A 1,026,177-nucleotide genomic window follows, 5' to 3' on the forward strand; every position below is an offset into this window, starting at 1 on the left:
GAATGTGAGCATGAATTGCTTGTTTATGTCACCCGCGTTAAGGTGGGGACCAGTCCAGGGTGTATAGCCCGCTGCAGGATGAGTGGTAAAAAAAATGGATGTCTACATGCATGTCCATCCAGAACACGTGAATGAATCAACCCTTGACTCCTAGACATGTTTTTTCTTTGTGGGGAGGGGGGATGTACTTAGAGGACACGCAAACTCCATACTGGAGGGCCGTCGCACATATTCGAACCTTGAAACTGTGAGGCAGAAGAACAAACCACTAGTGGAACGTACTGCCATTTTTGATCCAGTTGTATCATCTGATTGATTTCCTCACTGCGGCTAGAGGAGGATTTCGAAATCACAATTCGGCACACCCGTCACCTTGCACGTCAAGATACAGGAAGGACATGAATTAAATCGGCCGAATATGACAGTAAATAATCATTCAGATCTATGTGACAGTGCCAAGGCGACCTGTGTCCATATATTTGACTGACTTGACTTAGACGTAAAGCCATAGGGGGACACAAGAGGCCGGTGGGCACACACGGACAGTCACGACTTTTATTTAAAACAAAACTAAATGACCACACACACGCGGGGCTAACGTTGACGCATTGTGAATGTTAATTTATTACGGTTCTTTCTAAAAATGTATATATATACACCGTATTTTTAAATCCTTGGAACAGCGAATCAGCTTAGCCGCGTTAGCTTTAGCCCGATAGCCCTAATCGCTGATTCGCTAGCTTGCCGTCGTAATGTGGATGGCTGCGTCAAACCGGCATTTACCTAAACAAACAACCAGGCTGCTCGCGCAGTGGACATTCGGGAAAAAAAAACACTTAAGGTAGTCCCGACGACGCCAGTTCCATCGGCGTCAATGTAAAGAATAAATATATCAATAATCACAACAGGTGAAGCAAAAGAAGGCTTTTCTTGGTCGCCTTACCGAATCTCACCACCGGGTTGCGACTCCGCTGTCACAACAAAAAAATCCTTCCCGCTGCGTTGTTACAATGGTACATTCCAACGCGAGGCTAGGCCAGCTCCTAGCTTGGCGAGACTTAGCGAAAGGCAACAACTGTATGAACACATACAAAAATGACGCCGAAATACGAATACAGCTTGATATACATCAAATAAACGCATATTTTAATATACTAAACACAGGAAAGTAAGAATGTACTCGTCCAACTTGTTTTTATAATTGACAGTTTATCCTAGCCAACAGCAGCGGATTTAGGACGGCAGACTGTCCAATTGGATTTAGAGGTAGGCGGGAGTTAGCTGGTTTCACCACACAACTTGACAAATGAGAAACCACTGAATTGTAAGGCATACAAAAATATGGTATCACACTTAATAAACATAGGCATATTGTTCTTGTCCGACTCGTTTTTTTAAAAACAATTCAAGTCAAGAGTCAAGAGTATCCAATGGAAGAGGACTTTTGGAGGCAATGCCGTCCAATCGGATTTAGAGGTAGGCGGGGCTTTAATTGTTTCACAACACGACCGCCTCTACCAGTGATAAGGCATTTGACCGGTTTCTTACCTTGTTCAGATCGGAGACGAAGAAGATCATAAATTCGTCTTGAACGGGTAAGAAGCCTTTGTACATCCTGCAAGACGTGTTAAAATTGTATTTTTTCCCTAATTGTTTGTGTCCATTCTCGAGATGGACGTGGGCCTCTTTGCTTATGCACGCAACCTTCTGCGTGCCAGGGAAGTTTGTCGCTATATGTTCAAGAAGTCATAACAACATTAGACTAATGTCATCGATTTTGGATTGGGGAACCGAGACTTTCTGGTTTTTGGATGGCAAATAGTGTTGTTAAAATAGCAAGCGATGGACAATGTTCATTTTAAAACGTGCTGTATGTAACCTTGTCAGGAGCCTGATTTTAAAGCACTGATAAATCCAGTATCAAACACTTTGTTGTATGACAAGAAATGAGCCAAGTACAAGGTGCTGAAAAGTCCCAAAGACACGGTGCACATTTTTTAATTACAAAAGCAGGTTGATCGAAGCATTTGACCCGAGGTATGTGCTTCCGAGGCAAAAATATTTTGTCGATGTCACTTTGTTTCACCTGCATAACTTGACATGAAAAAAAAATGTTTTATGGAGCTGGAAGCGGTGCAGTGTTAACAGTTTGCAGTTTTGAGGGATTTTATGTTAAATTGTTGAACTTGATTTTTCAATTACATTTGTTTCATTGCATACAATAAATGCAATAATCTCAATTAAAAAAAAAAAGTACAACGAAAGTACTGTCCTTACCTGCGTTTTTTGACAACAGTGTGTTTCTTTCCTGTAGGACCCGCTAAAGTCGGCTCAGGATGAAGGGTCTTTACCTGGTGGAGCCTGTGGTGGCGCTGTACGCCTTCTCCACGTACCTGACGTACCCGCTGGTGTCGCAGTACGTGTACCGCCGCCTGTGGCAGCAGCTGACCAACAGCACCTACCCCGTCTTTGACAACACCTCCACGTGCGGCGCCGCCAACGCCAGCGACCACGGCAACCAGACCTTCTACTTCCAGGCCAGTCGTCAGCCATCAGATAAACTTGCGGCAAAAGCACAAGCAAAGTGCTCGCAACTGTGAACCTACAAACAAACAAAAAAAGGCAATTAGTTGCTGTGTATGTGAAAGAAAAAACACAGCTCTTACTTCTGCTACCTTAACGCTAACACAGAATGCAAAACGAAATGGGCAGTTGGGGTGTTATAACCCTTAAAGCAATGGAAATTTGAACTCAAATATAATCTCAAAATACTATGCAGACATATATTCTTTATCCTCAACAAAGAACAATCAATATTACTGCAGCTTTCTCAGGAGTGAGCAGTTTTATGTATATTCTTATCAGGGCTGTCAAATTAGTGCATTAATTGCGATCAATTAATTACAGTCAGAGTTAAAGCATGCATTTTTTAAATCGCATGCACATGCTGCACATTTTTCCGCCGGCTTGACTTGGGACATGCAAATGAGGTCGCCTGACAACTAACTGCAACTTGAGTTCCCACAATGCTAAAGTTAGTCACTTGGCCAGGTGCGTGGAGGTTTATTTCCACTTTGCTCGTTTGTACTTCTGCTTTGTTCATGTCATCTGACACGCAGAGAAACACTGTCAACTTGGACCAAGTAAACCCAAAACGTCAGTTGCTCAAAACAGACAGACACAGAGACAAAGGAGACGGTCACAAACCCTCAGCAAGATGCAGTCATAGTCATTCTTCACAGAGGATAAATAATATATCCCCGAGCGTATATTATCAAAATCTGCACCTGCTGTTCAAATATTCCTTGCTTAAAGAGTTATAACACTGGCTATTCATTAGCCCATCTATGGTACTTCTCATTATGTGTTTGCCTCAAGCTAGCAGACTTAAAGGGGAAGTCAACCCAAACATATTCAAGAACATGATCTATGCAAGCCCACTAGTTGAAAGAAGGCATTCTGATAAATAATAATAATTATAATAATAATAATAATAATAATAATAAATATATAATCCACTCATATTTAGCCATTTCAGGGGGCGGCCATTTTGTCACGGCTCAGCTTCAGCCGTGATTGGTCATTACCTGAGCCCTGAGTAGTTGTGATGTCATTTTCAGTCGACAGAAGTGACAAAATGGCCGCCCCCTGAGCTACAATCCAATTTATTGATATAGCGTATTTCAAAACAGCTAGAGCTGTAACAAAGCACTTTACAAGCAATAGAAAATAAATAATAAACAATACAAAGGCCATGATACGCCTGATGTTAATTTCTGTGTTTCACGTCCCCAGGAGGTGCAGGAGCAGGCTTCCCTGTTCTCGCTGTACTCTCAGATCCTTTCGGCCGCGCCGTCCTTGCTGCTCACGCTCCTGCTGGTGGCGTACAGCGACCGCGCCGGGCGCAAGGTGGCCATCGTCCTGCCGCTGGTGGGCACGCTGCTCTACACGCTGTCGCTGCTGCTCGTGTCCTACTTCCAGCTCAACGTCTACCTGCTGGTCGGCGCCTCGCTCCTCTCCGCCCTCTTCGGGGGCCTGGGCACCTTCCTGGGCGGCTGCTTCGCCTACGTGGCCGACCTGAGCGGCGGCGGCGGCGGCCGGCGGATGACGCTGCGCATCGCCGGGCTGGACATGATGATCGGGCTGCTGTCGGGCGTGGCCGCCTTGTCCACGGGCTACTTCCTGAGGGCGGCGGGCTTCAACGGGCCCTTCCTGACTTCGGCCGCGTGCCAGTGCCTGGTCCTGCTCTACGCCGTCTTCGTCCTGGAGGAGACGGTGGCGCGCTGTGACGCCGACGGCGCCGGCGGGCGGGCGGCCGTGCGGCAGATGTTCTCCGCCATCCTGCGGATGTTTGCGAGGGCCGGCTCCAGGCGGCGCACGCTGCTGGTCCTCCTGGTGTCCATCTTCACCAGCTTCTCCTTCGCCTCGGTGGGCAGCTTCTCCTTAATGGTGCTCTACGAGCTCAACGAGCCGCTGTGCTGGAGCGAGATTCTCATTGGCTACGGCGCGGCGCTGTCCACCACCATTTTCCTGTTCAGCTTCGCCGGCGTGGCCGCGTTGACGTACTGCGGCACCCCGCAGCTGCTCGTGGTGCTGGTGGGCATCCTCTCTTTGGCCACGGGCATGACCATGATGGCCTTCTCCAAGACCACGTTGATGATATTTCTCGGTGAGATGCTAGCGCATGCTTTGACTTCTTCCCACGTTCCTGTAACATGTTAGCATATGACTCTAACATGAAATCTGAAATGAAGAGTTGAAAGGACTCTTTGTCATTTTTTTTGTCGTTGTTTGAAGATAATCTCCGAAAACGCAAAGACTCGGACCAAATAAGTATTTTGGGGGCGCGGCTAAAACGGAGCCTCGAGACACACTTCCGCTTGGGCATAGGTTGCTCCTGCCAACCACTTTTAGCACTTTTCTTTGCATCAGCGGTTATTCGTCGCCATTGACACGTGTAGTGAGCTAGCTAGCTAAACCCACACCCACAAAATTCCTTTCGGAGATTCCGCTGCAGTGGCCGCTTTAGAGCGCCTCGTCGTTGGCTGTGAGCGTGCGCGCGGCCCAGAGAGAAAGGCAGAAGAGCGAGGTGTCACCAGATGAATACTTGGTCATGCCGTCTTGTATTTTTGCTGTGTCCTCAGCGAGGGTTCCCATGTTCCTGTCCATCATGCCCTTTTCGGTGCTGCGATCCATGATGTCGAAAATCATCTCCAAGTCCGAGCAGGGTGAGTGCCCGCGAGTCTCCGCCGCTTGTTCGCCTCGAAACCTTTCAAGCGTTTTTTTTTTCCCCCTTATGTTTTGTTTGTTTTTCCTACGCAGGCGCCTTGTTCGCCTTGCTCTCCTTCGCGGAGGTCCTGACATCCAACGTGTCGGCGGCGGTTTTCAACACCTTGTACGCTGCCACGGTGGCTTGGTACCCGGGTTTTGTCTTCTTGCTCGGCGCCGGACTCTGTGCGATCCCGACCATGCTTCTGGGGTGAGTGAGCGAGACCTCCAAACTACGGACGCTTTCACGCAGAGTTCCCGCGTCAGGGAGGTAACGCCGGAGCTGCTATTGTCACACAGAATCTAGCCGAGGCGGCAGGTTGTATAGTCATCACGGGGTTCAGTGCTCAAACTTCCACAACAAACTCGTAAGCAGCCGAGAACTAGTCAAAAAGAAGTCAAGAACCAAAACAAACCAAGTTGGAAAATCAAAGACTAATGTCAAGAGTAGTTGAGAAGCAGCCAAGAACCCGTCAAAGACCAGTCGCCAACCGACCCAAAACCAGTCAAGAGCCATGTGAAGAGCCACACCAGAAGCAGCCGAAACCAGCCGAGAACAAACAGTCAAGAAGCAGCCAAGAACCAGTTCAAAGAAAAAGCAGTCAAAACCAGTCAAGAGCTAGCCAGGGACCAGCCCAAAACTATCCAGGCACCAGTCAGGAGCCCCGTCAAAAGCTTGCGCTTCTCTAGCTCACTTCAATGAGTGCGCTTTAAGCCCGGTCAAAACAAACCGGTTCTAGGAGCTGTATTACTGGGAACCGCTTCTCCATTTCCATCCCCGCACGACGACGGCTGTGATGGGCGGTCGGAGAGGGGCGGCCATTACAATGGTTAGCCTACTGGAAACGTCACGGCTGCACTTGAACTTTCCATTGTGTATGAGGAACCGTTGACCAAAAAAAAAAAAAAAAAACTGAAAAAGTGCTGAGCAAACTCTTGAAGTGTCAATGTGCACATTTGTTACTGCACTCAACCTTAGAAAAAGCACGCGAGTGCTCCTGTGTGCATTTTTTTTGGCGCAGAGTGCACACAAAAGTAGTACTTAAGTAGTACACAAGTAGTACTTGTAATAGTAGTACTCCATTAGTAAACAATGAGCACAATGAGGAGAGAAGACACTCGACAACAGTTTGTGTGCGTGTGCGTGTGAGCCATTAGCATACATATGTGGAAGTAAAGCACATCAAGCAAGTTGGGCGTAGATTTGGAAAAAGCTAAAGCTAAACCCACAAGTTAATAACGCTAACAGGCCTTGTCCACAAGAATCCAACACATAATAATAAAATACATTATTATTCTTACAGTTTGGCACCTTAATTTGAAAGTCTAACTTGAAACCTTCACCCAGGCTTGAAACTGTGATTTTGGAACCCCACTTTGAAACCCTCACCTGGGTTCGAAACCCTAATTAGACACCTTAATCCTGGTCATTTGCTCTAGTCAGCGGTCTCGTGGGAAAAGAAGACTTGACCCATGAAAGGTTTCATCTTTCCAGCGTGGTGTGCGCGCTGGGCGTGGACGTGGCCGACGAGGATGAGACGGCGCCGGCGGACGAGGACGAGCGTCCTCAAGCGGACAAGGACACGCCCCAAGACCACAGCGACCGTGACCAGCTGCTAAGCTGAAAAGCAAATCAACAAATGTCCTCGCCGTCGCCATTGCTTCGAAGCTCTCGTGTGGAATTGTTGCTTAAGCTTCCTCAAAACTTCCTCAGGGATCCACACTGGACAAAAAGCTCAAGCAGATTGTCTTCCGCTGGTTATTTTCTGACATTGAAACACCACAAACGTGTGGCATTTAGCGTTAGCATTTAGCATGCTACGTGAAAGGCAAAAAGGACTTTCATTCCCTCAGGGAAACTAACACTGCAAATCGTTTTCAGTGAAAATGTTAATTTAAAAAAAATGTAAAGATCAGTTGTGTGTGTGTGTGTGTTTGACGTGTAATTGTTTCTTAATACAAATCACCAGAGGTTTTTTTTTTTTGTTTTTTTTTACCATCACCAGAGGTTGGTCTCCTGTACAGTTTATCTGCCAGTTCTCTTAGCGACCACTAGAGGTCTCTCTTGTCACATAGTACCGGTAATACAAGAATGGACAATACCCTCCTTAGTTTGAAACTTGATGCAATTGTAAGCTTAATTTGAAACCCAAACACAGGGTTCAGACCCGACTATGAAGTCAGAACAATTTGAAATTCAAATTGTAAACCCTAACCCTGGGTAAAAACCCTCATTCAAAGCTCTACCTCTGGCTTGAAGCCCTAACCCTGGTTTTAAACCCCACTTTGATAACCTAACCCTGCCATGCAATCGTTCTAATTTCACACCCTAAACCTGAATTGGTACCATACTTTGAAACCCAAAACCCTAGCCAGAAACCATAATTTGAAACATAGCTTGAAACCCTACTTGAAAACATTGCCCAGTCCTTGAAACCCCAACCTGAAATTCTCATTGAAATTATTTTGAGACCTGAAACCTGGTCTTGAAAAAGATTACTTGAAACCCTAACCCTGCCTTGGCTGTAATTTGAAACCCTACCTTGAAACCCCAATTTGAATTGTAACCCTAGCTTGAAAGTCTTAAATTGAAACCCTGACCCTGTCTTGAAACCTTCTACAGTCCTTTGAAACCCTTACCTGGGCTTGAAGCCGCAATTTTCAACTATAACTTAAAACCTTCATTTGAAACCATACTTTGAAACTTTCACTTGAGTTTATTTGAAGCCCCAACCCCTTCTTGAAACTAACCCTAAACCAGGCCCGAAACCTTAATCCAGGCATGTCCCACCTGTGCAGAGCTACACCACATGGCCAAAACTATTGGGACAACCACAGGAAGCTTCAGACTTGATGAAGCAGCATGTGGCTCGCTGGCCAAGCTTACTCTCGTACGCTGCATGCATTGCAAAAGGAAACCGACTTCTCCTGCATTCGTTTAAGTAGCGCGTTTGCCCTCGTCAATGTCTCCCCTCGCAAAAGGCCGTCGCCACTGGAGCCTCTTGATCATTTCTGCAGACACTTTCCACTCTGCTGCCGAGTTGAAAATCTCTGTGCGTGTTCATAAAATGAAGTCAAGGCTGGGCAAATCTTTGTGTTCAAGGGTCACCTTTTAAAAAAAAACAGCCAAGAACCATGTCGAGAACCAGTCACGAACCAAGTGCAGAACTACGTACAGAATCAAGTTAAGGACAACTTTAAAAAAAAACAACAACTGTTGAAACTGATTCAATAACCAATCAAGAAGTGAGAAAATAGGCAGGAACCAGAACGAGCCACAAACCAGCGAAAAAAAAACAAGCATGTATAGGATCGGTCACAAACCAGTAAAGAACCAGCCCAAAAGCAGTTTATAGAAATCATGTCAAGAACTATAGTCAAAAAATAGTTTATGAACCAATGGAGAGCCATGTCAAAAAACAGTCAAGAACCAGTCACCAATGTGTCAAAAAGCGAACCCAGAAGCAGCCAGAAAACAGTCAAAAAGAAGTCGCACCAAGCTGAAAACCAGGAAAGAATCATGTCAACAGCCAATGAAGAACCATGTCAAGAGCAAGCCAAGAACCTGTCAAAAAAAACAGTCAAGCACCAGCCCAGAAGCAGCTACAAAAAAAAAGTGCCAAAGTGCCACTCCAAAAACTTTCAAGATCCATCCCAATAGCCAGCCAAGAAGCAGCCAAAATCAAGAGCCCAAAAAATCAAAACAAAAACAAGTTAAGAACCACATCAAGGGCCAGTCAAGAACTGTACGGAGCCAGTCAAGCACCACTCGACAAGCAGTCAAAAACCAGCCAAGAACCAAGACAAACCAAGTCCAAAAACAATCAAGAACCATGTTTAGAACCAAGTTTGAACCAGTCAGGGACCCGAGAGAGCAACGCGACTCCGTCTGTCCCGCAGACCTGGAATCAGTCTTCGGGTCTTACTCTTGGCTCGTGTTCGCCGAGTCCGGTCTTCAGTGTTTGAAAAGCGTCCGCGCACACGTCCAGATGGAAAAGCAGCAGCCCAGTTCCTTTGGCACCGTGGACTTCCCTGCACCTGGAAAAGTCAGCCCGGTGCCAGGATGTTTCCTCAAGTTGGGCTGCAACACGCGCGCGCACGCACACACACACAGGAACACCCAAATCATAAAAATGATCAATCCTTGACGTGCAACCTTTTTTTTGGTGCGCATTTTTCCTCCCATTGAGTGTCGCTAGTGGGAGGTAACCAAGTACAAATACTTTGTCGCTGTATTCAAGCCCAGTTTTTGGGTAAAACTCCACTTTTGAACAGTCTTGGTCCACTATACCAAATTGATTGGGGGTTGGAATTTTGGAGTTTTTTGTCGCGCTGTTTGCTTTAAATCAATGGTCATTGTGCTGCTCCTTGTAGAAGTGCACGCCTCGGCCACCTGCGGGCAGTATAATGCAGACGTGATTGTGCAATGCATCAAGCTGGTCAGTCCTCCATAAACTGGTAAAGTTAGTCGGTCTTCGCAGGGGATAAAGAGAGGGCTAAAAACGAGTGCATTTTGGTGCTTAACTTATATTCAAAAAACGCAAAATGAATCAGAATGCCGTGTTTCAACTAATGGGCCTGCTGGGAACATATTCTTGACAAAAATGCTTGGGTTTAAATTTCCTTTAAATGTGTTTCTAACGACATGGTGTTTTACAATGAATGTTGAATTGACATTATACACAATAATCTACACCAAAAAAAAATATTTTTTTCACCCAGATTGTTTTTTTTTTTCCACCATGTATCTGATTTTTCCCAATGCATTTAAGGTGATATATATATATGTGGTCCCGATCTCCACTGTGTGTACATTCAGTGTAATGAGGCCTCACGATTTGATGTGTGTAAATATTCATGCGCAAAGAGACAAATACTGCGCAACTGTGCGTGTTTGGTGACGGCCGCGCCGTTCCGATGTCACTCGTGAAGTGTTTCGCTTGATCTCGCTTCTATGAGAAGAAAGACGAGAACTAATTGAAATCAGGCGCGGCCGCAACCATTGTTTGTTTGTTCCTAAAATTTGACGCACGCTTGTGAGCTCATCCGGGACGTCCGCTGAGTGCGCGCGCCCGCGCGCCTCCGTAGCGTCACGCTCGTCAGCAGCTTTTGGTCGCGTTTCACCGTCTTGCTCTCTTGGCCTCGTTGGTCACCCTACTCAGAGGTGGTGAAAGAACTCGCGCACGACTACAGATACTTGTGGCAAAGAAAAAGACCAGATAGAGTCAAAGTACTCATTCAAATGCTGTACTTAAAAGTACCATCTCTGGGGGCGGCCATTTTGTCTTCTGTCGACTGAAAATGACAGCACAACATATTCTTGAAAAAAAAAATGTTTGTGTTGACTTTCCCTTTAAACATAAAACACACATCTAAGTCCTCCTTTTAAACGTGTAAATATTACAATGTTCATAATTTTGGGGGGGGAAATATCTTTTTGGGGTGTATTGCTACGCTTGGCATTGCCTCTTTTTAGGGGGACTTTCGGTTGCCTTTGCAAAGGAGAGGGAAAAGCCACCAAAATAAACAAACTTACCGCAAGTTGCTGTTGTCGTTTTGCTTTCTACTTTTGGACTGTGTCTTTTTCTGCTGCGCAACTCGTCGAGTTAAAAGAAAACGTGCACGGATGTAGACGCACACACACGCACACACACAGTAAGAAAGTCGCATTGTGACCTCTGTGAGTAAGTGCACATGGTTGCGGACGCTTTGATGAGGTCTGTCGTCTGTATTTTAAGAAAAGGCATGTGGCTCAGCATAACCACAAGGTTATTGTAGTCAACCAAGACCAACAAAATAATAACATTTAAGCAAAAAAACTAAACAAAAAAATCCATTCACAAAATAACTCAACTCAGAGAGTGCGCAAAAAAAAAAAAAACAAGAGCTAAAACGACATTTTATGTTCGTAAAAGTAACAGGTATTTGAATTTGGCTTTGCAAAGTGTGCAAATTACTTTGGATTTCTCCAATGAGCCATCGACCAACTTTTTAAAGTAAAACTACAAAAGAAGTCTGTCTTTGTCACAGTGATTGTCCTTGAAACAAAGTTCAAGCTATCATGAAAAATCTTCTTCCAACCCCAAACTTGCAGCATATACAGACAAAACAATGGACTGGTCGCCATGTTTGTCATCAGCTGCATTTGCCATCATTCCCTGCACACAGGCAAATGGAAAAACAAGGTGGCGCGCGTGCGCGCGTGCGTGCGCGCGTGTGCGTGAAAACGCGCCAGGCCGCCTGGACTGTCGTTGGTTCGTCCGTCCACATCAGAGCGGCCGAGCTGTGTAATCAGCGACCGCTGGCCACTATTTCTGTGCAAGGCCCCCGCGCTCGGAAGGCAAAAGCCGCGACGAAAAAGTGGACCAGCAAGTTTGTCATCGGGAAAGTCAACACCGAGGCCGCGTGACGCCACAAGGCGGGCGAGAGCGGTCGTGTCCACAAAAGGTTGACATGCACTCGGGCCTCGCAGGTCGCAACTTCTGGGTTCCAATCGGCTCTGTGACTTTTCGAAATTGGTTTAGTTTGAATGACTTTTTAGGGCAAGTGTGTTCATTTTGATCCGTTCTTATTGTTTTTTTTTTTTGTTTTTTTTTTAAATGCTTCGGTTTACTTTTATTTTAAATACTTGGAGGGCACGATATAAACTAAAATAAATACATTTAAAATCCAAAACTCATGTATGCCATTAATCGACAACAAACAACTCGTTGCGCTTAGGCGGCATGAAGTCACCACCACGAAAGAGCACGTTTGTAATGCGCATCACTGCCCCCTACAGGACTATAATTGAACAGCATCAACAGCAACGAGCAACACCTCAATTCCGTGTGTTTTTTTAATGCTTGAATTCCTTCTTAAAAATCACAACACCGCATTAAATAAGAAAAACAGTCTCGGGAATTGTGTCGATTGCCGCAAATGCAACACGACTGGGCAAATATTGCGTCCAAAAACAAACGCTGACAAGTGGCACACCTGCAGAAGAAAGTTGCCTTCACCCCTTCCTGGCTGGCCAGCTAACACACACGCACGCACACACACGTCTGCTTCCAATCTCGCTGTGGAAGCGGCACACTCGGCGGAAAAATGTTCACACAGCTCATTGTGGCTCACTGAAGCGTAATTGGAGAAATATGTCTCGCACACACACACACACACACGCGTGCGCGAGTGGGGGTTCAGAGTTGAAACGAAGACACGCGCATGAGGGTACCTAGCCAAACATGTGGTCGAGTCCAAGTGGCCAATTGTGCGACACAAGACTATTACTTGTCCTACAACTTCAACTACATCCAATCTGAGATGAAGAAATCATGTATGTCTACGCATGTAAATGAGTAGTGGATGATGTCATCACAAATGACTGTCAACAGCCAGTGGAAGATTAACACAAGCCAATGGAAAGCAACTTCAAACATTGATTTGAAACCCTAACACAGGCTTGACACCCTAAACCGATCTTGAAACCTTTGAAGCCTATTCAGAAATTCTACGCATTGTTTGGAACCCTAATTTATGCTCGAAGCCCTCATTAGAAATACCTAACCTAGGATTAAAACCCCAATTTGACGGCAAATGCGTGGCGGCTCCGGCGCGTCTCGTCCCATCGCGGACTTAACCTGATTTAACGCGTTTACTACGCCCGCCGCACGCGCTCAGCATCACATGTATCGGGGGCGTGCGGCGCGTAGGTCACGTGCGCGGCTACTCTGACGTTTGTGACCTCGGCCAGGGAAGGCAAGTCAGGCTCTTACAAATGCGAGGCTTCACATCGATCAAAAATCATTAAGTTGACAACCACTTTATAATGCACATTGCTGCCCCCTGAAGAACTGGAGTTCAACTACATCAACGTGCGACAGAAAATTATTCGAATTTTTAATGGTCTAATAGTCTTTTTGCTTTTATTAGAAAGTACGAAAGACAAAGTTGAGAACTACTTTGAAATACACATGACCGCCCTCTGCAGGACTGGAGCTCAACCACAGCAGCAAATGGATGAAATTATTTTACATTTTTATGCTCTGCACTGAATATAGAATATATAATGGGAAAGTTGAGAAATGGTTATAATGCACATTATTGCCACCTGGAAGACAACTACAGTAACGTGCAACTCAAAATTACGAGAAATATCATTCATAGTTTTAACTGACTTCTTACTCTGCATTAAGCAAAACAGATGCTGGGAAGAAAGAGTGTCCATTCTCTTCACTCAGTTGAGAAATACTGTGGAATGCTCATTAGCGCCCCCCACAGGACTGGAGCATGACTTTCGCCAAGCGTCAGAACGGCTAAACCGATGGTGCTTCGGTGTTATGGCGCCACCTGGTGCTCCGGCACGCAGCCGCCAACACACGCGCGTGCAGGGAAAACCTCGAAAAAACATTCTTGTGATCAAATTGAACGCGAAAATGTGGACTGGAGCTCAACCACAGCAGCAAATGGATGAAATTATTTTACATTTTTATGCTCTGCACTGAATATAGAATATATAATGGGAAAGTTGAGAAATGGTTATAATGCACATTATTGCCACCTGGAAGACAACTACAGTAACGTGCAACTCAAAATTACGAGAAATATCATTCATAGTTTTAACTGACTTCTTACTCTGCATTAAGCAAAACAGATGCTGGGAAGAAAGAGTGTCCATTCTCTTCACTCAGTTGAGAAATACTGTGGAATGCTCATTAGCGCCCCCCACAGGACTGGAGCATGACTTTCGCCAAGCGTCAGAACGGCTAAACCGATGGTGCTTCGGTGTTATGGCGCCACCTGGTGCTCCGGCACGCAGCCGCCAACACACGCGCGTGCAGGGAAAACCTCGAAAAAACATTCTTGTGATCAAATTGAACGCGAAAATGTGGAGTGCTTTGGTTCCCCTCCAAGAAAAACAAAAGCGGGAGCTCGGCGGGAGCCCGGCGGGCGGACAATCCCGCTCCGGCTGCGACTGCAAACATTCCGCAGCTTCTGCCTTGGCCGCCGCCTCAGACAGCTGCGACCTTCACAAGGCCCGCTCGGCGCTCGGCGCTCGGCCGTGCTGCAGCTGGGTGGCGAACAGCGGCCGGGAAAAACAAAACAAAAAAAAGTGACACAAATAAGTATCATCGAGGGATCCCTCGACGTGATTTATCCTCACTTTGCGCCAAGCCGATCTTCAAAGAGCGTAAACAATTAAAGGGCCGCGGACGGGCATTCCGCGCAAAATAAATCATCTCATTCGGTTCGCTTCGGTCTTTCTTGTCGCGACGTAATTGTCGCATGTGACGCAGACGCAGGAATGCGATTGGTTCCCAACGACAGTCAAGGCCGTTTTCTGGTGCGCGACACAAAAATATCTTCACGGGGCCGTTACGCTAAACAGGAAGCAGCTGATGCCGGCAACGTGACCGACCGCTTATCTCACCTCCCACCTTGTACTGGACTTGAACTTCCCACCCTCGTCTTCCCGCCTCAAGACCGGGACAGCCGCAACACTTGCGCGTGTCGACGAGTGAAGTTGGTGTGTGTGTAAATTGCAAAAGTAAACACCTGATTCCGGAAGTGGATATTAGAAATCCAAACCAAGTGTTGCCGAGTCCCACCCAAGAAACTGGGAGGCGCCAAAAGTTCAAAACCAAGAAACAGGAAAGCAAGGCAACCTCTATTTGATTTCACTTCTATTGGCAACTTATTCCCTTTTTTTTTTTTTTGTGTGTGCAGCATAACAGCTAAATGCCGCCGCGCCGCGTTTGCTTCGAAACCTGGGCTCCACTATGTTGACCCGAGTCCGCAATCCTCAGAGCCCGACCGGCTGGGTTTACTGCAAATTCAGTTAGCATTTCCTTAATGTACTCAGGACCCCAAGCCTTCAGTGATTTATGGGCCAGGCGCAGCCGCCTTTTAAAATCGATTCTCCAGCTGACTGGGAGCCGGTGTCAAAGCCCGCGCGACTGGAGCCAGAGGTTCTGATCTCTTTTGGTCTGGTCGGCGGCTGTTTGACGCGCTTCTGAGGGACTCCAGTCAGAAGACAATTGCCATCACCGTCAAGTCCAACGGAGAGAAAAGCGTGGCCACGTTTCTCCCGCTCTGCTCGGAGCACGCAAGCCTTCCGCCCGGAGATGTTTGGAGATGCAGGAAGTAGCAAGCTCGCACGCGCACGCACGCACACGCAGGCCCGTCATTAATCTGTCATTGGTTCTAAATCTGGACTGGCAGTAACGTGCGTGCGTGCGTGCGTGCGTGTCATTAATGTCCCAAAGTCACATCTGGCTTGTAAATGCGAGGGCGTGAGCGGAGGTGCCACTTTCCCACGATGCCTTGCTAAGGGGCAGGAAGCAGGTGGGAGGGAAGCACTGGACTCACGCGCGCGCACAGAGAGGAAGCTCCCGTGGCACAAGGTGGCCGTCGGATGGGCCTATACAGGAAGTTCTCCACTGGGTCCACTTCCTGTTTGCTTGAACTCGCTCTCGTCACAGTTTGAATTGTATTTCCAGGCTTTTTAAAAAAATTTTTTTTTTTTTTAATCAATGACATCATCGCCCAATCCACTTGCGCTCCACTTTGATCACCAGGCAGTCGTCAACAAAAACAATATCGTACCGGTCGAAATTTTCAAAGGGGCCCCCCCCCGACAAGTGGCAGTTATGTGATTGCAAGCATCCTTTTGTCGTTGTTGTTTTTTTTTCTTTTCCCAAATGACAGGAAGCGCGCCGCGACGATCTTGCCGACTTTGACGTGAGAACCCGGAATGGATTTTTGACCCGGAAAGCCGCTCGGAGCCATTTCTCAGTCTCCTGCTCGCGCGGACAATCTTTGCATCTTCCTGTTTTCTTGCCAATTCCTGCGTGATAAGACGGCGGACGCTTCATTAGGTACACCATCCACCAGCGGCGGCTGAAGAAAAGCTAGCAACCGACGTCAGCAAACTTACTTCAAAATTGTTTCGGCCGGAAAAAGTCATTCCGGCCAACGACGAGCGAACTTTGACCTTTTTTTTCATGGAGAAGGAGCCAAAAGGCCAGCACGGGGGCGGGCGGGGGGGGGCGGTGGTAGTTGGTCGATGGAAGCCCGTTTAAAATGATAGACGGACCAACCGATAGGCAATTGCTGTTTAAGATACGATCGTATTTAGTGCCCTAGATGGTAAATTTTGGGATGATTTTTTTTGGGGGGGGGGGTGATCCGACTCCTGTTTTTTGTGGAAAATGCCTATTGGTAGCAGGGGCGGAGCCAGAACGTGGCTAATGGGTGGGCCTGGAAAAATCAGGGTGGGCCTGAATAATTCCCTCACTGAGCACAAGCCTCCTGTCCCGTATATTCAAATAAAATGACAAACTGAATAATATGAAGTTCAGATCTTCCTTTGACAACCGCAATTATGCCATTCTTAATATCCAATACAAAAAAAAAACCACACACAACGAAACACAAATTCACAAATAACTTCATAATGGTTTACAAAAATTTTAAAGTATACTTTTTTTCTTGAAACTCACTGGGTGGTCAGTCTGGCAATCTGGGTGGGCCTGTGCACACCCAGGCCCACCCATAGCTCCGCCCCTGATTGCTATCTTTTCCCCACTTATTTAACAGAATTTTTAACAACAACAACAACAAAAAAACGGTTTTAAACACAGTTGTAATTAGCTGTCAATTATTTGTGAATTTCTTTTTTCCCCGTTTGTGGGCGGGCTCAAAAAGCTCAGGCTCAACCAGCTCTTGGCGATGACATCACTGCGGGTCCGAATGAGAAACGGAGCCATGGTGCCACAATGGCGCCTTTTCCCACTCGGGCGCCCTCCCACAAATTCCAGCGCGGCGTGAAAAGCGGACAGGAAACCAGCGACAGGAAGCGCCACGCTGCCGGCGCCCTGACAAAAGTCAGCGACAAAAACGCCACCGCCTCAACCCGAGCGTTCGCTTATTCCTCGCTGGCTTTTTTTTTGGGGGGGGGGGGGGGGGGGGGGGGGGACAACATCTGCAGAAGTGCACTGGCAGCTTTGCGGCTAAAAGCCACACACACTCAAAGTTGGACAAAAGAAAAGCTGCAAACAAGGCCAGGAGATCCCCACAATGGATCGGTCGCCAGCCAATCGCACGTTGGCAACCGATGGCGCGCCGGCCATGCAGTCGCCAGTCTTTTGCTCCTTGACTGAAGGGAGTAGCGCCGTGCCGTTTTTCTCCCTGGCAACGGAGGCTTTGATTGAGCGACCATTCCTTCCTGTCTTGGCGGCGTCCCGTCCCGCCGCGCAGGAATGGTGTGTCGCTGCGCCAGCGTGTCATCGGGAGGAGGCGGGGGAGGGCGGACGGCGGGAACGCTCCGGCCGCTCGCAGCTGCCAGGATGCGAGAAAACGTTTGTGGCTCGCAGGCTGGTGTTCTGGCTTCCAATCTGACCTTGTACCTCCCTCAGGAGAAAATTGTCGGAAAAGTCAACACAAACATATTTTTATCAGGAATACGCTCTACGCAAGCCCACGAGTTGAAGCAAAGCATTCGGATCACTATTGCGTTTGTGGAATAAGAGTCAATCCAGCTGTTCTAGGCCATCTCCGGGGGCGGCCATTTTGTCACTTCTGTCGACCGAAAATGACATCTCAACTGCTCGGGGAACGACCGATCACGGCTCGCCCGTTTTCTAAAGCTGAGCCGTGATTGGTCGTTACCTGAGCCCTCAGTAGTTGTGATGTCATTTTCAGTCGACAGAAATGACAAAACCTTTAACCGGGATTGGTAGACGCAGTGGTTGTTTCTACGTGCCCGGAGAGTGAAAATGCTCTGGAAGTCTTCCATTTTTGCTTTCAATTGAGTATTTTAGGCTCGTTTCCCAGGGGACCTTCATAATATTTAGGGAAAATTCAGCCCCTGACGCTAGTTTCACTTAGCAAGATGAAATTTGGTAGATGACCCACAAAAAAAGTCGAAGGAAGCGATGCCCCAAAATACACAGGAAGTCGGCCGTTTTGGTGTGAAGCAACCATTAAGAAGAAACTCCAAGTTTTGGGGGGATTGTTCCCAAATATATTGGACAGATACGCTAAACACTAAATTGGAATCATTTGAGTTTGATGACTCGCAGATAAAAACAAAAGTCTGAAAACTCCTCAAGATCAGACGGTGATCTCGCCTCTGTTTACGCCTTGCGTCCCTTTTGAAAAGTTTCGTCGGTCGTCACATTCTCAGGAGTGTCTTTTATTACTGTCTGCCGGTCTTTGAAAAAATGCAGCAGTCAGCGTCGCGCGTGTGACCAGATCATCAAGGACGCGGCCAAGATTCTTCACACTAGTGGTGGATCTTCACAAACATTCCAGCTGCGCTTTTAGGTTTTTTTTTTCTTTTCTGTCTTTCACAGCTCGCAAATTCCAGCTTGAATCAGTTTTCCCCTGACGGACGCAGCCGCCGTTTGGAAAAGACGCATTCGGGAACCCGCAGGAGCACCAAAGGACCGCACGCCCTCGCAGGCCAAACGTCGGCGCGTGTGTCCGTCTCTACGTGGGGATATTTGACGACGGGACATATTTGTGTGCGTCGCCGTGGGGGAGCCGCCGCCGCCGCCGCCAAACGTGTCGGGCCTTCGCCATCTGCTGCTGCTTAGCGTCGTGTAGAATAATTGCGCGGCCGTGGCAAGTGTCCACGCGCGCACATGCGGCACATTTGTACACGCACGCACGCACCAAGGACACGCGATGCACGGGAGGAAACGTTGATTTCTTTGCTTGTTTGTTTATCGTCCATTCTCCCAGCTGCAGAATGTTGCTAAGAAATTGCGGGTGCAACTGGTCAAAATGAGCGTGTCTTGTTCTTATTTATTCTGAACCTTGATCGCATTAGAACACCAATAATAAAAAACAGCAATTAAAAAAAATAAAATAAACAAATAAAAAAAAAGGCTAACTGGAATTAGCAGAGATGTTTTGCGAACTCAAAACCTTCAAAGATTTGCTGCTTGTACACATGCGGAGCAGCAACACATCCAAACAGAGCATACAAACAATAGCTTACAGTATATTCTCTCTGCTCTGCGGGAACCACAACTATTACCGGAGCTTAGTTGGGGACCTTCTCTGCCTCTTCTTGCTTTTTAAGTGATTCGCTGCCAGGGGCATTTTTATTTGCCTTGAAGGAGTCTTCATAGCCTTTGCACTCTCTCACATGTTGTGACCTTACAATAAGAAACCGGCAATGAGTTGAGATTTGACTCAAGGTGGCACTTCATTGATTGAAAATGACAAACCGTTTTCAAAATTTGATGCCGGTGCAAATCGGAAAAGCGGGATGTGGATTTGTATTCGGCTTGTACTCTGAAAGAAAGTCCGGTGCGATCATTTGCCTCCTGGTTCCACCTGGCAGCCGTTTGCGATCACGAACAAATCGGTGAAATGGGGGGGGGGGGGCACCACTGTATGTAAAAATGATGGACATAGCTCATAGAAGGCACTTGATCTTCTTAGCACCATTGAATCATGGAAAACGGGAAGTATTTACTATCTGGAGTTTCCTTTTTTTTTTTTTGTCTCCTGCCACTGTGCAACACATTTGTGTCACGTGGCTCGTCTATTTACAGCTGCTGCAGCTGTGCGCGATGCTCCCACTCAGCAAAACGTGTGGCGGCGCAGTCCCGTGAGGAAGTGTGCAGTGTGCCGAGGCCAAGCCGAGCCAAGCCGAGCCAAGCCAAGCCAACAACTTGGATTGAAACGCAGAGTTCAACAACGCAAAGGGAAGACTTCTGAGCGCTTGCCTTTTTTTTATGCTTTTGTGCTCCTTTTTTTGTGCATGGCTTCCGAGACTTTTTGGGTGGGTTTACTTATGATAAACCTGCACGTCATGCTGTTTGGTGCAACTGATGCAAGGGGCTGAATTTCCGAAAACTATTTAGAACTCTACTCCTGTGGGAAATGATCCTAAAATTTCATTTCAAGCCAAAATGGCAAACTTTCTGGGAATTTTTGGTTTTAGCTTCTTGAGACTTTTTGGTGGGTCCACTTATAAAAAAAAAACCTTGCCTCCCACATGTCATGCTGTTAGGTACAACTTTCAAAAAGAAGACACACAACGATTGGGGAAAAAAAGGCCAAAAATCGGGTGGGGTAAATGGTTGAAAATGGTTGAAAATGACCCACACACAAACAGGAAAAGATGCCCAAACTGTCTGGAAACTACCAGGTCGGTAGCTGCCAACGGCGGCCGTGCACTTTGGGAGCAATTTTCAATTTTCAACATGTTGACGTTTGCTGATTGCGGCACTGGCGGGTTGCTCCTCAGCAGTCTTTTGTCTGGCGCACATTTGCTTCCGCCGCGCGGAGCTGGGGGGCACCAAAGTCCCTCCGTCCGCCCTTGCCTCCTTCCCTCCTTCTCCTTCGGTGCCGGCAACCCACATGCAAAAGTGGAGGGGGGTGTTGAGGGGCGTGGGCCTGCTGCTGGAGGGGGAGGAGGAGGAGGAGGAGGACGACGACGACTAGTGGGAGTGGGCTCCACCAGTCCGCCAGTCGGTCGGCGAATCAGTGTGGATGCTGGACCAGCAAGAAGACGGATTAAACAAAAAAACAAAAGATTTGGCGAGAAAACGCCAACGTGCGCGCTCTCACCTGACTCGGACACGCGCACGCAGGCACGGACGCCTCTTCTGGAATTGGCCTATTTATCCCCTCCCCTCCCCTCGTCTGCCTTGTGTGAATGTCTTCTTTTTCTGCATCGCAATCAGCTTTACATCGGGACACCCAGCCAGAGGCGCGCGCGTGCACGTCCCTCCAATGAATGTAAGTAACCCACACACACACACACACACGATGCATGCACACGCACGCATACAAGCGTACACACGTGCTGTGATGAGCGCGGTTTGCACGCGCCGGTAGCAGTCAGCGTGCTGACTTGATTTGATTGATTGATTGATTGATTTGAGGGGTACGCTACCTCTTCAACAATGGGGCGGTGGTACCAATAAAAGGTTCCGTGTTGGTGCCCTTGGCAGGACCTGGAAATGGTCCATTCGGTTAGCGAGTGCGATGTATATAAATCGATACTCCCCCGTGAGGTATCTTAGTGGTTAATACTGGACCAGCTGACTTCCTCCTCCAGTTTACATTTATTCTTTGTAGCCAAACAAAGGCAAATGTACGCTGGACCCACACAAACATTTCTGGATGCAGGATAAAAAGCATCAAAGTATCAGGACACCTTTGTGGAAAAAAATGTACAGATTCATGGAAGGGAGTTGTGTCAATCCTATCAGGATTATCTACTGGGTGACAAAAAGTACATGGGCAAAAGTATCGAGCCGCCCACAGGAACAAGTACGTGGAGTCAAATATTGGGAAAACGCGCAGGAAGTGGGGGGAAAAAAAAAAACATGCTCAAAAGTATTGGGACACCTCATGAACATAAAAAGGTATGTGGACTCACACAAAGGGGATGACCAAAAAGAGTGAGCGGGAGTTTCAAAAGGATCTGGATGAAATGATGGAGAGCAAGCATCATTTCAAAGGCGTTGACCTTTGACACTTGCACTCCGCACTCATCTGAGCGCGCCTTTTACGGACCTTCCTTTGTACACGAGCCACACAGAAAGGAAGGTCAAAATGCTTTTCCCCACGAGGTTGGACTGGACACATGCAGGTGTGCACAATGTCTTCTGTGTCCTCGTACTTTTTGCCCCTACAGCGGGACTTTGACTTGCCTTCGGTCCTTTATTCCGTGCACGTGCGCCTTGAAGGGGCGTATCCCAGCGAGTGCCGCAGTCTGATGGACTGCCCAGTGGACGTGTGAGCGTCAGGACGTGAGCCGAGCGCCACGGCAGGAAGCTCCTTGCCAGTCTCGCCGTTCGGTTGGCGGGCCTCTCGGAAGCCGTCGGGGAAATTTGTGCGTGCGACCCGACATTGGCCCCGGGCTGGATTTGTGCGGCGCCGCCTACTGCGCAGCGCTCTCACTGGCGGAATGAGCCGCTTTTAATAGTGTCCTCAGTTGATTTAAGGAGACGTTGAGGCGTTGTTGATGTGGAGCTTATCAGCCAAAAGTCAACACCGGGCTGTTTGCGCACAGCCTCGTACACTCGCGTGTGTGCGTACAAAAAAACAACAGAGGGTGTCAGGCTGAAGATGGAAGCCCTCTATTGGTTTTATTTCTGGTGTGATGAGTTTGTTTGTTTTTGCTGGTAGCTGAGACCAGTCATGTTTTTTTTTTTTTGGAATATACATTTCACATATCGTGGCTGTCCTGTGAAAAAGGCGTATGTCCAATTTTGTCATCTAAAATAAAAAAAATTCATGTGATGCCCGTAGGGTGGAAACTAGAGATAGACCCATTTGCTTTTTTTCACGGCCGATACCGATTATCAGTAGTCAAGGAGGTTGATTACTGATATTTGGAGCCGATATTCATTTTCATTTTCAGTAAAAAGGAAAATATTGGCATCTCGAGTGAACATTTGTATCGTTCTGAAAAACAACTGTCTCTCAAAACGAATGTACGTTTTCAGCAATAATCTCCAAACATATTTCAGGTTTTTAGAAAACACTTCTTTGAATTCACTTTCCAGGATGTTGAAGTCTCAACACTCGTCACCATCACCTTTCGCACTCGCATTGTTACGTCGTCTCTCTGATTGTGTCACGCTTTTTTTTTTTTTTCCTGGTTTATTTCTTTCTTTCTTGGGCCTGGGAAGTCCAAGAAGGACAAACGTCGGAAAAGTGACTCAGCGCGCGAGCGCGCACGCCGACGAGCCCATCTATGCAAACAATGGCGGCCCATTTCCTATTTGCCATGTGAGCTGAGCGCCGGACGGTAGGGAAGGGTGGATCCATACCAAAATATCGATATCCCGATCCACAGTGCTTTATTTTAAGTATCGACCCTCAAGCTAAAGTATCGATATTTGCAATTTATTCATGTATAATTTAGAAGGTTGTATTGTCATCCAATCGGAATTTTTGGCCTTGGCGGAAACAGGCTGCCGCCCCGCAGAACTTTGCACGCGCATTTGATTGGATGAAGAAGGATCTGGGTGAAGGCCCACGTCTCGTCGCCACTTCATGGAGTGCGCGCCACTGTTGACAATATGACATGGAAGTGGTAACAAAGTAGCTTGATTCAACTGATGATGTGTGCGCTCCCACTGGCGGCAGCGCACACGTGGTTTTGTTTGCAGCTTTGTGTAAAAAAAAAAAAAAATCCCTTCCGATATCGATATCAGATCGGTATCACGATATTTGGGTAACTTGGTATCGGATCCAATCCAAATCACTGGTGTGGCCCATCCCTATCGGAGGGCCTATCGATGCGAATTCCCCACGGGCGGCGCATTTCATTAGCGGCGCCGTTGCCATGGCAACTACCGCTCGTCGCCATGGTCGCCAACGGAATCAACGCAAGGCGCCCTTTGTCACGCCGGCTGGAGAAAAGCAGCAAAGTGTCCCTGGCGGACATTTGACGCAATTTTGAAACATGAAAAGAAGTCCTCCAAATAGATTGAAAACACAGAGAAATCATTTGACGGCATACCTGTCGACGCTGAATGAGAATACATTCAAATGCGTCTTTATATATATATATATACGGTTACAAAATTGTAACATGACTGCGGCGTGGAGTGACGGGGGAAAAAAAAAAAACCCGGATGTCGGCTCGTATGTCTCTTCATGCTTTTTTCATGAAGGCTCAACTTGCGATGGCCGTCCCTCCAATAAAAAGCGAGCGGGCATCTGTCTGTTTTCACGCTTCTTAAGGGTCGGGCGGCTTTGTCGCGGACGCGGTCGCGATGCAGCGACAGGGACCCGTTTGTTGCTGCCGGGACGCCGTCTGCGCTCAATCGGAGGATCGGTCGCAAGGGATGGGCCAGTACTGATACCAGGTATCGGTATTGGGGCATATATCGTTGTTATTTCTATGTATCGAGTAGTCACGGAGACTGCCGATACCAGTCAGCGGTTCCGATGTCTCCCTTTTGTGGACGTTCTACTATTAGGAAGTGAATGGCATGCAAGTACTTTTTTCAGGTTTAGATGAATGCTTAGAGTGAATTACTGGGGTGTTGTTCATCTTTTTTTGTGACAGACACGTGTGCGTGTCTGTGAGTCTTTGCAGGGTCAGAGGTCGGCCAATCGCTTCTCGCTGCATTTGGTCAAGCTAAGAGGCCTCACGGGCAGGCACCAACCCAACTAGTATTTTGCAACTCAACTAGTACTTTGCAACTCAACTAGTACTTTGCAATTCAACTAGCACTTAGCGACTCAACTAGTACTTTGCACCTCAACTAGAATTTTGTGACTCAACTAGTACTTTGCAACTGAACTACTACTTTTTGGCTCCTTATACTCTTACCCTTGAACTCGTTCAACTGTTACTTTTGAATACTTCTGAGCTGGTTTATTTGAACTCCTTCAACAAATACATGTCAACTCCTTAAGTATTCTCATGGAATAGATTTTGACTGCATTAACCTTTGAACCTGCTCAGTATCCATGAAATTCCTCTAACTATTGTACACATTGAGTACTTTGAAGTCCTTCAACTGTTAACTTGTGAACTAACTTACTTACAACGAGCGCTTTTTAACTCCTTTAGCGAATACGTTTTAACCCATTTATGGCCTCTAAACGCCGTCAACTTGCACTTTTAAGCTCAGCTGAGATGTGCTTTGTAACACCATGCAGATTTGCGTCTTATTTTTTTAGACTGTTACTTATCGTCCCCTTAAAATAGCACTTTTCAACTGCTGAAGGAAGGAAGGAAGGAGAAAATGGCGTGTCATCTAAAGGCAGAGTGCGTGTGATGACCTCATCTTCGCGCGACGACGGGGTGGACCTCCACGCGGTCTCCGCCGCGTCATTCGAGGCTCGGTGGCCCGCGTAATCCTTTTCGATATGTCACGCGAGTACAGCGACTGGTTAGTTTCCGTTCTGCGCGTTAGGAAAAGCTTTTCTCTCCCAGCACGCTGCCAAATCCAGACGGGCTTTTCTGTGGTCGTCCAGTCGGCCTAATGCTTTCTGCAGAAGCGGCCACGCTCCCTTCGGCCAAACCAAACAAATGGAAAAAAGAAAAAGAAAAAAAAAAAAAAAACAACATCAAGCTGCTTCTGGGCTCGGCTGTCAGCGTACAAAGACGTTAGCGAGCGAGGACAAAAACAAAAAAAAAAAATCGCCAGGGACAGAAGTAGAAAAAGGGCAAAACAGTCCAAATCTTTGGGCTTGGTGAAGCAGCGTGTGGCTCATTACGAGCTTGTTCCTGTGAAAAATCGTTTGCGGTCACGAGTTGGCTGCATATTTAGCACTTCTCCGGTAGAGGGTGTCAACAACTACACTTCCCACTGAAAAGATTCCCATCCCGTTGCTATTGCGCAACGCTAGGCGATGTGTTGCGCAAGTTATTTGCCGCCGACACTAGGGGGAGCTCCCCCTCCCCGAGGATGTCATCGGCAACTGCGATTAGCGCCGTCTTCGCGCGTCCTGCCCGCGCTCGCCTGCTCGTCAAAAGTGAGGTCGCGTCGGCGGCCTCCACATGTGGAGGGCAGCCAGCGGAACGGAGGCGCCGCCGTCCACGCGTCCCCGGGGGAGCCATAGACGGCCTATTAATGGAGCCTCCTCGGGGGGCTGCTAAAACGAGCACATGTGGTCACGGTCGGAGGGAAGTCCGGCGCTGGCGTTGCCTCGTAAATCACACTTTCTATTTGCTCGCTATATATCTCAGGGAGCAGGTCAAAAAAAAAAAAAAAGTGTTGTCCTGTTAATGGATATGCTTTTTTTGTTCTGTCCCGATGCATGCCAAAATGACTACTTTTCAGGAAAAACAAAAACAAAAAAGGCTTTGTTCCAGTTGGTCACATTTTAGTCTCAACATCAAGAGAAGTCAAAGAGAGGGATGCTGCAAATAAAACCCAAGAAATTCATCTTTTTCTTGAGGCAAACAACAGCTAAAACCAAACAAGTAACGTGCAGCACATGGTTCCATTGTTGAGTTGTTTTGGTGATCTTGAATTTTTAAACATGGACTATAAAAAGTTGACGATACTGCAAATAACACCAAGAAGTTTTTTTTTTTTTTTTAAACACTTTTCAGCATTGTTCCTTAAAGTGTCTTTGTAACATTGAATTCTTAACCATTGACTGAAAAGTCTTTTAAATTTTCCGTTTATCAGGATGCTAACCCTAAGATAGCCGTTAGCCTCGGCTGGATGCGCGGCAGATGTGCAGGACATTCCTGGCGCTCAGCGTCCAGATTTTATTTTCGCCACGGGAGCCGTCAAGCGGATGAGCGACGGGCGACCGACACCTTTGTTCGACGGACGGCTAACGCTAGCTTGGTGCGTTGCAGTCATGATGGGAGGTTTTGATTGGAAGGATTTGCCGCCGGCTGGCGCCGACCCGTGACGACGTGTAGCGTGACGGCATGTGTCCGTCAAGCGTTTGGATTTATGTAGCGCTGTAGTGTGAGGATGGAGGCTACGCGTGCCCCGCCGTCTTTGTTGCAACTCCCCCTGGACGCTTGCTGACGTCGTCCCGCTTTGATCACCCGACAAATATTCCAGCTCCTTAAAGCGGAAGTCAACCCAAACGTATTTTTTTTACAGAATATGTTGCTAGCAGGCCCAGTAGTTGAAACACAACATTCTGATTCATTTTGTGTTTGTGGAATATAAATTAAGCAGCAAAATGCACTCGTTTTTATCCATCTCTGGGGGCGGCCATTTTGTCACTTCTGTCGACTGAAAATAACATCACAACTGCTCACAATGACCAATCACGGCTGACCTGTTTTCTGAACCTGAGCCGTGATTGGTCGTTGTGAGCAGTTGTGATGTCATTTTCCATCGACAGAGGACAAAATGGCCGCCCCGGGAGATGGCTAAAAACGAGGGGATTAACACTTATTCCACAAACGCGATATTTATCAGAATGCCCTGTTTCAACTAGTTATGTTGAAAAATATGTCAACATAAATATAGTTGCGTTGACTTCCCCTTTAAATAGTCAACTTGAAAGACAAATAGAACTTCTGATCCCGCGTTTCGTTTTTGAGTCCAGTTCCAAGTGTTGTCAGCCAATCACAGAGATCCTATAAACAAACTATGGACAGTTCTCCAGCCAGTTGAGTCTTTGCCCATTTTGAGACGTTGCCAACCAATCTACAGACCGACAATAGACTGGTCGCCACTCAGGGCACATTCAGATAAACGATGGACTGGGCACCAGTCAGTTGAGTCTTGGTCCAGTTTGAGCTACTTCCTGTACCACTGTGGTCCATCACACTTTGTGTGGAAACAAACAATGCTAGCCAATTGCAGGGCACCTGTAGACAACCAATGGACTGGTCGCCAGTCAGTCGTGGGGCACGTAGAGACAAACAACGGATTGGGTTCTTGTTTAACATATTGAATGACCTCATATCAGGTTTTGTACATGGGTCCTGAAAATGTCTGCTTTGTCTTTGATTCCAGGTGTAGCTGAGCCATGCCTTTGAGAAGCGAAGGGTCGCGACGACCGCAACGCGGATCGTCTTTCCGCTCTCTTCTTTGGCGACCGCTCATCTGCTTACCCATCATTCTTGTCCTGCTCCGGTCCCCTGTCGCCGTCTCGGGGGCGCTGGAGCTGCAGCTGGACGAGGAGCAGCCGGCGGGCACCATCGTCGGGGACATCAGCGCCGGGTTGCCGCCCGGCGAGTCCGCCAGCCTCTACTTCATCTCGGACCACGAAGGGACGGGCGTGGGCAGCGACCTAAACATTGAGACCACCGGGATCATCACCACGGCGCGGCGCCTGGACCGCGAGCAGAGAGACCATTACAGCTTCATCGCCGTCACCTTGACGGGCGTCACCATCCAGGTGGCCATCACCGTCAACGACATCAACGACCATGCGCCGGAGTTCCCCAAAAGCAAAGCTCATCTCAAGATTCCCGAGCACACGGCCATGGGTACCCGGTTTTCCCTGGATCCGGCCGGTGACGCCGACAAGGACCAGTTCACTACGCAGGGGTACTCCATCCGGGAGGGAAACTTGGGTCAGGTGTTCCGTTTGGAGACCAAGAGGGCCGCCAATAAGGCGCTGTATCTGGACCTGGTCATCAACGGACTCCTGGACCGGGAGAAACGCTCGGCTTACACTCTGGTCCTGGAGGCCTTTGACGGAGGCTCGCCCAGGAGGGTGGGTTCCATGACTCTGGAGGTGGCTGTGACGGACATCAATGACCACGCGCCGGTCTTCAACCAGAGCCGATACCACGCCATCATTTCAGAGAGTCTCCCCCAAGGAAGCAGCATCCTACAGGTCAGTTGACTTGTGTACCAAGTCTGAAAAAATGTGTCTGAATCAAGTCACCTCTGGCTCAGGTGTTTGATTCATGCGAGGTTGACTAGGTAACACCGTTTTGGTTTTTTTTGTAGGTCTTCGCCACAGACCAGGACGAGGGGGACAACGGCCTGGTCCTCTATGAGATCAATCGGCGGCAAAGCGATCCCGAGCGCTACTTTGTCATGGACCTCAAGTCCGGAGCCATCACGCTGAACAGACCGCTGGACTATGAGCTCAAGAGAGTGCACGAGCTGGTGGTCCAGGCCAGGGACAACGCCAGCCACCCGGAGGTAAAACACTCGTAATGGTCTACGAACAGGTTGCAAGGCACCTACAGACCTACAGTCAATTGTAGGACACACATAGACAGACATTGGACTGGCTCGCGGTCACATTTTTTTTTTTTTGGACTGCAAGCCAAACTCCAGGAGGAGGTTTTTTCCCGAACATATGCTGATAAATGATGTTTATCTTCCTTGCCCAGGTGACCAATGCTTTTGTGACCATTCATGTGCGCGACTACAACGACAACCAGCCCACCATGACCATCATTTTCCTGAGCGAGGACGGCTCCCCGAAGATCTCGGAGGGCGCCCAGCCGGGCCAGTACGTGGCCCGCATCTCTGTCACCGACCCGGACTACGGCGAGTACGCCAACGTCAACGTATCCTTGGAGGGCGGAGACGGAAAGTTTGCCCTCACCACCAAGGACAGTATCATCTACCTGATCTACGTGGACCAGGTTCTGGACCGAGAGGAGCGCGACTCCTACGACCTCCGGGTGATGGCCACCGACTCGGGTACGCCGCCCCTCAGGGCCGAGTCCTCGTTCACCATCCGGGTGACGGACGTCAACGACAACCCGCCTCTGTTTGACCAGCGGGCCTACAGACAGAGCATTCCTGAGGTGGTCTACCCGGGATCTTTTGTCCTTCAAGTCACCGCCCGGGACAAGGACCAGGGTCCCAACGGAGAAATCCGCTACAGCCTCCTGAAGGGCAAGAACTCGCACTCGGACTGGTTCTCGGTGGACGCGGTGACGGGGATCGTCACCACGGCCACCGTCCTGGATTTCGAGTCGGAGCCGTCGCCCAGCCTGACGGTGGTGGCGACGGACGGCGGGCGGCCGCCACTGTCATCCACCGCTCGGGTGGAAGTGGTGCTGCAGGACGCCAACGACAACGCGCCCGTCTTCTCCAGGAGTTTCTACAACGCCACCATCCAGGAGAACGCTCCGGCCGGGACCTGCTTCCTCCAGGTACTGTCAGACTTTAGCCTACCTGCCACTCTTGCACCAACCTCTCCAGTCAGGGTCAAAGGTCGTGCTCATGACTGATGTGTTTATTTCAGGGCCGATAGCGATACCGATTATTAGTAGTCAAGAAGGCCGATAGCCGATATTCAGTTTCAGCAAAAGAGAAAATATTGGCATCAAAATTTTTGTAAAAAGTGCCTTTCCTAAAACAAAATTGCGCAAATGAATGCTGCTCATTTTTCGACAAAACATTTGTTCCCAAATCATCTTCTTTTCTAAAGTTTTTCTAAAGACTTTTTCTTGACAAAACACAACTTTTGTCCTCTGAAACTGACATTTTCCCTCCAAAATGGATTATTTATTGATTTATTTTTTTCAAACGTGTGCGACTTCTTGTGAGTGCGCTTGGGCTGGGACTGGCCGCAGGTGCGCTGGCAAGATCTCAGTCAGCCTTCCGTGCACGTTTCTTCTATCGGCAGCCAGCGAATCGAGTTGTGTGCCCCCCCCCCCCAACACCACACACACACACACATGATGATAGCGTGTGAGGAAGAGCGCCTTATTAGCTGTAAAGTCATTGAAAAGTGCTGCAGTGTTGATGCTGTCGGCAGGACACAAAGAAAGGCGTTATTTATTTCTTGCACCCGCGGCCCCCCCCCCGCCCATCCACTTCTGGGCTTCCTTCAAATGTTTCCCAGGCAGTGCCGGACAAGCGATGTGTGTGCAAGCATCTGACATCCTGAGAAGGTGGAGGTCGTGAGAATGGAAATGAAAGAGCAATGTTGCAGCTTAGAAGCTTTTCGCGGTTGCAACCCAAACGTAACGCAGCCGGCGAGCGGTCGCGGCCGAGCGTCTCCTGCCTGCGGCGCGATTTCGGCTTTGCGAGGATCCGCCCGAATCCGCTCCTTCATCTTCCGTGATGGAGTTGAAAACGTGTCTTTGGTGACTGGGACGACTCAGTAAAACACACAAAAAAGTCACTAAGTCAGACGAAGGCTAATGCTAATATGCTAATAGCTTCACGTGATTTTGAAATCCAATCTGGCGTTGACGATTTCAAGCGCAGCTGTTTGCTGCTCCCGCCCAGGACACGCCCACCGGGCGGGGGCGGGATTGCTCGGCGCCGTGTTAGGAAAACTCACAAAGTCGAGCGCTCCGTGTCATGTGGCAGCTGCAAGAGATTTGGGAACACGTTTTTAAGACCATCAAACTACAAAGGGAAATTCTTGAGAAAATCACAATTTTCACAAAAAAAAAAGATTTTTCTCCTAAAATCCAACTTTAAAGTGGGAATCAACCCAAACATATTTTTTTCATGAATATGTTCTATGCCAGTCCACTAGTTGAAACAAGTCATTCTGATAAATATTGCATTTGTGGAAAAAAACTTAATCCGGCCGGTTTTTAGCCATCCCTGAGGCGGCCATTTTGTCACTTCTGTCGATTGAAAATGACATCACAGTTGCTCAGGGCTCAGGTAACGACCAATCACAGCTGACCTGTTTTCTGCTGAGCCGTGATTGGTCGTTGTGAGCAGTTGTGATGATGTCATTTTCAGTCGACAGAAGACAAAATGGCCGCCCCCAGGGATGGCTATAAACCAGTGGATGAACACTGATTCCACAAACGCAATATTTATCAGAATGCCCTGTTTCAACTTGTGGGCTTGCATAGAACATATTCTTGAAATAAAAAAAATAAAAAGTCGGCGTCGTGCAGGTGGTGCGGGCGGGGGCCCGTTTCCCAGCCTATCGTGTTCCGTCATCGCGTGGACGCCACATCGGCCACGTTTGTGTTGCGCGCGCGCGCGTTTCTTATTTGTGCGTCGGGGGTCAGCGACAGTGCAGCCAGGCGTTATTTGTTTTCCCAAATGATTGGCCTGTTGAGTCATGTGACCTCTTCCTTCCCGCCGCCCTCATATGGTCATCGGCTTTATTGTCCCGTCCGGGGCGCCAAAGCACACAAAAACGGTCGCGACTGTGAGATCACAGATATGGCAGCGACCCGAAAAGTCCTTTTGAAACCTTTGAGAGGCTCTCGCGCTCTCGCTTTCACTCGCACCGCCGCTCGTCTCGTAAAGTTGCGGCGACGTCAGCCAAAAAGTCGAAACTCGGCGGAATATTTGGAACGGGAGGACGCTGGCTGACCTCCGTTTTCCGACCGTTGCCGCAAAAGAGGAGAAAAATGACAGGACACTTTATTAGGTACGGCCGCCACTCTGACATGTTGGATTGACCCCCAAAACAACTTTTCATTTGACAACCAGCTTTTTAGTGCAGCTGATTGTCGAAAAATTGTATTTAGATATGAGCACATTCCTATTTTGTTTTGGATACAAAATCTGCACGGTGAAACCAAGGAATAAAGTCAAATAAAACGTCAATTCTGAGGAACAAAAGAAATCCTTCTTTGAAACCTTAACCCTCTTCTTGAAACCTTAATCCTAAGCATGCCTTGAAACCTTACCTTGACCTAGACTGGAACCCCAAACGTGGTTTGCAACGCTAATTTGGACATGAAACCCAAACTCTCGTGTCAAAGCTTAACCGATGTCTTAAATCCCAAATTTGCAACCTTCACTCGAAACCCTAATTATCTGCACCGCTCTAGTATTGGATCGCATCGGAGGGGTGTCCCTAATCAAGGGTCCATTGGTGTCTGTTTAAACGTTTGAATGTTTCGCTAACAGTCGTCGAAAACATTATCCAGGAAAAAAAAAAAAAGATGTCGGTGTGAATTATTGATGGGTGTCTCTCGCACACGCACGCACACACAGAGGAATTTTCTCAATCCCGATTCCCTAAAGAAACAGAGACATGTCGGCGTACGCAAACGGATGACGGTCGCCATGGCGATGATGGATGAGGGAAGAGGGGCGACGGAGGGGGGCGGGGGGGGGCGGTTCTCTTCATCACCACCTCCCACTCCCACGTGTGTGTGCGTGCGTGCGTGTTGAGCAAGGGTTGGGGTGCAATGTCTTTCAATGGGTCGGAGTCATCCTTCAGCCGTAACCATGGCAACAGGCCTCTGAGGATTCCAGGGAGGGAAAAAGGGAGAGTCTGTCCTGGTGGGGGCGATCGGGCGGCCGTTGGGGGATTTTGGCCTCATGTGTATTTTATGATAAGACACGATGGACAGCATCATCGCATCTTCCCCCCCCCCCCGAATAATTTGAAATGAGCTCACCCGCCAGCCACTCGTCGCGGCTTGCCGCTATTTTGCAGATTTCTTTTGAAACCGTCTCCCACCTCTGTTTTGTTCCGACTCCTGTCCATTTTGGGTGCAAATCCAGTCCACCGCGAGATGGCGGCACGCTGTTTTTGTAAATTGCAAAGAAGAAGAATGAAAACTGGACGAATTTGAAGCTGGGCCTAATTTTTGCTGTGGTTTATTGAACGTCAAAACCTCTTCAATCCTGCTTTTTTGAACATAAACCAGCGGCCGTGTGTTCATTTTCCGATGCACATCCTTACTGCCCCCTTCAGGACTGGAGTGAAACACTCGCATCCATAACCTACAACTCTTTGAGTCAGACTTCCTTTCACAGCCTTGCAGGAGGTTTTACACTCCACTCACTAATTCAGCCTAACTGGGCGATTGCTCTCGTTTTTTTTTATTTTTTTTATGTATTTTATATACATCTTTTACACAACATTAAATGACTTGAATGCTAGCACCTGGCGCTACTTGCAATGCATGACAGCGGTGGCTTTGAATGGAGCCTTTTGTTTCCTAAATTATCCAATTAAAAACTGCTTGAATAAGGCACGCACACGCACGCACGCACACACACCAGCTGCTATATCAAGAACCGAAAAGGGGGAGGGCTGGGGGTGTGTTAGGCACGAGTCCTTTTCCACCCCCTCTTAAACATCCTTGGAAAAATGTCTCTCTCACACACACGCACGCGCGCCCACGCGCACACACACACACACACACACACAAAATGAGGTAAAAGTCGGTGCAATCTTTTGTCTGTCTGAGCGTAAAAAGGTGGACGGATGGGCGACCAAGCATCCCCCTCCCCCATATCATCTGCTAACAATCACTGGTGTGTGCGTGCGTGTGTGTGTGTGTGTGTGTAGAATAGACACGTGTTCTTTCTACCTCTTGTTACTTTTTGGCGCAAGGTATTCCCCATCCGTATTCTTATTTTCTTATTTGATTGTGATTTCCAGTCGTTAGCATGAACTAACGTAGCATTTTTTGGTTGTCATCTGACAGCATTAGCATCGCTATGTTTTGACAGAATGAAAGTCAAGCTAGTCGGATTCCACATTCCACAAACGCGATATTTATCCGAATGCCCCGTTTCAACTAGTGGGCTTGCATAGAACATATTCTTGAAAAAAAAATGCTTGCGTTGACGCCCCCTTTAAGTACTTTTGCCGGGTAGCAGATGTGAATGTATGTGCAAGTGTGCCCCCCCCCCCACCCCCTCCCACATCACCACCACCACGCTTACATAGTTATTCTTTGTTTGTCACGCCGCTGCCCGCCCGCCCGCCCGCCCCGCCTCTCGTCAGACCCATCTCGTTCTAAGGTCAAGGAGTCATTTAGCTTCATTAGCATAACAAAATCCGCTTATTGCCACCGATTGCTTTCAAGAGGAGTCATTCCGTCCAATGGGTGACTGCGCCGCAGGTGCGTGCTCGGTCTCCGTGGCAACTTGAAAAGAAATTAAATGTTAAACACCGCGTATTAAACGTGCGGGGTTTTTAAATGCGCCGCATTAGGCCATGTGTTGCTGTTGGCGGGCGCGACAGGAAGCGGGCAGCGGCGAATAATCGGCACTGATCTAAGGAGCGTGACCGAGAAAATCTCCATCTGGCGTACGCGTTGAGTTGAGTTGAGTTCAGGGAGCGCCTGGACGCTGACTCATTAGCCACTTTATTAGGAGGGAGGAGCGAAGGATTAGAGAAAGGCGCAAATAGTCTGCCTGGTTTCGGCATGTAGTTGGACAGGATGTGCGCCATTGTGTGAGTTGACACGGGCGGCCATATCAGAAGGCCCGGGAATAGATTTGGGATAGACCGATTATCGGCGCCGATATTCTGCGCTTTGACGAGTATCGGCATCGGCCTTTTTAAAACATCTGAGGGCCGATAATAAATCAATTTAAAGCTGTGCTGGAATCAAAACAAAGATATGTTTCTGTCATTTTCAAATTTTGGAGAACTTCATTTATTGTCAAAAACTATATGAAGCTATTTTTTTTAAAAAAAGTGTTTTCATTTCACTTTTTAAGACTCACTTTGCTGACGACCCTGGGTGCTCCCTGAACTTTTTGAATTTGGAAACTAAGATTTGTATTGTCAAAGATTTATAGTAATAATAAAAAAAAAATAAAAAAAACGCAAATCTGAAAAATTGTTAACTAAACATATGCTTAAAGGCGTTTTGACAAAGTTAAGAATTAAAAAAACATTTTTTTTTTAGATTTTGCTGCCAATGTTTTCTTTTTTACGAAAAATTCATATCGGCTCCAAATATCAGTTATCGGTCGCCTCGACTACTAATAATCGGTACCGGTATCGGCCCTGAAAAAAACATATCGGTCTGCAAGATGACGTTTGAAAGTAAACCAACGACTGTAGTTTTCTAATCGTCCCTATGTAGTAGCGATCAATGTTGTCGTGTGGAACATGGCCTTGGGTCTTGGCGCCACGGTTGGAAAAGATCAGAACCAAAATAGAGGTCTTGCGTGTGACCTCGCCACTCGTTTGCGACGCGTTCAGCGGAATCAAGGGTCAAGGCGAGCGAAACACTCCCTCGGGAACAAATTGCTGGGAACCCCAAAGAACCGGTTTTCAATTTCCACCCCTACATCTGGACACGTCTAGTCACGTCTGGTCATATCTCGTTAGATCAGGTTGCGTCTGGTTCTCCCTGCTCGCGTCCGCTCGAGATCCTTTTTCAGACACGGACAAATCCTCCATGCCGAAAAAAAACAAAAACGGATGTAATGCGCCTGATGCGTGCTTCGATGGAATTCGCCTCGGTGGTGTTGACTTCATAGTCGGTTTTGTTTATGAGCCTATAAAAATCGGCGTGTGTAGCATGTAAAACACAAGCTGCCGTTAGCTTGACACAGATGGCGGCGTGCGTCTGTGGAAAGCGGCTGTAAATGTGTCGCTAAGCGCTAACGCTAGCAGCTTCTTTATCTGCCCTCGGGCTGTTTGTTTTAACTTTGCGCCGTGATTGGGGCCTCAGACGTCCACTTCCCTCCGCCGTGTATCGTCTCCGGGCAGAACGTCCGCTTTCTCCGTCTTGACAATAGCGGCGAGGCTGACGGCTTCCTGCGCTGCGCTACGCTTCCCGTCTTGGCTTCTAATAACGTCTGACAGCACAATGTCAGAGCCATCGGACTGGAAGTCCAGCGAACAGTTCAGGATGGAGTCCAGCTTGCAGGGCTGGGAAAATTCTCACCCTCGACATCAGATATAAAAAAAAAAATAATAATAATAATAAAAAATACAGAACCTTCTGGAAGCAACTATTGAGTGAGGCGTATTGCTGATTTCTGGCCAGACTCTTCATGTGGACCGACCTCTACACTAGGAACCCCCACTTCAGACCCCAACATCCTCTCACGCGATCACACCAAAGAGTCCCGATACGATGATGTCATGACTCACTTAATGTGTTACATATGACGATCACTGATGTCACCCTCGGTCCATTCACTGCTCAGTGCCGCAGTGAGACTGTGATATTGTCAAGCTGTGATAGTCACACAATGCTGTGATGCGACAGCACAACGATGTAGTGACGTGCTGGAGTAATACACTTTTCTTCTTTTTTTTTTCTTTTTTTTTTTTTTTTTACAAAAATAACAAAGAAAGAACAAAGCTAGCAGAAGTTGAACATTTCAAAAGTATCTTGACAATGGGTCAATTACTAGAGATAGACCGATATGTTTTTTTCAGGGCCGATACCGATACCGATTATTAGTAGTCAAGGAGGCCGATATCCGATGTTTGGAGCCGATACTCGTTTTCAGTAAAAAGGAAAATATTGGCGTCCAAAAAATAAAACAAAGTCAAACTCTTAACTTAGTTGGAATGCCTTTACGCATGTTTGTTGAACATTTTTTCAGATTTGCATAATGCTGATGTTTTTTATTATTTTATACATTTTTGACAATATGCATCTTTGTTGTAAAATTCTAACAAAGCTGAGGGAGCTCCCAGGGTCATCAGCATGTCTTCAAAAGACACATGAAAACTTGAACAATTTCTCCATATAGCTTTCGACAGTAAATAAAGTTCTCCAAAATTTCCAAATGACAAAAATATTAAAATTTCACTTATCTTTGTTTTGATTTCAAAACAAGCAGAATCTCTAATAAACTTAACAGAATATTTAAAGAAATAGTTCCCTGAAGTTAACACAGTTTTAAATTGATATATTATCGGCCATCAGATTTAAAAAAAAAAAAAAAAAAAAAAAAAAGGCCAATACCGATATTGATCAAAATACAGAATATCGGCTATCAACTACTAGAATCTAGAATCATACATCGAGAAGAACAGGGCAGGGCCAACTGCAGAATTTTTGGGATTTGACCTGCCGCCAAACATAAAACAGAGTCAGTCAATATTTAGTACAAGTACTAGAGTCACTCATCAAGAGAAGAACATTTTCGTTGGCATTTTCTAACACAACAACAAAAGTGAGGTTGCGTCAATCTTTGTGGCAGGACAAAAAGTACATTTAAAATCTTTTGTTTTGTTTTGTTTTTTATGAGCGCAAAGGAACAGTGGAGGAGGCACATTCTTAATCCTCTTCAAAATATTCCTGTGTTCTCACCCCGAACCGCCCGTCAAAATGAAAACGGCACCCGCGAAACGAGGTGGAAAACATGCCAAGAAATGGATCCGCGTGACGGTTGGCAGGATTGAAGGACCCGAAATAGGCCGGAGGAGGAAATGCGGATGTCCAAAGGACATATCTAAAGAAAGTGCGGGTTCAAAGGGGGGAATACCCAAAAAGTTGAGCGGCACAAGGCGGCCATTGTGGGTCTACGGCGCTCAGGCAGGCGGGCGGGCGAGCGGGCGGGCGGCCATATTTTCACGAGGCCTTTGGGGAGCCGTGCGCTTGACACATTTACGGCAACCTGTCCAACCCGCTGCTGCTGTCTTTCTATTCACACACGCACACACATGCAGCTGAGTTAGCCTTAGCCACATGCTAGCACATGCTACCTTGACTTAAAATTGCCTCAACTTACCAGTTTTTTAGTTACAAGCTGTAGCAAAGGTCAAGTCAAGTCCAACTTTGACAGCCAGCATACGGAACGGGACTTGGGGCTGGCGTGGCCTCCGTAGAGTGCCTCGTGGTTGGCCATGAGTGCACGCAGACGCGGCCACAGCATTCAAGGGTAGAGACAATGGCTTGATTTTTCAAAGCAATTTTGGGGATATTTTTGTCTTTTGGCAGGGTTGTTTACAACAATCTTGTCTGCGGTGTGTCAAATTGACAAGACGTTTCTTTTCACTTAACAGGGATTTTGAAATACTTTTGGCATGGCATAGTCTTCATCGTGCGCCGTCCACCTCAGTGCACTCAAAGGTAGCTTTGATCAGGCTCATAATCCTCTGTCCGACTCCCAGGCAGCTTTGGGCTGTTCCCAAGCCCACAGTCCCGCACACTTGCCCACCACGTGGTACGGGCGACCGTCACGTCTCGCAACCAAGTCAGCAGCAAACGACGCCGGAGGTCCGCTTGGACCCGTGACTCCCCCCCCCCCTCCCCCCTCCCCGCCCCGGTCCAGTCTGAACCTGGCAACCTCCACTTTTGATCCTTACACTAGAAAAAAATGCAAATACTTTGTTACTGTGCTCAGGTCAAATTCTTCAGAAGTTTATTTTTCCAACAACTTTTTTGAATTTTACTCCCTACATTTGAAAGCAATATTGGCAATTTATCGGCTATTTCTAGCCCCCGATATCAGTATCAGCATCAGTCCCAGAACCCCAAATCCTTCGGTCGGACTCGAAAAGTGCAGGAGGTCAACTGTTCAGTGGATACTTCCTCCACAGCATAGGTTTTCCTCTCCATTGTGCTTGCGGATGAGCTGAAAGGCTCTGCACAAACGATAAGGAAACCAGCGGCGTGTAAAATGGATGGCGGAAAAAGGCAAGCAGATTAATCGCAGCCTCATTAGTTTGCCTCCTCCAACCTAGAGACGATTCTGCGTTAAAAGAATCCGCGTCGGATCGTCTTTCCATTCCAGTGAAGATACCGAAGAAGCTTTTGCGTGCGTTAAAGCTGGATTCAAGTCGAAGGAACTTTAAGTCCTTGCTTCTGTTCGTTCTTGGAACCACAGCGCCTTGTGCTTTTGTGAACCAGGGTTCAACGTAGGGTTCAACGTATGGTCAAAGCCAGGCTTGCAAACAAGGGGCAGGCTTTTCAAATAAAGTGTTATGGTTAGGCTTACAAATTCGGGTCCGAAGCCCGGGTTGGGGTTTCGAACAATGGCAAGGCCTTCGAAAGTAGGCTTTCAAGTAAGGGTGAGGATTGCAAAGGTTTAAGGCAGGGGTGGGCAACCGGCGGCTCCGGAGCCCTTTCATCCTTATGTTGCGGCTCTGCGTGGCTTGGGAAAATACATTACAAGTGTCCGATCCAAGTGTATGGTAACGTCTTCCAGAGAAACGACGTCAGATGTCGTCCTCCTTTTCATGATTCCAAAACGACTAATGTGGGCCGTAGTCGACGCCAACTACAGTGCAACACACGGATCTCTTTGTCCTTCTCGCCGTCCGCTCATTCCTCACTCTCACCCCCCCCCCTCCAATCCAGCGAGTCGCGTGATGCATTCAAGAAGCTCGGAAACAACACAACCTAGCAAAACACAAGTGCCACTGTGAGACAGAGAACCCAATTGGTTACGGTACGTTATTTGTCTCAAAAACGTGGATCCTGCCTTCTTATTAAGTCAAAGTTTTTAACTTCTTTCTTCAGACCAGATCAGCATTCGGCTTCCTCAGAGACGTTTGATTGCACAGGAAACAGACGGCATGCGTGGCTGCCTTCTGACGCGCCTGCTGCCAGGGACACCAAAACTGCGCAATATCTTAAACTGTTTTATTTGTGTGTCTTTGTTTGTTTAATTTTAAATTGTACGATTATTGGGACCTTATTGGATCATTGTTTTCTTTCCTGCATGGCTTTAAATCTGAAAGAAGATGAAGATGTATTGTATTGCCCTTCGGGTCTAAAATGTCCAGCTTGCTGTGTCTTTTTAAGCGCGGCTTCATGCGACATTTTTTTGTGGGTCTACACGTGTCCCAAATTTCATGTAGCTAAGTGAAACTGGCTTCGGGGGCTGAATTTTTCTTTAAAAATCAGTTAAGTGCAAATGAGCCATTAGAGCCTAATGGGTCCGTTTTGAACCAAAATGGCAGACTTTGTGTGTCTCTTTAAGCACAACTTCATGCAACTTTTTTTTGCTGTGTTTACTACATTTCATGTTGCTAAGGAAAACTAGCTACAGAGGTTGATTTTTTTTCTTTGTAACCGATGCGAAATAGTCGCGATAGCCATACGCACTGTACCAAAATTTCGTGTTGCAAAGTACAACTGGCTTTGAGGGCTGAGTTTAATTTCATTTCTTTTGAAACGGGTTTGATGGCGACTCGTTCATTTTTGCTGCCAATGTGTGGCCAGATGCCATGACGAACAGTCCAATGTTTTGCAACTTGGTGTTGCCACTCTGTTTGGTATATTTATATTTATAAATTTAGTAGCAACTGGACCAAATCTTTAGGATGTGTTTGTTTTTGAAGGACTCATTGGAAATGGCTAAAATGAGCCTAAAATGTCCGCTTTGAACCAAGATGACCGACTTCATGCGCCTTAAATAGGCCAAGCTGATCATTTGCAAAAGAACAATGCAACTGGCTACTATCAAGAACGCGGCCGCAGTGGCTTTTGTCTATGAACGCGTGTCTTTTGTTTATTTTAATGCGATCAGGCAACACTCAGGTAGGAGAAGAAAAGCGGTCGAAAATGGGGTCACGGGCTGGGAGGAAGGAGCACAATAAGCCATGACATCACCGCCGTGGACTCTGTGGCACGATAAGCCGCCGCCGCCGCCGCCGATCCTATCTGTCCATCAAAAGGCCTCCTCTGCGTGCGTGCGTGCGTGTGCGTGCGTGGGTTCGAAGCCCCTCTTAGGCGGGGATGCTGCCGGCCGTGACGGACAGCTGACCTTGAATATTTATAACCGTCCATTTAAAATCCGTCTGGTGCCACAAAAAGATCGTGTGAGAGATGAGCACTGAACTTAACCTCGCTAAATGCTAACAAGAATGCTAACGAAGAGCTTTGGGGGGGTCAGGTATCAAAGTGGAAGGGTGCAGAGGAGTGCAAGTGGACAATTTATTCACAGTTGTGGCTACGACATATGCTCTTTCCATGGAAAATTCTTGGGTCAAAATTAGTCAACCAAGATCAACCGGTAAATCGTGTTTTGCTCCATTATGTCATCATAGTGGACACTGAAAAAACAGCGAGTGGTCTGGAAAGCCTTCATCCAGAACTTTGATTTGAGGTCCGACTCAATGTGCGTAATTGGCTTCTAATGGATTTATGATCGTGTTAGTCAAAGTCAAACATGCCTACCAAGTTCGAAAACGATCGGATAAAAATGAAAAAGGGAAAGTAAAGCTTTTTATTGTTTCTAATTTGCCATTGCTGCCACATTGACTTTTAACTGTGAAACTTGCAACTTTAACATGTGAAAGGCTGCACACCAAACAAGCCACTTGGAGAATTAATTAAAAAAAAACAAAAAAAAAAAAAACATAAAAGTACAACTGTTGTACAACTGTTGTACTTTTGTATCGGGTACCTTTATGTTGATTTTCAAGCAAAGGGAGAGGGAAAAGCAAGTGTTGTGCCTTCATTTGCACTTTGGCAGCAAAATCAACAACTGAGCTTTTCCTTCACGTTTTCTCTTCCTGTGCCTGTGCGAATACTTTTGTCTGTGTCGTGTCTTCCATTCTGCCCAGTGCGTGTAGTGTATGTTCAGTTTTAGCATCGCGGCATCTTATCCAATAAAAACATGGCCAGGAGGCTTTGGAGAGAGCAAGGAATCTGTTCTTTTTTTTTTTCTTCTTTTTTTTTTGTGCCTTCACTGGCCTGGAATGCCACAGGATTTTATTCCCTGGCGTGTTGGAACGTCAGGCTGCCGTTTAAGCCCAAAATGAAGCCTTTGCTCGGAATTACGGAGTGTTTGCTTTGTGTTATTGTTGGGAATTTCAAGAGGGCCAACACTCAAAGAGGAAGGATTATTCTAACATTACTTTTATAATAATGCTATCGTACTGCGAGCTGTCACTAATATTTTGACCCATGTAGCAAAATGATCCAACCAAACTATTAAGGGACATTCTTTAATAATTTCCAGCAAAGATTCAGTTCAAAGTAAAAGTTTGTTTGCACATAAGTCACATTTTCAAGGGGAGGGGATTTACGGATTATAAATGTAGCGTTTCGTTCTTACTTAAAACAACTTTGTTGTTGTTTTTCTTGTTTTAATTGCCTGGTTTTAAAAAAATGGCCTATTTCAGGGAAGGCATCTAACCACATTTAGCTTGCTAGCATCGAGTTGTGGCTTCTTCTTTCTCATAACAACTTTGCTTAGCATTGTGTTGTTTACCTGTTAACTGGTGATTGTTTTAGTTCAAGCAAAAGAAGTTAGAATCATTTTTAACCCTTTCTTAAAACTCAAACCTTCAGGGCAGGGAGTTTAGCTGCAATAATAGCTAGCATATCTTGCATTCTGATCAAGAAAAATGTTACTCAAAAGTCACATTTTGGAAGGAAACAGTTTAGTCAGCAATACGCTAACTTAGCATCTCGCATTGTGTATCGTAGCGTCTTATTTTGTTATAACATTGTGTTGTTTACTTTGGGTGGTCTCACAGCTCATGCTTAAGAAGTTAGCATAATTTTTATCCTCGCGATAAAAAGAAAACACGAAAATTATGTTTTATGTGTTTTATTTGGGACATTTGAAGACGTTTGGCTGGCTGCGGTTCGCCCAACATCAAAGTCCCTGGGTTGCGTTTGGCTTATGTGGCTTCACGTTTACATTTTTCTTAAGTGAAAGGAAAAAAAATATATATACTTTGCCCTCCTAGAACAAGCAACCACAAACAAAAATACAGATGAAAACCGGTCGCCATTGCTCACGTCTTACATCACCACCCGCTGCGGTCCGTGCGCATCACGAGAGCGCTTGAGTCAAAATGTTAGCGTTTGGAAAAAGGACGCAATTCGATTCAAACTCGACCGCAAAGTGTATAAATTCAATGTCACTGAACATGAAATTGAACTCTATAATCTTCCAGTGGAGCTCAACTCTTATTTTTCCACGTCTAAACATTTATATTTAATGCGTAAAGCGATACGCGGCCATGTGGGAGGTTTGCTAATAACACATAGGCTACGTTGTTTGTATCATATAAAGAAGTGAGGTCAGCTTTTTGGCCGAAATGCACCACAATTTGCGTCTTTCATTTAATTTGAGTTGGCAGCTGACTGCACGTTCCTCATGCGATAAAATGATGACGCAGCACAGAAGCAGATGACGTGTTTAGTTGTTTGATTGGCTACAGGTGGTCCACACTATAGTTTTTCTTTTTTAAATCTACATACAAGTAAAAAAACAAACGATACATGCAGCGTTATCCTCACTTTAGATGTCAAAAGGGTTTTGTGTCTGCCAGTGTTTCCTTCTCTCTTAGAGACAGTCCAAATGACTCTTGAGTATTCAAAGGTGCCGACCCCTGAACTCCAAAGTACATTTTTAACACTATTAGCTAATCAGCAGCTGTGTAATCACAATGGAGACGGTGTGCGTTATAGTTCGACGCGCAAGCATTAGTGTTAGGCTAACCGATACACATCATAAGGTTTCCAATTCATCCAACAGGCCCCTCATTCAATTTTCCCTCGCTTTTCTTTTCCGCTAACTAGCGTGCGACAAACGGCCGCTTCTCCGTCGACCCGCGTTTGACACGAGGGTTGGAAGTTCAGGCCCGGGTCAGCGGCGGGGTTAAAGGGACGCCGTGTAATCCAGTTAGGCTTCTACCCCGCTAATGGCACAATCCACTTTAGCTCTTTTGTCAGGACCAGGGAGCAAATTAGCCGGCATGTATTAGCATCGCAGCTCGCCGGGCACGTGAGTGACCAGTTCATCATCATCATCATCGGATTAATTTTGATGGAGGTGGAAGGAACATTTTGTTTTATTATCACGCAGCGCTGTTGCTTTTTGTTTCTGCCGTGCAACCAACCATATTTAGTCACAAAATGGAGAAGATCATTTCATCGCAAGAAAAAAAGGGTGACTCATTCAAGTAAAATCGTTATTTACACATGATTTATTTCATTTTAAGATTAGGGGATTAGTAGTGGCATGTTATAGCTCTTTTTGTATGAATTCTCTCAATATGGGCTTGCACCACCTGTGTTTGTGATGACATGGCAAACTTGATCCATATCATTTTGCACTTTTGTCTTGGTCTCTTGGGCCCAAAAAAAGCTAATTTGGCGGCCAGCACCTAATGCTAACTGTCACGTGTTCCTCTGGCCATGTTATGTGGTTACATCATTAGTGGGACAATAATTTCATATAATAAGAGGCGCTTGTGTAAAAATAAAAAATGTAATGACAGTGCTGGAAAATTGCACGTCCGTTGGAGTTTTGTTTTGAAAGCGGGGCGCGCGCACAGCCACACTTTGACCTTGTGGTTGGGAGTCAATGGAGAAAATGCACATCTCGCTCAGGACGGGCAAGCCAGAACTTTTCTCAGTATGTTTGGATTTTGAAATGTTTCTTGAAGAAGATCACAGGCAAGATTATGAGCTCATTTAAGAAGAACAGTTTATCTCACCAGTGTCGTAGTTCAGCGCATTATAATGCAAGCTAAGGACAAAACGTAGTCTACATCTTGGTGGGATGGGGGAGCTGTTATTTTTCTTGATTGGAAGATGTTTCGATTCTGAATGGTGAGCTCAGGCGAAAACTCTGATTCAAAAGCAACCATAGGCCAACACATGCATCTTAGCCTCGACCACCGGTGTGCTATTACTTTTCTCAGGCCAAACATGTTTGGAAATATTGGACATTTCTTCAAGAATTTCACAAGCAAGACCATAAGATTGTCTCAAATGTTGTTGTTTTTTTTCCAGCAGCAAAATCTTGTTCATTATGTGCAAGCTCAAATTAAATGCACAAGATAGCATCTCCGTCGCGTAACGCTAATATTAAATGCACCAGCTAGCAAATGACTAAAACAAACAGACGTATAGGGCACCACTCGGGGATTACGGGGAGCTCTGCTCTGAAAAGTTAAGAGTTGACAATGCTACTTACAATTGCACAATTTTACCATGGCCACTGTGTGATCGAGCAGCAAGATTATTTGCAATTTTTTTGAGGGTCTCATCGTCGTCGTCGTTGTTCCATTTTTCCCTCATTATGTTCATTAATGACGCAAGCGGGCTGATTTCACAACCACCAACCCCTCCCCTGCCCCCAAATATAGAAGTAAATCTGTTTGCTTGGTCCCATTTCCATCCCCCCGTTTCACCTCTCATCCCTCTTGAAATTCCAATAATAATTTCCAGCTGTGAACGCCACATGAAAGCGGTGGCTGTAATGGGGTGCTGAAAGCAGATGCTCCGCAGGAAAAATAAAAAGGAGGAGGCTTGGGGCTTCACTTCCAAGGTCTCATGTTATCATCGGCCCTGCCTTTTGTCTCTTTGCCAAAATCAAACCCCCCCGCCCTCGCCTCGCCTCGCTCTGTAGATCTTAATTGTGCTTAACTCGTCAGCGCCGGGGGGACCAAATTGATTGGGAGACTTAAGAATGTTGAATGTGCGGAATGTGTTGAGTGGGGGGGGAGGGAAAGAATGAAAAGCGGTTAAAAACAGTACAACAATGTTTTTGCAATCAATCCTTACGAGTCCACCGTGTCTTTCTTTTTAGGGCCTACTCACCCACCTTGTACAGCAGGAATGAACACTACCACTCCAAATAATGCACATAGTCCCCCCCCCAAAAACAGTCCATATATTGTATTTATAATACAAATACAAATGAACAAAACAGCTCCAAAAAATCTACAAAGTCAACAAATACAATAAACAGAACCAATTCCAATCAAAAGAGTTAAAGACATGTAAAAGCAAAGTAAAGAAATATAAAGTAAACTTATTTAAATCACCAAAAGAACATACTGTACACTGCAATCGAAATCAACACAATCACTTCAAATAATCCAGAGTCAAAAAAGTCCAGGGTAAGCATGGGCAAATGCCAGCGTAAAATACTACCACTACTATTGCTGCAACTGTTATTGTTGTTCTCATTCACATTCCACCTGTTGTTATGCTCGTCTTGTATTTATTGCGTTGAGCAGTTTGTGGACATAAAATTCGGCGCGCAAATAAATCTTTGCTTACTTAAAAGGTTAAGCCCAGAGCATGCCGGCTAAAATTTATGTTAGCGCCTTCACGTGGCGCGCAGATGTTTTGTCCGCACGCTTCACGGCGAGAATTTAAATGGGGTTTTTTTTTCCGCCGATAAAGGTATCGGAAAGTTAGCGTGCAGCAGCAAAGACCTGCTGGACTGTCGGGACCTCGCTGCAAACACCCTGTCAGGAGATTGCCACCATATAAGGACAAATTTACGTAGCGCACAAAGAGATGCTCGCGTTAGCCTCGCATGCGCCTGACTGGTCATTGGGGAGACTCAGACTGGACAATGACTTGAAATAATCCACAAAGACATTCAGGGCGGATTTGAGCGTTACCTATTGCGTTACCGCAGCACACCCGAACCGACTGTACATATTTTATTTTATTTATTTATTTTAACTATTGCAATTGTTTCTCTCATTCTAAGTGACACCTCGCACAATGGAAAGCAACAGAATGATAGAAATCATCTACAAAGTCAAACAAATCCAGTGCACACTCAAGCATGATTTGTTGTGATTGCTCCAGGATATAATAGAAATTGAAAACAAAAAATAATCCACAGTCAAAACGGACCATGCTTCCAAAATAAATGCTTTGGTGCCTCTCATCAGTTATCGATACTAACCACCATCATAGAAAATAAAAATCAACAGAAGAACTAAAATAATCCAGTCAACTATATTCATGGAACATTCGACCACGTGCGCACAACGGAGTGCTTATAATTAATGCATTCGCTCCTCTTGCCACTTACTCGTGCTAACCTCGCGTCAGAGAAATAAACATATAACCGAATAGAAGTAGAAGAAGTCCAACCAAATTTATAGTATGCTAGGACACATGTACATGTGTTCATCATCGTGTAATCCAGGATAACCACCACCTTGGACAATTGACATAAACACAACCAGTGGAAATAATTCATAATAATAAAAATATTAAAAAAAAAAAAAAAGATGAATCATATCCTAAGTGAAACTAAGACACTTGTGACAAAGGATGTGGTTTTCTGGTCTGGTTTTCCTTCAGGTGTCCGCCATAGACGGCGACCGCGGTTCCTTCGGCGCGGTGTCCTACGCGCTGGCTCTGGGCTCGGACGGTGCGGCATCCGCTTACTTCAACGTCGACAAGGAGAGCGGGCAGCTGTGCACCATCGCGGAGGTGGACCGCGACGTCGGGCCTGACGCCTTTGAGCTGACAGTCACCGCGACAGACGGGGTAAGAAGAAATATTCCTGACAGCTAGCCACTTCAAAGTGATCTTACAATTGAACACACCTGCTAGTGAAATAAATACCGTTAAAGAGAGGTGGGCATTCCATCCGACCAACGGGTCGGTATGTTTGTCCATCACTGACAGACGCCCGTTTTGCTGAAAAATAGACGGATCGACGAATGACAGACGGGTGCACAGGCTGCTGACAGAAGATGAATGACGGAGCGGCAAACTTTAGTGAAATGCCCACCTCTGCCGTAAACCATAACTGAAGTACTAAACTGACCGGCTGACTCGCTAACCAAGAGTCAGACAAACGAACTAAATGTCTGACTCACCGACTGACTAGCTAGCTACAACTGACTGAAGTAAATAGCTAACTAACTTTGTCAAGTTCTGTAAGTCAGGTCGGCCCTGCGCAAAACAATGCAGGTTGAAGAGGGCCTGAATGATAATGACTGAATGAAGTTGAGGGTCATTTAGAAATTCTACTAATCCTTTAATACAAGTGGAATCAAAGATAAGTCATTGGCGGTGATCTGTCTCAACTATGTTTGCACTTGAGTATGCAGCCGAGTGTTCTCGAGATTTGTTCCCTGCTCGGAGCAAATCCCCAGATAACAAAACGTTGGTCTTGAAAACGTGCGTCAGAAGTAGGATTTGAGAAGACATTTGTTCAGAAGTGTGGTTGAACCAAGCCCAAGACTCCCAACTTTATTGCTGGTATAAAAGTGTAAAAGGAAAGCAAACCGGTCTCGCTTGTCCTTTCGCAGTCTCTTTGTCTTTCCTGCAGTCACTTCGCTCTGATTCGTGACCATGAAGCGAAGGCAAAAAAACTCGACTGCTGTGCAGGAAGGTGGAGGATGTTCATCCTTCTTGTAGCGAGATAAGATTTTTAACATCAACGCGGTCCCGCCGGCTCATCTCAAGACCATTGTCGCGTTTCCCTTTTAAGGGCGGCCTGAGCACGGCGGTCCGCGTGAGGGTCTCGGTGGCTGACGTCAACGACAACAGGCCCGCCTTCTATCCGGTGCTGTACACGGTCAGCCTGAGTGCACACAGTGCCCCCGGAACCTCTGTGGTCAGGGTGACTGCTCACGACCCGGACGCCGGGGAGAACGGGCGGGTGACGTACAGGGCGGCATCCGGCGGAGCTTCCGCCTTCTTCACCCTCAACAAGGACACAGGTACGATCATAAACCAAAGCAGTTTTGGTGCATTTAGGCGATTAAAAGTTTTGCGGTGAACCAGTTTCCTGTTGCAAGGGTAGGGTACCTCAAGACTCAAATTGGGGTAGGCTGCAGAAAGTGTTTGCAACACTGCTGCAAACCCAGCGGTAGAAACACAAGTCAGGCTTTACCATGCCCAACTGTACCTTAACACACCCAATTTCACATAATTTGTCTAAAAATTATATATTTAGTACAAATCGTTCGGTTGGCAAAGGGGTGCAACATTTCTGGTGAATTGTGGGGAAGCTTCAGGTAAATTTATGGTGTGGAATTATGGAAATGTTCTAAATTGGAAACCTTCCATGGTACAATTACACAATTATTTTAAGCAAAGTCTTCTCTGCCCCACTTCAGGTGTGATATCCCTTTCACGCTCGCTCCATGGCAAAGCCAACTCGGTCATCTCCATGGCGATAACGGCCCAGGATGGCGGCGGCCTGACTGCTCTGGTGGACGCCAGAGTGAACGTGAGTGTGGTGGGGGGCTCGGTGTCATCGCCCGTCTTCGAACAGCCGCAGTACTACTTCACCGTGTCCGAGGATGTTCTCCGGGGCACGGCGGTGGGAGTGGTCCGCGCCACAACCAAAACAGGTCAGGAAACGGGAGCTTATCAACAGGTTTTTCCACAGATATTTTTAATACCCCTTGTGTCTTTGGTTCAGTTCTTGCCAAAGACATCTCCTACTCCATCTCTTCTGGAGATCCCGATGGTTACTTCACCGTGGACAGCGCGACCGGAACCATCCGTACCGCCCTCCCCCTAGACCATGAAACCTGCCCAAGGCTGGACCTGGAAATCCAGGCGCGTTTCGGCTCCCCTCCTGCTTTTGGGACTAGTCGAGTGCGCATTTCCGTCTCCGACGTGAACGACAACGCACCCACATTCCTACCCTCCTCGTCAGAGTCCCTCCTCCTGCCCGAGGTCACCAAGATGGGGACGGTCATTTACCGCGTTCAGGCCTCAGACAAGGACTCTGGTCATAACGGTCAGCTAAGCTTCGACTTGGTATCAGCCGGGGTTGCGGGCAGCAGTGGGCAGAGGACCTTCGGCGTGGATCGAGGCAGCGGGGAGGTGCGTCTGATTGGGAGTCTGTCCTATGAGAGCATCCCCCGTTATGATCTTCAGGTGGTGGCCAAAGACGGTGGCGCACCTCAGCTGAGCTCCACCTTCACCCTGGTAGTTCACATCCAGGCGCAGGATGCGCAGGGCCCCCACTTTGACACTCTGACCTACCGCGTGGAGCTTCGAGAAAACGCACCTCTCAACGCACGCTTCCTCCAGGTTCGCGCGCTCAACAGAGAGGCCTCTGGGAATGGCGGAAGCACATCCTTGTCTTCTGGCATTTCCTACCGCCTCCGGCCCGACGGCGATGCAGCCGGCTTTGGCATCGTGCCCGATAGCGGTTGGTTGTTTGTGCGAAGCTCTCTGGACCGTGAAGTCAAGGACATGTACCTGTTAACAGTCGTGGCTACCTCGACCCAGGGCGGGACAGGAAGGACAGGAAGCGCCACGGTCAGGGTGATGGTGACGGATGAAAATGACAACTCGCCCAAGCTCAGCCAGGACAGGGTGTTCCTGGCAGTGCGGGAGAACCTTCTGGCGGGGACGGGCTTCGGTAGGGTGTCCGCGACGGACCGGGATGCAGGACTGAATGCCCGACTTACCTACAGGCTGCTGCACGCTGACAGACACTTTCAGATCAACTCACAGACAGGTGAAGACAGACACCAAAGTGTTGCCATTGTTAGCTACTCATCTCTGAGTTTTGGGTTGTTCATTCTTCCCTTCCAGGGGAGATTAGCACTCGCCAGGCCCTGGACCGGGAGCAGCAGTCCAGCTTCCAATTGGTGGTGGTCGTGCAGGATGGCGGCACGCCTCCCCGCAGCGCCACTGGCACCGCTCATGTCAGCGTGCTGGACGATAACGACCACGCTCCCAGTTTCACCCATGCCCGACCTGACAGAGAGCTAATCGTTCAGGTTCCGATTGCCCTTAACCAGCAAAGAGATTTTCAATATGATCCCTGGAAGAAATACAACACAGATGTTTAATAAAGTTTTTGCGTTGTAGGTGAACGAGGGACTTCCCTCTGGCACTGTCCTAGGCATGATGTCCGCCAAAGACCCAGATGAGGGCGAAAACGGCACCATCTACTACTCTTTAGCAGGCAAGACTTACCGTACATTTGAGTTTCCAGCCTGCATTTGTTGCAGAGGTGGGGAACTCGAGACGCGTCATTGGACTGAAGTCCGACTTAAGTCGCCAATTTTATGACTTAAGACTTGCCTGGCTAAAACTTGAAACATGAAATAACTCAGACTTGGACTACAGACTTGACAAGTCTTGTCAAGAGAATCCACAAGTGTTATTTTTTGGTGTCGTGTGTGAAAACCTGGCAACCGACCAGTTACAGTGTGATGCGGAGTCCAGAGGCCACCTGTTGAAGGAAGTATAGTAGAGGCAGATCTGCAGATTATTACATTTGATGAAAATCAGGAAAGAGAAAACAGCAACGTGCTCTAAAACCCACAAGGATTATTATTAGTAGCTTGAAAAAAAAAAAGCTCATCAATACCCAGTCAAAAGCTTTGTGGCGATTATGCCTTTATTTGAGAACATAATAAAATAATAGACGATACATTGAATGGTTTGCTACCATTTAAAAACGTTGTCATCGCACATTTGTTAGTACTTATACAGTATATGTTGTGACTGAGTAAAATTGTATGATTTGACTTATGACTTGCTGAACCCAAGTCGTGACTTGACTTGAGTTGCTTGACATTTAGTGGGGACCGATCTGACGTGCTTGGTTTTTGCTGGATTATTTTCTCATACTATGATTTTCCCCCAAGGCTCCAGAGTCGAGCGCTTCTCCCTGAACGCCGCCACCGGGGAGCTCCGAACCGCCGCCCCGCTGAAGTGGGCGGAACGTGCCGAGTACACCCTGACCGTAACCGCCGCCGACCACGGAACACCGAGTCTCAGCTCCGCCTGCCAGCTGCGGATACAAGTAATCACGCATCCTCAGCAAATCTGGATCTGGCCAGAGCTAAAAAAAAAAAAAAAAAAAAAAAGTGTCACACCACAGTCTTTTTATAGTCGTTTCCTCAGTGCGGCCTGTCAAAAGGATTGGGAAAAGGGGCTGAATATGAGCCCGAGAACCTGTGCCTTTGAAAACAAAAGCATCTCATGAAAGGTGCCATAACCACCTTGCACAATAGAAATAAACACACCGACTAGAAATATTCCACAGACTAAAAATAACAGCCCACACCGCTAGGGCCGCACAATTCGTTGAAATTCAATTACGATTATTACCCTACACAATTACAAAATTGGCGTAATCGAAAAAAATTATTATTAAGAAGTATTTATATCCAATGCACTGTTTACACAAGGAAATCATACTTGAATTTATACTATTTATATATTTATATTTACACCTTTTTTTAAATGTTATAACTAATTCTATACATTTTGTTTAGTCGAAAAGCAACGTACTCACATTTATTTGTCTTTATATTTTTTAAACATTTTCTTGTTTTGTACCAAAAAATAAATGATCGTTTGAATAATCGTGATTTCAATTGTTACCAAAACAATCTGGATTCAAATTTTTTTCATCATCAAGCAACCCTACATACCACGCTCGGTCGCACGTGTCATAAATGTCATAAATATGTGATCTCTCCTTTGGTGAGTTACTTACGATAGCCATAACACTGAGTAAAAAATAAAAATACAACTACTACCTAACTACATGTATTTTGTACTTTCTTTGTTATCAAGCAGGAATTTAATGTAGAGCAGGAATTACATGTGACGTCTTTATATCAAGGGGGGTAATTATCTTCATTACAGAAAGAAACAGACATTTGCTCAAGGTTGCCTCCATGGAGGTTCTGGCTCGAGTTTTTCTCGCTGCATGGCCTTCACAATCCCTCAAGACCTTTTGTAATGGACCAGATGCAGACTCTTTAGCTTCATCATCAAATCAAATCAGATCTAATCAAGTGATTGGAGCAGGCAGGTCTTGCGTGAGAAACGCTGACCTAGCTTTTCCCTCTCCTGATCTGCAGGTTCTGAGCTCCGCCAAGTCGTCGCCGAAGCCCAACGTGCTGTCCATGTTGCTCAACGTGGTAGAAGGAGCTCCTCCAGGCTCAGTAGTGGGCTCGGTGCACCAGCCTGAAGCCGCCGTTCCGGATGGCCAGGTCACCTACCTGGTGGTGGGTGGGACGGACCGGGACGGGACCTTCATGGTGGACCGCTTGAAGGGCGACGTCTACCTGGTGCAGGAACTAGACTACGAGAAGGGTTCCGAGTACACGCTGCACGTGGAGGTGTCCGACTTCTCCCGGGCCTTTCCCAGCAGCCATTTGGTGAAACTGCACATCCAGGTGCAGGACAGCAATGACCATTCTCCGCAGTTCACAGAAGATCCCATGACCATCGTCGTCCCAGAGAACCTCCAGCCGGGAGCCTCAATTCACACCTTCCAGGCCGTGGACAAGGTATCAAAACTCAGATTCTTCCCTGAAAGTTATTTGATGTGTTCGTGTAACAGATGCCAGCTTGGGCTGTGCGTTAGCGAACCTTCGCTCCCCTGTCTTCTAAATTGTTGTTGACTCATAGCCAACAATGAGGCGCTCTAAAAAGCAGGCACACCAGCAGACTATCTATAGGGAAGAAGTACTTCTTTTCCTAACCAAGCTCTTCTCTGCCTTTCTCACCATGACATTCATGACCCACAACGAGGCACTCAATAGCTGCCACGACAACCCCAAGTCCCGGTCGGTGTACAAGCTGGCTGTCAAGGCAGACTTAAAAAAATAAATAAGGAGGGGGGTCCTTGCTCTTTCATCCTCCTCTGCCACACATGCATGCACTCGGCTGACAACGGGGCACTCTAAAGTAGCCACAGCAGAGGACTAGCCAAAGGAAAGATGTCATTTCAGGATGTTGGCCTAGTTAGCTAGATGGCTGCGCGTCGCAATTGTTCTGGACAGCTGATGATACCAACAAAGGTGCTCAAGTTCTTAGATAGTGGTCAAAGGGCAACTCATGCCACTTCCTAATCTTGCTCATGTTTTCAGCAATGATCTCCAATCTTCCATTAGAAACTCTATTTCGAAGCACACACAGGACACGATCGTGAAACTCACATTTAGCCATTTGAACACACAGCGATTCATAACAACCTCCACCTTGCACAATAGAAAAAAAAAACCCACAATGACTAGAAATAATCCACCAAGTCACTGCAACTTTGTTCAGTGAATGTAAGTCCAGCGGCTGTGTCTACACACAGGATGGCAGCAGTCCCAACAGCCAGCTACGTTACTCCATGGAGCGGCAGTGGCCGGACAAGGCCGACCTTCTTAAACTGGACCCCGTTAGCGGTGTCCTCACGCTGGGGCAGACGCTGGACCGCGAGACCACTCCATCTCTTCACCTGGTGGTCCGGGCCACCGACCAAGCGGCGGACCCCGCGCAGAGGCGATGGGGTTCGGTCACGGCGCAAGTGTTTATCACCGACCAGAACGACAACGCTCCAGTCTTCAGCTCGCCGGCGGCCGTCAGTGTGATGGAGGATCAGCCCGTCGGGTATGGTAGCTCGTAGCCTAGCGTCTCTTGAAAAAGTAACTGGAATTTAACTGCGTTTTCTCTTTAACCCTGGGCAGCTTTGTGATTTTGCACGTGATGGCTCGGGATGCGGACGAAGGGGAGAACGGCCGAGTGTCGTACAGAATCCAGACGGGAAACAGTGCCGGTCGCTTCAGTCTGAACCCAAACACCGGTAAGTAAACCTCCTTTCACCTAGTGCCGGCTCTCGAGAACTCCACCATATGAAAACAGTGTCCCATGAGGCAGACCTCTATGAACTTTTGCACTTGATGATTTTTCTCGGAATAATATTTCACCTTGGTTGAGGTCAGGCAGTTACTTGATGGAAATTCCAGGTCGAGCAAAAGTCTACTGGGTGCGAGTTGTTTTCGCCTGTGGTTTGTTTTCTCAGACGGTATTCATCTTTTACAGTAGATAAGTGAGTACATTAAAAAAAATGTAGACATGGTGACAACGGTCACCATGCACGATAGAAATCAAAGTGACAGCAAGAAATAATGCGCAGAGTATAAAAAACAGTCCACACACAGGCGTAGGCACGTGACAAGAAATAATCGACGTGATCACTCCTCTCGACAGTTATTCCTAAGTGCCTCTGCCGTCACTCCTCTCGACAGTTATTCCTAAGTGCCTCTGCCGATAAAAATAAATAGAAGGAGTAGAAATAATCGACTAAACTCCTCGCAGGCTCTCTATCCATCATGAAAGCTCTGGACCGGGAGGACCAGGAGGTCTTCAATTTGACGGTGGTGGCAGAGGATGGGGGGACGCCTTTGCTCTCCACCTCCCAGGATCTCTGCGTGCAGGTGATGGACGTCAACGACGAGGCTCCGGTATTCCAGAAGGCCGAGTTTGAGGCCCAGGTTCTGGAGAACCAAGGGCCCGGCACCACGGTGCTGACGGTGGTGGCCACCGACAGAGATCAAGGTTTGGTTCTTGGGACGCTGCGACAAAGGTTGTGTGAAAGGTTTTTCATTCACGTGTGTTTTTACGCAGGGTCCAATGGGCATGTGACATTCGGCGGGGTGACGGAGGAAGGTTTCGTCATCAACCCGTCAACTGGCGTTATCACCACCACCAAGGAGCTGGACAAGGAGCTTCGGGATCACTACATTCTCACCGGTACTCAACACGAACTGTGTTTTCTTGAACAGCAAATGTCATTTTCAGTCTGGCGTTTTGGAGAGGATGAAAAGCACTCATTTTGGAACATATTGACAATTTTGTCTCAGTTACTCTCATTCAAGACAGTTTAGAGTTCAGTGACATGTTTTACGCTTGCGTGCCTTCATAAATATCTAAGACAAAGTTGTTTTTGGAAAATGTCAAAGTCACATTTTCATAAACATTTTTTACTTTTAATTATGTCTTTTGACCCTAACTCATGTTTTTGTCAACATAAACGATAATCTTCGTCTTTGACGAATCACACACCAATTACCATGAACGATTGGCTCTCGCCAACTAGGGACGGACTGGGACCATGTGGGTCGGCCGGAAATATAAACAGGAATTTAGTGACGGATAGACGATGCCCAGCTCTGGTGTAGGCATTGTTTATGTACGCCTCAAAGGCATTGTAGGGTTTTCAATGGCTTCTATATGTGGGATGATGTGATCATCAAAGACCGTTGTGGATCTTTGATCACTTAACATCAACGACAGTTGTCAGTTTTTCAAGCTTGTCCCTGGCCAAACAACATCCATCTTTCTATCCAGTGTACGCTCGGGACGGAGGTCTGCCCCCAAACTTTGCCAAGGCAACGGTGCGAGTGGAGGTTGAAGATGTGAACGACAACGCTCCGGTCTTTGCCCAGCCGTGGTATGGACTGGAAGTGCCCGAGAACCAGGACCCTGTGGAGCTGTGCTTCCTCAAGGCCAGCGACCCGGACTCGGGTGCCGGCGGGGAGCTGGAGTACAGGATTACCGGTGAGAGCCATTCCGCCAGTCCTCCTTGCCAAATATTTCATTAGTTCTCTGGCACTAGCTTCTTTGCTTTTGGCCGGGCCCCGTCCGCATATAAAAACAAATCTATGGGTCTGACACAAGTCTGGCTTTTGACGTCGGACTTTAAATATAGTACTTTGCCTCTCTGGCACTGAGATCTTTCCTCATTTTTACACCAACTGCTCCCTCCAGGCGGAGACCAGGATGGGGATTTCCACCTCCACGCCAGCAGGGGATCCCTGTCCACCCGGCGGGGCCTGGACAGGGAGACCAAGGCCGGGTACACCCTGGAGGTGACGGCCAAGGATAGAGGCAATCCGCCTCTCAGCACCGTGGTCACGGTGGAAGTCAGAGTGCTGGACGTCAATGACAACAGCCCCATTTTTGGCAGGAGCGCCTACAGTGCCGATGTTTCGGAGGACGTCGCTGAGGGATCGCTAGTCCTGATGGTAGGCTGACATTATATATTATTATACTTTTTTTATAGTAAAATAAAATGCTTTTGTCTAAAAACTAACATTTTCTTTTGATGAAAAAAAACAACAGTTACTTGTTCAACCTTGTTTCAAGAAACAAAAAGATAATCATTGGTCAATATTCAAATATGACATTCTTTAAAATGTGTATTGAAAATTACCACTAAAGAACTAAAAAATTTAGTTCTTGAAAAAATGTAAGATTCTGGATTTTTTGCAGGATATGACCTTTTTCTTTTTCTGGATAAATGACTGTCTTGACATTTTACTTATTTGTCAAACATAATGAAAAAAAATAGTACAAATGTTCGCCTACAAATATGACTGTTTTTTTCTTGGAAAAAATCTGACTTGTTTCACAATTTTTTTTTTCCTTGGTGCTAGAAAGCATTTTCTAAAACTTAATTTTAAGGGGCATTAGCCGGGTTTACATGGAGCAAAGTCTTACGATTAGCATGAAACCAAATGACTAAACGGAATGAAAACGCTCCCATCTAAATACCTCAGCATAACAGAAAGGCTGGTCCGGTCGGCGCATGCTCTGTCTTGACGCAAATACATAGTGACGTGGTCGTTTTCACACTTAAAAATCGTGGTGTTCCACCAGAGCTTGTCTGCGATGGGAGAACTTGTTTTGAATAACTTGTAACTTGTTTTTATCACGCTTTTGCTTCATAAAAGTTTTAAACAATCACAATTACTATGCTAAATAGACAAATGAACTCACAGATGAAAAAGTCTATTCGGAATAATGCAGTGGTAGATCACGTCACATGTTAACAGGTGAACAGAAATATTCTGTCAGAATGATTTCCATCCGGCCGGGAATGTTAAAATAAAAAAATACAAGCATGAAGTTCTGTCTCTGAGTCCTATAGTCTTTTGTGTAATTTTTTTTCCCCCAAAACTATGCTCACAATTAAAAAAATAAATAAATAAATCTAAAACACCTATTTTCAAGAAAATTATCATTTGTCAGAAAATCCAATGAGGGTCATATTTTCTGGGGTAAAATTCAATTTCAAGAAAAAAAACTCCTATCAATCTATGGGGGGAAAATCTTGAATTTGAGACAAACAATTTCAGTTATATTTTTTCAACAAGTCTGATTTTGTTTTAGAAAAAAACTCAGATTGTTTGTAAAGTATTAATGAAAAAAATAAAACCCACTTTCTTATGCACAAAAAATGATGGAATCTTGTTAGAAAAAAACAATCGGCTCAGTCCTGAATGTCGTGGATGCATTTCCAGGTGGCTGCGACGGATGCCGACGACGACGTGAACGGGAAAGTTCTGTACTTCCTGAGCCACGAGGCTGACGGCGCGTTTGCGGTGGAAGAGCACACGGGTCACATCACCACGTCGGCCCCTCTGGACCGTGAAAAGAAAGCGTCGTACAGCTTCCGGGTGTTTGCCACCGACCTTTCCCCAGCGTCGCCCAGAAACTCCTCCGCTCAGGTAAAATTTAAGATGATGTTGGCTGAAGACAAAGTTCGTCACACCACGTCTTGCAGCACCTCTCGAGCTGCAGAAAAAAAACACCCACCTATAAAGACCCATCGTTCCTATTAATCCGCCATGTTTGTTTACTCCGAAGCCTCGTTTCTTCTCGAGGGGTTTTGCGAGATTTTCCTTCTCACATGAGAATATCCGTGAACGAATCGATTCGTGTCTGATGTGTTGATCTTGCCGTGTGGCTGCACACCACACACAGTACGTTGAAAACTGTTATACGTGTGTTTTTTTCACGTCACGTGTGGGGTCTCTAAGAGTTTGGAAGTCAGCTGACAATTTTAAAATCTTGCCATGAGAACCAGGCTTTACTTTTGGTTTTGTCATGGTGGTGTTTCTGAGTCTAGTTGCTTGAAAGCCTCTCAGAATCTTCATCATGGGCAGAATAAGCGGGCAAAATGGAGAAAATTGAAAAATCCAGATGTAACTATTTGTATAAAGCTAATAAAAGTCACTTTGTAAACAACCTTGTCAACCTTCACAACCAGGTGACCATCACTATCACGGACATCAACGACAACACGCCCATCTTCATCCAGGACCCGCTGGTCATCGAGTTATCAAGCAGGAGGACCCAGCGTGTTCTTGCCACCATGAAGGCCGAGGACAAGGACTTCGGGGCCAATGGCTCCGTGTTTTATCGCTTCGCTGCGCCCGTGAAGGGCTTCAGCATCAACTCTCTGACCGGACAGATCCAGGCCACAGAGCCTCTGGACTCTCTGTCCCAGGCCCAGAGGACCCTCATCGTAGAGGCCATGGACCAGGGCACCCCGGCCCAGTCTGCACAGGGGGTGGTGGTGATCTACGTAAAGGAGGTGGAGTACAACGGCATTCGCTTCTCAAGGAACGCCAGAGATGTCAGCATACAGGAGAACGCAGCTAAAGGTCGGACATATGCAGCATTAACGAAGACAAGGATGATAACCTGATTTTATTTTCAAGGAATTATCTGTATTCTGCTCCCATAAATTAGGAACGTCTGTGGCTCAGGCTCAGGCCCAGTATCCAGATGGAAATCGCAAGGGGATCAGCTACAGCATCTTCAGTGGAAACAGACAGCAGGCCTTCAGGATCAGCTCGTCCACAGGTGAACACCATCAGTCACACTCTCCAAATGTAAGAGGAGAGGCAGGAGTGAAGGGGGTACTGTAGTGGGAGGGGCAGAAGTGATGGCGGAGGGAAGCCAGACGAAGGGAAGATAAATGTCTAAAACATGCTAATTCATCCACGTGTTTTCTAGGTGAAATCTGGGTGCAAAGCTCCAAGGGTCTGGACTTTGAGGACACACCCAGGCTACGTCTGGTGGTGAAAGCTGAGACTGTGTCGTCCACCTCCTTCACCGGCATCAATTTGATGCTGCAGGACGTCAATGACAACCTGCCTCGCTTCCAGCTGCAAAACTATGTAGCTTACATGAGGGAGGCTCGGGGATATGAAACACCAATCATTCAGGTAACGCGCAACGCAGATACTCCCTACCGAGTCTTCCAGAGTTTTTAGCCCATTTTATACTTTCTCAGGTCATGGCCGAGGACGTGGACCAGGGCCAGAACGGTCAGGTGACTTACTCCATTCAGTCGTCAAGCATGAGCGGATTGTTTAAGATTGATCCGATGACGGGGAGCATCACCACGACTGCTATCATGGACCGTGAGATCTTTACCCAGACCAAGTAAGAACACAAAGATAATATGATGGCATTTGAACACAGTACTATCTGATATATAACATCTTTGCCCAGGCTGGTGATAACAGCAACTGATCGAGGAAGTCCAAGACTGGCAGGTTCAGCGACTCTGACCGTGATCATCGTGGACCAGAATGACAACAGTCCCACTATTCCCTTACCACAAGAAATCCGCATCTCTGAGAGTACTTATCAATAATACTACTCAGTATTATGTATACAGTTGTACCTTGACTTATGAGTTTTTGAATTGCGAGCCATCGCTTGATCAATGTTGCGAGGCAATACCTGAGTTCCGAGTGTATTTCAGATATACAATGCCACCCTTTTGAAGGGAAAAAAACTAAACTTGTCAAGGTACCACTGTACAGTTCTGTATGTGCAAGGCTGAAAGCAACTGACATGGGTATGCGCCTATCAGACACACTAATAGGTACCGAGATCACCCTGGTGACGGGTAACGACGTAGACTCCGGACCCGCGCTGGCCTACTCGTTGCACTTGGACCCAAGCTCCACGGGCAAGTTTGGGATCCATCGCTACACCGGAGGCGTTTCACTCACCGGCCTGCTAGACTTTGAGGAGAAGACGTGGTACACTGTAACCGTCAGAGCCACCGACAGCCAGCACCACACAGAGGCCAACATCACCATCCTGGTAGAGGACGTCAACGATAACGTACCAGCTTTCACCCAGGACCTCTATCAGGTAGGATGGCCCAGCTTTAGCACAGAATTTGCACAACTGATCACTAGAAAAACTCTTGGTCTAAGTGCAGGATACAAAAATATAAATAAGTAACAGTAAAGTCCAAGAAAGAGGGTACAAAGTGAAAAATAAGCCAGGGAAGTGACATGGGAAATGTGACGCAGAACAGTGGTCTGAGATGGAGTCAATCAAAGCAGGCAACTAAATTCAAACAGACTGATATGGAGGGGGCTGATTGGTTGACAGAATTAACACGCAGAGGAGGAAGACCGAGGAAGACAAACCAAAACCAAGTCACAACATTGAAAAATGAAATGACCTGTACCAATATCATTTTCAATCACAAGATAACAACGCTCAAATTGTGACAAAAATCAAGCAGTCAGGGTACAAGCCATCAGGATACTGATGTACGTCCAGACGTTCATTGACTGGGACAACACTCACAAAGCAAAGAATCAACCAAGCAATGGCTCACTCTGTAACTCGTAAAAACGTGTAAGTTGAAGCACTTGTAGGTCAAAATGCCTCTGCATTCAAACAACTGTTGTTACTGATATTTCCACTCCAGGTGACCCTAGCTGAGCACACGCCAGCTGGCAGTGTGGTCATCACGGTAACAGCGACTGACAGGGACTCTGGGGAGAATGGAAAGATCACCTACAGTGTGATGTCATCCACTCAGGAGGGCTTCTACATTGATCCCAACAACGGTAGACAAGCACTTCCTCCTGTTGGGAAGTAAAAATATCTGTTTGGTTCTCTGACCCTTTCTTGGCTTCCAGGAACTTTGTTCATCAGCCACCGAGCAGAGTTTGACCCCGAACGCCCTTCCGTCAATGTGGTCATTGAAGCTCGCGACGGGGGCTCGCCCCCACATTCTGCCCTCGCCACTGTCCAGGTTCAAATCGCTGACGTCAACGATAATGCCCCCGTGTTCCACCAATCAGAGTACAGGTCAGTTTGAGTTGAAGCATTTCTGTATCTGTTCTGACAAATTCAAAAAGAGGAGAGACTGGGCGAGCAAATTCCAACTGTGGAAGTAAACCCCCAGAGTATGGAAAAAAACTGAGCACCTATAAAGATATTAAAATAATTTTGCCTGGTGAAGGCAGCACTGCACACATGGATTACAAAGATTTCCACACCATAGCAACCTGGGCCAGAACTAGGGTGTTGTTACTAGGCAAGTGACTTTTACTTGCAGAAACAGAGCCTAGAGTGTGAGGGGGAAAGAATTGTGACTGTAATGAATGGTGCTCTGCTTTGACATGGTATTGTAGCTTGAAAGTGGCTCTGGATCTTGAGACAAGTCATGCGTGGAGAAAGTCTGTGTATGGGCCGGCATAATTGAGAAGGGCTCATTCACAATCACATTTTCAAAAATAGATAATTAAAGATTTCCTTTTAGATTTGTTCCTCACCCGATGGTCGGGGAAAGTCCAGCAAAGACCCAAATAGCAATTAAAAAGTGATTTTTCCATAATTTGTCCCTTTACTTTAACTTCCAGGGCGATGGTTTCAGAGGACACTATCCCTGGAGTGACAGTTTTGACATTCGAAGCCTTTGACAGTGACCTTTCCCGGGAAAACTGCGGCTTTGACTTTGCTATCGCCAGTGGCAATGAGGGCAACGCCTTTCAGATCGAGAGCAGCGTGCGCTACCTGGAGGGACGTGGCTTCCAAACCGTGGGAACGCTGCTCTTGGCTGAGGGTCTGGATTTCGAAGCCAAACCGCTGTACAACCTCACCGTGGTGGTTTCAGACCGCGGCGTGCCCCAGAGAAGCTCCAGCGTCGCCGCTGTGATTACGATCGGCGACGTGAACGACAACCCGCCAGTTTTCAGCGGGGCAGAATACGTGGTAGCGTTGAGCGAAGGGGCTGTTGCTGGGACAGAGATCATAAGACTGACTGCGACAGGTAGATAAAACCTTTCCTGGTTGAACTTCTTGGTCTCATAATTTCTGAGTTAATCAAAACCATTGTCGCCTCTTTTCCCCAGATCCAGACTCAACGCCCAATGCAGAGGTCCAGTATGCTATAAGCTCCGGGGACGAGGTTAATCTTTTCACCGTGGATCAGTGGACTGGAGCCCTGCGACTTGAGCAGGCATTAGATCGCGAGCACCAGTCCACGCACACTGTCATCGTCCAGGCCACGGATGGTCAAGGGCATTTCGCTCTCGTTCCTGTGATTGTCGAGGTAAAAGATGTGAACGATAATCATCCTTTCTTCCCAGTGGAAGTCCTGACAGCAAGCATTAGAGAGAACCAACCGGCAAATTCGGCCGTGACAGTTCTCCATGCTATCGACCACGACACAGGAGTCTTTGGCCAGCTGAGGTACTTCATGATGGAGCGCTCACCTGCAGGAAAGGACTTTTCCGTGGATTCTGCCACTGGAGAGATCAGGAGCAGGAGTCCTTTTGACTTTGAGAAAATCAATTCATTCAATTTTGTTGCACTGGCAGTTGATGCAGGAAACCACTCCGCCACTGTGACAGTTCAGGTGTTTGTCACAAGCGAGGATGAGTACGACCCGCTTTTCACATCCTCCGATTTCTCCTTTGAGGTCCCAGAGGATGCCAGGAAAGGTCAGAGCATAGGCCAAGTCCAAGCCCATGATGAGGACGGAGGCGTAGATGGGATCGTCCTCTATTCCTTCCCCACGAGCTCTCCGTACTTTGAGGTCAACAAAACCACTGGAGTTATTTTCCTCAAGCTGGACAGCTCGGGGAGCATTCACAGCAGCAACAGTGGATCGGGCCGAGCCAAAAGAGAAACTAGGCTGATGGCTCTGGACATAAGAGCTCACAGTCCTCTGGATGCATCTCGCCATTCCACGGCGCACATCTCCATCGACGTCACCAACACAGGTTTTGGACTGGCCCCCGACGTTAATGTCTTGTTAATTATCATCATCGCCGTGTCACTCGGCGTGATTGTTCTGCTTGTGATCATGGCAGTGGTGGTGTTTCTGGTCAAGTCGCGCAGGAGGAAGAAAGCCCAGAATGCTACAAACCGAAACATGGCCTCAGGAACCGCTATGAAGAATTTGGACAATTGCAGCTCAGGACAAGGAGGGGAAAGAATCTACCACCAGGCCTTGCCAGGCTATGTTGGAGACCAGGTGGGTGGTGGCGGAGGTCCGTATACAAGAGGAGGGTCTCTAGATCCGTCTCACTCCAGTGGGAGAGGATCCGCAGAGGCAGCAGAGGATGACGAAATTAGGATGATAAACGAGTACCCTCGCGTGGCCTCCATCAGCTCATCCATGCAGGAGCACATCTCCGCCAGGGGACCAGACTCTGGGATTCAGCAGGATGCCGACCAGCTCTCAGACGTCTCGTGTGAGCCAGCGGCTTTGGAAGGGAGCACTTGGTTCAAAGGCAAAAAACTGGGCGGCAGCCTTAGCGGAACTTTGCTCTCTGGGCAGCTCCCGGTCTATAGGGACGAGGGAGGCAGCTACCTAGGAGTCGGCCGGGGACTCAATATTTCTCTCCCCAAGGATTACGCCTTCCCTGAGGATGGTAAACCATCCGTGGATGGTTCTCTCACAGCTATAGTGGCCAGTGATGAGGAGCTCCGCGGAAGCTACAACTGGGACTACCTGCTCAACTGGTGCCCTCAGTTCCAGCCACTGGCCAATGTCTTCACAGAAATCGCAAGACTGAAAGATGAGACAGCCCAGCAGAACCCCAACGCGCGCCAACCTTTCCAACCCAAGCCCAAAATGGATCCCAAACCCAGAATCGACCCACCGCCGCTCATTACCTCGGTCGCCCACCCGGGGGCCATGTCAGTGCCACCCAAAGTCCCTGTGATCGGACGGACGTTCCCCCACATAGTGTCCCTACGGCGGTCCCCCATCAGCCACGAGGGTTCCATTTCGTCGGCCGCCATGTCGCCCAGCTTTTCGCCGTCACTTTCACCATTGGCGGCACGCTCTCCTGCCGTCTCCCCTTTCGGCGTCAACCAGGGACCCTCTGCATCCATGATCAGCGCCCGGGAGCCCTCGTTAGACCTGAGTCCTGATCATGAGATGAGAGTATGATGGCCATGAAAAAGGGCTATTTCTAAAACTATCAAATACTTTTGCGCTCATGGTCCGGCACTGAGCCTGGTGACATGGCCACCTCCTGTGGTGTTTACAGCAGAGGTTCTTTGACTTTTTAGGTCTCAAGACCACTTACACATGAGAGATCTTTCCAAGCACACCCTCATAATGCTAACGGCAATTAAACATAAATACCATTTGCACCCATAAATGTTATTGGAGTTGGTCTTATTGGTGCACCGGTCCACAAATCTAGATATGCACTTTTTTAAACATACTAATTTATTGTCCCTGGACACCAGTTTGAAAACCACTGGTCTACAGGACCACCCGCTGTGGTTTTGATGGTGACTTGTGGCGTTGTGGTTGGTTTCCACGTTCCCTCGCTGGCTGGCCAGAGAGCACCTTGTTTCTGTCTTTTTGCATTTCTGTGTTAAAAATCATCAAAAAAAAACCTAGCGCCAATGGACTGTTTTGATGTGCCAGTGCGGGACAGACATGGAGCTCATTGCCTGTTTGATTTTTTATATATATATATATTATTATTATTATTATTTTTTTTTTACATCAAATATTGATTTGAGATTGTGTTTGTGCATTTTTGTATATGTATATTAGGATGTATGAAGACTATAGGCAATGTGCATATGTGATTGTTAGCCGGGTAGCTCCTCTAGTTGGAACTGATTTGCAAGTGTTTGTTAGCGTTATTTATATGAAGAAAGAAGGGGTTTTTCTACTTTGTTGTTTATTTTTGTCAAATTGCAGATCAAACCAGTTCCAGTGGGATCACCTCTGTGTCTTTACAATGAGTGCTTCCTGCATTGATGATGATGACGTTCATCTCAGCACAAAGGGAAATATGCAAATTTCACCGCACATCGCCCATCACTACAATATGGGTTAGGATTGGGTTGGGGTTTAGGGCAGATGGTTATTAATTAGGTGTTAGTGTAGGATTAGAACATGCACAGAATCATCAACCAGTGCATCTACTACGATCATGCGTTTGCCGTTTTCTCAAGCCTCAAAAAACAAAGAGCTCTACTGTACTGTACTCGTATTTAAAGCAAATAAAGCAACAAAAGAAATCCCCCACTGATCCATTTTGACACAAAGTGGAGTCTGCTCTTTTTCCTCTTTGAAGAGTTGACGAACCGTGATAACATGTTCTGGGAATCATGGAGAGTTGAGTTGAAGTCCAGGATTTCATAGATTTTGGGGGTCGGGACGTTTCACATGAGCTCATAGTGAGTGTATATGTGTACCTCAAAAATGCCACACGCATGAAAAGAAATTCATTCGGTGTAGGTGTACCTAATCAAGTGTCCAGTAACATTTTCATTACTCCCTTCAAAAAACACTTCCACAGCCTTAAGGCAGGTCTGGACCACCAATCATCTTTTAATATTATATTTTAATGATCTTTTCTTAGAAGTGCTTCACGGGAGATGTTCCCTACTGTCTGCATTTTTATTTATTTATTTTTTTACCAAAACACAATCAAAACACCAGTTAAAATTTGGTCACACAGGTGTTCTTGTCAATCAAAAGAATCACCTTAAGTAGCACACGCTGTGTAGTTGCTATGACAACTGCAGCTCACCTACTACATATATTCGTAAACTGGGCTGAACAACTCTCGTTAGCACTTAGCATCATTTGTACCAGTGGTAAGAGTTCTGTGCACCAAACAACATTTGAAGACATGAGACAATTTCTGTTTAAAAGAATCATTAGCTTAGCATTTCAATGATGGAATTAAAATAAAAAGAAATGGAAAACCCGACAGAAATAGAGCGACATGTTACCGCTTAGCCTTCCTTGGGGCCAGTGCTAGGAGTTCTGTGGACGAAACAAATGTTTGTTTTAAGAAACAGTCTTGTTAGATGGGACAGATTCTGTTTTCAGTCTAGAATCATTAGCTTAGTATCTTTAGCACTTTTGTGAGGGAATTAACTAACTGTAACTACACAGCCGTTCCAATGTCAAGTTCCAATTAGAAAGAGACGTAGCGGAGGAGACAGTCACTCCTGTTTTATTAGCGTATAGCATCGCTAGCACCAACATTGCATTTTGTGCACCAAATGTTTATTTTAAGACATGATCTTCTAATGTGAGTAAAGGTCTGTTGTCTGGAATTTCTAGTTTAGCAACTCTAGGATTTCTTGGACAGAATTACAAGTACTTTTTGTAACATACTGGTTTCCGTTTTGTCTAAATTTGAGCTTAGCATCTATAACATAAGTAGTTATTGTCCTTCCCATCCTTTAAAGCACTTAAGGAGGAGGTTAGGGTACAGCCATATAAAGTTTTTTCAAGTCTCCCCAAAAATATGTCAGCCATCTAGTTTTAACACCACGTTATTTTTTGTAGCAAATCCTACTAAACTGTCAGGACAAGCTCAGCATCCATTTGTCTGTCTGCACACTGCAAGCCTTTAAGTGCTCGAACACGGAAAAGAAGCAAACTTCCAGGGCGGATCAGCATGAGTGACACGCGTTGGAATGAAGTGATGCATTTGACTAAACTCAGTCATCTACTTTGATAAATCTGAAAAAATGCGAGCCAGGAGGATTTTATTTTTTTTTATTTGCAGCTGCACTCTCTGCCTGGGAACGCTCATCCAGATGCTTCTCATTCTCGCTTTAATCATTCGGGTTTCCTAAATGTGTGCTTGCAGGATGAGGGAGAGTAAACTGTGAAACGGGAATTGGGCACAGGTGTAGAAATGCAATGAAAGTGCAGATAATTGCAAATGTAGCAAGAATCCAATATAGTGATTTTGAGCACCATATACTGCATCTGAATATATAGTTAGGTATTTGTGGATATTTTGGTACAGAGTACTTGTCTGTCTGTCATTTTAAAAGTAATGCTTTTTGATTTTCTTTTATAAATGTATTCAAGTACAATATAGGTATGGCTGCCGCGGACATTTCAAGAGCATGTTTGTAGCTATCATAGTTGATAGACTGACTTCAATTAAAGGATCAAATCGATTCCTCGCCCAGCCCCAATGAAGTTCACCTTGCCACATACTATCAAAAAGCTCTACGCTGCACAAGTTGTCGATAGTTGCCATGGCAACCATGGCGACACGGAAAACTTAGATGGTTCAGTCAATAAAAATTTTATGTGGGCACTATTATTATTATTATTTCCTACGAGAGAAAATAAACTGTTCCTGTCAATCAAAAGTCAACATTATTACCCTCGCAAAGGCAGATTTGGTGACTAATGAGTTTTCCTTGACGGGCTATTTCTCTGATGTTTTGTTTTCCAAAAACATGATTTAGGAGTTGACATTTATAAAATGCTTCACTCTCTCTCTCTCTCTCTCTCTCTCTCTCTCTCTCTCTCTCTCTCTCTCTCTCTCTCTCTCTCTATCTTGACATGGAAATTTATTAGCCGGCCTTCTTCTGTCAGCCCGGACGCGGAGAATGTGCAGGAGTCGGAGGCTTTTTCTTTTTTACGACTTGGATCACAGCACAAGTATTCCGTTAAGGCAACGCTGAAATGTTATCGTCTTTTTACACCGAAATTACAGTCAGTTGAAGAGGGGTTTTTTTTAAAGTGGGTTAAAGCCTGGAAGAGGATGAGAACTTGGCTAGGCCTGCAGCAGTCGGCTGCATGGAGCGCATACGTCGCAGCAAACGTACTGAATAGGGGAAGCTTTGACCGCCTCCAAGCAAAGCGGCTTGTAGAAATTGTCAAAACGCGGGCCCAAAAGTGTGGCTTAAAACTAACGTGGCAGACCTCTTGTATTTTCAGGCCTGGATTTTTCAGACTTGATTTGTAGTTGTACTCGTGATAGACATGCCGACCAAAATTCACGCCGCTGAGGTCAACACGATTTGGGGGCTGGCTTTACAAGATGTGGAAATGCCCAAAAAGATTTGTTTAAAATGGTGCCTTCAACCCAAAATAATGAACTTTCTGTCTTTTCACTCATGGCTTTTTGAGACTTTTTTTTGCGGGTCTACTCATGATGAACATGTCTACCAAATTTTGTTGCTAAGTGTAAATGGCTTCAGGGACTGAATTTTCAAGAAGTGGAAATGGCTAAAAGATTGTTCTAAAGAGGAATATTTGATATATTTTTGTCTTTTTTTTGTGGGTCGACTGTTGACGGACATGCCTACTAAATTTGACGATGCTGATGTAAATATGAATCGGGCTAAATTTTTGGGATGTGAAAATGGGTACGAGATTAGCCTAAAATGATGGCTTCAAACCAAACGTGGACTTCTTGTCTCTTTTTCGGAACTGGTTTCTTGAGACATTTTGTTGGTCTGCTCATGATAGACATTTTTACCAAATTTCATGTTAAGTGTAAAAGGCTTCAGGGGCTGAATTTTCAGGACGTCGCTGAAAACGATGATCCTAAATAGATGGTTTCAAACAAAAATGGCAAACCTACGGTGTCTTTTGGGCATGGCTTCTTGAGACATTTGAGGGTCTACCCGTGAGAGGCACGTCTACTAAATTTCATAACGCTGAGGTCAACAAAATATCCAAGGTTCCGAAATGGCCAAAAGATAAACCCAGACTTGTTGTGTCTTTTGGTTTCTTGAGACTTTCTTCCCGGGTCAAGCAAGATTCATGTTAAGTGAAAGCGGCTTCGGCAGCTGAATTTTCAAAACCTTTTTTCTGAAAGACTTGCAATGTCTGCGCCCCGCTGAGATGTTCCTTGAACATCAAACCAGGCTATGAACTTTGCAACACGTTTATTTATGACGATTGGCATCCAGTGGGTTGGACACTCAGTGGAAGGAGCAGATGTTTCCTGACGGACGCTGCGCTGTCTAAATGACTGCTGTGATTAATGGACACTTGTCTTAGAAAAGCTTTCCATTCACACACAATAGCTGAGAATGAAGAACATCACTTGAAGTTATGACCATCTAGTACGACAGTTGCCGTGATTTCCCCTGACTATCGGAGAACTTCTCTCAAGACCTCATTGGTTGATGGCGTTCCATTTTCTGAGCTAATAAGCTTTAAATTTAGCGTTATCCACCGCATTCTCCGGCAAATCCTCACCCGCTAAAGTAAGCCAACGTTCGCGGCAGCATCCCCGACGGAATTGCGTGCGAGCGCAGCTTAAAAAGTGACGACGTCTCAAAGCCAAAGCTGCTCATCTTCAACTTCTCTTACTCCTTTTGTCATTTGCTGCCCCTTTCCGAGATAGCTTAGCAGCCAAAGTCGTTTTTTTTTATTCCTCTCTACTTGTCCAAAGTCGAAGTGAACGTGGCGGCCCGCTCGGTGAACTTTCCTTCAGCAAACGTTGTCTTCTTCTCCGGGGAAAAGGATCAGGTGGCGGGAAGCTGATTTACTGCGTGTGACCAACAGTTTGGAAAACTTCTAACGCTCGTCGGGCTCGCCGACCGAGAGAGGAGGGGGGGAAAAAAGCAGCTGACAAATTAAGAGGATGAACGTTTTTGCTCCTTCGGCCGTGACGTCGTCTGTTTTTGTATGTCGGATCTTCCTTCCTGCCGCTGGAGTTGTCTTGCGGGCCGTCGTCACGGGAACAAAAAGATTTGCAATGCACTCAATTTGTTTTTTGTTTTTCTGCGGCCAACACGACGGGCACTATGTCATCAATAAGTCACACTCGCCGGAGAGACTGGAATGTACACTGGGTTCGACACAACATCAGGGACACCTGCGAGGCAAATTGAGATCCAATACAAGATTGGTATCCAAAAATGAAACGCTACAAAGATAACAGCGCTGAATTTCATCGACACCACGACTGTGGCCAGCTATGCAGTGGACCACTTCTCTTTTTTTTTTCCCCCTTGAAGACACTTTTCCCGTTAGACTTCACAGCCATGCTCCGCCCATAAGCAAAAACATGTTTTATAGTTTAATGCCATATTCATCTGTCTTGAATATCGTCAGCCTCTTAAAATAATGGACTAAGTCATATTTTGACAAGACAAATATTTTTTTTTGCTTGAAGCATCTCCTCAGGATGTTGGCCACTTAAAATCGGCTACAACCTAAGCAGATCATTCATTTCTACCCCTGTAATTATTCAAAATGTAATAGAATTTGGTTCAGTTTTTCATGTTTTGTGACTCCCCAGAGTGACCAGACTGAGCCTGACACGGCGACTTCAAACCAAAATGGCGGACGTCCTGTGTCTTTTCACGCATGACTACTTGAGACTTTTTTGCGAGTCTACTCATGATAGACAATTAAACTAAATTTCATGTTGTAAAGTGTAAACTGGCTTCAGGGGTGAAATTTTCAAGATGTGTAAATGGCTAAAGGATGCGGCCAAAATGGTGGCTTTAAAGCAAAATGGCAGACTTCCTGAGGGTTTTCGGACATGGCTTTCAGAGACTTTTTTTGTGAGTCAACTAATGATAGACATGTCTATTAAATTGTGTGTACGTACCACAAAACATCGGAGGCTGAATCTTCAAAAGTTTTTGGATGTTATGGAACGTCATCAAAATTTATTGCCGTGCTCCACCCGCACACGATGACGAAAACTCAAACCTGTCTAGGACGTTCTTCAAATATGCTATCGATTTGACTTAATTTGGGGGTAAAGAACATCTTTCTAGGACCCCAAAAATGACCAAAATGTTTTCATGGTTTCATATTGTGAAGTGAACCTGTGTTTTGGGGCTGACTTTTTGAAAAAGTTACCTTACATTTAATTTGAGTGAACACTGTACCGAATGTGTTGTATTGATTCCCGGGTTGGTAGGTTGCGACTCTCTCGTGGGTCTGAATCCGGTCGACCTCATGCGACCGTGCATCTGCTTCACGTTTGACAAAAACCGCGCTGATGCTTCTCACTGTTCCGTCAGAGCCAATAGCCATCGATGAGGACCTCCAAATCCTAACCGTTTTCCTCTGTTTTCGTTTAGGAGCGCGCAATAAATATTTTCCCCCCTTCGGGTTTTTGAGGGGACGACAAAGTGTGTGAGGTTTGTCGCGTGGAAAAAAAAAAAAAAAAAAAAAAAAGAACGTTCCGTTACGATATGTCTCCTTTTTGTTTACAAAGTCAGCACTTTTCCACATCTCTGATCTGGCATTGGTAAACCATTTTCGATTCTTTTAAATCTCTCAGCCCTCTACTAACCCATACATTCTGTTCATTTTCCATGCACACAAAATACATACATTCGGGGTCAGTTTGACCCAGACCAAGAAGACTATCCTCATAATTGTTTGTACGAAATTGTGAACTACAAATCTTTTCAAATTGTATGTATAGCCTGTCTGAAGTTAATAAATGGATGATTAATTCTTCAATGTTTCAAAGAAAGGAGAAAGTGTATGTTTTTTACCATACACAGCTCGTTTTTATGGTAAACCACCAACTGTCGACTGTCTGCCATTACCTCAGTCTCTGAAATGTCTCCACGAGTCCTCTTTTTTTTTTATATTTCATCTACGAACTAAAATGCTACTGTATTTCTATTTTGCTACATTGTAGGTTCTTGCTTTTCACTGTGCAGAACTCACACTTTTGTCAGGGCAGCCTTTGGCCTGTGTATGACGACGAGAGTATGCGTGATCGTTCTTTTTTTCCTGTTTCACTGTTTGGAGGTTCCCCGATGACCCTTCAACGAGCAACAAGTGCATGTTTCTTCGGGAACCTGTGCAAATGTGGTGGGAGCGGCGACAGTTGGCAGGATTGTTTAAAGCTCCCGCTTAAACACTCGTCCCATTAAAAAAAAAAAAAAAAACAACAACAACACACATTTATGTAATGTCGAATTTCGCAGTTCCAAGACACCCACTACAACCACCATTTTCCTTGATTGAACTCACACTGAGAAATTGATTGGCTATTTTTTTATTACTGTAAATGTAAAGTATCTTTAGACCCTCAGGGTGAAACCCAACTCAGTCTTGAAAGCCTCATTTAAACATAATTGGAGATCTGCCACATTGTCTCTCAACAAACAATTAAATCAATGGTGGAACACATTGTCCTCACTGTGGTGGGAAAATGTTGGCGCTGTTAGCTTTGCAACAGCAGAGAAGGTTCACCTTTAAGATGAGCAAGAGGGGAGAAACTAGCGCAGCATTAAGAAATGTCACCTCGGCATCTCATGACTTATTTATGGCCCTGCAGTAGCGACTGAGGGTCTCGCGGGACATCATGTGACCGCACTAGATGCTTGACCACCACCTTTGACTGCCGGTAAATGACTTGGCATTAATGTACAGTAAAATTCTCTCTTTATGGGTCGCAAGGTGGAATGACAGCACTTATATCAAATCAGAAAATGTTTTGTAGATGATCTAAAGGACACCAATGAGTCAGGAAGACTCCTTTTGGTGGCCTAAACAGCGATTGGCACGGTTTTCCACCTCACGCGTGCTTCTTGTGGTACAGTTTAAGATTATATCCAATCAGATTTCAATTGCCAACTAAATGAAAATGATCTGCCCCTTTCCTGTCCTGTGATTGGACAGTCGGAAAGCTTCCTGTCCTGAGCTAGCTTGCTGCTTTGTTGATTAGCTAATACACGTTTAAGTGATTTATTTGCCATTTTTGTTCATTTTTTTACAATTTACAAAAGTTTTCATTTAATATGTTGTCCTTCTTCCAGTAAAGTCTGCCTGCGTTTGAATTTCAGCTCTATTCTTGCTAGGTAAGAAACCAAATCTGCGCTTTTTTGTCCTCTGATTGGATTGTCTGCTTGCTTTCTGTTCTTTTTGTTGATTAGCAGCTCAGGCTAAAGCATGTTAATGTAGTTAGTGTTTTTGTTTACCTTAGTTGTCTAAAGGGTTGGTTAAAGGTTGGGTTAGGCTACACTGTTTGTATTAGCGTTGATGGTGGATTTTGTGTAAAAATAATTCTGATTTTGGTCAACAGCTTCAAGTGTTTTGAATGGTGACTCCTTTCATAATGTTGCTTAGTCGTTGAATCTATTTTAGGTCAGGTTACACATTAGCATTAGACCACACGGTGACGCAACAAGAAGTAGGCCCGACTGTGAGACAAACTATGTGAGTGTTTTTATGTATTTACTTTTGTTTTTTGTAGGATAATTAGTCTATGCTGTGTCCTTAACCTTCATTCTTTCCTATTGTTGCTTGGTTGCCATAGCCCATATAAAGAGATGGCTAATTAAATGGCTAACTCCCAAAATGTGTCACATCTCAGGCAAGCATTTAGCGGACAGGAACCAAAGAGAGGCCAGTAACTTTTGAGCTCCTATCTGTAGCGTATCGTGACCGGGAAGAAGCGGGAGCAACATTACCAGATGGATGTAATTCCCTTCGGCAAAAGCGCTGACGCATGGATTCAGCACAGCTCCTGGGTGGACTCCAGAGGCTGAGCGTTTAATGGGAGCCCGGGATTGCGGTGTCGTTTCGCCCGGTTTCCGTGTGGTAAGCGTTGGTTATTGTTGGGCCCCGCGGTAATGGGATTGCTCAACTGTGAGGACATAAAGATGACTTTGATCGTTGTCGCCTTCACCGCAGCAACCCGACGCTGATCGTGAAATGCCATCAATCAAGCCGGCGGCGACATCCTTCGCAAAACGGGATGGCTTTGTCCAAGAATGTTTTAGAGTCAGACGAAAGAAATCTACTCAAAAGGTCAGCGGCGGTTGTTTTGGCATCATCGCATGTCGAGTTTCACAACGTACAAGCAGAGATCCAGTGATTGTCAATCCCAAACAAAGAACCCAGCTGGCCAGGGAAAAAAGCCGTCGTTGATTTCCAAGATATTACTCTAGAAGCTGCTGGGAGAATACGGGAGAAATCATCACCAAGCATAACAATGGAGGACGACATTTTTGACAAGAGGCCAGGGTTTGAGTGCAAACTTTAAATTTATGGGAGCTGGTTTTTTTTCTTTTTTTTTTCGGTGCAATCAGAAATTGTTGACATGAGCGGGTGGGGACGTGAGTACAGGTTGGTCTGACGTTCTGTAAATGTGCACTGGTACAAATGGGCTGTAGGGTTGGTGACATTCTACTGGAACTACACTGAAAGCACAATGCTAAATTCGGACCCCCACACCCGAAAAAAGGATTGAAATGCTAAAAAAAAATCATTTACAATGTAGTGCACCCGAAAGATAGAGCGGGGGTCCACTGTATATGAATTAGTTCTTAAAGTAACCCAAACCACGTTTTGACCAACAAAGCTGAAGTTTAGAGGCCATCTTAGGGGAACTTAGGTAGTAGTAGCATCATTTTCTAATGGCACAGGACAGCTTTATGCCCCAAAAGAGAGCCTGGAGGGGGAGAGAAAGCAGCCGGCTAACATTTGAGTAAACTCTCCCAAGTGCACGGCGAGAGACAATAAAAAGAAGCCGAGCCCCGCTAGTGTGGCGATGCGGCTAAAAGAGCAAGTCAAGAGCAAAGAAGGATGGCTATAAAGAAAGAGACAATCAAATGGTTCACGGAGGGCTCTTTATTTAGTTTCGGACTCCAGCATCTCAAGTGAAAGCAGATGGCTCTTTTGACTGGGATGGTTTCCACTTGAAGTCTTTGACTTGCTGTTTTTCTGGACTGCGTCCAGCTCACTGCATCCTGCAAGAACAGGTCTTTGCCGTGGCACCAAACCAAATGAATTACGAGCGTCACAATTTAGCATACGGGTAGCAAGGTGGAATGCTTCTGTTATGGTTTAGGGTTAGCGGTTAGGTTTAGTTTTAGGGGTTAGAGTTATGGTTAATCTTAAATTTTAGCGCTTTGGGTTTCAAGTTTACGATTTTGGTCTGACCATTGCCGATGTCAGGCATTCAGATACTTTTTGAAAAAAATCAGGCAGACAAACACATAACATACGACCACATAATGTTGCTTGGGTCTCTTCCTAATCCTCAAAATGAACAATCGCAGCTTCGTTTAGCCATCTTGTGAATCACAAACAAAGCAACAGTGCTACAAATGAACGCATTCATGTCATTGCTATTGATGGTTGTTTTACCAGATCAAAACATTATGATAATGTAGCTCAGTCAAACTGCCAGCTACCGATTTGACTTTCTTTTTTTTTTTTTAACTTTTTACACAGTGGACATAACTCGTGACCTAGTAAGTCAATATGTAGCTTGTCAGGTATAATTGTTGGCATTCAGCACGCTAGCGAACGACACCGGCATCCATTCGGAGTCGCGTTACCGACCACTTAAGCGGCGAGAATTTAATATTCGCTCCACTGCCGTCCACTCAGACCCCCGAGGGAAGTATTGGGTTTCTCATCCGCAGCTGCTAAATACTCGGCTGGATTGTCACGCGCCGGGTTTGTTGTTCTTGCGGCTTTTGGCGGAGAAATTCCGCCTGGAAGGGAGATTAGCCAAAATGACGTGACGAAAGACACGGTGAGGCGACTAGTAACTGTCTCGTGTGTGTAAATGTACTGAAAGGCAGCCCATGAATGTACGTTGTTTACACCGTTAACTTCATTTGGCTCTTTCTGCTATGTTGGCATCAAATGAGTTAAGGTTTGGCTTAGGTGAAGTGGTTATAGTTTGGGTTGGGTTCAATGTGTTGCGTTGAAGTTGGGGTTAGGGTTTGAGTTGGAGTGGGGAGTTAGGATCAGTTTGTATGACTTGTGTAAGGTTAGGGGATAGGGGTTAGGTCTTGTTTCGTGTTTAGAGTTTGGGTTAGGTTTTACAGTTAGGTTTAGTCTTGAATTTAGATTGAGGGTTTATGGATTAGTGTTAGAATTGGTGAAAGTGTCAAAGGTATGATTTAGGGTTAAGGTTACAGTTAGAGGGTTAGAAATTGGTGGTTACTTTTGGGATTAGTATTGGGGAAAGAGGGGGTTAGGGCTAAGGGTCTTCAATCCTGTGCTGGAGGGCCGGTGTCCTGCGTGTCCGTCCCTGCTGCAACACACCTGATTCAAATGATCAGATGTGTTTTGCATTAGTTTTTCAGTTGGAGTAAAGGGTTAATATCGGGTTTCAGGAGTGGTGTAAAGTTAGGGGATAAAGGTTAGGTTTAAGTGTCAGGTTCGGTTTCGTTGTTAGTTTGGGTTATGGTTCGCTCCTACAAGTTAGGGGATAGGTTTGAGATTAGGTTAAAAGCCTATATTGACAACATTCTTGCGTCTCGTCAAAAACCTCTACTCAATGGATTTCCAGTTTTTTTGGAGGCAGGAATATAATTTTCTGGCATGTACGATGATTTGTGTGTGTGTGTATGTGTCAGAATCAAGTCGAAAAAGAAAGCTGAAATTTCACTTTTGTCCCAGGGTATCAAACGCTCTCCTCATCCAACCAACGCCAACGTACACTGCAGCGCTGACTGGAATTTGGGTTATCCGAGCTATGCACGACCACGACCCATATCCTTTACCAGTCATCACGCCGCGGGGGCCCATTCAGGCAGATTGGGGTCCACCTTCCAAAAGGCAGGAAGACCTCTAATATGATCCATGGTCCTGTAGCCCCACTGGTTATGTGCGGGTCAGAGCTCAGCAGTACAGCGAACCCCTGTTGATCACAGAGGATATGTTCCAGAAAAACTGTCACATCGTCCGTCCATATTTCTAAAAATGATAGGTTTAAATGTAATGCATTTAAATGTATTAAAACACTTTTTTCAAGTATTCCCCAGCCCGTTCAACCCTAACCAGCTCGCACAGTTCTCCAAGAGCCCAAGCGTGCTTGCTTCAAGCTGTTTGTCACTTCCAGATGAAGGCATTTAGAACAAAAGACAGTTTATTTGTTTAGAACCCTACCTCATGCTGGAAATCTAGAATTAAAACCCTAACCCTAGTTTGAAACCTTAATTTGAGAGCCTATTTGATACTACTGGAACATGTTGCTGTGCTGTAATTAATATTTCTTCTAAAATAACACCATTTGTGTGCATTTTGTCTGCGGGTCATTCATTTTTTTGCTTTGAATCTATTTGTAGGACTTTTAATTGCTGTAAAATGAGAGTGTCGGTTTTCTGTGCGAGTGTGCGTGCATGTGTGAGCGCGTGTCATCCAATGAAGTCGCGAACCGAACGTCATCTTGTTGTTTGCTGTGGTTGCCATGGAACTGTACAGTATTTACGTCGCACCCCCCGCCCCCACCGCCACCTCTCCTCATTTCCTGTGGAATTATGATGGAGCTTTTTATGTTTTTTAATATGCAGCCAGGAATTTTTATGAAAGAAAAAGAGGAAATTGGAAATTGATGGCCATGCATGACGTAATTCGGCGTCGAGTGGATTTGATTCGGTTTGACAAACGGCAAGGATGATCATCGCTAAGACTCAAAAAAAAAAAAGGGAAAACATAAACACAAAACAGAAATAATGGCCAAGACAACGACTCAAGTTGTGCCAGGGTGTCCAGGGTTTGATATTTGGCGCCACCATGAGGGCAAGAAAGGTACTCTGTACAACGAGCCTTTCAGTTTGAGTCTATTTTCTTCTTGAAATTATATCTTCAAGACTAAAGTTTCAAGCCACAGTGACGTTTTCAGGTCAGCATTAGGTTTCAAAGCAAGGTTTGGAGGTGCGCTCAATGTGTCAGGGTTTTATGGCACAGATTACTTCAATATTCGCCTTTCAAACCGAGGCAGCTGCATGACGTCATCGTCGTAAAGTGGGGATTTACCTATGTGTTCAGCATCATCATCATCATCATGTTGCTAACATCTTTTGCGTCCCATAGCACAAGCACAAAATAAGAGCAAAGCAAACAACCTAAAAGACAACAAGCACTCAATATGAAACAAAAGAAGAATTCTAATCAAATATGTAAATGGTTTCAGTCTCGGAATTGTGCGTGTTGAAGGGAAGTTGTACGGCTGGAGTCTACCACGCTTCTACAAACATGCTGGGCTGCCCTTATGGGGATTTATTTATGGGTGCACAGATTTCGGTGCTGCGCTCCTGCTGTCACTGGCATTGCTTGTGCGTGGTCGAGATCGACCACCGAGTGATTCCTAATGCCTAAAGTAAAGGATCTTCGATACACGTCACTTCCGCCGCTGGTTTAGTCTTCTTGTTGCCAGCTCCGGGTCAGCAGCAGCAGCAGCAGCATCCTGTTTACTTCGCCTCACCAACATTACCAAAACAACAATCATTCTTTTCTGTTGTTATGTCGTCCAAATTTCCCACCACCTGCTTGTGCTTGTTGTAACCAAAGACACGTTCGCCGGAGATGTTTCGTTTAGGCCGCTAGCACTCCGTTAGCCTAACTGCTAGCATTCGGAGGAGCAGCACAACCGGCCAAACTCCGAGAAGGTAATTCTGTTCACTTGCCTTTTCCTCGATTTGACTTATTATCTTTTTTTCTTTTCTTTTTTTTTTATAGAGCACAAATCAACACGTTTTGAGTTCGCCGACTACTCTCGGGTCTGTTAATCTTACAGCTACAACTTCTTCAAATCGGGCCTTTTTCGGACTAAGTTAAACAAACGAATAATCATTTTGAGTCAAGTCGTCGTTACAAGTGTGTATTTAAATGTGAATATTGCTCTGGAATAATGTCAATGACACAAATGAGGGTTTCCTTGGTCACACCTGAGCGGCTGCACCTGCCATATGGCAGTTGAACACCGACGAGTTATTCTAAATTTGCCGGATTAATGTACGCTTGTAACAACATTTCTGCACTTTGTTAATTTGTGTGTTTCAAAGCTACACTTGTAGTAAATGTTTGTTGTTGAATTTAAAAACAACAACAAATTTCACTGGATTTAACAGTTTTTGCCCCATCGTGCCCCCCAGCCTTTGAAACGTCACACCAGCAAACACACCTGCCCTATACAATACATCTACATTTTGGCTATACAACGCCTTGACAAAACGCCTTCTTTCAGGTTTAAAGCCATGAGTAATAAAACAATGCAGTAATAAAACAATGAGCCAACTAACCGCGTGTAAAGCGCATATTAACATGAAATGCAGGCTTCCCTCACGACATGCGTGGGAGGGACTTTTTGCAACAAAGCATCTCATCTGATACACCGGAGTGCGATAAATAAAACTCCATTCACTAAGCTCAACTTTAAGGACCTCAAATGTTCCAAAACTATGTTATTGAACATGCAAAACATAAGTTTTTGAAAGTATTGCGATACTTCATCAACGGATCGATACTTGTATCGGCATAACATTCGTATTGAAAGAAATACTGCAATACTTCGCGATAGGATATTTTTCCCCTCAGCCCTATGAGATTCTTTGTTCAGATATTGTGCAGTTTTGGTGTCCCTGGGCTTTCTGAGCACGCCGGCTGCCTGCGGACACGTCGTCAAGGGCTGTCAAACGTCTGAAGAAAGCGAAATCACCCAAATGTCACGCGAAAGAAAGAAGTTAAAAACTTTGACTTACTAAGAAGTTAAAATACCCGACCACATGGGGACAGACCAATAGTTTGGATTTGTGAAAACATATGGACGGACCTACGGGTTTTCCGGCCAACAGTGACGTCGTGGCATATTGTGTGGTTTTTTTTCTGTCCCCCCCCCACAGCGCCTTGGCGGACGGCATGATAAGCAAAGCGGCCACCATGGAGATCCCCATCAACGGCAACGGCAACACGGGCACGCTAGCGGAGGACGACGGCCTGGAGCAGGTACCATCTTACCAGGCGTCCGTCGTTAGGAGATTGGAGCCCTGCGCTCCGGAGCCGCCTTTGTCTACTGTGCTTTGTTGCGCCATGGCGGCCCTTTTGTTCTTCTCAGGCTGCGCTGCGACGATGCAAAGTCTAAGTTGGGACTGGCGTGCGTGCGACAAGCCCCAGTGAGATGATTTCAGAAGCTGCTTGAAGAGTCACTCGGGAGCGTTTTGTTTGCGGGGAATGAGCGTGTTGCGCTCACTTGAGATGGTCAAAGGTGGTTTTGTGGAGCATTTAAGGTACTTTCGGCTTTCGGACATTCAGGTCTTTTCGTGTGCTTTTTAGGTCAACTTGACACAGATTTGATCGGCTGGATTGAATCGGCAGATATTTGGCATTTGATGCAAAATTTGTGATTGGTTATCATGTCATCATTTGCAGATGGATCGATGGTGTCATTGACCAGAACCACAAAATAACACATTACAGCAAACACAATCTCATTGTGTCCAGGGACGTTCTGTGTTGCTTTTGTGAATAAGACAAGCTTTCTCACTTTCCCCACAATATTTTAATTTTTTTTTCTCCGTGAATTGAATGTTTATCTGTGTTTTGGGGAGAATGTTTAGGGTTTGATTATTTTTTCGAATGCTTTTCAATGGGTGTCAATTATAAACGAATTTTTCCGAAACGTGGGCCGAGCAGGTCCAATCCACGGCGAATTGTGGGGGTTGACTGTACAATAAATAACCAAGTTGTTCAACGGTAAATGAATTGGTCCATCGGAGTGGTAATTGGTTGTCTTTTTTTTTTTTTTTTAACTTGCTGCTTGGTGATGGGGAGCAAAATCCTGACCGTATAAACCTAGTTTGAGGTGATTGTGCCGATGGTTCAGGTGTTGAGAGAGCCAAATTGAGATTTCAAAGACGACCTAAAGGCGGTTCAGGTGAGTTGAAGGCGTTAGACGTGGTACACTCCCTGGACAAACACACATGCAAGTTCCCGGACAACATGCTGACAGTTGGTTGTTTGCTCAACTCAACTCTGTTTGTGTATAGGCGCGTGTGCGCACGCACGTGTGTGTTGAAGCTGCAGTCTTTATTGGGAGATAGCAACGGTCGCCATAGCAACAGCAATTTGGAGCAACGTGGCTTTGTGCGCACATATCAGATTGTCTGCACTGAAGCCACTCGCCAACGTGGAGCGGGTGTGCGCGTGCGTGTGTGCGTGCGTGCGTGTAAAGATCAAGTGAATCATGTGTTCCGTCATCGCAATCACTCCCAATGCCGACAGTAAGTCGTCCCTGCCGCTCGTCACACGTTACGTTGATTTTCTTTGACGTCCTGCTGATTTCAGCCATGTTTTCCTTTTTGTCCACGTTGTCTTTTCTTGTTTGTCGTTTGTTTGTGGTGGTCCGTGTGCAGGCGACAAAGCGGCAGTGGCGTTTAGATGAGAAGGTAGGAAGCTGCCGAGGCACCAGGGTGAGCGGACGTGTGCGTGCGTGCGTGCGTGCGTGCATCATAAGTCATAATCCATTTGTGGTGAGCAAAGCACGCACGTGTGCAACTGCGCTGCCACTAACAAGTCTTGTACCTTCTACTAGCTGCTGTCACCCGAGTGACTTTTGAATGTGCTACTAATGCCGTCGCAGAGATTGTGTCACAAAGGGACGGACGCTTTCCGTGGTCAATTGTGAAAATGCAAAGGTGTCATATTCAAGAGATCCTGTCTGTCCAAATTTGTCAAATCTGTTTGTGTTGGTCAGGATTATGATTGAAGATATTTTCCTTTCCAACTAAATTGAAGTTCATAAGAATCGAGTGATGCCTCGTCCAACGATAAGAAAAAGAATCTCTGAGGCGAGACAAAAAAAAAAACAGCAGTGTTGAGTGGAGGAAATCATTTCTGTGGATTGTAGTTCGCTTAGTGATCCTTTTTCCGGAATTATGTATTGTTAGTTGGCCTTAAAGCGTCATTGCCCAAGTCATTTAAAAAAAAATTTTTTTTTTTCACAAGAGCAATCAAATCTTTTCGATTTTAATTTTTAACATTCATGTAACATAATAACGGCACTTAATAAAAAGTCATACAAGGGAGCTAATAAACATTTTTTTTAAAAAGATATAAAAGGAATAATAAAACACTTTTTGGCTGATCCCAGTCAAATGTTTGCGACGTCAAATTCATCTTATATCCATAGAAATGCTGAAATCAGATGAAATCATCATTTCATTTGATGTTTTCCTGTGTTGTTGTTTTTCCCTTCAACATGTCGCCAGTGAACACGCTATCGCTTCTTTCTTTCCCCCCCAAGGAATCTCCTCCACCCCCCCCCCCCTTTTAGCTTTCCGATACACTTTGCTCATCAAGAAGGCCTCAAAGCTTGTTGGAGCAACTTGTTTCTCCCACGGCTTTTACTTAACCTTGCTAACTTCACCCTGTAGCGATTAACCGTCTCTCTGGAGAAATCCTAATGTAATCCTTCCATTCCATCCTGACCCCAACCCCCCACCCCCGCCCCCGCCTGTGGCATATGCAGGACCTGCAGCAGGTGATGGTGTCGGGTCCGAACCTCAACGAGACCAGCATCGTGTCGGGCGGCTACGGCGGCACGGCGGAGGGCATCATCCCCACCGGATCCATCAAAGGTAGCCACCGCGCAGGCCTTGCTCGACGCGCAGATGGGCCTGATGGTTCTGAAAAGGGCCCATCGTGCAGAATTTGACCGATAGAACAATCCTGGTTTTGTATGCATTTGGTCGCTACTAGCAAGCAGCTGTTTTGCTGCCTAAACAGGCAGCCCTATTTTTTAAAATCATGAACATGTTTAGTTTGACACCCTTGAAAACTAACAAACAAACAAAAATAATTCCTAGTTAAAACAAACAAACAAAGTCCTCGGTGTACACAACACAGAGGCCCAATTCGTTTTTCTGCCTTAACGGGCTGCCCCAGATTTCAAATCATGCACTAAACGGGCACATTTGAGTGTGGGCACGCAAGAAAGTGGCTCCTCAAAAATATTTCTGGAGCATATGCAACACAGAGGCGCAACTCATTTGCTGCCTCAACGGGCTGCTGCCCCATTGTTCCATTTATGAGTTGCACGGGAAAAGTTGCGTGCAGGTCCTTTGAAAATGAAAAACAAAGTACAAGAAGTTTATTGTAAGTAAACAAATAAAGCCCCTGGTGTGCAAATGTCAGTTTGCCGCCTCGGCGGGCTGCCGGCGAATATGAAACATGAATTAAACTGCCGGCCAAAAGTACGCCAAATTAGTCGTGAACCTCAGCGCGAGGAACATCGCCGTGCAGCTAATTCACGTTCAAAGAGCGAACGACTGATCGGCTAGCGAGCCACATCGCTGTGTCTGCGCTAACGTTTGTGCATCTCAACTGTCTCTCTCAGGCCCGGCTGTGCGCTACAACCCCGACTTTAACAAACGGATTCCGGTCACAGGATTAGGTTTTATACCTTTGTTTTTTTTTTTGGGTGGTCTTTCTTCTCTAAAATGTAAGCAGCCTAAAAGCTTTAATGATGCTTCCTGTCACTGTTGAAAAACATGGTGTGATCCTTCTTGGCGGGCTTGCTCTGTCCTGACAAAGTTTGTTTTCCTCTCGCTTGGGCTTGACTTTTTGTCTCTCGGCGCCACCCGCAGGTCCCAGCATGCACCGCAGTGGCAGCAGCTCGTCCGTGGCGGTGGAAGAGGCCGCCCGAGGCGTGGCGGTGGAGAAGCTGGAGACCGTCAAGAAGTGGGGGCTCAACACTTACAAGGTACTTCAAACCTTTTCTAGTTTGGCTTTCCAAAGCGGTAGCTGCCCAGACGGGCTGCTCCAACGTTTCAAAGCATGAAGTAGATTTGTGCGCAGGCATCTTCAAACCAACCAACCAACCAAGTAACTTAGTTCTTTGTAAATATTTACAGTGCACATATGGCTTTGGTATAGATTTCCAATTAATTCATTCCAATTAACAACACACGCGCGCACACAAGGTGTGGTCAAAAAAAAAATAATGTGAAGCAACAAACAGGTGCTGGAAGCTAGAAGAATTGTGAGCAATTCTACAAATCACTTTCGATGCTGTCGTCTCCGACACGTTTTTCAAATCACAGTAACTCGTGAACCGTTGAAGACAGCGACTTCATTTATTTATTTATTTTTTTTATTTTTCATCTTTTTTTAATGTAGTGCACCAAGCAGATGATCTCGGAGCGTTTCGGGCGCGGCTCGCGGACCGTGGACCTGGAGCTGGAGGCCCAGATCGAGCTGCTGCGGGACACCAAGCGCAAATACGAGAGTGTGCTGCGACTGGCCCGAGCGCTGACCAATCATTTCTACAACATGGTGCAGACGCAGCACGCGCTGGGCGACACCTTCGCAGACCTCAGCCAGAAGTCTCCGGAGCTTCGGGTGACCGCTGCAAAAATAAACAACATCATTTGCTCAATGTGGATATATGCACTGCAGAGGCCACGTAGTTTGCTGCTTAAACGGGATGCCCAAGTCGTGAAGCAAGAAAGCCAGGGTTGCGAAAAAAATCATTAAAAATAAAGACAAAATATTGTCCTATATAGAGTTTGTCCAGAGCAAAGACAAATACTTTTCTGCCTAATCGGGCTGCTTTTGTAATTTGAGTGTGAGGTCACTGAAAGTGAAGTAAAGAAAATTCCTTTCGGGTATGTCACGCAGCACAGAAGCCAAATGCCGGACCATTCAAATCTGATCAGAGTCCCTTAGAAACCCGGCTTCATCCTGTTGCTTGTCGTCATGGTTCCCTAACATCATACCCGTCTCTGCAGGACGAGTTCGGCTACAACGCCGAGACCCAAAAGCTGCTGTGCAGGAATGGCGAGACTCTGCTGGGCGCCATCAACTTCTTTGTGTCCAGCATCAACACGCTGGTCAACAAGACCATGGAGGACACACTGATGACTATCAAGATGTACGAAAACGCCAGGTAAAAAAAAAAAAAAAAGGGGGGGGGGGGAACTCTGTCACCTGTCACCACCATTGCCAAAGTTGCATCTTTTGGGGGAAAAACTTGAGAAAACGTCCGCTCAGGTTGGAATTTGACGCGTACCGGTCGGACCTGGAGGAGCTGAGCTTGGGGCCTCGGGACGCAGCGGCCGTGGCCCGCATAGATGCGGCGCAGCAGCACTACCAAATCCAGAAGGACAAGTACGAAAGACTGCGCTCCGACGTCACCATCAAACTCAAGTTCCTGGAGGAGAACAAGGTCGGTACATCATCGAGAAGGAAATTTGATATGTGACGCAGTGGTCGAAAGACAACACACCCAATTAATTTGCCGTCCAAACGGGCGACTCGTTCCAACGGTCTTAGTAGTAAAGGGCAAAGTTGAGCGCGGGACACTCAAGAATGAACCACCTTCCTTAGATCCTGTATGTCCAGACCACATGCATTTCAGACCCAACCAGTTGGCTGCCTAGACGGGCTTCCCGATCAGACGAATGTTCAAAAGCATTCAAAACAAAACAGAACAACAACGGCCCAGAGAGTATTTCAAGACAACATACTGGAGCGGTATAACTACTTTGCCGCCTAAACGGGTTGCCCTATTTTTCCAATAGGATAATTACACCTAAAAGGCAAAGTTGAGTGCAATACCATCAAAAACAAACAAAGGTCCTTAAATACAAGCCAGACTGCTGGCTCAATGGGTCGCCCTCGTGTTGGATGCATGAAGTCGATGGGACAAGTTCAACATGCGACCCGTGAAACTGAACAAAAAAAAGCAGCAAAAGATCCCTGTAAAAATGTGCTGAGAATCTATGGCTGCAACAAAAAGGGGAAACTACTTTGCTGCCTAAATGGGCTGCCCCATAGTTACAATTATAAAGTAAAGATATAACTTGATTGCAGGTCCACCAAAAATGAACAAACTAACAACGATTCTTATTCAAACACAGATTTCACCCAACTATTTTTCTACCTAAACAGGCTGCCAAATATCGCTAATCATAAAGTAAAGCGGCAGACTTGAGTGTGGGACCATTAAAAAGAAAAAAAAAATTACAGAAGTTCCATGTAAAATGGCACCAAGTGTGTGCAACACAAAGGTCAACTCGTTTTCTGCCTAAACGGGTTGCCCTAAATTTCAGATCTTGACGTAAACGGAGAAAGTTGAATGTGGGACCTTTAAAAAAAAAACACTAACAAAGGTCATCAGGAATACGTCGAGAGCACAACACAGAGACCACCTGACTAGTTTGCTGCCTAAACAGGCTGCCTTACCTACTGAATCATGACGTAAACAGGCAATGCGGGGACCTTGCCACATGTCCAACAAAACAGACTTGCTTGGAAATAGGCTCACGCTGCATGTAAGACCTTGTTCCGTTTTCCCGCCTGAACGGGTTGCCCCGCCCGTGTCTGGCGCTTGTGGTCCCTCCACAGGTGAAGGTGATGCACAAGCAGCTTTTGCTCTTTCACAACGCCATCTCGGCGTACTTCGCCGGCAACCAGCAGCAGCTGGAGCAAACGCTCAAGCACTTCAACGTCAAGCTGAAGCCGCCCGGAGCCGACAAGCCGTCCTGGCTGGAGGAGCCCTGAGGGGGAGCCTACCCGACCGTACCCCGTCGACCGTAGAGGACCCGCGCCTAAACCAACCCAAAACCCGGAAAAGCGAGTGGGCCAGTTTCCCCGCAAGCTTCGAATCGTCCGTTTTGACTCGTCTGCTTTTGACGTTGAGCCAGTGGGCTGAATGCCATCAAAGCGCCAACCAATCGCAATGCAGGCCACGTATGTCTCCAATCAATGTACATGGCAACGTTTGACTTGAAAAATGTTGTCTGTTTTTCCGGTTTTATTATGGACATGACTTGGCCAAACACATGCAAAGTTGTGGACTAAACCACTTTGTCTGCTGATGTACTTTGATTGAGGTGATTTGTCTTTCTTTGTTTGAAGGCTTCACAGCCAAGAGGAGCAATGTGACTAGCTGACAGTTTGCCAACCTCCGTTAAGCCCACCGTGCTGATTTCACGCTAGAAATGGCTCGCACTGACCACCAAAAAAAAAAAAAAAAAGTGAATAGTGAACCCCCGATTATTGCAGGGTTGTACCTAGCTCTTTATTTCTTGAGGTTGACTCCCAAACAAAAGACATTTGAACATGTTTTCAAACAGCGAATGGTTTCATTCAACCTGATTTCTTCTAATGCGTCTGATAGTTGAATATATGTTGTGACATGCCATCAACATGCTAATGGGAATTAGCATGGATAGCATTAGAAATGATTAGTATTCGATAATTGACGCGTCTGTGCCAAATGGTAACAGTGGCGTGCATCCTCGTTACCTGATCGTTACCTGTGTTGGGAATAGTGGACACATTCTAATAATTGAAGCCTCGCTTTATAAATGCATCAAGAAAGAAACATTCCAAAAATAAACGGGGGGGATCGGGTAGACAAAAATAAAATAGTATTTGAAATAAATTGGGCAACGGGTAAAAAAAAAAAAAAATGTAGAAAGTGAGGGTTCCAATTGGTGAATAATTCTTGAATGCCGAACAACCAATACCGAGAGGTGTTGGGGGAGGTCCACCGTATGCTGTTCTGTAGATGCCACAAGATGGCGCCAAAGCAACACTGATCACTTCGGGGTTATCGAGTCAATTGCAGAAAATAACCGGAGAGATTCCCCAAAAATTGTAATATATGTATTTGAAATCGTCAAACAGCGATTATGCCGTGATCACCTCTTCACACGCAGAGCAGCGAGGCATACAATAAGCATTTCTGTTCTGCTTGGCACTACAGTACACGTCACCGGATTAGACAGATGGTATTTTTCAAATACTGAACATTAAAAACGGCAGCAATATCATTAAAATGAGATGAGGGTGTGTAATTTATGGATGCGCCCAGAGAGTTATCTGATTTATAATGTAAAAAAAAAAAAAAAAAATCTTTGACTGAAGGCTGATGTGATGCATTGTTGTCAAGGGTGAGCTGAATAATGAAGGCGCCCTCCAGCCGCAAAACTCCTCGGAAATAAAAAATTGAAAAAAAAAATACATATAGTCATTTCAAATCTTCGAGTTGTGCGTATTTTGTATTTGTACGTGTGTGTGTGCGTTTGTGACAATACAAATAAACATCAAGTGCAAAAAAAAAAAAACATGACAAAATCAAATTAAAAAAAAAAAAAGCTTTCCATGCATTCTTGCATCGAAAAACGTTAGTATTCAAGGGCTAGTTTTGATTTTTAAAATCAACATGCGTCAGTTAACAAAAAGTGAAATTGTTCATTTGAATAATTGAAGCTCATTTTTGAAATTGCCTAAATACCTAAGCAATTGTTACATATGAAAAAGTAGAAGTAGTTTGCTTATGTAATTTGTGTTTTTATGTGAACGAGTTCGTTTAATTGAATTAATTATAATTTATGAAGAAAAAAAAACGACCAAGTATAGAAAGGCGTTTTTGCCCAAAAAAACAACCATGTACAGTAGGGCGTTTTTTAGGAAAAAAACACCAAAAAAACGATGCACTGTATATATACTAAACCGTTTTTGCGAGAAAAAAAAAAATAAATAAATAAATAATAAGGCGTTTTTGGGCAAAAAACGACCATGGATAGTACTGCGTTTTTAGGGGAAAAAATGACAATGTATAGTAAGGTGTTTTTTTGTGAAAAAAAAACGACCATGTATTGTAAAGTGTTTCGGGGGGAAATGGCCCGTGTATAGAAGGGCGTTTTTTGGGGAAAAACGACCATGTACGCATGGGGATTTGAACACGGGTTCAAGGTTGTACTGTACCAGTCTGCATCTTTGACCACTAGACCGCGGAAGATACGACAGCTTTCCCCTGTTTTTTGCAACACATTAGAAAGAGAAAAATGACATTCAAGCAAACATTTGAATGAGCCAACGTGTAAAAAAAAAAAAAAGGCCATTTCTGTGCAGATTTTTTAATTCGTACACTAACACATGACAACATAAGTCAAAGATCACGGCATTCAAACTTTAAAAAAAAACTTACTTATTTTTGAAACTGAGGACAAACAACACCAAGGTAACGGCGCCAGCAACAGGGCATCACGTCGGCATCCCTGCAGTGTCCACCAGCTGCCAGCGGGTGTCGCTAAGAACCCGGTAGTCCAGCTTGCGGTAGTCGTCGGGCTGAAGCCGGCGCTGCTGCCACACCTCCTCGTAGAGGCTGCGCACGACTGGAGGCGGCGGCGAGAAGCCGGCGTCGGCGGCCAGCGCGGCGAGGTACTCCCACTGGTCTCCGCCCATCACCAGCAAGTGGCGCCGCTCCGCGCCACCGTCCGCCTTCTTTTGCAGCGCGCGCCACGCCTCCGCCGCCATCTGAGCTCGGGACGGCAGAGCCAGCGAGCCGGACAGCGCGCCCAGCGCAAACTGGATCTGGCAGGAGGACAGAAGTTTTTTTTCACACCGACTATCATACACGATGACCATAGAGAACTCTTCCGCCCCGCCCCCTCACCCACCTGACAATGGAAGTTGGTGAAGGGGCAGATGTGCTTGCAGAGCCCGACGAAGACGAGCGAGGGGAAGGCGGGCGGCATCATGAAGCGGTAGAGCGGCGCCACCAGCTGCTCGTCCAGCTCCAAGCCCAGCCGTCCGCCGTCCAGGAAAGGAAAGCTGAAGTTGTAACCCGTGCAGAACAGCAGCACGTCGGCGGCGCGCACCGAGCCGTCCTGGAACAACACATGCTGCGTTGCGTGGTTTTTCAACGGTGGACCTAGATAGCGCCCCAACGATTCGAGGGGAGGGAGTGTCTCGCCACCCGTGTAATCAATGCCATCGGCCCCATGTGGTTTGATTGAGGACGACGAACCAAAAGGCAAAAACGGGTAAAGTGCCCATCACCGGAATCTAGCATGGACACCATTGTGACGCCATGTTACATACGGGTAAACTATGGCCCACTTTAAATATCAAAATTTGGACTTCGATACTCTACCTGCAAAAAATACCTCGATCAGAAAAAGCGGCAAAATGAGAACTGACAAAAGAACTTCAAATTTTGCAAAAATGTGTTCATTCGAAAATATTCGGATATGCTTGGTCGTGGGTTCGACTTTCGACCTTCGGTCCATCCCCATTTGAAACAAGTTTTTTTTTTTGTCATGTTGGTCGGCTTGCCATGGCTGTCGGCCCAAAAAGTTCCGCTTGGCGCGTCATGATTGGTGCAGCCAGCGCTTCAGCGCTATGAGGCCAATTTCACACGCAGGATGCGCGCCACTTAAAGGCGGTTCGCAAACACGTCGGTAGACGGGCGGCTGTGCGCTTATTACGCTTTAAAATGAGCGTGATTTACTTTATCGTTCAAAAAATTCATTTGACATGTTTTAAATACACAACCTTCTTTGCCTCAACTCCAAGTGATCGGACGTGTGTGTCTGAACAATCAAACATGCCCTTGAGCAAAAAAAATCTGTGCCCCTCCCCCGCGCTAGATGCGAGATGTTGATGCTTTACGGTCGTCTCTTTTTAACAAAAAATTCAAAATAATTTTTGCCTACCTGGAAGCAAATTCTGCCGTCGTCCTGCACAGCCACCAGAGGACTCGACTGGCGGATCTCAGCCGGAAGAGAAGCCACCAAAGGGGGACCGCGGTGACTCAGCGTCACCTGCAGAGGGGGACAAAGGCCAATGAGAAAAGAAAGCTTTGCTCTAGCGCTACCTGGACTTACAAATAAACTTCGTCGCATGACCACATTTGGAGAAGAACCTTCCGAAATCGTGACGTTTTTACCTGGGCGCCCACTTTGGCCAACTCCAAAGAAATGTCTACGCCGGACGCTTTGGCTCCCAACACCACCACCGAGCGAGCCGAGAAGGGTTCTGCGCTCCTGTATGCGTGACTGTGGAGGACATGTCCTACACGAAGCCAGTCGAGGAAGTGTTTTGAACTTGAGCAAGATAGCGGCGTCGACTATTGGACGACGTGGACGTTAGCCACTTACCTTTGAAGTTCTCGATGCCCGGCACGATGGGGATGTTGGGCTCCGAGTAATGCCTGCCACGCAAACGTCAACGTGAGCGACACCGACAGGCGGCCGGCAGCTAGCCTCTCTTGTTAGCGTCCCTCATTAGCGTTATTTGTCAGCATCTTTCGTTAGCGCCCGTTCTCACCCCGAACACACAAAAACCGCCTCGTAGGTGTCGGTGGTCCGGCATCCCGAGGCGTCGCGCGCCGTCACCTCCCAGGCGGTTTGGATCCCCTTCCCGTCGTCTTCCGTTGTCACGACGACGGGCTTCACCTCCTCCACCGTGCTGCGGAACTGACACACAATCAATGTATACAAGGTGTTAAACTGCCGGGACGAGAGCAGCGTCAGATCGAGGCAAGTACCAGATCTGCTATCAGAACTAGCGACAGATCTATACCCGGGTTCCCAAAGTCCTGTCCTCGAGAGCCCCTATCCCGCGTTGTTTGAGATCTTTCCCTCCTCCGACACACCCGATTCAAATGATCAGCTCATCGGCAAGCTCTGTCGAAGCCTCGCAACAATCCTGATCATGTGAACTGGAGGAGGGAAACATCTCAAACAACGCGAGGACAGGACTTTGGGAACCACGAACCTCCAGCCGGAACTGGATCTAGATTTAACAATCACCGACAGTCTTGAGTCTTGTCTCACTGCTGGCGAACGTACCCTGATGTTGGGGCGGATGTTATAGTGGCGACAGTAGTCCTCTAGGTAGCGCTGCACATCCCGATGCGACACGAAGCTGCTGAGCTTCTGGTCGAACGGAAAGTCCGGGAACATCATCACCTCTTTGGGAAGGTTGGTCCTGTGCCCCAAAGAACAGCATCGCAGTCACGGGATCAACCTTCTCATCCTCATCTGACACTGTTAAACTGTCCCCTGTGTTCTCCTGCAGTCCGAACATACTTAGACTGTCCTCATAACCTCGATCAGCAACCAAACCAGTCCCAGGACCAGTGGCGAATATACCTAAGCAACTAATATACCATAACTACAACAGACCAAATCTAGCACAATACCAAGACCGCAACCGGAGTTAGCCGTGCATCAAAAGTAGTCCGGTTGCAGTGCTGGAGCGATCCAGGACTAGATCTAGGACCAGAATGCGGCAGACTAGCATTTGAAGCCAATCGAGGAGCAGCAGCAGATATACTGTAGACTAGAAATAGTTCCAAATGTGTTTTATATGTTTAACATGAGGAAAATGGTCAAAATGTGCAAATTTGTCCAAAAAAAAAAAAAAAAAAACGATGTAAAAAAAGAATCATGATAAAATCATGATTGTGATTTTATTTGGAAAAAAAATTGTGATATGATATTTTTGCCAGATCGCCCACCACTACATACAGCTTCAACTAGCACAGGACCTCAACTACGATCTGAACTCGATCTAGTACCAGGGCCAAAAGAAGTTCTACACTCAGACCTAAGTCAAGGACCAGTTCTACGGACAGACCTGGACTCGAGACTGATTTAGCCACAGTAACTTTGGTTCTCACCTGAGGTTTTTATACATGCTGCATCGTACGTCTGGTCCGACTCGCTCCTGGTAGAACCAAGTTCCGCCCACGTTGTCAGCGAGTTCAAAGACGACAGGAGGGGCGAACCGGTCCGGTCTGGACAGCACGTGTCGGGCAGCGCAGAGTCCCGCCGCCCCCGCGCCGATCACCGCCACACGCAGCAATGACGTCGCCATGGCAGGAACACCTGTAATCGCTCGTAAAACAACATTGATTGGTAAACAAACGCCTCCCGCAGAGGCAAGATTCGGGAAAGGGAAAGCCACCCCAGCAATATTTGACCCCAAAATATCTGGAGTGCGAGTTAACTGTGATTCCACCGTAATTGCTCTTATTGATCACTTTAGTTGAGCCGGTTGCAGATCGAGCCCGACTTCACTTATCGCTCCATAAGAACAAAGAACAAATATATACAACAGTCAATTGCCTAAAATGAGAACTACAACCACAAACAGGTCTAGAACCAGAATTATAACGGTATCGGATCGAAAACAATAACTACAGCTAGACTTACAACAGCACCAGAACAAGTGCCGCAACCTGAACAGTGCCAGGTCAAGAAGCAAAACGAGAAGCAAAACTAGTACCAGAAACAGCCGCGACTAAGACAAGAAGTAGGCAGACTAGAATCTGATCCAGGAACAGCAGGCGACAAACTGTAAGAACAGTGCCAGTTGCGGATCTTGAACCATGAGAACAGATTCGCAACTAGCAACATTACCGGGAATCTAGAACCAGATCTCGAACCCTAACTACAATTTCACCAGATCTACTATACCAGACTCAGATCAACAAGCAGCACTAAAGCGAACTGAAACCAGACCGAGACCAGAAGCCGAAGACTGGTTACGTCACTCGGATCAAGTCATCCACGTCGCACACAAACAAATCATAATAAATAAACATCGGCAAATATTGACATTAAAAACTTCGGTGGTGTTTGCTCGCCCCCTTGCATTCATATCATTCTTATCAACCAAACTATTAATGTGAAATTAATAGTTTGGTTTGTTGAATTAATGTTGAGCTTGTGTTTTTTTTTGTTCGGAAGCCGACAGTTGCTTCAGCTTGATGCTCTCGGTTACAATATAAACAACGCAGCTCCGTGACTTTATTGCAGCTGTACGAATGAGCAAAAAGAAACAAATTAGCAAAAAACAGACGGTCCAAAATCCAACTTTACTTCGTTCCCGTCGACACTAATAATGCAATCATTCATATTTACGTTGACAAGCGATGTCACGTACCTGCGTCGTCCCGCAATAAAAGCCAAATAAAACACCAACTTCGCAGTTTTTCGCTCGTCTACATTTGCGACTTTTAACCAGGAAGTCAAGCTACGAGTATGAACACACCAGCACCAGACTTCTGGTCGCCTGGCTTCAAAATAAAAGTATCCCGTTTTTGATCATTACAAGCTGAACAACGTGAGCATTGAATTAAGCATAGCGATGGGCTAAAAAGCAAGTTTCCTAAATAACTTGACTTATTCACATTATGATCAGAAGCTCATGCTGGCAACTATTAAATCCATGCCAATGCAATGCTGCAGCTCTGCTTACATTTTGGCCTTTCCGCTGCGACAAGGGGGTTCCTCTGGATGGATTTTTTTTATTTTTATTAAGAGGCAACTACAGGTTCATTTGGTTATTCCCCACTTGACAGGTGAAACAATTATTTGGATTCAAATAGCATTGAACCCAAGTCCAAAAAAAGTCATTATGTACAATGTTGCTGATGTCCCATGAACTCCATTTACATGAAATCAATTTTCAATCAAGAAAAAGGAAACAGTATTATATAAAAACATCAAAAACAGAAAATGTTAGTATTTGTGTAGTGGCTGATTGCCTTTAAGGGGCGTGACCAAGGGAGTAACATCAGGAACTGGTTGGCTGTTTAGTAGGTTTGTGAGTGTTTGGGCATGAGCTGTGGGTAACCCAAACTGAATTTTGCCCTGCAATACAGAGACAAAAAAAAAAGTGACCGAGTTATAACTTGAACGGAATTCAATGCATTGGACAAAAAAAAGAAAATCCGGATTTGTTCTACAAAACTGTCATGATTATTTATTTTTTGTCAGCATTTTTTTTTTTTTTTTAATGGCAGAAACAACAAGTCACTTGGCAGCAGCGTTGGCGTGCTGCGGAGGGGGCGGCGGCTGCTGCTGCTGCGGCGGCGGCTGCTCGGCGAGCGCCTGCTGCAGCCGCGTTCGCTTCCTGGAGTAGTGCTGCCAGTGCAGCAGCTGCTGCTCGTCGATGAACTTGGCGCACTGCGCGTTCACCAACTCCTTGCGGAAGTGCTCGTACTGCAGCAGCTCCAGCATGTGCAGGCAGTGCGGGTACCTGGAAGTTCATAAATCGATAATCGATCAATATGACGAGCCATTCTCAGCACTTTGGTGGTCTTACTTGAGAAACTTGGCGTAGTCGGGCTCCTTCCAGTACAACAAATACTTTAGGTAGTTGATGAAGGGTCTCTCCCTCAGGAAGCCCCTCTGAGCTAGGACTACACACACGCACACGCACACATTTAGTGTGTAGTCAAGTGTGTGTTGTTGTGAGGTCTTGTGTAGCAATATAAAGAGGCACACTTACAGTTGAGATAGTTTGGGTTGGCCAAACATTGGATGAACTCCAATTCTGACTGGAAGCGGGTCCGAGCCTGCTCCTCTGCACGCGCGCGCGCGCGCGCGCACACACACACACACACACACACCCACACACACGCACACACACACAGAGTAAGTAAACAACCTGTCATGTGCTACTGCAACAATACATTCAAATGTTGACTCCCTCTAGTGGCAGGCGACTGAATCAACACATTAAGATCAACACTTTTGCCATTGTCAATTTTTATTTACCTTTTACGTGCAATATATTTGAATTGAATCATGACTTGGGTACAGTTTTATTTTCTGAAAATTCTATTTTACTCCTGTAAAGTGATGTTTTTGTTTCTAATATTTTGCCTACATTGATAAATTACAAATGTTTTTGTGTAATGCAGTGACTTATTTGGGGTTTAATTTTGATTATTTTTCTCGTCATAACTTTCTGAACGTTTTTTGTAGTACTCCATATTTAGTCTCAATCACTTTTTCCATCTGATATTTCGACTTTATTTCCATTCGCGTAGTATTACGAGTACGATTGTCACGCCCCTGTCCCCCTCGTAATAGTATGACTTCACTTCAGTGTAATTTATAGTTTTCACGTAAAATTTGGACTTTATTCTTGAAGAATAATGGTTTTTTTTCTTACAACTTTAGGAATGAAATCATCTCATTTTCGCTAGCACCACTACGCATCACGGATAACTAAACAGTCGAATCAAACAAAGTTGATTTGTAACAACGTATGAAATATTCCGATATGATTAATAACAAATAAAACAAAGAAAATACGTACGAAAGGAAAATAAATGAAAGGAAGTTTATTTTATGTATTTGGCGTGTAAACGTCCCGGTCGACTAGCTTTAGCTTGTTTGCGCGATGGAAGCTGGAAGAAACATTTAAGATGACTAACCTGTTTCCATGACTGCTCCAAGTAGTAAAGTGAAGTGAACAAAATCGCCCCTTACGTCCGCCGAGCAAAGAAAACAAGAAAAAGAGGAAACGCGCCGAAAGGCGTCCGTTTGCTGCTTTGTGTTGCCGTTCAGCCGCAAGAAGACGCAGCCATATTTGATGGAAATGAACGAGAGTGACGTACATTTTGCGACAGTTACGTCAATTTACGGTGTTGCGATCGCGTCTAACCGCTGGAGGGAGACATTTTACAACCAAAACAGTGGATCATACTGGGGATTCCTTTTTTTCATTATGTGACATTTTATTATTATTTAATTATGTTTTTTCAGATATCATGACATTTTAATATTTCATTTTGCTTTCTTTTTTCTTCTTATGTTATCATGGTTTTACATTTTTAAATTGCTTGTATTTCTTCATATGATATAGTGCTGTATACGATATTATTTTGTTCATCTTATATTTAGCAAGTTACATTATTTTTTCCTTTCCACAAAGGACTTTTTGCTCTTTATTTTCATCGTATAATACATTTTACTTGATATTGTTGAACTTGTTTAACTTAAGAGAGAGAGAGAGAGAGAGAGAGAGAGAGAGAGAGAGAGAGAGAGAGAGAGAGAGAGAGAGAGAGAGAGAGAGAGAGAGAGAGAGAGAGAGAGAGAGAGAGAGAATGTAATATCTTAATAGCAGACGTCAAAGGATGGTTGATTGAAAGCGGCCACCATTTTGTGAGAAAGGTTTACTTAAAGGTCATAAAAGTGTTAGGAAGTTACATATGTACAATATTGTGACAAAAAGTCACATACTTTCACATACAGAAAAACAACATTAACAAAAATGATAACCTCAAAAGTTGAGTCTTAAAGGAAAATAATATTAACATACCGGTAAATGTTAAATATAACTTTTATAATACTGTATTTCATGAAGTATGGTCTTCATATTTTCCCCTGAAGTTGAGTTAAGACTTTGCTGACATATTCAGCAGCGTTATGAGTCAACAATCAGTCAAAGTATAACAAGAAGCAAAATAAAATAATTCCATAAAAAAAACACCACATGACAACCGTAAGCAGCTAAAGAGGGCGGGGCTAATAGGGCGTGGTGCCGTTGGCCCACTCGGGGAAGGAGTCCAGAGAGAACAAGACGCGGCCCCAGGTGTTGATGGCAATGCTGATGCACGCAATGCCGATGATGTTCATCACCACGCCAGTTTTTGCCTGCAGTGGGCGCACAGAAGCAGCACTGGTTACTAACATATGGGGCTAACAATTAGCATGTGGCTAATGAGATTTGTTTACACTTTAATAGCCATTGTGGCTAAAATTTTGCATGTAACTAATGTTAAAGCGCAAGTCAACCCAAACATATATTTTTTTAAGAATATGTTCCCAGCAGGCCCACTAGTTGAAACATGGCATTCTGATTCATTTTGCATTTGTGGAATAGAGGTTAAGCAGCAAAATGCACTGGTTTTTAGCCATCTCCGGGGGCGGCCATTTTGTCCTCTGTCGACTGAAAATGACATCACAACCACTCACAACGACCAATCACGGTTGACCTGTTTTCTGAATCTGAGCCGTGATTGGTCGTTGTGCGCAGTTGTGATGTCATTTTCAGTTGACAGAAGACAAAATAGCCGCCCCCAGAGATAGCTAAAAAATCATATTCCACAAACTCAAAATTAATCAGAATGGCGTGTTTCAACTGGTGGGCCTGCTTGGAACAGATTTGTGAAAAAACAATATGTTTGGGTTGACTTCCGCTTTAAGTTTGCTTGCTTGTGGCTAAAGATCCGTCGCTAACAAGTATCATGTGGCCAATGTTATATAGGTTTACTAACCCGTACCGTGTTTTTTAAATTGATATGATTACAGCCTAATATGTGATTAAGCATGTGCCAGGCCTGCATGTTTATCTTAGGATGGTGTAGCGTTAGCTCCGCAGACTCGCCATGTCGGCTACTTTGAGGTAGCCCGAAGAGAAGACGATGGCGTTGGGGGGCGTGGCCACGGGCAGCATGAAGGCAAACGAGGCGCTCAGGGTGCACGGGATCATCACGTACAAAGGATTCACGCTGATGGACTGAGACTGCGCACATATATCACACAACAACAACAACAGAAGAACAAGAAGAAAACGATTAGTGGTTAGCATAAATTTATACGATTAGCCTAACCCTATCCCAGTAACGTCTCGCACATACGTATACATATATTATCTTTTCGAAAACTGACAACATATGTCACTTTTCATGTGATGATCACAAATACTTAAAAACCCAAGTCGAGTCCCAACAGAACTTTCTAGCCTCAAGAAAATGCTGAGAGAAGGTGCCAGTCCCAAGTCAAGAGAAGGTCCAAGTGTTTCTAGTCCCAAGAAAAGGTTCTCGTCCCAAAGGCAGGTTGTAGTCCCGAGAGCTGGTTCTAGTCCCCAGAAGTGATTTTAGTCTCCAGTGCAGGTTCTAGTGATTACCATGGAGGCCAGGATCGGCAGGAGGAGCGTTGCCGTGGCGACGTTGCTGGCGCACTCCGTGAAGGTAGCGGTGAGGAGGCACAGGACCACGGTGATGGCCCACGGCGGGATGGAGTGAAGCGGCGTCATCTGGGACCCCAACCAGCGCGACAGGCCCGACTCCTGAACAACGCACCCAAATCCAATCAATACCGACTTCCGAATCACATCATACCGATTTTCTATACACTGAAAATGTATTTGGTCGACTTTGGACTTGGGACTATGTGAAGAGTAAGTGCATTCAGAACCAGTCACTCCTTCCTCTAATTATTAATCACTACAGAGGGATGACCGAACCCCGGACCCAATTTCTGTCGGAGCCGCTTGCCGCTCACCTCGCTGCCTTTGGCCAGCGCGAAGCCTCCGCCCAGCAGCAGCACGATGTTCCATGGAATCTTGGCCTGTGCCACCTTCCACGTCAACAGCGGAGGGGCGGGGCCTCGGGACACCTGCGCGTCTGATTGGACGGGCCAAAACAAAACCTTTCACCACAGAGATTGTATATTTACGAGAATAGTCACACAGTAGGATTTTTGGGAGGAATAAAAATCGCAAGCTTTCAGAATAGTGGTATTTTTATGAAAAATGTCTTGTTTTTGGGATGAATTATAATCATATAATTAGAAAAGTGCATTTGATTGAGAAAAAAGTAGTACATTTTGAGAAAAAAATATTTTTATATAACTCATAATCTTATCATAAAGTGTTGTTTTGGAAAATTGTTGTGTTTTTTGTAAATATGTGGTATATATATATATATTTTTAATTCCCTTTTGACATTTTTCCTTGTCGAATTTCAACTTCATCCATGGCTTTTTCCGTGTACGTGTGAGCACATGCGTGCGTGTCACTAACCCGGGTCCGAGTTGTACCTCCAGCAGCAGAGATATTTGGGCGGCTGGGACGGCAGGACGAACAATAAGAGCGCCACCATGAGGGAGACGGTGGCGTCCGTGACGAACCTGCAGTGATGTCATGCCTTTCAAAATGTATTTTTTCATCCAAAAAATTCTAAAATATTGTACCGTATAAAAGCAGACGGTAATGATGTAATGAAATAGAATGAAAAGAAATGAAACAGCTTTTGCCACATTTTTTTACTTCTACTTAACATTGTGTTGCTCCTTTTGGTGTGTCTATTGCTATGTTGTCTGTCTACATGTGTTGCTACCACCTATGTTCAAATGTTGGTTGCTTTTAGACTGCCACAACTCTCGATGCTATTCATTAGCCCATCCATGACTTTTCGCACTGTTTGATAGCATTAAGCTAAAAAAAGCTGGTACTGCGCATATTATCAAATGTTGTTTTTGCGTGTTTTTTCCCCATTGCGCGCCACGCATACAAAGTGGAATTTGAATGTGTTCGAAAATAAAAACTGTTCTCGTCCGCGATGTTCTCATGACGCGGGCACTGTTGTTATTTTTGGCCATGTGACAGAGAGGTCATGTTCACTTCCTGCCGCAGCACAGCGCAAATATTGAAAGGACGCACACACACGCAAGCCGCGTGGCCGCTCTTTGGCGTTTATGCAGAGTGCAGCCGAAAGGTCATCTGACGGCGTGATTATGTAACCTGGCAGCGACTTCATGAATGAACATGAATGCCGTCCACGTTAGTCCCATTTAAGGTTGAAAGACTTTGATTGACAGATGGGACCGCCCCTAAATGAGTCTTAGCCATTCAGAAACCTTGATGGACGTACAGTTTAGGAATTTGCAAGACACAAGTCGTTGTTAGGCCGATTTTTTTTTTTTTTTTTTGCTTTGAATTGTGAGCAAAAAATTTGAGATCGAGTTAATAAACAATTCATCGAAAATGAGGCATATTGTGGATTTAGAACAACCACATAGCTTTGCCGTCAAAAAGTCCGCTTAGCTTAATGCTAATACACAATGCAAAACGCCATTGATAGGCTAACGAATAGCATTGATGTGGCAGTGTTATAACGCTTCAATGTACGATTATTTGAACTCAAACTGTGGGGCAACACATAGACTGCAATGAATTAATCATGATGCTCAAAGTTTTTTTACATTTTACAAACGAGTCACCGTAGCACCGCCGAACTATGAAGAAGAATAAGCGTGGGCCGACTCACTCTGCGTCGGCGTTGAAGGCCCGCGAGGCCCAGCCGTCCATGAAGCGCGGCTCCCGCGTGAACCACAGCGCCACCATCAGGAGGAAGAGCGCCATCACGCTGGCCTCGCCGTAGGTCATGTGACCCAGGCGCCGGTGCTCCTCTCCGATGGCGTCGCGCGCCGCTCTCTCCTTTGCCGCCTGCCCCGCCCCGCACAACCACGCCCCCCGCAGGCTGACAATCAAACGACACAAAAGCGCAGATGGCGTACACGTAAATTACCAGGTAGTTTTGATGCCGTACAGATTGACAGGAAGTACGTAGTATAAATGTTGTACTTACAGGTGTCAGGGAGTGTTGATGTAGTCGAGATAGATAGGAAGTAGTATGGATGTAATAAAGACAGATAGGAGGTAGTCGAGATGTATTACAGAAAGTATAGATGTAGTACACGGAGATAGGAGGTAGTATAGCTGTAGTACACATAGACAACAGGTGTTATTGATGTGGAAGAGATACATTGGAGGTATTCCAGATTGATAAGAAGCAGTATACTGTAGATATAGGCTAGCACAGAATGGATGTATAGATGTAGTACAGATTGATAGGAAGAAGCACAACGATCATTTAGATGCAGTACTTACAGATCTGAGGTAGTATTGACGGACACTGTAAAATCCAATAGCTGCCCTGACTCGCAAACATGAGTTCACTTTACTAGGTGATCAAAAATATTCCTTTATAACTCATATTTATGAAGTAACGATCACCTGCATGCTAAAAAATGATAAATAAATAAATAAAAAACAATTTATATTTGAACTTTCAACTGTGTTATTATCTTGATTTATTATGTTTAATTGTAATTCAGATTGTTGTAGTAAATTGGAATCTGCTTTTCATTCCTTTATATTTGTAACCACTTAGATTGTTGAAGACCAGTTTGCATGCACTTAACAATTGAGCTTATTTGTCAAGTAAACATAGTATTAGTCAAGTGAAGTAATGCAGGTTAGTAAAACTTAGATTAGAAGTATGTGATAGGAGGGGGTTTCCCAACCCAGAGGTTGCGGGTTCACATAGTTACGTACAAAGTTGTAACACATAGTTACAACACAGTATATTGGACCCGCCCCGAACATGCTAGCTTTCCAGCATTCCTATGGATGCGCTACACGTAGATTGGATGTAGTAAAGATGTGGTAAACATAGAATGGTAAAGGTGCAATAGATGTAACAGACATAGATAGGAGGCCAGACAGAGAAAGGTTGGAGTGCATTTGGGGCTGACCTGCGCCCTATGAAGACTTGCTGTAGCAGAATCCAGGCCATCATGAGCATCATCATCATGGTGGGGAAGGCGAAGGCGAACCAGGACGCCGAGTTGATGACGCCGCCGCTCTGTGGGAACAGCCTGCGGGATGTGGCACATTCGCCGTAAGAGCGGCGCCTGCGCACATTAGCACGTTAGCCGGCCGCGCACGCACTGGCTCATCTGGCCCAGCAGAACCAGGTTGGGTCCGGTCCCGGTGAGCGTGGCGATGCCGCCGATGCTGGCCGCGTAGCACACGCTCAGCAGCAGGCCTTTGCTCAAACGCTTCCTCTCCTCCTCGGCACCGTCGGCCTCCTCCACCTCCAAGGCGCAAACCACGCTTGACGCGCTCGCTGAGGGCACAGGTCGCAAACGTAATTCACACCCTGTAGAGGGAGTACTAGTGGCTAGTAGCTAGTAGCAACTGGCGGGTCCATTCAGTACTCCACAGCTCCGCTCCATGCGCCACACATAGATCCACCCAACAGTCAAAGTGAACTATTTATTATGCTTGCGAGCATGCGAGCTAGTTGAACTAATGAGCTAATGGGCTAACGGCTGGATTGCCTCCCTCGGTGTTGTCGCCACATACCAGAGCCACTTTAGGAAAACTTAATGTTTTATTCACGCTGGCAATGCTGCGCGCTCATGAGCTAGCTAGCTAATGGGCTAGCGAGCTAGCTAAAATGCAGCGGGGGTGTCCAATACGTCAGCGCCTCTCTCTGTGTTGTTGTGTGTGGGACTAGAGAGACTTAAAGTAAAGTGAACAGTTAGCTAACAAGCTCTGTCGTGCTTTTTTTGTCACTATACAGGGTCTTAAAGACAAAACTAAAGCCCGTAGCGCACTGTGCGTCGAAGGCTTGTGAGTGTTTGCGAAGGCAGCGAGCATCAAATCTTGAACACGTTTAAGATGTCTTTGCGACAAGAAGAACAGTTAACAACCGTGAAAACGGTTTGCACAAATTCACAAATCAAATCACCCAGACTGAATTTGCCCTCTGACCTTTCGGCGCAGAAGGAGGCGTGTCCAGCGGTGGCGGTTTTAGCGATGACATCGTCACGTCCTTGCGAGTTGTTGTGGGAACTCCGCCCTCTCCCGTTATTTCTCCACACTCACCTGCAGGAGAGCGTTTCCGTCAAAGAACAACTCCCTGTTTTATAGTTCCTGCTTTTAGCCGGCACCGCCGATGGCACGCCCGCCCGTCCTCACCCGTTTTTCCTGTAGCGCCCGCGTCGGGCACCCGGATGACAAAGGCGCTTTGCTTCCCGGAGGCGGGGTCTGCGGAGCCTGCGGCGTCTTCGTGCGTCTTCAGGCGTCCTTCCTCCGCATCGTCAGGACGATGCAGCTGGTCCAGCACCGCGTGCACGATGGGGACCATCATGGCCGCCGTGGCTGTGTTGCTGATCCACATGGACAGGAAGGCCGTCACGCTCATGAAGCCCAGCATCAGCCTGTCACGGGACACGTCCGTCGATTTGGATCTACAGTATCGCTTCGTGCAAACCTCATATGGCCAAGTATGGTCAGTTTCAGATTTTTTTCACAACTGCATATTATTATCATTTGTATTGCATTAATAACCAATTGAAAATGCTGAAAATAGCCGGAGATTATAGTATTTGTTTCTCAAAGGCCTGAATCGTCTGAGAAGTGTCGTAAAACTCTTCACGCCTCGTGCCTCACTCTGCGGGAGCCGAGCTGCATTGCGTCGCTTCAAGATTGAGAGCCCGGAAAAAAGTTTTACCGCCACTCCCAGTTCAGGTTTAGTGTCAAACTAAGCATAGAACAAAGAGAATAACACTTTGTGTCTTTAAAAAAAAAAAAAAAAATCCATTCAAATTTCCCATTGTAATTCCTGCTAGCTTCGAGCTAACACACATGCTAACGGATAGCATCCAGCAACAGCAACGTCCATTCCAACACAACACAAATTGTGTAGCAACACATGCCGACGGACATGTATGTACTCACAGCGCGGGCCTGACGCCAACCACGAGTAGGACTTTGAGTGCGATGCGTTTGTGGAGGTTCCAGTGCTCCACGGCCACCGCCACCATCAAGCCGCCCACAAACAACATGTTGCTGTCTCGCAGGTACTGCATGCACACCTGCATGGACAGACGCTTCAGCATTTTCTTCCGCATGCTACCACGGCACTGACAACTGCGTGCTTCTATTATAGTGGCAATTTAAATACTACTAGATAAGGCAACACTGTCATGTCGGTTTTTGTTGATTATGGCAGCGCCATGTGGACAAAAGCGGTAGTGTTTTGACAAAAGTCAACCGTAGTAAATCTATAGCGTGTGTGTATACGTGTGGTTTTGTCTGTGTCTACACGTGTATGCAGCTGTGTGTGTGTGTGTGTGCGTGTGTGTGCGTGTGTGTGTGTGTGTGCTGTGCACGAGTGCGTGCCGGCGTGTTGTACGCGCGTATGTGCGTGAACCTCTGTGCATTCGTGCATACTTTTGTTGCGCATGAGAGTGTGCGTGTGTTGCGCACGTGGATGCCTGTGCGCATGTGCAGGCGCGTGCGCGCGTTTACATCTTTGGACTGCATGATGCCGAGCAGAGGAAACAAGATGGTCGGCAGCAGCGCCGTGACGGCCAGCGGCAGAACCTCCGTACACCAGTACAGCGCCATCAGCAGGATCACGTACGCGCACGCCGCCTCCTGCCCGCGCACACCCACACACACACACACACACACACACACGCACACACAGATGTAGACGACAAGCATATAAGCACGCATCGGGCATGTAGTTAGTCGCTGATGTGACGTCACTGGTCTACAGAGATGGTAGGTATAGCCCAGATGAAATGCGCATTAAGAGGGCATCAGGTGGGGGCTGTGTCAACATGAACAAGGAAGGGGGCTTGGGGGTTGGATGGAAAATGTGACACTTGTTGATTCAAACGCCGACTGAGAGGATTCTGCCTCTTTTTCTTTCTTTTTTTTTTTTTGAAGGGGGGGGTTCTTTTGTTTTCTTCTACGATCACATTGACAAAATGAAAATCAAGTGAGACGCCCAGCAAAGAGTACACGCGGCAAAGTCAATTAAGGAGGCAAGCAGCGGAAAATCTGTCCAATGGTGTGCATGGCAGTATTTCAACACATTTGGTCAGCAGTTTCCCCCATCAAATCATTTGCTGGCCACCATTTCCCATGCATGACGTCGGATTTCAAAATTCCATTTTCTTGTTGGAATATACACGATTGCTGAAAAAGTTTACTTAGAAAGTATTGTTTTTTTTCCTGTTCTTTTTTCTTCTTTTTTTTTTACCGATTAAATTGATCAGAAATCGAATCAAGACCATGAGCAATTCTTAAAGTATGGAAAGGGAAGGATCAAGGAGCCTACTTTATGCAACTTTGTGCTGCCTTGAGATACGGGTTGAATTTGTTCCAACAAAAACCATTCTCCAATGTGATTTTTAATGAGGAAAAAAGGACTCTGTAATATTGTAATTCATACAATTATGACATAATTAGATAAAATGTTTTTTTAAGGCCACGATAAATACTTATATATGATCATATTGTCGGTCTATACGTGTTGCCGCACCGCTTGTGTTCCAGTATCCTCAGTCTATCCCAAGTTTGCGACATATGTGAAGAAGATGGAGATGAGGATGAAGGCGAGGATGAGGAAGAGCGTGAGAAAGCAGCAAAGGCTGCCGGGAGGCCGCCACCACCCGCTGAGCGCAAACACTCCACTTTGGTTTCATTTACCGGCACCTGCGCGCGCACACAAACACGTGCCCACACACACACACGTGCACACGGCGGGGCTGCCGTGTTGTCGTGCATGCTTTGGGGGTCAATATTGATGAATGGGAAGGTCGATGAACTCGGACCCGATGTGCCGCACTGGTCAATCAGTGACAGCCGCGCGGCGGGGCCAGAAAAGTTCACGAATGTGTGTTCCAAAAAGAAACACTTGAAAAACACGTTTGGAAAGCAACGATGCCATGATCTGGAAAAGATAATTATGCGGAAATTAGTCGAAGTTGAGTGTTTAGAAATGACTAAAGCAGTAAATATATACCGCATGGCGAGTTTTCAGACAACTCAAGACAAATTCCTAGAAAAGATTCGGGAAATCAAATTGACATTTTATGAAGCACATTTACACATGAAACGGGTGACGATAAGACGTTTGAAAATGAAAATGTTAAATTAATAGAACACATCAAGCAAAATGTATATACAAAACACATTTGAAAATGAACATTGAAACCGAAATGAACATTTGGAATGAGCGGAACATATTTATAAATTAACCTTGAAATGTGTGAAACGTGTTTGGAAACGACAGATTTCAATGATTAAAAGACATTAACAACAAACAATAACAATAAATGCTATATAGCACTTGTAAATGAATGGAATTTTCAAACGAATCTGAAAAATACAATTAAAACGTTGACTGAATGAAAAGATATTAAAACATTCTTAAAAATATAACCCAGAAATCATGAATAGATATAAATCCATTTAAATGTAAAATTATTTAAATGGTCGAAGTTTAAAGAAAAAAAAAGTAATCAAGCAATTAATAGCACATTTTCAACACGGTTTAGAGCTAAAAGAAATAATAAAGCATGCTTGGAAATGAACACTAAAACGATTCAAAACACGTTTGAAGATGAACAATTAAAAAGTACACTCTAAAAACAGTTGGGTTAAAAACAACACAACTTTGGGTAAAAATGGACCGAACCACATTGGTCAATTTGACCCATGCACCTTCTTGGGTTGTTTTGTCCAAAACTACCTATTTTTTATTTATATTATATTTATATTATTTATATTATATTTTTTTTTACTTGGGTCGATTTGACCCAACTTTCTGGGTTGTTTTTGCATAAAACAAGGTCCATCTTCGACCCAAAATGGTGTTATTTTTAACCCAACTGTTTTTAGAGTGTTTAAACCGTTTAAAAACTCCAAAATAAAAACTCATAAATCACTATGAGTTGAATGAATATGCGTTGAAAAATTTAAATGAACGAAACACGCAAAATAAAACGAAATACAACATTTATAGAAACAAACAAAAAAAAAGGGGGGGGGGAATAGCACGCTTTGGTGCAACTCAAAGAAGCCTTAATTCGCCATGCATGCATGCAGGCGGGTCGACGTGCTCCATTTGACTCTCTCACCTTGGTGCCGAGGGCGAGCGGCAGCAGCACCAGCGGACCGAAGGCCACGACGAAGACGCTCTTCATACGCCACGCGGCGCGAAAGAGTCGCACCCGCAAGGGAAGGACCGCCATCGAGCGTGCACGACCACCGGGACCACCGGGACGAGGAGCTCCACTAAGACGCGGACGACAGTAGCCGGCTTCAAACTTCTTTCTGGCCGCCAACGCGCTCGCCAGTCGCTCTAAATAGGAACCGGACACGTGCGCGCGCGCGCACACGCGCGCAAGCAAGCACACACCTGCAGCACAAAGACAGAAAAAGAAAGAAGGAACGTTGGACTGGTGGTCGTCCTCACTGATGAAAGGGTTCATAAACACGCAGTGAATGAATGGGTGAGCGGATGAATGATGAATAAATGATCACTAAGTGAATGGTACAATTAAGGAACGATGAAAGAACGATGGACAAATGAAGGAATGAATGCTCACTGAGTGAATGATAAATTAAGGAATGATGAAAGGTGAGTGAGTGAGTGAATGAATGTTCACTGCGTGAGTGAATGATACGCAAAGGAATGATGAAGGATGAACGAATGAATGAGAATGGTGACTGAATAAATGAAGTGGAATGAATGATCAGTGAATGAATGATGGGATGACGAGAGAATGAACATGAACACAAAAAAAATCGTTGAATGAATGGTAATTGAAGAATGGCGGATGAACGAGAGTGACGACTGGATAAATGGCGGAGAATGATCAGGGAATGAATGACAAACGAATGAATTATACGAATCGATGATCACTGAATGAATATATGAATGGATGATCAATAAACGAATAAGCGATTGACTGTTGACTGAACGAATGACTGAGCTCACGTTCAGTGTTGAAGTGAAGTCGTGATGTGAGTGTGCTGGCACCTAGCGGCCACTCTTGGTACAGTCCCAGTCAGGGCTGCACACTCCAGTCCAGTGAAGTTCAGTCCAGCGGTGCCTTGAGATTGGAATTCGTAACCCGTTACATGTAGCGTTCACGTGACACGTACTGCGCATACAAATGTTTACATGACGCGCATATTGTGAACACAACGCTCGTTTGCTTGTCGCGTGCACGCACACGTCCACATTTCCACGTGCGGATGTTGTTGAATGTTGTTGAAACATTTGCTCCCAAGATGTCCAAAAGTGGATGGACAGACACAACTTAGCCGGGACAAAGTGCAACTGTTGAACAAAAGAGCCCGAGCAGAGGCAAAGCGACAAAAGTTTGCGGCGGATTGCGGATCAATCTCGGCTGCGCGTCCCCGCTCGGGAGCGAGCCGGCGACGTGCGCGCGCCTGGCTGTCACGCGCGGCGACGTGGAGCGAGAGAGCAACACTGCTGCGAGGTGAGTGCGCGTCAATCACTTTTGCATTTCATCGCAAGTCTTCTCGCTTTTTTTTTGTGCTTTTTTCAATTTTTGACGTGACCAACTCGGGCGTGCTTCACAACCGTAAGTGCCTAACACTGGAACCAAGTCCAACTACGGTCACTTTTTGATCTTTTGTCGCGCTGGCATACTCGGGGGGCTCATTTTTCGGGGTGGTAGCGTGACATCACTGGCAGATGGACCACGTGACCGTCGCGCAGAGCTGCCAATAGGACTCACACCCTGTACTTGGGCACAAAAAGACTCTGGAAAAAAAAGTAAAAGTACTGATGTAACTGCCATTACTTGATTTAAAAACAACAACTCGTGACTGAGAAAAGTACTTAAGGTGTTGCAACTTTTACTTTGTCCCGTCAGAGGTTGACTGGCTGGGAATTGAGCTCGCGCCCTTCTGCACAAGGCAGCAACGCGCACCACGACGCGACCAGTATCGGAAATATACTTAAGTACAAATGTCGATTACAAGTAGGGAAAAGTAAGTACAGATCTATTTTCAAATGTAAGGAGTAAAAGTAAAAAAAATCGTCTGAAAAATAAATACTCAAGTAAATTCCCGAATCAGCACCGGAGAAATCAGCTGTATGTATAGTAACAGAGTATTTGTACTTAGTTACTTCTCACTGCTAGTTTGTGTACGAGCGACTTTGACCCTTTTGGCAGCGTTCTGGTGATCAAGTCACATGACCCGAGGGGGCACACAAACATGTTTTTAATTCAGGCATTACTTTGAAATCTCCCACTTTTCTTCCCTGCCGTTTCGGTGTGTGCGTCAAGGGGTGTTATCGATAACAAAACCAGAACTGGGGGGGAAAAAAAAGACTTTTGTTCAATGGAATAACAATTGAAAGCATTTTAATCTAAAAAAAACCCCCAAAAAACTCACAAATGCAAAACTAGCAAACCTGCTCTAGAATTGGACTCAAAGTAAAAACTAAAACTCATGGAAAGCCCAATACTGTCAAGGGTTTAACGTGGAGGAGGACCCAAACGCAGGGAAGTGAGGGAGGAGTGCAGATAAGGGATAGGTGGACCCAGTAACCTGACGGGACAGACGTAGACAAAGGAACGCAAGGAAAACATGAAGCTAAATTCCATACCTGTCTCGTTGTACACTTTCGGCGCAATTTGTACAGGTGGAAAAGACCTTTTCAAGGATTTACGCCGTACATCGCTGATTTCCATTCACGTGACAGCAGCCATTCAAAAATAACGTGTAAGATTATATACAGATACGTAAGGGCAAATGACGGTATAACGTTCGTAAGAGGTCCGCTGATAGTGTAGTGGTACACACGCCTGAGTTGTGTGCGGGCAGCGTGGGATCGATTCCCGCTCAGTGACAGTGTCTATGTGTGCCCTGCGACTGGCTGGCGACCAGTTCAGGGTGTAGTCTGCCTTCGCCCATTGACGGCTGGGATAGGCTCCAGCAACTCCCTGCGACCCTGTATAGGATAAGCGGTTTGGAAAATGACATGACATGACGTTCGTAAGATTCCGTACACCCCGGGGTTGACATGTATGAAATTCTAAACCAAAATCAACCAAGGCAGATCATGACACAATACTATTCAAATCCTGGCGCGTGTGTTTGTGTGTTTCAGGATGAAGCGGACAACCCCCCTCCTGCTCTTGGGCCTGGTGGTCTTGGTTGTGGTTCAGGTATCGGCTACATGGTGAATTGATGTGGTGATGAAATCACTTCTTGATATATTACAGAGCCCCAAAAATGCAGAGTTGCCTTGCGAATCATTTGCGGAATTACAACATACCAGATCAACATCAGACGGCGTCGTCTTCGGGCGTCTCCAGAGCATACCTGTCAAGTTGTACACTTATGGCGTCATTTGTACAGGCGGAAACACCGTTTCAAACACGTACGCCGTGCATCGCGGATTTCCGATCACGTGACAGCAGCCATTTTGCATAGGATGTCTATAGGTTAGGTCTCGCTGTGTCTCCGGGGCACTTTTTAAGGTAGTTCTTAGGGTGTCTCTGGTGTGTTTGCAGGGTGGTTTTGATGGTATCTTTAGGGTGGGTCTTTGGGTTTCTCCGGGGTGGGTCTGGGGTTGGATCCAGCGTATGTGTAGGGTCGTGAATAGGGTGACTATTTGGGTGTCTCCAGGTTTGTATGTAGGGTGGGTCTTACGGTTTTTTTCAACTTGGGTCTGAGGGTGGTTCTCAGGGCGCTCCCGAGGTGTCAGTAGGGTGGTTCTTAGGGTGTCTCCACAATCTCTTTGGGATGGGCCTTTTTTGGTGTCTCCAGAGCACCTCTAGGGTGTGACAATTGTTGACTGCTTTTCAAGATGAATTGTGGGATACTAAGAGGGCACTCAATAGGGGTTAACCTTTACTCGAAACACATCAAACAACGCTACAAAATCGACTCACTGACTAACTCACTGTGGAGGGTGCTCTACCGGGAATAAGGGGGATTCCCTTGCTTGTATTATGTAAATGGACACCCATTCTCCCTCGGGTGGCAGAGTGCATGTGGGTGTGTGTTGACGTAGGTGTTTCCGTTTATGATGCAGGCACAGACAGAGGTCGACCCGGCGGGCGGCGAGGATGAACAAGCGGAACATGTGGAGCTCTTCACCACGCCCACCACCAAGATGGCCGCCGCCACCTCAGACTTTGGCTACAACCTTTTCCGCGCACTGGCATCACGCCAGGACAACGCCAATGTCTTTCTCGCGCCCATCAGCGTCTCTGCCGTCCTCACCCAGCTGGCCCTGGGTGAGCACATGGGACTTGAAATATCAAACTGACCCGGTGTCTCTAGACTACCTTTAGGATATTAGGGTCTCTCCACGATGGCTCTTAGGGTGTCTTTAGGGTGGGTCTTGGGGTGTCTCCAGGGTATGTTTGGGATGGGTCTTGGGGTGTCTCCAGGTTGGGTCTTAGGGTGTCTCTAAAGTGTCTTTAGGTTGGTTCTTAGGATGTCTCGAAAGTGTATTTAGGTTTTGTCGTAGGCCTTTCCAGGATGTCTTTATGGCAGGCATGTCCAATTCCGGTCCTCAAGGACCACTGTTCTGCCTGTTTTCCATCTCTCCCTGCATGGTCTTCGGGGTATCTTAAGTGTGTGTTCCGGCTGCATTTAGAGTGGTTGGGTCTTGGGTTTAGACATCTTCAGGGTGTCTCTTGGCTGTATTTATGTGTCTCCAGAATTTCTTTAGGGTATCTTCAGTGTGTCTCTAAGCTCCATTTTGGGTGAGCACCCGGCAAACTGGGCTAATGCGGTTGGTTCCACAGGCGCTTCTGAGCATGCCCAGAGGAAGCTGTTCCGGGCCTTGAGGTACCACACCCTGCAAGACCCTCAGCTCCACAACACCCTGAGGGACCTCCTGACCTCTGTTAAGACAGGCAACAAAGGACTGAGCATCGCGGCCCGCATCTACCTGGCCAGACGTCAGTCCTCACAACCTGAACCACCTCAAATCTGCTAGTATCTGACACCGCACGTCCCATGACGCAACATGACTTTTTCCTCCCAGGTTTGCGTCTCAAGCAGGAATTCTTCACAACGGTGGAGCAGCAATATGGCATTCGACCAAAAGCCCTGCAGGGCGTAAGCCGGGACACCAATGACATCAATGACTGGGTCGCCACGGAGACCGGCAACAAGGTGCAGCGCCTCCTGGCCAAGCCTCTGACCAGAAGCCCCGGAGTCAACACTGTGGCCGGTGCCTACTTTAACGGTAAGAATAATGATTACAATCAACGGCGATATCATCGATGACAATAACACCAAAGATGACTACGGCGCTAGAAATGAGTATGACAACATTAACAGTAACAATGGAAACAGTGATGACAAAGACTGTAACAACATCAGAACTGACAATGAGAGCGGCATTGTCAATAACGACAACAACAATGACAATATCAACGACAAGAGCAACGGAGAGAACAACAGGAAATGTGGTCACCAAACAGGGAAGTGGGTGACGGCCTTCCAACCTCAGTCGCAGCAGAACTTCCAGCAGGAGGGCAAAGCGCCCGTCCGGGTTCCCATGATGCAACAGGAGAACTACCCCATCAAGATGGGCGTGGACTCCGACCTGGGCTGCACGGTAAGCGAGGAAGCAGGCGGCCGTCCACTTGAGTGATGTTGCGGCGGCCATGTCCACCAACCTCCGTCTGTTGTTTTCATGTCCTAGATCGCGCAGATCCTCCTGCAGAACCAGGTGAGCATGTTCGTGTTCTTGCCTCAGGAAGTCACGTCCAACCTGACCGCCCTGGAGGAGACGCTGACCGCGGAGTTTGTGCAAGACCTGAGCAGCACGCTTCACGCAACACACGTCACCCTCAGCATGCCCGTCCTCAAGTTCAGCTACGCCACAGATCTCATGACGCTGCTCCCTGACCTGGGTGAGTCCTCGTGCCTTTTCGAAGGGCGGGCCTTCGCATGTCTTTAGGCTGCATTTAGGATGGATCTTAAAATGTCTTCAGGCTTTATTTCGGCTCATTCCCAAGGGTGCCCTTAGGGTGTGTCTCAAGTTGTCTCTAGGCTGGATGTAGGTTGAGCCTTAGGGTGTCTTCAGGCAGTATTTACAGCTGATCTTAATGTGTCTTTAGGGTGTATCTAGACTACATTTTGAAAGGGTGTGAGGATGTCTTGATGGTGGATTTTGGGGTTTCTACAGAGTATTAGTAGGCTGCATTTAGAATGGTTCTTAGGTTGGGCATTAGGGTGTCTTTCAGGTTACATTAGGGTTGGTCTTAGGGTGCCTCCAAATTGCATTTGGTATGGGTCTTGGGGTGTCCCTTTTCTGAATTTTAAATTGGTCTTAGGGTGTCTTTAACGTGGATTTGGGATTGTTCCCCACTTTGTCTTTAGGGTGGGCCTTTGGGTGTCTCCTGGCTCCATTCAGGGTCGGTTTGAGTGTGCCTCAATTGTGCCTTTAGGGTGGTTCTGATTGTGTCGACAGCGTGTATTTTGTCTCTCTCTCAGGGATGGCATTTAGTTTTTTTTGTGTCTCCAGGCTGCATTTAGACTGTGTCTCAGGGAGGTCTTAGATTGGATTTGATGGTGTCATCAGGATTTATTTAGGGTGTGTCTCAAGGTTTTGTCTTTAGGTTGGATCTGACTCAGGGTGCCATAGGCTGAATTTAAAGTGGGTCTTAGGAAATGCCGGCTGCAGGCGATAAACGGGCCGGGAAATTTTGGTCAAATGCCCGTTTCTGTTATTAACCGTTTAAATCCAGCTGGCACGCGCCCATTTCTATCCCAAGACGGAAAACTTGCACAAAGAAAACATGGTTGGCTCCTCGAATTAGGTAGTTTGCGGAACCTCGTCGCTGCTTGATTCTTGCTCCGCGATACTCACTAATCTGAAGTCGTCTATTGAGTCTTGGTTCCTCCCTCTCCTCCCCACAGGGCTCAGTGATTGGCTAGCTGACCAGGATTTGGAGAAGATTGCGGCGCAGCCCGCCAAGCTGGTCACCATCAATCACAAGGTTGTCATGGAAATGGCGGCCGAGGGCGACCAGTCGGCGCCCGCCACCTCCACCACCAGTCACCTGACCTACCGCGTGGACCGCCCCTTCCTCTTCCTCATTCGTGATGAAGCCTCGGGGGCCCTGCTCCTCATCGGTAGAGTGATCAATCCCAAGGCCCTGACCATCTAACATACGCACGCACGCACGCACGCACACGCGCACACACACGCACGCACGCACGCACGCACGCACACACGCACGCACGCACGCACGCACACACACACTCTTAGCAGGTCCTAGGAGGGCAAAAAGGATGAAAGGTGATTTTTACACCCAAATTTGTTTTTAATTGCTAACATTGTCACTTGAGGTACCTTGGTGTGACATTGCAAAATAAACATGACAATGACAAAAAAAAGTGTACTTGTTTGCTTCCTCTCAGAGGACTTTTTTTACTCGTCAAGTTTGACAGCAAAGCCACCCTCGGGGGAAAAAATACAAAACATTTGAATGCGGCAACAAGAAAGCAACGTGAAAACAACACACTTATACACACTCACACACACAATGATGAACTCTCCACGTGGATCATTACACACACACGCGCACACACTTCCCGTTTGTCTCCTACCGTCAATGAGTGTGTGTGCACGCACGCACGCCTGCCATGTGGTTTTCATTTTATCGTCACATTCCTGAGGTTAGTCCAGTGTTGGAAGGAAAAAAGAAAGGAAAAATGCTTCCTCTCTTGCATCTGATTCAACAAATCAGGAAAAAACCCAATTCACACAGAAAGAACGATTTGCCTTCACACAAACAACTGCACACAAACTCAAGCCACATCAAGGAAAATGATTACAAAAACAATAACACCAGACACACAAACACAAACAACGACACACGTTTATACACACCCCTGATAAACACTCACAAATGCGCAGCCACGCACACGCACACGCACACACCTGCCAGACACGTAAGCACAAGCCCGACGCTTGCAGGAGGGACACCCCGGACACAAGATGGCGGCATGGCGGCTGCGTTAGCGTGTAGCTTGCGGCGCGACAGGAAGTAGCCCAAGGAACTGCGGCAAAACCCATCTGGGCATCCTGTCCTATGTCCTAATCCTGTCCTATGTCCTAAGCGCTGGTCACGTGCGCCCTTTGTCCTCACCGGTATTCCAATTCAATGTACGAGTAGGCCGCCACTGCCTTACAAGCGCTACTGGTACACAAGCGCCATAAACAGGATATGAAGAATATTGATTAAATGCTGCCAGGCTTTCCGTTGTGTCTTTTGGAGCCTCCTCAGGTGCGTCCCGGTTTGACTTCCTCTTCCTTGTTGCGCTCGTTCACCAGCTCATAGGTGCTCTGGCTGGCCGCCTCAGGCCCCGCCCTCCTCCTGTGCAGGACCAGCGACGTCAAGAGGAAGCACAGAAGACCCCCGCACATGAACACGCCCTGGACGCCCAAAAACCTGCGCAGGCACACAAAGTCTGAGCGCCGAGCACACGCAAACAAACAAACAAACACAAAAATACATTGAAAATGACAGATCTTTAACTCATTCACTGCCAAAATTGTTTTTATACGTCTTTTCGCAGTCCAGCCATTCAATCCCAGGAATTTATTTTTATTTTTTTCAAACTTTTAGGGTAAAAGTGGGTCTGAAAATGTCTGGCAGTTAATGAGTTAAAATGATTTTTCAACACATTGACCATTTTTCTTTGTGCAAGAAATGAACTAACCAATTCCTGAACAAAAGAATCTTTTCATAGAGGTGCCTTGAGATACGAGTTGGCAACGTCGCTGAAAAAAAGTTGAATTTACTCAACTATTTTACCGTCAAGTGGTTGCACCGAATATAATCATCTGTATTAAGATACTTTTTTTTAAGTGGACTACTAAATAAAAGTATCTGGATCCAGATGATTTTTCTTCGAGCGACCACTTGACAAAATAAAATCCAGCAAAGTCAACACACCATTTTTTTCAGTGTATGTACCGTATCACTCACAAATGAAGTAAAATTGAGTTTTGGTGAACGTTTGTTCAACAACAAGGAGCCGAATGGCAAAATTCACAACACGTGCTACATGCTACGTCTTTTTAAAAGAGAGACTGGCCTGTGTCTGAAGCGGTCCAAGTCGTAGTAGAGACAGGAAGTCTTCTTGCCGCACTTCCGGTCCCACAGGACGCATGTGGAGTCGATCACCGAGCCGTAGACGACCGGGCAGGGCATGAAGGCTGCGCACGCCACAGCGACAGCCGCGCATCACAACACGCCTCACGACCTGCCTGCTCATGTGACCGCCGCGACATCATGCTACTCACCCAGCACCCTGAAGAGCATGTACTGGATGCCCACTGCCAAAGACTTGTCCCGCGCTGACACCGTCCTGTACACACTCACGCAAACACAAATGCACACATACATGCGCAAACAGACACAAACGCATGCACAGAGAAACACGCCAACAAACACAGGCGCGCGCACGCACACGGTACAGTCAGCAGGCAGACTGACGGAAGTTTCGTCGGCCGTTCGGGAATCTTCTTGCCTGAGGATGATGACGAAGGACGGCGTCTGGGACAAGGACGCCGTGAGACAGGTGGCGGCCATCAGGACCACAAAAGGCAAAAGGAGGTGGCCGCAACCGCCGCCGCACGTTCCGGGCGCGGCCGAGCCGCCGGCCACGCCCACGCAGCGGCACTCCGTGAAGTTCTGCGCAGAAAGACGTTTGAACATTTTTTTTCCTGCACGGGCGATCGCGAGGGGTCAGGGTCACGCGCACGGCGACGGCCACGCCCCCCACCCCGGCGAGGGCTGCGAGAGTGCAATGTTGCTTACGGTGACTTTGTTGGCGGCGTCCGTTTCCAGGGCAACGCAGCCGGCACGACACGGAGACGTGAACTCGACACCGTCGGACCCGCACACCGGATGAAACAATTCCTGGGCGCACTGGCAGGTGGAGCTGCACCACGTCGCCGCACGCCTGACAAACACACCCGCTTTGACTTTCCAGCTGCTACGGGTTTTGTTCTTTTGTGGTGGTTGTGTTGTTGGGTTTGTTTGATGCTAGCTGTGTTACTTCATGTATTCCGGCGTTGGGCTTTGTTTTGGTTGTGCTGTCGGTTAGGGTTTCGGTTCTAGATTTGGTGTTGGTTCTGTTGTCGGTTGTTGTTTTGGTTGAGCTGTTGGTTCAAGCTTTCATTGTGTTGTTGGCAGTACTTTTGGTTTCGCTGTCGTTAGCCGTTTTGCGTTTGGTTCCGTTGTTGGTTGCATTACCGATTAAGCTGTCGGTTTATGTTTGGCTTGAGGTGTTAGCATAGATGTCAACCTCAGCCAATTCCCCTTATTAAGCGATAATAAACCTTACAAACACAACGCGGCACCTATTTACTCACAGCAAGACAGACTACGTAGAATAAGACTAACAAGTAAACAAGTTTATTTTATTCACCAAATAACGTTGTCGTCTGCTACCGGTGACCGAGATGATCCGGATTAGGGCCGAAATGGGCAAGACGAGATCGGTCTAACAAAAAAACTATTTAAAAAAAAATAATTTCCCGTACAAAAATTGTTATATGGCGTACGCAATTTGAAATGATCCAAAAACGTATAAAACATGGGGAAAACGTATAAATTGACAGGTATGTGTTAGTTACCCGGGCGGGAAGACCCCATCGACCGTTTGCGTGGGGCAGCCCATGAGGATCAGAGGGAAAGCGCAGCAAAGGCTGAGCAAGATGGCGGCGGCGCAGAGCTTGCTGGCGCCACCGACGCCCAGAGTCCAGCGCCGCATTAGGACTCCGCCCACCACGGTTCCCAACACGGCCAGAGGGATGCTCACGCCACCTTGGTGGAAGACGACACGGAAAGGAAGTGACAGCCAGCGTGTGCATATATGGTAACAGGGCACATACGGATGCATGCATGCACACACACCTGAACGTACACTCGAAAAACAGTTGGGTTAAAAATAACACCATTTTGGGTCCATCCACTACTTGCGTCAATTTGACCCAAATTTCTGCCAAAAAATGGCGACTTTTGTACAAAACAACAAGAAGGTGGGTCAAATTGACCCAATTTGTGGATTGGTCCATTTTTGACCCAAAATGACTAAACCAACTGTTCTTTGAGTGTAGGCACACACACACACACGCATCCACAGGCATTCACAAGCGCACACACACAAATGCGCGCACACAAACAGACACGCCGCTGGCACCGATCATCATGTTGGAGACGTCTGCCGTCTGGCTGAACTGCTTCTCGATGAACTTGGCCATGAAGGTGGCGAGGCCGGCCACCATGGCGGCCATGTTGACCTGCGCCAGGACCACCAGCAGGTAGACGGGACTACGCAGGGTCCGACACAACATGCTGGGAAAGCCTAAAGGAGACACACACGACAGGACCAGGTCCGGACCAGACAAGACCGGGACTGACGGGGAAGTAGGACAGGAAGCAGACGCTGACTTTTAAGGAAGTGAAGCAGGCTGACTTCCTGGAAAATATCCGGCTGGCGCTTTTGGTCTGCTTCCGACTCGTCCTGCGCAAACATGACATCGCGAAGGTCACATGAGCACAGCAAACACGACACGATAAAGGTGCCCCGCCGGCAGTGTCCACCTGACCTCCGGCGGCATGTTCCTGGGGAAGAAGAAGTATGGCAACGCGGCCAGCAAGAGAAGACAAGACGCCATCAAGAAGCCCAGCCACCAGGCACCCACCCAGCGCAGGTCGCCGCGATGCAGCTCCACCTCATCTGATACATACGCACACACATCCTGAATCGTATCACATCGCATCGTATCGTGTAGTATGGTGTTGTATTGTATGGTAAAGTATACAAAAGTAGATGGATGTACAGGAATGTCGAGAGAGCTAGCTAGATAGCTATCTACCTATCTATCTTGCTAGCTGGATAGCTAACTATCTATCTTGCTAGCTAGATAGCTATCTACCTATCTATCTTGCTAGCTGGATAGCTAATAGATGGATAGATGGATAGATGGATAGATAGATAGATAGATAGATATTCAAATGTATCCGTAGATGTACAGTATTTAGATACAAATAAACTTATTGATGTGTAGCTAGATGCATAGATGTATACTTTGGTATGTATGCATATAGCTAGCCCTATAGATGCATGTATACATGTATGAATTTAAAGATAAAGCATACTGAGATGTATAGGAAGATGTACAGATGCATACTGTCTATAAATGTATGGCAAGGCGTGTAGGTGCAACTAAAAAAGTGCAGACCTGCGGACATCTTGTCAAAGTCGACGTAGAATCGCAGCAGGAAGGCGCCGCTGAGGAAGCCGAAGGCAGGGCCGATGGCGGTGACGGCCAATAGGATGCCTGACACAAACGTGGCATCGTGAATGTCATGTGACCGCGCCAACACGGCCCGATGGCGGTGGCAAACCGAGGTAGAGCGGCGAGTTCTTCTTGCTGGCGTGGTCGTCGATGTAGGAGATGCCAAAAGGCTGCATGGGCACGGAGGCCACGCCCAGCAGCAGCTGAGCAAATAGCAGCAGAGGGTAGATGCCCTCGTGGGCGGGGATTTCCTGCTCACCGCAGCTCCGATTGGACAACGGCGCGGTGGAGTTGGCGGAGAGAACGCTCTCTGCGCGGCACAGGCCGGAGCTGTTCCAGGTGGCTGCCGGTAAACAGAAGAATCTGTACTCGAGTACTTCTGCCACCTGTGCCCGGTACGCGAACGGCGGTGAGCGGGTTTGGACTCACAGCCGGCGCGGTCGCCATTCTGGTAGCGCCGGTCGCCGTAGCGGTATGGCCCGCTCAGGAAGTGCGGCAGCGCCATGAGCAGCGAGGCCAAACACGCCAACAGAGCGCCGAAGCCGATGACGCGAGGCCGGTGAACGCGACTCCCCAGGAAGCTGACGAACACGATCAGCAGCGTGTTGCCCACCTGGAAGTCACACATGCCCTCTCTGGACTTCAACCTTCTCTCAGGACCAGAACCTTAACTCAGGACTAGAACTGGACTGGGGTCTTCTTCTCTCAGGTCTACAAGCGTCACTTGAGACTAGAACATTCTATCTAGACTAGAACCTTCTCTAAGGACTACAACCTCCACCTTAAACTACAAAGTCCCTTGAGACTGAAACCTTCTTTCGGCACTAGCACCTTAACTCAGGACTAGCACTTTCTCTCTGGAGTCTTCTCTCAGGACCAGAACCTTAACTCAGGACTAGAACTGGAATGGAGTTTTCTCTCAGGTCTACAAGCGTCACTTGAGACTAGAACATTCTATCTAGACTAGAACCTTCTCTAAGGACTACAACCTCCACCTTAAACTACAAAGTCCCTTGGGACAGAAGCCATCTCCCGGCACTAGTACCTTCACTCAAGACTAGAACTTTCTCTCTGGAGTCTTCTCTCAGATCTACAACCTTCACGTGAGACTATAACATTCTCTAACTGCAACCTTCACAGGTTAAACTATAAAGTCTCTTGGGGCTAGAACCTTGTTTTAGGATTTAAAAGGGATTAGTACCTTAACTCGGGATTAGATCCTTCTCTCGGTATACAGTATGAATGTATATTTTGCCATATCTCCGTAAATGTATCTCTGAGGAGAACAACAACGTGGTTGTGCTGACCTCGTTGAAGGCGACCAGCAGTCCCGACTTCTGACTGGATAGCCCGTAGCGCCGCTCGATGGTCGAGATGGAGCTCTTCATGTAGCCCGACACCAGCAGCTGCGACAGCTGCAGCACGCTGTGACATGCCACGAAAACCTGCGCACCAAGAAGCACCGCCACATCAAAGGTGTGAGGGCCCGAGCACCTGGTGGTGCGCGAACCCTCGAAGGATCACAGTGCTGAGCATTATTCTTCAGCCCACCGACCGATCTACACCAAATTGGCTGACCATCTCTATGATGACAAAACACTCCAAAACATCGCAAGGTCCCACGTGGAAGAGAAAGACAGCCATTTTCGTTCCAGGGCTTGAAAGTTGGAAACAATTGACCGCTTGTCATTATGAAAGGATGCATGAAAAAGTCTCAAGTCTTGTGAGCAAATTTGAATAGGGTTGAAGCAACCTTTATGGCCACATGGCAAGGTTTGCAAGTCAGGAAAAAAATATGAGCCCCAAAAATCTGTTCCACCATGAAATTGAATATCAAAGCAAGACACATGAAAAAGACTCAAGGACCAATGAGCAAGATTGAACAGGATGTCGGCCATTTTGTTTTGAAGTGGCCCGTTTTGGCGAATTCCAGGGCAACGTTGAAAAAATAAAAATAAAACTGCAGATTGGGTGTGCATGTCTATCGTATGAGGATTTACAAAAATGTCTGAAGGACCCATTCAGGAAATGCCACTGGAAGTCAGCCATTTTGGTTTGAAGCAACCTTTTCGGGGAAATTCACGGGGCACCGGTCTCACCGATAGACATGAAATTGTGGGGACATCTAAATATGACGATCCAAAAGTTTCACCCTACCCATGAGCGAAACTGAACAGGAGGTCTGCCATTTTGGTCAGTAAAGCATTTTTGGAAAGTTGCCCCAAAAATGATCAGCCACTTTCACAAAATCGGACGAGCATGTCCCTCCTTATTTCATTCATAGTGTCGTTGTTGTCATCGTTACCTTGACGCTGCTGAAGACGTTCCTGCTCCTCACTTGCGCCTCCATGACGGATGGGACAAGACGGCGAGGCTGAGGCGCACAAAGGAGGTCTGACGTCAAACCATGTCCACACGTCACGTGACCTACACGTCACATGTTCTTCGTACTTGACCTGGAGGCTTACTGGCGCACCAGGAAGACGTAGCGCATGTTAGGCAGGCGGCAAGGCAGCAGCTGATTGTCACTGCTGGAACGTGAACATGCACTTTGTCGCGCCGCCTTGCATGCAAGCAAGAGTAAGTGATTGCTGTTGTGTGCGCTGCAGTTCAACGAGCGTTGGGCTGCTTGACAGCGATGTGACGCACGCAACAGTGAAAGCAGCACAAAAAGTTTGCAGCCCCTTCATCATTATCACAGTCACGTGACTGCCTGGAGGAGGTTGCGCAAAGCTCCAGAAAAGGCGAGAAAAATTCCAAAGACTCACCGTGGCGGTGGTGCGGATGACGGGGGATGATGGTGATGATGGTGACGATGAAGAGGAGCTGTTTGTTCACGTACAGACGGAGAGGAAGACGAGTAGGTCAGAGTTGGGGGGTGGGGGGGAGGGGCCTAATGGAATTTGAACCTTCAAGCCAAGAGAGCGCGAGGGGGAGACAGGAAGTGGAGGAGTGTGAAATGTTCCAAAGTCAAGTCAACAACAAGCAGAAGCTCGTCCGCTGGAATGTTCCCCTGGAGGGCAACCAGCAGGCTCATGGCCATTCCTCACCAGCAGGGGGCGCTGGCGCTCCTTTTTGTTCGATGGCGGCCCATTCAAGCAACAAGGTCACCTGACCACACAAACGGGGCAACGCGTGGGTAACATAATCATGTCACATGTTTTTTTTTTTTTTTTTTTTTTCACTAGAAGTCCATCGGGGCGCCGATGAGTTATTGGTAGACCAATTTCGCTAGCTTGTAATCTTGCTGGAGCAGCCAGGACTCTTCGGTTGTTGCGTTAGCATTAGCATTGGTGCTAACACAGCAGTTTCGTCGTGTGATTTGAATTTTAGGAATGTGTTTTTGGCAATGTGAGAACAAACACAACGCAAAAAGTCCAAACGTAAACGTTTGCTGCAGCAAGTCAAGCGGCAACCATGGAGGCGCACTGACTTGGGAACACAAAACGTTGGAGAACGAGTGCATGACATGCCACACACAATCAGCCAATCAGTCTTGGATTAACAGGTAAGAGACGAGTAAGAAACAATCAGGAGGGGACATGTTTAATGTGTCACGTGACTTGTCGATACATTTGACAGCCATCGACTTGGTGTCAAAACAAGCCACAGGCGGCGCGCATCAGACGGCCTTCCCCAGGATGAGGACGCTCATGACGAAGACCATGATGAAGAAGAGCCACATGAAGAAGCGATCCATCACCTTGGCCAGCTTCCTCCATTCTCCCACGCGCAGCTGCGCGGCGCGTTGGTCCTGGTAGGCGTTGGCGATGTACTCCACGTTCCTCCGCAGTCCTTGCTGATGGTGGCAAACGCACGCCTCCTTCCCGTTCTCCGCCGCGCCTCCTCCCGGCTGCTCGCCGTCCGCGGTGTCTCCGCCCTCCTCCAGGGCAACGAAGGCGTCGTCCTTCCGCGCGCTCCCCCGCGCCTCCCCGTTGCACTTGTTCCCCTCGGATTCCGGCCGCTTGCGGGAGGCCGGCCCGCCGAGGCGCTCGTCCGCCGCCTCGTACACGAAGCACACGCGGGCCAAATATTTGAGGATGAAGCGTTCCGCCCAAGCCGGCACGGGGCGTCCCTCGGGGCCGCAGTGGTGGATGTTCATGATGAAAATGGTGAGCGCCGTCGACGCCGTCACCATCGTCATGGTGGCGATGTAGTACTTTCCTACTCGGCGACACGCAACAAACAACTTGATTATTATTTTTGTTCACAGCCAGCCCGAGGCCACTGTGGGCTCCCCGGAAAACATTTCGGGCATATTAACTCATTCACTGCCATGCACAAATGGACGCGTCGTCTTTTCGCAGTCCAGCCATTCAATCCCAGGAACTTACTTATATTTTTTTCAAATGTTTTCAAACTTTAGGGCAAAAGAGAGTCTGAAACTGCAAAACTGGCAGTGAATGAGTTCAACACGGTGAAAGGAAGAACTATGTTGAGGTGAGGGGAGGAGCTTCGTTTAGTCAAGCCATTGCCTTGTCTAAGACAAACACAGTGCAGTCATAATCGCGTGGCATCTTTTGTAAAGCTTTCCGGGCGGGCAGTCAGCAGGCGGACCCGCCGGTTAACGCGGACTCACCGATGAGCGGGACGCTCTCGGACGGCGGCATGCTCTCGGCCACCAGCAGCTGGAAGACGGTGAGGGCCAGCAGGACGGTGACCCCCAGCGAGACCTTCTCCCCGGAGTCGGCCGGCAGGTAGAAGCCCAGCGGGGCCAGGAAGGAGATCATCATGCAGGGAAGGAGCAGGTTGAAGATGTAGAAGGAGGACCTCCGCTTCAGGTGCAGGGTAAAGGTGATGTCGGGGTACGGATCCGAGCAGCACCCGTAAAGGATCACATTTTTCTTGGCAGGCATGCCCAGGATCTGCCAGAAGAACGGGCAAGTGGAGCTTCTCAGTCATCCAGGTTCTGGTAATCGTCAAAAGTTGCATAGACTCCATAATCCAAAGTCCCTACATTTCCAAGAGGTTCCGCAGAACTGAGGAAAACCTTTGGATTTTCTTGTGTTTTGATGACGTTTTACCCTCAATTTAAAAGGCATCTTCAGTTCTGACTCCCTCAGACAGATCTTTTGGATCTTCTTGGATGTTGAAAACAACTTGTCTTAAATCTAAACGGCTTCTGAATTTCTGAGTTTCACAGAGCTGAGTTGCTCAGCAATTCTTCAGTTCTAAGGAACCTCATATCCGAGTTGTTCGGAAATTCTCCATTTCTGAGCAACTCCAAAACTGAAGCAGAATGTTGTGCCTCTGTGTTTTACCTTTAAGGCCTCTTCAATTCTGAAGTTACTCAGACCTGAAAAAAAGACTTTTTGATACTCTCGGCTTTTTTCACTTCTTATCCAAAAGGGGGGGCGGGGGGGATGTCAGAACTGAAGACGCCTTTGGATCTCCTTGGCTGTTGGAAACGTTTTATGTTTAATCCCAGGAGCGTCCATTTCAACTTTGGCATAAGAAATATTGAAAACAAAGAGGGTAGACTTAGGCTCAGCAAGATCCTCAATCAGCATCCTCAACTGAGGCTCACCTCCCACTCCACGTTGGGGATGAAGTCGGCCAGGTCGGCGCTGTCCAAGGCGTTGAACAAGTCCATCTGGTTGCCGTTGTGAGTCCAGGAGCCGAAAGTGAGGTGACACTGCTGCACGTCGAAGGGGAAGAAGGCCACGTCCACCGAGCAGGAGCTCTTGGTGATGGCCGGCTGGTCCCACATCACCTGACCGTCGTGTCTCAGGACCACATTGGTCTCCATGGAGCTGGAGAACTCGTCATCGGCGCTGCGGCGGAGGAGGAGGAGGGCTTCAAGGGTCGGATTAACTTGGAGCCAACAAAAGAGCAGATGCTAAACTGCACGTGGGCGTTTTGTGCGCGATCCAAAAAGGATTGCAGCGGAATTGGATCCGGCCATAAAAGTGATCCGGGTCGACCTGTGGAAACGGATGCTATTCTTCACTCTAAAATGAATTTCTCTGCAATCTGGCAGACGCGGTGCTGTGTGTTAGTGGATCATCGTCTTCATTCTTCATTTTTCTTTGGTAAGACACCACCCTACCCTTTGCTCTCTGCTCACCGTGCATACCACCACCTGCACCCTCCCATTCCAGCACTTTCGTTATTCTCTTTGCTCCCCAAATCTGTTCTACCGTTTCCGGTCCCCAAATGACCGCAAGGCGCCGCACCACATAATACAACTGACCTGTTGTACAGGACGATGTCGGGCCGCCACACGTAGCTGCTGGGAATGCGGATGGTGTCCAGCCCGTCGTAGTCGTCCTTCTTCCAGGCCAGGAAGGCGTCCATCCACACCTGCCGTACCCACAGGTAGGTAGTCAGGATCTGGTTCCTCTCGTCCTGGACAAGCACGCATGGACGCGCACGGACGTTAGCCTGATTCGACCCGCCCACCGGGGGGGGGAGTCCAGTGTGCGCGTTGCGCTCACCATGTCGATGATCTGCGACAGCGTGACCTGCAGCGTCACATTGATGACGTGGTCCGTGTCCGCCACTGGCCGCAGGGCGTTCGTGTAGTTGGCCAACAAGTCGCTCAGCAGCTTGTGAGCGTAGCGGCCGTGCGCTGACTGACAGGCTGCGCGCACACACAGGGAGTGATGTCACAACCGTTAAAAGCCGGAAAACATTCCCGAGATGGTGGCCCATAGTAGAGGCGGGCGGTCAGGGCAGCAAAAGCTTGGGACGAGAACCTTCCCTTGGGCCAAAACCTTCTCTCAGGTGTAAAACCTTCTGAGACTAGCGCCACTTCGAGACTAGACTAGAGTCTTCCCTTCTGCGAACCGCCATGCGCGCGTCTGCGTGTTTTGTACTTACCTGACCGAAACAGTGAGTACACATGCTAGTTGTCCTTTCTCAATTACACTAATATATGATATACTGTATATACACATGAATGAGAGGCATTTTTTTTAAGGGCACATCCAAAATGCCAGACACGCTGACATATCACAACATCCAGTGAGGCCAACCCATCAGATGAGGCATGAATGCCTATATGACAATTTAAATACTGTAGGTCTTCGTCTTGCACCACCAAGTGATTTTCTCATCAATCGTTTAGATCGGCTGTGTGTGTGCGCGCGTGTGTGCGTGTGATGTTATCACGCAGAGATATTGATGGCGCTGGCGTTGTTGCACATACAAGGCAGCGTGCTCATTTCAAGGACCCTCAGATAAAATATGACGAGTGACTCCTGGTCGTTAGCGCCTCATGTACAAACATGGACATGAGGTGGACCAGGCGCACCACCCAAAAAATCTACAAGGCGTCGATTTTTCCCTTTGACTGATATCTTCAGATTGTAGTCCAACACTTCCGTGGTCCACAAAATAACACGTACATTGGCTTGATCACATTTCAGTTTTTCATTTCCTCTTGTCTATTTTTTACAGGATAAGCAGTACGCAAGTACAAGAAGACGGACTTGTGTTGACAAACAAATTGTTAGCATCTGCTGTCTCTTGCCAGGTAGACACACAAACACAAACAACTAGAAAAGAGGTTAAGAGTGCAATATCTAGAGATATTCGGGGAAGGTCATTTAAAACATACTGAACAAAATGTCCCCTAAAATTGATCCTTGAGGGACCCCTACCGCGCAACTGGCAAATGACGTACATTTACTGGCCACCCTTGTACAGCGTTGCCTATTATTTAGGTAGAATTCCATCCAGGTCATTGGCAGATAAATTCAAATTTACAAAGTTCTAAAAAGGAGAGCACAAGTATTTACTGTCTCAAAAAAAAGCCTTCTCAAAATCTACAGAACATTTCTGTGGCTGACAAGAAGACACAAAATAACCTGCGAGACATAGAGGAACATCTCTGTGGGGCCCATCGTGACCAGAAGGGTTGAGGGTTCGAGTGGGGTGGCGGCGGGGGTGCGGGGGTCATGAAGAAGGAAAAGGAAGCTGTTCACAATACGAGGAAAGTTTGTCTTACCGGGAAGAAAAAGGAGAAGAAACACAACGCAGCAGCCGCGTGCCATCTTCAACGTCATCCTTATTTTCTTCTCCTCCTGGCTGACAGGACGAGTGCTGCTGTGAGAGAGAATGAGTCGCTGATGTATGAGGAGGTCGCACGCATTCTCCTCCTCCTCCTCCCGCCGAAGGCGAGAAGGTCCAGCGTGAACTTAGGAAAAGACTGAGCCCATAATTCAACCAGCATTCTTTTGTGACAAGAAGCATCAGGAGGTGTTTGAACGCCACACGCCAGGTCCTCTTGACGCCGCACTTGACACTTGACCTCCGCAGTACAACACAACAGAACATCAGAGCGGACGACGCGACGCAATAAACAGTGAAACGCATTGCAACACAACAGAACGCAAGAGGAGGTTACAGAACACGACTGGACACGGCAAGACCTAGAGAGAGAGAGAGAGAACACAAAAAGACAGACAAAATCAACCCCAACAAAACCGATCAAATCAACACGACAGAACGCCAGACAAAACAACGGCACGTCATAGAAGACAACAGAACACCAAAGAAAATGACACGAGAAACCTAACCAGAGCATGACGAGCCACTGGAGAACATAGCAGACGTCAACGCCACACCAAAGTACAAACCATACGTGGAAAGAACAGCATCAAACAGTAGAACATAACACAAGCAAAAGATAAGTGAGCAAAATAGAACATGAGGTACAAGGTGCATAAAACTCAAAAGTACACGTGTACAATGTAGTTTCTAAATGATCAAGGCGTGCAGTGGAGCGGCGCGCGGTCTTCGGCGGGGCTCGAACGCGCAACCCCGGCGGTACCCGGCGCAAGGCGACCTTTATCGAGGGGTCATCCTCCGTCAAATTAATCCGAAATAGTAAACTTTGAAAAATGGAGATTAAGGGATTAGCGTTAAATGGATTGCCACGCTAGGGACAAAAATAAAAAAGCCATTTACTTTTCAACTGCTTACTCCCCCCCCCCCCCCCCCAGTTTTAATCATTAGCAATTCTCAAAGTGTGGTACCGAGGCCGGCAAAACATTTTAATTGCCTAAATACTTAAAGCAGAAGTCAATCCAAACATATTGTTTTCAAGAATATGTTCCTAGCTAGTTGAAATACAGCATTCTGATTCATTTTGCGTTTGTGGAATATATAAATTAAGCAGAAAAATGCACTCATTTTTAGTCATCTCTGGGGGCGGCCATTTTGCCTTCTGTCAAATGAAACACGGCTGACCTGTCTTCTGAATCTGAGCCGCGATTGGTCCTTGTGAGCAGTTGTGATGTCATTTCAGTCGACAGAAGACAAAATGGCCGCCCCCAGAGATGGCTAAGAATGAGTGGATTAACACTTATTCCACAAATGCAACATTTATCAGAATGCCATGTTTCAACTAGCGGGCTTGTATAGAACATATTCTTGAAAAAAAACATATTTGCGTTGACTTTCTTTTTAAGCACTGATTTTATTTTACTGTTTTTAAGCACAGTGGTAATGTTCAAACTGTGCACGATGTAACAGTGGCTTACAATGAAATGGAGTACCACAATGCAACTGTACTTTAATGTCCTGTTAGTGGTGCTTATTTTTTGGGTGATACTTGGTGCAAAAAGTTTGAGAACCACTGACCAAGAACATTCCTCAAGATTTCATCACGTGCTTTAAGTTCTTTGATCTCCTCAATAAAACTCCAACATTATGTTGGTCTTCATTTACAGTGCTTCCTTATCTACTGGACGCATCTGCCTGGATAATGGCGCAAAATGACAACGCATTTTGGCGAGCTCTGGTGGCCATGCGTTGAAACTGCATGGCAAAAGAAAGCCTCAATATACACTTGATTTCGCACAAATAGAAACATAAATTCAAAAAAGAAAATCCTTCATTTGAAGCGTACCACTTGAAACTATGAAAATACAGCATAACCGTGATTATGTCACTGCAGTAAGTACAATATAGTTCTTTTTTAATGAGTGTTCCAGAGTACAGGCAGATCTGAATTTTGAGTTGTTCTGCTTTGGTGTAGTACCACGTTGCGTCACAACATGCCAGGCAGCACTGAGCTCTACTTAAAGATGTGCAGTGTCATTAACGGCAAGAAGAACAAGCTAAGAAGGTGCACGACCAGTCGTTCCCACAGAGTTGAGTAGAGCGAAGTCAAGCAGAGTAGACTAGAGTAAGAGAGAGCTTTGGTTGAATATATTAGAGTTTCAATATAAATTTAATTGGCTTTTGTTTTAGCAGAGAAAATTTGAACCGGCTTTCACATTTTGTAGAGCCCCACAAAAAGAAAAAAGAAAAAAAATCAAACCTAGGATTTGTATGAGAGACAAGGAGGCGTCTGGAGCTAGTGCAGATCTGATGCGTCGCTCATCCTCGTCCTCCAGGACAACCTTAGAGGTGAGTCAAGGTTAATTGAGCGGGGAGATGCTCAGGTGGGCGGGGCCTAAGAGAAACTCTGGATGCGAAGTCGCAAAAAAGCAGCAAGCCATCGAGGTCACAATAATTATGGATGCTTTTAAAGGGACCACCCACCCCAAAAAATAAAAGACAATTTGTGTTTGTACAAGACTTTAATCCATGAAAAAATAGACATACAAAAGACATTTTCAACCGAGAAAAATACAGACGATTCCAGAAATCCCCCACAAGTCACCTTCTGTATCTCTCCTGCTCTCCTCGTCGTCTCTCGCCGTCTGCTTGCCGTCTCTCGTCGTCTCCTCGTCGTCTCTTGTCGTCTCCTCGTCGTCTCTCGTCGTCTCCTTGCCGTCTCTCGTCGTCTCCTTGCCGTCTCTCGTCGTCTCTTCGTCTTCTCTCGTCGTCTCCTCGTCTTCTCTCAGCGTCTCCTCTTCTTTTTTCATCATGTCCTTTTCTTCTCTCGTCACCTTCCCTTCTTCTCTCCTCATCTTCCCTTCTTCTCTCCTTGTCTCCTCGCCTCCCCTCATCTCCGCTCCCTCTATCCTGCTTGACTGGCGCCCTCCTCTGGTCGTACTTGTCATAGGCGCCGTCCTCCTTCTCCTCTTTCACTCGAATGGCAGCAGCAGGAGGAGGAGAAGCAGAAGACGACGATGACGACGCTCGGCTGGCTTTCTTCTTCTTCTCTTTCTTTTTCTCCTTCTTCTCTTTCTTCTTCTTATCTTTCTTATCTGCAGGAGGAGGAAGTAGCAGCGATGACAGTGATGTGACACACACACACACACACAGAAGCGCGTACATACAGAGGATGTGAGCTCACCTTTTTTGCTCTTCTTCAAGGGGATGACTTCTTCCTCGAGCGACGAGGAGGACGGGGAGGCGGGAAGCGCATGGTTGATGGAGGGAGCGCATCCTTCCTCCCTCAGGCGCCGCGTCACGTCGTCAATGTCTTCATGGTCTTTGGGGGGGCGGTAATCACGGACGTGGTCCACGCGGATGGTGCGACCTTTGATCTGATATGGGACAACAAAGCGGGCTTGGTCACTCGATTTGATGCAATCAGTTTACAGTGGTACCTTTGACTTACATTTTTAATTTGTTCCATGGCCCAGCTTGTACATTGATGGCTGAGTATTATTTAAAAAAAAAAAAAAAAAAAGGTTCCAAAAATTGTTTTCTATATTGTCATTCATCTAGGTTATCGTGTCCCGCAAAGGTTGAATCAAGCAAACTAGACTAGTCTTGTTCATTGAAAGTGTTGTTTTTTCCAAAAATGTTCAACAATGACTTGGGTAATTATGCTATTAGGCAAATGATTTGTTTTTTACATCACTAAACTTGTACTTTTGTGAAAATATGGCCCTGCCCTAATGTTAACGCTGGTGTTGTGTCACCTTGATGCCGTTGAAGTTGTCCACCGCTAAGATGGTGCTCCTCTGGTCCTCGTAGCACAGGAAGCAGAAGCCTTTGGACTTGCCCGTCTTCTTGTCTCGCACCAGATTGATGTTGACGATCTCGCCGTACCTGACGGGACGAAAACAGTCAAAGTATGTGGCGGCGTGGCATCTAAAAACAAAATGACAAGATTGGATGGAACGTACTGCGAGAAGACGCAGATGATGTCGCCTTCGCTCAACTCGTATGGGAAACCTCCTGCAGGGAAAAAAAAGGCAGTGAGCCCAAGGTGCTGCTGACCTTCTTGTTACTTCATCATCTTGCTTTTCTTACCTATAAATACCCAGGCGCTGTCCTTGTACTCGCTGTGCCATGAAGCCTTCTCGTTGATCCCCAAATGAGCTTCCCGCTCGTTGAGCTCGTTGATCAGCTTCACTTTGGTCAGCGGACTGAGACCAAAAAAACAAACAACGTTAGCTGTTAGCACCGGCTAGCCGGTTAAAAAGGAATATTGGCGAACAATAAAACGCGACAAAAAGTCAATAGATTCAAACCATGCACACATAGCAATTTGCATATGATAAATGTGAATTGTAGCTTAAATATTATATAAACGGTTAAAACTCACTTCATTGTAAAAGTGGCTGGAGTTCTCTACGATGCAAAAAAAAAACAAGCCGATGATTTCCGGGTGAAAGTTGGGGCCTCTACTGCCACCTGCTGATTGGAGGTCTGTACTGTTACTACAGTTCACGTTTTTCAATTCTATGCACTTAGAGATGTCCAAATAAAATGTAATTACAACATACAAGTAAAAATGTATAATTATATTCACAATGAGGTCATATTCGAACTAATTTGGCAAAACAACGATAATAAAAAATAAAATAAAACCAGTGAAAGGTACTCCTGCTCGCTAGGTGGTGCTGTGCAATGTGCCGACTTCCGCTAAGCGGTATGTCAACAACAACAACCTCGAAGCTACGTTTAGCATTCCAAATCTGCTACATTGCACGCTTATGAAAGTGCACACTTGCGTTCGTATTTGGGCGCTTTGTTTTTAACGCATATTTCTCGAGGGTTTAAATGTTTGTAATGTGAAATTAATAGTATAATGTGAAAATTGTTGACGGCTCGTTCAAATGCATAAAATGATTGCATTGATTTACATTTGATTTTTGGACAAGCCTGCAGTCGGTAAGTGAACAGGCATGGGCACACTGATGGACAGTGCTATAATGTTTTGGGGTTTTTTTCCGAGTGTGTTTCAGCAGCAGGATGATCTCGCAGGTCTTCATCTTGTCCTCCAAAGGTGACCGCCTCGTCTACAAAGACTGTATCCTTCAAGACAGGGGCCCTGTTATATGAGCGAGAGCTCATTTTAGTCATTTTGTTGGAGATTGGAGAACGATTGAGAGTTTCGTGGCAGCAATAAAATATAGGGGATTTATATGTTACTTCTTCTGGACACTTGATTTTAGACTAGGATCAAATCGCTTTGTACTTTTATCCACCACTGTCATCAACTTCATCACCTTGGATCTCGGGCGGTGTCATCTAGGTTGGATTGAAAGAAAACAAACAAACTGGGATTAGAAAAACGTTTAGTGCCACAGAGGTATACATCCAAATGTGTTTATACTTGCATAAAGATTCTGTGGTACCCGAGCCAAAGCACAATTTCTATCATTGTCTGAACCAAGAAAAGTGTAAGTTCATATCCGACCACAGAGTGATCTTTTCATTTTTGATGTTAACTTCAAAATGGAGTTAGCCCACTGTAGTTCTTAGTGGCTGATGATATGAAAAATAGACTAAGGAGTTTAATCTGCTCTCTGACCAAGCTCGTAGCTCAATATACTTGGATATCATGTCATAATAATAGTTCTCCATGCACATTTGTCGACTTGACTCCGCCCCAATCTCGCAGTCCGAGGAGACATCAGCAGTGACGCTGTCAGCCTTTTTTATGACAAACTGACGGCGCTGACTGGAGACCAGCCTCCTGTTGTAATGGTAACCTGCAGTGTGTGTGCGCCTATCTGCGTGTGAGCGACATACTGTAGGTGTGGAACTCGAGTTCCACTTGTCTTGAAGTCTTGCCTCTTTAACGTCCATGTGGGCGCGTGCGTGTCCACAGACGCATAGAAATGTCCACTTTGTGCACGTGTGGCAAGGAGGACTGTACCTGGTCGCCACTACCACCTCAGCAGACTCCTCTCCCTTCGCCATCATCGACCTCCTCAACAGGTGCGGTGCATCACCATTGCAACCGCCGGCATATGAGCGCAGGTAGTGAAGGTGTGCGTCCGTGCGTCGGCAGGTTGGCCGCGCTCATCAAAGATTACTGCGGCGCTCTGTCGGAGAAGACGGTGCAGATGAACTTTGCACTCATCTACGAACTTCTGGATGAGATGCTGGTGAGATGTGTGTGTATACAAATATTTAGTGTAAAAAAAACAAAAAACAGACACGTTTGTAAAGCAATCTGTCGTGCGGGCAGGATTACGGCTACGTGCAGTCCACATCATGTGACGTCCTGAAGAACTTCATCCAGACGGAGGCGCTGTCGTCGCGACCCTTCAGCCTGTTGGACCTCGCCAACGTGGGGCTGGTGCGTGGCCGCCGCCGCCGCGACCACGTACGTCAACGTCGCCACCCGTTTGACTCGCTTGACCGCCCCCATGTCCTCGGTGTTCTTGTCCCGCCGCAGTTTGGAGCCGACACGCAACAGAGCAAAGTGGCACCCAGTACCGCCGCCACCAGGCCTCTGCAGGTACTGCGTCACGCGACCTCCAAAACGATGTTTGGAAATGGCAAGACTTGATTTTAAGGCCGTATGTCCCAGCCCTACTTCCGTGTGTGGTCTAGGGAGGGAAAAGTGAGATCTTTGTGGACGTCATAGAGAGAATGTCCGTAGTCATGAGCACCAGCGTGAGTACGATTCACAACGCGGTGGAGGCGGGGCCTGAACGTGTGCGCTAAGTGCGTGCGCTGCGTGCAGGGCATGCTGATGAAGGCGGAGGTGGAGGGTGAGGTCAAGGTCAAGTGCTTCCTGCCCAGCTGCTCGGGTGAGTGAAGCGGCGGATTGAAAGGGAATGTCAAAAACATTATTGGTGATCGCAAAGCGCAACCATGACAAAAACGTGTTTGTTGGGGTTTTGCCGGCACATAGAAAAAAAACATCGACATTTATCCCTTCAAGGCATTTTCTCTCAGTTACTACTTCTGATGGTATGCTAGCCTTTCGTCATACACTTAAAGTTGAATGCTGAAATGAAATAAGTCATATTTTTTGAAAAAAAAAAGTTGTATATTTCTGGAAAAAAAGTCATATTTTATCAAAAAGGAGTTTATTTTCTAAAGTTGTACATTCATGAAAAAAATGTTTATTTTGGGATGGAGGAATTATATTTCCCAAGTTATATATTGCAGAAAACAACTACATTTACTTACGTCAAGTACATTTTCAGGATTTTTAAAAGTTTTTTTAGTTTTTTTGAAAAAGTTATATGATTTAAGATAAAATAAAAAAAAATTGAACATTGCAAAAAATTATCAAAAAATGTAGTTTTACTGTTCTGAAAAAAGTTGAAAGAAGTCATTTTAAAGCTTGCAGATTAAAAACAACTTGTATATTCCCCCCACATATATTAGGAAAAAAATATATTTTCAAGAAAAAAAAGTTACATCTCTAAAATGTTTGACATCAGAATCCACCTGTAGGTCAGTTTGCGTTTGGCGATATGCAAATCGGCGAAGGCCGATTTGACTCGAGTTGGTGGGCGGGGGACGGGGGTCTCTATCACGTTGTCGTAATGTCCAGCGGGGCTCCCCTAACGCCACGTTGCTCTGTGGCAGAGATTCGCATCGGCCTCAACGAGGATTTCAGCGTCGGCGGCTCACATCTCACAGGTCAGCTCGCCTGCCGCCCTTCACAATAAAAGCTTTTGAGCCAATCAAAGAGCAAGTGCGCCGACGGCATTTCCTGGGCCAGGTTACGGCGCGGCGGTCCGCGTGGACGAATGCAGTTTCCACCCGGCGGTCCGACTGGACGACTTTGAGGCTCACCGCATCCTGCGACTCAGCCCCAGCCAGGGGGAGGTAAGGCCCGCCCACGCTCGCGTGTGATTGGCCGCTCTTGCGTGACCAGGGCGGCGCCTCAACATGTTGACCTTTGACCCCCTCTGAAGCAAAGCATCATGCAGTACAGACTGGCCGACCATCTGCCCTTAGCCCCGCCCTTTCGACTCTTTCCCGCCATTGAGAAGGACAGCGCAGGAAGGTAACCAACTTACTCTTAAAGTAACTCCAAGTAATTCAGTTAACTTGAACTACGTGACTTTAATTCACTCTAAATAACTCGAGTTTCAAGTAACCTATGTCACTTTAACTCTCAACCCTGAGTAACTCTTATTTAAAATAGTAAATGTTTAATGACTTTGGCACTCTAAGTAATGATTCCGTAACTCTTAAGTGCCTGCGTGTCAGGCTAAGTCATTCTTATAAATGTTAAGAAAACCGAGTAACTAAGTCCCTGTAGGTAACTTTTAGTTACTGAGTCACTCTCAGGAACCCTTAGTCGTGTCTGAATGACTAAATAACGTGTCACGTGTTACTATTTAGTAGCTCTTATGTGACTAATTAAATAGTTCTTACAGGGGAAGTCAACCCAAGGAAATTCTTTGTAACCTCGGTCCTTACCTGAGCCCCGAACAACTGTGGTGACATTTTCAGTCGACAGAGGTGACAAAATGGCCGCCCCTTGAGATAGCTAAAAATGGATGCATTTTGCCGTTTTAAAAAAAATATGTTTGGGTCGACTTCCTCTTTAAGTAACTGTTATTTATTAGATCACTATAAATCATTCTTAAGTAACTAATTAACTGTTATTTACGAGATTACTATAAATAAATTCTTTAAGGGAAAGTCAACCCAAACATATTTTTTTCCATAATGTGTTCTACGCAGGCCCACTAGTCTAAACACGGCATTCTGGTTAATATTGCGTTTGTGGAATATGAGAAATCCCCCCGTTTTTAGCTAGCTCGGGTGGCGGCCATTTTGTCACTTCTGTCGACTGAAGATGACGCCAAAGGTGCTCAGATAACGACCAATCATGGCTCACCTTCAGAAAACAGGTGAGCCGTGATTGGTCGTTATCTGAGCTCAGGGCTCAGATTACGACCTTTAAGTAACTCTAAATGGCTTGGGAACTATTAAGTAAGTCCAAGTAGCAGAGTAACTCTTAAGTAGCAGTGCATTAAATATGTGACTCTGAAGTAATTTAAATGAATGACATTTTTACGAAGTAACTAACTAACACTGAGAGAAAGACCAGTCAACAAAAAAGCAAAGCTCCTTGTTGGAGGTAACATGGGTGCACATGTAGGACGTCGCGCTCTGGTGTCAGAAGACAGTCAGGAAGTAGAAGAGGTTCGGCGCCGACGCCCACTTCCTCTCACTCATGTGCCGCGTTTGTCCCGCAGGCTGATGATGTTCTTCAAGCTACGCTGCGACCTGCCACCTAAAAGGTCACTTCCTGTCACATCACATAAACACGCAGGCGCGCAAAAACGACGCAAATACAAGTACACACAAACACAGGCGCACCCTCACACAAACTGTCTCAAATGTGAGACAGAGAGACATTCAGACAAGCACACACACACACACACACACACACAACTCCGTTGCGCACACACGCGGTCCCAGGTGCTCCTTGTGATGACATCATCGCGTTGTGTGCGTGCAGCGCGGCGGTCAACGTGAGTGCCAGTGTCCGCGTGCCCAAAGGTTGCATCAGGTAAGCAAATTTGTTCCCATTTGAATGAGTCCAAACATTTGAATGAGCATCGGATTGACAGCCGCTTTGTTTGCCAACGAGTAGAAAGAGCGTCACGTGCACGCCGGGCCGCTTGTTCGCCATAACACGCATTTGTTTCCATGGAAACCGTCGTGCTAAACTAGGGCTGTGCGAAAAGGCCGTCAAACAATCACTTTTTGTTTTTTCCTCCCAAAAATCTCAATTCCCATTTCAATTGATTTTTCCAGTCAGGTTCGTTTCTTTTTGCGGGAATTAACATCGCTCGTTGCTTTATTGAGGGGGAAAAAAAGTGTCGAAAAAAGTTGCAAATATAACGAACAAATAGCGAAGGCGGCAACACCGACTGAGTGTTTGTTGTGCCTTATTCGCACCCATGTTGAACGGCACTTTGAACTACAGAAGCCGCATAAAAATAAAAATCGATTAAATCCTGACTGAGACTGTAACAAACGATTGTTTTGAAATTTGATTAAATTATTTCAAGAGTTCCTATGATCCAAAAGCCGGAGAAGATTTTCTGCTTCAACTTGGACATTTTTTCCCCCAATTCCTGCCTGCTCATTCCACTCCCTGTCAGTTTGTCGCAGGAACTGAGCAGTCCCGATCAGAGCGCCGAGCTGCAGCCGCACAACCGAGCCGTCGTCTGGAGCGTTCCGCGCTTCCCCGGGGGAACGCAGCTCTCCGCCGTCTTCAAGGTACACAAAAGCGAGCTTCAGATGGGGACTGTGATTATGCCCTCGCATGTGGGCAAGGAGAGGCGCTGATGCGCTACTTTTGTTTGCTTCTTTTTTTTTTTTATGGGACATTTTTACGGGGCAAAAAAAAAAAACCCAAAAGCAATTTTTTAAATGTTTTCTGTGTATATTGCCACGTTCAATCTTGTTGCATTGTGCTGACTGCAGCATTGTTTTCCTTCAGCTGGACATTCCCGCCCTAAGCTCCGCCTCCATGATGGAGGTGGGTCCGGTGGGTCTGACCTTCGAGCTGCCCAAGGTCACGGCCAGCGGCCTCCACGTGCGCTTCCTGCGCCTGGCGCCGACGCAGCATCGCGGCCCCGCCCAGCGCTGGGTGCGCTACGTCACGCACTCGGACTCGTACGCCATCCGCATCTGAGTTGGAGGCAGCGCCCCCGCAGACGGCAGACGGAACTGCTTTCTCTTGATGTGGATGATTTGTCATCAAAGACGACGACGACGACGACAACATGAACAAACATCATCATCGTGTGGTGATGAGATGATGTCATCACAATAAATAATGATTTTTAATCTCATTTTTAATTTAAATTCATTAGATTCTATTGGACTTGTATGTTTACTTTATAAAAGCTAATTTTTGCTGCACAGTGTACTAATAATTCATGAACATGACATTACAAAACGCTTAATTACATACTTTACTACACATTACAAGCAATACAGAACAATGCGTTGCACACAAATACACACTAGTGTTCACAACTACACAACACCAAACACTATGAAACACACTAGATTACACTTCACAACAAAATACAATACAAAACTGCTAAACCGAACACTACATTGCACACTACACTAAACTACACTCGACAGTATTTATTACACACAGCTATGCACAATAACTGCTTTATTTCACAACACATTTTTTCTTTGTCTCGAGAGACGAGTAAAAAAAAAAAAGGACGGAATGAGTTAAACCTGTGTTGTTCATGTGGAAATTTGTTTTGTTGGGGGGCTGTAACGGATTAATTGCATTTCCATTCATTTCAATGGCGAAAGATGATTTAAGTCTTTTGGGCTAGGAGCGCGGTCAGAAAGAAATTCGGGTCGTATCTCAGGGCACCACTCGATTTTGCGCCACTACTTTGCATACAATACGTTGCCGCACGCCGGCTCGTCATAGTGACGTCGTGTGCGCGAGAGCGTCGCGTTTGACGCAACGTGACCATCTGCACCCGCTGCACGCAGGCGAGTGCGCGCACGCACACACAGCGGCGAGCGAGCGAGGCAAACTTTTTTGTTGTTGTTGTTGTCTTTATGAAACAATGTCAATCTCAATTCACTCACAACATAGAACCACAAAATGATCACAACACACACATACACTTGAACTGTGTAGTATAACAAAAATAAATAAATAAAATAATATTATTAAATCTACTCAGAAAATAAACCCATCATATTATTATGTATTATAAAAGCCTTCTGCGAGCGAGGCAAACAGCGCAGCAGCCTTTGCGGAAGTGGCAGCAAGCTGAGGCGGCGCTACAAGAAATTAGCATATCCGCTTAGCGGTTCGCCGAGACGGATGGAAGGTTGAACGCCGCCCGCTGGCATACTCAAAAATAAATAAATAAGATAAATTACGAAACAAAAAAAACCCCAAACCATCGAGCCAAACGACTCAAGCGACCGAGTCCGGGCTTGGCTCTTCCGGTCCTTCTTGACGTCCGCCAGCCGCGGAGATGGGCGACAAGGCGGGTACGAGGTGAGCGAGCTGGCTAGCCTCCACGGGCTAGTTAGCATCACGCCGTTGGCCCGAGTAGGTGTTCGTCCAGCCGTGGCGGCGATCTGCGTCGTTTAGTCATGCCTCTTTTCGATTAAAATAGCGAGCGTTGGCGGTGGGTTTTTGTGTGTTTCGCACGACTTGTCTGTCGGCACGGCGAGCGCAGCAGGGTGGGGTTAGCTAGCGGGCTAGCTGCTAGCCCCAGCTGTGTCTTCGCGACCCTCGGTTCACACATCTTGATTTTTCGTCGCTTTGGTTGCATCTTTGATTAAATCTGTTCATTTTTGAAAGAATGACGCAGGTGCTGTTAAATAGAAATACTACGGTGCGTTTTCCGAGCGTCGTTGTTGTCGTCCACGGCGCATTATTTGAGGCAAATATCCAAGGTGGATGTTGAACTACATATGTCATTTTGAGCGAAGTGGAACGGAAAGAGATTAATCTTGCCTATGTGTGCATTCTCACGCCGACAAATGAACCACCAGGAAAGTGTGCTTCAAAATGTTCGTTTTTGGTGTAGAAGTTCCGAGCGACTCTATTTTCTCAAGACGCTTGAAACGTTGGAGAAACACCCGGCGGCATGTTTGCTCTTTTAACATTTGTTTTTACGTCTCATTGGAATAACTTCACCTGCTCCACCCGCTGTGTCTGCATACGGCGCGCGTGCACGGGCGTGCGACAGGTGAATCGTCGCACGTCGTGCCATATAAATCATTTTATTACATTGAAAGTATCGGTTATAAATATTTCTTTATGTGGATGTAAAGAAAAATGGGCTAAATCGTGTGTGGTGACACTACTTCTTGTGACGCTACTTCTTGTTTGGTGTGAGAAAGGAAGTGAACATTGACGCTCCACCCCCTAACAAGTCCCCAAAAGTCGAAAAGTGACTTCCCGTTTAAAGAAAAAATCTTTCCTGTTAGCTAACAGGAAGAAGTCAGCAGAGTGACATCTCCTCACCTGATGTTGCTACTTCCTGTTCCAGTCTGGCACTTCCTGTCAAATGACCATACACTGATTCTTCTTCTTCCTCTTCTTTTAGAGTCTTCAAGAAATCCAGTCCAAACTGTAAGGTGAGTCCAAGCTTAGAAGCCCGCTTAGAAGTCTAGAAGCTCACTGGTAGGTCTTGATAAGGCTGTAGAAGGCGATGAGAAGGTTCTAGAAAGCCCCAATCCAGCCCGTAGGCGACTGGACAGTGTTTCGGAGATGACTTGACGGTTATATAGTGTTGTGACGCAATTGCGGTCTGGTGCCTCCAGGTGACGGTCTACCTGGGCAAGCGGGACTTTGTGGACCACCTGGACCACGTGGATCCAGTAGGTGAGTCACATGATCCATCGCATGACCTGCCTCGCGCTCGGGTCTATCGCCCGTCACCACTGTTGTCTCCATTTTGTCTCCCTGCGGACAGACGGCGTCATCCTGGTGGATCCTGAGTACCTGAAGGACAGGACCGGTAGGACGCCGTTGGCTAATTCTTCTTCACAGCTGTTTGCTCACGCTTGATGCTCTTGGTCTTCTTTTGCGGGCGTAGTCTTCGTCACGCTGACGTGCGCGTTCCGTTACGGCCGCGAGGACTTGGACGTGTTGGGTCTGTCCTTCCGCAAGGACCTGTACATCTCCACCTTCCAGGTAGCCGCCGCCACCGCGTCACGCTTGCCGGCCCCCGAGGCCCGCCGCGCTCACGTGATGTCACTTCCTGTTTCAGGCCTTCCCGCCCGTCCCTGAAGAGCACAAAGCCAACAGCCGACTGCTGGAGCGGCTCCTCAAGAAGTTGGGGCAGCATGCGCACCCTTTCTACTTCACTGTGAGTGCGCATGCGCGCACACACTCGACTTCACTGGCTGGCTCACGCCAGCCGTTGGCTTGGTGACGTGATGGCGTCAGTGACAAGCTGTGACATGTTGTGTGTGTGTGTGTGTGTGCGTGAAGGATTCACCGTGTGTGAAGAAGTGAGTGAGTGAAGGAGTCACAAAGGTACATGTGTGTGAGTGGGTTTGTGTGCGTGTGTGAAGCTGTCACTGAAGTGTAAGTGAGAGTTTGTGAGTGTGTGAGAAGGCATCACTAAAGTGTGTGTGTGTGTGTTGTAGATCCCTCAGAACCTTCCGTGTTCCGTCACGCTTCAGCCCGGACCTGAAGACACCGGCAAGGTAAACGTGACGAGGTCGAAGTTCACTTGATTAGGGCAAAAGGCAAACTTAATGACATCACAAGTGGGCGGGGCATTGGACGCTTTACCTGTGCGGCTAGCAAAGGAAATTTGACCTCAATAAATTCATCGTTAAATTCATCAAATATGATTTCTGTTTATTACTGTGGTCGCAGTTGCACCGACAGCGCTCAAGCCGGCGCAGCCGTTGCTGCGCTTTTATGACCCGATTTATCAATCACTAAATCAATTCCTGCCAAATGATCGGTGAACTCAAGTCGGTGTGGCTTGTGCGTGCACGCAGGCGTGCGGCGTGGACTTTGAGATCCGAGCATTCTGTGCCAAGAACATGGAGGAGAAGATCCACAAGAGGTGAGCGCTCACTCACTCGCTCACTCGCTCGCTCGCTCGCTCACCTCTGGCTTACTCACTCTCTCACTTGCACCTTCACCCGCTCACTCACTCATTTCTTTTTTTACTCACTCTCTCATACTTCTCAAACTCCTTCACGCACTACCTCGCTTGCTCTTCCCTTTTCACTGTCACTCCTTCACTCACTCAATCACGCTAAGTCACCCTCTCACTCACTTGCCCTAACTCACTCAGGTTATATTGTGAATTTTTTTACTCTTTTATTCACTCCAAGTCACTTCTTTTTCACTTTCACGCTCACTCACTCACTCACTCACTCTTATTTACACTCGTACTAACTCAGGCACTACCTCACTCACTCACTGTTCACCGACCGGCCCTCCTCCGGCTCGCTCCTTCCTCACCCTCTCACTCGGCGCGCCTGCGCAGGAACTCGGTGCGTCTGGTGATCCGCAAGGTGCAATACGCTCCGGAGAAGGCAGGGCCTCAGCCCATGGTGGAGACCACTCGCAGCTTCCTGATGTCGGACAGGTCGCTACACTTGGAGGCATCGCTGGACAAGGAGGTACGCACGCACGCACGCACGCACCCGTGAGGTGAGGTAGCGCATGTCAAGTGACGTGCGTGTTTGTGCATGCGTGCGTCTCAGCTGTACTACCACGGCGAGCCCATCAGCGTCAACGTGCACGTGACCAACAACTCCACCAAGACCGTCAAGAGGGTCAAGATCTCAGGTCAGCCCGCACGCTGCGCTTTTTGAAAATCTTTTTGTGACGCGACCAGAGCCGGAGAGGCTGCAACATTACTTTAGCATGCGCACTATCACCTCCGCCCATCTATCACTTCAACGCACATTCTTGTCCGGCTGCGAACGACAATTATTTTAATAATCGATTATTTTTGTTCAATAAATTCATTAAAAAAAACCAGTTTGATTTCCAGCCTTTTATTCAAAAACTGGACATGATGTGGAAAACGCACAAGCATGTATTGATTTATGATTCACCAAATTGGTCCAGAACATGTCAGAAAATCTGCTGAAGCGTTTTCTAAAGTAAACCCTGAGAGAGTCAGTCTGCTTTCATGGTGGACTACAGAAATCGGAGAATATTTACTGTTGAGAGGCTGAAAGTGCCACATTTGGACGAAGGTCCCTCAACTAATCCATTATCACGATAGTTGCCAAATAATTGTTGCGCCTCCACTTTCTTGACGCCAATTCCTGTTTTGCATCGTACATTGTAAGACGAGCTATTTGTGAGGTATAGCCGTGTTTCTGTTGGTTCTCTGGAAATTGATGAACGTGGATGCTGGGGGGCGGGGGGGGGAACTTGCTGGAAAAGTAGAGGGACATTTTTTCAAATGAAAGCAATACAGCCAATCTCAAACGTGAATACAAACAAAAGGCAAGACTTGTTTTGAATATTAGCGTGTGCTTTTTCTAAAAGCAAAGTGAGCGGGGGGGGGGGGGGGGGGGGGGGAGTGGATGGCAAATGGAAAATGTGCGGCCGTATCACCCGGCTCTGCCTTGACCCCGTGTGTGTGTGTGTGTCCTTGTCCCCGCAGTGCGTCAGTACGCCGACATCTGTTTGTTCAGCACGGCGCAGTACAAATGTCCCGTGGCGCAGCTGGAGGCCGAGTAAGTAAACGGGTGCGAAAAATGTCACGTTAAATTTGAGAGCCTTACAGTACTTAGTAGGGATGTTTGCGGTACCCAAATGTCACGATACGGTTATATCACAATATTGTGGGAAGGTTGGTGAAATATGATGATACTGTTTAAATGTTGACGATATTGGAAAAAATAAATAAAAATGGCAATATTTTGTTATAGTACGTAATAACAGCATTCACAAAGAAATAGGCTTGGCCAGTCATGCGCTCCTATTGGCTCAGCAGTGCAAAGGCACGTACCGTATTTTCCGGACTATAAGCCGCATCCACTTTATAATGCCCTCGCATGTGGGCAAGGCGAGTCACAGTCGTTGTTGTATTGAATAGGAAAAACAGTCAAAATGCCAACACAGTGGCGCCTTGGGACACGAGTGAGTAAAATGAGTAGATATTGTTCAAAGATGAAGGTTACCGGCAAAATAAGAGAATGACAGCGAACATTCACTTCCTGAATGCTAACTAAACATGTAAAAAAAAAAAAATGGTGGCTGGAATGGATTAATGGCATTTCTATTCATTTCAATGGGGAAATATCGTTTCCCTGGCTAATTGGCCAGTCGCTTTGCGGGTGTTGGGGTCGCTTGCTAGGCTAACCCTCACATGCAAACAATCCCACAGTACGTCTTATACGAAACGGTGCTGTTTTTCTCGATCGTTACGTTGATTGACTGGCGTTTTGTGCACGCGTGTGTGTCAGCGACCAGGTGTCGTCGAGCTCCACCTTCTGCAAAGTGTACACCCTGACGCCCACCCTGGACAAGAACCGCGAGAAGCGAGGCCTGGCGCTGGACGGGAAGCTCAAACATGAAGACACCAACCTGGCCTCCTCCACCATGTAATTTGCACGCACGCCCGTGTGCGCGTCACTTGATGCTGATGTGTGCGTTTTGTTTTAGCGTCAAGGATGTGACCAACAAGGAGGTGCTGGGCATCCTGGTGTCCTACAGGGTCAAAGTCAAGCTGGTGGTCTCACGCGGAGGGTAGCGTATCACCTTGTGTGTGTGGGTGTGTGGGTGTGTGTAGTCTAGAGATAGACCAATATGCTTTTTTTCAGGACAGATACGATTAGGAGGCCGATCACTGATACTTGGAGCCGATATTCATTTTCAGTAAAAGGGAAAATATTGGCATCAAAATTTAAAAAAAATTTTACTCTTAACTTTGCTGAAACGTCTTTAAGCATGTTTATTGAACAATTTTTTAGATTTGCATAATGTTGATTTCTTAAATTATAAGAATTTTTTGGCAATATAAAGTACATTTTTGTTATCAAATTCTAACAAAAAGTTCAGGGAACTAGCTCAATGTAGTTCTCTACAGTAAATGAAGTTCTCCAAAATTTCTAAATGACAAATATTAAACTTTCACGTCTTCGTTTTGATTTCAACTTAAAAATATAAAATTAAGTTTTGGTAATAATTGAAATCACGATGATTCAACCAATCATTTCTTTTTGGGTACAAAACAAGAAAATGTTTAAATGTAAAAAAAAAAATATATAAAGACACATTTTTTTGAAACACTAATCATACAAGTTCCTTTTGGACCAGACAGAATTTATAAAATTAGTTATAGATTTTAAAAAGTATGATTTTCTTGTGTAAACAAACAGTGTGTAGGATAGAAATGCATATTAATACTCATTTTTTACGATTATGCCCATTTTGTAATCATCGGGTGTAATAATCGTAATTGAATTCCGATTAATTGCACAGCCCTAACTCCTTGGTTGTGCGTCACAGCGACGTGTCCGTGGAGCTGCCGTTCATCCTCATGCACCCGAAACCGGCCGAGCCCCCGGCGTCGCGCCCGCAGTCAGGTGAGTGCGCGTGCGTGACCTCTCCTCGCCAAGCGGACATACAACGCGCTAACCTGCGTGCGTGCGTGCGTTTGCGCATGTCAGCTGTGCCAGAGTCGGACCCGCCCATCGACACCAACCTGATCGAGTTTGACACCAAGTGAGTATCTCGCAAGATGCCGCCCGCGGGAGCGCCTGTAGCGTAGCCATAAAGTTGACTCTTCTCAGCAGCGTATCCCAGGACGACGACTTCGTCTTCGAGGACTTCGCCCGCCTGCGCCTCAAAGGCGTGGTGGACGACAAAGACGAGGACTGCTAGGAGCGAGCCGCCCGCCTCGATGCACGCACGCACGCACACACGCACACACACACACAGACACACATATGCACACGCACGTTACATTCCCCGGCGGAAGGACGGATGGCGCCAAATTTGGCCGTCGCCTCGGTAATCTGCCGCGTCATCTTCTCTGTGTTTTGTTTTGATTGAAGGATCTTCATACTGGCTTCTCACCAATAGGATTGCCAAGATTCTTTGCATACGACAGCAAGGAGAGATTTTCGGCAAACTCGGCTAGGTGACCGCAAAGAGCCTTTTCATTTACCTCGCAATCAATTCAGGTCAATCGAAAGCTCTCTTTGCTGTGAATGGCAGTTTTTGGCCGAAAAAAAGGTAACGTCAATTAAAAACCTGCATTTGCTGTCAAATCTAGCTGTTGGACAAAACTGCTTTCAACTGACCTCCAACTGAAAACTAAGGTCAATTCAAACCGCACCTGAAATGTGAGCTGAATCACAACCCTTATTTGCTGTCAAGTACCATTGTTTGCCAAAACAGGTTTCTATTAACCTACCTTCGCCCCACCCCCCACCCCTCCAACAATAGTTGACGGGAAAAAAAATGTTTTAATGGACTTTTCATTTCTTGCCAATTCAAACCTTTTGCTGTGCTATTCAAAGAAGCTTAACACTATCGGTTGAAGGATTGTAAACAAAAAAAAGGAAGCTCCATTGCTTTTATTTTGAAATCCTTTTGAATGTTTGCCGTTTTTTCCTGTGGCGATGATGATGGAGTCTTGTACAGAATTGTCCATTTTCAAAAGGTGTTGATACCCGCAGGGGGGGATGTCGCCCGTCGCCCGCGTCACTTGCAACATTCCCGCGCCGCCTTTTTTTTTCCCCAATTTGAGCGGCCGGCGGCATTCTACGCCTCACTTCCTGTCTCAGCCTTCTTGTCCATTTCAAAAGTCCCAAAAATATATTTCTTGAGTGCCATGATCCCATTCAGCCAGTAAGAAGTGTTTCCTGTGGCATCAAGTGCATGCATCATGGGGGAAAAAAAAAAAACACTTCCGCTTTTTTTCTTTTTCTTTTTTGCATCGTTTGCTTTCGATCTTTTGGCTCCGCGCAGTGGTTGGCCATGCCCCCAAAGGGAAAGAGGCGGAGCATGTTCTTTGCAGTGCCGTGATTGGTCGTCGTGGTCGTTTTAGTCGTGCATGTGTGCTAACTTTTTTGCGACGCGCGTGATGTGTCAAAACGTGTGCGCTAACTTTTTGCGACAAACAGGAAGTGACTTAAATGCTTGGTCATAATCATTCACATGGTTTCTTTTTTTATTTGAAATTGTTTTTAGGATTAAAGGTGAAAAACAAAAAACAAAGTCATTGTGTCATTAATGTGGCAGAATTTGGAAGTCCTTTTTGTGTGTGTGTGTGTGTGTCCTGGCATAAGCGTGAGAATACATGTTTTGTCCTGTTGTGTGTTGTCACATGGCATCGTAGTCGTCGTCATCCTGGTGTTTCCTCTTGAGCGACTCGCTACCGCCAGCGCTCTGAGCCGCCATGTTGGTGGTGATGAGGATGTTTTTGGAGCCAATCAGGGACGAGTTGATGAGCACGCTGGAGGCGGCGGGCGTGCTGAGCGGGGCTGCAAGGAAAGGACAGTGGATTGGTCGCCCGGAACACCGAGCAGTCGGCTGCCGCCCAATCAAGACGTTTGCCGCCTTACCGCTTTTAGTGGCGCCGCTCTGCGAGGGAGGCGGAATCTGCACGGCGAACCTCTGACCCGCCAGCGACACCGGCGCTCCCAACTTGGCGCCGCCCACCGACTGAACCGACGCATTTCCTGCGAAGACAAGCGGCGGCGTGTCTGGTCAGTGAGTGCTAGCCCCGCCCTTCCAAACAAATGCCCAGCCGCGAATATGCAAAATCACTCTTGATGAGCCTCACGTGAAGGTGATTTGTTCTGTTGAGTAATTTGACTACCCAATATAATTCATCCATGCAGCATGGATTCATGATTGCGTACATGCTAGGTGCAATGTAATCCTCATGCCCGCCATGCGCTACATTGTGACTGCGTAGGCGGGGACTGACCAAGTGTGGGCGTGGCCGGTCTGCTGGAGACGGCGCTGAGGCGGGGTGCCGATATCCTGCCGGCTGATGCTACCTTCTTGGGGAGAAACTTGAGGCGGTAGTTGGGGGCAGTCAAGCAGTAGCGGTCTGGGGGCAGGCGGGGGCCCGTGTACGGTTTGATGAGGGGCAGCGGCGTCTGGTTCTTCTGTCTGGCCACCTCCAACAGGAACTGATGGGACACGCAAGACACCCTCAGTCACCTCACCCAAGGCTCCAAACACATGCCGATACATATACCCATGCCCACAAACAAACACCTACACACGCATGCACACCAACGCTTAAATACATAACATATGTACCCACACAGGTACCAAAATGCATTTGTGCATATACATTTACACTTAAACATACTCTCCTACGCATATACTAACGCCAACACACGTCTATAAACATGCGCACACTCAATCATGGCTACATATCTAAATATACAAACGCGCACAAAATGTTTTCTTACATCTCTGGGTGGCGGCGACGTGAACGACTGGTCCATGCGGCACTGAATGGCCAGTTTGATGTCATCGCCGTCCACGTTGGACTTCTTGGCGTGCGTGGCGTAGATCTTGGCGTCCTCAATGATGCTCGTCACGTATCCTGAGAAGAGCAGGAGGCGTGATGAAAGGGGGACTTGACAGAAACATGACGGAGGCAAGATGGAAGCGTGACTGAGCCACGATAGGGCACTCATGTCGGGTTTTTGCCGTGGCGACAACTTACTGTAAGTGAACTCCAACATCTGGTTGATGACGCGGGGCTCGTACTCTGTGACCCCCATGTCCTTCAGGATCTGGATCATCACCTGGCGGGAAAACAAATCACATTTTGTTATTAAAAAAACAACAAAAAAAACACAACTTAAGAACCCCCAAAAAACAAATATTTTATACACTGGGTGTTTACACAGTCACCAGAAAAATATTTTGTGTACTAATGACAATTTAATAACTTGTTTTTAATACACTTGGTTACCTTCAAAAATATTTTGTGCACTTTAGAACCGTTAATCATTTTGTACTTCACCTTTTTTTTCCATACTCATAATCATTTTAGACACTGTCACCGTAAATAATTTATTTTTGCTCATTTGGTCATTGGTAGTCTTTTTTGGGTATAGAATGGTTTTAATTCTACTTAGTCACCTTTAAAAATAATTTCAGACATTATATCACGTTAAAAATACATTGATACAATATTTCACGTTTGCCAATGCATGCAGACTATTGTTTATTATACATATATATTGGGTACACGTACTGCGTATTAGTTTCATACACTTTTGCACGGTAAATATGTGGACAGGGACGATGGTTTGATTTAACATCGCCCAAGCAAACGCCGGCGCTAACTCTGAATTAATTTGACGTTTACGTCGCGCGAACTAAACATTACTTAGCCTTCAAACATTCAACCAAGTAATAACAACACTGTGTTTACTTTAGCCGTTTGCTTAGCAGCGGCTAAGCTAGCCAGACGCTATCCATTGTTAACAACGGACATTCCAACTAGCTGATAGCGGCCGAACCATCCAGCGAGCAACGCCGCATAATAGTTAAACAACTGGGCAACTTTAGTGGATTGAACGCGGACGGTCGCATTAAAAACCTACAAGTTACCTGAGCATCTTTGGGGATGCTTTTGGGAGCAGACATTTTTGGACTTTTTTCTTAGCAGCTGCTTCCGCGTCTTCTTCTACGCTGCGTTTCCTTCTCCGTTTTTTAAGTGATTATTTCGCCGGCGCTTCCTGGCGGACCAGAAGTCCATTTGGAACAAGAGAGTTTGGTTCAGACTGAAAGTCGGCGATTATTTGACCGTGTTCGAAGTCATTCGCTCTTTATGCACTTTATAGTGCACAATTTTGCCATTTTGTTGTGCTGTTTGAAAGTGTAGTGAGCATGAAATGTCCCTTGTGGACGTTTCAAACTCCTCCCTACCCGTCAAGACGTCCTACCAACGCCCAGTGCGCTTGCGCACGCATGAGAACAACCCGAGAAGTGTTTTCGTGGAATTTTGTAAATTTTTATCCAATCCGTCTTACGTTCGGTTGAAAGTGGTGAGTACTTACTATTTTCATTTTTTATTGAGTCTTATTTGACCTTTTTATTGCCTCAAATCTAATTTTGGCGTGTGTTTTCCGTCCTAGCTTTTAAAGCAACACTGTGTCATATGTCAGTTTTTGTTGATTATGGCGGCGCTATGTGGACCAAGGAGGTAGTGTTTTGACAAAAGTTAACCACATTCACCGTGGAATCCTGAGCTCTCGCTGGCCTGCAAGTTAGACTGAATTACATTTCTATTTCCAGTGGCTGTGTGAAAGATGAATAGCGATGAGGTAATGAATCTAAATTTGTTTAGACAATACTTTTGGATTGGGGCTTCTGCCATGACACCAGTAATAGCGCGTAGACGTTCAAATCTTCGACTACTTCTAAGTCAATGTTTCATCAAAAGAGTTGTAAAAATGTTTTATTAAGGTCGAATTCTTGCCCAGTGCTGCTTTAAGCATTGTGTGTTTTCTTGTCGCAGTGTATGTATACCACACTCAATTATTAATTATCAGTTATCAATTATTAATCATTTATTATTAATTTTAAACTTTTATATTCCCCCCCAAATTTTGAAACTCATATTTAATATTGCATCAATTCATATTATTTTAAAACCCTACTTTGAAACCCTAACACCAGTTTTAAACCCTACTTTGAAACCCTAATATAACACTAGTTTAAAACCCTAAATCTCCTTTGAAACCCTACTCGAAAAGCCCAACCCTCTTTTAAAACCCAACTTTCAAACACCAACTCAGTTTTGCAACAACTGTTAAAAATTGGGACCCTACTTTTAATTCTGTACGCTCTTTTTTTATTTATTTACTAAGCAGCATTTGAATTTATTTAAAGCCTTTTTTTCCCTTACATTTTCGTTTTTTACTATTTTGCATTAGTTCATAGATTTTTTTATGAGTAGTTAGTCATTTTGAAAATGTTATATTTTAATTATGTAATGAATTTTTAGTTTTTTTTAAATGATCTTTATTTTATTTTATTTTATGATATTTGTTTTGTTAAGTTTGTACACCTCTTTGTTGCTATCGCTCCTCCAGTCTGCTCATGTCATCCACCATTGGTCCAGCCCATCCCCGCCCATTCCCCCTCCGGCCAATCAGCTGGTAGGCTTCCCCTCTACGAACTCGTTGAAGAGACACACGCTGACTGGCAACGCACACTGCCTGCCTCACGCCTGTTCTCCTTTTGGCGCCTTGGGAATGTGGTGGTGGTGTCGGACGGGCCACCGTGGCCCCCAGCGGAGGAGAAGGAGGAGAGAGCGTTGCTGAGACGTGTGTCCGGAAGTCCTCCGTCTACCCGTAAGTCTCGCGTCCGCGCCTTCGTGCGTGCCCGAGTGATGCTGCGAGGAATCTGCCCTGACATCACCTCCCCCGATGAGGACTCGCGTTTCTTGTGTTTTGATGACGACGTAAAATGGTTGTCATGCTGGGTGGAGTGTCCCAAAAAGAAACCTCAGGCTCCGGCTGTCGTTTGTTGTTGGCAGCATGCAAGTGGAGAGCGGAATGTCCAGCTGGCATGGCAGGAATGTGGAGCGGGGCGGGGGTGGGGGTGGTGGGCGATTGGGGGTGCTTGGGGGGGACATGCATGGTGAAGTCACATCAAGCCTAAATGGGACTTATTTGGAGGTGTTGTTTTGTGACAATTGCAGACGTGTTGCAGTTGTGGTTGCTGTTCAAAGTGCTTGCTGAAAAACCTTGAGATGAGCTTTTGAGAGCGCTAACTAAGCAGCAGGTTTTGCTCGTTTACGTCGGAGGTGAGATTGTGCCAAAACCAAAGCAAAGATTAAAGGATATTAATGAGGCCTTTCACTCTTGACATTTTTCAGGGCGATATATTTTTCTCAGGCTCTCTCGGGATAAACGATAGTATCGGAGATGTTGTTTAATGCCACTGATGTAAAACTTGAATGAAAACTTAGCTCCGAGTCCGCTGATTCTTTCTGCTTCGACACCTTGGCTTATTTAAAGTACCCCCGTCAAACGTCATCAGATCCATCAACTCACTTAGACGTACACATACTAAATGGTAACAACACAGCCAGATTAATCCGGATCTGATCCAGTTTCTACATTTGAGAGCAATGGAAACACAACCGGTAAAAATCACACGTTCAGATGTTTGTCAACCCTATCTTATCTTGTCATGTCTGTTCACAATAAACACGCATTTCTGTATATCCACTTTGAATTTAGAGTCTGAACCCCCTCCGGATCGAAAGGGCAACGCCATGTAAACGCCGCGCCGCCATCATCATTTCAGAGGTGACACGTCTGCCATGCCTTCACCGACTTGCATTGCCCCCCGCACGAGGCGATGAATACATCCACTCTCTCGGAAATAAACACGCACTCGACCCGACGATTACGCAATGCGCACGTGATTCCCGTGCCTTCCTCGTAATCTTCGCACTGCCAGCGAAGAGAGGCTTGTGTGCGGGGGGATGGGGGAGGGGGTCGGGTGGCACGGTGGGATGCCGCAGGGTCGAGCTGCCCACCCTGAAATAATTTGTTCCTTTAAATATCCCAGCGGTGCGGCAGCTAACCGGAAGGTGACGTCATCAAGACGAAGCTCTCCGTCGCTAACGTGTAGCCGCCCGTCGTGTTACGCAACGCTGCACAGCTGACGCTCGGTTGCAAGGAAGCGGAGAAGCTGCCAAGTCGCAAACGCCACGTTATTAAGCTTCTCTGGCCACTCATCAAAACCTCACTGCCATGGCCTGCGCAAAGGCAAAAAGTCCAAATCTGCGTACCAGTAAGGCCGATAGTGAGTTGGCGTAGGGTTAGGACGTTAGGCACGGGCGGGACATTTTGGCAGAGCAACGGTCAAGTCCGACCCCAACGTTTGATTGGGAAACTTGCGCGCCTAATAAAGTGAATGGGAGTGTGAGTGAATAGTGACGACGTAGCAGAGTGGGAGCAAAGTTGTTGTTTGTTTTCGATGGCTGATAAGAAGATTACAGTTGCAGTGGTAACATCATTTCGGGGCAGGTCATGTGAAAGCGACATGCCGTCTCTTCAATTCTTCATCCTCTTAGCCGCCGCCGCCGCCGCCCAGTCACGGGATGAGGAGGAGGAGGAGGAGGATGCTGCCGATGATGCTGCCGATGATGATGACGACGATGATGACGATGATGATGACAGGATTTGGGGAAAAGGATGCTGGCAGATTCAGATCAATCCGCACAGATTAAAAGGGAAAGATCCCCCTTTTTTTTTGTTCTTCTTCTTCTTTTTTTTTTTTTTTTTTTTTTACACTGGCTTGCTTTTTGGAGCTGAGCTTAATATATATATATATATATATATATATATATATATATATATATATATATATATATATATATATATATACACACCCCCACCCCACTCCTCAGTCCCCTTCCTCGCTTCCCGGCCAATCAGAGCGCTTGACAAGAGGAGGGGCTTCCCTTGCGTGTAGTGTGTGTGTTGCTGGGGGTAAGAGAGTGGTCTGCAGGGTAGGAAGTTGTGGGCGTGCCAGCGAGCGAACAGGCCCGGGATGCGTGCTCAGATTTTGTGACACTGATTCAACTAGACACGTCGACCAATGACGCACTTCACGCTGCTCACTGTAGGTACCCGAGTGTACTCTGTGCGTGCGTGTGTGTGCGTGCATTCGTGTGGTTCGGTTCATGTCAGATGACGTGTTTACTTTCCTCACAATTACGAAGTCATCTGTTTTTCGGCCTCCGGGCACCAAAACAGGAAGTAGGAAGCAGGAAGTAGTAGCATACCATTTCCTGCTGTCAGTTTTGTGTGTGTGTGTGTGTGTGTGTGTTGTATGTAGGCTGCGGGGCGTATGGCAAATTTTTCACAAATGGCTTAAATCTCAAATGGTGCATTTGTGAAAACTGGGATTTGTGATCTGTCGTTCTCGAAAAAGCGCCTTGCTGTGCCAAGTTGAGGCAAAACTGATGTAGCCCAACTTTGTGCAACTCTAGCAGCTCCCTCCCACCAAAAGGATTTCGATTTTTTGTCTTCACTGGAACGCTTTGGGGTTGAAGCAACCAAAGGGTTTTTTTTGGTTGTTTTTTTTCCGAAATTTCCCAGTGGTGTTGAATGCACCGTAACCCAATTCCACAACCTCCGTTTGTGTGGGGTCCAAAGTATTGCAGGTACATTTTGGACATCTGACAACTTGACACACTTAGCACATATTTTAGCATACTTGACATAACATAATCTAGCATAGCATAGCATAGCATAGCATCGTGTTTTGTGTGTTTGCAGCCGGAGCAACCAGTTGAGTTGTTTTGCGAGTTCTCCCTCCAAGCCAACCTCTTTTAGCGAGCGTCCTGTTCGGGACGCAACTCAATTTAGAGCAATGTCGACTCGTTGCACTGCGACGATGACTCGGATTGTGACTGTTGTTGACATGGCATGTTATCTGACTACTTCCTGACTTGTTTTTGGACCTTTTTGACTTCCTTAACTTGGTTATTGGCAGTTTTTTTGGCTTGATTTTTAGTTCATAGCTGGGCTCTATATTTGATCTTGACTTGTTTTTTTGGACTGGTTAAATGTGATGATTGAATTAGTTTTGGACTGGTTTTGACCGTTTTTAATGATTATTCTTAACTTGTCTCTTTGCTGGTTCTTGACGTATATTTTTTTGGAGCGGTTAAATGAGCATAGTGCAAGCCTGCGTCAGTCCCATTCAGCGTGCTTGTGTGTCAAGTCACAGCAGGCGGCCGCGAAATCCAGCAGTGACAGATGTGCACACATTTTGGGTTCGATGCTGTCGCCCAAAAAGTCTCTCAGGATGTCCTCAGAGCAGGAATGTCAATTGACTGGTTCTTGACTTGGTTTTGGGTAGCTTTGGATCCTGACTTGTTTTTTGAATTGGGGCTAAACTTAAATTTTGACTTGGTTTTTAACTTGGTTCTTGATTTGGTTGTCCACTGGTTCCTGACCTGATCTTTTTTTTTTGTTTTTAATTTTTAATTGTTTCTTTTTTTTGTTCTCGGACCTTTTTGACTTTTTTTTGTTTTTCTTTTCTTTTTTTCGGGGCTTATTCTTGACTTCATTTTTTAACTGATTATTCACCCTGGTCTTTACTAGTTATTGACTTATTCTTGTACTTGTTTTTTAACTGCTTATTTTCCTTGTTATTCACTTGTGCTTGTACTATTATTTTTACCTGTTCTTTACCTGGTTCTTTGCTGTTTTATTTTTATTTACGTTTTTTGGACAATTCAGCTTTTGACCTGATTTGACTTGATATTTGATTTTCTTTGACCGTGACAAAGTGTTCCACTTTGTTTGGCTTTTTTTTGGCCTGCCTGCTGATCTCATGCATATTAGCCCGCCAGTAACAATGAAGACTTTTTCTCCCTAATCGAGGAATTAGTCCATTTTTCTTCCCAGCGTTCCCGGCGCGGCTTGACCTTTCCTCTCTTTTGTTTCAGGTTTTGAGGGGTCCCGGCCGTGAGCGCCCGTGAGCGCGTCGGCCATGGCGAAGCGGGAGTCCGGCGGGGCCGCCAGTCCGGTGGTGCGGCAGATCGACAAGCAGTTTTTGGTGTGCAGCATCTGTCTGGACCGCTACCGAAACCCCAAAGTGTTGCCCTGTCTGCACACCTTCTGCGAAAGGTAACGCCTACTGACTTTGCATATTCATAATATGCACATTCCTAAAATGGTCGCAATATGTTTCAATCGTTTGACCTGTTTTTTTGACTGCTCTCAGTCTGTAGTTGCTTGGTTTTGGACATGCTTTTAAAGTGGTTTTCTAACGTGGTTCCATTGAGGTTCTTGACTGGTTCTTGAATTGTTTATGAACATTTTTTGACCATTTTTTGACATGGTCCTTGACTTTCTTTTTTAACCCTTTTTTTTTTCTTGTTTTTTTTTTTGTACTTTATCAAACCTTGTTGCCATGCTTTGCCCACAGGTAAAAACGAAAAATTGGCCCGTAGACATCTTGAATACAGCTCATGTCCTAATATGGTCATGTTTCCTGCAGTGCATATTTTTTGGTTTGTGGTGTGTCTGTGTGTGTCAAGTGAGTGGGCGGCGTTAATCCTCCCTCGGAGCGAGCGTGTGCCATGTGGTGCGAGCGTGCATCTTGCTGAGGTGAACACATTTTTGGATGTCGGCTGTTAGCATGGTGCTATGCTAGCCGTGCGGTCTGGTAGTAATTGCTTGACTTGCTTCAACTTGGTTTTGACAGTTTTTTTATTAGTTTGTTTTCACTCGGGTTTCGACTTATTATTAGTCGTAGTATTATTATTATTAGTTATTGTCGGTTTTTGACTTGGTTGTGACTGGGTTTACCTTAGTTTGGACCTTTTGGTGTGTTTTAAAATTTTTTTTTTTTTTTAAGTGTTTCCTGTCTGTTTTTTGACTTGGTTCTAGATTTTTTTTTTAAACCAGATTTTACTTTATTAGTTTTTACCTTGGTTCTTGACTATTTTTTGCTTTGTTTGACTTGTTTTTGTTTTTCCTTTATGTATTTGTGACTTCATTCTTGATTTTTTTTTTCTTTCTTTTTTTTACCGGCTCTTAAATTGTTGTTTTTTAGCGCTTCATTGCTGTTGATTGCCATGATTGCAATCGTACAGGATAAAGTTGCCAAATATGAACTAATGATGGCAACATAGCGTTATTAAATGATGATTATGCAGGACCAGTGCCGGTTCTGACAGAGAAGCCACAACTCGGCTCAAAAGAGGCGCAGTGTCGGACCCCGTCGACCCACTTTTGTGGTCGATGTTTCTCCCCGGCCCAACTGAGGTTCCAGTGCATTTCTGTCAGGTTACTTTCAGGAACACATTTTTGTCCCCCCTTCCTCCCACTGAAACACGAGCGACCATGGCCAGCACTACTCAGCAAGCTCCCCATCTGTCCGCCTGTCCGTCTAGCTGCCTGCACAACTACATTCCGGCCGAGTCTCTGACGCTGTCGTGCCCGGTGTGTCGGCAGACGTCCATCCTGCCGGAGAAAGGCGTGTGCGCTCTGCAGAATAACTTCTTCATCACCAACCTGATGGAGGTTTGTCACTCAACGACGGCCTTTTTTTTTGGGGGGGGGGGCTGTTGTCAGTTTGGGGGCGCCTGTCACTTTGTCTCCTGGAATAGCTGGTGGACATGCGAGGGTCTCGGGCAGTGACACCCGACCCCGCAGTTGACTCCAAGAGAGCCAAGGCGTCAACTGGTGACGTTTCAACCTGCAGCGGCAGGCAGGGTGAAATAGCGCCCCCTTGTGGGGCACTTGTACTACTCACGCAGCAAGTGTAGGACATTGAGTCAACCAAATGTTTGTTATTGGAGCAGTGAGACCTGTTGACGCTCTCATGAGGAATTTCATGTTGCGTTTAATTTGATGCAATTTCCATCTAAATGTGCTGTGACAGCGCTTGAAAAAGTACCTGGATGTTTTATTACCACGCAACTGTTTTAATCTACTGAAGTTCATGAAAATGTCATCTATAGAAGAACTGTAATTTTACCCTATTATTTGTTCTTTTTCTGCACAGCGGCAAAATTTCTCATGCAATTCTTGTAATGGTTGTTAAATTGTAAAATCATTAATTAATTACCTTGTTAATGCACATTTTTTCCAATGAATTTAGTTTTTGTTACTCAGGCAGTTCTTGTACTGTTGTTTGCATAATTCAATTTTGAAATCCTTGCAATTATTCAGTTATAAAAGTTGTTACACATTTTTTATGAACTTGATTTTTATTCCTCTGCAGCTCTTTGAGCGTATCTTCAAGTATTTTCTTTTCATTTTATTAAAATGTTTCATTTTTCCATTCTATTTTTCCACTCGGTTTTACAAATTGTTGTAGTATATTTTTAAATGAAATGTTTATTCCTAATATTTTATTGTACTTTATTTACTTAATTTTATGTTTGTTACAATTCTTTTATATATTGTATGCCTTTTTTTTAATTATTGAGTTATTTAAATGCATTAAAAAAAAAATTCTACTGTGCTTATTTTACTTATACGGTACTTGCTAATCACTTTGACAATTCGTTTGGATCAAACTATAAGATTTGCTAATGAGGCAACATAAATTGCAATGTTCTCTTGATTCCCTAAAAAGTCAAATTAAAGCAAAATGCTTCGTTTGCGTTAAGGTCCTCCAACGAGAACCCGAGTGTTCGAGACCCGAGGCCTGCAGCGTCCTGGAGTCGGTCAATGCGGTGGCGGCGGGGAAACCGCTCAGCTGCCCCAACCACGAGGGGAAGGTGGGTGGAGGGTTTGAGGGTGGGGGAATTGAGTAGGAGGCGGGGTGAGCGGGTCGCGCACTCTGATCAGCCAATCAGAGGACAGCTCGCTGGATGATTTTGAAATCAAATTGGTTGAAGAAACAGTCCTTGAATGTACATGTTCCATTGCGAAGGGCCTGGGCAAATGACATTGACATAGCAACACTAACAGGCTGAAACCTGATTGGACAAAAAAAAAAAACAACAACCAAAAAAAAAACATGCACGTACTGGAGCCGATCAGCCAAGAGAAACGCAACCAAATGAAGACAATAAACTGAGCCGTGGTGTATTCTCAGTTTGGCATTTGCAAATTGGCCTTTTGGTGGCTTTCAAAATTGCTCTTGCAACGTCTGGTGGCAATCGGAAGTAATGTCTTCGTCAACCTTGAAGTTTAAGTTATGCCACAAACGAAAAAATATTATTAATGAGCCTCTTTTGAAGGTGGGTTGTTCGTGATGAATAATTGAAATCCAGTTATGTAACATGGGTTCATGATTGTGTACATGCTAGAAGGGCGGTGTTGATGCTTTACGCATCCTTTCAATTTGATGTAATTTGCCGCTATGTTGTGGCGTCCATAAGCACTTAACCATGCAGGGTCCCGATGACGTTTTTGCCCACCACCTTGCAGGTGATGGAGTTCTACTGCGAGTCGTGCGAGACGGCCATGTGTCTGGAGTGCACGGAAGGCGAGCACCGCGAACACGTCACCGTGCCGTTGCGCGACGTCGTGGAGCAGCACAAGGCGGCACTCAAGACCCAGCTGGACGCCATCCACAGCAGGTGACTCAATTCAGCTTTTCCAAATCCTACTTCAAGCTCTTCATTTGACATTTGCCGTGGAAGTTCGCTGTTGAACTGACCCGTAAACAAAATAGCTTAATGCTAACATATAATGTGAAAACCTATAGATGTGCTAACGGAGATTAGCATATGGGCCATGCCACTGAATCGGTGCCAATTGCTTGTTGTGACTCTCTCAAAAATAAACCCTTTTCTGTCTTTTTTCAATTTTAAATCACAGGTAATTCGCATATTGAACTACTTAAAATGTGTAGTGGCCCGTCTCAAGTAACACATTTTTTTTTTTTTTTTTTAATGCTTGTTATTTTGTATTGAAATTCCTCATTTGAGCAACAGCACAAAAAGTTTTTTTTTTTTTTTTTACCATAGAATTAGCAAATACATGAAGTATAGCCACATGGCATTTCCGCTCATATCTAAATGTAGGATTTCATCAACTGTGTCCTGTGACGCCCCCCTCCCCGCAGGTTGCCGCAGCTCACGGCGGCCATCGAGCTGGTGAGCGAGATCTCGCGCCAGCTGAGCGAGCGCAAGAGCCAGGCGGTGGCGGAGATAAGCGGCACCTTCCACGAGCTGGAGCGAGCCTTGGAGCAACGCAAGACGGCGCTGGTGGCCGACCTGGAGAACATCTGCGGCGCCAAGCAGAAGGTTCTCCAGGCCCAGCTGGCGGCCCTCCTCCAAAGCAGGGATCACATCCAGAGCAGCTGCAGCTTCACCGAGCAAGCGCTGGACCACGGCAGCGCCACCGAGGTGAGCCCCGGCGAGTGCGCATGGATGCCACAAGATAGCAGCAAAGCACTTTAAACACGATGAGCGTGATGTGCTCGAGGAATTTTTGGTGGTTTGAATCCCATTTGGACGTACGTGTTTTTCACAGGACAGCGATGATGTACACAATCAAGAACCCATGTTACTTAAAGAACCGTTCCGTCAGTGTTTCTGAAAGCAGTTACCCTCGTTGCTAGTTTTAGCGGACCTTTTTCTAAGAGCGGAGGATCGATTCCCTAAATAGATGTTGGCTGGTCTTCAGGTTCTGCTAGTCCAGAAGCAAATGAGCGAGCGCATGACGGCGCTGGCAAGACAGGACTTCCCGGAGAGACCGCATCAGAACGCGCACCTGGACTGCCAGGTAGGCGCCCAGGCACACGAGCCGAAGTACGCTCTTGGCGATTTTAGGAATGAAGCCTCTAACCGACTTGACCTGTTTTGACCTTCAGGTGGAAACTGAAGGCCTGCGCCGGTCCATCCAGAATCTCGGCGTTCTGGTGACCACGTCCGCCGCGGCGCACACCTCGGTGGCCACGGGCGAGGGTCTACGCCATGCCGCCACCGGCCAGCATCACACCATCACCGTCACCACCAAAGACAAAGTAAGATCATTACGAACCTTACTACAAACTCGTTGAACCAGTCAAACACTACAAGAGAGCATCTGGGCAAAGGGAGGGGGGATGTTTGATCACCCAAGTTTTAAACCCTACTTCCAAACCCCAACCCTCGTTTAAAAACCCTACTTTTACCAACCTTAATCCTAGTTTGAAACCCTACCTTGAAACCCTAACCCTAATTTGAAACCCTGAATTGAAACCCTAACCCTAGTTTGAAACCCTACCTTGAAACCCTAACCCTAGTTTGAAACCCTAGTTCGAAACCCTAACCCTAGTTTGAAACCCTACCTTGAAACCCTAACCCTAGTTTGAAACCCTACCTTGAAACCCTAACCCTAGTTTGAAACCCTACCTTGAAACCCTAACCCTAGTTTGAAACCCTACCTTGAAACCCTAACCCTAGTTTGAAACCCTACCTTGAAACCCTAACCCTAGTTTGAAACCCTACCTTGAAACCCTAACCCTAATTTGAAACCCTAAATTGAAACCCTAACCCTAGTTTGAAACCCTACCTTGAAACCCTAACCCTAATTTGAAACCCTGAATTGAAACCCTAACCCTAGTTTGAAACCCTACCTTGAAACCCTAACCCTAGTTTGAAACCCTAGTTCGAAACCCTAACCCTAGTTTGAAACCCTACCCTGAAACCCTAACCCTAGTTTGAAACCCTACCTTGAAACCCTAACCCTAGTTTTAAACCCTAAATTGAAACCCTAACCCTAGTTTGAAACCCTACCTTGAAACCCTAACCCTAATTTTAAAACCTAAATTGAAACCCTAACCCTAGTTTGAAACCCTACCTTGAAACCCTAACCCTAATTTTAAACCCTAAATTGAAACCCTAACCCTAGTTTGAAACCCTACCTTGAAACCCTAACCCTAGTTTTAAACCCTAAATTGAAACCCTAACCCTAGTTTGAAACCCTACCTTGAAACCCTAACCCTAATTTTAAAACCTAAATTGAAACCCTAACCCTAGTTTGAAACCCTACCTTGAAACCCTAACCCTAATTTTAAACCCTAAATTGAAACCCTAACCCTAGTTTGAAACCCTACCTTGAAACCCTAACCCTAGTTTTAAACCCTAAATTGAAACCCTAACCCTAGTTTGAAACCCTACCTTGAAACCCTAACCCTAATTTTAAAACCTAAATTGAAACCCTAACCCTAGTTTGAAACCCTACCTTGAAACCCTAACCCTAATTTTAAACCCTAAATTGAAACCCTAACCCTAGTTTGAAACCCTACCTTGAAACCCTAACCCTAATTTGAAACCCTACCTTGAAACCCTAACCCTAGTTTGAAACCCTACCTTGAAACCCTAACCCTAATTTTAAACCCTACATTGAAACCCTAACCCTAGCTTGAAACCCTACCTTGAAACCCTAACCCTAGTTTGAAACCCTACCTTGAAACCCTAACCCTAGTTTGAAACCCTACCTTGAAACCCTAACCCTAGTTTGAAACCCTACCTTGAAACCCTAACCCTAGTTTTAAACCCTAAATTGAAACCCTAACCCTAGTTTGAAACCCTACCTTGAAACCCTAACCCTAGTTTGAAACCCTACCTTGAAACCCTAACCCTAGTTTGAAACCCTACCTTGAAACCCTAACCCTAGTTTGAAACCCTACCTTGAAACCCTAACCCTAGTTTGAAACCCTACCTTGAAACCCTAACCCTAGTTTGAAACCCTACCTTGAAACCCTAACCCTAGTTTGAAACCCTACATTGAAACCCTAACCCTAATTTGAAACCCTAAATTGAAACCCTAACCCTCGTTTGAAACCCTACCTTGAAACCCTAACCCTAGTTTCAAACCCTAAATTGAAACCCTAACCCTCGTTTGAAACCCTAGTTCGAAACCCTAACCCTAGTTTGAAACCCTACCTTGAAACCCTAACCCTAGTTTGAAACCCTACCTTGAAACCCTAACCCTAGTTTGAAACCCTACCTTGAAACCCTAACCCTAGTTTGAAACCCTACCTTGAAACCCTAACCCTAGTTTGAAACCCTACCTTGAAACCCTAACCCTAGTTTGAAACCCTACCTTGAAACCCTAACCCTAATTTGAAACCCTAAATTGAAACCCTAACCCTAGTTTGAAACCCTACCTTGAAACCCTAACCCTAATTTGAAACCCTGAATTGAAACCCTAACCCTAGTTTGAAACCCTACCTTGAAACCCTAACCCTAGTTTGAAACCCTAGTTCGAAACCCTAACCCTAGTTTGAAACCCTACCCTGAAACCCTAACCCTAGTTTGAAACCCTACCTTGAAACCCTAACCCTAGTTTGAAACCCTACCTTGAAACCCTAACCCTAGTTTGAAACCCTACCTTGAAACCCTAACCCTTGTTTGAAACCCTACATTGAAACCCTAACCCTAATTTTAAACCCTAAATTGAAACCCTAACCCTCGTTTGAAACCCTACCTTGAAACCCTAACCCTAGTTTCAAACCCTAAATTGAAACCCTAACCCTCGTTTGAAACCCTAGTTCGAAACCCTAACCCTAGTTTGAAACCCTACCTTGAAACCCTAACCCTAGTTTGAAACCCTACCTTGAAACCCTAACCCTAGTTTGAAACCCTACCTTGAAACCCTAACCCTAGTTTGAAACCCTACCTTGAAACCCTAACCCTAGTTTGAAACCCTACCTTGAAACCCTAACCCTAGTTTGAAACCCTACCTTGAAACCCTAACCCTAATTTGAAACCCTAAATTGAAACCCTAACCCTAGTTTGAAACCCTACCTTGAAACCCTAACCCTAATTTGAAACCCTGAATTGAAACCCTAACCCTAGTTTGAAACCCTACCTTGAAACCCTAACCCTAGTTTGAAACCCTAGTTCGAAACCCTAACCCTAGTTTGAAACCCTACCCTGAAACCCTAACCCTAGTTTGAAACCCTACCTTGAAACCCTAACCCTAGTTTTAAACCCTAAATTGAAACCCTAACCCTAGTTTGAAACCCTACCTTGAAACCCTAACCCTAATTTTAAAACCTAAATTGAAACCCTAACCCTAGTTTGAAACCCTACCTTGAAACCCTAACCCTAATTTTAAACCCTAAATTGAAACCCTAACCCTAGTTTGAAACCCTACCTTGAAACCCTAACCCTAGTTTTAAACCCTAAATTGAAACCCTAACCCTAGTTTGAAACCCTACCTTGAAACCCTAACCCTAATTTTAAGACCTAAATTGAAACCCTAACCCTAGTTTGAAACCCTACCTTGAAACCCTAACCCTAATTTTAAACCCTAAATTGAAACCCTAACCCTAGTTTGAAACCCTACCTTGAAACCCTAACCCTAGTTTTAAACCCTAAATTGAAACCCTAACCCTAGTTTGAAACCCTACCTTGAAACCCTAACCATAATTTTAAAACCTAAATTGAAACCCTAACCCTAGTTTGAAACCCTACCTTGAAACCCTAACCCTAATTTTAAACCCTAAATTGAAACCCTAACCCTAGTTTGAAACCCTACCTTGAAACCCTAACCCTAATTTGAAACCCTACCTTGAAACCCTAACCCTAGTTTGAAACCCTACCTTGAAACCCTAACCCTAGTTTGAAACCCTACCTTGAAACCCTAACCCTAGTTTGAAACCCTACCTTGAAACCCTAACCCTAGTTTTAAACCCTAAATTGAAACCCTAACCCTAGTTTGAAACCCTGCCTTGAAACCCTAACCCTAGTTTGAAACCCTACCTTGAAACCCTAACCCTCGTTTGAAACCCTACCTTGAAACCCTAACCCTAGTTTGAAACCCTACCTTGAAACCCTAACCCTAGTTTGAAACCCTACCTTGAAACCCTAACCCTAGTTTGAAACCCTACCTTGAAACCCTAACCCTAGTTTGAAACCCTACATTGAAACCCTAACCCTAATTTGAAACCCTAAATTGAAACCCTAACCCTCGTTTGAAACCCTACCTTGAAACCCTAACCCTAGTTTCAAACCCTAAATTGAAACCCTAACCCTAGTTTGAAACCCTACATTGAAACCCTAACCCTAATTTGAAACCCTAAATTGAAACCCTAACCCTCGTTTGAAACCCTACCTTGAAACCCTAACCCTAGTTTCAAACCCTAAATTGAAACCCTAACCCTCGTTTGAAACCCTACCTTGAAACCCTAACCCTAGTTTCAAACCCTACCTTGAAACCCTAACCCTAGTTTGAAACCCTACCTTGAAACCCTAACCCTAGTTTGAAACCCTACCTTGAAACCCTAACCCTAGTTTGAAACCCTACCTTGAAACCCTAACCCTAGTTTTAAACCCTAAATTGAAACCCTAACCCTAGTTTGAAACCCTACCTTGAAACCCTAACCCTAATTTTAAAACCTAAATTGAAACCCTAACCCTAGTTTGAAACCCTACCTTGAAACCCTAACCCTAATTTTAAACCCTAAATTGAAACCCTAACCCTAGTTTGAAACCCTACCTTGAAACCCTAACCCTAGTTTTAAACCCTAAATTGAAACCCTAACCCTAGTTTGAAACCCTACCTTGAAACCCTAACCCTAATTTTAAAACCTAAATTGAAACCCTAACCCTAGTTTGAAACCCTACCTTGAAACCCTAACCCTAATTTTAAACCCTAAATTGAAACCCTAACCCTAGTTTGAAACCCTACCTTGAAACCCTAACCCTAATTTGAAACCCTAAATTGAAAACCTAACCCTAGTTTGAAACCCTACCTTGAAACCCTAACCCTAATTTGAAACCCTAAATTGAAAACCTAACCCTAGTTTGAAACCCTACCTTGAAACCCTAACCCTAGTTTGAAACCCTACCTTGAAACCCTAACCCTAGTTTGAAACCCTACCTTGAAACCCTAACCCTAGTTTGAAACCCTACCTTGAAACCCTAACCCTAGTTTGAAACCCTACCTTGAAACCCTAACCCTAATTTGAAACCCTGAATTGAAACCCTAACCCTAGTTTGAAACCCTACCTTGAAACCCTAACCCTAATTTTAAACCCTAAATTGAAACCCTAACCCTAGTTTGAAACCCTACCTTGAAACCCTAACCCTAGTTTGAAACCCTACCTTGAAACCCTAACCCTAATTTGAAACCCTAACTTGAAACCCTAACCCTCGTTTGAAACCCTACCTTGAAACCCTAACCCTAGTTTGAAACCCTACCTTGAAACCCTAACCCTAGTTTGAAACCCTACATTGAAACCCTAACCCTAATTTGAAACCCTAAATTGAAACCCTAACCCTCGTTTGAAACCCTACCTTGAAACCCTAACCCTAGTTTCAAACCCTACCCTGAAACCCTAACCCTCGTTTGAAACCCTACCTTGAAACCCTAACCCTAGTTTTAAACCCTAAATTGAAACCCTAACCCTAGTTTGAAACCCTACCTTGAAACCCTAACCCTAATTTTAAAACCTAAATTGAAACCCTAACCCTAGTTTGAAACCCTACCTTGAAACCCTAACCCTAATTTTAAACCCTAAATTGAAACCCTAACCCTAGTTTGAAACCCTACCTTGAAACCCTAACCCTAATTTGAAACCCTACCTTGAAACCCTAACCCTAGTTTGAAACCCTACCTTGAAACCCTAACCCTAATTTTAAACCCTACATTGAAACCCTAACCCTAGTTTGAAACCCTACCTTGAAACCCTAACCCTAGTTTGAAACCCTACCTTGAAACCCTAACCCTAGTTTGAAACCCTACCTTGAAACCCTAACCCTAGTTTGAAACCCTACCTTGAAACCCTAACCCTAATTTGAAACCCTAAATTGAAACCCTAACCCTAGTTTGAAACCCTACCTTGAAACCCTAACCCTAATTTTAAAACCTAAATTGAAACCCTAACCCTAGTTTGAAACCTTACCTTGAAACCCTAACCCTAGTTTGAAACCCTACCTTGAAACCCTAACCCTAGTTTGAAACCCTACCTTGAAACCCTAACCCTAGTTTGAAACCCTACCTTGAAACCCTAACCCTAGTTTGAAACCCTACCTTGAAACCCTAACCCTAGTTTGAAACCCTACCTTGAAACCCTAACCCTAGTTTGAAACCCTACCTTGAAACCCTAACCCTAATTTGAAACCCTGAATTGAAACCCTAACCCTAGTTTGAAACCCTACCTTGAAACCCTAACCCTAATTTTAAACCCTAAATTGAAACCCTAACCCTAGTTTGAAACCCTACCTTGAAACCCTAACCCTAGTTTGAAACCCTACCTTGAAACCCTAACCCTAGTTTGAAACCCTACCTTGAAACCCTAACCCTAATTTTAAACCCTAAATTGAAACCCTAACCCTAGTTTGAAACCCTACCTTGAAACCCTAACCCTAGTTTTAAACCCTAAATTGAAACCCTAACCCTAGTTTGAAACCCTACCTTGAAACCCTAACCCTAATTTTAAAACCTAAATTGAAACCCTAACCCTAGTTTGAAACCCTACCTTGAAACCCTAACCCTAGTTTGAAACCCTACCTTGAAACCCTAACCCTAATTTGAAACCCTAAATTGAAACCCTAACCCTAGTTTGAAACCCTACCTTGAAACCCTAACCCTAATTTTAAAACCTAAATTGAAACCCTAACCCTAGTTTGAAACCCTACCTTGAAACCCTAACCCTAATTTTAAACCCTAAATTGAAACCCTAACCCTAGTTTGAAACCCTACCTTGAAACCCTAACCCTAATTTGAAACCCTACCTTGAAACCCTAACCCTAGTTTGAAACCCTACCTTGAAACCCTAACCCTAATTTTAAACCCTACATTGAAACCCTAACCCTAGTTTGAAACCCTACCTTGAAACCCTAACCCTAGTTTGAAACCCTACCTTGAAACCCTAACCCTAGTTTGAAACCCTAACTTGAAACCCTAACCCTAATTTGAAACCCTACCTTGAAACCCTAACCCTAATTTGAAACCCTACCTTGAAACCCTAACCCTAATTTTAAACCCTAAATTGAAACCCTAACCCTAGTTTGAAACCCTACCTTGAAACCCTAACCCTAATTTGAAACCCTAAATTGAAACCCTAACCCTAGTTTGAAACCCTACCTTGAAACCCTAACCCTAATTTGAAACCCTAAATTGAAACCCTAACCCTAGTTTGAAACCCTACCTTGAAACCCTAACCCTAATTTTAAAACCTAAATTGAAACCCTAACCCTAGTTTGAAACCCTACCTTGAAACCCTAACCCTAGTTTGAAACCCTACCTTGAAACCCTAACCCTAGTTTGAAACCCTACCTTGAAACCCTAACCCTAGTTTGAAACCCTACCTTGAAACCCTAACCCTAGTTTGAAACCCTACATTGAAACCCTAACCCTAATTTGAAACCCTACCTTGAAACCCTAACCCTAGTTTCAAACCCTACCTTGAAACCCTAACCCTAATTTGAAACCCTAAATTGAAACCCTAACCCTAGTTTGAAACCCTACCTTGAAACCCTAACCCTAGTTTGAAACCCTACCTTGAAACCCTAACCCTAATTTGAAACCCTAAATTGAAACCCTAACCCTCGTTTGAAACCCTACCTTGAAACCCTAACCCTAGTTTGAAACCCTACCTTGAAACCCTAACCCTAGTTTGAAACCCTACATTGAAACCCTAACCCTAATTTGAAACCCTAAATTGAAACCCTAACCCTCGTTTGAAACCCTACCTTGAAACCCTAACCCTAGTTTCAAACCCTAAATTGAAACCCTAACCCTCGTTTGAAACCCTACCTTCAAACCCTAACCCTAGTTTCAAACCCTACCTTGAAACCCTAACCCTAGTTTGAAACCCTACCTTGAAACCCTAACCCTAGTTTGAAACCCTACCTTGAAACCCTAACCCTAATTTTAAACCCTAAATTGAAACCCTAACCCTAGTTTGAAACCCTACCTTGAAACCCTAACCCTAGTTTTAAACCCTAAATTGAAACCCTAACCCTAGTTTGAAACCCTAACCCTAATTTTAAAACCTAAATTGAAACCCTAACCCTAGTTTGAAACCCTACCTTGAAACCCTAACCCTAATTTTAAACCCTAAATTGAAACCCTAACCCTAGTTTGAAACCCTACCTTGAAACCCTAACCCTAATTTGAAACCCTAAATTGAAACCCTAACCCTAGTTTGAAACCCTACCTTGAAACCCTAACCCTAGTTTGAAACCCTACCTTGAAACCCTAACCCTAGTTTGAAACCCTACCTTGAAACCCTAACCCTAGTTTGAAACCCTACCTTGAAACCCTAACCCTAGTTTGAAACCCTACCTTGAAACCCTAACCCTAGTTTGAAACCCTACCTTGAAACCCTAACCCTAATTTGAAACCCTGAATTGAAACCCTGACCCTAGTTTGAAACCCTACCTTGAAACCCTAACCCTAATTTTAAACCCTAAATTGAAACCCTAACCCTAGTTTGAAACCCTACCTTGAAACCCTAACCCTAGTTTGAAACCCTACCTTGAAACCCTAACCCTAGTTTGAAACCCTACCTTGAAACCCTAACCCTAGTTTGAAACCCTACCTTGAAACCCTAACCCTAGTTTGAAACCCTACCTTGAAACCCTAACCCTAATTTGAAACCCTAAATTGAAACCCTAACCCTAGTTTGAAACCCTACCTTGAAACCCTAACCCTAGTTTGAAACCCTACCTTGAAACCCTAACCCTAGTTTGAAACCCTACCTTGAAACCCTAACCCTAGTTTGAAACCCTACCTTGAAACCCTAACCCTAGTTTGAAACCCTACCTTGAAACCCTAACCCTAGTTTGAAACCCTACCTTGAAACCCTAACCCTAGTTTGAAACCCTACCTTGAAACCCTAACCCTAGTTTGAAACCCTACCTTGAAACCCTAACCCTAGTTTGAAACCCTACCTTGAAACCCTAACCCTAGTTTGAAACCCTACCTTGAAACCCTAACCCTAGTTTGAAACCCTACCTTGAAACCCTAACCCTAATTTGAAACCCTGAATTGAAACCCTAACCCTAGTTTGAAACCCTACCTTGAAACCCTAACCCTAATTTTAAACCCTAAATTGAAACCCTAACCCTAGTTTGAAACCCTACCTTGAAACCCAAACCCTAATTTGAAACCCTAAATTGAAACCCTAACCCTAGTTTGAAACCCTACCTTGAAACCCTAACCCTAATTTTAAAACCTAAATTGAAACCCTAACCCTAGTTTGAAACCCTACCTTGAAACCCTAACCCTAGTTTGAAACCCTACCTTGAAACCCTAACCCTAGTTTGAAACCCTACCTTGAAACCCTAACCCTAGTTTGAAACCCTACCTTGAAACCCTAACCCTAGTTTGAAACCCTACATTGAAACCCTAACCCTAATTTGAAACCCTAAATTGAAACCCTAACCCTCGTTTGAAACCCTACCTTGAAACCCTAACCCTAGTTTCAAACCCTACCTTGAAACCCTAACCCTAATTTGAAACCCTAAATTGAAACCCTAACCCTAGTTTGAAACCCTGAATTGAAACCCTAACCCTAGTTTGAAACCCTACCTTGAAACCCTAACCCTAATTTGAAACCCTAAATTGAAACCCTAACCCTCGTTTGAAACCCTACCTTGAAACCCTAACCCTAGTTTGAAACCCTACCTTGAAACCCTAACCCTAGTTTGAAACCCTACCTTGAAACCCTAACCCTAGTTTGAAACCCTACCTTGAAACCCTAACCCTAGTTTGAAACCCTACCTTGAAACCCTAACCCTAGTTTGAAACCCTACCTTGAAACCCTAACCCTAGTTTGAAACCCTACCTTGAAACCCTAACCCTAATTTGAAACCCTAAATTGAAACCCTAACCCTAGTTTGAAACCCTACCTTGAAACCCTAACCCTAATTTTAAACCCTAAATTGAAACCCTAACCCTAGTTTGAAACCCTACCTTGAACCCCTAACCCTAGTTTGAAACCCTACCTTGAAACCCTAACCCTAGTTTGAAACCCTACCTTGAAACCCTAACCCTAATTTGAAACCTTACCTTGAAACCCTAACCCTAGTTTGAAACCCTACCTTGAAACCCTAACCCTAATTTGAAACCTAAATTGAAAACCTAACCCTAGTTTGAAACCCTACCTTGAAACCCTAACCCTAGTTTGAAACCCTACCTTGAAACCCTAACCCTAGTTTGAAACCCTACCTTGAAACCCTAACCCTAGTTTGAAACCCTACCTTGAAACCCTAACCCTAGTTTGAAACCCTACCTTGAAACCCTAACCCTAGTTTGAAACCCTACCTTGAAACCCTAACCCTAGTTTGAAACCCTACATTGAAACCCTAACCCTAATTTGAAACCCTAAATTGAAACCCTAACCCTCGTTTGAAACCCTACCTTGAAACCCTAACCCTAGTTTCAAACCCTACCTTGAAACCCTAACCCTAATTTGAAACCCTAAATTGAAACCCTAACCCTAGTTTGAAACCCTACCTTGAAACCCTAACCCTAGTTTGAAACCCTACCTTGAAACCCTAACCCTAATTTGAAACCCTAAATTGAAACCCTAACCCTCGTTTGAAACCCTACCTTGAAACCCTAACCCTAGTTTGAAACCCTACCTTGAAACCCTAACCCTAGTTTGAAACCCTACCTTGAAACCCTAACCCTAGTTTGAAACCCTACCTTGAAACCCTAACCCTAGTTTGAAACCCTACCTTGAAACCCTAACCCTAGTTTGAAACCCTACCTTGAAACCCTAACCCTAGTTTCAAACCCTACCTTGAAACCCTAACCCTAGTTTGAAACCCTACCTTGAAACCCTAACCCTAATTTGAAACCCTAAATTGAAACCCTAACCCTAGTTTGAAACCCTACCTTGAAACCCTAACCCTAATTTTAAAACCTAAATTGAAACCCTAACCCTAGTTTGAAACCCTACCTTGAAACCCTAACCCTAGTTTGAAACCCTACCTTGAAACCCTAACCCTAATTTTAAAACCTAAATTGAAACCCTAACCCTAGTTTGAAACCCTACCTTGAAACCCTAACCCTAATTTGAAACCCTACCTTGAAACCCTAACCCTAGTTTGAAACCCTACCTTGAAACCCTAACCCTAGTTTGAAACCCTACCTTGAAACCCTAACCCTAATTTTAAACCCTAAATTGAAACCCTAACCCTAGTTTGAAACCCTACCTTGAAACCCTAACCCTAGTTTGAAACCCTACCTTGAAACCCTAACCCTAGTTTGAAACCCTAGTTCGAAACCCTAACCCTAGTTTGAAACCCTACCTTGAAACCCTTACCCTAATTTGAAACCCTAAATTGAAACCCTAACCCTAGTTTGAAACCCTACCTTGAAACCCTAACCCTAATTTGAAACCCTAAATTGAAACCCTAGCCCTAGTTTGAAACCCTACCTTGAAACCCTAACCCTAATTTGAAACCCTAAATTGAAACCCTAACCCTACTTTCAAACCCTACCCTGTAACCCTAACCCTAATGTGAAACCCTAAATTGAAACCCTAACCCTAGTTTGAAACCCTACCTTGAAACCCTAACCCTAATTTGAAACCCTAACCCTAGTTTGAAACCCTAGTTTGAAACCCTACCTTGAAATTCTTTGAATTGAAACCCTATCCTAGTGTAAAACACAACTTTGAAACCCTAAAACCTAGTTTTAAACCCGAATTTACTGTACATCTATAACCGTAGTTTGTAAAACCCTAATAAGTTCCCGATTGCGTATAGGCATGGTGTTAACACTGCATGATTGTCTCCTTTTGAGCCATCTTGCCCAACAAATTGCTTTTTTTTGTTTCCCCCAGGACGGCGAGCTGGTGAAGACAGGCAACGCACTTTTGAAGGCCGAGATCACGTCTGCGGCGGACGGGGGCCGCGCCGCCGACGCGGAGGTGACGGACAACAAGAACGGCACCTACGAGGTGGGCTACACACTGCGGGGCGAGGGCGAGTACGCCTTGGCGCTCAGCCTGTACGGCCAGCCCCTGCGCGGGAGCCCCTTCCGCCTGCGCGCCCTCAAGCCCTGCGACGTGCCGCCCTCGCCCGACGACGTCAAGCGCCGCGTCAAGTCGCCCGCCGCCGCCGCCGCCGCCGCCGCCGGCCACGTCCGCCAGAGGGCGATCAGGCGGCCCTCCAGCATGCACGCCGCCGCCAAGAAGAAGGACAACCCCATCGAGGACGAGCTCATCTACAGAGTCGGTCAGGCGCCCGGCCGCGTGGCGTCGCGTGACATGGCGTGGCATCGCGTTCGCATTCCAGCAGACAAAATATGTTGTTGTCATACCGTGAAAAAAAAAAATCACATTTCTAGACTACGATAAAGTTTCAATTTAAAAGGAATGAAAACGATCGCTCCAAAGTTTTCATTTTACAAGAAGAAAGTTTTACTGACAACGTTTTAATGAGGTGGAACATTACCGGGTGAAAGTTAACAATTTGGCGGATGCAAATGATGAGAAAGGTTGCGATGAAACAACAAGAGTCAAACAAGTTTGTCATTGTGATGTGTCACGATGATGCTCCCAAAACGGAAATATTTACATGACATTTTGCGGCGTCTAACTGCTGTTTTTATGTGGCCCGGTTTCAGGGTCGCGCGGCCGCGAGCGAGGCGAGTTCACCAACCTGCAGGGCATCTCGGCGTCCGCCAACGGCCGAGTGGTGGTGGCTGACAGCAACAACCAATGCATCCAGGTGGCCCTCGCTCACCTTCATCCTCCTCCTCTTCCTCCTCATGCTCAACGTTTTTTCTGCGCAGATTTTCTCCAACGATGGCCAGTTCAAGATGCGCTTCGGCGTCCGCGGCCGCTCGCCGGGACAACTGCAGCGACCGACTGGCGTTGGCGTGGACTCCAACGGCGACATTGTGGTGGCCGATTACGACAATCGCTGGGTCAGCATCTTCTCCTCCGACGGAAAGTTCAAGGTGAGGTCGGCCGTTTCGTGCTGGCTCGCCCAAAATGACGCACAGTACTGAGACATTTTTGGGGGACAAAAAACCACCATGGATAGTAAGGTGTTTTTTGTGAGAAAAAAAACACCATGTATGGTAAGGTGTTTTTTGGGGAAAAAAAGAACCATGTAAAAGTAAGGCTTTTTTGGGAAAAAAAAACAAAAAACGGCCATGTATAGTAAGGCGTTTTTTGTTGGAAAAAAAACGACCATGTATAATAAGGCTTTTTGGGGGGGGCAAAAACAGCCATGTATATATAGTAAGGCGTTTTTCCCAAGTCGGGCAAGTTTAGTTCGACCATGTATCACGTAGGCTGTGTTGACTCCAATAACGGCCATTTTAACGGTGCCCATCTACTGCACTTTATGTGAGAACCCCCCAAACGTGCTTGTTGTCGCGTTGGCGTTGCAGAACAAGATCGGCTCGGGCCGTTTGATGGGTCCGAAGGGCGTGGCCGTGGACAAGAACGGCCACATCATCACCGTGGACAACAAGGCCTGCTGCGTCTTCATCTTCCAGGCCAACGGCAAGCTGGTCACCAAATTCGGAGGACGTGGCGTCGCCGACAGACAATTTGCAGGTCACGCATGCCTACTTGCTGCCGCCGCACCCCCGACAAGTTACGGCAGGATAAGAGCAAACCCGAGCAACACTTGCACCGTCAATGCAACAAACGCAGCAGTGACTCTTTGACAGGATCAAAAGAAGCCAGCCACGAGAAATCAAGTCGCGATATGGCCAAAAGTTAGACTGCAAAAAGTTGGGATCCACCCCCCCCCCATTTAAAAAAATATAACATGATGATAGTCATACTTTTGGCTGTGAGAATGATATTAAGAAATCTCGATATTAATAAAATAAGTTACATTTTTAAAAAATTATTTTGTAAGACCAAATTGAATGAGAAAACAGTTGCAATTTAAGGGGGAAATTGTCTTTGTTATGTGGAAATAAAAAAAATACGTTGAAATGTTGCAGTTTTACAAGAATAAAGTTGCCCTAATATTATGCAACAGTTGTACATTTGAATTTTTAAGGCTAGTCATCGTTTGCCAAAGTTGTAATTGTACAAAAATATTTTTCTCGTTTTTTGTCATAGTTTTACATTACTTTTACTTTTATAGACATAAAGCCATACTATATCTTGACTTTTTTTTTTTTCATTAATAAAGCCAAGATTGTATGGCAAAAAGGTTTTAACTGTACAAGAATGAAATGAAATGTCACATGCAAAACAGGTGGAATATTTTCAGGGGAAAGCTTCGTTACAGCCAAAAGTCGCAAGGTTACAGGAAAAAGTCTTAATCATGCAGAAAAAAAAATCATGAAATTATGTGAAAAAATCTGTTGGAAAGTTTTACTGACTTTACTAAAGTCCTAAAATTCCGTAGACGGAGTTACGTCACACCAAAGTTGCAATGTGAAGTGAATGACGTTGTCTTATGTTTTGTTTTCTTTTGTGTTTGTGTTGTCGCACTTTTGTTTTCCACTCAGCAGACAAACTGCTTCCAAACGTTAGTAAGTCAGGCTCAGGGTTCAGTAAGTACTTTTGTCCTTGTCCAATTTGCACTTCCCTTTTGTCCCCCCAGTCACCCTCAACGTCATCACTTCCTGTTCCGCGTGATGACCAGTGTGTCGTACTCCAAACTAACCACTAGAGGGGCTCGTCAATCCCCATGCTAGTGCATGACCAGTCCAGCAAGTTTCCACCAAGCGCTCGCCAGAAAAGGAAAGAAAAACCCTTTTTTTTGTTGGCTTGTCTTTTTTTTTTAAACCACCCAAAAAGTTGCATAGCCATGTCTGATATAAGAGTAGTGCTTTGGAGCTATCTTGTGGCATCTTTGTGCCACGGGCCTATTTTGAAGTGAGGGGAAGAGCAATTATTAGGCAAGACACACTGCTAGCTAATAGTAAAGTAGTGCTTTGCCGCCTTCTTGTGGCCTTTTATTGAAAATCTTGTCAGAAACAAAATTCTGAATTTTAGAAGAATAAATTTGAAAAGGTCATTTTGCGAGATTTGCTATTGACTAAAATGTTATTACTTATACAAATTGAATCATAGTAGGTGGAATTGAAATGTTACAACCAAGAAGTAATTTAACTTTCTGGGGGAAAAAAATGCCGATAAAGTTATTTTAAAAAAACAAAAACAACGAATGATATGAAAAAAATCAAATTTTCATTTTAGAGGAGAAAAGCTTACATTTTCAGAATAAAAACATTGAAATGTTAGCAGCGATGACTTATAACGCAAGCAGTAAAAAGTAGATTGTATGTTGAAATGTTACAAGAATATGATTTCTCCATTATTTTCTGAGCATCAAGTTGAATTTTGAGGGGAAACAAAGTTGGAATTTTATAGTAATAAAAGTTTCTTGAAAATCGTATTTTTCACACAAATGTAATATGTGGAAAAAAGTTCTAATTGTTAATTTACAGCAAAAACAAGTCATTTACAAGACTAACATTAACATTGTTAATGATTTTAGGAGAAAAAAAGTCACAATTTCACACATAAATAGTTTAAACATTCCCAGAAAAAAAAGTCATGGGCAACACAGACAACAAAAATAAAGTTGTGGTAATACTAGCGATACATATATATATTACTACAAGAACAAAGTTGAAAATGTGCACGTCCAAAGTGATTTTTCGGCCGGCGTGAGCGTGGCGCTTGGTGGAAAGTGGACTCGCGTCTGCTTTAGTCTAAGCCAATCGGAGCAGCCCGTCGAAGCTTTGGCTTGAGCTGCTGCGTGTGCTCCGCCCCCCCCCCGACAGGTCCACACTTTGTGGCCGTCAACAACAAGAACGAAATCGTCGTCACCGACTTCCACAACCACTCGGTCAAGGTGCGACGCCGACCCGTCGACGCCACGGCCAAAGCCGGCCGGCCGGCCGGCACGTTGCCCACCGCCTCTACTTCCTGTGGCCTGCAGGTGTACAGCGCCGACGGCGAGTTCCTTTTCAAGTTCGGCTCTCACGGCGAAGGCAACGGACAATTCAACGCGCCCACCGGCGTCGCCGTGGACGCCAACGGCAACATCATCGTCGCCGACTGGGGGAACAGCAGGATACAGGTCAACAAAAGCTAAAGGCGCCAGAAAATGTGCAGAAAAAGTTTGTCCTTTTACACAAAAAGTCGCACTATGACAAAAGAGTTGAAATTCTACATGAGTAGAGGTAGAATAATATAACCAAACAGTCGTCATTTTATGAAATCTAAAGTCAAAATGATTAAAACGATGTCATTGAACCTTAAAAATGGGCAAAATATAACCCCAGAAAAGTCTGCATTGATGTGGAAAAAGTCGGAGTAAACCGACCAAGAGAACTTGTAATTTCACTAGTCCAAATTGTATGCATAAAAAATTCAGAAAACTAGTTGCAGTTTTATCTGGAAAGTTGAGTATCAAAAAATGTTGCAATCTGACAAATTTTTTACATTTACTTTTTACTCATTTTAATTTGGGGGGGGGGGTCATTTTCCATCATTTTTGCGTGGTTCATGAACAAATTCAATATACGTGAAAATAGTCACATTATGATATAAAACATTTTGAGTGGGCAACAAAAGTCAGTAATGAGGGGAAATTTAAAAGGAACGAAAACTTTTTTTACATGAGTCAAATTTGGGCAAATCGCAATTTTTTTTTTTCCGAAAATCAAAACGTTTTTTTTCCATGTAAAAAGTTGTGAAACAATCATTGGGCAAAATGTCATTTTTGTGTCAGAAAATAAATATTTTTCATTGTACGTGGAAAAAAAAAGGACGCAAAAGTAATACAATTGCAAGCAGGTGAATTTTTCCGGCAAATCGCACACGCCCTGATGCCAACGGTATTGTTTTGTTCCGGTCAGGTTTTCGACAGCACGGGCTCCTTCCTGTCGTACATCAACACGTCGGCCGACCCGCTTTACGGCCCGCAAGGTCTGGCGCTGACGTCGGACGGGCACGTGGCCGTGGCCGACTCGGGGAACCACTGCTTCAAGGTCTACCGATACCTGCAGTAGCAGCCTGCTAATTAGCCCGACGCTTCAGCCAACTAAAGAACTCAGCGGGCGTCGCCCAAAAGGAAATTGCTCCCCTTTGTCCTTGTTTTCAGTTAGCTCGAGCCGTACAAAACGTCATTTTTTTTCTGTTCCTCAAGTCAAATGTAAATACATCCTTTTTCACACTCAACATCACACCAAAAAAAAAACAACATGCGGTCGTAGTCCCGATAGTTTGCGATAAGACGTATTGCCTTTACCAGAACCAAGTGACAATTTTATGGCGGGAGGGGAGTCATTTTACAAGAATTACTTGAAAAGCTTTGGCCGAAAAATTGTAAAATATGTTACAGGTTTAATATTAATATAAGACATCAACATTTTTTGGTTTAATGAAGGAGAATGTTGCAATAAATATTAGAGAAAACGTATTACTTTTACAAGACTGAAGTTACAATGTCCTGGAATTTGTGCAAAAAAGTCATTGCAAGAAAAACGTTGCAATATTACGCACCTAATTTTAGATGGGGAAAAAGTAAACATTCTACCTGACCTGAATAAAGTCGCACTATACATAAAAAAAACCTAAAACATGTCAAGGAAATTTCAAAATTTATTCCAGAAAACAAAAAAAAAACAAGGCTGCAGCATAACTGAATTGTCATAATTGTAATATTCTAAATGTTACAATGACAACAAAACGTCGGTTAGGTGAACACAGTCTTTCAAGGGAAACAGTGTTCAGAAAAGATATATTTTCGTTATCTGGAGAAGCTCACACCAAAAAAATTGCAACTGTACATAACTAGTTTTATTCTGACGTTAAATTAGGTGAAATTTCAGCGCTTGTAGCCACCTCCCTACAGAAACGTTTTAGTTTTTTTTGGACAATTTTGCCAAAACCTCGAAACCAAACTCCTGCTGCTTGATTGATTGATTGCGCCAACACTGCGTGTGTATCATCTCAGAAGAGGAAGATCGACTGGAAATGGACAGTGAGGTTTCGTTTCGTTTGTGTTTCTGCGTGAATCAAACAGCTGCTGACACCAAACATGACAAATAAAAGTTTCATTGTAAATATTCAAAACAAGTCTCATGTTGATACAAATTGAGTCCAACAAGACATGTTTTCTTTCTTTCTTTTTTATCCTGTCCAGTCGGTAACACTAACATACAACAGAGATCATCAATATATACAGAATATGTTGCACATTATATGGCACAGAGGCAACCGGACAAAATATGCTTGAAATTAAGCAAAAGGAGGGAGGAAAAATTAAAGGTTATCGTCAAAGTAAAACAGAATTTTTATAAAACTGTCCTTTTTTTTTTTACCTTGGAATGTGCAGCCGGGCGAGTCATTTTGATGTCAAAGAAAACCATCAGGCAACAATGCTGCTTCGCAAAGAGAATCAAATGCTGGCAATCACGAAACGTAGAGCGGCATTTCGAACGGGAACAAAAAGGTTCATTTTCAAAAGGGGCAGCCCGGCGAATTGCGTCAAAGTTATTCATGATCAGTTGACCTCTCAATGCTGGCTCTTGTTTGGGTGGGAAAATGCCTGATATACTACAAGTGTACTCCCACATTATCGTAAAAAAAAAAAACAATTGCAAACCCGTCAATTCAAACGGAAAATAAGAAAAAGATGCAGCCCATCGAGTCAGATTGTCGAGTGCAGCATTGCAGCTGGTTTGGAGAAAAACAAAAACACACACAAAAAAAAAAAAAGAAAAAGAAAGCTACTTTGGAACGTTTAACAGTCACAAAAGATGATTACTTGCATGACCACTCAATGTTGCTTTGAAGGAAAAAAAACCCCACAGAAACAGTGTAGTTTATATGTTAAAAAAACATGCGACTAGATAACTGGGGCGTTTATTTGAGTAAAAAGAATGTCTTCTTTTTACTTTAATAAAAAAAGGTAAATGGTTAGGTTTTAATAATAATCTGATGAATGTTGCGTTTGTGGAATAGGAGATAAGCAGCAAACTAACCTCTTTTTAGCCATCTGAGGCAGCGGCCATTTTGTCACTTGCCGTTGACTGAAAATGACATCACAGTTGCTCAGGTAACATCCAATCAGGGCTCACCTGTCTTCCGGAGCTGAGCCATGATTGGTTGTTACCTGAGCAACTGTGTTGTCATTTTCAGTCGACAGCAAGTGACAAAATGGCCGCCCCCTCAGATGGCTAAAAACGGGTGAGGTTCTTATATTCCACAAACGCACGATGAATCTGAATGCCGTGTTTCAACTAGTGGGTCCGGCATAGAACATATTCTTGAAGAAAAAAAAAAAAGTTTGGTTTGACTCCCCTGTTAAAACATTTAAAATGTGTGAATATTACATTAAAACACGCAACCCGTCGAGTCGGTTTGAACAAAAATAATCACGTGACATTGCTGGTTGGAGGGGGTTACGTTAAATCCAGGGGGGGAAAAAAAAAAACTCAACGGAAGACGGTCAATTCCGATTTTTACAGCCTGTCGACTCACGTCCGTCAAACGCGATGAGAAAGAAAGTGGCGTTTGCTGTTCTAGCTGTTCTGTTGCTCGGAAAAGCCAGCAAAGACATTTTGGGTCCACGATTGCGCAGGGGACTGACTTTTTGGGCCGGCCAGCCGGCTGGTCGCGCGCGGCGGCTCAGTAGTAGTGGCAGATGCAGAGGCGGCTGCCCGGGTCGTTCTTGCCGGGACTGAAGAAGGGGTAGACGGGCTCCATGAAGCAGGTGTCGAACATGTAGAGGCGCTTCATGGTGACGGCGTCGTAGAAGCTGAGGCGCCCGCGGTCGTAGTCCAGGAAGACGCCCACGCGCGGCGAGTTCCAGTAGTCGGCCACGGGCACGCGGCCGTCCTCGCCGTTGGCGTAGAGCCGGTCCTGCAGGCACAGGCTCCAGTAGCCGGCCGAGGGCGTGAGGCTGACGAAGCCCTTGCGGTTGCTGCCCTCGGTGGTGACGCCCAGGTACCACACGCCCTTGTCGCGCACGTCCACCTCCCAGTAGTGCTGCCCGCCGCAGTACTGCGCCGTGGCCAGCACGCCGCAGAAGCGCGTGAAGCGCACCGGCAGGTCGGGCTCCTGGCTGCGGGCGCGCAGCTCCTCCACCTTGGTGTCGAAGTCCGAGATCAGGAGGTTGGGGTGCGCCGTGTCCGGGTCCAGCGTCAGGTTCTGGGGCACTGGAAGCACGGGACGGGGTTTTTTTTTGTTTGTTTTTTTTTTTGCCCGTTACGCCGCTTTCCATGCAAACGCTTGCGCTGGCAGGGCAACGCGGGCTTCAATCGACTTTTCCACGGATTACCCCGTCGATTCACCGGGTAAAAATGGCTTTTGTGTCATGGAACGACATGAGGCGCAGGTATATTTTTAGCCACTCGGGGTCCCCATCGTCACGTTCTACTGCGGGCCTGGCCTGGTGAGTGACGTGGGTGTCAGCTCAGCTGATGGAGCTGTAGCGTTGGCCGGCCGTCTGCAGGTTGGATGATTTTTACAGTTTTCACTCAACGGCTGATACGATTAACGGCACACCCCCTAATTACTGTGAAATTATTTTTCGATGGTTGACTTTTTTGTTGACTCGGCAGTCAGAGGAAAAATTATTTTGGAGCACCACTCGGACACTTATTAAATGTCTTAGAAAAAGGACGAGTAAGACCTATGTGGAAAATTACATCATTATATTATTATTTATAATTCTTTTAAGAGATGAAGCAAACGATATTTCATGGGATTTTCAATGCGACGCCAGATTCTTAACTGAATTTGGAAGCAGCCTGACGCCGATCTGAACAGATCTATTTCTGCATTTTTTTTTTTTTTTTTTAAATACATTGACGCCGCCTCGCCACATATTCCACTTGTGTTTGATGCGGTGTACAACGCAGCCGACGCAGTCACTCACTGGTGTGGAGCACATGCATCATCTTCTTCCACATGATGAGCTGGAAAGGCCCCGAGAAGTCGGTGAACTCGGTGGGACTGTCGACGGGCTTCACCTCGCCGTACGTCTCGTGCAACGCACTGACACACACGCGCGCGGGCGTTAATTATTACAGCGAATGCAAAATTGTGCACATGGATCAGCGCCACAAAGTGAGCACAATGGTAGTGAAGGTAAATTTAAAAAAAAAAAAAAAAAAAAAAATACTTACTTATTGAAGGTCTCAGCCAGGCTCTGATGAAGACAGACAAAAACATTTCAAGTTTTAAAATACAATGCTGTGCGTGTTGACATTGTTAAATAGAAAGAAGACAGCAAGTGTTTTGTCTTTGTGTTTCAGGGATGGGCAAGCTATCAGCTGTCATATACTGGCCTTATTTCAAAATAAAAAAATGTTGTTTTACAAAAAGCAGGGGCCATACTTTTTTTTTTAAAAAACATTAAATTAAATTGCGGGGGAAAAAAAAACCCTCATAATTTTACAGATAAAAGTTGACATTTTGCCAGAATAAAACCCAAATATTATGAGAATTTTTTTTTTTTAACTTTATATCAAAAACTAAAAATTTTCAAGCATTAACTTAGAACATGGGGACAAAATGTTCATTCTGCAAAAAGTTAATAAAATATTTTGAGAGGGGGGAAAAAAAAGCCGAAATAAAAGTTGCCATTTTGCCTGAATAAAAGCCAAATATCAGGAAAAATAGAGGAGAAAGTGGCAAAAAAAAAAAAAAAAAAAAAAAAAAAAACACTCAAAAGTGTTGAAAAACCTACTTGACAAACAAAGTATCTGCGGTCATTTTTTTGGGGCCAGGACAAAAATCCCGATTCGTCTAATTTGAAAAAGCCCACCCGGCGTTTTCCGTGTGACTTTTGCGCAGAGGGTAAGAAAAGCCACCTGGAAGCTGGCGTCGCCATTGACGTGCTGGTTGATGTCGGCGATGCGTTTGGCCACGTCGGCCGCCTCGGCGCGGACGCTCTCCAGGTTGTCGTCCACCACGGCCACGGCCGCCGCCTCCTCGGCGTCCAGGCTGTCCAGCAGCGCGTCGCGCTCGTCCAGCAGGAACTGCACCAGCGCGCCCACGTCCGCCTCCACCTTCTCCTTCAGACGCTGCTTCTTCATCTGAAAGCGCAACGCACGCACACGCGTTTGTTTTTCCCAAAACATGGCCGAGGGGACGCTCGCCGCACGCGCGCTCGTACCCTGATGTCGTTTTTGGTGCGCTCGTCGGCGGTAATGACTTTGACGCACTGCGACTTGTAATTGTTGAGCAGCCTCAGACGCAGTCTCAGCTCCACCTGACACACACAAAAAAAAAAGAGCAGACATTTAAATCAAGTCATCATTCTGGCCGCTTTAAGAAACGTTTGTATTTTGAGTACTATAGTCCTCCAAAATGACAGCAATGTTAAAAGTGCACTTATCTTTGTTTTGAGTTCAAACAAAAACAAAAAGTGCAGCGTGTTCCCAGGGTCAGTGCAATCTCTTCACAGAATAATTCAAATAAATAGTTCCTTGAAGTTAACGCCGTTTTAAATGGGACGGCCATCAGATTTTTTAAAAAGGTATTCGATATTCGTCAAAAACGCAGAATATGGGAGTCGATAATGGCTCTTATGCCCTAACAAAAACCTGACGCAAAAGTAATCCAGACGGGAAAAATGGCGTTCACTTCCAATCAACAACAAGACAAGCCGTAACAAAATGGCCGCCATTTGAGATGACATCACAGGAAGTTGATTGAATTGATGAGGAAGTATTTTTGCTGCAATGTCATCGGTTGTGTTCTGTCAAGTTGAAAAAAAAAATATATATATATTTTTTTTTAAAAGCCGTTTACCTTCATTTCATGGACAACTTCTGAGACAGGAGCCACCTCGTGATATCTGAAAGACAAAATGGCCGAGCTTTACACAGGACACACGACGATCATCCGCATTCCCACGGCAGCTCAGCATTTCAGTCACGCGGCAGGCAACGTACTCGCTAGCAAGTTTGAGGGGCCACAGCAACACATCACACGCCATCGGGGCGCGTTCGCGGCACCACGTTGACATGGCAACTGACGCGTTGAGTAACATGGTTACATTGCAGGTGCCGCGTTGACGCGTTCAGTGACACGTTACCTGCCACCGCCGTGACATGTCCGGGAACGAGCTAACATGTTATGTGCCCAGGCTACATGTTCAGTTAACATTCACACGCCACAGAAAAATACCACGTGACATTTTTCCAAATACGCCGCCAAGGCACACGAACGTGTCGCTACGACACGTTAGCATGTTCAACGTGTCGCTGAACATGTAACTTGTCACCACGTTCAACAATAAATTAAAAAAAAAAAAAATCATATATTTATTGAACATTTTTTTCCGGATTTGCATAATGGAGGGTTTTTTTGTATTATCATTACTATAATTTTTGGACAATATACATCTTTATCAAATTCTAACAAAAAGTTCAGGGAGCACCCGGGGTCGTCGTCAAGTTCTCTAAAATTGAAAAATGACAGAAATGTAACTTTCGCATATCTTTGTTTTGATTTCAACACTGTTTTAAATTGATTTATTATCTACCATTATGTTTAAAAAAAGGCCGATGCCGATATTCGTCAAAACACAGAATATCGGCGCCGATAATCGGCCCGGCCGATAATCGGTTTCAGGAGTCACGGACGGCGGCGTGTTCAGTAGCAGCTTTGAGCGCCACGGTAAGGCGTTACGCGGCGGCATAGTCGCGCGTCGAGTCAGACGGTAAGCTTTCCTGTGCCGCGGTCGCGTGTTACATGTTGAGTCGACTCGCATGGTGGGGCACCTGTGCGTGCGTGACTCGCGGCACACCACGCAGATGGGCCTCTTGTCCGCCTGGCAGTACAATTTGAGCTCCTCGCCGTGCAGCTCGCACTTGCCGTCCACCTTGAGCGGCTTGGCGGGCGTGGGGCTGGAGCCCAAGCAATCCAGGCTGTCCATCTTGGCCACCAGGTTCTGCACCAGGTAGTTCTTGGTGAACGTCCTCTTGTTGAACACCTGAAGGGAACATTTCACGGGGGTCAAACAAGTACTCGAGTCATTCGAGGACCTCCGTTGCAAAGAAAACGCCCGAGTCGTGCGCAGCATCGCAGCCGAATGCTGATGCACCATGCTCGCTTTGCACTGCCGAAAGTGAGCGTGCACGCTTGGTGGTCTAATCGGGGCCCGACATTGACAGGCGACCAGTCCAATGGTTGTCTCGGATTAATTGACGCGACATGGCCTGCGTACATGTGTGGGCGACCAGTCTGTTCATGCCGTATAGCTGTCCTGCCAATTGGATTGGGCATTTTTCAGTTCCCTGGTCACCAATCAGCTGTTTGCCTACAACTGTCCCCGCTATTGGTTGGCGACCAGTCCTATCGTGGATGCGGGCAGCCACGTTCGTCGCCCAAATGAATGAAAGTCTCTCCTTTAATGAGGGCGCAAATAAAGCTATAAAAGCCGTTACAAAGGGACGGCTTCCTTTGAAGAGGCTAACTTGAGCCAAGGCCAGCTAGCGCATGCTACGCGAGACGGGAACAAATCCAAAGCGGTCAAAATGAGCGCTCGACGGACGCAGCGCCACAACAACAACACGCACGTGGAAACAAAACCAAAACACATTTTACCGTTCGACACTGCGGGCACTGGTAGCCGTAGTCGCCGCCATTTTCGTCCCAGTGCATGCAAATGCAGAAGCGGCAGAAATTGTGTCCGCACTTGAGGATGACCGGGTCCTTGAAGAAGTCCAGGCAGATGGCGCAGGTCAGCTCCTTCCTCACGTCGTCGCTTGACGACGAGGACGCGGCCATCTTGTCGCTTGCTCGTTGTGGTTAAGAGGCGGACGGACAGGCGAATACAAGCAACAACCGAGCAGCAGTACAACAGTACACAATCACAACCGAAAGCCGGAAGCCGGAAACGACTAGGAACATCACTGGGGCGTCAGCTATCCGCTCGGCCAATCACAAGCCGGGTGGGCGCGGCCAAGTACGCAACAGGAAGGAGTAGACTAGATTTTAAAAAAAGTGAAAACAATAATAATGTAAACTTTTACAGTATACGTCTCCACAGACGGACGGAAAGACCGTTTTCTTCGTGTTTTTAATGTAAAATTTTGTGCTTACTTTGATGTATACCGTACGCGAATTGTGCGCCGCCATCTTGGCAAATATCTCTCTCTTGAAAAAAACTCGGTCTCAATGTTTAAATTTTAATTGTTTCAATTCTCTTAAATAATGAATGGGTTTCATTGATGTACACGATAAATACAATCTTGTTAAACAACTGTATGTTATTTTAGATTGCTTTCAATTGTATTTTATTTTTAAATTGTGTGTACATATATATATATATATATATATATATATATATATATATATATATATATATATATATATATATATATATATATATATATATATATATATATATATATATATATATATATATATATGTTTTTTTTTTAAATAAAATAATCACTTTCCAAAACATGCATTGTCCATTGTTGAGGTACATTTATCAAATGATTTTTTTGGGGTGTATCCATTGTTGCTGTACAATCATTAAATACCATAATAATGTACATGTTTTTCCTGTATACTTTGTTTACCTCGGCAGTTATCAAATTAAAAAAATAATCATTTTAAATTGGAGGCTATTCTTTCCCCAAATTATATATGCTACTGAAGGGACTCTTCGATTAAAATGTGACCACAAAAAACCCCCAACAATTAAATGTGACCACAATGACAACACTGTGCCAGCAACGTGTCCATATTTAATCCTATTAAATACAGTACCTTTTTTTAAAAAAAAAATCATATAAAAACACAATGTGAATTTCAAGTTTGTGACAGTCTTGTACACGGGGCGTGTGCATGGCTATGGTGTCATGTACTGTACACTTGGATTTTTAGCTTGGATATTCCTAGGCAAGCGTGAATCATGCAAATGAGTCATGTCTGTAATAAGATAGTTAGTTAGGAAGACTGAGATGTAAATAAACCTTCTGATGATATAAGTTATATGCGTATAATTGTTTCTCACAGTGACCGTACAGCAGCTTCTTCTTTTGTGTGTTTACACTTCACTTCAAGTCTACACAATGATAAGAATGTGATGAAAATTCGTATTTGAACAACAGACAACAGTAATATAGTCAAAGAAAAACTCAAAAATAGAAGCACACAATCCCGTTCAAAGTGAAATATAAAATGTAAACACGAGATTGACTGTAAAGAATTATTTATTCCCTGTTTGTTTTTGATGGCTCATGTTGCAATAAATGCAGTCCATGTGGCATATTGGGACTTTCTCAGACAATCCTGCCCCGTTTAAAATTAAGCACTGTCGAACATGAGCTAATTAGGATAAAGTGATACTTTTCAAGGAATAAGTGTTGATTTTCCAAAAAGTTGGATTTTTGTATACTACCAGTTAAATATAGAAATATGTATTTTTAAATATTCTTGAAAAAAGCTGTAATTTTTGACTATGATATTAGGACTTTCTTTCATGAAAAACGGCAGCGTTTTGACAAGTTTCAACTTTTTCCACATGAATTTTTGACAATTCTGACACTGTTGTAATATTCCACCTTTTTTCATGTAAATATGGATTTAAATCCTGTAACACTCTTTTTACCTTAAAAAACGATTTCAATCTTAACACTATATATTTTGATAGGAATATTTTGATTTTGATTTCTTGCAAAAAGGGACCCTTTCCTGAAAAAATGTGACTTCATTCTCAGAAATGTACGAAAAAGCAACAAAGAAGGTATCAAATCCCTCCCTGGTGTCTTTTGATGCGCGTCAGACCTCGGAGCCGCCGCGGCAGCGGTGCATCCTGACCACCAAGATGGGCTCTGAGCTGAGCGAACCTTTGAGGGTTTCCGGTACGCCGTCCCGCCCGACGTCGCCTTTGCCTCTGGAGCGCACGGCCAGCGTCAGCACGCCGGCCGTCAGTACCAGGAGCAGCACGCCCGCCAGGGCCACCGTCGCGGCGCGCTCCACCCCCTCGCCGCCCGTCGGCTCGCCCGCGTCCGCCCCGTGGGAGGACGATCGGGAGGCGGACCCTGCGACCGCCGGCCGTTTGGAGCGATCCAGGGCGACGTGCATGATGTTGGTGCCGCGGTTGTCGTCGGAGCCGATGTCCGCCGCCGCCTCGGGGTGGGGGGCCGGGGCGGATCTCCGGACGTGATGCCAGGCGCCACCCGTGGAGGTGACGGCGTGCCGGCGGGATTCCAGGCTGCGCTTCCGGATACTTCTCTTGGTGTTTTCCTTGGAGCGCACCGTGTAGATGGTGTGAATGTACCACTCGTGACCCGATGCCGCCTGGACAAAACGCACACATTGGCGCTGTTAAAAAATCAAATATGAAATTCAAAGTAAAAAGGATTTTCAAGAGGGGGGAAATAAAACAGACGAGGCGAGTTTTTCAGCAAATAACGCAGGTTTAGATAGCAAGTAGCGAACTGGCGGGGCAACACTGGACCTGAAACATGGCCCGAGAGTCCAGCTTGAAGCCGTCGGATCCGGGCTGCATCACGAGCGGCGCGGCGGACGGGTCGTCCATTGCTAGCACGGCGTTAAAATCCACGCCTCCGAAAACGCCCGCCTGGGTCTCTGGTCGGTCTTTGTCCTGCGCGACATGAAAATGATCAAAAACACTTGAAGGCTTCCAGATAGTCCAGCAAATTCCCTTACGATGATTTTGAATCTGTAGAGCAGCGCCGGCGAATCGGCCAGGCAGCCAAATTCAAACTCGTTGGGGTTGTACTTGGGGACGTAGCCGTCAGCTCCGGTGCACAGGAAAACTTTCTCGATGCTGCAGAAGAAAGAATCTCCGAGGTTCTGCGCCGGGTCCACCGTAACACGACCGTATACGGTGTCGCCTGTGGGAGGTGGCAGATTACGAGTCAATAATATCGTATCATACTTTGGGGAGAATCATATCAAATGCAGTACACTATATCCATAAAATGAATCGTGTCATGTTGTTGGAGTGAATGTTATCGTATCGGTCTCGGACTGAATCGAATCAAATCGTACCTTAAGGGACACCACGAGTCTGTTTACCTTCCGAAAAGGTGACGTCGCTTTCCTGGCCCGAGCTGACGTAGTCGTCAGAGAGCCACAAACTTCTTTTAGACAGCAGGAACATTTGCGCGTTCGGATTGAACTCCGCAGCCACAGGATCGCGCACCTGAACACACACGCTAACGCTTAGCGTCGTGACGCAAGACTGGCTCTTCCAGTCGGCCTTACTTGCTGGAATCGGATATCCACATCGAAGGAGACCGCTTCCCCGGGGCTGCACACGGGCGGCACCGAGTACTGCGTGTTGCGGGAGGCGGCGCAGGGGACCAGCCGGACGGCGTAGGTCCCCGAGTAGTCTCGGACCTGCGACCGAAGGCGGGTCGTCGGCGCTTTGATCGGTCGGGCGCGCGTCGCGCGTACTTACGGCAAAGTCGGACGCGAAGGTCCACCGCTGAGCGGGCCGGTCGAAGGTGGGCTCGCTCCTCAACAAGCTCAGGTTGAAGGTCAGGCCGGGGTGGTCCGAGCTCGTCACCGCGGACGTCCCTGACAAGACAAACGAGACATTCATTGACGGCCGCCGCAATCTTTGTTTCCTTGTTTGGCTATGTGTGCCCCTGCCATTGTCTCACCAGATGCTTGAAGGCGTCCCGCAGAGTGCGAGTGGACAAAGAGGCCCCTGAAGCGAGCTTTGGTGCCGAAGTTGACCACCAGGCGTCCGCGCCGGTCGACGCGCACGCCGGTGGGATACAGCGAGCCTGCGCGACGAATCCACAAGACAGACATGGTGTCACAATGTGTGAAAACGACAGACGGCCCAACCATTGGCACCTATGTGCTACTCGTATTACTTCTCAAGTAATTAGACAATGTCAAGTGTAGTACGAGACGTATGCATTTGTCAACTAGTGCCCAGTTTTTCCTGGATACGGTTGCCCGGACCGGGACTGCGGCGCACCGTGCAGCCGGGCCTGCGGGGGGCCGTGGACGCCGTCCCGTCCCAGGATGGCTGCGTCGTACACGGAAGTCAGGCGCAGTTCGGAGCGGAGGTCAAAGCGCGTCCAGCCGCCCGGGAACCGCCGGCGAGTGGAAGACGTAAGACACGTAGGCAGCAAATCGATGAAGGGTTGATGAAAAGGGCAGTTGACACACTTCAACTTGACGGGGGTCTCTCACCTTCCGCCGAGACGGGCTTGGATTTACGAGGGCGGACGGAGACGGTGGCAGCTTTGGAGAGGTCGCTGCCGCTGCCGAGCACTTTGGCTTCCACAAAAGCGTCGCTCTCGTCCGAGTCGTAGTCCTCCTCGCCAAAGTAAAACGGCGGAGCTGAGGGCCACGCAAACACAAGCCGTACATGTGCTGTCATCTTTGAGTGTTAAAGGTTGCCGGGCCCTGGTTGCCAAGGATTGACAGGCGACCGCTTCATCAGTTCATGGCTCTTGTCAATGTTTTCGATACTTGTGCATCAGATACACTTGTGTGTGTGTGTTTGCATGTGTCACAGCCGGAGAGGCGCGCACACACACACACACACACACACACACATACACACATAGTGAGCGCCCCCTCCCGACTGCTGAAAGGTCTTTTTTGAAGTGACGGTTTCCTGAGGCGGCGGTTTCATCTTCCCGACGCTTTCAAGTGGGGGGAAAAAAAAAAAGTGACAGGAGGGAAAAGTTGATCCTTTCTCTCTTTCTCTTTCACGCCCGCTCATTCCTTAAAATCCGACACCATCCAAAAATATCTCTGGCTCTCTCTTTTTGCCCTCTTCTCAATTGTCAGCATCAAAACACTCCAGATTGCTTTCTGCTCGACTCTTCTCGTGGTATTTTTACGCCGTAAGTGGGCCACGCGGTGAGGAGATGTTCTCATCTGTAACACTCATCGTATTATCATCATCACACCCAGCACGAGCCCCACAAAAGAGGAGGTGTCCGTCTCAATATTTTTATCTACACCTAAGAGATTGTCATGGATGTTCCTCCTGCCTTTTTTTTTTTTTTTTTTTAATCCAGTTAGATTTAATTTGTTTTTAGAGCAGGTTTATGAGTGTGTTTTTTTAAAACGCTTCGCCTTAGTATTGATTAGCTTTAGTATTTGTTTTATTTATTTTTTTAAATATATGGAGCATTTGTCTCGTGCAAGATAAAACAAAAAAAGGGTGAGAGTATTGCGTAATCAAGTAAAGCAAACTACAATTTTCAAACAACCGTTTGACCTTTCTTCTTCTCTACGGCAGCAAAAGGAAATCCATTCGAAATGAACGCGAAAGCTCGTGTGTGATATTTAATTGACAAAGACGAAAACCGAGGACATTTTCGCTCTCGTTATAGCGAAGTGTCTAAACGTGAGCCGTAGTTTCAGTTAGTTATTGTTCCTTTTAAAATCCCTCTGGTTTGGATTTTATTTCCTTAACAAAAATGTCCCTTCCATTTGAGTTGCGGTTATTGTGTTAGTTGTCATGAACTAGAATAACCTCTGTCATCAGTCTGCCCGACGCCCTCAGGCCTCTTAGCTCCTTCAATTGTCTCCGTGCCTCCCCCCTCAATCGCTCCTTCACCCCTGCCACCTAATTTCCCCTCCTCGGCTCCTCAACTTTTCCACATTTCCCACTTTAGACATGAAAGGAGAGCGTGCAAATGTGCCGCGGCAAGCGGGACGCGGCTGCTTTACCGTCGTCCCGGTCCTCCAGGATGCTGACTCTGGCCGAGGGGTAGCGCAGGCCCAGGCGACCCCCTACGGGCAAGGCCAAGGTGACGTTGAAGCTCCCGGGGGGCTCGTAGAGCGAGTCGTCCACGAGCGGCAGGCGGCACGCCTTCTCCCGCTCGCCCTTGTCGAAGCGAAGCACGCTGACGCGCTCCTCCGGACGGGAGATGTAGTCCGAGTAGGACAGGACGGCGGTGGGCGCTGTGCCCGCGGCCGAGCCTGCGTGCGCCAAACAGACGGACCACAAACAATCGTTGGAAAAATATCTCTTTGCACCTCTAAAACCTTCTGTTCCATCAACGACCTCTTATGGCCGCTGGCGCTAATTGCGCATGGCTGTCTCTTGGTGCTTTCTGGCATCTATGCCCGAAATATGGAAAAAAATGTTGTCACAGCATGGGGGAAAAGCCTCCAAATGACGGCTGGCGTAGCGGTAATCTAATTTGCATACTGATGACCGTGAGACGTGACATGACGATGATGAGCGCAGGAGGGCGCTAACAACAAAATGTCACGCCTGACGAGGAGCGCCGCGCTAACGAGGCGAATCCGCTCATTGTGAACGCCAATGACCTTTCGGTGGCTGTTAACGCAAAAATCACAGCCTCGCTCTTGCCGCTGCGTTCAGATCGGTCGCTGTGCTGCCCGCATTTTAAGCAGACTTCAATCCCACACGCTAAGTGAAATCAATGAAATCAAACCATTCTATTTCTATCGTACATGCAAACAACACTACTCCAATAACATCGCGTAAACAGGGTTGGAAGTGCAAAGTTCAAGTTTTTTGTTTTTTTTTTTGCAACAAAATTTCAAACCAGCATTTTTATGACTGCTACTTTTTATTCCAACCATTTGGACATAATTTCAAACAAAGACAGCTTTTCTTTACAACGTTCTTTTGGCTGACCTGTTTTCTGAAGCTGAGCAGTGATTGGTCGTTATCTGAGCCCTGAGCAGTTGCGATGTCAGTTGACAGAAGTGACAAAATGGCCGCCCCCTGAGGTGGCTAAAAAGGCGTGGCTTTTGCTGCTTAACTCCTATTCCACAAACGCAATATTCATCAACTAGTGGGCCTGCTGGGAACATATTCTTGAAAAAAAAAAAAAAGTTTGGGTAGATTTACTCTTTAAAGCAATGTCAACACGTATCATATAAATTTTTGGGCGTCCACAATTTTAAAAAACTTTTACATTTGAAAAAAACAAAAGAACAAAACTCACTTGTGGTAATTTCTATAATAATTTACCGGCATTATTAAGTAATTAGTTTATAATGATTTAATACTGATGCTGTGTTGATTTCGTGATGACATACACTGTAAGGTAAAAACAGCCGCAGCCTGGTGTTTAGTTGAGCTGCGGCATTTATTTATTCAAGTGGGCAACACACCTGCTGATTACTATTCAAAGCCAGCTTATTTGAGCTTGCGACGCCGCGAGTGTTCGGTGGCCTCATAATAAACGAGGTAAGGCGTTAAGCGTCCGTACCCTGCTGCGTGTAGCAGAGCACCATCAGCTCCTCACTGACGTCGCCGCTGCGATGGACGGGGACGGACAAGTGCCCCGCGTCCTCCTTTACCGACAGCACGGCCTCGGGGAAGAAGACGCTCGACTCTAAAAGGAGAAGAAGCATTTTTTTTTGGCCATTAGCCAAATAGCAATAATAAGAAAAGGGCATTTCCAACATGACTCCTGGGAGGGTCCAGTCAAGAAGGAGGCGGTCGGAGTGAAGGGAGAGGAAAGTGTATGGGGAAGGCAGGAGTGCTGTAGGGGTGACACATTCTGCCCCCCCAGCAGGCTTCGTGCACGTACGCACACGGGCACAGTAGTGCTGCTTTTTAGCCAAGTGGGTCAAGTTCACCTCCGTGAGGAAAACAGCGCTGTCGCATTCAATATTTCATGAGGGTGAACGAGAGGAAACAAAGCGGGCACGTTCGCTTACAACGTTGCCACAGTCTGGAGAGCTTTTGTTCCATTGTTTTAATTTCACAACTTGTTTTTCTTGTATTTCTAATGTGCTAAACGCTAATGAGATCCAAGTGAACACCGGAGAAGTCCAAATGATATAAAACCATGTCAAGTACATCATTTAAATTAAAGCCAATACAGCGGAATGGTGACCTGCTAATTGGGGCACGGGCTAATTGTGCTAATAAAAGCTCATTGAGACCAGAGCCAATTAAGTGACTAACAAGCTCAGATGAAAGCTAATTGTGCCAAAAGATGAATGCCAAGCAAAGTGATGAACAAGCTAACAGTGATGACAGCTAACCGCGCCAGAAGCAAACTGAAACCCAAACAAAGTGACTAACAAGCTAACTGAGGTGAGAGCTAACTGCGCTCAAAGCTAATTGGAACCCAAACAGCGTGACTAACAAGTGAGATGATAGCAAAATGTGCTCAATGCTAATAGAGATCCAAATGAACTGTGGAAGATGCCATGCGAGATAAAACAAAAACGTCGACCGATAAATCAAATAGATTGGAGCCAAATGCTCTCTTACTTTTTGAGACATGAGCTAAGTCTGCTAAAGGCAAAGCTTTGTGAGTGATGTTTTGTTTTTTGTTGGTGTTTGTTGTTTTGGTGTCTTCCCTTTCACATATGACGTCGCTGACATTTACAAGAAAAGTGATTCCCAGTTGGCCCCTCAGGCTTTTGTGTTTGTCAACAGGGAGGTAAAAAACCCAACATGGCACTTGATATTTGATTTCTTTCTCTCATTTTTTTTTGAAACTTCACTTATTCAAACAAGGCAATTGAGAACAGAGTCTCATGCAATTCTGACCAGGCTGTAGACAGCAGACTAAAACGAAGAATCAAAATCAACCTTTTTCTTGACTAGACCAAAAGGAGTATTACAAGAATAAAGACCTCTTTTTTTTTTCCATAGTAGAGGTAGTGTAGAATATGTTGCTATTTTTCCAGAATACATTATTGTCCTATTATTGGGGAGAATATTTGGAGACTTTCCCAGGAACAAAAGCAATATGCACTTTTCTTCCCACGTTGACTTCAATATCAGAATATGACGTCTTTAGATTACCAATTCTCATCCTTACGAAATACATCTTTTCTGTTGCGAAAATGACGACTTCCTATTCTTGAAAAATAAGCAAATAATTAAGACACAACAATACATTTTTTCCCCATACAAATTAGTTATCGTAACATTGTACCTTTTTTTAACAGAAGAATCAAATTCTGAATTCCTATGGTACTCGTGGTAATTTTGTTTAACTGGCGTTAAGATTATGAGCGGGCTTCTGGATAACATTTTTTAACTTTTGACCCCAAAAGTTTGTGACACCCCGCCAAAAAATGGCAACTTGATGCTCTTTCAATTGACCAGCTGTTATTATGTTTCCATCGGCCTTCACATTATCTCTCGTCGTTAACTCTCTCTGTTTTTTTGGGGGTTTTTTTGTCCGCGGTCAGAGCATTTTTGGCACCGAGTTCAAACGTCTTCAACTTAACAGCAAGCCTGCCGCCCTTCATGTTTTTCTTTCTCTCTTGAGTGGAATATTTTGGAGTTTTTTTTTTTTTTTTTTTTTTTTTAGCGCGCCATAAAGCGAGCTGATGTTCCATCCCGTCGACACGCGCTCTCATCATCATCCTTCTGGCGTCCAACTTTGTCTCCCCCGTGACTTCATTACTCGCTGGCCTGTGAAGATTGTCTAATGTGACAGAGACGCACGCGTCACTCGGAGGGAGCCGCGCTTCGGCTTTGGAGGCCAACGTACGTCCGCGGGGCAGCCGCGGCTTCTCCTCGGCCCTAAACGTAACAACTCCCAGCTTCGACGCCGTGTTGTTTTCAATTAATGAGCATCTCCAAGTGTAAAACTATCCTCCGCTTTCTTACTGTCTGATGTACTTTTTATGGTAATATGTAAAACTGCACAGGCAAAGTTTTGGGCTGTGTTGGGAAACACTCCAGATTTTTCGGTGCGATTTAAGTGTGTAGTGTTCCCTCGAGTAGTCGCATACTTTTTAGGGCTAACTTATCCTGCGTTACCCACTGAAAAATAAACTCCCCTATTCTCTATTTCGGTGTTTTTCAAACTGTGTGCCGCGGCACACTGGTGTGCCGTGAGATATTGTCAGGTGGGAAATTATCTCATTTGGGCGCATGTGCGGTCTAGCGTAATCATGTCTTTACTACATTGTCTACATTGTAGTACTCTTCCATACCAGCAGGTGGCAGCAGCAGCAGCAGGTAGCCAATTGTCTTTTTTTAGAGACAAGCGAATTAGTGACGCATGTTAGTTCTTTGACGCCATCTTGCTGCCAAGAAGCTCTGCTGAGATTAAGGAGTGCGCAATGAGTGAGTGATTCCAACTGCAGACATAACTCGGTATTCGCATGTCCTACTTTTTTGGATGATTCAGTTTGCAACTATTTCCCCCCCCCCCGAGTTCAATTCTGTCCTGGTTTTTAAAGCCTACACACACGAAAAAAGTGTGTCCTGGCCACACTTTTTCCAGAATTATGACAATCATTTTGTATGTTGCATTAGCCTCAGTTTAAGAAAAAAATCCTGCTAGTAGCTTCAGATCTATCTGCTATCTTTTGACTTTGGTTAGCTGTCATCTCATTTAGCGTTTAGCTAGCTTCTCCGTTAACATTTTGCGGCAGCTATCTTCCAAAATTGACAGTTTCTTGCTTTCGCTCTCACCGTCATGGGGGTCCAGGATCTCCACGGTGGCGGCGGCGGGGAATTCCAACGCCGCCATGACGGGCGCCGACAGAAGGATCTGGAAAGTCTCGGCCCGCTCGTACTCGCCGTCCGCGAGTATCTGGACCCACCAGGAGGCCCTGGTCTGGCCCGGGTTAAACTGGACCTGCCTCTGGGACTTGCCCCGGAAGTCCAGGTCCTCCTTGGCGCTGCCGTCCTCAGTACCGATCCCTGGAAAGAACACCGGCAGAAAAAGATTGCTTGGCAACCCCCTCCCACGTTAAGTGTCGGATTAATTTGCCCCCGAAGGCATTTAAGAAAATGATTCCAGACGCAACGAGAGAATCTTTTCCTTCTTCTCATGGGGTGAGCCATCAAACGCATGAAATGTGCGAGGTATTTAGGAAGGAGGGAAGGACACTAAGGCAGGGAAGCTAGGGAGGCATTTGGGAAAGAGGGGAAGGATTGAAAGAAGAATGAAGGAAGAAAGCCGGGAAGGAAAGAAGTGAGAAAGCTGAAAGGAAGGATGAAAGGAAGGAATGATGTGAAGGGAGGAAGGTATTTAAGAAGGAATGAAGGAAGGATGTAGCAAGGGACATATTGAGGGGAAGGCTGCAAGGAAGGAGGGGGGGCAAGAAGAAAAGGAAGGAGGCATTTAGGAAGGAAGGAAGGAAGGAAGGAACGGTGAAAGGAAGGAAGGACAGCGATTTCGGAAGCTATGGCGAAATCTAGGAAAGAGGGAAGGGTTGAAAGAATAGAGGAAAGAAGGATGAAAAAGAAGGGAGAAGATTGAGAAAGAAGGGTGCAAGGAAGGAAGGAAGGAAGGAAGGAAGGAGTGGTTTTAAGACTGGTTCTAAGGTTATGGTTTCAAGGCTGTACTTGGGTTCAAGTTTGGTTTTCAAGCTAGGGTTGAGCTTTAAGCTTTAAGGTTTCGAAAGTCAGCTTTCAAGTCAGGGATGGGCTTTGAAACGCCCGGCGAATGGCTTCGAGGTCGGGTTTTCCAGTCACAGATCCAGTAAGGCTTCAAGTTAGGGTTTCAAGCCCGGGGTAGGATTTCAAAGGTTTCACAACAGTACTATGCTAATCGTGGCTAATGCTAAATTGCCAACCCGACTGCCTTGTTGCTCATCAACGTGCAAGTCAAAAGTTGATGAAGGGCTAATGAAAAGGAGGTCACTGATTGGCGGACGGCTCAATTGAAAAACGCGAGCGTCTCGATGGCAAACGGCGACCATGGTGAGCGTCCAACTGAACCTGAATGTCATTTTTGCTGTTGTGCTTGTTGTCGCGGACCTACGAAGGAGGTGTCGCCCAGGTAGCCCCTCCTCCTCAGCAGCACCTCCACCAAGGCGTCGGCGTGGCCCTCGTCCACCGCGTACCAGTCCGTCTCCAGCGAGATCCAGCACCAGTCCACGGCGAAGCGCTGGCCCGGCAGCTTGTTGCCGCCTGACACGCAGCGCGCCGCCGCAAGCACAAAAAGGGACAACAGAGTATGTAGACTTTGCTGCGTGCGTATCCGGGGCGGAGCCAGAACGTGGCTAGTGGGTGGGCCTGAATATTTCTCTCAGCCAGCACAATCCTCCTGTCCTGACACATTGTATATTCAAATAAAATGGCAAACTAAACAATATGACGTTCGGATCTTCCCGAGACAACCGTAATTACGTCATTCTTAATATTCAATCAAATAAAAAGCACAAATTCACAAATAATGGACAAAAAAATGTAAAAGTATATATTTTTCCATGAATCTCACTTGGGTGGGCAGTCTCTCAATCTGGGTGGGGCTGAGCCACCCAGGCCCACCCATGGCCCCGCCCCTGATGCGTATATCTGTGCGTGAATTTTTTTTTTTTTCTGTGTACGTGCGTGCGGCCCAAATTGGCCGCGAGGCTTGAGGCGAACACATAATCTGCGCTGCAATTCTCGCTTGCGCTTTGCGGCGCCTCGCCACTGTTGAACTTTTCACCTCGCGACAACACTTCAAGTCTGCTTTGACTTTTTTTTTTTTTTTTTTTCGTCTCCTGTTAGTCTTTCTCTCCTTACCCACAATGCAACCCTTCAGACAGGTCAAGCGTAAGTCTGTGTTATACATAATGGAAGCATGTAGCTGACACTCACGCACGCACACACGCACGCATGCATAATTGAGCATGTTCCAGTTTAAAAAATGAATGACTTTACTCTTGTCCCCCCCTCACTGTGTATTTCAATAACTATTTTATAGAGTAGGTTTGTCCAACATTCTAGACTTTAAGCATCCATTAGCAAACAGAGACTGCAAATTGTCAATTTCACCCTCTCCCCAAAAAAAATGTGCACTTGCCTTCTTAAAGCGGAAGTCAACCCGAATATATTTTTTTCAAGATTATGCTCCCAGGGCATTTTGAAAAATATTGCGTTTGTGGAATAAGTGTCAATGCACTCGTTTTTGGCCATGTCTGGGGGGGCGTCCATTTTGTCCTCTGTCGACTGAAAATGACATCACAACTGCTCACAATGACCAATCGCGGCTCAGGTTCAGATAAGAGGTCAGTCGTGATTGGTCGCTGTGAGCAGTTGTGATGTCATTATCAGTCGACGGAAGACAAAATGGCCGCCCCCGGAGATGGCTAAAAACGAGTGCATTTTGCTACTTAATTTATATTCCACAAACGCAAAATGAATCAGAATGCCGTGTTTCAACTCCGCTGGGAACAAAAAAATACGTTTGGGTTGACTTCCGCTTTAAGGCTAAATAGTCTTCGAAGTTTCCCAAAACGCTTATGCTGGTTTGTTGAAGAATATACATTTTCTTTGGATGTTTCCTGGGAAACATTTTGTCAAAGCCTTAAAAACGTCTTTGATATTGACCAAAAGACACGTACGTTTATGATAGAAAAACGGAAGAATTGACACTGTCGTAAATGTTTACAAAGACACGTAGTTTAACGTTAATGAAAACGCGCATGCACATTTGGTTGATTGTCTTCTACGTTTGCAAATAAACGTACGGGAAGTACATTTTTCCTCGGTGTGTTTGAAAACCCGTACATTTGCTTCATGGACAACTTTGAAATGGTCTTTATAATTACAAAAAAAACACAAATCTTATGACAAAATGTTAGCTTCACTGAAGACTTTAAATTTTGACTTTGATGTTTACAAAACGACACATTTACGCCATCATGTTGCTACACTGAAGACTTTAAATGGTCTCTGGACGGTTGGAAAATAAGTACGTCTTACCTTGGCGTGTTTGAAAATATAACTAAATTTAAGACGATGATTGCCGTTGACGTTTACAAAAACACGTATCTTGACAAGAACACGTTTTTTACATTAGACTACACTGTCTGTTTTGATGTTTACAGACACAAGTTCGACTTTCCTTTGCTTCACAAAAGACTTGACATTTTTAGCCTAATTGAAGATTCTAAATTGTTGTCATACTTCCCGAGGAGAGCTAGCTTTTTTTTTTCCTTCAAAAAAAGTCACATATGAATTGATGTAGATTGGGTGAATCTTGAAGATTTTAGATTGTTTTATCTTTGAAAATGCCAAAATGAGCTGTCATACTAAACTGTACGCTGCGCGAATATTGAAGATTTCAAATTGTTTCATAATTTTCGAAAACGTGTACATTAGCTGTTGTACTACACTGTCTTCCCAGAATGTATTTTTTTACTTAAAAAAAACATAACGAAACAAAACAAAAAAAAAACAGCCCTGTACAAATTTCGGTGCATTTTGTGAATCTTAACGTCTGGCCTGAAGTCATTAGCGAGAAAAATAAAACCTCAGCGACACGTTTACCGCTACGTAGCTGTTTTTCCGGGGGTTGGTGCCTTGCTGGGGGGCACGTGAGCGCACCCGAGGGGAAACTAAAATAAGCGTGCCCCCCCCCCCGAGCGACTAAGTGATTAAAATGCTCATTTCCTGCAGTCACGAGCAAAGTTGTCGCGAGGCGTTTAATGATGCTCCGTTTTTTGTAGCACCTCGAGCGCGGCTCACGGGAACTGCAAAGTTTCCTCAGGTGTGCGAGTGCGTGTGTGAGTGTGCGTGTGAACGCTAACACCCAAAGGCGTTGAGGCGTTATGTTCGCGGGCTGACATTTCGGCTGCTATCTCCTTAATATGCCTTCAAATTCTCGCTGGATGCCATAAAAGCGGCGCGGCAGATTTACGTTTTTTATTAAGAGGCTGGCAAAAATGTCAAGAGAGCATACGACTCTCGCAGTGCTTTTTTTTTCTCCACGTGGTATGGCGAGGAGAGAAGGAGGGATGCAAGTGAGGTATCACTTTGTCGCGCCTTTGCGATGAAATACAAGTGAAAGATGCACCTCAAATGAAATAGCAAGGCAAATATGAATTATTGCTGCAGACAATCGGAGTGTGACAAGATATAAGTAATACAAGCAGTTTATTATTTTCTCTGGGGATGGGCGAGTATCGATACCGGGTATCGTATCGGGCTGATGCCGGCCTTTTTTCATTTTTTTTTTGTATCGGGTCCTCGTAGAGGCTGCTAGCCATCGATGCTTAAGGCAAAGAAAATCTGATATTGAGTAACTGTGCTAAATTTGTGTTAAGTTGGTCAAAAACTCAAATTTGTCTGTTTCGGTGCTTTCATCAGGTTTGGCAAAGACTTCAAATTGTCTTTGATGGGTATGAAAACACATATGCCACTGAAGGAAGACTTTACATTTTCTATCATGACGTTTGTGAAAAATTATTTACCAAACACACACGTCAGGTCCTCCAAAGACTTAAAATGTATTTGGGAAAACAAAAAATGTTATGTAGGTCAAAAACTCCAAATTCTCTTTGCCGTTTAGAGAAGCTCATTTTGAAAACATCTCATTTGGATGCAAAATGCAAATTTGAACCACTGCATGCCTGTTTTTTCTTTTATTCCTTTTTTTTTGGAACGCTAACATGCTGTTACGAAGCGGAATGTGCCGGCTCCGCGGGGCGGGGCCCGCAGGCACCAAAGATCCGCTCGCTAGTGGCGAGCTCCGCGGCGTTCAGGCTAATGAGAGCGACGAGGAGGAGGAGCCGAGGGCGGGCGGCCCTGCGGCCACGCGCGCTTGTCATTCGCTCACCACCGAGGCGGGAACAGGTCAAAAGCAGTCGGCACTCGCTTCCCACCGTCGTCTTCTTTTTCACACAAAAGGCGACGCGCAAATTTCACGTCTTAGCTGCGGAACGTGAAAAGTAGAAAACCGGGACTGTATGCGTGTTTTTGAAAACAACAGAGGCAATTTGGAGTCAAAGGTATGCATTTTCCGAAACATCAAAGACAATGTACAGTTTGACAAATCGGATGTGTGTCTTTGAAAACAACATAAAACAAAACAAAACAAAAAAATAAGCTTTCGAACACAAGAACAGTTTGGAGTCTTCACAGAGCCTGGCGTTGGTGTTTTTGTAAACGTCGAAAGAACACATCAAGGACAATTTTGAGAGTAAAGTACACGTAAACATCAAAGACGATTTAGAGTCTTTGACAAACCTGACGCGTTTTCCTGAACATGAAAAGCATGTTTGTCAGTTTTGACCAACATGACACGTGATTTTATCAAAACATCTTGTGTTTTTGCAAACATCAAAAGCGCGTGGTTTTGAACACATAAAGGACAATTCTGAGTTGTTTTCGTAAAGATCAAAGACAATTTAGTGTCTTTGAAGGATGTAACATGTTTTCCAAATCATCAGAAAGAATTTAGTCTTCGAAAAACCTGATGTGGTTTCGAGAAACAGCAAAAAGTATGCCATTTAGAAAATGTGTTTTTGTAAACCTCGGACAAAATTGAACCCAAGAGGGAACATTTTAAGTCTTCAGTGGCGAACGTGTTTTCGTAAATGTCAAAAGATAATTTATAGGTCACTAATTCTAATTTTCCCAAAACATCTTCAAAGGAGTACATCTTTTTATAAACGTCCAAAACGCTTTTCGTGTTCTATTGTTTTCTTGTTGAAAAACACCAACCAAAATTTTGGTATAATATTTTTAAAAGGCATAGAATTTCTCTTTTCTTTTTTGGTGATTTATTTCTTTTTTTTATAGTATCGACCGGCTGTGTTTAATACATTGAAGCAGTCGGCAGTGTAGACGTGAGGCTGAAAATTGGTGGCATTTGTTTGATCAGCCTTCGGCTTCAAAAACAAAACAAAGAATTTGTTATTTGGCTGTTGAAACAAGCACATGGATGTACTTTCCTGAGTTGTTTTTGGTTGAAATTGCCTCATTAGTGCCAAAAAGCACGTCGCGAGCAGCGTGGACAATCCATTGGACAATCCTCCTTTTATCTCCCCAACAAACTCGTCATCGAAATTTGGTTTCAGTGCCTCAGCCCAACGCATTAGCGCCACCGTGCAAAAACATGCTCCCAAAATACACTTAAAAAAAAAAAAAAAAAAAAAAAGAAGTGAGGCAAAAACAGTGAGTCATCATCTTAACTTCAAAAAGTGAACTCAATGCCCGTAAAGGAAACAACAACAACAACAAAAAAAACCCACAAGAAAATAAATAATCGCTGTGCAGCCTTCGGAGGAACTCATTCCCAATGCGAGAAGACGCGCTCTTACCGCCATCCTCCACGCTGAAGCCAAAGACGTCGGACGTGGCGTTCTCTCCCTTGCGCAGGACGTAGCACACGCTCAGATCGTCGATATCGGCTACCACCAAAAAGACAACGTCAGGGCAAAGACAAAAGTCAAACTGCGACACGGCGTGGGCAAAAGCGTTGCGAACTTTGGAAGCCTGCCGGAAGTGACGCAGGTGGTCGGTCGGGCGTGATTTGGGGGTCATTGAAGGACGTGAGAGTCCATTGGAATTTCATGCACTACTCAGCCCCCACCACTTGATTGATTACTCGTGTCTTTCTGATGAATGATGCAAGAAGGCTTTTGGGAATCATTTTGTGCTTCCTCATCAAAATCCGTGGGGGTTTATTTGCATCGGGAACCTCTCTCAAGCCCCTGAGAAGCACTCGGGCGGTCGGAGAAGCCGCAAACTCACCCCCGCTTTCACCCATGCACACGCACACACACACATATGCACACGCGTCAATGTTCGATGGCCGAGGGAGAAGCCTCGCACTAACTCAAACACACTCTCACACATAGTGTCACACGGTCTCATATACTCGACTGTAAACCTGCACGCCCTACATCGTACACACACTTAGAGGCGCTCTCTCACAACCACACACGCGCTTTCTCGCGCACACAAACACACATTCATTACATTGACACACACTCTCACACTAGTGTGCCTGTCCAACACACACTCTCACATCCCCACAAACACTCACGCGCAATCTCACGCGTACCGTCTCGACTCAGGAACACAACGCGTAGTGTCACTTGAACCACACACAAAAGGTCACGCGCACTCTCAAGTCACACGCACAGGTGCTATGTCGTATGTGAAGGGACAAGAGCACGTGAGAGGCGACCTGAAGGCACGTTCAAATCAGGATTTTGCCAACATTTCCACAGCGGCGGCAGCAGCTGCGTTTTTCACTTTGGTGAGAATTCTTCTTGCGGGCCCGCCTCGTCTTTCCTCCAAAAAATCATTCAAGCGGAGAAAGAAGCACGCGGGTCAATAATAGATGCAGGCGGCCTCCCCGAAGTACAAGCTAGCAACTGACGCGTTTCCTGAGGCGCGTGGGGACCAATCCATCAATGAATCAAAAGTTATTTGTGGGCAAATCGTTGGGAAAAAGAAAGCACACCTTTGTCCAAATTGTCCATTAGGAGGAGTGTCCCAATACTTTTGCAATCCCGTGGGTTGATGCAAATTCAAATATGAGAACAAAGTTGTTTTTATATCCATAAAATATGTCATCTTGCAATTATATATTTGTCATTTTTTAGATTAAAACATCAGAATGGGATGACAAGTCTTTATTTTTTTTTGTTTTTTTTAGCTGAAAAGTTGTTAAATTAAGAGGATTAAAGCATGTTTTTAGATCAAAGGTATTAGTACAAAAAGGGGGGAAAAAAACAGCTTGAATTTACCATGGCGTCATTAAAAATTATAAGGAAAAAAGTTGGAATTTTTATATAAAATTTGTGTAGTACAAGAACAAAGTTGTATACATCCGACAACATCCGAATAGTTCTAAACTACAATTGTATTGTAAGTCTAAAGTTGTAGCTTTTCATTTCAAATGTGGCAAAATGACAGGAATAAAAATATGGACACAAATGTATAAGAATAAAGCTGATCATTTTTAGACTGGGATGATGACAACGTCCATATTGCGTGTCCCAATACTTTTGTTAGCTTTCGTATTGAGTTGAGCTGCTCGGAAACAGCAAAGATGTCAGAACGGTGAAATATTGAAAAGAAAAGACTCGCGGGTGAATAAACACCAGCACCTTGTCGCTTTCACCTCGGTGACTTTGGTGACGAGACGCTGCCGCAAAAGCATCATAAAAAAATGTAAAAAAAAGAATAATTATATTAAGTTGCAATATTACAAGAAAAGTCACATTTTTAAAAAAGAACAACTCGGAATATCGCTAAGATCAAGTAGGATCTTTTTTTAAAATACGTCATAATGTTTTGAGAGTAAAGTAGTCATTTTTAAAATATATTAAAAAGTCAGAAATTAGAATTTGTCTTTTTTTTTTTCCAGATCAAATACAATTTTTCTCCTTTTAACGCTCCTGTTTGATTCTTTCCGATGACAGAGGCATCCAACGACAAAAAAAAAAAAGGGGGAATAAAAAGCTAACAGCTAAAAACAAAAACAAAAAAATAGAATGCAGGCATTGGCAGTCATGATTTTTTTTTTCAAGATTCAACGAGCAAGAAAAGCTTCCCTTTGGATAATAAGATCGTGCAAGCAGCCTCAATCAGACGTAGGAGAAAAAAAAAAACATACATGAAGTGACTTGAAGTACATAAGAGCGGGGAAAATGGATTAGGGGAAATGTAGCGCCTAGCTTACCTTGACTGAAGCTGTCCACCGAGTTGTTCCCACGACCCAAGTTCACCAGGTACCCGTGCTTGGGCGGCGTGGTGACTCGGAACACCAGCGCCGCCGGTCCGCTGTCGCGGTCTACGGCCCTCAGCTGCTTCGGTCCGATAAGGAAGCCCAGGTGGCCCGTGGCTAGGGTCTTCGGAGTGCGAGCACCCTTGTTCACCGCAATCTGCGGGACGCCGTTATCCACGGGTACCACGGTGATCTTCAGGGTCTGCGGCTGGCGGGTCTCGAAGATGGTGTCGGGGAACACGTAGAAATGCGAGTGGGCGCCGTCGCTCACGGTGAAGGAGAAGGAGTCCTCCGGCGACTCGCCGCCGTCGTGCACGTAGCCGATGAGGTTCTCGTTGAGGTCCTGTTTGGTGAAGACGACGCCCGCTTTGGATTTGTTGTACAGGAGTTTTCCATGGACCGGAAGCTGGGTGATGGTGAACTTGAGCAACTTGTCTGCGGTGTCTCGGTCCTCAGCGGTGAGCTCGAACGGCGTGATGAGTTTACTGTGGCCCTCGGTCACCCGCAGGCCATTGATCGTCACCACGGGTTTTTTGTTGCCTGCGTCCAGGATGGCGACGCGAAAGGTTCTGAAGATTGGATTGTAGCCGTCGGTGACTTCAAACTCGAAGCTGTCCATCTTCAGTTCGTCGTCTGCTTTGTGGATGTAGTAGATCTTGCTTGCGGCCAGTTGGAGCTGCGTGAAAGACACGATAGGTACCCCGGGGGTATCCGTGCACTCCAGGTGGCCCCGCACGGGCGCTCTGGTGATGGCGAAGACCAAGTTTTCATCAGGGATGTTGAGATCGGTGGTGCTGAGGACGTCGGTGGTCAGGGTGACGTGACCGCCTTCCTTGAGGGACACACCCTTGCTGACCACATCAGGGAAAACCGCGTCAATGCTGCCCACGCTGATGTAGAAGTAGCAGTCAATCAGTGGATTGATCCCGTCCGTCACATCAAATTTGATCAAGTCTCGGACACCTCCCTGGCCACTGTGGGAATAAAAAACAAGCCTCCCATCCACTTCCGCTTGCGTGAAGTTTGAGCCCAGTGTGATGTTCTCTGTAGACCCGAGGGGGGTCCGCCTCTGCAGGAGACCCTGACTGGGTCCAAAACGGATCATGTACACGAGCGAGCTGTCGTCTGAATCTACATCGGTTGCTCTGAGGACTTGCCCATCGACGTCTTTGGTCTCACCGACTTCCACCTCCAGGCCATTGTTGATTTGCATACTGGGGGTCTCGTCATCGACCGGGATGATATTCACTGCCGCCGTCTTCCTCACCGAGAACTTCCCGTCGGTCAGGACGAGCTCAAAGCTATCCTCCGTCGTTTCCGAGTCGTCGTGTTCATAAACGATGCTCGAGCCTCCCCGGATCTCCTCCAGAGTGAACTTCCTCAGCAAGATGGATCCAGTGGGCAGCTGGTTCAAAATGACGCCGTGTTTGGGCGGCGTGGAAATGGTGAACGTCAGCTCGTGGGCTGGCATATCGCCGTCACGCCCGTTCACCGCGTGGGCGTCCAACACCGCGTTCGTGCCCTCCATCACGACGATCTCCCTCAAGAGAATTTCTGGCGGCTCATCATTGGTGGCCACAATTATGATGGGAAAGAAGAGCTTCTCTGAGAAGTTGATGCCATCTGAGCACCTGAAGCTGAACCAGTCCTCCACCGGCTCCACGCCTTTGTGGATGCTCTGCACATAAAATATATTACCCGCCCGGATGTCACCGATGGTGAAGGCGCTGATGGCCGTACCAGACCTAGACGTTTCTGAACCGGGTGCAGGCGAGATGTTCTCCACGTAGCCTGTGTTTGGTTGCACGATGATGGTGCACAAGATTTCTTCCACAGGGGTGTCGGTGTCATCGGCATTCAAGTGCTGGGGACCGATGGCATTTTTGGCCCCTTCCAGGACGCTGAAGTGCACCCCGACTCCGACCTCAGGGGCCTGGCTGTCCACGGGGAGCACAGTGACTCGCACGTGGACCCGGTTGACCCGGTTGCCACCCACTGTCCAATCATGTGACATGTCAGTAAGGGTCAGATTGAAACTGTCCTGGCGAGAGGCGAGCCCAATCTCACCACCGGTGTGGGCGTAGACCACCACGCCGTTAATGACGTCTGCCTGCGTGAACCTGCTAGCAGGCAGGCCTTGAACTAAGATCTCCCCAATGGTCGGCGGGTCCTCCAGGATGAAAGTCGGACGGAGATCGTCCGTGTCGCCGTCGCGGCCTTGGATGACGTTGGTAGTGATCTCTGTGGTGCCATTTTCCAAAACGTCCACGCGAGAACCGACTGTCCCGTCGGCGAGGCTGAGAGTCGGGGCCTCGTCATCAATCGGTGTCACGCGGACTTTGACCATCACGCTCACCACGTGGACGCCGTCGCTGACGTCCAGATGGAACTCGTCGCTGGCTGTCTCCTTGCCGCTGTGGCTGTATGAAATCCTGCCTTCCGAGAGGTCCTGCAGACCAAAGGTGGCTTTTTCAGCCAAGTCAGCAAATGCCGCCCGGATGGTTCCGTGTTTGGGCAGCTGACTGAGCCTGAAGGTAATGCTTTGACTCTCACTGTCGGCATCTACAGCGTCGAGCTCAGCAAGGGTGACGATGTGCACGCCGCCCTCAAACACTGTAAAACCTGTGTTGGTGATTTGTGGTGGCTTGTTGTTAACTGGTAGGAGGTAGACTGTGAACACCCCCTCCACACCGTTCCCCGCCATATCCTCGACGCCGTACCTAAACTGCACGACGTGCGATGCGATGCCCAGCTCTGTGTCGGGCGGGCTGTACGCAATCTTGTGGTGGTTCACTTGAGCTTGCGTGAACTCGGTCACTTGGACATCAGGGCTGTCCGTCAGAACCAAAGAACCAAAGATGATTGGGTTGTTTTCGTCGGTGTCCGTCGGGGGTTGCAACACCGTGTACTTAAGGTCGCGGTCTTCAGAGTCCAAATCTGTGTAGCGCAGGACTTCTTTGCTGAACTCAATCAGCTTGTAGTCCTCCACCGTCATCTGCAGGGTGGTGCCGGTGCACAGCTCCGGTGAGACATCGTCGATGGGCAACACCCGGATTACAAATGTAGCCTGGCTCGACTCGTTAGGGGGGTCGTTGTCATCCTGGACAGTGAAGGCAAACTGGTCCATGACGGTATTGATGTTGTGAGGACCCACGTGCTTGTAGAACAGCTTCCCATCCGTGATGTCCTTCTGGAGCCACTCCCGCACCTCCTTCACATAGACCTCGTCCTCCAAGTTGAATCTCCACGAGGAGGGGTCCTCCGGGGCGTCTGACTGCCTCAGCAGCAAGGTGCCAATGGTGGAAAACGGGGCAACCACAGTGAATTTAATGGTGGAGTCCTCGGAGTCGATGTCAGCCGCACTGAGCGCAAGGGGCGACACGGACACCATCTGGTGCTTGAACAGGACCAGGCCAGTGTTGACGTTGACGATGGGTGGCTCATCGTCGGTGGGCACCACAGTGATGGCGAAGAGGAACTCCACGTGGTGTTTGCCGTCCGTCATCTTAAACACGACGTTGTCACTATGTGTGTCGCTGCCATCGTGCTGGTACACCACTGCGCCAGCGGCCAGGTCGGCGGCTGTGAAGCTGTCCCTGTGGGACCCCAGTACTATCAGGACGCCATGGCGCAACCCGTTTACCACCGTGACGCTCACCGCCTCCAGATTGTCCTCGTCACCTATCTCCAGATTATGACCTGTCGCCAGGGGACGGGACTGGCCCTCGTACAGCAGTTGACCGGCGTTCCGGGTCACCACCGGCGCCAGCGAGTTCATGGGCTTCACTACGATCATGAACGCAAAGGGGTCCGAAACAGCCCCCTCCGGGTCCACCACTTCAAATTCTAGTTGGATGATCCTCTCGGCGTCGGCGTCCAGTGAGGGCGGCTTGTAGGCGATCTTGAGGTCCTGCAGGTCCCGCTGGTAAAAGGAGGTGATGGGCAGGTTCTGGTCGTCGGTGCTGACGATGTAGCCTTCCTCGTAAGACGGCGGCAAGGTGACGTTGAAGAACAGCTCCCTTGGGTCCGCCTCCGCGTCATCCGCGGCAAGCATTTCGGGTGTTAGCGCCGTCATGACAAACTGGCTGACCTCCATCATCATCATGACCACGCAACTGGGCCTGGGTGCCGTGTTCTCCTGGCCCCCGTGAATTCGAACCATCAGGTGGAAATGCTCCTGCTTCACCAAGTTGCCTTCTCGGTCCCGGAGTTCCAATACCATGGGGATGTGGTCCCGGTTGGGTGATGCCCCCTGGAACGTGTGCTTGTAGCGTATGCGGGCCCGTGTTAGCTCGTCGCAGTCCATCGTCTGGGACAGTTTTCCGCCGTCCAGCAGTCGCCCATAGCGAGGCAGAGCGCTCTCGCCCGCCAACGACATCACCCCGCACTTGTACCCTTCACGGTTATAAGTGAAGTCCAAGATCTTGCGGTCTATGGCATTGCTGGTGCCCATCAAGTGGGGGACGCTCAGCGGCACGTTCTTGGAGAGCAGCTCCAGCTGAGTAAAGACCACCTCCACCTCTATCATAAAGGGAATGACGACAGTCTCGGTATGCGCGTCGTAGCGCAGCTGCAACCGCACCCGATCCAGCGCCGGGCTCCTGGACCCGAAATGGGTGTACGTGACATCCCTGGGGCCAAATTGGCACGGGAACTTCTTGGGCGAGAGGCGGCCAGGGCGCTGGGCGAGCGGGTCGTTGTCCACAACCATCACGCTGCAGCGGTCGCCCGGCCGCGTCTGCACCACCAGGTCGTTGACCGGGTCCACGAACACGGCCCGGCCCAGCGGCGCGCGGATGCGGTTGTTGGCCACCAGGATGGCGTCCTCCGACAACTCCGAGCGCAGCGCGTAAAGCGGCGGCTGCGCGTAAAGCTCAAGGCATGCTGCTGAGAGGCACAGGATGAGAAATGCGCACAACATGTCAGCAGAGGGCACAAAAACTACACAGTTGGGAGAAAAAAAAAAAGCCTCCAAGTGTGCAGGCAGGCGGCTTGCATCCACGCCGGCTGATGTGCCGGCACTCTCAGTACACGAGCGGCGAACCACACTTTTAACTTGAGGCACTCAGTGTTAAGGAGGGGGGTGGGGGTGGGGGTGGGGGTGGGGGAGGTGAGTAAGAGGGATGGTGCGCCTGCATCCTCCCGCGCAAGCATTGGGAGGAGACAGAAGGATCCCTGGCAGCCGATTGGCCGAGCACGGATGTCTTTCACAAACAGGAGGCGTGGTCTAGCCTTTCGAAACTTTACTATTAAACGCATGAATGTATTGTAGTGTAGTACAGTGGAAATGGATCAAGACTCAATGAGGACATTCGGGAAAATAATGAAAGCCTTGCACATGAATAAATTACTCAAGTGACAAAATTGATGTGAGGGTGGTGAGCCTAAAGCATGATCAAATATATATTAATCAAGATGTATGTAACAACTGATAAATTAAGTACTGTATTTATAAATGAACATGGATCATTTCCAAATGAAATTAAATGTGATCGAGAGCTACAAATGTTTTTATTTAAATTACTGTACGAAAACTAAATCTTGTTTTGAATGGAACAAAAAAAAAAACATCGTCATAAAAACAAATCATGCACGTCAGGTGAAAATGTCATAAAATAGAAATAATGATAAAAGTGAAAGTACTTTTTTTCATTATAGTAATAAAATACGCAAAAATGTCAGTGCCTAGGGGGAAACATTTCTTCATGAATAATAAAATAAAGTCAGGACCTTAAAGTCAAACGTGTCTTAATCATTAATGAAATACAATTCAAACCTTGCACAAAGAGTGGAAACATTACTTTATGACTAATCAAACAAATAAAATCGAGAGCCTGAAGCAGTTTTTTTGCTTTTAACGCATTCAGTGCCAATTTGGGATTGAATGATGAATCAATCAATCAATATTTATTTAACTCATTCACTGACACGGAGATATTTGTCTTTTCTACGGTCATAACCGAAAGAACCAGATCTCGGATACAAGCGTCCGAAATGGGTTTCCTTCGCAGGGTGTCCGGGCTCTCTCTTAAGAGATAGGGTGAGAAGTTGGGCCGTCCGGGAGGGACTCAAGAGTCGAGGAGCCAGTTGAGGTGGCTCGGGCATCTGATAAGGATGCCTCCCTGGTGAGGCTTGCCCGGGAACGCCGTGGGATCCCTCCGGAAAAGCTGGAAGATGTTGCTGGGGCGTGGGAAGTCTGGGCTTCCCTGCTGCTTCCGCGACCCAACCTCGGATCAGCGGAAGATAATGGATGGATGGACGCTCCAGCCATTTAATCCCAGGAACGTATTTCTATATTTTAAAATATTTCTCAAACGTTATGGTAAGAGAGGGTCTGAAAATGTCTTGCACTGAATGAGTTAATAACCGTGAGCGTACACTAAGTAACACAACAAGGCAACGTTAGCGCTCTTTTGTTCCTGGTCGCCTTTGTGACCAGATGAACATGCTGCTGTCGGGACAAAATCTCTGGTTTAGGAGCTTGCATTCGTGGGAAAAGACAACAGCACACAGACAGGAGTTCAACATGCAACTACAACTATTGCAAACACATTTTAGTTGGAATTTTGACGCGCTGTAAAACAAAGTGTTGTTTTCCCCCCCGTGATAGGTCACGCTCAATATTAGCTAATTAACATACGACCAAGGAACATTCAATATACTTTATTTTTAAATGTATTAACACTCAACCAACCCCAAAACCTTTTTTTTTGTCATAATTTAAGCACAGCCCTCAGTGGAGGCAAGTACAAGTGTATCTTTTTTTTTTTTTTTTTTTTTTAAATAAAAAAAATAAAAAATAAAAAAAAAACCACACACAAAAAATAGACCCGCCTTCTGTCTTGTGATTGGGTGGCAAGTTGCGGCAGTCTCTTCAGTGATTGGCTAGTGGCTCTTGATGGGCGGCTTTAGCTTCCAGGCTCCCGTCATGTAGCGCAGGCGGATGAACATCAGGTCTCGGCCCATCTGGAGCCAGCTCCAGAATGGAACCAGCTTGGAGCCTGAGGACGCGCACATGCACTTTACACTTCCACATAATCCCGCTTTTGGGGGTTTTCTTTTCTTTTCTCTTTCACATAGCCGCCATCCCATTTCTTTTTGTTCCCTTCGACACAGCCACGATCGCCACTTTTTATTTTCCCCTTTCACATAGCTTTCGCCGCGCCTCTAATGCTACGACATGGGAAGCTGGCAAATTGCAAGTGACACTTTAGCGCCCCTCAATTCCTTGTTGGTAAGTTGGCCGCAACAGGAGGAAAAAGAAAACAAGAAAGTGGCTGGTTACCTTCTATCTCGGTCCAGTTGACGGCCACCTCTGCGATGGGGATGTTGAAGCACTGCGCGATGTACAAGAGCTCCACATCGAAAGCCCTGCCAACAACACGGTCAGACTTTATATGAATTATTGCTTACACTTTTTGATTTTTCTGCATTTAAACTATATGAAATAACTTTTTGGCACAAAAGCCTTTTTCAGATGAAGGCCCAGGCCTACGACGCTAACGGTGCAACGGTTTGCGAGCGGGGTTTCGCGTTTACGGCGCAGTCCTCACCAGCGTTCCACGTGCAGCGAGGAGAAGGTGCGCAGCGCCGCCTCACGCGTGAAAAGCTTGAAGCCGCACTGCGTGTCGCGCACGCCCCGCACGCACAGGAACCAAACCAGGAAGTGGAAGCCGCACATCAGGAAGTTGCGGAACAGCGAGCGCTGAGGCGAGAACGCAAAAAAAAAAAAAAAAAAAGGAAAAACGTTAAAAGGAGGGCTGCGGCGTTTGGGGGCGGCGAGCGGATCTGTTCGGGTTACCTGAGCGATGGCGTCCTGCTGCAGGTGAGCCCGGGAGCCGCACGAGATGGCCATGTTGTCCTGGAAACCACAAACACGTCATGAAAGGGGAAAGACACAAAGACAGGCCGGCTAAAAGGAGGTGTACACTTCCCTCCTTTCTTTCTTTCTTTCCTTCATTCCTTCCTCTGCTTTCCTCCATTCCAGCCTGGTTTCCTTCTTCCTCCGTTCTCTTCCATCCCCCAACTGACCTTCCTTTTTACCTTCAATACTTTCTTCCGACGTTCCATCCTGCCTTGTATCATTCAACCTTCCTCCTTTGTATTCTTCCTTCTCTCCTTACATACTTGCTTCCTACCTTCCATTTTCCTTTCCTTCGTCTCTTTCCATACTTCTTAAACCCCACCTTCCTCCCTTTCATTTGTCCTAATTTCCTTCCTTCCTTCTTCCATTCATCTTTCCTCCATTCTTTTTTTCCTTCCTTCAATGTTCCTCACACCCTTTACATCCTCCCTCCTGACAATCTTCCATTTTACTTATGTTGACCTTCCATCCTTTTTTCATTCTCCCTTGCCTTTCCTTTCGTACATCCTAGTTTCCTTCCTTTCTACCTTCTTCCCTTTCTCACATATACACTAGCGTCCCCTCCTTAGAAGTTGTGCTTTCTCGTGTTTGGACTAGTGAGGGCACATACAACATATTACTGTCAATAACCTTTTTGGCTTGATTTCTCCTTGAAATCCTTCCTTCAGTCTTTCTTCCCTCAGAAGATTCCATACTTCCTTCCTTCTTTCTTTTCATACTTCCCCCCACCTTAATAATTTACCTATTATATACCTTATTCGTAGAAATATTTTACCAATTTGGGACTGAGGTCTCTAAGGGCGGCTTCCACTTTTTCGACGTCGGCAAATTTGGTGGCTCCGTCGGCGTCTGCCATGAGAATGAGGCGGCCCCTGGAGCTCAGCGTTCCCTTTCCGATGACGCAAACAAACAAATGTTAGCCTGCTTCCGCTAGCGGGATGCTAACGTCTCTCACCAAGCGCACTGCACCGCCTTTTCCCCGGTTCTTCACGAGCGTGAGCACCCGCACTTTCTCTGCACCGTACTTCTTGGTGTATCGCAACGCCACCTGGTGGTTGATCATAAAAGTGAACAATGCGTTATAATTTATAACATCGTGAATGTGTGACTTTTCACCATATTTTTGCAGAGAAAATGCCAGCAGTATCACCCCAAAAAATCTGGGTACTACATCACGTACAGAACACAAAATTCTAAATATAAAAGCCCCAAATTGTACAGTTTTTTTTTTTTCCGGTATTTTTAAATCACATTTCATTGCATCATTAATGTGTTAAATTTCAATAAATGTTGAGTGGAACCTACCAACAACTAACACGACTATTTAGGTTGATAGAAGAAAATAAGTACACAGGAAGTTGGCAAAAGTAGCTTATTAGTCAGTAATACTTGTCTATTTTTTTGTTTTAAACAATCACATTTTATGGCATCATCGTGTAAATTCTCACCAATATTTCAAGCAAACATTTTGACTCAACAAAAAAATAGATTTTCGTGTCATTTTACAGAACACTTTTGTTGACATTATTAAAATGTGTGACTTGCCAGTCAAATCTAAATGGGCCATCGTTGGAGAATACCAAGTGACCATGAAATAATTTCATGCTTCGGTATCAAAAATGGTGCGCATGAAGTTCCAAAAAAGAAAAAGAAATGTATCTGAAATGAATACAACATGGAGAATAATGGAGATTCTCACCTCTGTGGTTTTGTCTTTGCTGCCGTCATCCACCACAATGACCTCGTAGGTGAAAGAAGTTTGTAGTTTCTGAAAGTGAAGAGTATGAAACCAGTTCAACGCTGCCACCTGTTGGCACTTGCATGAACAGCATGCCAGCGTGTCCTATTGTTATTCCTTTATACTGACCCGCCTGTTCTCCAAATATTCCATGGCTTCATCCAGCATCACCGGCACTGAAACAACACACGATTGGATGCAACGAAAAAAAAAAGTGTGTATATATATATATATATATATATATATATATATATATATATATATATATAAAAACCTTGAAGTGGTGTGGAGTTTGGGTTGGCTAGTCTGCGTGTCTGGCCATGAGTTGTGCCCTACAGCAGGTTGATTTTTTTTTTTTTTGTCCAGGTCAATAAACGACTTGCATGTGTTTATTTTAAAAACAAAAAAGGGGGCTCTTGGGGTTGTGACTCACTCCGCAGTTCCTCGTTGTAGGCGGGCACCACCACGGAGAGTTCTATGGAAGGGGCGTCGTGCAGACTGGGGAACAGCTCCTCTGCGCCGGTAGCAGTGACGAAATGTTTCTCCCTGTTGTCCCGCATCAGGTTCACCGCGCTGGCCGTGACATGCGCCACTATCACAAACTGAAGATAACAAATGAGTCGTCAAACAAAGTCTCCGGTATTTGCAGCCATTGTAGTTAATGTTATCATTTTGAATCAGTTGTAGAACAGCCTAAGCACTGGCAGTAAGTATAAAGATATCACAGACTTCAACATACTCAAACAGTATTTCTGTGACTAAACGTTATCATTTTGAATCAGTTGTAGAACAGCCTAAGCACTGGCAGTAAGTATAAAGAAATCAGAGACTTCAACATACTCAAACAGTATTTCTGTGACTAAACTACGTTGTAGTCACTTTCACCCAACATTTTGTTCCATAGACATCCTACAAACAATACATGTTCACTTACCACGATCACAGCTACAATTGCCAAGCCTATTAAAGCTTGAAATACTTCAAAGATGCAGTCCATTTTTCCACGCGTGTGCCGGACTGATTCGCTGTTAGCTCTTACGGCAAGCTAGCCGCGGAGCTAGTCAGCTTTCTTCTGCGAGGGCGACTAGTTGTATTTTTCGGAGTTTCGAGGACATTGACCACCGAAAGGTTTGTCAATTCAACAAAGTCAGACTATTACAGTTACACAAGTGCGAGAGCAGTTCATTCCTCTCTGCCCGCTTCCAATCACAAGTGAACACAGCTGCAAACACGGAAGTGCTCGTTTCCGGATTGACACGTCATTAGTTGTGACAAGAGGAAGACGTGCGCAGTCACGCGTGCACTGACATCTGTAGGCCAGGAGGATTTATGACAAGCGCTGGCTTCATGTAAAAACAGGGAGATATAATACTTTTAAGTAACAAGGATATTATTTAATAGATTTCTGCACGATTCGTCGTGGTTAGTTTAGCGATTTTTTTTGTGAGTACAATAAATAGCAGGGTTAGCGAAATGGTCTTTAGTTTACTCCTACTATTTTCCTATAGTAAAAAACACAAGTGGTAATATCACTATTTCTCTGTTTCCGAAGTACATTCACCCGAAATTAAATCTAAAATACATTTCGACAAGACGGAGTAAGTTGTAATTGTTACCACAGGTTTCAGTTGCACGGAGCAAAAAGGCCTTTAGTTTTGTTCCCTATAGGCTTCCGTAGTTAAACTTCGAAACCACGTGGTTAACCAAAACATCATGGCGGCTGGATTCAAGTAAGAAAGGCAGCTCACAAATTCACAATTTTTTAGCAAATTTACTCGTATTTATGTATCAATTCACCAAGTTCGAAATGAACCTTTTGTACAAGTGTCATATTCGTGAGGTTGGGTGATAATTTGTACTTGTCCATGGCGAGTTGGTTCAAATCAACTCAATTGAATTTCCGTCCAATTGATTTCGCATTTGTCTTGGTTGTGTTCAGGACGGCTGAGCCTTTGGAGTACCATCGGAGCTTTCTGGTGGGTGACGTTCAAGCTTTGTATGTAATAATACACCACATTGACCAAGAACGTCACCTTGCACATTTTCATGTTTCCAGAAAGAAAACTGTCGACCGGATGGACGCGAACTGTCAGAATTCCGAACCACGACGGTCAACATTGGTCAGTTGCACTCTTTTATGGCCCTTCAAACAACTTACTGTATTTCCTTTGAGGCATCCATTTGCTTGTCACAAAGTTGCGCAAAAATGCATTTTTATATTGCAACTGTCCTCAGGGTCCATCAGTACAGCGGACGGCTCGGCGCTGGTGAAGTTGGGCAACACCACCGTCATCTGCGGGGTCAAAGCGGTAAATGAGTTTCGAAAAGGAGAAGAAACACAAGCTCCTGGTGTGGATGAATCCATGCCGCCCGGCGAGTTATGTTGTTGTTGTTGTGACTTCAGTTTTTGGTGTTCTCGTGCAGGAGCTGGCTAACCCGTCAGTGGAGGCGCCGGGGAAAGGTTTCATCGGTGAGTACCGGGTGATGAAGACATTTGTCTTTTTTTTCCTGCAATAGTTTTTGATGACAACACATTTCCAGTGCCCAACGTGGACCTGCCGCCACTGTGCTCTTCACAATTTCGACCCGGACCGCCGGGGGAGCAGGCCCAGGCTGCCAGTCAGTTCATGGCCGACATCATCGAGAGGTGTATAGCGATCGATTAAAAAAAAGTTTTTTTTGTGTCATGTTTCCTTATGCCTGATATTTTTTTTGTTTTTTTGTCACTGCAGTTCAGAAGTGTTACAAATGGAGGATTTGTGCATTGAACGAGGCAAGGTGAGGGACTAAATGGGGGTGAACAGTCACGAATAGTGAAACAAGTACTAATAGAATAAGTTAAAATACAACAAAAAGTATGCTTCATATTTTAGTTTTTGTTCGTTTACAAGTGTGACGAAGTTTACGTTCAAGTTGTTCTTGTTTCTATAGCTGTGCTGGTCGTTGTACTGCGACCTGATGTGTCTGGACTACGACGGCAACGTGTTGGACGCGTGCACGCTGGCTCTTCTGTCTGCCCTGAAGAACAGTACGTACAACCCATCCCGCTCGTTTCAGCTGCCGTCGACTTTTCATCTTGATCTCGGCCCACGCAGCCACACTCCCCGAGGTCTCCGTCAACGGCGAGACGGGCGTGCCGGAGGTGGACTTGGGAAAGCGACGCGGGTTGAGGATTCTCAAGCATCCCCTTGCCGCCTCCTTCTGCGTCTTTGATGAGTGAGTTCAGACTTTTCCTACCATCTAAACGTCATCCTGATTGTCCAAAAGCGTGACATCCATTTTGCGCCTCGAAGCTCCGTCCTCCTGGCGGACCCCACGGCCGAAGAAGAGCGACTGGCCACCGCTCGCTTCACCGTGGTGACAGACGAGAAAGGACGCCTGTGCTCCGTGCACAAACCAGGTCAGTACCGCAGCTTCGGTCTCGTGATGCGTTCAGTGGAACTAGGAAATCTCATCTGGCCGAGGTGGAGGGACCCAGAATTAAGTCCTCAGTCTCAGGACTTGGTATTCTTGTTTCGGTTATTTTTTCGGTGGTTGTGTGTACCTGTTAGTTTCTAACTATTGTCTGAAAATCTGAAAGAAGAGTGCAAACAGGAAGTACTTCAAGATCAGCCTAATTTGTGCTGAAGAGCAAATCCAATCCATTCTGCTTTTTACGCTGACAGAAAGCGATGGCTGTTGGTTTCATTTTAAAATGTACATCTTTGGGCATTATTGATGTCATTTGATGATTCCATGTTACATTAACATTTGTTGCATTTAAGGGGTAAGTCGCTGTTGCTTTCACATGAACTTGACAGTTAGCTTTTTTTTTTCTGGGTTTTTTTTGTTTTTTTTTAAAGGTGGGACACCTCTGTCTGGGGAAAAACTCCAGGAGTTGATCAGCCGAGCGACAGTGCGGCAGAAAGAAATCCACAAACTCATCGACAAAGTCATCAAAAGCATCACATAAAAAAATTGGGCATCCACTTTTTTTATATATATATATCTAAAAGCTGTATTTTCACTGTCAATATATATTCCTCTTCTTTTTTAACAACAATAAAACTGCTGACAAAGACATCTTAAAAAAGTATTTCTTAAGTGTCCAGAAACGTGTCAACACTCACGGCTCCAAATCCAGCGCCGACGTACAAAAGCGGCTCGAGAGGTAGACTGCGGCCCCCCAGGATCAGTTTGTTCTGCGGGAAGATGTGCGGTGAGGAATCCTCTCGTGACCCCCCGCCCCCTCCCAAACCAATGTAGGGGGTCTTAGTGGAAGTATTCAGCTACATGAACCTTCTTCATCTTGTGTGGCTGAAAAAAAAAAAATAGGAGCAGGGTTCCTTCCTCGCGGGTCATTCGCGCCTCGGCGTGGCGGGGGGCAACGTTTCCGCCTGGCGAGGTTTGGGGAGGGGCTGCGGCGTGCTCCTCTTCCTCCTACTTCTTGCTTGATTGGCGGTATGCTGTGGGCCCCCCGCCGCTCCCTGGGGGGCCGCCGCCATAGCCATTTGCTGCTGCTGCTGCATTTGGTGCTGCAAGAATTGCAACTGCATCAGGAAACACAAAGAGCAGCGTCAGCGGGCGGTAAGTCGTCGGCAGCGTCATGACCATGGCGGCGGAATGATGTTACGAGCGTGTGGGAAAACGCACTGAGCATTTATTTGTTATGTACTACTGTATACTTTTTGTCCTTACCACTAAGAGAATTCAGCATACTACGGTCGTAAAAGGACTTCCACCGCTTTCGTTTTTTCCCAATAGTGACACTTTTGGAGCACTAGTACACAGTAAAATACTGTGCTGCACTTTTTTAAGTGTTTTCATTTCACTTTTTAAGACATGCTCACGACCCTGGATGCTCCCTGAACTTTTTGTTACAATTTGGTAACAAAGATGTATATTGTCAATAATGTATAGTAATAATAATACCCCAAAAAATCTACATTATGCAAATCTGAAAAATTGTTGAACAAACTTATGCTTAAAGACGTTTCAACAAAGATTTTTATTTTTTATTTTTGAGATTCTTATGCCCATATTTTCTTTTTCTACGAAAAAAATCATATTTGCTCCAAATATCGGTTATCGGTCGCCTTGACTACTAATAATCGGTATATCTCAGCTAGTAACCCCCCAAATGCCCACTAACTGTTTTCCAGTAGCGAAAGCTGTAACTAGTAGTAACACAACTGTTTTAACAGTGCACTGAATTGTCTGACAAGTGAGGAAAAAGTGCATACTAGTACATGTGTCCATAAATGAATGCTCCAACGGCTTTCCAATGCAAGCGAGCGTGTTAGTGAAGCTCCAGCAAAGCACGAAATGAGGGACACGGGACAAAGGGTGGACCTCGCAGAGGAATCGACCATATTTGGACAACTGTGAGGAAAGAATCCGTGGAACAGAGCGAGGGAAAACAAATAACAGCGATCGGTTCCATCCTCGACGATGTCATTTTGCACACTGTCGATGTCACAGTGGATAAATTGGGGGCAAAGCAAACAATCCTTGCTGTGATAGCTGTGTAACTCAAAAAGCTGTAGAAAACACTTGGCGCGTTAAAACCAAAGTATCCATAATTGTCACAGGATGGCGGCATTGCTGCGCCGCATTAGCTACCCAATTGAAAAACATGTTAACACACATGGGTTAGTACAACAAAGTGATAAGACGCTAAATCGGGGTTCAACAAAACACCGACAACACACATTGCGACAGCCATGTAACTGAAAAAGCTGTACATTCAGTTTGTTTAAGCAAAGTAATCATAATCTTCCTTCCTTCCCTTTGCACGAACTACTAATGAGCATTTTAGCAAGGGCACTGTTGCAAGGTCGATGTGACGGGTACAATTTGGAGAACGGCGGTTTAGTCAAACAAAGCAACGGCTCAATTCTCGGCAAGCTATCCAACTTTTTTTTTAGAAACGCTTGGTTTACTGAAAGTAAAGATCGTCTTCGGCAGACAGCGACAGCATTGATGAGGGTGGCGAACCTTTGACCTTTTGTCAGCGCGGGGTAACACAAGAGAAGACAATCATCCAAGGTAACCGTGACGACCACAGCACTCATGCAGCCAATCGGACGACGCTTTTGCACCATGCTTGGCGTGGCAGCGGCCAATCACAATGCTCGACATACAACACAGATGGAGTGACTGATGTGCTTCTAAAAAGGGAGTCAAACGGCTCGTCGGACGGGCCCATTAAACGAAATCCAATTTGATTTGATTGAATTTGTTCTTTTCTTTTGGTCATTAATTGAATGGCCCTTGTGCACATGTGTGTGTATGTCCATGTCACAGTTACTTGGATCTGAGGCTGGTGCTGCTGCTGAAGCCTTGGAGAAGGCAGCGGGGGCCCAGACCCGTCCAGCCCGCAGCCCAACTGGGACAGCACTAATGGTGGGGAAGGGGGGAGGAGGATGGGTAGGTGGAAAGGGAAGGGGGAGTGGGAGTGGGGGGGTCCCCCAGGAGGGAAAAACATAACAAAAGGGTGAAAGAAGCAATAGAACAAAAAAAAAAAAGAGGGAAATATTGCACGAGGAGATGCAATGGAGGGAGGGAAAGTAAAGTGATGAAGAAGAAGGGGTCGGGGCGGGAGGGTGGGGTCGATAAAACAAAGTAACGCAGCAGAGAAGAAAGGGAAGTTGAGTACAATCGCCATGTATTGGCTACAGAGTCAACTACTACATGTTAGCACACTAGTGGAACTCGCGACACTTACAGGGAGGAGGGAAATGCGTGTGGGTGTGTGTGTGTGTTCAGTGCGGATTTGTGAGGGGCGGACATAGGGGGGGTCGGGGTGGTCGTACCTGCCGCCTGCGGAGACATGAAGCCGCCCACGCCCAAGTTGATGACAGCCGTTTGCTGGTTTCCTAAACTCGCGTCGGCGCCCTGGTCGCCCTGCAAGACCACAAACGTTCATTTGGATTTGAGAGGAGATTGAGGGCCAGCTGCAGCCAAGTGCAGACTGTGGCGTACCATATTGCACGGTCTGGAGCTAAGGCACCGCAAAGGTGCACGCTAACATAAGCGTGCGTGAGGAAGATCACTTTTATTTTATGCTATTTTGACAGGAGACTGAGGGCAGTTGCAGCCACGTTGAGACTATGGATCATAATACATCAGTACCACTGTGGCACCACAAAGGGCTAGGCTAACGTTGGCTTTTATTAAGGCAACAAATGTGAGTATTGCATTTTTAGAGGAGAACAAAGGCAGCTGCAGCCAAGTGGAGACTGCGGAGCAAAGTACAGCAGGATCTGGAGTTAAGGAAGCTAAGGCACAGCAACAAAGTAATCAATCATGTGCATGTGCGGCAAAGACAAATAACATTTGTATTGCATTTTAAGAGGAGAACGTGGACAGCTGCAGCAAAGAGGAGATTGCGGCGCAAAACAATACAGCGTCCACAGTCCAAGCTAGGGGAAAGAAAGACACAGTAACGAGGTTCGCTAACGTTCAGCTGCGCGAGGATGACATGTTCTGATGTTTAGAGGTCGCCGGGGGCCACTGCAGCTAAGCGGAGACTGCGGAGCAGCGCAATGACTCACCGTGTCCCCCTGCTGCTGAGGGCTGGAAGTGTTCGACTGGCTCTGCGGTGAGAACTGCGACAGCTGCTGCTGCTGCACGGGGTTGAAGATGAGCGGACCGCTCGGGATCTTAACATGTCAACAAACAAACGCGTTGACATGATGCCGTGGACGCCGAAAAGAAAAGAAAGGCGACACCGACCTGCAGCAAATTGAGCGGTCGCAGCCCGGTGCTGCTGTTCAGGCCAAAGTGACTCCCTGGAAGAGAAACACACACAAATGATTAGGCTAACCTCCACCAAGGCTCTATTTATAGCTGCAATGTTCCTATTTGGGAGAGGATCCCACACACTGATGATGAATGTTTTAAAAAAAATTCTAAATAATAACAACAACAACAATAATAAATCCAGATCTGATCCAGATTGTGAATCAATGTAAACATGCAAAGTACAGACAATTACACATTTTCATCCTGTCCCCCCCCTCCCACTAAAATTGGTGAGTCAAAATATACTTCATTTTTCTATTTATTTTTTTACATTTTATTGCAGAGAATTAATTTATTGTAAATAATAAAACAAAAAATATGTGAGTAATATAAACAAATGTAGGTAATCACCTTTTTAAAAAAATAATAAGTAGGGATGTGTGAGTTCCGATGCCAAGTATCGGTATCAGGCCGATACCCGGCCTAATTTCAAGGTATCGGTACCTGCGATGTATCTGTCTGGAAAAATGTGGTACAGTATTGAACATCCCTAATAATTAGGGATGCATGATAACTGTTTTTTCCACTGATACTGATTACAGATAACTCTCCAAAGCAAAACACATTTCATTCTCGCTTCCTACGTAAGTAGAGGAGTCGGAAGATGACAGCAATCTCTTTAGGATGACCAAAACTATTTGAAATGCATCTTTTGTCTCTTTTCTGTGTGTGTGTGCTGTCATCCTCGATCCACCATAAAACTCCTTTCAAGCGATTGGCCGTTGGTTTGACGGTTGCTACTGACCGGTCTGCGCGGCAGGCTGCATGGAAGGCATGAGGCTTCCAGACGGCAGGATTCCGCTCAGGTTGAGTCCGGGACCGAGCATGGGGTTGGAGCCGCTCATCAGCGTCTGCGGGTTGCTGCAAAAACGTCACAAAATTGCCATCAAACGACCTCCGATTGTGTTGGCATTTTCATTTTCATTTCAGAGGGGCAGCTGCGCTCGGGCGCAATGGCACAGCGGCCGGAGCTTAGTCGGTCGGGCACTCACCAGACGGAGCTGACCACGTTGATGAAGTTGAGGCCGGCCGGGTTGGCCATGACGGGCGACGAGGTGGTGCCGGTGGTGATGGAGGTGCCCACGGTGGGCAGCGGGATGGTCATGACGGGCAGCGGCTGGCCGAGGGCCAGCTGCTGCTGCTGGGCGAAGGGCGCGAGCAGGCCGGCCTGCGCCGGGGCCTCCGGCGGGGTGGCCGTCCCCGACGGGGGCCCCAGCGCGTCGGCCGGGTGCGGCGTCGAGCACGGCGTGTTGGTGGGGGTGCCCGATCCTACGACAAAAAAGCACTTTTACACACAAGCGCACCATTTTGCCGTGGCCAATCAAAATGCTTAATATTGTTATTTAAGAGGTGCATGAGAGACACCGTTTTTACATCTTTTTCAATGTCTTATGAAACCCAAATTGGCAGTGTTTGTATTTTCTTTGGAGAATTTGCTTATGGAAAATGCAGAACTCTTCAAAAGGCAGGAACATTTGGAATGTTGAACAATTTGATGTTGGAATGATTTCAACGGCTTGGAAGATAGTGAATTTACTCAATTTCTCAAATTCAAATTTGGGAATAGGTGAAAAGTGGAAATTCTGGCAAATGTGGAAAATACACGCAGAGCCCGGGAAGACCTGAATGAGACATACATTTTGAAGCTTGAATGATTTTGTGACTTTGTTCATTTGGATTTTTTGTGTGAAATTTGTCCCAAAAAAAAAAAAGGTGTAACTTGCTCACGACGATGATTTGAAATGATTCGTACGGTTTCACCCCCAGCCAGAAGCGCCGGCAAGAGCAATTGTCACCGTTCCGGGACTCGTACTCACTTTGCGTGGCGCTCATGGGCGAAAGCGAGGCGGGGGACAGCAGGCCCACCTGTCCCAGCTCCATGGAGTGCTTCCTGTTCAGGGGCTGGCCTTTGGCGGGGGGCGGCGGTGTAGGACACTTGAGAAGACCACTTGCGCTTTGGGAGCTGAATGGATTACCTGCGGAGCAGACGGAAGAGGATACTTCCACAAGGTTCGGCAAGCTTTGGTCTGGAGCAATGACCTGATCGGAACCTTTTACGTCCAGCAACTATCAGTGCCAAGAACCGAAAGAGGAAAGCAAGCACCGGCGCCTTAACAGTCACCCCCGGGACATACCTGAGGAGCTGCTGCCCGACCCCGGCGGCAGTTTGATGGGCTGCGGCCGGTGCTTCACCCCTTTGCCCAAAACGGACGTTTGGACCAACGGAGAAAAGCCGTCACCCTGACAGAGATGACGACAGCCATGTGTTAAAATCTCACGACCCACACAGGGAGCATCAACTTACAGTCATGGAAAAAATGATGGGACCGCCTTGTTTTCTACCATTTCTTGTTCATGTGTATGCCACGTACCACTAAAGGTGAATCATGTGACTAACAGGCAGAAAGGAAAACATGGAATGCCTCAAAGCACCGCCGTTGGCACTGCAATGCCACAGCTATCGTGGTAAGAAATGAAGTGATTTGGAATATTATCCAGGGAAATGGAGCTCTTAAATCCGACGACTTTTATGAGTTATTTTTGTTGTATTTGTCCAAATAGATGTACCGGTTGCGTCAGGCCTGTAAATGAACAAGAAAGGGAATAAACAGTCTGGCTGCTCTAATCATTTTTTTCCTTGAGTGGATCATGATGGTGATGATGATGATAAAGGGCACCTCGTCCTTTCCGGGGGAGGGGGGCGCTGGCGCCAGGCTGCCTGAGTTGTGGGACATCTTAACCTGACACTTAACATCTCGCTCGTACACACATTTGTACTGCGCGAGGAACCTGACGCACACAGAGAATCACAGTCAAATCAGACATTTGTGAGGGGCAGCACAATTTTGAATTAGACAAGGTCTCTAAACCATGAATTGATTATCCAAATAGTTGTTAATCAGTCTGATTCGCATCAGTCGTCGATTGCTCGATTAACCGTTGCACCTCCAGTTACCCGGTTGCAGCCAACACTGGTGGCAACGTTGGACGCTAGCGCTGGAGGTAATGATGCTCTTAGCTCGGACGCTAGCGGTAATGTTTGAAACTAATTTCTGAAGCTAACATTGGCACTACGATTGGAAGCTAACTTGAGATACCAGCAATGATGCCAACATTGAACGCTTCAGAGGTTAGGCTGGAAACAAACTTCAGGTAACGGTTTTGAAAGTAAATTAAACAGCTTCGGGATCGGTTTGGCAATTTAAACACAAAAAAAAAATCTTAGCGGGCCGCTCAACTATTCGCAGATTTTTGTTATTCAAATCAATGCTTTGTTGTTCACAATGGTTTGTTGTTGACTCCTGTGAAAAAGGGATCGACTGTACCGCGAGATCTTCATATAACTGCTGAAACCCTCTCAAATGTGCCCACTCACCTCTCGGCATCCATTTTAGAGCCGATGAGGAACCTGGGGGGGGGGAAAAAAAAAGCCAGGCTGTTTATTCAGAGATTTGGTTGAAGTTTCCTGGCGTGGCCAAAGTTGGAAGCCTTACGGCGGATGCGTGAGCTTCAGGTCTGCGCCGTCCTCGTCGGCCTTGCCGTCTTTGGTGCAGTAGATCTTGCCGTACACCAGAGGGTCACCCAGCGACTGGACAATAGACACCTTGGTCCTCTGGGCTTGACCGCCCACCTCGCACTCGAAGGTGTAGTCGTCCACAACCTCCTGTGCGGGGGAGGAAACAGATTTTGAACAAGGCATGTCATGCATGACATCCTATAGCAATCTTTTAGGCGCATGTTTTTAGTACTTCGAAGACCGTGGCAACTCGAAAGCAGAACTTCTCACTGTGAGGCAAAAGTGATAGCCATCCAACCACTGTGCTGCCCCACCCTTTGTTGTCCTAAATTCCTGGAATTTTCGAGCGCTTAATGGTCCAACGCACTTACCTCAGCGGGCCAGATCACAGTGGTGGGCTGAGACTCTTCCAACTGCAGCGATTTCTCCACCACAGCGTACTTTTCCACCTGCGAGCAAACACACACACAACTGCATCATGCTTGTTTCTACGTGCGGAATTCGACCAGCGTCAAGAGCTTGCGCTTACGTCGATTTCTTTGGGAACGCTCAGCTGGCAGCTGTTCTGTCTCCACATGTCCACGCACTGGGTGACAACAAAAAACAAACGGGGAAACAAGTGAGTGCTATTGAAACCAGCTAGCACACCGGTGAAAATTAAAAGTGACATTTGATGCAGATATGAAATGATCTAAATTTTATGCCAGGGTCCTTTACTGGGGGCAAAAGGCAAGGGGTAGTACATTCTAGCTGTCAAAGAAAGCTTGGGGTGGAGTCTGCAGTGCTAAATTGATTCAAAACGTAAAAGTATCAAGAATCAAAAGTTCGAGGAAGGAGGTTATTACTGTTGAGACGTCCACGACCATTTTTTTTGCCTCCAGGAACTGATTGGAACCTTTCAGTCCGAGGCACTGCAAATACTAAGAACCAAAAGTTCCTTGGTAACTTGTCAGGGCCATAAAACAACAACAACTGCTACAGAGGCGCTATATTCGAAAGGTCCTGGCACCTTTCGGGTGGGGCTTGCAGCACTGAACAGATCGGAAGCTTTTAGTTCCGGGAAGTACAAGAAGCAAAAGTTGTAGGGTAATCGGCTAATGTCAAAATACCTTGCTAGAGGCTCGCACTTTCAGACATGAGTATATCTGAATGGAACCTTCTAGTTCCATAAACCACAAGCAATCAAGACCTCAATGTTCCCGTAACGCTAGGAAATGCTAACGGCAGATGCGGTGTGGGCGCTCACATTTCCGATCTTGGAGATCTTCAGGTCGATGACGGGCGCGGCTTTCCTCTCTTTCCTCTTCTGCAGGTAGTCGTAGAGGCGCAGCTGGCGCGGCGTGGGCAGCTGCGACAGCTCCTGCTGGCGGTTCAGCGCCGCCCGAGAGTGCCTCTTGAAGCAGCTTTAGCGTGTAAAGGAATTAACAACAAAATAAAATACAGAAGAACTTGTAGAGAGAATCTCAAACAATTTTGCCACATAGGTGGAGTTCTAGTGTGGCGGTAGGTACCGTTTCATGGCGCGGGTGTTCATTTTTTGCTTGTTGTAGAGCAGCCGATTGGCGGCGCAGGTGACAGAGATGGAGGGGTCCAGGCACAGAGGCTCGGCCGTGGCCAAGATCAGCTGGCTCTCCAGCTGCAACTTGTCGTCCTGAGGATGAGAGGTTGCTATGGAAACCAGGTGCGTGTGTGTGCGCCAAGATGCTAACTGCTAACGAACGTGATGTCATTTGCAGTCGACAGAAATGACAAAATGGCCGCCCCATGAGATGACGAAAAACGGGTGCATTTTGCTGCTTAACTCATATTCCACAGATATAATATTAATCAGGATAGAACATATTCTTGAAAAAGTATGTTTGGGTTGACTTCCTCTTTAAAAAAAAAAAAAAAAAAAAAAGCCAATAGTGTTTGCACTCGTGATCAAGAAATCATTCAAAACGGGCAAGATTCTTGCTGTGACATGTGCGAGCAACATACCTGTGTCCACTTGTGGTGGTCACTGGTCATGGTGTGAACGTCACAAACGAGAGTCTGCATGGTGGGCCTGAGCAGCACGTGCCTGCTCTGGTAGGAGGGCATCTTGGTGTTGGCACACTGCCTGTAGTCTCGCACCTCCACCAGGACGCAGCCGCAGTGGAAGATGTTCACCTGGACAACGGGAAGCAACAATGGAGGAGGACGCCGACACTCCACATCTGTGACGGCTACGGGATGCTTTGTGCTACCAGCACACATGAGACAGATACACACACATACGTACGTACGCACATTCAGCTACATAGACACGCACGCGCGCGCGCACACGCACACGCACACCTGTGACTTCTCCAGCAGGTCAACAAGGACAGGTGGCAGCTCCTCAGCATCCAGGTACTCCAGCAGCTCTCCTTCTTCATACGGCAGTCGGATGGTTTCAGAATCTGTCCAACAGCGGAATTAGAAAAAAAATGATGTCAGGACGTCAGACCTACTCGACCGGGGGCCCGTCTGGGCCAGGTGGTTTCCCCACCTGATCCATTCTTGCCCCTGAGCATGAGCGAGTAGCCGTCGTTGCCGGCATACAAGTTGACCACCAGACACGACACCGACTCCTGAGACAGCAACTTGTCCAGCAGCTTCACGTTCCTCCTGAAATTCTGCCGCACACGCACAGACGAGATGCGCACTCGTAACCGTGACGACTGTGTAGAAGCCCACGGATTGGCTGATGGGACTGACCTTCAGCTCTGGCTCCTTCTCACATTCTTCTATGTAGAGCTCATAGAGCTTCTGATACAAACTCTTCCTGCCGCCAGAGGAAAGCCGTCTCCTGGCGGGGCGCTGGCGAGCACTTTCCACAATGTACTGAGCAACACAGTAGTGGAAAAAGGATTAGAATTATGACAAAATGTAATAGTTTGAAAAGGGTCAGCAAGATAGCATTAGGTGCTCTTAATGACAGATGGTCTGATGCATCTGTTCAGTGACATACTGTATATGAGAATGTACCTGCTTTAAGATTAGGTTCACCTTAAGTTGTTTTATGGTTATTGGGTCTGAATGCGGAATATATGTGAAGCTAAAGACAAACAGTCCGCATTAAAGCACTTGAAATAGCCTTAATGCTAGATGTATCTAATGCAGTGTCCAGTTACTGCAGGGGTGCAACCATACTTCTTGATTAAGATTACAAATGATAATTATTTGCACTTGTATTTTTTTTTCCTTTACTTATCCATCCATGAGCCAAGCCGCTTATCCTCACATATTTATTTGAAATTGAAAGCATCTGAATAAAAGTATGCCCAGCCTCACTATGAGGTTTTCCAAATATTGCGTCCAGTATAGTGGATGTGAATATTTACTCAAAATTGAGTCTGCAATAAAGAACGTGGATTATGACAGTAGGTTTAACATGTAAATTTGCCATATTTGTGAATCAAGTGGAATATAAACTAGGTGCACTCAATGTTTTCTCAATTTCCTTTCTAACAATGACACTAGTTGAAATCAAAAGCGACTGCATTAAAGCACGCCAGGGAAAGGGTCGAGAAAAACATTGCTTACCTCTGCTCGATCTAATGCATATTCCAAAACTTGTTGCTGCGGGGGGAACAGGCATAAATCGGTGAATATATAAAGAAGCAATCCCGGTGGAATTTAAGGGATTACATTTCATATATGAGGTATGGACTACTTTTATTATCATATATTAGGATTATGATGAATATACCATTGTGGTGAGCCGCCAACTACAAGGTGACAGTAGACGATGCTGCCCTCACCGTCGCCCTCCTAAAGCAAGGATTCACGCCCTGTGTGGCAACAACACACATTTCAGAAAAGATAAGTATTAAAGCGAACTGAAGGGCCAGCTGGGCCAGTGCCTCATTACCAACGAAGAAGAAAATCACTCAGCAGGAAAGTTGTCTGTTACGTCTAAACATGATTGCATGATTGCATGAATGCAGTCCTTAATAAGGAAAAAAACAATTAGTCGAAGGTTTCGACCTAGACAATTTGAAGGCATGGGACACGCATGGTCGTGGAGCGCCTCAGTGGATGCCCGACCCGCTGAAGGCTTGCGGAGCTAAAGTTAGCATGCTAGCCCGCCGCTCGAAGGGGCTTTTTTTTAAGTTCTCCGCGGCGGAAAACGACGGCCCCGCGATGACACACTTGGCGGGTAGGGTGTACTCGCCTTGCGGGTTGCATATCGGCCAACAGCGGCTCCAACGCAGGACAACGAAAGAGAAGGGAAACATCGGAGTCTTCATTGAAAAAAAGTAGGAGCGGCCGCCATCTTCTTCCAGTGTGACAACAACAGCTCAAGTTCCGGTTTGGGGCGGAGGTGGGCGGGGTTTGCCGGCTGACGTAGTAGCCTAGCATCAGGTTGAATGGGAAATATATAGTTTGAAAAATTACAAATAAAAAAAGAATATGGTTAGAGGAAATATTTAAGTTTCACTCAATCAAAAAAAACAACAACAACTTTTCTTCCTGTCATTCAAATGTCCACACGCTAGTCCAGTAGATGGCAGTAATAAGGCTCAACGCGGGTGCCAACTGCCGTTTAACTCAAGCAAAAACTAGAGGTAGCCAAACGCCTCATACCTGTTTGATTGACCTTGAATACTGATTAATCATTTGTGTGTTACCCATTTTCCAGGCAGATCGGGGAGGAAAAATCCCCCATAGTACATCCTGGCCTACACCCCACCCCACAGGATAATCGCTTCTGAATCTTCTTCAGAGTGCAAATATGCTCAAATTTGGGCAGATTATCGGCATGTGTAGATGAGGCGAAACGCATTCACCGCTGTGGACGTTTAATTTTGAGTTGGAAACCAAGATTAGGAGGCGATATATCATCTTGTCACTTGGATTATTTGGGAGAGAAATGCTAACATGTTGGAATCAGACATGTTTAGGTGTAAACACAGTAACAATATGTTCTGCGGTAGGTAGTAGAAAGTTTGTGACACGATCATGAGAAAACATGATGCAGTTTATGGAGTGAATGACGAACAGCATGTAAAAAAGACACTCATGTTAATCTGGAGCCATGTGGCAAATCAGTGTGGCTCACGGCAGGTTTCTTAGCTGTACTTATGTCAATGAATTATTGTTCTACCATCAAAAACTCCTTCTCAGTCTTGCTTGTGTCATAATTGGACCGTTTTACAAGCAGATCGGAGAGGGGGAAAAATCACTTTGAACATACCCTACACACCACAAGAAAATCACTCAGAATCTTTCAGACACATCTGCTTATCTGACTTTTGCTGAGGGGCAAAAATACTCAAATTCCGACGGATTATTAAATAGCCTGTGCCCTGTTTACAACTGTGGCCAATGAGTGTCCAATCCTAGTGTTAGTACCACAAGTGTGCAGCAGGGGGCAGGGGAGGCCTGCCGATCTACTACACGGCCTGCCATGCAATCAGTGCAGAAACATGAATGTACGGTAAATGAGGAAAAATTGATTTGGTGTGTTATATGCCCTCATGTACCAATCTAGAGGCGTAGACGCAGGTTTTTGTCCTTTGCCACTCACTTAATGACGCGCGTTGAGTGTCTGCACTTTTAAGAAAACAATCTGGTACTTAGTGGCACACAAAACCAGCACTGTGCTGAATTCAAAATGACTGACCGCACTGCTACCGTGTCAATTATTTCCAAACGAAAGATACAAAAATTGGGTTTTCATCTATACTGTTGCTTTACTTGACCAACGGCTATGAAAAGGCTGTTACAGAATGTGTGGTGCGCTCTTCATTTCAACAATAATGACACGTCAAACTACCGCGAGTGCAATTGTTGCGAGCGTCTCTCAGCGCTCTGTTGAAAGAGTTGTGTCAACATCAGAGCGGGGATAAGAGGTTCCTTTATGAGGGCCCAGGAGTTCTGGGTGCGGTTCAGTTTTAACACACACACACGGGCCCCTTTCTTTCTAAAGCAAAAAGTCCACATACTGTACATGACCAAGCTTGCGGAAGGTCAACCCATGCGTAAGAGTTCAACGATTTTCCGCTTTTTTTAAGTAGCCGGTCTAGTGGCGTCAGTCCTCGTTGGGAGCCATGTTTACGTGACACCAAGCAAATGGAATTACGCCGTAATACAACCCCCATGCACAAAAGACGTGCGAAAAGTATTAATGCTGTAATGTGCATGCCGGGCCAGTAGCTGGCGATCTTTTGTCGATGTCTTTCTGGCTTACGACAGTGCTGTTTTGGAAGTTGTCGTTTTGGGTCATGACATACTTGCACATGCTCAATTTGGACACATGCTCATATTCTCCACTTTCACTGAGGAGCGTTTACAACCTTGACGTGACTTAACGACAATTGTGTCGTTGAAGAAAACAATTCAAAGTCCAGTCCGAGAATTGTTTTCAGCCTTCAAAATACTGCGAAAGATTTAAATTGTAATTGTTGTAACTACTGTATGTTGTGTCTCCGTTTACAGCTTTTCCTGTGATATATAAATGACCAAGAGGAGTGTTTAATACCAATATGTGATGGAATTCTGACTTTCCTACAGGGTTGGCATATCGCTGTCACCATAATCATGCATGACAATTCATTTTAGCTGTTGCCGTGTCCAATTTCCAAAGTGCTTATTCCGATTTCTGGAATACTATCACTGTCGCCTTGGTCTTGGTCTTGCATGCATGAAAATAAATGATGATTGCTTCCGTTTACGATTTCTAATGTCCCGTTTGCGATTCATCATATTCAAAAAGGAACACGTGGTTCCTGATTGCAATTTCAGGCTAAACTTTCGGCGCATGTATCTGTGATTTTTGTCATTGTTGACGTTTGATTATTGCGATAACATTGATAGCCAAGATGGTTTTCTTTGAAATTGAATGAAATGTTTATCTGTAATTATTCTGTAAAACGACGAGCCAAAACAAAAACCTTTTCCTGTGTTCCCTCATCAAAAACGATTGAAGTCATTCGGGAATGACGAGCCACTGGTGAGGTCGCGGTACTGTGATTAAAATCTCGCCATTAAACAAATGATGCAATCGAATTAAGACTCGATCGATCCTCCTGGCTGAGGAAATTTAATTGTAAAGGCGAACCCTTGTTGAGTGACGCTGGCCCCGTGCCTCGGTTCGAAGTATTTTGTGTAAACAGAAAACATCAGCCATTGGAAGCCTCTGAAAAGTTCCGGCTCACGGGGCCCCGTCGCCAAGCCAAATAATAGAGAGGGCGTCCACCGGGCTCGCTTTCAACTCCACTTGATTAAAAATTGAACACTGAATAGCTGCAGTGTTGAACAATCACGCTGAGAAAGAAACATTTTGCCCAGTTCCGATCAGTCAGGAAGAGGATGGAAACGGGAGTCACGGGCAGGAAAAGGAAGTTCACATGATTAAAGATGGAATCCTAAAGTAACACCCGTCACTATTGCTGATGTTTCGTCACGGAAGGGTAAAGGTCCGCCATCGCTTTGTTCGCCGGCCTCCACTCTGGGACACTTGCGGAGCACGGACAAAAAAAAAAAAAATAGAAATCTTTCAGAAGCAGCGGTCTGAAGCCCCTCTTGGGGTCAAAACTGTCATCAGACAATCACACCGGCCATCCTGTAATTTCCCCAGTCTCCCCATTCCCATGGGAATGAAAGAATTCCAAACCGCACATCCTGTCTTCAGCTTTTTTTTCTTCATTCTCATTAAACAAAAGCACCGTCACGACCGTCGCATGCCAAAAAAACTCACCAAGCTCAGCAGGCGTGGTTATCCTGGTTTAAATTGATGTCTTGTAGGAGTGGTGGGCGTGAGCCCCAAAAATGAGCTCAGGAGCAGAAGGCCCGCCACCCTTGCGGGGCTGAGATTTTGCGTCTAGATATTATGGCGAGTCATCAGTCTTTGACTCTGCCATACTCTGCCAACATGCAATGATAGAAAGGCCTATTTTGCACCATTTAGCGCCGGCCGTCTTTCGGGCATACCAGGGTGAACTTTTGTAGTAATTGGAGAACATCCGTAGGAGGAGTTTGTCTTTGATGGGCCCTGGAAATGGCCCAAGTCGCCCTAAAATGGCTACTTCCAACCCCGATGGCCAAGTTCAGGCATGGATTTTTGAGACTTTTCTCTTGGCATGGCCGGCAAATCTCACGCATTTTCAAAATGACCGGTAGGCTAAGACTTTGCATAGCTGAGATGTTAGTTTCGTGTTTTAGCACAAGTCATCTCCCATGAGGTTTCGGCTAAATGTTCTTGAGACATTTTTCTAGGTCTACCGCTGATAGACATGCCCACCAAATTTCACGTTGCTAAGGCCAGCCAGCTTTGGGGACTGAAATTTCGAAACAACTGGAAGGCTTAGACCATGACAAGTTAATTTGTTGGTTGGTGTGTTTGGTGGGGGGGAAGTCATCTTATGTGTTTTTTGCGGAGATATTCTTGACCCATGATAAACGTGCACCAAATGTCATCTTGCTAAGACGAACCGTCTTCAGGGGCTGAATTTTCCAAATTAGCAGGAGGCCAAGACCTTGTTTGTTAGCTGTTTCTCGACAAGTCATTTCACGTATGTTTGAGGGCGTATGTTCTTGAGACTTTTTTTGCCGGGCTGCCCATTGTAGACTTGCATAGCAAATTTGGCATTGCTAAGTCGAACCAGCTTCAGGGGCTGAATTGTTCCAAATTCTAAGAACAACACTGCAACGCTAAAGCCATTTCTAGAAGGATGTGGCTGGCGTCCCTCTCAGTTTGGCGTCCCATGGTGTGACTTCATCATTTTGTGCGCCTCCCTGCTGTATGGCGCATCATAAAAGAAGTCCGACGGATGGTCGCAGGCCAGCAAGCAATGAGTCACTTTCTTAAACGTTACCACAAACGGACCTCATCCGCAAACGCAGCGGCGTGCGGGCGCAGGCGAATCCAGGGCATGTGCCGAAACATCCCGGCTGGAATGAGCTCCGCTGTAATGCCGGTGGCTTGAACCTCTCAGGATGGAGACGCAAAAGATGGCGGCCTTGAAGCGTTTATACTTTAATGAGGTCTTTGGAGTGTGACCGAGCTAATGTTTATTTCAGTATCTTGCAATCAGCAGAAGTACACAAACACTCGGCGGGGGTCCCCACAAGGCAATTGGAAGGCCAACAGAATGCACTCAGCGGACCTCTGCTGAGGCTTAGCTGGTAACACACACAAAAAAAAACAACTCAGTTTTTGCACACACACACACATTGTTCTTGGAACATTACCACCTTTTTCGATTCAATACAAGTCTGATTTCATCCTTGAAAAATGTGTCTTTCTCAAAAAAAAATTAAAAGAAATAAATTATGACTTAAGTTGGTAAAATATAACAGTTAAGACGTTTACTCAAAGAAATACAATTTTATTCTCGAAGAACTTTTTGGTAAATTTGATGTTGTGCTCATAATATTCTTGAGCAAATGTCACCACGCCGCAATAAGTCAGCATACACTAAAATCAGTGGAAACCGGTGTAACTACTAGCATTTGTCTATCCGTATAAAAAAAAAAAAAGGAAGAAAATGAATGTTGATCGAGATGATTCTGGTACTTTGCCTCATGGAAATCAGTTGTGTATTTATTTCCCTGCGTAATCCTGGCAACTAACAAACAAACCACATGCCTTCAAGTGCTTGAAAGCTGTTGAAAAAATCCATGAAGAAGAACGAAACATCTGCCGACATGCCTTAGCCGCGCGACCATTTCGCCGTGCTCATGACTCCACCTGAAAATTATTCCACGTTGAGGGTGCAGATTTGGAATCTTCTGGAACGGGGACTTCAACGTGAGTATTGTGTTCCATGTTTGTTTCAAAGGTCACGGTCGTGTTGTGTGCCGAGGACACGGCAGATGAGGGACGTTTGCTGCTGCTGCTGCTGCTGCTGCTGCTGCTGCTGCGTTTATTTGCGCAGCCATTTCATGATGATGTCATCGAGTCACAGCCCAACATGACATCGCTTTTCTTTACTAGTGTACGGGGAGAAAGTGGAACATTTTGTATTCCAAGCATAAGTGAAGTTGCAAGCAGCAATCAAAGTGCCCTCGTGGCTTCTAAGCCAAATGGCCGACTTCCTGTTCCGTTTTGGGCATGGGTCCCTTGACTCCTTTTTTCGTGCGCTCCGTTGAGATAAACACATCCATCCTGTTTCATGTAAAACAGGCTTCAAGGGCTGAATTTTTAAAAACCTTCCAGGGGGCGCTACCGAGCGAGTTTCGAAGCATTTTGAAACCCCAAAAAGGTCATTCATTGGAATTGACCCTAATAATGATTCGAGACTTGTACGCTAATCTCCAAGGAGAGAATTCATGTATTTATTTATTCATTTCTTTTTTACATGTATGACGTTCACACAATTCCAGCTGCACACGCATGCACAAACACGTCCCGCCGCATAACATGCATGGACAGTGATTTCATGAACGATGAGGTTGTGTAACTTGTACTGACTCCTGTGCGCCGCTCTTCGGTACATCATCAAAGGCACAAGAAGTTGATCAGAGAGTCAAAAGGCCAAGGAATATTGGAAATGAAAATGTCATACATGTATCCTGTGAGATTTGCTGCATGAATTTAGCACGCTTCCTAATATTGGTTACTTACAATTTATTTAGTTGTTTTTTTTTTTAATTGAGCTCAATCAATATTTTGTTTATCTATTGTAAATAATGAAATAAAAATAGTAAAATTATGTATTTCCTTTTTAATTTGAGTGATAGTTGGTTAATAAATAAGTAATCATGTAAATAATATATTAAAATAAAATCAAATGTACTGTATATTAAATATTTTTTTAATTTAATCAAAATTCACTGGTCAAGTACATTAGTGTAATTTTTATTGATTGTTCTCATTTCATAATTTGTTAGATTTCTTGTAAATAATAATTCAAAAGTATTAATAAAAGAAACGCCTTACACATACAGTCCAAGTGCATTCGTTTTTTTAAACTGTATTATATAATTGGTTCATAAATTATTAAATGATTATAAATAATACAAATAAAAAGGTTTAGTTATTATTAAAATCAAAGTTATTAGCTTCATTAATTTAGCATTTTTTTCTTCAAAAACTGCATGGAAAGCATTTTTTTTTAAATCATTTTTATTTATTGAGCTCATTAATAAATTAATTGATTATTTGTAAATAGAAGATGAGAATTGCAAACAGAAATTGAACATTTCTTTAATCTTATCATATCACGAGTTAATAAATACAACAATTAAATTGATTTAAAACAATTGTGGTTTATGTATGTCATTGTCTTTCTAAATAATTTATTCATTAATTTATTGAAGACATGGAAAACAATATTTGGACATTTTAAATGTACGTAGTTTTCATTTGATCAAATATTTGGTTAATTATACATAAAAATAACAACTAAATTCATGAATTAATTATTTTGCCAAAATAAAATATTTTACATACACTTTATTTATTTCCCTCACTTTTTATTTAGTTTTTTTTTTAAATCCAGGTAACGCAAATGAGTACAGATTCTCATTTGCAATGCCGACCTGGCTGCAGGCAGCAGAGGAAAAAGAAGGCTAAATAAAAGAAAATACTATTCAAATTTAATTAGATTTTTTCACCTACGTTACGAGCCGGACCATCTGTCCATTTGAAAAAAAAATGTGTCCCTTGACCACAAAAGTTGACCCACACCCCCTCCCGGTGTAGCCTTTGCAGTCCTAACGTCCATCCACTTCGGTTTTGTCAGCCTTTTGACCCACAAATGAGCTGTCGCCACCCACAAAGAATGTTTCTTTCAGACTTGCCTTCCGCAACAGAAGCTTGACTCGTGTTTGTTATGCTCGCAAGGAGCCGTGCAAAGATAAAGCCCAAAGTGCAAAGCAGCAAAGTGAGAGCAAAAGCAAGCGGCGCTAACGAGGAAAGTCTGTTTGCAAAGTCAACAAAAGGCAACACTTTCATGTGCTCGCATGCGCCGTGACCTCAGTGGACAAAAATGGAGAAAGATGGACGGGCGTGCTTGTCGTTTGCGGCCTTTGATCAGAAACATGTCACGGCTGAAACGGGAACCGCAGTCAATACTTTTGTGGTGATTTAAACCAACTGTGTCACGACAACGCTCACAGACATCTGAGCTTAATATTTATACATTGGCGGGGGGGGGGGAAGGGCCACATTGGGAAAAAAGAAAAAGTAAATTATTCGATTAAGGTTCCAATTTGGTAGCAATGGGACAAGCTTGCCTTCAAAGAACCGTGGAAATGGCTAAAAAGGGCACTTCAAACCAAAATGGCAGATGTCTCAAGTGTTTTCGGACACGTGCTCCTGATCCTTTTTTTTGTGGGTCTACTCATGATAGACGTTCCTACCTAATTTTAGGTTGCTGAGCGATACTGGCTTTGGAGGCTGAATTTAAAAAAAGTCATCAGACTTTGCTTTCATGCTTCAAACCAAAGCGCATGACTTCCTTCAGGTTTTTAGGCGTGCTTTCTTGAGACTTTTTTTGTGGTTCTGCACATGGTAGGTAGCCGTAACAAGTTTCATGTTGCGGAGTAAAATCAGCTTTTTCAAAAAGAAAACGTCTTTTATGGAGAGTCATCAAATTTACTGCCATGTATGGTTCAAACCAAAATGGCGGACTTTGTGGGCATTGCAACTTGAGACTTTCAGGTGGATTTATTCAGGATAGACATGCCTACCAAATTTAATATTGAAAAGATTAACTGGCTCTGGGGGTTCAATGGGCTTTATGAAACGCCATCAAAGTTGAAACCAAAATGGCCGACGGAGCGTGTCTTTTTGGGCGTGGCGTCTTAGACTTTTTTGTGGGTCTGCTCATGATAGACATGCCTACCAAATTTCATGTATCTAAGTGAAACTGGCTTTGGGGGAAGAATCTCAACAACCTGTATGTCAGCGTTTGGGGTTATAGTGTAGTTCAAAACGGACAAACGACTAATTTCATGACTTCACTTACTGCGGCCAGATGTGTATTATTATTATTTTTTTTTGTCACACTTAGATGCCAAGTCAATGAAATGAATCCTGACTTTATCGCTGACAAGGTGATAAGTGCAAAATAGAGAAATCCCCAACCAAAGCGCCGTTTACATCGAATTCGGCGGTATCGTGTTTGTGCAGTGATGTCATTTGGAAGTCATTTCGCTGCAAAGGTTTGGGCCCCCCGCCAAAATGTTGGGAAAGGCTCCATGAACCCCCTCCATGTTACCGGAAAGACGCGATACTATCCCCGACTTGTATTTGTCAGGATCACGTCCAATAAATGTCCAATTTTTCCATGTTCATTCAAACAGTTTGAATTGCGCTCACGTCAGAAACGTGCCAAAAATAGCAAAGGCGTACATGCAGTGTGCGGCTTCTCCAAACAAGTTTGTGGGAATGAAAAATGCATCTGTCGTCGTGTCTTAGCTTAGCAAGCAAGGGATCAGATGTATACCGTAATATCCTCTAGAACGGGGTAGGCAGACGTTTGAGCTCAAAGGTTACGCTGGACTTTTAAAATGGATCAAAAAACTAAATGACACGTGTACATAAAATATTTGAAAAATAAAATCCTTCCCATTCCTGCTCCTTCCTCGTTGACAATTCATCCAATTGGAATCAAGTCGCCAATTATTGGATAACAATGCAAATTGTTCTTGAGGTCAAATTGTTCATTTCAATAATAAATCATGCTATTTTTTTTATTCATGAATGTAATAATAGGAATATTTTCTTGACATTTTTTTAAAAGAATAATTGAATCATAATTGACTATCCAGTAAATTACAAAAAGTACTGTAAATGGAGTTGATTTTGAGAATATATTATAAAAAGAATTACCCCCCCCCCAAAAAATGAACTAACCAATTATTAAATGAGATCATTGGATATAAAAGTATTTAGTAAATTTTCATTAACTATATTTTTTTTGGGGGGGGGGGCAAATTAATCTCCAGACTCTTGCTGATGACAATTGTCATTGGTGCAAATGAAAGCCAAGACTTCAAGAAGCGCCGCAGCGGTACAATTTCCTTTCGAATGTAAATAAAAGCAGTCATCGTGGGTGTGAGCTGCCATCTTCGCTTGTGGAAAATGAAAGCCACACTCTCCCTTCCGTCCGGAAAGGCGGCTCGCTGTCAGTCCAGCAAAGCGCGCGGGAGGACTGCTTTGGAACGGCCGAGCCGAGGCGCTCCGCTGAAGCCTGACAGGTGGAGGCCGCGTTGGAAAGCGCAAGAAAGCCAACATGTTCGTACACGTTACATCTGGAAGATGACATCATGGTTTGAATGCGCCGCCGATGGCAGATGACGATTATATTTGCAGACATTTGGCTGCATGGGCAGACTTACTGACCGCAAGCAATCTGGCTTTATTTTAAATCAGTGGTCGGCAACCACCGCCCCGCGGGCCGGTAACGCGCTGCACATAGACAGACCCCCCCAAAAATTCTATCTATAATGCATATATATATATTTTTTTTTTAAGTAGCTAAACGCACAGCTGATGGGCAGGCAGCCATGACGCTGCATAATCTTCCTTAGATGAAGCTATTTTGACAAGAGAAATTCCTTGTGTGGCGCCATCTCCAGAGCCGCGCGGAGGAAGTCGTTGTGCGAGCTATTGTCGTCGAAAACGAGGCAATGCAACGATCCCGTTCGATCATTTGAACAAATAGCAGCCAAAGCGTGAACTACCCACGTAAACATTAGCAGATTTAGCCGCTAAGAACTATCCGAAAGCGGCAATCGGCAATCAATCGAGTCACCTTTCGATCACGCACGTTTGCAAATAGCAATGATGTTAACCCATGTAAGTGTGAAGCCATTTTTCCCCCCTCACTCTGGGCTCCACTTCTCCAAGTAGAAAGCGCTCAGCTAGTCACAACGTCCTAAACCTGCCCCAAGTTGTCATGGTAAAGCAACCCCGGTGCGAAGTATGAAGCTTTTTTTTCTTCTTCTCTCTTTTCCCTGACCATACACTGCGCTTCATTTCTGCATGTAGAATCCGCTGGCCTAGTCGCAACACCCTAGCTCCACTCCCAGTTGTCGGGTTAATGCACAGAAGTCTCCTTTTGAGGAGGCTAGGCAGTAAAACGCCACCTTAATGAAGTGCTAGTCTTAAGAAGGTGATAAGCGCGCGGCATGTTTTGGCTTCCGTACCGTCGGGAATGTCGTAACGTCGACCCTCGGAGCAAGCGGGAGACAGTTGACTGGCTCGGGTCCACGCTGGGAAACTTGAACGGCGTTTGGCAGGCATCCAGCCGGTGTTGTAATGTCGGTTTTAGGAGGGACCGGGGATGTAGTTAAGACACAGTGCGGCGGTCCTGAGTGGGCAAGAATCAGGCTCGGGTAGCAGGAAGGGAAATGGATCTGTTTTGGCTCAATGTCATCTTATATTTGGCCTTTGTGCGTTTGGGCCTTGTTTAAAAGCTCTGTGAATCCTGTGAGCAATTTGTTACCTCCGCCAAGCAACAATCCCCAGAGTCATGCATTCCTGTTTGTTATTATTCTTCCGACGAATTCAATGGCTTTCGGGGGGGTCTTAACATATGATTATTTTTGTTTTTCCTTTTTCATTTCGGAGGCTCCCTGGAACGTTAGAAAAATGGAGCCCACAACACCGGTTTTTCTGATCAACACAAAATTGCGTGGACAAGCGCAAAAACAATTAAAAAAGGTTTCAAGCGCCATTGCTTTAAACTGAACAGGAAGTTATCAAGTTTGGTTTGAAGCGAACATTTAAAGAGGAAATCAACCCAAACATATTTTTTTCAAGAATTGAAAAAGAGATCGGCGTTACCTTTTGTGGTCAGATTTACCTTTGATCTCATCTCACTTCAGAATTACGGGCAACCGGATATCGGATTAGGGTGACCTTTGATAAATCAAAGTGTTTCAATACTTTACGTTTAAAACCGTGCATTTGACGTCATCCGCCGTGAACCGAAGAAACCCTAGCTGGCAGGTGTGAAGAAAAAAAAAAAAAAAGTCAACGTACTGGCCCGCGTGTCAACCGCTTGGCACACGATTGTTTTCTCATCTCAGCTGTCATATTAACACGCTGACATCATTCACATTTGAAATACATCCATGCAGTTATTTGGCGAGCGTGAACCTGCTCGCCGACAATGGAAACAAGGCGGCTAGGAATGCGCCGGTGCACGATTGATGCGCCTTGCGACCAACTTCACGCTCCCGCTGAGATTTGTCCCAACATCACTCATATTTTCTGGACAAGTTTGGGTGCTGCTTTTAAATGCCAAATGTCAACTTTTCCAGGGTGTCACGCCAAAGGCCCTCCAGAGGATCCCATTGTTGTGGCGTCCTGCGGACGGTTCCATTTATCATCTATTTCCTGCCCAGCAAGTAGCCCGAGCCCTGACCTGAAGCTATTGTGAGCGCTAATGTTACGCCCCAGGTGGAAAAGCAACAACATTTTCCCTGACATGTGAGACTTTTCCGGACAAGCTAATTAGACCTTCTCGTTTCACTGAATCGTTTTCATCCTCCTTCTGTGGAGTATTATGAATTTTAGTTGCTCCTGGACACCGACCCCCAACACTCACCCACTAGCACTCCCTGCAAAGATAGAAAAAAAATCTGCCCCTGACACCGATAGGTTAAACATATCAGATTGGATTCGCACCAAAAAATGTATAAATAATCATGTAGCTATGCCTGAAATTGAACAGGAAGTCGGCCATTTTGGTTGAAAGCAGACATTTCAGGCAAATTCCCTCTCCCCGAAAAAAAGGGAAAAAAACCAGACACCAAATTTCACTGATCAACATGAAATTTGCTGGAAAAGTTGATCATGACAGGATACACAAAAAAGCCTCAAAGACCCATGCCTGAAATTGAACTGGAAGTCGGCCATTTTGGGTGAAAGTTGACATTTTAGAAAGGAGAGAGAGAGAGATAGAAAAAAAATCTTTCATTTTTAGGCACATCTTCTACATAAAGATTGAGGTAATTGAAAAACATATCAGCTTTTTGATCGGTCTCATTTCCTTCCAGTCGTCAGCGTTTCGCGGCTAACTCTCCAGGCCTATTGCTATTCACCAGCAGTGGAGCTGTTTTGGCAACCTTCGCAACTGTAGTGTGAACAAACCGAATGTTACTTGAGTCATCATCCTGTCCGGACCTGGGCTGAAAAAACACTACTTTTATTTGTTCAGGCTAATGGAGCAGACCTGGCTGGACGCATCTGAGAATTCAAGTGGTTTGCGTCAAACGGTGAACTAAACGCACCGCGCTGATGCGGCAGAGTATGTCTGAAGTCCTTGATAAAGAAGCTAACAGGAAGGAGGAAACACCTGTAAAAAAAAAAACAACAAAAAAAAGGGAGCAGTTTCCTAAATCAGTGGTCCCCATCATTATTTACCGAGTAAACGTCTGCTGGCATTTTCATGCTTTCCACTTCATCACGGAGGTGCTACGTGCCCAAATGATTTAACGGGTTTGTTGCATTGCTTTGCTTCTGATGACAAAGCTCGCACGACGACTTCCTCCACGTAGCTCCGGAGATAACGGAGTATATGTATACACACACCCACACACTTTTTTTTTTTATCTGTCTCATCACCAAATGGTCTGCGGACGGGCGGTTGGGGACCACTGTGCAAACGTGGAAAAAATCTTGAAATAATTAAATAGGCTCATAATGATGACAGTCAAATAAGTATATTTGAATAAAAATAATTCTCACATTTAAAGTTATTATTCAAAACGACTTCATTTATGGTTAATAATGCATCGATTATGGAATGAAATATAAAGCTAGGTGTGTATAGCCTATTTATTTTGCAAACATTTTGCATGTACTTTTTGGGGGTGGCTAGAGCAGACTATTGCCATTTACATTCACTTCAAGAGGGAAAGTTCATTTGACATGCGACTGATTGGAGTTCATACATTTTTTGAAGTCAGGGTACCACTTTCGCACTTCCTAGCATTGCTAACTAGACTGGTCTGGCATCAGTCCCCAGGGTACATTCCAGAGTCTTCCTCTGTCACCGGATCCCAAAACAAGGGAGCAGGCGTGGGGAAACCAAAGGCAACCATGATGGGGAAAAAAAGCGACATTTTCAAGCTCGGCGTGAGGTACGTCACATTCATGCTTTCACTTGATGGATTTGTTTTGTTTTGTTCTGTTCGATGTGCAAACACTCTCATATCAGCGGCACTCGAGGGGGTGGTCCATGTTTCATTGTACACTATGCAATGACAAAGAATGTAATTCTACTTGAGGTAACCTACTTGAGCAATAGGACTGAAAGTAATTAGAGGGAGCTTTTTGCATAGAATTAGCAGATAGATGAAAAATAGCCACTTGCCGTTTATGCTAATAGCATGCTGACACTAAGGAGTGAATCAACAAAACAAAATGATTGAAAATTGAGTATCAAATCAATAATCGAGATTAACAGAATTGATATGAGATATAAGCACTGGGGAGGGATTGAAATACATTTAAGTCTAACCCAAACAACAGCAAAAAAAAAAAAAAAAGAAATAATAAAGGTTTACCACTTTACTGGACTTTAATGTTGGTTATGATGGTGGTACTCTAAATGCGTTTTAGATTTCCGGCTTTTGGACTTGCGACATGACCGGCCTGTGAAAGTTACGTGACTGCTGCTGTTATCTTGTCAGGTGACCCAACCTCAGAAGTTCACCTGTGACTCCAGTTTCAAGTCCAACGTTGAGATTACAACACGCTGCCGCCCGTTTTCCACAGCTGCTGTGAATCCACACCATGGGTACGTTCACTTTTTGGCATGAATTTCAGGATGACCCGAAAATGCATTCAAAGCTTTCCCGGTGGACTTCATTTGACCTTGCGTCAACTTTTAGTGTTTCAGTACATTTTGCATGAATTTGTCGGACGGCAGCAAAATCCCCAACAGGTGTTTGATCCGTGGAAATTTCCAGTGAAATCCATTCCTTCGCCTTTCTCATCAAGAAGCCTACCACTTGACCAAAACTGCTGTGTTTCAGTCTCCCCGCCACTGGCACTGTTGCCGCTGGTCCTGTTGGCGCTGTCGGGGGGTCCGCCCGGGTGCGACGGGGGCAACATCCTGGTGTTCCCGGTGGACGGCAGCCACTGGATCAACATGAAGGTTCTTTTGGAGGAGCTCCACCAGCGAGGACACCGGCTGACGGTCATCAGAGCCTCCAACAGCATCTACGTGCCACAAAGCTCGCCGCTCTACACTGCCGTCACCATCGACGTGGCCGGAGGATGGGAGGATTTTTTTCAATTCATACAGGAGCTCATTACGGTAGCGTCCCGGTTGTGGGGTGGTTTATTTATTTTCTCAATGTATTTTGTAATACCTTGTAACAAATAATTGAGAAAAGCCAAGCAATGTTTGCCTTTTTTCCAATCTTGGTCATCGTCAAGTTGGAGTGATGTAAAGATTCAGAAAGGATCCTACCAGTTTTGTCCGGTCGATGTCACAAACAATAGCCGTCCGCTTCAGGTTCTGCAAATGGGTTGACTTGCCACCATGATTGCCTGTTGTGGCCAGAAAGACGCAGAAGTACATCTCAGCGGTGTCCTCAAACGGAAAGAACATAGGGGGGGGGAAAAAAGACCCAGTGTGAGTGGGCCGAGCAAAAATGACTAACCCTTCGAATTACATTCACTTGAACTACTAAAAGTCAGGCTACAGTTTGGAATGCAAAATCCAATGGAACGTGGCAGCACAACTGGATGATGGACTGTGAATTGCTAGTGCACACACACCCTTGAAGGTCATTAGCTCAGCAACTAATAGCATTGATAGTTTAGCATTAAAATAAACAAAATCATCCCCCAAAAATATCCAGGACACACATCGACAGGTAAACCTTCATGATTCACCTAAGTCACTACTCTTGTGTCTGCTCTCAAGTACATGTATTCCACTCTGTAGTTCAAGGATGAGCTTTTTTACATTAAAGCTAGATGTAGCAGAGCCAGGCTAAACAAAACTTACCCCACAAGAGAAAAGAAGTGTAGCAAACGCTTCATGCGGCCTTCGCTTCCTGGAAGATGCTAGGAGGCCGATTTGCACCGCTCAACAACGGGACAGCGCATTGGCTGCAATGAGCTATGTTCTGATTGGCCATTAACAGTCCACAATGAAATCGGCCCAAATTAGCCATCTTACTCTTCACGTAGCGGTATCTTCACAGTCACATTGAATTCAAAATACAGCTTCAGTTCAAAACCGCCAGGTCTGCTGTAATACAAAGGCAGCGGGACAACTGCACCCTCGTTCTGAAAAGTTCCCACTCTAATTTGTATGGTGTGATGAGTCAGTTGACATCAAGTTCAAATTAATTCTGTAGCATACATTTATTTTATACCGAGACATGTACAGATCCACTTTGTAAGCTGCAAATGTGTACATGTGTAAAGGAAAACAAACAAGCCATGCTTGCATTTATCGAAAGTGAAGTACACCACCGGAATGTTTTTCAATGTTAGCATTTATCAAACTTGGCCACGGTCAAATTTGAGTGACATAAACAACTTTATGCATTTGGCGAACAGGAAGTAAACAGCACGAATGTTTAGAAATGTTAGCATTTATCGAAAGTGAAGTAAACAACCGGAATGTTTAGCAATGTTAGCATTTCTCAAGCATTGTGGTTGACCTTTTCCCAGAGCCTGCGACAAGGACGCACCATGCACCGTGAGTTCGCCAACTTCATCTACCAGGCCCACTCAGTGTGGGGTGCCGCCCTCTCCACGTTCCTGGATGACGAGGACAGGGTTCAGAGTTTAAGAGACTCCCGCTTTGACCTGGTTCTGACCGACCCAGCCATCGCTCCCGGCGTGATTCTGGCCAAGTACTTGGACCTTCCTCTGGTGCTCAACGTACGCTGGATCCACGGCAACGAGGGCCACCTCGCCATGGCCCCCTCGCCCCTCTCCTACGTCCCCATGCCGGGCTCGGGCCTGACGGACAAAATGGACTTCTTCCAGAGGGTGAAGAACGTCTTCTTCTACGCTCTGGTCACCCTCCAGCAGAAAATGCTGATCGAGCCCGTCTACAGCGCCCTCTGCAAGAAGCACATCCAGGGCGGTTGCGACATCAACTCGCTCCTCCAACAGGCCGACGTTTGGCTCTTCCGCACGGATTTCGTCTTTGACTTCCCGCGGCCCACCATGCCCAACGTGGTCTACATTGGGGGCTTCCAGTGCCGGGCCGCCCGCCCGCTCTCCACGCACCTGGAGGACTTTGTCCAGAGCGCCGGCGAGCACGGTGTGGTTCTCATGAGTCTCGGCAGTCTTGTCAACGCTATGCCCGAGCGCGACGCGGAGGAAATTGCCGCCATCTTTGCCAGGTTGCCGCAGAAGGTGATGGAATCTTAGCTTAGTAAGAAAATGCTTTGGGTATGCACAAAATCAAATATTTGACATATGAATGGGAAAAGCAGCAAGAATAGACAGTAGCGTTATGTGACATGTAATACATGGAAGTGCTTTTCCTTGTCGTTTACGCAACTCGCCATTTATTTATCTTGCGTGACGTCATGTCTCACAAACAAGGGCGGCCATCTCCCTTGAGGCAGTTGATAGAAAACATTTCGTTTCATACCAGACATACTGTACCACAATGGCCTATTAGTTATGACCTAAATGCGGAAAATGTTAAGGATATGGGTTTTTTTTCTCCAAAATGATCCCACCTTCAGGTCGTCACCTTGCCCCTAAACCCAAAGAAAACCCTGACTGCTTTGTCTTTCACGTTTTAGGTAATTTGGCGCCACAAGGGCCCTCGGCCGTCCACGCTGGGCAACAACACACTGGTGGTGGACTGGATGCCCCAAAAGGATCTCCTGGGCCACCCGCAGACCAAAGTCTTTGTGGCCCACGGGGGTACCAACGGGCTCCAGGAGGCCATTTTCTATGGCATCCCTGTGCTGGGTATTCCGCTCTTCTTCGACCAGTTTGACAATCTGGTGCGCTTGGAGCACAGAGGAGCCGCCAAAATCTTGGAATTGACGGACCTCAGCCAAGGATTCGAGGCCAGCCTCAAGGAGGTTCTGGGCCGGGACAGCTACCGCCGCAACATGCGGAGGCTGTCGGAACTGCACCGGGGTCAGCCTATGAGGCCCATGGATCGGGCCGTCTTTTGGGTGGAGTACGTGATGCGGCACAAGGGGGCGCCGCACATGCGCACCCATGCCTACGAGATGCCCTGGTACGCGTACTATGGCGTTGACGTGGCCCTGCTCCTGGCGGCCGTTGCGGCTGTGCCGGTGTTGTCCGCCGTGGTTCTCGTCAGGCTCCTCTGCTGCAAAAAGATGAGAAAAGACAAAGCAAAACGCCAATAGGAGTCTACAAACGTGTGTCCATATTTATGACAAATACAACCTTTTTGTGGACATTTGCATCTGGCCTCATGATTCAAGTTTCAAATTAGATTTTGAAGCCAAGGTTCTGGTTTCAAATGTGGGTTTTAACCTTAGCTAGGATTAGGGTATCAAATTTGGGTTAGAAGCTGAGGTTGAGGATTCAAGCCTCAGTTCACTTCTCAAATACGGCATATGGTTTCAAATTAAGGTTTGAAGCTAATGTTAGGTTGTCAAATTAGACGTAGGGTTTAAAACAAGGGTTTCAAATTAGGGCTTGAAGCCAGGGGTAGAGTTTGAAACGAGGAATAAAGTGTCAGATCTTGAAGATGAGTTCATCTTCAACAAGCGTGATGTATGTTTTTTTTTTTTGCACGTCAGACTCGATCAAATTTTGAAAACATACCAACATATGATATTTGTCAAATCAAGACAATTTCGATTCTTCACATCAAAGGCTATTTAGACTTCAGTGTCTCCATTTCTTGTGAACACCCAAGAGGATCTGTGCTGGTTTTCAAGTCTTGCTTTTTCCTGTCCACGACAACGTCTGTGGCGGGCCAAATCTTGGGCTGGAAAAAGCTCCTTGTGCTCTGGCGGGGATGATGAGGTCACTGTGGCTGGGAATACCGAGGAGACATTCTGTTGACTTCCCAAAATACATCCCTGCTCACAATCAAACAAGATGGAGTCATCATCGTCATCATCATCATCATCTTAGTGTTTCGCACATGTTTTCATCCATGTAGCTTCCAAGGACATTTTGGTCACTATGACCACGCCCTTTTCGCAGAAATCCACCAGAGTCTTTGACAGTCACATGCCAATAGAGAAGAAAACAAGGCGAGACAAGACAATCGGTTCATTGCAGAAACACTTACAGCAAAAGCTCTGTTGAAAGTATAAATGATCATCATAGTAGTAAATCAAATTGTGCCAAATGACTAATTGGAGTCATTAGCGAACCAAACGTGTGTACCAAGAGCATGATGAGAAAAATTTGCATTTTGGGGAAAAAGATTCCCCAAAAATGTAGTTGTAGTCCTGTAAATAATGATACCGCAAAATTTACAAAACAATCTGTAAAATCTCAATCTGAGACGAGGCTGTGACTAAAAACTTTCAATGTGAGCAGGTGCGAGATCATTTTCCAAGGGTTTTTCCAAATCTTCCCATAGTCTTCTGATATACAGGTAGCGTGAGATCATTTTTGTTGAACATTAACCGATTTTTCTTGTGGTTTGAAGATTGGCAAAATACCGGCAATCAATTTTACTAGCACTAGAGCTGCATTATAAATTAGCTCTAATTTGACTCGTGTCGACCTTTCTTTCCTCCGGTAGAGCAGATTCAAGCACGAGACTTTGAAGATGAATTGCAAGTTTCGGAATTGGACTGGCACATTTCTTACGGTACTGCGTAATGGTTGACTTGACAAGTCCCAGCCCAGACGAAGCAGATGTGGCCTCTGTAGTTTCATCTGCTGCTAATTTAGCCAGCTGGACGCGGACAGACGGGCAGACGGACGGGCGGAGGAGCGTCGAGCAGAGCCGTCTGGCAGCCCAGTCGAGAGGCGTGAAGAGCGGCGAAGCTTTTGGCTCGGGCCCGCACCTGGGGATGAAGTGGGGGGTCCGAGCACAGAGTCTAGAAATGACGCTTCATAAATGGAGACGTTTAGCGGCTTAACGAGGTGCTTCTGAGATGGGTTTCCTGGAAAACATTAGAGGCCTTCTAGAAATGACTCACAGTCGCCACGTTGCACGGGGTGGGGTATCGAACAGCCACGACAATTCACTCTTCAACAAGTCTCATCCAGTCAAAATATTTTCATAAATGTCAAAGCTGATTTTCAAGAGATTCTTCCTGTCAACTTGAACATCTGTCCTGGTCCAAAGTGACTCCATGGTGTCGTTGAGGCCAGGAAGACAAAAGTTTGCGTTCAAGCCTCATCCTGCATTGTGGACACGCCTCCTAAGCCAACATTTGTCTTTTCTTCACTTGACGCCAGGCCAGGTGCGCTTGTGCTAACTTGAGACGGCCCCAGGGGCTCATAAGAACCGCCCATTTTGCATTCACTATGCCATGATTTGTAACACGCACATATATGGATTTTTGTAAACGTTTTTGTAACCATTTTTAAGTGAGCCTTTTCGTGAGATGTCACAATGACTAAAAGTGAAGCTCGTTTAAAGGTTTATGTGAACATTGCGTACGCATTTTTGTCAACGTCAAAGACAATTTAGACACAAACAAAACGAATGTACATGCTTTCAGAAACTTCAAAGATTTATAGTTAGAGTCCGCCTTTTCATCATCGTAAAAGATGATTTAGATGCTGACCAATCACACGCATCAAAGATGATTCAAACATTAACAAATCTATTCTACGAGGTTTTGTAAGCAATTTAGTCTTCACCAAATTTACTTGCATTTTTGGAAAAAAAAACGGCCTAAAAAAAAAGCACGTCTTCTGATCGGCATCAAAGACAATTTACACTCCAACAAACCTACACTAAGCATTTTTGTAAACATCAAAGACTGTTGAGACGATATCTTTCGGAAACCGCAAAGACAATTGAGCCTCTTTCAGAAACGTCAAACGCCTAATGTGTGTTTTCTCAGACACATGAAAGGCAATTTAGGCTTCAACAAACTCAAAGACGATTTAGACAATAACTAACCATGTTTTCATAAACATCACAGACAGTTTAGCCTCCATGTATGTATAAAATGTATTTTATTGACCTTGAGATGATTTACAGAATGAATGTAATTGTTGCAAACATTTCAAAGCATCCATTGTGGTGAATGCGAGCACCATTGAAAGCACTAAAAATATATAATAATTCATACATGTCACCTTTTGATCACAGCAATCGTTCATTGCATGAACGTGGCAGTATTCATGCACAGCAATCTCTTTTTTTCAATCCAAATATAAAAATAGAACCGAGATGAGCTTTATTTTGTCTCGGTTGATCCCCGATTGACTCCGTCGACGCTGGACTGGGTCTTCACTGGCGCGTGGCCTTGCGGTGACGCCGGATCAAGCGTGTCCTCCTCCCCCTCATGCCAGCTGAGGACCAAGACCAGAGGAGGAACTCAACAACAAGTCCAAGTCCACGTGCTGTGGTCATTGAGGGAGTGTTGTTGTTTTTGTTTTCTTACCTGGACTGTTCCTGGCAGCGGCAAACTTCCCGCCATCTGCAACATGGACACAATCGTTATTGATGTTGAAAGTGCACAGACACAAGAGGGGAATCTCAGAGCTCCGACGTTGTCCATCAAATAAAACATCAAAGACAATTTAGACGAAAAACGAAACTAGTGTAACTGTTTTCGGAAAACTGAGAACATTTTGAGTCTTTATGAACATAAAACAACGCAAGCATATTCCAACAAGGTCAATGGCGATGCAGACGACTACATACCTATCATATGTGGATTTCTCAAACATCAAAAGCGAAACTCAAAGGCAATTAGTCTACAATAGACCTACAGTAGGCATTTCCTCAACATCAAAGACAATTTAGACGACAACAACGTGTTTCCATAAACATCAGAGATCTCGAGTCGTCAATGAACCTAAACATCAAAGACAATTCACTCTTGAATAAACCTAATGTCCATGATCTAATATAAATGTGCTGAGATTGTACGAGAATGAGGACTTTTTGGTGACTTTTCCTGAAGAAAGTACAAACAAAGTCCAGATGTTCTGACCTTGGAGGTTCCACAAGAAACAAACCAACCTTGGATGAGTTTGGTGATCCTCTCGGATTCCTGTTCTATCAGGTTGGGGTTGCCATGGATGGTGGTGATCCTGGAGAAGTCCGGCCCTGCGTGGGCCAAACACGGCAAGTTAAAAAAAATTGTCCAAAAAACAACAACATCAAAATCAAAAGCAGTGGTTGATTTTTTTTCTTTCACATCCAGTCAACACACAATGCACAATCAAGACTCCTGTTGCTTTTGGGAAATGTAAGCGGAGCCCCTACCATCGATGATAAGCGGCTCGAACTCCGCGGGGAACATCGCTCCACCTTGGGAGGTTGTCGAGAGTCAATCCATTAATTCACCTCAACAGACAGGCAGAGAGACCCTACCACCTCCACCTCCGCCATTACAGAACAACAACAGACGGACGGATGGACAGATGGACAGATAGACAGACACAAAGAAGCCACCACTTCTGCCATCGCCCCACACACACCCACACCCACGCACACGCACTCGCACTCCCACACACATACAACGCCACCAGACAAACAGATATAGACATTCAAACACAGACGCCTCATTGAACCTTTTCCCCAGACCAGAAACTTAACTTGAGTCTAGATCATTCTTTTGGGACTCAAATCTTCTCTCAGGACTACTACCTTCCCTTGAGACCAGGGCCATTTCTCAGAAATAAAACCCTCTCATGGGACTAGAACCTTCTTCCAAGACTTGAACCTTCTCTCGAAATGTGAACCTACTCTCGGGAAAAAACCTTCATTTTGGCCAAGATCCTTATATCAGGACAAGCGCCTTCATTTGAGACTAGCACCTTCTCTCGGGACTAGTGCTTTCCTTAGAACCTAGCACTTTGTCTCAAAACTGGATCCTTCTCCAGGGAACAACACATTCTCTTGGGACTAGAATCTCGAGTTATCTCAGGAGGAAATCCTTCTCTTGGGACTCGAGTCCTTTCCCAGGGCAGCAAGAATCTTATCTTGGGACAAGACTGGATAGAACCTTTACAGGGAACAACATCCTCTGTTAGTACTAGATTCTTCTCTGAGTTACAACATGTCTTGCTAATATTATCTTCTCTAAGGACTGTGACTTTTTCTCAGGACTACGACCTTTTCCTCAGGCCTAGAACCCTATTTTGGGACTAGTACCCTCAGTTGGAAATAAAACCTTCACTTGAGACTAAAATCCCATCTAAAGACTAGTACCTTCTCTCAGGACAAGAACCCTTTCTCATGACTAGAACCTTCACGATGGACAACAATCTTCCCTCAGTACTAAATGGTAAATAGAATCTGCTCTTGGAACTAGAATCTTCATCCTTGCAAAAGGAGCTTCTCCCTTGGGACTAGAACCTTCTCTTCTTGGTTTGGTGATTATGGTTGGCACTTATTTGATTCCCAAATAGACGAATGAATGCATTGATTTTGTGCACTTCATGAAGTTCAGTCCATTGACTGCCACATCCAATATGGTGGACATGCTAACATATCGCAGTAATGGGCCAACGCGCTCGATGAGGCATCTATGTTTTGACATGTCTGTCAGACATCCAAACGTCACGGTGTTGCATCCAGCTGCTTCCATGTAAGAAAACAACTTTTGCTCGAGCTGTTCTTTCCAGGCGTCCACAAATCTGTCAGCGATGCTATTTATGACTTCAGCTGGAACAACTGATTTATTGTTGTTCATTTATTGCTTGTCTCTCTCACCCAACAGCTTTATGAGCCGTCTGCCTTGAAGAAAGAACCAATAAAACGCTTTGTCATTAAACAACAATTTAAAGTCTAGTCAGTAAACATAACATCCGTGTTTTCGGAAACATCTGAGATGATTTTGGAGTCTCTGACAAGCTTGACGTAAGTGTTGTGTTTATGGTGAATCCAGACATGATTTCGAGTAACATCCAACTAGAATGAACCAAAGATCAACACTTGATGAACATTAGAGATGATTCCGTCTTCAAACCTGCCGTGAGTGTTGTTTCAGAAGCAACGCAGACAATCGATGCTTTCATGACCCGAAGGTTCGCTCTTTGTTAACAGAAGTGTGTTTTTGTTAACAAAAACACACTTCAGTCCTCAACAAACCAAACGGACATTTTTTCTTACACATCAGAGAGAATTTTAAAGTATTCGTTTAACGTCATGGACACAACTGCGTAACCTTCAATGGTGATTTAGTCTTCAACAAACGCGATAAGCATTCTTATGAACATGATAATTAATATCAATTATAAATGATGTCATCAAAGTTTTGTTGGACTGCACTAGCATTTTTTTGTGGTTTCTTTGCAGTTACAGATTATTCAAGATGCTACCGATGCCTGTCGGACTTTTTGGGCAATATCCGGTGCACACCATGAGAATGATGTCTGAGGCACACCAAGGTAAGTTGGAATGATGATGATGATGTCGCTTCTGTTAGACACACAAAGAAACATCCTCAGAGGATGAGAAACTGACCTGTAATCGTCTTCCCTTCTGATACCACTTGTCCACCTAAAATTTCAGAAGTCACCGATTATCTCCCAGCATTTGGAGGCCATTAAGAATTGCAGAAGGTGGACGTCTTACCCTCGATGACCCTGGTCATCTTGGTCATGCCGGGCTCCTTGATCACTCGTGTTACCTTGGTAACGGAGGGCTTCCTCTCGACGACGCCTGTTACCTCGGTGATCACCGGCTCGCCCCGCACCACCACCTTGGTGACCGTAGGCTCCGTATCGATGACCTGCGTTACCTTGGTAATGGAGGACTCGCCGTCCACCACCCGGGTGACCGTTGGCTCCGTATGGATGACCCGGGTTACGGTGGTGATGGAAGGTTCGCCGTCCACCACCACCTGGGTGACCGTGGGTTCAGTTTTGATGACCCGCGTTACCGTGGTGATGGAGGGTTCGCCTTCCACCACCTTGGTGATCGATGGTTGCTCTTCGATGACCCGGATCACTTCGGTTTGTTCGGGGACTGCGAGGAGGAAGCGGTGGCATCAATACCCGGAAGGGAACATTTACACTCGTCACATTAACAGGTCAACAAGACACTTTTATCAGTCACAACTAACTTTACTGATCGTGTACATTTTTTTTGTCCCTTTAGGTAGGGCTCCCAAACCAAAACTAATCTTAGCATTGTGAGACAATGTTAGAGTTAAAAATGAGGGCTTCAGGACAGGGTTAGTGTTTCTAATGAAGGTTTTTAAGTTTGAGTTTTAGATTAGGATTTTGTTACAGAGTTAGTCTTTCAAACACAGCTTGCATCAGCCACATGACTTTATCTGTTTACACACAAGCAACATGTCAATGATAATTCTAAAATGCTACTTGCAGAACATGGGGGAAACATCAGGCAGCACTAGTCCAACTTGTAGTATCTTCTACTTTATCTCGTCTATGTTACCCAACACGCAGAGTTCACTGCAGGGCTGACAGCCTAATGAGCTTGTTACCAAATGCCAGCATTTGATATGCCAGCAGCTCTGGGTGGACTTTAAGAGCGGCCGTTGACAGGAAGCATGAATGTAATCGGGGTCTGGAAGCTTGGGAGGATTCCATCAACGGAGACGTCCAAAAATTCCACTTTGGCTCTTCTCCGATCAAAACATGAATCCCGAAAGAGGCCATTAAGCAAAAGTGCTAACACCTGGATGTCACTTTTGGGCGTCCACATATTAACAAGAGACCAGGAAAGCCAGGAAGGGAAAGAGTTGAACCGCATTATGGAGCTTCCACACTTCTGGGAAGACTCTGGACTGCTTTGGTGAGAATTTGCCCATTCATCCAACTTTTGCTCATGCCAGTGTTTGATGTGGAAGAAAAAAAGGCTGTCAAACCTTTTTCTTGCACATCAAACTCATCCATGCATTCCTTATGCACCTTGACCATAAACAAATGCATCCAAGCACTCCTTCACCTCAAACAGATTCATCCAATAATTTATTCAATACCAAACAGCTCCAGTGAAAGAGCTCAAATCCGTTAGTTTGGGTTTTCATCCCAAACTATGGGATCCGAGCACTGCTTCACCTCAAACTAATCCTTCCAACACTAAACTGACGGAAACAGATCGATGCATGCACTGACTCGGCACACGCAGAGCCATCCAGGCACTGACTCACTTATTACAAACAGATCCATCTAAGCACTCCTTTGCCTCCAGCTGATCCATCCGAGCACCAGTTTGCCTGAAACAAATCCATCTAAGTACTCACTCGGCACATCCAAGCACTTGTTGATCACAAACCGATGCGTCCGAGCAATCCTTTCATGGTAGAGTGATCCATCTAAGCACTATTGACCTGAAACAGATCCATCCAAGCACTCATTCACATGTTAGCATTCTTTCCCTTGAAACAGATGCATCGGCACACTCCGTCTCCATTGAAGAAACCCATCCCAGCAAACAGACCAATCCGAGCACTGATCCAGTTCAGCCCTTCTTCACCACAAATTGATGCATCGCCGCACTTCTTCACCACAAACGGGTTAATTCAAGCACTCATTTCCCACAAACAGATCCATCCAAGCTGCCATGTGCCTCGAACAGATTCTTCACCACAAACTCTTGCGACCAAGCACCAAATCTGACAGAATGAGCAAGAGGCCTTACCTTTCTCGGTGTACTTTGTCGTAGTGATGGTCCTCCCTGTAGACAAACAAATGGCTTTAGCATATTTGGCACGTGAAGCTCAGGCTCAGCAGAGGAAAAAGACTTACTGAGGAAGGTGAGCGGGATCTCGGCGTAAGAGAATCCGGACACAAACTGTGGAGAACAAAAACCAGAAGGGAAGGTCACACGGAGTCCCTGAACCAACGTCAAGAGACAGTTTCACCCTGATGTCACAGGTACTTCCGGGTGGCAGAAGACAGCTTTTGCCAATGGCACACCAGAAAAGCAAACATTTTCTACATAGCTGACAGAAAATGCCCTCCACAAACCAGATGACGGAGGTTTGGTTGTCCCTTTACAAGTGGCACCGGACAGTCTTGCGATCTTCTCTGTCCAACTATTTACGACATCCACTCGATTTGTCCGCTATAATTTTGTGTCTTTAAGTAAAACAAAAAAACGGCGAAACCTTTTGGGGTATATTCGGTGGCACACACCACAAACACAGCAAGTTATTGTAATGGTTTCAGTTTAGGTCAGCGGCAGCTACTCATTTTTCTGCCATTGGTAGTACCCTTTTGCATCTTTTGGTTGCAAAAGACTACAAAATGCTCATGTTTTTTCCTACCTGAATCTTGATGTACTTGATGAGCTTCCTGAGGAGGAACAGCAGGTCCTCGCGACCCACGGGGAGATCTGCAAGGAAAATTCAGACATCAGCAGAGTGGAACAGCTTCTGTTACTTTGTCGAGCGCCAACCTGCTGGATAGAGAAGGTTGTTCACCACGTGGATCACGCCGTTGGTGGCCATCAGGTCACTCTCAGGAACATCCACAGAGTTGACGTGAATGGAGTTGTTCACCTGGATGAAGACAGGAAGACTCTCAGGTACCATACAGTGGCTGTGACAATGACTGGGATTACATCAGAGTAACCATAAACCTACTATAATCAGGCGACCCTTTTCAGGTATCCTAAAACCTAACCCTAACCTTGAACCTGAACCATAACCGCCCTCTAATCCCCAAACCTTAATCCTACCTCCATCCCCCTGACACTGAACTCCTAACCCTAACCCCTCATGATCATTCCGAGTTTGTAGTTTGGGTTTCAAATATTTATTTTGTGACACCAGTCCTAAAATGTGTCTGACACACTTTGAAAGTGTGGATAAGGTGGATACCAGTGCCCAAAAAAACTCCCAGATGTGTTTAACAGCACCACCCCAATAATGAGCATTAACTAAAATCTTTTTGTTAGCGTATTTGGTTAGCGCAAGAAGTGACTTCCTAGTGGTAACTTTGAGATTTGATGGCGAAAGCAGGCCCATCTGCTTAATGACGGAACTTCCTGCAATCAGGAGGCGGCTGAGTCACTCGAGGATCACTTTCCCCTCCTCCACAACATATTTGTGTCCGACGCGTCAAGCGCCCACGTTCGATGTCACCAGATAGCCTGGTGGGTTGTCATGGAGCTCGAGTGTCGCTCCCGAATGGAAATGACGGCGGCCAGCTACTAACGACGCTTGGACCGCAGCCAGAGGTCACATCTCAGCAAGTAACGCCACATTTGATTTCGAAAATGGTTCAAATGTGGAGGTCAAATTTGATACAATACAAAAAATGTTGTCACTATCATGAAACTACACCTGATCATGTCGGAATAATTCATTCTCTTATTCTACTGTATTATTAATGACCAATTAACCAATTCACGTATTTGAAGAAAAACATTTCACTCTCATGCCTTCATTTATTCTTTAGAATATACATATCAATTAATTAGAGCATGATTTCATTGTAAATGTTTCAAATGTGGATGTAAAATTTGTTTTGTTTTACAAAAATGTTTTATTCATCTATTGAAGGCATTCATTTTGTAAAAAAAATCTGTCAAAGACTATCTTCTAGTGAAATTTTTCATTTTCACTTTTCAAAATAAGTCAAGTATAATTATTTTTTTGGGACTTCACAGGTTTCCAGTGAGATGAATGACAATAAGTAAATACAAGAATGAATCAAGACATTTTCATTTCAATAAAAACAAAGAGAGTGACTCACGGACAAAACTTGCAGGTTCCTGCCCTGCAGCGTCTTCAGCAGATTGGTCACGCCCCCTTCCAGGCCGCCATTGATGAAGATGCCGCGGGCCACGTGGTAGAGCAGGATGGTCCTCAGCGCCGTCGCGTCGCCTGTCAGAAGGCAAAGCCGTTTTCGGTTGGGATCTCGCCGGCCTGGCGGAGCCTGTAAAGCGGTCAACCGACGGACTTTTCAGCAGCATCACGTCGTCAATCGTCATGTCCGCGAAGGCGTCGTCGGTCGGTGCGAAGACGGTGAACGAGCCCTCCTGCTCGAGCAGGTCGGTCAGATTGGCCGTCGCCATCAGGGACAGGAAAACTCTGGATTCATTGCAAACACAATGCCACGAAATCATCGAGAAGCGGCAAGTTTTTCGAGCGAATCAGATTTAAAAAAAAAAAAAATCTTGGATTGATGTCACAACTGGAAAAAAAAAACATGGATACACGCATACGCACGACTGAATTTTTGTCTGGTCCAACACATTTCATTTGCGCGTATGAGCGGCAAAAAATATCTGGTCCTCACTTGAAACGTCCGTCGTCCTTGAGGATGTCGTAGGTGGTCTTGTGCGAGGTTCTGATGATGGTCCTGATGAGGTGGAGGACGCCGTTGCTTCCTTGCTTGCTGCCACGCACCATGCAGGCGTTCTCGATGCACACCGCCTAAAACGCGACACGCGCGCAAGGGCATTGCTTCTCAAACTGGGATTCCAAGAAACGCATTTGCGAGAAAATTGCATTTGAGTCGTTTGATCAACCTTGATGTTAGTCTCTCGAAATGACGTCTTTTCGTACGGCTTTTTGTCCTTCGTGAAAGCCGAATTGAGTTGAAACTATACGACTTTTTTCCTCCCGAAGTGTGACATTGTTACCAGACGAGAACATTTTACTTTGATGCAAATGTTTCTCAAAACATGACAACTTTTTCTCACGTAAACCTGACTTTGTGAGCGTAGCATTACTACTAATTCCTTTCTAAGATTGGCAACTTTTTGGGGCGCCACATCTCATTTCCGATGTGCGATACTAGCAAATTCAGTTCCGAGCTCCGAAAACCTGATCTGGCGTTTGGATTGTGAGCCTGCCTGGGCCCGAAAACGTTTGCAAAATCCCGCCCTGCCTTTGAGATCGGGGTGTAAAGTCTGCTGATCGTCATGTTGATTGTAATCAACGGCAAGTCAACGAGGCAAAGCAAACCCAGATGAGATTTTGACGTAAGAGGGAGCAACGCGGATCTTCTGCCAGGCTTTTATTGAATTTGCAAAGACTTTGGCCCTCACTTGAGATTCATTTGTATATTCCCAAACAAGTCTCATCCGGCGGGAGCTCACCGTGCGGTAGATGAAGACTCGCAGCAGCTTTCCGCTCATCGTCTCCAGCAGCTGGCCGTTGTAGAGCTCGTTCAGCGTGATCTTCCGCTTCAAGATGTGGTTTTGCAGGAGGTACCTCAGCACCGTCTGGTCGGTCGCCATCACCTCGTCTGACGAACGCAATCAACAAGACGGACAGGAAGATGGCGACTTGGGATGCGTGAGCTCATGTTTTTCCCCGTCCGTAAGATGCCGGGAGGTACGCCAGACGGAGATGCGAGAAGACAGAGTGTGCGGGAAATTGAAATGTCAAGAGCTGAGTTATTGCCGCCGGGTCAAGCTGTGGCCTTGTGGAGTTGACTTATGAGAATTTTGCCAGCATACTCCGCACAAAGACAAAGACGAACGTTCAATTTCTTTGCATCCTAGCGATGCCCATTTTTCTACTCGAAAAATTTATTTGGCAGCCATTGGACAAAATCTTGAGTGCAAGGACTCCTGGAAATGTCTGCTTTAAAGCCGCCTGGAAGACTTCCTGTGTCTTTTCAGGCATGAGGGCTCGAGACTTTTTTGTAAGGATACTCATGACAGACAAGTTGAGCAAATTTCATGTTGCCAAATGAAACTGGCTTCAGGGGCTGAATTTGGAAAAATGCTTTTCATTTTATGGCGACTCATTTCAAATTGTACAGGCACCCTGGAAATGACCTTGAGATGCCCACTTCGTGAGCCTCAGATGGCTGCTTCAAACCCGAATGGCCGACTTCCGGCATGGTATGGGTGAGAATTTTTTCATGGCTCTACTTGTGAGCGACACGACCACCAAATTTCATGTTACGATGTCAAACCACCTTCGAGGGCTTCCTTTGTGCTGAAGCCCCGACCTGGTGGAGTTGATTTATGAGAGCTTTTTGGGTTTTGGCAGAAATGATCACATTTCAGATTGATTGCAATTCAGCACTGCTCATCTGTCTTGTGTACAAGGTTCCAATTTGATAGCATAGATGGGACAAAAACTCTTGGGAGGAGTTTGTCTTTGACGAATCCTGGCATTGACCAAAAACACCGGCCATTGAAAGGCCACTTGAACAAAAATGGCACACGTTTGGTGTTTTTTGGGGACTTTTTTGGGCGGATCTACTGCAAAGTGAAACTGGCTCCAGGGGCAACACTTTTGACTTTTGTCAAATCCTCCAAAGTTACAATTCCGATGACTCCAAATGTTGACACGTTTTCAAAGTCGATCCCCATAAGTCTGGGGATGGACTCACTGGTGAAAGCCGAGTTGACGGGGGCGAGGAGCGTGTACTCGGTCTTAGGGCCCAACGCAGAGGCTAAGCCCAGTTGGGACATCATGTCGCTGAAGGTGCTCTGGTCTTTGCCCATCAGTTCCATCACATTCTTGGCTGAAACACAACAGTCACTCGTTAGTATCAATTTATGCTACGCATGATGAGCAGAGAGCGAGGAAAGTGGAAGCTGCTTGACTGCTGAGGAATTGTGCCGGAAATAGCGGCGCGCTTGTTCTTACCCGAGTTTGGCACCAGGACCTGGTCAATGAGGTGAATGACGCCGTTGGTGGCCACGATGTCCTTCTTCAGCACCATCTTGATGCCGTTGACCGTCAGACTGTCGCCGTCGCAGCCGATCTCCACGCTGCTGCCCTCCTCCGTCTCGTACACCGAGCCCGCCATGATGGCTTCCGAGCACTGGACGCTCTTCAGCAGGTGGTAGTTCACCAGGGCTGCCACAGAAGGAAGGAAGGAAGGAAGGAAGGAAGGAAGGGAGGAAGGGAGGGAGGAAGGAAGAATGTCAGTAGAGGTCAACCCACTCCAACACTCACATAATTTGGGATCATTTCCAAAAGTCCCTCTTTTCCCAGAACTGAACAAAAACAAACATTGAAGTCAATGAGACATTCAACCAAAAAGTTCCCCAGCTTTCCCATTCCAAATTCAAACTCTTCTGCTCATTCAGCCATTTTCCAAAGAGTCCCACGTGGCCAAACACCCACACCTTTCACAGTAAAAGTTTCACAATAAAATCCCAAACTTGAAATGTTTTTTAACATAACCGCCGGCGTCTGGCCAAAACCTCGTAAGTCACATTTGGGGGAATTTCATATTTATTCAAAAATGGATACTATTGTTCAGTCCACACAAGTTATTTTGACACATTATTGACAAATTTAAAGTGTTGTAAATGGCTTGGAACAAACTTGCCATTTTTGGGCTCTCCTGAAAATGGACTTTTTTCAGAGGTACAAGCTTTTGGCCCGATGCCCGCGATATGTACGTTCTCCTTCCGCATTTTGACTGACTTGAACAACACCAACATCAAGTTTCACGTTTTACCTTTTGACAATTCAGTTTGATTTTACGGAATTTCAGTTTCGTGTCTTCAGCAGTCACAGCCAAGTGCTTCATGGAAGTAAAACGCAGTCATACCCTATCGCACTGATAAAACAAAGAACAACATTGCCCGGCATGGTGTTTTTGTATTTGTGTGTTGAGAAACGGCAAAATGGCAGCAGCAGCAGCAGCAGCAGCAGCAAATGAACAACAAAACCGCCAAGATTGGAAGAGTCAAGCCTTGGGTCCCTGGGCCACCCAGCGGGGCCAACTTGCACTGGTGACACCAGCAAGACCAGCACAAAAACACAACAAAACCATGTCGGCCTTTGCTTTTTTTTCCTTATTTCTTTAAGCACGGCAACAAACTCGGACGGACTTTTGTCCCGCAGGCATAATGACTGCGAAAAGTTTTTGCAACAATGAGGCACATTGTTCTGTGTTTGTCAGCCATCGTACAAGTAAGCAAAGAAAAGAGACCTGCACTAAGCGAGAAGTTCACATCATAAAAACCACGTCCAGGTCCAAGGCTACTTTTTGGCCAAATGTGAGCGAATGGTCCACGGAGGACGTGACTCACGGAGGACGCGAACGCTGGCTCGGGCTTCCTGGCTGGCCGACGACCGCGTGACTAAACGGTTGGTCGGCCGCCACGGCGGAAGTCGTAAATCTGCCTCGTTTGTCCCCCTTTGTGGACGGACGCCTGTGATACGTGCCGAAAGTCTTCCCGCAGCAAGACAACAGTCCAAAAACAAAGCCAAAAGACAACTACGACAGGTTGAGAAAGATAAATTGACATCAAGATTGACATCAAGATGGAGTGAAAATCCGGCCAGTGGTGGTTTTGAGAGTCAGACCTGGACCAAGGATGGTTTTGAATTTCAAAAGTCAAAACAGGAAGGGCACCGGTTGCTTGCCTGTCAGTCGCGGCATGAGGCACCAAATTCCAGTTTGGACATTTGAAAGCCAAACACATCGTCGGTCCACTTTTGACATGCGTATACTCAAAAACTTCACCGGCAGGCTTTCCACACACGTCAGTCACCACATGCCGCCCCGCACCCCCCTCCAAACGAAGATGTGGTATCATACCCGCAATGATGTCTTTGTCCCCCATGAGTCGCTCCAGGTGGCCCGATCCCAACCGGTCGAAGGCGGCGTTGGTGGGGGCAAACAACGTGTAGTGTCCTGGCTGGTCCAGCTTGTCCATCACGCCCGAGGCCAACGCGGCCATCTGGTGGCACAAAGGTGGCCGCGGGTTGTTGGCTTCTTGCGTTCCGTTTGGGCTTCAAACTCACTTGGCTTTGAGCCGCTTTTAGAGCAGATGTTTTGGGTGTGTTTCTTTTTCTCATAAAACATTTGGGGGGGCCATAATGAAATATATCACAATACGTTTGGTGTCATCGAGACTAAACAGGACAGAAATAATTGACTTCAGATCAAAATAAAAAGAAATCCACAGAAATGTATATTCTGCCTGAAATAAAGTACAAGTATAGCTTTTTGTCGTAATTAGTTTTGACAAAAGTGTATGGTTATTTTTTCCTCAACTCTCGGTTGACATGTTATTTTGGTTCATCAAACTTAACCGAGTGCAGATTGTGATTTCTGCCCAGTTTTCTCTCATTTCTGGCAACTAAAAACCTCTGGGACTTTTTCCCGTTAGCAAGTTGGCATGTTTGGGAGGGTGGCGCGTTCTTACGCTGAAGGAGGAGAGCTGGTCGTGCACGTCCAGGACGCCTTTGATGGTGTTGACGACGGCGCTGATGACCTGGTCGATGACGTGCACCACGCCGTTGGTGGCCACCTGGTTGGCGTGGACGATCCTGGCGCAGTTCACCGTCACCACCTTCACATCATCGACCAGAGTTTTACTTTCCTTCCTTCCTTGACGCCGGCTTTTTCCACGCTTGAGCTCAAGGGCCACGTTTTGATTGTTGAAATGGACGATCAGCGGCAAAGTGATTGGAAGAAATTTGGCAGGAAGTTTGATCGCGGAAACGCGGAAACCGCCAACCGTCGCGAATGATGCGACTGGCCGGCGGCGGTGCGGACGGGTGTGGCGGCGGTGGGGGAGGAGGAGGCTCCTCCTCACTCACCCCGTTGGCGTAGTGGTTGATGTGCAGGTCCAAGTCGTTGTACATGGACGCGACCCTCATGCCGTCCTTCATGTCTTTGGTCAGCAGGCGCGAGTTGAGCATGTGGAAGCGCAAGGCGTTGTACAGCTCCTTGTTGACGTTGCCCACCAGCGCCGAGCGCACGCTCTGCAATCACACCGCCGCCAAACGCAACAATCACTTCACTTCTCAAACTGTCCGTCGGTGAGCTTTGTGGGGACCCGGCTGTGATTTGCGGGGGGGGGGGGCTAGGGTGCACTCTGTGAGGGCTTTATGGGGGCACAGGAGGGGGCATTATGGTGCATTTTGTGGGGGGGTGTCCTGACGGCTATGGCGTGAATGGTGGGGGGCATTAAAATGGCACAGGTGCACTCCAAGAGGCCTCTTTGTGGAGGATTTACGGGGGCTCGGGCACTCGGGGGAGGGCCTTGGCTCCCATCGGCTCTCATGTAAGTCCGAGCCCGACTATGGGGGGGGCCGCGCATTCGGGGAATGAGCCCCGGAACGGCCGCCAGCGTACTCACGGCGTCCAGCCGGTCCCAGGCGTCGTTGCTGGGCGCAAACATGGTGAAGGAGCCCCCGCCCTCCAGCTCCTCCCTCAGCTTGGAGATGTCCGCGTACTGCTGCGTCCACACCGCCTTCACCGGGCCCAGGGTGCCGTACACGTGGTCAATGGGAGCCACTTTGACAAAAAGTCAGCGTCCAAAAGAAGACAAATGATGGCATGTGAAAACCTTTGGGGCCAGAGGAGAAGTTGGGGGTCGGGGGGTGGGGGGGGGGGGGGGGGATTCCGATATGTCAATAATATGAGGCACCGACCTGCGGGACATCCTTTCATGCCTTCCAGACGCATGTAGCCGGGACAGCACTCGTACACCACCATGCTGCAAAAGGGGGCGGATAAAGAAGAAGACAAAGAAAAAGAGGGAAAAGATGAAAACGGAAAAGAAGAATCAGAAGAAAGAGCAAGAGGCGAAAGTCGAAGAATTCATACACTAAATGCTTGACGCTTAGAATTTTGACAGTAGACGTCTTGATTCTTGTGTTCATACACTAAGCCGCGCTCAGCATTTAAGCATAAATGTCGGCATGCTCGACTCACTCAGCGCTCAGACAATAACGGTTCTCTCACTATCCATTCATCCAGTCGCTTTTTAAGCACCAACGAACACGATGCTCTCCCGGTCAGCATCCACACAATGAATCAACGCCATGCTCAAGATTGCCTCCAAATGCCCAGCGCAGCGGTGTCTCAGCATCCCCGCGCCGAGCTCTTTTCATGAGAGCTCGTCCAACGGGACGAGAGCGGCCCGGCGCTGCGCTCGCAAAAGCAAGCAAGCGGGTCAGATTGCCGATTGCCTGCTGAGTTAAGAGACAACAGTACTTCTCCATAACAACTTTCTCGCTCTCACACACGCACACACACACACACACACACACACAGGCGTTGTGTAAAATGTGTAAATATTCACACACACAGCTGGACATCAGGAGGCCATGATGTCATCGCCCACTGACAGGCAAACAGATGCGCTCCACATGTGCACAAATTCAACACACGTTTTGGACAAATCCCCCAAAAAACAAAAAAAAAAAATCACCCAGTAGCGCCCCCTGGAAAGTTTGAGAAAAAAAAAAACAAAAATCAGCCCCAGACACCAGTTACACCATTCAACACAAAATCGGGCTGGGGTGTTTAGGCGTCGATCCTAACAAGACACACAAAAAAGGACTCAAGGACCCATGTCCCACATTGAAGCGGAAGTTGACCATTTTGGGATGATGGCCTGCTTTCAAAGTTTCAGGGCAATTTTGAGGATTTGCCCTGAAATTGGCTTTGTTTTAAAAAGTCAGCCCCCACAGGCAGTTTCAAGTGGAAGCGAGAACTTGGGTGTACATGTCTGCGATAAGTTGTCTCAAGGACCCGTGGCTCAAGTTGAACAGGAAGTCCGCCATCAAAGTTTGATGCTCAGTTTGCCATCAAAAATTGACAGAATTCCGCCGCTGAAGCGAAAGACACAAAATTGGCTGCACCGGGGTTAACCGGGAAAAATAAAAAAGAACAATTAGCTCTGAGCAAAACTAAACGGCAATAAACAAACTGTGGCAGGCTTTTGACTTTCTGGACCTGGCTTGGACACCTCTGACCTTTCGTTTTACAGTGTACGCTGTTAAACAAAATAACATTTAAAAAAATGTTGGTTTTGTTTGACAGGGTTGACCGCGGAGCAGGAAATTGGGTGGACGTGCCTGTCACAACAGGACTAAAAAAAACAAAACAAAACAAAAGCCCGAAGTCAGACATTTTGTTTTGAATCTGCAACATCCCACTGACAGCTGTTTCTAATATTTTGAAGGCCGTACAAGTCAACATGTTAGGTGCGCGCACACACTGCAAGAGTCTGGCACTAGTTACCATTTTTTTTTTCCCTGCCAAGTAATCAAAAAGCTCCCCTGTGGCCTCATCAGGCGGCAATTTGTGTTTTCCTTCCTGCGTTTACGCTTGAAGGTCTCGCTCAAGTCGTCGTTTCTTTAGCGCTATTATTGTTTTATTGTTAGTTTGTCGGCAAACCGACGCACGTGCGCGTCTCAAGGCGTTTTGTCTTTGTTGTGAATTGCTTCCATGCCAACTTCCGACGTTTGCTGAAAAGACGACAGAAACCGCAAATCCCCCGGCCGGCCGGCCGGCCGGCTTTGAATGATTAATCTGTTTGCTCGTGGGGATTTTTTTTTTGTCGGGGGAGTAATTGTGTACATTGATTTTATAAACAGCTGCAATTTACCTTCGATAGCGCTTGTGGCCTTAACCGCCCAAAATTGGCCCGGTAGTGGCGACGGGAAAATTCAGCGCCAGAAAACCGTTCAACTGAACGACGTGAAATTTGCTCTGCGGCTCCATCGCGATGAAACCCACAAAAAAGTCTCAAGAAGCCATGCCCAAAAAAACGCAAGGAGTCAGACAGTTTGGTTTGAAGTGGCCATTTTAGGCTGATTTTTGCCATTTCTAGGGCCAAGTGATTTTGTCCCAATGCTAGTCCCAATTTTGAGCAACATGAACTTTAGTAGATATATCATCCGTGAGCAGACCTACAAAAAAGTCTCAAGGAGCAATGGCCACAAAGACAGAGGGAGTCGGACATTTGGCTTTGAAGCAGTCATTCTCCAGTGGAGCTTCAAAAATGGACCCCGAGAGAGTTTTTGACAATTCTGCAACCAAAGCTTTTTCCACTTAGCAACTTGACATTTCGTAGACATTTCTATTGTGAGAACACCCACCAAAAAAAGTCTCAAAGGGGGGGTGATGACACTTACGCTTTCTTGCCACAGATGGCGCCTTTGTACCAGTTCCTGCATGTGCTGAAGTATTTCTTCTTGGTCCCCAGAACCTGCTGCAGGGCACACACGTTGGGCCTGGATGGGGATTGGGGGGGGGCAGATGTGAAGGGAAGAAAGGGGGCAGCAAAGGTGGAAGTTGTTGAGTGATGAGACGGCCACGAGACAGAAAGAATGTGTACAAAGGAAGCACAAACTCCAACGCTTCATTTTGTCTCACTGATGTCATGCAAAGTTTTTTTATTCGGGGAGGGGGGGGGGGGGGGACATCGATTCCCAGGCTGCGTTTTTATTTTTACTGCCCAACTCGCATCGCCTCCTCTGGATTGTATCAATCAGGTTTTGACATTTAAAAAGGCATTCGACGCCTTGTTTTTTTTCCCACTTGAATTAAGAAAAAAAATTCTTCCACGTAAAGAAAAAATCTTTGAGGTCAAATATGGGTTTTGATTATTTTGATTTGATATTACTGAAAATATACCGTATGCATAAAACTTTTTTGAAAAGTCTATATTATATTGAACTTTAAATGGTAATAGGAAAAACTTCAAAGCATTTTTCTAAAATTAAATTGATTTGATAAATCTGAAAAGTTTTTTGCGCGGGTAAAAAATGCACAACATGCACACTTTCAACATTTTGGCATTGAATAAAAAGCCTTTTTCACATGAAATGTACATTTAAAGCTAACGTGTGTAGTTGCCATTATTATTCACTCTGATTATTACATATGTAAATTCACATTATTATTTGGAAACATGGAACTTTGTTCAATTCATACATGTTTCTTTCACTTTTTTCCCTCAAAAAGGTGGACTGTTTAACCACAGAAATGTCACATTTTTTTCCCCGTACTCAATAAATAAAATTGACAGTCAAAACAATCCTTATTTTTTTTCTTGAATACTTTTTTGTCAGGTGACTTTTTTTTCCTCCAAAACATTTTCAAATATGGGACTTATTATTTACTAAAAGATACATTTCTTTTTTGTCTGAAAATCCCGCAACTGATTTTTCTCCCAAAAGTGTGCATTATTTTCAAAAATCTTAACATTTTTCACAGTTCTTTTCAAACTAGGAAACACATTTTTTATGATTTTTTTTTCATATAGGCAATACAGTACTTTGTCCTGGTGACATTCTTTAGTACTACTTTTTCCCCTCTCTGTTTTTTTTTTTTTTTCCTTAAAAACAGAACTTTTTACCCCATAAAAAAAAAAGAAAAAACCATTTCTCCAAAATGTCATGTTATTTTCTGAAGCCTTTTTGACTTGTAGGCTATTTTGTGCTCCTACTGCAAAGACCCCAAGAAAATGTTCCCCAAATGTCTTTTGGTCCTTACCCCTCACTTCTGGCCCGGATGCGGCTGTGGCTGACGATCTTGTCGTAGGCCGACGCGTCCACGCCGGCCAGCGAGCACAGCGCCACCAGCAGCAAGGCGGCCGCCGTCACCCGATGCATCCTGGGAGTCGTCATGATCCGCACACGCTCACTGCAACCCTGAAATGAAAATCACTTGCTGAGATGTGTGAGCACCAGTGGGCCGGCTGCCTCTTTTATACCAACACTCACACACGCACATCCAGGGCCGAGACCTGCCCCCCCCCCCCCGCTTCCCCATCACCTCCCACCCGAGCTCAGCTCAGTCGGTTTGTGGCCCCTCCCTCCCTGGTTGACACCTCCATCCCATCCCGGAGCACCCGGGACGCCCTGGCATGTTCCGCAAAACACACAACAATGTCGACAGACGCGTTTTGCGATGCTGTCATGATGTTACGATTGCACTAGGGGCAAAGGGAGCAGTGCCCCGCGGGGCTAAAAGTCTTTCATTTTGAGTACAGTGCATGCATTTCATTTTTTAAATCAGTTCCGTGTCCAAGTATGGGATTCAAAATCCCGCCTCAAATGAATTCTGCATAGCAACAAGTGAGCCTAGGATGCATGAGGGGCAGGGGGAGAAGTGCCCCACTGGCCTCATAAGATGGATCCGTTCCCGGATGTCAGCAGCGAAATAGTGACACCAAACACAAACATTTTCTCATTAGTCTATCCTCGTAAATCGTCATTAGATGGGTTTAACAACGATCTTATGATCTTACGAAAATGTATCGAAATCTTTATTCATATATACATATACATATACGCACATATACACACACACCAAAATGTAACTCATAACCCTGTCTTGAGGCCTTTTTTTTTTTGCAGCTAATGAATTCTGCCTAGCAGGTGATACATGTCACTTAGCCAGGAAAAGTGTATTTCTGGAAATTCTAAATGTGCCCCGAAAAAGAAAGAAAAAAAAAAGGTTCTAAATGTATTTGGGTCACAATTAGATGCACATAGCAATGCTTGAATGACCGCAGTGTTTTGGGGACAGAGGGAAGAGTGTCCCATCACTTCCAGAAGGAAAAAATCATCATCTCTTAGCGTTTATATTTGATATAGAGCAGGGATTTAATGGTGAAATCAATGTGACGAGTCAGATTAAAAACATTAAAAATACGATTTCTATACAATTTTTTTTTTCTAAAAAACACAGTAAACTGTGTTGTACACGCTCAGATATAGGCTTTGTTTATTTTTTTTCATAAAAAATGAATCGACTGTTGATTCTGACGAGACGCGCGCGCGCACACACACACGCACATCGTGATGTGAAGTAAAAGTGAGTATATGCAGTTGAACAATGTGTGTGGCGCTTGAGTGCATTTTCATGATTTGGTGCCTTCGGGCAGCTGATCATTTGCTCATTACTTGGACTTTACGACTTGTATCTTTCACTTTTATGACTTTTTATGCTTTCTTTTTATGACTTAAAGAAAAAAAATCTGTTAACACTTTTTATGAGCGGGATTCATCACTTGTTTTTAAAAGCAAGCCCAAGCACAGCGATGGAGAATGTACTTTTTTTTTTATGAGGGGGGGGGGGGGCGCAGTCAATCAAAATAAGGATTTCTGTGACGTGCGCCACATGAGGGATGAAAATGAAATGATTTGATGTCGTCAATGAAATGACTGATGCTGAATGCTGCTGTGACGTCTCCCTCTAGAGGTCAAAATGTGTCAGTGCAAGACGCCTGGCACGTCCACAACCGAATTCAAAGTAAAAGTTTTCAAGAGACATTAAAAAGAAAATCACCCAAAATAAAGTTGAAGACAGTATTTTGTTTGCTTCTCAAATGTTTTTTCTAGAATCAGCTTTTTCTGTTAACTGATTTTTTTCTCTCCTTATTTTCTACATTTTTTTTGCTAATATAAAGAAATATAGATTTTTTTTTCTGCAAATATATACCTTTATTCTTTTTTTTCAAATTGCAGAATATGAAACTTTTATTCTAGACGTATATTTTTTTTCCTCAGAAATATTCAACTTTTCCCGGAAAATTTCAAACTTTTTTTTAAAACAAATATCTGAAAATAAAATATGATTTATGGAACATTTCTTTCTGTCAAAACGTACGACTCTTCCTACCTTTGTTCCTTGTTGACCTGTGCTAGTGTAATAAACAACACGTTTGTGTTCAACTGTTTTTTGTTTTGTTTTTACTGCCACGTGAGCGCAGCCACATGTTTTTTTTCCACGTTTATTTTCATGACTTTTCCCCATTGGCAAACGGTCAACAGGTGAGGAGTCCGAGTGAAAAAGGGAAAATGATTGGCTCCGAGTTGATCGGAAGAAGTTCCTCCGCTCCACTTGGGCAAGGGCGCCCCCTGTGGTCAGCGTCCAAAGCGCGGCCCTCGCATCTTTTGGTTGCATAGTAACCAACCAATCACGGACAAGGACGGGAGGAAATCGAGGACTTCCCACTCATCCGAGTAAAGTGCACCAAAACATTAAAGTAAGGCAAAGAGTATAAATGCCGCCATGCTTCGAGGATTCTGTTCCAATAAACACGCGCTCTCAGAAATTGACTCTCTCATTCACATGCGCACACATGGAGCATATTCTCTGCACGTTCTCTCACGCTGTCAACTCTCTCACGTTCAGCTCTATATTTTTACAGTCACATAAAGTATCCCCTCTACACACAAGCACTCATACGCACAGTCACTACCATACAATCTCAGAAACATTCCCTCTCACACAAATACATACACCAATAACCTCCCTCTCATTCGCGTACACACTCTTCTGTTTGTCCTTCTCACACTTCCTGGTCACGCACAGAGAGCCGACTAGGTGGCGCCGGGCTCACTTTTGCAAACATTTCGGCTGACTGCTAACATTTCCAAACACTTGAACACCTCCCTGAGTCTCCAAGCAGACGGTCGCTCTCGTTTCCACCAAGCGCTTTGCTTAGACCAGTCAACTTTGTTGTCGTTTTTTTTTTTTTTTTTTGGCCTTGCCGAGAGGGGCGGACCTAGACGCAAAGCTCTGTGTTGATTGGCTGGCTACAGAACATTTACTTCCTGATTTGGAAGAAGATGAAAAAACAACAAAAGACTACAGGAACGACTGTGCGGACGGACGTCCGCATAATGTTAGCATTTTAGCTTACAAGCTAATCGTAACTACGGCATGCCTATCTAGTTTAGGGATTGGAATGACTTGAACGATCACATAGCTATTTGGATTCGAGCATAAGGTTGGCATTTCAGCTAACAAGCTAACACTTGGGATTCGATTGACTCTGTGGCCGGCCGCGTAGCTTTCTCCATGTCCATTCGTCTGTGCTACTTTTGTGTTTCCGTAAACAGAAAAGCGCGTGCAAGACTGGGCCGCAGTGCTCGGTGGAAACGAAGCACTACGAAGCGCCGCCGCCGCCGCCGCCGCATGCTTCGGGCTCCCGATGAAGCGCTTGGACCGCTCCATCAAAGTTCAGGCGACGCTCTCGTTTTCCCGCTCCGCCACGCTACCGTCGGCGGCGCCGCCCTCTTCGTCCTCCTCCGCCAGCGAGTACATTTTCCCGGAAAGTTCCACCGGCCCGGCCTGGTGGGGGGCGCCGCGCCCTCGGTGGCGGCGACAACCGCGCCGGTGGAAAACGGCAAAGTCACCGGCGTCGCCGCCGCCCAGCGAGGGGGCCGCGCCGTTGGGGAGCCCGTTGAGGGCTTCGGGGGTCCGTGCGGCCGACGCCGCCCGCCGGAGGAGGGAGGCGGCCATCTTGAAGCGGTTGGTTTTGCTCACGGCCGCCGCGCCGGCGGCCATCTTGAGCGAGGCCTTGGGGTAAGCCGGGACGGACTCGGGCGGGCCCACGGCGCCGCCCTGCGGGACCGGCCGCCCCGCCTTCATCATGCCCATCACCTCGTAGCGGAAGCTGGAGATGTCCTGCTTCAGTTCCTGTCGCACAACAGACACTCGATTCAAGCAGTTGCTCTATTTGACTCACAAGCGCTTCTTTTTCAGGCTTTTCTGTGCTCACAGTCATTTAGTCTGTGGCTCTGCTTCAAACTTTTTCTTTTTTTTTTGTTTTGCATAATACTGTCACATATTCCCGCTGTGCTTCTTTTTCAAGTCTACCTCTGATGCCACACTCATCCTGTGCTTCTTTTTTCACGTTTTTGTGGTACATTGTGGCACACACGAACTCTGTGATTCTTTTTCAGGCTTTTGTGTAGCACGTTGCTGTCACATGACTGTGCGCTTCCCCCCCCCCCCCCCCCCCCCCCCCCACACACACTTTTGTGTAGCGCTTTCACTCAGTACGCCCTTTTTCAACTTTTTTTTTCTTTGGTTGCACACTTTGTCGCGCACCCGATCTGTGTGTTTCCTGCGGTATATTTTGCCATGCACCCACGCTGTGCTTCTTTTTTGGTCACCCCAGGTCGTCAGTCGTCATTCCCAACGCCACGGAAAAGGATACGCGCGGGGGGGGGGGGGGGCGCTCACCTTAAAGTTGTCTTCCGTCAGGCCTTCCTCCGTCTTGGCGTCTCGGATCATGGCGGCCACGTAGCGCTTCACCAGGTTCCTCAGCACCTCCTGCGCGCGCCCGTCAAAGAGGCCATCAGCGCCTTTTCGACTCGGCGCCGCTCGTTTCCGTGGAAACGTCACGGCCCGTTAAGCGGGAGAGAAATGTCGAGCGGCAAAGAAGAAGAGAAAGAAGGCAAGGCAAACCCCCCCCCCCACCCCCCGACGGAGGCGCACAAATAGAACTACGCACCCCACCGAGCGGCGCTGTGACTCATCACTAATGTCTTCCAGCAGCAGATGGAAAAGGCACAAATATAGACACGCGCGTACACATGAAAAAGGGGCGGGACTTACCTGGTACTGATGGTTTATTCTCAGGTTCTCCGCAGCTCGCCTCTGCACGGGAGACGAGCACATTTCATTTTTACACGACAGAGATAGGCAAGAGTGACCCCACTTTATCCCGAAAACAGGGCATTGAGTTAATCGTTTTGAGCCATCTGAGGGGGCGGCCATTTTGTCACTTCTGTCGACCGAAAATGACATCGCAGTTGCTCGGGTAATGACCAATCACGGCTCACCTGTTTTGTGGAGCTGAGCCGTGATTGGTCATTGTGATCAGTTGTGATGTCATTTTCGGTCGACAGAAGTGACTGAAAATGGCCGCCCCCTCAGATGGCTCAAAACGATGAACTCAATGCAATGATTGTCAAATTGTCCTACGCCTAATAAGTTATAATCCTAACCAAATTCTAGGGGACGAAAATTCAAAAGTACATATTGTTGGAGATAAGAATGGGGAAATGTTCCCCCACTTTTCCCTTTCTTCCTCCCCACTCCCTTTAAGGGAGAAAAGGAAAAAAAAAATTCCCTTGTACCCCAGAATAAAGGGGAAACCTGATTGGCCCACCATACCAAATTTAGAATCCGAGGGAGGAGCCTGGTTGAGGGGGAGACCCAATCAGAGTTTCCCAGATTGGGGGCAACAGAAGGGAAACCCCTGGGGAGTTTTTAAAATCCTAGCCAAACATTTCGATGTAGCTTCTTCTGATGAAGCCGAGTTGGCGAAAAAAAAAAAAAAAAAAAATTCTAAACCTAAAACCTACCTCGGAACCCCTAACCCTAGTTTGAAAGCCTACTCTGGAACACTGACCCTAATTTGAGCCCTACTTTGAAATGTTTGGACGACTGGCCGCTGGCGTGAAAAGAAAAAAAAAAAAAAAAAAAAAAAAAAAAAACGCCACAAAACATCCACGTTGAACCGCGCCCGGTGCCGGGTGTCGTTCAAGCAATAATTTCTTTCAATAATAATAATAATAATAATAATGAGCTGCCATTCCAAAAATCCCTCCTCACCCCGAGCGCGCCGATGGTGTCGCGCCGGGCGGCGGCGTCGGCGCCCCCCCCGGCACGCTCGCGTCTTGAGCCAGCACAGCAGGTAGCAGACGCTCTTGGGGCTGGGCACGACGTTGAAGGGCGGCGGCAGGGTGGCGCCCTCCTCGAAGTAGCTCATCCACAGCTTGGTGCGGGCGAACTTCCACTCGATGTCGGCGTGGTCCTGAGCCAAAGGGGGAGGCGTCACGGCGGCGTCGCGGCGGCGTCGCGGCGGCGGCGGCGGCGGCGGCGGCGGCGGCGGCGGCGCGGCGCCGGCTCACCGCGATGTGCTGGTAGGAGTTGTTCATCATGGCGATGAGCATGTTGAGCAGCACCACCAGGGAGATGATGTTGTACGTGCCGAACATGGTGGCGCCCACAAACTCGGTGAACTGGTGCTCGGCGTCCACGTTGGTCACGTACAAGCTGATCAGGCCGAAGATGGACCAGAAGAGGGACTGCAGGGTCTCGAACAGCCTGCGGGGGGGGGGGCGGGCAGTGAGTTCTTGAGATCGGGAAAGCAATCCAAGTCTCGAATGGAGTCTGTAAAGGTTACTTTGGGATGCTTTGGTGTATGAGGTCATAATACGGGATTACGAGCGCACGAGGTGATCAGATTATGACTTTGAGGAATGAGCGGCCGCCTTTGAGGTTCGCAGAACACAAAATGCTCTTATGAGAATTTGCGAGTATGAAATCAAGATATGACGAGGTTAGAATGTGGGATTAAGATTAGGAGATGATGACCATGTGGTGATGGTTTTTTTTTTTTTGATGAAGTCCTGATAGGACTTTTAATTTGGGATGATGACATTTTGAGACGATCAATCCCCGAAGCTCCCGTTGCGATACTCTGCGGGTGACGAGATCACGAGGTCCGAGAGTGGGATGGTGACAACGCCAGCTATCGGGTGATCAAGTCTTACGTGATGAGATTGATCATGCGAAGCTACTTTGAGGATACGAGATTCTCATTTGGGATTGCGACATTTGGAGGTTATCCATCCGTAGCGATATCAGGTGATAACATAAATGTCGATATAGTGGGACAGGTGCTTAAAGGGGGGGGGGGGGGGTGTCCGAGGTCACGAGACGATCAGTTTAGCGAGCGGGATTACGCAAGCGGCCGGAGTTTCCGGACTCACGTGGAGAAGGCGTTATTCTGCTCCACGCAGCGGATGCCCTTACACTTGCCCCGCTCGTCCGAGGCTTTGGTTTCGTAGTAGAAGTAGAGCTGGTTGAGGCCGTTGGCGAAGGCCAGCAAAACCTGCGCGGGGACGGGGGAAGACGTTTTCGCTGTCAAAGCGTCTCGCTCGTTCTCCCGGCGGACGGCGCCGCTACCAGGCAGTAGATGAAGAGGAACTTGAGGATGTCCAGCAGCATGCGGCCCAGGGAGATCTGCAGCGGTCCCAGGTGCGAGTTGGCCGTGAACAGCGAGATGAGGCGCAGGGAGCTGAAGATGTTGGCGATGGCGAACACCGCCTCGGCCACCAGCGTCGGGTGCCACATCTCCCACTGGTTCCTCGGCTTACTGCCGCTGTACTGCGGCGACAAGAGCGAAGACGCCGGACAACAGCCGGGATGACGGCGAGCGCGGTGGGCAAAAAGTCGACCGGGCCGGGCCGGGCCGGGCCGGGCCGGGCCGGCGGTTACCTTGGTGTAGGCTACGATTTTCAGCGAGATGGTGGCCAGGTAGAGAGAATTCATGACAAAGTCCATCAGGTTCCACCAGTCGTGGACGTAGTCCTGCAAACCGCCGTCCCACATTTGCTTGATCTCGGCCCAGATGAAGCCTGCAAGCGCCGGCGCAAGGACGCCCGTCAGGTTGGACGGACATCCGGTGACACTTTTTGACGCTTTCAGCTTGCGGGGCGAGGAGCCTCTCGGGCGGGATTCTGACCCCGCGAGGCATCGTAGGATTGCTCCATTAAGCGATTTTGAAACGCAACCGAATAAAACGGTGCGAAAAAAGTTGAAATCGGCACATTCGATTTTTTGATTCTTGGTGTATCGAAGGCACAGTTCAAAGAAAGACAAATGAAGTGTAAATAAAAGTCAATCCAAAGACTTCATTTTTCATCATTTTCGATTTGACAAAGAAATCGTAATGGTAAAATCGTGTTTGAGGGAAAATAATTGGGATTTTTCTTATGAGGCAAAACGGAACAGCCCTACTTGGTGGGCTTGGTGTCCGTTGGCGCCGACTCACCCAGCACCCAGGGCAGGATCATCCACTCCACGGTGGTGGGCGCCGGGCCCTGGCGGTCCTGCTCGGTGGTGACGATGTGCTGCGACGCCAGCAGCAGCAGGAAGAGGAAGGTCAGGTAGGAGGCCGTGTGGCAGATGAACTTGATGAAGGGCTTGCGGATGAACAGCCCGTAGCGGCTCTTGGGGGCCGTGAGGTAGCACACGGCGAACGCCGGGTACAGCAGCCCGATCAAGACGCACGTCAGGAACTTGCCGGCCCAGCGCCGCCGCCTCCAGCCCGGGAACTCGTCGTACCAGCGCGACGCCAGCAGCTGCTGGCAGTTGGGCTGCGCCACAAACTGAAGAAGACAATAAAAACCCGAAAAAAACCCACTAAGAACAGAACAGCGTCCCCCCCCCCCCCCCAAGGCGCCATTTACTGACCCCTACAGGACGGGAGAGTCATTTCCAACTAAAAGAGTCAAGACTAGGGATGTAACGATGAATCGAAAATCGATTTAAATTCGATTCGCTCCGATTAATTGAAAAATGGAGGCGATCAAATTCATCTAGAAAATGATGTCTTGCATAGCACATTCATTATTATTTTGTTCAATTTCTAGATGAATTTAAGCAACTATTTTTCGATTAATCGAATCAATTAATTGGGAGAATCGATTTTCGATTCATCGTTACAGCCCTACTTGAAACGTTTTTTCATTCCAGATGCATAGCACATTTTGAATGTGGAGATGAAATGATACTTTTGCGCCAAACATGCGTTTGTGGATGGCTGCAGAAGACAAGCATGGCAGCCATTTTTTTTTCTTTTTTCTTTTTTTAATCGAATCGAAAATTGGGAACTGAAAATGGAATCTGGGCTTGAGCGAATCGCTACATTCCTAGTCAAGACGGAGCAATACAATCATTTTGGGTGCCGATCTGGGGGGAAACAGATTGGCGTTTACTGCCACCTTCGGGCCCGGAGTGGAACAGGATGGCTCGGCACAAACAAAAGTTTGTCTGTCTTGTATTGGGGTCAAGTAAAATAAAAGCCAGCTGTTTACTGGCCCCTGCGGGGCTGGCACTTTTTTCCAGTCAAAGGAGTCATCGGCCACGTTTCAGGGTCGGCCGGCTTTCGGGGTTCCGCTCCCGAGCGAGCGACGTTCCAGTTTGAGGCGGCACGCGGCAGTGACCGACGCGCGCCAAAAGCGCACGCCTTGTCAAGCCGAGCCGCCGCAAGATCGCAGCCGCAAAGCGTCGACCCGCATTGTCGGGTGCCGACTCTGCAGCCCGGTTACCATGGCAACAGGGGCTCCTCAATGCCGCGCGCGCGCGCGCGAGAGAGAGAGACGAGAGCGGCAGTGTGAGTGACTCACATTTGGAGACGTGAAAATGTCAAAGGGACACAAGAGTGGAGAAGAAAAGTGAAAGGCAAAGCCCAAATGGCTCCCAAGTGCCACTAAAAGGGTCTGAAGCACGCCCACCACCCTTGTCAGACGAGATTTTTGCGGGGGGGGGGGGGGGGGGTGAAAGCGACCCGTCTTCTGCTGCTGCTGCTTACCAAAGCATCTAAACAATTTTTTTTTTGGGGGGGGGTGTTTTTTTTTCCTCCCTTTGCATCTCCAAAGGAGCGTCTCCAATCTTCTGTGCAGTCCAAATGAGTTTTCAACAGGATGTGAATCCAATTTGCTTGACTTACACGCTCAAGTACATCACGACAGCGTCTAGTGTATGTGGAAAAAAAAAAACAAAAAAAAAAAACACGGCTTGCCAGGCTTCCCCCGCCTAAACGGGCTTCGGTCAAACACGTCCCGGGCGGCGAGTGAAGTTTGCCGCGGCACGTCAAAGCGAAACACTCCAGCTCATTGTCATTTTTTCCTTTTTGGCGCTTTGGAAGGGAACGGAGTCGGGTTCCTCTTCTGCCTAAACGGGCCGCGCTAGAAATGAGTCGCAGAGCCTACGAAGAGAAGATAAGCCCAACCCGCTTTCCCACGCGTGACCGAGGCGCTCGCCGGGCACGACGGAAGCGCTGAAGCGTCAAACGTCCGCAGACTCCACTTTAGGGTCTGGTGTCTCAAGAATGACAATCGCCGGCCTCGCTGACATAACCGCATCCGCTCGGGTCACCGAAATGCACTCACATCACGCTTCTTCGTCGTGCCGCAGCCCGTTTAGGCAGCAAATCACACTACATCGTAGATTTATACAATGTACTAAAGACGCGGTTACTCTGATCGTCATTGATTTTAGTACCACATGCGGCAGCAAACTTGACTCGCTTTCTGTTTCGTGCTCTACCACGGCCCGTTTAGGCGGCAAAACTTGGGCATCACACTGCAATTTAAATGTATACCCACTGAATTTGAACTTCATTGATTTAAGTTCCGCATTCGGCACCCAACTTCACTCACGGTCTACTTCCTGTTTCACGTTCTGCCGCAGCCCCTTCAGGCAGCAAAAGCTGAGCCATTTCACATTTATGCCCGCTGAATACAATTCGTAAGAACTTCATCAATGAGACACGCAGCACCCAACTTGGCTCCCTTTTAGGGTTTACTTCCCGTTTCCTGTTCTGCCGCCGCCCATTTAGGCAGCAAAGACTAGGGAGCTTCACTCCATTCATTTGACACCATTTTCAGTACGTACACTGCAGACATTTTTCCGATGAACTGAAGCATCCTGCGGCGAGCGTTGAATTTTGCCTTTCCGCCACGTTTCTCATCGCACAGCAGCCCGTTGGGGCAGCCAAGCCCAACGTCCACGCCGAACGTTATACTGTGAGCAATCAATTATTGGAGCGCTTTGCAGAAGGTCAGAAACGAGGTCCCCGTGACTCACGTTGACATTTCGATGCTAGCGGGGCCCCGAGTGCCGCGCAGGCCGCAAGCATAGACGGGAAGCGGAGAACTGAGAACTTTCTGAAAATGGAAATTCTCATTTGAGCGTGGCGACACTCGCCGCACACGTTTTGTCATATGAGCAAGTGTTTTGCACTCTAAAAAGAGGTGGCTTAAAAATAAACGCCGTTTTGGGCGGGAAAATGGAGCCGTCCACAAATTGGGTCACTTTGAGCCAGCCTCTTGCCAGAGAATTGGGTCAAATTGACCCAAGTAGTGAATGGGTCCATTTTCCAGCCCAAACGCTGTTCTTTTTTTTTTTTTTTTTTTTTTAAGCCAACTGCCTTAAGAGTGTATGAACTTGATGTCATGAGCAGGAGGTTCTGCGTTTGGGAGGTCACAAGGTCATGAGATGAGATGTGATGATGACGATGACGACGACGACGACGACGACGACGACGACGTCACGAGGGCGCTGGCGGTACCTCTTTTTGGTGGTACTTGATGGCCAGCTTGAGTCTGGCCAGGTCCCCGTTGCCGCCGTCCTCCTCCAGGAGGTTGACGTCATCTCTGTAGTTGAGGATCATCTCCAGTTCTCTGGAGCTTCTGGTCTGGTCCAGGAGATCTTTGGCAAACTCTTTACACTGCTGAGAAAGCTCCTCGTATTCCGATTTGAACTCGTTCTCCACCTGCAAGCGGACAGTCCGGTCGCCATTTACACCTTCGATCCGATACCTTGTCCACTTTCAGCGCGGGCGCCGAGACCTGCTGCCCGATCAAACTATAGGCGCCTTTAAGGGGCGGGGCCTCGTGAGCGACGTCAGGAGTTCCGCGGAGTCACTTGTAAACATCAGCGGGGCGGGCGGACGCGGCGAGTCTTCTTATTTTGTATTGCCGTGTTTGACCAAATAAATAGTTCAGCTCAAAGGGATGAAAGTAGTGGTTTGCCGCCATCTTGTGACATCCTAGCGCCAAGGAAGGAACTATGTTGAACATATTGGAGTAGCGTCATCCCGACAAAAGTAGTGCTTTGCCATCATCTTTTGGAATCTTGGCGCCAGGCAACTACGTTGAAGAGTTGACACAAAAGTAGCGCTTTGCTGCCGACTTGTGGAGTCTTTGCTTAAGTGACCTAAGGACCGTCATTTCGACAAAAGTAGTGCTTCGACGCCATTTTTGTGGGCTCTTGCGCGACGGGGATCGATGCTAATGTGACTTATGCACTGTCATTTGGACAAAAGTAGTGCTTTGACGCCATTTTTTAAAAAATTCTTTTGTGACAGGGATCAATGTTAATGTGACTTCTGCACTGTTGTTTTGAAAAAGTAGTGCTTTTATGCCATTTTTGTGGAGTCTCGGGTGACAGGGATCGATGCTAATGTGACTCGAGGACCGTCATTTGGACAAAAGTAGTGCTTTGACGCCATTTTTTTTTTTTTTAGTCTTGCGCGACAGGGATCAATGCTAATGTGACTTCTGCACTGTCATTTGGACAAAAGTAGTGCTTTGACGCCATTTTTTTTTTTTAGTCTTGCGCGACAGGGATCAATGCTAATGTGACTTCTGCACTGTCATTTGGACAAAAGTAGTGCTTTGACGCCATTTTTTTTTTTAAGTCTTGCGTGACAGGGATCAATGCTAATGTGACGTCTGCACTGTCATTTTGAAAAAGTAGTGCTTTGACGCCATTTTTGTGGAGTCTTGGGTGACAGGGACCGATGCTAATGTGACTCGAGGACCGTCGTTTGGACAAAAGTAGTGCTTTAACGCCATTTTTGTAGGGTCTCGCGTGACAGGGATCGATGCTAAAGCGAGTCGAGGACCGTCGTTCGGACAAAGGCAGCGCTCTGACGGCACTGCGACCTTGCTGAGCTCCTGCAGCTCCCAGCTGAGCCTGAAGGCGGTGAGGAAGGGGTCCTCGCTGGACAGCGCGATGAGCGAGGGGCTGGACAGCGCCTTGTAGATGTTGAGGCGCGAGCGCGAGTGCCGCAGGCTGTCCACGTCCGAGCTGGACACGCACTCCGCGCAGTTGCAGCGGACCTGCGCGCGCACACGCACACACACACACACACGATGCTCATCTTTATGGACCTTCTAATAAGCCCCCTGTGGACAATTGTGGAGAATTAGCACTCTGGCTAAAGCGGAGCATATTTTCACCAACCGAACTTTTGCGCCATTCGAAACTATTCGCGCAGTCGGCCTCCTTCGCACCTCACCTCGTGCGGCTGCGGCATGGAAACGCCCTTCTGCACCAGCAGCTTGATGATCTCGTAGTTGTTGGTGTGCGCCGCCAGGATGATGGGCGTGATGTCCGGCGTGAAGTCAGAAAACTGCTTGTCCAATAGGATGGGAGGAACCTGGCACGGGGGGGGGGGACGCCTCATTAGGTACACAGTCTGCCTTGGCTTTGGGAAAACTCCGCCCCCAATGCCAATTTCCCTTGGCAACATGAAACTCGGGCGGTATTACGAGTAGACCCACCAAAAAAAAAAAAAACAGCCGTGCCTGTAAAAACACAGCAAGTCTGCCATTGTTGATTTAAGTCGTGTCCATTTGGCCGTATTGGAGAAGCGCCATTTGGGAAAAATTTAAAAATGAAGCCCTTAGGGCTCATTTCCCCCAACATTTTTGAAGACTTGTCCGTCACGAACAGACCCACATAAAACTCTCAAGATGAGCCCATGCCTGAACAAACGAAGGGAGTCGGCCGCCATTCTGGTGCAAAGTAGCAATCTGGCCTTCGTTTTGGAAAATTGTGGCAAAGTTGAACTCAGGCGCACTTTCCCTCGGCGACAGGAAATGCGGTTGGCATGCCTATGAGTCGCGCTACAAACAGTCGAGGAGGAGAAGAAGTCCCGCCTGGAAAGACACAACAAGTCATCGCTTTCACTATGAAGCGGCCATTTTGTTCATTTCGCCACAAAGCGGGAAACAAAGAAGGCAACTCAACAAGGTGGAATTTCACCAAATGTCTTGTGCGTGTTGATTAAGGATGTAACGATTAATCGAAAAATTAATCGATTGATCAATTAATGGCTTTGATTAATCGTAAAATAGAGTTGATTCAATTCATCTAGAAAATGATGTCTTGAAACTAGGGATGCAATCATTCACTCAAGCCCTGATTTGATTTTCATTTCACAATTTTTCTGATTCGATTATTTTTTATTTATGTTTATTTATTTATTTATTTATTTATTTATTTTCTGCAGCCATCCACCAACACAACGCGCAATGACACTTGGCGCCAGCGCATCATTTGATCCACACATTCAAAATGTGCTATGCATCTGGAATGAAAAAAAAAGTTTCAAGACATCATTTTCTAGATGAATTTATACCAATCTATTTTCCGATTAATCAAATCCATGAATCGATTAATCAGGGAGACCCGATTTTAAAACGATTTTACGATTTGTGGATGGCTGCAGAAGCACGCTAGTGTACAGAGACAAGCATGGTAGCAATTTAAAACAAAAAATCGAATCGAATGGAAAATCAGGAACTGAAAATCGAATCGAAGCTTGAGTGAATCGTTCCATGCCTAGCGTTGATGCTTCCACCCTGAAAAGATTCATTAGCCAGCTCCTGCTTGCAGCAACTCGGAGATTACGATCGCTGCCTGTTTGTCCATGCGAAAACTTTGCCCACAAAAGTTGGATGCGCGGCGTGCTCGCATTTTGCAGCATGGCCAAGAATTTCCATTGCAAAACAGGCCATTTTTCATTATTTTTCCAATGAATAATGCACGAACCATCGCTAATGACAAAATGCAGGCGTACGCAAAGGTTGTGCATCCACAAACGAGTACAACTCGCCTCCGCTCCAAATGACTTAGCGGCCCTAATGAGCACCATCCTAATTATTCTCGTCGTTCCAGCGGCATTTTGGGGGGGGGGGGGGGTATTGGCGCACCTAACAAGGAGAAGCCGGCAGTGCTTCTTATTGGCTTGTTTCGTCTGTTCCAAGCATATTCTACGCAACCAAGAGGAGAAAGTTGAATGGCTTTCGTCGCGGAAAGCAGCGAGTCTCAAAGTTAAAACAATACAAGCGCATTTCAACCCTAAAATGGTTCAGGTCGTGGATGGACTTCTATTAAGAGAGGGCAAGACCAAAATATTGTACCTTTGGGAAAAAAAACCCCATTTTTTTCCAAACTAACAAAAATTCTTGTACATGATAAAGTGAACCTGGAGCCGTTGCTTTCTGTAAGCGTAAAAAGCAGGATGAAAGAGCATTTTTACGTTCAATAGCCTTCGGGCAAAAACTAGGCCGAGCTGGAAATGGTTTCCAGATGGTTTTATGCCATCTGGTGGCCGACAGTGGCGTTACGCCACAAATAAACGCGAGGCACAACAAAACGGTTGGAAAGCGGACAAAAAGTCTGCGCAGTAGCAGGACTGCAAACCCGCGATGGAGGCGCTCCCTCCTTCATTGAGGGGGTTACAATCCAAGAGCACCCCCCCGCAATCGAATACTTAAAGCAACACTGTGTCATATGTCAGTTTTTGTTGATCACGGCGGCGCCATGTGGACAAAAGCGGTAGTGTTGTGACATAATTCAACCACATTTCCCATGCGCGCCAGCGCATAGTGTCGTAGTGAATCTAATTTGGTTTCAACGATAGTTTTAGTTTTTCAGCAATTCAGGATATTTGTATTTTTTTTTTATGTGCCAGGGTTGCTGCCATCCTCCTCAAAGTTGCTTAGTGACAGTAAAAACGATACAGATCCCCGGACCCAGGACCCCCGCCCCCCCCCCCAGGGCATGACAAACGTCCCATTCAACTACTAGAAGGCCAATGTTTCATCGAAAAGAGTTGTAAGAATGTTTTATTAAGGTTGAATTCTTGCCCAGTGCTGCTTTAAATGAGGCGGTCAGTACTTGGTAGAAAAAGTTCAAGGGCCACCAGTCTAAAAAAAATATATTTTTTCTCCCCCTCTCTCTCTCTCTCCCTCCCTCTCTTCCTGACAGAAGCTGTCTTCTTCACACCTGGTCGGCAGGGTCAATAAAGCCGTAATTCCCGCGACATCCAGCAGGAGCGCCGCGGCCGCCGCTACTGCAGAGGCACTTAATACGGCGTGAAGGCTTTTTATCAGATGGGGCGTGAAAAGGGAGAGAGAGAGACGAGACGAGACGAGACGAGAAGAGATAAGCTTAATGCATGCGGCAGATAAGAGCGCGAGTTGACATGGCGACTCGGAGCAAGGACGCAGAAAGAGATGGAGGGCTCGCCACCCCCGCCCCCCAATGGCTATGACTCCATTAAAATAAATAAATAAAGAAAGAAATGAAATAACGATTTTCCTTGTTATATATTAAAACATTACACTGTATGGAAAATGTTCAGATTTCCTCTTTTTATTGAAGTGGAAATGTTAATTTGCCACCTAGGCACAAAGAGGAAAAGGAATGAATAGTAAAATGTTTAAAAACATTTTTAAAAATATACATTTTGAAAGGTTTCATCGGGATGGGATTGATAGAATTCATTTTCTTCCAGAAATTTTGAAGTTCAATTTCATAGGATATATTCATTTTCATTTGAACATTTTACTTACAATTTTTAATTAAAAAAATGACTACATTTGATATCAACCTGTCAAATGAACATTTCTTTCGTCAAATATATCCAAATTGTGGATAAGAATTTTACCGAGTGGAAGCGAATATCGCACAAGAAATCAAACAAGAGTAATGACGACGTCATCTTTTGCATCGCGTCGTCAAATATTGAAATGACATTTTCACCATATTTAGACAAAAAAAAATGGTACATGTTGGACTTGAATATTCAAGAAAAGTACAAATCCATTTCATCAGTATCCTGTCTCTTTTCCAATAAATAAATAAAAATAAATAAATTCCAAATAAATTCTTCCAAAAAATATGTTTTCTGTGAAATCGACAAACAATCCCAATGAAAGTGAAGCGTCACATCATTGAATGAAAAGAGCTCCATCCAGGTTTTTTGGGGTTTTTTTTTTACTCCTGACCTAATTTAGTGCGGAAATGTTCCCCTTCCGATGAAATTTATGACAGCCGGCGGCGCTTTTAAAAATGGAAAAATTGGTCTGCTACCAACCACTCCAAAGCGAGAAAAGCGCAGCGCCATGAAATCGTAAGTCAAATAGACAACCAACAAACGCTGGTGATTCATCACAGAAATTGCTGGGAGTCACTTGTTGCTAGGTAGAATTTGTGGAGGGCATTCGTTGATCGGAGCCACCAAGCGCAAGGATTTAAAAAAAAAAAAAAAAAAGAGATCGTGTCTAAAACCCTCTTTCAGGGGCCTGCAATCTTTTCCGCACATCTGCCGCGGCACGAGAATTCTCACCAGCTCTTCTTTTGCTGTTTTAGGGCAAGACGCCCGTCGCCTTCGAACGGGACGACATGCTCGCAACCACTGGCGGAGCTGGAGGGGGAGCCGCAGGGGCACTGCCCCCCCTCCCAGGTGCCAGACCGGTATGCATCCGGCACGAGGTAGTAAAAGTCCCGCAAAATAGCCAACAGACCTTCCCCCAAGCATCCGCTGCTGTTGTTGTCGTTGTGCCGCTTTACCGATTTTAAGTGTGAAAAAACGACCAGGGCGTTTTGTCAACGCTCTGCCGTTGTGCCATTCATTGTGAAGAACTGTGCTGCTTTGGACTTTTCCAGCTTGCTTGCTATGAAGCCCAATAAACAAATTGGCTTGAAACCTTGCTCGTAAAGCAAAGAGAGCGCAAGTGGCAGATGGCTGCGCCGACACGCGCCGACTCTCGTCAATGGCCGGCCCGCCGAATACGTTGATTGATTCGAATGGCGCGCATTCACGCACGCACGCCGTCCAGAGGAAACGTTGCTGCGGCTGGCAGACGCCGCGGCCTTATGCTCTCTTTTGGGTTCAGCTGTCTCTCTTCTTCTTCTTCTTCTTCATTGTTTTGTTTTTTTCCATTGCGTTTTGGATGGCAGCGCTTCAAAAAAGCTGAAATGTTCAAGAGACAAAAACATTTAGAGCTGAAACGTTCTGCTGGGCTTCTGCGCACGACGGAGGGATTAAGAGAGATTTGTTTTTTTTGCATCGCGTCGGCTGCCAGACGCTTGCAAAGCAGTTGGTCATCGTGTCAGCCGGTCGGGAGCATTTTGACGGATCTTTGGAGACACGCACGCACCATGTTGTCTTGTGCCATAATACGAACTGAGCAAAAAAAAAAAAAAAAAAAAAAAGAGTAAGCGCTCTTCTTTCGCAGGGAAAAGGCAGGAGAAAAAGGTTTCGGTTTCACCAAAAACACCCGTTTCTGACCTCAAAATAGAGGAAACAAGCTTTTGGTGACTTTGACGCCTCAAACTATTTAAAAAAAAAAAGTTTGAAAAAGTTTTTAGTGTTTTTTCATGGCCGATATCGATTCCGATTATTAGTAGTCAAGGAAACCAATGTTCATTTTCAGCAAAAAGGAAAATATTGGCGTCAAAATGAGGAAAAAAAAAGAAAACTCTTGAAAACTTTGTCGAAACGTCTTTAAGCAGATGTCTATTGAACATGTTTTCACATTTGCATAATGTAGATCATTATTCCTATTTACGTGTGCCAATATACATCTTTGTTGTAAAATTCAAACAAAAAAGGGAGCATCGGCAGGTCTTCAAAAGTGAAATGAAAACTTACATAGCTCCATATGGTGTTCTACTTTAAATAAAGTCCCCCAAAAATTCCGATAATCGGGCCGGCCGATAATCGATCCCTGCCTGTTTTTTCAGTACGATTGCTTGAAAAATATGCATCGTGATTTGGCTTTTTGACAGAAGGTGATATCGGAAAAAAAACGATTTGTGTGCAGAACGGCGCGCCGCGTTTGCAAGTTCCCGACGTTGTGAAAGTATGCGATATGTCTGCCGCGCTCCAAGCGCAGCCTTGTCCAGAGCTGACTGTGAAAAAACGATTACGCACATCGGATACGTCGATCCAAGACCCGCTTTGTGTTTGCCCCCAAACGTGGTCTAACGTGGCCATTGTGGCCCCGCTCACCTGCATGCCGCCGCTGGGCTTCTTGTGGTTGAGCAGCAGCTCGACGGCGCCCACCACCTCCTTGCGGATGGCGTGCAGCAGGGCGTCGCCCACGTAGACGCCGAAGCTCAGCAGCAGCTCGATGATCTCCAGGTTCTCGTTCTCGATGGCGATGAGCAGCGCCGTGCGGCCCAGCGGGTCGATGCAGTTGATGTTGATCTTGAAGTAGATCTCCGCCTCCTGCACGGCAAGCCGCGGCTTCCTTGTCATAATGTTAGTCGCTCTTCGCAGAGGATAACCAATATACGCCTTTGATCATTCTTATTATTTGTTATTTGTGTCCGTATTGAATCGTATTCAAGGATAAAAGAAAGCTATTAGAACAGTCCTTGAATTGAAATATACTTTTTTCCACATGAATTCCACATGAATTTTACTCAAGTAAATAACGGTTCAAAGATTTGTAAAAAATGTAGTTGAAAAATGCGATTAATCTTTTGACAGCACTAAAAAAATACATATATAAATAAGTTCCTGGGATCGACTGGCTGGACTGTGAAAAGACGGATGGACACGTCAATGGCAGCGAATGAGTTAAACGGCTTCGAGACCGTTTTGATTCGGGGACGAATCCTTCGCTCTCCGCCAAAGCGCCGCTTGTTGTGAAAGGAGCCGAGTTGAGTTGACCGCGGAAGCGCGGCTCACCTGCAGGGCCTGCTTGACGCTGGCATAGTCGCCCTTCTCCACCGCTCCCAGGTAGGCCTTCTCCAACGCCGACAGCTCCGACTCGGCCCGCACGATCCTCAGAGGGATGCGGTCGCGGTACGACGAGCTGTCCGAGCGCCGGTAGTACAGCTGGGACATGGCCGCGCCCCGCGCTAACACCCGCTAGCGGACGCTAACAGACGCCGCCGGGCCGGAAGGCGTCGTCCTGAAGCCAAAGAAAACAAAAAAAAAAAAAAAAAAGGTTATTTGATTGACAGCGTTAGCGGTCGCCTGGCAACTCTTCAATAATCGGCCCGTTTTCAACGAAAGGAAGTTTCCGTTCTTAAAAACGGTCCCGGAAAAGAATAATAATCCCTGATGAGTCAGCGGGTAGAGTGGGACGCGAACAAAGTTCCAAAATGAAATCTCAAAATGAGAAAACACATGTTGGACTGGGAAAAGTCTTGATTGCTAATTTGCGGGAAGCTGGCAGTCAGAAGCCATCAACATGGAAGCTAAGTGCTGTCTCTTAATCCTTTTTGTTCTGGCTCAACAATTGAAATGCTAAGCTAATTACAATTAGCGACGCTAGTAATGACATTAGCTTTAGCTGCTGGCGGCCGCTGATTGACAGGCGGGGCCAACGTTGTCCAGACGTAAACACCATTAGCTTGCTAATTGATTGACAGCGGCCGTGGTTGCCTGGCGACCGCAGCCAAGACATAAAGACGCTACCAGCACCTTTTTTTTTTTTTTTTTTTTGCCCTCCCCGGTGGCAAAGTGTCCTAACAAGGAAATGTCTCTGAGGGCGATATAGTGAGCAATAAAGTCAAGTAGTCAACAAAGTCAAGAAAACAAGCGAGTGCATTGCAGTCGCCTTAAAAGGTAATAAAATTGACGCAGATTTTTTTTTTTTTTTTTTTAAGTTCCAGTGAAGCCTCCCGTATTTGAAACGGGTTCTGTCTGGATGTAAACAGATGTTCGCCAAAACAAAATAAATCCATTTTCATTACTCCCAGCAGAACGATGTTTATTTACCCCCGATTGGAAAGTTTTAGTTCCAGGAACTAACCGGAAGCTGACAGCTCACCAGACGTTGACTTGTTGCTGGAAAAAAAAAAAGGCAAGAACTAGTTGCTCTCCACCTGTGTATAGTTCTGAGAAACAAAAGGGGAAAAAAAAAAAAATCTGATTTAAAAACAAAAAAAAACGTTCCTGGAACTTCTGGTGGAAATATGACTAGAAATTAGGAACTACAATCGTGAAGCGGTTCCAAGAGTAGTTGTTGTTTTGGAACCTTTTTAATTCCATGAAACAGAAATGCGGCCAAATCAAATCGTCACAATATCTTCCCTCGTCTTGTCTTTCCATACACACATATACGGTATGTATACATACGTGTGCGTCGATGTGTGTACGATGCATAAAATGTGACTTCAAACATGTTCAATCCAGATCGGATCCAGATTTGCACATTAATGGGCAATGTAAACGGTGTAATGTGCAATTGAACACAACTGGTCTTTTCCCCGTAGCATAAGCAAATGAACATACTTATGGGACACGCGCGCACGCGCACACGCACGCTTGCACGCACACACACACGTATCCAGTAGTGTAATGAAGCTGCATCTTACCGCAGTATCTGCATTGTTTCATGCCACCCGCTGGTGTAAAGGGCGAGTTCAACAAATAATAATGACACTTTATTGGGCTCACGGCGGGATTACGCAAACGCACCCTCAAGTGCACGCACACGCTCACACACCGACAGCTGCTGCAGTGGTGGGGAAAAACATACAAGTCAGAAAAATGCCAATTAGCATTTGTCAAAGTTGCACCGCGCGTGTCACTTTGCTGCTGCGGATTTTTTTTTTTCTTCTTCTTCTTCTTCTTCTTTTTAACGGCACGTGGCAGCGTGAGAGTAAATTCACCAGAATGTGACAGCAACAAGAAGGAGAAGGCTGATGAGGAAAAGGAGGAGCAAGAAGAAGGGGGGGGGGGGGGGGAAAGCACCCACCTTATTGACGCCGCACATGGGAACTTCGCGCAGCCACGAATACACTTGCTGCTTTGTTTTGCCTTTTTAATTCTACCCACGGGTAGGACGGACGTCTTTCGACGCGGCGTCCCTCACGCGCACGCGCCTCTCCACCTCCTCCTCCTCTTCATCAACATCATCATCATCATCATCATCATCCTCAAGCTCCCGGCACTTGGAAGCGCGTCGCAAACATCCACGAACGGCACCGGACGGCCGCCGCGCTCGATCACGACTCACTCGCTGATGACTTTGGATTGGGAGCGCGGGAGAGACGCAGAGAGAGACGCAGAGCGAGAGAGAGAGAGAGAGAGAGAGAGAGAGAGAGAGAGAGAGAGGCGCAGTCCCCTCCTCAATCCCCTCAAAGTGAGCCTGTCGTCCGTGTGCACGCAGCCACCTGTTGGCAGGAAGAAGACGACGACGATGATGATGATGATGATGACGACGTCGAAAAAGAAGAAGAATAAGGCTTCAGAAAATACAAATATTGCGAAATTGATTTAAACTGCTTCAAATATGCGTCGAAGGGGAAAAAATGTAATCGATTAATCGAATAACCAAATCGATCCGAGTCAAGACTCACCGAGTGTTGCGTTTATCAACTCGGACATCTCGGCACTCACGAGCCCTAAAACAGCAACGCCCAACAAAAGACACGAGATATCGAGGTCATTAGAATGTACTTATTTAGAGTGCTAAAAAAATGACGTTTTTTTTCCATTCCACATGCGTAGCACATTTTCAATGTGTAGATCAAATTATGCGATTGCGCCAAACATCATTGCGTATTGCCTTTGTGGATGGATGCTGTAACACATGACGAGCATGGTAGCTATTTAAAAAAAAAAAAAAAAATCGGATTAGAAAAAAAATTGTGAAATGAAAATCGAATCAGGGCCTGAGTAAATTGTTACGTCCCTATTACTTTCATTTATTTTTTTATTTTTTGCACTAGCTCTGTACTTTACCCGTGTCGGATTTTGAGCTGGCGCTTTTACCGCAAACGGCTCGGTCACTAAATTCAAATCTTTCGGGCTCAGATGGTCAATAATCGACAACACCGGCGCCTGAATCGCAAACAGCAATCGGTGGCACAACCGCACAACTACGGCGAACGTCGTCGCTTGACTCCATCTACTTTGTAACGCAAATTTGGACTCGCGACACGAGGCAAAAAGTCGACCAAGCGACAGTTTGTAACTTGGAATTGTCAAAAATGGTCCCTCACCCCGAAAAAAAAATCGTCAAAAGTTTCTGATTTGATCTCCCTCAGCCATCGTTGAAAATACATATTGTCCTTTCTCCCACTCAATCCTGTCCTGGTCATCGCGCAACAGCCAAATGTCATCCTCTCGCTCATTGGTCGTTGGCGATTGATTTTGGCGCCGCGTTCAGTGTCTGCCTGGCACGCGGCGGCGACGCTTTCGCTGTCGCCTGCCATGTTTACAATCCGCAGGCCGGGCCGCAGGAAGAGAGTGTTTGTGTGGGAGGTATGTAGGTCAGGATGGAACGTCTCGTCTTGATAAACACTTTTGAGATCAGAGCTCGCGGAGCCCAGCCGGGAGGTTTTGCTGCTTCGTGCCGCCGAGCTCCGCCCACCGTCAGCGGTTAAAAGCAGTCCGAAAGATCGCCTCGATTGTTTTGCTGAGCGACTTTTGGGTTTTTCCTCCAACCTCAACGGGTGCCCGGGTCCGGTAGGATCAAAAGGAGGAGCCGCAAAAGGAGAGGCCACGTCAACGAGAAAAGGCCTCAACTTTTCCAAGACTGGTAAAGAACAACAAAGATACCCGGAAGGAGTGCAATCTCAACCGCTCGAGTTTAGCAAATACGACCAACGGATGAACAGACGTACATTCGCGGGCGTAAAGTGGAAAAAAAGAATGTTGGAAGCCAAACGTAGCAAAGCAACGACAACAACACACGGAAGTGGACAACGGCGATGGCAACCGGGACACAACATTCGGGCGTCCGGCTCCTGCTTGGCCGGTGCTTCGGAACCCGCTCGTTTACTCGGAGAACCGCTGTGCACAGAAAGCTCCGCCCATTCCCAAAACCAGGCCCTGCAAGCAAAAGGACAACGCAGCGCACAGACGGAACGACGGGACGATGACGACATGTACGGCGGCAGAACAGACCGTGGCAGCGTAGACAGCGGCGGCTGAACGCCACGGGACCGAGCATCGATCCCTGCGGGACTCCGGAGGTGACATTACCATTCTCAAAGGTCACATTGCCACGAATTACACGCTATGTGCTATCAGGGAAATCATTTATAACCCAGGAAAGTTTCTGAGCCTTTACATGCGGTGCACTTTCCAAAGTGATCTCCCGGTTTATTCCGATTGACGGAATCAAAAGGGGGAGGTCATGAGGTCAAGTGATGGATAACACAATTGATGAAGCGCCCGCGGAGCCCCACGGCTAGTAAAAGGTCATTCGCCGCTTCGGGGAGGGCGGTCTCACTCGCGTGAGATCCGGCCAATGCCGATCTCCGCGTCCGGCCTAAAATCGATGAAAAAGATTGCCCGAGGCGGCCGTTCGACTAGTCCACAAAAAAGGTGAAAACCAAAACGTGCCATTTCAACACAAACTCCACTTTTGCCGCCCTGCGGACGCCACTCGAAAAGAAACGTCGCGCCTAGCCGCCGCCGTCGTCGTCGTCGGGGCCGCCGTCGTCCCCGCTGCGCATCCCGCCCCCAATCCATCGGCGCCGGCGCGTTTCGACGCCGACAGTCGCTCATGAGGAACGCCAACTCATACACGCCGAGACGGATGAGCGACGCCGTCGCAGCGGGTCAGATGCGCAGAGGAGGGGGAGGAGGGGGGGAATGAATCGCGTGGGGGAAAAAGTCATTTGTGAAGAGTGAGCCCCCCGATGGCTGTTAGCGGTGAATCACGCGCATGATAATCAATAGCCAATTACGGTCAGCCTGCGTATCAATAAACGGAAGGAGTCCACGAGCGGCTTTGCATGAGCTCGCTTTCTCCTGGGAGCCGTTTGCATTCGCAAACACGCACACACCAGTCGCTGCGCGTGTGCGCGTGTGTGTGTGTGTGTGTGCGCGGTAGAAAAAGAAGAAAAAAAAAAAACAACATGATTGATTCTAAAAATAGTCCCGGAGCTAATTCCTCTGCCGTAAAAGGCGATTGATGGCGGCGGACATTTAAACAAGATTCCCCCCCCCCCCCCCCCCTCCACGGTGGACATTTCATCAGCCGCCTGAGCCGCTTTCCAAGACGGAGGCGCCTCCAAAAGTTGACGCAAGCGGCGTGACTTCCGCGGAAAGGCGGCATTTCCCACGGAAGAGCCCTTGGCCCCGTTGCTCAAAACCGTTGCGGCGTTGGACACGGCAAAAAACAACAATGAATTTTGCATGGATCAAGAATGACTCTATCAAAAAAAAAAACAAAAAAAAAAAAAACATTTTGATTTGCGCTAAATCAAAATGGCGCCCAAGTAAACGTTTGAAAGAGTCGAAGGTGATCGAGGACATGAGTCGGACACGGCGCACAGGCCAGCAATCGCCACAAGTTGACAGAAGATTGCCAGCCTCAAAGGAACCTCGTCTTCGTTCCCGTCCCGGCGCCGCAGGTGGAAGACAGTCGCGTCCAAAGAGTTGACATCAAAAGCTTGCGCTCTGACCCAGCCTGGTTCCTCTATCGCCATGGCAACATCTCGCCCCCCCCCCCCCCCCCCCTTTTGGAGTCTCATTAGCCGCAGCACACCCCGCAAAGTTCCACCACGGTGAAGGTCCTGAAGAGGCAACACTGGGAATATATAACAAGATTTTTTTTTTTTTTGAACGTGGGGGGGGGGTGTGGGGGCGTCGCACTTCAGCCCCCCCATTAGTCGGGTATGACCTGGGAGGCTGCAAGGCTAATTAAAATTGATGGCTGGCCGTCCTCGGCCGACCCGTCGGTAAGCAACAATGAGCGCGCGGCCGGCCTTTGATTTTCTTTCGAGGCGCATAAACGAGCCGGGCGAGTGGTCGCCGTGACAACCACCCGAGGAGGACGCGCCGAGGACGTCGCGGCGCTGCGCTTGCGCTTCGAAATCGGCGGCGCCCACTTCGCGGCTCGCCAACTCACTGACCAACGCAGGCTTTATGGATCTCAAAGCCAATTCCGGAAACTAACCAACCAACCAACCCACTAACTAATACTATAGCCAGCTCACTTAATCACAAACTAAACAAATTGTTACCCAACTGACAGACTAGGATAGGTTTGGGTAAATACATTTCTGGAAAGTAACTAGCAAAGATGGCACTCGCCACTTGACTTATTTGCCGACTTAATTAACTGACCAACTTAATACCTACCTAATTGATTAACTGTGTAGGTGAGGGATTGGGGTAGGTAAGTTGATCCCAAATTCTGAGGACTAAGCAACTAACTAACTGGCAGACTAACGAATGAACGCACAGTAGTAATGTATTGCCTAACTATTAACTAGGTTAGGGAAATAATTGCTGACATTCAAATCTATTCTGGAAGCTAACTAAGCCACTAGCTATCGACCTCGATAATCACTAGCTCAGGCGGATCCCTTTTCGATCCTGTTGGAAATTCTGAAAGGTTATTAACTCATTCACTCGCTACATAACTAAATAAGTAATTTAGTTAAGGCTAAGTTAGGTTGATACTTTTATTGATTCGAAGGGAATTTCTGGAAGCTAACACACTCACTAACCGCGTACTCCTCCACCAATGGATGCATGAACATATTACCTACCTAACCAGTTAACGAACGACCTGACTTGTTCGCAGACTTCATCACTAACTTATTGGCTTACTACCCAACAGTCTAGGTTAGCTTGAGGCCCCGAAAAAAGGAACCGAACGAACTAGGAAATAGACGTCACCGATTCCAGAGAAAGATACCGAACTGACTAACCAGGTCAGGTTGTTGATGATCGAAAGAAAGAAAACGCTTGAACAAGAATCAGCACACGAGCCACCAGACTCGATCGACTCACCGTGGCTAACCAGCAGACCAATCGAAAATAAGTGAATGTGCCGCGCGGCAGAATGTTAAACTGTCACGTAGAAACGCAATTGAAAAACCATTAGATATGCATCGGAGTTCAATCTCATAAAATTCCAATTACACGCACACACACACAGACAGACTCTGGTCTGAGGAGGGGTCAGGTAATTAGCCCCACCCACGAGGCTCTTTGCGCCTTATCTGACAGCCGAGCCAATCAGGATGCAAATAAAGGAAAGCTGAGAGGAGAGCACAACGTCTTCCTCTTTCGCTAATTCTTGCTCTCCTCGACGTCCATTTTTTTTTTTTCTTCTTTTTTTATTTTTGCCACTCGGGGCACAAAGCAGAGGCCAAACAATCCAATTGCACTATTAGCTGCAAATGCGTTGATTGCGTCCTTGGCCGTCAAAGCGACATCCCGCCGCGCGCACCCGGACGGAAGGTCGGCGGGCCGGCCGGCGCACTCGCGAAGAAAAGGTGGACAAATGCAATGAATAAGAAATGACGGCATTGCGACCGCCGGCTGCTCGCCTTCCACACGCCGGCCCTTGACTTGCCAAAAAAATGGAAAAGATATTCTTCCGTGGAAATGCGACTGACAATTTGTGTCATCTCAAGGATTTGGCAGGGAAAAAAAAAAAAAAAAAGGTCAACGACCAAACGTCAACATTAGAGGGGAAGTCAACTCAAACATTTATTTTTCATGGATATGTACTATGCAAGGCCACTAGTTGAAACAGAGCATTCTGATAAATATTGCGTTTGCGGAATAAGAGTTAATGCACTGTTTTTTAGCCATCGAGTTCCAAACTTGGTCGCGGACTGAATCGAACTTGTAAGTCAAGGCGCTAGCGTCCCTCAAGCGTCTCGTCCGTGGAACTTGAAGTCGGTGGTGGCTTTCAGTATGCGGCGCATGACGAAAGGCTCCACAGTCCAATTGGATTTGGCTCTAGATTGTGCGGCTCTCATCTCTGGCAAATGTCGACGTGTGGAAAGATTGGCCTCAGTTTCAGTGGCGGGCGGTGAAACCGAGCGTCAAATGGGATTTTTTTGCAAGTGCGCAGCATTTGATTGTGAAAGCAATAACAAACACCCCCCCCCCCCCCGAAATACAAGGCTTGGAGTATTAAAGTGTCACCGCGTCAGGAACGACCTCCCGGGCTCCGCCCACTGCTGCAATCCATGTTTGGAAGTCACCGCTCGCTTTCATGCGCACGCAGTAATGTGCAACGTTAGCGTTTGTCCACGCCGGACTTTTTTTCGCCCTAATGGCGGCTGAAGGGTGTGACTAAGCAATCATGTCAATATGGCCGCTAATCTGCGTGTGTGTTTGTATGTGCACGCACGCTTTCCATCTTCCTGCATTTGTGCTGATTTCAGAGGCGAGGACTAAAGTGACATTTTTAGCCCACCGCAGCAGCTTTTGCTATGCTAATGAGCTCTTTTCATTGAGTGGCGCCGCCGCCATTTTTTAGCATCCTCAGTGGGCTGGGCAGGATATGAAGGCCAAGCCTTTCATCTTTTGCGCTTACTTATTTGTTATTTGTGCGCCAGCCACGGCCCACGTTTTCTTTCTTTGTTCTCGACCGCCTCGGGCGCCGACGTTACGTCGGTCGTTTCAGGGCCAAAGCCTGCAGAAATGTGCTTAAGCGTCCGCATTGCAAGTCCGAGTCATCAATGCCTGTCAGCCGGCCGGCTGGCTTTTCGCTTCCGTGCACGCTGCCGACGGTGCAGCTTTTGCTCCGCTTAGTGCCAAGGAGGCGATTGGATACGGGCAAATGCCAGCATTTGATTTCACTCAATTGTTTTATACGACTTTTTTGGGGGGGATGATTATAAAATGCAACAAATAAGCATCTGTTTTGATCATGGATTAGGCTTATTGGGTTTCAAAGTACAGTTTTAAACTAGGATTAGGTTTCAAATGAGGGCGTTGAACTATAGGATTTCAATTGAGGGTGTCAAACTGGAGTTGGGGTTTCAAAGTAGGGTTTCAAACAACGGTTAGGGTTACAAAGTAGGGTACGTAAATGAAATAAAATGAAATACACGGCGGTGCCGTGTTCAAAAGAAATATTAACAAAGTCAACCCAAGCATATTTTTTTCGAGAATATGTTCTATGCAAGCCCGCTAGCTGAAACGAATATTGCGTTTGTGGAATAAGAGTTAATCCACCCGTTTTTAGGCATCTCAGGGGGCGGCCATTTTCAACAGAAGTGACAAAATGGCCGCCCCGTGAGATGCCTAAAAACGGGTGGATTTTGCTGCTTAACTCATATCCCACAAACGCAATATTCATCAGAATGCCGTGTTTCAACTAGTGGGCCTGCTGGGAACATATTCTTGAAAAAAATATGTTTGGGTTGCCCCCTTTAATATACAAAACAACAACAGCACCCACATCTTGTTCCCTGCTTCCTATTTACAGTTTTTACAGAAAATAGTGAAAAGCCGCAATTGATGGCCCCACTTTTTTATGTAATGGCCTTTGGATACCACAGGAGGGTAGCAAAACCCGTGTTTTATTCGCCAAAGCTATGGCCTGAGTAAATAAAAAACCCTGGCCTCACTTCAACATTGATGTTTGGCACTGAGATGGCGCCAAACAATATTTTTTTTTTTAATCAGACATGGCTTTGAAATGAGCACAAAAACAATTAACAGGTGAGTTTTGCAGCCAATAACAATGGATGGATTCACAAAAAAAAAAAAAGATATTTGAAGGCCTTCCTTGAGTCAAAGGCTCTTGGTGTTACCTTGACTTCCTGCCGCCAGCGCCACCCGGCTGCGGTTTCGGCGGTGAGGCGCTGGCGTTATCTCCTGCTGCCAGACGGCTTCACGCAACCGCGCGTGTGTGTGCGCCAAGTGTAAAAGGTGTGCCGAGGCGCTGGAGCGGCATCCCAATGTGACATTTGGGATGATGTAAAATATTGACAGATGTGTCTTCTTAGCGTCGTTCACACTTGAGCGTCTGTGCAGGGCACCATCGGCCATCATTTGTCTATGACTGTTTTTTTTTTGTTTTGTTTTTTTCTTTCTTTCAAGCGGTGTCGTCCTTCTCCAAGCATGGCTCGGAACGGCGCAATCCTACCTGGGGAACGAGTGGGTGGAGAAGAAGACTGAGGACGAGAGGACGGACGCTGCCCGTCTCCACCAAGGAGAACGCGACTCAGCCTGCCGTCCTATTTTTGGACCGGTTCACCGAGATACACGCTCGTGATGACAAGGCGCATGCTACTCACGTATTTCATCCGGGCCAAAAGAAGAGTGGGGTAGCACTTTCGAGACGTCCAGGAACCTTTGGGTCTGCAGCTCTGGAAATATCCGATTGGAACTTTCTAAAGTTCGAGGTAATACAAGTACCAAGACTAAAAGTTCTTGAAACTTCAATTGGGAATGTATAGAATACGTAATATTACATTTATGCCATTATAAGGTCGTAGGACCCCATGTCCTTTTTCCCAGCCAATCATCAAAACTGCTAATAAAAGAAAAATGTCCAATCAAATTATTTCTTAAAGTATTTTAAGAAATAAAACAATAAATGCATTTCATCACAGACTAATGTGACACGGATTCATATTTTTAGGGTTAGAAGATTTCTTTCAAAAACTAGAAAAGGGGGCAAAATCAAAACGCTGCTGATGCACCATACAAACGAAATGACAGCTGCCTCTAATCATTGGACCCATTTGTGCAGGTGCGCCTAATAAACTGGAAAGACTTTCATTTTGGACCAGCTCCTTGGACAGCTTATAATGGCCAGCTCTCTGCTGCCCCCTCTCGCCTTACACGGGAATTGCTTTTGCTCTAATTCAATCGCCGCCTCCAATTTTGGACCTAATCATCTAGTAAAAGCGTAATACTTTCTTCTACGTGATGATAAAGTGGTAGAAACCACACATCCAACACACATCCTTCGCTAAAATTAGTAATATAGTTGGCTGCCCCCGTGTATGTCTGAAGTCACCTCCGTCAAGTGTGGTCACATAAGAACCGGCTTTTGCTGTACCTGATTGGTCAATTACAGTCACATGACCACGGTCATCACGCGTGAGCTGAAGCTTGCGGAAGCACTCACGCAGTTCCGTGGCAATCCTTTCAAAGGATTGTTAAGCATTTGAGTTGCGTGTGTCTTTTTGAAATAAATATTGTTTACTTTGGATCATCTTTCCTAGGTTAGGTGTCTTACTTAGATGTTTTGAAATTAATTTCATTTTAAAAGTCGGAGTCTTTCACCGAAATATCGATACAGAGAGAGGGGACAACTCAAATTATGCTTTTATTTTGAAGACAGCCCACATGCTTGGTTTAACATGGGGAATACTCCGTAGAATTTCCTCAGGGGTTGTCTCGCTGCTGCCAAATTGCACATTTTCGCTGCACCCAAAGTATGTTGGTGGTCCATTTGCAAGCATCCCTTCAGCGTGTGAGCTAACTAAGGCAACGCGATGTCAACGTGGCGCAGCCTGCGTGCAAATGTGCCGACGCTCCGGGTTCCGCTTACCTCCAGACGGGTCGCACCGCACCACCGGTGGCCGTGCGGACTCGTACCGTCCCGCCGGAGCCTGAGCACCGGGAGGCTGCTGCGGAATGACTTCTTTAAAGGTAGGGCACCGTCTCTTGTTGGCACAAACAGAAGAGGGGAGGGGGGCGTTAAAATTCGAATGGGACAGAGTTTCAAATTACGCCGAATTAAAGGGCACCTCCGTAACATTAAGGAACGCACTCAAGTGAAATGCTCACGGTTTGTAGTTTGACCTCAAACCGAAGTATTGCTAAAATGTCTCAATTTTCCTGGCAGATCTGGAGGCCAAGTTGGCCGCCACGAGGAAGAAGGTGGCAAACGCTCTGCCGGGCAGCGCCTGGAGCCCGCTGGAGATCAGCCCCAACCTGCCGCCGGAGAGGACCGACATCGTGATCGTGGGCGGCGGCGTGGTGGGCTGGTCCGTGGCCTACTGGCTCAAGAAGAAGGAGGGGATCCGCGGGGGCCTCAAAGTCATCGTGGTCGAGAAGGACACGACGGTGAGTGCAAGTCGGATTGCAGGTGAATTGCCAGCTTCTCTCACTGCTACACGACAACATTTAGGAAACTCGATAGATTTGCTTAAGCGTCATTCAAATGCCAATTCGTGATGTAATAGCCCGAAATTATAATACTCTACATTTTTTTTAATTACAGTATTGCAATGTATGAGATTTGATGTCGAACTTTCGGGACATTTTAGCGACTACCTGATTTTTAAAGGCTGTTTGTTGTGAAAATGATATCAAGATAGCCAATAACAAGATAATTACATTTTAAATCAGGGTGAATATGGGTGGCGTGAGTACAAAAGCATTGCTTTGGCGCCATCCTGTCTTGCCTTTGTGCCTAGTAACTATGTTGAAACGAGTCGAGGAGCATTGAGACAAAAGTAGTGCTTTGCACCATCTTTTTGCCAAGAAAACTATGTTGAAGTGGATTGAGGGGCATCATTGACACAACAGTCCGGCTTTGGCGCATCCCGTGTCATCTTTGTGCCAACTTCATGGTGTGTGTTGGAACGGTGTTGCCGAGAGAAAGTTTTGAAGGACTCATGTAAAATATGCTTGACACTTTAAATCCAAAATAAATACGACTTCTAATGATAATCGATCAAAGTCTTTCAGTTGAAACAATGGAAGCATGACTTGTTGTTTCTTGTACTCGGGCGTCAGTACTCGCAGGCGTCGTCGGTGTTGTCGGCCGGGGGCATCCGCCAGCAGTTCTCCATGCCGGAGAACATCCACCTCTCCATGGCGACGGCCAACTTCCTGAGGAACATCAACGTAGGTCGGCCAAGCGAGCCGCTCGGTTGAGTCAAGCAAGCAAGCAAGTAAACGTGAGTCCCTTTCCTCAGGAGCACTTGGGCGTGCTGAACGACGACTCGGTGGACGTGCACTTCAACCAGGCGGGGTACTTGTTCCTGGCCAGCCACAAGGGGGCGCACGTCATGGAGGAGAATTACAAGACGCAGAGGTGGGCGGGTGGGCTCTCCGCTTGCGGTCGATGTCCCGCACATGTCGGGCCGCTTGTCACGCGTTTGCCTTGCGGCAGGGCTGCCGGAGCGCAAGTGTCTCTTCTGTCGCCGACGCAACTCCGAGAGAAATTTCCCTGGGTGAACACGCAAGACGTGGCGCTTGCTTCGTATGGTGAGCGCAGCTATTGCCACAACGTTTTCTCTTGTGGAAATGCTCAACATCTTTTAAAATGTCCGTCACTTGTGTATTTAATCCCATTATTTAGATCTGGAAAATATCCATTCAATATTTATGTGCTAAATTATTTTAATGATTATAAAATTACTATTTGTAATAGCCACTAATCATTCATGTGCCATGAATTATTTTTGTAGTATTTTTCACTGACTGTTTTTTTTGTATTCAGTTATTTTAATAAACGCAAGTTTAAGTGTCCTTTAAGTCTAATTGTTACATTAAATTCCTTTCGTAAATATAACATATATATAGTTTTTGAAACTGTTCATTGACTACCATTCATTGACTTGCTCATATATTATCTACATTAAATGTAAAAAAATAGCCCTTGCGTATTTTTTTACTCAATTATTTAATTGTTATGAATTATTTACTCAACGTAAGGAAAAAGTGACAAAGCGTTTGCGTATGTCTGAAAGGCTTTGACTCGATGTCCGAGTGTGCAAAGTTGGAGCAAACTGACCGGTCCTAACGTGCGTGCGTTCGTTGAGGTGTGGAGAACGAGGGCTGGTTCGACCCGTGGAGTTTGCTCAGCGCCCTGAGGAGGAAGGCCGTCTCCATGGGCGTCATCCAGTGTTGCGGAGAAGTCACCGGTGGAGAAACACTCGCTGCAACACATCGACGACACGTTAGCCACACGTCGGTGTCAACGCGCGATGACGTCGTGTCCCTTTGCCAGGTTTCCGATATTCCCGCAACGAAGCCACGACGGAGGACGGCGAACGTTTGGAGTTGCGCAGGATCAAATCTGTACAAGTGAGCGGCGGAGTCACATATTCAGATTTTTTTGTATTTATTTTTTATTTTTTTACCATCCTCCGTCATTCACGTTTTTGCACTCAGGACAAATAGTAGTTGAATGATGTTTTGCTTTGGTGCCAAGAAACTACCTTGAACTCAGCTTTATTTAGACAAAAGTAGTGTATTGGCGCCATCCGGGGGGTTGAGGAACTCTGTTGAATGTAGTTGAGAAGTATCACTTAGACAAGAATTGTGCTTTTCCGCCCTCTTTGTGGTATCCTTGCGCCGAGGAACAATGTTGGAGTCAGTTGAGGAGCAGCGTTTTGACAAGTAGTGCTTTGGCACCATTTTGTGGCATCTTTGTGCCAATGAACTACATAAAGTGAAGTGAGGAGCTTCATTCCGACCAAATTGGACTACACTGGCAGCGCGCAAGTCGAAATCCGGATTTTCCCGTAAAAAAACGCTTGCTGAAAATCTGCTTTATTAGCTGCTGTTCCTCGTATGTTCCTTACAATTGTTTGGCGGCGGGGTGGGGGGGGGGGGGCTGGTCAGGTGCGGATGCCTCGCAGTTTGGAGTACCAGCCGGTGGAGTGCGCCATTGTGGTGAACGCAGCCGGCGCCTTCTCGGCAAAACTGGCCCACATGCTGGGAATGGGATTCGGACCCAAGGACACCCTGGCGGGAATCCCGGTGCCGGTGGAACCGAGGAAAAGGTACCAAAAAGTTTCACTTGTGTCAATGGCCCGTTTTGGCGAGTTGTGACGCTTTGAATGCCTTTCAGGTTCATCTACGTCTTCCACTGTCCCGAAGGTCCCGGACTGGACACGCCCTTCCTCATCGACCACTCGGGCGTTTACTTCAGGAGGGAGGGGCTCGGAGGGAACTACATCGCCGGCAGGTCGCCCGACCAGGTTTGGACAACTTACTCAAACCGTTTCCTCTTTGGCCAGGAAGTAGTTTGAAAAATGAAAGCCCTGACACCCGTTTCACCGTGGGGCGCAAAAATGGGCGCACGTGTCGATTGTAACAGGACACGCAAAAAGGTCTCAAGGACCCATGACCCACATTGAACAGGAAGTCAGCCATTTTGGTATAAAAGCAGCCATTTTTGGACACATTGCTTCAGTCCGTTCCCCCGTAAAGTTGGAAAAAATGAGCCCCCGGCACTAGTGTCACACAAAATTGGTGGGACTTGTCTATCATGTCAGGATGCACCAAATTAAACAGGAAGTCAGCCATTTGGGTTGGAAGCAAAGAAAATATTCTTTCTCAATCGATTTTACAGATCAAAAAGAAATTGGGAGGACATGTCTATATGATGGCAGGAAACAGGATAAGGTCTCAAGGACCCGTGCCCCAAATCCAAATCCGTGCTCTTATGTTGCGTCAGGGAGAGGAGCCGGATGTCGCTAACCTGGATGTGGACCACCAGTTCTTCCAGGAGAAGATTTGGCCCCAATTGGCGCACCGCGTTCCCGCTTTTGAAAAACTGAAGGTAAGCGTAAACAACGTCACCTCCATGGATCATGCTCCGCTTCGGAGGTTCCGCTCCGTTACTGAAAAGTCGGCTCCAACAAAGGAGTGCCGAAATCCAGCCGAGAAGCCTTTGCGAGCGTTTTGCGCTTTGCTGTGGCTTGCGTGCAGGTGAGGAGCGCGTGGGCGGGCTACTACGATTACAACACGTTGGACCAGAACGGCATCGTGGGCGCGCACCCGCTGGTCTGCAACATGTACTTCGCCACGGGCTTCAGCGGCCACGGCCTGCAGCACTCGCCGGCCGTGGGCCGCGCCGTGGCCGAGCTCATCCTGGACGGCGGCTTCACCACGCTGGACCTCAGCCGGCTCGGCTTCCGCCGCATCGCCGATTGCGAGCCCATATTGGAGAGCAACATTGTCTAGCGGCCAGTTTTCTTTCTTTTTCTTTTCTCAGCGCCTATCCGAATTAAGATTTGGGTCTGGTGCAAAAGGGGTAGGGATGCATATTACCATTTTATAGTAAGCTAACTTATAGTAAGCTACACATTACTATTTTATAAATGAGTCGCACGTGACCTAATCATGCCGGGTCATCAGATCGTGAAAAAAGAAGGCTAAGCAGAATAAAGCATTAGCCAAAGAGCGTGTCGTGTCTCCCTGGCTCTGTATAGGATACGGTCGTCTTTCACGCCGAGGTTCTGCTAATCAGCTCTTTCTGTGCGTTGTGCTCTCAAAAGTGAAGTGACTTCTTATCGCCGCCGTTTTCTGATCGTCTCAACTACCAAAATTGTCAGCTGAGAGCTGTGAAACTGACGAGCGTCCCACCGCCGAGCCGACGTCACTCGCGGCTGTCGCCGATTGACGTGGCGGCGCTGGCAATGTTGCGCCCCACCTTGGTCCTATCTAGTTGTACTGAAGAGGAGCCGCTGCACCTGTCGATCCAGGACCGCTGCGGTCCCCAGACTGCAAGTACGTCTGCAAAGCGTCTGAGCTGAGCAGCTGCGAGTGGGAGCGGGCTACATGCTGGATTTGGAAGTTTCACTGTGCCTTTTTGGAATGTTGGGGGCAGCTGGAGTATGAGATTTTCTTGCCGTTTTGATTTTTTTATTTTTTTTAATGACCTAAAAAATTGCTCCCCAGCCCTAGAAGTGAAGTTAAGGCAAATTTTAAGAGGGTAGAAGGAAAGGAGGAAGCAATTTTTTGGTTGACGTTCTCATGACAGAAGCGCGTGTGGGCCCCGTCGAATGGAGGACGGGTAGAGTTTTCCTTTTTTCAAAAAAAAAATCTTTTCTACCAGATGACACCCAGGAAGAAGCAATATTTTAGGTGGTGATGATGGAGTAGGGAAGGCAAGGGGGGGTGGACGCAAGACCCAAGCCCAGTCTGGAAGTTGTGCATTAAATGCGTCCAGGCTGGCATGTGGCTGGGATTAGAACATTTCAGTGTGGCTTAAAATCTTTGCCCAGTGGCCGCTTGCTGGAAGAAAGCCAGTCGCAGCAGCGCAAGCAGCAGAAGCACAACGCCGGACTCAGGTATGCGCAAATCAACCTTTTCTGTACACGACACTGTGACTTTTCTGCACGTTTCTAATACAGCGGGTTAACTCCATTTTGGTCGTTTTCAGGTTAAATGCAGAAATGGAAAAAAATATGAAAACTGGTTTTAAATCAAGATTTGGTTCCAATCTTGACAAATAGGGGTCAAGTCTGTTAGTGTACATGGCACTTTTTGGTGTTTGTTTGCTTAAAGTTCATATTTTATGAGGTACTGTTACATGTGAGGGGCATTTTGGATTTAGACCACTATTGCGCAATCTTTTTTTGTGTTGGCTAAAGTGAAAACTTGACTTAATGAAAAAAGATGTGCATTTTGTTGCGTGAATGTTAATGATTTTTCAAACCACTTTTATTACATTTTGGTGGAAAAATATTCAAATTCATTGTGTTTTTAAAGACTACCTAACTTGGAAATATCAAATCCCGCATCGTGACGTTCACTGTTGAACTTCATTTTCACGTCAAAAAGTGAGTGGCTGACTTTTTCAAAAACTTGGGCTGGGCCTCATTGCGCATTTTGGGGTATTTTTAGTTCATCCGACCCCCACCCCCCCAAAAAAAGCGTCCCATCGGTGCGTTCAGGAACCCTGGGAGTTCTCCCAACGAATTTCAAATTTGCATGTTACGTCGTGTTAATAAAGGCAAGTGTGACACGTCATTCGGTGACGCAAAAAGACGAAGGCCCCTGACGCCGAGAAGCTTCCCGCAAAGCCGTCGTGACTTTTAAGGAGACGACTTTTGCATAAGAATGAAAGTGTCGACGCCGTCTCGCGGCTCCCTGCTCGTCCTTATTCGTATCAAGGGAGCGCGCATGCCAGGTAAATCTGTTGGCTTTTGACGGGGAAAGCTCCAGCTGAGCAAAAATACCGAAATGATTAGCTCGTGAATAACTGCACAATTGTCAGAGACACACCCTAAAATGTTTTACATCTGTTATTGGCGGAGCCCATGTCCACATTTTACACGTGTCCCAATACTTTTGTTAACGTGCGGCAGAAGTACCACCTAAAATCATCATCATCATCATCATCATCCTGAGCTGAGCCTTTCTGTACCACCAAAACGGGATAGGGCAGAGGGCCCCAAGTGCTCATCGACGACAAGATGTGCATTTCAGATTTTGCAACATTAACTGCGCTTTGAAATAGACGGAAATTGAAAGTTGCACTTTATGATTTCATTGTGCCTATTCTGTTGAAGGGCAGTTTATTCCACCCGCTGGCTGGCAACCAGTTGAAGGTGTGCTCCGCCTCCTGCCCGAAGACAGCAGGGATGGGCTCCAGCACGACGCGACCCTCGTGAAGATCGGTGCGTTAGATAATGGCTGCATTTTTCAACCAAATGTACTTGATTTTTTCCCCCCGATGCACCCTTAGTGGCACTGCGCTTTGATATCCACTGCCAGATCGTGACGGTGTTTTGCGCATCACCTTTCTTTATGCGTCCCGTGGTCGATTAGCGACCAAGCGGGGGGGGGGGGTGTGTGTGCAGTAAAGCCCCGATTATTTGCCTCGCGGCGAATGGCAAAGATTCACAAGTAATTGCCGCCGCCTGTAAATCGGGTTTGCAATTGGCTGTAGATGCCACGGGATGGCGGCAAAGGACTACCTTCGTCCAAACAAAGCTCCTCAACTCACTTGAAATTGTTTCCATGGCACCAAGATGGCACCAGATGGCGTGTCGTTTGGACGGAACGACTTAAACTAACAAGTACCGCTGTCGAGAATTCCCATCATTTATCCAAGGTGAAAATAATCCTAACCCTACTATACCCCACACCCCCCCCCAACCGCAAGGTATTTCCAGGATGTTCCAGCGGTTCCAGGGTCACATCCAGCCAAAGGTGCACCCGGGGCGCAAAAGCCGCCTGGTGACCAAAGACGGGCGCTGCAACATCGAGTTTGGCAAAAGGGAGCCGGGCAACCACTTGGCCTACCTGGTGGACGTGTGGACCACCTTCGTGGAGATCCGCTGGCGCTTCGTGCTGCTTCTGTTCGTGGCGTCTTTCATGGGGAGCTGGTTCATCTTCAGCCTGCTGTGGTACTGGATCGCCCGGAGCAACGGCGACATGTCGACGCAGAACCGCGGCAACCACACCATGTGCATCGCCAACGTCAACAGCCTGACCACGGCCTTTCTCTACTCCCTGGAGACGCAGACCACCATCGGCTACGGCGGCCGGGCCCCGACCGGCCAGTGCGCCGGGACGGTGGCGGTCATCATCCTCCAGTCCATGGCCGGCGTCTTCATCAACAGCTTCATGTGCGGCATCATCCTGGCCAAAATCTCCCTGCCCAAGAGACGAGCCAAGACGGTGAGCTTCAGCGACACGGCCGTTATCTGCCTGAAGAACGGCAAACTCTGCCTCCAGATCCGCGTGGCCAACCTGCGCAAGACGCTCCTGATCGGGAGCCAGATCTACGGAAAGCTCCTGAAGACCACCACCACCACGGACGGCGAGACCCTGATCTTGGACCAGCTCGACATCCACTTCACAGTGGACGCCGGCAAGGACAACCTGTTCTTCATTTGCCCCTTGACACTCTACCACGTGATCAACCGGGCCAGCCCCTTCTACGAGATCTCCGCCGACACGCTGCCCCACCAGGACTTTGAGTTGGTGGTCTTCTTGGACGGCACGGCCGAGTCCACCAGTTCCATCTGCCAGGTGCGGACCTCTTACATCCCCCAGGAGATCCAGTGGGGGCACAACTTCCTGCCCATCATCTCACGAACCAAGACGGGCAAGTACTGTGTGGATTTCTCCAACTTTTCCAAAACGGTGCGGGTGGCGACGCCGCACTGCGCCCAGTGCTTCGAGGGCAAAGTGGACGCCGAGCACCGGATCCACAACCAACACATGAAAGACAATCAGAAGAACCAGCAGAAGACTGGCATCCACAACTTAGCCTTCCAGGTCACTGACATTCACGACGCCATAGACGTCACCAAGATGTGAGCTGCCGCGCTTCACATATGCAAAGACGGAAGCACCAAAACGTCCAGAAAAATCTGTCCGGGCCGGGACCATTTGTTGAGCTTTAGAACCGGCTCCGGGGTCAAACCAGACAGGCAGTTTCAAGTAACATTTTAACGTTCTTAACTGTTACGCAAGTGTTTAGAGAAGTTAAGAATAAAACTAGAGCGAACTTTGACCAAGTCGCGCGAGATCGGCTTTGCAATTTTTGGTCAAATTACGAACGGTTCTGTTCCACGGTGATTAGTTCAGATTTAGATTTAGAACCAAATCCGGGGCTCAAACTGGCAAAAGTTCTAAGGGCCAATTTATGGTTCTTCAAGCTTTTGCAAGTTTTGGGAGAAGTTAGCAATCAAAACCTAATCAAGTCACACGAGAGAGGAGGAAGTCACGCAGGGTTTTCAGAGACAAAATGATCAAAAGTTCTGAACGGTAACTTTGACGTCAAAGGACAGATGAGCATTTCGATTCGTCTCGTCTCCCTTTGACAAGCATTTGTGGTCAAATCTCATGGCGATGTGCCAAAAACGTCTCAAAGTGATAAATCATCAATGGTCATTTTGATAAGTGACAAATTTAGCTAAAGTCACATAAGCTATTTTGTGTGACTGGAAAGGCGTATTTGGTCAAACTGGCAGTCGTCCGACTGAACTCTGAAGGACGTTGAAAGTACGCGGCAGTGAAAGGAGGCATTACGAGTGAATGGCACAGCGGGTGCCTCTTGAGAAGATTAACGTCTGAGTCGGTTTTAATGAAAAACTACATTGTGCGGGGCAGGGAGGAAAAAAATCCCAACACACACGGGCCTTTTCGCACGTTGTCATTATTGCCACTAAAACAGCAACTCATCGTGACAGATTGACTGAGTCGTTTGCCTTCATGAGAAGGACGCAGCTAAATGCTGGTTTGTAACTCGGGCAAGTTACTCAATAAAATCTTTGTTTCCACAATGAAACGACTGTAGTTTCTTTTCTATTCATTAGGTTAATTTGATTTTGACGTGCCACAATGACAGTGGTGCAGTAGACTGATGGCCGGTAGAGGGCAGCAAAACACCATCACAAAATAAACATCAGCAAACGTTTTCATCTGATTTGGTACTCAAATGACATTTATTTATGGACTATTCTATAAGAAAAAGATGCATTTGGTATTTAACTAGTGGGCTAAAACCACTAATTGATACATTTACAGTAAGGAATAAAAGGAATAATTCTACAAACTAAATCTTTAAGTAAGATAAGCAGGGTTGCTGCACGTTAAGCATATTTAAAAAAATACAATAGTATTAAATGCGTATTTGTATACAAAAATTTCGTCATTTTGCAAATAAAACAAATGTAATACTAGATTGAAAACACGTCTCTTTTTCATTAGAATTAAAAAGTGTTTTAAAAATTCATGAGGTATACTTTACAGTATTGATTATGTATCAACAGAGCATACCAAATCTGTTGTAAAACGAATTGAATCATTGTCTCGTTTATAATTACAATTTTCCGATGAAAATTAAAGTCATTAAAATACGTACTTTTTTAACTTGTTAAAATATGTACAAATGTCTTATTTTATTTACGATAAATCAACTAACCAATTATTTGATTAGATAAATGGATAAAACCTTAAAATACATTGTAAGTAACAATTTTTGAAAAATAAATAAAATGCAGGACTCGGTGGTGCATATCGACCCCTAATGGAAAAAGGAAAAAAGACCATAAAAAAAAGTGCAGGTCATGTTGACAGGCGGCCGCTAGAGGGCACCAGAGCGACAATATGACGACACGAGGGGCACACTACCAAACCAAAAAATGTTTTTTCTGCAACTGCTCTCTCAAACTGACAGCCATGTTATGCCGGTTCTTGTAAGGAAATCATTCATATTTCAGAACAGCGCATCAAACGTGTCTCGCGGTGCCTTGTTTTTGGATGACAACTAGGCTTCATCTGCATAACAACGACACCTCAAGTGTGACTGCAAGTTTGGCAGTGACTGTGTGAAATAACGGCGAGATTAAAAATTAACAAACGGGAGAAAATAAGAGAGACGGCTGAGCAAAGGCAGACGGAAAATATACTTGGTGGTTTGAAATGTGCAAAATAATGACGTTTGGCCATTTGCGTAAGCATACGAGGTGATGCTGACAAATGAATCGCGTCTGTAAAGTGCACCTCGGCTGCTTTAATGTGAGGTACGACTCAATGTGGTTGGTTGCAAATCGATTATGGACAACTTTGAACTCCGGTGATCTCATTTTGACCTTGGTCATTCATCCGAAAAACGTTGCGTGCCAAATTTGTAAACAGTCATTTAAATAACTGAGAAAACGTTGAATTTTGGTCATTGACACGCTTGACCTTGTATCTGTGATCCTACTACAAGTCCGCCAAGATTGGAGGCAGTTGGATTAAAATTGTGGGGAAATGATTGTGTGTGTGTGTGTGTGTGTGTTTGACCTTGCTCTGACCTTGAGCATTGTCCTCCCCCTTGAACCATCCACCTGTGAGCAGCTCTGAAGCCAAAGAACAAACATGGTTAATGTCAAGAGTTTCCCTGCTGACTGGAGAGGTTGACATTCAAAACTGTTGGGGACAAAGACACAAGGAAAACGCAGTGATCTGACGCCGTGGTTTTGCACTAACAAGTGTGTAACAAATGTGCTTTATTGACAAGTCCAGATGGAAATGATGTCACCTGTAAACATGTTTTGTGTAAGGTCACTTGAATGTCGGCAGAAGGGAGCCAGAGGAAGTTAGCGCAATGAATTCGGATGTTTTTTTTGTTTTTTTTAACGCATTGTACATAATTGTACATTTTTAGTCAAACATACAGGACAACTTTCCCCAGCAGCCTTCATTGGAAAAAAAATGGGATTTAACACACGGCGATTGTTGTGCATCTTCTTTGGCTTTTTGTCACCGTGGAAACGGTGTCACGATAGCCTTAGAACAGGAAGTGGAAGTCACCCAAAGTGTCTGGCTGCTGGTTTGCATAATTTGAGAGACAACCTAAAACAACAAACTAAACAAAATGAAAAGAAACTACTTTTAAAGCTGAGACACAATTGAGTTTCATATGATTCGGCTTCCACAGATTAAAAAAAATATGTTTTCAATACTTTTTAAAGTAGTCCCATTTGTGCTACATACTGTAATTTTTGTTTTTCATATTTTAGACAGTCACATCAAGACATTGGTTTAAAAAAAAGTTTTCACAAATATCGAATATACATAATACAATATATTTTATAATTACTTTCTAGTTTTTTTTGCTGTATTTGATTATTTTTACATATATTTTTTAAATAAAAATTGTTTTTACTGTTTTTTTTGGGGGGGGTAAAGCCGATCATGGCTAATGACAGCGTGGACTTCACTAGATTCCCATTTGTATTGATTTTTATTTTCCTTATTAGATGTGACATTTTTTTATACATTGTATTACAATAAAAATATGCTGTTCTTTGGCTGTATATTTCACAAATATTTTATCTGAAATTTTTGTGCGGTGCATGTTTCAAATGAAAAGTAGATCAGACGCTAACACTAATAGCTAACAATAGCACGGACTGGACACGTTTTGTCTTTTGAGGGCAAGTAGTTTTACTGTATTGTCATCTTGGTGACCATTGCTGAATTTTCCAACAACTTTTCTCTTGCTGAAAAAAAAAAAGGAATCTATTTCACCTTGTAGTTTCGCCCAAAAACTGCTTCCTCATCTATTAGTCAAGGACAACAATGATGCTGCAATGCTAACTGCACTATTATTAGCCTCATCATAATGATGCGAAGCGACAGCCTGCTGGCTCACGAGACCCATCAATGTCGACTTCACATGCGGCTTTACGCTTGGGTATGCAAACACGCTAACATCCTGGCGTGACCCGAAACTTTTGAAAAGGCTGCTGGGGAAGCGTTTACGGAGCATTTCATCGTTCGAGCATTTCATCCATTCGTTCTAGTACAGTCTGTCTACACTAGCAAGACAATAGAGTGTGCCCTAATAGAAGGACTGCATCTTACTAGTAATGTTTTTCACGACTACAGTAGGATACCTCTGGACACTAGTTGGTGTGGGACAACTTTTTTTTTGTTGACATGTTTGGCCTACAAGTACAAATAAATGCTGAAGCAGCCACAGAAAGCTATTTGAGCATTTATTCCATATCCTTGATATCCAACTTCAGGTCTGTGTACACTTTGTCTGCACTAGTAAGAAAACTGCGCAGCATTTTTACAAATATTAGTTAGTAGTACTAATAACGCAACTACATGCTGACTATGAATTTAAATCACTGATGAGGCGACTGGTATGGTCCAAGAAGCTACTACTGCGTGACACATGCCAGCTAGTTGGGCCTAGTTTTGTTACTAGTGCAGCACGGTAGTTTAAATAAAAAGTCACTAGTACAGGGGGTGAAAAAATAGTAAAAAAAACAGTCATTCTACTACTGCGCTGAATTGTCTTGCTAGTGAGGACAACGAGCGTACTAGTTAGGCTAGCGGAGCCTTTTTCCTTTCCTGAGTGGACACAAAAGTGCGCGTCCAGCCACCAGTGCTCAGGGACAGCGTCACATCAAATAGCCAAGTCCTTTTTCTAAAGCCAAAAAGATCAGGAAATGTCCCATTTCCTCAAATCGTGGACACGCAGCTGCAGATGTTTGTTCAAGGTGAGGCGTTCAATCAATGGCCACTATTTGAGGGAATAGAAGTCAAATTGCAGCTACCAGGACTGGGTTTATCGGGCCCAATGCTTTCATCTTGAGCAGATTTGCGCATCTTTTTGGCAATCTGAAACAATATTTTCTTTGTTAAACGCAGCGAGACGCCGCCGCGTGAGTATCTAGGTCACATTTTTGTGCATTATTTAATTTTGGAGGGCATCGTCAAGAGGCTGTAAAATAATACGTGGAAAAAGTTCTGCAGCGGCGGTGTTCATTACCGTGGGGAATCTCATTCGAAGGCGCAATGAGAGAGCTGATGGATGCGACTGGGCACTGGTCGCCGGAAGGCACCTTCTCAAGTAGGAGTTTGTCAAAGCGGCGTAAACGTTCTCTGATCACTCGCTGGTGGAAGAGCGAGCGGACTCATTAAGAGAGAATGATTCTAATCCCCAACAAGCGAGGACGGCGTCTCCTCCCGTGGCGCGTTGGAGGAGAAATCTTGCAAACGTGCAGCAGCTCATTGAAGGCAGCCATTCAAAAGAGGATTTACACCAATAAATTAAAAAAATGTAAAAAAAAAAAAAAAAAAAATCTAACACTGGAGCTGGATTCCACAAGAACGCCTTGAGAATTTTCCGTCCATTTCCTGGACTGCTTGTCATCATTGGCGTTGCGTGTAACTGGACCCGAACCCCGGCTGAGGTTGGGCGACAGAAGCGGAGTACACCCGAAATTGGTCGTCAGTCCATTCACACTCACATTCGCATCCATGAACAATTTCAGGTCTTTGAGAACATTGGAGAAAGCGGAGATTCAAACCCGAATCTCTTGACTGTGAGGCGGCCGTGTTAACCACTAGTCCACCGCGCTGCCACCCATATCCAGCAGTCAATTGTACACCCTTGAGGGTCGCCAGCAGAGGTGGGAAGTAACACATGATATTTACTCGGCTACATTTAAGGTGTTTTTGGGATACATAGCAAAATACTTTTTACTTACGAGTATTTTTGTTACCAAGTACCGGTACTTTTATTCCATTCCAATGAGCAACACTTGCACTCGCGACTTTGCGTAAGCGGTGGAGTGGTTCGGTTCGCATCTCGGTTTGGTGCTCAAAGTTTTCGGTTTGCAATGCGATAACTCGTACAAAAATGTCTTGTATAGTTACGGTCTAGCTTGATGGTTTATGTTATTTGTTGTGTCCTGCCTAGGACTCGAGTGTGAATCACGATGCAGCACCATCTCGGTTTAGCGCTCATGAGGGCGAATAAACGAAAACATCGAACGGAACACAAGACGGACCGAACGGAAACTAGCGTTGTAACGTTTGTCTTGTCTTCTACTTTGATATAAGTTTGGAGTTTCTTTTTTTCCCAGACATTTTTTTCCCAGTAAAGAGAGAAAAAAAATGTCTGGGGAAAAAAATGAAATTCCCAACGTATACAAACGGAAACAGTTTGTTTTGTTTAGAGAGTATGTATCGTTTCAGTTCAATTGAAATTGTCGATCAATATTTGAATAGAAATTGAATAACTCTAACCCTTTAAATATTGTCATTTCATATTTCATCGAGTTGAGGCTTTAAATAAAACCATACAGTAGAAATAAATCAGAAGTTACTCACACGTCACTCAATATTTGAGTCATTTTTTTTCACTGAATACTCGTAGTAACTATTTGGAGGCCTACTTTAAAGTCCCATTGTTCTCAAGTAAGAGCACTCTTACTCGAGTACAAGTTGTGGCTACTCTACCCACCTCTGTTTGCCAATCAATCGCAGGCATTCACACATTGACATCGGTGGACAATTTCGAGTCTTCAGTCAAGTTTGAAAGTTTGTTTTTGGAATCTGGCAGCAAGTCCAAGAAACCAAAAACAGAGATTCAAACTCGGATCTCTCCACTGTGAGGCTGATGCGTAAAGCACAAGGCCACCGTGCTCTTGAGAGAAATTTGTCCTGTCAAATCAGATATTCCAACGAGTAAACGCATCCCGCCATTTCGGGACGGTCTTTCCAAGGATGCACATTCCCGGGTAAACCCCGCCTTCTTCCCGTTCCCGACCTATCGGAGGGGCGGCTGTGGCTGTTGGGGGTTGGGCCTGTAGAGCTGCTGCAATCGTACCGGCCGCCCATTGGCCGGCCAGCCCCCGGGCAGCTGTCCGATCACCCTGAGCCCCACCGGGTGAAGGGGGGCGCCGGGGCCCGGGACGTGTCCCTGTGGGTGGGGATCAGGCGGGGGAGTCCTGGCCTGCTGTGCCTGTGCCTGTGCTGGGGCCGCGGCGGGGAGGGGGGAAACGGGGTAATGCGGCAGCAGGATGGCCGGCGTCAGGCCGTAGCGTACCTGGAAGACCCGGAGAGGTCCCTGCGGCAGGTAGCCGTTGGGCCGCGGCGGTTCCGGAGCGTCTGCCTTCACCTCCTCGAGGACTTTGCCCACCGCCTCCTGGCCGCCGCCCGCTTTGCCGGGGCGCCTCATGATCAAGTCCTGCATCTTCTCCGCCTGCGCTCGCCGGATGTGGTAAGTCCTCCTGGAGCGCTGGAAGGAATCCAAGAAGTCCTCCAGGCTCATGTTGCCCACCATGAACTTGTCCAGCAGCTCCTGGCAAGACAAAAAAAATAAATCAATCAAACAATGTGAGCAGATGACACTCGCAAAGGGGAGGAACCTTTCTGGTAAATTTACACGGGAAGTGAAAGGTGCAGTTTACAATAGAAAGAAAAAAAAAAAAGACATGACCATAGAGAACATATTACAGGGTCAATGTTGCACAGGCCTCCAGAATAGACAAAAATCCACCAAGTAGCTTTTCATCTACTTTTTAAAGCCAAACACATTCAAAGCCACAGAAAAATGTAGAATGGGATGTTGAACCCAACCCACGTGGACCAAAATATTGTAATACCTGCCTACCTTACATGCATATTTTGTGGTAATCACCAATTGGAGATGGTGGTAAAAGCACTACTTGTGTCCAAATGATATGTCCCAACTCATTTCAACATACTTCCAAAGCAATACTGTAATTGGGATGGCCTGAGCACAAAAACTTCAAACAACAAGGATAGGTTCCCAAAAAATTATCATGATCATGTGCAAAGATGGGAATTTGTGAAAGCTGAACTGAGCTAGAGTGCTTTATCTTTCATTTCAGGTGAGCATAACGTTTTAGCTTGCAACATAAAGGGAAAAAAAGATTTTGAATCAGGTGATGGCTACTAATTTGAGAAACTGAGTCAGGGTCTACTGTACCTAGCATGGCATTTGACTGTTGTTGAATTGGGATTCTGCTCAACCTCTTTAATGTTCGTTATTACGAGCCAACCTTCCTTTTGGCAACTTGCAAGATTCCTGGAACGCTACAAAGACGATCCCCACAAGGGGAGGTCCCGTCCATCAAGCAAAGCCCTCTGAGGAGAAGGAGAATTTAATAAGTGCGGCGGATGTTTACGCGTGAACTTTGGCCCACTTTGTCAGCTGGAATAATTCACCGTACGCAACTGGGCCGCGGCTAACAAAGGCCCTCGAGCGCAGCAACTGTTGCTTTTGGCAACGTATGAAAGCCGAGCGCGCCCCGTCCGGACGGGTTCCCGGGACGGGAGTTTGAGCCCCATCGGGTGTGCATCCGTCGCGGTTTTGCGTCGCTCGCATTTAGCTGCTTGCGTCCTCCGCCGGCGAGCGGTTGATGGTTGTCATGGCGATGAGTTAAGAGCCGCTCTGAACTTGTACGTCAACCCCAACGCTGGCAGATTAAAGATGCGACACCAGCGCACGACTCTTCACATTTCCTTCAGGTCTGACGTGTAAGCGCCCTCGACTGCCTTTAACTGAGAGAGCTTGGCTTCAAAATACTGTATGTATTGTAGTGCCTTTGTGTTAGATGTGCCTTTAAGAGGCGGGGCCTGGTGGGGCGGCATGTGACGTCAGCAAGTGAGAGTCTGGGCGCAAAGTGTGGCCGACAGCAGCTCCTGCACGAGTGTAAAGTTAATTTTGAAAAAAAAGAGAAAGAAATCAATAATGGCGATGAAATGCAGATTTATGTGATATGGCATTTTTCCGCTGACCGTCAATGGCATTCCACATTCGACATTCATTCGACGAAATGATTCAATTTCGGCAATAGCCTTTTGTCACCTGCGTTTGTTGGCGGCACCTCAAAACCCGAACGTGCGAGTCAACCTGAGTGCGTTACTAATAATGTGGTCTACCTTGCCTGTATTCCTGATTTTTGTGCGTAAATGGCAAAAGACACGTCGAATGACTTCATTTATTTGTGAATTCTTTGTTGCCCATGACAACTGAGCGAGCAAATACACTGAGTTGCATTGTTATGTATGAAATGTGGGATATACATCAAATTTGTTTTGAGTGATTGATAATACTACTGATGAGACTCAAGTGAAGGTGATCGGTTTGTGCTGAATAATTTAACTAGTGCCGAGTCATCTCTACAACGTGGGTTCATGATTGCGTACGTGCTACTGTTGCTTTCTGATCCTCACCGTTCTGCTTGAAGCCATCCTTATGTCATTGCAAACCCCATTTTCGGGGTGGGGGCTGGGGGGGTGGATTACTGGCAGATTTTGACTCTTCGCCCCATCCCCCACAAATAATGGTGATTCACGGCATCTATATAAAGCTTCTTGGTCTTTGGAATCATGCTAACTCGCTAGTATGGGTGTGAAATTGAATACAGCAATGAGTGCAGAATGTGGGAAGATTGCTGCAGCGAAACCATCGCGCCACGCAGCTTTAATCGCGGCGCCGGCCGCCTCATTTCACACGGCTGAGATCGGACCAAATAGCCACAGGACGCAAGATTATTACATCCACTGCGTCAGCTCCGCTCAGACAATTTGTAGAAAATGGAAGGAAACGAGCAGAGAGAACAACGTGTTGTTTGTTGCCTGCTGTCAATCAGCGGGCGTGCGAGTGATTCACTATTGATCGGCGCTTTGCGGGGAGGGGGAGGAAGCATATGCCATGTGTAAATCACTCTTTTGTTCGTAAAGAGAAGCCTTCCTTGATCTTTTTTTTTTTTACCTCTGAGTTCTCCTCGGCACGTGCCACCTCTTCTTGCAGGAGGTTCTGGGCGCTGTGCAGGCTGTGCTTCTGGTCTCGGGCTCCTGAAAGGGTAAACAAAGCTCATGTGAAAATGAACGGCAGCCAGGCACCGTGACTCTGCCCCACCCACCCTCACTGAGTCGCAGAGAAAACCCCAAGAGAAGAAATTTGCTTCCACATCACACTGGACTGCAGAGTCATTTTCAAGCCATCTGCTCAGTTTTGGGAGGTACAAGAAGTCATTTGGATGATTTTTTTAAAAGGAGGGGGGTGGGCTTTGAGTTATGAGCAGGGGTGTTGATCTAGGGGGAAAATTAGACTTCCTGGGGGTCTCAAGCATGTTGAGAAGCCCCGCCCCATCCCTGATAGGGCGGGTTTCGGACGGCTAGTTATAAAAAATAAAAAAAAATGTTGTAATCAGATTTTTTTCAGAACATTACTGAGGCGTACCAAGTGTTCCCACATAGAACATCCAATCTTGGCTTAGCGCCAGGAACTGTTACTCACTTCATCAGCTGCTATGTAAACAAACACAGAGCAGCTCAGCCTTTGGCTAGTCGACGTCATAGTTTGCGATACGCTTTTGGCGGTATGCTGACGTAATTTGAAAGTGCGTTGAAAACTGTTGACATCCTGTGCATGCAATTTCAGCGGCTATTTTTAAACAGGAAAAATGCTTTCTTGATCTTAACTGCTTTTAAAGTCGGTCATGACTTTGAAACAATATGAAGCTGCGGGTATGTTGGGGTAAACTTAGCTTACAATATTGGAATCACAAACGACATCCCGGGTTTTAATGATGAGGATTTGCACGCTTGCTGGAGAGAAATCCACCGCGGGGGACGGGCTTTGCGTTATTAGAGTCCATTAGCTGACCTTTATTTGCACTCCATCCCACCAAAAATCCCCCCCGGTCGCCAGTGAACCCAGTCTGACCCGCGGGACTTAAGTGAGGATGTCAGAGGACCCCTTCAAGGGACAGCCGACGCCTTGCTGTCAGTCGGGTCACGCGTGTTCATGACAAACCGGCCGGTAGCGAATTTATCAGGACGATCCGGAGAATCAGAATGGATTAGTCTTCATCAGATCGTCCTCTGGTCCACATTTTCATAAGGGAAAAAAAAAAAAAAAATCAAATTGCGTGCCACACCCATAGAAGCTTGAAAAGCCGCCCTCGTCCCTTTGCGCAGTGATGCGATGAACAAAATGTTTTCCGGGCCAGCATGACTTGCGAGCAGCTGCCTCGCCTCGCTCGTCTCTTTTTGCCGTGGCTCGTTGCGTCTTGATTGTATTGGGGAGGGACATCAATTATTCAACTTGACAGTATCATGGGTGTGGCTGTCGGGCCTTCTCAGACAGCCAATTCTAAATTCACCGGGGTACCTTGACTTATCATTTTTATTCGTCGACTCAAGCTACCCATGGAAATGAATAAAGTTTGAGACGAGCCCTTGGTATCAATCCTGATTTGAGTCTTTCAAGTCAATTTTCTGATTTCTGTAGTCCTCCATGAAAGCAGTATGATTATATTTGTGATTGAAAAAAAAAAAAGACACTTTTGCAAAAATGTGCTTTTTTGGGGGGAAAAAAAAGAATCAACAATATTCCTATTTTCTGACATGTTACGGACCAAACCATTAAAGTGGAAGTCAACACAAACGTATTTTTTTCAAGAATATGTTCTATGCAAGCCCACGAGTTGAAACAAGGCATTCTGATCAATATTGCGTTCGAGGAATGTGAGAAATTCACCCGTTTTTAGCCACATGAAGGGGCGGCCATTTTGTCACTTCTGCCGACTGAAAATGACATCCCAGACCCTCATGGCTCAGATAAGGACCAATGACGGCTGACCAGTTTTCTGAAGCTGAGCCGTGATTGGTCGTTACCTGAGCCCTGAGCAGTGTTGATGTCATTTTCAGTCGACAGAAGTGACAAAATGGCTGCCCCCTCAGATGGCTAAAACCGGGTGGACTTTGCTGCTTAACTCTTATTCCACAAACGCAATATTTATCAGAATGCCTTGTTTCAATTAGCGGGCCTGCTAGGAACATATTCTTGAAAAAAATATGTTGGGGCTGATTTCCCCTTTAACTTAGTCAATACATTCAATTTGAAATGCTTTTGACGACAAGGATGGAAACTATATATGTTTATTTTAATCCTATGCATTGAAAAAAAATAAACAGATGACTCGATTATTAAAAATGGTTCTTTGTACACAAAATATTTATTTTTGTAACCCATTCTTATTTTAAAACTGTATGGCGTCGGCAAATGTTGTGCTTTCTTTGATCCCGCTCACGTCAACATACAATCCACGGCGTCACGTTCTGAGGGAGCCTCACATCCAGCGGAGGTTGCGAAAGCAAGTCGGCGCGCAAGAACGGCAGCGCGCTTGTCGGACAACCGCACGTTGCGGACGTTGCGCTTGGGGAAAGGGATGCAAATGTGAGTTGACAGCCAGGGAAAACAAACACTCCTACGGCAGCTGAAAAGTGACCTACATTCGGCACGGCAAGCCAATTGGACCTGGGGGAGGCCAACGCACGCATCTTGGTGTCACACTTGGCAATTTGTTTGCCATCCTGATGGATTAACTAGTTGTGTCAGGGAGATGATATCAAGTCAATGGAGCGACAGGGGGGGGGGGATGGGCAGTGGCTCGGGCACACCTGATGTGAAATGCGCAGGCGGCGTTCAGTGAGCAGGTAGGCTGAAAACGGACTAACTAGATCTACAGCTTCCAATGTCACAAGACACACAATCAGAAATATTTTGTAGTAAAGTAACAACTATCAATCAATGAGGCTGGCTACATTAAACAACAGCAAACTAAAGAATTTTGTTCACTGTGTGAAATTCAAATCTAAATTAGCTATGTGGTTTACCGGTGTTTTTGCAAATAAAGTGGAGCCCCCACCCAACTCTAACCTAACACCACAAACGGCAAAAAGACATTTTTTGCAAGATTTGAACGGCCACTGTACTGCTTCTTATAGTGTGATTTTACTAATTTGCTGCAGAGGATAAAGAATATATGCCTGTGAGAATCGTAACATTGTCTGTGTACATCATTTGTGTTCAAAAACACCATGACACTGACGCTATTCATTTGCCCGTCTCTGGCGTTTTCCATTGTTTGCTAACATTAAGCTAAAAGGACTGTCGGAAGGCCACGCGACGGGTTGCTTGAAATACACAGTGTGTATTTCACTTTGCTTTATGTTTAGTTTGACAGTAAACTTCACCAGGGAGTGGCAACAAACAGCTTGAAGCCTCTTCCTTTTAAAGACTCATTCACATGAGCTGCACTGAGTTGTGCTGGATGCTCAGATTAGCGTTAGCTTGTGACAACTTGTAGATGGTCGCTCACTTGCCCGAGACGGGTCCGTCTGTAAGGTAAGGACGGTACCACTGCAATAACGGATCCACTATTGCTGGCATCTTCTGGTTTCACACACACTGTCAATAGAACCTCTTGCTTACTTCATAATCGACGGCGTTGCCAGAACGTGCCAGCTGCAAATGGCCTAAGACTGAGACGCCTCCATTTTAATGACTAATACAATTCTTCCATTCCCAGACAAAGGCTGACAACTTCAGCGAAGCATCTGAGGAGCGTTTGAACATTCCGGCAAGTGATCTGCAGCTGATTACACACAGATTGACTGAGGTGGTAAAAACAAGACGATGGGAAGCATTGTGGGGGGATATGTTGCACATCCAGCTTCAGGTCCATGTACTAGTAGGCTCTTGGTCAGAGGCAAAAGTCTGCACTAGTTGACATTTACATACTACTAATGAAGAGATGCTGACTGGTAGAATGTTATTCAGTGAAAGTAGCACACAGTTAAGTAGTGCACAGTTTTGCCTCACTGGTAGCATGTTCTACTAGTATCCCAATGTTGTCTTACTAGTAAGAACAAAAAGTGTCACGACTAAATGGAGCTATAGAGGGGTAACGGAGACATCCCATAAAAGCTCAAAAGTCTTTCCATAAAGCTGTTGGAGCACTTATTCCATTGCAAGGATATCCAGTTTAGGGTCATACTAGTATGCCAAAAAGTGGCAGTAGTAGTACAGTTGCCCATCCTTGGTCGAAACGATTCCAGACAAGTTTGCTCCGCGTCTATTTTTGAATCCACTGTTGGAATGTCAATTCATGCGTTTGGAGTATTTTGACAAAAGCATTCCACAGACGTTATTATTAAGACACCCGGCAACTGTTTGCATTGGTGAATCAAGACGCATATGTCTCACTTAACAAAGGAAAAATGTGCAATGTCAACAAAACTGCAATGTTTCCCTGCTCAACAAATCAAGAAGCTCAAACAAAAGCTCCTTGGAGGAGGTCATGATGGCTTTTTGTCCCTCCATGAAGGTGATCAAAATGTGTAGTGAAGTGAATTAGCTAAAGCTGTGAACAGCAAAAGGGGGGGAGGGGGCTTGATGGGTGAGGGGAATCCGATATGTGACTAATGTGCTTTGGGCAAGGCCACTGCGCACACGGTATCAAATCTCCTCGTTATTCCCCTACCGCTTATTTCCTGTCGCTGTCACCGGCTTCCTGTTGCTGCACAAGGCTGTCAGATCAAGACTTTGGATGGGCGGGTGGGGGTGCTTTGTAATCGGAACGCGTCGACGAAACCAAGCACTGCAGTAAATAGCTCAATGTGGCAAATAATTGACACCCCCCGAATGTTTATCATTGCCCACATTATTAGTTTCAACTGCAAATACGCTACAGTGGAACCTCCATTCCCCGAAATATCATTTTAAACCCACCTTAAAGTCTCCTAAAAATAGTGTAGTAAAAATGCACCATGCACGCACATGACAAAGACTCTCAGTCATTTTTGCTCCTCCCTGGCAAACAGCTTGTCTCTCAGTCGACATCACTTCAACAGACTTCCTTGGCACCGATAACTGTACAATGTTCGTCCTCTATATCTCCGCCCCTTATTTCAACATAGTTGCTTGGCACAAAGATGGCACCAAAGCGATACCATGCTAGCCTATCAGACAGTGTTTTGGCCCGAAGGACAAAATGTAAATAGGTATGTTTTCAGAAATAATGGAGAAACATCCGCAAGTTATAAATATGAGGGGAAACACTGTAAGCGCATAAATCATGTACAGGTTGCACATCTCTGAATCTGAATCTATGACTGGCGGTCCTGACTGTTAAAGTCTATGGAAACTGAAAACAAATGTCGTCAAACGCGTTAAGAATTTAAATACAATTCTCGGAATTCGCTACAGGGTTTCTAAACATCCCGCACACCACAAAAAACTCGCCCAGGATCATCTTTGAGGTACGTCCAAAAATTGTGCCCTTGCCGACTTTGATCTCAGGGGAGGGAAAATATTCAAATTTGGCAATTTGTCAGTATGCGCATGCCCCGCTTCAGCAACCTCCGAACAGCACGTGAAAACACTTCACCGTTCGACATCTTGAATCGTTAACGTTTGCGTCAAAGATTGTAACGCTAAACAATGTGCACTCTGTACTCCCGGCACAGGAATTGTTGATGCTAAGAGAGAGCGACCATTAAAAAAGAAAAAAAACCCAACATGTCTGCCCTTAGTCATTGGAGAATGTGATTATTGTGACAAACAAATCACCACCCCCAGCGCCATAAGTCGCGCCGACGGATGTTTTGATTTTTTTGCCCTAGTAGCTTTGCGCTAACCTGTATTGTTTCTGTCAGAGGAGATAATTTCCTCGCATTGAGCTGTTGGGAGACATTGTCGTAGGGATTAAAGGAGATTAAAAGGAGAACTGGAAACGATGCGCCCTCTTGTCGTCATCGCAAGACAGCAGCCGTCGCGCAGCTGAGAACACTTACAACACATCAAACGTTTTCATAGTCCACGGACAAAAACGCATATCTGTCGAGCTTCCAGATATGAAAAACAAATATGTAAAAAGTCAAGGGAGCCTCGGCTAAAATGGGCTCGGCAAGCTTGTTCAATCATAGAAAAAATGTCAAGGCGAATTTGGCAAAGCGGCGGTGATTGAAGGCTGGCTCTATGAGCAGCAGCTGTGTGTGGAAAAGCAACCAGAGACCGAAAGACATCAGACACCAACGACACATGAGTCACAGGACCAACAGCAAGGAGCTGATCTGACAAGCTCACAGTGTTTCGCTCCGGGCGCAGGCGCACCAAAAAACGACACCCGAGCTTGAAAATGACAATTCATGAAGGTCATGCACGGGTTCTTCACACGTTTTGTTGTGTAAGCTTGTAGTGTTTCCCAAACTTTATTGGGCCAAGACATCCATTTCACACCACAAAACATAAATGTCATCAAAAAGTATGACGTCGCCAGTCTGAAATGATGATATGATGTCACCGTGCTCACAAATTGACAGAGTGAAAACGTGGCACGTTGAATTGAACACAAAACGGATATACTTGCAAACACAACGATGATACACTCGCAGGAGGCCGTGACTGTTAAAAGAAGGTCTGGGAAAGATTATCCCTAAAGATTATCCTGTGGTGTGAGGTGTGTTGCGAGTGACTTTTCTCCCCTCCACATCCTGCTCAGAAAAGCATCCGGGCCAACAATCATTAACTATTCAACTTCTTAAATATGACTTAATCAAGATACACTCATACCGGTACTCTTCTCTCCCTTCCGATCAAAGTCAGCAATTGCCAGTTTATTTGGATGTTTCGGAAAGATTATCCCATTGTCTGCGGTGTGTTAGGAGTGTTTTTTCCTCCCCGATCTGCTTGGAAAACAATCAGGGCCAGTCTGGAAAATCTTTCAGAGACATCTAATATTCACCCCCAATTTGAACTCAATTCACCCCTATCGATCAAAGTCATCAAATGCCTGATTATCGGGATCCCTCAAAGGTTGTCCTGATGGATTATCTCGGGGTGTGAGGTGTATAAAGAGTGATTTTTTTCCAACCTGATCTGCTCAGGAAACAGTTAGTACCAACCAGTAAAATCTTTCAAAGACATCAGGTCTGAAAATCGGTCCGATTCCTCCATTCCGATCAAGATCGGCAAAGGCCGATTATTGGAATCTCTGAAAGATGGTCCTGACTGATTATCTTGTGGTATGGGACGTGTTAAGAGTGATCGTTGCTAATAGCCCAGTCCACCTTGTCCTTCTCCAGTCCGACCCCCCTTTGGCCAAATGAGATTCAGATGTTTTGCAGAGGAAGGAAGCTCCCATCCTGCCATGTGGGATTGAATCTGTGTAATGCACGCACACACACACACACCGGAAGCTGAAGAAATCCGCCAAACTTTTCATCATTGCCTGGAAGCTAAGACTGAAATTATTTTCATGAGAGAAAAAAAAAAAAAAAAAACTTGCTGCTGATTCTTCAAAGCTAACGCGGCGTTCTACATAAGCAGCGCTGGAAATTTCCTCTGGAAATGCAGCGGCACGGATTTAGTTTCTCACCTGCTGTTGGCGTGGCTTCGACACTGACGAGATTGTCTGCAGTGTCCGCAAGGCTTAGAATTTAGGACTGAAGATTTGAAGGGCATCATCTGGCGCAGCGCTGTCAAAAGCCAAAGCAGGCCCCCTTTCACCCCCGTGAATTCCTTGACAACTGTGCCGGGCTTCCTGCTGGTATTTGATATGCCCCATTTGGTTCCCATGACCAAACTCTCCTGAGTCACGCTGAGGCTTTTTGCAGAGCAATTGACGACTTGTCTCAAAGTCAGAGTTTTTCCAAAGGCTGACGAAAGACTTCCACTTTTGCCAAGCGCACAGTCGGGGTGTCACAGTCACCAGTCAGAAGGGATTCCATTCGACTTTGTCATAAGCAGCCACCAGCACACGCAAAGCACATATGGCAGCTCAAAAGCGGCTAGCAGTTTCGCTCGTTGCTTCTTCAAGGAAAACGTCACAGAAGGATGGACTCAAGCGACAGCAGCCACGAGGGTCCAAATTACGTTGGACATTAAACGATGACGTCACGCGTTCTTCTGAGGGGCAAAAAGCTGAAACCTTTTCTGATGTCTTTTTTTGGGGATACCGCACGTTTACTGTACATACAGTGTACTCTCTTCGAATGCGATGGGCCTACATTTGTCTGACTGATAACTGACGTTACAAGCCGAGATTCGCCGCCTAATCTTTATCATCTACTCAAAAACCGTGCTCATCTCACATTCAAAGCGACTCAACGGCGCCATCTGCATGTTTCTGCTAGTAAATACAAACCCCGATTTCAAAGACAAGCTGCGAGAGAGTGTGTTTCATGCCTAACTATTACAAAAAAAAAATCGGCACGACTACAAATACATTAGGGCGGCAACTAACGAATATTTCAATGATCGCTTAATCTGTGTATTATTTTGCCGCATCCTGGTATTTGACCCCGTGATCTTGTCATCACTTCTTCACAGCTCTTAACATTATTCCTCTGGCATTTAATACAGAGCTAGAAAAAAAAAAAAAAAAAAAAGGGAGAAAACTCTCAGCCCCTTCCTCCCAGCCACCCAGCGTCCTCCCCCCTCTGTCTCTGGTCTCCGGGCCCCGGGGTTCAACTCACCAAGCTGACTCTGTTTTTCCCAGCACGTGGAGGCCAGGTTGGACAGCTCCCGGTATTTCTCCGCCAACTGGAGTCTGCCGTTGTTCAGGCGGGGCCGCCGGGCCAGGCTGTCGTCGGCCAGGCTGCGATTGGACGCCATCATCATCTCCCTGTCTATTTGAAGCTCCTGAAACTGGAAGCACCACACAAGGCGTTGATTTGGGAAAATGTACTTCAATATTTCACCGCTAGTTATCGCCGTTTAATTGAGTGCGGCAAAAGGAATGCAATTCAAGTTGAAGTCACTTCATTAAAACTGCTTTACTGCCAACAAACGGTGGATCTCATTTATGGAAAGCTGTTTGAGGATCGCCCCTTGACATCTGGATTTTGGCCTGTTTTACTGCCGCTTCTCCTAAGGGCAATAAAAATCAAATTGCCTTGATATAAACTTAAGATCCATGTACTAGGATCTCACTTTGTCCTGACTAGTCAGACGATTGGGCACACTGGTAGAATGACCAGGGCGCGTTAGTAGAACAACTGAGTCACGTTTTTCCACCACTGTAAGACATTTCTGCACACGGGCCAACGTTGGCATTCTAGGAGGACAACAGCATGTTAACAGAGAGGCAAAAATGCGCACTACTCATCATACCGTGTACAAGTGTGCTCATTGCCTTCACTAGTATGACAATTCAGCACACGGAGGAATGCTGCGTAAATGCTCAAAGGGCCTCCCATAAATGAGGTGCACAGTTTGTCGTGTGCGTGTTGGAGTCACCGGGAGCTGCCTGAACTGATCATTGTTACCAGCCGGACCACCTTGGCTGTGCCCCGGCAGGCCGGGAATGACCACAAGGCCGTGACCATTTTTCCGCTCCGCGGCACAGCGAGGTCAACAATGTCCTGGATGACAGTTTTTCTTTTGTTTTTTTTACATAAATGCACCGCCCTGAAGAGTCTCATGGCGTACTACGTCTTAGACCAGCAACTCATATTATTCTTTTTTTGTGAGGTAGGGTTTTAGTTTGGTAATTCGATGACGCACAAAGCCCTTTATTAACGCCAACAAAATGTGTTTATTGCTGGGACACATTCCAGAGTGAAAGCGACACATTTGCAATATAAAGAATGTTTGACACCTCCCACGCCTACTAATCCAATGTAAACTTATTATTAAAAGACAGTCTTCAACGTATTTTGAAGAAATATTTATTGCATGAAGGAGAGACAGTCGCCTAAGCACTTCTTGGCTGTTTATTGAATTGCGGGACAACAGTAAAACGTGAACACGATAGCGTTCCTGAAAAGATTGCTTCTAGTTTAACACTGGTATTAGTTTTACAAAATGGGACCGAGTGGGCATTCTGGCTATCTTTGCACTTCATGCATGTGCCTTATAGACACGGAAGGGGAGGTCGGTGGTTGTTTTGACCAAGCTTGACGTGTTGACAGGAGCCCTTTGATATCTTCCCAAATGGTCAAGCCAGCTTACCCTTCCTTACCCTTTGCTGCAATTGCTCCAAATGAAAGCGGACGCTTTCTTAGGAAACGAGCGGCATCCTTTTGCTTGGCAGCTTTTAGAACAAAGGAAACAGACGTCAAACGTCACTGATTCCGTCAAAAGCTAAACCACGGTAATTTCCTGCACCCCCGATTGCTTAGCTATTCGACCCATAAACTAGGACAGGACAATTCGCTGTTTCATCTGATACACAAACCCGGCGTGAGTTGTGGCCATCGGTAGCTTGTGTATAAATGTGCTTACTATGTGTTTTCTAACCGTTAACCTGATGAAGTGTACTGGCGTCTGTGTCCATCCTGGAACACTTGCGGCAGGATTACAATGTGTTCTAACTATCGTTGTAGCCCTAGTGTGTACTAGTCCACGGACCTAAATCTGGATATCAAGGATACGGAATAAATGCTCAAACGGCTTAAATGACGGTAGGTCATGAAGGGAAGGACATAAATTATTCAAATGAATCCGCTTTATCTGAGAACAACGCAGTCCCAAACGCAGCTGTAATAAAAGTGCTTAGTGGCTAAGACATTAGTTCAGTCTCACACGGTTTCTTCCCAAAGAGTCACAAAAAGCCCAAAGGCAGTTTCCGGAGAGACGCGGTGCATCTGCCATGTGTTTCTTTACGGGTCACCAAAAGGGTGGATCGAGTAATCGAAAAGCTGTGGAATTCAGAGAACATTTTGCCGTTTCTTCTGCAGTGTAGACAGAGATAACGCACTTGGCTGTCCGTGGTCGTGTCCGTTCATGCTTGGAGCTTATCTGACTAGGACTGCCCGGGGAGTTTTGTTTGGATTGAGCAAACACTGAAAGATGACACTCAGGAGGGATCGTGGGAGCCCAGACAATGACGAGACGCATTGTTGTAGTCCACGGACATTTAAATCGTGCCAGCTTGTCTTTGAAACAGACAGAGTTGATGATTGCTAAAATTTCTCTGTGTGAAAACGGTTACCTGCAGTGCCCGCCTTTTTATCTAGATCTTTGTAAAGTCTACTAGAAATCGATTTGTCATGATTAGGGAGTATGCAACGAGTGAATGATTGGATTGCTTGTTTGTTAAAAAATATATACAAATACATGGGAAGAGGACCTTGGAGAAATCATGGCACATTAAAGCTCAATCCCAATATTGAGTTAAAAAGAAAATGTACTTTTCTAACTCATTCAGCCCTACATCATTTTCACACCACCCACTATAAGAGCAGCGACCGCAATTTGTTTTTACCTTGTCGTGCGGGGTCTCGGACATTTTAAAAATTGGTTCGGAGGTTAAAAATCTGAATGTGTGTAGCAGGATCACACTTGACAAAGCAGCGTCTCTCCTGAGGCTTGTAGCCAATCTATTGACGCTTGGCATAATTAAAGCTTTGGGCAATTATATAACAGCACAGTTGGTTTTCAATACAGTAAAAAAAAAAAAAAAAAAAAAAAAGGGAAGCGGCAATGATTCATCATCGTGAATCATAATGACCGAGTCACTTTGCATAATGCCATTCTTTCCGGATAAATGAAGCGTGCCACTTGCCTAGATCAAGTGGAGATTGTTGTATGAGTAGCAAACTGCCGCACTTTTTTTTTTTTACGGGGTGATTTTGCTCATATGTCAAATGAATGAAGAAATGACTACAACAGTAGCTCAGTCACTGAGGGCTTGGCTCTAAGGATTTGGTCTTGGAGATCAGGAAAAACGCAGGTTTGCGATCAGTTCTTGACTAAACAGTCAAGTCAGATAAATAATAAATGACAAAGCAATGGAAAAAAGTCAAATGTTCGGCCTGTAACTCATATCTGTGTTTAGCAACCAGAAAAATATGTGCCTTTATTCATGTTACCTTTTTTTAATTAATTGGTTCTCAGAATCGTAACCAGCCAAATATCGGAGTCGGCATCGGCCTCAAAATTTCCACATCGGTCGGGCCCTACTAACGACTAGAATAGCTCAGTCGCTCAGCACTCGGCTTTCGGCGCTTGGTCCTGCCGATGGGAAAAGGCGCATACCGAACCAAGCAGAAGACGTAAACGCGGCAGAGTATTTGGCGTTTGAGATAATTGCTAGGAAAGCAGCACCTAGAAGTACCCCGTCAAAGGACAAGTAGCGAGAGCGCTTCAAAAGAATTCAAAGAAGCTCCTCAGAGGAAGCCAAGCGTGGCTCGCAGACCGCACAACATGGGAGAAGGACAGCATTCACGTGTACTTGTTTTCCGGGGCTTGTCCAGCTGGTGCTGCCGTACGCCGACAAAGCCTGCCGGGTCACGCCAAACATCCCCAGGGGGCCGGGGGGCTAAATTTACATCACAGGACTCCCGCCGACTTGTGCGCGTTTGGACAGACCCGTAATGTCTGTGGTCGCTCCACATTCACTGGACTCCTCCTCGCGGCCTGGTGTCAAGTGTCGCATCGTTTCAGTAAGAAAGCCGAAGATTTCACAAACAAGTGACGGCTTTCGCTAAGTAAACGCAGCGTGTTGGTCTTAATTAGAAATGTATCCTCGGGGGTAGGGCTTCAAGGTTGAAAGATCCTGTGAAAGTGAATTTAGAGATTTGTTTCGAAATACTTTGCACATCTTTGAAGATGATAGCTGAAAACGTGAGAAGACTGAGAGCCGTTTTTCACCATTTCAGATGTCCTGATTTTTGGGGCGTGGCTAAAACGGCTCCTCGACATGCACTTTAGAGTTGTCCCTCACCCACTATATAAAAACCTGAGCACGGTTATTCAGCGCAACTGCAATGCGCAGTGAGCTGGCGTGGCCATTTCAGAGCGCCTCGTTGTAGGCCGTGAGTGTTTTCTTGTCACGGAGAGAAGACGGAAGAGCGGGGGGCAATATCAAATTCATGTCTCATTATACACACACATACTGTTCGGGTCAAATTTCCACCACTTTTCCATAGAAACATTCAGCTGTTGGTTTCTGAACAGTAATGGGGGAATCTAGAAAGCAGTAAGAATGATCATGCATACTAAATATTAGAAAACACTCACAGTCAATGTTTTAATCAAAGACAAGTGGTGTAAAACACGCAAAATACAGTTCCCCTTTTCTCTGAAACCTTGATTAAGGGTTAATCATTCATTTATTGATGTCAGACAGGCTATTATGAACTTTTGAAAAGATAGTTCATAATTAGATAGAGACGATTATGATGCGGATCTTGTCCAGGAGGATGGGAAATGAACAGTATGTTATAAACGTGCTGCCATCTGCAAACTGTGTGCATGACAAAGAGGAACCCTGGACGCCAGTAAGGTCACCAGAAACGAGCATGTGTCGCAATGCGCGCGAAGCTCCTCGACAAATTGCCCGATTATTGAACCGTGCTAAACCGCAAAGTTGCGCGTACGCTTTCATTCAAACATGGAGTGCTGTAAAGAATTGCAACACCACATTTTAACTCGGCATAGGTGCAATACATCAAGGCGATAGACAACACGGATTAATAACACCTTTAGTCGGAATTGGACGCTGCTCCTTGAGCCGCTCAGGGAACGTTCGAGGGGCGAACATGCAGCTCTGAAATTTGGAATTTCTGTCGAAATAGAACGTATAAATGATTTGAAATGAAGCAGATTTGTATATTAGAGTACAAAACGCGTGTTTAAGAAATGAGGCCGAACTATTGAACGGTGAATTGGAGAAATAAGTTGTTGATCAAATGAGGGCACATTTTAAACGAGGTTTTGCATTAGGACACAAAGACGAGGGAAAAGGTATCCAGCAGCATACAATGTGGGGGGTACAGGTAAGCGAGCGTGATATATTAACAAAAACACGGTCAATAGAAAAAACATATCCATTTGATTTATCTTGGAAATTAAATCAACACTTAATTTGATTATAACGTAATTTTTAAAAAAAAAGAAAAAAGAAAAAAACGACTGCTCGCCACGCAGACCATCGACGAAGCATGTAAAGCGGATTTGCTGCAACAAAAGGTCCAAAAGCACACCCACTGCCACTTAAAAGCGGTTCAAGAGAAAAACAAAAACACACAAATAACATTGCTGGAGGCACTTTGAGGGGGGAAGCTGATCCTGATACAGTATGTACCCACCTTCTCATTAAGTCCAATGATTTGCTCCATTTTGTCGTCGCTCTGTAAAAGCTCCCTCAGCTCGCCGGTGCTCAGAGTCCTGTAGCCGTCGGGGCAAGCGCTAGGCTCCATTTCGGGGAGTTTTTACGTCCTTCAAAATGGACACAAAACAGTTCGGGGAAGGCAAAAAGTCGTCCGCGCGGCCGGCTCACATCTCGCTGCTGCTGCTGGTGCTGCTGCTGGCGGTTCACGGAATGCGAACGCGGCGTTACAAACATGAAAAGCTAGCGTGTGTGCGCCTCAGTAGGGGACACTTCCTGTTAGCTCCCGCCACACTAAGGTTCCGAACAGGATATGTGACTTGGAAAATAAAAGCTCAATTTAAGAGGTCCCAAAAGCGCACACAAGGTACAGTGGAGCCCCGCATACTCGCGGTTTGGTAACCGCGGTCTGTCATTAAATGTGTTCCAGCGCCGCAAAAAGCCACGAGCAAAAAATTAAGGAAAATAGTTCACAATACTGTATGTGATAAAAACATACAGTAATAAAATAATTAAATAGAATGTAAAAAATTAAGAATTTTATGCATCATGATAATTCAATGGGCATCGTGCTGCTCGTTGTGGTGTGCGCCTTGCCCACCCGGGGGAAGTATAATCCATTCAGACGTACTACACATCGATTTGATGATAAAACACAGAAAACTGTTACAACTAAACTGCAGTAATAATGGTTCAGTTTTCTCAACTGGCAGGTAAATGAGGTCGTCTGAAATAGTCCTGAAACCCAGTTGAGCAGAAGCGCTAAAGCCAAACGGTGTAATGGTTTTTACTTGTTGGACCTGGATTTCCCATCTCTGTCAGAAGGTTAAAAATTACCGTGAAATTGACGCTAAGTTTCATTAAGCGTGTTTTTTTGTTTGTTTGTTTTTGCATTATGTGTGTTAGCATTGACCTAGAAGACTTTCTTAAGACAACATTAATGTGGTTTGTTTGAATACAGAACTCAATTTTTTATATAAAAACCATTAAAAACAGTGTGTATGTCTCTTTCATTTACGTTGTTTTTGAATGATTGTTCACAACATAGATTCTCCACCCGAAATTCCTCTTGTCTGTGTCGCATTTGTATCCCTAAACGTCATTTATGGCTTCAGTACAGCAACGTCTCATAATACCGCAAAGCTGCCACTTGCATCCATTAAAGCTCTTAAGCCCAAGTGAAGAAGTGACTGATATTATGATTAGGTGGTTAGCGCAAGGGCATATGTTTTCTTTTTCAGCTGTGTCGCCACCGCCATGTGAAAAAAAGGCAGCCTGAGGCAAGCAGTTCACGATTGTAAAAACAGTTTCGAGCCCTGTTGTCACTTGTCACAACAGGGGAACTGCTCACGAGTTGAGTTTTTTTTTGTATTATTCATCAGCATCTCATATTTAACCCTTACACAGCAGCTCATACAACTTGCATAATTTTTTTTTTTGCTAACGTAAGTGGACGACCCCACAGCTCGGGGTCTTCACAACGCTACTGATGTTGCATTATCGCAGCCTTGAACAAATAAACGTCTCACCTTAGTTAAGTGCTTCATTTAAACAAATATCAGGTGGCTGTAAAAAGGAAATGTTTTGGAATTTGCAGTGCCACTGTATCGCAGTTTCTTCTTCATAGATTTCATCTCGCATTAGCCCCTGACTAAAATGGAGACTCAATCAATATCATCATAGTCCTTCTCATCCTGGTTTTCATCTTCGATGTCGTCATAGTCCTCTGCCGTGTCTTCCACCAGATCCGGCACTTTCTCGTATGACGGAACCAGAGGGAACGCTTCTTCGTCATGATCGTCGACCTCCACGTAGTCTGGCTGCTCACCGGCGATCTGCTCATAGTTGTGAAGGTCGGTCGGGTCCGGATCTTGGGTGCGGATGTTGGCAGGGTTCTGATCTTGGTTAAAGAGGCTGCCCAGACTCTGATCTTGGTTAATGAGACTGCTCAAGTAGTGATCTTGGATGTGGAAGTGGGTCAGGGTCTGGTCCCGGTGAAAGGAGTTGGTCAGATTCTGATACTGATTCTGGAAGTTGGTCGGGGTCCAATCATGAGTGTGGAGGTTTGCAGTCTTCTGATGTAGTTTATGTTGGTCGGTCAAGTTGTGGTTTTGGTTGTGGACATCGTTAGGGTGCCAATCTTGGTTACGGAGTGTGCCCGGGCTCTGATCTTGGTTATGGAAGTTGGTCAGAATTTGATCTTGGTCATCGAGATTGCCCAGGTTCTGGTCCATGATCTGTCTATGTTCAGGAAGGTCGGTCATGTTCCTCTCATGGTCGCGTAGGTCATTGGACATTGTTTTTTGTCTTTGGTTGGGAATCTCTGCAATGTTCTCATAGCTCTGGGCCTCTAAAAAAACAACAACATAATGATATGCAAAATTCTTAAGAACCATGCAAGATAATTAGGATTTCTCCTGATTAAATGCATGAGTTTAAAAAAAACGACTTTTTGATTGGTTTAGTAAGGTTTTCACATGTGACAACATGGATTCAGTCAACATATTTCCTTAAAGAGGAAGTCAACCCAAATATTTCCTTTATAAGAATATGTTCCACCCGTTTTTGTCCATCTCAGGGGCGGCCATTTTGCCACTTGCTATCGACTGAAAATGACATCACAGTCATCATGGCTCAGTTTCAGAAAACAGATGAGCAGGTATATTAGGTAATTTATTTGTGGAAAATTTTTAAAATGGATTTGACTGAATAAAAACTTCTGGATGAAAGCATTATCTCTAATAAAAAAAATGTGTCCCTTATTTGAGGAAATACGGTACCATGACTTGAGTGCTATCATATGGTCTGCTACGTGATAATAATTAATATGTCTAAATATACATATCAAATGTTCATTTTACCTGCCAACAGGAACTGGGTGCGAGGAGGCAAGGGCGGAGTAGTCTGGTTCCGTTCTTGGAATTTGTTATCTCTGAGTGATGCAACGGAAAGAATGTTAAAGTAAATGTTGCATAATTAAAAAATAAGAAAATAATTTAAATCAATACACGTTCTAGTTTAGGGAGGTATATTTTTGTCTACAAAGTCAGTTCGCTCCATAAGAAGTGAGTATATTAGTACAGTATACTGACCCAGGTAGCACTGCTATCTACACCAACATCTTAGAATTATTTATGACCACTTACTCATGGTGCTAAACAACAAAAAAGTAAAGTTTTCTATCTAATTCTCTATTTTAATGATGCAAAAGCTAGCAGACAGTTAGCAACATTAGCCTAAAGACAAAGCTAGGACTGCTAACACCACAAATACATATCCAAATGATGACAAAACAATTCTGCAAATATGTGTAATTTATGTGATTGTTTTTTTGTTTTTTCTTAGTTTGAGATGTTTTTGCGTAATATTCCTCTACAATGTACGTTTTTACTATTAAAGAAATCACAGCTAACTGGCTTGTAGCAAGAGCAATAAAGACCAAGCTAGCATTTCTATCTACAAAAATTACTTAGATGAAATGTCATGTAAAGTTTGCTATTTTGGTAATATATACAATGTCTGTTGTCAATTCAACAATTTAGGCCAACTTAAACATGACTTAATTGATGGGGTTAAACTGTAAACAATTCATATGTATTTGTTTTACTTGTCTTTGGAGTCTTTGCAGCGCTGTGAGAATCTGTGTTTCTCTGTAAAAACAAACAAACAAACAAACAAACAAACAAACAAACAAACAAATAAGAGCACAATACCTAAAATAATAAACAACCAAAGGAGGAATTCAGAATAAATCAGCATTTGAATGAGTTCATTATTCTCTTCATCCGCTTGGAGTGACCTAGTATAAACTGCACTTTGACAACATCGCATGTCTCAGTTTGCCCAAAGCATACATTAAAGATCTAATAATCTGAGCTAGTCAAATACAGACATTAATAATAGAAATTTATACATTTATAATGTTTTTTGAATGGTTGTAAGTGAAGACTATAGTGTAAAATAACAATTAACATAATGTAGTAGTGTGCAGTACAAACAGAAAAAGACCCACTTGTGTGTTTCCTTCCTGTTTTAGCTTGTGGTCACACAAAAAGTAAATTATTGATGTTGAAAATGAAAGCGCTGTTCTAATTTTATTGGATGCGACTGTGCAACCAATAATTTCCTTTCTTTTAACATACAGCACAATCATACATTCCTCGTTTTTGTTAGAGTGCCAACCCTCCTTGTCCTTTTTTGAATTGGTATTTCTGTATTTGACACCAAGTGATTCTGCCAAGAAATTTGGTTGCGCTTCGTTGCCACAACGGCTGGCCCTTATTGAATTTTATTTTAGTCGTTATAGCTTTATAATGCATCGCATATGATTTGGTCGCAGGTGTGGTTCAGTAAATTAACTTGGGAAGATATATTGGACGCAAAACTATTTCAGACAGTAAGTGGGAGTGGTATAGTTTTTGTAGAAGGTTCCCACCGATTTTCTTCCTTACAAAAACATCGGTGAACATGTGGACATTGAGACCAAATTAGACCCTTGAGTTGAGAAATAAAACTCCACAGCAGATTTTGTTAGGGGAGGAAAAGCGAGCAGAAAAGCGCCGTGTCATGATGTCTGAAAATGGGCATGAAAGTTTAGCTTGGAACGCGAGACCGTGCTTGGATGTTACACCAGAATTCCTGGGAAAAAACTCAACTGAGGTCTGTGGTTTCTTCACCCTAACCGGGTCATGTTATTGGTGGGGTTCACCGCAGTATGTATTACATACGGTAGCCGCCAACAGCACATTTCACCAATAAAAACACAAAAATGATCTTTAGTCATCTTTTTGACTCTGATATGATTTAACGCTGCCTTTAACTCATTCACTGCCATTGACATATTTATTTGTCTTTTCACAGTCCAGCCATTCCATCCCAGGAATCTATTTATATTTTTTCCAAATTTTTTCAAACTTTAGGGTAAAAGAGGGTCTGAAACTATCTGGCAGTGATTAATAAAATTCCGATAAGAATTAAAAGGTCACAATGTATGAGTAAAACACTGACAATGCCTCAATGTCATAGATGATGAAAATTTAAAAAAAAAAAGAATTGACCGAACCAACCGTTCTTGGAGATGCACATGTTGATGAAGGCAAAAATGATGCAGATGAGCAAAAACACAAAAATTATCCCGAGCATCAACCACAACCAAAAGTACTGTTGCAGAAGATCCATTGGTAATCAGACAAAGTTTAGGAGGAATAAAAGCGACTCGTCAGAGATGCTGCTGCTGCTGATTTTGAGTAAGAAGAAGCAAAGTGCATTGGAAAGAAGAGCATCGGCAACTTCCCCTTTTTGAAAGTTTGACTAACGCGGCAAAGCAGACGATCACCCAAATGCGGTGTCACTTGGGACCTGTGACTAAGACAAGTTCCTGCACTGGAAAGCAAGCGGCAACGTTTTCAAGCATGTTTACATGCATTGTTAGACAAACACACACACGGACAAGTCCACATATCTACGACAACACACGAGGTTATGGTTCTTTCTATCTGCATCCTCTCCAGTTTGCAGCTCCCCATCAGCTTCCTTTTGATGATGACACATCAGACACTGTAATAGATTCGTAGGATTGGATGAGAAAACAGCTTGACTAATTTGACAATTATTGTGTCTAAATGAAAAACTCATTTCATTAAAAATACTAAACATCCTTTTTTAAATTAAAAAAATAATTCATTCTTTTCAAAATGCTGAAAACACATTAAAAATGCAGTAAAAAGTAATAAAATGATCAACATTGTATTTGAAAAAATGAAAACATAAAAAGACAAAAGATTGCAAATAATTTTAAATTAAAACACATTAAGTGTTTTCACAAATAAAATTAATCATTATATTTTGAAAAAAATGCTTTATATTCAAGATACTTAAATGCTATATTTTTAAATTTTAAAATACATTGTTTTTTTAAAGACTGAAGATTGTAAATGACAATTCAATTTAAAGCATTGAATTAAAAAACATGAAATAAAAAAACTAACAAGATTTTTCATTTGATTGTAAAAATACATTTTAAAATGGTCTTAAAGTATGGAAAATTGGAAATAATGTTTACATTTAAAAACATTAAATTGAAAACTGAAAAAGGTTTTAAGCATATTTTAAAAACTTTTACCGTATTTCTGAAATACTGAAGACTGTAAATAATGGTTACATAAATAACACATTTAAGGAACAAATAAGATCATTCTTACATTAAAAATAGTTTAAAATGCTGAACCTTGTAAACAATAATGTGACATAAAACAAATACAACTTTTTAAAAAAAATCAAAAAGTCATGTTATTAATGATTATATTTTAAAAAATAAATTGCCATTTTTCAAAAATTAATCCCGAGTCAATGGGTAAATCGATGATTCCGCTTTACAAAGCACACTTATGAACACTTACTTTGAAAGGAAAAGTCGGAACTCCCTCTTAAAGTTCACTCAAACAGACCCATCAAAAAAAAGTGGTTTAGGTGGGGAAAGTAGTTTACGACGCTATTTGATCATATTTAAAGTATTTTATTTACGTTTGACTACCATTTAATTGCACACAATATGGCTAAATTCTAAATCCACCGATCAGATATTTATTTTGAAGCATCCAGCGGATGTGTCGTGTATTCCGTTGGCTGTCTTAACGGTGGCTGTCATGTTGTTAGCCTGGCTTGTGGGACACTCCTAGCTCGAATCCCCTTCCTCATCGTCAGGGCTCCCCTCCCCTCACCGAGCCATGGCCGAGCAGGCCGCGGGAGCCCCTCCGTCGTCCCAGCATGACGGTAACGTGTCTTGTGTGTTTCGCGACGTTTCACGGCGCATTTGTATACAGAAGGTTAGCCTCGCGCTTGGTTAGCGGCCTCGGCATCTTTTGACAACATTAGCTCGTTAGCATCCCCCCCGCCCCCACCCCCAGCCCACCGACCATAACACCCTCCCCCCCTCCCGGGCTACGTGTCACACACAAACACATACACACACGCACACACAGACACACACGTGTGACACTCATGATTAACTCACGTTGTGCATGTTAATTGTTAACAAGTGTCACTTGAGAGCATTCCGTAACGTGTTAATATATGTTTATTTGAGCTAGCCGGTGTGGCTAAACGTAGCATGTTGTGCTAAATTGCTAAGTGTCTTAATTGAGCTTAAAACGGTCTTATTATTGTTAACATGTGATAACACACATGTTATTGTGCACCCGCAAACATCGTGTCATCATTATTACGTCTATAGTCACGTCCCCCAAATTGCCACATTTTCAATTAGTCCACGTTTCCCCATGATAACGTTCTCAAAGCGAAACACACGGTTTACATGTACGTCATGTTTCTCCACTGATTCCAAGCATTCCAACTTCAAAGTATTCAGCTCATTAGGAAGATCTTGGTAACTTATTATCATGTTCTCAATAACATTCCCAAATTAAGAAATTATTGAACTCCTCCTTCCACATTTCTTGACCAATTCAAAGCATTTCAACTTTAAAGCATCCCCCTCATTCGGGACATGTTATGAACTATACTTCCCGAATTGAGCCATTACTCCACAATTCCACATTTTCCATTCATAGAATCTCATTGAAATGAGAATAGATACATGTTCCAAATTTGTAATTGCAATTTTCCAATAATGTTTCCAAACCAATGCAAAACATTCACATTTTTACATCCTACTTCCACATTTCTCCACCAATCCAAACCATCCCAAATGAAGTGTTCCTCTCATTCATGATATATTGGGAACTATTCTTAAAAAAAAAAATAGTGTCAGATCTGTAGAAAAGCTGCCATTTTGTGCTTTCAGATGAGCCCCACCAGCAAATGGAGGCTGTGGAGCGGGAGAGGGCCGAATTCGGCAAAGTCAAGCAGCAGCTGGAGGCCGAGTTCAACCAGAAGAGAGCCAAGTTCAAAGAGCTCTATTTGGCCAAAGAGGGTAAGAGGGCACTCCATTCTTGAGAATTCAGTGTACCCTGGAATTCACAATGTTTTAGTCGCAACATTTCATGGGATTTATGCACACACACTTAAGCAATTTTATCACCACAATTTTTCTCTGAATGGGACCAATCATCACAATTTGATGCTAATTCTGATACTAATAACGAAATAAGATAGATATATAGATAGATACATGGATAGATAGTTTATTCCTGTAATGTTAACTATTAAGAGTTGTACTAAATGGAAACAGTTGAATTGCCTAGTTTTATATTTTCATATCATCCAGAGGATCTGAAGAGGCAGACGTCTGCGCTGGAGTCGGCCCAGGCTGAGCTGAGCGCCGTGCAGGCCCAGCTGGCCCAGGCGTGCTCCGAGATTGAGACCATCAAGGCGGTGGCCACGGTGTCGGAGAACACCAAGCAGGAGGCCATCGACCAGGTCCGCAGCCAGTGGCAGGAGGAGGTGGCCTCGCTGCAGGCCATCATGAAAGGTACGCTGAGCGTTTTCCCCCTCCTGCACGCTTTGAACTGAGACTAGTGGATAACATCACGTCAACATAAGGAAAAGAAGACTGTCACTCATGCAGTTCTCCAAATAAGATGCCAAGTGAGCTTGCTTCAAGCTGTTTGTCACTCCCACTTGGAAGTTTATTGTCAAACTGGCACATACAACAACACAGAATGAAACATGGTCTATTTAAACAGCAAAAACGTGGACACAAACCATATCAATTGGTAAAACAAAATTCCACAAGCTTAATGCTAACATATGACATGAAACATCACAGACGGGCTAATTGAAATTAGAATCGGTGTCACTCATTATAAAACCAAACAACTGATACTTTAACACACAGGGAGCCTCAACACATTCAAACTGAGCAAACAACTCTAAATTCAGACTTGTCTGAATATATACTGCAAAAGTGCAAAATGGTTGCTCAAAAAGCGAATATAATAACCAAAAAGTAGTAGCAGAACTTCAAATTGTAATGTCATGATTTTTTTCTGTTTATAGACTTCTTAAAATATTTGTTATTAAATACACATTATCCCTTTAACATTTTAAAGTAGAAAATATCAAACACAAGTAAATTGAGTTTACAGAACAAATTATGTCAAGGTGGCCCACCAAAAATCATAATGTTACCAGAAAAAATGTGCACCGATAAGAGAAAAATACTTGTTCCCGTAAGTTCAAACATTTTTTTCAGAGTACTTGGTTCTTGGAAAAAAGGGAAACGTATTCACATGATATTATGAAAATGTTTTGTGTAACATTCACTCCGTAATTATCCAAACGCCAAGTTGTAATATTATGGCTTTTTCTGGTAACATCCTAGCTTTGTCACGGAACAAAAGAAACGTACAAGTCAAGGTCCCAGTGTGCTCGATTATGATCCTTGCGTCATCCCGCCTCAGAAACGGTTTGCGAGTACGAGGTCCAGTTCCACCAGCGTCTGGAGCAGGAACGAGCCCAGTGGGGCCAGTACCGCGAGGCCATGGAGAGGGAGGTCGGAGACCTCAGGCGGCGGCTCAACGAGGGTCAGGAGGAGCAAAACTTGGAGGATGACATGAAAAAGGTACACTTTGTGCTCGCCTTGATCAGAGCCACTGTTCATGTAATGCAAAACAAAACAAAAAAAAAGAATATAATCAGATCTCAAGCGTCAACTCGTTGGTGGAGAGCTGGAAAAGAGCGTAGCAGTCTATATCTTCACCCCATAAAAGCTATTGTTTTCATTGTAGTTTACCTTTTGTAAGACGAAAACTGTAACAGACAAGTGATCTGTAAATGAAATGTACTCGCCGCACTTGCTTGGTCCAAACTTGCTTGAAAGGCTCAGGAGGATGCGGAGAAGCTGCGCTCGGTGGTGATGCCCATGGAGCAGGAGATCGGCACGCTCAAAGCCAAGCTGACCACGGCTGAGGACAGGGTGAAGGAACTCGAGGCGTCCAAGGTGAACCTTGTTACAATCCAAAAGTTGCAATATTACAAGAGTAAAGTCGCAATAAGTTGAGTGAAGTTGGAAAAATGTTGACTTTGTTTCTGGCTTTATTGAAAGATTTGTAATTGTACAAGGTTTTTTGTTGTTGTACTTTTACAAGCATTAAGTCACTCACAATGTTGACTTTTTTTTTTTTTTTTTCTCTCGTGAAATTAGGTCGTTGTGCAGTTACCGTAATAACGGTGCATTTTATTTAGAGAACATACTTGTAGTATTTCTAGTCTTCGTTTGATCTTCGGGCTACCCAATATTTACCTATCTTTAGAATATTTTGTTGAATTTGTAAGAAACAAACAAATATGATGTCCTTTGCTAGGTGAAGGAGCTCAATCACGTTCTGGAGGCGGAGAAGTCGTGTCGCACCGACCTGGAGATGTACGTGGCCGTGCTCAACACGCAGAAATCCGTCCTGCAGGAGGACGCCGAGAAACTACGCCGGGAACTTCACGAAGGTAAATTGCCCGTGCAATTTGAAAGCAAGTCCAAATATTTATGTATGTTTCCGATATTGTCAAGATTGTTCATATCACATCAAGTAGCCAGAACCTTTGCCATGACACAATTAGGCCGTTCCAAGTCAGCCATTACCAGTCAAAAGTCGTATTATTACAAGGAGAAAAAAATTAATTTTACAACCCTAAAGTCATCAATTTACTAATAAAATGTCGGAATATTATAAGAATTTTTTTTTTAATATTACAAGAATAAAGCCGCAATAAAGTTGTCGAATAAATAATAGTCGTAATATTACGGGGGAGAAAAATCTTAAATTAACAGGAATAAAGTCAGCGAAAAAGTAGTAGTTTTACAAAAATAAAATCAACCAAAACATTGTCTCTCCCTGCTTTTTATTTTCATTTATTTTTTGTCTGTACTTTGCATCCAGTGTGCCACAAGCTGGAGCTGGAGCGGCAGCAGCACAACCAGCTCAAGCACACGTGGCAGCGAGCCAACGACCAGTTCCTCGAGTCCCAGCGCCTCCTCATGAGGGACATGCAGAGGATCGAGAACGTGCTCTCCTCCGAGCAGCTCCGGCAGGTGGAGGAGACCAAGAAGAAAGACCAGGTCAGTAGTCACTAAGTGGATGAAGTTAAAAGACATTTTTTGGACACCGATCTGAATTCCTGTATCAGCCCGTACTAGTGTCCAGTGTGTTTTGGGCTTGACGCCACATTTCTTGCGGCTTCCAGGAGGACGACGAGAAGGAGAGGCTGAGCCAAGTGAAAGATCTGCACGAGGAAGACGGCGCAGACAACACAGAGCCCTTGGAGGATATCTTCCTGGGGCTGAGCGTCGAGGAGGTACGGCCGTCACGTAATGTCACAATATCGATGAAAAAATACGAACGTGCTTTCTAGAAATGATTTTTCTTGATGTCTGTGTAGACAGACTTCCAGTTTATGGTAATTAGCAAACGTTTTTTTGAAGCAACTGGGTTCCTGTTTGTTGAAATTGTTGTTAATTATAATGATATAACATTGTGACTTTCTCGTGAGTAAACCGGTAATATTACAACTTTATTCTTGCAAAGTCACTTCGTGACCTTGGCGATAATTACCTGTAGTCATGATGCTAGTTACAATATTTCAAGAAAAAAGTTGTATGACTTGCACGTAATATTTCAAAGTAAAGACCTGATATTCTGAAAAAAGTTGCTCCATTACATACCTGATGAAGGTTTGGTTTGCCTTCATATTTGACTTCCTCCCCAGCCGCCTACCAACCACAGCGCCCACGGCTCCATGCACTCGCTGGACGCCGACTTGGTGGCGTCGGACCCCTACAAGGAGAACCTGCGGAGGGTGCAGTCCACGGACAGCCTGGGCTCCTCCCTGTCGGCCACGCAGGGCCTGAACCACAAGGCCAAGTCGGCCGGCCACTTGGACGAGTCGGACTTTGGGCCCCTGGTGGGGGCCGACTGCGGCGTGGCGGACGCCGGCTTGGGAGACGCGTGGTCCGTCAGCTCCATCAAGCTGACGGCCAGCCACTTTCTGCTCACCAAAGACCAGGAGAAGGCCATTAAAGCTATGACGCCCGAGCAGGAGGAGACGGCGTCGCTGCTATCCAGCATCTCGCAAGCCCCCGACACCGCCTACTTACCCCCCGCCGGCTACCGACTAGTCAGCGACAGCGAATGGAACCTGCTGCAACAGGAGGTATGGCAATCGCGCCGTGCCATCAATGACAAAAGCAGTGGATGCCTACCTAAAAAAAAAAAAGTGGCAATTGGCTTACAAATGATTTTAGAAAAAAAAATGCACGTCTACATGCACTTGCGACAAAGTGACTTTCGCTCACAACCGAGGCTAAATTTTAAGCTCCTTCCCATCAGAAGAAAACATGAATAGGTCAATTCAGCGATAGTGAACCTGAACCGTGAATATTTCGGGATTAGTGGGCACTATGTTGTCACTTGTTGCTAGGTAGAATTTGTGGTGCACAATTTCCTCAAAAGGTAACTCGGGCATTTTTTTTACTCAACTGCAGAGACTAATTAGGCCTTTATTAGACACAGGCCTTTATTTGTTCAAAATATTTTGAGTATAACAAAAATCTAATCATGCTATTTAGATATATTTTTAGCTTTATTTGATATATATTTGTTTTTGTAAAAAACAATATAGTCATAAGCGCTTGTATTGGGGTACCTTATGTTGTGTCCCTGGTGGGTTTTGTTTGCCACCTCAGGTGAAGAACGCGGGCAGGAAGCTGGGCCGCCGCTGCGACATGTGCTCAAACTATGAAAAGCAGCTGCAGGCCATCCAGGGCCAGGAAGCCGACACTCGAGATCAGGTCTGCCCTTTCCCGTGGTGGTGTTTGCCGTACCTTTCGGACAGTTTGTTGACGGGGAAGCGTTGCGGCTCGCTCCGCAGGTGAAGAAACTGCAGGTGATGCTGCGGCAGGCCAACGACCACCTGGAGAGGAGCATGGCCGAAAAACAAAGTCTGGAAGACTCTGTCAAGCTGGGGAACGAGGAAACCGCAGTGAAGGTAAATTTGTGTTTTTACACCACGTGTTGGTTGAACTGTGCATTGATTGTGAATCGACTTGTAGGGTGTTCAATCCAGACATTATCACTTGTGGAGGTTCCACTTGTAGCCCAACGATGAAACGTCCAGAAATTCAACAGTTTTGACTGCGGTTGAACACAACATTCCTCAGCATGGTCATAATAATCATTGTGAATTTTTCATTCAAGAGCTTTCCAATACTATAATCGTGTCCCAGTATTTTGCCGTTTCAAAAAGATTGTTGTCGTTTTGTGCGTCAGGTGACCGCTCTCATCCAACGAGTCCAGGAGTCGGAAACGCTGCTGGCCACACTTCAGGAGGCCTTCAGCGAAGCTAAGAGGAACACTCAAGGACAGATGGTGAGCATCGAGCACGGCACGGCACCAAGCGGAGGGCGTGGCCGTCCTCATGTTTCGATGTGGTTTTGAGGCCGCGCTGGTGCAGTCACGCGAGCAAGTGGCCGACGAGCTGAGCCGACTCCAGCGGGACAACGAGAGCCTGCAGGGAAAACATCGTCTCCATTCGGAGCTGCTGCAGCAAGACGGCTTCACCATGCCCGGCACTGTGCAAGTACGTGCTGCCGTCACCTCTGGATAAACGTGGATGGTGAAACACGACCATATCAAGATTTCTGTTGATAGTTTTAGCCCTCCCTCACACTTTGTGCACCTTTGAATTTATGAAACACACTGAAAATATGAAGACACTTTTTAAAATACGGTGGTGGCTTGCGATACAGGTGAGGTTTTTTTTTTAGATACGAGCTTTTTTTGGGGGGTGTTCACATTAGTTCAACATATATTTATTGCCACTCCCAGTTGAAGTTTACTTTCAAACTAAACATAAAACAAAGCAAAATCCTTGTTTGTATAAAACAACCACATAGCCTTGCTTTAGTTAGTTATTTTAGCTTAACGCTCGAATCCTTGAAACAACGATATTTGAACACAAAGGGTGGCGCAACACATGTATACAACACTCCTCGCATATATTTAGCCTCTGCGAAAAACTAATTGCAGCTTACTGAGAGGTTTTGACTGTCTGTATGTATCTCAATAAGTCTGTGTTATACTGCCCCCAGGTGGCCAATGCACGCACACCAGAAGAGAAGCACAATGTCCATTGAATTGAAGCCCAAAAAAATGTGACCAGACCATTTCATTCTTTGTATTCTAATTATATCATTCCTGTATGGTTTTATAAAGTACAATAGTATGGAGTGCCATTTTCCATAGCACAAATGTCTTTTCTAGCTTCATGCTAATGATGTGGAATGTAAAAAAACGTGGGAAAAGCAAAGCTCACACCGAGGCAGCAAATGTGGAGGCGGTCAACAGCGTTTGTGATGTTGCTGTGCAGCTTGTTTAACCTCCAACGAGTTGAAAAGAGCATCCGAGTTGCCTCCTCCTCAGCAACACACGGCCGCAATGCAGGAGAAAAAAAACCAAAACATCATCATCATTGCATTGTATGAATTGTTTGCCATATGTGAAAATACACAATATAGAGACCATATAAATTAGTTTTCTTTTGCTTTAAAGACATGTAAGCTATCCAAACACAATGTTTAAAGAAATTGAAAGTGTATTAAAACACATTTTTTTGTGCTGTTTTTTTTTTTTTTTTTTTTTTTTTTTTTCCCCATCGCCCCACTGTATCATAGACTTTTAAGCTATTGTTTTGCCTGTGTTTTGACAGTATTTGCACAAGTCTGACTTGACAGTTGCAGTTCAGTGTAGTACCACGTTTTGCCACAACATATGGCACTGAGCGCTGTTGGAAGACATGCAGCGTATGCCCGACTAGTATATAAACTCCCGTAATTGGAGCACCTGTCTTAAAGTAACACTTGCTTGAAGGTTTATAATTCCGTAACATTTAATGCTCTAATTTGTGTGAGCCCATCTGTGGCGTGTGTAATTATGTCAACATTAAGATGGCGGACTTTTCTGACATGATTTGATTGAACATTTGCGTATTGAAATATGTGTATAATGGTGGGTTACGTCTCAGATTTTGTTTAAACTTCAATTGGGGGTTGTGGTCGTCTCCCATTTCGTGGAAGTGAGAGTTTTTTATAAGTATCTTTTAACTAATTTAAATGTATTTAAAGCGTGTGAAATGAGAAACTTTTTTTTTTTTTGTCAAATTTTTTTTTCCATATGCTCTCCATCATGGATTTTCACCAATGTGAAAATTGCAAAGATTGCAAAGAAAATCAACGATAAATTTGAGATGTGAGAGATGAACGTCAACTTAGTTTAGGTTCAACAAATGTTTTGATTCCTTGTCCGTTTGGGTGGGCTCAGGAGCTCCAGGCCGCGGTGCTGCGTCTGCGCGAGGACACGGTGGCGCTGCGGACGTCGGCCGAGCACGCGGAGGAGAAGCTGAAGGCCGAGATCCTCTTCCTCAAGGAGCAGATCCAAGCCGAGCAGTGCCTCAAGGAGAACCTGGAGGACACGCTGCAGATGGAGATCGAGGGCTGCAAGGAGGAGATTGGTGAGACTCCTGCACCGCTCCACAAACTGCCGCTGCCGCTTGCCATCCTCACGCTTTTTTTCTTTTCTTTGCACTCACACTGTAGTGTAAGCGACGTGCGGTTAGGGACTTTATTCGCGCTGATGAATCACACCAGCGTGTTGAGGCCAGGATGAGTCATCAGTGTTTTTTTTTTTTTTTTTTTTTTGGGGTGGTGGATCGTGATCATGTCATGTCATGGTGTCTCTTCCCCAACAGCTTCCTTCTCCAGTTTGAAGACGGATCTGGAGCGGATAAAGGCAGAGAAGGAGCAGGTTAGGTTTGTTACACTTCAGTTGCTTGACGTGTGGAAAGCCGCCTGAGCATTTATCCCATCCTCGATATCCATCTTAACGTTCGTCTGCACACTACTAGTACCACTACTGAAGCGCTAGGTGAGAACTAAGAGAATTTGATTCTTACATATTTTTTCTGGTACTAGTAGCATGCAGCTGTCAACTGTCACGATGTCACGATATTCAAATGTCACGATACGATAATATCACGATATGAACCTCGCGGTACGATAATTATCACAATATTGTGGGGGGGGGGGTTGCCGATATATAAAAAGCTCACGATACTGTATAAAATGTCACGATATCGTTTTAAAAAAAAAAGAAAAAGAAAAGAGAGCTCATATAAAAAAAAAGAAGCCCATCACAGTATTCTGTTTTGTACATAATAACCACAAAGGGATAGGCAAATAGGCTTGGCCAGTCATGGGCTCCTCCTGGCGATGAGCGCGGGTCTTAAACATAGGTGGCATCAAATTAAACTGTACTAATAAAGTAACCACCAGAGGGTGCTGGAACTGCATGGAAAACAACTTGGGCTTTGTAACAGATTAGCCGCTATCGTGACATGACGACGACCATATAATGGCAATTTTGATATCACGATATTGTGACATCCCTGGTAACTTGTTGTTGTTCTGCTAGCAGGACAAAAAAACATTACAAGTAAGACATTTGTGCCACTAGTCCACCCAAGTCACTCATTGGCCTTATTAGTGAGGCGTACTTGGGATGCACCTATTGAATATTTTGACAGGCGAATATTCTATTGATTGATCGAGTGATCAGATAAAGTAAAGTTGTTTCAGCATTTATTCAAGATCCAGCTTTCGGTTGTTCTAGGCCAAAATTGGCACTAGTAGTGGAATGAATGTTGCAAGGACGAGACAGTATCGGTGAGGGCAAGGAGCACACTACAACGTGGCCCTTAAGCTGGATGTCAAATAAGAGCTCAAACAGCTTTCCGTGAAGCCGTTTCAGCATTGATGCCATATCCATACTAAGAAAGCTACTAGTGCATCACACATGCCTACTAGTTGGGCCTAGTAGTATTACTAGTACAGCACAACATTTTTACTGGTAAGGTTTAATTGAATTTAGAAAGCCAAAAGTGACACTTGACACATTTTTTTTTACGAGTAAGACATTGTCGTTCTACTAGTGCATGGACCTCAACAAGCTTATGGGGAGAAAAGAATGCTCAAACGGCTTTCCATGTTCAACTCTCTCCATCGTTGACGTTGCGCTGTCCGCCCGTTTGTGCGTGTAGTTGCAGAGCAGTTTAACGCAAAAGACGGAGACGCTGGAAAGCACCCAGGCCTTGCGATTGCGCCTGGAGCAGCAGCTCAAAGAGATCCACGCCGCCAAGGTTCATGCGCTGCTCTCCCTGCAAATCAGACACTCGACTTTAGTGTCGGCCCACGGCCGCATTGCGGCCACTCGTATTTAGTCAGTCTGGATGTCCACCTTAACGGCAGTCTTGCACTCTGTGCGTGTGCGTGTTGTAGGGTGCGCTAGAGAGTCAAGTGTTTGAAGAGAAAGACAAAGCCCAGCGCTTGCAAACGGAGCTGGACGTCAGCGAGCAGGTGCAGAAGGACTTTGTCAAGCTTTCGCAGACGCTTCAGGTAACACTTGGTTACTCGTTAAGCTGCTCGTCATGTCGTTTTGCATCCCCCCCAAAACATTGTTTTTATTTATTAGCCCACCCATTTTTTTTTTACATTTTTTATTTTTTTACATTCTACGTTTCTAAAACCATTCCAACTTGAATAGATTTGCAAAATTCAGGACAAAACATTCACTTACATTTCTGGGCCATTGCAGTGTCCAAATATTCAGCTCATTCACGACATTGGCAAACAGTTGATCACGTTCCACAAAATCCCCAATTTTCTGAATATGTTTTCCAATTTCCCAGCCATTTTACACACCTTTGCAACATTGTACATTCCAACAATCGATTTCCTTGCCGCTTGAGCCGTTCGGCATTGGACAAACTCCGTTCTCGAGTGGGCTGCCGTTGTTGTTGTCGCCAGGTGCAACTGGAGCGAATACGACAGGCGGACTCTTTGGAGCGCATCAGACTCATTCTCAACGACACCAACTTGACGGACATCAACCAGCTTCCGGATACATGATAGCGCGCCAGCTGAGGAAAAGTCCCTCCCTCCTTCCCCCCCTTCCTTCCTTCTTTCTTTCTGCATCCCTCCTAAGCATCACGGAAGAAGCAAAGGCAGGTAGGAAGGAGCGGCGGCGGCCTTTTTGTGTACATTGAGTGGTGCTGAAGAACGAACACGACTCAAAACATTGCAAACGTGTGTGCGCACGGACGGATGAGGGCGGGGAAGTCCCATCTTACCCGTGGATGTCTCGCTCCTACTGTAGATGTGACTCTATTAATTCCATTTAAAAACAGACGTCTGATTAGCTTTAAACAACATCGAGCGAGCGAGAGAGGAAAAAAAAAAGCGTTGTCATGGTGTTGAAGCACTTTTTTTCCCCAGACCAGGTAACGACTTGGATGCTTTTTTTTCCACCAGATTGGTCCATAATTGTTCATCCCACATGTTGGTAGTCTCAGCCCCTCAGTAATGTCTTTTTTTTTTTTTTTTTTTTTTACACCGGGCGTTCTCAAACTAGGGTCCAGACCTCAGAGCTACACAGAATAATTCTAACATAACGATAATTCTTTTGTATCATTTCAAGTCAAACAAATGCAACAAAACGCATGTTATGGTGAAGATGACACTTTATTCTCGTAAACAATACTTTTATTTTTCCCACTTACACAATTTGAATTTGCTATCGTAACATCGCGACTTTTGTGGATTGTCATTTTTCGTGTGCAAAAACTCTCTCCCCTCTAACCCCGAACGTTGAGTCGCCCTCTTTTACATCCTACAACAAAGACACGCCATGAAGGAATGAAATGCAATTGTTGCACAAGAGTCCAGTCCAAAAGGCAACGCTGCTGTGTCTTGCTGCCCCCCCCCCCTTCCTGAAAATACGTACAAAAAGACTGAAGGAGCTCATTCAATGTGAGTTTTATTCTTCAGATTTCACCCTTCCACACCCCATGTGCACAGGTGAGTACAAAAGTATGTGTTTGTGAAACATTGGACCCTCCAAAGTTGAACACCCTCCCAAATTGTTCACATTTCACAACCCGTATGAAGTCGCGTCAAGTGAATTCATTGCTGTGGATGTTTACATTTGTCAGTTGGAACCCAAGCGTTCTGTGCCACCTCCTAATATTTTCGCCAAATGTTTTTTTCAACTGGTAGGTGAAGAAAAGGGTCAGCTTATCTGGGAAGTTCAGAGCTTGTACATGTGATAGCACGCAGATCCCTGCAGATGGCGCCAATGAATTACTTGGGATTCGGGGGTAAATCTCGGCTTGTCACGTTGATTATGAGGGAGGGGATTGCCAACGCGCTTGAAGTCGGACAAGTTTAGGCACCTCAAGAGTAGCCTATGCATGTATCCATATGCTATAAACAGTTTGTGTCGTAGGAGGTTGTCGAACACATGCTTGCGTCACCACCGTGACAAAAGAGGACGCAGGTCATGGGGTGAATGGCAAACGGCATGTAAAAAAGCCACTCAAGTTCAACTCGAGTCATGTCGGCGTTACCCGCTGCGAATATTTTAGGTCTATAGCTCTAAAGGATTATTTTTGCACTGTCTCAATCTCGTTTTTGTTGTTTTATAGTTTAGTGTCACAGAAGCAAAAAAAAAAAAAAGCATCAAAGTCACTTTTCGACTCGACATGTTTCTTTTTACAAAAAGCTTGTTTGCTTTGCTTTTTGGTTAAAAACTGCTGTTTTGTTTTATTGTTTTTTGGAGGGGTGTTAACCAACCCAAGTTTCTACTGTGGATTAATAAAGAACAGAAAACAGGGAACTCTGATTTGAAAATGGCTGCCTGTGAATGAGGGAAAGTGTCCTGAAATTAAGTAAAACCATTTGAAGATGCTTGAGATGTAATAGCAACAAGTCAAGTCAATCACATGTTTTCCTGTGTTGCAAAAAAAAAAAAAAAAAAAAAAAAGCATGACGTTCTTGGATTTAAATGCTCCCGTACATGAGGACGTCGCGTTTGACTTTCGAGGCACATTTTGAGTTGAACTCCAGAATTGTTCGGGTTGTAGGTGCGTTCCACTTTGGAGGCGTTCACAAAGACAGTGTGGGCGGGGCTATGCAACGGGAAGCTTCCAATCAGAAGAAAGAAGACTCAAAAAGGTTTTGTTGATCACCATTACGAGCCAGTATAAATATCATTATGATTCATATATGACCACAGATTGGTGTACACTGAAGCTTCCTGTCATTTAACACTCCTGTGTATATATAATTTTTTTTACATCACTTTTTTTTCATGCCTTCTCTGGTCATTAATTTATACATGGAAAAAAATCATTAGGTCAATAAAATCTCAACTAAGTGTGCAAAAATGTGCATTATTGTTTTAGTGCTGTGGACTCGCTAAGACATTGACACAAATATTGCACATTTAACATTTTAACATTTTCATTTATTTGTAGTTGTAAAAACGGGTTGCTAAATTGACACAAATGATTAAAGTGGAGCATTTAACAGTATTGCTAGTAACATTATTATGCTATACATCACATCATGTCTGAGAGGAGTTAAACTATTTTTGATTAAAAAAAACTTTAACGCTTGAATTGTGTTTTTGTTGTTGTTTTCCAGGGATGTAAATATAGAAACTTAGACAAGTTGATGGACTTCATAACGAAAGTGACGCTTAATCAAATACAGTACATTATACTTGGTTACTGTACTTAAGGTGATTTCTCAGCAGCAGTGTATAACAGTTTTTTATAATTTGTTCAATCTTACCACTTTTTATTTACACTCTCTGCTTTGGAAAACATATGTTTGTGTATTTTTTTTAACTTTTTTTTTTTTTAATCAAACATTTGTTTTTATGTTTTTGTCTAATGTTAAATTTGTCTGAATTTGTCTTATTTTAAATGATTTTGTCTCATTTACTTGTGTCTATTTTTATATGAATGTTTTATTGTAAAGTAGTTTTATTGTAATCTAATTTAGTATTTTGATATATATTTTGTTGGTGTAGTTTTTATTTTTTATTTTGTAGTCTGATTTTCACAACCATGGCGACAGATTCGGAAAAGCAAGATATCCCCTTTCATGGCCTTACTATTTAACAGAACTGTTTGATGTTGTCGGCGACAAGAAGGTTTGGTGGCGAAAACGTCTTGCACCAGCCGAAAAACTCCCATCTTTGTCTAATCTGAAAATACACATACAGGTAAGGTGTATTTATCTCCTTTGGTAATAAAGAGCTAATTTAGCATGAATGCACATTCCTATAAGAGCTGCTATCACCTGCAAGTCACGCTTGACACTCCCTACACCGACTCCCTGACTTGAACCAACATTCCAGCTAAAATGTCCTTTTGCGCTATCTATTATCTATTTTCTGATGTCAATAAATCACAACAATCGCCAATCAACAAGCCTGCCCTTAATTAGTGGGTTGCAGATATTGACCCATTGACATCATCCCTTGTCTTTGTTGGCAAGTTGGGGTGGGCGTTATTTTTAATTCATGTGAGTTGCATTTTGATGTATGAAAAGTGCTGTATAAATAAATTTTGATTGATTGTTTCACTGCAATGTATTTGTGTGGGTGAATCAACAGAATTTGTGCACTTTTTGCATTCTTGAATTGGCCGCTGACTAACATGAGGTTATGGCAGTGTTTCTCAAGTATGCTCTGTTACACCCACCCGGGAAGAAGAAAACAACTCTCCGTTGCGACTATAAATAGTATCTTGTGTCCATAAAATCGTTATACTGCAAGTACAACTCTGCCTGTCTGAGTGCAGCTGCCACCTATTGTCGTGGGTGTGCAATTATACTATTCTTGTCCCTATTTGAGAAGAACTGGGTTAGCAAATCTGCCACATCCAATATGGCGAACGTGATTACTTACCACCAACGGGCCAACGTGGTGGCTGGATAAATGATGCAATACACCGGTTGGCCCACAGGGAGGCGGAATGCACGTCCTTAACTCAGCCGCGAAGAAGACCGATCGATGCTTCTGTGAAGAGGGTGGGGAAAAAGATCACAAACTCCTTGGGGTTTTTTTTTTTGAAAGACACAATGGAGCCTAAACGGCACGATACGATTTCTACACATGGTTTACTAACTGGATTTGTGTTCTTAATTTTCTCAGGTGAGTCCAATTTAGTCATTAGATGTGTGTGTGTTGTCCCCCACCCCCTTTTTCCTCGGGTGGGTTGTGATTTCAAGACACTCGACGACGTTGTCCCGAGGATCACGTCTAGGCGACACCTTCACGCAGTTTTCCTCATTAATGTCGCATATTGAGCTCTCATTAACACGGCCGAACTCGTCCCCGGCTCGGTTCGCTTTAGAAGAAGCATCGTATGAACTCGACGTCTGTAGAGGGAGTGCGCAACTTGGAGGTTTTGAGCAGAGGCGGACCAAAACACAAACAAGCCTCGTTGGCCTCTCTGGGGCCGCACAATTCGCCAAACTGCTCGCATTTCCCGATGAAAACAACCTTTGCTAGGTGCGTTAGTCAAATTGAATATTGTAGAGAAACATATTGCAACATTCAGTGACCGAAAATACGTTCTTAAATGAAACAACACACAAAAAAACACATATCTGACGCAATTGGCAGGCTGTGCATTGGATCCGCGTGTGTGTATTTTTAGAGTTTATTTATTAGTTTCATCAGTTAATAAATATAACTGCCATTTTTGTATTCCATGGTCGTGAATTTCCCTTTTCGAATACATAATCAGAAAGCAACGATTGTTGACGTCAGTGTGTCGTAAGGGAATTGGCATTTCACTGTCAATGAACATGTTATTGTTCATTATTCGTGCTGTCTAAAATGCCCTTGAAACAACAGTGAAGCCGACATTAAATGCAGACGAGTGTTCAAAGTGGCTAACTTTTTAGCTTAGCATCGTCATCCTGAGGTGTACCTACGACCTGGTGGCACGTCCCTATCGCGATACTTGACGTCGAGACTGCGATATTGTTTGAATGGCCGACTTGATCTAAATATTGAGCGACACAAATGGATAATATTGTAAAAACATTGACGATATGTCACAGCAATGCATAGGAATTGCTGACCAAATCACGCTACCATAAAGATGGTTGTTTGCCAGTAAATAATTGATTCTAAAAATGATCAACGAAGCATCGCAACCCAGCGTGGGAATCGCAGAATAAGTCATTGTACGATTTGATGGTGGATGTTTTTCCCTAATAGTAACACAAATCCGTTTGTTGTTTTTTTATTCCCCTTTTTAAATTGAAGTATTTTTAAATAAGCCACAGTGAAGCCCCACCTATGTGTGGTTCACTATTGACGAATCCTCCTATTTTTCCTCTGTGGAACCTATCGCTTATTTGCAGGGTTTGTGCTCTTTCTTCAGAACTCTACGAAGCACCATTACATAAAGTAGCAATTGGTGTCACTGAAGTATGTATGTTTGAATTCAGTTTACCTTTAATAAGCCAGGGCTAATATTGTAAGATGAGTTTGAAATGATAATGGGTTTTTTATGATCGCAGTTTGTGTTATGTTTATGGTTGAAGCTGTTAATAATACATACTGTATATATGTCTATGGTTAAAGCTATTCGTGGCAGGGCTCAATTCTTATCCCTGTGAATTTGGGTTTACTGTATTAATCCGACAGTGCTGGTAATCGACATTCAGTTGTATCATAACACATACAAAAAAAAAAAAAAAAAAAAGCTTCCTTTTTTTCAGTACATGATTACGTGTTAAAAAAAGCAAGCGGATACACTATTTGGATAGCTGACAGCCGTCTGGTGTTGCTGTATCGGTACTTGAAAGTCGATCATGTGGTACGTCGTTATTATTCCGACCGTTTTTAGCTTGGAGGCAAATATGGAGCCAGTCTGCTTTCTCACGCCAAGTGCCACTTCTACTTTTGACTCTTTGACAGGCGCAACGGCTGACTAACGCTCGCTTCCCTGTCTGGTGTTGCGAAATGTGGGCACTCTACACACAGACCTTGCTTGTGCACATCGCTGCTTCTTCAACCTTAATACTGTGCATACATATAGAAACAAAATTAAAAACTGCACCGCTGCTTAGATTATTCAATTTAATTGAATATGATGCACATAAAAGTTAACCAAACAATGCACCTGAAAATGTTTTAAAACAAACACACAGAGCTATGCTAATTTTATTTAGCCTGTCAATGGAGTTTTGCTTTGTTTGCACAAAGCTGCACGTTCATTGGACAAACTGATACGATTGGCGTGAACCCGTTGATGTAGAAATATACCATCTTTATGAACACATGTTTGTTTTATGGATCAGTTTGAGTGTAAACTTCAACTACGAGTGACAAAGAGCTTGCAGCAAGCGCATTGTGCCTCTAACTTGGAGAGAGGGGGAGAAAAAAAAAAAAAAAAGCGTCAAGTTTGTCCGTCTTTCAGCCTGGACGCCGACGCTAGCCATTGACATCTACACGGAGCCCGAGGTGATGGTGGAGAACGGGACGGCGTGCGTGCTCCGCTGCACCTTCAAGTCCAACGAGGTGGTCAGCAGCCACATCACCGTCACCTGGAACTTCCAGTCCAGTCAGCCCGACAACCAGTTCTCCAAGGCGCCGTATGCGGTGAGTCGCCACCCGGAAGACCTTCCCGCGGCTCCCAAACAGGCCTTTTCCGGCCCATTGTCCTTCAAGGCGCTGACGCGGAAGGAACACGAGCAGCTAAGCAAGCTCAATGATGCTCAACGGGCGGCCATCATCAAACGAATCGACAGCTATTTTGATCTCCGCTATCCTTCTGACACTTTTTAACTTGAAAAGGTACAAATCCTCAGAATTTAGCCTCTCTGAGATTTTCCTCCATGGACGCAAATGATGAATGGATTTTGGACCATTTTGAATTAAACAAGCCACCCAAACGATTAATCAATATAATTAGAGATTAATTTGATAAGCAATGAGTTGTCGATTGTCGCAGCTCTAGATGGGATAATCGATCCCAAAAAGATTTCAAAGTGTTGTTGGATGGATAAATCGAGAGACTTCTGTCGCTCTGTTACTTTTGTCGCATGTCTTCCTCGCTGTCACGCTTTGCCCATTTCCTGTCCCCCGGAAAGTCAAAGAAAAAGCCCAGCAGATATGTGCGTGTGACGTTTGTTTTCGTAGGCGAATGAAAAACAGGATGTAAGTGTTTGCACGTTCCGTTCGCCCGCGAGCAAATGCGGTGACGCGAAGAGCTCGTATTTGCGGAGGACGGTCGCGCCCGTGAAAAAACGTGGCTGGCTTGTTTTGTCTTCCAGACGTTTCGACGGCCTCGTTCGGCCGTGACGATGGTGGGTTTTAAGGGCTGCGGCGGATTGGTAGCAGTTCGGGTCATTCCAAGGTGGAGGAGAATTGATTTGATGGGATGAGAAAAATGGCAATAATGCAGTAAGGACAATAGGAAAGTAGCAATTGGGACTTTTATGGGCTGTGATGCGGTTAAATCTGTGCCAGCGCCCAAGGCGAATGAAAATATAATTCATTCCTTCCTTCCTTCCTTCCTTCCTGCCTTCGGTGGCAGATCTTTTACTTTTACAACGGGAAGGCGGCCCCCGCGCCAAAGGAGTTCAAAGACCGAGTGCAGTTCATCGGCGACATCAACAAGCGGGACGTGTCCATCCGACTGAACCCGGCGCAGTTCAGCGACAACGGCACCTACTTCTGCGACGTGAAGAATCCGCCCGACTTCATGGGCACGTCGGCTCGAACCGAGCTGCGCGTGGTCTCCAGAGGTGAGCGCCGCCCGCTACGCAAGTCCCACAAAAATGTGCAATATCAGGTGCAATTTGGACAATTTGCCTCGCGGGCTCCCTCTAATGGTGTGTGAAAGAATAACTGCCCGGGTACAGTTGAGCTGTATTGCACTAAGGCCCAATCCTATCATTACTTCCTCTTTAGCTTTGTCTCCTCCCCCTTCACCTTCTTTGGGCAGATGAAGACAAGGGGGGGGGTAAAATCGTCGAGTCTAGGGAGGTCGGGGTCCGTCTGTGTGCTGCGGGGCCATACGGTCCTTGTCTACCCCGAAAGATTACCCAGAATTGGGACACGTCTCGGTTGTCGTGAACGCGCATTTCTAGGGGGAAGGGACAAGACGAGACGTTAAGGGCCGCTATTGGCATTGAGCCTTAAATTGAAGAGTTTGTTTTGCTCAAACGTGCCCAACTTTGAGAGCGCAGCGCATCTTGCCGCTGTCATGCGGCTCGACATTCTTGCGTGCTTGTTGTCACTTCTTGGAAAGCGTGCGCCTGCATGTGGCGGCTTGCTTACCTCACTGGACAACATTCCCTAGCAACGCATGAGAAACGTGCAAAACCAAAAACACGCACCACAAGTCCCGCCGTCAAGCAGGGTTTGACATGCAGTTCGGCCCAGTTTACTCCGTCTGCTTCAAGTGGCACAATTTGGTTATGCGTTGTGTTGCGGAAGCCAAAAGATAGACAAAAAGGGCTAATATTATCTTAAAGGGAAATCATGTCAAGAATATGTTCCCGGCAGGCCCACTAGCTGAAACAAGGCGATATGATTAATATGAAATATGAGTTAAGCAGCAAAATGCACCCGTTTTGAGACATCTCAGGGACGGCCATTTTTGTTACTTCTGTGGACTGAAGATGACATCACAACTGCTCAGGTAACGACCAATCACGGCTCTGCTTCAGAAAACAGGTCAGACGGGATTGCCGATTACCCGAGCAACTGTGCTGTCATTTTCAGTCGACAGAAGTGACAAAATGGCCGCCCCTGAGATGGCTCAAAGTGAACTCTTAACAAACGCAATATTGATCAGAATGCCGTTTTTCAACTAGTGGGCTTGCTTAGAACATATTCTTGAAAAAAAAAAAAAAGGTTTGGGTTGACTTTCCCTTGAAGGGCTCTGGGTTTGGGGGGGGGTTGTAATTACGTAAGGATGCCACAAGATGGCAGCCAAGCACTTGAAACAGAAGCGCTCATAAAGCAGCAACAGCACACATGTAGCATGTCCACAATCACGAAGCCATGTTACATAAAGGACTGTCGTGGAATGATTCAGCATTCATCAGTCGTCGCGGCGCGCACAAACAACACGCAAACTGACGTGAGGTGACGTGACGTGACATCCGGGCAAACAAATGCGAGCAGCAGCAGTTGATGCAGCCAATGTTTTTTTGGGGGTGCAGAATCTCTTCCTCGGGGCAACACGGCCGTCATCGTGGGAGCGGTGTGCGGCGTTTTGGCCCTGCTGGTGCTGGTCCTGGTGGCCGTCTGCGTCGTCATGAAGGTGCTTCACAACCGCCACGATTACGAAGGGTAGGTGTGCCCCCCGCCCCAAAAGCTTGCTCCAACACCGGAATGGGTGCTCAGTCTTTTTACCCTAGTATTTCTTTGACCTGATTTTGTTTGCATTTGGACAAATGAGCTGCCATTTTACTGCAACTACTTGTACACTAAAAAGTGAGGGAAATTTTGCTTTGTGGTGAAATTTCACAATGAGACTAAATTGCACGAAAGCCTCTACAGGTAAACGTAGTCGGAACCTTTTTTGCAACCTGGATTTTGGCCTGTTTCCCTGCCACGTCACATCTCTCCTCCCCCGTGCCCTTCTCCTCTTTTGGTTTGTGTTGCAACCGGCCGATGACGCTCTGAACTCGGCGGCCACTTCCCCCCCCAAGAACGTCCTGTCCGAAACCTCGCTTAGCGTCTCACGCAGTGGAGACTGGAAGACTCGCAGGAAGGCGTAGAAGTGGATGGCAAACACCACTTGTGACTTTTGCGCTTCCTTGTCAGAGAGCAGCAGGGTGCGCGGACGTGACCGAAACGGTCAACAGTTTCAAGGTCAAAGTTGGCCTGTAAAGGCTCAAGTGCATTTGAAGTCCGTTGTGAAAAGTGCGAGTCGCTGATTTGTGCCGAATGAATCGTAGCGCTGGTCTAACAATTTGTGCGCCTCTTGACACATCGCATGGCTGCTGGGTTCACGTTTTGATCAGTAACGATTTTCCTTGGCAACGGGGCTAACCGATCTGAGCGGAGCCGCTCGGCGGCTTTGGACGCGTCGCCGACTCAAAATGTCAGCCGACACCCAAAAGTGCGTCGCGAGCGTTCCGCCGTGGTTCTTGGCCATCTTTGGGGTTACTGTTTGCGCCGGCGCCGCTTGCTTCCATCCGTCGTCTCGTCTCGCTCTTTGTCCCCCTTTTGACGGGCGCTAACCTGCTGCGCGCTAGCTCGGCCTGATCACTCACTGAAGCATGTTGACATCGCTTTCAACTCGTAAAGGGGCTTCTTCCCTTTACGGTACACGCTCGGCCTCTCATTGTCGGTTGTCTCAAAGATTTTCCTGACCCTTTGCCAAGCGGATCAGGGAGGCAAAAAAAAAAAAAAAAGTCACACTTGACGCACTCCACGGGATAATCATTCTGCGACATCCGACAATCGGGCCTTTGCTTACTTTAATCGGGGGGGGGGGCGGCTGAATAGGGCTCAAATTCATGCAGATCGATCCGTTTTCCTTCACAGATTTTTCTGGACCGATCCCGCCCCTTTTCTGATCAGATCTGGTAGAAAAAAAAACAAAACACTTTTAACACACCCCGCACCAATCGGGATAATCATTCAGGGACCTCCGATAATTTATCAAGCCTTGGCTGACTTTGCTCAGAACCGAGAGGTCATGCTCAAATTGGCACAGATTATCGGAAGTCTTGGAAAGATTTTCCCGACCGAACCCGACCTTTTTCTGTGCAGATCTGGGGGGGGGGGGGGGGGGGGGGAAGTCACACCACAGTATAAATTGCTCTAAAATGGCCCGATGAGTTGTAGCCAACTTGAATGTGAAAACAAAAAAGTTCCATCCACCCATCCATGACTTCATTCTCTACACTGCTCATGATTCTCATTAGGGAACAATTGGAAAAAGAAAGACAGTTAACATACACTACTCGCAAAAAGTTTGAAATGTTTGACTTTTGGCTGAAGCCAAAATGCACCGGCAGCAAGGATGCCCGCTTCTTTGCCTTTCGGAGACTCTTCTTGCCTCTCAGTCGGAATCTTGCAAAAGAAGACCGCAAGTGTCCTCTGAGCAGGTGGGGGTGGGGGTTGGGGGGGGGGGGGGGGTTGGGCGGGTGGCGAAGGGTGGCAGGAGAGAAGAGAAGCGGCAGTAAAACGGGGCAAAAATCCACGTGTCACGGGCTTATGATGTCATCAGCAGAGAGACGGGAAGAGTCACAGAAAGGCCTGGAAGTGGACGTCCTCGCAAAGGATTTCATGCTGACATTTTTGGGAGTAGTGTAGTGTCAAGTCTTTGACTTTAGCTGTAGCGCCTCACTTGCTCATCACTCACTTTCATTTTGCTGTCTGTTTTGTCTCTTCTTTTTTCCTTTTTTCTTCATTCTTATTTTTGTGTGCGTTTTGTCCTCGTCTCGCCATCGTGCAACAACGACACCGTGGCGAAACCGTACCCCAAAACTAGCTGTATAAACTTGGAAAGCGCGCGCGCCCCGCCTCCGCAACCCATCAAGAAGACGGAGCCCAAGCCGGAGGGCCCCACGAGTACCAGCCCGCCGGGCCAAGCGCAGGTAGGGGACCCCAGCACGCCCCGGCCATGTCAACCCAAGAACGGGGGTGGGGCGGGGGGCGGACGATTGGCGACGCGGGGGGGGGGGGGGATTGGCGGCGTTGATGGCGGTGAAATGATGTCACGTGTTGTGTTTGTGGCAGGGCCCGGTGATATACGCCCAGTTGGACCACTCGGGCAGCAAAAACTCCTTCCACAAGATGGAGCCGGTGGTCTACGCCGACATTCGCAAAAACTGAAACGGACTGGATGGGGGGGGGGGGGGAGCCACGCGCAACAAAAAGTCCAAAACACACACACAGACACTCGTATCAGACCTCTTGCATCCGCCGCTGCTTCTTTGTACAGGGACGCCTTTGCTCTCATTTTTTGGGGGGGATTTTGTCCTCAGCCATCACGTCCACACTTGCATCGTCATCATTGGCTTGTTTTGAAATATGCTCACGTCAACCAAATACTGCTGCACCGTTGGGCATACTGACAGAAATTTCCACAAGCTTTCGACATTCCTTCCTCAGACATCCAGATTTTGTTTTATGAGCCGTGGCTACGGACAACAAAGCGTCTGCTTGACTTCTGGACTATTTGAACAGATTGAAATTGTTTCGACGTTCAGTTCACGTTTTCACGCCAGCAAATACAGGGCACAAATCTGCAATTACAACGTTATTCCTTACAACTAGTTCACAAAGCATTTAAAAAAAAAACGCTGACATAATTGCAGGAAAAAGCCATCCAAATGTTCCTTTGCTCGGAGTTTGGGGGGAAAAAAAATGCTGTAATGGTAAGCGAAGTGAAATTGTCGATCCGTGCTGCCAACTGCTGACTTGGCAACTTTCCCGAAACGAAACGTTTGTCATAGAAACGGGACGAGCGACAAAAACGTAGCCGCTTTTTGTGGCGCGAAGACTCCAAATGACGGCACTTGCGCAAAGCCATCCCAAAAGTCCGCTTGGCGTAACGATGTCCCCGATGACGGAGAACAACGACAAAACGCAAATATTGATCGGTCAGGCCCATCCCGAGAAAAAAAAAACAAAAAAAAACGTCGAATTTGTGTCAAATGTTGTCGGCGGCGGACGAACACTTTGTACTGGTGCTACTGTCGGAAATCACAGCCACTGCCGGCTGACGCCAAGCTGGATTGTTTGACGTTTGATTGCTCGCCGGCACTCTTGTTGGCTCTGCAGGCCGTAGAATCATCCTTATTCTAATTCTTCTTCTTCTTCTGATGATGATGATGACCATACGCGCTCACCACTTTGCATGTAGCCTAGCCGCTAGCGGGTGGGCTGGCTAACTAACGTTACGTTACCGTTGAAAGCATGTCGGTGTCGTCCTTCCGTGCCTCACCGGAACATTTGGACAAATCATATCTGTGCAAGTACATTTTTTTTTTAAATTTACTTTTGCATGTTGAAAGGAGAAAGAAAACCGATAAAAATGTCCTCCTAAGGTGTTTGCATGCGATCTACTGGCGTGATGATCCTCTAACAAAAAAAAAAAAAAAAAGATTGTTGACGTATAAGCATTGAAAATTTATTTAAAAAAAACAAAAAATCAAAAGCGGGCCAAACATCTTTGTCATGATCATGGCCATCATCCGTGATTCAGCTTTAAAGTGCATTTGTATTTCTTGAAGCCAAATTGAGTTGATGTGAACGACGTGTCATTCCCCCTGTGCGCTACGTGTCATGTACGCACGGGCTTCGTGCATTCGTGCTGCTGCTGTTTACTCAAAGTGCATTCCAGTCTCATGAGCACGCCCCGCATCCCTTCATTATTTGCGCTCAAAAGCCGTGCCTGCAGGAGTGACCACGTGTAGTGACCGAAAGGAGCCACCAGAGGTCAGCGGTTGCCATACCAATTAACACGCTAGCTCACGAGGTTGATACAATCCTGACTTTTTCTTGTAATATAATATTACAATTCTTTTTACCCCCCGAGAAATCAAACCACAATTCTCGTAAAAAAAAAAAAAAAACTAAACAAACAAACACAACAACATAACTCTTGCTTCTAGATTACGAGAACATGTGTACGAAAATAGAATTTGTCAGAATACAATTTCTTTTCAATTTCTTCCAACAAATAGCCAAAACGCTTTGATGAGTCACTGGATGACAAATTTCATTCCAAAATTTCCCTTAAAAAAAACAAACAAGAAAACAAAATTGGAGTTCTTTTGCAGTTTCTCCACAGTGAGTGAAAAGCACAATCACAGTCTGACTTAGTCATAATATTCTGAGAAGCATCATTTTTATGGGGAATTTTATTTTATTTTTTTTAAAGGGACATTTTTTTTATATTAGCGCCCTTAGCTTGTTAGCACTGTGGGCTTCACTTTTGCAGGCACCGCTAGCTTTTTATTGAACGAGTTCACTAAGTGTCTTCACCCAAAAACACCAACTTGTATGATAGCTCGCCGCTTTTTATTTTATTTTATTTTTTTCCAGTTGTGGTTTTCTGCTGCTGGGGGCTGTGTGTGTGTGTACGTGTGTGCGCGCGCGCGTCCCTGCGTTTGTGTTTGTGCGTGTTGCCGTCGTCCACGTGGTGTTGTAAAGTATAAATTATAAAAAGACGGACGGTCCTAGCTACGCTTTTCAGCTCTCTGTGTGCTAAATAGTTGTTCTATTTGATAGCATTTTTTGTTTGTTGTGAAATAAAATTAAAAAAAAAATGCACTACGTCTTAAATACGGAAGACAAAAACCTGCCCTGTGATTTTTATTTTTGTATGTCTCGGAATGACTTTGGCCTCTCGTTTGAAAAGAAATCCCAAACAAACTGGAATGTTGTACATTTAGTGCCTTTTACATTTCATCAGCTAACTTGAACGTCTGCTTCAGATAGAAAAGATAAGATTCATTTATTTTTTTCCTTTTATTGTATGTATTTTTTTATACGCCTATTAGCCTGTTCTGTATCCACTTGTTCAAATTTTATATAAAAAAAAAAACTATTTCTGGCCAAATGTGGTTTGTCTCTTCATTTTCATTCAGAATCTCCTTCAAGCATTTAGCCGTCGTTGAAATCCAGTTGGCTGGTTCACAATTTACGCCTGACTCATTCAGTGCCAAAAACGTTTTTATGTCTTTTCGCAGTCCAGCCATTCAACCCCAGGAACTTAGATTTTCAAATTTTGTTAAACATTTGGGTAAAAGAGGGTCTGAAAATGTCTGAAAATGTTTTTCTTGTAACATTGCCACTTTTTATTTCTATTGTATTTATGACTCTTTAAAAAATATATCTTTTTATTAGGTATGTGCCTTTTTTTCTTTTAACCCATTTTTTACCCTCAATATCACCATTTAAAACCCCCTGACTTGTTTGAGTTTTTTCTCATAGTAAGATTGTATTGTTGTAGCATATATATATATAAAAACTTCAGAACAGAAAAAAGGGGGTCTTTTTTTATTCAACAGGAGACGATGCACGTTGCGCATACACAGAAAATAAATACAACATAATTAAAAACAACTAAAAGATGATTAATAGCGCATGAGTACATTAGCATCTTTTTGCGTGTTACAACATGATAGAAAAACATTCTCATAAGTTAATTTTACAAATAAGACTTAACAGCAATCCTGTGTTTAATGTTTTTTTTTTTGTTGTTTTACATATTCTCTAGAAAGGGAGGAAAAAAGTTACAAATTCTCATGTGCAGTCTTGGGGCTTGTGAATGTTTTTTTTTTTCCTTATTTTTTTTTTTTTAAAACAATAATAATCATAATAATGTACTCAAAGCCAAAGAAGCGTTTAGCAAGGAGTCCCATCCACAAGGTTTTGTACTTGGTGAGTGTCCAGTGTTCAAATCATGAAAATGCAAATCTTCAAGAGGACTGCAGTGGAATTTGGTCACCTGGCTTTCATTTTTCAGTGGCTTGACAGCAGTGAGCGAAAAGTGGCGCGTTGAGGACCCAAAAAGGGGGCATGAAAAACGGCGAGGGCGTCTTCAGTGAAGCCCGTCTGAAAAGTGTTCAACACCACCAAGTGTTAGTGATGAGTGGGAAAAGGAAAGGTCGAAAATGACGACGAGCGGGCGTGAAACACACCGTTGTCCGAGTCGACCGGCGTCCTGAGCAGCTCCTTGTACTTCAGCTCCACTTCCTGGAAGGACAGCGTAACATTTTCAGCGTGAAATTTGTCACCCAGCGCAAAAGTCTGTCGTGTTCTCGACTGCCAACTACACAAACTAGCGCTGTGTGTAGCTCATGAAGAAATATGCATTAGTAGTTTTCTTGAACACCGCATCCAAAGCAACGTTTGTTATGTCCTTGAACATGACTTCAAAGCCAAAAGACAAGCTAGTTTTGTGTGTAGGTGTTGCGTGGCATTGGAAACTCAAAATTATTTTGGCCCGTTAAGTTAGCAACATCACGTCACAATCAAACCACAGTTGATGTCCTTGAATGTTGCTTCACGTCTGAAATGAAAATTAGTACTTGATGTCGTAACTAATTATTTTCTTGGAGGTTATTTAACCCGCCCCCCCCCCCCAAATAAGTTTGTACCACTGCTCTCAATGTTACTTTAATTAAATGTTACTTTAATTTGCTAGACACATTTGTAGTATTTTTGAGCGTTCCTCCAAGTAACGTCCCGTTGGAAACGAAGGATGAGTTCCTTCAAACGTCACGTCACTTCCCAAACAAGTTTGTGTTCTCGCACCTTACTGGCTGCTGGGTAAACTTCAACAGGGAGTATTCCATGTTCTCCATTTTGTTCTACAACCCGTTTATCCAGGGTGTAATTCCACTTTCGACCACTAGACGGCAACATGGTATGACTTGGTGTCAATTTGAAAGGAGAAGAAGGAAAACAGGAAGTATTTCAGCTCAGCCTTGTTTTTGTACAAGATTCTTGAATGTGAACTCCTTTGGAATCCTGCATTTTACGCCTACAGACGGCTGTAAGTTCATTTCATATTTGTCTTTGCCCTTGATTATTGCTGTATATTGTCATTTTTTTCCAAACTGAAAAAAATGAACTGACATCTGTTTACCGTAAACACTTTAGAAGGATCGGTATTGTGAAGTGTTTTTCCACAATATTTTGGTTTGATCTATTGCGCTTATGCTCCCGCAATATGTCTTTCAATGTGTTTGTATTATTTTAAAAGAGACCTTTAAAAAACAAAGTGCCGCAAAGGCTATAAAAGCATCCCATGGGTGTATTGAAAACAGTGTTTCTACATCACAGATGTTCGCTTGTTGGAACGTAAGCCCCGCCCACGATGGAGGCGGTAGGATTTCTGTACCTTGAGGTACTGCAGGTCGGCCTGCAGGAGGCGCAGGTGCGTCATCACACGTCTGCTGAGGTTCGGTCGACCGCCGTTTTCGGACGACAGAAGCTTGCTCGTGTCCACGGCGTCCACCAACGTGTCACTGCCGTCCCCGTCGTCATTGCTGCAGCCGCCGCCCGGATCCACTGCGCCTACGGTACGAGTGTCACACCGCAAAAACACTTTCAAAGTTGGGGCAACAACTTGACAGCCATCCATTGAAACAAGCACTCGTGTGCTTGAATGTTACTTCACAACAAAACCACCAATTAGTAGTTGTTCCATGTTGCCAAGCATTTTTAGGTTTCCGGAACATAAGTTCACATCAAAAAATGCAAAGTACTTTTACGTCCCATCAAAAGCTCAAGATTGTTGAGTGAGTCGACATTATTTCAAATCAAAGCGCAAATTAGATGTGGAATTTGTATTTCCTCGAATAGGGCTATAAAAAAAAGATTTTGTAGTTGAACTGGAATTTGGAGATTTTGCAACATTAACTAGTAAAAAAAAACCCTATTTTTTAACATTACTTCACAGCGCAACACAAATGCGTTCTTCTCTTAAAGCGTACATCAAATGAAAACCACACTTTGTGGCGTTTCTTCACATCAATAAATACAACTTTGTTGTGTTCTTGAACATTACTTGTAATTGGAATTGGTTCTTTTTTAATTGAACCCCGTCATGAACAGATTTTCTTGACCTTTTGTACTTTTCTTGAACATTCACATCCAAAGGCCAAATGAGTCCTTCAACGCTACTTGCGTTTTTGATGCAAAGTCATTGTCATTTTTTTTTGCCTAAGGTCCGTTTTCTCGATGGATTTTCCCGTGGCGGACAAAACGAGAGGCGCACCGTTCCGTTCAGTCCGGGCGTCGTCTTTGTGGAAACTTGGGCATACGCCGCCGTCGGGAGCCGTGCCGGGCGGGGGGGTGGGCGGGCGCGGGGGCGCCGTCTTCTCCTCGGGCCCAGCCATCATGTGCTGGAAGACGAGCTGCTTCAGCAGCACCACTACAACCGCAAACGCACACACACACACACACACACACACACACATTTAGGCCACACTTTAAAATTGGACGTGACACACAAACACACAAAAAAAACAAAACACACACACACACTTGTAGTTATTGAGAGTGTTACGTCATGCCCCATAACTCCATTTTTGGAGGTTACATTTTCTACTGTTTGCTAGCATGGCATGCTGTCCAAATCTGAAATTTGTCACGTTTGTAGGTGGTTCCTTCCGTCTATCCAAGACACAAATGCGACACTTATTTTTGCCTTACATGTGGTATTCTTGAATGCTACTTTCGATGAAATGCGCAAAGTTGTCCTGATTTCTCGGACTGCATCCTGTCAAAAGCACAGCCGGTTGCTATTTCATGTGGAGAAAAGCTTTGTTTTTTTTACATTTTACATTCAGTGCAAAACATCAATTGGTTTTTGGTCTTCACTGACCTGACTCCAAGTCACGGACAATTTTTGTTGGACCCCTGGACAATACTCGCCCTGCATTTTGGATCTTTTTTGTTTTGGATTTTGTATTATTCACGGGGCATTCCACTCCTTCCACATTTGTCCGTCTTTGGCAGTCACACGCATCGTGTAACACACGTCGGGCGCTCCACTTGAGTGTTCTTGAAAGCGACTTTGCCAAAAACGCACACTTGCGGCGTTGTTCGGACGTTAGCGGCGAGGCGACGCTGGCGGTAAACGCGCTCGACTTACGCGTCCGCAGAGCGTCTTCGGCTTTGGAGGACGGAGAGCCCAAAGACGAGGACGAAGCTTGCGTCCGGTCCTCCTTGTCTTGGTCCTCGTCCTCCGGCTGAGCCTCCAGGAAGGCCTTCAGCTCTTCCTCGTCCACCTCCCCCTCCTCTTCCTCTTTCTCCTCGCCTTCCTGCCTGTCGTCCGCCGACAGCGCTCCCTCCTCGGCCTCCTCCTCCTTGTCGTCGTCGTCGTCCTCCTCGGCCTTCTCTTCCTCCTCCTCGTCGTCCTCCGACTTGACGCCGTCAAAGGGGTTTGTCGTGGGGGGGGCCGCAATGTCAGAGGACTCTGAGAAAATCAATTGGCAGTTGATTAGAAGGCGGCAAAAGAACGGATCGCGATGTAAAAGGCGCCCGGCCACCTGACGTGTCGGCGCCGTCTTTGCTGGGCTTGTCCAGCTCACAGTCGATGATCTCGATGGCGTCCTGCTCGCCTCTGGGAAGGAAAAAGAAAAACGGCTTCCGTTGGAACACGGACAACTTTTATAGTAAAAGGTGCAAAGATGACTACTTTTAATCCTGGCTAAATGTACAAACCATGTGATGACAGCCAACAAATTCAATATTGTACTATTATAGTCTGAAGTCAGAGTTTCACCCGACAGAAAATATATATTTTTCAAAAGGATTATTTTAAAAAAACCGAATACTTTTATTGTGTTATGGAAGACTAAAATCAAATTACTACAAACATCCAATACATTTTTTTTTTTTAAATCATAGAAACAAAATTGAAAATGTCATTACAAAATTGAAACAAGAAAAAAAATCAAGCAAAACCTGCCATTTTCAACACAAAAAAACATCAAAAATTAAAATAAAAAAATAGTGAAAAATTGTTCATTTGAAAAACTAAAATAACATTTTAAAACTACACTTAAGCAAAAAGTGTGGCCTGGCCCCACTCACTGCGTGGGCGTGGTGGGCGTGTCGCCGCACTGAGAATTTGCCTTCATGGAGTCGGCGCACTGCGTGATGAGACACTGCCACCTGCCGGGACAAAAGCGAGCGCCATGACGCGGGGTGAGCTGGTCGTCACGGTAACGCGGCGGGCCCCAACTTACGTCCGCTGGTCCGACACGCTCTGAGCCGTCAGCTCGTAGATCTGCGCCCCGTTCTCCGACATGGACAGCACGAAGAAGGACTTTTTGTCTGAAGACGCAGACAGCGAGACTCGCTCACGACGGCGGCGAAAAAAAAAAAAAAAAAAAAACACTCACGAGAACGACACCCTGCATCGAGCACGTACGCACCCGCAAAGCCATGTCCCATAGACAAACTGAATTCGGTCATGAAATCATTCGATACAAACATGAGACTCGGGGTGGGGGCGGGGCTTGACTGAATAGATGAACGAATAGGGCGGCGGCGGCGGCGGGCGGTTACTGGTGGCGACGGGTCTGACGATTACGGTGCTGAGTTTGACGACGGGGCTGAAGCTGAGCTTGGAGTCGGCGGCGCTCGCCACGTTCTTGCTGTGGAACTTGAGCAGCAGGCGCTCGTCCTGCTTCTGAAGGAGCACCAAGATGTCCTCCAGCAGGAGCGTGTACAGATCTGAGCGCGCACAAAAGGCATCAAATGGAGACAACTCGAACAAAATCAAGCGCGGCGAATACTTTCCGGAAGCACGAAAGCAGAAAGCCTCAGGCCAAAGACAGCCCTTAGCTAAAATAAAAGGAACTATGTTGAAATGAGGGGGAGGAGCCTCATTTCTCTCGGCCAATTGGCAGGTCTAATCGAGCAGGAAAATGCTTTCAGCAAATTCTAGCTAATCAAATTCAAATCTGCTGTATTCAATTTGCATATTAAGAAATCAATTGACAATAAAATAAGCATATTTAGTGAGATTACAACTTGGGGTTGAAACCATTTGAAAAACTGGAAGAACTTGTTTTTTTATTTTTAGAAATTTTGGGGTGTTTTGAATTATTATAAGCTTGTAGTATGTTGATGGTTGTCATTTGTTTTTGTGTTCTTTTTCATCATGAACAGTTTTGTTTTTTTCTTTTCATGATTTTGAATGCCGGTAATACGAATCAAACATTTTGCTTTAGAATGAACAGTCTTTTTTTTTTTTGTTTTTTTTTTTTCTGATTGTTAATGTTGGTAATGTTTTGTGCACTCGTTGAATCTGTCCGTACCGATTCTTTTGTCTTTGTTGACTTTCCAGGAGAGCGGTCCCTCGTGGACCATCTTCCTCTTGGTCAGGTCCAGATTCTGGCGAATGATCGGCATTTGGTCAGCCCCAGAAGCACAAATTTGCACTTTGGCCACACGTTTTGGCTTCCCCTACCCGCAGCTCGGCGATGAGCGGGTTCTCGTTGGCTTTTAGCGACGAGATGTCCAACCGTCTCTGATAGTCCACCAGCCTCTTTTGTCGTCGGAGGAAAGTTCCCGTTTAGGCTTGGGCAACTTCACGTTTGCTTTCCGCAGACGATCGCGTGCGTCATTTCAACCTGTTTGTTCTCAGCCTCTTTGACCGCCTGGTTGACGTGGTTGAGAATCTGCCTGCAGCATTCGCCGGCTTTTTTCACCTTGTCCGCCTCCTCCTCGTCCTCTGCAGGGACAAAAACATCGCCACCCCCGTCGCACAGTTGCTCAAAGTAAGATTACCATTCACACACACCCAGATACCTCACCGGTTGAAAAAGGTTTCGCGTGGTGAAATGAGATCATCATAAAGCGCATGTGAAAATTAGACAATGCCTCGGAAAAGCTCCACTGGCTAAAATAAGAATACAGAAAATCCCCAAATGTTGCACGTGTCAAAGTTAAGACTGCCAAAAATCAGCCAGTGTTATCGATTAAAATAAGATTAGCATAAATCCCAAGACTGCCACAACGCTCCCAAAAGCTGAGGATGTTAAAAAGAAAAGATTAGTGGCAAAAATTAGGCAGTCATAAATCACCCCAAATTGCATGTGTAAAAAAGTTTGATGTTCAAATTAGACGAGCATAAATCACTCAAAAGTTGTTTGGGCTCAATCTCCCTTTATTGTGTGCCTGTTGAAATCAGACTAGAGTAAATCCCCCAAAAGTTAAACGACTACCGTAAAATCCTCAAAAATGTCACAGGTTAAAATGCGACGATGGTATCGTCAAAAGTTCCGTATTTTAAAGTAAGATGACCATACGTCTGCCCCAAAAGTAGAACGGGTGCTGGTGTGCGTTCCACACACAAAAATTGCCCGTGTTAAGCGACTGCTGTAAAACCCTCCAAAGTTGCGCCTGGCGTGCCTACCTGTGTACTTGGCAATCTTGTCCAAGAGAAGCGGGTACTTGGTGGCTCGCTGCATTTCCACCGGAATGATGTCCTTCAGCTGCAGACGGCGGCACAGCCGGTTGCTCTCGGCCGCCTCGACACAAACACAAACGCCGGCGCCGGCGGGCTCAGACCGAGCGGCGCAAACCTGCGGCCGTTTGCTAGCGCGTGCGTCTGCCACCTGCATGAACAAGGTGAACCTCTGGTCCTTCTTCTTCTTGCTCTTGATGAGCTCCAGCGCAGACGGTTGGTTGCTGCAGAACGTGGCCACCGCGCGTCTTATCTTCTCCTCTTCCTCGCCGCTGAACTACAATTAACATTATTAGCACGCACGCGAATTATTAGGGCTCACAAAACAAAACCACTCCAATTGGAACCACCCAAAACCAAAACCTTTTTTTAAAAACAACAAAAAGCAACTGGAAATACATCTTACATTCAGAAAACTAACAAAAACGGTTTAGCAAAAATGGCCTTTGTTTTCATCTTTGCCAATTCAGATCATGTAGGGGATTTGGGGATTCATTTGATTTATTTCCGTATTGCCGTCCATCACCAGCTACAGAAGACAATCGTGGTTTACTTTATCATACAATACTTTTTTTTTTATCTCTCATTCAACAAATACTCCATATTAAAAAAGAACAAAAAAAAAAACAAGTACTAAAACAAAAGACAAAATGACATAAAAACAAACTAGAATGAAAAATCCTAAACTATTCTAACACTGACACACACACACACACAAGAGTATCAAATATCGATATCCAGATGTATCGTCTCATTGTCCGCTACGACATAGCATTGGTACGACAATGTAGCGTGCCATTGTACTTAACGATACATCATCAATACACAAATATCAAATATTGATATCGCAATGTCTCATATTGTTGTCTGACACAATACACCGGAACCAAATATCAATTCCTCAATGTACCGTGTCAATAATACGTTGCAAGATCGTGCATTGAAGCCGGTGTATCGCTGCTGTATCGCATCCTTGTCTGTAACAATACAGTAAATGATACCAGGCATCGAATCGCGATATCGCAATGTTTGGTATCGTAGCGATACTTTGCTCTATGGATCTTTGATGAGGGCTCGTGGCCCATCAAGATTAAACATCTAACATCCAGACTGGGATGTATTTGAACTTCATGATTTAAAAAAAATCAATCAAAAAAAAAAAATCAATGCCAACATCAAATATCAGTATCAGTATGCGTGGCGTCACGAGATCGCATCAAATAGCGCTATCGCCGCATATTGCTCCGATTTGCGTTCCCGATTTGCGGACGGCCCCGATGCTACGTCGGCTCTCCTTTAGCGCTCGTACCCAAGCCAAGAGATCCTCGCCGATCTGACCGATGACGGACGTCTCACTCCTCTTCCTGATGGCCGCCATTTGCTCGGTGAGGGACACTGGGGGAAACCCGAACGTTCAAAGAAGTTACACAAGGTGACGTTCGCGGCAAATGAAATTGAAAATGAGCACGCATCATCTGATTGGATAAACGGCCACTTATTGCGTTCTTTTAAAATGTTCTTCCTCCCCCGAAAATAGATTCTTTACAATGTATTTCTTTCTAATTCTGCTATCTCATGACGCAATTGATTCATTGTAAGCAACACAACACAAAACACATTTGTAAAAGTGTCATTTTCCGTCAATGTGGCAGGCTCCCGACTGTCTCACTGGTGGGCTGGGAAGCGCCACACCAGCTGGGGCTCTTTTCAATCAGAGCACCTGCTGAATGCTGCGCTCGCGCTCACAGCCGGAAAAGCCACTTTCGAGCTCTGCGCCGAGCACAGAGCCGGTCCGTCCTTTCGACTCACGAGCGCGGACGGTAATGTCTTCAAACGCTTTTTCTTTGCTTGCATACGACGTTTATGTCAGAAAAGTCACTAGGAAATAGTTTCAAGTTGGTGGTTCGAATGTAAAGGAAAGCGGATGATCGAAAGACAGCTTTATTTCGAAACGTAGCCTTGATCAAAAACGCGGTTAAAGCGCTTTGCTTAAATGGAACTTTGGAAATGTAGTTCAAACTTAAAATCGAGCTTTCTGTTCAAAATTACTTCGAGAAAAAAAGAAAAGTGGTTCAAAAGAAATGACAATGTGTTCCTCATGCGCTTGTTGATGTCAAATGCACACTTGTTTGAAAAATATTCAATACCAAATGGTATTAATTGGGAAGGATAAAATTAAGAATGAAACAGATGGTTATTTTAGCATTAAAATGCAATACTTTGTTGCATATTCACTTTTCTTTTTACGCACCTCTTGAACAAAGAAAAATGACTTTTTGGACGTTTTAGGTGTCGGCCGAGCGCGCGACTCACCGTGCAGCTGCATGATGTCGTCCAGGTTGGTGAAGATGCTCTTGACGTCGTCCGGCGGTAAGATGGCGTCCCTGCTCAGCCGCTGGTAGAACACGCCGTCCAACACCTTCAGCATGCGCAAGTGGGCCCGCTCCGTGCAGAACAACTCTGCCCAGGTAGGACGACAATTCACACATTCTCATTTATCCGTTCGCGCGGCCGTGTATCGCCATCAAATATTGATAGCCACTCGTATTGTATCGTTGTCTGTCTTGATATGGCATCCATATTGCAATGTAGCGTATTACAATGCAGCAAAATAAAGCATTGGTATCGGCATCGGTACGCCAGTATTAGATAACGATATGGCAATGTACGTTGTCATCCTTGTCTGTCATGATACCTCATCAATAGGCCAGGATCAGATATCAAAATGCTATTGGTATCGGCACAAATTTACCTTGTACCGTTGTCTGTATCAAAATTGCCTCATATCGTATACTTGTCTGTATCAATGCTGCACCGATGACACCGGGCTCAAATATTGATATCGCAAGACCATCGCTGTATCATCTGTCATGATACAGCAGTAAATGTGGGTATCTTGACGTATTAGAAGAACACAGGGTGATATCAATATTTGATGCACTCTGTGAAGATGCAGCATGAATTGGCGATACCGCCACCAGTCGTATGGTTTTCGTGGTTGTTGCCTCACCATTGATGACTTCTTGCCTCTTGATCTCCTGCGGCGTGAGCGCGGCCAGTACATCGCGGCTCACCAGGCTCTGCCAGTTGAGCGGATCGTCCTCGCCCGCCGCCTCGCACGCTTGCTCGTCCTCGCTCGGCACGTCGGCCGTGCTCGCCGCGCACGTCACCTCCATCCTGTGAACACACAAAATCACCATCGTGACTCCGATCGGTCATAAGTAAAATGCGCTGCAATTTCTGAAGGTTTAAGAGTTACTCTCACATCGATGCTAATTTGTTAGCCCACCTATGGTGTTTCCCATTATATGCTAGCATTAAGGTAGTGGACTAGATGAAATGTGCATGGCTGTTAACAGATTTAGAATGACCTAAAATGAATCCAAATTGACCTAAAACAACCTCAAATTGATAATTGTAGTATTATTTTAAGGTTTAAAATGGTCTGAAATGAATAATCAGTTTGAGGGTTGTTGTTAGAGTTTTAAAGTTTAAGATCATTGCTGATGTTAGCCTCGGACCTGAGTTCACTGCCACCGCACAGCGTTCAAACCTTTCATATTTTTGCTCAAAATCGTCCGAACGACTCTTTGTATTTTTCAAAACCTGTGCGTGAGGTCACCGTTGTCTCAAAGCGCCTCATTCCTACCTGAAGGGATCGTGGTCATTCTCCTCCTGTAAATGCTCCAGATTGGAAGGGCTGAAGTCAAAGTGCGTACTGGTAGGGCTGCAGACGGCATCTTGCTGGTAGCCGCACGCCGAAACCTCGCCCAGTCGGGGCTGGAGGCAGAACGGAGAGACGTCTGTGGGATTGCAAAAAAAATCAAAATAATAAATGACCCGAAAGACGAGGAGGGAACGGTCATCACGACCAACCAGCAAGGACGCAAACGCGTTTCCTACTGCTGTCCGAGTCGTGCCCGCTGGCGTCCGGGGCCGCCGCTGTGGGCGAGCTGTGCACGGACGAGGCGCTCAAAACGTCCAAACTGTCGCCGAGGTGATTGCCGCGGATCTTTCCGCAATTTGAGGGGGACGAGTCGGGCGGCTCGGGGACGCCAAACGCCGTCTGGGGGAGGAGCTTCGGCGAACGCTGCTTGTTCACCTCCGCGGCCTTGCCCACTGCGCGCACACGCACGCAAAATACAAACACAAGTATTCACAGTTAAGATGCACATATTTCCGTACGTACAAAATACTTTGGTAAATGTTAAATATTGGTTTTTATGCTCAAAATGTAAGAGAATTCAAAAATATTTCTATTCGGGCATTTTCATGGAATGTTGATCAATACACATTTAAAATGTTGTGTACTATCTAACATAACGCATAATTTGTATGTATATTTTTACAAATCATCCATACATTCTCTGAACTGTTTAGTTTTATAAATTAACATCTTTGATTGTGCATAATATAACTACATTAAAAAGGACATATGATATGTTGCATGTACTGTAAAACTAAAAGAAACATAACAAATAAACAAAATAGGTTCTTTAAAATGTAAAAAGTTTCAGAAAAGTACAAATATTTTGCAAAAATACTCATTTGATTATTGGGGGGGAATTTGTGCACATTTTTTTTTTTCCTCCCGCTCACCTGAAGTGGAGTCCACTCTGCTCAGACGGCGCGGCGGGACCAGGATGTTGGGAAAACGGGGCTTTTTCACTTTTTCCTCGCCTTCCTTGTCGGGCTTGATGGTCTTCTGCGTGAAGAAAAAAGAAAAAAAAAAAAAAAACCTAAACAAGTCTTCATTTTGGGTTGCCACGCGCGCGTGGTGACAGTTTAAGCGCGCACCTTAATCTTGGGCAGGAAGTTGATTCGCGCTCGTTTCTGTTCCAGGCCTCGAGGCTCCTTGACTTTGACGCCGAGGTGCTTCATGTACGTGAGGATGACGTACTGCATCGTTTGACTGGCGCATGAGCACAAAACAAACTTGAGACGCATCCCGCATGCATGCATGCGTGCGCTTCCATGCAAGTGTGGATGAGTCGTACCATTTCTCCTCCTCGGAGGGTTGAGATGTTAATCTGCAACGGGAAACTTGCCATGAGCGTCATTTAAGTGATCAAATATTTGGAAATTGTTTTGATCATTGATCAGCAGATAATTGATTTTAGGGTATTTTCCAATTTTTCCGGGAATTTTGTTCCACATTACCCCCCCCGTTCTGCGTAGAAAAGAATGTTTCTGGATTTTTTTTGGGCCCCTTGATATAAATGTTTAGCTCCGCCTCTGCTGTAAAGCATAGAAATAAAATACATGTTGGCAGGCATGTGTGTGTGCGCTGTGCACGCGTCTCACAGGATGTCCTCAATCTTGGTGAGAATGTGTTCCGCACACGAGCATTCCCTCTCCCAGGCCGGCGGCTCTTTGCCCGCGTCGGCGTCCAGCCTGGACAGCTCGTCCTCGGCCAGGGTCAGCCCCATGCTGCGCTTCTGTCTGCGGACGCGCAACGCACACACGACCACACCCCGCGTCAACACGTTTTTTTTTTGTTTGTTTTTTCCTCGGCGCAGCACGCCACCGACCTGAAGTCGTCCAGGTTCTTGTACAGGTCCGGCATCAGCGAGTCCTGTAAGGTTTGCGTGTACTGCTTGCACACCTCCTCTGGGATTAACTCCAGCCTGCGCTTCTCTGTGCACAACACAAACTCTTGTTGTACGCCATACATGTTAAACACCTGCACAACAGTGGCGGCCGGTCAGTAGAGGGCGCTATAGCTGCCCCACCCGTCCGTGACGGTGGTCGCCACATTACTGACGAAAGTGACACACGCAAATTGTTGATAAAATAAAAACATATCTATTTGCACGATAACTAGTGTACAGTTGATGAAGTTGCTCTGCGTGTGTGTTGTCTGATTAGTGGTGCACGTCCAGTTTGGTGCACATGACTCCTGATGACTTTTTTTTTTTTTTGTCTTCTTACCGAGTTCAGCTGCAACTGCGTCAGGCACCGGGACTTTCAGATTCTACACACAGAGAATTTGACAAATAATTCAAAATAAATATTACTGTTGATAAAAATTCTAAACAATTTAAAATATGTTTAAGAAAACCAAAAATAAATGCAAGTATAATGACACAATTTTTTATTTGAGCTTTATCAAACTAAAAATAAAATTTTAAAACAATAAAATAAAAATGCAAAAATGTTTTTTTAAATGAAACGTATCAAGGTCAAACTTTAAAAAATCCATTTACTGTAAATAAAATAAAAAAGATCAAATGAAATGTACAAGACAAAATGATAATGATCAAATAAATTGACAGACATAAAATGCTCCTACCGCTGTTCGATCCACGAAGATGGAGTGAAATTCCATGAAGAATCGCCGGCTTTCTTTGGAATTGGTTTGTTTGTGGATGTCGGCGTACAAGAAACACAGCTAAGAATAAAGACAACCACAAATAAAGATGGCATCGACTGGGCACGTCCTCGAACGTGTCAAATCTCGGCATGGCTACCAGTGGGGCGGGGTCAAACTGCGAAACGACGTGATGCAGGAAGACGGCGAGGTGGGCGGGCCGACACTTGAGCAAGTCGATGCTCTGGAAGCAGCTGCACTGTCCGTTAATCTGAAACAAACAAACAAACGCACACTTGTATGGCGCGAACCCTAAAAGTCAAGTCAAAGAAAAACACGACTCGTGTGAGTTACCTGCTCCTGCTGCGAATCAAAGTAGTCGTCTTCTGCGCCAATGATCTGCAGGTTGAGGAGGTACGGCGGGCTACCCGCAATGCACTGACTGCCCGTGTCCTGAGTGGTCATGAGTCACAGCTTACACGCGCCCAAAAAACACTAAGCTTCCAAGTTTGTTTTTTTTCAAATGGAGAAACTCATTTTTTTGCAATGGCCTGCGCTAGCATTAGCAAAAAAAAGTTACATGTAAAGCAGAAGTCTGCGCTAGAATTAGCTCATGCTGACATGACTTTTTCTTTTAATTTGAAGTGAGTAGTTAATAATTGGCCCAATTGTTAGTGTGTGAGCAGGTGGAACAGCATCAGGGGCGGCCAACGAGCAGGCATCGGGGGCATCCCGGGGCGCGGTCTCCGCCGTCTCCTGCCCAGCTAATCCAAACTCAGACAGGACGCGGCACAACAATTAAGCTAAATTGATTGTTTAGTCTGCCAGGGGGAATTCCGGGGGACTTTTCAAAGCGGGAGCGTTTGGTGGCTATTTAAAGACGCGCGGTCGCGATGTGAACATTGTTTCTAAAGACCAGTGGGTACAGCCACTTCCTGTTTTCTTCTGATGAGATGCTCGATGTATCTTGGGGGGGGGGGGGGGGGGGTCCACATAATAATTATCAATAAATTATAATGGTGTATAAATTCATGAAGTGCATAATTTAACAAAACAAAGTCTGGGTTTATTTTACAACAAAAGGTGAAATGCAAAAGTGTTACGAGCCGCCGATTTGATCTTTTTTCTCTTTGTGTTGAACTAAATGATATTAGTGAGGCAAAACATGAACTTGTTGATAACTGCATACTAGGGATGTGCGGTCAGGATAGGCAAGTGAGGCCAAAAAAATCCCCCAAAAAGTTTTCACACAAACAAATAAGTCCATGCTAATGAACCCACCAAAGTGCTGTTGCTAGCTAGCCCGTCGCTAATGTTGTCCCCCAGTGACGACACAGTTCTGTCATCCTCTTCGGTTTCGGTGTTCCTGGAGCATGTGGATCCATCCTGGATAGTAATAAAACATTTTTTTTGTTTTTAAATACCGCAAATTAGAAAAAATAGAGCGGCCACCAGAGGGCAGTGTAATATATGCAAATAGTGTAGATTTTGATAAGTTGCAGTAATATTGGTCATTTTTTTTTACATAAAAATGAATAATTACATAAATGAACGTACAGAATAGTATGTAACCTGTGAGTATTGTCATATTCTGTCTAGATAGATGCTCGCTTCCGTAGCCTGTCTATATCATTTAGCATTATGTGTTAGCATTACGCTAAAACTCGTAAATTGGGGCAACTTGAAACCAATTTATTATTGAGCGACTGTCCTGTATGGTCATGTGCTTGCTTACCCCATCAAGCAGAGATGAGTGTGAGTGCGCTTCAGGGCTACAGGTGGAGCTGCCACGTCGCTCTCTGCCCGGTGAATTTTGTACCGATTGGTCACTGTCGCACTCTTCTTCCTCATCCACCGTGTCGTCATCGTCCTCCAGCTGGATCTGCGGAAGACCTGGAGGTCTGCCTAGCACTGTGAGTGCTACGTAGGACCCGGCTAAGTGTGGCAAATGTACAAATATTTAATATTTTAAAACGCTTGTTATTGCAAGAAACAGCACACACGTACTTACATTTGATCAGCTTTACAACCTCCGTGTGGTTTGAATGTGTAACTAAGGTCCCGTTAACCTAAAAAAAAGCATCATATGTAGGGAGAGGACTGTTGAAAAAATGTTGATTTGCTTAACAAAAGGTTAACTGCAGTTGTATAACATGTTCATTTAGGGTTAGTATTTGAATTCATTCAAATAATCTGCACATTGTTGTACTATGGAGTACCACAGGAGTCCATCCTAGGCCCCGTTATTCCTCAATTAAATGTGATTAGGTAAATATTTGTTATAGTTATTTTTTACATTGATCTATTCAATGACACAATTAATACATGTCGATTCATCAAATATGCATAAATAATATCCAGTTAAAGATCATTTCAAAACATTTTTCAATATATATCTATGTATAAATATTACACAAATCCAGTAAAATGACTGACATAAATACATAAATAAAATGTAATCCAAATACTTTTAATATGTAGCTGTACAATCCTACACTAGTAACACATTTTAAGTAAATGTAAATAAAGGTTTATGTAATGTAAAATACAAATTCTAAATGAATCAGATTTTTTTTTTTTTCTCTCCGATTAGTTTACTGTCCACCCGTTGGTTTTTAAGGTGATGTCATACTCTCTGGGCAGACACAGGTGGACCCCATACGGTATTCGAACAACAAAACCTCAGAGCAACTGTGATAAACAAATGATCAACAAAATGATAAACAAAATGATAAATCATTCAATCACCTTTATGATTCTATCGCCAGTTTGGACGCCTGCACGCATTGCGGCTCCATCTATGAAACGGTAAACACGGGACAGTCATGTTTGTGCGCACGTGTGGGTCACTTTGTTGTGTGTGCTAACATGTGATGTGTGTGCGCGTGCGATCCTCACCTTCCTTGACCAGCTGCACAAACACAGGGTTGTCTCCACTCACTGTCAGCCCAAAACCATTTTCATCTCTCTGGATTATCACGCACCGCTGGACAAGGCCTGTCATTGGCGCACACACGCCAGACACACTCAATTGCATGGTACTTAACCTAATCATAATCGTGACAATGAGGCAAGCCGGTAGTGGAGCGCATGTGGCTTTATCCTGAGCAACACGAAGCATTTGGTTTGATAATCGTGCTCAAATTTCACATTTTGCCAGGGAGGTGGGAAAGGTTGTCCACACAGGAAGTGAAGGGCCCGTAGCAGAAATGGGCTTTGAAAAGCACTTTGTTCTTCTACAACAACTCTATTTAATAAAGTTCCTCCCCCAAAAAGTATACAGTAGAACCTCAAATGCACCTAACCTAGAAGAGTTTGGAAAAATATGGCGCGACACATGGTTCTGTATTAAGCCCCCTGGCGTTCTGCATAGTACTTCATTGAACATAACGCACAAATGTAGTCAGGAGGTTGAGTTCATCTGTTTTCAGTCAGTCCCGTGATGTTTAGCAACTCTTTCTGCAGTCTATCAACACTGCTAGCAAAAATAATAAATTTAAAAAAATCAGACAGGATAAGTGCAGGGTTTTTTTTCCCCCCCTTTCTGCCATCGGCAAAGCCCTGCGATTCACACTTGGCCCCCAAAGTGCCGTTTTCTGACTTCAAACGAGCGAGGCGAGTGGCTAATAGTTTGGCCTCCAGACTGCGGGGCGAGCCAGTTGAACCACCTTCACAACTTTTTTTATTATTTTTTATTTTTTTGACTGTAGCCTGAAACTTGGCTTGCCTGACTTGTGGTTACAAGATGAAAAAGCGCTTCAGCCTTCGCCGTAAGGATTGACACGAGGCGGGTTTCTCACCGGTGGGGTCAAACTCGTGTTTGAGTGAGACGGAGCATTTGTCGTTCTTTGGCTTCCTCTCTGGAGGCTCCTTGTTGAGAATGCTTGGGGTCCTGAGGAGACACCAACAAGAGGAAATGTCAAAGTACAGAAAAATTCACTTGGTCATTTCCTTTGAGTATTCAAACAATAAATGGTGCCTAATGTCTATTATCAGTTTCAGATTTGCCTGTGAATGTATATACTCTAGTATTAGAGGCGTTAGAGACATGAAAACCACTGGCACTTTAGAGTGCCTCGTTGGCCATGAGTGTGCGCACATCAAGGAGAGAAGGCGGAAGAGCAAGGTAAAACAATATTTTAAAATGTTTAACGTCTTTGCGCTGCTGCGGACGCTTTAAAGTGCCTCGTTGTTGGCCTCGGGTGCGCGCATGTCACGGTGAGACAAAATAGAAGTGCCAGGAGGGGAGGAAATCATTTTTGAAAAAGTAGCTTAACAGCCGGCGTGTTAGCAGGGGCTTCGGGTTGTCGTGGCTGCTTTAGAGTGCCCCGTTGTCGCATCGCGGAAAAGCCCGTGACGACCCAGTGGGATATGTTCCCGGCCGCCGGATGCTTTTAAGTGGACACATTTTTGCAGCTCAAACATTTAGGGATGTGTAGGCATTAAGTTACTAAAAGAAGTAGGATCTATGTTCATCCTTGGCTGAGAAGATCATGCAATTGTACTCCTCCAACGAAATGATGAATTTTTAAAAAAATAAAAAGGACTTAATGGTTAAAGTTTTGTGTATGAATTGTAAAAGTTGGCCTCTCCAAATTCTGAAGCGGGAGGGGGCCTTTGTTTAGACTGTAGTGACAATGGAGGCCCGGGGCTTTTCAACAATGGCCATCACGTCACAGAGGAGGCGGGGGGGGGGGGGCTTGGAGGGGCACATTCCCGGAAAGCGAGGGGCAGGAGGAAGCTTTTTTGGCTCGGCTCGAGACTCCTGAATGCGGGACAAGGCTGGGAAAGATGTGGACGGGGTGCACAAGTGCCGTTGAGGGAAGCGAGAGCGCAGCGCCATGAGCTCAGCTGGCCGCTCCAGGTAGCGGACGCACTTCTTCAGACAGCAAACTAGCTGAGACTGCTGAAGCTTGCTGGACCGTGGTGACTTTGTAATAACAAAGCGAGTACCCCCCACACAAAAAAAAAAAGCAAACGTCATTTCAAATCCAAATAGAAGGCGAAGTGACGACTCGCAACAACACCAAAAACAGAGCCGATCAGCGTTACTTTGTAGTGATCAACCAGCCTGAAAACCAAACTCAAAATATGACAGCAATGCGAAGCGACGACGTTACGCCGGCGTCAAGATCTGAGCTGACATTATTTTGTATTGATTAACCAAGTGAGGACAACCAAGGGAAATGAATGTTAGTTTTCAAATTTGCCATTTTTCAGCCCCAGCGCAAATAGTTGCGCCAAGGCGTCAGCCAGGAAGGGCCAGCGGCCGGCAGACATTGTTTGAACGTGACGTCAGTCCTTCCCGTCAAGTGGCAGTAGAGGGAGCAAAACGCGCCGGGCCAAAAACCAAAAGAGCACCACCACGATATCGCCGCTGACAATCACGAGTCTCCTTCCCCGAAGCAGATGTCGGTCGTAGCACAAAGACGGCGGATGAGTTGGTGTCATGGAAGTAGTCAAGTTGCACATCTCCACTGAAACTTTGTATGACGGGGAGGAGCTAAGTTTTGCCCGGGTTGTCAATGGAAGTTACGGAGATTGCTAAAAATGACTCCGACCACTCACGGGTCAACCGCTCATGATCGTCTTTTCGACAGCCGATAATCGTACCTTTGCGACTTTGATCGGAATGGAGAGAAAATGTTCAAATTTGTCCCGATTGTCGGTATGTGTGTACCCCGCTTATTGGTTTCACCCAGTCGAGCTTCGTATCTTGACGTGTGGCGCTTCATTTTGCCAAAAGTCCATTATTTTGTTTTAAATCCCTCTTTCATATTTCCACTAACATTACGTATCTCTATCTTTTGCTTGCTATCCATCAGATTAGGACAAGAACGCTGGCTGGACTGAGCACTTAGGTTTATTTTCTTTTCGGTCTATTTTTAGAACGGCTGCCATGTTCTCCAAATCTTGTCAATTACGTGGCGGAGCGCAGTGTTGTTGTTGCAATGATAAGAGGCCAAGGGGGGGGCCTGCAGTCGACTCATACCCTAAAGTGTCTGTCCAGTTTCTACTCACAAATAAACTAACAGATGCAGAGGTGGCAAAAGCATTCAGACTCCGCAAGTATAAGTACATAAACTTGTGTTAAAAAAAAAAAAGTACTGATTCAACTTTTTAAGTAAAATTATCAACTCTGAAGTGTACTTCAGTAGAAAAGTAAAACGACATTTTTACTGTCAATGATGTGGCCGTTTTGACAACTGGGAGCAACAAGAAAACCTTCTCTGTACACAATCCTCTAACTTGCATAGTTCTCGAAACTGAGAAGGTGTTGGCATAGCTTTGCTAACATTGCAAATCGAGTAACAAAATTATCCAATAGGTGGAAAAGACAAAAGTCAGGAGTAGAAAGAAGTGTGAACAGATGTCCAGGTTTAAATGCAGGGATACAAGAAAAAGTATACTACTGACAACTGTCACAGTACTTAATTACATTATTCATAGTATTTGTACTTGGTTACTTCCCACCACCGCACAGATGTTAGCAACAAGCAGCTATCCCCGGAGCGGATTCTTTCCTCTGAGAAACCCTTGGAAAGGAGAGGAAAAAAGAAAAAAAGAAAAGTTGGCAGGGCCGTTGCTGGGCAACTCAACCTTTTCCTGCTCTTCCTGCTTCAGATAATAGAACACAAATGAGGCCAAACTTCAGCAAGATGTGGAAAAAAACGACCATAAGAAATGCACAAAGAGAGCACAGAGGATTGCGGTTAACAAATATACTATTTCATGTACACCCGCTTGTGTCGTTATCCGTTTTTACCAACAAACAAATGCATATTTGGTGTTATGTTTTTTGGGCGATGCCAACACAGGAGGACAAGCATAGAACAGGAAATGGAGCTTTGTGCCAAAAAGGCTGAGTTGAGCCTGTTCTGGCTGCGCAATATAATATGGCCAAGGTGGCAATAATATATATATATATATATATATATATATATATATATATATATATAGGGTAACTCATTTTCACAAAACAAGGCACTAAAAGGCTAGCACGCGTGCTACCCTAATGCTAACATGCCTAAGAGAAGCTTCAAGACAAAGTCAAGCCAAACACATTTTTTTCCAGAATATGTTCTATGCACGCCCACTAGTTGAAATACGGCATTCTGATTAATATTGCATTTGTGGAACATAAGTTAAGCAGCAAAATGCACCCACTTTTAGTCATCACAGGGGCCGGCCATTTTGTCACTTGTGTCGACTGAAGATCTAAGTTGCTCAGGGCTCAAGTAACGACCAATCACAGCTCATCTCTTTTCTGAAGCTGAGCCATGATTGGTTGTTATCTGAGCCCTGAGCAACTTTGAGGTCAGCTTCAGTCGAGAGAAGTGACAAAATGGCAGACCCCTGAGCTAGCTAAAACGGGGGGGATTTCTCAATATTCCACAAACGCAATATTAATCAGAATGCCATCTTTAGACTAGTGGGCCTGCATAGACTATATTCTGGAAAAAAATATGTTTGGTTTGATTTAACCTTTAAGTATCTACAAAACTTTTAACATGGCTAGCAGTCGCTAGCTAAGAAACTACTGAAAGTCGCTGATATGTTCATAACAGATAATAACTAACGCATAACGCATTGGCATTGCTGTGAGACAGAGTCCTCTTTGTGTGTACCCGGCCTAAGAAACTAATCCGAGCTAACATCTTCACAGGTCCAAACGAAGCTTCGGTGCTTTCAAAGTAGGTCACAGAGGGGCTAACAGTCGCTAACAAACGACCAACAAACAGCAATACTTTGACAACAGAGGCTAACTGATAGCTAACACGGTCTGATGCGTTACTGTTAGTTTTTGTTTGCTAATACACGTGCTAACACACTGCTAACCCGCGCCTAGCCTTCAATTCTGAATGCTTATACCGTTGCAAATGAAGCTCGAGGACACAATGGATGATTAATTTAAGACTAGCTTTGTTGATATTAACACTGGAACATATTCATTCACTACATCTGCTCCAGAGAAAGTTTTGTTCTCATTTCCGCTGCATGACATGATGCCATTGCAGAATGCCACTGCATTAACTCATTCACTGCCAAAGACATTTCACTCATTTATTTGTCTTTTCACAGTCCAGCCATTCAATCCAGGAACTTATTTATATATTTTTCCATTTTTTTTCTTTCAAACGTTCGGGTAAAACAGGGTCTGAAAATGTCTGGCAGAGTTAAAGAGCCCTTTTGCCGTTTTTAATGTGAGATTGGAGGAAAAAGTGCCCCATTGTTGCAGATGGTCAGCAAATCAAATGAGCGATTGTTTTGATGCTCGCCCGCCAACGTGTGTGACTTTAATTCGGCCCTTTTTTCCACAGGGGAAACTCCTCTGAGTGTGGTTGGGAGAAAGCCAGAAAATTAGCCTTTCAATTGACTCCTTGAGGCTCTTGACATGCAGTGGCTATGAAAAGTCTACACACCCCTATTCAAAGAGCAGGTTTTTGTGCTATAAACAAATAAGGGTTAAATCTACTGTTTCCACCACCGTGACGTACACCAGTACAACTCAATTGGGAAAAATTGTTTTGCTTTTTTTTGAGGAGGGAAAGTCAACTAACCAACTGAGATCATGCGGTTGCAGCAGTGCGCACACCCTCCGTAAAATGGGGATGTGGCTGTGTTCTGAATAATCACATTCAAACTCTTGCTAAATGGGAGTAAGCAAAGCTCCTCTAATTCACACCCCCAAATTAAGTAGAGATGTTCTAGTAGCCTTTTCGTGACATTTTTGCCCACATAAAGCTATCGCAGCATCAAAAGTATCTCATTGTTCAGTGTCCATCAAAAGAAGGGTATAAAAGAATTTCAAAGGCGTTACATATACCATGGAACACAGCCAAAAGAACATTTCATGCAAAAGCTGCTGCTGAAATCCCGATATTTTGTCAATTATTATGGGACAAATGAATCGACCCGTCTATATTTCAGTGCTATAATAATCATCTAGGAGTAAAATGGATGGCAAAGTATTTCCAAGTAGCTTTACAAAAACAACGCTTTTAAAGTTGCCTACCAATCTAACCAACACCACAGACAACTTGGCAGTTTTTGACACTGCCTAGAGTCAATCACGACCTTCTCGTGAGATCGGCGTGTACGCCATAAACACAGCACACAGACATCATGCCGCAATTTAACTTTTAACACAGCCTCCCACGTAGTTAGCTCTTCATTATGCAGTGACGGCAAATAGCGAGTTTACCTATCGGTGAGCGTTGTCTGTGTCCCACTCATTGGGCTTCCCTTGCTATTGTCCAACCTTTTCAGCCGAATAACATGTTTATAAAGCCGTTTTAGTGTAATAAAAAGAACACTTGTCTTTTCGGGCTTGTTGAAGCATCCAACCAGAGTCCGTTATATTCTTTTTGGGGAGTGTTTCCTGAAAAGAAAAAAAAAATCACAACTGCCGCTCCTCCACAGACTTTCTCTTTGGAGTATGTTCCATTTTCCCCATCCTTTGTTCCGTAAAAAAAAAGACGTAAAACACTCCCGTGGAGTGTACTTTCCTTACTCGTCCGAGTCGGGTGTATCTTTTTTATTTTCCGTGGGAAAGTGTTCCGTCATGACACCGTGGTGTCATGGATGGAGGGGTGAGGGTGGACTTGTGTCAAACTTCGGCCGGGTTAAAAATCGAAAGTTATCCGTCGCGTCCTGTGTCATGAACGTCGTCTCGCTCTCGTTCGGCCGACAGCAATTGTTTTTTTCCCACCCCCAATCAAACTTCACATGGATGCAAAATTGAAGGAAATGCTTTCGCCTCTGCCCTCTTCCCCTCAGTAGGGAAAAAATGCTGCGTTCAAATGCTGCTCGTAATCCTTTCACACACTGATAAAGCCAATAAATACCGGGTGAAAATGTTAGTATTTTATTCTGTGGCGTCGTTCGGCACGGTAAAAGTGATACAAAAATGATCAAAACAACAACTGTAAGTTGCAATCAATTATCTTTCCCAGATGTTTTCTGCCCACGTACACGTGTATTTGAACGATACACGAATTGATTGTTTGATTTTTAAAACTCCAGTTATCTGTGGCCGCTAGATGGCAACACCTGATAAAACCGAGGACGAAAACACCCAGCAAAGCCAACAAATCAAATAAGAAACCCCACGAAGAAGCGAGCTCCATCCATTTGGGCTCATCCCTGCTAGCAGACAACGTAAACATTGGCACAACATTTCATTTTGCAGCGCCTTATCCGGGCGTTTTTGTCGCTCAGATTGACTCGAGGAGAACATCGCTATGCAGCGGCTTGGATAAAATGTAACAGACAACTATGGCTGTTTGCGTTTGTGCATTTTTAACGCTGCCGAGGCCTTGAGTTGAGTTTGTCCTGCTAACGGAAGGTAAGACATCAGCCACTTCAGCAGAGGCTAAGATAATGCCAGTCATTTGAGACCCTGACCTCCAAACATCCTTTTGCGTTTACCAAGTAATGCTGCGTAATTGACACCCTATCGATGCGTTGTCGTTTGCGTGGCCTAAAGTATAGCCGGTGGCCAGAACTGGCCAAAATTTACAGAATGTACACACCCATCGTCCACAGCCATTTCCCGTTTTTCTCAGAGTTTGATGTAGAAAAAACGAGGCACACTATCTGGCATTACCCGTACATATATGTTTGCACCCGGACAGTTCTATTTCAAGTGTTAGCACTGGTGAATAAAATTTGTGGTCATATTAAGGCTGGCTTGAATTCAAACCCGGGGAGGTGGTCACTCTCACACAGCTGCATCCAGATCTATCTAGCTGTGAACTCAACTCGATTCAAAGGAAACAGCTGTTAAGCAGAGAGTGAACAAGTCGTCAAACAAAACAAAAAGTTTCAAGCTGTCTGTCACTCCCAGTTTACTCTCACTCTCAACCAAAAGAAAGTAAAGGATAACACAATGTAGTCTAAAACAGCTAAACTTGGCCTTAAGAATGCCTCCTCTAGCGTAATGCTAGTACGCAAAGCAAAGCACCTTAGACCGGCTAAAAAAAAAAAAAAAAAATACCATCAATGTTGCTGTGTAATTATAGCCCTTTAAGCAATGGATTTTTGAACACAAATGATCCAGCAACACATGTAGACAACATCAATACAGGCATGAATTCTTTATCCTCCCAAAAAAACATTACTGCAGGGTCCTAAGTCATGAGAGAATAGTGGTTGCTCTTCATTCGTATAAATCATGGTTTATTGAATTGGTTTTGTAATATATATAAATCAAATGTAATAGTTATTTTTCTTTTGAAAAACACAGGAGAAAAATTGCAGGGTTTTTTTTTTTTTTGCGTGGGGGTACTGGAACAGATCGTGCACTGCTGAATGTATTTTGGGGAAGCTAACATTTCTATTACTGTCCTGATTAGCTCATGATTCAGCTGGAGAAACCGCTGCTGACTGGGACCATGCCGGTGGTCTGGCCCACCATCCTTGACCTGGGCAGGGATGAGTGCAAAAGGATACTGCGCAAACTGGGTAAGCTTTAAGGTCGCCATCAAAATCTTACCATTATAATAATATCTGAGCGGGAGGTTTAAAACACTTAATGTCAAATGAGGATGAGTAGTAAAACGCATCTCAGTTCGAGTTCCTTTGTTTGAGTTCGAAGGAGCTTTACGACATTGAGGTCCCACAGTATGCACGTGTTACTCTCTTTCTTTAGAGCTGGAGGCGTACGCCGGCGTCATCAGCGCCCTGCGAGCTCAAGGAGACCTTACCAAGGACAAGAAGGATCTGCTGGGAGAGCTCACCAAAATCCTCGGGTAATCCTAGCGTGTGCAAAGTAATGATTATTCAAAACCATTCGAATGTCAAAATGGTCAGCTCTTTTCTGACCGCACTGGAAAGTATTTTTCCACATTCCCCATTTTTGTTTTGTTCATATCTACTTTTCCATGACATAATTCCCACAATTACGTTTGTGTGTAATCTTTCCACATTTCTCCACCGACACAAACCATCCCAAATTTGTAGCGTTAAGCTAATTCAAGACATCGATAGAATCATTTTGAATGAATGCATTTTTTTTTTTCAGTTCTCAGCTCAAGCTTCCACATTTCTCCACTGGTACAAAACCATTCCGACTCCAAAAGGACATTGTGGGACTTATTTTTCACGTCACATTAGTTTCCGGTTGTTCCAAAAATTCAACACAAAAAAATCCCCAACGTAATGGTCATTTTACACATTTCCTTTCCAAACTTGTCAACCACTTTTAAAACTATTGCATCTGGGATTTTTTTCAGCTCCTTCTGGACATTTGCTTCCCATTCTTCATTTACTATTTTGCGATTCGGTTAGCTTACCTACTGTTAGCAGCGTTAGCGTTGTCACAGTTTTCATCAGAAATTGTACATAAGATGCACTGCAAAATCAACGACTCTAATTTCAGCAATTCTCATTACATCGCTACTGGAATTCAGTATTTTCAAAATGCCCTGTAGTCACATTGTACTTTTTCCACATTTGGCTTAATTCCACAAGCGTTTCAGTTTGGCATTCTCCATAAATTGCGTTCTCCAGTTTGACGTAACTCCCTCTCCCCAGCATTTCAACCGAGCGCCACCGCGCCGAAGTGCGGCGGGCCGTCAACGACGAGCGCCTTTGCACCATCGCGTACCAGTGAGTGACCAATCGCCGGCGAGCGATTAGCTTGTAACCGAGCGCGCCTCACTCACTCACCTTCGGCGGCGTCTCCGCAGCATGGCGGGTCAGAACAGCTCGTCCGAGTGGTCCATCGAGGGCCGCCGGCTGGTCCCGCTGATGCCCAGGCTGGTCCCGCAGACGGCGTTCACCGCCACGGCCAACGCGGTCGCCAGCGCCGCCGCCACTCACAACGCCTCCATGCTGTTGCCGGCTGAGACGGGGAACAAGGAAGGTGGGTTGGCGCCGTTTTGTGGACGAGCGGGCGATCGCGTTTGACGCTGGCCCGGGGGCCGCTAGCCGACTGTCGGCCTCACAGACGCTGGCTGGACCGGTCCCGTACTAAAATGAAATCGACACCTTCTTGCTTCAATTCAATATTTTAAGGTCAATTGATCAAGCGTCATGATTTTTTGTCGTTTTTGTTTTACTTATTTAAAAAAAACATTTTTTATTTTACCCCGATTTTTTTTTTTTGCGCATCAGGTTTAATGATTTAAGGAATGGCTTGAACAAGATATAAAGCCCACAAAATTTCAAATGTTAAATATTCAGTTCAAGTTTATACTAGACTTAGATGGGTTTTTTTTTCAGGGTTTTTTTTTTTTTTTTTTAGGCAGCTTCCTTTCCCGATTATTAGTAGTCAAGGAGGCCGATATTGGATGTATTCATTTGAAATAAAACGGAAAATATTGACGTCAAAATAAAAAATACGATGCCGATGCCGATATAAAGCAAAATGCTGAACATCAGTGCTCATAATCGGCTTGGCTGTAATCGATCCATCCCTAATTTATACTGCCAAAAAAAAAAAAAAAAAAACATAACATGCAACTAAAAGTAACTACGTAGCAGTAATGTTTTATTAAAGAATTAAATGTCGCCGATAAAGATGCTGAAATCATCATTTAAATTTAGCGTATTGTATCAGGAACGCACAGGACCGCCTCCCTAAAAGGCTACCGATAATAATAATAATAAGATAGTGAAGTATAGCTTACCAGGCGTCCGGAGCGCCACTCAGCTTTTCCTCCTTTCGTTTTTTTTTTTTGCCGGGGGTGTGGTTTTTTTCCCCCCTTTGTGATTACACGCAAGTCCGAAGAAGTAGCGGCAGAAAGCGCATAGGCGGGCTATGACTATGTGACATCACCTGTCACAAGGCACTTTGATCTTTATTAGCGCTTGTAACATAGCTTTGCTATTGTGTCACAACAAAGACAATTCACCGGGGCTGCGAAGGGCCATGATTTTGTGCGCCGGTCACAAAATGTAGTCCACAGAGTGGCGTTGTCTCAAAATGTTTGCACAGAAATCCGTTTGCACATTTGCCTCACAGTTCTCAGCTTGTTGAATATGTACTTTCTAACCCGTCTTGAGACATTAAAAGTCACTCACTGCCAACCCTCTCCCAAGCTTTGAAGAGTTTCATGTTTAATGGTTTGGCACCATCTTGTGGCAGCTTTGGGCAGTTCCGAAAGCGCAGTTACAATGAAAATGTGGCCAATAGCAAAGCGCAAATATGCAGAAGAATACTGTGCGCAACGACTGTCAAGACCTTCCTCGTCCTTTTCCTCACAGTGGTGGTGTGTTATTCCTACACAAGCACCACGGGCACCTCCAGCAGCTCCGCTGCAACCGGCGGCGCCGTGGGAACGGCCACCAAGTCCCCGCGGCCGCCCAGCCCCTCGTCCAGCGTGGTGGTGCTGCCCAGCGGGAGCACCGTCTACGTCAAAAGTCAGCCCAATTACACCCTGCGCAGCTCTCCCTGTCAAAAGCGGCGTACACGTAAACCCGACGGGTTTTTCTCTTGTGTTTTTTTTCAAATAGGCGTGAGCTGCTCGGACGAGGACGAGAAGCCGCGCAAGCGACGGCGCACCAACTCGTCCAGCTCGTCGCCGGTGCTGCTGAAGGAGGTGGCCAAGGTGTCGCCGCCCGTGGCCAAGCACATGGCGGCGGCGGCGGCGGCGCCGGTGGTGAGCGGCAGCCCCAAGATGAGCAACATCATGCAGAGCATCGCCAACTCGCTGCCGCCGCACCTGTCGCCCGTCAAGATCACCTTCACCAAGCCCACCATCCAGACCACCAGCACGGCCACGCAAAAGGTGCGCGCCGCAACCCGCAACCGTAGCTTTGCGTTCAACTCAGCAGCCTCGCGTTTCAAATTGAGACCAGATCAACTTTTGGTGACTTTTTTTGGGCTCGGCGGTCAGTGAGATTTTTCCGATGTGAAACGTGCCTCGGCTGCTGGTGCAAAGAGTGATGCCGTGGCTTCAAAAAGCTCAGCGTAACCAAAAAATCTTCTGGCGTGTTTGCAGGTGATCATCGTGACGACGTCGCCCAGCTCCAACTTTGTGCCCAACATCCTGTCCAAGTCGCACAACAACGCCGGCGTGTCCAAGCTGGCCTCCAGCGCCATCCTGACCACGCCCACCCAGAAGCAGACGGTGGTCTTCCCGGCGGCCTCGTCCGGCCCCTCGGCCCCGCCCGCCGTCACCGCCGTGGTCTCCTCCACGCCCTCGGCCGTCATGTCCACCGTGTCCACGTGTAAGTGGCGTCATCGAGTTCCTTACTCTGCCAGAGGTCTGTCAAATGCGCATTGGTCAGTGAGCAAACACGCGGCCGTTGTTATGCGCTTCAGGCGCGGCATCGGCGGCGGTGAAAGTGGCCTCGGCCAGGCTGCCCTCCCCGAAGACCCTGGTGGGCTCCCCCACGCAGATCCTGAGCCAGTTCCCCAAGCAGCAGTCGCCCAAGCAGCTGCAGGCGTCGGCCGTGGGGGCTTCCGGCGTGGGCCAGGCCGTCGCTGCCGCCGCCGCCTCCTCGCCGGGCCCCAAGCCCACCATTCAGATCAAGCAAGAGTCTGGTAAGAAACACACAAGCAGCTTTTGGGTCAAGTCGATGCTTTGTTTTGTCAAATTTCCGCTTGTCCCACCAAAAACAAAACCTTTCAAAGCACTGCAGGATTCCACAATTTGACAAGGAAAGAAATGTAACTAGAATGACCAACCTGCGCGATTCTCATTAATTACAAAAAACGCTCAGCATTCCAAACATTCTTCCATATTCAAGAAAGGCACATTTTCCTTGATTGAGGAAAATTCCCAAATTCATGGACTCGTTCAGGAAATCCTCGGCAAATATTGGTCACGCGTCTGAAATTCCCATTCGCATAATTTCTCATTCTTCACAAAGGCGCCAAATAGAACAAAAACTATCTCCATCCGTCAAAAATCACCAGTGACTTCAAAGCATTTTATCTTGAAAATGCTACGCAAGATGTCATTCAGCATTTCGATATTTCATTTCACTGTGAGCTCTCCAGAATTCACGCGCAATTTCTGTCAAACTTTCCATTTCTCTGGGGTGGGTTTTTCTGGCTGCATTGCAGCCGACTGATCTGGTTGGTGGAATTTTGTGCGCGCAGGGGTGAAGATCATCACGCAGCAGGTCCAGCCCAGCAAAATCCTGCCCAAGCCGTCGTCGGCGGCCCTGTCCAGCAGCAGCTCCTCCCCCATCATGGTGGTCAGCAGCAACGGCGCCATCATGACCACCAAGCTGGTCACTCAGCCCACAGGTTGGTGACTCGTTGGCTTTTCTGGGAAAAGAGCCGCGCAATTGGACCGAAAAGTTGAGTCGAATTCATTCCGGGACCGAGCCCGAGTCTTACTGTCGACGCCCCCGCAAAAGGTTACCGATTGCCTAGAAGTGGCGGCAAAGCGCGACATGAAGCTGCTCGACTCACTTGAACGCTTTCTTGGCACCAAGCCGGTACCAAAGCGCTACTTTTGTACCGCATATTGGAGAGTGTACTGAAGGTGCAACGTCTCGCCCTCAGCCACCCAGGCCACCTACACGCGGCCCACCGTCACGCCCAACCTGGGCGCCCGCATCTCCGCCTCGGCCGGCGGCGCCACCTACGTCAAGACCACCAGCGGCAGCATCATCACGGTGGTGCCCAAGTCCTTGGCCACGCTGGGCGGGAAGATCATCAGCAGCAACATCGTGTCCGGTAAGATTTTGGGGCGTGGGGGGGGGGGGGGGGGTAACGGCTCTGCGACTCAACAAACTTTTCAAGTCCAAATCAATGATCGTATTCAATCGGATGGCACGCAACCGTGCCGAGATGACGATGCGGATCGCTTCGGACACGTTTTGTTCGCTCCGACCAACCAATCAGGGGAGAGGAAACTGTTGACATCATCAAGTTTTCTTTACAAACATGAGAAATTGTTTTTTTTTATATCTATCGGTGTTCCGTCCACAGGCACCACCACAAAGATCACCACCATCCCCATGTCGTCCAAACCCAACGTGATCGTGGTCCAGAAAACCAGCGGCAAAGGGGCCACCATCCAAGGGCTGCCCGGCAAGAACGTGGTCACCACGCTGCTCAACGCGGGGGTCAGTCACAATGGTTCTTAAAGCCGAAGTCAAGGCAATATGTTCTAGTTGAAACGCGACATTCTGATAAATATTGCTTTTGTGGAATAAGAGTTAATCCAGCTGTTTTTATCCTTCTCAGCCGGCGGCCATTTTGTCACTACTGTGGACTGAAAATGACATCACAACTGCTCGCGACGACCGATCGCGGCTCAGATTCGGACAACGGGTCAGCCGTGATTGGTCGTTGTGAGCAGTTGTGATGTCATTTTCGGAAGACAAAATGGCCGCCCCGAGCCGTGGCTAAAAACGAGTGGATTTTGCTGCTTAACTTATATTCCGCAAACACAAAATGAGTCAGAATGCCGTGTTTCAACTAGTGGGCCTGCTGGGAACATATTCTTGAAAAAATACGCTTGGGTTGACTTCCGCTTTAACAACAGGCGCCGCCGTGCCTCCGGGTGACAGAACGTCAGGGACGACTTGCCGAGCTGAACTCGAAAACCTCCAGATATTGCGTAGTTTTCAATTTCCTAAAAAAAAAAAAAATCGAATCTAAATTCATCCTGTGGACGAGGAGGAAAAATCGAAACGATTCCTCGCATAACTAGCAATTTGATCACAGAAAAGGTCAGCCTCAAAGTTTTGTCGTGCCACCCGGAAGTACGTGTAAAAGTCGGCGCCGGTTTTAGCACTGAGCAAGTGAGGAATCATTTCAACGAGCGTTGTCCGCCGGCGCCAGGGCGAGAAGAGCCTGCAGGCCGTGCCGGGGACCAAACCGGCCATCATCACCACCGGCAGGCCCATCACCAAGATGATCGTCACGCAGCCCAAAGGCCTGAGCGCCGCCGCCTCGTCCGCCGCCGCCGCCGCCGCCGCCAAGATCATCCCCACCAAGATCGTCTACGGCCAGCAGGGCAAGACGCAGGTCAGGCTTTCCGCACGTTTGCTTTAAAATTTTTGTTGATTCTTTAGTTCATATTTAAAGTAATTAAACCAGTTATTGAATTGTATTTTTTTTATCCATATCTGCATTCATTTGACTTTTTTTTTTTCTATGATAATTCGCTGACAAAATCAATTTACAAAATGTAAGTGTATTTGATGAGACAGTCAATGAATTCAAATTAAACACGTTACATTGTCTTTCAAGTGTAAAAAGAAGTCCTTGTCGCTCTTCCAAAAGAGATGGCTTGAGTCCAGAGGTCGATTGTTTGTTGTTTTTTTTTTCCCCTTTCCGGGCAGGTGCTCATCAAGCCCAAGCCGGTGTTCCAGACGGCCGCGGTGAGCGAGCAGACCCGGCAGCTGGTCAGCGAGACGCTGCAGCAGGTCAGCCGCTCGGCCGACGCCGGCCAGGTCGCCGCTCACGATGGCTCTTCCAAGGACGAGTGCGGCGCCGTCGTGGAAACCGGCGGCTCGGCTGCCGAGACGCCGCACGGTAGGCGGGAAGCGGCGCTGGCGCGCTGCCACGCCCCTTAAAGACACGGTAACAGAGGATTTGTACTCGGCCGTGGTTGAACGCGGCCTCCCCGCTCGTCCCCCTTGGCAGACGCCCAGACGCTGCTGCACGTGCTGTCGTCCCGAGAGCACGAGTGGACGGAGCAGGAGGTGTCGGTGGAGTCGGCCCCGACCGTCATCTACCAGGAGGTGACGGCCGCCGAATCCCAGTCGGCCGCGTCCACCATTAAAGCGCTGCTGGAGCTGCAGCAGACCTCAGGTAACGCCGGTGCGAGAGTCGCCTGGACCTGCTGGCCGTTTGAGTGAACGCTCGACAAAGACATGGAAAATATTTGCACGGTCGCCACTCACATCTTCGGTCCGTTTTTGTGCTCGGAACAAAGCAGGAGGAGTATTGGTGCGAACGCTTGAACGCCAAAAGGCCACCAGAGGGCATTATTGCTCTGGCCTGAGCACAAAAACAGCTCTGGGATCAGTTCTTTAAAACAACAACAAAATAATACTAATAATCTGTGGATGCCGAACCATCAATATGTGAAGATGCGCTGACTGTGAAATCATCATCTCAAATTGTGCGTGTAGTGAAGGAGAAGGGCGAGTCCAAGGCCAGGCAGCACACGCACATCGACCTGAGCCAGATGGCCGTGCCCATCCAACTGGCGCAGGAGAAGAAGAGCAGCCCGGAGTCATCCAGGCCGCCCGGCCCGGCGGCCCAAGCGGGCGCCGACGCCCCGCCGGCGGGTAAGCCAAGCGGGCCCGCCCGCCCCCGCCGCCTTGTGGCCTCGTCACGCTTCTATGGCTAACAGTTTGGCTGACGTTTCCCTCGCAGGTAAAGTGAGCCGGGGCGGCGCGTCGACAGAGGAGGCCGCGGCCGCGCCCTCCCCCGTTCCCTACAAAAGCGTCGGCCAGGCCCCCGTGGCAACCAAGCCGGTCGCCGCGCCGCCCATCACCACGGCGACGCACATCAGCCTCAGGGTGAGGAGAAGGCTCGGGATTGGCACCGCTTTTAAAATGTCTTGTCCAAATAAAGACGGCAAATTGGGTGGACTCAAGGAGCCAGGCCCCAAATTGGGGAGTCGGCCATTTTGAATTTGAAGCCGCCATTTTGGGCAATTTTCTGTAGACAGGGTGCACAAAGAAGTCGGGAGGACCCATGGCCAAAATTGAACAGGAGGTCGGCCGTTTTGGTTTGAAGCAGCCATTTTGGTGCAGAATTCCAGGGAGTCGTACTCTGACAAATTCCTCCTGCTTTAAGGGCCAGCCTGGAGTATTATTTTTTTCCTTTTCATAAAATGTTCTTTTGTGTGGCAGCCTTCCGAAGGGAAAAGCGAGCCTGTGTTGGAGGTGAGCGAGGTGGAAGGCGACACGCTGGACCCTCAGACGGGCTTGTTTTACCGCTCAGGCAACCAGACGGACGCCCCCAAGCAAGCCCCTCACGCCGCTCCTCAGCCCCCAGCCGCCAGCCAATCAGAGGGCACCACTCAACCTCCACCTCCTCCTCCTCCTCCTCCTCCTCCTCCTCCTCCTCAGCTGCAGAGTAAACCTCAGCTCAGCCAGCCTCCTGCCTCCTCCTCCTCCTCCTCTTCGTCCCCGTCCTCCTCGTCGTCCTCCCCGGCCAAGAAGCTCCCCAAACTACGAGAGCAGAGTCCGGCCAAGCCTCAGGGCGCCGCCACCTCGCCCGTCACGCCGCAGCTGCCCAAACTGCAGCAGGCGCCCACGTCGCACCACCGGCCGCTGCACGCGCCCATGTCGCACCCCCCGCCGCTGCAGGCGCACCACCCGGTCGGCGCCGACAAGGTGGCGTCGGGACAGGTAAATCCTTTCAACAAACATATCGCACAAATGGTACAACACTAAATTATTATATAAATGCATCCGCATTTTCGGACTGTAATTTTACATTTTGAAATATTTTTCTTTGTTTTGTTGTTGAAGAAAGCTTTTGTTTGTGTCCAACAAAAAAGGAACAGCCATTCCTCTCAAAAAAATGAAGACATAAATGAAAAAAAAAAAATACAATTTTTAATGGGAAATATTTTGCTTTGGTTTCCAGATTGGGGGAAAAAAAACAGTTTCAACACTGGTCAACAATTTTGACTTAAGTTTTTTTTATTCAGAGATAAAAATAAACTTAGCTCGATGATTATTTTTTGGGTATATTCCAAATCTGCGATTGTCTCTTTTTTCTATGGCACTTCAGTGGCAATAATGATATAGTAACAATAGAGTAATAGGTGATAAAGTAATATAATTAGTAATATTTATGAATGAAGGGTTAGGTTCAGCCGCAGGTGGATTTTTTTTCCTGAAACGTCATACCTTTAAATGACAAGGTATGGTAAAATCTATATTGCGCAAGGTTTTATAGGTCAAACTTTAAAACGAAAAAAATGCAAATATCTCCAAAACCTGATGTGCTAGAAAAAAAGAGAATTTTTTTAAATCAGCTTCAAAAATAGTTTTAGGAACACATCAAAAACAAAGAAAGAAGGAGAGAAAAAAAGCTGCGTGTGATTAAAAATTTGCTGTTGACCAGTGTAATCATTATTATTTTACAGATTTTCTATTTGTCAAAATGTGAAGAAAGCCACAATTTCGGTCAAAACGAGTATCCAGAAAGTCATCATTGTCATAGAAATCACCAAAATGTAAACCCTCTGAATTTCATTGCAAAACTGGACTTAGCCCACCCACAAGTTGTCAGTGGCTCAATTTACAAAAGTGACTTGTGTGACTTCCTTTGGCAAACCAAGTTAACGGGAAGTGTCGTGTCACGTGTTGGAGCGCAGCAGCCAATCATCACGCAGAGCGCCACCGTCACCAAAATCACCTTCGGCGGCGCCGCCGCCCACCACCACCAGCAGCAGAAGCAGCAGCAGCAGCAGCAGCAGCAGCAGCAGCAGCAGCAGCAACAGGCCGCCCACGCGCACGCCTCGCCCGTCCCGAGCGGCGAGGCCGAGCTGGGGGGCGAGTCGGGCTCAGGGTCGGCGGTGGACGAGGAGGCGTCCGTGTCGGACATCCTGAAGATCTCCATGATGGAGGCCCAGATCGACCCCGGCACCGAGCCCGTGCTGGTGGATTCGTCCGCCGACCGCCCCCCCCTGGCGCAGGCCCTGGAGGTCAAGCGAGCGGCGGCGGCCGTGGCGGCCCAACACTTTGCCAAAGAGCGCCTGGAAGTCATCCAGGTACTTGGTGCTCCTTTCCAATACCCTCAATTCCCTGTTTTTACAAAAAAATGTTTTCTTTTTTTTTTTAGAAAATATCTTTCCAATGCTTAACTTTAACACATTATTCTGCAAATATATATTTTTTAATTTTCATTCATTTTTAACCTAAAAATGTTTTTCCCAGGAAACTTTTTAAAATATTTTTTCACCTTTTTTTCCATCCCGCACTTCAATAGAAAAATGTTTTAAAAAGAAATTAATGTATTGTGTTCTGGGCAAATGAGGGAAAAATAATTAAACTATTTTGTTATTTAATGATAAAATTTGAGGTAGATAAATATCTGAATAAAGAAACAAATTAAAATGTATACCTATTTCATGTTCTATTTTAAAGAAGGAAAATATTGAATAGAAACTTGTGCTTTTTTTTCTTTTTTTTTTTTTTTTAATATTGCTCAGGTGATCCCTCAGTACTCGATCGTGCCGGACTCGAGCCAGTCCAACGTGGTGGTGGAGCCCAGCGGCTTCCTGGAGATCACCAACTACACCAGCCAGCAGCTGGACGACGACGACGGCTCCGCCGAGCACGATGTGGACAGCGGCAATGACGCCGGACCCCCCACCCCCTAGACCGGACCCCGCCCCGCCCCGTCCTCTCGACACCCACTTTGTTACAGAGTACGCCGGACTTTTCGAGCCGCTTGCTTTTCAACTCACTCTCACCGACTTTTCAGAGGAGCAACAATGGATCCAAGTAGGTTGCAAAAGAAGGAATTGATGTACTGTTTGGTTTTTTTTGTAAGATACAATACTAAGAAGTCATCTTTTAGCGTTTCAACTTTTCCTTTTGTACCTTTTCAAAGTTGTCCACAGGATTCGTGTAATCTCCAAAATAAATGCTCCAACGAGAAAACGTTGTTTGTGTCACTTATGAAGGGGAAAAAAATCCGTTTTGAACTTTTGATCAACCACCGAGCTCGTCCGTGTTCAATTTATTCCCACTTCAAAACGTTTCTGAAAAATATGGAAGAACACCAAATTTTATTTGCCTAAAAGAAGTTTATACTCTGTGTATATATATATATATATATCCAGGTACATCAAATTTTTTTTAATCCTTAAAATGTCAGTTTTCTGTAAAGTTTTTTTTTTTTTTTATGATGTCCACCACCCCCATCTGAACAATAGTTTTGTTTTTAAGAAAATAGTGTAACGTAGTATAGATCTTCGACAAAAGAAAGGTACTACCAAATCTTGCTGACACCTGCAAATATGCCAATTGCGCTCTCAAGAAAAGCCACACGGTGGCACAGGAGACACGTTTGCTCGGATGGCAGGTCAAGAAAGCAAAGCAGCCTCTTCTGCTGTATTGACGTTAAAGTCTGTTGTTCATTGCAAACATTTATTGTCATCATTCTTCTTATTACACGTTTATGACGCAAACAACACCGCCACCAGCCTTGCTTTTGAAATGCAGTCGCCACCTGCTGCTGCTGGAATTAGAGACACAAGGGAACTGGACGTGTGCTAATATTGCCAACTGCCCCCCGCCCCCCCCCAAAAAAAACCTGGTATCTTCCTCTGCTTTTATAACCATCATTATAACCGTACTCATAAAAAGGGGTGCTTACAGCTGAAACAAAACAATGCATGCATAATGTAACGTAAAGGATACAACATCCATGTACCACGTTGGCGTACATTTCATACATTTGTAATATTGAGCTATTGCGCTACTTTTTTAATATCAAAATATCTTTAAAATAAAAATAAAAAAAAGAATTGGGATTTTTTTTTTTCACAGGGTGAGAAAGGCAAGGAGGGGTGTTGGTCCTTTCCATTTATTAACGTTGTCATAAAAGTAAACAAAAAATATGATTGAATAGAAATGCCATGTATAGAACAAATGGAAGCTTCCGAATGGACGCCGGTGTATGGGAGGAAAAAAAAAAAAGTCATCCACTTTGCGCTATAGAGAGGGACAAACGATTGTGTGTGTGTGTGTGTGTGTTTGTGTGTAAGTGCAGAACCCAAAGAACCAATAAAAGTCTATTGGGATCGAGTTGTTGTTGTCATCTTGGTGGTGGGTGGGCACGTCCGCCGCTGCTCTTTGTGTTTGTTGTAGTTGCGGTGAGGGTGCGGCAGGTGGCGCCGCGTTCAGTCGATGTACTGCGAGAGCCAGCGGAATCCCTCGCCGTAGCCTTGGCGCTTCAGCACGCTGCACATGTACACCTCCAGGGGTCTCGTGTTCAGCTCCTTCAGCGGGATGTTGCCCTGCGGTAAACCACACACGCACTTCAAATAACAGCTTGAGAAAAGACTTTTTTTTTTTTTTTTTTTTAAATAAGGGCAGCACGAGCGCCTCGCAGTCGAGAGGTTCCGGGCGGCCGCTCACCTTGCCTGTCGTCTGGCCGTACAGTCCAAATATTTCCCTCAGCCGCTCCTCGCTGATGGCTTCCGGCCGGTCGATCTTGTTGCCCAGGATGAGGATGGGCACGTTCCCGATGGTCTCGTCCGTCATCAAACCCTGAACACGCGCCAAAGAAACACAAGTTTTCAAATGCGTCACCCCCGCAAGGAAAGGCCGCGTCCTGCATTTGCCTTTCAGGTGCCACCAGGTGTCGTGGAAGCGCCAACATTTACATGGAGACGGTCGCCACAACTCGGTAAGCTGCAAGAATATCAGTAGCTCTTTGCAGAGGATAAAGAATATATGCTTGTATGCTTTATACTGTCGCATAAGCTTTGCAACATCAATGCTAGTTTTGTTAGCTCATCTAGGGAGTTTTGCATGGTTTGTTAGCATTCAGCTAAGATGGACTTTTCTCGGGAAAGCTATGTGGTTGTCTTCAATACACGATGTGTAATTGTTTATGATGACAGCACACTATTTTGAAGAATTGTTCCAACTGCTGCCGTTTTCAGTTCCCGGACCTTCGGGTGGAAAAAAACGCGTCTGGGGTCTCGTTGGAGGTCACTCACGTCAAGTTCCGCTTTGGATTCTGCCAATCTGAGGCCGTCGGCGCAGTCCACCAGGAAGACGATGCCGTTGATGGCGGGGAGGTAGTGTTTCCACACTCGGCGGGCTGGCGTGCACACAAAAACGCGTCATTTGCGGCCACTCTTTGCACATTGAACGCCAATCGACGCGACGTACCTTGCGCGTGGCCCCCAAGGTCAAACGTGGTGAAGGTCATGCCGGCAATGGTCAGCTCTTCCGAGGCTGGATGTCGAGGAGAGGGAAGCAATCAAAAGTGTCAGCGAAGGAGAAGCCAAAGCGGCTACTTTTCGTGCAGCGATGGCTTGCGCTACTGACTGGGATGTAAAGTGGGCACGTGCTGCCCCAATCTGTCGTCTTTGAGCATGTGCAGTAGCGTCGTTTTGCCGGCATTGTCCAGGCCGAGGAACACGAGCTTGCCCGACTTCTTGTACAGTCCTGCAAAGAAACGACGACGACGACGACTGCATTTTTGAAAAATAAACTAATTGCGACTTTGCTCACATTTTGTCATGGGGGGGGGACGTGAAATATCTTACGTGTGTGTGCACTGTGCTTCTTAAAAGGACAATGAGTAGAATTCAGCGCCGTCTAGTGGTCAACTAATAGAATGCAACGACCTAAGATGGAAGCGCCCGCATTATGAAGCGGCACGTCGTCGCAAGCCTACCAAGCGTTTCTTCGGCAGAGGTGCAAGAAAAAAAAAAGTCAGCACAAACGACTTTTGGTAGTCCCTCAAGTTCATTGCGTTTTGTTTGTTTCATGAATCTTAGCAACTGTTTGTCTCCTTGGAGTATCCGTCGCACAAAGATGGCGGCGGAAACACGGCGGCCTCCTGTAGGGGAGGCGCGCGCTATGTATGTACGATTATATCAAAATGATTCCGTTGATGTGATAGAGCGTATTTTTCTGCACGTTGAAAAATCAAAACGTCCCTTTAAGCACTCAACTTCTCTCGAAAGTGTAAATAATCACAAGGCCGAGCAACCAAGCCATTTTTTCTAAATTGCATCCTTTGCGTGCCACTTGAAAATTGCATTCTACTCACTGCAGTGTCATTTTGAATTCAGTTAATTGTCCAAGCCTGTCCCGTTAATCTGAAACAACCAATTTGAGTCAAGAGAAGCCCTGTTCCAGGAAATTAGACATGCATGAATTTGACATTGTAACATTTTCATTCGCGACGCATTTTTGCAAAGTTTTACACCAAAATCTAATGTCACGTTCCACATCGACAGGAAACAAAAACGGCTTTTTCCAGCTCCTAAATGAAGGCGGCATTCGTTTTACTACCATCGTTTATAATCATCCCTCCGAGGCCCTTTTTTTCTTTTTTTGGGGGAACTTGGCGTACTGAAAACATCTTTTGTTTGCCCTCCTGTGAGTCAGCATGTGGCTATCGGCGCCACTCCTGACTCACCGCTACTCGTCGAGCGCTGATGGCGACTGACGAGCGCGACAGGGAAAACAGGACCGACCGACCGACCGCCGCGGCTGCGCGCTCGCTGGGTGGCGCTTTTGTCCTCGGGATGACGCGCTCGAGGAAGCGGACGGCGTTCGAGTGCTGATTAGGGTCGGGGCCTCGCGGGCAAGGTGTTGAGGAGGAGCGCAAAAAAAAAAGAAAAAAAGTCACTGATCCGAGTTGTAGTACTCACCTAAAAACTGTAGTACGCTATTGAACCCGCTATAAATCCAGTCAATTATGAATGACATATCTGGAGCTGTTCAATCCTGTGAAAGGAAGCACAGCCGAGAGTTAGAATGAAGGCAAGATAAATAAAAAAAAAAGGCAAAAAGTTCCAAGTTCGGCTGGCAAACATCAAATGGTGCAATTGGCAAAATTTGGCCGTTTTGTGTTTTTTTTTTTTTTTGCGGGCAATGAAACCTCGCCGAGTCCCAAAATGTTTCAGTGACACGTTAACAATCTTGCAGTGCCTCCTCTGTGTCATGGTTATTCTATTTAATGAAAACTAAACAAAAATTGAGAAAGCGTTTTCAGTAATGAAATTTAAAAAAAAAAAATGAACATGCTTAAAAAAATTAATGATCTTACGTTTATAAAACTATAATTACAGGAAAGATGTCCTTTGTTTTTGTCTTTGTCAATATCATACATGAAGTTGTAGTTTACTTCACCTTCTTACACAATAGTTAGTGACCATTTTATTTAACCTTGTACTCAACAAATACTCCAAATCCCCCCCCCCCAGCCTTTTCGAGTAGCTTAACTAGTAGCGAACTCTCCTCCCCCGACTGATGTAACATCTCCGGGGTTAAAGTATAACGAAGCCAAAGGTCGCCACCACATCAACTCCAGCTGAGCGACACGTCACCCAGCGTTCATGCCGGCCGCCTTGTTATTGGCGTCACGTGCGCCAAGAACGGAAAACGAGCGAGCCCAAAGACAGCTCTATTAGAGCGCACGTGCTTTAAAAAAATAGCAACATATTGTTGCTCTTAACATGATAACGACAAATTTGGACGTTGGTTGGGAAGTTCAAAGTGGGGGAAAAAACGGGGTTCTCAGTTTACTAGTTGTAGAACAAAAACTGCTTTGAACCGGAAAATCATTTTCTTTATTTGAAAAGTGCGAGCGCATCAAACCGAATTGTTCCACTTTGAAACCTACCGAGATACGTATTGAATCGTCTTTTATTGGAGATATATCTTAGAAGGAATTGGCATATTTACAGTACTGACAAATTCATTCAAATGTGTGTAGTAAAATAACAAAAAAGTAATTGCATCGTACACTATCGGACTGAGCCATACTATATCGAATCCAATCGTAATCTCACTGAGTCGAACCGAATCCGTCAACTCTCAAATCGAACCGACCTTAAATCGTTTCGCACCTAACATATCGAAAACCGCATTGAATCGTTTTGTAGGGATGCCCGTCCCTAATGTTTTACGTTAACTGAGGTTACAATGAACTATTGTGAGTCTAGTTCACACGTGCCTACCTGTTTGATGTTTTTTTTTTAATTAAAGTTAATCAAAGGCAGTGAGATGCACAATGAGTGTAATTACATTATTTTGCGGTTGCAGACGCCAAGTGGTGGAATGTTGTAACGCGAGTACTCCCTCCACACAAAAGCAGATTTGGCAGCCAAAACGCGAGTACACCTTTCGTCCGTGACGAGCGGTTCATCAATTTCATCCCTCCACTTTGAATGGCGCTTCTCGCGTTTCAAGTCGGAGGTGAGCTGGAGCCGTCCCTTCTGGCAAACTACACGCTGGACTCGTCACCGACCGGTCAATCTCAGGGCACATAACGCACCAGATGACCATTCGCGCTCAACTTTAAAAGTTTCGACCGAGTGGGAATTGAATAGTCAGGTGAGTGTACCACTATATGATGAATCCTTTTTATACATGAATTTATCGGGCTGATTTAAAAATGTTTTTTCAATCAATTATTTTGAAGTGGTTTCAGTCATTCTGATGTGAACTGCTACTGGAATTATTGAACACAAGGACTCGTGTGTCAAGTGCAGGTACGATATTGGTCTACTTGGGCTCACCATCCTCACGCTCTACTGCAGTATAGTTGGAACAAGGAGAGTTGTTTATTACGATGGTCGATAAATGTTTACTTGTTTTTTCTTTTTGTCAGAGATGCATGTAAACGTTTCTAGATGATGCCAAGTACGGCACTTGAGAACAGATCCTTGTTTGCAATGCTGACCTGGCATTATGATGGACTTATAGGGGACAAAACGAAATGACGAGTTTCCTCCGCGAGGGCCGGAAAAATAAGTGACTTTTGAACACACTGCAAAAAAGAAAAAAATGGGTTCAACTTGGACGTCACTTATCTGCTCTGCTGTCAACGTTGCAGCGGAGTTTAGCGCATCTTTAGGCAGGTAGATGGACAGTCTTGGCTTACCGGTAGAAATTAATAACTTCGTAAAAAAAGTGAAAAGAAAAGAAACAACGAGCTACTGGAAAGGCTTGCGTCAAAACCTTTGACGAAAGATGACTCGAGCTCAACTACCACTGGGCTCATATTTAATCCCCGCCACGTCACGTCACGTCACACAGGACAGTCTGTTTTCAAATGATCCTTATTCGAAGATACGAAAGCGAACAAGGGAGTATCTGACAAAAAAAGATTTAAGCTGGCGGCTCTCGGACGAGCTAGCAGGAAGCTACTAGTTACGTGTCATTTTCTCCAAACGGCGACGTAGCATCGACAAGGCAGAAAACTCGTTAGCATCGAGTTAACACAACACAAGCGACCCACTAACAAGAACCATAAACACCGCAAGTTGTTTTAAGAAAACACTTGGTCCTTCTCGACGAGTAATAGTCGGATCGAAAAGAGCGAAGTTAGCCCAACTTGACGTTAGCTTTGTTAGCCTAGCATGGCTAGCAACCGCGATGGCGAACGTTTCACATTCAGACTGCCGACTAAGTGCGCGTCACCCGCCGGGAAACCTACTCGTTCTTCAGGCGTGGATTCGTTTGCCGAGTGCGGTGGCTCGTCTGCTCATGTGAATGTGGCTCGGGGGAAAATTCAAAGAGATCCCGCTGACAGCCAGCTCGCCCTCTCGCTCTTTCGATCGCTCGCCTGTCTCCCTTTTTTTTTCGTGTTTTGTTAACTGAGCCACGACACCGCAATGGCTTCTTCTGCTTCTACTTCGTCTTCGTATCGAACGGCGGTTTGCAAACTGTCATAGCGCACTACCGCCATCTATTGATTATTCTTCAATCGTGTTGACCAGCGGTTGCGCAAAAAACACACACTTGTCAGACAAACGTGTGGGCCAGTCAAAGTAAAACAAAAATACATATTAATTCATATTCAAATACACTAGTCCAAACATACTATCTTCATTTTTGGGTCGTTCCGTTGTCAGAACATGCGTTACTGAGGCGGAACTACTTGAATGAGCCACCAAGCCCCATGTCATCAATTTCTTTATTTCAGTAACACATTATTTCACATATTACCACGTCAATTATAAACATATTACGCATAACTTGAGTCGAAACGCAATTAATTTTGTCATGTTATTGGTATTTATTGAGTCATTTTGTTGGCGGAAATCGCGTTATTTAGGCGGAACAATTGACTGCGCACCAAATCCCATGTCATCGCACTCCTTCACTACTGTAACACGTTCTTCATCACACCATCACGTTTTGTACAGTTACAAACAAAATATGACATGATTAATTATACTGCGAGATTTTGTTGAGTGTTGACAGTACCTGTAAAATTAATCACGTTGAATTGGCAGTGCTGAGGGGGACCTATTTGATTGGTGCACTGTTTTCACCCCGCCCGCCCGACAACCCAGAAAGCACATTTATTAGTCCATTACAGCCACTTGAAACACGTTGTAAATACATATATTATGTACTGCTAAAAATACGTTGTTATTTTCATAGTATCAGATTTTACTGAATATGCTTAGGTGGAAAATGCGACTGCTGCAACCAGTCCGACGTAAAACGGAACAATTTGATCGTTACACTAGGTCTTGCTTTAAATGTGTCCCTCTCTAGTGCGTAATTGTAAACAGAGATCATGTTCTCGTTTGACTATTTGATACACGGAACCAATCGGAAAGGTTAAGAGGTATGGAAATGTGAATTTAACGAACAAACAAGTTCATTGATATAAGGTGTCCTCTGAAAGGTGCTCGGCCCAGTAACTTCAACCACCTCTGTAAGGTTGACATCACAACACATTGGAACACGAACATTTATATTTCATTGTAATATTTCAGCCAAATGTACAATCGTCAACACAATGTCACCTTTTCAACATGTCACATTTATGCACAGAATGCCATCACCATCTCTTCGGGGCGAAAGTGCAGTGAAGACAACGACGTTGTGCCACTAATGATGACAACGAAGCTGAAGACCCCTTGGAGCGAATGATCTCTCGACCAGGCTGCACCGCTCTGCGACATGCGCTGCAGGCCTGCATGGGCGAGCGTCAGGACTGGGGAGCATGCCAGTCACATGGGCATGTTCAAAAAACGCATGAGTGACTACCACAAAACTCGACAGGCTCATGTGAGCCATGGGTGGTGGATGGGCCCACGCCACGACCACTCTAAGGCCAGGCCACCTGAGACCACCAACAAAGATGTTTTGGCGTGTTGAAGCAGAGAACGTACCTCATTTCAGTGTAATCTGTAACAGATATGGAATAAATTTGATTTGACTCTACACCTCCTGGCCCTGCCAACACAACTAAAAAATCAAATGTGATGATACAATATCAAAACATGTTTACTAAATAAAACTGGATCGGGTCTGAATTCACTAGTTTATTCAATTATGAAAATATTTGTTTGCTGCAAGTTGCAAGCCTCGTTTCAAACTAACATTTGAGGCAATGTTGAAACCAAATGTGGAAGCTAACTGACCTGGAACCACTGCCTACACCAAATAGATTATCGTTTTATGTGGATTTCTCCTCTGGTAATTACTTCAAGCAACCGCTGGCTCTGCTCGAGACCATTTTACTGCTCCTAGAAACAAAGCGAACACATTTATAAAGCAAGAGATGAGCGGACGCCCACCAGCGCCGCTTGTTTCTCATAGACTGCAAAATGGAGAGCACCGGAGGAAATGCCACGTGTACACACTGCGCATGCCCGACAATTTCGACGTTGATCCTTCTTGGGTGATCCCAATTTCCGGTTTGTCCACGATTGCTCTCGACTAGGCCTTGCTAGCGGCTCGGCACTACACCGTAGTGTCACTTGCGACGGGGGCTCTTCGGCCCGCAGCCATGGCCGTGTGATCGAGAAAGACGGACAGACAGTCACATTTTTCAAGACAAACCCAGGCCGCCGAGACGCGGACATTTGCTCCTTAACCCCCCGCCTTGTTTCACAGCTATTTGACTAAAAAAGAAGAAGAAGAAGAGGCTAAAAGCTCGCCCTAAGCTAACCGCCTCGAATCGGAACCCGGTATCCGTTTTCAAGATGTCAACGGCGGGCTTCAACTCTCAGAACGGGACGGGACAGCCGTACGCCAACGGTAAAGTATCAAGGCGAAATGTCACACAAACCAATAGCTATGAAGCTGCGGTTACTTGTTTGACTGTGAACGCTTGCTAACGGTTAGCTCGCTGACTCGCCTTAAAAAAAGAAAAGAAAAAAAAGAAAAGAATGAAAGAACGCCGTGGTAAGTTCGCCAAGACCGTCGATCCAACTTGAACAAAGTTAGCGCTACTTTCTAAATAAACGCTTGCGTCTAACGTCATGTCATCTGGCGTTTAACTTTGATTTGTGGCCGAAGAGGCTCGGGCCAGAGTGTTGAAATGGGTTGAAAACGAGACTTCTTGTCATCTTGAGCGTTCCAGTGCATTTCAGTGGTCGCCCTTGTGCTTAGCAACCGCTTTTTGACTCAATGAACAACCTCGTCATGTGCTCTCAAGCTTCTGGAAGTTGTTTTTTAGTTGTTGTTGTGGCTCGCGTCCTCACATTATTACGATAATTGGGTTATTACGATATCAGTGTGGTAGCTTTCAAACCTGTATCGATGCTTTTTTTGTTTGTTTTAAATTTGCCCTACTTCTCACTGTCAATGTGGCACATTGGACTTGATCCAGATGCACAAACTTTTAACTCTTGTGCACGATTTTCCTGTTACGCATTTGTGTGGTGATTATCTGCAGGGGTGCTCCTCACAACCGTTTTTTAAAAACAAAACATTTCATGTGTGATATTTTTTTCTCCCTTCACATGTTTGTTCTGCAGTTTTCTTTGCTACGTCAACCCGTGTAGGGAATGTATTTCGACCCGATGGACAGCTAAAGGCTGTGTTTACCAACCTTTTATGAGCCTGTGAACATATTTTACATTAGTAAAATTTAATGACAAAAATTATGCAAAAAAAACCATGCTTAAATGATGATCTTCCCTCAATTTACTCAGAAATTGATTTGTTGTAAAATGTACTGCTCTTAAGTAGAGACCCAAGCTTTTATTTTGTTTTATGAATGGCAACAGGTGGCTACACAAATTAATGGTACCGTGGTCTGCCATTGAGTTGAAGAGCATTTACATGTTCTGCCTGGCATTTACTATATGTCGCTGGCATACAGCAATAAACTCAGATGCATGATTTCAGGTAAACAGTCATTTTTTGGACTAAGTGCCAACTGTTTTCAAAGCAGAGTTCCCTGTATTACCAGATGTATCTTTCAGAGCCACAGAATATTGTGTTCCGTGACAATATGCACTGAACCTGCCAAAAGAAAAAGTAGACTCTCTTCCCTTTAAAAAAAAAAATGCTTTTAGCCATTTCATTCCTTAGTAATCATTAGTAGAACATGGGTTGGTTTCACAAAAAAAAAAAAAAACACAGGTTTGTGTCCAAACAGTGGAGGAAACAAGCTTTTTGTGTGTGGAAAAAAAATGATGCCAATATGGATTTTGTTTGCGTTTGTGGCACATCAAACAGTAGAATTAAAAACAAGACTGAGAAAGGGAATTGATGGCAAAAATATTTACTCACAGAGATACAAGAAACACGCTGACGCTGTCTCACCACATGACTCAAGCGGGGCATTGTTATACATTCCGCATTCTTCATCATGAACTGCGTGTTTTTTTTTCTCACGGTCACAACACACACTTTCTTCTGACTACTGCAATACACACTGTATATACTATACACATACATACTGGCATAATGTGTTTGAGTGTGAGGTGCCTAAACATGTCTGACTTCCAACGTGTTGGCATTTCTCACCCTCACAATGGACGTGAAAAGCCGAGCTTCACTGCCTATTCTAGATCTTCTACTCATAAACAGTGTTGCTCTCAAATCCGAAGTGACACAACATTGCCATCTACAGGCAGCTTTTAGTCATTTCAGTGGTTCACAAATATGAATTTCACAGACAAGCTGGCGGCGACCCTCTTCTACACTGACCGACCCGATGAGAGACCTATTTAACCATCATATTAATCGATGGCAGTAAATGGTTGGATTCCACTTGATGACTAGAAAAGTACTCGGAGGAGAATGAATGAACCTGATGAACCACTTCACTAAATGTCTCAAGCAAAGTGATATTGGCCTGGCAGGACAGCTTAATAAATAACCATTCAGTTTGCAAGAATTTAGAGGAAAATTATATTATAATATTATTATTAGCGTTCCCTGTCACACACACACACACAAACACACACACACACACACACACACACACACTTTTAATTCAGCAAGTTTGGTCTTGGTATTTGAAATGACTCGGGCAATTTTAAAGACGATTTCCAGTGGATTAGGAGCCTCGGTCATTCATCCCTAGGCCATTGAGAAGAGAGCTTTTCCTGGTAATCCCTTTTCACGGGCGCAAGTGTCATTGCGCAGTAGAGGGCAACATGCAACGTTAAGGAAATGTTGCACTGGAATTACTATAAACATTCTTGTCATACTTACAAAGTTGGTTTTTTTTCCAGTTATTCAAGAGGGATAAAAAAAATAAGTATATCACAGGCCGTGTGGTGTAAAAAGCTCGACCTTTTTGGGAAGCCTTATCTACAAAAGCAAAGGCTTCTTCCCTTTGTGATATTTTAATCATCACGTGAGTCAGCAAAACGTACAACAGTGACTCTGACAGAGCCACTGAGGGCAGATCAAGATTAAGGTGACCAGATTACAGGTGTGCTGGCACCTCATTGCTCAATTGGTACGGTGGTGCGCATGTCATCGCCAGTGAGGTCTCGTTCACTGTTCAGACCAACCGATGCGTTTGTGCACTTTGTTTGCTCACGCCGCCATTCAAATGCCGGTGGCAAGACGTTTTGCTTCATGTGTCAGTAAACTGTCGAGTCGAAGTGAAAATCAACAAACGGGTCGAAAGTGGCGTCTCACTGCCTCGAGTGTTGGTACGGGTGAACAGAGGCAAGAGTTGATTAGGATACGAGCAGAAGCAGACGGTGAATAACGCTTCAATTCGCTTTTGTTTGTTGCAACTCCCAGTTGAAGTTGGCCCTAAAAGTAAACACAAGAAAAAGAGAATTACATGCTGTGTGTTGCACCAAACCTTTGCCTTCAAGGGGAAGTCAACCCAAACATAATTTTTTCAAGAATATGTTCTATGCAAGCCCACTAGTTGAACCAAGATATTCTGATAAATGTTGCATTTGTGGAATAAGAGTTAATCTGGCCGTTTTTAGCCACCTCAGGGGGCGGCCATTTTGTCACCTCTCCCCCAGTCCACTTCATGTAGTTGATCCCAACTAGCTTTAGCATTAGCCACAGTGTTGCTCACTCGGGCCACGACACGCGCTTGTGTCTATGACTGTTGGCCGTTTTCAATTTTCGATACTGTATCGTTACAGGTTTACACTGTGTATAAGCTTGTTCAATTTCCAACGGTCTGCAGGTCCTTCACAGAATCCGGTTGGTGTCCAGCAGCTCCCAGCCGTCAATTACGGCATGACACACCAGCCCGGCCACAACCCGATGCAGGCCAAGTCTCCCGCGCCGCCCGGCACTGGACTGTATCCCTCCGGGCCGTACCAGCACATCCCCCCGGTCAGCTCCTACCAACCTGGCCCGCCGCCCACATCCTATCCAGCCACGCCCGGCCAGCCTCACCTCACCCGACCCCCCCTGGGCGGCCCCGTGTCCCAGACCTCTCCCCAGTCTGCCAGTCCTGGTCCCCGGTTGCCCCCCGCTCAGGGCACCCCCCCTCCACCCGCCGCGTCTTCTAGCGGCTACTACCCGAACCCCCAACAGCATCAGCAGCAGCCCCTCATGGCCCCAGGGTGGCAGTACAACTCGGCTCCTCCGCCCGCGGGACTCCCCACGGCCATGAACGCGCCACCTCGCGGCCCGGCCGCCAACCATGTGAGCCCACCCGCGCCTTACAGCTCGGCACCTTCACCCTCCATGTCCCATAATGCCGTGCAGCCCCCCACTCCTCTACAAGGATACGGCCAGCCAGGTAAGAACATCCAAATGCCCTCTGCTATCACTACAGGAAGTAACCCAAAAGGGGGGGAAAAAAGTAACATGGAGATACCGATGGGGCACTCCTGCAACAAAAAAATAAATACTAAAAATGACGCAACCTGCACGGTTAAAATGAGATCAGTGAATGTAGTCGTCATGCCCCATTGTAAAGATTGTCCGATTCAATTTGAATTGCTTTGTTCTTGTGTGCATTTGTCGCTTTAAATCAGAGTCACAGGTGTCAGATAAAGTATCTGCAGGTTTGATATGTTGGAGGAGGACTTTGCCCTCCGCTCCTGCTGCGAACAAGTTGACGCGCACACACTCACTCGGATCACGTAGAATCGGTTCAAAGTTCAACGCCACGGAGTGACACAAAAGCCTGCCAGTCGAAATGAGGGCCCATCACATCGTTTTCATCGTTTCACTGATATCCGCTGAAATAAAGTCGTTCCTTTTAAAAGGTCACAAAGCAACAAAAAATACCTGGTATCATAAGATTCCGATAAGACTAAGACACGAGGTAAAATTTGTTTTTTTTTTAGTACTGGGATTTTAAGAACAACAGTAACTGAGCGTCTACAAGCAGCCACAGTGGGCGTCGCCTCCCAAAAAGTGTCGCTCGGCAGAGCATGTGTTCAGAGACAGACGTGGGTGGCGGCAAGCTTGTTAAAAAAAAAAAAAGCCCCAGCATGAGATGTGGAAACGTTTTGAAAGTGGCCCACAGTTCGGGAGAGCTGAAAGATTCTACGAACCTGATGAAAACTACTCTGTACTCTGTGGCCAAACGTCAAGAGTTGACAAAGCGACAGGTTAGAAAGTGTGACCCGTTAAATGGCTTACCTTTCATTGGAAGTCAAATGTCGGATTGTGAGTGTGCGCCCTTCTGTGTCAAACAAATGTGAATCTCGTCACCTCTTTTTAGCCAACGCAAAGTTGTACGCCGCAAAAGCACTCATCTCAATTGTCATTCGCAAACGAGAGTTTTTCTCCGTATTGATCCGGAAGTTACCTTTGTGGACGGGTAAACGCGTGGCCAATAAGATCGCCTCTTCCTCCAGCAGCCGCTGCTCCTCCGCCGATGAATGCGGCAGCTTCACACCAATACCACCCAAGCAGAGCTCCCTATGGGACCCCTCCCGTGGGCCCACCCCCTACCATGAAACCTGCGGCGCCCCCCATGGCCAATGTCACCCCGCCGCCACCAAAGGCAGACGGTAAGCCATTCTCACGCGAGCATTGACATCTTGTTTTTATGGAGCAGGAATTGCCGTACTGTGGCCCCTTATTTATTTATTTTTTTTGTAAATTGTTTTCTGTTGTTTCCCGTCCACCCACATGCCAGCTCAGTGTGGGGCCGGCAGCACTTTGCCCCTCACTGAGCCCGACGGTCAGGACGCGGATGTTGAACGTCCAGGTGTGGTTGAATCTCTCGGTAGCTATTTAGAAATCTTGTATCATTTCTTCCTTTCCTTTTTTTTTTTTCTTTTTTTTTTCTTTAAACGGATCTGCAGTCAGTGACTTTCCAAAAAAATATTATGATTTATTTAGCAATAATTGGAATCACGATTATTCAAACGCTCAGTTATTTTTTTGGTCCAAAACAAGAAAATGTTTAAACGAAAAAAATATCAAGACAAAGTAAGTTCCTTTTGGACCAAACAAAATATATAAAATTAGTTTTAGTTTAGTTGTTTACATTTGTAAAAAGCTGCAAATTTATAAATTCAAGTATTGTCTCCTTGTGTGAGCAAACAGCGCGTTGGATTTAAATGAGTATTAATAATCCTTTTTTACAATTTTGGGTGAAAATTCAGGATAAAACTAATCTTGACAGGTGACCCTAATTTCTACCCTAAAATCTACTTTTGGCAACATGAGAGACACAGCGGCCGGTGTTTTTTTCAATCGCTACATTGAACAAACTGTAACAAAAAAGAAATTAGGGAAGCACCTACATGCTTATTGTTATGGGCACAACTGACACTGTGTTAACTAACTAACGGTTAGCCACAAGGCCAAGTTCTGAACTGACTCACACATCACTCACCAGCTGCACACACTCAAAGTCACAGATGTGTGGACGCCAATCAAAACCTGCACCTCACAAAATCAACAGGATCATCGGTAACTAATCTTAAAAAAAAAAAAAAAAAAAAAAAATCAATAGCTGCAACCTTGTTGTCATATTCTGATGCACTTTTATTGCAAGAAAGCGAAAATGCTCAAATGTGTTCGTGATTGTCAGAGAAATGGTGAAAAAGCCACGTGAAAGCCCAAACTGGCCTTCAAATGCAGCCCTTCGATTAAGACACAAGCCCAACTGTTTTCATCCATCTCATTGGAATGCTTGATACCATCTGCAAAATGTCCACAGGCAGGTATTGTAATGGTGTGTCACTATTTAAAAAAAAAAAAAAAGAAAAGAAAAAAACAGCGACATAGCCATTCAGTAGTGGAAGATCCTCCAAACCAAATTTCGGAAGCAAGAAAACTGTTCATCAAGTGAACTCGTCAAGGCCTGAGGCTGCCGGAGTCAAACTTTTCCCATTGAAATGCGCAAGTCACGTGGATTCAAAAAATGAATCCAGTCCAGCCAGCTGATTGTTGTCAAGAAATACGAGCTTGCCAACACGCCCTTATGAACTACATCAAGTCCATCCGCAGTAGAAATGTCCTTGTGTCCGTTTTGGTGGTGTCTTGTTCCATCTCATGAGTGCCGGGTGACGACGTTCAATGTACACGAGTTCAAATGTCATCTCTGTGCCTTTCCAAACAGGAACGGTGGCGGGTGTCGGCGCCAATCATGTGGACAACAAACTGGGTGCGTCTCTTTGCCGCCTTGCAGGAAACGGCGGACACCGAATGTCTTGAATTCGTTCTCACGCCGCTTCTTCTTTTTCTTCCCCCCCCCCCCCCGCAGCCGGGCCGCCCCAGCATGGCCCGCCGGCTCGCCACTTGGGCCATTACCCCTCCCTGCCGCCGGGGTACCAGCACCCCCCCGCGCCTCCCCACGGCGGCCCCTCGTCCGCCCACCCGGCAATCGAGAGCGCCACGCAGCCTTACATCCAAGCACCTCGGCCGTACCAGCAGGTGAGAGGCCACGCCCACGTGCCTATTTTGACACTCCTTTGTTTCGTCTTTTGTTTTTTTTTTTCTGGTGTGCGTGTGTCAGTGCTTTTGTGTCAGTATGAGTCTGTCTGTCGGAGTGTTGAATGTGTGTCTTTTAATTTGCCTGTGTGCGCGCGCGTCAACTGTGTGTGTTTGTGTTTGTGCAACAGCGCGCACACATGCGTTTGCTTTGCAATTAGCATAAGCAAGAGTCAACGCATTCTCAAGTTGACGATTGTCTCAGTGCGTATTTGCGGAACAACATGCTCTGCCGCTTGACACACACTTGCTTTGCATGAGTAAACCCGTTCCCGAGTGCAAACATTGCGTCCGCGTTGCCAACGGTGCTTTTTCAAGCCAAAACGATGACGCGCAGTAGGTTCCGATCAAGGAGTTAACGGCGGCGTTGTTAACGGCGGCGTTGTTAACGGCGGCGTTGTTCCCGGCAGCCGCCTCCCGGGCCCGGCCCGGCTCAGCTCAGCCCGTCCCTGGCAGCCATGAGTCTGCAGTCCGGCGCCCCCGAGAGCCTGCGGGTGGTCAACCTGCTCCAGGAGCGCAACCTGCTGCCCCCGGGCCCCGTCCCCGCCCCCACGCCCTGCCTGCCCCAAGACCTGCAGAAGATCAACTGCAACCCTGAGTAAGGACACTTTGAACGCGCTTGGGGTACACCCACACAATCTGCTCTTAGCCAATACAAGCACCCTGTCACAAATTGGGCACTTTTACGCCGAGGTGCCGCCAATATGTCGAAGCACGATATTGCGCGGCGACACGGCGTCCCGCAATCCAAAGTTTTAATGGCGTCGGTGTGGTGTGATGATGAGGGTCCGCGACTCTTGTCTCTGTCTCCAGGGTCTTTCGCTGCACGCTGACCAGCATCCCTCAGACGCAGTCTTTGCTCAATAAAGCCAAGATGCCGCTGGGCCTCCTGCTGCACCCCTTCAAAGACCTCTCGGTAAGGCCAAGTCAACTCTTTAGTGTTTTTTTTTTTTTTTTTTTTTTTTTTATAGTGACGGCGTAGTTAATAACCTAAAAAGCATTTGGGGAAATACTCACGCCATCATGTTTTTGATTAAATATCTCAGGCCAAGGCCTTAGATCTTATATTTTTATTTATATTTTATATATTATTTATTTATATCTATATTTATTCATATGTGTATCACAGCCCTTGTTTTTTTATTTTTATTTATTGTATTGTTTGTAAAGTGTTTTGTTACAGCTCTAGCTGTAATATATAAATAATATTGTATTGTATTAACTCATTCACTCCCAGACATTTTCAGACCCTCTTTTATCCAAACGTTTGAAAAAAATTGAAAAATACGTTCCCAGGATTGAATAGCTGGACTGTGAAAAGACAAATAAACTTGTCAGTGGCAGTGAATGAGTTTAAATATAATCATTTTGTAGGTTTATAGAGTATAAATACTTTAGTTGTAAGACATTTGCAGATAATTTCAGTTAAAAAAAAAAACAAGACATTTTTTTTCTTTTTTTCCTTTTCCTCAAGCCCAGTGCAGTTGAATGAGCTAAAGAAGTCATTTTGAGTCGCACCAATATCGATGGACCGCTGCAGTCGAGCAGAATTTGTTGTGCGAGCGATTGGCTTGTTTGATGCAGCTTGTTGGCCTCCTGCAGTCTTTTTGTTTGTCAACAAACACGGCGAGCTCCCGTCTTGTTGCAGAATAGTTCCGCTTCGCCGCTGAGGAAATTCCAGTTCAAATAATTTGCTGCACGCGATTTGACCAAATGTGCCCCGCGGGCCTCTTGTTTGTTTTCTTTTCCTGGCACCCACAGCAACTTCCCGTGGTGACGTCCAGCACCATTGTCAGGTGTCGCTCCTGCCGAACTTACATCAACCCGTTCGTGTCCTTCCTGGACCAGAGGAGGTGGAAGTGCAACCTGTGCTATCGGGTCAACGATGGTAAGAAGTAGAGATAGGTGAACGTTTGCGATGTAGAAAGACCATTCCAAAAAAAAAAAAATAAGTTTGTTATTATCCACCCCACATGCTTTATTTTGGTTTTATTTATTGCCATTTTGGATGTAAAGATTTCAAGTCAGCTCAAATTCGATTGATAGCCTACTCCGGTTTATGACCTTGCTCGCATGCGTGCATGTGTGAAGTTCCAGAGGAGTTCATGTATAATCCAGTCAGTCGATCCTATGGAGAACCATACAAGCGGCCCGAAGTGCAGAACGCCACCATCGAGTTCATCGCTCCTTCGGAATACATGGTAGGCGCCTTTGCTTGGCTCAAGTTGGAATGAAAAAAACAAAACAGAAACCACCCATGGTAATGTTTTTTTTTTTTTTTTTTTCTCTCTCTCTCTCTCTCTCTCTCTCTCTTCCCCCATGCCCCTTGTTAGCTGAGGCCGCCGCAGCCGGCCGTGTACCTCTTTGTGCTGGACGTGTCCCACAACGCGGTGGAGACGGGCTACCTGAAGGTCTTCTGCCAGTCGGTGCTGGACAACATCAACGCGTATGTGAAGGCCGCCGTTTCTCGGGTTCCACCAAACGCCAGCTACTGACAGCCCGTTTATTTGTGTGCGCGCCAAAGGCTCCCCGGAGACTCGCGGACCAAAATTGGCTTCATCACCTTTGACAGCACCATCCACTTCTACAACCTCCAGGAGGGACTCTCGCAGCCTCAGATGCTCATCGTGTCGGACATCGAAGGTGACGCTTCCACAGTCACTAATTGGCCTATTTTGCGGATTCTTTTGGGGGCACCTGTCATCTGTTACTAGCTGAAAAATTAAGATGCCTTGGTTTTTGTGCGTGTGTTCAGGCCAAATCCACGTCTCATAAGAGTGTTACTTTGGCAAAGATGGGTGCCTTGAGACTATATTGAATTACAAGTTACACATTTAAAACAAGCAAATGGTGATGCTTTAGTAAAGGCTGTTTAGCATAATGCTAACGCCATGGGCTAATGACTAGCATTGATGTCGCAATGGTATAGTTCTTTCAGCAAGGGGTATTTGAACACACCTGGTGGGGCAACACATTTAGAGAGGTATAACAATAACCACAGATACATGTATTCTTAATCCTCTGCGCGGTGTGACCATCTCAAGTGACCAAGTCACCATGGTATGTTGAAGTGAGAGGAGGAGCTCCATTTATGAGGCCATAGCCTCATCTAAAAGTGAAAAGTGCGTTGCTGCCACTGTGTGGCATTTTTAGGCAATTACAAAGCTTTGTGTCTGTCTGTGTGTGTGTCAGTTACTGAAGAAATGTTGCTATTTGCAGCAGGGATCGGCGCACGTAGCGACGAACACTCTTTTTTTGTATTTTCTAACCAGATGCATGACAGTTTATGCTTGTGTGCCCCGCAGATATCTTTTTACCCACACCAGACAGCCTTTTAGTCAACCTCAATGAGAGCAAAGAGGTAAGGAATGCGCTATCATCAGGAAACACCTTTTCCAGAGAGCCTTAAAAAGTCTTAGTCGTTTTAAAAATGTGCTTTTGATGCCTCCATTTAGAGGACAGTAGAAGTAATCCTAATAAAGGGATTTGGATGATAAAATAATTCATTTTGATTTTTTACATGGCATTCGCCATTCACTCCATGAACCGCGCCATCTTTTCCCACAATCGCAACACACACTTTCTCCTACCTACTGTGACGCATACGCTGTTTTGGTCACACGCAGCGCGCTGGAATCTCTCCCCCTCATAATTGTCGCGATGGTCCGAAATTCACGCTCGGGTGCATTCGTAGCAGCAAACACCTGTTGCGACTCGCCGTTTAAGCCCCTTCTCGTTTGAAAAGTCCTGCAAGACGGAAGGGATCGGACTCGTACATTGCAAAGCTTCATGGCCCTAATGCCACGTGGACGCGTCTTGCAGCTGGTGCAGGATCTCCTGAAGAGCTTGCCCACGTTGTTCGAGAAGACCATGGAGACTCAGTCGGCACTGGGCTCGGCCCTGCAGGCCGCCTTCAAGCTGCTGTCGCCCACCGGCGGCCGCTTGTCCGTCTTTCAGACGCAGTTGCCCAACCTGGGCGTCGGGGCCCTGCAGTCCAGGGAGGACCCCAACCAAAGAGCGTCCGCCAAGGTGCCGAGTTGACGTTGGCTTGAGATCACAGTCGGCATGGCATGACGGCTGCATCCTCACAGACCTCCTTCTTCTTTCTTTCAGGACATCCAGCACTTGTCCCCGGCGACAGACTTCTACAAGAAGCTGGCGCTGGACTGCTCGGGGCAGCAGGTGGCCGTCGACCTGTTTTTGCTCAGCTCTCAGTACTGTGACTTGGCATCTCTCGGTGAGTCTGCGTTGTTATTGATTTGTTTGACCTTTATTCATCCAGGAAAAACCGTTGAGAACAGGCTTATCAATTACAGTGGGCCAACTTTGGTAGTCGAGGGCCGCATTCGATTTTTATGGTAAATGGGCTGTCTAGTTGTATGGCGCTTTTCTACCTCCGTTACTCAAAGGCCTTCACCCTGTACCTCGTTTACCTACAACTGGGGGTTCGGCATCTTGCTCAAGGATACATGGACATGGCCACTGCGTAATTAATAATAAGGCAAAAAGAAAGCGAGGCGGCTCCAGATGAAGATTTCCTTTTTTGCTCCGTCTTTGGCAGGCTGCATATCGCGCTACTCTGCCGGGAGCATCTACTACTTCCCCTCCTACCACCACCAGCACAACCCCGCCCAGGTGGAGCGCTTCCAGAAGGACCTGAAGCGATACCTGACCAGGAAGATCGGCTTTGAGGCCGTCATGAGGATACGCTGCACCAAAGGCATGCCACACACGCAACACAGTCTTGACAAAAGACAACACTTGGAATCAGTTCTCAGGACACTCTAAACCATTTTTTCGGGCGGGGGGAAGGAAGTGTGATCTCCCTGGTGGTTTACTTTTGGTCGTAATTGTGTGTAGGTCTGTCCATTCACACGTTCCACGGCAATTTCTTTGTGCGCTCCACCGACCTGCTGTCGCTGCCCAACGTCAACCCGGACGCCGGCTTTGCCGTGCAAATGTCCATCGAGGAGAACCTGGACGACATGCAGGTGGTCTCCTTCCAGGCTGCGCTGCTCTACACCTCCAGCAAAGGTAGGCGCGCGCACACACACACGCACAGAGTTAAGGCTGCAAGTGTGCCGAGATTTGTCACGTTGAGTTGATTTTACCACTGGTGAACTATTTCTCCAGTTTTTAGTAGAACAGTATGCTTCTGCAGGGCAATTTATTTGAAGGCTTTTAGCATGTCGTCGCTGTCATGTGAAAAACACTTATCTCCATTTTTTTTTTTTTTCCATTTTCTTATTTTTACATGAATCACGTTTCCACGTTACAGATATCGCATGAAAGTGAAAATGAAAAAAAAAAAATCCACAATTGGAGATAAGTGTTTTTCACAGGACAGCGACGATCTCTTCTCTATAATTACGCTGGTCGCGCAAAGTGAAATTGGATCATTTGTGGCACAGTGGTTGAGAAGTGCAGTTGTAACGTGTTTGTGCTTCTGCGTTTAACAGGAGAGCGGAGGATCCGCGTGCACACCCTGTGCCTCCCGGTGGTCCACTCGCTGTCGGACATCTTTGCCGGCGCCGACGTCCAAGCCATGGCCGGCCTGCTGGCGTGCATGGGTGAGGGTCACGCCTCCGTCAGGGCTTCACTGGCTCTTGGTTCAAAGTCTTAGTCATTTCTTTGTTCTTTTTTGGGTCTGAGATCCATCCATGAGCGATTTCAAGGCACTTGTATGTATGCCTAAGCAACAAGTGTCGCTGTAGTTTGCGTAGCAGCCATTTTAGCCCATTAGAAGCCTGAAGAAATTCACTCGGAGGTCAATCAAGAAAAAAATCCTCAGATTCTCACAGGTGGCAACAAATGTGGTCGCTTAGCAACCGCCAATTACCGAGTGCTCCATTCTGCACTGCCTCAGCACGATTATAATTTTTTTTGGGGGGTGGGGGGGGGCAGCAGTAGTTTACACCAAAGGTATGTGGACACAAGCCTTTGGCACTTGCCAGCTTATTACAATTGGACTCATCTACAGCTACCTGGAAACCTGTTAGTGCAGTCACAATTATATACATAACATATATTGTCTAAAAACATTTTGCCGACTTGTGTAACCAAGGTGTGGTCTCCTTGCAGCCGTGGACCGCTCGGTGACGGCCAGCCTGAGCGACGCCAGGGACGCCATGACCAACGCCGCCATCGACTCCCTGTCGTCGTACCGACAGTCGGTGCTGACCATCCAGCAGCCCGGCCTGCTGGCCCCGGCCTGCCTCCGACTCTTCCCGCTCTACATCCTCGCGCTGCTCAAGCAGGTCTGCCGCCATCACAACACTCACTTCAAAGCGGTGTCAATGCAAATCTTCCAAAGGGCGGAGATGTTTTGTTTTGATTCATTTGCCATTGACAGTATCCGTTCTCTGAATATATCAGTACTATTTACTTCACATTGGACCTGTTGGATTGATCATGGCCACTTAGGGCGAGTTGAAATCCACGAGAAGTCCATTTGAAGTTCTTAATTTACAGGATTTTTGGTCCAAAATGTTTAATTGTACACTCCACCCTTGAGGGTTTTAGTTTGTGTTCAACCAGATTACATCATTGATCAAGTTTTGGACAAAGGAGCAATTTCAAGTAATATTCACACTTCTGAAAAGAGTGCTTACAGACTGCACTTGGTTTTCCCGGCGCAGCGACAAGCGCGGACTGGCGTAAACGTTCCCTTAGTTGGCGATGGTTGCTAAGCAACTAACCAGGAAGAAGCCTGGTGTCTTTTTCCTCCAGTTTAGAAGTAAAGTAGGCGGTAGTTTGGTACTCGGTCTTTGTCACTGTTTCATCGGAGAGAAAGCCCTGGTTTTACTTGCTGTGATGCAAGTGAAGCATGTGTGGCTCTGCTATGTTTTATTTCAAGGTAACATTTTTATCGTTACAAATAAAAACTACACGTTCCTACCGCTTTCGAGCAACCCGGTACATTCAAAGTAGAGGAGATCTCCATCACAGAGTAAAAATAAATGCCCATTTTTGTAGAGAGACATTTATCGAGTGAAAGAAACAAAAGCCACGCACGGCATCTTAAAAGTGACAAACTACGTCTCTGCGTGGCCACGAAACAAGCCGAAAAAGAGTGTTTGCTCACGCCTTCCAGAAAGCATTCAGGACGGGGACCAGCACCAGGCTGGACGACCGCGTGGCCTCCATGTGTCAGCTCAAGTACCAGCCGCTGGCCTACGCCATGCTGATGATCCACCCCGCGCTGTACCGCGTGGACGATCTGAGCGACGAGGTGAGGACGTGCAAGGATGCCATCGATGGCATGCCACTCCTCCTATAATGTGTTGCGTTCCCGACCTTCCCAGGGCGCCTTGAACATCAACGAGCAGACCGTCCCTCAGCCGCGAGTGCTGCAGCTGTCCGTGGAAAAGCTGAGCAGGGAGGGAGCCTTCCTCATGGATGCTGGAACGGTGCGCCTCACTCAGCATCTTCACACACTCGTATTGACAACATGAATCTGAGAATAGCCTACTGAAACTTGCACTGCAGTTACGTCAACATACCTTGTTTCAAACACTGTCAATTTGGTGTCAGTAAATACTATTAAAAAAAGGCCTTGACGCAAGTGTAGTTTTAATTGAACATGCCACCGTGTCCATCCAGATGATGTACCTGTGGATCGGACGCAACTGCAACCCCAACTTCCTCACTCAAGTCGTGGGTGTCCCCAGCTACGCCGCCGTGCCTGAAAACCTGGTGAGAGTCTTGTGTTTGTTGTCGTTCTCATCTGCGACCCTAACGCTAACAAGGCTAATGCTAACAAGGCTGTATCCTGTGCTAGTATTTTCTGCCAGAGCTGGACACTGCCGAGTCGCAGAGGACCCGCGCGTTCGTGGGCTGGCTGAGGGAGCAGAGGCCCTTCTACCCCTCGCTGAACATCATCAGGTGGGCAGCGAGTTCGCAGTTTGGTTTTTGCGCTGTACCCTGTTCTCAATCCCTTTCTTGTGTTCAAACAGAAGTTATTGAAAGGCTTTTAATTCCCCCAACATTTAACGTACCCGAGGTTGGACAGCCATCTGTTACCCAAAAAGTCTCTGCATCATCTTGAGAATTTTACCACCCTGCTTTCTCCAGCATCTGAAATCTTCCGTCCCGCAAGCTCTACCCGTTGTTGTTGTTGTTTTATTTGCAGTTTTGTTTTTTCCCTTTTGCCCCAGGGACGAGAGCCAGCTGAAAGTGGCATTGATGCAGAACATGATCGAGGACCGCACGGAATCGGCGCTATCCTACTACGAGTTCCTGCTCCACCTGCAGCAGCAGATCTCCAAATGATCCGTTCCCGTTCATGTGTGGAAAGAGGGCAGGCACGTGATGGACACTTTCAATTTAGCATCAGAGGTGGTCCAAAAAAAAACAAACAAACAAAAAAAAAAAGAATATATATATATATATATATAAATATATATATACTGTATGTATGTAAAAGATGGAAAGTATCAGTGTTTATTCTCATAGAACAATAATGTCCAAAGTTGAGGTATGGCTCAGATGTGAGCTCGTTGATGGCAAAAGCACAGACCCCTGTCCTCGAATACGTCACATGTATGCAAGTTTGTGTGTGCGCGCGCGTGTGTGATTAAGGCTAACCGAGGTGTCCGACTGTTATCTGAAGTATTTCCAACAGCCATCACTTCTTTTCTTTTTTTTTTTTTTTGTGTTTTTTTTGGACGATTTCCGTCTTTTTAAGTGTCGCGCCGAACAAATGTCAGAAAAGGCAAAGCATCAGGTGCCCACTTGAATGTTGTGTCGCAATCTCATCTTTTTTTTCTCCCCCCACCCCCACTCCTCTGTTTAATTTATGAGCCTCCCAATGTGATTAAAATTCAATGATTGCCTTGAATGGGAACTCTACTTTTATTACCAAGCCTCCTGTTGAGACACAGACTATATAAAATATTTTAATATAATAGGATACGGGAATTGTTTTTGTTTATTAACACGAGACGTAACAGAAAAAGCCATTGTGATCTTTTAATCATGCTTATTGATACTTGTTTAATGAAAATACTGCATTATATCAATGGTGGAGAAATGCTTATAACATTTTAGTATGACCGTTTAGGTGAACTGTCAACGAAATAAAATGTTTGGGACTTTTTAAATGTAGTGTTTTTTATGGTGGGGGGTTGAGTTAAGGCTGAAATATGTGGACCAAATTAGTCTATTTTTTTTTTTTTACCCTTTTCCAAAAGTGTGATATGATCATTTTTAATTGAGGTACATTATTAAAAAGCAAAACATTTAGAAAACAGACCGATTAGGTCAAAATTGTTTTGGATTAAAAAACAAACATGAAAATAAAGAATACTCAAAAGTCACGCATATATTGTCACGTGACTCTTCCATCTTTAATTATATATGTATTTATACAAACTAAAAAATGGAGGAAAAAATACATCACGTGAAACGGTTCAGTAGTCATTTTCAATGAGCGTTAAACAGGGGAAATGGCAACATTGCAGATTTCATGTGGGCGTGAAATGTACAGTATCTGGAAATCTGCTGTGTGTAGCCGTCTTTTGTTTTATGGAATTTGACTGAATTACTATAATGCCCTCGCATGTTGGAGAGGAAAGTGTGGCTGATGCACTTTATAGCTGCTTATTGAACGCTGGGAGAATCATAAGAAACGGAGTTGCGACATCTCCTGGCAGAAGGAGGAAATGCAAAGGCAGCTGCCTCGATTTGCGAGCGTGGTATAAGCGGAAGTGACGTGTTGCTGCCTCGACCGCCGCTGCTGCCGCAAATTGCGCTTGGCCTTACTGGACCATTCCGTGCTGAGCACGTTATTTTTCGGGCCGTCTGGCCGTGTCCTCTCCTTCGAGTTATTGCCACACATTTTCTACTTCCGTCTTGGTTGACGCGAGCTTATTCTTTTGAAAACATGGAGCCTGCGGAGGCCGTCGCTTCCGCCGACGAAAAAACGACGACGGCGGGCTCGGCTCTGTCGGCGGCGCAGAGGCGAGCGGAGATCCGTAGAAGGAAGCTGCTCATGAATTCCGAGGACAGGATGAACAGAATTGTAGGCTATGCCAAGAACGAGGCTGACAATAACGGTACGTTGATTTGCAGCTTGCATTTGGAACAGAGCTGGAGCTGGATCTGCCCGTCCACGTGACGTCACAACAGGCTAAAACAGGCCCTTAGGAGCTCAAATTCGATAAAACAGGGCACTAAAATTAACGAATCATACTTGTTTTTGCGTATTTTTGTTTCAAAAGACTCGTCTCTGGGTCGTGACAAGATTTTTTATTTTCAAAAACAAAAACACGTAGATATGATGTCACACACAAAGTACCCGGATGTTGGACGTATTCATAATCGTTTCTTTGTTTCATATTTAATATCATGCACAATTAAAGATGCCCAGCCCACAAAAATAAACAGTCGGCAGCCTTTCGTAAATATATGAAGCGTAACCAATCCAAGCACGTCATAGAAACAGCCGAAAAAAAAAGGTTTACACTTAAACAGATACAGTATTTGAGTCTTTCTTCCTCTGACACGGCCAACAAATATACAGCCACGTCTGAGAGTTTACAGAATTGCCTGCTCAAATCATGATATAAAGGACAATAAAACAGAAAGTGCGTTTCATTTTCAATGTCATTGAAATAAACAGCAAGTCCGCTGCTCCTCTGGGATGGAGTGGAAACGACCAGTTTCCAAAGGTTCAGGACCCAAATGATCTTTTCACATATAAAATATAAGCGCTTAACTTCAGTTTGCACAAAACATCATTTGACCAGGTGTGCTTATACCTTTCAAAAATAAAAGTTCTTTGATCTCTTCAACTTTGCTCAATTTATTCCTGTAAAGAAACTGGAGGTCAACATCAGCACAAATGTTTTCCGTCTGCCCGCTCCAGGTATACTTATTGGCCAAGTCCCTTTCAAATATACATTTAGTTAACCTGGTATTCGACATATTGACGAATCGATTCTATTCCATAAACGTAGCATATCAGCAACATGTCTCGCTTGACATGCTTCCCACCACTCAGAGCAGGTTTTGGAGCATTTTTATGTACCCCGAAGAAGTACCTCAACGCTCTACATTGAACCTTTTCACACTGGGTTTGTATACAATAAGCCGGCCGGCACTATAGTCCAACACTGGAAAAACGGACAGATTTTGGCTTTTGTCAAGTTTTTCATTTTGAAAATGATGTTGGTTGTCATTACCTTTACCCAGGAGGGTCACCCCGGCGTTCACCGGAAGCCCGCTTCCACCTGGACCTGGACCGGACGCAGGCGTGGGCGCCCCCTCAACCCTCCCCCTTCCTGCCGGAGTCAGTCAGCCTGTCCCGCGGCGCCACCCCGGAGAGGAGGGACTCGCCACTGCCCGGCGACGCGGCGGCAATGGCGGACGGCCACCTCCGAGGCGTCCGGCAGAGGCCCAAGGCGGAGTTGGTGGCGGGGGACGACCCCGGCGGCCTGCAGCACTACCTCTCCCGCTTTGACGACGCCATGAAGCTGAGGGGCCAGCTGGCCAACGAGAAGCCGGCGCAGGACGGCGAAGCGGACGGCGAGGACTTTGACCCCTTCACTGTCTTCAGGCTGGTGTGCAGCATCCTCCTCGCCATTTTTGTCAGAGTGTTTGTCTGCAAGTATCTGGTGAGTCGTCACATGTCGGATTTAGCTCGAGACGTTTGCGCAGCGACGTGACGCTTTATTTGTCCTTTTGTGGTTTTAGTCGATATTTGCTCCATTTCTGACGCTGGAACTGGCCTTTATGGGCTTGTCCAAATACTTTCCTAAGGTGAGTTTGCATACTCAATATTAAGCTCCTGCTGAAAAAAAAAAAAATAGTCATATGTCACTTGATGTACATCAGCGTTTTGGATTTATTTTGTACAGTTATTATTTCGTTTTGACTTAAGTTCATTTTAATTAGTTTTGAGAGCGAGTTTGTTTTCATTTTCTAGTTTTTTATTAGTATTAGTTTTTTTCATATGGAGTATTTGTTGTCAGTTGAAGATGATTTAAAAAAAAAAAGGTCACAAAGTATTGTGTAATCAAGTACAGTAAACTACAATTCCCAGACAACTGACCTTCCTTCTTCCGTAGCTACGGCCGTATAGCGATTTCAAAATAAATGCACTTAAAATGAACCCCAAAAGCAAATATTAATTGGCGAAGCCGAAAACAAAGGAGATTTTTTCGATATAATTTCATTTAATTAGCCTAAGATGTTGTTTCTGTTAGTTTTCGTTTTTATTTTTTTTTAAGTATTTTCATTTGTTTTTCATTTCGTTAACGAAAATGTTTTATTCAATTTTAGTTACTTTGTTAGTTTGTGTCAACTATAATAACTTGGCACGAATGAAAATTTGTTGAAAAGTTGTCGCATTGAGAATGTCGCGGCTCCCCGCTTTCTAGGTTTGGTCACGTGACTTTCGCAATGCGAGCCCAAAGGCACTTTATTCAAGTTTATTCACGTCGACTCAAGTCGACAGCAGGCGGCGCTGTTGTATAAGATGTCAGCCCCCTGAGATGGCAGAACACAGGCGGATCCCTCTGCTAAATGCTCATTCCGCTGAACAATATTGATCAGAAATCGGTGTTTAGCCTAGCGCGGGCACACAGAACATTTTTTTTGGGACTTGCTCACCTTTAACCCTTTTGACCGCCGTGGTTCCAGGTGGAGAAGAAGGCACAGACCACGGTGCTGACGGCCGCCCTGCTGCTGTCGGGCATCCCCGGCGAGGTCATCAACCGCTCCATGGACACGTACCGACGCATGGGCGACGTCTTCGCCGACCTCTGCGCCTACTTCTTCACCTTCATCCTCTCGCACCAAGTCCTGCTGCTCGTCGGCTCCGGGCTCCGAGCCCGGCGAGCCCGGCGGGGTGGCTCCTTCCGCGACGCAGTGACTGAGCGAACCCACCCCGGCTTTCCCCGCCGCCCGTCTAGGCAGCAAGGCATGTTAGTGTCTCTCTTCCTTCATGCTGACAGCTCTGCAACGCAGTAAACCGGACATGATTGATGAGTTGAATTGTGAGGGGAATGTACTTTTTGTTTTTTTGTGGGAACGCATTTGTACCTTGACTTGCGGGCGCCCGACTCACACGTTTTTGCAGTCACGAGCCGTCGCTTGGTCTATTTTGTGGCACAAGAAATGGAGCGGCTCTGGTCCTGTAATGCCCTCGCACGTGGCCAAGGAGAGCCACAGTCGCCGATGCACTTTATTGAACAGGACAAACACACGTATACAACAAAATCGTTAGCCTGGTAGCGCGGTTGCCTACGTCATTTTTGAAAAATTTTCAAAAATCTATTTCAGCAAGTACTTAGGTATTTTCGGGGGGGGGGCAGTTACGCTTCTAGGCTCCCAAAAGAAACACTCACCAGGAGCCACTGTTGTCGAATAATTTAAAAAATGTTTTTCGGCGGGGGCTGGAATAGATTACAGGTTTACGTTTGGCGCCCGCTGATTCATCTAGCCGTGTCCCGTTTTTTTTTTTTTTTTTTTTTTTTTTTTGGGGTAGAAAACTGGAGGTTTATCCGCCTTTTCTTCAAGATTTTTGTAGGGGTTTACAGATCGTGTTTTTTCTTCCTTCTTTCCTTACATTCATAATAGGTGTCAAATGTCCACATATTTTCCTTATTCGCGGGCCGGCCCAGGCCCGAAACCCCGCGAGTAGCAGGAGTCCCCTGGAATGGCATCTGGTTCATTCAGTGAAGAAACTCGATTTGAGTAAATTGCGTTATGAGCATGGCCTTGGGAGGAATTCAACTCGTAAGTCAAGGTGCCGAGTGTGCATTCTGCTTTTGTGTCACGTTTCCGCCTTACGTGTTTTCTATATACTTAATTTATTATTGTGACTATTTTTCACCTGTTAACGACGTGCGCGTTTTATCCAGTCGGATTTATTTGATCTGTTATCTGCATTTTGCCTTTGAAAAAATGTAATGCATATACATGTGAACTAATTCAGTGTTAACATGTTAGAAGCATTAAAATTGTCAAGCCAAATGAACACCACCGGTCTGACACGTGGTCGGTCTCCTTTTTGTTTTTGACTTTTTAACATTTTAATTTGACATTAATTTAAGAAAAAAAAATATGGGGATTTAATCATCATCGTTATTATTAAATAAAAAATGGATAAGAACTTTTTCAGGAAAAAAAAACAATTTGAGAAAATTTGGATTTGATTTGTTTTTGGAGTATTGGCAAATTCAGCAAAAATATAGCATCATTTAAAACTTTAATATAAATTACTAAGTATACGCTTTTTTTGTTGTTGCTTAGGGCTGCAAAAACCTGGATTGTATTAAACCTGAATTTTATTCAGTTGACTTTAAAACACGTAAATATACAGTACAGTTAAAACAAACATATTTGATCGAGTACAAATTTAGATTTTCTTTAAATACATACATATATATTTCTATATCTAAATTGTGTCCTGCATGCTGGCACTAACTCCGCTGTAGTGTTCTCTGACAATTTTTTTTTTTTTTTCCCGAACCCAACATCGAAGGCTTTTCGACAGTTTCTCAGGTGCTTTTGTGGCTGTGTATGAGAGGCCTGTCAATTAATGACAGCAGACTTCACTTCACCCCTGGTGAACTTTTGGCCGGGAATTGGCCCTTATCCTTCAGGTTATTGATTAAAGCCGTCCGTTGAAGTTAGTGCGCCGCTGACATCATAACTGTTATAGCAACATCATTTGCTCTTTAAAATGCTTGCAAAATCCCAGAATTTTCTGAGTGGGGAACTTTCCGTGCGAAGGAACCAGGAATTAATCATGTATAACTGCCACGTGATATCAACAATACGTCATTGCTGGATGGCTTGCTTTTAGCATGTTTCGCAAATTAAAGTCCCTGTCAAGTGAAAATAAATGTCGTGTTAATTTGACAACACAAAGACGAGTGTCGTTACCAACCCTGCCAAAGTTGAATGATTAAAATAAAAAATATAGCCGAGTACATCAGATGAGGCTTCAAAATCCTGAAACAACGGCCCATTAAACTGTCAACTGTCAATCGAATAACACTAACGTCTTTGCCGTGCCTGCACGTGTCTGCATGTTTAAGCAGCAACAATGGATCCACTTAAAGCCTCCGATCTTTGGAATATATCCCACCGAGAGGCGCTAGCTACTAGCTAGCCCGCAAGCTCAGCGGGCCTCTATGGCGGTGGGCTCGTGGCCGGCGTCACCTCCCTGCTTGGGAAATTTAACAACACCAAGCCGTTTTGCAAGTTGTGGCGTCCACAGAAGAGGCATTTGCGGGTTAGCTAGCTAGCTGGCCAATCGACCCGCTCATATCCCAAACCACTCCAAAGTCGGGTCACGTGCACCTCAAGGCAGCGCTGTATTGAGAAACAAATCTCGGAATTGACTTTACAGGCACTTTGAATAAATGAAAGTTGAAGAATGTCCACAGCAGGACGCAAGGGAAGGCCAGGCGGGCGTTTCGGCGAAGTCAGATGGGGGTCATTTTCCCAGCCATCCAGGGAGGCCAGGACCTGAGACCCCCTCTGAGGGCAGCCCATCTGAGGCTTAATCCCCAGGAAATACGTCCAGGTTTCAGCCGCGATTCCCCGCTTCCCGTCCAGCCCACATCCATCCCACCATCCAACCATCCTGAAGAAGAAAAAAAAAAAAAAGCTCCGTAAATTCAAAGCATGTGTCTCGGGCAAGGGCCAATCCGAGGGCTGCCTTTCCCAGAGCCCGTGCTGATGAAATTTTATTCTTTGCACGAAAAATGGAGCGAGGGCGGAGGGAAAACATGGAATTAAATAAAGCAAACATTGGAGGGAAGATCAAGGAGGAGAAGAGGGTAAGAAGCTGGTCAATGCTTGGGGGAAAAAAAAAAAAAAGTCTTTATGAGCGCGTTCATTTCTCTGATCTCCAGATCTCAACTAAATACATTTTCCCAGGACAACAAAGTTACGTTGTTTTCCTGGGGAAAAAAAAAAAAAAAAGTACGATTCCCCATTTGACAGCTCAAGCGTCCACTCTGGACTGGTCGCCAGCCACTTTCAAGTGTCGTGTAGCAACCGTTCATGCTCTCATGATGGACGATTCCGACACTCAATTGTGAATTTTAACTATAAAACACAAATAGGAGATGACCTACAATTGTGCCCTGAGGAACACCAGAGAAGTCAACGGGCGAATAACAGAGGATCCACAACTATGAGCCTTCAATGAACCTAGCATGCATGTTTTCAGGATGTGGGAGAAAATCGGAGATTCAAACTCAGAGCCTTACGATTGGCAGCGTTCCATTTCCACCCTCCAGTCTCTCTAGGCTTTGTCCCCCGTCAGGGTTTTGGGTGAGCTGGAGCCTATCCTAGCTGATTTTGGAGACAAAATCGGAGTTTATATCCTGGATTCTTTGCCAGTAATCACAGGTCAAGTAAACATTTATGCTCACATACTCATCAATGGACAAGTTTGAGTCTAAACTCAACCAAACATGCGTGCTCATAGGCTAATTGGGTTACTTCCCTGTCCACTATCAACATTGGTATTCCTCAGGGCGCGATTGCCGGGCATCTCCTATTCTCAGCCCATTTCATTTTACACTTACAGTTTAGAGTCATCAGTCAACCTAACATGCGTTTTTTTTTGGTACAGATTTTGTGTTGACCCAATAACTAGAATGACGCCTTTCGTAGAGCGTGGACCTCCTCCAGGGCTCAACAATCCACATTTTTGCTCAGCATTAGCTTTGCCCCTGTAATTAGGTCAGAATTCCATCATCATAGCCTTTCCATGTTTATTGTCATCATTGTGCAGTGGACACGCATTCGTGGTTCGGCCCTCGTGGATTTATGAAAATTGTTTTCCCCCAATAATTTTTAAAACTACTTTTTAATTTAATTGTATTTATTTTTGGAAGGAACCAACCACTGTTTGTCATGGAAAATGCTTTTTGGCTTATCCGCAGCTTATTCAAGATTTTTTAGGCGGGTTGAAAATGCATTTATTGATACATTTTACTGCAATTCTAATGGGCGCCAATGATTTGCCGTCCCTACCGCTGTACGAGTACATTCGACGAGACATCCTCACACCCTGTTATTGTAAAAAATTGTACATAGAAATGGCAGCAGTGAGAAATGACAAAGGTCAAAATAGAAATTGATGGACTGATTAGACAACCTAAAAAAAACAGTCTAGTGGACAGTTGTTTTGGGGGGTGGGGTGGGGGGGGGATGCTAACAAGGAGCTGGGCCGGCGTCCCTTTAATAATCCTATGATCCTCGGCCATTAAAGCGGACTGAAGGAGGGATCTCCAACATAAGGACAGACAGCCACTATCACCCCCCGTCCACCCCCGCCCTCGTGGCAGCTTCTGTGCCCCCTTTGCTGCTCTCCGTGACACCCGAAAAGGGTTAAATCCCTCCCCGGGCCGGCCTCCTCACACTTAGCGCAGGGAACCCGATAGCCGGCCGCCTTTTGATGGCCTGATTCCCCAGCTTAGGAGAATAAATTAAAAGCAATCCTGCTCCTCGGAGCGCACTGCGGCGGCTGCTGATTTAGGATTTTCATCTGGAATGGGAGCTTTTGACTCCCTCCCATAAGCACCCCCTCCTTCCTTCCGCCTCTTTCGGGGGGCTGTATATATTTTGATCAAATATGCTCCTAATGGAAGGCCGGTGCGACTGTCAATCAAACAAAGGGTGGATCAAGCCGCCGACTATTCCATCCTGATCCCGCGTTGTCGGTGTGAGGAGCTTTGAGCTGAGCTCACCCCCCCCCCCGCCCCCCGCCCACCTCTTTGTTTTACAGCGGAGCGAGGGCGACGGCGGAATGCTGATGTGTGAGTCGGATTCAGAGCAAGAGGCTTCGCCATGGCCACTCACAGACTCGACTGCGCTGGTGCCTTGCAAATGTGAAAATGAGGGACGAGCCGTCGTTCGGTAGAGTTTGGCTTTGACAAAATTTGATGGACGCCGGCAGTTTAAAGACAATTCCACATTTTCCATTCAAATCAGTCACGCAAGTTTGCCTTCCGCTAGCTTAATGCTAACAAACAATGCCAAACTCCATAGACAGGCTAACGAAAGTAGCATCAAAGTTGCAGTTTCCTAAACCTTTAAGCAACAAATATTTTCATACAAGCGGTAGCAACACATATAGACAGACAATATAACAACACTTACAGGCAAATACTCCTTAACCTCTTTAAGTTTTTTAAAAAACAAAAAACGGAATTGACTGCAGCTTACTAAGCACTGGTGACCGTCTTTGTTTCTATTTGCATGCTCGTATTACTCTGAAAAATCGACTTACTCTAAGTACAGTCACAGAGTATTTGTGCTTTGTTACATCCCACCACTGCTAGTTAGCTTAAATACATGCATGAGATCGAAATACCGACAAAAGTCAAAAGAAAAATAAAGACTCCAGGAAGTCTTTGTGGCCGATAACGATGAAATAAAAACCAAATACCTGAAAGATGTACTGTAAAAACGGCAAAGTTGAAGTATGGGCACTGTTGCGTCCCACTACTGATCGAGGGCCACGGCATTGCGCCTTTAGGTGTACCTAATGAAGTGTCCCGTATGAACGAAAGACGGCCATTTTGTGAGAAAGCCAGGGTCCTTGAACGCATCGGCGCAGCTGTAAACGGCCTTTTATTGGCGTTGGCCCGCTCTCGGGGGTTATTGTCAGGTTGGCCCAGGCCGCGCGCGCACACACACGTACACACGCGCGCTTATTCCCACACCAGATAGCCTATTCCTACGCACGCTCGCACGCACGCACGCACGCACGCACGCACGCACGCTCGGGTTAATGTGAGGGCCAGATCGGACGGGGTCAAGCCCGGCAGATAAACTCCGGCCTGGAGGTTCCAGCCTCTCGGCGGATCTGCAAATCATTAAGCTCAAGGTGATTCACGGCGGCTTCGCCCCAGAGGATTGTGGGACGCGTCCAGGAGGGAAACCCACCAGCCCCCCCCCCCCCCCCCCCCCCCCCACCCTCTGTGGCGGCTCAGGCAAGCCACTCAAGGCACCTCGAAAAATAAGAGGCCGGGCGGGGATCTCCATGCCTCCTTCGCTCCCGTGTGAGGCATTCTGTGTTTAACAAAAAAAAAAAAAAAAAAAAAAAACAGAACTTGTCCCTGCTTGAGTTGGAACCCCTGACACGCTAGGTTAAGAGCTTCAAAGCCTGATAACAGCTTCAAAAAAAATAAAGGATAGCAGCGTATTTGTCGAGCTGCCTTAGAGAACCGTACAACGGTAAAAGTCTTGCGTGGCTTCGACGTGCATTAATGGATGTCCTTGTGAAGAAATAAATGCCTCACACCAGCAGCCAAGAAATGACGGCTGGTAGCTGCAATTAACTTTCAAAATAAAATTCCAGTGAAAAGATTACAAATAGATGCCTCACCTCAAATAGACGCGTCCTTTTTTTGCCCTGGTAAAACAAGTGTTGCCATTATTAGGTGTTTAGAATCAACTGTTATGATGAAAAGAATTAAAAAAAAAAAAAAAAGCAAACACAAACACCTCACCTCAAATAGACACAGCAGGAAATAAGGGATCCATTGAAAAGACGAATAAAGATTTGAAATAAATACCTCACCTCAAATAGAAGTACACTTGAGGGGAAAAAAGAAAACACAGCATTATGTGGCTGCAAAGAACACTTAGCACAGAACAATGTTCAAAGGATCAAAACCACTTGATCACAAATAAATGCCTCACCTCATTAAAAAAAACAAAACGTTTTGATTCAAAATCAAAAACAAGTAGATGGCCTTAATTGACTTCTGTTCAACTTTGGTGAAAATATTTTTAAACAAGCACACCGTCACGACTAAACGCCTCACCTCATATAAACGTCCTTATTTGTCTCAAAATTTAAAAACAAAAACAACAGGCGACGCTTTTAGATCATTAGAATGAAAAGATAAACTCAAACGCCTCATCTCAAATCGACATGACCTTTTCTCCCTTCAAGAAAACAACAACAGGTTGGCTCGAGTTAACTTGCACTACAACTGCGTCGAAGGCAACACCCCCAAAATCTTGATCTTAATGAAATGCCTCACCCCAAATAGACACTTAGTCCTTTTTTGGGGGGCTCAAGATAAAAACAACAGGAGGTGCAAATCGATGTAACGAATGTTTCCTATGGATCAGAGTTGGGGAGAAAAAAAAAGACACAAATCAATTTGCTAGTCCAAAACTGCCTCACCTCAACTAAACGCCTCCTTTTTCGCCTGTGCAAAAAAACTCCCCTTATATTGTCAGTGAGTGCGCGGGGGCCGCCCGCTGACCACGGTCGGTCAGTCGCCAGCCGGCCTGCGGCTAATTGGGACCCCGACCTTCTTAAAGGGGGAGTGGGGGGGGGGGGGCGCACCTTTCAGCTTTTTGATGTCATCACAGACGGAGGTGAAAACACCCACCCAGGAGGAAGGCTCACCCCAAGGGCGAGCTTTGGTGACTCACGGAGGCTACGTCGTCGTCTTTTGTCGGCCGCCTTACGAGACTCTGCCGACTCAGCGTTTGTCACGGCAAGTCGGCAAGCCCCGCCTGCTCCGCGCCGATTATTTTCGATTTCGGGCCTACGCGGGTTTTCCGAGGCCGAGCGACGCCAGCGGACTTGCCGGCGGGCCCGAGCGTCGCGTGACGCCGGGCTTTGAAGCCGTCTCCGTAGCGACCGCCTCGCTAAGCCCCCAAAGACGGCCGCGCCTTGACTTACACGTTCAAGTTGCGTCCGAGCTCTCGAGTCAAATTTTGGGGCTCGTTCAAATCACTTTTCCCCACCGAAATGAACTGAAATGACACGAATCCGTTCCGGCACCCACGACCTTAAGAATGCAGTAGCATAGTGGGTCTAAGTGTTCATGAAAACAATAGTGCAAGTCACCGCAACGTCATCCGAACAGTTAGGCGGCGCCTTAACGGGAAAACTGCTACATTTGAAATACGACTGAATTGTACTTGCTAGTGAACCACCAGAGTGAGCCCGAGTACCCCTTGTGCTGCTAGTACCAACATTTAAGAAAGCAAGTGGCATTTTTTGTATGATTATTAGTCAAACGTCATCCTGCTTGGGATTTTGTTGCAAAAGGACAAAAGTTACACACGCAGACAAAAATAGTGCGTGTAACATGTGAGAAGGCGGCAGCGAAAGGCCCCAAATCCTCCTGTAAGCTCCTAATTGCGCCGCATTGTCCTGCTGGACTTTGAACTCCAAAAGGAGGACGGATGACGCGCGTGTGCGTGCGTGCGTGCGTGCGTGCGTGCGCGCGTGCGTGTGTGAGTGGCAGGTCCGGGCCGGCGGTCCCGTCTTCCTGAAAGTATCATGGGCGACGGCTTAACGCATCAAGACCCAGACACCCAAAACACACGGCGCAAAAGATGGACATGTGTGGCCCACATAGGCGTGAAAACATGCGCGCGCGCACACACACACACACACACACACACGCACACACATTTGCATGCAGACGTTCTTACAGAAGCCCCCAAATCCATCCCATCCATCTTGCTTTCATCTGTCATCATGTCTGATGTTTTTCCCATCGGAAATCATCTGTTCCTGGCTCAAACTGTCCCCGTCACATTTCTTTTTATTTTTTATCGTTAAAAAAGTTCACTACTTTTCTTAGTCAAATGTGAAAACAACCACACAAAAAAAACAACAACAAAAAATGCATCAAATGATGTCAGTGCAATTTTCCCCCTCTAAATATTGAAACTGTATTCTCATTTGTTATTTGTCATTTGTATTTGTAAAATGACAATTTGACTCTTGTCATTTTTGTATTTTCTGATCGATGTTATAACATTCAGACTTTTTTTTCCGTCACAAAATATCCAAACTTTATCCTTGTAATTATTTGAAAAATAAAAGGCTAATCTAATCGGGTTTTTTTTTCTCATCACATGACAATTGAAGTCATCGTTCGAACCTAAACACTGCACTTAAACATTGGAAAATCCTAAAAACGTATTTCAACAAGGATTCAATGGCAATGGATCGCACATGAAAGTTAAATGAGAAAAAAAAAATCCCAACCCAAAAGTTTAAAAGCAAGAAGTTGTTTCAAGATGACCTGATAGTAAATCGTCATCGTCATACCAAATCAGTTTTCTGGGCTGCCCGGCTCAAGGTGAGTCGGCCGTATTTTCGGCCTTCCTCAAGGCGGCGAGCGGGCGGGCGGAGACAACGGGGCGCGAGCGTTGGAGCGCTCCATTGTGCGTCCGGCGTAAGCCGAGAGCAGGCGGCGCTCCAGACGCGGCGTCTGCGGCCCGTAATCCTCCCAAAGCCCATCCATCGGAAACCCGAGTGCGGCCGGCGCCCCCCCCCCCCCCCCCCGCCCCGGCCCCCCCGGCAGCAGCGTTATGACATCACATACGCGATTGCAACTTTTGCCCCTTCGGCTCATATCTTGAAAACATTTTGACTCTTGTAACTTTCTCCACTTACGATTTCTTTTGTTCTACCTTTTTGGGAGTAAGGTCAAAGTCTAAACACTATAAGATATTTTTCTCCTCATTTCAAGCCTTTATTGTGCTTCTTCAAAAAGTGTCAAAGGTCAAATTCCAAATGTACAATTCTCAAAATGGAATCCTTGCAACTTTTCCCGTCCAAAACGTTTCCGGGCCTCCTATGTGACACGTCGTCCGTCATCATAGTCCAACGCGATTCTTGTTCTGATCTTGTTCTCATCCTATTGGCCGCAAACCTTTGGCGCAGTCTTCAAGCTTGTCCTCACAAATGCGCCACTTTCCCTTTTTTTACCGACTGCGTTATTCCTCCTCGTCTCATCCAACTCGCACGAGTTCGGCGCTCAACGACGAATGAACGCGGACCCTTAAAGAGTGACGAGCGGCAACAAACGGCGACGAGACCCCCCCCCCGCGCGACCCCTCCACGCCCATACATCACGTCCGTCATTTATCTGCTGGGACTTTGGTCATCGATGCGACTGCAAAGAAGGCGGCGAGCCATCATTAGTCTGCTCGACTCGAGCGCAAGAGACAAAAAAAAACAACAACAAAAACGAGACGGGCCGCTACGCTAGCATTAGCCCTAACCCTAATGGACAGGATGCTAACATTAGCATAGCACAAAAAGAAAGGTCACGTTTAAAACATGGAAAGGTGCTGATTCGAAACAAACACGCAGCCAATGTTTTCATTGCGTTTGGGAAAGATGGAAAAAAAAAAAAAAAAAGTGGAGAGCCGCTTTTCACGGGAGTCGCTCTCTCCCCTTCCCAACAATTAGTTGATCAAGGCCTCGGCGGGCTGAGTGCTGTTTACGCCAGCGCACCTTTTACGTGTCACCGCTGGCCCATTCGTCTCCGCTTCGGCGCGGCTCGGATCAAAGCGCCCGACGACATTTGACCTTTGGGGAGTGCGCCTGCCCGCCAACTCGGAGAGGTGAAGAAGAACATCAGGAACACGTCGTCTTCTCACCTCCTAATGACTTCAGGGGACACTTTTTATTCGGCACATTTCAAGCCGAAGTCAAAAGCCGCTCGACACGGCCGAAAATAAACACGCCAATGGGCTGGCGTCAAAATGTTGAGCGGTTGACGATTGCCGTAAAAATGACAAATCGGAAAAGTTCGAAAGCGTTTGTGTGAACGCCAGAACGTTCCGACCAAGTTTGGTTCACAAAAATCTGCCAGTTAACGTCTGTTGCAAAACTCCATAGACGGGCTAACAAAAATGAGTATTGATGTTACTGTAATTGTACATCTTCAAACAACCGTTAGCTTGACGTTACCCTAAAATGTGAAACAACAAATGGGCGAAAAGGAATTTTGTCAGATGTCAAATTTTGACAGTAAATGTCAAGCTTCAAATAACCGCCAGCTCAACGCTAACAATGTAAACCCACGGGCGAAAGGAAAGTAGCAATGACGTTACGGTCGATATAAACCTTCGCTAGCTCAATGCTGCCATATAATGTGAAACGACAGAGACGGGCTAACAGAAATCAACATGGATGTTAGCCAAAAAGTCCAAAAATGGTCGACGTCACTATTCGTTCGAAAACATGCGCAGAAAAAAACCCCTCCGATTATGATGATAGGCCGATTAATTTCCCAAATGTGTCAAAGAAATGACGCAAACATTATTTGGAAAGTGTTGAGCACCAAACGCCAAGTCTGTCAACCAAGTCGTTTCCTGCTGCTGCCGTGCAACTCGGTGCTGCCGAGCGACGCTGTGGCACAAGTCGGTACTACGCCGAAGGCGCCCCGCTTGACGCTGGAACGAAAAGATGCTTTCAAAATGGCCGACCGACCCGACGTTTACTTTTGCGTTTGCGGCCACGAGATTGTAAACAAAGTGGACGCGGTTCCAGGAAATGAGACAACAAAGGGAGCAATGTCAACGGGAGGGTCCCCGTAATCACACCATACTCCTTTTTTTTTTTTTTTTTTTTTTTTGTGTGTGTGTTTTCTGCAGGGGAAATTGCGCTATTTGTAATTAATGCTCAATTAAAGGCCACGCGGTGGCCCCCAAATCCCTGGGAAGGTCCCACATGAGCCCCCGCAGCTGGTCCACATTGGCCCGCAGAGCTCCGGTTACCTTGTTAAGGTGCGCCGGCTTCCTCCGCTGATCCCGGGCAGCAGATTGGCTTCAAAAAAAAAAAAAAAGGCTGATTACGTGCAGACGGACGGGACAAACTTTTTGGATCGGTCAAAATATCGATCAAAGTTGAACAACGTTGAGCATCACTTTGATGTCGGGGGGGGGGGGGGGTGAACAAAAAAAAATAAAAACCCGGGCGCCCCATATTGTTCCTCGTGTTTTTTCCAAATTCCAATTCAGAATTCAAACAAGAGTGGGAGCGAAACTTTTTGCGATGTGCCCAAGTCATGCCGTGAGTTGGCCGTCAATGTTGAAACGATCGGCGTGGCGCCATTGCGTGTGCGCGCGGGCGCGTGTGTGTGCGCGTGCGCGCGTGTGTTGACTTTGAGTGAATGGTTACGCGAAAGTTACGACAGGAGCGCGTGTCCCAACGCCCCCGAAAGCGAGGCGCGCAGCCTTCCACTCGGTCATCATCATCATCATCATCATCATCATCATCATCGGAGAGGTCAGGCGGGTTATTTATTGATCGATTGAATTAGTGAAGGAGGGCCTTCTCTAATCATTAATGCACTTGTGAGCCATTAGAGGACAAACACGGCACCCGACTGGGAAAAAGACTGAAATATGTCGTGTGATAAGAAATATCACACGAGCAACAAATATTTCTATGTAATCAGTCAAATCAGCTTTAGGTCACGCAAATCAATTCAAAAGAATGGGACCCGAAGGGGATCCCTGGGGGACTCCACATTTCATCTTAAATCTCTCTGATGAGCATTTGGCAGCCCCCACCTAAGCCCTTCCCGCCCCAGGTGTTAAGACGCCGGGCGACACGCTGACATGACACTTGGGTGACATGTCAGCGGCGTCAGCGGCGTCAGCGGCGTCAGCGGCCGGCGGGCGGGCGACATTCCGGGCCGACACTGAAGCCACTTTGGTGACTGAGGCCGACTTTGTGTACTACAACTATTTAACAGTCCAATTCTGTGCAATATTATCCTATAATGTCACAACCGTGTCATAGTGTATCATCTTTGCCATAAATGGTGTCCAAAAATGGAAGGACACTTTATAATAGTGTAATAACTATGTATTACATTTGTAACAGCGTCCAATGATGTAAGAGCTGGCTAACAAATATGTAAAAAATGTGTCAGATAATGTAACAGCAAATTTCTAATAATACGTCATAAATGTGTTCTACTGGCTGAGATTCAGTTTGCGGTGATTTTTCTTCTCATTGCGAGCACGTTGATTAAAAAAGGGGAACTATTTTGTCTGCGTGTAGTTTTTTTTATTTTCATTTTTTTATACATTGTGCCTAGTTAGCAAAACGTGTTGTAATTGGCAGTTAAAATAAATATCATTTCGACCTTTTCACTGAATCCATTTAATTTGGACCAAAGGAGTTCACTTTGTAGTAGCCCACAATCTGTCCGAGTAGGTTTGCCACCTGCGCCGCTGCGGTCCAAATGTTGTCAGCAGCGAGCGAGTCTCCCTAAGACGCGCTAAGCACACAATCCGACTGACGTGTCCGCCCGCCTCATTTGCTGACAGCGGCCCGTTTCCTCCACATTATCGCGCGCATCAGATAAGGGCAACATTCCAGCCCCCGCTAAGACCCGAGGAAGCGACAATCTTACAAATGCGTCCACTCAAGCGCTGACAGAGGGAGGCGACGTCCTTAGCTCATCTTCAGGCCTCAAATCAATTGCGTGCTGTTATAGAAATGTCTTCACGAGAGCTCATCAGACTGTTTAGCAAGCTAAACAACCCCACCCCTTCTTATTACAGATATCACATGCTATTACATAGTTATTACACTATTAATGCCCTTTATTTGACGCTATTAGGTACACACGTGGTGCATGATCAGAGACTATTACACATTTGTTGCACAGTTACAACACTATGGTACAAGGGTGATACTTTGAAGAGCCTAGTACACATTTATTACACCGTTGTATCAGACACATATAGCTATTAGCTATGATTAGCTAGCAAATGTAAACCTAAGCCTAAGTACAGCTTTTGTATCTGTTGTAGGGAATAAAAGTAGCAAAAATCCACGAAAGGTTGTCATTGCACAAGGCAAAGCACTTTTTTTCTATTAGACAAAGCTATGGCCTGACGGAATGAAGCTCCTCCCCTCAGTTCAACATGAATGCCAGCAGATGGCGGCAAAGCAATATTAAGTGCGCGTTGACTATCACAACGTCTTGACTTCCCGCCAACTCAAAGTTTTGAACGTTCGCTGGACATTCGGGCTGACGCGCGTCCCTCGGCATTGCCACGCAATTCGCCCGCCGCGTCGCCGCTCGGCCGCGGAAACGACCGGACGAGGCCATTTGGGTGGCGGCGAACAAAAGGCGGGCCTCCGCCGAGGCGAGGTCGGCGCTCGGGCGGCTCCGGCCGCGCGAACGCGGCTTAGCCGCATCCGGCATGCGCGTCATCGCAATGATGCTAACGAGCAGCTAATGCGCCAAGTGCCTTTAGGCGGGCTTGTTGTGGGCGGCTAATCGGCGTTGAGCAGACGGCTCGGCGCCCCATTGCAGGTGACGGATCAACACATTCCGGACGAACGCGGCAGCCAAAGGAACAAGCCGCCGCACCTTCCTCATCCTCAACCGCGTGCGGATTCAACTTGGAGCAAATTGGTCGGACTTGTCGCCGCAGTCCAAAGAAAACAAACAAACAAACAAACAAGAGTCCGGAAAATAGCCGATTGGAATTCATTGTGTCCCCTGGACTCGATTTTTGCGCTGTGCTGCGGCGAAATCTCGATGACGCTTTGTGCTGCCGAAGGCGGCGCCCCCGCCCCCCCCCAAAAAAAAAAGCGAGCGCTTAAAACAAGCTGGTCTTTCTGTGTGTGCAAAGACAACACATGCATAGCTGCTTGATGAATGGCACTTTCTGCACAGTTGACTCTGCAGTGCAAACGCCTTGGAGTGACTCATTTTTCAGACTGAAAGAAAAAAAAAAAAAAAAAAAGGGGCACGGTTGGAAGACATCACAAATATTAGCCGCGTGTTTGAATGGGCCACCGAGAAAAACTCCGCTTGATTCAAAGTGGGCCTTTTGTGTTGCCCTTTGTTAGTTTTGGCTTCTTCAACTGCACCTTTCATACACTTAAAAAAAAAAAAACGGCAAACGTGTGAACGTTTTTGGTCTGCGTCTGCACATACTGTCGGTCATATTCAAACCGTAAGATGAAAAGAGCGAGTGCAAAAAATGAGATTGAAATAAATGTGTGCAATCAAGCCCAACTAACAATAACACAATGATTTCTAAAAAAAATTCAGAAATAAAATGACACTTTAAGAAATTGAGGGGAAACAACAAAATCGAAAATATAAACCAAAATTCTATGAAAGAATTGTTCTTATCATTGGGAATTGTTAAGGGCACTTCCTTGGTGACACTGTGGAATGAGAGCCAATAAATAATTCATTTCCAAAAGAAAAAGATGGATAATAAGAAAAGCTGAAAAAAGAAAAAAAAGTCTTCCGTGTTCCTTTTCCTTCTTGCCGGACGTCTAGTGTGCTACTGGGGACGCTTCATTAGGCACACCATGGAATCAACTTTTTTTTTTTTTTTTAAAGAGAGACACTGGCCTCACTAATAAGTTCTATTCATGCGTTTCTATGATTATGACCGCTGGGAAGAGCGTCGCAAATCAAGCAAAGGCCACGTGTACCTGCTGGACTCTTTTCAGCAAGCGGCAATTTGTCCGTTTGTGTGGAGCAGAAAAGAAAAGAAAAGAAAAGAAAAGAGCTGATGTAAAAGGAAAACACGTGTCAGCGAGGCGGCGTGGGAACGCGCGGCGCCACCAGAACCTGTCGGATGACAAGCGCGACTGATGAATTGCGAGGAGGCTCGGCCATCCGGCCGCTTTTTGAGAACAATCAAAACGCCGTTCGGAAAAACAAGCCGAGGCCGCCGAGCGTTGCAAAAGTCGGCGCGCCGAAGCGACCCGGGAATCGGAGGCTCGCCGCCCAAAATGGCCGCCGCTGAGCCGATGGGAGGGATTGCATCGAGTAGACAAACGGAGAGCGCAAATAGAACCTCGGGGCAATGAGCCGCATGCTGCTTCACCGAGACGTCACCTCTGAATTAAGAGTCGTTCAAGTTTGAATCGGTGCGTGTGGGCCGGGCCGCGCCCCCCCACAAAGGCGTCGCGTGCGTGAGAGCCGCGCTCGAGCGCGAGCTACTTTTCGCTCGCTCCTCGGTGTCAACGCTGTTATTATTCATTGGCCCGCTACCATGACGACGGGGCGCGCGCGCGCTCGCACAAAATCAACCATCTGCTCTCGGATGTCATTCACGTTCCACTTTGTGTATTTAAAACAAGCACATAAGTGAGCCTTTTCAAAGTGGGCGGGCCTAGCTTCATGCCAACACATCAACAGAAACGCCACAGAGGGGCGAAGCAAAAGCATCTATGTGGAGGCGCTTTAGGCAATCCCTATTGAGACAGAAAGAGTCACGCACAAATACAGCGATTGGCGCATATTTTTGATCATCTGCGAAGAATAACGAATATCACCGCCGTTTACGGGGGTGGGGGGGGGGCTCGCGAGTCCTTTTCTTTCTTCAAAAAACACTTTGGGTGAGGCTTGAACGGATTAACGGCAATTGCATCCATTTCAACGGAGAAAGACGCAAACGGCAAACAGACGCTTCCAAACGACGTCACGAGCCAAATGCTGCTTCATCAAAAAAATGCTAATCGGCATTCTTTACACTCTCGTCCTTCCGCGTGTGGACGCAAGCGGGCCTGAATACAAAGAATTTGGCATCAGAAAGTTACGGGAGGGTGCAGCTACACACGCGCGCGCGCGCGCACGCACGCACGCACGGCAGCGCTTCATCAGAGTACTCGTTGCCCCGAGAGACGTTGATGAAGCGCCTCATCGGGCTTGGAAAGAGGAGATGGGCCACTTTGAAGTGGGCCTGACACTGTCCAGATGCAAGTGGGTGTGCGTGCGTGCGTGCGTGCGTGCGTGCGCGAGCTACTTAGCCGGTCCGTGTCTGTGTTTGTCATTCCAGAGTTCCAAACGTGGATGTAAACACAAAAGAAAGAAAGCAAGAGCGCAAGAGGCCTGGACGCTAAAAACGCTGGAATGGCGGGTGAGCGACCGGGAGGCAATTTGCGGGCGACGGAATCCGGCAAAAAGGAAGCGCCACACAAGCTTGCTCTTCGGGCATCGCCGACGGGTCGCAATTGCGGCAAGTTTCATTCAAGGTTACTAAATGCTCCGAAATGAATGAACACACTCGTTCAAAATGTTGAAGACTCGATGGAATTAGCGCCCCCTAAAAAATGGAGAGGGGCGGCTGGGATTTAGAAGGAGAAAACGTGCGGGATATATGAAAGACAAAAAAAAAAAAAAACACACATTTGGAATTGAATTTTGGGATCAAACTAAATACTAAATATCAAAGTATGGATGAAAAAAAAAATGGGAAAGAAAACGATTTCTGAATAAAACAAAAAAAATTGTCGATGAAAACTGGCATTGTGTATAAAAACGCGACAAAATATGATGAATGAAATCAGAAAATGTTCACAGGAAAACAAACCTCGTCTTTCTGAGCTAAACAAAAAAAAAACTCACAAAATGTCAAGATTAAAAATAATATTTTTCCAGGACAAAACTACAAAACATTTGACATTCAACAACACCCAAAAACAAACAAAACAAGACAAATGTGCGTCACCATTTCATACTTGCCGTCGGGCTACTTCAGCCGTCGGCCGCCAGGGGGCAGCACAAAACAGACACACACACACACACAAAGAAGAAGACAAACGTATGCGTTGATATTACTGCAGCAGACCGAGTCACAGTGGCTGTGAAACTCTTCTTTGTTTCCGTGTGTGTGCCGCGGCTAATCGCGAAGACGTCGCCGTCCGCGTTCAAAGACGGCCGAGCCTTAGCACGTAAAACGTTAGCGTAGCCGTAGAAACAAGGACAAGGCAGAATACGTGTTGAAATGCGGTGCGTGCAGGCGAGGACTGTGCAGAGTACCCCCCGCCCCCCTTGCGTGCCATTAAAGCCCCCCCAAAGCCACTTCACAGTTATTGAAGAGGCAAGTGTCAGCGAGCGTCTCGCCACTTCGTATGTCTTGCGAACGGGCCTAATGCATCCCGTTTGACCTTCCCCACCATAAATCACACGGCGGGCCTCAGATCTTGAAAGCGCGTGTGTGGAAAAAGATTAGCACGAAAAAAAATGACAATTTCAAAAAAAAAAAAAAAAAAAAAAAAAATTCAGGCCTGAATTCAATGGGCACTGTGCGCCTTGGCCACTAGGGGGCACCACACCACATAGACGGTCCTAATATTTCCGAATACAGTATTTGTATTTATTTCACCGTCATTATTTGATTCCTTTATGGAACCGGGTCGGACACGAAACCTTTTCGGGCCACTCCACCAAACGTCGACTTAATTGGATCTTTAGGCCTAACATGGATGAAATAACGTGGATAGCAAAAGTCCATCCGGGTCACATCAAGAAAAAAAGACAACTATCAAAAGGCGGGAAGGCGCGCTCCACTCCGACATTCCCGGCATTCCCGCAAAGCTCTCAGCCGCCCCCCCCCCAACAGCCTTAAATGATTAACGTTCCCATGCGGGGCTTACGGCCGCTGATCTCTGCTCGCAGCGACCTTTCTGCCTTCTTTTGGGCTTTTATTAGCGCCGCCGCCGCCGCCGCCACCGTCCTAATTTGCGTGTTTGCTCCAAAGCGCTACTGTCCACGCTGCATGGGAACAAGTCGCAGATTCAGGGGCCTCACGCTTGCTCGGGTTTGGAGGGCGCGCTCAAGAGGGGGCACTCGTGCGCCGCTCGGCCCTCTGCGTGCGTGCGTGCTCGTTTGAGACACACACAAAATGTTTTTGTCAAATACTAGGAATTGAAGAAAATAGGTGAACTAAAACAAATGTGAGACAGACAGTGGAAAATTGGAGACATTTGAATTATGAAATGGAAATGCAAAAAAAAAGGTCCAAGTATGTTTTTTTTTTAATAAAACATTTTTAGAGCTAACTCTAACCTTACACATAATTCCCAAAAAATACCACCTGCTACAAAAACAAAACAAAAAAATTCCCCCCAAATCCCACCATTTTTAGCAGCCTATAAATGAAAGAAACGAAACCCACCGCAAAATTGGAGGTGGACATTTGTAATTGGATTCCGTGATAAAAGTACATCAATAAAATCTAATAAATAGGGGCTCAAATAAACAGATCAAAGCTTGGATGGCATTAAAACAAAATGTATGTTAGCAAAAAGAGCATTTGGGGGATAAATGAAAGAAACGCGTAAACATCTCAATGGAGAAACGACATTTCTGACAAAAACAACACAAATTGGTGGATGAAGAAAAGAAACGTTTCTCATCAAATGCGAAATAACACTTTGCAAATACATTTCCCCACACAATTGTAACCAGAAAAGTGGACAATTCTGGTGGGGAAAAAAAACAACAACCCAAAAATCACCAAAGTTGAAAAAACACAAAAACAAAACATTTGAGGAGGAACAAGCGCGTCGTCGTCGTCCTTCCATTTCTTTGAACCACCTTATGTTTTTTGTTTTGTTTTGCTTTTTGTGGTCATGCAATTCAAGTGGCCAGCATCGCGAGGACACAAAAAAGGACTTTGGACAAAATAGGAAACCATCAAGTCAACTTTGCAAAAACCTCAAGCACTAAAAGTCAAAAGTTGATGACAAATCCAATTTGAACTCGCTCTCCTGCAACATGAGAAGAAACAAATGGAGCTCCACCAAAAATTCATCCCAATCGGCATCATCATCATCATCATCATCATCATCATCATCATCATCATTCTGATTGTGAGGGCAACCAAAACAAAGACGGGCGGAGCTCCCAAAGTCACTTGATCCTCACCACCGCCATCACGGTTGCCCTCGGCGCGTCCCGCTTTCAAATGACAGCACGAGGATGAGGGCTCGGGTCAAAGGTCAAATCCACAAAGGGATTTAAGGGCCGGCACTTCATCGCGGCCTCCGCCCGAAAAACAACAACAACAACAACAACAACAACAAAAGAGAGACATGAACAAATAATCGGGCGGGACTGGATGGCCAAAAGTGTCCGTGTTGTTTTTCAAGGCTACGCTAGTACGCGTCACCAAAACCATGCGTAAAAACGTCAACAAGAAGGACTCGTTTAGTTAAGCAAAAACACAAATCTTTCTTGTCAGATTAGATGTTTTTTTTTTATGCTCTCACAAAAATCTTTTCAAATAACAAAATGGTGGTATCATAATGGATATTCAATTCAAAATTGAAAAATGTATGATTTGAAAAACATACTATTACATCCTTATTTGCAATCCCGACTAATGTACAACTGCCCACGTAAAACTGGGACGTCCAGATGAAATTGGAACGAGACCCCGGAACGCCGAAAGACGCTCTCGTTTGCTTCTCGAGGCCGGACGAAGACGAGGAGGACGACGATGACGACGGCGGCGGCGGCGGCGGCGGCGGGCGGGCAGGCGGGAGCGTCCGCGTGTCGGCCGTAAGCGATCGTCTAACTGTCACCCGATACCAAGGACACGGATCACATTGCAGCCTTTAGACGCCAGCGCCCCACATGTGCGTGCGTGCGTGCGTATACTTGTATTCCTATCGTTAAAGTGAACGTATCACTTTTATAATGAGCATTTTTTATGGGCACAATTCAAGACTATGATGAGCCTACGTGCGCATGAAAAACGGTGCTTTTTGATTGGCTACATGAGCATCATTGTTGCTGAAGCCCCGCCCCCTCGATTTGGTCTCGCAATTTACACGCCAAGGTTGCTTCTCTGCAACAACAACAAAACAAGAGTGAGATTTTACTTCTCCTGCAGCCCGGCCACCTGTAATCCCTGCTGGGGAGGATTTGGGCCGGGGAGGGGGGGGGGGGGGCGTGGGGGGGGGGGGCGGTCGTCCCGAGGTGTTCTCAGCCCAGGAGCTGGAGCCTAATTAGGGGGCGCGCAAGTTGAGCCCCGCAACTCGTCTTCATCGACGTCTTGTGCTGCCAAAGTCTTTTTGGGAGCACAAAAAGTGCACAGTGCGGCAAAATCAAGTTGCGTTTTCAAATTGGACAAAAAAAAAAAACCGAGGCTCGAAATAGGCGGTCGCACTTTGCGAGGCAAAATTTGCACGCTGTGCCTCATCGAAAGCAAAACTGAGAATCAGCCTGGCGTCCCAAAAAGTTTGGCCCGGCGGGTGCGCCGAGGCGGAGGCTCCGGTCGCGACACGCCGGCTAGCTTGCGGCCGGCTACGCTGCGCAGTTGCTGCTTTTATTATGCGGCGCCGTCAAATCCAAACAAAGGAGGAACAATATCATTGGCGCGTGTGAGCGCCGAGCCCAAAAGGAGAAGCGAGGAAGTCGGTCCGTCTGCTGAGTGGACTGACTCGTTTGCGGCTGTCAACCAAGATAGCATTTAGCCGCCAAAGTCAAACGAGCGCCGGTCGCAGATTGCCTAGCCTTCTTCGCATTTTTTCCTCTTGTCCACTCAAAGCCGATCCGCTCTGAAGCCGACAGTAATTGTCGCCTGCGTACATAAGCGACAAGGCACGCTGATTGCTAAGCTCGGCTACGATTGACACGGCTAGCGCAAGAACTAAACGCCGGGGCCCTTCAGCGCACTTTTCGCAGCCGTCTGGCTCGAATGGCCAAGTTCACAAATGTCCGGACCGCGGAAGGAACGTCCATCCACTCGCTAATCCGAACCGCAAAGCGGAAATGAACAACCGTACGCGGCGGCCAGGAGGAGTGGCCTAGACGCTTCAAAGCGCTCATTCATTTTATCGTCATAATGTTATTGTGCGGTAAAACCTTTGCGTCAGGTCAACAAACAAAGGAAACTGAATGCTCCACAATATTATGAAAGTTGCTCCTCAGATGAAGTCACAGATTGGCAAAACTGCCCCGCAAAGAGAAAAAAAAAAAAAAAAGACATTTGGAGCCATGAAATGCATTTGGTTGAATTGTTGCTGTTTAGTGAGTAGCAAAAAGATGAAAAACAGCCAAAAGCATTTTTTTTTCACTGCTTCCTTTACAAATAAGGAGAAAATTGGAGATGCTTTCAAAGCTCGGCAATTATGCCTAACGTGGGAGATCAAAATAAATCCCTACACATTCAGAGTCCACAACCTCATTTTCTCTGTCTGCTTTTTATCCAACAACAAAACACTGTTACATTTTTTTTTTTTGTGGGGGGTCCAATAGGCGATGCAAGATTTTCATTGAACTGCAATAAGTCCGAAAGTTGTAAGCGCAATCCAAAAAGGATTTTTTTTCCTTCTTTCTTGACATCCAAAACAAACGCCCCAAACGATTTGAAGTTGAGGAAAATGAAAAATCCAAAATTGCGACTCCATTGGAGAAGCGTTTCCAATGGTGAGACGTGCTTGTCACATAGGTCCAATTGACATTTTTTGCTGTGAGTCACGATGAGTCAGCATCCGCTCATTAAAGGATTTGATCCGCCTGCGCACATCCCAAATATCTTCTCATTTTCGACAAGAAGATTACAAATTTCACACGTGATATTCGTCCGACGTTTATGCTCGGAATGAAGACGTTCCTACGTGGACCCCGGCCGGCGTGATGTCGTCATGTGGGCGGGGCTAGCAAGAGACAGGTGAGTCTATAGAGTAATTGGTTTCCTGGAGAGGATTAACTTGTCTGCCTGGGGCCTCTCCCTTAAACAATATGCAGGTAGTGTGTCTCCCCGGTTGCCAGGGCAACAAGAATCTTTTGGCACACTCTTTGTCCCCTTTCGCATAGCAAACCTTTTAGCGATACATTATACGCGTCTTAATATAAAGAGCCTTAAATGCTTGGAAGGTTTAGCCGGGTGAGTTAGCGGCATATTAGCATCCTAGTGCTAACACCAGCAGGTATCGTTTTGGATGGGAGCAGGAAAACGCAAAAACAACAAAAGTCATGCGCCCGTCAGAAATACCTTTCGGACAATGTGAACATTTTCACCTGAAACTCGAGTTGTTTGACAGCCAAACGGTTTAACCGCGAAGCGGAGGATCCGCTTCGCAATTGTTGTCTTGCTAGCTTAGTGACTAGCGCATTCATGTATGCCAGATGGAGCGACAACCAAGCTTCAAAATGCGTTTGTTTTTTCAATGTATAATTGTCATGAGTTTGAATCGACTTGTTTTCACTCCGGACCCGAAGTCGTGCATGGAACAAACTGGTTTTGGTTTTCAATTGCAAAGAAAAGAATTTGATACTTTTTGAAAATCGGGTTATTCATGAATATTTTACGAAAATGCAGAGAAATGCAAAAACATAAAAAGAGTTTTTTTTTTGTGTGACGCCAGCAAACGGGCACCTGCGCCATCTCGATCATGGCAAATCATCAAAAAGTGTCTGGAAATGGACAAATCGGCGGCGGGAGAAGTTGCTCAAAGTACGAGCGCAGGAATTTGCCCAAATTGCCACTTCAAACCAAAATGGCCGACTTCCTGTTTAATTCATGCTGATTGGCCAAACTGGTGTCAGGTGCTGTTTTTTTTGAAGGGGGTGGGGGCGGGCGGGGCCATTCAGGACCCCTAAAATACAAACATGCTTGCTTGGTCAATTTTCAGGCATGTTGAGTCCCCCAGCAAAGCAAGTAAAAGCATTACTTCCCCGGCGTAAGGAATAAAAGAGGGCCGGGCCCCGAGCCGCTTCCCTTTCCTTTTATCAAGGGATTTACATTTGATTGACAGCTGGAAAGCAAAGTGACACATGCTCGCCTCAGGGCCAAGGCAAGGCGAGCGAGAGTGCGCGCGTTCCCACCGAGCGGCTGTATGACAACGCCGGCCGGGCGGGCGGGCGGGCACGCGCGCACGCGCGCACGCGCGCACGCACACACGCACGCCTCGGTGCCGTAGTCGTGTCTGAACAGAAAGCAGCCAGCGCACTGGTACGGACAATGCCCGAGAAGGGGCCCTCCGTCGTCGGGCTTGGCTTCCACCGCGCCCTCTGAACACACTCCGACGAGAACGCGGCTATTAACAGCTCGGCACCAAACAAAACAAAAATGCGGCAAAGAGTATCGATGACGGCACCCAAATTGTTTGCGATACTGAGCGTTCGAGCTCGGCAAGCGCTGGCCTACATGGCGGGATTTTTGCATCCGATGTGAATGAAGCCATGATGGTCGGATTGACTCCGGCGCCGACAGGAATGCGACGCGGTTGCTTTTGCCTTTGCGCGCCGACGCCCCGAAAGTCGAGCGGGCCCTCCGGCGGCGCCCATTGACGGCAAGCCGCCCGTGACGCTCCCGACGCCGATGCGCCGCGTCGGCTGCAACCGTGAAAGTCACGCTTACAAGGCCGCGGTCCAAAAGAGTAGAAAGCGCTCTTTTCGCTCCCTCCCACCGCAAGCACGAGAAGGAACGTTGCTTCAACTAATGCCTCGTCGAGAGTGTCAGTCGATTGCGCACAATGATTCATACAGATGTGTGAAGGTGTACCTAATGAAGTGGCCGGTTTGTGCAAATTGTACTGTACACGCAAAAAAAAAAAAAAAAAACACTCGGCCGACAAACTCCACAAACATGGCCGACATGTTGCAACACATTACATAGACGGGGGTGAAAAAAGGGCTTGCGACTATTTTTGGAAGTTTCCCGTTTATGGCCTCCAAAATGGGCATCGGCCACAGGCGGGTAGTCGGACGGGTCCGTCACGCGGCGATATGCCCGTACGGCAAAACGGAAAAGGAGGAAAAGCCGTCGGTCCCGCAGGCGGCGATGACGTCGGCGGGTCGTGTGAGGTTTCGCCGGCCGCTGTTTTCATTGCGCTCTTTGCGTCGATGTGCGTGCGTGCGTGCGTGCGTGCGTGCGTGCGTGGGTGCGTGGCGGAGACACAAGAAAACAACAACGCCTTCCCCCGAGCCAGTGGCAAAACACAAACGCCGACTTGACGGTCACCACAATGGAATTAATCACCGTGACTCGGCTGAGTTGAGCTGTGCCCTGAAAAGTTTCACGTTCAACAAATTGAGGAAACGCAGAAATAAAAGAAAGTCGTTGAGCTCTCCCGCGAGGCTTAAACGATTGTCACCTGTCACATCAATCAGTGGACGGCAAACAACTTGAAGGGCAGAAATAAATGCAATATAAATATATACATACACTCTTACTAAATTGCGCTGGGTAAAAAAAAAGAAATGAAAAAACAACTCAAGTGACATTCCGGTCAAAAGAGTCGGTAAATTTGTTGCGCTTTGAGTTTATGACTTTATTGTATGATTATTTGGCGTTCCACAAAAATGCCGTATGAGGAAAACGGCATGATGGGAAATGCGGTTTGTTTCCTTTCAAGCGGCCGCATTCTTCAGCAAAGCAACTGACCGGCGTTGAGGTCCAATGAAGGCCAATATCCGCAGGGAAAGCGGAATATTCCGCACCGATCAATATTATTTCAGCAAAACGCTGATTGTGATGACTTATGATGAGATCGCATTTATGCGGCATGTGTAGCGCACCTCTTCAACTAAATAAAGTGCACAACTTCCCCCCCTGGCCTCTCCAGTTAATCCCCGCGTACGGCCGGGATGCTTTTATGCATTCTGCGCCAGTGGCGCTGCGCCGCACAGAAGGGCGGGGGCGAAGGGTGGGTGCGGGGGGCGGGCGCGGGGGTGCGCCGGCCTCTAAGTGCCCCCCCTGAGAGCGGCCGGGGCCAGGGAGCCGCGAGCCCGCCAATTACCCCCGCGAGTCGGCCAAACGGCAAAACGCGGTGCGCAGTTGGAGGTGACATCATGGATATGTATGACACAACGCGCTGGCGCAGCGCCGTGATTTCCCCAGGTAGCCGCGCTAAGCCCCGCACGGGGCGCGGATTTGTCTGACACCTTGTTTAACACAGACGTCAAGAAAAAAAGCAAAATCCGGCTTACAACGGGGCCTTGGACGTTCGACAGAGGTGCTCATCTCCCCGCCGCGCTTTGATTGACAGCGGGAACGCGCCGGCCGTTGACGGAGCGGCCGCCCGATGGGCTCCAGTGCAGGCAGAGCGTGGAAGGACGCCGTCCGTTGCGGGACAGTTCGACCGTGTGAATTGGACGCATTTTCTTGCCGTTTCGGTCTCGACGTAAACTGGGAGTTGTTACGCTAGGCTAAGCTAAGCTAGGCGAGGCGAGGCCAGTAGCACGGAAAGAAGCTTCTCCGGTCTAGATGCAGAAAATCAGGAAGAAAGAAAAATTGCGCCGGCCGGCCGGCATGAGGAAAAAAGGCGGGGCCAAAAACGCCATACGCCGCCTGCTCAAACGTCTCAAAGAAAAAGGCGGAGGATGAAAAGCGAGGCCGTGCACACGCATTCGGCATTCAGCTGCAAAATGGCGCGCAAAATGTCGCTTGCGGGCCACTAAGGAGACGCCAGACCAAAGCGATCGACGGAGCGTTCACGCGGGCGCGCCCTAACCCGGCCAACGGGCTTGACGCCGTGATGCCGCCCGGCCGGACTGCCGAACGTTGAATCGTTCAAGCGGACGAGTCGAGCGTCCGGTCGATATTGGCACGGCCATCGTAATTCAGATGTCGAAATACTTCCTACTTGGCAGGGTGTGTCAAATTTATTTCCACTTTGCAGCTACTTCAAAGTATTTCCTGGCAGGTAGACGGCGCCTGAGGTCAACTGTCTGACCTTTAACCTCGCAAGGAACTCCTGTCAAACTTTACAAAAACTCCCGTGGGGATTCTTCTCGTATTGCCGGCAGGTGCTTTGTCGACAATATCTTCAGCGCGCCCGTCTGGTCCTCATTTGCTTGCGAGTCTAAAGGGGCGTGGCAAATCCACGTCAATATCGTCAAGATCGTTTCAACACATTAGAAGACGAGAAGCTCCGCACGTGAAATGTTTTCATTTTCCACTTATCCCTTTTGACCTCCAGTTCTCTCTTATCTGACAAAGTGATCAAAGTTCTCACGTTATAACGTGAAACTTCAAACTTTATCATGTTAAGATTATCATGTGCGAAAATGATGATTTTAAAACGCACGGTCACATGACACGTATGCCGTTTTTTTACGTGAAAATGAACACCTTATGAAACGTATCACATACCTGTCAACTGATACGTTTTCCCCGTTTTTGGATCATTTCAAAGTGTGTATGCCAAATGTTATTTATTTGTCACTATGTAAAGTGCCTTTGAGTGTTTTTAAAGCGCTATACAAATAAAAATGGATTATTATTAAGAATTTTTGTACGGGAAAACAATAAATAAATTAAGACTCGTTTTTTTGTTAGCCCGATCTCGTCTTGCCCATTGTGGCTCTAATCCGGAGCGTCCGTCAGCGATTCCGACTGCAAACTCGGGTCGACTTTCAACGAGCTGCTTTGGCTGCTTTCCTTGGCTTGCCTTCTGGTCTTCTCGCCTGTTACACCCGCAAACAAACGACGACGGAAGATTTGGCCGACTTTGCACCTGCCAGACAAAACCAAACAAAAAGACGACCGGAAAAGCCGGCAAGTTTCCGCTCCGCAAATGATGCCGAGCGGGGGGCGGACGGTGGCTGGCTCCAAATTGGCTCGCCGAAAAGACGAGGCGGGAAGCGAGCGCGGCGCGGGTAATTATGCGGACGGCGCGGTGACATCACGGCTAAAGCCCAGAGATGGGGCTTGTTAGCGGCGAGCTCCATTAAGGCTCGCCCCTGGACGGCATCTCAATTCTCCTCCTTTGTCCTCCCGGCAGACCTAAATTGCTTTCCTCCTGACCCTCCCCAAGCCGCCTCCCGCCGCCGCCGCCGCCGCCGCCGCTGCCGCGCTCATGTATATGCATGGCAAATCCCCCGCAGACACGGGCAAATGCGCTAGCCCGGCCCAACTAAAAAGCCACGCAGAGTTTGGGTCAAGCGTTGGCCCCTCGCCGGCGTTTAATCACAGCCAGGTAGCGGCAACCGGGCGAGGCGGCTCGGGGGCGCCCAAAGGCGCCTCTCCCGCCGGCTATTATCCCGCCGTTGCGCTTGGGCCTCCTGTCTGCCGGAGGAGTCAATTAGAGGAGGTGGGAAGCTTGCAAACAATGGGAGAATGTCGCCCAACTGAAACGGACGGAATAGAAATGACCCGAGAGTCGCCCGGCGGCCGGACCGGCAAAAGTACAGGCCGGCGTCTGCCCGATGCCCGACGAGCGTTCGGCGACCTGGAAGGAACCCTCACCTGGACGCGCATTTTTCCACCTTCGCCAACAGTCGCAAATGTTCGCCCCTCGGCGGGAGACGGGCTTTAGGCCCCCCAAAAATACAAACGCTAATAGCATTCAACCGACGCCGCCAGCGTTGGCGTCGGCGGGCGGGTGCGGGCGTGACTCACAAAAGGCCGCGCGGGGGCGGAGTTCGTCCGGCCGAGCCGAACGTGACTCACCGAACCGAAGCGACGTGCCAACGTTTTCCTTCGTCAGCAAACGGCCGCTAACATTAGCATGCTCACCATTTCGTTGGATATTTCGACATCTCTTTTTTTTCCTTTTTAGCAAACAAAAGTCCACATTTCAAAGGGAGGGGGGGAAAAAACAGTTATGAGACGTAATTTACATTCTTCAAGATCAGTTCGGTTTTTGTGATAAAATCTCATATTTAATGCTCATCTATTTCCATATCAAAAGTTATGAGAATAAAGTCCTTATTTTACACAGACCAAAAGTCAACCCTACCAAAACTTTTATAACAGACAAACAGTTGTATTTTTGTATTGTATTATGCGATTGAAACATTTTTTGGTTTTTCAAGAAATAAAAATCTAATTTCACATCACATCGGTGAAATTAGTGACTTAAATGATGAGTGTATTTGGAATATTTTAAGTATTGCACGTGGTTTCTCTCTCTCTCTTTTTTTTTATAACCGTACACCAGCCCTCCAGTCTGTTTAAAAAGTAATTTTCCATAAGTTGTATTTTTTTGAAAAGGAAGGTGAATATTTGAGGAAAAAGTCAACGCCGTGGCTAACTTTTGAAGATAAATTGCCACTTTTGAGGAAAGGGCTTTTTGAAAGTGAGTCCAAGTTCCCCCTTTGAAAAAAAAAAAACCAAAACAAAAATGGCCATTTTGGGTGACCCAAGTCGCATTTTCTGCCCGTCAAGCGAAACTCGAAGGAGGAGCGAGTCCCGTCCCGCGTGCGATGACAGAGTGCAAGCCAAGACGGAAAGGTAAGCGCCATTTTGGCCTCGATGGCTGGCCTACATACCGCAAGCGTGACTCAAAAGCTCAGATCGGATTGCGCGGGCGGCATCGCTGCTGCTTCTTCTTCTCCTTTTTTTTTTTTTTTTTTTTTTTTTCATGGGTAATGGCCTGCGTTTGTTTCAACTACAGGGCTCCTTGGGAAAAAAAAATGGCATCCCAGGCGCTTGAGTGGCCGGCTTCCAGCGCGACTTGTGTTCGCGCCGACCGCACGAGACTGTTTTTTAAGCCGCGCGGCCGCACTACTGCGGCTCGCCTCGCGGTCGGCTGTAAAAAGAGGGGGCCAAAAAAAAAAAAAAAATCAAATAGCAAAGGGCTGATATTGGAGACGGGTTATTACAAGAATCTGTCTGCGTGATGAAGTGCAGATGGCGCCTGCCAACGCTTGACAGGCTACTGTCCTTCAATTACATTCCGATAAAACTGCTACTCGGCTACTCGTTTAGGAGATGCGATGAAGCAAATGGTACAAATTTGGATTTTTAAGAAAGCATACCAATACCCCAAAAATGTTGCTTTTGGGACAAAACAACGCTAGGTTTGAAGTCTTTTTTTTTGGGAAAAAAGAAACATTTTGGAGACTAGAAAAATGGGATTTTTGTCAAACAAATTTGGGGTTTTTATTTTGGGACACTTCTATTGGTAATGTTGTTTCTTTCTTTCGTCTTTAGAAGAAAACTACATTTGTTGTTTGTTTTTTTTCTACTTGAAATGATGACGACATTTTGCAAAGTTTTTCTCCATAACCAATCGCTTACCTCCAAATGACGTGAAACGTTCTAACGTGAGAATGTTCTCTTTTTAAGGTGAAACATTTCAACGTGATAAACAGCAGGCCAAAAGCTGCGACTTTCTTCTAATCATGCTCGCATTTGTTGGCGAACAAAACCTTTGTGTGCAACTTTAACGGCGTATTTACTGCCAGAAATTCCAAATTTGACAGCCTCCTTTCCGATCAAGTCTTAAGGGTCCCGTCCGATTGCGCAACTCCAAGAGCGAGCCCCTTGAACGCAGCAGCCTGCAGCCCCCTAATGGACCCTGCGGCTTGTGTGCGGCTGCTGTGCTTTTTCAGCTGCCTGTGGGAAAAGCCCGCAGACCCCCGCCCACCCGCCCCCCCCCCACTCTGTGACGAAGATGCAAAGCGATGGATGGCTCGCCGGCAGCGCCCCTCCTGGGCCACGTTTGCGGTCGCGCCCGACGCCCGCGGAACCTGAAATTATCCCAGTTTAGCCGTGTTTATTCACATTCTGTCCGGGCCGGGCCGGGACACACGATCCGCCATGAAATGTTGGCGCGCGGCGAGAATTTGTCCACTTAAGTGCGCTCGATGACACGCTCCGGGAAGGCCGGCTGGCTTCAAAGCGGCCCTTTCAAGGTCCGTTCCGGAGCCTCCGGATGGTCGTCGCGTCGTCGACGGCGCTCACGAGACACTGGCGGAGGCTGGGCGCCCGCCCCCGCCCCCGCCCCCGCCCCCGCGCCGCTTCCCAAATGGGAAGGCAATGAGGGCGCAAAGTAGCTCCGAGTCTTTCCGAGCGGAAATCCAGCCCGAAGGGCAGATTTCTCCTCAAGGCTTCCTCGGTCCGGCTAAAAGCCACGACACGTCTGAGGCGCAGCTTCCAAGGCTTGACTCAAGAGCCGCTTTGAATGTTTGCTTCAAAGTCAGAGCGGGCGACAGCGACAGTGGGCTAACTCCGTTTTGTTGTTGTTTGGAAATGGAATATTGGGCTGCCTGCTTGGAAGGATCTCATTTGGGAAGCGCGGCATATTCCCATTGGCGTTTTGTCCGTCGGCAAAGAATCAATACCTCTTGGTAACCTCAACCGTCTACCATTCGGGAATTTTGCAAATGATGCAAAAACGCAATGGTTGGCGCTTGCAAAGGTTTGACTGGCGAGCGTCCGCACGACGGAAAAACGTGGCACCGGCGTGCGCCTCCTTGTTTGGGCGGCCGGCGTCAGAGAGTTGCGGCGGATGAGGCGCGTTGACGGACACCCGTTGACGGCCGTCACTCTCGCCGCCTTAGCTGTTATGACTGCTTACAGCTTTGCCCGCTCACCACGCGTGCGTGCGTGCGTCACATCGCCTTACGTACACGGGCACATGGTTGGTCAACAGCGGGGTTGTTTTCGTCCAACTCGTGGCGACTTTTATTTCCGGGTGTTGAAAAGTACAAAAAAGGCCGCCGAAAATGGACTCGGTAGCACCGCCGGGACGACGGGAACCGCCACGCCACTTTCACCGGTTGGCGCGAAATCGGGCGGGCGCGTCCGGCGCAACAGGACGTACGCAAAAAGTCTCAAGGACTCACGCTCCAAAATGAGCAGGAAGTCAAAGCAGCCATTTTGTTTCTGCAAATTCCTTATGTTCAAAAGTGACCCAAATTCAGCCCCAGACACCGACTTGACCGAATATTTACTGTTGAGAAGCGAAAAATCGGAGCCTTTGGAGAATTTCGAATCAAAAGTGATCAATTAATTACTGATTAATCTGATCATCGATGAGTTGTCAAATAGACACACGCACAAAAACATGTTTTTGGAAATATTTTTTAGAATACAGTCAGATTATTTTTTTCTGATAAGAGGTTGTAATAATCTGACAATGGCGTCTTTTTTGTTTTTTGCCTTTTTATTACAGGAATTAAGTCATTTTTTGAGATAAGTCAATCGGAAATTTTTGGGGAAGAATAAAGAGCCCCAAAAAAATGGAGTTACAATCTTTTTTGAACACGATTACATTAAAAAAGTCATTGAAGTATTTTTTTCCACAGAATAATGTTGTTTTTGTTGTTGTTTTTTACATTTGTGTCACTTTGTCTTAATTCGAATTTTTTTACTTCTTTTGGTGGGCACGAGGGTGCGGATGCCAAAGTTATACAATAACTGACGCGGTGCAACGTATTTGACGAGCCGTCAGCAGCGCACGTCGACGCCTCGCGCTTAATGGCAGCAATTAAAGTCGTAGCAGCTTCTGTTGTGTACGCGCTTTGTCAATGAATCAGCGCCGGCTGCTGGGCACGCCCGCCGCGTGAGCGCCCGCCCCCTCCGCCCGCGCTCATTATGGGCAATTTTCTCCCGAGCGGCCAAACGCAAAGGCGACGGCCGCCGACCGTTTTGGATTGCGAAGACGGCGCTGACGAGCCTGCAAAGGTTTTCTTTTCCAGCGTTCGTTGACGACACAACAGCAAAGTGTCAATGACGGCAATTTGCCATCAACGCGCGGCATTTTCATTGTTTCCATGATTGAGGTCAAGGCTGCATACGGGCATTGCGACGGCTTCTTTGCAAATAGTTTGGCCCGGGCAAATTTACACACTGAGTATTGCCACCCGCGATTTGGCGGCGAGGCTGGCTGAAGATTGGGCATTTTCAACTACCGGCAATTTGGTTTTTGCAGAATACGTTTGCCAAAAAAAGTCACTTTTTTTCTGAGCAAAAAAAAACAAACAAAAAAAACCCCAAAAAATCGGATTGTTTCCAAGAGTAAGTAAGCTTTGAGAATAAAGCATTTTTACATATTTTATGCCTCAAAGTTTGACAGTATTGCTCACAGGCGCAGCGGTGAAGTAGTGGCACTTCAGACACTCCCGTTTGTGGGAGGCACGAGGCGTTTAGTTATCTTACACGGGTCAAAGCGACCAATCTGACGGACAGGACACATCACAAAATAGAAATGAAGACGACAACAACAACCCCCCCCCCCCCCCAAAAAAAAGGAGAGCGAGAACATTGATTGTCTCAGTCGAGCAGGAGGAGAGCACCAGCTGTGTTTATCTGACATTTGACCCCCCAGGGCCACTCCAATCTCAACAAGAGCTCGGCCTGACACACGTGCACGCACGGAGCATTACGGGACCCTCCCCAATTAAAAGACAGCAAAGGTCAGAGCAGCAAACAGACACTGCAAGTGGAGAAACGCACCTGGAGGACCAACAAAAAAAAAAACAAAAAAAAATCAACAAGCTTTTACACGATATTCAATTAAGCATGATGACGTCATCATCGTAAGCTTCAGCGGGTGCGTGATTGCTCTGACACTCGCTCATTAAAAGAACGTGCGGGCAAATTTAATGAACGCACAAACACTTAGAGACACGACACGCACACTTGGGCGCACTTATGTACAACATGAGCCACATCAAAGACGACCCCCGACCAACACCCCCACCTACCCCCCCACCCCACGAGCATTAGAGAACACGTGCATTGGCCAACACATTTGTCGTCACCTTTTGACCCTTTGTGATGACAGAATGAATGGATGATTATTCACACGCTTGAAATATTATTATTATTAGGGATGTAACGATTAATCGATTCAAAATCGACTCGTCCCCATTAATCGATTCGATTAACGGAAAATCGAGTTGGTTGAATTTATCTAGAAAATGATGTCTTGACGTTATGATGTGAAACTTCTGTTCTAACTTGAGATTGAACTTTTTTTTTTTCCTGGTGCGGCAGAAATACTCTTTCGTCGTTTCTTACCGCGATAAGTCATAGACGAAAAAAAAGCGACGTATTTTTTCCCCGAACTTTTGTCCTCCGACGCGTTTATAAGCGTGCGACCGACGGGCCTCCCGTCGAAAGGCGCGCCGCTGCTACGTGGCGCGAGTTCTCCATCTGGCTTGCGGGAGGGAAAGCCCAGGGAAAAGGTCAGAGGTGTTTTTTTTGGGGCTGGAATGGTGTCAAGTGGGGGAGGGGGGGCGAGGGAGGGAGGGAGGGAGGGAGGGAGGGAGGGAGGGTGTGTCGGGCAAGGCTGAGAGCTTTTCTCAGGTAGGTCTGCCCAAACACGACGGCCTTGTTTACCTGTCAGCTTGCGGCTTTTGTGCGGGAGACAAAGGAGGAAGGAGGCGCAGCCCGAGCTGCTCGGACCACCGGTGGAGACGCAGACGTACGCCGTGTTTGTCTTCACGCACGTATGCTTAAGCATCCTGACGCGGCCGTGCGTGCGTGCGTGCGTGCGTGCGTGCGGGGCGCACACGCATGTGACGTTTGCGTGTGTATGAAAGTGACCCGGAGTGCATGTTGTGTTTGTTGCTGGGCGGGTTTGTGTACAAATGCAAACACGTGTGACTGATTCACACTCGGGAGTAGCGGACAATGCCGGTGCCCATGCAGGTGACGTACGTGCGCGTCAAGGTTGGAATATTTCCTCAGCATAGTTCATTTTTCTCTTCTTTTTTTTTTGGATTTTTTACGATTGTTAGTTTCAGCTTGTTCTTACAGCAGGAGTGTTGATTTGTGTTCGTTTTTATCAAACGTACTTTCACTCAGTTTGAGTCTTTTTATACAGGGTCTTTTTTTCAAGTTCAAGACAAAAAAGGATCATAATGAATATGGTGTAATATAAGATCCCGCAAAATAGCATTTTCGAATTCTAGGAACTTGCTAAGACAAAACAAACGCAGGCAGGTACTGGACCATTTGTCAGTGCTCGGAGGTGAAGTTGAGCTTCGAGGGTGCAGCCAAAGCATTCATGAGATATCTGCCATTTGGGGGTGCCCGGGGTGCCCCCCCCCTGCCCCGCCCCGCCCCGCCCCAGCCTACACACGAGGGCTGCGCAATTCATCGAAATTCAATTACGATCAGCATTATTACACTCCACGATTACAAAATTGGCATCATCGTAAAAAAAAAAACGATCGTGATCCATCTTTTTATCTTTTATGCACGCCACCGAGCGGAACTGTCCGGAACAAAATATACGGGAAAAATTGCAAAACTGGCATCTTTGCACATCTAAAGGCACCACTGTGTTGTTTTGTTCATTCATGCATTGATTTATTGATCAGCGATTAGGTTTCAAATAAAAACAACTCAAAATAGAGGAAAGGGGAATGAAACAAAAAAAAAAAACAAAAAAAAAGCAGCAGCAGCCATCAAAATAAACACAGCCTTAAAACCAGTTCCTTACTTGGACGTCACCCCGAAAAAGGATTGAGCGACTATGTAAGTCAAAGAATAGTTTCATTTTTTTTTTTTTCCCCCTTCATACACGTGTTGAGATTCCGACGTGAAGGCGAGTCAAAGCTCGCCACGTGCGTGCGTGCGTGAGCTACTGTGGGAAAACTCTCTTAACCTGGGTGAAGATAACCAGAGTCGCGCTAGCTCATCCTCCTCCCTCTCCTTTACAGGCCCGGGATGCGTGCGTGCGTGCGTGCGTGCGTGCGCGCGCGCGTGCCTGCCTGCCTGCCTTATACACCTACGGTCCATGCATACCTGCATGCGTGCGTTTGGGTGCCTGGCTCGGCGTCACGGCGGTGTGGGAAAAATGCGATCATGGAACAGGAGACTGCTGAAATGACACATTGTCAAATATTCCAAATATGTTTCGGTCTGGAGGCTGTCGATGTGCAGCAGCGGTGAGATTTCAAGCCTTTGCTGGCTGCAAAGCGCTTCGAGTCAGACGGGCCGAAGCGCAGCGCACCGCTCGGCGAGTGTCAATCGCGGATATGTCGCCATAGCAACACCTGGCTTCTCACCAGCCTACTCAAAGAGAGTTGTTTCTGAACATCGCGGCAACCTGACTCGGTTGTTTTCAGCGAAACGGCGGCGATGCGCGCCACCAAAAAATGCTCCGCGTCTCCAACTTCATTCCGCAAACACGTCCTGAATACGGCAGACGCACTTCAACACCACCTGCGCAAAGATGGCGGACATGTTGCCAAAACCACCAAATGTTGCAGACGCGCAATTTCTTTGCCTCACAGCAGGATTGCCTAAGTCATTTTTGGTTTCCACTCTTTTCCCCAAACATTGAAATTGGGCATAGGCAACTGCGCCATTAGGCTTAGGCAAATGTTATTTGGCGGCAAAGCGCACTAAAGCGTAAAGCGGGCCCCCGTGCGCGGCGTGCACGCTGACTCCCGTGCTCGTGCAAAGAAGCTTTTTCCCTTTTTATCTGACCACGGAGATAAAAGTGCCAGGCCGCTATTCCCACTCGCCGTCCTCCATACCTGCAGCGCCTGGAATTTCCAGAGAAGGGCCGTAAATTGTGCGGCCGGCGCTCTCCTCTTCCCTCCTCCCTCCGCTCGCTACAAGAACAAGAAGAAGAGGAGCTCGTCGACTTCTGAAAAACACATCCATCACTTTGCTTCTAAGGGAGGATGTGGGGATGACGCCTGCCTGCCTGCCTGCGCGCCTGCGCGAGCGAGCGTGCGTGCGTGCGTGCGTGCGAGCGCGCGTGCGCGAACGCGCGTATAAATAAGTGATGGGCGGCCCGGCCCGTGACTTTGTCCAGCAACTTCCCAGATGAAATGAAACCAAAAGGCAAACGTGAGTTATGCGCCTGACCTCCTTTCAACAGCGGCTGATGTTCCGCTGTCGAGTAGAAAAGAAAAAAAAAAAAAAAAAAAAAAAAGGGCCACGCAACCAAGAAATCAAAAACACAGGAGAGCCCGGTGACACAACACTCCGCAAAGATGGCCGACGTGCTGCTCCACTTTCCACCCAAAAACAACAACAACAACAACAACAACAAAAACATAAATGTGGTGGTCAGACTTGTGTTGGTGCGTTTGCGCGTATTTCCAATGGCCAGGGTGAACACGCTCCACAAACATGGCGGATTGGGAGCAGCATGTTTCACAAACATGGCTGACATGCAGCAACTTTTCTCTCAGGCAGGCGTGCTGCGAACCTCTCCGCAAAGACGGCCGACGCGGCGCGGCGCGGCTTGGGCGCAAAAGCTCCACCGACCTGACTACTGCGGGCTAACGCCTTCCGCAAAGATGGCCGACATGGCGCAATCCTGCAAGGCATTCCACAAAGATGGCCGCCAGACGACAACACGCTCGTTGGTGGTGTAACGCCTGAAAAATGTGCTGAGTGCTGGCCTGCGCGCCGCAAACGTTGCGGTAAGGAGTCCGTGTGGTAATCACCAGTCGTTTTATGAGGGCCTCTTGAAAGGAAATTCTCTGAGTTGCACTTCTCAAGTTAGAGGGAAAGGGAGAAGAAGAAAAAAAAAAAAAAAGAGGGACTGCAATGTAATGCACCTCAAAGGATGGAAAATTGGCCGCGGCCCCTATTCGCTTTCAGACCAGAAACGGTCTGAAACGGAGAGGAGCGGCGCATAGCACAAATGCTAATGCTAAACGAGGCTGCTAGGAAGAAAACGGGCGTTGTCGTGGCGCTCCAATGCTAAGCGACTGAAGTTCATAAGCATGCGGCTTCATAGTGAAACCATCATTTCTTATTGGAAAGTCTGCTTTGCGTCGCTCAGCTCTTTGAAGCTAGTGAGAAAATGTTTTCGGGGGTTTTTTTGTGGCTCTGAAAATGAGTTCAGTTTCAAGGAGGCCCTTCATAAAAACAGGAATGCTCATCAAGCCAAGTTCATGCTAAGTGAGGCTGCGAGTAAAACTGCTGCTAGCTTTGCTGTGTAGCTGCGCTGCTAAACAACACGAGTCGATGCGCAACCTAGCCACTACCAAAAAGATGCTTTGTTAACACGTCGTCTTGAATACACGCTAAAACGTCAAAAACGAGCTCGTGCTAAGCAAGGCTGTTTGGGAAACGATGATTTGTTAGCGTGTGGACTTGAACGCGGGTGAAACGAACACAAGCTAATGCTAAATGTGATATTCTAGTCGAAAAAATTAAAAAAAAGTTTGTCAGCAGGTTGACTTGAAGATAAGCACTAATGCGACAAACACACGCTAATGCTAAGTCGCCAAGTCAGACGAGGTTCTCGGATGCTAAACAAGCCCAGCTAATTCGAATGCTACAGTGGAGGAAGGGACTTTTGAGTGACCTTATTTTGACAGATTTTTCAAAACGCCATCAGATTTTTTTTGGACCGCATGAATAGAAGCGGGGGGATTATTTTAAAGGGCCGGCGCGGCGCAACACGATCCCGTAAATCGCCGCCGTAAATCTCGCGGGGGCTCATCCCGCCTCTGCTGCCGTTGAGGCCAGAAGCGGCCAGATGTTGAAAACAATTCATCAAGGCATGATCTGAAGAATTTTGATCGCGGAAAGGGGAGGATGAGCCCGACAAAAGACAGCAAAAGAAGAAAAAAAACGCATCCTTTAATCCTGTCGGGAATTTGTTGGTAAATGCAAAACAAACTCGCGGTCATGCCGACGTTAAATCTTTCGTTACGCGGAGGGAGGCGCCGAAACAAGAAGATGGCGCGATGTGAGCGTTATTTAGTTGGTTGACATCGACTACACGTCTAGAAAGGACAAAAACGAACACATATTCCATTTGGCATGAAGTATTCCCCTCCGCAGTCTCCAATTGGCTGCGGCGGCCCTCAGTGTGCAACTTTACCATGGCTATTTGTTAGCGTCTTGCTACCAGTGAGTCAGTCAATGTGGCGTTAACTCACAGTGTGATACTCCACAACCTCCACTTGACTGCGGCAGCCCTCATTCTCATCATGGAGAAAATCTGTCTCCCTACTATCGTTGTTTGCTAGCATCTCACAACAAACTGTTGCATTCAATGTGGCATTGACTTACAATTAGCTTGCGGTGTGATAGTCCTCATTCTCCACTTGGCAGCAGTGGTCCACTGTCTCCTCTTGGATAGAATGAGTCGCCGCTCCGTCGAGGAGATCCTCGTTCTCCTCCATTTTGTTCGGTTGTTAGCACATGGTTTTCCGAGTCTAGAAATGACAAAAATAAAGACGTGCATTACTATCATGCTACACAATTTCCACTTGGCTGGCACTGCCCACAGTCTCCTCTCCAATAAAACGCTTCTGCATACAAGACTCTCCTCCATGACTGTTGCTGTTTGCTTGAGTAAGAGTCGTTTCGCTACGACCAGTGCACTCAATACGACATGGACTTCAAGGTTACTCGCAGTACTATTCGCAGCAGCCCACAGTCTCCTCTCGGATAAAATGAGTCTCCGTACGGGGCTCTCTTGTTGCCGTTTGCCACCATGGCGCAACATCACCGCCCGCCACAAAACTCTTCGCAAATGCTCAAATTTGCATGCGCTTAGCTCGCCGTTTTCTACCCCGCAGCCCGCAGTCTCCTGACGGATAAAAGGCTCCTCTTTACGAGGCTCTCTCATTGCCGTTTGTTACAAAGTTGCTCATTTTTGGCCATTTGAGCCTATTTTTTCCAGAAGAAAAAAAAAAAAAAACGAAACAGCCAAATGAAGAAATCTTTTGTTGGGGTGCTGTTGTTTACCAGTAATTACTCACAGACACACACACACACACACACACACAGCCGCTAAAGGGCCGAATAATCCCTTCACCTATTTGCACGGGGGACAGACGAGTAGGCCTCACCTTCAGGGTAGTACTTAACTCCTGTAGCCACTCGTTGAGTAATCGCAGTATTGCAGCTGCCTGCTAATTACCTCTGTGTGTGTGCGTGTGTGATTATGTAGCAATGCAGGCCTCACAAGTAGTCAATGGCGATGTGGAGCAGATGAGCAACCAGCGCCTGCCGCTGCCACCGTGCACACCATGTGCCCGCCTTGCCTTTCACCCGCATTTCTGCCGCATTTGCGCCGTGCGCGTCACGTTCATTTGAAGGACAACGCTCGTGCGGGTCGGTTGGCTTGCTGCTTTACGGAAGACGTTCTTGGCCGGTAAACGACACCGAAGCAACTTGCAGCTTCAGACAAAACAAAACAAGAAAAATGTAAAAATGCCATTTTGTCACTTCTGCCGACTGAACATGAGGTCACAACAGCTCAGGGCTCGGATAACGACCAATCATGGTCCATGCAGCTTCAGAAAACAGGTCAGCCATGATTGGTCGTTATCTGAGCCCTGAGACACTTCCATGTCATCTTCAGTCCACACAAGTGACAAAATGGCCGCCCCCTGAGATGACTAAAAGTGGGTGCATTTTGCTGCTTCATTTATATTCCACAAACACAATGTGGATCTGAATGCCGCGTTAAAGCCAGTGGGCTTGCATAGAACATATTCTGGAAAAAAATATATGTTTGGGTTGACTTCCCCCTTTTAGAAGCGCAGGAGGACATTTTTCCATTGAATGAATGTGGAGACCATCTCGATGAGGAAGGTGAGGATGATGATGATGGCGAGAATGGGGCTAGGGGGGGGTCTGTGACGTCACTGCACGGCGAGGGCGCGCAGCCCCAAGAAAAGCGACGAGCCGACGCACACGCTCCAAAGCGGACAAGTCGATGCACGTGAACGCACCACCGTGTGGATTTGACGCGCATGGGGGAAGGCTGATCTTACAAATACTTCTTCCTTTATTTATTATTAGTATTATTATTTTTTATTTTTTTTTACGCTTCTGCTGGGAGCCACGCAACCGGTAAGGACCAAGCATATTAACGGGCCCTTATAGCCTCCATTTTAAATGTAATCCATTTTAAACAGGATTACATATTTTTCTAAGGTGTATTTCAGTACGTTTGGGACGTGCGAATGTTGGTGGAGTGGAACATATTGTTAAAACGAAGAGATCTTTGGCAGTGACTAAAACAGTCGTGTGAGCGAGCGAGCGAGCGCGCGTTCGTGCGTGTGCGTGTGCGTATAGTCTGACAATGAAAGCGTTTGTTTACTAATGCAAAACAGTGTTGGAATTTATGGCAATTTATTGTTCGTCGTTCTAACTTAGAAAAAACCATCACATCTGCCCTGCACGATCCTTCAATAATATGCGTGTAACATTTCGGGGTGCTTTGCGCATCGTTGCACACAATTTCAACCCAACGGAAACATTCAACAGACGAATTTTGGTGTTATTTTCATGGATTCCAACGTGTTTTGATTTCTTTTCTTTTTTTTGTTTTTTTTTGTTTTGTTTTGTTTTCCAGGCAGCTGGATTATGGAACTGAATGTCATCTCATGCGTGGGCGCAGGTACGTGTCGAGTGCTTTGGTGACGATTCCAATGAGATGCAGCTGCACGCCTAGTCAGCAGCATTACACGAAGAATCCATTTAGGATGCTGACACGCGCAAAGGTGACGAGACGACGAGCCCAAATGTTCTTTTCGCCTCTCGCTGCTCTTTTAAAAGCGCATTTGGCACACATACGGATTTTGATCGCACAGAGTTGTGCGTACAGGGAAGACCGGGAGAGAAAATCCTTTAAAACTTCGAATAAAAAAAAAAAAAAAGAATCGATAATCCTTATTCCCATAAATAAGATTTCACTTTGTTCTTTCAAACTTGTAAGAACACCCAAAAGGTATATCCATACCAACAATTGTTTACAATCTTGACTGCAAACACAGTCAACATTTTCTGTCATTTTCCCCTCAGTTTTGCGCTCATTTGGAGTTGATTTTTCCACCTGTCGACAACGCTGTCAGGGAAGAAAAAAAAACGATCACCAAGGCAATAATCAGCTGTGTCCTTCTCTTGTTACGCGCCGAGCGGGCTCCACTTTCCGCCGAGTGCTTCTCGCGCTTGTTTGGAACATTTTTTATTTACCTTTTGTTTTTTGCCCGAGATGCGCGCGAGGCCTTTTCGCTTATTTGCACTTCTCGGCCCGCAGCGCCGACCGAAAGGCTTTTCGAAGCCATCCATCACACGCCAAGTGGGATGCGGGAGCGCGAGGACTGCAGGGAGGCCGACTGTTTACATTTGCGCCCATCTATCAGCCGGCAATAAGCGCGGGAGGCGAAACAAGTCTTGTCAGCCCCGCAGGAGGAGGACGAGGCGAGTCATTAAGTGGAAGGGCTACAAAAGCGACGTCATCTGTCGCGCTAGGATGGATCCAAATGCAAAAAGATGACGCAATCTCACTTGAAATCGGAAGTTTACGGTGGATTGGGCCGTGCGCAAAATCACCCTGGTGGTCGCTTTTGAGAGCCCTGGCGTCATTTGGACGCGGAGTGATTGTTGACAGCTAGCTTGTCGTGCATTGAAGGGCCTTCGGGCGGCACTTTTCCGGTCCGACGGCATGGGATCTCATTTTGAAAAAAAAAAAGCCAAAGTCTTAACAAGAGGAGTCGTGGCGCCGATGACAAGCCCAGTCGATGCACGTTGACCTCACGCACACGCAATTGCCTGGTCTGGTGGGGTGAAGTGACGCTATTAGCAAGATGGTGCCTTCAAAGGCTGTTGTGTAAAAATGGACGTATCGCGCATCAAATTCAAATAAAGCAGTGCGTGCATTTATGGAATTGCTGCAGTGGTTCTTTATAACTTTTTACATCAGCCCCAAAAGTAATTGTCTCTCTAAGTACAAACAAGGAACATCCAAATACAAAAGTAGGCCTCAATCGTTCTCAAAAACAAGACCCTGTTGTAGTCCTAAAAGTGGAGCATTGCAAGAAAAATGGTTTCCGTGAATAAAATCCAAGAGTGGTGAAATTATTTTATAGGGACGTATGGATAACATTGCTATAAATTCAAAACATTCATAAATGAGGCCACTTGTTGCCATGCAACTACAGGAGATGGCGGCGGTGCTTTCAATGACAGTTTGACGAAACTGGACGTCTATAAAGATGCGGGTCGGACGGAAAGCCACATGGAAATGTTGCATTTAGTGACTGTTCAATACAATCCGATTAACATAGCATTACTTAAATTTTTTTTTTTTTTAAAGTCACGATGAGTTCAATGTAATAAAAAGTACTCAGACGGTGCAATCAATGACCTACATATTGTCAACTGTCAAAAGGTCGGCTGAAATGAAATAATCAAAGACTGCACACAGGAGTCAGGTGCGTTCAATGGCTGTTCAATAAAATAGGATATATGCCATCTTAATGCTTCTTCACCCCCCCCCCCCAAAAAAAGAAACAGGTCACAATGAGTTCAAAGTAGTCATAAAAAAGTAGTTAAAAAGAAAGGCCCCATCTGAACGCTGCATTCAAGGACGGCCCGATAAAAACGGCCCAGACGGCAAGTGAAAGACATAAACGGACAACAGCACATGAGTCAGGTCACTTGGAAATGTTGCATTCAGTGACCGTTCAATAAAACGGGATAGATCCAAGCTCCAGCCTGGGATTTACTTGTACAAACAGCAGGTCACAACGAGTTCAACGCAGTCATAAAAATAAATAAAAAAGTTGTAAAAACAACATCTAAGGAGGAGCGTTCAAGGCCCGCTCGATCAAATTGGGCACTCTGACGTGAGATCTTGACGTCACATGCTAATTAATAATTATTCATACATCAACAGCACCACGTGTTGTCATGGAAGAGGAGGCGGAAGGGGCTGCATTCAACTACAGTGGGACAAAATAGGAAATCGAAAATGATTGGCACACGTTAACGTTGCGTTCAAGCGCGCCGAGATTACAAGTATGATCGGAGTCGTAAAATAAACACTTGGTGCTCATTTTTCCCTCAACAGGATTTGGAAGAGCTGCAGTCATAGGAGGCTAAAAAAAAGAAGTGATTATTACGCAAAAATAAGGATTTATGCTAGGCTAGTCGTGCATTTGTGGATATTTGGGCACCCTGATGCAAACGTGAAAAAAATGAAAAATAAACACGTACAAAACTCGAATGAACATTTATAGTAAAACAATGGCTACGTTACAAAATTGATCTACAACTTGCGACGATGAAGAGATTTTTCCTGAAAGAGGTTAGTGAGGCTTGTGGTGCGTTCGCAAGAAGCAGACATTTGGGCAAGCGGATGTAAACGCGAAAACAAATCATATTTGAGCATTCAACGTCAACATGTCCCGAAAAAAAAAAACGTTTGGAGACGGGCTCGCTGCTCTTGAACATAAATGAAGACAAATGAAAACATCATTCTTTTGAACATACACGAACACAAATCTTCCTTCCTGGAAGAAGGCAAGTGACGCATTCAAGGACGGCTGGAGAAAATTGGGAAAAAAGCCAGCCTTGACCCTGCTGGCATTTATTGGGCTGATTGTTTTCTTGTTCGACAAAAAGGTCAACTCTAGGCGATAACACGGGCAGGCAAACACCCACGCACGCGCCCACGCGCACGCGCCTAGCTCATAGGATGCTTTTTCTATCGACTGAAGAGGGAAACAGTAACCGGGCAGGCCCGTTTGGAGGGCAAATGTTTGCTCAGCTCAGCACATACACGCTTATATACAGCCCGTGTGGCGTGGCGTGGCGTGGCTGCGTGGGTGTACTATTGCTCTGCACACATTACAAACATGCCTGCACTGACCCAAAAAAAAAAAAAAAAAAAAAAAAACTCGCGTTGCATCGGAATGGCAGCGTTTTTCATGTGGATTCTGCGGGTGAATCCACATTTTTTCCCGAGACGTTGCGTGGGAGTATTTGTATTCCACGGCACTTTAAAAAAAAAAAAAGTTGCTGATTTGCGCGTTGCACACTTTTAGGTCTAGCCTGGTGACGTCACGCTCGGGGCAGGCTCAAGTGTGGGCGGGGCAGCGTGAATTGGGTCCCACGCAACCCGCAGCTCAACCTTCTTCTCCTTCACTGTGGTCACGACTCGCGTGGACCGAGCTGCAGAGAAGAGAATTGCTACAAGTTGCCCATTTCTCTTTTGTTGTTGTTGTTGTTGTTGTTGTTTTTTTAGGACTCTAGTGGAGCTTTTGTCTCTCCTTCCCTCCCATGTCGCCGCGCGTGTCCGCTTCGGCGTGGACTCGTCTGCGCCTCGCTTCGTCGGACGTACGCGCGCGCGGCGCATGCATCTGCATCTGCATCTGCATCTGCATCTGCATCTGCATCTGCATCTGCATCGCGGGACTGACTCGTCTGCATCCCTCCTTGTGATCTCGTCCAAGGTGTCATGAATTTGGAGAGACTCTCCGAGGCCGCAGCGGCGGCGGCGCGGGCCCACGCCAACCCCAACCCCAACCCGAACTCGAACCCACCTCCTCCTCCTCCTCCTCCTCCCCCCCAGGCGTCACGCGACGTGGGCCCCGCGTTCCACTTGCATCCCAGAAGCTCCAACGTCAACGCGAGCGCTCGTGGGGGGACTTTGGAGCACTCGAGCAGCGAGTCTTCGGACGCCGAGTTGGCAGGTACGCGTGCCGAATAGTTGCACAAGACGTCACCGGGCACGTTTTTTAAGACTACCTTCGGGAAAAAAAAAAGGGACATTGCATTGAAAGAATATTAGAAGTGACGCCTGCTAAGAAATGTGCTTTAAATGAGTTTTTGGGAGGGTTGGGGGCAGTTTGGTGACAAGTTCCGGGTTGATGATGACGTCGTTTGTCAAGCGTTTTAGATTTGGGGGCAGAAAAAAAAAACCACAATGAAATATAGAAAACGTTCGTTTATTTGAATTTAGTTGCGTAAAAGTTGACAATGACAATATTAAGGAGGTTTTTTTGAAAAGTACTACAGCCAACATCTTACATCGCCAAACAAACAGTGTCGTTTAAAAATGACCACGCATTCGCTTCATATTTTTGGGGGGCGTCAAATATTTATTTTTGACGACTGCCTGAAAAAATGTTGGCAAATGTGCTTTTAACGGCATTTAAATGCAGTTTTGCAGGCAGCGTAAAACGCACATGAGGGAAAAAAATCGTAAGAGGGATATTAAAGTGTCCGTTTAAAGAAGGCGGAGGTCATTTGACACGATTTTGTTTTTTTTCATGGTCGGGGGTCGTGCATGCGTAAAAGCTGAAAATGCTTCTTTTGATTGCATCTTTTCACGGCACATTTGGAAGTAGCAAAAAAGGTTTAGTCAATGGAGGAGGCGTCATGTCGTTTTTATTTTCTATCCGACTTCATGAAAACTTGTAAATGCAAGTATTTGCAAAACATTTGAATGCGCAATCAACAAATAGATTTGTTCGGTTAAAAGAAACAGTCCTTTCAATTTGAGTGTCGTTTTTGCAGCCACATTCAAAGCAAAGTCAATTCAAAACAAATGCAGTTCTGTTTACAGTATATAAAAAGTCTCACGCTATTGTATGAGTGGACTCACGCAAAAGAGAATTGTCCGCTCATTTCATTTCATTTTTTTTCAGTTTAGTTTTCTACAGCAACCTGCAAAATAAACCGCGCTCGCGTTGCAATATTTCAACGCGTTTAATATTGGAAAGAGGAGTGCAGAACCGTATTCCTGAATTGGGAATCAAGACAAGCTTTGCGCGTGCATGTTGACAAGACATTTCAGTGCATTTCAGAGCGGTCGTTTGTTTCAAACCGGCAACAGCATTTTAAAAAAATACAAGTTGATATTTGAAATATGGAAATATTGTTTACCTTCCTAAAAACTCAACTTTTTGGGGGGGGCATACACCATTTTTGTATTTCTTCTATTGCACGATTCATTCATTCAAAAAGACAACGACACTAACTTGCACATTTGCACTTTTGATTTGTATTGTAAGGAGGACAACCGGCTGCTCCTTTTTGTGTGTGTGTGTGGGGGGGGGGGGGGGCGCGGGGGTGCTTAACCTTTGCGCGTGTTGCCTTCTTGTCAGGCCTCCAACAGACGCTTGCAAGATAAGCTCAAAAAGGGGGGGGAAAAAAGCAACAAGTCGATGTCCATCATTGTGCTCGCGGGATTTTGACGTTTGTGTGTTTTGTTTTGTTGCACGCACGCACGCAGCGGAGAAGGAGCGCGCCGGCGTGGGCGACCTGCGCGGCGTGGGCGTCGCGGGCGACGAGGCGCTGGCGGGCGGCGGCGGCGGCGGCTGCGACGACGCGGCCAAGAAGAAGAAGCAGCGGCGGCAGCGCACGCACTTCACCAGCCAGCAGCTGCAGGAGCTCGAGGCCACCTTCCAGCGCAACCGCTACCCCGACATGAGCACGCGCGAGGAGATCGCCGTGTGGACCAACCTCACCGAGGCCAGAGTCAGGGTCAGTCCACTTGACACGTGCATGCATGCGCGCCAACGGCCGCTTGTTTTTGGGGGCCTCGCAAAGAAGAAGAGAAGGAAGGAGGTCGCCGAGCGCGTCGCTTGAGCGAGCGAGTGCGCGGCGTTGCTGTTCGTTGCATTTGGACAAACAAACAAAAAAGCGTGCGTGTATCATGACGATTTGGGGGATGCAGGGTATTTATTGACGGTACAGAAATAGCATTCATGATAAAGCTGTTATTGTATATATATATTTTTTTTAAAGGCTGAGGCAAAGCGTGCGTAAAAGTGCCCTCCAAAGTTGATTTTCTTTTTAAGTGACTTAAAAATAATTGTTTAATTGTAAATGTTTTTTCGCAGTTAAGAGGCATAACGAACAACGTGTCAAATGACAATTTGGGGGACAAACAACATTCATGCTGATTTAATTTTTTTTTTTTAAATAACGTGCTTTGACTCAAATTAAAAACCGGGTTGAGGCCGTGTGTCAAAGTGCGCTACAAAGTTAAAAATGTTGGGGACATTACATTACTTTTTTTTGGGCGTATAAAGTGTGGGTAAAGTGTTCAAAATGACGTCATGTTAGCCATTTTGGGGAGGAATATTTATAAGCCTATAGTCAACGCGCTATACATATTTTGCACTAAGTCTCAAGGTGGACTTTGAGCGGGGAAAAAAATAATTCAAGAGGAAAGTTGCACGAAGAGTCATTTGAGCGTCTGCACTTTTTCCTGAGTCGCTAAAACACATGTCACCAATTCAGGACAATTCCCATCAACAATTTGCGAACGTTTGTGCCTGCATCGGTCGCTCGCCAGATAATAAAAAGCTGTTATGTCACGTTCACACACACACACACACACACAAACTGAAATATAAAAGGGAATAAAATGTGCAAAGACTCAGCGGTCACTTTATTAGGTACACGTTGCGTCACGAATAATGACGTGTTTTTTTTTTTGGTTTCTATTTCAACATGCCTAAATGTCGCCATATTTCACTTCAATTTGACATTGAGGGGAAAAGGACAGCGAGTGCGTTTTTTTTGTTGACGTCAGCATAAGCAGACGAGGTTGCGCATAATCATAATAATTACAAATGAGCACAATATTTTTCATTTCTATTTCAAGTAGCAGGCCGACGCTCGTTTCGTCGAAGGAGGTCACACAAGATCAACTTTTGCTCGCTGAGTGTTTTGCTTTTTTATCCCCAAAGTCCAAACAAGTTTTAACCGAAAGCAGCTGCGCGTTCAAATGTGTTTTATTGTTGTTTTTCGTTTTTTTTAAGAGCAACCAGCAGCTATTTATCTTCTTTTCTACAATAAGCCACATTTGTAATTGTGCTTCAAATGATTTTTACTTGACTTCAATCTGCAACCTATAAGAAACACGAATAGAAAAGCTTTTCTTCAACGTTTTTTTTTTTTTTTTTCTTTTTGGAAGGGAGAGACAAAAACGACTAATAAATAAATAGTGTTTTAGCCTGCACAGCACTTGCGCTAATGAATTGATGATGCTAACATACACACTCATGTTGGGTTGCTGATTTATATGCTGTTGAAAAAAAAAAAAAAAGTGTTCAAAAAGTGGCCGGCTGCATTTCAATCCGACAGCATCAAAGTGAGGCCAACTAAATTGGTATATTTGGAATTTATTGGCTGCAGTTGGTTTTAAGAGCTGCTGAAGGTGCAGTCAAGCTGTTTTCTGTTGAATGATTGCCAAATAATGTGCCTCCACGTTTTCACTGGCGTTGGCGTTCCCAGGCTTGCACTCATGCATCAAATGCACATTTTGTCAGCGTGGACAATTTAGACGACATTTATGACTTCCCCAAAAAATAATGATAACTTCAAGGTCCAGAAAACGTAAACGCGTCCGGTATCTAATATTGCCTATTTGGATTTGTCGATTTGGCCGCACGTCCAGCCGAAATATTAGGAACCGCGAGAAAAAGTTGATTCAACAAGAGCATACACCTCGAACGACAAAAATAATTGTAATGCTGAGATTTTTACAGTATATTGGCAGGCCAGGTGTACCTAATCAAGTGACCCAACGAGACAATTTCCAGGTCAAATGTGCAATCGCGAGTGTACCCCATCAAGTGAGCATTTGCATAATGTGAACGTGTCACGTGCACGTCATCAATTCTTCATTTGGGCTTTAGAATGTGGTGTACCTAATCATATATTTTGAAAGTGAGCACGTGCAGGTGTACCCAATAAATTGAATTTTTTTTTTTTTTTTTTTTTTTAAGATATGCAGAATTAGACATTCGGGAGTGGGGGGGAGTTATATTCATAATATTGAAGTTAGCCTTCGCATTGACCAAATAAAGTGAAATGCACATTTTGGGATATTCTTTTTTTAAGGGTCGCACATGTCTTAACTTTTTGTGGGGCGTACGTGTGATTTTTAAAATGAGCACGTGCGTTTTCAGGCGTACCTAATAAAGTGGCGATGAAGAGTTTGGAAAACGGTTTTCCATTCTCTGACATGAGTTCGTTTTTTTTCATTTTTCTTTTTCGAAGGGAGCACGTGTTTGCAGGTGTTACGGGTCAAATGCATTTTTTCTTTCGGTGTAGCATTTTTGGGGCTAGTAGGCTACAAATGCATCACGTGTACATGCGAGTCGCCGTTTGGGAGTAGCGTGTGGAGCATGATTGGATTGGATTGGATTGGATTGGATTCTTGTTCAATTTTGGAGTGACATGCACCGCGGCTGCTTGCAGGTGTGGTTCAAGAACCGGCGCGCCAAGTGGCGCAAGCGCGAGCGCAACCAGCAGATGGACCTGTGCAAGAACGCCTACCTGCCGCAGTTCAGCGGCCTCATGCAGCCCTACGACGACATGTACCCGGCGGCGGCGGCCGCCTACACCTACAACAACTGGCCCAACAAGAGCCTGCACGGCCCCAAGAACTTCCCCTTCTTCAACTCCATGAGCCCGCTGACGTCGCAGTCCGTGTCCATGTTCTCGCCGTCGCCGGCGCCCATCTCCAGCATGAGCGTGCAGGCGGCCGCCATGTCGGGCATGGGCGGCCCCCCGCCGCCGAGCCTCAACAACATCGGCAACCTCAACCCGCCGGGCCTGAACGCCGCCGCCGGCATGTCGTCGCCGGCGTGCCCGTACGCGGCGGCGGCGGCGGCGGCGGCGGGCGGCTCGCCCTACGGCGTGTACCGGGACAACCCGGGCCTGGCCACGCTCAGACTCAAGTCCAAGCAGCACCACCCCACCTTCGGCTACGGGGGCCTGCAGAGCCCCGCCTCGGGCCTCAACGCCTGCCAGTACAACAGCTGACCCGGCCACGGCGCCGTTGCGCAACCGCTCGTGACGTCACGCGCCGCTCCGCCATGACTCGGACACTTGTTACGCTGTACAGACGCCACATGTAAATATAGACACGCTTAACATGGACAAGAGGGGGCGGGGGAGGAGGAGGAGGAGGAGGGGGGGGACTTCTATCTTCGTGCTTGCTTGCTGCCTTTAGAGGAATTCAAAAGAAAAGCTTCCATTTCGACGAAAAAAAAAAAAAACGAGATAGACAAGCTTGCCTGTGCGTTGTGTGTGATTTTTTTTTTTTTTTTTTCTTTCCGTCCAAAGTGTTTGTAGAAGGCGGGGGTGTTTTTCGTGCGATTATGTGCACAAGCCGCAAAAATGTGTACGACAAAAGAAAACGGTTGTTGTCATTTGCTTGAATAAAGTGCAAAAAGAGGAGGAGCTACGTTGAAGAATCCGCCCAAATCGGACATCAATTTCATATTCAGTATAGTGCACATCACATTTGCATTAAACAGGATGGCTTGTCATCTCACAAGATACTCCAAACAAATCAAAAAGTAAAACAGAAGGAAAGCATGCCATATTTCCGAGGTGCTCGTGAAGTAGCCTAATCTAATCAATGAGTCATTGATACCCTATCGGCGCTAGACTGATATTGATTGTGTGTTTTAGCTGATAAACTGCAAGTTGGGATTAGCCACATATAAGAAGAATAAAAAACGATTTGATGCTCATGAGAAGATTTATGATTAAAATAAAAGGCCGATGTTTGATTACACACGCACAGATTTAGTGAAGTCGTGTCACGGAAGTCTTTACGTCATGAAATTAATTCTCAAACTATTTTTGGAGGTCAACGTGCAGCTATGAAATTAAATAAATGTTTATTTCCGTTTCATTTTAATTGCTCAGTCCTCAAAAATAGTGTGTGTGGGCGGGAGAAGATATATATATTTTTTATATATCTTTTACTCGTGGTGTATTTTTTCCACGTACAAAATTGACCTCACCATATAGACAACATTAGGTGGCACCTGACAACTTCAACTTTTAATGACATCAGTGCTATTTTTCGGAAACGTAATTACTAAATTTGACTTTAAACTTGTAAGCATTTTAACAGCAAAAAAAATAAGTGTTTCTTCCCAATATGAAACACATTTACATTCAGCCTCCTGCACGCATTGGCGCAGAGTTACACGTATGTAGGGAAATGTGCAATATTTTATTTTATTTTACTTTTTGGTCGGGAGTCAAACGTGATTACAAAAAAAAAAAAACACACAAAAAAAGCTGCGTGCTTCCCAACAAGTCCTAACAGCGAAAAAGCATCCGGTTTGCGTCACATTCTTTACCTGGGCGCGGTGATGGTGCACACGCCGGTGGGGGCGGGCGAGGGGAGGGGGAGGGGGGGCTGCATCATGGGAACCGGAGCACGACTCACTCGGAACCAACCAACTGGGACAGAAGCAAAGGGAGTTGCTTCCCATAGCATGGGACAACAAAACAAAAAAAAAAGTGAGGTCGTGAACGCACCACGAGGGGGACAACACACACACACACACACACACACACACACACACACACACACACACACACACACACACACACACACACACACACACACACACACACAGTGCCAGCGTCACTGACAACAATACAACTCATCAATTTAGCACAAACGAATCGAAGAAGCGCAAGAGGCGATAATAGAACACAACGGGGTTAAAAAAAAACCCCACACAATTTCCCCCACGATTATTCTAATTTTGTGAGTGACACAAAATCAACATTAGCTCGTTACCGACAAACAACCCAGAGTGCACCTGTTCGTGGCAAGCAAGGTGCTTCGTCAAACGACTACAACAACTCGCCGACTGTTCTGTTCTGCTGATGTCACAGTCGGAATACTGCAGCTGCACGCACGCACGCGCGCGCGCGAGAGAGAGAGAGAGCACTGGCTGCTTCTGCTGGGTCCAAACGTGTCATTTAGTGAGCCTCTAATCAAACGCTCCCAATGCAGGGGGTTGATGACGATTATTATGGTGATTATGTTTCTCGTCGGCACAGCCCAAAAGCAGCAGGCTTGCCCGCCGCGCGGTGTCCTTCCCGGGGCACAACTTTCAATATTTGCCAACCAAAGCCCGTTGGAAAATCTTCCAATTCAAAGCTCACTGTCAAAGTTTGGTTTTAAACTCCGAATGAGTTTTCCTGCACAACAGCGTGCTTGCAAACGTTTATCCGTATTGTGTGTAAGGCTACTTGGCACCAGAACCAAATGACCGCCGTCTGATCACACCGAACTCCATTGACAAATCTGCACATTTAAAAGGTGTCTTACTCAATTTTTGCCTTTAAATTTAATTTTAAAAAAAGATCAGCTGTAGGATACTTTGTATATACAGTAATTATTCTGGCATTCTAACATGACTTTATAGCTGTTCGCTGATTTAAAGTCGGCCTACACGTCACCTTGTGTCCGTTGCTTCTTTTAAATCTAAAAACAAGCAATGCCTCCAGATTGCCTTCGACGCACGGTAAAGTGCCGTCTTGAATTTGCCTCACAATATGACATTTTCTTGGAAGACTACTTTGCGCCAGTTTGCATTGTTGAGTGGCCTCGAACACACGTTAGCATGTTTGACAGAGCAACCTAGCATGGAGATGACGTGATGATATTGATACTTCTGATGCTCTCAGGTAAACCTGACAACTTGAAATGCGTTTTTTTAAGAAAAATATGGAGCCCACTGGAGCTAGGTGACAAAAAAAAATAGTCGCTGTCTGTTTAAAATGATAACTGCTAACGCCTAACCACCTGTTAGCACTGGTCAGTTAAAAAAAAAAAAAGTGGTAGCATCATGTTAATTGCAGGGAGTGCTTTTCAACCATGTTCAGCCAAATTGTTTAGCCGAGACCTCAAGTTTGCCTGCTTGACAACATTGCCGGCAGCAGAAATGTTGAAGAGACACTTTTGTGACACTACGGCAACTTGGAAATGGGTGAGGGTGAAAATGAGCTGGCTTACCTTTGCTTGTTTCTACTGGCAAAAGGTGCTGGAAGGCCTCGGAGGGCTTCTTGGAGCAAACAATGACAAAGGGGCGGGGCCCTTGCGTGGTGTCACATGACCTCATTGCTGAAAAGCTCCGTGGGGAGTCCCCGCAGCGCAATGTCGCTCTTGGCAAGGCGACAAAATATTTTTTGTCTTCTGTATTTTCAAATGTGAAGTGGTACCTTGATTTATGAGTGTAAGCTGGGCCTCAATTTGGTCGTAACTCAATTTACACATATATCCACTTTCTCTATTGTAAGGAGTTGAAGTACCACTAATGCATTGCATTAACAAATAGTTTTTAAATGTTCCAAAAGTACGTGATGGAACGTGCAAAACATCCGTATTCTGCCCTCCCTGAGCAGACTGAGTACAGTTTGGCAGATAGCGAACAGTCCCTCAAAAAGAGTCCAATGTCGCTGGTTTCAAGCCGTTTATTTCACTCCATTTGAAGTTAACTGTAAAACTAAACCCAAAACAAAGAGAATTACACATAGTGCACATTCAAACATAAATCACAGTACTTTGGTTTATTTACCCAACCTAGTTATCTCATGGCTAATGCACAATGAAAACGCCATTAACTTGCTAACGAAAATTAGCATGCTAAACGCATCACTTGAATCCGTCAAATGGGCACTTATCGACAAACGTTGCCGGAAGGCACACACAGAATCATCCAAACAATACTCACAGCCATATGCTCTTCCTACGCTGCCAAAAAACAAGTTGTAACTACGAAGACTTTTTTTTCTACTCCTCAAAGTAACAACATGTACTGTATCTTCTACTCCTCAGTGTAACTACATATACATCTGTACGGGGACCCACACTGCCCCCACGTGGCCAAATCGTGCACAGCTTGTATAGAAAGTATCGATACTTGGTATCGGCACAAAAAGTATTGTGATATATACACATACATGTGTGCATGTACACACACATTGATATATACATGTTTATACGCATATGTTTATACACGCAAACGTGTGTGTACACACACACACACACACACACACACACACATATACATATAAAATGAATTCATTTTCATTACGTTTCTTTAAATGTAAAAAAAAAATCTCATTCAATTGGATAAAATGCAAATTTTTGAAATGATTAAATGAATTATGATAAAATCAAATCAAGATCAAATCAAATATATTAAGAAACTATTGCATACATAGATACACAAACGTAAAAATTCGATAAAATAAAATTTTTGAAAAAGTGTGTGCCTTTCCCAGATTTGACTTTCTTCTCAGACATCAAAATCGATGTTGCAAAAAGCTGCTTTATGGGACTGAAGATTTATCATGAAATATCAATTTTCAAGTGGAATCGGACCCAAAAGTTGCCAGCTGCCGCCCACCCCGGCAAGAAAAGTCCATCTTAAGTCCAATCATCCAGTATGCTGTTGCGGAAATGTAACGCACACGCGGCCGGCCCACGGCAGCAAACCCATTTTGGGATTAAGACCAGCTGACTAGTCGGGCTGCAGGAACCCTGCGCAACTGTCTGCATGTGTGTGGCTGAGGAAAGCGGTCGACGCGCACGCAGCGTATCCGCAATTAGTCAACGCTGGTCGGCCACAGAGACCCTGGCGCCCCACTGAGTGCAGAAATAAACAAAAACACACTTCAATAAAGGCCATGTTAATATACAAATGACACAACATACAATTACATTCAAATTAATTGGTCCAAGAATAAAAATGGACTCCAAAGGCATTGGCTCAACAACCCAACGCCCCGCCGAGCAAAGAAGACTAAAAATACATTCGGTCAAAGAAGACATGACATGACAATAAAATACCAATGGATCAATAAATCAAAGAAGCCAACAGCACACTGAGCCCCACCTTTGTTTTTAGACGGATGACTTTTAGCACTTTTTATGCAGCTATGGTCGTTTTTAAATTTAGTGCTTGGGGCTAGTGGGCTACACATGCAGCAAGTGCTCTCGAAATAAAGTTGAGTTGCGTTTTCTGGAGGAGCCCAGTATTGTTGACGTGGCTTCATCTTCTTCTTCCTCCTCCTCTATTTTTATTGGCTGATCTTCTTGACTCAATCAGGGCCGAGAGACAATCAAGCGTAAATCTAATCACCCCCCCCCCCACTAAACCCGCAAACGAACCCCGAGAAATGCAGGCCGAGGATAAAGCTATGCGGTCGTCCACATGGTCGCTTGAATCGGGAAAAATAGTAGACGCAATCAACCTTTCACTTTTATTATCTGGTCAAATAATGCCAATTCTCATTGGCTATTAATATAAGAATACAAAAAATGGATATGGCTCTGCAGTCATCAGACATGACAACGCTTCAGTGTGACGTCATGCTGAAAAAGCCACAAGAATCTTTGCCCCAAAAAATTATTTAAAAAAATCACATTCACACAAAGTGCCAAAGTACAAAAACAGCCGCTAATGACTAGCAACCAGCACAAAGGAATGCTAACGCTGCTAACACGTCTTTGGGGGGAAACGACTGCCAACTAGCATGTCAACGCACACACAAATAAATAACGATGCTGTAACAATAATCATGTGATATATATATTTTTTTAAATTACATGGAAAGAGTGACCTTGTCAATAAACTTGGCCATCTTGATGTCTCGCTTGGACAGCCCGCCGCAGTCGTGCGTGCTCAACGTGATGTGCACCTGAGACACACACACGCACACATACACATTTCATTGCACAGCAACAGCATTTAAATTCAATGGGCATTTTATTTATCATTTGAAAAATGTATGTTAAATTTTCTATCAAAAGCTTCCTTACATCTTTTCATGTGTTTTCAGGATTTACTATTCTTGTTAACGTGCCTTTTCTAGATATGACTTTTGTTCCCGTTTCTGGTTGGCTAAGAATGAACTATGCATTTTTAAATAAAATAAATGCCACTCAATAAAAACAAATTCTAGAATAAATGCAGAAAATGTCACATCGTTCCATTGTTGTTCATTTGCTTCATCAATAAATGGCTTGGAAGGTTTGTAATGACCTAAAAAAGAAATTCTGGTAATTCAATTAAAATGACAAAAAAAAATTGAGAATAAAATAACCTTCAACGTCAGACAGTTCCTTGGAATTATTTTTGGTTTGTTTATTAAAAAAAAAAAAAAAAATCTGTTGGAAAATCAACAAAATTTAATTTTAATCTCAGTGTTTTATATTTTTGGAGTGTGACAACTGTGTGTGGCTCCTTCATATCACCATAACGACAAGTGCGTGCGTGCATGCGTGTGTGCGGTTGTTGGCGGTCACCTTGTTGTAAGTGTTGAACCACTCGGGGTGATGGTTCATCTTCTCGGCCTGCAGCGCCACACGCGACATGAAGCCGAACGCCTGAATCACATCACAAAACGAGAGCCGTCAAATGTTCAACAATCGAAACATTTTGGGGATCGGCTGCTGCAAATTCAAACATGAATTCAGACAAGAAATGATTATTTGCAATTTTTACAAACAGGTTTGTGAACTTAGATTGTCTTTTAAATATTTGCTTTATCCATTCTTTAAGGTGCAGCAATTATTGTCATTGTACTGTACTCATCGTGTTGGAAGTTTTTTTTTCTTGTGTAATTATAATAACACTGGAAAGATGCCCTTTAAAAAAAAAAAGTCTGCTCATCCAAAACATACATTTTAAAATTTCAATTTAACTTGGAACTTTGCAAACCATGAAATGTAAAATTTTTAAAAATTTAAGATATTTACAATGAAATAAGCGATTACATGAACAAAGTTAACAGAAAAAACGAGAGAGTAAAAAAAAAAAAAGAGTAAAAAACATGAAACCAGCATTTCCATATAACCTCTCACAAGTTGGCATGTACAAGCGTCTGACTGCAAACTTGAAAAATATGTCAATACTTAAAATGTATGTCAATATTTCAAATCAAATAGATTTTCGGGGCTAAAACTGCCTAAAGCCAAAGAAAGCTAACGGAAATGCAACTTTTCACAGGCTGACACATTTATAAAGGTAAATTGTAGATTAAAAAAAAAGAGATATACTTTTGAAGTTGGGGCAGCGCTTCCTGGAAACATGCCGCTTACTTCCTGTGAACAATCTCTTTGGGGAGACCAACACGGGCGCATCCGACGCATGCACACACGCTTCCTATTTGGCGTTTGGCATGTGGCGCTCTCCAATCAGGACGCATGCGGCCATTACGCTCCTTGTAATTATCTACAAAGTCCCCAGCGAAATCCCTCGTCATTGCCCACCGCGAGGAAAGCGCCGGCCGGGCCCATTTCGGAGCAATTTCCCACTGCAATCTCAATTAAGCCCCTAAACACTTCCTCCCTGCCTAATTAGATCAACTGAAAGGCCATTGTTTACACGGCCGCCCCGCGCCACCTGACATGACCAAACGGCTTTACTCGCACAGGAAATTGCGTTAGGCGGCTTCTTTGCTTTCCGGCTTCGCTCAAAAGTCCCCGCCCGAGTCCGAAGGCGACCCGAGCGTCCAATTGGTTATCAAGCCCCGCCGATCAATTGAAGTAATTGGCATATTCCTGCAACTTGACCCGGCTGCCACCAATTTGGCGTCCGAGGGGCTCTGCTTTGTGTCGGCGCGTTGTCAGCTGTTGTCCCGCTTAACTGGGACCAACGAGCCCATCGGATTGAGTGCTTCCTTTCCTGTTAAAAGGCGAAAAAAAAACACAACGGCCGATGGCTTGTTTGCTTCTCCTTAGCGGAATTGCTCATGTAGTTAGCATGAGCTAACCGATATCCTAGCATCACAGGCATGTCTTGGGACTTAGATCACTATTGCACTAAACATTTTAAAATTAAACTAATCATATATTATAGTACACAAGTTATACATAATGAACAGCATTAGCTAATCTTCATCCTAGCTACACGGCTATACTTTTAAACTTAGACCATTATTGTACTAAAATTTTGTTCCCAAATGAATTGTGAAATCTGTATCGTCATATTATAATACGTACATTAGTAGCAATGATACATTACAACCCCCATCACAAGTCAAAGTCATAAAGAAGTCGTTAGCTTCATAACGAGCAGATAGCTCGCTCGTCATCACAAAAACAATTTATCCATGGTATGGTTCAATGTTAGCCTGAGTGAAACTGCTAACAGTATACGCACTTTGTACTTACATTACAAACAGCGTTAGAATATTTTGATCTTGATATATGTTTTTTTTTTTCATGAAAATTGCTGCAATTATAATGCACTTTGGACAGAAGTCATTCACTTTAAAGCCAGCTGACTTGTCAACACAAAACAAACAATTCCACGGTATGACTCTTAGCTTTAGCAAATCCGCTAACGTAATTACCATTTCCCACTAACATTTTAAACAGCGTTAGCTCATTTTAGCTAAATGTGACCGATTGGAAACACTGTTGTAACATTTTTGGATGAGGTCATGAGCTTTTACAGGTGTAGCTAACATTGTGGTAGGTGAGCATCCAGCTCGGGTTGAGAGAAAAGTAGAATGGGAAACAAAAGAAGTGGGACGCAACATGAACCCTGAGAAGAAGTAGAAGATCTGGGTGACAAAAATGAAGGTGGGGTTGTCTAAGGTGGGTGGGGGTCCGCTAATCCCAAAGTACAAATGATTGGGACTTGAATGTCCAGAGAGGCCGCCAGACGTCGGCCTCCTCCCTCGGGGGCAGTAACGCGAGTGGCAGGACACAATGGCGGCCCAAGTGACGGTTGGGTGGGGTGGTGGCGGAGGGGGTCAGCCTGATAACGGCCCCCCACTTGGACACGGGACCATGTCAACAGGGGTCAAGGACTCAGCCAGTCAATGCTTTGTCTTCACAGCAATAGCGCGAGTCAATAATCATTGCCTCCATGGCGGCGAATAACAAAATACACTTGTTGTGACACGTATCGTTTTCATGATGGGATGATGAGGGAAGACGGAGAAGCCATGCTAATAGCTAAGCTAACCTAAGATTGACATGGCTAGCGCGTTTAAAGAGAAGTCAACCCGAACTTCTTTTTTTTTTCAGGCATATGTTCTATGCAAGCGGCTGACCTGTTTTGTGAAGCTCAGCCAGGAGGGGTGGTTATAAGTATATTAATACAGTTTTCATGGTTTGTAATAGCAGTAATGTTGTGCGTTTGTTTTCACAATAGAGTCCTGAGTTTTTATTTTGACTTTTGCACCATAAACATTCTTAAAATGATATTACAGCAGAGCTTAGCTGCTGTTTTTGTTTTTTAAAATCAATTTAGCTTTGCTTCTAGAAAAGAACATAGAGTTTGCTCCTATGCACAATTTGAATTTAAGAAGTAAAAACTGTTGATTCCATTAAATAAAACAAAACCTATTGTTTGTAATATTGTATAATAAAAACATTGCATCCCCGGGATTAACCTGCAAAAAAAAATTGCTCCTCAAATGAAGTCACTGCTTGGCAAAGTTTTTTTTTTTTTTTTCCATTGTCCTTGTGGCACACGTAGAGAGGCGACCATTCCCGCCATCGCCCAGTGGGAACTTGCCCTAATGACGTCACTTCAGCCAATCAGAAAGCTGAAGAAAGGTGCACAAAACACCGGTCGCCAGCCCCTCCCTGGCGGCGGAGCTGTCAAAGTCGGCTAATTTGACGTGACGCTCCGCAGGCCCCCACCTCCAATAATCAGAACCACACCAGTCGCCCCGTCAACCCCCTCCCTTCCCCATCGGCCATTTTGCAGCTATTACGGCGTGATTGTCACACAACACGGGATGAGACGCTCCGACCGCGGCCGCCGCCTGGAAGGAACACATGTCTGTTATTTACAGATCGGCTTTCCGCCGCCGCGCCGTCCAAAAGGGGGCTTAAGACGAGCGCCCGCTCCGCCTTGCCAGGACTAAGTGCATGCAGATTGCGCCTCGCCTCTCGCCGGGCCGTGCGTACAAATACGCACACACCGACATTCTTGTCGGGACGCCAATCACGCAACCGACGGTTAGCGCGTGGCCACGCCCCCCCCCCCCGCTTGGAACGACTTGAACAGCGGCGGCCAATGAGGCCGATGACGGGGGCCGCGCCTCCTGCGTCTCGTTTGCCCTCCCAGAAGCTTCCAGCTGGCGCAGCCGGCGTGACCTCAGCCAAGGCCCGACCGTTAACCAAAGTCTGGCTTCTCCATCTGCTTGTTAGCGCGCAGGCGACTTCCCGGTTCACGCAGGATGACGGACAGGTGGCGGTGGTGTTCGTCAGGACAAGTTTGGACGGAATTGCATGTCTGTTTCTTCTCTTTTTTTTTTTTTTTTTACACCAACATGGCCGACCGACCTCCTGTTCAATTTTGGCCATGGGTCCTTGAGACTTTCTTGGGCGTCCGCTCCTAATAGACATGTCCACCCAATATCGTGTCAGTTGGTCAAACTGGTATTGGGGGATACATTTTTCAAACTTTTCGGGGGGCAGAAAAAAGAAGAATTTAAGCGACTCCGAGAATATGGGACGGCTTTGTTGAGGAACATCAAACCGCGCCAGCATTTCTGGCTAGCATGTCATTAAAAAAAATAAAATAAAATGAAAGCACATTCTTCCATACATATAGCAGAGTAATCCCGACGAGTTTGCGTGCAGCGTCCGTTCCAAACAAAACGGTCGCGGCTAAATGCGAAGCAGATGGTCGCATCCGTAAACAACGTGAGCGCATAAACACACTTTTAAAAAGTAACCTGCCGCTATTCAAAAAGACGCCATGCCGCTCCCATGTTTCCACTCGGCGCGGACGCCGCCTCTCGGAAAGCATTAGCTCCTTGCGAGTCTGATGAGGAAAAGTGGGCTACTGGCGCAGCGGGCGCCCGACACTTTCCACTCGCTCAAATCAAAGGGAAATCAACGTGGGGACAAGCAAGCAAGCAAGCAAGAAAGCCCAGCTGGAAACGCTTCACTTCTATGTGGGCGGTGCAGCTCTATCGCCCCCTAAAGGCCACCAGGGGAAGTGGAACGAGGAAATATTTGGAAGCGTTTAAGAAACAAAACATTTCTGAGGTGATCCAGAATATAATCTGGCTACGGTGTAGTCACTTTTTTAAAAGAAAAATATTTTTATTGTTTGCTTTTACACACGGAAATATTGTATTTTCTTTTTTTGCATTTAATTACATACTTGGTGGCAGTCATTTATACCCCCACAATGCAATGTAATGATGACACAAAAAAAAAAAAAGAAAGAAAATACAAACACCTGACAACTATTTGGAAGGGTGCGGTGTATAAGAATTTGGGTGTAATTGATATTTTGAAAATAGCACACTTTTAAAGACAAAATTCATGCAAATGCTGGAGGGATATTTTGATGGGGACTTTTTTTTTATTATTTTAATTTTTCACATACAGTACAAAAAAAAAACAACAGGTGTTTTTCCTTACAGATCTAATACTGTCATCACATTTATTTTTTTTACCATTCATTAATATCAGCCTTCTGTGGTTCTCTATTTTTAATGGGATGGGGGAAACTGTGTCTGAATGTTCTAAACTCCTGTTTTCCAAGCCAATAATTCTGCCCGTGGGATTTAGTAGCTGAAGCTCAACTTGCCATGTTGTGCTTCTGTGCGTCGCAGCCTAATTGGAATTGTCATTTTCCTAAGAACTTCTTTGTTTTGTGGGCAAAATGAGGCCTCCGCATGGCTGATGAAAAATGAGTTTCACGATGAGTTTTGCCAACATTTGTCCAGACTGGGGCAACATCAGGCCTGCGAGGACGTTTTTTTTTTTTTTTTTTTTCCAAACGCTGGCCAGATGAAACTTTTTAACCAATTTGATTTGTTTGCGAAAGGAAGGGCCACCTGGCTCGTGTCAGCCTAACGCGGGGTGACACGCGGCGGTAAGGGGAGAGGAGGAGGCGGTCCGCAGAGGGAGGCCGGCCCCCCACTTCAAAAGCGGGGAAGTGTAAAAAGGGCAAAAACTGCACGCTTCCCAGGGGCTAAAACAAGCGGTGGGATTAGGGGAAGTCCGCTAAGTGGCCTTGAGCGCTCCCACCAAATTTTACACAACTTGGGTGTTTTTCTTTGGTTTTTTTAACAATAGCGCTAGTTTGTATTGAGTGCGGCTTAAAATGTCACCTATTACATTTTATTGTTTGTATTGCTACTTTTACGGAATATAATAACTGTTTTTACAGCAGTGATAAGGCCACATATTATACAGTATATGTGAAATGGTTCAAATAGTTCCATTCCTTTAACAAGAATGACACACAACAATCTTTTTGGATATTTGGATAGTCGCCCGAATGCTGTTTTTGCGCATTTTACTAAATAGGCAATAAAGTTTATAATATATGTATTTTTTAATCCAAACAGTTTCTATAAAATAACTTCTGATGGCTCCTCTAAGAATGCTCCACGGGTTTGCAATAGGGTTTAAGTCGGGGGATGATTGTGAAATCTGATTTGCTTTTTTTCAAATTAATTTTTTCAAATGTACCTTTTCTCAAAACATGACCCTTTCAAATTTGTTGGTAATCAATTACATGGAGTGTGTTAAAAGAGTGTCCCAAATTGCCCCCCAATAGAATAGCACATAAAATTTTAATAGCTAACTATGCATGCATTCGAATATGGCAGACACATATGTTAAGGTGCTAAAACTATGAACTGTAATTTTATATTTTCATTTTGCGAACTCACCTGGTTGAAGGTTTTAAAGTGAAGCTCTTTGTAAATGGCGTCGCGGTCCTCCACCTCCATCCAACCGGTGGCCCTCAACTCCATCACGTGCTGGTCCCGGTCAGCCGGAGAAAGCCAATGGGAGTCAGACGACTGCACCAAAAAAAAAAAAAAGCATTTTAACACATTTGTTTGTTTGCTTACATAAGTACAGGTAACATATTACAACTACCAATAGCATATTTCACAAAGAAACCTGTAGAAGAAAGATGCTTTGTGTGTGCGATGACCGCTGGAGCCACTAGATGGCAGTGCGACGCGATCAATCATGAAAACCAACGCGGCTAGCAGACTGAGACCAACGAACTAATGACCATTAACTGCAGTATTGGAAGACATACATTATCCTTACAGTATTATTATTAGTAATAATACTCTCAACTTAATTCACTCTGCTTTCTTATATTTTATGGCTCGGTTTCCCATTCGGCTTCGCAAAGTTGTGACAGAAAACAAAAAAGTTGAAATATGTCAGATACCTGACCTTTAGCCGATCTAAACAATACCTGTGAATAGTCTCAAATTGTGTTTAATCGCGGTACTTTACGACCGCAAACGTTTTCGTTATTTCCCCGCTTTTGACCTACGGGGACAGGCGGAAGTAATACGTCACAGCACGGCCACGCGGCTACAGACTTCTTCATAATTCAAAACAAACACGCGACGTGACCATGTTATGTACTCACCATTTTAGTCGAGTAGTTCCTGCAGATATGAGCCAGACTGAGGCCGCTGAGCCTCGGCACACCGCGGGGCCAAAGGCTGCTGGCTGCCGGGCTAAATATTAACCAGGACATGCTGTGGCGTTCCGTGGGTTGTTGTTGTCCTCCACTACCACTCGTGAAGTCCTTCTGCCCCCCTCGCAACAACGTCACACACTCTACTTCTGTCCTCACTCTGCACTGGAGCTGTTCACGTCACTGCCTGATTAAAATGACCAATTTCTCCCAAAAAGCGCTAATGCTCAAGTAGGTCGAAATCCAGCGTAGGGCTACTGCACCTTAGAACGTGTTTTGTTTTCTCCTCAATTGAGATAACTGTTGTTGTGATTTGGGCTAAACAAATAAAAGTTGATTGATTTGGCTCAGAAGACATCCATAACTGAACAGTATGGACATGCAGGTGACAATATTTTTTTTTGTTTTGGCTACATCCAGTGTTCTTTGGAATAATATATAATTATCATAACATATATATATAGTAAATAATAATAAACCAGAAGTACTGTAGGTTATTTGTTCTTTTTTTATTTCAACTGTGCAGCCCGCTGCAAAGTGGTTGGGGATGCCAAGTGGCACCGCGCTGCTTCTCACAGGTCAGTCTTGGTACTGCAAGCACCATTGTCGTTTGTGGGGCGCCTTGTGGGTCATGTGGAGCAGTAGTCCCCAAGATTTTGGCCAACGGGGACCATTTTATAGTCGTACGCATCTTTCGTGGACCGGCAACCATTCTTGGGCGACAGGACGTACATTTCTCCTCCTGTCGATCTATCTGTGTGCCCCGATGCCAAATGGGCTGCGGACAACTGCTCTGGAGTACCCCACAAACGCAGTGCATTTTTTTCCTCGTCAGTTGTGCAAAATTGGCACGTGTGTACGGGTCACCTGTTGCTTGAATCCTTTTAAAATTTTTTTTTTTTTTGACGCCCCCCCCCCCAGTCACACGAAGTCTCAGACACTTGTTAAGCGGCCTCAGCGCAGCGCCTTTAATAGAAATGTTTTCCACCGTCCTTTCAGTCCAGCGTTTGCGTCAGTCCTGATGTTCGTGCTCGTGTCCCGGGATGAGCCAGCGGATGCTGTCGGTGCGCAGGATCCCGTAGGCGGTGAAGCTGGCGATGAAGAGCACCGAGAAGACCAGCAGCCAGTCGACGCCGGCGACGGGCACGCCGGCCAGCGGGCCCAGGCGGTCGGCGGCCGTCACGTTCCTCTCGGGCCCCGCCTCCAACCCTTGGACACAAGTGCGCGTCGACGGCGTTATTCTTTGGGGGGGAGGGGGGGGGGGCACGGCTTGGCTTGTGGTTCGGTTTGCTATTTATTCACCCGTCTGGTTGGTGATGAAGGAGGCCAGCGTGTCCAGGGTTCTCTCGGATTGGTTGAAGCGCGCCATGGGTTTGGCCCCTTGGAAGAGGAGGATGTTGGGCACCGCCACCGTCCCGAAACGCGTCGACAGGCTGGAAAACACACCCACAGACTTTGGACCACGTCGTTGGCTTGTTCACCTGGCAACTTGCGGGAAACGGATGCCTTCGCCCAAGCCATTCAAAGGAATACATGGACACCTCCACTAGGTGGCAGTCACGCTTTCACGCACTCGCTCTCTCAGTAACTCAGCCATTTTGTGACGTGCACTGCCGCCATCTGGAGAATGCGAGCGGAACTGCACCGACACTGAGCCAACCGTGCGCCCTTGCGTTCCCGCGAGCGCGGCAATTACCTGCTGTGCTGCGAGGCGTCCAGGGCCAGGAAGCGCACGGCGGGAAAGACCCGAGGCAGGGCATTGAAGTGCGGCGCCAGGCCGGCCGAGAACTGGCACCAAGCCGTGAAGAAGAGCACCACGGAGCACTCGCTGCCGTTGACGTTCAGGAACTCCATCAGGTCCTGAAGGCAACACCGACGTCAATCTTTTGGACAATAACAGCTTGTACGCAGTTTTGGGGTTCATATCAAACAATATTAATCAAGTCATGTCAAGTCAAACTGGAATTCAAGGGGGACTTTTCGTGGAAAAGTATTGGAGCTGCTGTTTTGGTTAGTTTGGTTCAGCGGTTCATTATTTTTTTTTTAACGTCTACGAGGTCATGAGAGTTGGTAGCTTTTCTTAATATCGACCTACTCATCTGTCAATCTTTCAACATCTACACACCACTGTTCAAATCACAGCTGATTAAAATGTTGCTCGTTGTTTTCCCAAGTAAAAGCAGATGTATTTACGGTTGACAGGCTGAAAGAGAGATGATTTGGACACTGTGGGGTGGATGAAAAGGGTTCTAAACGATTAAAAAAAAAAAAAAAAGTTGATTCATTTGATTGTCGATTAGTTGTCACGGTTAGTTAATTTAGTCTGTTAATTTTGACACCTATACATGACTTTGAATGTGACTGACTGGTTATTTCAGCTACATCCCAATTTTGGGGGGTGTGCTCACTTGTGCAACCACATTATCTCTGGGGTTCATTTCTACTTCCCATCTCACAAAGATTCCCTTTTGTTCAATTGAATTGTACAGGTTAAAGGTAACAACTAAGGTGGAAAAGGTTTTGAAATGGTTCATCTGGGTCTCCCTTTTTAAAAAAAATAAAATAAAATAAAATCACCGAACCCTGGCATTAGAGAGTGTGTGCACTTTTTATAACTACTGTATCTCCCTCAGTGAAAAGGGTTCCCAGTGTGCAGTTAAGGCGCGTCACCTGCGAAGCGTTGAGGACATTAACGGCCAAGGTGTCCACGCCGCTGACGTTCCTCTGGTCGCAGTTGACCTTGAAGGTCTTGGCGGCCTCGGCGTTCTTCTCCTCGGCGGCGGGAGCGTGGACCATTTCCAACGTCACCTAAGCCACCGCAATCATCACAACACGTCCACACGTACGAGTAAGGACGTGCCGTCGTCTTACCTGCTGGGACGTCTCGGCGTCCTCGTCCTCGGAGCCCGCGGCGGGACACTCTGCGCCGTCGTCACAAGGTGGCGAGAAGCCCGACTGGAAATCTTTGACGTTCTTGGGGAAGAGGGACTCCATGTCGGATGGGTCGATGGCAGCCTCGCTGCCCATCACGGCGTCGGCCATCTCGGCCGTTTTGAAATGACGCGTGGGGAACCTCCGATCCTCGCCCTCCGCAAATTCGGGGACGCCCTCGGAGTGTGACGTCTCTGTCACTTCTTCTTCGGACAGCATTAACTCATCATGCTCTGGGAAACAAAAAAAAAAAAAATAAAGTTCAAAGGGTCATGTTAATTCGCCACAATGTCTTTTTGGGTCGACATCAATTATTCACAGATTTTCATGACTCACGGCAAGGCTCTGTCGCTGCCCCCTGCTACTCGAACACTGTGTTACGGAAAATGTACTTTTTGATTGCTTGTCCAGTAACCCTTCGCCTATTTGTGGTTCACTACATATTTACCAATTCAAGCTTTTTTCTGTCTCAACTACTAAACTAGTTCGTACGTTGTCTTCAATTGCATTTGCAACTGCAGTTCTAAAGTATTGGCTGCAAGTACAAATAATGGAGTTGTTAAAATAAATTCACATTGAAATTGAAATGAATGAATGGTTTTCCAACCTAATTGTAACTCTGTCAGATCTATTCATCTAAAAACGTGCTCTTTTAAATGAATGCCATCCTTTTTACAAATATACGGACACAACAATGCATTGTTGTGTATGTACATTTGTAAAGAAGACGGTATAAATTGTTACACGTAAAGACACATTACAACTCGCGTCGTGAAAACTAACTGATTACATTAAGAACTTGTGGAGAAATACTTATTTATAGAGAATCACAAGCGTTAAATTGGTATCCGAAGCGTCATGTTTTGCTAGCACGACGACAGCTAAGCTAGCCGTCACTTACCGTGAGAAGTCACCGGCCAGGAGCTCAACGCCCAAATGAACAATAAAACCCAAGGCAGTTTAAAACTTGTCAAAGCAATCCTCGACATGTTTCTTTAAGTTAAAAGAGTCAAAGTTGTGTGTCGATACTATTAAGACATGTTTGAGTGGGTAAGGTGGAAGGCTACTGTTTAACGAAGCGGAACCTTTGCAATCCTGAAGGCGGACGGACGGCTTCAAAGGTAACACCGTCTCCCAGCATCCGTTGGTTGCATAGTCAATAATAAATTCCTGATTGAAAATTTTAAAACATTTAACATTTTGGTTAACCGGCATGAAAATGATAAACTCAGTAATTTAAGGTGCTGTATAATTATACAAATGTTTTAACATATGACCCAAATTCAACACAAGTATGCAAGGTAAAGTCATCAAACTGTTGTAAAACAAAATTCGATTCTGACGTTATTAAAACGTTGAATGAAATAAAAAAAAATATATAGCTATTATTCTCAATTAATATGTGGAAGTAATAGAAATACATTATAAAACAACTGTAAAAAATTTATTTCTTGTGGACATTATCTAATATGCCCCAAAAATAAAGTAAAAGTATTATGCAAATTATATATACACAACATACGTTTTTGTTTCACCTAACCCATTTTCACTTAAGTTCATATTTCTTTTGAGATGTATTATTTATAATCCTTAATATCGAAATACAGTAATACTGAAATATGTGTTATTGTTAAATTTTTACGTAGGCAGCATAAGCAATAAAAATACATTGTTGCAAAAGGGAGGGGCCAAAAACCCAAACATGTCACTTTTGTCTTTATTACACAAGTCTTGGACATTCCACAACAACCATGCAGGAGTAAAATAAACAACTATATATACAAAGTTGTTTTGTTTCACAAGTGTCACCTTGCAGAAATGATTTACAAGTCTTGATGTTATACTGATGACGGCAGCGAGAGAAAATGACTTCAAACCAAGCACAGTCCATCCATGTCAACGTTTCTGTGCAAAATCCCAATGACCCTAATGACCAAAATGGGTTGACCTTTCATCTTGAGTGCGTTAGAAAGTGCCCACAGAAAGCCAACAGTCACTTCCTTGCACCTTTCATCTCACCCGGAGTCTGAACGACATTACAAAATGTGCATCTGGATGACTTTTGAATGCATGAAAAGGACGTTTGAGCTACCGTCCTTTTGCACACAGAGCATCTAAACCTGTGATGGGTGGACAACCTTTCAATGTGAAGTCCTCCGAGAGCCACATTAAATACAAGAAAATAGAAATGTTTATTATGACAGTATACACTGGTGCATCTGAATAAATGAAAAAAATCATGTGAGATACTTACCAGATATTACAAATAAAACCATTGAAATTATTTTTGAATCAGGTAGAAATGGTCGTTTTGAAAAGCATTTTCTTAAAATCGACAAGCTTTTTTTCCCTAGCATTCTCGAATTTATTGAGCTATTTGTGGGTTCAACCTGACACTTGATAAGCGCTCGTGTTCAGATAGCGTACAGTAATCTGCGTCTTCCAAAATATGTTAAAAAAAAACAAAAAACAAAACTAATCTAACGTGAGGAACATTTACAGCGTTTTACAGCCACCTCATTAGGTACCTCATAAAACGTCAGGTGAACGTAACAATCATACGTAGCTTTAAGTGCTCTTTGTGTTGCTGTTGTCACCCCAATAACGCTCGTGCTGAAATGAACGACATTGTTCATATTCTTTGGTCCAGGCGAGCCACACACGCTATATACACATTTATTAAAACACTAGCGTAATAGATTACTGCTAAGAACATTGTCTCGTATGAAAGTACAGTACAAGACGTGACCAGATTATTGCACCAAACGGAACATTTTTGGACTTCTCATCAACACAAAAGGGGCCAAACGGATGAGTTTATAACAAAAAAAAACCCAAAACGATATACTGTAAATATTAATGATGATGTAATTGATAAAATTACATTTAGTATGTTTCGGAGGAGTTAAAAGTCCTCTGTAAATTTGTAAATTGGCTGATTGGAAGACGAGATGGTAAAAACTTAATTAGCAAATAGTCGATTCATCAGTTCAAGCCCTTATGCTAGGCTATGTGTGGAGCCTGAAAAGACATTTGGTAACATTCTGGTTTGAGCGTGTGGAGCGACAGCGCTCCCTGTCTGCAAACAGATGGCTAGGGTGGGAACAAAAAATGAAAATCATACAATAAGAAAAACATACAATAAATAAAAAATATAAATAAGACAGTGATAATGTACATTACTTTTATGAATACATAATTCCCTAAAATTATTGCGGGAGAGGGCTGGCGGGGGGAAACTTTTTATAATGAAATAATTATAAAAGCACAATTGCGGATGAAGGAGCAGGAAAAAAGTCAGTGGCCCAAAGATGATGTGAAATAATTCAGTGAAGAAAATGTCGGCTCTGGTTGCACAAAATTTGACAAGCCATCTTTTCTTCCATAAACGTGAAAAAAAATCTGTATTTTGTGTGCATGTGTGTCACTTCCCAGATGCATTTGTTTCTGTAATGTGAAAAGGTGGGATTTGACAAAAAAAAAAAAAAGATATCCGAATGGGGCATCATCGTAGCTTTCGGGAGGGCAAAGGCCTGTCAAAAGGAAGCTCCTCCCCTCACTTCAACTACAGTAATGCCCAATCCGTCACGGGTTGCAGGTTGACATTCCCAATCTTTCACAGATTTCTTTGCTACAGTTTATAAATCGATTTTGTTCTGTCTCACGATTATTTGGGGGTGTAATTCCACCGTCGACCACTAGAGCAGCACACTATTTTGTTTGAAACTAGATTTGAAAGAAGAATGAAAATAGGAAGGTTTTCAGCTCAGCCTAGTTTTGACAGAATATCGTTGAATGTGAAATCGTCTTTCATCCTGCTTTTTATGCCGGATGTTCATTTTCTACAGTACATGTTTGGCCGTGATTCTTGATGTATATTGTCAGATAAGTTAGGTTTATTGTTCAGTTTAACACAGAACTTGTGTACTGTAAACAGGAAGGGATCGGCACACTGTTTGTCTCCCAATCGATCTCTCAAAATATTATACATGTTCTTATGTGCTTGACTTTTTTAAAAGTGTGTTTCAATAGCAAACAAAAAAATAAATGCCATAAATATTGTAAAAACATGCCTAGGGAGTATTTAAATAGAGCATTGCTGTATTATGGATTTGTTTTGTTGCGGCTGTGGTTTGAACCGTAACCTCCGCCAAGGAGGGAGGATTATTGTAGTTTGCACCAAGGCAATACTTTTATATTAGACATGGCTTTGGCCTGATCACAAAAACACCAAATTGGGTTTTCTGCAAATAACGGTGGGGGAAAAAAAGTGGACACAAATATATGCAAGGGATCTCTGTATTGTTATTAGACTCACACACACTCATACTGGACCAGTTTAAATAAAAAATAAAAAAAGTGCTACACATAGCCACGCCCGTCCGTCATATCATGCAAACTTGGTCCATGTACAGACTGAGGGGTTCCCTTTTTTTCAACATTGCCGTTCGAGAGTCCTAAACCGTTGAACGCAACATTCGTGGTGCCTTCACAGGACGTGCGGTTGCACAAATGTCTGTTTCCTCAATTCTCCGCCAGAGTGTGTAGGAATATCGTTTGTGAGATTATAAAAAAGAGACGCTGAGGAAAGTGACTTAAGAAAAAAAAAAAAAATCCATGATTTTAAAAGTGCGGTTACCTCACTCCGTGGGGGTCTTGTCCTTGCAGGAGGCTTCACAGATGATTTCCTTGTGCGCCAGCGGGTACGGGAAGGCGGCCCCGCTGCACGCCCCGCCGAACGGCAGTTTGTTGAGGCGAGAGAGGCCCTTGATGCTACCGGGGGGCCGCCCGGGGCTCACCTTGTAGCCCGCCGCCCTCGTGGTCCCCAGCGGCCTCCCGGGGCTGGTTTTGAACCCGGCTGCGCGGGTGGTGCCTAAGGGGCGTCCCGTGCTGGTCCGGTAGCCGGCCAGCTTGGTGGTGCCCAGCGGGCGCCCGCGCCGCCCCGTCTTCCCAGCGCCTTTGCTCTTCTTCTTAGCGTTGTCCGCCGCTGCTGGGTCGCCGCTTTTGCCGGCGGGTAGCTTGGCGGGCCCCAGGACTTCCTGTCGGGGGCACGGCATGGGCTTGAGCCCGGGGCCGGACGGCGCCATGGAGGCAAGCGTCATTTGGACGGACGAAGGCGGAGGAGGAGGCGGGTAGAACTTGTTGGCTTGCGCGGGGCACAGGTCAAAGTGCGCGGCGGGGTGGTGGGCGTCCTCGGCCAGGCACGATGGCCGGGCGCTCATGCAGAAGTCGCCGCTCGTCACCTGGCGCATCATCTTCTGTGTGGGGTCAGGATAGCTGGTTAGATGGGCCCGATTCATTGAAAACGTTTTTCTATCGAGAATTTAGTCCATCGTGAGGAACGTTTGTATGAATAATTCATGTCGTTTTGAAGCAATGGGGAGCTCACGACAACAGAGGGCAACATCCAGCTTTCTGCCTAAATGGGTTGCGGTAGAAGGCAAAATTTAAGGGAAACAAAAAATATGTTTTTTTTGGGGGGGGGGGGATATTTTCTAAATAGTTAAAAAAAAAACATACATTGTTGTTGATAGTATAGAAAAAGTGGCACATACTCACCAACGTCCCCTGGGATGAATGGACTCTAATGACTTCAATGCACTGCTTCGTAGATTAAGATACATTCTCTGCAATTTGCACTGTACATACTTGTATAGCTAACATACAAAATTACTAATACTCATGGCCTGTAGAGAGACACTCATGTTAACATATTCATGGACCACCTCATGCCTACACAGTATATTGTGTATGTTATTTGGATTAAATGTGTGGAATAGGAGATGCTATATAAATATGTCAGCACGAGCGTCTATTTCTCCAGGCTTGTACTGGCTATGAACCGACCATTTGTGAACATTTTCTTTGGTGGTAGGCTGTGAAATTTTTCGAATGGAAAATATTTGCCTTGGCTCAGTCAACATTTTTGAAAATCATGTTATCAACATTAGGACGGCAGAAAGGAAAATCCATCTATTTTTTCCATTACGTTTTGTGCGAGCACTTTCGACATTAAACAGCATATAGGGACATACTGGGCTTCGTGATCATTTTAGCAGCAAAATAAACAAGCAGAGAGAGCGGTGGGTAAATCGGGAGGTGTGTGCAACTCACTGTTACTACTTATTTGTAGTGTGTGGGTGACACTCATTCACAATTTTTAAAAAAAAATAAACCCACACCGTGTACACCGCTCACTCTCTTATGGTTCTACCATCTTTTTGTGAGTGACGAAACGGGGAATAGAGCGAATGTTTTTTCTTTTTTTTTACAAGCGTTAGCATCGATGCTAATATTTAAAAGCAGAGATATAAATAATAAAACAAACCCCGCGTTAACAATTAGCACTTCTTTAAAGGATGACATTGTTACCTTGGCTTAATGGTCGTCTGGCGTCGGTGCAGAAGGAGTTAATGGATAATAATAATAATTAAGAAAAATATTTTTCATCCCTTAGAGCGCAAACGGGTTCATTTTTGCCCCTTCAGACACCGCTTTCTTCTTGCCTCTCGGGGTGGGGGGCCCGTCACCGCATCGCGCGGCCTTGTTTTCCAACGCCAACACGTGAAGTACGGCTTCAAAAAATAAGCGCTTTTATTTTCTATTTTGTATCTTCTGGCTCCGCGGCTTTAGACGAGAAACGCAGCCATTTCCCATTAAAAATTAATAAGCGGCTAGCGTGATGTCAAGTGCGCGTGCGCACAACGGAGACCCTCGGAAGGAGTCTTTCCTGCTTCCCCGCCCCCTCCTCCTCCTTTCCCAGTCGATGTCGTTTCATTTGATCAAGAATGGCACATTTTACGCCAAATATTAACATTTATGAACACCACTTGCTCCAAAACAAACAATTTTGTTCACCTGTTATCCTGTGCTGGTCTATTTCAAACGCAAATTGAGTTTTGAACGCCTATATTAACCACAGTATACCCCAACACTGATGAATAATATACAAAGTAGACTATTAAATAATGTAAAATGCAGTCTGCATTGCAGCCACATATATTAATACAAATGAAATGGAAAAAAAAAAAAAACCACGACATACTCACCAACATTATGATTTATTAAAAGGGGCCGGGGGGCGCTTTGGGTTAAAAACATTCTTCCCTAAATGATTGCTTTTGTTTTATTCAAAAAAAGTGAAGCTCATGGAAAACCCGTGGAAGGATTCGGTGATGACTTGTGGATTTGGAGCTAGGAGGTATACAGTATATATAAAAAAATTAACAGCACTGAAAAACCTGCAAAAATGTAGGTGGGGAAGAAAGAATTGTTTAAGAACAAAAAAATAAAAAATATTCTTTGATGGAGAGCAAGTCTCTTTTACAACACTTTGTATCGTCCTTTGCTGGTCGGCTGGTAGGAGTTTTGCTGCAAAAGAAAATATTTTTGAATGAATAAATGTTCAAGAAAAGAACAATATGATTGATTAAAATGCTACTTACTAATCTGATGAGTTCTTCTTTGATAAGACGGGTGATTTCTGTTTTGGCTTTTGTCACAGCCAGCTCATTTGCACCTAGAAATGATCCACAATTGAGAATCAACATTGCCTCTGGCATATTGAAGGTAGAAATGTAATTTTAATAACACACGTTCCCCTTCTGGACTTGTAGATAAAAGCAAAACAACAATGACTTTATTCCAAAACACTTTTGCTTTTTGTCTGCCCCCACCCCCTTTTTTGGAATTTGCTTGATTTCCTGTTAAAAAAAAAAAAAAGCATTGAAACCTTTCCCTAACATTAAACGCTATTGAATTTTTTTTTCTTTCCAGATGTGAAAAAATGGGCTTTCCCCTGAAAAAGATGTCACCTCAAGTCAAGACATGCAAGTATACAATCCTTCATAAATCTACATTTAAACATGAAAATATAGATGAAAAAAGTGACTTGTACGAGTGAAAAGTCTATGGAGAAAAGAAAAGAAAAAAAAAAAAATCAGAATATTTGAGTGAAAAAAGGGCGCCGCTAGTCCAACTGAAAACAGCGGGAAATTTTGCACTCAAGTCTTCTGTTTCTTAGAATTCAAGTCTTGCGTTTTAGAAAAGTGTTTCTAGAAGAGACTGAAAAGTCACTAAATCTCATCGGGACGTCCTTTGAACTACGGGAACCCGCAACCACAATTACCAAGAAAAAAACATTTTTAAAAATCATGTTGAGCGTTAAACAAGGACCAGTCGCACAGCTGTAGTTGAAAGAGCAAATGCGTACTTTCAATAGCCAGGTAGATCTTGCGCTCTCCCTCCTTGGGCTCCTTGCCCGGAGGGAAGTAGGTCCCTCTGATGGTGATGGCAGCCTCAGAGTATTCGCCGATCCTCTGCAGGGCTTCCTTGGACGTCACCTTCCACCTGGCCGTCTGCGGAAAAGCGCCACCGGACGTGCACATTATGGAAACGTGCCAACAATTTGGTCTCAATTCTGAAAATGTGTCTCGGTGAGCTATTCTAATTGACATAAAACGCCCCAACGCAGAGTTTCTCCGCCCCCTCAAAACAGGCTCAATTGAGGAATTTTGAAAAGCATCTCAAACCTGGTAGCCGTTTTAAAAATTGAAAAATGATACATGAAACATCCCCTTGAAGAATTGAAGGGGAGCAGCGAGGCGTGCGCCCGACCTGCGGGAAGTCGTTGATCTCCAGCTCCTCCTCGTAGCGCTTGACCGTCTCGGACTGCTCGGCCGCCTGCCGCTCCTCCTCCAGCTTCTCCACCGGCGTGTAGTTGAGCTTGGCGTTGATCTTCTCGGCCAGCTGCTCGGCGATGGTCTTGGCCGACACCGACGGCGTCATGATGGTGCCGCCGCGCAGGATGGCGTTGGTGGCCTGCTGCATCACGTCCTGTAAAACATCGACATTGTCACAAACTCGCTGAAGACAATTTTAGACCAAGGGTTGAGAACATCAATTAGGTTATATTTTTCTAACAACCCTTATTATTGTTATTTGTTTCTAGAATTACATGGTTGGCTGATTCAAAGGGTTAATCACGTAAAAAAAAAAAAAGAGGGAGATATAAATAAAACGAATAGAACATTAATTAACTAAGGAAATAAGCAGGGGACTCTGCAAATAACGGAGGATTGGCTCCCTCCCAAAATTCTGTGAATATTTTCATTTCTAAATGGCGAACAGCAAATATGCTGGAGTCCGTTGTACTTGATTTCTTTGTTGTTTTGGCAGCATGGAGATGGCTTGAGCATCTGGTCAAAGCAGCAGCAGCAGCAGCAGCAGCAGTTTGTCAACATACCTGAGCTTCAGCTCCCAGGTTCTTCTGGGCGTTGATCTTGAGAGCCAGCCGCTTGGCCATCTCCAGCTTCTGGATGTTGCCGGCAGACGTGGGTCCCAGCCCCGCCAGGCCGCTCACCGAGCCCGCCGAAGCGCCCGTGGAGCCGGCCGCGCCCGCCGCCGCCCCGGGAGCCATCAGGTCCTTGACGCGCTTCTTGGAGTTGAACATGCTCTCGATCTGCTCCTCAATCTGAAAGGCCGTCGAGATTCGGCGGACAGCGCAAACCACAAGCAGAGTACTTGACAAATTCATCTTAGGCTGGCTACGGGCACACACACACACACTTGTTAGCATCCGAACGGATATTTAAAACGTTAAGGATATCCCGCCCGTGATACGGACGCTCAATTTTGGCCCCGTTATTGACTTTTTCAAACGTGTGTCGAAAACAGCTGCAAAGATTTCGCGTCGGCGCCCCGGCATAATTGCTCAGGTGATTGGTTTGGAGACATCCAAGCATCAGGCGCCGCTTTGTTTGCGTCAACGTTGTCAGCGCGTGTGCTCAAACGCGCCGGAGGTCCTCACATCCAGAGCGCCGTCCTCATCGTCAGAATCTTGCAGTCCCAGCGCCGCCTTCTGCAGCTTCTTCCTCTCGTTGGCCAGCGCGTGCTCCGTCTCGTCGAACTTGAAGCCTTTGCCCGAGAAGCCGCTGCTGCTCCTGATGGACTTGCCCTCCTGCAACGGCGACACGTGAATCAAGGTGGAAAAGCTCCCGGTTCGCGCGCCTCGGCTTACCGCTTTCTGCTGGTCTTTGAAGGAGGCCCACAGCTGTTCCAAATCGGCCGGGACGGGAGAGCCCGACAGCTCCAAGGCTTTGATGATGTCGCCGGCGTATCGGACCTGGTCCTCCGTGATGAAGGTGTAGGCGTATCCCTGCGATGAATGAATGAGATGACGCGAGAGAAATTTGCGTGCCCCGCGCCAACGGCCGAGATCGCCGCATCGCAAGCGGACCTTGTTGCCCGCTCGGCCCGTGCGTCCGGCCCTGTGCACGTAGTCCTCGTAGTGGTTGGGGCAGTTGTAGTTGACCACCAGGATGAGCTGCTTGACGTCCAGGCCGCGCGCCGCCACCGACGTGGCCACCATCAGGCGGCAGGCGCCGTTCTTGAAGTCGTTGATGATGCTGTCTCGGTCGTACTGGTCGATGCCTGCCAAGCGAGAGCTGAAAGTGACGGGGGCGGGGGGGGGGGGAAAGAAGGAGCGGCGGTTTGGGTCGGGAGGCCTCGCCGTACCTCCGTGCAGGGACATGCAGGGGTACGAGGCCTTCATCAGCTCTTTGAGGAGCCCGTCGGCGTGTTCCTGCTTGTCCACGAAGATGATGACCGAGCCCTTCTCCTGATAGTGGCCCAGGATCTCCAGCAGCTTCAGGAACTTCTTGTCCTCCTCAATCACCAGCTGCAGGAAATAAAAACAAACCCAACTGCCAATATTTATCACCTACAGTTGACTTTATAAATAGACGACAAAAAGAAAAACAACAATCCGGGACACTTGCCACGTGCTGCTCCACGTCGGAGCAGACCACGCTGCGTCCGCCCACTTGGATCTCCAGCGGCTTGGCCAGGATCCTCCGAGCCAAAGCCTCCATGGCTCTGGGGAAGGTGGCGGAGAACATCACCGTCTGCCGGTCCGGACGAACGTTGTCCACGATGCGCATGACCTTGGCGGAGGAATCATCAGGCTGTCACAAAGCGCGCCCGCGGGATCGGTGTCGGGGTCTGCGCGGCGCCCCGCCCACCTGCGGCTCGAAGCCCATGTCGAACATCCGGTCCGCCTCGTCCAGCACCACGTACGTCGCTCTGCGGAGGTTGGTGACGCGACCTACACGTCGAGGTAGAAAGGCGTCAGCCAAGTCGCAACGCCCCACGCGTCAAGCTCATCAATTCTGGAGAACAATCAACAACTTCTACGCCGTGGACTACTTTAAGGCGGCAAGTTTGGAAACTTTGAAAATGCGGCTCTTTTTTTTTTGCCTATCTCAGGCAGGTCTTGCGTACCATCTTGGCGAGGGACCTGAAAAAGTCAGAAAACAGCCTCAAGATACAAAACAAGAGCTGGAGCCCCAATCAAGCATTATCTGACCGTACGCCTTTTCACCTAAAGGGGAAAAAACATATTGCAGATTACCGCGCATGTGTGGAAGCCACAGAAGCACCGCCTACGCACACGTGCTGACGTTTCCACGCACACATTTGCAACACGGCCACACTCATGGAACAACACATCTGTGGCTGTCAAAAAGGCGCCAGGCGCACCTACCTGCTTTTGCCCGCATCTTCAGGAAACACATCACAGGCTTGTTGCACCCATCTCAAAAAGTGCTCAAATCATGTCAACCGTTTTCGAAAGGAGGCAGTGCCTTGATCAAATATCGCCACGAGCGTGTTGACTAATCAGAGAGGCACAGAATGGGTTAGTGTGTGCGTTTCTTCCGACATTTACAGTCACTAGGGCGCGTGCGGTTTTATGGAGGTTGGAAGCAGCGCATTCCCTCCCAATTACTCAACTGCCGAGTACAAGGCTTTTCTTCCTTACAAGCAAAATGGCCTTGCTCATGCGTTTTTATCATTGCTGCTGTTATATACAAATGTGTTGCATTGCCCCCCCCCCCCCCCCCCCCAGCCCCCAATATCGTCTGACAAAACACACAAGACGACAAAAGATGTATTGTAAATGTGACAGTAATACTGAAAGTCTCCTCGGGTCTATTCAAAGGCACTCTATGAAATCTATTCAGAAATACTGCATACAGTGTATGATGAAACCTATTCAACTTGCATGCGTCTTCACACTTTTCACAAGTAAAAGAGAGAGTCCATCAAAATCTGAAAATGCTTTTTTGGGGACCGCCGCAACATATTGGAATGAAACAGACAGAAGAGTCGGAAGTTTGACTGTATATGATGAATTACAAAGTCACCAACAACAAAAAAACACTCCCGCTACTTGTCACCAATCACAACACGGGAGCGCTCACCGCTGTTGGCGCCCAACATGTCAATCATTCTTCCCGGCGTGCACACGATGATCTCGGCCCCTCGCTTCAGCTCGGCAATCTGGCGGGAAAGGTAGCGGCGACTCGTGAACGCTGCGACGTTTGCCAGTCGATCGGCAGCCGCGGCCTTTTCACCTGTTCGCTGATGCCCGTGCCTCCGTACACGCACACCACCCTGAGTGCCAGCGACTTGGAGAACTTCTTGCACTCCTTGGTGATCTGCAGCGCCAGCTCCCTGGTGGGCGTCATGATCACGGCTGAGGGGACAACCACGGCATCAGGTTTCTTCTCTCCATTTTGTCCCCGAAAGAGTATAAGAAGACAAAAACGGTGCGCCTCTTACAGATGGGCCCCTCAGACTCCTCCAGAGGCCTCTGGTCCATGATGTGTCTGAACATGGGCAGAAGGAAGGCGATGGTTTTGCCGCTGCCCGTCTTGGCGATGCCGATGAGGTCTCGGCCCGACATGATGGCGGGGATGGCCTGGGCCTGGATGGGGGTGGGCTTCTCGTAGCTTTGCCTAGAATGGTTCGTAGAGTTCAAAGAATTCCATTCACTACCGGCCTGTAGGCACGTTAAAACGTCATATGATAGGTTGTTTTTCAGCATGGCTCCATCTGCTGGACGGGTTAAGTCTTTGAAACGTTTCCTCAAACTAAATGGACTAACGTAAAAAAAAGTATATTTGACCACGTGAAGCCGAACCCCGGGACAGAACCATTGGACTGATCTTTTCGGCGTCGGTACTGACTTCTTGAGCGCATTGAGGATCTTCATGGACACGCCGCACTGCACCCAAGTCTTGATGGGCTTGGGGCAGCCTTTCCCCTTCACCGTAATTCCCTCCAGCTCCGACCGGTATGTGTTCACCTCTGGAACAAATGGCAGACGCGTTAGAATCCTTCCGTTGCCAAACTTGAAATGGACCTTCCGCCGCGTACGGACCCTCGGGGGACATCCTGGCCAGGTCGGGCACCTCCACGTAAAAGTTTTTGCGGTAGGGCTCGTACTGGATCTTGCCGTGGTCAACGGGCTCCAGGATCTTCCTCTGCTTCGTCTGGAAGCCCGTCAGCGCCGTCTGCAAGTCAACTTCCTCCTCCTCCGACGAGTACTGCGCGGCGCATCGGAGACATTTGTTAGATTCCTTACAGGTTTGCACAAAAGTCGCCACCCCGGAAAGAGTCACTTCACCTCCATGGCATCCTGATCGTTCTCCATCAGCTCGCCTTTCTTCTTGTGAGTGGGAGGTCCTTTTTTGGTTTTAACCACTGTCACCACTTTGGTTACCGTGGCTCCCTTCTGCAGATAACGATAAAAATAATTCAATAATAATTCGTGCAGCGAGAAGCTCGACCTTGCATTCCCGACCCATTTTGGTGGCAATGCTTGAAACTGGTGTCGGGGGTCAAAATGGCCGACCGGCTTCCTGTTCCATTTGGCACATTTTTCAAACTTTCCACCCACCTTGTCGTTTCCTTTGACGCCTCCCATGTTGAACTTCTTCACCTCCTGCTTCACCTCCTCCATGTATGCGTCCAGCGGGTCGATGTCGTCCTCGTCGTCCGACTTCTCGGCGGCGACGGCGACAGCAGCAGCGGCGGCGGCGGCGGCGGCGTCCGGGTCCTTCTCGCCTTCGTCCATCTTCTCCTCTGCGGCCTCGCCCTCCTTGGCCTCCCCTTTGCCTTCGCCGTCCTCCTCATCGTCGTCGTCATCGTCCGCCTCCATCGGGATGGGCGTGTCCTCGTCGTCGTCTGCAACGAGAACGCCCGCGTTGAAGAGCCGCCAAAGCGTTCGACGCGCCTTTGGTGTGGCGCGCGCTCACCGTCATCGTCTTCGAGGCTCCACTTCTTGCCCTGCTTCATCTCCTCCAGCTCCTTCTTGATCTCGCCGATGTTCTCGATGGCCTTCTTGCGCTGCTCCTCGCGCCACTTCTCCACACGCTCCTTTCGCTTCCTCATCTCCTCCTCCAGCTTGTTCTGGTCAAAGTCCTGCTGCTGGGGGCACACACGAGGCCACAGTTGTCGCGCTTGCTTTGTCGGGCTGCAGCTATTGAATATTTGGACAGACTCAATTCTTATTTGCGACCGCTCGAGTTGGTTTTCGCAAAGCTTACATCCTCAACTTTCTCCTCTTCTTTTTCCTCCTTAATTTTCTTCTTGTCCGATACAATATCAAGGTTTTCTTTCTCTTTGCTCTTTGACCTGCAAAGAAGAGGAACAAAAAAAAAAAAAAAGAAGATAAAATTCTAGCTTACCCAAGTGTGGCATAAATATTTTTGGTGGGGAATAAGCCCAACTTTTCATCGGTTTTCCTGCTCTTGGAGGGGCTGGCCGAGCGCGACCTCCTGGCTCGGCCTCTGCTGTTCGACCTCTTGCGTTCTCGGCTTCTGGACCTCCTCCTTTCTCTGCTCCTGGAGCGTCTGCGCAGAATAAAAATGAGAACACGTGGGAAAAGTAATCTTTTTTCCATTCATTTGTATACCAATGTTGGTTCTCTGGAGGTCCTGCCCGCTCATCAAGTGTGAAAACAACCAAATTGGTCGCGTTTGACGATATTTCCACGGCATGCACGCATTTGCTACACTTACTGAAAAGTAATTGGGCACTTTGGCGATGAAGTGCTGCGTATACGAACGAAAACAATCCAATACTTTTGGGTGTTCACGGTTCTCCTTGTCAATGGTGATTGTGCACAAGTGCCACTTGTTTGCATATTAATGTACTGTATGTGCCTCAACTCAATAAAGGTTGGCCAACAGAACTTCTTTTACAAATTGGATGCTTGGTTGGATGTCTGGACGAGCACGTAAGTGTGAAATGCAAACGTCATTCATTTGCATGTGGCCTTCGGACTCACCTGGCTCGCTTTCTGTCTCGGGAGCGGGAGCGAGACCTGCGTCTGTCTCGGCTGCGCGACCTCTCCCTCCTGCTTCGGTCCCGGTCGTCCTTCTTGGAGCGCTTGTCCGGAGAGCGACTCCTCGAGCGGCTACCGGACCGTCGCGGAGACGCCGAGCGCTTCCTGTAATGTCTGAACAACAACACCAGATTTCTTTTATGGCTTACATGAAACATGGGCGTGAAAACCGTGTTCATATGCGAGCGAAACTTGGCGGGCAATGTCCGCTTGTTGTAGTGATGCCACAACGGCGTAGTTAGCATGCTAACGTTAGCTTTCCAGATGATCGCGTTGAAGAGCGACGCGGGAAGATTCTAAATCACTTGAAATAAAAACATTTTAAAAAAGTTAAACACGCTTTCAGACGTACCGCGACTCGCGACCCATTGTAACGTCGCGAAACAAGTCAAATGAGTTGCCAACTAATGTTTGACGTCGGTGCGGCGCTTTCACGGAGGCTGCCGGCTGCTTCCGTTCAAGTCTGTTACGTCACCTAAGTGCGACACCTGTTGTAGAAATGTGGCGCCCTGACTGTTAAGTGTGCCACCAAGAGGCGGGAGGTATTCTTTTTTTGATATTCATTTATCTCAGTAAATGTGTTAATTTACTGTAAAACAAAAAAAAGTAAAATGCTACAATATCTTACATACACATTTGATATTTTTCAATAAATGGGTAAATTCATTATAATTAAATTATGATAAAGTAACTGAGCATGAATGATTTCATTGAAATTAACTTTTACATAAAATACCAAAATATTGGTCATATCAGCCATTTTTTATTTCGTAATGATAATAAATAATTTACTCAATCGAGAGACCTGCTGTATTTGCTGCATATACGGTAGTTAGCTGGTTTTGTAATTTATTGTACTTAATAAACTACTGTAGTCACATAAAACATTTTGCATATACCTATCATTTTTAATCGGTTAATTATGAATACTAAAATACTGTTATTTCAAAAACCTTTGAAAAATACCCCACAAAAAACCTGAAAATAGAAAATTGGAAGCTTTTATCATTCCATTATATATTTGGCTAATTTATAATTGAAAAAAACGTGATTGCATTGAAAACACTATTTGTATAATGCTACATTTTCCATTTGTTTAAATTGGCAAATTAATTATAAATAAATTGAACAAGACATTATTTCATTCTTTTTTTTAAGAGTACACAAAAATATCAGTGAAATAAACAATTTTCCAAGGACTTCTTGCAGTTCTTCCACTTTCAGATGACAAATTGGTGTTAAATTGAATTTGCAGTGCTGAGGGTAATGCGCTGAAATTGTTTTATTTCTTAAAAGATCTTAAAAAAAAAATGCGATTAGCTTTAGATTTTTTTTTTGTTTTACAAACTTACAACAAAAAGAAATTAATGAAATTTGTGAACAAAATCCAAATGTTTGCAACCCAAAGGATGGGAGAAAAAATTAAATAAAGTAAATCAATAACTATCTTTCCAATATGCACAGACTTTCCCCCCTTTTACAAAATGTACAATCACAAATCAAAGCTACTGTAATACAGCCCTAAGTTTAAGGAACTTAGGATAAGAAAGTACATTTTTATTCATTTGTATCTTGTATGAAAACAGATGGCGAGATTTGCAAATTAATTATAACATAACAAAAAAAAATACAGATTTTGGCAGTGCTTCGTAGGAACCCGTTTTGAAACACTTTTTTTTTTTTTTTTGAATATGTAACAACACAATCCTTCGATTTTTGGGGTGTTTTCAAAGATAGTTTATTATCCGAGTGCGTACAGATTTAATTTTTACGTGTAGTCAGCAAATGTACATAGTTATTCTTTTGAAAGCATTTTCCCCCCTCAATAATTATAAGAAAGTTGAAAACTCTTGACTGATTACATCCTTCAAAACCAAATTCCAAGTGAAAAGGACCTGACCATTCCTTAACGTAGTGCGCCACCTAGCGGCCACAGACGTTACTCCCCCCTAAGTTATTTTGCCAAGTTTTTTGTACGGCTAAATGAGGACGAAACACACACAATACATAAAGAACAACGTGCGCCGCGGTTGGCTTCCAAATCAAACAGTGCCTTTTTAAGATGTGCAAATTCAAAATACAACATAATCAGCTATGTTATTTGCAACTAGAACTTTTCCACAAATACTCCATCTAGAAACATTGAAAGAAACACGCCTTCAGAAACCAGCAGTGCCCTGCAAAAAAAAAAAAAAATTCCGCATTTCTCTCTTTAAATGGCGATTCACCAGAATATTAGGGCCAGTCAGTTGATACTTACTTTTACCCTTTTTTTTTTTTTTTTTTTAAGAGTGAAACTAAAAAAAACTCTCTGCAGGGCACAGAGTCCAACAAACACGACACGCAACACACACACAAAAAAAAAAAAAAAAGTTTCCTCGACAGAATAAAAAAGGCGACACGTAAAAACACAATTACGAGCGCTACCGAGATGACAACTAAGGTGAATAGAGGTTTTTTTTTGTTTTTTTTTTAAACAACTGTCAATACTGCTGTTAACATGCATATACCCGTTTCAGAAAATTAAACCCTCTTTTCTAATCCAGTCGACACTGTTTGCGTTAAAAGGTTTGCCCAGTGTGCGATTACGTCTGGAAAACAATTTTTTTTAGGAAAATTAAAAACCAGATAGGAAAGAATACAAACGCAATGCAAAAACAAGTTCCCGGCCGCGTCGAAAGATTCATCTGGTCTCGCTAGGGAAACAAAAGGATTAGCAAAGCTTTTAACTGGCCTCCAGTTTGGCCATTTCCTGCACGTAGATGCCGATGCTCTCGCTGTCGAACAGCACGAAGTAAACCGTCTTGATGGTGGACGACATGGTGGCCACAAAGTAGCTGGAGATGGCCTTCAGGATCACCTGGGCCGCCGTCTGCTTGGGAAAGCCGTTCCTGCAATGGCGGCCGCGGAATTAGGGTGCGCCAACTTGAGCAGAACTCCTGCTACAAACCAAATTGGTGGACTTCTTGTGTCTTCTTGAGACTTTTTTGTGGGTCTACTCATGACAGACATGCCCACCAAATTCATGTTGTGACAGTAAGTGAATCTGGCTTTGGGGGGGGTGCAAATTTTAAAGATGTTTTACCCTAAAATGGCTGCTTTGAATCAAAATGCCAAACTTGCTGTGTGTTCACCGACCTTTTTTGTAGTTCTACTCATGACAGACATGCCTACCAAATTTCATGTTGTTTAGAGAAACTGGCTTTGGGACCTGAAGTTAAAACGTTAGCTCAAGCTCTGAACTTAGTTGCTCACCCTAAAATGGCTACTTTAGACCCAAGTGGCGGACTTCCTGTGTATTTTCACACATGGCTTTTGGAGGCGTTTTTGCAGGTTTAATCATGATGGACACGCCTACCAAATTTCATGCTCCTCAGTGAAAAAAAATGGATGGCTGTCAAACAAAACACCAAAGAATTCATTTTTGAACGTCCACAGTAGACCTCCTATTTCTTTTTGGATATTTCTTTTAGAGTCATTTTTGTGGGTCTACTCAAGGTAGCACAATGACATTTGGTAGGCGTCTCTAAGTGAAACTGGCTTTGGGGGCAGAATTTTCAAGATGTTTGCTCAAGCTCTGACCTTGTTAGTTGTTGCGCCTAAAATGGCCGCTTCAAACCAAACTGGAAAACTTCTGGTGTCTTTTTGACCATGGCTTCGTGAGATTTTTTTGGGTGGGTCTACTCGTGACAGACATGACTACCAAATTTCATGTTGCTAAGCCAAACTTGCTTCAGGGGTCATGATGAACACAGCCAGCAAATGTGATGATTTTGTGGGTGTTAGGAAAGCTCTTTTGAGCAAAGAAGAACAGAAAGAAAATGCAGACAGACGGCAATCGTTTTTCTCATACCTTCCGCTGCCGATAGACGGGAAGGCCACCGACTTGAGCTTCTTCTCGTCGGCCAGCGCCAGGCAGTTCTTCACGGTCTTGTCCAGCATGTCCTCGCACTTGTCCGAGCCCCACGCCGGACTGTTGCAGTGGATGACGTACTTGGCGGGGAGGCCGAAGCCGGCGGTCAACACCGCTGAGGAGTGGAGGGAAATTTGGGAAAAATAATAACAAAATCGATTGGACTTGAGGGTACATATTAGACATATTCAAACCATCACTCACGGACAATGTAGAGTCTTCAATGAAACTAGCATGAATGTTTCTAGGGTGACTATTTGTCCACTGCCAGCACTGGAGTTCCTCAAGGCGCCATTCAAGGGCATCATCTATTTTCTTTTTACACTATATATGTCCATACATGGACTTTTTTTTTTTTTAATAAGAGCTAAATTACGGACACCAGCTCCGCTCCCACTTAAGGGAGCCACTTACCTCCCGCCACATCCAAGGGCCCGTTCTTTTTCTTCATCTCCAGCACCGCTTCAGCTAACTCCTTGCCGCCCTTCTTTTCCAGGGCAGAACCTGCATGGGAGTGAGTCGTGATCACGCACGAGGGAGTGTCACACACCGGCGGAAAAGACACAACGAGGAGGAGGCGGCGGCGGCGGCGGCGGCGGTCATGCGGGCGTAGGGATGCCGAAGCAGGATGCCATCAATCGTCTGACGTCGCCTCTCGCGCCTTCTGAGAGCTCCGTTTCGCCGCTCGCGGGGCTCGTATTTTGTCCGTGAGACTCAGAACAAAGTTAAGCTGCGACACCACAATTGGAAGCGATGGGCAACGTCAGAGAGAGACGCCACACGGGAGGACATCGACATGGAATCGACACAAGATGTCACACTACAGTATCTCTAAACAAAGAAAATTAGGCAACTGGAGCGGTGAGGGCTAAAAGAAGCAAGCGGATTGGCATCATTAGTGGTATTAAATTCAAACGTGAGCCTGGATTCAAACTTTGCGGTTCAAGCGGCCGCTACCGCAGCGTAAATCCAGCCTCGGATCCAATACGAGAGCGATATCAAAAAATGATTATCGTGGTCGTAGCTGTCATTTTCTAGCTACAAAAGGGCGACCAACCAGCCATGTTTTTTGATGCAACTCCTGTACTGGTGTCCTGGGAGGTTGCCCAATCTGAATCTGAATCATTGAATCAGTGTCGAAAGGAGCATTAAGTGCGGCAGCGGCAGCGGCAGCGGCAGCGGCAGCGGCAGCGGCAGCGGCAGCGGCAGCAGCGGCGGCGGCAGCTTTGGGAGGACCACTCGGCAGCGACGGAGGCTGGCCGGTTCCTTTACCTACTTCACCGCCCGTATAGAGGGCCGAGTTGGTCGGGTGAACGACAGCGTCGCTCTCCACGACGGAAATGTCGGCTTGGACAACTTGCAACTACGAATGAACCACAAACAACACGGCGGTCAAACAACACGGCGACGACGCCACACAACCTGGCCGCTGACATGACAGTTAGCCACGTGGACGGAAGCCGGGAGCTCGTTCAGTCAGAGTGCCAAACCAAACTCGTCTGGAGTCAATCATTCAATCAATTGTTGAGGGGGCTCAATTTGACAGCGCGGCCTCTGACTAAGCGAGGCATCCTAGTTTGTCGTTAACAGCAGGCGGTCGACTTCCTGTCGGGCAGGAAGTCAAGGTCAACTGAGAAAAGGGCCGCCCGACAGGAAGTCACCCGAAAGGTGGAGGTGCCGACGTGGCCACCGGGCTTTGACGGTTCAAGTTTCAAAGCCCTGCTGTGGCCACAGGAAGGTGGGAGGGGGTTGGTTGGGGGTGGGGGTGGGGGGGGGGGCGCGGTCTCACCTAGATCGTCTTTTAGCTCAAGTTCGGCGTTGGTGGGGTTGATGACCCCCTCCACGTCAAAGCCAGCCAAGTTGCTGACCTCGCTGTGGATGAGGTTGAGCTGCGGGCGGGGCGGGGAGGGGAGGGATGGGGAGGGGAGGGGCCATGCCGAGGAGGAGCGACAGGAGGAAGGAAGCAAAGCCGTTAAAACCAAATTGACACCGCCTGAGCCTCAAAGAACACCTTGACTTTTTTCTTCTTTGCGTCTTGCACATTGATATCAATTTGCAATTTGTTGCATCCATTTAGTGGATTTCCTTCGTAAAATTCTTCATGAAAATGTCGTCGACTGTTTTCGATCTACATTTTGATCCTTGCCATAAACTCAGCAGTGCCGTGAGCTACCACAAGATGGCGCCACAGGTTCTTCGAAATGATGCCAAGGGACGCTTTGGTGAATGTCCACCGAAAGAAAAAGATCTGAAACAAGTTTAGCTGAGCCTGTGATGCTCTTCGCCGCTCGGTGTGCAACTATGTGTGCACTCACATTCCATTTTTTTCCCAAATCAAATCATCTACTCTTGATTGACAGTCATTGGAATGGGAAAAAGTCAAGTTGGGTTTTTTTAAGGCTCAGGCCACATCCTGTTAGTCTTGGCAACTTTTAACTTAAGATGCGCTGATTGTGATGACCAAATGGCCAGTTTTGACTTTTTAAAAGGAACAATTTGAGATTTTGCCCCCAGAAAATAAGAAAGAAAGACGTTAACTGAACTTGTGATAAATAAAATCTAACTACAGCGGAGACACCGAGAGAACATGCACGTGTTCAAATACTTTTCTGTGTGTGTCATGAAAATGACACGATGAAAAACAATTTGAATAAACTGATCTCCTCTCTGCACAATTAAAATGAAAGAGAAACCTTTTTTTAAAAAGTACAACAGTTTGCAGTTGTGAAATGTAGCCCTAAAATAATCAAGTGACGAACTCGGTTGCATCTTACCACGATAAATCGCGTCTTGTCATTTTGGCAGGAAACGTAGCGCTTACGCTTGCATTCGAGACGAAAAGAGCCTTTCGAAATTCGATGGCTGCACCGAATGAGTCAGCGCATCCCAAGCGATGACACGAGCACGTCTGCGCAGGATTTCGAGTTACCAGTACAGCAGATTATTGCCGAAAGAGCAATTCCCGGAACTCGAGCCGTTGTGAGAGCTTTTGCTATTATCAGTGGCATCAAATTGCAAATGAACGGTCACGCTTTGGCAGCGCGAAGAAGAAAGAAAAGGACGAATTGCATCATCCCTTTGGCGGAGGTGTCCGGAGTGCCGACTGACTTTTTGACCCAGGAAGAGGCTCTTGGTGGACAGGACGGTGAAGCTGTCTGCCGGCGAGCCCTCGGTGGTGCTGTCGGCCGACGCCGTCTTGCTGGCCTCGCCCTGTTTCTGCAAACGGGCAAGGCGTCAGGCAGGGGGGGGGGGGGTGGGGGCGTCTGTGGTTTAGCGGGCGGGCGCTCGTACCTTGGCCTTGCCGGCAGCCTTCTTGCCGCCCGTCTTCTTGCTGGGCGCCTTCTTGGCCGGCTTGGCTTTCTTCTCCGGGGCGGGCGACAGCGGCGTCTCCAGCTTGCCTTTGGCGCCCCGCTTCTTAGCCAGGAGCTCGGGGTGGATGTTGGGCAGGACGCCGCCCGCCGCGATGGTCACGCCCTTCAGGAGCTAGGACCAGAGCGACGGGAAAAAGGTGAGGACTGGTTCGAGGGACACGTTGGGGGAGTTTGATTTGTTCCAGGTGCACGTTCGTCACGCTTTTTGGTTACAGATTCTGTAAGGCAGCATCGTCAAAAGCAAAGGCTTGAAATATATCAATCTGTAATGATTCTATCACTTCTCACTGACAAGAAATGTTGAACTTTTTCACGAGATTCCATTTTTTTTTTTTTTTGCTGTACCTGTACATTGAGTCGGAGGAAACGTCACAAACACCTCGCCATTCATTTCAGTCATTCTTGGCAGAGGATAAAGAATAAATGCTTGTCTACATGTTTTGCTCCACAATTTGTTTAAATATCCCGTTGCTTCAAAAAAAAAATCGTTAACCCATCTACTGTATGCTATGCTCTGTTTTGCTAAGTGATGCTGTTTTGCGCTGTTTTTTTGTATTAGGCTGAATGGAATGTTGCAAGGCAAAGCTATGCACAAAGTGTAATTCTCTTTGTTTGATGTTGACTTTAATGCAATGTTTGGCATTTTGTTGACTTACTAAACCACAGCCTGACAAAAAAAAAACAACAACATTATTTTGGACGCACCGTTACACCCCTACTTTTTGTACATTACATGATAGGAACTGGGGGTTGAGCCATGAGCTTCCGGACTTCTCTTTGTGTGCCAGGCCCTTCTGAAAATTGTGGCCAACTGTCCAAATGGTCTTGCTAACAGAAAGAACGCGGTGGGTGGATGACAAGTTGTTTGTCGCGCAACGCGGCTACCTGGTTGAGCTCCTCGTCGTTGGCGATGGCGAGCAGGATGTGTCGCGGTGTGACGCGGCCCTTCTTGTTGTCTCGGGCCGCGTTGCCCGCCAGTTCCAGGATCTCCGCTGCGGTGGAGGACCAAAGTAAATCAATCAGGGAATCTCATATCTGAGCAATGTGTGGCTTAATTCAGACAGCATCGTCTGCGCTCTTAAATTCCTCTTTGTATCACTTTCGAGTGAGAAAGGTCACCATGGAACCATTTACATGAGCTGAAGTTAACCGGCAATATTTTTCCCCTCGAAAGGAAAATTCAATTTACACTTTGCTGTTTGTTTTTGTTGCGGATCGCCATGATATGATGAGGGCATTTGGCAAAATGTGTCGCCCGACAGCAAAGAATTTATCCACGCAAACAACAACCGAATAATCATTTCAAAATGATCCAACTCGTCAGGCGTTTTGCCAATCAATCGCTGATACGTTTTTACTTTCTCATAAAACAGTAAAATGCTGTTCCGTCTTAGTCACTAAGAATGATGTCCTGTGCACCGTTTGTCCACTAGATGGCTCCCATTCCATCCAAATGGAATTTTGGAGGGCAATAGTGTGTTGCCCCAGATATCGTGTGGCTGTACACAAACACTGCCCTTATCAACCAGCAAAATCTAGTGCTAAAGTTAACCAAATGCTAAAGGACAAAGAATTGTTCAAAGGTCAAACATTCTTCCTGTCATTCAGAGCCGTTTCCCAATTCCAAGCCCCCAGGGTACGGTCTTGTGAATTCGGTTTAAGTGGTCTTGGCAAGAATGGTCTCAAAGAACGTACTTGCTAAGCACGCTTTGTGTCTTTGATTGCAACAGCCGTGTACTTGCCAACGTCCCTCTGGCTCTGCTGTATTTCCGTAATTCATCACAGTTACATCGTGTGACAAGAATTCTTTTTTTATTTCTTCTTAAACCTACAAACAGGAGTCCTCTTTTCATTTTGATAGCAGCACAAAATACATCCTGGGATATTTCCTGGGTTTTGAAAATTGAGAAACGACTCATACCTTTGTTGTTGAGTACTGATGAACTAAAACAAGATAGTTTTAGTCATTCTATATTTCAAAAATTAATCAGCGATTCATCGGTTTCTGATTTTTTTTCGGCCAAATTTCTGAATCGGTATTAGCTTTAAAAAAAAAAAAAAAAAAAAAAAGTTGGGCCCCAAAACAAATAGTATCTTTGATTCATTACAAAAAAATTAAACTGGCTTGGCTAGCTAGCGGGCGCAGCGGCATGAATCAACGGAACTGCTCGGGTTCTTCGACAGAATTCCTAATTGTGCCAGGAAGCCTTATCAAAAAAAATGCACGTTCACTTTGGTGAGTTTATTTGGAAAAAAAATCAAACTTTTATGGAGAAGGTCTTTCAAAGATGCCTTGGACGTCCTTTTCCTCGCAAAACTAGACCACCGCAAGAAAAGAATTTGGTCTCAAAACAGTCAGTAGTACTAATCGTAATGCAAACTCACTCACCACCTAAGAACAAGCGCCAACCTCTGTAGTGCGATAAGCCAAAAAAAGTGCCTGATCATCCGCATTAGCAGACGTGAGCTGATGCTGGCGCGTCTCGATCGATACGAAGCGTTCTAATGCAGCGTTTACGCCCGGCGCGACGTGCCTCTCACTCACCGGTCAGGTACTCCAGCACGGCCGCCAGGTAGACGGGCGCGCCCACCCCGATGCGGTACTTGGGCAGGCCGCGCTTGATGTAGCGCAGCATGCGGCCCACCGGGAAGATGACGCCCGCCTTGGTGGAGCGCGACGTCTTGGTCAGCTTCTTCTTGCCTCCTCGACTCGACATGCTTCACAACGGGTCCGCTGACGCCACTGGGGGCCTCCTGCGGGCCACAGGAGACACACACAGACTGGAAGCGTCACAGAAAGGCAAACGAGTGCACTTCCTTGGAAGTTTGATGAATGGAATCAATATTAAAAAAAACTCATTTTATGCCCTTTTGCTCCTTTTAAGACAAGAACTGCATCAACATTTCACTCCGTTTTATGTCAGAAAGGTGTTTACTATAGTGTATTTGATACATATCTGTATTTATTATTACATGTACAAAAATAAACCTGACCTGTTTCTAATACACTGACCCATTCATGCGAGCAGATAAAGCCGTACAATGTCAAAATACTTGGTGAAGGTGGATTTTATTTTTTCTTCGGCTCTTGTATTTGACAGGCAGAAATCATCAGACTTGCCATGGAAAATGTTCCAATTTTACTTGATTGGTCAATAAGTATTACTATTTATTTACTAGCAATAATGTATCTTTGTTGATTTATGGCAGCGATGTCTACTGACAAGCACAATGTACAATTAACCTGTTTCCACTCATACAACAGAATAATAGCTTTATGCAAATAAAACTAACTAGATAAAAAAAGACAATATTGTCATCATTATTTCAGAATATATGATGAACACTCACTATTCACAAAAATCTGTCAGTAAGGGACCACCCCCAAAGGTTCATAATTGCTTCTAGAGTGGCAAAGCGCTACTTTTAGCTAATCGAAGCTCCTCAACTCAATTCTTTGACACCAGGGTACCTCCAGATGGCGCCCTTTCTGCGTACAAACAATAAATAGGCGAGTTTTTCAGCAACTAAATTCCCCCCAAAATCTGCTAATAGGCAAATTCTCAAATGCCGAACCACGAATAAGCGCAGTTTAATGCCATTTTCAATGGCATCTTCGTGGACATCACACACGTGCCCTTACGTTAGCCCGCATTGAAATAGTCAGATTGGATGTCAGCTTTACAGTAACCCCCCCCCCCCTCCCCCAAATGGCAAATGGGCTTGTAATGTGTCCTATTATACCACCATTGATATTCATTAGGCGTGTTGACGCAGTAATTATTCAAATGAAGTTTCGTCATCGATAGGAAATTGAATATGCTTTGGATTAGGACTAAATGGGGACCATATGTTCTTGTGTGGCCATTATGAGGATGTTAATGGCACATGCATGTCACAAGTCATATGTATGAAGTGTGAAGGCTCCATTTTGGAGGGGAAAAGCCAAGTGGAAGCAACGCGAAGGTTAGCAAGACGCTCGCTCGTTCGTTCGCTCGCCTGCTCGCCCGCACGTCCCCCAGGTGGAGGTGGACGTGGAGGTGGTTGGCCTCCCGACGCATTCACGGGAAGCTCGGCTAGCTCGCCTCCGAACTCCGAACCGGGTTCTGACATTCACAAGCATTTCCGCAACATGTCAGTCGAAGCGGGCGCCGACGCTTGTGTCGGCGGCGGCGGCGGCGGCGGCGGCGGCATCTCGCCGGCCCTCCTTCCCCGCGCGAGAGCTCGCCACCTCGGCCTTCGCTCGGCTTCCGCTCGGTTAAAAAAATAAAAAAATAAAAATATACACAACCAACCGCGACGACATTAATGACGCCTTGTAGCAACCACGGCGTACTTACGTGAAACCAACAGCCGAGTACAAGGGCGTCAAATGTCTCCCGGTGAGTGGCGAAGGAAGGCTCGGCTGTTGCTGGCTGGTTCGGTCGCTCGGTCGCTCGCTCGGTCGGTCGGTCGGTCGACTCCCACAATCCACAGCGAGACGAGCAAGAGCTGCCGGCCGCCAAACGACGCCACTCAGCGGGGGAGCAGCCGGCCCAACCTGCCCCATGGCACCCGTGACTTCCGTTTACGTCTTGAACCAACGCCAAAATAAAAACCACACAACAACGAAAATGGCACAGCACAAATACGTGAATTGCAATGGCAGGAGGTGAAGAAGAAGGAAATAATTACATGCACAATGGAAACACTTCCAGTACACTCCCAGAATGTTTTTGGTAAATTAGATGGAATGTTTCCCAAATGACATATTTTGTTAATTTTCCTGCAAATAAAGTCGGAATTTGTTTGTGATAATGCACAGTGGCTGTGAGCAATTTCAGCAGGGGCGTTTCTAGACCTTTGGTAAGAAGGACCATGCAGCACCCCGAAAAAAAAAGAACGATGGATAAGCAAATACATCTTACATCTGAAAAGCTGTCAATTGGCAGCCATGATATTTGGCTATTTAATAAAATAATAATAATAATAATAATAATAATAATAAAGGTGTATTTTTTCATTTTAAATGTCATGACCTCATATGAGTAAAATGGCTTCACATTTGGCGTTAAGCGTATTGCTGTCAATTCGTCTTTCTTGTGCTGTACTGTGACACATCGCCGCTTTCCCACAGCGTACAACAACATGACTTAAGGTGCTTTGACGCAAACCATACAAACGCATTCCCTTGCACTTTGTCACAAAATGTGACATGACAACACCTTTCTTTTTTTTTTTAACGTAATGATAATGGATGATATAATCTGATATGACAGATTCTACTCCACCCATGTTTTGTAGTTACCAGAGGTGGCAAAAGCACTTTGACTCCGATACACACGTAAAAAAGTCTACACACCCTTTCAAATGTTAAGTTTCTGTGATATAAAAAAAGAGAGTAAGATGAATTGTTTCCCCACCACTAATGTGACATTTAAGCTGTACAACTCAATTGAAAAACTAAATCTTTTCGAGGACGGTGGAAATCAAAATAAAGCAACTGAGATAATGTGATAATATATGATGTTATGAATGATTATGTGTTTTCAAAAGTGGGCACACCTTATAAGTGGGGTTGTGGCTGTGTTCACAATTAACCAGTCACATTCAAACTCATTTAAAACGAGCTAGCTGGCTTTCTCGGTTGATTTTGGGGCCGTTGTTGACTTTTAATGTCTTATTGTGGTTTATGTACACTATTCTGTCTGCCAAAGCACTTTGGAAACACGTGTTTATATAAATAAAGTGATTATTAAATGCGTGCCTGCACACAGGAGGAAAAGCCTTCTAGAACAGCGGAACTTCATTTCGGGCTTATCGGGTAGGCGTGTGCTGACAGCCATTTAACATATATGAGTTTATTATTTATGAGTTTAATCAGTAACCACATTATGTAAGTTATTAAAAATACTGCGAGTGTTAGATGTATACAACGCCAATTTTGATAACGTGGCACAACAACAAGAGGAATTCGAAAGGTTCCCTCTTTTATTTATTAAACGTGCACCGGTCATACTAACAGAATAACAGTCCAAAGTATTTCTACGACGTTACTTCCCACCACTGCTAGTTACCTTTATTGACATACTTGTGCTAGTTAAAACCAACGTCAAGTACAAGTAAAAGTAGTGTGGTAAACGGGAAATGTATGATTTGATGCTGGCTTCGATTTTCAAACACATGTCGAGGCAAGCAAAACAAACCTCAAGTGCGTCCGCGAGACAGGAGCCCTTTACTTCCGGGTACGGCACTGGTCAGCTGACCCGCCACAATCCAATCACAGTGTCGCTGGGCTGTGTCAGGCTTTAAAAGTCAGCAGGCTGCGCTGCGCTTGACTACAACGCACACGACAAGTTGCAACAAAACTGCGGACCGACAACACGCGACTGAGGTGAGCTACTTCGAAACGTGCCCACTTCGATAACCTAGCCTTCCTTTGGATTTTTTCTGTGAAAGTAATTTCATATCCATTTTAATGTGAAGTCTAAATGTAGTCTATTAATTGGAATTTGTGTCACATTTAGTTATAACAAAAACAAAATAGAATACCACACACACATACATCATACATTGACAGGCTTTATTGATTCATTTTCTCTTTCTAAAAAAAATTTAAATAAACATAACTCGAATTAGCTGTATAGCTTCTTTTAAGTGATGCTGGCGAAACAACAACTACTGGCGAAATCAAAGTGTTGGTGTGTATTCACGTTACCGAATGTATGATCCGGTCAAAATGTGAGAAGCAGCTCTTGGTGTGATGCATGGAGGAAACTCCACCCCAATAAATGAACATATTGTGAATTCCAACCTTAGTGTGCATCTTTGTAACGGCAAAAAGAGTCGCATAGATGATAGGTGTACCTAATAAAGTGTCCCGTGAGTATACTCACACGAACTGTTGAATATCTTTAATGAGCTGCAATGTGAGTGGGGCTGAAAAAAAGAATTCAACTTGAAAAATGTGCAGTAAAATGGATTATAACAGGATTTTGGAATAAATCCCTCTGACGTAAAGTGCACTTTGATCAATGAAGCACAAAACCCAAATGGCGATATTAGCATTCATGTACTGATTGTACTTTTTTTTTCTAATTTGAAAATGAAAAATGCACCATTGCTTATTATTTGTTGGTGTTTACAGACATGAGGGGAGCACAAACAAGCAGCAGGCAGGTAAGCGCTTCTTGTCACATGCACACACACACACACATACGTGGGCTATTGTGAGTCATTAATGTCATTTCTTGTCTGGACTGTCAGGTTTGTTGGGTTTCATCACTGCTTTTTAATTCTATGTGTGGAAGTGTTCAAAAAAAGTGTAGTGTCATTGTTTATCATTCCACTAACACACTAGTCAACAAAAATGTGACGAGAGGAGAAGCGGTGGTAAAACAGGCCAGAATGCGGTTGTCTTCAGACGAGTGAACTTGGAGACTGGAGGAGTCACTAAAAGGCAACGATCCGGAAACGACGCCCCAAAGACCAATACTGTATCCTCCAGTTTTTGGCGTGGAGTCACATAGAGGCATAGAAATGGATGTTGACATTTTCATGGATCAAACATCTTTTGACATTCAAGCTCTTTAGATAACAGCGAGTTGCACAAAAGGTCCTCAAACACGAAAGAGTTGGACATTCAGCAACTTACAAATGAAATTCCCCTGTAAAAGTTATGGTGCATTTCAGGTTCATCTGAAAATGTCCTTGGAAAGCCCAATAACCCTTGTTTTTTTTTTTTGTGTGTGTGTGTGACTTCATGCGTATGAACATATTGATCAAGTTGTCGTACAACAACGCTCTTGTTGTTTTCGACACAATAGCTCGGCCAAAATAAGTTTTCCTGCCTCGGCTTGGACTCTTCCTGCAGGGAGAAGCCCCGCTGCATTAAATAATAGACAAGAGTTGCACAACCACATCAAGTCTATTTATATTCAGTCTCAAAAGGGCTTCACAAAGCCACTGTTCACCAAAATGAACACCATCCCCTGCTCTAAATGTCCTCATTGGGGCAAGACAAAATCTTGAGAATCAATATAAAAAAGAAGGGTGATAATCGTAAGTGATGAGTGCCGATCCCACATCGCTTCTCAATTTTTAAAGTGAAGCGGCAGTAAAACAGGCCCAAATCCAGACGCCAGGGGAGTCAGGCAGGCCAAGTAAAGTAGCCCACGAGACGAGGTGTCGTGCGGAAATGTCCTCATTTGAGATTGAAGTGCTTTGAGCGGTTCATTGTCCGGCATGTTGCTTTTTGCGTCCCCGCAGGAGGCGTCAGGAGGACTTTGGGATTCCGTCAAGAAAGCCGCCGTTGTCATTGGCTCCGGAATCCTCTTCCTGGCGGCGTTCGGTAATTCGCTGACATGGTGCGACCTCCTTACTTAATCGTGCGCCGCTCTGTCTGACAAGTTTCGAATTACGGCAGAGAAAATAAGACTTTTTGCTCTCTGCTGCATGGACAAAAGTATTGGGACACATTGCCGAGACACGTGTACCCAAGGGGGACTCTCCACACCCCCCCCCCCCCCCCGAACCGCTTAAAAGTGATCCTTCATTTTTGCAGGCATCTTCAGAAGTTTTGGGGAGCTTCGGGAGACTTTTGGCAGAACTTGTGGACCAAACTCTACGTGATGTTTGAGGGCCACGACGAGGCTTTATTCTACATGGGTGAGGAGCATTGCTCGCGTTATTTTTTTGCAACGCAAGCATGTAAACGACGCGGCAAACAAATGATCCTTGAATCAGATGTTATCTTTGGAGGAGGAATTCAAAGTATTATAAAAGCAATCGTGATGTCATGTCTGTGCCGATCATAAAGTCAATTGCCCTTGGTTGTGTTGCGTAATAGATGGAAAAGAAACGCTGTTTGTTTTTGCGCCATGTCACTTTGCCAAATCGCTTTGCGGATGTCCACAGGCACGATGTTGGTGCCCACGCTGGTGTTCTGGGCGTTCAACGCTCTGCTGCTGCTGGTGGACACCACCGGGAAGCCGGCCTTCGTCACCCGCTACCGCATCCAAGCCGACAAGAACAACCCGGTAGGCTTTCAATGTCTCATCCGAAAGCCTTTCCAGACAATCTGTCTGATGCAACAGTGCCTGCCACATATCGCCACATATCGCTTTGGATCAGGTGGGGGAGCGCTCCAGCAAGCTCTTTAGGAGCACTTGTAACCTCCCGATAAGCGCACCCCGTCACCGTTGAGTCAGCCTCGTTATAAACTTGCGCGGGTAGTTTATTTTTAGCCGGCATCAATGACGCGTTTAAGTTGCGCAACGTACCATGTACTTTTTTTAATGGGAATTTTAGAACGAGAAAATAGAAAGTTCGCGGTTTCATCAACGGTTCACAAAGTCAGTCATTACGGCTGCAAAGTTGAAAATAGTGAAAAGTGAAAAAAAAATTCTTTTCATTACATAAATTCAAAAACATATTTTTGTGAAAGTTATCAAATGTGTGAAATAATACAAATGGATTAGATTGTAAAGGTTTTGTTGTAAAAATGAAAGTGAGTTTAATACAAAATTCAACAACAAATCACATTGATATTGTGATAGATTTCCCTGGTGTGTACACATGGCGTGTCAAAGTCCTCCGCCGTCTCTCTCGTGTTTGACTATCGCAGCTGCTGCTTTGTAGAACACGCCGGCGAGATAACGGCCCAACATCCATGATAGACGGCTGATAACGCATGCTGGAGGTTCATCTCCAAGCCTTATCGGAGCATAGATTGAATTTGTATTTGTTGATCTTGCCTGCACTGTTAATGTTGAACTTGTTGAGGGAATCAAAACAAGTTGTTTTTCTTTTACAAATGAAGCACGACTAGCACAGGATGCTGTCAAAGAAGAAAGGGGGGGGGGCGGCGGGGGGGGGGGGGAATTCTGCAAGTGCAGTACAAGTGGTGACACTCCATTCCTACAGGGGGCGACAATACCACTCATCCTCACAAGGGGCGTGGCCATGTAAAAAATGGATACATTACATTGTTTGAAAAACAAATGCATGCTTTTTTTTTTAAATATAATAGTTATTAAAACAAGAATGGGGCTGTAGTTTGTGGAAAAAAAGAGGGATAGTTCAATTCAATGAAACAGGTTTTAGTAAGTTGTTTAAAAAATATGGTACTTTTAGATATTGTAAAAAATGAAAAGTCACTCAAATAAAATGAGCAACCGCTGGGTTAAGATGTTTTTAAAAATAAATAGTAATTAAATTAAAATAATCCCCCAAATTTTATAACAGTTGGCCAATTATAAAAAATGTGAATAAAATAAGGGCCCGGCAAGTTAAAACATACAAATAAATATGTGCACACTGCACATTGTTCGTAAGTTTTGATGATAGAGTTTTACTTCCATCAGGTGATTTTTTTTTTTATTGTATTTTTCCAGAGAGTCCTCTATAATGATCCGATTGCTTAAATGGGTTCCGAAGGGCGTTTGAATGAAAGATTGTGTGTGCATAGGTGGAGCCAGAGAAGCTGCGTCACGCTTTGAAGACGGTGCTGTTCAACCAGCTGTTCATCTCTGCGCCGGTGGTGGTGGCCGCCTACCACCTGACCCGCTGGAGAGGAGACCCCTGCGGCCCCCAGCTGCCCACCTTCCACTGGGCCCTCGCTGAGCTCACCGCCTTCTCCATCCTGGAGGAAGTTCTCTTTTACTACTCGCACAGGTAGGAGACGCCCGCCTTCTGACAACAACACATTTTTTAAAATCATTTTTATCCAGTCATTTGGACTGGTGCGCACAAGTCGAACAAAAAAGCCTACATCCAAATATAGTGTTGTTTTGTTAGTAGTTTTTAAAAAGCAAAATGTAAGTAAAAAAAACAGATATGGGGGGAAAAAAAAGTTTCTATTTCTTTTTGCGACAAAATGCTGCAAATACATTTGGATGCCAATTGAATCTTCAATGTACTCTATCGTTTTTAGTTGTACTTTTTTCTGAGCTGTTTTTTCTTTTTCCAAAGTAGACCTTTTTTCTAAGGTTAAAGTAACTCATTTCCCAACTTGTATGTTGAAATGCAAAAGAAAATGGGAGTCTTCTGGGATACAAAGTGCCCTTCCTTTTTCAAGTTAAAAATGACAACATGATTTGCTCCGAAGCAGACTTTGATTTTTGTGTCTTCCCATCAGGCTGTTCCATCATCCCAACCTCTACAAGCGCTTCCACAAGCAGCACCACGAGTGGACCGCCCCCATTGGCGTGGTCGCCACCTACGCTCACCCGCTGGAACACATGGTCAATTTCCTTCTTTGCCTTTCTGTGACTCTTCCAGTCTCTCTGTTACAAACCCGCTAGTCATATGATAAGCCGCTGGCATTGTTTCAACCTGCTGTTGACGATGGCATAGTGGGAAAGACAAGCGGAATTAGAACAGAGCAAAATCCAGATCGCTTGGACTTAAGGTGGTGTTCTATTGCGCCATTAGTTCTCCAACCTGCTGCCGGTGGTGATCGGGCCGGTGCTGCTGGGCTCGCATGTGTCCAGCACGTGCATGTGGTACTGCCTGGCGCTGGTCAGCACTACCATCTCCCACTGCGGGTACCACCTGCCCTTCCTGCCCTCGCCCGAGTTCCACGACTTTCACCACCTCAGGTCAGTCTTGCGTGGAGCTTTCAACACAAAGGGTGGTTGTACGCCGTTGGCACTCTAGCTAGCTTTTAACCCACACCGCTTATTCAAGGTTCAACCAGTGCTTCGGCGTGTTCGGCGTGCTCGACCGCCTGCACGGCACCGACGCCAAGTTCCGGCAGACCAAGCAGTACGAACGGCACACCTTGCTCACCGGACTCACCCCGCTCACCGAGAGCATCCCGGACACACCCGCGAAGGGCCAATGACCGCACGTCAAGCCGTCTTGATTTTTTTTTTTTCTTTCTTGGAAAACCTGTTGATCAGTTTTAGTTGTAATTGTTTTTGCACTAGAATTGTTTTTTTACTGACTGACGCCCATTCACAGCTTGGTTCTGGTAACTTCCTGTGAAATCAGCCGTGCACCCTCGTAGCTGCGAGAAGCTTGACTATATTTGCTCTTCTCACGTGTGGTGTACGCAGCACAGTACAATTGCGAGTCTAGCCTCGTAGCCTGTTGTAGTACCAAGACTAAACTGTGGGGCAACATGATGCCGCAGGAAATTCAAAGAGGAGGAAATAGAACATTATACCTTATCATAACTATCGAACAAGTTTAATATTCACGATTGTCAGCCCCAACAGTTTTCTAAGCAGAGGGGGAAAAAAAATATATTCGATAATCGGAAGGATGCAACGTTGCCATCGTAAATATTGAACCAAGCTTGACATTCATGATTGGCTAATCAATGGAAGGACAATCTCAAAATTTCCCAAGACATTCGCTGGGGAGGGAAAATGTTCAAATTAGGCCAGATTAATGGTATACGTGTATCCAAAATGTTTCTTGAGCATTTCAAAACCACTCTCAAAAGACACACCGCACCACAGGACAATCGCTCAGGATAATCTTTCAAAGGCATTCGAGAATCGGAAGGAAGAAAAAAATGCTCCAATTGAGCTGTATACAGCTCAGCTTTAACAATTGCAATCGTCTCTCCAGACCGTTTTACCAGCAAATTGGGGAGGCAAAATACTCCACACCACAGGATAATCGCTCAGGGTAATCTTTCAGAAACATCTGACAATGGAAGGTCCTTGCAGTTTGATAGGGAGCAAAATTGTTCAAATTCACTGCATTCCGAGCAAATTGGGGAGGAAAGCCAATTACTCTTAAAGGAACACACCATAATATCTAAGAGACATCTGATAATCGGAACGTTGCCGACTTTGATCGGAAGAGGTGGAAAAAGACTGGTGTACTGTACAAGTGTAAACATGTTGAAATTTTAATTATGATGAACCATTTGTGTATTTTATGTCCACTTGCTGCTCCAGCTGTGTTTGTCTCCAAATAAATGTTCATTTTGACACGGTGTGTTTGGAAATGATGACTCAGCAGGCAAGTTTCTTGAAGGGTTTTTTTGTCTGTTTTGTGTGTTTTTTTTTTTTTTTAATTAAAGGAAAAAGCATAATTACTACAAATTACAAATAACACTAATAATAGCCAATCACATCAGCCTACAAAGCGGATAGTGAATATTAAATGTTATAATACAAGATCTCATTCAAGTAGTTTACATTTTTTCCATTTTATATTTTTTTTCCGGGCGTTTTCACATTTTTTTTCCTCATGACAAGCCTAAAGATATTTGAGTGATGCAGTGAACAATTTCAACGCTTCATATACAGTTTTTTTTTGTTTGTTATATTCATATGGCTTTATGACATGATTTTGTACTGTTCAGTCTGCAGACATCATAAGCAGCCATATTCCTCGCACGTTGCTGGCTCGTTTTCTTTTTGCATCTTCGGCATCCCTCCGCCAGTTTGCGGCCAACTCCTGTTGAGGGAGTGGCACCCCCTAGAGTTTGTTTGAGGGGGTGGACAACTCCCACAAGGCCCCGAAATGCTCCAAATGTCCCGACAGGTGGAGGAGTGAGCGCAATTGCAGCCAACCACAGTTTTCTCTCATCTCTGTATCCATTTTTTTTTTTCGCTCTTTCGGCTCTCATTTGTTTTCAAGCCTCCACAAAACACTGATGCAACCATCTTGAGCCTCCAAAAACTGATCCAAGCCTCCCTGAAGAAGGGGGGGAAAAAAACAAAAAAAGTCCAGCTCTGCTTGCATTGGAAGATAACATTAGGGCGACGTCCACATAAGACCGCAAAAAACAAAAGGCTCTTTTTTTTTTTTTTTTTCTTTTTTAAACGTGGGACAGGAAGACTCAAAAACAAAAAAAAAGTAGACTATTTGTTTTAAGACTGTATGTTCCCTCCCAGAAAATTGAATCCAACTGTGGAGGAGGAGCCAATTGATGAAAAAAATGGGAGGAGGAAATTTAACAAATGGAGATTTAACAAATTTCAACATGAAACAAGATTTGCTTGAGCTTTTTTTGGTTCCCTTTTGTCGCTTTAAATACACATTCGATGTTCCAGACGTCAAAAGGGAAAAGGAACAGAAAAATTACCCCCCCCCCACCAAAAAAAAAAAAAAAATCCAGAAGCATTAACATGTTAATGAGTACGTACACATGTAAGGCAAAAATACGTCCGGCGAAAAGTTCTCTTCATCGGTCAAGTTCACATTTACATTTTGATGGGAGGACGTCCACAAGGAGCCAACTTGGCCACAGACATGGAGCTGCGTGCGTGCGTGCGTGCGTGCGTGGGTGGGAGGGTCAAACAGGAAGAGGACCCCCTCCTCAAACCCAAAAAATAACCAGCCAGAGCACCTGCGTCACTTCCTGCTTCTTCAAGTAATCCGGATTATTGATTCTTCCAGTCCTTGACGGATGGATGAAGCAGATGGATGGGACGCATGAAAACAAAGTCAGCAAGCCCCGCCCACTCCCTCAAAGGTCCGGGAATCTCTTCCAATGGAACGCGGATGCGCTTAAGCACGAACAAAGCCACACGACAAAAGCCAAGGTGGGACTCACGCGACTCGTAACAGGACCCGAATGACACTTGGAAGACAATTCAAGCAGTTTGGCAAGACGTGCTCTGAAAAAAAAAACGGCAAAACCATTAACAATAAGGCAACTCTCAAACCAACTGTGTTTCTCTTCCTCTTCAATTCTTTTTGAAGCATTTGGGGCTTTTCCTCCTCCAGCAAAAAATCCAGCAAATCAAACATTTTTTTGAAGGCGCATTGGTCCGCTCGCATGTCAGCAGGGCCGTCGTCGTCGTTGCACGTGCTCGTCGGGAAATTGTCTCTGGATGCTGCCACGCCACCTCCCCGCCACAAAAAAAATAATAATTTAAAAAAAAATCTCTCAAGGGAAGGAAACAAAAATAGCGGATGGTTAAATAACCGCAAAAAAAAAAAAAGAAAAAAAGAAAAGAAAAATCCACCTAGTGGACTGGCAATTATCTGCAAAGAAAAAACGTGTTTGACACCTCGTTGCTTGCTTGCCTCATTAAGAAAAGAAAAAAAAAAATCTCCAAAACTTAAACTCATACGTCAAGCACATTATTTTCTTCCTCATTCCTCAAGCTTAAAAAAAAAAAAAAAAAAAAAAAAAAAATAGTGATGCGTCAAAGGAGAGCTTATGGGGCGGCCCCCCCCGCCCCCCAGAACTGGCGGCATGTGACTTGATATCCGTGTGTGGGCCCCGCTTGCGTTTTTACTTGAGCGTCTTGGCGACGGGTTTGGCGTCGTCCTTGGCAACGGCGGCGGCGGCGGCGGCCACGGGGCTGGAGCCGGAGCTGTTCTGGCTGTGGGGCCGACTGGAGGGGTGCGAGGGGTGCCGGCGCCGGCCGTCCCCGCTGGACGAGTGCCTCCGGCGGCCTCCTTCCTCCATCGGCGGCTGCGGGCAGCGGGAGACAAGACCCACACTTTAGCAAGATCGCACGAGCAGGATGAAGCCAAATCATTTTACCACAGCGACTACAGTTACCATCGTCACACGAACCACTCCGTGGTGAAAAAGGCTCGCGCGATACAAACGCTAACTAGTTAGTGCTGGAAGGATGAATCAAAAAAAAAAAAAGGACAAAGCAAAGTAGTGATGCAAGTCAGTAGCACATTTGGAGTCTTTGACCTCGACCGGGCGTCAGGACTGTTTCACTCACGTCAATTCGGAAGTCCTCCAGTCGCTTGAACTTGCTGAGACACTCCTGCAGCTTGGGGTCGATCTCCAAGGCCTTGGCTTTGGAATATTTGAGGAAGGCCCAGAATTTCTCCAGTCCGTACAGCTGACCTGCAAAATCCAGAAACAAACTCAACGGCGTGATTCAACTCAACTTTCCGACCGTCGGCTATAACGGATCGGCCGGCCGCTGGTTCGCATATTTGGCGATCGGTTGTAAAAAGCGGCGACATTGTGACTAAAAATTACGCACTGCTCATTTGTTCACGAATAATCTTTTCCTATTCCAATCACGGTGGTCTTTTTTCCCCCCACCCCCTCCTTGGCACAGATTGCTAACGAGACTACTTTGTAAACACGACACAAGCAGATGCGGTAAGTAACCAGGTTGGTTAGTTCCACAGACATCTATTGCTCCAACGTAGCTCACCAGTCGCGCATTGTGATTTCCTAGGAACGCCGTGGAAGTGCTCATTTGATCATGTAAACACTGGCAGAGATGTATAGAAACGGCATTTCCTAGTTATTGCGAGAACCATGATCAGCGTCTCCACAGATGAATTCTGAATAATAACGACGACCACCGCCACACTACTCAAGGTGGCATTCATCGCTAGGCGTCGGTCGGTGACCTCTGGTGGAGAATGACTCGGCATCGGCTTATCGTCTCACCGGCCTCGTAGTCTTTCATGGTCTCCTCCTGGAAGTCCTTGAAGATATCCGGCCGGAACTTCTTCTCCAAACCGTAGCTGTAGTACCTAAACAGGCACTCCAAACCGTACCTGGAAGACCAACGTCGGCCAGTCAGGCCAGAGCCGAGTCATCGGCGCATGCGTTTGGCGTCCTGGGCCCTCTCACCTGTATCCTTCTTTTCCGTCTTCCACCACCAGCTGGCGGAATTCCTCGTACATCTTCCTGTTGAAATGATCCCGCAGGAAGAAGGACCAGAAGCGGAAGAGCGTGTTCATCTCCTGGGACTGGCCGATTCCCAGCCGCTTGCGCTCTGCCATTGAATGCCGGTCGTTAGGTTTCAGCCCGTGACACGGCCAGAGCGCCGATCGAGTCGCGTTTACCGTTCAGGCAGCGCCGGCGGTACTTGTGGTAGACGTGTTGCGTGAAGCCGTTCTCCTTGAGCAGCTCGTGGGAGGGATGCTGGAACTTGGGCAGGGACTGCGGCGTGCAGCCCAGGTTGCCCAGGGCGGGGGTGCCCTCCGACGGGCTGGCGTTGGAGCTGGCGAGGGGGGGCCCGCGGCCACAGTTAGCCGGACCCGACGGGGCCGCCGTCGCAACGTCAAGTGCGCGTTGGCAGGGCGCGGCGGCGGACTCACCTGACGGAGGCGGTTCTGGAGCGATGCTCTCTGGAATCCATCACCCAGCCCACGTGGCACTCCATGGGCGGGTTGGAGCTGTGGCGGGTCTTGCGCTTCCTCGGGGTCTGGCGGCAACGCAATCAAACAAGCGCGTTGACAGAAAAGTCCCCATTCGGGCCGGCGCCGGCGGAGCTCCCCGCGTCTCACCTTGGCGTCCACGGGCCGACTTTCCTTGACCACGGGGTAGAAGCGCGGCGTCATGGCGGCGTCCTTCCGGTGAGGTGTGCGCGGCGTGCGGGGCGTGCGGGCACTGCGGTAGTTGGGCGACTCGGGCACCGTCGTCGGGAGCGACCGCGCTATCGACGAGGGCTCGGGGGCGCCGAAGAGTTTGTTCGCCAAGGCGTCTGTGGGGACTGAGGACAAAAGGGGCTTGAGTCCACTTAGGCGAGGGTACGCACAGAACCACGATGGGGTCACATTAAAGCAATTGTCTTCCCAAAGCTAAAAGATCATCACAAGGTGAGTATTCACTATCGGAATTGTTAAACCTCTTCCGCTATTTGAGATCACAAATGCTCACGCACACACGTCATCTTGAAAAGACTCCACCTGATAAGGGCAATCAACGCACCAGTATGGTTCTCGTCATGTTTGGGATCCGTCACATTTTTGACAATCTGCTTTGACTGATTGTTATGATTTTCGGTATGCATCTACCCTGCTTGGGATGATTATTCTGCCTTCTACTGTGCTCGCGACAAACGCAGGCATTTTGTTCACGCATTGAAACGAGTCCTTACTCTGCTGGGGTTGCGGGGGCCCGGGGGGCACTTCCTGGTTGGGGTCGACGGGGGGCTCGGGGGTCAGGCAGTCAAATTGTTCGCGGCTGATCAGGTGAACCTTCTTGAAGTTCTCCACCTCTTGCTGCGGAAGAAAAATGAAAAGCATGACGTCCCGCTTTCTGAGGAGCAGCGACAGATGCCAAGAAATGGAGCATTAATGAAGGTGTCCAAGTTCTAATTGCTCATTATTAGCACCTCGCCTGCACATTTACTTAATGTCTTTCATTTCTCTCAAACTTAGAACTACTACGCATGCATAACATTAATTAACGTACCATACTCTGAAAATAGGGTTTTCATAATTCATTCACTTATCAATGTGGATGCCATTTTTCACAGGACAACACTGAAGAAATAAATGACTCTTTGCCACAATGTCATTGAGGATGTACAGCATACATTTACTTTTCCCTTCAAATGACACGGCCATTAATATTATCCTAAACTGACAACAAAAGTGAGCACACCCCTAAATGAAAGTGTCCCAACTTTGCCATTTTCCTACTTTTGGCGCACGCGAGATCACAACTCCTAAATTCCAGAGCGGTGGATAAATGACCACACATCTAATTTCAGCCGCAGTGTCACGGAAAAGAAAAGAGAAAGAATGCGCAGGCGGCCATCGGGACCACGCGTGCGGCAACACAAAACCGACCTGAGGTGCCGCAGTCTGCCGATGGAGACGCAGCAAAATAACACGGCTGCCAGAAACGCTCGCTTCACCTTCATGTTGTCGCCCGGCGCGGACTGGAGCCGAAGCCGCCGCCGCCCGGCCGGCCGAGCGCGCGTCCGCACTCAAACACGAAGCTTCCACGACGACGACAATAGCCCGGCACGCAAACATCAAGAAAAACTCACGCTCGATGCGCCGCCGCAAGCGGCTTGGGCTTGTTGAGCGTCCATCTTTGCCCGAACGGCCGCCGGCACCCGGTGCGCCGCGGCCTCGGCCGTGCGCTTTATTGACTCAAGCAAACTGTTCCACGCGGCGCTGGACCAGCACGTGGAGGCCTCACAAAAGAGCCCGACAACAAAAGCGAAGCGGCCCAAAACAAAAGTCTCTGTTCCTGCATCCAGAAACCGCTCAAAAACCAAGGAGAATCGTTCCGCTACGGCGTTGGGACTTTTCTGGGGACAGAAACGTCTCCAATGCGGCGACAACAACGCGGAAGCGCTCAGAAGCTTGCTTGACCCGGCTTTGACTCGAACGCAGCACACAAGCAGACCAATAAAAACACATTTTCGCTCGCTTCTGGGGGGGGGGAACTTTGCTCCAAGACTAGAAGACTTTTCAACATAAGAGACAAGAACCGTTGACAGTTCGTTTGAAGCACGTGAGCAGTTTCGCAAATGTGCGCCCTCGCAAAGCAAATTGATTCCACGCTTGAACGTTTCTGGAACACGTACGGTGGCTTCGTCGCGGACAAGATGCCGAGGTGTTGAACGGCCTCACCTTGATGGTGGCGTACTCGGGCTCGTACGTGTCGTCCCACAGGTCCTGCTCGTAGTAGAAGAGGCCGTCGTTGATCACCTTGACCAGCTCGCTGGAGAGCTTGGCGCGCGAGGTGTGGTGGCCCGTGCGGTCGCCGCCGGGGTGCTTGCGCAGGTAGGGCGGCGTCTGCGTCACGATCAGGATCTTGTTGACGTCGCGGTCGTCGATCTCGCCGTCAGAGTCCTCGTCCGACCAGTCGGTGAAGGTGTTGCGCCGCCCGTCCATCTGCTCCATCTCCTCGTCGAACATGAAGTCCAGCTCCTCGGGCTCGTCCTGCTCGCCGCCCTCCTACATTCGCGCGTTGCACAAATGAGCGCAAACTCTGATCAGACAACTGCCGGCCCGTTCATTTCTTTTGAAGGGTGTCGTCTTCTTATGATAGCAACGTTTCAACTGAAAATACTCATTGGAAGGTTTTTAAATGGTACGCGACGCAAAGCTAGCCGATCGAGTGTTGTACCTTGTTTGCGGGGATGGCGGGAGAGGGCGAGGAGCCGGACTGAGGCAGCGGCGAACGGCTGGCGTCGTCTTTTTCCCGCTGCGGCTGCGAGGAGGGCGCCTGCGTTAGCGCACGACCGCGATCGAGCAGGAGGGGGAAAATGAGGATGGCGGTGAGGTGGCGCGACAACATCGAACAAACGACGGAATGTTGAGCAAAGTTGAGCAAAAAAAAAAAAAACAAGGACAAAGATGGCCTCATGTGGTCCATGTTAAGCAAAGTAGGAATGAATGAAAGAATGATGAGGTCACCTTCTCTGGGCTGACCTTGGGTCTGGCCGGCGAAGGTCTGGGCCTCTTCTTGACCTCGATCCAGGACTCTGAGTCGAGGTCGGGGAGGCTGGCGGAGAGGCCCTTGGGCATCGTCTTCAGGTTGGAGGGCGTGTCCGATTCGGCCTTGGGCGGGCGTTGCGTCGGGGTCGTGGCCCTGAGGGACCCTGAAAGACAATGACCATCATTCATCCATTTCCAGCACGTTTCGCCATTAGCTTGCTTATTCTTCCTAATGGGAGCGTCTCACATAAGCTACACGCTGACCCAACAACAATAACTCAAATGTGAATCCAAATCCGCTAGGGGAGTTATTGAGGTAATAACGAGCGATGACGCGGTGGCGGGCATCCTCACCCGCGCGCTCCTCGGCGGGCTGCCTGGGGACGAACTCGGGGCAGTTGATGAGTTGGGAGAAGTCGGTGTGGTTTGGCACGCTCAGGCCAGGCAGGGGCCACTTCTCGGGCTCCACCTTGCGACGGATCTTCATGTCAATCACTTCCACTTCCTTGCTGTCCTTCAGAGCCTGCCGGGAGCGAGGGAGGCGCGTTACACGGGCGATGCGACATCTTTTTACCCGAGCTGGCCATGGCCTATTTGCCGTCTGCCGCACTCCCGACACGCAGCCAAGTAAGGAATAAATCAAAAATACAACAGTGTCGCCGACGAGGTACGGACCGGGACCACGTGATGGATTAAATATGGAGGACGGAACGCGCTGGCGCTTAGGCCACGCCCAGCTCTGCTTTGCTTTGCTTTTTACAAATTGCCATTTTTGTTTTCCGTGCTGAGATCAGAGTTGTGAGAGTTCTCTCCAGTGATGTCAGAGAAGAGACATGACCATCTCATCAGGTCTTCAGCGTGTCACCGATTAAAATCTTCAGGGGCGAAAGCAACGGCGACAGAGGCGAACAAGCGTCCGTACTTCCAGAATGATGTTGACGTCGGTGGTGAGGGCCTGCACTCTGTGGAAGCTGGCGATGAGTCCGATGGGCAGGAAGCCTTCCTGATCCATCTTCCTGCGCAGGAAGAAGTCGCGTTCCAAGTTGTCCAGGCTGAAGTAGTACTCACTACGGCAGGGAAAAAAAAAAAAAACAGAAGCCAAAAGAAAATACTCATCAAAGCTGAAACTCTGCCGCTTGCTCTCCAAACGAAATGCATCAAATCAGAGTTGAACAAGTTCTCTCCATTGCGTTTTCATCAGAGAAGAGACATGAAAAGCTCATCATCACTTGCGCTGCTGCGGCGCCGCCAAAAGTGTCGAGCGCTCGGTCCCGGCTTACATCTGCCTCTTGATGTAGTCCTTGAGCAGGTCCTGGTCCACCGAGTACAGGTCGCTGCTGCTGATGTTGTCGTAGTAGTAGGTGACCGAGTTGCTGAATTTCTGTCCGTAGGGTCCGTCTTTCATGTCGTACGACTTGTAGCCTTGGTGGTAGTCGTAGTGGCCTGAGGGGACACCAAAAGGTGCTGAGAAATCACATTCTCGGGGTTCTGTCATTTGAAAAGAAAAAGAAAAAAACAAACAGAACCTGCTGCGATACATTCAGGCCACCAAGGAGTAGAGTTGTTGTTGTTTTGTTTTGGTTTTTTCCCAATTGTGGCCTTTGCGGTGTCAATATAAATTTCAAGAATTGTTCAGTCCTAATTGAAGTGCGCAACTGTTGCAAGTTTGGCACACTTGCTTTTGGTGAAAAAAAAGAAATTGTAACTTTTGTTTGTTGAAGCTTCAATGCTGAGATCAGAGTTGTGAAAGTTGTCTCCATTGATTTGTAGTCAGAGAAGAGACATGAATAGCTCATCATGTCTGCAGCACATCTGCAATTGTCGTCAAACAAAAATTCAATTTTCGCTCGTTCCATCCAAATCCATGATAATGTTACATCGTTAAAGTCGCTGTTTCAAGAGACTATTGCCGCTCTGAAGTCTTTTGTGCCAAGCATAAAAATGAGGCATGAATAGAGAGAGAGAGAGAGAAAAAAAGTTACTTGTTTTGGACGACATAAAGCACACAAGCTAAGAAAAGAAGCAACGGTAAAAATGTAGGAGGTCAGCAAACTGGTTGTTATAAAAACTATTTCAATCTTTGCGTCTGCCTTCGTTGTACCTCTGCCTCGTCCTCGTCCTCGTCCCCGGCCTCTTCCTCGGCCGCGCCCCCGGAAGCCGCCGCGGAACGGCGCCCCCTCGCTCTTGACACTGGACACCTCGTCGTGGTCGTCGCGCCACTCCCGCTCGTACTTGTGACTGTGCCAGTCTGCGACGACAGTTCCACAGTCATCCGGTGGTCAACTTCCCCGCCGGCTCAATTTCACGGCCCGGCGCTTACCTCGGAGGTCGTTCCTGGCGTTGGGGGGCAGGCGGGGATTTTCGTTCTGCCTGCTGTTATTCCGGGAGGCCGAGCGCTCCCGGGGCCCCTCGATCATCAGGGGGACCCACTTCTGTTTGTTTCCTGTTTGTGGTCACACAGGTCGTGTAAGACAAATGAACAATTACTGACTAACTCAAAAATAAAAGAGGCACTTTTGGGGGTAATAGCTTGGACTCTTTGTCACCCATGTTCAAGTGACGGCTCCATTCCAGCTAAGCCAATCAAAACAACATTATAAAGTAATCCATATAACCTAAAGCCTTTATTTGGAAGAAATCAATTTGAAGACAAATGACTGAAATGCCCATTGTCAGTTGCAATAACTCTGCCGGCCAACAGGGGGCATGAAAGATCTGCTTTAGCGTGCCTTGAGTACGAGGACAAACAAGTGTTGTTTGAGCGACAGCGCACGGGGAAATGACACAGCTACTTTCAAGTGACGTGGCGCAGCGTTGGCCTAAAAATTGAGCATGCACCCGAATGAGACGGAAGACGGACAACATGGCGGAACAGGAAGTCGGCTTGACAGTCTGCGGTTAACCACAGCGCACCAGAAAAGTGAAACCCGCCATCGAGAATGATGTCATTTGGTATTTGATCAGAGTGTTGCTTACCGAATAAGCTTCCAAATTTGGACCCCCTCCCCCGAAAAAAAATGACCAATTGTACCTTTTTTCTTCTGGCCGTTCTTCTGGGAGTCGTCGTCTCCGTTCTTCTCCTCTCCAGAGTCGTCCGACTTGTTGGTCTTCAGGTTCTCCTTGCTCTCCTCGTTGCTCTCGCGCTTCTCCTTTGTTTCCTTCTTGGTGGATGTCCTCTTGTGAGCCTGATGGGACGACACGTTGACATTACAAGAGAGACACTTTGGCCACCTCGCGCACTAGTCATCCAAAACGTGCATGTCCTTCCTCATACGTTAAGTGAGTTGAAGTTAAAACCAGAGTCAACACCAAAATGGATTAACCATTAAAAAAAAAACTAGAAAAGTTTTTGGGGATACACAATCTCACTCGCTGCAGCTAGCAAATATCTAAAGAATCCATTATTTGATTCTCCAATCAACTAATTGGGTGAAAAGCCATTTTGCATTATTTAACCCGCGTGGTTTTGTTTCACTTGGGGTGCCAAACTCACATTCATCACTGTTGTATCTGTGGCTGAGTGTGTGTAGCAGCTGGTCTGGTGAGTGACATGAGTGTCAGCAAATAAACAGTGACATTAACTTCTCCCTGTGTCGGTGAGCGTGGACAATCCTGCTTTACGGTAGACACATTGCACTTCATCTTTTTTTTCACTGCAAAATGATGCCAAACTTTAGACATTCTCTCTTTCATGCAATTTTCTTCCTGGCTCGCCTCCATCTCACCAAATTATTTCCACACAACGTGGTGTGTGGCATCTGCAGCAATGTTAGTGCGTTTGGAAAAATGATCACTTTTTTTTCCTCTTCATTTTATAATGAAAAGTCAAAATGACATGCAACGTGAACATTTTTAGTGTTGCAGAGAAACAACAGGGAAAGAAAGCAGACATATTTGGAGCAATCACTTGAGGATGATGCACAGCCCCAGGAATTGTTCTCTGCCGATACGCAAGCGGGCTGAGGAAGTAATTAAAAAATACATTTTGGAATATGTAAGAAAATGTAAGAGGGTCTTAACTGGCGCTAGACAGATTTCTGACCGGGCTTTAGCATCCCTTAGCCCTGGTGAGGCACCATTCCTCTTCAGGATGCAAAAAAAAAAAAAAAAAAAGCAATAGCCGTCGACACCACAAACACGACAATGCCGCGAGTTGTTCGCACAGGAAATCATGCAAAGCGTTCTCACCAAGTGGATTAAAGTGCAGAGCGTTCCATGCCACCGGACGCATACACCTCATTATATTCCAAAACAAAACTCAAATCCACCTCCAAAAATAATGTTCGACACATTATCATGTGACAAAAGTGAACTACTACCTTTTTTCCCCTCCACAAGCATACAAACGAAACGTTTATTTTACAACTGCATCTAGTCAAACACCATTTCCACTTAAAAGGGAGGCCTCGAGTGAAAACGGAGCAGCAGGATTAGCCCTCTGCCACTCTAATTTCCCAACACTACACAGATTAAAACTGCAGCACGTGTCCGCTATGCGTAAGCCACTTAACCCTGCTGTAACTGTCCGGCCTTTGAATGGCGTATGGTAAATACAAGTAATGAAGGTGAGGGGAAACAGTGAATGTTGTTTTTTTTTTTTTTTTAAGACCACAAAGGCTGTGGAAACACTCGAGGAGGAGAGGGATGCAGCACTGCTAACCAGCTAGCTAGGCTAAGCGACTTTCATGTTCAAATGCCCAAAAAGTACAACTCAAGATTTGATGCAAAGTTGCCGAAAGTTAGGAAGACATGCATATAATCATTCATTTTAGTTTTGAACTTTCAGCCTGTCACATATGTTCACACACTTAGCATTCCGCCACTAGCTAACATTAGACAAGTATCAACTTAACATGAATCTTGACTTTTTATTTGTATAGCTGTTTTTGGCTCAAATCTGGTCGCTAAAGTAGATTTGCTAACCACTAAAAGACTTCTGTAAAACTAACTTTTTTCGGTTACTCGTGCGTATGTGCAGTTCACCCCTGCGTAGCTTGTGCTGCCCAAAAAGTGCTTTGCTGTCAACTTGTGGCATTTATAGACAATTAAAAGTCCATTTTACGGGGTGTGAGCCACTATTTTGGCAGGGCTCAGTTGAGAATAATGGGTGAACTCTGTACAAAAGTATAAGTAAGTGAGCTTTTCAATACAAGAGATACGGTGACGCTTAATGTAGAAGAAGAAGAAGAAGAAAAAAAAAGAAGACTTTTCTTGGGAGTTTGGCCTGACATCGTTCTACATGTTAGCCTGCACCGGGTGCAAGATGTCTCACAGATGAAGAGTTAGTTTGAAAACATGCAGAAAAGAGAAAGTCTGATTAGCGAAGACATTTCTTCCAGAGTTTGAAACGCTTCAATTTGAATACGAGCAGCGCTTTCTCTGGATAGATTGGGCATCTTGCATAGACCTCTGTACAGTTTGTAGGCGTCGAGCCGAAAAGTGCGGCGCTAATCGCATACGGCGAGTGGCAGGCCAGGCAGGTTGCAGGCATATTACGAGGCCGCCGATTGAAACTTACAGTGGATCTCCACGAGTCTTTGACCTGCCTGACAGTCGGTGGGCAGGACACGGTCCGTGTCACTGTTTCGATCTGAACAGAGGGAGGGAGGGAGGTAGGGAGGGAGGGAAGAGCAGTTTAGAGGAGACAATGACGTGGACTGAGATGACAAAACACACACGCAAACAAAAAAAAAAAAAACTGTTGACGGACACAAATAAGATGGAGGGGAACAAACCCAAGCCTGCCTGTTAGAGGACATGCTTTGGATCGGGCGATTACGACAACTGCATGTACTACCAAGTACGATATTGGTGCAGTTATGTGGTGGGATGGCGGAGAAAATGTCAAGAGAAAAACAAAAGGCAATGGGGCCCTGAATTCTGTGGTGGTGGTGGCGAACCAAAGTGAACTTGGTACAACTATCCAACCATCAAACTTCAATGGACTTTGACTCTCCAGACAAAGACAGCACAGCAGTCCAAAAGCCAACGCACTAAACACGAGTCGAGATTCCCCCCCATTGCTCGGCTCCTAAGGTCAAGCTTCTCGTCACACTAAGTGTCAGCATTTTATATGACGCTTGTACAGTCCCCCAAAATAGCAGCAGCAGCGTCACCAATCCAGGGGCCCAAAAGGGGATCCCTAAAAGGACATCCCTTCCCCCGGCATTGGCCAGCGCCCCCCCCAGCACCCCCACCCCCTTTCCTCCTCCAGTGCCATTTATCCCAGGCTCCGATGACGTTGACCCACATTTTCCTGCTGAGCAACGCGTGCGCTCCGTCGCGTTCGCTGGGATCCGGGCGCCTAAATTAGGGCGCCACGCTGCCGGTGACACTGCGGTCAATCCAGGGATCAGAAATAGCCAACAGCTCTGAGGGCTGCCGCTTGGGTAAAGGTGAGGGCGGGGGGGGGGTCACTGTGTCGGGACGTGAGGTTGAACTAGCCGAGCAGCTTCAAGCGACAGGTGGTTGGTGCTCGGAGGGCTTTTGAGGTCGTCCTTTTACGCCGCTATGATGCAACACAAGCGCTTTGGGAATGCCGCCGCATACCTCAAGACCCCTCCGGTTATTTCGCGAACAATCAGACACATCATTTAAGATTTTTTTTTTAAATAATGGATGTCTTATCTTGCGTTCCATTGCATAGTCTTGTTAATTAAGGCCGGCTCCAAACACATAACATAACATAAGCATTTGTGTTTTAAGGTCACTTGTGCTTTTCTCGTATTTGAGCGTCAACTTCCTACAGGTCTCATTTGTGGTCAATTAGTTTCACACGCTTTTAGCGTTCATTTCACCATGTACACCAACCTCAGTGGCAGAAAGAATCCGCTTTGGCAATTTTGGTGTGTTGGCAGGAATAAAGCTCGTGTTAAGAGGTGCCAAAGGTCATCCATTAATCGACAACTAATCGATTGTCCAATGAATCAAAAACTCTTGATAATCGATGAATCGTTTAGAGCCAGGGCTTCAATCTGTGCCGCGGTTGGTCGCTGTGAGCAATTGTGATGTCATTTTCAGTCGACAGAAGTGACAAAAATTGGGTTGACTTCCGCTTTAAAGAGAAGAATAATGGACCCTTTCGATAAGAGCCGAGTCAGTTGTTGGGATCAAATTCCCAACGTTTTTGCAAAGGCTGTAAAAAAAATTTTTAAAAAAACCTTCTACAGGTCCATGTGCCCCCTGATCTCGCCGACAAATCAATGTTGCCACAACACCATGCCCCCCCCTCCGCCCCCATGTTCCCTCCAAAAAATACACCTACCTGCATGTCTTTAGTTGCGATCTCCCCTGGGGTGGGCCAACTATTAGTGTCTCCAAAGTCCCCGACCTGAGCAAACACAGCAGAGCAGCGTGTGAATAAGTCATTAACCCATTAAGGACGGGAGCGCATTAGCGCGTTTCTACCACTAGAGCCGGTAGCACATGTGGACTCTCAATGTATTTTTACAAAGCATCAGTTTCTACAAAAAAAGACATTCTCCATGAAACGCTCCATTTTGTGCGATTCTGTAGTATGCTAAAGCTTTACAACGCCACCTAGAGGCATGCGGCGTAATCAACACTCTGAACAGCCTCGTGTTGAATAATCCAAGAAAAAAAGGCGAAAAGTGCACATTTTACCTTTCCTCCACGTCTGGCCTTGGGAGGGTTGCCCGCTCTCACCACCTTGGCGGGACCAGTTGACTCTGTGGACACAAGACGCAGGCGTCAAGAGCGCAAAAGCGGCAGAGAACAGCAACGCGCACAGACGGGACAGGAGACGTAGGAGCCAAGAAATGAGCCGGCATTTTTCCTGCGCTGCGACAAAAACACCTGAAACATGACATCGGAAAATGCGACTACGGCTTTCAGGTTCTCAATCACGTTCACGCGTAAAATACATCAACAGTGGTCAGCTTTGAGGGCAACATGAATTTCTTGGCAACTACTCAAAATCACCTTCAAGCAGAAATGCAAACATGGGGAGGTTTCCACAAATGACAATACAGTTGCGCCAACTCAATCAAGTCTTTGAGACAAATCGTCATACTCGAGTAAAAATTGCAAAGTACATATCGAGTTGTGCGGTAGCGTTAACCTCTGCCGGCCACAACAGAAGGAGCTGCGCAATGTCCGTCAATTTTAAGCAAAAAACGCTTTCATTCTTACTATCTATTTGATTGTATTATCATTATTATTCAATGTTTATAAACATTACAATACTAAAAAACTAATAGACGTTAACAAATACATTTTGGGGGTATCTAGAGCAGAGGGATATGTTTGATTTTCAAGTATGGTCCCAAAGCAAATTTGAGCGTACTTTTTTACAAAAGTCCATCCAAAAGTTCCAGGAACCGTGACTACTAATGTACGACCGCCCTCGCAGGGTCTTCTTTTCGACCCGATAAAAGTTTTATGATGCAAATGCACAAGAGTCCTGCAAACCTTCCTAGGCTTATTTGGGGAAATCCCCGAAATGTTTTGAGGTCTTTGCCATCGCTGCTCACCTTTGTGCTTGGGTTATCGGTTACAAAGAGCCGCTCCGTTCACGGTGACGTTGCGTACTAGCTTCGGGCTTAAAGTCTGTTCTGGCTGCAGACAAAATGTACAAATATGCTCTTTGCCCTCAAATACTGCAGGCAGACCTCAACTGAGATTTGTTGGAAATTCTGGGTGGCCGATAGAACACTCACAGCTCTCAAGACATTACTGTTACAAAGAAAAGCTGTCAGATTCTTTGGAAGGCCGATGTCTAAAAACCTTTAGCTGCCACGGTGTCGTTCGTACATGTCTAAGTGCAATCTTGGAGCCGAGTCGTTACTTCATCAGCTTATCGGGCTCAATCATTCCTCACATTCGAGGACAAAATCCGAAATGAAGGGCAGGCCGGTGAAAGATGTTGCGGCGGCCGTTTCAATCATCCGGACGGGGAATAACAGGAAACTCATTTTCCTGAAACGGAGAATGAGTCACGGGCAAAGGGGCTTTACATCAAGTGCCTTTCCGCTGGACAACTTCAAACATTTGCAGGTTCGCACAGTACACGAGTCTCGTTTTTGGATTCCCACAAAGAGCTCAAAAGAAGAAGAAGAAACATGAAACGCGGTGCAACGCGCATTGAAATTGCTGCGAAACACGTTGACAGAATGAGTAAGGCAGGCGGCGGCGTTGGGGTGTTGCGCTTGCAAAGGGAGGTGGTGATGAAGTCTGTCAAGTCCTGAGAGGCGAGCCGCTCGTGACGTCACAAGCATCCATGACAAGTCACTTTCAAACCTGTTCTCAACACAGTCCCGCCCTCACAGGTGGAATGAAGTCTGCAGCTCCCTCTTGGCCCAAAGAAAAAAAAAAAACAAAGCACATTTCACTGAGAAAATATAACCCACCTGCAGCTATTAAGCCATTAGGGCAAATGACCGGTTTGATGTCATCAACTCATACGAACTGTAGACAAACATTTGATCATTTTTTTACATCAGAAAAAAAAAGGCTTTTTTTTGGGGGGGGGGGGGGGGGTTGGGTGATATCACCTGTAGAAATTTAGAGTAAAACAGTACGGAAGGCACCTGTCACGTTGCTACTTCTATTACGTCATTCTTGTGCCTCACTCTCCAGGCATGACTAATCGATCGCCGACTGCCCCGCCAATGTAACAACTGCATTACGCGAGGAAAATTGTTGCTGCTGTGTTACTGTCACGGACGTTGCGATCGTGTAGTGGCCACCGTAAAAGATCAACACAGCTGCTTTTGGCCATGACAAATCAAGCAAGCAGAGGGAAGTTCACAAGTTCAAACCAAAGTAGATTATTTTCAAAATGAGGCTGAATGCCTCGTCATCATGACTCAGGAGTGTTAAAACACCTCTGGATACTCCACAAGATTTTTTTTTTTTAAGTAGCATTCGCTCATCGTTTCAATGATCAAGCCTTTGACTTTGAGTGCAAATAGCTTCTGTGAAGAAAAACAAAAAGCAGCCTGACTACACCTTAAAAAGTGTTTCGAGCGTGATGCAATATGAATGATGGATACAGCGCTGTTGACCGTCTGCATGGAGAAAAAAAAAAAATCTGACGAGCCGGAGGGCGACGGGACCGCACCGAGGTCAGCCGGCCGGCGCTCGGATCGGATGACGGTTGGCTTTAAGGTCAGGCGGGTCACGCCGTCACCCAAACTGGAAGCTCCTCGGGCAGATGGCCGCGTTGGGGACAGCTGATTTTCAAAAAGGACAGGGCGGCGCTGCTCGAAAAAAAGGTGACGTCAGAGCTGAGCGCCAAACGGCGGCCGCGCTGGCAACAGGAGCGCATTCCACAACGCGGCGGCCAACAAACGAGCGCTTTGTCTCGCCCAATCCCTGCATGTCTCGGCTTAGAAACGCTGGAATGATCTTTTTCATAAAGCCCACAAATAAACTTGCCCCACTATTATGTACGGCTCCCTTGGGCCCTCGCCAGAACGTCACATTAAAAGGGCCACTGGGTTGAAAAAAGATTTGCGAATGAAATGCTTATTTTTAGTTGCGCACTCTGGCTGCGCCACCAGTCTCATTTGTTTTCTCACAAGCCTGTGAATTCCTCTTTTTGTTTTGTTTTTTTAGCGGGAGATATGACGGAGGGCTGTTAATAAGCCGCGAAGCCCAACTAAAGCACGTTGTAAATATTGCGCATTTTAAACAAATAGAGGCGACGCTTGCCTTACCTGCAGCGCAGCTTTCAGTCATGCAAAGCAAGACTAAACATAGACGACACAAAAGCGGTGACAAAGGAAGAATGTGCCAGAATGAAAAGCTCTCACGGGGGCAATCACCATCGATTGTACAGTGGTTGCATTTTCAGGCTTTTGTTGTTGTTGTTGTTGTTGTTTTATAGCTTGAGGTGTCACCAAAACAAACAAATAGTAGCATCAAGATCGCTGTTGTGCTTGGCATGTTTCTTCGGACAAAAACCTCATTGCTTCCACTTTTGAGTCAGAACCCTGCCTGTAATCCGTGATCAACTGAAGACTAAAGTACCACCGATGCTAGAAACAATTTTTTTTTTTCCTGGTGAAAAAAAGAGAGAATCACCTCCATATGTTCAGTGGTTCTATTATTACACAAAACAATATTCTGTGGGACGTGAAATGCTCCAAAATGGCCGGCAACAGCGGAGAAAATTGAGTTATTAGCATTATTAGCACTTCACTCATTTTCAATGGGGAAAAACTGATTTAATTTACATGTCAATTGAGTACATTAAATTCAAACTGTAAATCAAGGAACCAAATGATCTCGGATAACCGAAGCTCTTAACGCAGCTCTTATCGGATCTCCTGAGATGATGTGAGCACATATTTGAACTACAAATCAACAAGCTACTTTCATAATCACACACTGCCTCACTCCTTCCTCCTCACACTGCCTTGAACGTGATCTTCGCAGCACCCGGAAGAGCAAGGTGTCGTCAGCCAGAGGCCGACATGAACATTTGTTCGGACCAAGCCCCTCCGATTCAGTTCAGCCACGACAGGCAAGAGGAAGAGTCCAATTCAAATGCGGATGTGGTTTGAGTTCTACAAGTAGAAAAGCAACCAATCAACTGACCCTTATCCCAGTTTACCCTTCAGGGACCACACCACTGCTATGATATTCAACTCCGATACAACGGCTCAACTGTTTTCTGAAGCTGAGCCATAATCGGTCGTTATCTCAGCCCTGAGCAACTGTGATGTCATTTTCAGTCGACAGAAGTGACAAAATGGCCGCCGCCTGAGATGGCTAAAAAGGGGGCCATTTTGCTACTTAACTCATATTCCACAAATGCAGTATTCATCAGAATGCCGTGTTTCAACTAGTGGGCCTGCTGGGAACATATTCTTGAAAAAAATAAAATAAATTGGGGGGGTTGACTTCCGCTTTCAGTGAGCAAGCGGCAAAATGTGAGACCCCACAGTTAGCTTTAGCGTTGAGTGATGACAGGAGGGAAGCCCGTCTCCCTGGCTCGCAAGACCCAAATATGGAGGAAGCAATCAATGAGCTACTGCAGACTGTTTCGCCAGTCACGGCAGCACGTCATCACTTGTTTGCCTTTTGTGGGTGCAAAGATTCGAAGAGGTGTCAAAATGACCATGACATTTCAAACGCCAATGACACTTGCCCTAAAAACTCCACTTGATTTAGCACAAATGCAACATTATTCGTCAGAAGAGCAATGGGGGCAGTGGAATAAGTCAAGAACTGCTTTTTGATGCATTTGAACTGCTCATTACACATTCGACAACGTTCCACAAAGATGGCGGCCACTTGTCACTTTCCCGTTTGCAGTAAAAACGCATGAAAAGGCAATCGCTTAAAAATGCGGCCTGCGGGGGGAGGGGCGGAGGCGCAAAAGATGAACGGCAATCTAGCAAGTGTTCACTGTATTGACAATGACTCACATGCTAATCCAATCAGCTTTCAGGTCGGTCGAGAAGGACAAACCCAAGCTGTAGCAAACGTGGCCTTCTGTCCCTTGACAAGCCCAAAAAAAAAAAAAAAAAACAAACAAACAAAACCCCGCCTTGGATGTGAGGTCCGCAGAGAGAAGCCTAGAGGCTCCTCGACGCACTGGACACGCCGTCGGTGTGAACGGCCCACACCCAGCCGAGCTCTATCGCCAAGCGCAGACTCAGCCTGCGGCAGATAAAGCAGCCGAGCTGGATCGCAGGAGACAAGTGCTCGTCTCGCACAGCTGATAGTGTGAGCGTGTGTGTGTGTCGAGTGGGTGTGTCGGCAAAGGTGGAGTCAAATGACATTTCCAAAATGGAATCTACTTGCATGGCTTTGAAGTTAGCACATTAGCTAAAGCAGAATTCACACCACTGCCAATTTTTTACCGCCTATTCAGTTCAGTTGTCTTCGAGTGATCAAGATTTTGGAGCCCATCATCTATCAATGAGTTTATTAAAAAAAAAAAAAAATTTTTTTTAAAGATAACGGAGAAATCTCTTTAACCAACTTGTTGATTTGGTGTCCAGTCAACCGCCACTATTCACAGGGCATTGGGAACAGCTCGGCCTGGCCTACAAATAGCCAAAAATTGCGTATAATTGATGCCCAATGTAATTGGGGAAAAAAATAACAATTAAACCCTCAAAAAAAAAAAAAATCTCCCAAAAACGCTGATATAAATTAAAAACCCAGACAAACAAAAAAAAAGAAGAAAAAATATTGGGGGGAAATGGAAAAGAAAAATTGTTGCATTATGAACGATGGCAGCACACAAAGTCCCTGGCGTGAACGAGACTGTTTAATTTTGCAGGTTTGAGCAATGATCAGATCTGCACATTGTGATCCTTACAACTGATTACCGATTTTGCGTAAAATTTTGATTTGTGAGAATTCTAGTAAATCATAGCGCAAGATTTGATGTGTTTGGAAAAGGCCTGATTGCTATGGGCTGCCTTGACTCATGTCTGCATTGTGCCACTTGGCAGCCACAAACTCTCAATTGTGTCACTTGAACCTTGACAAAGACAACTCTCGAAACTTGAGATGGGGGCGTTCAAATGTGGGTCAACGTCTAATTCCCAAACTTGTCCACTGCTGACAAATCAGCTGAGCTCACGTGCGCGACCGTTTGACTACAGTTGCTTTTTGGGGTTTTTTTTGCTCTGTCATGCGGCCACACCATTTCCCGGTTCACAGCCCTCGTAAAAAATAGATAAATAAATAAATAAGAAAAATCCGCCCGGGGGTTTCTAATGAGGACGATGGTGGCGATATATATAGTCGGGCCCTAATATTGACTTGTGGAATACATAGAGCAGAAACACATAATGCTACATAATGCTAAAGACAGGCGACTAGCATTGCTGCTGCAGTACAAACCTGAAAATAAAGAATATTCAAACAGCACAGCAACATAGACAGACCGATGAAATAATTCTCATTGGCGTATAAAACACGTCGGCCAGGTGATGGCTCGTGTCTCAAATACGGGGTCACTCGTATCTCAAGGCACCACTGTACTCGGCCCTTGGTCTCGAAAAAAAAAGGTGCTAATGGTGCAACCCTAGTATAAGTGTCTTATTGATTAGGCGCTTCTCTGCATTTCAACATTATGTGAATCGTGTCAACATTCCCAACGCTGGCTGGCTGTCGCACCCCAGATGACGCAAAAGCAAATTCCCCCCCCCGCCCTTGTGACAACACGCGTGCGTGTCCACCACTTGACGTCTCGCGTACTACAGGACGGACAAATTGCCCCAGGCCGCTTGGTCTCACACTGAGGTTTTTTTTATTGCATTCCAACCCATTTCATTTCGAGGTCTTTTGACAAGTAGTGCACCGCAAGGGCTCACGAGCTTTTTGCCAATTCAACTGGGTCACATTTGAATCACATGCGACTGACTTCAAATGCGACTCATTTCTCAAGAGTAAGACGCGTCTCCACGGTCGCCGCGACTACGGCGGCGCCTCCCCCACAAAAAAAGAAAGACTGCATGGGTGAAATGGTGGTCACAGACTGCATGTTAACCGCATCGCCATCCTTCCAACAGGCCACCTGGGATGTCGAAATACGTTTCCACTCTTTCGACTGCTCTTATCCAGGACTGGATTTCATCCAAGGACACGCTAAGTACACATACAAAACTGATAAATTCATGTCAAAAACCCCAAACTTGCATTGGCATTAGATCGAAGAAAGTTGCGTCGGGTTTTATTTATTTGTCCTTCCGTTTGCAGCGACTCGCTTCATCTTGAGTCATTTGGGACACGGCGTAGCATAAAATTCAGATTACGTCACTCATTGCATCGCTATACTCTCATTCACAATATCACCGCCTTGACACATGCCATCAAAACGTAAACAAGGCTGCTTCCAAGAAAAGAAAAACAAGTTAGAAGTGTTTCACAGCACAATAGCATTTAAAAAGACAAAGAAAACAGCTTGTTGACATTTTTGGCTACCCATTATTTGACTTTCCGTGCACAGTTGGTCCTTGTTTTACAACATTCAAGGCATTTCGAGGTACCAAACGGCACAATGAACATTTTTGTTTTGTTTAATATTTGCAGCCTAGAAGTGTCATACCAATATCTACTGTCATCGTGCCGGCTGTACTGCACTAGCGTAGGCTAGTGGTCGATTCAAACTTGCATGTAAATTCAGGTTATGCAGCTGGCGTAGGATTGGAACTCAACTTGATTTATGGAGAATTTTTTTTAAAATGTGCATATCCGCATATCGCGTAAACCCTGCTTTCTTTTTTTTAAACACAATTCCCTGCTTGCATTCAGCTTTTTTTCCCCAACGTGTTTTCATGGCAATGATAAGGCGTCATTTAATTTCATCTTTAAAATGATTTAAAAGTAAATATTGGCATATGTTTGTAATTTAAATTTCTGTTTCGAGTCAAGCACTGACTTGTTTGCAAATGATGTGACTTTTTTCCCCCCTGCTTTGTTGATATGTCGTTGTCACTGTGCTGTTATGTTGATTTGTGGTTTGTGCATATACGGTGAACGTTCAATAAAAAAAAATGGATATATTCGAAAGTAAATATTAACAGCGCCAGTGTGGCTGGCAAAGTCTCACTTATTGCACAATCAGCAAAAATAATGCAACTTTTGTGATATCCTCAATCTCAATCTGTGATATCCGACGCAATCAGATTGTCGTGCGCTTTGACGCAATGTCGCCACATCATCGCTTTTATGCCCACAATCACCATTTTGAATTTTTTTTTTTTTTTTTTTTTTTTTTTTTTAACAGTCAGGACTGCAGAAGTGTCACATTTTTCAAAGGCATGGTTGATTCTTACCGATTAGAATCAAAGTTATTCGTCGGCATTGACACAATAACCCGGGACCTGGATTTCCGCACTGTTTAAAATTTGCCACTCACTTCTTAAGTAGTTATGGACGATGACGAAAAAGTACTGTTTAAAAATAAGCCTCTTGTAAACATGCGTAAATAATACTTTAAACACTCGGCTGTTAAAAAAAAGGGCAATTCTGAACACATCAATAACTGAGCATGAACGTGTAAAATTACAATGAAATGAAATGTCACTTTTTCAGGACATTGCAACAGCAACAGATTGCCTTTTTTATCGGACATGAATGAATACTTTGATCAGCCTGAATGATTACGCTATAAAAGCGATGATGCCATTTGTTATTGCTTCGGCTCCATCTGACAAGGCCAGAGGAGGCTGTTTATATGCCGCTGCACCTTATGCTTGCACCGCGCTACTTTTCTTTCGTACTGCAGTGACATTCAGGCTCACAACAGTCGGGAGTATGTCTGAAGGTTAACAAGTAGGGTAGTGTCTGTATTCCGAATAACACGTCAATGCCTGTATTCCGAATATCACGTCAATCCCTGTATTCCGAATAACACCTCAATCTGATCAAATGCTCCTAAGTATGGTCGCGTGTGCATTGTGACGTTTGGACTATAAATACAATGTGATCTGGACGTTTTAGATCCCAACGGACCAGTTAAGAATCAGTGACCAAATAAAAGAATGGAGGGGGGGGTGCAGGTGTCAAAACATATAGTCAGCGAATAGTTGTTTATCACAGTGGAGTGAATATACTCTTGTGTATAAATCCGATTTACTTGCTGATGCTGCAACAGCTCAGTCCACTGCGATTTTACATTTAAAGTGCACCGGAGTGCCAGAAGCTTCATGAAACAGCTGTGCAATTTCAATACAAGCGGCATCATGGCGGTGGGGGGTGGACAAATGGCTGAAAGACACGTTGTCTTTCTGCTCGGCAAGCCCCGTTGGGAGATTGACAACGCCTCATCTCGATCAGCACGACATATTGGGGATGAACACGACTCCCGGTGACAAAAGCCACCACGTTGCTAAGCCCAGTGTCGCACGTTCATGAGCAAAATCACGATGACTTGCACGCAGTCTCGTTAGCTTCGCCCGCTAACTGATCGCCTGGATGAGGTTGGCGACGCACAGGCCACATGACAGCCGGGCAAATAAACAAGAGGAGCAACAATCGACGCCACAAACGATAAAGCACGGGCGTGATTGCAACGTAGTTGCCGATAGGCGGCTAGCTCGCGTCGGCTAGCTGATCTTACCATGCCTTCTACACGTGGAGTGAACACGTGACGTCTCATAACAAACCCGCTCGCTTTTATTAGACGGTTAAACATGCAAAAGATTGGAGGAATAACCACAAAATTGAGTGCGTTTCATGCGGGGCGGGTGTTCTTAAAAGTAAAGCGTGGAAATGAAGGCAAATGTTCCGGGCGCCTGAGCTAGGCCTGTGCTATTGTTAGCCGGGGCGGGCGTCTCCACTCTTTTTTGTTTTTTTTGCATGAAGCCATTTTTAAAGATGGACGAAACAGCGCTAACCGACACTTGAGCTCACTCGGCGTGTTACTTAGTTCAACTCAACGTGTGGTCGTTTTAAAAGTCCCGACCAAAAATGTCCACTCGAGTCGGGCTTTTGTCGAGTTTTCGTGCGCCGTTGTGACGTTGCACTTTCATGCATCACAACTTTTGAGGCAAAAAAATGAAAGGAATCACTTCTCAAAGCGTGCGCGTGCGATGGCGACCCTTGTGCAACGAGACACCCCGTCGCCGTGGCTACACTTGCAAACCTGGATTCCAGGAATAGCCTCCCCAAGTGGAGGAGGGGTGCATGCGTGCACGCACGCACGCACTTCAACTACTGTATATCCAGCATGGCTTGACATTTGGACAGCTTGAACGCTACCTGGCCCACCTGACAGCCAGTCGCTGGACGGAACCACGGACACGCGAGTGATTAAGCGGGGAAGTGAAGGGGGGGGTGAAGGGGGTACCCACCGTGATGTGCTTGTCCGTTCACGCTGACCACGGTCACAGCGTTCATTTTCCTAGTCCACGGGTTCACCTTGGGCGGGGGAGCCTCGGTAAACTCCTTCCGGCTTTTTCCGCCCTCCTCGCCGGCCTTGCCCTCGCTGTCACAGCCCCCCTCGTCCGCCTCCGTGTCCCGCGTGGGGCTTCCGGAGCTCTCCCCGTGCCCGTGCCCGTGCCCGTGCCCGTGCCCGCTGGCGATGCCGCGGCTGCCGGGCTCCAGCTCCTCCTCGTCGGCGATACCCGCCGCCGCCTGGCCCCGCTCAGACCCGTCGACCTCCAGCTCCGACTCGCCGCGGATCACTTTGCCGCGCTCCTCCGCTTTGATAAGCGGGTTGCCCGGCAGGAGAGCCTCCACCTGAGTGGCCATTTGAAGCGCCGTGGTTCTCCCACCCCCTTCGAGATTGCCAGTCCTCCTCCTCCCTCCTCCCCCCCGGTCCGAATTCGCTCGAAGGGGAAAAGTGAAGTTGCTCGGCGGGAGTGTGGCGCTCCTCTGTCGCTCTCAGACGAACCGAGCTTCAGTCCAAGACACGGAGACGTCCACAGTTGATTCAAACATAAACAAATGCAAAAAGAACGGCGTCCGATGGGCCTTTACGGAGGGAGAACAACCCTACCTCCGTCGCTAGCAGCAATATGGTCGCTTTCTCCACCACGCGATAGCAAGGGGCGCGCACGTAAGCCGCGGAGGGGGAGTAGGCACGTACAGTCGGGAGCGCGCATCCGTGGCACGTCATAGCAATGCTGCGTTCAAGGTTTCTGTTCAAAAGCCCTGGCCATTTAGAACATTTACCGTTTTTAATAGAAATTGATTCCAGTTTGAAACGGTTTCACAGATACCGTATGTGCGATTTCAAGTTACAATTTTTACAATGTAACTGCTTCTACGTAATCCTGTTGAACCAATCGTAGTTATTTGAAAGTGCATTTTTCTGATAGCGTGAACGCGGTACCAAAGCTTCAAGGCACGTCATAGTAATGAAACGTTCAGTGTCCTCAGGTAAAAAGAATGCGTGTATTCCAGTTCGAATGTCGCCCCTTTTGACAAGAGTTTCAATCCCAATTTGAAACATTGCTTACATCCATGCCGTGTCTGTAATTTTAAATAACAATTTCCACAAATGCTTCTTCTTAATTATCATACATACTTCCATGAACGTGGACGTACTGACACGTCATCCTGTGCAACTAATAATAGTTTATGTGAATTTGTATTTTCCCTTAATGGATGATCGCAGCACCAAAGCTTCGGTTTTCAAACTCTTTAAATCACTTTAACTACTTAACTACTAACTAGTTAAGTCAACCTAAAAAAAAGTCAGATGACACAACAGATAGGGTACAGGTGAAACTTTTCTTGGTCGTTGACTCAATAAACAAGTACAGAGTTGACCTGTCTGAAGTAGCGTGTCGTAGAACGTCTCTTTTTGCCTCCTCACAAAGCACTCTGTCATGTTCTGTTGTATGCAGTTCATGGAGTGTCTCGGTGGAAAAAAGCATAATTTATTGAGTACTGGGTTTATGGAATGCAGTATGTAATGTAATATGTACACAGGGTTGCAATCTGACGTGCATGCAGGCAAAAGTGGACAGTATGAAGTTGAGCCACATAGGCATACCATCGGTGTTGCACTGGGAGGTTGTCACACAGTAACTGGGTGGAGTGCGTAAATCCATTTTGTAGGACATGTTTTGTCCAACCTTACCGCAAATGATCATTAAAGAAAAGCAGGGTGGTGCGTTTCACTTGAGGCCAAAGTTATGGCTACAGTCACCCCCAGTGAAAGACTTCAACCAGGGGTGTGCAAAAGGCAAAGTGGGGGCACGCACCTGAGGGGCATCGCCACCTATCCCACCCTTCAAGAAAAAATACTCAATTTCAATTGACAGAAAAATCGCATGTAAAATAGTTTTTTCTTGTATGTGAATATTTACACAGAGCAGACGTCGGCCCTCCACAACACCATCCAAAGAAATGGAAGTCACTTGATGATCATGATGATGATGATGCATTCAGGCACCAGCAGCATTTTCTCCTTTACTAATGCATTCGATTGCACTTAAAATAAGTCAATTGTCCTTTCTTTTCAAACACAATGCATGTACATGTGTAGTGATTCATTGTTGACACTTGATGTCTGTCTGCATTGTCAAGTATGATTGTTCTGTTCCATTCTAAATGACCCATTGAGGACAACAAAGACAGCCAATGGTGGCTAATCAATAATCACTCTTAGGCTGCCGGCAGGCTTCAGCTCCAGTTTGTTCCTTCTCCAGCAAAGGCCCGCCGAGGCCCCCGGACAGTAAACAGGTCGCCGTGGGACTCAATGGCGGCGCGCTCCGCTCTTTGTGTGCGACCGCTCGGGGGACACGTAAAGCTCGGCGCCATTGTCCGCCGCGCCTTTTTGGCGTCGTAATCGCCAGTGAAAACACAACAAGTCAGCAGCTGGTCAGCAAGTCACAGTTGAAAGCCACTAAATGGCACATTTGCCCTGTAAGCAGATCCAGTTCGTGCGGGGGTTTATGTACATGTGGACCCCCCCACCCCACCACCACCACCACGGCCCACAGTTCAGATCATAAAGCGTGAACGGTGGCTAATAGGGCTGCACAATATATCGATAAAATATCGCCAAAATGGCCTATGCAGTATCCATATCGCAAAAACATTTTCTCATGGAATTGTATCATTTTTTCTGAATTTGAGCAGTCAAATGCGCACCACTGCCCAGGAGTTTGACATGATGTAGGGGAATTACAATTGATTTGCGAGGAACACATTTTGAACTTGCTTATTTCGAAGCATGAAAAATGCCATCGCTGTCGTCAACATCCATATCAATCACACATCGCATTTTTTCCAATATTATGCAGCCCTAGTGGGTAACTTTATCTTACAATGTATTTCTTCAACAACAACAACAAAACATTTCAGCAGAATTTTGGAACAGCCCCCAAAAATCGACTCTTTTAGTCTTTGAAACCTTCAATGCTCCTTTGAAAGTCTGACTGATGAGGCACTGCAGCTGTCTACAATGTTCAGTGGGTCGCACCCCTGACTTTTAACATGTGGGTTTTGGGATCAATTACTATGCTGCATGGGACAATCTCAGAAATGAACTTTTTGACTCAATTTTATAGCCCCTCCTCAAAATGGGCACACTTCAGTTCGTGAAGCTAAACTCGCCTTTTAAACACCACTTTGAAACTCTGACTGTTTTAAAAACTGAGGTCACACATTTTACATTTGAATTTTTACTCAATTTTAAAGCCACTCTTAAAAATCAGGGCAACGCCTCTGTTAGTAGCTCTGTTTGTAAAAGTGACTTTAGCACTAAAATTAACCCACTTGAAAAACTCAGATTACAGATTACATGGATTTTTTAATCACGACATTCATCAGATTTTAATGACGTCCATCGTCAATGGGTGGGGACTGCTTTTTTTCCCCACACATCAGCCTGACTAAGTCAATGAAGGAAGCAATCATTGTAATATTTGTATCCTAGCTTGCTTTGTCACGTTCCGTTCTCACCCAGTGTCTGAAAATGGTAACCAACCGTCGCCCAAATTCGTACGCACGGCCCACGTCCACTTCAACCTGTGAAAATATAGAAGTGATTGGCACATTACGTTAGGTTTTATTGACGTGAAATATGAGGGGAAGAGTGTGCATATACAGTATATGAGCATTTCTCTGCATTTCGAATATCGACTTGGAGGCATTGTTGGGTTTTGGGTGGTCCTTCGTCAGTTATGTAAAGCACCTTGAGGTAATTATTGCGGTTGACGATGAATATGTCAAGAAACAAGTCACACCCTGCGGGTGAGCAGCATTGTGCTTGGCCAGCATGGTGCGTCGCTCGCCTTCTGATGGAAAGTTGACGTGTGACCTGTCGAATTGGAGCTGAGCGAAAAGATGGCCGCGTTCCCACACCGTTGCCTTGGCGACGCGGCTGTACGCCATTGACTTGTGCTGTCTTGCCAAGCTTGTTTCAACCTGCGCGGCCTTTGAGCGTCCTTGGCCCGTGTGTGTGTGTGTGTGTGTGCGTGTGCGTGTGCGCGCGCCACACTTGCAGAGGGAGTTTGGCGACAGGGTGTGTGCCCCCTGACACAAGCTGATAGGAGTTCAGGTCCAACTCCCTCACTCGCGAACGTATGAAAATGAGCACATTGACACTCACTGCAATGAGCCATTAGTACCATTATTGTTACATTGCAATGATTGACTGAAGAGAATGGAATACACTAGCGATTCTCAAAGTAAGGTAGGCGCTAGTGATCTCCCTCTAGTGGTATGCAAGAGAATCACAGCCAGCACACATTTCAATCCAATACATTTTCATTTCTCGAAGACGTTGGGTGTTTGTTTTGGAGCATTTATTCAGGTACAATTTTTATTCAACTTGTACAGTGGTGGCTGAAATGACAAGAATCCTCCGTCCAACCCCTGTCGACATTTTTTTAAGGGGATATCATAATCATGCCCTCACCCCAGGCATGCAGTGTGCTTTGCACGCCACTGAGTACAGTTGCGGCACTCTGGCACCCTTTAGTGGGCTCCTTGTGCACACGTTGAGCCCACGGATCGAACCAAACTCCATTTTAAAAAATGTGTTGTTTGACGCTGTACGCCACATGGCTAGATATTACATTATTCAAAAAAAAGATTCCACAACTGTAGAAAACGTAAATTAATTCGGCATTATTCAAAAATGTCAAACTTAAATACTACCTGCTTAACATTTACAGTACAGTAATTGGTTAAAAAAAAAAAAAAAAAGCATTTCCTATTGAGCAATCCTCCCTCCAACAAGTTCGGCCTTGTGGGTGGTGCCTGGCTTGACTACTTAAATATCCACACACCATTAGGCAGACAAGACGTCCACACTTTCAACCAGAAGTACACGAAATGTCACTAGAGGGAAAAGTAGCTGTGGTGACGGGCGCTGCAGCAGGAATTGGCAAAGCCTTCAGCGAGATTCTCTTCAGGAATGGAGCAAAAGTAAGCATAAAAAAAAAAACCTTGTCAAATGTACTGTTTGAGACTGCAGCCATTCGAGCAAGACTCATTTGTAACTTGAATTCAAGCTTCTAAAATGCAAAAAGGCTGTTTCTTAACTATCTCCCCGGGCAAGTAGAAGTTGATTCAGGCAAGAAAACAAACTAAAAATTGAATGCCTGCGGTGCCTGCTGTTAATAATTAAAAGTGGTTTGCTCAAGAATCAAACGCCATCTTTTTGTAAAACCTGCTGAAAAGATTATGCCTAACTTTAAGAATATATATATTTACAGATTTGATATTTTTCCGTCAAAATGTACACAGGATTAACAAAAAGTGCATCTGGAAAGTAATCTGATCCTTTTATTTCCCCAAATGTAATGCTTTTTCAAACTTTTTTTTTTAGAAAATGCAATCAAATAACAACAAAATAAATCCACACCACACCCCATCATGACAATGTTCAGATTTTGTCATTGTGGATTGAAGTGTGTTTGTGTATAGATATCTCAAAAAGACAAATGGTATGTCCATATTCACAGCTTTTGCCATGAAGCTCACATGCATCTATTTTGACAAATCATTCAGCCTGAAGATTTGTCGACAGTCCTAATTGGAGTCCACTTGTGGGCAGTCCAGTTAATTGGACATGATTTGCACAGGCAGACACCTGTTCACCCCATCAGACACCGCCGTGCAGAAAAATGGACAAAATCTTGTGGCCTTTAATTTATTTAAAATATTTGAGGCTGTAATTGCTGCCAAAGTTGAATCAACAAAGTAATGAGCGAAGGCTGTGAGTACTTGTGTGCAAGGTGATGTCTTAGTTTGTGTTTTTCTTAATTTGAAACATTTAAAAAGAATCAACTTTTCCTCAATGGCTATTTGTCTAGAACTTAGAGGGGAAAAATAATTTAAACCATGTAAAATAAAGTGGGTTAAGTGCTGTTGCACGTTGGTCCCTCCAGGTTGTTCTGCTGGATGTGAACGAAAGCGTGGGAAAGAGTGTGATGGAAGCTCTCAACAAGGAGGACGGGCAAGACCGAGCTCTTTTCCTCAGCTGCGACGTCCAATCGGAGGAGCAGCTGAAAGGTATCGTCGGCTCACTTTGCATTACAACAAACGCGCCATAGGAAGTAGCGTCACCAAGCATGAGAAATGGCTCCCAGTAGCATGTGTACATGTCCCATGTTCTATTGTGCTCCAATGGAATGAAAAGCGTCTGTTTCATTGGTTTGCATTCTTCCCCCTGTTCAAACCTGCCTGCATCGAAAGCAACAACTGCACAATCTTCCGAAAGTGTGCCTTGTGAGTCAGTGATTAGCACTGGCGAGAAAATAAGAACCCCGAAGGCATATTTACGCTGCGTTCTGTGGCATGTAACACGTTATCGTAAATGAGACCTTTTGCTTTTGTCATTGTTTGCAACGGCTCACAGGGATCTTAACACTTGCTTTGGTCAAATAACGCCAAGAATTACAGAACAACCAAAAGGTCCCCCTAATCAAGTACAAATGAAAATATAGCAGGGACCAGATGTCTTTTGGCCTCGAATAACCAAGATTTATTTCTGAAATGCAGTCTCAATTTCAACATCGGATTTTTAAGTTGACTGACATGAGGTTTAAAAAAAAATGAAATCAAGACAAACACTGAGATACTTGCAGCAAGAGAAACTGAAACCAAAATAATCTTTGGAGGATTCCTGGGCCTCTATAGCGCAAGAAGAAAAGAATGACCTTTTTGTATCGGTAGCATTATAGTCAATTTGACCTGTGAGAGGTGGTTTGGAAAAATACCAAACACCTTCAAGTTTGTCAAGAGCTGAGAAGGGACCAGCACAATAAACCACAGTACCACCTGTTTAAAAAAACAATTGTCCCAATCCACAAAACCTAATTGAACATGCAGGCTATAGAAAATAGTAGTGGGTTTAAGATTGAGCCCTGAGGGGGTAGATAGACATAGAGAGATGCATATCTTAAATGCGATCAACTCAAATGTTGTAGCATGGCTCTGCCATGCATCCAAAAAGCTCAATATGGCTTTTTTTCCCCCTTTCAGGGTCGCTGTGATTGTGCTATGATGCTATCTGAAGCCAGATTGATGCATTGCTAAAACTTTCATCGGGACTGCAAGCTTTGTTAGCATCTTTGCGAGAACTGTTAACTTTGAAATGGGCCTGTAGTTTTTCTGAGAAGTTGCATGACCGCCTTTTTTAATACAAGTCGGCGCATAAAGTGAGTTCCAGATTTTTGGTACTGTTGGGGCTGGAATCAGTCCTCCATAGGCTCCAAGTCTGGAGATTGACTTGGCCTGTTCACTGAAGTCAAATTCTAAAAAAAGACTCATCTTTTTTTTCCTTCTCCTTCCACCCGTGGCCAAGCTGCTTTCAAGACGACTGCCGACACCTTCGGAGGAATCGACATCCTGTGCAACAACGCCGGCATCCTGAACGAGAAGGATTGGGAGCAAACCGTGGCCATCAACCTTGTAAGAACACATCTGCTGGCCTTCAGTTGGCACTTGTCAATTTGAGCCAACGGATTGTCAAGCTTTATTTTTTATTTTTTGTCGAAATTAATAAAAAATCAAAATAACAATTACGACATCCTCGTATGCAATGAACTGTTACCGTTTACGGCTTTGTGACAGGTGGGCGTCATCAAGGGGACCTACGCCGCCCTGGAGCACATGAGCAAGTTGAATGGCGGTCGAGGAGGCGTCATCGTCAACACTGCGTCAATGGCAGGTGAAGGACTAGACTTGACTTGACATTGGGTCGTCTCTCCAAATGGTGACCAAAAAGATTTGTGCAGCAGAAGGAATTCACTGCAAAGAAATGGATGATATAATCTCTTAACACATGAGTATTTTATAAGTAAATCTAATTTCAACTATCTAAACGACACCCTCCCCCAAACATTTTTAAGAATGCAGCAAAGCACTGAGTATTTTTTATTTTTATTTTTTTGGACAAAGGAAGCTCTTTAAACCACTTGAACAGTTCCTTGGCACCATGAATGCCACAATCTCATGGCAAAGCACTACTTTTGTCTGACTGAAGTGCTGAAGGCTAACAGGAGACGGTTTGTTTTAGTTATACAGTGCTGCAAAAGTTTGTTGGTGAAAAAAACGCTTCCTTGCTCAAACACGGTGGTCGCATCTCAACGTGTTGCCTTCTATCGTAGGGATCAAACCTCTTCTAAGCTGCCCGGTCTACAGCGCCACCAAGAGCGCCGTGATCGGCTTTGCCAGAGCAATGGCGGTGAGCTCCTATTGACAATGCCAAACCAGTACAACCAGTGTGTCGTTTTTCATTTGTGCGTGTGGGTGTGTCCACACCAGGGTGCCTCCACCATGGCGGGCTACGGCATTCGCTTTAATGCCCTTTGTCCAGCTTTGGTGCAAACTGATCTGCTTGCCAGTTTAAAGGACAAACTGGGTCAATTCACCTTACTGGAGCAGCCCACCCTACAACTACTAGACAAGCATGGCGTTTTAAAGTAAGTGACTGGAATTTATTTTTCTTTTTTTTTTTTTTTCCTTTTTCACCTCTTCCTGCAAATCATGTCAAAGTGAACAACCAATCTTTTTGGAGCTGCCTGTTTCCAAAAATGTGCCTGGGGGCGAGGTGTTGTGAATTTCGATGAATTGTGACATCCCAGTTTGGAGACTGCATAATAGCACCCATGACCTGAAAGCTAGGCTGGGTGAAGATCCATCATTTTGAAGCAATTTCATGGAAACACCAACTCAAAGACCTAAGCTAAGCAGAGCTTTTATGAGCAGTCTGTTTCTGAAACCGCATCTGTAAGCAAGCAGTTTTTAATTTTGTTGTAACAATGTGACTAATTTACCTAACCACATGACTCGGCAGCTAAGTAGGGTAAAGATCCATGGTCGTTTTGAAGTGACAGTCGGCTCTGAAAAACTAAACAGAGCTTCGGTATTAGCAGTTTCTCACAGCACCTGATAAGCGGCACATACTCGAATGTTCAAAATGGTTTGAATGTTGGCTGTCAGGGTTGGAAGTATTTTTATATATTTTTGGGAGGGCGGGGCATTGTCATTGCATGCGCCACATGCATGGATCCACTACATGAACACAGTGATTGAATGCTAAGTGTTTGCTTTGGATAGGCGGTACATACACAAACGTTGATCCCAGTTTTTGCTTTTGAGGCCAATACGCTAGCCTGACTGACAAATGTAATTTTCAGGGGGTCGGTGATAGTGCTGCCTCTGCGAGTGAAAATACAGTAGATCCCCAATTAGGCACAGGAGGCGTTATTTCCACTCGTTTATGCATGACACCCCAAGCTTGGGCCCGGTCATCACTGAAATGAAAGCATACATGATGTAGGGAGCAGTGGATGAGACTGCCCCCTCAAAAATGTGCTGTAGTTGACAGCTGGGAACTATTTGGAATTGGGTGAAAATGCCTCCTTTTACAAAAATGTCGCTTTTAAAGTGCCACTTTACATTTTCAGCGCATCCGATGTGGCTGAGTGCCTTCTGGAGCTGGTGACAGATGAGAGCAAGAACGGCGAAGCCCTGATGGTGTCCGCCAAAGGAAAGATGTACACCACATTTCCTTCCATCCCTCCCATCGAACTGGAGCACAAATAGTGCTTTGTCGTCTAATTTGACTTGTCTGCTGACTGAATGTATTAAGTACTGTACAGTATACCCACAGGTGGCATTCCAGTTGAATGGATGTTAAATGTATTAAATATTAAGGCTTAACTGAAGTTGCAGCATTGGATTTCATTACATTCTGCTATTGTGCAAAAAAGGACTTTCTGTGGTATGATTTCAGTTGAAGATATTTCTTATTTCGTCACTTTTACCCCACTCTAACTATGGTATGGCCCATTAATGAATTGCGCAAGTCAAGAAAACAATTTAGATTCGCTCAGAAGTATGAATACCTGAGCTGGGAATTACAAATTGAGCGTTAGTTATTCCTCATGTGTCTGCAGCGTGGGTAATTCACTATTTTTTATATCTACGCATGCATACAATATCGGCCGGTCCGCTTCTAATTTTAGACTGGTGTCCGTCGGCGATTCCGACTACACTTTCACAGGAAACGGTAATATTTTTGTGTTTTAAGTTTATCGACATGCTGATACCGATAGTTTGCCGTGTAGCACGTTCCTATTTGTAAATTGCCTTTTCAAATAGAAATGAGAGCGAGAGTTGGATTTCATTAACAGCTAAGTGGTACTACAGTGACACCTTCAGGTCAAAATGTTAGCTGCACAAGCAAAGGGTTGTGGCTGTTTTTTCCCCTCCAAAACTTTATCGAAACTAACTACATTTATACAACACAAACTGAGTAATTTTATTTTTATTTATTTATTTTTTTCTCTTCACCAAAACATTGTATACACACCTTCTGCATTATCAATTGGAAAAAGGTTTGGCTTTTGCTACCCATTTTTTCATTACTAACACAATTAAAGACATTTCTTATAAATTCCATCAAACCAATTTATATCTGTTTAAGTTTAAGAAAGAATTGGCTATTAATTGCACATTTTGTGGTGAGTTAAGAGAAACAGTCCATTTATTCTGGTCTTGTCCATACAGAAAACAATTGTGGGGCAACACGATTCATTATAGATCACATTTATCTCTGCTCCTCCCTACTTTGGAAACGTACTACATGTTATTTGGTATTTTTGAATATGATAAAATTGCCCACAAATTGCATAAGAAACCAACCACTTTATATAATTTCCTTCAGTATCCCTGTACACTGAATTTTCACAGTTTCTGCCTTTGTATTTGCCCTTAAATTTTATTTCATTTAGCTTCTATATATCCTTTGCAAACTCCGTAGCGTATTGTCAATTTAAGTCGTGTACAATATATTCAAATTTTCAATGTTTTGCATACTGTTCAATCACATTGTTGAAATGTTTATAGTAAAATAGTCATCGTTAGAAAAAACCCACCCAAAAAGTGAGGCTGTGTGGCAAACTCCGCCCCTTCTTTTCGAGCGTCCCCAGGCGCTGCCAAGCAAGCCTGTGAGCATGCGCACTTTTGCGCACTGGCGCTCAAGTGTTTCGGGAGCTCAAATTATGATGGCGGTCGCGATGGAGACTGATCAATTCCCGTACTTGCCTTCGGGGCCAGACCAAGGTAACCAAGTTTTATTGAAGATAAAATTACCCCTCTTCCCCACTTTCCCACTCCCCTTTTTTTTCTGTTGCCGTCCTTGCGACCGCGCGCCGCTTGTTGCCGAAGTCCGGATGATTCAAGCTAACTTAGGCTAGGCTGGCTGAGCTGGGCTAACCGCAGCCGATTCGTCGTCAAGGTCGACGACAGCTCGTCACGCTGGGCTGCTTTCGTACAATGACGCCGAACGGCGTTGAACGGCGCTACCTCGGCGTCCGCTTTCGTTGGCGTTTTATTTGCGTTTGGCCCCGCTGACGGGCGACTTGTGGGCCAATTGCGCGGTTTCGCTACTCGCACGTTGAGATCGTTAGCTCGTGGCTAAAAGACATGCTGCAATTAGCCTCCATTCATTTGTTGTATTATCGCCACCGTTGACTCTCACGTTAACACTTTGGCAATTTGGAGTCTTTGGTGAAGCTAAAATGGATGTTTTTATGCAATGTGTGCCACATTTCAAAGATTCTTTGATTTGCATGAGAAGTGCATTATCGAGGTATTTTGTAAAAAGTTTCAAACTACCTGTATAGCAAAATCGAGAATATTGTCTGGTTCCCAACTTTCCAACCTTTTTGCGGTCGTGTAGCCCCGAACCTATTTCTCATGCTATGAGTTCCCCTTCACTCATGTTTTGATGATTCCCCGAAAATGGAACATAACACAACTGATTATTAAATGAAAAATGTCTTAGTTTCCTTAATTTAAACACCAGGCCTTGTCTTCTTAACTCAAGTTAAACATGCAAATACATACGTCGATTTGAAAAGAAATATAAATAAAATAAAAGAATAAACCTGCTTTCGTTATTATATAACTCTTATACCATTTACCACAAAAAAGCCCTGAAGCTCCTTTTAATAAGTCCACTTTAAACAGGCTGTTCTGCCTTTTGGGCGAGTTTTGGTTGATTTGTTCAAACGCAGATTTCACTCAGCCAAACAAGATTTTATACCAAAAGCTACAAACAACTATAAGGACGTCTTGCATCGTCTCTCCAGATTTTAGCTCGCTGTCTAGCCCCGACTAAGCCCATACATCTTAACGAGGACATTGAAATATTAGGAACACAACTAATATTCAGACCCATTACAGAAGTTTAACTTTGTTTCCATCAGTCATCTGAGCTTTAATGAGACATTTGAGTTGACATCCACCGAGAGAAAACTAATCATGAATCTTCACAGAAAACGAGAATAACATGGCTTCACGATATTGGAAAAACATGCGATGTGGGTGTTGAATTTTGCAATATCGATATTATTGCGGTATTTTCAAAAAGAATGACATTTTTATCACCTCATGAAAAAAAAAATTGAAAAAATTTGAATAGTACACCCCCTTTGTTAGAAAGTGTGCATCTGTTTACTATACTTTTGTGTATTTTGACATCAGCTGTCTCTCTTTTGCCCTCCCCGCTGTAGTCAATCAGATGATCAAGGAGCACGGCAACCTGTTCACAGATAACCTGTGCAGCGTCTGCAATGCCGTCCTCATCTCCGAGTCGCAGAAGCTGGCTCACTACCAGGTTGGCATCGTGTTTCGGTAATGGATCGCAGGTGGGGTTCTTTAACTTGCGCTCCTGTTTTCGCTCTCTTTTAGAGTAAGAAACACGGCAACAAGGTGCGACGGTACTTTTCCATCCAAAACGAGAGGGAGCCAGAGACAAAAAAGTTCAAGTCTCCATCCTCTGTCAGTGTAAGTGAAGTCACTCTGTATTTTTTTTTTTTTTTTGTGCATATCCAATTGTCATGCAGGTGAGTCTAGGGTTTCCAAGGGTTGGGAAAAAAAACAAAAACACTTTTGGAACTATTTCAAATGGGAAACTTTCCATGTGAATTAATAACGGAACCATTGGCAGATGTGGTAAGTAGCAAAAATCTGCAAATAATTGGCATAAAGCTTTGTAATTGCAAATTTCCAGTTTCCCCATTGTGGTACTGATACAGTTGTCTTATCTTATATTTTGTATGAATGCCGTAAGATGGTGGCAAAGCACTTCAAATGAAGACGATCATAATGCATCAACGCCATGCATCTAGCATGTACACAATCATGAAGCCCAGCCATCCATCCATTGTCCAGTCCGCTTATCATGTTACATAAACTGTCGTCAATTGTTCAGTTATTCGCCACAAATTAACCACTTTCACATGAGGCTCATCAATTGTATTAGCTCACATGGAAACGGGTACAACTCGTCCAAGAGACATTAAAAAAAAATAATGACCAACAGATGGAGACAGAAGGGGAAGCCCGACGGCACCCTGAATTTCTTAGATGAAAAAGAGAAATATTAGGAAGGGAGAGGAGGAAAAAAACAGTCCCAAACTATTCCCCTTTAAGGGCGGGGGAAAGTGTGGGTTTGAGGGGGGGGTCTCTGCAAACAGCCACATGAAGAGAAGACAGAACAAACGAAGACTCGCAAACTTGCACATACTTGCATACCAGCTCAACTGACACACTAACACCAACTCGGGTGACATCAGACATGGGCAAACAAATATGCCCGTCTACCTTTGAACAATTCCTGGAACTTTGCCTTCAGTTTGCCTTCTTCCCGTCCTTGGTCCGTTTGCGTTTGGCTTCAATGCATGGAACAGGCTCAGTTCACCAAGTGTTTGTGCTCGTCTTTCAGTACGACACCAACAACGGCCAGTCGGACCCGATGAAAATCTGCGAAATGTGCAAGATGACCTTCACATCCCCCGTCATGGCGCAGTCTCACTACCAGGGCAAGATCCACGCCAAGAACCTGAAATTTAAATTGGTGGACCCTCAGACCCGTACGTACACAACCGAGGTCCCCGGTTTACGCCGCATACAAAGTATAACACGTGTTACTCAAAGCAGTCATCTCAAACCAATGTGAATACAATGTAAAGAATTAAACAGTTTGTGCATCATAATTCTTTGAGACGATGCTGCGCCTTGGCCACCAGGGGGCAGTATAAGACGACAAGATGCTGCGTACATGGAGACGGTCACAACAAGGCTCATTAAGCTAAATGCAGATGCAGGCCAAAGAAAAAATGCCTGTGATTATTGTTAATATTTTGTGCCTTCATGTGTCGCTCCACATTGATGTTCAAATATGCGCTGCTCAAAGGGTTAACACCGTGGTGGTGGTGGTGGTGGTGGTGGTGGTGGTGGTGGTGGTGGCGGTGATGATGATGATGATGATGATGCTGCTGCTGAACGCCATTGCTGTTCATTAGACGGCTGATGCCGTTTTGCATTGTTAGCATTAAGCTAGGTGGACTTAAGGCGAAGTTATGCGTTTGTTTGAAAAGGACAATGTGTCGAATTCAGTGCAATCTAGTGGTACACTAATAGAATGCGACGACCTAAGATGGAAGCGCGTGCATTTTGGAGCACACGTCAAGCCTGCCAACCGTTTCTTCAGCAGGTGCAAGAAAAATGTCATCACAAACAATGTCTGCTATTCCCTCAAGTCATGAAGTAAGTTCATTGCGTTATGTTTGTTTCATGAAGCTTAGCGTTTGCGTTTGCTAAATTTGTCTCCTTGGAGTATCCGTCGCACAAAGATGGCAGCGAAACATGGCGGCCCCCTGTAGGGGAGGCGCGCACTATGCACGTACGATTATATCAAAATAATTCCCTTGATGCGGTAGTGCATATTTTTTTGCATATTGTTGAAATGACCGTTGAAAAATCTAAACATTCTACACATTGTCCCTTTTAAATACACAATTTGTAATTGTCTTTTGTTTTTTTTAAGTTTTGACGGTCAACTGGACTTTGCATTAACCCGCTTGAAGACTTTTTTTTTTTTTTTGCCTTTACCAGTAGCCCAACAGGCCGCACCAGCTCCATCCAAGAAGAAAGCGGCGGCGGTGGAGGCGGCGCTGCCGTCGGCGCCGGCGGCAACTGGCAACAGTAGTCAGGGGGATGACAAAGACCCCGACCGCTTCTGCTCCATTTGCCAGGCGTCCTTCAACAACGCGCAGATGGCTCAGCAGCACTACTCGGGAAAGAAGCACAAAAAGCACCTGGCTAAGCAGGACCTGATGAAGCTCTACGGCAAACCCGCCACACCGGGTCAGCACAATGTCGCAAGAGGAGACCTTCCTCTTGGAATGCAGCCATATAACTTTTTTTTTTTTTTTTTTGAACAGCGTCGACAGCAAAAGGCTTGCCGTGTACACTCTGCAACATTGAACTCAACTCTGTGGATCAGTACCAGTCTCACATCAGCGGGGCCAAACACAAGAACCAGTACGTGCACCGCAGCTTTTCTCTCACTCAGCTTATGCCCATATAGAAAACAAGCGTACATCTCTGGTTCTCAAACTGTTACACAAAGTTGCACCTAAAGAATGCTCAAAAGTCCATCCTAGCAAGTAATTCTAATATTGCAAGCCACTGTAGGATTATGCGCGGTTTCAGCGTAAATATCAGGGCGGGGGGCTGGGGGGGGGTGGGGGTGTAACAGTGATGACAATGATTCAGTGCTGCAATATTTCCAAAATTGCCCATCTTCATGGAAACTGAATTGGAAATTCACCGGACAATTTCCACCTCTTTGCGACCGTATTAACAAGCGCTAGTGTCAACCTTGTGGCTGGATCCATCCAAATGACACTCCTTCTAACTTGATTCCAGAATGAAAAAATCGGGCCTGACCCCGTCCGACAGCCAGCAGGCATCCGCTCCCCAAAACAAGTGCAGCAACACAGACGGCCAGACCACCGGCGGCGATGGCGATGGCGACGGCGACGGCGACGGCGACGACCAGCCCGACAACGGATCCTACCAGCGCGGCTTGTCCGGTGAGCAGTTGGCGCCGGGGGAGGACCAAGATTTTGTGACGGAAGACAACCTTTTTGAGACGGAAGAAAACTTCTTTGGGATGGGAGGCGACATTTTTCCCGCCGCAGATGACCAATACAATGAAGACAGCTAGTACGCCACTACCAACGACTACTAGAACCACAAGACTGGGTTTCGTCCTGGACTATGGAGGATTCGGTCAGGACCCGGAACAATAACAAAACCTAACACTCCCACCAAGCCCCCCCCGCCCCCCCCCCGCCATCTCTCCCTTATACAAAACCATCTTTTTCTTACTGTAGGAGCCTGAGCCCCCAAAGTGACGTTTCATTACGTTTTACTCCAAATCCTTTCAACCTTCCAGAAACAAACGCTCGTCAGTCTCTCAGCATGCGGTCAATTTAGCAACATTCTCCTTGAAAATTCACACGAGTTTACCTGGAGAACCCGGAAGTCTGCATATCAAACGATAAACTTGTTGGATATTGTTACTTTTACCAAAACAGCTAACGATGTCGTGTCACAGCTTAGCTTCCATTGGATTTATGGTTGTGTGCGACGGTTTTAGCAATCTTTAACCGTTTATTTTATTTTATTTTATTATTTTTTTTTTTTTACAAGTCCTTGAGAGCCTTTATGCGCTAAAAATCTGCTTCTTTTTTTTATTCTTTTTCGTTTTTTGACAATTATGCCCAAAGACATCTGGGAGAGGCTCCAGCACGCCCGCAAACCTTGTTTCAGGATAAACGCTTTGGATAATGGATGGCTGGATGGATGTTAACAAACAAAACAAAATCAGTTTGCGGTGTCGGCACTAGCTAGCACGACTACACGAATGCGTTTGGAACACAAGCCGCTTTTCCCGCTGCACGTCACCAGCTAAGACTTGCTAAGAAGTGCTAACAAACAACAATGGAGGAGAACAAGATTCCCCTGTGTTTGCTTAAAGCGGGCAACACCCTTGACACGCCGCGGGATAATCCCTCTAGATAAACTTCCCATAATTGGGCTTTAGCTGACTTTGGTAGGCGGGGGTCAAAAATGATCAGTGGTCGTGGAACCCCATATTAAAATTGACAACTGGAGCATTTTCAGAACAGATCAGAGATGAAAAATCATTCTTAACACACCCCGGGATAAAGTTAAAGAACTCCAATAATTTGACCTTTGATTGCAAGGTGGTCATTGGTATGTCATTGTGTGTCCCCTTCTTTAAAATGATCAAATATCTCCTTTCAGATTGTTCAGCTAGTCGTTGCCCTCAACTGTTTTCTGGAGACAAAAAAAAAAAATCCCTCACCCCTCCCGCACCACAGGATAATCGTATAGATTGTGTTGTGCGCGCAGTCCACTTGGAGACGGACCGAGTCTGACAACATCTCGTACCTGCTCAACCGGTGGAAGAGCATCAATAGCGAATGGAGCAGTGGAAAAGCGGCTTGAATAATTGTGCGTTCAAACTAGCAAAAGATGTCGGTCCTGCCGTCAATCCTAACACCTCCGAACACTGGAAGTATTGTTTGACACTGAGAGGAGAAGTAGTTCCGAGCAACCCCTCTTCTACCTTGGTTTTTTTCTCTTCTGCCTGACTTGTTTTTACTCCGCTTTTGCAGCGAATGACGGTCAATAACAAACCAGTCCTGCATTTCACAGCGTCTTCAAGTGATGTCAAAATAGGCAAGTGATGTCAGTGAGTGTCATCAAGTCCTAGCCGTTGTCGACTGGGTGCACATTTTACAACCGAATGTTTGCGCAACGGCACAGGTGTCAAACTCAAGGCCCGGCCGGGGGCCCGATCCGGCTGAATACTAAAATTGCAAATTGCCTTCACTTTTAAAAATGGTGAGAAATTGCAAGTTGCCCTTTAAAAATACATGTAATCATGTTTAAAAAAAAAAAAAAAAAACGTTTTTATTGGCCTCTGGTTTCAAAGCCAGCTATTCGACATTTTGTCGCGTATGTGAGGCGATTATAACTTTTGAAGTCAGGGTCATAAAGGCCCTCCGACGGAAACCATGCCAAACGAACGATGTGGCCTGCGAAAAAAATGAGCTTGACACCCCCTGCTCTATAGGAAGAAAAACAAAAAAAAAAAACCTGTGAGTGTTTTTTCTTTTTCTGCTGTACAGCTTGTTGTCATCCTCACTGGTCGTGATGCTTTGGTCATCTTACTTTCTGCCCAAGTTACAAGTTGTGCATCCGTTACATTAAAAGAAACCAAACATCCTTTCTCACAGTTTTCTGCCTTTCCTTGATTTCTTTCAAGTCGATGTTTCTCCCCTCTCACAACAGTAGCGGCGTACTGGTCAAATACTTCAGAAACAATCATACACAGGCTCGCCAATTAGAACACGAAAACCTATTTTCGTATACAGAACGTAAAAGTTGCACTATACAGAGCGATTAGACAAAGGCAATTATTTTTCAGGGTGGTCAATGACCACATTATTGTGACATCTTTTTGATTGTCCCCTAATCTCGTGTGAAACTAGTAGTACACGGAGGAGAGCGTCATTATGGAAAGTGACATCAAAGTAGAAACGCATGCGAGTGCTACAGGCCAGGCAGGGTGACACCATTGCCACACGGTGGCGCCCTTGCTCCTCCTCACAAGTCTTTGGTGCCAGTGGGCACTTTGTGTCACTGCAGACATGAACGCGTCACCGCCTGACTGCAAACTAAATGGCAGCAAGAGGACGCTCAAGTGCGTTGACCCAGGCGGGAAATTTACTGGCTGAGATTTTTGCGTGTTTTGACCCCCCCCCCACAACCCGCTGACAGCTTTAAATCTCCCAGGCTGACCCCCGGGATGGAAAGCTTTGGGCTGAATTCCACAAAAGACACACACACACTCTCATAGATGGACACAATGGTTACACTATGCTGTCCTGCGGAGGAGACAGGATGGGAAGTCACTTTGCCCATAGAAAGGTGGTTTGTCCCCGAACCCCCCACCCCCACCCCTCCAAGACCCCCAAGCGAGGGCACAAGTTGCTCTTAACCCTCTCCAGGCAGGTGTTGCAGATTCGCACCAACTAATTGCTAATCCCCTAATTAATGCACAATCGTAATACCCATTGTAAGGCAAAGAAACACCGTTTTTTTTCCGGGTTTTCTATTTCCGACCCTTTTTTTTCTGACACACCTCCTGGGCCACAGTGACCCATTTGAAGCTCAAAAAAGGTTCTTGGTATGAAAGCCCTTCTGTTTCACTCAATTCCTAATGTACTGTCATTTTATTTATTTTCTTCATTTTTGATTAAAAAAAAAAAAAAGCATCAGTACAAATCGTCTGGATTTTAAGTCGGCTATATCTAATTCACGCTAACACGTCAAATTAAACCAGGATTTTTATTGCTATTGCTGAGAAACATCTGTACCACAAGTGTTACTAGTCAGATATAAACAGTGTTTTATTTGTCGTTGTATTCCGTTTCTGCCACTTTGGGGTAATTCAACACATCTTGTGTCACACTGACTCAGCAACACTATTGCTGTTACCAAGACCTAAACTTAACACAAGGCTTAATAACTATGTACAAGCAGTATTTATTGAGATTTTGCGACGCTGTTGGATGATTAAGCATATCCCGACCGGGTCAGATTGACCTGAGAAAAATAGTGCTGTTGCTTAGAAACCAACTTAACACGAGGGTTAGTAAGTAGATACAGTGTAAACAATATTCATTGGCATTTTCTGACGTTTTGGGACACTTAACATACAGAACTCGGGTCAAATTGACCCATAAACGCTATCGCAGTTTCTGAACAACTTCAACTGTCGCCATCGTAAAAAAGTCCTTTCAAAACCTTCCTGCTATGGAAAATGTACAGATTTTTTTGTTTTTAGGGCTATTTCCAAATATTTCAACAATTGTTAACTACGGTTGATAGTAAAATGTCAAGACAATCTGACACTCGGTGGCAAATGTGAATTTTATTTGAACACTCTTTTCCTACAAGTTATTTGTAAAAACAAAAGGCCCGATCAACCTTACTGACAAATGTCGAAGGCGTGATGTGAATTTACTTTTCACATTGTCGTTCAAATTTCAAATGAATTTAACTACTGATGATTGTGAAATGTCAAAACAATAAGACAATAAGACGCGAATTTCACGTCAACATTCTCGACTGTCCTGCAAGCTTCGAAACGCTTCAACCGGTCCGATGTACGAGTAAACGATGTCCTCAATTTTTTAAAAAAATTTTAAAAAATGGCGAGCTGTCAGCAAAAAAGATGAAGACGGCAGAGACGTGTTTGCAATAAAAGGCAAAAGGCCTTTTGCCGGATAATTGCCGTTGAACTGCCTATGACGCCCACTCACACACGCGCATGCATCTGAAAGCGTGTCCGTCATTCGCCACATTGCTTTGCCACACATGGCAGCGCACGCGTGCATGCGTGTGCGTGTTGCAGGTGGCTCACTCGTCAGGTTACAGTCCCACTAAAAAGAGTCCAAGTGAAAATTTGCACGGCTCACGATGGAGTGTCGTCGTGTATGTCTGTCATCTACTTGTGTGCTCATTTTGTGTGCCTGTGTGGTGTGTATGTTCTTTCTGTGTGTGCACGTGATAAGCGTGTTGCCTTTTGTGTGTGTGTGTGTGTGTATATAGTGTATTTTTGTATGTTGCATTGTGTGTGTGTTTTTTCATGTGTGTGTGACCAGCCGCAGAAACCTGACCAGCCGCAGTCTGCTGGACTTGTCAGACACCTGTTGGCCCGCACCCCCACCCTTGTCCAATTCACCCCCTCCACTCCTCGCCCCCTTCGGACACTCGATACGCGGGGGGGGGGGGGGGGGGTCGTTGGTGGGCGGGGGGCTGAAGGGAGGGCCGAGGAGGAAGGCGAGAAAGGGAGAAAACAGCTGGATCAACTGAACGCTTCCTCTTTGGGTTTCCGCTCCCGGCCGGACTTGCCAGGTCCGTCCTCCCCGCCGGCCCGGGTCCATCCGTCACGTTGGCCGGGGTGGGGTGGGGTGGTGGTGGTGGTGGGGGGGTGGTGACTAAAGCCTCTGCCGGAGGAGTCGGTCGGGGATGTTGCAGAGTGGAATGCTTTTCACATGGCAAAGTCTCATTGGCCCCCGAGGGACACCAAACGTTCACGTCTGTGCCAAAATCAGCATCACCCATCCATGTTTTTTTCAGAGGCGCGGCCGAGCTGCAGCTCTTCCCGGCTGTGAGTTTTGGCTCGCGACACCTACAGGCGCTACCGCGGAACTGCAACAACCAGAGCACACCTTTGTGTGTATCGTTGTCGTTTTGATCCGCAGGCCAGATGCAAAGACAATCTGGCTGTCTTTGTTCCAATGTTTGCCTCTTGCCAACCAAGGATGTCAAATGTCCTCCCATCTCATGTCTTCAGGTGGTCCTATCACAGAGGATCCTTCTGTCCGACGTGCGTTGAGAGCCAATTTGCATAACCGCGAGTGTCTGTTGTTGTTCTCGGTTTTTGAGAGCTCACGTGGGAGGCCTTGTTTGCAGATCCGTGCTGGAAGAGAATCTTAATGTGTTGAGACAATCGGAGCGGACCGCTCACAGCGCCACCCAAACTGTTGAATGCCTTCTCTTTTCTTTTTCTTTTTTTTGTCTTTATGTGTGGGGTCTGTAACAGCCAAATAATCGTCGAAGATGTGACAAATCGTAATGTGTGAACAGCAGACCTGAGGGCGAAAGAGCAACAGTGTTGTGACACGTAATACTTCACAGACTTCTGTCTTCCTGTCTGCACTTGGACTTTTCAAAGGCCATTGGTGATTTAGTGAGTCTAAATTGTCATCATTGTGATGAATTTTCCAGGAACAAGCAAGACAGTCTGCGAGGAAGGCCCCCCCCCCCCCCGCCCGCCAGCCCCCCCACCCTCGAAGCTGCAGTCGGGGCGACAGGTGAGCCGTTCCGCTCTTGGGCACGTTTCCCTGATATTCTAACCTTTTGCACTTTCCCAGAGAGACACCACTTCGTCTTCTGTGGACACGTGTTTCTGGGGGCAGCCCCATCTCCCCCCCACCCCAGTGAAAAGTGAAACAGTGTGGCCCGGAAAAAAAAGCTCATCGTCAGCTTTTACAAGGGAAAGCGCCAGAATGTTTCTTTGTCTGTAAGCATTCATGTCGGTGTCAGTTTTGGCAAGTGGTGCAGTGGCTCCTGAAGTCCAACAGATGGCATTGAGGATGAAAACAAAACAAAACAAAACAAAACGAAAAAACATTGAATACAGAGTAGTGATTCCATTTCAAAATGTTTCTCAAGATTGTCCATAGCTGTGAAATTTGAAATGAAATGACATTTTTGCCTGTAGTTGTGACCTCCTCGTCTGCCTTTGTTGATCTTTCAGGGCCATTTGGACGAACGGGAGGCCAGACAGCCACGTTGATCTTCACCTCATGACAGACAAGACTTCCTGATAGGTACGAAATCCATCATCCTCTCTACAAATCTCTTTCCAATAAAGTTTTTATTTTTTTCCCCCCCGTCAAGTTGTGAGCCATCCGAGTTGGCTGAAGAGAGGAAGGACGAAAGAACCGCCCCTCGCCACTCCTCGCAAGGATCAAAAGGTGAGAGGGACCCGGGCAGCTTTTTTTCGTTGGACTTTGGTCATGTCACTGTTGAGGAGCGCGCAACGTTGTGGGCGGCGGCTTGCGGGTTCCGAGATCGTCGTACTTTAACTCGCCAGTCGCATGAGATCGCCTTTAATCATCGATCGGGTCAAGGAGTTGAAGGGGTGTGTCTTGGGGACCAACCGGTCCAGGGTCTCTCTCCCCAAAATCAGGCCTTCCCATTGACAGATTGGCAGCCAGCCCAGGTTTTGCCCCCACTCAGCCGCAAGTCAAAGGGGTCCAGGCTGTACCAAAAGCTCCGCGTATTTTTAAGAATGGCATTCGGAATCAACAGAGGGCGTAAATATCTTGGTCCTCTTGATTTGTTTTGACACTGGACAGTTAGTTAGCAAATGAACAACAATTTTGATACTGGGGTAATTGTTTCGAGACCTTGCTTTACTTAATTGTCCAAATTTGTGGAATTTCAGTCTCAACAGTAAATGTTGAAAGCAGGCAAATTCTCATATTTTCCCAAATATTTGAAAACATCTGCTTTTACTTTGGAAAACAATGATCAGCATTTTTGCTGATTCAGCAATGATGCAATTCAAGACTTTTGTTAGCAAAGCTTGATGACTTCTTTTCAGGCTTCCGATTACAAACTGTAGCACCACCTGCTGCCTTGGCATGCACATGACAACCTAAAAGCGTGTTTCATGTGCATAGCGATGCTTTTATTGATTTCGTAAAGTGTCAAATATTTTTTTTTCGCACATGTTCGTGTCGCCTCATTCATGTTTGAGTCCTGCCAGCAAACAAGTGCCCACCCAGCCAGCTGCTTCTTGCGGCCCCCCCACAAACCGACATGAACGGCATCAGTGTGAAGTGCCAGATTACCCAACATGCCCGTATTTTTTTACACCCATTCACTCACATTCAGCACCTCGCCGGAAGGCTCGTAACTTTCACTCTTTTTTTTTTTTCTTTCTTTTTTTTTGTGGCGTAAGCCAGGAAATCCTGTGTTGGCGATTGAGGCCTTGATGCTGTGCGTATTGTCTGCTTCCCCATTGATGCTCTTCATTCAACTGTTAAAAAAAAAAAAAAAAAAGTGTGGCTGGTGCAGCGTGTCAGCGCACCCTCCAGGGTTGTTTGATTTAAATCAAACCCTCCTCCTATAGCAAAATAAAAAAAAAAAACTCAAGCGTTGCCCTTGAAATAAGAACAATTGAAAAAAAAAAAAAAAAGTATCCAAGAATTTTGAATTTGTCGAACTCAAGAACTCAATAAATAATAAACCAAAGTCCAGACAGCGGATGCGCATTCCTTTGGAGGCACTCGCTCCTCATCTCCAATTTTTGCCGTTCGTTCTTCTCTCGACGAGTGACTCGAGTTCTGCCGCTGCAGCGTGCGCCCGCTTGTTATTGGGGCCGCTTTATGAAGCTTCAACCATTGTTTCGCCCGCCGGTGGTCGGCTGACTACGACTTGACAAAGCGCTTGATGGAGCAGATGCAGAGCGACAACATTTGAAATGTAAATATCGCCGGCCGTCAGGTTCAATGAATCGTGGCCGCCCGAATTGGCAATTGTCAAACGCCCTCATGCTGAAGACAGGTTGTAGGAAGGCTAAAAAAAAAAATAATAATAATAATAATAATACGCCTCCGTGTTTGCTTCCTGTGTGCGGTGTAGCGCCCCCCCGCCCCCCCGCCCCCCTCCGACGCCCTTCCTGCCTCCTTGTGTTGGCCGGAGCCACGGTATGTTTTCATGGTGCATTTCCCCTCTTCCGCGGCGGACGTTTTGCAGCGCTTAACACGAGCAGATTAGCATAGCAGTCTCCACAGGAACCTTGTCAGCATTAAAACTCCACTTCCTCTGCAAGCGCTTTAACGGCATAATCGCCCCCCAAACCACTACACCCGCAACTCCCCCCTCCCTGACTCCCTCCTGACCCGCCGGTGCTGACAGTATCGCTAATGATGCAGGCCAGTCGACAGGCCACCGATGCTTTGTTGAATCTGGCCAGCCTTGCCTCCACTTCCTCCCACTGTAAAATGATCAAGACGCGAGATGGAAAGCAACTTAAAACAACCATTTTTCCTTTCAGAACAAGCCGTCAATGCGTGTTTAACGCTTTGGGCTCTACGCTGGCCATTTGTATCCGCCTAAAGAACGTAAAACGTCTGCGTAAAGTATTGAGTGCCACTTCCCTTAACTCATTCATTGCCATGGACGATTTTACTCATCTTTTCACAGTCTAGCCATTCCAATCCCAGGAACTTATTTATATTGTTTTCAAATTTTTAAAAAACGTTAACGTAAAAGAGGGTCTGAAAATGTCTGGCAGTGAATGAGTTAAAAAAATCAAAAGGCAAAATGTTTTTGTGTGATTTTGGGGGCTAGGACAGATGAATGGCATTTCCATTCATTTCAGTGGTGAAAGAGGATTTGAGATGCAAGTGTTTTCTTTACGAGCGCGCTCACGGAATCAATTCAATTTCACGGTACCGCTGTAAAAGGGGAAAGAAATCGGTTGTGAAAAAACAAACTGGAATTTGAAGAGTTGGTGAATAAAAATGAAAGGGCATTTTAAACTAACAGAAAGATCTGATGTTAGTTACGAAAAATACAGTAAAACAAGGAAAATGTAAAAAAAAAAAAAAAATTGACCTTGATCAAGCTGAAAGGTTCGTAATATCGAACAGGGACTTTTGGTTAACGCTGTTTGTGTTTTTTGCTGTTCAAGCAAAAAAGGAGAACCAGTGTGTCGAACCACAATGTTTACAGTTGTGCAACCACAGAGGAAGGAGTTTTTTTTTTTTTTTTTTTTTTTTTTGGAGGGCCCACCAAGCATGCATTCCAAAACCCGCCGTTTAATGCTCTGAGCTGGTCGAGCCAACAAAAACGCAATCTATTCTGTTTCCGGCATATTTGAGGCCAACCGAGGTTTGCGTCGCTGCCACGTCTTGCCGCGGCAACTCCAGCCCGAGGCCCGAGGGCGATTAAGACGACGGGCTCATCGAACTGTTCACGAACAAAAAGGCTCTTGTTGGCCTTTCGGAGTCATCCGTATTCCCAAATTGCCACATATCCGGACCGGGAAGCAGCTCTGAGGACAGGGAACAGGTGGATCTGCAGCCTCCGTCAGCTGGAGCCTGGGACTGCAACTTTCTCCTCGCTCAGCTGTGCTCTCAGTTGCGCTACCCGAGGTGGCAAAAGTACTCACGCTCACAAGTATTTACGGTGTAGACGCACCAAAAAAAAAAAAAAAAAGGAAAAGGCAGCCAGCTGTTTTAGAGCACCCCCAGAATATTGTCTTCTGTGACAATTTAAGCATAGCAAAGTTTCCATAAGGCTTCGGTAATTAGCAGGAGAACGCGGCTTGCTCTCGGGACAAAACGCCGGTTCCGAACCAAAAAGCGGAGAAAAGCGAAAACATGTCAAGTAGAACAGGGACCCCGTGGAAAAATGGTGGTCAAGATCATGTCAAACGGTCCAGGCAGTGGCGGAAAATGATGAAAAATGAGAGCGTCTCTGTCAATCAGACAAAAATGGACTAAAATAGCTGATAGGAAAGTAGTAATTGGTGTTTTTATGGGTTGCAAAGTAACTCCATACAGACTACTGGTGCTTTTTTTTTTTTTTTACTCAGATGATCAGTAAAATGATGTGATTTGGGGAAAATATCATTTTAAAACCACTACTTGCAAAATATCAACATAGACTTGCCGGTGAGTCGCAGAAATGTCACGAAAACAGCCGGGCGTTGTATTGAATTGAAGAAAAAAAAAAATGTCTCCTTTAAACATGGCTAGTTTTTGCACATCCTGTTAAAATTTGAGATCATTTGAAGGAATTGAGGAAATTCTGCCTCCTTGTGCTATTGTTGCTTCAGGTTGGACGTTTCCTGTTTTTGCTTACTAGCCTAGCCCTGAGGATATGATCAATCTATTCACACACACACACACAACGGGCAGAGGGTCGAGTGTGACAATCCAAGAGGGGAAACAGACCGGAGAAAAGGTCCCAGTGCATATTTTGGACCGGAGATCGCGTTTCGCCCCTCAGCCGCGGCGCACCGGATAGATTTGATTATGGCGAGCGCCGCGGGCCAAATCTAATTAGCGCGTTATTGGCGGCAGGATGTCCGCCTCGTGTTTCGGCGTCAGGCTTCGGCGTCTGGGCTTTTTGTCGGCACGCCGGGGACGGCGCAAGTGTGTGTTTCTCTTGCCCTCAAATGAGAAGGGAAAAAAAAAAAAAAAAAAAAAAAAAGCAACGTGAGCGACTTGCATGAGGAATCGGTTGGACAAACTTGTAGACAAAGACCGCGTTAAAGTTGTCCTCACAAGAATGCGCGGTTCGCTCCCGTGATGCTTCTAAACGGAAAGACAGGACGCGGTTCGAAAACCAGGAACCTCTTTTGGAAACGTGGGAAAACACAACGCTGGCGTGCGATTGGCCGAAACACGGACGGACCAGGGCAAGACAGAGGAGGACCGACGGGGTAACTTCGTCGCTTCCGATTCGTCCCGTCGAGTCTCCGTCGGGGATCGAAGCGGCTGAGGCGTCGAGAGATGTGGCGTAGAACACGGGTGAGGACCTGAAGGAGCCTGATCCGGCCGTGGATGCGGTCCCGACGCTTTGCCCTGGCAAAACGGGAGTGACTGAGTTGAACCGGGCAAACTCCATGACACTGCACGCGATTGCCGTCCAATTGAAGCAGCGTCGGTTCGGCGGGTGTCTGACACGGAGTCAGGTGTTTGCACTCCAACCTTCTCAGCTTGCACAGCGCAACCCCTCTGGGGGGGGGTGGGGGGCGGGGTCATGCCAGGTCGGAGGTTAAACTCACCCGACTCACCTTTGGCACACATGCTGCAGAACGCGCTCGTGTTGTTCCATTTGAACATCCGACGAACCCATTTTTTTAAAACGCGAGTGCGTGCGGACTGTTGAAATACTCCAATTGGGACCGATTATCGGTCGCTGTGCGCATGTGTGTGCACCTCACGCCATCCAACACTTAGGATTGTCCCCCAAGGAAAAACAATCACTCTTAGCAAACCCCACAGGAGAATCGCTGAGGATGAACTTTCGGAGACGATTGGGCCTTTCCCGATTTGGATGGCAAGAGAGGAAACTGCTCAATTGTGCGCGCGTGTGTCCGGCTTCTACATTGACGATTGTCACTCATGACCATTTTCCTAGCACAATTGGAGAGGAAAAAAATCAAACTTAGACACACCACACCACAGGACAATCACTCCGGATAATTTTCCGGAGACATCCGATAAATCGGGCCTTTGCTGCCTTTGAGGGAAAAACGATCAAATTGTTTGGCCGATTGTCCATACATGTGTAACCCACTTGAACATTTACAAGTCCCACGTCCGAGGAGGTCGGGTAGGGAAAATTCACTCGGAACTCACCCCACGCCACAGGATAATCGTGACATCTGACAATCGGACCTTTGCTGATCTTGATCGGCAAAAGAGGAAAATGCTCACATTTGGCCCAATTGCAGCGCACTGCAGCATTTACATTTGTTGGTCCCGATTGTTTGCCGAGCAGATGAAGGATTAAAAATCTCTCTTAACCCCCCTCACGCTCCAGGATAATCACTCCCGATAATCTTTTTGACGCATTCAACAATTGGACCTTGGCAGACTTGGAGTACAAGGGAAAGAAAATCAAATTTGACCCGATTGTCGGCATGTGTGCCTTCAGTGGATCATTTCGTCCTGATTATAGGCTCAGTGTCCTCAGAAATGTGACCAAAGAAAAGCCCCAAGCCGGGGGGCAGATGGCCAACTTTTGACCACGTCCCCACAAAAAAAAAAAAAAAAAAAAAAAAAAAATCAAGATACCCTTTGGAGGTCGCACATTGTGCTCTGTACACTCTCGGCGTTTAAGAGTGAGATGAGATGAGATCTTCCAGCTGCCCTTGCATGGCTCTGGGCCTCCCAAATGGCTTCCAGGGACATGTGACCTCCGCAGGGTCAAAGGTCAGAGAGCCGGGCTCCTTCCTCTTGACTCCGGCCCGGGACAAAGCTGGCATTGAGTCCAGGCGGGGGACGCCGCTGGAGTCGTCCGCCGTGCACTTTGACTAAAACTAATGTATGCTTTCTGCTTGCAAACAACGTGTCACTCATTTCAGCCATTTTTCATTCGATATTTTAAAAAATGACTACCGCGCTTGTCTCTGTGCGCTAGCGTGGCGCTGCAGCCGTCGACAAACGCAACACGCAATGGCGTTTGATGTTCTAATGACATACCTAGCTAGGTATGTTGTCTTTTGTTAGGCGTTGCCGTGTAGGGCTTGTAAGCGCTGAAACGTCCAAGTTCGATTCAAATCGATTTTTCGATTCATCTGTTTGAATTGATTTTCAATCGCTTTTCGATTCGTTGTTACAGCTCTACATTTAACCGAATGTGAAAGTGCTGCAAATGTCCGGAGGTATGCCAGCCTCAATCAAGCTTTTTTCACACGGACGTTCCGTGCAGGTTTTATACGTGAATTGGTCAAAATTCCCAACACGCCATCAGTGGAAGATGCTAATTGTCTTTTCCGGGCGGGGTTCTCAGTGAATGAACCTCACGCGGGACCATCCTCATTTACGGATCGGAAGTATGATGACTACGCATGCATGCGAAAACTGGAGTACAGCCGTGAAGCGGTTGGGGGGGGGGGTTAGATTGCGGCCAATAGCACGCGTACTAAACACCTAACGCCGCCCCCACTCGCGCACCTCAACTTACAATGGGCGCGTTTGTCCAGGCGGAGGAGCGCGGAGGTCTTGACCCGCGCGCCCCGGCTACTCTCACGGCCTTCAAAACAACAGCTGCCATTGGAGGAAGGGTGCCAGATAAGCCAAGGAGGGACGCGGCGGAAGGGAGGGAGGGAGGGAGGGAGGGACGGACGGACGGAGGCAGCGATGGAGGGAGGGAGGGAGGGAGGGAGGGCGAGGCAAGGCCGGAGCCAAGGCAACCACCGGGGCAACCACCAGCCACGCTCGCTCTCGTCTTGATAGTTTTGCGCGCTTGCGAAGGAAACATGTTTTCCTCGCTGGAATTCGCTGATTTGATTTCATGTCCTCACTGGCCACTTCATTAGGCACGCCCGCACAATGCAACGAGAGCCACGTTGCTCACTTGGTGGCAGGTTGCACAACTGCAGTGCGTTCGCGTTTTGCTCACTTGACCAACGTTGGTTCATTTTAAAATCGATATGAATTACAATGCGGTCTTGTATATTTATTTAAATGCGATTTTCCGGTTAAAAAAAAGATTTTCGGAAATACATTTTGTGCTGTATTTAAATGACATTTTTTAAAATACTGCATTCCGCCATCAAGTGGTATTTTTTTGTAAAAAAAACCAAACAAAGAGTGTTTTATGTCTTTGTATCGAGCTCGAACAAGGACGTGCTCGCCGGCCGAAATAAGCGTTTGCGCCCCGCCCCTCCAGTTAAGAAATGAAATCAAATACATGCTCAGGTTGGAAAAACGGACTTAAGTTGGAGGTGTACTTAATGAAGTGGCCATTGAGTGGATCGTCAAGCAGTTGCTAAATATTTGGAACATGAATTCGCACACACGGGGGCCAAACTCCCAGCCTAAAGATGTTTTCAGCTGTTGCTTGTATAAGTGCCTCTTTGTTCCCGTGGCGATTTGGGCCTCGTCCGCCTCCCCTCCCCTCCCCTTCCGCCCTCTCCCCCTTGCAAAGCTCCCTCCTCTTTCTATCTCTTTTCTTTTCTTATCTGGCACCTTCACGTCTTCTTCTCTTCTTGGCTTTCCCTTCGGCTTCTCCTGCGGCCCTTAAAGAGAAAAGTCAACCCAAACATACTTTTTTCTAGAATATGTTCTGTGCCGGCCCACTAGTTGAAACAACAACATGGGGGGGGGGGGGGGGGGGGCTTGGGGCGTCAATTTTGTCACATCTGTGGACTGAAAATGACATCACGGTTACTCGGGGCTCGGATAACGACCAATCACGGCTGACCTGTTTTCTGAAGCTGAACCGTGATTGGTCGTAATTTGAGCCCTGAGCAACTGTGATGTCATTTTGGGTCCACAGCAAAATGGCCGCCCCCTGAAACCGGTTGGATTTTGCTGCTTCAATCTTATTCCACAAACGACTAGGGATGGAACGATTCACTCAAGCTCCGATTCAATTTTCGATTTTCAGCTCCCGATTTTGCGATTCGATTTTTAAAAAATTTGCTGCCGTGCTTGTCTCTGCAGCCATCCACAAACGCAAAATATGCAATGATTTTTGGTGCAAGCGCGTAATTTGATCTACACATTCAAAATGTGCTATGCATCTGGAATGAAAAAACCTTTCAAGACATCATTTTCTAGCTGAGTTGAATCATATTTTTCAATCGATGAATCGATTAATGGAAAATCGATTTGAAAGCAACGATTTTAAATCGATTTTCGATACCCGGCCTTATTTGCAGGTATGGTATTTGCGACGGCCCCCTTGTGGCTTTTTTTATGATGAGAGACTAAAGACGCATGTCTGACGGATGCCCATTAGATGTACAATCACATACAGTATTTTCATACTGGATTGTTGGTTTCATTTTCTTAATGTATTGAAATTCATTTTCTTGTGCTCTATACAAAATGTATATTTTATGAACAATTTGGGGGGGGAGGTGTCAAATGCCGTTAATTTCATGTAATTTGAAGGAAAATGCGATATTGGGATATTTTGAGTGCTGGTGCTTATCGCTCTGATTAGAAAGCGCTATCGAACAGCGCTATGTATTATTGTCAAGAAGATGTCAGTCTTGACTTTCACAGTCGGGACTTTCAGAGTTTAGAAGCTTTGGGAGATGCAATTTTTTTTAGGCTTTCTGTGTGGGAGAAGTGGTGCGCCAACTATCAGGATTCAGAAGGCGATGCGTGGCTCCACAAAGGGGGGGGGGGGTGAAAAGTCTTTTGGGATTTAGAAGGGGTGGGTTTCTTAGAAAGTTTGGTCATTGAATTTTTTGGGGGGGTAGCAAGTATGGTGCTAGCAGCATTTTTTTTGGTATCCACGATTTTCTAATTTACCAAGCAAATATTGTGTACATTCCCCCGCCCACATGCTGGCTGTCATGTTGAAAACAGAAACAAAGCACCAAAAAAATCTGATGACAACGAGGCTCTCTAAAGTGCTTTCTAGCCTGAAGGAAGTCGGCCTCTTTTTTTTTAAATGGGCTGTCCCTCTCCTCCCTATTTGTCTTTGTGACATGCATGCACTGATGGCCAACAACGAGGCACTCTAAATCTAAAATTGTTTTGCTGAAATGGTGAAAACCGCACGATTGCCACAACTATTGCGCTTTTTGCACGTTTTGAACTATTAACGACAAACAGGCGGAATGTATTCAGAAACAAATCTCTGAATTTGCTTTGCAGGGTCTCAAATGCATGAATAGTGACATTTTATTGTCATTTTTCAGATTTTGCATAACTGAGTGTACTCAGACTGAGCGTTAGTCTACTTTCATACGTGAATTAGGTACTTTTTTTTTTTTCTTAATGCGACAATGACTACTTTGAGTGACTTTTCGGCCATGAAACAGAGGCCCTCCAGTCTCTAACTGGCGCCCGGCTCGCTCCCCTCAAGTACCTTATTTAGTCGGAAACCACCCACTTGTCACATCTCACCAGCCAGCGTTCGCTATTCCTGCTACCCACAAAAAAAAAAATAAAAAAAAAAAAATGAAAAAACCCACACGCGCACGCAACACTCTTTGAATTCTTTCCCCTTGGCTTGAATCATCTCCTTCTTCAGACGGTAAACCTCACAGGGCGATTTTCGCACCGCTGTCAACGGGGGCTGAACGCTAATGAAAGGTGGACTGTGCCTGGGTGGGAATCGCTAAAAAAAAAAAAAAAAAAAAAAGTCCACCCTGAAAGATGGCGTTTGTGCGCGCGTGTGTTTGGGTGTTTGTGTGATTGCCAACGATGGCGTCAAGTACACCAGCGACGAATGAGTCTTTCTGGGCCTCGTTAAGCAACATGCTTGGACGTTTAGTTGAAAGTTTAGGAAAAGCAGCTTTTTAGGGGGTGTGCATGGGGGGGGTGTGCACCATGACTGTCAGAATGTGAACATTTGGAAATAGTTGTTTCTTTTTAGGGGCTGCGCCAACTCTGTTGGTATGTTGAGTGCGGTGTCTGGCCTTTTAATGGTGGGGGGTGCGCCAGCTGTATCGGAATGTTGAGGGGGAGTGTAATTTAAACATTTGGGGAAATGCTTTTATTTTTAGATTTGGACGAAATTGGAATCCTAATACGAAATATTAGAATGCTAATACGATAATGTAGGGTTGCACGATATTATAAAAACATCCCAAAAGAGTTGGCGCACCCGTTTTCCCCTGCGCACACTCTCCAAAAAAACCAACTGTCATTCCCAAAGTTATGCTGCGCACCACCTTCTACTCCCGGTAGTTGGCGCACACCCTGAAAAAAAAAAAAAAGTTCCCTGTTGTGGCACGGTAACCATGGTAACTAGCGCCGTACGTTTTGCTTTTTTCTTCCGTATTCAAATAAAAAGTAAAAGGGTGCGCTAATGCCCTTTGACGCGCAGTTGTCGTAACAATTTGTGGCCTAATGCGAGGCAGATGCGCGTCATGCTTCTGTGCGCCGAGCGGGAGTGCTCAGGCTATGAGATAATGGCACACGGGCCAGATTTTGCAAGCTTGTGTGTGTGTGTGTGTGTGTGTGTGTGTAACGCCCCCCCACAATCCCCCCACACACACACACACAATCCCTCGTCTTCTTTCTGCTCAATTAAGGGTTCTCAAGGTCGCACATATCTTGTCCCAGATAACTTTCTGGCATTTGTGGACCCAACTTTTTTTTCTGCTTTGTCCTTTTTGGCATTTTGCTTATTTATTTATTTTTTTTTTAGGGGGATGCAGGGAGCTCAGATGAGTTTTTTTTTTTTCTTTCCCCTCCTCATAAAAAGTTCATAATGAGCACTTTTGGCTGCAAAGCCCCACCCAGCTTGTAAACCTCTTGGCTGAAGTTGCCATCATTCTTGTTTCTTTGCCTTTATTTATTTTCAATTTTTTTTTTTTTTTTTATCCCAAATCGGATCCACCATGCGACAAGTTCTCCTCCAGGTGTTTGGGCGCGCTAAATGATATCTTCATGGATTTCATTCACCTCAGTGTGTGCGTGTGCGTGTGCGTGCGTGCGTGCAGAGGTGGAAGCAGAGAAAGTCTGCCATCGTGGTGTGCGCGCGTGCGCGTGTGTTTGCGCATTCCGCCGCGTGGCTCCGGATCTCCGCGCATGCAGCGCGTCGCCACTAATCCCGCCTTCCTGTTTTCCTGCAGGAGAAGTGAGGCGGAGAGGAAGCGCAGATCCGCCGATTAGGCCGATAAATGTCACCGTCTCCTCTTCCAAAAGGTCAAGAGCCGCAATCACTGCAGGCACGTTTGTTTTCTTTTTTTTTTTTCTTTACTTGTACTTTACTTTTGAGGATAAGCAGTTGAAATGACGGACGGATGCATGTGTACAAACACACGGCCACTGATGACTTTCTCGATGCGGAGGCCCATTTGCTTCTTGTAACTTTTGATCCGGTTGAGGTGTCAACAAGCCCCCGTGAGAAAAGCCGCCCCGAGGGGAGGCCTTGAGTCTCCTGAAAGCTTCTTGTGTCGCTCCTCGAGTCACCCACCGCGTCCGGCCGCGGCAGCACATCGGCGTCGCCTCCTTTTTTCATTTTTGTCCGACGACACCTGAATGCAGCACGGTGCTCGTTGCGTTCCTCCGCCGTCTTCTTCCTTATTGCCCGACTTCCTGCCTACTCCCGAATCAATTAGTTTGCTGAAATGACAGAGCAATAACCGAGCAGTCGGCTGCCACGGAAACGAGGGGGCGGGGTGGGGGTTGGCCTGTCTGCACGGTGGGGGACTCCAACCTCCAACAGCATTACTATTGAGTGAATTTCCTGTACGGATTTGCATGGTCACACTGAGCTATTGTTAGGCAGCGCGGTGACTTAGTGGTCAGCACACCTGCCTCGCAGTCCAGAGCTCCAGGTTCAAATCTTTGCCACTCCCAAAACGTGAGGCAAATGGACCATAATGCTTGTCGCTTGTATACTGCGCTCGACGTGCCCTGTGATTGGGCCGACAGCAGGAAAGGGGCGGATGTACTCAGGCTGCGCTATTTTGGGCTGAACACGCAACAGTGAAATGGAAGTTAAAGGCTGTTTTGATTGGCCCCAAACATACAGACATGGAAGCATAATGACAGCCTTGTAAAATCGCCGGCTTGGTCCACACGCACACGCACACTCAAGTAGAACATGTTGTTTTAAACTTTTAAGTAAACACCGCGCATGTTTTTCTCCCTTCTCCAAAATAGTGTTAAAAAAATATCTTCTTGCAGACTACGAAACTAAAAGTGGGATTCGAGCCCCCGCACCGCCGTTGGGAGACCAAAATTCTTATTTGCCGGAAGAGTTTTTTTCAAATTTTGCTTGAATTATTCCTGAAACTGTGCAGCCTTCCAAGACTGAGCGCTTGAGACTTTTTTTTTTTTGTGTGGGTCGACTCACGATAAACATTCAATACCTACTAAAGCTCATGTTGGTAATCGTCACTGGCATCTGGGGCTAAATTTAAAAAAAAAAAAGTAATGTGAGCCAATTTGGCTTGCAATGGACCCTTCAAACCAAAATGGCCGACTCTCTGTGTCTTTTCAGGCATCGATTCTTGAGACGTTTTGGTGGATGTACTTACGATTATCTCACTAAAACCGCCTCAGGGGGCTGATTTAGATTTTTAGATTTTGTCGTTGTTGTTCTTTTGTCTTGCATAACTCTCCAAACGTCTCATGGCTTTTTCCCAGAATTTGCTGGAAATTTGATCCCCCATTGAATGGACTAAAAAAAAAAAAAAAACCTAAACGTCGAAACCCACGTCAGGAAAAAAGAATAGCCCGGCTGCCCCTAACAACTTGCACATTTTCTTCTTTGATTCATTCCGGAACTATTTTATCGTCTCTGGATTGAATGTTTTATGATTATTTGTGTGTATGATGTTAACATCGAGTCCAACACCAAGGTGGGTCCGTACAGCTGCTCCTCTTCCTCTTCCTCTTCCTCTTCCTCTTCCTCTTCCTGGCTTTATCAGTGTGTGTGAGTGTGTGTAGACGGAATCCCAAGTACTTCCGGAGGTGAGCAGATAAAGCCGGCCAGCAACAAGTTGTGAGCGTGCTTATCTGTGTTTGGTCCTCACTCCCAACGCCGCACGTTCAACGTCGCGAACGTTGCGAACGATAGCCAAGAGGAGCTTCCAAGCTAGCGCGTGTGTGCACGCGTGTGTGTGCGCTCTTCGCTTCAGTGCATGTTTAAACTCTGCTAACGCTGCGTCGCTGTCAGGATGAAGCACTTTTACGGCTGAACCGCATTTGACCTTCTGCAAATTGGCATTTGCAACTGGTCAGCGTTTTCCACAAGTTGCTGTTCTCTCTCTCACGTCAAACTCGAAGAGCAGAATTCACAATTCCAAGCACGTCCATTTCTACGCCTTTCTGTGACTCTTCCAGTGTCCCAACCTGCTATTAGCTGGTGATATGTGAATTTTGGTCTGCTTTACTGCCCCCGCCCCGCCCCCCCCCTGCTCAAGGGAACTTTTCCGTTTTCTTTTGCACTATAAGCCATCTGGATTTTGGCCTGTTTTATTGCCACTTGTACTAACTTGAGGATGTTGAAGTTGGTGCATGGCTTACAAAGTTAGCAAAATGCTGTTTCTGGGTGGGCGGGCAGGCGGGAGGTGGTAGGGGGAGCGCCACCTCTGCCGAATGTTGAAGGGGCTTAAATGACTGGTTCCCAAGAAAAGCCAAGCAGGAAATGAAGACGAATCGTTATTAAGAGCCAAGCGCAGGATGTGGCTTGAGCTTTGCGTCCAACGTGTACTCTGTTAAAACTCTGCATTGCCCCCCCCCCCGCCCCCCCACCACCACCACGAAAGTGCCACCGACAGCGCCGAGACACTAGGGAGGGTGAGCCAAAATGGCCGACGGCCCGTCTTCTCATTGACTTGCAGCGAAAGTATCCGGCCACTCCTTTTCGATGGCGCTCGTCCATTTTGTATTTTGCCGCATGGGCTCTCAATGCAACAGTTTTAGTTGGGCAAAAAAAAAAGCTAATTATGAAAAAAGATGGCACGTTTTTAAAATAAAATGTCCAGAGAAATGTCAAAGTCAGGAAGACGGTGGGGTGCCCACAGACCAAGATTTCTTGTGCGTGAGTGATTTTCCAGCCACGTATGTGGGACCACACAGCGCGTACGCATGTGCCACAACGCGGTCATGTGAAGCGCACAGAGAGCCAAAGATAAGGCGCAAGCGCTTGAAAAGCTGCCGACCCACGAGGATGCCGCTGCCCTCTCCTCCCGGCTTCTTGACCTTTGACCCCACCACCCGCCCCGGCGACCCCGCGTCTCGTCACGCCTCTCGTCTCGCCGCGTCGCGTCGCCCTCTCAGCGCCCGTCTGTCTCTCGTCTTCCTCACGTCACTTTCGCTCTCGTTTGCTTGCTTGCTTTCTTTCTTTCTTTCTTTGTGCCGCGCAGGCACAGAGACTGTGTTGTCCTACTCCTGGTCCGACAAAAACTACACCACTCACTTATAAAAAAGTACATACAAAGAATAGTTGTGGAAAAGGTTATTAAAAAATATAGATATTGAAAAGAAACGATTTAGCAGTCAAAATAATGACAAACAATTCATGCTAATTATGAAAATTCCCAAGAAAAATACATAAAAATTCTTTTTAAAAAGGTTCAGCTAAAAATAAAGGATTTTAAGATATCTAAAGAAAACCTTGATCTAAAACAAGGGAATAATAAACCATTCATTTAAAAGTAAAATAAATGGGCTTTATTGTAATAAATGTCAATAAAATATAGATTTTTCTATAAAAAAATGAAATACAAAAAAATGCTGTATAGAACATCTAGAGGTCATACAATTCTTTTTATTTAAAATATTTCATTTAAAAAAAATGAATACAAAGAAAATCTAATATAATTTTTTTTTTACAAATCTAAAGTTTTCATTAAAAAATATATACAAAACACCGTGAAGTACTTTTAATAAATGTAGTAATAAATTAACTCATTTAAGATATTTTTTTGAAAATCCCAAAATATTTTTAAATGCTATTTATCAAATATTAAATGATATTCATGAAAATTCCCAATGAAAATAACATGCTTTTTTTTTTACAATAAAAATAGGGGGGGGGAAATGCTGTTTTCTGCAGCTGCTCGTATTGGCCAAAGTCAATTAAACTTTCATATTTCAAAGATGGCGCCCTGGATGAAGATTTATGGGGGTGGGGTCGTTTGTTTGAGGGTCCGGTGTGTGTGTGTGTGTGTGTGATTTGGGGTGGGGTGGGGGCGATATGTGTTTTATTACCATAATAAGAGCCCCTCTTTCTTCATTTGCACACAAGCTCTAGCGGGCCCACGTACACGCCCGTTTTGAAGGCCCTCATTGTCCGAGCTGCCCGGGGACCCCCTCGACCGGGGACGCCCTCGCCGGCTCTCGGGGGCCTGGGTGAAGGGTTAGCGCCTCACAAAGGAGGCTGGCCAGCTAGTCCCCGCCTGACCGCCCCCACCCCGACGCCTCCCTCCATCTCTGCTCCCTGGCTGCTCCTCTATTTCAAATCAATCACACTGGCTTTCACATTCAGCAACCCCCCTCCCCCTGCCACACACACACTCACACACACACACCAATCCCACTCCATCCACCCGCAGAAATGACAGTGGGCTTGGGATCCCCACAGAGTCCCCAAAACCTCTGCTGAAGACCATCAGTGAGCTCATAATGTGCAGAATTCAAATATGAGGTGAATGAAGAACGGCAGCGTGGAGCATACCCGCGCGGTTGTGGAAGTTATAAATTCTACTCATTGTTTCCTATAAATACATTTTTTTTTAAAAAGGCTTTAAAAAACGTTTTACAAAATTATTTGAAAATGAATACAATAAATGAGTCGTGGCAGTTTTGGTCCAAACATTTGAGGCATCACTCCATTTCGTCTCATACAAAATAATTTATAAAGGCAATTGTATTTGGGTTACCACTTGATGATATATACATACAATATTTTATTATTCTAATATATTCACAGGAAATCGTAAATTCAGGCACTTCCTCCAACTTTTTTTTTTTTTTAGCACAAGAGATCCTGAGATTTAAGACTTTTCGTTTTAAATAAGCAACACAAAAGTAATAATCTTATATAGAGAGATTTATAATTAACAATCGCTTCTTTTTTTAACATAGCAAAATAAATCTATATATTTTTTTTTCCTTGTTAAAATAAAATGTCTTTCAAAATAAGATTTGGGGAGGGACGGGCGAGTGGTGGTGGGCCCCTCCTCCGGCTCCCTGTGGCGTGTCTTCGGGTCTTTGTGTTTTAGTGCCGCGCTTTACCAAAACGTCCTGGCTCTTGCGGTCCAAAGTACATCCGTCCTCAGTGCTCATTTAAAAAAGAAAAAAAAAAAAGCGGCCAACCGGCGCGGCGGTCTTATCGGAGAGCCGTCTTATCGGAGAGCCGTCTTGGGGTCCCCGCGGGGGCGCGCGTCCTGGTAGCCCAGCAGGCACGGCTCGGTGGACAGCGCGTCGTGCGTGAAGACCGAGTCGTTGTCGGACGAGCACGAGCTGGACGTGTCCTCGCACGACGGCGAGTATTGCTCGAAGGGCGTCGACAGGTCCAAGTACTGCACGGAGACACAGACGGCGGACACGCGCGTGTTCACAATGGCCAACGAGTCACTGGGGACAAGAGTGAGCTAACTCCATTGTTATGTCATCTCATGTCAAGTGCGGGAGTTTGGAGATCTCAGGGGAGTCCTTGATTGCGTTCAGCACTTTTGCCGATTCATCAGCGCAATACTGGGCCAGCTCCCGTTTGCCTTTTGAGCTCACTAGTGGGTCTCCATAAGCAAATGGGAGGGAACGCGTACAAATACTTTGTTTTGTGCACTTATTTCCACAAGTATCTGTACTTCTACGAGTAAGTACAAAGTGTGAGTACTCTACATTGAATGGTTCTGTTGCAGGCCTTTGTGACTGCGGTGGCTTTTTGCAGCAGCATCGGGGCCCATTTGTGGCTACTTTGTGATGCAGAGGACATGTGTAGTTCATCAACAAGTCAATAACATGTAATTGCTCCTCACTTTGGACCCAAAACATTTTGTGTTGTTTTTTTGGGCTCGTACGCCAAATTTGACATCCTTGTGAAAGAATTGAGGCCATCTGGCCCGCACGTGTGTTGCCAGGAGTGGCAAATTTGGGGGATTTATGGGCTACATTTGGTTTTGCAAACTGACAGATGGGGCAAAGATGAGGTGGAAAAAAAGGCTTAGTGGATAAGCAATGAGGGTTTGATTTTTTTTTTTACGACATGTTAATTTTACCCCAGTTGCTTGTTTCGTTGGCAGAGCAAAAGTTATCAAATACAAATGGTTTCGTGCCCACCTCATTGCTTCATATATCCAAGCTTGTCAGCAGATAGTGTATCTTAATTTTAGACTACCTTAGCGTAGAGAGTAGCCTAATTCATAATAAACAGCCACGGTATGTAATAATAAATAGGATCTTAGTTTAGCTTAGCTTGTGGGTAACTATTTCATTTTAGTTTGGGCTTAGCTCAGTTTAGCGTTAGCATAAATTTGCCTCACTGTAATGAGCAGAAACAGTTTGTAATCCATCTAAACACTGAGCTAACATTACCATTATCTTAGCTAGCTGGTTAGGTTAGCTTAGCTTAGCATTATCACTAAGATAATGGCAATGTTAGCTCAGCATAGCAGGTGTTGCACTTACCTCATCAGAGATGGACAGCAGCACCTTGTCCAGTTCCTCCACCAGCTGTTTAAAGGTGGGCCTCTGGGTGGGAACTGCATGCCAGCACTCGCGCATCATCATGTAGCTTCGTGGGGAAAAAAAAACAAAACAAACAAAAAAAAACCAACCACCACATATAATGTTAGAAAATAGACAAGGCAAACCAACAACTCGCCTTTGTCCATCTTATGTGCTTACAGTTCATGGGTGCAGTTGGAGGGCTTGTCCATCCGGTGTCCTTCCTTCAGCAGCTTAAAGAGCTCCTCGACGGGAATACCAGGATATGGCGAGCCCCCCAGCGTGAAGATCTCCCACATGAGCACTCCGAATGACCACCTGCCCAAAAAAAGGGTGAGTGCTTCTAAAGGCCAGATCCGATCATTTGTAGCGGTGGGCGCTATGTGGTGCTTACACGTCGCTCTGGTGCGTGTAGACCCGGTCGAACAAGGCCTCGGGTGCCATCCACTTCACTGGCAGGCGTCCCTGCGCACAGACACAGATTAGAACTCCGCCCCCCGGGTTGCCGCGCCAACACAGCTGCAAGCATTTAAAACTACAACTTTCATTGTCTGACTGTAAAAGACACCTCCCTGCTCAAGTCTGGCCAAAGCCGCCACTCCTCCACCCTTGCCTCCTTTCTAATTACGTCTCATTAAGCTGCCTGCCAATCAAGAGCGAAACATCTGACTGGCGCCTTGAAGCGCAGTCCAGTGCAAAGTGGCCGCCGAGGAGCCCAGACTCACGTTGGTGGTCTTCTTGTAGTAGTCGATCTGGTGGACGCCCCTGGCCAGGCCGAAGTCGGCGATTTTCATCACGTTGTCCTCCGTCACCAGGACATTCCTGGCCGCCAAATCTCGGTGGATGCACTGCCAAAGCAAAAGCCGAGGGAGGGGATGGTTTAAGGCTGACCCTCCATTCTGATACATTAAAGAAAAGCAACTCGACCCCATATGAGCAAGCACTCGGCGATGGAGGTCGAGGGGAAAAACTCCCTCTGAGAAACCTCAAACAGAACCAAGGCTCTGTCTGTGGGGCAAGCGTCTGTCTCGACAGGTTGTGTTGAGATGGAGCGACAGAAGACAGACAGGTACCTTCAACTGACCTGACATTCAGGTTTTTGGGATGTGGAAGGAAGAGGACCCGGAGGAAGGCCAGAGCCAAGAGTCGAACCCAGAAGCTCAGAACTGTGAGGCAGACGTGCTAAGCGCTAGTCGCTAGTTTAAGACTTTTTTTTAGTTTTTAATCCGAAGCTAAATGTCTGTTCTGGTAAATGTCAGCATACAGGCGGAATTTTACTCAACGCAAACATCCTTATATAGAAAAGCATGAGTGTAAAGGAAGCGGGGGGGGGGGGGGGGGAGTTTGGGGATTGAAAGGCGCTGTTTATACGACTTGAATGGGTGTTATTAAAGCTTATTTTGGTTTTCATTCGAAATAGACTCAGGCTTTTTGCGAGAGCGGCCTCGGTTTGCGGGCCTCCCCATAATGGAGGGTTACTTTCAGGTTCTGGCAGCGGCCTCACAGCCCAGAAACCCGATGCCTCCGCCCAGACAGTCTGTTTGCTAACAGATTTATGGCGGTGCTAAAAGGGACAAAAGCCTGAAGATGGCGGGGACGGACAGATGGATGGAGGAGAGTAAACAGGACTCGAGTCTGAGACGGCGGCTGGCAGACAAAGAAGCCTGTTGATAAGTGAGAGCAGAGAGCATGCTGGGAAAATAAGAAAAGAAAGATGAGAGGGTGTCAAGAATATTGCAAATAAAAGACCCATCTTGACTGGATTGATCTTAAGGCCGTGTGTTTAATTAACAGCCCCGATTCAAGCTCAAGCACGTTCCCATGTTGTTGGCGACACTTCCTGCCCGGACTCACAAATGCATTCGTGTGGTTGCATTAACCTCAAATACCGCAACGAGTGGTCCAAAGCCACTGACCAGAAAACATCTGGCTTCTGCGCAACACAAACAACTTTCAAGTCTCTATAATCAAGGATCCAAATGTGATGCAGCGTTGCCCCACCATATTGTGGTTCATTGTTCAAGCAACCACTGTACAGCAGATTTTGAAGCGATCACTTTTCATGCCTTTGTGAAGCATTATAGGCAAGTCAGAATTTAGAGTTATGCGACTTCGGTGTAGTACTGCCACACTGTATTTTGTTCATCGAAGCAAGAACACGTGGCCTTAAATAATGTTTTCTTTGGTCTGTCTACATAGAGTGAATTTTCACCTATTGCAAATGGATCTGAACCCTAGCCACCGCAATAAACGGGGGGTTCACTGTATTGAGAAACGGTTCCCAAATCTGTGTATGTCTTTTGGAGGAAGAATGAAGTCAAGACATACCCGCTTAGAAGCGAGATATTCCATCCCTCTGGCCACCTGGTAGGCACAAGACAGCAAATCCTTGAAGGTGAGCTGCTCCTCAGGCACTTTGGTGACGTCGAAAGTGTAGTCCATGCCCGGAGGCCGTCGCGCTCGCAGGTACTCACGCAGACTGCCTTTCGAGGCGTACTCCACTAGTACGTACAGAGGTCCTGGTTTCAACACAAAGAGAACAGGAAACCAGGTTACTTCTGATGTTGTTTGGGATCAAATGGTCAGCCCCTTGTTCGCAGCCTAATCGTAGATCCAACTCACCATCCTGAGTGCAGACCCCAAGCAGGTTGATGATGTTCTTGTGTTTGTCCATCACCTTCATCAGCTCCATTTCTGAGATGAGGTCTGCGAGATCTTTGTCTGTGGCATCGTCTGTAACAGTAAAAACAAACCTTTTTTTCTCTGAACAGGCAGAGACTTCAAATGGTCTCTTTTGACGTGAACATTTTGAGGGAATCATTTTTACCTTTAAGCATCTTAACCGCCACAGTGGTGGCTTGGTCCGGAGAGTCCTTGTTGATGCCGTAGGCCTCGGCTCTAACCACTTGACCAAAGCAGCCTTCCCCCAGAGGTTTCCCCAATGTTAAGCTGCAGGACGGGACGGGACGGGACGGGACGGGACGGGACGGGACGGGACTTGGTTAAAAATAAGTGCGTCCAAATGAAAATTGTACACAGCCATAATTTGGGGCTCCAATTTCTTCAAACATAGGTTCCTTTTTAGGTCCCCCGCATGACCAGAGCTACAATTTAAAGTTTTGTGTCTGCCTCCTGGCAACTAAACCCGTGCTGAGGAGAAATGCCGCAGCCAGTCGATGTGACAGATTTTAGCACAACCTACGATGGAAAATGATTCTGAAAATGATTCTGAAATGTCTTTTCAGGTATCTTACTTGTCCCTGGGGAACTCCCAGTCGGGGTCGTGTGGTAATTCAAACTCCATCACTCCGGCCAGCATGGGAGAGCAGCTCGATGAAAGGCGAGCCACCCTCATCAAAGACGCACTGGACTTCCCTGATGAATTTGAGTCCACCGAGTACTAAAACGAAGAGGCAACTTTAGCTCTTACTCTTGAATCATGGTGACAAACCTTTGCCGTGAGATGCACCTGTCGGCGCAGCGGGAACTTGGAAAGCTTCTGGACCGGGAGGGCGTCAAACGGCTCCCGCCTGGGGTGGACTTGCATCCGACACAAAACCACAATGACGATGGCCATGATCAGAGCCAGGAAGCCGCAGGCGTAGATGATAATGTCTGTGTACTTGGTCTCGATGGCATCCATGGAGTCTGCGGCTTCTTCCTCTGCAGGAAGTCGGGAACAGTTCAAGCGTGGCACTCAAATGTTGTCAAATCTGCCAAGAAGGATGTTTTTCCTTTACCCGAAAGGACGGTGAGCCAGGCTGACTGGTAGGCGAAACCAATTGAATTTCCAGCCAGACAGGTGTACTCCCCTGCGTCCTCCATGGTGATTTTAGACAGGTAGAGGACCTCCACTTCGGACATGTTCAGACTGCCGGTCTACAATCAACGTCAGAGACAAAAGAGAGGTTGGAACCCACAACTTTGTGACAGCACAAGACCCTGGGCATCAGAACGTCGCCGACCTTGAGAACCTGGACGTACGGTGTCCCGTCAGGACCGTATCGGCTACCGTTCCTCTCAATATGTTTGAGCCACTGGATGTGCGGCTGCGCATCACTGTAGACTTTGCACTGGAACTGGACGTCACTGCCCACTACTGCTGTGGTGTTGGCCGGTAGACCTGCCTGCAGGATGGGCCTGTGCGGGGAGCGCTCTGAAAGAAAAAGAGGGTAGTACCTTCAAGAGGTGAGCAAAGGTGTCACTAGAGCTAACTCCATTCTTTTGGGTTGAAAAGCGATTCAAGAGCAGAGGAAGAAATACTGAAAATCGGAGGGTCAAAAGCATGATGTGTTCGAAAACTATTCATACTTCAGAGCAATCCTCCTAAAACACTGCAGTTGTCAACGTCACATTCAGGCTGGCAAAAAAAGCCAGAAATGGCATTTCCGGACGGAATTCGGCTCCAGTGGCATTGCTATTTGTCAGCTGGCCACCGGGGTCTCTTTGATCAGCAGTTAGTCTCGCTCTCTGATCTCGTTAACTGTCTCGTTAGTCCTCTCCCCCCAGTCAGCCGGGAGAGGGAAACTGACCCCGCTGTGGACGGACAGCCAACAAATGAGCAAACAAGCCTCAATCTCCAGTCACAGGTCAGGTAGAAAACTGCTTTGGACGCCTGACCGTCCACATCCTGCGCGCCACGGCTGACGCCAGGCGCCCCGTCACCTTTTGCTCGCCCCCCAATTATCCTCCCCCCCACCACACTGGAGGCTTTCATTTGGAGGCATGATGCTTTTTCCACAAGAGCTAACTAATGACTGCTGCTGGGACTGCCGTGAATACAGTCAGTCAAATAGCATGGCTTGAAATTCAAACTTTTAAGATCTCATTCACTTTATGGACTTACTGTTTACAACCTCGGCCCAGGGAAACATTACGTTTTAGCATTTTCGCATGTACAAGCCAATTCTGAAGCTGTAAAAATCCCTGAATCTTACCTAGGACATCAAGGACATAGCTGTGAGAAATGGAGCCATATTTATTTTCCACCATGCAGGTGTAATTTCCTCTGTCTGAAGGCACAACGCTCTCCATCACCAGGCTCCAGTGTTGATGCCTCAGCTTGCAGAAAAAAAAAGAAAAAACCACCAGGCAATGAGTCTCACTGTACAGAAAGGGTCAATCCAAAGAAGAAAGAAAATTGTATTACCTTGATGCCCCCGATACGGTGCTCGCCTCTAAACTCCCTTCCGTTTTTGAGCCAGCGAATACTGGGCATTGGGCTGCCCATGGCTGGGCAACGAAACTTCACTGTGTTGCCCGCCGGGACGGCATACAGCTTCTTTTCCATACGCTGGGTGTGAGTCCAGTAAGGACCTGTGAAGACCAGGCCACATATGAAGTCGCAGCCTTCAGGTGGACTTGAAAAAGCTCATTCAGAAGATGCACAGCAAACCACTAATGCACCTCTAGAAAGGTAAACTTGGTCGTTCTCCATCTCGGACGATGAGTCATCCAAGCCGTTGTCCTCGTCATCGTCCCCTGAGCCTAGCGAGTCTGCATAGTGATAAGAGTGAATGGTCACTGATGCTTTGAGATGGCATGGTTTGGTGAGTGACAGTGTGTCGCTTGGATACAACTTGACACCGAAACATGAACGCTTGGGTGCGGATTTGTTATTTCCTTCGCGTCTTACCGGTCACGGTGACGGTGAAGTTCTTAACGGGTCCTCTGCTTCCGCGGAGACCGCACACGTAAACTCCCGAGTCCTCGTATGCGATGTCGGCGATCTCCATGGCGGCGCCACGGATCTGGATTCGGGGCGTGGGCACCAGCCGGGTTCCTTCTTTGTACCAGTTGACCGCCATGCCTGGCCGGGTGGTCATGTCACAGCGCAATTTCAGGACGTTGCCCAGCTCTAGGATAAGATGCTCTGTCGTGTCTTCACTCGGGTCATCTGTTTAGAATCAGCACAAAAGGTTATGCTATTAGAGCTGGGCAAAAACTTTTCAGACTCAGATTCAAGGGTTACCTCTTCGTATCTCACTGAGCGTTGGCGTGGGTTTACTTACATTGTTTTTTTGTTTTGTTTTTGTCAGGGTTCGTTCAAGGTTGCAAAAGGTTCCGAAGATGTTCGCCAGACATTCGCAAACAGTTTTGATAGAGCAAGTCAAAATTTCCCAAAGAAACCCTGAGGAGAAAACGACACTCCCTACGTTCACTAACACTCGCAAGCCTTCGCCGCTCAGTGAGATACAACCTTAACATGTTAAGGGCACTTGGCATACACCCCCCATTATATCTCGTCCGTCCCCAAACAGCGACATTGCCATGGAGATGAGGACTGACTGACCGATCTGACCCCACCACCCACCCCCACTCCCTGGATCTGCTTCATTTGGTTGTCCCTTTTGTGGATTATTGTGGGACGGAGAGCAATCAAGCGAACCCCGTGAAGCTCCCTCCCCTCTTGGTTCATTTTAAACAAACACAGAAAAGGAGTGAGGAGGAGAGAATGAAGCTAATGAACACGTCGCAGTGTGACATGTACGCCCAGCGCAAACCCACGGGGGGTGGTTAGGGCTCACTTGAGATCTGAAGGTCTCCCTTTCTTACTTTCATGTCACGTTTCTGATCAAAGTGTCCACTTATATTTAAGACTGTCAAATTTGGTGAAAGCTTTCATGCATGACGTTACCTTGCGGGACCATTGTGTCCGTCATGTCCACCATTTTGGAAATGATGGCACCTGTGCAAGAGGGTGGTAGTGTTACAAATGAAGGCCTTGGATGTCCGATTGTTAGTTAGACAGGGACCGCAGGATTATGTCTTACCCGGCAGGACTTCCAGCCACGCAGACTGCATAGCTTGCACAGTTTTCCCTTTGTGTTTGCTTTCGGCCATGCAGATATATTCGCCCGCATCCTCCAGGCTGATGTTGGACAGTTGCAACGTGTTCAACTTGGACGTGTTGCTCTTGAGGGGCTAAACGACGAGGCAGATTTTAGATACAAGCTACAAAGGCACATCTTTTTTGTGGTCCGGCAGCTGATCTCCGCCCACCGTGAGGGGTCTGAGGCGCGGCGGTCCTCCCTGGCCCCGGCCCGGTCCCCCAAGCTCCGCCTTTAGCCACTGCACCTTGGTGGATGCCGGCCGGTGGACTTTACACAGCAGCTTCGCCTGACCGGTCACCGTCGCTGTGATGTTTTCCGGGTAACCTGGCACGATCAGAGGTCTGGACATCCCAAGATCTGGAGGGTGAAAACAGATGAGAAATGTTTTAGGTACTGTTCGATCTGAGCCCTAATGATCCCGGCCTGAAGGTGTTAAGGACAAAACAATTGTAGCACATCCTGCTGGTTTTAGTTGGCCCCTGAAACATCCGGCATCAGGAGGACACCGTGTTCCTACCCGGCCGAGGCCGCTTAACGCCACCAGGAAGTGGCGATAGAGTGCCCAGATAACCTGGCTACTATCGTGTCACCATCGGCCACAGTGGACTCCATTCATTGGGTCACTCGCTCCATTCATGCGCTCGCCCACTCGCTCCGCTCGCAAGCATATGCGCTCCCCGGCCGGGGACCTCCATTACCGCTCAGTCACTCAGAACGAGCAATTTTCCAGGGCAATTTTCTGTTTGATTGCTTCCTGCGAGCGCTTAGTGAAAAGGCAATCTGTTCCCCTGTCAGAGTGAAGTGCGGACCTTTTTTTTTCACTAACTGCCCCAAAGTACACACTGCTAATGTACTCGGGAACAAAACGCACAATTGCAACATTGAGCGTTGAAGGGGGGAAAAAAAAAAAAGCTGCAGACTGCTTGGAAACACAAATCAGTTTGTTCACAAAGTTCAGGAGACGGTTGGGTCGCCGCAGTCCGAGGACTCATGCTAATGAACTTGCAGGGACAGGGACAGCCGTGCCCTGCCGTTGAACTTGCGGCGGGGTGTGAATTGTCACCCAGAGGCGAGGGGGCAAACAAAACAAGGCACAAACACAAACAAACCCCCGAGACAGGCGGCGGGCTGGCAGCGCAACTCGCCGTCTAACGGACTAAATTGTGCATGAATTCAAACGCAAAGGCTGCCGGGTGTCGAAAGTAATAATCCAGCCTGAATCGCCACCGCGGCTTTCAAGTCAAGCTGTCAGAGTAACGAGCCTCTCGGTGGTCCCGTTGAATGGCCTGACCAGCAGATGCACCCCCGGGTGTGGGGGGGGGGGGGGATAGAAAAAAATGCCAGGCCGATGTTCAAGATTCTTTGGCACGGTCACTGCTTCTTGATGTTGGCCCGCCATTAGGAGCGCAAATAATCGACTTTTTTGTTGCTCTTTTGTGCCAACGAGGATGCTTCTCAGTCGAGCACAGAGCTCTGCCAAGGCGTAACAATCCGCTTTTGGATCGGCTCGATCCCCCTTTTCTTCATATGCCTGGATTATGTCAATAACTGAGGTTACACATACACATGCACATATCGCCTTAGTCCATCAGACATGGAAAACTCCTTGACTTTGGTATTTTCCGCCACGTTGTGAACATTTTGTACGTTTCCGTCCACCCGTAAAGTGACGTATTGAAAGGCATTTTGGTTTCTTTCTTGTGGTCTCCGGATCGCACCTGAATTTAGCTTTCCGCATAGGCCTGGCTTGTCGTCATTTCAGATCCCTGCTTTATTCCTTGACTTTCCTTCACTTCAACAGTCACAAGAAAACGTCTTGGTGGCGGGAACGGCAACAAGATCGTATGAAGAGAAGACTGTACTTAAATATTCCGACGATGGACCAAAGCAAGTTTGTGTTTCCCCAACTTTTCTTCTTATTGTAAACATTAAATTACACTTCAGGGTATTTCGGTTGCGTGTTTTCCAGATGACACGTTTCCTTTTATCCAACAGTCATGGAAAAAAAATCCTTGTCGGAGGCAAAGTGAGACCTTAATTAAAGATTCTGACAACGATTGAACACTTTAGTTCCTACTACAAAGAGTCAAGTAGTACATTTCCGTCCTTCTCCAAGTTTGGATGAAGTATTTCAGGACATTTTGGTTGCGTTGCGGTCTCCTCATAACACGTTCCTGTGGGAGGTTGGAATGCATCCTAAAACTCTTGGTCTATCTCTGATCCATCTTCACTCATCTGTCTTGCAAATAAAGTCAGGAGGGCGTCAATGGAGCAAGCCCCAACTAGCCTCGCCTTAGGAGAGAGACAACCTCCGTGCTTGATGCCCCCCAGCAAGCATCAACAATGTCTTTTGTCGGTGCTCTCCACAACCAGAAAAAAAAAAAAAACTCCTTTAATTTCCATCCGTGGAAAACATTTTTTTGAATCCACTGTTACCCGTCCTATTGCTTTTGGCACTGGTTTGAAAAGCATCAATGAAAAAGGGGAGAATACCGCCCCATCCCGCCCACCTCCCCCTCTTTCTCTTTTTCTTCTTCTTCTTCTTCTTCTTCTTCCTCTGCAGCTGGCATGCGACCCGGCAGATTTACACTTCCGAGCCTCGGGGCTTGCAGCAGATCAGGTCGCACTTTTCACGGTAGCCAAAACACACTTTGCCCCCTTTGTGCTCTCCACCTCGCTGGAGGTGAAGGTACTTGGAATTTACAGTGGAAGCACCTAACTCACTTTGGAATTGAACCAAGTGGGGAAATTGCCCCCTCTGGTCACTCCAACATATCTGCTTTTTGCCAGGCAGGACCGCATCCAGATTGTGGTTGAGTCAAGGGAACTGGGCGGAAATGACCATGTTTTTCATGGCCGTTAAGGGGGGGCAGTATATGTTGGACTTGCCTCAAGTCTGCCTCGCAATGCTGAGGTTCTGGGCTCGAATCTCGGCTCCGGTCTTCCTGCGTGGAGATTGCGTGTTCTCCCCGCGCTTGGGTTGCTTTTCTTGCGTTCCAGCTTCCTCCCGCATTCCAAAAACGAACCTTGGGTTCATCGAAGGCTCGAAATAGGTGTGAATGCGAATGCTAATTTGTGCCATGTGATCGGCCAGTCCAAGGTGTACCGCGCCTCGCGTCCAAGGTCAGGTGGGAAAGGCTCCAGCCCATCTGCGACCCGAATGAGGACAATAGAAAAACAAACGCATGAATGACCGAGGGCTAAACCTGAAAACCGATCCAGGGATTTTCTTGCTGTGCGGCAGAGGTGCAAACCGCTCAAGGGAAAGTCGGGACAGACGGAAGAACCACTTCAGTGTCTGAAATTCTGCTGCTGATTATTGTGAAATCCAAGTGCCGCAGTTCGACACGGGACCCCGAAAATGACGTGAAAAACCAGCGGGCGCAACATCCGCCGAATCAACACAAGTCAAATAGTCTTCCTCCTTTCCTTTACCTTTCATTCTTCCTGCTCTGTCGTGGGATCTGGCCGCAAGTTGAACGGAGCAGCAGAGCAGGAGCAGGCACAACGCGCAGACCCTCGCCATCCTCATCTTCTTGAGGGCTCGTTGGAAGGCGACGATGGAAACGCGGGGAGCCCGGAGTTGGCCTCAGGCGCCGGCCCCTGGCATCGGCAACCCCGCCACTGCTCGAATGTGGAACCTGGGAAGGCAAAAACAAAAATGGGGGCTTGACTCAAGGTAGTGTGCGCAATCCAAACCGAAGAGTGGCTCTTTGGACCGGGAGCAGCTGCATTCTTAACCAGATGTCCCGCAAAGTGCCCCGCTCGTCCGTTCTGTCCTACATTGTCCAGCGCTCTCCCCCTGCGTCACGAATAAGGAGCGGGGCTCTTAGCGCCTGTTGTTTGTCAATGGATGGTGCTCAGGGCCGGCCTGGGATAATGGCCCCTGAGTGGGCAAAAACACTCGAAACTTGCCAGGGAGACACAGAATATGAAGGTCAACACCGTCTCCCGCTTGCTTGCATGCCAATTTATCAACCTGTCCACTTTCTCGTGGACGTTTTGAGTCAAACTGACGAAGAAGACACCGAGATGTTAAGCTAAAGAAAATCCGAGCTCACGGGTCTTGATGAATCGATCCTTTTCTGTCTATGCGGCGTCTGCACACAGCAAACTCTGTGAAATGCAAATTCTGTCTCCGGTTATCACAAAAGACAACAACATGTAAATGAACGGGAGATAAACCGGCACCTTCTGCATCTCTCCTGTCAATTGCGCTTTCTTACACGACTGCTTTGTTTTATTTTGTGATTTCCCACAATAAGTCACACGGAATCGGCGTGTAAAACTTCACTCCTGCATTTCAGTTGAATGGCTTTGAGGTCACTCGGAGCAGGAACACTGCATGGAGTATTTCACTTTATTGAATCAGGCATTTTCTTTTTCATTTCCAAACCCACTTTCACAACTTTCTACTTTTCCTTTATTGTGTGTGTGTGTGTGTGTGTGTCTGTGTGTGTTTTTACTACCGTCACATGGATGGTGCATTTAACATTTACAATCAGGCTTTTATGGTATGAAAATGCTGAAAGCGCTGCTTCAGCATGTGCGCTATCCAACACCAAAAAACAGTCTGAGACTCTTGTCAAGAGAAACAAACTTTTGGAGGAACCGAGGCGAGTTGTGAGCATCCCTCTTGAATTCCACTTGAAGTTGTGAGACGTGTAAACGTGCCGAAAGTCCAAACTCCAGCCACCGCTGCTGCCCAGGCGCTCTTTAGCCGGGTTCAATGTCTAAAGCACTCAATTGCTTGCTTCGATCTCGCAAACGAGCACTGCATTGCAACTCAAATCAACTCGAAATCTAAAAGATAGGAGATGAAGCGTGCAACTTTTTCTCATTCTAAAAAAAAAAAAAAAATAGAATGAATGAAAGAACACAATGAAGCTCATGTACCTCTTGTCTCCTTACAAGCTGCTTCTGTTTTGTTTTGTTTTGTTGTCGGAGGGGAATCACTCCTTATTCCAGTCCTTCAATACTGAAATCCTCATTTGGCTCATGTAGTCCACTTGTCTCTTTCAAAGGAAAAAAAAAAAAAGCAAAAGACGTTTCACTCAAGTGGGCTCTTGTATCCGCAGGCTTATAAATCCATCCGAACCAGCATCCACAGTCCCGTCCCCCCCCCCCCTCGAGTGGCGACAGCTGCCGGGCCCCTGGTGCGAGGAGCGGGGACAGCCACTCAAAGTACATCCACAAGGGGAAGGTGGTCCTCTCCCCGCTCAAGCTGCGCTACAGCCCGGGTGAGTCCCGTCTTGGCTTCGGCGCCTTTTTCGCTTTGGTTTGTTGGCTGGTTTTGGGGGCTGAGCCGGTGCGCCTTTTTACGCAGCGTCCTTGCTTGTCCCTTCTTCGCCTCTTCCTCCAATTGCGAGTCGCTTTGTCCGTGCGAGGTCTCGGCGAACCTCCGCCAAGGCTCGGCTTGGAAGTGTCCCGAGAGAGTGGCTGCGTGCGTCCGCGCTGCAGCTCGGCTCGGCTCCGACTGCGCTGCCGTCACACCAGCACTCGCATGCAGCCACAACAACAATGGTGCGAGTGGCTGGGGGGAGGGCGGGCGGCCGCTCGTGCGTGTGCGTGTGTGTGTGTCACTGCGTGGGTGTGTGTCAGAGAACGGGGGGGGGGGGGGGGGGCACTTCTGTTACCCTCTTTCTCCCTCGATTCCAACGCTGGTAAATCAAGAAAACAAAAAGCCTCCACTGCAAAACACCCCCCAAAAAATTTCAATTATTTTGACTCTGACGATTTTTGGGAGTCTGGTCGCGTGCCACACCCGCCATAAATCATGTTATTAAAACGTTTATTTTTGACAAGTACCCATTTATGGCGCCTTAATTGCCCTTTATGTAAATATGGCATCGAGGGAGGAGGGGGGATGTTGGGGCCTCTGTAGAGAAGATTGCATCCAATTAAGTGGCTTTATTGACTGAATGCTTTGCGAATTGACTGCATGTTTTAATTGCATCAGTAAGGAAAAGAAGGGAGGGGCGGGGGAGCAGGAGTAATCCCGTTAGCCCCTCCTCTTTCGCTTTTTAAAAAAATCTGCAACCACGTTTTTAAAATTTAGTTTATGGACACGTTTTTGACAATGCCTGATTCCCAAGTTTGATGAAGTAACCACAATATTGTAAAATGAATACCTCACCGTGACAGAATATGACGCATGATCTCATCCGTGGTACCTAATTAACTGACCCGTTAGCTAGCTAGCTAACTGAACGTTGCAATTGCTGGGGAAATAATTGGGGGGGGATGTCGAAGCGGAACTTCCTGGGGGCGTTGTTTTAGCCGCGCCCCCCAAAGTTAGAAAACCTCAAATGGTGAAAAACTCTGGATCGCCACAGTTGACGACGACATATTTGTCAGTCTTGAGCATTTTCAGCAATGATCTTCAAACATGTACAGGAGAAGGTATTTTGAAACAAGCTTTCAGGCTCTATGGCAACTGTTGCTACCCGCAAGGCATCATGGGTGATGAAGTCTTTCATGATCCTCATCATCATCATCATCATCAGACGCTCTTCCTGGAGACAAGACGAGGGTCATAAATCCAACGCTGCTATTACAGAGTGTCCTCATTTGTAGTACATCTCAAAGGTCAGCGTATAAAAAAAAAAAAGTCAACACGCGTTGGTGTATGACGTGCACAAACATGAACACCCCAGCCACCCCCCCCCAACCCCCTGATTCAGCGCCAGTGGCCATTAAGCGCGGCCCTTATCTGCTTTATGACTTCCTTTATTTGTGTACTTTGACTTTCGCCGTAAAGCAGCGTCTGACCCCGAGTGGTAGCAAAGGCCAAAGCCTGAAATTGATGTCAACGCTGAAGCGGCTAAAGCTAAAGCGCGAGCACGGCGTCCTCCTTTCGCTGAGTCAGCCGCCGCCCCCGTGCAAAATGGGAGTACCCCAACCCCACCCCCCTATTTCCCGTCCTTAAGTGGAGTTTGTCAGAGCGTGGCAGCGCCTCGCTTGATGGTGCAGGTATCGTGTAACCGCCGTTCGAATCCGGGTCAGGACCTTTGTAGCTTATGATTGGCCAGCCCTCGCCCCCACCTCATTATACATCCTGTTGTCATCACAATAAAAGCAGAGGCGCAACAATAATCTTGCAACATTACTGCGCAATCTGGCGTTGATTTACTTGAGGACTTTAACGACTGTGGCCAAGCCATTAGCTCCAAAGCGTGTCTCGTCCAAGTTCAGCCGATTACGTAACATATTTGATTTCCCATCGGAAATAATGGAAAATGGGGTGAAGTTGTCTGCCTCACGGTTCGGAGGTTCCGGGTTCATTTCTGGGTCACCGCTCCATAAGACTTTTGTGTGCATCCTCCTCTGATGCGCCCTGTTTGGTGTCAGGTGCCGTGTCCGTGTTCACCTGCATGCACTTGCCAAAATTGGTGAGTTTGCCGGCCCCCCAAAAGCTGGTCACAAACACATTAGTCCCCGAAAAGCTTTTCAGAACCGAGCAACAGGTCGTCTGACCTCTTCAAATATGACGTCATTTGCATGCAAATGATGTCGGAAAGCAGTAAAGACATGCTTTTCAAAGAAGACGCGGCATTGTTCGGGGGGTGGGAGGGAAAAATCTTTCAATGTGAAAGGGACCTGATGTTACCATCATGTGCGCCCCCCCGCTGTGACACCGACTAATGAGCGACCAGCCACACCTCGTGCATTCTTCCTGACCTTTAGCCCACCTCACTTTCCCTCCCCACATAACCTCACCCAATCCTTATCAACCCCCCAACTCCGACCTCCACCCTCCCGCTCAATTTGTTATCAGTTGTCAGGCAGCAACCATTGCTGACCCCCCCCCCCCCCCCCCACCCCACGACCTCATTAGCATAAGTATGCGAGGATTGAGCTATCATTGCTATCTGGAGCCGGGGGCGGCGGGAGTGGAACCGGCCCATATCACTGATGTCATCAGATAAAAGCCACGTGGCGCCGCAGGAATCGGATTCGATCACGGCCCCTGTTTGCGAGACGCAAAGACAACCCCAAAATACTCTTTTTTGGGGGGGGTGAAGGGTCAATATTCCATCTAGCAACAAGTGGTTTAATTTCACTCTCAGGATGTTTCCTCTTTGTTACTCACCTGACATCATCCAGCTCACACTTTGGCTGTTTACTCGCAGTAACAATTCCAAAGGTTTAGTAGTTGAACCGCCTCAAATTTCAATTGACAAAAATGGAACTGCTTCTTTTTTGAAGGTGCTTGTTTTATATTTGTTATTAGCCATCTACTCACGTCAACTGCATCATACTTTATGTTCAGACCTATCTGGTCGTGGCGATTCCTGCTTTAAGCATGCAAATGGTTCGATGGTTGAAAAACTCCAAAGTCAAGCTAAAATGGAAATTGACAAAAACAGAAAAGTGATTTTGCAGTTTGTAGTTGCTCGTTCCAAATTGGGCGTCAGCCGCAATGTCGCGTGCAATAGAAAGCCAAATGATTTGGTGCTTGAAAACAAATGGAAATGTTGGTTGACAACTGCTGTTTTGTTTTCGGAAGGTGCTTGTTTCAGATGTGACCTCATTATATCCAACGTTCGTACCCAGCGAGTCACAATGATTGAGACAGTCGGAACCCGAATGCTTTGGTGGTCGAGTGACAATAAATCAACCGTAAATGAATTAATTGACATGATAGTATTTTCTTGGACGGAATATTCATTTGAACTTTCTTTTTCTTTTTTTCAGGTTATTCAATGATCAATCAGTGATGAAAACCGTAGAAGGACAAAAATCCGCAAGGCAGACACCGAAAGTGGCCACGCGTCCCGGGTAAGCTTTGCAACACGTGATTGTGTTCACGTCGAGCATCAAAGCTCCATGGTAGTCAACTTCCCGTCTCATATCCCAAAAGTCCAAGGAAGGAAAGTGAATGAATCGCGACTCCAAACAGGTGGACGGCGCTGCTCGAGATCATTGTTGCATTTTTGCGTTAATCATTACCTGGCAAAGGGCCGAGCTGCCACTTTGTGATGCAGAGTCAAAAGTGAGATCAGTCACATGGGAGGAGGGAGGCTCGGGTGCTTGGGGGTCCCCTCTGCCAGGGGTACTGCTTCTAAAACATGTCAGCTGATGTACTGGTGCAGTCCCAAATTTGATTTTGCTTCTAAAAATAGAAACAAGTCACACTCAAACATTTGTTTCTTGAAGGTGATTATTAGTAAAAGAAAATCAAGTTTCATCCGCCTTTCTTTATTTCGGATGGATTTTGATCATGTGATCGGTATTTGTTGATCTGCCGTGTCAGTGGTCCAGACAGGAAGGTTAAGCTAGCTTTGGAACAGAAAGACGCGTAGACCCGCTCGCGTTCGTTTGCCTGCATTTTTTTTTTTTTTTTTTTTTTGCATTGTGCTCATCAGTTAGTACGAGCTATGTTCTACATTTTCCAATCCCCTCAGATGTCCCAAGATGAGAGCTAAAAACGTGGAGAGACTTTGGTTGCAGAACGTGGCGAAACGATGACAAGGTGGCCGCCCGAAACAATTGAAATATTTCCCACCGCCAAACTGTTGTGCCAAGACCAGTGGAAATAAAAGCCAGAGCCAGAGCGCATCCATTTGGGATGATTCTTGCTGACCTCATTCGGTTGCATTTACACTGACATGGATGGCGGGAAAAGTCATCATTGACATTTCTGTGGGGGCCGTGCGAGCAAGGGGCATTACCAAATGGGATTCTCAAATTGTGGCAAGAATTTGGCCCCCCAAGTGATCATTTCCAAATACCTTGGAAGCGCCCCCGCTCCCAATGACAACAAAGGCATTATAGTCTATAAATCTCAATCAGAGGGCGCCTTCATCCCTTTATTCTTATCCAGGGTGCGCCTAGTATATTGGCAGGTGTGTGTGTAAGCAAGCAGTGTGATAACTTGATTATTTTGCTTACATTTTTTTTTTTTTTATGGACAGCAACGTGTGTGAGTCCCCACTTAGTCGTCTTGAAACGTTTGGTCAGCAAGCGCGAATTAAAGATAGAGAAGGTTAATTATTGATTTCTTTGTTTTTTTTTTTTATTGTCATACAGTTGGTGTACAACTTGAAGCTGTTTGCGCTCACACGCACACACGCGCACACACGCACGCACGCACGCACAGCTGTTTCCATGATGATGGATATGATGGAGAAGCACTGTTTGCCCTCGCCTCTTCTCCCTTTCTTCCCCTAATCGCATCCAGCAGGGGAGGCCTGATCCTCCACCCCCCGACCCCAACCGGACCCCCGCCGCCCCCGCCCCCACCGCATCACATACAGAGGGATGAACCCTGTTTGAACCCGGCGCCTTTAATGAATCTGGCTGACTTTGTTAATGATTTGCTTGGCCCGCCTTTGAAGTCGGTGGCACGGGTGGCACAGTTGAACTCTGGTAACCTGGAGCGCAAGACACGACCCGAGAATGGCGCTCGATGCTTCTCCGCTGGCAGAAGCAGGTGCTATTTCTCATAACTGATGGGGGAGCGCTCTGCTCCATGCTGCCCTGCTCCTTAGTCTCAACTTGAATAAAATGTCTCCTTACCAGCCCCGTTCCAAGAAAAGGCATTTATTGGTCACGTTTTTCTGATTTGCTGCTCAAAAACAACATGGCCGACTCTCCCTTCAATTTCAGCCATGGGTCCCTCTGGCTTTTTCATGCATCCTGTTACCATCCGCCCAATTTGGTTTCCATTGGTGAAACTAGTGTCTGGGGCTCATCTTTTTTTCAAACTACAGCGAGGGAGGGAATTAGTCCAAAATGGCTGCTTCAATCCAAAATGGCTGACTTCCTGTTCAATTTCAGAGATAGGTCCATGAGTCTTTTTTTGTTTTTTTGCGTCCTGTTACGATGGACATGTCCACCCAATTTTGATTTTGAATGGGGCTAATTTTTTTTGCCCCTAACTTTCTACGTTTTGTTCTTTCGAGACCCCTAAAATAGTCACTTTCATGAGTATACAGGCACTTGCCAACATTTGTGCATTTCCAGGCCTGTTGAGGCCCCCAAAAAGCTCCGAATAAGACCCTGGGACACTTTTGGGTCTGCGGAGTTCAAATGAATTGCCACTGGAGTGCGTTGTTCCAGATAGTTGGCAGCGGCGGGGCGTGACCGGAGCAGATTAGTGCCCTCCAAACACGGCGCGACGTGCGCAGGATGTCCATACACAGACATGTTTGGTTAACCTCAACGCTGAGCCGTGAGTGAATGCAGACGCCCGGTCGCACTGTTCCAGAGGAAATCCTGTTAACGTGTTACACATGCGCAGCGTTATTCATGATTACAACTTCAATAAACACGCAAGAGAGGACGGAAACACTTTGGTGGAAAGACTCTTCCTCCTGACGTCCAGCAAGTGATTCATCGTAGCTTCTTTTTTTTTTTTTCGATTTGGGACAGTACTACTGGAGCCATTTTTCACAGGAGTACAAAAATGACAAAAATTCCATTCCACTGAATTGGAATAACTGCATGCATTCTTTCATTGAATTTGTTTAATTTTCATTCTTCAAATGGGGGGGTCAGATGACCCTTACCCAGGCCTGCAGATTTTACAAACAGATCTCAAATCCATCTATACGTGTATAAGATCAAATAATATGCTTGCTCAGTCTGGCAAAAATTAAAAATGAACCAAATTATTAACTAAATCATATTGACAAAATGTGTCATAGTTCATAAAAGAACGCATCTTGTGAGTGTAATGAAAGGCTGAAACATTTCCAAAATCAACTTTCCTTCCATTGTTTGTGACCGATCCATTTTGGGGTTTTTGTAAGAGCACACAGTCCTTCCTTTTGGAGAAAGTGAGCCAAATCCCCACTAAGACCTTCATGCATGCCTTCAGCAGCCGATGAAGACATCAAAGATGGAGCGTGTCACAGAAGCTTTCCACTAATGGAACCTCCCTCTCCATTGGTTCCCCGAAGGAAGCCCGGCAGCCCCCGAAACACCCCCTTGTTCATGTCGAGAGCAGTGCAGCCCTCAGACCAATGTCCTTGCTTCCCTTTGTTGCTCTGGTCCGCAATGGATCAGAATTTACTTTTGGGGGGGGGGTTGTTTTTTAACCAAATCCTAAATCCTAGGTCCAAGCTTTACATTTTGGCAACGAATCCAACCTGCACCCAAGACCTCGGCAGCCTCTGCCCTCTGTAGTCCGGGAGGGGGTTGAGACGGATCAGAAATCATGAGGTTGAAGCGCACAAGAAGTCAGAAGGCATGGCATCAGCAGGGGCCTCGGGGGTCGGCGGCCGGGTTAAGAGGTGGCTAAGCTCGGCGGATGAAGGGAGGCTTTAAGATGGAGAGGCGGCGGTGGAAAAATCCAAGGGGGGAGCCGGAGGCCTGCCTGGAAGCAGGAGGCCTCCGTAGCGCTTTTTCTTCTTCTATTTCCCGTCCTCTCGGCCAATGAGACGTCAGCCTGATATCCTTCCTTCCATCCGTGCAGCCAGCCAGCCAGCCGGCCGGCCAGCCGGCCGTTATCCTGAGCTGGAGTCTATCCCAAATGACTTTGGTTGAAAGCTGGACTAGACCCTGGACTGGTCGCTGGCCGGTATTTTTGTAGACGGTTTAGACAAACTCACATTCACATCTGTGAACAATTTGGAGTTTCTAGAATACCCGGAGAAAGAACACAAGCACAGGGAGACCACGCAAGCTTTACATGGGAAGGCCTGATCCGAGATTTGAACCCAGAACCTGTGAGGCCAATGTGCTAACCGCTAAATGCCCAGTGTTGCCCAGTTTCCCTGACCCAACTTGAAATCCCATTTGCAAAACTGCTTTTGTAGTAGATAGTGCTTTCTAAAAACAAACTCTTTCGCTGTTCCTACCATTGCCTACCCTGGAATTGACGTATTTCTCCCATCAGTCCAAAGTACAAAATCTTCCAAATCCTCCAGAGGTTAGGAATTGTTCATATACCAGAGAAGAATGCGCTTCATTGGGAAGGACTCGCACCTCCAAACAATGCTGATCGATTCCGTTCCTCATTCCAAGCTTTCTCCTGGCCAGATTGCTCCCAGTAATCCCTTGGATCAGGGCACCAGATCCCCCCCCCCCATCTCAACCCAGCCCCGCTTATTAGATCAGGGCCCCTGTCAAGAAGAAGCAGGGATCTGGGGGCCTCATTGTTTGGCCCCTGATTAAGAGCTTCTCACAGTGGAGGATCAGGCTGAAGGAGCGGGAGTCGAGGCGATCTCTCTCTTTGTCCGGGAGGGGGGTCTTACGGGCCACATTGTTGCCAGACTTCTTCTAAAGCTGGACTGGATTTGGGGGGGGGGGACAATGAGATGTTAGACGATGAGGACTTTCAACCTTAAGCTCGTAGTTTCAGGGCCAGCGGCCGAGCATTTGTCCACCCGCGGGTGATGTCCCAATCCATCTTTAGATGTGAAGTGAGCAGCTTTGGAGGACAATGGCGGTCTAAATGTCGCACAGGCTTAATTATCGACTAGCTGTGGTGACCGAGTGCTGGAAATTCCCCCAAATGGGAAGTCCATCCTACGCACGTCGGCACCAAACTGCATTTTTGTTGATTGGCTTGTACTTTTTTAGCCTGCGTATTGACTATTTCACCAGGACTATTTCGGGTGGCAGAAAAGGGATTGACCACTGCTGACTGAAATTTTGAACATGTTCGAAATGTCTTGGCCATAAGCAAAACGGTCTGCGATCATCAAAACTGTTGGCCAACTGTCTTCGCGAGCGTGAAAAAACCCCGGCGACTTTACTAGCGGTGCCGTCAAGAGATCTCTGAGGCTTTTGTCACCAGGTTTGACGTCATGCTGAAATGAACTTGAAGTGGCCGATGAGGTCGCTCCACGTCGCTCCTTCCTCGGCCATCTTCTCCATCTGGCTCAAGGGAAGACGGAGTTGCCGCACTTTGCGATGGGTTGACCTCCTCCACGTTGTCGACGTGCTAACCACTTTTCCACCATTGTGCCCCAAATTGCACACTTTTTAATCTGAACTGATCATGTTCTCCCGACACATTGGCGACCTCTTCCGGTCCCCGTTGGAAGATGGACTGACTGGTCAGCGCCAAACTCCATTTTCCTTGATTCTTTCTTTTCTTCTTAGGCCCGAGTACATCAGCCACTCCTGAGGTTCCTCAGTCAGTCTTAATGAATCACTCCCATCTGGTTTCAGCAAAGACCAAGTTGCTGAACTTCTTGGTGGGTTGATCTTCCCCAATTTGTCTTTTGTCTCTTTCATTGTTGATTCCACTTTGTGTTTTGTGTCCTGTCTTATTCCCCAATTTGATCACTTCACTCGACTCGTCCACCGGTTGCGCTTGGGTTTTCTTCCAAAGTTCTTCAATGGCTATTTTCACAAACCTTCGGAATTTTCTTAGGCTGTTTGACATTTTTTGGGGTCGACGTTTGAGTGATTCGCCACGTCTAGCAGGCATATTAAAAAGTCTGGAATGTCGGGACGTGTGATGGCAAAGGGAGACGTCAGTGGAGGGCGCAGGGAATACAGCATTCCAAAGGGATTGAGGGGCTGCATGGGAAAACCAAACGGAGGTGTTAATCTCAAGCGAGTGACTCCTCCCCCCCCCCCCCCCCGGCCCAGCCCACCCCCCTCTTCACGTCCCATCATCCTCCAAAGGGATCCTCTTAATCCCACAGTCTCCCCACATGGACCAGGTCTTTCTTCAGCGTCAGTATTCACACAAAGGCCCGATCAAAGCCGGTCAACTCGGAATGCGAGAAGACGTGTTTTGTTTTGGGGGTTTTCAGCGTAGATGGGAGTGATGCAGATTGGCCGGGCATCAAATAATATGTGCAGGAATGTTATTGTGCTTCGGCGGGATAGTAAAAACAGGCTTTGGTGCTAATGCCTCAATGTTTTTAGAGGATGTCGTTCAGCTGATAAACAAGCTGCTGCTGCTGCTGCGGCTGCTGCTGCGGCTGCTGCTGCGGCTGCGGTTCCCACACGGTAGAGTTTTATACTGGACATCTTAGTATTTGGGCTTTTTGTTACAGTACTCGAGATTTTGACAGAAATGGGATCTCCTTCCTCGATGTTGACCAATCGATGACATTTTTCGTCAAAGAGTCGATGGTAGCGCAACACTCAAATTGTGATTTCATCCGCTATTAGTTTTTATTGCCCGTTGAAACGTTAGCTTAAAAAAAAACGGTTGAAAAGCAACATCTGCACTTGGTACGGCAATGTTGGATGAAATAGAAAAAAAAACTTGAAGAATGTGGACCTTTGTGCCTTTCATAAGAAAAAGATGATGGCAAATGTCTTTAATTGCGATTTAATTCTTGGCCCCTTGGGAGAAGATTGGTCGGATCCATTGCTCGTTCGTTCTCCGTCTAGAATTTATTGTGCGGGTGTGTCTCCCATTCCCTTCTTTTGCGCTGCGTCCGTGTTCTCCCCTTCCACAAATATCTCAGTTCCGCATATGACAGGTCCAGCTCGATTCATTTCCTTGACGGCGTCTCAAAAGCAATTGTCAAAGGTCCCTCGGCGGGGTTCCCGCCTGTGCTCTCCTCCCGAGAGGCGTCTGCTGTCAAGACTGCTCGGATGATTTTTCCGCTCGGTGTCCGCATCTGTGCCTGATTTGCACAACAATAATCATACAAAAAAAAAAGGCCCCCCAGCAGCCCTGACTTAATTAGAAGGCATCTTCAGCTGCGGACAAAGACGCTGTACCGGCTAAGCTAACAAGTGTTTGCCTTCACGTTTGTTTTTGCTGCAAACCGGACTGAAGTGAGAGAATATTCGGCCGTGTGGGGAAAATGGTTCAATAAATGACGACGTTGGGATGAATGAGGCCAGTTTCATTGGTTGCAGTGCTCCAGTTTGGTCCGAAAATTGGAGCGAAGGTCGACCGTTACTAAAACTGCTGCAAGTGTGCTGTGCTTGATGAGCAGCGAGCCAAGATCGTTGTGCTCTTGCCAATCAGGGTTGTAGCGAGAAACACGGACGTGGCGCTCAAGTTGTGACATCGTGGGCGCTCGGCCGCAGTTTAGCCACAGTCAAAAAATCTGGAAAACTGAAGTGGTCCAAAGGCAATCTAATGCTGAATGGGAGTCCCCAATTCAGTGCCGTTTTGTTTGTTTTTTGCCAGCAGTTATCTTCAAATGTGTGTTATGTACCGTATTTACAAACAAATCTCAGAAATCCTAAAGAAGGCCACATTCAAGTGCATCGTTTAACCCGCGTAACACCCCCGACTGCTTGTAAACAGGCCATTAATCGGAATCTGTCCGTTTATGGGCCTCCCTTGGCTAAATGAGCGCAGACTTCTCCTCCCCATTCGGGCTGTAAAACAACAAGAACAAGCCCCCAAAAAGAAAGAAAAAGCACTCGGTGTAAGTGGCTTGATTGGCGCGGGCGTCTTGTGTGGCCTTGAAGGAGGAGGAGGAGGAGGCTGAGCTGGCCTGGCCTGGCCTGGCCTGGCCTGGCCTGGCCTGGACTGGAGATTCCTTTCCTGTCATTTTTGTGGAGAAAAAAAAATGTTCTCCTAAAAATGTACCATACTTTATTTGTGTGACTATTCTCATTTCTGATAAATGACAGTTTTGAATTTGGTGGAAAAAAACATGATAAAAATGACAACGTTTTCTAAACAAAATTAAACATTCTAATAAAGAAATTACAGCAGTTTAAAAAAAAAAAAAAATCCTCGCTGGTTTTGAAAAAAATGAACTCATTCACTGCCAATTGACGAATTTATTTGTCTTTTCACAGTCCGGACATTCAATATCGAGGAATGTATTAATACTTTTTTTCAAAATGTTTCAAACGTAAAAGAGGGTCTGAAAATGTCCGTCTGCGAATGAGTTAAAGACTTCGCCTCCAACAGTGCAGCGCTGCTTGCTGTCATCGGGGTGTCAACACCTGCAGCCGCGTTACGCTACTCACACGCGCTCACACGTAAACAACAAAAAAATGCCCCGAATAAGCCACACCATGTGACACGGCGCTCACATGATTTCATAAAGCGTCTCCTGATTCCAAAGTCTGCAACAACACTCAAGTAGGGACCAAAAAAACAGACCAATTGCGAAACACGAGTCTTTGCCAGCCCCAAGGTCCTAAAGCCTCCCAGCCACACACCTTCCCTTCTGATTAAAGTCAGCGGCGGTGAGATTGTCAGGTACCTCTAAAAGATCATCCTAAGCGATTATCCTGCGGTGTGCAGTGTGTTGAGAGTATTTGTACAATCTACTCGCAAAACGGTCAGAGGCCGACAAAGCGAACATTTTTATCCTATTTGGTATTATTTGATGAAGGTACACACTTACCGATAACTGGGGTGACTTTATGTGTGGTGTTCAAAGAGTGATTTTCCCACGGTCAGTTGCTGCCAAATTGTGAATGTTAATTTTGGTCCATATTATTTAATCGGGGTACACACATATGGATGACCAGGACGACTTTAAGCATGTCTCTAAAAGATTATTCCGACAATCATCCTGTGGTGTGGAGAGTGATTTTTGTTCAAGCCGAGTACACACATACCTACAATCGAGCCAAAATTGAGCTTGTTCCCTTCCCTGCGGTCAAAGTTGAAAAAGGCCTGATTATCAGCTCTTTCATGGTGATCATCCTGTGGTGCGAGGTGTGTTAAGAGTGATCAAGTGTTGCCCACTCGAGTCAGAAAAGAGTCAGGTGCCCACCAATCGCGAATGTTCGACCCGTTTGAGATTACTTAAGCGGCTCGCCGATAATCAGTACGTCTTTAAGCGCATTTTCAAAAGATGATCCTCACCATTATCCCGTGGAGCGATTTTTTTTTTTTGCGTCGACAGCCCTCAATGTTGAATCCGTTGGATAAGACGAAGCGAGGCGCCCGCGTCTGGCCAATGTGGCCAAATCTTGGCCTTTTCCCACTTAGCGCTTAGCCTGAGCTCTGAACCGTGTCGTCCACGTTGTCGGTTTGCGCCGCCGCCGTGTTGCTACGCGGATTCCAAGTAAGTGATTCCAGGCGCGTGCGTGACGCAGATCCAGACCGGCCTGCGTGATTAAAGCGCTATCTGCGCGCCAGGCTACCATTACAACCAAGATTGCGATCCGCTTGCACTTGGATGCCTTTCCAGCTCCCAGAGAAATCAAATGCTAGCACCAGAAAAGCCTTGTCAACTGCGCTGGCCATGTTTGAAGGCGCATTTGAAACATGTCAAAATACGGTGAGCATTCACATTCATGAATTTATCATCGTTCAATGAGGGAATGTTTTGGGATGGCGGGCAAAGCTGGAGCAGCAAACCACACGGGAAAGGGTGGTAGCAGTCCGGCTATCCATTTCTTCGCGTCTTTTGAGCAAACAGGCTAGTCGGCCATAAACATTGGAGACCTTTCATCTTGAGGCGACCTGATGTTGCACGGCTCCCGCAAAGTTTGACAAGACTTCCGAGACAGTCCGACGGGGTTGGTAGAGGTGTTTGCAAGCAATTTTCAACACTTCAAAATGGTTAATAATGTGGAAAAATACCAGATTGCGCGGGGAGCGACCATCAAGTTGTGGAAAAAAAAATCGGAATTGAGCATATTTGGACGTAAGAGGTTTTCACCTGGCCTGACAGAAGTACAGCACAAAAACCGGAAATGCACAGCTGAGCTGTTAGCCTTTGCCCTGTCGACTTGCTTCGAACGCAAAAGCATTCTTACTGAAGTGCTTTTCATTTTTTTTTCTCCCCCCCATCGACTGGAACGCATGGGGTAAGCGTTGGAATAGTTGCGACTTTTCCAGTTTTCTCCAACGCATCGTTCCACTTGGAATGCAATCCAAACACTTGATGGCATCCAGGCGTTGCGTTCGTGCGAGTCCAAAGGTGAAATATTGAGCGCCTTGTGATGGAGCGTGGCGAGGGAAGGGAAAAAAAAGAAAGGATTGCCCGGACATAATGACTTGCTTTTTGTGCTCGTCTGACTATTTCCACGTCTTTACAAGCCACAGTCATTATGCTCATTAATTAGCTGTGAAATGGCTGTCGGCCACTGTGATTGGACCCCAGCCGTCAAATCTGCTCAACCTAGACGTCCGAATACCGTTTTGATTGTCCATATTTGTGACTTGAAGCAACCCGATTTGCGACTGAGAATAAAGCTTGCGAACGTCACGGCTCACCTGTTTTCTGGGTGTGGTCACGTGACGTCGGCAAGGCGAGCCCGAGGGCACTTTGAAGTGAAGCCTTTTGGCGGCTAGCGAAGCGCGAGGCCTCGAAGTCTTGTGACCCCAGGAACGCCGTCTTTGTCTTCGCTGAGGCCTTTTCTTGGCAAAAGCGGAAATCGGCGAAAACGGAAAATGCGGCTGGCCGTCATCAAAGTTTTCTTTCGGAGTCGCATTCTTACCTGTCGTACAGGTGTCAAAATACGGCGCCTTGAAAAAAAGTAGTACCTGAAATCATCTTTCCCCGTTGAAATGATTGGAAACGCCATGAATGTCTTTCAGCCGCCGTCATCCCCGTAAGACATTTGCAAACGACTTCGGACAACGCCGATCAACATTTTTGCCCATTTTCTCGCATGTCTCGGACCAAAGCAGAATCTGAATGGTCATCAACTTGTCACAGTTCCTCCTCATCTCTCATTTGAGTTTTTGGGCGATATTCGCCTCGGCATTTACACGATCGCCAGTCCTCATTTAATGCAGTCAAAAATGGCTTTGATCAAATTTCGTAAAAATGTTGCATGTCAAACCCGTCGCGGTCATCGTGTTGACGTCCGCTTGTGTCCAATTTCATTTGCTCCTGGCGCGACTTCCCCAGTCAAGCGGCTGTCGTTGAGTCATCGGCGCCCCCTGTGGTCGGTGACCGCCGTGAAAATCAAGCGGCCGGCCTGGCCAGCGTACATAGTCAGGCTTTTGTGACTGTTTTTTTTTGATGAGATAGCTTTTGTCTTGCGAGAGATAAAGCGGGAGGGGGTCTGACCCCCCCGTCCGTCCCCCCCCCCCCCCCCCCACCACCACATGCTGATAACGCACAGACCTTTGATGTAAATCCTGCAGGCAAGAAGACGGAAGAGGGGTATTGGGTGGGAGGAGGAACTAGAGTGAGATTACAGGAATAGCTTCGGGGACTGCTGAAGTTTTTTTGTGTCGGTTTACACGCGCGCGCACGCACGCCTTATCAGTCCGTCCATCTTCTGCCACATGGTGTCATACCTTCGCCATTCCCTCCATCCCTCCAATTGCTCTTTTTTCCTTTCATGCATCCTTCCTTGGTTCCTTCCTTGTGTCCTTTCTTTCATGCAAGGTACATTATTTGTCCAGCATCCCCTCCTCTCTTCTTTCCTTCATCCTTGCTTTGCTCGCATCTTCTGTCTTTCCTTCCGTTCGAAGCCGCCTTGTTTGGTGACTTCCTTCCTCCCGTCCTTCCTTCTGTCTTCCATCCTTCTTTCCTACTTTGCTTCCATCCGCAGCATCCTTGTTTGCTCCCTTCCTTCGTTCCTTGCTTTTGTACCACAACACTAAGAAGGACGACACAAAATGGATGGATTTGAACATGAGAATTTGCTTTTTTTGGGGGGGGGGTAATTGATTCCAATGTAAAAATTCTTACGTGATATATTCCATCTCGTATGTGTTGTTATTCTTCCAGACTAATCTGCTATGGTAGACTCTCTTCCCTTTTTCTCATTTAAATGAAGAGAAGAAAAACCAACGTTTTCAGTTGTAAAATCCTAACTGGAATGATTAAAAGTGAGCTAGTTTTGCTGGCGCACACACAGACACACGCGCACACACGGCAAACTTCCCACAGGATGTTATGCAGTGAAATCTGAGAATGACATAAGAAAAGGCGAAAGCGTGTGTATATACTTCCTGCAGGATGTTATGCCGCCCCCCCTGCTCCCCCCCCCGACGGTCAACCTGGAGTGTGGAGGCTCTTCGCTGCATCCTGATGCTAACGAGAATGCGTGTGCGTTCACGTCCAGAATCCCGCTTCCCTCTCCCACCGGTGTCCATTCATTCATCGGGCCTGGCTGTCGGCGTCCCCGCCCCCTCCCGGCAGGAAAAATAAACTTGACCCCCGGCATCCTGGCGAGACGTGACCTCCGACCCAAGCCGAGACGAGGCCTGAACGCTCTGAGGCTCCTCATTCCATCCATGGCGCTCGCTTTCTTCTCCAGGAATTCCTCAAATGTTCTCGGAGGCAAGCGGGCACACGCTGCATCTTCAGGTCAGTCGAAAAACCCCCCGAAACCCCCCAACCCCCCCCCCCCCCCCACCGCCACAACAACTTCTTTGTCATCACAGGCTGCTCCGTTTTGTGTCCATTTACCATGAGTGTCCAGCGGTGCCTTGAGATAAAAGTGAGCCGACTTTTGAGTATTTTGCGATGCGCTTCGCCGTCGGCGTTTGGAGCTCTTTGCTCGTTCAAGCTGACTGTCAAACCAAACATAAAACAAAGTCAATTCCACGATGTGGATTTAAAACAACCACGCAGCGTTTTCATAGTTACCCCCATTGAGCTCAATGCTAACAAACGATGCAAAATGCCATAGATGGGCTAATGTCATAAACCAACAGATATTTGAACACCATCGATGAAGCAACACACGTAGACAGACATAACAATACCGACAGACATATATTCTTTATCCTTTGTAAAAAAAAGAAAAAAGAGAAACATTATTATTGCAATACACTGAGTCATTAGTGAAGTTCTTCTTTGTGTGTGTCTGCATTATATTGCCCTGCCCCACAAATACTACGTTGTGTTTAAGGCGGATGGCAGGGGTAAAACTACATATTGCTATAGATTAGAATGGCATTCATATTATATCGTGATCAGGCTGATCCAACGTCTCAAACCATTTGTGAGTGGTGTTTCGAAAGAAAGAAAAGCCGAGCGAGCAGCACATTATTGTCAACAGAGGTCGGCTTGTCCAAGGTGCTTTGTGCAAAGTGAGCGTTTATTTCCCTGCCCGAGCTCAGATGTGCGCGCGGTGCCGCCGAATGGTCTCGCGTTGGGTCCGATGCGACCGCAAAACACACACACGTTTCACTGGCTGCCCTTTAATCCGCCACCCAACGCACGCGCGCGCGCGCACAAATACGCCCTCTGCGGCGAGTGAGGATGAAAATAGGCTGCAAACAGCGAGCGGCTCTCTCGTCGTCCTCCAAGAAAAATGTTTGCTTTTTTTTTTCCTTCTCTTGTTTGCGACGGAGATGGATCGATGCGCCACCCGGTAATTACGCCATCGTGATTTGCTCTCTGCTTTTCGAGCCCCTCAATGGGAGCCTTGTCTTCAGGGCCTCCCCAATTCCAGACCATCCATCCGTCATCTGTTAGCGTTGCGTGGCTAACATTAGCGCTTGCCAAACGAGTCAATGGCCACAAGAATGGCCTTTGAGGTCATTCTCTCCTTCAAAACCAACTCATGCGGCGGAGGAAATAAGACGGACAATGAGGACGTCACCGCTCACTGTCCGCTGCTACTTCATGTAAAAGTCAAAGTAATCGATGGGAAATAAAAGCAGTCTCGTGTTCGACGTGAAGGGAGATTCGGACTCGTGAAGAATGGCGACGGAGAGTTGGCCGGGGCCAACACAAGGACGTCTGGCTCGAATTTACAGCCCTAATAAATCCCCACCCTCTTTACCCTCTGACCCCCCGAAGCAGCCAGGCAGCTTCCTAAAATCTTAATCACTCCTGCCGGACCCCCCCCCACCCGACCGCCCCCTCTGCGTATCCTCACGAGAGAAAGCAAGAAGAGAGCGCGCACACAGGCTGTATTATTCGGAAGGGGAACGCCAATGGGCGCCTTGTAATCACCTGACGGCTTGCTGAGGCAGATGGCCCATGAAGCCGTCGCCCGGTCGGGCGGGCCAGACAGGCAGGCAGGCAGGAAGACGGGCAGACTTGTGGCCACAGCAAAAGTCTGCTTTCTCTTTTCTTCCGCCGTACTTTTCCTGTTGATTGGCGCATGTTTCAAAGCAGCGGGCGAGCCAGCGAGCCAGCGAGCCAGCGAGCGGGCGGGCGAGCGAGCGAGCGTCAGCCTGGCCGGCTAAACGGGTCGCCTCGCCGAATGACTGACTTATTGACTGGCTTATTTCCTGTTGGGTCGTGTGTTGGTGTCAGAGCAGATTTATGTCGCCGGGCCCGGGTGATAACTCATGTCAGACACGGGGGCGGGGCGCACGGGGCGCGTGGGGGCCTGGAGTCGACGGGGGCCCTCCTCTCATAAAAGCACTCACTCGGCCTGCGCTGCACTTTTGCTTTGTTTACTTTTTAGCCTCCGTCCATTTGTTCAATTCAAATGAATGCAAACGGCACTAGTCTGTTCCGGCCCCATGAAAAAAAAAATCCCAATATTATATATACAGTATATGTATATATTAGGGCTGTCCAAATGAAAGCATTAGCTATGGAGATGAAGTTAAATTTCATAGCGCACTAAAAAAAAAAAAAAAAAAATGAACTCCGTTTTATTTACTTCCCTCTGCTTACCGTGCAGCCAAACTTCGAGGAGAGTCACCGTTGCAAAGATGGACTTTTTCATAGTTTTACTTAAAAAAGTCGCTCGAGATAATTTGCACACTTAGCACAGCCATATTAGTTGCACGTCTTTGGTGTATCGTTCAACTGTTGTATTTTACAGGGAAAGAATTGCATTCAAGGATCAAAGAACGCTATTAGAACTTTGAATTGAAATATACTCTTATTTTTTTTCCCACATTAATTCCAAGATTTTACTCAAGTAAATATCGATTCCAAGCTTTTCAAAAACTTTTACTTGAAAAATACGATTCATCGCGATCAATTATGCAAACCTTTGCGATTCATTCGTTTTAAATCATTCATTGCTCGACAGCACTCGCTCAATTTTCTTCCGACTTCAAATTTGGGCTTGAAACACAAGTCCAAAAAAATTAAGTGGATTTGAGTTATTCTCCTTTATTTTCAAAGAACTCGATTGACGTGATTGTCTGAGGCTGTTGTGCGCCTGCAACTGCAAAGAGCTGGGACTTGTGAGTTTGACTGATTCCACTCGCACTGAATGCGCGCAGTGTGATGCACAGCAGGCGTTGCGGCGTCTACTTTGCTCTCCACGACGCATTCAAGGACAAACGGGACAAAGGGACGCCTGCCTTTAAGAGCGCGGCATCCAAGAGACGCTAGTGCAGGAATCCGAGGCTGTAAAGACGACACACAAAGCCAACCGCTCTTAAAAATGACATTTGGAGGGGGGGGGTGAGAAATACCCAAATTACGACGTCTCTCAAAGCAATCGCGAGACCAATAACAAACTAAAAAAAAAATTCTTTGCTCATCTTTGTTGGTGTTCTTTAGGGGGCCGTTGAATGTCAAGCTCACGTTCATCAGTTGCTCTGGTGATTGGCCACTTTCGCCCCTCCTCATTCTTGTGTGTCAACCAATCGGCTCTCAGAACGCCCTCAACCTCTATTTTTCCCCTACGAGTGAGCTATTCAAGTCATTTATGTGGACAAGCAACATTTTCAGCGATTAAGCCAATGAAAGGCTCAAAAGACTTTGAACCTGAAACCGTCGGGTCACCTTCGAGCAAATCACGAGTCTGAAAAAAGTCATTTCTGCAAAAGCTGCGTTAAACAACAATGGCGGAGCGAGGAAAGACAGCGATCAGATGTTTCTTTATCTTGACTCGGTGAAGTATAAGCTATATAAGTGAAGTTTTGGCCAATGGGAAGCCTGACGAAAGTCATTTCCACAAGACGCAGTAACAGCAACGCCATATGGAGGAAAAACACTCGGCTCTATCTAGCGATCTGTCGTTCATGACGCTTTGGTTTGTAATCGTCTGACCCAAACAAGGCCCTTTTTTTTTTTTTTTATCCGTTTCAAGTTCAAAGCAGTCTCGTTTCCAGATGAATCCCGATAATGGCCGCGCCAATTATCCAATGGGAGGCTCATACCATCCATATCGAATTCAAATCCAGGTGTCGACGTTTATCCAGCTTCAAAAGGAATCCTTCGTGGGCCCATGCGAACAATTAGCGCGAGCCGGCAAGCGCGATTGCGCGTGCTGAAGCGGGCGGGCGGGCGGGCGGGCGACGTGCGTCCAACGGCCGAATCGCCGTCCATCCACTGCGGCCACGTCGTCTTTCGCCAAACAAAGTGGAACAGTGCATGCATGTCAACACGCCATCTGCGCTTTGTTTACATGCCCTCGCGGGCAGATAAAGCAGCTTTCCCGGGGAGCCCCCCCAACCCAAACACCCAAACATTTCTTTTACAAAAAGGACACGAATAAAGACAGCAGATTCAGTTTAATTCTTATATGTAACCGTGAAAAGTGTCTTTTATTGTACGTGGATCTTACTGAATATCAATTCTTACGTGTTTTTATTTTTTGGGGTTACATTTTGGTTTATTTTCTTTTGGATCTCTGCTTCCATCGGTGAATGCATGGCGTCATGATAAAAGAGGTTCCTAATATTGCGGTAACATCACAAGGGCAACCGCAATGTTCAACAAATACCTTAAAAAAAAAAAAAGAAGAGCATTCATGTCGTTTTCAATGCCGAGTTGGGCGTCATGCAGCCAATATTTGCATTGACACGACCTCAGACCTCAGGCTCCCGTCCGTCTGTCTGGCGGCGCCGTGGGGATGAGACAGCGCGGCGGGCGAGGGCCCCGGTGACCGCGAGGCTTCCAGCTGCCAGCGACGTCTCGCCGCACAGCTACGGGTCAGCCCGCAGGCAGGCAGGCAGGCAGGCAGGCAGGCAGGCAGGCAGGCAGGCAGGTGGACCCCCATAATGATCCCCCGGCGGAGCAGTTCCACAGTGAGTGCAAAGAGAGCTGTCAGGATCCCTCATAGTGTCTAAAATCACAATGGTGGATTCGTCAATGTAAAAAGTGAAATATGAAATTCCATGAATCCCTTCCAGCCCCACGTAAACATGTTTTTCCAGTATGAAAAATAGTGCTTTTTGAATATTGCACTAAGTATTGAAATTGTGTGCGAGTTGTAAATTGCGCACCTTGGCCACCGGGGGCAGTATCTAACAGAAACGCACAATACACAAATACGTGAAAAGTGGAAATCCGCAAATGATTGACCGCCATACAGTTGCACTGAAATTTGTTATTTTAATTCGAATAAGTCGGGATATACTATGGATAAATATTTGCCACCCAAAAGTTTATTTTTAAAAGTATTAAAAAAAAAAAAAACCTGAATAGGTGAATCAGTGTGTGCAGGGCTCCACTGTAAGGTAAAATGATTTTTTTTGGAGCCTCAAAGGCCACCATAGCTGAAAACAAAAGTGCAGAGGAGGAGCCGCAGTGCATTCTGGGACTTGTAGTCATCATGCGGGCGGGCTATGGACCTCAACAACATTTCTAAATATGAGCGCACTCCCTATGGCTGACGTCATTTGTTTGAAATGTAAAATGGGGCCGAATTATTTGGGAGTCAAATATGATGGACGGAGCTGGTGAAAAGCCGCGAGGGACGATTTGCATGTGGCGGAGAGCCAACAGACGACCTCTGCCGACACTCGCCGATCGGAAGCAAGGCCTCACTTGGGGAGCATTTTCAGGTAACGGGACAGCCGTGCCCTCATTTGTGAGTTGAATTCATTCCGTGACCGCACTTGTCATTGAAAACAAGTCACGCCGCAAATCATTTTTCTTATTTAAATATCTGAAAGCGCCACGGTACATTGTCTGTCTACACGTATTGCTACAGTTTGTCTTTCAATATTCGTTGCTTAAATGTTTGTAACTGCAGGGACATCACTGCTAGGTTTGTTAGCCCGTCGATGACGTTTTGCATTGGGTGTTAGCATTAAGCTAAGCGGACTTAGCTTTGCCCCACAGCTTGATCGGATCATCGGCCGATTTTGAACAAATTTTCACATCGCTACCGGGGAAGTATTGGACTTCTGCGATGCGATTGGCCAAGTTGCGGTTCGGGGGTGTGGCTTAACAAAAGACCGATTTGAATCATGGGGAAAAGGAATCAAAGTCCGCCTCGGCGCTCGCGTTGAAAAGTGAAAAAATGCAAAGCAGCGACAACACCGGCGTGTGAGGCCTTTCTTTGTTCCTTGGGGTTGGAAAATGCGGAGTTGCGTATTTTTAGGCGGATCCTTGTTTGTTTGCACAGGAGGCGAAAGTGGCCACGCTGTGTTTGGCCGGGGAATGCAACCGAAGCTCTTGTCAACATCGGCAGAACTGTGAGGCCGTGACAGTGATTAACGGTGGAGCGGCCAGACCTCAGCGCCGCACCAAATAGTAATAAGTCCTTTCACGACGCGCGGCTTGAAAAACAGAAGGCGCATTTGGACTCTGGTGGGTTTGATGTTTCACAGGGCCGCAAAACATCCTAATTCGAGGCTCGGAATAAGCTCTCCGTGTCTTCTTGGCTTGTTGCGTACTAAAGCTAACAGACCCGGTTCGCCCAAGTGAAGTGTCACATGGTCGCAAAGAAGCGGATTTGGCAACGCAGGACGCGGTCAAATTGGACATCGCGAGGCCTCATTAGGAGGCGGTTAGAAGCACATTATTTCTCCGAGCCAACTACCAATGGAATTTGGAAGGAACAACAAGCAAAGGCGGCGCTACTTCACGCCGTCCAAAAGACAAAGCTGGAATATTCTCCAAAGTGACGTCACGGCAAAAGCAAAAACAAGAACCTTTCTTCAACCTTGGTTCACTTTTGAAAAGCAGATTTTGGTCTGTCGTTTCCTTCTGTGTTTTTGTGTGTGTTCATTTGCCGTCGTGTTGAGTTATTTATTGTGTTGTTCGACAGGGAAAGTGGAGTGAGGGAGTATCAAGATGCGTGCCCAGGGCTGGCCCGATGGCCCCGCCCCCAACGAGACTGGACATGATGATGACGGATGTGGATAAAAGCCACTCAAATCCGTTGCCGATAAATCTCATCAAAATCAGAATCATTCGATGCGTCCAAAGGCCGAAAAACCTGAAGAAACAAATGCCCAAAATTCTGCAGAAACATTGCAGCCGCAAAACCTTGCAACGCTCTCGTGCCAAAGGACAAAAATGGAGCCGGCCCACGGCAGTTCTCACTGGCTCGACCGATGTGGAAATCTTTATTCAAATCGTAAGTGCTCATCGGGAAACAAGCTTCCAGGGCCTCCGTTTAGCTCTGGAGCCGTCATCTGTCCCGTCCGATTGACACGTAAGCTTTGAAAAGGGATGCCGGCCCCGTTGACCCCACGCTGGCGGCGTGTCATCCGGCTGACAGACACAGACGTCAAGTTATCGGCGGGGACAACGCCGCCGACGTCAAAGACACAAAGAAGAGGCCAACTTGGACGGGGGTGGGGGGTGGGGGGGCGGGGGGGCTCTGGGCCGAGCTGCTTGTGTCGGGATTGTTCCTGACAGCTTCGGATTTTCCGAAGACTCCCAGACTGGAGCGGGGACAGAAGTTGCGCGCACATATGCCGCCTCATCTGTCGCCCGCCGCCCGCCACCGATTGGTCCGCCACTGCGCGGACCCGCCGGGCCGATTGACAACTCAATGAGACGAGCAGCGCCGCGCTTTTAGCGGAACCGTTTCACGGTTTCGGCCTTTGTGTGGCAAAGTAGCCCCACCACGTACCGACCCCCCTCCTTCTGTCACCGTCTTCCACCATTCAATGTGGACACGCACATGGACGAGATAGCCTTCTGTTCCAAAGAAAGGAAAAGGAATCATTTGAAAGCGACAAGACTGGAATTTAGGGCTCGAATGCAATCTGATGACTCTCAAGGCGTTCTGGAGAGAAATGAGCTCAGCCCCAACAATAACGACTCATGTTTTGGGGCTGCTTAGCTGCGTCAGGAAGTGGATCCACTTTCAAACTGGCTCACAATGTAAAACGCTGCTATCGTTTACATGTAAATGGTCAAAACAGTCCTTTTTCTGTTCATTCACTTTGTGATCCACTTCAAAGGGAGCAGACATAATTAGACAGAAAATGTGGACTGCGGGGATCCACGTTCAATCCATTTTGGGATGCTACACTTCCACGGTGACTTGCCTTGTGCATGCATTGTGAACCCAAAAAGCACCGAGTCCACTTTTTGGACCACTTTTAAGAGACTGTTTACACAACACAGGTTGTTGAACAGTAGACAAAACCAAACCATGAATTGGGTCTCAAAAACCTAAGAACAGCATTTTAGTTTCAATATAAACGCAAAAGTCCCTTTTCTGTTGATCCACTTTCTGATCCACTTTTAAAATACCCACATCCCATTTGTTTCAGAAGGACTATATTGGATGTAAGACTGTGAACAAAAAAAGAAAAAAACACTTTGAATCTGTGAATCCAAATTGAATTCATTTTTGGACACGGCAGCTCCACGTTGGCTTGTCTTGTCCATGCAACGTCAACATGAAAATTGCACAAAAGCCTTCAGCGAGACAAAAATGCCAGCTTGGGTCGGTTGCCTCCCCGCAGCTCCGGCTTGAATGCCGGCTTCCCGAGGAGTCGCGTCCCGTCCCGTCGGGGGAGGACGCCGCTTCTGCTCCCCGGAAGCCGTCAAAGTGCTCAAATGAGCGTTTGTTTGTGTCCGCAGGCCCAGCGGCGGCGGACCCTCGGCCGGAGACCCCCGGGCGCCCGCCGTTTCGACGAGGACCCGCTGCGAGAGCGTCCGGTCCCCGAGTGGGTCCGAGCGGGGCGGCCGCACCCGCCCCGGCGGCCCCCTCCGCACTCGGCCCTTTCACTTGAAGAATGAAGCCCCCCTGCCACCGCCCGCAACGGTCCTCGTCTGACCCGCGCGACGAGAGCGGCAAGGAAGCAGAAAAACACACTGGAGTGTTTTAAAAGGTACACATCACTGGAGAGCCTTTGAAGTGGACCACTTCATCATCTTTACAGCGCGAACGGCTTCGAGTACACGTTGGACCGCATCGTTGGAGCTTTCAAGTATTCATCACAGTTTCAAGAAGAAGAACAAACCAAAACGATTTTTACAGTTCTTGCTTTGTAGATTGGAAAAACTGCTTGGGGCCCTCGAGCACCCGAGCTGGTGACACCTGTCGCTGTGACGCTCGTACTTTTGGTGCATCAAATTTCATTCAAGAAAATAACGAAAAAAGTGTGAACAAAGGAAGGCCTTTCTTTTCGATGCAGATGATGCAGGTTCGCCGGTGCGCCAAACTGCCATAGTATAGCGCCAACTACTGCCAAGGAGGACTTACTCCATGTCCAATTTATTTTTTTACCGTAAGTATTGGTGGCTGGTATCGGCGGCCTCCACGAGAACCCGATACCTTCAAATAAAGGCAGATTTCGACCCTGGTACCTGGTATCAGTACTCATCCATGACTATCCCGGGCATAAGAAAATTGACATAGCAGAAGAGCTTTAAAATATCTGATTTATGATTTTTCTTTTTTTTACCAAGATGAAAGATGTTCTTATAAGTAAGGTTTCCGTTGCCTTATTTTACATCCATCTTTTACTGACATACATAATCCCGTACGCAGGCGGCCCCCGATCCTGTTCAATGCAGGTGGGGGGGCGGGGACTCTTCCTTTTCCCCGAAGAGGACCCCGGGCACCCGGCTAAATGTGGGCGCAGTGAGAAAATGAAGACCTCTGCGCCCCTCCAAAGCAGCAGGAATTTCTCATTAAGCGAAGATTTGGGACCCCCTTGGCCCCCTCGAGCGAGGGGGTCTCCCGTCCTGGCCCTTCACCAGCCGCCAGCGCCTCTCATTCACCTTTTCTCTTTTTCAATCACGCTTGCAAAGCCCCTGGCCACTTCCTCTCGCTTTCATTCCCACTCCTTACACACCTTTTTGTGGGCGCTTTCCCTTATGAGGACCCAAAGAAGCCAAAGGACATTTCTTTCTTCTTTTTTTTTTTTTCCTGCTTTCATAATAATAGTCTCCGGAGATATTTGTGTCCCGAGGCATCCAAGCTGCAGTTGAGGCAGATTCTCCTTTTCAAAGCGTTTCCCATTCACACTTTGGAGTAGGATTAATGAGGATTATGTATATGAGGCGAGGTAATGAGTTGTGATGGTCGCCACTTTTTGCAAACAAAACACGGCCGGTGGAGATTTGGCCGCTCGTGACTTTTTCACGTTTTGGGCGGCCGACTTTGGCGCCTTTTCTCGCACAAGGGGAGCCCAGCTGTGCTTTGATTTCTAATAAAAAGCGCTGTTCCAAAAGGCGTTGTTTGTAAAGTGGCCCGGTTATGATGAGAAATATATTTCCGCGGTGGAAGATAAAATGAGATAATAAAAAGAAGCAAGATAGGCTAACATGAAATCTATGATCATAATTAGTGAGTTGAGGATTATTTGACAGCTTACTGACATTTAATATATTCAATCAAATGTTTTACATAGTACCTTATTGCCAAACAAGCCTTTATTTGACTTTTTATTATGATTATACCACTCATAATTATTTTTTAAAAAATAAGCAAGAAATGTTAATTATATTTTTGCATCATAAAAACAATAATTAAATAATAAGAAGTGTGATATATTAATATTAAATCTTAAAAATGAAACACTGTCCATTAATCGTTTATGGATGCACTTTTTTCTTGTGTATTTCCCTCCATATCCTCGTAACAATTACTGAGCGTCCAATCAGGTTGCGCCCACATTCATCCGACAGCCACTAGGGGTCCTCTTGTCACGCTGTCGAGGTGTGCTGCTACGTCTTAGCTGCCATTCAGGACTTTCTGAGCTCACCTCAGCATTCCCGTGCAAACTTGTCAAAAAGTGCCATGTCTAGTCAACCTTCTGTGGAGACTAATGAGAGAATGAGACGATGGAATGAGTGAAAGTGGGGAAAGAGAGAGCGAGAGAGAGCGAGGTCCCACGAGGGGCGGGACAGCTGACAGCTGGGTTCAGCTGAGGTCAAAGGGCACACATTGGCGGTGGGGGAGTGAAGCAGAATCTAAAACAACAGGAAGACACGCACGCACGCACGCACGCACACACACACATAATTGTGTGTAGTCATCGATGACTTGCCCTGTCCAGTTGCTTCCATAACAACCGCGACAGCAGATGTGGCAAAACAAAGTCCTCACTCTCCCAACTTTCAGACCCTGTAAAGTCAATTCAAGATATTAGTTTATGAAAAGAGCCCCTCCATCTGCTGGTTTCATTGTTCGCTGTCCTGCTAATTCACCAATTTATTTTGAACATTTCATAACTAATTTGTTGTGCCGCTTGTTTATTATGGGTGTAATTCCACTGTCGACCACCAGATGGCGGCATACTATTTTGTTTGACTTGACATGCAAATTTGAAAGAAAAATGAAAACATGAAGTGTTTCAGCTCAGCCTTGTTTTTGCTGATTATTGACTGCCAAAAATTATAGTTCTATAAGGGTGGAACTTCTAGTATATGAGTGTACAGTATACTAGTAAAAGTCTCAAAAGAACATTTATAATTAAATATTCAAGGGAATTAATATGATACATACCTTGCCTAAAGTGTTTGTATTTTGCTTGTATTCTCTTTTAAAAAAGTCACTATTAAATGTTTTGGATTCAAAACTCGGGGGAAAAAACATTGTGACAAAAAAAGTGGCCGAGTCTAGTATCTCACTTGAGGTGCTCTGCCTCCCTCTAGAGTCGATGAGTGCTAAATGCAAGCTCAGGACGAATGAATACTACAGGTTCTATAGTGGAGCTAGGAATGTTATTATTATTATGCATTAATCTTCTATAAAGGAGACATCCATTGCTATGCATTTTTCACTATTTAATAAATCAAAACAATTCCATGCTGTCTTAATAGCATGTCTGTGACGTGATTTCCATTACAAGTACCCCAAGGATCAACATTTGCAGTACACCTTAACGCGGCCGTTTTCTATTCATTCTGAAATCAGCTTGTTTTGGTCGTGAAGCCTGAGGGCAGCCATGTTACGTTGCCACTGCGACTGACAATTTCTTTTTGGGTTGTCACTTTTGTCAGTGCGTGTTTTACGTTCGGATCCCTGTGCGGAGTCATGAGAGTCTCTCAAAGATCCAACTTCGTTGTTTGCATTGACCGTTCAGAGTATATTATCTCAGTATCATAAATAGCTACTTACAGAGGTTAGGTATATATGCCGATCACGTACTTATCCACGAAAATCGGCCAATCACCATCGTGGCCGATCGATTGGAGTACCACTACTTTCTATCCACGGTTTTGGGAATCATGTGAGCTAATTCTAGGCATCAAGCAAACTTGCTCACAAACACAGGACGTTTTGGGGCAATCCTGCGTCCTGCTTTTAATTATTAGCTAGCATGATGATAACAAACGACGTCTGTCAGCCCGCTTTGACCTCAATAACAAGTCTGTAAACTGGGCTTGTACAAACGGCGACTCGCCTGCAGTTGCGCGCGTCTACCGACAAGGAGGCGCCGATGTCCTCCAGCACAGTCGTCCGTGTGACTGTGCTGTGGGCCCTTTCTTGTCCGCTTGTGCGCGGCGGCGGCTACTTTCTGCCTTCTCTCTCTTGCTCTACTTTTCTCCTTCCTCGCCGCAGATGACCCCCAACAAAATGTCTCAAAACACGCGTTTCGTCACGGCGGCGGCGAATAAGCGCGGCTGCGGACCGTGCGTGGAGGCCGTTTCACTCGCGTCGTCGTGTTTTTTCCCCATTCCCCACTGAGGTTCTAGTTTGTGAGAGGAGGAAGGTTGCCATTTTGCGATTTACGCCGCTTCCGCTATTCAATGTCGCGTGTGCTGGGATTCACGTTGGTTGTGGGGTTCCATTTTGTCAGTCTAACCCCACCACGAGAGCCCCAACGTTAAAACCCACGCGCGTTAACACTTTATGGGCCTATTTCTTCCCTCGTCGCCCCCCTCTCCACCTCCACCGCCACCTCCCGTGAGAGAGGACTCCATTTTGAAAGGGTGTGCAGCCACTGAACTCAAGCCCTCGTCTCGGGGAAGAAAAGGGAGGCGACACACGATATGGCCCCACGCGTGTTTTCTTCTTGAGTGTGAATCTTGATCTTTTGGCGTAGGGAGAACATGACGGCTGGGTGGAAATTCGGCGCGTGACGTCACCGCTGCCGACTGCTCGTGATTGACGGCCCGTTTAGGCGAGGGGGCACATGTGGGAACGGGCATTTCGAAGGCAGGAAATGGACGTTTATGCCAGATAAAATCCAGGCTTAAGGTATAAAGTTGTGTACAAAAAGAGAGTTGAGGTCCCTTAGTCTTGCAGGAGCATATATTAGAGGGGAGGTGTTGGAGGAAGAGGAGGAGGAGGGTGAGGGTGGTGGTGGTGGTGGTGGAGGAAGAAGAGGCAGAGGAGGGGGGGTGAGTGCTCCTCGGGATCCGGGCCTAGTAGTGCCGCCGCCGGGACTCTCCTGTCGCTCTCATCCGCTGTCAAAAATCCGGGAATTGCCTCATTTAGGGGGCACAATGGAGGCGGCCGGGCTCGCGTGGAAGCTGCTCGACATGGGAATGGTAAGAATCTCGTCACGGATGCCGCGTTCGGTCGCGTTTAGCGTGATTTTTTTTTCTTTTTTTTACGTGCCTCTCAAACCTTACTGATGCGCGTGCACACAGACACAAGCATACCCTATCTCTGTACGCGCGTGTGTGTGCGCGCGCGCGCTCGTATGTATTAGTGGCGTCGTCCTCTGTTGTATGTTTTGTTCTATTTTGACACCACACACACTACACACAGTGTCAAACGCGCATTTGCACACGCACGACGAGGGCCATTTTAATGCCTCTGTGAGTGTGTCCTCATGCGGTTCACACACACACACGCGCACGCTCACACACCATACATACAAACGCGTGCATGACACTATCTTCATCTCATGGTCGCCTCATCCCGGAATGGCTGCACCGACCACAAAAAGATGTCTCCAAGATGTCACCCAGTCCAGTTGTCATTTGACACACATTGATGGCTTCTTCTTGAAATGTTCACCATAAGGCAAGGCAAGGCACCACTAAGGAAAACAAGACAATCTGATAGGTAGTAGTTTCAGGATATTATAGTTATTATTCAAAACAAGCATACCAATTTGCACACTTACCACAGTTTTCTGCTTGAATTACTTATTTATAATATTATTTTGTTCTTTTTTTTTTTTTTTTGATATTGTAACCTTAAAGCAAAGTTGTTTAAGACACACATCCCGTTGACACCCTTGACTCACCACCTAGAAGAAGACCATAATGTTTTTTAATTGAAAAAATGAAATCGTTTGAATTTGTAAATGAGTCAAACAGACATTTTTTAAATCTTATGGCCCCCAGGGCTACACACACCACAATTTTCAGCTCAAGATCCAGAGTAGACATTTAAAATCAATCATATATTGCATAACGATTTCTAATTTTATATATATATATATATATATATATATATATATATATATATATATATATTTTTTTTTTTTTTTGTGAAGTTCGTGAAGTTTTTCATCCATGCACGCACTTTCAACACCCCTGGCGCCCCACTTAGAAGAAGATGAACCGACTGGCAGTTACATTGGGCTACAGTTGCAGTTTTTGTAAGCTAAAAGTGGAATATGAATATTTTTATCTTGTAATGTGCAGCTATTGTACCAAACTCCCATTACACTTTTAATCTTGCGCACCACAATTTTAACCTGAAATCCAAATGAAACTTTTAAAGAAGAAATACGTTTTCATTTGTACCATAAAACAAGGTCGCTCGAACTTTTTAAACCACGCACGCACCCGCATGCCGGTGGCACACCCTCGAAGAAGTTGAAATCATTCAATCAATTTATAAATTGCCAAACCGTTGTTTTTAATGTTACGCAAACTTCAGGCAGGCACACACTGCAGTTTTCAGCTCATGATCCCAATTTGTCATCTGGAATTGATTCATTTTTGTATTGTATAATTTGTAAGTATGCAGTTATTATACAAAACCACTACTGTATTTTTAATTGTACTGACCCCAGGGGTTGTGTTCACCACAGTTTTCAGCTCAAGATCCAAACTAGTCTGTTGAAATGGATTATACACGGCATTCTCCAATTGTTTGGGACCGAGCCCTTCCATGAATAGTGAAAGTAATTGACACTCACCCCAAGAGGTTTGTGATTGCCTTTAGATGACAATAGATGGCAGCAGAGGGCTTTTTTCCGATTAGAAAAGGTTGTGGCCTCCTCGCTTCAACATAGTTCTTGCCCCCAAGTTGCCACCAGATGGCACCAAAGCAGTATTTGATTTTTAAAAAAATGAGAAAATACTGGGAATTCCCGCCCACCCCTGGTGAATAAGTGAGGCTAAGTCCCCCCCCCCAAATCCCTGAATGCCCAACTGCCAATGTGTGGGGGTTCACTGAATTGCCATTACATCAATGAGTGGCAAAGAATACAGGAGACATTGGTTTACTTCAACCAACAGGCCCTCTTGCTGCAGTACTTTAAAAAGTATATATCATAAACAGGGGTGTGGCCAGGGATTTGGGGGGGAAAAGGCACATTAGACCAGTTCTATACTAATATGACATATGTTCCTGTTCCAGGGAGGAAGCATGCCAGCATGAGTGGGCTACATGCAGGCCCAAGCCGGGAGTCCAGCCGCCCGATAACCCCTGCCTGTGACCTCTCCCGCTATCCCCCATCCAACCACGATACAGACCCCCGCCCAACCATGTCCGCCGCCGCCTCCTCCCTGCAGCACGCATCCATCTACGGCTTTGCGCAGAGGGACCCCTCGCCCCCCTCATCCACCTACAGCCCCCTGAGGAGGCTGCAGCATCTCACCACCATGGTGAGCCAGCCCGACTTGATTCTACCCGCCCGGCCAGGTAAGGGCTGGGAGTGGGGGTCCGATCAGAAGGAGTCGGAGCGGGACTCCTGGGTCGACTGTGCCGGCGGGGACTACTACGAGGGCAGTTTTGCAAAACAAGCCGAGGTCCAAAGTGGCGCCTCGAAAGAGGAGCCGGCAGCCAGCTGTAGCAGTCCCAGCATGCCAGAGAGGAAGACGGACGGTTGTTTCTCTTGTCCGCCTAGCCCGGCTTTCTCTCTCGATAGCAACAGTCCCTTTGCAAATGGCCTCCTTCACTTTGAATCCTCTTTGTTTGAGGACGAGGATAACAACGACTGTGACAAAGAGCAGCAGCAGCAGCAGCAGCAGCAGCAGCAGCAGCAGCAGCAGGAGGAGACAAACCTTGCCGGCACGGACTCGCGGGATAAACGCAAGACCCCAGAGAAAGAGCCTCAGTCTGCCACTGTGGATTTGCAATCGGAATCCAAGGATACAAATGTTTCATCGGCAAAAGTCATCACCCGGTCCCAGTCGTCGGGCTTTCGCCGAAGGTACTGGGATGTTTCCGACGATGAATGGGAGAGCGACACGGATCTCTTCCTTTTTGGCGACAGCCCCTCCAGGCATTTGATGGCAAGTGTTATCCCAATTACAGAGAGTACAATAGGTCTTCGCCTGACAACAGATTTACGTTCCTACAGCATAACCTGAATTTTTTTTATGCAAGTTGGAACACCGTCTATCACTAATCCACACTAAAGCCGTCGTAAATGAATTACTCAGCTCAACTTTATTTATAGAGCACTCTAAAAACAACCATAGCTGCATACAAATTGCTCTTCATGAAGTTAAGATCAGACATGCAGACAAAGACGGATAAAACAAGAAATTGATAACATAAAGACAGTAAAACCCTCAAACAATGCCGAGTCATATGCTGAATCCAACGCTTGAGTCTAACGCCTATGGTCAGAACACGACTCACTATGTCTTTCCGTTTGTTGCTGCTAACTAAGCTCGCACAATGAGCATGACAGAAGCGGCAGTTCTGATCATCATAGCCTCACAGTCATTGTCACTTAATTCGGGACTGGTCCTTTACTCTACCAGTTGATTTAACCTGCTGCTTCTTGAGTGTTGATGTAATCACTGTTTCGCAAAGTACTCTAGGTCAGTGTTTCTCAACCTTTATTGAGCCAAGGCACATGTTTCACGTCGGAAAAAAATCTCACGGCACACCACTTGGCAACACGATTCACAAAAAATGGCTATACAGTGTCATTATGTAACTTCTGTCATCTCGTGGAGGAACATTTTATTGTTTTGTCTTTTACCGTACGTGGTTGCCGTAAAGAGTTTAACAAAACAGATCCTTTGAATTAGAAAATGTAGACTCTTTGTCAAAGTAATTGCCATTGGATAATTTCCGGCGGCACACCGGATGATCTCTCACGACACATTGGTTGAGAATCACTGCTCTCGGTGTCTGTTGATGTTGAGGAACTAGACGCAAGCGGTGCAGTGTCTAGTGACTGCTAAATGTTTCATGGCTGTTTTTTACGTCGGCGACAGCAGAGCGACATGAAACGGAGCTCTGTACCACCCGTCAAGTTTCTAGAGGGCGAGGTCATTTGGGCGAAGTTCAACCGACGGCCATGGTGGCCGTGCGAGGTGATTGTTGACCCTGCGCAGGGAGTCTATCACAGGGTTAAAGGTGGGCCAGCAACGTTGTTGACCGTTGGCAAGTGTCTTATCGTTTTGTTGTTGCTAACCCATGATTGTGACTATCTTTAGAGCCCAGCGATCGTCCCTGTCGACTCTACCACATCAGGACCTTTGGGGACCCAGAGGAGCAAGCCTGGGTGGAGGATAAATCAACTCATATTTTTCATGGAGGCTTTCAGTTTGAGCAGCTTGCGCAAATGCGTCGGAAGGGGAAGCAAAGGGGGCATAACCACAAATACACAGTAATTCCCGTTGCGTTTGATTAATTGCTGCATGCAACGATCAAATGTTGATCTGGATCTTCACTGAATTTGTGTTTCCGCAGATCGCTAAACGGTATGAGGCGTCTTGGAAATGTAGTGTGGCTGAAGCCGAAACCATTCTCCAGCAAAGACCCAACATTGAGTCTTTAACGACAGACAGTACCTTCCAAGACAATTCCCCGATGGTGACCAAGCCCTGTCCACCTATTTCGCCTTCATCCCCTGCTGCCTCCAATATTCCGGAGAAATCGCACACAATCAGTGGATCAATATCTTGCCAGATATCATCCCCATTACAAAATAAGCAAGGCACTTTAAAGAAGTCTTCTGACAAGAGGGAAGACTTTAACTCCTCAAATAAGCAGTCTAAAAAGATTAGACATAATAGCCTCAACCAATCAGATAAGAATGTAGAGTGCCCTTATTCGGACCTTGACTCGGTCCCTAAGATTTTGTGTCCTAAAGCACTTGAACGTCAAACTGTGTTGACTCAGTCACCTGCTAATGTCAACAAGGAGGAAAAGAAACAACCAGAGATGCAAAGTGGTCTGTGGTTTAGTAAATCGAGCAAAGACAGGCGACCTAAAACTGTTACTCCTGATTGGTCAGATTGTACACTTTTCAGCAATGTGAACAGTAAGAAAAAGACCTCTGCTGTTAATAAAAATGTGATGGCTCAAGAGGATTCTACGTCCTTCGCTGGGCAAGGTGACCAGGCGGGATTGCTAAATGCCGAAACAACGCTTGTGTCTGAGCAGTCATGGCAGTTGGACTCTAAAAACATCATTGTAGCTAACAAACCTCCTGAAAGCACTGCTGAGCTGTTGTCACAACACCCGCAGTCAATCGATTCTTCGGACCCTCTAGGATTGTCACAAATGCAAGAGTTAGTGGTCTTTTGTGAACCTTACGGATCTTCAGAAAATCAGCAGTTTGTGGGCCCTTTTCATTCTCAAGGATTGCTACAAAGCCAGGACCCCAAGGACTTTTCTGACTTTCGAGTATTGCCACATAAACAAGAGTCAGTGTTATCTTCGGACCCTCGGGAATTGTCACAAAACCATGAGTCTGGGAACGATTCTGTCCCTCGAGCGTCTTCTCAAAAGCATAAGTCAGTGGTTTCATCAGACTCCCAAGGATTGTCTCAAAAGTATAAGTCAGTGGTTTCTTCAGACTCCCTAGGATTGTCTCAAAAGTGTAAATCTGTGGATTTTTCTGACCCTGGAGGATCATCACAAAAGCATAAATCTGTGGATTTCGGTGACCCTCACGGATCAGCAAAAAAGCAGAAGTCTGTGGCTCCTTCTGACTCTCAAGGATTGTCCCAAAAGCAGCAGACAGTGGATTCTTTGGAACTTCGAGGATCGTCCAAAAAACAGAAGTCAGTGGATGGTTTTAGCCGTGAAGCATTATCACAAAAGGAGTCCAGGGATTCTTCTGACCCTCAAATAGTCCCCCAAAAGCAGAGGTATGTGGATTATTCTGCCTCTCAAAGAGCAACCCTAAAGCAGAAGTTTGTATATGTTTCTGATCGACTGTCACAAAAGCAGAAATTTGTGGATTCTTCCGACCCTAAAAAATTGTCACCAAAGCAGGAGTCCATGGATTATTTTGACCTTCCAGGATCATTGCAAAAGCAGAAGTCAGACGATTCTTCATGCCCTCAAAGATTGCCACAAAATTCTTCTAATCCTGCAACATTGTCACAAAAGCAGAAGTCTGTGAATTGTTCAAACCTTCAAAGATCATCACAAAAAGTGGAGTCTATGGATTGGTCTGACCCTCAAAGATCATCGCAACAGCAGAAGTATGTGGATTCTTCTGACCGTCAAGGACCGTCACAAAAGCAGGAGTCCAGGGAGTCTTCTGACCCTCGAGGTTCGTCCCAAAAGAAGTCAGTCGATTATTTTGACCCACAAGGATGGTCAAAAAAGGGTTCAAAGGATTCTTTTCGCCATCAAACATTGTCACAGAAGCAAAAGGCCAGGGATTGTTCTGATCCTCAAGGAGCATCAAAAAAGCAGAAATGTGTGGATTCTTCTAACCATCAAGGATTGTCCCAAAAGCACAAGTCAGTGGATTCTTTTGGTCTGCAAGGATTGTCACTAAAGGAGTTCAGGGATTCCTCCAACCGCCAATTCGTGTCACAAAAGTGGAAGTCAGTGGATTCTTGTGGCCCCCAAGGATCATCACATAAGCAGGAGTGCCATGATTTTTCTGACCGTCAAGGATCATCGCAAAAGCAGAAGTCATTGTATTCCTCTAACCCTCGAGGATCTTCCCAGAAGAAAACAGTACCTTGTTCCTACACTCAAGAATTATCGCAAAAGCAGGAATCCATAGATACTTCAGACCCCCGAAGGTCATCACAAAAGCGGAAGTCTGAGAATTCTTCTCAACCCCAAGGATCATTGCAAAAGCAGAAGTCACTGGATTCTTCTAACCATCGAGGATCATCCCAGAAGAAAACAGTGGAATCTTCTTACTCTCAAGAATCATCACAAAAGCAGGAATCCCCGGATACTTCAGACCCCCGAAGGTCATCACTAAAACAGAAGTCGGAGAATTCTTGCAAACCCCAAGGATCCTCGCAAAAGCAGAAGTCAGTGGATTCTTCTAACCCTCGAGGATTGTCCCAGAAGAAATCAGTGGATTCTTCTTACCCTCAAGAATCATCACTAAAACAGAAGTCGGAGAATTCTTGCAAACCCCAAGGATCATCGCAAAAGCAGAAGTCAGTGGATTCTTGTAACCCTCGAGGATTGTCCCAGAAGAAATCAGTGGATTCTTCTTACTCTCAAGAATCATCACAAAAGCAGGAATCCCCGGATACTTCAGACCCCCGAAGTTCATCACTAAAACAGAAGTCAGAGAATTCTTGTAAACCCCAAGGATCATCGCAAAAGCAGAAGTCAGTGGATTCTTCTAACCCTCGAGGATTGTCCCAGAAGAAATCAGTGCATTCTTCTTACCCTCACAAATCACAAAAGCAGGAATCCATAGATACTTCAGACCCCCGAAGGTCATCAGAAAAGCAGAAGTCAGAGAATTCTTCTCAACTCCAGGGATCACCGCAAAATCAGAAATTAGTGGATTCTTCTAACCCCCGAGGATCATCCCAGAAGAAATCAGTGGATTCTTCTCACTCTCAAAAATCACCACAAAAGCAGGAATCCACAGATACTTCAGACCCCCGAAGGTCGTCACAAAAGCATAAGTTAGAGAATTCTTCTCAACCCCAAGGATCATCACAAAAGCAGAAGTTAGTGGATTCTTCAGACACCCAAATATTGTCACAAAAGCAGCAGTCAGTGGATTCTTCTGACCCTCGGGGGTCGTCACAAAAGCATAATCCAAGGGATTTGCCTGATCGAGGATCATCGCAAAAGCCGAATTCCATGGATTGTGACTCCCGTGGACTGTCAAAAAAGCAGGAGTCCAAGTGTTTTTCTCACCACCGAGAATTGTCACAAAAGCAAGACTTCAAGTATTCTTCTGACCGAATTTCATCACAAAAGCTGAAATTAATGGATACTTCCGAACCTCGAGGATCATCCCAAAGGCACGAATCTAGGGATTCTTCCGACCCTCGAGTTTATCCAGAAAAGCTGAAGTTGGTGGATTCTTCTTACCCTTCCCGGTCATCACAGAAGCAGGTGTCCAGGGTTTCTCCTAACCATCGAAGATCGTCACAAAAGCCAAATTCCATGGATTCTTGTGACTCCCATGGACTCTCAAAAAAGCATGAGTCCAGGGGTTCTTCTGACCATCGAGGATTGTCACAAAAGCAGGAGTCCAAGTATTCTTCTGACCCTCGAGGTTCGTCAGAACAGCTGAAGTCGGTGGATTCTTCTGACCCTCGAGGTTCATCACATAGGCAAGAGTCAAAGTTGTCTTCTGACCCTCGGGTTTCGTCAGAACAGCTGAAGTCGGTGGATTCTTCTGACCCTCGCGCGTCATCACAGATGCAGGTGCCCAGGGTTTCTCCTGACCATCGAGGATCGTCACAAAAGCCAAATTCCGTGGATTCTTGTGACTCCCGTGGACTCTCAAAAAAGCATGAGTCCAGGGGTTCTTCTGACCACCGAGGATTGTCACAAAAGCAGGAGTCCAAGTATCCTTCTGACCCTCGAGGTTCGTCAGAACAGCTGGAGTCGGTGGATTCTTCTGACCCTCGAGGTTCATCACATAGGCAAGAGTCAAAGTCGTCTTCTGACCCTCGGGTTTCTTCAGAACAGCTGAAGTCGGTGGATTCTTCTGACCCTCGAGGTTCATCACATAGGCAAGAGTCCAAGTCGTCTTCTGACCCTCGGGTTTCGTCAGCACAGCTGAAGTCGGTGGATTCTTCTGACCCTCGAGGTTCATCACATAGGCAAGAGTCCAAGTCGTCTTCTGACCCTCGGGTTTCGTCAGAACAGCTGGAGTCGGTGGATTCTTCTGACCCTCGCGCGTCATCACAGATGCAGGTGCCCAGGGTTTCTCCTGACCATCGAGGATCGTCACAAAAGCCAAATTCCGTGGATTCTTGTGACTCCCATGGACTCTCAAAAAAGCATGACTCCAGGGGTTCTTCTGACTGTCAAGGATTGTCACAAAAGCAGGGGTCCAAGTATTCTTCTGACCCTCGAGGTTCGTCAGAACATCTGAAGTCGGTGGATTCTTCTGACCCTCGAGGTTCATCACATAGGCAAGAGTCAAAGTCGTCTTCTGACCCTCGGGTTTCCTCAGAGCAGCTGAAGTCGGTGGATTCTTCTGACCCTCGCGGGTCATCACAGATGCAGGTGCCCAGGGCTTCGCCTGATCGAGGATCGCCACAAAAGCTGAATTCCATGGATTCTTGTGACTCCCGCGGACTGTCAAAAAAACAGGAGTGCAGGGGTTCATCTGAACATCAAGGATTGTCACAAAAGCAGGAGTCCAAGTATTCTTCTGACCCTCGAGTTTCGTCACAAAAGTTGAAGTTAATGGATTCCTCTGAACGTCGAGGATCATCACAAAGGCAGGAGTCCAGGGATTCTTCTGACCCTCGAGTTTCATCAGAAAAGCTGAAGTCGGTGAATACTTTGGACCCTCGCGGGTCATCACAGAAGGAGATATCCAGGGATTCTTTGGACCCTCGTGGAACATCACATAAGCAGAAGTTAGTGGATTCATTTGAGCCACAAAGATCAGCACATAAGCAGAGGTCGGTGAATTATTCAGACTTTCGAGTATCAAAGCTGCCGTACAGGGATGTCTCTGACACCCAAGGATCGTCGCAAAAGCAGGAGTCAAAGTATTCTTCTGATCCTCAAGGATCATTACATAAGCTGAAGTCAGTGGATTCGTCTGAGATCCGAAGAGCAAGGCATAAGCTAAAGTCATTGGATTGTTCTGACCCTCCAGTATCTTCACAAAAACTGCAGTGCAGGGATTCCTCTGAACTTCAGGGATCATCACAAGTATCTGTGGATTGTCACAGGTCGTCTGAGAAGTGTGGTTATTTAAAGGGTCGGCAAATTATCCCTAATTCAAAACGCTCTGCCAAACGGTCTACTCCTCGAAGTAGCGCACACGTTAAAAAGTTTAGCAAGCGGCCCAGTGCAAAGCGCATCCGTCAAAGTGATCATTGTAAATTGAGGGCCAGTAAAAGAGTTTCTCGACGTAGATTTTACCAGACAGAAGAAAGAGAAAGTAATAGCAAGTCCAGTGTAGCAACAGACCTTCAAACAGCATTGATTTCTATGTGTAAACTACCATTTGTTAAGTTGATGCGCAAAGACAGAAATATTCAGAATTACTTGAAGTCTAAAATTACTATTGGTCACTGCAACCAAACTGGATGTCCAAACAGTAATGAACCCCAAAGAACAACAGTTGCTCACTCCCCCTATACGTCAGACTTGATGGACAGAGCAGGAAGTATCTCTAAAAATAGCGTAGACACAAATGTTTCCCAAAATAGTGAAGACAAAAGTGTTTCTGGAAAGACCGATGACAAAAGTCTTTCGGGAAATACCAAAGACACAATTGTTTCTGCAAATAGTGAACACAAAAGGGTTTCTGGAGACAAAAGCATGTCCAGAAATGACGAAGACAAAAGTCTGTCCAGAAATAGTGAAAACCAAAGTGTTTCTAGAAAGAGTGAGGACAAAAAGGTTTCCAGAAAAAATGAAGACAACGTTGTGTCGAGATGTAGTGAAGAAAAAGTCATTTCCAGAATTAGTGAAGACAAAAATGTGTTCAGAAAGAATGGGGACAAAATTGTGTCTAGAAATAATGAACACAAAGTGGTTTACAGAATCACTGAAGACAAACATGTTTTCGGGAAAAATGAGGACAAAACTGTTTCCAGAAATGGTGGACACAAACCTGTTTTCAGGAAAAATGAGGGGGAAAATGTGTCTGGAAATTGTGAAGACAAAGGTGTGTCTAGAAATTGTGAAAACAAAAGTGTGTCCAGGAATAGTGAAGACAAAATTGTGCCTCGAAATTATGAAGACAAAAGTGTGTCCAGAATTGTTGAAGACAAAGATGTTTCCAGAAAAAGTGAAGACAAAAGTGGATCCAGAAATACTGATGGCAAAAGTGTTCCCGAAGACAGTTGGGTTTCTAGCCATTGTGAAGACAAAAGTGTATTTAAAAATACCCAAGACATAAGTGTTTCCAGAAAAAGTGACGAGGCAATTGTTTCCAGAAATAGTGCAGACAAAAGTGTTTCCAGAAATGATGCTGCCTGTTCAGAATCCCAGATGACAGAGACAGAAGCAAGGTGGGAGACTGGTGCCTCCAAAGGCACAACCATTTCTTGCCATCTTTCACAAAGTTCTCAGCAACATGAGACTTGTGCCTCAAGCCTGGCGGACATCACAACCCCTGTGCCCTCTCAATATGATAATAGCAAGGTAGGATCCGGTAACGGTCAGCCGCCATCCCCCAAGACCAATGCCCTTAAATCAAAGCACATCCCTGATCAATTGGCCAAAGTTCTACCACAAGAGCCGCCCGCCCATCTTCCAGCCAGCAATCGACTGATGACAAGAGCCCTGAAAACCATGAAGGTGTTGCAAAGGCTGAAGCAAAGAAAAGCCAAAAAGAAAGCCGCTCAGAAAGAACTCTTGCGTCATAGCAAAAACCAAGCCAGCCAAGAGCACCATTCTAAGAACTCCACTTGGTATCCTGAAAGCAATTTGGACACTTGCTCTAAAGTAACACCAGTCGAGTCTCAATATAGCGCCATTTGTGACTATGATCAGGACACTGTTTCCAGTTGTAATACCCCTCCTTTGGTCTTTCCTGATTGCATCGAAGTCAAGAGTGAAGAGGAAGTTCTTTCGGTATCGTCAACACCACCGATGGACTTCATACCCCTCACCTCCAACGTTAAGGCGAAGGAAGTAGACCAAAGCACCGATTTGACTTCTCCTCCCTCGCCATTTTCTTTTATGAATGCTTTGAAAAACGCAAAAGAGGTGTCCTTCCAGTCCTTGACCGACGAGGCTAACGGCAAAGCCCTCGCCTTCAAACCAGACATGAACTACAAGTTCAGCACTTTTCTTATGATGATGAAAGACATGCATGACACTCGAGAGCGTGACGGGACCCCCTTAGAACTGGAGATTGGACCGCCAAGTGCCCATGTCAAGGAGGAGCCCTCGGTGATGCCTGGAATGACTGCGCTCACAGGCCTAGAACAAGACGTTCTGAATAATGTTCCAGATTTTGGCCCATTCATGGACACAAGTAAAAGTCACACGTCCAAGGGGCCTTACAAGAAAAGCGGCAGCTCCGCTTGGACGAAGAGTAAAGCCGAGCGCAAAGCGCCAAGTCGTCGCGCCGGTTCTGGACCCGGCTACCCGGGCGTGGGCTCCTTGCTGGGAATGGACTTTTCCTCCGTGCTGGATTACTCGGCGAAGGTGCGCTCCCTGTTGGATGTGCAGGCCTGCCACTGGGAGGGCCAGCCCGGGAGCCACGAAGGATCCTTGAGGTGGGGCCCAGACTTCGCGCACGTGAACGGCTTCGTCTCCGACTGCACCGAAGCCAAGACCAGCCTGGCCTGCAACACCGGAGAAGGCGATGACGACTCACCCGGTAAGGAAGGGCCGTCTAGATTATATTTTGTATGAAAGGAAACGTGATACATTTAGCATGTGTGTGAATATTGCAGTCAATGTTGAATACATATGGCATTAAAACGTTTGTACATCTTTCAGCCAGTAAACGAGTACGGAAACCAAGCAAGAGACTGCTGGAATGGACGGAAGAGTACGACCAGATATTTTCCTCGAGAAAGAAACCTAAAAAGCCTCTTCCGGCAATTACGATGGTAAGGGAAATAAAGAAAAAGAAATCATAATGAATATACTGTACAAATAAACACAAAATCTGGCGCTCTGTTAGGGCAACCAAGCACTTTCATCCCAACCACCTGCACTGGACAAGAAGGCACTCGAGCCCCCATCCTTGAACGCGCTTCCTGAAATGCAGACGCCGCCTCCGGAGGAAATCACCCTCACCACGGAACTTCAGATCCCCAGCGCTGAAAGCGCGACCCCGCAGGAAGCGCAGGCGCTTTCCATCGACACGTTGACCCCGCCTCCCGAGGCCGAAGCGGAACCGCCGCCAATTGAAGACCTTGCCGGAGATGACCGTGAGATGGCGATGCCCTCTGCTCACAGTTGTCATCACAATAATCGATCATAAATTTTTGGGACATTTTGTTCTCAGGCGACGCTCCTTTGCTGCAAAAGAAGCGGAAGAGGAAACCCACTCCGAAGATCCTGGAATATTGTCTTGAAGCCGAGGCCTCGGTTGGCTCGAAGAAGAAGGTACGCCATCTGTACGCTTAAATTGGCTGCAGCTCAGGAGATCCAATACATAGGCTGTACCCCAAAATGTGGCTTTCGGGAAGATAACCATGCTGAGTTTTGACCGACAACAATCTTTACTTTTGTGTTTGTAGGTTGAGATGCTTCTCCTATTTTGCTACTTTTCCAAACTGTATGCTGCAAAAACAAGAATAAATATACATATACAGTATATATTTTGATATTTATAATTGCAAGCAAGCGTGCCTTATAAAGGGTCTGCTGAGTGTTTGTGGCACATTTACCAATGTTGAATGTTTTTATTTTTGCCGCAGATCAAAATTGTGAAGAACAACTCGTATGAGGCTCCTCAAACAGGTCAGTGAAGAATCTCATTTGCAGTCGCGCGGCTTTTATCACCCCTCCCCCGCCCCCCTTTCATATCTTAGTCGGAAAGCTATGAAAGGAAAATGCCGCTTGACCTCGCTGCCGCGTCTGTCTGACAGCTTATCCCGATCCCGATGCTCCTGCTTTAAAAGCAACGAGCCCGGCGGACTCCGCGTCGTCGCCCGCATCGGCGACGGCCACCCACCTGACTCCGCCCAGCGCTCCCGCTCCCCCCGTGCTGGCACAGGCGCTGTCTGAACAGGCGGACGACGCGCTTGCGGATGTCCACCTGCCTCAAGCAGACGACGGCTTCAAGTACACCACAGAGTCCGAGGTATTGCCGGTCAATACAAAACGTGATTGTGTCATGTGTTATTTTGGTCAACTCATTGAAACAGGAAATATTAGCAAGAGCTCGAAGGATGGCGCAATACAACACAACCACATTAACAGGGATTCTCAGTGCCACTTTTTTCAGACGGATACAAGGCGGACTTTCTCAGTGTCAGATTTCTATTTGAATATATTTTTTTGCCTTAAGTATCATGGCTGATATCAGCATCCTTTGAGTATCCGATACCTTGAAATAAGGTGGATATCAATCAGTACATGCCCATCCCAAATTAACGTGAAAGGTTGGTTTGATGAAGTTTCAATGGACCTGTTAAATGTGGTCCTGAAAAGGTCTTTCAAAAGTCTTCTTATACACACACTCGACAGTCGTTTATTTCTGGAGAAGTGTGTTGAAGGATTTTTTATTTTTAATTCAGTACACTTTCCCTTTGTGTCCCCAGGGTGAAGCCTCCATGTTGGACCAGAGCTTCTCCTCCGCTCGAGACGACTCGTCGCTATGCGACGATGCGCTGGGACAAGGCAGGAGGATCATCGGTGACCGAGGGGGCCCCGCCTCCTTGAAGGAGAACGTGTGTCAGGTGACCTCACATTCACGCTCATACCCTAATTAGTGAACGTCACAGGAAGTTGCACTCTAATGCCACAGTTTGGACTCGGGAGTGTGCAACCTCTCCAAGGCCGAAAAGCGCACAGGAAACATTCTTGAGTTGAAAATATCAAGTGCCGCCTTGGTATATTTCTTGGTATGTAAAGACGTCTGCTTTGTTGTCAGGTGTGTGAGAAGACGGGCGAGCTGCTGCTCTGTGAGGGTCAATGCTGCGGCGCCTTTCACCTGGCCTGCATTTCCCTGGCAGAGGCCCCCAAAGGGAAGTTTGTGTGCCCGGAATGCAAGTCAGGTACGAACAATGGATTGGCTTCTAAAGCCTCCCGTTTGTTAAGAGACATAAGCCATCGCTTGGACGATTAAAAAAAAAAAAAAAAAAGAGATCATTTAAAATTTATAAAATGAGTCATAAAAGTATGATTTCGTTGTGTAAACAAGCAGTGCGTTGGATATAAATGCATATTAGTAATCTTTTTTTACGATTATGCCAATTTTATAATTGTGGAGTGTAATTATTGTAATTGAATTTGAATTAAATGCACAGCCCTACTGTATGGACTGCATCATACTGCCCCCTGGTGGATCACAAGAGCTGGAATGGATTAATGGCGTTTTTGATTGTGTCAGTGGAGAAAGATTATTTTAAGATACAAGCATGGCAAGAAGGCCGCACTGTATTTACTTTGTGAAGTTTTTTTGGGTGGTGTGCTGCGAGATTTTTTTATTTTTTTTTTAATGTAAAATATGTGCCTTGGCGCAAATGTTGGGAAAGACTGGAGTTAAAGGGTCTTTTTGACACGCAGGCGTCCACACCTGCTTTGTGTGCAAGAAGCGTAGCGAGGACGTGCGGCGCTGCATGATCCCCGTGTGCGGCAAGTTCTACCACGGCGCCTGCATCGCCGCCTATGCGCCCACCGCGCCCGTCGGCCGCGGATTCCGCTGCTCCATCCACGTCTGCCTCACCTGCTTCATCGCCAACCCTGGCAGTCCCGCCGTCTCCAAAGGTGAGTCTCTGGCTCGCCCCCCCGCCCCCCCCCCCCCCGCCGCGGCGCCCCGCCCCCCGTGCTTACTCGAGTTGTTGCGGCCAGGTCGTCTGGTGCGGTGCGTGCGCTGCCCGGTGGCTTACCACGCCAACGACGCGTGCATGGTGGCCGGCTGCGTGGTCCTCTCCAGCAACAGCATCATCTGCCCCAACCACTTCACCCCGCGGCGCGGCGTCAAGAACCACGAGCATGTGAACGTCAGCTGGTGTTTTGTGTGCACCGAAGGTAACAATTAAATGTGATTACATTTGGAAAATTATGAAAGTTTAAAAAAAAAAAAAAAAAGGGCATGTACAATGACAACTACAAAAATGCAGCACAGTGCAATCTGGATCAGATCTGGATTTCCACTTGTGAAACGGCATACGCAAAGAAAATATGAATCAAATTGAAACTATACTTGTTTTTGCAAATGTTTTAATCCACGATGCAAGTAAATGTTTCCCTTTGTTATTGCGCTGAATCCGAATTCTGCACTTGTTTTTATCTCTGGCACATCCGGTATTCATATTAATAACATTAATGATACTAATACAATAACAATAATTCTACAGTATGTACTCTAATACAATGCTAATTAATTAAGGCATAGGTTCAGCAACAGGTGGTATTTTTTTTCTTCTCAAACATCGTAGCTATAAATTCCAAAGCATTGTAAAATCTGGATTGCGCAAGCTTTTAGTGGTCAAAGTTCAAAACAAAAACTGAAAATCTCTTCAAAACAAAAAGTAAAGACTTTTTGAAATCGTCAACAAAAATACGTATAGGGACACTTAAAGCCATCACCGATGAAAATTTACTGTTGACCAGTTTATTTACGGATTTGAGATATATATCCAAATTTCCAGAGTTGATTACCACTTTAATGCCCGTTCCTTGAGGAACAGCCTTCCTATCCATTGTAAAATAGAAACGCAGATCATAAGAATAACTAAGATTGCAGACCTCCGAAGGCCCAAATTATCCTCATTTTGATCACCTTGCGCTCCTCCCAGTAAGAGTTTAGCAACATTCACAGAGACACAAATGTATTGCTTTGAAGAGAAAATTGTCTGTGATAATTGCGTCCCGCAGGAGGCAGTCTGCTGTGCTGCGAGTCGTGCCCGGCCGCCTTCCACCGAGAGTGTCTGAACATGGACATGCCCAAAGGCAGCTGGTACTGCAACGATTGCAAGGCCGGCAAGAAGCCTCGCTACAAGGACATCCTGTGGGTCAAGGTGGGACGCTACAGGTCGGTAACAGAACATTCTCCGCTCCATGATGGAAAAAAATGTGAATGACCATTATTTTGGTAATAATTGATCACGGTTATTCAAACGATCATTTATTTTTGGGTAGAAGACAATGTTGCTATGTAAAAAAAATATAACAATTTTCTTTGAAACTCTATAATTAAGCAAGTTCCTTTTGGACCAGACAAAATTGATAACATTTTCAAAGAGGTGCAAATGTATGATTTCCTTGCGTAAACAAACATAGTGCGTTGGATATAAATGTATATTAATAATGCTTTTTTCACGATTATGCCAATTTTGTAATGGTGAAGTGTAATAGTTGTAGTAATAATTGAATTTTGATGAATTGCACATTATTTGCTGCTTTTTCCGCCAAGGTGGTGGCCCGCCGAGGTCAGCCACCCCAAAAGCATCCCGGAGAACATCCAGCGCATGAGGCACGACGTGGGCGAGTTCCCCGTCCACTTCTTCGGCTCCAACGACTACCTGTGGACCTACCAGGCGCGCGTCTTTCCCTACATGGACGTGGACGCCAACAGCAAGGAGAAGATGGGCAAAGGCGTGGACGCCACTTACAAGAAAGGTCAGAAAACGGCAGCCGGCCGTACAGGCCGGACAAAGTTGTGATGGCTTCGTGTGCGCCCGCCCGCAGCTCTGGAGGAGGCGGCGGTGCGCTTTCGCGAGCTTCAGGCCGAGAAGGAGCTTCGGCAGCTTCAAGAGGACAGAAAGAACGACAGGAAGCCGCCGCCGTACAAACACATTAAGGTCAGATCTCCGTGTGGCAACTGCGGTCGGTTTAAACGATTGCGGCTAATGTAGGGCAAGTTGCTTCCAATAACAAAAGTCATTCTCAAGTATGGCATTGAACTGTGATACATGGATGCCTTTTAATAAGACCATGCCAAAACCCCGAAATGAAAATAAACAGTTCAATGACCAATTATAAGCAATTTGTTTGTACTGAATTGTACTGTAAATTCAACATAAAGTTGCTAAAAAAAAAAAAAAAGAAGCAAAATCGTATCTATTCACTGAATTGATTATATTACTTCCTTGCATTCATTCCATTAATAACATAGTTGAATTGAATTGAGATTCTTTAACAAATAATTATTCATTATAGCGAGCATAAGCGGTATGGAGAATGAATGAATAAATCACCAATGAAATAACATTTCTTTTCCAATGTTTGAAGAAAATCAAGGAAAATAAACGACACCAACCTGAATTATACCTGTTTTTCTTGCTCGAAATCTGATGTGGGTGGGGGGGGTTCAAGAAATGAAGTGCTCTTAAAACCAAAAAGAATAACAATGCAACTGTCTTTTGATTATTAACAAATCATGAAACTGTTCTTTTTTTGAACTGTCTTGATAAACCAAGAAAGGCAATCGCCCGACGAGAGCCTGTTTTTACTTTTTAAAAATCTGTTCATAAATGAGGTGCTGCCCGCCCGCCTCCTGCAGGTGAACCGGCCAATAGGGAAGGTGCAGATCGTCACGGCCGACCTGTCGGAGATCCCGCGCTGCAACTGCAAGGCCACGGACGAGAGCCCGTGCGGCGTGGACTCGGAGTGCATCAACCGCATGCTGCTCTACGAATGCCACCCGCAGGTACGCAGAAAAAAAGCACGCTGCTCCACAGCCCGGCGTTTAGGCGTATCTGATGTTGTGTCCACGCTGAAGACATGAAAATGACGCTTGCGTTCGTTGCGCCGCCGCAGGTTTGCCCGGCCGGCGAGCGCTGCCTCAACCAGACGTTCAGCAGGCGTCAGTACAGCCAGGTCGAGATCTTCAGGACGCTGTCTCGCGGTTGGGGCCTGCGCTGCGTGCACGACATCAAGAAGGTACCCGAAAATGGCCGCACGCACGCACGCACGCGCGCGCCTGCTCCTTCATGCAGTCGGTGGAAGGGTTTCCCATTTCGCATTTGCCGTCAGGGTCAGTTTGTGAGCGAGTACGTCGGGGAGGTGATCGACGAGGAGGAGTGCCGGACCAGGATCAGACACGCCCAGGAGCACGACATCTGTAACTTCTACATGCTAACGCTGGACAAGGTACGCGGACTAAAAAGGACGACGCTAAGAACTGCGGGTTTAGTCATACGCAACGGTTTAAGTGCTCTGTGTTGAATATAAATAGACAAACGTCACCGCAATTAAGAGACAAATGTAATCATGTATAACAGGGACAAAAACAGAATAGGGATCATACCTTTGTCATTTAGTGCTCTGTATGAAATATAAATAAAAAAACAACACAAACGGTAGACAAATGTATTCAGACATAAGGGATTGAGCACTCTGTATTCAATATCAACAAAAACTTAACTAAGAGTTACATGCGTATTATATTTAGTACTCTTTTAAATATTCATACAGCCGCATCGCTATAAAATTTAAGAGGCAACTTGATTCATTCATGATGGATTTAGTACTCTTATTGGATAGAAATACAAAAATAAATCCTGAGAATTGCGAGACAAGTTACGGATTCAGTTGAATGAAATCAAAACAGACATTCATGATTACCAGTGTCTTCATACATGAGGAATTAAGTACTCTGTATAGAATATGAAAACAGCAGAAAAACAAGACACATTTATTCATACATATTATTGCACTCTACATAAAATGCAAATATGAAAAAAACCACAACAAGTTAGAATGACATTTATTCACGATGGATGCGGTACTCTGCATCGAAATGTTTGTGACTCATCAGGATCGCATCATCGACGCCGGTCCGAAGGGGAACGAGGCTCGCTTCATGAACCACTGCTGCCAGCCCAACTGCGAGACGCAGAAATGGACGGTGAGCGGCGACACGCGCGTCGGACTCTTCGCCCTGGTGGACATCTCGGCGGGTAGGCTGCTCCACAATTTGGAAAAAAAGAAATATCCAGACGGATTCTGACAGCGTGTTTCTGTGCTCAGGGACCGAACTCACCTTCAACTACAACCTGGAGTGTTTGGGCAACGGCAAGACGGTGTGCAAGTGCGGCGCGCCCAACTGCAGCGGCTTTCTCGGCGTGAGGCCCAAGGTCTGCTTCCGTCCGTTCATCGGATTTAAAAAAAAAAAACAACAACAAAAATTCACATTCAATATGTGCGTGAGAGGTGCAGGTATGATTTTTGGCCATTAGGTTCTTCTGTAGTATCTGTGACTCTGAATGTCGATGCCTTTTAAAAGGTGGCCTAACTACAATGAAAAATCCAAACCATCATAAGTGGTGTGGAAGAATCAACAATGCGAAGTTTCAAGGCAGAGATTTTGCTTTGACCTTTTTTTTTTTTTTGCAATCGCATTATTTGCTGAATCGTTGGTCAATTTTGCCATCAGAACAACCGCCCGTCGGACGACAAAGGTCGCAAGCTGAAGCGGCGCGGCCACGGCAGGAGGAAGAAGAAGGTGGTGGTGACCAAAGAGCGCGAGGACGAGTGTTTCAGCTGCGGCGACGGCGGCCAGATGGTCTCGTGCAAGAAGCCCGGCTGCCCCAAGGTCTACCACGCCGACTGCCTCAACCTCACCCGGAGGCCCGCCGGTCAGTGTCAAGAATCCGAACAACACACTTTAATGCAAAATAAAATCGGATCTGATTATTCCATCAAGTAATCGGAAAAAAATAATTGATTCTGAAATGTGATGGTGCCGACCCTAATTTTGCCTATGTACAGTATGCGCGATACATGCATCAACAGTTCCATATTAATTCATTTGACTTTCTCCCAGGCCGCTGGGAGTGTCCGCGTCACCAGTGCGACATCTGCGGCAAGGAGGCGCTGTCCTTCTGCGAGACGTGTCCCAGCTCCTTCTGCGGACAGCACCGCGAGGGCCTGCTCTTCATCTCCAAGCTGGACGGCAAGCTGTCCTGCACCGAGCACGACCCGTGCGGGCCCCCACCCGCTGGAGCCGGGCGAGATCCGCGAGTACCACCCCCAGCCGCGGGCCTTGACGTCGGGCTTGGGGATGGCCGTCATCACCCCGTCGGCGGCCGCGCCGGGCGGCCCCCCCCGCCGCCGCGCCCCCCGCCCCCGCCGGGCCCCGGGACGCCGGCCAGGAGTCGTTTCCCGCCTTTTCCATCCCGGTGCCCCATCACCATTCCCGTTTCGCCGCCCGCAGGGCGGCGGCGGCGGCGGCGGCGGCGCCTTCGACCTCCCGCAGTACTCGCCCATCTCCTCCTACGAGGAGGACAGGGACGTCCTGGGAGGAGGACGAGGAAGAGGAGATGCTGGAAGAAGAAGAAGAAGACGACGACGAGGAGGACGAGGAGGAGGCTCTGGAATATCTTGAGATCAGAGATGAGGAGGAAGAGGAGGAGTGACGCAGTGGTTTGTTCATACCGACTTTCTCAAATCCACCCTTGTGTGGTTAGTTCTGCGACAGGAAGCGCTTGGGACGCACGCTCGGACAATTTGCACATACTCACTCGCGACAACTGTAAAAAAAAAAACAACAAACAAAACAAGGTTGAATGGGAACGGTGTTGCGCCATGACCTCATTTCCAGCGTCCGTCGTGCTTGCGCGCCATCACATTAGGTACACCTCAGGAGAGTCAATATGAGAGCTGCCGCCAGCATTTTTCTGCCTTTTACACACCTCACAATTGGCCAAACAATCCTCCTGCACGGTTCGCTCAATTTACTGCTCCTTTTGGCTACCGATGCAAGTGGACTGCAACGGTGAATTTGCCTTTTGAAATTTGTTATTCGCGGAAGAGCTCACCTCTCGCACTGCGACGGCTAAAATGTAGCCTCGGCGCCAACTTGGAGGTTGTTAGAGTGGAGGTGAGGCGCTTCGTTTGCTTTGTCTCAGAGAAAAATATGCTTTGCTGTCATCTTGTGGCTTCTCTAGGTAATTACAACCCTTTTAGCCTGGGTGTTAAATTACTTGTGGATTTTCACAGTAAATCATATATTTGCATTTTATTTATCTATTCAGGTTGCTTGCTAAAATGTGACCGCTACAGCCTTGAGGAAATTGGTTGTCTTTCTTTTGTGTAATCATGCCAATTAAATTAAGCGATTAAACACAAACGATCAAAGCAATACCTCTTGCACTCACTTTTGCACTAGTGGAGGTATTAATACGTGTTAAATGACTAGTAGAGTCAGAAATGTCACATTTCATTGAAAAAAAGTGTGTATATGCAATCAATTATACATTTTTAGTTGGAATGAAAGTAGATAATACTCTTATGAACCTTTTTGCTGTCAGCTGTTTTCAAAGCATAGTTCCAATGGAAAGTAATAACAGGCACCATGAGCGATGCTAAGACAGCGCACTCAGCCTCTTCACGTTGAAAAACCTTCTGACCAATAACATTTGCTAGTGGCAGTCAAGTTTTTATTTGGGGCGGTGATGGGTGACTTTTTTTTTTTTTTTTTTTTTTCCGGGTGTGTAAAGGCAAACGTTTTTGAGCAGCTTTCATATTGAATCTCACGCGTCCGCTTCGTAATCCACTTGAGTAGCGGTCACCTTCTGTCGGACTGACCTTTGCCGTTTCCTTTTTTTACTGGACACTTGTTGCTTCCTTAGACGCTGTCAGCAGGCGGACATTTTGGACCTTTGGACCGATCGCGGAGCCACGCGCCTCCGGCGGTGCTTCAGCGAAACGCGAAGGTGACGAATTGCGGGCGGAGGTCATGAAAGGCACTCGAGTCTAAAGGACATTTTTTGGAATGTGAAGGGGCGGGGGGCAACCCACACGCAATGGACAACATTATTGGGACGCAGCCCTCGATCAGTTAACGGTTCAGCGGTTGGACTCGACGCCTTTTAGTTCGGTTCTCTCCTCATTTTTGGAGTGATTGTCCTCATTTTTTTTTTTACACACTGGACTGGTTGCCAGCCCACTGCAGTGCACATCTAGACAACCATTCACACCTGTGGACAATTTAGTCTTCAACGAATCTAGCATGTATGTTTTTGGGCACCGCAAGTACGAACGTAGAAGCTCGACAGGGAAAGGTCCCAAGCTGAGGTTTGAAACGCAGAATGTTTGACTGCGAGGCAGATGCAAAAAGTAGGGATGTTCGATACCACTTTTTTTTTTTCCACACCGATACCAGTACGAGCATTCGCTCACTGATACCAAGTACCTCAAGTACTTTTGATGTATCAAATTTCATTTAAAAACAATTGTGAACGAGATGCAGATGATGACGATACGCCGCAGTGGAGCGTCAACTATTGCCGCGCAAGACTTAGCCAATGTCAGCTTTTTTTTTGGGGGGGGGGGGGTTGTCTTAAGTATCGGAGGCTGGTATGGGTAGCCTCCACGAGTACTCGATACTGTACCTTGAAATAAGGCCAGTATAGAGATACAGCCTTGACTGGCCACCAGTCACTTCCAGGGCAAAGCTAATTTGGCGGGAAAAGCGGGGTTCACTTGGGACCGGTCAGGGTTCACATTCACATCGGTGTATGTTCAATGAACCTTTGGCTCTCCCCTTGAATCTGAACAAGACATTTGGGACAATTGCGTGCTTCCAACTTCCAGTTTGTTGGGACTTCCAGTGTCCCGATACTTTTGTCCAGATGAGATATTGCCATCGAGACGCGTTAAAAGGGGGGGGCAAAAAAAAAAAAAAAAAGGTCTTAACACTGAAACATGGGAGGGATGGCACTAAAGTCGTAGTGTGTACGCCGTAGTCATTTATTTATATTACTGTAAATGTGACGCACAACAACCGCCACCATGTTGCTTCTGTGTGCGTATGTGTGTGTGTGTGTGTGTGTGCGCGCGTGTGCGTCGTCCTCAAGACTAACTAAATTAAGTATTGTACGTGTGTGCGTGCGAGAGCGATCTGCCTTAAAGTGTCTTCTCCCTGGAGCTATTTTGAAGGAATGGATTGGGCGCCCCTTACTAACACGTCTCATTCCAGCCGGTTTCTTCTCGCCGCCATCCATACACACAAATCTACAAAAAAATATACAGTAAATATATAAATATATATATATAGAGAGAGAGATGTTGTGAAATAAGCACTTTGTACTGGCCTCATTTTTTTTCTGCTCCAACATGAAGCCAAAAATAAAAAGTAGAACTGCAAGTGGCCAATTTCCGTTTGAATAATGTGTTGATATTGTCTATTTGATGTGTGAAGTGATTATAGTGACGACAGTAGTAGTAAGGATAACATTCGGATTTAAGCTTACCACCTCTATATTGTATTCCCATTTAATTATTTTACAATTAAAAATCTTTTGAAAAATTGATTTACAGTACATGATTGAAAAATTGTCTTTAAAAATATTTTAAAATATTACGATTATGACAAATACTGAAACGCTTGTTTGAAACGGTGTCACTGAGATGTGGAAGAAATCCAAGCAGCCATGAAAATGTGCTACTGAAAGTGGCTGCATTTAAACAACATGATTGGACATTTTGAGACGATACTATGACATTTATATTCTGTTCAGGCGCACACCTAACAATTTTAACAAATATACGGGTGGGCGGGGGTGAAATATATTTGTCTCAAATGAAAAAAAAAAAAAAGTTATATCCCAGTGGCCCTGAAAGCACCTCAAACAAGTCGAACCTCAAAAATGTCATTTCCTCATTTCTCATGTTGTGGGTTTTGAGAGATTTCACTCATTTTACAACATCTGGATGTTTTTTTTTCCATGCACAAATGTTTATTTCACACTATACGAAACAGTCGAGGTGGATGTGTGAAACGAGCAAAATTATTATTTTTTTTTTTAAAAAGCAACCCAACCATGAATCATTTTGCGGTGTGGGCTACATTCATAGTCCATAAATGCACATCATTCCGCTTTATTTTGCATCAAAAAGCTCAGCTGAGGATGACTCATGAAACACATCACGAAGCTTGTAATTCCCCAGAATCTATTATTTTAAACTTTCTTCGACAGCTTGCAAAAACAAACATTCAAGCAGTTGTTTGAAGCGTTATCCCGCACAAATTCGAAAAGGCAATAAATAGGAGCGCAAACACATAATGGCTAAATGGCAAACCGCGCCAGTAACGTCATTCTGAGGTGACACTTCTGTCACGTTGTGCCATTGAGGTCTTCTTGGCGTATGTTGACCAAATTTCCCATGAGAGGAAACCAGAGCAAAAAGATGAAAAAAAAAATGTGAGTCAAAAAGTCAGTCACTTTCTCATTCAGGCAGCTTAGACCATGCGAATCGAGGGACCCAATCATGTCGATGCAGCGATACAGGAAGTAGTGAGACAAGGTTTAATTTGCCAGTGGTCTTCTGCGCCGGCGCCATTCATGTGCAGTCTGGACTGGACGCCGCCGGGTGTAAACGCTACATTACAGTGAAAAGGGAAGCAGCACTGCATGGATGTGCAGAAAATAGAATCCGTGCTGATTTTGCGGGGGCGGGTGGGTGGTTTCATTTTGCACTTTTGGGAGTTCCCTACTCGCCAGTTTGTGGGGTGCCCGAATTGCATGAGTCGATGTGACCGCCCCCTTGATCCTCGTGGTATTTTAGTGGAAACGAAATGTGTCAAAAACGTCATTAAAACATCTGCTACAGCCCCCCCCCCCCCCCCCCCCCCCACCCAAAAAAAAAACGTCCAAAAGTATATATAATGAGTCACAGCAGCTAAGTTGTCTTCACCCAGCACAGCTTTGGAGAGGAAGATCCCCTTCTGGATGAAATGTTTGTTCTTAAATACAACCCTCCACCTGGCAGAGGCTCCTCCAAATAGTTTGTCATGGCACAAAAGAAACGACCATTTGCTCTCTTGCTCTTTTTTTTTGTTTTCCTATTCTCTTCCACAGGAGTCGTGTTCTGATCCAGTACGTTCTTCCATTCGGCGGCGGTCCAGCATCAGTTGCTGTTGCAGCACGAGTAAAAGTAGGATTCTTTCTTCTGTCCCAGATTCACTCCCGATTCTTCTGCTGAAACACAGAGCAATGTGTTGGGTTTGGATTTTTTAACTTTTTTTTTTTTTTACATGATGCATTTGCCTTTAAAATACTTTTTAGACCCTTTTACACTGCCTGTAAGAAACGAAGAGTAGAAAAGAGTTCTGCAGGGATGTATACTAGGTCCCCTTCCATTTACTAAAGTGAGTCGTAAGTGTCAACATTTTCCCCAAAAAAGATCGACATTTGGTCCGTTTTTTTTCTTTCATTTGCCGTTTAAGGTCTAAGGAGTTCTCCAGGGGTCTATACTAGTCCCGCTCCTATTTGGTTTAAACAAGTTGTAAGGCTCTATATTTTCCTTTAAGAACAGGAAATAGTTCAACATGGATGTTGATGAGTTCCTCTTCCATTCAAGCAAATTGTGAGGGCAATTGCATAGATTTGTTTAAATTTGGGGGACAATTCACTTTAATCCTACAAATGAGTATTTCTATATTAATAATGTAGGAATATTTTTTTCAAGTAATGTGAGTTCCATAAAATGTTAAATGTTGCAAAAAGAAGCCCACAAATGTAAGTGTAAAAATGGATCAAATGTGGTGTTGAGTTTAATAGAAGTCTTCTCACTGTCCCCACACTTCAAAAACTGGCAAGCTAAGCTAAATCCATCTCAAATGATTTCTTTTTGGGGTCTACAGTGATTATCCATCTGTGGCGATAAAACTCACCCGTCATGTACTGGAAAGTGGCGTTGTTGTAGTCCTCGGCCACCTTCTGGAACAGCTCATCTGTGGCGGTAAGAGGCTTTGACTTTCATCGAGTTCATCGAACCTTTGCGTTACAAGCTAACAACGATTCTGTTCTGCGCTCAGGCTTTGAGGCATTCCATTTCATGTTAAACCTAAAAACCGATCATAAAATGAGCGCGTTTCCAGCCCGCTCTCCACGTGAGTATTCGTAGAATTGACAGACTATGACTAAATTGCAAGCGTGAGATGAGCAAGCATGTCTGCAAGCGACTGTGACTCACCCACGTTGCTTCCCGTTTTACTGGAGGTCTCAAAATGCTGCGCTCCGATCTCTACAAAGAAATGAGAACAGTCAAGTCATTCAGGAAGGAAACATTTTACAATCAGAGCATTTGACTACTAGTTCTGTTCTTGGTCAAAGCCTAATATCACGGTTCATTTCAACGGAAAGCCCAGTGTCCTCTTTTACAACATGCGCGTTCGGGGGGGGGGGCTCCTGTTGTCACCTTCAGCAAAGTCTTGAGTGTCATGGTAGTCGATCTGACGGAGACTGCGGTCTCCTTGGATCAGGTCGCTTTTGGTACCGCACAGGTAGATCTTGCAGTGCTAAAGACAGTTGAAAGGAAAGAAGAAACAAAAGTTAAAAAACAATAAGAGCGTATCAGCCCCTCTGACAAGCTTTCATACTTCTTCGCAGTTTTGCAGTTCTTTCACCCAAAAACGAGCTCGCTGGAAACTGCTGCTGTCTGTTAGATCTAAAAATGACAAAAAAAATATGCAAATTAAACTCGTTTCTGTGTGACCAAAAAAAATCTCCCAAAATGTTTACGGATCAATGTCGCTCTCAAAAAAAGGATGGGGGTGGGGGGGGGGTGATTAAAGAAACATGAATGAAGTTTGACCAAACCCCAATTAGGCCCCAATTATTTTTTTATGATTTAATAGCTTTAAATGGGTCAGTTTATAAAAGTGCACATCTACCACATATAATCTTAATTGTTAAAAAGGAGGTGCAGAGAAGTGTACACAAGTTTTTCTCTCTAGGTCATTGTTTTTTTCCCCATTTAATGGATGTTATTTGTTTTTGATTTACCGTAGCAGACGACGGCCGCCCGGGCTCCCCTGTAGTAGATTCTGCTCATGGCTTCATAGCGTTCTGACCCAGCCGTGTCCTGGTCGTGTCAGAGATCAGAAAAATAGAAAAATCCCTCCTTTTGATTAGAATGATTAACCGTTATGGTTCAAGCTAGTGCGGTAGACATGATGTCACAAGATGGCGGTAAAGACGGAAGCGGACTGACCCATATTCCCAAGGTGATCACTTTGTCTCCCACCTGGATTGGTTTGGCCACAAAAGCGGCACCGATAGTCTGCAAGGAGGACAGGGGAGAGAAAAAAAAAAAAAGAAAGGTTTTAAATGTTGTAGTAGTCAGCATTATATGACTACTTTTTTTTTCATAAAAAACTCAAGTTTATTCTTATTTCTTGTACATATTTCAGAAAAGACATATTTGAGGTCACAAATTTGACATTTTTGTTCCCATCAACCCCCCACTCCATCTTTGCTTTAATGTAAAAGAGACCAAATTTATAACTGTTTGTCATTTGTACAAAAAAAGATGCACAATAAAAATATCTTGCGTGTTAATTTTTCGAAGTCAGAATTTTTACCAGAATAGTCTCGTATTCTCAAAGAGCATATCTAAATCCGAATTTGAAACCGAGGTCGCGCATCGGCTCTTACGTTCTGGTAGGGTCCGACCAGGAAGCGGTGATGGACGTATCTTTCCACCAGGCTGGTCTTGCCCACGCTCTCCTTGCCCAGCATCACCACCTTGGCGTCCACGCGCATGCCGCTCATACTCCTCGACCACTTCGTGTGGGCGCGTGACAAAAGCAGGAGGAAGAAGGACGTGAGTGTGGAAGGAAGGAAGGAAGGAAGGAAGGAAGGAAGAGCTGGCCTGTGAAAAGAAAAGGTGCACAACGGTTGAAGTCATCATGAGACATTTTGGGATGGAATTACGAAGGAAATTGCACAATATGTTGTTTTAGTCAAAAGTTCATTGTGAGCATTTTCAGCATCCAACAGCTTGGCTAAATCACATACAAGCCATTATTACCTTTTAACGATTCACGAAATATGATTTTGGAAATAATACGACTTATCACAAAAATAAGATTTGTTCTTGGAAACATGCATGTTCTCGTAAAAAATGTTGAAATTTTGCATCGTTTTTTCCTGAAATATACAACTTTGTTCAAGTGAAATAGTTCTGAGTAACTCGATAGGACAGTAAATAACTCGCAATGTTACAACTTTAACTTCTTTGTGTAATTACGTATTTTTAATGTTTTAATCTTTCCAGGGTGGCTTTATACTCCTTTGAAACAAACTACTTTAGTTTGTTACGTTATTGCATTAAAACAGAGCGTAAAGAACCCCATTTTTTAATTTACTGTATATCTTAGTTATCAGTCAGCTATTTGATGTGAGAGAAATACACAATTCAGCCATTTTAACGAATGCTGAGGCCTGAAATGAACACTCATGTTTACTTTGAGCAGTTTTCCTGATTTGTTTTGTGATTTTTATGAAGCTCGCTAAAAACAAATCAATAAATAAGTGAATTGTGGTTGGCTTGGAGGGCTTACCTAGCAGCGAGCAGGACTCAACACGTCTTCATCGTCGCTCCACAAGCGCAGCAGCAGAAAAGCGAAAATGTGAAGTTGACATCGGCGGCTAAAAAATGTTTTGGACGGCCGAGAAGGTGGCGGTGAAGTCGCTTGTCATCTCAGCCCTGCCTCGTCAAGCTAAAGTGAGTTTAAGCTAAGCCGGCTGCTATTGGCGAACGTGCCCTCCCCTGTTGCGCAATGGCAGAAAACAACAGAGCTACAAATCGTTCCGGGAAGACAAAATGAACATGGTTTCAAATAGATAAAACCAAGGCTGTTACGAAATGGTGAATGAGTGCTAAAAGAAGGACTAAGCGACGCGTCCGTGGGCGGAAATGTGTCGATTTCAGCTTTGTTTGTTCGGGGAGGAACTAAACACAACCGTCACTAAGGCTTGTATCTGGACGGAAGAAACAAACTGGCACTCACTGAAGTTATTTTCAGTTCGTTTTGGAAACTGAAAATTCAGTCTCTTTTTAGATTAAACATTATATTCATTATTAAATAACTATCACCACAACCCGCCTTATAGGCAAGTTTAGTAAAAATAAATACGTTGGTGTTTGGGAAGGAATCGAAAACACGGTACATTGCAATTTGCAATGCTTTGTTTCTGGGCAGAAGAAAAGGGGAGGATAAGCGTTTGTAAAGATGAAATACTAACGTTTATTAAATTCAGGATTTTGTTTTAAATACAGTAAGTATTGATATTAAAATTAATAACATTTTAATCTGTCTCTTGGACATGTTTGTTTTCGGGAAACAGCTACTCCGGACGGAAGAAACACATGCGTAAACGGAATATACACAAATTACGCAATTTTATTATTAGAGAATATTCATGTCAACGTGAATAGCATGAAATTATGTTTAACGGGTTTGGGTAAAAGCGCACAGTTCAGCACTGCGCTTTGTTTCTGGACGGAAGAAACACCGGCACTCGCTGTAAGAATAAATTATTTTTTATTCGATCTGTAAACTGTAAATAAGATTTTTGTTTTAAATAAAAGAACATAATCATTCAGTATTTTAAAAAATCGACTAAGTTTGTCAAGTTTGTTATAAAACACATAACCCCCCCCCCAAAAAAAAAAAATGTATCACATGTTCATAGTGACTTGCACAATCACGCCAGTTAGTTCGTGACCTACATGACGGCAATAATTTAATATCAATTTAATCGGATTTATTGTATTTTATGTAAGAGTTTGGCAGACGGTTAGCGTAATGTGATTGGGCGAGGCCGATAAGGCGTCACAGATCCTGGGGCTCTGATTGTCTGAAAGCTCTTCACTTCTCCCCCTCTCCAGACACGCCCACGCAGAGGAAAATACGGTCAGACTCAAACATGGCTGAAGCGGACGAGCTCGAGACAAGTTCAGGCGGAATCCTGCAGGAGATTTTCACGTCCCCTTTGAACCTGACCCTGCTCGCTTTGTGTCTTTACTTGCTGTACAAAATCTTCCGCGGGGACAAGCCGCCGGAGGTGGACGCGGCGGAGCAGCCGCTGCCCAAATTGAAGAAGCGAGACTTCACACTGGACGAGTTGAAGCCTTTCGATGGGCTGCAAAGTCCGCGAATCCTCATGGCTGTCAATGGGAAAATCTTCGACGTGACCAGGGGCAGCAAGTTCTACGGGCCGGGTAAGCTTGCCTGGATCTTTAGCCTCAAGTTTCTCTTGCTGTGACTCTTAGCCAACAGTCCATTTAAAATGCTAAAACAATATAAAAGACATGTTGTTCTTCATTAGAGGCTTTTCTGGCTTAGATCTCGTTCAACAGCGGGGCAGGAGAAGACAAAACACTCCGCTGTTAAAGCATTAAGGGATCATCCGTGATGTTTCCAAGTGCACAACAACTCTCGTGAACAACATCTGGCTGGAATTTGTCTTCTTTCGTGTCCAGTTAACAAGTCAAATTAAACGAGTTTTGCCTTAGCTCACGCTGTTAATGATCTTGTTTGTTTGTTTGTTTGTTTGTTTGTTTGGGCAGAATCGCAAGAAAGCAACTTGACCGAACACTTGATTTCGGTACTCGGAACTGAATCGGGTTCTCCGAATATTTGGAACGGCTCTGGTTTAATGCGAGGCTCCATTACAATTCTGCAACCAAGACAGTTCGCACCCTCTTTTATCTCGTCTGAGCTTTGCAACCTCTGCTGCGTGTAACCTCTGACCAGCATTGAGATCACACTGCTGTCACGCAAAGCTTTTTCTTTTTTCTTCTTCATTCATTCGTTCATTGCAGTGCACGCCCAGCCACAGAATCCCATTCCACTTAATAATTCTCAAATAGCCAGTGATAAGGTCGATGTGTCAAGTATGGAAAGAGACGCATTTCGAACTTTTGGAAAACTTAATTTACTTTAGAAAGTTTGCATTTAACTAACAATAAGGCCTGCTGCTAATCCTGTGAGCTTCTTGCACTTGGTGTTAGAATTTTAAAACAGATACATTTTTTTAACACCAATATTTTCCGTCCTACTGCCAATGAATATCGGTTCTAAATATCGGTCATCGGCCTCCTTGACAACTAATAATCGGTATCGCTCCTGAAAAAAAGTGTATCGCAACCGACCAGGTGTCTTAACATGCTTTCATCAAAAGTACTGCAAGAATTATACGACACTTTATACCCTGTCTTGTCTTGCGGAAATGAAATGAGCCTGTTTTGAGCCGGTGCCGGCTTTTGTTACCATGACAATATGAGTCGGCGTTAGGGGCTTAAATGAAGCAAGCAGGCTTGAGTGCATTGGTGGTGGGGGGGCGGGGGGGGGACACTTGTAAAGACGATAAAAGCATTTTCACTCGCAGAGGCAGCACCTCAAACACTCGGTGTGCAGATCCATTCATGTGGCTCATGCGGCCCGCACTCAGATGCTCCCCACCGTGTCAACAACCCCGCAATCAAGTGTGTGCCGCTTATCTCTGTATCCAGCCAAACTGACTGCAGCACACAAAAGTGGAACGTGCTTTCAGTCATGAAGGCAGCACTTGATACACGTGGGGCGGAGGGGGATTACGGACAGTAAATGAACAGACCCGCTTGCAGGCACATTCTTGGAATTGATCCGATCACAAAAGATGGACGCTGTTGGGTTTAATTGTACGTGTCAGTCCAACGCCCATGGTGTGTTTTCCAGACGGTCCGTACGGGGTGTTCGCCGGCAGGGACGCGTCCCGAGGCCTGGCCACCTTTTGCCTGGGTCAGGAGGCCCTGAAAGACGAGCACGACGACTTGTCCGACTTGACCGCCGCGCAGCAGGAGAGTCTCTCCGAGTGGGAGGCGCAGTTCACCTGTGAGTGCCCTCTCCCCACCACCAATATCAACTTTGCTGTTCTTCTCAGAATCATTGTGGATGACACTCAATTGCTGTTGATTGTATTTGTTAGACGGCATATTTGGACTATTGCTTTTCTTTTCTTTCTTTCTTTTTTTGTAAGGGCAAAAGTTGAAATTGCAAATATCTGTCCCAATTTCCGCCGTTGCAGTTAAATACGACTACATCGGCAAGCTGCTGAAGCCCGGCGAGGAGCCGACAGAGTACACAGACGACGAGGAAGCCAAGGACAAGAAAGCAGACTAGGGAGCGCAACGCGCCGGCGGGAAGAAGACGCGGATGCCTTAATGCTAAATCTTCTGTGTTGTTATTGAAATACTGCTGCGCTCACACCAAGGTTACGCTCGGTTACATCAACGCGACCTTGTCTTTCTGCTGCCTCGAGGTGTCAAACGCTTTGAGCGGTTACAAGTCAGCCGGATCGTTGTTTTGCAAGTCTGGATGTCATGCAAAATGGAACTCTCAAATCAAGTAAGCATCTTCATGTTGATTCAAAGTCACGGGTGAGGTGACCTTATGCCAAGGCAGCACGGACGGGTGGGCGCGGCCTTCCGGAAAAGAAGAGGGGAGCCAATCAGAGCGAACGCAAACAATTAGGAATATTTTTTTTTGTTATTTTTTTTTTTGAGATGGACCAAATGTACTCTTTCCATATGAAATCATGCTAATCTCTGTCCACCGTCATTCCTGTTCAAACATCACGTACTCTCCATTCTTGTCAATTCATTGAGGTAATAAGCTTTGTACATACGGACTGAATGTTATGATACTGTCAGCCTGGAAATGATATCCTTTGAAGAAATAAACCTTTGAAAAAAAATCAATTTCTTTGTTTTATTATAACAGTGTTACCTTGTGATACTAATTGACAAAAACTGTGTAATGTGTCTAATGTAAAAATGTGCACTTTTGACTATTTTAGTTTCTAAAAAAAACGGTGATAAGGCAACGAATTGGATTTCATGTATTTGTTGTGTGACTCCTTTTGTTGTGCACATATTGGCCACCAGTGGGCAGTATTATGTAATCACACGTATACACGAAGATAGTTACCACTGTTCAGTTAGCTGCAATACTGTAATAGTCGTTTCTCACAGAGGATGAAGAATATGTGGCTGTAAATGTTATCATGTCCGTCTGCATGTGTAGCGCCGCTTTTGTGTCCGGATACCAAGTGGCAATAAATATCTTGGAGCCTCTTTTTTGAAGAATTGTAACTACCCACCCTAAAGTCGCTTGTATCTCATATTTTTGCTCGCAATTCTAAGACAAAAATTGACCAAAAATGGTCTTTCAAAAACTCATAAATGGGGTCACTCGCATCGGCAGGCATCACTGCATAACTTTAATCCAGTGTAGCCTAATGCGAAAGTACTTAAACATTTTAAACGACAGCTAATGCAAATAATTCACTGCAAATCCAGAGATCAGTAATGAAATGATAATTAATTTAAAGCACAGCATTTCGCAATGTTGTCCCAAGATAATAAAAGAAGTAAAAAAAAAGGACATTTATTCAACACTACAGTGCAATAGTAAGATAACTAATTGAATAAGAGATGTTTCATTTTTTTAAATGATCACTTATGCTCAAATGACACGTTGCTACTACATAGCTATCACGAGCCATAGCTAAATATATGTAATTAAAAAACAAAAAGGTATGTGTCAGAAGTGGGATTCGAACCCACGCCTCCATTCGGAGACCAGAATTCCCGATTACCGGAAGGAGTTGAGTCCTTGAGTCTGGCGCCTTAGACCACTCGGCCATCCTGACACTGCGAGTAGCACGTTGAACTATGGTTTTTATAGGTTAGTCAACCCAGCTACGTAGCAATTTAAACTTTTTTTTTAACTTGGACAAATATGTAACATTCATTCGGATTTCGTGTTTTGAATGCCCAGAAGCGTAAACCAGCACATTTTCCTTGCTACATAAGTCTTATGCGCATGCGCAATGACAAGAAAATGACAACGAGTGCGCATGCTCACAATAATCTAAAGTCACTTCCGGCGCCTGGTTGCGCAGCCAGCCATACACTTCCGTGGTTCAAGGGTATCTTCAAGCAACGCAAGGCTTGTCGTCATGTACAGATTCGCGAAAGCTGCCGTGAACATCAGCGGTAAGCCCAACTTTCATTATTAAGTATGTATTTGCGCGCTTAAAAAAACGTGCAACGTTTAGCTGTCGGGCGTCTGTGATTCTGTAGACGCGTCTCCGGCGGGTCACCCCGGTCAGCGTGCAAGCTAATGCTAACAGCTACGGTTTGCGATGTCTCTCAATATTCATTGTTCATATGAGTCTTAAGGGCTTTAATATTGTGGTCAAATTGACATGTCTTGATTGACATTGCTCGACACTTTGGTTGTTGTTGTTGCTGCTTCAAACAAGACAAAGCTGTCAAAAGATGACGAATGGTGCATTACTGTTGTCTTCCAGGTCAAGCTGCACGTCAAGTGAGGCACGGATCCACCGCCCCACAGGACTTCCACTCCAAGTATGGCACCGGCGTGTTGCTTGGCGGGTTTGCTTTCTGCACCGCTGTGTGGTCATATGTAAGTGGAGCTTACCTTTTATGAGTATTAGCAACATGGCAAGAGTTCCCCAAAATGACTCCCTTGTCGAAATGCTACATCTGGTTGGAATGGCAATGGAGAAGTCCATTGTTTTGTTTTGTTTTCAGTGGACAAAAAATGCCTTTTTAAGAGTGTTTTTATAGATACTCATGTCCTAAAATCCCTTCAAATCGAAGAAAAACAGTGTTACTTGATTCTTTCTCAGCTCTTTAATCTTGTCTGCTACTCTGGGAGCCCAATCTCTGATTGGCTGACAAGTTTCAGTTAAAAAATAACCACCAATAGTCTCTAACTGCCAAAATTGGGAGGTGTCAAAACTACGGTAACGTTGGTCTGAAAACTTGAGTTAAATAGTGCAAATGGAACATTATTTGTGAGAAGAGCTGCATGGGCAGTAGCATAGCTACTTGGGCCATGAATAGTTCCGTTTTTTGGGGGGCGCTGATATTGCTACAGTTATGTTAAGCCTCATAATTTGGTGTTTATTGGAGTATAGTGAGAGCCCACTTTCCTTTTTTTTTTTCTCCTTCCCTTGCAGGTGGTGACTCAGACTGGCATCACTTGGAATCTGTCCCCTGTTGGGAAGGTCATGCCCAAACCATGGAGGGAGGCTGATGAGTAAAACAACAAAAGCCGCCATGGTTGACATCCACACAAAAATTTCCGACTGTACAGATGAACAGTGAATATCTGCCTGAGTGTGTTTCAATATTGTCCAAATAAATGTAATTCTAGATTTGTTGTTGTTTTTTCTTATTTAAGCACTGTGAATACAATTGTAAGCAAGAATTTCATTTTTTGTTATTATTAAAGTTAATATGATCAAGTTTGCTAATGAATGTAAAAAGTCTCATTTTAAAACCATGTTTCATTGCTTGATTTTATATATTTGTGCCCACCTAAACATTTAATTTGTTGGAAACATCGCAAATTCCCAAATTTATTAACCCAAATATTGCAGTTTCTTTTAACATTAGTCACGCTTTTTGTGACTGTTACATCATTTTTACGCCATGGACCTAAAATATACAAATATAAATTTGCAGTTTACATTTGCAAGTTGGCTGAACCGGCAAAATAAATGTAATTAAAAAAAAAAAAAAGCACACATATTCTGTCTAGAAATATAATTTAAAAAAACAAAAACGCAACGTAAAGCCAGCTTCTGCAAAGATGCGCCTCACTGTGACGTCGTATAAATGACATCACGGCTAGCCAATCAAACGCGACGCCCTCTTTGCGCGCAGCAGCCAATCACTTCGGAGGGGGGCGTGTCGTCGGCCAACCTCCGCTTGTTAAGGTCACCGCTGTCATTCGGGAGCTCGCCACTGCCAGCCAGCCAGCCAGCAGCCATCGAAGCCACCGAAGCGGAGGCGACACAGCGACGTGACGAACAAGGCGAAAGACGAGCAAGAAAATGTCTCTGTCCAACAAACTGACTCTGGATAAGGTGGACGTCAAGGGGAAGCGAGTCATCATGAGGTAAACGCTTCACGGAAATTGGATTAGCCTGCTCTAGCTAACGCCTCGCTATTTATTTGTACGTGTTCATGCAGTCGTGGTTTTACAACTATTACAACAGCTAACTTCATATTAACCCGTATAACTTTTTTTTTTTTTTTTTTGCGCAGTTGCAAGGTGGTGAATAACGTGAGGGGCGTGCGGGTGCATTTTGACGACACCGGAAGTTAATTTTGTCACGTTTTGTACTGACGTCACGTGCCAGTGCAGCGCTATTAATATTGCTGCAAATGACTTTCAATTACAATTAAACGTTTGAATATCGCAATTTTACGACATTAATTTTTATCCTTCTGCTTTCCTTAAATGTGCCCAATCATGTACACGCACAAACAAATCACAGCAGATCAAAATATGTTCTCTATTTCTTTTCTGCTTGAATCCCTTCATCACGATCACCTCTGATCAAATATTCAGACACTCCCAATTTCCAGACCAATTCCAGTTATTTGTATTATTTTTTTGCTCTCAGAAACAACTGGTTTAAAATGAGAAATGTTTTTCATATCATAAATGGTAGTGTCATGGTTGATTAGAATCCTGCCTATGTCAAAGATGAGCAAATTAATTCGAATTAAGTCCAGAATAAAGCTGGCAAGAATATGAATTTCATGAGTAGGCCAACAATGAGAACAACCTCACTCTCTGTCTTCTACATGAATGCACACATTAGAGAATGCGTGATTTTATACTGTAATACTTCACATGATTATAAATGGATTAAAAAAACTGCTTTTAGTGCGTGTCCAGAGTGAGTATTTGTAGCTGTACATAATTACCAGTGTAGCCAAATCAATGTTGTTGCTAATCTTGGACATATGCGAGTCTTTAATCACCACCAAACGCCAATGAACCTAACAACATATTTGTTTTTGGAACTGTGGGTGGAAGCGTGCGCAAAGGAAGGCCCAATCAACATTTGAATCTCATATTTGTAGCTGTGATGCATTTGGGCGACGTGCACAAATCGCCTTCCTATTAATAATTAACTTTTCATGGCTGCGTCTTCGCATTGGACTGATTGGGGGGGGGGGGGGGGGGCGCACTTGAACCTGACACCCACCCACTGTGCAAATGTCAAAGGTTCCAGTCGGCATAGGTCAAAGTTTACGGGCAGATCCGCTTCGTGAGTCGTCTCGGCGGCACGTTCGCTCCAAGCTCGCTCACACCCTGGGCTTGCCGCGGCGTGTCGCGCGAGCCTTTCATCGAAAATGAAAACCGGGCAAGGCGGCTCGTTGCTATGGCGACAATGTGTCGAGCGGCCAAGAATCTGCTTGGCTCTCCTGAAATGAGCTCACGTCTGCCCATTTGTTAGGCCGGATCAGAAGGCAACAATGACATGGCCGCGGGCCACTATCAAAAGTGCTGCGTTTGTAAGGCAGCGGATCATCAAACGCTCGCTTCGGCCTGCCAAAAACGCCGGCGAAAAGCTGACCGCTGTGCTTCCAGACCAGACAATGCTTTTACAGTACCGGCCGGCATTGTGTCTGCTTCTGGCGCACCAGGTGGGGAGGAGGGACGTTATGTAACGCCGGATGCAGCATTTCTCTTGAGGTCATTGCTCAAATAATGAGCACAATCCTCACAATGTGTTATGAGCAACAAGTTTCAAAAGTTTGTGTTTTATTTTTCACAAATTTTAGAATCGTTCCAAGTCGTTCTTGAGCATCCGAGTTCCACAAACAGGAAGTCCAGTGGCGTCCATTTCAACCTTGGCGGATTGTCGTGAGCCGGGTCAATGACGATCTACACAGAGAAGGGGGAAAAAAAAAACAAAACGACGACACACTTTTAGCAAGCATATTCATGTTAATTTTTTATTGATATTGTGACAGCAAGTTAAAGAAGACGTATAGCCCAGAGATGGCAAAGTCATTTCAATTGTGGGGCCACATACTTGACCTCAAGTGGGCCGCATCACTGTATTCTTGGCCTAATAAGCTATAAATAGCCACAGGTCAAAAATGTTGCCTTTTTTGTGCAATTATTTGCACAAGTACATTCTGAACATATTCCCATTTATTGATTATTCTCTTATTGCAGACGTTGTTGCTACTCATGTGCCTGAACTGAAGTTTCTGGTTATAAAAATGAAATCAAAATCCTGAGGCGCAATCAATTTCACAATGTCATTGCGCCCTCCAGTGGACAAAGTTAGCAACAACAGTTGCTTTGAGTGAATGATTGCAGTTGGCGTCCTCGCCCCCAATGAAATTCGAACTTATTTTCTTGCAAGATTTAGAAGCGACAATTCTGTCATTAACATTCAGCTCATTGTAATATTTGTTTTCTTTTTTTTTTGTAAGAGTCATGTATATATTTTTCAAATCATTTTTCTTCTTCCAGGGTTGACTTCAACGTTCCCATGAAGGACAAGCACATCACCAACAACCAGAGGTAAGCCTTGCATCCTCTGCGCTTCTTTAGCGAGGGAGCTCACGGCCTCGCTAATGTCATTTCTAGGATCAAGGCTGCCGTTCCCAGCATCAAGCACTGCCTGGATCACGGCGCCAAGTCGGTGGTTCTCATGAGCCACCTGGGCCGCCCCGACGGGAACTTCGTGCCCGAGAAGTACTCGCTGGAGCCCATCGCCGCCGAGCTCAAGTCCCTGCTGGGAAAGTGAGAGCGTTGGGACGAGCGAGCGAGACGTTCGCGTCGGAGGCCGGCGAGCTTACCGAACGCTCCTGTGCGCAGGGACGTGACTTTCCTGAAGGACTGCGTGGGCGCCGAGGTGGAGGCCGCCTGCGCCAACCCCGCCGCCGGCTCCGTCATCCTGCTGGAGAACCTCCGCTTCCACGTGGCCGAGGAGGGAAAGGGCAAGGACTCCTCTGGAAACAAGGTGAAGCCCCATACAAAAAAAAAAAAAAGAAAAACACGCTGATGAGTCATTAAGATATGAGTTGAGATCAACGATCAGGGCTGGGATGAATGTTGCTTCTGGGGCCTGCTGACATTTATCTTGAAGGTCGCCGTTGCTTTTCCTGTCCCGAGAGGCCTGCTTGGTATGCAGCCTTGCGTGGATTCATTTCTACTGTACAAGCTTCTCTCCCGGCCATCGTTATGATACGACGTTGCAAGCATCTACAGAGTTCTCAGCGCTTACTAGGGCTGCGCAATATATCGAAAAAATATCCATAGCGCCACATATTTAGCTACATATTAAATATTGCAATAATGTCAATATTAGAGATGGACTGATATGTTTTTTCATACCACTATCGATCCTTAGTAATCCAGGAGGCCGATATTTGGAGCCGATATTCATTTTCGGAAAGGAAAATATAAAAAAAAAAAACCTCCTGAAGCATATGTTTATTCCCCCCAAAAATCTGATTTGCATAAAGTTTTTTTTTTTTTCAATATTGTTTGCCAATATACATCTTTGTAGTCAAATTCCAACAAAATGGACAAAATGAGTATATAAGAATAGCCCTGTATAGATTTCTAGAGTAAATAAACTCCTTCAGAATTTCAGTGACAGAAATGTAAAAAAATTCACTTATTTTTGTTTTGATTTCAAACGAAAAGTGTTACCAGGGTAAGTAGAATCTTTTATGCAGTTAAATAAAATGTTCCTTGAAGGTAACACATTTTTAAATTGATTTCAGTTTAAAAAAAAAAAAGGCAGATGCCGATATTCATCAAATCACTGAATATCAGAGCCGATAATCGTCCCCGGCCAATAATCGGTCCATCCCTAATCGATATTGCTACATTCAACAACCATATATTGCATGTTTTTCGTGCAGCCCTGGTGCTTAGCTGTGTCCTATTTCCAAAAAGAAGTATTTGGGTCTGATTGCTTTGCGTTATAAAACACTTCCATCCTGTTGTCTTTTTTTTTTTTTTTTTTTTTTTTTTTTTTTTGGTGACGTGACAGACGAAGGCGTCCCAGGAGCAGATCGACTCCTTCCGGGCGTCCCTGTCCAAACTGGGAGACGTTTACATCAACGACGCCTTCGGCACGGCTCACAGAGCCCACAGGTGAGCCCGGCGGGCTGACGATTGACGGACGAGGACGAGGACGTGACGCACTGCGGCCTCCTCCCTTGCAGCTCCATGGTGGGCGTAAACCTGCCCCAGAAGGCGGCCGGCTTCCTGATGAAGAAGGAGCTGGACTACTTCGCCATGGCGCTGGAGAAACCGCAGAGGCCTTTCCTGGCCATCCTCGGCGGGTGAGACCCGTCGTCGCGTTCGCGCCGCTTGCTCGGATCCGTTTCACGCTCGCCTCGCTATCCCTGCGTTCCACTCGGAGTCCATTTGATCCACAGCTCGGATTGGGCAACTGACACTTGGGGTTGCGCAGTGCACTCGCGGTCATAGATGACATTAGCCACCAGTGCATTAAGCAACATTAAAAAAAAAAATAAAAATTTTAAAACGGCACCAAATATTGAGTCACCAAGGTGTTGGGTTTACAAAACTGCATAGTCTTTTTTTTTTATCCGGTGTTTCTTTTTTTGTGGGTGTGTTTTTTTTTAAAGGGCAAAGGTGAAAGATAAGATCCAGCTGATCAACAACATGCTGGATAAGGTGGACGAGATGATCATCGGGGGCGGCATGGCCTTCACCTTCCTCAAAGTGCTCAACAACATGGAGGTGAGCGGACGGCGAAACCGTGACGTGACGTGCGACGTTCACGAGAGGCCGCATCGTTAGGGACAGCCGCACTGGCTAATCAAGTCCAATAGAAGCGCCGAAGCCGAAATTCTCTGACTGGTCCAGCAGGATACATGGCCAGAAAAAAGGGGCCCTTTTTTTAAAAAAAATAAATGAATAAAGATACTATTTGGTCAGCTATAATCCAGTCAACTTTTAGTTTTTTTAAACTCAAAAATGGCCTTTTTTACTGGTATTGTTACAGATTCAGTCTTACAAAATGAGAATTTGTTCATGTCCGGAAGGACCTCTTGATGAACCTCGTCTTGCTCAAGCCCAAAAACACCCGAGTGGAACGTTCAACGCGGCCCAGCCGTCATTGAACAAAAGTTGCTATCTTTTCCGACGTTTGCCATATCTCACCTCCTGGCGCCAACGCTGGAACCTCGAGTGGATTGAGAACAGCATTGAACTTCGTCCACATCCAAACGTGTCACCGCCGCGGCTGAAAAGTGCAAACTATTGCACATCGGCACCGCTGTTTGCTTGGCCAGATAACAGATTTCAACTTCTCTCAATGTGACTTTATGGCCAAAGCGAGAGGTAGCAGCCTTGTAACGTCTTGCCGCACTGAGGGTTGGAAAAAAAAAACTCACCCTAACCCTGCCAATCGATATAATCGGCCCAATCCTAGGATATCGCTGATATGTGTGTAAGCTCACACTGACGGGGAAAATTCGGGACCAAAACGTCCTCATATATTTGCGACCTAAGAGCAACGGATGAGCGTGATTCAGCAAGCAAACAAACGATTCCTCCCAATCGAATTACCGGGAATCGTTTCTCAAAAAGAATCGATTTTTGATTGCGTGCCCGTTGGCCAATTTACTGTCGTCTAAACTAACCCAAGAAGCGCATCTTTGCAATGAGAGGACATATTCTCATTCGGCCGTCACGCGATTCCCGCCTTCCTCTTCTCAGATCGGCAACTCCCTGTACGACGAGGAGGGCGCCGGCATCGTCAAGGACCTGATGGCCAAGGCCGAGAAGAACGGCGTCAAGATCACGCTGCCCGTCGACTTCGTCACCGCCGACAAGTTCGACGAGAAGGCCGCCACGGGCGTCGCCACCGTCGCCGCCGGCATCCCCGCTGGCTGGATGGTAAGAGCCTGCCCAGGACGCTTTTTTTTTAGGCTGCAACCTGGCCTTCCGTCACAATTGCAGATTTTTTTTGTCGTTTTCCACAATAATAGGATTTGGGGTTTGAATAGTTGTGCTTTTTGACCTCAAATTTCTCTCTAAAATCGAATGAGCGTCTCCTCTGCAGGGTTTGGACTGCGGCCCCGAGAGCTCCAAGGCGTACGGCGAGGCGGTGGGCCGAGCCAAGCAGATCGTGTGGAACGGCCCGGTGGGCGTGTTCGAGTGGGACAACTTTGCCAAGGGCACCAAGAACCTGATGGACAAGGTGGTGGAGGTCACCAAGTCGGGCTGCGTCACAATTATCGGTAAGAGGCGCCAGCCGATTGCGCAACCGTCCTGACATATATAGCCAACATTTTCAGGATGAAAGCAATTTTTGTCAACTCGGCAGTCTCTTCAGTCAGTTGACGAAACCAGCCGCCGCCATCTTGTGGCCTCAGAGCAAGGCAGTAGAGTAATTGGTGTCAAGGAAGTATGTTGAAGTGATGATCTCAATCAACCGAGAGACAACCTTTGTACGTCGGGGAGGAGCTAAGTTTAGCCTGGGTTGTTACGGAGAGTCTTGTTGCATATGCACGGGCACTTCCAATGTGTTTTAAAAAAAATAAATGAATTAATGAATAATCTGGAAACTTTTTTTTCAGGAAATGATGATAAAATTGTTTTGGGCTCATAGTTTGTGGTATATTTACAGCTTAATTAAACCCCCTGAATTTTTTAGGGCTACTATTTCAGTTCACATTGCCGCTATGGGACTGAAACGGCCCCATTTGTCAATCGGCGCATTAATAAGAAAAACAAATGTAATTCTCTGTGATGGCCAGGTGGGGGCGACACTGCCACCTGCTGTGCCAAATGGAACACTGAGGACAAGGTCAGCCACGTGAGCACAGGAGGCGGAGCCAGCCTGGAACTGCTGGAAGGTGAGAGGAGGACTAAAAGCGTCATGTAAATTACACAGGAAAAAAAAAAAAAAACTCCAAAATGTCCCATGTTGTAAATGCTGTACTGCGGACCCCCGCTTATTTGTAGTTTGGGACCCGCAGGTTCACCTATTTTCAGATGTATGTATTTTTTTGTCCCCCAATGCAATTGATCCCTTGTTTTTTCCAGGCAAAGTTCTCCCCGGAGTGGACGCCCTGAGCAACGTCTAAACTTCCTTCCCATCAACCCGCTGACGTGTGTGTGTGTGAGAAAGAGAGAGAGAGCGTGCGAATGCGTGTATGCTGAGAGGTGAGTAGCAACTAAAACCAAACGGGTGTTAACTTGTGCAACCCTGCAAAAAAACAGAAAAAAAAAAACTGAGAAAAAAGACACACACACACACACACACAGCCAGTGGGCTTTATGGCAGATGGATCTGTGACAAGTGAAACGTGCGCCTTCTGGCGACACGACTCGGCGACAACTAGAGTAGATGGATTGTCGAGGTGGAATTTTCTTTTGCTGTGATGAAAAGTTGAGCTCACCACAGACTTTAGGAAGCCCGCATTACTCTCCTCCAGTCATTCCCCGCTAACTTGTGCGCATTTGCAGCGTCACGACGGATGCACGAGCAACGGTTCTTGTGGCCTTTGTGTACCTTCGGACATCGGCTCGCTTCTGCTCGTCTGTTCAACTTAATAAATGTCCCCAAAACATTTGCGCTGCTCTTGTCTTCCTTCTCAACTCGCACTATACGAATGGCCGCCAGATTTCACAGCCCTTGTTCTTTGTTTGAACACTCCTTCCCAACTTTTTTTTTTTGTTTTTTCGCAGCCTACTCTGAAATTGGCAGACTAAAATTCGATAAACTGATTAAAATACAAAATAATTGACACATTAATTCTTTTTGGCTCCCCTTTTAACGCTTGCACCAAAAAAAGATATTTATTGATTACCGGCAAAACCGTTGCCTGTTTTACAATTCTTCGGTACATGGGGCAGAAAAATCTGCTTTTATCTTTAAATGTCTTGTCTTAAATGAGCAGTAAAAATCAACCTTTTTCTTTGTGCATATTTTTCACGAGCCAATACTATCGGCTGATTAACGGTCCAATGTAAATGCAATGAAATGAATTAAGATGCCATTAATCGCTTTCAGAAAGTTTGTCGTCATGCATTTAATTGGCATGCAAGAATATTGTCATTTCTACATGACCTCAGTGAATGGACTGGATAGAATAGATTGATGAACAAAAATGCATTATTTGTAGTCCAATCATTTTCAGAGCAATTAAGGGAAATTGCCTGGTTTCCGATGGCACAGGTGATGATCCCTGGCGTTCAACGGAAGAAGCAACGCGTCCCCGTCAGCCTGCTTTTTCATTCGCGTACAGCAGATCTGCTCCAAAGACGACAAAACACTTGAACGTCTCGGAGCGTCCGAGCACTGCGAGCGGCTCTTTGCTTACCGTTCTCCAGCTCCTGACTTTGTTGCGCCAGGAACTCTGCATTTTCATACATGTCGGCGTCTGCGCGGTGAGGCGACACGGCGGCTTTGTTAAGCGCGAGACCTCGGCCTGAAAATGAAAGCGACGCGGCGACGGCTCGTACCGTCGTCGGTGGGCGCCAGGTTTGCGTAGTGAGCCGTGGAGGGATCAGCATCTGAACACAAGCTGATGTCAGGCTAAGAGCCCGGACGGGGGGGGGGGGGGGGGGGGGGGGTGTCATGTCATCGATTGTTTGAATGCCCACCTTTGACCTTTGATGACATCAGCACATTTTCATACACTGTAAGCGGAAGAGGATCTCTGCAAAGGCAAAACATTTGGACCTAGTCTGAGTAAGAGAAAGAAATAGTGGCAGCACACCTTTCGTCCTTACATACAAATACTTCATAATTAACCTTTGTCCTTAAGTGATAAATGTTTTTAAATTCCTTTTCTTTTTTTTAATGAACAGACGGCTTTTTTTGAAGATGAACGGTAGATTGTTGAGGAGAAATAAATACTTACACATAAATATGTTCGCAGCTCCTGGGTGGCGATGCAGCGGCCGCATGTACGGCTGTGAGTAGTAAGATGTACAAAGGAGAAACTTGTTCAATCTTGCCAATTCCAAAACTTCAATCCAATAGTGTAGTTATCAAAAAATTGTGCAAAACTCACCTGGACAAACGCCCTTGCTGGAAAATACAAAGGAAAAAGTGTTCAAATGGGCTTAACGCGTTGACATTTGGCTTAATTGAATGTAAAAAGCATACTTTGAAGAAGGGGTCATTAGATTGGCTTTGGTGACTGAAAAATAAAACAAATTGTTCAAATATGCCCCCCCCCCCCACCCCAAAGAAAACTGAAATGTTCATGTAGAAATGAGTACAACGCAGTTGTACAATGTTTTGCTAGATGGCAGCTATACCCGTTTTGGATCGCATTACAGCAAATCTGCTCCCATCACGATGGCTGTCAAAAAGTTACAAAAATAAATAAATAAAAAAGTCAGGATGCAAATGCGCCATATGACTTGAGAATGTTTGTCACAAAGCTTGATGCTCACAATGTGTGCAGGTTGTAGATTTGAGTTTCTTCGTGTATGGTCTCTGTGGAAAAAGAAATCCATTGAAATGGGTTTAAGTGCCATTTCTTGCCCCCCCCAAAAAAACATGTAAAAACATGCCCCATCCTCTATTCTTTTCAAGCCAGTAGCCCGAAAATTTAAAGAAATGGAAAACATTAAAATTCTGATTAGTGCTTTAATATGGTAAAGAAAGATGCACAACCAATCAGCAGTGGAAGGAATTTCAAGTGAAAGCCGACCGACGAGGCCAATTTTAAACATTGATTTGAGTTTAGTTGTCATGATCCTGATTCCCCAAGACAATTCTGGAAAACCAAGGGGCCTAGGAATGATGCCTGCGATACACCACTCATCGTAGCTACTGTTCAAACACGTGCAATGGTCATTAGTTCAAAAAGAAAATCAGTTTTCCCCATTGATTCATGAATCGAAGTTAGTTGTCGAAAAGAAAATTGTGTTCTTGGAACTTACTGGGCTTCCTCTTGCATCTCAAGCACAGAAGGCCCAGCAGACTGAGCGAGGCCAGCGACGCGACCATCGCAACCGCACACTGTGCGCTGGAATTTCCCGGCATACCTGAAAGCAGCACTTATTTAAACACTGTCCTTGCGGCTCAAAACGCAGTAGCTGCAGAAGGTTTTTCTTTTGTTTTGTTTAGTTTTTACGTCATCTGCGCCTCCAGAAAGGGGTCGGCCCAAACTAGGAGAGTTTGCGGTCACGCGCCTTAAAGTAAAAGCGCAGTGAACTATTCTCACTCTGGGTTGTTAATTTAACCATTTTCTACTGTGCTTGGCACTTTGAGGTGTGTCTAATGTTATAGTTAAGCTACAAAAGTCTGTATTTTGTCTGACTAATGTGAACAGATAGCTCGAGTCTTTTGAAAAATTTAAGGAAGGGATTATTCATAAAGCCTCTGGATAATTCGTAATTAGCACAGCCAGTAGGAAGCACAAACCAGTCATCCAATTTGACCGAGCATTTCATTTAATTTGACCTTTAAATGAAAGTTAAAAAGTTGCCATTTATTTACAAATATTGTAAAAATGTGGGGACTGTTGATGATTACGAAATATTTTTGCGACCATTTTAAAAAAAAATATCCAAATCTTAATCCGTTTATGTGATCCAAATGGTGAATTAGAGGAGCCCAATTGTGCTTTTTAATGACCCTTGGAAGTAATTTTGTGTCGTCTTCTCGTTTTAATCGCATCATGTTTTTGCTTCAAAAGTTACAAAACACCAAACGCACACTTTCACGTTGCGACACAATCCAAGCTACAAAGTGATCTAAAATTCTACTTGAAGTCCCCAAAATGAAGATTACGACAACAGCATTTGCGTCGTGTTGCCGCTGCGTTCGTTACCTTGGCTGGTCCGGCCGGCTGCTCTCCTTCCTGCGTCGGCTTGACTTGACATTAGCGGTGAAGTGTGTGCATTTGCTTCCTTGCAACAACAACTCGCCACATCCGTCACACACTCAAGACACACTTGAGACCTCAAAGCGACCTAAAACAGGTTTGTAATTTCAAGTGGACACACAAGACATGATGCTTGAAATTCAAAATGTCAACAAACCGCTCGGTCATCATCACACCGCCCTTTGCTTGCACCGAAGAGCAAATGAAACGCGGCTGATTGATGTTTGGGTACAGCGTTTTCGACAACATCATTTGTGTCCACTTTTGGTCAATTTAGTTGATTGGACTTGAATTGGAGATGGACACCGCTGTCGGTATAATTAAGGCCCCGCACTTCATAACATAAAAGCTGAAGTGCTGCGAGGCAGTATTTTACCCCGACAATTGGGCGACCCTGATGCAAATGTGGCCGTCACCCATTTTGGAGACACCGACCCTCATTTCAAATAAGGCTCTGTTGAATTGGTGTTAAAACAGTGGTCCAATTTTACGTCAATGTGAACAATATTGCCCGACTATCAAACTAAAAAATCAATTTCTGCACCAAATGTCTACATATAACTTGAATTGGATGTCCAAGCATTCTTTTCAATGTGGTACATTGGGATATTTTTCCAGAAATGGTAACGTTCAAATCCAGCCATGCATACGTTGCTGTAGCAGTATTGTATTACATTTATTCTGGAAATGTCTTGAGTTGTAACTTGAATGCTCTTGCGACACAAGGTAGCTATTTTTGGGGTTTTTTTGTTTTGTTTTTTTAATCCAGCCCAAAATTGTGTGTGTTCAATGGTTGATGGTTTTCATTGTTTAAAAAATGCCAGAGTAATATTCTGTAGTTGTTTTACATTTTGGCAAAAGTGCTGAACTTGTCTTTTATGTCATTTTATTTCTGTCTCGTGTTTGGTTTGTTTGTGCGTGTGACTTATTATATGGCTTCTGCTTCCTTGGCAGTTACGTCAACATTCATTTGCTTAAAAGCGATTGCTTACTTGTTTTTGTTTAAATGTTAAATAAGGCAGACAAAAAGCCCCCCCAAAACGGATCAGGTGGTCGTACTCGCGACGTGACGTCATGACGTGACGCTTCAGACCAGTTAGAAAGTTGGGCCCAATTTTTCCCAAAAGACTTTTGGATATTATAGGTCGAGTTAAAAGACAGACACGCGCGATTCGGTGTGGTATTTTAAACACATTCAAATCAAAATAATGAACTCCTGAAATGCCTGCGTCGACGCTACCACACTGTCGACGTCATGACGCAATGCTCTTGCGCGACGTCGTAGACGTACGTAGAGGTGAAAACAGCTCGATGGAAACACGCCCCCTCAAGCTAGCGGTGGCTTATTATCTGTTTAAACGGGGCCCGCTTGAATGACACCCGTTCTGCACCGCTCGAAAGAGTGGCGTGTTAGTGAAGCCTCTTGGCCGACTTGTTGTCATCAGTCGTCGTGTTGTGGTTGATGCTCGGCAGCGGTTGTCCGCGCGCATGCAACAGAATGGCGCGAGCAGCTCCAACGGCTCCGAAGGCGGCGGCGGCGGGGAGCGACAGTCCCCGTCCCGAAGCCCCCTGCTGCTGCCGGCGGCGACCACTCGGGTGAGACGCTTCATCCAGGAGCGCCGGACGCTGCCGCTGCCCAAAGTCATGGTGGTGTTCTCGGCCGCGGGTGACGCCGAGAAAGCCAGCGATGCCATGGCCGACGACGACTCACGGAAGCCGGCTTCCGCGGCGGCGGCGGCGGCGGCGGCGGCGACGGCGGCGACGGCGGCGGCGGCGGCGGCAGCGGCGAACGTCTGTCGGGGCAGGCCGTCCCGCTGCCCCCTGGACGCCAGGCAGGAGCAGGAGGTAGGCCCCTAGTCAGACATTTATCCAAAACGGTTGGTTTATTGTCATTTAATTACAAGCAGTCCACGAATAAGGACAATACGTGACGTCATAACCAAGCGCCAAACGGGATTGCTTGGCGAGGGATGTGTGGTTGGGAGGCTACGTTGTGATTGGCCGACAACGGGTCACGTGAAGAATGTCAACCTGATTACAGACCTAAACACGGCAGACTAATCCTGCTCGTACCCTTGCCCTTTGTCACTGGCAGCTTCAACGTCATGCATCTGAATGGGCCTTGTTGCTAACATATTCAGCAGTTAACATAGATTTGGGGGATTTTATAATAAACATCCGACACATCGGTGAAAAACTGCAAGTAATTGACAAAACAAGGTTACAATTGCCTATATTAATCCTTTAAACCGTAAACATACCACAAAAGAAGTTTAATGTAGCACAAACGGGCCTTGCTGTCTGATCTCAACGGACAGAAAATACACCAATTATGCCAGATTGTCAGTATTTGTGTCGCCGGCTTTTGAGCAGATTTGTGTGTTTGAGAGTGAACTCACAATTTAAACGCGTGCACCACACTTTTACACACCATTTGCATAATCACTCAGGCAAATGTTTTAGAGACACCCAACAATCAGGCTTTTGCTGAATTAGATTGTGAGGTGCTAAAAAAAATACAATTTTATTTATATAGCGCATTTCACAACAGCTAGAGCTGTAACAAAGCACGTTACAAACAATAAACAACACACATGATAAAATTTAGCAGAGGCGTCAATTAATTGTGGATATTGCATTTTTTTCCCCCCCTTTTAAAGTTTCCCGAGGTGATCTCTCTGAACGTGGGGGGCTCCCACTTCACCACCCGGCTGTCCACGCTGCGCCGCTACGACGACACCATGCTGGCCGCCATGTTCAGCGGGCGCCACCAGATCCCGCGCGATGCCGACGGACGCTTCTTCATCGACCGCGACGGCGCCTACTTTGGGTGAGTTGCGCCCGTGCGGGTGTGCGAGTCACATTTGAACCTTGCCAATGTCTATAAAGACAACCGTGAAGTCAAAGTGCACTTCGGTACCGTCTAAACTTGATATCCTGATTAAGATTGATTATAACAAAATCCACCTGTTTTTGTCCATGTCAGGGCAGCCATTTTGTCACGTTCTGTCGATGGAAAATGATACCACAGTGTGTCAGGGCTCAGATAACAACCAATCACGGCGCAGCTTCAGAAAACATATGAGCCGTGATTGGTTGTTACCTGAGCCCTGACACACTGTGATGTCATTTTCAGTCGACAGGAGTCACAAAATGGCCGCCTCCTGATTTGGCTTAACTCATATAACACAAATGCAATTGTAATCGGAATACCACGTTTAGACTAGTCGGGTCGCATACAACATATTGTAAAAAATAAATGGGTTGACTTCCCCTTTAAAAGCAAGAGATAGTGTTGTTGAACACAACACATGACATTTATTCTTTATCTTTATGGAAAACTCTTCAATGTTACGGCAACTTCCTGCGTCACTTTAGAGTAGTTGTGAAACTCTGCTTTGCTTGAAATGGCAGCCGGTTATGTAACCGGCGCCGTCTGCCGACCCGGGTCCTGATAAGGTCCGGTTAATCCCGACCGGCCCTACCCCGCCGCCTTCCCCTTCCGTTCGGCGCTGGTGCAAAGTCAGCGGAAACGGGCCGGCCAGGCGCAGCCGGTGGGAAATAAGGGCCCCCTCCTCCTCCGGCGGCGCCGTCGACCTCGTCACACTTGAGCTGCGCTCCCAATGTCCACGATAGTTGCGCCAATGGGATGGGACGAACACATAAAACATTGGCTCTCACACTCGCACGTACGGACACATGAGAGCCTCGGAACAAGCGCGGCAGTCGGAGTGGACAGAGAAAAGTCTGCAAATTGGTCAGAGCGCGGCACAAAGCAGGCTTGGCTCCATGTGGACGCTGCGCTTGCTGGGCTCTCGGGGCAGGCCGGCCCAAAGCGAGCCTGACCTTTAGTTGCAATTGAGGCTTCCACTGTGTGTGGTGAAGGGACATCCTGAACTTCCTGCGCGAGGGCGAGCTGCCCCAGCACGAGCGCGTGAGGGCGGTGCACCGCGAGGCGCAGTACTACTCCATCGCACCCCTGCTGGAGCTCCTGGAGGACACGCAGCCGCTCACCGGGGAGAAAGTGCGGCAGGCCTTCCTCGACCTGCTGCCCTACTACAAAGGTAAGCGCCGGCGCGCTCTTTGGCATCAGCGCTGACGCCGGCAAAGCGCTACGATGGCCCGCCCCGGACCAAATCACTAAAAGTAGTACTTTGGCGCCGTCCTCTGGCCTCTCGCTGCCAATGAGAAGTGAATTCATGGAGCTTCATTGAGACGAAAGGAGTGCTTTACAACTGACTTGCGTTAGCTTGGTGTCAAGGAACTATGTTGACATGAGTTGAGGAGCTTCATTTTTTGACAAAAGTTGCGCTTCGGCGCCGTCTGGTAGTCCCTTAGCACCCGGGAATGAAACTGAAGTGAGTTGAGGAACTTCATTTTGACAAAAGTAGCGCTTTGGTGCCAAGCAGTTAAATTGAAGTGGGTTGCGGTCCTTCACTGAGACAAAAGTCGTGCTTTGCTATCGTCATCTAGCGTCTTGCTGTCGGGGAACTGTGTTGGAGTAAGTTGAGGAGCTTCTTTTAGACAAAGCGCGTGCTTTGACGCCACCCGGTAGTCCCTTGGGACCCATGAACTAAATTGAGGTGAGTTGCGGAGCTTCGTCTAGACAAACGTCGTGCTTTGCCGCCGTCTTCGTTCCAGTACTGCACGAACCGTTTTGAGGGGGTGGGGGGGAAAAAAAAAATGTCACGAGCGCTGTGTGCCGGCAGACAATCTGGAGCGCATCGTGGAGATCGCCAAGCTGCGCGCCACGCAGAAGAAGGCGCGCTTGGCCAAGCTGAAGGTGTGCGTCTACAAGGAGGAGATGCCCATCACGCCGTACGAGCGGCCGCTCTTCAACTCGCTGCGCTTGGAGCGGGCCGAGGGCAGCGAGGCCAAGCTCTTCGAGCACCACTGCGACGTGGACGTGTCCTTCGGGCCGTGGGAGGCGGTGGCCGACGTCTACGACCTGCTGCACTGCATCGTGGGCGACTTGGCGCGCCGCGGCATCGCCGCCGAGCAGCAGTGCATCGGCGTGTGCGACAAGCACCTCATCAACCACTACTACTGCAAGAGGCCCATCTACGAGTTCAAGATCACCTGGTGGTGAAGGCGTCTTTGGAGCCCGCTAACTTTTCACCCAGGAGCTTCAAAGACAAACGATCCCAATCTAAACTTGCCAAGAACCAAAAGCTGAAAGCTGACAAGATCAGGGTACACACATGACGATAGCGTTTCCCCTCCCTTGCCATCAGGCCCGATGTCTGTAATTGATTATCCCAAGTGGTTATCATTTGCTGCGGGGTATGTCAAGGCTGAATTTTTTTTTTTTCCTCCCCGTGCAATCGAAAGTTGAAAAAGCCCAGGGTACACACATGACGATAGCGTTTCCCCTCCCTTGCCATCAGGCCCGATGTCTGTAATTGATTATCCCAAGTGGTTATCATTTGCTGCGGGGTATGTCAAGGCTGAATTTTTTTTTTTTCCTCCCCGTGCAATCGAAAGTTGAAAAAGCCCAGGGTACACACATGACGATAGCGTTTCCCCTCCCTTGCCATCAGGCCCGATGTCTGTAATTGATTATCCCAAGTGGTTATCATTTGCTGCGGGGTATGTCAAGGCTGAATTTTTTTTTTTTCCTCCCCGTGCAATCGAAAGTTGAAAAAGCCCAGGGTACACACATGACGATAGCGTTTCCCCTCCCTTGCCATCAGGCCCGATGTCTGTAATTGATTATCCCAAGTGGTTATCATTTGCTGCGGGGTATGTCAAGGCTGAATTTTTTTTTTTTCCTCCCCGTGCAATCGAAAGTTGAAAAAGCCCAGGGTACACACATGACGATAGCGTTTCCCCTCCCTTGCCATCAGGCCCAATGTCTCAAATTGATTATCCGAAGTGATTATCATTGGGTGTGGGGTGTGTCAAGACTGAATTTTTTTTCTCCCCTTGCAATCGAAAATTTAAAAAAAGCCCAATTATCGCTAGTCTCAAATCGATTTTGCTGAGTGCTAATTCGATGGTGTGGTGTACGTAAAGGGTGATTCTTTTTTTTCCTCCCTTCCAATCAAAGTCAGCAAAGGTCAGATACTCGAACGTCTGAGAGATTATCTTGAGACATCATCTTGTGATGAGGGGTGTCAAGACTCCTGTTTCCACGCCAGTTTTGTATCATCACCCTTTTCCGCTTGGATAGAACGACTTCCCATGGCGTCCTGCTTTAGACGGCAAACTAGCCTTAATCCATTCAATTTCACACTGTCGATCAACGACGGGATTGTTATGCCCATCCGAGCTACTCCAACTTCAGTTGATCTTTCAAGCATTCCACTCGCCATTCCACTTTTTTTAATTTCATGTCTATATATAGCAGAAGCAAATGTTGTGACATAGCGCTTAATGCTAAGCTAACGGGACCCCCGGTGTCCCTGTACTTGATGAATTCTGAGCACCTTGTGATTGTAGCCGAGAAAGTATATATTTTGTACCTCACTGCTATGCGATATAAATGTCCACTTTGTTTTTGTTGTGTCCATCGCACTACTTGTGTTGTTTCGATAATGTATCATCTGAACAAAAAAATCTCTGTTGGCTTCTAGGAAGCTGTAGTCCTCAATAATTGTTTCTATTTGCTTTGTATTGTACTGTTTTAGGACTGACACAAATGGAAGTAAATATATGGAAGATGTTACAGATGTTGCGCTTTTTTTTATTCAAACACCAAAAATAATCTTTCCCTTCCGAGAGGAATGTAAATGCCATTAATCCGTTCCAGATACCCCCCCCCCCAAAAAAAAAAAAAAGTTGACTTTGGAACTCGTGAAATAGCACTCTTGTACTACATACAAACATTTCGTAAACATAATTGTTTGCATCATGATTCATGAATTGCATCTCCTTCTGCTATGCGGGACTTGGCCACCAGGGGGCAGTGTACTGCAGCCCTGAAGACACAAACGACCGCGACTTTCACAAGTGCAAGAGTTGGATGTTCAAAGCTTGGCATTTTTTTGTTTCTAGTATTAGAATCTAACCATGTTCAAAACTTCACCACTGCATCCCTGGCCAGTCTGATGGCTTCCTTAATCTTCATGATGCTTTTGCTTTTGAATTAGGACGTGGCCGATTGATTGTCCAGCCAATATAATCGGCCAATATTAGCTATTAAAATCGGACGATTTTTTTTTCTTTGCTGACTTTTTTTTCAAACACATTAACATTTAACAACATAAGAAAAAAATGACATTCTTGTACATGACAACTGAACCAAATGCACTCACGTTTGTGATTGTAAGGTCACAAAAAAAGGTGAAAAGCTCCAGGAATGCTTCTTCAAGGCACTGTACGCATCCCTCCCCATTTGTCATTTTCCCAGCATTTTCGTCTCACAGTTTAAAAAAAAAACAAAAAAAACTGTCTGTCTTTTATTGCGTTAGCTCTCTTGCACCTCTCTCCACTATTTGCCCACCTCTCTCTCTCTCTCTCCCTCCCTCCCCAATGTTCACAGTGTCTCTCGCCCATCCAGGAGGAGGGCCAAGATTGCTGGTCCTACCGGTGCTGCTGCTGGAGGAGGAGGAGGAGGAGGAGGGATGGTGGCGGTGGGAGGAGGCTGACGGGCCGACGAGCTCCCTCTTCGCAGCCTTGCAGCAGCAGGAAGGATGGAGGCAGAGGAAAAAGGACGTTTCTAAGACATCCACTCAGTCGCTCGGAGCCAATCTGGGAAATTCTGATGGGAAGGAAGCGAGTGGGAACCATCCGGGGCGCCCGTTTGCTGCAGGTAAACATCTTTTTGGTTTTGGTATGAAGAGAATGCCTTCTTATATTTTGGGGGGCGGAAAGGGCACCGATGGACGGGAGAAAGTGGGGGGGGGGGTTGCATAACAAGACGAGGATGCTGTTAACGCTGGCGACGTGTGCGTTAGTTCCGTGACGCGATGAGAGCTCCATGGAGGGGGAGGAGGAGAGGCGGCGGGGGGGGGGGGGGGGGGGTTGTGAAGGAAAATGTTGCCGGCTACGCAGGCAGGCCCGCAGCGGCCTGCGTCAACACGAGCCCTGCATGTGCTGTTGCCCTCGCCGCTTTCGACAAGCAGCACGGATATTCATCACAACTATGACTGTCAGTATTATTCGTCGTGGTATAGCGGGCCACTGCCATCTCCATGACAACAGCCTCTTCCTGTCCACGAGCACCCCCCCCCCCCCCTGCCCACTTCCCACCTCAAATAGTTCAGCCTGTTTTGTAACGTGAGCTCCATACTGCATTGTTTACAAGCTCGTTTGTAATAGAAAGCCAATCGAAAATCATACGTGACTTGAAATTTGATGAATTGTTACACTTGTGACTTGAAAGGCACAAGAAATGAAAACGTGTGAAAATGTCGTGGCTTTTCGGTTGACACCGCGGTGTGTGTCACATCAGGGAAACTGCTGTCAATGATGAGAATCTTCAAAGCGCACATGCCATAAATGTGCGTATTTTATCTGGGACGGTGGCAACAGTATTCAAGAGGCAACTCGAAAGTGTCCTGAGGGCGATCCGTGTTTCCGCCACGTTTGCGCAGGTTCCCGCAGAAAGCATGCACCTGCGGCTCTATGATGGGTCATGGGGGAATCTGGAAACAGTCAGAGTACACGTCATGTAGAAGTGTCGCTTTATGGGCAGTTTCAAACAGTCACAAACTGACATTGTCAAACAGCATAAAAAGGATCATACGTACTATGATGAAACAGAGTGAACAGAAGTCATGCAAAGGTCAAAGGGTGCCTTGAAACAGATGTGAGATCAAAAACAAGGCGATCTCGATAATGACTGTCAGGATATGCTGGGTCGCCATCATACTGAGTGCGCGTGGAAAATGAACGATTGAAAATGGGTCAGTGTCATGTCTCAGCACCACTCAAGTCTTGAACAGCCAGCGAGCCACCTCCTGACCAGATGTCTCACATTAAAAGCCTTTTGTGTCAAACATATGGTCCAGACTTTGGCATGGAGGACCAGGCCTGAGAATCTCATTTCATTCGAAAAAGTGATCCGGGAATAAATGCCGTAATTGGCCTTTTAATTAATAAGCCTCCGTTGGCCATTGTGGCCTACACCTGCTTAAACAATCCCATTTTCTGTTTGCTAAAGCCCAATCCCCAAACAATGGTCGCCTAGCAACGGCCGCCAGATGCTCCATCGGGCTTTAGGATTTTTTATGACGCCACACAATGATGCCTATTGTGGTGGCCGACCGGCGGCATATAGAAATACATAACATACATAGCGCAGGAGATGTAGTTTACGCTAACGTTAGCATGCCCTGTCATTATTCAATGTATTGGAAGCAGTTGAAGATTAAATTAGCACAAATCAAACCTTTTTAAACCGCTACTTTTGCCTCTGCCACAACTATTATTACCTCTTTTAAAGCTGCTATGGCTAATATGCTAGCAGCGGCTATAATTTTAGTTTAATTAAAAATAAGTTGTCGTTGTTGTTTTTTTTTTTTAAAGACTGAAAAAGCAAAGCCATCTTGATTTGAACCTATATTTTTCACTGACACTAATGTTACCTAATTTTTTAACATGCCACAACCAATATGCTAGGCTTTAAAGTATGTGGCTATTATGGCTTGTCTTTGGAGTATGTACTTTTTGCTTCACCGTGATCAATTTAAGTGCAATATTTGCTCTTCTTTTAGACGATATGACTCCAAAAATGTCATGGATTGCCAAACTAGAGCATCCGATGCCACCGGTTAGTCTCCATTTGCCTGTAGGTGCTAATGACTCGCATACAAATTAAAGTACTAATGCAGGTACTAGTGACGTGTTTTGTCGGATTGAAAAAAGTGCACATTTTTCTACGGATTAAATACCAGCATCTTTTTCCCCATTGAAAATAATGAGACTCATGTTATCCAACGCTGTGGCCTGTTCTAGAACATTCCCGCTATATTGTGAGCACTTGATAGACGGAGCTGTGCGTTGCCATGGTTACCGGTGCTGCTCAAGCTCAAAATATTCCCTTGTGAATGGAGTGCACAACGGCTTCAACACAGTCGTTCGTTCCACTGGTAAATACACCGATGGGGTCTAAAGGCTCAGGGGGGTGGGAGGGGACGATAAAAATATCACATGACAGTCAAATCAGGTGTACTTGTATTTTTTCTACAAATCTTCAAAGGCGGCAGAAGTTCTTGTACTCTGTCCTTGAGTAGAAGTACAGATACTTGTTTAAGAGTAGAAGTAGTGATTCAAGCAAAAAACGAAAAAAAAATTAAGTCAGTCAGACAAAAGTCCATAAGAAAAAAAATAAATCTCGAAATGTGATCAAGTACAAAAGTGAAAAGTGCAGCAAAAACAGTACAACTTAGTACAACAAAAATAATTGCGCACAAGATAATTTCCTTCGTTTATTAATTTTCCTTAATTTTTTTTTTTTTTTTTTTTTACTAGATTGACTAACCTAACTAGGCCACTTTTTTGGGGCGGGGGGGGATCAATGGCAACTCACTTGATTGAAAAGGAATTATTTGATATACAGTGATCCCCAACTAATACCCCAAATCTGTGAGTAATTGATGATCTACTCTGGCACAGTAGCAAAGTATTGGTTACGTCCCCCAACCGGAAATCTGAACGCCGTCGACGGCCTTTGTGTTTCTTCCGCAGCCTTGAATCCATCCAGATGGAGCAGGATGTGGAGAGCCCGGCCATCAGCAAAGCATCCAAGTTCCACAAGCCGCCCGGCAAGGATCCGCCCAAACGGCTGGCGGCCATGGACCGGGCCCGGAAGGTCCAGCGCTACGTCCAGAAAGACGGCAAGTGCAACGTCCACCACGGCAACGTGCGGGAGACCTATCGCTACCTGACGGACATCTTCACCACGCTCGTGGACCTCAAGTGGCGCTTCAACCTGTTCATCTTCGTCCTGGTCTACACGGTCACGTGGCTCTTCTTTGGCTTCATGTGGTGGCTCATTGCGTACCTGCGCGGGGACCTGGACCACATAGCCGACAACCTTTGGACGCCATGCGTCAATAATCTCAACGGCTTTGTGTCGGCCTTTCTCTTCTCCATCGAGACGGAAACCACCATCGGTTACGGATACCGGGTCATCACGGACAAGTGCCCCGAGGGCATCGTTCTGCTCCTCATCCAGTCGGTGCTGGGATCCATCGTCAACGCCTTCATGGTGGGCTGCATGTTCGTCAAGATCTCGCAACCCAAGAAGCGCGCAGAGACTCTGGTGTTTTCCACCAACGCCGTCATCTCCATGAGAGACGGACGCCTGTGCCTGATGTTCCGGGTGGGGGACCTACGGAACTCGCATATCGTGGAGGCCTCCATCCGGGCCAAGCTGATCAAGTCCAAGCAGACCAAGGAGGGCGAGTTCATCCCCCTGAACCAGACGGACATAAACGTGGGCTACAGCACGGGGGACGACAGGCTGTTCCTCGTGTCGCCGCTCATCATCTGCCACGAGATCAACCAGAACAGTCCCTTCTGGGAGATCTCGCCGGCACACCTGGCCAAGGAAGAGCTGGAAATAGTCGTCATTTTGGAGGGCATGGTCGAGGCCACGGGTAAGTAGGAGGAGTGCGGAGATCTTTCATACCTTTTTGCCATCATACTTGACTGGTCTGAAAGAGGCGGCTGTACAGACCGAAGGACACAGACAGGGACCGACCGCCTGTTAGGGGTTGGTAGACAGACGAGGATGGACAGAATGACTGAACGGTAGGAGCTGACGGTTAGAGACAGAGATGGGTGGACCGGCAGATTGACAGCTAGGGACCGAGGGACTGGCGGATAAGCTCGGGCTGAGGGACAATTGGACGGACCGATAACTGCGGCTGGCGGATTGATGCAACAAATAGTAAGTTGACTGACGTGGACAGTATTGGAATGATGGACAAGTTGACGGATAAAAATAGGTACCCAATGGACAGACAAGTAGGGACGGAGGACTGACAGGAGGTGTTTCGGTGGACGGACTACAGATCGGGATGGATGGAGAGAATCATACACTGTATCAGAACAGGTGGACGTACTTACAGCCAGTGATGGACGGATGAACAGAGAAATAAAGGATAGAGATGAACGTACAGACCAACCGGTAAGAACAGGTTAACTGATGGACAGGTGGACAAAGGGATAAAGGGACTGATACCGTGTGGCCGACGGACAAGAGTAGCCGGACAGCTGGATGAACTGGCCGATAGCCTTGGACGGACAAACCGGCAGATGAGAACAGGTGGAGAAATGGGCAGACGGACAGATGGACAAGGACGAACAGACTGACAAATATGGAAGGACGGATAGAGTGAAAGGAGCGGGCAGATGGATCTAGAGGTATAGGAGCTAGTGGACGGACCGGCGGATGGCGATGGAAAGGACTGACCGACCGACGATAAGATCAGGCGGGAAGACGGACGGGCGGATTAGCGGATGGACGTAACCCCAAATCGTGTCCAGTCGCCGCCAATCGTTGCGCTTTTCTCAGGCATGACGTGCCAGGCCCGCAGCTCGTACGTGAGCAGCGAGATCAAGTGGGGCTACCGCTTCACGCCCGTGCTCACGCTGGAGGACGGCTTCTACGAGGTGGACTACAACAGCTTCCACGACATCTACGAGACCAACACGCCCGCCTGCAGCGCCCGCCAGCTGGCCGACATGAGCGGCCGCGCCCGCCTGCCCCTCACCTGGTCCATGGGCAGCAAGCTGAGCCAGCAAGGCCTGGCGCCCGAGCCCGAGCGCCAGGACCCGCGGACTGAGCGCAACGGAGACGTCGCCAACGCCGAGAGCGAGTCCAAAGTCTAGCTCCTGCTCGCCACGCTAACACGCGCTCGCGCACAGTCCGGCATTTGGCCGTTGGTGAGAACACACGAGACGGCGCGTTCCGCTCTCACCGACCACCAGATCCCTCTTATTTTTTCTATTCCGATATTCCTATCGGGACGTTTGCATATCAAGTATTTTTGTACATAATCTGATATGTCTCGGACTCCCTCTCGTTTCTTGGCTTTGCCGTGTGAACATTTGACAGATGTTTGATACTAATGCACTGGTTTCGCTTCGGCCTGTACATAATCTCTGCCTTACGTTAGCCTTGTCTACACGAGCAAACTTCTCTTTCCAAACATTCCAAAGCTTTGTGTTTGCCAGACATGTTTTCGCAGGTTCGGTGACGGCAACGCAAACTTGTTTGGACATGTTCGTTTGGCAAAGCCCAGCCAATCAGAGACGAGGTGGCCATCATGTGACTCACTGGCCGGACAAAATGGCAGCCTCGGAGAGCAAGGAGCAAAGTTGGGCGTTTGAAGAAATACAAAGTTGAATTGGAGAATATGAGAAGCGTCCTTGTGTTTGCAAGACAACGAGATGTAGATAGCAGATAGCAGCTAGCAGCTAGCAGCGTGCTTGGACCACATTTGACAGGTAGCCACAACACACACAACACACAGGGTCAAGTGGAGTGCAAGTGTTGGGGAAGCCTAGCACTAGCATCTTCCCTTTTTAGGGAAAAGCTGTGTTTTGAGATGAAAATTTAGCTGAAAGTGAAGAACAACGGGCATCCTTTTATTACATTTCCCCGAAAAAGGAGTCCTCCTCACTGAAATTTGAAAAAGACGGTCTTTTTTTCTTTCTTTTTTTATATATATATACATAGATGTAAATAAAAACGGTAGCCATTTTGTGACACGCCTGAACTATTTGCTACTGGATTTCAGGTTTCCATTTAAGTGGAAACATTAGCACCGCTTTCTGAAGGAGTTCCTTGAACGCTAGCTGCCTTGTCAGAAAGTTCTTTATAATGATTATTTTTTCAATCTGAGGACTGTAGTTTGTTTTGTGAATCCAGGAGCAGGTCTTGTGTTGTTTTCAGCGGCGCTCAACAGCGACTATAAATATTGCTGCAGTTGCCCTCTTTTGCTCTTTTTTTCTTTGGAGGGAGAATGCAGCGATATTCCCGACAATTTACCAGAAACGTTGAAAAACAATACAAAACAATCAAACACTTGTTTGACGATGTTTCTAGTTGTCTCAGTGTGGAAACAAAAGCAAACTCTGTGTTTGCTTGCAACTTGGTGACGTTTGCGAGTGTAGGCAAGGCTTAACTGTATACAGTCTACAAAGCTTTAATCTTCTTTAATTTCCTCCCAGAAGTGGGACACAACATTAGGTACAGCTGCACAATCGAAGGAGATCCAATGCAAGAGTATTTAAGAATTTCACTTATTAAAAATGTATCAACATTTAAAATGTCATTTGAACACACACACATACACAGCGAAATCATTATTGTTTTAAAATAAGGCATACTTTTTGAGTAATCAAACATTGCGTCATTCAACGTCTCCAGCTATTTTGCACACTTTAACATGCAACATTTTTGTACAACAGACCCAAATTGTATCATTTTGTGAAAAATCTAAATTGAGCATATTTGGGCTTCCGTCTGATTTATTGTGACTTCAAAGTTATCCTTGCTCGCATTGGCTTCCATTTGAGTGTGCGGGTGTGCCTAATGAAGTGTCCCGTGTGTGCATCAGCATGTACAAACATGAATGAATCCTGTAAAGTGTTTTGGATTTGTCGTGTCCGCAATCTCCAAAGACCAATGACGAGTTTGTCTTTCTTGTAAGCCCCGCCCCTTTCTTAATTTCTGACCCCCCTTCCCACTTGCGGAAAGCCATGACTTTGAACTGCCCTTTAAAAAACAAAACCGAAAGACGCTTTTTCACTTTTTTGCACATCGGAGAGAGGGAGGGAGAGAGAGAGAGTCGCTGTTACAGTAAAAGCCCCGAATCCTTAAACCTTTCACACACACGCACACACAAAAACCTCACACATCACCAAACAGTATGATAATAACTATAATAAATAAACTGTTAATTGCATTTCTGTTTTTGTTAAGCTGTGTTTTTGTGTCATGGAGCAAATACATCCAGGGTTCATGTTAAGGGCATGTGTCTTGTTTAATTACATTAAAATATATATATATATAAATTAGCGTCAACTGGAATACTGAAGTGTTTAATACCAATGTAAACACATACACACAACACGTCCATTTTGTTGACTAAAGCACTACAACACAAAAATAAATTCAATTACTGCCTTTAAAAAGTATGTCATATATATGTAAATAAAATGTACAGAAAAACTAAAGTCATCTCTTTTTTTTCAATCTACCTTTAAAAATCTTTTGCTAATTCTTTTGCTAAAAAGGGGTAACAAACTAGAGTATAATAAACATATTACTAAAGTCACAATTTTAAAAATATCTGACTTGAAATGAAATAACACTTTTCAAAGGCAGATTTTTCAATGACAAATTTGCCAATTTATTTGTTTGTTGCTGTATTAGGCAAAATAAACTCAAAAGTATATTGTGTGAGTTGCTCATTTTTGGAAACAAATTGATATGTTCATTGAAATGACCTTATTTAGCCAAGGGAAAAAAAAAAAAAAAACGGCATAAAATTCTTTTTTGTTTTTCCTTGCAATGAGGTGTACCTAATCATGTGGCCTTGTGGAGAGATACTAAAAAACATTTAAAAATGCAGCTCAAAGTTAAATAAAAGTCAAAAACATCATAATTTTTTTTTTTTTTTTTAAATAGCAGCGTTGACTTGATTCCCCACGTTCAAGTTTGTACAGTTTAGCGTGAGGGAAGAGCACGTGTAGTGAAGTTAATCAGCAAAGCCTAAAAAGCCAATCAATGGAATGCGGGTGCGCCATGTTTGGACTTGATTAGCCGGCAAACACCTGGGCCGCCAGAGCCTCGGGTCGCAGCCCGCTGGCATCGGCGTCGGCGTCGTCCGTGACGGCGGGCCGGCTCACGTTGAGCGGGTATTTCTCCAGGGCGTCCCGCACCTCCCGCCGCACGCCCTCGGACCAGGACAGCAGCTCGGCGCGCAGCTTGCGGGCCGCCTCCGCCAGCGCCTCCTGTCGGGCGTCCAGGTCCGACAGGAGGTCCAGGTTACGCCGAAGCTGGGCCAGCGCGGGGTTGAGGGCCGGAGTGTCCGAGTCCGGGGCGGAGGGGGCGTCGGCGCGGTTCCGGTCCGAGTGCGGCGAGGCCTGGCCCGACATGTAGGACTGGAACTCCTCCGGGGTGAGGTTGAGGGACTGAGCGTCCAGCTTCTCAATGAAGGCCGCCGCGCAGCACTGGACAAAAAACAACAAGACGCGTGTTGCCGCTTTGGAACACTTTAGAGAGTCTCATCTTTTTTTTTTTTTTTTACACATTGTGTCAACCACATTTGAGGGATTCTTTTTCCATCACGGCCACCATGCTTGGGGACATTTATTTGACATTATGGCCACCACATTTGTGGGTTTTTTGTTTTGCAATATGTCCACCATTTTTTTCTTTAAATCGTGACTACCATGTTGGAGAACTTTTTCTTAACGTGGTGTCTGTCACGGTCGTCATGGAGATTTACAGTTCCTTTTGTTTTTCTGTTTTTAAATGCAAAACCAAATGTTGTTTTTGGGACTTAAAGGGGAAGTCAACCCCAAAAATATGTTCTCTGGGCCTCCACTAGTCATGAATATTGTAGTTGTAATTGAATTTCAATTAATTACACAGCCCTAAGTGGATTTTACTGCTTATTAATCGGAGTGCCGTGTTTCGACTAGTAGGCCTAGCACATAGTGTTGAAAAAAAAAACAAAAAAACATTGGGTAGACTTCCGCTTTATGCTTGCGTAACTGAAAGTATGTGAGACGCGCCGACCAGGTTGGTGAAGTAGTATCCGTCCTCGCCGGTCATCAGCCTGCTGGGGTTGCAGAAGCGTGTGATGTACTGGATGTTGGACTGCAGTCGGGGCGGGTTGGCCTTCAGGACGATGTAGATGAGCGCGGGCAGGAAGTCGTCGGCCGACGCCGGCTCGCTCTTGGTGCTGCCGATGGCGGCGAAGATGTGCTTGCTGCAGCGCGTCACGCACGCCAGCTTGTCGCGGGGGACCTTCTTGGAGTCCATCTCGATGATGTCTGGAGGGGGGGTCGGAAATTGCAGACTAGCGTAGTGGAAAAAGTAGCGGGACTTTATTTGAAGTAAGGCGTTTAAAAAAAAAAAAAAAAAAAAAAAAAAGTGTTTTTGCACAGATTGACAATTGATCCGTCACATACTTTAGACTTTCTGAGTACGTACTCACCGTCTATTCCAGACCAGAAGCGTATCCGAGTAAATCAGAACAATGAATTCCAAAGTAGGAGGATTGAAAGTTACCCGTGATGGCTTTGACCACGTTCTCGGAGGCTTCTGGAATCTCCTCGTCCATGGGCACGCAAAGCATGTGGATGTTGACCCAGTGGAGGGCTCTGCAACGCAAAGCGCCTGTTCAACAAGCACGGCGATGAGGCGGCCCGCGTAAGCGAGAAGCCGCGCCGCGCCGCGCCGCGCCGCGCACCTGATCCGGTTCTGCATGGCCAAGTCCTTCTTCTCGTCGTCGGTGGTTTCCGGGCAGAAGACGCTTTTGTACAGACGAGTCATGATGTACTTCTCCACCTGGTCCATCACCTGCTCCACCGACTCGGACGAACCTGGGGGAACGCCGCAATCGGGCCCATTTTCGCAGATGACAAAGTGTCCTAGTCGAGCTCCCCACCTTTGAAGTGACTCATCAAGCGCTCGGCCAGGCCCTGGTAGAAATCCTGGACGCACTCCGACACTTCTTCTGCGTTCAGCTCCTGAAACAAATCAACGTGTGATGAGCGTGCGGGCCGTATTCGTAGAGCCGGAGGAAGGATTTTTTTTTTTTTTTTTTTCCGGAGCGCTCACCTTCTTGCTGGACATGCTGAGCAGGAAGCTGCGGCACTGCTTGTGGATCTCCCGGCCGGGCCGCTGCAGGTTCTTCAGGAAGTCCACAAAGTCCTTGGACACCTGGTCCGAGTCGAAGCTGGCGTGGCGGCTCGTGGACGGGCTGCTCGTCTTCACCTCCGGGGAGTCTGACGACGGGGCAAAAAAGCTCACGGAAAAACAAAACAAAACGGTGGTTCTCGACTTCGATACCGATTGTCAGTATATTTGTGCGCGTGAACTTCTTGCGATCTCCTCGTCGCTAGATGACATTTTAGCACGACGTCAAACAGACGGCTTTTGAAGAAAGTCGTTAATGAACTAAATCGAGGAAGAAATTCCAGCATCATGTAGTGTATTTGAAAGTTTTCCTTTCATTTTGTTACCTCTCTTGGAAGCGGTGCGCGACGACGGGCTGAAGAACTTCTTGACGGTCGTCACTTTGCGCGTCTTCTCATTGGTTTTCTTCTCTTCGAACTTGGAAAAGGGTCCGAGCGAAGACGACTGGGACTGGGACGAAGGGGGCGTGGCCTGGGCCTGGGCCTGGGCCTGGGCCTGGGCCGGAGCGCCGTGACCGCTGGCGTACGCGGCCGCCTCCTCCTCTCGCTGCAGCCTAGTCAAAGAGCAGAGAGTAACTTGCTCCACTTCAAAAAAAAAAGAACAAAAATTCATAACCCACCTCAAATTAACGAAAGGTAAAAAAAAACAGTACAGTATACTACTAGTTGGCAGCGTTTAACTCGGCTAAAGTGTTTCATTACCCAAATGACACTGTGCTGGTGTGTCACATCATTATTAAATCATGAAAATGATATCATGAAATATACAGCAAGATATAATATACTGTAGATTATGATGCTGTATTTTTCATTTTTTGTAATGATCATGCAAAAGTCGTACTTTTCGGCCAAGGCCCAGTCGTCCTGGATCTGCTTCTGGCGCACCCGTTGGTACTCCTCCCTCCAGCACTTGGAGCACAGGCCCTGCCAGGCGGCGTTGCCGTAGTAACCGCATCCCTTCTTGCACAGCAGCTCCGACTGGTCGACGTGGATGCCGCGACGCTCCGTCTTCTGACTCATGCTGCGAAAAAGACAAATGTTTTGCTCAGTTGAAATTCCGCGAGCACGCAAATGCTCGGGAAACTGAACCTGACGTGATTTGAACACTCAACCTGAGTTGAGTGTTCAACACTCAACCAACTTCTGATCTGGAGTCAGACACGGTACCGTTGTGCCGCAGACTTAACTTAGAGTTACGGTACACCAGACCGAGTCCATGACAAAAGGTGCACTGAAGTTCAGGGAAAAACAAGTGACCAACTGACACAATAAACCAAAGAGGCGCCACCGTGTGGCGAGACACCATACTACAATAACGGACTGTTACACTAGGTGGCGGCAAAAGGCTACTTTTGCCTAAATTAAGCTCCTCAACTCACTTTAACCAGACCAAGGTGCCAAGATGTAATACTGTTGTAAACTTGGCCTGACCACAAAAACAGCACATATTTGAGTTTTTCAGAGAATAACAGGTTTGATAGTTGACCAAAAATGTAAAATAATAATAAATACCCATTTTAAATAGAAACTGAATTAAACACACTTAATTTTTTAAAGACAAGCATAGAATGTACATAAAATGTATGTCTGTGTACAAGTGCCGTTTGAGAGGCGGGGCCTCGTGGCACGTGATGTCCGTATGTGTGAGTGTCGGGTGTGAACTGTGGTTGACAGCAGCTCCTTCGTGAGTGGACCGTTTGTGTTTCACTGTTCTCAAGGCTTTCGTCAGTTGACATCGGAAAAGTGGCTCTCAGCCTTTCCCACAAGTGAGGCCTTCAGAGCAAGTATACTGCAAAAATCCGAACAAAAAAATGCTTTAAAAAAGCACAATAACGCGGACACGAACATATGAGCAGCGGGGAACTTTGTTGCACATTTTTCTCCATCAGATGCTGTCCTTATGCTGCCCTAAGACACAGGAGGCCACGTTTTCCTAGTATTTAAGCATTGCTATAATATGCTGTGATGTACAAAACTGTGTTCTAGTCCTCGATGCATTTATAACTTTGGCATTTTTGCATCTATAAGCGTTTTTATGTTGCAATTACACCTTTAGTAGCATGTCGCTAACGTTAGCTCCATGCTGCAGCTAAACCGTGTCGGACTACTATTAGAACTGCGAGCCGTGCACTTTTAACGCAAGTTATTTACTACGAATCTACTATGTGAAGAGCTCACCTGGAATGTGTTTTTTAATGCACAATGTAGAAGATCTTTTCTTTCAGCTCCGACAGCGGTCAACTTTGCCAGCATGACCAGAAGCTTCTTCGAGATTCTCCTTTGTGGTATGGTCGCAAGTTCAAACGACGATGCGAAGAATAAAATAGCGAGCTCTTTTTAATTAGAAATATAGTAGGACGACGTGCCCCATTGTACCTATTTTATTGGGTCCACCAGCCTTCAGACAAGAGGGAGGGATTGATCATGACGTCACGGCCCACTGGAAAACACTGACGTTCGGACCGGGGGTCACGTGTTTGGCGGAACTAGCCGAGTGACTTTTCGTTAGGATTTTTTTCTCATGTGCGGGTTGACGAAGGAAATATGACAACACAACGAGGATAAAGTAATAAGGTCAAGAAACCAACGCCTTTAAAAAAATTGTAATGTTAGCGCCCCCCCCCCCCCAAAAAAAAAGATTCCCAAGATGGCAGTGTAGAACACGCATGCGCTGTATTGATTCGAAGCACAGGGACAATGGTCACTTGATATTCGTTTATGTTTTTAATCCAAAATTCTCGCGTGTTTTGAGAGGGAAAACAGCGACGAGCAACTGCGAGCATAAATGGCAACGGAAAAAAAAACCGCATAATTTTTTCCAAGGAAAACAACGTTTTTCACAGTTAGTTTTCTCCTTTCGAAAAACATGGTTTTGCTGTTTTAATATTACGTGTTTTGCTCGTGTTTTTATTTCAACAAAATATAACTTCATAAGTGCATCCTATTGCACTAGGATTTTGTTTTACTCCCCGAAAGCCGTGTGGTTGCGCACGCGCAGTATTGATTTGTAGCAAATCACTCCTGTTACGGGTTGGTTGACCTCACAGCCCTTCAACACGTTGGGGAACCCGTAGTAGACTTTGTAACGTCCTAATGTATACTATTCTTATTTACTGAATATTGATTCTTAGATTGTACGGAAAGTTGATTACATTACCAACTGTGTGAGCATTTTTTTTAAGTCATAGCAAATCGTTCTTGGTTGTGTGTTTTTCTGATCTTTTTACATGTGCAACATCATAATAATGGACTTGCAATGTTGCATTGACTGTACATCTGAAATTTTTCTAATAGCCATCTGACTGTTTGAATTGGTTTCAAAAGTATTTTGTCTCCAGAGATGGCAGCACGACTCATTCTCTGCAGCTAGCTTTGCCTGCCCTGCACCCTGAAAATGCATCTTCTTCCCATTGTGGACACTGATAGTGTGCCCCTTGGCTGGTCGTGGAGAGAAGGCGAAAGAGGGAGGGGAAAAGTAGTAGAACTAGGGGACTTCCTTCCACTGTTTGCCTCTGGACTTGTGTGATGTTCCAATGGCTGACCGGGTTGGGTTGACGGCACTTTGACTGTAAGTAAACACACACAAGGTCAGAAGTACTATGGACTAAAACAAGCTTGTTATTACACACACACATAGTCAGCTCCAGCCATGATCCTGCTGGGCCCCAGTCTGTGCCTTCCCTCGCAGGCCACAGTCCAGGAACTCTTCTTGGCGGCCCGTGACGCCAACGCCGTCCCGAACATCTCCCTGGACCCGGTCCTCAGCACCTTCCTGTCTCTGGACTCTGCGGCGGCATTGCAGCACCAGTACGCCTCGCTGCAGAGGAGCCTGAGCGAGGCGCAGCAGGCGGCGTTGGGCCTCCGCCTCAACCGAGAACTGGGGGGCGGCAGGGTCACCTACGGGGGAGTCGGCGTCGTAGCACTGGCTTTGTCCTTGCTGTTGGACCACGTTGCCCAACAGGTCGGTATCATTGTTGCGGACTGCTCTTCTGTATGAAAACCCGCGTAGCTCTTGTAACGTCACAATGAAAATTTTTTTCATTGCATTGACGCATAATTTATATAATAACTTATTTCATGTAACATTACAACGTATGCATCTTACGTAGCATTACCACTATATTATTCTTAGTTTATTTTTTTATTTTATACTAGTTCACACAGTGTGTTTCTTAGCCTAGCAAAAAGTGCTCTCGTAAGCATGTGAAAAATACCGATTGTTAATTCGCTGCCAGAGCTAAAGTTGTGGCATTTCATAAGAAATAAATGATACTACATTCTGTACTTGTATTCCTCCATTAGGTAAGAGGCAACAGTTCAACAGTGCTTGGCCAGTCGCCTCTGACAAGATCATCCAGAAAGATTTTTGGCATCGCCAGCTCTTCACGAATCGGCGGTATCGCGCACAACTACCTGAGTTTGATCCCGGGTCTGGCCAATGACCAGAACATGATGGCCGAGACCACGGAGATCTACGACAACTGGCTGAAACTGGAAATGTTGGACCATTACGAGAGGATGACCAAGAAGAAGAGGATGAGCTTGTTGTCCATGCAGCAGTGGTTGACCGGAGCTGCACTTCATCTTCATATGAGGATACACCAGGTCAGTAAACGTTTTGGGAAAATGGATTTACTGCTTTGTTCATAGTACATGTGGTTTTAGGATTTTAAATAATAATTTACGATATTTTACCTTTTTTTTTTAACTTCATTCATTATAATTTGTTTCTCTATGATTTGTTTATATTTTATGTATTCATTATTTGTTTGTAAATCTTACATTTAAGCTATTCTACTGTATTTTAGCTTTCTTACCAACTTAATGGTTTTGTGTTTTTATGTAGTGATTATTTGTTTAGACATTTCAAATTTAAATGATTTTACAACAGTCTTGATTTTTCCTTTATTATTGACATTTTTTGATGCATTAATTATTAGTTTAGAATTTTCAAATTGAAATGATTTTACAGTATTTTAGTTTTTTAAACTTTATGATTGTTTTTGTTTTTATGTATTAATTCATTGTTTTTAAATGTGTAATTTTAACTTTTACTGTAATTTTTAATTCTGTTTTTTTAACGTTTTACTTGACTCATTTTTTATATCTGTTAAATAAAAAATACATTATTATTGTTAGTAATTCATGCCATTTGTACTTTTTCATTTTTATTTTATTTTTAGTTGTAACTTTATTATTTTTCAATTATCTTTATTTTTTATTTTACTGACCAACATTATTATTACTCCCATCATTATTATTGTAAGTAGTAGTCGTGTATGTTATTTATTTTTTCCACTTTATTTGTTTCTTTAATTTTAGTTACTTTAATTGACTGCCAGTTTCCCACACTTTTTTTTAAACTTATGATGTCCCTTTATTCTTTTTTTTTTTTTTTTATGTATTTTTATTTACTGGTCAACACGACTGGGGATCTCATATTGCATGCACTTTTGCTTTTTGTTTGAGCAGGTTCGTCTTCACTCGGTGCCATTTGGGTCGGTAGAGTCTCTTCGTTTGTCCTACAAGACGGCGTTAAACCGTCTGGTGCAGGGTTACACCGTCTACCTCCACAGGAACATTCGGGAGAGCGCAGCATCAGCACCGCAGCGTCGCAGTAACGGGACCTGCTTCAGTGAGCTCTCCTTTAACACCAGCCAGGCGGAGACGTTCAACGAGACGAGCCACGGTGGAGCCTGTAAAACTGATGAAGTGGCTTCCAAAGAGGGCCTGCTGGTCATCGAGCCGGGCAGAAATGTCAGTCACGGCGTCTTGCATCACCCCTGCGAGTCTCCGGCCATACAGCGAGCTTTGGTGACGCGCATCATAAACGCGCAAGACCTGGAGCACAGCAGGAGCTTTTTCCTGCATCCCAAAAAAATCTACCAGCGACTGCTCGCACAGGAGGATGCTTTTGAGCTCAGTCCAGATTAGACGGGTATGAAACAGCTCGGAGGATCCCCCAGTTTTTTTTTCTTTTTGCATACACCGTTTGAAAGATTGGCCACAGAGCTAAATTACAATTAAATTGAATTCAACTTATGTACGGGCCTGTTTGTAGAGTTATAAGATAAAATAGGGTAAGATAAGCAAACATCTGATAATCCTTTAATGATCCGTAGAAAAGAAATTCAGGTGTTACAACAGCACACAGTAGATTGTGAAAAAAAGCTACAAAAGATAAGTACACGGGCTCTCTCGTGATCTATCTGATCGCCACGTTTTGTTTTTCTGTGTCAATGTCTAACGGCGAAAAAGAAGGCAAAATAAATTTCAAAGATTTTTAAAATTGTTATTTATTACCATGATTGTTTTACGGTATTTTTGTGAGTACGTTTTGGAACTGCAGTGTCATACAAAAAGGTAGGTGGCAACAGCGGGGGGAATTTTATTTATCATCTAATCATGCTTTTTTTCAATGAAGTATGATTCAGTACCATAAAAAAGACAGAAAATAAAGAATAGAAAATCAAATAACATATCATCACTCTGTTCGAAAAAGGGAAGCGCACCGCTCCTCCCACTTGTTATTTTGATGACGCGTCACGTCCACTTACTTTGAAATAGAACCCACGCACATCGTGTGTGACTGGTTAGCGTTCGTTTGGCACAAGTCATACCTTTCCTCGCCGAGAACAAGAGCGGAAGTGTTTTTCTCAAGACTTTTCAAGTGGGTTGTGTTTATTTCGTGGATCATGTTTAGTTCTCCAGGAAGCGAGGGCGCCGTTGTTTTTGGTTCTGGGCGCTTCGTCGACGACCAAAGTGGTAAAGACCCGAGTGTGCGAGCGTGACTTTCTTTCTCGGCCTTTGCAACAACATAGCAGACAAAATCACCCACTTCCAGTGCTTCTCATGTGTTTCGTAACGATTTAGATGAGGCAGTACCCGTCGACAGAATGTACAGACTGTGGCGTTAGCTTAGGTTGGGTGCTCAACGCTAAAGCTAGCTCCTCGATAACTACCACCTTTCCTATTTTTCCTCACATTGCACACGGACACGTTATTTGGTTGTTTGCATCTTATACTGCATTTTCTCGTTCCCCAAGGGGATGGACAGGAGATCGATACCGATACCGTTTCAGTCTCGTTTCTTCCTTAGTCGAATTTGCCTTAAGACCCTTCATAATAATCTCTGGTCCATAAATTAGCCTCAGTGTTTCAATCGATTCCATTCATGTTTGTCATCACACGTGTTAGAAGATAAGTACAACAAGAAGTGCATGAACAAGAGCAAATAAATAGACTATAGTATTAGCTCAATTAAATAATCTGCATTTCGCATGTATTCAATTCAAATATACTGCACTTACAGGTAAATACAACTGAACTGTACTGAGGCTCCTTCCAGTTGCAACCTTGAAAACCTTCCGGGGATTCCTCCTCCTTACTCTAGATTTGGGCCAATTCAGACAATTCTGTGCTATAGCTTTCACAAAACACGAGTGCACACACATCAGATGTTCTGATTAGAGATGGATGATATTATTTTTGCAGGGCCAATACTCATTTGTTAATAGCCAAGGAGGCCCATAACCGATTTTTGAGGATGATGATTATCAGAAAAGGGGAAATATTGGCATCAATATTAAATACAAACTCCCAACTCTTAGTTTATTGAACAACTTTTCAGATTTGCAAACTGTTTATTATTATTATTATAATTTTTTTTTTAAATCAGCGCTGATAATCGACTTAGACAGTAATCAGTCTATCCCTATTTCTGATTACACTGGTGACACTGCATTAACAATGCTGGACAACAGCTGCAGGCAGTACCATGACTTTCAGTAGCATTCATTGCACAAAAGATGAAATTGTTGGCTACCAGTTGGAGCCCTCCAATGTCCGTTTGTTGCTACCAGTAAGCTGTCGTTGTTGCATCAGAGGCCCACTTAGATTTTGTATCACTGTATACAGCGGAAAACTTTGATGTTTGTTCAGTTGCCCTGTCTTTTTGATTTTTCTTTGTTAAATGGCTTTAACTCACGTCATGTTGTCGTTGCAGATGCGGAGACGATGTTTAAAACGGATCGCAGGTCCTTGGGCTGCAGCTGTGGCGCCGACTATGGCAACTGCGCCATTTCGGTGATTGAAACGTTGCGTTGACGAGCATCAGGTGAACGTATGTCTGTCGAGACCCGTGCCTCTTATTGTTTCTTCCATTCTTTTTTCAGTCTCAACTAATGCGTCCGGGTCAGCCTCCCGTCTGCCACAGTCGAGGTAAATCTGAAGAAGAAAAAAAATGCCACAGCTCTGGGTTCTGAGTATTCATTTTTGTTTCCTTTTTCCCCCTACTGCAAGTAGCTATCTCCCGTCTATGAATTTTGTGTGGTCACTGGATTTTTGCCAGCAAAGCTTAAAAATAGAGTTTTAACTGTAAAACCTGAAACATCGATTCCGTGTGTATATGGCGGAGACGCTGCGGCCTTCTCTGCTGCCGTCTCGTAGTGACGTAGCTGAAAGTTGCTCACAACATGGATCAAAGGACCGACTGTACACCTCATGTATTGCGCGTGTGTGCTTAGTCTACATAGCTAATGCCTGGAACGAAATCCCGTTGGGTGAAAAAAGAGCGGCGGTGCATTTGATGAGACTCTCCATGTATTGGATGCCCCTCCTGCTGAAAGTTGACACCATGAACGACGCCTTCAAGTGGGCGACGCGCATCGGCCTGCTCAACACGCAGTGAGTCACTTTGTCAAACTTTCGACATAGGCAGCCCCCGATGTGAGCGCCCGTGCCCTTGGCGAGGACCGCCGACATTTAACGTGACATACAACGTCAGAATCGTCTTTGTTACCCAAGTGTGTTAAAGCCCACAAGGAATTTGCCTGCGGTAGTTTGAGTCGCGCAAGTATTACAGCAACTATTAGTAAGCAACTATTACAAAAAAAAAGCACCCAAAAGATGATGTGGAAGGCATGAAAATGCGAGCAAGTTTGCAGTTGAGCCGCTACTTACTAGCCGTGCAGTCACAGCAGTCAAAAGTGGCATGTTTTGATCGTACACATTTGCAAGTAACAATGATGTTCAAATAGTATGTAAGGTCATAACTTAAAAACTATGTTTACATGATTTTAAGATGTTCTCAAGCTTTCACTCTTAATTTTTATTTTGTGCGTGTGTGTGTGCGTGCGCCTCGTGAAGTGACCCTACCATTGTGAGTAAGAAGATACTGTACAAGATCGAAAGTCTGGAGGCAGTTCTCAGAGCTCTGGAGGTCGGATCTGTAAGTCCAATCTTTTGATGCTCCAAACGGCGTCGTCCTCTCTCATAGATGCTGTGCCTCAATTAGCCAATGGTGGCCTTGTCTGCTTTAATAAATAACAATAGAGATCTCTTAACTAGGCCCAGACTGATTAATGGACTGGCCGATTTTTGTCAATATTTCTCTTGTTGTAAATATCAACTAATACTAATGGACATGTACTGCAAAACAGTCAAACGTTCTATTCATATCTTTGTTTTTGTAAGCTTCAAGGGACATTTTTTGTAATTAATCGGTCCATTACCCGGTTATTGGAATTTTATTCTGCCAAATATCGGAATCAGCAAACCGCCTAAAAAAAAAAAAATCTATCGGTCGGGCCCGAGTTAAAACGCTCACTCTAATTCCAAGTTGACATTCCTGAGCTCTGGACCGATTGTGTGGCAGTGGCCAGATAACGTCCAAGGTTGCCTCCTTCTCCCTCAGAAAAGATAAGACTCACAGTTTTCGAGCTGTAATTTTTCTCCTATTGTCGTGTTTTTCAGTATAACACTGAAACATCGTCTCATCTCTACTTTATCACTACCAGCTTCCGTGAGGTAAGTCTGAGGCTGTGTGTGCGCTACTACATACTGTTGAGCATAGCATTTCTCAATGCCTGTTTTTTTTTTTTTTGGGGGGGGGGGGGGGGGTGTTTGGTTTTGTTTTGTTGCTTGTGTGTGCACTCAGCAATTGCCAGATGCCCTCGAGGACGCTTTACAGTTCATGGAAGAGGCTGGGGAGCCCGAGATCCGCCGTCGTATCCAGGAACTGGGCCACAAGCGCACTCGCTACGCAGCTTTGTCCTACATGTTTATCGAGTGTAAGCCAGCTTTGCTGAATGCTTTTCTATCCGTCCGTCAAAATCTCAAGGCGCAGACAATGGCTCCTGCAGTCCCGCCTTCGCCGCCATACCAGAGTGTGATCACCAAAAATGCACCTCTTTTGCACCAACACGCTCTTTGTCTCTTTTCAGTCATCCACTTCATCATTGACATGGGGAAAGATGCGGAGGGGATGATGCAGTGGATGAATTTGAAGCCCACTGATCACATCTCTGCGGTAAGACTTCATGATAAGAAGTTGTGTATAAAGCACCTTAATTTGACGTATTAGTTGCCTGTGCTTCAATTGCGCCGTTTTGTCAAAGTGCATAATATTATCCAATTCAAATCTGTTTCTTTTGACAATGCTTTCTCTCTGCACTTTTTATGCGCGTCTCATGCAGGCAAGTGACTATTACAAGAAAATAGGCAACGATCTATTTCAGGAGGAGAAGTACCAAAGAGCAGTGTTGGAATATACCAGAGCCATCAAAATTAAGTATGTTTTCTCCCCCGCCCACACAAGGCTGTGTGACTATAAATACATTTGGAAGAATTAATTTCTTCCTCTCCTCCGCCTCGCTGTCCCAGCCCTGAAAACTACGTCGCCTTTAGCAACCGGGCACTTTGTCACACCCGCTGTCAGAAATTCCTGTAAGTACACGTCTTTTTTTCTCTCGACATCTGCTTGAAAGTGCAAACATTTTATTGTGTGGGGCTGATGTTCCCCTAAACACAGGCACAGGAAGCGAAGCACATCACAGGCTAACATAGCCAAATGGTACAGTCGACCGGAGCTATTCACGTGTGCATTAGTTGGCACTCCTCTGCTCACCGAAACCCCGCCTTGTGTTGCCCATGCAAATGCTTCGAGGCGTCGGGGAGTGTTTATTTGACCAAATGAATTCTTCTAAAGTACATGATTAACATTCAATTAACATTTTCTATGGATAACCGGGGTGGAGAAGTATGAAAACCTTCCAGACAAAAAAAGAAAATTAGAAAACAAACAACAAAATGTTTTTTGTTTGTTTTTTTTTAACTATGGGCCAAAAAATCAGCAAATCGGCGGGTGCTGAACTGCGAGGGTGTAACGTACAGCAGTCTCAAATTTTTTTTTTTTTTTTTTTTTTTGTGGGCCCTAATGGTGTCATTTTGCTCTCCTAGAAGTGAAACACTGCCCTGCTGCTGTCCACTTTGTTCTATCTCTGTGGGACAGCAACCTGTATTATATTTGTTTTCAAGATTTGTCATTGCAGAAGCAAAGTGTGTGGATCTTCAAATGTGACCCCCTAACCCGTTTGATCTGACTCTTTCAATTTTTGGTTGTTACAAGGTATTGGAAATATTTGAATCTTTTTTGTGTGTGTGTGTATGTATACAGAGAAGCTGCTGTGGATGCAAAACGGGCCACTCTGATAGAACCGTGCTGGACCAAGGTACTTTTGTCCTTCCCCAGTAGTGAAATGGGCTTCATTCATGGGTTTATGTGACTGTTATTTTCATATTCTCGGCCCACAATAAATCTCAACGGTAGCAGACAATATGTTCATGTCATATTGAGCGTACTTTTTTGTTTTGTTTTGTGCGCGACTGACAAGTTCTGCGAATTGATTTCCAGGGCCATTACCGCTACTGCGAGGCTTTGTTCCTGTTGGGCGAGGTCGAGTGGGCCACTCGGGCCAACAGCTTGGCGCGAAGTATGTGCAGGTACAACAACGAGGGAGTCAAAGACCTGGAACAGCAATATGTCAAGTTTACGACCGCGCTCCAAAAATGCAGCGAAGGCAACAAAGGTGCGCACGGCCCACAGGGGGAATTGCGAGCACTGCTTTCCAAACTCAAACTTTTGTTTCCCTTTTCAGTGGAACCCTCGAAGAAAAAAAACAGCATCGCGGAAACCCCTAAGAAAACTAAAAATTCAAGGTAAGAGTGTGTTTACCGAAGTCAAAAAGTATTAACTGTAGATTTTTTTTTTTTTTTTTTTTTTGCAAAGTTATTAAAACAGGTGACAATGGAACGTGACTTGAATCATTCCTTCTTTTCCCCGCCAGTAAACCGGAGGCCTCTAACAAGTCGACTGTTGTCGAGACGCAGCAGCCGTCAGGAGCGGGCGATGGCAATGGCAGCAATAAGAATAACAATAATGATAAGCACAATGGGGCGTGCAAGGTATGTGAACCGCAGCTGACGCACAAGGGGTCACGACACACCCATTGAGCACGCAAACTTCTCGTGTTGTCGTAGTTAAAGTGAAACTTAGCAGTAATTTGTTCCTGTTTGTCTAGGCGGCCGGAGGGACGATGAACAAGCAGAACCAACCAGGTAGGTTTCGTTTAAGATTTTAGTTTTGTTTCTCTGTCTAGGGTTGGGTAATATGGTCTTAAAATAAAGTCTTTGATTTAAATGAATGAATTAAAAAAACAAAAAAAACAAACGGGTTTGTAATTATTTTCTTCTTTTGACTTGCATTTTTCAAAACAAATTTTGCTCGTTTACTCATTTGCTCATTCTCTCTTCTTGCATTTGTTTTATGTCTTCTGTCTTTGTTGAACTCGCATTAAGTTCCACAGAAATAATAGAACGCCTATTTATTCTAGTGCTGTCGAGAGATTTAAAACATTGAGAGAGTGATGGATTATGATTTGTAATTAATTGATCTAATTCATCTATTTTTTAATGTCACTTAAAAATTGCTGAGAAAAGCCCCAAAGCCACACCCCCAACAGCTCCAGCACAAGCCCCACATGCAAAAAAACCCCCAAAAAACACTCTTTTGACACCCCTTATTTATTTATTTATTTTAACAAATGTGAAACTATTAAGTGGAGAAAAGAAACGTCCCTTTTGTCATAACATGATCCCTAATGATAATAACGTTCAAGAGCACATTGGTTGCATCATTTGTTGTCACGCCTCCTCCAGCTCTTTTTCAAAAACGGGGTCAGAAAGGTCACTCCATATTGCGAGCAAATCACTAAGTTGGCCACACCGACGAGCCTCGCGCTATTTGTAGAAAAGTGTTTGTCATTCCTTTTTCATTCTAGCCAAGTAAAGATCGTCCTTGTGGTATTGCAAACCTCTGATTGACTTATGTTGTCTCTGCAACAGTTAATGACAACAAGATTGCTGCTGCAAAAGAGCCCCCCAAAACTCCAAAGAAGAAATCCGCGGCCAGTAAGGATGTAAGAAAATTTGTCGTCCTCTCGAGTGACTTGGAATCCTGTTTGGACTTTTCAGTACAGTATATTGCGGTTATTTTATGCTTGTCGTGTCATGCATTTTCTTTTCTTTTTTTTTTTTTAACACTCTTTGTTTTGTTTTCTAAAATCTTTTTTTTTTTTTTTTCCAGTGTTCATTGTGGTTAACTGTAGTAATCTTGGTGTGTTCAATCAAATCTGTTTATAAAGTGTGTTTTAAGTGTGGGAGGGCTAAAATGATCAATCCCGGCAATAAGCAGGGCTTCACCGTAGAAGCAGTATTGATTTTGTGTGGGTTTTTTTTTTCCCCCTGCTTTAGTCCTCACACGCCTCCCCTGACCGAAGCCGATTTCCCAGACAACCATTGAGTCACGTGATGAAGACTGCCCATACTTACCTGATCAAACAGTGCTATTACAACGCCGACACCTTCTTCAGACACGCGGTGGACTCCTATACATCGGACGAAAAGAAGGCACTACTGCACCGCTGCCGACATTGAATTATCATTTGATTTTGGACATTTTCAAATGTTTTTTATTCATTCATTTTTGTTTTTGAATCATCAGGAACTTGGATTCTCTGCACTGGATATGCAGCTGGTGCTCTACGGCCGTGTGTCCGCCCTGACGGAAATTGGCAAGCCTCAGGTGACATACAAACGCAGTGACCCCCGCCCCCCATCCCAAAATAAAAAGATTAAGATAGACGATTTATGTAATTAGTGCTCCCAGGAATCGACGGAAACTCACTTGTAATGCTGTTTAATAATACAGGTATTTTGTGGAAGATTCTAAGAATATTTGATCATTTCATCTCTTGATTATAGTTTTGCACTTTTTGCCAATGCGTGCATTCCTTTTGTGCTTCAATATGTATTTTTCTTCTCTGTAACAGGAGCTCGAAGAAGCACGAAAACTCCTGGAGGAGATCAAATCGTACGAGGAGAGGGTTTTCCAGTGTCTGGTTTCCTACGCCCAGGGGAGAATTTACCTCAAAGAGAAAAAGTAAAGTCGCTCGCTGCTGGTGGAACCGATTGACGTTTGGATCATTTCAAGCAAAGTTGATCCCTCTTGTCAGGTTTGCAGTGGCGCTGGAACAGTTTGAAGATTCCATGCAGATGGTGAAGAATCAGATAACGCCGGGCAAACTCACCTGGCCGCAAACCAACGAAATTGTTAAAGAGACTGATCTGGAGCATTTTAAAGTAAGATTACACAGAAGGCTTAGTCTGAAAGCATTTGGGGTGGATTCTGCCACCTCACATTGTATTTTGCTGCTTTAGGAAATTCTAGAGGATTCCATATATTCGTGCAAATTCCCTCCCCGGCCCGATGGCACCTGTCGATATGAGAACTGCCTCTGCCCTTCCAAAAATATGTACATCACTGACCCGGACTTTAAAGTGAGTTCATAAAACTGAAGAGCCATTATTTTGGAGTGTCAATAAATGCTGACACTCACTTCACCCACAGGGCTATGTAGAGTTGAAGTGCAGCCAAAAGTGCCTCATTGAATACCACAACGCCTGCTGGAAAGCGTTCAAGCCGCCGTCCTTTGATAAGAGCGAGAAGGTAACATCCCCGAACAACATGGCGCTCTTCCTTTGCCTCCTCAGGACATTTTCCCTCAACGCGTTTTCTTCCTTTGTGTGTGTGTGTGTGTGTGTGTCCTGCGCACTATGTAGCCGTGTCTGACTCCCGACTGTTCGGGTATAATCGATTCTATTAAAATGATTGACGCAACGGGCCTGACAAAACGCGTGTTGGTCACCAACCGAAGGGCGGAGAGTCCGAGGAAAGTCAAAGTGAACCAGAAGCCGCCTACGTGGTGAGGACTCAATTTTCGAGTTACTCGTGATGATGATTTTTTTTTTTTTTTTAAAGAAAAACTTGTTTTCGTTCCAGTGTGAAGAAATTGAAGGAGAAGAACAATTGTAAAAAAGAGAATAATGATAATAAGCCGACCTTGGACCACAAGGCCACCGTCAGTGATGAGATTCCACGGCCCAAAACAAACAGCGCAGCGCAGACTCAACAGAACGGTATCAACACCTGTTTATCGCGGGGGGGGGGGGTGCGGGGGGGGGATCCATTCCTGACCTACCTGCACATGTAAACGACTTTTTTTTCCAGTAGGCAACTCCCCCGCATGCTTATTGCCTTTTGGTTCCCATTCCCAGCCTGGTTGCTGTACCAAGATCGAGTCCTGGTGCAGGTCAGTCAGATGATGCAGCTGCTGCGGCAGGAAAAGGCTCTCTCGGCGTCGGATGTGAGCGGCTGCCTGAGGCCCTGGCTGGAGCTGGACTCGGCGCGGGGCAACCGGCTGGCCGCCAAGATGCTCAACTGGGAGCAGGAGCGCCTGAAGACGCTGGACCAGGCCGTGGAGCTGCTCCTGGAGAGGAGGAATCGCGTTTGGGCGCGCGTCTTCATCCAGCTGCTGTCAAATACTTTCAATATTAACGTGGAGCTCAGCCGCTGGGCGGGACGGCTCAACGATGCAGGTCAGAACTCGCGTTTCATCTTCCTCATCCTCCCTTTCTTAAGATGATGATCACGGAAGCGTGTGACTTGCTTTCTGTGCTGTATTTTGAAGATCTGAAGGCCGCCAAGTCCTTCGTTGAACGCAATGCTGACCACCTGGATCAATTGGACCTAACCCCGCTCTTGACCTTTGCCCCTTTGAAAGAGATTATTTCTGAGGACTCCCCCCCTGGCTCCAACCTTATTTTAAGCAACTTGACTGATTATGTCAAACAGGCTCCGCCGCATGAAATGAGACTTTTTATCTGGACTCTTGAGGAGCATAGGGGCGTTAACAGTTCGTTTAATATTTTACTTGATGAGTATTTTTTTAGTATGATTGGTATGTATTTACACCTCATATTTTTATGTTTATTTATTTGACCTGGCATCATCATGTGACCAACTGTTTTCTCCCCCCCCCCCCCCCCCCCCCCCAGATGGACATTGTTCTGTTCTAAAGAAGTCTGATAATCAAAAGGTAAGCAACACGAGTTTTTACTTTGAGTCACCAGCCACAACGTTAGGCACACCTGCACCACCTGAGATCCGATACAAGCACGTGAATAGCAAGTTTGAGAGATGATGATGATGATGATGATGATGCCCAGTTTGATTTGATCGGACTACAACCATGACAGTGGTCCTTAGCGCTCATTGACAATATAGCGTGTCTTTGTCAGGTAACACTTTTGACAATGTCTCTTTCAGAATTTTCCTGTGAGTGATAAGAGTCGAGGGCGAAAAAAGAAAAAAGAGCCAAAGGTTAGTCCCGTGTAGTTGGGAAGCATTTTCTAACGACGCGGCTCATGGCTCAGTGTTGCAGAGTTACGGACGGTATTGGCTGTATAATGACCTTTTTAACAGCACTGAATCCAATGTGTAATTTGTGGCCTTCTCAGGTTCCAGTTTTTGCCGGGTGGGAAAATGACCCCGCCTATGAGTGGGAGCAAGAAGATCCGATGTAAGTGGCAGTCGCCAGTGTGAAGACGTCCCGTCGGGGTGTCAGAATCGGTTTTGTAACAAAGCCCATCGTTTTCGTCAACAGATATTTCCTCGACCCCAGCGAGCCCTTTAGCATTCCCCGCCACCTTCGAGCACAGGTAGCCGAGTTTGAAGAACAGTATAACGGCACAGGACACACCAGGGAGTTTAAAAAGATTTTGGACAACAATCCAGATCCCACCGAGGAGAATTTGTATGAGTGAGTACAAGCCTCAGATGGTCACCTTTTCCCTACTCGAGGTGGGAATGAAGTTTTGGGACAATACCAACGTGTAGTGGGCATAGAATAAGCCTTTAAAGAAAGTCAGTTTACAAAATAACATGTAAGTTATTTTAACCATGCGTCCATTAAAGGACCTATTATGTTTTTTTGTTTTCATATTTCATCATGAAATGGCCAAAGCCCAGGAAAAAAAAAAACTGCCAATGCCAAACTGCGGATGTTTTTGAGGTTCACTAGTCAGGCAATTAAAACCCCAACTAATGTGTCCCCTTTTCTTGTTGTAGTTACTTTGCACAAATTCTGGAGGAACACGGCCCCCTGCTTGCCGACGACCCCCTACTGCAGGGAGAGATGGAACACTTCCCGCCCGCGGCTCACGCCAAGATCGGACAGGCTGGCGGCTTTGAACGCTTCCTGCTGGAATCCCTTCGCTTCATTAAAATCTGTGACCGCGTGGGTCTGGCCAAGCACGCCGTGGCCCTGCAGCAGGCCGCCCGCTCGGACCGCCCGCGGCCCCGCCACGGATTTTCATCCAGCCCCAATCTTCGTAACGACGAGCCCTATATAACTGTCGATATGGACGAACTCCCCCCACCGATAGACAAAGGCCCTGCCAAGCTTTCGCCCGACGACTTTCAATCCCTGGATCTTTATACTTGCGAGGTGGACGAGTCCTGGGAAACGTATTCCTATAGTGATTTAAGTGTAACGCCGCCTGAAGTCATTTTGAAGAAACACGCAGAAGTACAGGTAAGTTTGCAGCATTTCAGTGTTGGATGGTTACATAATTTTGGGTTGGATGAAATTGGGCCAGGCGGTACAACCTTAAATTTTTGGGGGGGTTTTCGTGCAAAAAAAAACATTTTAATTGTTCCCCCTTTGCGCATACATAAAGAAAATTACTTTTTTTTCTGGTTTTTTTTTTTTTGCTTAATTTCTCATAATGGCAAACAAGCTTAGAAATGTATTTTTCCAGCTATTTTTAAAAAAAATTTTAATTTATTTTTTTTCCTTCCCATCAAATTCCAGAGGAATAATAGAAGTAAATATTTCTGCTAAATGCATGTCCGGTGACACCTGGGTGAAATATTTGCAGCTTGCAAGCGCCTTCATCAGGTCAAAAGTTTACAATGTGGATAAATGACTACCGTCGTTTTGCACCATTAAAAACGGCAACCTGTATGTATTTACGCAAAGTGCAACTAACTCTTGATTGCCTTCCGCCAAGCACCTTTGTTGTCATACAATCATGTGAAAGCGATTCCTTGCTTCTGTCAGAAATGTTGCTAATTAACCAATCGGTCGAATCCAAGTCAATATGGAAGCATACTAACACCCACTACGCTTTGTTTTACTTCATGCTTCAGACATATCAAGCAGTCAAAGACTGCGTTGCGGTCAACACGGAACCTTTGCTGCCTTATGAGAAAGTCCAGGTCAGTTCTTGTCCATGAACCGTCGTCCACATGTCGTGCTGTACGTTTGTTCAACAAACAGTCGTTCACCAGGGCGATATCAACAAAACGGCCAAGCGTATTAAAGAAATGGTGGATGAGATGAGGCAAATGGCAGATGACCGCGAGCTGGTGGACGAGAAGCACAAAATGACCTTGGCGTCCTTGGAGAAAGACATCCAGGAAATTAGTACCAACATAAAAGTGAGCTCCAGAACGGGATGCCAAACCGGCGGATCTGGCTCGTGTCTCAAATCGCTCTCTCCCCTCTCCCTGTCAAGGTTACGGATAAAGAGTTGAACCTGTTCCAGCAGAAGCTTGAGGAGGAGGTCAAGAAGGACCAGAAGGAGAAGAAAGCCAACCAGGAGGTGCTGAAGGCCCTCAAGATTGAGACGGATAAGTTGGTGGAGGAACGAGCGAGGTCTGTATGGAAATCCACACAACCCTGTTTAAAATGGGGCCTGAAACTAAATGTTCCCATTTGATCACGCGCAGTCTCACCAAACAAGTTCGCGCAAGCAAGGCCACCTATGACGAGAAGTTGAATAGGTTCTTGGAGCTAAGGTACGTCTCGTTCTAGCGCAGTACACTGACAAGAAGACTTCAGCGGGATGCTAATAAGATGGGTTCTCTTTTTTTTTTTTTTTTTAATTCCATCTTCAAGCAATCAGTCAGCGGCCGAGAAGATGAGTCTGGAGGATGAGATCAAGCGCTCTAGAAGCTCCATTGCCGCGGCGACCAGGAGGTCCTGCAGCGCCCAAGTAAGCTGTTTGAACTGTTTTGTAACTTGAGACAGTTTAGCGCAGGAGTCGCCAACCTTTTTGAAACCGAGAGCTACTTCTTGGGAACTCATTTAATGTGAATTGCTCCCAGTTGGTTCCACGCTTCTTTGGGATAGGGTCTCGAGGATTTGATTTCCCCCTGACAACATTGGATGTTTCTCTGTATCCGTTTGAAGAAGCGCAAATATTTTGAGACAAGGAACAAAAAAAAAAAAAAAAAAAAAACCCCCGGTAATCCCGACTTTGCTCCACCAGTTGTCCGTGCTGGAGAGCAGTCGGGATCAGCGTCTGCACGGCCTCCACGCTCAGCTGGCTGACGCCAAGACTCTCCTGGGCAAGATGGATGAATATGTGCAGCGGTAAGGTGCCGAGCAAAGCCGTTTAACATATGACAAGTGCGGTTTTACACGTGGACTTGACTTAACTTGAAGCGGTTGCACTTGACCGGCAGATATCCCTCCCTGGAAGCGAGCAGACAAAACGTCAGAGTCCAGGTCCAAGAGCTGGAGCGGAAAATTGCTGCTTCCGAGGTACACAAATGGGCTGAAATGCTCAACATAGAGAGTGTTACTGCCGTGTTGCTGCTCTGTATAAATGGCACCCGTGTGGAATTTTCTGCCTTTAGGCAGTAGTGTATGAAGCCCCTTTTTACACTGTCCCAAACGCCACCACTTTTGCTTTTGTTGTTGTTGTTGTCGTCCTGTCAATGTAACACCTTTTGGCAGGAGTACCAGTAGCCCTTTTTTTAGTCTCTGTTCTGTAGAAACTGCTCCGACACAGGATGAGCAGATAAAGTTGGCAAGTATCAAAAGCCCAAACAGACATGATGGTGGTTGTGGGAAAGGGAATTGCACGAAGCCTTACTGTACATACAGAACAGCAAAATGGAAGTAGGGAAATGACGGCTTTACGGTAACGGTGTCGTCTCTTCCGAGATACAACAGTACAAAGTGGTCAGTGACCCCCTTTCACTCTATTTTTGAAAGCCGGGCTCCTGGACAGAGGCGGACAAATGGCAGCCTTTCTTTCTGCCTCTGATGGGGCAACACTAGCCGAACGTCTTGATTGTGTCCCCAGACCCAGTACAAGGAGCAGGTGGAGCAAGTCAAACGCGGCCAAGAGGTCAAAGTCGTGCTCGGTCGTAACCAGACGGATCTTCAAGTTTCTCTCGTAAGACATTGAGTGAGAAAGTTGATGAGCGTTGCCGGACCATGACGCTTGCCTCTTGACTCTGCTGTCCTTGGTGAAACGTTGCAGCTGTCCTCCAACCTGGCCGCGCTCAGCGTTGCTCTCGCGCCTCCGCCGCGGCCGCCGGCGCCTGCCGCGCCGGCGCCTGCCGCGCCGGCACCTGCCGCAGACACCCGGAACGCTGCCGGACCCGCACGGGCTGCCGGATACACTGTCTTTGAGAAGGCCATGGAGCGCCTGCTGACCATCTTCCCCGAATATACGAGGTGAAAACAAAATGGTCGTCACATTCAATCGTGTTGTGCCAATTCGGTAACATAATCAGTGTTTTCCTGCACAGTGCCCCCCCCCCCCACCATTTTTTTCTTATTTGTATTAGTTAAACCCCATCAGCCAGCCTAACTCTACTATCCTTTTGTCATCCCCCCCCGCCCCCAAGGTCAGACTTAATGAAGTTTTTTAAGGATCTGCGGTCATCCAACGGCGGCAGTCTGAGCAGCATGAGCTTGCAGGATGTGCTCAGTGCACTCAGCCTGCTGATCCTGGACCATAAGGTAGACAGAGCATTTCAAAGTCAAGCGTCTCGCCGCGGCGTCATCACGTTGGCATTGGCTGTGTCCTCTCAGGAGGCCATTGCATCTGAGACCAAATCCAAGAAGACCGGTGTCGGGGCTGCGGCTACGCCCCCTCTGGTAGACCCATCGCCCATCTGGCAGAAGTCGGGGAGCCAAACACCGCTCGGCGTCAATGCCGTAAGCTTAAATAATTCACATTCGTGCTGTCTTTGTTTATTTATTTTTGTTTTTATCCTGTACAGCACAGTTCAATTGTATTTGACTGTTTTCCCAACGGGTGGCAATGGAAGAATGAGTGACCGTAGCTGTACTTTGTTACTGTGTGTCAGTGTCGGCCAAGTATTTGTTGAGGCGGTACTCGGCAAGCGCTGATCCAGCGGTTTGCATCTCGTGCGTGTAATTGCAGCTGAACTTTGAGGACCCTTGTATCATCTGTCAGGAAGAGATGAGTCCATCCGACTGCTTGGTTTTGGAGTGCAGACACGCCTTCCACAAGGAGGTGAGTTGGACTAGGTCACGTATTTGCAAGTCAAAAGTCTGAAGGTTTCTACAAGTACTGTGGCAAAAAGAAAATCAAGCAAGTTACATCCATAGTCTTGCTCCGTCTCACATCAGCCACTTTGCGTTTCATATTAGCATGTAGCGTCAAAAGCAATCTCTGGTCACGTTCTCGCTTTGAACACGTGTTTGCGTCCAGTGCATCACATCGTGGCTGAAGGAGAAGAGCACGTGTCCCACCTGCCGGAAGGACACCATGTTCAAAGACTTCCCTTTGCTGCCCGGTAGGAGGCGCCAAGCCCCGTGATGTCAACTCTCTCCATTTTATTTTAATTTCCCCTTTCAACTTTTATGTACCGGTAGATGTTCTTGGTCACGACTAATAAAAAGTCAAGTTGAAGTTTTCCTCTCAAGTGTTTGCGCTTCAAAACACACATTTCCTCACAGGAGTTGATTATTTATTTTTTTATTGGCATTTTTTTTCTCCCCATTATTTGATTAAAAAACAAAACACACATTTCCTCACACGAGTTGATTATTTATTTTTTTATTGGCATTTTTTTCTCTCCATTATTTGATTAAAAAAAAAAAAAAAAAGAACAATCAGAAAATAGGGTAATGAGCATGAGTCTAGAAAAAATATGTCCAAGACTTTCCAATTATTTCCCCATCTGGAGCATGACGGCACATCTCCAAACACGTATTTACAAATACCAAAAAATAGCCGCTCACCTTTAAAGTGCATCAGTGCTCCGATGAAGGGCCGTACGTGTTCTGCTCATTTTGAGTGGACTGAACGCTACTTTTCGTCTGTGAAATCCAGAGTCTGTTGCTTCCGTGTCCATTCGATCGAATTTCCACTGTATCGCAGGATATGAACGTGAGAGATTTCCTTAGAAGTACGGGACATGTTTGAAACAAGCTAAGCAACACTTGCAGATAGTAAACTCTCTCGTCAAGTTTTCACTCGTATTCAACAGTGAAACCAAAATTAATCCACAGCGGAGATTTGAATCAAGCTTGTGCCAATTCAAATTTCCGTCTCTCAAATTCTCCGCTCGTGCTACTGGTTTTACGTTTTACCGAGAGTGGGTGGATGTGCAACATGCACGCGCGCAGCCTCCATGGGAAGTTCATTGCAAAATCCAAAAACCGCCGTCCACAAAGGTGTACGTGTCGTTCCGTACAGAGCGTTCCAAAAGGTACTTGGTCCCATCCCTAATCAACACTGGCCTATAGGAATATTAATAAATATTATCAACAATAGAATTTGAAAGAAGTACATGACGATACATGTGTAGACAGTGGTACCTTGACTAAACGAGGATAATTGGTTCCGTGACTAAGCACTCAATTCAATGTGTATGTCCAACCAATTTCCCCCCCTTTAATTAGTTGTAATGCTCGTAACACAAAGCGAGAAAACGGACCGAGATGCCTTGTATCTCAAAACAAATGGGTTGGGTTGCGGCCTAGGTAGACCAGTCGGACGTCGGATCGATTTTGCGGACGCCGCCGTAACATCGGATCCCGTCGGGAAAGCGTCTGGTGGGCATTTCAGCACGGTGAATCGGCGTATTAAGTCGTGACATTTGGTCACTCTGATTGGCTGTTAGCTAGCTAATTATTGCACTTCTTCGCGTGGGAGTGAAAAATGTAGCGGAATGCATTGTCTCCGTGGCTTTTTTTTGCTAACCATGAGGGAATGGTGACTACCGCCGCCAATGGTATGGGAGGGCTATTGCATCTCCCGCATGCGCAGACTTAATCGTCAGCGTCGCTGTCTGTCGCCGCGGTGTGTTTTTGCCATTTTTTCCAGTCGGCCCGCCTCAGGCGGTAGGCGCCGGTCGCAGTTGGCCGACGTCTGATTGGTCTATCCGGGCCTTGACTTGCAAGTAAAGATACCACTGTGTGTATGACTGTAAACGTGCGTGCTAAAAGTATGTACACTATCTACACGTGCGGTGGGGGACCGACTCCCTAAAAGCAGGAGAAAAAGGCGGCGAGGAATGTAGGTCACGTGGAGCGAGAGCAGAGCTTGGCTACGGACGAGAAGAAGCCGAGGCCCTTGCTGGCTTTGGGCCCTTCCCTGGCGGTTACGAGTTGGTTTTGGAGGTGCTTGAAGACGGCTTCATCGAAAGACGCCTCGTCCAGCGTCACGGCCTCCACCAGTTTAGTGGGCGAGCCAAAGTGGGCCAGGAGCTTCTTGACCACGGGCGTGATCACCTCCTCCAGGTTGGCCATGGTCTCGATGCTGTCCATGTGCTGCGGGCTGATCTCCTCGACGGCCCTGCACGACAGGTGCTCCACGACCAGCATCAGGGCGTCCATCTTCAGGGACTGCTTGCACTTGCGGGGCAGGCGCTGGCCCAGCTGCGTGGCCAGCGTGTAGGCCAGGAGGCGAGTCAGCTTCACGTTGAAGGACGCCGTGCGTTCCCACCTGGAAGAAAGATTGGGCGACGGCCCCGCGGCGTCCGTGAGGCCCGAGCGCTGCGTGGTCGCCTGCCTTCGAGGAGGCTGCGAGCCGGACGCCGAGGACAAACTCTTTTCGTCCTTGCGAGGCATCTTGCCGCTCGCTCGGCTCTTCGGGGGGTCCCGGTCTTCGTCCGCGTTGAGGGCGGTGACGACCAGTTGGTTGATCTCGCTGACGGCGCCGGACACTTCGTCGGCGTACGTCTCCTCGCCCTGTGGCTCCGTCTCCATCCAGAGGAGCAGCTGCTGCAGGAACCTCCAGGCCGCGTCCTCCGTCATGGCGTACAAGACCTCGGGGGAGAACTTCTGCCCGCCGTCCCAGTTCTTCTTGCCCCGCCGCCCCCACAGCACCGAGTCCATGAAAGGCGTGTTGGAGCGGCTGGAGGGCACCTCGTAGACTTCGCTCTGACAGGACATGAGGTACTCGTACAGGCGAGAGGAGAGATCTTGGGAGAAGCCGCGGAGCTTCTCGTCCATGTAGCGCTTCATTTTGGCCTCGCGGGCTTCCAGGTCCATCTGGTTGAGGTCGTCGAACATCTTGGCCACCCTGTCCTGGATGGCCTCAAATTCAAAGGCGGGATTCTGCGACGGCCTGACGTGTAAGGTGCTGGACCTGAAGGTGCCTTTGGACTCCCCTCTCGGGGACTTTTGCTGATCCGGTTTGAGGCACACCAGACACGCGTCTTGGTTCTTGAAGGCGCGCTTGAGGCCTCCCAGCATGCGCGCAAACTGCAGGCGCGCAAACTTGAAGAAGCGGAACCGGCGCAGTTTGACGTGGCCGTCCGGGCTGGCTGTCTCCTGCGACTTGAAGAAATTCTTCACTTTGTTGGAGATGAGCTTCAGGTTGAGATTGAAGCGCGTCAGGCGGCTCTCTACGCGGTCGCCGGAGCAGCGAAAGGGCTCCTGGATGATGCTTTTGGTGATGTCCAGCGCCGCCTTCATGGCACTCTGTTTGGCCCTGGGGTCGGTTTGTTGGGTCACTTTCTCCAAGTCCGCCTTGTCGGAGCGCGCGCTCGACATCTTCGTGTCCACCGTGTCGGAGTGCTCGCTCAATCTCTCGACGTCCACGTGGGGCTCGGATTTCTCGCCCTTGCTGGCGCGGGACCACTTTAAGAGGATTCCGCTCACGGCGTCCGTCATGTCGCCGGCTTTCATGGCGGAGCGGCCGCACAGCACCACGCAGGGCGTGCGCGCCCGGGCGAACACGTGCCGCAAATACTCCACGGCTTTGCGGAAGATGGAGGCCAGGTTGCCCACGCTGGACATGGTGCTGCGGATGAAGAGAGTGGGGTCCGACGGCCACTCGCTGGTGTTGCGGGCCACGGACAAGGCCGACGTCACCCGGTGCTTCACCTCCGACTCCACCAGCGTGGTGAGCTCCTCGGCGCCCTCGTACTTCTGCGGCGGGAGGTCCAGGGCGGCGGCGAACGTCTCCGTTATGCACTCGCTCAGCTTCGGGCTGCACCGGTCGATGGCGTTACTCACCTGCGGTGATGGGGAGTAACCAAGTGCAAAGTCGTTACTGGAAGTGGCTTTTTTTTTTTTTTTTTTTTTTTTCTTCTAGGTATCTCTTTTTACTTGCGTATTTCCTTTTCTGGACACTTTTTACTTGTCCTCCATACATTTCAAAAGCCATCTGTACTCGCTACTCCTTTGTTTACTTATTTCAACCTCCACGGATGAGGATACAGCACTAAAAAGAATAGAAATAACAAGAGGTATCCATGGTCTTATTTAAATTTGCCAGTTCAAAGAATGAGTCGATGCCAATGCATTGTCGCGTGCCAACTTCAAAACCACCAGCTTCTGGCATTCAAAAAATCTAATCTGATAAAGCACATACAGGTAAGGGGCATTTTTCTCTGTTATCATTAGCTAATTTCGTTTGTTCGTCAGTTCACAACGTTGGCAAAACTATTGGAGCATGTTTTCATCACGCAAGTCGGGCGAGCCTACGCTAGCTGGCTCCTAACCAACAATGTGGAACTGGGTTCATTTTCCATTGTGCCAAGTTGTCAAAATGGGCCTTGTGTGAAATTGATCGTGAAAAATCATTTTTACTTACCGGTAAGTACATTTCAGATAACTTTTTTGTTGTTGCTTTTACTGAGGCACAAATGTTGACTCAATACCTCTACTTTTACCATATTTTTTGGTTTTTCCAAAAGTGTACATAGTGGGCTTTTTTCACCCACGGTTGTCATGTAACTGAGTACAGTTACTTTCTTGTATTCTAGGTAGAATTTTCACAAAATGTTGACAACTGTGTAATTGACCCTAAGAATTCATTTGTGCTTTTTAAGTCAACTTAAGACTGACTTTTTAAAAATGTACTTTTCTAATCATGCACATTTCAGACTTTTTTTCTTTTAAACGTAAGTAGGAGTCCAAGCTGTACTTTTACCAAACTCTTTTTGTTACACGTACAAGTATCTGCACTCCTCATACAGGAGTTAATCCATGCTTATACTTTTAAGAGACGGTCTTTTTTTTTTTACATTTTATTTTCACACATGCATCTGTACTTACCTTGTTGTAACTTTTGTACTTGCGTCTACGTATACCTGTACATGTTTTTCCCTAACAATTTTTACATCGGTATCTGCCCTTGTACTCGTTTGCAGAGTGTTGTAGTTTTTCCACCGGTACCGACCTGAGCCTGAGACGCTTGTCCTCGCAGATGCTCGCTGATGGCGGGCTGCAGCTGCCGAACCACCTCGGAGGAGATCCTCTGGATGACGTCGCTGATGGTATCGGCCAGGACGGCCTTGGTCTCCGAGTCGGGGGTCCCGGCCACCAGCAGAGCCCACTGGGCCGCGGAGATGAGATTGAAGCGGGACTTGACCAGCTCTAGGATGGCGTCCACCTTGAGTAAACGATCCGGCTCCATCTCGGGGTCACTTCGGTCGGCAGGAAGGTGACGTCACAGGTTCGGGTCCACTACATTTAGACTGCGTAGAACCAGAGAAACAAACTCACGCAAAGACAAGCGGTTCTGTCAAATTTGCCCTGCGGTGAAGTGTCGGCCTTGATCTTTGTACAAAAGGTGACGTCACTGGCGAACTCGCGACGTCTGGCTGTGGTCGCCCATGACCTGCCGTGACGTCACAGCGTGTAAGACTTTACTTCCTGTGTTGTAGTCCTCTTGTGTGTTTCCTCAACTACTAACTTAGGAGAAACATGTCACGTTTCCTATGAGTGTTGATCTACATCACACCTTTTTTAAAGTATTGTGTGACCAAAATAAAATTAAAATAAAAAATCCCCATGGTAAACTTTTTCCAGTAACCCCCCCGCCCCCCCCCCCTCTCCAACGACCCCCCAATCATCCTTACCCTAATCAAACATAACTCCCCTGTGTACCTCTAAATGTCAACAAAATAACGAAGTTGCCCATTTAAGAGAAAAGTCATAACGTTGCACTAAATTCATGATTTTTAAAGGGAAAAAAGTTATGAGGATTTAGTTAGCCCCTTATTAGAAAATTGCTCTTAATTGCCGTAAAATTGTGACAAAATAAAGGGATTTTTTTCGAGGATAATGGAATACAGTATATAAAAAAGTCGATTGTAACAAGGGGATTTTGAAAATACTTAATTCTTGTGAAAGCAGACATTCTCGATGTTTTTTACGGTTGGAGAACTTAGTCGTCTTTTGTTCTTGAGCAAACTAGAATTTCACTCCTGCTGTTTTTCTTACAAGCACAACTTTATTCATGCGAGGATATCAGACTGTGATATCACAATTGTATTGCACCCAAACCTAAGTCAAGGAGGAGTAATTGGTTTTGTATCCACATAAGCAGGTATGCAGTTTTATACGACTTGATTTATTGCAACAACAAAAATCACTTGCTAGTAAGCAAATGAAATGTTTAAAAATTATATCATATAACTGTTTATTTATATTTTTTCTTTGTCTGCTGGGAATCTTCTCAGTTTCGAACAGGGAATATACCGTTATCGGTATCGAGTAAATTGATCCGGAAACAATGTGTAAATAAAGTGCATATAATCCTAAATGAGAATAGCTTTTACTTTGAAACTTGTACCGGAAAAACTCTCAGGGGTTTCCGCTTATATCCCGGAAGTAACCACTCAAGATATCAACATTAGCTAATATACGAGCAAGTTAAGTCATTCAGCATGTAATTGTTTTTCCCTCTAATGACCCCGTTGGCGTAAAACGACCGGAGATGAGCGTCACGTTGGACATACGACTAAAAAGGGCCAACAAGGTTTATCATGAGGGTGTAAGTACGTCAAATGTGAAGTAATGCTAACAGGCAAAGCTAGAGAAGGAGGCGCCAGCCTGCTTGTCTCATGACTTGCACTTCGTTAGCGGTTCTTCATTCTTAAACGACTTTTTTCTCTTATTATTTTTTTCCCCACCGTTTGAATCCAAGTTGAAAAGTGGCGAAAAGGCACTTATATACTCGAAACCAATGTGTCTCAAACTGGCGTCCCCGTCCTTTTTTTTTCTTTTTTTTTTTTTAAAGTGTTTTCTAGAATAAAAGGTATAATATGTGAAAATCGTTTGTTTTTAATTCACCTCTTAAAATATGACTGTTCCATAGTTAAACGTTGACGTCATAATCTTATGACTTTATCTTGGGGCGTAGGCTTTATTCTTGTAAGGTATTTATCTATTAGATAGGCTCGTTTTAATTCCTGCTTTGATTCATGGAAAACACATTCTAGTTCTCTTGAATTGGCCGTAGATTTGAGTGTATCTGTGGAAAATTCAATGCCCTACTAGGGGTTCCTGCACCTAATAAAGTGGACACTGGACAGTCCTTAATTATGCTTCTGAATGACGCCGTATGTTCAACCCATTTTATACAGAAAAAGCCCCTTTGCCATTTTATTTATTTTTATCTGTATTGGGCACTGTGTGAATTTGATTTGGGATTCAAAGTCAGTAATAGATCAGGTTCCGTCGTCACATGTGACACAGTCGGTGGGTAACACGTTTGTCTGTCATCATGCAGGAGTCGGTGGCCGGCGTTATCGTGCTGGCATGCAAGGAGGCGATGCAGCATCACGGCATCTCCCTGAGCGTGGAGGGCCTGGTCAACCTGCAGCTGAGCTCCAAGAGCGTGGGCGTCTTCGAGGCCTTCTACAACTCAGTCAAGGTGACGCAAACTAGTCCAATAATGGCATGTGTTCAAATGGCTGATAACACAATCACATAGTGGCCCCGGGCCATCGGGGCTACTGTTAATGTAGAAGCCTACTCAGTTCTGTGATTGTCTGCAATTGATTGCAAGTACATTGACTGCCTTTGACGTTGCTCGCGCAGCCCATCTCGCTGATCAGCTGTAGCATTGAGGTGGCCAAGGCCGGGAAGATCCCGGGAGGGAAGACCGAGATCCCCTTTGAGTTCCCCCTCAACGCTAAAGGCAACAAAGCTCTGTATGAAACCTACCACGGGGTCTTCGTCAACATCCAGGTGAGCGCACGACAGAGACATGTGGACCCTACTTCCATCTGCCTCAGTTCTTGCTGTTTCTCCGCATTATGTCCCAAATAGTTCTCTATTTTGTTTGTGATTTATTTTATTTTGACTCTATTTTCTATCATTTTGATTGCTTTGACTTGACCAAAATTGTAATATAGCACAAAAATGGTTGGTTGCACGCAGTACACTCTCCGCTGTGACTTGAAGCGCTCCCTGCTGGCCAAAGATCTCAGCCGGAACTGCGAGTTCATCGTGCACTGTCAGGTAGGGAAAAGACATTCAAAACTATCCACCAACACTTGTCGCAACGGTGTATAGTGGTGTCTTGAGATACGAGTTGAATTTGTTACATGAACATGCTTGTATCTCAATTCCCCACACAGGCCTTTTTTTCTGATACAAAAAAAAAAATCAACTTTCCATTAGGTTTTTTCTGGGGGGAGGCAGGGGGGAAAAATGTTGTGTCAAAGGCTAGTAGTGTTAAGACATTTAAAGAAAGTGGCAAAAATGCTGTATATTGTCAAAAATACTCCTGCATGCAAGATTTGACTGCGCTGCTGTGTGTTAATGTTTAGCCACAGAAAGTGAACGTGAGCGCCACCCCGGTCAACTTCACCATCACCCCCGACACCATGCAGAACATCCGCGAGGTGGCAGAAAGCTTTTGACTCCTTTTCGGTCGCCCGCTTGCTGTCAAAGTCAAACTCGCTCGCTTGCCGTCTTGGTCCTCAGCGGAGTTTGCTGCCGAGGTTTGTCATCCGAGGCCACCTGGACAACACCACCTGCGTCGTCAGCCGCCCGCTGACCGGAGAGGTGATGGTGGAGAGCTCCGACGTTCCCGTCAAGAGCATCGAGCTGCAGCTGGTGCGAGTGGAGACCTGTGGTGAGGCCTTTAGCTTTGTTCCTTCAGGGTTTTTTTTTTCCCAGAAAAGGACATTCACGTTTTGTGAATGTTACCTGAATACTGGTTCAATTTATGGCATCCCCAAAATGCATGGAAGTGATTTGCCTTCAAAGAGCCACAATGTCTCCAACACTGATTTAAAAAAAAAAAAAAAAAGGGGTTATTTTTTAATTTTAGATGTCTTGTGAATGTCTTCCCGCGCAGGCTGCGCCGAAGGCTACGCCCGAGACGCCACCGAGATCCAAAACATCCAGATAGCCGAGGGCGACGTGTGCCGCGGGCTTCCCATTCCCATCTACATGGTGTTCCCCAGGCTCTTCACCTGTCCCACCCTGGAGACCACCAACTTCAAAGTCGGTCAGTCGGTCGGCCCTCCTGAAGTAGAGACTTACGTAATGTGCATGACTTTCAGAGGCAGAAGTGGGCAAACTGATTATTAAAATGGGACAGATGGCCTAGGTCATCTCTAGAGGCGGTCCAACAAAAGTTTTGAAACAAATGTGTATGTAAAATATATTTTGCTAAATAATAAATACAAATTTGCATGTTCAAATATTGACATTCAACTCATTCACTGCAGTTTTCAAATTTAGAGGTCCCCACGTTCCAGCCGTTGTAGCGCATTTTGACACTTTCCTTGACCCCGCAGAATATCCTGTTGTGACAAGTTGACTCCCCTTTCACCAGAAAAATAGTGTCACAGCCTTTTCTGTTTAGTAATGAGCAGTAGAGCTGCGCTTGCTTTGACAAAAAACCACTGCGGAGAGCAGCTTTTTGTGAAACAAAACCAAAACCAAGGGCTTTTGATGGCAAGTAATTTATTTACAGATATACAACTATGAAAAACACTGGGAGCGATGCTGACTCACCACAGGGCTTGAGTTGAGCATCAAGCGGCTTTTTTACATGGCATTTGTCATTCGCTCCGCAAACTGCGTCATCTTTCCTCACCATCGCGACGCACTTTCTTCTCCCGTGACACATACAGTTGACAACATACATATACGTTCTCCGCTCGAGTGCCAGGAGCCTAAACTTGTCTGACTATAAATGAAGAAAAAAACTGAATACACATTTTAACCCATTAAGGCCTAAAGCGCCTGGCTCAACATCTCCCCAAAACCTATGGGTGACTATGGAATCAACCTGCGGTTCTCCCTCCTACAAAATAATTGGTATTTCAGCCCCGGTAGCAGCTAGAAACAGAATTCCGAAAGAATTTGAGAGCGTGGACGTGGCTTTAACTCAGGCCCGAGTTTATTATTGTTGTTTACTGTTTCAATCGAAGATGTAAAAGTGTCAGTGCAAGAGAAGCACTATTTTTAATTTAAAACAAAAATGGAGTGGTAACGAATGACCAACCTGTATTACAAAGACGTCGATATCGTCTATAAGGATGTTGACCGTATATCACGTTCGACTGGTCCCGTGGGTTCAAAGTCCACAAGCGCGTCGTCTCTCCCAGTGCCGTCACGTATTTCAGAGCTCCCGCCACGGTCTGCGCATCCGCCGTGATGGCGGAAAAAAAATCCGCGACACAACAGCGTCACGTGTATATTCTGATGCATTTCATTGGCTAAGCGACTGAGAATTGGATTTAAAAAAGAAAATGACGTAAACGCTCTCCCCGCTTTAAAGGTAGAAAGACGCAAGAGCGCCGACGGCTCGAGTGCTCGAAAACACGGCAACGCGCTCCCGGCCTTAATGGGTGAATGAACACATTTTAGGGAAAAATGTCTAAATGAATGCAAAAAATATATATTCCGGGACTCTTGATTATTGTAAATACTTTGGTGGGCTGCCCTTTGCCCACCCCTGGGGTGGAGTTACGTAACGACTCCACTTACATATGGAAATACGAGAAGAAGAAATCCATACCATCTCTGGCGGGATTCAATATGATCGCGTGCCAAGCGTTTGTCGTCACACTGCTGCCATCTTGTCGTTTGTACGGTGAGCTAAGCTACGTTGTTTGTCCCCTCGTAGAGTTTGAAGTCAACGTTGTCATCGTGCTCCACGACGATCACCTGATCACTGAGAACTTCCCGCTGAAGCTGTGCAGAGTCTGAGTCGAGAGGACTTTTGTATGGATGAATAAAAAAGAGTTGAAGAATCAAAGGTTTGATTCATTTAGTTAAAAAAAAAAAAAAATGTCTTTGAAAGTGCACTTTTGCCCCTTTTCAGGTTTGAGTGAAGCACTGAAAACGCACTATGTACATGTGAGGCAGCTGAACTAGCAACGCCACTCAAACTGAGACAATGTCTGTAGTCGAGCTAGTGAACTTAATCCGGCACCTTTGGTTCATAACAACTCCGCCTGAGCTATATTTGCAGTTCGTGACATTGGATTCATGTCAACTACGTGATGGTTCCTTCCGATGGGATCAGCGACACGGGTAGCAGCGCATTATGGATGACAGGGGGCCCCGAGGCGCTTTTCTGGGGGCTTTTAGTTGGACCGTGAGATGCTTCATGACCACATCGTCAAAATAAGCCTCGTCCAACGTCACGGCCTCCACCAGTTTATCAGGCGTGCCGAATTCGGCCAGGAGGTTTTTCACCACGGGCGTGATCACCTCCTCCACGTTGGCCAGCGTCTCGATGTTGTCCATGTGGCCCGGGCTGATCTCCCGCAACGCCCTGGACGACAGGTGCTCCACCACCAGCATCAGGGCGTCGGGCTTCAGAGACTTCTTGCACTTGCGGGGCAGGCGCTGGCCCAGCTGCGTGGTCAGCGTGAAGGCCAAGACCTCGCTCAAGTCCTTCAGGGACAGGGGCTCCGAGTCGGACGACGCCGAGGTCCTCGTGCGGCTCTCGGGGACGTTGGAGGAAAGTTTTTGGCTGTCCTTTGCAAACTCGTCGAAAGTTGTTTCGCCGGAGCTCTCTTCCTCCACGTCCTCTTCGCCTGTGTTGAGCGCGGTGACGACCAGCTGGTTGATCTCGCCGACGGCGCCCGATACCTCGTCGGCGTACGTCTCGCCATCCTCCGTCTCCAGCCAGAGGAGCAGCTGCTGCAGGAACCTCCAGGCCGCGTCCTCCGTCATGGCGTACAAGACCTCGGGGGAGAACTTCTGCCCGCCGTCCCAGTTCTTCTTGCCCCGCCGCCCCCACAGCACCGAGTCCACGAAGGGCGTGTTGGAGCGGCTGGAGGGCACCTCGTAGACTTCGCTCTGACAGGACATGATGTACTCGTACAGGCGCGAGGTGAGTTCTTGGGAGAAGCCCCGGAGCTTCTCGTCCATGTAGCGCTGGATTTTGGCCGCGCGAACCTCCGGTTCCAGCCTGCTGAGGTCTTCGAACAACTTTGCCACCATGTCTTGGATGGCCTCGAACTCCAACACGGGATACTGCGACGGCCTGACGTGTAAGGTGCTGGACCTGAAGGTGCCTTTGGACTCCCCTCTCGGGGACTTTTGCTGATCCGGTTTGAGGCACACCAGACACCCTTCTTGGTTCTTGAAGGCGCGCTTGAGGCCTCCCAGCATGCGCGCAAACTGCATGCGCGCAAACTTGAAGAAGCGCATCTTGCGCCGGGTGATGTTGCCGTTGGCGCTGGCTTTCTCCTGCGAGGTGAAGAAATTCTTGACTTTGTTGGAAATGAGCTTCAGGTTGAGGTTGAAGCGCGTCAGTTTTTCCACGCGGTCCCCAGAGCCGCCGAAGGGTTCCTGGATGATGCTTCTGGTTATGTCGAGCGCCGCTAACTTTGCGCTTTGCGTGACCCCCGAGTCGGAGTTTTGACTCGTTACGTCCAAGTCGTCCGGGTTGGACTTCTCAGACTTTTCAGACTTTTGGCTCACTGTCTCCACGTCAATCTGTTTGCCGAGTCCCTTGCGTCTCTCGCCCTTATTGGCGCAGGACCACTTTAAGAGGATTCCGCTCACGGCCTCCGTCATGTCGCCGGCTTTCATGGCGGAGCGGCCGCACAGCACCACGCAGGGCGTGCGCGCCCGGGCGAACACCTGCCGCAAATACTCCACGGCTTTGCGGAAGATGGAGGCCAGGTTGCCCACGCTGGACATGGTGCCGCGGATGAAGAGAGTGGGGTCCGACGGCCACTCGCTGGTGTTGCGGGCCACGGACAAGGCCGACGTCACCCGGTGCTTCACCTCCGACTCCACCAGCGAGGTGAGCTCCCCGGCGCCCTCGTACTTCTGCGCCGGGAGGTCCAGGGCGGCCGCGAACGTCTCGGTGATGCAACCGCTCACCTTCGGGCTGCACCGGTCGATGGCCTTAATCACCTGCGGTGGTGGGAAGTCATTTTTTAGGCACAGTATCGCACAAAGGTGAGCGCACCCACTTTGCATTTTAGATCTTTTCATGGGATAGCAACGACGAAATGACGACTTTTGTACAATGCAAACGTCCCCAGTGCAGCGCTTGTGCACATTTACCATGCTCTGAAAATGACTCAACGGCTTAATGTGCCGAACACCCCTAAGAGAAAATGGACAAATTGGTTTGGCCGCCAGTGCCGAGACCGTATGCCGCGGCTCTCGCAAAGTGGTCCGCATCGCTATCATCCCGGAAGGATTTCTTTTCTCAAGATGATGCACAAGAAAGAGAACATGAACCGTGTCCTGTGGTCTGATGAGTCCAAAATAAACGACTTGATGCAAAGTCTGTGTGTCATGGTTGGCTGCTAAACCCTGGGGAGCGACAGTTAATTGAGGGAACCGTGAATGTCAACATATACCGTGACAGACTGACCCCACATCTACACCCCCGATTACAAAGAAACTGAGGATAAAAGGCGATGGACTGGCCGAGCATGCCTCCGGAGCCAAACCCTATTGAGCATCAGGGACGGAAGGTGAAGCAGCAAGGCCTCTCACGTTGACTAACTGTGATGTCATGGAGGAGTGGAAGAGGATTTTGGATTCCGAGAGGGCTAAGACAGAGCTGGAAAACGGTGGTGGCCGTAGGCCGCGCAAAATTTGGGCATTTTCACTTAGGGGTGCACTCACTTTTGTTGGGGAGCTTGCAATTGTTTTGTTATTTGAAATGACTTTTTTTTTTTTTTTCATATTTATTAAATGTTAGTATGAGCTGGCAGAGCTTTTTCTCCTGAGTACAGAGTGTGAGTGGTTCATTCCAGCAGTTCTGACCTGAGTCTGAGACTCTTGTCCATGCAGGTGCTCGCTGATGGCAGGCAGCAGGTGCCTCACCACGTCGGAGGAGATCCTCTGGATCACGTCGCCGATGGTGTCGGCGATGATGGCCTTGGTCTCCGAGTCGGGGGTTCCCGCCACCAGCAGAGCCCACTGGGCCGCCGAGATCTGCTCGAAGCTGGTTTTCACCAGCGCCAGGATGACTTCCCTCGGGAAAATTTCGGCCTCCATCTCGAGGTGGCTTGGACGCAATTTCACGAGTCGGACGACGTCATCGATTTTGACAACGCCTGACGACGGATGACTGAAAAGTCAAAATCTCACTGGAAATGAGGTTTGTGGGGGGGAAATCAGTTTTGTTGACACTCAGAATTTCCTCATTTAATGTGACTGAGAGTCCAAAGTTGATTCTAAAGGGGGGAGGGGACAACAGATATAGTCATATTCATGCGGAGTAATACCATAATTACTGTGAAAATCTCATTTTATGGCTTTTGCATTCTATTGATTTTAAGATGTGAGACTTTTTGAGGTTCTGTAAAGTATTCTGTGCGTTGTCTCATTGTAAGTTACTGTAAGAATCAACTGAAGACTTTGAGAGGCAAAAAAAAAAAATGCATTCCTGATCAGTGCCCCAATCTCAAACCAACAGTCGAACTCTTCCCTCCTTCCCCCAACAACTGTGCCCAACAAAAAATATTCTGTTTCCTGTTTTGCTTGAAATTGGCTGTTGTCGTCGCCGACAGATTTTCAGAAAGACATGACTGGGACTGGGTGACACGGTATCTTTTGCTTCCGCGTGGATGCCATATTCATAAACTGATGTAAAGTCGGGGGGCCAAAAAATATCAACCTCCAGGCTACAAGTTTGAGACCCCTGATCTACAGGATGTTATGATACCTACTGTTAGCGTGTAGCATTTCAATTCAATTCTCTTATGAAATAGTATCTTAATATGGGCAAGATGTAAAAACTCTTAACGTGCCCTAGCACTTTCTTTACTCATGATGCTCTCGCTATGTTAGCATACTGTTAGCATTTCATCAGAAATAGTAATTGAATACAGGATGAAAAGTAAACATCTTATTAATCGATATCTTTTTTTTTTAGGATGGTTGCTAGCTACATTTGTTCTAAAGCATTTAAAAAAACTTTGCAAATTGTATCGCTCAATTTTTTCATTTTTTATTTTTTATTAATCATTTCACCAAACTCTCCAGCATTTCAGGTCACTTTCCAAAACTGTCATGCATTGTCAATGTCAAGCTTAACCCTCTCAGGCTCAAATTCAGTTTTAGTAATAGTTCAGTTCTGAGTAAAAAGAAAGGCTTTTATAATCTGAATGTGTATTAGTTAGGGGATTAGCAATTAGTTGTTGCGAGTCTGCAACACCTGCCTGGAGCGGGTTAACATCCCTGCAACACTTTTTCGTATTCATAAATCCAGTGAGTTGTGAATTGTATGTGCTTGTAATGTCAGTGTGACTCACCTGTGTAGGCAATAAACAGCAATTCTTTACAGCATTGTCGGCATTCGAGTAGATGACAAATAAGAAATGGAATATTTGTGTGACTCTTGCAGGAGCTGAGTAACAAGAGGATTTACAACACAGGTGCTCAAGTCGCGCACTCACATTCACAGTGTGACGTCACGGCGACTCATGGGCCACCACAGACGGACGTCGCGCGCTCGCCAGTGACGTCATCTTTTGTACAAAGATTAAGGCCGACGCTTAACGTGTGTGGAAAAAAAAAATGTGGACCCGATCCTGTGACGTCACAACCCGGGGTCCGCCCAAGATGGAAGCGGAAAGTTTTGTTCAAAGTGGACGCCATCGGCGAGCTGGTAGGAAGCACTTGATTCTCAACTCCGCCCAATCCGACTCGGGAAAATAATAATTATTGGCACGTTAAATGAAGAGCTGCTAGCAACATTGTAAGCAAACTTAATTTAAATTGTATTAAACTAAAACAAGTGTGCAAAATATTCAAATGCTAAAATATTCTCAAATGATAAACTGAAATACTCTATACGTTTCTGTTGCGTGTAGGAGAACATTTCGGGGGTTTTGTGTGAGAGGTAATCCTGAATTATGTCCTACAAATAAGACAGTCTACAGCATGTACTCAAGTGCAAGTACACATACTAAAGTAGGGTTACAAAAAAAACACTTTTACTACTATTTATGCTACTACTACAAACTATTTGTTTAAGTTAAAAAAAAAAAAAAGTTTTGTCTTAAATGAACAGCTGAAACTGCTGTACAGTATTTCTGTAATTTTCATGTCAACCGTCAAAACAAATCAAGATGACAACGTTGACACCATTCAGCTAAAGTCCCATCGAAGTCGTGTAAGTGTCGGTTGTGCGCATTTCACACTTGCCAACTGTCAAAACAAAATCAAGATGATGACATTTGTGCAGTTTCACAAAGTCATGTAGGTGTCTGGAGTGCGTGTTTCAAGCCGCTGTTGTCTGTCAAAACAAATCAAGGAGAGACTATTTGGGCTGTTTGGCATTTGCAGTTCCACTTTAGTCCTGTAGGTGTTGGACGTGCCATTCTGATTTTACGATCAATCCCGGCAATAAGAGTTCTCGCAATAAATTTACAAAAATCAACGTCTACAAAATGGTGGCGCGTGGTCAACTTTGACCTCAGCAGTGTGTAAAATGGAACGCGGCTTTCCTTTTTGGGAGGAATCCCGCGTGGGGTCGCGCCGCTCGCCGAGAAGTAGCCAGTCAAATGTACGGACAGCCCAAAAATACCCAAGATGGACTTTTTGTATGTGTAATTGTTTATATACAGTAGATTATGTCAGTGAAAAGATGAGGCGTGTTTTGAAGTCATGAGTGTTGTTTATAGCAAATAGTTTCAAATGTTGACACAACAGGAGTGTGAAGTCCACAACAAAAGGGAAGAGAAATAGTAGGACAAACCTTTCGGGTGGTCACGGCCTTAAAACTCATCGCATTTCACTCTTGTACATATTAAGTTTCAATTTGTTTTTTTGGGGCACAAAAAAAAGACAAATGACAGCGTGTGCTGAACAATGCTGCCAAAACTATGCTGCCCTCAGTGTGGACTAGTAGCTTAGCTTGCAGCATAGTGACACAATGTGCTTCTTTTTTTTTTTTTTTTTTTTTAATTTACAACTAACAAAAAGTGTGTTCTTGTATGAGTATTTCTTCTGCCCGATGCTAATATCTATTTCTTTAGCTTGTGTATTATGCATACAAGCATTTCTGGTCTGCTCTGCTAGCAGTTACAGTAGCTCGTTTCCCTTCTTTCTTGGCGCCTGGTGCTGTGCTTTAGCTTAGCATTTAGCACATGCTGATTCATTTCCACTCTGTTGCCTGTTAGCATATCTTTTCTCTTTTCATTAACGATGAGTGTAATACTAATTGGCTTGCTGCTTCCGTCCTTCATTCTGATGGATTCTACGCTCGGCTAGGCTTTTTCCCTTTCATAAAACGTGGACATTTAAAAAAAGAAACCAAAAAAAAAAACTGAAGTTACTTGACTTTTGATCACGAAATATCGGACCCCCCAGCCTGCAGCGGAATTCCCAAACTAGAGTGTAACGTGTCCCCGGTTTCCAGACCCGACTAAACGGCGCGAGCTACTCTTTCTTGTAGTCCTCCTCCAGCTTCAGCTTTTCCGCGTTGTTGAGGAGCGCGGCGTCGTTGCTGACTTGAACTTTGTCAAAGAAGTTGAAGTCGGCCACGTATCTCCCGCCGGCCGTGCTGAAGATCACCGGCTTGAACTCGTGTCCCCACAGGATCTCGTCGGGCACGTAGGACGTCCTGCTTTGAGTGGTTGCCGCCGTGGACTCCATGGTGGCGTTGAGCGTCACCAGCAGCTCGATGTCGCGGCCGTGCAGGTTTTCCGCGCTCAGTCCGGCCAGCGGGCTGCGCTCGTCTAGGATGTGGTAGAAAGTGAGCGGCAGGATGAGGAACGGGCACTCGCCGCTGGAGTCCATCAAGAAGTCCACCGACGTCTGGTGGACGTGCGTCTTCTCGCCCTCTTGGGTGACGTTGGCGTGGAGGAGCTTGCCGCTGAGCTGGCACTGGATGAGCAGACTCTTGCGCATGTTGGCCACTTGAATCATGAGGCAGAGTTGGCCCTTGCGGCGGCACACCACGGCGCGGCGGCTGAACTTGATGGTCTCGGCTCGCTTCTTGGGCCGCGCCAGCTTGGCCAGGAAGGCCCCCGTCACGAAGATCTCGGCCAGGCCGGTGATGACCAGCTGGGCCACCAGCGTGAAGATGGCCAGCGGGCAGTCCTCGGTGATGTAGCGGAAGCCGTAACCGATGGTGGTCTGCGACTCCAGGGAGAAGAGGAAGGCGCCGGTGAAGGTTTTGACGTTCGCCAGGCAGGGAGTGTGGTTGGAGCTCAGGTGGGCCTCAAAGTCGCCGTTGCCCATGCTGATGAAGTAGAAGAACACGCCGAAGATGAACCAGGTCATGATGAAGGTGGAGGCGAACAGGGTCAGCTTGTAGCGCCACTTCATGTCCACCACTGTGGTCCAGATGTCGTGCAGGTACAGCTTGACCATGCCCTCCACGTTGTTGATGCGCACGTTGTTGTGGCCGTCCTTGGACACGATACGCCGACGGACGTCCGCTTTCCTCACCGCCATGGCGCCGCGCCTTTAGACACGCCCTCTCGGGTTTCGGGAACAAACTGAGGGGAAGGAAAAAAAAAAAACCCCCAACATGTTTTAAGAAGCACTGACCAAAAGTCTTTGGCTCATTTTCGGGCCACCCAAGTCCCGAAGCTGTTGGTAGCATCTTCTAAACTGTCAAAGCAAAGCAAGGAGACTAACACTTTATGCGGCTCGACCTGTTGCAGTTCCGCCTCAGTCCCGTAGGAGTCGCTGCTGCGCGTTTCAAGCTTGCCGACTGCCAAATCAACCAATTTTTTTTTTTTTTTAATTAAACATTTTTTGGGCCGCTTAGCTTACTGCAGACTTAAGTCCCGTCGGTGTCTTTGGGACCTTTTAAAGCAGGGGTCACCAAGTCCGGTCCTCAAGGGCACCCATCCTGCATGTTTTCCATCTCTCCCCGCTGCAACACACCTGATTGAAATGATCAGCTCACCAGCAAGCTTTTCAGAAGCCTGATAAGGATACAGATTATTTGAAACAGGTGCGTTGCAGCCGGGAGGGATGGAAAACATGCAGGATAGGTGCCCTCGAGGACCGGACTTGGTGACCCCTGTTTTAAAGTGTTATTGACTGTTAAAACAAATCAAGATGAGGTTTCTGCAGTTCCACTTAAGTCCTCTAAGAGCCAGTAGTGCGTGTTTCAAATTTGTCAACTGTCAAAACAAGACGAAATGACTTGTCGACCGTGGCACCAAACTAAACTAACTAAAAAGTGAAAAAGCATAAAACAGATAACACGGAGTTAGCTCACCAATAATTATGGGCTGTAAATAATTAAATGATAAGCTACTGTAGAGTTTGACCTTAGGAAATAGTCAATTAGTTGCAGCTCTAATGACTCTGAGAGTTAAAAATTAAACTGTAGAAATGAGCAAGTGGGAAGCTCGTCAACTTTTTTTCATTGTACACGATTTGCCCTTCTGCATGTTTTCAACTAACTATGAAAATGCTCATCTGTGCATCATAATTAAAAGTTTTAAAAATGAAACTGATTTGAAAGAATTTCGGTTTGCAGTGTTTTTAAACAGCAAGTGCATTTTTTTTCTCCCAAACTCATTCATTCAATAAGTACCCAAATATGGTCGCTTGCTATAAACATGCAGAAACAGCGCAAAGTAGTCACTCTCATGCCAAAAAAAAAAGACATATTAAGGTTGGTCTTTGGTCAAAGAGTGCAGTTTTTGGTTGAAAGTTAACTTTAGTGCCGTCAACCATTGCAGGACAAGATCGATTGTGATGATTTTGTGGCCGTTCTCACCTTCTCAACGCGTCGTCTTCTTTGGGTCCACCTGCTGTGAAATGACGCTCGTCCGTCAACATCTCCCCTCGCTCGTCGTCCTCACATCTTCTTTCTCCTCCTTTTGTCCCGCCTTTCCAGGTGAACTTTAGCACACTGTGAAAAAAGATCCAGTCTGCCCCCCACACCCCAACCACCTCCTGCCTCTCCTTTCATGTACCTGTCCACCGGGGGGTGGGGGGGGGGGGGTGAAACCCCTCCGGACAGACGTGATGTTTTGTTTTGGTGTTTTTTGTTTTACGCTTGTTGTCGCTTTACACACTCGCCCAGATTTATGTCAATCCTACTCTGAAGGTCACCAAGGAACTGATAAATAGTGGTGCCGCAATTACAAACGTTTTAGTACGGATGTAACAAAAACAGTTTTGAATCGGAAAATCGTCGTTTGATTTAAAAGGTGCAATTTCATTGAATAGAACCAGATTGTTCCACTTTGAAATATATCGAGACGCGTACCGAATCGCCTTTTATTGGAGAGAATATCTTAGAAGGAAATGGCACATTTTGAGGACTGACAGGTTCATTCGAACATTTGTAAAATGACAACCAAAACAGTAAATCTGGAAAACAAACACGGATAGTGTTCGACCTGTCAATCCCGTATGGGCAAAAAACACTTGATCTCACGTCACTTGTGCTCCTGCCGTCCCACTTGATGACCTTGAACGGCGAGCTTTGTTATTAACCGCATTGTTATTGGCGACATTCCTGAGCTTAGACGTGTGCGCGTGCGTGTGACACTCAAAGGCTTATCACTGCCCCGTTTCCGTCTTGCTTATCAAAGCCACAGGCACTTTGTACTACGCGTCCTTTCAAATAAAATAGACAACTTCTATTTGACGCCTGCTCGTATTCAAAAAGTGAAAACCGCACTTAAATGATCCACCAGCAGCGGACCCAAAATGACGTCTTTGCCTGTGTTCCGTCATCATTTATGTCTCAGCCAGCTAACTTGAATTAAAAAGGACTACTTTACTTTTAACAATGTAAAATGTACGTATATAATGGCCAATTTTCTGTTTTCTTCAGAAAGGTTTGTTGGATTTTATCCATGGTTTCCCTACTGGAGGTCAAATAGCTCCAAAAAATCTTGTGACGCATATTTTAAGCGACAAAAAAAACAAAAAAACAATTTGGTTGCAAGTCTAATGTGACGCAGAGAACCACTGATAGCTGATTTCAATTTCTTGATCAAAGCTAACTTACATGTTAGTGTGAGACAAACGTGCAAACCACTAGCCTCTATGCCGCCGAGATACTAATTAAAATATTTACATTCGATATCCTAAACTTAGGTCAGTCATTATCTAAATGTGGTAGGCTACTTATGCACAAAAAATCAATTATGCAATACATTTCAGTTGTGTTTAAATTTTTGAATTCATTGTATTTGCATTGAAACTTTAAGAGCGTATTTCAAAAGGGCAACAATTTTTCATTAAATATATTTGAAAAAACGAATAAAGAACTAATTACGCGTCACAGTCCTGCGTCATTTCCAGCTATAAAGATAAACAAATATAGATTTAAACAGAGTACAAGGGGGCTGTAAATGATTAATGAACGCCAAACATGGCAAACTACATTCACAGTTGATTTGAATTCAAAACAGATTTATTGACATCACGAAATGGTTACATGAGGAGGATTTATGTTTGGAGAATCCTTAAACAATTGTCGCCCTCGGGTGGCCGTTTGCGAGATTGCACATTGGCGCGGGCTTCATTGCGGTTGCGTGTTGACGGCGGCGGCGGCCCGGAGGATTCCCCGCAGCACCTTGTAGTTGCCGAGGGGCTGGTTCTCCTTGGGGGGGTAGCAGGGTCCCAACTCGGTGGCGTACGCGTACGGGAAGCGCAGCACCCAAAGGCCGTCGGGCGGCAGCGTCAAGTCCGTCTGCTCCGGGTGGAAGACCGGGCAGGGCGGCGGGCCCGGCTGCACCTGCAACATATAAAATACGAAACACGTTCGTCATGACAACGCAACACAAGTTGTTAACAACGGAAATTCGCTCTTTTTGAATGCAAAAACAATGTAGCCACACATGTATGCAAATACTGTACAAATTAAAGGATGTATCTCAGTATTTGGGGATTTTGTTGCATTAAAAACATTTCATTCTAAATTGGGGATTTAAAAATGTACATATCTTTTTTTTTTTTTAGAGAGAAATACAATGCCCGCATTGCCAAATGTTGTGATTTTATATAAAAAAGTAAAAGCATGACAAAGTTTGGATATGCATGCATTGTATTTTTACGGGGGAATGAGGACAATTGGCCGACAAGTGCTTCTACTTTCTGGAAAGCAATTGGAGAAGTGTGCTTTTATCGGCGGCGGTGCGAGCGTTGACCTGAGGATTGAGGGTGACTTCGAGCGGGGCGTCGGGCACCACGATAAAAAGCCGCACCAGCTGAGCAAAGTGAGGCTTGACACCTCGCCCCTGCGAGGGCGACGGCACGTAAAGCGGCATGTCGCCGTTGAGCACCCTGCCGGCGGGCTCCTTGGCGCCGCCCGGTCCCAGCACCTTGACGATCTTGTCGGGCCCCGAGCCGATGAAGCGCCGCCCCCGGCCGTCCTCGTACTCGAAGCCCACGTAGGCCCGCGCCGTGTCGTCCCGCCGCCGGCTCCTCCCGGGCCCGCCGGCGCCCCCTCGCTTCCCCACCAGCGTCTTGTTGGGAGCCGGCCACGAGGACGCGCCCCCGTCCAGGGCCTCGGCCGGGTCGTCCTCGGAACGGGAGCGGAGCACCAAGTCCCACGGGAGCAGGAAGGAGGCGCCGGGGAGGAAGCCGGGCTGTTCCAGCCCCGTGTGGCAGTTGTACGACTTGGCCGGGCCCAGTTTGACCAGGGACCAGCTGGAGAACTTGGGCAGGAGGCCTTTGGGGCAGCCCGAGTGCATCATTCCCGGGAGGTACTCCACGGTGGAGGGCTGGCGGTCGGCCAGGCTGGGACGCTTTTGCTGCACTTGGCCGCCGTCGGTGGCGGCGGCGGCGGCGGCCGAGTCGCCGTCCCCGTAAGGACCCAAACTGTCGGTGGACTGGCCCAGGCTGAGTGCCAGGCTCAGGCTGGTGTCGCCGGGCGTTTGGCCCTGGCCGGCGGCGGCTGCGGGCTCCTTCAGCCGGTCGGCGTCGGCCTCGCACGGGGGCCGCTGCGCCTGGTTGCTGGCCGGGGCCGGGTCGGGAGTGCTGGGCTGGAAGATGGGGAAGTTGATCCGCTCCAGCTTCCCGCAGCATTTCTCCTCCAGGGCCTGATGGGAGGCAACACCGGTAAGCTCTGGACAATTTTTACAACTCACAACTGTGGGGGGGGGGGGGGGGAACTCGTGGTGGTCCCACAAAGCGCAAATTTTGTGTTTTCGGGGCTTTATACATCTTTCAAGATGAAACGCATGCATTTCCAAATTTTGTGATTTAAGACAAATATTTTTAGATCAGAAGAAAACATTCAATTGCTTACACTTGCAAATGCATGTATTTTCAAAGTTTTTACATGAAAATTAAGCATCTCCAAATTTTGTGAATAAAAAAAAAAAACCACCAAAATTTGGGGATTTTATTTTTGTGGGACAGCAAGCATATTATGTGCCATCTCAAAGTTGGCGATTGCAGACCTGGTAAAAATCGTAGTTTGCGGCCTGTACGTCAAAGGGGTCCTCGCGGGGAGTCTGCTTCCTTCCGCAGTTGCAGGAGCCAGTGGAGCGCCCCCTGCTGTTGTGGTTGAGAATGGGCGGGTTGTGATCCACGTCCGTTTTCTCTCCTAGCAAAAAAAAAAAAACAGTTGAAAGTGGCCAATTGGATTCACCTCAAGTAGCCCATAGAAGGACAAGCAGTTCCACTCCAGTCCTGTAGGTGGCTGCAATGTGCATGACAGAGTGGATGCAACTACAAATTCTGGATGAAAAAAAAATATATATCTAATTGAAACAGAAACTACTTGGGCTTACCCGGTTGCGGCAGAAGGTGAAACTTGTGAACGCAGTGCTGGTCGGAGAGGCTGCGCTCCTCGCACAGCTGGTGCCCGTTGCTCCAGAACTTGTAGCAGTCCTCGTGGACCTGCAGGGCGTAGCGCTGGAAGGCCACGCCGCGCGCGTGCTGGCTGTAGACGCGCAGCGCCTGCGCCAGCTGGTTCTTGTGCACGGCCGTGGTGTAGTTGTGCGGCAGGTTGGCCTGGTACGCGCTGTGGGCCAGGGGAAGCGCCTTCTGGCACCGGTTCTCCGAAAACTTGGCGTCGGCGTCCAGGAAGCCGTCCAGCACCTTCAGCTGGACCTGAACCTTGGCCACCAGCTCGGCCGCGTCATCCTCTCCGCCGCCGGCCAGCGCCTGGTGGAGCTTCAGCGCCACCTGTGCCGGTGTTGGAGAGTAAAAATCATTTTCAATTGAGTTGTAAAGGTTATTGGCGGGGCTCGGCTGATTCATCGGTAAGCCGATTTAATCAGCCGAGGTTAGCGCTTTGAAAATCAGATTGCCTTTTTTTTTTTTTGTAAGACAAAGATGGTGACATTCAACGCCCCCAAAAACGGGCCAATTTCTGCCGATTGTCATACCATTGTATATTTCTTTCATTAATCGGTTATCGCTATGTTATTCTGCCAAATATCTGAATCATCCTTAAAAAAAATCCATACGGTCAGGCCGGGCCATATAGGTCACATTAACGCTGGAAAAAGCTTAGAATCTCCCAATTCAAGATTAGAAAAGTCTGGCATTCGAACAGGCGTGTGTAGGCCTTCTATGTCTAACCTGTGCCCACTTGGAGTAGGATGGCAGCTCAAAGTGGCACGGCTGCGGGTTCCGTCCCACACTGTCATCGAAACCTTTTTTGGTCAGAGCCAGCTCCACGTGCTGCCACAGAAACTCCTTCAAGCTGCAGTCAGCCGGCGTCGCGCCCACCGCCGACGGCTCCGCCCAGCCCTGCCGGGCCGAGCGCCGCATCTGTTGGTAGCGCCGCGGGCCGGACACCAACGCGCCCGAGTCCTGCTCGCACAGAATGCAGTTGGAGCGCAACTGGCCCAGCAGGGCACCCACGGGGTCTTCGTCGGCGGAGGGCAGCACGTAGACGAAGGCCTGGTTGGCGGGCACGGTGAACAGGCAGTTGCTGCTCTGGTTGGTTAGCACGCGACTTTTGCGGAAGATGCGGTAGATTTGGTCCTCCAGAGCGTGTTGCAGGCGCCGCCGGGGCGAGTGCTTCTTGGGTTTGTCCGGGTGGACGCCTGACTCGGAGCCGTTGGGGACCTGCGGAGGAATCCATAAATAAGCCTTGGCATTTTTTGCATGACAAGAAAACGCAAACAAAAAGTCCGAATCGTAATGTGTGGGGTGTAATAGTTGGAACTTTTTGGGATTGGGGATAGTCCCTTTTTCAAATGTATTTCCACCGATTTGTGGTTTGAATTGATCTGGACATTGGATGGCGTGTGAATGTAAATGGTGGACCTTGAGAGTTCCGCTCATCTGGAAGACGAAGAGGAGCCGAGGCGGGCACGGCCGACAGTTGACCTTCCACTCCTTGGACACCGGGCAGTCTTTGACGGCGGCCCGGATGAGGGGCAGCGCCTTCTGCCTCAGGGCGTCCAGGGCTCGGAACAGCCGGTCGTAGGTGACGTCGAACGTATGGTTGGGGTGGACGAGCAGCAGGACGTGACACACCGAGAACAAGTAGAGCAGGCGGAGGCAGTACTGCCGCTCCAGCCCCTTCCAGAAGTCGTGCGCGTCGGCGTGGCCGCTGCCCGCACTCGGGGAGCGGCAGGCCCGCAGAAGCTGGCGGCCGTCGCACACGGAGGTAAGCAGCAGGTACAAGACGCGGTTGTCCGGGTTGTACAGCGCCTGGATGCCGCCGTCGCCTCCGGTGCCGCCGCCGTCGCCTCCGGTGCCGCCGCCGTCGTCCGATCCGCCGAACGCCGAGAAGACGTGTTTGTCCGCCAGGGTGTTGACGAGAGACTCCTTCAGGGCGTCCAGCTGCACGTTGCTCTTGCCGAAGATGCCCACCACGCACAGGCCGTCGTCCCGGTGCTCGGAGTCTTCCGAGACGGCGGCTCGCAGGAGCGCCTCCAAGCTCACAAGGGCTGACATGCTACTTTCCTTCATCTTCATCTTCATATGGGGAGGGAGGAATCAAAATAGTGAAACACCAACATTACTTCGGTGTTCGTACTAAAATGTCCGACTATACACAAAGGAGACAAAATAGATTTCCTACACGCGTAAATTTACTACACGGTTTATGTAATATGTAATAAATTAATGTTACAATAAATTCCGACGTTAGATCAAAAGGTTTTCGGAATATCAATAATATGTCATCCACGACTATTGAGATTTGAGAATGAAGACATCATTTGTGAGACAAAAAAAAAATCTTTCGATCTGTTTTCCCTAATGTTTTTTTTTTAAGTTTGAAAGAAAACGAGCCATTGGTCAAAAAAGTCAAAAATTCCAGAAAACCGACATATTTATTAACTACGTATGTTGATTGTTATTGTTAATTATATTAACACCTAAAGCACACAGATACTAGGTTCGTTAGAACCCTACATTTAAATGTAATTGAAAAAAGTAAAGCAGAAGATTGATAAGGAAAAAAAATAACGACAGTAAACAGATAAACACGACTGTATAAGTATATACTGTAATGAGATTAGTTTCGTTTAATAGGTACATATTTAAACTAAGCTAAATTTGAAAAACAAGTTACAAAAATTACATTTACTTTTAGTATTCCTTAGGCTATTTATTTTTTTTTTTACCTGAAATATCTTCCTTTTTGTTTATTCGGTGTGATATTTTTTTTAAATCCCCTTAATGGCAGCTGTGCGTGCGCGTTCTCGTCATGCGTGTCAACGTCATTCGTGACGTCAACGTCCTTCCGATCCGACGAAATCCCAGCTAGCGGCGCGCGCTCCCCACTCGGCGGTGAATGGGGGCAGTCCAACACTTGGCCAAATTAGTCCGCTAGCACCTCCCTTGTGTCTTCGCTCCACACGCCGGTAGTTCACTCCCCGCCACCGGGCAGCAGCTACCTCGGAAGCTCGCCCCCACCTCGAAGAACAAAAGTCCAGCGTCGAGTTTGGGCCAGCGTGTCGCCGCCAGTCTTCCCAGCCGAGCGAAGCGAAGCGACGGGCGGAGCTGCGAGTGCGAGCGTGTCTAGGAATGAGCAATGATGGCCGGCTGTGCAGCAGAGGAGAAAACCTTCCGACGGTTCCTGGAGCTCTTTCTCCGGGAAATGAGCCCTCCTCTGCAGGACAGCGACCCGCTGCCCTCGCGACCCCTGACCGACTTGGTGTGCGAGGACGAGGTGGAGGGGGAATGCCTCGACTTGTGTCTGCAGCACCTCTACAAATAGTTAAGTGGACACTTTTCTGCTTTCTAGACGTGCATGTTGCTCGCTGAAGCCGTGAGAAAGGGGGCCCGACCCCGACTGGGTCTGGTTCACACGCCCGCCCGCCCGCACGCACGCTCGCTAACCTCTCAACCACGCTGGGTGTGTCCCCAAACTAAAACGAGTTGCATCATGTTTTTGTTTTTTTATATATACATTTGTTCTTGGCTGCTCACTTTATTCACAGCCGTGCTGCAGAGCCACTTGAGGAGGGTGGGGGGGAATCTAAAGGTGAACCCCCGATTTTGCGTAACACGTTGACGTCATCATTGCATAGGAGGGGGGAGGAAGACTATCATCATCTCGGAGGCTAAAAATAACCCCATCGTTTCTGTTATTTGCCTCCATTTGACAAATTCCAGACAGGAAAAATGCAACACAAGATGCATTCAAGGGGATGATGCACTTCTTACATAATGTAGTTAGAGTGCAGTTCGAACTGGATTAACTTACTGATGGTGTGTGTGTGAACATGGCAGAAATGGGGGAGAAAAAAAGTGAGAAAATGAGATGCTGGCCTGGTTTCGAATCCAAAATAGGTGCAGAAAGAAGTGTGCTGGCAAGGGCAGCACTCATCTAGGGCACCCGCGTCTGGAAAGGAGTGTGCCTTTTGTTTTTTTAAACACCTCGTGGGCGTGCGGGGGTGTTCTGATGTACTCCAGTGGTGGTGCAGAGCAGGTGTGTCAGGGGTTAATAAAGAAACCCGTGGGGGGGGGGGTGTTTTGCAACATGCACATCCACCATCCATTGATTTTCTTTTGCAGTTGCCCTCATTAGAGTCACGCCAAAGATGGAGTATCTCAGCTGAGGTTTTGGTGTGAGAAGCGGGATCATGCCGGACTGGTCGCTAAACACTCGCGTGACATACGTATGGACAGACGAGCATCCACACTCGCATTCACTCTAATGGGCAGTTTAAAGTCACTAAAACCAAGTGAAGGTGACTTAAACCTAACCCACCAATCGTGGGCAAACGAGCAAGGATGCTGTGAGAATAGTTGACAGTTTGGTGAGTCGAGGGAAGTAACACGGCAGTCAGTTGGACGGACGGATGTGTGAAATTGTCTGTGACATGATTTGGATTTTGACAGTCTCGGGTGTTTTTGAGAGTGTCGGAGCAAATTGGATGCATCCTGTTCGGGCTGTTTGAGTTCATTCAGATTGTTCCACTTTTAGCACAACATGAATAATGTCTATATGTGATGTGGCAACAAAATATAAACTTGAGTGTGCAAACTTAGTCGACCCCCATAACACTTGAATGCAACAGGATTCATTGATTGTGTGAAATGGATTCATTTGTCGTGGTTTGAAGCAAGATGAAAAAATAAAGGCCTCCCTCAAAAGCAAGATGAAAAAATAAAGGCCTCCCTCAAATAACCTTTTTTTCCCCACCAGAAAAAGCATGCTTTCATACAAAGATTTCCCCAAATATTTGCCATTCCTTGACAGATGCCATTCCTCAGTTATTCCCCGTCTTTCGCTTGAAAAAAATAAATGCCTCCCTCAAATAACCTAGCCGACTTTTTTCCCACCTGAAGAAAACAAGCGTGTACACAATGATACCACATTTCTTGAAATATCGGCCTTCCCCTTGATAGACTCAATTAGTCCTTGTTGTCCGCACAAGAAAAAAACACGCCTGCACATAAAAGATGCCACATCCCCTCAAATACTTGCCACTAGCCTGTGCCTCAATTAGTCACTATTGCACTTAAGAAAAATAAATGCCTTCCTTAAATAATCTCGCCTTCTTTTTACCACCATAAAAAAGCATGCCTAGACACAGATGGCGCATTTCCGCAAATAGTGGCCGTTTCCTTGATAGCCGCTGTGCCTTAATTAGTTCTTGTCTTGCACATAAGAAAATAAAAGCCTCTCTAGAGTAAGCCTTCGATTTCTCCATTTGAAAAAAATAGTCGTAAACGTCATCACCAGCAGTTCACAGATGCTATTATTCAAGTAAAGAGTCATCTGCGGATTTTCATTCCATCGCTAACCAAGACGACAGCAGCAGCTGAGTTGAGATTCCAGCCGGGAACCTCGTGAACGTGAGGCGGACATGCTAGCCACTAGCTCACCGCGTTCAAGCCGAGTTTCTATTTATCAGTTTCTATTTTGTAATCTGCCGCAACATCCTTTTTCCCGTCAATGTTAGCGTTTGGCTTCAACATTGTGTAGAAGAGGCACTAAAGGCAGGCAGGCAGGCAAGCCGTTTCCTTCCTGACCAGCGCCGCCGCGTTATTTTGTCGAAAGCCAAAGTGCGACCCCACCCTCTTCACTTCCTCCGCCACGGTGACGTCAGCCCGGATGAGGGGCACTTCCTGTTCCTGTTCCTGCTCCTGAGGTCATGCATCACATATAGTGTTCTTGATGTTGTTGGTTTTTTTTGTTTTGTTTTTTGAATCTGGTGTTGCATATTTGATTCAGTCCCCTTGCATTTATTTTTGAACTCGTCACAAAAAGCTGCAGATGAAGTACTTTTGAATGGCAAAATTCAAAAGTTTTTTTTTTTTTCCAGGGACATCCATGGCTTGCTGTGACCTTTCCGGTCTCTCTGTATAAACTATTAGCCAGCGCCATCAGAATTTCGTCCTGTTTTGCTGCCGCTTCTCTTTCCAACGCCCACTCGCACTTTCGAGTCAATTCGAGCAGGGGGAGGCGAGGGGTGGAGAGAAGAGAAGTGGCAGTAAAACAGGCCAAAATACCGATGTCAGTTTTTGTTATCAGCAGGGTGCAGCAGAGAAAGAGAAAGAGACTGAAAGAGTCACAGAAAGGTTCATCTGTTGTGGATTTTGCCATTCAGCTCCTTGTTAGAAAACCGCAAAGCTGTGCAAGAAGTCTTAAAACATCAAACATGCATTTACGGAAGGTTAATTGAAGTTCACCTGTGAAGGTTGTTGCGCATTTTAGCTTCATCCTGAAATGTCAGCCGAAAGCCCAACATCTCGACCCCCTTGTGTGGAGCGAATATTCTTTTTCCCGGTCTTGTCCCGTTCTTTGGTTTGGGCAAACAAATGTTTGTCTTTTGGCCCACGTTGAGCGGGGGAAACCCGCATGCCAGCCATGCTCCTAAAAGCACTTCTGGCTCAAGTTGCTTCGGCCCGCGCTGGACTCGGCCCAGTCTGGCTTTTGGAAATGGCTTCCCACCAAATTCCACCGCTTTGCCGTCTAAGCTCGATATGGGGGAAACATCACTCACTCTTTCTTTTTTTTTTTTTTCGCTTTTTGGCTGAGGTTACACATTTTTCACCGTCTGGTGTCTGTGAAGCGGTTTCCAAGCAGTCCAGGCAGGATTCGATAGAAATCAAACCTGCAATCTGATTATCAAAGTAAAGCAATTCGTTGTGTTTGCAAAAATGGTGCCCGGGGGCGTTTACCCACTCAACTGCAGATGGAGGAGGCCAAAATCGTAACTCAACAAAAAAGAAAAAAAGATATGATCCCCAAACAGTTTATTGTCCTTATCGTAATGTTATGCCAAGGGATTTCTGTCGTCCTCTGCGAAAGAAGATTTCGAATCGAAATAAGACTTTTACAAACATCTGCTTTTGTTTTAGAAAACTATCATCAGCATTTTTGCAGATGTTTCGGACCAAACAAGTGAGTCATTTATTTGTACTTCAGTTATAAAGGATGTCCAGTTTTTGTTTGAATGCATTGAAATTTGAAAAAGACTTTTTATATCCAAGTCATCGGTTCATTGAAGAAATAATTGTTGGATTAATCGATTAATAAAATAGTCATTTGTTGCAGCCCAAATTTGTGGTATTAGGGAGCTGAGAAAAGATTTATGCGGTTGTTGAATTCCACACATCCACACTTAATGGGTGGGCAGGCTGTCCCCGGGCCTCGTCGTTTGCAGTCCAAATCGGTGAAAAGTGCAAAACGCAAAAGTCCGCCCAAACACAATCGTGCAAGCGCCTCGGCCAGCTGACATGTCAGCGTTGAGCAGCGTGCTGGAAGCAGGCCGCCAAACAACACGCATGCCAATATGTCCGCTTTGACTCAACCTTGCATCGCGGACAATAGTTGCCATGGCAACAGCCCGGCCGCCCTCGCGGGAATAGCAATTATAGGTCAGCTGAGCACCTCGCAAATGTGCTTGGATGTCAACTTTGTTGTGAGTCGTGAGTTGGACATTTTGTGCTTCTGCTTTTTATTTTGGCTTGTCTGGTTTCTGCTTTTTTTTTTTTTTTTTTTCTAATTCTAACTTCTCCTTAACCAGCAACAAAATCCAATGAAATGGCTTTTAGAGATACACTGATACTACTTTTCAGTTCCCGTACTAAAATTTTGAGTACTCACCATTAGCGAACACGGATCTGTGATAATAAAAAAACAATTGCGATGAGAATGTTTACTTTTAATTAAATATTGTCCAAGAGCACAAAGCTTTCTTGAAGATGGCAAAGCAAGTTTTCAGAATAACACTTTATATCTTTGCCTTTTTAACATCCAGCTGCATTATTTATTCTCAGTATATCCTCACTTATGCAATCATTTTTGGAGGTTAAAATGTTTTTTTTTTCCCGCTGCCAAGTTGTGGTTGCCCTGCCAGAATTGGCAGCGGCCCTCATTTAAAACGGTAATCAACAAATTTGCTAATTCTATCTGTAGACTTACCTGTAGAGGAAATAGTGAAGCGTGTAGACTCTCTGGCCAAAATACAATACAATACAATTTTATTACATGAATGTCTGCATCCTCTTTTTAACTGCCCATGAAAATTGACCCCGAACGAATTAACCCGAAATGTTCCCTCCCTTTTTGAGTCCACTCGCCATCTTGTCAGCCATTTCCCTTCGCCGTGCGCTTCATTGTCTTTCCCTCGTGACTCGCGTGGCTTCTTCAGCCTCATGCGTGAAAACGTTTTTGGCACGACCATCTGCAGCTGCCCGAGCAGACTTGACGGCCCGCGTTCGGCCTACGTGGACGTCTAACGGCTAGCGCCGCGAGTCGGAGGCAGCAGGTCTGCTGATTCATCCAACGTGTCATTAGTTTGTCTCTGGGCTGAAAAGCTAATAATAGAGTTCTGCGAGAGGAGCGTTCAACGGTTCAATGGATGCGGAGGCCGGCTGATGGGTTTGGGCGGTTGTTCATATATGCGCCTTGAAAGAAGGCCAGTTAGCCTCTACCGTCAAGCCCTGTTTCTGGCAGGGGCTAAGTTCCAGAAAATTAGTCCCCTTGCATTGTTATCGAACTAGCGTTGGTTTGTTTATACTTATACTACACTTTTTGAATGAACGTCAGAGTGCAAACGAGCTGATGTTAGCCAAGCTAGTTAGCCAGCGTAGCTAGCAAGTCTGTCATCAATTGTAGACACGCTAACGCTCATAATTGGTTGCAGACGTTCATTTGAAGACAGCATAATATTAATATAATAAGATTACTTTGAATTTGTCCAGTGATAGGTGAACTATTTCCTTCACTCCACTTTGTAAGCGCGTTATGCATATTGTTCCCCTAACAGGCAGCCTTAACAGAAAAATTCCCAAAGGAAAAAGTCACATGTGCGCATTGTTTCAATATTGGACTGTTCTTGAAGTGTTAAATAAATGTCGGAAAGGCGCGTCGATGACTGTGACTCCTTTCCCACAAGCGAGGGCATTGCGGTAAGTATACTATAAAAAAAACACCCCCTTAAAAAAAATCTCTTTAAGACGATGGTTTCAAGCTGTGAGTGCCATCTCAAGCACTCTCCTCGCCCTAAAGCGCTTTCTTTTCTTTGTTTTTTTTTTCATTTTCTTTTTGGCTGCGGATACCTTGTGAATAAAACTCTGGTTTGTATCCAAACACTGCGTTACGACAGCAAGAAATTGTGCAGGAGACTGCGTGGTTTATTGAGCGTGACTTTTGTGACTGTTGCGTAAGACGTAGTAGTAAGTCGGAGAGAAACCATGAAAACATTGAAGAGGAGGAAGTTACCGAAGTTCGACAATAATTATAATTGAAAAAAATGTCGACACTGCATTCATTTAAGCAGTTTCCCGAAGCTCATATTTTGTATTGGAAAAGTCTCACTCATAGCACCAAATGAAAATATTGCAAAAAGTATTTACTGCAAAAAAAAAGATCTCGTCTCAGTTGAACTGAGTGTGAAACTGTGAGCTAAATTGAAACTGATGAAGATGCAGGTTAACTGTACAGTGGGGCCTCAGTTTTCGTATGCCCTCATTTTCACGCGATTCTGTTTTTGATGATGTTGACGTTGCCCCAACTTCAACGTCAGCGTGTTGCCGTTCAGACCCGGAGGTCATCAAAAGTCCCCAACAAAGGTCAAAGAGATGCTAAATGGTGCTTTATTGAAGTCATTTTTAGAAAGGAAACTTGTTTTTTTTTTTTAATGTAAAGTTATAGTTACTTTCTCTATGTAGTGGGTGTTCGGATCGGATTCATTGGATTTTCATTATTTCCTTTGAGAAATATTGCTGTGCATTTGTAAGATTCAGTTTTAGTCCGATTTTCTAAAATCGAGATTCAACTGTACTTGTGAAATGTCATCCGACTTTTTGTGAAACACGCAACTAACGAGCCAAAATGTCCTCACTGCTATCTGGGGAGAAAAAAAAAAAAGTACCGCAAAAGATACACAAGTGAAAGATAATAGAGAGGCTCTCCTCTCTTGTGTGTCTCCCGCAGCTGTTAAGACGCAGCGGGTTGATCCGGCTTCCTCCAGTGTTCCCTTGCGCCGCACACGCGCACACACACACGCTATTTAAGGATACAGCGAGTGTGAAAAGTGCTACTGAATGGCGACACTTCTGCCGTGGCGTCATGACAACCGTCTCTCCACAGCGCTGCCAAATAGGTGGCACCGTACTTAACCCGCCGTGTGCGCTTCGCGCCACGAGATTGAGAAAACATCAGCCCGACAAGGCGGCTCATATTGTTTCGAGCTTCATTTCTTGTTGCGCTGTAGCCACATAGATGCTATCCGTTAGCCCGTCTATGTGATAGCATGATGCTAGCAGACTGAAATGTGCAATTGCCTTTGTTTGATGTTTCGTTTGACAGCCGGCTGCAACAAGCTTCTTTTTGACAAATTGTGGCAAAAATAGTTACAAAAATGTGCCAAAGCGGCGCTTGTGGTGAAGTGATTTGAGCTGTCGTATGCCAAATTTGTCGAATTTGCTGGTGCAGTATTCATGCGGCCGAATGAAACTTTCGGTCATTCACGTTGTGCATGTTTGTAACCGAATGCCAGTGACAGATGGGGAGGCCGCCGACCCGCACCAAAAGGTCCCCGACGCAGTGGGACATTGTGTCTCGTTGTAAGCACCTTTTTAAGCCCTGAGCTTTTTTCGTTTGCGCAGCCGCCCATTAGCATCCAGCTAGTCGGATGAGATACTTGGCGGACCTTAGGCCGGGGATGCGCATCGCCGCGGCAACCCTCCGGAATCGAGCGGGACTTGAACGGCAAAGATGATTTTTGACGACAAACCAGAGCACCCCACGTGTATGGCAATCAAGTGGCCTCCTTTCAAGATGAACTAGTTTCACACTAGAGCGGCCCCACAGGGCCTTAAAATAAAATCCCGCTTTTAGTTTTTCACAAAAAAATGTTTTTTTTTGGGGGGGGCTCCACTTCACTTTGAGAAAAAAACACATGACAAAGACATAATTCGAAACTGGTTCTGATTTAGTTTGTTTTTCCCTTGTGGCATTTGCTTTGTTTCTTCTTCTTGCATCAGTTTCGACAGAAATAGCATTTTGTCTATGTTCAAGTGAATTGAGGAGTTTCATTTAGACATATGTAGTGCTATGCGACCATCTTGGGGCACATATTTTAAATAAACTTTGCTCACCCATCCTGAAAACGCTCTTAAAAAAAAAAAAAAAAAAAAGACTTCCAGTGTACGTTTGAAAGTCTTTCCCGAGTCTGTGCATGAACCAGCAGTGATTTTAGTTACTTAGGATGTGAGGACTTTGCGAAAGTCTTTTTATTTTTTTCCTTTTTTATTTTCACACGCCACCATCTGTCTGTCTGCTGGCTTTTCACTGTTTAATCAGAGCGCTAAGAGGCCGGGAGATTTGATCCCCGCGAGACTCCCGGGCTTCTGTGGGCCTTTCTGGAGCAACTTTTTTTTTTTTGGGGGGGGGAGAGAGAAGAAACTGAAGGCAAGTCCTTCCTTTTCCCGCAGAGGATTTCAGGCACCGTCTATCGGAAGGATGGCTGACAGCCAATGGAAATGATCCTTCCTCCTAGCGCGTGGCCACAGTTAAAGTGGGTTACCCTGCTTGATACCGCGGGCTATTTTCTGGGCTACTCCACTTTTTGCACGCGGCTTGAAAGCAGTTGAGCCACTTGAACCCGTGTGGACTCTGCGGGAGTCATCACTCAACCATTGCGGCCCCCGAGCTCTCCAAATGGCCTGCAAAGGCGCAGCATACGAGCGTAGAACACGACCGTTCCCAATGTGTTGTCCGCGCTTGTTCTTCTTCTGTGGTGTCTGCTGGCAGAGTCAACTCCAACGTTCCAATCATCAGTATACTTCTGCATCATTTTTGATGAACACGTTAAAATTGGCATTTATTGCGTCTTTATTTTTTGAGGTGGTACTCGGCGTCCCAAATTGAAGGACCGGAAGCGGCGACGCGCTTTTGGAAGTCGGACGTCTGTTGTTGTATTAGGGAGGTTATTTCCGTCCTCCGGGCCACTTCTTTGCCTCTCCTGGCTGCCGTGGCGCCGGTGGCGGGCTATCCCAGGCCATCCTTTTGAAATTTGTGGAAGGAGTAATCCCTTAATCAGAGCGTCTCGTTGGGATTACCACGAGGGCGGCCTGAGTTCCTGCTACTCCGTCGCTGGGAATTTGGTGTCATGATAAGAACAGTGCACTGCTTTTCCCAAAACAGTTACGTGAATATAGCATATGCCTCAAATCATTTGCTATCCTTCGGGACGGAGATTTAAAACGTTCCATGGCTGTCGCTAGTGAAAGTGAGTACATTGGTGCCTTAAGGCGTATAATTCATTCCACGAACATGCTTGTAATTGAAATTGAACTGAACGAAAATGCCATTAAAACGATGCAAATGAATGCATTTGTGATGAATAAACCTCCAATGTGAGGAGATGACATGAATGGACATCAACAAGGAGAAACCGAACCAAAGCTCGAATGTTAAGTCGCAAACTCAAGATGTCGGCCATGATGTGACGCCGTGATCCTTTCTACTGCTCGTCTTGGACTCTTGAGTCACTTTCGAGGAATTTACGATGGTCCTGTCCGGACTTGTGGAAGGAAGGCGGAGGAGAAAAACACATGAATGCGCTGACGGAAACTTGCAAGCAAGCAAGCGTTTGCGTTGAAAACTCAAACCGCTGTTGGCTGTTACTTACACACAAAACTATTAAGTTGATCCAACGTAAAACCTCATTTTCTTGAGTTTGCGCGCTTTGTGACGTCTGTCTAGCTAGCTAGCTAGCTGGTATCCACCCACCCATCTATATTTGATTGATTTGACAATTCTGTTTATCTACCAAAACGGTTGACATAATATTAATGAACCTCAATGTTGGATTGTTGGAGTGATAAGTCGAATGGAGACTGAGTGGTCTTTTCCAGCTGTGCCTCACATGGCGTTTCTAAAGGCGGCGCCTTCATTAATTCCAACTCTGGAGAGTAGGCCCCATTTTTGGCAACACGGTGACCTTCATTTACAAAAAAAAAAAAAAAGTGTGCAGTGTCCTCCTTTTCTCTGAGCTGCCGGGACGGCGCATGCTTAAGCGCCAGCTCGCCGCCCGCGCTCACGACGGTCGTAATTCAGATGATGAGTCATGCTTGACGTTGCTGGCAGGTGACCGCATGAATGCAAAGCAGCCTCGGCGTGTCTTCCACACAAATCCGCAATCCTCCGGTCTTGCCCTTGAAGCGACTCAACAGTGGTTGGGGGGGGGAAGTGAAAAAGACTCACTTCCACTAACAACCCAGGCTAAACCTAGCTCCTTGCCGACATACAGTCGAGATGCATTTCGGCAGGATAGGTGACTAGGCACGTTTTTGAGCGACTAGTTGGGAGTAGGTTCTGCAGGGGGAAAAAAAAATGTGGACAGTGAGCCATGAATATGTCAGGCTCGGTGATGAAGCGCTGCCTCCACGAGTGAAAATACAATCCGCGCTTTACTGCTGTTTTCCACGCGCTGTAAGCTCCTAGCGCCTGTTTTTACACACTCTGTACTTGTGTGGAAGCGCAGATTGCATATGTTTCAAATAAGTGTGACTGTGAAATGTGCTTGAACAAGTCCAAATGTATTTAAAGCGCCTCTAACAATACCTATTTTAAGGACTTGGCCCAATAATAACATTGAAAACAAAATAGTTTTCCTCTTACTCGACTCAAGTGAAGTCTGCTGTCAATGTCTGAAAAATGGACTCGGGTCTAGTGACCAAGTCGTCGTACTTTGCGTACCGTAGTTCCATGCCACTACGGCGCTGAGCATATTTGCGGCGCTTGTGGCCGCAAAGCAGCAAAGAAAAGGCCAAATGATACGGTGTGCGGAGGACTAAAAAGGCGGCATTTCAGCGGCAGGCAGGATGGGAGCTATTCTGAGCCCACTGCTCGACCCGAGTGCCGCCAGGATTACGTAACACGCTTCCACTTGCGTGGAGCAGGGGGCGCGCTAACTTTTTTCGCCTTTGCGGGGACACCCTTTTAAGATTATTCCACCGTGGACACACTGCATCATTTCGGCTTCGTGGGCTGACTTTGTGTATTATTTATTTTCTATTCTATTTTTATTCTTGACACAACACAATTTTGTTCCCCTCGTACAAAAAAAAAGGGATCCTTTCGCCGGTGGCGATGGCGCAGCGCATGCGTGCCTCTCGGCAGCCGCAAGGTGCTTGGAATGGCTGCGTTGGGGAGTGCGCTGGCTTACGTCACCAAATAGCACAAGGTAGCATCAATGATAAATGAGTCACTTTCAAAATATATATTTAAAACGAATGGTGAAAAGAACTTTGATTGAATCTAGAGCATTTAAGAAATATATCGTTTGAGGACGACTTGCTCAATGTTTAAAAATGTCAATATTCTAAATGAATCTGTAATATTCCAAATAAAAAAAATGTGAACTAGGAATAGGCATTTAACTCGATTTACATTTTTACTAAATACATTTTTACAAATTTGAAAATAGATCTATAAAGTAACATTTAACGTGGTGTCCTTCATTGACTCAGGGGAATATTGATATTTGTAACTTTTTATTTGTACATTTTATTTTTCCTTTTTATAAATGAAAAAAAAATTGAAAATCTAAACGTGTAAAATAAAAACATTACAAAAAAGATAGGTGTTTCATTTCCTTGATTGACTTGCAAAGACAAAAGATTTGACTAAATAATAAAAATGATATAAATATAACATTTTTTTAAAAAGTATTTTTGGTCAAATTATATACACATGGTAAAATCGATAAAAGTGTAATAATGCAGCTCTTGCATTGGTTCTGGTTGCGCGGGTGTACCTAATGTTGTGGTCGTCACTGTGAGAAGCCAAAGCATCACACGGCCTGTGTGCGTGTGTCCACAAATGAATTCATTTAGGTCCTCTAACAGCCGCCTTAAAGGAGCCGCTGTTGCAAAAGACGAACTGGCCCTCTGCAAATTATGTAATCCCGCCTCTTGAGAATAGCCTGTTCTCTCAACCCGGCGTCTGCTGCACACACACAAATCACAAACAGCTCTTTGTTTTTCTTTTCAAAAGTCGCCTTTTGATTGATTGGAGAGAGCGAGAGTGGGGGAAAGAAAGACGCCGTCACCTCCACTTCTTGGCGTCGGTACAAAGAAGAAAAATCACGCCGGTGTGGTGTTATGAGGACGGCCGACATGGTTGACTGTCTGTCAATTGGCTCTGTTGCCGTGGCAACAACCTTGATGCTCCGTTGCAGGGTAAAATCCAGCAAAAAGAAAAAAAAAAAAAAAAAACATGACCGCCGCATGCATGAGTCATCAGCGAACACGTACTTGCAGCCTCCTGAATGCGGCGCAAAGCATCATGGGAGAGCTCTAAGTTTAATCAGTCAGGGAAAGACTAGGTTGGCAAAAAGCAGGCGTGGGAACATATGGATTGCGACATTTGATGCAGCCCTGCATGCGATTCTACTAAAAAAAAAAAAAAAAGACCTCAGAGGCGCTGTTATAAGATATTTAATCAAAACATATAATAATAAGCATATATTTTGACACATTTGGACTTGATCAAAACTAGAAATCATGTGCTAAACCTTGGTAAACATGCCAACGCTGCGAGGCTAGTTAAACCCGCGCTAGCCTAGAAAAACACAGGTTCTAACTTTGGTAGCCAGCACCACTAAACCATTCTCAAACTTGGCTATTCTCAGTCAACTTGGGATCATTTCTTCAGCCTCTGTAAACGCATGCTAAAATTGCAAGACTCATGGAAACTCATGTGCTAACTGCTAGCTGGGGTAAATGTATGTGCTAACTTTGCTAACCTCAGTAATTTCATATGCTACCTTCTCAAGTCTTTGTAAACTCAGTCTAAATTCTCTAACCTGGATAAACTTCGGCTGAATTTGATAACCTCCGTAAAGTCGTGCGTTGTCTTGTGCTAGGCTGGCTAAACTCAAAGACTGACTGCCAATCTCAGCAAATGTGTGCTCTCCGCGCGTTTCTACAAACACATGATACCTTACAGGAACTGTATTAAAACATTTAGTCCCTGTAAAGTGAAAATAAAAAATCTTGGAGGGAGGATTTGTCTTATAACAAGCCTGCCAAATTTGAATGAATAAAAACCCAATGTATTTGTGCATTGTGAAAATATATTTGCTTAAAGCCTCCGAAGGCTGCAATATACGTTGTATGTCAATGTATTTGTTAGTGTGCTCTCTTTGCTAGCCAGCGTTAACTCACGTGCTAACTGCCCTAGCATCCCAAAATCCCATGCACTAGCCTCACTAAATTATTGCTAACTTGGTAAACCTGGGTAAACTATGTGCTAACTTCACAAGCGTGCGTTTCAAACCTCACTCGCTGTACTTCATTTCGCCTCCGTTGCTTCAAGACGCACAATCAGTGTTATGGTGGTAATGATTGGTGGTGCGGTGACAGCGCTCGTGTCCATCTGCCATCTTGGTGACGCTTTTGTGCCTTGCTAATGAGATGCAAACAGCCCCCACTGCGTCACTGCAATATTGAATCCAATGTTTGCCTTTCATGTCAGCTCTCATATTTACTGTTTTCCATCCTATTAGCTAAGGCTATATTTTCCTGCGTTTCTTCCTACGTAGTGATGTGCGTCTGATTTTCGGTGTGCGCGCGAGGCTCGTGAGATTAAGCCGCTTCTTTTAATCCTCCTACGCGCCACATGACTTGACCGTGATGCACGAGCTGCGGCGAGCTCTCATTGGTGCGCCGGCTTCGTCTCCTCGGGGACCACCCGGGCCAATCGGAGCTCCTCGCCTCAGCATCAGCCCCCTCCGTCGAGTAGGGGGTTCTATGAATGGAAACAATGCTGGGAGAGACCCCCGCCATACTCTCATCTGGACTTTCCTGTGTCGTGACTTCCCTTAAAGAGGCTTGTTCGGTTTTGACTTCCACCAGTTGACCTTTTGGTGATTTTAGATAGGTTCCCTGCCCCCCACCCCCTTTGCGGTGGCTGACAACTCCACAATTCTCCCTTACTGTCCTCTGTTAGAACATGGCAGACTTGATTTTTTTCAATATTCACGTGATCTATAATGCAAAAGACGTATGATATGATATGATTACCTGCATGGTTGCATTCAAACCGACAGCCTCACACATTCCACACCATACATCCCCGACTAAACTCAGATGATGGTAACTGTGTGGTCTTGTGCCCTCGCCAAATCCACAGTAACTGCCCGTGCTCGCTGGCGGCGGCCTTGGCCAGGGCGACGTCGGACAGCATCCTACAGAGCGACCTCACCATCCACCACCTCATCAAGAGTGTGGAAGACGGAGTCGGACCCTTACCGCGTGAGTCAGACACAGTGTGATTCTTATGTAGCATGAATGGCTCTAGGATTGAGCTCTGAGGGACACCAGACCAGCATTTTGGGTGAGAAATTTGATTTTTGTTTTATGGCTTGCAGGCAAATATTTGCCTTCCAAGTTCTAATTTTAAAAGAACCACAAAAATCTATGTGAATGAATTTGTCCCAGTCTCAAACAAGTGCTCTTGAAAAAATGAAGTGGCATCTAAATAAGATCAACAAAACAAAAATAAAGTAAGAGTACTCAAACTTTGAAAGTCGCGCATAATGGTGAGGGAGCAAAATGGCAGAGTGATTGAAAGGTTGTAGTCTATAATAGATCAAATTCTCGACGCTCCTTTCCTGTTAGGCAGGACTTTGGCACCATCTTGTGGCATTGTAGGCAATTACAGGAAGCCTGCCAAGGAACTGTGTTGAAGTGAGGGAAGGAGCTTCATTCGGTCAAGCTTACTTATATAAAAGTAGCGCTTTGCTGCAACGCTGCGGCATGTTTTTGTTGTTCTTTTGCGGATTTTATTCAAGTGGCAAAGAAGTCAGAAGTGGACCTCTTTGGCTCTGCTTCTCCTCCCCCGTTGTCCATCTTCCCTCTTTGACTGTTTCACCTGCGGCGAGCATTAGTAGGTTGCCTCTGAGTCCTAATGGCCTCCGCCGCTCGCTCTCTCACTCTGGCTTAACGTCCAACTTGTCTAATCTGCCTCTCGGAAAAAGTAAAACGGCTCCCACTGGGCTTTTGACGTTCGCAAGTGTGTCGCTTACTTGCAGTGGAAACGGGGACTTTTCTCAATTGGCTACCAAGGTAAGTGTGACGCACACTTTTTTTCCAAGTCTGCTTTCGGATGTTTTCAATCATTTCGGAAGCAACTAACATCAAAACATGTAAAAAAAAATGCGATTATTTCCCAAGCAAATATTGTTTCCCGTGTACAGTAAATCGGGATTACACGCAAGACTCTTTCATCTAGTCAAGGCTGTTCGTCTTCATCCCTCCTGACCGCCGGAGGCGGCGCTTCAAGCGCTTGTCGTTTTCCTTCAAGGGGCCGTATTAGGCATTTTCATGCATTTGAAACGCTTTGTGGCTGTTTTAATACCATGACTGTGACACGCATTTGTTAAAATCCCCCAAGGATCAACAATTACGGCACATTTTTACTTTTGGATTTTTCTTGCCTCTCTTTTGTTTTGTCCCGCACAAACGGGCCGCACGAAGTGAAATTTTGGTTAGCAGGGCGACTACGAGGTGGGCGTAGCTACTTGTTGAGTCTGTGAATGTAAACAACCTGAACTGAACTGGTCTTAGCATCGTTGACTTCTTATTCATTATCGTAGGATTAGCTGCGAGAAATGCACCGCATTTTGTAGAAAATGTTCATTACCTTATTTACAAAGAAGTAATGGGGCCTAGAAATTAAAAAAGAAAACAACAAAACTCCAAGTCCAAATCCAAGAACTAGCCCCCGGCTCTGGAATTTGATTTGCCCAGGAATGGCTGTTACAGACCAAAATGGCCAACTTGCTGTTTCAGTTTCGGGTATGGTTTTTTTGCCGGGTTTTTTTTTGTGTGCGATTTGGTAAGATAGATGTGGAGCATATTTTGTATAATTTCCCAGAGGCACGACTGTGTGAGTTTTGGCGTGTCAGATTCGGAACCCCAAAAGGACACGTTTTCACCAGAATTCTTGTGATTACAAAATGTGGCAAATTTCCAGAATGGTCAAACAAACCATATTATTTCCACGAGCAAAAGTCTGATAGCTTCATGCTAACAAACATTGGGAAGCGCCATAGGCAGGCTGATGGAAACGAGCACAGTTCTGACACTGTGAAACCCCAAAGAAAAGACATTGCTTCAAAGGACCGCAATTCTAGAAGGCTTTTTCTTCAAGGAACCTTTCAAGGTGTTTGCCGTTTTTGTGACGTGTTCGTTCATTGGCCCCGTTTGACTGCGTTGCAGAAATCGAGGCGGTCAAGTTGGCGCGGCTCATCTTCAAGCGCCTCTTTGAGACGTGCGGCGCGTGGACCAAGGAGCTGCCTTACCGCCGCCGCCCGCAGCCCTACTACGAGACGTCCATTCACGCCATCAAGAACATGCGGCGCAAGATGGAGGACAGGCACATCATCATCCCCGACTTCAACACACTCTTCAACATTCAGGTAGTGCGGCGAGAGCTTTTTTTTTTCTTCTTCTTCCTTCTTTCTTTTTTCAATTTGGCGGCTTGCCTTAAAAGCTTTCTTTCCTTCAAGGTTGAATGTCTTGGAATTGGGAAGGTTTATCAAAGCGAGTGACTCATGTATGTTATGTAACCAATTTGGAAAGTAGTCATGCCGGCAGGGCACCTTTGAGTCTCCTCGGGGCAGGACCTCCATCAGATGCAGTTGATTTGTTGGAGCTTCGTATTTAAGATTCAAATTGGGTGGCAGTCGGACATCAACTTTAGGGCGTTGGTCTTTGAAGGACTCCTAGAATTGGCCCTAAAATATCTGCTGAAAACCAAAATGGCAGTCTCTCTTGACATGGGTTGTTGAGACTTTTTTGGAGGTGGTCTATTCCTGATCGACACGTCCACCAAGTTTCATGTTCCAAAGTCAATCTGGCTTCAGGGGCTGAAACCAGCACGACTCTAAAATGGCCACTTCCATCCAAAATGGCTGACTTCCTGTGTCTTTTCAGGCATTGCTTCATGAGACTTTTTTTTGTAGGTCTACTCATGATCGAGATGTCTCCTAAATTTCATGTTGCTCCGGGGTCTGAATTTTCCAAAATCGTAACGAGGTCCTTTTGTCTCTTTAGGATCAAGAAGAGCAGGCATTCTTCGCCGTGTTTGACGGACACGGTGGCGTGGACGCCGCCATTTACGCCGCCAACCATCTCCACGTCAACTTGGCTCGCCAGGACTCTTTAAGCCAAGACCCCGGCGAGGCTCTCCGCCGCGCCTTCAAAATCACCGACGAGCACTTTGTCAAGAAAGCCTCGCGGGAGGTAACTGTCCGCGGCCACTTTTTTTTTTTTTTTTTTTTTCTTTGTCTCTTCCTTTGAAAAGCAGCGAGTGAGCTTGAACTGGTGTGCTTCCGCGGGCAGAACCTGCGCTGCGGCACGACGGGCGTGGTGACGTTCCTCCGCGGTCGGACGTTGCACGTGGCCTGGCTGGGAGACTCCCAAGTTATTCTGGTCCGCCGGGGAGAAGTGGTGGAGTTGATGAAACCGCACAAACCGGACAGAGAGGTAACGGAAAGGACTCCGTCCTTTCGGGGGTCCTCGCGTCGTTCTTTTGGCCATGGCGACCGGGTTGCCCCAAATTGCAGTTTACGAATAACACCGGAGCAGTCTGGTTAGGGATGAATGATTTTGATAATGTGATTTTTCTTTTTTTTTCCTCCCGCAATATCACAATTGCTTTTTTTTCAAGGTCCACTTCCCATGAAATTCAAAAGCTCAACTGGACTGCATTTTTAAAGCACTTTCCAAACATTTGACTTTGTGCAAATGTCTGCAGGATGAGAAGCAAAGGATTGAAGCTCTGGGAGGCTGCGTGATCTGGTTCGGGACGTGGAGGGTGAACGGCAGTCTGTCGGTGTCCAGAGCCATCGGTAATCTGTCCGTCCGGCGCCGGGAGTCGGATGAAATTCGAAAGGCTCATGAGCTCGGGCTTTCCTTTGCCAGGCGACTCGGAGCACAAGCCCTACATCTGCGGGGACGCCGACCACGCCGCTTTCCCGCTGGACGGCTCGGAGGACTACCTGCTCCTGGCCTGCGACGGCTTCTGGGACACGGTGAATCCGGACGAGGCGGTGCGCGTGGTGAGCGACCACCTCCAGGAGAACGCCGGCGACACCGCCATGGTGGCGCACAAGCTGGTGGCCTCGGCCCGCGACGCCGGCTCCAGCGACAACATCACCGTCATCGCCGTCTTCCTCCGGGACCCGCGCACCCCGCCGGCGCCCGCCAGCACCGAGGAGGACGAGGACGAGGGCGCCGCCGAGGCCGAAGAGGAGCCCGTGGCCGAGGCGGAGGAGGAACCTGAAGAGGAGGAGGAGGAGGAAGAGGAGGAGGCGGCGGCCAGGGCGGAGCGATGCGGCGAGGGGGGCAGCGCGGCGGACAACGGGGGGAAAAGCCGCGGCGGGTGGCCCCTGCAGCAGTGCTCGGCCCCCGCCGACCTCGGCTACGAAGACCGGACGGACTCCTTCACGGACCGAACGAGCCTCAGCCTCGTGGGGCCGGCGCTGGGGGGCGGCGGCGGCGGCGGCGGCGGCGGCGGCGGCGGCGGCGGCGGCGGCGGCGGCGGCGGCGGCGGCGGCATCCCTTCCCTCCGGCGCTGGCACTTCCTAGAGAAGCGCCCGCTGAGGCGCAGGTCCCGCCTCACTTCGACGGACCCGCTGGGGCCCCGGACCGCCTCGCCGTTCGGCCGGGTCCCCGGGCCGAGCCGCGGGTTCGGCGAGCTCAGGTGGCGCCGTCGATTCGCCGAGCCGCTGAGCTCGCTGCCCCTCTGCGCCATCTGGAGGCCCGGCGCGGCCGTGCCCCGACTCCCCCGCGACGCCGCCATCTGAGGCGAGCCGGCGCCCAAACGCGGAACCGCCTCCCTCCCCGTTTATCCTTCTCCTACCCAACACGATTTTTTCCTGGTTTCTTTCCGGATAGTTTAGATAGTTGTGGCTCCTGCCTTCGTAAACGTGACGGTTGACTGCTCGTGTCTGTCCGAGTTAAGAACATAGTAAATGTCGGCCAGCTCACCAAACACAAGCTTTGCTCCAAAGTATACCGCATCTTTGTGACGCTACAAAGTCTTCACACTGATGCATTTGCTCACTAGATGGGGCCGCGTTTCTCGGTCGGCATGTTAACGATCAATCAATCTCTTTAGTGCGATGCCTTTTCATGCCGTTGTCATGATTGAGTGGAACAACGCTGCTCCGGAGGAGTTGGATGGCCGTCGAGTGGACGTAGCTCCCAAAGCTAACGTCCTGCTGTTGTTTAGTCAGCAACCTAAGTCCAGACAAAACCAACAGCGCCTCCGCCGGTTACAGCCAAGCGCTGCACTCCATACTGCCTCCGTAGCTTGAAGGCGCGTTCGGTCGATTCCGCGAGATTGACACAACTCACCATTAGCCCATTTAGTATATTCTTCGCCGATTAGTTGGCTAGCTGTTGCTACGGCTCGGCTGTACCTGCAAAAATTTGGAATGCGACTTTCCTTCTACCACAAGACCAGTTACGCTATCAAAAGCATGTCCAAATGGTCAACATTTTCACATTTCAAGCAAATGTTTTTTCGGATGTAGATGATTTTTTTTCGTTTGTTTGTTTGTTTGTTTTAAGGCGAGTCTCCGAAACCTCACCACCACGTTGTGCCCACACGTGTTGACGGAAAGTCCGGTTTTGCCTCGGTCATTTTTCTGACACTCCTTTTGGGCTCATCTCGATAATGTTTTTGCCATCATTCAATCAAAAGCATGTGCCAACATCTCCAAATTACAGTTTGGCCATTTTTATTTTCCAAAAACAGTTGTTGCATTTTTGGGTTGTGATTTGATCTGATTTGCCCACGCGTGATGATGAAAACCTCAAATTGTTCGCAATGTAGGGCTGCCTGTCTCTCTAGGGCACAGTGGCTCTCATTGTGTCCGTATTATTCGGATAAATTGAGTTTTTGTTTCTTTTTGGGTCATCAAATTTCACTGCCGTGCCCGATTCACACAGAATATGAAGACTTAAATCGGTTACGATTTAGCATGTTGCTCAGCGAAACTAGATTCAGGGGCAACATGCCGTTTTTTCGGATAAAAGTAAACACATTTGGCAGTGCTGGCACATGCTTTTCATTGGTCAGGAGGATGCTTCCTTTCAGGTTTTTTGACACCGATAGCACTGACCCCACCGTGTCGTTCCGCCGTCGACCCGGCCCGTTATCCGCCTGCGGCTTGTCTACAGATAAGAGCACTTAAACGGCGGATTACTGAAGATTAGTAGTTACTTACTTGATTAGATGCCATATCATGCTTTCCCCGATGTGGATTTAGCCCCTGCGTTAATGGATTTTTTTTTTTTAGAGAGGACAAAGGGTGATTTTGGTTTGTGTTCCCTTGACGTCGGCGGAACACTTTGAAAGCCACAGAACACGTGCCTTCTGTCAAAGCCTTCTTCCCGAAATCTAACTAATAGAGCACCGTTGAGTCCGGATCATCAGCGTACCGTGTTTTGTGCCACTTTTGCAAAGAGACGTTTTTAACTAATGACTGGAATCCAAATAGCCAGCTAACCAACTACTTAGCTATATATCAATTTGAATATTAGCAAAGTGGTCCAAGTTCATTTTTTTGAGTTTCGATAATGCCATGAAAAGTTGTCTTAAAGTAGCGTAACGACTGGAAACCTGCCAGTAAGCTAGCCAGCTTGCGAGAGGTATAGCAATTTAAAAATGAACAAAGCGGTCAGTTTTTTTTCTCCCCCGTATGTTCGCAAAAAAAGTTTTCTTATTAAAGTGGGATAAGATCTTGAGACGATCGCGATTCAAATGTCGGCAAAGTGGTCGGACATTAATAGTTTAAATTCCGATGATACCAGGAGAGGTTGTCTTGAACTAGCAGAACTGGAAAACAGCTAGCCAACTAGCTGGAGTTATAGCATTTTAAATGTCAACAAAGTGGTCCAAGTGTATTATTTTGGTTTCCAATGATACCAGAAAAAGTTGTCTTAGGTGTGCTTCATGACTGGCAACTGACAAGCCTTTTAGCAATTCAAATTTCAACATCAAGCGGTCCAAGCTTTTATCGCTGTCCAGTTTTGCAGTCTTCTTGCTGAGCTAAGCTTTTTGCTGACTTATACGCGTAATAAGGTATCCTTCAGCTCATCATTTAACATTGTTTGCACTTTTTTGTTGTTGTTGCTAATGATCCTAAGCTAGCTAGCGCAACAGGTTTTTTTGGTCTGTAAATAAAACTACGCTATGAATATTTCCTCTACGATGCTAATACAGAGCTAATGTCAATTTCCACGTGATCCATAGTTCCACTTTAATCCATCAATAAAATAACAAACCACATGTAATCCTCCTAATAGATGAATATGGTGACACTTTCTTCATATTACACGGCAACCTTATGCTAAATAACCGCAAATTGTTCTCATGTAATTCAACTGCATTACACCCTTAATTCCTATTACAACTGCATTTAATGAATGATGATGGATTTGATATTACTAGTAGTTTTTGTTTTTTTTCTTCCATAAAATTCCCATTTGTTTGATATCATACAAAGGCTAGGTACAGTTGCGGTTATGAATAATTACTTAGCTCTTGCGCGCTTGGATGAAATGATCCATAATTTAAGTTTCCACCTTTGGAGGAAGTATCAAAAGTTTGTCACGTGCAGTAAAGATGTAATTTTTCTGCGACGCGAGTTTCAATAAATGGCACTAACGCAGAATCGGGGGTATGAAGTCAAGCCGGCAAATTTTCCACCTTCCGAGGTAGTATCAGACTCCTTTTGCACTTGCCTTTCAAAGTTGTAATTTTCGGAACATTCGCCAGGTTGTTGTTCTGTGTAAACAGCACTGATGCAGACCGGGGCGGGTGACAAAGTCACTTTACAGTTTCTGAAGGTAATGTCAGAAGCCCCGTTACACTGCCCATAACAAGTCACTATTTTTTCCGCATCACTGTTCTGCATGAATGGCACCAACGCGGAAACGAGTACAAGACCACCTGGCGATTTTCCGTCTTCTACGGTAGTATCAGTATCTGCCTTATTCCGTGTTGATCTGGACTTTTTCCACACGTAACAAAGCCGTTTTTTCCGTGTCTCCAGAATGCGGGAGATGACGTTGACCCGACCTGGCAAATTTTGGTATCAAATTTGGAGCTTGCGCGAGGCTATTTCACGACGCCGCGACAGGAACGTGACACCCGGCTCTCACTTTTCCCACATTGTTGTCTTGAAAGCAATTTTCCCGACACGGGTTTATATGTCGCGCCCGTTGCAGATGTAATTATCTGATGGCTGTGTGCGCGCGCGCGCGCGCGATGGCTGCTTTGCTGGGTTCCGTGTAAAACGTTAATGCGGACAAATCGCGGGCCGTGTGTGAGGCTGAATGACAGTGTGAGCGCCACCTGTCGATCAAAGACTGTCACTGTTTAGTGCTGCTACATACAGTCCAAGTCACCACTAATAATCGCTCACTCATTGTGATCAATATATCCGTAGCTTTATTTTATCCGCCTTAAACCACATTTTGCCAATCATCTTATTAATAGAGTCCAATCACAAAAACCTGGGGTGATTGGGCTTTTCCACTTCTCTGCCTTTCTGTGACCCTTCCGGTCTCTGCTGACGACGCTATCAGCCCCTCACTTTTGGATTTTGGCCTGGCTTACTGCCACTTCTCTTCCATCTTACTCCCCTCCCCTGCTCGAAAGGACTTTTCCAGAGAAGCGGTAGGGAAACTCCAGGTGTCAGCGACTTCTAGTGCCATCTAGAGGTTGCGACAGCGATACAGAGAGACTGGAAGAGTCACAGAAAGGCCCAACACCTGAAAGTTTGTGAGGAGTAGGTAGGTTTTTATTTGGAGAGCACACAGCATCTTGCAATATTGACTCCTTTTGAATTCTATTAATCATCCATGAATCATCAGTCAAGAAAGTTTTGTATTGATTATGAAATGAATAACACTGCTTGAATAATGTCATTTTGTCTTTCTTGTGCTGTTAAAAAAAAGTTTACCACTTCATGATGATGAAAATGAGTCTAACTCAACGCACCTAAAATACCCTTCCAAGGATTTTGCCGTTGCTCCCGTTTTCCATGCAGTAAGGTGTTTTTTTTTTTTTGTTTTTTGTTTTTTAATACGCCAACAAAAAGGCTTTCACCTGTCAACTATGGCTTCGAAAAAGGGTTATAATGGTCAATTGGTGGGCACAATTTTGAATGTTTATTCCCCAAACCTTAAAAAAAACACAAAATGAAAAAGGAATTCTGCAACTGCTGCCAAAGAAAGTTTCGGAAAATGTCTACTGGCTAGGAAGTCGGCAGAAACTAATTTGTGACAAAAAAAACAGGCTTTTATGAAACGGGTTGCTTACTTAGAATTTAGGAAAGAAGTCATGCATCATTTTCAGACCTTTTCACCACAGCGCCATCTACTGCAGCTGTTGGGGCACTGTCCCAATAAGAGGATGAGTGCTCACTAATTTGATTGAACACGTCGAGAAACCAACCTTGTGCTGGTTCGTAGTCCATTTATATATTGTACCTTCGTTCTTGGACAATGGGAGCAAAGAATTTTCTTTCTTCTAAATTAGCGACTATAAACAAGAGTGGGCAAACTCAACTGTTGTTATTTTGTGGGAGTCAATTCAAGTTTTATGTCTGCAATACCATCTGGGAGATTTATTTGGCAAATATAATGTATGTCTTTGTTTTGGCAGAAATTGTGAAATGTTTTTGTTCCTCCGATTTTGGACTTAACCGAACCTCACTTTTTTGGATGTTTTTGCGAGGGTTGAAGCTTGTTTTCATGGCTTGCACTGATGAATTAGCACAAGTGCTGAGTGCAGCAATGGGCTGTCCCCTTCGTGTCAAAATTGGAAGTAACCCTTTATCAAAAAGCTCTGCCTTTGTCGCCGTTCATCCCCAAATGGAGTTAGCCCACTCGAGTTGTCAGTGGCTCATCATCAGTCGATCATATCGGTGGCCGTTCTGAAATGTGCATTGTGTGTGCGTAGACAGAAACACTTTTTTCTTCTTCTCTGTAAGCAATAATGCGTTGGGGACAAAAGACAAGTTGTCCAGGGGGATTTGTCTGCGGACAAAAAACGTGGAAGACAAACACCCCCGTGACCGCGTGCAGGTTACATTGAAAGCAAATACTCACAAGAAATAATCTGTTCGTGTATGATGTGTGTTCCTCTGTGTGTGTGTGTGTGTGTGCGTGTGTGTGTGTATATATATATATATATATATATATATATGTGTATATATATATGTGTATACATATATACGTGTATATATATATGTGTATACATATATACGTGTATATATATATGTGTATACATATATACGTGTATATATATATGTGTATACATATATACGTGTATATATATATGTGTATACATATATACGTGTATATATATATGTGTATACATATATATGTGTATATATATGTGTATACATATATATGTGTATATATATATGTGTATACATATATATGTGTATATATATATGTGTATACATATATATGTGTATATATATATGTGTATACATATGTGTATATATATGTGTATACATATGTGTATATATATGTGTATACATATGTGTATATATATATGTGTATACATATGTGTATATATATATGTGTATACATATGTGTATATATATATATGTGTATACATATGTGTATATATATATATGTGTATACATATGTGTATATATATGTGTATACATATGTGTATATATATATATGTGTATACATATGTGTATATATATGTGTATACATATGTGTATATATATGTGTGTATACATATGTGTGTATATATATGTGTATACATATGTGTATACATATGTGTATATATGTGTGTATACATATATATGTGTATATATGTGTGTATACATATATATGTGTATATATATGTGTATACATATATATATGTATATATGTGTATATATGTGTATACATATATGTGTATATATATATATGTGTATATATACACATATGTATACACATATATATATACACATACACATATGTATACACATATATATATATGTGTATATATATGTGTATATATGTGTATACATATATATATATGTGTATACATATATAAATATATATGTACACACACACACAATAATTATATATACAGTAAATAATAAATGTATACTGTAACTGGTGACTAACGATCATGTATATAAAGACTAGAACAACTCCACCCTGTCATGTCTTTTGTTTAATTAAAAAAATTACGTTAGAAGAAAAAAATATGCAATCGTACGTCAGACACACAATGTAAGGCCTAGCGTGACCTAACGTGCACTTTTTCCGGAGGAGTTTTATAAATTTCGACTTGAATTGTTTTTTCAAGAGAAAAAGAAAAAAAAACGACCATGTATAGTAAGGCGTTTTGAAAAGAAAAAAACAACCATGTATAGTACGTTTTTTTTATTTATTATTTTTGCTTCACTTTTCACTTACTATACCCTTAGGTGCCACCTCAATGTAACCATGAATCAAAGCGTTGGTGAATAATTGGCGGACCCAGACTGTTAAAACTTTGCCTTTATTAAGTGAAAAATACTCGAAACAAGAATCAGTGCAATGGAAGAACATTACAACAACCAAAAGGTCAAGTTCACAATTCCAGGCCGTGTTGTTGTTGCCTTGGCTCGGTTCCAAACGAAACGCAGCAAAATGACACGACTTGGCTTGAACTTCAACAAGACGTGCACGCGTACCGCATCGTGCAAGTTGGCGTCTCCATAACAACCACTTGGTGAGGAAAACATTGTTCAAAAAACTCAAATATGGCTCAGTGCACAAAAATGGAACTGGACACTTGTAAAGTGCGCACATTTTCATTTAGCAGCCCGAATGTCGTTGAACGTCACTTTCAGTGCATCTAAAAAGTCATGCTCAGCGAGACGATCTCCACAGCAACGTCGTTTCCAGAATTTGTGTATTCAGAATCTTTGAAGAGCGATTTAAAAAAAAAAAAAAAAAAAAGGAATGTTAAGTTATTTGAAATCATGCAGTTGAGTGGAACACAAGATTTTGTGTACAATGTTGGCAATTGTGGAAAATAGCCTTGGAAATGTTTGTTTGCGTATATAAGAGGCAGTTTCACTTCCTACTTTAAACGGTTGTGGAGTCGTGGAACTTGGGGGGTCCATCACCTGTCAGTCATGTCTTCAGAGAGTGACTCCCCTTGAAGGGTCAAAAAATAAAGAACATACATTTAGTCATTCACTTCAAGAAAATACGGTGATGAAAGTTCATCTTTCCACACTGAAACGAATGAAACATTAAATGTTCCACCCCCCAAAAAACAAGAAAAAAGTCATAATGTGACTAATATGCTGCATTAATACGAGTCCCCAAGAGCCCCTCTGAGATGTGCCCCTCCTCCAACACACCTGACTAAAACACGCAGGACAGCGGCCCTCGCCTGGTTTAGATACACAAAGTGCTATTGTCTTTGTTTGACATTAAATGGGAGTGGCAATAAAGAGCTTGAAGGGTCTTTTGCGAATTGTTCCCAAATATTTTGAACCTCTCAAGGTGGTCAACGAGGTAACCCAAAATGTTGTGACGCAGTGCAGAAACAGTGACATCACTCTTGTTATTAGCAGAATTTTTTTCTATTAGCAGAAGAACAGCTTGTCAGCATGTACCTTACTGAAGTGGGCAGTGGATTGCTGCCATGGTTACCTGTGCAGGGCGGAGTCTGGTTGTCATAGCGGGAGTTGGCGCTGTGCAGAGCGTCTTCGTCCTCGGTGTCGCTCTCGCTGCTCGTCGCCGCCGCCGCCAGCACGGACGGCGCCGGGTCTGCGAGAGAGAGAGAGAGAGAGAGAGAGAGAGAGCGGCGCTCAGAGTCTCTGCCGGGTTAACAATTTGGGGTTCAACCAAACATGTTCTGGTTATTTTGTTTTTTAAAAAGCCAGGAAGCTTCAGCTCAGTGAGCATCAAAACGAATGAATCTACGAGTGTTGTGCTTTTCTTTATTTCTTCACTTAACGTCATTTCCTATGGACACGCCGGTGTTCCTCAGAACTCTGTCCTAGAGCCCTTCATTTTACATTACGATCACTTGATAATAAGAGTGCACATTTATACAGCATAAGGACACTTAATAACAACTTTAGAGGCTAGCATCGAACGCTAAGGAGTTGAAGTTGAAGCTAATGTTGGAGATAAAATTGGGCGCTAACATTGCAAGCCAACAGAGGTAATGATGGAAGCCAACTTTGAAAATAAACTTCAGACTTCAACGTTGGCGGCTAACGACAAAGGTAACATAGAAGCTAACATTAGCGGTAATGTTGACGCTAACGTTGGATGCCAACATCACAGGCCTGGACGTGCAACAATACCTGCGGAGCTTATAAAAATATGGACTCCTTAGAGGAGGAGCTAGCATTGGGCAACAGCTGAGCGCTGGCCAGTTCAACAGCTTAAATTAAAAATTATTAAAGAGAAATCAAGCCAAACGTGATTAATATTGCGTTTGTGGAATATTTTATGTTGTATGTCATATTGTCAAAATGTTGTGTTTCAACTAGTGGGTCTGCTGGGAACATATTCTTGAAAAAAAAATGTGTTTGGTTTGATTTTCCCTTTAAATAAAAAGTCTGGCTGGTCAACTGCTGATGGCTAGCTGCTCCTGCACAACTAAATGCAAATGAAAGAAAAATACCATTCATCTGACGCGTAATAGAAAAGTAGTCATTTGTATTTTGACAGGATGCAAAGCGGCAAGTTGCCTTTTTTCTCCCCCAAAATGGTTTTGTGAAAACACTTGCCGTCACTGGACTGCGGCTGCGACGAGGGTCCCTCCAGCAAGGAATGATGGGACTTTCCTGAGCTTTCCGATTCACAGTTCAACAAAGCTGCCCTGTGGAAAGCAGGAAGGGAAAAAGTTGTGACATTTGGACTAATTGTGCCTTCGTGTTCTCCTCGCAGCCACGGCGGCGCACCCCAGGGTCCTGGTGCCGCAGTTGCTGGCGGCCGCCGGGTAGCTGGACCCGCCGGCCAAGGAGAAGATGTCGTCCCTGGGCCCCGAGGCCGAGTACAGCTGCAGCGCCGACGCCGCCGCCTGCTCCCCTGAGACCTGAGCGCCGTCCGCCACCTGAGCGCCCCCTGCAGGACGCAACACTTCGCTTCAGAAAGGACATAGATGGAAATGGGACTTTTTAAAGGCTTGTATACAAGCGGGGGAGGGGGGGGGGGTGGGGGGGGGAGGGTAGGCGCTCCTGGAGTGCTTAGCCTGCCTTTCAGTGAGATGACATGATCAATATTGTGCATTCTCCACAAACCGTCGGCAGCCTCTTTGACATGCAGATTGAGTTCGGCAGCGGAGTCTGCTCCTCTGGGGTCTTTCTCCGTCTGCTCCGGACTCCTCTGGCGTCCCACCGGGGCGTTGTTGCTTTCCAGGACGGACGGCGGGCATTTCCGTCCTAGAAAGAGTCAAAAGACAGTCGCGTGGAATTCCGGACCCATTTTCTCACATCAATGCCCGTTGCAAGCTGCTGATGACACTCTAAGCCCGTCATTTGAACTTTGGCCTGTTTTACTGCCAATGGACTTCCTTGGAAGTTGAATTGGCTCCAACACCTGCTGTGAGTTTTGCCCTTAAGCTTCTTGTTAGAGAACAAGATGCCAAAAATGTATCGAAACATTGAAAATTGTGCACGTGCATATTTGGGGACTCCTCACCTGGACGACAAGGCCTGGAGCGAACTGCAGCCGCCCTCCCGAGCGGCGGCATTTCGCGGGGTTTGCGGGCGTCCGGCGACTCCGGGTCGGCGCGGCGCGAGGGCGCCTCGTCGGCCCCGAAGATTCCCGACGGGCCCGGTCTTGAATCGCTGGCCGCGCGGGCCTCCAGCACCTGGCTCTTGACGTCCGACATCTTGCTGCGCACCTCGGCCATCTGCGCCTTGAGGCGGATGAGGACCGCCGAGTCCGGGGCGGAGCGGCGCACCACCTGAGGACGGCGCTCCCGTTCTTTCCTGGAGGATAAACCGGCTGGAGGGGACACAGAAGAGAGTCACGCTTTCGATTTTTTTTTTAAATCCCGGGCGCTTCTTGCAGAGCGTGCAAGAAATAAAAGCCGACTGCGTGTTCCCCACACCTTGGCCGTGAAGGAGGGACACCGGCGGACGAGGCTGAAGGCCCCACAGGGACTCCACGTTGTTTTGCTCCTTCAGATCCAGCAGCTGGATGAGGATGACGGGGTCGAGGTCCAGGAGGCTGCCGCCGCAGCTGCCGCCGCCGGCGGCGCCGCCGGAAGAGGCCCCGCCTCCTCCGCCGGCAGCACGGCCAATGGCGGAGCTGAGAAGTGCGGAGCGCAGACAGGAGCCGGGACCACCTGAAGAGGGGGCAGAAGACACTTTTTTGTACATTTCAAAATAAAATGTTACATATAGGAACTTTTAAACTGTAATGTATTTCTTTCAAAAGTAAGATATGCAAGTGACCCCAAACTTTTGAATGGAAGTGTATACATTAAATGTACATACAGTAAAGGAAAGGCTCTTTTTTTTTTGGCGCCCCAAACTAAGACGTCACTGCGAGTGTGTGAGTCACGTGATCGCAGACGGTTCAAGTTCTGCAATCGTACCAGCGGCGCCGTCCAAGTCATCGGGAAGCTCTCCTTCCTCGGCGTCCAAGTTGCCGATGAAGTCCACGTCGTTCTCACCTGACCTGAACGGGCAGGCGAGAGCGCTAAGTAACACATCGGCCGCACCGGCGACTCTTCAACAACACCAGCAAATAGTTCACAGTCACAAAACTCACAACAAGTTTGAAACATTTCAGTCACCCTGACAGCGAACTCACCGTGACCGTCTGTCTTGAACTTTTCGTTCAACCGGTCGACGTTTCAGTGCCTTTAGCACAACTTGCTGTTGTCTGAAAGCAAGGCAACGTCCACGGACATGACATCATAAGCCCGCGACATTTGGATTTGGGCCGGTTTTGCTGCCGTCATTCCCCCCCCCCCCCCCCTCGTAATGGAGGCTTCATGTGAAGAATGTTTTGAAGTGGATTCCTGTGGATCTGATTGGTGCTTTTCACGGACCAAACACTTGTTGTGATTTAGCCGTTCAGCTCATTGTTAGGGAACAGCAAGTTGTGCAAAAAGGACTACAACGTTGCACGGTCGCACATCCAAAATCTTACAGAAGGTCAAATGAAGTTCCGATTCTGGTGCATTTTAGGTGCATGTTGCAAATGTCACCCAAAAGCCCCCGCCCGATGCCTCGGGGCCAAGGAACGATGCTGACGGGAGTTTCATTTAGACAAAAGTAGAACTTTGCCACCCTCTGGTGCAGCCAATTTTTGCGGCGAGTATCCATTTTTCCTAACGCCCTCCTTCTCTTTCGCGCTCTTACATGGTTTCCTCATCGATGTCGTTCTCTTCGGTGTTGCTGGTGGCCGTGGAGCTCCCCGAGGTGCTGCTGCCGTCCAGCGGGTTCACCTCCTCCTCGGTCAGGCAGTCCACCTCCAGGTCGCCGTCTGACAGCTCCTGCGGGACGCCAGCAGGCCTTTCAGCGCGCGGCACATTTGGGCCAGCGACGCGACGCGACGCGACGCCAGCGGCGCTCACGTTGGAGTCGTCGTGCAGGGTTCGCTCGTCGGCCTTTTTGCCGTCGCTCTTGACGGCCGCCAGCCTCGGGTCGGGGGGGGAGGAGCTGCGCGACGAGCGGTGGCGGAACACTTCGATGGCCAACCTCTGAGAGACAGTTACCAATGTTTTTTTTTTTTTTTTTAAGAACCCACGCGCGTGACACGACAGCAAGAAACAAACATCCAACATCCGGCGCCGACATATGCTCGCGCGTTGGCGTTTCATGTGAAGGTTTACAACCACGGGAACATCGATGCTCATTTTCATCAGCCCGCCTTCAATGAATGAGAGCATGAAGCCATGAGGGGAAATGAGATGCTCTCACGCGTTTACTGAGTATTTGGCTTCCGAACGGGTTTCACTGACTGCAAGTCAAAACGCAGTCGCACATTTATTCACAACGTCTCTGGCTCCTCTCACCTCTTTGAGGTTGTTGATCTGCTGGATGTAGCCACTCTGAGCGGATTCCAGCTGGCTGATGTACCAGTACTGGTCTCTGCACTTCTGGAAGAAAGTGGGCGATCGCACCTGGTATCTGAGCGCCACAAATCAAACAACACCGTTATTGGGCGCGGCGCAGCGCAAACACGCCACAATGCAAAATTTTAGCCCACGGTGCTTAAATTCGCCTTTTGCAGATTTAGTGTTGAGCGTCCCCGGCTAAATTCCAGATGTTGCCTTGCACACAAGCAGCAAGAATATATGCCTACAAGCAATCTTTGTATGTGTCGCTTGCGGTTACCAAAGGCTTTACAACTCCCGTAACGTCGATGCTAATGTCTGTTAGCCCGTCTTTTGTGCTTTGCGTTATATAACGGCAAGAAGTTGGCGGACCTTCGTTATCATTGGGTCCGCTTGAACGTTTTGCTGTTGAAATTTACAATTCTCTTTTGCCGTATGTGTCACTTTCCCAGTTCACCTCAACTGCGAGTGACAAACAACTTGAAGCAAGCACGCTGGGCCTCTTTCACGCTCGGCCTGTGTGAGTGAGTGTCCTCAACGTGATAGTCGCTCATTTCTTGTCGGCAAGAGTGACAACAGGACCCCCTAAAGTACCTTTAAAAGATTGTATTCAAAGCACGCGGGAGGGGTAAAACTACTTTTTGAAGATGTGAACCTACGGCAAGTGGGTGTGGAAGGTCGCGCGCGAGAAAAGCGGGGGCTTGCGATAACGCCGCAGGCGGCGGTCGCGTACCGTAGCACCAGCGTGTCCGTCTGCATGTTCAGGTAGCCCTCGCTGGCCAGCAGGTCCAGCCGGAAGAAGCGGTTGTAGCCCCAGCACTCGCCCACCTCAAAGTCGGAGGCAAACTCGCGGATGATGTTCTTGCTCGGGTCGCTGGAGGCCTGGTGGACCATCTCCACGCGGTACTCGTACCTGCGCACAACCCACAGCTGGCGTCAGTCACGGCAACGGAGGGCACTGCGACGGGAGAAAGGCCAGCGCCGAGACCTACTTGGAGGTTTCGGGGAGTCCGGCAGACAGCTCCAGGAACACGGACAGGTAGTTTCCGCGAACCACGCCGTTGCCGTCCTGAAAGGACAAGCGCAAGTACAAACTCTACTTGGTGCCATTTGTCTCATGAAAACAGATGGCGCGCTATGCACACGCGTCAGTCAAAAGAAGAGCATTTCGCGTCAACACACAAGCCAGGAGAACTCACCGGGTAGACTTTGAGCCTCCAACAGAGTCCGGCGATCTGCAGCGGGGGGCTGTAGACCGGGTCGGCCCGCTGCCTCAGCGTGCTGCCGAGACAAAACGCGCGCAAGCTGAGAGTTGCGGCAAAATCGCGTCAAAGTGGCGCGCAGCACAGCATACCTGAAGTTGACCAGAACAAAAGTGCTGGAGTCATACGCGGGAACCAGCTCACTGAAAATACAAAAAGTCCAAAATGTCAAACTATTGGCCAGCCTAACGTTCGCAATCTCCAACATCGAAAGCCGTTTTCGATCCTCACCAGACAATTCAGAACCACCACTCCAGCTGGAACAGTACAACAACGCTGTCCTACTAGGAACTTTTTTTTTTTTTGACTTTATGGCACACATTCCCAGACTGCATTTTGAAGGGCCATGTACTCGTATGCTCTTGGTCCGCTTCAACTACATGCTACCCGTGAGCCAAAATGTGCACTCGTCCACAACAGTATGTGCTACTGGTACAGCGAACTCCAGTTTATTTGCGGTTCGGCATTAGTGAATTTCCAGATTCTTTTGGGAACCTGCCCTCCATTAGTTGCTGGGAAGAAAAAGGAAAAAGGACCCTTTCCTCTGATTTTGTGCTCAGGGCCCATCCGGCGGTGGTGCCAAGGAACTATGGTGAAGTGAATTTAGGAGCTTTGTTTCGAGAAAAGCAGTGCCTTTGGGGCTTTGCGGGCCTCGTGCGCCGAGTACCTGGTGAAGTCGGGTGGCACCGGCGTGGTGACAAAGGACTGCATAGGTTTCCTGTGGACTTGCTGGAACATGAGCAGGATCTCCGGACTCTTGGAGATCAGCTCGCTCTTACTACACGAGTGGAGCTGGGACGCGCACACACAAACAAAAAGAAAAAAAGTCGGACACCCGCAAGTCCAGCTCCCGCAAATATGTTTTCCCCGACTACGTTTAAGCTTCCACTTAAGAGCCAAACTTCACTTGGATAAAATGCTGTCCAGAAATGGATCGTTTGAAACTTTGAACAGTTCTAGACTTTTCCAGCCCTCGCTTCCACTGTATGATGTGTTGTTCTTCGATAACATTTGATGTTTACATTTGGCTTATTACAACAACAGCAACAACAACAACAAAAGGTGTGGCAGTGAGGGAAGCGAAGGCTCCAACCTGATGCTCCACCTCCTGCAGGATCGACTCCAGCAGCTCCGTCTCCTGAGTCAAGGACGTCTTCTGGCCTGATGACGGGGGAGGGGGAGGGGGGAAGGGGGAGGGGGAGGAGAGCGTTTCTATTTTCAGAGCACTTGTGCGTAAACACGGAAGGCCCTGATGGAGGCAGACTGACTGCATGTGCGCGCGTGCGTGCGCAGGCCCGATGCAGTCTGGATGAATATTTCATATTCTTCACATGTAAGAGTTGATTTTCATCGCAACGGCGTTCCGAAGAAAGTGAGCGACATGCGTGGCCTACCCATGAGGGTGATGAGTTTATTCTTCAGCTGGTTGTCCAGGCGAGCAATCATCATCTCCACCGCGTTGCGGATCTCGCGGACCCGCTCGTCCTTGGCCCCCCGCACCGCCTCCACGTTCCTTTCCTGACACAACGGCAACACTTTAGCGCCATCTGATGCGTGTCGGCAGCGCCGCGCTCAAGCAACGAGCTTGGCAAAAAAAATAACAAAAAAAAAAAAGGACAGGGGTTATGTCGGCTTTTAATGGTTTGCGTGGGCATCTTGGTTCACATTCCGAGCGACGTAAACATAAAAAGGCGATTGACGTCATTGACACCAACAGGAAGTGAGGAACTTCGGCGACGCTCACCACTTCCTGCACCAGGCTGATGAGCTCCATGAGGCGTCGCCGCAGCTTGGCCACCTCCTCCTTCACCTTGCTCACGTGCTGCTCGTAGATCTCCACCAGCGGCTTGAAGGTGTGGCCGCCATGCTGCGCGCGCGCGCACGCACGCACACAGAATACGTGAGCCCGAGGCAACAGAGAGACGAGCGGTGATTTCGTATCGGCGAGACTCGGTTACCATGCCGCCCCACAGAGCGCACTGGTGGCAGATGCATTTCTTACACGTCCAACAGAAGACGCTCAGCTTTTCATGGTGGTTCTCACATCTGCAGAGATGATATGTCATCAATGAAGGGGGGGGAAGGGGCAAAAGATGGGGCTGAAGAAAACCTGAGCCATTAATATTCAGATCAAATAAACGTGGACAAGGCCAGATGCTGTGTTCGGGTGTACTGTTAACGTCAAGGTAAATACCGCCACCTGGAGGCACCACCTGTTATTGTTATTTTACCGAGACCTAAAAGGCGGCTTTTGAGGAAATATGATGAAGTAGTCGAGCAGCTGACTTGTCTTTGTCGTTGTCCTCGTGCTTGGTGAGGCTGCACAGCTGCAGCGTGTCCAGCTGCTGCGTCACCTCCTCGGCCCAGCGGCAGTTCACCAGCTCCCTCAGCTGCAGGGGGGCCCTGCGCGAACGCACGCACACAATTTTGATGCTCGCCGGGCTGCAGTCCGGAGAGAGCGTTTGACTTTTGAGGCCCGTTCTCTCCAGAAAAGGTCAACTTTGGAGCTCTTACCGACAGTGTGGACACTGAGCTCTCTGCTCCGTCAGCCAGCGCTGTCAAGAGACAGTTCAACGTTAGCGCCGTCACCAAAACAGAGTAAACAAAGTGAGATATGAGCTTGGTCGCGGAATGAGTGAAACTTGTACGTCAAGACGGCACCATACAAAGTGTGTGCACGCACTCGTATGCAGCTGAAGCAGCAGAGCTTGGAGCAGTGCGGGCAGAGGCGAGCATCCCTCAGCTTCTCCATGCAGATGAAGCAGCGGAACACCTCGGCGATGCTCTGCGCCCACAAAACAACAAACGTCGACATTCGAAATGCACCAGGCCCGAATTCTGCGGGCGGCACACGAACCTCCACGCTTTGTTCGTCCATTTCCGCCAGTTTGAGTCCGTCGAAGCCCGGCAAAGAAAATGCCGTCGTAGCCTAGAAATGAAACAAGACACTGTGAGAGATGTATTCATTTATAAACTAGGACTGTGGCTAACAATTATTCTAACTATGAATGAATCTGTCACAGATCCTCTTTGAGTCCCTAATGTGTTTAAAAAAAACATTTATTTTAGAGGCTTTATTTACTTCGACTTTAGAGGCTGTAATTCTGAGGATTGAAGTAGAAACAACAGCTCTGAACGACTAGCCTAGAATCAAAACAATTGTCAATTAAAACGATTTGACGTTCATTAACCGTTACAACGCTAATAAACACGCAACTAAGCAGTACAAACAAATGAACACTATACACATACAGTGTGTATATATACACACGTACGTAGGTACATGTATGAAGCATTTTTACGATAGCTTTTGTATGGGATATGCACGATTCAGCAGCAGGTGCTCCTTAGGTGGACGAAGACGTTTAACGGCTTGTTGTCAAATGCCAGTTCCATATAACAGTCTCACATACGATACGATAGTTTTAACATCTAGTCTGTAGGGGACGTCAACAAGAGATGAAATGTGAGACGTTGGACGGGCCGAATCAGAAACGGGAGACGAGAGGCCAGCTAGCTTGGTGCTGGCGTTAGCTGTTGTCGCCCAGCAAGCACCCAAAGACGTCGACGTCGTTGAAGTCCCACCTGACGAAACGACGAGCGCGACAGAGGCCAAGCTACATTGTCTTGTTTCAGCGAAGCGTCGTCCGAAGTCCAAACCTTCACAAAAGGTTGCACGCGAGACGCGGAATCGGGGTCGGACGCCTGAACGAGCGACTGCTTGCTGCGGTTCAGCCCTCAACCGAAGAAGATGTGCAGGGAACTAGGGGGTCTATAAACCCCGCCCCTTCTTTAGTGATGTCCAAGCAGAGCCCGGAATTTTCTTCTTCGTTCATCAGAGCGCCTTGCGTAGCTGACAAGGACGTTGCCGCCATCTTGTGGTAGTCATCAGCACACCACAAGGGCAAAAATCGCGCACTTTTACCTACTGGTGAGTTTTTTCGAAATTGTATCGTTAACATTTTTCTTCTGATTTTGGCATTTCTTCCTTCTAAACGTGTATATATATGTTTGGATGTTGGTGCCGTGACAATTCATCACCACGTTATGTTCTTTGAAGACAAGAAAATATCGGGTTTTTTTTTTTTTTACAATAACATAGAAATATTTCTAAATATAACTGTATCTATTTTTCTATTATAGATAGATTGGTGCCTGACTCTGTGATGTCTCCACTGTAATAGATAGGCACAATCCAGCGCCCCAAACTGGCGACGACACAGCTGACTGTCACAGACAGCATCTGGTATCTTGAATGTGGAATAAAAACATATTTATCGCTATTTACAAAAAATCAATTAACATTTGTTACTATAAATGGATAAGAATGTTTTTTAAATTAAATTCATTTCAATCAAGTGATTTCAGCAAAATTAATAAAACTAGAAAATACAATATCAAATATCTTATTTTAATAATCAAAATTAAATTATAATGAAATAGCCAATTATTTAAAAAAAATTGGTGTATGTAATTGTTAATTTTGCATATTTTTAAAATTTACGATATATTGATTTGCCAATTATTGAATCAGATGAATTAATTTTATAAAGTTTTATTTAAAAAAAATACTAAAATACATTTGAATAAACTCACAGTCATGATGTTGCATTCAGGGGGCGTAGCATGTGACATTGACCACATGGTGACGCTGCTGGAGTCCCTCCTGTGAGTTTGACTGAAAGCGGTTTGGAGGAGAAGTTGAGAAACTCAGCTAAGCCAGCTGCTCGCCACAGGATCGGCCCTTTTGGTCCCCTACCCTGTGGAGCAGTGGAGCGCTCCGCTGTGGGACTCGAACACGTGAACGACCTCAAGTATCTTTTTTTGCAAAACGTAGCCGGGCTTGGTTTGTTTTCTTTGTAAGATAAGGCCAAGGACTCGCCACCCTACCCTATGTTATCACAATGTAACGATCAGCCATTACTTGCCAGAAATTCCTGCAGCTACTTCAGTGGAGCTGGCAGCCTCCCTGACCTGCTGTCTTCTCAGCTTTTCATCAATTTTAGCGGAAGCTTTGCTGCTTCCCCATTTCTTTGGTTTGGTATCTTTTCTTAAACGAACATTTGAAAATAAATAAAATGAGGCTGCAGTGTCACCAGTTTATTGATTTAAGTATACATAGGGAACAGATCATAGTGAGAGTACAATAAAATTAACACCAAGTCACAAATTTAAAAAAGAAAAAAAGAAGCTGGTTTTATTTCTTCCACACACACACACACAAAAAGCCTCAAATCCAAAGAAAATCGCATTGAAATGGAAATCAGTAGAAATGTTCTGAGTTTTAACACTGACAAAAATGTTTTAGCTACTAGTCGGGTTTGAAAGGTGAAGAAACTAACAACATCAACAACAACAACAACAAATACATTTTCATTATCAGCAAATGCTTAAGACCAATAGTCATCTCCCGTTCTTGCTTATCAGTACAGCAGGCCTGATTTTGGGTAGGGGGTGGGGCTAACCTGCATTAAAAGTGCAGACGACTGGTCGAGGGATGTTTGGGGAGGCAGAGTTTCAAAGATCGGAAAATACAAACGGAGGGTGACTATCCTCCGTGTGTTAGCTTATTATTACGTCGTCATTATTCTCGTCACAAAAGTGTCTCAGTAATACATTACGGGAAAAAACCATCAACACTGGGAGCAACGACAATGAATGTCAATGCTATTGCTAACACTTCCTCTGGATTCTTGGCGGAAAACAAAACTGTGAAAAAAAGTGTCCAAGTAGAGCAATTATTTTTTTGGCGAGTTAAGCGGACAGGCGAATAATTTGGCGACAACAAAATATAAGGTAGAATCATTTCAAGTTCAGAGGTGCTAGTAGCTACAGCGAGGGTCACTTATTGCGGGGCCAATCATTTTTGCAGACGAAAATAAGCGCAAGTTAAGCTAGGCTAATCGTTTGCTGGTCCTAGCTTTGTAGTTAATTATTTACTTTTGGAATACTTTTTAGTTTGAAGCAGCTCCAGACAATTTCATGGGTTAAGATATGCTAATAGTTTCAGTTTTAAATAGACATTTACTAAATCATGGTAGGTAAAATTATCAAAAATAGTAAAAAAAAATTAAAAAAAACATAACTGCTGATTATCTTTTCAATTACATTGTGTAAAGTTTTGAGATGAACAAAGTGTCATTTACATAACATTTGTGCATGTGCAAATGTCCCATGACATTTCAGACTTGCTAAATACTGGTAGGCAAAATTTTGGGGTTGATTATCGAAAACAAAATGTGAAAAAAAAAGGAAACAATTGAATATTTTTCATAGGAATTGTTACGTCAGGAGGCCTGAGTAGGTAAAGCTAGGATCATTTGTTTTTGCATTAAGCAAACATAATTATTTTTGCATAATAGTCTGCGAGAAAATAAGAGCGAGTAAAGCTAAGCTAATTGTTTATTGGTTCTAGCCTCATATTTAACAGGGAATTCCATTTTTTGCACAACTCCAGAAAATCTGTGTCAAACAATATTTTTACCAGCTACAGCTAGTTTTGTGACTTGCTAATAAGTTTGTTTATTGGTCCTAGGTGGGGATTTTTTTTTTGCGAGAAAGTGAATAAATGCAATTTATGCTTGATATATTTTTTTGCTAAATCACTTTATGTCAGATTTGCTGGTAGACTATCAAAACTGGCTAACTACTGATTATATTTTCATTTAAATTGGTAAAAGGTTAAGTTAGTTGCCAAAGATGGGCAAATGTTGTATGCGTTGTACAAAGTCAATCTAACTTTAAAGGTGAATTCCATTTCTGTGTATCAACAGTGAGAAAATTCAGACAATTTACGTACGACAATTATTGCAGCCTATGCCAGTTTCACGATTTAGGATAAAAAATGGTTTCCTGGTCCTAGGTGAATTCCATTTTTGCAAGAAAATACATTATTTTACAACATTTCAGAATTGCTCAACTGCGGTAGAATAAATTTGGAGATTTTGTTTTCCATCTTTGATTACCATTTCCATCTAAAATCGTTAAATGTTTGCCGATACTTTTTACATTTTCTTTGGCGTAACACTTGGCTGGAAAAAAAAAGAAGCAGCATAATTTAAATAGGAAGTATTTAGTAGGCCAAGCCAGTTTTCATGGGTTGAGCTACGCTAACATACACAACCTAATTCTTGGTCCTAGTTTCATATTTAAGTGTGAATTCCATTTTAGTGTAACCCTGCAAGAGACAGAAAAAAAAAAAGTGGAAAAAAAAGCGCAATTGACGTACAACATTTTAAAATGGCTAAATCATAACCTCTAAAATCTACTGATTATCTTTTTACTGAATTCAATGAAAGTTTAGCAAAGCTACTTTTGAGGACTTAAAAACAAAAAACAATATCTAGTTGTCAAATTCTTTATATTCAGTTGCCATCAACGCTAATAGCCAAAAGTAGGCTAACTTTTTGGGTTAGACTAACCTAATAGTTTCTGAGTGCTAGCTTCATATTTAAAGGCGAATTCCGATTAACGGTGAGATTTTTCATGTCGTTTGACTTTGCAAACTCAGATATCTGTCGTAAAAACCACCATATACAGTAGAATCGCGTTAGTAGCCAAGTCACACTTTTTGGGTTAAGCTAAGCTACTGGTGAGAAAATAAAACAAGGTCAACGTCTGAAACCTAAATCATTGTTAAGAGAGAATTTGGTCGTGAGAAACATCGCAAGCTAATGATTATCTTTTAAACTTTTACTGGACGAGACATTTTTCCTGCCTTGCTCACAAGTCAAGAGGGCTCAAAAAAAGAAAAATAACGTTAATCATACAGTGAATAAAAGTATTTGCCCAAGTGAATGTACTAAAATCAAACTTGATGCTTTTTTTTCTTTACGAATTCTTGTACGACATTTGAGAGTTAACCAGTGTTTACGACGATGGGTCTATGAAGTGAAAAGTCAAGAGTCCGCAACATTCAGTCGGTACAAAAGAATTCAAAGTAAAGTTAGCATTGTCTGATTGGGGGGGGGGGGGGGGGGGGGGGGAAGAACAAATATTTGAGGAACTATGTTGCTAATATTTCGTATTGTAACATTATAAATGAAAAAAAGTTGTTTTTTTCCTTCGGTATCAAGTAGTCAAACTATCAATGCTACATATCCACTGTTGATAGCAGATGGACTTAAATTAAAATCCTCCTAACGGTGGGAGGGAAGCAACGGTTGCTCGCAGTGTGAGCGCATCGACAAAAAAGAAAGGAAAAAAAAAATCCTTTTCAAGATGGATCAACAACTTCACGTTAACGGCGGCGAACGCAGCGCGGCCTTGGATTGCACAACAAAAGGCATCATCACTTTAGGCATTCAAATAAAAAAAATTTTAAAAAAAGATCTTGGCACTGCCGAAAACAATTGAAAGGAAAAAAAATGACAAAGGGAGAAAAAAACGAACGGAAAGAGAGAGAGAAAGAAAAAGAACAATACTGAAAAATCCAAGAAAAAGTAATAAATGAAACAACCAGAAAAAAAAGAACACAAAAAAGAATAACAAAAACAAAACAAAAAAATACCCCCCCCCCCCCCCCAAAAAAAAACAAAAAAACAAACATAAACACAAAATAAAAGCCCAGAAATAGTTTGGGTGAAAAAAAAAAAACGGAAAAGAAACAGCGAAAAAATAAAAAAATTAAATAAAAAATAAAATCATGACTCAAAGACAAAAATACCTCTCCCCGAAAAAAATCTAAAATAGTGAAAAAAATAAAGACAAAAACAAAATAAGTAATAGGAAAAAAAATAGCGAAAAAGCTTGTTGCAATAATTCTTCCGAGAGTACATTCATCATCCTTCCACAAAGGGGGATTTTGTAAATATAACACAGGAGGTACATGTGAGGGTGAAGCAGCAACAACTACCAGGGCAGGGCCAGCCAGGGGGCGCGGGCCGGCCAGGGGGCGCGGGCCGGCCAGGGGGCGCGGGCCGGCCAGGGGGCGCGGGCCGGCCAGGGGGCGCGGGCCAGCCAGGGGGCGCGGGCCAACAGGGGGCGCGGGCCAACAGGGGGCGCGGGCCAACAGGGGGGCCGTGCCCTCAGCTGGCATCAAAAGGAAAAGGGGAGGGCGCTATGGAAAAATGGCTGAGCGACAAAATCCCCTTCGCACTTTGCGCCTCACTCCAAGCTGATCCGCAGTGGTCCGCTAATTAGCTCTTGGCAGTTTTTGGAAACGCCAAAACCGTTTTCATCCTCGCTACGCCAGGTTGCTTTCGGTCCTCAGAGCTCCGATCACACTCTGGATGTTTTCCTCAGGAACCTGCAGAGGATGCCACACTTGCTTTTGCGCTCATTCCAAAAGACAAAAGACAAAGCAACCCTAAACTTTATCCCCGAAAAGACGTGCTAGGCTAGGCTAGCTCACCAGGGCGTGGTCAAACTTGAAGGTGCTAATGTAGTAGGCCGGAATGTCGGCGGTCGCCAGGGGTTCCGATATTTGAGCCACGATGCCGCATTCGTCTGTTAAAATATAGAAATAAATCAAACGCGCACTTAGCGACACACCGCTGGGACAGAAGCGCTAGCTCGGAAAGCTAACAAACGCACCAAATCCTAAAGGTTGCCCCCCGATTCGGACCATTTTCCAAAGCTCCCCAGAAGCGCTGGTGAACAGGACGTTGTTCGGGAACCTATGGAAAACGTTTGGGCAAATTAGCCTGCGTTCAGCAGTTACGAGCTAACCGGCCATTGCGGTTACTTTCCCGCTAACCTTTGGGTCGTCTGTTCATCCATGACCAGCGAAATGTAGCCTTCGATGAGGGAGAAAGAGAAGAATCGAATGTGACTGGCGTCCTCGCCACATGCGCCCGACTCTTTCGACCTATAGACGCGACCAAAACAAACGAGCAAAACAAGCAGAATGAGTCAAGTCAAGCTCCAACCTGAGCAAACTCCTAAACACGAAAGCCTTAAAACTAAGCCAACACCAATCCCTAACCGTAAACACTAACACTACTCCTTAAACCCTTGCCCATGCCCAAAGCCCTCCCCCTCAAAGCAACCTTTTACACCATAACTGTAACTCTCAACCCTGACAATAACCCAAATGCGCCCACACACCCTCAAGCCTCAACTCTAAACCCCCTACTCTGATAGAAACGTAAACCCTTAAACCTCAACCCCATCGCTGGCCCCAACTTACCCTCCAGAGTAGAACATGACATCCATGAGCAGGGTGGCTACAGAGGGAAGCGTGTCCGGATCCAGGCTGGTCACGCAGAACATGTTACTGGGGCTGGACAGCGGGTGGATGATTGGACGCGGCACTGGGGGGGGGGGGGGAATAAAAAGGGTTAGGAAGAATTGAAAACAACCAATGTCCTTCACGTTCTTCACATACCAAGTTTGGGTTTGACAAAACCATTGGTCACCCCCAGGTGGTGGGCGGCAACGGTCTCTCCGTTGACCATCCGCAGTAACGTGAACTCCGAAGACAGCGTGTGCATGACCATGGGCAGGTCTCGTTCTCGAACCTGAAGACAGCACGGCCCGATCAGTCCAAGGTGACCCACCGCACTCCGTGACTATGTCTAACTATGGCGACACGTTTGCTGCCATACCCTTACGGGAAAGCCCCGGTCATCGCAGTACCGCAAGACAGGAGTGAGCAAGTGGCTCATTTGCATGAAACAAAAGCTGGCTGATTTCAGAGAGTGGACTGCATGACTCGATCCTTTGGGTATTTTGACAAAGGCGTCAGACAAGCCAATAATCGGGACCATGTGTCAAGGCGCACCAGAATTCAGACAGGAAACCAGCAGATGTCCGATACCTGGCATTCCAGCAGCGAGCGCCCGAGATGCTTTTACGTAACACGTCGTCAACGCCGACACCGTTTTTTACCCCCGCAGCGGAGCCGCTCAGCAGAATTTATTTTTTTCCTCCCCCCGACAGTGACCCCCCGCAGCTCGAGAGGCTTTGCTAAGAAGGGATTGCTTCAGAAAGTCATGTTCCGGGTTACTTGCGCATATTTGTAACCGAAAGAAGAGTGGTTGCGAGGCTGGTCTACAAACCATGACCTTGGACTAACTTTCCACAGAACTGTAACCTGCCTCATTTCTGTGATTTATGCCCCCCCCCCTAGGCAGACACACAACCATTGTAAGATACCCTCTTAAAAATATTTCTGGTACCAGTTCAGATCGGGCAGATCGGGTACTCTACATGTGCTGGCGTTACGACCACATCACCTGAAACTAATGCAAGACTACATTTTGGAGACACTGAGACCGAGTTCGGAGAATAAGTTGTTTGGAAAAAGCAGACATCTTGACATCGCACACCTCGCCTTGGTTCTTAAAACATGGTATGCACAACTCAAGGCCCCGTTGTATTTGTTGTTTTAGTATGGTTTCCCCCAACTACACTTCAAGTTGCCAATTAAGAACCAACCTTCAATTTTGGAAAGTCCTTGCTCATTCTATTCCATTGTCATGAAGAGTTGCCAACTTTGAAAATTCCCAACATTTCGCAATCTCCCACAGGTGTGCACTCACCAGGATGAAGTCAGTCTGATACGTGGACAGCATGAAAACGGAGATGTTGTGGTCGGCCAGCGGCGCAATGACAGACTTGGCGATCTTGGTGACACCGATGGGCTGCGAGTTGGAAGCGTTTCCGCCTCCCGACACCACGTTGAGCGCCAGCCACGTGGCCTCGGCGACGCTGATGTGCTCCGACTCGGGCAGCTCTGCGCGAGGACAAAAATAAAGACCACGTAAAATTCCTGGCAACGCTATAGCCAGTTTACGCTAACTGTCTAATCCAGAGGTTCTCCAATTTTTTTGGGTGCAGGGATCCCCCTTACAAGGGAGTCGTTTTTCAGAGGACCCCCTCGTATTCTACCTCGAAATACCATCGGAATTAAAAAGCGAAAAATGTCAGAATGTCACAATGAATTCACATTTTTAAAAAAATGTTTATACGGAATTTCTATATTGCAGATTTTCACCAAATATGGGAGGATCTGGAACATGTAGCCCACGATGATTGGGGGTTCACTCTAGTCTATATTCTCAAAAAGAGGTTCCTTTGTTCTGGGACAAAAGCGACTATTCATGCAGAAATGTCAAATTGATGTGGTACATCACAACCATGGAGTTTTTTTTTCTTGAAGTAGGAATGCTTTTTTGTTTTTAGATTGCAAAGACGACGTCTTTTTGGAGAACCACCGGTCTAAACGATGACCGATCAGGCTTATCAAGCTCTCAAAGAGAGTGGCGGAAAAAAAAAAAAAAAAAAAGTCTCTGGTCTCCAGGGTAACCGTGGAGTTTTGGTCAGGTGTGTGAGCACGCGGATTCACTCACTGAAGATAGAGTGGCCCGCCACCATTAGCGACAAAGTGTGTTCAAACATTGGCCGCCTAAAGAAGCGTCGTAACCTCCGTTACACAACACGGTCGGTGATGATGTCACTGTTGCCGCGGCGACACGGCGAGGCTCACCTTTAAAACCCTCCTCGTCCACAATGATGGTGTAGTCCTCCGGCGTCTCCGTCAGGCTGAAGAACTTGCACCTGAGATGATTTACAAACATGGACGGTTTGAGCACGTACTCCAATTGCTTGATATCACGCTTCAAGTCTGTGTACTAGTGCGCCATTTGCCCTCACAAGTAAGACAATTCAGTACACCGGTAGAACGACTGTGACTTCCTAGCTAATGTTAGCATTTTTTCCAAATCCTTGCTATCAAAGTTAAATGCATGTACTAATATACTCTTTGGCATCATTAGTAGAAGTAAGACAATTCAGCACACTAGTAGGAAGCCTGGTTCTCACTAGTAAACATTTGGACTTTTTTCCCCTCTTCGCAGTGTGTCTAAGTATGAGGCCTGAAACTCACTGCTAAATGGCCGCTTCAAACCAAAATGGCTGAGGTCCCATTCAATTCGGAGACTTTTTTTTCCGCCATGTTAGGATTTGTGAACGTCAGTATGAACACAAAACATTTTATGAGTCCTGGTCCCACTATTTCTTGAGGTAAGCCTTGTTTTGAAGAAGATGGGGAGTCAATGCTTCGCGTTTAGCTATTGTGGATGTGACATCGCCAATGTCATGCAACCAATAAAAAGCATCATTTGCGGCCATGCGGCAGGCCAGCGACGACATTAATTTCTCTCTAAAATGTCAGCCTGAGAATCAACTAAATGGCCGGCAGGTGAGCATAGGTCACGTTTGCCTTCCAGGTCTTAAAAGAGGCAAGAATGCGGCGGCATTCCCTTACGTCGAAATGCGGTTGATGACATCTCCAATTGTTATTGTCCTTCCGAGGCCGGCTTTAATGACGCCGTTGTGTTCCCGCTAACGAGCTAATTGAACCTCTGCATTAGTCGAATTCCCAGGGCACGTAAGGAACTTCACAAGGACTCTTTGACGGGGTCTTGTTGTTGTTGTTGTTGTTGCCGCTGGACTCTGAGTGACCGGGGAACATTAATTACATCAAATATTTGTGGAGGGAGGGGGGCCAGAAGGCCTGGGGGGCCATTTTAAGATCACGCCCACACAGGCAGGACAATGGTTGTTTTTGAAAATGTGAACTATTCAGCATTTTGCTGCTAAAGTGCATTTTTTACAACACTGAAAAACTGACTGTCAAACCAAGACAACAGAATGCTAACAGCGAATGCTAACAACCAGTAAGTTAAATGCCACATCAGCCAGAGAATTAAATCCTTTAAAAAGAATACACATTCCACCCCACGTTTAAATATTACAAGAAGCGTACAAGAATTAAGTCCTTAAAAGTGCTGCGTGAGAATTCTTTTTCAAGAAATTGAAATAGAATAAACCGATTTTTCTGAGGATAAAAGATAAGATAAGATAAGAATGCCTTTATTGATCCCACAGTGGGGAAATTTTCGTTGTTACAGTAGCAAAGATATAGGTCACACAGGGGCGGCGGCATAATGTGGCCATTAATGTATAACATTGACGGCAAACATTTAGAATCAAACCTATGTAGATATACGCAGTAACATGTGTATATACACATGTGTATACACACCAACCTACATCTACATAAAAAATATGAGGAACACTCATTTCGGCCTGTACATAGTACAGTGTTATCTTACCAGAGGTATCATTAAAAAAGGTTGATTATAAAAAATAACTGTACGGGAATTCAAAAGGTCGAAATATTCAGAGAATATCCCTATTATTTTCTTTTAGAAAAAGGTTGGAATTTTACCAGGATGATTTAATTTTTTATATTCTAAATATTACAAGAATAAAATTGGTTTGGATTTCGAGAAAAGTAATGTTTAAACAAAAAGACAATAATGTTCAAATCTGATTTTTCTTACAAATTTTTACTTAAGCACAGAATTCAAACCAATGCTAGGGCAGTCTAAAACAGACATGTTTTTCTTTTTACTTTTTCGTTTAAGGCAAGGCAACTCTAGCTAGCTCTTGAAAAACAGAAAAAAAATCATTTGTGAGCCTCAATCCACAAATATCTACCAAATCAAAGAAAAATGTCTATGTGCTTGCACAAAAAAGAAAAATCCCCAAAATGTGCAAATATGACTCAGGCAATATGCAGTTAGGCTACCGAATTTTAAGTTTTGCACTACACAGGCTACTTTTTTTTTTTAACTTAAGGGATGCAGTTGAATGAGTACTTCTACTTTTACCAGAGTAAAAGTATTTGTGCTTGTACTTAAGCGCAAAAGAGTACTTTTTCCACCTACAATATTGCCTGTAGGGTTAATCATGAAGGTTTGATGAAGGCAACAGACCTGACATGGGAGCAAGAGACTATTTGGACTTCCCATTGGTTCCTATGGGGAAACTCGAAACGTGTCATGAATGAATCATTTGAGAGCAAATGTGTGTTTGGGGAAAAGCTTTGGCGAGTTCACATGCTGCGTTTCGGGGAACTTAACCTGCTTAAGGCTCACATTAATCACAGCCTGGCGACAAAAACAAGTGCAAAGGCCTCCCCTCGCACGACCAGCATCTCGTCGCCGAGCTCCAACGCCGGTCCTTGAACGCCACGCACCGGCAAGAATGCCACTTTTGACGCTTTAATAACAGAGTTTGGACGAGAACGCGTCCAGTAAAAGACACTCATATGTCAATACGAACACCGGGTTGGCGTCGACCCAGCTACGGATGGCACAGATCTCACAAAGGCCCCGGAAAAGCGGAGCTCGATGGAACAAACACATACGCACAAAAACACATTTAAACAGTATTAGGATGCGTTCAAGGCACCTCGGGAAACTAGCAACACACATTGTAAAAAAGACGTAATTTGAAGCTAGCTGTCTTTAAAGACCAACACTGACGAGCCGGTTTGGCGGCGTGAAGGAGAAGAACGGACGTACCTGGTTTTGGAGGCTAGGAAGGCGAGTTTGATTAATCCATGAGTGCAAATCTGGATGCCTTCCTTCTCTATACTCGCTACTTTCAAGCTGTGCTCTAGAATGTGAAGCTCCATCTTTTACGTCTTCTCATTGGAAAGGGGGCGGCTACGAACAACAAACTACAAAAAAACACAAAAAAAACTCTAGAAAACTGCGGACATTGTAAATAACAAGGGTATTATTAAATACATAGGCGCCCCAGTCTAAAGTCGTCTTAAATAGAGAAAGAGGAGAAGGAGAGGGGGTAGGGGGGTGGGAGAGAGAAAGAGAAGCAGAGAGAGGAAGAAAGCAAGAGGTAAAAAAAAAAAAAGGAAAAAAACGGACCTGCTTCAAGGTGGAGACGGAAACGCTCTCACTTCCGGTTAAACGGTTTACAAAATAAAATAATACTGTGTGTATATATATATATATATATATATATATATAGAGAGAGAGAGAGAGAGAGAGAGAGAGAGAGAGAGAGAGAGAGAGAGAGAGAGAGAACATTACACTATCCCCATACAGAAATTATGTTAAATAAAAACCGTAAGTTATTTTTGTAAAAAGAATTATAATCATGTTAAATGCAATGTATTCACGTAGACGACTTAATTTGAATGATTACGTTGAAATAAAGCCCCATTTGCTCTTATTTTGAAGGCAGACCAGCCAAAACGGAAGCTACTTCCTTCCAGCTTCCGGCAGCTTGTCGCAGGTTCTGAAAGGCAGAGCGGCAGAGGTAGCAGCTCCCTCCCTGCCTGCCTGCCTGCCCGCCCGCCCTGCCCGCCTGCCCGCCTGCCTGCCTGCTGCTCGTGTTTGCTCTCCGACTGGAATAGTCAGCAGCTGCTCGCAGCGAAACAAACAACCTGCCATTCAATCGGACAGGGGCGGGGCTTCAGCCAACTAAGGGGGCTGATGGGAACTGTTGTTCTTGCCTAATTTGCCATTTCTAGGTCCGCCCGGGGTCGCTGTTGTGCTTGTGTAAGGTTTCCCGGCACTCAAGGACCTAAAAGGGGCCGCAGCGGAAAAATGACTAACAATCGACCCCGGGTGGACCCAGCTAAAAAAAATTAAAAACGCACTTTCTTACAGGGCCGATTGTTGCCCTTCTTATCACCTGTCGCAAAATCATCTCCCCCCCCTGCACCAAGTTTCAGCATTGAAACTCCACTAACATATTGCCCTGGGCAGATGCAGGAATTGGGGGGCGGTGGGGGAGGCGAGGGGGGGAGGGGGTGTTGTAATACTTTTCCACAGGGCTGATTGTGGTATGGTATAATCACCTGCATTTTTTCCCGCTCAACATTCTGTTGCAAAACCTTGCACTCATATAGTCCCTTCCTTCCAAAGCTGATTGGTCATCTTTAATCACGTTGCAAACTCAAAGTTGCCCCGGGCACATCTAGAAATGGCAGAAAACGGCACTTTTCCACAGGGTCGATTGTTGGCCATTTCAACACCTGCTTGCTATCATGTATTTGGTTGCAGTACGATAACTCCAGCCACTCGAGGGTGCCAAATCTCACACATCAATACGGTTAGGTCTTTGGTGCAAACGGAACAGATCCACTTTAATCTTTTTTTTTTTTTTTTTTTTTTGAGTGACCAAAATATATTTTGACATAATGCATTGACATCATAACTCATACCAACATTCAACAAACCAACAAAATTCACATCAAAGTAACACATGGCAGCCAAACAGGTACAAAATGGAGTCCAGAAGAAAGCATTGTCATCATTGGAGCATTCAGTTTGATTTTTTTTGTTTTGTTTCGTTTTTTGCAAATACAGAAAACTGTATCAAACATTAGGTCATCTCATGACAAAAACAAGGACCGGGCGCATGCATTTTGTTGTTGTTCTTGTGGTTTTCTTTTTCAGAATATCGGGCTTGCATACGAAGGCAGACGGCTTACAAAAATCACATCGTCGCTTTGAGTCGGTCAGGCTCACCGGAGGAGATGGTGATTATTGGGATCAATATATAGTAGAGGATAGAACGTGAGGGAAGCACAAACAATAATAATAATAATTAGAATCATATTCAACACCTAGCCGACAATAAGGAGGCTTCGTGAAAGTTGAATAGGGGAGTCGGTCAAATCAAATCAATTACAATACAACTAAAAACAAAATGCAATTACTTCAAATAAAAATGCAATACTTACAATTCATTCAAATTAAATAGTTCAAATACTATCAAAACTGAAAAACTTTCAATCAATTTAACTTGTGAACAAGAAAATAGCTTATTTAAGATACATTTGAAATAAATTAAATAAATACAATTAAAATAGAACAGAAAATACAAAACACATTGAAATTGAAAATAAAAATAACAAAACAAAATGAATAGAAAATAATCCAAAAAACAATCTATTCAAATCAAAATGATATCAATTTAAGAAAACTAACTACAAATGAAATTAAATATTACTAAGTAAAACAAGATCAAATAAAAGTAATCAATAAAATGGTATACTTTGAAAAACAAAAACATAACACAAAGTAAATCAATAAATAACATTCAAAATAAAATACAATTGAATCCAAATAAAAGTAACAAATCGAAGAAGCAGAAAAGCCTGCCAGGAGCTCGACTGGCAGTCTTGCACGTCGTCGTCTTTGCATTACGTTGTCGTTGGCGGTCGGCGCACGCCGCACATTGAGAAGGGCAGCGTCTGCGCTAAAAGCTCACACTGCACGCTCAGACTCATAAACAAGTCACTCCCAAAAAACGCCACGTGCATCCTCTGCCTCTACTCGCCCCAAATTGGGAGTCCGGATCACACACGGGCCTCCCCACTTTTACTTCCTTTTTTTTTTTTTTTTTTTTCCTGCGTGTCTGGTGTGTGAAAAACAATCAAATCAAATCCAACGAACCGGAGGAGGGTAAAGGGGCCTCGAAATCCCGACATCAACCAAGCACTGAGGTGCACATTCTCACACCACTTGGCGCGGCTTATACATTCTGCTAAATTGATGTATCAGAGCCGGAACGGACGACCTGCCATTTGGCCGCCAGGAGAGCCAGCGCAGCGGCAAAACCTCGCATTCCGGCACGGAAAAGTGCCGACCGGCAGGCTTCTATCGGCGGCCGCGCATGTGAAGGGCAGACGGGGGAAGTCTGCTGTCTGAAAGTACCTCAGAATGCGGAAAATTGCAGTCAACTTTGCCCTCCAAGTCAGCCTCATTTATAGAGAACAGCGACATGGAGCAAACAAGTCTGATAGTACGTCCAAAGACAAAAGAAAAAACAAAACGCTAGTTTGTCTGACACTGAACCCCCCCCCAAAAAAAACCCAGCTTTTATAGGCAGTGTGGAAGGGACTTTGACCACGTGCATTGTCCTATGTCGGCTTCCACTCTGGTACTACTAAAATTGACCGGGTGGACCTCATCCACCCCTTTTCATGTCAGTGGTGTTTATGTTAATAATTAAAACATGACGGGTTTTTTTTTACAGGCACTGTAAAAGGGAATATTCCGACTCTGATACTACCCCTGAAGGCGGAAAAAAAATGGCCAGTTTCCCTCCATCCACCACTCCGTGCTACATACTGTATGAAACAGTGACAGAGGAAAAAGACAAAGAAATGCTGGCTTTTACAAGCAGTTGAAAAGGGACCAATACGGCTCGGATACTCCGTCTGAAGGCGGAAAAGCGATTTTGCCTTTGCAGCGGAGGACGACATAGAAAGGAAATAACACACAAGGCTTTGATTGGGCCGATTCGGAATTTGTATTCTTGCGCCCTTCTCTGCTCAAACAACGGCAAAAAGAGGCTGTAAACAAGACATGCTTTTTGTTGGCATCATCAAACAGCGAAATTTCCAACTTCAAAGCGCCGGCCGCGTTTTCCTTCGTCTGCAAAAGTCGTTCGTAAATTGCCGTTACAACGTATTTGTCGAACCGGGGCAGCCGGGATACCGGGCACGTCCATGTCGGGTGTTCAAACCGCAAGTGTCGCCGCTCTACCACCAATGCTGGAAAATTTGCTAGGTCGACTTCACCGCCCACATTCTGCATCGTTGTTGTTGATTTAGAATGAAGAAAGGCAGGACATTTTTTCCATTTTACAAATCGTCGCTGTTACGGCTTTGGTACTACCTTGAGAGCCGGAAAATTGCAAGGTTAATTTTGCGACCCTCATTCCGCGTTGTAGTCATTTATACAGAACAGCAACTCGGGAGAAAAGTTGCATTTTTTTTTTTTTTTTTGGAACATCCCCATTCCCTTCTAAACAACCTCCGTTACGGCTTCGATACTACCTCCGAAGCCGGAAAATTGTCAGATCATCTTAGTGTTGGTACCTTGTGTAAGGAACAGATGTAAGAACAGCGACAGGGAAAAAGGTAGACAATGCCGGGTTTCAATACCTGCTGGGCAGAAACAATTGCTGTCTACGCAACGGGGCGGAGTAGCGATTGTCGGGCGTTGAGCTCCATTTCAGAACTTGCATAATTGCCTTCCGAACATACAGCATACCGACTCGCGTTGGCGTTTGAAGCCGGTGTAAACGGTTTAAATGCTTCTGAGACCACCTCCGAGCGGTGCCGGCTGGACTTTGTCCCCCAATTGCGCGTCGTCGTTCTGTATAAACAACGCCGCGCGACGGCTCTTGAACAACCTACGACCGCAAGAGCCCACATTCCGCGCCCGTGGCGTTTATACCGACGTAGTTTTGCCAAAAGGGCTCTTGTTAGTGTAGCTTGATCAAAACCCCTTGAGTGACTTTTGTACGTGTCAACAGAAGACGTTCCAGTTCTGGATGTTTTCAGCTGAGCGCCCTCGAGAGCAAAGGTACCCGCTGCTCGATGCGACGAGGGGGAGCGGGAAGGACGGAAGCTTGAAATGGACGCGGGCGTCGGGTGGGATGCCGGGGTCCGCTGCGACGATGAGGACACTCAATCGTTTAGCGAGCCGGGCAGCTCGTTGGTCAGCGTGTGCCAGCGCTCGATTTTCTTGTCCTTGTTCTTGAGGCAGTCGAACCAGTGCTTGAGCCGCTCGCCGTTGGCGTTGATGCCCAGAGAGACGCCGCCTGGAGTCGGGGACGAGGGCGAGTCATCGTGATCTTTGCGCGCGCGCGTGCGTGCGTGCCAACGTCCGTTTAGCGTTCTCAAACTTACCAATGAAATCGTTGGACTTCCCGATGTCGTAGTCCCACACGGTCACCTCCAGGGTCTTCTTGGTGAGATCTGCGTACTTGATGTCATAACAGAACTCCTGCGCAAAAGCCCTTCACCGCTTAGTCGGAACATGACCAACCCCGAAGACCTCTTAGCAGATCAAGAGGATCGACTGCAGTACTGTCAGACACTTAAAAGCAGCCCATCATTCAGCTAATTCTTCGATTCTCATGAGACCAGGGCATCACACCACCTTTCGGGGTTGGTCGGTGAGGGGAGCCTTTGACAAACCAACCCCGCTACTCCAAAAGGTGCACTTTACACTAGCATACCCAATGGCCTGGTAAATATGGCCTCCAAAGTAACTGTTTGTGTCTTTTCCAGGGCCAAAAAGTACCTGGTATCTTTTGTGGAAAGACAAGAATCAGGCGTACCACCCCAGGAAAGAAGCATTACACCGTTAGAGGTACATAACTTTAAGGTTAGCTAGGTCAGGGGGTGCCTCTGAACTTTTCCAGGGTTGCCGAAAAAGGAGCGGCTATGTTTATGAGTTGTAAAAGTCAAGCTTGCTACATAGCTTTAATATCAAAGCAGACGGGAATGTTTGTGTCGGAAGGAAAGGCCAAGAGGTGACGGCGGAATACGAGTGGGAAAAATGTCAAAGCAAATGTCAAGCCGCTGGCCTTTGAGTGGGTTTGGCCTGGAGGGGGGGAGGGGGGGGGCGCTCCTACCTGGTCCACCTGCCCACTGCACCAGTATTGTTTTGGGAAAATTTTTTATCTGTATGAAGGCTTTGCTAAAAATAATATTGAAGGATATTAGTGGTATAATTGGAACTCGTGTCCCTCCCCCACCGTGAGTGTTGACATGCTTTGGTAGGTGTTGCTGTTTCGGTTAGCAACAATCCATCAGCGGGGTGATTTCTAAGGTAGGAAAAAGGTTGCGGTCGATACCTCGTTGAACTCGGGATTGAGCGTCTTCTTCTTGACGGACGTCTTGTGCTTGGACTTTTTGTTCTCGTCGGGCTTCAGGTACCTGCGCAGAGTGCGACAGCAAGCAGGACGTCAACGGCCGTGTTGGCCCCCAGGGGGAGCTGTGGCTCTGCCCTTCATACCCGACACTGCCTTTGCGTGACGTGAGCAGACTGGACTGGAAATTGGAATAGGCTGGCAGTCTTTTACTCCTTTTACAATCCTTTTATTGTCTGACAATTAAGATGTCATACTAAAAGCAACAAAAGTCATCATTCTAGGAGAAAAAACCTTTCACAGCATTTGACAAGAGTCGTGAAATAAAATGACCAGAAAAAGTTCCAATGGTCCAAGAGAAAAATCTCAATACTACAATGAAAAAAGCGGTCATTTTACAAACCAATAAAATCTTCATTTTATGAGAAAAAGAGAGAAAGATGCAATTTTAAAAGGAAAAAAAGTGGTCATTTGACATGATTTTTGGGGGATATTTCGTTAAAAAGTTGAAAGTAAAACTTGGGAAAGCAATAACGACAATTTTAGTCCCATTTGATGAGAAAACTTGCTGATATTCTGCAGACAAAAATATTCTGCGTTCAGGTGAGCACATTTGAATTTGGATTTTCCCTCTTGTGCAACGTTGATGCAAAAGTCAGCTGTACTCGCACTCCTACCTGTGACCAACAAGTCTTTCTTTCTTTCTTTCTTTTTTCTGCCCCTTTTACCGACACGCACTGATTTCAATTTCAATTTCCCAAGGTAACGCCGCGTGTTGTTGATGAGGATGATGCAGCGGCACCGGCGGCGGCGGACGTAATTGCTTTGGCGTCAAAACCAGACGAGCGACCCCGAGGGCCAACGAGCCACTGCTTGGTAAAATACAACCAAACGCAAGCCGGTCTTTATTTCATCATTTCTATCGCACCAAACTCAGACAACTCAAATAATGTACTCCGCGGAAAGCTGTATGTGTGTGTGTGTGTGTGTGTGTGTGTGTATGTGTATGTGTATGTGTATATATATGTGTATATATATATATATATATATATATATATATATATATATATATATATATACACACACATATATACACACACATATATACACATCTACACGCACACCTAATTTTGTCACTTATTGTCAGCGTGTCCTTCATGCTCCCCAAATGTGTTGGACAATGATGGTCCTCTCCCGACGCTTTTGTGCTTTTGTTCCGGAGGTGCATGCTGCGCTGTTGGAAATTAATTGCCTGGCCGGATCAAAGCGTGAGGAAATGCTCAGGTGTGATTAAAAAAAAAAAAAAAAAAAAAAAGAAGAAAAGAAAAAAGCAAAACACAAAAAGAAGAGGAAGAAGTCTCCTTGAAATTGTAGCTTTTATGCCACTTGATGTAATCACAGGCGAGTGGGCCCTCCTTTCAGCGCAAGCGTCTGAAGCGAGGTGATTACGATGTATTATGACTGGTATGCACGCCGAATGGAGCAATTTGTTTGGAGGAACATGAGTCATGCACAAAAGGTCCCTCGTTAAACACACTTATTGTTTGGTGAGGGGTTAAGGTAGAAAATGACATTTTGTCAATGGAGTCCAGTGTGATGTACTGAACAACGTACAACTTCAACCAACATTTTGGAAAATTCAGCCCCTGAAGTCAGTTTCTCCCAGCAACATAAAATTTAGTGGAGATGTAGGCATGCCCATCATGACTGGAGCCACCAAAAAGTCTGAACAACGCATACCCAATCTCACTGTGATCTGAAACGGCCACTTTGGGCTCATTTTGCCCGTTCCTGAAGAGGTTTCTACGTACGTTTTGACGTAGGGGTCTGAGAATCCGTTGGCATCCATGGCGGCGAGGTGGGCGCAGCGTATGATGCCCACCACCAGGCACGACTTGAGGGTGTTGTACTTGAGGGAGATCATGATGCGCCCTCGCTCCTCCAGCGACTTGTCCTCCGTCTTGTTCACCTGCGACCACAAAGAACCAGATGAAAGCAGCGCGGCGCCGCTGTGAAACCGTCGGTTCCTATTGGCGAAAAGAAAAATGATGTTCGGCAACTTCTTGTTTGTACTTTTTCCCAGTTTTGTCTTTACATGAGCATTGGTCCTACTTAAGGGCTCCAACCAAAAGGTCACGTGACGAACGGCTTACGTTGGAAGTGAAGTGTCCCGTGCATTAGCTGCGTATTCGACACACTCTTATCGTACAACTATAATTGCCTTACCAACACATGCACGCACACACAGTGTTTGACGCTCTCTCCACCCACTCTGCTGGAGGACTTTTTTTTTTTTTTTTTGCAGCTTGCAGAAGCCCCACAATGCAATTTCCCAATGAGTGACCGAGCAGTCGCCGATTGTGTGAATATGCCGTCCCTCCACGCCACACTTTTCAATCAAATGCGGCATTTTTTTTTTTTTTTTTAAAGTGCTGTATCAGCGACGCAAAATGCACACACGCAGCAGTTGGGAAAAAAATGAAGCCCACACATCAAGCTTATCAGGAGCTATTTGAACGTGCAAATGCAGGCTTTTTTTCTTTAATTTGAGCCATTTCAAATGAATGTCCGCTAATTCAGTTGGACCGGCGAGTTTCGTCTGTTTGCAAATGATTTGAAAAAGCGTAAAGCTGGCCACTGAAAGTCACTGGAGGGAGCGCCTGTTTGAATTTAGCACTTGGCTGTGGGAAAAGATTGCACACGAATGGAAGGAAAAACCTGATTAGTTTGCCACCCTGCGTCACAACCAGACAGCGAGATTTTGGCCTGTTTTACTGCCACGCTTTAAAGTAACAAAGTAAGTGATTTTTCTTTCTGGAAAATCAAGTTCACATTTGCTGTTTGCTGGCACCTGCCAGAATCTGGATCCCCCGCCTCCACCCCCCATCAAAAAAAGTGAACCCTACCCGTCAAGTGACTTATTCTCTGTATTCCTGAGATCAAGTTGAGTAAGGATCCCTTTTTCCTAGGCAAAGTTACAAGGGGATACAGATGCCTGCCAACAATTTTTTGTCAAACTTAACTTTTTTCTTGGAAATACGCTGTACACCATTTTCCTGGAAATATATGTAATTTGGGAAATCATATATTTTATTTTTCAAATCTTCCTTTTTTTAAACACGACTTTTCCAAAACGCATACGTTTTTCATAAGATTTTTTTTTTCTCCAGATAAGAGTTTTGTTTCAAAACTGTCGACATTTTGTTCCCCCCGAAGTATCACTGAATTTAAGAGCCCCATCATCAAGATGGCCTCTGGGCGGAGCCTGGGTGGTGTTGTGCCGAAATTGGTTAGTCTGTATTTCTGATTGCGGCTGAGCAAACGGTTTTCCAAGCACACAAAAACTGCAAATCCGCCCGGATAAATAATGAAAGCGGCGTCTCAAAGTCAGCAGATTGTCTCAGCAAAAAAGGATTTGTGGTCCAGAGGGTTGACTTTCGAGCTGACGTGTGAAAATAACAACCTCTCCCCGCAAAACGACAACTCCCCCCAAAAAAACCCACTTTCACCAGGCACAAAATAAATAAATAAATAAAAAAACCTCCCTCCAGCCCTCTCCATCTCACTCTTCTGCATGACTTTGCGTGGGAGCTCAACAGCCGCGTCGACTTGCGTCCACAGCGGGAAACTAATCAGACATCACGTCGGCATGCCAACACGCTTCCGCCTGGCCGTTGTCCCGTTGCTCATTCACGTTGCCGTCACTGAGTCAGATGGTCGCTCGCTCGCTCGGTCGCTCAGTCGGACGGTGGCTCAGTAGTACGGACGGACGTGCCTGCCAAATGTCATGCTGCAAAATTAAACTGGGCTTGGGCGCTACATTTTCAAAATGGCGGAGTTACTCGTACCAGGAAAAAGACATCATAGCATTGCGTATCAAGAAAAAGCTCAGCCCATTTCCCCGTTCGCCGTAGCCCTCGCCTGGAGGGAAAGTCGATTAGCGTCGGTGGGAGGATGTCCGTCAATTGCAGTGAAGTCCGGCGATGCGTCGAGCGTCCGTCAGCGGCCGGCCCGGCCGCGTTGTGAGCGTATTGACTCGGTTTCAGGTATTACCCAGTGCCCTGAGGCTGTTTTATTTTCGTGGAAACATATTATGGCGGGAAATGCTATGATGATGTGCAGGCCTGTCCCCTCACAAATGACATTCCCAAGCAATACAAAAGACCGTTTCCCCCCATTTTTTGCTCAAAATGAGAAAAGCAGTGTCAAGAGGACACGGGAATCTTCAGTTGACTCACTATAGAGTAACAAAACAGGAGTTCAGAACATTCAGGGAGAACTGCCCCGTCCCATTATAATCTTTTTAGATACATACAATAAATTGTTCATTTTCTCACTAAAGTCAAACGTCGTTAAATTTGGAAACTCTCCAAAATGTTTGCGAAAAATACGGCACAAGTCTTGTCGGGAGTCCAAAGAAAATGATAACACATTTTTAACGTGACTTGCCTATTGTTTGAATATTAGAAGTGGCTAACTTTTTTAGGTTTGTATGTTGTACTTGCCTTTAATGTTAAAACTGCTCGTCACAAATTGACAGTTTATAAAATGTACCTGATTTGACCAAAATGATTTGGGAAAAAGCAAATCTGCCAGCAAAGTTCTGAACGTTTTGAACGCCAGTGCCACATCCATTTCAACAATTCATAAAAAAAATCTGTTGAAATGAGGTTGTAGAATTTGTCCAATTTTTTGACCAAATTTTAGTTTTGTATGTTGTAATTGTAGGAGGTTAAAACTACCCAAACTCAAAGGAATTGTTTGCCACCAATGGCCAGGGTTTACTATTTACTGTTTGACTCGAATCACTGGACTCACGAGACCAAAACACCAAGAAAAATAAAAACTTGCTTCTTATGTCACACTTTCAAACTTTGGATTGAACTAAAACATGACTAATCTAAGACCAACAAGAAAAGGAGTTACACACTACATCATTTGTTGATGACTTTGGTTTCTTTATGCCTTTTTTAAAGCTTTACAAAACAAATCCCAGCATGTCACATGCCTTGCCAGGAACTAGACTGACAACCGTAACAAGGGCTCAGGTGGAGTCCGTTAAATGAAAGGTCCGGGTTCAAAAGAAAATCACATTTTCTTTCAATAGGCCTTGAGGGAGGTCTTTGTTATGTGTTGGCCTACAGGGTCAAAAACAGTGTCGTGCCAACACTAGTCGAGCTCATTGAAAAGTACAGCAGACAGACGCTTTTGTTCAGGTTCACGCTCCAAAAGCATTGTCTTCACTTTGATACATTTATATTTAGAAAAGCTATAAAAAGTAGACTGAAAGTGACTGACATTGATTTTGAAACAAAAACATCAGACAGTGCGACTTACAGGTAGCTGCTTCTCCAGGCAGTTGTTGAAGTTCTTGGTCTGGTTGGGCTTCAGCTTCTTGAGGGGGATTCGCGTCTCACCGATGAACTCGTTGTGGCGGAATTTGTCCTCGTCGCACACCGAAATCCTGACGGGAGGATACGAGGAAGTTCCACAGACTCGGATGATTCAGTTGAGCGATTCGGGCTAGCGGAGTCTGGCTCAGAAACGCCACAGAACGAAGATGTGGCTCACTGGCTCGGGTCAGCGGATTCGGACGATTCGCTTCGCTGGCTCGAGTCAGAAGACTCGCAAGAAATGCAGCGGACTCACACGGTGTGGCTCGCGGGCTCAGCTTAGCGGATTCATATGATTTCGGTTCACTGACTCAAGTTAGCAGATGCACCAGAGGCACCGCAAATTTGATGTTTTGCTTCACTGACTCGGTTAACAGAGTCTGGCTCGGGTAATTCACTTCACATGCCTGAATTTGGGAACTAACTGAAAACATTGTCGACTAAAACAGTTTGGTTCCCGCGACAGTTGACTCGTACGATTTGCTTCACTGGCTTGAATTGATGGACTTAAACACCACCGAGTCAGTTGAATCACTTCACTGACTAAGAGTCAAATGATTTGATTCACTGACTCAAGTTAGTGGACTTGCCCGAAAAACATGGTAAACTCTGAGGATTTAGTTTATTGACTTGAATAAGCAGACTCACCAGAAAAACTCAAATGACTCGATTACAGCGGACTCTGCAGATTCGCTACACCGACTCCAGTTAGTGCATTTACTGCAAACGCTGCAGCTTCACTGACTCGAGTTTGATGATTCAGTTCGCTTCATTGGCTGCAATTAGCCAACTCAGCAGGACAAGAAATCAGTCAAATAGAGCAAACTCAGATAACTAAGTTGACAGATTCAAGTCAGCCGACTCAGAGGATTCGGTTCGCGAACTCTGGTTGTCGGACTCCAATGATTTGCTTAACTAGAAAACAGAGCAGACTTGAACGATTCAGTTCACTGATTCCAATTAGCGTACTCACCAGAAAAAAAACAACCTGCAGACTTTGATGAACTGACTCAATTTTGCAAATTCACCCTCGACACGACTTTCTCAACATAAAACAACTCGTCCACAAAGCTCACACTGTGGCATAAACGTGTGTTTCAAAACGTGCGTTTCAAAGGGTACGTTTCAAAACGTGCATTTCCAGCGCTTCTCTGCATCGGCTGCCAGCAAAGATGCGCGTCCTTTGACAACGCCGTCGCTTTTGCGTCCTATCTTTAACGACATTACCATGAAATGACAGAAAATGGAAAAAAAGACACCACACACACACACACACACACACACACCCACGCACACACACACAGCAGTGAAGTGCCGCACAGCCGATGGACAGGTGCTGCTGAATTCAATTTAGCCAAAGAAATGACATGCGCTGTGGAAATGTGCAAGGTCTTCGCTCAGTGATGATTGTTTGTGAAAAGGCTTCAATAGCGATAGACGTGCGATGACACATACATGCACGCACACACGCCCACACACCTAACACACACACACACACACCTAACACACACACACACGCGCGCGTTGCGTGCTTGCAGAGCATTGATAAGGCTGCACTCGAACAAACAATAAAGCCACCACAAGACATTCTCAACAGCTCGCACCAAATAAAAGCAAACGTGAAGAGCTCGCTTATTTGACTGTAGCTCATCTAAGAGCGCAGTGAAACCCCCATTTATGGCGGGGGATCAATTTCAGAGCCGCCTGCGACAGGTGAAGTAAACCTGCGCCGTATTTTTTTTTTTTTTTTTTACAACATCATTTTGAAAGTATTCCTCAGTGCCTGTTTCACTGTGTCGCTGTCAAGAAATTGGAGACTATTTTATAACACCAGTAAAGGAAACAAAGTCAATCATAGCTGTGAAAATGTCCAACAAAAAAAAAAGTGAGACATTTTGTACAATTTTCAAATCTAAGAAAAACACAACAGCAACAAGAGGGTGAAATCAAAACTTCAAAAACATAGCAAATTCCCCCGAAATGTGAAAAAAGCAGCAACGCAAACAAACAGCCCATCCCGGGCCATCTTCTTCTTCGTCTTGCTTTTTCATCTGTTTGTCTTCCAGAAGGACTCAATGCTGCCCATAATGTTGTGGCACAACGTGGTACTACACTCACGGCGGGCAACTCCAAATTCCAACTTGCCTGCCTCCAGTAAAAAAGGAGTGCTTAAAAATACACGATATGGGGGGGCAAACGATGACCCTCGATATGGCGTGCATATAACAATAAATCTCATTTTGATCTTTGCGTTCCGTCGCATATTTTCAATTCGGAGCGACAAAGACGGAGCCGACGGCGGCCTGATGTTGAAACATAATGAGACGGACTTATCTTATCTCAAACTAATGAGTGACTCCACAATCTCCAAATCTCTTCAAACAACTCCTCGGCGTTTTGAATATAAGCACGGCAAATAATTAATCGCCCTCTCAATGATGAAATGAATCTCATTAGCTGCTAAGTGGGTTTTTTTTGTTGTTTTTTTTTTTACGTGGTGAGTCATGCGTTTCAGAACGATGAAAATGGACTTCCACGGAGGGAGTATCCATTCGAGCTTGACTGACATCCGCAAAGAACCAAAGGAGAAAAGTACAGAGAGGAAAATCTGGCGGAGAAAGCGACTGTTTAACTTGTTCTAACCGCAACACTGATGTTATGCAAGGTATAAAGTGTGACTTCACCATTCGGCGCTTCTTTTATTTTTATCGGAGTGTTATCGAGGGCCGCGAGTAGGTTGCGTAATCATATGCATTGTGATAAGTAATGTGCAGCGGACGATTTCTTTTAAAGGCGTTTAAAAGTCGTTTCTATGACTACCACCACATTAGGTAGGTTAGAACCATCTATTAAAGGGTGAGGAAAAAAAAAAAAAAAGATTCTTCTGAAAAAAGTATTTTTAAAAATTGTATTTATTTATCTATTTTAAAAGTCTGACTAAGGTTTTGAGAAAAGGTTTTTTTCCCCCCCAAGAAAAACAAAGAATAATCATGAGGATTTTTAAAGGCATTTCTTAAAAGACACGGGAAGAGTGGATCTCGCCAATTTCCACGACTCAAAACAGGAAACTCGACTCGAGCGCCACAATGTTGCAAATTGAGCCTCCAAAACCATTTTCACCTTCGGAGCAATCTCTATGATGAGTGGAGCGAGCCAAAAGTCTCATGTTAAAAGGTCAAGCAAGGCTTACCTGAGTGTTTTTCGGACCATATCCTCATCGGTGATGCCGTAGTAGGTCAGCGTCTCGCTCCAGACGGGGTTGAGCGTGTTGCGCAGGGTCTTGGTTCGAAGTTTATTGGCCTGCCAGACAGACGAAACAACAAACGAACAAATGAAGGAAGGAAGGCAGGAAGGAAGGAAGGAAGGAAGGAAGGAAGGAAGGAAGGAAGGAAGGAAGGAAGGAAGGAAGGAAGGAAGGAAGGAAAGAAGGAAAGCACAGGTTAGCGTATCGAACAGGAAAAGGGAAGAAGCGTCACGATCGACTGGCTGCCTCACTTCCCGGAGACGCGTCAGTCCTCGGGTGTCGGTTGCATTGACGAGCTGCCAAGATGACGTCCAAATATTTGACGGGGCGGGGAAAGCCTCCGCTGCGAGCAATCGATCAATTCGAAACCAAAGACGCAATTCCTAACGATGAATTGATCGATTATGGTCAATTCGCAAGTCTAGTTTGTCACGGTTTGCAGTTTTCATTTCAAGGGCCCTAAATACCCTAGCAGTGGTGCAACCACCAACTTTTTTGTTGAGGTACTGCCTATGGTTGTACACTGCGAGCTGTTGGTTAATTTTCAACATTTGATGTTTCAGAGAAAAAAAATTCCAGAAAGCCTTTGAGAATAAAGTCTGTTTTTTCAAAAGGTTGTATTTTTGGAGGAATAAATGGTACTATTTCAAGATGAAAGTCGTTAGGTGACGGGAATAAAGTTGTTTGGAAATTAAAATTTGGAAGATTACAAGAATTGTGGCTTATTTCCGAGTAATATATTTGCAATATGAAGCGTTGCATATTTTAAGTTATACGTCAATAGGAATTCTCGAAAATATACTCAAGTATTGTTGTAATATTACAACTTTAATCTCGATGATATAAACATTTTATTATTTTGAAAAATGCTGTAGTATTTTGACCTGAGTTGCCTGAGCAACTATTGTGGGAAAAAACATGACTCGTAAGGTGCAGTCTTTGAAGCAGCGCGCTGAACTGTCGTCTTTCCACAGATTTGTGACAGCGACTCGATTCGGCGGATGGATTCGACTCGACTGTCCTCCTCAGGAAGCGACGGTCGGGTTCGGCGCCAAGCTTGGCCTTTTTCCGACGGTCTTGACACCCGTCTGGCACGTGAGCGCATTGGGATTCAACACGCGGCGCAGCACCGAGCTGTTTGCTGTCCAACAATCCGCCTAATGACGGTCAGGTGGAGCCTTTGAAAGACTCAAAGTGTTCTTGGGAGATATACGAGCACCTTGACCTTCGCGGGGCGTTCGCAGCAGGATGGAATGGCGAACGGGGCAGCACAATTCAATTTCAACAGGACAATGAATTCATTGCGGCTTGGCGTTCTTTTGTCATTGCTTCAAGGCACAAGCGCGTCATCTTGTGACACGTTTGGCAGGTTTTTGGGGTCCTAAAATGACAACAAAGGACGCATCATTTCGCAAAAATCGGACTTTTTTTTCCCGCCTAAAGTCACACGTACAGTCATTCATGTTAGAAAAAAAAAAGCTTCCGTATTTAAAGATTAAAGTCACAAAATTCCAGTAATAAAGTCTTTTCCAGATTCAAGTTGCGATAAAAGTGTATTCACATATTTTCGATATAAAAAGTTCGATGGTTTTGAGATCAAAGGAATACTATTGTTAGGGAAAAAAAGGATATTTTCAAGACTAACGTCAGATATTTCTTAAAGTAAAAATCTGACAAGAAAAATAAAAATTGCATATTTTCTAGAAATCATAAGATTGTCTAAAAAAAAGTTTCAACATATCAGGATTCAAGTCCCTACATTTCAATATTAAAATATGAATAGTGGTAGGTACATTTGCGAGACCAAAAACTGCACGAGTAATGTCATATTTTCGAAGTATTTTTTAGATTTAAAAAGTCCGATTTTTTTTTTTTTTTACATTAAAGTTGTAATTGTACAACAATAAAGTTGTAGATTTGACAAAAAGGTTGTATATTGAAATGAATAATCCAAATGTTTCCCCTTGTCATGTTTTGTGGGCAGCGACATCAAATTCTTCTAGTTAAAGTCGAGTGGTTTACTAGTACTACTAGTCTCGCGCCGAAGTCAACTCGTGCAGTTTTGCAAAGTGGAAATATATGAAATGGCAAGTTTAAATGATGTTTTTAACAATGTTTGTCAACACGGTGAGAACTTCAACTTACCTTACTAGCACCGGGTAGTAGGTGCAGCTTGACGTAGGGGTCCGAAAGCCCATTGTGGTCCATTGGCTTGAGCCCCTGCACCCCCCAAAAAAAGAGAGAGGAAAATATTGTTGACGAGGTATGAAAATGCTCAAATGCATATCAATGTTGTCATATCCAATCAATAAACTTTTAAAATCGATTTTTGTGTTTCAGGACATTTTGATGAAGCTAATTGGTTTTGATCTCACAGTTTTACGGCGCCAGTTTTGATTAGGTTTGTGAGGCTTTTTTGTTGTTGTTTTTTTTTCCGAATTACTTTTCATCGTCTCTACCTATTTCCGACACCAAACAGACGCCGGCCCTCTAAGTCGGACACGACGGCGTAAAAAAATGTTTTGGAAAGCACCCCCGCCAAGCGCGAATGTGGCGGCGATGAAAGACGCTCGATTGTGGGGACTCGCAGCGGATGTGAACAGAAGGAAGGTAGGAGGGTCCAACGCCTCAAAGCCAGCGACAATCTTCCGCAAAAATCCACGGCACTTCCCCGGCTAACATTCTTACATAAAAATAACTAGTAGATCATGACTTAAAACATGGACTAAAAATCTCAAATAATGCCATTTTAACGTGGAAAGGCCATAAGGCGTCGTCATTTCGAGCGTTATAGTTTCAGAATTTTAAAAATAAATGAATGAATCGATTCATTCATTAATCTAGTGAATAATTAACAGATTATAATTTAATTTGCACTTGAATTATGTTTTGGAAAATCTACAATTTAAAGTAAATTTACTAAGTGTGGCCTTACAGGTTTTCCGTTTGACTGGTTTTGAGGCCAGACTGCTTTTCATACAAAATCCAACCCAAATAAGATGCAATATTTAGTGGAATGATTTTACGGACAAAAAGTGGTGCCATCCGGTGGGGCATTTTGTTAAATAACCTCTGCATTCACTCCCTGGGATCTCTTCGTAAGGGTTTCAACGCCAAACTTGACTGACATCTTCTTAACGTGACCACGAGAAGTAAATAAAAGAAACCTTATTTGAAATTTCTTCCATTCTCGCCGCGCCGCGCCGCGCCGTATTGAATGGCAAACGCCGAGCGGACGGAATGCGGGAGTCAATTTACAAGCCCAATCTCCTCGCCAGCCGTGACCCTCCCGCGTCTCGTCCCGCCGCCTTATTTCCTCTCGTTCTCGGGTGAATCATCATCCCCGGATATATACGCAGCGTACGTCTCAAAGGCAGCCTGCATTACACCGCCGTTCAACGATAAAGGTGGCAAGTAACTAAGTACAAATACTTGTTACTTTACGTAAGATGATCAAATCAATAACCCCAACTGAAATGAATTGATTTTTTTCTTCTCTGTTGACTTTTTTGTGTGTCTATACGCAGGGGTTTAATCAGCACTTCTACTTTTATTAGTCATTTTTTGACATCATTATCTTTAGACTTACGAGTAGTTCATCAGAAAACATTTTCTCGTTTGTACTCAAGTGTATTTTCGGACTGTTATGGTTTTTCTTTTCTTTTTTGTTTTACTTAAGTACACAAGTTAAATCAATCATTTTACCAGAGTCACTGACTCTTGCTTAAGCACAGCGTCGTGAGTACTTTTAGCAGGGCAGCTGCATCGGCGCACCCTTTTGGACACTCCATTGATCGTAATTAGCGATTCATTAGAGACGGACGACCGCGGCGAAAAGGCAGATGGGCGACATGCATCACAATGTCGCTAACGGCCGCCAGCAAGAAGACGAAACATCTGCTGGCGCTTATGGCTAATAAGTGGCTTTCATTTCCCAACAGATTTGTTGGGAGTCTGCCGCTTAACATGGATTGAATTGATCAAATGCTAACATGCTAACGGTCGCCACGCTAACATGGAGAACGACTTGGGTTTAAATGAGACAAACATGATTGGGAGACACCTTTTTTGAAACGCTTCAGTGTGGATCCGAGTTGAGTTTTGCCCACTTCTTGATTAGCGCGGCAAGCTAAAATGTTTTCATTTGGTAGTGCCTTGAGATACCAGTTAAATGTGTCCTGCGAAGTTTGTTCGTTTGTTTTGCGCGCGCGCGCAAACACACACACGCTTTGATTCCTCGCGTCGCTATCAGCCTCCTCATCAGCGCGGCATACGCCTTCATTATCATATCTGAGCGGGCCGGTGACGCCGGGGCGGACGAGGCATCGGTCACGTCAAATTACGAGAAGGCTGCGACAGCTAACGTACTCGCACTCTGGACTTGAGCAAAAATAAAGACAACAACTAAGAAGAGGAACTTCATTTACACTTTCAGTTGTCGAATTAAACCCAAAAGTGCTCACTTGTGGTGTCTATAGGCAATTCCAAACGTTTTTGAAGCCTCATTTGATAAACTTGCTGATTTTATTTATTTATTTATTTTTTTGAATCATTCAAATTTGGCAGGGCTGTTAACAGCACTCTTCTTGCCGGTGTGGTGTGTCAAATGTACAAGCATTGTTTATTTTCATGTTACAGCTTTAAAAGTACAGCAGCAAAGTATTTCTACTAAAGTATTACTTTGTGGAAGATGGATTTCACCCAGCGCGTGGGGTTAACGCTAGAGGTTGGGTGGGGGGGGGTGGGGGCGATTTTGTTGGGGGGGAAACACCTGGGTTCTTGGATGCTTGACGCGAGCGGCGGGTGATGGAGGCGGGTAATGTGGCGAGCCGGGCAGATGGGTCCAACTGATCACCGGCGAGCGTCAGCGTTGATGACGCCGCCGCCGCCGCCGCCGCCGATGAGGGGGGGAGGGAGGGAGGGGGGATGGATGGAGTTACGGCTCGGGGTCGCACGGGGACGGGCCGCGTTGATGGAAAGTCATTTATTTGAGCAGGGAAACAAAGCGGCACACGTGGCTGAAGCAGGGCGGCATCAGAGCCGTAACGTAGCCACATGTAGCGCCGACGCGTCTGCACCAAATCGCAGTCTTTTAAGTCATTGTTTTTTAGGGGTTTTTACTTCAGTTTTTGGTTTATGCGCGGGGGATAAAGATCCAGCCCTGCTGCAAACAATGAAGAGCGCGTGTAATTAGTGTCCTGGAGATGCCACAAAACAGGGCGGCAAAGCTCTTTTTTCTGTTAGACACGGCTGACTACATGAAGCTCCTCCCCCTACAAATACGTTGATTGGCAAAATTCCGATCTCTCGCAATTTGGAGCTAAGCGACGCCACGCTCCGTTTCATGTTTTGTGCCGCAACAATTCTTTCACTAATGTCACTAATTGATACACCCAAAATGTTCATGGGTCAATGTGACCCGCTGCATATTAAACAAATATACAATGGGAATGAGTGCAAACCGAAAATAAGGCAAAAACAAAAACATTCATCAAATATTTTTGCAACATTTTAAAGGCGTCAATTCGACCCGCAACATAACAGGTGGTCAAAGTGGGGGTGAAATTGACCCGAAAGACACTAACAGGGTTGAGATGAGAAGAATGGGAGTGACCGTAGTGCAGGTTCAGGTTCAGTACGTTAAGGTGTGGAATCACAATGAGGGAAGTCGGAGGGGACGGGGTGGTCGGGGGGGATGGGAGGGGGGGGGGGGTGCTGGGGTCGTCAATCAGGGTCCACCGCAGGTTGTGGATGCTTGTGGAGATAAGACCTCACGATTGAGTCAAGGATTGGAGCTTATCTCGCAGGCTTACCTTCTTGTATCTGGGAACAGGAAGCTGTTTGTGTGCGTGCGTGCGTGCGTACGTGCGTGCGGAACGTAGCAACACACGGGTATGAAAGCATGCAAAAAAAAAAAAAGACGGTTGGGGAAGAAAAGACAAAAGAGTCATGAGACTGAAAAACAGAAACGTGAGAGTGTCCTAAACGTTATTGCACATGACATGAGACAGAAAGTTGGAAAATAAAAACGATGTGGACCCTCCAAAGTTGAACACAGCACGTCTTTCCAAAAGCCAACTGTCAAGTTTGAAGTTTGGGGGGAAAACCCGTCGCTCCGAAAAGCCTTCATGAATTGCACAGACATCAACTTGCTAGCTTCATGAGCATAGCGCATACGTGATGTTAAGCACAGAATCATCGAAGTGAAATAAGGTGAAATGAGCGGGCGGCCCCCCTCTGGTGCCGCATGCCTGGCAGGCACGTGTTGGAGATGACACAAGAACCACTTGAGGGCAAAATGGCGAAGCGGGCGCAATTTGCACTCAGGGGTGTACTCACGTTTGTTGCCAGCAGTTAAGACATGAATGACTGCGTGTGTGCTCTACACTTGACATTGCAGCAAAGATTGATTTCTTCAATGTTCTCCCGTGAAAATAAAAGGCGGAAAATATCAATCAGAAATAAAGAGGTAGTCGGGGTTTTTTTTTTTTGTCGTTGTTGTTGTTGCTGTTTTCCAATATTAGAGTCAGCACGCAACCTTGTTTGTATTTCACTTTGTCCATGACAGACGGCAACTCGTGGAGCCTTTCAGGCTGTGGTTGCCACGGTTACGTGGCATATAGCTGGTTTGTCACTCCACAATATTCTCCATTCCTATTGGTGGTCGCGTCGCGCAAGGTCGAGTGTTTTATGGCAGCAAGGACAAAGTAGCGTTGTTGTGCACGGCACCACATAAAGAAAATCATTCACCGTACAAGCGGTCGCCTTAATAACCAATCACAGCTTCCCTCTCTAATCGTCACCCAACAACACAGACCGCAACTTTGCTGGGAAAAAAAATGATGGCAACGCCCAGTTGCCGACTTCAGCAAACAACCAATCACATTCTCACAATTGAAACACTGAAAACTAGAGGGGGCGGACTCCAATTTGGTCATTTTTAAGTCCAAATAAGGCTTTCGTTAATTCTGTCACACACAGCCATGGATGTCACGTTAATGTAGTATCAACTTTCAAACAACTGCCACTTTAAAAGTGCCGGAGCAGCAGCACACACAAACGTGACACACAACTAAGACGTCAGACTTCCCTGGGGGGGAAAAAAAAAAAAAAATCATGGCTTCAAGAAAGCTGAGCATTTTGTGTTCTCCAGCTTTAGTGAACGTGGGTGAGCAGGGAAAACTAAAGGGCAGCTGGCGTGTCAAGGTCGGTTGTAGCGTAGGCGGCGAGGAATTAACAGGTGTCCAACCTTCCATTCAACGCTGACGCTGCGTCTGACTCACTCCAAAGGTTCATTCATGCAAACACGCCACCCAACTAGTAGCCATTTTCCCTTTGCGGCATGGAATTTGGTCGGCATGTCTGCCATGAGTAGAACCACAAAAAAGGTCTCAAGAAGCCACATCCCAAAAGACGCAGGACGTCAGCCACGTTGGTTTTAAGCAGATATTGTCAGGTAGCTCCGACCGACCATAAAAGACAAAACTCAAAACGCTATTCGGTCCCAAAAGTCAGTTTCTTTTAGGAGAATGAAATTGGACAGTTGTCTATCATGAGTAGACCCACAAAAAAAAGCCTCAAGAAGCCATGCCTGAAAAGATAGTGGAATTTTGCTTCAAAGTTGACATTTTAGGGTGAATTTGGACATAAAACTCTCATCAAATTCACCCTCCAAAGCTAGTGTCCTTTTGGAGCGTGAAATTTGGTAGTCATATCTATCATGAGTAGATGCAGAAAAATAGTGTCAAGAAGCCATTCCCCAAAACATACTGGAAGTCAGCCATTTGGGTTTAATGCGGATGTTTGAAGCTCATTTGGGCCATTTCTGGGCGCCCTGCAAAGACAAACCTGTTCAAGAGAGTTGGTCTGACGTACTAAATCTGAACCACGTATACATGACAGATGCATGTGGGCGGAGCAGGGCTGCAAAATTTGATGGCTTGCCATAAAGCACAAGACGAATAAAATGTATAAAATAAAATGTAAAACTTGGATTCATGCGTACCGGAGTGAAAGTAGCCTTGTTTTCTACTTCCTCGAAAAGCTGCCTGACCAAACAAACCGCCTCAATTTGGCCCTGATTTAATTAGTGCAACAAGAACAGAGCAAGGGAGCCTGGCGGGGGTGGTGTGTGTGTGTGTGTGTGCGTGTGTGTGTCACCAAGGTATGAGACATTTTTGTTCCTTTGCGCACTCAAAGGCAGACGGGGGAGTGGAAATAACCTCATTTGTCTGGGAATGAAAAGGCGGCGGAGAAGGCAGGGGGTGGTAATTGCTTTAATCAAGGCGAGTTGCGGAGGTAACATTTTGTGCCTCTGACGCATTAGCATGTAAAAGACGCGCTAATTGTTACGCAAGCCCGATGACAGTTTGGCCTGACTTGAGCGTGCAGAAAAAGTCAACATTGGCCACGTCAATGGAGCCGCGCGCGCTATTAAGTCAGGCCCGTGTCCTTGTTTGACGATTTGCTCAAGTCTCAAGACGGCGGGCAAAAAAAACCAAAAGCCTCTGGAAAATGGATGCAATAAATCACCGGGCCCTTCTGCCCACTTGGCAGCTAGCACCGAGGCGAAAACCGGGAATGACTCAGAGGAGAGAGCGATATGGCCGCAGAAACGGAAGCGTACCGCTTTTGGACAGAGGTGGCAAAAGTATTCGCCCTCGGTACTTTGCTTTGTAAAAGTACAGATGCTTGTGAAGTGAAAAAAAAAAAAAAAAAAAAGGGGCTTCAAAGTAGGGGTACTGATTCAACTCTTGTATTAAAACAAACGTCCCAAACACACAGTAGTCCAATTTGAACCAAAAAAAAAAAAGTACTGCCCATGGTACAGTACCGGTGTGCATGAACGTGCCTTTTTAGAGGCGGGGCCGAGTATGGTTCCTCGTGGTCTCGGAGGTTAACCCCTTAACGGCAGCATCTATGAATTGAAATATTTGGGGTTGTTTTTGTTTTTTTTCAAAATGAGGAAAAAGGGGCGTCCGTCAAGTTAGCAGTTCATCTCTCCAGCGGCGCAAGCGGCCGCTAATTGGGCTACGGCGTCTATCAGAGGGAGCGGATGTTATGCTCGTGAAAAAGTTCTGTCGGAATGTTGTGCATTTCCCAGCGTTGGTATCGGGCATCTGCAGATAGTCAAGGTTGTGCCGGTATTTTCTTTCTCAAATGCTATCACGGGCAGTCGCTTGCAGACGGCGCTCTTAATCCTGTCAGGTGAGATTAATGCCATACTCCGCAGCAAAAAAAGACAGCAGTTTCACGCCTCAAAGTGAAACGCGTGAAACCGGCATTAGGATGGAGATGACCCGGGGAAGCCGGCGAATTAAGAAATAAAGGTCTTCTCTATTAATAGAACGCCGCCATTGGAGGCGCCTCCCCTCTGCTGGCAGGGCCAAAGAAAGCGGCATTTTCGGGGAGCTCCCGTTAGCAGGCATGAAAATGGACCGTCGGTAGGCAAGTGTAGCACAAACAGACCCACAAAGAAGCCCCGTCGGGCCCATCCCGAAACGGCACAGAAGTCTGCCATTTTGGTTTCGAGCGGCCGTTGCCATGACAGAGACATTTTGGCCATTTGCAGGTTGTTTGGGACCCCCAAATTTGAAGACAATTCAACTCTCAAGGCCTGTTTTACTGAGCAACATGACATTCGCTAGCCGCGTTTATCGTCACCAAAAAGTCCGAACAACTCATGGCCGACAAGACACAGGAAATCTGCCATTCTGATTTTCGTCAGAGTGTGTGGGTCTATCAAGGCGGCCAAGAACCGCTATCAAAGATGCCATTTGCTAGGCGTGTTTTTCATGACGAGACCCCACAAAAGAGTCTCAACAACCAAAAAGACACAAAGTCTGCCACCTACCTGCATTTGCGCTCGTGTTGCTCCCTTCTGCTCGGCGTATGATGATTTCCTTTGCTACATTTAATCCGCCGCTAATGCTTCTAAAATTGCGCGCGCTAATATGCTTTTCGAAATAATTAGTGCCCGCCGAGGTTAAAAGAGACACAGACGTCTTTCCCACCGCAGGACGTGTTAAGGCGCTATTCCGTGACGAGGCGTGGGCCGCAAAAAATATTCCCGTGGTGTCGTATTAATATTGACGCGGGCAGCATATTGAAAGCGTGTCAGTGGCGTTATGCAAATCGGGCTTCGATTGCCCCTCTCGCTCTCTGCTGTTTATGCATCAGTAAAGGGAAAATGTCAGCAGTCTGTCACTGCCGCAAAATTAACATTTTCAATGGCCAATTGAGCTTTCAAATTTAGCGCCGTACCCAAAATTAGGCCCGTGTGAAAGGTGACTAGAATGGCCGATGGAACGGAGGCTGCCCGATTCCCCGACAAGAATCAAAACAAAAATGTCTTTTTGTGTGTGTTTTGCCCTTGAAGGAAGGTAGGATTTCTGTTTGTGTGCCATAATAATGACTCGCACAAGTCGCTATGACAAACAGCAGTTTTGCTTCAAAACAAAATGTCAGACTTGCTACGATTTTTAGGGTATGGCTATTTGATTTTTCTTTTGGTGGGTCCACTATCGATGGATATGCCTATCCAATCAAAGTGAAACGTGTCTCGGGGCTGAATTTTGAAAAATGAGCTCAAAATAGCCACTTTAAACCAAAAGCGGCAGACTTCCTGTGCTTTTTTTGGACATGGCTTCTTGAGACTTTTTGTGGGACTACAATTGGTAGACATGCAAACCTCATACTGCTAAGTGACAGGTGTCCAGGGCTATTTTTTTTTTTTTCAAAAAGTACAATGCGACCGACCTGGCAATGGCCAAAATGACCTTGAAATGACTGCATCAAACAAAAATGGCACACTCCCTGGGACTTTCTTATGGGTTCACTGGCGATAGATACGACGACCGCATTCATGTTGCTAAATGCAACAGGCTTTGGGGTGGAATTTCCCTAAAAATTTCAGTCGGGCTTACCGAGCCCCGATTATGGCAAAACGGACCATGATACGGTCATTTCCAAACAAAATGGCAGACTTCCTGCATGTTTACAAAAAACGAAGGCAGTCTGAACGGCGTTGACGCCGCCTGACTTGATCTTGTTTGTCCTCAAAAATTCCAATCGGCTAAAGGGAGGCAGTTAGAGTCCCGTTAAGTTCCCTAACAGATGGAAGTAACGATACCTTGGCTTTGTTAATGGTGCAGTGCAGAGCATTGTTCTCCTGGTCGTACAGCAAGCTGAAGTCCAGCGTTCCCAGTGTGGCTGGAAGGAAGAAAACAAAAATGATGGTGATGACGATGACACACAAACAGAAGTCAAACCTTGCTTTCGTCTGGCTCAAGGACAAGTAAAACTTTGGCAGGTTAACTGCTTCCCAGCGAAAACAGAAGTCATCTAAAGTGGCGACGGGGGGAAGTGGAAGAAAGTCATGTCGGATGGGTAAAAAAAAAAAACAACAATAAAAAAAAAGACTCAATTTGCGAGCCTTCTGCATCGCAGCGCTGGTGGTAATTACAAGATGAAGACGGAATGAAAAACACAGCACGAAGTCGGAGGAGGAGGCGGCGACGGCGGCGGCGTGTTTGGCTTTATTGCAGAAACAAGCAGATCAGTGCGGATTCCTTCGTTGTGCCGGATGCGTTTAACGACCGGGACGCGCCTCCTCAGCAACCTTTTCCTGACTGGGCTTGGCAGCTTGACCCTCGGGCTAAAAGTCAGCAGAAAGTGGGCTGCTGCCGCTGCCGCTGCCGCTGCCGCTGCCGCTGCCGCTGCCGCTGCCGCTGCCGCTGCCGCTTGGTGTTAGTCTGCTTGCCTTCTCGATGTCTTCTTACGGAGCAGAGGGAAGATCACAAACTTTTGTCCAATATTCTGAAGGAGCTCTCGGTGTGGCGCTGCACAGTTTTTCAGTTGACAGCAGCCCCATTACCTCCCCCATGGGAGAGTGCGACCGACGGCAACCGCCTCCGCCGGAGTTTTCTTGTTACGACTTTCCCGACTTTGTCATTCCCCAGCCCAAAAGTTGATTTTTGTTGATGTCCTTTGAAAAGCAAAGCAAGACTACGCAACTTCATTTAGTTTAAAAAGAGTTCAAAAGGAACTCCATATGCTCCAAAATGACAGTTGGCTCGTGAGCTAACAGACTAGTTCCTTGCCCTCAGTCACCTATCGGAAAAAAATGTATCTCCAAAAATGCAGACAGCTTGATTTGCTCATAACTTCAATTTCAATTTCGACAAAGAATTTTTCAACTCCACCCAGGTCAGGGCCCTTCGCCTCCTATCGGATAAAACATATTGAGAAAAATGCTGAATAAATCAAAACTGCAGAAACATTCATGTCTGGTGGGGCTTTAAGGGCCTGATTATGTGCTAATGCACTTTCAGGTCAGGGCCCTTAATCTCCCTCTGGATCAGATTTCTCCCAATTCCTGAGAGGTAAATACAGGCGACAATGGGGAATTTTCTGTCTGGCACTTTTCATTTCAAAGCTGAATTTAAATCTTGAACGAAAATTGAACAGTGCCATGTAAGGGCCCTCAGTCTCCTTTTGGATAAAATCGGTTTCAAAAGTGCCGATAAAAACGGGAGAATCTTTTGGTGACGTCTGTCGGATTCTTAAAAGCCTGATTCTGTAACTGATGCGCTTCCAGGCCATGGCCCTTAGTCTCCTCTCGAGTAAAATGTGTCTCCTTATTCCCCAGAAGTAAATCCAAGAAAGCGGCCACACTTTAGCGGGCACCGTGCGCTCCGGACAAACAAGTGGCAGAGTGTTCATTTGCTTGTCCGTGCCAGGCTCCAGTGAGCAATTTTCTCGCATGCTTTGCGGCGGCTTCCCATTAGAGAGGGATGACACGTCCTGGTCAAGCAAAAAAAAAAAAGTGTTGTTTGTTTTGCTTATTAGCAAAGAGATGATTTCAGACGGATGGCAACAGCGACTTGTTTTGGAATTTGCTCAAGGGCCAGCCGCGCACACTTGACACAACAATCTGGCGCTGACCTCGGGGGGCTTGTGCGGCGAGACCAAATGGAAAGGAGGGTCCGCGCACACTTGACAGAAGCGCTTCCTTCCCGCCGCAGCGGGGAAATGACTCACGCATTTGCATACTGATCAAGAATTACACGCGTTGCCTTGCGTTGCCTTGTCTTGCCCGTCCGTCCGTCCGTCCGTCCTATTTGCAGCCCCCTCATCATGATTCACAATTAGGGTTGGAGGGGAACGCATCCGAAATAATTGGCAATGTTTCAAGTGATTTTGCTTCTTGTTTCTTTTTCTCACCTGCAATTTCAAACCACTTCCCAGGTGTCTTAATTACATGTCTGTGACATGCATTTACCCCTCAAGGATCACAAATTTGAGCGTACGGGGAGGTCGCGCTGCCGCAAATAGCGAAAAGTATCGGAGGTGTTTAGAATAGGGCCGGGCCATTAGGGAGAAGATAATAATCACAGTCAATGTTGACCGATATTGAAATCACAATACATGAAGATTATTTGTTGATTTCAAATTTTGGACTGATTCAACAAACAAAAAACAATTTGCAATATAATTTGAAAGTACAACAAGAAAATAAAGGAGTAAGAAAGTAAAATGACCTCATCTCATTGTCTTCCGCTCTTCCGAGGTCGGGTAGGCCCAGACTTCCCTCTCCCCAGCCACTTCGTCCAGCTGCCCCCGAGATGTTTGCAAGCCAGCTGGGAGACAGACGCCTCTTTGGCGTTTCCTGGGGCCGGTCCTCTGGGCCTTCTCCCAGTGGGACATGCCCGGAGCACCTCACCAGGGAGGCGTCCAGGCGGCATCCCGACAAGGTGCCCGAACCACCTCCTCTGGCTCCTCTCATTGCGCAGGAATGGGCGGCTCGACTCTGAGCCCCTCCGTGATGACCGAGCTTCTCAGCTTATCTCAAAGGGAGAGCCCGGACACCCGTGGAGCAAGCTCACCTCGTATCCGGGCAATACGATGTGATTCAGTGAAATTACTGAACGTTGCGATCCGATCAGAGTGACCAGAGTAAATACGATGCCATTCAGTCCAATTCAATTGAAATACGATAAGTCGACTTGCGATATGATGATGCGGCTCGGTGGAATTATGATGAGATACACTTTTGTCAAATTGAGTCGCGATATGTTGAGATGGACCCTAATTACAATTCACTACGAAGCGATTCAGTCAAATAACGGTGTGATACAATCAAATTGATCCCAATTATCATGCTATATGATCCGTCTGCGTTACGATTCCCTCCAGTTAGTACGTGATACTCTTAACCTCAATTACACTGAGATACGAGTCCCTCAAATGACGACGCCATACTGTGCGGCGTATGTAGCTACACCTTGCTGTTGTTGTTGTTGTTGTTGTTTTCACCCCCATCCCTCTAATGTGACACCATTGGTATTGGAAGAGGGGCCAGCTTTGCTCAGCAACTCCCCGCCGAGCTCATTTCCAAAGCTTTTGGATTTGTGGCGGCTGCTCCCGTCTGTACTGCGAAAGCAAGTGTGCGGCAGCCAAAGTCACAAAAGGGGCAAATCGGCTGCGGGAGAGTTCATCAATTCCTCAGATCTTTAGTGCCACATAACTTCATCGGGCGTGTGGATTTCCGAGCTTTGGGGGCCGCGTCCCGGGAGACGGCTTTGCGTCTGCCCGATTTATTGAGGCAGGACGGAGCTCGCCTGCAAATAATCCACGTTGGCCTCGGTGTCTTTCCGACACCCGGATGAGCCGACCTTTCCTGTACGGTGGCCTGCCGCTAAAATCCGGAGGAAAACGTCCAGGGAAAGATCTCGTTTGATCAAAAGGAGGGTTTGACGGAATAAGAATCATTTCCGTCCCGTCAATGGGTCACCAGCCCGTTTCCATCACGTTCATTCTCGACTTTCCCGCCCGCGGCATTGTTGCGGCGTGCAGCAAAATAAACCTGAGAGCTCTTCAGGCGTGCGGTCGATGTGTCGATTTGAGCCTGCTTTTTCGGGCAGGTGCGATTGTGACTCATTCATCGCGGTCGTCAGCAGAGAGTCGGAGAAGCGTTTCATCGCCTCAAAAGCTTCTAAAAATATCGGAAAGGTTCGAGGAAGCCGGCGTTCGGGGAAGGATGCGCATCCGGCAGGCTACGCCGGTCACAATGGCGAGTAGATGAAAGGCCGTTTTAGGCGCTATCGCGTTGGAATAGTCACAAAAGTGCACCAACGCGCTGGGAACTCAACGACGAGGAGAGATTGGCTTGGGCGAGCGTTCCATCCGCTTCACTTTACTTGTGGAACAATTTCGGTGACTATCCGAGTCATCATTTCAGTGCCGGAATTTATTTTATTTTTTTGTCTTGAAACAGTTGCGATTCATCTTCATACAACACGCATCCTATTGTGGTAAGTCTTCAAAAACGGTCACGACAGCGCAAGCATGGTATGTTGCCGCGAGGAGCTTTCGCCACGTGTCGGCATCACGCACCAAATCGCACTCGACGAGCTCAAGCGGCGCTGCGACGCCTCTAAAAATACCGCCGGTGTCTATTTTTAATGAAGGAGGCGGCAATCGAGATGCGTCCAACGGGTCCACATGCGCCACCTGATCAAAACGCCACAAAAACCACCTCAGCGTCTGGTTGTTTGGTCGTCACGGCGATAGAGGCCCCGGCCGCCTCGGCGCAGAAATAGTGCCACGCGTGAATCGCCTGACACTAAAGGTGTCGCCATGACAACTGAGGAAGATCCATAAAGAGTATTAAACGACAACAAGTGGACCATCAGCTCTCCCGGGATGAAAGATGCTTCGTAGCGGGCGTCGGCCGCGAAGCGGTCCTGCCAATGCGACCGTGTCGAGGGGTTAGCGGGGTTCAAGGTGCTTCACGGGGCGTACGCGGCGCGGCGCGGCACGGCAACACGCGTTGGAGCGCTCAATTGACATGAGGAGCACGTCAACGTCGAAGCGTGTACTCGGTTATGAACGCCTCGTCGTCTCCTCATCCGCGCAGGCACGCGCCTTGGAGGGGAAGCCTTCATTTGGACAAAAAGACGAGCCCGCGCCGTTACGCGGCGGTTACAGTTCATCAGAATTCTGCCGAGAGGAAGTGACAACAGGGACCAAAAGCGACTTGCTGATGAGACAAACGTATGCCGACAGCAGACTCCATGAGGCTGACTCAAAGATGAAAGGCGGCGGCGGTGGCGGCGGCGGCGGGCAGGCGTGAGGCATGTTTTGCAGAAAGCACATTAGGCAATATTTTGCTATTCGCCGCCGCCGCCGCCGCCGTCTGTTCCTCTCTGGAGGCGTTTCATAGACGGCGGCGTGCAACAGGGGGAGGCCGGGCGAGGAATGCGCAGGCAAGCAACAGATTTGGGAGCCTGGCGATTCGATTTCACTTTGTGTGGCCCCGGGGCTGCTTCTTATATGAGGAGGGAAAGACAACACGCACTCAAATGGTGGCGTGCGCTTGACAACATATAATAAGTGAAAAACAAAAAAAAAAAAAGCTCCGTCCCTTGCTAACCAAAACAGCCGCCCCCACTGAAGCCAAAACGCTGTTGAATTTGGTTGAATGGGCGGTTGAGCAAAATTGAGGAAGCCTAACCCAGGCTTGAAACCATACGCTTAATTTGAAACCTTACGCCTGGCTTGTAAGCCTCTGTTTGCGCCCTACCTCTGTTTTAAAACCCTAAACCCTAGCTTTAAAACCTAGTCGGGGAGTCCAACTCATTTGGAATCCAAACCAAGGTTTGAAACCCTAATTTGTAGCCGTAAACCAGGTATGAAACCCTAACATGGAAGATGAACATTTTGAGACCGACACCCTGGCTTTGATACCCCCGACAGCCTAAGGCTAGCTTGAAACCCTAACTTGAAGCAATAAAGCCGACTTTAAAACCTAGCTTGAAACCCTAACCCTCGCTTGGCACTTTACCCAGGGCCATTCTACTTACTGCCCGTGTTGGTGCCTTACCGGAGGCGTGGCACGAAGCCTCCCAGAGCCCATTGCAAAGTGTCAATATGCGTTAGCACCAAGTGTGTCAAAGTCAGGACGGGAGGCGCGCGCGTGCGCGCGTTATCGTTTTGGGTCGCGCGCGCTGATTTTCAGCCGTGGCTGGGCTGTTCTCCTTTTGACAGTAATGGCGCGTTTGCCCGCTCTGGCGGCTTATCGGGCCATCACGCCGCGTGTTATTGTCCATTACGGGATTTCGTCTCCCCCCCGGCGGCGCAGACAACACGCGGAGACACTTTGCGCCTGGAAAAGCTTACTAAACGCCTGAAAGCCTCAGCGGCGCTCAGCGCGCTGCCAAAGCTTTTGCGCAAGATACGACATATGGAAACTGGAACGTCAGCTACCCTAACGCTCCTTTGAATCCCTACTTTGAAATCATAACTACGGCTTAAAACCTTAACTTGAACCATTCATGAAGGCTTGAAACCCTACCGTGAAACCTTAACACAGACTTGAAACCCTATTTTGAAATCCGGGTGTAAAATCCTAATTCAAAAGCCTTACGCAAGCTTGAGACCCCAATTTAAAACCCTAAATGGAAACATTGATAAAATCTTGAAACCCTCATTTCAACCTGATTGCAACCCACTTTGAAACCCTAACTCAGGCTTGAAACCCCACTTTGTAACCCTAACCCTAGACTTGAAACCCTAACCCCAACTTTAAATGCAATTTTGAAACCCTAACCTTGTCTTGAATTCCTAATTTGAAAACCCAACACAGCCTTGAAACACTAACATTGTCCAGACCTAAATTTGACGCCTAACCTTGACTTTGAACCCTATTTTGAAAGCTCAACAACCCTCAATTCTTTCTTTAAACCCTAATCCTGTCTTGAAAAACATTTTTTTTTTTTTTTTTTTTAAATATATCACCCTGACACTCACTTGAATCCCTACTTAAAAAGCCTCGCAGTGCCTTGAAACCTCAAACTGAAACCCTAACCCAGACGTAAAACCCAAACTGCACATCCTAACCCTGACTTTTCACCCCAATTTGAAACTCTAGGCCTAGCTTTAAAGCCCCAACCGGGGCTGGAAATGCTAAGCCGAAAGCCTATTTGGATTTGTGTACCAATAAAGAGGTGCACATTGCTTGCTTTTGGAAACGCTTATTGGATGAGTTGTAATATATTTCATTGTATCGCTACTCACATCTCTTAAAAGACAGATTTTAGCGCGCGTGTGCAGGCGCACGTTTTGGCCCGGCCACATGCATGCACGACGACTGTATAAAGCAATTAGGCTATCTGGCCGCACGCACTCCGGCTGGGAGAAAACACAGCGACTAATCCGGTTGGTTGCCAGGAAGTGAGCGAGCCGGACGAGGCGGCCCCCGTTTCCAACGGCCGTCAAATGGGCCGGCGCGGTCGGCCGGACTTTTTTCCGTATCGGGCTGCGGAGCAAATAAATGGCCAGTTGTGGAAAATTGGAGGTGGGGAGGGGGGTCATGCGGAAAATGAACCGAGGTGCGGTCTATTTCCTGGCGGCGCCAATTGTCGTCGACACGCTCTGTTGGCAACAATTTCCATAAACGCTACACGCCACAGCCAGCCATCCAAATGACGATCTTAACTCTGACGACAGATTCAATTACACGGGCCAAAAAGAAAAAAGAAAAAAAAACGCAATTTAGTGTCACCCATCTGTCCAGTATTCCAGTGTGAGCTCTGGAATACTCCCAAAATGGCTGACACAAGCCAAAACGGCAGACTTTCTGGTCAATTCCGGTCATGGGTCCTTGAGACTTTTTCATGCGTCCTCTCATGATGAGGCAAGTCCACCCAAATGCCTGTTGCTCGGTCAAACTGGTGGGAGGGGCTTATTTTCCCCCCAAACTTTCCAGACCCCTTTTTGAGGGAATTTGGCCCCAAAATGTCTGTTTCAAAACAAAATGGCCGGATTCCTGTTCAATACCGGGCATGGGTCCTTGAGACTTTTTCGTGCCTTCAGTTATGACAGACATTGCTGCCCAATTTTGTGTTGATTGGTCATACTGGTGTGGGGGGCTAATTTTTTTTTAAAAACATCATCACTGCCCAATTTTGTTCATTGGTCTGACTGGTGTTGGGGGCATTTTTCTTCTTTAAACTTTCAAGCCTAGAATTCATTCTAAAATGACTGCTTGAAACCAAAACGGCCGATTTCAATTGATGGGTTCTTTTGTGCGTCCAGTTATGATTGACATGTCCGTCCAATTTCACTTCAATCTGTGAAATGTATGCGGGGGCCAATTCTTTCTCTTACGTTCAACTAACTTTGGCGGTTGCGGTCCGGTCACGGTGGGCCCTGAAATGGGCATAATTTAACATGAAAAGCGTGCGGGCGCGTGTGAGCTGGCCGAGTAAAAGGAGAGCGGCGTGACGACGCACGCTGACAGATGTCGCTCAGTCAGGGTGTCAGCTGTGATTTAGCGTCACTTGCATGAAGAGCACCTTCACACACACGCCAGCAGACGCACGCGATCTTCAGAGCGGACGCCGCTGATCAAATAAAAGCACGCCATTTTAATTTGGGTGGATTGACCTCTACCGTCCACATTTTTGGACCAATTCAAACTGGGCAAAATTTTTTTTTTTTTCCTCAGTCCACATTTTTCGATGAATTGTAAACGTTGCAACTTTAAATTGTTCATCTTATCCATATGTGACGCACCCCCCCCCCCCCCCCCCCCCGAAATTTCAAAATAAAAGCTCCAAATTTTGCGTTTTGGAGATCTTGGATCCATTTGGGCACAAAAGGCCACAGGCGTGGCAACTAACCCGAGCGTTAATCCACGGCGTGGAGATTTACGAACGGTCGCATATCTCATCTGCTCAGGCCGCGGATTAAAGATGTGACGGCACGATAGGGACGGGTCGCGGGGAGCCTTTTGCTTTGTGGAGGCGCGGCGCCGGAATTGCCTGCGGATCAATAAGCGGCCGTCAGACACAACTTGATTGATCGTGCGTTTTATCGCCGGGTAGAATAGCAGAACATCTGCCGTCGATACGGGAAACGGGCGCGTTATCCTCGCACGACCTGTTTTTCACGCAGGTTCACATCCACGGGGCGCCATCACTTTTAACCTCGGTCAACATTTACACTCTCGAAACGAGTTTCTTAATATGCTAATGAGACAAATCACAAGCAGGTAAAAAGGGACATGGGAGGCGGCGGCGGCGGCCTGTGATTGGCGCACAGCTGAGCCAATGATAGCACTTTCCTCACCAGAATAGTGACGGTAGGCAATCAAAGAAAAGATGCCACATTAAATAATAACAACCAAACTGAAAATAAAATAAACAGGAAAATATACATAACACTGCCAAAAAGAACATGAAAAAAGAAATAAAACAGGTGCTGAAAAGATAATATGGTATAAATAATAAGCAATGCATAAAATACAAGAGATAAAACTGATAAGGTTCTGAACACTAAGTTGAATAAATTGAAATGAAAAAATTAGATGCTCAAGTTTTTTTTTTACAATTTTTCATAGATTTTACCGTATATTGTATGAATTTGTTAAATGTGTTTTTGCCCCCAAACTTCTCACCGCATTTTCAGATACGACAGCATCAAAATAATTCCAAATTCATTTTCACTTTCAGCGCTTTCTTACACATTGCACACTCGGTGCTTTCCAAATAGCGTCCGTTCATTATTTTTCTGCAATTCCGGCGGAGTCGGACCAAGTGGCTATTGAATGGCGTCTTTTTCAACCCGTTCATTATTATTTGCACCGTGGACAAAGAATCAGGCTTTGTTTTCAACAATTTGCTGGGCAGCAAATACCAGTAATCAAGACACTAATGAGGCCAAGTCCAACACAATCACGTGCGCCGTCGTCTGATTAGTGAACAGGGGTGGGGCTGGGGGCTTATTTGGGACGACAACTAATGCCGGTGCTTGTCTGCTTTATGTTTGATTGTTTTCTCACTCGGTAGAAACGGAGTGAGAAAACGGAACGGAACGAAATTGGGTTGGACATGTCTATCATAACAGCACGCGCAAAAAAGTCTCAAGAGCCATGTCTGAAACTGAACAGGAAGTCGTCCATTTCGGTTTGAAGCAGCCATGTTGGGGCTAATTGGAAGGCTTGAAAGTTGACAAAATTAGCCCCAAGTATAACTGATCAATGCAAAATGGGATGGACATGCTGCCCTGCACTGAAGACGAAGTCAGCCATTTTGGTTTAACAAAGACATTCCAGGGCTCATACTGTGACAAAGTCATATTAGGGAAGACATCTAAGTACCTATAATAAATGACCAAGTATCCTCGACGGACGGTGGAAGTTTTATTGTCTAATCCGGGTGGGGCACGACATCAAAGTTGGACAATCGTTTCCCAGGTGGGCCTTAAAAAAAGGGAATGAAAAGCGAGGCATTTGAGGTGCTGCTTTTCTCTGTGCACCGCACTGCTTCTGGGGCGCGCGGCGCCCTCAAATTGAAGCAGTTCATCAGGGCGTCGGCGGCCGTGACGGGGACAAGCTGGAGGTTGGGGGTCACGGCAAGAGTAAGAGCTTGATTGGCTTGGTTCAACAGAGGAGCCCATTTTACAAAAGACGGACAAGGACGCGTTCAGGCTCCCAACGCTGTCAATCACTGGCCTGCGCAAGATGAAGCGGTCGAGCGAGGTCGCGTGTGTAAAATATTTTTGAAGAAATGTTCAATTGTGATGAATACACGTGATTGGTGTATATTTTGAAAATGTAAACCTTCTCGAGTCCTATTTTTCTCGCTTTTTATGCAATTGCGTCATCATTTTTCTTCTTGTTGTTTTTCTTCCCCCATTTTAATTGAACTTTGACCCGGTGACGTCTAATTTCCTACGGCTGGAACCGAAACGTCATTTATGCAACAGCGACTGCAGACTGTGGAAAGCCGTCGCCAGCGTAACGCGCCGCCCGTGTCACTGAGTTCTTGTTATTTAATTTTCTCCCGCCTCATTGGAGCGCTCCACGCAGCAGCTGTCTGAAAACAGTGCGCATCTTGGCTTTTTTTTTCTCTCTCTCTCTCTTTCCAGCCCTGCAAGGCCGCCACGACACAATGCCACAAATGCCCTTGTTTCGTCTGACACACTTTCAAAGAAGCCATTTTGGAAGCGCACATTGCGGAGAAGATGAAGTGAGCGCAACCACAATCACTTGATTGGCCCTCTGACACAGTCCATGATTGGACTTCTTTGTCACGTTGCGCAATCCGTGTCCAGATAAATGCAAACGGCCACACAACAAGCAATGTTTGAGCCACTTCTGGATCTCGAGTAGTGTTTAGTCAACTACAGCGCAATAAGGAAGCGTGAGTGGCTTCGCTGGAAACTTCGCGAGGGCAAGAGGCTCGGGCTGTTTTTCTTCAGCTGGCGTTAGCGCAAAAGCTTCTTCAGGCTTCTGCTCGAAAGCAAAAAAAAAAAAAAAGAATAAAGTGAGGAAAAGCCTACTAGAACAGCTGAAATGTATTTGGGGTGAATCAGAGGTAAGTGTAACTCGTGCCTCCCATTTAGCATGAGTTTCAATGAAATGAACACAGGCAGGGCGTGCACACTTGTGCAACCACATGAACTCAGTGGTTTATTTGTACTTCCCCGGTTGTAAAGTTGCTTTTGTTTTTTTTTATCAACTGAGTTGTACATGTTATATAGAGCTCACATTATTGTTGGAAATGTTTTGAAATGATGTACCAAAGTCTTTTTTTTTTGCATTTGAACAGGGGTGTGTCAACTTTGTCCGACAGCTACGAGACTTAATAGCATGCTTACGAGCCTCTTGATGAGAGGCGAAGCATGAAAAAAAAACATACTTTAGGAGTTCTTTAATAACGTACTGTACAGTGCGCCACAGAGCTTTGCTTTAAAGACGACTAGCTAATGGGAAAGGCCACAGACAGGCTAACTGGAAGCATCGGAGTTGATATTCGAACACAAGCCGTGGAGCAACACATGTAGACAGGATGCAAAGAAGGACTTATTTTATGATGGCTTACGGAGAAGCTGCGACCATCTCCATGTATTGTCTGTCTTAAACTACCTCGAGGTGGCCAAGGCGTGCACACCAGAAGGAGCAACACCATGCCCATTGAACATAGGCCAAAATATGGAAAAAAAATAGGAACGTTTGATTCCACTTTTTTGCAGACCGATGCTAGTACAAGTATTGACGCTTGAGTACTCACGATACCGAGTAGGCCGGAACGGATTAATGGCATTTCCGTTCATTACACCGAGGAAAGACACTAGTGTACTTCTTCCCAAATGGACTGCTTGGAACAGAGTGTGCACTTCCTGCGTACTTCCTAGCGACTCGGTCGGCGTGGATGTATTCCGTTTGGAGGTTATCCTCGCGCAGATGAATGAAAGAATGCCACCGCCGCCGCCGCCGCCTTTTGTGCGGCAGAGCGAAAGCGTGGGCAGAAGCCTCGCTACTCGCCGGCGTCTATTCAGCGCCGATCGAGACAACGCCGCCGCGGGAGGCTCAGGTACACGAGGAAAAAGCAGCGGCAGGCAGAGTGACATTTCAAATCAAAGCAAATTCTGCGGGCTCCCCTTTGTTCCAACAAATGCGACATTGATTGCCAGTAAAAGACATTTTTATTCAGGCACTGAGGCACTACTAAAACTCTTCTGTTAAGCCAGAGGGAAAAGCTTGTACTGAGCTCGTGAGTAACACATGGAGCCCGCCTGACCAAAATGGATTGTTTTTTTTTTCTTTAGCCGATGCCGATTTTGCTATTTAGCAGAATAAAATATTGACAACCGATTAATGGGCCGATTCATTTCAAAAATATAGAATGAATAAAATCACGTATTTTTGCTTGCTTACAAGGGAAACATTTGACTGTTTTACAGTACTTTGTCCTAGTATTTGTTCAAATTTACAACAGAGAGAAAAACAACAACTGGCAAAAATTGACAGAGTTTTGCCACTACTTTACACAATTACAGTAAATCTAACTAATCAACTACTCTACTGCAATAGTAACACTGCTGGCCCCTTGGAAAAAATGTTGCAAAAAATATTTTCCACAAACTCGTGGGTGTTTTGGTGCTACTAGTAGAGACCAGGAGGCTATTAGTGACATGCCTACTAGTTGGCTTTGGTATAGTTAATGGTGTACCTCAGTAGGATTTCATTGCATAGGAGCAGGACAGAAGTGGCACTAGTAGCGGGGAAAAAAAAAAACAGAATAAGCACTAAAGCGTTGGCTGCAGAGTCGGCGGCGCTTCTACGATAGCTAAAGAGCGATTCAGTTGTATTTGATTGCAAGCGTGAACAGGGCCATTAGAATAAGCAAGTCCGTTTTATTTATAGAGCACTTCTCACCGAGAGGACCGGCAAAGTACTTGAGCTGCTTCAAATACAGTCAGACGCACCAAAGGCCTCTGCGGCAGGGTGATTTCCGAGCAAAATCCCTCCCGTCAATTCCTCTCATTGAGCACGAGGGATAAAAAAAAGACGGTGTCATTTGCCGCAATTCAAATGCAGATCACGCTAATGAGACCCTGTGTACATTTTTGTCTGCTGAGTAATTCAAAGACTTTTTTTTCTTTTTTCTTTTTACACTCGGCCCGGTCGGCCATTTCCAATTAATCCCGAGCGCCTGCAGTTAATTGGCTAGACTATTCATTCGCCCACGTCCAGTTGAGAAAAAAAGAGAAAAAAATGGACGAACCAAAGGCCTCACCAATCTGCAATTATTGGCACGAGCGAGCGCAAGGTGTATCAACGGCGGTGACAAACTGGAGCAAACTTTCAAAAAAAGGCAGCAAAAAAAGATCAGAGTTCGGAAACCAAAACCTAACTAACAGCAATTTGCAATTTTTGTGTGTATACGTTATGGATCACCGCCAGTTGCTTCTTGTGACGATATTCTGCGTATCAAACCTCATGTTTGCAGTGCTCTTTGAAAATGCTCTTATCAGAGTGACTTACGTTGCATATCGCAGCTAACTGCTTCTTCCGAAGTATTGTTGTTATGAATGAATTTTTATTCAAATTTTCTCAAAAGTTGAAACAGCTACAGCAATTAGCATGAAAGTTTTAACCACTAGCCGAGCAACTTCTGGGCAATTAAAAAACAAACAAAAAAAGCACTGAAAATGCTCATTGTTTGGAAAGCAAAAGCTAGCTAACGGCAAAATTGCCATTATAGCTCACGTTTTTTGTTTTAACCATGCTTGTTAACACTTGAAAATGTTTCCCACAATCTTTTTTTATTTAGAAATGTTCATGACTTTCATGACACAACCTTTTTGTTTTGGAAAATGACACTATTTGTTGGTATTTCACCAAAAAGTGTTGTTATTTTTTATCTTCCAATTTTTCCCAACGATCAGAAAAACATTACAGAGTTATCAACTAGCCTTGTTGTTCACATTGAACTTTGTGCTCAGATCTGCTTTGGAGTCTGCGCTATTTTAGTTCAGCTTTAATGACTTCTTCTGTTGCGTAAAGCGAGGCGAAATGAGCGCAATGACAAATAATTTGATCCCATATGTTCCCGACTTTCCTTGAGACACCACGCACACGGGCGCGAGGTTGGAGGATGCTGGCCCAGCCAGCAGAAGGCCTCAGTGGGAGTTTTTGCTGCGCTCACTGAGTTATCAGCCTCCCGCTGGCCACCAGAACGTCATCAGTCTGTCTCTTCCACCCAAAAAAAAAAAAAAAAAGACTCAAGCCTGGTAAGAAGAAAGTGAAGGAGTCTTGAGTTTTCTCAAGTAAAAAGCCTGCAATTAGCTGCCTTAAACCAAAATGGCTGACTTCCTCTTCATCTTTGGGCATAGGTCCCGGAGACTTTTTTTGTGCGTCTTACGCTAGGAAATGTCCACTCGAATTTTAGGTCCATGAGTGAAACTGGTGTCTGTGGCTATTTTTTGTTTCCAGAGGGCGCGACGAATCATCTGGTCAAAGCAAAAATAATAAACGCAACCTGTTTACATGTGAAAGGTAGGTGCTGCCGTTTTGGTGAGCAATAGAGTTCCAGCAAAATATCAGATATGCAAGCGACTACTCATAACGTTCTTTATCGAATGAACAAATGGGAGGTATTGCTGTTGATGTCAAGCCTTTGCTCAGAGGTATTTGCGAATAATGCAAGCCGGTGAGCCGATAATTGATGTGTACACGCTTCTCAGAGGAGTGTCATTCCACACAGCCGGCCGGGCGTTCATTCCGGGAAAACGATCTTTTCGCACATTCTGTCAGGTTCGCACGACCTCCGTCGCATTCTCAGACACGGAGAGAATAAGAAAGCAATTACCAGCCAGCCGGCCGGCCGGCGCGAACGCTCTGTCAAGGCTCACAGTCTGACAAAAAAAAACAACAAAAAAAAGTCCAACTTTAGCACTTCTAAGCCGCTTCACAAATGGAAAATGTTTATGCTTGGCGAGTTGTAATCTGTCATCGCATCTTTATGCGGCTTTTAGCTTCTTCCTCATCTTTTTTTTTTCTGAGCGACAAGTCAGGAGTTTTTATAGTGGAAAAGGCAGAGATGCGAATCAAGTGACATATGAGGAGGTCTTGTGTAAGTCTTCAGTCCTTTAGTCTTGGACCAGTCGAGTCAAATCGCATTATGTCAAGACAAGATGAGTCAAATCAGGTTATCGCGAATCCAATCAAATCAGACTCAAGTCGAGTCGAGTCGAACCAGGCTTTTCGAGCCAAGTCAAATCAAGTTAGCGCAAGTCGAAGCAACTTTTATTAATCAAGTGCTCTCGAGGAGGATTCGTCTCGGGTCGAGTCAACTCAGGTTAGCTCGAGTCGAGTCAAGTCGACTCAAATCTGATTGTTACATAAGTCGAGGCAACTTGAATCAAGTTCTCTCGAGTCGAGTGGAGTCGCATCAGGTTCTTCCGAGTCAAGTCAAATTAGATCTCAAGTCAGTCATTTACAGGCTACTAATGTTTTAAAAAGATCTAAATGTGATGATTTGATGTGAACAATTCTCGCGAGGATATTCTTGGCAAAGAACATCAAAACCTACCCGGACCGCAACTGCGTGTACTTGGAAAAATGGGAACAGGCCAAGAAATGTCCTGGGCAGAACGGTTCTTCAACGCCTCGAGTCTCCATCTCTTGACATCAATTAGTATTCATGCGTTTCATTTGGACACCAACAAATCCAGGCGTCTAAATGTAGTAAAAATAAATGCAAAGCTCCCTGTCCGCTCCCACACTGTTGCTCGTGTTTTGGCTTCTGGGAAAGCGATTTGTTTTGCCAGGATGCGTTTGCTTTCATCGCTACGACGAGGATCCCAAATCAGCCGCTAAGGGCTTTTCTCAGCTCTGCCGCTCGATAATGGCCGCGAAGCCAGGACGCAGCCCGTTGTGATTATGTACTTTTCTTTCCGCTTTGGCACATAAAAATAGGCAAACAAAAAAAAAAACGGTGAGTCAGACAGAGTGTGCAGCAGGGGTGGGGAACATTTTCAGGATGACAGCGGGCATCGTTTCTGGGAAAAAAAGGTGCGAGGACGGCACGGAATATTTGTCCCGCTGCTTTATGCAACGCACTTGTTTTGGGGCTTTTGTATTGTTATGATTGCGCTCAGGGAAATTGAGCAGGAGCAGGCTGCGGCATGTGATCATGTAACGGTGTCAGTGGTGAAGCAGCATGGGGCTCATCGGTGGCCCAAGGTTGTTTGTGAACTTCCGACTCGCCGTCAACAATTAAGATTTTTATGGCCGCCAAGCAGCCGGTGCTTGAGTACGGCCGCGATAGAAGTGTCGTTGCCAACCACTTGAAATGATACAAGTTCACTCAGCTGGTGAACATTCATTTGTATTCTTTTTCATTTTAAATGTGACTCAATAAGACGTTGGGAAACACTGCCAGTTGCACTCCACGCGTTTGCTCAGTACAACCTACCTGACGACAACATAAAAATGTCACCCCAATTTTTTTGCTTCGTTTTGAAGATTTTACTTGATCTTTTTGATTGGGGGGGAGGGGATTTCTGCTTTAATTCCAAGCTTCTTCCGTTTTCAAAGATTTCACGACAATTCATGTTTCATCCTGTTACAAGTTTTTTTTTTTTTTGTGGCGGGGGTGGGGGGCAGACTAATTTTTTGTCTTTGTTTTGGAAAATTGTATATAAATGTATACTGTATTCTATAAATGAATATATATTTTACCCAAAATGTATTAGTGATGATGAAAAAAAACAACTTTCCCCAAGCAAAGCATTTTTGTAGCCTCTTTGGCCACAAAAATGACTGGCAGATCTTTGTTTTACGTAAGCGTATCTTGCATTGACGGTTTGGCGCATCCCCCATTTGCATGCTGGCCATAATGTCAATTAAATGTCATCAGATACGTTGAAAAGTGCAAGAGTCTCTGACATTAAAAACGGGCCTTTTCTTAATGTATATTCATAGACGCCGCCAGCGCTGAGAAAACCGCGCAGCGTTGAACGCATCATTCGGAACGAGAGACGAGATGAAAAAGGAAATGTGGAGAACCAACTTTTTGCTTTTGAAAATGTCATCATTTCTTTGTTGTTTTTGAAAATGTCCATTTATTCAACAATTTGGGGTTTTGAACATTCTAGACAACCTTTATTTGTTGCTGCTCAATTCACAGCAATGTTCTTTCTCTTTTTCCAACGTCACGATTCTTTTTAATTGTACTGCAATCTCGGTTTGCTTTTCAAAATTGCACAGCGTCTATTTGGGCACACGGTCGTTGCGACGGCATCTTTTCATTCATTTGGGTGGCCTCACGGAAGGCCGCCGACGTTCCCCGGGATGGTGTTTGCATGGTGTCAAGTTGACATGAAAGACGGAATTTTGCATTTGAGGCTTGAAAACATCATGGTGGAGCAGAGCGCTTGGCAACAAGAAAGGTGACGCAGGCGGGGGATGAAGCCAAATGAAAAGTCGCCTCATAGCAAAATGGATGTCTGTAATAGCCGGTATTACCATTACGTAACGCGCTCATCCGGATGAAGGGGGGGTCGTGGGTCAATCCCGAGCGAGCGTCGCCGCCCGCTAGCCGCGCTGTGGCACCCGCCGCCGTCTCCGCAGCTTGCGCGCGATAAAAAGATTCTGCTCCTTAGACGAAGCATTACGAAGCTCTGGGGATGTTTTGGAGCGGATCGATGCCAAGGTCTGCCGGTGGGTGTCGGTGCGAGACGGCAACAGTTGCCGGGGCGAGACGGCAACAGTTGCCGGGGCGAGACGGCAACAGTTGCCGGGGCGGGCTCTTAAAGGGATGGCGATGATGTGGGGCAGAGGTTTTTGCATCACTTCTCCCCACGCACAGTGGCTAGGAATCATTTTTGCTATGTTTGCCTAAATTGATGTTTTTGAAAAGCAATTGAATTTATTTGAAATTGACCATTTTCTGTTTTTAAGAAAGACCTTTTCCATGATACTTTTTTGAAAATGTTGAAAAATGCAATCTTGAAAATTTCATTGCAAAAGATGTTTTTTGTATTTGTACCAGCGTTGTCTATTTTTTTTAATTTGACAAGAATTTGTGGGGGTTTTTTGAACACACACGTGTCATTGAAAATTAAGTTTTTCTGTGTTTGTTTTGGAAAATCTCCCCAAAAATGGTTTGTGATGTCACGTCACAATTTTTGTTTTTGAAAACTTGCCAATCATTTTGGGTATGTTTTGTTTTAAGGAAGTTATATTTGCATTTTGGCAAGAAGAGCGCCTAACACAAATGAAGATAAATCATAGCACAGGCACTTTACTATGATTGAAAGTGTTGCGTAACGTTTTGCATTGTGCGAGGAGCCATTTTCTTTCTTTCTCTGAACGTCGTTGCAGCCGATTTTCACGCTGCAAGCGCTGTTGCGTTATGACGGGTTAGGGTGCGAAAGAGCGATTGCAGTCCCTGCGGCTGCTCTCACTGGGCCACACCAGCAAACGTGCACACTCGTCTTAGTCGACAAACTCGATCATTCTTCTGGATTAGGCCACGGAGAGCGTCTCCTTAACAACACAAAGAGTGACGGGGGACCATAAATCACTCTCAGGGAAATGTTATCAAAATGCGAGCCGGAATGTCATCAGTGGTGACCCAAAATCACTCTTGCCATTTTTTCATTCACAGGTGAGCCTAAAATCCATTTATGGTAATTGCATACATTGGTGACCCTAAATTAAGCACTCTCACATACTTTGGTCTGTTTTGAAGATTTCTTTGGAAACTTTTTTTCCCCAAAATGTTCTGACAATTACTGAAAATGTCATCCCCACAAATTTTTTCTTTTTTACTTTAATACATTTCTTTTTCAGTCTCACGGAATAAAAAGACATATTCCATCTTTATGCATTTGAAAGTTTTCTTTTTGAGTTCAGTTTGAGAATTTCTAAATCCGTTTTATTTGGGAGAACGTAAAGACAATTTTTGTTTGCAAAAATCCCCCCCCCCAAACCTTAATCATCCTCAACACAATCCCATCCAAGGAGACCCTAAATCCATCACGCTCGTGACAACTTCCTGCACGAGTGACCCTGCAGTCTTTGAGTTGAGTCCTCCAGCCCCCCCCCCCCCCCCCCCCCCCCAAACTTTGCTCTGACTGGATGTTGCTCGCAATGAAAGGAAGGGGGTTGTTATAAATGGCTCCGATCCAACAAGACAACCCCCCCCCCCCCCCGCCCCAAACAATCGCCTTTGAGGCTTATCTCCTCGGAACACGAGAGCATCGCGTGTTTGGTGGGTCACGCCCGCTATTTCTCCTCACCCCGGCAGGGACGCGATAGTCTCCGCCCGCTGCGCTGGCAACCGCCGTTAATCGGCCTCTGGGTAGCGCACCTTCTCCTCCCCGCCTGCACTTCAATTAAGAAAGTCAAGGTTGAGTCACAATGAGTCTCGTGGGGCGGGGGGAGGGGCAATGGAGCTTTTATGCAGATTAGCTGACACCCAGCCCGAGACCACCCACACCGGCCCCCAAACGCCTGTTGTTTTGCATCGCGGGGGACGCCGCCCCGCCCCGCCCCGTCCCGTCCCAACGGAAGCGCCGCACATACTTGATGGAGTCGCGCGGGACCCACAAGAGACGATGTGCCTCGATGCAATCACAAACATCCACTGGCGGATACATGACATGGGGACGCTCAATTTCAGGAAGCCGAGGAGTTTTTCACAATTAGTTTTTCAAAGGGTTGACTTCTGAAATTGTCGCCATTTCAGGTCACCTGTGGATGATATTGCCAAAAGTGGGGTTGATTAAGGGTCACCTCTGCATGAACTTGTCGCGAGTGATTGATTTAGGGTCACTTGCTGATGAAATTCCGTGAAAACTATTTATGTCAAAGAACGATGAGATGGTGACACCGAAAAGCTTTGTGAATTTTCATCAATCTGGCCTTTAAAATTTTTGACATTGTAACAAACGCGATCAATTTGGGGTCACCTTCAAAGTGATCAATTTGAGATCATCTGTCATTGGAATTTGCGCGAGAAGGATTTAAGGTCAGAAGTGATTCATTCAGGGTCACCCATTGATGGAATTTCCCCGGGAAGGATTAGTGTGAAAAACAGATGAGATGGTAACGCAAACTTGTGAGAGGCTCTCAGTTTTTGTCAGAGAGTCTAGGGCGGAGCTTGGTGACAAGGGCGGAGGATTTTTGTCACGAATTTGTGTCGCTGACCAGTTCAGTCAACAATTTCCTCAACATTTTTGTAAACATGGAAAAAACAAGGTTTCCAAATATTCTGCAGCAAAAATGAAAACTATCTCAAGAGTTATTGATTTATGATCGTGCAGGTGCTGCGTTTAGGGACGTGCACGTGGAGGCTCGCCGACACCTGTTGCGCAAGACTCGTTGGACTGCCGTGTCACAGAACAAACTGGAAAAAAAAAAAAAAAACCTTCTCACCTCGCAGTGAGAATGGAGAAGACTGACATGTTCTGAGGGGAGACTGAGGGCAAAGTGGAGGCGGTGGAGTGTCATAACGCACAGCTGAGACAGCAAAGTGGAGACTGTGGCTAATGTGCAGCAAAGAAGAGTGTAGCATCTTGAGGATGCCCGGGGCAAAGTGCAATTAAGTAGAGACTGTGGACTGTCACATCGCAAACGTATCCTTAGGAGACTGAGGGCAGAGTATGACTGTGTTGTACCACAGCCGTGTATCATCAGAGGGCAAAGTGCAGCCAAGGAGAGACTGTGGAGTGTCATGCTGCAGCGTCAGGAGCCGGGACACAAACAGGCTACGCTCATATCAGGGCAAAATGTAGTCAAGTTGAGACTGAGGACGAAATGCAGCAAAGTGCAGACTGCCGGGTGACATACTGCAGCTGAGTATTGGTCGTGACAGGGGAACATCTGCCTCCTCCCCCTCGCCCCTCTGCATTTCTTCATCATCATCATCATCATCATCATCTTCCTCTGGGCCAGTTCAGGATTACAGCACCCACCCCCCAATCCCTTCATGGTGGGATTAACGGACTCGTGTCGCAACTACTCTCTCTCTCTCTCTCTCTCTCTCTCTCACACTCACAAGTACAAAAACGGCAAGGTGCGACACCATGAAAGTGATTGATTTAGCGTCACCTGAGGATGAAATCAGAGGGATTTAGGGTCAAATGCGGATGAAATTTTGGCGAGAGCGATTGATTTTTCTTATTGACTGATGGATTGATTTTTGACGGATTAACTTAATTCCTAATCAAATGAGAAGACACAAAGTCGACTAATGGAATGTGACGGATTTAGAGATGGTGGGTTTAGGGTCGCCTGTTGATGGAACGGGTGGGAGTGAGGGCCACCTGAATGAAATCGTCATGAGTGAGTTACAATCACCTGTCGGTGAGGTGATTGTGAGGTGGACTGATTTGGAGTGACCTGGGGATTACATTGCTGGGATTTAGGGCCACCTGTTGACAAGTTATGACTGATTTGTGACAATACCAAAAAGAGTAAATACTACACTAATACAATTCAAAGTCACCTATTTGATGTGATATTCCACAAGCGACTGATTTATGGTCACCTGTGGGCCCCAATAGTGATAGATTTTGTCTCACCTGTGGCTGACATCGCCAAGAGAGTGATTTGGGGATATACGAAACTGGCACGAGTGGGACTGATTTAGAGTCACCTGTGGGAAACGCACAATCACATGGCACTAATGCACCCCTAAAAATTCACAAATCATTCCCGGGAGCCGAGTGAGTGCTTTAAAGTCACCTGTTGGTCCTTTTGTTTACTTACTACATACTTGGCAGAGAGTGAGTGATTGTGGATCACCTGCTGATGAGACTTACGTTGCTGTACGAATGACTTAGTTTCACCTGTTGATGAAATAGTCAAACGAGTGATTCGTTTAGGGTCGCCTGTGAATGAAACATCCGCAAGAGTGATTTAGGGTCACCAGTGGGGGTGAGCTCTGGCTGAGAGTGGTTTTAATTGCGGCATCTTTCGACTCCATGTGATTTAGGGTCACCTGTTGATTTGTTCTAACTTACTTTATATTCAATAAAGTTAAGAGTTTCATGCTTGACTCATGGAAAGTGAACACGATTTAGGTTCACCTGTTGATCAAATAGTCAAACGAGTGTTTCATTTAGGCTCACGTGTGAATTAAATATTTGCACGAGTCATTGAGGATGGTTTTAATTACGGCATGCTTTGACTCTGTGTGATTTAGGGTCGCGTTGATATTTCTACTTATTTTATAGCCGATAAAGTGAAGCGTTTCATGAAGAAAGAGTGATCGATTTAGGGTCACCTGTTGATGAAATAGTCGAGAAAACGATTTGAAACGGGGGCAGGGTTGACGCAAAACAATCCCGATTCAGAGTCACCTGAGCATCGGTTGACAAAACACAAAGCCACACATGATAGCGAAGAGATCCCAGTGAGCGCAGTGGAGGATGGGCGCTAGTTGAGTTGAGAGGAGCGTTTGATTGTGGCGTGCTCCGACACGGTAGAGTGATTTAGGGGTCACCTGCGGATGAAGATTGCTGCATGCCACCGCAGACAATCTGGAGTCCAAAATCCCCCCCCCCAAAAAATCAAAAAAATAATCACACAGACAAACGCTGTGGTAAAATGCCACGCTTGTTCCCGAGGAGACGGAGAGCAGAGGAGGATGGGGTGAGCGGGTGCAACAGTTGTCTGTGTGAGGCGGCCACTCGCCACTCGCATAACGCAGGAACACACAATACATATGGAGCAAAGGCAAGATGGAAAAGGCGATGGAGGGGAAAAAAATAATAAAATAAAATAGGAAATCCCTTCAGAGATGCTTGGCAACCAGCGGAAAATGAAAACAGCAGCGAATCACTTACTGGAGTCATCCGAGTCGTACGCCTCCACGTCGGGCTCGTCGTCTCTCCTGGAAGCCGAGGCGCCGGCGAACGCCCGGTCCGGGCTGTCCTCACTTTCCGAGGAGGCGGCGGCGGCGGCGGCGGCCGGGGGGGCGGAGAGTGTGGCGCGCGGGGCCCCGACGGGCGGCAGGCCCCGGGGGTAGCGGGGGAAGTAGTCGGAGATCTGCTTGATGGGCTGGATGGGTCCGGGGCACACGTCAATGGCCATGTGCTCCTGGATGCTGATGGTGGGTTTCTCGCCTTTGCGTTGTGTCATGCATGCGGTCCAAGCCGGGAGCCTTCTGCCAAACGCAGCGCTGACAGAAAAGAAAGGAGGAAAAACAAAAGAAAGACACACACCCAAAAAAAAGAAAGAAAGACAAGCTCTTCACGGGCGGACGCACGCACGCACGCACGCACGGCACGCACCCCCCCCCCCCCCAGCCGTCTGACTGCCGCCCCTCCCGCCTTCGGTCCGTTCCCGCTCTCCTGTTTGGAGACCCCCCGCACTCCACCCTCGGCCGCCTATCTGCACCAGAGCGGAGGCAGGAGTGCGGGAGCGCGCGGCGAGGAGGGAAGAGCCGAGGGATTAGCCGAGGGAGGAGGGGGGGAGGAGAGGAGGGATCAGCTGATGTGGCTGCCTAGCAACCGGCCGGTAAACAGGAACCGCCTCGTCACTGTGCTTAATTCCCACTTTAACCCCGTCCATCTGGACATCAAGTCTGCGTGCGTGCGTGCGTGCGTTCCCTTGAAACGCAACAGGTCCCACGACTCACGCAGCACTGCTACTGGCGGTGGAGCGTGGAAGTGCAAATGTGGACGCAACACTTTGGACTGGGCTATGTCGCAATAGAAAGTGGTTCAAACGTATTGCAAAGTGGTTCCGACGTCTTGAAAAAGTCGTTGTGACACACTGCAAAGTTGTTCAAACCAAACTATTGGTAAAGTCCTGGGCTGACGCAAGTACTCAAGTAATTCGATTACCTCGGTTGAAAAAAATGCTCCAGGCATTTTGTTCTGCTTCGAGTGCCCGTTTATTTGCGCGAACACTGTCAGGAAGAAGAAGCCAAGCTAACCGCAGCAACAATTGTTCATGCTATGCATGACGGTAACGCGCCAACAATGTGGTAAACATTGGTAGGCCAACTTCAAAATAAATCTTAGCAAATAATATATGGACTTGCGTGGCTTTTATTTTTGAAGTTGTTCCCGGCGGCGTGTCGCGGCGTAACGGCCGACTTGACTCGCCTTTCGGACTGCGCTTGGAGCGTTGTTGCTAACTTGCTGCCAACGTCAACAATACGACACGCTCCAAAATAACGCTCAATCACAAATTAAGGGTGACACTGTATTGTACGGCGCCTGCCGCCGGCGTTCAGCGGCGGCCGCGCTAAAGGCTGGCAGCGCTGGTGAGAGCCGTCGGTTTGCTTTTGGGAGGCAGTTGAATAGATGTTAATGACGACGCGGCACACTTTGACACCGACAGCTTGTCGGTCGCCGTTCATACTGATGACTTTTGGTCAAACGAGGCTTACCCAAGTGTTTTGTTTTATCCTTCAAAAAAATGTTTTGGTTGTTATCCGAATACTCGATTATTCGATAGATTTGTTTGTACAAGATTTCAAAACGAACACGTGAAAACAAAAAACAAAAATGCAGCAACAAATGTCCAGCTGCTGCACCAGGCAACAATTATTGACGCACAGAACGTCAGCAATACTTAGGAGCACATTTAAAGTGGTTTGCGAATTTTTTTTTTCTTGTCAAGAAAACGGCTGTTGTTCAGCTCTTCACAAAAATTCGGGGGAGATAAAGAAGGGAAAGTAATCCATCTGATATTGAAAGGGTCAAGAGTGTCCCCTAGTGGTGAAAATGATAAAGGCCCCGGTAGGCTGCGTCTTCACATGTTCACATTTACAACGTTTTTTTTAATCGTCCAACTGTAAGCAAATCAATACAAACTTTCTTAAGCCCTTCAAAGTGATTCAAGGTCACCTGATGAAATTGTCACAAGTTGCATCAATTTAGGGCGACCTATACTGGGCAAAAAAAAAAAAGTGAGGCCTTTAGTACAGTATCACCTATGAATGACATGGTTGCAAAAGTGATTGATTTAAGGCCACTTTCCTTCAGAGGGACGGATATAGGGTCACCTCTAAATGAAAACTGTCACAAGAGTTATTGCTTTAGGGTCACCTGCTGATGGGATTGTTGCAAGAGTGACTGATTTAGAAGGTCTGTTGATCAAATTGCCATTAGTGAGGCTTAGGGTCAACTGAGGATGATTTGGGGTCACCTGTTGATGAATTGTCATGATTGGGATTGATTTAGGGTCACTTATGGTTACAATGCATGCAACACTGATACATTTAAGGTCACCTGCTGATGACGTTGCTTAAGTGATTGATTTAGAGTGACGTCTTGATTAAATCTATCACAAGTCATCAATTTAGGGTCACCTGTGATTGAAATTGATTGATTTAGGGTCACATATGCTTACAATTTATGCAACACTGATACGTTTAAGGTCACATGTTGATGACATTGTTCCATGAGTGATTGATTTAGGGTGACATCTTGATTAAACCTGTCACAAGAGTCATTGATTTAGGGTCACTAGATCAAGAAATTCCCTTTAGAGGGATTAAGCGTCACCTGTGACTCAAATTGATTAATTTGGGGTCTATTGATGTTTATTTGGGGTACCAATTGATGACATTTTCACAAGGCAGTCACCTGTAGACAACAGCAAATTATTTAGGGTCACCTGCGGACAAAATGTCTGTGCAGTTGGATGAAAACTGTCGATGAAATGTGTCATGCTTGATACTGATGACATTACAGTAAGATATTTTGATACCACAGGTGTCTTGAGTGACTTAGGGTCACCTGTAGATGAAATTGTGCCGTAATGCACTGAATTATGGCCGCCTGTTGATGAAATTGAAGCCACTGCATGAGAAAATGCCTCCTTTCAATTTGTCAGAAAAAGTCAAGGCACCAGGATCATTTCGAGACACTTTAATTCACGTTGTATCCACTTACAGCAGTTCATATGCACATTATTAACCTGTCACTCACTCACTCTGGATGTGTGTGAATATAATATATATACTATGTGGGGCTATTTGTGCAGAAGGCACACACTTGGCTTCAAACTCGCCTGCAAGCTCTGAGCACGCAACACAAAGAAAACGAGAGAAAATGAGTGCAAAGCCTTAATCTAAGGTGTAGCGTTTTTTTCTTTTCTTGTTTACACCCTTGTTATAAGGCCATTTGCAGTTGACACAGATTATAGCAAAGAAATGGACTGATGCTTGACTATGAATCTACACATGGTCATTTCAAGGAAGACTCTTTGATGTAATGACATGTGTAAAAAAAACAAAAAAGACTAATTACCATGTTTCCTATAATAGATGCCACACCGTAAATATTCGCCATCATTCAATCAGTAAGGGGGAGTCTCAGTTCACGCGGATGCAATTGTTAATTTCCAAGAATTGCAGTTGCTAACCAAATAAACAACAGATAAGCAGTTTGACAGTTGAGTTCAAGTGTAGCCTTTTTACTGTGCGAGTGTCCATGAAAGAAGCTCGTTTCTTTTTTCAGTAGACTGACATGCAGCCACGCAGTCTGGGAAGCTACAGCTTACTTAAAAAAAAAAAAAAAGAAAAAACTAAATGTATTGAATTATGAATGAACTAAAATAAAACAGTCAAGTTTAATAACATTTAATAAACACTGTTTATTTATTTAAAAAGTCAAAAAAAAAGGAAAACACTTCTTCTAAAGTGATGTAATTTCACCAAATGTTGAAAAGTTAATTTAATGAAATTGATAAATGAATTTAAAAATTAGTGAGAAACAAGCAATGAAATGATGAATTCATTAAAAAAAAAAAAAAAAAAAATGGAAATTGTTCATTTAATTCACTTACATTTAATTCACTTACATTCATGTTTTTTAATCCAACAAGTCTAAAAGTGACATGAAGGTATTTAATTCAATGAATGTACGTTTGTTTTTTGTTTTTTTCATAATTGGGAAACAAAATGGAATTCATTTCATTCAATTAATGGAACAAAAAAACACCTAGAAATTAAGTCAAATTCAATATGAATAACTCTGCTGCATTTCCACCGTGATAGTCGTATTTACTTCATGGTAATGTTCACTTTTACGTGATATTAATTGTAATATGTACATAACAAGCGTCTGCAGCTGAGTCAATAAACGCCCTGGGCCACTATTTGTGCCAATGCTTTCATTTAATAAGAGTCTCATGATGTTGTATTGCAGGATTGAGAGCTGGGGGGGTGGAGTCGATCGAGTACATTCATCGGATAGGTTCTGTGGAAGTCAGTTGAAGAAGCGGTAAGAAAACAATGTGGAAAAAGGCAGATTTCGGCAGGGTTTCTCCTATTCATGAAAAAAGCGACAAAAGATAAATTCGGCGTTTATGAGAAATGATTGTCAAATGTTTATTTAAGAGAATCGCGTCAAACACTCGCTCCTTTCGCACGCTGTCATAATAGACAAAAATAAATTACTTTAATCATAAATATAATTATACAAAGATTTTTTTGGTGCAGGAATATAATGACTCCACAAAAAAAAAGTGAATAAAATCAAGTCAAAATGTGCAAGAAATCTACAAGGTGCGCTAAGTATCCAAAAAACTAAATGAATTGAAAAAAATGAAATAATTTAAGGATTGATATGAATATTTAAACATGAATTTTCACAAGAAACGACGACGAAGACGCAAACTTCATCCGTCGCAGTTAAGGCAAGTTCATCTTTTTGCGTCAAAACCAACGCAAAAACAAAAGAAAAAATACAATTGCTTAAATGACAAACGGCGACATCTTCACATTCCGCTAATACGCTAACATGCTAAGTATCTTGCACACGAACAATGACCGATCATTTTTACGAGAAGACAAAAAAGAAGGGAAAATGGAAACAATTAAGCCAAATAAAAAAATGGAACGTTTTAAAGCCAGCTCAGGCCAAGAAAGAACTCTTTTCAATGTAGTTTCACTTTTGCAGTCGCTATGACTCAAACACCACCATCTGCAAATTTGGTAACAATAACCAGGAAGTAAGATACTCACTGACAAATGAAAGGACAGAAAAAATTGCAACACTAGCAATTTGGAACAGGTGAACGTTTTCATTCTAGTCATGTAATGCTCCTTGAATATAATTGGTATTCATTACGCTCCTCAAACACACACTCAAGTGCTAAGTAGCGCACAACGTTAACACAGACGATCATTTGACGTTTTCTGATACTTTAAAAGAAAAAAAACTCATACATTTTTAGACATGCATGAACGCAGACCAATCATTTTTACGAGATATTGAAAAAAAAAAAGTGATTATGTAAAAAATTGTTTTTTTTTAGTTTGTTTCTTTTATAACCAGCTCAGGTTATGGAACAGGTTTTGCATTTCGAGTCAAACGCCACAGTCCACGCATTCCTGACTTAGCCATGGACAAGGAAGTAGCATGCTAACTAACAGAAAGGCAAAAACATCGTGATGCTAACATTTTCACCTAAGCTAGTACTTTTTTGCACGCTAGCTAACAAATGGTAGGACTTGGACAACATGACCGTTGCTTAGCATGCTACAACCCCCCCCCCCACAGCAAAAAAACTTGTAACTGATTAATCGCTAATAAAAAAAATAAAATAAAAAAAAGCTTATTTATTAATGTTGATTTATGCAATTTCTTGAAAAAGTGCTCATTGCATTTCCAAGGTCTTACATGAGCCATGAATCAGAAAGTAGCAAGCTTGCAAACAAACGGTACGACGACTTCATGGTTCACGGCTAACGTGCACTGTCACAAGTGTGTTTCCAGGTAAGCCTGCTACCGACCGCTACCATGTGATGCAAATGCTAACTTTAGCCCAGGCAGAGGTTTTCATCCTAGTGATGTAATGCTACTTGAATGTTGATCAGTATTCTTGCTAATGTTAATAAGTATGTTACGAATGCACATTCAGATCATGCCGTTTTATTAGTTAGCGTGCTACTTATTGGTGGATGACTTAGATAAGATGTCACAAATTTGCGTTGAGGCCATCGAGTTTGTTAGTTACTGTGTTACGTCCGGGTTTGCACTACCAAACAAAAAAATGTGATGCCAACAATTCACCCTTAAAAAGAGGGATGCTTTCACCAAGGTTTCCATTCTATGTAGTACCGTAAGGCTACGTGAACGCCTTGACAAAAAAAATTGTCATTGTTAGCGTGTTAACTTACTCCAAAGGACTGCTAACAATTTAGCTGTGGTCCTGATGGTTAATATTTTTCATGGAGCATTAATGCTGCTATAAAATTTAACACCACTTTTGCATTATTGAACACCACATCAAAGTCTGACTGTAATTTTGTTGAATGGTCTGGTCTGGTGCAGGGAAAAGTGCAAAATGTCTTGCTTAGTGATGAATAATAAATTATGACTATTTTGAACCATTCTTGCACATGTTATGACTGGCTACTAGTACTGTGTAGCGTTAGCCTGCCGACTAAGCAAACACCAATCAGACGCTAACAATTCGGCCGCGGCGTCAGAAATATACCCGGTCCTGGGAAAAGTGCTCCTTTGTGTCCCGTTTAGGTGCGTCTCTTTTGCATTTGTAGACTTCTCAAGTGTGTGATTCGGACAAAAGCGTATCTGTGAAGTAGCATGCCGCTTGCTCATTGTACTGCATCGCCCTGATATGGCACCGGAGGACTCCAGAGGCAAATCAACAGTAATCCACACAAAAAGCAGAAAAAGAAAAGGAAAATCAAAGTATCCCCAACGTCATATGTACACCACGGATGACAGGCACTTATATCTTTGGTTGGACCATCCCAACATCATTGCGAGGAGAGTTTCAAAATCATTCTTGAGAATCCGCCTGGCAACACGGTGAGTGAGTCCTCACTGGGTATTTTTGTTTTCTTTTGTTTGTTTTTGTTTTTTTGAGGTTGTCACATTACCTTACTGTATCTTCTCGTACCCTCTTAGCTTTCTGACAGAGCCACCTGCAAGAAAAGAACACCAGTTCAAGTCCACAAATTTAAATTTGTACTTCCAGCGGCCCATTTTGAGGTATTCATGGGGAAACGGAGTAATAACGTCAAGTTTGATGAATATTGGGTGTTCCCACTTTTGAGTCTAGTCTTGTATTTGCCAAAACAATCCTCCTGGTTCATTTTAACGCAAGGTGCGGGATTAGGCGCGGATCCGGCATTTACACCCACAAATTGCTATTGCGTGATAAGTCAGATCGCTTGCTTACGGGTGTAAATCTGTCTTGTCTTATTTTTCTTTCTTGCCGTGAACGTGGCATCCAGAGTCGTATAGTTATTTGTTTATTCATTCAAACGGAAAGGATGTCACCCGAGCCACAGGCTTCCGCCTTTGCATGCGGTGGCGGATTATTTGTTGTGCACTGCGCACCGGCCTCGTCTGACAGAGTCAGCAAAACGGGCGACCGTCAAGTGACCATTGACGGACCCTCCGTGAGTATTGACGGAATGTGAGACCGACTCAGATTCAACAGAATCTGACCAAGAAAATGCCATGTTGAATCGGAAAGACGGCCGGGCCAGGACAGCTTTCAACGGCGCTATGTCACAGCTCTACCTCTTGCAGCCAAGTATGGCTGCACGCGATAGCTGCCCTGGCATCTGGACAAATAGGTTCCACTAGCTAGTATAAGCTTGCTTATAATCATCGGGCCACCGTTAATGTCGGACCCCGGGCATGTTTGATCACAAAACGCCTACTTTTGTAACCTACCTTCTCGGGGAAGAAATCTGGGCTGTTTTGCCGCAGTTTTACGGGCCTGCCCTTGATGACGGCGTAGCAGAACATGGTGATGACCATGACGAACAGGAAGTAGCTGGTGTGCATCAGGTGCAGGTTGATGAGGGAGCGGTCATCCTGGTCAAAGAAGAGGGCTTGGTTTACATCAGCGAGAGTAAAATTAAAAGTAAAAAAAAAACGTTTCTGCATGTTACAGATGACAGGAAGGAAATGTGTTCAACTTCGGGGTTCCACTTTCTGATGGGAAATAATGTCATACGGATACGTTCATTGGAGGGTCAACCTGTTCTCGTCATTGGATTGGCATTCAGAGCGATCGCACAAGTGTTACAAGAAAAGACGTCAACCATCGCGTGATAAAACTTTGGTTTAAAAACTGTTCCAAAACAATTCATTCTAAACGCATTCAAATGAGTCAACTATAATTAATGTAAACATGATTCAAAAAATGTATTCATGTAATACATTTGACTTAATTAAAATGTATGTACATGAAGTGAAATTCACAAATTAATAACTAATTAAATGACTACAAATTGATTAAATGTATTAATTACATGCACCCGCATCTGCTTGGTAAAATTACTTGCATTGCTTGTTGTTGCGGCGGCGGCGGCGCAAAACAAAGGCCAAAAGAACAAGTTTCGTAATCTGCCATTGACTCACGTCGGGCACAATGACGGTGAGCTTGGGGTTTAGGGCGTGGTACACCTTGCCCACGGCACCCTTGTAGCACCAGAAGGGATTGTAGTCCTGGCTGTACTTGGTGTCAGAGTCCCGCACGGTGGTGAACACCTTGTACCAGGAGGTGGCGTTGGTGTACGTCTCGGGCGTGCAGTGTGGCGGCTGCCTGTGAGAAGAAAAAAGTCCGATAAAATGTATGGACACTCTTCGTTTTGTTTCTATTTCAGACGGCAAATATTGACTAAATGCTAACTTCACTTGCCTGGGAACCGCCTGTTAATCTGTGTTGAAATGTATAAGAATACATTTGTTTTCTACATATTTTTTTAGATGGCAGAAAATACACAAGATGTAGCGATGCAGACGTATTGACTTGCTAACATTACCAGCCTGGGGAAAGTCACTCCATTCACCTCGCCCCTTTGTCTCTGTTGTAGCGATATGAATGTGTTTGTTAATAAACATTTTGGATGGGAGAAAATACAGACGCTGCATGGATGTATGGCAAGTGTATTGATGCACTTACTTTGTTAGCCTGGGAACCTTACTCTGTTCACTTTTCACCCGCATTCGTTTTGCTGTCTAAAGCTGCACTTTATGCATTTGATGTTTCAAATAGATGGAGAAACTCACACAGTGACCGGAAAGATGTTGCTGGCCGCCGTGATGGTCATGCACGTGCTGAACACCACCTGCTCGCAGTGGCCGTGCAGGATGCAGTCATCGGCGTTCCAGGACACGGGCAGCGTGAACGTGATGTTGATCTCTTCGTGGGATTCCCGGCCTGAAACGCAAATGGTCAGCTCTTTAAATAGGCTACTGATCTACAAAGTCAAAATAACTGCAGAGGGAAACAAACAAACAAACCAAAAAAAAAAAAAAAACAACTCTCTCTCTCTCTCACCAGATAGGCCGACCTGCTGTCCCACAACGGTGGCGTACAGGTGTGTGATGTTGCGCGAGTAGCCGCCGAACGGCCGCTGGGGGTCCAGGGTAAGCGTGATGGGCACCGAGATGTTGACGGAGCCCGAGTCCTCAGAGAGCAGCGGCGCCGGCGTGCTGGGCCGCGCCTGCCCGCTGGTCGCCGCCAAGCTCTCGGGTGTGGTGGACTCGTTCATACCGTGCTTGATGGTCTCGTTCTCCGACACGCAGAAGTCGAGCTCGTTGTAGCGCAGCAGGAACGTGTTCCAGTCCTGAGGAATAATAATCCAGAGTCCCAAAAAATATATGGTTCAGCGCACACTTGATACACATCATAGAAATAATGCTATTGCTTCACTTGGCAGCTATTCATAATAAGCGCCGCCTCTAGCACGACAGAAACAGACCCACCTCGGTCAACTCTGGAGACTTGATCTCCTTGATCTTGAAGAAGTAGCCGATGGTGAGGAATGCGATGGCCACGGCGCTGACACTGATCATAAAGATGACCAGTGGCGGGCGGTTGTTGATGTAGCTTCTAAGGTTCTCCAGAGGGTTCAACAGGTACACCTGCGCAACAAACAAAAACGGGAGGCTGTCAAGCATTCTAGAGTTGCCATAAGGGGGTCGGAGTCCTCGTGTCTCCAAAATCACAACTTAATAAAAATAAAATACAAATCATCGTCTTGCTTGAGTTCCCAAATAATGCATCGTTCAAGTTGCTGTTACATTGCTGGGGTTACATCATTGAAAAATTCTCTCAAAACACTAACTTAACTTCAAAGATGACCGCTCCATCACCAAAACAATTTTATTTATATAGCGCATTACACATCAGCTACAGCTGTTCATTTCATTTAATTTCCAGCAAAACAGGTTTATTAAAATGTTGCTAACCTAACTATTTCACCTTTGTTCTCAAGATATTTTCAACAATTTAAATTGGTAAATAATAAGTCAAACTAAGAGACGACGATGTGTCCAAGTACAAGTATATTCGCGAGTAACGAACAACGAATGTAGGAGGGAAACCCATCGTTAGTTTCGCAATACGGTGTCCTTTAAAATGCACTTTGGACATTTGGACATGCAAACAAGTGTAATTGTGTGTTTGTTCGAAAAAATATAGAAACAATTTTATGTACACGTCAAGTGTTTGTTGTAGCTGAGGAGCGTACTGACCACCTTGTGTTCTCGGCTAACGCTTAGCTCTGTCTGGCCCTGTGTCAACCGCTCAAAACGCAACTCCCTTTCCACTGTCGGCAAAATGAAATAGTCGTGGGCTAAATTAATCGACACTCACCATTTTCTCCGGCGGGCGTTGGTGGCGGGGAGCTCCGTGGAATCGCTAGAAAACGAAAGGCAACTGTTTAGGCTAGCCTAGGCTAGCTCCGATGCTAGCCAGCTAGCTAGCTAGCTCGCCCGCCAGCCGCCGCCGCCGCCGAGCTAGTCGTTAGCCTCCCCGGGAAAAACCTACTCGCCCCGAGATGTAACGCTGAAAAACAACCGGCAGTGGTGAGTGGAGAGAAGTCCGACAGCACCACGTCCCATTCTCGTGTGTGTTTATCCGTAGTTTACGTCAGCGAGCGCATCACTGAGAGTGCTCCATGTCGAGCCGACTCCGCCCATCCGCAGTGCGCGTCTCTCAAATCGAGCGCTCCTGACGTCACGGGTCCGGACACAAAATGTTGAGAAACGTCAGTTGGTTAGGGATAGCCCTAACCCTCAAAATTTCGAACAGATCCCAGGTGTCGCAACAATCGCAATCCGGCATTCTTCCTTCAAAGAAGAAGAACAGCACATTTTAACATTCACCTGTAACACTCAACTCAAGGCAAACATTTTTTGTTGCAATAATATGTTCACTGTGCCCCCACTTGTCTAAGGGCGGTATTCTGATAATATTGCATGAGCGGAATAAGAATAAATCAAATTATTCCATCCATTTTCATCAACCTCAGGACGCAGCTGTTCTGTCCGGGACCGCCCTCTGCTGGACATCGAAGGTGACGTCATAGTTCGCTCAGCCTCGCATTGTGAACGTCACGAGGCCAAACCCGGGAAACAGGTGAGTCGTTATGTTTGCAATGGGAGCCTGAGTCAATAGTTAAAAAAAAAAAAAAAAAATCAAATGAATCTAAGTGATCTAATCACAATCAGTCAAAGTCGTTTATTCACAAAAAATAAATGAAAAAGATCCGAATTTGGCAAAATTCAATAAAAAGCCAAATCAGTCCTTTGACACAATGTAAATAAAAAATCTAAATCAAAGTGTTTCATTCAAAGTTAGTCCACTGTTCACAAAGTAAATTAAAAAACAAAGCAGTCCTTTGTTGACAGAAACAATATCAAATAGCCATATGAGTGTTTTATTTGGCAAAGTCCATTAAAAAAAATCTCAGTACTTTGTTCACAGAAGGAAAGTAAAAAAATAATAACTAATTCAGTGCCATGTTCACAAAAGTAAATACAAATCTGAGTCTTTTGTTCGCAAAAGCTACCAGAAAACTCATTATGAAGCGATGTGATGACATCACCCAACCACAGACCGCGATGTCGTTGCACATCATCGAATCATAAAGTAATGATGCACCTTTGAGTTTTGTTGTCGTTGGACCCGTCCGTAGTCGCGCATGGTTTTCGCTCGTGGGAATAACTCGAGCAGGAGCGGCGAAGCCATGCAGAGCCAGGAAGGCGCGGCGCCCAGGGGGCCGGAGGTCCTCGAGCCCCCCCACGCCGCCGCGACCCAGGAACCCATGACGGCCCAGCGGGTCATCCGCCAGCATCGCGAGCTGCTCTCCTTCTTCACCGACCTGCAGACGGCGGCGGACGCCAAGCAGTCGCTGCGGCAGACCAAGTTGGAGGAGGCCCTGCGGCTGCGTACGCAGCGCCTGGAGGACTCCAAGGAGTTCAGCAAGAAGAAGCTGCAGGAGATCAAGGAGGGCTGGGCTGAGGCCGCCACCAAGTCCACGCTGCCCGACCTCCTGGAGGCCCTGAACGCTCAGCGCGGGCTGTGCTCGCAGATGTTGGAGCACAAGATGGAGCTGATCGCCGCGCTGCAGAAGAACTGGGCCGACGGCGACGAGCGCCACTCCATCGACCTGCGCAAGCAGACGGAGGCCCTGGACTGGATGATCGAGCGCACGGACAAGGTGAGGCGCATGACCATGGCCAACAAGGAGCTGGCGCACATCCAGAGCCCGCACGACGTCTTCCTGACGCAGAGCCTGCGCGAGTGGGAGGGCTACCAGACGGAGCTGCGGGCCCGCCGCAAGGAGTGGCTGAGCCAGAGGAAGCTGGCCATGGAGGAGTACGAGAAGGCCATGCCCAAGCTGGAGCTGGCGCAGGAGGAGTGCAACACCTCCAAGCGCGCCATCGACATGAAGCTGATGGAGCTGGAGCGCGAGCAGGAGGAGATCAAGGGCAAGCGCAACGTGCTGGAGGCCCGCAAGCTGAGCTGCGACGAGAAGCCCGAGGTCATCTACCTGCTGCGCAAGCGCGTCAACACGCTCAAGGTGCAGCTGAGCGACATCATGAAGAACATCCAGACGGAGGAGGAGAGCTTCCAACGCCGCGAGCAGTACCTGCTGGACGACATCCGCCACAGCATGGCGCAGCACAAGCGCATCCAGAAGAAGACCAAGCACTTCGCCCTGTCCGACGCGCAGACCTTCGTGGAGATGTCGCGCATGCTGGTGGCCGAGGTCAAGCTGCTGGCCGAGAGCGCGCTGGCGGCCGACTCGCACCTCTGCGCCCACCTGGGCCTGCGGTGGGAGCGGCCCGTGGCCGCCATGGAGCGCCGCTACCCCATCCAGCCGCAGGACAAGTTCGAGATGGCGGCGCAGGTGTACGCCGAGAGCGTGGCCGAGGTGGACGCCGCGACCATGGCGGCGCTGCTGGGGCTGCTGTGCGACGAGCTGGGCTTCTTGATGGAGAACAGCGAGCACCTCAGCTTCCTCTACAACGAGCGCCGCACGGCCGAGAAGCTCCTGGGCCTGCTCAACGCCTTTGACTTCTACGACGACGACCTCAACAGGCTGGCGGCGTTCCTGCTCAAGTACGAGGAGCAGCACCGAGACCCGGCCGCCGCCGCCGCCGCCAACGGCAACGAACTCATCCACCCCAACAACGTCCTGCCGGCCTTTTTGAGCTTCGTCAGCTACCGCGTGCACTGCATGAGGAGCTCGGAGCTGCGCCACTACCTCAACTGGGACGCCGACGCCGATAAAGCCTTCTGGGAGAGTATGGCCAACATCGTCCCGGGGGACAAGCTCAGAGTCTGGGACGCCGCCGAGATCGCCTTGACGCGCTACCTGGCCGTCCTGGAGGACAACTCGGAAATATTCCAGAAGAATCTGACTCTGGGGGAGGAAAACAGGGAGCTGCGCAGGCAGCTGTCCTGCGAGAATGACGGAAGTGCTTTTCTGCTCAAGGGCTTCCTGGGAAAAGACGGCTAATGAGAGAAACGATGTTAACTATGCAAGTGGTATGCGGTATATGACGGCGTCCAGACAGGCCGTTTATCACATCTCGAGCGGGACTCACTCTCCAGCGGTTTGAAGACGAAACCGTAGTCTTTGTAGGCACACGCTTGTTTATTGTGGCGGTCTGTCGGGAGACAACCCGATTGCAATTTCCTCCCTTTCGCGCAAACGTGACGGCCAACGCGTCTTACCGTGCAGCGACCGCTTTTGACCTGCGATGACCTACTTTCTCCATCACGTTATGCCTATCCTCATCATTTGACCTTTTTACTCAGAAATTGAAATACAACAATTCTTGCAAAGGAAAATCATTGCATCAGTACTTCAAACTCATTGACTCAAGATATTTTCTCTCATTTGATCATGACATTTTATTAAAAAAAAAAAAACACACCTTCGCTTCACACTTGCTCAGACCTCATCTCATGATTTAAATGTAGAAAAAAAAAAAAAGCAGTTAGAAATTAGAGTACGCACGCACCCACAGCCTCCTACCTCCCGCTGCTTTATTACTTGAATTACCACAGCCAATCACAAGCATTCAGGAGGCGGTGACATATCAAAGCAGTGGCATGACGGCTTGAACCAAGCAAAGAACAAAGGACAAAAGTGTTGGTTTTTTTTTTTTTTGTAGCTAGCAGGGGGCGACCACGCGCCTCTTGCGAATGCACTCCCAGATCCAGCCGGGCGTCACCCGCTGGGCCCGGCCGCCGCCCTCGCCCTCGCCCTCGCCCTCGCGCTCGCCGGCCAGCGTGTGGGTGGCCGAGGCGGCGTCGTAGTCGGCCACCAAGTCGCCGTCATACGCCACGAAGTAGCGCCGCAGCTTGGCAAAGTCGTCCACGCCCGAGGGCAGGAAGAGCTTGACGCCGCTGAAGATGTCCAGAAGGGTCTAACCGACACACACAAAAAAAATTTAAAAGTGGCAGCGTGGTGGGAAAGTGGCAAGGTGCCACTTTTGTCCATTTTCCATAAAAGACAGAAGGTCCAAACTAGCCAGCCAATTGTACACCGTCATCCGCTGACACCCACGTCACTCACCGGGCCAGGCCCCGCCTTTTAAAGTTGCACACACAATCTCAGTCACAATTCCTACAGTAGAACGGGCGGACGGCGACCCCGAGTGGATAAAAATAATACCTGTACTTCACGTGAATAAGTTGTTGCGCTATTATTATATGCAATATGTCTTTTAATCCAATTCATTGATTGGATAATCGGTAGAATACTCAATTGTAAAAAGATTCAATAGCCGCAACCCAAATCGATTAAAAACAGCGTCAGCCTTGGCTATTTTCTGAATATTATTGAAACTTGCGTTATAAAGGAACAAAAGTGAATGATATTACATATGGTGGTGGTTAGCATCTTGGAGACTTCCGCCATTAACGGCAAAGCAGATTTTATTATATTTGAGTTTGTGGCATAACATTTGAATTGTCATCTTCTTACAAAATTTTGCAGCCTCTCGACAAATAGACTAAATCAATTTTTCAAGAATTTAAACCAAGTTTTATTTGAATTTCCTCAAGTTTTTATGTAAGAAAAAAAACCCCGAAAGTAGCTTATTTTCCATATAAAAAACAGCAGGGCGGCGGTTGAGTGACTAACTTGTTTTTGTATCAATTTGATGAAAGTCGAATCGTAGTCAATTTTGTAAACGTGTCTTGGACGGACATAGGGCCGAACCTTGTCGTTGTCGGACTCGAGCATCTGCGGGGGAGGCGGCGGCGCCGCCGTCACCTTCGCCGTTCGGGCGTGTCCGTTGCTCTGCACATTTTCGCTCTTCCTCACCTGCAAGTCAAAATAAAATCAAGGGAAATGTCAAGACCGGACCTGGAGAGTTTTGTTTTTGTCAAGCGCACGTGCGAGCTGCTGTACCTTTTTGGGGGCGGGAGCTTTGACGGCGGGGGAGCTGGGCTCGGATTTCACCGCTTTGCGTTTGGCCGGGGTGCTGTGACCTAAAAAAAAAAAAAAAAGAAGAAAGTAACTGGAACTACAGCTTAGGTGTCAAAAACAAAAAAATAGTTTTCCCTCGTATTGGCCTTTGTCATTTAACATCACACATGAGCTTTGGGGTCCATTTTCATGGTATTTATTTGGGCATTGCTCGACACGGGTAGTGCCAGAAGAATGAAGATCAGTTGCTTGAGAATTGACGCTTACTTTATTGCGCAATATTTAGTGACCTTGGTCACAATTCCGAGCCCTCTTTTTCCTTTTTTATTGATCTTGTGAGAGGAAGTGAAAAAAGCCCCACCGTTATGCTATTGGGCTAACAAGATGTGTGCATCTGCAGACTTGTTCCATTCTTCCACTTCACTCCACTGGTGATGCATCTCAAGCTTGCTCGTAATTAAAACTGGAAATAAAACTAAAAAAAAAAACTAAAAAAAAAAAAAAGGCACACAAATCTAATTGATTTAGTAATAAAATCTCATTTTAAACATAAAACACGGATGGCATTCTCAAATCGAAGCAAAATAGTTCCAACGACTTTGAAAAAAGGAGCCCTTTTTTTTCCTTTGCCTCGGAAGTGGAAAAAGTGGCAAGTCAATGAGCAGTCCGTTTGTTCCCCCCCCCGACTCACTTGTCTTCTTGGGCGGGGCGGGCGAATTGCCGCCGCTGTCTCCTTCCAACTCGGCCTTGTCTTGGCCCGAAGGTCCCGCCGTCACTTGGAAGTCGCAGTTCTCCTTGGAGATGCGATACAGTTCCTGGCGAGACGGCAGAAGGTCAAAAGCGCGTCCGACAAGGCGGCCACGACGACGACGACGACGACGCACTTTGAGCTGCGGCAGGTTGGTGGCGCTCTTCCAGTCCTTGTCGTCGCGGACGCGCGTCATGCGAGGGAAGCGGATGGAGATGCCGTCGGCCGTGTGCATCTCCGACTTGGAGAACTCTGCGCCCGTGATCTCCCACACGGGCGCTTGCTGAGGGGCAAACATCAACGACGCCTTCGAGGCTTTGCCAACACTCGCGCACGTTCGTTCACTCGCCGTCGACAATCACGACATACTTTTTGGCAACAAAATCCTTCTTTGGACTTGTTGAACAACACACTTGAACTTGTCTCCTTCCACTTTTTGTCAACAAAAGACTGAGTTGGGCATTTTGTGAACGAAGCATCTTTTTGTGACGTTAATTTGGATGGCTTGTTTTTCGTCAAATCCAAATTTCATTTGGAGCTTTTGAAACTTTTTGTGCCCACTGGACTGATTTGGATTAATTTGCTCTTCTGTTGATTTTGGGTGAAAAAAGAAGGCACTTTGATTTGGATCTTGGTTTGTTGCCTCTGAGATTAATTTTCGTAACCTACTTTTTTGGGTCAAAAAAGTCAACTGACTTTGACTTTTGCAAACCAAGGACTTTGGCAAGCAAAAGACGTTTTATTTAGAACGCAAATGATGTTCGTCCGGTCAAAAATCCCTTTTGTGTTTGCCGCGCGCTCGTCATTTAACGTCAACGCCACTCACCTCGGGACTGCGGATGAGGAAATCCGGGTAGTAGTTCTTGACGATTTTCAGCCAGCCGGGGATTTTGCTGGGCTCCTACGGAAACAAGGCGGCGACTGAGGTTGGGATGCGTGACAAGTGCCGGCGTGCGTGCGTGCGCGGCCGCCGACCTTGCTGATTTTGACGACGTCCAGCTCTTTCTGGAGCCGAGCCAACATGGCGTCATCGTAGCCGCCCGAGCACTTGGTGACCGTGCACCACTTCTTGGAGTCCGGATCGTAGCAGCCCATCAGGAAGCTGGACATGATGCCGCCTAACACGGACACAAACACGCTTTTGGTCATCGTCTCCTTTTGTCATGGTGCAATAATGCCAATGAGGCCATTTCCAGAAGAAAAAGCGAGCAGTAACGAGAGAAGCCGCCTAGAATTGACGCCCATTGAAATGCATTCAGGAGGGGGGGGGATTCATTCAGTTTTTATTGAGTCCCCAAAAATTCTTCTTCTTCAAAAAAAAAATCGCTAAACATATGCATGAGCTGGCGTCATAAAAGTCTGACTGAATATCATGGCGTACGCCAGCTGGGCGAGAAAATGTCGCGCGGCGCCAACTAGCCGGGAGCGTAAAGGTCGCACGTCAGCGGCAAAATGACATCGGGCGAAACGCAGTCGGCGCAGCCAAAACGCACCGTTGGAGCCTTTCCCGTAGAAAGCGCCCAGCACCACCAGGTCGGCCGTGTCGGCCATGGCGCCCTCGTTCAGGTAGTCCTTCTTCACCTTCAGCCAGTGGCGCTTGCCCGGCTCGTACGAGCCCTGGTGGAACGCGCGCGCGGACACAGACGGGCACATTGTCAACATTGAGACACGCGCGCACACACACAAATAAGCGACAATGTCTGACCTTGACGTCTTTGAGCACCAGGCCTTCCAAACCTTCTCGGATGACTCTCGTGATCATCTCGGCCAGGTCTCTCGCGCGCTGCGCACACACGTTGCCGGGCGTTTAGCGTGCGGCTCGGGTCGGCCGCTCGGCGCGCTCTTACCGTGACGTGTTTCATTTCCGAGAAGAGGATCCGGTTGGGCACCTCCGCCATGTTGTCGTGCAGGAACTTCCTGCGCTCGCACAGCGGCCTGCGCAGCACGGCAAATGAAAAACAGGTCTTGGAGCAGAGTTTCTTACAAGACAAGACAAAAAAAAAAAATGCGAGCATCGGCGAAATGTGTTGACATCAATGCGACGTTGGTACCTTTCCATGAGACTGTTGCCGTTGAAGTAAATGCAGTCAAAAACAAAGAGGCAGACGTTGGCGTCTTGAAAGGCCGCTTTCTGAAGGACAAGAAAAAAGAAAAAAAAAAAAAAGAACGACACGCTGGATGGTGCGCTCCTATTTGCCGTTTGCCAAATGGGCGGCGCCTGTGACCTTGTGCACGCCCAGCGTCCCGAAGGGGAGGGGCTTGCTGGTGTTGGTGTCGATGAGCAGCACCTCGGCGTCCAAAATCATACTGTGGCCGCCGGGGAACGCCTGCGGGATGTAGTCCTTGAAGTGCGCCACCTGCACTCAAACAGAAGAAGAAAAAAACGTTTTTTCTGAATGCGTTTTAATGGTCCTTTAGCAAAGACAAACTGATTTTAAAAAAAAAAAAGAAAAGAAAATAAGATCTCAAAAGTCCAATTCAAAACTCCGCGTTGAGTTGGCTCTTGGCTGACGTAGGCGCTAACACACGCGCTCGCTCGCCGGTCTCGGGGAAACATTTTCAACCTGATGGGAGAAAAACATCGACACATGGTTGCATCTCCGCCGGTGCGCCTGTGTGGCGCTGGCTTGGTGGTCTCGCCACATCTCTGGCTTTGTTGTCAGCCGTCACGCTCCAAAAGCTTGCAGCTAACGATGTGAGGCTTTCGTGTCCTGCGGCACCCTCTGGTGGCCACAATGTGACGTGCAGTCGCCTGGAGGGTTGACTGCCACGTGCCCAGAGAGCAAATGATGACAAGTCCTTGTGGGAAATGTCCCACTGTGAGCATCTCTCCAGGCTGCTAGCTAATCATACTGATCACCGTGTGTGCGTGCGCGCGTGCGTGCGTGTTACTGACTTTGTGCGGCAACACGGGTTTGAGGCTGCGGCTGAAGTAGCTGAAGCTGTCGCCGCTCTTGTGCACCTGCACGCGCTCGCCGTCGTACTTGATCTCCGAGTACATGCCGTTGGGACACTTCTTCATGGCCTGCTCGATGGATTTGCACGCCTCCGCCTGGGTGGGGGGGGGGGGAGCAAAAAAGTACATTTTTGTTCATGTGGAGTGCGCTCCAAAAAAGCAGCACATTTGGAGTAGAACTCAAATTTTCAAGGAAAACTTGCGCTTGGAAATGAAAAAAAAAAGACAAAAAATGTGGGGCAAATGTGATAAAACTGACCATGGCAGACGAGTGGAGACTCCGGAGTAAAACTACTACGACAAGGGTCACCTGTAATGACTTAGACTTAAGGAGACGTCTTATCCGAGAGGAGAGTACGGGCAGGGTGAAAATGGACCACGACTGCAAAGTTGAGACTCAGGAGAAGAAATGTGAAGACGAGAATCACTTTGCCGCAGTAGTGTGTTGTTGCGCAGCCCTTAGTCTCCTCTTGGATAAAAGCATTTCCAAAGTGAGGAGAGCCCGGCCGGCAATGTTGGAGTTTGATGTTGCAGGAGTGAGGGCCGCGAGCGAGCGCGACTCACCAACATGGGCTGAACGGGCGTCATGAGCGAGGCCTCCACCGTCAGCAGCTTCCTGGGCCCCGAGCCGTCCGACGCCTCCTGCTGGTTCCTCAGCACGCGCTCGATCACGTCGCCCAGGTTGCGGGAGGCCTTGAAGGCGTCGTAGGCGTTGGGGTCCACCGCGTCCAATCTGCTCGCGCAAAGTCCGGCGTGAGGGAGGAGCTGAGCGGACGTCAAACGGCCGCCCGCCGCCGCCGGCTTACACGTGCTTGGCTCCGGCGTTCATCTTCAGGTCGTGCTTGATGAGGCGGATGACGCCTTTCAGGTCGTTGCCGGTGCACCTGAGGACAAGGAGAGGCGTTGGCGTTAGCTAGCGTCGGCGTTAGCGTCAGCTCGGCCTGACTTTTTGGCGATGTCCTCCAGCTCGGCCTGCTGCTCGTCCTCCTTGGTGAGCTGCGCCAGGCGGCTGAGCGAGGCGTCCACCTCCTGGATGGTCAGCAGGCTCTTGGCCGACGGCGGGAAGGCTCGGCTCTCCTCGAAGAACACGCGAACCGTCTCCGACACGTCGCCCTGTCGCGGGAGGGAGGCGCACCTCTCAGTATCCAGCTCATTGTTTTCCAAGGACAAAACAAAGAGTGCAAATCGGCGCTCGGTCAGACAAAATTGACGGATGGATTTTTAAAACAACCGTTTGCGGTGGCAGATTTTTTCTTGGGACGGATAGCTTAATCGATTTTCAAAAGAAGGCTTAAACAATCGGGTTGCGAGGTGCGTGGGTCTGCGGACCTTCTCCAGATCTCGCACCATGTCGTCCTGGCTGCAGCGGAAAACGCGGCTGAAGAGCTTAACGATCTGCTTGTCGTTGAGGTTGTAGACGCTCTTGACCACGCCGGGCAGCAGCAGCTTCACCGTCAGGTACGAGTCGCCGCGGAATCCATCTAGACGGGAGCGGGGGCGACAAAACACATATGACAGCGCCGCCGGGTGCCGGGCGCCGCGCCGCTTTTCGCGTGGGCTTCCACCTCCGCCGGTGCCCTTGCGCAGGAACTTCTCGATGATCTGCGTCTTGCTGTTGTAGCTGTTGTTTTCGGCCACCGTGGCGCACAGCTTGCGGAACTCGCGGAACAGGCAGTCCTTGTGGCGCGGGTCGCACAGCTGCGCGGCCAGAGCGCTGCCCTGCGCGGCCCGGGCCGGCGACGACGCCGACGCCGACGAGGAGGAGGCGGCGGCGGCGGCAACGCCCGCCTTGGCCGCTGGCGGGGACGCGCACAAGCACAATGCTAACATGCTAAACAGGTTGGCTTCTCCACCCCCATTTTAAGTACATACGAGCAAAATTTGCTTCACCTAAAAATTCTTGAATAAGTGAGGATATCCTGCCAATCAGTGTTTTCCACGAAAACCAGGGGTTGGTTTATCACAAAAAAGTCAAGACGTGAACTTTTTTAAAAAATAAAGAATTCTTGGATAAGCGGGGATATACTGTTCGCCTCCTCTACAACAACATTTGCAATTTCTATTTCATCTTGAAGAAGCAGCAAATATTTGTGCAAAACACACATGAAACAATGTTTCCTGTTTTTTTTTTTTTTTGGGACCCCCTCAAAAATTCTTGAATAACCACCAATGTGTTGCGTTTCCCACCAAAACATGAGCTGGTTTCGGGGTTGGTATTTAAAACCAAACCATTTTTTTCCTTTTAATGGGCGAATAGGCGCGTCGGCTGGTGCTGAAGCACAAAGCGGCCTACCGGTGAAGCCCGAGAACTTGCGCGGCGCGTTGAGCGACGCGGCGCCGGCGGCGAGAGGCGACGTCAGCTTGGCCGACGTGTTGGACTTGGCCGGCGTCTTCTTCTGCGGGCTCGACTTCGCTTTGGACATCAGCTCTGCAAACGCAAAGCGCACACTTGCCACCCACTCGTTTTGACAGTATTGAGGTCGTAAGTCTTGGAGAGGAGTTGACGCCATCGACGAGCGCTCAGATCATCTTTAGCAAGTATTTCAGACTTTTAGGGAGCATTTCATACATTGAAGAGTATGCGTGACTTATTCTAAGCATTTTGTATACTTGACAGTATTTAGGTAGCGTATTTCAGTCGATTTAAGGCAACTTGAGACAAGTATTTGAGTACGCCCGCATCAGCTCACATCGTACATGAAGACTTGGGCCTATTTTGACAAGTCGTAAGAAAAGTTTGAGCGGCGGCGACCGCCGACATTGGTGCAGCGTGCGTCCCGAGAGTTACCCGAGACGTGTTGATTGACGAGCTCCTTGTCCTCGTCCTGCAGCTCCTCCCAGCCCTCCAGGTCGGTGATGTCCTCGATCTTCTTGGTGGTGGCGCGGGCGCGCTCCAGCTTGTCGAACATGCACTTGACGTGGTACCATTCCTTCATCTCGCCGGCCGACTCGCTGAAGGGGTTGGGCACCACCTTGCCGATGCGCGCCATCCCCTTGGCGATCTTGTCCTTGCACTTCTTGCAGCCGGCCGTGCCGCGCTTGGCGTACTCCACCAGGAAACGCTGCTCGGCCATGGCGTCGGGCGCGGGCGAGGAGAGTGCGAGGCCTCCGTGACGCTCCGGACGGCGGCGGGATTCGGGAGGCGGGGCTACGAGGCGCGACGGCGGCGCACGGGCCGGCAAGAGCCGAGGGGCGAGAGGCCAAAGGCAGACGCTCTTGTGGGCTGACAAAACGACACACCTCAGCATCAACACTTGCCACTTTCAACCTGAGGAAAAGAGGGACACTTCAAGGATTAGTTACAACTAGAAGTCCAATGATTCGACAACTAATCAATTATCAAATGAATCAATAATTATTTCGATAAATTCACTACTTAAACTAAACCATTCTTAATTTAGAATTGTCCAAATCCTCACAATTTAAGCATCTCCCAAAATGTTAACCATTTTTTTTTTCAAATAAAAAATCTGACAGAATAATCGATTGTTAAAATAATCGTTAGTTGCAGCCCTAGTTACAATTTTACAATCTAAGAATGGATTTTTTTCCTCCCTTCATTCTCTGTGGAAATTATTTTTCTTATTCAGGTTCTTAAGTTATTTTTGCTTCTGAACTAAGTAAGTCCCTTCACCAGAAGCTGATGTGACACTGAGTTTTTATGAATAAATGGCTAGATGGTTGATCTTTTTTGAAAATTGTATTATTCACAAAAGTACAAATAATCAGAAATCATGTTTTTATTCCCATTTTCTTTTCTTTTTTACTTTTTATGAACAAACAAGTACTATTTCTTTTTGATCTAGATTCGTTTCACCTTTTGTCAACAACTGACCATCTTTTTCATCTGGACGCATTTGAGACCTTTTCTTTTTTTTCCACTCAATTCAATTCAACGCAGAATGACACTACTAAACGCCTCCTTTCCAATACCAATGCAAGGTTTATTTATTATTTGATTGTTTCTTTTGCTGGTTCTCGTTTTGCATTGGTGATGGTAGAATGGTGCACGTTAGTGAGTGAACACTACTAGAAAGCGAATGGATTATCATTTCAACTGGGTGGAATGTCTAAAAATTAGCGACGTGTAAGTTCAGCTACTAACTAGGCTAGCTAGTCGGCTAGTTTTTTAGCACAGCGGACACAACACAACACGACTCTCCACACGCCCCCGTTCCGACAAACGGCTGTCTGTTTCTTTCTTTCTTTCACACAAAGCTGCATTATGAACAACATTTGGCAAAGCACAGGTGGCGATAGCGACTGTACCTTGCAGATTGTTGGCAAAGTGGAAGAGCGAGGTTTAAATGGAAGCTCAGTGTTGCAGCCTCCTGCGCAGTCAAGTCAACGGTGATTTTGTTGGGTCATTTCCGATTACAGAGTAAAAGTCCAGACGCAGGGAGTCGTATGGATGATAAGATTTCACAGGTGAATGTTGTCCATGTCATAGATGTGCAACCTTTTATTATCAAATGCTCAGACAGGCTGGGACGCGTGGCTGATTTGGCCGAAAAGTGTACTTTATCATAAATAGATGTGTCATACTTCCGGTGTGGCTTGCTAGGCAACAGCAGCTTGGCGTAGTGAGCACTTTGTTTAAAGGGGCTGCACAATGGCTCACTGAAGCCTTCGCACAATGGACTTGAGACGCGTGAATGCGGCAGCCATGTTGGGCCGGTACACGCAGTTGCTCAACTGCCTTTTTTTTGGTAAACGAAGGACTTCTAATGTGACTTTTTGCAAACTTAAGACGTTGACTTTGGATTTATTTCCAGGTTTTTTTTGTAAACTAGAGCCTTTGATTACCAAATGTTTTACCTTTTGTGAACAGATGCTGTAATTAGGATTGATTGATTTAATTATTTTTTGTGAACAAGAGTGATTTGGATTTGTTTTTTTTGTGTGTTAGTTTCATTTTAATTCCCCCATACTGTTAATTAAGGGCACACATTTTTTGGGGGGGGGAGTCAGTATTGTAAGAAGTAGAAAAGGGTTAATTTTCTGAGAGAATACAAGTTAATGAGAACATTTTTAATAAGAACAATGAACTTTATGAGAAAAAAGGTCTAAGCTTAAGATACGATTTGAGAAAATGATCACGATTTTATCAGAACCAAGCTTTAATGTCAAAAGATGTTTTACAAGAAAAAAGCCTGATGACATAAGTATGAGGATTTTTTATTTTTACAAGCAAAAAAAAAAAAAAAAACCCATCAGAATGACACGAAGTCATTTGTACAATAATTTAATTTTAGTAAGGGGAAAATGTAATTTTGAGAGGCAGATTAAATCATGAGAAAAAAGCAAAGTACAAAAAGAAAATATATATAGCATTTGAAGGAATCAGCATTTTATTTTACAAGATAAACTGGTAATATTACAACAATAAATTCAAAGATGCAGGAATTTTTTTTTTTTTTATACAAGAATAATGGTGAATTTTACACGTAAAAAGGCAGACTAGCGTGATGCTAAAAGGCGACGTGCCACCGAAAGAGAAGAAACGATTCCAGAAGGTCTCCCGTCTTATGTTGTGACTGTAATCCACCATGCGAATTTACCCAGAATCCTTTTGGAGGTAGTCGGTTGCTGTCAAGAATCTGCCGCGTCCAGCTTTCTCTTTCCCGATGTGTCGCCTTCGGAGCGACTCCACCATTGGAGGTCCAACTCGGCTCGGATCAAACACGGCTGAGCAAGGCCAAGACACGACAACCCGACATGACTGGACAGCGACTCCTCCACTTCAGATTTTTCCTTCTTGTTTTTTTTTACTTGTGTGAATGTAGGTGAGCAGCCATACATGCACGCATCCAACAGGGGGCGCATTTTTCTTACCCGCCTGGAGGACTTGATGAGGGTGGCTGAGCGTAGCGCGGGTCGGCCGACGTCGGAAAGTCGCTCCAGCAGGACTCGGGTTCTGGGCACGTGACTCCAGGACACGCCCAGGCCCGGCTGCACCTCGCCTTCCTCGCTCCTTGTCACGTGATTGGTCACCTGTGCACATGGCGCTCACAATTGACGGACGTCCTACAACGCGCGCGCGCGCGTGCGTGTATCCTCACCAAAGCAGCTATGTTGAAATCCTTGGCCATGGTCTTGAGGGCGATGGCCACTTGGCTCATCATGTACATGCCTACATGGAGATACATTTTTGTAAAAAATATGGAAAACAATTAGTAAATAAAGACTTATGGGGGGGGGGGCAGGGGGGAAACAAGGACTATTACACAAAACAGTCATAATATGAGAAAACAAAACATTTTGGAGCCTCATTTTGACAAGAAATGAAATATGAAGTAATTGTGACATTTTTACAAGCAAAAACTGGAATAATCAAATACAAAAATTATTTTCAGTTTCATGCCTGCACAAACAATTCAGTTGAATACAATGAGGGAAATTGTTAAACACGATGAGGAAAAACATGGGACATAAACTACAAGTTAGAAGTAATTAGCAGTGGCCGACCAATTCATCCACGATATTATCTTTTTCAAAATTAGCCAAAATTTGCCTTTTTTGGGTCAGATTTTGCCAATTATTGAAAAACACAAAACACATTACCACAAAAGACAAAGATAATATTAAAACATATTAAAAAAAAAAACACACCACATTTTTATCATAATCGGCCTAAAAAATATCGGTCAGGCCCTACTAATGAGGAATAGTAATTACTAATCAATGAAGACATCTCTAATCAACCCTTTCATGCATAGTGGTCACTGCAGTGGCCAGCTATTTAAAAGTTGCTTTCGCCTATCTTAATTCATCTAAATTTTCAAAAATGTTTTTAACCCTTTCATGCATTAATTATGGTTTATTGTTATTATTTAAAATATAAATATATTTTTTAGTTTAATTAATATAGGCGAAAGCAACTTTTAAATAGCTGTCCACTGTAGTGACCACTTTGCATGAAAGGGTTAAAAGTCTTGGATGCACGTCGCGAGGACACGCCAATAAAAAGTTGCCGGTTGAACTTTTGCATTTTGCGAGATTTGCGGCAGTTGCGGCTTCCAGGCGAACGTTTGTTCCGCGTAAATGAATGCGTGGAATTTCCCAGGCGCTCACCTTCATCATGCCTGCTTCCCAGCAGAGGAGCGATGACGGCCGACACCGAGTCCACGATCAGCGCCTTGACGGCGCCGCCGCCGCCGCCGCTCGCCTGCCGCGGCAAACGGGACAAACGTCAAGTTTTGACGCCTCGTCGGGGCGACGGCTTGCACGCGCACCTGCCCGAGCCCGCCTCGGCCGAGACGGTACAGACAGTCGAGCAGGGAGAAGATGTCAAACGCGCGCTGAACGCCGATCCTCTGCAGGGCTTCCATCTGCCAGCCAAAATGACACTCGAGTTTCACGGGCGTTTTATGAGGCATCGCTCGGCTGACAGCGGCTATAAAAAGTCGACACACCCCTGTGCAAACGCCAGCTTTTTGTGAAAAAAAGGAGGAAAGATTTCAAACCACCATCAATGTGACTTCCAACGTGTACGTCGATTGAAAAAAAAAACAATTGAGATCACGTGGTTGCATAAATGCACACACCCTCACAATTGGGGATGTGGCCGTGTTCAGAATGAAACGATCACATTCAAAGTCATGTTCAATGGGAGACATTTTTCCCATGGCATTAAAGTTACAACGGAACACAGTGAGGTCATCTTGAATTAGAGAAAATATGGCACAACAGTGAAACTGGAAGGAGCTGCAGGGATTTCTAGCAAGTACGGGCTGACAACAATCTTCTGTCTTCTTCGTATGTCTGGGCCTTAGTCAAGATGGAGGGAATCATGAATTCCAAACAGCAGTCAGTGTTAGCACTTCTGATTGAAAGCAAAATTGTGTCAGCCTACTCGAACAGCTGAACTTTATTCGGGAGGTTACTACGAGGCACTTTAAAAGGTGGCAGATGTGTGCCCATTCAACATGACTTTGATTAATTTGGAACAGTTGTTGATTTTTACTTCGCATGTGGAAAAGATTGATTTATTTTTGGGGTTGAATTAAGTTGAAGAAGCGTTTTTGCTATCGATTTGGTGACCTGCTCGTCGTGGCTACTTGTTTGGGTTCGCAGCATTTGGCGCAGGCGTCCTGCCGACAGCCCCCCCGTGGTGTCCACGTAGATGACCTTTTGCCTCAGGTGGTGCGAGACGTGCGCCGCCACGCCCAAACACACCTGAACACAAAGCAAAGCAAATGGGGAAAACACCTTTGTACACTGGAGGAAAACACATTCAAATCATTACAAGGGGAAAAAAGAAAACAAAATATGAGAAAAATGTTTGTAATGCCAAGACAAAAAGCCCCAACACATTTTTATTTTGTGACATTTTTTTAATTAGTGAGACAAAAGTGTATTGTAACTTGAGAAAAAAGTGAATGAAAAGAAATTATTTGTAATTTTATAGGATTTTTACATTTTCAAAATTCATCAGAATTTTTTATTTGGACTTTTCTTATGGCAAAAGAAAATCTATGAACAAAAATTTTCGTATGACAAGAAGCTTGCGCTATTATGAGAAAGTCAAAAAAGTATAAATTGTGATAAAATTTTTTGAAATTCATTTGCTTCTTTTCAGAATGTGTTTTTTCCCAGATGATTTTTAAACGGCCAAATATCTTTTTGGAGATTCTTTTGCACACCAAAAATGAAACAGAAACAAATACTAGGTAAACATTTTTGGGGGGTGGGAATTCTTTTAAATTGCATGGGAATTTCCTTCCATTTTGTGGGAATTTGTTTGGTATAGCTTTAATCTTTTTTTTTTTAGGTTACGAGAATTTTTCATTTTTAGATCTTTTTTTTAATGGCAAAAATATCAATTAGGATGGAAAAAAAGAGGAAAAAATGTTAAAACAAATGTAGATACGTATGTATGTAAAATCTTTTTTAAATGGATGAGACTTATTGGAAAAAAGAAAAAAGTTTGGTGTATTTTCTAAAATGATTTTATCAGAATTCTTTTTAAAATCCATGCCCCCAACAAAAATATTTCACCCAAAAGTTATGCAGGAAAAAAACTGTGATTTCCTCCCAAACAATGCATGACTAAAGAAGCCATTTGTGCTTTGCGACTCGCCTGAGTTTTGCCACTTGCTGGCCCTCCTGCCAGCTCTGTGATCTCGCCCGTGTACACGCCGGAATCCAGCAGCGCGTCCAGGCTGAGGACAATCAAGAAAATCGGCGGCCCCTTACTTACGTACCGCAACTTGAACACCAGCAACAACAAGAAAATCAAGACTTAACATGCGCGGCGGCGCACAGAGCAAATAATGCTGACGCGGCGGCATACGAGACATCGCTCGCCACGCAAGCGCTGCGATCGGGCGCCATTTCGACCGGTCGTCCGTCGCCGTCGCCGTCGCCGCCGCGCCGTCTCATCCGTGATGGATGCCGGGCACGCCCTCCTCGCACGTGTCCCCCCTTTTGCTTTATGGCTCTCAACGGAGGCGTACCTAATGAAGAGTCCTCCCAGCATGCACATGTCTTTCCAAATGACAGCACCAGGGGGCAGCCACGACGCATCCAAGCTTGTTGGCGGCGGCCAGCAGGAGACATTTCTGACATGCTTGAGAAACATCGACTCCAACGTTGAAATATCAAATCAACAAGACGGCTTGGAGGAAGATTTCCTCTCCTTAAAGAGAATGTGCAAAGCCTTGCCCGAGCGCCTTGAAGGCTTTTTTTTTTTTTTCGTTCCCCCGTCACCGAGCAGCCGAGTTGAGCAGGAGCCGGCGGCGCTAATGCGGCTGATACATCAGACGCCACTTTAGGGCCCAAATGGGACAAGGCCCGTCTTTGGAGGCTGCTTTTTGGCCGCCACGCACTCGCCTGCGCGGCTCAATGCAAATTCAATTTTTGAAGGCGCGTCGACGTGACTCGGGCTGTGATTGATTGGTCGGGGAGATGTGCTGTACAATCTGGTTCCCCCAACAAAAATACAACAATCTTATGGCTGATTTGACTTACACGTGTCCTTCGGTTTGAACAGGGAAAGGATCAAATCCACCTGAGCACAAGAAAGAAAATGCCACTCTGGAATTTGACCACGGTGGCAGCTTGAAAGCAAAATGTGGGACTTGCTGTTCATTTTTGGCCATGGCTTCTTGAGACCTTTTTGTGCGTTCTGTTTTGATAGACATGCCCGCTCAATTTTGTATCGATCGGTGAACCTTGCGTCGTGGGCTACTTATTTATTTTTTTAATCCGACTTTCAAGAGCTGCAATTCTCTCTGCGTAAAAAAACAACCCGGTGAGTTTAAGACGGTAGAGACCCCCAAAACTGTTCCGATAGTATTCGATGAAGGGAAAATGATCGATTACTCTTGTCTTACTTTGGGTTTCCCGTGGAGAGGATGGCGGTGGAGCTGAGCAGCTCGTCGTAGAGGACGGCGCCGGAAACGGGGAAGGCGGCGTGCTGGGCCAGCAGCACCCTGCGGATGGCGATCAGAGCCTGCCAGTCGGCGAAAAAAAAAGAAAAAAAGAAGACATTTCACCTTCGCGCCATGGCTAAGTAGCGGGCTGCGCTCCGGCACCCGAAATAAGGTGTTTAATTAGCGGGCCGACGCCTCAGGTGGGAGTTTCCCAGGTGCCCGTGAATTTGGCCCACAAGAGCTCATTAAGAAGTGAAGAGGTTGGCGGCGAGGTCGCTAACAGCTAACGGGCTGCTTGAGAGCTAACACTGAGGCCGCGCGCTTATTACAATGCACAGTGACTCATACTTTCATGAGAATAAAATTACAAGAATAAATTGTCATTTGTACGTGGGGAAAAACATAATAGCCTAGCCGCAAAATTACACTTCCTCAATTAGCAGAGTGAATGCGTGCAAGTGGCCAAATTGTCTTCTACTACATTGTGATGTCAATTTCAATTAGGGCCTGACTGATTCATCGGTATATTCGATATATATATATCCTTTAAGTCTGCAAAAATCAGTGGATTTTTTGGGCTGATTGTTTTTTTTGTTTGTTTTTATACATTTTAATGCATTACAACATGCGATATGAATAAGGACATTCAAACATTAGCCCAACTAAAAAAAAACAATCAGCCAATTTATTCCTCTGTTGTACAGTAAAACAAATGCAACAGAACGGCGTATTGAAGAACAGTCAAATGATTCTGCCTCCAATTAATATCTTTATTGTTGTAACCTTTGCGGGATAAAAAAAAAAGAAGCTATTTTCTTCATTTGATATATTTCATCAACTGGTCGTCCGAATGTTCTTCTGCCGAATACGGGACTGTGCCTCAGCCTCAAGAAAGCCACACGAGTCGAGCCCTCATTTAAATGTGATGGAATTGTTCATCCCTTCGCATCTCAAGCCAGCACCGCGCGTCCCCTTTAAAAGCAGCCGAAGGAGTCGCAGCCTGATGCGTGATGACCAAAGCCGTCTGAGGTCCTCAACTGGGTCAGCGCGCCGGACCCGAAAGCCGCCGCGGGCCACGCGGGGGTCACAAAACGTCCAAACACGTAGAAAGCATCGGCAAAGACACACGCTGCTGGAGCTTTTGTTTGGAACCATTCAAGCAAATGTTTGGTGGGCGCCGAGGCAACGGCCACGGGAGCTGCAACGATACATTTCGGGCTGGCCTCCCGTGACCTCTCCCTGCCCACGCCAAACAACCGCCGTCTTTCCCAAAAGCCTCGTTTCCTAATTATTGGCGCACAGGAAAAATAAAAATATGTCTGCCGGATAGACCTATTTGCAGAAGTTACGTTTCCTCTTGGCTGACCGAGGTCAACGCAGAGAATTTTTCATCTCAAGATCGCTCTTCTCTTTTTTTTTGGTGTGCAAATGATGAAAAAGTAAAAGGGCTTGCATGTTTTCAAGGGTTCAAGCCGCTAATGAGGGCTAGTTGATAGCCTGCACTCAAAAATGCGCATTTTCAAAGTTTGGGAGAGATTTGGAAACAGCTTGCACAGCGTCTTGCATGACTTCCGATTCCTTCAAGTCACCAGTGTGTAAGGTTGCACAATTCGTGGAATTGTAATTGCGATCGTGATTTGGACTGCCGCCGATCGTCAAATTTGGGTTTGCTGCTTATCTAATCATGCACTTTCTCATTCACTAGTCAGCCAATGCTTACGGCTTCACTAAGCTGCCTAAACAAGCAATTTTGTCGTTGTATTTGGTCAATGTGTTGAAATTGAATTGAGGCAACTGGCATATTCTTGTTTGTGGAATGTGTTGTGTTTTTTCTTATTCTTCTGAAAATGTTCAAAAATGGCAAGGATGCTGCTAGGCTAACGATAAGTGTTTTGTCAAAGAGTATCGTCGCACCGCCTCCAACTCTCTCAATGTCTTCTCTCATGAAGAGTTGTAGAGATGAATTTCCGCAAATTATTTGCACATACCTCGGGTCAAAGTTTCCAAACTGCTTTGGCATTATTAACAGCTACTCTGCCTTTGGCAAATATTCCGTGCTAATGACTCCGTGACGACTCGATTTGTAAGATAGCTCCACTCCTAATCTTTTAGTTGACGTCATAGGTTTTCCCTTCAAACTGCACTACTTTTAGCGGCGTTTGACCAGTGTCCATTTCCTCCCCTACTAAAATGTCAAAAAAAAATGTACGCATAACGACCTTATATGACGCCGAACATTTGTGTGCGAGGTCCTCCATGTCCGACGAGACCAGATCTTCCACTGTGGGAACAAGAAGACACCGAAAATGACATTTGTTCTTCAAATTCCCAGTTTTCGTTAGGTGGGCTCGTTCCAACCTGTTTTGACGTGAGCATCCCGCAAACGGCGCACTAAATCTTCATCCAGTCCCGGGCACATGCCTTCTCGCAAGAGCACCATGCTCTTATTGTCGATTAATACTTAATTGCGAAGTTTAAAACTCATTTCGCTGGCAGTTTTGGAGGACCCAAGCGAGCTAGCGTACTTGTGTTTTTAGCATTGAGACAAACTTAGCTTGGTGGGCGGCAGACTTCGCAGCTATGTGACGTCCCTCTATCAAATAAACTACCTCACGAAGTTGAAACATAGCATTAGTTTGCTAAAAACAAGTTTAAACATTGCCTTAGACTTGTTTGACAAACTTGCCAACGCTTGCGCTGTTTCAAACGACGTGCGGGGATACCAGTCAGAACGTGATGCATTATGGGTAGCGTAGTTTAATTAACAAACAAGCTTCGAAAGGAAACGCTAAATGTACGCTACTCGACTACATTAGCCATAATGCAACGCGATCTTACATCGCGAGCTTTCGTTACCGCGTTGAGTTACCATGGTGATACGGATTGACAGACGGACAACGTGAACATTCGCTAAAAACATTTCAGACAATATTTCTGTATACTTTGTTGTTAATCATGTATGTACTTCTTTATTCTTTACTATATTAGACAATAATAAAATACAACGAACACAGTGATGATTTAATATTATTGTAAAGGATCATGCTTAAAACAATAGAATGTAAAGATTAATTGCAATAGTTCTATCCATCTATCCATCTCTCTATCCATCTATCCATCTATCTATCTATCTGTCTATCTTCGTAGGCACACAACAGTTTGAAGATCTCCCAAGTTGTGTTTTGTGTCATGAGCAAACTTTTGGTGTTTTATAGCTCCCCTTTGAAAAGTTTGCGCATCGCCATGGTAACTAAGGCAGTCCCAGCAGGCTGCTCGGGAGCCATCAAGCCTAAGTGTGCGAAAAGCCCGAGGCCACGTTCAAATAAACACCTTTATTGCAACAATTCCATCTCTGCCACCTGATTAGCTGTCTCATTTAAAACAAATGTTACGGCTGATAAAAGACACAAGAAAGAAAAATGGGAGGGGGGGAACAGGAAGTGCTGAAAACGCCACACTTGCCACACACTGCCACAACAGAAACCTCACGACATACTTTTATCGTTTTTTTTAAATTTTGTTTTCATATACAAAATGGATCATTGTCATTTTCAAATTTCCAAAGGAAGACAAATGTGCGGCATTATTATATTTTCTTTTAATTTCTGATTTTTTTTTCAATTCCAATGAAAACCTCATTGAAATAAATGAGTTGAATTGAAATTTGAGAATGTTGTTCCACTTCTTTCACATACTGAACCCCCTCTTGCTTCTGATGCTGCGCCATCAGTAGGTAGATGTGATGTCAGTGTGAAGCGCTTTGAGTGCCTTAATAGGTGCAAAAGCGCTATACAAATGAAAGGCCACAGACCACATATTCAACCCCGTGCTGCCATTTAATGATCGACATTGGAATTACACCCAAAATAAACAGGAAGCAGAACAAAATGGTTATTAAAAAAAAACTACAAAATAGCGGGACTCGGATGGAGGGGTGATTACTATATTTTAAACCTATCTCGGTTTTGATGGTGGTACTTTGAGAGCTTATCATTTTTTTAGGCGGAGCCACTGTTCTACTCAGTGAACAAATGAGGCTAATTGGGGATGAAGTCAAAGCCAAAAGCGAGCATGACAGTAAAGCTAAAATTTCCAACGCGACAGCGAACGCATCACTGGCACGAATCGACAGGCGAAAAAAATATATACGTACTATCAAAATAAAAAGCAAAAACATTTTTTTTTTCTTGCTCAGCCTGTCTCAGGTTGGACTACGGTTTGTGATGCGTGTTGCACTTGATTTGCTTCTTTTTTTTTTTTTTTTTGCGTTTCTTCCCGCAGGCCCGCCGAGTGTCGGTGATGAAGTCGGTGGGACATGTTGGCTGGAGGTTATCAGCCTCCCGCAGCCGCCCACGCTGGCGTGACGGCTCCAGCTGAGGCCGTAAAACCTCTTGTCCTCCGTGCCCAGTGGACACCTCTTCCTGTCTTCAGTGTGCGCCACCGTATTGGCAGCAAACGCATCATGGATAATATACGAGCCCTTTCCCGCAAAATAGTGGCCATATTGTGCACGGGGGGCGTCGTTTATTTACTCAAGTGCAGATGAGGGGGAAGCCGTTTCGAAATCATTTGAAAACACAATTTTAATCACTTCATGTTGAGTTTTAAAAGGAGCCAAAATGAGCGTTGTGAAGAATTCTTTGAAAAGGAGGCTTTCAGCTGTTTGCTGCGACCCGCAACACGCAGCCCACAGGACTTTGCCTTATGACAGTGCGTTTAGCTTAATGCGAACGCACAATCGGCGCCGTGTCGTTAGAACAATATTTGTTCACAAACACTGCAGCAAGACATTGAGGCAGATAATATTACAATGCGCACAGGCATGTTTTCTTTATCCTCAACAAAGAACGATTCTTATCATAGTGGACCACCGCATGCTTGTCGTTGAGCGACGGCAGATTACCATTTGAAAATCTGCTTATAATTGATGCACATTGAAATGCATTGAGAAAAATAAAAGAATTCAATGGAAAAAAAATGTAGAGCTCAAAAATTCGTCAGAAAACGCTGATAACTATTCAATGTGTGTTTTCCACGTGGGGACCCCCGCCCCTAAAAAATAGAAATAAATAAAACTCAGCAAATATTCAAATCCATGGTTGCGAAAATGCGAGCATGCGGTGGTCCGCTGTACTTTTTTTTATGGGGGCGCCAACCCCCGTTTTTCTTGGAAAGCGCTTGTTGATTTATCCCTGTTTATTGTTTTTCGATTAAAAAAAATAACAATCATAGTAATTCATTTTTTTCATTGCATTTATAATGTGTGTCTATTATACATTATTTTCTCTTTGCGGGCTAGCCTGGTCCTTGTCCCCCACTGTACTGAGTCAATTGTGAATCTTTTCTTCACGTTTGCACCATAATGCAAACATGGAGGCACTGTGTTTGCATTATACTGCCCCCAGGTGGCCAAGGTGCACACGCCAGAAGGAGCAACACAGTGTCCATCCAATTGAAGCAAAAAAAAAAAAAAAAGTCACCACCTTCATTTTCATTTAATTATGTCATATGTTATTTTTTATTTTTTTTTTAAAATCAAATACATTATAGCGTTTTGGGTGGGCGGGGGGGGGGGGGCGCTGGAACAGATTAAATGTGGATGACAATGTGAAAAGTATATCTAAAGTGAAAATTTACGAGGCAACCCCAAATGCATCACGGTGGCGCGGCTTTGACATCAAAGACCTTTAATATATTTAAAATGAATAAAATGAGGAAGTAATCAAACAAATTAAAGTAAGACCAGTGAAAACAAGCCGTTACTTTGCAGCTCGGCTTCAGACTATTTTTGTGCGACTGGAAGTTTGTCCGAACTTTCTAATAAATGATATCTGAACCGTGTCCCCTTGGTCCTTATAGGACACGTTGACAAATGTGTGTGCCGCTTTCTAAAAAAAAAAAAAAGGACCCTGGCGTTCATAAAACATGCATGACGACTGCATGCGGCGTGTCGCTGTCTCCTGGCACAGTTCGAACGTTCCGAAAAGGCTTGGAAGTCAAGTTTCATCTGATCTTCGAGTCTTTTCAACTCACACGCGCGCGCACGCACGCACGCACGCGGACAGGAGATAAATAAAAAAGCCTTGAAAGTGTAATCATCAGGATAGAGAGGGAGGTTAAGCCTCCATTGATCGGGGTTCAAACAGGTAACACTTGACAATGTAGCCTTTAAAGTGCAGCCCGGCTGGCCCTGCGCGATGACGAACGGCTCACTAGTTCTTGGCTGCAAAACGGCACAGCTCAAATAAAACAAGCCCAAAAATAAAATAAAAAATAATAATGATGATTAAAAAAAAAAAAAAAAAAAAGCACGCTCCCTGGCAGTTCCACTGAGACGGGAAATAAAACACAAGGTGAGCTGAAAGATGTTATTACAGACTCAAAGGAGCGGTTACAAAATAAACGAAACCCAAAACAGCAGGCAATCTTTGAAAATTGCTGCTTAAGAATCAAGCTGATTGCAAAGGAGCTTGTTCAACTATTGCTGCTGTTGCCGTGACAACCGCAAACGCCTACTTTGAGAGTCTATGAACACCTTTGCATCGGTGAAAATAGAACTGAATAAACTACATTCGTGCTTGGACTTTATTAGCATTTAGCATTCATTGACTTTTATGTAGCTTATATTGAATCTTTTTTTAAATTTTTTATGAAAAAAAAATACAGTGACATAAGTCAGACTTATGACTTATGTCATTTCCAAGATCTTTTTGTGTGTTTACGCAAAAACTCCACTACCTATGTGCTTGTCCTTTTGTTAGTTTGAAATGAGCGAAACCAAGGCGAAACGACCGATTCCATTGTCGTTTGTTAGCAGACATTCCTCGCCAAATGACATCGCTTTTCATTTGTAAGTTTGCCAGTTAGGATGATTTAAACCAATTTCTTTGGCAGTCGGTTTGTTCCTCCATTACACAATTTGTTTGTTTGCCAAAATGTCACGACGACCACACTTGAAACAAAAACTAGGTATGTGATTTCTTTTTGTTTCGTAATAAATTTACGCTAAATACACAATCATCTCCTTTGCTCGTCTGTTTAGCAGAATTTCCACAAATACTATTCAACTGCTTTCTTTCTTTGTTAGAATGATTCCAAGCAAAAGCGCACATTTTTCCGTTTGTTGGCACAATTACGCAAACCAAACCCACACAAGCGATGGCCACCTTTTGCTCTATTAGCAGGAGTATGCCCAAATTTTGTTTTTGCGTCAAAACCCGTTTTCTCCCAAACTTGCCACATGCGAATCTGTGTGAGCTTGGCGTGGTGATGTATTGTTGCTGGAAGCCGGCGAGAACGCTTCCAAGTTTTTCTGCCGGATTTACAGGGACGGGCGGCCAAATGTGACATTTACTGCTGATGCTTTACGGCGTTCAAAAGATATTCGGGCCGTACTGGGAAGCATCTTGACGGGTGATCACAGCCCACCGCGACGGGATGGGTTTTTCCACAGGATAAAAAAAAAAAAAAAAAAAAAAAAAAAAGCAACACATTTTCTAAAAGCTTTCATGACACGTTTTGACATTTTGAGGTTGTTTTGCTGCCTTTGTTGAACCATTTGGACTCTGTTGCTAAGCAAAACAGCAGCATCTCACACTCATCAAAGATTGGCGGGGGCGAGGCCCTATTTCTACGTGTCTAAGACCAGACACTCATGTTTTTATTAAAATCAATTTTCATTTACAGCACAGCCCATAAGACTAGTTTTTTTTCAAATCAGCTTTGTAATTGCTACACAGTCATTGAGACCATGCCAAACTTCAGATTTAAGTTTGTACTAGCTTAATAGCCTCCATCAGTGTTGTTTTTGACAGGCATTTGAGATTTAGTCTTAGTCTTTTGGACAAAAATGCTTATTAGTTTTCGTCACATTTACTCATTCCTACTCGTGATAGTTTAAGTTTAGTTTTAGTAGACAAAAACTCAAAAAGGTTTTAGTCTCGTTTTAGTCGACAGAAACTCCCCAAAAACGTTTTCGTCTAGTTTTCGTAAATTTAGTCGACGAAAACTCAAAAAGGTTTTAGTCTCGTTTTAGTCGACAGAAACTCCCCAAAAATGTTTGTCCAGTTTTCGTAAATTTAGTCGACGAAAATTCCCAAAGCTTTTACTCCGTTTTAGTTCAAATAGGCATACAAGGTTTCGTACATACAGGCATACATTTTTTAACTGATTCGTCAAAAAATGTAAGTACTTTGGCAGCTAAAAAGTCATTCGATACTGGTGAAATAAAAAAAACCTGTGGATTCGCGTTTACTATTGTACACACACACACACAGCCCAACGCGGACCAACCGGTTTGTACAAAAAAAGTTTGTACCTGCCTCATGGCCCATAAGACCATGCCAACGTGTATAGCCTTTATACTGTTAACATGGATCCAATTTGCACTTGCTACCATAAGAGCATGCCAATGTGTACGATGACTATACATTTCCAAACTTGCATTTGCTCCTTGGCTGTAATGAATATGACGATATGACAATGTGCATTTAGTAGACTTTAGACTTCAAGTTGACACTTTCTGCATGGCCATAAGACTATGCCAAAGTGTATGAATCCTTTATACATTTTTTTCCCCTTTTACCAAGTATGCACTTGCCGCATGGCCGTAAGGCCAGCCAGGCCATTGCGTATCAGGACGTTTTTTGTTTTTTTTTAAACCAAGTTTGGACTTGCCACATGGCCGCCGCCGACAAAGACGTTCAAGCTGAAGCGGGCCCTGATTTCTAAGCCTTTCAAAGGCAACTTTGTGAGAGTGAGAAAGAAAAGCCATCACAGCTTGAGTGCAGTGTCGCATTTTTTCTTTAGTATTTTACACGTAACGGGAAAATACAAGGATTTGCTTCCAAGAGAATACAGGAAATAGATCAGTGCTCTGTACATGAACATGGTGGTCAGTGTGGCGGCGCTAGCGGTGAGGACCCAGTTCCAAGTAGCAGCTTGTAAGAAAAATACAAAGGAGCGCACCCGAGCAGCGGTACAAAAAAAAAACCCAACCCAAAACAAGGCAAAAACATGGAGGAACCAAACATGGCAACATATTTACATGAATGCACAAAGCTGCGCTTCATCCGATTTTGCAGTGAACACAGAGCAGCCGGGTTGTTGAGTTCTTCGTTAGTGAACACACCAAGAAGCCTACATTCATCCTGAGAGAGCAAAACTCCACGGACGGGCTCGGGGAAAATCCAACAAGGTTGAAACCATGGCCGAGGCATGCAGAGCGGCGCTTGAAGCCCTTCGAGGCGCAATCCACAATCGGTCGGCCGGCCGCTGCTCGACTTCCACAACCAACGCGCCTCGCGCACGCGCGCTGACATTCGCCACCAAATTTTCACGGTGAAAATGTACGACTCATGGGCAAAAAAATGTCATTAAATACAAAATTCATGCTGTGGGAGAAGGCAGTGGAGAGCGGGAAGTCGAGCATTTTGGTTTTTGGGGGTCAATTTCGCGGTTGGAACCCAAACTAGCCCAAGTGTCCCGTAACAAGAGGTGCAAAAAGGTCTCAAGGGCCAATACGACAAATTGAACAGGGAGTTAAGTTGGCCATTTGAGTTTCAAGCTGCCATTTTGGGGCGTTTTGCAAATGTTTGGAGAAACAAACCAAAAAAAAAAAAAAAAGGATCTTCCAGCAGCAGCAATTTCTCCAATGGACACCAAATTACAACCGCAAAAAGCCGCACGGACTCCCGGCCGGCCAAAAGTGAACAGGAAGCTGGCCGCCATTTGGCCTGTTTTACTGCCACTTCACCCTCGTGTTCTTCGCTCGGGTCGAGTCCTCGGAAGGAAGCGGCCCACTTTCCGACTGTGGCCCGAATTCCTTGCTTGTTCACAAACAGCGGCAACATTTCATTTGTGCGCTTCAGTGCTACGTTTGGATGCAAAAAGCCACCAGGCTAAATTCTTGGCAAAACTTAAAAGGACAGACAAAAACCTGATTTGCCTGTTCGTGTATGGGACGGATTTCTTGCAAACCAAAATGAAAAGGCGTCCGCGGAGAAGTGAACTGAATGGAGCCCAAACTGGAGTCCTTGCTCTTCACTTTTCAGGGCTTTCAAAGCAAAATGTGTCATGCGACACAAAAACAATTCTGGATTGGGCCTTTCAGAAAGCCCGATTATGGACACAAAAGAAGCGGGAAGAAAAAACCAAAACCTAGCCAAGCCCTTCGATGCCATTTGGAACGAAAAGGGGGGAAAAAAAAAAAAAAAAAAAAAAAGGGTCACGTGACACGGTGACTCGATTCGGGGCGCTAATTCAAAGCGGGATTAGCTGGGCTGCCGGCGGTGCTTTCATTTCTATTTCTATTATTTGATATTCTCCAAACATTTCAAAACGTTCCAAACGCACCCGCAGAAGCGCTCCGGCGTCAACCGCTCCGATCCGTCCGCGACGGATTTCATCGGCAACCTGAGATACTCGATTGCGTGACGTGCAACGCGGGTGACGCAATAGCCAGATGACACGGGACGCACCCGTCGTGTTAGTGGGAACACACATTGGCTTGTTACTCGCATGAGCTTTGACCTCGTCTGTCTGCCACGTCAGCGCGTCACCCCGACGACACGCAAGCCCGTCCAAACGAATAGAAATCGAGTCGCGTTTGGCGCGAGCCAAACGTTGCGTGAGCAGGATTGCGTGCGCACCCACAGCCATCGGATCGAAAATGACATGAAACACGGCGGCCGGGCACTCAGACGACGCGGTTAGCTCGCCATAAACGAGGGGTGCACCCATCCATGGGCCGGGACCTTCCGGTCCTTCGTTTTGGGGCGCCCGCCGCTCCCTTCAAATCCACCCAATCTTCGTCCGCTTCCGCTGTCACGTTTGCTGTCGATTTTCACTTTCACAGGTATTGCTCAGTGTTTTACAACAACACAAGAGTGAAACATTGATGAAACCCAAAAAAAAAGTCGATTGGCGGGAGGTCGGGCCAGAAATTGGCGATGGGCGCACCCCCGGCTACCCGCGCGAGCCACGTTTGGGCTCACCCGGACGACGTGACCAAGCAGATGTCGGCAACGCATCCGCACCCGCCACTCGGGATCGCCGAGGAGCCAGATGACGCGGGAGTGCGATCGCGTGCAAAGCGGGCCACACCGGCGGGACCGAGGAAAGCTGGCGGGCGGCGCTTCGTCCTCAGCCGGCGCAAAGATGCTCGCTGTGCCAGTCGCCGAGCTTGGAAGGCGTTGGACCAACGGGAGGGGGAGGGGGGGGGGGGCCGGGGGTAGCGGTCCTAGTAGGGGCGGGGGCGGGGGTTCGGGGGGGGGGGTGCCTTCCGACCGGCCGCGACAGGTAGAAAAATGTCAGCAAATGATAAGCGACACGAAGGACAATGAAGACAAAGTAGCGACTTTGGCAAAAAACAAGCACAAGCCCCAAAAGCCGAAAGCCGAAAGCCAAAAGCTTTTTTTGGAGTCTTTGACAGTCTGGAGTGTTTCTCAAAGGCCTCTTTTGTTGGCCGCCGCCGCCGCCGCCGCCGCCGCCACCGCCGCTCGTCGTGTCGTCGAGTCTTTGGCTGTCTCTTTTTCTCTTGTTTAGTTTAGTGTGATAAGATTACAGCAGTGTGCAAACGTAACAAACAAACGGCGGTCGGCCTTTTCCTCCTTTTTTTGAGTCGGTGATAAAAAGGAGCCTGCGCCCCCCCCGCGGGCCCCCCCACCCCCGAGGGCCTTCTCAGGCGATCTCTTTGATTCTGCGCATGTAGTCGTGCAGTTCCTCGGGGTCCTGGAAGCCCATGTCCCGACACACCCAGCGGATGTCGTCGTCGTCGTCGTCGTCGTCGTCGGCCACGGGGACGGCGTCGTAGGGCAGGTCGTCGGCGGCGGCGGCGGGCAGCGTGGCGAAGGTGGTGAACTTGACCCGCTTGCGCTTGGAGGTGGGCGAGCTGGCCTCCTCGCCGCTCTCCTTGGCCGAGCCGCCCGAGCTGCCGTCGCCGCGGCCGTGCGCCTGGCTCTGCACGCTGGTCTGCGAGCTGCCGCTGCTGTGGTGGTCGGCGTGGCAGCAGGCGCGCGCCGCCTCGGCCGCCTGGCGGGGGCTGTCGGCCCGCGCCGGCGACAGCTGGCACTGCGCCCGCGGCGGCTGCCCGTTGCCCAGGAACACCCAGTGGTGCGAGTGCTCCATGTTGACCTGGCCCTCGGGCGGGATGCGCTTGTGCCGGTACTTGAGCACGAAGACGATGCAGTTGATGAGGAAGACCAGGATGGCCAGGCAGAAGACCCCCAGGAGGGCGTACATGCCGATCTCCAGGTCGCTCATGTTGCGAGGCGAGTGCACAAAGTCCTCCTCCTCCTCCTCCTCCTCCTCCTCCTCCTCCTCATTCTCCTCCGCCCCCTCCCCCCGCCCCGTTTCCGTGGGCCGCTCCCCGCCGCCCGCCGCCGCCGCCGGGAAGTCGGTGTAGTCGACGGGAACGCTGGCCGGCTGCTCGTCCGACGTCTCGTAGATCCTGCGGCCCGGGTCGGGCCGGGCCGGCGACCCGGCCGGCGCCTCGGCGGCCACTTCGTCCGATTCGTCGCCGCCGCCGTCGTCGTCGCCGCCGCCGCCGAAGCGGACCCTGACGTAGACGGCGGCCGAGGCGACGACGCTCTTGCGCTTGGTTTTCTGGCAGGCCTCGCCGATGGTCATCTCCACGCGCAGCAGGTCGCCCTGGCCCTCGCCCTCCGCCACCGCCACGGGCCAGCGCTGCTGCGGCTCCTGCGCCACCGACACCACCTTGTCGTCCAGCGTGGACGCGTTCAAGTTGTAGTCCTTGGGATCGAAGTAGGTCAGCGAGGCGGCCGTGTTGTCGCTGAACACCATCCACACCGACAAGCTGGCCTCCTGCCCACAAAACGCGCTCGGGTTCAAATTCAGATCAATCCACGACTCGACAGGAAGATGAGCGCCGGCTTGAATGAAAATTCAACATCGACAAACGTCCGCTTTCACTTTGAACAATTCTATGAGACCCGAACCAGCAACGCAATCGGAAACAAACGACAACAACAAAAATCTGCTTCATGCATCCTCTGCGCTCTCAATTTGAAAAATCTCCTGCTTTTCAATCACACGATGGAAATTGAAAACAGGTTTTTAAAAATCCGGCCGTGGCCAACGGCGGTTTCTGCGTCAGGTGCCGATCGTCCTCTACGGAAAAAAAAACAAAAAACTATGAAAAATCCCAAAGTACTTGAGGGTTAAAGCGCTTTTCAGGGTGCGCATCATATTTGGTATTTAGGATTATTTTTTTCTTGCCAGCATCATATTTGCTGCGTTTTATTCCAGAGCAACGTCAGCGGTTCAAAGTTGAACGTGTTTCCTTTTGTCATTCCAAGACGAAGCGTTCAAAAGTCAGAACACGTTTTAATCTCGCCGAGATCGGGCCGCCGACGTCTGTTGCCACGGCGACAAACGTTTGAACCCCGACTTGCCTCTATCACCTTCGCGCGACTTATTGAAGACAGCAGCCAATAAAACATGCGAGGTGACATCGCGGCGCAGCCCACGAGCTGGCGGAGGGGGGGGATTTGATAGACCAAAAAAAAAAAAATATGGCAGCTATGTCACATTGCTCTCACCGCGACAACTCGAATGGCGCGAAAAAAAAAAAAAAAATGAGAGAGGGGACCTTGATGTCTCTCGCACTCACTTCAAGCGCGATGGAGGACGTCGGAAAAGTTTCCCGGCAAATCAAAACGGCTTGAAATAGCTGGCGGAATCCTTTGAGAGGACCCCCCCCGACTGACTTTTATTGTGCTCCCCCCCCAACCCGCTGCCGAGCGGCCTCGGAGAGCACTTAGAACAATACATTACAATAATTACATTTCAAGGTGGCCGGCAAGCAGAAAGCAGGAAAAATTGCAATTTGATGCCTGTCCGCCACCAACGCGCGAGTGTGCGCGCGCGTGTGCGTTTTTCACACACGCGGCTGGAGGTGATGAACGGCTGCCAGTGACTTTCTACTTTGGTGCGGAATGAATTGTCATTTGTTTCTCTGAAGAGACGGCTAGCTCATTTGCTTCCTGGAACGATTCCACTTGTAGTCGTGTCTCAGATGATGAATTTCTGATCGCAAAAGCAAAGTTACCATTTTGCTTTGTTAAAACGACATTTTGATCTGTTTTCGGGTTATTCTCATCAAGTTGGAAAATGTTTGCATTTCTCATTGAATCTAATACTTTTTGTTTGTTGGAACCACTTTATTGGATGGAAACATTACGTAACGTTCCGACTTATCCTCATCAAATAAAACATATGATATTGAAAATGTATCCTAATATTTTTGGATGACTCTTAAAATAAAATAAAAGCACTCAAAATATTCCAAGATTTATTCTCATAAAACAACATTTGACTAATATAGTATTTAAAAAACATTACATTTTGTACGACTTTAATTTCACATATTTGTGTCTATTTAAGAATAGAACTAGATTTTATGACGATGACATTTTTGTCACAACATGAGCAAATCAATTCTTGCCATTTCACGTGATTTTTCTCCCCCCACCGAAAATATCTGTTTTAAAGGATGACTGTTGTCCAAGTTATTTGATTTTATTTCTTACACAAGTATCGAAAAAGATTCCCTCGTTTTATGACGATTGATATCAAAACTTTATTTCCTATGTTGCAAATATACATATAGATAGCTCTCTCTCTCTCTCTCTCTCTCTATTCTCATCGGTATTATTCTGGTTGTTTGAATCCTTATTTTTTTCTCGGCACAAAGGACGAGCAAGAGAAGGCGGGCGCGGCCGGCGTACCTGCTTGGGCGCGGCGAGCGTCTGGAGGCCGGTTGCCTTGGCCACCAAGGTGTGGCTGTTGCCGGGGCTGGGCCGCAGCGCCAGGCCCAAGCCCGACACGGCGTGCACGCGCAGCTGGCTGATGGAAACTTTGTCGTCCGTGACCGAGAAGGCCGCCTGGCCCAGCGCCGCGTCCACCGCCAGAGGCGAGTCCACCTGCGAGACAAACGCCAGCCGTCCGCACCGCGACGGCGTTATTCAACTTAGCGGAATCTGGCAAAATGGTGAACCGTGAGCTTTCCCCGCATTCTCTCGGCGAACCTTTAAGACGCTGGATCCCAGCTCCAGGCCCACCAGCACCGTCCTGTCCACCAGCTCGGCCACGCGCGGCTCCGCCACCTTGAGCGAGTCCTGGACCAGGTCGGTGACGTCCACCTGCCAGTCGGGCCCCAGCATGGTGATGACCTGCTCGCTGCCCTCGCCGCCGGACGCGGTGTGGAACTGCGTCAGCACCTTGACCAGCGCCCGCTGGTACTGCAGCGTGCAGCCTCGGCTCACCCGACGATCGTCCTCGTCCTCCTCGCCCTCGCTGTCCCGGGCGCTCCTGGACAAAGTGCGCAAGTCAGCGCCCACGCGGAAACGCCCCACGATTGGGTCACTTATGACATTTCACAATTGGGCAGGAAATGGGATGAGCGCGTCAACGGTTTTGCGGGAGCCAAAAAGGAATCATTCCAAAAATTGGGTCAGAAATGCATGAAAGTGCAAAAAAGAAAGTCAGTGACGCGCTCAAGGAATTTGGGAGGAAATCATCCGAAAATGGCATCATACATGTTCGTGGAATCATGAAAATCAATAAATCACGTGTGACATCAACCACATCGGCGCCGGCGTTGCGTCGTTGTCTCGCTCCGGCTCCTTTTCAGTCGCGCTTCTAATTGGACCGCTTCCCAAATCAATCCTTAATTGCTTTGTCGAGGAGGAGGAGGAGGCGGCCCATCAAAGCCGGCCTTCGGGAACTCGGGCGCTGCCGCGGCTCGGCCTGGGCCGGGGAAGCGCCTGGCACGTCAAAGCTTTTGCCCCCCCTCCTCACGGAATTCAGTCGCCCCAAAAAATGTCATACCGACCGCAACGGAGAGACACTGCGGGCCGGGCGGCCAAAGTGCGGCAAGTCAAGAGAGCAGACCGGAGGCGGCGACCAACAACGATCCAAGCAATTTCTCAAGCTACCAAAGGCAAAACAAACATTGCTCTCCAAATGTTAGCGCAAAAACAACGGAAATAATAAAAAAAAATGGAATAGCGCAAAATGAGCGTCGTTGGGAGAAAAGCGAAAAACTATTGTTTTGGAGCAAAGCCCTCATCATCCGCCGGCAGGTTGTTTGCTCCGAGAAGCTTCGGCCACACGCGGTGGCGGCGGCCGCTAATGACGCCTCCGTCTCGGCCTCGTCGGCTAAATGCGCCGGGAGGCCCCCGACGACAAAGCCCGGCAAATTGCACCTGAGAGCCTCGTTTGCGGAAGAACAAAAAACACAAACACAAAAAGACATTTCACTTTCAAGCGTTTTGCGCAAGCAAGGTTGCACTCTCTGTCTCTGTGGAGGATGAGCGCAAGCAAAATAAAGTCCTGAGGAAAGGCCGTTGTCAAAATGTTAAAAATCAGCTCATCCGATAAGAAGACGGCTGCCGTGGAAAGCGCCGCCGCCGCCGCCGCCGCCACCGCCGCCGCCACCGCCGCCACCTTCAGGAACAGCGCAAATTCATTTCAGTTTTGTCTCGGGACGGGCCATGGTATCGGGCCCGCGCCGGATTTGTTTCAAGGTATCGGCGACTCGACACCAGCGAGCGATAACCAATCGCTAATGGATCATTACACTCGGCGCGGTTCCACGCATCGGCCAATGACGCGCGTCGGGACGACAGGTCTTTGTTCCCAATCGGCTCTTTCTTTGTCCGATTTTGTTGACGGCTTTTCCGTTGCGTTGCTAACGGCGCCTCACCTGCGGTCGGGCAGGATGGGGACCCGCCAGCCCTTGATGAAGCTCAGGTTGCTGTCGGACAGCTCCACCCGCAAGGGCAGCTTGGGCACCCAGACGGTGAGCTCCAGCGGTGCGCTCAGGTGCTCCCAGCTGAAGATGACCCTGGCGTTCATGGAGCCTCGCGTCTCCTTGCCGTTGACAAACACGTAGTCGCAATTCATGGAGACCTGCCACACAAAAGCACGCCGCAAGGTCCGGGTCAGGAGTGCGGCCCCATACCGTCACCGCCTGTCAGCGTCGCAATTTATTGGCCGTTCCAAGGGTGAGCCTCGGAGCGCAGAAAATATACGACAAGGGGCAAAAGTCAGCCCATGGCAGCGCAGAAATGTCTTTGGCCGCAGGGCACGCCCAAAACGTCTCATCGGCGGGTCGCAACGAGTTCATATCGTCATACTCACAGGCATGTATTCTTTGGCCTCTGCAAAGAACGATTTCGGCAGCTTACTAAAGAAACTGAGCGGCAGTTTGACTCATTGGACATGAGATTGTGAGGACGACAGGACACATTCAAAAGTCTGAAGGAGCCGTGTCGGAGGTCGGCCATCGACATAACCTCTCATTCGGCATAACATCTCGATGGGAATGGGCTCGATCGGGTCAGAATATTCCAAACGGGGGTGTGTACAAGAAGCGTTTTTATCCCCATCGGGCTTTTAATCGGACTGGCAAAAGCGGCAATGACAACAGAAGCTCCTCGGCGGAGGCAAGGTAGCGCTCCGTACGTGCTAACGGGGTAATAAAAGCCGTGCGCGTCCTCAAGGTCGGGCGAGGCGGGACGGGACGGGTCGTAAGAGTTTACAGGGCGAAACGGCGATGTCGGACGTAGTGTGGCGCTTTGTTGCCGGCCTCCGTTGTCTTGTTATGCAAATGATTTGGAATCCACACAAACAAGAGAGGAAATGGGGAGGGTGTGTCGTATGCAGATCAGGCCCACTGCTGGTGTAAAAAAACAAGAAGAAGAAGAAGAAGAAGAAGAAAACCAGACAAGAACAGGTGTTGCGGTGCGTTGGGGCGGTGCCGCCGACATCATTCGTCATTTTTCATTATCCATTAAAGCCACAAGCAAGTGAGCCGTGCGATATTGAGTGCGCTTGCTTGGCTAACCGTGCCTCTGCTAAATTAGCGCCGGGACGCACTTCGATACACTTGACAGTTCAATAACTATCTGCAGTTAGAGAAGTTCAGAAAACAGACCAGGACCCTCTGGGATGGGCTCCGCAGCAGTAAAAGGATCCGATAGCGACTATTTCCTACAAAGGACTAAAAGTTCCTCCGATGGGCGACGGAAATGCGGCTGGATTGCGACACTGACGCTGCTTGTTCGCCCACGCGAGATTTCAACCTTTTGGTCCCAAGACCTAAAAGTTTGCGCAATGTTCTGGATGTAATTGCAGATTGAGTTCAGCCACTAATGATGACGCGTGAGGCCCGAGACCTTTGGAGATGAACCTGTTGACCGATCCCTGAACGATTCTGGTTTGAACCTCTTGCGACCAGAAAATAGAAGCTTGGGATGAAATCAGGATTGTCCTACCAAAAGAGGGCATGTGGTCAGAGAGGTTTATGCCTCAAAAGGAGGAAATATCAAGCCGAATTTTTACATTTCCTCAAAGTCCATCCTGAACGCAAAGTATTACAAATGACCTCACGCGATGGACGACAAGCACATGGTTATGTGCCGCCGCCCGTCTTCAATTGAGTAAACAAACAGGCCGGCCACCTTGACGCTAAAAATAGTCGTCACTTCTTCTTCCATTGTGCGTTCCCGTTGTGTTGCTGCACACGATGTCAACAGAAGATAAGGCCAAAGCGCGCCACCCCCCACCGCCGGCCCCGACCCCCCCGCCGCTCCCCTCGGGCGCCGTGACTCACAGACGCCACGTGAAGGCGGGAGAGATAAGGCCTTGTGGCATCCCGTCACGTCGCACGCCCGCGCTCGCTCGGCCCAGGCGCAGCGAAAAAAAAAAAAAAAAAAAGCTTGAATTTACCATCACATAAAAAACGAAAAATGAAAAAGAAATGCATATTTGTTGGAATGAAAGAAAGCACCTATTACTCTAATTAAAAGGAGATCAAAATAAATGCATACGTTAAAATTGAAACACATTCAAAATTGGGAAATTAAATAGGTATACATTTACAATGGGAAGAAGAGAAATTTGAAATATTTTCAAATCTACTGTAGTATAATAAAATACAAATAATATATATATATGTGAAATAAAAAAATACAAATTCAATTTACTATAGTATTAAAAAAAATAATAATTAAAAGGCAAATAAATGTAATGAAATTAAATGAATAATGAAAAAAATACAAATACATACCAAAAATAATGAATTAAAAAAATAAGCAAAATAATACAAATAAAACAGAAAATACAAATCTATTGAAAATAGTAAAACAAAAAAAGGCAAATATAATTACAAAATGAATGAAATGAATTATTTTGTTGCAACAAAATAAAAATAAATGTCATTAAAAATAACCAAATAAGGCCAACAGAATCTCATGACTTTCCATTACAAGATGATTTCAAATCTTTAAAAATGTAGACTTTTTTTTTCTCTTTTTCTTTTCCCTTTTTCATGAAAATTGCTAATCAGCGTTTTATCCATCTTAGTCGACAATTGTTGCGATTGTTTTCAGTGCATTCAAAATGGCCAACAAGTGTACTCAGATTTTCGCGATTTGCGGGCCAGCAATATTGATTGACTGCTCCATGATTGCTCCGCCCTAAACCCCAAAAGCCTAAAAAGTAAAACCTCAAAAAAATCGAATAAATAAATCTCAGCAAACTCTCGTGAGTCTCCATTGCAGCTGTTTGTGTTGAGGGGGACTGTCTTCAGCCTGCAAAGGTCTGCTCAGGACAGCCGCTCCTTAAACAACTGCCCCTCGTGTTCGCCAGTGGCCAGATGCTGCCGCGCGTTAATTACCTGCTATCGCTCAAGTGGATCACACACACGCACGCCCGCACACACACACCATCTCCTTCAATTTGTATGGACGTGTCACAAATGAATGCCACGTGAATGATATGTGGGAACAAGGAAGCGCCATCATCTCTCCTCATATTTCCACGTCCTCTGATTAATTGCCAGCCCCAAAGCGGCGGGAGTTCGCCTTTTTTTCCTTCTTCTTCTTTTTCTCCCCCCTCCCTCTCTTGCGACGGCGTGTTAAATGGAATGAAAGCTGACACATGGCTCGGCATTAGCGGGCACAGTGTCGCCGCTAAGGAGCTTTCGTTGCTGTGATGGATGCGTGTTAAACGGATGCCAGCTAATTTAGCCGCGCTAGCCTAAGAGAGCCCACATACACACACACACACACACACACACACACACACTTACTTAGCCTGTTGTTACTCGGATTAATGAGGCTGATGATGATCGGAGGCCTGGAAAAAGGGAGATGAAGCCCAAAAAAATGTCGGGAGATGGGGAAACCGGCTTTGTTGCCATTCAGCCACAAAAATAGTCGCGACAGCGGCCGCCAGCGTTTGGGCGTTAAAAAATCCGCCGAGTTTGTCCCAAAAGGTGTGAAAGTAGCAAGCGGCTAAGTCATTTTTTTAACCACAAAGCGGTTGCTGATGTTGATGGACGTGGCAGGATTGTCGTGGCCAATTTTTTTGGGCAATCTTTCACTAGAAAGAAAATCTGAAGCCAGTTGCACTTGGGCAGGCATGTCTATCAAGAACAGAGCCACCAAAAAGTCTCAAGAAGCCAAACGGGAAAAGGCCCAGGGAGTCGGCCATTTTAGTTTGAAGCAGCCATTTTGGGGGCATTTTAGCCACTGGCAGGTGTCCCCAGCGTTTACTGCATTCCAAAATTCGGCCCTGGACGCCACTTGCATTTCGGAGCATGACATTTAATAGGCATGTCTATCACGAGTAGACTCACAGAAAAAAAAAAAAGTCTCAGGGTTCCAAGGATGAAAATGCACAGGAGTTCTGCCATTTAAGCTTGAAGCGGCCAATTCAGCAATTTGCTGAGGCCATTGGGCGCACATTTAAGAAAATTCAGCCCCTAAAGCCAGTTGAACTTAGCATCTTGAAATTTGGTAAGCACATCAATCACAATTAGACCCACAAAAAAAGCCTCAAGAAACTATGCCAGACAACCCAGAGGAAGTCTGCCATTTGAGTTTGAAGCGGCCGTTGCAGGGTCATTTGAACCATTTCCAGGTGCCCTTTTGAGAAAAATACGCCACTAAAGCCAGTCGCACTTTGGTGGCCATGTCTATCGTGAGTAGACCCACAAAAAAGTGTCTCAAGCAGCCATAGCCAAAAATGCACCAGAAAGTCTGACATTTTAGTTTGAAGCAGACATTTTAGCCATTGCCAGGTGTCCATCGGCGTAATTTTAAAAAATGACAAACTGACGAACGACGGAAGTGGTTTTTCATCCGTCAGCGTAATCGTCACTAAGCGGTGACGGTCCATCAGTTTTTTGGGGGGGGACAAACTGACGGACCAACGGACTTCTGGTGGACTGACGGATGACTGCCGGTTACAATTCGGTTTGTCACGAAAAAGGACGGACTGCCGAATGACGGACCGGCAAAATGTAGTAAAACGCCCTGCCAGAAAGTCAGCCATTTTGCTTCAAAAGGAACCATTTTCAGGTGGAACTTGTCCTGCGGACTTTGTTTTGATTGCTCCCAAATTTGGACCGCATTCATTTTGTACATACGGTACAAGAGAGAGCGATGATGCCAAATTTGCCGAGCATTTTTGTTTGACGACTGAATGGCAATAAAACATGGCTGGTTTGAAGGACGGACGCTTCTTCCTTCAGCCCTTAATGAAATGGAATAGATGTGTGTGAAGAAGGCCCTCGGGTGGCGTCGCCCTTATTAACCCCGGCACTTTTTCATCCAGCGTTAAATACGACACAATGTGACACGTCCCCGCCCGAGCAATCTGCTGGCACGGCGGTGGATGCCACAGCGCATTAGTGGCACTGCGGCGGAGGGGGGCGGGGTGATGGTGGCGGGGGGCGGGGGGGGGCGGGTTGTCGAGGGGGATGGAAAGCCACCCCGGCGAACGCAACACCCGCCGCAGTCACTAACAGCTTTCGACTGGCAATTAGCGGACCAAATTTATCAGCGGAAAATGGCCGCGGGAGCTCCGGCGAGTATTTCAAGCGGCGGGGCCGGCCGGACTCCTTCATCAGGCTGCGCGCGGTCGTTGCGGTGAATTACGTCGTCTCTTTGTTGCCGTCGTCCAGATACACATCAGCGGACGGCGCAGTAACGTGCAACGGCTGCACACGTGAGGTCAACTCCCTGCAAAATTGCATTAACCCCATGGGAGCGGAGCATTTTCCAGCCCGTCGACGACTAACGTGCGGCGCGGCGCGGCGCGGCGCGGCGCGGCGCGGCGCGGCGCGGCGCGGCGCGGGCGTGATATATGAGCCGGCAACATGGCCCAGCCCGCACCCGCTTTGCCTCTCCGCTTATGATGTATCCCCCGCACCTCGGAGAAGTCCGGGCCAAACTCCATTTGCGGGAGATTAGATCCTCTGATTACCTCCCAACCACTGGATGAATCCTAGACGGGAGCCACAAAGCTCCTCCAGATCCATTTCAATTAATAATTTAGCATTGGAGGCGAGAAGGAGGGAGGGGGCAAGGCGGGGGCGGGGGCTTATTTATGATGATTCCAATGGCGCTCAAGACGAGGCTTGCAAGTTAAAAGTGGCCCTCGCGCCTCCTTTTTCATGGCGTGGCATCAAACTACGAGATGGCGTAGGCAGAAAAAGCTTCCCACTCAGCGGTGGCCATCTGTGGACGCCACTTTTTAACGGCTGCCGACAGCTCCCAAGTTGGACTTTGCTCAAGAAAATGGCTGCCTGCAACGTTGACCACGGCCCTTGAGACTTTTTCGTGCGGCCTGTTACCATCGACGTGTCCAACCAATTTCGTGTTGATTGGTGGAGCTGGACAATTTTTCAAACTTTGGACCGCTGGAATTTGCCCCAAAATGGCTGCTTCAAAGCAAAATGGCTGAATTCCTCTTTGACTTTGGCCACGGGTCCTAGCCAGCTTTTCATGCGTTCCGCCCAATTCCACTTGAAATGCGGGGATTTCTAACAGATTGTGATGCCCCCCCCCCCCCCCCCACACACAAATCTCCCGGGAGAATGAACAGCGGCAAGATGTTTCCGCTATTGGGCGACCAGGCTGAAAAGTCAAAGTCTTGGCGGTCAGGCTGAGTCGCACGACGCCTCCGCCTGCCCGCTGAGCTCCGTCCAGCGGCGTGGAACTAAATTGGCAACCTTTCCAAAAAAATCGTAGCGGTATGGCCCACGTACGGCAAATCAATCGGGTTGTCCACTTGAAAGACACTTTGAACATGAGGAGGTTGCGTTTTTGCTTTGCTTTTTCTCCTTTGCGGACCTGAACGGCGACCAAGCCAATCTTGTCCTTAGTGTAAATCCCACAACATCGGACTTGCCGGAATGGTCGCAGCGCAATGGTGGACAATCTATTTGACCACCATAATGTGTATCTGATTGATATGTATTGATTGGATAAAATGCCGCATGGATGTAGAGCAATTTGCCACCGCCGATTACTTCTTGATGACTTTCGTAGGGTCGATGCTCTTGATTTTTTTTTCGGCACGGTGGTCATGTTGCTCCTTTTTGTTTTTACTTGTATGTTTGAATCCGTACGGAGCAAACATCTTGACTCTCAAACGAGTGGAGGCTGAATCGCGAGACTCGCCGTCAACGGATTGGACGAAACGGAACGCCGGCTAACCACCCGTTAAGCCATCAAATACAAGACGACGGCAGCGCCGGCAACTCTCGGCATCCTGGAGAAACGCTTTGATTTACTTTTTTTTTTTTTTTTTTTTTATATTTCGCCTGTAGCCACGGCACTAAAGTTAACAACATGAGGGCCGGAGTACACGAGACGGGGCGGCGGACGAGCACATGGGGGAGCTTTTTACTGCTTTGCCCGCATTGATGTATCTGCCGCGTTTTATGAACTATTGATTTTATTTAGGAATCAAATCAGGAGGACATGCTGAGAAGAGGCCGCGCATCGGGGCTTTTACGCTCATGCGCTGCTGCCGCCGCCGCCGCCTAACCGGATTAACTGGGCCCAAATTGACTTCCCCGGCCAGACGGGAGACGGTTTTTATGGCCGTGGTGGTCAAAGTGCGGTCCCCGGACCCGCTGGGCTCCGGCGGCTTTAGTTTGGGGGATCCCAAAGGAAAGCAGATTATTTTGAAGACGTGCCTTCAGATACATGTGGGGACAAATAATGCATTTACGACAGCTGCATCATACTTTCTTCTTTCAAAGATATGCTCCTTTTTGGGGGGAAAAAAAAAATGGGACTTTTTAGCCCGCCCCAATTTGTTTGCGTTGCGATACCTTGACGATGTCTTCGTTGGCCGACTTGCACTGCACGAAGGCGGAGACGTCGGTGACGGCTCCGTTCATCTCGATGGACACCATCTTGACGGGGATGGCCACGGTGCGACCGGTCAGGACGGCCGTGTTGATGATCTCCGTGTCCTGTGGGCGGAAGGTGGCCAGACCGGTCGGGGTCGTGGTTGTTAAGAAAAAAAAAAAAAAAAAAACATCAGCAGGCGTCCTGGCAGCTTTCAGTGGATTTCATCACCTACTTGCAATGTTTTTTGTTTTTTTTTGTAGTCAGGGGACGGCAATCAGACGCGAAAAGGGTGGAGTTGAAATTTGGCCTGGTAATTGCGGTGAGCGTCTCCATTCAAGCACAACGTTTTGCACTGTCGAGCGTGAGGACGACTACCGGGAGACATGATATATGGGAATCATTTTTACTCAATTTTAAATTGCTTAATTTTGTTGTTTTTTAAAAAAAACATGTATATTCTTTTTATTATTTTATTCATTTATTAAATTACATATGTGTGTGTGTGTTATTTGAATTTGTACCTATGCATTTTTTGATTGAGATGTTGTTGTTTTTTTACACTGTAATGTAAAATGGCATTTCTGTTTTGTTGTCACATGATATCTTCAGAACATTTTGTATTTTTTTATGAGTTTTTTATGATCATTTTGATCATCGTGAAGACTTTTTGATGAGTTGTTTTCCACATTTGATGCCGATTTACATCCTGAGGCTTCATCGATTTTCACGATGAACTTGTCTTCTTGGTCATCTTTTCACCGAGAGGAAACAAAATGAAAAGCTTGAAAACGGAAAGGTTGTTGACGAACACACACCAACCAATTAGCGTTGGTGTGCGTTGTTTTTGCGGCAAGTGGCTCAAGCGCGAGGCCGAGGAACTCCTTGAGGAGCCGGCAAGTCGAGTCCATTAAGACGCCAAATAAACCAGGAAGCAAAGTAATAAACAAACGCTTTGTCAACACACTCTTATGTTAATCGAGCCGCAGCGCGGTGAGCGATCGATGACTAAGGTCACGCCGCGCCGCTCTCCCCCGTGCGACCGGTCGATAATCTCGCCCGGCATCTCTGTTGTCGTGCTGCGCCGCCGCAACACTCCTTGAAGAAGGTGTTAAGGCGTCTGACGTCATTGGCCAGTTTAGGGGGGCTAAAAAAATAAGAAGTGACATCTCCGGAAGAACTCGTTAGCGGCAAAAGTATGCAAACGAGGTAAACACAGACGTGATGATAAACAGACACAAATAAAAAGATGACAGCCGCCAGCCCGCTCTTTGCCAGTCGAGTTGTTACGCAAGCGCAAAATCATAAAAGCTGATTTATGCAGAGAAAGGCCAACAAGTGACTACAACATGGACGTGCGCAACATTTGAGAGCCACAAAAAAATACAAATAAAAAAGTGGACCATTATGAAGAAACTGATCAAACTTGAGTGGAAAAAAACGAGGCGATGAAGCTCTCTGGAATATCAAGACGGAGGCACACAACATCGTGGAGCAACCGGCCAACCGAGCCCAATTACTGCACAAACGCTGCCTCCAGGTCAAGCTAGCGGCACCCTGAAATACCGACCGAAAACCTACCGAGCTAAATCCCTATCACCTTAAACACCTACCACCCTACCTAACTCAGAAACTTCCAAAACGCCCGTCCCCCTAACACCTCCCTACCAACCAACCTAAATACTGAGCTACAACCTTCCCAAATGCAAAGCTAGCTAAGCTACCCATATGCCTTCTGTAAATACCAAGACCAAACTAGCTACAAAATACCTAACTGAAACACCTAGCTACTTACCTACCAACCAAACGAACACCTGCCGAGCTTCCTAACTTCTTAAGTGCTGATCTAAAACCGACCTAATTTCAAACCTAGCGACTTAGCTATCCAATGCCCACCTGAAACCTTCCACCTACTTCGTGAAATGCCCACCTACATGTCTAAATGCCAACCCAGCCACCTACTTGGCTTAACAAATGTCAACCCGCATATCCAAATACCTAGCGACCCACCTACTTACTTGTCCAAACGCCTACCTAGCAAAACACTACAGGTGCTACATTAGCTCTGCAACGGAAACATGATCAATTTATAGAATAAAGTCAACACGAGTCACTTTAATCTATTCCGAAAACAATTCCGGTTATTTCCGGTGACTACAACTACAAATAACCACCCGCCTCTCTGAGTAGCGACCCTACTGATTTGGAGTTCGACACAGCTAATGTACCTAATGAAGTGTCCTAGTCAACAAGTCAACAAAAGCAGCGCACCCCCACAGCGCGGCAGGAACAGGTGGGCACGCAGCCGAGGAAAACAACGGCAACGGCGGCGGCGGCTATGCGAGTAAAAGTCACGGCGGCGTGGAGTGTCAAATTTGGCACGCGCGTTGGCGTACAAGACGCATGCTAATTCTCCAAATGTCAAGGGGGCCCACTGACTGGCGGGTACGCGGCGAGAGCCGTATGTTTGCAGCAGATGTGCAACTCCAAGTGGAGAATGCCTAATGGGGCTCGCGGCACTTGCAAGCAAGCAAATGGGCAAAAAACGCGCCAGCGTGACTTGCGAGCACTGTTTGGGTACACGCACACACGCAAATACTACATTGGAAAAATGAATGCTCTGCTAACGACACGAATCGTGTTACCTACTGCTATCATGGCAATGATTAGGACATATGTTCATAGAAATAATGATGATAACAGTGATTATTATTGCTCTACTACAATACAGGGCGGCACGGTGGTCGACTGGTTAGCACGTCCGCCTCACAGTTCAGAGGTCGTGGGTTCGATCCCGGCTCCGGCCTCCCTGTGTGGAGTTTGCATGTTCTCCCCGTGCCTGCGTGGGTTTTCTCCGGGCACTCCGGTTTCCTCCCACATTCCAAAAACATGCATGGTAAGTTGATTGGATACTCTAAATTGCCCCTAGGTGTGATTGTGAGTGCGGATGTTTGTCTCTGTGTGCCCTGCGATTGGCTGGCAACCAGTTCAGGGTGTCCCCCGCCTATTGCCCAAAGACAGCTGGGATAGGCTCCAGCACGCCCCGCGACCCTTGTGAGGAGAAGCGGTACAGATAATGGATGGATACTACAATACAATAAAAGTAGCATATTTTTGTAATCATTTAAATAACAGTACTGTAAAAATGCAGTCCGTATACCTCGGGTTACGAATGTTTGTTTGTTTGCAAACAATTACGGTTCTGCACAACATTTTCCGAGACAAATGACCTTCATTTGCGTGGCGATTTTCGGTACATGACGAGCGGATAGCGCTACGCTACTGTTGCGCTTCGTCTAGCGTGAGGTAACCTTCATCGGCAACGTGCAACGTGCCCAATAGCGCTTGTAACCCTCATTCATTCAAAAATGAGCGCTGTCAGGTTCCAAACGGGAACCAATTGGGTTTGGCACTTGGGCTTCCACTGTCGTAGCATATTTGATGTATTTAGCTCCGTACGTTCTATCATTCTTTGACAACAACAAAATACAATATTGTCATCTATATCGTATCCTCTCTCCATCTGTCAAGGTACCTAGTGAGTTACTGAGCTAGCTAGCATCTAGCAGCTAGACGCTAGCTAGCCTTATTATTAGCATTTATCTAGCTAGCCGCATTACTTGCATCTATCTAGCTGGTAGGGGTGCAACAAAAAACGGTTTGAATCGGAATCCCGTTTTTTGATTTCAAAGGTGCATCGAATCGAACCGAATCGTTCCCCTTTGTAATGTATCGAGATAGGTATCGAATCGTCTTTTATTGGACCGATGTAACTTGGAGATGTGTTTTTCACATGACAGCGACAATATACTATATTGAATCGAATCATCGTCTCACCGAAGCGAATTGTTCCACTTTCAAATTGAACAGTCCTTGAATCGTTTCGCACCGAAAACCGTATGGAATCGTCTTTTGTGGAGCGGTGCGCGGCCCTATTGACTAACTGTCGATCTTTGTATGTCGTGACGTGACGTGACGTGACGCGACGCGTGTTGAACTGACCATGGCCAGGGGCAGTATGGCCTGGATGTCCCGCTGGACCACGGTGAGCTCGGTCACCACCTTCTCCGACTCGGACGGGGGGCTCTGGCCCTTGTAGTCGATGTTCCAGTTGATGCGTCGCGTCACCGAAAGGCTGGTGAAGTTCTCCATCTCAAAGTCGAGCTGCATCACCTCGGCGTTGCCGGCCACCTCCCTGAAAGCAAAGCAAAACGCAAAAAAAGCTCGATTCCAACACTGGCGGGGGTAAAAAGGATCATTGCTCAAGTGTGCTGGGATGTGATTCGATTAGATAACCTTCATTATGTTGATATATTTTTGGTTTAATTTCATTTATTTTCATTTCATGGACAGTACTTAAGCACTGTTAATGTATAAATGGTACATAATGTTGCAGTGGCTTACAATAATGTTCTGCGAATAAAACCTCTGTTTGACACTAGTCGAATTTAATGTCGGCCGTGATGGTGGTCCTCGGGGTGCAGAGTATTTTTTACGTGGTACGTGGTGGAAAAAAGAACCTGCGTCATAGTGGTATGACACAAAACGTCCCAATGTCCCTTTCAATAAAGTCAAAAAGACACCGCGGCGTTTTTTGCGCTAATGGAGATTGACAATTTGGCCCTTTTTTTTTTTCATGCCACGCCGGCTGATTTCATCTGGCGTATCAAATGTCCAGGAATTAATCAGAGGCCCCCACCGTCCCCCCCAAACCTCCCTTGCGCCGATGAAAACAGCTCTCGTCAATAAACAATCAGCGCGTCTTAAACTAGAGGCTGGCGGAGATTGCAAATTCAAGTTGGGCCTCTCACTTGCAAATAATTGCACGGTTCGCCCATTTTCTCCGCACCGATCGATTGCGTTTTTTCCCCTCCTTCGCCCTTGGACTGTATACACCACAAAGCGATTTCAAATGGACTTTTGTCCGAAAAAAAAAAAAAAAAAAAAAAAGCATCCAATAATAGTCGAGCTGGACGTTGAAGTGGAGTCCGTCACGGGCAGCCGTTCAGCGTGATCGTCTTGTAATGAAAACGTCAACCATCACGCTGAAGACGCGTCGGCGGTAAGACCCGCGGGGAGGGACCACGCAATCGTGGCTTCCAAACTCCACACAAAAGTTGTCTTCCCGGCCCGGTGTAATTACCCGCACTTGACATTTTGACGCCGTTGATGAGATTGGATCCAGATTTGCCGACGTGTCACCAGGTGGTTTTTTCGCAATCATGATGACAAAGTCTTCCGTATTACAGAGTGACCTTTTTCGACGGAATATTCACTCATTATGTAGATAATTAATGTCACTATCGCAAAGTGGCGCAAACGTGTAGTGACTAAAGAAGCGCAATACAACACCGACTGAGCCAATAATCCCACTTCTGGCAACGGTTTATCATCGGTGAGTCATTATGACCGCAACAGTTTGACCCGAGTCTATTGGGATGAAAAACCTGAAGACCCACCACCACGTAGTACTGCGCCTCCTTTACAAGACTCAACATCCCACTTCTGACGCTAATGATCATTGCCAAGCGCAAGACATTGTGCCGGTAACCCGGATTTGATCCGGGTTGAAAAAGCGACACGGCCACCGCGACGGTAAAGATCTGGCCCAGAAAGAAGCACTTCACGTTGTGACAACACTTGGAGTGCTCTCAAACAATTTTCAACCTTCCTCTTAACTTTTTGCAAAACCCAAGAAAAAAATAACGCTGAATAATTCAGCCGCCCCCCAAAAAGAAGTGACGACCTTGTTGGCTGTTTTTCTTTCCTTCCTCCTTGTCCCGGCGTTATTAATATGGAACAGCCATTGACCACGATCAATAATGTATCGGCCCAAACGCGTCAACTGTGAGGAAGTGCTACCGCCAAAAGAAGAGGGGGGAAAAAAAGCAAAAGGCTCACGGAAGATAAATGAACTGCGGGTGTGATGTGATGAAGAGAAAGCGTGGGGCAAAAAATAGAATAATGAAGAGAGTAACGCCAAGACGGACGGGATCAGCGGCGCCGAGATGTGCCAGCTCCTTTGCGGGTTACGCGGGGGACAAAATGCCCAAAACACACCGTATTTGCTTTTGTGATACCCAGAACACATTACTGGAGTTTAAGGGAGTACTCAGGGGAATCATTGCCAGGGCATTTTTTTTTTTGTCGGAGGTGGAAGTGTCCATTAAAGTATCCGCGTATTCCTCCATAACACCTCAAGCTTTACTCGTAAAGTCTACCCGAGCGTGAAAGGGAGGGACGGGGGTTGGGGCTGCTAAAAAGGATCTAATGTTCCTTACAAGAATATATATATATATATATATATATAGAATAAAAAAAAATAAAAAAAAACAAAGTGCAAAGTGAGGCGCCAACTGAAGCATTAAAGTGTTATTAGCTGTAATGCGCAGGCTTTGTTAGGCCAGCAAAAAGCTAGCGGACAAGAAAAATACTTGTCATGCTAATCGCTACGTATCGTAGCAACCCTGCAATATCTCCCTGTGAAGAACGGATGCCGACAAGTGTTTGGAGACAATGCCGGGACTTTTTGCCTTTGACGTTCTTTGATATCAGATGAATTTGCCAGCTTTTGTTGTTGGGGAAGTGAGTGTGCCGCCGCCGCCATTGATGAGTGTATTCAGCAAAAAGATCAGAGACATTAAAGATGTTTAGTGCAAACTGAAAACGTCTTTGAGACAATAGCGCTGCGTCTTGCCTTTGATGTTCTTTTACAACCGATGCGTTTGTCAGCTTTTCTTCTTTGGGAAGTTACGGCGCTGCTATTAATGCTAAAATTCCACAAGAGATCATAACTTTTGACCGGAAATCACCCGTACACACTTGAAATGTGTTTCGGGCAATACCTGGGTATCCTGCCTTTGATGCTATCTGAGAAGAAATGAATTGATCAACTGTGCTCTTATTAATGATCAACTTCAGCTAAAGAACAAAGACATGAACGATATCAACATTGACTGTACTCATAGATCTTTTGGGCATCAACAGGGCATCTCGCCTTTGTCGCTCTTTCAGAACCAAAGGATTTTCAGCTATTTTCTTTGCTGAAGGATAATGATAATCATTGAGCCAAATTAAGCAAAACATCAAAGACAATGATGATTTGTAAATTCTCTCCAACATGCTCCGAAAGCGTTTTGAGACATTGCCAGGACGTCTTGCCTTTGATGTCCTGTGACCAAGAATGGATTTTTCAGCTATTGATCTCGAAGCAACGGCTCAACTATTAATCATGCCCACAATTCAGCAAAACATCAAAGACAATAATGATACCTAGTGACTGGAATTCTCTCCAACGTGCTTAGGAAGTGTTTTGGGACAATGCCACGGCACCTTATCTTTGATCTTTTCTTTAAGAACCGATTGGCTTTGCAGTTATTGTTCTTTCAGAAGTGACAATGCTGCTGTTGCTCATGAGAATTTCAGCAAAAGATCAAAGGCAATACTGCAACGTAGTGACTGGAATTCTGTCCGACACGCTTACAAAGTGTTTTGAAGCAATTTTCTAACACGTTGCCTTTGATGTTCTTTCAGAACCAATGGATTTTTCATCTTTTTTTCGTGGAACTGACTGTGGTACTATATTTATACTACAAGAAAAACATGAAAACAAAAAACCTAGCAAGGTAACCTTTAATCACAATCAAACATTTTAGTCCATAGTTGGACATTTACGTCCACGTTTGGTTTTTCTCATTCTCGGGTCAAACTGCTGCCGCCATGAATTGTTCATGAAAACACAGCGCTATTGGCATCGCAGCAAATAATAACATGAAGATGCGTTTTTCTAGCGCGCTTGTCTCGGCACATGTTCCGTGTCAAAGGCAGGTGTCGCGGCACCTTCTCGCCTTGTCGTCTAAATAATGGATGAGGAAAGTTTTCTCCCGGAAGCCGCTGACATAATTAGCGCTCGCTGACAGGAGCTCACGTCGGGCGCCTTTGCCACGTTGTCACTCGCTCAAGTCAACTCCCCAATTGAGAAAGGGGGGAATACAATAAAAGCCACAAAAAAAACCCCCAAAAAACACATGAATGCTGCATGGGTTGAAAGGGTAGATTGATTTCAGACCTTTTTGGACTGAAAAAAGGGGAAAAAGAAAATCTACATTCTTTAAATTTTAAAAGAAGGAGAAAAAAAGTCAGAGAAAAAAATGAGTTAATTCTCATACAATTAAGACTTGTTCTCGTGACGAGAAATTATCGTACAGTTAGGGGGGGAAGTCGTAACGTTACAGGAAAAAAGGCAGAATGTTATAAGGAAGAAAGTCAGAAGTAACTCTGGAAATGGGGCCTTTACATTGTTACAGTTTCAATCATCAAGTTGTCATGCCATCAAATAAAGTCGGAAAATGAGAAGATTTAAAACTAATATAGTACTACTTTACTGTCATGAATTTAAGCGGCTGATGTTAAAATTTGTCAAAAGTCAAAATCATAATGTTACCAGATAATGGTGTAATATTACAATTGTTTTTCACATAAGACTACAATCAAATTGTGAAGCTACCATAATTACCTCGTCCATTTGTAGAATGAGGTCATAATACTACGGTAAAAAATATCGTTTGAATTTATTGTTATGATTCTCAATGGATGGGATGTGGACTCACCCTTGCTTGACTGCTTTGTTCTTGTTGACGTCAATGGTGGTGATGGAATGCTTGGCACCGGACACAACCTCCCAGTCCACCTTCCACTGGGCGTTCTTGGACTTGGTCTGGATCAGGTTCACCCCTTTCTTAGCTTTCACCCTGCGGGGGTAGGGAGGGGGGGAAAAAAAAAAAAAAAAAAAAAAAAAAAAGGCCGGTCAATTTTATTAGAGGAAATGATTTATGTGAGGGGTCGTAGGTCGGCGCCCCCTCGCATGCGCGGCCGCCCGCCTCCGCGCCTTGGCATCACGGCCAAAGCAATTCCGCGGATGAATCAATAAGTGAGATGAATGAAGACGGCGGCGGGAGACATAAAGCAGAGCGCGAAAGGCTGCGACCGCTCTCGGGTCACGAGTGTGTCGCAGACGCCTTTGCGCGCCATTAAATGGAGGTCGACTCTCCACCGTTCCCACCAACAGTCGTGGGAGGGAACCATGGACAAATCTTTCAAAATTGCAGCCACTGAAATACTACGAGCAATAAAAATAGCCAAACAACCGGAAATTTGATGACTTTGACCGTCACACAGAAAATGGGGAAACAAGTCCAGCATCGTTTTCCAGAGTCAAATGTCTCATTTACTACTGTGATCGATTATCAAAATAGTTGCTGATCGATTGGACCAGAATCAGAACCGTGAGCGATTAGTTGTCGATTACTGTATTTTTCAGACAATAAGTCGCACTTTCTTCCTACTTTGGCCAGTCCTGCGACTTCCACTCAGGTGCGACTTGAACATATTCAAATTCGAGGTCGGACTGGCACCCAAAATCCCCGATCGCGAATCGTGTTGATGGTAGCGAACGAGTTCCGGTGGGATTTGAAACTTCGGCTTCTACCCACGGAAATCGCAATAAATCACCGAATGTTGTCACGCGCGCTCCATTTCCGAAGGTGGCAGTAATGCACCGAAAATATTTGCCAACCGCCAAAAGAAAGCAGAAGGCAAGGCAACTTCATGTGCGATGTCGCTAGTTTGCCGCCACCTCTCGCGACCGTCCCACCCGCTAGCTTTAGCATGCGGCATCTGCCACAACAAGGATTTACTATTTACAGCACCAAAAAGGCACAAGAACCGAGCAGGATTCTACCTTTGGCCGCAACGCAATGCGGGATTCGAGTTAAGCTAAGCCAATTTAACCTAAAAAGAAAAACCTTTCCGCAGTTAGAAGCAGAAGTTTCAAATCCAAACGGTACTCGTTTGCTGCAGTCAACACGATTGAGGGAGCGGTGATTTGGGGAACCGGTCCAAGCTCAACCCTTCTTGGTCTCACCCAAAAATGCAATCTCTAGTCTAGTCTTGAGTGACTTCAGTTTTTTAATTTTTTAAAAATCTTCGTTATGATGCATTTGTTGTCATTTGTAGAGTAAAAAATACGGTCTAATCCAGGCACGTGGATTTCCACGGAGACAGTGCCTCCCTCAAAAAGCCGCAGTTGTAGCAGTTGTACTTCTCAGTGGATAAAAAATGTGCGTGCTTCATGTTGACATCTCGAATAATACATCCTATTTTCGGGGGGCTGGTAATCCTCATTTCTATCCGACTTGAAGACGTCGGGCGCAAGCATCCGTCACAGGTTGTGGCGATTAGAACATTGTTTCTTGTTGTTGCACCTCTCATTAGAGACGACACACGCCAATTAGATGAAACGGAAATATGTAACGCTTAACAAATCATCCAGCGTTTGATGTCATCTTAGGAAAAAAAAAAAAAGTGAGGCAAGAGAGGCTAAACAAGGTGACCCAGTTGCTGCTTGATGACTCGGCACAAACACTTTGGATGGCAGACGCTAATTACGCTTTACTGCAGCGACGAGGACGACCGACAACCGTGTTTACCGTCCACAACCTTTCTTAAGCTGTAACGAGCACAGAATATTCATCACCTCATATATACTGGATTACATTTTTTTTTTTTTTTTTTAATCAGATGGCGCCAAGGCGTTGGTTTAGCTAAATGAGAGTGAGACAGCGGGAGCCGCGGGAGCGCCGCGCGGAATGCGCCTCCCCGTGGAAGAGCGTTAACGCTGATTAATGACGAGGGCTTCCCACTGATGTCGAGCATTAAGCAGCTGTGATGCGGACGCGCGGGAAATGGCGGCAGCGGCGGCCGGTCGGCCGACGCTCGCTCGCTCGCTCGTTCGCTCGCTCATTCCACACCTTGGCATCGCCGGTGGCTGGGAGACGGGAGCAAAACTATTGTTAAGGCAACTTTTGGCTTGGCGCAACAGCCAGACGACGTCATCGTGGCCACAGGGATGCAAACACGTTGCATTGATTAAGAATGTTTTCTTTTTTTAATTTCGACGACCGTTGTAAGAAGAGATCATGGCATCTTATTTAAACTATAAACAAAAAAAACCCAGATTTTTTAAATGTATTTACTTTTTGTATTCTGTATTCATTTTGTTTTCATTTGTTGACAGACATAACGTTGTTTTTTTTTAAATGATGTCAGCATGTTGCCGGTTTTGTCGTCATCGGAGGCCGTTTTGTTTCCCTCGGAGGTCCGTCTCGCCGGTGAGCTCACGACTGTCGGCGCTCGTATTTCACGTTGATAATCAGACGATCCGGCACGACGGCGGCCGCGGATCCTTTTCCCGATAGCGCCTCTCTCAAAGGGAGAAATGCGAGTGGCCACTAGCATGAAGTCATCTTTGAAACCGCGTCGGCCCACGCACAAACACGGACGCTCTTTAACAAAGATTCCGCCGGTGTGGTCGCTCCACAGTGTCGCGTGCGTCCGTTTGATGTGTCCGGGAGAGACGTAGCCTATTTGTTGCGCCCAATTTGCCATGGTTATTTGCCATGTTTATTGCCGTTTTTCCATCAAACAACATTTTACAGTCAACTTGGACTTGCGGTCGCTCTACAGCGTTGTGTGCAAACATGTATGAGCAAGCTATACCACTTGTCCGTTCTGCCATTCTGTTTGCATATTTTTCCATCATCGCCGCTTTTTCCCAGTCAACTCGGAGATGTGGCCGCTCCGCAGTGTTGTGCGGCAGGCGCAGTGCTTAAAATTCCAAGCACTTAATCCAAAAGCCGAGCACAGCCATTAAAACAAGTCAAGCACCTTTGGGACGCCTGGTGATCGTTCTCCCGGCCGCAATAATCACTCACACGAGTTCTACCTCAAGATGCGGGAAATAAAAGTTTCCTTACAAGAGGTCCGGCGGGGTGGGGGGGCGCTAGGGCGGCGGGAACAAAGCCGAGTGGGAGGGGTCATGATTGCCGACACTTCCCTGCAGGGAAAAACTGTGCTTTTTTTGTTACTTTCACCAACACAAGCGTGTCATTAACTCCATGCCACTTGTCAAATGGAGGCGGATGCATGCATAAGCGCACAGAGAAGCGCATTGTATTTTTTATTTTTTTTGGGAGGGAGGATTTTCAGTTTTCTTAAAAAAAAAAAAAGGGAAAAAAAAACCAACCTTACAAAAACAATCTTATTTTGGGTGGAAAAAGTAGTATATTAAAAGAGTGAAGACTACATTTTTCTAAGAAGGTCGCATTTTCATGAGTAAAGTTACTTTTTTTTTTTTCAAATGGTTCTCTCATTCTGGGTGCAGTTGCATTCTAAGAAAAAAAAAAAAAAAATCAAGAAAAAACATTTGTATACATATTAAGATCAAAATAAAACCCTGTATTTGATTTTTGTCTTTTTTTTATAAAACATTTTCTTCAACATTTTTGAGAAATGCAATCTTATAAACTGATTTCAAGAAAAGCTATTTTAAAAGGAAAAATAGCCCAAGAATAAAGTAATGTATCCGGAAAAAAAGAAGAAACTTCAGAGTGAAATTTTGTTCAATTCAAATACGGTTTGAATGAAAGAGGATATGATAATAAAACAAAACATTATTTTAAAAGAGAACGCATTCTTACAGGAAAATTGTTGTATTATTTGGAGGGAAAAAAAAGTGGTAACGTGACAAGGCAAGGGTGTTTTTGTTTTTTTTACTTTATAGTGCAGTTACTGTTGAATATCCTTCGACACAGTCGGCATCCCGCCTGTTACGGTTCTGATCCCACCTCCGACGGTGGCAAATTGACTATCACAGGCACAGTGTATGTATTTTCTCTTTCATTTCTTTGGGCAAAACACGAGCATTTTCCCGGAGGGGAAGAAGTTTCTGCTGTGCGGAGGGGACGGCGAGGGGGTGAGGGGGAGGCGGCAACCCCCGAAGCCGCAGAGTGCCACATCTGCGCCGCGAAGACGAAACGTTGCCGTCATTCTTGCAAATTCATCTCGGAGGGCGCTGGTGGAAATTGCGGTTAAAAATAGCCGCCGCCCCTTCGGGACTACCGGGAGGGAGTAATTACGAGCGGTCGTTAGCAAAGGTCGCAGTAGATGAGCCGGGATGCTTTTTCATGAGCGCGATGATGAGGAGGACGAAGATGGTAAGGACTTCACCTGCTCGCCCCGACACTTTGCTGTGTTTGAGTCGCATCGTGAAAAACAGTTGCCATGCGCATTGACAAAGGCTTTTTTCCCCCCCAGGAAAACAAAAAACTTATTTTATGTGTATATATAAAAAAAGACCAGAAAAATTACAGGGATAAAGTTGGAATTTTTCCATAGTCATATTTTCACCCCTTTTTTGCTTCTAAGAATAATATGTTTTTAGGGAAATCATTTTGTTCTCCAATAATTGTATTTTCCCTTTTTTGTCTTTGGGAGGGGGGGGGGGGGAACTCATCATTTATTCATTTGAAAAGAAATCTTTTTTCTGAAAAAAATGAGTTTTCAAAAATGTTAGATGTCCTCTGTCTTTAAAGGGGAAAAAAATCCAAAACAAAAGTCAAGTTGTTTTAACTTGAGGAAAATGTAACATGACAAGTATATTTCTTAAAGTGAAACAAGTCATATTTTTAATGATTTAACAGAAGGAACAGACGTTGGAAGAAGAAAGGTGGGACAACACATGTAGACACGCAATATAACGATACCACACAGGCATATAGTCTTAATCCTCTGCGAAAAATGCCTAATATTACTGCAACTTACTGGGTAGTTGTGATCGTCTTGTGTTCGTGCTTATTCACATGTCAGTATCATACCGCCACCTGGTGGGCAAGAGAGGCCTATCAAGATGCACACACTTTAGTTGTTTGCATTTCATTCATTGTTATTCCAATATATACATTTTTTTTTAATGAAGTACAGTACTATTGAGTGCCATTTGTCCGTTGAACAGGACAACATATTTGGTCAATGTTTTATGGGGTGCTGGACTGGCTTAAATGTCATCTCCCTCGCATTTAACAACGTTATTTGTTCACAGAAAGGTTTTGCGAAGTAAATTGTCATCTTTCTAGACTTAAGGTCGACATTTGCTGCAGGTATTGTTGGTTGAACCGAAAGATGTAAGAAATAAATACATTCCGTGCCTGTTGCCTTCTTTTAGCAGCCGTCGACTCCCGGCAGCATTTTGACTGTCGTTGACGTCAGCGTCGTCGTAATGATCCACAGCGGAGTAAAGCAATCAGCGTTTATTTGTCAAAGCACATAAAAGCGCTCGGTCCCGAGCGGCCCGTTTCAAAAGTAAAACAAATGACATGTCGCCGCGCACGGAAAAGCTCGCAGACAAATAAGAACGTGCACTTAGTGTGAATTATACATATCCTGCCGGGATGAAATTTGTCGTGTCGGCAGTGGCGCAAAGTGTCCCGCCAAGGGAACTAATGGAGCTTCTTCCTTGGGCGGGCGGGAGCAACTTTAGAGTCCAATTTTAGCCGTTGTTTTGCCAAGTTGCGCTAATGCAAAGAGTGCTTCTCGGACGTTTAAGTGCTGACATCTTGCTTGTTTGTTTACTTTGGAGTCCACATCCATCAAGGACGGCAGCGCTTGCAAAAGTTCGCTTTGGCTAAAGACGGCATGGACACACACCAGAGAGGACGTTTTTGAAAAATAAAACATTTTGACTTTTTATATTGGAAAATACATGAATAAATAAATAATATATATCTAAATAAAATAGCAATACCATTTTTTTCAGACCGATAGCATGTACTAAAAATTGTGACCTTTCTTTCTGATGCAGATGATGATTCGCCAATGTGTCAAACTGCCGCAGAGGGGGACTTATCGATGTCAGATTTGGGGGGGGGTTTGTCTCAAGTATCAGTGGCTGGGATCATACCTTAAAGCGGGCCAGTATCGATCCGACGCCGATACGCGTTCATCCCAACATTTAAGTATTCGTTTTCAAGAAAAAGGTCTTCGATGTGGTCATATTTCAGACAACAAATTGCAATCTTCCAAGAATGAAGTATTTTCGTCAAGAAATTTTTTTTTTTTTTTTTTTTGGGGGCGATGCATTTTTGATTGCCTTGATTATTAGTCCTCCACCTAGCAAGCGCATTGAATGAAGCAGCCTGTTAGGCCAGCTTGTGCGTCCACCTGACTCCTGCAAATAAAACAAATGAGACCTTAAGCCATGTATTAGGGATTTGGCTATAGTTAGCCTAGCATTTAGCGCCAACTCGCACGGAAAGCCGGCGAATCGCGCCGCCAATTAAGTAAGCCGCTCGGCCGGATTAGCACAACTTCAGCGCGGTCATCCCGTTGCATCACGGAGATTTTAATTGTTTTATACGACGATTAGCAACATAACACCGCCGCCAGCCCGCCCGAGTCGTGCGTTCCGTGAGGGAAGCTCGCTCTCGGGCGGCAATTATTGTTCCGAGTGGTAAGGCTCTTGGGGCGAGCCACAGTCAGAGAAGTCGCCGGCGTCCAATTTATTTGATGAGGCCAGTCGGGCTCAGACGTCCAGAAAGGGGGAAGGAAGACAGGGGGTGGGGAATAAGGATTAACAACAACAACAACAACAACAAAAAAAAAAAAAAACAGCCTCAGTGCAAGCTTGACTCGGAGTTGCGTTGTAATAACAATAATAATCCGTGCAGGGCTGAGCGGGCAGCGGTTGGCTTTCAATACGGCGCGCTCACGACTCACGCTTCACAGCTACGTTGACGTTACAATTGGAGCGCTCGCCCAAGCGTGGCCTGACAGCAGTCGTTACGCACACATGGGAGTGGACTACACATGATGGAATACACTCAAAGGTGCACAATCGGATAGCATGAAGGGTAAAAAGAAAGATAGGAAAAAAACTTTTTCTCTGTTAAATACCAAAGGACAAAATATTGTAAGGCAGTCAAATGTTCTGCCTGTAATTCAAATCTTTATTGTTGTACCGGTAAGCGCGACCAAAACGATGTACTTATATAAAAAATGTAATCACATTACAAATATAACGTATCCCTTTTTTGTCAAATATATTTTCTATTTAAATGTACATGAATAAAGTATTCTACTAAAATTGGGATTGAATTCCAAATCAAAAAACAATTACCTTCATAAATTTCATTATTGATGAATTTAGAAAAGTACATTTTTTATTTTTCTACAATTTTTTACTAGATTTTCAATATTTTTTAATTTATTTTCATTTTATTTAATCTTTTTTTAATTGAAATTTAAAATCAGGAAATGACTCCAATTGCTTTAACCACAAATAATTATTTTGTACTCCAATTTATTTTTAAAAGGAAAAGTAATATTTTCATTCAAATACTTTTTTCATTTTTTTTAAATAGACAAATAATGCTAAGAACACATTTTTACAATCCAAACTAGTTTTATCCAGAGCAGACCGAAGGCAGTGGAAAAAACCAAACCAAAGCGTGCTGCAACAAAGTGTCGAATGCTGAGTATAAAACTGCAATGTCAAAAAGTGTGCACCAGATCTGTTTTGGCTACTATTGTGTGTAATCCTGCTGACTCACAAACTCCTTAGCCGAGCTTGACTGCCACGAGAGAGATCAAAGAACTGCGGATGAAATTCAAAGACGGGTGGGTGGGGCATTGATTCCTGATGTACTCCGCTGCTTGACGCGCACTCTTTTCCCAGAGGACCTTCTCTTTCAGATTGGAGCGCTCCGAGTAAAACTAGCTCTCTCTGGGGACGCTCACAACACCGAGTGTAAGAAAAGGCATGCTGCACACACACACACACACACACGCATGCACGCACACACATTAAAAGTGAATATGACAAATAACAAAGGAAATGCCCACAGCTCCCCGCCACGCAAATTTAATGATCACACAGCCGAGGGCCTTGAACTTGAGCTCAAATACTTGAAACCCCTTTTTTCACTTTTTCGTTAGTCCCAACCGCACACAAATGCTCGAAATGCGCGGAAACAGGAGTTCAGAACAATCAGACAGACCTACCTATTTGGCCTTTTAAGGATGTGAAGTAAAACATTTCAAAAAATAAATAAATACGTGGCACATTTGACAAACGTGGCGGCCAGGGGCTCCCACTGTGGCTAGCGTGAGAAGCTAACAAGGAGGCCAATATCTGGCAGAATAAAATTCAGAGAACCGAATAATTGTCTGATTAATTTAAAAAACATCTAACGCTTCAACAGTAAGGATATGAATTAAAGTGAGAAGATTTGACTGTTTCAGAATATTTTAGCTGGGAAAAAAAATTGGGCAAAATCGACACAAAAACAACAACCCAAAGCGGCTGATATTTGTCGATTTCAAAAGGGCCAATAACGGATTGTTGACTTGTTAACTGTCATTCCTCACCTCCATTTGAAAAGTCAATAACCAGTCGGCGGCTAGCGCAAGAAGCCAACTTGGAAGTCTACTCCACTCACGGCTCCAACTCACAAGATCCAAGTCAAACTCTGCCTTCAAAAGAAAGACCTTTAAAACGCAAATATATCTTCTTCCGTGACATTGCTGCAGCCTATTTAGCAGAAAGTATCTAATTGAGAGGAAATGACACAAAACAAACCAGCCAGTGACCACGTGCGGAGAACCCCGACGGAAAGTTCCCCGTCTATATTCGGCGCCCGCGTCCTTTTATGAGCCGCCAACTCCGCTTACCATAAAAGACGCGGGAAGAGAACTGTGCAAAGTGGCGCGGTTGTATTTAAATGTTATTGGGGCAATGTTTGAAGAAGAAGAAGAAGAAGAAAAAGGCTTCCTTTGCGCCAACAAAATGATCACTTAGCTCAAACGGAAATTCCGCGCAAAGGCGAGCGTAGGAAGGATGGCGCTCGCTACCACGAACCGTAACAAATGAATCTCTCTCCCGGAGCTTGGCAGCCAGCCGTTACTCTTGAGTCAATTAGGGACATCATCATCAACAACAACAACAACTAAAAGCAGTACACAAGCAGCTTGTGGGCATCAACATGCAAATTGCGCCAGACTGTGAGCCGTTATCTCCAAAAGGGACTGTTCAAAAAGTTTTTATCGGGAATGGTGATTATCAAATGACCTAAATGCTTATTGCTCCAAGAGCCATGAGACAAAAGGTGATATTCTAGCCGCAAACATCATCTCCCCAAAAAGTAGCAGGATTTGTCACTAGTCACTTTTTTTGGGGGGGGGGGGGGGGGGGCTGGGCGGTGCGGCGGGCGCTAGTGAGATACACGCTAATATGTACTTGTAGTAAAGCGGGGTACATGAGCAGTGGTTCATTTCAAAGATGTGATTTACTTTGGGAAAATATTGTTGTATAGATGAAATCAGGCACTACGTCCACCTTTTCACCCCCCCCCCAAATTCCAGCAACGCAAAAGGATTTTTGGTGCTCCTCAGGCTCTGTTTGAGGTCCCCTCCAATTCCATTGTTAGGTCGATGACACACCTGGCTCCACATCCAAGAGAACAGGGAAGGTTTTCGCCTTATTTTAACCTTAAAAAGTAGCATTTTTTCTTTTTTTTTTTTTAGGTGGGGGTGGAGGTGGGGGGGAATGATTATTCCAGCTGTTGTTACGACTCCTTCGTCGTCTCTGACTTTTACATCGTGCTGCCCTTTAGCAAAAACAACCACGACGGATTAATTTCAAGCAAATACACATCGGCTGGAGCACTTTTGGGGGAAAAAAACAACAACAAAAAAATCAATGAAATGTCAGATTCGCCCGCCTGCACACAGAATGTGCGGGCCACCGCGAAAAGCCGTGGAAGAAAGCGGAAGGTGTTTACAACACCGTCAACAAACAACTTTGATCTGAATCCATCCGAGGGAAAACGGAGACCACGCAGACTAAGCTACGTTAGCGCTTAAAGGCTAGCTCAGTCGGTTCAGTTGGGCTGGATTTGTTCACTATGGCCCATATTCTCCCGGTTGCCTTTTCCGACTTGCGCCCGCGTGAGGATACGGCCCTGTAAGAGGAGGACTCTTAGCCACAGCTGTGACTGAGCAGCAAACAAACATACATTTGCATCTTCTGGGCCTGCAAATGTAATTTCAGTGACGACATCGAAGCAATTGAATCCTTGTTTCTTGTCGTTTCCTTTTTCATTCGGACACAGACGACCCCCCCGCCCTGAAAAAAAACATATTTAAAAACCATAAAACCGGCCACTAGTATTTAAAACCATTTGAAACAATCCAAATGGCTTTTCCCAGTGGGAAAAAAAAGCAAAACCGAGATGGCCACCGCGCCAACGAAAGATGGCGACATGATTTGTTTGTTTATAGGCCGCACCAACTGGCTTGTGCAACATTAATGCTCGCTACGCTCCCCCATGAAATGTGAGGCCATGTTCATAAAAGACTTGAAAATGGAACAACAGATGTACGGCACGCACAAAGCCTGCCAAAAGGTTCTTGATGTACTCGGAGCGTTTGCGGCATCGGGGCAGATGGCACTCGTCTGCTAATGACTATTTTACTGCGTCGACTTGTCGCCTGTCACAGAAATGCCGGGTTGGGAATGATTGCATTTCTGCGTTGGATTTGGAACAAACGGCTGGAATCACAGCGCCCGATGGTTTGCACTTTTACACAAGGTCCTTAAACGCAGCAGAAGTGGAGTTAAACAAATGTTTTTTGGGCCACAAGACATGCCTGCCTGGAATTTCTTTTGGGGGGGGGGGGGGGGTTGGGCGACGATCAACTTGTGCGAGTCCATCTGCTTGACTAGACGGAGCGCACATTGAGGATGTAGACTGCTACGTCAGGGTTGGGCCGCGAGCTAAGCGGCGTTAATAGCGCGCAGCCAACTCCTTACGTTTGGAGTTACGACAATTTTGTTGAGAAAATGCCCCCAAAGATGCTCCGTGGCAGGTGCCCGGTATTTGAGTCAATCGGCTTATTGGGAGTTTCACTGAGTGAAAATGCCCACTGCTAGTTTAGCGTCTAGCTGCTAACTGGTGGTTTATAAAAGCGCGCAGGGAACTGGTTCAGTTTGAAGTTAGGACAATTTTGTTAAGAAAACGAATTTCAGCAGGGTCACACATTTGAGTCGCTCTGATTCACAGGCCTTTCACGGAGTGAAGCTGTAGATTGCTACTTTAGCGTCCAGCCGCTAGCTCGGCGGCAGGGAACTCAATGTTTGCCGCTCGCCAACCTTATCCGTAACCCCAATTCATGCGTTTGTCCTGCACATCTGAAAACACAGCATGACACAGATATTGCGTGTGAAGTCTAATGGATACACGTGTTGCGCAAACACGCACATGAATAAATGAAACATATATAACGGATGGATTCAAAGTGGAAAGCGTGTGGAAAGCGCGTATCGCCGCTTGCCTTTCCTCTGGGGGGCAGTGAAGCAAGCGCATGGACCGGGCTACTTTGCTTTGGAAAACAAGCAACATTCACATGTTGGTCGGCTCCTTTGCACAAACGCGTGCCACCTCTTTTTTCGACGTCTCATTCGTATGCGTACAAAGCTACAGCTCGCTTGTTTACTACCCACGCCAAGATGATGGGCGTTGCAGAGTCCGATTATGAAAAATAAGCTCACCCGATGTTAGCAAATGGTTGCCGTACACAGCAACAAATGGCAAAGGCATCATCTATAAAAAAAAATAAAAACAACAAATACACAGGCCCGCTACGGAAAATTGCAGGCTTGACTGCTTAGTCTGATTCCTTGTTGAAGATTACAGGAAAAGGCAAAATTTGACAGGCAGTGTAAATTCCATTATAACTCTGACACTACGACCGGATCCGGAAAAAAAATGCAGGCTTGAGAAGAAGCTGGGAAAATGTTGCCTCTTACGGCTGCTGTTCACGTCTCAGAAGCTGGAAAAATGTGTCGTTGCTTTTCACACAGAACGGAGGACCGATCGGGGCACCGGGCAGCGAAACTTTGGCTGAAACAAACTACGGGCGCCGTCCCATTTCTGATACGAACGCAGGAGCCGGGAAAAAAAAAAGCAGGATCGACTTTGCAACTGCGCCGATGCCGTTTAAACACAACAGGAAGGCGTGGCAAGAAGTCGGAAAAATGCCGGAAAAGGTCAAGGCTGACTTTGTCCCCTCCGTTTTGTGTCCTTTGGTGTTTCGACAAAAAAGTAGCATGGGAAAGTTTGGAAAAGTAAAGGTCTATTACATCTCTGCTACTACCTCCCAACGCAGATCATCGCTAGGCCGACTTGGCTCCCCCGTTCCATGTTGATATCGTTTATTTCAAAGAGTGACAAACTATGGAAGTGACTAATTAGCTCGATTCAAATTGCGAGTCAACTAGTGACACTTAGACGTTAGCCGCTACAGACAACACTCAAGGACATGTTTGGCTCGTGTTTACTCGCAGCTGGCGACGGCAATCAAGCGCAATGGAGCGCGGTTCCATTTCAAGTGCGACGGAGAGGTTATCCCGTCCGTCCGTCCGTCCGTCCGTCCGTCCGTTCGTCCGCCACGTCACTTTGCCGGCTAAGTGAATTACGTCAGACGTGTTTAAGGGGTTGCGGCACTGATAACAACTGAGCGCACATTTGACGACATGAATGACTCGCGTGGCACCGGGAAGGGAAAATGGCTACTGGGGCCCATTCTGGACATTTTCACTTAGGGGTGTACTCACTTTTGTTGCCAACGAGTGGAGTTCATTTGTGGGGACAGAAAACTGACAGCGTTGTACAAGTTGTGCGCTGCCTACTTTGTGTCCTTTCTTCAGTGTTGTCCCATGGAGAGATAGAATCAAATATTTCCAGAGAGGCGGGGGCTGGACTCACTTGTGCCAGCTAGCGTATGTGTGCGCAAAGCGTGCGCATATTAGCGCCGACAGCGGCAGCCCGCACGTCGCGCGGGCACGGAAGCGACGAGCCGGAAGAACATCCCGCCGCCCGACGTCAAAGTTGGCGCACGTCGGGCAGTTTTGGCCGCGACATTCAGCTCTCACGTCAGGTTTTCAGTCTGCGTCCGGCTCCGCCAAACGTGCCGCCCTTGCCCCCGCACATGCCACAAATGTGACTCATTGGACGGTCACCTGGCCACTTAAGGTGTTTCCTACGGTCCCCGCCGCCGGCGTTTTCACGCATGGCGGGGCTCGCTCGGGAGAAGCCAGCCAGCGCATGCAAAGGTGAACGGCGATGATGCATCGCTGTGGTTTCTTGCGCTAAAAGGTTAAGGCTGTTTTTAGAGCGGACGGCACAGATGTCAACACACTGAATATGCACGTTTCAGACCTGCTGCACCAGTTTAGGAATTAATGAGACTGCTTGATTTGTTGAGGGCATTTTTTTTTTCTTTTGTATGCGGCAATGTATCGCTGCATTTCTGCTACACATCCCAAACCAACCATCAACGCTACGGATGAAAAACGACCATTCCTATACAATTGAGCTACAAGCCACTCCACTATTTTCTCTCTTGAATTTGTACTTTTGCACCCATTTGGGTCATTTCATGTTGAGTGTACATCACCCGCTGAGGAATCGTTACTCACCGGCAGACCAGTTAGAAAACTACACTTGCTCGCTCAAAATGACACAGGTAGAAGACATACAAGGCACATTTTGCTAAATCGGGAATTCAATGCGGTGAATCCCATTTTTGGGATGGCTGAGTTGAAGGAAAATCAATTCAAAATCGATTGATCGAGTTTTTTTTTTGAAACCCAGCCCTATTAGCGTGCTTCCAAAATCCTCTCGCTACAAATTCAATTTGCACTTTGAGCGAGAGACAATAATTACTCGCCGCACGCGGACATGTAGCAGTTTCCTTTAGCAAACCCGGTGCTAATATTCTCAAGAAATGCAGGCAGACAGCTTGCTAGGCTTGCGCTTGTTGCTTGGTAACACAAGAATTGCTAAATCCCAATGTGGCCTGGAGGGATTTAAAAAAAAAAACACACACAAAAAAAAATATTTTCATTTGAATTCAATAAGCGAATGTGAGTAAGGATTGGCGGATGGATGTGTCGAGAAACGTGGAGTTACGGACAACTTAAAATAGATGAGTAATAAAGTACATTTAAAAAACACAAAATACATAAGTAGTTGAATGCTTTTTGAAGTACATGTATGACTGCTACTTCAAATTAAAATGCATACAAATATACGGCAGTGATGAATATACATTCAAATAAATAAACAACAGGTCGCCACGGCGGTCGACTGGTTAGCACGTCCGCCTCACAGTTCAGAGGTCGTGGGTTCGATGCCAGCCACGGAGTTTTCAAATCCCCCCCGCCACAAGGCCCGCTCCTCCCGAACAGCTGTTTTGCATACGGATCATTTTTGTCCTCGTCTCCATAATGCCCATGACACACTTTGATCGGGCAATCTGGATGGCGGCGGATTAACGGCTGGATGCAAATAGAATTAGGCTCGCAGCTTTCCAAGGCGCAGGCAGCTTTTGCGCATGTTCAATGACGCGTCCGTTTGGAGCTGAGGTGGGGCGGGGGGGGGGGGGCGCGATTGTTTTTTTGGGGGGTGGGGTGGGCGTGGCGGGGTGCCACTCAGAGCGCTTCCCAACTGGCGCCACCCGTAAAGCCAACACCCCGCAAATGGACAACAATTTTCACGGCAAGGTTGGTCCGGACCAGCACTTTGAGAAACAAAACAAGTCAACTGCCGCCATCGCAGTTGACGCTTAATCGATCGAATCCATGCCTGAACAAATCGATGACTAGGCCCCCTAAAAATGCACGTCAATGCATTAAAAACAGAATAATTCTACCACGAACATCGACTGATTATTCCCAATGAAAACCAAACTTATGCTCAGTGAGTCTTCCCCTGCTGCAACACACCTGATTCAAATGATCAGGATCATCGTCCAGCTTCTGCAGACCTTGCTGATCATTTGACTCGGGCGTGATGGACAACAGGCAGGACGGCAGGACAAAAGGATTGAAGACCCCTGGGCCTAAAGACATGCGTCCCCTTGAGGACAAGGCAAAGACACGTCTTATCTGCCACCCAATGCTAGGGTGATTATGTCAAAAATATCAAAGGTAAACGCAAACGTCAAATGCTGAAATTGACACCTTGGAGGGCGTCGACAAAATGTCCGTGACAAACGCTCGGGCTGGGAGGCTTGCGTTGGTTGGCTGCAATTATTCTCATTTCAATCGGCGTGGCATAAAAAGCTTGCCTTCCACCGGCGGCGGCAGGCAAATACCTCCACTCCGGAGCCCACTTCTCCCCCGAGATGCACAAAGAAGAAGCAAAGATGAAAGAAGGGGGATGTTTTTTTTTTCTTCTTTTTTTTCCCACACGGGTGCTCCGAGGAGCCAAGTTGCACCGTGTGGGTGGCGGAGAGGTTATACAACGGCTGCCGCTCGTAATGGTGACAACATGTGAAAGCAGCTGGGGCGGCGGTGCGAGTGGGGGTGGGGGCGGGGTCCAAGGATAGCCTAGTGCAGCAGGGCTTCGCGGTCCCTCTGCGAGTGCGGCTTTGAGAGAGACCGCTATCATTCCGGCTTTGATGCTACCACTGCTGGCTTGACTTTGCCCGTGCGGTGGGTGAAAAGACGGACAAATGATGACTTGAGGGGCAACGGATATCGTCCCGGCGTGGATGGTACCTCCAAATGTGCAAAATTGCAGGGTCAACGTTGTCCCACCACCCGTTTCATGTTGTTCTATTTATACAGAAAATGAGCAAAATGAGGGAAAAGACAAAAAGTGCCAACTTTCAGAAGTAGCGTCAAGAGGCTACAGGCGCCATCTTAACAACCTCTGTTACTACCAGAGAAAGACCAATATGGGGTTTTTTTCAGGGCTGACAGCCATACCGATTATTAGAAATCAAGAAGGCCGATAACCGATAATTGGAGCCGATATTCATTTTCCGTATGAGAGAAAATATTGGCAAAAAATAATTAACTCTCAACTTTGTTGAAACGTTTTTGAGCATACGTTTATTGAACAATTTTTCACATTTGCATAATGTTGATTTTTTAAAAATTATTATTGCATTTTTGACAGTATACATCTTTGTTATCAAATTCTAAGAAAAAGTTCAGGGGGCACCCGGGGTCGTCAGCATGTCTTAAAAAGCGAACGTTTTCTCCAGTGAATGAAAGTCCTCCAAAATTTCAAAATGACAGAAAAGATCAACGTTCACATAGAATCTTTCTTCAATCAGAGGCGCAATCCTGCATCCGTTTCAGCTAGGATGTTACCTCCGGAGCCAGAAAATTGCCGGGTTGACTTTCGGCCTTTTCATACATCAATAGTAACACGAGTCGTCTTCGATAGGTCACATAAAACGCGCTCCTTCTTGGACAGTCCAACAGCAACTGACGCCAACGTTGGCTGAACGGAGGCCTTGCTAGTGCCAAACTTATCGAGTAACCTCCAATTATTTTCCCCTGTCTTGGGAATTCATTCCACCCGACGCAATTCTGTTCTCAGGGGCCAGTAAACAGCGTGCCTCTTGATCCTTGCGTACTGGATTTGGAGCAACGGCTTCCAAGAAGAAAGAACGAAAGAAAGAAAGAAACAAAGACAGAAAAAGAAAGAAAGAAAAGGCTCGGCAAAGGCGGAGAGGACATCATTAAAAAAAAATGGCAAAAAGTCGGGGGTGGGGAAAAAAAAAAAAAAAAAAAGATGAAACCTCTCCAACTCCTCCACTACTGCTGCCGCCGCCTGCTTTGAAGCCGGAGCCCACTGGGCGGCAGCAATCTTTCACACCACGTCCATCGCAACATATGTCTCTCTGCAGGGGGCAGTGAAAAAAAAAAGAAAAAGTGGGACAGTAGCAAGGAGGAAGCGGAAAATCGTGTCCGTTCAACACCCGAAGGTGTCCAAGATAAGCACGCGACTTGACGACGGGAAATGATCTAACGGGGACGGCGCGGGGAAGCTCTCGGGGGGCCAGGAGGTCACTCGCGGGCGATGGCATGCAGATGACGATGCCAAAGGAAATCGGTGATCGATTATGCCCGAGGCCGTCGATGATCAGGACCACGAAAGCCGTCATTTTTCTTGTTTTCCACCCAAAGGAGTCCCTGATTACGCCCAAAGCAAGTCATAATCGTGGCTGACCACGCCCGATTACACACGTGGAAATCGGACACCGTGCCCAGAAATGGAGGATTCTAAATCAATAAATTCCATGTTTATGGCCAACAAACGTCAATGACTGGAGCCAATCACACTGATCAAAATCCGGATGAAATCTTGACTTGTGCCCAATGAAATATTTTTGCCGCCTGATACGACTGCTTTTCTTCTCTTTTCAAGCCTTTCTGCATTTTAGTCCCTTTTTAGCAGCCACCTTTGCCACGCGCTGGCTCCACAATCTTGTGCGCATGCCTGTTTATGTTTCGACGCCGTTCATTTGTTTGGCCTGGTCAACTGACACTTGTCGCGTGCGCTTTATTTGCCGCGCCGACTTCCGGCTTGCTGGCCCGTGACCGAACGGACCACCCAAAAGGTCCGAAGCAAGAGCAGCAACTCTGCGCGGCCGCGAAATGAAATGTGAAAAGTGAAATGAGCGAGATAAACTGTCGCGGTCAAATGACAAACTCGCCCCGCCCGCCCGCCGCCTCCATTTTGTCTTTCCTTCAAATAAAATCGACAAAGGAGTCGAGGAACGAAGGAAAGAAAAAGCGGCGAGCCGTCAATCTGCGCGGCCAAGCGTGCAAGCGAGACATTGATTGAGCTCCGCTGGCTTGCTGCGTGCTATTAATCAAAGTCATTTCAAGCGCAAAAACACAAAAGGCGTATTTAGCGGCGGGAATCCACCACGCGAGCAAACGCAGCCCACTTCCAAAAAACACATTTTGCGTTATACTTTGCCGTGACGAAAGGCAATATTTTTGGCTGGCGAGTTGCTGGTAGGCGGAAAGCAATTAGCGCAGGTGCAAAAGGGTGTTGTGCGAAGTGTGATCAAGTCATTAGTCTGCCACACTTGAATAACAACAAACTTGTTAGTCACTAATTCCTTCTTATGTTCACATTGATTTCTGCGGCACTTTGACGCGCGAGCAACGCGAGCGACCCATTGCAGCCGTGCCTTTGTGGGCGCGGGCAAGTTCAATCGATTCCGCACGTTTGTCAACCGTCGTCAACGAATGGACTGACGCTGACTTTACAGGAGCCGCACCATCCTACGATAGGAATGGTCGTACTTTATTTGAACACAGATAATAACATGACAGGAAAATGTCTACTTCATGCTCAAAATTGAAGACACAAGGAATCACTTCCACACAGACCAATTGGCGCCTTTTATGTACCAACTGCCTGGTGTGAGCAAACCCAAAGATTAGATGACCTGTTTTTTTTTTTTTTTTTTTGCATTCTGTTTCGCCTCCACGACACGATTTATCGATCGCCCGCGGCAGCGCACTTAGCGGTGAGCATGCTAAGCTCTTCAAGGGCTCTCCCGACCTCGTCCGGTTTTATTGGAGATGAGCGCCGATAAAAATCCACCGGACGCCGCGCTCCGCGTCTCCCGACGAGCCGGCCCGAGGCTCGGGCGCGACTTTGACGGTCGGACGAGCTGCGGGCGTTTTGGCGGGACGACGACAGGACAGCGGCGGAAAACAGACGCCACGGGAGGGAGAACGTTTCAAAAGTGCTTCAAACGCACGTTTCACACAGGCCGAACACGTCAATCAAGGCAGAGATGGCAACATTTGTGATTTCACCAGTGCTAAAAACAGCCGCTGAGCCATCCCCAAAAAATAAAACAAAGCAGCCCTATCAAGCCTGCTCCCAGATGGCGCTGACAGAATCTGCTCGAGTTCTGCCACTCGGCGGCGGCGCCGGCTCACGCGACCACGAAAATATGTTTGCGACGACGTGACAGATTGCGGACGACCCGGAGTCACTTTGTGCGGCGCATCTCGCCCCCCGCCAGGCCTCATCTCCATTCCACATATGCCGGGGGGGGGGGGTGGAAATTTACTCGTCGGAAAATTATTCATTCAAAAAAAAATTCAATAAAAAAACACACAAATGTTCAGGGTCAGGGGGAGGAACTGTGAGTGAGAGTCTTCTGTCTTTTGTTTTCTGGTTTCTCTTGGGATGGGCCGACACCAGCTAGCGGTATCGATACCAGCCACCAATACCTAAAGCGGAAGTCGAGCCAAACATATTTTTCATTGAAGATTATTTTTTCATGTTCGCAGCAGGCCCACTCGTTGAAACGCGGCAATCTGATTAATATTGCATTTGTGGAATATGAGTTAATCCACCCGTTTTGAGCCATCTCTGGGGGCGGCCATTTTGTCTTCCGTCGACTGAAAATGACATCGCAACCGCTCAGGTAACGACCAATCACAGCTGACCAGTTTTCTGAATCTGAGCCGCGATTGGTCGTCGTGAGCAGTTGCCGTGTCAAAACTTATTCCACAAACGCAATATTTATCCGAATGCCCTGTTTCAACTAGTGGGCTTGCATCGAACATATTGTTGAAAAAAAAGGAAAAAAAGCTTGCGTTGACGTCCCCTTTAAAGCATTTAAAAAAAAAAGAAAAAAAAAAAGGCCTTTAAGACTTCCTTAACCGTAGTTTGCACGATACTGTGGCAGACTGACATCAAATAAAATCGGACAACGCCTGGCACGACCTTCTAGTACCTGCTGGTGTCATTTCTGTCATTTTGTATCGTCAAATGTTCCAAAAAGAGAGAACGCGGCAGCGCGGACAGCAGGAGCGCACGCTAGCGAGTCGGCTGCGTTAACGAGCGGCCGTCGCTCCCGCCTCACTTTCAAAGCTGCCATCTTTGAACATTTGCCGCCTTGCATCTTTCATGGCCACAAATTCAAACTGCAGATGAAGCGTCACTGCGGGGCCGCGGCTTGGCTCTTCGGCTCTTCGGCCCTTCCTCGCGTCCGCTCGCCTTTCAAGCGTCCCCCTTTGATCGGCTCTCATTGGCAGCCCCGCCCAAACGGACAAAAAGGCTCAAGTGCGACTCGCAACCGACTACATGGGGAGGTTGCGCTTTTGCCATAAGCCAAGGAACCACCTTCAAGGGAGTGTTGTTGTTTTACTTGGACAAAAGTAGCGCTTTGGCACAAGAAGGCACGGTGAAGTGAGTGCTGTAACTTTTATTTCGACTAAAGCAGTGCTTTGGCACCTTCTTGTTGCCAAGCGGACACATTCAACTGAGTGTTGTAGTTTAATTTCAGTAAAAGTAGCGCTTTTGGCGCTAAGAGTTGGAACAACCCCCATTTTGCCAAAACGGAGCCACAAGGTTGGTCGGTCTAATCAAATCCAAAGTGCACTTCTGCATCCAACGTGCTGCTCAGCGCTTATCGGTGGCTTTCCGCGCCCCCCCCCCCCCAAAAAAAAATCACATTTGCAAATTGCCTCCATACGAGCGTTAGTCACCACGTTATCGCGGCCGCAACGCCGCCAAATGGCAATCAATGCTTTGTTTACAAAGGCACATTAGGTCCCAAAAAAAACAAAAAAAACAAAAACAAAAAAAAAAAACAAGGCTGCTGTTGATTTTCATTAATTTGGGCCTTAAGTTTCCCTCTTTAGTTTTTTTATTGTTTGCATAAATCACCATTAATGCCCAGAGTGTCTGCGGGGAGAAACAATACTGTGTGTGTGTGTGTGTGTGTGTGCGTGTGTGTGTTTTGTCTTTTCCCCGTACCGAGGCTTAATGAGTCAGCCAGGCTTAATAATTATTCAGCAAATCTGCAACTTTTAACAAGTGTACGCCAGAGATTATGCTAAGATTACAAATAAAGCGTTAGCAGGCTGTTTCATCATGTCGCCTTAAGACGGCGGCGGCGGCGGCGGCGGCGAGTGTGCGAGCGCTTCCGCCGCACTCAAGCAACGCCGCCATTTGTGGAACTTTTTGGAATTGTGCTTGCCGCCGTTAGCGAGGAGGCAACTTGCATAATGTCTCGATGGAATATTGACACATCGCAAAAGTAAAACTTTTTGGCCTGCAATGCATCTCTTTGACAATATTTTTGGAATAGCATCTGACAATATTGATATTCTTATGATGGCGTATCGATACCGTGCACGGGATGCATCATAATATGGATTCTTTTTTGGCTGATGCATTGATGTGGTGCATACAATACATCACGATAACGATAGCCAGGAGTAACAAGACTGCAATATTTTTAGTAGGTCGGGCTCAACCGATTAATCGGACCGTTGAGGGCGGGGGGGGGGATTTCACGTGTTTTTATTTGAAGTGCGGCCGGGAATTCCCCAACCATTATGTGGTCAAAGGACACGCACGCTGGCACTCGCACACACCTTGTGCTCGTACGGCAGCGCTCCAAAGTGATAACATTACCGAGCCGCGCACCCTCCCTCTCGGCATGACTCAGCGTTATGGGGGGGGGGGGGCGCAGGTTGGTGGGGTTCAATGGGGAAAAAAAGCGATTACATGCTCATTAGGCTCCTCGCAGCTAAAACAGAGCAAGGCGGGGATGGATAATCACGCAGGGAATGAGCTTACGTAGCGTTAGCTGCACTCGCGTGCGCGGCGTTATGCGAGCTCGTCATCGGCCGCCGTTCATTCGGGCGAATTTCAGTGTGCGCCGCTATTGCAAGTCGTAGTGCCCGAAAATGTTGTCACGTGTCTTTTGGGCTGACGCGCCGCAGCGATATCCGGCTTACAGCAGCCCAGACGAATCCTTTCTCTGTTTCACTTTGAGCACTAAAGATGTTTTTTTTTTTTATGAGCGACTTTGGCGGACTTTTGCGACACGTTCCAGCAGGAGGCCGAGCGCTGGCTGACGCGCGACTTACTTGAGGCTGAACTGCTCCACGGTGGAGTTGGGCATCAAGTACAAGACGATCGTGAGGGTCTCCCCGGGCTTGAGGGGCTTCTCGGGCAGCCTGAGGAACATGTTCTTGTCCAGCTGCTTGTCCACCAGCAGCTGCTCCTGGCTGGCCTGATACAGGCCGATGCTCCCGATGCGCAGCAGGGGGTGCTGGGCCCGCTGGCCCCCCGCCGCCGCCGCCGCCGCCGCCGCCTGGCCGCACTCGCCCTCCTCGGCGCCGGCCTCGTGCAGCGTGTAGTAGAGCTCGGCCCGCGGGGTCTCGCCGGCCAGCCCGTCCGGGAGGCCGTCGGCCTTGCGTCGGCCCAGCGGGGCCACGTTGGCGTTGAACCAGGACGGCGGCAGCTGCAGCTGCGCCAAGCACTGCGCCAGGTTGCCTTTCATGCGGCACGAGGTCTTCATCTCCCGCACGTCCCGGAAGGCGTGAAGGCGCACGCACGGCAGCCTGTCCTGCGCTTTGAAGTCGTCCCAGTCGCGGCCGGCGATGTAGAAGAAGACCTGCACGGCCGGATTGTCGGAGAAGACCCGCGACCGGACGATGAAGGCGCGCACCTTCCAGTTGACCGTCAGCTGGCCGGGGATGTCCAGCGGGCTGCTGGGCTGGAGCAACTCCTTGGACAGCGTCTGGTCGCGGGCAAAAGCTCCCAAGCTGATGTTGAGCGCCGGGAGCTCCTTTGTCTGGAAAACCACAAAACTCTCCGAGCGCTGCAGCGGGTGTCCGCCGCCGCCGCCGCCGCCGCCCGCGCTCGGCCCCGACGCCTGAGCCGTCTCGCGCAAGAAGAAGGCCAGCTGCACGTTGGACATCTTGAAGCTGGCCGGCAGGTAGATGGCGGGCGGCGAGGGATTAGCCGTCACCGGCGAGGAACTGAGGAGGGCATCGGAACTGGTGGGCGAGACTTTGCCTGCCAGAGCTGCCGACAAAGAAATGACAAAAGTTAAAATCGAAGCGGCTAGCGCCCGTGCGCGGGGGGGCGGGGCTTCGGCACGCTGCAGCTGATTTCGCTCCGGGTGAGTCAATCGCGGGGTGAGCCGAATTGACCCGGTTTAAAAATGCATACAATTGTGAAAGCATCTGGGGAGACTCACGCTGGCCAAATTTCGACTCTTTTCTTGGACGGACAAACACGGTGGGTCGCACTGAGGAAAGTCAAGCGTCACATAGCTTTGCATGCCAAGTAAGTAGCCAAAATGTGCCCGTTTAGTACCACAACACCGACAATGTGTCGCCGGCCTCGCATTCGAGGAACCGAGGGAGTCAAATTAGCGTCAACAAATTAGCGTCAACAAATTAGCGTCAGCGCGTCGACAGCCGTGATCCCGAGCCGAGCCGAGCCGAGCCGGCGAATGCGATTCAAAGTGCCACGGTCCCCGTTTCAAGTTGAAAAGCAGATCTTTTTATTGCCACCCTGCGTCCTCCCTCAAGGCAAAAACGAGACCATCTTGACAACTTTCGTGAGTTGGAATCATTTACTGTAATTGAGTACAGCTCTCTTGATAGCCAATGACAGGTTTTCAATTACTTTCTTGTTACACTGTGGGTCAAAGAGTCGCTTTGAGGTTGAAAATATCTGGTGAAGAGTAAAACTGTGAAAAGAAGAAAAAAAAAAGTCCATATGATGACTATATGTTTCAATCCACATTTTTTGGACAACTCGACACTTTTTTTCGCTGCAGCAAAACATAAGAGGCTGTTGAACTTATTCACTGCCGGACATTTTTAGACCCTAATGTTTGAAAACATTTGAAAAACATTTCAATAGGTTCCTGGCATTAATGGCTGGACTGTGAAAAGACAAACAACTATGTCAATGGCAGTTCATCGGAACGTCAAACATCACATTGGTCATTAGCCACCCGAAACATCCTTTGTCAAGTGTTCGTCGGCAACACAGGTGCGACCTAAATAGCCAGACATGCTAGATGACATCAAGAGAGAGAAGCCCCATTTTGGACAGAGCAGACACGAGAGGCAAATTAGCGCTAGCCGCTTAGCATGACGGCGGCCACCTACTCAGCAAAAGGATCCCGAGCTGAGCGCGCAGACGCCACTTGCTGTCCAAGTCGTGGATCAAAAGTCCCATCTTCCAAGTTTGACTTGGGAAAGCGCATCCCGTTTGGCCCTTTGCGCCGTCCTCCCTCCAAGGCAAAAGCGCTCCCACTTGACAACTTTCTGTGTTGTTGCGCAGTAGCAACGGAAGCGGCCGGCTCGCGCTCTTGCACTTTCTTAGCTCCTGTTGCTAACAAAATCCAGCCTTCTCCTTCTCCTTCTCCTTCTCCTTCCCCTCCTCCTCCTCCTTCTCCTTCTCCTTCTCCTTCTCCTTCTCCTTCTCCTTCTCCTTCTCCTTCTCCTCCTCCTCCTTCAGATGGTGCCTTCAAATTGCCCTTTTGGACACGCGCGTGTTTGTGTGTCTTGGCGTCTGGCTCCCACGCCAATCTGCTGAGGCTGCGAGTGCAGACGCCGGACTGAAGCGCGCCCCACCACCTCCCCCGTGGGCCGTGCCGCAGACAAAGCGTCGGGACGCCGCCCCATCGCAGCCACACCTCGTCTCCTGTTAGCCCGCTACACGCACGCACACACGCACGCACGCACGCACGCGCGCGCACACATACGCACACTCGCTCACGCGAGCGGGGGATGTTACTCCAGCCTCCAGGCAGTCGTAGAAGAAGAAGAAGAAGAAAGGATTAGGTCAAGATTATTGATGAATTAGCCGGGCTTTTCCTCCTCTGACCCTGTGAGAAGTCCATGAGAAGGGAGGCATGTCGCCCCCAAATTGGGAGGGGCATACCCCACATGCTTGGAATTCCCATCTTAAAAAAAAGGGGAGAAGAATTCCTCGCAAGTGACAAAAGAAGAGATTGAAACGACATCCCGCTCGAGGAGGACTGATGACAGAGGCTACTTAGCGTGCGCCCTCAAAGTTTGGCGAGGAATCAACGGGAGTGCCACATTTGCCACCCCTGCCGGACAAAATGACAAAACCAACACCAAACACATCCAAACGTGCCGTGACGGTGCTTGCTTTGTATGCCGGGGAGGCAAAAAGTGCAGAAAATGCTCGCAAAAGTACTTAGAAACGAGAGCCAGGGGGTGCTCAGGTCAAGACGGGACATGTAAAGGACTTTTGAAAGTCAAATATTGGTTTGCAAAGATACAAGTACAAAAATCACCGTGTCCGGCCATGACTCCCCGTATGAGTTGAACGTCGTGGCTTTTTTCCATGCCGCTCGCTATTCACTTTCTGAACTGTGTCATCTCGTCGATCACGACGCACACTTTCTACTGCGGCACATAATCGGTTTATCCCCAACATAAACGCGATCTGTTCAAGTGTGAGGTGCGTCAACGCGTTGACGTTTTTCTCTTCTAACAATCGACGCCACTGGCCCAGATTCAACGCCTGGTCTTCATCTTCAACTCAAAATCGATGCTGACCTCAAATCCAAAGCGATTCAGCGCCGCCGTCTGCGGCCGTCTGCTAAAGTGTAAGCAGATATTGTACCGCCTCCTGGTGGCCAGGGAATGCATAATCTTGTCATTAAGACAATCAATAAATACAGTGAAAGAAAGAAATACAGTGAAGCAATTTAGACAATGTGGTGTGTGTGTTTCTTAAAAAATAAAAACAGACCCCGCCGCCAGTACAACTGGTCCAAAACCGCCACTGGACTTGAGCAAGGCATTTAAAGGAAAACGCGTCTGTTTGACACAAGCAAGCCAAGAGCCCATCACGAAAGCGTATTTTTTCCAAGGATCTAATTCTGCCTCGGACTGCGTGTTTGTCTCTTCTCTCTCAGGCCTGCGTTCATGTGAAATGCTGCGCCGGGCCCATTAGCAAGCAGGCTGCGTCAGCTGTGTTTGCGCGCGAGTTCGCCGGGCCGGAACAACACACAGTTGGGCTGTTTGCATTGTCACTGATGGGCCGCGGTCGCGGAGCCGTTAGATCAACAGGCCGCCGCAGCGCCGGCGCATGGCAAGCATAGTCATTAGCGTCGGCAACGCAGGCGATCGCGGCGTTATCCGCGGACGTGAAAAGAAGCCCGCCCCCGCCCCCGACGTCAAGGACACGTGAATTTGGGAGGATGCGCGCAATCAAAATGAGACGCTGCTGAGAATCAAAGTGGGCTAACTCTGCGTTTCATGCTTACTTTAACCTCCGGGATCCCAAAGAAGCTGTTTTTCTTTTTGGTCCCATTTGAAATTCACCGACTAGCCTCATCCTAGCTAGTCCCGCGACTCCCTCTCGTTAGCACGCTGTTAGCCGGTCAACGGCTGACGCCTTAACCGGTCAATTATTCCCGTTGCTAGGATGACGTTAGCTGGCCAAATATTCCCAGAACTATTTCCGGGCATTAGCTTGAATTTAGCCCGTACGTAGCTTTCACCCATGCGCACTGCCTGCGTAGGGAGCTGACGGCAATAATTTAGGACTCCTGGAATGGGACAATTCTGATTCGGCGCTGGTTCTCAACGGCCAATTTGCTACTCAATTCGACTCACCACCGACTTGTGTTCTGACGAACCTTTAGTTAGCCAGCGTTGGCTAGAATTCTCCAAATGCTCAGTGCTAATAGGGAGTGTCGGCTTTTGCACTTTTCACTTCGGTAGCACATTGCCATGAATTTCTACGTGTAATTGAACTGCACCTCCGACAAGGAATGCTGAATAAGACCAAGAAATGGATAAGATCCCTCTCTCTCTCGCTCTTAAAACATCCCAAAGGCTGATTTAGGGAGCGAGCCAGCGCCACGCACCACTCAACTCAAACTTTATCCTCATGTCGCCGCGGCGGCGGCGGCGGCTCGGGCGCTAAATTGGAGTAAATTACGAGATGGCGCGACATCTTTGGAGACAGCTCGCGTAATCATTCCAGACTGCAGGTAGCTGGAAGCTGTAGCCGCCCGTAGGAGTAAATCAGGAGGGGGAAAAAAAAAACAACAACAACTCTACTCGCCTTGTTTGAACTTTCACTACATGTTTTTCTTGCGGGAAATAACACCGAAGCAGCAGATCATGCACTGTCTTTGGACTCTCGAGTAAAACATCTGATTTGTGCGCATACTTCACATTCTCTTTTGGCCTTTACTTATTTATTTTTTTTTAGAACATCTCAAGTACAAAGCCGACTTTTTCTGGCAAGAAATAACATGCACAGAAAAAGGTGTTTATACTTTTATTTTCAGTAGGCTCGATTACTGTCAGGGTGTAAAAAAAATAAGAAAAAACTCAGGCATCTGATCCAAAACGCTGCCAAATGAGCATTTCCATATACAATGACGCTCAAGTAGGACTTGAAAATGACAGGTCTATTTTTTTTCCTCTTCTACCTAAGTTCAGTGAGGCAAACCAGCCGATCAAGCAAAGTCGCGAGCCAACGAAGGCATCCAAATCAAGTCCAATCAATCGTCGTAACGCGGCCGGCGGCAAGCAGCCCGGCGCGGCGGCGGCGGCAGAATATTTCCTCGCCGCGAGCGACCCCTTGAGCGAGCGCCGTAAACAAAAAAGCGCGCCGACACTTTGACGCCGCATCTCCAGGTCACCGTCGAGCCTTTGATGGAAAGCCATCAAAAGAAAATCCCTGGCGTCGACGGCCGCTGTAACCCGATTCCCTTTTCCCCCTTCCACTCGATGTCCTTTTAGACCTCCGGGCCAGGCGGGGTCGAATTCACTTCCTGTTGCGCTGCCATTCCGCCGAGCATCTGTTGACGTCGGGCGCTCGGGTTCGCCGTGCTAGCGGGCCTCGCAGTTAGTTGTTAATCAACATCAGGTCGGGTGTTAACACCTTTTTAATAGCTCGTCCCAAATCTGTTATCTTGTTAAGACCTGCGCCTAATAACCAATTAATTGATTGTACAGAATTGAGCTGAAATTGGTTGTTGATTCATTAGGTCTGGAAGCCGCTGAGGCTACATTAGAGAGCACGATTAAAAAACAACAACAAAAAAACCCCAACAATTACAGGAACTCGAAATACATGGTTGTGGATGACTGCACTGCATCCCTGCTGGACTTTTCTGGCATTTTCTCACAATCGGATCCTTTGCGTGGCTTAACATTCCACTTCTGACACCAATTACCGCAGCCCAGAGTGGGTTTGCCCAGATTCAAACTCGGGTCTATTAGTTTGACAAACGTGGACGCTGACCATCCTTAACTCGTTCAATGCCAGCCATAAGAAAATGAAAAAAGAGAACCTGCTGAGTGCTAGCCCATTGTGACTGCTCTTTCAAAGCTCACAGAATATTGTTAAAGGGACGGGGGGGGGGGGGGGGATGGCCATGCTTCATTTGATCTCTTTTTGGAATATTTGTCAATAAAGATCCATGATTGCCCGATTGCTTGGCCACTGCCAGTCGCCGTCTGCCTCCCGAGAGTTGACGCCAGTTTAGAAATGTCGCGAAATGTCGGAAATATAACCGGTCGGGGGTGGTGTGCGCAGTCGTGCTCTTGTCCGCTTCAGCTTGTGAAAGTGGAGGAGCAATCGCCACGGTATTTTTGATTTTGTGGAGGTGATCATGATGAGATCACGTTTGATAAGTCCAAACTACTGTGCAGGACACTTTTGTACTTTCACGGCTTGAAGTGGACAAGAATAGCAATGTGCATTTGCATTTTGGTCGCCGTTTGAGACAACAGAACTGACAAAGCGAGCAATATCACCACGCTTGGCTCCCTCCCGTGACGCAGACCGCCGAGACCGAAAACATAACGTAAGCCACGCCCATTTTTGTCGTAAATCTACTCACAAAAAAAGCCCTTAAACCGACACGGAGTCTTTTACTTTTTGCCGTGACTGAAATACGCAAGCACATCCTCGGATAGGAAATGACCTCATCCGTTCACTGACGGTTCATTTGCCCCGATGGCCGATCAAGAAAATGTCTTCAAATGTCTCGTTGGTCCGCAAATCCACTTGAGGTGCGGCGCACGCAGCGGAGCGCTATGAAAGCGCAGCCCCCGAGTGCCGGCGTGGAAGAGGAGGGCAGACATTTGATCTCGACAGGGAGAAGCGCATAAACGTCTCGTCAGCGGAAAGGTCACCCACCGCCAGATTGTGGAAAGGGGGCCTTCTCTCCAGCCCACGATCATGTTTCACCGCCGAGGCTTTCCCCATTGATTCTTTGGCTTCCATCTCGAGCCTCGCCTTCCTCAAATGACACCTTTCAGTCATCACGCGCGGGGCGGATCGCTCGCCCGCCCGCCCGCTCGCTCGGGCGGAGGCGGGGGGCCAATTTGCATCCAATCGTCCCCTCGGTAATGGAGGAAGCCAGTCATCCCCAAAGCCGTTTGTCACGTATGACAGCGGCGAGATACCACCTAGCGGGCGGAGGCTGCTTTCAATTCCCAAAGAAAGAGAATCTTTGCTGAAGCGGCAAATCCCAACCCGACATCATGTCTGCTTATTTACTCGAGCGCGTCGGCTTTGTGCGGGCGACGCGCGGCCGATTCGAGCGCGACGCCACATCGGGAACTGGGCGTTAGGCGCTTTCCGCGACGCGGACGTTAGGCGCGGCGAGCGAGTCCCGGCCGTCACTTTCTATTCGGCTTTGCTAACTACGCGTAGCAGTCGGAATCGGAACGGTTTGGGATTTGGCTTTTGGGGCCTTTCTTTGGACTTTTCACTGCCAGACATTTTCAGGCCCGCCCTCTTTTACCCTCACGTTTGAAAAATATATCAATAAGTTCCTGGGATTGAATGGCTGGACTGCGAAAAGACAAATAAATACGTCAATGGCAGTGGATGAGTGAAATGAGGTTTTAGAGCAGGTTTGTTAGTTTCTATTACAAAGTGGATTCAGTACTCGTTTGTTTGTATAAGGGGTTTTTGTTGTTTGGATAAAAAGCAATTTTTGAGGGTAAAATAAAAAAAATGTTGGAATAAGTATTGTGTAATAACGTAAAGTTTCACTTTCAATATAATTCTAGGCAGTTTTAAGGAATGTAAAACAGTTTCAGTTCATCGTTTTTTTCAAGGCACTCCTTTTCATGTAATTTCATTAAATATTATGTTTGCTTTCAATTTCCGTTTTAGTGTCTTTGTTTCTTTTGTTAACTACATATATGATATACTGTATCTCTCCTTGATGGAAGCACGCTTTTTGCCAAGTCTCAACATCCTTCTTCATCGTCCCCCATGAAGCAATATGATGTGCATTAGTTCTGTAATTCTGGACGTAGCCCAACTAAATTGTTTAAATAACAACTTGTCTCCCAAATAGGTTTGTCCACTCAAGCCCACTCACAAACGTGACAAATGATGATACGGATTCGCACGTCAACTAAATGAGTGTGTATTCATTCGTCCCTGACTTGACCAAATTAAATTAGTTTTTTTGCGTCAGCTATTCTAATAAGTACAATACACGGCGGTGTGATTGAGGGTGTTAATTAGAGTCCGTGAAGGCTTTTCTTTCTTAGCGCCTCCTCTTTAGAATCCAACATATTATACACAGTGCAGCTTTAATCACACATAATTTGCGAGCTTTATTAAAAAAAAAAAAGCAAGTATATATAACCAGTGTGACACCAGCTGAGGGAGAGGGAACTTTTCATCATTGAGCTTTTTATGTTCACCCATAAAATCATCCATAATTTATATTGACAGTCGCCTTATCTGGTCCGACGAAGGCTGTTTGGATGGCGACGGGGGGGGGGCGAAGACGTAAAGTGATGGCGCCCCGATGAAAGGCGCCATCCATTATTCCAGCTACTCAGGTAATAGACGTTTCATAACGCGCTATGGATGATAAATTCGCCAGCCGGCTTTGAGAGGACACAAAAACACCGGCGGCTTTTACTTTGCCGCCCTCGGTTCGGGTGGTGCTCGCCGATCATTAAGTCAACTAAATCGTCGTATTCATCGGGACGTCAACTCAACTCAGGCACTGACGTTTGATTGGGCATTTTCAGTAACGTGTCAAAGCAAATCTGCTTTTAAAAGCTTGAAGGACAAATGCCTTCGACATGCTACACAAGTGCCAAACACGTCAAAGCAACCCAGCGCGTATTCATCGTTTGCTAGCGCGAATTCCGCTCTTCACATTTTTCAGCTTTTTCCGAAAGGCCGCCAAGATGTCACCTAAGCTCGGCCCAAGTAAGAATTGGCGTCAGGGAGGTATCTTCAAGTGACACGTCTCCACCGAGGGACCTGGAGTGCAACCCGAATGGCTGCTTCAAACTAAGACGGCCAAATTGCGGTTCAAATCGTGTGCGGAGTTATGACCGACATCTCCAACCAATTGCGTGCTGATTGGTCGAACTGCCGTCCAGGGCAACATTTACTTTGTTACTTTGGAGTTCCGCAATTGTGCCCAAAATGCCCACTTCAAATGAAAATGGCTGACTTCCTGTTCAATTCCAGTCACGGGTCCTTCAGACTTCCACACGGCCATGCGATTTTTACATCAATCAGTGAAATTGGTGTCGGCGGGCTATTTTTTCCGCAACTATCGAGCCCTGGAACTCACCCCTAAATGTCCACTTCAAATCAAAATAGTTGACTTGCTGTTCAATTCTGGTCATGGGTCCTTGAACATTTTTCGTGCGGCCAGACATGTCCGTCCAGACATGTCTGCCCAATTTCATTTCAACCAATAAAAGTGGTGGCCGGGCGGGGCTGATTTTTTTTTTTTTTTTTTTTTTTTTTTTTTTTCCCAGGGGGTGCAAATCTCAGCCTTTCCAACCAACAACAAAATAGCAGATGAAAAAGATGAGATGAAACCTGGTTTGGCTTCAACAAAGGCGAGCATGCCTTTTGTTGCACGAGTCCCTTTTGTAGCAGCGGCCATGCCATACCACTCGGCTTACCTTACACTAAGTATTCCCCTGATGGGAAAAAAGGCTGGAGCCCTTCTAGATTACGTCAGATGCTATTGAGACGCCTCCAGGGCATTTGCGTCCTTTCATCCATTCACCACATCTGCAAATGTGCAAAATCTACTCATTCATTCTACCCGCGAGTACAAGTACAGATACGGTGATGCCTTCACTTATGATTTTAATTCATTCCGTGACTATGCTTTTATGTCAAATCATCTTTCCCCATGCCGCTCATTTGTTCCAGCGCCCCACAAAAAAAAAAAAATTAAAAAAAATTGCGTAACGAGGGATTTGCACCTTGGTAACCAAGGCCAGTATAATACATGCACACGGTACGGGCAGGATATGCAAACAAGTCCGCTCACGCGCGAGTGCAAGTTGAGGTTAAAAAAAATGACTAATAGAAAAATCAGAAGTTCTGTTTCCTCAAGTTAAAAAAATAAATAAATAACCCCCAAATAAACTTTGTTAATTGTATGCAATATGTTTTGATAACTTGGCAAAATGGAAAAAAAGACATTTTCGGCACTCAAATCAGTTTCCTTCTTTAATTAACTTAACGTATTGAGACCAAGTTAAAAAAAAAAAAAAATAGACATTACAATGTTGGTGGCTGGACATTGACCGCGATTATTTTTTGGGGGGGGGAAACCTGTCCTCTGTTATTGGCTACTTGGATTCAATTGAATTGATCCTTTTATGCTATCTTTGCCACCGATCTGCTGTTGACAAGGACAAAAACAGAAAAGAAAAGCCCAACACGACACCTCTCGTGGCGTCCTTTCGATCAACGGATAAGCCAAAGCGGCGAGCTTGTGTCTTCCGGCCGCTTTTCTGCATCCGCCGCGTCATCGCAGCCAGTGGAATTAATGTTGCATTAAGCTGATTTGTAGGTTCCAGGACACGCGCGACACTAATTGAGGCCCTTTGGGAAAGAACACGTCTTTGGCCCAGGATGCAACAATACACTTTTTTTTTTCTTCTGCAGGCGTTAATCATGTAAAAAAGAAAGAAAAAAAAAAGGATACAGAATAAGTAGTATCCATTCGGATGAGTCATTTCAATTCAATTAGCGTGCAAAATGGTTCCTGTTCAATTCTGGGGATGGGTCCTGAGGACTTTTTTTTTTTGTCCACCCAATGTTGTGACGATGAGTTAAACTGCTGTCGTGGGCTGACTTTTTCCAACCTTCCAAGGAGGGTTAATAAAGGAATTCACCCAAAATGGCTGCGGCTCATTTCTGGCATAGGTCCTTGAGACTTTTTTTGGGCGTCCCGTTCTGATGGACATGTTCACCCAATTTCAGTTCCATCAGTAAAACTGATATCAAGGGCTGATTTGATTTTTTTTTTCCCAGGGGGCGCCACCGAGAGCGTTTTGGGCACATGGCCGAATAAACGTGTCCCAAATTTGGCTATTAGAGGCTCGGCAAAGCTTGTTTGCGCGCCTTTTGCTTTTGGCATCTTTTATTTAGGAGATTCGCAGCTCGATGGCCAAATTATTCACAGCCCGGTGTTGGCAGTCCTCTGGATGCGTTACTTTTAGTTTTAACATTTAATTACAAATACAAATGCTTCATTCTTATTCTAATTTATGGGCGATCAGCTAAAGCTCGCGCAAGCTTTTGCCTATGAATGTGATTTTATTTTTTTATTTTTTTTGGTACCCCTCAAGGCAAGATGAAAATGAGACCTCCCCGTGGCTCCTAGCAATACGATGATTCAAATTTAAAAGCGGGCCGTCACATAAATAAAGAATGCATATTTCCGACCGGCTGTGTGAATTGGTATTGGGTTGGTGAAGCAGCATACGGCTCACTGTTATTTTTGAAGGCCGTAAACCTTTTTGTGGTTGCCATCTTTCTTGTGCCTGTCGTAAGTACGCTAACTGCACGCAATTGTACATTTGCGTTGGCAAAACCTCCAGTGTGAGCGGAACGGCAGTCGCCCTGCCCTCCCTCTTCGTCAGTCAGAAGAGCTGACACGCCGCATGCCCTGCATTTGCGCCGTACAACCTTCCTGGCCAGCAATAAAGCGGAAAGACAACTATTGGTTGTTTTTCCACTGCCGTGCTGTCGAAAGCCCAAGCGTCGACTCTCTTTTGTGGAATGCCGACTTTGTCTATTATCCGGCTGCTCCTCGCGGTGGCAGCTTTCAAAGTGACTCCGCTGAGAGAAGGCCAGCCAGCTTTGTCTCAACATCTCCTTTCGTATCGTCGGCTTGTGCTGGTTTTGTTCTCATGGTGATAGGTTACACAACTCGCTACCCAATCACCATAACAACGAGTGAGGGGGAAAAGGGAGGCCTGGGAAAAAAAATGCACTCCCCTCCACTTTAGGAGGATCTTGAGACAATGCACCAGCAGCAGATTATGGAAATGTTGTGGTACGACGGATTGGAATCAACAAGCGGGTTTCATGACATTTCTAGAGGGAGGGGGAGGGGTGCAAGCCTTTCCCCGGGAACGTCATAAATCTTTTTACGCCAGTGATTTCCATTAAAGACGAGTGCTGTAAAACATCAGCCGACGCCGTGTTAAAAGTCGCCAAATGTGTCGACAGCTATTAAAAGAGCGCTTCGGTCCGCAGGATTCGAGAGTTAACATGGCGTCGTAAAGTCCGAGGCAGGACTCAAGTGCCAATTTCTTGTTTTCAGCGGCCTAAGGCTCACGTGTTGATACCGACGTGAGGCCTCACCACTATCGTGACTCTTGAGAAAGCTACGCGGCTGTCCGACTGACTAAAAAAAAATACTTTGCTAGCTAGCTAGCAAAGGTATAGCTAGCTAGCTAGCAAAGGATCTAATTCACTACCTAAATAGTAAGCTAGCTAGCAAACTAACTCGAATAATCAATGAGCTGAGTATCCAGAATGTCGCAGTTGAATTCCATTTCCAGTTGTGACTGAAGGTACACTTGCGCGGTGACATCACAAAAAAGCTGAAGAAAAAGCAAAGCACATTTGTGGCATAAAAGCTCTGTTACTTTGTGCTAACGGTTCACGTCCAGCGTGTGACCTTTTTCAACCCTAACATGCAACTTATTCGTATTTGTATTCACCACTGGCATTTTTGTGACTCGACACCATATAAAGGTTTCACGTGAAAACTGTTCATTGCATATGAATTCATTCCGCTAATGCATATGAACTCATTCAGATAATTCCATTGCTAAGGCGCAAGTGATGAGGCTCCTAAGGCTAAGCGCCACTTTTTGGGGTGGTGGGCTGATGCCCTGTGAAATCAAAACTCACGCGCGCAGTAAAGTGTACAGTGTGCACACGCACGCGCACACAATGCGGTGATGCAGTCACGTGACCGCCGATGCACTTTGTGGTCCCTGCGGAGCTTCCATTGTTACTCGAAATGGTCCGTATGAAAGGAAACAATCCAAAGTCAATGATCTCGCTCTGGAGGAAAAACAAGCCCCCGATTAAATATTCACACACCAAAAATGCCGAGGCTTATGTTTTATTGATGGAAAGAACAACAGTCTGTGATCGGTATTCTTCAAAGGGGAACTTCTTACACGGCCGATGCGCCATCCCGAGGTCAATGGAATGATGGCGTAGGCGCTATGGCGGCGATAGTACGGGGCGGAACGCCGGCTGTCTGGGGCGATAGGACGGCTCCAGGTTTGAAAAATGAGGAGCAGGTTGCGCAGGGGGCTGACTCGTTCGCTCGCTCGTTTGTTGTCCGACCTCCACAACACGGATGATGGAGAGGGCTGCTCGAAATGCGAACGAATGAGACCGACCTCTAGCTTGCCAAACCACAGATGGCTGACTTTCTAAGTGGCTAAATACAACTGATTGACAATGGCAAACTAACTTGTTGACTAGGGATGTCATGATTCATGGAAAATGCATTTCAACTGCTTAAAATATGCACTGATGTAAAAAAATAAAAGAATGGAGATGATGAGAACGCGCTGACTCCAAAACTCCCAAAACGTCCTTCCTGGGGGACGTGGTGAGGCGGAAACCACTCATTGACTGAGTAGTGACAATTACTAACGGATGAATGAACTATCACCGACAAAGTTGACCGGCGTTACGCTCACTGACCTCGCCATCCAACTGACTGACAAAGTGAACCTGACTTACAGCATGTGTGACGGATGGACTGGCCGACTACGTACAGTCACGAATGAAATAGCCGCAAAACTTGACAGACCGACTGACTAACTCGCTACAAGTGACTGAAGTAAGGCACCCGACATGCGGCCAATAAGTTCCGGAAGCCACCTCGGCTTGTCTTTGAAGAGCAACCGACACGGAAAAAAAAGCCCGCTTTGAGTTTGGCTCCCGCTGAGGCGCACACAACAGCGTCTTTGCGGCGAACTTCAACGAGCAGCACGCTAAAACCCAGATGCCTCCGACAAAGTCAGTCAGCACACATCAAAAGAATTGAGCTTAACTTGAACGCCGTGCAAGTGACGGGCTGAATAAACAGCGGCGCTTGTGTTTGGGGAGGAGTGACGAGGGCGAGCGAGAGGGGGATTACTCAGCCGGCGCGAGTCGCTCTCTGTCACCGTGAGAGAAAACAAACAAAAAGTGGGGAACGGGAGATTAGCCGCGTGGACGTTACTTGTCCGCCGCTGTCTCGCCGAGCGACAGGCGCGACGAGCGTCCAGACGCCGGGGGAACACTACAAAGACGCATTAAAGGCCCGCTTCTTTGAATGCCACCCTTTGCTTTTTCTTTTGACATATTTTCCGCAAATACACCTGCATCTTCACTTGCGGGCTCGCAGGGAGGCGAGCCATTATCGTATCATTACGAAGCGTCTTATTGCTGGTGTCAGCAAGAAGAAAGCCAATTAATTCTTTTGCCTTCTGTCTGTCAAGCAGATACAAAAATACATTGTAGAAAAAACAAATTACAGGGTTTGATGATCAAGCAAGCAACAAAGGGACTGACGGATGGTCGGACGGATGAACAGATCAAGCGCCAGCCGACTCGTTGATGGATGGACCACCTGACTGCGAACTGCTTGACCAACTGACAGACTGACTAAGAAGCGGACAGCATAAGCAACTAACGACTGGAACTGGCTGACCGACAAAGTAGCAGACAAAGTGACCGATGGATTGCTTCACCGACTAAGTGACCGACGGGCGGATCGAGTTAACGACTAACTGGCTGACCGACAAACTAGTGGACGAATCAACTGATGGACGGACCCACCGACCAACTAACTGACTATTCAACCAAAGGTCAGACCAAAGGTCTCACTCACAGACCAATGGACTGACTGATCGAGTCAGTAACTGGCTGACTAACTGATGGACGAACTCTTTTAATGCCGAGCAACCACTGCAAAAGCGCACCATCCTCATAAGGGACAAATCGACACACACGTATTGCAGCCAAGGTGACGGGAGCGCAGTTAACAAAAACTTCGCCGGCGTTAGCTCGGCAAACTTAATCGACTTGGTCACGCAAAGATTAACTTCTGCCGCTTCAGTCGCGGGAGATGGCGGGAAGAAAAAAAAACAAGTCAGACGGGAAAAAGCGGCTACAAGACGAGCCGGGCCTCTGGTGAACTTTAAGCCATGCCGGAATAATGCAAAGTAATCACCCTAAAACGGATGGATGGTGGTGAAGTAGGTAGCTCCGTTTGATCAAAAAATCTCATTTTCACAGAATGGGGATCGGATGCAAAGTCCACACTTTGTGTGTTGTTTCCGCCTTGGGGGACTGGAGCAGAGCCGCAACAGAGGCGGGACACGCCAGTAGCCTCTTTTTGACTCCCTTCCACACGGCAACTATTCCGCATTTGGAGGTAGAATCGCTGCCGTCAAGTCAAGTCAACACGGCGACAAGGCACCCTGCCTTTGGAGGCGCTTTCAGAGCCGCCCGGACGCTGCCTTTGTGTCTCACCTGAACGCATCCACGCCGTAGCGGGCCACGATTGACACAACAATTAAATCCCGTCACACTATTTGACTCGTCAAAAGCCCCGCTCCATTTGGAGACGCTTTTCAAGCTTCTATCCTCCGCCGCCCGCCCGCATTGATTGCCGCGCCGTGCCGAGGACGGCCGGCCGCGCGATAAAATCTGTCGGGAAGGTGAAGGACGCGCGCTCGGCACTCGGACAGCGGGAGGCGCTGTGCTCTCCGTGAGAGACGACACAAGTTTGTCAGCTCCTATTTTTTGTCATGTATTTTTTCCCCTCGCTGGAGTAGATCTCATTGATGAGCTCCCAGGAGTCGGAATTGAGAAGAGAAACTGGGATGGGCGCATTAATAATTCATACAAACGGCATCACGTGGGCGCGCAAGTGAAGACAGTCGTCGGAGCATGTGCACATTTGTTTCAACGCCGAGCCCTCATCCCGATCGCTAACCTGACCACACAACGCACTTAACCCGAACCATCATCCGAATAACCCCACCCGACTCGTGTGAAGCCCTAACCCACCCAACCAACTAATCCCAGCTAGTCGGGCAAGGACTAGTACGATTAGGGTAGGGTTAGCAGAGTTCGGTTAATCCGGCTCGCGTTAGTCGGGTTCGATGTCACCAAATGTGACAAGCGCCTTCATGTATGTTCCCACTCGATGCAGCGGGCGCCGTCTTCGTCAAGACGTCTCAGTGCGGCGGCTGACGAGCGCTCGCGGCGGCGGGAAAGGCCGTCAAGGATATTTGCATCCGCCCGTCACTCTGGAGTGGCGCGGCTAACGTCCGTGGCGCTCATCAACAGCCACGGCGCCAGCAAGCCGCGCCAGCGCCCATCGCCGCCGCCGTCCAACATTTCCTGATTGGCTCGTGACAATCGCGCGGACACACTGAACATTTACTCGAGCAAGCCCGACCTTCTAAGAAGGACGGCGCGCTACCTTATTGCTAACCTTTCTGTCGGAATCAAGTCAGGCAAAAACGTCCACATTGAAGTCGCCGTCATGCGTGACTGGTGAAAACGGAAGCCGGCAAGCCTGGTTCACGTGGCAAGGGCAACATTTGGGAGGCATGTCTGTCATGAGAAGAAGCACACAGATGCCAGAAAGCGGCACAGCTCACTGGCGCCCCCTTTTGGCGGAAAGAAATCAAATCCCCGCGGCAGCCTTCCTTCCAACTAGTCTGGCCCCGAGAGTCGCGTCCATCTCTGCTCGCGCCTCTCCTGTTTTTGCATTTCAGTCCCGACTCTGGCAGTGTCAATCAAAAGTGAGCGCTCAATGCTTTTGGTAAGGCGGCAGCTTTTCATGTCCCCAGCATAGATTAGCGGCTTACGTCGCTGACTGTAAAGTCTCGAGAGAGTCCCAAAGAGACGTCAAGTCATCTGGTCCGCAGTTTCAAATCATCTGATGAGAATGCACGCCTCCCAGGATTACGCTTTATTACTACGGCTTCATCGACCCTCTGCGACACACAAAGCGAGAAAAGCGTTTACTTAGCGCCGCGCTTTTCAGATGCTAACGCTTTGGTGCGCGCCGTCCGATGAATGAACGATGCAAACCAATTGACGGCAATCTCAAGGCGATTGGGGGGGCGCGACTGTCATCCAGCCCGATGTGGCTGAGCGTTGCGCCACAAGAAGCAAAGCAAGAGACAGAACGTCGTTTTGACTAGCTAGCTAGCGAAAGCGGCGGTCGGCATCTCGCAGGAAATCGGCGGCTGTGATGTCATCCGACTCAATCTGGTTTTACCTCCTCAATTCTAGCACTTAGCCAAGATCAAAATATGGGCAGGTTAAAACGCTCAGTTGGTGGGGTGACCCGGTCAAACAGAAACCTTCACCCCATCATAGCAGAACCACCACAACCTTAGCCTAACAAACTCTTTTGTCGTTGTAACGGCACAAGGGTAAGATGATGTTGCGCAATCGTGTTTACACATCGTTTGCTTTGCTGACGAGCACGACGGATGTTCAAGAGTGACGGACGCATGCAAATCTTCTTCGCAGCCTTTCAGGCCGCCTTGCTCCCGTCGCGTTGAGTGTTTGTCAGCCGGCGCGCTGAGACGCCTGATGAGTAGGAGACGTGCCCCCCGCCCCCCGCTCGCTGAGGGTCTACAAACGATTGCGCTAGCTTACCACTTGACAGGGTACGCGGGGGGAACGTTGCCAGTGGTGGGGACGGGACGCATCTCCATGTATGTCGCGGTGATGCTCATACCCAGCAACCTTAAGTCCTAACCCGACTAAAAGTGTGACAAAATGAGGCTTCCGGCACGCCCTGTTTGGGGGACGGAGAGTTTTTTGCCGTCCGACCCTCCCCCTTATTCAGCCGCGGGAAGTACATTTCACGCTGCTAGCAAACGTCGATAAATGACGCGGCGTGTCTGGCAATGTTCGACACATTCGACTCCTTCCGCGTTCCTCGCAAAACAAAGTGAACATGGTTGCGTTCGTGTTCTGTTTCTTAGCGGGAGATTTCCTTTGCGTGACGCGCGCACAGCCACGCGGGCCTTTGTGTGTTTCTCTTTCAAAAGCTCAAAAGTGGTCTGCCTGGCTCGCTCACTCACTCCATTTCAAGAGTCAACTGCTTTTTGCCCGTCGTCCGACATGACAAAAGTGAAGCGCTGCCAAAGGACTGACAAAACGCCGGCTCGTTAGTGAGCAAGTTCCTCTCTGTCGGCGCCGCTCAGGCAAAAAATGGGGAGAACAAAGTCTTCGCTCAAACCTCAACTTGATTGCTATACAGCATATACGGCTTGATTGATATTGACAGCCGTACCTTAGCGCAACCTTGAAAGCATAACCCCTAAAGCAACCTTTCCCCTACTCATCCTACTCCTAATCCACCCTAAGGTGTCACCCTACTAATTCTCACCATAGTCAACTTTATTCACCCTAAGCCCCATATTGGACCCGCGGCGTCCCGACCGACTGACCCTAAACCGACTCACGTGTAACCCAAACCCGAGCAAGCAGAACCCGCACGAGCCGTAACCCTACTAATGGGGCCAATAACCAATCGGCCCGAAAGCTTGCCTTCCTAATCCGAACTACGCCTTCCCTATGAGGAAGATGACAAAGGGCGCCGCACCGAATGAAACGTTGGGCGCAATGAATATTGCTGGGGACTCATCTGCATGCGTGTGGCGGCGGCGGCGGCGTTTTAAAGTGGACATGACGAAGGTGTTCTTATTAATGTCAACATGAATCAGGAGGCGCATCCCCTTTGAATTTACAGCCCTTTAAACAGCCACATTTTGTCATTTTAATCAGCTGCCTTTGGTCCAGACGGGCCGGCGCGGAGGAGCACCGAGCGCTTCCCCATTTGGAGGCTTGTTTCATTTGGATTGAAGGCTTGAAAGGCACGTACTTCTGCCTCGCAGAAAAGCCGGACCCGGCCCGCGCCACCTTTTTACTCTTGGAGAGCATTCAAAGTTTCAAAGGGTTTCGCTGGCCGAGTGACGCGGGTGGTCCAAAGGGCCGTCTAGAATTCAACTCTTTGCTTCTTCTTTGACTTTTTGCGCCACTTATTTGTAAATAGATATGCAAAATGTTGCTGGAGGTTCAACTCTGGGCCTCTTGTTGCCCTTTGTATTTGGCTTATTTTGGACACGCATTCGCATAAAAGGATTTTGTAGTCGCAGTCTTCGCCTTTTCTTTGGCTTTTTCAAACATGTACTCAGGGAAAAAAAACAATTCCGAATTTGAATTAAGGCTTAATTGGGTCACCGTTTGCTAATTCTTTGGCTTATTTGATATCCTAATTGACATCACTTTGCACGTTTGGCCTCATCTTGACCTTTTTAATGGCTATTTTTGGGACGGGAATCTTCACCAAATGTTTGACTTGTAATTACATTGTTTGGATTAACTCCGGATAACTAACCATGAATTCGGCATACACATTTTTGCTTTTTTTTTTTACTGACCTCTTCAGAGATCCATTTTCATTGAGAGGAAGATAATCATCTCCACACTTGAAATGTCATCTTAATCAAGCGGCACGGAGGGGAAACAACTATTACCGTCAAGTGGCTGTCTGGCATAAACAATTATCCCCCCCCCCAAGAAAAAATAAATAAATAAAAAAACGTATGAGCTAGCCCCTCGGACCAAACGGAGGCACGTCTGTGTTTGCCTTTCACACTTAAAAGGATTTTTCATTTCCACACTCGGCATTGGAACTTCCTGGCGGCGTTCAATTTGGGATTCGGGCGGGCGAGCGAGCGAGAGCGAGCGAGCGAGCGAGCGAGAGCTTCACTACTTTGTGCAAGTTGTGTCTGAACGCAGAGGTTACGCGCTCTTACGTTATCCGCTGCTTGTTTTAATTCAGCGCGTCTTAAAATGAAAATGAAAAAAAAGTTGGGAATGATTCGCGGGAAGTCTCCAATGGGATGCCTTTCATCGGAAGACATGCAAACAAACTGACAAAGTGCAACAGCTGGAAGATGAACTCGCCGATTGTTCTTTTTGCGACAGAGAAAAGTTGAGAATTCTATTTGCCCTGATGCATTGCGATCAACTCTGGGTGGGCGTTTTGCTTTTCCTGCAGCTTTTTGGGGACACACTTTTTCAAAATGGAGCTTTTTCTTTGGCTTTTTGCATGTTTGAAATCTTTATGATGTTTTTTTTTTTTTGTTGGGGGGTGATTTTTTTTGTTTTGTGTGACACTTTGGAGCACAAAATGTGGGCATCAACTCTCGAGCGTGTTTTGGCACAAATGCGTGAAATCCAATGCGGCCGATAGAGCGATAGCGCAACCTCTCCTTGAGCGACTAGTGCAGGAATACATTGTGTGTGCTTTGAACTGCTGGGATGCTCAAAATGGGTCATTCCAAGAGTCACTGGAACTGCTGTTTTGTCAGCAAAAAAAAAAAACGTTGAAAAAAAACACCTCCGGCATTCCGCCCAGCCGCACGCATGTTGGCCCCCCCGAAAGCTCGCGTATAAATAGAAGTGATGAAGCGGAGCATTGTGGGAATCCCACGACTTCTTGAGGAAGGAATACAAATAGGGAAACAGCAGCACGAAATGTGTCGACAAACTCGCAGCCTCGCGACTAATTTGGAGCTTGCTTGACTTTTTAATTGCCGGTGCGGTCCAAGTATTTGACCATTCAAATGTTGAAATCATTGGATGTTTTGGGCGTTTTTAACGCTTTGAGGGTTGAAGCCGATGTTTCAAGGCTACAATTACTGGTGTCAATTTTTTTCTTTTTGCTGTATTTGTCTTTTATTCCATTTTTAAATATGGGTAAGCGAACCTCAGCTCAAGAATTGTTCAATGAAATAGTGAAACACAAGCGATTGTTTCGTTTCAAACTTGACGGTTGGGCAGGCACTCCACAGACCAAAAATACTCGTACGCAAGACAGTCCAAGTGAACGTTTCCATAATTTCCCTTTTCAAACTGTCCACTTTGACACCCGTGATCAAATAGTTAGCATGCAACTTATCAGACAAAAAAAATACGACTAAAAACTTGCCTGGACTTGGACTTGGTATTCCCAAGACTGGACTTGACTTGCCTGTTAAGAGTTTAAGACTTTGTGCTTTTCCAAGTGCGCCAGTTCAGGACAAATCCTTTTTTTTGTGCGCGTAAAAAAAAAAACGTCTTTCAACTCAAAGATAAGCGACAACGACGACAAGGTCAATTCCGTAATCTTCACAATTTAACATCCACTCAGCACATCAATGGGAAATAGCGACATAGCTAAACAAAGCGCTTAAAAAGCCTTTCTCTCGTTTTTCGAAAACGTTCCAGTATGACTTGGGCCAAGCCTGCTGTTAGGCTTCACTTCCCGTGGGGTTAAACTGTCAACATTTCAGTCACAAAGTTAAGCCAAAAAAAGAAAGGGAATTGAGACATCAAACGTGGTCGCTAGCTGACGCGGTTTGCGACTCGTTAGCTGTCAGATTTTAGCCAAGCGGCGTTGGCAAACAAAAGGGATTTTCTCTCCCCGCGTAAATAAAACAGAAGCAACTTATTTGGGGCTGCCTCCTTTTTGTTCTCAGCCCGTCGACGCCCCGCTGTGCCCGCGCGACCTGACAGTGACTGACACAACTGAGAGCGCCGTTGCTTTTAAAGCAGCCGAGGAAACAGGCGCCAAAGCTCTAGCGGGGGGGGTTTATTGACAGACGGGGTTGAAGTTCAAAGATGCCTTTTGGTTTTTTAATTTTTTTTTATTTACGACACTTCCTTGGACTGTCATTCACAAAAAATGCGTTGAGATCCCCGGGAACAACACTGTGGAGCGGCCTCGTGTCAGAATCTATTGGGTTAAAAGTGATTGCTACAGAGGACGGAAATAGGACTGAATAAGTGGAAAAAAAAAACCACATCCCTGTAGCTCCATCAACATGTAGCCACACAACATTGTGGAACACTGCGAATGCATTGAGGCAGCAAGAATCTAGGAAAGAAGAGCAAAACAAAAGAGCGACAGCTCCCAAGACGGCAGAAAGAGCCCGTCACGATGCGCGTCGACTTCAGTGCGCCGGCCGGCGCGTCCGTCATCGCTCAGGACGGCTGACAGCCACGTCGCCGGCCCGTCAGCGCGTCGGCCGGGGTCGGCCGGGGCGCCGCCGCCCCGCCCCCGCAAAGCCCAGGCGCGAAATGACAAGGTTGCCTGAAGGCTGCGAGGACAGGTGGCCCGGGAGAAAGACGGCCCTGGCAAAAAGGAGGAGCGTCCTCTTCTCAAAAGCACAAACCCTCGTTGCCACACAACACAACAGAATGTGCGAGTATTCTGCTCCGCGCGTGGCAACTAGCATGAATGCTTAGAACTACTGCAGGAGCTAGGCTAATTTCCATTAGCCTGTCTTTGGTGTTTCGAGATGATACCGGCATACACGCCGCCATGAGGCTTTGCTAGAATATTTGGGGTGTTGTGTGATTGACAAGCAAGGACTGCGGCTTGGAACGTTTTTGCACAGAATACAAAAGAAGTTTTTTTTTTCTCTTCCTTTGGACGCCTTTAAACTGACACTGCTATGTTCTCCCAAGACAGGAAGTGGGGGCGAAAAGCAAACGAGAGAAGTGTCAACACTAAAAAGTGTCCATACTAATGACTTCCCGGAGGGAGCACTTGATTCCGTTGTCAGCGCGGTTCACGCGTTTCAACTTGACGGGAGCATCGCCTTCTTCCATCTGGATTTCCTAATCGTACAGTCGGTGAACAAAAGATACTGGATGACGCCTGTTTTTAGTTTTTTTTTAGTTTTTTTGTACTGGTGCTGGCCCGCCTTTGTTGCGTTTGGTCGTTGGCTTTCACCCTTTTGGACTTGAACTTTGTCGAGACGCCGAGGTTGTTCCTATCAAAGGTTATTAAGGATCTACAGTATGACCGCAACCCAAGCCAAACCTCTGAAAACATTGCGTCAGTCAAATGCAGTCGGCAGCCCGAAGAAGACATTTCTCGTGCAAAGCCGCACATAAAAAAGCCAAACATATTATGGATGGATTCGGTCAAACGTTCCAACTTCAGCCGCTTTCCCCGTACGGCTCGACTTGCATTTTTGATTTGCAGTCAACATAAACCGCAGCCGCCATTGAAATGCGAGCCACGGCCGGCTGAGTCAAAGCACGCCGCCGCTAATCAGAAGCGCCGTAACCGCCAGCCTGGCGCCCCCCCCCAACAATCCGCCTCCACTTGTAACCGTGGCATGATATTGATGTGCTTATTTACCGGCCGCACTCGGGGTTATGCCGCTTCATCATCATCTTGTTTTTCTAACCTCCTACCTCGTCCTCCTTTTTTGTTGCTACCCCCGCCCTCCCCGCGCCCGCCTTCCCTCTTCGTTGCGCGCCTCATCAGTCACGCGCTTGTTGCTAGCGCCGCTCATCCCTCCTGTCGCCTTGACTCCTCTCGATTCAGATCACTCGCCTCGCTTTTGGCAGCCCCGCCTCCCCAACCGTCCCCACCCTGACGCCCCCGGGATGTGATGGAAGCGTGCGCGTGCGATGTGCATTCGTCGGCCTTGTCAAGACGCTCGCAACAAACGCTCGGCGCCCGACACTGATGCACGGCGCACGCGGCCAAATGCATCATGAGAAGTGCGGGACGGAGTTGACGAGCTCCGTCAAATCGGCGGACAGGACTTTCATACGTTTGGAAACGATCTGCCGTTCATGATTTGATATCCACAGTTATTTTGAGGGTATTCTTGTCCTGGGTCAAAATGACCCGGAACAAGGTGTGCATGGATAATGGAATGTTTTTAAGGGTTAAGCGCACCGCACCGTAAATAGGACAGATGTGACCCGTGGACATCCGGATAATTGGTTCTTAAATTGATTCAATTAAAGCCCTCGATACTTTGTGGGTCAACCTGACCCATTTGAAGAAAATGGATTACATTTCAGATGGCTTCACTTTCCTCAATAAATATTTAAAAAAAAAACACAAAATATGTTGGATTTTAATTGAAAAGGAAATGAATGAAGAAAAAAGAATACGCAACAATGATCAGGGGTCAATGTGACCCGCTCTAGCTTTAATCATCAAACTACAGCTAGTCATGCAAAATAGATGTATTTTTGTCATGATTTTTTGAAAAAGAAAAGTAAAAAAAAAATAGGTCACCAGAATAAGTTTAATTTTGGTCAAATGTTTTTTCGAATGAATCAGTATGACCCCCCAACATAACAAGCGGGTGTTTATAGAATCCATTGGTTTCACGGATCAAAGTGGCTAATACTGTGCTTAATTGAATCATCTTGCTCTCTGTTACTTAGCAACAAGGTTCACGGGTCAATGTGACCCGCTCAAGGTTTAATCATCAAAAGGTAGAGAGACATGCAAATATTTTGTAATTATTTGGGGGGAAAAAAGAAAAAGTTTAACCCAAGGACAACACATTAAGTTGAATCATAATTAAAACAAAGACACTGTTTCAAACAGATTTTTCGTCTAGATTGCAAATGGGTCCTTTTGACCCGCATCATAATAGTTTTATCATAACATCAATTGCAATATCTCCCAAACTAGCGACGCGCGGTCACCCCCCAAAGTTGCTTCCGGGGCGACTTAGTTGTCCTGCCGGGCCGGTCTCGTTTCTTGACCACTTCTGTTTTGCACCTGTTGCCTTTTCAACGCGCCTTGACGGCTAAGTGGTCCCCTTCCGTTTGATCGGATCACAGGAGCGCAGCCGTAACTCGATGAGGCGCCGGACCGTCCTAACTTTATTGCGGCTCAATCGGCTCGCCGTCGGGCCGCTCGCACTTATTTGTTAGCGTTCTGCCCGCGTAACGCGATAGCGGCCGGCTAGCAAATGGAGCACCCGCGCGTTGCTAGCTTAAGTGCACTTGAAAGAGGTCAATAGCCTTGTTAGGCTTTTTTTTTTTTCCCCCCATGCTCACATTTTTCATTCTTCTGCTCCTATTTTCTCAATAGAAGCCAATTTGGTTTGTTATGGATCAGGCGGAGCTTTTCACTTGATTTAAAAAGCACTTCATTCACGCCCGCCTTGGACCTTTCCTGTAGATTTTGAAAAGGAATTTACAGCGAAAGACAGGGGGAAGCGGAGGTCACTTTCAAAGTGTTGCCGGCTGTCGAAAGCAATCGGGAATTGGGAGACGTTTCTCAGGGCCGTCCACCGGGGGAAGCTAACGCTAAAAGCAAGGCTAACAACATTCGTCCCACCTGTGGAGGGGACACGAGGATGCAAACGAAAAGGCCAAACACGACTCCACCTTGACTACAACTAGCACCACTTCTGCTAACTTCCCTCGGACGTCCAAAAAGAAAAAGCCTCTTTCACGTTCCCTGTCCACACTGCCGTTTTTCCACTTTTACCTTCCAGTGCAAAAGGTGGAAGAAGGGCAGGTGTGTTTTTTTCCCGCAAGCGTTCACGTGCAGATGCCTCGCCTCCCCTCCAAAGCGCTACTGTGGCGCGCTGAGCGTTAGGACAACACCAGGCGTCTCCCGCCGCCAATTAAAATGCTCCCGCAGCGGTGCAGCTGCTGCTGCTGCTGCTGTCGTTGTTTTTGTTGTTGTTGTGTTGTGCTGTTCAACAACACAAACAGCACCAGCCACTCACACTCAACGCTTCCGTAAACATACGGTGAGACTTCCCACTTTCATTTCCCAGGGAGGCCTCGACTTCCCACTTTCATTTCCCAGGGAGGCCTCTCGGGTGCTGCCGATTGTGGTAGCAACAGAGTTCAAAGTGCGTCCCAAAGTGAACTGCTGCTGCTGTGTGTGTGTGTGTGTGTGTGTATGAGGGGCGAGCAGTAGCATCAACACCTCTGTTGTGACTACTACTACCCCAACAGCAAAGTTCTGCCTTTACTATTACCACCACCCATTCCAATTCATTGTCACTCGTGCGATAGTAGGTTGAATCCACTTTTTCAACGGACAGCAGTTGACTTCTCCCATGCTGACATGTTACTTACAAGAAAAGTCGTCGTCGAGCTTGAAAGCGACGACGGCGTGCCGGCTGCGCGCAGGCTAGCGTCAATGTGGCAATGCTGCAATCTCATTACCTTCGTCGTCTTCTCAGAGTCTGGCGGGCGGCGAGGGGCCGCCCTGGAGGCTACAACCTCACCCCCCCCCCCCTTCCTTGCCTTTAAATACTACACGAGAGCCATTAGAGAGCGACGCCCCCCGCGGTTCCCCCTCCCCAGCTTTTCTCCTTTAGTGGCACTTTTCAATCTTGCCGTTTTCAAAGACGGCTGCTAAAAATACGCCAGTGATGGACTGCGCGGGACTGGCGTTGCGCACGGGTCCGCCAGGCATCCGTCGGCGGGACCTTCAAGACCAGGAGGACGCTTAACAACTCCCATCTGTTGTTTTACTACACTAGTAATTTGTATATGACGTAGTAAGAAATTGGACTTGTATCATTTTCTTTTTTGTTTTAATTGTATAAGAAAATGTACCTTGCATGTGAATCAAAATGTCCTTTGTGCATTTCATTTGATCATAAAAACTGCATTTTGCACACATTTTTGAGGACCATACTTGTTATGACAGAAGATGTACTTTGCATGTTTTTTTAACTGTATAAATTGTGCCTTTTTGAATTGGATTTCATCACTTGTACTTTGCATCTTTGATAAACGATTGTGCTTTCTATATTTTTGGCTTTACTTAATTGAGAAATTCTAACACATTTTCTTTGTTATTTTTGAAGTGCTTTTTGTTTATTTCATTGACATTTTTTCATTTTCATAAATCATAATTGTTTTATTTTATCTATGCTATTTATTATTGTGCTTTGTGTATTTGTTTTATTCAATTTGATCAATTGTAATCTGTAATCTACAAAATATGTTGTATCCAATTTAGTAAATCCTACTTTGTATATTTCATTTAAAGTTTCAATGTTGTACTTTACGCGTCATTTTATTCATCATTTTAGAAATGTGGATTTTTATAACCTTTCGTTTTAAAAATTCGGACTGCAATATTTTTGGAGTTATTGCTCTTGTCACTTGTGTCATTTTGAATGTGATAAATTGTACTTGAGTCGTGAAAACGCTGGACTGGAAGCCTTTGGAACGGCAAGAGTCGCGCAAGCTCATTCAACTGCCTGCCACCCCGAGCTCGCTGGCACATGTCCCCCTCCCCGCCGCCGCCGCCGGCCTTTTTTTGTGGTTGGGAGTGTCATCTGGTGCTTTACATGGAACAAATCCCCGAGATGAGGAAGGACGAATCAATCGTATTTTGGTTCTTTCACGACTCGCCGTCTGTGACTTGAGGCTCCTCCCGTTCAGTGTTTTCATATGCGGGAAATATTTCCGGAGGGGGCAAAAAAAAAAAAAAAAAAAAAAGAGCAGGAGCAGGCGCCAAGATGACCCCGGCAAGGAAGTGGCATCATCCCGCTTGGTGGCAGGAAGGAAGAGAGCAAGATCTGACACCTGCTACAAAGTCAAGTTGTTGGACTGGCAAAGCTCCCGTTAAGATTTGGAAACTTTCAAGTCGACAAACGGGAGATGACATTTCACGTCAAAAGACTTTGCCAGCGGCACCTAAGTTCAGAAAAGAAGACAGTTGAGGGACTTTCAGATTCCAAAGTTTTGCATAACTTCGGGGGAAGATTTTTTTTTCCACCCAAAAATGTCGGTCAAACTCAAAGTTGCAGGATTTGACAACCGTTGAACTGTACGGTCTTCATGACAGTCAGGTTGTGAAGTTTTGTGGGTCTATCGGGGGACATTTTTTTCCTGAAAATTTGGGTAGAATTGTATGATAATAGGGACATTAAAATTCCAATTTAAATTTTTTTTTAGAATTTAGAACCATGTGAAGTCAAATTTTGGTCCCTTTTTTTCTATTTTAAACAAGAAACCTAATTTTGGAACTCTGAATTTTTGTACAATTTTAGAGGCACATTTTTCCAGAGAATGTGAGTCAAATTTAGAATTGAGTGATCTTGGTGACACTGAATTTTGCAAGTCTTATGATTTTTTTTGTTTGTTTTTTCTTCAAAATCCGAAGTTCTGTGTGTCTACGAAGCCAAATGGTACAATCTTGGGGACATTCAAAATCCAACATTTTGTACAAGCCTTAAGGGATTTTTTCCCCCTCCGTAATTGAGCGAGACAACCGTGGCTATTTTACAGTATTTGTACAATCACTACATTTTGTGGGCATTTTGAGGCAAAATTTTCCCGAAATAAATGCCAATCCAATGATAGCATGTTGGTTCTATTTAAACGTTCCTCTTCTGCGCTGCTTGAAAGACAAATTTGTCAGTGGACTCTCCACTCGAAACCTCTCTCCGAAACAGGCTGGGAAGGCTGTTTGTTTTCGCCTCATTGCTTTGTTTGTATTTCTTTTTTGTCTTTGACTTTGTTTTGTCAAGTCTGTTTTTTGCCAAGTCTCCATAATCCCTTGTGCCATCTGCTTCCCATCATTGGTGACGTTTCCCAAACAGCTTGATCCGCCACTCTCGCGGCGCTGGGAATATTTCCGCGGAGCCCTTCGAGGATTTTCTCGCGCCATCATCGTCGTCATCACCATCATCAAGCGCGCTTTCATTCATCAAGCGAGTTTGAAGCCCAAAACCTTTTCAACGCCAACATTTTCACCTTGAATGGAGAACGATGAAAGCGTTAATTCATGTGACGGTTACGTTTGCCGCCACTTTGGAGGCATCCCGCCGGAACGTTTGAGTGACAGACAGGTGTCGGTTTGGACGCTAATCTCGTCAGCGGTGTGACAAACGAGCTCCCCGGACGCAACGGGCTTATTACCAAGGTGTCGAATTCACTTAAATTCTTCCCAGTCCTAAAAAAAAATGAAGTAAAATTGGTGAGCGGCGACGAGAGGAGAATGAGAAATCCAAATGAATAATGAACAAAACAAAGTTCAGTGATGGAGAGAACAGAAGATGGAGGCATGCTGTCCGTTAGTTAGTGTCAAGGTTTGAATTGTACTTTTCACCCAAAACGTTGACGTTGTGAAATGTTGGGTATGTTCAAATTTTGCAGTAGATGGAAGGTGGATTGAAATTCTGAACTTTTGTGTGACTCGGAGGAATACGTTTGCAATTTTTGGTCACACGATTTCTAAAAGATGTTGTGTTTTTTTTTCGCAGACCATCTTTGATTTGAATTGTGAATTTTGTCAAGGGAACATTTTTGCAAACATTTTTGTTGGATTCTACAATCTTTACATACGAAGCGGAATCCCAAATTTGGTATTTTTCTAAATTTTAGAGGCATATTCTCCCCGACAAATGCTCGTTTTGAACTGCACAATTGTGGAGAATTTCAGTTGCAAAGTTTGATGTCAATTTGGATGCACACGGCTGTTCCTTTAGACGGCTATTCTAATTAGCAAACAAACTCCGCTTATTATGAAAGCGTCACTTCAATCAAGTTCTTGGAGTTGTTAAATTAAAGTTAAAAACAAACAAAAACAAGTTCCGTGATGGAAAAATCAGAAGATGGCGGCGCGACGCCGTGTTTGCACCGGCCTGACATTTAATTTACTTTCTGTTTGCCGCCGCGCTTTGGGGGGGGACGTGCTCAGGAGTTGAAGAAAAATAAATCAAGGACCACTGCCTTTTTTTCTATTTTAAACAAGAAACCTATTTTTTTATGTGACAAGAAGATGAATGGTGTGATTTTTTAACTTTTATTTTGGTGAAGCCTTGAACGTACCGGGTTTGACTTCTCGATTCAGGACTAACGGGAGGGCGCCTTCATCTACTCCCCGTCGTCAACTAATGAAGTCGTTTGTATGAAATCATTAATTTTGACGAGCTAATTTGTAGGCGACAGAAGCGGGGGACAGAGTCGTCGGGCAGGTGGCTCTATATTTGTCACCGGTGTTTTAAAGCAAGCGCGAGCATATGCCTGTCACAGGAAAAGTTAGCAGAACAACTCGCTCGCCGCCCGCAGCTAGCCCGGCTGCTTTTGAAGGGGGTGGGGGGGACAAGATGTCTTGACAGCTAAAGGTCAGGCTGCAAGCACACCAGTGGAATGCTGATTTTGTCCTTGACGCCGTGTTTACAGGATTTCGTCTGTCCACCCACAACTGACCCCATTAAGAAACTGAAAGCGCTTTCTGTCCAATGGTGGTGCATTTAATACTGATCACTGTCGTTTTACCATCAATGAAATGTCTGTGTTTTTGTTTTTTTCGAAATATCGCTAAGTGAATAGAAGTTCTATGACAGTTTGGTGTCAGAAGTGGGGTCCAAGTGACACTCTGGCCTACCAACGATTTTGGTGCCCCGCATATTAGTCGACTCTTGTGGTGAGCATTTCAAAATTGCTATCATGTTTTATTACATTGGGACACATTCACAGTGTTCTGTGAAAAATGGTGTCAGAAGTGGGATGCTTAGCTGTGAAGCCATGAGCATAATTCTTGCGGGACCTCCAAATCTCAAGCTTGGGGGCACAGGAGAGTCTCGCTGAAGTCGTGCGCCGTGACCACGAAAACGCGTCCGTAATGTGATTTGCTGGTCCGGAGGTTGGCCGCACACAAGCACCGATCAAAAGCAAATGGCCGGCGTCCCAATAGAAAGCAAAAAGGTGTCACGTCGGCTAATAAAGGAGAAAGAAAAAAAAAGGGGGGGGACTATATGGATGTTGATTTGGGCGTGTTTTTAGGCGGCTGGCTTAATGTCTGCGTCCTTTGCTTTTGCTTTCAAGTGGCGTTCGTCTGGCCTCCTTTTTTTTATCGTTTGCTGCCGCAAATGCTATCGCTGCCGTTGCACCTGGCCGGAGTGCTCCGGAAGCAGCCAAAAAAGAAGCACAATAGATGCTCCATTTTCAAAGGCCTCCATTTTCAACATTTCTTTTTGGCTTTTCGTGGTGTTGGCCTTTAGCGTGACACTTTCAAAGCAGCCACATAGGTGCGATACTTTTTTGCCTCTGATGGACCAAATATATAAATAGATCAACATATCTCCTCTTCCTATATTGATAGCTACACCGCTAGTTAATAACGGCTAAAGCGCTAATGCTACATGTGCCGAAAAGGACGCCTCGTAATTGGCTGTCGTCAGACATATTTGCGCCGCGTCCCATTGAGTAAATTTGCTCACAGCTGCTCACCGCGGCCGAGCTAAAATTGTCAGGGGATGACACAGAAGGTGTCAGAAGTGGAGCCGCTGCATGTCAGCCATCCAGACCAAGCGGCATGCAAGCAATTGACTTCATTTCCTGATGCCACGCGGCCCCGCGCGCTAAATTACGAGCCTCCCCTCCAGTAAATGGCTGGTGCTTTATGGAATTAGCGCTTGTGATGTGACATTACAAGCGAGTCGCACATGAAGGACGGCGCGCCGTCTTTCCGCTTATTAAAAGGCGCCGGCGGCATCAATCAGGTGAGCTTTTCCGAGGCGGCGCGGTTGGCGGCGCGGTTGGCGGCGCGGTTGGCGGCGCGGTTGGCGGCGCGGTTGGCGGCGCGGTTGGCGGCGCTGCTGGCCACCTGGCGCGCCATCCGCTGGCAAACGGCCGCCAGACGGCCGCCAATGTCGGCGGAGGCCATCGGCCGTCAACGTGACGCGGTCAAAGTGCTCCTACTGCAAGGATGACGACATATTGGGGTAGGGCCTGCTCAGGTCGGGCATTTATTAGCGCAAGTGCAGTACGCGCACTTGAAGTTGATGCCTTTTTAAGCCCACCTTGAATAAAACGCTCCTTTTAAAGCCTCGGTGTTCTGCTAAGAACAGCAAATTGTCTCATATGTGGAAACCTTTATCGCTCCGCGTAAAGAAAAGGGAGGTGTTTCGGAAACCTCTGCCAAGGCTTTAATGGCAACGCCGATAATTACGCCGATGTTACAATAAAGCATAAAGCCTTTAATAGCCAACGGCTCGGATTCTCGGCTCGGCTCGCGGGGAGCAGCGGCGGCGGCGGCATTTTGCACTTTTCTGCGGGCAGGTGCTGGACTCGGGGCCGGACATTCAGAGCCTCATTGTCCTCGGCTAATCCCGCCATTGTGTAGCATTAGCGCTATCCTGCGGAAGAGGTGGGGGAGGGGCGGGGCCAAATGAGCAAGGACAATGCGGCGCTGCTAACAACACTGTCTAATTTCATTATGCTGACGCGTCAGCGCTTGGCCGCTTTTCGGGAGCACGTGCGGCCGCTCGGCTTTTTTTCTTGTCGTGCGTTTTGTGACGGACGGCACGAAATGAAACGTCGTTAGCGGTGTTTCCCACTTAGGCTTCTCCAAGGGGTGGAAAATTGATGGTAAATACGTGACATTTTTGACATGTTGGGAAATTTTCATGGGGGCCGACTGGAAATTGATTGTAATTTAATGCAAAGCTTTCAAGCATAAATGTTCATTTTCATATAATTCAAGCAACAACAGTAAAAACACTGCCAATCATTAAAATCAATCAAAAGAATTGATTTTCAAAAGGAAATTCACAAGTGCACATATTTACCGTCATTGTTGGCATTCTATGAATTATGTGGTGGCTATGGATGCCCCCCCGAGGTGCCTAACGGGGGCCGCCCCCCCCCGTTAATTCCCCCTTTTTGCACACAACCAAACAAAAATATCAACGCGTTGAATTTAACGGAAGCGCCGCTCATTGTTCTGCCTGTCAATAAACGTCGCTTATTTGGTGTAAATAGTCTTTGGGGGGCGGGGGACCAATTAGGTGTAAGTGGATAATGTGTTGACTGCATTTGAGGACAAATGTGTGGAACAGATGTCGCCGTGTTAGCGTTATTGACAAAGCGCTAGCCGACGGACAGCCAGCGGGTGTCCGGTTTGTCTTCAACTTCAGCTCCAATCAGCAGCCAGTCGCAAGATTTGCCGTTTGCGGGTTCCTCTCAAGCCCGAGGCCTTGGTTTGTTTGTTTGTTTTGGGTTTTGTTGTTTGCGCTGTCGGCAAATGCGGGAGACGCTGCCTAGCAACTGAAACCGCACGGCAAGAATCGAAAGAAAAAAACAAACATTTTGGCCTCACGCAGGTTACGCAAAACCGGAAAGGGATTTTTCTCCGCCCGATACGTCAGTTCATCGTACGTTCGTCAAATGTGTTTTCCTGCGAATCTATTTTGAAACAATATTACGTAGCCTCACTCACAGAGAACGCGAGCGAAAGCCAGCTGCGCCCAATTAATGACTTTGTCCTTTTCTAGTTGATCAAGGAAGTTTCCCCTTTTTTGCCCCCCACTTCATTATGCCATCGTGTGCCATTTACGGAAATAACGGCCAATTAGCCACCGTAGCTAAAAGGTTAGCGTTCGTAGCAGCACCTGTTGCTTTTGCTTGACTGCATTTTTTTTCCCTTTTATCACTATTAATGCAAGTTTTTTGTCAGGCGTAGCAGGGGGGGAAATATACTCGATAGCCTTGCAGTGAATGGCACATAAACCCCGGCAGTGTGAATTATTCATGCGCTCCCCATGTATTGTGTATGCATGCAAATGTAAATCCCAGAAAGGAAGGAGGTGTGCGATTATTCTGGAACGCTGTTTACTGTCACAAGGTAAATCCCGCAGGACCGAGCTTGCCGAGCCGCAATTAGATTCCTATTAATTACCACAATGGGGGAAGTAAATCCAATAGCACCCTGTGTGTTCTATTTGATAGGCTAATGAGTATTCGCAGTCATGCAAAGCCTTTCTTGTCTGCTCGTCAAGTTGGCCGAAACGCCTCGCAGATGGCGGGCCGGCGCGGCTGCCTTCCGCCGTCCAACTGGCGGCGGAAAAGTGCGCTAAAATCTCCCCGTTCTACATCCAACAAGCCAGTTTTTCGAAGGGGCGAAATTGGCAGATTGGTCCCTCGCTTCCTCCACGTGAAAATCAATCGATGTCGCCAGATGGCGGAGGTACACAAATGAAGAGGCTACAGCTGCAAGCGCTAGCGAGTGCGGCGTGTCCTTGACCCGCTTGGCCGCGTCAGAAACAAGGACCTCTTGTTTGTGCTCGTCACCATGCGGAAATCCGGCAAAACACACTTCACATTTGCGACTGGGAACAGTGCCGCGAAAGACGTTAAAAGTCGGACTTCTAACTGTGAAGGACACCGTCAGTAATGGTAAGGCGTCGACAACGCATGCTGCTCTGAAACAACTGCCGTGGCTTTGCGCATCTTTTCATCCCTTCAAGCTGGCAAACCGGGAAACGTCCACAAGCTATACACAAAATATTCAAGCAAACAGATGTCAACCAGTTTGTGTTGTTAGAAACCACCCCAAAATGTTGCTGATTGAATCGTAGTGTCTCGCGCTTCATTACGTGCCAAAAACGGAAATTCGATTTGATGGGACTTTGTTAGGAAATGTCAGCATGAGCGCTGATGTCAAAGCTTTTTTTTTTTTTTTTTTGGGGCGGAATCGCCGAACGACAAGCGCGGTGATCTGTCGCATGCGCGGCAAGGGGGGGCTGGAGGCCTAGCCTAGCCTAGCAGAGCGGAACATAACTCGCTTAGTGACGATTGATTGATGAGGCCGACGTTGAAGAAGCATCACGGCCGCTTTGATTGAATTATGACTGATGGTGGTCTAGACTCCATTTATAATTCTTAGGCCTCCCTTCCTCTCTTATGGGGGAAAAAAAAAATGTCTGCTGTCCCGCCACGTGAATTGGAGGGCTGTAACTGCAATTGGCTTTGACTGGGTAAAGATTCCTTCTGTGCATTAGACAGGGCAGCAGCCAAGCGCGTTTGCGGAAACCCAATGTCGAAGCCCTTTGAAGACCGGCAGTGCAGGTGATACGTCCCGACTAAAAAGCTTCACCTTTGGAATGACTCAATGCACAGCTGGCAAAGCCCTCAACAAAACGCTGGCAAATAGTCCTGCCACGCTCACTGACACAGCAGTTAGCGCAGCCCCCCCCCCCCCTCCCCCGTCCCAAAGTGAAAGACAGCGAGCGAGGTAATTTCATGCCCTCCCCCCCGGGTCGCCTCCAGGTTGCCAGATGCAGCGCTGGCTCTCCCTACTTGGGTACACTTTGCTGATGTGTCAGGCGCAGATAGGATGAGTGAGCGCTCCACAGGGGCTACTCGCCCCCCCCACCCCCCACTACAGCCCGCACCTCCGCTCCCTCCCCAATCCACTCCAGCCCTCTGCTTGTGTGTGCGGAACGCAGGAAAAGACTTGTGACCCGCAGCGCTACTCGGGTAGCAGCTTTGTTTTCCAGCAGCGTCAGCCCCCCCCAAGTGCAAGTCCACAGCCCGAAGCGGGATTACGACACGCAGGAGAGCAAATAAATGAAATGTCTCGTTTTTCATGTTAAGAGCTTTGACATCCGCTTCAGGGTGCATTTGCTCTTTTCGTACCGTCAGCGGAAGAACGCGATGCCGTACATGAGCCCAAGAACGCCTTTCGCATTCGGGCCTCCGGATCGCGAGTCAAGACGACGGGCCGAAGTCACCAAATGTCTCAAACGCCGCTCGTCGAGGGCCGCTTTCATGCACGCTTTTGAGCTTTCCCCCCTCCCACCTGATTCAAATGATCGGGATCAGGCGAGTGCAGAACTTGAGCCGATCATTTGAATCGGCTGGGTCTTCCTGAACATGCAGGAAAGCGGCCCTCGAGGCCTGGAGTTTCACACCCCTGAGTCTAAGGCCTTTCACACGGAGACCCCGTAAAAAGTGGTGGAAAGACAAGCTCCGGCAACAAGCAGCCACCGCCTTCTACACAAAACCGGTTAGAGTGGAGCCCTGCTTCGTAAACGTCACTCACCACAAGACTCCGATCGTGAACACAAACGTTTGCAAACCGAAACAATATTTCCGATAGAAGTGATTGGAAACAGAACTCGTCCATTGCAGCCGCCCCGAGGCCGTCCGTCTCCCTTCACAGATTTGGTGCCACTCCATCTTGCGCAGCCAGCCACAATCGGGCTGCCAACCTCTGGTGGGACAGAGAAGAAAATGTGGCGGGAGAAGATGTTGTCCTGCGGCGCCCGCGCGCCGCTCCTTTTCGCCGATGATGTACGGAAAAAGGGGCAGCCTTGGATGTTGGGCGTGGGCTTCTCTGAATTGCTTTGCTTCCCTCTACAACCCTAAACAGAAAAGGCTCATCTGGATTTGGTGCCCCGGGTGCGAAGCCTCTGGTTGGGAAAACCCGGACGGGAAGCTGAAATATGCCTCGCTTGTTCCGATGAGTCTCCTCCATTACGAGCAAGTGACTCGGTCGGTCGGCTACCGCTCCGCCTGCGCTTGGGAGAAGACGATAAACGGCACCCTGCTGCCTCGAGCTCGGCAAAGCGGGCCGAGCGGCCCCGTTGCCTTGATTTACTCGGCCAGAGGAGACGAGAGGAGCGCTATCCAGTGTGGGCAGAGCAATTCAAATGCCGACCCGCTAGCAAAAGACCCCGACCGACATTTGAAAGCTTGAGGGTTTCGCTTTCAATCAGCCGGGCGACCTCCGGTTGCGGCTGCGCCGATTATGCCTATTCGGAGAGGCGTTCCAGTGCAGAGGTGCGCAAGGCGAGCTCGGTCTAGCGCCTACGCAGTCAACGGCACACGAGCTGGCGCTTTCTAAGACATTTGAGTGTACGTTTGGGAGCTGTATGTTAAGGGACTATGCTAGTAAACTAGTCGCCGCATCCCCTTTTACGCAGCCAATAAGAAACATTTTCCCGACTCCGTGTTTTGTATGGTTGGCGGCGTACAGAAAGGGGGCAATCGGGTGAACCCAGGAATTTTCCCGTTTAGGAGGTCGTATGAAAGGCGGGCCAATGACGTCTCCGATCGCGCCGGCACTTCCCTAACTGGATGTTGTCAAAAACTGGCATCAAAGTCGAGCCGGCAGTTTTCTGGCATTGAGGTAGCGCCGCAGACCGGACTGCACCGGCGCCCCTTTTACAATGCCGGAATTTTCCTGACCGATGCTCTGTATGAACGCCATCGACACAGAACGGGGGCAAGTCAAAGTTGAGCCGGCCATTTTGAGGTAGTATCGGAGGCGGGAGAGTGCCTGGACCCTCCGGCGGCACAATCGGGGAAATCAAAGTCACAGCGGCAATTTTCCCCTTTGACGCATTCGAACGTTAGCGCCGATATGATCCGCCAAGAAGGTCGCTTTCATTGACCGGAGGAAGAACCGCGCCAAAAGCCACACAATGGACAATATGGGAGCGCGCATCCAAATGGCAAGCGGTCCTGGTGTCGTTCCCGTTGCGCCAAACGGCCCAAATTGTCGCTCGGCGTGACTGGGATGATCGCCGCCGCCGCCGCCGCCTCCCGCTTGTGCCGTGACAATGGAATCACTCAGGTGGCGCGTCGAAAATGGGTCAAAGAGCCTCTGCGGTTCTCTTTTCATGTAGCAGATGCTGCTTTTTTGTCCAGTGTCCCCAAAAGGTGCATCCTGAGTCTGTTTGGAACTAAAATGAAAGCTACAGACAACATTGGAATCTTTTGCTGGCCTCATGTTTTCATTTCATTTCTTGAAAGGAAGAAAATGGAACCAAAATAGCCACTAGTGTGCTACTAAGTGTCGAAAAGCAAGCAGCGAACAGTCAAGGCTGTGGTGTCAGAAGCGAGACCTTTGCGCTTGTTGGACTGGCAGCTCCTGCTTACCGCACCTCAGACTTGGTGTCAGAAGTTGTGCGACTTATTTTTTGGTTATAAAAGTTTGTTGCCCTGACATTTTGAGCACTGGAACCAGGGATGGTTGGGGCTTGATTTTTTTCTTTTTCTTTTAACTACACTGGTGGTGGTGGTGGTGGTGAATGTTTTCCCAAAGGACATTACTGGTGCTTTGGAAGAGATTTTCCTCACACTATTTTCACCCAGCACAACTCGGGTCTATTGGGTGAGAAGTGTGCAAGTGGCAGGCGCCTTTTGAACAAGCAACCCTCAGGAGATGCCGGCGGTGGTAATACAACTCGGAGTCAGAAATGGGACGGCCCTTGGGACCAGGGAACGTTGAGGCATTTCATGTTTTAACTACCCTGGTGATGGTAAAAAAAAGTGCTCCGAATGAAATCACTGATCCTTGAAGGGGTTATAATCATCAATCATTCCATGGGTCATCCCACTTCTGACACCCTATAAGGCATCATACAGATGGCATGAGCTTATCTAGAAGCTCGTTGTCAGGATGATTTTTTTTTTCCCTCTGCTGACGTGCACTGCTTACACTAACAAAATGGCTGCAAATAGAGAGGAGCCGGTTGGCCAAGGTAGACTCACCGCTGCTACTTGCGACCACCACAGAAAACGTGACAAACTGGTTTCAACAATGGTGACACACGCTTCCCACTAACAACTGTGACACAGACTCCTTTGAAATCAAACATACACAAGCTCTAACCGAGTGCCTGAAACCTTTGCCAAGTCGTCGCTATTTCTCTGGCTCACAATCGGCGTGGCCATCCGAGATTCACCCACTCATCTTTATCTTCTCCTCAAAAGCTGTGCTGATCCCAAATCCAAAGCGATGCAACGTCGCCATCTACAGACATCTGTTAGTCATCACAGTGGCTTGCAAACCTGAATTTCACACGCAAGCTGGGCGGGACCCTGGTCCGCGCCGGCCCGTTGAAAAACAAACAAACAGTCATTTCAGTTCATTTGTGCGGAAGCAGGCTACGTCATTTGTTTTAACGATAGCATAAAAAAAAAAAAAAAACACAAAAGAAATTTAAATTCCGACACGGGGATAAAAAGAAAGAATCATTGCAAAAATAGCTCGCTTTAATGCGACGAGAAGCTAAAGAGGAGAATCTAAATTGCCTGTAAAGATTTGTGGGCGCTGTAAAATAACGACAGCGGCGGGAGGAGGTGTGCGCGCGCGCGCGTGTGCGTGTGCCGTCAATATTCCATACCTGCCCGTAAAGCCGGGCGCCTGTCGGTAAACAAGACCGCCTCCTCATCCTCTCTGGGGGCTCATTAAAATTTGAGCAGCGTCAAAACGAAGACTTTGCTTTGCCTCTTATTTTTTATTTTTATTTTTTTTTGGAAGAGGCGGTCCATACAATCGCTATAAATCTGTTGAACCTGAGATGAGAGCGAGCATTGCGCAATCACAGGATCGAGGGCCAGAATTGAAAGGATTATCTTTTTTTTTTTTTTTAGGGGGGAGGGGTTGGGGTGGAAAGTCTTTGATGTGCCAATGTTGTAAATGAAATGAATGAAAATTGTGGGGTGACCGCATGTCCATAAGAGGACTGTGAGGGGGGGGAAAAAAAAAAAAAAGAGAAAGTGGCAGATTCTTTGCGGTCATTTTTACTTTGCTTGCTTTGAATGATGTGAAGCACATTGAGCTAGCTTGTGCGTGAAATGCGCTCTGGAAAAGAATCTTCCCTTGCCTACTTGAACCCGACTGGCGTTGTCTGGCCTGCAACATGAGCGCAATACCAAAGCGTCCCATTTGTTGAATTAGCTTCATGAGTTGGTGGAAAACGTTACAAGCATGAATCATCCCCAAAATGCCTTTTTGCAGAGGAGCCCAAGGCCGGCGCTGACGCTAGCAGCTACTTTGCAGGCAGCACGAGACGGCCCACTTTTAAACGGGATCCGCAGCCAAAAGGTTAATGCGACTCACTCGCCTCGCCGTCCCGTCCAGTAATTACAGACGGGAATACATCACTTGAATGTTTGCAGGAGTAAGGCCCTTTTTCCCAAGCACTTCCGCTTTTTTTTTTTTTTTTTAATCGGGAACATGGTGTTTATGCGTCTCTTTTTAACACCAGGGCGGTAAATTATTCATGGCGTGGTCCAAGTGCTGCATCTTTTGCCCCCGAGCCGCAGCCCAGTCCTTGCGGATTCCGCTTCACACTTTCAATCCATCCTCACATGTTCCGTATAGAATTTCGGTTGTTAAACAACACCCCAGCAACATATATTCACAGTAAAAAAAAAAAAGAGTGAGATTCATTCCTAACGTGGAAACAGAGTCAACTCCAGGAGAGTTGCGAGGTGCGTTCTCGCCAGTGTGACAGGTGACGTGGATTTAGTTGGCGGTGGCGCACTAATTTTAGAAGTGATGGCGGCTTGGCAGATGGTCCGTTTAGTTGTTGGATTCGCTCCCTAAAAAAAAAAACAACAACAACAACAACAAAAAAAACGCCTGTGAGTGTGTCAGGGGGATTTGATTTTTGTTCAAATGTGGAAGGCGAGCTTTATGTCCTTGTGCTACTAATACTTTTTTTGTTGTTGTTTTTTTTAACCGTTTTGAACCCTGGAGCAGCCTCACGTGCTTTGAGATGCACATTTGCACTTGTCTCAGATCAGCTGTCCCAATTGACATGAATGGAAATGGTATTTATCCGTTATACCCCCCCCAAATAACTGCTTGCAGTGTTTGTTTGTTTTTAATAAGAAAATGACTACTCTATAATATTGTACTTACAAAAATACAGTCACGTGTTCATTTCATGGAATGCGAAGGAATGAAACAATTTTTGTTTTGTTCAATGGACACGGTGCTGCTTCTTCTGGTTCGCGCACCTTGGCCACCAGGGGGCAGTATAACCCTGATGTATTGTTTAATTGTACATGGTCTCAACTCCTCAGAAAGCCACACTACTATTAGGCATTCTTTGCAGAGGATAAAGAATATAGGACTGTAATTCTCCCTTTATCACAGGTGGCCGGTATTAGAAATGTTTTCTTAAAGTTTGTCAGTATTTGTTCCGACCCCAAATGTCATGACTTTCAACACTCACACACATTCTCCAAATCATGGGAAGCAGCTCGTCTACCCAAATGAAGCTGCCTCGCCTACAGGGCCCGTAGGTGTGAATTGCCCCCGCTTCTTCCAGCTTGGAACGCAATCAACACGCTCGTGACGTCAAGGTGGCTCCAAAAGGCCACCGATGCGCCATCGACACAGCCGTCCGCCCAGTCCTGCCGGACTGACAAAATGGGCAAACCTGCTGACGCGGTCATAAATAAATGGAGTGGCGCCATTAAGCGGTTTGTGCGACGGCTGCGCTTTACGGTCGCCCCGAGTGCAAAAGCTGGACACGACACGCCGGCATGTCCGCAGCAGATTCTGCATGGCCAGACTGCGCTCGGGGGACACGCCGGACCCGATTCAAGAGCCCCGCTGCTCGGTATAAACAAAAGCAGCTGCGTGGCACTGCGCCTACCTCATGTATTTACTCAACCGCAGACGGGAGGTGGCGTGATGCAAATCTATTTTTCTTTTAATAGTACAGTGGTGCCTTGACGCAAGAGTGTCCAAATTGCTTGTTTTTCTTCATTCTGTTCCTTGTTTTTTTTGTGTGCTTTGAGTTGTTAAACGTTATTCTGCTCTCCCTGAGCATGCTGCATGCAATTGGGTAAATAGCGAAATGCTCACCCCCCCCCCAAAAATAAAAGAAGCCAAGTGTGCTTGCTTCCAGCAATTTACTGCCCTTTCAGTTGGAGTTCACTGTAAAAGTAGACAAAAAAAAATGTTGAGCGTTTAACCAAACGACGCTAGCTTAACGCTAACATTACTCAATGTCAGATTTTTTTTTTTTTGTAAGTATTGATGGCTGGCATCATGGTATTGGTACTCGGCCATCCCTCGTATTTTCCACTGTTAGCAGTACATTATAAGAATTGTCCCGATGGTGCAGAAAGTGAAGCTGAAGAAAGAAGTCGAAGAGTTCGGCGGAAGAGTCATAGAGGCGGCTATCAGGCCTGCTTGGCTTTTTGTCATTTACCCGCAATTGTCCCCGTTTTTTTAAATTCTGCCGACGACTCTGCCGTGTGGTCGCTCCATAATGTTGCGCGCATCCACATGGATGGCGATCGTATCGGCATATTTGCCGTATTTAACTTCGGGGCTCATTTGCCCCACTGAAGTCATGAAAGGTTCTCGCTCCTCTGTTCCGAGAGTGGCTTTGTGTTTCTTTCCCTTTGCGGGCGGCGGGCGGGCGTTTGGTCGGGCCGGCGGCCTCGCAGCGCATCAACTGTCCTTTTAAGCCATTCACTGAAAATTGCTACGGGATCATTTGCCGTCTCCTGTTCCCGCCGAGCACCATTCTACCATCTTGTTTCATTTCATTTTTTTGTTTTTTTTTCTTCAAACCCAGAAAGGGACGAGCCAAAGCGTCAAGGTCGCCGCTCAGTCGCCGTCTCAACACAGCAAATTAAAGTCGTGATAGGCCTGCGATTGCAGAGACATTTCAAGAAAGTGCCGGGCGGGAGGGAGAATAGGGGTGAAGAGCAGGTGAGGCGATAAAGCGCCCGAGTCCCGCCTGATCTACGCCAGATAAATTAGGATAACTTTGGCGGCTTTTTTCCAAAGCGGTGACATAAGAGCGGCCTGCGGGAAACATCCATCCCGGCCGTCCGTAATTTGCCGTTATCCGGGAAAGTGCCTGGCGCGTGACGGGAGACGAGCCGGTCGCGCAGCCGATTCATGGCAACGGAGGGCAAAAGTCGGGAGGCATTTTATTGCCTCGCGCAACCTGAGGACTCACACGCTGACTTTTTTTTTTTTATCAACTCGCTTGCTGGAAATATGTTGCCTATACTGGAGAGCTGCTGAAATTGTGTCTGGGGGCCTTTATTTACTCAAGCGTAGACAGAGGAGGCCCCATTTTCTCGCGACATATTTTTGGCCGTCCGTCACGGGGGGGCACCAACCCCAAAGCCCACCCCCCACACCCCCCACCCAAACGTTTGGAAAAAGGTCGACACTGCCTTTTAGGGCTCATTCCGACCATTTGCAGGGGTCCTTCAAAGACGAGCGGGGGTCCAGGAGATCTTGCCCCCAAAAATGCTTTTGGTCTTCATGCGCGAGCCGAGCGCGACGGCCGCGTCGGATGACTCGCCATCGAAGCGGCGACACTCACCGCCTTTGTTTTGACTGAGTGTGCCGACTCCAAAAAGCCGCACGCCGGTGGATCCAGGGACAGCTCGGCATGTTCTCTTTCAGCTTGGCGACACGGCAACATTGCTCCGCATCTTCCCAGCTGCGATCAAGTGACTTTTGTGATCTTTGCTTTGACAAGCCCAAGCGCAGCGTTCCCGTAGGGGAGGCTGGAGAAGACCTTTTTTCTTTTTTTCATTTCTTTTTCTTTCATTTTTTTTTTCTTTTTTTCATCCATGCAGCAGCCTATTTCTTCACATTTACATCAGTCTCTTCTCTCAAGTCCCGGGCTGCTCACTCATCCTGCATCTCAGACTCCTTGGCCGCCCCCAGGGCGCACCATTAACACAGGACTAAAGGGGGAGGGAGGGGGCGAGGCTTTCTTCCCCGGCTGAAGATCAACCTGGACCGCTCAGTGCATGGTCAGTGCACAATGGCCTGCCAGCGCGGACGCAAAAGAGGAGACGCTCCAATCAGACACGCAGTTATGCACGCCAGTCTGCGAATATCGGCTAAATTGGACCGCTGCGGCGGTTGGCGGGCCAACTACACCCCCCCCCCTCCCAAAAAAAAATCACGGTTCATAACCTCACAATTGTGTATCTTTTAATCAGGAAAAAAAGCAAGCGCGGGAGGAAGAGTCGGATGTAAAATATGGATGATATTCCGTTTCATCTCTTGGCGGAGGCCGGGCGCGCGTCTGGAAAAACATGACACTCCACAGTTTGGAAGGAAAATACAGCTCTCTATTGGGGATGCCTTTTAGAATCGATCCATTGATTAAGTGAAGTTGACAACTGGTATTATTCCAATCATCCGCATGAGTTGTCAACACCATCGTGGCAACAGGAGTTCAGGAAAACAGATGGCACAGGCATTAAAGCTCGACAAGTGTACTTGTCAAGGATACCCGCTTCGAGAATTCGGCCCTAAAATGGCTGCTACAAGACAAAATGGCGACATTTTCCCGCATCTCGATATAATTGACATGGCCGCCGAATTTCACGTCCAACGCTCAAACTGCTGTCGGGGCCCTTTTTTTTGTTTTGTTTTTTTTGCAGAATACATTGTGTGAGCTTGTGTTTTTTTACAAATTCACTTAGCGACATGGTCTTAACAAAATCTGGTGATTGTTCGGGCGTGTCAGGACCGTTGAGAAAAGAAATCCTCCTTCTTGGCGCGCGCGCTCGGAAAGGCGGGTAGGGCTTGCGCAACTTGGCCCGACAAGAACGAAAGCGGCCGTGACCCGGGCCCACCGCACGGTGGGAATTTGCCGTGCTAGCAAATAATCCCGAACCTCTCCCGGTTGCAAATATTTCGCCTCCTTCCACTTTGAGAGCGCAGGCCGAAAAGTTGTTCAACATCCTGCTCCGGCATGACTTTTTTACTTTACTGGTTCTCGCTCGCTTGCACTCAGAAATGGGAGACAATTGTAATCAATTAAGGTGATGGATTAATTTCCTTGGGCGCACTCATCTGTGGCTGCCAGCTGCTCTGCCTCCTCAAACAAAAACACACGATGAGCCACTCGACAATGCCGCGCTCACAACGTCTCTAGGGAGTCGGAAAGCTGACAAGTCGACTCATCGACTAGTTTGTACATCCCTAGTTGAAACCCCTCAAAATGTGGTCATCAAGGGCTAAACGGGGCGAAAAAGGTCGACCGGACAACGTCATACTCAACATGTCTTTATGGAGTAGTAAAGATGAAGACTAGTCGACTAGTCTATACAACTCCTAGTTGAGAGCCCCAAAAAGTCATTTCATCATGGGCTCAATTGAGAAAATCCCCCCCCCCACCCCCCAAACCGAAACGTCTGATTTCCCATCCTATCTGTAGCGACTTTAATCTGCATTAGCTGTAAATGTATCCTTCGTTTTACGACATCATTTCTGCTCCACAAATGTACTTTTCGTTGGACGTCACCACACACTTTGTCAATATACTTTTTTCTGAGCAAACAAAGCCATCATCGGGATCCTTTTTCATCATCCCAAAGAGCGAGTCACCTTGGACTTCGGTTGGACTGACTCAACGATTACTTTGGGGCTTTCAATCTATTTGAGAAGGTTTAAGTCCACTTCAGGCTATTTCATTGATTTGATGTAATCCACGTTTTCGCGAAAAACGGTGTTCACGGTTGAAATGAAACGATGTCGGCTTCGGTTGAAGTAATTGTCGAACGTTGAAGATGATTCTATTGCAGATTTTTAAGCGGCAGTTTTGATGGTTTTTACAGTAAGCGGGCAAGTGTGAATTTAGAACCGTGCACCTTCAGCGCCGTTGTGTCGCAACATAGCGGGCAGCACTGAGGTCAGCCGGAAGCGATGCAGCGAGCAAGAAGAAGCAGAGAAGGAACCGAGAAGTGCCCGCAGAAATGTCGAATGCCACGTTTGCATGCGTTGTTGCTCCGTGTGCGCTATGGCAGCAGTTGTTTGACGGTTTGTAATTGCCGTCACATCTGGCGCTCATTTCAGTGAGCCGCTCTAAGGCCTTCCGCATTACACGTTAGCGTTAAGCTAGCAGATTTTCAATACGATATGTTTCAATATACTGTACAAGGTCTACTGTTGTTCTCTTTTGTTTTATGTCTCAGTTTTCGGTAACCTTCTTGCTGGAATCGTCATTTCCCTTCTGATGTCAGTGATGTCATACGACAAGTCTCCTACTTCCTGACATTGAGCGAGTGGCAACAGGTCCAAACGGATGCTTTCAAATTTGTTTTACGGAGTTAATTACAAAGGTCATGTGTTTAAACGCGGGAGGGGTGAAAGGACTTCAAATCTGGTCTCATTGCAGATTTATATCGCTTGGGTCTTAAAAAGCTGGCTGCGAATCATCATTTGTAGAATTCTGACCTTGTGCGGGTCAGTATAACATCACAAGCCTAAAATGAATGCGACATTCTCGCCCTGTGATGGTGACTGTACGTACAATCGGCGGCGCGCTGATGTGACATCGCGGGACATTTCACCGTCGGGGCAAACTGACCAAGGCGGCAACGCCAAGGTAGCGGTGAGTCACCGCCCGCCTGCGGGCAAACACACTCCCCTGTCCCCAATTTTTGTTGTCTTTGTTTTATTCATTCCGTCCTCACTCGAGAGAAGAAAAAAAAAAAAAGCTTCCCCGGTCTTTTCTTTCACCTCGCATCCGTCCGCCGCATCAAACGACCCGATCCGAACGGAAACGCTGCCGAGGAAAGGACCTGAACCGAGCATTTTTAGACGCAGCGCCCGCGGCGCTCGTCGGGACGGCCATCGGAGACGCGGCGCGATCTCCGGAAGAAAAGAAAGACGGAAGCAAGCGGCAGCGAGGACTTCATCGGCGCATCGCCATTTGGCCCGGGGCTGCGAGGAGACATATTGTCACGGGCAAGTGTGCTCGTGAACGAGGAGCGCAGCCACTTTGCGGTGACGGCGGCCCGGCCCACAAAAGGGAGCACATTTGTGCCAATGTTTTATTTCATGGGAATATCACGAAGAAATGACACGTTGATGCAAGGTAGGGAAGTCAGTACGGCTTGTATGAAAGTCTACATTACTTGTCCCATGAAAATAACTCAACACACATCACGTCTCAACTGCTGGCAGCAAAAGCGAGTACAACAAAAGTGATGGTTGTGAAATGATCCAAATTTGGCCCAACTAGCCATTTTCACTTCACTTTTCAATCTTGTTGCACTCATGACAAGACGACTTGGCCACGAACAAGCTGAAAGGTTACCAAACCCCCCAAAAAATGGTAAAAATCCAACGGCCTGAGAGTAAAAGAAGCCACTGCCTCTCATTGACAAAATGTGACCACATGATTTTCTTTCCTAATGCCCATCGTAATCTCTTCCATAAAAAAAGAAAAAAAAAAGAGACCCACAATGCGGTTAGCCGAGTGCTAATTAAGCCGCCCGACTGTAAAATGTGCTTGTCGTGCGAGGATGCGCTTCAACAGCGGCGACACACGGCCGCCATCTCCGAGGCCGTCGGCTCGCTCCAAATACGCCACTTGCCATTTCCGAACTGCGACCTGGCACACAAAAAGTACAACGGCCGAGCGGCGGTGACATTGGGTTTTTTTTTTTTGTGGCAAGCGTAGCACATGTAAAGAGTCTGTTTGGCTAATGGATTATTTAACAGGGCCACTCGGCGTAGCTGCGCGCCGGCTGTCTGGTCGCACGGAGAGCGTCTGCTTTCCGGGCCTGTGCCAAGTGTGACAGCTGGCACACCTGATCTATCTGAGTGGATTAGTTCAATCTGTGGCCAATGTGCTTAAAGCTAACCAGGGTACGCCAAACGGGGAGAGGCCTCCAAAGTGGAAACGTCTCGTCTCCTTTAAGTACGGCTGAAACGTACCAAATTGCACTCAAGAGGTGCATTTTGTCATCTTGGCCGCTCAATGGTAGGGCGCGGCAGAGAGTCAAACCCGCATCTTGGCAGAGGCGCTGACCACCGCGACGCCGCGCTGGACACGATACAGCAGCAGCGTTGCGTGTTTCTCTGGCGCTGTAGCGTCAGCGTTTTGCACAATTCTGTGCAAAGCCATTGTCAGGCGTGGCTCACGCGCATCCTCATAAATAGCACTTTTGACCGCGCAACTAAAATCACTCATGTGAACGTCTGAGGGCGACACCTGACCTGCCCAACGACTGCATGGAACGATTCAACCTTTTTCGTGTTCAATGTACAAACGGTTCCCACTGGGGGCCTCGGATCGAAAATACCAAGTGAGAGAGGCGGGCCCGCTCCGCCTTGTGTGTGTCAGATATGCTAAAACCAAGCGGGTATGTTGTCGGTCTCAACGTATGCCAAGCAGGTGAACATATTGAAAGGTTCAAAATAAATACATGAACCAAATATGATGCTATGTGACATTCTGTAACACATTTCCATAAAATGCCAAATTCCAATGGTTAAGAAAAAGAGCCAAGTAAACGAGGCTTCCAAAAAAGTGGGCGCGTCCGTTGAACGCGCTGAAACCACATCCTGCTCAACCGTCAATCAAATATGGCTGCTACCACCGGGAAAAAGGGACGCTACTTCGGCTAGCGTCTTTCCTAAGCCTACACATAACATTGAGCCACGGAAATATGTCCACTTAAAGCCTCCGGTGGCTGGAACAAATCCCACCGCTACTGCAAACTGCTAGCGTAGACTACTGTAAATTCCCCCAAAAGTTTTGCAGGCTTAAATAAAAGGAGACTATAGCCAGAAAATTGATCCTTGTCGCCAGGTTCACTGAATGGCAAAAGAATTGGACAAACAGGTCGATTAAAAGACTGTAAAAGGGCAGCGAAAGCCCTGGCCCAAAAGCTGCTGCTGCTGCTGCTGCGGCGGCGGCGGCGGCCCCGCCCTCCATTGTTCCTTCCACTCGGCCTCTGAACGCTTTGAGTCGCTTCAATAATGCACGAGCTTTGAATTGTCTTCTGAAATTTTAATTGTGGTCTGGCTCTGGAAATCATCGGGGAGCGTCTACGGAGCCGTGGCCCTAAGTGCCTCTCCATCCGCCCTCGGCTTCATTAGAAGGCTCAGGTGATGTTTGGCTTTTTAAGCTAGCGAGAAGACCAAAGAAAGAAAGCGCCGGAAGACCGACTTGCACTCAAGGCGGTCCCGGGGGAGTCGTGCGCCGCACCCACCCGCGGCGGCGTCTTGATGTGCGGCTGAGAGCGCCGGCCGCTCACGTCAAAAGTCAACTATCAGACGTCGCAATGACTGCTCGTGGAATCGCGAAACCAGCACGAGGCGGCCATCTTGCTTGGCCAATTTCCAGCCATCTGGAGAATTCAATTTGTGTTGAAATTGTTGAAATGTCTAACGCAAGACTTTTGACGTTAGACCCTGTAGAAGCGATTGGATACGTTGCGAGCAGAGTTATGTTGGGATTTGGAGGGATTTACCCAGTCCCGTAGTTATCGTCAGACTTCTTTTTTTTTTCCACCACCTTCTCTGGCAGCATCACAAAAAAGCACACGTGCACAAAAAAAAAACAACAAAAAAAACACTACAGGTTTTCCTTCAGCTTCGAGTCAGAATTCAAGGCAAAGTTGATTGTTTTCAATTACTAGACGAATAGTTGCAATTAAATGCGGTGCGAGCTAACTCCTGACAAAAGCTTTTTAAGCTGTTTGGATGCAATTAGAGATCAAATTCAATAAAACAATTACAAAAAAACAAGAACAAGTGAGTCAGTTCATCTTTTATTTTGCCAGTTTAATGATAGCGCACTCAATGCGACAGGTATGAAAAGCCTTTGGTTGATATCCCGCTTAAGGATACGCTCTTTGTCGTACGCAAATGGAATAATTGTTCAAACGGTTTTCCATCAACGGGTCGGCATTGGCGAGGAACAAGACGCCGACGTGATCGACATACTGTTGCGCTTGTTTGGAAGCACTGAGCGAGTGTCTGTAGTGCCAAGCCGAGGGGGGTGGGGGGGCATTTCATGCAATCGGCGGGGGTGGGGGCGCCAGTCAGAGTTAGTGTTAGCGTCATCCATTAGGTAAGTGTCATGCTCGCATTTAGAGAAATCTAGAACAGTTGAACAAAATATCACTCACAAGTCGCACTGATATGTCCGATTCCTGCAAAAATTGCACTGGTTAAGACGACGGGAAATCCCACCAAAGCTGCACAGGTTACAGTAACGCCGAGGTAAAATAACGTGCATATACGACCACCATAAGTACCCCTAAAAATTGCACCGGTTCAAATCAGAAGCCCAGAAAAGTTGTGCACGTAAAAACTAAACCATCACGCAAAAAAAAAAAATAATAATAAGATGATTGTAACGCCATGAAAAGTTGCACAGGTCTAAGGCTACCCAGAAAAATTTGCAGCTAAAATCCTTTTTTTTAGCATTATGCCTGGAACCACGGCTATCTGCGGCTAACCTGTTTGCCGCAAAACACTTGATGGTGGTAAAGCACACGTTCCCCTTTGCCCAAATCAAAGCCTCTTTCCAGCTCACTTCATCTATCCCGCGTTTGGTTATTAGAGCATTTCATTTGCGTGCACCCCCACCCACTGCCTTTCAAGCCAAGTTTGTGCGTCAAACTCACTGTGTTAAGATACAACGCACGAGGAATCAAATGTGACCTACATGTTCATTACATTGTGTCCTTGGTGGCCGCTTCATCTGCAATGCAAACTAAAGCCATTGTTGCACGCTAAGCAGCTTATGGGGGGGTTAAAAGTGGTGCGTGGTGTATTAGATGTCGGTACACACTCCAATACTTAACGCGCTTCTGTCTCTTTATCCACTAAGAATAGTGTCACGTTAATTGAATGACAACTAATGTAAATGCGTCATTGTCACGCACCGCCGTTTAGGAAACCCTGGTATACAGAAAATAAAATGGCTTGGCCGACTTGATGCCGATGCAGGAATTTCTACAAAAGCGAATCCCATCGGAAGGAAGTTTCTATAAAATGCAAGGGTGCGAGATAGCGTTTGAAAGGGTGCAAAATAGCATTTCAGCACGTGTGAAAATGTCCCAATTGCGAGGGAAATGTTAGAAACCATCTCAAAAGTATTAAGCATCAAGATTTGAGACCAACAAAATGAGATCACTTTCTAAAGGTGTCCCTAGTACATATAAAATGTTTTTTAGGGGTGCAAAACTTGGTAAAGGTTGAGAATTATCACCCCCAAAAATGCAAAAGCAACAAAGGTTGGCCATTGTGAATGACAACTCAAAAAAAAAAAAGTCTACATATTCCGAATGAAAAGTTGAGGCAATAGAAGAAAACGAGATCAACTCGAGAGGTGTTTGTTTGACCACAAGCGCACCCCCGAACCCGCCAGGAGATCGCGAGATGGACAACTCTTAACATCTTGACTGCTGCTGTTTTGTTTCGTCGTTTTAGCCGACACACCACCTTATCCATCAGCTTTTAATAGTCTGAGGGTCCGGCATCTGAATTGGGTCTCTGCCCTTCGACACCATCCTCATCATCGCCCTTTTCCCACAACGAGGAAATCCCCTCTTGCCAGCCACTGTAAACAATGTCATCCATCAAAAACGGAAGCTTGCACTTTCAGTTGGCTTATCCGTCTTGTGGTAAAAGTCAAGACACTTTGGTGCTTTTACGCGTGCATCGTTCGAGGGGTTGGGGGTGGACTCAACTTTGTCTGTGGCGCGCACCCCTGGAAAAGTAATATTGCATTCTATTAAAGAGCTCAACAATGTATTTTTTATGTAGTGTATGTAAGTTTAATGGCAAACTTTTCTGTGCCACTTTTTTGGGGAGGGTCGAGAATCCCGGAAAAACATGTAAACATCCTGGCACCCCCTTATGCTCTCCCCTATACAAGGATACGGTCACTAGAGAAATCATTGGTTGGTTGTCTCCTTCTGTTACATACAAGGATAAGAATTCCATCTCATTAAAGCCATGATACGTTTTATAATTTAACGACTATTCTGAAATTAGAAAATAACGGCTCGCCCCTTTGGAAAAGGGCATTCAAACGGCAGTTAAACGGAGCGAAAAAGCCGCGCAGTCTCGTCGTTTATTAGCACGGACTAGAGAAAATGCGGAATATCCGTCGGGGCGCACATGACAGATGCGCGTATTCAGAGCCCGCGCGACGGAGACGCCAATACGCTGAGGGCGATCGATGGCCGAGCAGATGAGCGAGCGACAATGACCGGCCTCCGAGATGGCGTGAAGCCCGAGGCCCTGCGTCACGCCGTAACATTAAAATAACATGGCCTGTGCGCACAACATGCGGACGTCATTAGGTCAAGATTGCCATTTGCAATCGCCATTACGAGACCAGGTTGCAGACATCAAATGATAAAAATCCCCCGAGGTCGTTAGGATGAAGCCAAAGATTGTTGAACAGGAGAGACTCACTGGCCACGCCTCAGTGCCACCAAGACGAACATAGATCAGCTTTAAAATGACATATGAATCCAATTATAGCCAGTGTATAAGTATAGTAAATGTATGCCTCGTTTTTGACGAGCAGCAACATAGTCCAACAGTCAGGATTCGAGGTGTGCATTTCGCCCCAAAAAAGACGATTCAAATACGTTTCTTGCGATTCAGGGATGTAACGTGATAAAAAGGTGATCATTTGCTCCGGTTCGACTGAGCGGGATTACGAACCGATTCGAGATGGTACAGCTATACCTTTTGTCACATTTGTTAATATGCAACATGTCAAAGAATAGAAAATGAACAACCAATCATCGGTAATGTCCAACCGATTGATCTTGACACGATTCAAGGGCGCGACGATTTTCAAATATAGTGATCGGGTTGGTCAAATCGAAATCGATTTTCAGATTCAAAATCAGTTTTTGTTACACCCCGGTCATCGAGTATTAATACGTTTGCCGTGCGCAGTCAGGGGCACGGCAAAGTGGATTCCGGTCTGTTGGAAATGCCGTTCATTCGTGTCAAGTTTGACATCTCATCGTTCCTCTGCAACTTTGAAGGTACATTTGCGAACCGTGGCTGCTAGCTTGCTGTCAAGACTTGGCTTTTGGGGGCGCTGGCGACCGTACCGGTCCAGACTCTGCGGTCACTCTGGCTTCAATCTCAAATGTTAGCCATGTATTTGTCTGTGTGACGCGTTTGGCGCTGTACTGTACATCAAGTTGAAAGGCGGCCAGGAGGTGGGTGCGCTCCGGAGGGGCTCGCTTGCACTTTGGGGGCCTTTGAAGGCGTCAGGGCGCGCTTCGCGGGGACTTTTGAGGGTTCAGGGCCGCTTTGTGGTGGCTGGCTTTGGCTTTTTGTTTATTTCGGGGGCCGAGGTGCACTTTGGAGGCATTGAAGTGGACTTTGTGAGTGCTTTCCTCCCATTTACTCGCAAGGAAGTGGAACTTTGCTTCAAAGCCAGGACAAACTCGTTACCGCCTTTTTGAAAAATATGTAAATCCACAAGATAATCCCGTTATTGCCCAAAACTCTGCGCTGGCCATTTGCATGTGATGCGAACCCGCCTAGAAAAGCGTCTCGTTACCGCCGGTTTCATCAGACCCGACAACACGTACGCTTTGAAGGGATAGAATCGTGTTTGTTGAATTCATTGGCGCTCGGCTGGCGCAACGGCCGCGACCGTCCTTTCTCCTCAAAGTTGCTAAAACGCTGCACTCGTACGGTGAAAGACGGATCATTTTACCCCGCCGCGGAAAGCAATCCTGTTAGTGCTCCCCGAAGCGTCGCGCGCCCGGCGAGTAAGGATTTCACAGCTCTTTGATTACTCGGGGAAAATATCTGCGCAAAATCGATGGCGTGGACGGCCGGCCACCGGCTGCGGGGCGTCTCCATTACCAGGAGTCGGCCGCTCTCGCCACAACGTCCCACGCCTGCTCACGTCTGCCGCAGGGGTTTCACTTTTCCATGTGTACTCACGTCAGCGGCCTAACGGCACGTGCGCACACTTGCAAGCACGCGCACACAAACACGCACTTGAGAATGCGCACACGCGCACGTAGGCATGCGAGCATGCACGCGCGCACACACGCACACGCACACTCACTTCATAGATATCAAAATAAATAATAATCCCCAAACAAAAATAAAGGTTCGGGCCAGTGCGATTTCTCCCTAGATTTATTCCAAAAGCATCAAAGCCGTTAATCATTTTCAGTATTTAACCACATAGAGTAAACCATTTATTTTCGTTTTTGGTGTGTTTTTTTTCTTAGTGGTGCTGTATACTGGATGCGAGCAAACTCCGAGGGGTCGGCGAGCCATGCTATCAACAGAAGGCAGCAATCGACGCCCACGGAGACATTCGGAGCGGCCGTGACGCAACGCCGGCTCAAACTGGAGAACGAGCGCCAAGTCGTCCACACCATTTCATTCCCAACTTACATGCTCTGTAATTTTGCAGCAACACTCACAAGCGACCAAGCGATTGTTTTTCCCAGACGCGGACGCGTGAGTAATAATGCCCTGCATCCTGTGTGGTTAAAGCTACGCTACGGTCATCCAGATAGAACCGAAATGGTAATGTGAGATTTCGTTACTATCCGTGGATAAAAATGAGCACTTGTTTACATCAAATCAAAATGCTAATCTAATGCTACCACCGTAAATTCTAGCAATGACCCGCTATTCTGGATGGATTTAAATTACATTTAAATAATTGAAAAATAAACACTGACATTTTTAGATTGTATATTAAAATGCTAACACTATGCTAGCAATGAGCATGTGTGTGAGCAACTTGTGTATGGTCTTGGTTAGCATATACCTCTGCAGCCGGGTCCTTGTTTATGTTTGCTGTTCATGATCAATGGCAGAGACGCTTCAAAAAGAAGCCGGTGGCGTTTGTTTTTCGTTTGGGTTGTTTAGCTTGTTTGTAGTTAGCTAGCGAGCGAGCTAACTGGCGCTCTTATCAACAGCATGGCAGCCGTGGACAGAAATAGAAAACAGAAAGCTCTAAAGGAAGACATTTTGTTCACCAAAGTGCTAACATTATGCTATCAGCATGAGGCCCACTTCATGTTGTTCGATAAAATTATTTAATTGCAAACATAGTCATTAGAATCGGCCCCGCCCCTCAAAAAAAAACAACAACAAAAAACTTGAAATATTGAAATAAAGGTACACTGTTAGGTGCTTTACCAAAATGCTAACGTGATGCTACCAATCCCTACTGACTATCCATGGCTCTGTATAAAGCTATGCAGTTATCTGTAAAGTCGTTTGAATCAGTCAAAAACAAACCAAGAAAAAGTCAAGTCAATCTGACTTGACCTGAAATGACTGTAAACAGTACTTAGCTTGTTTACCAAAATGCTAACATGATGCCACTAATGCCTGGTTACTTTCCATGGCTCTGCATAAAACTCGGCAGCTATCTGTAAGGTCTTGCCAATCAAAGAAACCAGCAAACAAAACAGCTTTCTCTGTTCCAAGGCCGACAACATACTATGTGGATAAAAAACAAACAAACGCAAAGCTAATGTTAAGCTACCAAGGACTGCGGCTAAAGCTGCAGTATGCATCAACGGAGTCATTTCAAGAGCTCATTATAGTCTACATGTCCTGTGTGGGCTTAATGGCTCCTTTCCTTACATGTGAAGACACTTTCACTAATGACTTTCTCAACTATGCCAAGCTATGATAGGACACAGGAGGTATGATAGGGTGCTAATAGTCCCACATTGTTATGATTGACCAGAGGAAAAAAAAATAAAAATAGCACACCCACTTGGCAAGTGTCATCCTTTTGCCCGCTTCTTCTTATTATTAGTAGTATTATTAATGATATATCGAAACAAGCACACCGTGATCATTCCTGAGCCCCCTTCAAGTAATTAGCGCTTTGAGGATTGGTGGCCATTAGCGGCGCGCGGGTCATATCCTTGATGGAAGGCTTGTTAATACGCCTACGGTGTATCAGCTCATTATGCTCATTAGCTGGGGCTCCATCCTCCCACGCTACATCGCTAACGTGCTAGCTGAGGAAGAGGAGAGCTCATCTTCCGTAACATAATGCAACCTTGTTAGTTTTTTGGCCAAAATGCTAACGTTATACTTCAATGCGGAGACTTGTGGCGAAGCCATGGCGTCATCAGTATTGACCCAAAATGCTACCAACATAGTTGTGTTGATCTGCATAGAACCAAAATGATCATCTCATGCTACTAATGTAGGGCAGAGTTAGTTAGTTAGTTAGTTATCTGAGGAGAAAGCCTACTTACTGCCAGGGAGGACTGACTTCATGCCTTTTTTTTTTTTTGCCCTAAGTATCGGCAGCTGGTATCAGTAGTTTTTATGAACAGCCAATACCTTAAAGTAAGGCCAGTATCGGCCCCATACTGGTACCTGCTATTGATACTCGCCCATCTCTAATATAGACACAAACGCACACACACCCACACACTATTATGCAAACGGTCGCATAGCTTTAGTCACATCATGATTGGTGTGTGTTGATTTTTGGAAAGGAAGCAAAAAAATACTTTGTGGCAGTTTTCAACAAAAATGGCCGCATAGTTTTATCCAGAATTGTTTTGTCATTGGTGCGTTTTTATTTTTGGAACAAGAACCAAGAAAAATGAGCTTGGGGCATATTTTCAACACAAAAAAAATGTTGCGGATGAGTCACGACGGTTTCTAGCGGCCGAATGCCTCCGAAGCGGCGACGGTGACACGACTGCAGGTGCACAGCAGCTTCAGCCAATAAAAGAAAGAAAAAAACAATAACATTTGCAGTCTGTTAAAGCCAAGCTGACAACTCACGAGTCCCAAACGCAGGATAAACAGATCAAAGCTGCCAGCGACAAGCGCCTCGGCGTTTTTGGCGGAAAATAACGACAGCGCAATTGAGTAGTTACTTAGTCCGCGGGAGAACACTCGGAGTGGGTCTTTTTTTTGTTGTTGTTTTTTTGGGGGTTTCAAGCTTGAAATGCGGAGAGCAACGGGAAGCAGCGCAAATAAATCACGGCGGGAAAAGTTGAAGCGAAGACCTCGTGGATAATTGCGCTTGGCGCTAATGAAGATGAATGTGAAAGTCTAAGAAGCTAAGTCGTGGGGGAAAAGGAACATGCTTCTCTGACAGTTTCGTAAAGGATCGCTTAGGTGGCAAGGCCACACCAGCGCAGCCATTATGACTATTAATATTAGCGCGATGGGGGGGGTCTCAGATCTGTCAGATGATTGAGGCTGTCTTACGCTTCACTGAGAACACGTTGGAACAACCGCGACGGCGTGAAAAGGTGGGCGGAAAAGAGCTGGAAAAACATCCGTGCCAATCAATCACAATTATCATACATGACCAACGAGGAACTTGCCATCGCGTTTCCATTGTCAACAGTCACAAAACTACGTACCCTTGCCGTCATTGACATTTTTAAATTCGGTTACATTTAATACACCTTTTTTGATTTCATCATTATTGCAATTAAATATAAAAGGTCATCATTTGGATTGTTACACTCAATAACTCATTTTTACATTCGTTAATCGACCTGTCATCATTTGTATATCCAGTCATACTTTATCAAATAAAAATGTAAAACATGCATTTGCATTATTACAGAACGCTACTTTTTATTGCTTTGCTTTGAAATGACTTTCAATCTTGTTTGTCAATGTACGTTCTTGGAGTCATTGGAATACTACCACTACTTTTTTGCTTTGCTTTTGAGCGCCTTCAGCTGCTGCCTCGCTCGGTCTTGGTCGGTGCTTTTGCTTGTGTAGTTGCCTCGTGTATGAACAGTGCTCCAGAAATAAAGTTGCCTTGCCTATTCCCAATTCAAATGACCTCACGATTTCATTTCGTGGAAGGCACAATCCTATGTACAAATCACACAGCGGACTCACGTTTTACCTTTGCTAACTGGACTTAGTGGCAACTAAAGCTTGCAGTCATGTTTGTTTGTTTGCACTTTCACACCGGTGTCGGTAGATCAAGCCCTCCAAAGCGTCGACACCTCTGCCGGCTTCAATTTGGCCCGCCGGCTTTACGGCTTTGCCCCGGGCTCATTGGCCCCACGTCAACCGAGGCCGCCGCTTCTGCCGCTTTCCTTTTGTGACCTCTTTCAAAATATAATATTAACGCAATAACACGCGTAGCAGACGGGGCGGGAAAACGACGGCCGCGGCACTTATAAAATTTGTATCGACTCACCACGAGAAAATAACGCGGATGAATCAGAGCTGCGACAGTCACTCCAAAAATGCAACTGAACACGGACGGGGGAGAAAGCGAGGGAGCGCACATTGCTCAACGAGGACCGCGCAAATCGCCATTTTTGAGGGTTTTAAAAGTCCAGACCCTGACACCAGTTTCACTGAGCACCGTGAATTTTGTTTGGCACGTGTATCATAAGAAGACGTCACAAGACGTCTGCCACTTTGGTTTGAAGCGGACATTTCAGGGTCAATTTGGCCATTTTCAGTTGCCCTTCAAATCACAAGCTTGTCCTCATCACCACAAAAATGTGACATTTGCGTATGAGACAGACGTGTGATGCTAATTTTTTTTTTCATCAGAGCGTGTGGGCAGAGCATGTCAGCCAAGTCTGATGACTCACCATGAAACACAAAACTCTAATAATAATAATAATGATAATAATAATAATAATAACCCCACCATGATAGTCTTTCAAAAGCTTAGCCCCCAAAGCCTGCTTGACTAAGCAACATGTAATTTGGTAGGCATGTCTAGCATGAGTAGACCCACAAAAAAAGAAGTCTCATAAAGCCATGCCTCACAATGCACAGGAAGTTTGTCTTTCCGGCTTGAAGTAGCCAAGTCAGAGTTGTTTCCACCATTTCGAGGTAGTTGGCGGAAATTCATCCTCCGAAGCCAGCTTGACTCAGCAACACGAAATTTGGTACACGTCCATCGTAAACATACGCACGAAAAAAATGTCTCAAGCCATGGCTGAAAAGACACAAGCAGAGTGCTTGAGAGTTGGTTTGGAGTGGTCATTTGTCAGGTCAGTTTGACCATTTCCAGTTGCCCTTCAAATATGAGCTTGTCCAAGAAATGTTGTTCAATCGCTGCCAAATTTGAGTTACGTGCTCAAGACAGACTCAAAAAGCCATATTGTGAACATCTTGAGTGTCGCCAGAGCATCTCGGCAGAGTTTGAGAACTCACCAAAAACAATCAACTCTAAGAACTCAAGCGCCATGGTCAATCATTTCAGTGAACGACATGAGATTTGGAATGTCTCTTGCGCGTAGGCCCACAAAAACTCTGAAGAGGCCATGCCTGAAAGTGAACAGGAAGCCTGCCAATTTGCTTCGAAGCAGCCATTTCATAGCCATCGGATCAGGACAAACTTGATCCAGAAACAAGAGTGCCAGTCCATGTTGAAATGGTAGCTTCCATCCCGTCCAATAACAAATATAGCCATTGGACGCACTGCACTCAAAGCCTTTTAACAGTCGAAAAAGCTTCCCGGTCAACAGAACGATGGGAGGAGACGCCCATTTCATGGATTTATGTTTTTTGTTTTTTTCCCTCTTCCTCTTAAGAGGCAGTCAAGTGTACCGGGAAAGCTTCGGCAGAATGTGAAAAACATCAACTAGAGCGTTAAATGTCAGCGCGTCGTGGTAAAACAAGAGTACAGAACCACCTGGCAGACACAGTAGCAGCCGGTTAGCATTTCCCTTATCGCGTCAAAGCGGAGGCAAAGAAAAAAAAAAAAAGAAAGAAAACAAGACTTTTATGTCGCGTCCTTAAAAAAGTTCCCTCCGTTAGCTCAGCACATTTCTCCAGGCGAATTGTTCTCAAGTTAAAACGCTTGATCATCTCATCTTTGATCTCGAGTGGAAAAAAGACGTGGTCATGTTTGTAGACGGGAACGAGACCGCTAAAAGGGAGAACAGATTCAGCGTCTCATCTCACTGAAATGTGCCTGTTGGTCTTGAGTTCAAAATGCGAGAACAATCCAAGTTGCAAGCGGCCACGAATGGCCGGGCCCCCGGTCGCCTTGGCGGTGGCGGCCGAGCCTCGTCTGTCTGCTACGACTGCTTCCAATCGGGGCTCATTTGGGCCAGGAGAAGTACCAGCCATTCTTAATTGTATTTGCTAACGTTCAAGCCCTGGAATTTGGCCTAAAATGGCTTCTTCAAACCAAAATGGCCCACTTCTTGTTCAATTCCAGGCATGCGTCCGTCAGACGTTTTCACGTGTCCTGTTCTAATAGACAACATCCACCCAATCCCAATTTTGTTTCGATCGGTGAATTCGTTGTCGGGGGTTTCGTTTTGATTTGAACTTTCGATCCCTGGAATTTGGCCTAAAACGGCTTCTTTGAAGCAAAACGCTCAAGCTCCTCAATTTGTTGACTTGTTCCGATCCGAACCTGTCGCTTTTCCCGTGGTCGGAATATTAACACACAGTTACGCCCATCCGCGCGCAACTGCATTAGCGTGAAAGCTATTTTTCGTCCGTCTAAGTCGTCCGCCCGATGTTTTTGTCCGCGGCTGAAAAGCCAACAACACGAGTGACTGCTGCGATTTTATTTATGCAGGCCTTTGAATAATGGTGCGCACAAACACACAGGAAAAACCCCGTGACATTTTCCAGAGGGAGTGAGAGAAAGAGTTTTTTCACCCGATAATTACACTAATCGCATGAATAATGGCAAATTCAATGAGATGTGAATCTAAGCACGGCTAATGATGTTTTGAAAGGCTCCATTATGCAAAACATTCTTCTTCCTTAAATAAAAAGCAGGACACCACGGAGAAGATCGAGACGGATTTTCCAACACGCACACTTTGTGTGCATCTTCACGAATGGGTTTTTGAGGGGGGGTTTGGGTGGCTCCGCCCATGATAGGCATGTCTACCAACTTTCAAGTTCCAAAGTGAAACTGCCTTTTCAAAACTGCAGCGTTAATATTGTGTTGTTTTCTGGCTAGTCATCAAACCACATCACCTAATGATGAAAATGCAAATATTGCACAATTTAGCATTGTCCATCCGTCCAGAATACAAAGTTCAAATTTGGTAGCAATCAAACAAAATCTCTTCTTTGCAGGAGCCCCGGAAATGGGCAAAATGGAGACTTGCTGTGTCTCTTCAAGGCATGCGTCCTCGAGACTTTTGGGTGGGTCTACTCATGATCCACAAACCTACCAAATTCCATGTTGTTCATTGAAACTGGCTTCAGGGGCTGAATTTTTGCACACACAAAAACAAACAAACAAACAAACAAACAAACAAACAAACCAAAAAAAAAACACCCCTCCAGGTTACAACCAACCTGGAAACAATCCGATTGTCCGATTGAGACTAGCGGACTTCCTGTGTCTCTTCAAGCATGGCTCCTTGAGACTTTTTCGTGGCTTTACTCGTGGTCGACGTGCCTCGCACACGCGAGGCTGTCAAGCAAAACTGGCTTCGGGGGCTGAATTTTCACAACCGAGGAGTTTGTATTTTTTCCAGTTTTATGGCGAGTCGTCAAACTTTGCTGCCGTGCACTGCCCAGAAGCAATGGCAAAAACTCAAAATCTTTTCAATTTACTGTCGCGCCATCTGGTACATGGTTCAAATTTAACAAGCATCGGCCAATCGTTCTGGGGAAAGTTCATCTTTTGAAGGACACCTGGAAAGGAGCACGCTTCTCCTAAAATGGCCGTTTGCAATTGCAGTGCCTTTCCAGGCATGAGACTTTTTTGTGGGTCTACTAATGATCCAAGTCAAGTTATTCAGTCGCTATGTGCCACAATTTAGTATGTATGTATCCAGTGGGCTTGCCAGTTTTTTGGAGGCTTCTTGTTTGCACACACTTAACTAAAAGCTTCACTGGACCGTGACCGAGCTTCAATTCCATCCTCCATTTGCCATCACTTAGCATGGCAGGTGATAACGGCCTCGCTCCGCTAGCCTCTGCAAATACTTATGTTAATTGTCCCCGTCCCAACATCAAATTCCTTTCGGCCGTCGGAAGCAACGCGCCGTCGCTCATCAACCTTTCCGGACCACGGCCGCATGACACGATGGACCGAAGGCTGCTAATGGAAAACAAACGAGCTGACAAAGGCAAACGTTCAAAGCGGGCCGCTAAAATATGACGCCTATAAGGACGGATGACGGGAGCATATTTGCCGCTCGCTTCTCTGTCGGCGTGCGTTGCGTTGGAGACGGCGAGGCGCGCCGAAGCGTTTTAACTTGGAGAATTAAGGCAAATCGTTTAGCATACAGATCGCTTTGGAGCCGGCCATTAATGAACACGTTCAATTTATTCTCACTGGATTCAAAGGAGAGGGCACTCAGCACGGGAGCTAAGAAAAAAAAAAACGGGGGTGAGGGGGGGGCGATTGGAAGAGAACGGAACAGCAATTAGTCTTCGACTGCCCTCTGGAAAGGGCCAAAGTGAGTCTGAAATGGCAGCTTCAACCCAAAATGGCAGACTTCCTGTGTTTTTGTTTTTTTTCTCAGAATGGCTTCATGAGACTTAAGCGGGTCTACTTGTGATTGATGTGCCAACCAAATTTCTTGTCGCTGAGTGAAACTGGCCTTGGGGGCTGCATTTTCAAAATTGGAGAGTTATTATTTTCCCGGTTTTTGTGAGTCATCAAACTGCGGCGCCCTGCACAGCCCACACGCACTGACAAAAAGTACAAAGGTTTGCAATTCACTGTCAACCATCTGTCCAGTCAGAAAAGAATTTTGTTTGGTAGCCATCCGAGAAAATCTCTACAAGTTCCGCACCTTTTCTTCTTATATATATATATATATATATATATATATATATATATATATATATATATATATATATATATATATTTTTTTTTTTTTTTACTAGGAGCACACAATAACTTTGGGGCTGCACACTGTAAATCGAATATACAGGTGAAAAGCACCATCTAGTTTTCTGACCGATTGTTCATAATATCCTCGGTAGAAATGTAAAGCACAGAAGTGTTTTGAGTCAGTTGTGTGTATTTACTGTACTTTAGACGTGAGCGGGTTATTAATAGTCCTGCCAGACTCCAAGTTAAGATCATTTCTTTTCCTGTCTAGTTAGACTGTAGCATATGTATCTTATAAATGATGTTTACGCACTCAACGAGCACATGTCCCCGCATTTGTCATTGGTCCTTGCCGGAAATAGCTGAAGCACAGCCACTTCAAAACAAAATGGCAGACAACATGTACACTATCTTTTTAGGCTATTTTCAAGGGATTGTTTTTGCAGGTCTACTCATGAAAGAGAAGCCAACACAATTTCATGTGGCTTCGCGAGATGAATTTTTAAAGAATTAAAAAAGCAATGGCTGCTTGAAACCAAAATGGCAGACTTGCTGTGTCTTTTCCAGCATGGGTACTTGAGACTTTTTTGTGGATCTACTCATGATAGTCGCGCTTACCATAACTCAGGTTTCTGAGTGAAACTGGCATCAGGGGCTGAATTTTCAAAGAAAGTCCTTTTTGCCTTCAAAATGGCGGCTGCAAGCCAAAACGGCTAATTTGCCGGCATGGGTTCTTGAGACTTTTTTGCACATCTACCTACGATCGTCATGCCTATGCCCCAAATTTGGCATTGCTATGTGGAACTGGCTTGGGGGAGGGGCTGAAATTTCCAAATCAAATTCCAGGGCGCTAGCTTCTTGAAATTGGTTGCGGGGACCTTAACACGGGCCACCTTGAAACAAAATGGCCCAGCAGTCCTGCGACTTTTCTGGCCTAGCAAATTTCAAGTTGAATTTGCCCAAAATCGACATTGTGCTTTTGCTGAGAGCTTCCGCAGCAGATCTTCACTTTCTTCGCATTACGGCTCAACAACAAGCACATTCAGTCATCGTCAAGGCCTCGCAGGGTTGCATTCATCAATGTGCGTTGTCCCTCTCCCTGCCCAAAAATACATTTAAAAAATCACCTTAATGCTTCCTACTAACGATGTCATCTTTCACTTTGGTTGCATGTCATCTGGCAACGCCAGCCGCCGCATGATGAATAGCGTTCACGCCCCCTTCACAAAGAAGCAACTAGACCTCACAATGTGAAGGAGGTGAAATTCATTTGACAAAAACCAAATGACGTCGGACGGCAAGCGGGCGTGGCGTCAATTTTCATTAGCGGTGGAGGGTTGGCCGGGAAAGGGATTGAGTTGGCCGCGGCGCAACAAAGACGGCGGGCCGGCCGTGCGCACGCCGCTTATCAATCGGGAGGCGCCCAACGCCGGCCAAGAGCCAGCAATGCTCGTCTTGGTCTTACTCGGACTCTTTGAATTTCAAAAAAGTTAGGGCCAGTCCCCCCATTTCCAATCGGTGCCTTTGTGTTCTTGTAAAATGTCTAACTTCATTCTCGTCAAATGACATCATTCTTATAAAACTGAGTAGAACTTCATTCTGGTGAAATGAATAATTGAATTCCGTGAGAATGACACATTTTTTTGGGCTCATAAAATGACCACTGTTCATAAAATCACTTCATTTTTGCAAATGACACTTTTATTCTTGTGCAATTCTGATTATAGAATACAATTACGTATGACGGAGTTGTCGTCAAATTGAAAGTTTGCGCAAAAAAAAAAAGACTTATTACGACTTTGTTTTCCTCAAATCATGCATTGATTTTGCAAAATGATGACATCATTTTGTAAATTATGACTTGACTCGTGATTCCTTCAAATCCCAACTTTAGTTTTGACCAATTACTAATTGAGTACGACTACAGTCCTGTTCAGTTTGGATTTTATAAATGACATTTTCATACCTTGGAAATTATGACCTGATCTTTGTATAATTGAGACTTTACACTCCTAAATTTACAAGTCTAATACATCTATGACTATATTCCAGTCCAATTATGACTTTATTCTCATAAATGATGTCTTGATTCCTGAAAAATGACACCTCGATTCTCGTAAAATTCTAATTTTACCCCTGTAAATTTCGGACTGTATTCAAGACAGTTTTTTTTTGTTTGTTTTTTTAGCTTTTGGGGTTAGTGTGGCCGTCTGGCGGTGGTGGTGATCGGACGGAGAATATTTGGTGGGCAGATGAGCAAATAATTGATAAGGCCATCAATCGGCCGGACGCAACGGCTCCATTAAGGTGACTTTTTATTGCTTGTAATCAGCAGCCGTCCGCCACTTGAGAGCCGCACGTCAGCTCCTCTCATCTAATTGAAGAAGCGCCCACCGGCGCTTTCTCCCGTCGTTGCTTTCCCTGGACGGCCAACAATGGCCGCTAGAGGGCGCTAGTATTAATTAATTGAAGGAGTACATGAACAGGGCTGGGAATGCTTTTTTATGGGGCTGCTCCACACATGATGGAATTGCCTGATAATTCCTTTGCTGCAAAAAACAGGTCCTTTAACTTTTTGTTTTCCTAACAGGGGAGAGATTTTTCCTCAATCATAATTACATAGAAAAACCACACGCAGCCCTGAAGCCTTTTTGCGGTTGGACCGACTCATGGAGAACTCCCCAACAAGATTCGCAAGCGGAAGATGAAATGTCAACGATGTTTTCCGGTCCTTCCTCAGGTCCTCGGATCGCATCGGATCAAGATCAGATCCCGTCGAACGCGTCGCTTTCCCCACTAAAGCGGCAATTTCATCTTCACCTTTTGGCAACAAGAGATTTCTTTCAATTTTTCATTTTTTTTCAAAGTATAAAGCAGCAGCTGCAATTGTTTGTGCTGTCATTTTGTCCTTGCCTGGATCCTCACTTTGAACGTGCACACTGTTTTGCAGATGTGGTTTGATGTGCTCAAAACAAGGACGAACGTGCACAAATGGGTTATTTCATTTCACAGAGCGGGGGGAAAAAATGTGACACAAAAACCTCATTCTTATTGGAAAAGGCGCAATTTGGGGAGGAAAAACAAGCCGGATTTTATGAGAAGGAAGACATGATTTTCAAGTCTAAAAAAATTCTTTATGCAGAAGAAACTTCTAAAGCTATATATATACATATACACATACATATATATATATATATATATATATACACACATATATATATATATATACATATATATATATATATATATACACACATATATATACATATATATATATACATATATATATATACACACACACATATATATATATATATATATATATATATATAAATAAATAAAAGCTCAATTTAATGAAAATGAAATGTTTTATTTTGTAGATAAAGCATTGCAAAAAAGCTAAAAACTGTAAAAAGTCTCAAATGTTTTTTCTTCACAGAAAAGTTTTTGCAATCTTCCGAGAATAAAGTCGCAATATCTGACGCGTGAACGTCACCCTCCCCCTACCTGGGCACAAACGTCCTGAGAGATTCCATTTTCAAAACGATTAGTGCAAGGAGGCTCATCTTGGCACATTTCGGGGCGGGAAAACTTTGCGCGTGAAGCCGCTCGCAATTTCTTACGAGGATTAGCATCTATTTGAGAGTCCTCAAAAAAGATCAAGCTGACTTTGGCTGACAAATGAGATCGTTCTGCTCGCGCTCGCCCGCCATATCATCACCGCGACGACATTTAACGCATACACGCCAAATGACGCGCCCACACGCCACGCCCACCCAATCAATTTCGCAAACGGGCGAGTGAGAGGAAAAAGAATTTCTGCCACAGCAAAATCAAGTTTCAAGACAAGTCTTCTTATTTGGCCACGCTAGATTGGAGGCTAGCGTGTTGGCTGACCTCAAACGCTTCAAACGCTTGCGAAGGACGCCGCGTCACGCCCAATGACAGCTGATGCCCTCACTGCCGTCAAGCCAAGGTTGCAGAAAAAGAGAAAAAAAAACACTTTCAAGGAGAAAATATATTTTTCAACTAAAAAAAATGCTCTTACTGATGGTTGTAAAAAGAAAAAACAAGATTTGTCATTTTTATGAAAAAGTTATGGGGGGAAATGTAGATGTATGTTGGTGTGTATATACATGTGTAATATACACATAGTTACCGCGTATATTTACATAGGTTTGATCCTGAATGTTTGCCGTTAATGTTATCCATTAATGGCTACATTATGCCGCCTGTGTCCCTGTGTGACTTCTGTGATCTTTGCTGCTGTAACACTGAAAATGTCCCCACTGTGGGATCAATAAAGGCCTTCTCATCTTCTTATCTTATCTTATCTTAAATGTGTACCCGTGATCATGATGATTAAGAGGGGAAAAAGGTTCATCTTACGAAAAAAATTAATTTAAAATGTCAGTTTTTTCCATAATTTTTGGGTTGTAAAAATGTAAATTGTATAAATAGTACAAAATTGTAAAAATGTTTTTAAAGAAAAATCTGAATTTTTCAGACTTAAAAAAAAAAAAAAAAATGTATGACTTTTTTAAAATGTATAAAACAAATAGGTTGCTTCTGCTGCGTTTGAAATCGATTTTATGATTAGGGAAAAAAGTACTCTATTTTAAGAAAGTATGTATTTTATTTATTTTGGAATGGATATTTTTACATGGATATGTTTCCTTTTCCATGTTTATTTTTTAAACAATTGCATGATGTATGTATAATACAAATATCAAATATGAACACCTTTAATCATAAGATACAATATTTACGACTTTGTCATCTTTTTCCGCATCGGCTTGAATGTTGGGCATCGTCCACTTTGATTTAGTTTCAGGAGCCGTAACAGGACGTCAAGTTTGCCCGTGGAGCTCTTCAAGCTTTTACACGGCCGACGTAATTCCCTAGGAATATTTCAAGTGAATTGAATGGACGGGGACTGCCGCTCATAAGTGGTCAGCATGATTTAGCGGCAAACAAAAAACGTACCCGGCAGGACGAGGCCAGCAGACAGCGCGCCACGCAGTCAATCAACTTCCTCCTGCGCTGACATCCGGCGGGCAATCGGCAAACGACCTTCACTTCATTTCACTCGAAGCGATTGGTTGCGTGCGCATCTGGAGTGGGCGCACGCCTTGCGCATCTGGAGTGGGCGCACGCCTTGCGCTCAACCAATTTTTCTTAGTATTTTCCAGAATAAAGTCGTATTGTTTATTTGTTGGAGAAAAAAAATCGTAATCTTGAGAAAAAAAAAAATGGGTTTGGTTTAATATTTTCAAGACATATTGACTTTTTTTTAATCTTTGAAAACTGTAAAAAGTTCAAAGGAATACAAAAAAAATTGAAAATATTCTTAAAAACAAGAAGGTTGCATTTAAAATAAAAATTGTAATTGTAGTTGGAAAAAAATCATTTTACATATATATCAACTTTTATTGGTAATCATTTCTCTAATCCTTTTTTTTCTTAGAAAAACCGGGTGTGAAAACCATAATCAGGAAGGAGTGATCATTCTAGGAAATAAAAATCCTAATCTGACAAGAATGATGTGTGCGTGCGTGCGCGTTGGCGCGCCCTTGTTGGTCCATGGCGTATTAGTTGGACTGCCGTAATCTTTCTGTTCCCGCCAAAGACGCAAAACATAATCCAAACTCTCACACAGCGGGATTAAGGTTGCCAGAGATTGACGAGGATTACGAGCCAGCGGCAGATTTGATGAAAAGTTGTGCACATTGCAGCCCAAGGTGGCGGCTAATTGGATGGCGCCACGTCGTCCAAACGGCCCAATGCTGTCCGGGAGGCCGCAGCAAATCGCTTTCGACGGCGCGAGAAGTGGGGTACGAAACGTCACCTCTGTTACAATTTTTTTCTTAAAATCATTTGAATTTTTTGGACAGAGTTTGATGCCGTTCATACAAAACTTGACACGGGTTTTACATGCGGCGGAAAAAGGGCTAAAGGTGGCATATCCCACTTCTGATACTACCTCCAAAGGAGAGTAGTCTCTCTTTGTACTACATCCCCAAAGCGTGCTAATGAGATTTACTCCATTTAAGACTCTCTCTTGCTCCCACTTCTTTCACCGAAGATCAGATGGGGTGTAGGCTTGTGAAAAAGTATTTTTTCCCAACATTTCGGATTCAACCTGTAGTCCGTCATCTCGTCACATTCCCAAAACATGCTAGTGGGGTCAATTTAAGACTCTCTCTCGCCCCCGCTTCTCTCAACACAAGTCAGCGGGGATATCAGCTTTCGCTCAACCGCGCGAATGTGAGTTTATGGATTTGGGGATGTTTCTGATTCACTCAAAAGGCGGCAGGTTATGTTAATTAAATACTGTGAATTTCCCTCGCCAAAGTCAGCTGGCATGTTTCCATTTTCTGACATTTGCAATGCATCCTGAGTGTGCTCCGGGATTGCTGTTGTCGCACCAGGCAGAATTCAAATGAAGGAATACATCAACAAGGCCGGCGCCCTTTAGCGCAGCGAAGACTTGCTCGCTACGTGCGCAGGAGCTCCTGCATTTGCAGGCACGCCGCACGCACGCCGGCCGACTCCAGCTCAGCGTCCTCCTCGTTTGCGTGTTTGAATTCCTCAGGCTGCTCGTCTCGCTGCCAGCATCCGAGACGGCCGCCTGGAATTGCCCGGGCGGGAGGGAGGGCGGGCCGGCGGCCTCGTCCTCGCGAGCCAGCTAAAAGCTTTTCTGTTTGGCCGCCAACTCGGCTCCTCGGCGGAGGGAGAGAGAAGAAGAAGAAGAAGAAGAAGAAGAAGAAGAAGAAGAAGAGGAAAGAAACGAGCCGGGGAAGGTCAAAGCCGTATCAGCAAAAGAGAGGCTAAAAAAAAAGGATTGCATTAACATGCAGCTAGGGGAGCGGCATGCTTTTTCAAAAAAATCTTCCACGGAGGAGGCGACGGAAGCAAAGACGTCGCTCGCTGCGTACTCAGCGGCTATCGGGAGGAAGATTATCAAAGTATATTTGGGCTCCTGGAGGTTTGCGTGAGCGCGATACTGAAGGGAAACTCTTTTAAGCAAAAACAAATCATGTCAGCGGCCAGACTTAAACCCCATAGGGCACGCTGCGCCACTTTCTGAATACAAAGGAAGGCAGTAAGAGCCCCAAACGCACAGCAACTGAAGGCCTGGCAAAGCATCACTTTCAGTCTTTGTTTCAAAAGCATGTCAAGAAGGCGCAGAAACAAAAAACACACAAAAAAAAAATCAGGTCAGGGGTCTGATTTAAACCCCACAGAGTATGTTTCTCCACTTACTGAATACAAATGAAGCCAGTAAGAGCTCCGAACAAGCAGCAACGGAAGGCCTGGCAAAGCACAATTTATTATCTCAATTCTAAACACAGAGAATCAAGTCAGGGGTCAGATTTAAACCCCGCAGAGTATGTTTCTCCAATTCCCGGGGACACGATGCAAGGCTGACAGCGCCAAGCAAAACGCGGCTGAAGGCATGGCAAAGCATCTCTTATCTCGGATCCAAAAGCATCACAAGCTGTTTTGAAAGCAAATAATCAATTCTGTAATCTGGTTGTTTTCAACTTGCTGATTACAAACGAAGGAAGTCAGAAAACCAAACGAGCAGCAACTAAAGGCCTCGCGAAGCATCGCTTTTTTTCCCGCAAAAGCATCTTAGCACAAACAGCAATTAAGGACTTTGCGAAGGCGGTGAATCAAGTCAGTGCCCTGATATGAACCCCACAGAGAATGTTATTCGCATCCTAGGGGGCACAAGTGAAGGCGGTGAGAGTCTCAAACAAGTTGCAACTGAAGGCCTGGCAACACATCTCACCTCGGGGCAAAGAATCAAGTCAGCGGTCTGATTCAAACCCCATCGAGTGCGTGCCTCTATTGAGCCTTCAAGCACTCGTTTGACTTCAAATGTCCAAATACTTTTGAGCTCCTGCAAACGCTGCTGTTTGACACAAAACTCCTTCCTTCCTTCGCCGCATTTCAGAGTGTGTGGCTGTGCCTTTCGTGCTGTTGGTCTGCCTCCCTGCGTGTCTGTCAGTCAGGTTATGACAGACAGTGATTGGACGTGAAAGGAAGATCACAAGGCGGCCGATGTGTTTGTCTGTCAACACCTGAAGGCACACAAATACATTCCGACATGGTCTTTATGAAAAGCGGGAAGGAGTGTGGCCCTCCAACAAGCGCAACAGGCGCAGCAAGCGCAACAAGCGCAGGCGGCGGCGGCGGCGGCGGCGGCTCATCTTCCAGCGGCCAGCCGCCAACGTGTCCAATGGAAAGCCGGCGTGGCCACATGAAAAATTCAGCGGGGGACGGGAGAAAAAGATTTCCTGACGAAGCTCACTTGTACAAACGAAGAGCTCGCTCAAAGAGCTGAAAACGCTTCGCCAAACTCAATTTCAAACCCGAACTTGAGGATGTATCTTGAAATCCCAATCCTGGTTTGAATCCCTAACCTGGTCTTGAAATCCTAAATTCCAAGCCTACATTTTGTTTCACACATTATCTTGAGAGGCTTGAGACCCTCATTTGAAATCCTAACTAAGGTTTGAAACCCCAACCCTGCCTGTCAACCAAACCCAGTGTGGGAAGAAACCCTCATTTGAAACCTTCACCTTGTCTTAACACGAGCGGTATGCCGGGTACCAGCTCTTATTTTACCGCATCGGGTCCTCGTGGAGGCTGCCGATACCAATCACCGATACTCAAGGCAAAAAAAAATTGGCCCAATACTGCGGCAGTTCGACACATTGGCAAATCATCAAAAGGTCTTCCTTTGCAATATTTTGCCATTTTATCCGAGATTTTCAAACTCAAACGCATTCTTGCATTGTTATCGCCCTGATTTGAAAGATTTGGGTTTGCAAAGCCATTCTGATCACAAAGCCGTAAAAGTTCATGCGTTTGCTTTGTCACATTCCCGATGATAAAAACCACAAACGCCGTCCGTCTCACTGGGGCGGACGTGAACGCATTTGCATATTTCTCACGCCGCAAACTTTTTCACGGGCAACCTCTCAATCACCCCCCCCCCAACCGCCACAGCCCCCCTCCCATTTCCCCTTTTCAGACATCTCGGAGCTCGTTTTATTGGCTATTGGGGGAGCATTTTCGCAGCTATTACCATCCGTCAAATAAACAACCCAGACGATAACGGGTATTTTTTTTCCGGGCTCCCCCGCTTTATGACCTCCGTTGCGGATTTGCGTGTGGTTTCCCGTCTGGCTTTTGGAGGCAATTAGCGCTTGTAAAAAACAACAACAACAACAACAACAACAACAACAACAAGGCACTAGATCACAATTTCCCCATCAAATTCTGTTCTTTGGCTTTTGATCCGACCTGAGACGGACAGTTTTCGGCTGTTTCCGCTGTCCATTGTATATAGTGTTTTGTTTGAATTTATTGCTTTCACTTGTTGTATTATGGCTATTTTCTTGTTGTATGTTAAGTGCGTTGTTACAGCTGTAGCTGTTGTGAAATGCGCTGCGTAAATAAAATTGGATTGTATTGTAAATATCAAATTCAGTACTTGTCCAACAACCAAAACTTGTCTCCGTCCAAGTAATCATTAATTGCCGCACAATCGTCTGAATTCATAACAATAATCGCCTTGATCGGTTGATTGTTGTGCCACACGTAAGAGTTATTACAAAATCCATGCTTGGTTAAAAAAATAAACACTAAAAACTTCAATTGAAAAAACTTCTGTGATGTCTACTGAGCCGCTGTTCCAAGTTTGTACATGCAAAGCGCCTTTCATGGCCTGCGTACAAAGTGGTTCACGTTCCGTCAAACGTCACACATTTACAAAGTGACGTGCCAACCAGAAAAGAACATTCCGCGCAAATTCCTTCAATTAGAATTACCCCCCAAAAGAATAAGCTGTCACTTGCAAGCCCAATTGAGCAGTCGCTCCAGGCCAAGTGTCGAATTTTGACACTGCGAACCAGGGAAGGCAACATATGTCTTTAGGATTACAAAGATGATTATTACTGCAGTGGGAAATGGAGTCCACTTACCTGTGCGGCAGGCCCGGGGGACGTCGCATCGAGGCATGGAAGGGAAAAAAAGAAAAAACACAGGGGGGGGATTTATTAGCCACGATTAAACGGCGACAATAAAAAACAATTGAAGTCATTGTCCTTAACAAGCGCGTTAAGTGTCTTTGACGGGAATAATCATACCGTTCACATTCAGTCACAATTCACATGAGAACACAAATAGACATTTCGTTAAAACACATACGCACTGCCTGGAAAGAGTCGGAATTTTCCAATAGTGGACTACTGACACCTGGGTTCAATGTTGAACAAATGACACTGACTTCTACCGCCCGTCTGTGTTGAAAGCAAAAAAAACTGTCAATTTTCTGGCTTTGGGTGTAGTGGCAGGGTAAGAAAAGGGAAATGATGAAAGTCCGAGACCTGAGTGCCAAGTTTCAAAGCCAAAACGTGCTTTAGCCGCTTCTGCCGGGCCTCTGACGTCAGCCGTGAAGCCGGAAAGTTGCCGGCTCAACTTTGGGTGGCGGGTGTGAAACTTAACCCTCAGGTCCTGGCATGCCGCTATCCCACCTCTGACAGCAGCCCAAAAGCCGGCAAGTTTCTGGGTGGACTTTGGGGGTCTTTTTGCGTGAGTAGCAGCTGTTACATTTGACACCGCTGTCCCACAATGAACCCGTCATTGCCTTTCACATACCGCAGCTGCCATTCTGCCTCCGTTACTACCTCTAAAGCCGGCAAATACGAGCATCTTTCACGCAGAACAAAATCCTGGAATTTGGCAGTGTGAAGGGTGTTCTGGAGCAGAGGCTTTCGCAATCAAGCAAAAAATGTAACAAAAAGCGAAAGGGTGGTAAAAACGAGCAAGGCTTGTTAAGTCAACAAAAATGCTTTTCGAAAGGCAAAAAAAGACGATGGCTTACTCCTCTACAGCTGGGTGAACAGTGCTGTGGGTGTCAGACATATGATGCAATACATTACTCCCATTTCCTCCCTCCACTAAAAAGGTCAGCGGGCGCCGGAGAAGCGAGCCCGGAAGTGGCGGCGTCACGGCGGCGTGATGGAGTGGCAAGAAAACTCAGGTGCGGGATTGTTAGCCGCCTTATTGACAAAAGGTCGAGGTAACTAACGAAAAGGTTAGGCCTGTCTCGCCGATATACCGCCTGGCATTTACATTGAAGTCGCCATGCCTCACAAAAGCCGGTTCGACAACAACAACAACCATCCGATGCATCAAAAAGAAATTTGAAGCCGTAGCGGCAACACGGAGCAGCTGCTAAATTCAAACACAAACTATATGGGTCAAAGTCTTCTTTTTGTTTCCTCATTTGATTTCAAAAATATTACTTCAATTCCAAAGTGTTGGACATCAACGTTATATTGACATCCGTTATGTCTTAAGTGAAGCGTAGCCAATTTTCACGTGTCTGGTTATTTTTCAGTCAACGGTGGCTGCCTCGCGCCTTCCTCTTTGCTTTAATATTAACAACGCAAGATATCTGATGTTTCTGCTGCCGAACGCATTCGTGTTGACCGCCGCCGGTCAGATTCGACGTTAAAAAATTCATGGTTTCCAGCAATGCTTTGAAATTGCCGTGCGTGTGTAAGACAAAGTGGAAAGGCTTGGCGAGACACCGAGTCACCCTCCCCGTCACACAAAATCAAAAAAAATGGTAAAATAAAAAGTATCTGAAATAAACTGCGGCCGCGTGCGTCCATTTCAGATGGGCAGCAACACACTCGAATGTTCCCAATCTTGAGCGTAATTCAGGGACTGAACGGCGCTATTCATCGCAACCGGCGTCTGAAAAGCTTTTCATCTCGGCCCCTCGCAAATGCACCCGGAGGTATTCGGAAATTCTTCAGCCCCCCACACCCCCCGTCGATTTGTCGCTGAATGAATTCCCCCGCTGGCTAAATGAAGAGGAAGCATTTTATTTGTTTGGCTGGTGGCAGATAATTGTTCCGTTTGCTAGGAGTGTCAAAAAACGTTGCTTTTGGTGCTTCTCATTTAAGCTTGGAACGAAAAACAGCCTCAAATACAGGCAGTGTTGTTATGTCCTGTTTTTGTTCAAGTTAGGCAGCCTCCAAGTTTGTGTCGTGGCCCAACATGACATGAAATGCTGCAGTTAGCGCTTCACTTTGCCACAAAAACACGAGTTTCCTCCAAGTCAGCACAGTTGACAGTTCACAGTTTTATTCCGATTTCAGTGGAAGAAATGATCGGGGTGATGAATCTGTATGACGTGCAACTAACGGACTGACTCATGGAGATCAGAACCGCTTTAACTCCGTTCACCAATTTACTCGCCAACGGTGATCAACGCATGACCAAGTTCTCCCGTAATACAACTCACGACCGAACTGGCTGACTATTTGACTCACTATCTTAAGAGTTTTCTCTTAATCCATGAAGCTAACAAACAAACAAACCAACTGGCGTTCTTAATAAGAAGCTAATAAACTAGCTAACTGACTGACTAACAGTGATCCATCTAGCTGGCTAATCAACAAAACTCCACTAATCCTAGTACTGAATACATGATGAGATCAGTAGAACTAACTAGCTCACTGACCAACAGTACTCAAAACACGAGTTTTTCCCCACAATCCAAGTAACCAACGGAAAGTATTGACCAGAGAATAATACATCATCGCATTTTTTTTCCTGTAATTCAACCAATCATTGAAGTCACTAACCGACTGGCAATGACCAAAATATGGCCAAGTTTTTCCACAATTCAACTCAGGAACCAACCAATCATGTTTTCTAACTAACTGCGGCCAAAATCGGATTGGATTTTACCGCAATCCAACTCGTTAACCCACTATCCAACTAACTGACAAAATCTAATCTGAGTTTTACATACCAAATGTAATCAACGGAATCCAATTTTGATCAAAACATGTCAATTTTTTTTTTCTGTGATCCCACAAACTAACCAGCTAAAGAACAACGCCACAACTATGGAAGGTGAGCTACAACCACGCAAAGCTCCTCCGCTAATTCGACTAACTGATGTCAAAACAAGCCAACTTGAACCATCTAACTAGAGAACAACGATCGAAACATTCCAAATGTTTCCGGAATCTGATGAAATTAGAAGTTTGTGTTCTCAACTTGAAAATTAAAGCGAGGAAGCGCAGAATGAATCAATTAATTGACCTACTCAAAGACAAGACATTTGTGACATGAAGTTCATGTAAATCGCTGCATAATTGGATGAACAAATTCAGTTTTTGCGCACGCATCAACCGTCACTCGTGTGTGTGTGTGTGTGTGTGTATAGCGCTCGCCCTCATCTTTCATCTCCTCCGGCCGCTCGGCTTGCGTCTCTTTTGCTTCCCGAGATGCGAAGGAGGCGCAGCGTGCCGTACATCCCAACCACATTACCGCGGCCTTTCATTTAACTTCACCCCCCCCCCCCCTTCCTGCAATAACTCTCTTGTGCCAAAGGAAGCGGCAACATAAATTTTGAATCAACCGGTATGAAGTGGAGAGCAGCAGCCGGCAGCGTGTGTGCACAGTCACACATCCACACACATACGGACAAACCTCCTCCAGGGACGTGACGGAATTAATAATTCACGCACATCTCATGTGTTCTCTTTTATGACATCTCCGAAAAAAGGGAGTCAGATCTGTGGGATCATTACGGCTCAGCAATAACGCGGCAGGCCCCCTCAATGAAGTCAAAGACGGATGGATAAGCGCTGCTCCGAGAACCCCGCCCGGTCCCCGTCGCTCGGCGGAGGGCGGTCGGGATGCCGAGCGAGGCGGTGCGCCGGGAAAACTGCGAGGAGGCCGAGGCTAATGACGGGGTGGCGGCCGTGTCGCTTTTTAGCCGCCCGCCGCGCAGAAAAATAAATCTCTCTTTTGTGCATTGAAGGGCTCGCAGCTTTCCAATGTTGTTGCTATTCTTCTTCTTGACCTTTTAAACCCACAGAATTACAATCAGAATAGCTTTATTCTCATTGTGGAACAGGCTGAAACCAAATAGAACGGACACAAGAGCCGTAGAAAAATTGAGCATTGAGCAACGGGGATACAGAACGGGAGTCCGCCGGGTCACCTTTTAGGGCGCCCGGTTTTCGTACATGAAGAGAAAAACAGAAGGGAGGGGGAAAAAGCAACCCCATACTGAGCTCCTGTAAGGGGAGCACAGTAGGGATTGTGGGGGGTGGGGTGGACTCGGCAAACGGGCATAAAATCAATACGCGACATGTGGAAGTTGGCCGGGGGGGTGATTACATCCCCTGAAGGGGGCAGGCTTCGCAGCCATCAGGGCGCCACCACATCCCACGTGCAGGTGCGCCATAATAGAGAAAGAGGGAGGGGTTGGGGGGGAAGTGACTAATTAAGTATAATGAAGTCATGGTTCTTGTTTTGTTTTTTAACCACTACTATGTAACCAAATTAAGTAGCAGAGTGGCCTCTAGTCTTGCTGCGCCCGCACCAGGTGGAGCTCATAATGGAGGAGCGATACTCCGCTTGAATATAAAGTGAACAAAATGAAGAGGATAGAATGAGCTCACTTTAAGGTAATAACACTGCACACTATGTGGGGTGAGGCTAATCGAAAAATATGAGCTTTACAAGTAATTTCATAGTCGTGCGGTCAGGTCCTCCCCCAGGGTGACGAACTGGCACATTTCGGCCTTTTGCTCTTATCCTTACAAACACTGCAATTGTTTACATGTACGCAAAAAACACCTGATTCATTCTCATCCTCTGTATTTAACTTTTTTTTTTAAGAAGAAGGCCGCTCCCTTCCCTTTGTGTGAGACAGGAGCGTCGGTGCCACACGGCGACGAGAAGCCGACCGTTTACCAACTTGCATCTGTCGTCTTCAATCGATTCACGCGTCGCCGCGCCTCACACCTGCGCAGGAATTCAATCGCGGATTTTAGTGACGCTCGGCAATCACGCTCGACGCCGAGCCGCCTCGTCATGGCAAACAATTGTGTACAGTCACTTGGAAGAACTCCATTTTTGCCTTCACATCATTGCACAACAATCAATTGAATTCTGTACAAAATGTTCATTATGCCAACTCACAATTTGGATTTTGAGAATCTCGTTTGCACATTTTCTGTAATCCTACAAACCAAATGGAAATCTCTACGTGGTACCAGTTCTTCCATAATGCTACCACTCAACTAAGTCATGAACTAACTGATCAACTCACCTCTGATTGACTTTGATCACAATCCCAGTGTTTCCTGTAATTTCAATAACTAGCCAGCTGACAAATAGGCTAAATTCCCATTGATCCACCTAACTGACCAATTAACTGACTGACAATCCCAGTTTTTCCAGAATCCTAAAAATTAACTCGCTAACAAACCATCTAACTGACTAACTATGACCCAAAAACGATCCAAGGTTTCCCATGAGCCAAAGAACTACCGGTAACTCATTTAGTCACTAACTGAATGACTAAGTGACCGACTAACCATTCCAGTTTGTCCGTAATCATAACTAACTAGCTAACTGACTACTGTGATCCAAACATGATCGGAATTCTCCAAAAACTAAACAATTTACTAACTGACTAATGAATTTACCAACTAACGGAGCAACCAGCCAACTAACTTTGATCAAGATATGATCCCAGTTTTTTCCCGTAATCTTACAAACTAACCAAGACAACCAACTAAAACTTACCAACACCGATCAAAATGGATGTGATCTTCTGGAATTCAGCGTTTTTCAACAATCTTACTAACAGGGATGATCGATACACAAATGGACAAGGCAAAAAGACATGGAGCATAGAGCGAGCAAGATGGAGAATACGTGAATACTTCGATTCAACGCGTTTCCCCTTCATCAGCGCGTCCCTCGGGAAACATTTTCTCCAAAGCGTCGGAAAATATTCACGATAGCCGCACTTAATGTATAAATCAAGGTTGGCTGTTGTTTAAGGTCTTCAACTGAGCCGCACTCAAAGCGAGCGCTTGGGGGCTGCTTGGCACGGACTCCAACGCCGTTCCTACCCAAATCTCACGTAGCTGGTGGGTGGTGCTGGTGCTTGTTGTTGTTGTTGTTGGTGGTTGTTCCCCCCCCCCCGAAAAGGTCAACGCGCATGATTCACATCATTTTTTAGCGAGGCCTCGTGCCGTGCCGCCTTTCTCGCTTTTAATCAGGCCTCTTCTTGAACCCTCCTCTCGCCCTCCTCTCTTTGGCACATCACAAATGTTCAGGGGTCAATGCTATAATTTATAGCACAGTCAGAAATTGAAAGAAAGATTACACCATTCAGTCAATACTTGGTGCCAGGAGATGTTTTATACAACATCTATTTATATTGGAAGAAATATTTCTCTAGCTTTTTAAAATGGGTCAATTGGACCCACAACATAACGGGACGCTTTGGTGTATCGGTAGCTGTTTAGTTGCGTTTACTAACATGATGGTCACGTTACTTTTAGTTATTTTAGGGTTAATTACGCAATATTACCTTTGTAATACTTGCTTACCTTTAGTCAAGTCATATTTAGTTCCATTATGGTGACTTACGTTATGTTTAGCTACCTTGCGTTGAGTTACATTTAGTTCCCATCTGTTTAGGGACATTATGTTTCGTTACGTTCCATTTACATGTGTTCCATTTAGTTCAATTCAGCCACGCTATGTTTTGTCACATTCCGTTTAGTCACGTTAAATGTGTAGTAAATTTGTAGCATTATAGAAAAACTATCAAATCTTCAAAGTCTGTGAGTAAGATATTTACTCTGTAGATTTGTAGAATTGCGGAGTGAAAAGTAGGTCACAACTAGACAACTATTTAGTCAGTTTGCGGGATTACATTTTTTTAAAACTGCGCTTCTAGTTTGATCACAGATAGCAGGATTACGCAAGAACCGGTCAGTCAGTGAATTACTGATGTGGTTAGTTAATCAGTCAATGTGTAGAATTACAGGCTTTGGTTAGCGATTATGTTAAAAATAAAGTGAAAAAAAAAAAAAAGAAAAAGATTTTGCTCGTACTTAGTAGGATTACCAAAAAGTTTAGTTTGTTTATTCAAAGAATTAAAGAAAAAAACGGATTTGTTGTTAGAAGGCGTGCGCAAAAACTGAGCACATGTTTCGATTACCCTCGGTACGTTGGTCATTCAGCTCGTTGGTAGGATTATGGGAAAATGGGAACATATCTTTAAATGTAGTCACTGGTATCACGGAATGCTCAAATGTAAGTACCTGTACTTACTCGGTACTCCCTCTGAAAAACCGCTACCGGCGCCCCCAAGCTTCAAAGAGGCAAAATAGAATAACTAACGCGAGGCTACATTTCTAAATTGACATTTAGGCAGCGACCATCATCGCAAAGGATTTGTCTCGCCGACTCATGATTTGGTGTAAATTCCGGAATGGAGAGAAAGCTGGCTGTTTGAAATTTCTTTACACACACACGCACACGCGCACACACCTCAGGGGAATGAATTCCACCCATTTAAACTCTGAGCTCTTTTGTCCTTTTGGGAGCTAAATTTAAAGCCACTTAAAAAAAACACACACAAAAAAAGAGCAAATTTACAATGACGGCGTGAAACCAAGAGGGAGAGTTTAGTACAGCCCGGCACAAAGAGTAGTTCAACGCCTCCGGGTTTAACTAAATAAAACTCCATGCTCCTTCTGAGTGTTTTCATTCTGTTTTTGTCTTTGACTCTTTGCCCTGTTGAGTGGATGGCTGAAAGTGCCTCAGCGGCGGCTCGACTTTTTTTTGGTTCATATCGGTAGCTTGCAATTCAAACTTTGTGCGGGAAAAAAATAACAGAGGAAAAAAAGGTAAGGTAGCAGTCGCCTTGGGCCTAAGCCGCCCGCTCGTTGCTTTCGGCCTCAGCGGCGCGGAGGAGCGTCCGATTGACGGATCTATTTGGTAGTGGAGTCAGGCTTCATCACGGCGACAGGAAGCGATGATCCCGCACGACCTCTCCCTTTTCCTGTGCGCTTTATCGCCCTCATTCAGACGCTGCCCTTGCACCGCTGACTAATCCGTGAGATCCACTTGGGAGTGGGCGGGGGAGCTCGGTCCCGATACTCTCTTTTGTTTGGACCGGTGCAAGCGTGTACATGTGTCGGGCTCGAGCCTCGTCTGATTAGCCCAACGACGCTTCGGGATCGGCGGAAAGGTCGGGAGTTTATTGACCGAATCGACCGGCGACTTCATGGATTTTGTTTCAACTCGCCTCTGTCGGATAATCGATTGGGGCGGTGGGGGGGGTGGCGGAGGCGCGTGACTAATGGCGGCTGTCGGGCCAGCGTGAGGCCTCCAGGGCCAAGTGGCACTAAATGCCACATGCTGTGCCTATTGTCACAATTTAAAACACTTCCCAGGTGTCTGAAGAACATTCCTGAAATGACGTTTCATCATCTTTGCAGACTTTTGGTAGGGCCTGGTTGAAATTAGCCTGTTTAGGGGGGGGGGGGGGCGGCGGTCCTGTCCTGCTCATGACACCTCATTATTCACAGTTTGAACTTTGACACTATGCTGAAAAAGAGGGAAAATGATGATTCAATTCAAATGGTTTGTGCATAAAGTTAAATCATTGTACCTAAGTGAAGTTTTAAAACAGACAGCTCCTCAAGATCAGAGTTAAATACAAGGGAGCTGTAATTAGGCAGCGGTTCTTTCACAGACCACTAGATGGAGCTCACGTACTTTACATAGTGTTACGAGTATCATACTTTAAGAATCACAAAGTTAAGGAAATGCAGTCAGCTTGCTGTGATGGAAAAAAAAATAAAGTCCTAATGAGTGAACTCTACAATTTCGGAAATTAATCTGATTCTAATCTGGTTTTCTCATTTAAATAGAACACAGGAATGCCATTTTAATTCACTTCTTTTCATTGCGAAATTCCTTTTTTCGAAACTACGATGTATAAGAATCAACAAGTCAATTGTTATGATCGTTTGTGGATGCATCTTAACTAAGGTTAGCTTCTTCTTGAGCTTCACCCCCATACTGCCAGACATGATTCATCAATCGGTAGAATCCTTCTCAATTCTTTTGTGGCTTCTAAAACATTCATGAGTGCCGTCTGATTTAAAAACGCACTTCCTGCGCCCGATTAATTTGAACGTATTCCAGTGGCACACCCTCACAGGCGTGTTAGCATTAGCGCCCCGGTGCTAGCTTTTTAGCCACGGGCTAACACAGGAGGAGCGTCTATTTGCCACATTTAACACCTGACTAAACGGCAAGGTATCATCAAAGCGCACTCTTCTTTGGTTGCTTCCATTTTTTCTTTTTTATATTGCGCACTTAGCGCTCTCGTTAGCCTCGCCGACACGCCGGGGCTGTTTTTGCAATAAAAGCCTCACGGCCATCAATCACGCTGATAAGACTTTCCTTGTTTTCTTGTGAGCGTTCCTTCTAATGGTTTCAAAATGGGTCGCCTCGGCAGGCCAGTCTGCCACCGCCGCCGCATCGATAACAAAAAGCGTCCGATCTCTCCGGGGGGAAGGGAAACGCTTTCCGTTGGGCGTCCGTTCTCTTTATCTGGCATGATTGATGAACGGCCAAGCAACTCATCGCTCTGGAAGCTTATTGCTTGCTCGGACAGACACAGTCGGAGGGGAGGCCCGTTTGTAAAGCAACGAGACGGGACTTGTGCGTTTCTTCGACGTGTGACCGACATTGCAAGAGTTAAAAATCCAATCTTTTGGGAGTGTCATTGTGTTCAGGTTGTGTCCGCACTCAGGGCCAGAAGTAGCTGCGAGCCCTAGCTCCGACCCCGGTTGACATGTTAAGGAAAGTTGTCTCTTGTCGTATATCCCGGATTTTGTTGTATTCATTTAGTTTAATTGGGCATATGTATGTTTTTGAGGTGGATTTTGCTGCTTAACTCATATTCCACAAGTGCAATATTTATCAGTTTCAACTAGTGGGCCTGCATAGAACATGTTCTTGAGAAAAATATCTTTGGGTTGACTTCCTCTTTAAGAAACTTTTTGAAATAAGGTACAATATGTCTCCTTTAATAAAAAGTCTACCACGAGGATCTAGAACAATGGTAAGGATGGCTTTGTGTTGCCATGACGACGAGCGAGCTGAATATCAGGAGATGCCCGGCTGCCAGACAGAGTACAGCAGTACAAAGCTCGACATGCTCAGTGTTGACTTACTTCTCGCCACGTCGCTAAAGTTGACGTGTGTCTCCTGTCGCACGTTATTGAAAGCCAACTGCGCATCCAACAACACTGCTGCTCTGCTCAGCTTTTGGCTTTGTGTCGGACAGGCGATGCTTGTGGGGGGTTTTCTTACCGTTTTCTGGCATTTTATTTTCCCTGGTGGAGGCAGCAGCACTTCATCACCAAGTCACCCGAATTACACAAGTGACTGTCACTATTTATTTAGCGCATTCATGCCCCCCACCCCCACCCCACCCCAAGTTGCTGGAGTTATTGGAGCCTTTTTGGTGATTGTGAGACTTCCTCACAGCTGCAGTCAGAGCGGAAGATTGACTTGGTCAATGTCATCCATAATATGCCCACTTTAAGAAACTTTCTTTCACAAGGCACATCACAAACAAGCAAAAGCCATTTCGCAGACAGATTATTCCGCCTTTTGGTTTGTGCTTACAGCCGTCGTGATTTTTTTTCCCCCCTCTACGTCAATTGATGGCGTGTCATCCATCTGTTAGCGGGAGATCTCTTAACTGCCCGGCTGTGTCTCTGCGTGACAAAGCCGGCGCCTCGTTTAGCTCAAAGTCGACGGAAGCCGTGACGGGAAAAATGATCGGTCCTGAACGGCTTGATGCTGTTGTTCGTTCTTGTGAAAGCGCAGCATAAATAAAGGTGAGCTGAGCGGAGTTGAGTTTCTGTCCTTCTATCAGATGAAGTTATCTAAGAATTATGGGTAGCACTTAGAAAGCAGAGAAAAACCAACACTTCAATCATTTGGGCTTTGATTATTCTTGGCGGCTAATTACGGTAAAGACGGCAAGCCAAAACAAAGTGTTACAACTGGATTGTTCAATCACGCAGCAAGGATAATTGTATTAAAATATATATACACACACACATATACATATATATATATATATATATATATATATATACATATACATACATACATATATATATATATATATATATATATATATATACACATACACACATATACATATACATATATATATATATATATATACACATACACACATATATATACATATACACACATATATACACACATACACACATATATATACGTATATATATATAAACAAGGCCGGTATTGGTTACTGAAAACTAGAGTGGATTGAAAAATGCCATCTGTGTGAAACGATTACAAAAACATATGGATTCTGGTGTGAAAAAGGTCTTTGCCGTCTTTGGAAATCAGCCATCTGCGGTTAATTGTGGAGTGCATTCAGTCTGACTAGCTCATGCAATATTCACAGCCACTGTCTAAACACTGGCCAATTAAAGACAGGCACGGCAGAGCCATTGACTAAACGCCGGCCTATCAAACATTGAGGCGAGCAGACGGCCTAGCGGCAGCCTAGCATCTGTCGGGCGCTTTCCGCCACATCGCCGCGGCGTGGCGCCGACCGCCCACTGGGCGCAAGATTTGGGAGGCGGCCCCCTAATAGCGGGGTAGAAGCAGGAAGAGAGTTGGGGGTGACGGGAAGTGAGATTTGCGGCCATTTTGATCCGCATGGGAAATAAATCCAAGATCAGACACAGACCCATCTCAATTTTTAATGTGAGCCCCTTTCACGCTGCCTTCGCAGGAAATTGCCGCAATCGAAGCGCAACGGAAGAGCCGGAGCTTATTCGCCGCCGCCTTTCAGACAGAACTTTTGAAAATTCTGCCTCCAAAGTCCGTTTCACTCAGCAACGAAAAAAAAAAAATAGTAAGCATGTCTTTCATGAGTAAGGCCAAAAAAACAGTCTCAACAATCTATGCCTGAAAGTTACGTCAGAAGTCGGCCATTTGTTTGCTTGTGGCAAAATAATTCCCACAGTCGCACCTGCTGTTTAGCTACACTCCGGTCAGTGCGCCTTTCTGATATTTTTCAGCTTGCCCAAACTGTCGGCTGTGTCAGCGACGTGCCGCTTTTTTTCTTAACGAGCTGCGAACCAGCGTCAAAGCTCGGAACGCGCCACTGACTTCAGACGGCAACATGGCTGGCGGCAGACGCGCGGATCGCTGCCTGAAGCCGGCTCGGTTACGCTCATCCTGAAAAGACCGCGACTAAAAAACATCAAACGTGTCACACGAGCCATGCAAGGGTTAAGGTTAGCAAATTTTCACCGAGGCTTGCAAGCTAACAGGCTTCCGTGGCTGACAGGCGGCGGGCTCATCTTCTCACCTGGGAATCGCGCCGCTGTTTTCTACTGCAAATTGTGATATTCGTGGACATTTCTGGGGCGTAGACTAAGCTAGTGAGCTAATGTCACGGTGTAGTGGTACTAAAGTATAATAATAATGTGTAATAATATTAAAAAAAGAAGAAAAAAAAAAGTAAAACTGAAATGGTGAAAACAGTTTAATGGCAACAAATCTTTGATTTCAGCTAACAGGTTTTGTTAAATATCAAACTGAGTCATTTGAGTCGTTTTTTGTTGTTGTTACGGGCTTCTTTGTTTCAAAACTCAAACTAGAGACTTTTTCCTGTTTTGATGTAGAACAGATGTCAAATTTGAGGATTTAGTTCCATGGCTGCAACTACAGCGGAGAGCCGGCCGGGCGTATTTTAAGAAACTACCTACACTCAGACTGAGCAAATGCCTGTCAAAGCGCGTGGGTTCAAAGCCGCCGAGATTCGTCCGAGTCCGTGTGGGCCCGTAAGTGCAACGGCGGCAAAGTGATAAACGACGAGAGGGCGGCAGGTAATTCAGGTGCAGACTATAGAGGTGGAGGGGGGGGGGGGGGGCGGTGTGGATGACGATGCCGAAAGAAAGCTGGCTTCCTCAACACCCCGGAGATCAGCGGGGGGGTGGGGGGAGGGCCTTGTTATTATGAGCGAGGTTTCCTCGTAACTCAAACTCGGGGATGAGCTCGGCGCCGTCCCGCCCGAGGGGGCCGCTAATCCGCGATATGGCCGCCATCGCTCACACGCTGCAAGCCGCGCGCTGGCAGCTGGCTGAGCTTCGAGCAAGGCTGGGGAGGACGCGGGGCGACTCGAGACAGAGTAGCGGATCGGCTAAGGTAAAGCTACTGATGTCTAATTACAGCGCTACATCCAAACTACGTGACGGGGGGGGGGGGTCTGACTCGACTTAGGATCCAATTTCAAGAGCCGCGTTCCCCATCGGGATGAATTAGATTTGGAAAACATTGAAACAATGCGTGATCACAGTTAACTCCAGAGGAATTTGGAAATCAAGTTCTACCTATGTACTACTAATAGAACAACGGTGTCTTACTAGTTCCATTCAGCCCACTACTAGTGCCACTTTTGGTCTACTGGTACCGCCTTAGGACAGTCTGCTGTAAAGCCGTTTGAGCATTTATTCCACATGCGTGATAGCTATCTTAAGGTCCTACTCGCTCACCAGTAGAACTAGTGTTTTACACTACTGCCTTGCGCCGGAAGCTAGATGTTGACTAGCAGAATTTTATAACGTCACTAGTAGTCAGTTATCAACTAGTGCAGTGTTGCCTCACTCACAAACATCTACAGTTGTGCTACTTGTAGGGCCGTCACTATCAAATACTTGTAGAATGAATTATTCAATCTATTATTTCATCAGTTAATCGAATAATCACATCAAATTACAAACTTTTTTTTCACCGATTACTATTCGTTAACCAATGTTTTATTTTATGGTCAATTTCAAGTTCAACAATGGTTCTAACTAAACCATTACTTGATTAAGACTGTTATAATAACTGGATCGACCAATAAATTAATTTAGACACCAATAGCTACTAGTATACTAAACCTAGGACAACGAGTGCACCGTGATCTGCCGCAATATGGAACTGACGGCTTTTTAAATGCAATGGAAACGTGTGAAAAAGTGGCCTTCATTACTCCAGTTTATGGTACTAGTACATGGACCTTAAGATGTATATCACGGATATCAAAAATATGCCTGAAAAAAATTTTTGTATACATCATCTTTCGGTATATGTCGCTGTGCCCTTTGGGTTAGAATATTCATCGGCACATTCTTACGATTATCTGCAAGGCATATGTAGGCGTCCTTCAAAGACCAACTCACCCTAGAGATTTTTCCAAATTGCCATTTAACATAACAGACAGAAGGCTGACGCTAAATGCTAAAAAATTGTCATTTTCATCTTTGCGTGTGGGCGGAACATGACGCCACAAAACAAGAAACGCTCTTAAGTCAACTTTACAAGGTCAGAGCCGGACCAAATATTTATTTGTGTGTGAAGAGATGATTAGCAGAAATGTAACTCTGCATTCTAGCATTTTTTTTTTTATTCATTTTTTTTTTTTTTTTTTTTTTTTTAAAGAGTGTTTTGCCCCGATTCAATGAAAGACTAATCAGAGAGCGCCGCGCAATTAAAGCGCGATTGAGGCACAACAGCGACGGCAACATGTCCAGTACACACATTTGTCTACTCTGCTCCACAATGCGCTCGGTTGCCAGAAAGTGTGCGAGACTCTTAATTAAAATGGAGTGTGCATGTTTTTTGGAATGTAAATCATGCTGCGGCGGAGCGGCTGACAGCTCAGTGATGAGTCATTTTAATTGAAACGACACCTAACTTGCACCCTCCTGGCCGCCGACATGACAACGCCAGGGAGCGACACACAATATGAAACCTAATTTTTCCCTGTCAAACATGGCGTGAAAAGCTTTTTGTTGCCGCTTTGTTGTTTGCCGTTACCACCAAAGCATGTTTATCACCTCCTGCCATGAAAAGCAAGTCTTGAAAATTGGAAAACATGGGCAGCCAGTGGAATTGCCTCTGTTGGTCAAAGACACTATTGTCCGTTCTAGGACGTAAAATGGTCAACAGCTGAGCCTGACGCTAACCAAAACAGCAGTCTGGCCACGACAAAAACATTACAAGTTGTTATTAACTAATTTCATAGCCGAAAACATTTGGGCCGATTCAAACTCTGTTGCTGGCCATAACGGCAGCACCGAGGAAAAAATGCACCAAAGCAGTCTCTCATTGGATGTTAATTATTTCCCTGCACAATTGTAATTTTATATCAGTGTCAATTAACGTTCATAGACAGCAAGGTTCACTTTTACACTTTTTTACTATTACTATTCCGACTGTCGCTAAGCAAAACATCAGCTACTAACTACGCACGTGCAACTGCTGTCATTTGAGGACATGCTGGAATTCGTTGTTACCTCAGTTCATGGACGCAAACGTTGCCGCACAGTTACGTTTGGAATCCGTTCAAACTCTGTTGCTAAGCAAAACAGCAGCCCCCACCCAAGCACGTCACAATGTTGTGTGCGTTGTCCATATTGTACTTCTGAAGCGCAATTTTCTAAAGTTTCTCATTATGTCGCTCCTTTGTTCGAACAAACACCCCCCCCCCCCAAAAACACACAGTATAACTTTATTCGTGACAAGTCGAGGAAATGAGCCGCCAATTACTGAATTTCTGCGGGCCCTAAAAATTGAGTAAAAACTCAAGTCTGCGGGGGTCACGACGGACCCTTCAATCTCCAGTAGATCGGCTTCGCTCCGCTTGCGCTCAAACAAAGAGATGGTCCAATCTGGCCACTCCATTAAGGCCAGTAGGCTGAGACTGAGAGAGGAAAAAAAAAAAAGCAATAGTGCCAAGCTTCACATGTCAAAGTCCTAAATGGAAAGACTCTTCATCCGAGCTTGAAGGCTAAACAGTCTTTTTTGGGTTTTTTTCTTTTATATGGGGTAAAAAATAGCCAGCCGGATCTTTTCTTCAAGTGTCAGACAAGCGAGTGATTGGCAGGGGAGCCGGTGCAGTAGGTGGGGTTGAACATCACCTTCGACTACCCTTTGTTCGTTTAAGTTCCAGAACTTTTAATTCCTCACCCGTCTTTTTCAGGCTAGTTTATAAAATGTTAACTAGTCACCTGACGACTGACACTTTGACTGGGTTAAACCAAAACATCAGCTACGGCGGGCAACACATCTTCTACGTTCGGTGTTTACACGTAGTAGTTCTTTGTTGTTTTCAACCGTGTGCGTTTCCTTGTTCTGAAATGTCATAATTACATCAATTGTTCACATACGAAGCTTTAACCGCTGAGTCCATTCGGTTGCTAACCAAAACAGCAGATCCAGACAACGTTGCCTCATATTAGTTGTGCATTTACATGTTAAGGCTAATTTGGTCGTTTTTATGTTTGTTTGTTTCTGTTCATTTTTAACTGTTAGCGTTTTCTTTCTCCGGAATGTTGTGATTACCTCACAACCACGATAAAGAATCGATCACTGAGCCAACTTCAACTCTATCGCTAACCAAAACGGCAGTTTGTGGAGCTGCACTAATGTGGTTGTTTTTAACGTTTTCTGGCTCCGATACGTTCTGATTACCTAAATCGTTCACAAATAGACGCATTAAATCTGCCCAGCTTTTTCAGCATTTACGTGTTAGCGCTAACGGTGTCATTTTTGCGGTTTTCGAACAGCGTCTTAACAAATAACGTTACGTTTACTGTGACACGTGGTCACTCCGCAAAGTGCCGTACGTCTATTTTCTTTCCTGTTAGCCAGCTGCTTCCCATTTTTGGGGCGTGGGGTTTACGTTTTTCAGGCTCGGAAACATCTTTAAGGCCTGGTCTAGGTAGACAGACGCTTACCCCCTGTGGCGTCCGGCCGGCTGTCGGCACGTCACGCTGGAGGAATACACCGCAACGACAGACAGCGACGCTTTCTGCGCGTGTGTGAGACGTAATGCCCTTCCATACCATCGGCGGCGGTAGTGACCATTTCTCATGGTTAGAAAAATCCAACCGGAAAGCCGTTTGGCCGGGGGCGGATTATAAAAACGTAAGCAATGCATTCGGCTCTATTCTTCGCTCACGATGAACTCCCACGCGAAGTCAACCTTCACGTTCTTGACACGGTATTGTGAAATACTTCAATTGTCAACCCTCGCTCTTGTACTTATAAGAAGATTAAGGCAGCGGAGGCGTGCTCACTGTTTTTCCGCATTTGTCACTTCCCGCTCAGAGCGCTGATTTGCTAGCCAACAGCCAATCAGAGTGACCAAATGTCACGACTGGCGACGGCGATTCAACATGCGTAAACGCCCCCAAGACGCTTACGGACGGGTTACGACACTACGACGGTGGCCACTATAGCAAACAGACGGCGCGTTCAGACGCCACGACGCTTCACCACCTCCGACGTCGCGTTGGTCTATCAGGGCCTTTATACACTCATTTCGATTTTGCCAAGGTTGGCCGTTTAAATTTGGCTGGAATCTTGGGTGCACTTGAGACATTTCCTGCATTTGGATTGCTTTTTTACAATATTTTTACCATGAGCACGAACAATAAAATCTTTTCCTAATGGGTTGTTCTCCGTGTGCCGCGGCTGTTGATCCGCAGCTGGGAAAAGAAATGTGAGGTGGCGGCGAGCGCTCAGGTCTAATGGAGTTCATCTTGGCAAGAGCGAGACGCCATTGATTTAAGGCCAGAGAGGCGGCGGCGTGAAACCTTCTGATTACGTAGCGCAGACCAACTTTCACCTCAGGAAAATGTCACCCTTTCATTATCTAACGGGAGGGAGGGTTTTTATAGCGAGAAAATATGCAGCCGTATAAATTGTGAAGGTGTGCAGCACTTTGCTGCTTCCACACACCGGGGAAAAAAAAAACAGAACTATAATACCATAAGTAAGTAAGTAAGTAGTATTAATTATGCGCCAAGCAATAGCTCCATCTAGCTATCCATTTTTTGTTCAATTCACTTTTTGCGTACAAACGACTCGAAAACGAAAGCAAAATAAAAAATAGATGTTGACCAGTACCTAGAGATTGTAAAATAACAAAAGGCTTACTTCCATTCCAACATATTTATTGTCCAAACAATATCTCCCGACACTTGAGGACTCTCTTCCGGAACTGAAAAAAAAAAAAAACAGAAGTTGATCCTCGTTGCAAATGCAGACAGATGCGCCTTCACAACACAAGTGAATTTGCGAGCGCGTCTGGTGTTTGCGCGTCCCTAACCGAATTCCCGGGAAAAGAAGGTGACTGATTAACAGTCAAGTGGAACATGGCACGCGTCGCCACCAACTGACACTCCGTCATCTCGCCCGTATTTAATAAAGTGCGAGGCGGGAAGGATCTTTGTTTATCTAAGGAGGTGCCGCCGAGGATGAAAATAACGCGGAATCACGGTGGCAAACAAGCTGTCAGATATGATCAGCGCGACATGCCAATGCATAAGAGAGGCCTGTCAGGGATGGTGGAACACCACGGTAATATGGCCCAGTTAAAAAAGGGGGGGAAAAAAGCAATATACAATATCGTTGATCCGAGGAGATGATACAAAGATAACGCTGGTCAGGCTTATTTGCTCATGAAGCAGTAACAAGAAAACCTCGTATATAGGCCTACCCTTCATATTAAGCCGCTAGCATTAGGATATTGCGACACCGTCACATTCCGCCAAGCAGATGTCTTACGTGAATAAAAAAAATATATATTAGCCGTACGAACATTTTTATAACGCATACCAACGAAACATAGTATGGGTAAATGCAAATCCAACATATCAAAATTGCTTTATGGATCGTAACTCGATCGTATGGATCGTAATGAAATTATTACTAATTGTTTGAAATGCATCCGATCCGAACAAAATATGGCGATAATTTGATAAGGTGCTCCCCTAGTTTTGGGGGAAAATTCCATGATCGGTGTGCAATTCTGTCTAGACAACTGGGGAAAAAACTAATACGTCTTTTGACTAGCATAGTCTCTGAAGTACACGTATTGCATTCACGATCTGGAGTCGAATCTTGGCAAAATCCGGATAAAATTTATGCCGAGCTAATCCGCAACTTTAAATACACAATGTTTTCAACCTTGCTGGAAAGTTCTACTTAAGTACTTCCTTATCCATGAGTCAGGCAGGGAAAAGAAGAAACACTAGAAAACGGGAAACAAAACCAAAGAGAAAATAGCTAATCCTTCCCTCATCCAAATGCAGAAACGCACCCAAACACTTCCTACCTGCAAATAACAAGAGTGTTCTTCAACGCAGGCCTGCTTCGATAAGATTAGCCTCTACGAGTGTGAACTGGAGATAAGTGCAGACTAATTCCCCGTGTCCCTGGGTTGTGAGTTGCCGCTTAGTCTCCGGCGGGATGACCCCGCCGGCTTCCCGGGAATTTGTTATGACCTCGCCGCGCCGCCGGGCCATTTACGTGATGACCAAAATCTTTGCGCTAGGCATGGTCCATGCTGATTCTCCCCGAAATGTAATGTGGTACACATACTGGACACCCTGCTGTGCAATAAGCAGCACAGAGCTGGGAGGAAGCTTTTCATCTGATTTGAGCCAAAAGTTGGACGGGAAAGAAAAAAACGGGGGGGAAATGACAAGCAGGAAGACTGACACAGATACAGACAGATACTGCCAACAACATTTGAGAAAAGCGCAGATGTTCATTGATTTCGCATCATCCATCTGTCTTTTATATTTGGTGTATATGGTCCTAACTCAGGCAATTTAAACCAAAATGGCAGACTTCCTGTGCCTTTTGAAGGATGGGCTTTTCAGACGTTTTTGTGAGTCTACTCATGAGAGACATCCCTACCAAATTTCAAGTGCTTGAAAGGCATTGGGGGCTGAAATTTTCCCCGAATTTTTTTTTTGTGCTAACTATCAGCCTGGCACTGGCCAACGTGTCCCTAACACCAAACCAAATTAGCAGACGTCCTGTGCATTTTTGTGGCATGGCTTTTCAGACTTTCTTTGTGGGTCTACTCATGATAGGCATCACTACCAAATTTCATGTTGCTTAGTGAAACTGGCTTTGGAGGCTTAGTTTTGAAAATTGGGGGGTTAAGAGTTTGTGTTTCCGAGCAAGTCATCGCATTTTGCCGCCAAGCTTTGCACACATGAAATGACAAAAAATATATACAACATTTTCCTGATTTAGTTTGACACGCTTGTCAAGTATTGTATATACAATTCAAATCAGGCAGCTATTGGAAGAGATTTATTGACCAAAGTGGTCTTTGGTGGCCCCCAGGTAATGGCCACGATGACCCTAAAATGGCATCCTCAAACCAAAATAGACTCCCGGTGCGCTGCCAGGCATGGCTTCTTAATGCTTTTTTTGTGAGTCTACCCGTCATGACAGACATGCGAACCAAATTCCATGTTGCTAGGTGAAAGTGGCTTGGGGGCTGATTTTCAAAGGAGGTTTTTGCTGTCAACCTGGAGATGGCAAACATTCAAACCAAAATAGACTTTCTGTGCATTTTGGGGCATCGGTTCTTGAGATTTTTTGTGGGTCTACTCATGTTAGGCATGGCTACTAAATGTCACACTTAATTGAAACTGCCTTTGAGGGCTGAATTGTCTAAATTGTGCAGTTTCGTGTTTTTTGGCCACTTTAAAATGTCTGCCTTCCTGTTCATCTTACAGTACCGATTATAGAGACTTTTTGTGGGTCGACTCATGATAGTTATGCCTCTAAAATTCCATGATGCTAAGTGAATCTGGCCTTGCGGGCTGAATTTTCAAAAGAATTCTGGGACACAACCAACCTGGAAATGGCCAACATGACCGTGAAATGGCCACTTCACACCAAAATGGCAGACTCCCTGAGCATTTTCTTTCACTGCATTTTGAGACTACTCAACATAATAGACAAGGCTGCTAAATTTCATGTCGCTAAGTTCAACCCGCTTCGGGGGCTGACAGTCTTTTCTTCCACAGTCTCACATGCAGTGAACATTTTCAACTGGGTGTCAAAATGCACTCGCTTTTGTTCAAAGTTGACTTTGGTGCGCTTCAGTCCTTCAATACTCAGTACTAGCGCGGCCCTGCTGTAATTTGTCAAGGCATCTTGTAAAACTTTCTCTGACACGGGAAATGGGAATAAAAGAGAGTGAGCGCAAGAGAGCGTTCATAAATATGCAAAGGCTGTTCCGAGCGCTTCTGTTTTCCCACACAGATGTGATGTCATTTCATATTTGATGCGGCTAAGAAGGGAGCAACGAGGATGCTAAAGACACCTTTGAAGATGCGTATGAAAACAATGAAACTACGGTGAAAAAGGCATGACGCTATCTTGAATGAATCCAAAA

General features: G+C 46.1%; 71 protein-coding genes, 5 long non-coding RNA genes and 1 other non-coding gene across 162 annotated transcripts in view; 35 read left to right on the top strand and 42 right to left on the bottom strand.

The window, feature by feature from the left end:
* Nucleotides 1-1,099, bottom strand: part of synj1 (synaptojanin 1) — a 24,173-nt gene extending 23,074 nt beyond the window's left edge. For 8 of the 9 annotated variants that reach the window (XM_086012256.1, XM_086012255.1, XM_086012254.1 and 5 more), the window contains exon 1: nucleotides 944-1,099. The gene's annotated coding sequence lies outside the window, so the exon portion shown is untranslated. The other variant, XM_086012248.1, reaches the window with a different exon arrangement.
* A 400-nt stretch (nucleotides 1,100-1,499) lies between these two features.
* Nucleotides 1,500-7,243, top strand: LOC147133731 (lysosomal proton-coupled steroid conjugate and bile acid symporter SLC46A3). Of its 2 annotated transcripts, XM_086012624.1 has the most exons (7): nucleotides 1,500-1,595; nucleotides 2,315-2,537; nucleotides 3,796-4,428; nucleotides 4,539-4,669; nucleotides 5,145-5,228; nucleotides 5,323-5,479; nucleotides 6,764-7,243. In XM_086012624.1, the coding sequence occupies exons 2-7, from the start codon at nucleotides 2,337-2,339 to the stop codon at nucleotides 6,803-6,805; spliced, it is 1,248 nt and encodes a 415-aa protein (XP_085868750.1). In that variant the 5' UTR covers nucleotides 1,500-1,595; nucleotides 2,315-2,336; the 3' UTR covers nucleotides 6,806-7,243. The 2 variants fall into 2 exon arrangements, with proteins under 2 accessions (XP_085868750.1, XP_085868749.1); XM_086012623.1 differs by having other exon boundaries at nucleotides 3,796-4,669.
* A 13,456-nt stretch (nucleotides 7,244-20,699) lies between these two features.
* dchs1b (dachsous cadherin-related 1b) lies at nucleotides 20,700-65,853 on the top strand. 2 transcript variants are annotated; one of them, XM_086013080.1, is made up of 29 exons: nucleotides 20,700-21,009; nucleotides 27,681-28,509; nucleotides 28,626-28,823; nucleotides 29,018-29,791; nucleotides 47,318-47,506; nucleotides 48,459-48,690; nucleotides 49,090-49,326; nucleotides 49,398-50,450; nucleotides 50,528-50,715; nucleotides 50,807-50,903; nucleotides 51,592-51,749; nucleotides 52,819-53,250; nucleotides 54,048-54,343; nucleotides 54,421-54,536; nucleotides 55,052-55,291; nucleotides 55,361-55,486; nucleotides 56,084-56,293; nucleotides 56,504-56,760; nucleotides 58,039-58,245; nucleotides 58,788-59,184; nucleotides 59,273-59,386; nucleotides 59,540-59,751; nucleotides 59,820-59,971; nucleotides 60,041-60,171; nucleotides 60,408-60,694; nucleotides 61,266-61,407; nucleotides 61,480-61,651; nucleotides 62,206-62,615; nucleotides 62,698-65,853. In XM_086013080.1, exons 2-29 carry the CDS (start codon nucleotides 27,694-27,696, stop codon nucleotides 64,746-64,748), a joined length of 9,894 nt encoding a protein of 3,297 aa, XP_085869206.1. In that variant the 5' UTR covers nucleotides 20,700-21,009; nucleotides 27,681-27,693; the 3' UTR covers nucleotides 64,749-65,853. The 2 variants fall into 2 exon arrangements, with proteins under 2 accessions (XP_085869206.1, XP_085869207.1); XM_086013081.1 differs by lacking the exon at nucleotides 20,700-21,009 and adding an exon at nucleotides 25,071-25,133.
* Nucleotides 65,854-78,589: 12,736 nt separating this feature from the next.
* On the top strand, nucleotides 78,590-87,146 carry arfip2b (ADP-ribosylation factor interacting protein 2b). Of its 5 annotated transcripts, XM_086012783.1 has the most exons (10): nucleotides 80,168-80,270; nucleotides 80,380-81,198; nucleotides 81,311-81,544; nucleotides 81,677-81,733; nucleotides 82,792-82,900; nucleotides 83,909-84,024; nucleotides 84,441-84,662; nucleotides 85,052-85,209; nucleotides 85,314-85,488; nucleotides 86,670-87,146. In XM_086012783.1, the coding sequence occupies exons 3-10, from the start codon at nucleotides 81,536-81,538 to the stop codon at nucleotides 86,823-86,825; spliced, it is 1,002 nt and encodes a 333-aa protein (XP_085868909.1). In that variant the 5' UTR covers nucleotides 80,168-80,270; nucleotides 80,380-81,198; nucleotides 81,311-81,535; the 3' UTR covers nucleotides 86,826-87,146. The 5 variants fall into 5 exon arrangements, with proteins under 5 accessions (XP_085868906.1, XP_085868907.1, XP_085868908.1 ...); XM_086012780.1 differs by lacking the exons at nucleotides 80,380-81,198; nucleotides 81,311-81,544 and adding an exon at nucleotides 78,590-78,934; XM_086012781.1 differs by lacking the exons at nucleotides 80,380-81,198; nucleotides 81,311-81,544 and adding an exon at nucleotides 78,592-78,934 and having other exon boundaries at nucleotides 81,677-81,709.
* Nucleotides 87,147-89,175: 2,029 nt separating this feature from the next.
* LOC147133734 (uncharacterized) lies at nucleotides 89,176-94,653 on the bottom strand. Of its 3 annotated transcripts, none has more exons than XM_086057129.1 (9): nucleotides 94,011-94,653; nucleotides 92,743-92,950; nucleotides 91,910-92,048; nucleotides 91,386-91,534; nucleotides 91,217-91,269; nucleotides 91,006-91,130; nucleotides 90,773-90,880; nucleotides 89,735-89,944; nucleotides 89,176-89,648 (listed from the first exon to the last, which is right to left on the bottom strand). In XM_086057129.1, the coding sequence occupies exons 2-9, from the start codon at nucleotides 92,937-92,939 to the stop codon at nucleotides 89,319-89,321; spliced, it is 1,311 nt and encodes a 436-aa protein (XP_085913255.1). In that variant the 5' UTR covers nucleotides 92,940-92,950; nucleotides 94,011-94,653; the 3' UTR covers nucleotides 89,176-89,318. The 3 variants fall into 3 exon arrangements, with proteins under 3 accessions (XP_085913255.1, XP_085913256.1, XP_085913257.1); XM_086057130.1 differs by having other exon boundaries at nucleotides 92,743-92,959; XM_086057131.1 differs by lacking the exon at nucleotides 94,011-94,653 and adding an exon at nucleotides 93,278-94,004.
* A 152-nt stretch (nucleotides 94,654-94,805) lies between these two features.
* med31 (mediator complex subunit 31) lies at nucleotides 94,806-96,463 on the bottom strand. The gene is made up of 4 exons (XM_086057141.1): nucleotides 96,295-96,463; nucleotides 95,361-95,435; nucleotides 95,175-95,271; nucleotides 94,806-95,108 (listed from the first exon to the last, which is right to left on the bottom strand). The coding sequence occupies exons 1-4, from the start codon at nucleotides 96,302-96,304 to the stop codon at nucleotides 94,883-94,885; spliced, it is 408 nt and encodes a 135-aa protein (XP_085913267.1). The 5' UTR covers nucleotides 96,305-96,463; the 3' UTR covers nucleotides 94,806-94,882.
* A 406-nt stretch (nucleotides 96,464-96,869) lies between these two features.
* On the bottom strand, nucleotides 96,870-108,195 carry LOC147133736 (Na(+)/citrate cotransporter-like). Of its 6 annotated transcripts, none has more exons than XM_086057117.1 (13): nucleotides 107,375-108,195; nucleotides 104,751-104,879; nucleotides 104,178-104,314; nucleotides 103,416-103,606; nucleotides 103,209-103,322; nucleotides 102,381-102,591; nucleotides 102,185-102,307; nucleotides 100,915-101,127; nucleotides 99,669-99,775; nucleotides 99,149-99,295; nucleotides 98,772-98,933; nucleotides 98,250-98,387; nucleotides 96,870-97,516 (listed from the first exon to the last, which is right to left on the bottom strand). In XM_086057117.1, the coding sequence occupies exons 1-13, from the start codon at nucleotides 107,726-107,728 to the stop codon at nucleotides 97,305-97,307; spliced, it is 2,238 nt and encodes a 745-aa protein (XP_085913243.1). In that variant the 5' UTR covers nucleotides 107,729-108,195; the 3' UTR covers nucleotides 96,870-97,304. The 6 variants fall into 6 exon arrangements, with proteins under 6 accessions (XP_085913243.1, XP_085913244.1, XP_085913242.1 ...); XM_086057118.1 differs by having other exon boundaries at nucleotides 99,149-99,270; nucleotides 103,416-103,657; nucleotides 107,375-108,193; XM_086057116.1 differs by having other exon boundaries at nucleotides 102,381-102,558; nucleotides 103,416-103,657; nucleotides 107,375-108,191.
* Nucleotides 108,196-108,605: 410 nt separating this feature from the next.
* On the top strand, nucleotides 108,606-114,647 carry serpinf1 (serpin peptidase inhibitor, clade F (alpha-2 antiplasmin, pigment epithelium derived factor), member 1). 2 transcript variants are annotated; one of them, XM_086057136.1, is made up of 8 exons: nucleotides 108,606-108,745; nucleotides 110,389-110,446; nucleotides 111,319-111,523; nucleotides 112,040-112,195; nucleotides 112,282-112,485; nucleotides 112,724-112,860; nucleotides 112,948-113,158; nucleotides 114,168-114,647. In XM_086057136.1, exons 2-8 carry the CDS (start codon nucleotides 110,390-110,392, stop codon nucleotides 114,416-114,418), a joined length of 1,221 nt encoding a protein of 406 aa, XP_085913262.1. In that variant the 5' UTR covers nucleotides 108,606-108,745; nucleotide 110,389; the 3' UTR covers nucleotides 114,419-114,647. The 2 variants fall into 2 exon arrangements, with proteins under 2 accessions (XP_085913262.1, XP_085913261.1); XM_086057135.1 differs by having other exon boundaries at nucleotides 108,719-108,850.
* A 3-nt stretch (nucleotides 114,648-114,650) lies between these two features.
* Nucleotides 114,651-122,472, bottom strand: slco2b1 (solute carrier organic anion transporter family, member 2B1). 2 transcript variants are annotated; one of them, XM_086057122.1, is made up of 15 exons: nucleotides 122,337-122,472; nucleotides 121,874-122,035; nucleotides 120,876-121,013; nucleotides 119,998-120,181; nucleotides 119,678-119,911; nucleotides 119,512-119,610; nucleotides 118,876-119,006; nucleotides 118,718-118,790; nucleotides 118,467-118,631; nucleotides 117,901-118,090; nucleotides 117,080-117,224; nucleotides 116,790-116,953; nucleotides 116,563-116,627; nucleotides 116,355-116,475; nucleotides 114,651-115,705 (listed from the first exon to the last, which is right to left on the bottom strand). In XM_086057122.1, the coding sequence occupies exons 2-15, from the start codon at nucleotides 121,916-121,918 to the stop codon at nucleotides 115,537-115,539; spliced, it is 1,923 nt and encodes a 640-aa protein (XP_085913248.1). In that variant the 5' UTR covers nucleotides 121,919-122,035; nucleotides 122,337-122,472; the 3' UTR covers nucleotides 114,651-115,536. The 2 variants fall into 2 exon arrangements, with proteins under 2 accessions (XP_085913248.1, XP_085913249.1); XM_086057123.1 differs by having other exon boundaries at nucleotides 121,874-121,942; nucleotides 122,337-122,471.
* LOC147133739 (uncharacterized) lies at nucleotides 122,133-128,814 on the top strand. Its single transcript, XR_015090301.1, has 8 exons — nucleotides 122,133-123,076; nucleotides 123,151-123,680; nucleotides 123,935-124,008; nucleotides 124,097-124,349; nucleotides 124,421-125,600; nucleotides 125,773-125,886; nucleotides 126,970-127,045; nucleotides 127,607-128,814. It is a non-coding gene; the product is annotated as an uncharacterized LOC147133739 (long non-coding RNA).
* Nucleotides 123,099-128,056, bottom strand: LOC147133740 (neuronal acetylcholine receptor subunit alpha-10-like). Its single transcript, XM_086057124.1, has 6 exons — nucleotides 127,520-128,056; nucleotides 126,006-126,151; nucleotides 125,762-125,916; nucleotides 125,096-125,342; nucleotides 124,148-124,433; nucleotides 123,099-123,732 (listed from the first exon to the last, which is right to left on the bottom strand). Exons 1-6 carry the CDS (start codon nucleotides 127,575-127,577, stop codon nucleotides 123,191-123,193), a joined length of 1,434 nt encoding a protein of 477 aa, XP_085913250.1. The 5' UTR covers nucleotides 127,578-128,056; the 3' UTR covers nucleotides 123,099-123,190.
* Nucleotides 128,815-128,940: 126 nt separating the features above from the next.
* Nucleotides 128,941-138,437, top strand: ap4m1 (adaptor related protein complex 4 subunit mu 1). Of its 2 annotated transcripts, none has more exons than XM_086057127.1 (16): nucleotides 128,941-132,534; nucleotides 132,609-132,673; nucleotides 133,268-133,353; nucleotides 133,478-133,587; nucleotides 133,661-133,757; nucleotides 133,841-133,951; nucleotides 134,051-134,113; nucleotides 134,209-134,271; nucleotides 134,342-134,408; nucleotides 135,199-135,252; nucleotides 135,335-135,441; nucleotides 135,531-135,622; nucleotides 136,827-136,871; nucleotides 137,093-137,143; nucleotides 137,742-137,859; nucleotides 138,083-138,437. In XM_086057127.1, the coding sequence occupies exons 2-16, from the start codon at nucleotides 132,616-132,618 to the stop codon at nucleotides 138,275-138,277; spliced, it is 1,317 nt and encodes a 438-aa protein (XP_085913253.1). In that variant the 5' UTR covers nucleotides 128,941-132,534; nucleotides 132,609-132,615; the 3' UTR covers nucleotides 138,278-138,437. The 2 variants fall into 2 exon arrangements, with proteins under 2 accessions (XP_085913253.1, XP_085913254.1); XM_086057128.1 differs by having other exon boundaries at nucleotides 129,269-132,534; nucleotides 132,612-132,673.
* rbmx2 (RNA binding motif protein X-linked 2) lies at nucleotides 130,082-132,075 on the bottom strand. Its single transcript, XM_086057137.1, has 6 exons — nucleotides 131,966-132,075; nucleotides 131,671-131,786; nucleotides 131,544-131,595; nucleotides 131,337-131,466; nucleotides 130,763-130,955; nucleotides 130,082-130,673 (listed from the first exon to the last, which is right to left on the bottom strand). The coding sequence occupies exons 1-6, from the start codon at nucleotides 131,968-131,970 to the stop codon at nucleotides 130,180-130,182; spliced, it is 990 nt and encodes a 329-aa protein (XP_085913263.1). The 5' UTR covers nucleotides 131,971-132,075; the 3' UTR covers nucleotides 130,082-130,179.
* A 923-nt stretch (nucleotides 138,438-139,360) lies between the features above and the next one.
* On the top strand, nucleotides 139,361-147,304 carry arrb2a (arrestin, beta 2a). Of its 2 annotated transcripts, none has more exons than XM_086057133.1 (16): nucleotides 139,361-139,633; nucleotides 140,694-140,724; nucleotides 140,911-140,971; nucleotides 141,063-141,107; nucleotides 141,186-141,283; nucleotides 141,360-141,458; nucleotides 141,742-141,801; nucleotides 142,105-142,172; nucleotides 142,602-142,737; nucleotides 142,822-142,906; nucleotides 143,739-143,811; nucleotides 144,544-144,681; nucleotides 144,743-144,826; nucleotides 145,589-145,665; nucleotides 145,750-145,804; nucleotides 145,876-147,304. In XM_086057133.1, exons 1-16 carry the CDS (start codon nucleotides 139,611-139,613, stop codon nucleotides 145,961-145,963), a joined length of 1,221 nt encoding a protein of 406 aa, XP_085913259.1. In that variant the 5' UTR covers nucleotides 139,361-139,610; the 3' UTR covers nucleotides 145,964-147,304. The 2 variants fall into 2 exon arrangements, with proteins under 2 accessions (XP_085913259.1, XP_085913258.1); XM_086057132.1 differs by having other exon boundaries at nucleotides 139,363-139,633; nucleotides 145,873-147,304.
* On the bottom strand, nucleotides 147,231-149,975 carry taf9 (TAF9 RNA polymerase II, TATA box binding protein (TBP)-associated factor). The gene is made up of 6 exons (XM_086057138.1): nucleotides 149,672-149,975; nucleotides 148,776-148,857; nucleotides 148,516-148,652; nucleotides 148,020-148,227; nucleotides 147,652-147,768; nucleotides 147,231-147,570 (listed from the first exon to the last, which is right to left on the bottom strand). Exons 1-6 carry the CDS (start codon nucleotides 149,705-149,707, stop codon nucleotides 147,410-147,412), a joined length of 741 nt encoding a protein of 246 aa, XP_085913264.1. The 5' UTR covers nucleotides 149,708-149,975; the 3' UTR covers nucleotides 147,231-147,409.
* On the top strand, nucleotides 149,831-178,530 carry LOC147133745 (tripartite motif-containing protein 3-like). Of its 7 annotated transcripts, none has more exons than XM_086057110.1 (17): nucleotides 149,833-150,108; nucleotides 151,159-151,419; nucleotides 155,544-155,724; nucleotides 156,996-157,125; nucleotides 158,220-158,330; nucleotides 158,986-159,137; nucleotides 159,626-159,908; nucleotides 160,189-160,287; nucleotides 160,376-160,528; nucleotides 172,301-172,694; nucleotides 173,086-173,189; nucleotides 173,254-173,421; nucleotides 173,860-174,028; nucleotides 174,946-174,966; nucleotides 176,227-176,297; nucleotides 176,385-176,525; nucleotides 177,307-178,529. In XM_086057110.1, exons 3-17 carry the CDS (start codon nucleotides 155,588-155,590, stop codon nucleotides 177,457-177,459), a joined length of 2,286 nt encoding a protein of 761 aa, XP_085913236.1. In that variant the 5' UTR covers nucleotides 149,833-150,108; nucleotides 151,159-151,419; nucleotides 155,544-155,587; the 3' UTR covers nucleotides 177,460-178,529. The 7 variants fall into 7 exon arrangements, with proteins under 7 accessions (XP_085913240.1, XP_085913241.1, XP_085913236.1 ...); XM_086057113.1 differs by having other exon boundaries at nucleotides 174,946-174,962; XM_086057108.1 differs by having other exon boundaries at nucleotides 149,834-150,108; nucleotides 174,946-174,987.
* Nucleotides 178,531-179,943: 1,413 nt separating this feature from the next.
* trim47 (tripartite motif containing 47) lies at nucleotides 179,944-185,305 on the bottom strand. Its single transcript, XM_086057126.1, has 8 exons — nucleotides 185,015-185,305; nucleotides 184,189-184,400; nucleotides 183,215-183,260; nucleotides 182,577-182,672; nucleotides 182,272-182,496; nucleotides 181,585-181,607; nucleotides 181,335-181,453; nucleotides 179,944-180,612 (listed from the first exon to the last, which is right to left on the bottom strand). Exons 1-8 carry the CDS (start codon nucleotides 185,195-185,197, stop codon nucleotides 180,083-180,085), a joined length of 1,434 nt encoding a protein of 477 aa, XP_085913252.1. The 5' UTR covers nucleotides 185,198-185,305; the 3' UTR covers nucleotides 179,944-180,082.
* An 851-nt stretch (nucleotides 185,306-186,156) lies between these two features.
* On the bottom strand, nucleotides 186,157-209,750 carry LOC147133747 (FRAS1-related extracellular matrix protein 2-like). The gene is made up of 15 exons (XM_086013217.1): nucleotides 204,748-209,750; nucleotides 202,373-202,462; nucleotides 197,097-197,249; nucleotides 195,804-196,034; nucleotides 192,619-192,744; nucleotides 191,099-191,350; nucleotides 189,602-189,751; nucleotides 189,384-189,434; nucleotides 189,058-189,183; nucleotides 188,853-188,971; nucleotides 188,657-188,791; nucleotides 188,468-188,594; nucleotides 188,096-188,283; nucleotides 187,884-188,030; nucleotides 186,157-187,723 (listed from the first exon to the last, which is right to left on the bottom strand). The coding sequence occupies exons 1-15, from the start codon at nucleotides 209,711-209,713 to the stop codon at nucleotides 187,202-187,204; spliced, it is 7,383 nt and encodes a 2,460-aa protein (XP_085869343.1). The 5' UTR covers nucleotides 209,714-209,750; the 3' UTR covers nucleotides 186,157-187,201.
* A 1,689-nt stretch (nucleotides 209,751-211,439) lies between these two features.
* alg5 (ALG5 dolichyl-phosphate beta-glucosyltransferase) lies at nucleotides 211,440-215,677 on the bottom strand. The gene is made up of 10 exons (XM_086057383.1): nucleotides 215,329-215,677; nucleotides 214,828-214,996; nucleotides 214,524-214,570; nucleotides 214,356-214,424; nucleotides 213,612-213,704; nucleotides 213,432-213,545; nucleotides 212,594-212,653; nucleotides 212,346-212,497; nucleotides 212,078-212,163; nucleotides 211,440-211,793 (listed from the first exon to the last, which is right to left on the bottom strand). The coding sequence occupies exons 1-10, from the start codon at nucleotides 215,389-215,391 to the stop codon at nucleotides 211,678-211,680; spliced, it is 969 nt and encodes a 322-aa protein (XP_085913509.1). The 5' UTR covers nucleotides 215,392-215,677; the 3' UTR covers nucleotides 211,440-211,677.
* Nucleotides 215,678-215,999: 322 nt separating this feature from the next.
* exosc8 (exosome component 8) lies at nucleotides 216,000-218,456 on the top strand. The gene is made up of 11 exons (XM_086057384.1): nucleotides 216,000-216,124; nucleotides 216,334-216,370; nucleotides 216,451-216,514; nucleotides 216,630-216,703; nucleotides 216,819-216,864; nucleotides 216,936-217,041; nucleotides 217,127-217,172; nucleotides 217,326-217,422; nucleotides 217,490-217,610; nucleotides 217,688-217,794; nucleotides 218,237-218,456. The coding sequence occupies exons 1-11, from the start codon at nucleotides 216,108-216,110 to the stop codon at nucleotides 218,344-218,346; spliced, it is 825 nt and encodes a 274-aa protein (XP_085913510.1). The 5' UTR covers nucleotides 216,000-216,107; the 3' UTR covers nucleotides 218,347-218,456.
* On the bottom strand, nucleotides 218,002-245,839 carry supt20h (SPT20 homolog, SAGA complex component). 2 transcript variants are annotated; one of them, XM_086057378.1, is made up of 25 exons: nucleotides 245,628-245,839; nucleotides 245,085-245,164; nucleotides 229,877-230,057; nucleotides 229,412-229,493; nucleotides 229,246-229,281; nucleotides 228,418-228,543; nucleotides 228,209-228,335; nucleotides 228,016-228,119; nucleotides 227,677-227,847; nucleotides 227,208-227,347; nucleotides 226,943-227,099; nucleotides 226,226-226,282; nucleotides 226,068-226,145; nucleotides 225,674-225,843; nucleotides 225,556-225,588; nucleotides 224,858-224,969; nucleotides 224,315-224,420; nucleotides 223,997-224,155; nucleotides 223,172-223,448; nucleotides 222,925-223,040; nucleotides 222,111-222,166; nucleotides 221,930-222,037; nucleotides 221,189-221,279; nucleotides 220,684-220,772; nucleotides 218,002-218,923 (listed from the first exon to the last, which is right to left on the bottom strand). In XM_086057378.1, exons 4-25 carry the CDS (start codon nucleotides 229,412-229,414, stop codon nucleotides 218,732-218,734), a joined length of 2,508 nt encoding a protein of 835 aa, XP_085913504.1. In that variant the 5' UTR covers nucleotides 229,415-229,493; nucleotides 229,877-230,057; nucleotides 245,085-245,164; nucleotides 245,628-245,839; the 3' UTR covers nucleotides 218,002-218,731. The 2 variants fall into 2 exon arrangements, with proteins under 2 accessions (XP_085913504.1, XP_085913505.1); XM_086057379.1 differs by lacking the exon at nucleotides 220,684-220,772 and having other exon boundaries at nucleotides 218,003-218,923; nucleotides 245,628-245,837.
* Nucleotides 244,312-248,473, top strand: LOC147133751 (UDP-glucuronosyltransferase 1-2-like). 3 transcript variants are annotated; one of them, XM_086057381.1, is made up of 4 exons: nucleotides 244,312-244,406; nucleotides 244,645-244,928; nucleotides 246,302-246,997; nucleotides 247,396-248,450. In XM_086057381.1, exons 1-4 carry the CDS (start codon nucleotides 244,403-244,405, stop codon nucleotides 247,975-247,977), a joined length of 1,566 nt encoding a protein of 521 aa, XP_085913507.1. In that variant the 5' UTR covers nucleotides 244,312-244,402; the 3' UTR covers nucleotides 247,978-248,450. The 3 variants fall into 3 exon arrangements, with proteins under 3 accessions (XP_085913507.1, XP_085913506.1, XP_085913508.1); XM_086057380.1 differs by having other exon boundaries at nucleotides 244,391-244,928; nucleotides 247,396-248,468; XM_086057382.1 differs by lacking the exons at nucleotides 244,312-244,406; nucleotides 244,645-244,928 and adding an exon at nucleotides 245,009-245,939 and having other exon boundaries at nucleotides 247,396-248,473.
* On the bottom strand, nucleotides 245,902-249,944 carry LOC147133752 (uncharacterized). The gene is made up of 4 exons (XR_015090335.1): nucleotides 249,742-249,944; nucleotides 249,407-249,651; nucleotides 248,402-248,615; nucleotides 245,902-247,937 (listed from the first exon to the last, which is right to left on the bottom strand). It is a non-coding gene; the product is annotated as an uncharacterized LOC147133752 (long non-coding RNA).
* Nucleotides 249,945-250,715: 771 nt separating this feature from the next.
* On the bottom strand, nucleotides 250,716-269,096 carry LOC147133753 (periostin-like). 3 transcript variants are annotated; one of them, XM_086012933.1, is made up of 24 exons: nucleotides 268,877-269,096; nucleotides 267,514-267,612; nucleotides 265,021-265,085; nucleotides 264,726-264,883; nucleotides 264,184-264,348; nucleotides 263,787-263,933; nucleotides 263,177-263,318; nucleotides 261,265-261,477; nucleotides 261,005-261,139; nucleotides 259,755-259,903; nucleotides 258,950-259,086; nucleotides 258,611-258,741; nucleotides 258,404-258,534; nucleotides 257,103-257,205; nucleotides 256,972-257,039; nucleotides 256,451-256,496; nucleotides 256,344-256,379; nucleotides 254,649-254,702; nucleotides 254,310-254,546; nucleotides 254,199-254,234; nucleotides 251,994-252,038; nucleotides 251,748-251,834; nucleotides 251,164-251,199; nucleotides 250,716-251,071 (listed from the first exon to the last, which is right to left on the bottom strand). In XM_086012933.1, the coding sequence occupies exons 1-24, from the start codon at nucleotides 269,008-269,010 to the stop codon at nucleotides 251,010-251,012; spliced, it is 2,616 nt and encodes an 871-aa protein (XP_085869059.1). In that variant the 5' UTR covers nucleotides 269,011-269,096; the 3' UTR covers nucleotides 250,716-251,009. The 3 variants fall into 3 exon arrangements, with proteins under 3 accessions (XP_085869059.1, XP_085869057.1, XP_085869058.1); XM_086012931.1 differs by having other exon boundaries at nucleotides 254,310-254,702; nucleotides 268,877-269,095; XM_086012932.1 differs by lacking the exon at nucleotides 251,994-252,038 and having other exon boundaries at nucleotides 254,310-254,702; nucleotides 268,877-269,094.
* Nucleotides 269,097-270,863: 1,767 nt separating this feature from the next.
* Nucleotides 270,864-291,128, bottom strand: LOC147133754 (short transient receptor potential channel 4-like). The gene is given in 16 exon segments (XM_086013505.1): nucleotides 270,864-272,815; nucleotides 273,365-273,454; nucleotides 273,740-273,781; nucleotides 274,742-274,783; nucleotides 274,785-274,943; nucleotides 275,041-275,236; nucleotides 275,905-276,026; nucleotides 276,101-276,301; nucleotides 276,413-276,552; nucleotides 276,969-277,305; nucleotides 280,272-280,475; nucleotides 281,650-281,826; nucleotides 282,006-282,146; nucleotides 287,796-288,014; nucleotides 288,480-288,705; nucleotides 291,104-291,128. Coding segments are annotated over 15 exon segments (2,688 nt in total). The 5' UTR covers nucleotides 288,639-288,705; nucleotides 291,104-291,128; the 3' UTR covers nucleotides 270,864-272,356.
* Nucleotides 291,129-298,016: 6,888 nt separating this feature from the next.
* Nucleotides 298,017-299,475, bottom strand: LOC147133755 (uncharacterized). Its single transcript, XR_015081935.1, has 3 exons — nucleotides 298,931-299,475; nucleotides 298,754-298,825; nucleotides 298,017-298,602 (listed from the first exon to the last, which is right to left on the bottom strand). It is a non-coding gene; the product is annotated as an uncharacterized LOC147133755 (long non-coding RNA).
* Nucleotides 299,476-299,588: 113 nt separating this feature from the next.
* foxred1 (FAD-dependent oxidoreductase domain containing 1) lies at nucleotides 299,589-304,614 on the top strand. 3 transcript variants are annotated; one of them, XR_015081932.1, is made up of 11 exons: nucleotides 299,589-300,119; nucleotides 300,316-300,536; nucleotides 301,212-301,326; nucleotides 301,394-301,512; nucleotides 301,591-301,685; nucleotides 302,243-302,344; nucleotides 302,431-302,507; nucleotides 303,048-303,208; nucleotides 303,277-303,406; nucleotides 303,781-303,990; nucleotides 304,140-304,286. XR_015081932.1 is itself a non-coding variant. In XM_086013506.1 (11 exons), the coding sequence occupies exons 1-11, from the start codon at nucleotides 299,963-299,965 to the stop codon at nucleotides 304,392-304,394; spliced, it is 1,638 nt and encodes a 545-aa protein (XP_085869632.1). In that variant the 5' UTR covers nucleotides 299,590-299,962; the 3' UTR covers nucleotides 304,395-304,614. The 3 variants fall into 3 exon arrangements, 2 of the variants coding, with proteins under 2 accessions (XP_085869632.1, XP_085869633.1); XM_086013506.1 differs by having other exon boundaries at nucleotides 299,590-300,119; nucleotides 301,212-301,322; nucleotides 304,140-304,614; XM_086013507.1 differs by having other exon boundaries at nucleotides 299,592-300,119; nucleotides 301,212-301,322; nucleotides 303,886-303,990; nucleotides 304,140-304,614.
* vps37d (VPS37D subunit of ESCRT-I) lies at nucleotides 299,781-332,694 on the bottom strand. 4 transcript variants are annotated; one of them, XR_015081933.1, is made up of 7 exons: nucleotides 332,322-332,692; nucleotides 326,763-326,934; nucleotides 318,208-318,290; nucleotides 315,511-315,765; nucleotides 310,973-311,017; nucleotides 302,215-302,359; nucleotides 299,781-300,133 (listed from the first exon to the last, which is right to left on the bottom strand). XR_015081933.1 is itself a non-coding variant. In XM_086013525.1 (5 exons), exons 1-5 carry the CDS (start codon nucleotides 332,430-332,432, stop codon nucleotides 310,913-310,915), a joined length of 726 nt encoding a protein of 241 aa, XP_085869651.1. In that variant the 5' UTR covers nucleotides 332,433-332,694; the 3' UTR covers nucleotides 309,538-310,912. The 4 variants fall into 4 exon arrangements, 2 of the variants coding, with proteins under 2 accessions (XP_085869651.1, XP_085869650.1); XR_015081934.1 differs by having other exon boundaries at nucleotides 300,114-300,133; nucleotides 300,241-302,359; XM_086013525.1 differs by lacking the exons at nucleotides 299,781-300,133; nucleotides 302,215-302,359 and having other exon boundaries at nucleotides 309,538-311,017; nucleotides 332,322-332,694.
* LOC147133758 (ATP-sensitive inward rectifier potassium channel 1-like) lies at nucleotides 305,358-309,459 on the top strand. Of its 14 annotated transcripts, none has more exons than XM_086013516.1 (3): nucleotides 305,370-305,503; nucleotides 306,728-307,237; nucleotides 307,334-309,459. In XM_086013516.1, the coding sequence occupies exon 3, from the start codon at nucleotides 307,335-307,337 to the stop codon at nucleotides 308,484-308,486; it is 1,152 nt and encodes a 383-aa protein (XP_085869642.1). In that variant the 5' UTR covers nucleotides 305,370-305,503; nucleotides 306,728-307,237; nucleotide 307,334; the 3' UTR covers nucleotides 308,487-309,459. The 14 variants fall into 14 exon arrangements, with proteins under 14 accessions (XP_085869635.1, XP_085869642.1, XP_085869646.1 ...); XM_086013520.1 differs by having other exon boundaries at nucleotides 306,728-306,835; XM_086013511.1 differs by having other exon boundaries at nucleotides 305,371-305,503; nucleotides 306,728-306,835; nucleotides 307,324-309,459.
* Nucleotides 332,695-333,146: 452 nt separating the features above from the next.
* scimp (SLP adaptor and CSK interacting membrane protein) lies at nucleotides 333,147-337,689 on the bottom strand. The gene is made up of 4 exons (XM_086012786.1): nucleotides 337,408-337,689; nucleotides 335,949-335,991; nucleotides 335,203-335,273; nucleotides 333,147-334,691 (listed from the first exon to the last, which is right to left on the bottom strand). The coding sequence occupies exons 1-4, from the start codon at nucleotides 337,517-337,519 to the stop codon at nucleotides 334,006-334,008; spliced, it is 912 nt and encodes a 303-aa protein (XP_085868912.1). The 5' UTR covers nucleotides 337,520-337,689; the 3' UTR covers nucleotides 333,147-334,005.
* A 1,275-nt stretch (nucleotides 337,690-338,964) lies between these two features.
* Nucleotides 338,965-353,771, top strand: rabep1 (rabaptin, RAB GTPase binding effector protein 1). The gene is made up of 18 exons (XM_086057479.1): nucleotides 338,965-339,112; nucleotides 340,143-340,271; nucleotides 340,566-340,769; nucleotides 341,701-341,861; nucleotides 342,120-342,239; nucleotides 342,604-342,739; nucleotides 343,174-343,352; nucleotides 343,478-343,588; nucleotides 344,000-344,443; nucleotides 344,976-345,080; nucleotides 345,161-345,277; nucleotides 345,559-345,657; nucleotides 345,728-345,868; nucleotides 347,608-347,797; nucleotides 348,035-348,090; nucleotides 349,382-349,480; nucleotides 349,620-349,736; nucleotides 350,148-353,771. Exons 1-18 carry the CDS (start codon nucleotides 339,067-339,069, stop codon nucleotides 350,247-350,249), a joined length of 2,556 nt encoding a protein of 851 aa, XP_085913605.1. The 5' UTR covers nucleotides 338,965-339,066; the 3' UTR covers nucleotides 350,250-353,771.
* A 383-nt stretch (nucleotides 353,772-354,154) lies between these two features.
* mpzl1l (myelin protein zero-like 1 like) lies at nucleotides 354,155-364,744 on the top strand. Its single transcript, XM_086057505.1, has 6 exons — nucleotides 354,155-354,342; nucleotides 356,627-356,808; nucleotides 357,746-357,956; nucleotides 359,382-359,511; nucleotides 361,667-361,772; nucleotides 361,915-364,744. The coding sequence occupies exons 1-6, from the start codon at nucleotides 354,270-354,272 to the stop codon at nucleotides 362,008-362,010; spliced, it is 798 nt and encodes a 265-aa protein (XP_085913631.1). The 5' UTR covers nucleotides 354,155-354,269; the 3' UTR covers nucleotides 362,011-364,744.
* Nucleotides 364,745-365,168: 424 nt separating this feature from the next.
* Nucleotides 365,169-392,162, bottom strand: arhgef12b (Rho guanine nucleotide exchange factor (GEF) 12b). Of its 6 annotated transcripts, none has more exons than XM_086057463.1 (35): nucleotides 392,063-392,162; nucleotides 391,101-391,275; nucleotides 382,229-382,320; nucleotides 381,327-381,425; nucleotides 381,177-381,226; nucleotides 380,440-380,497; nucleotides 380,164-380,363; nucleotides 379,710-379,814; nucleotides 378,783-378,881; nucleotides 378,589-378,699; nucleotides 378,411-378,509; nucleotides 378,050-378,092; nucleotides 377,650-377,755; nucleotides 377,423-377,560; nucleotides 377,116-377,148; nucleotides 376,916-377,030; nucleotides 376,718-376,823; nucleotides 375,995-376,237; nucleotides 375,768-375,921; nucleotides 375,129-375,295; nucleotides 374,432-374,578; nucleotides 373,428-373,513; nucleotides 372,270-372,395; nucleotides 372,068-372,182; nucleotides 371,283-371,383; nucleotides 371,120-371,197; nucleotides 370,968-371,043; nucleotides 370,213-370,380; nucleotides 369,891-369,978; nucleotides 369,736-369,816; nucleotides 369,189-369,262; nucleotides 368,792-369,115; nucleotides 367,913-368,068; nucleotides 367,034-367,209; nucleotides 365,169-365,883 (listed from the first exon to the last, which is right to left on the bottom strand). In XM_086057463.1, the coding sequence occupies exons 2-35, from the start codon at nucleotides 391,121-391,123 to the stop codon at nucleotides 365,770-365,772; spliced, it is 3,951 nt and encodes a 1,316-aa protein (XP_085913589.1). In that variant the 5' UTR covers nucleotides 391,124-391,275; nucleotides 392,063-392,162; the 3' UTR covers nucleotides 365,169-365,769. The 6 variants fall into 6 exon arrangements, with proteins under 6 accessions (XP_085913589.1, XP_085913590.1, XP_085913588.1 ...); XM_086057464.1 differs by lacking the exons at nucleotides 391,101-391,275; nucleotides 392,063-392,162 and adding an exon at nucleotides 387,943-388,211 and having other exon boundaries at nucleotides 365,169-365,742; nucleotides 365,829-365,883; XM_086057462.1 differs by lacking the exons at nucleotides 391,101-391,275; nucleotides 392,063-392,162 and adding an exon at nucleotides 387,943-388,211 and having other exon boundaries at nucleotides 376,022-376,237.
* emsy (EMSY transcriptional repressor, BRCA2 interacting) lies at nucleotides 373,779-400,976 on the top strand. Of its 2 annotated transcripts, none has more exons than XM_086057467.1 (21): nucleotides 373,779-373,938; nucleotides 374,408-374,586; nucleotides 389,786-389,894; nucleotides 390,082-390,181; nucleotides 390,966-391,040; nucleotides 391,121-391,296; nucleotides 392,640-392,795; nucleotides 392,889-393,163; nucleotides 393,377-393,605; nucleotides 393,700-393,921; nucleotides 394,483-394,632; nucleotides 394,894-395,067; nucleotides 395,323-395,459; nucleotides 396,181-396,366; nucleotides 396,684-396,876; nucleotides 396,988-397,155; nucleotides 397,479-397,637; nucleotides 397,726-397,871; nucleotides 398,208-398,708; nucleotides 399,650-400,081; nucleotides 400,523-400,976. In XM_086057467.1, exons 2-21 carry the CDS (start codon nucleotides 374,545-374,547, stop codon nucleotides 400,691-400,693), a joined length of 3,801 nt encoding a protein of 1,266 aa, XP_085913593.1. In that variant the 5' UTR covers nucleotides 373,779-373,938; nucleotides 374,408-374,544; the 3' UTR covers nucleotides 400,694-400,976. The 2 variants fall into 2 exon arrangements, with proteins under 2 accessions (XP_085913593.1, XP_085913594.1); XM_086057468.1 differs by having other exon boundaries at nucleotides 399,686-400,081.
* Nucleotides 400,977-401,444: 468 nt separating this feature from the next.
* Nucleotides 401,445-408,349, bottom strand: sar1b (secretion associated, Ras related GTPase 1B). Of its 2 annotated transcripts, none has more exons than XM_086057501.1 (7): nucleotides 408,282-408,349; nucleotides 404,717-404,792; nucleotides 403,380-403,499; nucleotides 403,221-403,286; nucleotides 403,046-403,149; nucleotides 402,459-402,590; nucleotides 401,445-402,337 (listed from the first exon to the last, which is right to left on the bottom strand). In XM_086057501.1, the coding sequence occupies exons 2-7, from the start codon at nucleotides 404,772-404,774 to the stop codon at nucleotides 402,221-402,223; spliced, it is 597 nt and encodes a 198-aa protein (XP_085913627.1). In that variant the 5' UTR covers nucleotides 404,775-404,792; nucleotides 408,282-408,349; the 3' UTR covers nucleotides 401,445-402,220. The 2 variants fall into 2 exon arrangements, with proteins under 2 accessions (XP_085913627.1, XP_085913626.1); XM_086057500.1 differs by lacking the exon at nucleotides 408,282-408,349 and adding an exon at nucleotides 407,509-407,726.
* A 1,333-nt stretch (nucleotides 408,350-409,682) lies between these two features.
* On the top strand, nucleotides 409,683-426,256 carry sec24a (SEC24 homolog A, COPII coat complex component). Of its 3 annotated transcripts, none has more exons than XM_086057469.1 (24): nucleotides 409,683-410,072; nucleotides 413,434-413,997; nucleotides 415,067-415,222; nucleotides 415,351-415,422; nucleotides 416,785-416,829; nucleotides 416,929-417,098; nucleotides 417,566-417,753; nucleotides 417,969-418,071; nucleotides 418,917-419,043; nucleotides 419,247-419,356; nucleotides 419,489-419,601; nucleotides 419,680-419,798; nucleotides 420,461-420,516; nucleotides 420,978-421,184; nucleotides 421,269-421,392; nucleotides 421,717-421,875; nucleotides 422,016-422,189; nucleotides 422,615-422,725; nucleotides 423,237-423,412; nucleotides 424,249-424,386; nucleotides 424,460-424,564; nucleotides 424,758-424,850; nucleotides 424,936-425,039; nucleotides 425,312-426,256. In XM_086057469.1, exons 1-24 carry the CDS (start codon nucleotides 410,018-410,020, stop codon nucleotides 425,424-425,426), a joined length of 3,384 nt encoding a protein of 1,127 aa, XP_085913595.1. In that variant the 5' UTR covers nucleotides 409,683-410,017; the 3' UTR covers nucleotides 425,427-426,256. The 3 variants fall into 3 exon arrangements, with proteins under 3 accessions (XP_085913595.1, XP_085913596.1, XP_085913597.1); XM_086057470.1 differs by having other exon boundaries at nucleotides 415,070-415,222; XM_086057471.1 differs by lacking the exon at nucleotides 415,351-415,422 and having other exon boundaries at nucleotides 409,685-410,072.
* A 595-nt stretch (nucleotides 426,257-426,851) lies between these two features.
* camlg (calcium modulating ligand) lies at nucleotides 426,852-431,136 on the top strand. Its single transcript, XM_086057490.1, is given in 5 exon segments — nucleotides 426,852-427,210; nucleotides 428,349-428,770; nucleotides 428,850-428,915; nucleotides 429,798-429,971; nucleotides 429,973-431,136. Coding segments are annotated over 5 exon segments (891 nt in total). The 5' UTR covers nucleotides 426,852-427,038; the 3' UTR covers nucleotides 430,030-431,136.
* On the bottom strand, nucleotides 427,389-493,490 carry LOC147133767 (pterin-4-alpha-carbinolamine dehydratase 2). 3 transcript variants are annotated; one of them, XR_015090362.1, is made up of 9 exons: nucleotides 493,268-493,490; nucleotides 492,543-492,674; nucleotides 486,187-486,267; nucleotides 485,502-485,579; nucleotides 468,366-468,511; nucleotides 433,385-433,469; nucleotides 430,200-432,753; nucleotides 429,768-430,113; nucleotides 427,389-428,946 (listed from the first exon to the last, which is right to left on the bottom strand). XR_015090362.1 is itself a non-coding variant. In XM_086057503.1 (4 exons), the coding sequence occupies exons 1-4, from the start codon at nucleotides 493,376-493,378 to the stop codon at nucleotides 485,484-485,486; spliced, it is 420 nt and encodes a 139-aa protein (XP_085913629.1). In that variant the 5' UTR covers nucleotides 493,379-493,488; the 3' UTR covers nucleotides 485,128-485,483. The 3 variants fall into 3 exon arrangements, 1 of the variants encoding a protein (XP_085913629.1); XR_015090361.1 differs by lacking the exon at nucleotides 433,385-433,469; XM_086057503.1 differs by lacking the exons at nucleotides 427,389-428,946; nucleotides 429,768-430,113; nucleotides 430,200-432,753; nucleotides 433,385-433,469; nucleotides 468,366-468,511 and having other exon boundaries at nucleotides 485,128-485,579; nucleotides 493,268-493,488.
* Nucleotides 470,787-480,614, top strand: pitx1 (paired-like homeodomain 1). 4 transcript variants are annotated; one of them, XM_086057485.1, is made up of 4 exons: nucleotides 470,787-470,812; nucleotides 474,548-474,787; nucleotides 476,332-476,582; nucleotides 479,313-480,614. In XM_086057485.1, the coding sequence occupies exons 2-4, from the start codon at nucleotides 474,553-474,555 to the stop codon at nucleotides 479,877-479,879; spliced, it is 1,053 nt and encodes a 350-aa protein (XP_085913611.1). In that variant the 5' UTR covers nucleotides 470,787-470,812; nucleotides 474,548-474,552; the 3' UTR covers nucleotides 479,880-480,614. The 4 variants fall into 4 exon arrangements, with proteins under 4 accessions (XP_085913611.1, XP_085913610.1, XP_085913612.1 ...); XM_086057484.1 differs by lacking the exon at nucleotides 470,787-470,812 and adding an exon at nucleotides 474,096-474,431; XM_086057486.1 differs by lacking the exon at nucleotides 470,787-470,812 and adding an exon at nucleotides 474,096-474,547 and having other exon boundaries at nucleotides 474,667-474,787; nucleotides 479,313-480,613.
* Nucleotides 493,491-493,812: 322 nt separating the features above from the next.
* On the bottom strand, nucleotides 493,813-497,379 carry txndc15 (thioredoxin domain containing 15). Its single transcript, XM_086057488.1, has 6 exons — nucleotides 497,151-497,379; nucleotides 496,190-496,482; nucleotides 495,989-496,126; nucleotides 495,015-495,178; nucleotides 494,621-494,751; nucleotides 493,813-494,527 (listed from the first exon to the last, which is right to left on the bottom strand). The coding sequence occupies exons 1-6, from the start codon at nucleotides 497,236-497,238 to the stop codon at nucleotides 494,331-494,333; spliced, it is 1,011 nt and encodes a 336-aa protein (XP_085913614.1). The 5' UTR covers nucleotides 497,239-497,379; the 3' UTR covers nucleotides 493,813-494,330.
* Nucleotides 497,380-497,950: 571 nt separating this feature from the next.
* c17h5orf24 (chromosome 17 C5orf24 homolog) lies at nucleotides 497,951-503,172 on the bottom strand. Of its 3 annotated transcripts, none has more exons than XM_086057499.1 (2): nucleotides 502,622-503,172; nucleotides 497,951-501,504 (listed from the first exon to the last, which is right to left on the bottom strand). In XM_086057499.1, the coding sequence occupies exon 2, from the start codon at nucleotides 501,502-501,504 to the stop codon at nucleotides 500,890-500,892; it is 615 nt and encodes a 204-aa protein (XP_085913625.1). In that variant the 5' UTR covers nucleotides 502,622-503,172; the 3' UTR covers nucleotides 497,951-500,889. The 3 variants fall into 3 exon arrangements, with proteins under 3 accessions (XP_085913625.1, XP_085913623.1, XP_085913624.1); XM_086057497.1 differs by having other exon boundaries at nucleotides 497,951-501,507; XM_086057498.1 differs by lacking the exon at nucleotides 502,622-503,172 and adding an exon at nucleotides 501,809-502,610 and having other exon boundaries at nucleotides 497,951-501,507.
* Nucleotides 503,173-503,291: 119 nt separating this feature from the next.
* On the bottom strand, nucleotides 503,292-511,937 carry ddx46 (DEAD (Asp-Glu-Ala-Asp) box polypeptide 46). 2 transcript variants are annotated; one of them, XM_086057476.1, is made up of 23 exons: nucleotides 511,792-511,937; nucleotides 511,383-511,553; nucleotides 510,823-510,945; nucleotides 510,640-510,727; nucleotides 510,349-510,517; nucleotides 509,991-510,277; nucleotides 509,718-509,825; nucleotides 509,472-509,637; nucleotides 509,278-509,398; nucleotides 508,871-509,046; nucleotides 508,663-508,784; nucleotides 508,510-508,588; nucleotides 507,271-507,353; nucleotides 507,028-507,192; nucleotides 506,765-506,927; nucleotides 506,487-506,680; nucleotides 506,268-506,405; nucleotides 506,058-506,207; nucleotides 505,494-505,721; nucleotides 504,866-505,084; nucleotides 504,462-504,606; nucleotides 503,695-503,768; nucleotides 503,292-503,620 (listed from the first exon to the last, which is right to left on the bottom strand). In XM_086057476.1, exons 1-23 carry the CDS (start codon nucleotides 511,806-511,808, stop codon nucleotides 503,573-503,575), a joined length of 3,234 nt encoding a protein of 1,077 aa, XP_085913602.1. In that variant the 5' UTR covers nucleotides 511,809-511,937; the 3' UTR covers nucleotides 503,292-503,572. The 2 variants fall into 2 exon arrangements, with proteins under 2 accessions (XP_085913602.1, XP_085913601.1); XM_086057475.1 differs by having other exon boundaries at nucleotides 510,349-510,520.
* Nucleotides 511,938-512,981: 1,044 nt separating this feature from the next.
* On the bottom strand, nucleotides 512,982-523,305 carry macroh2a1 (macroH2A.1 histone). 2 transcript variants are annotated; one of them, XM_086057481.1, is made up of 9 exons: nucleotides 523,064-523,305; nucleotides 521,269-521,477; nucleotides 519,609-519,715; nucleotides 518,644-518,835; nucleotides 518,461-518,568; nucleotides 516,625-516,715; nucleotides 515,767-515,856; nucleotides 515,293-515,467; nucleotides 512,982-514,330 (listed from the first exon to the last, which is right to left on the bottom strand). In XM_086057481.1, exons 2-9 carry the CDS (start codon nucleotides 521,438-521,440, stop codon nucleotides 514,165-514,167), a joined length of 1,101 nt encoding a protein of 366 aa, XP_085913607.1. In that variant the 5' UTR covers nucleotides 521,441-521,477; nucleotides 523,064-523,305; the 3' UTR covers nucleotides 512,982-514,164. The 2 variants fall into 2 exon arrangements, with proteins under 2 accessions (XP_085913607.1, XP_085913606.1); XM_086057480.1 differs by lacking the exon at nucleotides 516,625-516,715 and adding an exon at nucleotides 517,142-517,241.
* Nucleotides 523,306-525,016: 1,711 nt separating this feature from the next.
* faxdc2 (fatty acid hydroxylase domain containing 2) lies at nucleotides 525,017-531,649 on the top strand. The gene is made up of 9 exons (XM_086057489.1): nucleotides 525,017-525,096; nucleotides 525,850-525,881; nucleotides 526,971-527,068; nucleotides 527,266-527,369; nucleotides 527,619-527,740; nucleotides 529,171-529,376; nucleotides 529,840-529,945; nucleotides 530,136-530,302; nucleotides 530,391-531,649. Exons 2-9 carry the CDS (start codon nucleotides 525,852-525,854, stop codon nucleotides 530,545-530,547), a joined length of 990 nt encoding a protein of 329 aa, XP_085913615.1. The 5' UTR covers nucleotides 525,017-525,096; nucleotides 525,850-525,851; the 3' UTR covers nucleotides 530,548-531,649.
* larp1 (La ribonucleoprotein 1, translational regulator) lies at nucleotides 530,879-557,296 on the bottom strand. 2 transcript variants are annotated; one of them, XM_086057473.1, is made up of 21 exons: nucleotides 556,571-557,296; nucleotides 546,411-546,475; nucleotides 546,052-546,117; nucleotides 544,306-544,377; nucleotides 541,819-541,972; nucleotides 541,108-541,230; nucleotides 540,889-541,035; nucleotides 540,068-540,230; nucleotides 539,710-539,854; nucleotides 539,142-539,310; nucleotides 538,782-538,951; nucleotides 538,477-538,575; nucleotides 537,978-538,304; nucleotides 536,486-536,609; nucleotides 535,893-536,098; nucleotides 535,704-535,810; nucleotides 535,449-535,606; nucleotides 535,234-535,378; nucleotides 535,048-535,157; nucleotides 534,359-534,486; nucleotides 530,879-534,093 (listed from the first exon to the last, which is right to left on the bottom strand). In XM_086057473.1, the coding sequence occupies exons 1-21, from the start codon at nucleotides 556,968-556,970 to the stop codon at nucleotides 533,911-533,913; spliced, it is 3,261 nt and encodes a 1,086-aa protein (XP_085913599.1). In that variant the 5' UTR covers nucleotides 556,971-557,296; the 3' UTR covers nucleotides 530,879-533,910. The 2 variants fall into 2 exon arrangements, with proteins under 2 accessions (XP_085913599.1, XP_085913598.1); XM_086057472.1 differs by having other exon boundaries at nucleotides 538,767-538,951.
* Nucleotides 557,297-561,437: 4,141 nt separating this feature from the next.
* LOC147133775 (15-hydroxyprostaglandin dehydrogenase [NAD(+)]-like) lies at nucleotides 561,438-566,356 on the top strand. Its single transcript, XM_086057491.1, has 7 exons — nucleotides 561,438-561,605; nucleotides 562,571-562,694; nucleotides 563,989-564,095; nucleotides 564,258-564,354; nucleotides 564,794-564,870; nucleotides 564,951-565,108; nucleotides 566,096-566,356. The coding sequence occupies exons 1-7, from the start codon at nucleotides 561,513-561,515 to the stop codon at nucleotides 566,232-566,234; spliced, it is 795 nt and encodes a 264-aa protein (XP_085913617.1). The 5' UTR covers nucleotides 561,438-561,512; the 3' UTR covers nucleotides 566,235-566,356.
* A 1,242-nt stretch (nucleotides 566,357-567,598) lies between these two features.
* znf346 (zinc finger protein 346) lies at nucleotides 567,599-574,815 on the top strand. Its single transcript, XM_086057482.1, has 7 exons — nucleotides 567,599-567,755; nucleotides 569,210-569,313; nucleotides 569,388-569,483; nucleotides 570,424-570,571; nucleotides 571,596-571,847; nucleotides 571,925-572,024; nucleotides 572,412-574,815. The coding sequence occupies exons 1-7, from the start codon at nucleotides 567,647-567,649 to the stop codon at nucleotides 572,710-572,712; spliced, it is 1,110 nt and encodes a 369-aa protein (XP_085913608.1). The 5' UTR covers nucleotides 567,599-567,646; the 3' UTR covers nucleotides 572,713-574,815.
* A 3,782-nt stretch (nucleotides 574,816-578,597) lies between these two features.
* Nucleotides 578,598-634,478, top strand: LOC147133777 (uncharacterized). Of its 2 annotated transcripts, XM_086057492.1 has the most exons (8): nucleotides 578,598-578,673; nucleotides 578,911-578,983; nucleotides 579,054-579,130; nucleotides 597,184-597,334; nucleotides 608,913-609,074; nucleotides 612,532-612,615; nucleotides 624,709-624,953; nucleotides 633,288-634,478. In XM_086057492.1, exons 4-8 carry the CDS (start codon nucleotides 597,312-597,314, stop codon nucleotides 633,437-633,439), a joined length of 666 nt encoding a protein of 221 aa, XP_085913618.1. In that variant the 5' UTR covers nucleotides 578,598-578,673; nucleotides 578,911-578,983; nucleotides 579,054-579,130; nucleotides 597,184-597,311; the 3' UTR covers nucleotides 633,440-634,478. The 2 variants fall into 2 exon arrangements, with proteins under 2 accessions (XP_085913618.1, XP_085913619.1); XM_086057493.1 differs by having other exon boundaries at nucleotides 578,911-579,130.
* Nucleotides 595,066-609,297, bottom strand: fgfr4 (fibroblast growth factor receptor 4). Of its 2 annotated transcripts, XM_086057477.1 has the most exons (21): nucleotides 608,731-609,297; nucleotides 607,270-607,475; nucleotides 604,004-604,191; nucleotides 603,775-603,925; nucleotides 603,639-603,689; nucleotides 602,637-602,897; nucleotides 602,408-602,497; nucleotides 602,151-602,317; nucleotides 601,939-602,062; nucleotides 600,967-601,157; nucleotides 600,742-600,880; nucleotides 600,471-600,664; nucleotides 600,256-600,401; nucleotides 599,829-599,950; nucleotides 599,624-599,734; nucleotides 599,330-599,520; nucleotides 597,727-597,849; nucleotides 597,396-597,466; nucleotides 597,182-597,319; nucleotides 596,963-597,068; nucleotides 595,067-595,854 (listed from the first exon to the last, which is right to left on the bottom strand). In XM_086057477.1, exons 2-21 carry the CDS (start codon nucleotides 607,364-607,366, stop codon nucleotides 595,678-595,680), a joined length of 2,838 nt encoding a protein of 945 aa, XP_085913603.1. In that variant the 5' UTR covers nucleotides 607,367-607,475; nucleotides 608,731-609,297; the 3' UTR covers nucleotides 595,067-595,677. The 2 variants fall into 2 exon arrangements, with proteins under 2 accessions (XP_085913604.1, XP_085913603.1); XM_086057478.1 differs by lacking the exon at nucleotides 608,731-609,297 and having other exon boundaries at nucleotides 595,066-595,854; nucleotides 607,270-607,419.
* Nucleotides 634,479-638,013: 3,535 nt separating the features above from the next.
* Nucleotides 638,014-663,379, top strand: nsd1b (nuclear receptor binding SET domain protein 1b). Its single transcript, XM_086057459.1, is given in 30 exon segments — nucleotides 638,014-638,153; nucleotides 640,207-641,084; nucleotides 642,024-642,165; nucleotides 642,246-642,418; nucleotides 642,502-650,509; nucleotides 650,632-650,744; nucleotides 650,819-651,068; nucleotides 651,146-651,246; nucleotides 651,561-651,603; nucleotides 651,732-651,946; nucleotides 652,407-652,544; nucleotides 652,739-652,862; nucleotides 653,374-653,574; nucleotides 653,659-653,838; nucleotides 654,688-654,844; nucleotides 655,226-655,431; nucleotides 655,501-655,613; nucleotides 656,315-656,461; nucleotides 656,572-656,694; nucleotides 656,788-656,904; nucleotides 657,572-657,713; nucleotides 657,784-657,890; nucleotides 658,190-658,391; nucleotides 658,580-658,740; nucleotides 658,742-658,851; nucleotides 658,853-658,937; nucleotides 658,939-658,968; nucleotides 658,970-659,053; nucleotides 659,055-659,178; nucleotides 660,387-663,379. Coding segments are annotated over 28 exon segments (12,450 nt in total). The 5' UTR covers nucleotides 638,014-638,153; nucleotides 640,207-640,223; the 3' UTR covers nucleotides 659,172-659,178; nucleotides 660,387-663,379.
* A 20-nt stretch (nucleotides 663,380-663,399) lies between these two features.
* On the bottom strand, nucleotides 663,400-667,540 carry rab24 (RAB24, member RAS oncogene family). 2 transcript variants are annotated; one of them, XM_086057495.1, is made up of 9 exons: nucleotides 667,106-667,540; nucleotides 666,198-666,414; nucleotides 665,755-665,823; nucleotides 665,547-665,625; nucleotides 665,141-665,208; nucleotides 664,960-665,059; nucleotides 664,735-664,785; nucleotides 664,433-664,492; nucleotides 663,400-663,734 (listed from the first exon to the last, which is right to left on the bottom strand). In XM_086057495.1, the coding sequence occupies exons 2-9, from the start codon at nucleotides 666,312-666,314 to the stop codon at nucleotides 663,667-663,669; spliced, it is 612 nt and encodes a 203-aa protein (XP_085913621.1). In that variant the 5' UTR covers nucleotides 666,315-666,414; nucleotides 667,106-667,540; the 3' UTR covers nucleotides 663,400-663,666. The 2 variants fall into 2 exon arrangements, with proteins under 2 accessions (XP_085913621.1, XP_085913620.1); XM_086057494.1 differs by having other exon boundaries at nucleotides 663,400-663,737.
* pgrmc1 (progesterone receptor membrane component 1) lies at nucleotides 667,255-671,289 on the top strand. The gene is made up of 4 exons (XM_086057502.1): nucleotides 667,255-667,269; nucleotides 668,437-668,769; nucleotides 670,268-670,423; nucleotides 670,617-671,289. Exons 2-4 carry the CDS (start codon nucleotides 668,475-668,477, stop codon nucleotides 670,709-670,711), a joined length of 546 nt encoding a protein of 181 aa, XP_085913628.1. The 5' UTR covers nucleotides 667,255-667,269; nucleotides 668,437-668,474; the 3' UTR covers nucleotides 670,712-671,289.
* Nucleotides 671,290-672,131: 842 nt separating this feature from the next.
* Nucleotides 672,132-672,242, bottom strand: trnal-caa (transfer RNA leucine (anticodon CAA)). The gene is made up of 2 exons: nucleotides 672,205-672,242; nucleotides 672,132-672,177 (listed from the first exon to the last, which is right to left on the bottom strand). It is a non-coding gene; the product is annotated as a tRNA-Leu (tRNA).
* Nucleotides 672,243-672,448: 206 nt separating this feature from the next.
* Nucleotides 672,449-673,778, top strand: cox7b (cytochrome c oxidase subunit 7B). The gene is made up of 3 exons (XM_086012667.1): nucleotides 672,449-672,588; nucleotides 672,906-673,021; nucleotides 673,581-673,778. The coding sequence occupies exons 1-3, from the start codon at nucleotides 672,552-672,554 to the stop codon at nucleotides 673,662-673,664; spliced, it is 237 nt and encodes a 78-aa protein (XP_085868793.1). The 5' UTR covers nucleotides 672,449-672,551; the 3' UTR covers nucleotides 673,665-673,778.
* A 554-nt stretch (nucleotides 673,779-674,332) lies between these two features.
* Nucleotides 674,333-682,002, top strand: pgk1 (phosphoglycerate kinase 1). Its single transcript, XM_086012279.1, has 11 exons — nucleotides 674,333-674,524; nucleotides 676,910-676,960; nucleotides 677,027-677,182; nucleotides 677,258-677,402; nucleotides 678,444-678,547; nucleotides 678,619-678,738; nucleotides 679,048-679,162; nucleotides 680,144-680,323; nucleotides 680,490-680,667; nucleotides 681,187-681,285; nucleotides 681,476-682,002. Exons 1-11 carry the CDS (start codon nucleotides 674,460-674,462, stop codon nucleotides 681,514-681,516), a joined length of 1,254 nt encoding a protein of 417 aa, XP_085868405.1. The 5' UTR covers nucleotides 674,333-674,459; the 3' UTR covers nucleotides 681,517-682,002.
* On the bottom strand, nucleotides 681,622-686,550 carry LOC147133785 (uncharacterized). The gene is made up of 12 exons (XM_086012285.1): nucleotides 685,436-686,550; nucleotides 685,225-685,366; nucleotides 684,332-684,436; nucleotides 683,840-683,882; nucleotides 683,702-683,745; nucleotides 683,547-683,580; nucleotides 683,452-683,468; nucleotides 683,299-683,350; nucleotides 683,039-683,094; nucleotides 682,898-682,948; nucleotides 682,756-682,815; nucleotides 681,622-682,685 (listed from the first exon to the last, which is right to left on the bottom strand). The coding sequence occupies exons 2-12, from the start codon at nucleotides 685,274-685,276 to the stop codon at nucleotides 682,654-682,656; spliced, it is 546 nt and encodes a 181-aa protein (XP_085868411.1). The 5' UTR covers nucleotides 685,277-685,366; nucleotides 685,436-686,550; the 3' UTR covers nucleotides 681,622-682,653.
* On the top strand, nucleotides 686,312-691,945 carry kctd7 (potassium channel tetramerization domain containing 7). The gene is made up of 4 exons (XM_086012281.1): nucleotides 686,312-687,123; nucleotides 687,939-688,108; nucleotides 689,164-689,342; nucleotides 689,988-691,945. The coding sequence occupies exons 1-4, from the start codon at nucleotides 686,767-686,769 to the stop codon at nucleotides 690,365-690,367; spliced, it is 1,086 nt and encodes a 361-aa protein (XP_085868407.1). The 5' UTR covers nucleotides 686,312-686,766; the 3' UTR covers nucleotides 690,368-691,945.
* Nucleotides 691,946-692,882: 937 nt separating this feature from the next.
* On the top strand, nucleotides 692,883-700,142 carry kcnj6 (potassium inwardly rectifying channel subfamily J member 6). Its single transcript, XM_086012280.1, has 3 exons — nucleotides 692,883-693,031; nucleotides 695,911-696,824; nucleotides 697,745-700,142. The coding sequence occupies exons 2-3, from the start codon at nucleotides 695,927-695,929 to the stop codon at nucleotides 698,059-698,061; spliced, it is 1,215 nt and encodes a 404-aa protein (XP_085868406.1). The 5' UTR covers nucleotides 692,883-693,031; nucleotides 695,911-695,926; the 3' UTR covers nucleotides 698,062-700,142.
* Nucleotides 700,143-700,201: 59 nt separating this feature from the next.
* On the bottom strand, nucleotides 700,202-705,556 carry LOC147133788 (rab5 GDP/GTP exchange factor-like). Its single transcript, XM_086012278.1, has 9 exons — nucleotides 705,286-705,556; nucleotides 703,949-704,128; nucleotides 703,435-703,661; nucleotides 703,031-703,197; nucleotides 702,858-702,939; nucleotides 702,660-702,792; nucleotides 702,479-702,570; nucleotides 701,984-702,240; nucleotides 700,202-701,412 (listed from the first exon to the last, which is right to left on the bottom strand). The coding sequence occupies exons 2-9, from the start codon at nucleotides 704,125-704,127 to the stop codon at nucleotides 700,999-701,001; spliced, it is 1,551 nt and encodes a 516-aa protein (XP_085868404.1). The 5' UTR covers nucleotide 704,128; nucleotides 705,286-705,556; the 3' UTR covers nucleotides 700,202-700,998.
* Nucleotides 705,557-706,697: 1,141 nt separating this feature from the next.
* Nucleotides 706,698-709,435, top strand: LOC147133789 (uncharacterized). 2 transcript variants are annotated; one of them, XM_086012283.1, is made up of 4 exons: nucleotides 706,698-707,068; nucleotides 707,410-707,712; nucleotides 708,580-708,605; nucleotides 708,684-709,435. In XM_086012283.1, the coding sequence occupies exons 1-4, from the start codon at nucleotides 706,757-706,759 to the stop codon at nucleotides 709,039-709,041; spliced, it is 999 nt and encodes a 332-aa protein (XP_085868409.1). In that variant the 5' UTR covers nucleotides 706,698-706,756; the 3' UTR covers nucleotides 709,042-709,435. The 2 variants fall into 2 exon arrangements, with proteins under 2 accessions (XP_085868409.1, XP_085868408.1); XM_086012282.1 differs by having other exon boundaries at nucleotides 706,701-707,068; nucleotides 708,580-709,426.
* A 219-nt stretch (nucleotides 709,436-709,654) lies between these two features.
* Nucleotides 709,655-725,025, top strand: ttc3 (tetratricopeptide repeat domain 3). Of its 2 annotated transcripts, none has more exons than XM_086012274.1 (44): nucleotides 709,655-709,872; nucleotides 711,113-711,192; nucleotides 711,282-711,327; nucleotides 711,633-711,792; nucleotides 712,255-712,336; nucleotides 712,861-712,914; nucleotides 713,045-713,177; nucleotides 713,331-713,416; nucleotides 713,583-713,677; nucleotides 713,770-713,832; nucleotides 714,563-714,617; nucleotides 714,800-714,974; nucleotides 715,044-715,104; nucleotides 715,233-715,350; nucleotides 715,467-715,503; nucleotides 716,290-716,363; nucleotides 716,698-716,853; nucleotides 716,948-717,028; nucleotides 717,276-717,385; nucleotides 717,459-717,585; nucleotides 717,664-717,783; nucleotides 717,854-717,952; nucleotides 718,066-718,208; nucleotides 718,286-718,422; nucleotides 718,561-718,881; nucleotides 718,974-719,243; nucleotides 719,341-719,381; nucleotides 719,612-719,665; nucleotides 719,803-719,864; nucleotides 719,949-720,104; nucleotides 720,413-720,878; nucleotides 721,496-721,564; nucleotides 721,637-721,786; nucleotides 721,864-722,003; nucleotides 722,078-722,146; nucleotides 722,247-722,343; nucleotides 722,620-722,723; nucleotides 722,816-722,894; nucleotides 723,442-723,534; nucleotides 723,622-723,818; nucleotides 723,992-724,106; nucleotides 724,179-724,304; nucleotides 724,534-724,626; nucleotides 724,825-725,025. In XM_086012274.1, the coding sequence occupies exons 1-44, from the start codon at nucleotides 709,803-709,805 to the stop codon at nucleotides 724,930-724,932; spliced, it is 5,172 nt and encodes a 1,723-aa protein (XP_085868400.1). In that variant the 5' UTR covers nucleotides 709,655-709,802; the 3' UTR covers nucleotides 724,933-725,025. The 2 variants fall into 2 exon arrangements, with proteins under 2 accessions (XP_085868400.1, XP_085868401.1); XM_086012275.1 differs by having other exon boundaries at nucleotides 709,716-709,777.
* A 131-nt stretch (nucleotides 725,026-725,156) lies between these two features.
* Nucleotides 725,157-730,179, bottom strand: LOC147133791 (uncharacterized). 2 transcript variants are annotated; one of them, XM_086012277.1, is made up of 2 exons: nucleotides 729,751-730,179; nucleotides 725,157-728,495 (listed from the first exon to the last, which is right to left on the bottom strand). In XM_086012277.1, exons 1-2 carry the CDS (start codon nucleotides 729,985-729,987, stop codon nucleotides 726,642-726,644), a joined length of 2,091 nt encoding a protein of 696 aa, XP_085868403.1. In that variant the 5' UTR covers nucleotides 729,988-730,179; the 3' UTR covers nucleotides 725,157-726,641. The 2 variants fall into 2 exon arrangements, with proteins under 2 accessions (XP_085868403.1, XP_085868402.1); XM_086012276.1 differs by having other exon boundaries at nucleotides 725,157-728,582.
* Nucleotides 730,180-731,150: 971 nt separating this feature from the next.
* Nucleotides 731,151-735,579, top strand: vps26c (VPS26 endosomal protein sorting factor C). Its single transcript, XM_086012386.1, has 8 exons — nucleotides 731,151-731,349; nucleotides 732,088-732,231; nucleotides 732,399-732,548; nucleotides 732,741-732,821; nucleotides 733,133-733,207; nucleotides 733,290-733,440; nucleotides 733,666-733,818; nucleotides 735,448-735,579. Exons 1-8 carry the CDS (start codon nucleotides 731,293-731,295, stop codon nucleotides 735,528-735,530), a joined length of 894 nt encoding a protein of 297 aa, XP_085868512.1. The 5' UTR covers nucleotides 731,151-731,292; the 3' UTR covers nucleotides 735,531-735,579.
* LOC147133793 (uncharacterized) lies at nucleotides 734,292-740,718 on the bottom strand. 2 transcript variants are annotated; one of them, XM_086012383.1, is made up of 3 exons: nucleotides 740,060-740,718; nucleotides 738,567-738,892; nucleotides 734,292-737,699 (listed from the first exon to the last, which is right to left on the bottom strand). In XM_086012383.1, the coding sequence occupies exons 2-3, from the start codon at nucleotides 738,798-738,800 to the stop codon at nucleotides 735,846-735,848; spliced, it is 2,088 nt and encodes a 695-aa protein (XP_085868509.1). In that variant the 5' UTR covers nucleotides 738,801-738,892; nucleotides 740,060-740,718; the 3' UTR covers nucleotides 734,292-735,845. The 2 variants fall into 2 exon arrangements, with proteins under 2 accessions (XP_085868509.1, XP_085868508.1); XM_086012382.1 differs by having other exon boundaries at nucleotides 738,567-738,979.
* LOC147133794 (uncharacterized) lies at nucleotides 738,102-745,629 on the top strand. Its single transcript, XR_015081847.1, has 3 exons — nucleotides 738,102-738,903; nucleotides 740,152-740,415; nucleotides 744,458-745,629. It is a non-coding gene; the product is annotated as an uncharacterized LOC147133794 (long non-coding RNA).
* kcnj15 (potassium inwardly rectifying channel subfamily J member 15) lies at nucleotides 741,407-745,273 on the bottom strand. Its single transcript, XM_086012385.1, has 2 exons — nucleotides 744,496-745,273; nucleotides 741,407-743,254 (listed from the first exon to the last, which is right to left on the bottom strand). The coding sequence occupies exon 2, from the start codon at nucleotides 743,208-743,210 to the stop codon at nucleotides 742,191-742,193; it is 1,020 nt and encodes a 339-aa protein (XP_085868511.1). The 5' UTR covers nucleotides 743,211-743,254; nucleotides 744,496-745,273; the 3' UTR covers nucleotides 741,407-742,190.
* Nucleotides 745,630-746,126: 497 nt separating the features above from the next.
* Nucleotides 746,127-750,668, bottom strand: smg8 (SMG8 nonsense mediated mRNA decay factor). Its single transcript, XM_086012381.1, has 6 exons — nucleotides 749,964-750,668; nucleotides 749,271-749,762; nucleotides 748,475-748,871; nucleotides 748,142-748,287; nucleotides 746,885-747,778; nucleotides 746,127-746,472 (listed from the first exon to the last, which is right to left on the bottom strand). The coding sequence occupies exons 1-6, from the start codon at nucleotides 750,624-750,626 to the stop codon at nucleotides 746,257-746,259; spliced, it is 2,808 nt and encodes a 935-aa protein (XP_085868507.1). The 5' UTR covers nucleotides 750,627-750,668; the 3' UTR covers nucleotides 746,127-746,256.
* Nucleotides 750,669-751,352: 684 nt separating this feature from the next.
* LOC147133797 (protein phosphatase 1E-like) lies at nucleotides 751,353-775,009 on the top strand. The gene is made up of 7 exons (XM_086012593.1): nucleotides 751,353-751,868; nucleotides 765,757-765,878; nucleotides 767,847-768,046; nucleotides 768,684-768,872; nucleotides 768,972-769,115; nucleotides 769,387-769,480; nucleotides 769,554-775,009. The coding sequence occupies exons 1-7, from the start codon at nucleotides 751,684-751,686 to the stop codon at nucleotides 770,435-770,437; spliced, it is 1,818 nt and encodes a 605-aa protein (XP_085868719.1). The 5' UTR covers nucleotides 751,353-751,683; the 3' UTR covers nucleotides 770,438-775,009.
* Nucleotides 775,010-777,140: 2,131 nt separating this feature from the next.
* On the bottom strand, nucleotides 777,141-787,722 carry trim37 (tripartite motif containing 37). Of its 3 annotated transcripts, none has more exons than XM_086012729.1 (25): nucleotides 787,533-787,722; nucleotides 786,805-786,876; nucleotides 786,631-786,732; nucleotides 786,462-786,502; nucleotides 786,234-786,350; nucleotides 785,906-785,993; nucleotides 785,692-785,814; nucleotides 785,342-785,465; nucleotides 785,041-785,108; nucleotides 784,615-784,739; nucleotides 784,040-784,090; nucleotides 783,885-783,966; nucleotides 783,678-783,754; nucleotides 783,419-783,598; nucleotides 782,644-782,758; nucleotides 782,203-782,328; nucleotides 781,988-782,121; nucleotides 781,216-781,298; nucleotides 780,727-780,963; nucleotides 780,312-780,620; nucleotides 779,912-780,052; nucleotides 779,573-779,735; nucleotides 779,399-779,490; nucleotides 778,308-778,424; nucleotides 777,141-777,803 (listed from the first exon to the last, which is right to left on the bottom strand). In XM_086012729.1, exons 2-25 carry the CDS (start codon nucleotides 786,823-786,825, stop codon nucleotides 777,769-777,771), a joined length of 2,751 nt encoding a protein of 916 aa, XP_085868855.1. In that variant the 5' UTR covers nucleotides 786,826-786,876; nucleotides 787,533-787,722; the 3' UTR covers nucleotides 777,141-777,768. The 3 variants fall into 3 exon arrangements, with proteins under 3 accessions (XP_085868855.1, XP_085868854.1, XP_085868853.1); XM_086012728.1 differs by having other exon boundaries at nucleotides 777,141-777,566; nucleotides 777,731-777,803; nucleotides 781,988-782,328; XM_086012727.1 differs by having other exon boundaries at nucleotides 781,988-782,328.
* Nucleotides 787,723-789,032: 1,310 nt separating this feature from the next.
* On the bottom strand, nucleotides 789,033-799,604 carry castor2 (cytosolic arginine sensor for mTORC1 subunit 2). The gene is made up of 9 exons (XM_086013009.1): nucleotides 799,265-799,604; nucleotides 796,378-796,448; nucleotides 795,431-795,624; nucleotides 794,275-794,407; nucleotides 794,077-794,200; nucleotides 793,645-793,755; nucleotides 793,482-793,564; nucleotides 793,300-793,394; nucleotides 789,033-793,194 (listed from the first exon to the last, which is right to left on the bottom strand). Exons 1-9 carry the CDS (start codon nucleotides 799,375-799,377, stop codon nucleotides 793,132-793,134), a joined length of 987 nt encoding a protein of 328 aa, XP_085869135.1. The 5' UTR covers nucleotides 799,378-799,604; the 3' UTR covers nucleotides 789,033-793,131.
* A 1,410-nt stretch (nucleotides 799,605-801,014) lies between these two features.
* On the bottom strand, nucleotides 801,015-851,050 carry doc2b (double C2-like domains, beta). 2 transcript variants are annotated; one of them, XM_086057166.1, is made up of 10 exons: nucleotides 848,172-851,050; nucleotides 825,151-825,230; nucleotides 819,833-819,856; nucleotides 816,165-816,239; nucleotides 813,966-814,075; nucleotides 810,720-810,846; nucleotides 807,194-807,351; nucleotides 805,368-805,449; nucleotides 804,415-804,511; nucleotides 801,015-804,326 (listed from the first exon to the last, which is right to left on the bottom strand). In XM_086057166.1, exons 1-10 carry the CDS (start codon nucleotides 848,464-848,466, stop codon nucleotides 804,193-804,195), a joined length of 1,182 nt encoding a protein of 393 aa, XP_085913292.1. In that variant the 5' UTR covers nucleotides 848,467-851,050; the 3' UTR covers nucleotides 801,015-804,192. The 2 variants fall into 2 exon arrangements, with proteins under 2 accessions (XP_085913292.1, XP_085913293.1); XM_086057167.1 differs by lacking the exon at nucleotides 819,833-819,856.
* Nucleotides 851,051-851,195: 145 nt separating this feature from the next.
* tmem248 (transmembrane protein 248) lies at nucleotides 851,196-859,295 on the bottom strand. Of its 3 annotated transcripts, none has more exons than XM_086057170.1 (8): nucleotides 859,108-859,295; nucleotides 858,934-858,978; nucleotides 858,042-858,200; nucleotides 857,614-857,902; nucleotides 857,343-857,493; nucleotides 856,692-856,875; nucleotides 855,999-856,142; nucleotides 851,196-855,238 (listed from the first exon to the last, which is right to left on the bottom strand). In XM_086057170.1, the coding sequence occupies exons 2-8, from the start codon at nucleotides 858,934-858,936 to the stop codon at nucleotides 855,218-855,220; spliced, it is 951 nt and encodes a 316-aa protein (XP_085913296.1). In that variant the 5' UTR covers nucleotides 858,937-858,978; nucleotides 859,108-859,295; the 3' UTR covers nucleotides 851,196-855,217. The 3 variants fall into 3 exon arrangements, with proteins under 3 accessions (XP_085913296.1, XP_085913295.1, XP_085913294.1); XM_086057169.1 differs by having other exon boundaries at nucleotides 851,196-852,542; nucleotides 855,194-855,238; nucleotides 858,934-859,295; XM_086057168.1 differs by having other exon boundaries at nucleotides 858,934-859,293.
* Nucleotides 859,296-859,519: 224 nt separating this feature from the next.
* LOC147133802 (dynein regulatory complex protein 1-like) lies at nucleotides 859,520-862,087 on the top strand. Its single transcript, XM_086013190.1, has 2 exons — nucleotides 859,520-859,698; nucleotides 860,258-862,087. The coding sequence occupies exon 2, from the start codon at nucleotides 860,264-860,266 to the stop codon at nucleotides 862,085-862,087; it is 1,824 nt and encodes a 607-aa protein (XP_085869316.1). The 5' UTR covers nucleotides 859,520-859,698; nucleotides 860,258-860,263.
* A 377-nt stretch (nucleotides 862,088-862,464) lies between these two features.
* Nucleotides 862,465-872,195, bottom strand: lig3 (ligase III, DNA, ATP-dependent). Its single transcript, XM_086012846.1, has 21 exons — nucleotides 871,984-872,195; nucleotides 870,503-870,982; nucleotides 870,008-870,142; nucleotides 869,280-869,510; nucleotides 869,044-869,195; nucleotides 868,661-868,827; nucleotides 868,521-868,598; nucleotides 868,279-868,447; nucleotides 867,655-867,810; nucleotides 866,984-867,115; nucleotides 866,810-866,889; nucleotides 866,606-866,693; nucleotides 866,464-866,541; nucleotides 866,252-866,375; nucleotides 865,734-865,876; nucleotides 865,585-865,659; nucleotides 864,895-865,041; nucleotides 864,702-864,825; nucleotides 863,993-864,072; nucleotides 863,801-863,905; nucleotides 862,465-863,003 (listed from the first exon to the last, which is right to left on the bottom strand). Exons 2-21 carry the CDS (start codon nucleotides 870,960-870,962, stop codon nucleotides 862,749-862,751), a joined length of 2,979 nt encoding a protein of 992 aa, XP_085868972.1. The 5' UTR covers nucleotides 870,963-870,982; nucleotides 871,984-872,195; the 3' UTR covers nucleotides 862,465-862,748.
* On the top strand, nucleotides 868,644-871,399 carry LOC147133804 (uncharacterized). Its single transcript, XR_015081887.1, has 2 exons — nucleotides 868,644-869,172; nucleotides 870,546-871,399. It is a non-coding gene; the product is annotated as an uncharacterized LOC147133804 (long non-coding RNA).
* Nucleotides 872,196-873,042: 847 nt separating the features above from the next.
* On the bottom strand, nucleotides 873,043-880,820 carry rad51d (RAD51 paralog D). The gene is made up of 10 exons (XM_086013407.1): nucleotides 880,449-880,820; nucleotides 880,310-880,371; nucleotides 878,052-878,170; nucleotides 876,797-876,878; nucleotides 875,758-875,892; nucleotides 874,950-875,045; nucleotides 874,789-874,882; nucleotides 873,777-873,847; nucleotides 873,550-873,708; nucleotides 873,043-873,402 (listed from the first exon to the last, which is right to left on the bottom strand). Exons 1-10 carry the CDS (start codon nucleotides 880,528-880,530, stop codon nucleotides 873,307-873,309), a joined length of 996 nt encoding a protein of 331 aa, XP_085869533.1. The 5' UTR covers nucleotides 880,531-880,820; the 3' UTR covers nucleotides 873,043-873,306.
* A 6,054-nt stretch (nucleotides 880,821-886,874) lies between these two features.
* Nucleotides 886,875-935,543, bottom strand: tmem132e (transmembrane protein 132E). The gene is made up of 9 exons (XM_086012878.1): nucleotides 934,914-935,543; nucleotides 932,871-933,813; nucleotides 910,873-911,013; nucleotides 906,266-906,458; nucleotides 902,245-902,388; nucleotides 894,817-895,022; nucleotides 893,138-893,420; nucleotides 892,838-893,032; nucleotides 886,875-890,912 (listed from the first exon to the last, which is right to left on the bottom strand). The coding sequence occupies exons 1-9, from the start codon at nucleotides 934,981-934,983 to the stop codon at nucleotides 889,770-889,772; spliced, it is 3,318 nt and encodes a 1,105-aa protein (XP_085869004.1). The 5' UTR covers nucleotides 934,984-935,543; the 3' UTR covers nucleotides 886,875-889,769.
* Between the last annotated feature and the right edge of the window lie 90,634 nt (nucleotides 935,544-1,026,177).

The sequence above is a fragment of the Filicampus tigris genome, chromosome 17 (assembly GCF_054856515.1).
Source record: "Filicampus tigris isolate MCC_2025a chromosome 17, RoL_Ftig_1.0, whole genome shotgun sequence".
Classification (NCBI taxonomy): Eukaryota; Metazoa; Chordata; class Actinopteri; order Syngnathiformes; family Syngnathidae; genus Filicampus; species Filicampus tigris.

Coding starts and splice junctions, on each gene's coding strand:
- cox7b (XM_086012667.1), top strand. CDS start 672,552: ATGTACAGATTCGCGAAAGCTGCCGTGAACATCAGCG. Junction 672,589..672,905: donor AGCTGCCGTGAACATCAGCG/GTAAGCCCAACT, acceptor GTTGTCTTCCAG/GTCAAGCTGCACGTCAAGTG. Junction 673,022..673,580: donor GCACCGCTGTGTGGTCATAT/GTAAGTGGAGCT, acceptor CTTCCCTTGCAG/GTGGTGACTCAGACTGGCAT.
- rab24 (XM_086057494.1), bottom strand. CDS start 666,314: ATGAGCGGCATGCGCGTGGACGCCAAGGTGGTGATGCTGGGCAAGGAG. Junction 665,626..665,754: donor TGATCACCTTGGGAATATGG/GTCAGTCCGCTT, acceptor TGACACGACCAG/GACACGGCTGGGTCAGAACG. Junction 663,738..664,432: donor CACTTTCCAGTACATGACGG/GTGAGTTTTATC, acceptor TCTGTGTTTCAG/CAGAAGAATCGGGAGTGAAT.
- arrb2a (XM_086057132.1), top strand. CDS start 139,611: ATGGGCGACAAGGCGGGTACGAG. Junction 142,173..142,601: donor GAGGAGAAGATCCACAAGAG/GTGAGCGCTCAC, acceptor GCGCCTGCGCAG/GAACTCGGTGCGTCTGGTGA. Junction 142,738..142,821: donor AGGCATCGCTGGACAAGGAG/GTACGCACGCAC, acceptor CGTGCGTCTCAG/CTGTACTACCACGGCGAGCC.
- taf9 (XM_086057138.1), bottom strand. CDS start 149,707: ATGTCTGCTCCCAAAAGCATCCCCAAAGATGCTCAG. Junction 148,653..148,775: donor GATGTTGGAGTTCACTTACA/GTAAGTTGTCGC, acceptor TGCTCTTCTCAG/GATACGTGACGAGCATCATT. Junction 148,228..148,515: donor CGTCGCCGCCACCCAGAGAT/GTAAGAAAACAT, acceptor GTGTCCCATCAG/TTCCTGTTGGAGGTGGCCAG.
- LOC147133758 (XM_086013508.1), top strand. CDS start 306,276: ATGAAAGTGTCGACGCCGTCTCGCGGCTCCCTGCTCGTCCTTATTCGT. Junction 306,346..306,727: donor CAAGGGAGCGCGCATGCCAG/GTAAATCTGTTG, acceptor ATTCTGTTGAAG/GGCAGTTTATTCCACCCGCT. Junction 306,836..307,323: donor CGCGACCCTCGTGAAGATCG/GTGCGTTAGATA, acceptor CCCAACCGCAAG/GTATTTCCAGGATGTTCCAG.
- serpinf1 (XM_086057136.1), top strand. CDS start 110,390: ATGAAGCGGACAACCCCCCTCCTGCTCTTGGGCCTGGTGGTCTTGGTT. Junction 110,447..111,318: donor TGGTCTTGGTTGTGGTTCAG/GTATCGGCTACA, acceptor TTTATGATGCAG/GCACAGACAGAGGTCGACCC. Junction 112,196..112,281: donor CCGCATCTACCTGGCCAGAC/GTCAGTCCTCAC, acceptor TTTTCCTCCCAG/GTTTGCGTCTCAAGCAGGAA.
- exosc8 (XM_086057384.1), top strand. Junction 216,704..216,818: donor TCATCTGCGGGGTCAAAGCG/GTAAATGAGTTT, acceptor GTTCTCGTGCAG/GAGCTGGCTAACCCGTCAGT. Junction 217,611..217,687: donor TCCTTCTGCGTCTTTGATGA/GTGAGTTCAGAC, acceptor TGCGCCTCGAAG/CTCCGTCCTCCTGGCGGACC.
- LOC147133753 (XM_086012931.1), bottom strand. CDS start 269,010: ATGACGACTCCCAGGATGCATCGGGTGACGGCGGCCGCCTTGCTGCTG. Junction 259,087..259,754: donor GAGTCTTCATCTACCGCACG/GTGAGCTCCCGC, acceptor GTCGCGTTTTAG/GCGGTGTGCATCGAGAACGC. Junction 252,039..254,198: donor AGAAGGGAAGACGATTACAG/GTCAGTTTCTCA, acceptor CAACCTCCCAAG/GTGGAGCGATGTTCCCCGCG.
- arhgef12b (XM_086057460.1), bottom strand. CDS start 387,995: ATGACGGAACACTTTCCCACGGAAAATAAAAAAGATACACCCGACTCG. Junction 381,426..382,228: donor ACACGAGTTTGACCCCACCG/GTGAGAAACCCG, acceptor CGCCAATGACAG/GCCTTGTCCAGCGGTGCGTG. Junction 381,227..381,326: donor TGTGCAGCTGGTCAAGGAAG/GTGAGGATCGCA, acceptor ACCGTTTCATAG/ATGGAGCCGCAATGCGTGCA.
- smg8 (XM_086012381.1), bottom strand. CDS start 750,626: ATGAAGATGAAGATGAAGGAAAGTAGCATGTCAGCCCTTGTGAGCTTG. Junction 749,763..749,963: donor AGATGAGCGGAACTCTCAAG/GTCCACCATTTA, acceptor ATTCCTCCGCAG/GTCCCCAACGGCTCCGAGTC. Junction 748,872..749,270: donor CCTACTCCAAGTGGGCACAG/GTTAGACATAGA, acceptor ACACCGGCACAG/GTGGCGCTGAAGCTCCACCA.
- LOC147133736 (XM_086057116.1), bottom strand. CDS start 107,728: ATGAACCCTTTCATCAGTGAGGACGACCACCAGTCCAACGTTCCTTCT. Junction 104,880..107,374: donor CGCTCGCCCTCGGCACCAAG/GTGAGAGAGTCA, acceptor GTGCGCGGGCAG/GAGGCGGCGTGCGCGTACGT. Junction 99,776..100,914: donor GCCTTCAACGCCGACGCAGA/GTGAGTCGGCCC, acceptor ACATCACTGCAG/GTTCGTCACGGACGCCACCG.
- LOC147133785 (XM_086012285.1), bottom strand. CDS start 685,276: ATGTCAAGTCAAGCCGACGCAGGAAGGAGAGCAGCCGGCCGGACCAGC. Junction 683,581..683,701: donor TGTAATGCGATCCAAAACGG/GTATAGCTGCCA, acceptor TTTATTTTTCAG/TCACCAAAGCCAATCTAATG. Junction 682,949..683,038: donor GATGTCATCAAAGGTCAAAG/GTGGGCATTCAA, acceptor GCTTGTGTTCAG/ATGCTGATCCCTCCACGGCT.
- larp1 (XM_086057472.1), bottom strand. CDS start 556,970: ATGGCCACTCAGGTGGAGGCTCTCCTGCCGGGCAACCCGCTTATCAAA. Junction 539,311..539,709: donor ACGTCAACATCATTCTGGAA/GTACGGACGCTT, acceptor CGCTCCCGGCAG/GCTCTGAAGGACAGCAAGGA. Junction 535,607..535,703: donor TCCAGAACCGCCTCCGTCAG/GTGAGTCCGCCG, acceptor CCCCCTCGCCAG/CTCCAACGCCAGCCCGTCGG.
- LOC147133747 (XM_086013217.1), bottom strand. CDS start 209,713: ATGTTGTGCGCATTTCTCATCCTGTGCCTCTCAGCAGCATGCCTTGAG. Junction 189,184..189,383: donor CCCGCAGGCCCGGCTGCACG/GTGCGCCGCAGT, acceptor TTCGTCGCGCAG/GCTCGCTGTATCCCACCGGC. Junction 188,792..188,852: donor CCTTCGCGTCCGACTTTGCC/GTAAGTACGCGC, acceptor CTTCGGTCGCAG/GTCCGAGACTACTCGGGGAC.
- trim37 (XM_086012728.1), bottom strand. CDS start 786,825: ATGGACGAACAAAGCGTGGAG. Junction 780,621..780,726: donor GTCCCTCCTTCACGGCCAAG/GTGTGGGGAACA, acceptor TGTCCCCTCCAG/CCGGTTTATCCTCCAGGAAA. Junction 778,425..779,398: donor GCAGCCGCAGTCCAGTGACG/GCAAGTGTTTTC, acceptor TCTCTCTCGCAG/ACCCGGCGCCGTCCGTGCTG.
- LOC147133740 (XM_086057124.1), bottom strand. CDS start 127,577: ATGACGTTGAAGATGGCACGCGGCTGCTGCGTTGTGTTTCTTCTCCTT. Junction 125,917..126,005: donor TGTCGCAGATCATCGACATG/GTGAGCGCAACG, acceptor GTGCTTGTCCAG/GACGAGAGGAACCAGATCCT. Junction 125,343..125,761: donor GACATCGTCCTGTACAACAG/GTCAGTTGTATT, acceptor CCTCCGCCGCAG/CGCCGATGACGAGTTCTCCA.
- ttc3 (XM_086012274.1), top strand. CDS start 709,803: ATGTTTAGTTCTCCAGGAAGCGAGGGCGCCGTTGTTTTTGGTTCTGGG. Junction 722,895..723,441: donor GGAAAATTGCTGCTTCCGAG/GTACACAAATGG, acceptor TTGTGTCCCCAG/ACCCAGTACAAGGAGCAGGT. Junction 724,107..724,178: donor TGCTGATCCTGGACCATAAG/GTAGACAGAGCA, acceptor GTGTCCTCTCAG/GAGGCCATTGCATCTGAGAC.
- LOC147133777 (XM_086057493.1), top strand. CDS start 597,312: ATGACCACCTGCCCAAAAAAAGG. Junction 597,335..608,912: donor ACCACCTGCCCAAAAAAAGG/GTGAGTGCTTCT, acceptor TTGTATCCGCAG/GCTTATAAATCCATCCGAAC. Junction 612,616..624,708: donor AAAGTGGCCACGCGTCCCGG/GTAAGCTTTGCA, acceptor GTTCACGTCCAG/AATCCCGCTTCCCTCTCCCA.
- sec24a (XM_086057469.1), top strand. CDS start 410,018: ATGTCAACGGCGGGCTTCAACTCTCAGAACGGGACGGGACAGCCGTAC. Junction 419,602..419,679: donor GTGCTGGACAACATCAACGC/GTATGTGAAGGC, acceptor TGCGCGCCAAAG/GCTCCCCGGAGACTCGCGGA. Junction 425,040..425,311: donor CCCTCGCTGAACATCATCAG/GTGGGCAGCGAG, acceptor CTTTTGCCCCAG/GGACGAGAGCCAGCTGAAAG.
- kcnj6 (XM_086012280.1), top strand. CDS start 695,927: ATGGAGCAGGATGTGGAGAGCCCGGCCATCAGCAAAGCATCCAAGTTC. Junction 696,825..697,744: donor GGGCATGGTCGAGGCCACGG/GTAAGTAGGAGG, acceptor CGCTTTTCTCAG/GCATGACGTGCCAGGCCCGC.
- sar1b (XM_086057501.1), bottom strand. CDS start 404,774: ATGTCATTCATAATTGACTGGATTTATAGCGGGTTCAATAGCGTACTA. Junction 403,287..403,379: donor CGTGCCCACTTTACATCCCA/GTCAGTAGCGCA, acceptor CTCGACATCCAG/CCTCGGAAGAGCTGACCATT. Junction 403,150..403,220: donor CCTTGGGGGCCACGCGCAAG/GTACGTCGCGTC, acceptor TGTGCACGCCAG/CCCGCCGAGTGTGGAAACAC.
- LOC147133802 (XM_086013190.1), top strand. CDS start 860,264: ATGGTTTTCGCTCGTGGGAATAACTCGAGCAGGAGCGGCGAAGCCATG.
- tmem248 (XM_086057170.1), bottom strand. Junction 856,876..857,342: donor AACATCTTTCCGGTCACTGT/GTGAGTTTCTCC, acceptor TTCTTCTCACAG/GCAGCCGCCACACTGCACGC. Junction 856,143..856,691: donor TCACCGTCATTGTGCCCGAC/GTGAGTCAATGG, acceptor TTCTTTGACCAG/GATGACCGCTCCCTCATCAA.
- txndc15 (XM_086057488.1), bottom strand. CDS start 497,238: ATGTCGAGGATTGCTTTGACAAGTTTTAAACTGCCTTGGGTTTTATTG. Junction 494,752..495,014: donor GACGCCTCGCAGCACAGCAG/GTAATTGCCGCG, acceptor TGTGTTTTCCAG/CCTGTCGACGCGTTTCGGGA. Junction 494,528..494,620: donor CTTCATCACCAACCAGACGG/GTGAATAAATAG, acceptor CTTGTGTCCAAG/GGTTGGAGGCGGGGCCCGAG.
- pgk1 (XM_086012279.1), top strand. CDS start 674,460: ATGTCTCTGTCCAACAAACTGACTCTGGATAAGGTGGACGTCAAGGGG. Junction 677,183..677,257: donor CTCAAGTCCCTGCTGGGAAA/GTGAGAGCGTTG, acceptor TCCTGTGCGCAG/GGACGTGACTTTCCTGAAGG. Junction 681,286..681,475: donor CAGCCTGGAACTGCTGGAAG/GTGAGAGGAGGA, acceptor TGTTTTTTCCAG/GCAAAGTTCTCCCCGGAGTG.
- ddx46 (XM_086057475.1), bottom strand. Junction 509,638..509,717: donor ACGATCAGGATGCCATGGAG/GTGAAGTGACTC, acceptor TGCGCCGCGCAG/TACTCGTCGGAGGAGGAGGA. Junction 506,208..506,267: donor TCAAAGACCAGCAGAAAGCG/GTAAGCCGAGGC, acceptor TCGCCGTTGCAG/GAGGGCAAGTCCATCAGGAG.
- LOC147133793 (XM_086012383.1), bottom strand. CDS start 738,800: ATGGAGGCCGAAATTTTCCCGAGGGAAGTCATCCTGGCGCTGGTGAAA. Junction 737,700..738,566: donor GACAAGAGTCTCAGACTCAG/GTCAGAACTGCT, acceptor CCACCACCGCAG/GTGATTAAGGCCATCGACCG.
- rabep1 (XM_086057479.1), top strand. CDS start 339,067: ATGGCCGAGCAGGCCGCGGGAGCCCCTCCGTCGTCCCAGCATGACG. Junction 347,798..348,034: donor GGGCTGCAAGGAGGAGATTG/GTGAGACTCCTG, acceptor CTTCCCCAACAG/CTTCCTTCTCCAGTTTGAAG. Junction 349,481..349,619: donor AAGAGATCCACGCCGCCAAG/GTTCATGCGCTG, acceptor TGCGTGTTGTAG/GGTGCGCTAGAGAGTCAAGT.
- LOC147133767 (XM_086057503.1), bottom strand. CDS start 493,378: ATGTCCTGGTTAATATTTAGCCCGGCAGCCAGCAGCCTTTGGCCCCGC. Junction 492,675..493,267: donor GGAACTACTCGACTAAAATG/GTGAGTACATAA, acceptor TTTTTGGTGCAG/TCGTCTGACTCCCATTGGCT. Junction 485,580..486,186: donor GGTTCAACACTTACAACAAG/GTGACCGCCAAC, acceptor TGTGTGTCTCAG/GTGCACATCACGTTGAGCAC.
- supt20h (XM_086057378.1), bottom strand. Junction 225,844..226,067: donor CTGTGATCTGGCCCGCTGAG/GTAAGTGCGTTG, acceptor TCCCCCGCACAG/GAGGTTGTGGACGACTACAC. Junction 218,924..220,683: donor AGCACCAGCCTCAGATCCAA/GTAACTGTGACA, acceptor TTCCTGATGCAG/TTGCAATTCTTGCAGCACCA.
- LOC147133775 (XM_086057491.1), top strand. CDS start 561,513: ATGTCACTAGAGGGAAAAGTAGCTGTGGTGACGGGCGCTGCAGCAGGA. Junction 562,695..563,988: donor ATCGGAGGAGCAGCTGAAAG/GTATCGTCGGCT, acceptor CCCGTGGCCAAG/CTGCTTTCAAGACGACTGCC. Junction 565,109..566,095: donor GACAAGCATGGCGTTTTAAA/GTAAGTGACTGG, acceptor TTACATTTTCAG/CGCATCCGATGTGGCTGAGT.
- kctd7 (XM_086012281.1), top strand. CDS start 686,767: ATGCAACAGAATGGCGCGAGCAGCTCCAACGGCTCCGAAGGCGGCGGC. Junction 688,109..689,163: donor CGCGACGGCGCCTACTTTGG/GTGAGTTGCGCC, acceptor TGTGTGGTGAAG/GGACATCCTGAACTTCCTGC. Junction 689,343..689,987: donor CCTGCTGCCCTACTACAAAG/GTAAGCGCCGGC, acceptor GTGTGCCGGCAG/ACAATCTGGAGCGCATCGTG.
- znf346 (XM_086057482.1), top strand. CDS start 567,647: ATGCGCACTTTTGCGCACTGGCGCTCAAGTGTTTCGGGAGCTCAAATT. Junction 567,756..569,209: donor GCCTTCGGGGCCAGACCAAG/GTAACCAAGTTT, acceptor TCCCCGCTGTAG/TCAATCAGATGATCAAGGAG. Junction 572,025..572,411: donor GGGGCCAAACACAAGAACCA/GTACGTGCACCG, acceptor ACTTGATTCCAG/AATGAAAAAATCGGGCCTGA.
- LOC147133734 (XM_086057129.1), bottom strand. CDS start 92,939: ATGGCGACGTCATTGCTGCGTGTGGCGGTGATCGGCGCGGGGGCGGCG. Junction 91,535..91,909: donor ACATCCGCCCCAACATCAGG/GTACGTTCGCCA, acceptor ATTGTGTGTCAG/TTCCGCAGCACGGTGGAGGA. Junction 89,945..90,772: donor ACGGCAGAATTTGCTTCCAG/GTAGGCAAAAAT, acceptor GTGTTGTTCCAG/GACGGCTCGGTGCGCGCCGC.
- vps26c (XM_086012386.1), top strand. CDS start 731,293: ATGAGCGTCACGTTGGACATACGACTAAAAAGGGCCAACAAGGTTTAT. Junction 731,350..732,087: donor ACAAGGTTTATCATGAGGGT/GTAAGTACGTCA, acceptor GTCATCATGCAG/GAGTCGGTGGCCGGCGTTAT. Junction 733,441..733,665: donor GGTGCGAGTGGAGACCTGTG/GTGAGGCCTTTA, acceptor CTTCCCGCGCAG/GCTGCGCCGAAGGCTACGCC.
- LOC147133789 (XM_086012282.1), top strand. CDS start 706,757: ATGATCCTGCTGGGCCCCAGTCTGTGCCTTCCCTCGCAGGCCACAGTC. Junction 707,069..707,409: donor TGGACCACGTTGCCCAACAG/GTCGGTATCATT, acceptor TTCCTCCATTAG/GTAAGAGGCAACAGTTCAAC. Junction 707,713..708,579: donor TTCATATGAGGATACACCAG/GTCAGTAAACGT, acceptor TTGTTTGAGCAG/GTTCGTCTTCACTCGGTGCC.
- emsy (XM_086057467.1), top strand. CDS start 374,545: ATGCGCAAGTGGGCCCGCTCCGTGCAGAACAACTCTGCCCAG. Junction 391,297..392,639: donor TGAGACGGGGAACAAGGAAG/GTGGGTTGGCGC, acceptor TTTTCCTCACAG/TGGTGGTGTGTTATTCCTAC. Junction 395,068..395,322: donor CAGCAGCAACATCGTGTCCG/GTAAGATTTTGG, acceptor TTCCGTCCACAG/GCACCACCACAAAGATCACC.
- trim47 (XM_086057126.1), bottom strand. CDS start 185,197: ATGGCCGCGTCCTCGTCGTCAAGCGACGACGTGAGGAAGGAGCTGACC. Junction 181,608..182,271: donor ATGGCGACGCCAGCTTCCAG/GTGGCTTTTCTT, acceptor TGTCTTCATCAG/AGCCTGGCTGAGACCTTCAA. Junction 181,454..181,584: donor CTGGCTGAGACCTTCAATAA/GTAAGTATTTTT, acceptor CGTGTGTGTCAG/TGCGTTGCACGAGACGTACG.
- rad51d (XM_086013407.1), bottom strand. CDS start 880,530: ATGGTGCTCTTGCGAGAAGGCATGTGCCCGGGACTGGATGAAGATTTA. Junction 875,893..876,796: donor CAGCAAGTGGCAAAACTCAG/GCGAGTCGCAAA, acceptor CTTTGTGTTCAG/GTGTGTTTGGGCGTGGCGGC. Junction 874,883..874,949: donor GCCGAGGCGGGCTCGGGCAG/GTGCGCGTGCAA, acceptor TTGCCGCGGCAG/GCGAGCGGCGGCGGCGGCGG.
- tmem132e (XM_086012878.1), bottom strand. CDS start 934,983: ATGGGACTTTTGATCCACGACTTGGACAGCAAGTGGCGTCTGCGCGCT. Junction 893,421..894,816: donor CCCATCCTGCCCGACCGCAG/GTGAGGCGCCGT, acceptor CACTTTGTCCAG/GAGCGCCCGGGACAGCGAGG. Junction 893,033..893,137: donor TGGGATCCAGCGTCTTAAAG/GTTCGCCGAGAG, acceptor TTTGTCTCGCAG/GTGGACTCGCCTCTGGCGGT.
- fgfr4 (XM_086057478.1), bottom strand. CDS start 607,366: ATGAGGATGGCGAGGGTCTGCGCGTTGTGCCTGCTCCTGCTCTGCTGC. Junction 600,402..600,470: donor AGTTCCCGCTGCGCCGACAG/GTGCATCTCACG, acceptor TCTTCGTTTTAG/TACTCGGTGGACTCAAATTC. Junction 597,320..597,395: donor TACACGCACCAGAGCGACGT/GTAAGCACCACA, acceptor TTTTTTGGGCAG/GTGGTCATTCGGAGTGCTCA.
- foxred1 (XM_086013506.1), top strand. CDS start 299,963: ATGTCAACGTGGCGCAGCCTGCGTGCAAATGTGCCGACGCTCCGGGTT. Junction 301,323..301,393: donor ACTTCCTGAGGAACATCAAC/GTAGGTCGGCCA, acceptor CCCTTTCCTCAG/GAGCACTTGGGCGTGCTGAA. Junction 302,508..303,047: donor GCAGGATCAAATCTGTACAA/GTGAGCGGCGGA, acceptor GGGGCTGGTCAG/GTGCGGATGCCTCGCAGTTT.
- LOC147133731 (XM_086012623.1), top strand. CDS start 2,337: ATGAAGGGTCTTTACCTGGTGGAGCCTGTGGTGGCGCTGTACGCCTTC. Junction 2,538..3,795: donor ACCAGACCTTCTACTTCCAG/GCCAGTCGTCAG, acceptor TCACGTCCCCAG/GAGGTGCAGGAGCAGGCTTC. Junction 5,229..5,322: donor CATCTCCAAGTCCGAGCAGG/GTGAGTGCCCGC, acceptor TTTCCTACGCAG/GCGCCTTGTTCGCCTTGCTC.
- med31 (XM_086057141.1), bottom strand. Junction 95,272..95,360: donor CAACCCAAACTATCTCAACT/GTAAGTGTGCCT, acceptor GCGTGTGTGTAG/TCCTAGCTCAGAGGGGCTTC. Junction 95,109..95,174: donor GACTACGCCAAGTTTCTCAA/GTAAGACCACCA, acceptor ATGAACTTCCAG/GTACCCGCACTGCCTGCACA.
- doc2b (XM_086057166.1), bottom strand. CDS start 848,466: ATGACACAACGCAAAGGCGAGAAACCCACCATCAGCATCCAGGAGCAC. Junction 825,231..848,171: donor GTACGACTCGGATGACTCCA/GTAAGTGATTCG, acceptor TCTTCCTTCCAG/CCACACTGGGAACGCTGGAC. Junction 816,240..819,832: donor CTGTTCCCAGATACAAGAAG/GTAAGCCTGCGA, acceptor TGGGGGGTGCAG/GGGCTCAAGCCAATGGACCA.
- LOC147133751 (XM_086057380.1), top strand. CDS start 244,425: ATGAATTTCAGGATGACCCGAAAATGCATTCAAAGCTTTCCCGGTGGA. Junction 244,929..246,301: donor TCATACAGGAGCTCATTACG/GTAGCGTCCCGG, acceptor ACCTTTTCCCAG/AGCCTGCGACAAGGACGCAC. Junction 246,998..247,395: donor TTGCCAGGTTGCCGCAGAAG/GTGATGGAATCT, acceptor TTCACGTTTTAG/GTAATTTGGCGCCACAAGGG.
- arfip2b (XM_086012780.1), top strand. CDS start 80,184: ATGATAAGCAAAGCGGCCACCATGGAGATCCCCATCAACGGCAACGGC. Junction 84,663..85,051: donor AGAAGTCTCCGGAGCTTCGG/GTGACCGCTGCA, acceptor CCGTCTCTGCAG/GACGAGTTCGGCTACAACGC. Junction 85,210..85,313: donor AAGATGTACGAAAACGCCAG/GTAAAAAAAAAA, acceptor ACGTCCGCTCAG/GTTGGAATTTGACGCGTACC.
- kcnj15 (XM_086012385.1), bottom strand. CDS start 743,210: ATGGCGGTGAGGAAAGCGGACGTCCGTCGGCGTATCGTGTCCAAGGAC.
- pgrmc1 (XM_086057502.1), top strand. CDS start 668,475: ATGGCTGAAGCGGACGAGCTCGAGACAAGTTCAGGCGGAATCCTGCAG. Junction 668,770..670,267: donor CAGCAAGTTCTACGGGCCGG/GTAAGCTTGCCT, acceptor TGTGTTTTCCAG/ACGGTCCGTACGGGGTGTTC. Junction 670,424..670,616: donor GTGGGAGGCGCAGTTCACCT/GTGAGTGCCCTC, acceptor CCGCCGTTGCAG/TTAAATACGACTACATCGGC.
- vps37d (XM_086013524.1), bottom strand. CDS start 332,432: ATGGAGCCTAGCGCTTGCCCCGACGGCTACAGGACTCTGAGCACCGGC. Junction 326,935..332,321: donor TCATTGGACTTAATGAGAAG/GTGGGTACATAC, acceptor TGGTGCTTCCAG/TTTCAGGAGCTTCAAATAGA. Junction 315,766..318,207: donor GTGCCGAGGAGAACTCAGAG/GTAAAAAAAAAA, acceptor TTGTCTTGCCAG/GAGCTGCTGGACAAGTTCAT.
- LOC147133797 (XM_086012593.1), top strand. CDS start 751,684: ATGATGGCCGGCTGTGCAGCAGAGGAGAAAACCTTCCGACGGTTCCTG. Junction 769,116..769,386: donor CGCACAAACCGGACAGAGAG/GTAACGGAAAGG, acceptor AAATGTCTGCAG/GATGAGAAGCAAAGGATTGA. Junction 769,481..769,553: donor GTCGGTGTCCAGAGCCATCG/GTAATCTGTCCG, acceptor TTCCTTTGCCAG/GCGACTCGGAGCACAAGCCC.
- LOC147133791 (XM_086012276.1), bottom strand. CDS start 729,987: ATGGAGCCGGATCGTTTACTCAAGGTGGACGCCATCCTAGAGCTGGTC. Junction 728,583..729,750: donor GACAAGCGTCTCAGGCTCAG/GTCGGTACCGGT, acceptor CCATCACCGCAG/GTGAGTAACGCCATCGACCG.
- faxdc2 (XM_086057489.1), top strand. CDS start 525,852: ATGAGGGGAGCACAAACAAGCAGCAGGCAG. Junction 525,882..526,970: donor CACAAACAAGCAGCAGGCAG/GTAAGCGCTTCT, acceptor GCGTCCCCGCAG/GAGGCGTCAGGAGGACTTTG. Junction 527,370..527,618: donor CGAGGCTTTATTCTACATGG/GTGAGGAGCATT, acceptor GGATGTCCACAG/GCACGATGTTGGTGCCCACG.
- scimp (XM_086012786.1), bottom strand. CDS start 337,519: ATGGATCTTCTGCAACAGTACTTTTGGTTGTGGTTGATGCTCGGGATA. Junction 335,274..335,948: donor TGCAAAGACTCCAAAGACAA/GTAAAACAAATA, acceptor TGCATCACTCAG/AGATAACAAATTCCAAGAAC. Junction 334,692..335,202: donor CACCCAGTTCCTGTTGGCAG/GTAAAATGAACA, acceptor TTGTTTTTTTAG/AGGCCCAGAGCTATGAGAAC.
- rbmx2 (XM_086057137.1), bottom strand. Junction 131,596..131,670: donor CAGCGCCTGGGTATTTATAG/GTAAGAAAAGCA, acceptor TTTTCCCTGCAG/GAGGTTTCCCATACGAGTTG. Junction 131,467..131,543: donor ATCATCTGCGTCTTCTCGCA/GTACGTTCCATC, acceptor TCGTCCCGTCAG/GTACGGCGAGATCGTCAACA.
- dchs1b (XM_086013080.1), top strand. CDS start 27,694: ATGCCTTTGAGAAGCGAAGGGTCGCGACGACCGCAACGCGGATCGTCT. Junction 53,251..54,047: donor CCTTCCAGGCCGTGGACAAG/GTATCAAAACTC, acceptor GTCTACACACAG/GATGGCAGCAGTCCCAACAG. Junction 59,752..59,819: donor ATGAAACACCAATCATTCAG/GTAACGCGCAAC, acceptor ATACTTTCTCAG/GTCATGGCCGAGGACGTGGA.
- castor2 (XM_086013009.1), bottom strand. CDS start 799,377: ATGGAGCTTCACATTCTAGAGCACAGCTTGAAAGTAGCGAGTATAGAG. Junction 796,449..799,264: donor TTCCTAGCCTCCAAAACCAG/GTACGTCCGTTC, acceptor AAATCATCTCAG/GTGCAAGTTCTTCAGCCTGA. Junction 793,395..793,481: donor GGGGCAACCTTTAGGATTTG/GTGCGTTTGTTA, acceptor ATATTTTAACAG/ACGAATGCGGCATCGTGGCT.
- LOC147133745 (XM_086057108.1), top strand. CDS start 155,588: ATGGCGAAGCGGGAGTCCGGCGGGGCCGCCAGTCCGGTGGTGCGGCAG. Junction 158,331..158,985: donor GCCCCAACCACGAGGGGAAG/GTGGGTGGAGGG, acceptor ACCACCTTGCAG/GTGATGGAGTTCTACTGCGA. Junction 172,695..173,085: donor CGAGCTCATCTACAGAGTCG/GTCAGGCGCCCG, acceptor GCCCGGTTTCAG/GGTCGCGCGGCCGCGAGCGA.
- alg5 (XM_086057383.1), bottom strand. CDS start 215,391: ATGGACTGCATCTTTGAAGTATTTCAAGCTTTAATAGGCTTGGCAATT. Junction 214,997..215,328: donor CAATTGTAGCTGTGATCGTG/GTAAGTGAACAT, acceptor TGTTATCTTCAG/TTTGTGATAGTGGCGCATGT. Junction 212,164..212,345: donor TCGCTGCACGTGGAACGCTG/GTGAGGACTGCG, acceptor TGTTGTTGGCAG/GGCTTTCGATGTGGAGCTCT.
- lig3 (XM_086012846.1), bottom strand. CDS start 870,962: ATGCTGAGGTGTGTCGTTTTGTCAGCCCACAAGAGCGTCTGCCTTTGG. Junction 868,599..868,660: donor CTGGAGGACATCGCCAAAAA/GTCAGGCCGAGC, acceptor CCTTGTCCTCAG/GTGCACCGGCAACGACCTGA. Junction 863,004..863,800: donor TCGAGTCCGACAACGACAAG/GTTCGGCCCTAT, acceptor TGTGTCGGTTAG/ACCCTTCTGGACATCTTCAG.
- macroh2a1 (XM_086057480.1), bottom strand. CDS start 521,440: ATGTCGAGTCGAGGAGGCAAGAAGAAGCTGACCAAGACGTCGCGCTCC. Junction 518,836..519,608: donor ACGACGAGGAGCTCAACCAG/GTAGCCGCGTTG, acceptor CTCTGGTCCTAG/CTCCTGAAGGGCGTGACCAT. Junction 517,242..518,460: donor GCCTCTTCCTGGGTCAAAAA/GTCAGTCGGCAC, acceptor CCCCGCCCGCAG/CTCAACCTCATCCACAGCGA.
- c17h5orf24 (XM_086057499.1), bottom strand. CDS start 501,504: ATGATGCGCCAGGTGACGAGCGGCGACTTCTGCATGAGCGCCCGGCCA.
- ap4m1 (XM_086057127.1), top strand. CDS start 132,616: ATGATCTCGCAGGTCTTCATCTTGTCCTCCAAAGGTGACCGCCTCGTC. Junction 132,674..133,267: donor CCGCCTCGTCTACAAAGACT/GTATCCTTCAAG, acceptor CCAATCTCGCAG/TCCGAGGAGACATCAGCAGT. Junction 133,588..133,660: donor ATCATCGACCTCCTCAACAG/GTGCGGTGCATC, acceptor GTGCGTCGGCAG/GTTGGCCGCGCTCATCAAAG.
- LOC147133788 (XM_086012278.1), bottom strand. CDS start 704,127: ATGAGTCAGAAGACGGAGCGTCGCGGCATCCACGTCGACCAGTCGGAG. Junction 703,662..703,948: donor GACTGGGCCTTGGCCGAAAA/GTACGACTTTTG, acceptor CTCTTTGACTAG/GCTGCAGCGAGAGGAGGAGG. Junction 702,241..702,478: donor CGTGGTCAAAGCCATCACGG/GTAACTTTCAAT, acceptor CCCCCCCTCCAG/ACATCATCGAGATGGACTCC.
- mpzl1l (XM_086057505.1), top strand. CDS start 354,270: ATGGAGCCTAAACGGCACGATACGATTTCTACACATGGTTTACTAACT. Junction 356,809..357,745: donor TCTCCAAGGCGCCGTATGCG/GTGAGTCGCCAC, acceptor CTTCGGTGGCAG/ATCTTTTACTTTTACAACGG. Junction 357,957..359,381: donor GCTGCGCGTGGTCTCCAGAG/GTGAGCGCCGCC, acceptor TTGGGGGTGCAG/AATCTCTTCCTCGGGGCAAC.
- pitx1 (XM_086057485.1), top strand. CDS start 474,553: ATGAATTTGGAGAGACTCTCCGAGGCCGCAGCGGCGGCGGCGCGGGCC. Junction 474,788..476,331: donor TTCGGACGCCGAGTTGGCAG/GTACGCGTGCCG, acceptor GCACGCACGCAG/CGGAGAAGGAGCGCGCCGGC. Junction 476,583..479,312: donor TCACCGAGGCCAGAGTCAGG/GTCAGTCCACTT, acceptor GGCTGCTTGCAG/GTGTGGTTCAAGAACCGGCG.
- slco2b1 (XM_086057122.1), bottom strand. CDS start 121,918: ATGGAGGCGCAAGTGAGGAGCAGGAACGTCTTCAGCAGCGTCAAG. Junction 118,791..118,875: donor CCAGGAACATGCCGCCGGAG/GTCAGGTGGACA, acceptor ATGTTTGCGCAG/GACGAGTCGGAAGCAGACCA. Junction 116,628..116,789: donor TCCTTCGTCATCATCCTCAG/GCAAGAAGATTC, acceptor GAGTGTGTACAG/GACGGTGTCAGCGCGGGACA.